General features: G+C 37.1%; 8 protein-coding genes and 2 pseudogenes across 15 annotated transcripts; 5 read left to right on the plus strand and 5 right to left on the minus strand.

The window, feature by feature from the left end:
* The first annotated feature begins 920 nt into the window (after window positions 1–920).
* On the plus strand, window positions 921–32,577 carry ARMC10 (armadillo repeat containing 10). The gene is made up of 6 exons (XM_054564448.1): window positions 921–1,070; window positions 10,241–10,389; window positions 13,182–13,316; window positions 18,901–19,077; window positions 30,593–30,664; window positions 31,536–32,577. The coding sequence occupies exons 1-6, from the start codon at window positions 932–934 to the stop codon at window positions 31,782–31,784; spliced, it is 921 nt and encodes a 306-aa protein (XP_054420423.1). The 5' UTR covers window positions 921–931; the 3' UTR covers window positions 31,785–32,577.
* Window positions 32,578–32,986: 409 nt separating this feature from the next.
* Window positions 32,987–97,105, minus strand: NAPEPLD (N-acyl phosphatidylethanolamine phospholipase D). 5 transcript variants are annotated; one of them, XM_054564450.1, is made up of 6 exons: window positions 96,807–96,863; window positions 71,170–71,253; window positions 69,077–69,386; window positions 54,662–55,308; window positions 46,058–46,172; window positions 32,987–36,019 (listed from the first exon to the last, which is right to left on the minus strand). In XM_054564450.1, the coding sequence occupies exons 3-6, from the start codon at window positions 69,377–69,379 to the stop codon at window positions 35,891–35,893; spliced, it is 1,194 nt and encodes a 397-aa protein (XP_054420425.1). In that variant the 5' UTR covers window positions 69,380–69,386; window positions 71,170–71,253; window positions 96,807–96,863; the 3' UTR covers window positions 32,987–35,890. The 5 variants fall into 5 exon arrangements, with proteins under 5 accessions (XP_054420425.1, XP_054420424.1, XP_054420426.1 ...); XM_054564449.1 differs by lacking the exon at window positions 71,170–71,253 and having other exon boundaries at window positions 96,807–97,105; XM_054564451.1 differs by lacking the exon at window positions 71,170–71,253 and having other exon boundaries at window positions 96,694–96,823.
* On the plus strand, window positions 91,891–92,159 carry LOC129063391 (ATP synthase subunit f, mitochondrial-like; annotated as a pseudogene).
* A 49,569-nt stretch (window positions 97,106–146,674) lies between the features above and the next one.
* PMPCB (peptidase, mitochondrial processing subunit beta) lies at window positions 146,675–163,610 on the plus strand. The gene is made up of 13 exons (XM_054564141.1): window positions 146,675–146,805; window positions 147,766–147,906; window positions 148,863–148,949; window positions 149,318–149,447; window positions 156,732–156,930; window positions 157,531–157,610; window positions 159,494–159,606; window positions 160,478–160,621; window positions 161,435–161,595; window positions 162,708–162,793; window positions 162,867–162,955; window positions 163,094–163,169; window positions 163,262–163,610. Exons 1-13 carry the CDS (start codon window positions 146,698–146,700, stop codon window positions 163,324–163,326), a joined length of 1,479 nt encoding a protein of 492 aa, XP_054420116.1. The 5' UTR covers window positions 146,675–146,697; the 3' UTR covers window positions 163,327–163,610.
* On the minus strand, window positions 163,598–195,958 carry DNAJC2 (DnaJ heat shock protein family (Hsp40) member C2). Of its 2 annotated transcripts, XM_054564140.1 has the most exons (17): window positions 195,758–195,958; window positions 193,884–194,074; window positions 188,711–188,786; window positions 180,928–181,026; window positions 175,715–175,856; window positions 174,069–174,149; window positions 172,895–172,960; window positions 172,311–172,402; window positions 172,113–172,234; window positions 171,549–171,698; window positions 168,495–168,583; window positions 168,352–168,421; window positions 166,683–166,867; window positions 165,799–165,899; window positions 165,568–165,675; window positions 163,938–164,092; window positions 163,598–163,697 (listed from the first exon to the last, which is right to left on the minus strand). In XM_054564140.1, the coding sequence occupies exons 1-17, from the start codon at window positions 195,819–195,821 to the stop codon at window positions 163,623–163,625; spliced, it is 1,866 nt and encodes a 621-aa protein (XP_054420115.1). In that variant the 5' UTR covers window positions 195,822–195,958; the 3' UTR covers window positions 163,598–163,622. The 2 variants fall into 2 exon arrangements, with proteins under 2 accessions (XP_054420115.1, XP_054420113.1); XM_054564138.1 differs by lacking the exon at window positions 163,598–163,697 and having other exon boundaries at window positions 163,707–164,092.
* PSMC2 (proteasome 26S subunit, ATPase 2) lies at window positions 195,626–211,059 on the plus strand. 2 transcript variants are annotated; one of them, XM_054564142.1, is made up of 12 exons: window positions 198,537–198,680; window positions 200,578–200,615; window positions 200,968–201,049; window positions 201,757–201,856; window positions 205,896–206,027; window positions 206,448–206,520; window positions 206,882–206,977; window positions 207,629–207,793; window positions 208,680–208,767; window positions 210,294–210,496; window positions 210,593–210,689; window positions 210,786–211,059. In XM_054564142.1, the coding sequence occupies exons 1-12, from the start codon at window positions 198,611–198,613 to the stop codon at window positions 210,941–210,943; spliced, it is 1,302 nt and encodes a 433-aa protein (XP_054420117.1). In that variant the 5' UTR covers window positions 198,537–198,610; the 3' UTR covers window positions 210,944–211,059. The 2 variants fall into 2 exon arrangements, with proteins under 2 accessions (XP_054420118.1, XP_054420117.1); XM_054564143.1 differs by lacking the exons at window positions 206,448–206,520; window positions 206,882–206,977; window positions 207,629–207,793; ... (2 more) ...; window positions 210,593–210,689; window positions 210,786–211,059 and adding an exon at window positions 195,626–195,670 and having other exon boundaries at window positions 198,437–198,680; window positions 205,896–206,031.
* Window positions 211,060–213,922: 2,863 nt separating this feature from the next.
* SLC26A5 (solute carrier family 26 member 5) lies at window positions 213,923–275,002 on the minus strand. The gene is made up of 20 exons (XM_054564569.1): window positions 274,901–275,002; window positions 271,171–271,280; window positions 249,634–249,837; window positions 247,578–247,717; window positions 239,779–239,889; window positions 238,340–238,506; window positions 237,617–237,781; window positions 235,730–235,882; window positions 233,304–233,386; window positions 228,517–228,664; window positions 226,332–226,445; window positions 225,471–225,548; window positions 224,720–224,815; window positions 224,363–224,469; window positions 223,273–223,342; window positions 220,147–220,239; window positions 219,566–219,673; window positions 218,450–218,650; window positions 217,790–217,844; window positions 213,923–216,813 (listed from the first exon to the last, which is right to left on the minus strand). The coding sequence occupies exons 3-20, from the start codon at window positions 249,783–249,785 to the stop codon at window positions 216,629–216,631; spliced, it is 2,226 nt and encodes a 741-aa protein (XP_054420544.1). The 5' UTR covers window positions 249,786–249,837; window positions 271,171–271,280; window positions 274,901–275,002; the 3' UTR covers window positions 213,923–216,628.
* A 13,332-nt stretch (window positions 275,003–288,334) lies between these two features.
* Window positions 288,335–846,502, minus strand: RELN (reelin). Of its 2 annotated transcripts, none has more exons than XM_054564075.1 (64): window positions 846,027–846,502; window positions 773,353–773,463; window positions 675,495–675,630; window positions 600,769–600,839; window positions 577,355–577,387; window positions 574,600–574,678; window positions 549,817–549,913; window positions 544,113–544,164; window positions 512,956–513,052; window positions 510,242–510,482; window positions 494,770–494,915; window positions 473,405–473,556; window positions 466,893–467,005; window positions 465,374–465,582; window positions 464,540–464,668; window positions 462,608–462,717; window positions 458,906–458,972; window positions 455,834–456,067; window positions 455,009–455,170; window positions 450,037–450,273; window positions 432,362–432,554; window positions 431,455–431,567; window positions 415,284–415,421; window positions 414,227–414,413; window positions 405,970–406,175; window positions 402,788–402,959; window positions 402,096–402,296; window positions 394,202–394,434; window positions 387,582–387,739; window positions 386,175–386,382; window positions 384,366–384,442; window positions 378,593–378,751; window positions 378,219–378,407; window positions 377,400–377,673; window positions 374,812–374,952; window positions 374,530–374,707; window positions 369,593–369,677; window positions 368,496–368,678; window positions 366,402–366,573; window positions 366,190–366,292; window positions 364,272–364,501; window positions 356,321–356,541; window positions 354,616–354,763; window positions 352,089–352,347; window positions 350,993–351,242; window positions 345,239–345,407; window positions 330,265–330,405; window positions 328,818–328,995; window positions 327,284–327,477; window positions 323,704–323,960; window positions 320,308–320,462; window positions 319,064–319,278; window positions 316,713–316,890; window positions 313,713–313,888; window positions 313,455–313,561; window positions 311,973–312,215; window positions 311,212–311,387; window positions 306,169–306,242; window positions 304,900–305,061; window positions 303,980–304,137; window positions 301,749–301,968; window positions 299,248–299,445; window positions 298,096–298,194; window positions 288,335–289,430 (listed from the first exon to the last, which is right to left on the minus strand). In XM_054564075.1, the coding sequence occupies exons 1-64, from the start codon at window positions 846,250–846,252 to the stop codon at window positions 289,334–289,336; spliced, it is 10,377 nt and encodes a 3,458-aa protein (XP_054420050.1). In that variant the 5' UTR covers window positions 846,253–846,502; the 3' UTR covers window positions 288,335–289,333. The 2 variants fall into 2 exon arrangements, with proteins under 2 accessions (XP_054420050.1, XP_054420049.1); XM_054564074.1 differs by having other exon boundaries at window positions 387,582–387,742.
* Window positions 556,254–560,240, plus strand: LOC129062904 (histone H3.3A-like; annotated as a pseudogene).
* Window positions 846,503–988,811: 142,309 nt separating the features above from the next.
* On the minus strand, window positions 988,812–1,081,342 carry ORC5 (origin recognition complex subunit 5). Its single transcript, XM_054564673.1, has 14 exons — window positions 1,081,178–1,081,342; window positions 1,076,991–1,077,083; window positions 1,073,686–1,073,886; window positions 1,063,073–1,063,147; window positions 1,060,024–1,060,135; window positions 1,054,541–1,054,671; window positions 1,044,851–1,044,899; window positions 1,044,674–1,044,764; window positions 1,037,090–1,037,142; window positions 1,035,634–1,035,746; window positions 1,034,607–1,034,654; window positions 1,027,339–1,027,449; window positions 998,495–998,607; window positions 988,812–989,601 (listed from the first exon to the last, which is right to left on the minus strand). Exons 1-14 carry the CDS (start codon window positions 1,081,247–1,081,249, stop codon window positions 989,556–989,558), a joined length of 1,308 nt encoding a protein of 435 aa, XP_054420648.1. The 5' UTR covers window positions 1,081,250–1,081,342; the 3' UTR covers window positions 988,812–989,555.
* Between the last annotated feature and the right edge of the window lie 72,091 nt (window positions 1,081,343–1,153,433).

Genomic DNA, 1,153,433 nt, shown 5'->3' on the forward strand with positions numbered 1-1,153,433 from the left:
ACTCTCCTGATTTCCCTCCTCTGTCTCTAGGGCACTTCTTTCTCACGCCTGATCTTGTCCTCCAACTCCTCTTGTCTAAATATGCAAAGGTGGAGTTTGGATTTCTGTCCTGAGGCTCTGTGCTCTTTCTCCCTGGGAGATGTCACCCATTCACGGGATGTCCCGGGGTGTGTCAGCCACTATCACCCCTGTCTGCTCCCGGATCTCTACCTTCAGCCCAGACCGCCTACCTGACTTCATCTTCTCTCACTCCGCTCCTTCTTTCCACTCCCGCTCCCCGCCAAACCCTAGCCCCTCCTCCAGAAAATCCTTTCGATTTCCCCCTTTCCTAACGCCGCCGCCGAGTGGCTCCAGTACCTCGCAGACCTGAGGAATGTAGTTCTCCTTGAAGTAATTTCTCAGCCTGGGGCTGGCCCTGCGTAGTGAGGACATGGCAAGAGGACTCTGCTCTACACGCCGGGAGTAGCAGAAACCTCTCCTGCACCTGGGCTGGCGCGTCCGGGCGTTGACACGGCAACCGCGGGGCGGGGTGCGGCGGACCAAGGCTGGTCTCCCTACGCAGTGGGCAGCGGGAGGAAGGCGGGCCTCGGGCCAGAGGGTGGTGTGGGCACGCTCGGGCCAGAAAGGAAGTACTAGGAAGGTCTCCCCCGGGCGGTGGCAGTCCCCCTTTGTCCCCTTAGGGTCATGCAGTGTGGCAGGTCTTCCCGGAGTCAGGATCTCCCCTACCAGCCCTTCCCACCTCGGGGAGCCGCCGGCAAGTGTGGCGGCCGCAGTGGGCGGTTTTACTATTTTCGCAGGGCTGTTTCCGGGAGGCGGAGCTCAGACTCCCATTTTTCTTCTCCTTCGGCCGTTCAGCTCCGTCTCGGCAGGCTGTGAAGCTCACGAGCTTCCCCTGCCAGGCCGTGCGCTGCGCCCCGGCCCCAGCGGCAGCATGGGCGGCGCCCGGCACGCGGGCTGGGTGGCGGCGGGCCTGGTCCTCGGGGCCGGCGCCTGCTATTGTATTTACAGGTTGGCGCGGAGCCAGCGGCGAGGTAGACAGAGGTTTCGTCTGGCTTCCTCCCAGTCCGCAGGTGAGGCCTCGGGGAACCGGGGGCGGGGTCTGGGGCTATCCCAGGGGCCGTCGTTGAGGACGCCGCGGGCTTTCCTTCCTTTCCTGTGCTCTGGGTGAAAAAAGAAGTCGAGCCGAAGGAAGGAGGAAGGCCCAGGTGCTGAGGGCGTAGCGTCCTCTGGATGGGGGTAGGGTTCTGAGCCTCTTCCCTGCCTCCACTTCTTTGTTCAAAATCCTGCGATGAAATATTGTCCAAACTTTCTGCCTAGTCCGTCATTACAGCTGAGGATTAGGTTTTTCAAGAGCATGTTGATTGTCTGTCACGTTAAAGCTTGCTCCCGGCCTTTGTGCTACCAAAGGGAGCCCCCCGAGTGTGGGCGGGGTTTTGTGGGGGCTAGGGCAGTAGAAATTCTGCGAGCAGCTGCCCTGGAAGAAAGAAGGCCAGAGACAGTTCTGCCTGGACTCAGCATGGCCTCTGAGAGGGGAGGTACCTTGAAGTCACCGTAGTCCATCTATATACAGAATTGTAGAGGAGATACTGGAGATGAATGTATGATAGACATAGCTATTTCAAAATGGAACAGTGGTCTGCGTGGGGGGACGCTCTCCTGGTGGGTAAGTAAGGAATTAGGTTTCTCTCCAGAAGTTGGTCGATGCATTCAGGATTCTAACAATTTGCTGAGTGTTCTGGAGGGATATTTCAGATAATGGAAGTTGTTAGGAAAATAAGCAAAATCTGCCAACCAGAAGAAACTCCTCTCTACAAATGGAGAAAAGAACTATTATAAATAGCTTTATTATTGAATAAACATTCAACCAGATTGCTACACCCATCACAGGCAATCTGGTAATAGGATTGGAAAGACAAAGAATTCTTGCCCTTTTATGTTCACAGGCAGACGTAACCTATTTCATATTTCATACGTGGTCTCATGATAAACAACTTGTCTTTAAGAGGACTTGACAGCAGTATCTGCTAGAGGAAAGTGCCCACCTCCCTATATACATACAGTTCATCCTAAATTCACTGGTCCTTGGGCTGGCTATTTGTTAGCCTTTATCCACAGGGAAAATGAGACTTCTCCTTATCTTCATGATAGACAGATGGTTACAACATGGAGCCAGGTGCCAAGCCTAAATTCGGAGACAAGGAAATCAGCTTCATCTGATCTTCCTTGATGTTTAAACTTTAAACAGATAATCCCAAAGCCCCTAAGAAAGACGTTCTTGGATTGTAAAGTGGCAATAGGTTTACTTAGCTTTCTAAGAGATGTATATTTATGTCAAAGGGACAGATAAAGGAATTACAAGTTTGCTCCCGGAAATGCTGTAAGAAAAGGGAGTGGATAGGGAGGTCTCTTTTTCTTTTTGTACAAGAGAAAAAAATCCCCCCCTTTTTTTTCCTTTAAAGATTTGCATTTATCCTTACTTACAAAGCCTAATGAGTAGTCTTTGTGTCAGAGATATTCCTGTATAATTGGTCAGGGGGCTTGGACTCATACCTTCTCTCTTACACTGATGAAGACTGGCAGCCTTACTTTAAAACTTAATTTTACCAGTTTCCAAAATCACCATTACCTTAGGTCAGGTAGCTTACAAAATAAGTTGCTCACAGTTCCTTCTTCCAGAAACCACACCTTTATATCTGAAGAAGACCGAGAAATACCCATTTTGTCAGCATCATGCTTAGATTTTAGAGGGTGATCTTTTTTAAATTGAGGTACAATTAACATATAACATTTAGTTTTAGGTGTACAATATAATGATTTGATATACTCGTATGTATATATTACAAAATGATCACGACACATAATTATACCTTTTTTTTTCTTGGGATGAGAACTTTTAAGGCTTACTTCTTAATATTGTTAACTGTATATAATATTGTTAACTGTAGTCACCAAGTTGTACATTACATCCCCAGGACTTATTTGTCTTGCAATGGATGTTTATGCCTTCACCCATTTTATGAATGGAGCCACCACCACATCCTTCGACCACCACTACGTCTAGCAACCACCAGTCAGTTCTCTGTATCTGAGTTCATTTTAGAGTCTACATGTAAATGAGATAGTTTGTCCTCCTTTGTCTAGCTTATTTCATTTAGCATAATGTCCTCAAGATCAATCCATGTTGTCACTTATGGCAGGATTTCCCTTTCATGGCCAAATAATATTTCATTCACACACACACACACACATACACACACTCACACTCACATGCGTATACACATATGCACATGCCCCTTTTTCTTTAACCATCTGTCAATGGGCACTTAGGTAGTTTCCATAAATTGTAAATAATGAACAAGGGGGTGCAGATATCTTTTCAAAGTAGTGTTTTCTTTAGACAACACCCAGACATAGAATCGCTGGATTTATGGTAGTTCTAGTTTTTGAGGACCCCCTGTGCACTTCTCCATAGTTGCTGCACCAATTTACATTCCCACCAACAGTACACAATGGTTCCCTTTTGTCTGCATCCTCACCAACACTCATTACTTCTTGTCTTTTTGTCATCTCTTTGATGATAGACATTCTAGCAAGTATGAGGTGATAGCTTATTTGTGTGTGTGTGTGTGTGTGTGTGTGTGTGTGTGTGTGTGTTTGTATTTTAATCCTCACGTTAGGACACTGTTCCCATTGCTTTTTAGAGGGGGGGGAAAGGAGAGAGAAAAAGAGAGAGAAACATTGATGTGAGATAGTAACATCAACATCAACTGGCTGCCTTCTCAGATGTGCACCAAATTGGGGGATCAAACCTGCAACCTAGGTATGTGCCCTGACTGGGAATCAAATCCACAACGTTTTGGTTTTGATTTGGAGCATGGGACGATGCTCCAACCAACTGAGCCACACCGGTCAGGGCCACATTGTGGTTTTTAATGTGCATTTCCCTGGTGGACTTGTTGGCCACGTTTGTGTCTTTGGAAAAATATCTATTCAGATCTTCTGCCCATTTCTGTGTGTGTGTGTGTGTGTGTGTGTGTGTGTGTGTGTGTGTGTGTCAGGTTTTGGTTTTTTGGCTATTGAGTTGCATGAGTTCTTTATATATTTTGGATATTAAACCCCTATCAGATACATGATTTGCAAATATTTTCTCCCATTCCATAGGTGACCTTTTCATTTTGTTGATTTCCTTCACTGTGCAGAAGCTTTGTAGTTTGATGTGGTCCCATTTGTTTATTTTCACTTTTGTTTTTGTTTCTTGGTATCAGATTCAAAAATTCATGCCAAGACCTATGTTAAGAAGCTTAGTGCCCATGTTTTTTTCCAGAAGTTTTATGGTTTCAGGTCTTTCAAGTCTTTAGTCCATTTTGAGTTGATTTTTGTGCATGGTGTAAGGTAGTCCAGTTTTATTCTTTTGCATGGAGCTGTCCAATTTTCCCAACACCACTTATTGAAGAGACTGTCCTTCCCCACTGTATATTTCCGGCTCATTTGTCATTCTTTAATTGATCATGTATATGTGAGTTTATGTATGGAGTCTTTAAGGTTTTTCTTTGTATCATTCTCTCTATCTGCAAATAATAACAGTTTTACTTCTTTTCCAATTTGGATGCCTTTGTTTTCCTTTTCTAATTGCTTTGGCTAGGGCTTCAAATACTGTTTTAAATAAAAGTAGCAAGAGTGGACATCCCTGCCTTGTTGCTGATCTTAGAGAAAAACTTTTCAGCTTTTTACCGTTCAGTATGATGTAAGCTATGGGCCTGTCATATGAGGTCTTTATTATGTTGAGGTACCTTCCTTCTATTCTTGTTTTTCCATCTATTGAGATGATAATATGATGTTTATCCCTTATTTTGTTGAAGTGGTATATGACATTAACTGGTTTGCTGATGTTGAACCATCCTTGCATCCCTAGAAAAAGTTTCGGTTGATCCTGTTATATGAACTTTTTAATGTATTATTGAATTCAGTTTGGCTGTATTTTGTTGAGATTTTTGCATCTGTGCATCAGAATTATTGGCCTGTGACTTTCTTCTCTTGTGACATCTTTGTGTGGTTTTGACAGCAGGGTACTGCTGGCCTTATGAGTTTGAAAAGTTTCCTCTTTCTTGGTTTCCATTTATTTCTGTTCTGGTCTTTATTTTATTCCTTCTACTAATGTTCACTTCATTTGTATGTTACAATTGAAGTGTGCTCCTTAGGTCATAGCTATGAAGATAAGCAAATAGGCCTCTTTCTGGGGGAATAACTGCTCTGCTGGGCCCTGTGTTAGCAGCGGCAGTGTGCACAATCCCTTTAAATAACTGCCTCTTAATTCTTCATAGCCTGTGGTTCTTGTGGATGCAAGCCCCATTGGCTTGCAAAGCTAGATGTCTTGGGGACCCATCTCTCAGGTGGGAGTCTTAAAAACTGAGGCACAGGATGTGGCGTGCAATCCTTTTTCTCAGGGAGAATTTAGAAGTATGAATTTCCTCCCAGTTGTAGCAAGGGTAGGTTTTATGACAGTTTTGTCTCTGTATTGATGTAGTTTTTTTTAATTTGCCCAATGTGTAGGAGTCTCTCAGAGTCTGGATTTCTTTCAGAGGGCATTGTGCCCAATGTACTGTAGATTCAGCTCGTCTTTGGAAGGAGGTGAATTCAATATATTTTATAATACCATCTTGCACCAGAACCAGGTGATCTACTCTTTGTCTTAAAGTTTAAGGAATTTATAATTCCTATACTATCACGACTGTTTGAGAGCATTGAAAACAATGGAAACCATCGCAATTCATTCAACAACCTAATACTAAAACCTGACAAGGATAGCATAAAAAGACTGTAAATTTGTCTCTATTATGAATAAAAATATAAAAATCTTAGACTTCTGGCCAAGATGCGGGTGTAGGTAGATACACTTTACCTCCTTGCACAACCCGGAGAAGGACAACAACAAATTTAAAAACAAAAAATAACCAGAACTTCCAGAAAATAGAACTGTATGGAAGTCCAACAGGCAAAGAGTTAAAGAAGAAACATCCAGACCAGTAGGAGAGGCAGAGACAGGCAGCCAGGGCGTGGCAAGGCAGCAGTTGGTGAACTGGGCTGTCCCACAATTGTCTGCAGATAAACCTAGAGGAGCAGCTGAGGTGTGAGACAGACCATGAAACCCAGGGTTCCAGCGCAGAAAAAGAAAGCCGCAAAACCTCTGGCTTTAAAAACCTGTGGGGGATGCAGCAGAGGAGAAACTCCCAGCCTCACAGGAGAGTTCATTGGAGAGACCCCCAGGGTCCTAGAATGTACACAAACCCACCCACCCAGGAATGAACACCAGAAGGGCCACATTTCCTTGTGGGTAGCAAGGGAAGTGACTGAAAACTGGCTGAGAGCAGAGCAGGCGGCATTGTTCCCTCTCTGACACCTCCTGCACATAGAGCACCGCAACGCAGCAACCTGGGTTGCCTCCCCCAAGCAAATACCTAAGACGCCACCCCTTTCAATGTAAAAGGCATGCTGAGACAAAGAAATATGGCCCAAATGAAAAAAGATAAAAACTCCAAAAAAAGAACTAAGTGGTGAGGAGAAAGCCAACCTCTCAGATGCAAAGTTCAAAACACTGGTAATCAGGATGCTCACAGAAATGCTTGACTATGGTCGCAAAATGGAGGAAAAAGTGAAAGCTATGCAAAGTGAAATAAAGAAAAAATATACAGGGAACCAACAGTAAAGAGAAGGAAACTGGGACTCAAATCAAAGATTTGAAGCAAGAGGAAGAGATAAACATTCAACCAGAACAGAATGAAGAAACAAAATTCAAAAACATGAGGAGAGGCTTAGAGCCTCTGGGACAATTTTAAACATTCCAACCATAGGGGTGCCAGAAGGAGAAGAGGAAGAGCAAGATATTGAAAACTTACTTGAAAAAATAATGAAGGAGAACTCCAATCTGATGTAGGAAATAGACTTCCAGGATATCCGGGAAGCTCAGAGAATTCCAAAGAATTCAGACCCAAGGAAGCACACACCAAGGCACATCATAATTAAGTTACCCAAGATTAAAGATAAGGAGAGAATCTTAAAACTTGAATGCAAAATAAATATACCCAAATCAATAGCTTCTTGTATATAAGCAATGACCAATTTAAAATTTTAATTGACAGGATTTCACTTATGATAGCAATAAAAGCATTAAAAACTAAGAATACATCTAGCAAGAAACCTGTACAAAGATAATTTTAAATAAAGGACATAAGGCTACACAAACAGGAAAGTATGTTATGTTCCTGGCTGGAATGAATCTGTACTGTGACAGTTATCTTGAAATTTATCTTGCTATAACGTTATTTGGTAGTCATTTTTCATTTCCTTTGAGAATTTTAATTTCTCCTCAGTTTACCCATGGTAATGGTGAACCACTGGGTCCAAAATTCTCTCACAGTCTTGCTGGCATGAAGCTAAGTGGAGAACTAGACACGTGTTCACCTCACCTGTGTAATAGTCTCAAAGTTCACCAGTGGAAAAGCTGGGTGCTTTGTGATCACCATCCTCGGAAGGATTTAGACTTTGAGATTTCTTTCTTTACTGAAAAAGCAATGCATGGTTTTTACTAAAAATTCAAACAGAGTATAGGATTTATTTACAAAATTAAATGGGGCTCATCATTTTAATAGATTAAAAGGAATGGTGGTGGTGTATGCGGGGGGAGAGTAATGGACTGGGAGTGAAAAGATCTGATTCTCTGTAGAGCTAGTTTTGTTATCAACCAACTGTGTGTCCTGTTAATAAAAATAATAACTAAAATATTCCATGCTTTCACAGTATTTGAAGCACAAAAATGCTTTGAGGCAGATACTATTAACTCCCATTTTACAAATGAAGAAACAGGTTTAGAGAGGTGTCTCAGATGGTAATTAGCTTAGCTAGAAATAGGTGGAAATTCTATGGTTCAACTTTTTTCCCTGTAAAATTTTATTTAAACATTTTAAATAATTTATACAATATATCTATAAAACTTTTTTTATTGGGTTGTCCAAAAAGTCTGTTTAGTTTTTTCTGTAAAATAAATAGACACATTTTTCATTTTCACCAATAACTTTATTGATTTGGATACTTTGGGTATGTCCTCTATCTCCCACTGTTGGCTTCTAGTGGGTAGGGCCAGGGGTGCTGCCAAACACCTTCCAATGCATAAGACAGCCCCACAGCAAAAAATTGTTTGGCCAAAATGTCAAGAGTCATTTTGACCAAGAAGCTTCACAAACCACTTTTGACATGTTCAATCAGTCACAGCACCTTCTCTATACTCTGCACAAGTCTTTTTTGTGTTTCTATCCCTCTTGAAATAATAAAGCATAGTACACTAAAAATGTTGCACCATCTTCAATATTAAAATAGTTGCACAAAAATATACCAATTTTGATTTTTTTTAAATGCACACTGATATGACAGCTGTCACAATAGAATTTAACAAAATTGTTTCTAATGAAGTTAGACAACTAAGCACTACTAGAGCCATCTTATGGAAAAAAACTAAAGAAACTTTTTGACCAACCCAATGAAAATGGCTTTTTGTGGGAACATACAAGGAAAAAAATAGAATTTTGACATGTCTTAGAAGTATGACTGGGTTAAATTTATTATATTTCTGTCATATGTATGTGTATGAAATCACACAATTTCCAAGTTGCATAAGAACCTTTGGAACCAGTTATAGTCTTAGACCAACCCTTTTATTTTGAGAGGAGAAAATTGAGACCCAAAAAGAGGTTAAATGACTTGGCTACAGCTTTGTATTTTCAATTCTTTGGTCTCTGCTACTAACTCCTGTGTGACTTTAAGCAAATCTTAAAATGACCTTGGCTTTCAGTTTCTTTGTGTGTAAAATTACGGTTTGGATGAACCTTAAAATTTTTGTCAGTTCTAGAAATGTGTTTTTGTCATTCTTTCACTCATCTTTTCAAGTATTTTTGGGGTGGAACTCTGTTATATAAGGTATAAATGAGTGAATTCAGGAGTAAAAACAGGGCCCAGAGATCCTGATAAGACTTTGGAGTGAGAATCTGCTAGCTTTTCAGCTTTCATATTTTCCTAACAGCTGATTTCTTATTTGGCTTCTTCAGTACATCCTATCGTTTATTGTTCCCATAGTCTATATTTGTCCCTTTCCCTCCTATTTTTTGTGATTCTCCTTCAAGCAGTAGACTTAATTATTTTAATTACAGCAGTAATACATATTGTTTACAACAGTAAAACTTGTTTATTGTTTTTAAAAAACCAGAAAGTACACATTAGCACAGGGTAGAAAATAAAGGTCGTTTTTTATTTATTTATTTTTTCAATAAATTTATTTTTACTTTTTGTAAAAGTTGTTTTTAATTCCAGCACCCAGAGATAACCACCTATGATAATTTGGTACATATTTTTTTAAAGAGAAGTACAGATGTGACATCACATAGTACCTATTTTGTATAACTTTCTCCTCTTCCCCACCCCCAATAGTGTATTGTGGAAACATGCACTGTCTGACCTGTAATCATAGTGTTACAAAAATGGTTTCGTTTTTCTTGTGGTAATTTCTGCAAAGAGGAGTTTTTTAAAGGTTAGAGCTATACATTCTAAAAAGTCACTGAGCACATCTAGCATTTGGCTATTCCAGCATTTACTCAGAATGACAGCTTTTCTTTTGTCAGCTCCCCCAGCAGGACAGGACTGTTATGTAGCATCCCTGTCAGCAATGGCTTGTTCATATAAACCAGACAAAAATGCCACACCAGATATACTCTGATTTCTTTTCAGATAGTATAAATCTTTCATCTTTTACAAAGATGCCACCCCAGAAACATGATTGGGTTACTCCCCTAACCTTTTCTCCTGCCAGAGAGGCTTTTAAAGTGGTAATCAGAAAAGGTCTGCTTAATGCAAATCCCATTCCTACAGGCAAGAGTTTCATTGGATGTTTGTACTTGATTTTTAAAAGAAACAAAAAATGCAGTTGGCATTAGAGGTGTGTATTATTTGCATGTAGTGTCTTACTAAAATACCAAGTGACTAATTTCTTAATGTCTATAAGCCTCAGCTTTCCCACCTGTAAACTGAGAATTACAGTAGTATCTTCTTCCCAGGGTTACTTAAGGATTAAATGAGATAAAGCATATAAAGTGCTTAACACTGTGTTTGGCATCAGAGCATTTAATACTGTTTCTAAAATGTTTTAAATCTCATACTGACTTTAGAGGAACTCTAAATAATTTTCTTCTTATTGCAGAAGACTTAACCAATGGTTCATATGATGATGTCCTAAATGCTGAACAACTTCAGAAACTCCTTTATCTGCTTGAGTCAACTGAGGATCCTATAATTATTGAAAAAGCTTTGGTCACTCTGGGTAACAATGCAGCCTTTTCAGCTAACCAAGTAAGTACCCTAGTGTCAACAACAGGCCCCCTCATTCTTACACACCAGCAGTAATTGTGACCCTGAGGAGTTAACCTCCCACGGCCTCAGTTTCCTAATCTATACAATGTGACTACTTAAACCTATAGAATAGTTTCTTTACTTCTGAAAAGCACAGCTTAATAATGATGTGGTTATTAATAGGTTTCTAGATCCCTATGAAGTAGGTCACAGTATCACATTCATAAGAAGTATCTAATTAACACTTAGCATTGCATGGCCTTTTTAATTATTTAAAATTCAGCAGCAGAACATTTAAGTACATGCTTTACAACGTAAGAACTCTTACACAGATGGTTCTAGTGCAGATGGTCCCTGGATCTCTCTGACAACCACTAACCAATATAAACAGCTTCTACAAATAGAGGCTTGACACCAAGACTAAAGAGCTTAATCTGAATGCTTTCACTTCTGCCCCTACCCCACTCCAATGGAGGAAGAGTAGAAAATTTTTTGTAATTATTTTCAGGTAATGCCCTTTGTTAACATGGTCATGAATACAAAATTAATTTGAATTTATACGTTATTTCAGTCCATTTTTCTCCAGTATGGCAAGATTTACTGTAAAGCTCTAGTGATTTATAATGAAATATAAAGAATATTTGTGTATTGCTCACATTCTTTCGGTTGCAAGTGACAGAAGTAGGCTTAAGTTATTCTAAACCAGAAAGGGGAAATGTTGAGCTCAATTAACTTTGACATCCAAGAATAGCACTGGTTTCAGACACAAGTGAATACAGTTCAAGGCTATGGAAAGTGTTACCAGAGCTCTCTCTATCTTCTGTCTTTGCTTTACCCCTGCTTCCTTTTGTGTGCTGGTCTTTGTCTCTCTGGCCACAAAGAGGTTTTCTTCATAGGGATGGAAACAAAGCAACTGGCCTCTGAAGTCTTCATTCCTGTAGCTCATAATCCAAAAGGTGGAGTTGCCATGCTAGGATCAAGTGCCAATTCTTTGGATCAATCGCTGGGTCAAAGCACCATAGACCATGATTAGCCAAGGCCTGGCTCACATGAGCATCCTGCAGCCAAACAGCAGGGATGGATGTCAACACAGCTGACCAGCAGTCCCCCCAGGGACTATATCGGATAGAGGAGGTGCCACATCTGCCCTAGTGGAAAGAGGGGTACCAGGCAAACAAACACGAAAGAGGATAATCTATTAGCATGCCTATATTGGAGTATTTCTGATGCCATAGTTTATTATCTTTCTGAAACAAAACTGTACTCACACTGAGTCAGTAGACACTGGTAAATAAGTACTTTTTGGGGGTAATGGGAGTTAGTGTCCTTTATCATTAAGTATAGTGCCTTGGTCTGCTTTAGCAGTACAGTAGGGAGAAAAGGAAAAGAAAAGTCTGTTTTCTAGTAACCACATGTCCTTGAGAAGAACTTGAACCTGAAATTGCAGAGGCAAAGTTTTTTTCTCTCTCAGCACTGTGTCTCCTTAATGGTAGAGTAAGGGTGTTGGGCTGTTGGTAAAAATGACAATAATCATTTTCAGTCTCTTTGTCCTGTAAAAATCAAAGCGATTGTGTCTTTCATTGTCAGGGCCAAAGGCACATAGTATCTATCATAGTGTTAACAATTGATTGTGAGAAATTCCCAAATTACTTTTCCTTTGAAAATTTGGAAACTGTTTTTCAAACTCCAGTTCTGCAAGATGTTAATAGATGTTTCTTCCCTCCTCACGGAAAAATGACCCTCTCTTTGTGTACAGTTCATAGATATAGAGTTGACTCCTGAACAGTGCAGGGTTAGGAGCACCAACCTCTGTGCAATCGAAAATCTGCAAATAACTTCACACCCCTCCCCCAAATTTAACTATTTATAGCCTACTGTTGGCCAGAAGCCTTACCAGTAACATAAACAATCAACACATATGTTGTGTTATATGTATTATATACTGTATTCTTAGAATAAGTTAAGTTAGAGAAAATGTCATTAAGAGAATAAGGGAGAGAAAAATGCATTTACAGTTTTTATCAGAAAAAAATATATGTATAAGTGTACCTGTGCATTTCAAACCCACTTTGTTCAGGATTCATCTGTATTATATTCAGTACTCCCCTTGGGGAGCTTCCCAATGCACATGAACATTAATGCATCACAGTAAGGAAACTATTTACTCCTATTATCCCAAAGTTTCTTACACTTAACCATAAAACCTCCCCCTTTTTTTAAATGGAACATTATTAATATCTTGGGGAATTAGTATTACAAAGAATACATTTTAGCAGAACTCTGCCTTAGTATTCTAAATCAGGTCCCCAACCCCCAGCCTGCAGACCTGTTAGGAACCAGACGGCAGAGAGAAGCTTGCCTGGCTCCACCTCCTGTCTGTCCACGGTTCCCCATACTGGCCATGGAAAACCCAATCCCTCCCTGGTGCCCAAAAGTTTAGGGACCACTGTTTTAAATCATAATACTTTTATAAATTTGCCTGTATAGAGAAATCATATAATTTATTTCAAAGTAAAATAATTTTGTTTGTAAATTGCTTTGAGGTCATAACAGTAGTTATGCAAAGCTTTGTATGCTGCCATGCTATAGTTTCAATAATTGCATATCTTAATTTTATTTTCAGTTGATTTATTTTTACCTGTAATATTATGGATGGTAAAATTTTTTAAATAGGAATTCTAGATAGTATATGGAAAAGATATTTCCAAAGAGTCATTAATATTTTGTGTTTGTGGATGCAAAGATTAGTGGATGCATATTTAATTTATGGTCCTGTTTTTTTCCCCTCTTAGGTCATTATATGTGAATTGGGTGGTATTCCAATTGTTGGAAGCAAAATCAATGATCCCAACTACAGTATTAAAGAGAAGGCTTTAAATGCACTGAGTAACCTGAGTGTGAATGTCGAAAATCAAATCAAGATAAAGGTAAGCTATCTGAAATCACAAATATATAAAGTCTTCTATAAATGAAAGAAAAAATAACGAAAAGGTCAGTAAAGAAATTTTAGTGGACTCTCCTTTATAACTTTATGGCCAAGAATTACCCTTTTTTCCCCAGCTCTATTGAGATGTAATTATGATAAAACATTGTGTGAGTTTAAGGTATACAGAATGATGACTGGATACGTGTACATATTACAAAATAATTACTACCGTAGTCTTAGCTAACACCTCTATCATCTCACATAATTACCTTTTATTTTCCCCTGTGGTTAGAACATTTAAAGTCTTTTAGCAACATTCAAGTATACAGTACAGTATCTAAACCATAGTCACCCTGATATATATTAGATCCCTAGAATTTATTCATCTTATAACTAGAAGTTTGTACCCTTTGACCAACATCTCCTCATTTCCCTCAACCCCGGCTCCTGGCAACCACCATGTTACTCTGTTTCTATGAATTAGGCTTCTTAGATTCTGTGTATACGTGAGATCATTTCGTATTTGTCTTTCTGTTTGACTTACTTCACTTAGCATAATGTCCCTAATGTCCATCCACTTTGTTGCAAATGGCAGAATTTCCTTCTCTGTAATGGTTGAATAATATTCCATTGTGTATATCACATCTTCTTTATCTATTTCTCAACAAACATTTAGGTTGCTTCTGTGTCTTGGCTATTGTGAATAATGCCACAGTAAATATGGAGGTAACAGCTATCTCCTCAAGACTGTGAATTGTTCTCTTCAGATAAATACCGAGAAGTGGAATTGCTGCATAATATGGCAGTGCTATTTTTCATTTTTTGAAGAATCTCCATACTGTTTTCTATTGGGGCTGAACCAGTTTACATTGCCACCAATAGTGCACAGGGTTTGTTTTTCTCCATATCCTCACTGAAAGTTTTTTAATTCTTATCTTTTTGATAATAGCCATTCTAAAAGGTATGAGGTGATACCTCATTGTGGTTTTGATTTGTATTTTCCCGATGAATAGTTATATTGAACATCTTTTCATAAACCTGTTGACTATCTGTAGTTCCTCTTTGGAAGAATATCCATTCAGGTCCTCTGCCCATTTTTTAACGGGGAGGATAAGGCAAAGGAAGGAGGGATGTGAACCAGCCAATAAGAGGTGCAATTTAATCCAAGTATGGTAAAGGAGTCAGGCCAGAGGCAGATAACATCAGGAGAAAGATATAACTAATTAGGAAATTATGTTAATTCAACATTTATTGAGCCCCTGATCTGTAGTACAAAGTTAAGAAATGAACATGATTAACATCTTTTTAAGACAGCTAGAATCGCTCAGAACTATTAGAAATTGAGTTGAATGGAAGTCTGACAACTATGGAACTAAAGAACCTACATCAGTCCAGAAGGGTAGGAGGAGACGTGCAATGGGCGGGTCCCCACACCCACTTGTGGTGGATAAAAATTCAGGAGGAATATCTCAGGAGCGAGGGGTCCCAGCCCATGGTTCCAGTGTCAGGAAGGTAAAACCCCATAACTTCTGGCAGTAAAAACCAGAGGGATTTGAGTCAGTTAAATAAACTATTAGACTCCTTGGCAGTTCCTCTTAAAGGGCCTGTGCCGAACTTACTCAGACACATTCCCTCTGAGCTCCAGCATCACCAGGGTAGCAGCTTGAAAGGCACCAGAGGTTTACAGGAAGGAACTGAAGTATCTGGCATCAGGGTGAGAGCCAGAGGACAGCTTTCACCCAGACAGAAAGGTTGGCAGAGGCCATTTTGCCTTTTCTGAGCCCTCTGCACACAGTCACAGAACAGGCAAGCAAGAGCTATATTTGAGACTCCATTGAACTCAGTTCTACTGTTTGTCCAGCCCTGGCATTTACCTGAGGCTCTGCCCTACCCAACTTACAAGCCCACACAACTTACGAGCTTGCCCTCAGCCCTTCCTCCTCTGTCTAAATGGCCCAATGCCTGGCAAAAAACAATCAAGCAGAGCAAGAAGAAGAAAAAACAAAAAACAAATTAGGGTAGGGTAAGGAATCTCTGGGACAACTACAAGTGTACCAACATCCTCATCATAGTGATACCAGAAGGAGAAGAGAAAGAGCAAGGAATTGGAAATGTATTTGAAAAAATAATGAAAGAAAATTTCCCTGATTTGGTGAAGGAAAATAGACATGCAAGTCCAGAGAGCACAGAGAGTCCCAAACAAGATGGACACAAACAAGTCCATACCAAGACACATCATAATCAAAATGCCAAACGTTACAGATAAAGAGAATCTTAAAAGTAGTAAGAGAAAAGCAGTTAGTTACCTACAGAGGAGTTCCTATAAGACTTCCAGCTTATTTCTCAATAGAAATTTTGCAGGCTAGAAGGGATTGGCAAGAAATATTCAGAGTCCTGAAAAGCAGGGACGTATAGCCAAGATGGCTTTACCCAGCAAAGATATCATTTAGAATTGAAGGGCAGATAAAGAGCTTCCTAGAGAAGAAAAAACTAAAGGAGTTCATCATCACCACACCACTATTATATCAAATGGTAATGGGACTTATTTAAGATTAAGAAGATTGAAACTATGAATAATAAAATGGCAGTAAACAAGTACCTGTCAACAATTGAATCTGAAAAGCAAAATTAGCAAACAAAAACAACAGAGTCATGGATACAGAGAAGGTTTTGATGGTTACCAGGTGGAAGTGGGGTTTGGGGGAATGGGTGAAGAGGTGAAGAGATTAAGAGGTACTAACTGGTAGTTACAGAATAGCTATAAAATACAATATAGGGAATGAAATAGCCAAAGAACTTACTCCAGGTCTGTCCAGAAAAAGCCCAACCATTGTTAGTATAACAAAAACTGTTTGCCTGACATCAATATAACCTGGCAGCCAAGGAGAGTGAACAGGAATGTGCATGTGTGAACAATGATGATTTCACTGTACTAGTCAGTTGGGGTCATAGACGCCGTTGAGTGAGCATGTGTATTGTGTGGCCGTCACAATCAAAATGAGCGAGTAGAGCAATGAATCTGCATCAAATTTTGCGTTAAGCTTGAACATTCCTCTGCAGAAACGATTTGGATGATTCAGAAGGCCACAGCTATGGGCATCTGGTGATTGGCAGCCTCATAATGACAATGCGCCCACTCATGCATCATGTCTCATGCAGAGTTTCTTGGTGAAACATCAAACCACCCAGGTGACTCAATACCCCCAAAGCACAGATTTGGCGCCCCACAACTTCTGGCTTTTCCCAAAACTAAAATCACCTTTGGAAGGGAAGAGATTTCAGACCGTCAATGAGATTCAGGAAAATACAACAGGGCAGCTGATGGCAATTGGAAGAACTGGATGAGGTCCCGAGGTGCCTGCTTTGAAGGGGTTTGATGTGTCATTGTCCTGTGTACAATGTTTCTTGTATCTTGTATCTTCTTCAATAAATGTCTCTATTTTTTGTATTACATGGCTGGATACCTTCTGGACAGACCTTGTACACATGACCCATAGACATGAACAAAGTTGGGGGGACTGCCTAAGGGGAGTGGGGGGCAAAAGGGGAAAATTGGGACAACCGTGACAGCACAATCAATAAAATATTTTAAAAATAAATTAAAATGTGGGGGGAAAGCAAGAAGGAAGGATAAGGCAAGCTCATAAATGACTGTAATCAAGACAGAACATGATGAAGTACATTAGGAAAAATATAAGTAAAAACATCATTGCATACATAGAAAGGAGAGAGCTCATCAAAAAGGTTCTGTATAAGATTGAGTACAACCTGGCTCTTAACGTCTAAGTTTTCTACAGGTAGTGTTGCGGGGGAGGGAATTACAAGAAAAAGGTAAGTTGGGCATGTGTCCAAGAATAATTGATCTGGCCTATTTGGTAATCTTGTTGCTAGAACTGAAATGGCAAAAGATTCAAACATAGTCCTAGCTGGTGTGGCTCAGTGGATTGAGCACTGGCCTGCAAACCATAAGGGTTGACGGTTCGATTCCCAGTGTCGGACATGTGCCTAGGTTGCAGGACAGGTCCCCAGTAGGGGACGAGCGAGATGCAACCTCACATTGATGTTTCTGTCCCTCTCTTCCTACCTCCTTTCCCTTCTCTAATAAATTAAAATAATTTTTTTAAAAGACCTTCCTTAAAAAAAGAGATTCAGAGATAGTAGGGAAGTAAATGCCCAACACATTTTAGGAAATGCTTTGAAAGACATCATCTTACCAAAATATGATTTATAAAGAACTAAGGAAATGCCTTTTTTCCCCTAAGGATGATGTGTAATGAATTGTGACACAAGAGAGCTAATTGACTTGTAAACATCATTTAGATCTTGAAATCAGATTAAAAATGTAATCTATCTTTGCTTTAGTACCATTGCTCTAGTGTCTGTGGTAACATATATACATCTGGATATTTTTTAAAAGTTAATTCTGGCTTATGGGACATTTTGTAATTCCTCAGCATTTTGTATTAGGAATTTTCTTACCAGTTAGAACTTCAGGTAGAGTTCAGATTTAGTTGGGAGAATACCAATTATCTGTGAGACATAATTTTTCCAAAGTAGAACAATTATGGCCAAATGGAAAATAGAGTTCAAAAACTACATCACACTGTGTCTACTGCTATCATGTGTAAAATAGGAGTACTGCCGGTATTGCATTACTTTTTGCCAGTGGTGGTGAACAATATTATGAAGGAGTAGTTCATACATGTACCCTAGGTATATATGTACCTTGGACCAAATGTAGTTTTGCTTCTGCTTATTTTTGATAGTACTAATTCTAAAGCAAAATTCTATTTTACTTACCCCTTCCACTTTTTCTAACTTGATGTACATCCAGGATTCTACTGTTAAGGTACTTACCATGGTGCAAAGTGGCTTTACACATGTTCCTCCTTAATTCTGGTGTGCTCAGAGCAGTTGACCCAGAAAGGTAGACTGAGTTGGGAGGCCTGCAACAAGTGAGAGGCGGCTGGTGTTGAGAACATGGCCTCTGGAATTGGGCATTGCTCCCACACCATCCCGATTATACTGGGCAAGGGATGCAAATGTCTGGAAGAATTTAAAGTCTTCTTCTGTATTATGTTCATAACACCCACCCCATTAGACTTGCTTACCGATTAAGTGAGGCATATTTGTAAAATGCTCAGCTCAGTTCCTGGCATTAACAAAGGCAGCTTTAAAAAAAGTCACCAAACTCAGAGATTTGGAAAGAAATGTCTTCTTGCCCTGGTTGGGTGGCTCAGTTGGTTGGAGTGTGTGTTTTCCCACACACCAAAAGACTGCAGGTTTGATTCCCAGGTAGGGGACATACCTAGCTTGCAGATTCAGTCCCTGGATGGGGTGCATTTGGAAGGAAACAGATCGATTTTTCTCTCTTACGTTGATGTTTCTCTCTCCCTTCTCTCTCTAAAATCAATAAACATGTTCTTGGGTGAGGATTTTTTTAAAAAAAGAAAAGCAAAGTAATGTCTTTTTTAAGGAGCCAGTCTATTCCTAAACAGTCACCCTATTCTACTGTGCAGAAAAGTAACTGTTCAATAGAAAAATTTTGGAGATTCTAAAATGCGCACTTTTTTTCCCACTTCCAGGTATACGTCAGTCAAGTCTGTGAGGATGTCCTCTCTGGTCCCCTGAATTCCCCCGTGCAGCTGGCGGGACTGAGATTGTTAACAAACATGACAGTTACCAATGACCACCAGCACCTGCTTAGCAATTACATCACAGACCTATTCCAAGTGTTGCTTACAGGAAATGGAAGCACCAAGGTATGAAGGAATTGGTTATTACTCAAAAGTAAGAGCTGTTGCATCAAGCTTATGAAGGAGTTGTTAAAATTGAATTTACAACTCCCTAAAAAAAAAAGTTTATTTAAAGTGTATTAAAAACCCTTACATAGGCCCAAGAAAGTAAATTATTTTTATCCCCTAATATTGAATTTCAAAATTAACTTGTGAAAATGATATATTTCACTTATCAATAGATTGTTATTTACTTGGTTTTCTGCAGACCACTTTACCTTTTACTGAAGGGTAGCTAGCTTCCCACCCTCCATCAGAATGGAGTCTCAGTGATAGTGCTGGTTAATTGAAGTTTTGCTTACCTTCGGGTTAACAAAACACCTTTGATTCAGCCATTTTTGGTTGAAAAGTCTTTCTAAAACTACTCTATAAAGTTCTAGTAAGGAATGTCTCACTGCTTCACTTCGACCTGGTATGTAGACAAAGGAGGCAGTAGATTGAGATGAATTAAGTAGGATCTCAGGAGACATCCTATGAAAGTTACTTGAGTAATCCCCTCATATTAGTGCTCATTCTTTTTTTTTTTAATATATATATATTTTATTGATTATGCTATTACAGTTGTCCCATTTTTTTCTCCCCTTTATTCCCCTCTGCCTTGCTCCCCCGCCTTCTACCAGCATCCTCCTCCCCGCCTTAGTTCATGTCCATGGGTCCTGCATATCAGTTCTTTGGCTTCTCCATTTCCTATAATATTCTCCCTGTGCCTATTTTGTACCTACTATTTTAACTTATTCTCTGTACCTTTCACTCATCATCCCCTTACCCCCTCCTCGCTGATCTCCATTTCTTTGATTCTGTTTCTATTCTAGTTATTTGCTTAGTTTGTTTTTGGTTTTGCTTTTTTGAGGTTCAGTTGTTGATCGTTGTGAGTTTGTTGTCATTTTACTGTTCATAGTTTTTGATCTTCTTTTTCTTAGGTAAGTCCCTTTAACATTTCATATGATAAAGGCTTAGTGATAAAGAACTCCTTTAAATTGACCTTTTCTGAGAAGCACTTTATCTGCCCTTCCATTCTAAATGATAGCTTTGCTAATAGAAGTAATCTTGGATGTAGATCCCTGACTTTCATGACTTTAAATACTTCCTTGCAGCCCCTTTTTACCTGCAAGGTTTCTTTTGAGAAATCAGCTGATAGACTTATAGGCACTACTTTGAAGGTAACTGTCTCCTTTTCTCTTGCTGCTTTTAAGATTCTCTTCTTCTCTTTAATCTTGGATACTGTAATTATGGTGTGCCTTGGTATGTGCTTCCTTGGGTCTAATTTCTTTTGGACTCTGAGGTTCCTGGACTTCCTGGAAATCTATTTCCTTGGGCAGATTGGGGAAATTCTCCCTCATTATTTTTTCAAATAAGTTTTCAATTTCTTGCACTTCCTCTTCTTCTTCTGGCACCCCTATGATTCAGATGTTGGAACATTCAAAGTTGTCCCAAAGGTTCCTAAGCCTCTCCTTAGTTTTTTAAATAATTCTTTCTTCATTCTGTTCTGGTTGAATGTTTATCTCTTCCTTCTGCTTCAAATCGTTGATTTGAGTCCTGGTTTCCTTCTCTTTACTGTTGGTTCCCTGTATATTTTTCTTTATTTCACTTTGCATAGCCTTCACTTTTTCCTCCATTTTGTGACCATAGTCAAGCATTTCTGTGAGCATCTTGATTACCAGTGTTGTATTTTAAGATTAAAAAAATTTATTTTAATTTTTTAATTTTAAGATTAAAAAAATTTATTTTAATTTTTTAATTGTTCAAATACATTTGTCTCCATGTTCCCACCACCACTTGCCCCTGCCCTACCCACCCCCACCTCCCACCCTCAATCCTCCCCCACTTTGGCTTTGTCCATGGGTCCTTTATACATGTTCCTTGATTTGGCCCTTCCCCTTCTTTTCCTCAGTAACCCCTCTCTCCTCCCCTCTGGAAACTGTCGGTTTCCTTTTCTTTCAATGTCCCTGGTTATATATTTCTTGCTTGTTTGACTTGTTGATTAGGTTCCACTTATAGAACAGATCATATGATATGTGTCTTTCAGGCCCTGGCTTATTTCACTTAGCATAATGCTCTCCAGTTCCATCTGTGCTGTGGTGAAGTAGTAGCTTGCTTGCTTGCTTTCTGCTGCATAGTATTCCATTGTGTAAATGTAGCATAGTTTTTTGATCCACTCATTTATTGCTGGGCATTTAGGTTGCTTCCAGCACTTGCCTATTGTAAGTTGTGCTGCTATGAACATTGGGGTGCATAGGTTCTTTTGAATTGGTATATTGGGATTCTTAGGGTATAATCTGAACAGTGGAATTGCCGCCTCAAAAGGCAATTCCATTTTTAGTTTTTTTAGGAAATTCCAATCTGTTTACCACAGTGGCTGCGCCAGTCTGCATTCCCACCAGCAGTGTACTAGGGTTCCCTTTTCTCCACAACCTTGCTAGCACTTGTTGTTTGTTGATTTGTTTATGATGGCCATCCTGACTGGTGTGAAGTGGTATCTCATTGTGGCTTTAATTTGCACCTGTCTGATGGCTAGTGATGCTGAGCATCCTTTCATATGTCTCTGGGCCCTGTGTATGTCCTCCTTGGAGAAGTGTCTGTTCAGGTCCTTTGCCCACTTTTTAATTGGACTTTTTGTCTTCCTGGTGTTGAGTCATATGAGTTCTTTATATGTTTTGAAGATCAAACCGTTGTCCAAGGTATCATTGGCAAGTATATTTTTCTATACGGTTGGTCCATTTTCATTTTGCTGATGTTTTCTTTAGCTGTGCAGAAGCTTCCTATTTTGATGAAATCCCATTTGTTTATTCTTTCATTTATGTCCCTTGCTCTAGAAAACATATCAGTGAAAATGTTGCTGTGTGGAATATATGAGAGTTTTCTGCCTATGTTCTCCTCTAGGACTTTTATGGTGTCATGACTTATGTTTAAGTCTTTTCTCCATCTTGAGTTTATTTTTGTGTATGGTGTAAGTTGGTGGTCAAATTTCATTTTCTTTTTTTGCATGTAGCTGTCCAGATCTCCCAACACTATTTGTTGAAGAAGAGGCTATTTTTACTCCATTTTATGCTTCTGCATCCATTGTTGAATATTAATTGACCATAGAGATACGGGTTTATTTCTGGGCTCTGTACTCTGTTCCATTGATCTGTGTGTATGCTCTTATGCCAGTACCAGACTTTTTTGATTACAGTGGCCTTGTAATATAGTTTGATGTCAGGTATTGCTATCTCTCCTATTTTGTTCTTCTTTCTCGAAATTGCTGCAGCTATTCAGGATCATTTTTGGTTCCATATTAATTTTGAAATGTTCTATATCTATGAACTATGTCATTGGCATTTCAATAGAGATTGTGTTGAATCTATAAATTGCTTTGGGTAGTGTGGATATTTTGATGATGTTAATTCTTCCAGTCCATGAACACAGTATATGCTTTGATTTATTTGTGTCTTTTTTCATTTCTTTCTTCAGTGTTGTATAGTTTTCTGCATACAGGTCTTTTACCTCCTTAGTTAAGTTTATTCCCAGGTACTTTGTATTTCTTGTTGCTATAGCAAATGCATTTTTCCCCTGATTTCTGATTCTGATATTTTATTTTTGGTGTACAAAAATGCCTTCAATTTCTGAATATTGACTTTGTATCCTGTTGTTTTGCCAAATTCTCTTATTAGGTCGAGTAGTTTTTTGGTGGAGTGTATAAGATTTTTTATGTACGCTATCATGTCATCTGCAAACAATAATAGTTTTACTTCCTCCTTTCTAATTTGGATGCCTTTTATTTCTTTTTCTTGTCCGATCCCTGTGGCTAGGCCTTCCAATACTATGTTGACTAGAAGTAGTGAAAGCGGACACCCTAGTCTTGTTACCAATCTAAGTGGGAAAACTTTTAGGTTTTTACCCGTTGAGTATGATGTTGTCTGTAGGTTTTACATATATGGCCTGTACTATGTTGAGGTATGACCCCTTTATTCCCACTTTGCTGAGTGTTTTTATCATAAAAAGGGTGGTGTACCGTATCATATGCTTTTTCCGCATCTCTTGCTATGATCATGTGATTTTCGTCTTTCCTTTTGTTTATGTGATGTATTACGTTTATTGATTTGCAAATATAGAACCATCCTTGCATCCCTGGGATGAATCCTACTTGATCATGGTAGATGATCTTTTTAATGTATTGCCAGATGCTGTTTGCTACTATTTTGTTGAGGATTTTAGTTTCTATGTTCATCAGCAGTATTGGCCTGTATTTTTTGTCATTGTTGTGTCTCTATCTGGTTTTGGGATTAGGATGATGCTGGCCTCATAAAAAGAGTTTGGGAGCCTTCCCTTATCTTGGATTTTTTGGAATAGCCTGAGAAGGACAGGAGTTAGCTCTTCTGAAACCGTCCGGTCCAGGGCTTTTGTTTGCCAGGAGTTTGTGATTTCTGCTTGAGTTTCACCAGCTGTTATCAGTCTGTTCAGGCTTTCTGCTTCTCTTCATTCAGTGTTGGAAGGTTATCTTTTTGTAGAAATTTGTCCATTTTATCAAGGTTTTCAAATTCCTTGGCATATAATTGTTCCTTGGCATGTAAGTAATTTCTTACAATCCTTTGTATTTCTGTGGTATCGGCTGTAATTTCTCCTCTATCATTTCTGATATTTATTTGGGTCCTCTCCCTTTTTTTCTTGATGAGTCTGCCTAAAAGGCTTGTCGATTTTGTTTATCTTTTCAAAGAACCAGCTCCTGGATGTGTTGATCCTTTGAATTGTTCTTTTAGTCTCCATGTCATTCAATTCTGCTCTGACCTTGTTTACTTCCTTCTACTCACTCTGGGGATTTGTTTGTTATTTTTTCTCCACTTCTTGAGGATGTAGGGTTAGTTTATTTATTTGAAATGTTTCTATCTTTTTTAGGTAGGCCTGTATTGCTATGAACTTCCTCTCAGGACTGCCTTCACTGTGTCCCATAGGTTTTGGACTGTTGTGTGTTCATTTTCATTTGTTTCCACAAACTTTTTTATTTTTTCCTTGACCTCATTATTGATCCATTCATTGTTTAATAGCATACCATTCAGTCTTTTGCCTTCAGCCTGTATCTTTTGATTGGAACACTTAATCCATTTATATTGCGAGTTATTATTGATAGGTACTTATTCATTTTTTCCCTTTGTACCTGTGTTCCTCTCTTTCTCATTCTTTTTCTTTATCTTCTTAAAGCAGTCCCTTTAGCATATTTTGCAATGCTGTTTGGTGGAGGTGTATTTTAGCCCTCTTTTGTCTGGGAAACTCCTTATTTCACTTTCCATTTTAATTGAGAGTCTTGCTGGGTAGAGCAGTCTTGGTTGCAGTCCTTTACTTTTCCTTACTTGGAATATTTCTTGCCATTCCCTTCTGGCTGGTAGTGTTTCTGTTGAGAAGTCAGCTGCTAGTCATATCGGGGCCCCTCCCTTGTATGTTACTACCTGTTTCTCCCTTTCTGCCTTTAAGATTCTCTCTTTGCCTTTGATATTTGCCATTTTAATTATGATATGTCTTGTAGTGGGCCTCAATGGGTTCCTCTTGATTGGGATCCTCTGTGCTTCTTAGACTTGTGTGACTTTTTCTCTCCTCCAAATAGGGAAGTTTTTCATCATTGCTTTTGGAACAGGTTCTCTATCCATTGCTCGTCTTCTTCCCCTTCTAATTTCCCTATTATACGTATATTATTATTACATTTCAGGTTGTCCTGCATTTCCCTAAACACCTCTTCATTCTTTCTGAGTGTTTTTTCATTTTCTTGCTCTTTCTGGGAGCTTTTTTTCTGCCTTACCCTCCAGCTTGCTGTTTCGATCCTCTGCTTCATCTAGCCTGCTTTTGATTCCTTATACTGTGTTCTTCAATTCAGAAAGTGTATTCTTCATTTCCTCTTGCCTCTTGTTGATAGTTTCTATGTCCTTTTTCACACTCATATAGTTTGCAGTGAGTTCCTTGTAGTGTCCCTGTAGTGTTTTTATAATTCTCTCTGAGCTCACTGAGCTCTTTGAGCTTCCTTAGAACCATTGTTCTGAACTCAATATCTGAAAGTTTACTTGCCTGTCTTTCATTAGTTCTTTTTCTGGGGATTCCTCCTTTCCTTCAGCTAGGGGAGTGAAGTGTTTCATTGTCTTCCCATTATTTGTGAGACTTCCTTTTTTTTGCTTCTGCTTCTGCTTCTTAAATGATCTGGCCTGATTTCCTGACTTTGTGATGTGAGTTTCTGTGATAGGAGACCTGTGGGATTCCATGGTGCAGTGTCCTTGATCTCCTGAACTTGCTGCTCTTTGGATGCCTTTCATGCCATTTCCGTTGGCTCTCACTGTTTTTTCTTTCTGGATCTGCCTCAGATGATGTCAGATGTTGACCCCCGTCTGGCCTTAGGCAGACTGTTCAAGAATTCCAGGAATCTTCTGTCTATGGCTGTCTCCTTCAGTTGTTAATGTAGTCACTCCACATTCTGCAGTCAGGCTTAGGCAGCACAGGGCACGGCAGAGTCCCTCCTGTGGGCAGGGCTAATGTTTCCTTTCAGGCTGCTACTACTCAGGGGAGTGGTCTGCCTGAGCCAGATGGCTTCTGCCGTATCGAGGATGGGTCATTACTGCGGTCTTCCAGCTACTCTCTCAGTTCTCTCTCGAAGCCTCCGTCTCTAGTCTCTCAATTGTCTCTAGTCTACTCTGTGCCTAGTTTAGCCAGGGGTCTATTATCTGCGCCAGGGGTCTACTATCTGTGGCTGCTACTCTGTACTTAGCAGTCAGGCTTAAATACCACCAGGCCAGGGCAGAATCCCTCCTGTGGGTGGGGCTGTTGTTTCCTCTCACGCTGCTCAGGGGAGTGGTCTGCCTGAGCAAGATGGCTGCTGCCATATGGGCAATGGGTCAGCTCTTGGATCCTGTCAGCTATTCGCTCAGTTCTCTCCCCAAAGTCTCCTTCCCCAGTCTCTCCTCAGGCATCTGTAGCCCACTCTTACCCAGCCTTTGCCAGAGCCCAAGGTAAATGGCCACAAATAAAAATGTATGTGTCAACCCTTTTAACAGCTCTTGGCATCTCCAGCTGCTCATTTGTGGCAGAGCAACCCTGCTGGTTTTCACAGCTGGCTCTTATCTGTTACTTTGATCTCTGGTGCTGTAGGCCGGAGATCCCCACTTATGGTTTAGACCCTACTCTTCTCAGGGGGATCCAACTGGCCCATGAAATATTCCTCTGGCCCTGCTTCCCGTGGGTGCCCAACCAGCCTTCTTGAGTCTCCACCACACTCCTTACCAGTTAGGTTGTGGTAAAGCTGATTCTTCTGTCTGTCTGAGTTACAAGGTTTCTTTCTCGCAATTGTTCAGTTGTTTGTTCTGCGTGATTTCTCCACTATTTAGTTGTAATTCCAGATTGATGGTGGGAGGAGGTCAGTGTAACTTCCATTTGCTCCTCTGCCATCTTGCTCCCAGTTGATTGTGTTTTGAACTTTGCATCTGATAGGTTGGCTATTTTTCCTTGCTTAGTTCTATATTTGTAATTTTGACCTGTTCTTTCATTTGGGCCATATTTCTTTGTCTCAGTATACCTGTTACATCAGAAGGGGCAGAGCCTTGGGTATTCACCAGGGTCTGGCAACCCAGGTTGCTGCATCATGGCCCTTTATGTGGGGGAGGGGTCAGAGAGGGAACAGTGCTACTTGCTGGTCTCTCAGTGGCTTTCAATCACTTCCCCTTCTACCCACAATCAAATTGGGCCCTTTTGGTGCTGATTCCCGGGTGGGTGGGTTTGTGTATGTCCTGGGACCCTGTGGGTCTGTCCAACAAACTCTCCTGTGAGTCTGGGAGTTTCTCCCACTGCCAGAAACCCCCAGGTTTTAACAGCCAGAGGTTTTGAGGCTTTTTTTCCCCCACACGGGAACCCTGGATTGCATGGTCTGTCTCACTCCCCAGCTGTTCCTCCCAGTTTATCCGCATCCAAATGTGGGACCGCCCAGTCCTCCAGCTGCAGCCTTGCCTGCCCGGTCCTACAGCTGCCACTTTGCTGCACATCCTCTCTGCCCTGGCTTCCTGCCTCTGTTCCTTCTACCAGCCTGGATGAATGTTTCTTCTTTAACTCCTTGGTTGCCAGACTTCCATATAGTTCAATTTTCTGGCAGTTCTGGTTATTTTTTTGTTTCAAAATTTATTGTCATCATTTTGGTTGTGTGAGGATGCAAAGTTTATCTACCTACGCCTGCATCTTGGCCAGAAGGTCAGTGTGCACTCTTACCAAGTGCCATTTTTCAAGAAATTGTGTAAAAACAGAAGGTATACTAATCAAAATTTCTGATTATTTGGGTTGATCCATCAGTGTTTTAGTATACTGGTCTCTGTTTTCTGGCACGGTTGGCAAAAAAAATATACAAGTATTTAGAAAAATCAAATGTGAAGCCAGATTCCAAATGCTCAGTGTCCCTGAAATTATTTCTGAGGTTATCAAATTATGATTACAGCAGAGCCTCATTATAGTCCCTTTAAAATTTGTTCTGGGATGTTTTTATATGGGCATTCCATATTTCCAGTAGCCAAACTTATTTGGATGTACCCAAAGGCATTCAAAATTCATGTAATAATCATATTAGTAATATTTTAACAATATTACACCATCCATAGGCAATTTCCAAAATGCATGCGCCTATTACCATCTTTCTCCAGGGGACCAAGGAAACTCCCAGCTGCTGGGGAGCCTTGGAAACTCCCTTCCCTCTCCCCCATTGCCTTGCAGCTGTAGGAAAAATTTATGCTCTGCATCTCTCTGCAGCGCCTTTACCGAAATCCTCAGAGGAACACTGACTTCAGAGCCAGCCACGTCTGGCTTTGAGGTTGTAGATATATATCAGAATTGGTCTATGTTTTAATATATTTTATGACTTTTTAAAAGGTGACTCACACTACAATAGTATGTTCTATTTCTGTTTTGTTTTTCCATTACATTGCCTAGTACAGTATTTCTGGGATAGAAATTTTGCTATTTTTGGTCTTTCTGGGAATCTAACCACCAATAACATTATTTCTCCATTAAGAACGTGAATTTTAAAGTTCCAACTTACAAATGAACTTTTTTAAAAAAGATTTTATTTATTCATTTTTTAGAGAGAGGGGAAGAGAGGGAATGAAACATCAATCGGTAGCCTCTTGCATGCCTCTAACTGGGGACCTGGCCTGCAACCCAGGCATGTGCCCTGACTGGAAATTGAACTTGTGGCCTTTTGGGTTGCAGGCTGGCACTCAGTCCACTGAGCCACACCAGCCAGGGCTGAAATTTTTGATAGCAATCCATTTGTAAGTGGGAAAATGTATCCATTTTGTTTTTTCTTAGTAAATAACCACCAAAATGACTTTTTATAGATTTCCTTAATCCTCACCCAAGAATATATATATAATATCTTAAGCTGAGGTAGAGAGAAACTTCAATGTGAGAAAGAAACATTGATCAGTTTCATGCGATTAGTTTCATGCCCCAAAAAGGATTGAGTTCATAAAGTAGGCATGCGCCCTGAGTAGGAATTGAACCTTCCACCTTTTGTTGCTAGGACAAAGCTCCAACCAACTGAACCACTTGGCCGGGGCTTAAATCTTATTTTTAATAAGTGATCTCAGTCTACTATAATAACCTTTCAGATACAGCACTGTTTCATAACTAAATAAAAATAGTGGAAGTTTAGTGTAAATTAACTGTGTTTGCTACATCCACAGTGAGAACAAAGAATACTAACAGCTTAAAAGAGATGTCCCAGAGTCACCACAAAATGGCACATGTGATAAGAGACGGAGAGTTAATATGGTTTCAAACTAAAAGACATATAGCTGTTTAATCTGTAGTTGTACTCTTAACTTTATGGGTTTGGTTTGGTTTTGTTTTTTTCATGTTTAAATCTCTTCTACATGGCAACATGGGATTTTAGTTTAGGACACTATATAGCTATTGATGTTAACTATTCCCTGGTTATAAACCTGCCCTCGTTGACCCCCTGTGGGCCTTTTAGATTCTGCTGACTTCATCCAGATTTATTTCATAGGTTGGGACTATCCTGTTTTAGAACTCTTGTTGCTATTTTCATAATCAAAACTTCATTGACACTGAGGACAAGTGTTTATTCCCAGCACTTATTGTTGGTGTTGCTGGTAGCCAGTCAGGCCAGACCAGATCTCCAGAGAGTATACTAAAGAAAGGTCAGAAGTCCTCTTTACTCTTTTACATTAAGAAGCTGTAATTTCATAAAGGATGTCTGTTTGAAAAACATGATCTCGGTATATGCGAGAAACTGTTTCTGGTGGTTTCCATTTAGGGAGTGCCAATGGGCAAGCAGGATGGTGGCTTTTATTTTTACCTCATTCCCTTTGCACTGTTTGAAATTTATCGTGATCATTTATTAATTTTATTAAAAATGTTTAAGAAAATTAGGTTTAATGTCAATATTTCATGCAGTTTTCCACAGGAAAAAATTTTAATAGTTGATTAAAAAAATAAAATTAAGCAAAGCCATATATTCTCCTCCTCTATTAACAAATTAGTATGTACAACATGATCAAAGGAATATTTGAGTATATAGGATCAGTACATAAAAACCAAAGAAAAAATACCAAAACATGGAAATGGGAATTTTCTTTTCCTTTGTGCTTTGTTGTCTTTTTTTTTTTTTTTAATATTCCCAAGAAAGCACATAATGCCTTTGTAATCAAAGAAAGTTTTATAAAACAAACACCCAGGATCCTTCCCAACGCTAGAAGAGAGTCCATTTGTCACTGTTTCCTGACTTCAGAACCCCCTCCCTGCTCTTCCCTGTAATTTCAAGTGTCCTTTAGAAACTATAGTTTTACATGACCTTTGTCTTTAAAGTAGAGATTCTATTTGAATTTGTTACTAAGTTTTCAGTTATAAGTGATAAAAATGCTGATATTTTAGCTGCTTGGCTATAGGTTAACATTTGTTTATTTCTATCACTACCTATTTAAAATGATTATAAAACATTTTTCACATAAAAAAGGTGAGCTCAGACTCATTGTAATCTACTAAGAAAAAGGCCATATTGTTAGTCTCAGTAACCAGTTTTAAAATTTTCATACTTTAAATAGAAATAAACTGAGCTTTGAAAGATTCCTTTTTTGTTCCAAAGCTATTTCACCTAACAGTAATCATAGTAAAGTTCATTTATGTAACACATGTTAAGCCCACCGTGTGTTAGGTATGCGTGTGGGTGGAGATGGATAGTGAAAACATTCACAATATTCCCCCTATCTCCCTAAATACATAACTGGAAAAATAATGTTTGAATAACACTGCTGTGTCTTAAGTGCCCTGAAACCAGCGCAATGTGTTGGGAATGAGCAAGCCCGGGAGCCCTTCCACATAAGATGAATTGAAAAGCTTCTATAGGGTAAGATAATCTGAGCCAGACCTTGAAGCATAGGCAGTACTTTAAAATGTGACACGGTGAGGGGAGGGGGAGAGGAAAATTCATGCTAACTGTATCTGAAATAAACCAATATTCTTCTTATTTCAGGTTCAGGTTTTGAAACTGCTGTTGAATTTGTCTGAAAATCCAGCCATGACAAAAGAACTACTTGGTGCACAAGTAAATAGCTTACGAATTTGTTTTGTAAATATACAAATATGTAGATTTATCCCTTTTAAAATATTAACAAAGGTTATCCCTGAGAACAATATTGTTATTTTCTTTGGTCCTTTTTACCTACATGAATTTCCTAAATTTATTGTAATGAGCATATTATACTTCTAAACATCTTTTTTGAAAAGGTCTCCCTAGCAAAAATAGATAGTAATGTTTCTGTCCTTACCCAATTTGAGATACACTATGTCATCACATCTTTTACACCTGATTTGTTTATGGTCATATGTATCTTATTACCCACCGAAACACTAGTATTTATTGAGCTGTAGTATGTGCCAGGTGCTGGGCCAAGTGCCAAGACAGCGCAGTCAGTACAGCATGACATGGTGCCTGTCCTCATGGAGCTTACACAAAAATGTGTAACAAATGAACAAGATAATTAAAAGACAAGTGTTTTGAAGGAAGCAAAGGTGGTGCAGATATAGAATGACCTCCACTCCTATGGAAGAGAGACTCTGCTGTCTTCATCTGCTTATCCCTGTGCCTGCAGGGTAGGTGTGTAGTAAATGTTAGGTGAATTGAGTTCCCATGAAGATTGTATGATGGGTATCAAAAAAATGGGTCTTTCCAAATGATTAGGTTCTAGCAATTCTAGCATTGTAAGGAAATGGTATTTTTCAGCTAAAACATGAAATCTTTTTTCCACTACTGTACAATGTGGGGTTACATAAGATTTTACATTTGTTATACAATATTAGGGATAATTTTCTATGACAAGATTTTAAAAATGTATTTAATAGTTCTAAAATGTGGAAATATACATAAAAATGTTTTCACATGTTATTAAAATGATACTCATTGTTTCCCATTTCAGGTGGATTCATCATTCCTTTCCCTTTATGATGGCCACGTGGCAAAGGAGATTCTTCTTCGAGTTCTTACACTATTTCAGAATATAAATAACTGCCTCAAAAAGGAAGGCAATTTAGCTAAACCTGCTTTCACAAAAGGTTCTTTGTTTTTTCTGTTATATGGAGAAGAATGTGCCCAGAAAATGCGAGCGTTAGTTAATCACCATGATGCAGATGTAAAGGAAAAGGTAACAATAGTACCCAAGTTCTAACTGTTAGAGCATATTTTTCCAAAGAGTAATGCAGTCTGGAACTAACTCCTTTTTCATCTTCTTTACAAAGGGATTCTTTCAGCCACTGAATTTAAACAGTAAATACTAGATTTCATCATTTGCACAGTATAGCTGCTTGTTCTAAAACATTTTTTATTTTACTCTTTGCTGAGCTACTTCGGGTTATTTCCTTGCCATGAAATAACTGACCTTTTTATGTGTGAGCTGCTCTTCTACTGTTTGCTGTGACTTGTAGATACTCATCTGAGACAGCATTATTAGTACATGTACGTGATTGTTTCAGAACTACCATAAAAATGACCTTGTTCTTTTAGTAGCAATGAGATCCTAAGCTCTTGAGTCCACCTGCCAGCCTAGCCATACTGCTTTTAAGTCTATTCCAATCATTAGACTCTATTCTAGTCAATGAAAATTGTAAACTTTTAGGAGAAATGTTTCCTATCACCCACTCGTACTCAATGTGCCAGTATATAAAGATGCTGTATATAAAATACTGGGAACAATCAAATGTCCACCTATAAAGGCAACAGGTTAAAGCAATTAACTAGTCTTAAAAGAACTAAGCAGGTCTAAATGTGCTGATGTGGAAGGACGCCCATGAAATATGGATGTGTTTTTTAAATGAAAAGTACATGTACATATATGGACAGCACACTTGTTACAATGATACCCAAACTCCTGGGAATGGGATTTTGGAGTGAGGAAATGACTTTTCTATGTACACCTTCTACTCTATGAGGTTTTTTACTGTGGCATAACTTATGTAGTAATTTTTTAAATAAAAAGAAAAAACACAAGGTTTTGTTTCCTCCTATTAATTGATAGTACTTTATTAATTTTCATCCATATTTTACTTGATTAAAATTACAATACATGAAAATTTCTCAGCTATTTAATAGTATTTTTGCTCCATAAGCTACTATAACAATGATATATTTGAATTCAGCCAGATTTTATAATATTCAAGTTTATAACCACCACCATACCTAGTATTAAGTAAATCAAAATGCAAGCAGAAGTTTTCCTACACATGTATTTAAGGCAAAGCTTTAAGAGTAATTTAAATTTCCTTTGTAAATATATGGATTTCCATAGGAAGTCACAAGTCCTCAAACAGAAAAAATGTGTATTCTCAATGGTTATCCTGATACAGAAATCAAACTTGGAAACAATATTTTTACAGTAGAAAAAGGATTCAGTATTGAGATGAAAACATGTAAATTCCTAATTGGCTACAGCAGTAATGTACATATAATGACTAAGAATAATATTTTTATTTTCAGTGATGCAAACACAAGTATTAATTCCCTGAAAGATACATTTCTTTATAATATTATTTTAAATCTGCCTCCTTATTTAATGAAAATATATACTAAGAATGCACACATTAAAAACCAAGCTTTGGTTTCTGTGCTTTAGCAGCATTGGATTCTAAAATTATCTCTTTTTTTCTCTATTACTAGTTTGAATAAATAACCACATATCCTGGAGATAGAGCATTGAACCTGAAATGTCAAAATGTTAGAGAAAAAGGGGGGAGCCACTTTTAACTATGCAGAAAGAATTGCATAATGAAAATGAACAAGCAGTCTTTATTCCTGTAGGTCATGGCACATCTTGGCTTTTACTAGGTGGGATTTCTCCTATTTGGTGGTTCCATCTTCTTGGGCAATGAGGAATATCAGTGTTCCTCAGTTTCCGAAGGAGAAAGGGAAAGTTCTATTAAATCTCACATATTGATATGATGCCAGCTAATAAAAGAAGAAAATGAAATTGACTTAGAGGATAAGAGATTAATTAAAAGGTATTATGAAGTACATAAGACTGAATGGAGAGAAAAGAATGGATTTGTCTTATTTTTCCATTTTCATTTTGCACATAAACCCTTCAGAATGTAGATAAATGAAAAATAAAATGGGAAGAATCACTCCATACAGTGAGATTCTATAAGGAGAGACAAAGCTTTATGTACTTCTTAGTGATAAAACATCAAAGTAGAAAGAATGAAAGCTTGTGAGGTGACATAGAAAAATGAGGCCTAGTTAAGTGGAACTAGACCATAAAGTGCTTACAGACCATCAGATGGTATATGTGAATACAAAAATAATGGGGCCATTCACAGAGAAGAAATAAACAAGGTGTACTTGGTATGCTTGGAGAACAGAGGTAAGAGATGAATTTTCAATTCAGCAAGGAAGGTGACCACAAGAACTTTACCTAGTATTAGGGCAACATGCCCCGAAGTTAATCCATCATAAATCTAACATCCTGATTCGCATCTGCCTGATACTCTGAAGTGGAAAAGTATATGCTTGTTCAGATTTTTCCTGCAGGTCTGTTTTATGAGGAGACTTTCTATGCTTTAGTGACTCCAAATCACATACATTCACATACATTATATACACAAACACTGCATTCACATTTCCCCTTGACTGATTTGCATCTTGGTAGATAAAAATGCTAAACTTTGATTAAGATCATTTACATTTTTTGGCTCTCCAAATTTTACAAAATGAGCAAGACAAAGTTGTTAGTCCTCAGTTTTTAGTGCCCAGTTTTAGATACATACGCTTAAATTCGCAACAGGAACAGTACATCATCAAAAGAATTGGCCTATTTTCAGTTTCCAAATCTACCTATCTACTAGGTAGTGATATCTTAAATCATTTTCTCCCTTATATTTTCAAAGTGCATTTACAAAAATCATTTTATTATACACATTTTTTTGGAGGTAGGTCAAAATTTTCTTGTTGCACATGAGGAAACAGGCACAGTGATCATAGGTGACTTGTGTCAAGTACACAGAAAAATCCATGGTGGAATTAAGTGGTTAACATGTATCATGCATATATATGTGCTTGCAGCACTTCCTGGGTAGCATTTGGGGTAAAAAACCTATTTTGACTGTTATGAAAAAGTTCATTTCACTGAGACTATGGATCAGATAGAGTGTATCCAAATGTATCTAATGAGCTGTTTTTAGGATGGTTCAGAGTAATTGACTGCAGAGCCCTTATAGGACTGAAGTTCAGGTCAGCTGACACCCAGCTCACACACATGCAAGCACTTGTTTTCTTTCTCTCTCTCTCTCTCTCTCTCTCTCTCTCTCTCTCTCATTAGAAGTCCATAATGGCTTCGTAAAAGTAGAATTGTGCTTAGGGGGTCATTTAATATAAAAATGTACCTTAACCATGTAAAACATAAAATATAAGTTTTATTGATATATTTAGAATTACAGGTAAGAAACCAGAAAAAACTGAGTGTATGGAGAGAATAAAATTTAATTCAAAGTGCATGGTATATTAACATTTAAGGTCTACATTTATCTTTGTAAGATATTATTTCCTTGCAGCTATATTTGTGCTTAGCAGTCTGATATTTAGATTAAAAATAGAAAATTTCATAAATCATGTTCTCATAACCACCCTTTCCCTTCTTCTGTCCAACTCATAGGGCTTTTGATTTGGGGACTGTAAACATGCAATAAAAATACATGTTCCCCTATTAAAAAATTAAGTCTTTATCAATGGTAACTTAGCCCAACCTCCTCTATGTTTTTATTCTTAAAAAAAAATATAGCATTTAATATTTGGCATGTAAGCTAATCTTAGAAGAGCAAGAAGTACCATAAGCATGTGGGAATAAATTTTATCATTACTCTAATGTGAATGTAAGAAATATGGTTATGTGAGCAGTCCTCTGAAAAAAATCTAGGTATGTAGACAGGCTTGAATAACCTTGTAGAAGGCTCTTAATAATAGAACTGAACTGAGTATTTAAAATTAGTTTTTCATAACCTCAGAAAATTCTGCCACTAAAGTACAATGCTTCAGTTTAAAAAAAAAAAACCCATTTATTGCTTATACCATTGAGACAAGATTTAAAATCAATATTAGCTCATTATTTAAATGACCCATAACTGAACTCTTTCTTTATATGAACTTGCAATTCTAGCAGTAAAGATATTACACAAAACAAAACAGAAACTGGCAGAAGTTTCCAAATGTAAAAAATCATAATCATGAATTTCTTAGTCTTTTCAAATTTATATCAAATGTATTTCATTACAAGTTCCTGTGCTCTATTTAGTTTAAGTTTTCATCATCACTATTTAGGTATCTTGATTCTCCATGCTTCAAGACAAAAAAATCTTCTGTTGTAAGTCTGTGTCTTTCTAGAGCCTCATTCAGTTTCACTGGAGGCTCTAAGTAATGCTGGCGAAGGACAGAGAGAAAAAAATGGAAAAAGATTAACCATACATGTATTTCAGGGATATTTCAAATAAGATGTCAAACTAAAATAACTAACATATGCTTACTTAAAACAATGCCCTTTCTTTACATTGAAGCATTAACAAATGAGTTAATCACATTTTCTAAGACAACAGAAGCATTAATTGTTAAGTCAACAGAAACATCATACTTACCCATCTATCCAAACACCATACATGTCAAATTTGGTACCAACCTTAGATAGAACATCATTAGATTGCATGAAATCTGATAACTACTTCACTACATGAAATTTCAATCTAAATGGAATCAAAGCCTAAGATAATAGAGAATTAAATGTGACCAATATTTTTTAATATTGAAACACATTTTAAGTGTGTTGTGTGTATAAGCAAATGCTAGAGAAATATTTTTGGCTGAAGAAGGGTTGTTGTCCTCAAACGCCTAACCACATATTGATAATGCAGTCTACAGAGTGGAAGAGGGACAGATAAAACAGGTGACATGTCCCTACTTCCCTTTGTCTCCTCACCTTTTCAGAGCTTAAAGAACAAGAAGGTAGCATACTGTTGCAGGATGTTTTATCCTATCAAATATTTTTTTTCAAACAAACTGAAACCACTAGAAAATGTGTTATTCTTGACAGCCAGCAGGAGGGATGCTCAAGCGCACTGCCCCACAAGTTGCCCTGCCTGCAGCAGGGTGCCCCCAATGTTGCAGAAATAGTGCCAAGATGTCCCGTGTGACCCTACACAGCAGCTGGAAGTTTCCACAGCCCAATGCAGTAAACTTGGCCTCAGCCCTTATGTTCCCCAGCATTTGCATGTACTTGCTTGTGGTTGCTGTTATTGGAAAGATAACCCATTGGAAAGATAATAGCTTCTCCTTCAAAATGCAATGGGAATGTGACTTGACCAGAAGGAGACAGATGAGGTGGAGCTGTAGCTACAGGCACCTGGGAAAGATCACCTTGACTATCTCAGTGGCTGACGTGGATGTGACAAATGACAGCAGCACCAGGGAAGGCAGACGCTTTCAGTGGTTCGACTGGATGTGCGGACTGCCCGTGCTGGGTATGGGGCACAGTCCTTTGTTTTGAAGCCAAAATAAGACAGACCTTTTTCCCCTTCAACCACCATGCATGCTGATGGAGAGAAGAGTGCAGAGGGAAAACATTTCCCACAACCTGGATCTCTAGCTGTGGACACATCATTCCATCAGTCAAATGTTCTTCATTTTGTAAGCACTTGAAACAACTGCTTCTCCCTTTGCTGATAGCAGCACATGCTGCATTTCCTATTGTCCACCCATTCAGATCTGGCTTTGGAATTTGTTTTTTCTCATCTGCTGGGGCAGCTTGCCACTTGTCTCGCTAGGAGAGTGGCCATGTGAACTCATCTTATGGTGGACATGAACCTCCCGTCACACAGCGTGTGGCAGCATGACTTTGTCCCACCTGTCTGCCAGGGACGGTTCATGATGGTGATGGAGCTCCGAGGCCTGTTGCTTGCTTAGCGCGGTGAGGGCTGGCTGCACTGTGTCCCCCAGGGCCACGTGATCACGTCCCTGCCCAGGTTAGGACCCTGGTCAAGAATGCAGTCCAGCAGCTTTGGTCTGCCAGCGGAGCGGCCCTGTGCAGTGAGGTGCTGGGGAAACGACGCCTTAGGGACTAGGGAAACGCAGGGCCAAGCTTGGCTATGGGCTTGCACCATGAGATGCAATAAGACTGGAAGTTAGATCTCACTGCCATCCCTGCTAAGAGCCTGTGACATTTATGGATGCTTGGGACTAAATAAAGAGGGTTTGACACACAGGTCTGCTGAAACAGAAAGGAGGTTAGGGGTTGCCTAGGACTCTCGCTTAAGGATGGGCAAGGGAGGTGACTGCTAATGGGGGACAGAGCTGCTTCTGCAGCCAGTGACAATGTCCAAAGGGTCACATGCTGATGGTGGCTGCACAACTCTGAATATTCTAAAAGCAAAAGCAGTAGACATTCCAGTGGGGAAGTTGTATGTGATTTCCATCTCAATAAAACTCTTTTCAAAGAGAAGAAGAAAAAAAAAAAGAAAATGTGTTATTCTAACTACTGATTTAAAAGATATAAAAAAAGTCACCTCACCAGTTATTTCCCTTGTGTCCTAAATCTTTATATTGTATAATTGCTATTTTTTCCCTTTATTTCAAAGAGGTTTCCCCCAATTTCAATTTATTTTTTTATTTTAAAGATTTTATTTTTAGAGAAGAGGAAGGAGGGAGAAAGAGAGAGAAACATCAATGTGTTGTTGCTTCTTGCATGCCCCCAGCTGGGGACCTAGCCCACAACCCAGGCATGTGCCCTGACTGGGAATCAAACTGGTGACCCTTTGGTTCACAGGCCAGCACTGAATCCACTGAGCCACACCAGCCAGTGGACTGAACACCAGCCAGCCCAATTTCAATTTTAAAAGCTGCAAAATGTGGAAGTAGAAGGCAGGAATAAAAATAAAGAAAATTAGATTAGTGTCTCATCTAATCACCAGGGTTAAGTCTGCCTCCACCCTTAATGCAATAAGCACCTTTTGAGCACCACAGAGTAGCCAGTCCAGGGAACCAAACAAACCCTTGCCTTCCTGGAGCTTACAGTCTAATACAGAGACAAATAAGACATGAATAAATAACAAAATAGCATCTGAGTGTTTGATGAATTCTGGGAACAAAATGTGGGTAAGTGTGGGAGGTGGAGGTTTATGTTTAAATACAACAGTCTAACAAGTTCTCTTTGAGGAGCTACAAGATGGCAGTAGAGTAGGAGAATTTATCTCACACTGCCTCACAGAATCAAGCTGAAAATAAAAATAAGGGGAACATCCACCCAAACTGAAGAGTACCTACAAAGGAGACATTTAACCAAGGACGAACAGAAACCACCTCAAGGCCAGCAGAAAGGGCAGGGACGCAAAAGGGGCTGGCACCGCTTTCACAGGCAGCGGGCCAAGGTTGCGCACAGCTGAGGAGTGAAGCCAGGACCTCTAACCAGGCTCCCAAGCACAGGGTGCCAATGCTGGGATCACCCACACGTGCAGCATCTGGCAGTGAAAGGCCACGGGCTTTTTGCCTACTGGAGAAAGACAAAGCCCACTGGGGACACAGCCACCTTTTTACTATTCCTTACTCTTAGTGTTTTTCCTCCCTCCATCCTCCCATAATTATTTTTCTTTTCTTTGGTTTCATTGTATTCTTGTTTTTCTTATATTCTATTTCTACTTTTATTATTCTTTACTCTTTTATTGTTGATTTTGTTATTGTTGGGTGGGGATTTTTTTGTTTGTTTTTTGTTTTTCGCTTGTGTGGGTTTTGTATTCTGTGTTGTATGGCTTTGTTCTGTCAGCACCAGTATAACATCATTCAAGACATGGTAGAGGTTGAGCCCCTCAGCCAGACAGCCAGAGGGGAGAACCCACCAATGAACGGGTCAACAGTCAAGACCCAAATGGAACAGAAGGGCCCACATAAACCACAAGGGCAGTCCTAGAGCATCCAGCTCAAGAGATCAAGGAGACTACACCACTGAGTCCCACGGGACTCCTACCACATACTGCCACCCCATGAAAAAAGGAAGTCAAACCAAATCTAATACGTACAAACAAAAAGAGTCAGCTAAAATGGGGAGTCAAAGAAAAAACCCAAATGAAAGAAAAGGAGGAATTCCCAGGAAGAGAGCTAACTGAAATTGAGGCAAGCAATTTATCAGACATAGAGTTGAAAGTAATGGTTATAAAGATGCTCACAGAACATAGAACTACAAGGAACTTAGTGGGGACTACATCAGCATGAAAAATGACAGAGAAACCTTGTTAAGAACCTCTTGAAAATGAAGAATTCAGTATCTGTGATAAAGACTACACCAGGAGGAATTAAAAGCAAGCGAGATGAAGTAGATCAAATCAGCAATTTGGAAGAAAATCCAATCAGAACAACAAAAAAAGACTCAAAAAGAACAAGGATGGTTTAAGGGAACTTTGGGACAACATTAAGTGTAACAATATCCATGTCATACGGATACCAGAAAGAGAAGAAAGTGAGCAAGGGATAGAGAACCTGTTTGAAAAGGTAATGATGGAAAACTTCCCTAATCTGAGGAGAAAAAAAGTCATACAAACCCAGGAAGCACAGAGAGTCCCAAACAAGAGGAACCCAAAGAGACCCACACCGAGACACATCATGATTAAAATGGCAAAGTTTAAAGATAAATAGAGAATCTTAAAGGCAGCAAGAGAGAAACAGTCAGTTGCCTAGAAGGGAGCTCCAATGAGACTGTCAGCTGATTTCTCAACAGAAACACTTAAACCAGAAGGGATTGGCATGAAGTATTTAAAGCAATGAAAAGCAAGGGTTTGCAACCAAGACTTCTCTTATCATCAAGCAAGGCTATAAATTAAAATTGAAGGCAAAATAACAAGCTTCCCAGACAAAAAAAAGACTAAAGGTGTTAATTAACATCAAACCAGCACTGCAAGAGATATTAAAGGGACTGCTTTAAGAAGAAGTAGTAATGGTGTGGGGAGGGGTGGCAGGGAGCATAGGTATAAAGAAATAAAATGGCAATGAAAAGTACCTTCAATAATAACCCCAAAGTAAATGGATTAAATGGTCCAATCAAAAGACACAGGGTAACTGAATGGGTAAGAAAACATGGTCCATATATATGCTATGAGAGACCCACCTCAGAACAAAAGATTTACACAAGCTGAAAGTGAAGAGACAGAAATAATATTCCATGCAAATGGAAATAAAAAAAAAAAGAAAGCTGGGGTAACGATACTTGTATCTGACAAAACAGACTTCAGAACAAAAGCCATTAAAAAAGAAAGACAATGTCACTACATTATACAAAAGAGGCTATAATCCTTATATGTGCATCATATAGGAGCACCTAAATATATAAAGAAAATCTTGGTGGACGTGAAGGTAGAGATCAACAGCAACACAGTCATTGTAAGGAATTTTAACACCCCACTGTCACTGCTGGATAGCTCTTCCAGACAAAAATATCAACAAGGAAACAGTGACCTTAAATGACACACTAGAATGAATGGGTTTAATTAATATTTACAGAACATTTCATCCCAAAGTATCAGAATACACATTCTTCTCAAGTACATATTTATCATTCTCACAGACCACGTGGTAGGACACAAAAAAGTCTTAAATTCAAGAAAACTGAAATCACATCAAGCATTTTTTCAGATCACAGAGGCATGAAAACTAGAAATCAACCTCAGTAAAATATTCAAAATCACTCAAATACATGAAGGCTAAATAGCATATTAAAAAATGAATGGATCATCAATGAGATCAAGAAAGACATCAAAAAGTACCTGGAAACAAATGAAAATGAATACAGAACAACCACAACCTATAGGACACTGAAAAAACAGTCTGGAGAGGGAGTTTATAGCATTACAGGCCTACCTCAAAAAGACAGAAAGATCTCAAATCAACAATCTAATCCTACACTTAAAAATGTAAAAAACCAACAACAAAGCCCAAAGGGAGTAGAAGGAAGGAAATAATCAAGATCAGAGTAGAAATAAATGACACAGAGCTTAAAAAAAACAATTCAAAAGCTCAATGAATCCAGCTGATTTTTTGAGAAGATAAACAAAATTGATGACCCTTTAACCGGACTCATCAAGAAAAAGAGAGGATCCAAATAAATCAGAAATGAAAGAGGAGAAATAACAACTGACACCACAGAAATACAAAGGATTCTAAGAAAATACTATAAGCAATTATATGCCAAGAAGTTGGACAACCTGGGCAAAATGGATAAATTTCTAGAATAATACAATCACCCAAGACTGAATCGGGAAGAAACAGAACACCTGAATAGACCAGTAACAACTAGTGCAATTGAAGCAGTAATCAAAAAACTCCCAGGAAACAAAAGTCATAGTCCAAATAGCTTCACAGGCGCATCTTACCACTCAAAAGAAGAACCTATCCTTTTCAAACTATTCCTAAAAATTCAAGAAATTCCAAAACCAGGTAAAAACACAACAAAGAAAAAAAACTAAAGGCCAATATACCTGAAGAACAATTCCACTTCTGAGAATACATCCAAAAAAATCCCAAAACACCAAAAGAATATATGTACCCCTATGTTCATAGCAGCGTTATTCACAGTAGCCAAGATTTGGAAACAGCCTAAGTGCCCATCAGTAAATGAGTGGATAAAAAAAAAACAGACTGTGGTACATATACACAATGGAATACTACAAAGCAGAAAGAAAGAACTCCTACCTTTTGCAACAGCATGGATGGAACTGAGGACTATTATGCTAAGTGAAATAAACCAGGCAATGAAGGACAAATACTTTATAACAGGGATCTAAGGAATAAAATAAACTAATGAGCAAAATAGAATCAGAGACACAGAAACATGGACTGACAGGTGTAAGAGGGGAGAAGGGAGGCTGGAACTGGTTGAAAGAAGGTAAAGGGATTAGTCAAAGGATATATGCGTCACCCATGGACATGAACAACAATGTGGGGATTGACTGTGGGAAGGCAGGGACTTTGAGGAGGGAGATAAAGGGAAAAATTGGGATGATTGTAATAGCATAAATTTTTTTAAAAAAAGACAATGTTCTCTTTGAGAAGGGTACATTTGAACAAATACTTGAGCAAAATGCACAGGACTTTGTAGGCAATTGTGAGATCTGTTCCTCCGACTTTGAGTTTGATGGGAAGCTACTAGGTAGTTCTGGCAGAGGAGTGTCGTGATCTAATTCAAGGTATAAAGGTCACTGACCTCGGCAGTGTGGTAGCAGTGATCGTGGTGCGAAGTGGTCAAAGTCTGAATATAATCTGAAGGTTGAGCTAACTGCATGTGGGGAAAAAGTGGATGGAGGATATGAAAGGCAAATCAAGGTTTTGGCCTGAGCAACTGGAAGAAGGGAATGGCTGTTTACTGAGATGTAAGAGAAACAAATTTGAGGGAAAATCAGGAAGTTTGGTTTTGGACTTAGGGTTTGGTACCCATGTTAAGGCAGTTGGAAATATAAATATGGATTATAGTAGAGGGGACACCTGATTTACAGAGGTACAATGGATAGGTAGTATTTAAAGCCGTAAGACTGATGAAAACCCCAAGGGAGTAACCAGCTAGAGAGGAGGTCCATGGACTGAGTCCTATGGCACTCACTGTTCAGAGAGAGCATAAATGAGGAACAACAGAGACTAAGAAGTGACAGCTGGTGATGTACTAGAAAAACCAGGAAAGTTTTCTGTGACTTAAAATGCACATATTTGCTAACAGTTATTGTAGCAAACATAACAGTTATTGTGTATTTTCTTCCATCTTCAATGGCTGCACAGTTCGGTGGCTACACAATAGCAAAAATGAAATACAGTTTTTCTTCTCTGCCCCCCCACCCTTACTTCTAGGTTTATTATGGCTATGTTAGGGGCATCAGGGATGCCTTTCCACTGAGTGTTGAATAACTTAGGTTTTAAGTATACATTGGTTACCAACAATTCCTACAGATAACTACTTATTAATGCATTGGTTGCCAACAGAAAGCTACTTTTAGTCTTTTTTTATGCATATAGGAGATTGTTAATATATCACCAATAAACTGTAACTTTAAGTCATAACCTAAATCAAGAAATTGCCCTTGCAAAACTATATTAGTTTGAGATTTCAAAATGATGAAATTCTTTCCCACTAAAATAACAATTTGTTTTATTAGTTTCCCCAATGCTCTACAAGTCTTAGCCAACAATACACTTACACAATCACCCTACACTAATAATTTATTTGCTAAACTATAACGTAGTACAGTTTTCAATGCTAAAATATGAGAGTTTCTTCATAGGTCAATTCTTGGCCATTTCAATCATCTAGAAGATAGGCCTAGAAGAAGGCAGGAAAGCCATCTGAGTGACTGAAAGCTTTATCTCATAGTTCAAGCAAAGGAGGCTAAAAATACCCCACAGTCCTCGGACCAAGCAACTATGTATAAAGCAAGACAGCAAATTAGAGATAAATAAGAGATAAGTGGTGGAAGCAGAAGCTCCCAGCCTCTAGACGGTAAGAGGAAGGCAACAGTACGTGTCCTTTTAAGGGGTATATGTTGTGATCTACTGCAATAGAAGATATTCAAAATGAAGACCCTGGTCATTTGAAAAGTTAACATGTTTCATAATGCCTAAAATTCATTTCCCCCAAAACTGAGTTGTTTTACATTTTAGTGCTTAAATACATCATCTAGGAAATCCACTCATCATTTCCTAGATAAACTGGATGTTGCGATATGCATAATTTCAAAGTGTTGCTGAGTTAAGGATGTTCTTAATCTGCTTATATTATAATAAGCAGCTAGTATAACTACTTACATGCAAATTGTTTTAAAGTGCTTAAAAATCAGGCAAACATCCTCCCCGAAAATTGTATCTATTTTATAATTGAACAAACTTGTGATCGTGAGGTTTATGCAATTCATGTCAAAATGTGAACAAATTCCAAATTGCTACGGCTAAACGTGAATTTTTATCATGTTTCATTAAGAAATAAAGATGGAAGTTAAATTTTCAACAGAAATAATTCTTGAAGGCTGAATAACACAGTAACTCTTGAAGACTGGGGTTTTCTGTTCTCTCATCTTCCCCATCTCAGTTAAGAGCACAACTGTCTCCAGTCACTGAAGGTAAAAATCTAGGAGTCATCCTAGATTCCTCTTTTTTGCACAAGTTTAATAAAATACTTCATCGAAGTCACTGGTATATATTACATATGGAACATATATATATACTTATATCTATATATGGAACACACACATATTTGGTGGAATAAGGAATGCCACCAAATATAGTGGTATACCAGTGGAAACCAATATCAAACTTCCCCCTTCTCCAAGTAACAGACACACATTCTCATTCTTCCTCCCCACCCCTGTGCTCATTCATTCCATTCCATCTCTCAACAGCGTAGCTCAGGGTTGCTGCATCATGATATGTGAATTTTGACTGGAGGGAGTAGGAAGTGGGAAGGCAGTGTATTAGGTAGTTTCGGAACAAGCTGCAACCTAGGAAAAAGGCAGGCCAGAAGGAACAGAAAGAAAGTACTTAAAACAGAATGAAAATGGGGTTCCTGCCCTGGGATGTGGAAGATGCCACATAAAACAAAGTAAAAGCCAACCATCCATTTCTAGATTTTGCTAAGGATAGGCCCTGGATCCAGGGAAGAAGAGAAGGCTTTCTTCTATCCTGCTTGATCCCAGAACTGGCTAATAGCAGAGTTCTAGGGTTCTACTACCTTAAGGAGAAAAAAAAAAAAAAAAGCAACTCTTCTATATTAGTCTAGGAGTAAAAATACCATTTATCCCAACACCTGGCACACAGAAGACACTGGATCAATGTTTACTGGATAAATATTTCTAAAAAGTTCCAAGCTGTCCAGCCTTACTTCTTCCATTGCCCTCCATATGACTCCCATATTCTGGCTGAACAGAATTCCTCACTATTCCCCATGCTTGCAGCCTTTGATCCTATACTCTTGCCTTTACCTCCTTGAAATGCCTTCTCATAGCCAGCTTCAAATGTCATCTCTTCATGAAGCTTTCCCTGATCCTTCCAATCAGTAACACCCCATCTCTGAGACCATTTACCCCTTTAGACACCTGTTTCAAAGATACTCTGTACGTGTCTTACATGTTCCACTAGAACAAAAGGCTCCTTGAGAGAGAAGATGCAATAATTCTTATTTCTGTTTCCCAAGACCACACACATTTTTTATTATAGAAACACATGCTTCATTACCTGTAGAAATAAGCCAAAAGAACAGCATGCAATGAGGGGTGGGTTTTTTTCACTATATAACTATTGTTTTACTAATTCAAGATTTACCACTTCATGTGATGACTATGAATCAAGCAGGTTCTGATTCCAGTTTGATCTCTGAACACACTGCCAAGTACAGTGATGCCTGAATCCATCATAGGTCAAATACAGAATCGGTTAATTTTATCACAAACTCACCTCATTTGCTAAGGCAAAAGTTCCCCAGTGAATGGCCACAGATTTCTTTGTTCGTACATCTTCATGAATCCTTACAGCTTCTTCTGGGTCTACATGCTGGTATTTCATAAACCACCTGATTAAACACAGCAGCTTATTAATTCTAACCTTTGAAATATACTGGGTTGGCCCAAAAGTTCATTTAGTTTTTTCTGTACAATGGCTCTAGTATTGCTTAGTTGTCTTTAACATCATTCAAAGAAATTTTGTTAGATTCTACTGTGACAGCTGTCATATCAGCGTGCATTTTTTAAAAACTTACAAAAACTGATGAATTTTTGTGCAGCCATTGAAGATGGAAGAAAATACACAACATTCTCAGCATATTATGCTTTATTATTATCAAGAAAGATAAAAACGCAACTGAACCACAAAGAAAGATTTGTGCAGTGTATGGAGAAGGTGCTGTCACTGATCGAAGGTGTCAAAAGTGCTTGACAAAGTTTCTCGGTACTATTGACATTTTGGCCAAACAATTTTTTGCTGTAGGGCTGTCTTATGCATTGGAAGATGTTTAGCAGCACCCCTGGCCTCACTAGACCAATAGAAGGAGATAGCCAACATACTCAAAATAGCCAAATCAATGAAGTTATTGGTGAAAATGAAAAATGTATCTTTGATTTTATGGAAGAAACTAAATGGACTTTTTGGAAACCCAATATAACAAGAGCTTCATCTAATTAAACTTTTAAGATTCTGCACAGGAATAAATCATAGTAAGCAAAACCATCCCTCTTGAGTCTACTTTTATTAAGAAAAAATTAAGCAAAAATATTTCATGTATCAACTGCTGCACAATAGGTAAATATCAAGCAAAACTTCCTTTTAAATAGTAAGATTTGTGTTATGTTTATTTTTATTTTACTGATGACTTACTACTGTATTTTGTTGTATAGAATGAGTACATTTTTGCCCAGATTTGAGGAAAAAATAACAGTGCACATTATATATGGGTAGTACTAATTCCATACCTATATAAATGTTTTTAATTCTTTTATTTATGCTTATGTGTTAAAAGTGTAACTGTAGAAAGCAATAAAAATATCTGTATGCAGAATAATACCCTGGAATACAATAACTGGTTTTGTTTTTTAATATAAATAAATAAACAATTGGATTTAAAAATTAAAATGAAAGATTTTTTTTCCCTGAAAGTTTGGGCCAAAAATGTGGGTGCATATTATGCATGGCAAAATACAGGTATCCTGAAGATATGTCTTACTGTTACTTTAAAATGTAGATATTTTACACTCCTGGAAAGCATCAAAACAATGGGTAAAGAATTAGAAACTAAAATTCTAACTGAAAAGAACCTGAATAATGTGCTCAAACAAATTCTTTTAAAACTTGATTAAGTGAAAAGCCAACAAAAATTAGTGTATAATATGTAAAGATCTGCAGCAAAAATATCCCATTACTATTCAAGGATTTTATTTAAACAGCATACAACTGAACAGTGAGGTGTCTGGTTGGACAAGAAGAGATGGTTCATGAGGGGGACTAATTAGAGTGCAGAAACACTGAAAGGCCACCTAATGCCTTGGAAAGAACACGGTACACTTTAAGGAGAAAGACCCATACAAAGGGAAAGTGTACTATCTACAAGCAAGTCCTTTGCTTTCCCAGCCATCAGTTTAGAAGAGGAAAAACAACATTGTCTTCACATTGTTTATATCCTAGGTCTGCTACTGCCAAGTACTGCTGCAGTCAAGACTAATGGGTATGGACTCAGCACAGGTGCTTCTGTACATTACAAAACACATCATGGAAACAGCTACAGGATTGTTACGTACAGTAGGTGTTGCCAAGCCCTTCGGGAGCCTAGAAACAGAGCCACTGTGTTCTGGGCAGCAGATAAGAGAGGCACTGTTCTCCATAGCTCATTACACAGAATACAATTATTGGTCTTTCTGCTTACTTTTTAAAAACCTCTACTGCAAATCAAAAGATAGACATACTCCTTTCTACCCTCAAGTCTGTTGGAAATAACTACAATTTTTACTGTGGTGTAAAGTTACAGTAAAGACTTATAACCGACCGATTTGGACAGAATAATTCCCCAAGTAGGGATGACATTCCGAGCCTGTTGTTGAAAGTCATTTTTGGTATAATCATCTGAAATTTATAGAGTTACTTCTAAAACTGTTAATACTAAGCAGAGATTACACAATAGAGACTACTACAATGTAAATCTCGTAGAGCAAATAATGTCCTCCCCATCCTTTTACCATCTCAATAACAAGACAGCTGTAATACAAGCAGAAAGGGAAAATTGCATAAGTGAATCTGTGTATCTGGATGTACATATTAAATCATCACATATATATGAAAAATTTATATTTTGCTACATATGAAAACTTAACTTTTATAATTACAAATGAGATTCAAATATGTTACAAACATATACTGAGTAAATATCAACATCATATGAAACTGATTTATGAACACCTTAACTGATGTTTTGAGAGGTTTATTAGAATTCAGAATTAGAAATAAGTGGAAAAGTGAAATTCAAACACTCTTACTGATTTAAAATAATACAATAGGATTGAATCAGTGAGATGGAGGATAAGATAGAAAAAAGCTCCCAGAAAGAGCAAGAAAATGAAAAAAGACTCAGAAAGAATGAAGAGGTGTAGGAAAATGCAAGAAAACCTGAAACATAATAATGCCATATAATAGAGATACCAGAAGGAGAAGAGGAGGAGGAAGGGATAAAGAACCTGTTTGGAAAGGTAATGATGGAAAACTTCCCTAATTTGAGGAGAGAAGTCACACAAGTCCAGGAAGCACAGAGGGTCCCATTCAAGAGGAACCCAATGAGGCCCACTCCAAACACATCATAATAAAAATGGCAAATACCAAAGCCAAAGAGAGAATCTTAAAAGGCATAAAGGGAGAAGGAGAAAGTAACACACAAGGGAAACACGATAAGGCTAACAGCTGACTTCTCAACACCAACAATACAAACCAGAAAGGAGTGGCAAGAAATATTCCAAGTAATGAAAAGCAAAGGCCTGCAACCAAGACTGCTCTACCCAGCAAGGCTCTCAATTAAAATGGAAGGCAAAATAAGAAGTTTCCCAGACAAAAGAAGGCTAAAAGAATACACCTCCACCAAACCAGTACTGCAAAATATGCTAAAGGGACTGCTTTAAGAAGATGAAGAAAAAGAGTGAGAAAGAGAGGAACTCACATAAAAAGGGAAAAAATGAATAAATACCTATCAATAATTAACTTTAAATGTAAATGGATTAAATGTTCCAATCAAAAGACATAGGGTAGCTAAATGGATAAGAAGACATGACCCACACATATGCTGCCTATAAGAGACCCACCTCAGAACAAAGGATCTACACAGACAGAGAGTAAGGGGATGGAAAAATATATTCCAAGCAAATGGACAAGAAAAAAATCATGGGTAGTCATACTTATATCAGACAAAACAGATTTCAAAACAAAGGCCATAAAAAGAGACCCAGAAGGACACTTCATAATACTCAAAGGAAGAATTCATCAAGAAGAGATAAACACTGTAAATCTATATGCACCCAACATAGGAGCACACAAATATATAAGGAAAGTCTTGGAGGACTTCAAGAAAGATATAGGCAGCAAAACACTGATAGTAGGGGATTTTAACACCCCACTGTCAACAATGGATAGATCTTTCAAACAAAACAACAACAAGGATATTGTGGAACTGAATGACCCATTAGATTAACTAGACTTAAGTGACATACATATAACTTTACATCCCAAAGAAGCAAAACACACATTCTTTTCAAATGCACATGATACATTTTCAAAGACAGACCACATGATAGGACACAAGACAAGCCTCAACAAATTCAAGAAAATTGAAATCATAACAAGCATTTTATCAGACTACAAGGGCTTGAAACTAGAAACCAACCTTAAGGAAAAAACTCAAATATTTCAACTCATGGAGACTGAATAGCATGCTATTAAACAATGAATGGGTCAATAATGAGATCAAAGAAGACATCAAAAAGTTTCTGGAAACAAATGAAAATGAACACACAACAGTCCAAACCTTTGGGCCACAGCAAAGGCAACCCTGTAAGTTCATAGCAATACAGGCCTACCTAAAAAAGATAGAAACATTTCAAATAAACGACCTAACCCTACATCTTCAAAAAATGGAGAAACAACAAACAAAGCCAAGAGCAAGTAAAAGGAAGGAAATAATCAAGATCAAAGCAGAACTGAATGACATAGAGATGAAAAGAACAATTCAAAGGATCAACCAAACCAGGATCTGGTTCTTTGAAAAGATAAAATCAACAGGACTTTAAGCAGAGAGAGGACCCGAATAAATAATATCAGACATGAAAGAGGAGAAATTACAACTGATACCACAGAAATACAAAGGATTTTAAGAAATTACTGTGAACAATTATATGCCAAGATATTTGAAAACCTCGATGAAATGGACAAATTTCTAGAAAAAGATAACCTTCCAACACTGAATGAAGAAAAAGTAGAAAGCCTGAACAGTCTGATAACAGCTGGTAATATTGAAGCAGTAATCAAAAAACCCCTGGCACACAAAAGCCGTGGACCAGATGGTTTCACAGGAGAATTTTACAAAACATTTAAGGAAAAGCTAATCCCTGTCCTTCCCAGAATATTCCAAAAAATCCAAGGAGAGGGAAGACTCCCAAACTCTTTTTATGAAGCCAGTATCATCCTAATCCCAAAACCAGATAAAGACACAACAAAGAAAGAAAGCTACAGGCCAATACTGCTGATGAACGCAGAAACTAAAACCCTCAACAAAATATTGGGAAACCGCATCTGGCAATATATTGAAAAGGTCATCCACCATGATCAAGTGGGATTCATCCCAGGGATGCAAGGATGGTTCTATATTCACAAATCAATAAATGTAATACATCACATAAACAAAAGGGAAGACAAAAAAAAATACATGATCATCTCAATAGATGCAGAAAAAGCATTTGATAAGGTAAAGCATCCATTTATGATAAACACACTCAGCAGAGTGGGAATAAATGGGTCATACTTCAACATAATACAGGCCATATATGAAAAACCTACAGCCAACATTATACTCAATGGCAAAAACTAAAAGCTTTCCACTAGGATCAGGAACAAGACAAGGCTGTCAGCTTTCACCACTTCTAATCAACATAGTATTGGAAGTCCTAGCCACAGCGATCAGACAAGGAAATGAAATAAAAGGCATTCAAACTGGAAAAGAGGAAGTAAAACTGTCACTGTTTGCAAATGACATGATAGTGTTCATAGAAAACCCCATAGACTCCACCATAAAACTACTTGGCCTATAAGTAAATTTGGCAAAACAATGGGATACAAAGTCAATATTCAGAAATCGAAGTTATTTTTGTACACCAACAATGACACATTAGAATCATAAATATGAGGAAAAATCCCATTTGCTATAGCAACAAGAAAAATAAAGTACCTAGCAATAAGCTTAACCAAGGAGGTAAAAGACCTGTATGTGGAAAATGGTACAACACTGAAGAAAGAAACTAAGAAAGACACAAATAAATGGAAGCATATACCATGTTCATGGATTGGAAGAATTAACATCATCAAAATGTCCATACCAAAGCAATTTGTAGATTCAATGCAATCCCTATTAAATGCCAATGATGTATTTCACAAATAGAGAACAAATGTTTCAAAAATTTATATGGAAACATAAATGACCTGAATAGCTGCAGCAATCTTGAGAAAGAAGAACAAAGTAGGGGGATCACAATACCTAACATCAAACTACATTACAAGGCCACTGTAATCGAAACAGTCTGGTACTGGCATAAGAACAGACACATAGATCAATGGAACAAAATAGAGAGCCCAGAAATAAACCCATATCTCTATGGGCAATTAATATTGGTCAATGGGTGCAGAAACATAAAATGGAGTAAAATAGCCTCTTCAACAAATGGTGTTGGGAAATCTGGACAGCTACTTGCAAAATATTGATATTCAACCACCAACTTACACCATACACAAAAATAAACTCAAGATGGATGAAAGACTTAAATATAAGAAGCAACACCATAAAAGTCCTCGAGAACATAGGCAGAAAACTCTCAGGTATTCCACACAGCAGTATTTTCACTTTTATGTCCCCTAGAGCAAGGGACGTAAAGGAAAGAATAAACAAATAGGACTTCATCAAAATAAGAAGCTCTGTATGGCTAAAGAGAAGATCAGCAAAATGAAAAGGGACCAACCATATGGGAAAATATATTTGCCAGTGATACCTCGGACAATGGTTTGGTCTCCAAAATATATAAAGAAGATAAAAAATCCAGTTAAAAAACAGGCAAAAGACCTGAACAGACACTTCTCCAAGGAGGACATACTCAGGGCCCAGAGACATGAAAGGATGCTCAGCACCACTAGCCATCAGACAGGTGCAAATTAAAACCACAATGAGATACCACTTCACACCTCTCAGAATGGCCATCATAAACAACTCAACAAATAACACATGCTACAGAGGTTTTGGAGAAAAGGGAACCCTAGTGCGCTGTTGGGGGAATGGAGACTGGTGCAACCGCTGTGGTAAACGGATTGGAATTTCCTCAAAGCACTAAAAATGGAACTGCCTTTTGACCTGGCAATTCCACTGCTCAGATTATACCCTATGAATCCCAAAACACCAATTCAAAAGAACCTATGCACCCCAATGTTCATAGCAGCACAATTTACAGTAGCCAAGTGCTGGAAGCAACCTAAGTGCCCAGCAATAAATGAGTGGATCAAAAAACTATGGTACATTTACACAATGGAATACTACACAGCAGAAAGAAAGGAAGAGCTACTACCCTTCGCGACAGCATGGATGGAACTAGAGACCATTATGCTAAGTGAAATAGGCCAGGGGATGAAAGACAAATACCATATGATCTCACCTATAAGTGGAACCTAATCAAGAAAACAAGCAAGGAAAAAAATATAACCATCAACACAGAGAGAGAAAAGAAACTGACAGTAACAAGAAGCGGGGGGGGATAACAGGGAAAAGAAGGGGAAGGGCCAAATCAAGGAACATGTATAAAGGACCCATGGACAAAGCCAAAGTGGGGAAGGATTGAGGGTGGGAGGTGGGTGGGTGGGGCTGGGAAAGTGGTGGCAGGAAAATAGAGACAAATGTATTTGAACAAGAAAAAAAAATTTTTAAATAAAGAATAGTTTAAAATAAGGTTAAAATATCCAGCCCTTTAAAGAAGCTAGAAAAAAACATAAATGCAAGAAATAAACATTAATAAAGGCAGTAAAGAAATGGTTTAGTGAACTTTGAAAGTTAACTAAGTAAAACAGGGGACATGCTTGGTTTGCGGGTCTGGTCTCCAGTTGGGCCAGCACATGGGAGAGGCAACCGATCTATGTTTCTCTTTCACATCGACGTTTCTCTCCCTCTCTTTCTCCCTCCCCTCCCCTCTCTCTAAATAAATAAATAACATCTTTTTAAAAAGTTAGTAAAACAAAATCAGATGGAAACCAATGATCAGATTTGCTCAATTCATATTAGCATTCTTCTGCTTGCAGGATTGCCTAAAGAAAGTTATACAAAAAACTGTAGCAATCTATCCGTGCATGCACATCAGAAAATAAAACTAACTTTGTTGATTTAAAATCCTCGCTCAAGGATACGTTATTGATTTTAGAAAGAAGGGAGAGAGAAACATAAATGTGAAAGAGAAACATTGATCAGTTGCATCCTGTACATGTCCCGGGGAACAAATCCACAACCTAGGTATGTGCCCTGACCAGGGATCAAACCTGACATCTTTTGGTGTATGGGACAATGGTTCAACAAACTGAGACACCTAGCCAAAGCTAAACATTTTTTAAATTAATCCTTACTTTGTTACTGTTTTTATTTTCTCTTGTACATATCAACGTGAGTTGACTGAAATCACTTCCTTTCCTTAAATAGACAGTATTAAGGAAAACAAAGGCAGTGGATGGGTCTCCTGTGGAACATGTTAGTGTCACCTTTATCTGCTATGAAGTAAAAGTGAGTATGTAGAGGTTGGAGGGCAAGTGGTGGGTAATGCAATAATGTCATTACCAGATTAAAATCAGTGCCAAGTGAAATAAAACCATCACGAGGGACTATAGGCCTATTCCCTGGCTTTCCTCTGGTTAACATGAAAGCTTAAGACAGGGTGCATTCCAGTCATGGAGCAACAAGTGGTTATAGGAGAGTATCCTCCATGTAAAAGAAGGAACAAGAGTTAGGTTTGATACTGGCTGATCAGTTTAACTGGAGTCAAAATGGTGTGTGGACTCGTGGGTTAGATATAGAAATTCTTTTTTCTTGGTATTATAATTTCTGGTATTGAATAATTACTTAATATAACTATTTAAAAATTTTAATTGAAACTGACCCACCAACCCCCAAAACATAACAAAGTCCACCATTAAAATCACAAATATTACAGTTTCATAAAATCATGACTACTTTACTTTTAAGTTCAGTTAGCTTATACGGAATAGAAGTAGGAATGTTTTCTTTGAAAGTCCACATACCTTGGTTCATATGCTCCAATGGGAATAGCTGCAAGGTCAAAAGGACCAAATCGTTTTCCTATCTCTTCAAATGCAGGGCAATATCCAGTGTCTCCTGCAAAAAAAAATCGACACGAAGGGCCCAACACAGACCAGCTGCCCCACAGAACCTTGTTGTCATCCATTAGGGTCCTTTTACACCAGTGCTGGGAAGGTGTAAAGACAAAGGTGACCTTATCATGTCCAGGGACACAATTTTCCTTCCACCAGTCCAGCTCGATCACATTCTCACAGCCGTATTTTTGCATCCAGTCGAGGAGACCCAATGGCACAAACCACCTCAACTCATTACCAAATCGCTCATTCAAAGCAATGACAGAATTGTAGTCCAGGTGGTCATAGTGGTTGTGACTGATAAGGACCGCATCTATTGGAGGGAGTTCACTTACAGTGCATGGGGGATGCCGAAAACGCTTTGGACCCAGGAATTGCAACGGTGAAGCACGAGAGCTAAAGATGGGGTCCGTGAGAAATATGAGCTCATCCATTTCTACCATTACTGTCGCATGTCCCAGCCATGTGACTCTTAAGCCACCTTCATTCACTCCGGCTGCTTCAGGGTCATCAATAAAATATGGCTTAAGCACTGGGAGTTCTTTATCAAGTTCCTATGTGTATAAAGAAAGAAAAGTAGCCATTAGAAAAAATGAAAAGGTATTATGTCATTGCAAAACTTATTTGATATAAATTTAAAAAATAAGAGCTATTTGGGGAGAACTGAAGTCATTCAATAAATTTACTATTCTTGCTTTTCTCTTGAAAATGCATACTTCTTTCTGAATCGGCCTCATTATTCATGACAATATAGTAATATAAGACCCTCTTAGCCCCAAATGCAATAGACAAAGGGAAAATTAAATTTAAAACTTGGGGCACTGATGAATGTACTAAAAGTTTTCCAAGGCTCTCTTCTGTAAGTACTAGTAGTAGACAAACCTAGCTGCACTCAGTTGGCCGTTGACATTTCAGCTGGCTGGCACATTTGCTTGAGAACTGTCTTAGGCACAGGTCAGTCCTTGGAAACAGTTAAGGAAAACTTACAACCATTCATTTATAAATCGTGGATCTCAGATATGAGTCTGGCTTTCTGAGTACACAGAATTCGAAGCAGAGCACTGTAAGGATTCTTGGGCAGATCACAATTATAAATGGTTCTACTCATTCTTTCTTTTAAGGTGTTCTGCCATTGATCAAACCAATGCACAAAACATGGTCCCTGCCGGGGAAAAGGTGATCACTTTTAGCAGTAAACAAATGTATGTAAAACAATAACTACAACAAAATGTGATGTTATTCCTTTGGTTGTTCTACATTTTTTTTCTTGGATTAGGCTAGACCAAGAAGCAGCTGTGTTTTGGGATCACACTTCTGAATGTTATAAAACTGCTTTTATGAATTATGCTTTGGTGTCATGCTATCAAGTTGCATCGAAGTCTCTGACGAAGTCACCTTACAATACCTGGCTTAGTACCACCTTCACCTATACCTTCCCACTCACCCCAGAAACATTTCTCTTAATTCTTAGTAACAGGAAAAGCTCTTCACCAGAAAAAACTGGCTTCATGCATTGGGCTGTCACTGGGAAAACTCAGTTCATGCTTCCCTTTTCACTTGGACAAGGATGTTCAGAGTAAAAGCTGAAGCTGCAGCTTCAGCAATGTGCAGGCCATGATCGAACATATTTCTATACTAATTTTATTCTTGATTTTATTTGTCTATCCTCCATAGTCCACTTGCTCTTACATGTTCATCCATTTTTTACTGCTACATGTATTTTTATAAGTTGCTGCAAATCAATCTTGAAAAGGGTTTGGTAGTGGATAATTACGTTAAACACAAGCCATGCTACAGCCTAACAGGAAGAAGAAAGAGCCCTATTGCAACAGGCATTACAGACACAGCGACTTCCGTGAGTTCTTGGAGAATGATGAGAAGTTCGTGATGCAGGAAAAAAGGAAGAAGGGCATGTCAGGTAAAGAAAGTGCCCAAGTAAAGGAACAGAGACAAATGGAACTGGCGTTTGTGGGCAAGGGACAAACTAAATCTACAAAGGATCAGAATATATTAAGAGTCCTGAATGCCGTACTCTACCCCGGGACAATGAGAAAGCATCTTAAAAAATAAAAAAGACATGATCCAATTTCTGTCAACAGAATACACTGTCAGAGTGAACATGATGACCTTAAAGTGTGTCACAATGATTGACTTGAAACGAAGACCTGAACAAAGGAGACAGCAATGAGCAAGGGGCAAGAGAGGGCAGGTGAGGGAGATGTAGATGAAGGCGAACTGAGAGGTCACAGAGATGATCTGAGTGGGAAAAGGGCCTGGACAGAAGAAGAGAAATAGCAGGATGATGATGTGGAGGATGACAACCATTTCCCTTAGCCACCCTAAGTCTTAGTTTCCTCATCTGAAAAATGGGTATAACAATTGTACCTAAACGCCACTGCCGCGGGGCCTGAATTACAAGTGCCTAACACACTGTAAGCACCCACCAAGCATTCCAAAAGGAGAAGAAAGCTCAACCCTGACAACCAATCAGGCCACCAACTCTATAGAGCTTCCATTTTCCCTGTTTCCTTTCTCAGAGTTACTAACCTACTTAAGATCCTAAGTGACATCCAGACACTTTAAAGTCCTCCGGATTGCTCAGCTGTCTTCCTGTCAACTCAACCCATTCACCAGAGCGACCTCAAAAGCAGTCTACTTATGGTATAACTCTCCTGCTTGACAAAACACGTCTCACCTCAGCGCAGCAGTTAAGCCTGTTTGGACTGCCCCAATCCCCCTTCCAGTTGTTTCATTCAACTCTGCAGTGCTCTGTGTCCCACCTACGCCGGGACTGCTCTCTGTTCCCAGATTGATCTTGAGATCCCTGCATAATACTGATCGCATTACTCATCCTTGTAAGTACTTAATCAAATGCACACGCTTCGTAAGACCATCCCTGGGGGTCCACTGCTGGAAGCAATCACTCCTGCCTCTCAACTTCTATGCAACTTTGTTCATGCATCAACTATGAAAATTCTGTCCTATACCCCGGTTAAATGTATACAGATGTATTTTGTGTCTTATTCAACTAAGAATCACTCACAGTGCCAGTTCAATGATTAAATACAATATGTGCTTAATAAAATTAGTTGGATGAATGAGTGAATGAATGAATTGATGAATGAATGTAAATTTTTCAAGTCAGTTATCAAAGTTAGTAGTCAGGATTAGTGAACAATAACACATGCCATATGGTGTACTTACCAAGAATAAGGAGAAAAGAGTCAATGAATATAAAACTGAGTACCTACCATATGTCAAGCTTTCTATTAGGCACCTAATAATGATGAATTATCTAAAACAGGGTAAGGAGGTTTACAGCTGTTGAGTATACAAAACACAGAGTTCTTTTATTTTTTATGATTGTACTATTTTTCCATACAAACAACTGTAAACATACTTTTGCCCCATCCTGTATATCAAGTGCTTTAGTGTAGCACAAAATAACATGAACAATAGCTACCATTTATGGAGCACTTACATACTATACAATGTACTAACTTCATAAAAAATTTTTAGTTTAGCCCTGGCCAGGTAGCTCAGAGCACCATCCCAACATGCCAAGACTGCAGATTTGATACCCAATCAGAACAATAAATTAATGTTTCTCTCTCTCTCTCTCTCTCTCTCTCTCAAATCAATCAAAAAATAAAGGCTGCTGCAGGCAAGTTTAAAAACAACAAAAAAAAATTTAGTTTAATACCAACTGCAGTACTGGAGGTAGGTATACTAACTATCTCCACTTTACTGGTGAGAAAACAAAAAATTAGAGAAGTCACAACATTCATACAAGGTAACCCAGCAGCTAGCTTCCATACATACTGTCTCTCATCATTACACTGCTCTGAAATATTATCTCATTTAATACATTTTTGTTTTTTAAGTAACAACCAGGTGATCACATGGGGGAGAACAGGACACAAAGAACTTTCAGAGATGATGGGTATGTTCATTTATCTTGATGGTGGTGATTGTTTTATGGGTATATACTTATGTCGAAACTCATCAAGTTGTACTTTTTGAATATGTGGAGTTTGTATTATATTAATAAAACTATTAAAAATATTTGCCATGATGGGTGTGGCCCAGCTGAGTTGGGCATCCTCTTGCAAAGCGAAAGGTCCCTGGTGTGATTTCCAGTCAGAGCACCTGCCTGCGTTGCGGGTTGCTACCGGTTGGGGCACTTACGAGAAGCAGCCAATAGATGTTTGGCTCTCTTTCTCCCTCCCTTCCTCTCTCTCTAAAAATAAAGAAATAAAATCTTTTTAAAAAATAAAAACCATGTGAAGTTTAGTAACTGGTATTATCTATTGATTGTTCAGGGGAAACAAAACCTTTAATAGAGTACCTGTGGCAGATCCAACTTGTTCTCCAAACAAAGTATTAACAGGTAAAGTGCTGAAAGAACACAGTCACAAAGGACCATACATTATATGATCCTATTTTTTACAAAATATCAGGAGTAGGCAAAATCATAGACACAGAAAATAGGCTAGCAACTTGCAGGGGCTGGAGTAGGGCAGGAGAATTGGAGGGTGGTGACTAAAGACATGCGTTTCTTTTTAGGGTAACAAGTATATATTATATTGTAGCAATGGCTGCACAACTCTAAGCATACTAAAACACACTGAACTGCATACTTTTGTGGTAGGTGAATTATACCTCAACAAAGCTGTTTTCTAAAAAAGGCAAATAACTGATATCTGAATTAAGCAATCACATTTTTCTCATGCTCCTTTTTCATGCTAAGTTCATCACAAAAGAGAAGCTTGTTTTAAAGAATTTGATATTTAGCGACTATCCCATAAAACTCAAAGAAATAGTCTACTATTGAGATTCCAGAAGTATTTTTTTTAACTTGGTCATCAGAGTTTGAAAAGGCACACAGAATGGAGGTTGGGTAATTCTTGTGCATTTGAAGAAACCAAGTATTCACTTGGCATTTTCTTGACTGATACTAGATTTTTCTTGGCCAGTCTTCCTTTTTGAAAGCAGCAAATGGGAAAATTTTTAGGCCCATAATTAACCAGTACATTAGTTAATATTTTACTTATCTTGGGGAAAGGGGAAAATCCTAACATTCACTCAACCACTAATCTTTGCCAGCACTTTAGGTGCATTATGTCATCTAACCCCATGAAGCAGATGTTACTGGCATTTTACAGACAACCAGACCAAGGCAAAGGACAGTCAGTCACTAAGAACCCTGCCAAGGTCAAACATCAAGTAAATGTCCAATTGGGGGTGGAATCAAGGTCTTCCTGACTTTAAAGACCCTCTCTTTTCATTAAACCATAACTCTTTCCATGGCATAAATGATATTAATTTCAAATCAATGAAATCCATATTCTTGGTAATATACTTATTATTTTAAGAGTGGGAGTTTGTGTGCATGAATGAGATAGAAAAGTTTGATGCAAATCTGTTAAAATCATGGTTTTTAAAAAAATCACTTTTAAAGAGACGACGTAATCCTTCTTTCCAACTGAAATAAGTATACTTTTACTGTTTTAGAAAACTTTAATATGTACACTTTACAACTCAAATTTAAAGTTTTAAATTAAAAAATATTTTTCTTTTTCATATTTATTTCAACAACATGAACAGATTGATCTCTTACCAAAATACTTCCAATTGAATTATGACGCTGTTTTATATTTTTAATGTTCATTCTATTATAGTTGTCCCATTTTTTGCCCTTTTGCCCCACTCCACCCAGCCCACCCCTCTAGACCAGTCAATCCCCTCTCCGTTGTCCATGTCCATGAATCATTCATACATGTTCTTTGACTAGCCCCTTCCCCTTCCTTCCAACATTAACCTTCTCCCTCCACCCCACCTACTGCTGTCAGTCTGTCCCACGTTTCTATCTCTCTGGTTCTATTTTTCTCATTAGTTTATTTTGCTCTTTAGATTCCTCATATAAGTGAGATCATGTGGTACTTGTCTTTTGCAGACTAGCTTATTTCAGTTTAGCCTAACAGTCTCCAGTTACATGCATGCTGTCGCAAAAGGTAGCACTTCATTCTTTCTGATGAATAGTATTCCACTGTGTAAATGTACCACAGTTTTTTAATCCACTTACTGATGGGCATTTGGGCTGTTTCGAACACTTAGCTACTGTAAATAGTGCTGCTATGAACACTGGGGTGCATAAGTTCTTTTAAATTGGTATTTCAGGATTGTTAGAGTATATTCCCAGCAGTGGAATCACAGGGTCATAAGGCAGTTCCATTTTTAATTTTTTGAGGAAATTCCATACTGTTTTCCACAGTGGCTGCACCAATCTACATTCCTACCAATGGTGCATATCCTCACCGACACTTGTTGTTTATTGATTTATTAATGACGGCATTTCTGACTGGTGTGAGGTGATGTATCATTGTGGTTTTAATTTGCATTTCTATAATGGTTAGTGATGTTGAGCATTTTTTTCATATATCTATGGGCCATCTATCTATATGTCCTCCTTGGAAAAGTGTCCACTTATGTCCTTTTCCATTTTTTAATTGGGTTGTCTTCCTGGTTTTGAGTCATATGAGTTCTTTATATAATGTTTTATATTTTTGACATATTATCTGTATTAATGGTATAACATCCATCAAAATTGCTTAATATTTTTCATTCCTCCTTGATTAGAAGAGAAAAATGCCCTTCATAAAATATTTGGAAAATAATACAGTACCTAGGAATAAACTTAACCAAGGAGGTAAAAGACCTATACTCAGAAAGCTATACAACACTGAAGAAAGAAATCGGGGAAGATACAAATAAATGGAAGGATATACTGTGTTCATGGATTGGAAGAATTACCATCATTAAAATGCCTATACTTCCCAAAGCAATCTATAGATTCAATGCAATCCCTATTAAAATGCCAAAGATGTATTTCACAGATTTCGAATAAATATTTAAAAAATTTATATGGAACCCAAAACAATCCCAAATAGCTGCAGCAATCTTGAGAAATAACAAAGTAGGAGGGATCACAATACCTGATATTCAACTATATTTCAAGGCCACTGTAATCAAAACAGTCTGGTACTGGCATAAGAACAGACACATAGATCAATGGAACAGAATAGAGAGCCCAAAAACAAACCCATGTCTCTATGTTCAATTAATATTTGACAAAGGGGGAAAAAACATAAAAATGGAGTAAAAATAACCTCTTCAAGAAATGGGTTGGGAGAACTGAAAAAGTATATTGCAAAAAAAAAAAATTATACAATATATCTGCTAAGGCAAGGAAAATAAAGGAAAGAATAAACAAATGGGACTACATCAAACTAAAAAGCTTCTGCACAGCTAAAGAAAACATAAGATAATGAAAAGGGAACCAACCGTATGGGAAAATATATCTGTCAATGATTTGCCAACATATTTGCCTCAGACAAGGGTTTGATCTCCAAAATATATAAAGAACTCACGTGACTCAACACCAGGAATACAAACAATCCATAAAATATGGGCAAAGGACCTGAACAGACACTTCTCCCAGGAGACATATAGAGGGCCCACAGGCATGTGAAGAGATGCTCAACATCACTAGCCATCAGAAAGATGTAAATTAAAATCACATTGAGATACCACTTCAACGCCTGTCAGAATGGCCATCATCAACAAATCAACAAACAAATCCACAAAAAGGATGTGGAGAAAAGTGAACCCTAATGCACTCTTGGTGAGAATGCAGACTGGTGCAGCCACTGTGGAAAACAGTTTGGAATTTCAAAAAACTAAAAATGGAACTGCCTTTTGATCCAGTGATTTCACTGCTCAGATTATACCCTAAAAATCCTGAAACACTAATTCAAAAGAACCTATGCATCCCTATGTTCATAGCAGTATTATTTATAATAGCCAAGTACTGGAAACAGCCTAAGTGCCCATCAGTAAATGAGTGGATCAAAAAAAACAACTGTGGTACATTTACACAATGGAATACTACATAGCAGAAAGGAAAGGAAAAGGAAAGGAAAAGGAAAGGAAAAGGAAAGGAAAGGAAAGGAAAGGGAAGGAAAAGGGAAGGGGAAGGGGAAGGGGAAGGGGAAGGGGAAGGGAAGAAGGAAGGGAAAGGAAGGGAAGGGGAAGGGGAAGGGGAAGGAAAGGAAAGAAAGAAAGAAAGAAAGAAAGAAAGAAAGAAAGAAAGAAAGAAAGAAAGAAAGAAAGAAAGAAAGAAAGAAAGAAAGAAAGAAAAGAGCTACTACCCTTCGCAACAGCATGGATGGAACTGGAGAGCATTATGCTAAGTGAAATAAGCCAGGCAGTGAAAGACAAATACCATATGATCTCACCTATAAGAGGAACCTAATGAACAAAAAACACAAGCAATCAAAATAGAATCAGAGGCATGGAAATAAAGAACAGACTGACAGTGACAAGAAGGGATGGGGGAAAACGACAAGGGGGGAAATAAGAGGAAGGGTCTAGTCAAGGAACAGGTATAAATGACCCATGGACATGGACAACAGGGTGTGGACTGACTGTGGAGCAGCGGGCGGGAGGTGCAGGGGAGAACAATGGGGGGAAAATTGGGACAACTGTACTAGAACATCCATTAAAAAAAGAAAATATTTGGAAAATACAGAAAAACATAAAGAGTAGTAGTCATCCTTTATATCAATATATAGAGAATATAACCACTGTTAAAATTATGCTATCCCCACAGTTCAATTTTTAAGTATGGTTAAGATCATATGGTATTCATATTTTCTAGTCTTCTTTAAAATTTTCACAGTGTGACATTTTCACCCATCACTTAAAACTCCATAACACCAAATATTTAAAAATGAAATGAATCAATTTTTTAAAAAATTTTTATTGACTTTAAGAGGGGAAAGGAGAGAGAGAAACATCGAGTTGTTCCACTTCATTAGCTGATTCTTGTAACTCAAGTCTTTAAAAAGTGATCAAGCCTACAACCTTGGCATGTCAGGATGCTGCTATAACTAACTGAACAACCTGGCAAGGGCCAAAATTATTAAATTTTGGAGGAAATTTGTCAGATGTAAAACAAACAAAGATGGAATACAGAAGAAATGAAAATTACAGAGGACTGATCTAGGGGATCCAAAATATAATAAGTAGTCATTTTAGAATGGAAATATGGAGAGAAAGAAGTCTTCAAAGAAATATAGAAGAAAATTTCCTAGAACCTAAGGAAACAGATTTTCATACCTGAGGAGCCCACCACACATCAAGCAGAATGAATACATAACAACACATCAGGGTGAAATTTCAGAACACTGATGCCAAAGAGATGATCCTCAAGGTTTCTACAGAAATAAAGATCATACACAGAGGATTAAGAAGGCACTGACTTTCTCCACAGCAATGCTAAAAATAAGGTCACAGAAGTAATACTTTCAAATTCTGAGAGAAAACTGTTTCCAAACTAAAATTCTATATTCACACTATCGATTACGAAAATAAAAACATTTCAGACAAGCAAGGTATCAAAAACTGACTTCCCCTGAGAAAAGAACACTTTTCTCAGGAAGCTCTCATTAAGAATGTGCTTTACCAAAATGAGAAAATATGCAAGAAAGAGAAACAAGTGGGATGCAGGAAATGGCAACACTGAAGAGGCAAAGGAGCCAGGATGATGGTAAAGGGAGACCCTGAAACAGAAGCTGGCAGGGAGCCTGGAGGGCTGCCAGCCCAGGTTACGGCCCTGTACCAAAAGACCCCGAGAATCCCTCAAGAAAATTGTATTGAGAAGTCACGGGAAGGAGGGAAGTGGTCATTCAGGAAGTTATGCAGATGAAAAAAAAGAGGTATCATTAAACCCAGAGAGAAAAAGTATATAAAAAAGAAGACATGGCCAAAGTATATTATTCAATTAGTTCATCACTGAAAAATATTGATATATTTACAACAATATAAACAGTAAAAAGAAAGTTCAAGTGGGAGAGAGATGGGGAGGGAGTTAAAAGTGCATTAAATCTGATAGAAAATATGAATGAGCACAGAAAGACAAATACTGCACAATTCCACATATTTGAGGCATCTAATAGAATCAAAAAGTGGAACAGTGATTGCCAGAGGCTGCGGGGAGAGGGAAATGGGGAGCTAATATCAGAGGGCACAAAGTTTCAGTGAAGATGAAGCTCTGGAGAACTATTGTACAGCATTTTACCTACAGTTAAGTATAATGTACACTTAAAAATTCAAGAAGAGAGATCTCATGTTGTGTTCTTATTGCAATAAAATTAAAAGAAATATAAAGGTAAATTCCATAGGAATGATGACTGAAAGGGTTGAAAGCTGTTGCCTCTGAGGACTGGGACTGAGTAGCAGGGGCTGGTTAGGTAACTAGGATTTATCTAATAAGCTTTTCAGGACTAAGACTTTTAAAAAACTGTACACATGCATTTTTTTCTCTTCATAAAACTAAAAAAGCAACCTGTTAGCATACTATAGTATAAATACAAAATAATTGGTGTGCTTCATTTTTCCAAAGGGCACCCTGTTCTTCAATATCACACAGCCAAAGAGTACATTATATTTTCAAAGTACTTTCATGTGTCAGGTGAACCAAAAAACAATTATAGTGACTTAAACTGTCTTATCCTAACTTTATAGACAAAAAAAAGAGAGTTCCTTGAGGGATTGTGACAGAAATAAGGTCACACACTAGGGGAGGAACCCGGAACCTGAGCCTGGCTTCCGCACTTCTGGTGTCCCACTTTTTCTACTAGGTCGAGCTGTGCAGCCTTGGCTCTGTGTCTCCCACACTCTGACTTCACAGCCCCCTGCTCACTTCTGCAGTGCTAACTGACAAGAACAGCCTCCTTCACCTAGTTAGACTCAGGAGGTGCCTGTCTCCCTCCATCTTTGAGATTCTCTGTCTCTTTCCCCCTAACTACTGGTGACTATGATGATCAAAAACAATGTGACAAGTCACTGAGCCAACTGTGACAGCACAAAGCAATGACAGCGTCTGAACAATGCAAAACCTGGAATCTGGCACACTGCTCTTAAGACCCAGAAAAGGCAGGTATCAGGAACTGTCCAAGTAAAGAAACATCATTAAAACAGAAACAGAAATTTATGTCCCACTCCTCAATACAGGTAAAATTTGTACAAAAAATATTCTCTACAAAAATGATTTGTAATCTGTAAACTTAGTATCTGAGAGATGTCTTGATACGTGAATCCCATTTTTTGAGGTGTGAGGTGTTTTTGTTTTTCTCAAATAAATCTGATCTTTAAAGTTAAAATAAACCACTATTATTGGAGAATGCAACTAACTTGTGTAGCTCTGCTAAATAACTCTCTTTCATTTTATTTAGATCTGTTCTATTAGTTATTTTACACTTTAGTCATGCTTCCTCCAAAACACTTTCATATATATACCTAAATAAATATAATATGAATTACATAATGTATAGTAATTATAATCCTGCATATATTATAAAATCCCCTGATAATTCAAGCACCCATGTGTCTCCATATATAGTTATTATAATATTGCTATCAATAAAAAAAGAAACAAGAAATTAAAAAAGAAAAAAAAAGAAGGGGAAAAATTGTGACAACCATAATAAACAAAAAAATAATAAAAATTTAAAAAAGAAAAAAACAATACTATTGACTCTCTTCCCTATGGTATACTTTATGTTGCTGTGACTACTTTGTATCTACCAATTTGTACTTTTTAATCCCTTCATCTTTTTCACTAGGCCCCCAACCCCCTCCCATCAAGCAACCATTAGTTTGTTCTCTGCATCTATGAGTCTGTTTCTGTCAAAACAACAATTTTAAATTGTGTTTTATCAAACTCTAGCCTCCGAATGTGTAACAAAAAAATTCCCAGGCCCTGATCAGGGTAGCTCAGTTGGCTGCGCATCTTCCCACAAAGTGAAAGGTCACCTCCAGTGTGATTTCCAGTCAGGGCACATGCCTGGGTTGTGGGTTCGCTCTCAGGATGGTGCTTGTACCAGAGGCAACCAATCATGTTTCTTTCTCACATCGCTGTTTCGCCCTCCCTTTCCCTCACTCTAAAAAAACAATAATTTTTTTTTTAAAAAAAGCAATTATCAGAAATTTGATTAAATTCTAAATTGACCCAATGATCTGAAGAAGGTGTTCTTTATATGATTCTTAATATGTTTTGGGTTTTATGGGGTTTTTGTTGTTTTGTTTTTCAGAAAAAGTATGACTATCATATTTAGGAGTTGTAAAATTTAATAATCTTGGCAACTAAGATATTAAATATGGAATGAGTTATAGTTATCTATAAAAATAATAAGTATACATGCATTTGATCTAGTTCTCGGCTTTTATTGAAAACAAGACATAGATAAGAGATAAGAAACAAAATAGAATAGGGCAGATATGTCTTCTTTCTCCTTTTATGTGATGCATATTTAAGCAGTACATATTGAGACCTCCTTTGACCTTTTTTTAAAAATAGAAAGTCTTCTGCCTTCATTAAAAAAAAAAAGCTTACACTTCATTAAAGAATGTAGCTCCCACCTGTATCACCCTAACTTCCTTCTCTATTTTCTTCAGAGTACTTACCATCTTTTAGTATACCACAGAGTTTACTCACTGTTTACTGTCTCTCTCGTCCACTAAACCTAAGGTCCAAGGCAGCCAAAGGTGTCTTTCTGCTTTGTTCATGGCTCTATCTCTAGCACCTAGAAATTTAATTATTTATTGGGCTCCTGCCCAATAAACTGACTAAATGAATGAATGAATAAATGAGTTAATGGACTGGCTTGAGAGGGTCCAAAAACTCCCTAAAATTATAGTAAAAACAGTGTGTTTATGTGCATGTATATATTTCTCTAAGAAGAGGGTTCACAGCTTTCATTAGATTTCAAAAGGGGCCAGTATCCAACAGAACGTAAGACCACTGGCCTGGCAAGTTCTCAGAGATTCCATACAGTTTCTAGAATACCTCCCAAATTATCAGACTGCAGAGATGTATCTCTGTCTCCATGTGGTCACTCACTTCCTCTTTGAAATAAAGTCAAACTAAAGACACCACTGCTATCTGTATTTTTACAAACTGTGGCTCCAAAACCAGGAACAATTTACCCCAGCAAGTAGCCTACCCATCTTGGCCTCCTGCCCTAACCCTTCTCTTCACAGCTCAACTCCACATTCCTCTTCATACGGGGTTCTCCAGAAGAAGAAGAAAAAATTTCTTGTTCTCCCCATCCTCAAAGTTGAAACATAAACACAAAGTTTTATCTAAAAATGTCCTACCTCATTCTAAAAGAATGCTGGTAAGATATTCACGTTAATCAGTTCTGCCTACTAATATCAATTAGTTTCAAAGTGATAAATGTTCAGGTTTTTTATCCCATATCATTTAAAGAGAAGTGGATGCACATGCCAAGATAAAATATCTAACACTACCACGCAGCCACTGCTCCTCCTGCCTCTTGCCACTGCAGTTCATACCTCCACAGAGGCCCCTATTTTTTCAACCCATCTCCCACTCCCAACCTCAAATTCTTTTGTATCTCAACTCCCCATAAAGCCTGGCAGGGCATGGGGTTGGTGGAAAAGAGTGGCCAGGTGAGATAGGACATAGAAGAGGGAAAAGAACCTCAGAAAAGAGAAATCGGTACTACTGCAATTGGGAGCCACCCACCCCACCCCACCCCTGCCACTGAAGTATAATCTCATTCAGCTAATAAACCTTAGGCCAAATGTTAGTTAAGTTTTCGTCTAAGTAAAACCAACATATTTAATGACCAATAACCTAATGTCAATTTTAAGAGGCCTGAAAAGGTTATCTGAAGATTTCTTTTATAGCTTTAGCAGCTTCATCCAAGGATGAAAAGCCAAGAACTCTTGGGCCATGCCTTAATCATCATAATTTATATTCCAAACACACATCAGGTTACTACTTTCTGGACCATGTCACGTACTTTCTTACCTTTGTAACCTTGTTCATGCCACCTACAAAACCATTGCCAAAAGTACTTTTTCTCTCTCTAGGTCCATGTCAAATAACACCTCCTTCATGAAGTCATTTCCAACTCCACCTGTGACAATTAATTGCTTCCTTTCTTGTACTTCTAAAGGACTTCCTACCTCTAGTTGCCACCAGATCAGAGTTGGTTATTCATATATGCACTCTGCTGCTAAACCATGAATTCGAAGGCATCTTATTCACTTTGTCTCCCCAGAACCCAGCCTTCTGTCTTATCATATAAAAGGGGTTCACCTGACTTCAGTGTCATAAAGCAATTCACAGCATGGGGGGCGGGGGTGTGGGTGTGTGTGTGTGTGTGTGTGTGTGTGTGTGTGTGTGTGAAAAGAGTAAATACACAAGCACTCAAAAAAGCCAAACTCTACCTCTTTGGAACATGGAATGCTGCTGTGATCTTTTTCCATTATCAGCCACCTGAGAACATTTAAGATAGAGGGATTTTTCCATGTTGGCCAGGGGTTAACAAATCTCCTGTCCTTTCCTTTCTTTGATTTAGTTACATCTTCCTCTAGCCTGTAATCCAGTTTGAAACTTTTCTTGGAAAGCCGAGAAGAATCACTTCCTCCAGAATTCCGCACTGAATTTTGGCGTTTTCTTACTGCCTCTTTAGGATATTGGCTGCTTGCTGCCATCAGGGACTCGTTGCTTTCATTTTCGTCCATGTCCATTGGCGAACTAAAAAAAAAGAAGCAGGAGAAAAATATTGAGTTTACAGACAACTCCACACCAGGAAGACAAACAATCCAATTAAAAAATGGGCAAAGAACGTGAACAGATACTTCTCTAACAAGGACATACAGAGGGCCCACAGGCATATGAAAGGATGCTCAGCATCACTAGCCATCAGAAAGATGCAAATTCAAACCACAGTGACATACCACTTCACACCTGTCAGAATGGCCATCATTAACAAATGAACAATCAACAGGTGCTGGCGAGGCTGTGGAGAAAAGGGAACCCTAGTGCACTGTTGGTGGGAATGCAGACTGGTGCAGCCACTGTGGAAAACAGTTTGGAATTTCCTCAAAGCACTAAAAATGGAACTGCCTTTTGATCCAGTGATTTCACTGCTCAGATTATACCCTAAGAATCCTGAAACACTAATTCAAAAGAACCCATGCATCCCTATGTCCATAGCAGCATTATTCATAATAGCCAAGTGCTGGAAACAGCCTAAGTGCCCATCAGGAAATGAGTGGATCAAAAAACTGTGATACGTTTACACAATGGAATACTACGCAGCAGAAAGAAAGAGCTACTATCCTTCACGACAGCATGGGTGGTACTGGAGAGCATTATGCTCAGTGAAATAAGCCAGGGGATGAAAGACAAATACCATATGATCTCACCTATAAGTGGAACCTAATCAACAAAACAAACAAGCGAGCAAAAAAGTACCAGAGACATGGAAATAAAGAACAAACTGATAGTGACCAGAAGGGTGGAGGGAGGGGGATAACAGGGGAAAGAAGGGGAACATACACAAAGGACCCATGGACAAGGAAAATGGGGTGGGGATTTCTTTGGGAGCAGGGGTTGGATGGGCCAGGGGAGAGCAACAGGGTGGGGGGCGGGGGGGTGTGGAATAGGGACAACTGTAATAGAACAATAAAAAAATATTTAAAAAAGGATAAAAAAATCTTGAGTTTAATATAAAGGCATTAAAACATATTATATAGTATATTTTTTAGCCAACAAATATTTCCTCACTCTTACAAAAACATTGTGTCTCTATTAGCTCAAACCTTCTTCCTGCAAATTACAAGTTTAGAATCCAGTATTACTCCTGGCTAAACAGAAAAGATGTTTACCTATTCCTGTCATACCTTTTTAAAATTCCTTATCAGCTATAATTGAAAACAACCTACTCCACCAGCCAGTATTTAAACATGAAATTTTCCATTTCAATGACATCTTGTAAAATAAAGTACCTTCATGAATCTGTAATGTTTTCATAACTGAATTTAAAAAATATTATCATTAATAACACATAATAAGGAATGCCTTAGTTCCTTAAGAATACCTCAGTAATTCAAGTAACTTACCTATAACCCCACTAGGCCTAGTCAATTTTTACTCTGAAGATAACCTGTTACACCATATCCCGAAAAAGTACAATGAGTCCAAATCCCAGGAAAGGAGATAAATAACACATTGAGGGGTGTTTCAATAATGTAGTTAGGTGGAAAACAATACAAATTTGAACTAACTCAGATATAGAAATGCCAAGACAGTGCAGTGTGTGTCCTAGCTATGTGACCTAAGGTAAATTTCCTAATCTCTCTGTGCCCCGATTTCCTCATGTATAAAATGGAGATAATACATGACCCGCCTGTGAGGATTACTGAGAAGATTTAAAAAGCAAATACAAGCCCTAGCCAGTGTGGCTCAGTTGGTTGGAGAACTGTCCCATAAAAAAAAAAAATCTGCAGATTCAATTCCCAGAGAGGGCACATACCTAGGTTGCAGATTTGGTCCACTGTCCTAGAAAAGGCAACTGATTGACGTTTTCCTCCCCCTTTCTCTTCCTCCCTTGCCGTCTCTGTAAAAATCAACAAGCATATCCTCAGGTGAGGCTAAACATACATACAGGGTCCGGCAAAGTAAGGCCTGCTTGAGTATAGTTGGTTGGGTAATAATATGGGCATAATAATTTATAGTTTTAATTTGAACATTTCACCTAAAATGTCCTATGCTGTATTTGAGTGTGACAGTATTATGTTACAGAAATACATGCTTATGATCTTATAATAAAAAATTTTATAATAAAAAAGAGGCATTATTTATGCCAGACCATATATATACACACACGCACATATATATAGCTAATACAAGTAAAATACTTAGAAACATGTACATAACAAATCTAACACATGTGTATGCACATCATCACAGCTCAACGAATGTTAGCTGTTATTACTGCTACCACCACTACCACTTAACACAAGGTACTGAAATCTTTGATTTTGAATTATGTATATAGGACTCCAAACACATAAAAGTGATATTAAAAATATGCATTCATCTGCTATGAACTTCATTTCTTTCCTGCTGTACTAAACAAGTATTTCTTTTCCATCTAGTTTAAATATAATGCATACACTTAATACATTTTATAACCCTAAGAGAATAAGCACAATAACAGAAAGCCAAATATTATTTTTATGACTTTAATAGTGCTTAAATAAAAATATCCAGGAGAGAAAGGGAAAGGACACAAACCCCAGGACAAACACATTCACTGAACCAAAATGTTTTTTCAAACTGTCAGGAGTAAGTAGCCTACAGACTAGACAATAATCAGTGTTCAGAAAAGAAACCACAACTGACAAAAGCACTCGCTGTTACTCAGCCTTCACTGTTTGTGGGAGAGCTTAATAGTTAAGAGAGTCTAACAAGCTTTATATCTTGGGAAAATATCTTAATCTTTCTAGTCCTCAATTTTCTCACGTTAAATACCTACTTACCTCTTCGAGGTTTCAGATGATTACCAGTAAATGACATAACACACATAAAGAACTTATCTTTCACCAAATGTTAATTCTTTTTTTTTTCCCTTTTCCTGCTAACTGGCCATTCATCTAAGTCTTTTAAATTCTATTAGAAAGCAAAGTATCTGGGTAAGTTGTCAGCTCTTCTCATATAATTGCTCTACCTGGGTTATAATTAAGTTCAGGCCCAGGCCTTGACAAAATACAGAAACAAAGACCATCCATGAAAACCCCACTTTATTACACAGATGTAAACACACAAGTTTAAAGTCTAAATTATTCCCCAAGATAATATGTGTAACAGATGAAAGAGCCAACTTTACGCTATCCCTTGTAATGATAAACAGCTTGTGAGATACATGCATCTACATACTCATACATCGATACATATATTCATATATAAAAATACATATGAAATATACCAACTATATTATAAAATTTTGGCTTATTGTTTTAAACAATCAAGAGGATAGGGAGAAAGGAGAAAGGGGCAATCTGAATCAAAAAATCACAAAAGTAAAGTCAAAGTAGGGCTTTTAGACAACACCTAGTTATCTAATGCTGTTAGGACATAAGAATGAAGAAAGGCCTGTGATGGTGAAGGTGTAAAGGATAAGATTGTGAACAATGGGACTAGATTTGGGGCTTGGACTGAGATGTTAAGGAGGTTTGGCCACACTGTAGGGAATGGAGAAGAATAGAAAGTGCTTAGAGAACATATTTAGAGAAGACAACCCTAGTAGCCGGACAAAAACAAAAGGGTATGAATAAAAATTAGAGGCGGAAAGATAAATTAGTGGGCAGGAAACAGAAGTCCAGAACATCCACTGATATCAAAGCACTATTATACATGTTCTACATATACCATTTAAACTACTGCTCCTACCCTAACCAGGTTGCTCAGCTGGTTGGAGCATCATCAGATATGCCAAGGTTGTGGGTTTCATTCCCAATTAGAGCACATAAAAGAATCAAACAATGAATGCATGAGTAAGTGGAACAGCAAACCAGTTTCTCTCTCTCCCCCTACTTCCCTTCCTCCCTCCCCCCCACCTCAAATTAATAAGTGACGATTATTTTAAAAATAAATAAGCCAGGCTGGGAGCTCAGTTGGTTAGAGCATCATCTCGATACACCAAGGTTGCAGGTTCAATCACTGGTCAGGGCACACACAACAATCAACCAATGAGTACACAAGTAAGTGGAACAGCAAATCAATGTTTCTCCCTCCCGCCCTACCTCTCTCTCTCTCAAGTTAGTAAGTTTTTAAAAAATTAAATAAAAATAAATAAACTGCTGCTCCTAGCAAATTTTCATGGTAGGTAATGTAATCCCCAGTTTTTAACTGAAGCACTGAGAGGCAGATACAGACCAGTCAAAAGATGATGAGGCAGTAACAGTGAGAAGTGAAGGAACAGAAGAAATCCAAGAGACAATAAATAAGCTGAATCACTAAGACTCCAGAGTCTCTGGATAGTCCCAAACTTTGGACAATTTTTAGGGCAGGCAGGGGTGGGGTGGGAGTTACAAAAGTGGGAGGAGTCAGAAGTGGCAGCGCCACTAACCAAATAAAACAATTAGGGGAAGGCAAATATTTGGAATACAGAAGAGAAGGTGGATTCTGACCCAGTGAATAAACAATTCAGGCAGAAAGCTCACTGACACCCAGTGGAAATGGATGATCCTGGGATCTGGGTTGCTCTGGGGGTGAGAAAGTGAGCGTAAGATAACACAAGAGGTTTCCAGAGCCTGGAGAGGAAAGCTAGAGTGAGAAATGGGTTCAGTGCTGTTTTCTCCCTGAACAACAGACTTTTTCCAAGCTGTCTGTTTGTGCTATTCCCATTTCCCCACCACCCATCTACTCAGGCTCTCACCCAAATCAATGCTGGGGGAAAAGGTCTCTTTATCAAAACAGACACCCTCACACCACACCAACACACACAAAATCCAGTCTTCTGGAGTGATATTTTAAAAGGCAAATTTGATAGAAAACACAAAAAGGATTCCCTCCAGAGGATTCCCTTCAAACTCAGAATGATGGCAAAGGTCAGTAAGATGGTGTGTTTCTGGCCCTGCCCACACTCGCCTTCCCTCCTCCAAACAGTGCCCTTTAATCTTCTTCCTCAGGGCCACCTATCACCATTACAAAGGTTTGGCACATGACTTTTTAAATATCCTGGAGATGGGAGGAGGAAATGTATGGACAGGGACATTCATAGGATTATGAACTCTAAAATGCATCATTTACACTATGCACTCCAGTATGAAATGTTCGGAAAGAACAGAAGTACATAAAACCCTGAACCATGACAATCTGGACTTGTTCATTAGAAGGAAAATGACGAAGTCCATTTGGTGAGCATGCTCCTGTGACAAAGTAAGCCTCGGCCCACCGGTATGTACGGAGCCTGCCTGAGGGCTGGGTCATGAGATATCAGCCTTTCGGTCATTCTGTAGTGGATACAGCCTCAATCTCACAAGGGTCATCCTTAAACATCAAAGAGAAAATGATAAGAAAACTAGAAATGAGTGTGGATGAAAAAGAGGCCACATACTAAACCAGACAAGCATGGTGGGCCATACAAATTCAGAGACTGAAAGTAACCACACAAGATGGTATGAAATTAAAATTTCTCAACTAAAAGTGAGTCATAGCAGGTAGTCACATCCTAGGCCTGTAGGTTCCTAGACAAAGGTCAGTCTTTACCTTCACTGAGCCTGTCTATTGCCTTTCTGGATCTAAAATAACATACCCTTGGAATGTCGAAGTAATCCCCTTTTCCCAGACCCCTCAGGATACACCCACCACACCAGAGGAAGGGACCACAGAACCCTTCACTGTAATCTTGTTCCGCAGCAAACCAACTCTATGTGCTGTAAATGTTAATTATTAACTACCCTGTACCCAGCAATGTAAAAGTATTTATCTCTCTGTTCTACTCTTTATCCAAGCTCAGAGATTTTCCCACTTTGCCTTCTCCCACCTAATTTACCACCGATGAATTTCCTATAACCCCCGCTTAACGTTTCCTCCTTTGATTCTAACGTATAAAATAAGCTGCACAACTGCCATTCGTTGGAGCACTTTCTCAATCTGTTGAGATTTTACTTCCTGGTAGTTGTCATCAAAATAAATATAAAAATTCTCTAAAGGTGTGGACATTTCTTATATCCACACAAGGAAGGAAGAGTGAGTTTTATGTATGGTGCTATGAACTAGCTTTCAGCCTTGACAATTCAGACAAACCCCTTAACATGTCTAGGCTGCACTTTCCTTAATTAAATATATCAAATTTCTCATTACTTTTGTTATATACCTGTCTCCAAAATTAACAAGGAAAGTGAAAATTCTGTCTTGATTTTAGGCAAACAGTAAGCAAAAGATGAGCATACTCATCCATACATACACACACACACACACACACACACACATCTATATACATGAGTATATATATACACATTCATATATATACATATATATACACATTATATATAAATTGTAAACAACCTGTTTTTCAAAAGGGGGTTCCAAACTTGATAAAGATCTTTACATTACACTGATTTTCATCCAGTTAAAGACAATATGAATTGTGAGGCACACTGTTATTTTATGTGCCACTAAGAAAATTAAAATGTTATCAATTTAATTGTCATACATTATGACATACCCTGATAGCAGTAGTGTTGAAATGTGAATGTCTGTCTTAAAATTTGTGAAATAAACCATTTTATATATAAATATATATATTTTGGAACAGGAGTAAAAACATTAGCCTTGGTAATTAAATATAATCAGAATAATAACTGATTTGCTAACCCTTCTTTTCTCTGTGAACAACAGCTTAATTTGCAAATAGCACCGACATCTGGACTACAAAGCTAGAATCCAGAAGCAAACTTAAAGGTAACAAAGCCCTATGACAACTGAAGTATAAAATATAAATGCTCCGTTTTAAAGAAAAATTTGTTACAAAAAAGAACAACATAAATTTCATATAGTAATTATAAACTACATTCTGTACATTTCTTTGAAGATTAACTGCCTACTTAATAACAAAAGGCATTAACCCCATATCTATAAATATATATCTGTGACATTTAGTAAAGAAAAGTCTGCCAAGTACAAATATTTTATTTCAATAACTGTACACATGGATAAAATGCTTTCAAAAACCAAGAATTCCCTATTCCAAAAGCAACTGTTTCATCCTTCCTTTTTTTGACATTTAAGATTTGTCAGCTGCCTAGAACTGAATGCATTGCTTTATCATTTACAAAAACAAAGAAAAAATACAATACTACAATGTATATTTGGGACTGCAACATAACATGAATGATGACACTGAAAATCATCATTCCTAGAGTTCCCATTTAATAAATACTAACTGAGTGACTATCCACTACATACCAACAAAGATACATTAAATCTGGAAAATATTCAAAACTATAGTTTCAGATATCTAAAATAACATTCAATTCACAATTTTATATTAGCTCTCCTACCCCTAGTGAAGAAAAGGGTCCTTTTAATACAATGCTAGCTAACAGAGCTAATGAAATTTTCAATTCATTGACATATCTGCAAAATGCTTTAGTAGATTAAATTAAATTGTTCCCACTCTTTACATGCAATACACATTTCCCTTGCCCCACAGGCATTTAGGAGACTGGTATGAGAGCAGATATATCCAAGCTGGGAAGTTCACTGGAAAATGAAACTAACAATGTTCTGTGGGAGGTATGCACACAAATACATCAACAAAGAAAGGACTGCATTGTTTGTTATCAGTGAATTTCATTTTTAACCCACTTTATTGACTTTAACAACCAGTTTCGCTAAAATGCTAAACAAAAGCAAAATAGCTTAATATACAGGACCTACGTGCACACTAAAAATAAGTTATGACAACTTTCAATAACAATTACTGAGTCTAAAATATGTTACAGGTATGCATATATATTTTTTAAAGTATGTATATATAAATCTACACATCTCACCAAACAACTTACCTTCACAAAAGTGATAAGAACATTAGTTGGGAGTCAAAGACAAGACGTCAATTCTATCATTAACCAGAGGTATTATTTTGGGGAGAATAACCTCACATTTTTAAACAGGCTTACTCATCTGTTAAATAAAGACAACTCCTAAGTATTTCTGTGAAGGACCATAATGTGAAGCAATGAGATTACGGGTTGGTATTTCAAAGCCCTGTACAACTGCAAACTGTTATTATATTATTTATGTTCAGTAGAAGGGTAAATAATAACTAGAATCTTTTGATCCAACCAATTTGTTTTCAGGTGAAAGATAATATTCTAGAGTTTCAGAAAGATTTAAAAACTCAGACTGCTGAAATTTTTCTTGCCAAAAAATTTTATATAGGCCCTGTCCACGTAGTTCAGCTGGTTAATGCGCTGTTCCAGTAAGTGAAGGTTTGTAGGCTGAATCCCCAGTCGGGGCACATACATGACCAATACATACATGACCAATTTATGCAGATGTATACCAATGCATAAAAATGTAGAATAATAAATCAATGTTTCTCTCTCTCTCTCTCCCTCTTTTTCTAAAATCAATTTTAAAACTTTATGTAAAAAAAAAAAGGTAGTTTGGTTCCTCAAAAAAATTAACTACCATATGACCCAGTAATTACACTTGTTTATTTATCAAAGAAATCCAAACACTAATTCAAAAAAAATACGGACCCATATGTTCATTGTAGGATTATCTACAGCAGCCAAGATTTGAAAGGAACCTAAGTGTCCATTCATAGATGTAGGGATAAAGAAGATTTGGTGCATATATACAATGTAATATTACTCAGCCATACAAAAGAATGAAACCTTGCCATTTGTGACATGGATGGACCTAGAGGATACTATGATAAGTAAAATTATACAGAAAAAGACAAATGCTATATGATTTCACTCATATGTGGAATAAAAAAAAACCCAGAATAATCAAACAAACGAAACAGAAACAAACTCATAGATACAGAGAACAAACTCATGGTTGCCACTTAGGAGGGGGTTAGGTGGTATGTGAAAACGGGGAAGGGATTAAGAAGTACAAATTGCCAGTTATAAACACAGTCACGGAGATGTAAAGCCCAGCATAAGGAATATAGTTAGCACTATTCTACTAACTCTGTACAGTGCTAGAGGGGCACTAGATTTTTGGGGTGACCACCTTGTAAAGTATATGTGTAATCACTATGTTGTATACCCAACACTAATATAATATTGTATGTTAATTATAAGTTAAAAATAAAGTTATTTTTTAAAGAAGGTTTATAAGAAGTCTGTTTCCTTATCCTTTATAAAAATCACAGTATAAAGAGCCAAGATGCTGGAGGAATACATAGATGCCACACTAACCTCCTTTCAGGACCAAAACTGGAATTACAACTAGATTATAGAAAAATCATTCTGAATAACCAACTGAAAATCAGCTGGAGAGAAGCCCTGCAACCAAGGACTTACAAAAGAAGCCACGTCAAGACTGGTAGGAAGTGCAGAGGCATGAGAGGCCTGCCTGGGTTCCCACAGGTGGCAGCTGATGTTCTGGAGGGATATTTCAGATGCTGGGGGAAGGAAGGGAGTTCCCATGAAAAGTGTGGGTTCTAAACCCCAAGCCAGGCTCTCAAGCTCAGAGCTCCCGAACCAGGAAAGGAACCCAAATAACATCTGGCTATGAAAAGCACTGGGGCTTCTGTATGCTAGGGAGAGACAGCTAGACATGCAGCCACTCTCTTAAAAGGCGAAAACACAAAATTTTATTCATAAATACTCACCCTGGGCTCTGGTGGGAGGGAGGGTAGAGTAGACTAGAGCTGCATGAAGAGACTCTGGGGTTGGTGGCTCTGGGGAGAGAGCTGAAGGGTCAGCCACCAGGATCCCTGTGCTCAGTCACTACCCCATATTGCAGGAGCCATCTTTCTCAGGCAGAGCACTCCCCTCATGCGGCATCTATCTAGTAGCCCCACTCTGTGCAGTGTAAGCCCTGATGAGGAGTACAGCTGGAGGTACCTTCAGTGTTTAAGCCTACCAGACAGCCTGCAGATGAAGGCAGATCTCTGGGTATTTTCAGACTTTAGCTGTCCCTCCATGAGCTCAGTAACAGTAAAAGTTGGCCTTGGTGGGCAACTTTGTCCTTTCAGCCTGAAACCAGGCCCAGCAGAGGGAGCCACAGATGTGGATCACTGAGAGGTCTCAACAGGTTGCCCAAGGGCAGTCACAGGCAGCGCCTCACATAATTCTGCACCAGAGTCACTCCAATGAGAACCAGAGCCAATACACCAAGTGGCCAGCTTCACACAACAACAGAGCAGGATTCAGTTAACTTCACAAACAGCTTATCCCCAGGGAGATCTCAGCAGGTGCCAAAGCCTGCTGAAGGGAATTCTACTTTGTGTACTCAACACAACACCTGCACAGCAGTGTGTACACTGTGCTGGGGGTTGATCCTCAGTCAGCCAGGCTGAAGGTTGACGCCACACAAGAATGAGTCAATAGCAATCAAGACTCAATTACAACAGGAGGGCCCACATAATGTGCACAAAGACATTCCTAGAGCACCCAGCTCAGATAATCAGGGAGACTGCACCACGGGTTCCCACAAGACACTTACCACGTAAGACCACCCTACTAAGACTTGGAATCATAGAAGATCCAACTAATACATAGGAAAAAAATACACAAAAAGGGGTAGCCAAAATGATGAGACAAAGAAACAGACCCCAAATGAAATGACAAGACAGTTCTCCTGAAGAACAGCTAAATGAAATGGAGGCAAGCAATATTGAGTTCAAAGTAATGATTACAAAAATGCTCAACAGCATGAAAAAGGACATAGAAACCATAAAAAATAGGACTGGTCAGAAATGAAAAATGCAGTATCTGAAATAAATGATATACTGGAAGGAATAAACAGTAGGTTAGATGGAGCAGAGGACAGAAAGAGTGATTTGGAAGACAAAGTAGAAAAAAACACCAATCAGAGCAGCAAAAACAAACAAAAAAAAAGTTAAAGAATCAGACTATTTTAAGAGACCTCTGGGGCAAGTGTAACAACATCCACATCATAGGAGTACCAGAAGGAGAAGAGGGAAAGCAAGGGATCAAGAACATATTTGAAGAAATAATGATGGAAAAATTCCCTAACATGGTGAAGGAAAATGACATACAAGTCCAGGAAATGCAGAGCTCCAACAAAATGGACCCAAAGAGGCTCATACCAAGACACATCGTAATTAAAATGGCAATGATTAAAGATAAAGAAAGAATCTTAAAAGCTGCAAAAGAAAGGCAGTTAGTTACCTACTACAGAACTCCATGAGGCTGTCAGCTGACTTCTCAACAGAAATATTTCGGGCCAGAAGGCATTCTCATGAAATATTCCAAGTGATGAAAAACAAGGACCTACAACCAAAGCTACTTTACCCAACAAGGCTAAAATTTTAAATTAAAGGAGAAATAGAGTTTTCTAGACAAGAAAAAGCTAAAAGTTTGTTACAACCATGACTGGTGTGGCTCAGTTGGTAGGGCGTCATCATGCAAAACAAAAGGTCACCCATTCGATTCCCAGTCAAGGCGGATGCCTGAGCTACAGGTTCAGTCCTGGTTGAGGCATGTGCAACAGGCATGTGAAACATCGATTGGTGTTTCTCTCTCACATCAATATCTCTCCCTCTCTTTCTACCCCCCTTCCCCTCTCTCTAAAAGTAAATAAAATCTTTTTTAAAAAATGGTTTATTACTACCAAACCAGTATTATAAGAAATGTTAAAAGGGGAAGGTGAGGAGGAAGAAGAGGAGGAGGAGGAAAAGGAAAAGAAACAGAGAAATGTAATTAAAAAAATAAAATGGCAATGAATATGTACCTATCAATAATCACTTTATATGGAAATGGCTTAAACGCTCCAATCAAAAGACACAGGGTAACTGAATGGATAAGAAAACAAGACCCATATATATGCTGTCTTCAACAGAATGAAAGATACACACAGAGTACAAGTAAAGGGATGGAAAAAGACATTTCATGCAAATGTAAAGGGAAAAATATCTGGGGCAGCAATACTTATTTCTAACAAAAACATGTTAAAACCAAGGCTAGCTCTGACTGGTGTGGCTCAGTGGATTGGGCGTTGTCACACATAGCAAAAGATTACCGATTCGCTTCCTGGTCAGGACACATGGTTGGGTTGTGGGCCAGGCCCCTAGTTGGGGGGCTATGAGAGGCAACGAATGATATTTCTCTCACACATCAATGTTTCTTTCCCTCTATTTCTCCCTCCCTTCACCTCTCTCTAAAAATAAATAAAACTGTTTAAAAAATGACCAAGGCTATAGTAAGAGTTAAATTGGCCACTATATAATAATGATAAAGGGGGCAATCCAACAAGAGGATACATAACCCTTCTAAACATTTATACATTCAACACAGAGGCACCTAAAAATGTAAAGCAAATCTTGATGGACATAAAGGGAGAAATCGACATAAATACAGTCACACTAAGGGATTTTTAACACACCATTGACATGAATGGATAGCTCTTTCAGACAGAAAATCAACAAGAAGACAGTGGCCTTAAGGACACACTAGATTAAATGGATTCAATTGATATATTCAGAGCATTTCACCCCAAAGCAGCAGAATATACATTCTTTTCAAGTACACATGGAATGTGTTCTAGGAAAGACCACAGGTTGGGACATAAAACAAGCTTCAATAAATTTAAGAGGACTAAAATCATATCAAGCATCTTCACTAACCATAATGCTATGAAACTACAAGCACAAGTAGTAAAACTGTAACACACACAAAGACAAGGAGACTAAATGACATGTTACTAAACAATGAATGGGTTAACAATGTGATCAAGGAAGAAATAAAAACACATGAAAATGAGAACACTACAATCCACAATGTGTAGAAGACAGAAAAGGCAACCCTAAGAGGGAAATTCATAGCATTATAGGCCTACCTCAAGAAACAAGAAAAAGCTCAAATATATACTCTAACTTTACACTTAAAGCAACTAGAAAAAAAAACAAAGTCCAAAGTGAATAGAAGGAAGCAAATTATAAAGACCAGAGTAGAAATAAAATAGAGTTGAACAAATAATACAAAAAGACCAGGTTCCTTCACAGAAACACAAAATTGATGAGCCGTTAACCAGACTGACCAAGAAAAAAAGAGAGAACCCATATAAACAAAATCAGAAATGAAAGAGGAGAAATAACTACTGACACCAAAAAAATACAAAGGATTGTAAGAAAATATTATGAAAAACAATATGCCAACCAATCGGACAAAATGGATAAATTCCTTGAAACACACAATCTTCCAAAACTAAATCAGGAAGAATCAGAGAATCTGAATAGATAGGTTACAACTGGTGAAATTAAAGCAGTAATCAAAAAACTCCCAACAAAACAAAAACCCTGGACCAGAAGTCTTCCTAGGAGAATTTTACCAAACATTCCTAGACGAAATAATACTTCTCCTTCTCAAACTATTTCGAAAACTTCAAGAGAACGGAAGACTCCCAAGTTCATTTTACAAGTCCAGCATTATCCTAATTCCAAAACCAGATAAAGACACTACAAGAAAGAAAACTATAGGGCAATATCCCTGATGAACATAGATGCCAAAATCTTCAGCAACATATTAGCAAACCAAATCTAGCAATATACTAAAAAATAAAAATAAAAAAAAATTCGTGCACCATGATCAAGTAGGATTTATTCTGGGGATGCAAGGCTGGTACAGTATCACAAATCAATAAATGTGATACACCACATCAACCAAATGAAGAATAAAACCCACATGGTCATATCAATAGATTCAGAAAAAGCATCTGATAAAATCCAGCACTCATTTATGATAAAAACTCTAAGCAAAGTGGAAATGGAGGGAACATACCTCAACGTAATAAAGGCCACATATGACAAACCCACAGCCAACATCATACTGAATGTGCAAAAACTACAAGTGTTCCCCCTAAAATCAGGAACAAGATAAGGATGTCTGCTTTCATCACTCTTATTCAACACAGTACTGGAAGTCCTAGCCACAACAATCAGACAAGACAAAGAAATAAAAGGCATCCAAATTAGAAAGGAAAAGATAAGACTGTCATGATTTGCATATGACAAGATACTGTACATAGAAAGCCCTAAAGTTCCACCAGGAAACTATTAGAACTGATAAATGAATTCAGTAAAGTAGCACGATACAAACCTAATGCCCAGAAATCAGTTGCATTTTTATACACCAATAATAAACTAATGGAACGGGAAACTAAGAAAACAATCCCATTCACAATTGCTTTAAAAAAAAATAAAGTCCCTAGGGATGAATTTAACAAAGGATGTAAAAGACCTGTACTTAGAAAATTATAAGACACTGAACACATAAACTGAAGAAAATACAAATAAGCGCAAGCATATTCCATGTTCATGGATAGGAGAATTAACTTCATTAAAATGTCCATACAACCCAAAGCAAGCTACAGATTCCATGCAATTCCTATCAAGATATCAATAGCGTATTTCACAGAACTAGAACAAATATTCCAAAAACTTACGTGGAACCACACATAACAGCAATGTTGAGTAAAATGAACGAAGTTGAAGGAATCACACTACCTAATGTCAAATTATACTACAAGGCCTTAGTAATCAAAACAGCATTGTACTGGCATTAAACACAGACATGTAGATCATAGAACATAATAGAAAGCCCAGAAATAAACCCACACCTTTATATCATTAATATTTGACAAAGGAGGCAAAAATATACAATGGGCTAAAGAGAGTTTATTCAATAAATGGTCTTGGGAAAATTGGATAGGTGCAAAAAAATGAAACTAGACCACCTTCTCATATCACACACAAGAATACACTCAAAATGGATTAAAGACTTAAATGTTAGACTCAAAATCATAAAAATCCCAGAAGAAAGCATAAGCAGTAACATCTCAGACATTTCTCATAGCAATATTTTTTCTGGTATATCTCCTAGGGCAAGGGAAACAAAAGAAAAAAATAAACAAATGGGACTACAGCAAACTAAAAAGTTCTTGCACAGCAAAGGAAACCATCAACTAAATAAAGACAACCCACTAAATGGGAGAACATATACACTGATGCATTTGATAAAGGGTCAATATCCAAAATTTATAAAGAACATATAAAATTCAATACCAAAAAAAAAAAATCCAAAAGACCAGATTAGACACTTTTCCAAAGAAAACATACAGATGGCCATTAGACATAAAAATATGCTCAAAGTCACTAATCATCAGAGAAATGCAAATTAAAGCCACAATGAGATATCACCTCACACCTGTCAGAATGGCTATCAACAAATCAACAAACAATAAGTGCTGACAAGGATGTAGAGTAACGGGAACCCTCATGCACTGTTGGTGGGAATATAGATTGATACAGCCACTGTGGAAGGCAGTATAGAGTTACCTAAAAAAATTAAAAATGAAACTGCCTATCACCCAGAGATTCCACTTCTGGGAATTTACCTGAGGAATCCAGAAACACTAATTCAAAAGAATATATGCACCCCATGTTCACTGCAACTTTATTTACAATAGCCAAGATTTGGAAGCAGCCCATATGTCCATCATTAGCTGAGTATATAAAACAGCTATGGTACATCTCCACAGTGGAATACTACTCAGCCATAAAAAAGTAGAAAGTTTTACCCTTTGCGACAGAATAGATGGACCTAGAGAGTATTATGCTAAGGGAAATAAGCCAGTCAGAGATAGACAAGTACCATATGATTTCACTCATATGTGGAATCTAATGAACAAATTGAACTAACAAGCAAAACAGAGATAGTCTCATAGATAGAGAGCAGGATGACAGCTGGGGGAGGGGGAAGAGATTGACCTAAAAAGGGAAAAAAAGAGAAAACACATGAACAGGGAGAACAGTGTGGCGATTGCAGGGGGGGAGGGGTGAGTAGAGGTGGAAGAGGGTATGGTGGCATAAACAGTGATAGAAAAAAATCACAATATATTCTTGTGTTTAAAGAAAACTTTAAATTTGACTTATACGATGCTTATCTGATTACAGACAGAAAAATTACTTGGCCAAATTATAAAATTAATTTGTATATTGGGAACCACAAAATGGAGGCTGCCCCAGTGGCCTGGCCCACATCACAAATCTAAACCTAAGTCAGTCCCCTCTTATGGGAAACACCCGTCAATGAAACCTAACATACACCAAACGCAATCCTCCAACTCAGCTTATCTAGCTTACCTCAATGTAGAAAACAGGACCTCCCAGCCTTATAAGGAAAGCCTCGACCTCCTGGCCAATCGTGTCCTGTCCAATCACGTCTGTCATGCCTCCTCTAACTCTATAAAACCCACTCTTGCCCAAACACCCAAGGAAGGGGTGCTCCACTGCTTGTGAGGCTTTGTAGTCCCCCAATGCATTGACTGTTTTCCCTTGAATAAAGAATATCAAACTTGTTATTAAATTGTGTGATTTTTGTCACTTGACACAAATAATTCACCTAGAAATGCTAACTTACCAAAGCACGTTAAGACCCAAAATAGAGAGTTTTGAGAATGGATGCAAAATATAACCACACTCTTCAGGATACAAATTAGAGAATACATTTTCTTTTCAAAAAGCAGTCAAGGACAACAAATATTCTTGATCACAGAATTCCAAAGCCATAAAAAACTATTTGCTATTTGATAGAATTCAGTATATTTAACTAAATCATTTCACAAGCTATTCAAAGATTTTAAGTTACCAAAACACATAAACACTGTAGGTTATTCCTATACAATAAAGAGTTTTTCCTATGTGTAAGTACAAAAACACAACTTTGATTAGAGTTAGAAACAATAAGGAAAATATCCAGCTTAATACCAAAGCCCATTTACAGTACTGCAACTAGATCCTTAAGATAATCAAATGACATGTTATAGCAAATTGAGAAAACATGGATAAAATAATATGTATTGAAATGACATAGTTATCACCTCCTTAATATCTTAAAAATAATACCCAACAAGTGCAGATTCATTTCTGGTGTAATAAATACACAACTTAATTGAAAAGGCTGAGGAGAATGAGGAGGAAATATGATTAAATTGATGACTGTGAAACAATGCATCTTTTTTGTTTTGCTCAATCCCTCCACCCCCCTCACACAGATACCCCCAAAAGCTGTCAGCCTGCTCTCTATCTAAAAAAAGAGAGAAAAAAACTCAAAGAAGAAAATGTATCCTAATATGTTAAATGATCTTAAATGTTCATTTACTATTCCTTAAGTGAAGAATTAAAAGTATACTTTCAAAATTTGTCTCTCCCTCTCTTCAGTCTCTGAATCAATTATGGGGGCAGGGGGGGAAAGAAAGCTTCTTGTTTTTAAATTATAAACCATAGCCCTGGCTGGTGCGGCTCAGTGGATTGAGCATCAGCCTGCAAACTGAGAGGTCACCGGTTCCATTCCCAGTCAGGGTACATGCCTGAGTTGCAGGCCAGGTCCTCAGTTGCGGGAGAACAAGAGGCAACTGATTGATGTCTCTCTCACACATCCATATTTCTCTCTCTCTCTTTCTCCCTTCCCCTCTCTCTAAAAATAAATAAATAAAATCTTTAAAATATAAACCATAAAGGAAAGGAATAAAGAAACATGCATTTTCATAGCTCCTGGACAGAAAGGAAGGGCAATGAGGGAAAAGTGTACTCTTTTACTTCTGACTTCAGCTCTGGTTCTGACATTACTATATTCTGTAACCTTTAAAAAATCATTTACTTTCATGGAGACTCACTTTCTTCATCCGTAAAATGAGAGGACTGGGCTGTTCCTCTAGGGTCCCTTCCAACTCTAAAATTGTAACAATCTTTGACTGCACCAAAGAGTCAAGCTTACACCACCAAAGAGCATGTAATGGAAAGCAAGAAAGTCACAGAGAGGTTACTTGACCCTTACTCATTTATGAATGAATGTGGAAAAAGGACTGTTGTTATTCTGCTCTGGATATCAGCCTTGCCAGTAGTTTGTGAGAAAAAAAGGTAAATGACAAAAAACAAATTAACAATGGGGGTTTTTACAAGGAAGCAGAACTCAGGGCACTATTGGGGCCTGACCTTTCTGAGCCCATTTACTGAGAGTGTAACAACAGGTTTAGGATGAAGGCCTTGAAACATCCTCAGGTGTCAATTAATAGACTCTTGAGGTTTGAAGGAACTTTGAGATCCCTGAGTTCAATTCAGTATATTTAAGAATACCAAGCAGTCAACTAATATTTGACAAGGGAGCCAAGAATACTCAATGAGGAAAAGAGAGCCTTTTCAATAAATGGTGCTGGGACAATTGGATCTTCACTTGTGAAAGAATGAAACTGGACCCATTTCTTATACCACTCACAAAAATTAACTCAAAATGTATTAAAGACTGGAGCCATGAAATTCCTAGAAGAAAACAGGAGTAAAGTTCCTTGACATGGGCCTTGGTGATCTTTTTTTTTTCATATGACACCTAAATCACAGGCAACAAAATAAAAAATAAAACAAGTGACAATACATCCAACTAAAAAGATTTTGGGCAGCAAAAGAAATCATCAACAAAGTGATAAGACAACCTATGGAGTGAAAAAGAAAATTGCAAACCATATATCTATTAAGGGGTATATATCCAAAATATATAAAGAACACATACAACTCAAGAGCAAAAAACAAATAACCCGTTAAAAATGGCAAAGGACCTGATCAGACAATTCTCCAAAAAAGATATACAAAAGGCCAATAAAAAGAGGATCAACATCCCTAGTCATTAGGGAAACGAGAAATAAAATCACAATGAGCTATCACCTCACACCTGTCAGGAGGGCCATCAACAAAAAGACAAGCAATAACTAATGCTGGGGAGGATGTGGAGAAAAGGGAGCCCTTGTACACTGTCCGTGGGAATGTAAATTGGTGCAGCCACTATGGAAAACAGTATGGAGGATCCTCAAAAAATTAAAAATAGAACTCTCATATTATCCAGTCATTTTACTTTTGGGAAAATATCCAAAGGAAACAAAAACACTATGCTGAAAAGATATCGGCACCCCCATGTTCACCGCAGCATTATTTACAATAGCCAAGACATGGACACAACCTAAGTGTCCATTGAATATATATATATATGGTCCTCATCCATAATAAATGGAGAAATCCTACCATCTGCGACAACATTAATGGACCTTGAAGGCATTATGCTAAGTGAAATAAGCCAGACAGAAAGCCAAATACTGTATGATCTCACTTACATGTGGAACCTCTTTTAAAAACCTAAACTCATAGAAAAGGAGATCAGACTTGTGATTACCAGAGGGAAAAGGTAAGGGGGAGGGAAATTGGAGGAAGTTAATAAAAAGTACAAATTTTCAATTATAAGATAAATAAGTAATAGGGATGTAATGTACAACATGATGACTATAGCTAACTGCTATATGGTATGTTGCAAATTTGTAAAGAGAGTAAATCTGCAGAGTTCTCATTATAAGGAGAAAATTTTTTTCCCTTTTTATTTTTTATTATATCTATATAAGATGAACGTTAGCTGACCATATTTTGGTAATCATTTCACAATACATGTAAATCAAACCATCCTGCTGTATGTCTTAAAATTATACAATGATGTATGTCAATTATTTCTCAATAAAACTGCAGAGGTGGAAATGCCAAGAAGTATGTAGTAAATTATAAAAGCATATCAAAAATGGATATACCTAGTTAAAATATACTTGAATCAGTTATTAGGAAAAATCACACTACCAAGAAAAGGAGCACAAGAGATTTAAAAACATTTTAAAATAAATACTTCCCAACTTGGCACCCTTGTCATTCTTTCCAAGTCTTGGTTTCCTGGTCTGGTGCCTATTCATTGGGTTATTGGATAAAATGTACATAATCCTTAGTCCAGTGTCTGGCACACAGTAAGCCCTCAATAACTGCAAACCACTGTTTTATTATGTTCTAAACACTGTTTAATAGGAATTAGTGGAATACATATTCCATTTTGGAATTTCTACACTGAGAGCAATATAATGAATAAACTGAAGTGGAATAAACTCTGGAATGTGTTTTTTGTTCTTATATTTGAGTAAGAGAAGCCCTAGTCTTCCTTGAATTCACACAACTCTTAAAACAATCAGGAACCACAATTCTCCACAGGATTCCTATCCAATCCCATAGGATAGGCCTCACCAACTCTCCTGGATTCACCAGGAGGCTCTTAAAAACCTTGATATTGTCCTGGTTCTGAAAAAAAATAATCCTTTCCACCCTTACCCCCTTCATCACCCCTAAAGAGCTCCACCCCCAGCAGCAAAAATGTGCAAAGTCAGGATACTAATAGCAACCCTATCTACAACCAGCACTGTCCCTAGAGCTTGAGCCCATTCCAAGGTTCTTTGGCTCAAAGAAAAAGCTTCTTACCATAGGAAGAGGCAAAATAGGCAAGGCAAGCAAGGTCAGTTCTAGCTAAATGTTCCCCAAAGCATTTGTGTCTTACATCTCTACTCAAGTAACTCTACTAATATCAGTGCTCTCCCCCTTCCCCTTCCAGTCAGCAAAACAGGTTATCAAGGAAGGATCTGACCTCCAGTATGACTGATAAGGACCAAGTGGGACTCCTCCCTAGAGTATTTCCAAGCCATCTCGGTACCAAGCTTTAAACTTGTAATTCTCCACACTGGCTGCTCATCAGAATTACAGATGATCCTTGACTTATGATGGGGTTACGTCCAAATAAACCTATTGTAAACTGAAAATATCAGAAGTCAAAAACTCATTAAATACACCTAACCTACCAAGCATCATAGCTTAGCCTGGCCTACCTTAAATATGCCCAGAACTCATTAGCCTACAGTTGGGCATAATTGTCTAACACAAAGTCTATTTTATAATAGTGTTGACTATCTCATGCAAGTTACTGAATACTGTACTGAAAGTGAAAAACAGAATGGTTGGTTGAGTACTCACCGTTAATGCACACAGCTGAAAGCACACTGGACCTGAACAATGTTTGAAGCATTGAACTAAAACGAACAAAAACTGCGGACAACACACTACACTGTAGACTTCGTGGTTTACCCTCACAATTGGGTGGCTGATTGGGAGCTCTGCTCGCTGCCACTGCCCAGCATCACCAGAGAGCATACTGCTAGTCTGGGAAAAGATCAAAATTCAAAATTCGAACTACAGTTTCTACTGAATGTGTATTGCTTTTGCACCATGGTAAAGTAAAAAAATCATAAGTTGAGCCATTTTAAATTGGGGACTGTGTACCTGTGGAGCTTTTTAAACTACACCTGAGGATACTGAATCAAAATGTCAGGTAGGAGCTTTCCAGGTAGTTTTTAAAAGCTCTATGAGTAATTCTGATAACTAGGCAAGGTTGAGAACTATGTCTTTGACTCAGTCATTGGCACAAAGGTAGGACAAGCACCTAGGAAGGACCCAGGGGACTTTCTGGTACCTCTAAATTTATGCCAGCCTGAGAGTTGCCAATCATAAAACCTCTGCCTCCCTGTCCCATACTCCAAGTTACACAGGCATCATAACCCCAAGATGACTACACAGCTCTGGGACTGGGAAGACTACATGGCTAAGTACAAAGTCTGACAGGTCACAAACTTATATGCAGTCCAGCTGAGTCACAAATTCGACTCTGTGTGCACAGGAAAGCAAACCAAAAAAAAAAAGGAAACACAGTCAGTGATGATTCACATTGTCTATACTAACCCACAGCAGCCTGTACATGAGTACTCAATAAATATGTATTGGGTGAATGAATGACAAACAGGAGCTTAAACTCCTAATTACTTTTCATTGGAATAGAGTTAACTGTTTTTGAAAAGTTCTGTGGGGAGTCAAATTATAGCAGAATCAAAAGTAACCAAAGGGCAGTGAGAAAAAACTCAAAATAGGACATTCCCATTCACTCTCCTAATTATGGAAATAAGAACTGAAAAAAATCTAAGGGAATACTTTAGTTGAACTCTATGGTGGTAAAGTGGCACAGCGGTAAAGACTAGAAGATGCCTACTATACAGTCTAGTCCCCTTCTCTCCTCAGTAACAGAATCCCAGTTTTATTTAGGGTAGCTAGGCACCAGCTAAATGACATTTCCCCACCTTCCAGCTAGAATGACCCGATTGGTTGTGGTTTGGCCAATATGACACAAGCAGAAGTTTTATATGGTGCTTAATGGGAGTCTCCTTAAAGAGAAAGTCATTTGACTCTTCCTGCATCCTACTGCCCAGAGTCCACTTGAGCCTGAGAGTGAGGGCTACTTAATAGGGAACTAGAAGGACTCCGGGAGCCACCACACCAAGCCTGGACATCCCAAAACTAACCCTAACTGATTCAATTAACTGATACAATGAGCATATCTAGGACATTTATTAAGTTATAAAAACATAATAATCCAAAAATACAGTCTTCCTAATCCATACAGGGATATCCTGAAAAATATGCATGAGTGCTACAGTTTAGACATTTATATACATTCATTATCTCATTTAATCCTCACAACATTCCCAGGAGGTAGATGTTATCCTCATATTACAGGTGATATAATAGAGGTTCACAGAGTTTAATAGTTTGCATAAAGTCAAAAAGCTAGTAACACCGGACTCCAAGATGGCGTGAGTTGTACCACTGAAGGAGAAGAGGCTCATGGAGGTCAAACTAGGGGAGCTGCCAAGCTGGATACTGATGCAGGATTTCACCCGTAAAGGCAGTGCTGGAGCGGTTCAAAGAATTTACTACCGGTATTACAACAAGTGTGTCAATGCGAAGACAGGGAGTGCTGCTGAGGTTTCTATGGTGCTGGCAGCTGTATGTGCTTTTTAACTACTGCTGTTCTTGTAAGGAACTCAAAACATGAGCAGCGACCCAAGTACCACTGAAGAGGACCCAGTGTGGATTCCATATTCCTGACCATTATCTTTGCATCAGAATTCTTTCATATTGTCATTAACACCTAATAAAAGATGGCTAGTCCTGGGGGCGGGGGAGTGAATAACAACTGGACCTAGAGATCCAACCCAAGTTGAATCAGACTCCAAAGCCCATGCTCTTACCACTAATCATGTTAAATCTGCAAGAAAAACTCAATAAATCTATGTTGAACAGATATCTGTTCTACAACTAGTTGCATATGCCAACACCTTTGGTCTCAAGGACAAGACTAGCCTTTTCTGCTTTCAACAGTGTCTTTATTTTTTTCCTTTTCAAAGTAAAAAGCACTTAGTAAAGAATAAATAGTTTCCTTATAAATATAATTGCTCTTTTAACTTTACAAGATTTCAAATGATGTATCTATTCTATTTAAATGTAAATTGTTCTCAGTTACACAGAAAGGAACCAACTACAAATAAAAAATGAGTTTATATTTCAGTCAGATAAACAGAAAAAATACATGGGGCCTTGAAGATGTTTTCCTTGCCTTGTGAAGATATCGAAGCTCTTCCAGCATATAACCACCTGTCATTTTATCCTTCCAAATGGGAAGAATTATTAATCAAATCCCTTCAGGTAGGGGGAACCAACACACCTAGTGTGCTGAGGGCTTTCCCAGTTTTAGCACTCAAAGTCCTGCATCCTGGGAACCTCCTTAGTCCCAGGAAAACCTGGAGAACTGATCACTCTGCAGCCTCAGGGTATACCATATAAATGCACAGTTACGTTTTTAACAAAATGCATTAAAATGTAGGCAGTGTATTATACTCAACTGGAGATGAGCATATTATAATATGATTTTAAAATATGTGAGCGGCTAGCAAAAAGAAATTATAAAGTTTTATATAATTATACTTAACCAAGAAAATGTTGCTGAGAACATCAAAAGTTTGTCAAATCTTTCATTGAGATGATATTCAGTATGTGCACCCAATTAAAAAAAAATGGGCTCTGGACAGTATACACACTGGACATTTTGTCTACATATAAAAATGAGAAACTATATAAGGAAAGAATGAGAAAGGAATCAAATTTCATCCAAGGTTTTAAAGTATCTCATCTCTGCGACATAGTGGAAAACTCTAATTTTGATGTTTCAGTTTTGTGGTATCACGACAGGTTAAAAGCTCTTGTACAAGTAGAAACTGGAAATCTGTAGATTTAAAGAGCTTGGACTGGGCACATCTCTCAAAGGTCCTTTCCAGTTTGAACATTCCATGACTCTGTGTGACCCCTTCACGGATGACCTAAGTCAGGCCAAAGTTATACCATACCAACGGTCCAGCTCTGGCTGGTGACGGAGGCTGGACTGCTTATTAGCTACGCTTTCGTCTTAAGTATGATTAGAAACACTTAGAACCAAAGGAGTATATGGTCAGCATGGAAAGATAAATGACACATTTCACCTCATGTGGGGTATTTTATTTAGTTTAGATCATAAACAGATAAACTGGCCTCAAGTTTAAAGAAAGGACTTTGAGTCCACAAATTCTTTAGGCTGTCATTAGTTACTCCAACCATAATACTGCACAATATTCTGAATGCATATAGTGTTTGTTTTCATGAACTCTCTAAACAAGCCAAAGAAATGATCACAGTAAATTGAAAAGATGACAAACATCTCTGTAGCCTGAAGGACCTTCAAAATTCAGAAACAAATTATAAATTCAAAATCAGAAGAAATTATTGCTGTTGTCCAGTTGTCCTAGCATTGGTTCTTATAAGTAAAACAAACAAGTCTGTAGTTTAAGAAGGGCCAATAACAATGACAAAGATTAGTGTTTATTCTGACAGCCTGATTCTTATCACTGAAAGAGATTATAAAAGAACACAGAAGTCTACAGGCATTTAGTTCAATAAAAAATCTGCTACCTTCAAGGGGAAGTATGCATTTTTCTAAGTGGCAGCTGCACACTGAGTTGTTTTTTAATCACGCTTTTGATATGCTGATCCATCTGTATGCCAGCCCTGTGCCTCCACAACCAAAGGTACTGACCATTTACAACTGGTTTAGGGGTACAATCTATGGCTGTGGTGCAAACCAAGTCTTGTTGATCCAAACCACTCTACCTTGGCCACACTGGTACCCCTTCCCAAGAAGAGGCAGCAGTGTATATATTCTTCCAAAGGCCGGGGCTGCTGTGCTAAGGGATCTTGGACAAATCACTGAAACCTCTCAGGCTCTCAGTTTCCTGTTTCCCTCATCTGTGGAATGGGGTTAATAATCTCACATATTGTATGTCTATAAAATCAAACTAAAAATAAATGTATTTAAAAATACTTGAAAGAACTTTGTAAATTACAAAGTTATAATACAATACATTATTTAAACATCTGAGTTGGCAAAAGAATATACCTCTGACATAACAAAACTGCCTCCTAAGGATATATGAGTTCGTATATAACATCACAAAAACCAGTAAAACAATATTTAAATACAAATAAATAGTTATCAAATTAAAAAGACAAGTCAAGTAAAGCACTACAAATTACAGATAGGTAGAATCCTTTAGTGTCACAGCAGTTAGAATGGTGTATTACTTGAACGTCATGCTGTAAATCACACAGGTGATCTTTATTATTTAATCCTCACCCACGAATATATATTAATTGACTTGAGACAGGGGAAGAGAGAGGAACATCAGTGCACAGAGTGATGTCCAGCCAACTGAGCCACCCGGCCGGGGCCAAAGGTGATCCTTTTAATGCCAATTTCACACATGCCCTCACAGGCATTCAAGATAAAGGCATTCATTAACCATTAACTATGTGCAAGTACAAGTTCATTTTTCCAATACTTCAGTGAAAACACTTTTTATTTGTATGCCTTTCAATCTAAAATGCACAGATCAACACAGTCCTCCTGCTACGGCCATATTCTAGTGTACATAAAAAGAGACATGAAATGAAAGAAAAAACACTATTATCCATAGCTATCTACTACTACAAAGAAAATGCAGAATGAAACAACCAAATTAAATGCAAACAGTACTTTCCGAAGCACAGACAAAATGTTCTTAAAATTCCCATCAGTTTCCCAAAACTCACAAATACCCAAAGTAATAAAAATATCCTTTTTGAACATGATTATATCAACTGAAGCACAAATAAAAGCCTTTGATGGACTGCTTATGTTAAGATGTCCTTCACACATTTATAATTAAACTAATTTTAAAATTAAATTTTGCAATCCAAATCTATATAATATAATTTGGAATCATCAGTGAAAATAAGGGTATGAGAAATGCACTAAATATTTTCATCTCTTGGAGACTTAACCAAAATCCTTGCAGCAAGAAAATCTGCAAATGTACTGAAATAAAATCTTTGAAAATTGTAACTATATTCTAATTTGTTTAAGAAAGTTTTAATTAAGTGAATCTCGTTTCAATTCTTATTATAGACAGGTATACTTGCCCTAACATTTCTCTAATAGACCTAATATTTACTTGCAACAAAATCAGACTATTCTGGAATATAGGCAATCTTTTCTTTTTAAAGATTACATAATTTCTTTCTAAAAGATGTTGATGTCTGTGGCAAAATCAAAACCAATGTAAGTGAAAATATAAATGGAACTTCTAGATATCCATTTTTAACAAAAATGGAAATATTCATACTTTTCAGAGAGCTCTATATAAAAAAAAAACTTTCTCGATAAATTAATCAGACTTATCAAACACTACATGTTAAGCCACAGTAAGCCAGGTGAGTTATATTATAACATACAGAACAACCTGCAGCTAAGGCAAATACAAGAACTAAATGATGTTCTGAAGCTTAACTTTTTTCATTCTCGTAATACATATTTTCCAGATTCAACTAAGGTGTGAGGCATCAGACTCTAGAGCCCATAGAAATGTATTTATCTCAACTACCAGAACCCTATCGAGCTCTGTTCAGTTGGGGTGGGGAAGGGACAGATACCTGAGTACAAAGTCTGAAAAGCCTGCCATAATACCCATCTTACCAACCAACCGACCACAGTACAGAAAACTCAAGAAAGCACGGGCTTCCACGACCCGCCCCACCTTGCTACATTCTTTTGCTTTTTCCATTCCTTGGTTAACTTTCAAGATAAAAGGAGAGAAACCTGTTAAAATGGATTTTTAGAAGATAAATGCTATAGATGAAGCAGAAATAAGTTGCTCTAAAGAACCCATTCATTTACGTACAAAGACGATACGCCCACGAGTATTCCGGTCAGTGAAGATGAAACCTATGATTTGCAGAGAAGATGGGATCTAAAACAAATCCCAGAGACGGTTTCTCTCCCAAGAGAAATAATAAAAATACTGTGGCTCTACTCCCAGGGACCTTCAGACGGGGGCTACGTAACTCGCGAGATGCGGAAATTCAAAGGAAACCCTGCCACTCAGAAGTGCAGCATCTCCACTAGGAGGCAGGACTCGGGACCGGAATCCCACCCACAGCCCGCTCTACTCAGCCGACAGTCCAAGCAACCCCAGGCCGGGGTCCCACCCGGAAACCGAAGAGCCGCGAATGGGAACAGCAGGACGGAGGAAGCCACTTCGCTCGAGACCCCAAAGGCCTCACGTTGCTCTGGAGGCTGGCGGCGGGACTCACGGACTCACCTGACGCTGGGGACCGCTGGTCGCCGGCTCTGGCTCCGCTGCCTTTGCTGTTCCTTCTCTCTGAGCCGCAGCGCCCCCACGCAGCGGGAGTGGCAATAGCGGCAGATGCTTGGGTTCCTCCGCCCCCGGCTCCGTCGCGCCAGCTCCTCCGAGGGCGCTAACAGTTGCAGGCAGCTCCTTAGCGCGCGCCTCCTCGCCATCCTTGGAGCGAGCTGTTGCCGGGCCCGCGGGTCACCCGGCGCCCCAGTGCCGCGCGGGGCCCATGCCGCAGCTAGGTTTGCTCCACGTTGCCTGGTCACTCACTCATTGTGACCTTCGAATCTGGTCCCCCGCCAGCGTCGGCACCGCTGGCCGCTGCCCCGGTCTTTACCAAGATGGCGGACCCCGCCGCCGAGGCCATCTTGGTTAAGGAGGCGCCTGGGTGCCTGCGGGGCTTTAGCCCAGTCCCTACGCTCCCGGCGCCTCACGCACCCTCTCCTGAAGCCTTTAAGTCCAAATTAGTTACCCAGCCCTAAATCAGAAGATAGCTTTCAGTTCTCTTGAACACCAGCCTAACTGCTAAAACTAAGACCGTGGTGGCCTCCTACAGCTTGCGCATTCATAATAGACAAGCATCTGGTAGCAGCATACTTAACCTATGGCGCCAGGAGCCTGGTAACGAAGAAGCTAAAGTGTAATTTGAAGTTTACAGTAGATATTGAATATTAATGGCAGCAATGCCTTGTCAGTGTGTCATTAACTTTTAAAATGATGCCATAGCCTTCTGGTACCCATGGTTCTCCTGAAAACTTGCTTTTTTAAAAAAAATTTCAGAATAATGTCAAGAGTATAAAATTGTGATTCTCCCAGAATTTTCTTTCTTTTTTCATTTGTAAGCTTTTTCCCCCCCATCACCATTTATTCCCCCGCTATACCCACTAGGGTTTCTTTTTTAAGATGCAGGATGAGATTAGATATTTCAAGAAATGATTTAAGTATAGACAGAGAAATAGAATTCAAAACAGGCTGGATGGGCAAAAAGATTCCTCTATAAAGTCATCTGGGGTGTGACCACGGGCCAGAAAGAAATGCCCTCTGTCTGGGGCTCAGGTCTGTCTATTGGCATAAAGAAATACAGGTCCCCAGATGCAGACATGACTATTGGGAAAGGCAAGCCAAACTAATTTGCAGTTTGAAAGTGAACATGACTGTGTGATACTGTAGAAATATAAAAATGATTATGCTTGGCATGAACATTTACCCCTCAGGCTAGCTTGTGGTTGTTGCTAAATCTCATTGACTTAAGCGTGAGTAAGAACTGGAGCGCCTGGGTGGGGCAAAGGCTGCACTTGCTGAATGGTACCTGAGGTGCCAATGGAAAGGGGGGGGTGCCACACCCCAAAGGGTATGGTGTTACCTGGCTAAGAAACTTTAGAAAGATGAGCTTTGTCTCCCTCACCCCAATTCTTTATTAGGAAAATATTCAAAAATACAGAAAATAGACATGCCTTTTTGTATACTGTTTGAATATGTAGAAGACATCAAAACACCTCATCACAAAATACTGCAGACTGCCTCTCCTAAGAATAAGGACATTTGTTTCAGAATTGCAATGCTATTATCACACCTAAGAAGACAATTTCCTGATATTTAATGTTCAGTATACAGTCAAGTTTCTATGATTGTCGCAAGAATATCTTTCATAGTGGGGTGTAGTTAGGAGATTTTTTTTTGTTTGATTGGTTTTTGTTTTGCTTTTGTTTTCACTAGGATACTGTCTGTGGTCATGTATTGCATTTGCTTATTTTGCTTAAGTAGCGATTTAAAATATTCACTAGATAAGTACTATTTTCTTTATATATAATACTCAGATATTCTAAATAGACAAATTCACAGGGTGTTTTTATATTAAGAGCAGGTGCTTTAGATAAGCACATCTCTGTATACCAGGAAAGTCTAGGAGCAAAGAGTAGTCTTTTAACACCATATTGCGTTATAACTGAAATTGAATTAAATAGTAATGTTTATGCTTTACTATCTCCTGGAATACATAAACTTAATAGATTGTATTGGAATCTATACTGAACCTGATTTCTAAAAGTTTAATGATTGGGGTTTTTTTCTCAATAATGAAAAGAAGCTGTTAAGTATAATTTATATCACTCCAGGCGAAACCTTTAGATTGCCCTGCTTCAGAGTACAGAACAAAATGAACATTGCACGCTCTGCATTTTACTCATGGTTTAATTTTAGATCCTGACCTGCTGAACTGGGTTTTATTTGACCTTCCTTTTATGTACCTCTAGGAAGTCAGGAACTCAGCAGATAACAGGTAACTATTTGTCTTTTAAGTTGTTAGTTAATTTTTAAATGTTAATTAATGCTGTAAAGAAAAGGTGCAGATTTACACAATTCCTTAAAAGTGACTTGTGGCCAATGTAACTTTTTTTCTGTAGACTAGAATTAAGAATAAGATTATTTTCATACTTCACAAAATATTAGGTGCTACTTAAACTCCTTCTGGGGAACCACAGTTAAAACAGTTTTAGCCTAGTAGGTCTCACCTGTAAAGTGAGTTCTGTAATCAGTACTGTTCTCCTAGTTCCAGGTCTAATGGGACAGAGGACTAAAGGCCTACATGACTTGTTATTAGATGTCTTTCATTCAATTCCTATTTATAGCAGCATCTGTGGAATTCAGTTAAATACTGTGTTCACCTCCAATTTAATTAAAGATTATTTTTCTGATCATTAAGAATCTATAGAAAACTCCAAATAGCAATAGAAGGAATCTTGAGAAGCTAAATTTTATTCAGTGACCGGCATTCTCCACTATGGAAGTCTTTGACCTTGCAAAACAATGCTTTCACTTTCCAGTACCCCGACTCCTACCCTCCAAAATGACTCAACTTTCTGTGGCCACTTGCAGTTGAAACATTTTTGGAGACTTTACAAAAAAATGTTTTAGGGAAAAATATATAAAGACGGGGAATTGGATTGTGCTACACCAAGGGTCAGCAAAATTTGGTCTGAGATCGCCAGCTGGCCTACTACCTAGTTTTTTTGTTTTGTTATTTCAAACTACCTTTTAGAATAATACGAAGTCCTCTACATTCATATCATAGCAATACTTTTTTTTATTGGGGTAAAAAACATAACAAAATTTAACATCTTAACCATTTTTAAGAGTACAGTTCAGTAGTGGTAATTGTATTGATATTGTTGGGAAACAGATCTCCAGGGCTTTTTCATTTTGGAAATGTGAAATTCTGTGTTACCAGGGAAACCTGGGTTATACAGTTTCAAAGAATTTCTTTCCTAGAAAGTGGAAATGATACACACAGATTTTCCAAGTCTTCCCTCATCCTATGCTTTCATGGTTTTTATTTTGATTGGAACACCTGGCAACCTTATCTGACCTGGCTCAGGACCGCTGAATTAATGGGTGAGACACGTACTCCCTCTCCGTCCCTACCTTGATTTGCTATCTATTCTGCCTAACACTTTGTACCCATTCAACAGCACTCACCTTTTCCTCCTCTGCCTAAGCCTCTGGTAACCACATTTCTACTTTCTGTTTATGTGGATTTGACTATTTAAATACCTCAGATAAGTAGAATAAATCATCCTACCTTTTTGTGATTGGCTTATTTTACTTAGCATAGTATCTTCAAGGTTTATCCATGTTGTAGCATGTGACAGGATTTCCTTTTTAAGTCTGAATAATATTTCAATGTATATACCACATTTATTTATCCTTTCATCTATTGGTGAGCACATGTGGGTTGCTTCCACCTCTTAGCTATTGTGAATAGTGCTTCTGTGAACATGGGTGTCCAGTATCTCTTTGAAACCCTGCTTTCAATTCTTTTGGATGTATACCCAGAAGTGGAATTTCTGGATCACATGTGAATTCTACTTTAATTTTTTGAGAAACCTCCATACAGTTTCTATAGTGGCTGCATCATTTTACAATCCTACCAATGGTGCACAAGTGTTCATATTTCTCAACATCCTTGACAACACTTGTTATTTTCTGAGGTGTTTTCTTTCTTTTCTTTCTTTTCTTTCCTTTCTTTCCTTTCTTTCCTTTCCTTCTTTCTTTCTTTCTTTTTCTTTCTTTCTTTCTTTTCAACTGTACCCTTCCTGATGGTTGTGAGGTGATAACTCATTGTGGTTTTGATGTGCATTTCTCTGATGATTAGAGATATTGAACACTTTTCCTTATACTCGTTGGACATTTGTATATAATCTTTGGAGAAATATCTGGTCAGGTCCTTTACCCATTCTTTTTGTCGTTGTTCTTGAGTGGTAGGATTCTTATTCTGGTCATTAACCCCTTATCAGATACATGATTTACAAATATTTTCTTTCATTCTGTAGGTTACCTTATTACTCTGTTGATTATGTCCTTTGAATGCAGAAAGTTTTTAAGTTTGATACATGATTTACAAATATTTTCTTCCATTCTGTAGGTTACCTTATTACTCTGTTGATTATGTCCTTTGAATGCAAAAAAGTTTTTAAGTTTGATTAAGTTGTCTAATCTTGCTGTGTTACCTGTGCTTTTGGTGTCACATCCAAGATCATTGCCTAGTTCAATGTCATGAAGCTTTCTCCTATTTTCTTCTTGGAGTTTTACATTTTTAGGTTGCCACCTGTTTTTGTATGGCCCACAAACTGAGAATGACTTGTACAGTTTTACATGGTTGCGGGGGAAATTTAAAAAAAATTTTTTGACACAGACACATTCATTCATTTACATGTTGTCTATGACTGATTTTGTACTACAAGGGCAGGACTGAGTATTTGTGACAGAGACATGTAACTCACAAAGCTTAAAAAACTTACTCTCTGACTATTTAAATAAAAAATTTGCTGACTTTTGTATTAGGCTACTTTTTCTCCTAGTTTCTTAGTATCTGAGATAGGCCAAAAAAGAAAAGGTGTAGAGTCAAGTACTCAAAACAAAGATTGTGTTGTATAAGAAGGAAAGAATATCGCCCTGGCTGGTGTGGCTCAGTGAACTGTGCTGGCCTGCAAACCTAAAGGTTACTGGTTCAATACCTAGTCAGGGTACGTGCCTGCGTTCTGGGCCAGGACCCCATTTGGGGGCAAGCTAGAGGCAGCTGATTGATATAGCCCTCACACTTCAATTTATCTCTCACACATTGATCTTTCCCTCTCTCTCTTCCTCCCTTCCCCTCTCTCTAAAAATAAATAAATAAAGTCTTGGCGGGGGGGGAAGAAGGAAAGGGATATTTAAGAAAAAGTTCTCCAAACCTTCTCTACTCTTTAAAAGCAAAATTAATAGCCAAAGGAAATTGTTTATTGAGTCAGATGATATCACCTTACAGCAATGGTTTCTAAAATGGGTTGCCCCAACCCAGTGGGTATAAAAGAATATAATAGAATTTGTCTTTATGTTTTTAAATCTTATCTTTTCTAATTTCTGATTTTGAGTTTCTTGATGAATATGTATCTGTACAGTTGTACATTATAAAATTTATAAACATATAGGTAGGATATTTTTATGGCATTCACAATAAAAACATTTGGAGACCACTACAGATCTCCAAATTAAAGGATGGTGTTAGCAACTGGAGGAGACAGCTGATCCAAGGAAATAAGGGAAATTAAACCCCTTTGCTTCTTAAGAGTAATTTCACACATAATAGTTGTGAGAGCATACTTTGAATTTCATCTACCATTTAATAGACTAGAAAATACAGACTAACCAATATAGTATTTCAGTTATCTGAAAAATAAATTTTTTAAATAAAGATTTTGTTTATTTATTTTTAGAGAAGGGAAGGGGGGAGAAAGAGAGGGAGAGAAACATCAATGTGTGGTTGCATCTCACTCACCCCTTGCGGGGGACCTAGCCTGCAACCCAGGCATGTGCCCTACACTGGGAATTGAACCTGCGACCCTTTGGTTCACAGGCCTGTGCCCAATCCACTGAGCCACACCAGCTAGGGCTGAAAAGTAATTTTTTACTGATAGTTTTTTGTTTTGTTTTTCTGAAAGTTTATTCCTTTGACCACCTACCTGAATTTTTTTAAGAGTCCACATATACGAGAGATCATGCACTATGTGTCTTTCTCTATATAACTTATTTCACTTAGCATAATGCCCTCAAGCTCTATCCATGTTGTCGCAGATGGTGCATTTCCTCATTTTCTACAGCTGACTAATATTCTATTGTGTATATATACCACAACTTATTTACCCATTCAACTATAGTGGACACTTAGGTTGTCTCCATGTCTTGACTATTTAAAATAGTGCTGCTATAAACATGGGCCGGGGATTATCTTTATGAGTTAGTATTCTCATTTTCTATTTTATTTTTTTAATCTAAAAGATTCAGATAAAAGGTAAAATCTAAGCCCCAGATAGTTACACTCAGAAAGTAATGCTGATTAGTTTGATGATTTTAAAAACGGGAATTCAAGCTTCTTAGACATAGTCTTTTCCATGTGGAGTAACAGCTGCAAAAAATACACGGGAGAACTTTAAAAGTGGAGGGATTAAGATGAGTGTGTACTTGTTAATTTCTATTCCACCTGGAAAATTCTCAAGTATCTGATTCTCCATAGACAGAATGACTAAGAAAAATTACTTGTCCTAGCCCTTCCCATCTGCCTATGATTTCCCATGTCCTCAGCCACAAGTAGGTGAGTGTCATCTGCATGCTTCCTTTGGGGCCATTTGGGGAACTTGAGGACAAATAACACTGCCCTCTGTGGTAAATTGAAGAATCCTCCCTTCCCCCTAAAATATCTACCTGCTTAATCCCCCCGAATCTATAAATATCACCTTATATGGCGAAAGAGATTGTAGATGTGACTAAATTAAGGATCTTAAGGTGGGGAGATTAGCCTGGATTATCCATCTGGGCTCTAAATGTAATCACAAGGGTCCTTATAAGAGAGAGACAAGAAAATCAAAGAAAAAAGGCAATACAACAAAAGCAGGAGAGATTGAAGTGATACAGCCATAGCCAAGGAGTGTGAGGAGCTTCTAGAAACTGGAACAGGCTGAAATGCATTCTTCTCCTGAGGCTCTACAAGGAACGAATTCTGTCAACACCTTGACTTTAGCTCAGTAAAACTGATGTTATTTAAGGCCTCCAGAACTGTAAGAAAACAAATATATGTTGTTTTAACTGACCAAGTTTATGTTAATTTGTTACAGCAACAATAGAAAACAAATATACTCTCCTTTAATAAGTCTTTGAAGTCTGATGAAAATATATGTAAAATATTTGTCAAGTTAGCATAACATTAATGAATAGACATAGGGCTGTAGATCTAGACTGCATACTGTGACTTCTAAGTGGAGCTCTGAAAAACCAAATTTTCAGAATTTATAGGAAAAATTTTTCTGGTTAGCTCTGGCAGCAGTGATTGGGGACTTTTGAAAAAGGAGCAGAAGACCTAGTGTTGACAGAGCTCTCTTTTGGTACTGTCATGAACAAGTCATTAACTGCCCTACACCTTTATGAAGTGACTCTACAAGACCACTAAGATCCTTTCCAATTCTAAAATGCTGAGCTGTTGTGAAACATACTTTACCTTTCAAATTCACATGTTGCTATTACAGTCTCTTTCCAGCCAACCTACCCAGCTTCCCTGTCTACCACAAAGTCTACATATGAACTACAAGCACGTCAAGCTTGTGCACAAGTTGTTTCTTCTTGTATGGAACTTTCTTCCATCTTCCTCCCTAAGCACTCAGACTCATCCTCAACACTCAAATCAAGACTCACCACCTTTGTACTTCTGGTGAAGATGGCAGCATAGGTAAATTCCGCTCACCTCCTTGCACAACCACATCAAAATTACAATGAAAATATAGAGCAACCATCACTCAAAACCATGAGAAATCAAGTTGAAAGGAAGTCCGACAACTATGGAATTAAAGAAACCACATCCATACAGACTGGTATGAGGAGTGGAGACACAGAATGGACTGGTCCCACATCCACATGTGGTGGACAAAACTTTTGGAGGGATATCTTGGGAGCAAGGAATCCCAGCCCCACACCAGGCCCTCTAGCCCAGGGTTCCAGTGCCAGGAATATAAGTTCCCATAACTTTAGGCTGCAAAACCAGCAGGGATTCAGTCAGTGGAAGAAACTTCTGGAGTCCCAAGCAGTTCCCCTTAAAGGAACCAAGCACAGACTTACTCAGATTCACTTTCTCTGAACTCCAGCACCGGGATAGCATCTTGAAAGGCACCAGTGGCATGCAGGGAGGAAGTGGAGTGCATAGCATCAAAATTGGAGCTGGGTGACAGCTTTCTCCCAGAGAGAAAGATGGGCAGAGGCTGTTGATCCTTTTCTGAACCCTCCCTCTACAGAGCGAGAGGGCGGGCAGAGGTGCCATATCTGAGACTCCATCAACCACTAACACTCTTTGCCCCACCCTGGAGATCCCTTCAAACTCCATCCCACCCAACCTACACCCACCCTAGCTGTTAACACTGACTTTTCCACAAGAATGGCTGGTCTTGGCTCATGCTACACAACTTCCTAAATCCTGTTAAAAAGGCAACAGCTGGCCTCAGTAAGCTCCCAGCCCCCATACACCTTGCTAAGTGGTCCTAGGTGCAATACTAGCAACAGCCAGCATGCATTCACAGCTTCACTTTGCCTGGGAAACTCCAAGCCCAGCACAAGTAACAGCTATCCCAGATTACTTTATAGCTCCTACAGGGTGGCCCCAGGTAGAACACAGGTGGGACTGAACTTGGCCTGCACCACCCTGGAGACCCCAGAGCCTGTACACACAGTGGACAGCTACAGACCACTTCAGAGCACCACCACCCTGCTCCTACACAGCTGATCTTCCATGAACAGCACATGTTGGTGGTCAGTGGTCAAAGCCAGCCCTTGCAGCTTACCTGCCAGGGTAAATTCCTCCCATTGACCTGCAAACAGCAACCAAGACTCAACTACAAGAGGAGCATGTACTCAGCCCACACAGATGGTGGACCTTAAGTACCCACCTTGGGTGATAGAATAGGCTGTGCCACTGAATCCTGCAGGAGACCTACTACATTAGGCCACACTACCAAGACAGAGAGTCATAGAAGCTCCTCCTAAGACAAAGAAACAAACACAGGGAGGCTGCCAAAATGAAGAGACAAACATGGCCCAAATGAAAGAACAGATCAAAACTCCAGAAAAAGAATGAAACAAAATGGACATAAGCAATATATCATGTTGGGAAACACTCTTTCTGGTTTCAGGAACTGTAACCCCTCTGACAGGCTGGAGGGCCCCAAGGCTAGAAATAATCAGGGAGGCCTTGGAGAAGCAGGCTCCTGAGGAGACATAACCTGTTCCCCCCAGCAGGGGCATAGCTCCTGCCACTGCTTTGCCATGGGATGATAGGTGATTCATGACGGGTAAGTTATCTTGAACTGAGGTATACAACCTAAGACAGATGCTGATCAAGTATTGACAGCAGACAAGAAATTGGGGGACATGGAGAAAGGGCAAAAGGCCCACACTTCTTGGCTTGGTTTGGACATGGCCAGAGTCTCCATTCTATCCCAAAAAAGTCTCCTTCCTTGTCTCTTGGTGGCTCCCTCGCCCCACCTGGCTCAGGCTTGAAACAATACCAGAGTCGGTCCTAAACCAGATCTGGCAGTTCCCAGGGAAATCAAGGCCTAAAAGTAAACTCTTTAAAGTGTGCTTTGTTCTTCCCTAAGAAGCTCTAGCCAGCTCATGCTGGGAAGGAAATTTACATTATTCACAGACCCTTTCTTCTAGTCTTCTCTCGAACCTGTGTAAATCGGTTCCTGCCATTTTTTTTCTTCAAAATATCACCCATTCTCTATGAACATTAACATACTAATGTAATGAGATAACCTGTGCATTCCTGTTACCTAGCCTCACTGATAACTTTTCAATAAAACCTTTAAACAAAGGGAATCTGGGCCTCCCCACTAGAGGGATGTACCACATCCCCTCTCATGACAAACAAAGAAGTGTTTGTGATGACTTGTGTTTATTCCCCTCATCTGTGACAATCTCAGGACAGGCTCTGTGGGATTCAGAGCCCTGCTCCCATCTCAGTTGGCCCTGGACAGTAACCCTCAGATTGGGGAGCACTGTGCTCCCCATGGCATGCTCCATCCCCCTGCAGCAGTTGCTGCCCATGCAACAATATCAGATGTAGAGTTCAAAACACTGGTTATCAAGGATGCACAAGAAACTTTAGTGAGAACCGCAACAGCATAAAAAAAGACCAGTCAGAAATGAAGTGTACAGTAATTGAAATAAAAAACAATTTACAGGGAAACAACACTAGAGTGGATGAAGCCGAGAATCAAATCAGTGATTTGGAACATAAGGAAGAAAAAAACAACCAATCAGAACAAGAAGAAAAAAGAATCCAAAAACAAAAAACAAGAAATAGTGTAAGCAGACTCTGGGACAACTTTAAGCAGTCCAACATTCACATCATAGGGGTGCCCAAAGGAGAAGAGAAAGAGCAAGAAATTGGAAATCTTTGGAAAAATTAATGAAAAAATAATGAAAGAAAACTTCCCTAATTTGGTGAAGGAAATAGACATGCAAGCCCAGGAAGCACAAAGAGTCCAAAACAAGATGGATGCAAAGAAGACTACTCCAAGACACATAATTAAAATGCCAAAGGTTACAGATAAAGAGAGAATCTTAAAAGCAGCAAAAGAAAAGAAGTTAGTTACTTACAGGAGAGTTCCCATAAGACAGTCAGCAGATTTCTCAAGAGAAACTTTGCATGCTGGAAGGGACTGGAAAGAAATATTCAAAGTCATGAAAAGCAAGAACAGTCAAGATTGCTCTACCCAGCACAGCTATCATTTAGAATGGAAGGGCAGATAAAGAGCTTCCCAGAAAAAAAAACAAAAACTAAAAGAGTTCATCATCACCAAAGCATTATTACATGAAATGTTAAAGGGACTTAAAATTTAAGAAAAAGAAGATCAAAACTATGAACAACGGCAATGAATACATATCTATCAACAATCGAATCTAGAAAATAAACTAAGCCAACAAGAAGAAAGGAGAATCATGGATATGGGAGTGTTTTGATGGTTGCCAGATGGAAGGGGTTGTGGGGGGATGGGTGAAGAGGTGAGGTGATTAAGAATTGCCAATAGCTAGTTTCAGAATAGGTATGAGGATGTAAAATACAGTTTAGGAAATGAAATAGCCAAAGAATTTATACATATGACCCACAGACATGAACAATGATGGGGATTGATTGCCTGAGGGAGTGGAAGAGTGCTGGGTAGAATGAAGCAAAGGGAAAAAATTGAGACCACTGTAATACTGTAATCAATAAAAAAATTTTTTTTAATAAATAAAGTCCTGGCTGGCATGGCTCAGTGGATTGAGTGCTGGCCTGAGTGAGAATCAAAGGGTTGCCAGTTCAATTCCCAGTCAGAGCACATGCCTGAGTTGCGGTCCAAGTCCCCGGTAGGGGGTGTGCAAGAGGCAACCACACATTCCTGTTTCTCTCCCTCTCTTTCTCCCTCCTCCTCTCTCTAAAAATAGATAAATAGGACTATATTAACAGCTGAAGGAGACAGCCACAGACAGCAGATTCCTGGAAGTCTTGAACAGACTGCCTAAGGTGAGACAGGGACAACATCTGACATTATCAGAAGCAGATCCAGAAAGTAAAAACAGCGGTCTCCCTCCATAAAAGTTCACACCACAAAGTCAGGAAGTCAAGACAGATCAATTAAAGAAGGAGAAGCCAAAAAGAAGAGTCTCACAAATACTGGGAAGACAAAGAAATATCCCCCAGTCAAAGGGAAAGGAGCAATCCCCAGAAAGAGAACTAAATGTAATAGAGGCAAGTAAACTATCAGATATTGAGTTCAAAACAATGGTTCTAAGAAAGCTCAATGAACTCAGTGAGCTCAGAGAGAATTACAAAAAACTACAGGGAAACTATGAGGAACTTACTGCAAACTGTATCAGCATGAAAAAGGACATAGAAACTATCAATAAGAGACAAGAGGAAATGAAGAATATGATTTCTGAATTGAAGAACACAGTAGAAGGAATCAAAAGCAGGATTGATGAAGCAGAGGATCAAATCAGCAAGCTAGATGCCAAGGTAGAAGAAAGCTTCCAGAAAGATCAAGAAAATGAAAAGAGACTCAAAACGCATGAAGAGGCATTAGGGAAATGCAAGACAACCTGAAATGTAATAATATCCATATAATAGGGATACCAAAAGGAGAAGAGGATGAGGAAGGGATAGAGAATCTGTTTGAAAAAGTAATGATGGAAAACTTCCTTAATCTGAGGAGAGAAAAAGTCACACAAGTCCAGGAAGCACAGGGAGTCCCATTTAGGAGGAACCCAATGAGGCCCACTCCAAGACACATCATCATGAAAATGGTAAATATCGAAGATAAACAGAGAATCCTAAAGACAGCAATGAAGAAACAGGTAGTAACGTATAAGGGAGCCCCAATACAGCTAGCAGCTGACTTCTCAACAGACACACAACAAGCAAGAAGGGAGTGGCAAGAAATATTCCAAGTAATGAAAAGCAAATGCCTGCAACCAAGACTTCTCCCCCAAGCAAGGCTCTCAGTTAAAATGGCAGGTGAAATAAGCCATTTCCCAGACAAAAGAAGGCTAAAAGAATACACCTCCACCAAACCAGCACTGCAAAATATGCTAAAGGGACTGCTTTAAGATGAAGAAAAAGAGTCTATGAATACTCAGTTCTTTTCAGAGTTGTCAATACTTGATATTACCAATGTTTTTAAGTACATATTAATCTGATTGTGACAATGATGTGTTATTTCAATTGTTCCTTTTTTATTTGTTGAAACTAAACCTGTTTTTGTATAATTTTTTGCCTGTTTTTATTATTTAAAAAAAGCTTTAAATGCCTTTTTTGTATTCTTTATCCATTTATCAATTAAAGGTTTGTAGAATTTTTTTCCCTAAAAAAAATAAAAATAAAAATAGATAAATCTTTTTTAAAAAATAAATAAAATGAAACATACTGATCTCAAAATAAAAGTCACCAACTTTGAGAATCTCATATTCCCAAAGCAGAGTTGTCCTCTCTGCCTTGGTGCTTTCAGAGAACTACTAAGGCAGTTATCAAATTACAGTGTCTATTTGTTTTCATTTGTTTTCCAAAATCAGAATGTGGGCTACTCATGTTTACATCACTATTACCAACTTCTGTGCTTGGCACACAGCAGGCACTCATGCTTGTGAACTAAAACAGATGAATGGTTATTCCCTGAATTCTGAGAACCTAGTTGAGGCTCTGTGGTTGTGGGGAGGGAATAAGGAGGGATGGAGGTAAAGTACAAGAGGACAGTAAATTAATGGTTCAGCAAGACACCCAGAGCCCTGGAGAAAAAATCAAGGTAGATTTGTGGGATGATTTATTTCAAGGCTATCCTTAGATTCTTATTGTACATGCAATTAAGCATCTCTCTTGACCTTGCTTCAAAGTCAGTTTCTAAGTGGTATTAACAGCATGAGCTACCTGGCACAGCAATCTGCTGATTAGAAGTTCTTAACTAGGGTGGATGGCAGGCAGCCACACACGATTTGTCAGCTCTGCACCTTTGCATGTCTCTAGGCAGAGGCTATAGCTTTAGGATTTTATTGTTGCTAGTTAACAACTCTGTTCTCATAGGCTGATCTGAGTAACAACTTATAAAACTGTATCACTTCCTTCTTAGCCATAAGAAATACTCCCCACCTTCACTCCTTGAGTTCTCCAAATATAGCTTCCATTTTCTTGATACAAAATACAAAGGACAAACCTACTCAGAAACTCTCCTTTAAAAAAAAAAAACCCTCCTTTAAGTTGAAAAGTGGTTATCATTTCCACACACCTAGAAAACCCATTAAATCATACTTTTCACAATATATAAATTGATGTTAATTTACAATGTGTCCTTGATCATGCATCGCTTTTATGATGTAGTCTCTGTGTGTTTCTTTGCTATTTGATACTATATACTTATGTCAGTTTATAATTTTACTTTTGAAATTCAGCTTACTTTTTTAAGGTACCACTTATTGCACATTTTCCATGTATCAGATGCTATGCTAAATGCTTTACAACTGTCATAACAAACTCAGGCACTAAGCATTATTACACCTTTTTTATAGAGGAGGACGCTCAGATTTAGAGAAGCTAATTTACTTCCTGAGGGCAAAAGCCTAGTGAGATGCAGAGGCAAGCCTCAGACCCATGTCTGTTGAGTGAAGGGATTCAATAATTAGACTATCTTCCTACTTGCTTTTTATAATGCTAATGTGGTATTATATTGCTTAAGAAATACCATTCAGCAATTAACAATAGCTTGTGGAAGAAAAGGAAAACATGTCATTCTTATTTCCAAAATCAAAGTTTCCAGAATTTACATTGTTTAAAAGCACCATCAGAAGGAATCACCTTTAGGTAACATATGTTAACCATCCAGGTGGGTGGAACTGTGCACTACCTGTTCTCAGAATTTCCCCAGCATTAAGGGCTGATGGATAACCCTCCTGTAAAATGGTATTCTCTATTTCAATTCTTAAAGTTGGAGTAGAGCTAGAGCTCTAAAGATTTCCTACATGAATCCAGGCCAAAAATGAAATATAGGTTTATCATACAAATGTCAATGTACTTTGAGGGGGACATTAGTGGAAATTACAATGTTTTGTAGAAATTCAGATTAACGTACAACCTCTGTTGTGTTTTGTGCCATTAGTAAGATGAAAATTTAATTGTAAATTAGGTTTTATTTATTTCTTTATTTAAAAAAACAACAACAAGATTTATATACTGTCCTGCAACCTAGGTCTTCAATGGAAGGATGAGGATTTATGTGATTCCTGGTACAATCATAGTGATCTTAGGGTTTGCAGAATGTCCATATTTGCAAGAACAGCCTAATATTCAACCTTAGGTTGGTCTTGGTTCCCATAAGAAGGTACTCAACTCCCAATGACCAAGAATTAGACTTCAGTTGTTTCCCAGATGTCTGTAGATAAACCCAGATGACTGTATAAAAATCACTGGAAATGTTTAACGTACAGACAGATGGGCTTCACCCAAAGAAGCCTGCAGTAATAATAAAAACAAATACTTAAATAGTGTTTACTATGTTCCAGGCACTGTTTTAAGGACTTTACATTTACTAATTTAACGTGCTCAACAATCCTGTGAGGTAAATATTGTTAATATCATCACGGGCTATCAATGATGAAACTAAGGCACATAGAAGTTAGGGAACTTGGCAAGGTCACCCAGCCAGTCAGAAACTGAGCCAGGTTTGAAGATAAGCTGCCTGGCTTCAAAGTATGAGCTTTGAACTTCTGTGCTACGATTCTCCTAATTTGTCTATTAAAAAGTTTTGCAGTTGACTGATATACAGCAAGGCATGGAAACCCTGACAACAGTCAACTGATGTAAGAATATCCTTCTATTATAACCTGATATTTGGCTGTCTCTGAATTATGGTTGGGAACCCACTGCCCCAAGACAGCTTATATTATTTCTTAAATTTCTAGTCATTAGAACTTCAAAATGGTGGAGGAGTGAATGGAAGACACACTGACCTCCTTCCAATCTGGACCAATCTGGAATTATAGCTAAATCTGGATCAATGTGGAATTATAGCTAAATTGTGGAGAAATCACCTGTAACAAAAAACTGAACAATAGCAAGAAAGGAAACTTAAAACCTTGGATACACAGAGGAATTGGCTTTAGCACAACTTAACTGGTAAGGAGTGCGGCGGAGACTCAAGAAGGCTGGTTGGACACCCACAGGCAGAAGCACCAGAGGAATATTTAAATGGCCAGTTGGAATCCCCTGAGATAAATGGGGTCTGAACCATAGGTGGGAATCTCCAGCCTACATCAACAGTGCCCAAAAAGTACACATATAATAGCCAGCTGCGAAAAGCAGCAGGGTTGTTCTCTGACAGAGATGGGCAGCTGGGGATGCACAGAGCCATTTTAAAGGCCAGTGAATGAATTTTTGTTTGCAGCCACTTACCCTGGGCTCCAGAAAAGGCAGGGCCAGAGTGGGTTGGAGACACCTGAGGAGAGATTAGGGAAGGAGGCTTTGTGGAGAGGACTGAGGGAGTAGCTGATGGGATTCTGGTGCTAACTCATCCCCCACAGCAGCAGCCATCTTTCTCAGGCACACCACTCCTCTGAACAGCAGCAGTACGAGAGGACATAATAGCCCCACTCCCAAGAGGGACCATATCCTGGCCCGGTGCAGCATAAGCCTGACTGCTGAGCACAGACTGATAGTCACAAATAGTAGATCCCTGGCTAAACAGGACACAGTGATCTAGAGATGCTTGAGGAGAGTCTGGAGATGGAGGCTTTGGGGAGAGAACTGAGAGAGCAGATGGCAGGATCCTGGTGCTAACTCCTCCTCCATTTGGCAGCAGCCATCTTGCTCAGGCAGACCACGTCCCTGAGCAGCAGAGCGTGAACAGATATAATACCCCTCCCCACAAGAAGGACTCTGCCCCACCCTATGGTTCCTAAGCCTGAGTGCTGAGTGCAGAGTGACTAGATTAACAATTAAAGGAGACAGCCACAGACAGTAGATTCTTGGAAGTCTCGAACAGACTGCCTAGGGTCAGACAGGGTCAATAGCTAATATCATCAGAGGCAGATCGGGAAAGAAAAAACAGCGGTCTCCAACCATAGAAGTTCATATCACAAAGTCAGGAAGTCAAGACAGATCAATTTAAGAAGGAGAAGCCAAAAAGAAGAGTCTCACAAATAATGGGAAGACAAACAAATACTCCCCAATTGAAGGGAAAGGAGGAATCCCCAGAAAGAGAACTAAATGAAATAGAGGCAAGTAAACTATCAGATATTGAGTTCGAAACAATAGTTCTGAGGAAGCTCAGTGAATTCAAAGAGAATTGCCAAAAACTGCACAGGGAAACTATGAGGAATTTACTGCAAACTATATCACCATGAAAAAGGACATAGAAACTATCAGTAAGAGACAAGAGGAAATGAAGAATACAATTTCTGAATTGAAGAACACAGTAGAAGGAAACAAAAGCAGGCTAGAATAAGCAAAGGATCGAGTCAGAGAGCTGGAGGACAAGGTAAAAAAAAAAAAAAAAAGCTCCCAGAAAGAGCAAGAAAATGAAAAAAGACTCAGAAAGAATGAAGAGGCATTTAGGGAAGTGCAAGACAAACTGAAATGGAATAATATCCATATAATAGGGACACCAGAAGGAGAGGAAGAGGAGGAAGAGATAGAAAACTGGTATGAAAAAGTAATGATGGAAAAATTCCCTAATTTGAGGAGAGAAAAAGTCAGTCTATGACTGAACAGACCAACACAACTCCAGGAAGCACAGAGGGTCTCATTCAAGAGGAACCCAATGAGGCCCACTCCAAGACACATCATAATAAAATGGCAAGTATCAAAGACAAAGAGAGAATCTTAAAGGCAGCAAGAAAGAAATAGGTAGTAACATAAAAAGGAAACACAATATGGCTAGTAGCTGACTTCTCAACAGACACACAACAAGCCAGAAGGGAATGGCAAGAAATATTCCAAGTAATGAAAAGCAAAGACCAACAACCAAGACTGCTCTACCCAGCAAAGGTCTCACTTAAAACGGAAAGTGAAATAAGGAGTTTCCCAGACAAAAGAAGGCTAAAAGAATACACCTCCACCAAACCAGCACTGGAAGATACACTAAAGGGATTGCTTTTAAGATGAAGAAAAAGTGAAAAAGAGAGGAAAACAGGTACAAAGGGGAAAATGAGTAAGTGCCTATCAATAATAACTTTAAATGTAAATGGATTTAATGCTCCAGTCAAAAGACACAGGGTAGCTGAATGGATAACAAAACAACCCACATATTTGCTGCTTACAAGAGACTCACCTCTGTACAAAGGACCTACACAGACTGAAAGTGAAGGGATAGAAAAAAATATTCCAAGCAAATGGACAAGAAAAAAAAACAGAGGTAGCAATACTTATATCAGACAAAATAGATTTCAAAACAAAGGCCATAAAAAGAGACCCAGAAGGACACTTCATAATACTCAAAGGAAGACTCCATCAAGAAGATATAAACATTGTAAACCTATATGCACCCAACATAGGAGCAAACAAATATATAAGGAAAGTCTTGGAGGACTTCAAGAAAGATATAGGCAGCAACACACTGATAGTAGAGGATTTTAACACCCCACTGTCAACAGTGGATAGACCTTTCAAACAAAACATCAACAAGGATATTGTGGAACTGAATGACGCATTAGATTAAATGGACTTAACTGACATATATAGAACCTTACATCCCAAAAAAGGAAAATACACATTCTTTTCAAATGCACATGATACATTTTCAAAGACAGACCACATGATAGGACACAAGACAAGCCTCAACAAATTCAAGAAAATTGAAATCATAACAAGCATTTTATCAGACTACAAGGGCTTGAAACTAGAAACCAACCTTAAGGAAAAAACTCAAATATTTCAACTCATGGAGACTGAATAGCATGCTATTAAACAATGAATGGGTCAATAATGAGATCAAAGAAGACATCAAAAAGTTTCTGGAAACAAATGAAAATGAACGCACAACAGTCCAAACCTTTGGGGCACAGCAAAGGCAACCCTGAAAGGGAAGTTCACAGCAATACAGGCCTACCTAAAAAAGATAGAAACATTTCAAATAAATGACCTAACCCTACATCTTCAAAAAATGGAGAAACAACAACAAACAAAGCCAGGAGCAAGTGGAAGGAAGGAAATAATCAAGATCAGAGCAGAACTGAATGTCATGGAGGCTAAAAGAACAATTCAGAGGATAAAAAAAATCCAGGATCTGGTTCTTTGAAAAGATAAAGTCAACAGGACTTTAAGCAGGCTTATCAAAAAAAAAAAGGGAGAGGACCCAAATAAATAATATCAGACATGAAAGAGGAGAAATTACAACTGATACCACAGAAATACAAAGGATTGTAAGAAAATACTATGAACAATTATATGCCAAGATATTTGAAAACCTCGATGAAATGGACAAATTTCTAGAAAAAGATAACCTTCTAACACTGAATGAAGAACAGGCAGAAAGCCTGAACAGACCAATACCAGCTGGTAAAATTGAAGCAGTAATCAAAACAACCCTGGCACACAAAAGCTCTGGACTGGGCGGTTTCACAGGAGAATTTTATGAAACATTGAAGGAAGAGCTAACCCCTGTCCTTATCAGACTATTCCAAAAAATCCAAAAAGAGAGAAGACTCCCAGACTCTTTTTATGAGGCCAGCATCATCCTAATCCCAAAACCAGTTAAAGACACAACAAAGAAGGAAAACTACAGGCCAATACCACTGATGAACATAGATGCTAAAATCCTCAACAATATATTGGCAAACCATATCAAGCAATACACTATAAAGATCATCTGCCATGATCAAGTGGGATTCATCCCAGGGATGGAAAGGTGGTTCAATATTCACAAATCAGTAAATGTAAAACATCACATAAACAAAAGGAAAGACATGATCATATTAATATATACAGAAAAAGCATTTGATAAGGTACAGCATCCATTTATGATAAAAACACTCAGTAGAGTGGAAGTAAAGGGGGCAAACCTCAACCTAATAGAGGCCACATATGAAAAATGTACAGCAAACATCATACTCAACAGGCAGAAACTAAAAGTTTCCCACTAAGATCACAAATAAGACGAGGATGTCTGCTTTCACCACTTCTAGTCAACATAGTATTGAAAGTCCTAGCCACAGTGATCAGACAAGAAAAAGAAATAAAAGGTGTCCAAATTGGAAAGGAGAAAGTAAAACTGTTATTATTTGTTGATGACATGATAGTGTACATGTAAAACCCCATAGACTTCACCAAAAAACTACTCAACCAAATAAGTAAATTTGGCAAAACAGTGGAATACAAAGTCACTATTCATAAATTGAAGGCATTTTTGTACACCAACAATGAAATATCAGAATCATAAATTGGGGGAAAATTCTCACTTGCTATAGCAACGTGAAAAATAAAGCACTTAGGAATAAGATTAACCAAGGAGGTAAAAGACCTGTATGCAGAAAACTACACAACACTGAAGAAAGAAACTAAGGAAGACACAAATAAATGAAAGCCATATGTTATGTTCATGAATTAGAAGGATTAACATCATCAAAATGTCCATACTAACCAAAGCAATTTATAGATTCAATGCAATATCTATTAAAATACCAATGATGTATTTCAAAGATATAGAACAAACATTTCAAAGATATATGTGGTACCAGAAATGACCCTGAATAGCTGAAACAGATTTGAGAAAGAAGAACAAAGTAGGAGGGATCACAATACCTGACATTAAACTATATTTCAAGGCCACTGTAATCAAAACAGTCTGGTACTGGCATAAGAACAGACACATAGATCAATGGAACAAAACAGAGAGCCCAGAAATACACCCATGTCTCTATAGTCAATTAACATTCAACAAAGGGGGCAGAAGCATAAAATAGAATAAAAATAGCCTCTTCAACAAATGGTCTTGGGAGAGCTGGACAGCTATATGCAAAAAATTGAAATTCAACCACCAACTTACACCATACACAAAAATAAACTCAAGATGGATAAAAAACTTAAATATAAGCCATGGCACCATAAAAGTCCTCGAGGAGAACATAGGCAGGAAACTCTCAGATATTCCATGCAGCAATGTTTTCATCAATATGTCCCCTAGAGCAAGACACATAAAGGAAAGAATAAACAAATGGGACTTCACCAAAATAAGAAGCTTGTGCATGGCTAAGGAGAAGATCAGCAAATTAAAAGGAAACCAACATATGGAAAGATATATTTGCCAATGATACCTTGGACAAGAGTTTGATCTACAAAATATACAAAGAGCTCACACAACTCCATTTCAGGGTGACAAACAGCCCAGTTAAAAAATGGGCAAAGGACCTGAGCAGACAGTTCTCCAAGGAGAACATAAACAGGGCCCAGAGACATAGGAAAGGATGCCCATCATCACTTGCCCTCAGAGAAATGCAAATTAAAACCACAGTGAGATACCACTTCACACCTGTCAGAATGGCGAGCATAAACAAATCAACAAACAACAAATGCTGGCGAGGCTGTGGAGAAAAGGCAACCCTATTACACTGCTGGTGGGAATGCAGACTGGTGCAGCCACTGTGGAAAACAGTGTGGAATTTCCTCAAAAAGCTGAAAATGGAACTGCCTTTTGACCCAGTGATTCCACTGCTGGGATTATACCCTAAGAATCTCAAAACAGCAATTCAAAAGACCCTATGCACCCCAATGTTCATAGCAGCACAATTTACAACAGCTAAGTGATAGAAGCAACCTACGTACCCAGCAATAAATGAGTGGATCAAACAACTATGGTACATTTACACAATGGAATACTATACAGTAGAAAGAAAGAGCGAGCTACTACCCTTCCCGACAGCATGAATGGAACTGGAGAGCATTATGCTTAGTGAAATAAGCCAGGGGGTGAAAGGCAAATACTATATGATCTCACCTGTAAGTGTAACTTTATCAACAAAACAAACAAGCAAGAAAAATATGACCAGCAACAGTGAAAGAAAAAAGGAATGGAGAGTAATGAGAGGGAAGGAGGGAGGCGGGTAATAGGGATAAGAAGGGGAAGAGTCAAATCAAGGAACATGTATAAAGAACCCATGGACAAAGCCTAAGTAGGGAAGGATTGAGGGTGGGAGGTGGAAGTGGATGGGGCAGGGGAAAGTGGTGGCGAGAAAATGGAGACGGGAAAATGGAGACAAATGTATTTGAACAATGGAAAAATATTTTTTAATCTTTTAAAGAAAGTTTCTGGACGGAAAAACAAAATTTCTAGTCATTAGTTATTGCATCCTTTGCTCCATGGAGACTAAATCTAATCCTGGGAAGAAACTTGACTCATGAATAAGTAAGGTGGTATACTGGGTTATCTCATAACTCATATAGCTTGGAAGATCTGTTAGTGTGCATCTCTTCCCAGCCCTGTGTTTGACATTGTTTTGGTAGCTCAAAATCCACCTTGATGGGCATTTGACACCACAGAAATCAGCACACACTACAAATCAGGGCTTCTTTTCCCCAAGAGAGCTGATGATTAAACATTGACCAGCATGCCACTGGATCTATGGCATGATCTCCAGCTCAACCAATGAATGACTACTGTATTTCGCCATGAGTAATGTGGACTGTTTTTGCCCAAATTTTTGAGGGAAAAATAAGAATGTGCATTATACATGGGCAGTACCTGAAATACCTTGTATCTGTTCTTGTGTTTTGTAATTTTTTGTTACATAAAATTTCTTGTACCATAATATGTTAAAAAATAAATGCTAAAATTTCTTTACAATACAAAAAAGTATCGAAATCTAAATAAATAAATAATTAAAACAAAAGATTTTTTTCCTGAAAGTTTAGACCCAAAACTCGAGTGTACATTATACACAGCAAAATATTACATTATCTCAGGTACATTCTTTAAATTCTCCAAGCCTCAGTTTTCTCATTTGTAAAAATGGAAGGAATGGCACCTGTGTAAATCAAATGAGATAGGAAATGTGGAAGAATTGGGCATTGTTTTGATGAATGAAGATGATGAATGAAGAGTAGGCACTTTACAAATAATGTTCCTTATCTTTCCATTTCCCAGAGGCACCCAAACAATGAAAGACATCTATTATATTCCTCTATGACTCTTTCCCAAGCTAATTTTTTTTCAATATTACTCATTTGATACTGCTTCCAGACCCTTTTTCATATTTCAAGATATATCACACACAGATCACAACTCTAGCCTCCCTTGGGATGTGATTCAGTTCTTTCTCTGAGTCCCTGAGTGGCATCTCACTTGTGTTCCCAGGCTCGTCAGCTGCCCTTCCTGCTGCTGCTCACTCTGCTGCCACTGGCTCTGCTGCTTGTGCCAGACACCTGTCTCACTCATGGGCACCAGAGCCCAACAAGAGTCACAGTTCTATGGAACAGTGAGGGAGACTGCTCCTATTCCTATACACTTGATTATCTTTCATAATCAAGGTGTGTTACTTGGACCCTAAAATCCCCAATGTCTTGAAGAGTTTTGGTGAAATTACTGTTTAATTGTTTTACTCCCCTCTCTTCTCCATTGAAAACGGGTATTAATTTGAGGGAGAGGGATTGCCTGAATCAGCAGAAAAATTTAAGTGACAAACAAAACTTATGCCCAGACCACTCCTTCCTTTGGTTCTATTCTATTCAGAGAAGTTCCTTTGTCCATCAACCAGCCAGACACACCCATGCCACCTGAATTCCAGTGATGAACTCAGATAGACTCAGCTCGAGGGCTCCTATAAAATTTCTAATAAAACACTACACTTTTATGCCCCAACTGGTGTGGCTCAGTGGGTTGGGCATTGTCCCACAAACCAAAAGATCAGTAATTCAACTCCCAGTCAGGGCACATGCCTGCGTTGCAGGCCATGAAAAAACGATTTAAAAAATAAAACAAAACAAAAAAAAAAACTATCATTTTATAAAAGTTGTCTGAGATAAAATTACTCTTTTTATCAGTCATCACACTATTATTAATGTTAACTGAACTTGCAATTTGCAAAATGATTGTCTTTAGGTTGTTGTTTAGTAATATCTTCCTCTAATCTCATATTTGTAAGTTGCTTCTTTGAATATAAATGGAGAGCTTTTAAGTTTATACCTAAGAAATCCATATGTATTACACTAGGCCCATCACCCCAGATGAGTGAGGGCATTTTAGGTTCTGATTTGGTCTCTATCAAATATTCTTTCGTGTGGAAGAAATTTAACTAAGATGATAGGCTTTTACTGAAAGATACAGGAAAAAAGACCTCATGGAAGACTGGACGAATGTTTATCAGTTAGGATACAGTAGTAGCTCTCCCAAAGCAATCCAAATGTAAGTGCCACAACCAGTTTTGAGACCCCAAACTTATCTTTGTTTCCTTCCCTATCTGCTTTTCTATTAACTTTGCTTCTATTGCCCCTTTTGCTGCTGCTTATTCCTACTGCCTTCCTGCTATATCTGAGATGTAAATGTCCTTAATGTGAATCCGATGGGATCTGGGAGTCACCACACTGTCTGTAGCACACTGTTGGGTGGATTTCTCTGCCCACATCTAACAGGCCACTGCTCTACCAAGACAAGCCTAACGTGATTTTGGCTGGAATAACAATACCTAGTCCACTAAGATTTGGTCAACACAATGGGGTCACTTGACAAAAATATGTTCATCTATTCAACAAATACTAATTGTTCATCAATTATGTTCCAGATATTGTTATAGTTGCTGGCAATAAACACTAAGTCCCTGCCCACACAGAGCGCTTATTATAAAGGGAAAGATGATAAATAAGTCAAGGAAAATTAATGTAGTGATAAATAACATTACATAAAAAAACAATGTAATGAGATAGGGAGATACTGAGGGGGGCAGGTGGGCAGCAAGGCAAGGATTAGATAGAGTTGAGAGGATAAAACTGAAGGTGAAACTTGAGAAAAGCTAAAACTGAAGATGAAACTTGAGAAGGAGTTACTTATGTCAAAATCTCTGCATGAGCATTCCAGCACATTCCAGAGCATTCTAAGCAAAGCCTGAATACAGGAACAAGGTTGGTGTCATTCAACAGAAAAAAAGCCAGGGTGATGAAAGTGTTGAAAGTAAGGGGAAGAAATCAGAAGATAAAATTAGAAAGGCAGGTAGGGGCAAAATCATTTAGCAAGTGGCACTAGAAAGCCACTAGAGAGGTTTATTTTATAGTTTATTTTTTATTGTATTTTTTTCCCATAGTTTTAAATATGGAAGGTGTGTTGGGCCTGGAGATAAAGATCTGGTCTTAACAAAGATTAGACCATAGTAACAGCAGAAAGTACTATCTAGAGATGGTTTACTCAAGGTGTTCGGACCTGGCAAGCACTTAGTATTTCATAAATTGTTCAGTCCAGTCATCCAGACATTTCTGTCCCTCCATCTTTCTGTCATTTATGACTTCAGAAGCATGCTTTTGTTGCCAGATAGGGACTGGCCCAGAGCAGGTCTGCCTCAGACCAGCTCGCAGTGCATGAGTTCTTGACTTCATGCAGCAAAGATTTCACAACATGAGTTCAGGTGATTTAGAGAGTACATTTATTAAACCTTGGGACAGTGAAATGAAGGAAGGACTTTGGGTAGAAGAAGCAAAAGGCGAGCATAAGCAGTGCTCTGCTTTGGCTCCCTAGAAACATTACAGGAAAGATGTTCTGGCTGGTGTGGCTCAGTGACTTGAGCCCCGGACTGTGAAGCAAAGGGTTGCTGGTTCAATTCCCAGTCAGGGCACATGCCTGGGTTGCGGGCCAGGTCCCCCATAGGGGATGCATGAGAAGCAACCGCACATTGATGTTTCTCTCCTCTTTCTCCCTGTCTCTCCCTCTCTCTAAAAATAAATATATAAAATCCTTGGGGGGTAAAAAAAAGGAAACATTACATGAAAGAAATGAACCAAGGTGGGGCTACTGTTAGCTCTCTGGAAAGTCAGAGAAAAAAGGGCCATGGAGGCAGGATCAGGGGGTAAGCCTGGGGCAAGCTGCTGCTGCCCACTGCTCTCCTGGTAGCAAGTCTCATGGGTACCCTGAGAGTTTAGAAGGAAGTAAAAATTTCATGCCAGGGAAGAGGCATGTGTGTGCTCTAGATCAAGTCCCAGCTGATATCCTTTGTCTTGAGAGTTTTATCCATCTTCTTCTGGTGGTGACAATCTTAGGGGACAGTTTCAACAGAATATTCATCAGCTTTCCAGGTGTGCTTTTAATACACTGATTAATTTTAATCTTTGGTCTGCTTTACTGTTATCTTGGGTCTGTCTGCCTCTAAGTGGGCTTTTGTTATTTGTTTCCCTGTCTTCATCCATCCTTGGGTTCAGCTGGCACAAGTGACATTAATTAGGTCTCTATTCTCCCAACCAGGATGATTTAAGCTATATGTATTCTCTGGTTAGGGAAGAGAGGTATAAACTATCTGCTCTGAAGTGTACTTGGTTAGGAAAAATAAGGTCTTGTGATTCACTAGATGGCTCTTAGTTGTTCAAATCGTTTGGTCTTATCTTGTCTTAGTTTCTATTCTACTTTCCCAGGAATTTTCCTAACTTCTTACTATCCTGCCTCACTTTCAATGTTCTCATCCAGGTTATAACATAAACATTGCTTCAGAGAGAATAGCTGAAGGTCAAAGCCATCAATGATAGATTTTAAGACTCAAAACCAAGGTCCAGATTACAGTATGAAGGAGGGTCAGCTGGATGACTAAGGGAATTGCTCAGCTTCCTTCCCCATGTTCTGCTCTCATCTCACTGAAAGAGTAAAAACCTGTCTGAAACTAAAAAACAAAAAGTCAACTAGAATGAAAAGAAAAAAGCAGTCCTGATCTTTATCGGGCTGGGAAGACAGACATAGATAAATAAAGCCAGCTGAAAAAATAACAGGAAGTACTGTTCTCCCAGTCTTCAGGCAGCTGTAAAATGCCACAACCCCACTTTGGGAATGACTACTGCTTTCTTTCCAATAATGCCTCAAACCATTTTATTATTCCCACCTTTTACTGAGGATTCCTAATTCCTAAATCACCCTTCCCTCACGGCAGTACACACGCCTTGCTTTGCTTCTGCTTCTCATAAACCCAGCACAGAAACAGCATCCAATACAGAGCTAATCCCCATTTCCATTGCCCCTTTCTCAGAATCTTTCAGAAAGAACCTAAACTTTGCTTTCCTCCTCCATTTTTTTGGGTGCTATCCTTCACTGCGTGGGCCAGTAAATCTGCTTTTGTCACCACAGGTTTATGGCTGGTGATCCTAATACCATCAGTTCCATTCTGTCTTCTCCCTGCTTCACTTCTACTAGTGATGCTGAAATAATGGGTTTTCTTGAAGTAATGACAGAGTTCCCTCTTACTACAATATGGAATTACAAATATATTATTGGTATTACCAGCTTGATGCTTGAGTTTACTTTTTCACTAATAAAAATGTTAGTTTTAACATTAACCATAGGTTGTGTAAAAATAAAAAAAGAAACCTCATTTAAAATGGAGTCAGGTCCTGGATGGTGTAGCTCAGTGGACTGAGCACCAGCCTGAGACCAAGAGGTTGCTGGTTCAATTCCTGGTCAGGGCACAAGCCTGAGTTGTGGGCCAGGCCCCCAATTGAGGTGCATATGAGAGGCAGCTGATCAATGTTTTAAAAATAATAATAATAATAATAATAAATAAATAAATATATAAAAGGAAGTCAGGAAGCTCTGAACTGGGAGCTCTCATGTACTACCACTCACTATACCTCACATTCCCCAACAGGAAAAAGCTTACTTTACATACCGAGCAGGAAGAAAGGAAGAATTTCTCCTTGCCCAGCAACAGCACAGCCAATGAGAAACCACCACATTCAGCCAATGAGAAAACATTACCACCCTAAACTCTTGAAACATCCCTTCTCATCTTCCTCCTTGACCCTAGAAGAGCAAGCCCCTTTCCTCTACTCTCTGGACTTGCCTATGGTCCACAATAGTTTGCTTGCCCTAAATTGCAATTCCTCTGCTATTTCCAAAGAAACTCATTTTTTGCTAGTAAAATCACTGATGTTTTTGTTTAGGGCCAACAGTTTCTTGTATGATATCGTCCCTAAGAACAAAAAAAATTGAAATCAACTGTGCTCATATACAGTAAGGAATAAATGTGTTCATGGAGTAGTAGAAAGATCATGTTTTTAGTCATGCAGATCTCCGCTTGCTGCTTCTTATCTCTGTGACTTTGGAATATCACCTACCCTCTGAGCCCCATTTCCTCATTTATAAAATAATTATACCTACTTTAGAGGTGTTTGAGTTAGTGAGAATGGATGCAAAGCTCCAACATAGGGTTTGATACATATTAGGTACTCCGCAAGTTGCTATTTTTATTAATATTTGGTACTATCTAGTTCCCAGTTCTGATGCCATCTCACCCGGGATGGCTCAGCTCTGGGCTGGTGTTTAGGCAATCCTGGCCTCTATGTCAGTCCCTGTGGCTGCTGGCTGACTCACCCTCCTGTTTCTGCTTTGAGATCTGGATCTCTGTCCTGTTCCCCAGGGGCATGAGTTTTGGTGCTCAGGCCAGTACCAAGGTCTCTCTTTGGGACCCTCTTGTCAAACCTTCCAACCCCTGCAGTCCTTCCTCCGTAAGAAGAACCAAAGACAACACTCCTGCTCATGAAGCCAGTCCAGTAACATGATCTTAACACAAGCTAACAAGCCTCCCTGTTTCTACTGCTTGGATTTCCAAGTATCACCTGTTCTGGACTTCCAGGCCTTATCCATCACCAGTTGGGATACTGCAGGTACTTGGAGCTAGATCTTTTCTCACCCAGCTTGGAAAGTATGTCCTGCCTTCTGGACTATACTTTTCTCCCAGTACCTGTTCTCTAAATGCCTATTCCAATCCAGTTATCAGGTCTGATTCTTGAATGCTGTTCATTCTCCTGCCTGTTTGTACTGGAAGACATACCAGCATAGTAAAACTGTCTCACTGAAGGCTTTAACGGAGGGTCACATTGAGGTATATAAAATCTGGATAAGCCTTTGACCTTTTGACCTTGTAAATTATAATGAAGCTTGAAAATATCCGGAATAAAGTGCTCTGGGGATGCAGGAGAATCCTTCCTTCTGTAGAGTTTTGAATTAATCTGAAGTGTTTACATATTTATCTGCTTTTAGCAATAATGTTTCACTGAAAACAGAGTTTCAGTGTAGGTGGTAGATTAGTGTTTTAATATCTTGAACTCTTAAATACAGCTGTCAGTTGGTTATTGACTATATTTGGGAGCTAAAAAGTAATAAGAAGCAGGCATGACTGGTACTGTTTTGTCAACACTGTCCCTGAGGTACACCCAACTCATGCCCGGCAAGTCACTGGGCTTGGTCACCCTTTCTACTTGGTGAGGCATCTGGAGAAATTTCAAGTACGATGTGTTATGAAGAATTGTTTTTTTCAACTCTTCTACCTGCCTGTTGACAATAATCTAAGTTCAAAGAAGATAATTAAGAAGAAAATTTTATATGATAAAATACTGCATGTCCACTTTAGAATTTAGCAAAATACAATGAAGTATAAAGAAAGAGATAAAATCACCATCCACCCCAGCATCCAGAGATAAGCACTGCAAACATTTTTGTGCTAATCATAAAAATAACTGTATATAATATATGCTTATTTGGAAACAATGTTTTGAGGGAAAAGTAATAATAACAGTAATGACCATCATAGTATAAACACATATTACATGCCAGCTTCTGTACTAAGTGCTTTAATATGTATTAACTTAGTAAACAAAAGCTGATTCCAACCAGGCAGGCTTTCTGGAGTGTCTATTCTTACCCGATACACAACATAAAGGAAACAGAGGCTTCTCCCAATCTCTTGGTTTAGAGGAGCACTTTTAACATGCTACATTTCAAGAAACTAATTTCCAAATTCATCAGAAAGTATATTATCTTGTAATTCAAGGAGCAGGAAAGATATTATACATTGTGTCAATGTCAATAACATTAGTTCTTTTCTCCTTATATGATCCCTTTGGAATTTGGAAACTCAATGAGTATTATTATTCCCATGGCAATACGTTCATTTGTATAACTCTGATAGGAACCTGTTTTCTTCATAATGGGACAATAAAGCCAGTTTCCAATTGTGGTTTTATTAACCAAGTCTTTGTCCAGAATGTCATGATCAGAAGAATCATGCCTGAATGCTGGGTGTCAGCAAAACGCTTTAAGGAATAAAGAATGACTTTGAAGCCAATAAAAGTCTCTTGGAGAAATGGTCCGGTACCTTGCTTATTCAGGAGATTCATGGCAGTCTTTCTGACACAGAGAGATCTGATCAAATCACTGGGGAGGAGTAGGAAGGGGCTGTAGGAGTAGGTTGTCCAAGGCAATGATCAACAATCTAGGATGGGATTGGCTGAGAAGCTGAATGTCTCCAGAGTGCATGGAATTATGGGCCAGAAGATTTAAAATAAAGGAAGTGCTTGCTCTCTCTCTTGGGCTCTCTCTTCCTTGAGGATACCTGGACAATCATGCCCAGCTGCCTGCATCTCCCAAAGTATGGTATTTTGGATGGATTTTAGATGGGAGAAGAAACTCTGGGTACAGCCTAGGATCAGGCTGACCCAGCAGAGGGTAGCAGGGTTATTCTTCTTTGGATGAGGCGATGAGCTCTAAGGCAGAAGCCTGCCATCCTTCCAAAATTGTGTAGCTTTTGAATAAAGAGTACTTTTTTTAATTACCAAACCTTTGCCTCCAGAATTTTGCCTAGAGGGTGGCGTCAGGCAGCAGGACCCCACTTGCTGTTTGGTAACGTTTTCAGGTAAGGAACAAAGGTTGCTTTCCTGAAAGATGTTGAGAAAAGAATCTTAAGAAATTGTGGGACCTCGAGAATTTAAAGGAACTCACCCAAATATGTAGGTATTGCTGGCAAAGCCATATGGCAAAAGTATAGCTTGGGTTTTTTGCTATGGGGGGGCTAATTAAAGTTCAATTGGAAGATTCCTTGTAAAATTCCAGCAAAGAAAATTTGAAAAAGCCAATATAATCAATTACTATTCTCTTTGTGTTTATGCAAATAATCAGGCCAAATTGAAATTAAACAAGCAGTCTCTTTAATGAAAAAGAAGTATAACTTAGGGGTAAAACTGTGTTCAATAAAAATCTATAATATGCAGTTATAAATATTAGATTCTAGTTAAAGCTTTATTTTTCACCTACAAGCTGAATTAGAGTTGTAGATGAGAAAAGTATCTGTATTCCCTGTATGTGTTTGTATGTGTGCATATACACATGTGCATATATATATAGAGAGAGAGAGAGAGAGCATACATTTTCCCAAAGGGATTTATATTCATTTATTGCAAATAAATGAATCATTCTGTTTGTCATTCCCCTCATTCCCTTATGTTCAAGGTAGAGAAAGGATTTCTTCCCCATGAATTATTCAAACTATCTTTTTATGCCTAAGAAAGTTCCTGCCATCTCAGAAGCAGATTGATTTGAGACAAAGTGACAGGTCTACCTTTTGTGTGTCTTTTAAAATTTTTGGTAGCTAATGTCTAGAAGCAAAAGCTATGTGTATAGACACATAGTCTGATCCTCACTGAAGGAAAATCCTAATTGCCAATTTCAAAAGCATGAGCTTTGCTAATGAGCAACACTACGATCTGCAGCCTCTGTCTTTTAATTTAAACCTTAGATTTAAAATTGTTAGACTTTCTTACAATTAAATGTACAAAGGCTCAATCTTTATGCTCTGAATAGTTTTCAGATTATTTCTCAGCAATTAATCATGTCAGGGAGGGTGATGAGTGGGGAATAAAACCTATTTTTACCTTAATTTGTTGGAGGGCAACCTACAGATTTAAAAAACAGAACTCACAGCCCACTAATGAGGAGCTTATTTAAAAATGCATACATTGAAGGCAATTTATATACATTATAAGGAATGTATAAAGCAGAATACTGCTTCTTTCCCATAAAATCTTTGTGGTTTTACTTGCTTACTCTATTTTTTCAACTCCTATCAGCTGCTTCAATGAGTAAAAAGAACCTCTAGGCAGAAGTATTGGAACACTCACCCTGTGTGTGTTTTCATTAAACATTCCAGGCTGAATCACAAATACTGATGCTGTAAGAACAGTCACAGCAGAATGAGGGGGATTTTTAGATGCTTCATCTTTTCAATATTTCTTTATTATTATTGTTATAAGGCTTTTAACAGTTATGGTTTGACCACTGGTATAGCCAGCTTTTATTATATTTCTTTATATTTCAAAAAGTGGTCGGGAAACTTGCTATAAAGGCTTAGGATGATAGAATTTTAGGTTCGGAAGGGACCCTATATCACTGAGGATCCTAGCAGAAAACAGAATTCTATGAAAAGTGTTTAACTGAAGATAGTTTAAAGCCAAGATGGTCCACAGGGATGTCGGCAGGCCAAGAGACCCACAAAGAATGAGGAAGCATCCACGACTATCAATATCAGATCTACTACCTTAGATCTGAAGGGCAAGGGCAGAAGACAGTGTTGTGAGCACCGGGAGAACTGGAGCTACGGAGGGAGTTATAGTCCTACCCAGAGGAACACACCACCACTGCTGGAACATAACGGCCAACACAGGCAAGAAGCAGAAAGAAGGACCTCCATCTTCCTCTTCTCCCACTCTCCATCCACTGACTGTTCTTTCCATTGGATAAACCCCAAGAGAAACCAGAGGTGGGGAGCCTAGATGATGCTGTCAGTAATGCTCAGCTCCCTTCTGATTACACAGATCAGATAGAGATGGACAGGTGGATGTGGTGATTCTCAGACCCATGCAGGTGGCAAAGCACATGGAGATCAGCCTATTACTTGCACAATACTTTCAGTCTGGCCAGCTTTAACTGCACACCTACCACATGCTAGGCCCTGCTAAAAGCAGGTAAATTCAGAGATGCATAATGCATCATTTCCTGTCTCAGAGGAACCTATAGCCTAAGCCAGGACAGAATGGCAAGGAGATCATTTCAGTATACCATGGCACGTACTAACTGAGGTATATGTGCAGTCATCTACTTAACATTGGTTATAACAACAAGAAATTAAAAGTAAAGTAATCATCCATCAGTTGGGGATTGGTTAAATTAAATAATGGAACAGCAATTCAGTGGGATGCTATGTCATTATATATTTAAAATGAAGATCTTTATGTCATACTATAGAGTGATCACTGAAATATATTGTTTTTAAAAAAGCAGAAACTGAGCCCTGGCCATTATGGCTCAGTTGATTGAACTGAGGTACCCGTTCAGGGCCCATGCCTAAGTTGTGGGTTTGATTCCCAGCTGGGGCATGTGCTGGAGAAAACCAATCAATGTTTCTCTCTCATATCAATGTTTCTCTCTCTCTCTTCCTCTCTCTCGAATGAGAATTTATAAAAAAATCTTCAATGTTAAATATATGCAAAAATTATAATACAATATTTTAAAAAGCAGAAGCTAAATGTTTTATACAATATGCTAATATTTGTATGAAAGAGAAAGGAAGGAAGGGAGAAAGAAAGGAAGAAAGGACAATATAGAGTATGCATATACATATATGTTTGCTTGCTATGCTGGTCATCCTCTCAGAGGAGTCATAAGAAGGAGTCATTGGTTGTCTCTGTGGAAGGGAAATGGGTGACCGAGGGGCAGGGTTAAAAGGAGACATTTTATTTACTTTGTTAAGTCTTTTGAATGTTTAACCATGTAAATATATTACCCATTAGAAAAATAAGCTAATGAAAAATTAAAATGTAAGAGTCAACATAATATGGTAGCTGCGCAGGGTATGGAGTCCACAAGAGGGATCTGTACCTTGGCCTGGGGGTCAGGCCAAGCCTCCTAGAGAATGTGCAGTGTGAACTGAACCTCGAAGGAAGCATGGAGCTTGGCAGGTAGGGCTCCGAGGCAGCAGAAGTGGTTCAAGCAAAGGCGTAGAGGCCTGGAGTGAGAGGGAGAGGGGTGTACCTCAGAGTGAGAGAGGCTGTGCAGGACTGGGGCCAAAAGAGTGAAGTGGAAAGTGACAGCAGAGCTGGCAAGGCCAGGCTGTGGGAGCCTTGTGGACTCTGCGGTGAAGTCCAGGTTTCCAGGTTGCATCTGGAAGATGATAAAGAATCATTAAACTCTGGGTTTAACGGTAGGTTTGAGGAAGATGAAACTGAAGATAGAGAGGCTATTGTCCTCAAAGCACTGGTGCATTTAATTCCATCAGGTGAACTTGGAACAAAACTGGGCCAGCAAAAAATCCAATCGTTGGATACCAAACTAACAACAAACAAAAGACAGCTCCCTTATAACATTTGTTACTGTTTTAATGTTAAACTACTAATATTTGCTTGCTATTGGTTCATATACTTTGGCATGTTTCAGAAGAGAGTTCCTAGAGAAAACCGGAAATGGAGAACATTTTATCCATTAGCTTAATATCAGGATTGGGAAGATGCTTATATTGATTTTGGAGGTAGAACACCTTGTTAACACACTACTTTTCTGAGGGTCACAGGGTGAGAACTACAGATCTTGTCTAATCCACAGCTCTTGCGCCACCAAACCTGAGGGACTCAGCAGTTGCTGGAGGAAGTTCCTTTTAAGCCCAGAGCAAGCTTTCTATCCTCCCCTCAATCCATGTCGTAGTGAAGGATGACCTAGATTTGCAACTGAACATAGGGCCGGCTACCTGCCACTCTGGAAACCAATACCTGAGAGATGGTTGCTGATGTAAAGGAAAGTGGTTTTATTTCAGGTGCCCGCAGCCTGGAAGATGTGGGACTCTTGTCTCAAAGCCCATCTCCACCTCTCAGTGCAGGCAGAGGTTTTCATAAGGAGGGAGAGAGGGAGCAGAACAAGGAGATCAAGGGGTGGGGTTCGAAAAGTTCTCTACGTGCAGGTGTGCAGACAAGCAAGCGACAGGTCTGGTGTGCATTATCCTGGTTTAGTCACCTCGGTTTCACGTCATCCTGGCTCCACAGTTGAAGGTCAGTGAAACTCCCAGAGCTGGGATGCCTGAAGGTCAGGGTTTGTATCTTTTGAAGTTAATTCCTAGGATTCTTACGCAAACATGTTGTTTATCTACAAGCTACATATTAGTCAATCATCACTTACAGAATATGTCAAAAGAATGGTGTGTGGATTACAATTCCCCACTGTTACAGATTTAGAGTTACAACTACAGTTTTTTTTGTTTTGTTTTGTTTGTTTTGAGAGTTTACAGTGATTAAAATTAGGGACAGTGAAACAAGAAAGGACTTAAGGTAGAAGAAGCAACAGGAGAGCCTAGGCAGAGCTGCTTTGGCTTCCTGGAAATATTGGAAAGAAATAAGCAAGGCAGAACTGTTACTGGCTGACTAAAAAGTCAGAGAAAAGGGGCCTTGGAGATAGGTTCAAGGATTTTGCTGCCTGCTGTTCCCCTGGTCTCAAGTCCCACGGGGGCACTGAGAGTTGTTTTTTTTTCTTTTTTTCAAGCATGTGCCAGAGGGAAGGGCATAGGTGTACCCCAAAGAGTGTGCACAGTAACTTCAGTTTCTTATTTTGGATTTTTTTCCTCAATAATCATATGAACTTGGGCAAGCACTTCAACAGTCAGAGCTCCAGTTTCCACATATATAAAATGAGGATATATACACCTGCCTTACCTATCTCCCAATACAAAGGTCTATTGCAAGAAGAAATTGAGATAATGTATGTGAATGTGCTTTAAGAATAAGAAAGGATTTAATAAATTTGTCATTATTTTAAAAATATCCACTGGTGACTGTCCCATATACAAAATAGACTAAGTTCATAAACCCAGATTTATTAGATATTCAATGAACAACCCAAAAGAATAAAACAAAACCACACTGGCTGGTGTGGTTCCCTGGATTGAGTGCTGGCCTGTGAATCAAAGCGTCACTGGTTTGTTTCCCAGTCAGGGCACATGCCTGGGTTGTGGGTCAGGTCCCCAGTTGGGGGCACTCAAGAGGCAACCACACATTGATGTTTCTCTCCCTCTCTTTCTCCCTCCTTTCCTCTCTAAAAATAAATACAAATTTTAAAAAATCTTTTTTTAAAAAAAGAATAAAACCAAACCTTATCTCCAGATAATTTCGATTTTAGTCATGGCTTTGATTAATGTTCAACACATTATAGATGTTCAATAAAATACCATAGTTTGACTAATGGTGGTTCATAAGACTTAATAGGATTTTAAGGTTTATGTCTAGTTTTGACTTTAACTCAACAAAGAAATCTCTATATGAAAACTTTTACTTATTTATAAATAAATTGGTAGCTTCAGAGTGAAAGAAAACATGACAGGATTAAATAAATAAGTTTTTGAGTCAGAAAGCCCTAGATTAGATTCACAGTACAGACTTTCACTTATTTTGTGCCTTGGGCAAGTGCCGCAACCTGTTTTCTTAGCACTATAGAGTGAATAAAGAAATACCACCACTTTGCCATACTACTTTCTTCTCCTTTTGCTTTTTCTCCCCCTCCCCACTTTTCTCATGAGATGAGAAGGTAAACTGATGAAGCCTAGTTTTCTAAGCACTTCCTCTTAGGAACATATAAAGGAGCCCCACATAATTTCCATGTCACGATGCAAGAGACAGTGTGAGCATTACATCAACTGCCAGTTACAGTCACCTGGAAGGAAGACTAAAGTTACACATTTGTTCATCTCTTCAACAACTGCTGCACCTCCCCACAAAACAGTGAGGCACCACTGCTGAGGATACACAGGTCGCCAAACAGGCATGCCCTCGCCCCCACAAGAGTTCACAGTTAACATGGAAAGAGATAAAATGAATTAACCCACAAACTAATATAAAATTACTATTTTTGAAAAGTGCAATAAAGAAAAAAGAGGGTATGTGAGACAATAATGGGAATGTCTTTTCTGTTGGGGGCATATTAGGGCAGGTTCTTTAGAAGCAGAGCCTGAAGTGGGGATATTTGTGCAAGTGATTGACGGAGCACTCTCAAGAGAAGCCTGTAAGGGGAGAGGTCAGCAAGATAAGGCAGGGGGAGAAGCTGGGCAAAGAAGCTGAGGGTTCAGGAGAACTCTAGCCTCAGCATGAAACTAAGAAGAGATCAATAATAGAAGAAAGTTTCATACCAGCTTATGGATTTTGTAAGACTTTTTAAAAGTATCTTTATCATTGTCCTGACTATGTAGCACAATCAGTTGGAATATTGTACCCGATATGCAGAGGTTGCAGATTCGATCCCTGTCCATGGTACATGCAGGGATCAGCCGATGAACACATAGATGGGTAGAACAGCAAATTGATCTCTCTCTCTCTCTCTCTCTCTCTCTCTCTCTCTCTCTCTCTTCATTCCTCTCTTTCTCTAAAGTCAATAAATGAAAAATTTTAAGAGGTATTTTATCATTAAATTTCTACTTCAGGATTAGAGTTCTCTGTGCAAATTTTGTGAAATCAGCCAGGAACAAGAAGGGAGATGAGCATGCAGGAGACTCAGGTAGGTATATGCATAATCAAACTGATTTGACCAGCTTCTCTCTCTGGGAATCTAAGTCACTTACATGGCAAATCATCCTCACATCTTCTTTCTTTTTTTAAATTGCATTTTATTCATTATGCTATTACAGTTGTCCCAATTTGTTCCCTCTTTGCCCCTTTCCATCCAGCAACCACCACACCCTCAGGCCATCCCAACACCATGTCCATGGATCATGAATATAAATTCTCCAGCTGATCTATTTTCTATATTGTACTTCATCCCCATGGCTATTCTGTAACTACCTATTTGCACTTCTTAATCACCTCACCACTTCAGCCATTCCCCCACACCCCCTACCATCTGGCAACGATCAAAATACTCTCCATATCCATGATTCTGTCTCTTTTCTTCTTGTTGGCTTAGTTTATTTTTTAGATTAAATTGTTGATAGATATGTATTTCACTGTCATTGTTCATAATTTTGATCTTTTCTTTTTCTTAAATTTTAAGTCCCTCTAACGTTTCATGTAATAATGCTTTGGTGATGATGAACTCCTTTAGTTGTTTTTTTTTTTTTTTTTGTCTGGGAAGCTTTTTATCTGCCCTCCCACTCTAAATGATAGCTGTGCTGGATGGTTGTAGATCCTTGCTTTTCATCATTTTGAATAAATCTTGCCAATCCCTTCTAGCCTGCAAAGTTTCTTTTGAGAAATCAGCTGACAATCTATGGGAACTCCCCTGTAGGTAACTCTCTGCTTTTCTCCTGCTGCTTTTAAGATTCTCTTTTTTACCTGTAACCTTTGGCATTTTAATTATGATGTGTCTTGGAGTGGTCCTCTTTGCATTCATCTTGTTTAGGACTCTGCTTCCTGGACTTGCATGTCTATTTCCTTCACCAAATTAGGGAAGTTTTCTTTCATTATTTTTTCATTAATTTTTCCAAAGATTTCCAATTTCTTGCTCATTCTCTTCTCTTTCAGGCACCCCTATGATGCGAATGTTGGACTGCTTGAAGTAGTTCCAGAGGCTGCTTGCACTATCCTCCCTCTTTTTTTTTTTATATATATATATTTCATTTAGTCCCCTTATATACTCCCTCCTTGCTTTTTAGGATTCTTTTTTCTTCTTGTTGTTCTGATTGGTTGTTTTTTTGTTTCCTTATGTTCCAAATCACTGATTTGATTCTCAGCTTCATCTACTCTACTGTTGTTTTCCTGTAAAGTGTTCTTTGTTTCAATTAGTGTATCTTTTGTTTCTGACTGGATCTTTTTTATGCTGCTGATCTCCTCACTAAGTTTCTTGAGCATCCTGATAACCAACATTTTGAATTCTGCATCTGATAGATTGCTTATCTCCATTTTGTTCAGTTCTTTCTCTGGAGCTTTGATGTGTTCTTTCATTTGGGCCATGTTTCTTGTCTCCTAATTTTGGCAGCCTCCCTCTGTTTGTTTCTAAGCATTAGGTAGAGCTCTATGACTCCCTGTCGTGGTGGCGTGGCCTAATGTAGTAGGTGTCCTGTAGGGTCTAGTGGCACAGCCTCCTCTATCACCCAAGCTGGGTACTCGAGGTCCACCCTTCATGTAGTTTGAACCTTGATTGCTGTTGGCAGGTCAATAGGAAAGATTTATTCAGGCCAGCCAGCTGCAAGGGCTGGCTGTGATCATTGACCACCAACCTCTGCTGTTCATGGAGGATCAGCTGTGCAGGGGCAGGGTGGTGGTGCTCTGACATGGTCTGTAGCTGTCCACTGTGTGTGCAGGCTTTAGAGTATCCTGGGTGGTGCAGGCTAAGGTCAGCCCCACCTGTGTTCTACCTGGGGCCACCCTGCAGGCGCTATAAAGCAGTATGAGATGGCTGCTACTTGTGCTGGGCTTTTAGACTCCCAGCCTAAACCAAACTGTGAATGTAGGCTGGCTGCTGTTACCGCCAGACCTGGGCAACTTAGAAAGTGGTACAGGGGCTGGGGGCCAGCTGCTGCTTGTTTGATAGGTTAAGGAAGTTGTGATGCATCGGCAAAGAAATGCCATTCATATGGAAAAAAACCCTTTGTTTACAGCTTGGGTGGGCCCATAAATTGGGCAGGATGCAATCTCACGAAATCTTCAGGGAAGGGCCAACAGTGTTAGTCTGGGTGATGGAGTCTCAGATATGGCACCAGTCTGCCAGCTCTGGCGCTTTCAGCAGGGAGGGCTCAGAAACAGACAATGGCCTCTGACTACCTTTCTGTCTGGGAGAGAGCTGTCCCCCTGCTCCCATCCCAATGCCAGATACTTCAGTTACTCCTTCTATGCCACTGGTGCCCTTTAAACTGCTACCCCAATGCTGGAGCTCAGAGGGCATGAGTCTGAGTAAATCCTTTAGTGGTTTCTTTAAGGGGAACTTGATACTCCAGCATTTTCTTCCACTGACTCATTCTCTCTTATTTTTGCAGTCAGAAGTCATGGGGGTGTAACTTCCTGGCACTGGAAGCCTAGGCTAGGGGGCCTTGTGTGGGGCTGGGACTCCTTACTCCTAACATATCTCTCCTGAATTTTTATCCACCATGCATGGGTATGGGACCAGCTTCTTTCCATGTCTCCACCCCACTACCAGGGTGGATGGATGTGGTTTCTTTAATTCTGTAGTTGTCAGACTTCCATTCAACTTGATTTCTGATGGTTCTGAATGATAGTTGTTGTATATTTTAGATGCAATTTTGATGTGGTTGTATGAGGAGGCAAGCCATGTTTACCTACACTGCCATCTGACTAAAAGTCCCCAAAATGCCATATTTAAAGGTGATAAAAATGTGGTTAGCCTCAGATTTCTCCAGAGAAATATTTAAAAAATAATGGAGCTATGTTTATAAAATTCTGAGAAAATGAAAATGAGCCAAGATTATTCAGCCCAGATAAAATATTATTTATGTATAAAAAAGGCAAAAACAGACATTGTCAAACATGAAAAAAATTAAAGGAATATAAATAACATCCATGATGCAACTTATAAAACAACAAAAATGACAATAACTGTTTGGCAATGAAAGTCAATTAAAAGATTAATCAATATAAATAACTCAGTAATAGAAAGACACATAAAAGGATTGGTAATAAACATTCATCCATTTAAATGTTATGACCTTATCAAGCAATTATAGGAATGATGGTTACAGAACAGGTTATGAATGGGATAAATTTGAGTAATGCAATAATAATAATATAACTAACAAAAATTAGAAAATGAGTGAGGTAGAGGAAACCTAAGATTTCAAATTCATTTATCTTTTAAAAGTAGGGGTCAAGAGCTACTATTTAGATTGAAACATGTATTTAAAGATCTTCAGAGAGGATTTTTAAAGGACACATATTTCAATTTAAACAATAGCTCTTGACCTCTAATGAAGTAGCTTTTGGGAAATAATATCTCTTGTGGTAAGGAAATATTTGAAATTCAAAAATTCCTTCAGTTTCACTTTAGCTTCCTTTCTTTAATTTTTTCTTCTATTAAAGTAAAATTAAATACTGCTGGAGGATCCAAGATGGAGGAAGAGTATGTGGAAGCTACACTAACCTCCTCCTAGGACCAATCTGGAATTACAACTAAATTGTAGAGAAATCATCCAGAAAAACCAACTGAACACTAGCTGGAGAGAAGCGTTATAACCAAGGACAGACAGCAGAAACCACTTTACCACAATGTGACTGGTAGGGAGTGTGGAGGCGATGTGAAAGGGCTGGCCGGGCTCTGATGGGGAGGCAGCTGAAGTTTCAGAGGGATATTTCAGTGGCTGAGAGGTTCCACCTGAGAAGTGTAGGGTCTAAACCACAAGGTGAGCTCCCCAGCCTACAGCATCAGAGCTGGAAAAGAACCAAGATAACTTTGAAATGCAGCAGACTTTCTGTCTACCAGGGAGAAATGGCTGGAAACTTAGAGAACCTCTTAACAGGCCAATGCACAAAATTTCATTTGCATCCACTTACTTGGGTTCCGGCAGAGGGAGGCCAGAGTAGACTAGAGATGCCTGACGAGTGTCTGGGGTTGGTGGCTCTGGGGAGAGAACTGAAGGAACAGCCACCAGGATCCCTGTGCTGAGTCTTTCCACATACTGCAGAAACCATATTTCTCAGGCAGAGCACTCAGGCATCAGCCTGAGGGGAAGCAATAGCCCTACCTACAGGAATTACTCTATCCCACCATGTGGTGCTTAAGCAGGGCTTCTGATTACAGCCTGATTAAATTAACAGACTGATTCGTTTGGTGACTGATTAATTTAGCAGCTAAGGCAGAAAATCCAAAAAAGCAGCCAAAATGGAAAGACAAAGAAACAGACCCCAAATTAAAGAACAAATGAATTCTCCAGAAGAACTAGATGAAATGGAGGCAAGCAATTTATCAGAGAGTTTAGAGTAATGATTATAAGGATACTCAACAGCATGAAAAAAGACATAGAAACCATAAGAAAAGACTAGTCAGAAATAAAGAATGCAATATCTGCAATGAATAACACACTGGAAGGAATAAACAGTAGGTTAGCTGAAGCAGAGGATCGATTCAGTTTTTTAGAAGGCAAGGCAGAATAAAACACCCAGGCAGAGCAGCAAAAAGAAAAGTGTGCTCTGGTTGGTGTGGCTCAGTGGACTGAGTGCCAATCTGTGAACCAAAGGGTCACCAGTCCAGTTCCCAGTCAAGGCACATGCCTGGGTTGTGGGCCAGGTCCCCAGTAGAGGGTGTGCAAGAGGCAACCACACATTGATGTTTCTCTCCCTCTCTTCTTCCCTCCTTCCCCCTCTGTCTCAAAATAAATAAATAAAATCTTGTTTAAAAAGCGTTAAAGAAAATAAGGAGAGTGTAAGAAACATTTTGAACAACATGAAGTGTAACAACATCTGCATAATGGGAATACCAGAAGGAGAAGTGTGTGAGCATGGGATTGAGAACCTATTTGAAGAAATCATGACCCAAACTTTCTCAATCTGGGGAAGGAAAAAGTCACAGAAGTCCAGGAAGCTCGAGAGTCCCAAACAAGTTGAACCCAAAGAGCCTACATGAGACACATCATGATTAAAATGACAAGGCTTAAAGACAAGGAGAGAATACTAAAAGTCACAAGCAAAAAGCAGGTACCTACAAGGGAGCACCAATTAGACTGGCATCTGATTACTCAACAGAAACATTTCAGGCCACAAGGGAGTGGCATGAAATATTCAAGGTGATGAAAAGCAAGGACCTACAACCAACTTTACCCAACAAGGCCATCATTTAAAATTGAAGGAGAAATAAGGAGTTTCCCAGACAAGAAAAACCTATAGGAGTTTGTTAACACCAAAACAATACTGCAACAAATTTTAAAGGGCTTGCTAGAAGAAGAAGGAGGAGGAGGAGGAGGAGGAAGAGGAGGAGGAGAAGGGGGAGGGGGAGGAGGAGAAGAAGAAGAAGAAAAAGAGAAAGGGGGGGAAAGATTAACAAACAAAGCCCAAAGTATGTAGAAGGAAGGAAATAATAAAGACCAGAACATAAATAAAAGAAATAGAGTCCAAAAAATGATACAAAAGATGAATACAAGAGCTAGTTCTTCGAAAAGATAAGCAAGATTGACAGCCCTTTAACCAGACTCATCATGAAAAAAAGGGAAAGGACCCAAATAAATAAAATCAGAAATGAAAGAGGATAAATAAAAACTCACACCAAAGAAATACAAAGAATTGTAAGACAATATTATGAAGAATTATATGTCAACAAACTGAACAACCTGGATAAAATGGATAAATTCCTAGAATCATATCATCTTCCAAAAAGAAATCAGGAAGAATCAGAGAATCTGAATAGACAGATTACACCTAAAAATATTGAAGCAGTAATCAAAAAACTCCCAACAAACAAAAGCTCTGGACTGGATGGCTTTACAGGTAAATTTTACCAAATATTCTGAGAGGAACTAACACCTTCCTCCTCAAACTATTTCATAAAATTCAAGAGGAGGGAGGGTTCCCAAACTCATTTTACGAACCCAGCATTATCCATATTTCAAAACCACATAAAGATGCTACAAAGAAGGAAAATTAAAGGCCAATATCCCTGATGAACATAGATGCTAAAATCCTCAACAAAATATTAGCAAACCAAATACATCAATAAAAAAAAAAGATATGGAAACTAAAAAAAAAAAACACAACAACAATCATACACCATGATCAGGTGGGATTTATTCAGAGAATGCAAGGTTAGTACAACATTTGCAAATCAATATATGTGATTCACCACATAAACAAAATGAAGGATAAAAACCACATGATCATATCATTAAATGTAGAAAAAGCTTTTGATGAAACCCAGCACCAATTTATGATCAAAACTCTCAGCAGTGTGGGAATAGAGGGAACATACCTAAACATAATAAAGGCGATATATGACAAACCCACTGCCAGCATTATACTCAATGGGCAAAAACTAAAAGCATTCCCCTAAAGATCAGGAAGAAGACAGGGATGTCCACTTTCATCTCTCTTACTCAACATAGTACTGGAAGTTCTGGCTTCAGCAATCAGACAAGAAGAAGAAATAAAAGGCATCCAAATTTGAAAGGAAGAAGCAAAACTGTCTTTATTTGCAGATGACATGATACTGTACATAGAGAAGCCCAAAGATTCCACCAAGAAACTATTAGACCTGATAAATGAATTCAGCAAAGTAGCAGGATACAAAATAATATCCAGAAATCAGTTGCATTTGTATATGTTAACAATGAACTCACAGTGTGGGAAATTAGGAAAACAATCCCATGCCCTGGCTGGTGTGGCTCAGTAGATTGAGTGTGGGTGTGCAAACCAAAAAGTCATTGTTTCAATTCCGGGTCAGGACACATGCCTGCGTTGTGGTCCAGGTCCTCATGTGGGGGTGTGCAAGAGGAAACCAGTCGATGTATCTCTCACACACTGATGTTTCTCTCCCTCTCTTTCTTCCTCCCTTCCCCTCTCTCCAAAAATAAATAAATAAAATATTATTTTTAAAAAAGAAAACCCTATTGACAATTGCTTAAAAAAGAATAAATTACCTAGGAATAAACCTAACCAAGGATGAAAAAGACCTGTACAAAGAAAATTATAAGACACTGAAGAAAAAAGTTAAAGAAGATACAAATAAGTGGAAGCATATACTGTGTTCATGGATGGGAAGAATTAACATCATTAAAATGTCCATATTACATAAAGCAATCTATAGATTCAATACAATTCCTATCAAGATTGCAATGACGTATTTCACAGAACTACAACAAATATTTCAAAAATTTATATGGAACCACAAAAGGTCCCACATAGCAACAGTGATCCTGAGAAAGAAGAACAAACTTAGAGAAATCACACTACCTAATATCAAACTATACTACAAGGACATAGTGATCAAAACAACATGGTACTGGCATAAAAACAGACACATAGATCAATGGAACAGAATAGAAAGCTCAGAAATAAACCCACACCTTTATAGTCAATATTTGACAGAAGAAGCAAGCACATACAATGGGCTAAAGATAGTTTATTTGATAAATGGTGTTGGGAAAATTGGACAGATACATGCAGAAAAATGAAACTAGACCACTTTCTTATACCACACATAAGAACAAATTCAAAATAGATCAAAGACTTAAATGTTAGATCTGAAACCATAAAAATCCTAAAGGAAAACATAAGCAGCAAAACCTCAGACATTGCTCGTAGCCATGTTTTATTAGATACCTCTCCCCCAGGCAAGGGAAACAAAAGAAGAAACAAATGGTACTCCATGAAACTAAAAACTTTTTGCACAGCAAAGGAAATTATCATCAAAACCAAAAGACTAGCCACAGAATGGGAGAACATATTCATTGATACATCTGATAAGGGGTTAATATACAAAATTTATAAACTACTTATAAAACTCAACACCAAAACAACAAACAACCCAATTAAAAAATGGATAAAGAACCTGAATAGACACTTCTCCAAGGAAGACATGCAGGTGGCCAATGGGCATATGAAAAGATGCTCAACTTCACTAATCATCAGAGAAATGCAAATTAAAACCACAATGAAATAACTGTCTCACACCTGTCAGAATGGCTATCATCAATAAATCAACAAACAACAAGTGCTGGTGAAGTTGTGGAGAAAGGAGAACCATTTTGCACTGTTGATGGGAATGCAGACTGGTGAAGCCACTGTGGAAAGCAGTATGGAGATATCTCAAAAAATTAAAAATGGATCTGCCTTTTGACCCAGGATTTATTCCACTTCTGGGAATATATCCGAAGGAACTCAAAACACTAATTCAAAAAAGCATAAGCACCCCTATGTTCGTTGCAGTGTTATTTACAGTTGCCAAGATACGGAAACAGCCCAAATGTCCATCAATAGATGAGTGGATAAAACAACTATGGGACATTTACACAATAGAATTCTACTTGACCGTTAAAAAGAAGAAAATTTCACCCTTTTTAGCAGTATGGATGGACCTGAAGAACATTATTCTAAGTGAAATAAGCTAGTCAGAGAAAGACAAATACCATATGACTTCACTCATATGTGGAATCTCATGGACAAACTGAACTAACAAGCAAAATAGAGACAGACTCATAGATGGAGAGGAGATGACAGCTAGTGGGGGAGGTTGTGGGGTGGAGGGACTGAGCAGAAAGAAAAAGGACTTATCAACACAGACAACAGTGTGGTAGTTGCTGGGAGAAGGGGGGCATAAGGAGACTAAATGGTAATGGAAAAAAATACAGTAAAGATTAAGTAAAATATATATTAAAAATACTGATAATACTTTTGAATCACTTTTAATGCTAATAAAGTTTAATAAATATTAAATGTACTCCTGATTTATACTAATACTGCTTAACACAAATTTAAAGCTTTGTAGCCGTCTAGTTCCTGGCATATTAAAATGGAATAATTTGAAGAGGGTTTAAAAAAGAGAGTATTTACAAATGTAAGGGCCAGGTTTAGGGAAACTAACAAGGAGGATTACAGTATTCCAGAACTAGCCATAGCAGAAACCTGTGTCCACTTAGTATCAGAGGTAGGAGAGAAAAGGAAGGCCACTAGAATTCAGAGGGGCCAGCTGTATGAAGGAGGCTGGGTCTGTCACAGAGAAATGCATCAACCCCCAGGGAGAAAGCCGAGGGATAAATGTACCTCCCTCACTTCTACAGGCTTCTGTGTCCTGTGGTGACTTTTACTGGCTAAACCCAACTAGAAATATAATGAATCAAGCAATCTATGCAGGTCAGCGTCCTAAAGCACAAAATAGGATGGAAAAGGATGAGGAGTGGATATACCTGGGCCCCTATCATTTTAGTGCCACTAGTCTTTTTTTCAGTTAGAATTAAGTAATTTAATTCTTTTTAAAAAAGACTTTATTTATTTTTAGAGAGAGGGGAAGGGAGGGAGAAAGAGAGGGAGAGAAACACTGATGGGCTGCCTCTTGCATGCACGGCAACTGGGAACCAGGTCTGCAACCCAGGCTCTGACCAGGAATTGAGACGGTGACTCTTTCCTTTGCGGGACCAATGCCCAACTAAGTGAGCCACACCAGCCAATTTTTTTCTCAATTGGGCCTTTGTTCACTTGTTAACCAGTCTGCCTGATCAATTCCTTTTGTTCTTATGAATGTAGTCATAAGTTGCTGCTGTGGTGTTTCTTTGTCAAGCAGGATAAGATAATTTCAGGGTCACAAGGAGAAGTTGTGAGTTTGTTCTACATAAAGAAAGAATGTGTCCAAGGTTATTGTGACTCCCAGGATTCTGATGTAAAAAAGTGCAATCTGTGACTAAAGAAACACAGACTATTCTCTCAGTTTCCTGGAACTCCTCCTCCCGTACTCTGTAGCTGCATAAAAACTCCCTGCTTCAGCTTTTTGAGGGGTCTGGCTCTCCTGTCCTCTCACTTCAACCAAATCCAATAAAGCTTTCCCTATCTCCAAGCACCGCTTGTCTCAGTGTTTGGGTCTACTAGTGCATCGTGTACACGAACCTGAATTTTAGGAGGTGATTATGCAACATGGGGACAAAAGGAAGATATCCAGGTACTTTTTAATAAGCTTGGTATCTATTGTGTTATCCCATTTTTTAAAAGAGTATTGATTGTGTATTCAATTAATATAGCTATCCATCCATCCATCCAGTCCCCCTTTCTAGTCGTATACATGCATAGAAAGATATATGGAATGTTACCCTAACGTTAATGGCAATAATTTTTAGGTGGTAGGATTTGGGGTATTTTTTAAAAATTGAGATATAATTTATATACCATAAAATCTATCCTTTTAAAATGTAATACTCAGTGGTTTATACAACCATCACCACGATTTAACTTCGGAAAATTTTCATAACCCCTAAGGAAACCCCATGCTCATTAGCAGTCACTCCCCATCTCTACCTGCCCCCAGCCCTAGCAACCACTCATCTACTGTCTTTTTGGGTTTCCCATTCTGGACATTTCATATAAATGGAACATACAATATGTGGTCTTTTGTGATTAACTTCTCTCATAGCACAATATTTTCAAAGTTCATCCTTGTTGTAACATGTATCGATACTTCATTCTTTTTTGTTGCTGAATAATATTTCATTGTACAGATATGTCGCATTTTGTTATTTCATCCATCAGTTAATGGACATTTGGGTTATTTTTACTTTTAGGCTATTATAAATATTTGTGTATAATTTTTGTGTGGACATATGTTTTAATTTCTTGGTTTATACCTAGGAGAGGAATTGCTGAGTCAAATAGTAAGGAACTGCCAAACAGTTTCCACAGCACTTATACCACTTATATTCCCACTAGCAATGTTGAGGGTTGAAATTTCTCCATAATTTTGTCAACACTTGTTATAATCTATCTTTTTCATTATATTGTACCTATCTTAGTGTGTGTGAAATAGTACCTTAGCATCAGCTTTGATTTTCATTTTCCTGATGGCTAATGATGTTGAGCATCTTTTCATGTTTTTATTGCCCTTTTAAGTGTATTTTTGGAGGCATATCTATTCAAATCTTTTGTCGAGTATTTGGTATCAGTTTTATTGACATATAATTCACATACTATATAATTCACCCACTTAACATATACTGTTCAACAGCTTTCATTATATTCATAAAGTTGTGCCACCATCACCACTAATTTCAGAACATTAAATCACCTCAAAAAGGAAACCCTGTGTCCAGTAGCTGTCAACTTTTAATCCTTCCATTTTTCCCAACCCTAGACAACCATTAATCTACTTTGTTTCTCTATAGACTTACCTATTTCATTTCATGTAAATGGAATCATAAAATATGTGGCCTTTCATATTTCATTGAATATACAAGCTTCTTTCACTTAATAGAGTATTTTTGAGGTTCATCTATGTTGTAGTGTGTGTAAATCCTTCATTTTATTGCTAATATTCTACTGAATGGATATACCAAGCTTTATGTATCCATTCATCAGCTGATGAACATGTGGGTTGTTTCCGAATTTTGGCTATTATAAAATCTTAGTATACTAGCAGGCATATACTTTTATTTCTCTTGGGTAAAAACCTTGGAATGGAAATGCAGGGTAAAATGGTAACTCTACGTTTAACTTTTTGAGGAACCACCAGACTGTTTTCAAAGGGGGCTGTACCATTTTGCATTCCTCCCAGTAGTGTAAGACGGTTCTATGTCTCCACATCGTCACTAATTTTTGGTATTGTCTATCTTTTTTATTTTAGTCATCCTAGTGGAGGTGCAATGATATCTCATTGGGATTTTTATTTTGACTTTGAGGATAAAATCCAGGCTTCTGGTTGGGATATTTGGGTGAATGGAGTTATCATTGCCTGTTTTGCATTGGATATTGCAAGCAGAGACTTAGGGGCAAGGCAGTGAATTGCATTTTGAACACGCTGATATTGAGGTGTCAATGGGATATTCCAATGTGTAGTTGTGTAGTAACTGAATGGTTAAGTGGGCATGAGACCCGAGAGAAAGGGTTGGTTGGGTAGATAGGTGGAAATGGAAACCCTCAGTAGAAGAGGCCCAGGTCCAGAACCTAGGGAGATACCAGTTTTTAGGACAAATTAGCGTGGTGTTTACGAGCACAGGCTTTGGAACCAGAGAGTCTGTATTAGCAAGTTATTTTACCTCAATTTCCACATCTGTGAAATGAGCATAACAATAGAACAGAACAATGCTTACTACTTTTAGTTTATGAGGTCTATGAATAAAGAGCTGCCCAAGAAGGTGAAGAAGAAGGAGGAGCTCTCAGATCTCTTTGAAATTTTCCTTTATCATTGTATCTATCATGTCACATTCTGCCAGGACTGTAAGATAAGGTCCTTCTGATACGGTAAGATAAAGAGCCCATCTTTAAACAATTAGTGACCTCACCAGGCGCAATTGTACGGAATGAAATGAGCCAGACGTTAAGAGTAATTAGGGGCCGGCACTGATACAGCATCTTCCCTTCACTACGTTGTTCTCCCATTAGATGCTTCCTTTAAGGACAGCCAGTTATGGATCTTATCCTAATTTTCCAGTCATTTTCAGCCACCAATGGGATAATATGTTGCACCAGGTTATCTTTAACTCTTCCACATTTGTGCCTTGCTCCCCGTAGACGATGCGATGTAAGTAACTGATGGTACAGGCGCTTCTACAGACTTCCTGATGCTTATAACTTGGAGACGACCGCTCAGTACCGTGCCGAGGCCGATTCCTTTTTCCATGGCCGCTTCCCGTCATTGCCACAAGGTGGTGTCCTCTTTCCCCTTTGTGACCACCCGTCAGGTCACGACCTCGGAAGTACATCTTCCACCAGTGCACAGAAAAGATGGCGGCGCCGGCGATAGCTGCAGTCCGAGCGGCGCTGTTACCTGCGGCGCGGCCACGGTTCTGGGGTTTCACCGAGAGATTCCTGGTCAGAGGTGCTGCTAGACGGGTGAGCTATGTTCCACTTGTCTGGGTGCCCACCGGGACCGGCCCGGCCTTTTCGGCCGGATTCTCTGCGGCGAACTTGAGTCACGGGCGCCCTTCCGTCCGCGGCGTCCGCGCAGCACACCCCCGGCAGTGGGTTGGGCCCGGCCTCCGCAAAGGGGCCCGCATGGCGCTTAACTTCTGCGAGGCAGGGCTGGCTTTGGTCACCCGCTGCGCGTGACCTGTCAGTGACTTGCGGGATGACTCTGGTTACCGGTCCCTTCATCCCCACTTACTGAGGAGTCTTATATAAAGAGTACGCGTGGATTACTGGAAACACAGTGGTTGTAAGTTGGAGGAAATTAGTAAGTGAGGTGGTTTCTGTCCCCGAAGTTCTGTTTTTGCCGAAGACTAAACTTCATTCTCAGCTGGGCTTCCTGCGAGCCCCGGGGTAGCTGAAGGAAAATTTTGTCTGTATATACATTTTTTCTCATGAGAGCTTCTAAGTTCCTCCAAGGTATGTGCGACTTTAACATTTGTATAAAATAAAAGAAAAACTGCGGACAGACGAATAGTCCATAGTCAACGAATCTGTCAGCCAGTGTATATCTTGAGCATCTACCCTTCTTCCTGTCTTCTTTTTCTACGTTTTTCAAAACTTTTTGCTATTCTCCAGCAGTGAAAACCTAAATCTCATTTCTACGTTGTGTATAGGTATTTTTATATTTTTCTCTCCCTTTCTTGGCATTGTCCCTCCTGCTTGTTCCCTCTATAATGAATATTAAACATTTCTAGGAGAGCTGTTGAAATAAAAGCAGTTTATTTGTAAGCATGTCTCTGGCTTTAAGAGAGGGTTGATAAGGAAGGAGGGAAGAGTACTGTGTAGAGAGTCTCTTTGAGATAGATTTGGCTTTTTAATGAACATTGACTATCAAAATAATGAAGTGTTTCGGTTCCTCCCTCCCACCCCTCCACCTCCAACCAGTTGTTATATTTTGGAGGGAACAGACTGAGAAGTACACAGGCTGCTACACAAGTGGTACTGAATGTTCCTGAAACACGAGTAACACGTTTGGAGAACGGCCTCAGAGTGGCCTCTGAAGATTCTGGGCTCTCAACATGCACAGTAAGTGATTCAGGCGACCACTGTTTGAATGACTTCTCATGAGGAGAGAGCAAATTGTTGGTTTTAATCTAAGCTTTCTGGTTGGCTGCTGGTTGGAAAATAGTCGTGGTTATTTTGCTTTGACAGGTGACTCATTTGTGAATCTTTCTTCCAGTGGTACCTCTATATGCATGCATGTGTACCCTGTTTAAGTGTCTACATCTGGTTCTGGTAGCCTATTATTGTATTATTTATTGTTAGTAATGTTGATAACAATGGTAGAGTTATATTTGTTGGGCATCTCTGTGCCAGCTGTTCCCACATACTATATTGTCTTATTTGATATTTAAAACAGGTCTTTGTATTAGACATCATCACACCCTTTTTGTGGTTGAAGAACAAGTTCAGAGAAGTTAAATGGTTTTGTCCTAGGTCACACAGCTAATATATGACAGAGCCAGGACTTGAACCTGTTTTTGATAATTTCTGATGTCCTTTATACTGTAGTTAATGGCTGTAGTTATAAATTTAAAGAATCTGGGTCCTCAGTTAAGCATACAACCATCTGGATCATCAAAAAAAATTTTTTTTTTAATTTTAATTATTTTTAGAGAGAGGGGAAGGGAGGGAGAAAGAGAGGGAGGGAAACATCAGTGTGTGTTGTGAAACATCTCACACACCCCCTTCTGGGGACCTGGCTTGCAACCCAGGCATGTGCCCTGAATGGGAATCGAACTGACAACCCTTTGGTTCACAGGCTGCTACTCAGTCCACTGAGCCATACCAGCCTACTGGATGACCAGACTTTTAAACCTCATAGTTCATAGGAATATGTTATCAATCCATTGAAATCAAGAAAACTAGTGTCAAGACTAGAAAGCATTTGTCAGAAAGAAGGAGCCTCCCCCCGCCCCACTGTCATTTCCCCAAAGGAAAGAACATGATGCTTTACTTAATTGTTCCTTGGTTGCATTAAGGTTGGGCTCTGGATTGATGCTGGAAGTAGATATGAAAATGAGAAGAATAATGGAACGGCTCACTTTCTGGAACACATGGCTTTCAAGGCAAGTTGTCAGAATTATTTTATAAAAATGCATTTTTTAAAGAGACAGTAAGCACAATATCTCATTCTAAGGCAAGAAGAACTTCTTCAATAGTATAGCATGTTTTATTTTTATTATTTTTAAAATCTTTTTTCCCCCTAGAATAATTACCTGAAGTAATGACTTATAATTGCTCTGTAGAGTTGAAATAAGGATTTTCTCTTGGATGTAAGGGTCATCTGAAGCCTACTGTACTTTAGAAACCAAATTTTGTCCTTGTGTGAAACGGACATAGGCTTATGTCCTCATATTTGTTGTCTGAAGTGTTTAGAACAGATGAGGGATAAAGGAAGGTATCACAATCTTTTTTATCTTCTCTTCTCTTTCAGGGCACCAAAAAGAGATCCCAGTTAGATTTGGAGCTTGAGATTGAAAACATGGGTGCTCATCTCAATGCCTATACCTCCAGAGAGCAGACTGTATATTATGCCAAAGCGTTCTCTAAAGATTTGCCAAGAGGTATTGTTATTTATACTGCAAATGTGTAACTTTCACAAGAGTCAACAAATAATTTAGTACTGTTTTTATTATGTCTGTTGTGAAAGGGTAGCCCCCAGAAATGTGAGAAAAATTTTTTTGTTCTTTTTTCTCCCAAAAGGACAAATGATATCAAATATTTATAGGCTGCAAGACTTGTGTCATCCAGGTCCTAATGCTTGATACAAAAATGCTTACTCCAGAGCCATACCTGTGCACTGAAACGTTTAACATTTTTTTAAATTGATTTTAGAGACAGGAAGGGAAAGAGAAAGAAACATTGGATTGTTGCTGCACCTCTTTATGCATTCCTTGGTTGATTCTTGTACTGTATGTGCCCTGACCAGGATTGAACCTGCAGCCTTGGCAAGGACTGCTGTAACAAACTGCTGTAACAAACTGAGCTCTCTGGTCAGGACTGAAACATTTTAAATTGTATTTTATTTCTGCCTACTGTTCTCCCCTCCCCCATTTTATCCTGTTACCTGATTTTTTATTTCTATAAATCTGAACAGGTTTTATACCTGCTGGCTGCTGGGCTTTGTTTTTTGACCAAACCTTGCTTGCTTCTTTATTGCATTTGTGTACATTCTGGACCCTCATCCTGGAGTGCACTTTTTCTTTACCTTCCTTTTCATTAACTTGTTTTTTTTCTTCCAGTCATTTAATTTAGATTAAAAACAAAAAACAAAACAGTCACCCATATCTCCCACCCCCCACCTCTGGCAACCACCAACCTGTTCCCTGTATCAATGAGCTTGGGTTTGTTTGTTCGTTTGTTTATTTTTGAATTCCACATATAAATGAGATCATACCATATTTGTCTTTCTCTGACTCGTTTCATTTAGAATAATGCCCTCAAGTTTCATCCATGTCATTGCAAATGACAAGATTTCCTTCTTTTTTTATGGTTGAACAGTTTATTCATTCTTTGATTGACAGGTTGTTTCCATATCTTAGCAGTTGTAAATAATGCGGCAGTGCACATTTCTTTATGAGTTAATGTTTTCATTTTCTTTGGATGAATACGCAGTAGAATTGCTAGATATATGGTAGTTCTATTTTTAATACTTTGAGGAGTTGTAATACTGTTTTCCACAGTGGCTGCACCAATTTACATTCCCATCAACAGTGCACAAAGGGTTCTTTTTTCTCTCTCTATATCCTCACCATCAGTAGTCTTTTAGATGGTAACCATTCTAACAGGTGTAAGGTGATATCATTATGGTTTTGATTTGCATTTCCCTGACATTTATTGATGTTGAAGATCTTTTCATGTACCTGTTGGCCATCTGTATGTCTTCTTTGGAAAAATGTGTATTCAGATCTTTGGTCCAGTTTTGGATTTAGATTGTTTTTCTGTTATTGTTGTATGAGTTCTTCATATTTTTCAGATATTAAACCACTATCAGGTGTATGATTTGCAGATATTTTCTCTCATTTAATAGGTTGCCTGTTTTGTTTCTTTTTTTGTATAGGAGCTTTTTAGTTTGAGATAATCCCACCTTTTTTTTGTTTTGTTTTGTTTTGTTGCTGTTGGTGCCAGATTAAAAAAAATCATCACTAGGATCTGTGCCAAGGTCCTAGGTTGCTGCCAGTGTTTTCCTCTAGGCGTTTCATGGTTTTAGGTCTTTTTTTTTTTTTTTTTTTTTAATCGATTTGAGAGCGAAAGAGGAAGGGAAAGTGAGAGAGAAACATTGATTTGTTTTTCCACTTGTACATTCATTGGTTGTTTTTGTATGTGATTTGATTGGGGGTTGAACCTGCAACCTTGGTGTATTGGGATGACACTCTAACCTACTGAGATAGCCAGCCAGGGCCAGTTTCAGGTCTTATGCTTAAGTCTTTAATCCATTTTGAATTGATTTTTGTGTATGGTATAAGAGTGGTCCAGTTTCATTCTTTTGTATGTGTATGTCCAATTTTCCTAACACTATTTAAAAGAGACTGTCATTTCCCCATTATGTATATTCTTGGTTCCTTTGTCTTAGATTGACCATATAAATGTGGGTTTATTTCTGGGCCCTCTGTTTTATTCCATTGATCTATGTGTCTGTTTTTATGCCAATACCAAAGTTTTAATTATTGTAACTTTGTAATATAATTTGAAATCAAGAAGCATGGTGCCTTCAGTTATTTTTTCTTTCTCAAGATTGCTTTGGCTTTTTGGAGTCTTTTGTGGTTCCATACAAATTTTAAGATTGTTCTATTTCTATGAAAAATGCCATTGGAATTTTGAAAGAGATTATAATGAGTGTGTATATTGCTTTGGGTAGTGTGGAAATTTTAACAGTACTATTCTAATCCATGAGCACAGAATATCTTTTTATTTACTTGTGCCTTCAATTTTCTTTCATCAGTGTCTTACTGTTTTTAGTGTACATGTCTTTCACTTCCTTAAAATTATTCCTAGGTATTTAATACTTTTTGATGCAATTGGGATTTTCATAATTTCTTTTTCTGATAGTTTGTTATTAGAGTATAGAAATGCAACAGATTTTTGAGTATTGATTTTGTATCCTGCAAATTTACTAAATTTATTAGTTCTAAGTTTTTTGATGGAGTCTCTAAGGTTTTCCATAAAAAAATATCATGTCATTTCTAAATAGTGAGTTTTGCTACTCCTTTCTATTTTGGATGCCTTTTATTGCTTGTTCTTGCTAAGAGCATTGTTTCTTATTCCTTGTTTGCTACTATACATCTTGGTCAAGAGCAAAATAAGCAGGTGTTCACTTATGAGATGATTTTTGTAACAATAAAATATATCTTATTTTTATTTTGTAGAAATAAAATAATTATTCTGACAGCACAGCATACCAGTTTGTTGTAGTTACCATGTTACTAGAGTTTTGCATTTCTTAAAGGAAAGTTATTACATGAAACATTTTCCCAGTGGTTGAATTAATAAAATTTAGCGGTTTTAATGTTAACTGGCGAAATTATTAATTTTTATGGCCCTTGTACAATTGTAGTTAATTTCATTACTTTGGGATTTTGTATTTCTAATAGGCTTTCATTAATACTGTTTGAATGAGACTTTACACAAGTACTTAAAAAATGATTTTATTTATTTATTTTTAGAGAGAGGGGAAGGGAGGGAGAAGGAGAGGGAAAGAAACATGGATGTGAGAGAGAAACATTGATGGGTTGCTTCGTGTATGCGCCCCGACCAGGGAGTGAACCTGCAACCCAGGCATGTGCCCTAACGGGGAATTGAACTCGCGACCTTTCGCTTTGCAGGACGATGACAAACCAACTGAGCCACACTGGTCAGGGCTAAGTACTTTTGTATATATTATATTTTGTGCACATATTATCTTAGTTGATCTGTATAGTAATCACATTTGAAACTAGTGATTGAAGTAGGTGTTTTTGCTTTTCAGTTGTAAAAACTGAGGACCAGACTCTTAACTTTCTCAGGAATATTCAGCTAGTAAGAGGCTTACTGTGGACTCAAATGCATGTCTTCTCACCCAGATTTGCTGTGCCAGGTTGCTGTGTCAAAACAACACAACACAATAAAAACCTATCACCTGCAGAAACCTGCATGGTAGCCTGACTTCTGCATTAAGACCAATAAAAAAAACAAAAGTGGAGGATGTGTTGGTTTGAATTGCACAGATCATTGGTAAGGTTTTTAATGATTTCCTTAGAAACAGTTTTGCCCTAGCACTGATTAGAGAATAAGAACAAAGGGGTTAGGCCAAGCTACTTTAAAGGGATTTTTTTTTCCTTTCCTTTTTTTCTTTTTCCACAAAGAACAGGAGGGAAAGCAAAAAGAGGCTAGAGAATGGAAGAGAGAGAGTGGAAGACTTTTTTTTCTCTTTCCTGGCTGCTGACTGAGAAGCACAGCTCTCCGAGTGGTTGTGGAAAAGCAAGTGGGCTCTTTGACGAATTCAAACTGGAAGTGCTCTCTGAAGCAGCTCCCTCTTTGGGGGTTTGCTTGAGGTTTTTAACCTGTCAGTTTAGTGAAGCCTTGTGTATAAGGTAATAATTAGATGTTTATTTAGACTAGTAGTCTCCAAACTTTTTATAATCACCCATCCTTATCAGTAAGAGGCTTGATCTTAATTCTTTTTTTTTAAAGTATGTTTTATTGATTACACTGTTACAGTTGTCCCATTTTTTTCCTCCCCTTTACTTCCTTCCACCCTGCAACCCTCTCCCACCAGCATTCCCCCCCACCCTTAGTTCACATCCGTGGATCTTACCTGTAAGTTCTTTGGCTTTTCCATTTCCTAAACTATTCTTAACCTCTCCCCATCTATTTTGTGCCTACCATTTATGCTTCTTATTCCCTGTATCTCCTTTTCCCCCTTTCTTCCTCCTCTCCCTCCCTGCTGATACCCCTCCATGTGATCTCCATTTTTGTGACTCTGTTCCTGTTCTAGTTTGCTTAGGTGTTTTTTTTTTTCCAGGTTCAGTTGTTGATAGTTGTGAGTTTGTTGTCATTTTACTGTTCACATAATAAGGGCTTGGTGATAATGAACTCCTTTCACTTTACCTATTCTGGGAAGCACTTTATCTGCCCTTTCATTCTAAATGATAACTTTGTTGGATAGGGTAATCTTGGGTGTAGATCCTTGCCTTTCATGACTCTGAATACTTCTTGCCAGCCCCTTCTTGCCTGCAAGGTTTCTTTTGAGAAATCAGCTGATAATCTTATGGGAACTCCTTTGTAGGTTACTCTCTCCTTTTGTCTTGCTACTTTTAAGATTCTCTCCTTCTGTTTAATCTTGGGTAATGTAATCATGTGTGTGCTTCCTTGGATTCAACTTCTTTGGGACTCTGAACTTCCTGGAAGTCTATGACCTTAGCCAGATTGGGGAAATTCTCTTTCATTATTTTTTCAAACAAGCTTTCAATTTCTTGCTCTTCCTCCTCTCCTTCTGGCACCCCTATAATTCAGATGTTGGAACGTTTAAAGTTGTCCTGGAAGTTCCTAAACCTCTCTTCATTTTTATGGATTCTTGTTCCTTCATCCTGTTCTGGTTGAATCTTTATTTCTTCCTTCTGTTCCAAATTGTTGATTTGAGTCCTGGTTTCCTTCTCTTCACTGTTGGTTCCCTGTGTATTTTTCTTTATTCCACTTGTGATAACCTTCACTTTTTCCTCTATTTTGTGACCATAATCAGCCATTTCTGTGAGTATCAAGATTACCAGTGTTTTGAACTCTGCATCTGTTAGGTTGTCTAGCTCCTCATCACTTAGATCTTTTTTTGGAGCTTTGATTGGTTCTTGCATTTGGGCCATATTTCTTTGTCTTGGTGCATTTGTTACATTGTAAGGGGTGGAGCCTTAGGTATTCACCAGGATGGGGCAACTCAGGTCTCTGCCTTGTGGTGCTGTATGTAGGGGGAGGGGTCAGAGGGGACAGAGAGAGAACAGTGCTGCTTGCTCAGTTCTTCCCGGGCTTTCAGTCCCTTCCTCTGCTACCCACAAGCAAATTGGGCCCTTCTTGTGCTGATTCCTGGGTCGGTGTGGTTGTGTATGTTCCAGGACCCCGTGGGTCTCTCCAATGGACTCTCCTGTGAGGCTGGGAGTTTCTCTTGCTGCTGCATCCCCCACAGGTTTTTACAGCCAGAGGTTTTGAGGCTTTCATTTCCTACGCTGGAATCCTGGGTTGCTGCAGTCTGTCTCACTCCCCAGTTGTTCCTCCTGGTTTATCTGCCTGCAAATATGGGACTGCCAGCCGCCACCTTGCCTGCCTAGTCCTCCAGCCACAGTCTTGCTTTGTGCCCTCTCTGCCCCAGCTGCCCCTCTCCACGCCTCCTGCTGGTCTGGATGAATATTTCTTCTTTAGCTCCTTGGTTGTTGGACTTCCATACAATTCACATTTTCTGGCAGTTCTGGTTGTTTCTTTTAAATTTTTTGTTGTCTTCCTTTTGGTTGTGTGAGGAGGCAAAGTGTATCTACCTACGTCCCCATCTTGGCAAAAAGTTGTTTGTCCTTATCTTATATTCTCAATATAGGTATATTTATAAATTAAATACATTTACTATTATACTAACACAGTATTAAATATACATTGAAAATAACTAAAGAAGATTGCGTTCAAATCATAAACATTAGGCATTATGAGCACCCCACTGTGACAAGTACAAAGTGTCCTCGCATTTGACTTTGGGCTCCTCTCCACCCATCTTGGCCTCTGGTTCTCTTTTCTGGACAGAAAGATGGGTTTTATTTTGTTTTACAGGTGGTTTTTTTTCCCCTTTGGCTATGGTCTCGGCCCCAGCTTATTCTAGAAATATGTTTTGTCATTTAGGGCAGTCTACAGAGGTAATTAATTAAGGAGGTGCTTAGTATTTGAACATAATTGCATCTGAGACAAAGTCTGTTAAAGTGAACTTAAAACAAAAGTATATAGTAAAGAAAATGAAGCTAATTTTGTTTTGTATTTACTAAAATTTAGATTGTGATTGTAACTATATATATAATAGTAATTCTTTAAGAACAGATTAGGTTTTCTTTTTTGAAGAGGTATATAATTTTACCTCTTCAGAATTGCTTCATAGCATGATATGCTGGCCTTCAATTTATTTTTGGCTTTTTGCAAATTAGGGCCATTTTTGTACAAAATTTGAGGATTTCATTGGTTTTTCCCAAGGGTCACTTTTAATCTTTGATAGTCATACATATCTCTTGGGGTACCTGTCCTTTTCTTCAAATGTTAACTGCTCCAGCCCTGTTAGAGCATTACTTTATCAGTGACTTTGGTAATGACAAGATTGGGAATTGACAGGGGGATTAAGTAAAGTGGAGAAGGATATTTGTGAGGACACTTCATTCTGTAAGTGGTTCATTGGAGGCATAGATTATGATGATTCTTGACTTGTTTAAGTAGCGGCCTCATTGCTGTGGGAATTTGGATAGTAAATACTTGAGTGATGTGAACTTCCTGTACATACTTTAGATATTCTGATTAATATGGTTAATTTTCTACTTTTATTTTTCATACAGTTTACACATATGAGGATGTCCATGGCATTTTTGAAGTGCTTGTAGGTAGAGTCATAAAGTGTTGGTGGGACCTCTGGCAGATTTAGGAATTCTCTCCAAGCTCTTGTAAGCCACAGGGGTTTTTATTGTGCATTTTTAAAATTTTAGTATTGCCTTTTTACATGTATCAAATGTATAGAAAAATCTTTCTTCCTCGTTTAGTCAGTATCGAGTGATAGTATTATGGTTTCTGATGCTAGTTTACTAGACTTTAATAGTGAAAATTGAGATTCTTAGTGTTTCTTATGTTTTATTTTCAATTAGCTGTAGAAATTCTTGCTGATATAATACAGAATAGCACATTGGGAGAAGCAGAGATTGAGCGTGAACGTGGAGTCATCCTTAGAGAGATGCAGGAAGTTGAAACCAATTTACAAGAAGTTGTTTTTGATTATCTTCATGCCACAGCTTATCAAAATACTGCACTTGGACGAACAATTTTGGGACCAACTGAAAATATCAAGTAGGTATAATTCTCAGATTTATTTTTGAGAAAAATATATTTTATGAAAATTGACATTCATAAAGTGTGTTTCAAAAAATAATCCCCCCCCCCCCCATAATCTGAATGAAATTTTAGTTAGCTATACTTTAGCCCCGCCTTACTCCCAGGTGTCTGGGCTCCTAACTACTTCTGGAATAAACAAGTGATGGTATCATTTTTTTTTTTTTTTTTTTGTAAAAAAATTGAAATTCTTTGACAGTTGTTGCTAATATCCTTTTTCTGACTATATTTATTTAACTTAGATTTCCTCTAGGGTCTAATTTAATTTCAGGTATATGAAAATCTGTGCTTTTTAACTTCCTTTTTTGTTTTTTGTTTTAAATATTTTATTTATTTATTTTTAGACAGAGGGGAAGGGAGAAAGAGGGTGAGAAGCATCGATGTGTGGTTGCCTCTCGCATGCCCCCTGCTGGGGACCTGGCCCACAACCCAGGCATATGCCCTGATTGGGAATCCAACCAGTGACCCTTTGGATCGCAGGCTGGTGCTCAGTCCACTGAGCCACACCAGCCAGGGCTTAAATTCCTTTTAATATTGCTGTTCTTATTCCATTTACAGATCTATAAATCGTAAGGATTTAGTGGATTATATAACCACACATTATAAGGGGCCAAGGATAGTACTTGCTGCTGCTGGAGGTTGGTTGATTTAAATTTGGTTGATTTAAATTTTTATAACTTTTTTTAAATTTTATTTATTTTTAGAGGGGAAGGGAGGGAAAAAGAGAGGGAGAGAAACATCAATGTGTATCGGTGCCTCTCATGCACCTCCTTTCGGGGGACCTCGCCCACAATCCAGGCATGTGCCCTGACTGGGAATCCAACCAGGGACCCTTTGATTCACAGGCTGGCACTCAATCCACTGAGCCACACCAGCCAGGGCAAATTTCTGTAACTTTTAAACGGAGTGATATGCTTGTTTAAGTTTGATCCTGTTGGAAATTGTCCTAAGAGTATTTATAAACTATTTATTGTATTTTGCCATGTATAACATGCACTGTTTTACCCAAATTTTGAGGGAAAAATAAGGATGCGTATTTTACATGGGTATAATGACTACATAACACAGGCGTAATAATCCCGTGTATAATGCACAAAAAACGTGAGTGCGCATTATGCACAGCAAAATACAGCACTCTGTTGTGTAGGGGGAACCAAACTTTCCCTCTATTTTCTTTAGAGTTTTTTAATGGAAAATGTATAGACTTTTAATGCTTAAGTGTACATACATAATGGAATTTACTTGCAAGAGAAGGGCATGAGTGAACTGGGAGACAATGACACTTGGAAGATAGTGCTCTATAGTTTGGGAATCTTTCCAGATTTTAAATTATCTCTTGGTCAGGCATATGGAACAGGCATTTGTTTGTTCATTCAGTAGACCTACTAATTACTGAGAAGGGGACGCACATGGGGAACCATGAAAATGTTTAATGGGGATCCAAGCATGCAAGTGACTGTGCATGATCCGGTGTTTTCACACTCTGCTTGTTATTCTCGTACCAGCAGGATTTTCCTTGTTTTTTTACCCACTGGATTGAAATCCAAGGTGGCTCTCCTATATAAGGATTCTGAAAACATACAGCATACGCTGTTATGTTTTACAGCACAAATTTTTTTTTGAAAATATGGGTGTACGTTGTGCTTTTATTTTCTAGTAGAATGTTTTATTTAAGGCAATCTCTGCAATATTTTTTAAGCCACTTGCACATACCTGAATTTGTTTTGTAAGTTTCTATTTGGGTTTAAGAATCCTTCACCAGTTGACTCTGGGTCCCATGTTTGTTTGGATAGTAAGGGATTCAGAATCTAAGTAATTTCTTAAGTTTTAGATAGCAAGTAGTGTTTGGATAGCTATGGATTTATTCAGAAATTAGATGAAATTATTTTGCTCTTGAATTCTGATAGCAGAGCTCAGAGATAAACACATCTGTTTATCCAGCTTTCTTTAAGTGTTAGAGCTCATAGTTATATTTTTCCCTACTTTAAAAAGTTTGAAAAGTAACTTTGCATTCTGGGGCTTAATATAACATGATTTTGTATGGAACGTGGTATTTTCAACCCGCCCTGTCTTTTCCTGTGAAATCAGTGGTTATGTTGATGAAAACTGTCAGTTGCTCTATGCAGTGGTCCCCAACACTTTTGGCACCAAGGATCAGTTTCACGGAAGACAGCTTTTCCATGGACCAGGGTTGGGGGGTGGTTTCGGGATGATGCAAGCATTAATTCAGGCTAACCTCCTGCTGTGCAGCCCAGTTCCTAATAGGCACGGACTGGTACTGTCTGTGGCCTGGAGGTCAGGGACCCCGGCTTTACAGAATGACAGAGATGTGCAATGAAACACCAAGGAAAAAATGTTGTACAAGCTTATACTCTCAAATGCTTTTTTGAGTGCATATAGTTCATGTGTAACTTGTATCACGTTATAGCACCTTTAGCTATTGTAAACTGGTCTTGGCAGTTAGTTGACTGCTTTAGATTGTACTACTACTAGATATGTGAAATATTTTCCTTTAATTTAGGAGTTTCCCATGATGAGCTTCTTGAGCTAGCAAAGTTTCATTTTGGTGACACTCTGTCCACACACAAAGGAGAAATACCAGCTCTGCCTCCCTGCAAATTCACAGGAAGTGAGGTAGGGCAAGCCTCCTAAGCTACTATAGCCTTCTTGAGTTTCTTGTGTTGCATTTATGAATGAGTATACAAACTCTGCATGTTTGTAACAGGAGTAAAATGGAAGAAACCAAAGGCTTAAACTGAAACAGAAAAAGGGAAGAGGATGGAGACATTTGCTTATATTCCTTCCAATTCCATATTATTTAACCACCTATTTTTCCTAATGAAGCAAGGTTTTAAGGGCAATATTATTTGTTTTTTTGTGCTTTTATTTGCCACTGTGTCTGTTTATATGTTGTAAGGTGTATAAGAATAATCCTTTATTTTTAAAAACACCCAAATTCGGCTTTCACATTCGGTTGATTCTTGGCCAAGTTCTTCCTTCTGCCCATCAGAGCCAGAACTTGCAGAGAACCTGCTGTTTGTCAGTTGTAGTTTTAGGCCTCATTAAAGGCTTAGTGTGCCACATTAGGAATGATGTGGCAAACTAAGTGTCAAAATAGTGTCTGGAAGGAGGCCTGATGTTGGCACTGGCAGTACAGAAATAGCATGTTATGTCAATATTAGCTTAAATGTAGATTCAAAAAATTCAGATCAACAAACATAAAAGATTGATTTCTACCAGTGAAATAATGCATTCCTCTTTTACCAGGTAAACATTTAGTGGGTATGTCTATATTATTTCAGTTGGAGACCTTTTGGTGAAAGTCTTCGTTCCCTAGCTCATGAAATGCTTTTAGATTAGACTGTACATGATGTAATTAAGTGTGATAGTTAAAACAAGAGTCATGGAGAGTATTTTAACTTTGCAATTAATGGGACTGGTGAATTTATTGTTAAGCATGTTATATAGTGGTAATCTTAACTAGTTTTTTCTTTATCTTAAATAGATTCGAGTGAGAGATGACAAGATGCCTTTGGCACACCTTGCAATAGCTGTTGAAGCTGTTGGCTGGGCACATCCAGATACAATCTGTCTTATGGTTGCAAACACACTGATAGGCAACTGGGATCGCTCTTTTGGAGGAGGAATGGTAAGTGATTTTAAACTTTTGAACTGACAAGACAGAACTTCTGTACTATGAATTTTGACTTTTAAAATATAAATTGATCCTGATTGCATCCTTGGCCAGGAAAACATTTTTTCTTCTTTTGCCATAAAGTTTATTAGTGGGATAATTGACCATATTTGAGTAAGAATAGAAGGATTTGTTAACAGTACTGTATCAGTGTTAATATCCTAATTTTAATAATTACTGTGAGGTTAATTTCCTTGTTTATCAGAAGTGCACACTAAAACGTATTTAGGGGTAAAAAGCATCGCATCTGCCATGTACTCTCAAATAGTTGAAAAAAAAATGTTAAAAGAATGTTAAAACAAATATGGTAATACAAGAATTGTTAGGTAGTTTGGATAAAGGGAATTCTTTTTACTGTTTCTGTTAACTTTTCTGTAATACAAAGTGTATATTTGTACTCAAAAGGTTTCAACAAAACACATTTCATGTCTTAGGTTTCACATGCAATATAATTTCAAATGTTTAAGCATACATAGCCAGGAGCCCTGCAGATTGAGTTGTATTATTTTAGAAGTGGTTGCATCTGCTATGTTAATTATAGGGACTCATTGCTTTTTACATTATGAATTTCTTTCGGAATGCATAGGGCTGGTGAGAGAAGTATTCCAAATCCTTAGTCTTATTTTATTACTGAGATGGATGTTGATGGATAAAACTGAGAAACTCAGCCCCTTAGGGCCGTCACTGTTTGCCTCATACCTCATTTTTCTTTCTGGTAATGTGGATCCACATACCTGCAGTTCTCCTGGACATTTTTTTCCCTTACAGAATTTATCTAGCAAGCTGGCCCAGCTCACCTGTCACAGCAACCTCTGCCATAGCTTCCAGTCTTTCAACACTTCCTACACAGATACAGGGTTATGGGGAATCTATATGGTTTGTGAACCAGCCACTGTTGCAGATATGCTACATGTTGTTCAAAAAGAATGGTAAGAATATAAATCTTGCCCAGAATTCACATTTAAGATTAGTTACCTCTTTACACTGTTGATGGTGATTATATTCCAATGAAGACTTTTTAAAAAATACTTTATTTTTTTGAGAGACAGGAAGGGAGAGAAAAAGAGAGGAAGAGAAGCATCAATGTGTGGTTGCCTCTCAAGCAACCCCTACTGGGGATCTGGACTGCATCCGAGGCATGTGCCAAAACTGGGAATCGAACCGGTGCCCTTTGGTCCACAGGCCAGCCTGCAATCCATTGAGCCACACCAGCCAGGGCTTGATTGTGATTTTATTAGCATTTAAGCAAAAGAACAAGACTAGCAGAAGCCATGTTTTTAAACATCACAGATATTTCTTCTAAATCTCATGTGAAGCTTAACTGATTTCATACTTTAGAATATTTTTAAAGATTTTTTTTTTAAGGTTACTTTAGAAAGGAGATCCTAAAAGTTTAAAATGTTTAAATGCCAACTAGAAGTTTGAAAAATTGCTCTGTAAGTTATACGACCTGGAAAAGCAATGTTGTTATAAAAATGAATCTGAAGTTGCCATTGCTAAAAGAAAAATGTAGTGTTTTGTAATTGAAAACTAGTATCTTCAGACAGGCATAAAGCCCACAGCTTCTTTGAAAACTTACCTCCACCATTTTCTGACCTCCACTATTTTTAAATGTCTTACATCTCTCTAAATGTAGCTAACTGGGATGTGATTATTATCAGATTTAAGTTAAACTCAACTGGATTCTTTAGAGAAACCAGTTATCCACTGACCTATCCTCTAGCATATCAGAGCCTAGCAGATGGGGGATTTGTTAAGTCTCAAAATGAGTATAGCATTTCTCAAAATGTGGTTAGCCTATTTTTATATTGTATTGAACTGTCTGCTAGTCATATCATTTTTCAGAAATTAATACCAGGGAAATAATCAGTATAGGTTAGCTTTGCCTAGCTACTGGGATCATTAGTAACTTCAGGTTTTTTGTAACTTGAATTCAAGTTGTGGTATAATACGTAGGATATGGCACCGTTATCTTTAGGTCATTAACACAGAACACATATTCAAACGACTTGACATTTTGATTTTTTCGATTGGTTTTTAGGGTACGACTCTGTACAAGTGTCACTGAAAGTGAAGTTGCACGGGCCAAAAACCTTCTGAAAACAAACATGTTGTTGCAACTTGATGGTAAGAATAAAGATGTAAGGTCTATTTTCATATGATTGATCTATATTCCAATGCTTCACTTTTCTTTAAACAGGTTCCACTCCAATTTGTGAGGATATTGGGAGGCAAATGTTATGCTATAATAGAAGAATTCCTATCCCTGAGCTTGAAGCAAGAGTTGATGTAAGTACTGTAGTTCTTACACACCACTGGGTCTTGTGTAAAAGTATTCTTGTTACAAAGCTAAAAATCTATCATTCCAGGTATAGAATTTGTCTGTACTACAAAAAGCTCTGAATGTTAGTATCTTCTTTATTTCAGGCTGTGAATGCCGAGACAATTCGAGAAGTGTGTACCAAATATATTTATGATAAGAGTCCAGCTATTGCTGCTGTTGGTAAGCCTTGCCACTTTTGTCCTATACAGAATGTTTGCTAAGTATTTTCCTTCTAGTCATTTTTAATTTTTTTCCTTCCTTTTAATCCTTAGGTCCCATTGAGCAACTACCAGATTTTAACCAGATTCGTAATAACATGTGCTGGCTTCGTGATTAAAATGCTCCTAATAAAAGTATTAGAATGTATATATTTATAAAACCAACAGAGACTAGCAAGTTTTAAGCTATTACTCCCTAAAGAAAAAAAATTAAAATGAACATACATACTTGAAAATTTGAATGAAGCACTGTGTCAAACTTTCAAAGGATAAGACTATTGCAGTGAATGGTAGATTTCCAAGAAATTACGTTGGAATGCATAGTTTCAAATCATCACAAGTGTAACTTTAAGAATGAAAATCTGTATTTTCAGTTTTATTATAAAAATGCACACATAACAAAGATTGTCTGAAGTCATTTCTTGGCTCTGCCTGCATTCAGTACTTGCTCTTGAGCAGCTTTCTTTGCTTTTACCATCTCGACAAGTTCCTAGGAAGGGAGAAGGTGTTATTTAGAATTGGCAGTCATTTCTAGTGTGTGGTATAAGTATGTATGTAAAACATTAAAACTGGATAAGCCTATAATTAAAGACACTACTGAAAAGGTTGCTTTTACTGTCTGCCAGAGCTCTGAAAGAGCTCTAAGGTTGGTCATTTCTTTGTAACTTTGGCCCATGCTACTGTGGTATTGAAATAAGCCTAAGTCTATGAACTCAAAAAAATCTACAACCTTATATCGTTTCATGCAGTCCTTCTTTGTCCTGCCAGGCACTGCTTCTGCTATTTTTTCCCATCTTTCAGGTGTATTTACTGGGTATGTTTTCAAGGCTTGTTCCAAAAGCTTCTGTTCTTCTGTTGTCCAAGGGGTGAAATCTGTGCATGGACCTGTTTAAGAAAAATTTTTACTCACACAACAGAGTATTCATCCTTAAAAAGAAAAGAAATTTTGACCCTATTCAAAAAATGGTGCCAGCTAGCTGTTTACTGGTGCAATTGAAGAGAGAGGGACTGTCCATTAAACCCATCAGAGGTGAAAAGGAGTCATGCCCACATTCCTGCCCTCACAGGGTGACCTCTCCTCACAGAAAGAAGACTGGCTGCCTCCCACATGGAAACAAGTCTGAGAAGAAAGAGCTGAGAACAGTGTGCTTAGGCCTGAATGTTGTATGCTATTTTATGGAAGGCATAAGGAAGCAAGAGAAGGCCCTCCAGAATGGCCCCTCCAGGTGTACTGAACTTCCATTTTGTTGCTTATCTTAAAAGAGCTAAAATGATGCCCAACCTAGACTACCCCCCCGCCCCCCGCGCCGCCCAAATCACCTCTGATTTTTGCAACCTCAGGATGATTTTTTTTCCTCTTTATAGAACATTGTAAGTCAATATTTTCAAACTGAAATTTTGGGATAATCAATCTTAGGAATATAGAAAAAGTGTGACTGTTAAGACTAGAGGGCAGGGACAGGTTAACATGTAAAAGTCAAGGCTATTAGTTAATCCCAAAATATATAGTTGGAACTGTGATCTGGAAAGCATATCCAAGATGAACTTCGTTTAAGGGAGAAAGGGCTGGTGGCTCACAAATGCATGAAGTGAAACAACTTTTTCAAAGTTTCTCAAACTCAAAAAATGTCACATCCCACAGCACACATACATGACAAAAGTTTCACAAAAAAATACTCATAAAATAGGTGTAATGCTCCCTCGTATCTTCTGTTCATGACCCACTAAACATACTTCATGACCCACTTATGAAGAAGGCTTAGGGAGGCTGGGTCATGATTTACAGTTTGAAACACTGGTCCAAAGCAATCAAATTAGCTAGAATAGCCAAGACAATCTCCGCACCCTAATGGTTTTTAACTTTCTATTTTGAAATGACTGCAGAATATAAAGAATCTCTGCATGTTCTTACCCCGACTCCTAACATATGAACACTTTACCATACTTGCTTCCTCTTCTATACTCTTCATTTGTTCCCAACCACACATTCTGCCCCTTTATTTCTAAGTTCTTCCATAAAACCAAGGATATTTTCTTAGACAATTACAGTGTATTTTTCGGTCAGGATAGGTCTGTAAACCTATCCAATTTCAACTGCCCCAATAGCCTTCAGCAGTGATTTATAAAATCTGGTGAACAAAATAAGCACACGCCCGCCCCTAATGGCACTGTGGAAGAGCTGCAGTTCTCAGTAGTGTTAAGTAAATTTATGACTGTCCTAAAATGCTTGCTGTACATCTTCCAGTCTGCCAAACACTTTATTTCCCAATCATTTTGAACATAGACCTCAGGTCTTGTATATCTTCACATAGTGTGGATACATGGCTAGGATTTTCTACTTACAGATAATATTTAATTACCTTCAAATCGTTCTGAAGGTGCTGCATTGTCTGCTTGAGGCACCACTCCATGTTCTTTTTTAAATTTATCAAAAGCCTTTTTGTTTATGTCATCTTTTTGATGTGGGTCTGAAGAATGAAAAAATTTGAATATATTACAGATCATCTCATTTAGTCTTTCATTACATTGCATAGATTATTTTAAAGTACTCAAGGTATCAAAGAAACTGATTTGGCAAAACTATGACTCACCAAGTTTTTGAAGACTCTTTGCTTTGCTGATAACATCTTTGGCGGTTCTCTTCACACCAGAAGAAGAATGTATGTTCATGTAATTAGCAATAACTTCCCATCTAGAGCAATTGATAGGATAATTAAAAAAAAAAAAAAAAAAGCAGCTCCAAAACAAAAACCCGAATGATCCTATATTTTTAATGCAGAAGGGTTAGCTATAAATCTATAGACCTAGCTCTAAATTAGTGGTCTAAATGATCACTATTGCCTATAGTTTTTGCTTTTCATGTATATAAATCAACTATATGATCTTGGTTTCAAGTTTACAAAACGTTATTAATTTTGTGTACAAATCAGTGGAAATAAAAGCACACAGTTGTGTATCCCACCATTTGTACACATACTTAAGGAGATAAATGACTCCGAAAACAGATTTAGTTTCCTGATCTATAGAATGAGGGAGCCTGGATTTCTAAAGCTGCTTTAAGTTCTAAAGTCAAAACTGCAATAAACTCAGGTTTGAGGTGGCAAGCAACAGCAGATTAAGATTGTGAACACAAACTCTAGTCCCTAATACAAGCCGTGATTGGACTAAGCCAACGTAACAGTCAAGGTTTGTCTCATAATTTTTAATTTCCTGAGAAACTGATGAAGCATCTGCTGTGTGTGTGGTGTGTGTGTGTTGTGTGTGGGTTGGTGTAAGCTATTCAAGAGCAGTAGGTTCAAAATATACTCTGCTTTTCATACTTCCCACTGTGGCACAGAATTTAGTGGAAGGCAGTCTAGACTCAAGCTTATCTCTGGAAGCTCCTGCTATAACCAATGCTGTTACTTGGATGCTTGTCTACATTATTTCCAGGCTCCAGTTATGTGTTGAAGAGAAATTTAATTAAAATCAGCACCTTGAATTTGTTCCAGCAGGGAAGAGGTTCACAGCTTTAATTAGTAATTGCAGATCATCTTCTGACCAGTTTTTGCTGCCATTTCCACCTCCGCCAGTTGATTTCTCTGCATTCTTAGATGCCTGTCTCATACGAGCCTCAGCTTCCTCTTTCTCTTTTCTAATTTGCTCATTTATTTCTTCTATCTACACAAATACAATAGGTAAGTCAGGGACTTAAGCATCTTGCTACTCTACACTCCCTTTCTGGGTGGGGTCTGTGGTTCTTCTCAACTCCCAGTATTATCCTGACAATGACCCAGGGCAACCCCAAAATGGCATCATCATTCTGGCTTTTTTGTCCCTCTAGCTTATGAGCTGCCAAGCTCTGCTTAAGGAACAAAGAACCACCCTCTGCCTGACCGAACTTGTATTTACATCGTGTGACTTCTATTTGCCTCGCACACTATTTATCAAGTTTCCAGTCACTGGGCTATTCACCCACAAGGCCATTTCAAACCTCTCTTTAAGCTCATACCCACTCTTTCAGCAGATAATTTCAATTGCTTTTCTACAAAAAGGTTAACAACATAGTAAAGTGGCCTCTGTTTTAACTTGAAGTTCTACCATTTACAATGTCACTTACAATCTATCGCACAGCACAAGACATAGCACAGGTGAAAAAAAGGAAACCTTTACTTGACCTTGTTGCTTCTGTGGGCTGCTTTCTTAGGGTCATTCTGGACTCCTTTCCTCACTGCAATTCCTCAGAACCACTCACCAAATCCCAACAATTCCAATGATTCCCAACATCACTCTCCCAGTCCAAGGCTTCCAGTGACAGTTGTAAGTAGTCACTTACACTTACCTAACACATCCTGCCTGCCAATGGCAGATTAATAGTGCAATGGTAACCCATTTCCACACAAAGATCTGCAGTAATGGGAACTAGCCATCGTGGAATTAAAAACATGCTTAAACTTGGCGCTACTTTTCCTAACCATCTACATCTCCCCCTAACTTCCTACTGCTGCCTGTGTTCTGCAGTTCATGCTGTTGCCCTGACCTTCATTTTCACACTGTCCATCCTTTCAGGCTGGCTCCACCCTGCACTAAGCCTTCCTTGACCATTCTGACCTGGGGTTGGCTCTTCCTGTCTAACCTACAGCATTTACTTTGGGCCCCTCTGTCATTTGGTCCTTAGGCCTTTTCAGCATAATTGTTGCTGAACTCCTTTTAGGCATTTTTACAAGTCACCTAGGCACAGTGTTATGAATAGTAGGTACTAATGTTTGTTTCATGAATTGAATTTCTGGGCCTGCTTCCTTACCTGTAAAATAAAGGGTGTAGACTAGACTGAACAAACATATCTTCTGGTTCTAAATTATCCTACAAAAATGCTCAAGGAATAGTCAAAACAAGTATTTTTTCTAAGAATGATTAAAAAAAAAACAACTATGAATAATGTGCTAGGATATCACAAACATTACACACTAACCATACACATTAAATGTGATTTAATCAACAATACCACTTACTGTAAGTAAAGCAGAGTGGGGGACCCAAAGAGAAATGCCCTTTTTGTCCTCACAGTAACTTACATGTTAGGTGGGGAAATACTGAGGTGAAAGCAATACAATAAGCAGAAATGTATGCTAAACACAAGTAGGAGCACTATGTTCTTCTATTACCTGTTTTTCCAGAGCAGCCTTTCCTACTTCTTTTGTAGATGATGTGAGTGTTTCATTCAAGCACTGTAAACTAAGGGGAAAAAAGGGATGAAGCTTTATCCTAAGCCCAGGAGAAGATTTCAATGCTGGTTCTGTAGTTATACCTTGCTAATTCAAGGCGATCGCAAAGTTTTTCCACTTCTTCCATCATTTTAACCCGCTCTGCCTCATTGTCAGAAAAGTGGTTCCAGGTCTAAAAGCACAAACACAAACGTTTTCATCTTGTATCTACTGACTCTCAAAAATACATCCATAAACACAATTAAAAAGCATGAAGTTCTCAAGAGGTTCATGAGGTGAGTAATATGGCCTTCTGACCATCAACCACACTTCTCAGGTACCTCCCAGGGCTTTTTCTGACCTGATAGCAATAAAAAAGGTATTACCAAATGGGTGGGAGAACACAACAGAAAAGGTGATGGTGCAGGCCTTGTGGATATTATAAAAGTCAGAATGATTCTTCTGAGAACCACTTAATCAAATCTTGTATGACAAATTAAAATCCCTCTGTTAAGCTGCCTATTCTAAGGAGCGTGTGCTGAACTATAAAATTTCTTGGAAATTTTATTTTACTATGTTTTAACCCTCTCCTGAGGACATATTTTACTGATTTTAGAAGGAGAGGAAAGGGGGGCGGGGGGTGGAAATAAACATCAATGTGAGAGAGAAACATTGACCCGCTGCCTCCTATACAGACCCTAACCAGGGAATAAACCCACAACCTAGGTATGTGCCCTGACTGGGAATCAAACCTGCAAACTTTTGGTGTACAGGGCAATGCTCCAACTAACTGACCCACACCTGACCAGGGCTGGAAATTTCAAATTTACTGAAACTAAAGACAAAGGTAGTATGTTAAGGAATAGGTGGTATTAGGAAAATTCTATTAACTAAAGATTATGCTTAGAATGGAACGTCGTTATGTATCTGGACGTACAAGAATTGAAAAGTACTTCCCATGCTGCTGACACTTATTTTTCCCATTCCTCACTTTTCTTTGTTTCCTTAATCCATGCAATTTGGCTCTCCCTAAGGTTCCAATGCATCTTTTACTATTCATACTTCCCTAGGCTTCCAAAAGCACTACTGATTTTCTTCCTACCTGTCTGGGTCACTTCTCTTAGGCTCCTCTTCCTCTACCAGTGCCTTTAGTACTGGAGTCTGCCAGGGTTCCATCCTCCACCTTCCTCACTGTACTGTCTCCCTGGGTGATCTCACCTACTCACGAGGGTTTCTAGTGCTACTGAGATGCGGGTGATCCCACTCTTGAACTCCCGACTTGTACACCTCATCACTTAATCTTCATTTGAGTATCTCATTGTGCTCAACAGGCCCAAAACTGAAATCATCATCTCCCAGCATTTTCTTTTTCCTCTGTTTTCTATTTTACTGAACTATACTGTCACCCAGCCAGGTTTCTATACAAGAAATCATGATATATATTAACCCTCACTTCCCCTCTACTACCTCCAACATATAATTGATACTCAACAGGTAGCAGCCTATTCTGCCTCCTAAATATTGGTTCATTTCATCTACCTTTTTCTATTCCTACCATCTCTGCCTTAGTTCATGCCATAATACTCTCACTTAGATTATGGTAAAAGATTCCTAATTGGTTTCTCTAGTACTAGCCTTCTTTCAGCATCCTGACCAAATTCAATTTGGCATCAGATTTAAACTAGCAAGATATATAATGTCCTTCAAGACCTGGCCCCTCCTTACCTCTTGAGCTACCTCTAATTCATTAAACCCCACTCCTCTCATTGCTAATCCCTTACACCTTCTACTCTACCTGACTAAATCCTACTTGATCCAGAAAGCCTTCCCCTGACTACCTTTTTGGTACCTTCTCATCCTATTACTCATCTTGTAGTGTTAGAAATAGCTGTTTGTCATTCTCCATCATTTACCAGCAGATTCCTTCAAGGCCAAGGGCTGTGCCATCGTTATATCCACATAAATTATAACTGCTTGCCACACAGTAAGTACTCATCAGGTATTTGATAAATGAATGCATGCAGGAAAGGGGCAATAAAACAAAGTTCCCAATGCCAGAACTTTTAACCCCATTTATGCATCACCTCTAAGAACTACTCAAGCTTTTTACTTTCTAATTGGCCTTTTAAAGTTTTTTGATTTTACATTTTTTTGTCAAATGCACTACATGTAAATGATCTCATTTAACCTTCACAACTCTATCACTAGATATTATTTCAGTTACTGTGTAGGTGAAGAACTTGAGGAACGAAGGGGTTTGAGGCAACATCCTGAGGGCCACAGCTAGTAAGTAGAGAATGACTTCGAACCCAGGCAGCTTTCCCTGAGCCAATGCTCTTTACCACTATGATACACTGCATCCTTCTCAAAACAATCTTCTAGGTAAAGTCGGAGGAAAATATTTCCTATTTTCTGATAAGGAATAATACTAGTCTTTGCCTCTATCACTTTAACTGTAAGAACATCTCTTGGACAAAACTACATTTGAAAACTCTTGGGTTTTTTGATCAATACTTTTAAGTGAAAAATACATTTGAATGCAAACTATCAGTACTCACCCAAATGATATTCCTTTATATAAAAATAAATGCTTTTCAATCCTTGAAAACACCAAGGTTTAACTTCTAAAGTAACTTTTTCTAAGGTAAGAATTAATTTTGCACAATTAATGAAGCAACGAGCCAAAAGCAAATTGTGGCCCATTATCAGAACAATTAATATGGTTTCTCTAACAAATGAATGCCAACGTAAGAAGAGGGGAAAGATGGTGATGATAGGGAGCCTCTTACACAATTAGGCAACACAAAACTGAAGCCTTTGCAAACATCTTATTTATAATCCTAACTTGAATAAATCAACTATAAAGAGACATTGTTCAGATAATCAAGGAGACAATAATATAGACCAAGTATTAGAATATTAAATAAGATTCTTAGCTTTGAAAATGGCATGATGTTTATACAAAAAAAATCAGAGTTGCATACTGAAATATGCACATGTGTAATTTTTAGAAAGTGAATTTAAAAACATTTACATTTTGAGACAAAATGTGTACAACAGTTTAATTATGTTTGCATGGTATAAGAAAAGAAATATTTTGAAGTTTAATCAGCAAATTTGCTTATTGTTATCTTGTTTGTTCAGTCAGTCTGACATACCTTGCATGAGTTTCGAAGTTTCTGCCTTTCCTTTTTTATGGCTTTTTTCTGGATATCTTTTTCCTTCTTTGCCAGTAATGCTTGTTGTCTAACTTCCTCTTCTTCTTTCTCTTTAGCTAATCGAGCAGCTTCTAATTCAGCTTGTCTTTGCTTTAAAATGGGGAATAAAGTCATTTTAATAAGAAAATTAGAATTCCTAAATGCTCTATAATCTTATTTAAAAAAACTCAGTAAAAAAAGTAAGATGATACATCAAACTTTTTGAAGACTGAAGTTGAACTGGGAAAAGCAATGGTACAGTTCTACAGGCACTTATTAGAAATAAAAGGGACATATTAGAAATAAGCATGGCATTAAAGAAATTTATACGGCATCAATGTTTTTGCTCAAAAGTTTACTGGTAAGGACAATCAATCCCTCTAATCATCAATTGTACAGCTTCTCGTGATTCATTCACAGTAGCACCTAATCTACTCTGCTTCCAGATCATACTTTTTCAACTAGATCTGAAAGTTAAAGATTTTATGAACATTTTAAGTCCAACTTCATCAAATGTCATCTTACTTTTTCTTTAGCTTCTTGCTCCTTCCGTTTTGCTTCTGCTTTTGCTTTCTTTTCTGCTTCTTTCTTTGCCTTTTCTTCTTCCTTAAATTTTTTAATTCTTGGATCACAGCTATATGCATTATCTACCAGAAAAGAAAGTTAATCTTTTGAATTTCTAACATTTAATTAAATAACTTAAATAAAATCAATTATACTTACCAACTAATGTTCTTATTCTGTTCATTTCTTCCTTTTTTCTTTGTGCCCTTGTTGCTCTGTTCTGTTTTTCAATCCATCTCCTCTCATCCCGACTATAAAACAGAAAATATTGGAAATAAAATATTGCTCATAGATATGACTAAAAGTGTAATATAAGTTTATATGTAAATAATGTCTGAAAAGTTTATAATGTTATATCATGCTATATCACTATTAACATTAAAGAATGATTCTACTTATAATTAATTCGGTCTAATAACTTTTGGAATATTTATGTCAAACAAATTTCTCAGGGAAAACTAAAATAAAATGTGGGTTAAGCAACCAGAAGAAAAATAATTTGCTAAATTAAGCTTTTTGGACAATTCTATTCCTTGACATTTTCTTAAGTACATCTTAACTGACTACTGATCTGGCCTCATTGAGCTTAACTTATGAGAAGAGGGGTCTCAAAATATTACAACTCATTTAAAAAGAAAAAAACAAAGAGAAAATATAAAAGGAAACGTAGTATATTTTTACACCATACCAAATACCAAAAAGTCAACCAAATATCTTCCTTTATTAATGATTTATATGCATACCATTCTGCTTTTTCTTTTTCTTCTTCATCTAAATAAGAAAATTCTCTCCAAGAATCAAAATTATACCTGTAGACAGACAAAGTAAAATCAAACAAAAACAATAAACTCTTTAAAATTAGAGATACATAATTTTAAAAACATTAATGGCAAGTGGATTAGTTTATTTTCATGGGTTCCACCACTCCCTTTTGGTGCTGAATTAACATTATGGTCAAGTCTTTCTTCTTTTTTTTTTCTTAGGATTTTTATTTTTATTTATTTCTAGAGAGAGGGGAAGGGAGGGAATAAGAGAGGGGGAGAAACATCAATGTATGGTTGCCTCTCACGTGCCCCCAACTGGGGACCTGTCCCACATCCCAGGTATGTGCCCTGATGGGGAATCGAACTGGTGACCAATTGGTTCACAGGCTGGCACTCAGTCCACTGAGCCAAACCAGCCAGGGCTTTTCTTTTTTTAAATAACATTGCATTTGGTATGAAAATCTAAAATATACTTATCATTTTCTATGGTCAAAATCATACCTCTTCTGTTACGTTTCTCTCTTGATGGGGACTTGTTAAGTTTTCCCTGCCTCCACCTTTGCTAGTCTGTCCAGTCTTAAAGTAACAGAGTGGAGGTTGTTTATCTCTGGTTTGTATCCTCTGAGGATAAAAGCGATTACAACTGATAGAGCTAAATTTAATCACTTTTGTTTTACAGTGATTTTGTTTTAATTTATCAGCTACTTAATTCAGATACTTAATGAGAAAATATAGCACATATAAAGTAACCACTGAATATTGTGGTTATTAAAAATTAAGAAATTAGTTATAGAGACAAACAGTACTGTTTCTTCCACACATACCCAAGTACTTTTAATAGCAAGGTAGCTAAGTGAAGGTGTATTTATTTTTATTCAATTCAAATGACTTCTCAATTTCCATTTTATACCACTATAGTATGCTTGATATCTAGAAATCCGATGAATAGAAAACATTTAAAAATTCTAAAAGTCTAAATATCACATAGGAGATAATACAGCGTTATGTGAAAATATTTATTAATTTCTGAAAAACTGCTGTTGCTCAGTGAAGGTTCTTCTGTACCTCAATTAATTTATGGACAGTCAGTCAAGTACTTACTGAATACTTATGCTTTAAAAAAAAAAATCATAAAATCAGTGTATTCACTTACCAGAAAGAATAAAACGCATCTACATCTTCAAATGATGAATTCATATCACCTAGTTCAGGGACATTTTTTTTATTTGACCATCTGAAATATTAAAAGTAAAATTCGATTCAAAAAATTTGGTACAAAAATTCAACAAATAAATGAATTTATTTAAAACAAGAGTTTTTATTAATGCTCTAAATCTCCCTTCCTTAGATCCTCTATGACTAAGAAATGAAGCTGGGAGATAAGGAATGATGTATGGAACAACGTAGGTGCAAAGAGGACAAAGGTGGATGGGGATAGGAGAGAAAATTATGAAATGGTGTTTTAACCATCAAGTTATCTCCAATTCTATAAATTATCTAGCTGCCAGAGGCTGGCTAGGAAAAGTAGTCACTAAGCCCCCTTTCCAAAGTTCCCTTGCTCCTGCCTGTAAACAAGCAGTACAGAAGCAACCCATGTAGGCCTAGGCTTTTAAATAATGTTAATAGTCACAGAGGAAACAGAGTTCTGCCCCCTCATTACCACCACTTGCTCCGTAAGAGGCACAACTTTTAAGTTCAGGATTTCACCCATCACATACGTCACAGAGTGACCGAAGGCTGCTTACTGACACACTTCCCACTCTATAAAACTATTGAAGGAAAAAAAAAGTAATACAACTGCTTTTCTTTTTTCTTTAACCACCTTCAGCACTATTAAAAAATGAATGTGAGGAGAAAGACTGGAGGAAATATTAGGCCATACCAAATGGCTAATCAAAGTGGTCCTCAGACTTGCCTGCACATCAGAATCACGTGGAACACAAAAAACCCTACATGAATTCCAAAACAATTTCACTGAAATCACAATTACAGTCTCTTTAGATGGAACCCAGGTGTCAGGAATTTTTCATCTCCAGGTGACTCCAATGTGCAGTCAAGGTGTACTCTGTAAAAACTTTTCAATGCAGATGGAACCAAAAACTTCAGAATACTGGTATACCCTATGTAAAAAATGATTTGAATGAAATAAATTACATATGCTTTAATCTTAAACGTAAGTCATCCTTTGTTAGAGAACCTTGTAATAAGCAGATGTTCCCAAAAAAAGAAAAAAGAAAAAAAAGTTTTTCAAATGATACTAAGCCAACAGAGTAATGTACCTGTTAATGATAAGCAGAGAGAGAGAGAGAGAGAGAGAGAGAGAGAGAAATTACTGAGACCTAAGTATCAGTATCACACTACATAAAATCAGTTCCATCCCCCAAAGGAAACGTAAAAGAAAAACATGCCGTGAGTTATAAAAGAATTTCACTACAGAAAAATAAACTTCTGTTTTTAGAGTAAAACAGAAACCTGGAGACTAAAGAAGCAAGCCAATAGAGCAACGATTTTCAACCGGTATGCCACAAGAACTTTTAAAACATGCAATACCTGACTAAGTCAGGGGCACTGACCTCTTTTCCCTTAGGTTGTCAAATACAAAAAATGACAACAGCCAACACAATAGCCATCCAGTGTGAATGAATCAAAATTATACTTATTTTTTTGTCAGATGAGCAAAACAATATTTTTTGATGTGCTGCAGAATTTTAGTAATTAGTTTATGTGTCCCATGGGATGAAATAGGTTGACAATGGCTGCAACAGAGCATAATGATCACAAGGCGATGCCTTAACTCACCTGGAATTCCTTTCAAACACTGGGGAAAACACTTCAAAGAAATTGTCCTTTGCTTCACTTTTGGAAGGAACTGAGTTATCAAAAGTAGGATCTACACTGTTAAATGCTCGTCTTTTCACTGGATCAGATAACATTTCATAGGCTGAGGATAAAATGATAAGGTTACAGTATTGTGACATTTTTTTCCTGCGAGTATAAACTTCCTTTAAAAAAAGTTATTTTTCATATTTAAAAATTTTCTGTGCTTGGGGAGAAGAACTGATCTAGGTAATGAAAACCCTAGCAATACTGCATATAATTGGACTTCCTTAAGTGGCTCTTCTGAAGGCAAATGACAAAACAATAGTTAAATACTCATCCCTTGGCTTCTGGTCTAGATAGGGGTATAGGTAAAATGGGTCTCACATTCTCCTACAACCAAATCAAAATTACAACTAAGTTACAAAACAACCATCATTCAGGACTGCCTGAAATCTATGTGAACATAAGTCCTATAACTAAGGATATAAAGAAGCAGCCACATTGAGACTGGCAGAATGGATAGACTCTGAATGAGCTGGTCCCACACCCACATGTGGTGGATAAAAATTGGGAGAAGTATCTTGGCTGTGGAGGTCCCCCCAGAGGAACACGGTGTACCAGACCCACAAAAGGTCCCCCAGTCCAGGATTCCAGTGCCAGGAAGAGAAGTCCCCAAAACTTCTGGGCTTCTGGAGTCCTAGGCAGTTCCCCTTACAGGGCCCACACATGGTCTTACAAGGCTTCACTTTATCTGAGCAGCTCAAAAGACGCCAGGGACATACGGGGAGGATCTGAATTGTCTGGCATCAAGGTGAAGGTTGAAGGGGCAGCTTTCTTTGAGACAGAAGTGCTGGCAGAGGCCATTGTTCCTTTGCTGAGGCCTCTCCCCACAGAGTCAGCAGGTGGGCACCATATCTGAGTCTTCATCAACCTGGCAACACTGTCTGCCCTGCCCTGGTCCCTGAGATCCTGCCCCACCCAACTTGCAGGCCCACCCAAGTTGTTTTCAGTGGCTTTTCCATACAAACAGCTTGTCTTGGCTCATGCTTTGTACTTTCCTAAAATCTCTTGAAGGTTCACAAACTCTAAACAAGCAGCATCTAACCCCCTGATGTCTCATACATACTGCTAAGTGGCCCTAGGCTGGCTTTAATACACTCACAGCTGTGCCTCCCCCAGCACTCCAAGCCCAGTAGCCATCTGCAGATCGCTTTGTAGCTCATGCCAGGTGGCCCTCGACAAGGTCCAGCTGGCAACTGACCTTGGCCTGCACCTCCTAGGAGGCCCCAGAATCAATTAACCTGGCGGACAACTTCAGATCATGCTGAAGCACCACCCAATCACCTCCCTGTATGACACACTCAAGGACAAACTCATCAGAGCCCTGCTGAAGCCAATCCTGCTCTGTAGAGTGAGCCCCTGAACAACAGATCCTCCATCGTAGTCATGGCCAGTCATCAAAGCTGATCAAGATGGGGGTAAATTCCTCCCACTGCTATGCCAAGAGCAATCAAGGCTCAATTACAACAGGAGGGTGCAAACAGCCCATACTGGTCATGTACCTCAAATGTCCAGCTCAGGTGACCCAAGGGGATGTGCCATTAGGCCTTACAGGACGCCTACTGCATAATACCACTTTACCAAGACCACGACATGTAGAAGCTCTATCTAATACATAGAAACAAATACATTTTCACAGAGAGGTTGTGAAAATGAGGAGACAAGGAAATATGTCCCAAGTGAAAGAGCAAAGCAAAACTCCAGAAAAACCACTAAGCAAAATGAAGACAAGCAATCAACTAGATGCAGAGTTCAAAGCACTGGTTATAAGGATGCTCAATGAACTTAGGGGAAGAGTAAATGAACCTAGTGAGAACTTCAACAACAAAGACATAGAAAACATAAAAATGGACAGAGAACACACAAAAAAACAGAAATGAAGAATGCATTAACTGAAATAAGGAATATATTACAGGGAATCAAGAATGCAGTAGATGGCGCTGACTGGTGTGGCTCAGTTTGTTGGGCATTGTCGAGCAAAGTAAAAGTTTGGAAAGGGTTGCTGATTTGATTCCTGATAAGGGTACATGCCTGTGTTGTGGGTTCATTCCCTGGTCAGGGAACGTATGAGATGCAACCTATCAATGTTTCTCTCTCTGTCTTCTCCTTCCCTTCCACTCTCTAAAAATAAATAAATAAAATCATAAAAAAACAGTAGAGTAGATGAAGTAGAGGATCAAATCAGCAATTTGAACTATAAGGAAGCAGAAGACACTCAATGAGAACAGCAAAAAGTAAAAAGAATCCAAAGACAAAAAAACAAAAATGATGTTAAAGGAGCCTCTGGGAAAACTTCAAGGATACCAACATTCACATAATAGGGTGCTGGAAAGAAAAGAGAGAGGAAGAATTGAAAATCTATTTTAAAAAATGACAGGAAACTTCCTTACCTTAGTGAAGGAAAAAGATACGCAAATCCAAGAAAGGCAGAGTCCCAAACAAAATTAAGCCAAGGAAGCCCACACCAAGACACAACATCATTACAGTGCCAGAGGTTAAAGACAATATCAAAAGCAGGAAGAGGAAAGCAGTTAATTACCTACAGGGGAGCTCTCATAAGATCGTCAGCTGATTTCTCAAACTCTGTGGGTCAGAGGGACTGGCAAAATTTTCAAAGTGGATGAAAAGCAAGGACCTACAACCAAGATTACTCTACACAGCAAAGCTATTATTTAGAATGGAAGGACAGATAAAGAGCTTCCCAAACAAGAAAAAGCTAAAGGACTTCATCTCCACCAAATCAGTATTACAAGAAATGTTAATGGGTCTTCTTTAGGATGAGAAGGAAAAAAAGACCAAAAATATGAATAATTAAATGGCAATAAATATGTATCTATCAATAATTACTTTAAATGCAAATGGATTAAATGCTTCAACCAAAAGACATACAGTGGCTGAATGGATAACAAAACAAGACCCTTATCTATGCTGTCTATAAGAGGATCACTTGACATCAAAAGACACACAGACTGAAAGTAAGGGAATGGATAACAGTATTTCATGAAAATGGACACAAAACAAAAAAAAAACCCAGCTGGGGTAACAATACTTAGAACTGATGAAACAGACTTTAAAATAAAAATTATAACAAGAGACAACAAAGGACCCAGTAATTTCACTTCCGGGTATTTATCTAAAGAAACCCAAAATATTACCATATTTTGCCATGTATAATGTGTACTTTTTGCCCAAATTTTTGAGGGCAAAATAAGGATGCGCATTATACATGGGTAGTACTAATTATCCATATAAATGTTTTTAGTTCTTTTATTTATGCTTATGCATTAAAAGTGTAACTCTAGAAAGCAATGATATCCATATGCAAAATAATACCCTGGAATACGATAATCAGTTTTGCAAGTGCCTTTGCTTCTAAATATAAATAAATACTTGACTTAAGAAATTAAAATGATTTTTTTCCTGAAAATTTGGGCCAAAAATGTGGGTGTGCATTATATAACGCAAAACACAATAAACTGAAGACATATACATCCATATGTTCACTGCAACATTATTTACATTAGTGGAGATAGGGGAGCAACCTAAGTGTCCATCAAGAGATGAATAGATACAGTAGTAGTGTGTATGCACAATGGAATGACTTAGCCATAAAAAAAGAAAAAAAATGAAATCTTGCCAGCTGCAACAACATGGCTGTTCCTAGAGGGTATTGTGATGAGTGAAAAAAGTCAGAGAAAGACAAATGCTAAGCAATTTCACTTGTATGTGGAATCTAGAAACCAAAATAAACAAACAAGCAGAGCAGGAACAGACTCATAGATACAGAGAACATTCTGACCGTTGGCAGACAGGAAGGGGTTAGTGAGATTGGTAAAAAAAGATGAAGGGATTAAGAAGTACAAATTGGTTGTTACAAAAAAGTCATGGGGACGTAAAGTTCAGTATAAGGAATATAGTCAATAATATGATAATACCTACGTATGGTGTCAGATGAGTACTAGACTTAACGGGATAATCTACAAGTTGATTATCCCGATAAATGTCTATTCTCTGGTTGTTCAACAGAAACTAATATAATACTGTATGTTGAGTGTAATTAAAAAATAAAAAAAATATTAAAAAATACTCATCCTCTGAAGAGAAACGAATTGTTAGAAAATTAACTCTTAGATCACAGGCTTTTGAAAGATCAAAGGATTTTAGGCATCTTGAACATTGTGTAAGAGTGAGCCAGTAAGAATGAGTTTAAAAGGTATGTATACAATTTTTTAACAGTTACCATTGAAATGTAAAATCACATTTAAGGGAACATTTAGAAATGGTGGTAACTATATTAATCTGTTTAATGAAGATATGTAAATATGTAATATGGTTATGTAAGTAGTAATAAGCAGTTGTGGGTCCTATATTAGGATATAAACAACACCTGGATGTAAATTATCAAGACATCTGAGGAACAGTTTAGTCCCATAGAGTATTAATATCTGAAATGGAGAAAGGTCTTAGTATTCTCATTATTAGATGTAACACATATAAATTAACTCTAGGATGAACTTCTCAGAAGAATCACCTGTGTCCTGGCCGGTGTGGCTCAGTTGGTTGGAGCATCATCCCGTAACCGAAGGGTTGCGGGTTCACTTCCCAGTCAGGACACGTATCTAGATTGCAGGTTCAGTCCCAGTCCAGGTGTGGGAGGCAACCATTCGATGCTTCTCTCCTGCATCAATGTTTCTCTCCCTTCCTCTCTCCCTTTCTAAAAGAAATGAAAAAATGTCCTTGGGTAAGGATAAAAGATTAAAAAATAATAATAGTAACTGCAGAGCCCAAGGCCCTAGCTCAGATCTACTGGATGATGCTCTGCGTTTAAAAAAAAAAAAAATCACCTGGTGATGTAGTTAAAATACAGATTCCGATTTGGTAGGTCTGGTGTGGGGCCTCTGAGCTTCTGCAGTTATGACAAGCTGCCAAATGTTGCTGATGCTGCCGGTTGGGAGAACCTCACTTCATGCAGTGAGGCCCCTGGGAAGATTACCAGAAATAACCAGATGTAACTAAAAACGTTTTTAATGTCATGATATTGTTAAATGAACTATAGAATACACTGGAAACCCAATTCCAGCAATTAATAATCATCATTATTAGAAATTCCTGACTCTAAAATATTTTCTTACCTTTAGTTATGCAAGTAAAATAGTCATTATCTCCTTCTTTTATTGGTTCACCAGCTGCTTTCCGTTTGTCTGGGTGATGCTTTAAAACCATTGCTTTATCTACAAAAAAAGGCAGGTTTAAATGATTTTGTTACTTTAGATATCAAAACTAGAAGATGAACTAAACAGACCATTTCTAAAATCATAATGCTAATTTAAAAATATTTTTTCCTATGGTAAAATACAAGCATATATTAAATGTGGAAATTAAAGAGAAACAAAGAATTATTTTAAGTGGCCAAAGTGCCAACATCTGAAGACAATTACTGTTAACATTTTAGTGTATTTATACAGCCTTTTCTTTTTAGTATATGCTTCAAAAATTTTAGGTATAATCATATATATACCAATTTATATTCTTATTTTTTCAACTTACCATTACAGCATTTGCATTTTCCATGTTGTTACAAACTTCAAAAATTTTTTCAAATGATTGCTAGTGCTTAGTACAGAATTTCAAGTAGATTTACCATAATTTATTTCTCTGCTGCTGAATATATAATTACTTCAAAATTTTCATTATTAAAAATTCTAACTTAATCGTTTTGTACATAAGTATTTTTCCGTATTTAGAATTTTTTCTTCTTAGGATGTATTGACATAAGTGAAATTAGTGATTGAAATGTAGGAACAACTTCCCTTCTAAAGTTAAACGACTTCATACTCCTATGTGAACATCCTTTTCACTACAGCCCCACTGGCACTAGATGTAATTATTTAAGATTATGATTATCACTTGTGCTCAATAATTTTTTTTTAATCTTTTATCCTTTATCTGTGGAAGAAGGAGAAGTTGTCAGTTTTTCTTCTAAGTTTGTTGGGATTTACTTTAAAATGACCATAGTTCTCCAATATATTTGATGGTGAATTCCAAAAACTGCATTTTTTTTTGCATATTTTTCCTGTACTTAACCACTTGACACAACTTTCTTTGTTTTTCTAGGTAGATTCTATATTGCCTACAAAGATATATTTCTTCCTTCCTTTCAAATAGTTCTCTTTTATTTAACATCTAATTCACTGACCTATACTCACAACATAGCATCAAAAATAATGGGCAGGTTAGCTTCTCCCACAGATTTTAATGGCAATATCACCAATGCCACACATTTAAGTTTGTCGGCTGTGGGTCTGAAACACTTCTCAAAGTAGAGAATTAACTGCATTTCTTTTCCAAGTTCTATAATACTTATAAAAAAATAATGGATATCTACTTAGGAAATCACACAGTATTACCTAAGCTACAAAGAGATTTAGCTATATTAATGTATTTCCTAAATTGGATTCCTGAGAGAAATCCTACTTGTTCATGGGCACAAATCTTTTAGTACATATTAAATTCAGTTTGCTATTATTTGAGGGATTTTTTATTTTTTGTATGACATGCATGGCTGAGATTTGTAGTTTTTTAAAGCTGTCTTCATTAGGTTTTAAAAATGTATTAAACTTTTTAAGACTTAATTTTAGAGTAATTTTAGTTTTACAGCAAAACTGAGAGGCAAAGAGATTTCCTATGCCCCATACATGCACAGCCTTTCTCCACGCCCCCATCACCATCCTCCACCAGAGCAGCTGGTTACAAATGATGAGCCAACACTGACGTCATAATCACTCAAACTGCATAGCTGATATTATGGTTCACTCTTGGTATAGTACATTCTTTGGGTTTGGACAAATGTACAATTATATATGTCCATCATTATATTATTATAGAGTATTTTCAGTGCCCTAAAAATCCTGTTATCTGTCTATTCCCCCATTCCTGGCAAACATGACCTTTTATTGTCTCTCTAGTTTTCTCTTTATGTGCCAAGTTTTTATACTAGGAGTATATTAACTTCACAAAAGTAACTCTTCCAAAACAAGTTTATGTTCAGCATGAGAAATTTCAATCCTTTAAACATTTGAAATAATTCACTTAAGAAATCACCAGAGTCTGAAAATGTTTTCAAGGAGGTAATTCTTTTGTAATTTTTAAAATTTCTTCTGCACTTTAAAAAAAGTTAATTTTATTAAAATTTTCAAATGCATTATATTTAAGAGCATTCTCAATTGAAAATATCCTCTATAATAATTTTCTTCCTGTATTTCACTATTAGTATTTTACTCTGATAAATCCATTTTTGGATACTTAAAAAAAAGATTTTATTTATTTTTAAAGAGAGAAGGAAGAGAGAAGGAAACCAGTATGTGTTTGCCTCTCGTGTGCCCCTACTGGGGACCTGGCCTGCAACCCAGGTATGTGCCCTGACTGGGAATCCAACCAGTGACCCTTTGGTTCACAGGCCAGCACTCAATCCACTGAGCCACACCAGCCGGAGCTGGATACTGTTTTATATCTTACTTTTCTCTTCCATGTTCCTCAGGGATATTTTTTAAACATTTAAATTGAATGTCTATTTTTCCCACTTTAAAAAAAAGCAACAATAGTTTGAGGCAATGAACTTATTTATGGTACAGCTCTAGTTGCCATCCCTTGAGTTTTTTAATAACAAATTTTATTATGCTACTACAGTTGTCCCATTTTTTTTTTCTGCTTTATTCCATTACGCCCTGTACCACCCCTCCCACCAGAATCTCCCCACCCCCTTAGTTCATGTCCATGGGTTGTACATATAAGTTCTTTGGCTTTTTCATTTCCTATACAATAGTAATTTTTACCTCCCCTTAACTATTTTGTACTTACTTTTTATGCTGCTTATTCCCTGTACCTTTCCCCCCATTCTTCCCTCTCCCTCTCCCCTTATCTCCATTTCTGTGATTCTGTTCCTGTTCTAATTGTTTCTTTAGTTTGTTTTTGTTTTTAGGTTCAGTTGTTGATAGTTGTGAGTTTAATTGTCATTTTATTGTTCATAGTTTTTGATCTTCATTTTCTTAGAGAACTCCCTTTAACATTTCATAAAGTAAGGGTTTGGTGATGATGAACTCCTTTAATTTGACCTTACCTGGGAAGCACTTGATCTGCCCTTCCATTCTAAATGATAGCTTTGCTGGATACAATAATCTTGGATGTAGGTCCTCACCTTTCATGACATTGAATACTTCTTTCCAGCCCCTTCTTGTCTGCAAGGTTTCTTTTGAGAAATCATATGGTAGTCTTATGGGAACTCCTTTGTAGGTAACTGTCTCTTCTCTTGCTGCTTTTGAGATTCTCTCCTTATCTTTAATCTTGGGTAATATAATTACGTTGTGCCTTGGTGTGTACTTCCTTGGGTCCAACTTCTTTGGGACTCTCTGAGCTTCCTGGAAGTTTATTTCCTTCTCCAGATTGGTGAAGTTCTCCTTCTTTAGTTTTTAATTTCTTGCTCTTCTTCTCCTTCTGGGACCCCTATGATTCGGATGTTGGAACGTTTAAAGTTGTCCCAGAGGTTCCTAAACCTCTCATTTTTTTGAATTTTTGTTTCTTCATTCTGTTCTGGTCGAATGTTTATCTCTTCCTTCTGCTCTCAATCGTAGATTTGAGTCCCAGTTTCCTTCCCTTTACTGTTGGTTCCCTGTATATATATTTTTTATCTCACTTTGCATAGTCTTCACTTTTTCCTACTTTTTGCGACCATACTCAACCAATTCGGTGAGCATCCAGGTTACCAGTGCTTTGAATTGTGCATCTGATAGGTTGGCTATCTGTACAGTACTTAGTTCTACTTCTGGAGCTTTGATCTGTTCTTTCATTTGGGCCTTATTTGTCTCAGCACACCTGTTACATTGGAAGAGGCAGAGTCTTAGGTATTTGTAGGTGGGGTGGGGTCCAAGAGGGAACAATGCCAGTTGCTTGGCTTTCAGTCACTTCCCCAGCTATCCACAAGCAAATTGAGCCCTTCTTTTGCTAATTCCCCTGGCAGGGCTGGAGGGGGGTGTGGGTTGTGTACATTTTAGGACCCTACAGGTCTTTCCAAGGGACTCTCCTGTGAGGTTGTGAGTTTCTCCTGCTGCTGCAAACCCCACAGGTTTTTACAGCCAAAGGTTTTGAGGCTTTCTTTTCCCACACTGGAACACTGTGTTACGCTGTCTCGCTCCGCAGGTATTCCTTACCGTTTATCTGCATGCAGATGTGGGACCACCCCGTGAGCCAGCTGCCATCTTGCCGTGTGTCCTCTCAGCTCTGGCTGCTAATCTCTGACCCTTCTACCGGTGTAGATGAATGTTTCTTCTTTAATTCCTTGGTTGTCAGACTTCCATACAGTTCAACTTTCTGCCAGTTCTTGTTATTTTTTGTTTTTAAATTGGTTGTTCTCCTTCTTTTGGTTGTGTGAGGAGGCAAAGTGTATCTACCTACGCCTCCATCTTGGCCGGAACTAGTTTTTGGATATTTTGAATAAGGCTGCTATGAATATTTTTGAAATGTTTTTATAGGCATATTAAACTTAGTAATTTCTACATATACTGCAAGAAACTGACATATATTTGGTTTTTTTTTGAGCTCCAAGATTTTTCTTACAGTCAAGTACATTATTTCCTCCACTAACACTCAAGAGGCATTTTTATCTTTTAACTGGCTTAAGCAATAAAGAAAATATTAAAGGTTATTAGGCAGCTCACAAAACTCTGTGAGAGTCAGACTATTAGGCATGAAGGCTACATACTCAGGAATAGTAATTAAGTCATACTGGACAGTTTGGAGGCGTTATGATCTCACCACAGTTGGGCACTGTAGAAACTGGCCACAGGCTACTTCCACTGCCAGGGCATAAGGGAAAGCCATGAGCTTCTCTCTGTGCTGCTCTTTCACCTCTGCTGGCAAAACAGATTCTGTGCAGGTCAGGCCTAATTTAAACATTGTTCCCTTTTTAATTGCAAGTATGTGCTGAGCAGGAAAACGTTAAGTCATATGACTAAAATTTTCTCACTCTCAAGACATATCTTTACAAATCAGGTTAAGTTTTCTACTTTATTTGCGATTATTGTTCCTGTTACATTTATTTTGCTTTCTTCCTTAAAGAAATCTGGTATCTCTCTATTCTTTCTCTCTGAGTCCTGGGAACATTACTCAAGATTGTCCTCTACTTTACTGTTTTCTAACTATATGTCTGCCTTTGTAATTCTAAATTCGGATTTCATGTTTTGTTTCCAGACAACTGTACTTAATTCTCCCTAACCTCTTAATACAGTGCCTACACTGACCCCAATACTGTGTCTTCACATCTTACTGTCAACATATAGTGGGTACTTTAGATTCCTTTTGAACCTTATGATAAAGTCTGAGAAAGAGGATGTCTCAATTTTTTATTGGATAGTCTTCTCTTATGCTGCACTATTTTTTTTCTTCACTGATTTTTCTAATTGTTTTCAGTTGTCAATGTACATTAGGGGATCCTGAGATAGTCCTATACTCTGTTCCTGAGCAGGCAAAAGATGTCACCTGGTATTAAAAATAAGGTAAAAAGAGACTAAGAAAATTGCTGGTTTGAAAAAGAAACAAAGATAATTTGGGAGCAGCTATTATAAGTTTACTTAAATTTCAAAGACTTCTTTTTCTTCTTTCTCCCAGCCAAAGACAGTTTCTGGGTGTTCTGAGGATATATCAGCAAAGAGGCTTTTATTGTACATTCCTACTATTATAATAAGTAAAAAGCCTCTAAATATGTTTTTTATTTTTAAAGAAGCTTCATGTGAGAGTTTTCAGTTTAAATATCAGAACTATTTTACGTTAAAAGTATTAAATTCAAAAAATTCAAATTACCAAAAACTTTATTCCCATTCAAAGAATATCAAACCTACATGCATCATTTACCAGTATGGCAATTTTACTTTAAGAGCAAAATTATTTAGCCCTGGCTGGTATGGCTCGGTGGATTGAGTATTGGCCTGTGAACTTAAAGGCTGCCAGTTCAATTCCTGGTCAGGGCACAAGCCTGGGTTGCAAGCCAGGTCCCGCCTTGGGGGCGTGGGAGACGAAACTGATCGATGTACTTCTTGCACACAGATGTTTCTCTCCCTCTCTTTCTCCCCACCTTCCATTCTCTCTAATAAATAAACTTTTAAAAAATGGAACAAAATTATTTAAGCAACTGAAATCCTACCTTTATTATTCAAGTACTTTCTCTTAACCTATCATTCAACTTTTTCAGTAATTTATTCTTTTCAGAAATGCAGAGAAGGAAAAAAAGACCACTAAATTTATTCACTCTTGACTTTCTAATTTTGTCATTATAGCAATTCAAAATACATTAAACAAAAATAACACTCATGTTTGCAACACAATGCAAGAACTCTAAGGCTCTCAAATCCTATTAGACTTATCTTTTTATTAGGTTTGTTTGTACTAATAATTATACATCTAAAAACACTAAGTTGGCATTTTTACATTTAGACAAGATTTCAGAAAGCAGTAAGCAACTGTCTATTTTATAGTGACAGAGGTAAGAGAACAATGGTTTCCTTCTGAGTAAAGAATAACACTATTCAACAAGAGAATGAATTCTAATTTCACTTAATGTTAATAATCTGTGCCAATAAAGGTTATAAAACCTTTTCTATAGAATAAAAAATGTGTATCATGCCAAGGAAAAAAAGGACAACAGAGGCAAAATGATGTTTCTTTGTACATTTTTATTCTTTAGAGAAAGAAATAAGTCTTTCACCTAAAAACATCAACTATTTTCATAGTTCTATATCACATCTAGTTCTTTCACAGATTTATTTGTATCAAGACATGGTTGGTATTTGTACATTCTTTCGTATAGTAAGACTTTGCAACTACTTCTTCATGGAAAATAAACTTTCCTGGAATTTATGTATTTTATAATGATTATTCATATGCACTAACATGCTTAATCCAAAATTATGCCAGCTTTTAAAGAAATCCATTAAGAGGTCTAAAATAATTTGATAAATTTCTTCACTTTGTTAAAAATATCTGCTATGATTTCCACTAATAGAGAAAATTTTAAGTTTATCAACTATACTTAGTTCCAACTAGTATTTTTCAATATGAAATAGGTTTCCTTCAGCCATCATCCTCTAAGTATTGCCAGTACAATACTTTTTCTTTTTGACTGGCCTTGACTTACTATTCCTATTCTCTATGGCCAAAATCTTACCTCCTCTGACCTCAACATCCATTCTCTAAAGTGGAGGGCAGAACATTTTTCTAAGATAAAACATAGAAAAATAAGCACCTTCACCCCTTTCATGAAACTTTACTAATTAGGTGAGTCGAATGCTGTGCAGGGAATTACGTTCATAGGAATGCAAAAGATAGACATTTAGGAACACTAAGGGGATGGTGTTTTGTAAGCCATATGAAGACTGGCTTCCCAACAATAACCCCTGCCCCCACCAAATTTTTAACCATGTCAATGAAAATAATAATGAATTATCAAATAACTCTTAAACAGAAGAGAAAGGGTGGATCAACAAAGGTGTGACCTAAGACCACAAAACAACATCAGAAAATCTAAGTAACAAGGCAGCTGCTACTAAATACAAGGGACCGTATTTCTAAAGAAAGGTGAAATATGTTTTAAAAGCTTGCCATTGGAAGAATATTCTTTATCCTGTCACATACACACACACCTAACACCCCGATTTTTTATTCCTAGTGAAAAAGTCCAAACACAAGAATGACTGCTTTTTTTCTGGGTCTGAAGGTAAAGAGCAGTGTGGTTATATATTGTTATGACCACGTGACACATGCTGTTAAATCTTGAGTTATGGCTATGGACTATGATTCCGTACATCTTTTCAAAAGGATGACATTTTCTATCCCAGACACCTATTTATTTCAAAATAATTAAATACTTACGTGCTGCTTTGATCTGTCTGGGCGTCGCTTTGTATCTTACATGGCCAAGTCCCAGTACTGCATAATGATCTTGATTCTGATAAAGACACAAAAGGGAGTCAAGTTTGAAATACAGCAATGTATCCTATGCCTTGTGTTTTGGCACCCTAAAACAGTGCTTCCCCAGGTGATGTTGCCATGATATGAGTCCAGCGAGAAATTCTGTATAAAATGGGTTCTGTGGTCATTTAAGTTTGGGAAATACAGGCTCTTGTAAAGCCTTGATGATCTGTATGCACCTAAGCCTAATAAAGTCTCTGAGAAGTCCTGTAATTAAGAAAAAGAACATGCAAGTATACAGAAACCTGTAAAATCCAGCATTTTCCAAACTTGCTTGACCATAGAACCCTTTTTTCTTTTAAAATCGATTAATATCCTATGGCCATCCTTAAATTAAAGTATACCCAGGAAGATTTCAGAACTGAAGGGGGCATTACAGCAGGACGGGTAAGCTGGGTCAGGGCAGTGATAGGATAGAACTAGGAGCCAAGTGGAACCAAGGTATGCTAAATGGAAATTTTGAGAAATTGAAGGATGAGGCTTCTATTTATAGATGCATCTGCTTTAATTTCTGCTCTGGTTAACATCTTTGCAAATTTAGAAGCTTTGCAAATTGGAGTGAAGGCTTCTTAAGAACTCAAAGGGTATATCTAGTATTAGAGAATGAGTGGGGAGGAAGGGGAGTTGAGAGCATAAAACATGGGAGAAAAATGTTGGCTCAGTGGATTGAGCGAAAGCCTGCGAACCAAAGGATCGCAGGTTCGATTCCCAGTCTAGGGCACATGCCTGGGTTGCAGCCAGGTCCCCCAGTAGGGGGCACATGAGAGGCAACCACAAATTAATGTTTCTCTCCCTCTTTTTCTCCCTCCCTTCTCCTCTCTAAAAATAAATAATCTTTAAATTAAAAAAAAAAGTCAAATAGGGTTAACTGGTTTCCCTTTAAATTCAGGATTACAAACTTCATTGGGCTTGGCTTCTTTATTATGCCTGGCAACCATACTTTCTTCCAGTTGATTCACCTTTCCACTCACTAAGATTATTAAATACCGTTTGTCTTCTGGTCTGTCTTCAAACCTCATAGAATCTATTCTACCCTCTTATCAATGGCCTTGCCTCTTGCTTAACTAAAAAATTTAAATTACCCCACTCAAATTCCAGCATCTTTCTACCATCCTATCTGTATCATCCATTTTCTCCCTTTCCCTTCATTCATAATTGAGAAAGCCTGTCCAACCAACCACAAATTGCTCCATCCCTCATCTTGGTTCTGAATCTCACCTTCTCTAACTCTCCTCAAACACTACCATCTTCAGTTATCTCCTAAATTTCAAATGGATTATTTTCATCAATATAAAAAGTTGCTCTATTATCTCTCATCTTAAAAACAACAAAACCTTCCCCTGACGCCCTTTCCAGCTACTGTCCTACTTCTCAGCTGCCTATCAAAGGTAAACTTCTTGAAGGAGCTGTCCCCTCTAGCATTAATTTTCAAACTACTCCAATGTGGTTCTGCTCGGTCCACTTCCACCCCAGGTGCTACAAAGCTGCTGTCTTTAGTTATCAATTTCCAGGATCACCCATCTGCCCTCACTTGACTTCAACTCCCAGCAGCAGCACAGCTGACTCTTTTCCTGAAACATTATCTGCTTTTAGTTTCTGTGAATCCACTGTTTTCCTCCCACCTTTCAGGAGCTTTTTCAGCCATTTTACTGCTTTCTCAATTACCTGCAAAGCTTAGCCCTAACGTTTCTTTTGGTCTCTCTACACTTTGATCCTTGATGATCTGATCAAATGCCAAGCCTGAAATATGTTAAGAACCTTATAAATGCTCGTAACTCCCCAATTTACTAGAGCACAGACCTCTCCACAGAGCTCTACCGGCACAGAGCACCCCCATCTCTCTAACTTCCTGGCCTGCATTCTCTACCTTGGTGACCCATTTCCAAACATCGGACTCTGTTTTCCATTCACTGAAGATGCCAAGCTCCTTTTCCTCGGGGCCTCACATGCTATAGTCTGTCCAACACATTCTTCCCCCATCCCTCATGTGGCTGCCATCTTCTCATCCTTCAGGCTTAGCTGAAATGTCATCACCTTATTTAAAACAGACACTTACTCTCCCCATATCTGCTCCTTTTTTATCCCCCTCTAAACTACTTAAAAATTGTGAGTGCTTCAAACTCACCAATGGCTTTCCACTGAGGACTGCTACTCCTGACCTCCTCACCACCTTCTGTCCAACCTTGTTTACTCTGTTCCAGCCACTTGCCTTTTTTCAGTTCCCGGCACATTCAAAACTTCTTTCTGCCTCTGCACAAGCTCTCTGCCTGAAATGCAACTCTCCCTGATCTTTGCAAATCATCCAGAATTTATCTTACATGTCAGCTCCCCAGGCCTTCCCCACCTGCTCAATCTAGGGCAGTCATCTAGACGCTCTGTCATGTCAGTTTGGTTTTTTTTGGCCTAGCACTTAGTGGCTATGTTCTTGATTGTTTCCTTATCTGTTCCCTCACTGGAATATGTTTGTGAGAATAGAGACACTGTTTTGTTCAGCAGTGTATCCTTCACACTCAGAAGAGTGTCTGACACACAGCAGGTGCTTGATTCCTGTATGTTGAATTAAAAAAATTAAATAAAAGTATAAACACTGCTACACAGCTCTGATGCTATCTCTTTTCTCTAACACCCTCTCCATTCTTTCTTTTCTTTATTGTAGATCTCCACATTCCCCAATGCTATGTCCTCCTGACCTTTCCTTGCCTCAAATTACTATTTTCTGTCATTTTCTTTATAACTCAACTTTGAAAGAGAGTATTTTACATTTAGGTCTCTATGGCATCATCTAATAACTCCTCAACCCACTGCAATTTCTTACCACTACAACCACTTCACTGCTTTCAATGTGGTCTCCTAAACTTTGTCTGCCAAACACAGAGGCTTTTTATCATTATTTATGTTATGTGATTGATCTATCTCTGAAGCACTGACACTGATGATTGCTTTTTCCTTCTTAAGACTTCCTCCTCCCCTAGTTGCTTGAAGAGTATAGTGCCTGATGTTTAATAAACCTTTGTTGAATGTTTTTTTTTTATTTGTTTTCTTTCTTTTTTTCTCTCTTCTCAGTAGCCTTTGCCGTTTTTCCTCCTCTGACTACTCCTTAAACATCTATCTGTGCTCCTCAATGTTCAGTTCTTTCCTTTTAAAACTGATGGTGATGATGCCCTGGCTGCTGTAGCTCAGTGGACTGAGTCTGGCCTGTGAACTGAGGAGTTGCTGGTTCAATTCTCAGTCAGGGCACATGCCTGAGTTGCTGACAACGTTTTTGGCTGAGGGCATGTGGAGGCAGCCAATCAATGTTTTTCTCACATATTGATGTTTCTCCCCGTCTCTTCCTCACTTTCTAAAAATAAATAAATACAATCTTAAAAAAAAGAAAGTTTAAAACTGATGATGATGGTAGGAGAATCGACTCACACTTTGAGTACTTACATACTTTTCTAAGTGCTTTATATATATGCCTTCCCTCATTTAATACTCACAACTGATAAGAGAGAAATTCTTATTACCTACTGTTTGTTTTGAATTTTCATGTGCCCAAGCACTGGGTTAAGTGCTTTATGTACACCATTTAATTGATCCTCACTATAATCCTTTGCGTTGCTAACAATTTCATTGTAACAGTCATTGGTACAGTCATTGTATCAATAAGGAAAATGAGGTGCAAAGATGTCAGGTAACTTTCCCGAGGTCCCAGCACACTAATGGTAGATCCAGATTTGAATTCAGGCACTCTAATTCCAAAGTATACACATTTAAGTATTATATTAGTGCCTACTTAAGTAATACAATACCTATTTGTCTATATCCTTCTCCTTGACTGATGTCATTATAGTTCCCATAGCCTCAACTCCCACCTACGTGCCAATGACTTGTAAATGTTTTTGGCTCTAACCTCTTTTGGAGTCACTGACCTGTCTCTCTACTACACAACTTCACCAGTATGTTACTAGAACCTCAATTTTGACATTGCCAAACTTGAACACCAACACCACACTCGCCACAACCTTCCTTTTCCTGCATCCCAGAGCTGGTGACTGAGAGCATACTTAACAGCAGGGTCCATCTTGCAGCTTGCAGGCTGCACGTGGCGCAGGATGGCTCTGAATGCGGCCCATCACGAAATCGTAAATTTACTTAAAACATTATGAGATTCTTTTATGATTGTGCGTGGCAATGTATTTAATGTGTGGTCAAGTTCTTGATTGTTTACTTATCAATCAAGTTGTCTTGGCCCAAGACAACTTCTCGTCTTCCATTGTGGCCCAGAGATGTTAAAAAGTTGAACTTTGCTGCAGGTCACTCAAGCCCAAATGCACAGAGGTCTTCTGGAACATTCCCTTTTTCTGTGACACACAGCCAAGGTCAGCAAGTTTTCACAAGTTTACCTCCTCCCAAAATTTGTCCCCTTGTCCTCAAAACCCAGCCACAACTTTAATTCAAGCATCAAGCATTCATTTGAAGGCTTAGATTACATTAGACCTATACTAGCAAACTGTTCACTTTCCCTCCAGGACTGCTCTCCCTTTTCAAGCAATTTTCTGTACTGTCAAGAGAATTACAATTCTAAAATTAGCTTAGAAACTTTTAATGACTTACTACTGCCTTGAAAATAAGATGTAAATTCCTTCCTTCGCATGGTATAAAAAAGGGCACTACAGAGTTTGGTCTAGAATCTGGTTTAGGCAGAATTTCTCAGCACCATCCTTAAGTACCCAAATCTAGTCTCCACTAATCTCCTCAAAGGTGGTGCGTATTCTTTCACTCCTGTGTCTTTGCATATCTGTTCCTCCTGCCCCAAACACCTTTTCTACCTCCTCTGTTTCATAAACTCCCTCTCTTCCTTTTAAGACCAGCTCAAACACTATCTTCTCTGTGAGACCTTCCTAGACTTCTCAAGCAGACAGAATCCTATGACTAGTACTATTCCACTCAATGCATGACAATAAACGAGTGCTCAATTACATTTATCTTGTTGAAGCATCTCAAAACATACTTTATTAATGGAAAACTCCAGAGAAAATTGCCTGTGTCTAACAAAACATATGATTAAACAAAAGATTTGGGTATTAAATACCTTCCAGTCCTTGGGATCAAGTGTTTTCAGCATGGGAAATTCTTCCAACTGCAATTCCTCATCTTCTGATTCCTCTGATAACTCTTTCTTATCCTCCAGTTCCTGAAAAGAGGCAGAAGCATTTCTGTTTCTCCTCTTAGCAAAAGCTTCAAACCATCTTCCCACAGGTTCAACTTGACAGAGCGTTGAGGCTGTGATTGAAAGTGTTAAGAGAGGCTTCAATGTATTGGATGGAATAACTCTGTTTCAAGGCAATAAATAAGAGTGATCATACCAGAATTTAATTTAAAACCATCAACGAAGAAAATAACTGCAATAATCCAGTTAACATGAGGGTTAGCAATAATCATTTCCTAGTATTTACAGAGTATTCAGTCAACCTCTTCCATTAGCTGACAAAACAAGACATTCATCAATGTCAACAATAAATCAATACATTTCTGGGGACATGGGGAAGGCTAGGAATAGGGAGAAATGTTGCAAACTGTTTTAGTTTTAGACCAATAATTGTAACAAAGCAAAAAATGATAATCAGAGCTAGCTTCATCAAAAACAAACAAACAAAAAAAGCCTTCTAAAACCATCTAAACATATTTTACTGTGCTCTGGAAAAACAAGCTCTGGATCTCAAATCAGAAGTGCTGGATTTTAGTCTAAGCCTGATCATTAGTGACTAGGTCAGAGATGTCTTCAACTCAGAATGGGAGCAATTTTATCTTATATGGTTCCTTGCAAGACTGAATGACAAATCACAAAAACACTTTGAAAAATCACAAACCTGTACCAAAATAACGCTTCATCATTATTCCTGGGAAGTGAGGGTAAATCACTGTATATTTGTATATCAGCATTTCAAAAAATGTAACTTAGGTTAAGAATAAAGTTAACATCTTAATTTTAATTTCATAATCAATATGAAAGCAAAAAACCTTAATTTGTTCAGTTATCAATTACTCAGATGTAAGTATTCCCTTTTACCTAACAGCCAGAATTTTCTAAAAATAACTGACTTTTCATGTTTTAATTAGTTTGGGAAATTAAGATTTCCTCTACCATACACAGGAGAGGAGTTAAACACTATGTTCAAGTACTACCTGTGCAGTGTGTGACTTTTAAGAATATTACCTTTCAAGTTTTTTCCCTCTAGTTTTAAGATTATACATAGACTTTTATAAGCATGAACGCAAGATGTGCCATGATACGTTCAAAATCATTCAATAAGCGTTTCTATAAGAGGCTATAAGTAACTAATGTAGATCACTGAAAGTGAAGACTCTAAGTTTACGATACCCACGACAGTCCTGGGCTCCAAGTCTATGAACCTACAGCAGCAGAACAAGTTTGACATATTGGCTGTCTTTAAAAGTCTTTCTATACGAATCCTCTTTAAAAATTTTTCTACACGGATTACCAGCACACAGACAATGGTGTTTTAATACTTAGTGAGGAGAGGCGTCTGAATTATGACATTTAAAAAACAAAGCCGGAGCAACGGAGAGAGGGAGGAAAATGTAGAGCACTAGCAGCATTTGCCCGCCCTCCGGCACTGGGGAGCTCGCAGCGTGCAGCAAGGTATTGGAAGGTTCGGTCCTAATTGCTTGGCCCAAACCATGAGTCAGCGGCCCCGTGAGGAGGAGGAAACAGTAGGGGCCAAAAAAAAAAAAAAAAAAAAAAAAAAGGACGCCTCTTCTTTCCCAGCCTGGGTAAGGATTACTGTATAGCAGGGAGAAAAAAGGACACCCGTTACGGCCCCCACACATGCGGCAGCTAGACCCCATGGGGAAAAGGTGAGAGATTTTGGGGTCGCTGAAGTGGAAGACTGAGGCGGGGGGCGCCTGAGGCGGGACGCAGCCGGGGTTGGGGGGGACACGTACCAGAGGTCAGAGCGTGGATGATGGCGGTGCCCTGGCCCTCCGCAGCGCTGGGCAGGAGCAGCATGATGTGCCAGGGCCAGCCCAGCGGGCGCAGCGGTTCGCGTCCCGGCGGAGAGCGCTCTCAGTGTTCCACAGCTCTACCGCCAGGTCCGAGCCTCGCGCCTCGGCTCTATGACGCCCAGGAACCGGCGCCTGGAGACGACCAGTAACTACTTCCGGGTTGGATCTTTCTTGTTGTGGGGGCCAATTCCACCCCCGACCCCGCTTACGTGTACAGCGGAATAGTTCTTGCACTGACTGAGATCCGGCTGGGGACCAAGAGTCATGAAAGAAAGGTTCCTAGACTTGTGAGTTCCCTGGTAGAAAGGATTACGAATTTTCCTCATTCGGTTGCAATAAGTAGAGCATAGTTTTCCAAAGCAGCTGTTACTATATTCTTTTCATTTTTAAATTACTCCTACTTGTATTAGTCTGAACCTAATTTTACCTAATTTACCTAATTTTACCTAATTTAACCACTGATTTTTCCAGTAGCTCTACTTGAGTAATGAAAACCGAAAAGTTGTGTTAGTACTGAGAATGGTTTTAGTCTATATATCCACAGAGAATTCTGTACATATATCTGCAATGCATTTGGGTTTATCTGAATAATAGCAGCTACCGTTGTGTTGTTACTAAGTAATTTATTTGCATTATCTAGCTTAATACTTATAATATTTGGAGAAGAAACTCTTTAGCGTTAGATTCTAGCGCCAGATTTCTGTAAAGTTTTCCCAATTACAGGACTCTGAAACTTAATTATTTCACGTATATCTACTTTACTCCTACTACATGATTGCTTCTTGGACTGAGGTCAAAAGCAAGAACTAGCAAAAGGAAACCAGTGTATGAAGATTCACCCCCTATTCACCCATTCTCTAAACTACCACCTCCCATTCCTTCAATTTGGAATAGGGTGGGCAGAACAGAAGACAAGATGGTCCAGTCTGTGGGAGAGAGTACCAAAAATAAGCAAATTATTCTCTACAAATTACATTTTCACCGTTAAATACATTAAATTTCACTGCATGACAAAATTGTCACTTCAAAATTGACATTTCTAAAAATCAGCTAATCATCTCCCCTTAACCCTTTTCCTGACCGCTTTATTAGTGCAACCACTGTTAAAACAGGCTCTCAGTCCCCAAGTAGCCTGACTCCACTTTCTTAATATTAATAATTTTTTTCTCCCATGGCCGCCATCCATTCTCACCATCACCTCTAAGGTCATGAAGGGTCTTTTCTGTTTTTATTTTTTAATGTGGCAAAAAGCACATAACAAAAAATTAATATCTTAACCAAGTGTAAAGTTTAGTAGTGTTAAGTACATCGTGTTGGACATCAATCTCCAGAACTCTTTCCACCTTGCCAGACTGAATCTCTGTATCCATTAAACAACTCCCCGTTTCCATTTCCTCCCACTCCCTGCAGCCATCATTCTACTTTCTGTGTCTATGAGTTTGTTATTTGGGTACTTCATATAAATGGAATTATACAGTATTTGTCATTTGTGACTGATTTATTCATTTAGCCCAATGTCCTCAGAACTCTGGTATGTGTCCAAATAATATTCCTTTGTGTGTATATTTTATTCATCCATTCATCTGTTGATTGGATTTCTTTCACTTTTTTGCTATTGTGAACAATGCTTCTATGAACAAGGTAATTAAAATATCTCTTGGAGATCCTGTTTTCAATTCCTTTGGGTATCATATACCTAGAACAGGAATTGCTGGATTATGTGGCAATTCTATTTCTAATTTTTTGAGGAACTGTCATACTGTTTTCCGTAACAGTTGCACCGTTTTACTTCTCCACAAACTGCACAAGGTTTCCATTTTCCCCACATTCTCACCAATACTTTACTTTCTCTTTTTTATAGTCATCATTCTAATGGGTATGAGGTGGTATCTCATGATTTTGATTTTGATTTCCCCAGTCGCTAGTGATGTTGAGCATCTTTTCATATGCTTGCTGGGCATTCAAGTCCATTCCCCACTTTAAAAACCCAGTTGTTTGCTTTCTTGTTTAATTGTAGTTCATTATATATTCTGGATATTAACCATTACACACATATGACTTGCAGTATTTTATCCTCTCCTGTGCCTTTTCACTCTGCGTCCTCTAACGTTCAGAAGTCCAAATTAAAAAAAAAAAAGAAATTCTAAATTCTACAGTTGTCTCCTAACTGCTCTTTCCTGTCCCTCATCTCCCAAACTCATTTTTTTCCAAAACCTGCTCTCTTCCCTTCCTTGTATCTGAGGATCGATGGTACCACTCTGCTTTAGTAGCAGGCTCAAAAATTGAAACCATTTACCTCCTCATTTCGAGTTAAATTAATGGACAACTCCTGTTTACCTTCACTCTACTTGTAGATCGAACCACTATTATTGCATATTTAATATACAGTAACTTAAGTAAGACTGTTGTTTAAAGCCTCCACAATATTGTGAAGTAAAGGGATAATTAAAACATATATAAAGAAGTTGCCCAAGAGCACCCAGTGCATGTAAATATAAAGTCAGCCACTGAGCTAGGATTGGTTTTGAAATCTGTTGCTCAGGGAACCTAGGCATGGTGAAAAGTCAGGGTGGACCGACGTTCTCTTCCAACAAGGGATTCTTCCCATTCCCAATAAAGGCGACCCTGACGCTGGCGCGCGACTCTCAGAGCTCTCTTCCGCCGTTCGAGCGCGGAATAAATGGGCCCGCGGAGCCGTCTCTACTTCCGGGGAGGAAGAAAAAGGGAGCACTACCGGAAGTGGGGAAGGTGCTGTGTAATAACTGCGGAGCCGAGGCGGTTGGATCTTCTAAAATGCCGGATTACCTCGGTGTGGATCAGCGGAAAACCAAAGAAGATGAGAAAGACGACAAACCTATCCGAGGTCAGTTGACGTAGGTAGGAGCTCCGGGCCGAGGTTAGGAACAGGCTGCCCTGGAGGGGTAAGCTAGATTCCTCCGGCGCTCGGTGCTCGCCCCCTTCTGTGCCGCTAGTGATTTGATCTGGGGCTGTAGCGGCTTAACCTGCCAACCCTCTTTTTCTCCCACATCCCTCTCCAAATTCTGTATTCATCTCCCGCTGATCGATATCCTTATTCATGCTTATCTCTCAGGTCATGAAGAAGGCACTCACTCTGCTTGGCCTTGAAGGCCTTGAAAAGTTCTTTCCTGTTTCTCCGCCCCTTAAATGTGATAGCTTGGAGCCAGGATCCCGAAACATAATTTTCTTTTTAAAAAAGCATTCCTTTAACTATAATATGTTTACATGCCTAAAACTCAAAAGGAAGAAAAGAGATATTTTGAGAAGTGTCTCATACTTGGCCCCGGCCACCCACTTATCCACGGAGGCAACTAATGATGCCGTTTTGCGGTATCTTTCTAGACACTTTCTATGCATATACAAGAAATTTTGTTTATATATTTTATTTTTTAAAAAGTGCAGCATGCTGTACATCTTGCTTTTCAGTCTTAACTTAGGGATAAGTTCATATCGTATAAAGAATCAGTGTCGTTTGTCTCTGCATCTGCATAGTATTTCAGTTTTGTGGGTGTAATGTATGAAATTAATCATCATTGAGGGACTTTAGATTTCTTTCAATCTGTGGACTGTCACAGAGCAATGAATAACCTTGTTCATATAAATTACCACAGGCACCAAAACAAACTGTAGGGTAAATTTTTGAAATGGAGTTATAATTTTGATAGGACAAAATTATTTTCCTGGAGACTATCACTTTTACCCACAGTGAATGAGATATGCACACTGTTTTTATACACAATTTCTTCCCAGTAGCCCCTTATGTAGTCTCATCTTTATGCTGTTTTTTCTTTTGTTCCTTATAGACTATTTTAAAGCATTCTTATGTTTTTTCCCCTCTTTTCCCTTACTTTTCCCTTCCTAAACAGCTTCAACCTCTCCTAGTACCCTTCTCTGTTTCCAGCCTTCCCCCAAAGAAAGCATTTCCTCTCTACTCTCATTCCATATTCTGCTCTTTCCCTTGAAAATATTTTAGGGCACTGTAAACCTCAGAGGTACTCAGTCGCCTCATGGAAAACTTACAGAGATTTAACATTTCATCTGTGTATTTCTCTTAGTATGTTGTTCTGTAAACGTACTAATAAATTTATCCCTTGGATACAGTTATGGCTAACATGTGTATAGCATTTTATGTTTCTCATCCATATTTTATTTGATTTTTATAGCAACACTGTGAGGGTAGATTATTATCTCTTTTTCAAATGATAAAACTGACGTTTAGATATTAAATGGTTTTTCTAAGGTTACTTAGTAAATGCATGATTTTTTTGGGACTAGTGCCAGGTGGTTTTGATTTTCAAACTGTTCTCTGGGTTCCCTATTCTTGTTGGGTCATGTCTCTTTGAGACTTCCAAGCAGCTATCTTGTGTATTTTTTTTTTCAAGATTTTATTTATTTATTTTTAGAGAGTGAGCAAGGGAGAAAGAATGGGAGGGAGAGAAATACAATGTGCTATCTGTTACCTCTCACACATCCCCAACTGGGGATCTGGCCTGCAACCCAGGCTGGCAACCTTTTGGTTCATAGGCGGGCGCTGAGTCCACTGAGCCACACAAGGTGGGGCTTTTTTTTAATCTGCCTTCATCAAATTAGATGAAATATTCATGATTCCAGGAACTATCTGATTATTGTGTTTATATCGTAACAACTTTGCACATTTTTTATCACTCAGCTAATGAGGTTTGAATTGACCAGAAAAGAATCATCAGATCTAATTTTTGTTTGAATCTCCTCTTTTCTTTCAGCTCTGGATGAGGGTGATATTGCCTTACTGAAAACTTATGTAAGTCCTTTCAGTGTCTACAAAGTAATAGATGTTTTATGTTGAAATAAGAACTATTGTTGGGATTGGATTGTTCTTCCAAAATAATTAGAAGATAATGTCTAGCAGTTTATAGTAATCTTAACTGAAAAATGTTACCTTCTTACAGTTTTTATAGAATAGAGTGTAAATATAACATTCAGCATATTATTTTTATACTGTTTTTAATTAAAATGTGGAACTCTTATTGGAAGATATTTGAAAAAACTTACACAAATGTTTACCGTACTTGAAATGTGTGGGTTGTTAATGTTTGTAATTTAATAAGTTGTTGCTTTCCTAATACTCTAATTAAACTGACCTTTCTTCCTAGGGTCAGAGCACTTACTCTAGGCAGATCAAGCAGGTTGAGGATGACATTCAACAACTTCTCAAGAAAATTAATGAGCTCACTGGTATATATTTTTTAATTCCTGTTTCTTTTGTCAAAATGTAATGCGTTAATTGTGTCAAAGGATTTTAAATAGAAGTATTGCTCTTTCATGAATTACAGATTTAAAAAAAATTATTGTCCTTCCTCTCTGTTGAGAAATTGGGCCTCATTTAATAATCTTTTTTACTATCTTTTACAAACAAGTTTAATGCTTAAACAGTTAAGAAACATCATCCTTTAAGCAAGTAATGTTTCTGTTCAAAGCCAAGTTCAATAGACTAATAAACAAGTTAAGGTTTCTTATTGAATAAAAATAGGATCTTACATGGTATTGCTTGAGGTTAGCTTTTGCCTAGTAATTGGAAACTTTTCTTCTTGAGAATTTGAGTAGTTTTATAGTACTTGACCACAAAAAAATGTCAAATATGGCATATTTTTGGTGTATGACTATCTTAGGACAATGGTTTTCAGCTGGGGCAATTTTGTTCCCCTTCCCGCTCGGACATTCGGCAGTGTCTGGAGATATTATTTATTCTCATGACTTGAGGGGGAGGTGGTGCTAGTGGCATGTAGTGGCTAGTGTCCAGGGACGCTGCTAACCATCCTGTAATTCACATCCCCCCCATCAGAGTATTCAGTTCGAGGAGTCAGTAGTGCCAAGGTTGAGAAAGCTGGCTTTCGGGATGATGCAGGACATTTTAGTGAATTTTGTAATCTCTCTTTATGTAGGTATTAAAGAGTCTGACACTGGCTTGGCCCCACCAGCACTCTGGGATTTGGCTGCAGATAAGCAAACACTCCAGAGTGAACAGCCTTTGCAGGTTGCGAGGTATGTCCTGTGGAAATTTATTTGAGTCTTGGGTTTAATGTAATAGTTCATAAAAAATTTTTATTCCAAATTCCAAGTAAAGAAAGCTTTCTACAAAAGTATCTGGGGTTAAAAGTTTATGCGTTAAATTATTATTCAGGAAATAGATGAGGACATAATCATATAAAAGATTCAAATGATACAGAAAGATGCCAAGCAGATGTGAAACTTCCTTTTCATCTTCATTGTCCCACTACCCCTCTCTGAGATACGGCAACTACTGAAAATAGTTTGGTCCTCGTAATCCTGCTCTGTGTCTTCCTATACCTACATGCTCCTGATGTAATTATTAAAATTTAGGATGAATCAGTATGCAGTATTTTTATGGTTACATGAACCCTATTCACAAAGAACCAAGAAGTAATCAGTAATTAGTTTTCTTTTCTTGTGCCACTTTTTGTTTTTCTTGTCACAATTGTTTTTTCATTGGCCCGGTTTTCTATGTGTATCTCTAAACTCCTCAATTTTTCCTGATTGTCTGAATTGCTCTTCAGGTGCGTTGGGTCCATCAGGTTTTTTTTCTCATGTATACTTCGGGTGCACCAGCTGCATCAGGTATTCTCTTGGGTTCATCTTCCTGAGGAAGTCTTCCCTGGCACTTTTTGACCTGCTTCAGTTTGCCAGTTGTCCTTTATGCCTGTTGAATCACAGTCACCCTGTGACTTCTTACTCTGGAGTTTCCCTTTGCCTGTCCTATTTCTTCATTAGATGAACTGTACTCTCTCGTAGCTTCCTAAAAGAGGGTCATGTGGGGAGGTAATATTTTGAGACCACATATATTTGAAAATGTCTTGGCTGGTATGAAGGTCTTTTTCCTACAGAATTTTGAAGGCATTATTCCATTGTCCTCTGTCTCCAGTGTTGTTAGCCTGAAGCCATGCTGATTGCAAGCCCTGTATATGTGACCTGTTTTTCCTCTGAAAGTTGTGGGGTATCCTCTTGTTCTCACTTGTTCTGAAGTTTTATGACACTGTGTCTGGGTGTTGGTCTGTTTTCATACATGGGCTGGGCTCTCATGTCCTTCAGTGTGGCACGTTTTCTTGAAACTATTTGTTAATTATTTTCTTTTCATTCTCCAATATCCAAATAATAGAAGTCTGAAATGCAATAGAATTCCTCTCTTTCGGACTTCTGTGATCAGATATTGAACCTCCTGGATTGCTCCTCTAATATGCTAATCTTTCTCTCCTGCTTTTCTTTCTTTTTTCGCCCCACTTTTATGAGATTTTCTTAACTTTATTTTTGCGTCCTTCTATTGATTATTTTCTTCTATTTCTCTTCTCAAGTTTTTAGTATCCAAGAGCTCTTTTTCTCATTCATTGTATGTGTTTTGTTTTTTGAATGTCCTGTTCTCATGCCACGGTTGTAGTATGTCCTCATCTTTGCAGAAATTAATGATAACTAGGTTTCTGTTTCCTCTAAGATGTTTTTCTTTTTGCTTGATTGGTGTGCGTCTTTTATGCTAGATGTCTGGTGATCTTACTATGGTCTTTGGTCTTAGTGGTGGACCAAAAAGCTGATAAAAGCTCTAGATCCAATAGTGAAGGATGTCGATCCTAAAAGCTCCTCTGTAGCTAATATGGTTGGATGTCTAGTTGTGGAGCCTTCATGTCAGTATCTGTGGATCTCTTCATTTGGATAACCATTTTTCCCAGGGCAGTTTTCTTCAACGTCCTTTTGTCTCCAACCTCCAGTATTTTGGAAGAACAATGGAGGTAGAGGACTAGAAAATTTCAGTAACTGGTTCGTTTATGTTTACTTTTTCCCTCTCTTCTCCCCACCGTCCTCATTTTCAGAAAGTTATCACCACCATTAACCCCACCCCACCTCTTGCCCCAGAATTTCTTGATAACTTCTGTTTCACTCTTCCTAGAATATTTTCATTACCCCCCAAATAAACCCCATACCAATTAGCAGTTACTATTCGCCTCTCTTTTTAGTCCTGGCAACTAATCAATTACTTCGTATGGATTTGCCTATCCTGGATAGTTCATATAAAAGGAATCATTTCATATAAATGTATGACCTTTTGTTTCTGGTTTCTTTTATTAGCATAGTGTTTGAAGATTCATCCACATTGTGGCATGTATCCAGACATCATTTCTTTTTATAGCCAAATAATATTCCAGCCTAATTTCTTTCTTCATTGATATTCTTTATTTGGTGAGACATTATTCTCATACTTCCCATTAATTGTTTAAACATGGTTTCCTTCAGTTTTTTTAAAAAATAGGATACTGCTTAAAGTTTTTGTATAGTAAGACCAATACATAAGCTTCCTCAGGGACAGTTTCTGTGGATTGCTTTTTTCCTATGTGTGGGCTGTACTTTCCTATTTCTTTTTGTCTCTTATACTTTTCTTTTATGGAAGCTGGACGTTTTAAGTATTGTAATGTGTCAGCTCTGGAAATCAGGTTATCCCTTTCTCTGGGGTTTGTTATTGTTGGTTGCGCTTTGTTGGTGTTTTTCCTTTGAAATGTTGTGGTCAGCCCCTTGTTAGCCACCACTGGTATAATACTGCCTTACACAGTTGTGATGTTAAATAATTGTCACTGATTATTTCCAGCAAATGTCCTGTGGGCAGGGGTATTCACACAGAGTGAGCTCTGCGTCAGGTCAAATAAAGACAAGTAAGTCCTGAGCTTCCAGTCAGGTCACATAGTGACAGTTCTCTGGGGGTTGGGCTTTGGGGAGCTCCAAACTTATTCCACATCCCCCACTCCCCAACCCCCCCATTTGCAGAATTGGGAAATGTTGATTTTGACTGTTTTTTCCAGTGTTTACTTGGCTTTCAGGGAGCAGCATACTTTCAAAGGTCCTTATTTCACCATTCTGGAAGTTGAGTTCCCTGTATAGTCTATACTTTTTTAGCGTGGATTAAAAAAATCCTGATCTGTGCATACAGTGTTGGCTTGGTCTGTCAGATAAAGTACTGATAGATGCTTTTTATATATATAATTCTACCTCCATGGTAGAACTTGGCTAGTAACCAGAAATAGTTGTGCCACACAGTTGTACTTCAAGGACAAAGTATCTGTACCCTACTTTCCGAGCTACCTACATGTTTACTCCACAGGCTCTTGTATTTTCTGGTTATTTATTGCTACAGCTTATGACCTGAGTGCTTTCTCACTGTTCTGTTTTTGTTTGCCTTAGTAGACAAATAATTTAGAAGAGAAAAGGCAATAGGGTACATTCTACTCTAATGTACATACTATTACAAATTTACCTTCATTATGTCACACAGAAAAAACATTTAAGTTAAAAATAGCAAGAACAATAAAAATGGATATGAAGTATAAACTCAGGGAAGAATGGAAAAACACATTTATTACTCAGTGTAAGACAAGGTGACTGTCTTCTGATAGGGAAAATAAAGAGGCGAGTAACTTAAAATAGTGATTTTCTACCTTTTTCATCTCATGACACACATAAATTAATTACTAAAATTCTGCAGTACACCAAAAAACATATCTTTTGCTGATCTGACCCCCCAAAAAGGTACAATTTCAATTCACACTGGATGTCTATTGTTGTGTTGGCTGTTGTCACTTTATTATTTGATAATCTAAGGGAAAAGAGGTCAGTGCTCCTGACTAAATATTCAGGTATTGCATGTGTTAAAAATTCTTGCTGACTGCAGTGTCCGCAGCACATTGATTGAAAATCACTGACTTTAAGATATAGAGAAGTATCACTATTAAAGGAATATAGTTTTGTAAATCAAGAAATTAGAGAACTTCTTAATGATGAAATATTTGGGTTTAATTTCTCAGAGGTATGAATTTTTTTGAAAATTTTATGACTTGGCTTAAGTTGGGTGGACCCTTGGGACTGAGCATATTTTATAGAAAAGGTTCTCTAACAGTGGCCCAGTTTCTGCATTTCTAGTATACACCTGCTCATTAGTGTGCTGTGCGCCTAGGGGAGACTCCGGTTACTTCAATTCATTATTAGTGGGTTAAGTTCTTTACTCTAATCAAGTCTTTTGCTGCGTTAGATGTACAAAGATAATCAATGCTGATTCGGAGGACCCAAAGTACATTATCAACGTGAAGCAGTTTGCCAAGTTTGTGGTGGACCTCAGTGATCAGGTAGCACCTACTGACATTGAAGAAGGGATGAGAGTTGGGTAAGATTTCTACTTACGACAAATACTCACCTTTCATTAAAGATACCATGTCACATTCACATCCTTGACTTCCTTTTGAATGAATGCACTGGTTGCCTTGAAATACCGCGGGATAATCTAGTTGAGTACTACATTTGAACATCATTTCTTCTGCATCCCCTTTCTGACCTCCCACTTTCCTCTTTTTCCCCACCTCCACTATGGCTTTTTATGAATGACTTCAAATGTCATAATCAAAGCAAGTACAAAAGTTGAGAGTTGAGTTTGCCAGTCTAAGGTAACATGGCGTAGATGGAGGAAGCACTTTCTCTAGGATAGTTATTAAGATTGAGTTAATGTAATTAATATATATAGAATATGTGGTAATTCACTAAGAAAATTTTTTGACTGTGTTAGTGAGGATCTTTTTTACCTTTCTAGTGTGGACAGAAATAAGTATCAAATTCACATTCCACTGCCTCCTAAGATTGACCCAACAGTTACCATGATGCAGGTAAGAAACTATGGATAGAAAAGAAACGGCATGACTTAGAATGCAACTGCACCATCTCAAAAAATCTTGAAACTTTTAACTGATTAACCATTAATATGTGGGTATGCGTTAATTTGCCCAAATTTTTTAAACCATTTTTCAGTTGAGAAAGTCTTTATTAGTTTGTCTCTAATTTAGTATAAAAAGTAATATAGCCAGTGGTTCTAGCGCACTGGGCAATATATTCCATTTTTCAAAAATTCTTACTTGCTGTAAGTCAGATTTTTCTTTTCGGATATTGGGTCTACTCTACGAAATAGAACATTTGGGCTAGTATTCAAAAGCCTGTGACTGTGTTGTACATTTTTTTCCCCTCTCTTAGGTAGAGGAAAAACCTGATGTCACATACAGTGACGTGGGTGGCTGTAAGGAACAGATTGAGAAACTTCGAGAAGTAGTTGAAACCCCTCTACTTCATGTAAGTGTCTGAGTCTGTTTAATTTCAAATTACTTCATATAAAGAGTTGATAGTGCACCCAAATTGCCTATACACTAGGTAGCTTTTTAAATTTTATATTTTCCTTAATGAAAATTTTTGAGGGGATAGAGTGTAGATGTGTGGAGAGTTGGTAAGTTCCAGAAGAGAAAGCAAAAGGATTGAGTGGTTAAGCCTATTCAAAAAAGATCATCTTCCATTTCGAGTGGCACAGGAGGTTGAGGTATAACTTTTGGCCGTATGTTAAATATGTTATAGATTATTGTAGAAGAAACCATGTGTTTTAATGATATCAAGAAGAAGTAGGCTTAAATGGAATCAAAGTAACCTTGGGATGATAATGGAAAACTAGGATATTAAATACCAGATAATACTTTTGTTCTTTAAACACTATAATTTTTTTAAATTAGGAAAAGACATTAAGTCTGGATAGTAGAAATACCCTTAAAAGCCATTCAGCCTTATGCTATTGATAGGAGTCTAGTTTAGATCTTGTATTTTACAATAAAGTTCTTATTTAGATCAAATATATAGGTTGTGGACTTAATAATTTGACTTAAATATATTGACAAAAAAGTCTTATTTTTATTACACAGAAGTTGTATAATTATAAAAATTGTGTCTCCATCACAGCCAGAGAGATTTGTTAACCTTGGCATTGAGCCTCCCAAGGGTGTGCTGCTCTTTGGTCCACCAGGTACAGGCAAGACACTCTGCGCTCGGGCAGTTGCTAATAGGACTGATGCTTGCTTCATTCGAGTTATTGGATCTGAACTTGTACAGAAATACGTTGGTGAGGTAAAGTAAATTAATCATAAAGAATGTGTAGCTCTGTGAGTGGACGAGCTGTCCGTCGGTGAGTCTGTTGGGCTTCTGTAGCTCTGTGAAAGATTTACAAAGCATGGATGAAATTAAAATAGCAGTTTCACATTGAAGATTGAGACCTGAAATTTCTTGATTGATGGATGTAGTTACTAATGTAGGAGCTATGAGCCCTTCCCTTTGTGGTCATTTGTAGATAAACAACTGCTTAACATTTTTAATCACCATGCTCCCTACTCAGAAAGATGACATTTTCTGCAGATTTGGTTTGTAAGAGAACTACCCCAGAATTGCCGGTGAATGCATTCAGAAGTGTACGTTCACTTCAGGGCCAGCCTTTTATGGCCTCCTGAGAAAGAACATGGAGTGTCTATCTGCATGTGTGGGTGTGTACACACACACAGATTTTTTTCAATAGTGAGTCAGTCTAGAGCTGTATGTATAGTGCCTGAAGCATTAATGACGACTGTACTTACAAAAAGAATTAGGAGTTGCATGAATTGAGATACACCGTACTTTTATCCTGTGAGCAACATTTACACATCAAATTTGGTGATTAGGAATGCCACGTGATAAATGCTTTTAGTTTCTCAAGTGTTACTGATCGAAATGGTGCCTTTATTTGAACTGTTAATTTAACCTCTTCAGGTCTTACAGCTATTGGCAATTTAACTTAAGGCTAATAAGATTAATTTGATTGAATAGGTAATCAATTTCAGGTTGTTTTTTTTCTTTTTTTAAAGCCTTAGGTAATAACATTTGAGAATATTGTTAGGAATATTGAAAAGTTTGAAATATAACTTGTTACTGTATTTTAAAAGATTTAGAAACCAACTGTGAATTAAATTATTTTTCTCATTAGGGGGCGCGAATGGTTCGAGAGCTCTTTGAAATGGCCAGAACTAAAAAAGCCTGCCTTATTTTCTTTGATGAAATCGATGCTATTGGAGGTATGAATGGTATTTTAGAGAACTACTTTAGGGTTGGGTTTCATGAGAGTCCTAAAGTAATATGTGTAGAGTTTTCCTAGTGTGTTCAACTTGTACAAAGTTTTAATTCCAACTCTTCTGTGAGCTCTGGCACATTGGAGCCACAGATCTAATAAACAGTAGGACTACACCATAAAGGGAAAAAGAAATGTTATGTAACATTGCTATTTCTCAAAGTCTTTACCTCTGTACTTTACTAATATCATTCATATGACACATATTTTCACACTTTTACACCACCATTGGCAGGGGTATTTTATAAAGTGTACGTAAAATAATGTTACTGTTAGGTTCATAGATCGGATGGAAATACAATATTAGCCATGAGATCTACACAAGTTATTTTAACTATGAACCTCTATTTGCTCATCTTATAAAGGGCGTAATAATTCTTACTCTGTTTATTTCATGGGTTTTTGAGAGCATTTAAGTAATAAATGTGATAGACTTTGAAAACTAAACTGTTTTATAGGCCTTCACTATTGTTACAGCCTATAAGAATAATAATCCTTACTGGTTTGAGAAGTGTCAGTATGTCCAGACATTTCTTACTTAATGAATTGAGTGACAGAAATTACTTGAAAATACAGTAGACCTTGTAACACTGTTTAGGGAATGTGGTTATGTTACCTAGAATCTTGCTTTTATACTTGATGGATATCATTGCGTTTGGGCAGCCTGTAGTTAATGTCTTCAAGTGGTTAATTTGAGCACAGTGTGTCAGTACAGTGTCGCGACTCTGAAGTCATTTTTATAGTATTGTTGGAATGAGCCATAAGCTTTATGATGTCAGGATGCTGTGAAGCTATGCTTTCCTAAGTGAGCCATGTACAAAACAGTATTAGGGTGCAGGGAAAAACTAATAGATTTTCTCATATTTAATTTTAATCTCAATTTTTAATTTTTATAATGTACATAATACATGAATACAACTGTATGTGTGTATGTACATACATACAATTTAAAAGCGAAAATATGTATTTGTAGGATTTTGATTTTGTTTTTGCTATTTTTGTTGAGAGACTGAGATTAACCTAAAATACTCTAATTAATATCCAAAATAGTGTAATAGTGTAAGTTATATTTTTATTGTATTGCGGATTTAGCCTTATTTTTAAGGACAGTTTTGAGAAATTGAGGCGAATATGGCAGTTTTTTACATTACAGTGCTAAAGTTTGCGTGTAATCTAGCTGCCTAGTCCAGGTATACATGGTCTTAAACAATGGGGGTGTTCTTGAGTGATTTAAAAAACAAAATTCCTTAAAGAGAATTAAAAAGTACTTTAAAGAAGCTATATTAAATAAACCTATGAGTCTTGAAAGATTCACTTTCTAATTAGTTTTGTGTGAAGCAGGCAGTTCTTACAGGATTTGCTTAAAACTGGATGTTCACTTGCACTGGAGGGCATGATTTGAACTGACATTTATAGTACTTTCAAGTTTGGGTAGTGCTGCTGTGATCGGATTTATGTTTCCTTTTGTCTTAGGGGCTCGTTTTGATGATGGTGCTGGAGGTGACAATGAAGTACAGAGGACAATGTTGGAATTGATCAATCAGCTGGATGGGTTTGATCCTCGAGGCAACATTAAAGTGCTGATGGCCACTAACAGACCTGACACTTTGGACCCAGCACTAATGAGGCCGGGGAGACTGGATAGAAAGATTGAATTTAGTTTACCTGACCTAGAGGTAAGAAAATAATTTCTTTTTAGAAGAGGGATTCTTGAAATTTTTCCTTCCTGTGATGTTTTCCATTATAATATTTTTTAATTCCCCTACTTTCAGGGTCGGACTCACATTTTTAAGATTCATGCGCGTTCAATGAGCGTTGAAAGAGATATCAGATTTGAATTGTTAGCACGACTGTGTCCAAATAGCACTGGTAGGTTCAAAGGTCTTGTCTGTATTTGCTGGTCTGTCTGTCCAGGCTGCTTCAATTAAGCCTTTTTTTTTTTTTTTTTCTTTTTTAACTTGAAAGGTGCTGAGATTAGAAGTGTCTGCACAGAAGCTGGTATGTTTGCCATCAGAGCACGGAGAAAAATTGCTACTGAGAAAGATTTCTTGGAAGCTGTAAATAAGGTCATTAAGTCCTATGCCAAATTCAGTGCTACTCCCCGCTATATGACATACAACTGAGCCCTGAAAGCTTTCATGGAGAACACTTCTTTTAATTGGAATCCTAAACATATATAGACTTGTTAATAACCATGTCACACAAAAAAATAAATGGTTTCAAAATTATATGCTTTTTTTTCAGATATGTCTTCTCTGTAGTACAATATAAGGTGATATCTAATATCATTAGGCAGGAATGCTTATTACAGTTTATGTTGTTTTTGATCTACCATTTAAGGGTTCCATATCATAAAGTGCGTGCTTAGATCATGTATGTTCTAGGCATATATATTGGCTGTCATTGTATCCTCCCAGTGTCTGCCCAGTGAGGTGGGCATAATGGGTCTTGATCTAATGAATGCAAAAAACTTGGCTACCAAATTGACTTGTAGCAGAGCTAGGATTCAAGTTGAAGTTTGTCAGCTCCATCCATTGTACTTCTAACCAGTGTGCGCTTCTGCCCTCATCAGAATAGCCCAGTTAGGCATGTGACTACATGCATTTTGATGGTCTTTCCCTAGTATGTTGAATAATAAAGCTCTGGCTAAACTTTTTTTAAAGTGGAAGAAGTATCTGATATAATGTTTTGCTATTTGACTTGATTTCAAATTAAGAAGAATTGATTTTTAATGACCAGTGAAGTAATAAAGCAGAAAGAAAAGTATATACACAATAATCTAATTTAGAAAATCAGGAATTGGCTTCATACAGAGAAATACTTACTTTCATTTTATAAATTAATAGTTTAAATTAATGGTAAAGCTCCTGTTAGACTACCGGTCTACAGTGAGGCATTTCTAAATATAAGCTGCATTAAAATTCTCATAGATCTCTTTAAAATCATTCTTGTGCAAACACCACCAAACCCCCTCCCCCCAAATATAGAGACCCAAGAGCAATAAAGAATATTTTTATTGCAGTTCAATATTCATAAGTAATGCAAAACAGAGCTGGATACATTAAATTCACAAAAGGTTGACAACATAGAAAAAAGGCTATAAGTATTGCATTGAAATATTTAAAACATGAAAATTTTCAAGCTGAAAAATTAAAGCCCTTTATTCATAAAATCAAACAACATCCTCTTGTTTTTTCATTTTTGTGAAATTTATCAAATTTTTTTTTCCCTAAGCCTGCCCTAGTCTTTCATGACGTATAAAACAGACCAAACCATATCTAGGTTCTGCTTATAACAAAATATGCTCAAATGAATGACTATTGATGTATGTTTTAATAAATGTAAGCAATTAGAACACACTCTTTGAAATCTTACCACTTTTTCATGTAGTCACATACATCATATTCACCAATTTGAGACAAAAATTGGATATATTGACCTCACTCAGGTCAATGTTTTATAGGCTCTAAATCTTGACATCACTTAGGTACGTGACAGAAAGCTACCTGACCACACATTAGTTGTACAATAAATTGAAAAACTTGGATGTTTCTGCCCAGACATGTATATTCAGATAGCACAAACACTATCTAGATTAGCAATGTTTATACCGTATTTAAAAGGATAAAATACACATTAACCAGACTCCTTCCAGGTAAAATATGTATATGCATGTTTATACATGTCAGGGTGCTAATAGATAATACAAAGGGTTTATGAATAGAAAAAATACTGTAGTGATACTTTAAAAAATATAACATTGAAAAGTGTGATCAGATTTATAAAAATTTAATTTCCCCAACAGTTAGGTTTATCTGTTACATATAGCAGATGCTACATACCAGTACATTGAAAAAGTTGGTCGTTTTCAAAGGCAGGATAGATTTCTGAGATGTTCAGATTTGATTACATTCCTGTCAATAAGCAGGCAGCTAGCTTTTGAACATTTTATTGGGATTGTGGGGTTTCACAATCATTGAATGCATTTTGGTTGGCTATATGCATTTTGGTTTGGAGGATCAGATTGTACTTTTATCAATTCTCACATCAACTTTTATCACTGCTCAAATCATATCACGAATCTAAACATAATCATAAAAGCATTTCTGAAAGGTATTCTAGAAAGGACCAATAGCATTTTTGCATTCATTAAAGCATACAGTCTCACACCAAAGTTTTATTTGATCTTAGAATGCAAATTGATTTACTATCTTTAAAGGGGTTAGACATCATTGTAGATAAAGCCTTCCCCACCACATAGCATTCCCTCCCTCACCCACACACAAGAGCATACTCCCCCCTCCTCCCCAAGACACAGAAAAACACCTACCCACTCCAGGGCAGATTCTCTGGGTTTGCTATCCTCTGCATGCACACATGAGGGCATATTCATTTCTCAAAATGTACTTTTGGAGGCAAACACCTCCTTTCTGCTAAACAGGTAAGGATATAGTCAGGGTAAAACTACATGGAGTGGATATTTTAGATATTACCCGAAAACTACAAAGTGAGCTACTCCGGGGGTTGCAGAGGATTCTGATCTTTAACTGTCTGAGTCCCACAGCAGGTGAGATTGGCAATTGGGATCCCACTATCAGCTGCCATATGATTATACAGAGGCAATGTCTATGATGTAAATTGGAGTTACCTGAGCCCTGGTTCACACTGTTCTAACATTCCATACATCTATGAGGTCAGATCAACCACTGTCATCATACGTAGGGTTTGAGAAAGACAAAGCATTTGCCTATATGGGACCTTCCTGAAACCAGGGCTGTCCCCTACTACTACAAAGTAAGGCTAGTCCCTGTGTTTACTGATTGGTTTACATTATGCCCATTTTGACAGGGCAGTAAGAATCTGAATTTGAAGTAGGGCTGAAAAACAGAAAGACAAACTAGCAGCTATTAAAGTCTAGAAAGAAGGTAGAGACAAAACTTGACTAAGTTAAAAAAAGGTCAGGAAATTTTTCACTATGAAACAATTCTAAGAAAACATTCCCAAAAATATATGTATAGATAAAATACATTCTGAAATTCATTTTTAGATTCTCAGGAACACTCTGAAACAAAAACATTTCAATAAGATTTAAGTGCTTTATATGTACAGGGTAGAATTCTATTCAAAATAGGTTAAACATTAAAGAACAGAAAAAAATACAAATTTGTAAGATATAGACAAACACTTTTTGTACACTACTTTCAACCTATCAGAACTAGACTTGAGTCTACTATGTGTAAAGCATTTGTTGAAGGCTGGTGCTAGGGAATACACAATGAAAAATTTGTAACATTGTTTAAAGTCTTTAATGGCTGACATGATGCAGGCCCTTTTACAAAAGTTTCTAGTACAAGCTGAGGTTCTACAACTACATGCTCTTTCAGAAGGCAGTGTGTATCAGAATGCAGATGTATCAGATTTTGCGTGTGATGATTGCCAAGGGAATATCTGGATATATATCTAATTTCCCTGTAGATCTAGGTAAAGAATTTGATTAGAAAGAAGGGGTCTACTTTGAATTAAATTAGAAAAGTAATGAGAAACCTCACTGGAGTTAAAACAAACCATAGGGTTTGGTTTTGGGTAGACCTATGCTAACAGTATGTTCCTGGGATCTGACCACTTTTCTCCTGCCAGTGTTTTCATGAAAACTAAAACAAGGAGTCAAAAAGAAAGAAAAAGAAAAGCAGCAGACCTGGCTGGTGTGGCTCAGTGGATTGAGTGCCGGCCTGTGAAGCCAGGGGTCCCTGGTTTGATTCCCAGTCAGGGCACATGCCTGGGTTGTGGGCCAGGTCCCCAGTAGGGGGTGAGCGAGAGGCAACCACACATTGATGTTTCTCTCCGTCTCTCCCCCGTTTCCCCTCTCTATAGAAATAAAAATCTTTAAAAAATATATTAAAAAGACAAGCTGAATATTAGCAGGAAATCTGAGAAGGGGAGGTCTTAGGCAGGTTAGCCAATTAATACTTGTGCCCTGTATTAGAGTGATCTGTTAGAATTGTAAGAATAGGAAAGTCTGATGACCAATTGTCTTGTCTCCCCCACTCCTTTGGAACAACTATAAAGAGTACCTGAAATAAACATTTTACTTATTCATAGGCTTAAAACTGAGTTTGATGAAGAATTAACTAACTCTTATGGACTTCTAAGGAAGATTTAATACTTTGGAGTTAGTTTTCTTAAATACATGGTCTTTAGGTTACTTAACTGTTAGCAACAACATTTCTAGGGGCTCCTACTGGTCACAGTTGTGACAATTTTAGCACCAAAAAGAAAAACAGACTGAAACACATTAAAATATAAAAATTCATGAGTCTATAATTATGCTGAGAGAGAAATCGAAAAGAACCTAATTTGTCATCATCTACTTATGAAACCAACTTCTTTGAAGTTGATAATGGAAAAAAAAAACCTGCCTTTCCAGTAAGAACTGTACTTTAGGATGACTAAATAGCTCAAGTTGAGAAAGGAAAGCTATAATTTACATAGAAACACCAACTACTAAATGCAGAAGAAATAAGAAAATTGGAGAAAAATTCACAAACCTAAATATTTACCGATTTAGGCAAAAATCACCGCTAGCTGTTAAAACTCCTGAATGAATGGCTGATGGGGAATTGGGGATTCATTTCATGCCAAAGGAACACCATGCATATAGCTCACTAGTCACAAAGGTGGAAACATAATTGGGGGGCTAGACTGTCATGTTAATCCAGTGGATTTACCTTAGCATTGTAGAGTCAATGAGATATGTGTTTTCTGATGTGATGCAATATGAAGCCTGTGTCTCATCTATGATGTATTCTAGCAAAAAAATATTGTATTCAAATCCATGAGGCCTGTAGATATAACTTCTAGATCACAACTCGTTCAGAAAATAAAAGGACAAGCTAAAACACCTTGAGAAAACAAATAGATACATTAACAATATGGATTCTCAAGAACAATGGCCCCAGCCTCCTAAACAAGTCCAAGTCATCAAAAAAGAGACTGCTAGACTGAGATACACTTTGGGACTTAAAGAGACATGAGCTGTTACGGTGTACGGTCACACAACGGATACTAGTTTGGACAAACCAACTACAAACTGGGGACAATTGGGGTAAGTTTGAATATGGTCTGAGGTAAAAATGTTCTGGAATGAGAAAGTGGTGATTGTTTAGTGGAAAAAATAGGTTACAGAACACTGTAGAATATGATCTTATTTTGGTTAAAAGATGTAAATATAGATGCATAAAGATCTGAAAGGATACATTAAGATGTTAGCAATAATCTTTGTGTGGTGGCAATATAACGTTTTTATTATTTTTGCTTGTCTAGTTTTTCTATTTTTCTGTAATACACTTAAATTGCTTCTGTAAAAACAAATCATTATTTGGAAGGAAGAACTTCCAGAAAACTGTGGGTATGCCACTTCTGTTAGATAACTCTTAATTACAGAAAATCCGTAGACCAACAAGCACAAAAGCAAGGAACCACTACCCATCTGGTGACAGCATATCAGACTTATAGGTAAGGTACTTATAAGGAAAACATTCTTAAGTGCTTGGCTGACAAAGATAATACTAAAAAGTAACAGAAATGTCACTGCACAATAAATGCAGGTGAGAGGCCAATTTATCTTGGAAGTAGTCAATTAAAAAAAACACACAAGTAAGATACATCTTGCTATGCGTCATTCACCCTCCAAATCAAGCCTTGACTACTCATATTTACCCTGAGGGGAAAAAAATTCTATTGTCTGGAATTTAAAATGTATAAATTAGTAATTTCAGAAGAGGCTCGTACCCCATCCCAGGCTGAGTTCCTCACGCCTCAGGAGTGGCATTGGGCTCTGTATCCTCCTGGGGCGGAGGAGTTAAGGCTTCTTGTTCTGCAAGTGCCTCTCGAAGTTGGCTCCCTAAAACTGCATCATGAATGCTGTGGAACAGCAGCTCCCATAGGGCAGGATTTTCAAAAAATAAGTTTTGGGTGAGGTCATTCACAACTTGTGCTAAAAAAGAAGAAAAGAAAATTAGTCCACATTCTGGGTATCAGTCTTGAACATTAAAATAAAAGTAATACTTGCATACAGTGTAAATATTAAAATGATATAAAGTCTCACTCCAATCCCTGTACCCATGACATCACACCCCCCCAGTCATAAGAAGCTACTTTTATTATTTTTTTTGTGTATTCTTCCAGTATGTATTTATGCAAATATAAGTAAAAATATAAAATATTCTTATTTTTGCATTTTTCTTACCCAAAAGATGGCATACTATTTATTTTCTGAATTTTTAAAACACTTAATGTTTTTCACTTAATTTTTTATGACTCTGTGGTATTAGATCTTGCAGGTATAACCTAGTTAACTTAACTGGTCCCTTTTGTGTGGTAGTTGTTTTTCTAGTCTTTTGTTTTTATAGACAGTACTCATGACTCTCCATGTATGGGTTTCATTTGAATGTGTGTGGCACATTGCTGGATTCTCTGGCTTATAAGGTAAATGCATTTGTGATTTTGAAAGTCTCTACAAGGGGCTGTTTCATTTTTGCACTCACACCAGCAAGGTCGGAGTGCCTACAGAGCATGCTGCCAAGCAGTCCATTTTCAGACTGTTTTAACCGAAATTTAATATTAAAAAAACAGCAGACATTGTATATAAAAACCTACATGATCTTATATAACTATGTTTATGGCAGCCATTAAATAATTACTAAAAAATATACCAGCCCAGAGCAATGGTTTATTAATTTCTTTCCACCAACTCCAGCTCAGGAGGCCTGCCACGCAGGAGGCTCCAGTTCAGCAGCCCAGTGACCGGAGTGCCTGGAAGTGGCTGATTTCAAAGCTAGCTTTAGAGTGATTTTCAGAAGAAACAAATTTCATTTTCATCAAAAACTAATATTAAGGGGAAATGTTTCCTAAAAAAAGAGAAACAAAAATAAAACTATTACTATTTCTCCTCATTCTAGAAGTGTACTTACCACTGCATCCTGCTAAATACACATAAATACCGACATCTCCATATTCTTTTACAATCTGTAATAATGTTGAAATAAAGTTTAGTTTCTCTTGACTGTGCCAGATACAAGTCTCTTTTTACCAATATGTATTTCACTGACATAAGACACTCTAGTACATTCACTTGAACTACTTTGCTTCAATAATTATGCATTTTTTGAGCTAATCATTTAAAAAGTGATTTTTTATTTCTTTTGATTTTTTATATGGACAGTCATAATTAGAGATATCAAAGAATTCTTGTTAAGTTTTATTTATGTGTAATAAATGTACAACAATAATGACTTCAAATAATGACTTCCTGTAGAAATATATACTGAAATATTTATAGATGATGTGTTGACTGGCATGTGCTTCAAAATAAGGGGAAAGTGAGTGTGGGGCATAAGTGAAATAAGATTAATCACAAATTGATAATTGTTGAAGCTGAGTAATACTTATGTGGGGGTTCATTACACTATGATCTTTACTTTTGAATATTTTTGAAATTTTCCATAATCAAAAGTTGAAAAAAACAAAAAAAAATGTTAAGAGTTAGACTGGGACTCTAGTTCAACTCTGATTTTACTGATGGCAAAACTGGGTACAGAGATTTTAAATGACTTGTTCAAGATGATGCTTACCCCTGCCAGAGTTTTTACACCAACAGAATCGATAAAATTGACTTGTGTGAAATCCAGAATGACGGTGTGGACGTTGTCCCCTGGGGGCATAAACCTCTGCAGTTCCTCAGGAAAGGTGCTCTTGATGACTATAGGGGGGTACTTGACTTCATCTTCCTCTCCTTCAGGCTTCGTACCATCTTCCCCATCTACTTCTGCATCCTATGTCAAAAATTATATTACACTAGAATTCTATGAACAATTCACATTTTGGTTCTGAGAGTTAAAAAATTTGTCCTTAGAGTCTTAAGCTCCTGGTTATATCAGATCTTTTCTAAAATATTTGCCATAACCTAGCCTTGTGATGTGACAAAAAAAAAAAAATGTGTATATAATACTCAATTTTAGTTCAGCTTTTTAAAAAAAATTTTATAAGAAGGGCCTGGTTTGTGAAGTTTGTCCAGTTATTTTTTTTAAGATTTTATTTATTTATTTTTAGGGAGCAGGGTAGGGAGAGAGAAAGAGAGGGAGAGAAACATCAATGTGTGGTTGCCTCTCATACACCCTGCACTGGGACCTAGCCCATAACCCAGGTATGTGCCCTGACTGGGAACTGGACCAGTGACCCTTTGGTTCGCAGGCTGGCACTCAATCCACCGACCCATATCAGCCAGAGCTTAGCTCAGTTTCTTTTCCTTCTTTTTTTTTGGTTCAATGAAATCCACTCTGCTTAGTTTATCATATCTATTTCCCCCTTGTTTCTAAAATCATTCCATTAACTTCAGCATGATAGATTATAAATTATATAAGCTTAAAGAGTAAAAATCAGCCTTTGAGCTCTTTTAGTTTAAGCTGAATGAGTCTATGACAAAGTACTAATGATAAAATTCATTAAGGTACTGTGTGATTTTTTTTTTTTTTAAGAACAATGTATTCCTGAGCCCATATCACTACTTATTTTGGAAGCACTCGCAATACTGAGCTTATCATGCATCCTTAATACATAAAAGATAGTTAGATTGTTTCTAAGCTCCTATCTTAGGGACTTCATGCTGTGTTATAACTTCAATCTTGAATAAAGGTGGGGGCCACTGTGGATCAGGAGAGAGGGAAAAGTAGAATGAAGAGACCACTTACTGCTTTTACAATGGTTGCATTGGCCATGTTTGCATTCCCGACTTCCTTAGCGTACTTCTTCATGGCCTTTCTTCTTGCTCCCATGATAAGTGCTGGGTTCACTCCAGTCTTTACAGAAAAGCAATGACACAGAACCACTTCTTATCTCCCAGGAATTCATGCAAATGCAATTACTCTTTAAATTTCCCCCATTTGATGCTTGTCTATCCCAAGTGATCACCCCAACCCTTTCTCTACCTTGCTGTCAAATCCCCTAAGCTGAGTTACTCTCTCTCCAAAAGAACATCAGTACCCTTTCTTATTCCTGGTCTTGATTCAAGACAACCTGAAGCTAAAGTATTAAAGCCAACTTAAAGTAGCATTGTTCAAACTTAGATTTCTCAGATTCATATATTTAAGAGAATCTGTGGGTTGACTGTGAAGTTTTCCTATATACTGGACAGTGAGACTGAGTTCTAATTGTGACCAAAGGAACCCATATAATCCCAAGAGAAGAAATCTAAAATTATTTTTTCACTAATTTTTCTTAAAAATGTTAGAGAGAGAGAGAAATAGTATAAAATTAATATCTTGTGACTTACCTTTCTTTTTAATGCGCTACTATACAAGTCGCTATTTGCATAATAAATTGGGGCATTTATTTGGAATATTTTTATTCCAGGAATTTCTTTCACCTAAGAAACAAAATGTTAGTGACTTTAACACATGAAAATATTTCAGAATCAGACTTCTGGCCAAGGTGGAGGCGTAGGTAGATACAATTTGCCTCTTTGCACAACTAAAAGGACAACAAATTTAAAAACAAAAAATAACCAGAACTGCCAGAAAATCTAACTGTATGGAAGTCCGTCAAACAAGGAGTTAAAGCAGAAACATTCATCCAAACTGGTAGGAGGGGAGGAGATGGGCAGCCAGGGCAGGGAGGGCACTCTGCAAGGCAGAGGCTGGAGGACCAGGCAGGTGAGACTGGATGCTGGCAGTCCCACATTTTCATGCAGATAAACTGGGAGGAACAATAGGGAAGTGAGGCAGATTGTGCAACCCAGGTTCCAGTGTGGGAAAAGAAAGCCTCAAAACCTCTTGCTGTAAAAATCTGTGGGGGTTCCAGTGTCAGGAGAAATTTCCAGCCTCATAGTCATATTCGTTGGAGAGACTCAGAGGGTCCTAGAATGTACACAAACTCACCTACCTGGAAATCAGCACCAGAAGGGCCCAATTTGCTTGTGGGTAGCAGGGGAAATGACTGAAAGCTGGAGGAGAGCCGAGCAAGCAGCACTGTTCCCTCCTGGACCCCTCCCCCACTTTCAGAATCACAACACAGCAACCTGGGTTGCCCCGCCCTGGCGAATACCTAAGGCTCCATCCCTTCCAACATATAGGCGCACTGAGACAAAGAAATATGGCCCAAATGAAAGAACAGGTCAAAACTCCAAAAACAGAACTCAGCAATAAGGAGATAGCCAACCTATCAGATGCAGAGTTCAAAACACTGGTAATCATTATACTCGCAGAAATGGCTGAGTATGGTCGCAAAATAGAGGAAAAAGTGAAGGCTATGCAAAGTTAATTAAAGAAAAATATACAGGAATCCACCAGTAAAGGGAAGGAAACTGGGACTCAAATCAACAATTTGAAGCAGAAGGAAGAAGTAAACATTCAGCCAGAACAGAATGAAGAAACAAGAGTTCAAGAAAATGAGGAGAGGCTCAGGAACCCCTGGGACAACTTTAAACGTTCCAACATCTGAACCATAGGGGTGCCAGAAGGAGAAGAGGAAAAGCAAGAGAATCAACACTTGTTTGAAAAAATGGAGAACTTCCCTAATCTGGCCAAGGAAACAGACTTCCAGGGAGTCCAGGTAGCTCAGAGAGTCCCAAAGAAGTTGGACCTAAGGAAGCACACACCAAGGCATGTCATAATTACATTATCCAGGATTAAAAATAAGGAGAAAATCTTAAAAGCAGCAAGAGAAAAGGAGACAGTTACCTACAAAGGAGTTCCCATAAGACTATCAACTGATTTTTCAAAAGAAACCTTGCAGGCAAGAAGGGGCTGGCAAGAAGTATTCAAAGTCATAAGTGGCAAGGACCTACATCTAAGATTACTCTATCCAGCAATGCTATCATTTAGAATGGAAGGGCAGATACAGTGTCCTTTTACCAGATAAGGGAAAGTTAAAGGAGTTCATCATCACCAAGCCCTTATTATATGAAATGTTAAAGAGACTTATCTAAGAAAAAGAAGATGATCAAAACTATGAACAGTATAATGACAACAAACTCACAACTACTAACAACAGAATCTAAAAAAACAAAAACAAAAACAAACTAAGCAAACAACTAGAACAGGAACACAATCACAGGGAGATCACATGGAGGGATATGGGGGAGGGGGAGAATGGGGGAAAGGGTACAGGGAACAAGAAGCATAAATGGTAGGCACAAAATAGACAAAATAGGGGAGGGGGCAGTTAAAAATAGTATAGGAAATGGAGAAGCCCAAGAACTTATGTTTACAACCCACAGACATGAGCTAAGGTCAGGGGCGGGGGGATGTTGGTGGGGGGTGTATAGGGTGGAGGAGAATAAAGGGGAGAAAAAATGAGACAACTGCAATAGCATAGTCAATAAAATATACTTAAACAAAAAGAAAATATTTCAGAATCAAAACTGCAGTTGCCTCCTTCTTTCATGCAGAGTCATGCAGAGGTTGTGAAGGGCCCTCTTAATAGTATTTGGGTAAGTTAATGTCTCTCTACTCATGCTCTGGAGGAAGGAGTACTGAGAAGAAAGCCTTTAAAAATGCACATCTTCCCATTTCTTTTAAGAGTTTTTCTGTGTTTCACTTTTACCATAAAATTCAAAGAAAAGGAACTGAAAAATATTTAGACTGCGGTAAGCAGGCAAATAAAGCGATCACAGGTTTCATTCATGAAATGCAGGCAGAAGTCAAAATGAACTTAGGCAAAGCAGAATGAATATTTTATCAAGAAGCCTTGAACTCTAGAATGAAGTTTGGAGACCAGTAATTTAGCATATAGTTCTTTGGAAGGATGAGAAAACAGTAATCCTAACACCAATCTCATTTCCTAATAACCTTATAGTGAATCTGAGAATTTCTTCACAAGCAGGAAACAAAACACACAGACAAAGCTAGTTTTAAAAGATTTTGTAAAAATCTTTGAGATTCCACATAAGAAAAGAACATTCAAAATCAAGGAAAATTTAAGTCCTAATTTTAACTGTTAAAAATGAAGTGGGAGAATTCCATAGCCCAAAAACCTATATTTTACATGGTTAATAGTAATATTTTACCAACAGTTTAAATTCACCAGAAAAAAAATCAGGCACATATAAACCACCTTCTCAGTTAAAAAAAAAAAAATTGTATTAAAAAAAAAAAAAAAAATATAAAGTATATATTTATACTTTATAAAGTATAAATATATACTTTAATTCAAACAATATATACTTAGCCTCATTTAAAAAAGAGGAAAAATAAATATTAGGAGGTGGAGCAATTAATACATGGCATAGTATAAACTGTAAAACTGAATCCAGACAGTAAGCCTATGTTCAGGTTTTTCACTTTGACCACTATACCTCCCTTCTTTTCACCACCACTTTTTGTCCTAGGTAAAAATAAAATTTAGTTAGCCAATTACATCACATGCTTACAACCATTTAAAATGATAGAAAAGGTCTTACCTCCTCATATGCATCTATATCAATATACACATCTGTGTCAGGAAGCTGTCCAAGGACTTTGTAACTCGGACTGAAGATAGAGAGTGAGTGTGTTAAAATATACCACTGTGTTGACACCCAATATGTAATTGAAACATGAGGTTTTGCACATTTCATGTATGGATTTGCTAGTAAATTCAGGAATATTTGATTCTTATATGGTGCCTTTGCAGAAGGGCTCCACATACGTTGCATTCCCAAGCCTCACACTTCCCACACACATCCTATACCTCACCCCCAACATACACAATTCAGTCGTACGACACATATATCTCACATCACACTAACCACATGTGCACCACATGACATACACCCTCCACATACACACACAATGCAATTGCACACTCATACCATACAACTACACACACACACACACACACACACACCATACATAACATACCACAGCAATGACCTGGTCAGGACAAAAGACTTGGGCATTTAAAGATGAGGGCAAAAATGAATTGTGCAGAGCTCAACTCATGCCATATGTAACTCAAGTTCTCATTCCACTCAGTAGAGAACTGTCCTCTTACTCTAATTCTAAAGTAGAAGAAGAGGTTTTCTTTTTGTTTCTAAGAGTCTCTGATGTGGGTGGGAGTTGTCAAGAGGAGGAATGGGGAGAAAACAAAAATCTCCAGTTACCATAGAAGTTTTCTTAAGTTTTATTTGAGAAATTGAGGCTGAGTGAGGTTAGGTGAATTGTTCAAGGTAAGAGAGCTTCAAGAGCCAGAATATGTCTTAACGTCTTTGATCCAACATTCCATCGTCTTGTACTATGTCCTGGTGCTTCTTAGCATGTAGATGCAAGTGCTTCTTTGTGAGTTAGAATGTACAATACAAATATTAGCTGATTTTCTGGGTGGATTCCTTCAATAAGTATTAAGAGAACACATTATGTGCCTGATCCTGGACTCCAGGAACTCTGCCTCCACAAACAAGATACTCATAATATCTTGTTTACAAATACTTGTTAAATGTTGACAAATACATTTAGAGTCAATACTGCCATCTCAGGCAGGACACTCATACCCATCCCAGTCTGTGCACTCACCTCTGTGTCCTGTAAATCACAGTCATCAGCGCAATGATCACGGCAGTAATCAAACCATAGTCCAGTCCCAGGAACAAGGAGGAAACAAAAGTTGCAAGCCAGATGGTCTGAACAAAATACAGAAAGCTTTATGTAGAATCCTGTTAAAAACTTCCTAGAGTTACACACACACACACACACACACACACACACACACACACACACACACACAGAGACACACACACGGTACCTAACTTTGCCTAACTGGATACTACATATAACAACTGACTGCACTAACTTATCTTTCTTGCATTTTTATCAGCCCTAATCCATGTGTTATTATGACATATTCACCTAACAATGACCTTTGTTACTTACCAGCTCTATTTTGCTGGTTCTCCAGAAAAAGGGGAGATCTGAGAATTGCATAAACATTCCTTTCAGGTTGACGATCACGATGGCAGACAGCACAGCCTGAAACACAGCACATCCACGCTTGCATCACCCCTTGTGTCCAAGAACTCCCTTTGCTGGCTCCTCACTCTCCTCCTGCTGCCCTTCCACGTCCTCTCCCCACTCACTTCCTATGCGGCAGTGATGGTACATTTGGAGCCATGAACACCTGGATTTTCAGGGCTTGGTTAGCTAAAATGGGCCTTGGAAAACCAGGTTTATATCCTAGCAGCAAACCTGCATGGTAGTCAAGAGGTTCAGAATTAAACTTTCTATTCAAGGAATTATTTCACTCATGGTCTTTCTGCATTATGATTTTCTCTATATTGTTTTTAATTTCTACTAAATATATCAGAAAAACATGTCTTGTGAGTTTAGGTCATCTTAGATTTTTAAATGGAAGTATAAGGTCAGAGAAGATCAAAGAGTGGGGGGACCTTGGAGATTAGCCAGTCAACAGTTTATCTTTGACCCAGAGATGCTGATATGGCTTTTCCAAGGTTCCAGGGACCAGTGGATTTTGGAGCAGGATCTTGGTCCTAGCCTTGGCCCTTTTTCAAACCACCCTGCTAGGGTTACAGTAAAAACCCATGAGACAGTCCCCCCAAAATATATACAAATAATGTAGCAAAATCTGTATACATGGAAAACCTCACACCAAATCCAAGCTACACACCTGGGGTAGTGATTCAAAGAGGAATCCGGTGGCTAATATGACCATCAGAATCATTAACGAGGCCAAACAACCTGCAAGCTGCATGAGAAAAAGACACACGGAAGGGGTTTTTAGGAGACAAGAGGCCGGCATAGGTTGGTCTGAGTCTTTTGATAATCAGTGTGGGATGATCAAGGAAATACAGATTCAAATAAGATCCAAACCATTACATAAACCTATAACTCCTTCCCACTTCTCCAAAGTTTTGGTTCCTCTTGTAGTTTTTAAACAGAAGCTGAAATGCTTAAATACCCTGACTGAATATCCTTGCTAGGAATGGGGTAAGGGTGATGTCTGGGGCTGATGTGAAACCCGCAAGGGCCGGAAGACTGCAGACAAGACTTTGCTGGCCAATGTGGTGGCCACTGGCCATATGTAGTATTTCAATTTAAAAAATTAAAATTAAGTGAACTTAAAAATTCAGGTATTGGCTGCACTAGCCACATTTTAAGTACTCAAGAGCCACATGTGGCTAGTGGCTGCCATATTGGATGGTGCAAATACTGAATATTTCCATCACCGCAGAATGTTCTATTGGAAAAGAAAGTTCTCAGGCTTTCATGACAACACCCTAGGTCTCAGCTTTGAGGTTTACTGGTAGAAATTATAACTTTTTGATTTAACCGGACAGTATACCTCTTTCCTATAGATTAAGCTTCTTGTGATTTGCTTTAATCAATCATACCTTTCTGTGATTCACTACAAAGCTCACTGGAGCATGGATCTTCAGGCAGAGGAGCTTGGGGTTCAGTCTAAAACTAAGGCATTAAAATGGAATTACCACTCAAATCACCAGTCCTGAGAGGCCAGTGGTATACACACCTGTGTCTTCCCTCCAGTTCCCTCCTGAACAAGGCTCCGAGACAAGGAGCATGAAATTGAGAAAGTCTGGAAGAGTGAGCCAATGGAATTGCACAGTCCCAGCGCAATTAGCTCCTTTTCCATGTGGAAACAAAACATGAAAAAGATCAGTTATTCTTTACAAAGAAAGGTGAGATGGCCTATGAAATACAAATTTTCAGCAGTATAGGCTGTTCATTCTTTTTTCAGATATAGGAACTTGTTTAGTATGAGCTCAAAATAGGCATTATTACATAATTTAAGGTGCGGGGAAATGCTTTGAATTTTTAATGTTGGAGATAAATGTTATGCTCAGCCCCCTCTTTCCCAATTACTCTCTACACAAGCTTTTTTTAAAAAAAAAACCACAACAAAAGGGACAAAATAATTTTGTTGTTTAAGTGAAAGGTACTTAGGATTATGGTGTGCAGTGCTGACATGTTTTGGGTGCCTGGTTCGTGTGCAGCCATGAGTACATGCAGGTGTCCTTCCGAGACAGTGAATGAGTCCTGCTCTGAAGGCTGCTTTTGGCCTTCCTGGTGTGTCATATGAATATGGAGTATCCAGTCTCCTCTTAGAAATACACAGTGTGTTAAAATAGACACTGTCATACTCAAATCACAGCTAGTGGTATTTGGATTAAATACCTTATCTATAGCTATGTTATGAAAGAAGGTGACAAAGAACTGCTATAAAGTTTGAGTTATGAATCATATACTCCAAACTTAATGAGCAAAGGGAAGGCTTCCTGTGAAATAAAAATGGTTCTGAAAAAGATTTTATTCTCAATCTGTGAGCTTTAAGATTAAATGTTTGTAGAATTTTTTCCCTAAAAAATTCCCACCAAATTATTAACCCTTTTTTAGATGTGTTGCAAATACTTTCCTATTCTATTACTTGTCCTTTAATATTTTATATGTATATTACTATATAGTCTTAAATGTTTAATATAGTCATATTGTTAATATTTTACTTTATAGCTTCTGGGTTTGAGTATTTTTACTTCAGGGTAAAAAAAATATTATTTTGCATTTTCTCCTAAAACTCTTTAGATTTTACATATTGATTTTTTAACTCACCTGAATACTTTCTGTATAATGTGTGAAATAGGGCTCTATATTTGTTTTATTTCAAGTAATAGTGGTTCATGAGCCTTATTTGTTGAATAAGCCTTTTTTCCCCCATTGACTTAAAATATCAATTTAATCATATATTACATTGTTAGGTATATGCGATTGTTTCTAGAATGCTCATTTTATTTCATTGATCTACTTGACTATTTCTGTGCTGGTGTCATGTTTTAATTGCTGAGACTTTATAATGGATTTAAATTTTTTAATATTTCATAATGGATTTTGATATTTACAAAAATAAATAAAATCAATCTGCATTTTAAAAAAGAAGGAACTCCTACCTTTTGTGACAATGTGGATGGAACTAGAGAATATTATTCTATGTGAAACAAGCCAGTGGGTGAAAGACAAATACCAAAGGATGTCTCCTATAAATGGAATCTATTCAACAAAATAAACTAATGAATAAAATAAACCAGAGGCATGGAAACATGGAGCAGCCTGAAAGTGACCAGAGGGGATGGGGAAGGATGGCGATGGTGGAAAGAAGGAGAAGGGAGCAGACAAAAACATGTATGAATGACCCATGGACATGGACAACAGAGTGGGAATTGACTGTGGGAGCAAGGGGTGGGGGTGGGATGGGTGGAGGAGGGCAACGGGTGAAAGACTGAGACAGCTGTAATAGAATAAACATGATTTAAAAAATTTAAAAATGCAAAGAAAAAGAGTGATACAATCTATTGAAGGACAACCATAATTGAAACAAAATTAAAAAAATAAAAAATAAAAAAAATAGGGATAACATCAATAGGAGTATAGCAAACTGTAAACCTCAGACTGGAGATTTCACCTTTCTAGCTGATGTGTGCCTGTGAGGCAAGATCAGACTATGCACCTCAGTGTTTTGATGATCAAATCCACGTAAATTATTAAAACACTGTAGTGTTGAATAAATTCATGCTTCAAATACATCCATCATCAAACTACAAATTTTTCTACCAAGGCAGAGAAATCAAGTTCATATGCTTTTCATAGCAGAGCATGATGACTGTATCTCTATGAAACAGCTGCAGGAAATTAATGATTTTTACCTGATTGCCATCAACCTGGTAGCCATGTTTATTTGCCAAGGTCTTGGCCATTGAGATGGTCACTGAAAACCCAACAATGGCTATGGCGATGGCATCCACATACACGAGGTGGAAGAGGCTGGTGTCTGGATTGGCTGGAGGCAGGAGCCTGAAAGATCAAGTGGACTTTAACACAAGTGCTGTGGCCATTGGGGAAAAAACATGCAACTAAAAGGGAGCAAGTTAGAGGGGAATTATTTGCAAAGGAGTTGATCAATGCTTGGATACTTGTTTGCTCTAGTTTGGCAAAAAGAAGAGCCCTCTTGGACACACAGAGGTTCTTTCCAGGCCCCAACCCTGGGTACCAGGTGAGTGGGTTATCAACAGAAATCAGATGCTGTTTTAGTTAGAAAAAGAGTAACTTTATACATCATGGCACCTGCATGGCAGGTGTAAATAAGACACAGAACAGGAAGAAGAAGAGGGTCAGCGAAGTGCTCTGATGCCACAAGACATTTGAACCAAAGTCTGAGGGCAGGGAGGGTGTTGGACGAGTGTTATCTTAGAGAAGAAGTACCATCTGAGCAACAGCAGGTACTCACAGCCCTCCCTTGTTATTTCACAGGACTCTGCTTCTTCCCAGGATCCTAGGTGAGTTTCTAACATGGGAAAGGAACAGCAGCAAAATATACTCCTTGGGTCTCACCTGGCAATCCTGGGAGTCTGAAGGGGCCAAAAAGGTGACTCCTGAAACCCCACAATAGGCAACCTAATTTCTGTGGCCCATTTTTATGGGTTGGAAACTTTGCCCTAAAGGGAAAGAATAGGGATTCCCTAGGATGGTTTGGGGGAAGAAGCAATAGAGGTTTTCAAAGGTACTTGCTCCAATTCAAAGCACTGGACTAAATAATAACAACAATCAATTAATTGATGCACAATATTATTATTCTTGCAATAAGAATCACTTATTAGGTATTTCCTCTGTGCTAGGTTCTGTGCTTATTTATCTCCAGTAGCCCTGTGAGGGAGGCACCATCATAATGGCCATTTTACAGATGAGAAAAATGAGGCATAGTGAAGTTAAGCAACTTGCCCAAGGTCAAACAGCTCACTAAGTAAACAAAAACCATGAAGAACCTCCTCCCTATGTCTATTTCTCCTACTATGTCATATCACAGTGACAAATGGGGACATCTCAAGTTTTGGGGTAAGGGAAAGGGAGAGGGGGAGAGGGAAGAAATCTAGCACACATAAAGCCTGGATTATGTGCTATATGCTTGACTAATGTCATCTTATTTATCCTCACAATGATCCTATTAAATAGGTACCATCATTATCCTAGTTTATAGGTGAAAAAAATGAATCATTGCAGATGTCAAGTAATTTGCCCAAGATGGAGCAGGAAGTCTGACTATAAAACTTACTGTCCTTCCCTTGCACTTTGCTATATAAGCGAACCAAGGGGGAAGGTCTAGAAGTAGCTTTGGGTCTGAGGAATAAGAATATGAGAAAAGGATTTATTTTGAAATAAGTTAAGGAAACTAAACCAAGAAACAGAATATATTGCCACAACTGGAATCTTTAATGGTCCCCTGTCAGTTTTTGGACACTATTGTATGTGTACTTATGTGTGTGTAGATAATAAGTGTCATAGTTTGCTCTCAGATATGACCAACAATTCCTCCCATCCTTGTATGTGCTGCTCTCCCACATACAGGTGGAATCTGTTTCCTCTCTGGCTGAATTTTGTGATTTCTTTGACCAACAGAATGTGGAGAAAGTGAAGTTGCGTGAGTGCTTTAAGAGGCCTGGGAGCTTCTGCTCTTCAGTCCTTCCCTGACCACCACGTAAAAAGTTTGTCTCCCTTGCTGGAGACACCATGTGGAGAGGAGATGCCAGCCAGGGAATTCCAGCCCTCTGGCTGAGGGGTCAGACACAGGAATGAAACCCTCTTGGATTCCCCAGTCACACCTTCAGAAAACTACAGCTGCGTGAGACCAGCAAAAGAACCACCCAGCTGAGCCCCACCTAGATTGATGAATTGTGAGCAAATAAATGGATGTTGCTTGAAGCCACTGTTTCGGAGCTGTTTGTTATTTGGCAATAAGAACTCGCAGCATAACTGAAACAGTATGATTATACAGCATGGGGCAAAAGTCGGTTTACATTTACAGTTGTGAGCAAGCAAAACAGTTTATTCTTGTATTATTATTTATTAATTATTGTATTATTTCCCATATGAACAACTGTGAACCTACTTTTGCCCACCATGTATATAGCTAGGTAGGATGGCATTATTTGTTTCCTGCTTGGTTTTGGGCAAAATTCCATAAAGACAAGCTTTCTGAGTAGCTAAGTTTCAGAAAGGTAAAATGTTATTAAAAACAAAACAAAACAAAACCCCTTAGCTCTTTTACAAGGAAAAGTATGTTTGGGTATAACGCAATAGGGAAAGAATTAGATAGAAAATATGGTGGCAGGTGGATTTTTAAAAGAAGTCTAAGTGTAAACACATATATTCAAGTTATTTGTGATTAGTTATTCAGTAAGGTTATCTCCCAGATCCAGTCACAGACTAATGTTTATCACACGACTGTCAGTGACTCAGGTGTGAGGTAATGGAAAGTGCACACAACTGAGTATCGGAAGACTGAGCTCTGGGTCCATCTGGGACTCACTGCGAGTCACTAAACCTCATTCATGTCTCTCAAATGTCGCCTTCTCTGATACTCTACCGAGAACAGCAACCCCAGCCCTTCCTATCCCTTACCTGGCTTCCCTTTTCTTCATAGCTCTCCTTACTATTTGTTTGTCTGTCTTCCTTAGTAGAATAAACTCCATGAGATCAAAGGCTTTTTTACTTATATGTTTGCTTCTGCTTTTAACTGCTGTGCCCCTGGCACATAATAGGCACTCAATAAACACAAGCAGAATAAATGAGAATAAACAAACTTTCTTATCAGTAAAATGGGGATAATATATATATTTGTCAATAGTGTTATAGTGAGCAGCAAATGAGACAATTACAAGTCCAAGTAGAAAAGCAAGCGTTACCATACCATGTTATATCTTTACGTTTAATCATAAGTAACATGTTCATGATAGCAATTTATTGTTTTGAAGTAGCATGCATGCTTCCCCCTTCAACATCTGCTGTGGGGGGTGAACTTTGTCTTAAAGAGCAACTCCTGCTCCCTGAGCTTCCCACAAGAATCTTAGAGGAGAGTAGAAGCAAGGTCTAATGGAATATGCCAGGTTCTGTCAATGTACAATATCTGGGCAAATGTTTGACTTGGTTGTTTTAGAAAGAGAAGAGGGTGGCGAGACAGATAATATAAGAGAGACAGAGACACAGAGAGATACAGAGACAGGCAGAGAGTGTGAGAGGAACAGAGTGAGACCAGGAGAGGCGCACAGTCACTCTTGCCCTTCAAATAGAGAGAATAGTTAAAAATGTAAAGAGTTAGAGAAAAGAAAAAAATGAAGCAAAGAAGCAATATCTAATTAGAAACTAGAAAAGTTGTTGAAATAATGAGCCACACAACTTTCCATTACTGTGTCTTGAACACTACGGTGTGTGCCAGGTGCTACACTAGCTGTTGTACATACGTTACCGCATGTAGCTCAGTGGCCCTTGAGATAGGTATTAATTACCATGCTTACCTGGTAGGAGAGGAAATTGAGGCTTTAAAGGGATAGGTGACCTGCCCAAGGTCACATAGCTAGAAAGTGGCAGGCTAGATTTAGGTCTTTTTGCTCTTAATTCCTAGTCACCCAAGGAGAAATTTTAAAAACTAGTAAGTGTGAAACAATAGGAAATAAAACAAAACAAAACAAGACACTACATGCTACTGCTGGTGGGACTGTAAAATGGTATGACCACTATAGAAAATAGTGTCTGGAGGTTCCTCACAAAGTTAAAAACAGAACTATCATGGCAAGGAGGAAGGGGGGAGAAAGGGGGCAGGGGAAAGTGGTGGTGGGAAGATGGAGACAAATGTATTTGAACAATAAAAAAAAAAAAAAAGAACTGCCATATGATCCAGCAATCTCACTTCTGGTTACACATCCAAAAGAACTGAAAGCAGAGTCTTGAAAAGATATTTGCACACTCATGTTCATAATAACCCTTTTTATTATGTAAATATGTGAATAGTAACACTTTTTACTATTCACAACATATAATGGATGGAAGCAACACAACTATTCACTGATGATGAATGGATAAACAGAAATTGGTATATCCATACCATGGGATTTTATTCTGTTTTAAAAAGGAAGAAAATCCTGTTACATGCTACTAAGTGGATGACCTTGGAGCACATTAAGCTAAATTAAATAGGCCAGTCACAAAAGGACAAATACTACATGATTCCACTTAGATGAGGTCCCTTCTGGTAGTCAAATTCATAGAGACAACAAGCAGAATGGTGGTTGGCAGGGGCTGGGGCCAAGGGAGATGGAGAGCTACTGCCTAAGGGGCATGGAGATTCAGATTCACAGGATGAAAAGGTTCTAGGGATCTGATTCACAATAATATGAATATACACGACACTACGGACCAGAATACTTAAAAATGATTAAAATGGTACATTTTATGTTTTTTTTACCAGAATTAAAAAACCCAACCCATGCACACACTAAAAAACAAACAACAAAAACCACCAAACCCCACACCCAAACCCTCAGCCATTTGAAATGTAGGGGGAAAAAAATGGTTTTTGATTGCAAGAATACTAAAGCAGGAGTTAGAAATCGTAACAGATCCATTATTCCAGTCATACTGTTATTTAAAACTATTTTCCTACCCCAGAGGAAGTGTCCCAACGACATCCACATTGTACGATTCGTGCAAGCTAAACCCAGCTGAAATGCCAGTTCCCATTACCACCTAAAACAGACACAAACCCAAATATCCTTTATAGATGAAAATTCAAATGTCACAAAAATGAGCTTCAAACAATTTGTTAGTCAAGCCAAATCTACTCTCACTTTAACTTTCAGTTTTGGAAAGAATCATAGCTTCCAGCAATTCTAAATTCTCCTAATGACTCTTCCCACAAAATTAAAATGGACTCTACAGTTTCCTTGTGGCCTGGAATTTGCTGTTCTTTATTTTGGTCTGTTCCATGCCTAGGTGTTTGGCTAGTTGCCTGCAAACAGAAGGGGCCATAAAATCTCTCAGGAGTTGGCTGTGCACGTGGGCCAGGTGAAATGCACCTCTGATAGCATGGCATGAATAAAGGTCAGTGAAGCGTGAATTGTGAGTGTGGCTCAATGACAGCAGATCCTTATAAAATGCATGTTTGGCTCTCCCATCTTTCACCGACCCCGCTTCCAGGACAGCAGCATCATGCGTGGTTACACTTCTCCCTTCTCCCACTTCAGTCAGGGTCAGAGTGAAAGGGCCCACCCACAAGCGTGGCACGAGAAAGAAGGCTTCCTGGATTGTCAGGACATAGATTTAGTTAGTGTGTAAAGTACAATCCTTAGTGAGCTATAAGAAAGAGAAAAATGACAGAAGGAAGGACAGCAATTTTCTTCATGCTGAAGAAGTACAGCTGCAGAACTCTAAGTAGGTTGTAGAGGAGAGAAGGAATTTGGGTGGTGCAGGGAAGGGAGCTGTCCCGTGGCTGCTGCCGGGAGCCCCGAGCAAGGCAAGCTTACCAGACACTGCAGCCTAGAGACAAGTTCCCAGGTGCTTCCGGCCCCTTTTTTGTTGGTTGCAATTATGTCTGTCACCCTTAACTGTATTTGTTGTGCATCCTAAATGGGGGAGTGCCCAGAATATTCAAATCCACAGGATAATTATGGCTTAAAGTTCTGGAGCATTAACTTGAGGCAGTGGTAAATAATTTAAACTCTGCTTTCCTATCAACACAAACAAATATTTTATGAAATAGAATGCAAAACTCCAAAATGTTTATTTTTAATTTCTTCTTATCTCCCTTGCTCTGAGGAGAACTTAGATAAGAAATGTAAAAAACACTGTTCTACTGTAATTACAGTGTCAAAATTCTGAAGAACCATTGCCCTGAGAAACGTGAAGGGACTCTGGAAAATGGACAGAACCAGGAACCAAGCCAGGAAGAGCAATCCTCATCATTTACTTCAGAGTTAGGGCTTGCCTGTCTCCTTCACCGAGAACCTCTTGCTCTCCTCCCAGAGGAAGCAGGAGCTCTGTGCCCAGCCGCAGTGAGAAACCAGGTTTTGAAATCATCCTGTTGGGATGTAGACAGACCAGAGCTCGGAAAAGGACCTAAAGGACTGGCTTCCTCGTGAGTCGTAATATTGGCCCCTAGTTTTTGTGGCTCAAACTTTTGGCCAAATTTGGGTCAGACACTTATACTTTTTATTATCTTTATGGTTGCCAAACTATGCACCAAGGTGCTCCAGGGTGCCATGGGTAACTCACCAGGACACTGAGGGATAGAACTTTCAAGGAAAACAGTGACATGTGTCAGATACTGTGCAAACTTCTAGTTTGAAGTAGTTCACAGTTTCCACATCAGTTCCTACTACATTCCTGTTGACCACAGCATAACTTTGGAAAGCTGGGCAGTCAGTGGCTGCTGCCATAAAAAACAGGTACCACGCAGTCAAAGTCAACAGCAACGGGGGGTGGGGAGCTGTGCCCATCGGATTCCAAGGGTTGAGGAGCTGTGAAGTGTCCACCAGCTGCACACATCCCATTAATACATTGTGGTTATTTAACAATGTAATAAGTATACTTTACTTTCATTTATGTGCATTCTTTTCAAGAACAGTTCCTAATTTGTTAGACGTAAATATTTATTAAATTGTGTGAACCTAACTACTCACTGAATGAAATGTTAGGCATTTCTTTTGGCCTAGGAGTGCCAGGAACCAAGAAAGTTTGGGAACTTTTGTCTTTTGCTCTTTCCAAAATTGAAATAGCTTAATTTTTTTTTTCAGGTTGTTCGTTATATGTGGTCACTATAAAATAGCTAGACAATAAAAACACTGGGGAAGAAAATCTTCTCTAAACTCATCACTCACAAACAATTCATATTAAAATATTTATGAATAGTCTTCACTTATATTTTAAGAATCATCCATTCTATGATTTTTCTTTCTTGTTATTGTATTTGTAAATGTTCTCCTTGACAAATTCTATCCTCCTCCTGGCAGAACTAAGAGGAGAACAGTCTAACTCCCTGTTCCTCCCATCCACTTCTACATCCCTCACAGAAATAGCTGAAAGTTGACTTACCGCAAAGAACTCTAAAGGAATGGGTGCCGGCAATTTCTCTTTAAATCTCTCATTAAACTCCTTGCCACCCAACAGCAAACCAAAAACCATCAGCCCGACGCCTAGGGAACACACGTTGAGGTTTTTAACATTCTGCAACACAGCAACTGTACTCTGTAACACAGTGAACACTGGGAGTTTACATCAAGCAGTAGCCCCCAAGTAGACCGAGACGCTCTAATGCACTAATTCACACCAGCCATCCCGTTACTGGACCTTGCTAGTCAAAAGTTCTCAGGCTCAATCTCTCTCTTTGTAGCTTCCACCAGTTAGGAGCCATTCTTACCTAGTTATGCAACTTTACAGTTGTAATTCTCATCTAACAATCTCATAGAGTTCTTTGATATGCTAATGTGTCAGTAATTCAGAAAAGTTAGCATTAGGAAAGATTAGGGGCTGAGATCAGAAAAACAATCCAAAGGAAAATACATAGAAAAGCCTTTAAGAGCTGAGAGAGGGTGAAATCATTGTTAGCAGATGAAAGAGGAATCAGGTGGGCTTTGAAGGCAAGAGGATGCTGAAGTTTGAAAAGATGCCCGGGAAAGTTACAGCCATTTAATTATTCCTAGGGTTGCAATCTCAGCACCCCAAATACAGTCAATACTCATCCGGACTCTGGGAAAGTAGGTCACCACTGAGCCCAGGCCACACACCTTGCCTACTCAGCACACACGCACGGCAGACTCAGGTGCTCGTCTGTTCTAGTTCCTGTGTGACAAGGCATTCAGAGAAATCTCAGAGAGAGAAGCATCTTACCAGCTATTATGGGAAATGAAGAAGTTACTTATTTAGGGAACGTTCTTACAGTTTGATTCCATTCTAATCCATCAAGGACTCAATTGAAATGGCACTTTCTTGAAGTGACTTTCCTAGACCCATAATCTAAGGGTTTCCCTATTCAAGTTTCACAGTAGCCAGTGTCTTTTCTTCACAGCATTGAATGTAATATGTAATTAATTACATATTTAGGCAATTTATGATTTGCTATTTGTTTTCCCATTGACCTGTAAGTTCCAAGAGAGCAAAGGCCATAACTGCTCACTCACTGCTGTGCCTAGCACACTGTCTGGCACATAAATACTTACGAGGGCTACAGGTCTTTCTGTCCAAGAATAGCTTTAGGAGCATCTCAGAAGTTTTATATGTAGTGCTTTAACTGTCATTTGGTTCTAACTATTTCAAAGTTTCCCTTATCAATAGGTTACTTAGAAGTAGGTTTTTTGGTTTCTAAATGTATGGGGGTTTAAAGCTCTATTTAGTTATTGATTGCTAATTATACTACTCTGTGAAAAAAATACTCATTTTTTAAAATTTGTGATCACTTTCACATATAAGTTATTACCACTGTTCCCTATGTACTTACAAAGAGTTTACATTTTCTCTGAGTTGGGTGCAAGGGTCTATATATATTTTATTAGATTAAACTAGTTAATTATGTCAGTCAAATCTTTTATGAACTTATTTTTTTGCCTGCATGAATAAGCAGTTTTTGAGAGAGATAGGTTCTCCCAAAATGCCATTAAATTATTGTTAGTTTCCAAAGAGAATGTAATTCTGTCTCAAGAAAAACTGTCTTTTTTAGCTAATTAGGGTAAAGGTATAGCCACCAAATAAAGACCTAACAAAAATTTCCTTGTGAGGTAGGCAGTATCACACATTAATAAAATGGGACTTTAAGGTTTAATTTCTTTTGTAGTGCTCTTTTCAGAAAAGCTTTAGAATAATTAAATTTTTTCATTTTATTACAATTCTTAGAAAAGAAGAAAAGTGAGCCTTGAAGGTAAAAGAGATACAGAAGAGGAGGAAAACAAAGAAGGAAAAACCAATACCAGTACGTTGCTTACTTACATACACCACTGAAAAGATCCCACTGTACCGCTTTGTTTTGACTCCAAACAGGTATTTTAACATGGAGGTGAAGACATGCACAGCTGCTGCCGTGGTAAAGCCACGCACCAGGGGCTCTGTGAGATATATGGCCACGAATCCAAATCTACAGACACCTAGGCAAAACTATTTTTTTTAATGACAAAGAAACAAATAAATCACATGATAGATTGGGAAGTTAAAACCAAGAGAAAACACACAGAAGTTCTTTCCGGAACACTTTCTACCACTGCAAACTTACACCTGCAGCAGTTCAGTCGCTAACAAATCAACCACTGGTTGTACAAAAACCAGTGGAAGGTTTGGAATGTCTCGGAGTCTCAAAGGGCATTGGGCACACTCATACTTTCCCTGTCTCTCAGAACCGGGACATGTTTAGTCAATGTCATTTCCTGTTCCTTCCAGGCCGATAAGAGAAGCCCTATTCCCACTACCAATCAACACTGTATCAAACTTTTCTTGCTTTTGGAATCTCTAAAGTAACCAGCTAAAGCTTGCTAGCTCCTAATAAACGTCCATTGAAGTAAGGCATATAGTTGGGCAGGTGGTTCCTGAGCGCCATGAACCCTGAGCTCTGGGTTCTTGCGTGCTGCCCCCACCCACCATGTAGACCAGCCAAGAGTGCTCAACAGGTATTTCTGAGATGAACACTCGAGAGACCATCTCCCCATCTGTGAGTCTTACCTGAATGATTCCTGAAAGTAAGGTCACAGACATGGCGACTTTCACTCTCAAGGCATCTCTTGCTTCTGTACCGTTGGTTGCGTTTACTCCTCCCGGAATGACTATATCATCTGGTACTAATCGAACAGCCACACCGCCAATCATCAGGCTAATAACAGCAAACGGACCTGAAATAATGAAGCATTAATCAACGAAATCATTTTCAGCGTATCTGAGTGTTGCCAGTACGCTAGAGAACACAGGTGAAGTCAACGACTCATCATTGACATAAAATTGCACTGCTCTCCATGAGCATTAACCACTGCTTGTGGTTTATATGTAAACTGCGTGTGTGCAGATTGTATTCTCCAAAAATGACTATGATGCTATCTTCCATCCCACAGACTTTTCTAGAATGTTGACATTTCCCCATTAAGAGGTAGACTAATTCTTAATTCCCCTCTCCTTGAATCTGGGAGGACTTGAAACATACTAGTAACTGAAAGAATGCAGCAGAAGTGATACTGCTGACTTCTGAGGCTAGGAGACAAAAGGTGATGCAGCTGCCACTTGAGAGCTGTTGCACTTGCTTGTGCTGGAGTCCCAAGTGTGAGAAAGCTCTAATTAGGACCGCTTGGAGAGAAGGGAGAGAGGAGACAGGCGGGTGGGGAGAGAGCGGGGCAGAGGGGAAGAGAAGAGGGTGAGAGAGAAGGAGAGAGGGGCAGGTTCAGGCTTCCTGCAGCTGCTCCAGCCCCCCCGCCCTTCTGACTCTCAACTGCATGAGACTCTGATCCAGAAGTGCCCAGGTGAGCCTTTCCCAAATCCTGACCCACAGGAATTTCGACCCATAATATAATTATTCTTGTTTTAAGCTGCTAAATTTGGGGGGGGGGGTATTTCTTACCTAGGAATGGACATCTGAAACATTGTGCCTGTGTTCGCTAGTGGCAGCCTTGCACAGCACCAACACTATTATAAAATGCATAAATCTGATACTAAATTCACTAAAGGGAATCCATGTACAATTCAGAGCCTTAAGTCAGATGAAAATGCAGTACATGCGCAGTAATTAGGAACTTGCAGTACCACTAATAATATAGAAAGAAAAGCCAGATGCAAGCAAATTTATGAACTAAAGCACTTATTTCACAGATTTTAACAACTGCTCTTCTTACATAATAAAGATTATGCCAAGATTATAAGAAAGCTATTAGTTCTAGAAATATTGTGGGGAGTATATTTTTTAAAAGCACCTATTGGGTATGCAGTAAGTTATTATTAAGCAAGTTATTGCTTAATACTAAGACATATTATTGTATTTTATTAAGCAATATTAATATTATTAGGCAAGTTATTATTAAGCATATGTTCTAATAATGAACACAGTAGATTTTTTGGCATATTGCAAAGCTTAGGAATCCAAAAGGAAAAGTACTAAAATATCAAGTACAAGCTTTTACCTATGGATATGTGTCTGGAGGTTCCAAAAAAACAATACATGATAACAGGGTAAAATGAGGAGTACAGGCCAAACACCGGGGGCACAGCTGCCAGCATTGCGAAGGCCAAACCTGTGAGATTAAATACCAAAGAGAAATAGGGAGATTGTTAGAAAACAGGTTCATATCTATTTTTCTATTGGTTCTTTATCTCTGATGAACAAGTGAAAACTGTGTTAACTTGAGCAGATGGATCTTCCTAACTGGCCCGCCCTTCTACTCTGAACCTACACGTGATGCTACATTTGTGCTTAGAGAGTCCAGGCTGAGAGTTTCCCTTGTTATCTCCTCTTTGCCAGGTGGTAGATTATTTTTGCTTTATTCTTTCCCAACTTTAGAGAAGGGCAGGAAATCTCACCTGCCTGGCACAGTTGTAATCTGGTGTTGTTGCCCAAATGCTGGCTGTTTCTCTAATGGGGTGGTTTTGTGGGTTCCTTGGGGACCCCCTTTCAATAAGGAACTCCCCCTGTACCATTTCCCTGGCCAATGTAAAGCCTTCTCCCTCTGACCTCAGCCCTTACACGTCCCAGGTTCTTATACTGCATCCAGGTTCTTTCTGTTGGCCTATGCTCATCCTATAGGCTGTTTTCTTGGGCAGGGACCTTTCAAATGAGTCAAGCCTGATTATCTGTGGGGCACTCCGTTACCTACAGGCAAAGCTTGGCACCTCAACCCAAGAAAATTTGGAAGTGCAGGCCATGCCCACTGGAGGACTCTCTCTTTACTCTGCTGTCACAGGCAGTTTACACCCTTTTACTTGTAGATTTTTTTTCCTTGCAGGAATTAGGCAACAGTTCTCACAGACTTCAGGGGACACATGTCCAGCTGTTGAGTGGTTCTCTTGCAGTTCTTCCTTCTGTGATTTTAGACGGAGAGGAAATGCATAGGGCTTTCACCTCTAGAATAATCCTCTAAAAAATCCTCATTTCGCTTCTAATATCAGCCTACTCCTCTCATAGTTTCTCATAGATGGTCTGGCATTCCTCCTCAGAATGTGGAGGCAATAAATACCTTTTGTTCTTAGCTTTGGGGCCTCAGCCAAACATCTGGGATCACTAGAAAATTCACTCAATTCAGTTTCATGTTACTAAAAAAAAAAAGTTTGAGCAAAAAAAGTTGGGGAAGAATTCCTGTTTCATATGTAATAATGCACACATTTTAATGTTGTCTTCTTTAAAAAACAAACTTTATCTCTCACAAAGAAACACATATCTGTAGTTAAAAACAAAAAAAGCAAAGAACTACTCCAAGGCTCCAAGGAAGCACCCACACTCTTCTGCCTTACTTCCAGGGTCCGCTCACCTCTGACTCTCTTAGCTGTTTTTCTACCAATTATTTCCAATTTTCTAAATCAGCAGTACTCAGCGGAGACATTTTGCCCTCCACGGGACATGTGACAATGTCTCGAGACATTTCTTATTATTATGACTTGGGGTGGGGGCTGCTATTGGCATCTCATAGGGTGAGGCCAGGGATGCTGCTAAACATCCTATGGTACACAGGACAGTCCCCGCAACATGGTGTGGGGTTGAAACCTTGTTCTAAATAATGTTTGCATCATTATTTCTTAGTTTAAAGGTTTTAGACAAACTATTGACTTTTTATTTTGTGTTTCTTCAGTTTATATCATACTTATGTGACTTTTTTTCCATTTTAGAAAGTTTTGGGATCTATTTATCCCTGGTATCCTGATGTTTTACTACAGTGTGCCTTGTTTTAAGTTATTTTTCATTTAGTTTGCTGGGTTCTTGGTATTGCTCTCAGTCTGAAAACTCATGTATTTCAATTTTGAGACTATTCTCTGATAATCTCTTCTCTTTTGTTTACCCTCTTCTTTCTGGAACTCCCAGTAGATACATGATAAAACAACAGTATCAAGCCTCTGATCTTTATCCCTTATTGTCCATTTATTTATCTTTTCCTTCTACCTCCAGGAGATCCACCCTACTTTATCTTCTAACCTTTTGACTGAATATTTTATTACAGCTACTATATTTTTAATTTCATGAGCTCTTTCTTATTCTCTGAGTGTTCTTTTAAAAATTGCATCCTGTTCTTGATTCATGGATTCAATGTTTTTATATCTTGCTAAGGATATTGTAGTGCAAATATTTTTTATTTTGCCCTCCCCATTATTTATGTTCCCAAAGAGTGTTCTGTTTGTGGATGGTTGTCTGTCTTTCTTGAAGGTTCACATGCATTGGCCCACTTTGTTTACTGACGGAACGTATTGTAGGGCAACTGGGAGACCAGGTAGCATCTTCACCGGGGACCCCCCAGTTATCACTACAGGTCTTTTTTTGCAGAGCAGTTCACTGTCTGCCTTGGGCTATCAGTTCTTGCACACTCTTTGGAGTTGAATAGGCCAGGAAGAGCCTTTGTTAGCTGATAGTTCAATGTGTAGACTTTTACTTAATCCTCCTGACACCTTACAATAATTTCATTCTACCACCCACTGCAAGGTGTAGATGTGGGGGCCTGAGTGTCCATGTGCGACTTGTTACAGATTTTCAACTGATTCCCCAGCTTCTAATTCTCAGCCCAACTCTCACCTTTGACAATACTTGGAGCCTTCAATTTTCCAATGTTCTGCAGGGCAGGCATCTATGTATCAAATTTGTCCACACTGATAATTCAGTTGTCACTTGTTCATAGGTTGACATCTTTTTTTTTTTTTTCCTGCTCCACAGTGTCTCCTTTCCCATTTTCTCTGTCCTTGCTAGTTATACCATTTGCCCTCGTTTACCACGATCCTCTGGGTATTTTAAGTGAATTAGAAATAGAAGCATGTATGCAATCTGCCATTCTTGACAAAGTCTTTTTTGCTAATTTAAATGATTTATCAATCACAAGAAATTAAATTTACTATGTCTTAGATTTTTATTTTTGCTATATTTTGCTTTTCATACTTACCTATCTTCATTGACTAATGATTAGTAGAAAAATACCTTATTGATCCAAATTTGATTGTGGGGTGACCTACACTGCTCAGCAATGCACAATCTTCTGGATTATTCCATTTGAAATAATTTCTTCCTTTCTGTAATACCACAGCGCCCCCACCCCCATCCCGGTACTTCTTTTTTAAAAAATACCTTTCTTTTTTATTTTTAAATTTTGATTGTATTTATTGGGGGTGACATGGGTTAATAAAATTACATAGTTTTCAAGTGTACGATTCTATAATACATCATCTGTAAACCATATATATGTTCACCACCCAACATCAAGTCTCCTTCCTACTTTCTGACACCATTTATCTCTCCTTTAACATCTTCTAATTCCCCAACCTCCCCTTCCCTCTAGTAATCACCAGACTGTTGTCTGTGCCTCTGACTTTTTTTTTTTTTTGCTCAATTCCTTCACCATTTTCATCCAGCTCACCATACCCCTCCCCTCTGAGAGCTGTCAATCTGTTCTCTGTATCTATGAGTCTGTTTCTATTTTGTTAGTTTATTTTGTTCATTAGATTCCACATGTAAGTGAAATCATATGGTACTTGTCTTTCTCTGACTGGCTTATTTCACTTAGCATAATATTCTCCAGGTCCATCCAAGCTATTGCAAAAGGTAAGATTTCCTTCTTTTTTTATGGCCAAATAGTATTTCATTGTGTAAATGTACCACAGCCATTTTTATCCATTATCTACTGATGGGCACTTGGGCTGCTTCCAAATCTTGGCTATGGTAAATAACTCTGCAATGAGCATAAGGATGTATATATCCTTTTGAATTAGTGTTTCAGGTTTCTTCAGGTATATTCCCAGAAGTGGAATCCTTGGGTCATAAGGCAGTTGCATTTTTAATTTTTTGAGGAAACTCCACACTGTTTTCCACAGTGGCTGACCAGTCTGCAATCCCATTAACACTGCACGAGGATTCCCTTTTTTCCACATCCTTGCCAACACTTGTTGTTTGTTGATATTGATGACAGCCATTTCTGGCAGGTATGAGGCGATAGCTCATTCTGTTTTTAATTTGCATCTCTCTGATGATTAGTGATGTTGGGGATCTTTTCATATGTCTATTGGCCATGTGTATGTCCTTTTTGGAAAAGTGTCTATTCAGGTCCTCAGCCCATTTTTTAATTAACTAGTTTGGCTTTTTTGGTGTTGAATTGTATAAGTTCTTTATAAATTTTGGATATTAACCCCTTATCAGATGTATTGTATCACTGGTGAATATGTTCTCCCATTCAATGGACTGTCTTTTTATTTTGTTTATGGTTTCCTTTGCTGTGCAAAAACTTTTTACTTTGATGTAGTCCTATTTGTTTACCTTTTTTCTTTTGTTTCCTTTGCCCAAGGAGATATGTCAGAAAAAAAATATTGCTACAAGAAATGTCTGAGATTCTACTGTCTATGTTTACGTCTAGGATTTTTATGGCTTTGAATCTTACATTTAAGTCTTTAATCCACTTTAAGTTTATTCTTATGTATGATATAAATTGGCAATCTAGTTTCATTTTTTTTCATGCACCTGTCCATTTTCCCCAACAGTATTTATTGAATAAACTGTCTTTACCCCATTGTATGTTCTTGCCTCCTTTGTCAAATATTAATTGACCATAAAAGTGTAGGTTAATATCTGGGCTCTCTATTCTGTTCCATTTATGTATATGTCTGTTTTTATGCCAGTACAATGCTATTTTGATTACTATGGCTTTGTAGTATAGTTTGATATAGGGCAGTGTGATACCTCCAAATTTATTCTTCTTTCCCAAGATTGCTGTGACTATTTGGGGGCCTCTTGTTCCATATACATTTCTGGAATATTTGCTTTAGTTTCTGTGAAATACACCATTGATATTTTGATAGAAATTGCATTGACTCTATAGATTGCTTTGGGTAGTGTGGACATTTTAATGTTGTTAATTATTCTTATTCATAAACACAGTATAAGCTTCTAATTATTTGTATCTTCTTCGATTTCTTTCTTCAATGTATTATAATTTTCTGGGTATAGGTCTTTTATATCCTCGGTTAAATTTATTCTTTGGCATTTTATTATTATTTTTTGATGCAATTGTAAGTGGAATTGTTCTCTTAGTTTCCTTTTTGGATAGTTTATTATTAGTGTATAAAAATGCAACTGATTCCTGGTTATTAATTTTGTATCCTGCTACTTTACTAAATTCATTTATCAGTTCTAGTAGTTGTGTTTTTTTGTGTGTGAAATCTTTAGGTTTTTCTACATGCAGTATCATATCATCTGTAAATAATGAGAGGTTTACTTCTTCCTTTCTGATTTGGATGTCTTTTATTTCTTCTTGTCTCATTGCTGGGGCTATGAGTTACTGTGTTAATAAGAGAGGTAAAAGTGGACATCCTGATTTTGTTCCCGTGCTTAAGGATAACTAATGCTTTTAGTTTTTGCCCTTGAATATGATATTAGCTGTAGGTTTTTTGTATATGGCCTTTATTATGTGGAAGTACGTTCCCTCTATTCCCACTTTGCTGAGAGTTTTTATCATAAATGATGCTGGATTTTAGCAAATGCTTTTTCTAAAGCAATAGATCATTTGCAATGATCTATTGATAAGATCATGTGATTTTTGCCTTTCATTTTGTTTACATGATGTTTCACATTTATTGGTTTGCAGATATTGTACCAACCTTACATCCGAGGAATAAATCCCACGTGATCATATTGTATGGTCTTTTTAATGTATTGCTAGATTTGGTTTGCTAATATTTTGTTGAGTATATTAGTATCTATGTTCAGCAGGGATATTAACTTATAATTTTTTTGTAGTGTCTTTATTTGGTTTTGGAATTAGGATAATACAGGCCCATAAAATGAACTTGGGAGTCTTCATCTGAGGAAATGTTTATTGTATCCTTTAGTGGCTTTGTCTATTACCATGGTTTAAATGCTACTCATATGTCAAAGATTCCCAAATTGGTGTCTGTAGCCCACACATATCTTTTGAGTACATTTTATATTAAACATAAATATGAAATGTCCATTTGTCTATCCCATAAGCATCTCAATTTTAACATAATCATACTTCCTCTTTAATTCCCTTCTGTTATTATGTCTGCAATTGGCACCTCCAACCCTCAGGTGTTTGAACTAAAAATCTGAGTCATTCTTGACCATTCCTCTTCCTCATTGTCCTTACACCCAGCTCATAATTCCAGAAACTTTGAAGTAATTCTTGACACATCTTGCTTCCTTATTCTCCTCCAAATAGTGCAATAGCCAATCTTAGCAAAAAATATAGCTTGTATCTTTTCAATTCTTTCCATTTTTACAATCATCACTCTAGTTTATGATACAAGAAGGCTAACAGGTAAAAGAAAAATTTGAAATGGCATTTTAGTGGAAACCTAACATCTAAATCTTGAAGATTTCTTTGTAGTATTAGTTTGCATGGATTCACTGGAGTCATTTCCTGTAGCTTTGCCAGACCAACTGGACTGAACGGCAGTTAACTTTTTTCCCATGTCAGATGCTGGGCCTGTTTGCTCCTCTCCCTGCTCCTCACCTCTGCCTTTGAATCTGTCCTTCTCTATCAGTGGGGTGTTGGTGCCAAAGTGGCTATGGAAAACTGTCCTAAACATGGCTTAAGGCTTTTATTTAGTAGATTCAATAGATTTGGTAAATCACACACTTGGAAAATTTACAACTCTGCCAATGATCACTAGGGGATTTTTTTTTTTTTTTGACACCTGATCACTCGATAATTAATTTTAAGGAAATTAGAGAAAGGAATAGATTCTTGGCCAGCTAATGCTAAAGGTTGCTGGAGCCACATCACCTTTGCTTATACTGAGTCATTTTCACGTTGTTTGATCTCCTGACATTCATTCTGGTGCCCCTCCACCAACCAAATCCACTCTCCAAACAGCAGTCTCAGTTGAAAGCATGCGGATGGCTGTCACTGCACTCAGCATGGACCCCAAAGGGGCTGACAAAAGGCACCCTGCAAGCTGGGCAGACATGCCTCTGCCCGCCTTGCTCTAAGAACTTTGTCTTTCTTTTAATTCAAGTCTTCAAACACCCAATTCTTTTCCTGCCAAGTGCCTGCACACATGTAATGCCTTCTGCCCGAAATGCATTTCCTCGCATTCTTTACCTGCCTTCTCCTTCAGGTTACAGCTCAAATCTCATTTCATTAAAGAGGTTTTGTTTGTTTGTTTGTTTTTTGTGATTTACCTACTTAAAGTAGGTCTCCCTGTGATTATCTTGTAGTACCCTGTATTTTCCTTCATAGTGTTTAACATCATTTATAAGTAAAAATTTGTATGTTCTTTTATTTGCTTCATGTCTCCCTGATTGGAAATTAGTTCCACAAGGACAGGTAAGGCCAGGCAGATGCTTGATAAACAAGTGTGACTACATGAATAAATTACTGAGATGTCCTTAAATTTTTATATCATATATAAAAATCACACAAATGCAGAGGAACTGAGTATTTCATGGTCTGTTATAATTAGAATGTGAACTTGTAGGAAACAGCTTTAATGACGACAATGCCAACAGCATGTCACAGTGACTGATTAACCCGGTCAGTTCCCACCTGGACTGATCTGCAAAACAATATCAACATATTCTGCTACTATTATCTCAGGGGCTTTGTAAGGGTTACATTTTTCTGAAGAATTATTTTAAAATGGTAAAGTTTCCTGGGATGATATAAAAACTATAAATTTGCAATCATGATGAAGTTAAACAGAGAAAAAGTCAAGCAATTGTTTGAGGAGATGGTAGTAAGAGAAACAAACAAATATAAATACATAAATATGTCCTACTGACCTTGAGGAAGCTGCAGCACCCCGGTGCTTATGCCTGAGACCAAGTCACCTAGCACATACTCCTTGAATTTGTATGCTGGCAGCCACTTAGTGATGGGTAAGAACATATAAATGATATTTCTTATTTTCTTAGGAGTACATCTGGAAGGACAAAGAAAGATAGAGAAAAAAGTGAGGAACATTTCTGTAGACTTCAAACCAAGGGATTTTCCCTTCCTTAACCCTGGAGTGATAAGGAAAACATTTGCCACTGGTGCTGAGGATAAATTTTTCATTCTGCAGAGATCAGAGACAAGAAGAGCTGCTTCTTGCAATTTTGTGTTCTTGTTGGGAACACCTAAACCAACTCCATAATAACGCTCTACAATAGACCTTGAAAAATTAGAAAAATCCAGCTTCACAATAATTGAGATCACCCAGAAGCTATTTTTTAATCCTCACCTGAATATATGTTTATTTTTTAGACAGAGAGGAGAGGAAGGGAAGGAGGGAGGGAGGGAGAGAGAGAAACATCCATTGGTTGCCTCCCATATGCATCCCAACCTGGGATTGAACTTGCAACCTAGGTATGTGCCGCTAACTGGGAACTGAGCGTGCAACCTTTTGGTGCACAGGATGACAATCTAACAAATTGAGTCACCCAGCCAGGGGCAGAAGCTCTTATTTTAATAGATGAAATCCTTACTGTAGTTTCTACGTTGGTATAAAAGTAGGGCAATTACTTACTGAGTGAGTTAATTTTTGAAAGTGGAACCACTGACCAGCATCTGCCCATTTAATTTTCCCCTTTCTTATAAAGTGAAGGAGATTTATACAGGTATTCTGAGCTTTATTATTATGTGTCCATTGCTTTAGGGTCTTTGATTAAGTAAACTCAAAACATGATTTGTCACTGGAGTGTAGTAGCTGAATCTATTATGTCTGGTTTTCTTGGTTAGGTGGGACACCAAGCTGATAAAACCAAGGCCTTGCATTTGATCTCTGTATGGTTCAAAAAACTTTGATGCACAGACCATGCTCTGGGTCTTGGTCATTCACTTTGGCCAGACTACGCCAATAATCAAAGACCTCACTGAGTAAGAATATGGATAGATGAGTTCCACTGCCACTCTGAAAACCTCAAGTCCTCCTTGTGACAAAGCAGTAATTTATTCCATTTAAAATATAATACATTACTGCAGCATATGTGGTATCATGGTATTTTGCATAGCATCTCTAGCAGTTAAGAGTATCTGGTAATTAGATGAAGGAAGATATTGAATGCAAAATCTGAGGCATCTGTGGCAAGAGTAATGAATTTGAGTGAAACAAAATAGATTTGATACATTATTTAGAAAATTGAGATATTAATGATAGCTACATTATAAAGTGCTTGCCATTTGCCTAACCCCTAGTGACTCTAGGATGTAAGTATTATTATTGTCCCCATTTTACAGAGCAGGAAACTCAAGCATACAGCTGGTAGCTGGTTGGGACTAAAATTAAAGCTGAGACAGTCTGACTCCAGTGTATACATTTTTTCACCTCTCCTGGTGATTATACCTCGAGCACAGGACCACTATGAAGCTTTAAAAAAATACAGAACACAGAAGGTGTGGGCTCAAGGGTTCAGGAGGCAGTAGTCAAATGGTTTGGTTTTGAAATTTGGGAGATATCAACAGGCATACATGTATTAGCATTCCCTGGCCTGCAACAAGGCTTTGTAAGTGTCTTCAAAATTAAGTCATAGAACACTTAGGGACCTTAGATTGGGGAACATAGATTCAGAAGAGGTGGATATTTGAAGGTGGTGGAGAATTGGAAAGCAGGCTATTTATATAAACTTTTACACATACATCTCCAAGGCATAGCAGAAATTTAGTAAATATGGTGAAATACATAATGAAGCCTGGGCTCAATCAAATATCTATCACTGACTGAACCCTGTGGACAGTTCTGCAAATCATGAGTGCTCACCATTTGCTTTTTTCTCCATTCCACGAGATTTTCCTTATGCATTTATCTTGCTTCTTTCATGTGAATGACAGAATAGGGAAAGAGGTTAAAACACAACATACGTGAATGCCTGTTTCAGCTTATCCCCAATGGAATCCGGAATCTTGTCCTTCTTGTGAAGCCTTTCCTGGAGGACCAGATGACTGAAGACCGGCCTATCCACACAGAACCTTTGGGTTGCTGCAAGGATTTCATTCTCTTCAGTATGATCCATAGTACTCTGAAATTATTCATCAACAGCACAAGACAAGCATTTCCGAGTGTCACTAGGGAGAAAATAAAAACTCTATTTCAGATGCCAAAATCCAGCTGATGACTGTTCTTGCGCACCTCTTTCTTGTGGTATTCTAAGTTCTTCTGAAGACATCTTCATCTTTGGACACCCCAGAGCACCTAATATAGCGATCTGTACATAGTAGGCACTAATAAGTGAAATAAAGTCAATAAAAATCAAATGGCCCCCTGAGCAATTAGTAGGTAATACATATAATTTAACAAAAGTCATATTAAATTCATTAGCTAAATACAGTCAGTTGGCTCCAGCTCCAGGGGAATTGTGAATCAAGACAACTCTGACGATTTACATGTCAAGAAAACAGAAAAAGGGGCAAGATTAGTTCTTAAATTGACTCTGAGATTTTAGAGGTATTAGCCTCCTTTCCAATTATGTATTCACCTTAAATTACACCTTAAATTTGAGTACACCTTAAATTAAATTATGGATCAGCGGTGGGGCTTATATGGCTTTGTGTGGGACATATAATAATATGTTTTAAAGTTGAATATGTTGACATGGGTAAGACTATTAGGATAGTTGATAATTTTTTTTGTTACATGGTAAACACTACTTATATGAACAAAATAAATGACAAAGAATAAAAACTCAATACGTTTCCATATATAAACACGTGTATAAGAATGTTCAGGACTTCTGGCCAAGACGGAGGTGTAGATAGATACACTTTGCCTTCTCGCATAACTAAAACAGGACAACAACAAATTTAAAACAAAAATAACCAGAACTTCCAAAAACTTGAACTCTATGAAAGTCCAAAGACCAAGGAGTTAAAGAAGAAACAGTCATCCAGATTGCAGCACAACACAGCGACATGGGTTGCCCTTGGCCCCCCAGCAAATAATTAAGGCTCTGCCTCTTCCAACATAACAGGTATGCCAAGGCAAAGAAATATGGCCCATATGAAAGAACAGATCAAAGCTCCAAAAACAGAACTAAGCGATAGAGAGATAGCCACCCTAGTAGATGCAGAGCTGGTAATCTGGATGCTCACTGAATTGGTTGAGAATGGTCACAAAATAGAGGAAAAAGGGAAGGCTATGCAAAGTGAAATAAAGAAAAAATACACAGGGACACAATAGTAAAGGGAAGGAAACCGGGTCTCAGATCAATGATTTGGAGCAGAAGGAAGAGATAAACATTCAACCAGAACCGAATGAAGAAACAAGAATTAAGAAAAAAAAATGAGGAGAGGCTTAGGAACCTCTGAGACAACTTTAAACATTCCAACATCCGAATCATAGGGGTGCCAGAGGGAGAGGAGGAGGAGCAAGAAATCAAAAACTTATCTGAACAAATAATGAAAGAAAACTTCCCCAATATGGGGAAGGAAATAGACTTCCAGGAGATCCAGGAAGCTCAGAGAGTCCCAAAGAAGCTGGACCCAAGGAAGCATGCACCAAGGTACATCATAATTACGTTACCCAAGATGAAAGATAAGGGGAGAATCTTAAAAGCAGCCAGAGAAAAGGAGACAGTTGCCTACAAAGGAGTTCTCATAAGGCTATCAGCAGATTACTCAAAAGAAAGCTTAAAGGCAAGAAGGGGCTGGAAAGAAGTATTCAAAGACATGGAAGGCAAGGACCTACATCCGAGATTACTCTCTCCAGCAAAGCTACCATTTAGAATGGAAGGGAAGATAAAGTGCTTCCCAGATAAGGGAAAGTTAAAGGAGTTCATCATTGCCAAGCCCTTATTATATGAAATGTTGAAGGGACTTATCTAAGAAAAAGAAGAAGATCAAAACTATGAACAGTAAAATGACAACAAACTCACAACTATCAACAACTGAACCTAAAAACAAAAACAAACTTAAGCGAACAACTAGAACAGGAACAGAGTCACAGAAATGGAGAGCACATGGAGGGTTGTCGGGGGGAGGGGGAGAATGGGGAAAAGGTACAGGGAATAAGAAGCAAAAATGGTAGGTACAAAATAGACGGGGGGAGATTAAGAACAGTACAGGAAATAGAGAAGCCAAAGAACTTATGTGTATGACCCATGGACATGAACTAAGCGGGGGGAATGCTGGTGGGAGGGAGGTGTGGGGTGGAGGGGAATAATGGGGAGAAAAAAATGGTACAACTGTAACAGCATAATCAATAAAATATACTGGGGAAAAAAAGAATGTTCACTACAGCCCTGGCTGGTGTGGCTCAATGGATTGATTGCTGACTAGCAAACCAAAGGGTTGCTAGTTCAATTCCCAGTCAGGGCACATGCCTGGATTGTAGGCCAGGTCCCCAGCAGGAGGTGCGCAAGAAGCGACCACACATTGATGTTGCTCTTCCTCTTTCTCCCTCCCTTCCCCACTCTCTAAAAATAAATAAATAAAATCTTAAAAAAAGAATATTCACTATAGTTTTATGATCATGAAAGACTGGAAAACATCCAAATGTCTACCTGTATGCAATAAAAAATATATTTTGGTATGGTAATAAATTGAATACTATGTAATATTAGATGTATGGTTTCTTTTTTTGTTTCTTTGTTTTAATCCTCACCTGAGGATATATATTCATTGATTTTAGAGAGAGAGGAAGGAGGGTGGGGGAGAGAAAGAGAGAGAAAGGTAAAGAGAGAGATGGTTGAAGGAGAGACAGACAGAAAGACATCCATTGGTTGCCTCCTAAATACACTTCAACAGGGGATTGAACCTACATCCTAGGTATGTACTCTTACTGAGAATGGAAGCAGTCCTTTGGTGTACAGGATGACATTCCAACCAGCTGTGCCACCCAGCCAGGGTAGATGTATGTTCTGAAAGTTCTCTAGGAAATTTAGATGATCAGGTAGGTGGGTATTTGACATATATAAAAATACAGACTTTCAACTCTCTCTGAACCCAGAACCTTTTAAAAAACAATGTCTGGGCTCTACAGCAGATTAATTAGAACAGAGCCTCTAACAGGGGATGTCAGAAATGCTTTAAAAAAGCATCCTAAGCCCTGACCAGGTGGCTCAGTTGGCTGGAGCATCATCCTGTATATCAAAAAGATAGCGAGTTCCATCCCTGGTTGGGAAAATTAGGGAAGCAATGGATTGATGTTTCTCTCTCACATGGATGTCTCTCTTTCCCTTCCTCTTTCTAAAATCAATAAGCATATATCCTTCGTGAAGATTTTTTAAAAAAGCATCCTAAGACGATTCTAATTAGAGTTAAGAACCATTTACTTATAACCTGAGACAGAAATATACATATGAAAAAGACATGAGAAAATCACACATAAAAATATTGAAAACAAAAGCCAGTTACACTTTTAGAAAATTAATAATGAATCAATGACATGATTAAAGCCAGATGAAATCCTTTTAAAAAAATGATCTTTATAATATATGATATGCTATAATATAAAATAATAAATATAGTAAGTTTTAATATAATATGCATAGAGATTATAAAATTTGAAGAGAAATTTGAAAAATAAGGGCATAATTTTGCAGTAAAAATTGTTCTGGTTTTTAAAGTTTTTTATATTTATTTATTTATTTATATATTTCATTGATTACGCTATTACAGTTGTACCATTTTTTTCTCCCCATTATTCCCCTCCACCCCACACCTCCCTCCCACCAGCATTCCCCCCGCTTAGTTCATGTCCATGGGTCATACACATAAGTTCTTTGGCTTCTCTATTTCCTGTACTGTTCTTAATCTCCCCCCGTCTATTTTGTACCTACCATTTTTGCTTCTTATTCCCTGTACCTTTTCCCCATTCTCCCCCTCCCCCCGACAACCCTCCATGTGCTCTCCATTTCTGTGACTCTGTTCCTGTTCTAGTTGTTCGCTTAAGTTTGTTTTTGTTTTTAGGTTCAGTTGTTGATAGTTGTGAGTTTGTTGTCATTTTACTGTTCATAGTTTTGATCTTCTTCTTTTTCTTAGATAAGTCCCTTCAACATTTCATATAATAAGGGCTTGGCAATGATGAACTCCTTTAACTTTCCCTTATCTGGGAAGCACTTTATCTTCCCTTCCATTCTAAATGGTAGCTTTGCTGGAGAGAGTAATCTCGGATGTAGGTCCTTGCCTTCCATGTCTTTGAATACTTCTTTCCAGCCCCTTCTTGCCTTTAAGCTTTCTTTTGAGTAATCTGCTGATAGCCTTATGAGAACTCCTTTGTAGGCAACTGTCTCCTTTTCTCTGGCTGCTTTTAAGATTCTCCCCTTATCTTTCATCTTGGGTAACGTAATTATGATGTACCTTGGTGCATGCTTCCTTGGGTCCAGCTTCTTTGGGACTCTCTGAGCTTCCTGGATCTCCTGGAAGTCTATTTCCTTCCCCATATTGGGGAAGTTTTCTTTCATTATTTGTTCAGATAAGTTTTTGATTTCTTGCTCCTCCTCCTCTCCCTCTGGCACCCCTATGATTCGGATGTTGGAATGTTTAAAGTTGTCTCAGAGGTTCCTAAGCCTCTCCTCATTTTTTTTTTCTTAATTCTTGTTTCTTCATTCGGTTCTGGTTGAATGTTTATCTCTTCCTTCTGCTCCAAATCATTGATCTGAGACCCGGTTTCCTTCCCTTTACTATTGTGTCCCTGTGTATTTTTTCTTTATTTCACTTTGCATAGCCTTCCCTTTTTCCTCTATTTTGTGACCATTCTCAACCAATTCAGTGAGCATCCAGATTACCAGCTCTGCATCTACTAGGGTGGCTATCTCTCTATCGCTTAGTTCTGTTTTTGGAGCTTTGATCTGTTCTTTCATATGGGCCATATTTCTTTGCCTTGGCATACCTGTTATGTTGGAAGAGGCAGAGCCTTAATTATTTGCTGGAATGGGGCCAGGTCACTTCGTTGTGACACTGTATATGGGGAAGGGTCCAAAGTGAACAATGGCACTTGCCTGGCTCTCCCCGGGCTTTCAGTCACTTCCCTCACTACCCACAAGCAAAGTGGGCCCTTCTGGTGCTGATTCCCAAGTGGGTGAGTTTGTGTATATTCTAGGACCCTGTGGGTCTTTCCACTGGATCCTCCTGTGAGGCGGGGAGTTTTTCCTGCTGTTGCATCCCCTACAGGTTTTTACAGCCAGAGGTTTTGAGGCTTTTTTTCCCTGCATTGGAAGCCTGGTTTGAGCGGTCTGTCTCACCCCATTTTTCATCCTGGCTTATGCAACTCGAATATGGAACTGCCTGGTCCTCCAGCCACTGCCTTGTGGCGCATCCTCCCCACCCCAGCTGCCCATCTTTGCCCCTTCTCCCAGTCTGGATGAGTGTTTCTTCTTTAACTCCTTGGTTGTCAGGCTTCCACACAGCTTGATTTCTGGACGTTCTGGTTATTTTTTGTATTTAAATTTGTTGTGTCCTTCTTTTGGTTCTGTGAGAGGGCAAACTGTATATACTGAGTCCTCTATCTTGGCTGGAAATTCCAAAACTGGTCCTTTATATTTGCCATTTTCATTCAGGGAAGTAGTTCTCATCCCTGGCTGCACATTGGAATCCCCTGGGCAGCTTTAACTGCTACTGATGCTGACTCCACAGCCAGGGATTCTGATTTAATTGGCCTCGGAGGCAGGCAGGGATAGAGAGTGTAAAACCTCTCCAAGTGATTTTAATGTGCTGTCATGGGTCAAAACCTCTGACTTAGAGGATGGAAATATAAAAACCCACACCCACCTGCCCACCTGCCCAACCAAACAAGAAAAAATTGACAAGCTTGTAAATAAATTGCGTGCAATGCATTCTATCACTCTTTGCTTATATGTATCTTTGAAATATATAATAAAAAACTGCAAAAGAGAAAAATACCTAGCCTAGGTTTTTCAAGCAAAGTCTAGTTTCTATTCTTATATTCTCACAACTAAAAGGAGTTGTGTGTAAGTGGGTGTGCAACATCCACTACACTTCATGGAAATGCAGTATTAGTTGTTATAAACACATCATCCAAGGGTTAAATTAGGAGCAAATCTCAAACAAATTTAGATGGCAAAACATTAGATGGACTTAGAAAAACATTAGGGTATCTACCCTCCATAGGAATGTCAATTAAAATATAGGATGTCCAGTTAAATTTGCATGTTATTAAACAACAAATAATTTTTTTAGTATAAGTATATTCCAAATGTTGCATGGGACATACTTATATTAAAAGTTTATTTTTTACCTCCACTTTAACTGGGTATTTTATTATTATTATTTTCTAAATCAGGCAGAAAGAGGTGATTATTAAATATATTTCAAGTTTTGGGACCCTGGTTATCATCTGTTGGCAGTTGAGAGATGTCTTAAGTGGGATAGGAAAGGGCTGTGGGGAGGGGAGAAGACTGGAAAGCTGAAGGGCATATTATAATGAAGGGCTTTCCTTTTAGAAACTTTTAATGCTCATCAGCAACAATTAAATAATTAAAGTTTCAAAGGCTATCAATAGCCACCTTATCAAAATAGGAGAGGCCAAGTAACCAAGGGACCAACACAAGGAGATCAAATGACCAGACTCTTTTTTAAAATTTTTATTTTTAGACAGAGGGGAAGGGAAGGAGAAAGAGAGGTAGAGAAACATCAATGTGTGGTTGCCTCTCATGTGCCCCCCACCAGGGACCTGGCCCACAACCCAGGCATGTGCCCTGACTGCAAGTAAAACCAGTGACACTTTGGTTCGCAAGTGGAGCTCAATCTACTGAGCCACACCAGCCAGGAAGAATGACTAGACTCTTACCTGGCAAATAATGTGCTTCCACAGTGCTGACTGAAATTATAAGTCACGAAGTTGGAAAGTAAAACAATCCCTCATATAAGAAAAGTCACCTGTGAGATGGTGACTAAAGGGACACATTTTCTGGCAGGTACTTCAACAAAAATATGAACGAAAGAAAAGCAAATTGACCTAGAGTTTCAAGCACTATTTTCCACAGCTATAAGGGAAGAGATTTGAAAATAGGTTAGAACATCTTTTATTATACATTTCTAGATCTGAAAGTAATCTTGGAGATCATCCAATTTAACTACCTCATTTTGTAGATAAGAAAAATGAACTTAACTACACTCCTTTGGGAGTAAGTGCCTTATCCAAAAATATTCTCAAAATGCAAAATTTGTTTCTTATTCAAAATAGTTATCAAATTTAAAAGGCACAGATATTTATAAGTTAAAATTATAACAATATATAAAAATGGTCATGGAAATGTAAAGTACAGCATAGGGAATATAGCCAATAACATTGTAATAACTATGTATGGTACCAAGCGAGTACTAGACTTCACTTCTATGGGATGCAAATGTCTAATCATGTGCTGTACACCTGAAGTTAATGTAATACTGTATGTCAACTGTAACTGAAAAGCTAAAAAAATTATAACAAAGCAGCAATATTTTTAATTTCAAACTAAAAGCAAGAGTTAGTTTTTTGGCAATAATGAAGATTCACTGATTTTATGGAAGATGCTCCAGGTTGGAGGTCAGGGTCAGGGTCTATCCCCACTTCAAGCACCTGAGCTGTTCCGTTGCAATGACAGGGTTAAGTAGATCAGGAGTTTCCATACTTGGTCAGTATCACCTGGGGAGCTTGAAATCCCAGGTTTCCAGGCCCTTTGAAGATTCTAATTTAGTAATGCTGGAATCTGTATTTCTTTAAAGCCCATGGAGTGAGACTGATGAACAACATGCTGGGAAACCAGACTCTGAGCTCCATGAGAACAGAAACCCAATACTGTTGATTTCTGTACAATAACTGCCACTTACTGCTCAAAAATGCTTGTTAAATGAATATGGAAAAATAGCTTGCCCCTCTGGGTCTTAGTTTCCTCACGTTTAAATATTTCCTGATAACATCCTGAGAATAGCATTTGGTAAGTTTGTTCAAAATGCCAATTAAATGCTTGTGCTTAGATAGCTAGAATGGATACAGTGGTCTGAAACTAAGAATGACTCCCCACCCTGTCCCTTCCATACACATACACCAGTTCAATAATGTTTTTCTTTGTTTTAGGTTAGAAGGTGAGTATTCTTCATGGTGAACTGGAGGTACCAGAAGAGAGTCTCAGTTAAGGTATCTATCCATCTATTCAAAGTAGTAAATTTGCATACTTATAACTCTAATAATACATATGTTAACCTTTTAATCCAAGTATGCAGCACATGCCCAGACTTACTATGTTTCATATAATTTACCTATGGGTATCAGCATGAACGACTAACAAAATAAGTGTTATTTATTATAACTCTTTTCTGCACTCCTAGAGCAACAGGACACAGACTTTTCTATAATGCACAGAGCATATAGAAAAGTCTTCATGAATTATAGTCCAGAAAATAAGTTTTTCACTTATGGCTTTGAGTACTGTCCTGAAAAGCAATTTGAAAAAGCTGCTTCCTCTTCTCTATACTTCTGGGACTCTTGGCATAACTGGAATATATTATCTGCTTTTCTTTATACCAATCATTGATTAACTGCAGTTAACCAATATGTAAGAAGAGCCAAAGGCCCTAAAATCTACATAACCTGGTCCTACATGTAGGCTGTAAGCTCTGTGAGCTCAGCACCATGGTCTCTGCACACCCAGCACACGGCCCGGCATGCAGGAGGCTCCCAGGCGCTTGTTAACTGAATGTTCTCTGAGTGTCTTTGAGTGGTAGGGACCAAGTTTGCCCAAATACTTAGCCTGAGCCTCTGCCTATCTTTTACCTCTTAGATTTGTTCTTCGCCTCTTAAATTCCTCTGCAAAAGGATTATTATTGCCCAGAAGGGCAACATTGTATGGTAGGCTTTGGTTTCAGAAGGACTGTGTTTGGCTGCTGGCACTGACACTTAATAGCTGTTTTGTTGGGTTTTCCCCGACCAAGGTCTGTAAGCTTTCTGTCCCTTCGTTTGCTTATTTGTAGATGGCAGTTATGAGCATAGGCTGTGGGATCACGAAGACCTCAGTTCTAGTCCTGGTTCTGACATTATGATAGGATATGATATGGCAGGTTACTTGACCTTTCTAAGTAGGGAGACCATAGGTTCTTGTTTATGCTTGCTGTCCCCAGAGTAATTATTACTTCCAAAAGTGCCCTAGATTAGAAAGTAAATGGCAGGTTTCCTTCAGACTCTTTAGCTCTAAACTGAGACAAAAATGAAAACTCATAGATCTGTGAGGAATAAATTGGAAAACGTTTCTAAAGGCACACAGTAAGTCCTCAATAAGTGTGTCTATTATTATTACTACTGTGGGTAGGGTACATAATTTCCTTCAACCTCAGATTGCTTATTTGTGAATGGGGATAATAATATTCCTTTATTTTTATTTGTCTTTTTGAATCACTAATATATTCACATGGTTCAAAAATGCATAAAAAGAATTAAGATGAAGTGTCACTTCCCCAGGACGGGAAGGCAACTATAGTGTGAGTTTCCTATGTGTCTTTCCAAAGAGATTTTATACATGAGCATGGTCCCATGAATGGCAGCATGACATAACTCTGTTCTGCACCTTGCTTTTTTCACTTAACAATCCTGGTGATTTTTCCATATGAACAAAGAATAGCTTCCTCATTCTTTTACTTTTTTTGATGGTTTATTTTTTAATTTTATTGATTATGCTAATACAGTTGTCTCATTTTTTTCCTCCCATTTATTCCCCCGCACCTCTACACAGCCCCACCCCCCAGCATTCTCCTCCCCCTTAATTCATGTCCATGGATTGTACATATAAGTTCTTTGGCTTCTCCATTTCCTATACTGTTCTTAACCTCCCTGTCTATTTTGTATCTACTATTTATGCGGCTTATTTCCTGTACCTTTTCCTCCATTCTTGCCCTGCCCCTCCCCTCTGTTTTACTGTTCATAGTTTTTGATCTTCTTTTTCTTAGATAAGTTCCTTTAACAACATTTCATATAATAAGGGCTTGGTGATGATGAACTCCTTTAACTTTCCTTTCTCTGGGAAGCACTTTATCTGCCCTTCCATTCTAAATGGTAGCTTTCCTGGATAGAGTAATCTTGGATGTAGGTCCTTGTCTTTCATGTCTTTGAATACTTCTTCCTAGCCCCTTCTTGCCTTTAAGCTTTCTTTTGAGAAATCAGCTGATGGCCTTATGGGAACTCCTTTGTAGGTAACTGTCCCCTTTTCTCTGGCTGCTTTTAAGATTCTCCCCTCATCTTTCATCTTGGGTAACGTAATTATGATGTACCTTGGTGCGTGCTTCCTTGGGTCCAGCTTCTTTGGGACTCTCTGAGCTTCCTGGATCTCCTGGAAGTCTATTTCCTTCCCCATATTGGGGAAGTTTTCTTTCATTATTTGTTCAGATAAGTTTTTGATTTCTTGCTCCTCCTCCTCTCCCTCTGGCACCCCTATGATTCGGATGTTGGAATGTTTAAAGTTGTCTCAGAGGTTCCTAAGCCTCTCCTCAATTTTTTTTCTTAATTCTTGTTTCTTCATTCGGTTCTGGTTGAATGTTTATCTCTTCCTTCTGCTCCAAATCATTGATTTGAGACCCAGTTTCCTTCCCTTTACTATTGTGTCCCTGTGTATTTTTTCTTTATTTCACTTTGTGTAGCCTTTGCCTTTTCCTCCATTTTGCTCCATTGACCATACTCAACCAATTCAGTGAGCATCCAGATTACCAGTGTTTTGAACTGTGCATCTAATAGGTTGGCTGTCTCTTTATTGCTTAGCTCTACTTTTGGACCTTTGATCTGTTCTTTCATTTGGGACATATTTCTTTGTCTCAGCACACCTGCTACGTTGGAAGGGGGTGAGGCCTTAGGTATTTGCCAGGGTGGGGCAACTTGCTGTGTTGTGATGCTGTATGCGGGGGAGGGGTCTGAGAGGAAACAGTGCCACTTTCTTGGCTCCTCCTGGGCTTTCAGTCACTTCCCCCACTACCCACAAGCAAAGTGGGCCCTTCTGGTGCTGATTCCCAGGTGGGTGGGTGTGTATGCTTTAGGACCCTGTGGGTCTCTCCAATGGACCCTCCTGTGAGGCTGGGAGTTTCTTCTGCCACTGCAACCACCACAGGTTTTTACCTCCAGAGGATTTGAAGCTTTCTTTTCCCATGCCGGAACGCTAGATTGTACCATCGTTCTCACTCCCCAGCTGTTCCTCTGGTTTATATGCACCAAAATGTGTGACAGCCTGGTCCTCCAGCCTCCCCCTTGCCACGCATCCTCTCCACCCAGGCTGCTTGATGAATGTTTATTCAGTCTGTATAAATGTTTATTCTTTAGCTCCTTGGTTTTTGGTCTTCCATACAGTTCAATTTTCTGTCAGTTCTGGTTATTTTTTGCTTTTAAATTTGTTGTTGTCCTTCTTTTGGTTGTGTGAGGAGGCAAAGCATCTCTACCTACACCTGCATCTTGGCAGGAAGTCTCCTCATTCTTTAAATTTTTAAACAGCTGCACAGCATACTGCTGTATGAATGATCCCCAACTTGTCTAGCTAATCCTCATGCTGCTGCTCTGAATATTAACATAAGAATTATAAAGCACTTAGAAAAAATACTTAATAAATATTTACTATTACCTTTTTAATCAGTCCCATGCTTATTTCCCTTTACCTGTTCCATTTCTCAAGGCCTTGCATCTCCATTTATTCATTCCCTCAGTACTAACCTACTGACTTTCTACTTCCACATTTGGCTGTAACATACCAATGAGCTATGGTACATGTCCTCAGAAAAGTTGTTGTCTAATGTCTCTGCGCAAATCTACATCCTTTTAAGGATTTCTTACAGGTGGATGGAAGCATATGAAATGATATGAACATAGAAAGTTTTGGGGATGGGAGGCAGAAATTGTCAAGGAAATATCAACATATAGGCCATGAGATCAAGGGTCTTTCATATATAAATCATATTACTTTTTTCCTTCTTGTTATAAAAGTAATATATGAACATATAAAAATTTGCAAATTTTCTATTTTCCTCATGTATAAATGATGTATATTAAATGTACATTATAAATGCATAGAACTACTGATCCAAACTCCCATGACATGCAAAAATGATTCAATTCCACTAAAGACCTTGAATCCCTTCCAGCACTAATTTGTTGTGACTCCATAAGTTGATAAATTACAAGGTTTATTTTCCAACTAGAAACACTTGAAATATCATTAATGCACTCAAGATATGTCTTTAGAATATTCTTTGGGGTAAAAAGATCAGTAATTCAAATTGGTGCTTAAATTTGAATTACATTTTAATAAAAATTTTTCTGCTTTAAGTGAAAATGGAGGAAGAATCTATTGGTCTACCAGTAATTTTTTTTCTAAAATAATAACTTTAGTCAAAATAATACAGATATGACTAAATTGAAAGTATTATGAAAGAGCTAATCAGAAAAATAAATGTTTCCACCCTCTCTCTCCTCAATTCTAGCTCTATTCCCTGAAGCAACCATTTTCTTAAAATCATTTTTGTTTTTAGTTCTTCTGATGAGTTTAGTTTTAACACTAAATCAGCTCTTAGTATTTTGGTGAGACTTTTGTTGAACTGTTCTGTGCACTTAGCATCTCTGTACCTGACACCAAGTGGTGGTCATTTAGTCAAATCTCCTTGAGGGTTGAGAATTACAGCTCTGAATAATATAATTTCACAGCTATTTTTGACATCACATTTAGACATTATCTATGAATGTTTACCATGAAAAATGAATATTTAAGTCTCCTTGTTCCCTACTTTTTTTGGTCAGATATTACTATTTTAACTTGCTTACTTATGTAACCAGTATAGGCTAATTCATTTTCTCTATTCTCTCCTAGAATTGACACATATTGGAGCTTCTCATTATATCATTGTGTTTTTTAACCTCTGACATCTCTTATTTTTTTATCTCAATGGGCTGATTCCAGATAGTTTTCTCAGATTAGGCTTGAAGTTTACTAATCTATATTTGCATCTAATATATTGTTTAGCTAATACATTAATTTAAAAAATTCAATGTCTATATTTTTTACTTTGATTTTCTATTCTTTTTATTCTTTTAATAATTTTTAACATAATATTTTGTTCATATATTTCCATTATTTCAAATTCTGGAGGATTTAATTCCACAGTTTTATTTGTTGATATTCCCTTATGATGATTTGTAGATTTTAAAAATTGTGAGCTCAGAGTAAATATGGTGGGGGGAGTGGTTCACTGTCTCCTTGGCCCTGAGATCATGTCTTCTTTTCAGGTTTGAATAGTACAACCCCATCCTCACAACCTAGAATCTGTATCCCACAGACAAACTCCTATGGGTTGTGCTGAGCATGAACTTCCACCTATTGCTCCTTTAAAATGCTTTTCTGTATTCTTAAAAAAAATTGAGAGAGAGAAGTGAGGTGGAGAGGGGAAGACAAGCATCAACTTGTTGTTTCTCTTATCTGTGCACCTCTTGGCTTATTCTTATATGTGTCCTGATGTGAATGAATCAAACCTACAACCTCTGCACATCAGGATAGTGCTCTAACCAACTAAGCTACCAGGCCAGGGCTCTTTTCTGTAGTCTTTATTTCAAAGTTAACTGATTATTTAAACATTTAATTGTATTTTATCCTTTATTTTTGAGTGTTTGTACTGGAGGGAAGTCTATATAAGTTAACTTAGTCCTCCACATTGCTAAAAGTCCCACTATTAGAACTGTGTGAATATTGTTCATTACTGGTTCTATCTATTGAATGAAATTTACTGAATTCTTCTTGAAGTCATTCTTTTTGCAACTCATTACTTGTCTTAATTTGTATAAATTTCTTTCTAAGTGTGGTACACATGTTAGCCTGGGATTTAATTTAATTGCACTTGGGAAGTTAGACTCTTTCTTATTCCTCATCTTCTTCCTTTTTACTTTTAACCCTTATTTTGCTGGAGCACATCCTTAGGTAATTGCTTCAGAAAGGATACTTGGAAGTGAATGGCCTGAGTCTTTGAACATTTGAAAATGTCTTCATTTTACTCATACTTCACTGATAATTTTATTAGCAACATAATTTTAAGTTCAAAATAATTTTCCCTCATAATTTTAAAGTCACTGGTCCAGTGTAGTTTAATATCCAGTTCACCGATGGGAAGACTTATGTCGATTTTACTTAAGTGACTATATTTTCCCTTTCAGAAAGTGTTAGGGGCCTCTCTGTATCTTTGACTCTGGAGTTTTATAATTATTGTATCTCTGTATGGATTTTTCCACCATTCATTTGATGGCCCCTCTTTATATCATAATTTTCCTGAAAAACAGGAAATTTTTTTCCCTTGTAATTGTCAACTTCTACCCTTCCATTTTCTTTATTTTCTCTTTCTAGAGCTCCAGGAGACAGGTACTTGATTTCCTGAACTGCTTTTCTATGCTTCTTTTCTAGCATATATATTCTCCATCTCTCTGACATTTGGTTGTGCATTCTAGGAGCCTTCTTAAACTTTATCTTTTAGCCCTTCTAACAAATCATTTTTATTTTATAAACATTTTTTTAAAAATTCAAGACATTTTTGTCTGTTTTCTGATTGCTCCTTCTTAATAGAATTCTGTTTTTGTTATATGGAAAAAATAGTTTTTTAATCACTCTGAGGATACTCAGAGTTTTTTTTAACAGTTGTTTTAAATGATATCCCCTCTAGCATTAATAGCTGCTTTTTTTTTCCCCATGCTGCTTCATATGCCTAGTAATTCTTGGATATATATGTTTTAAAATGAAAGACTTCATTGACTTTTCTGGTTAATTAGTGTTGTTTTCCTCTACTCTTACATATATAAGTATTTCCAAGATAGGATCCTTCCCTGCATGAAATGGTGATTGATAGGCTTTGTGTACCAGTGGGCTCTGCTGACTTCTGGATTGATTTTAGGGTGAGGAGGCAAGAGCTGGCCTTCAGGCTATAGCTCACTACTTTCCAAAAGCCAGAAAGAGAAATATTTACCTAAATGCCAGATGCATTTTAGAAGCACTGGTTTACCTTAACTAATTCATAAAGACTTTCCATTAATTCCTCTGCTTTCAGCCGCCTGCTGCTCATGCCTGCTCTCTGTCCTTGCTGACTCCATGCTCTGAGCTTCTTTCTAGAGGGTCACCCTCATGCCCATGGTGGACTTTCTTGCACTAACTCTTGGTTCTGTTTCATTAGTAACTTTCCTCCAAACATTTTCTTATCCCATTCTCTTCAGAGCTCTTCCTAATCTTTGTAAAATTTTTACAGTCATTTAAAAACAGTTATAGGATAGAGAGAAGGAAAATGCTTTCACTTAGTCTATCTTCCTTAATTTTTGACTTATTATTTTTCCATTTTGCAAACTGGGAAGTTGTATGCCAAATTTTATCAATTGAACACATTTTCAACATAAAATACATAGAGGTATTAAGAAAGATATGAAAGTAGTCACCAAAAAATGGTAAAAGAGGTTATGTTTGGATGGTGGAGTCATGGGTAATTTTATTTTCTTTTAATCTGTACTTTCTAGTATTCCCACAGTAGACACTGTTATTTTTATAACAAACATAATAAAAGTAAGTTTTAAGTGCTGATAATAAGAATAAAAGCTACTTTCTGTTTTTCTTTCAGAGGAGAAGTCTGCAAACACAGGAGACCCTTGGTGTTTGAGAGGAGAGAAAAGTTATGTTCAGAGACCTGTGAGAATCCCAGATTTCATTGAGAATACCATTAATTGAGAGGTGGATGTAGGTGAGCTGCTTGACTGATCCAGACTATTAGGTTTGTTTTTGTTATGTGCTTCACATACAACCTTAGGAGTCAGATACTATTTTCTTCACTGTCAATTAAGCATATCAGGCCCTTTCAGATTTGTTCCCTGTTGACAGTTGAAAATAAAACTGCCAAGAGTGCACTGCAGGAATCACACACCAATACCACCTACAAGGGTCCAGATGGGTAATGACTAAAGTGACCCAGGTGAGTCTATGCTAATCTAGAGAGCAAGTGCTAAGCCCAAAGCAGTCAGCTACTATTCAGTTCTCACTGAATGTTGGCTTCTATTTTTAAAAGTCCTTTATTTTGAGGTTCAATTTACATAGAGTGAACTGCACAGATCAATGCATGGTTTAATGAGTTTTGCTGTGCATTTTAGGCTACTATAAATAAAACATTTTTAATCATCCAGAATTGTCTCCTGTGTCCCTACAGTCAATCCCTGCTGTACCCCCAAGTCAGGCAATCTCAATTCTGATTTCTATCACCACAGATTAGTTTTGTCTACTCTAGAAGTTAATGTAAATAGAACATCCAATTTATAAAGAGAATTTGAAACTACATTTTAATGAAAACTTAAAAAATTTTTTAGTTGTTGGATACCAACAATTCATAAATATTTTTATAAAACAGTCCACAAACAAGGCGACCACTTTGTGTCTGGGCTATAGTATAAAGCAAGATCATATTTTGTATAAATTTATTAATTCCTCTCATAATAGATAGTTTTGGGACTATTTTTTTAGCGACAAGTAGCACCTTCTTTAAAATGGAAGGGTAAGCCTAACTTTCAGGGCATCAAGAAAGCAATGAGAATGGGAAACTGAATCCCACTTTATAACCTGCTTGGGGGAAAAAGAAATGCCAGGGAAAGAATGGGTAGAGGCTGATGTAGTGAGAAAAGGATAGTTGGGGAACATTTAGAAGACATAACAAGGAAGAAATGAAGGTCATGGGGCTGCAGCTATTTTAACTAAACTGTAAGAAACTGACCTTCATATCATCTTACAAGTATCCCATAGAAAAGGCCCTAGCAGGTCCAATGTGATCTTCAGTACCCTCCCAATTCCTGCCCCACAACCTCCCCTTTCTATGCTGATTTCATTTCTTTCTACCTCCCATCTTGTCACTCTGCTCCAGCCACTCAAACCCTCTTCCTGTTTTGTGGATATGCCAGGCACATACCTCCCTCGGGGATGTGTGTTGGCTAGAAGCCCCACTCCCAGATAGCCTCATAACTTTCTTTTTCATCACCTTTAAGTCTATGCTCGAGATCATTTTCTCAGGCCATCTTATTTTAAATGTTACCCAGCCAACTTCCCCACTGTCTTCTCCCCAGCTTTATAGTTCTCCATAGCATTCATCACCACCTAACCCACACTGTATTTTGCTTCCTTATTTTCTGTATTTTTCCCTCTGTGCATGAGACTTAATGGTACAGGAGAATAGGTACATAATAGGAATTCATTAGGCATTTATTGAACAAACAAGTGAATCAAAGAAGAAAAGAAGAAAGAGGAGTTCTGGCTAAGATGGAGGTATAGGTAGATAAGCTTCACCTCCTTGCACAATGAAAATCAGGAAACAACCAATTTAAAAACAAAAAACAGCTGGAACTGCCAGAAAATCAAACTGTGTGGGAGTCTGACAACCAAGGAGTTAAAAGAAGAAACATTCATTCAGACTGGTAGGAGGGGCAGAGATGGGCAGCTAGGGCAGAGAGGACACATGGCAAGGCAGTGGCTGGTAGATAGGGTGGGCGATGTGGTGGCTGGTAGACTGGGAGAATCCTCATTCGTGCGCAGATAAACCAGGAGGAACAACTGGGGATCAAGACAGACTGTGCAACCCAGGGGTCCAGAGTGGGGAAAATAAAGCCTCAGAACCTCTGGCTATAAAACCTGTGGGGATTGTGGCAGCAGGAGAAATGGCCAGTCTGTGGAAAGAAGGGCAAAAACCAAGCAAGTGGCACTGAACTCTCCCCGACATACACTTCTATTATGTGACGAAGTAGGTTGCCATGCCCTGGTGAGTACTTACCAGGTATTTGAATGCTCTGCCTCTTACATCATAACAGGTGCTCCAAGACAAAGTAATATGGCTCAAATGAAAGAATAGATCAAAAATCCAGAAAAAGAACTATGTGACAAGGAGATAGCCAACCTATCAGATGCAGAGTTCAAAACACTGGTAATCCAGATGCTCACAGAAATGACTGAATACGGATACAAAACAGAGGAAGAAGTGATGGCTATACAAAGTGAAATAAAGAAAAATATACAGTGAACCAACAGTGAAGGGAAGGAAACCAGGTCTCAGATCAATGATTTGGAGCAGAAGGAAGAGATAAACATTCAACCAGAACCAAATGAAGAAAAAAGAATTAAGAAAAAAAAATGAGGAGAGGCTTAGGAACCTCTGGGACAACTTTAAACATTCCAACATCTGAATCATAGGGGTGCCAGAAGGAAAAGAGGAAGAGCAAGAAATTGAAAACTTATCTGAACAAATAATGAAAGAAAACTTCCCCAATCCAGTGAAGAAACTAGATATGCAAGTCCAGGAAACTCAGAGAGTCCCAAAAAAGTTGGACCCAAAGAGGAATACACAAGACACATCATAATTAAGTTGTCAATGATTAAAGGTAAGGAGAGAATCTTAAAAGCAGCAAGAGAAAAGGAGGCAGTTACCTACAAAGGAGTTCCCATAAGGCTATCAGCTGATTTCTCAAAAGAAAGCTTGCAGGCAAGAACGGGCTAGAAAGAAGTATCCAAAGTCATGAAAGCAAGGACGTACATTCAGGAATACTCTATCCAGCAAAACTATTATTTAGGAGGAAGGGCTGATAAAGTGCTTCCCAGATAAGGTAAAATTAAAGGAGTTCATCATCACCAAGCCCTTATTATATGAAATGTTAAAGGGACTTATCTAAGAAAAAGATCAAAATTATGAACACTAAAATGACCAAAAAACTCATGATATCAACTGAACCAAAAACAAAACAAAAACAAAAACAAACTAGGCAAACAACTAGAACAGGGACAGAGTCACAGAAATGGAGATCACATGGAAGATTATCAGCTGGGAGGAGAAAGAGGGAAAATGGGGGAAAAGGTACAGGGAATAAAAAGCATAATTGGTAGGTACAAAACAGACAGGTGGAGGTTAAGAACAGTATAGGAAACGGAGAAGCCAAAGAATTTATATGTATGACCCATGGACATGAACTAAGGAGGGGAATGCTGGAGGGAATGGGGATTCCACGTGGGGGTGGGCAAAGAGGAGAGAAAAGGACAACTGTAATGGCACAGTCAATAAAATATACTTTTAAAAAATTCCAAAAAATTAAAAAAAAAAGAAATCTGAATAAATAAAAGAAGAAATGAAAACCCTCCTAGCTTTGAAGATGATTGTTGAAAGTGTTCAACAAAATAGACTAGTTAAGAAAATTTTATCATTTCTTATTCTCTTCCAACATTTAATTGTTTGGGGGCAGTTAAGACTTAAGGAACTAATCTTAAAGAACAGAACAACCCTGACTATACTTACTATCTTCAAAATATTAGATTCGTGAGAGGACAAATGCTTATATGAGTATATAAACACATTACTGGGCATTTGAGTCTAATAATAATTAAGTTTTTCATTAGATTTAAGTTCTGATGACAAAATCATATTTTCCTAATATATTTATTCCTATCTTAATTTTTTTAAAGACATAGTTTTTAAAGATATGCTAATGTTACTAAATTTTTGGAACAATGATCAGCAATAAACACATGAAATGAATCCAATACTAGAAAAAAAAATTTTAATGGCAGTGAGTATAACCAGCTCTAGGTCGATGGAAAGGTGGGGGCTGACCTGGTTCTGTAATTCTCTACCAGATTTTTGACATAAGTTAAGGGTAGTTCCTCTGAGATACCAAAATTAAAGAACTCTGGTGCCAGTAAGTTTCTACTCCAGAACAAAATATTCCCCAATGTAAGACATTATTTAGAATTAAGTCAGACTCTGGGATTGGTCAATACTGGATTAAACCGACTATATTCATGTTGCCAACTGACCCATGGAGACCCCATTCCACGTACTATGTATGGAAGACTGCAGAAAACACACAGGAATCACGGGCCAGGAGCCCACATTTACCAACACATAGCAGGTGGGATGCAATGATTTGCCTAAATTTTAGAAAGCTGGAGAATAAACTTGTAGCCATTTTAAAACCAAGTAGAGAGAAAAGAAAGAAATTAAATGTAGCTTCTTGCAATCCATGGGCCTTCTTACCCTTGTTCTATGTTTCCTCCTTAATGCCTTTCCATCTTTTGTCAACTCATGTCCGTTTCTCTTTTACTGATCTGACAGTCACACATACACTGTTTTTTTTTTTTTCTTCTTCTAGGTATTTGGGATGAGAAAAAAGAGTAGGATAAACACATAAATTTCATGGATTACAATTTAATAAGTTACACCTTTAAATCTAAGAATCATTTTCAAAGTGTGAACATCTGCAGAAATTACAATGTATTGGCAATGAGATTAGATCCCAACAAACGATTAAGGTAAACAATGTGCTCTGTTTTTCCTATCCCAGTTCTGGTAACTCAATAGTCTACAACTACTTGAGAAGGATCATTTTTTTTTTTTATCTCAGTTTGGACACAGAAGCTCACATTTCAGCAATGATCAAGGTGATCATCCTTATCCCTTGCTGACACCTTTCTCCTCCACCACAACAAGTCACACAGATCACCTCTAGCAGAAATTTTCAATAGGCTAGTAAACACTGCTATGGATACCGAGAGAAGACACATAATCGTCTCTGGGGAGCTTTAGGAACAACTAATCATCTTGGATAGGCAGAGTTACACCTGATTCAGTCCATCAAAATGTACTAGCTGCTGAAAACTCACAAAGCATTGTGGGAACACTGAACTGGTGAGGAGGCACAGCACGTTCCCTGAATAAACGGAAATTGCTTGATTTGGACTGCTTCTTAGAAAGGCATGTTTAGGCTTGTTACCATTAAGTGTGTGTAATAAAAATTTTGTGGGCCTGCTTTCTACCTTTGTGTGATACAACTTTAGAATCAGTTAGTAATGATTATTTTACCCAGTTATTCTTAATCTTGGTTGGGTGGTAGTGTTTTCTGAGTGTTGTGTGCAGAGGAAGGGTGCTTTTAAAAAATAGAGATGTCTAGGCCTGCTCAATAAAATCAGAATCTCTGAGCCAGTTTTATTATTATTATTATTATTTAAATAAACCACATTGTCCAGGTGATTCAGCTTCATTAAGGACCACTCATCCCATATTGCAACCTTATTTTATATGTAAAAAATTAAGGTCCAAAGAATTTAATGGACTTGTAACTTGCCCAAGATCACATACCTAGTTAATGGTAGGGTTTGGATTAAAGTCATGACTTCCATTAACTTACTCATCTAATAAATGTCTCTCAATGACATTCTAGGGTTGTGACCAGCCACCTAATTGTTAATCAAGAATAAGCTAAGTCAAAGCTGAGCCATATCTAAGGGTCAGTAAGCCTGGTCCTGATCCAAGTGAAAAGGGGAGAGTAAACTTTGTGGTTCTGGCATTGTCTCAGTATGATTCAGGTCTCTGGAAATGTTAAGGGATCCTTTCATCCAGGTATAACCCATCACTCCCTATGACCCGCTTTCCCATTTTACTAGTTCCAGGGTCCCCTTTACTTACCCAGATCTAACGTGTAGCACAAGGTAGAAGGGGACAGGGTCCCCAGCTGGGAGGTCTGGTGCAGTTCAATAAAGCCTTGGTCAGTGGGGATGAGAGCTGGCTCCTCAGCCCTAGGTACAGAAGAAAGGAAAGTTCATCCATAGTTTCTGGTTTGTTCATTGAAAGAAGTTTTGTCCAAAATACTTGTTAATGCTACCTATTCACTCCTAATAACAACAAACTCTCCTAAGACGCAACTACTGTTGTCACAGTGGTTACATTAAAATGGTAGTTACATAATTAAAAAAGTATGTGTATATATATTTATATTTTCTACCATATATTTATATGGTAGTTATATAAATAAAAAAGTATATATATATATAAATATAAATATATATATTTATATTTTCTCCCAAAGGTGAAGAATATGAGAGAGAGAGAAGTTCAAATTTTGAACTCAACCATTCCCATGCTTAGCAATTCATGGCTACAAAAGTTGGCATGTGAGAAACTGTCCTGAATGCTGTAACAGTACTGGAAGAAAATCACCTCAAAAGCACTTTTCTTGAGAAAAACAACAACAAAAAATCTTGGAAAATGATATTCATAATGTTCAAAATAAAAGTTGATCTTCATCAACTAAAGAATAGGACTAATTTATCTTTAGTCCTTTACAAATAATACAACTATTACTTTCCATTCACAGAATACTTAGTCAAAAGGCCATTTGAAAATGAATTAAATTATATCCACTCATTTTTCCTTGCTTCATTTCCATTTTCCTTCACTTACCAACTCTCTGACCCTTGTTCTAAAGTGATGTCATATTCCTGGGGACCAGGAATCCCCTGGAAGAAATGCAACATTTTGAATGGGTGTGTGTTTTTTCCCCTGGTGATAAAGTCCCTAGCTTGAGCTAGATTTTAAGAAAGACCTCTCCTCTCCCCAAAGCTCCCTAGAATTCAAGTTGAGGAGGTACTGGGGAGATGGTGGTGGTGGTGTTGGTATCCACAGTGAAAGATTTTATAAAACTGGCCTCTGGAACGCTCCTGCAAAAGAAGGATTGAAAGATTTCACGAAATTGGATTTATTCTCCAAAGGATGGGCTTAGATAAAACATAGTTTGGAAAGCACCAGAGGATTACATTTACCCATGCTGACTTTTTTCTTCTTTAGTGAAAGATTTCACTAGTTTGAGATGAAAGGAAAGGAAAATCATCATCTCATTTTTCTTATTGATTTTGACTTATTAACTCAATGGTAATGCAAATGATAGGGTAAGAGGACATATCTTCTCATTTCCTAGAAAACCTTTTACTTTGGAATTACTGAATTCAGACTACCTACAATGGTAGACAATTACAAAATGATTAAGAAACAAAAGGACAGATACACTTGACATTTAGAATGAAATGAAAGCTCAACTGTTTTTGATTTTAAATTGAATAGGCAGTGCAAACCTTGCAAACCAGTTCACTGTTGTTGCTGTTGTTTTAATTGGAAAACTCCTCTAATTGCCATTTTGCTTTTCTTAGCAAAGCGCCTCATACACGGAAGGCGCTCAAATACTTGTTAGATTGAGTCAATTCTTTTGGTATCGCTCATAAATTAATGAGGAACGTGTAACTCTGTATAGTTTCAGAGTAGTTAAAGAGAGAAAAAAAAGAAATGCTACGTAACAGAATTGGGGCTTCAGGTGTTACCTAAGACTAGAATGCTTTCCAGCAGTGCAATTAAGATATCAGCCATAGCAACCTTACCTAGGAATTCTTCACTCTAAGTTTCTTTCAAATGCAAATTAGTTTGAATTTCTCTCTCCAGCCTCCTGACCTCTGCCTGAAAGTCTTCTGCCACAGATACTACAGTAATTAGGATTGTCTAGCAAAAATTTTATTTCAAACTCCATTTCAGGGAAGAAGGGGAAGGGTGAAGTCAAGGAACATATATAAAGGACTCATGGACAAGGACAAGGGGTGGGGGGAAGCATTGAATTTGGCAGAGGGGGAGGGCAGGGCAAGGGAGAGCAATGGGGGGAAAATGGGGACAACTGTAACTGAACAATAATGGAAAAAAAAAGACAAAAAGGCTTATACAGTTGACTCTTGAACAATGCAGGGGTGAGGAGTGCCAACCCACCTGCAATCAAAAGTGTGAGTATAACTTTTGACTCCCCTAAATCTTAACTAATTGCCTACTACTGACTGGAAGCCTTATAAAACATAAATAGTTGATTAACACATTTAGTATACTCTATGTATTATATAGTGTATTCTTACAATAAAGTGACCTAGAGAAAAAACCTCAGGAAAATCATAAGGAAGAGAAAGTACACTTACACTACTATACATATTTATTGAAAAACAAAAACAAAGAACAAGCCCCCCTAAAAGTAGACCTGCGTAATTCAAATGGGAGTTAACAAGGGTTAACTGTACTTCCTCTCACATACTTCAAATTCCCCTCCATTTCCAAGCTTACCTTAGATTATACATTTCTATCCAATGCAAATTGTTCCCAGTTTTCAGATAAGAAAAAGCTGAATGAATTTCAGTCTCCTGCGCCAAATTGTCATTTTTGTTGTCGTATAAGTTCCTATTTATGTTTTAAAATTCTAGACCCCAGATTGATAACACAGCAGTTATTACTGTTCGGCAGAAGACTGTCCCTTGCCTTCCTCACTGCCCATCCGCCCTCTTCACAGCTCTAGGCTCTTAAAGTTTCCCCCCCTGGGCTTGACCCCGAGAACCCCGGTCGTGCACCCTCGGCTGGGCCTGGCCGGAAGGGCTCACTCAGTGGGCCAGTAAATTGATTTCCCGCTCAACCGTCTTTCCTAAACATAAACGAGGAGCTTCCGAGGCCCAGAATATCAGAACTGCCTGCACGGTAGGGGGTTAGGAGGGAGGAGGGTTTCAGGCAGGGGCTGCCACAACCAGGTTTTAGGGCAGAGGGGCTCTTGGCAACCCCTCTGTTACCGGAGGTGCCGGAGATCCGAGGTTCACGCTTTGCCCCGGCGATGCGCCGGGCCCCCCGACTTGGCAAAAGCGGGCAGACCCACCCAGGCAGAACTGAAGGCAGCCTGGTCTCCGGGAGAGGGCGCAAGCAAATACTAACTTTTTGTTTTGTTTTTAAAGAAAATCTATCGGGATACAAAAAGCCCAGAACTAAGAGGCGACTTGATGGTGGCCACAGTAGGGCTAGGACGAGGGTGTTTGGGAGCAACGTCAAGGCGCTGGAGAAATTGGGGAAACAAAGCTGTCAACAGCAGAGTAGCTTAGAACCAAAGGGATGCAAACGTCTAGTAAAGATGCAAGCGACAGTAAAACTGTCTAGATGCAAAGGTCTGGTTACACACACACACACACACACACACACACACACACACACACACACACACACAATAAAAATAAATAAAAGTAAAAAAAAAAAACCAAACCCTATCCTGCAGCGACTGAGTGGAAGGGTGTAGGGGAGTCTTGCAAAGGACAACACTTCTGCAGACTTAGCTTTAGAGACGGCGCAGGTGTGGGCAAATCAAATTGGTTGACTATTACTTTTAGGAAAGAGGGAGAGGAATACAGTGAGCCGGAGGGGAGGCAGACCCACCAGGACAGACAACCGCACCGAGAGTCCCCGCTGCGGTCGGCCTGCAGTCCCGGAGGTCAGCGCTCCGCACGCGCCCGCTCCTCCCTGCCCTGCACCTAGGCCACCAATCGAGGCCCGGACCCCGCGCTCGCCCGCGCGCACTCACCGGCCCGCGGTGCCCGGGGCTGCCCTGGGCGGAGCCGCCGCCGCGCTGCGCTCTGGAGCCTCTGCAGCCTCAACGCCGAGCCGCTGCCTCCCTGCGCGGCTCTTGGAGGCGCTGCACCTCACGCGAAACCGGTAACCCAAGACCGCCCCGCCCCGCCCCGCCCCGCCCCGTCCCGCCCCGCGACCCTTGCGACCGTAGGGGCTCTTCTCAGCTCCTACAACTTCTCAGGTGTACTTGCGCACAAATGTCCGGCTCGTCCGGCCCCACAAATGACGAAAATGACATTTGGTGCTGAAGAACTCCCCTAGGTGGGATTTCCTGTAGCTTAGAGGTAGGAAGGAGGAGACAAATTTAGAGGTCCGAGGCTGAAGAAAGCATAATAAACAAGTGATAGTATTCAAGTAGAAAACATTGCCTACTGTTATTACAAAATGAAAACACTTTAACATTTATTTTCAGATACAGTCATTATGGAGATTCGTATTGGCACAGGAACTTTAAAATGCTGAATGACAATGTGCGGTTAAAAGAAACTTCGATGAGCTGCCTTCCATTAACACTTGTAAATATTGTGCAACAAAATAATGAGTGTCAGATTCTTTTCCAGGTTTTCGAGTTAGAATTTACAAAACTACTTTTTTTAAAAAAAGTAAAGCAACAGAACGTGCTATTTGGGAGAAAGGAATATAAATGGAGGAAAAACGGAGAGTGTAAAGAACAGGGGGAAGGAAGAAGGGATAAAAGAGAAAGGAAGGAGAGGGAGGGAGGAGCCTCTTTCATTTCTAACAACTAGGATGCAAGAGAACTCTGTGATCAGGGTGCCCAAATTCAATAAAGTGAGGGGTAAAAATCATTTCAATGTAAAACCTCTCCTCTGCCTCTGTTTTAGCAAGGATTATAATTGGTTTAGGGTCATCTTTTTTTACTTTGTACATTTCTGCGCGTACACACTTCAGTGACACGTGATGAGCCAGCTATTTGGCAGCTTGTCTTAAAGCTGAAAAGCGAGCCTGGAGACACCAGTGGCTTCTGACAATGAGACCCCAATCCTTGAGCAGAGGCCAGGCATCACGCCTGGTGCTCTGGCGCTGTCTTCCATGGCCCTGAAAGAAGAGCTGGAAATTTCCTCTCTGCTCCACACGAGGGCACTCTGTTCAAGGGCACCACACCACTCAGAATCCTGCGCGCAGGAATTACTGATATTTGAGCGTATGTGTGAAACCATTTTTACATTTCTTCAGGCTTTCAACATCTCTGAATAAATTTTCACAGCATGAGATAATAAGCAGGAATTGGGTTCCTGTGCCATGCATTTGTGGTATCGTTCCTTTGAAACTTGGTCTTAGCCATCTGATGAAATTATCTTGTCATAAACATGTCCTAGAGCACAGTACTTAAACTATGATGTATTGAATACGTACAAATCATCTCGGAATCTTGTTGAAAATGCAGATTCTGATTCAGGAGGTCTGGGAGATGCATTTTTAATATGAACCTGGATGGTGCTGATGGGCTGTTGGAGCACTCAACTTTAGCAGCAGCCTAGAGAGGTAGATTGTAGACAACTTCTGGAAGCAGCACTCAGGTACCTAATGTAACAACATCTGTAATAACAATAATGATTAACACTTGTTCAGTGTTTACATATGCTGGGCACTGTTCTAAGCACTTTACAGGTATCAGCTCATACCACAACTTTGTGAGTTGGATATTATTATTTCCAGTTTAGAGATGAATTTACTTTCAGTTTTAACCCCCTCCCCCTATTTTCCATCCTTGGTGGCTTGATTTAATTTTTTGCATTTGTAGAACACTAATATCATCCCCAAAGTGAAAGCCATACAAATGGTTTAGTCAGAGAAGTGTCTTTCCTCCTTCGTTCAACTGTTCCACTCAGTCCTCTATGAGTAACCAACTGCATGATTTTCTGAAATGTTTCTCTTTGTAAAACTAAGCAAATATATGCATATGTTCTTGTTTCTCCTTTTTTCTCACACAAATGATAGTTGTATATGTGTTTCATATTTAGATCTTTTCATTTCCCAGTATCTGATAGAAGTCACTCCATGTCACCTTACAGAGATTGCATTATTTTCCTCTTTATTTTTACAATCACACACTCCTCCATTGTGTGCATGTACTGTGTAGTGTTCACTCACCTATGTTTGGCCATTTATGTAGTTCCGAATATTTTACAGTTATAAATGATACTGTAATGAATAACATTGCACACATATATTTTCATATTTTTGAAGGTGTAACTTTAGGAGAAATTCCTAGAAGTGGAATTGCTGTTTGCTGGGTCAAAAACGTAAATGTATATGTGGTTTTCTTAACTATTATTATTGTCCTCTCCTTAAAGTTTGTCATTTTTCATTCCTATTCACAATGCATGGAGATTGTGTTCCACAGCCTTTCCAAGCTTGTATTGTCAAGATTTTGAATTTTGCCAAGTTGATGGGTGAGAAATGGTATCTCAGTGAGGTTTGATTAGCATTTTTATTGTAATAATGAAGTTGAAGTTCTTTTCATATGTTTAAGAGTCATTTTTTATATCTGTTTTCCTGAATTAGCTATTCATGTCTTTTTCTCATTTACTAAATAGGTTTTTGGCCTTTCCCCCTCCCCCCTCTAATTTTAAAAGAACTTTGTATATTCAGAATATTAGTTTTTTAAATCTGTGATACGTGTAACAAATATAGTTTCTCAAGTTTTCAATTGTATTTTGACTCAGAAAGCATTATTTATGATGATAGAAACATGTGTGATTATTTTATTTTTTAAATGTTTAAAAAGATTTTATTTATTTACTTTAAGAGAGAGGGGAAGGCAGGAGAAAGAGAGGGAGGAAAACATCGATGTATGAGAGAAGCACTGATCAGTTGGGGACCAACCAACAACCCAGGCATGTGCCCTGACAGGGAATCAAACCAGTGGCCTTTCAGTTTGTATGACGATGCTCAACCCACTGAAGCACACCAGTCAGAGCAAGACCTGTGGTCATTTTAAAAGCTATATATATATTTAATTTTCACAATAGTTCCATGATAGATATTATATCTCTCACATTGCAGATGTATAAGCAGATTCATCTAAGGGCATAAGGCCAATAAATAATATGATATAACGTTTTTGTAAGTAATTATGTATTCATTTATTCTTTTAACAACTGTCAAGTAGATGGGGGAACTCAAAAGTTGGAAAATTTTAGTTTTAGGTAATAGTTAATAAGCTTAGTACTGAATGCATGTAAAAAGCTATTGTTTCAGGAACTGAAGATATGACCCAGTCTGACTCCAGCCGACCACAAGCAATTCGACCTCTATACCCCACATGGGACTGTGAGCAGTCAAGATGGTATCTAAGCCATGTGCTCCAAGGAGAGATACTGCAGCCTAGGACACAGATCACCCGTCAACAGATGAAAGGATGCTAGGGAAATGGCCCACCTGCAGATTTTACCTGATTAAGCTTTTTCCTGCCTTCCAAATCCCTTACCTACACCTTTTTCCCCCCTGAATTCCAAACCCCTTACCTACACTTTCCCTCTTTGTAAAAGAGACTGGCTTAAAATGAAATGTAAGACTGTCCTTTTAGGGTATATAACCCAGCGTCTTCTCAGATCACCAGCCATCTGAGTAAAGCTCCCATAAAAATTCAATCCTTGTCTCTACTTACTGGTTCTGCCGGTGACAGGCAGCACAAACACCAATTTTTCAGGTTACAAAATTTTCAAATACTTTGTGGCAGACACTGAAGTTATAATGGTAAACTGCTCTCATGGAATTTAGAATAGTCCTCCATTGTGTGGATGCACCATGTAGTGTAGGGGAGGAAAGGACAGAGTTTGGTTAGATAATCACTTTAATAAAAGTATAACCATAAACTTGGGTAAATGATGTAAAGACAAAAAAAATCTAGATGTATGAACATATTTAATTTCAAAACCTAGTCCAAAACAGGACTAGATGGAGTGTCAACATAAAGGGGTGGAGGTAGAACAAGGAGGAGCCAGTACGGAAAGCCCTGTAAGTGGCGGCAGCAGGAACCTCTGAGGAGCAGGAAGAGCATGCAGGTGGCCACTGTGGATGGAGGGCAGAGTCGAGTGGCACAAGGCACAGGTGGAGAGGAAGGTGGGGCCAGGTCTCTGAAGCCCTGGTGGGTGACGTCAAGAGTTTTGGTTTTTGTCCAAAGAGGAATGTGAACTCTTCGAAGAGTTTGAGCAGGAGTTGTTGTAATCATAGCTGCATTTTGAAAAAAAATCAATCTAGTTGCTGCTCAGAAGATGGCTTGGAAAGGGCCACAGTGGATGTGGAGGAGGATCAAACGCGGGCCACTAATAACTCAAGTAGAAGAGGATGAGTCTGCAAAGAAGACTGAGGTCACATAAGCAGAACAGTAGGAGGAAAACTAGAAGTAAAGGGCAAGACCATTTCTAGATGTTATGAGCATTATAAAGATTGTTGCCTCTGAAGGAGCCCTGTGTCTTCTGTCAGCATCTGTGAAGCGGTGGCAGGCTAACTTGTGAGTTTGCAGAGAAAAACCCCAGACTCTCCACAGTTCCTGACAGTGTTTGCTGAGAGGTTAGAGGGGATTGAATTCAGAGGACCATGAGGAAATTGTACTAGAAGGTTGGGAACAGGAGAATGATTGTTTTAAGATTTTTCTCTTTGTCACCAATTTTTATCCACTTAATTATTTATCCTGCTTGAAGTTTGCTGAGCTTTTTGGATCTGTGGATTTGTAGATTTGATCAAATTTAGAAAATTCTTAGTTATTAGTTCTTTAAATAAATAAATAGGGAGTTCATCTGTGTATGAAGTGCCTTATGTATTTCAATATATTGGATAGCATCCTTGTGTTTCTAATTCATCTTTCTTGAAGTTTGACAGTTTCAGATATTTCCAATATTTGTCAACTTTTAAAAATTTGCACATTTTTAACATGTTGATTTTTCCTGTTTTAAATAAATATTCACTTTTGTACCTAATTTTGCATTTATAATTTTGAGTTCTTTTTCTTTAAGAGAGTCCACCAAATTGTATAAGTTTCAAGCCAACAAAACCTGGATCTGCCCCAATCTCAAGCAGCATGGCATTGATCAGGACTTGAGACAAAATTGTCATCCAAAAAATAAGCATAATATATAAACATAATTGTTTATCTCTGGCTTAGACAGTTCCTAAGTATCTCTTATAATTGAGTGTCAGGTGCATTTTCTGGGTTATAAAGGCTTACCTACCAGGGCAGCACAAGGCAGGGCGGGGAAGCCATGCCCTCCTGGGCACTTAAAATAGCAAATGCTGAGCATTTGTGGACACTGAGGAGTTGGAACAGGTCCAGTGGACTAATCTGTAGGTGCAAAGTCTCATGGGAATCTGGGCCATGGGACCCAGGCTTCCTGATTAGCATCCCACTGTCTGATCCATCCAAGTGGAAGACGTTCATGGCATTTTTGCCAAAAATACCTATCTCAGTCTCCTGAACAAAGACCTGATATCTCACCATTAAAAACTCATTCCTTTGGATCTTGAAGCATTTCTGGACGTTTAGCACTGATTATTAAAATATAAATCCCTTCGGGGAAAGTTATAGTCTATAGTAACAATTTTTGTAAGAAGAATATGTTAATATTTACCACGTGTCCCACACTCAGTGAAGCTGGGTTCCCCTTCCTCTCTCCCACAGGAGAATTGGTTAACATCTGCAGCACTGGGTTCCTGCCTGGGTTTCTGTGGTGGGGGGTTTAGGGCTCTGGTTGAGGGAGTGTGTGTCTTAGGAAGAGGAGCCCAAGGACAACTTTCTTCTTTTGTTATTTTATGAAGCTCTAAGCATGGAAGATGCTAGAATATAAATATTCGGTTACAGTTAGGAAGTTAAGAGGCAGACCAAAGAATCAACCTCAAATCGCTTAAAATATTAATGTGAAAGAAATTACATTAGAATTAGGAACAATTGGATTTCTTCATTAGCCTTTAAGGGAGTTTAGTTTCTGTTAAAGTGATTGCAGAGGTGCTCAAAAGTGCTTAACTTACCACAGCAAGTCTGCTTCCCAGACAGTAATATTAAGGAGCTCCTGTAATAACTTTGGTGTAAGTTAGTTGACTGTTTTTAGATTTACGTAGGCACTATTTCTTATACATAGTTCTGTGCCTCTTTATTATTCACATGCATATCATATATTATTCAACCAGCACCCTCTCTATTAAAAGTTATGTTTTCCAGACTTCTCTTTCTCTGCTGTATTGGCATGGTTTCTGGACTCTGGGTCCAGACACTGGAATAAAGTAATAAGGCCACTGGAGAGTGCCAGCCTTTCCCATTGTCACTGCGTGGTCTCCTTGTCTATAAAGATAGTGTCAATTTCCACCCATGTTGGATCCTTTAAAAACTGTAAAAATTTATAATAAGCACCCAAAGGACGAGCTGGAAGATACAGCAATAATGATGAGATCCTCTCACCTCTGAACTGGAATTCTTTCAATAACAGCTAACTTTTTTTTCCCTGCACAATAAAATATTTAGTTGCTTTTTGTGTTTTGTATGAGAAGCAGTTACTATGGAGAAGTATGAATCCTTAGTAAAATTCTTGTCAATTTAATATTATTCCTCAGCTGCTGTCCAATATCTACCTAGTAAGCCTACGAATTGCCGGCCTTCCAGCTTTTTTCCCTTAACTTATTCAAACCACTCTCCACACATTGGCCAGAATCAACTTAACCGAAGTTAATCTGTTTAAAGATCTCCAACAGCTTCCCAGGGCCTCCTAGTTAAAGCTGAATTGTGTTCGTATGAGAACTGCTCCCCATCTCTCACTCCTGACTCCCACAGCAACGCTACTCCTCCCGCCCCAGCTCCCCAGGCTGTTCCCCATGAGCCCTTCCCAAATTCAAATGAAATCTGTGAGTCCCCTAAGGAGCACAAAGCCCCTATTTCCGCACTGAATCTGCCTGACAAGTCCTAATTAGTCTTTTCTTTTTGGCTATAATATTTAGATCTTCACATGAGAATAGAGAATAATATAACACCCTTGTATGCACACAACTCACTGAAAATTTAAAACTCTGCTTTATTTTATTCTGACCTTTAAAAAGGAAATAAAACATTTTAGTTGGAGTTGATGCCTTCGATGTAGCCCTCCCTCGATCCCATTCCCCTGCCAGAGGTGAGCTCTGTCAAGCGTTTGTACTTACCTTTCCCACACATGCTTTTATATTGTTGCAATATATTCCTGTATTCAAATATAGTATTTGTTTGAAAGTTTTTAAATTGGCTAAATGGCATCATATGATATAATTTTGCAACTTGTTATCATCAACAGGTGTTCTCTAAGTTTATTCATTTTAACCATTATACAGTATTTTATAATATAAATAAACCACAATTTATCTATGCTCTTGCTGATGCACACTTGGACTGTCTCTCATTGTTTGCAATTACGAATAATGCTGCTGTGAACATTCTTGCACATATCTCTGTGAATATATGTTAAGAGTTTCTCTGTGATACATAGCTAGAAGTAGCTAGGTCATGCAGTATATACATATTCAACTGATGTAACATTCAAAGTTTCTTATATTAATACTGTCTTCTACGGAGACTTGTATTTCTTATATTTTGTTTTCTGTATTCTTGATGCCCTGGCATCTGGGGCCTCACTGACTAGGAAGTTACTGCCCCCTCCAGGTCTAGCCAATGCTTTTTTTTTCCTGCCTAAGGAAATATTTGCAAGATACAATAAAATTACACATAAAATTGAGAAAACGTGTAAAGTCATAGAGCTCACAGTCTTTAAAAATTGAATGACAAAAAAATACTCCCAATGATATGGGAACGCAAAATAGCTAGAGATGGTTTAATGTCTGATGCAACATTTAAAAAAATTATGTCAGCTTAAAGACACAAAATACTGGGCTGAGAAGTTGTAAATATCCCATAATTTTCTTTAATTTCAAACACAGGCATAATTACCTGCTCATTCCAATTCTTTTTAAAAAATTTTAAAATGTTTATTGATTTTAGAGAGCAAAAGGAGGTGGGAGAGAGAAACATTGATGTGAAAGAGAAACATCAGCTGGTTGCCTCCCATACACACCCTAACTGGGGATCGAAACTGCAACCTAGGTGAGTGCTCTGACTGGGAATTGAACCCCCAACTTTTGGTGTACAGGACGATGCTCCAACCAACTGAGCCACACTGTCCAGACCCAATTCTTCTCTTTAATTTAAATTTTATTTTTCAATTACAGCTTATAGTCAATGTTTTTTGTATTAGTTTCAGGTGTACAGCATAGTGGTTAGATAATCATATACTTTATGAAGTGTTCCACCAATATTTTCAGTACTTGCTTGGCCCCATACATAGTTTTTACAATGTTATTGACTATATTCCTTATGCTTTACTTTACATCCCTGTGACTACTTTGTAGCTACCAATGTGTACTTCTTAATTTCTTCAGCTTTTCCACCCAGTCCCCCAAGCCCCCTCCCTTCTGGCAACCCATCAGTCTCTACTTTGTATCTATGAGTCTGTTTCTATTTTGTTTGTTTTTCAGATTCCACATGTAAGTGAAATCATATGGTATTTGTCTTTCTCTGTCTGACTTGTTTCACTTAGCATAATACCCTCTAAGTCCATCTATGCTCTCACAAATGGTAAGATTTCCTTCTTTTTTACGGTCTGTAATATTCCATTGTGTAAATGTCCTGCAACTTTTTTATCTAGTTGACTATTGATGGACACATACTTGGGTTGCTTCCGTATCTTGGCTATTATAAATAATGCTGCAGTGTACATAGGGGTGTGTATGTTTTTTAGATTTAGTGTTTTAGGTTTAGTGGGTTTAGATTTTTAGATTTAGATTTTAGTGTTTAGATTTAGTGGGTTTCTTTAAATATATACCCAGAAATAGAGTCACTGGGTCATAGGCAGTTCTATTTTTAATTTTTTTAATTATTGTTTTCCACAGTGGCTGCACCAACCCGTATTCCCACCAACAGTGCACAAAGAGGTTCCCTTTTCTCCACATCCTCACCAGCACTTGTAGCCAATTCTTTGAGGCAGCAAACAACTCTCCCAGGATTTCACCTTTCATGTGCAAATGCCCCGATAGAACGCCCATAGCCATCAGGTTCCTATGCTCCAGGAGACAATATTCCTTTGTTCTATCATCGCAGGGCCAGGTACCAGACGAGAAGAAACTGTTCCCAAATTCCAGAACCTGCAGAAATAATTCAAACTAGCCAGTCCTAAACCTGCTTACCCTGCCTTGCCTTGTCTTTTCGGTGGAGACCACACTGAAGACTCACGCCCATGCTTCCCCCTCATTTTTTCTGCCTCTTCAAGACCCCGTGTGACCCCGCATAGTGTGGCATAACCCCTTCTCTTAGTAGCGAACTGTCTTTTCAATGGCCATCATCTCTTGACCTGTTGGTCTCACCAGACCTGGATAATAGCAAATCTACATTTTAAAACAAGGTTGTACCAATATAAGCCAGTAGTGTAGGAAAGTTCCTATCAACGCATGAGAGTTTCTTTTTCTAGCACCAACATGTGCAGATTCTGATTTTTGCCACCATATTAGGTATGAAGTCATTATTTTAAATGCTGTTTCCATGATTAATGAGGTTGAACAGCTTTAAATCATTTGTCATTCCAGTTTTTCCTCTTGTGGATTTTAATCCCTATTCTGTGCCCTTTAAAAAAATTAGGTTATTATTTTCTATTACCTATTTGTATGAGTTCTTTATATATTGTATAGTCCTTTATTGATTATATATTGTGGATTCATCCTTTATTTGTGGCTTTTTAAACTTTATGGTCTCTTCTGTTATGCAGAAGTTTTAGAAATTAATCCAGTGAAACTACAGACCAGTCTTTTTTATGGTATGTGTTTTATGTCATGTTTAATAAATTGTTCTTTCCCATGATCCCATAAAAATATTTTCTTCTAAAAGTTGTCAAGTTTACCTCTGCCATTTATGTCTTTATTTTATTTTTAAATTTATTTTATTTTTGTGTAATTATATGTTTAGGGATCTACATTGGTTTTTTTAATCTTAATAATGAATGTTTTAATACCATCTCTTAGCTAGTCCATTCTTTCTCCATTTATTACAAATAAGGTTGATTGGAAACTATTTGTATAAGCAGGGTGACCTGGCTGTTTCACTGTAAAATTCCTCAAATTTCAATATTTTTGAGCATTTTTTCAAGAGAGGAATCTTTAATATTCCATCTGGATGATATAAGCCTGATTCTAGTATTCTGGGAGTGGAAAGGTCCAAGAATGTCCTGGTGAGAGAGAGAGGTGTCTCACCCCTCAGCAGATAGTCTTTTGCTCAATGCTCTTTAAAGCATATGCTAGACTCATCCTAGTCATTTACCACCTGAAATCTCTCTGACTCAAATTATCCAGAAAATAAACCTCCTTTCTTTTATGGGAAGGATAGTTTCCTGTTGGGAGCAGCATGAAAGAAGTCTCGTTCTTTATTCAGAATTCTAACCAATATCATTACGCACTTTTCTTTCCTATCCCTGAATCTCTTCAGTGTTCTGTGATGCAAATCCCTCCTCTGTAGACAGTTGCGTTTAAGCTTTTTACGGTAGTTTTAGTTACCACTTGTCCATTTACTTTCATTTTCCAGAATTTAGTTATCTTTTTATCTGCTTGTCTCTATCCTCTATTTTCTTTGTCCTTTTGGCTTTATACCACTTTAAACTTTCTAATCATTATTTTATTTGGTTATTGGTTTTTAGTCTATTTCCTTTTTTTCCATTGTTTTTTTCTATTTGATTGTATATTTAGAAATGCTATTCATTTTTATATATTGATCTTACATCCAGCAACCTCATCAAACTTTATTAGTCTTCATGCTTTTATTTTTAGAGTTCCTTGAGCTTCTCTCCAGATAATCTTATCAATGGCTTTACCTCTTCTTTTGCAAATCTTATACTTTTAGTTGTTTCTTGTTTTATTGCTACAGCCTCCAATATTTCTTAAGCATTGCTCCAGCATTGCATCTCATACATGAAGCTTTCCTTCATTCAGCCTTCCCTTCTTACTCCTACTTCCAGATAGAGCAGATTATTCTCTTTTCTGTGTGGATGAGACCAGAATACACTTCTATTGCAGCATCTTTTTCATTGTATTGTATGCATTTGTTGGTGTTTCTGAGTTCCTGACTAGGCTACAAATTGAGGGAGGAAACCATGTTTCATTCATTGTAGTATCCCAAATAACATATCTTAGTATGGTGGTAGATATTTAAAAGATAATTGTCAAAAGAATGTTTCTTGCTAAATGAAACATTTCCAGAGTTATAAGTTTGCTTGTGTGATTATTGAATATCTTCCTCTTCCACTAAACTGTGAACTTCCTTAGGGAATACTGTTTCCTTGTTTTCTGTTGCATTCCTGCTGCCCTTCCCAGTGTTTGGTACAGAATATTCCTTATCCTGTATTTGATGAATGAGTGCATATACAAATGAACTGAAGTGGGCCATAGTAGAAAAAATTATCTGAAATAAAATTTACTTATGTCACATTTAAATGTTGAAAAAGGTACTGTCTTCCAAGGGGTGTATTCTTCCTTCAACAGATTATTAGTTCATTCTTGTAGGTTCATTTAGGCTCAGCATTTGTTGTGTCAAAAGTACTGTGACAATTTAGCATGGCTGAAACCTCTAGATTAAAATTTTTTTCCTGGATTGTTTTAGTACTAGAATAAAGTTTTAACTAGTTGGAAAAAAAAATCAGGATTGTTCCTCACAACACACAACAAAGTAAATTCCAGAATAAACTGTTATAATATAAATAGACTAAAGCAAAAACATGGAGTAATATTTGTATAATGTGAGATGCAGCATCTTTTTAAGCATAACAAAAGTAAAAAAACCCAAAGAAATGCACATGAATGTATTGCATATCTAGATATATGCCAAGTAATAAACATATTACAAAAATAAATTTCACTTAAAATGCATCTCAAGTAAATTGTGCACATCTTTTAATGGAAACTAACTATAAAAAATGTTATTTGGTGTTAAAAGTGTCAATTGCCAGAAATAGGGCAGTTCCTAAAGATTAAATACAGAAAAACAATACAAATTGCTATAAAAATATCAATTGACAAATATTAAAATGAATGGGTACATAAATATGGAAGAGAGTGCTAGTGACAACCTCAGTTGGGAGAATTCCCTGAGCAATATACATATGTTCTGTCTTAGGTAAAGGATAAAATACATGTGATACTGTATTTAAGATTAAATATTGAGTATAGTTTACATTAAAATGTATAGTGAATAAGAGATAACTGTGTTAAAACCACAGAAACTTCTGTTCCTACTAAACTTCGTCTACCTTAGCAAGTTAACTCAGTTGAACCAACAATATTCTTGAAGTCCTACTCTATTTATTCACATTAAATAAGCCAATTGGGCATTAGTCCCCACTTCCACGCTTACACTATTACTTTGAGCAGAGGCACTGGTGGGGAGGCTGGTCCTGGTCTGCTGGCAGGAGGACGGGTGAATGGGAGCCCTATAAAATATCTCGGCCTTAGTCAGCAGCAGGAAGGTCAAGGGCACACACGAGTTACTTGGAAAGATGAGGCTTTGAGAAAAATTCAACCCCTGTAGCAAAGAGAAAACGAACCCCAAATTCCACCAACTGGTGAACCAACAACAGGAGATTTGTAAACCAATATAGGAGACTTGACAATTGAGATATAATAGTTATAAATATTTTGGGGCCAAATATTGCACCAAATCAAAAAATATATCATAGTTTGATTAGGTAGAAAAAGGAAGGCCTTATATCTTCCAGGTAATGATTCACAATGGATTAGATAGATACTAGGCTCAAAATAAAGTTTAACTAAACTTTTCAGAGAGATCATCCTTTATTGTTTCTCTTTTCAGTGAGAAACACTATTGCCATTTGGTGCTCTATCACCTAGGTTTTTAAAAATCCCTTTGGAAAATTAACAAATTCAACAGTATCAACATACTTTCTATTTTGTAGATGCTAAAGACAAAGAGGGAAAATGTCTCTCACTATTTTTATCCTCAACACTCAGCACAGTGCCTTGCCCAGAGCAAGTGCCCAGTGGGAATCTGCCACAGGAGTGCTCGAGTGTTTACTATGAGCCAGGCACTGTGCTAGTGGCTAACAAAATCCTCAGGAGTGAAGGAAGATTTTCAGAATTCTCTGCTGGTTTTTCTTAGAGTAATTACAGAGTGGTTAACAGAAAAACTGAATAAGGGGAAAATGGCTAAATTGAAAGTTATAATTGTTATTCTCGATGATAAAACAAAATGCCAGTAAATATATTTGACATTGTTCTTTGCAAACCTGACCAGGCTTACAAGCCCTATACAAAATCTAATTAAGAATGAATAAAGACAAATGAGCTTCAAATGACTATGGACATAATTTTTATTTAAGCATGGGCTTTAGCTTGGTTCACCCTAGAGTGCAACCTTTTAGTTAAGTTAGTAAAGAGTTCAGGGCTACAGGTCCATAATAATGTTGCTGGTGTTGGTACAACTTCAATCAGAAAGTATGAATATGACCTGTAGGAAAAACAGTCCACAAAGAGAACACAATGAAAACATCCACTGTTTTACAAATCACTCTGTTACCACAGACACAGGATGGCAGTTACTGTTAGTGAATCAGCCACAGAACACTTAAAAAAAATCTTCAGACAAGGAAATGGGAACTCCTTTGTCGGAGACAGGATTTTCATCCACAATTTTTAAGTAGAAAATATTTCAAGGTCAAGCATTTTTCTTATCCACAAAACAACGCTAAACCAACATACATTGTAAGGAGTATATTAAAGGAGATACAATATCTTTACAACTATCTTCTTGAGTAGGTATTTCAATGAATTTTCTGTAGAATATAAGTAGCCCGAAATTCAGCAGCAAATATTGCAACATAACAAGTAAATACAGTGTCCATGTGTTATACTGTAGAAGAGAATACATAAAAAGACATTGATAATTTAATCATATAAAACATGATACATAGCTGAAATACAGTCCACTTAAAATAGCTTTGTGACCACAAATGTTAAATACTGTACTAAATGTCATTTTTAAACATAAAATCTCTTAAATTTTGTGCTTGAACTTTTTTCTGTTAAACTATTTCTTATTTTCAATACTGCCACTGTAACTGATATTACAACAGATCACAATTTTCACGGACACATCAACATGAAGACATTTACTTTTGAGAAAATAAGTCACTTATCATTAGTTCACAGTGTGGGGAAGTGTGTACACTCGGTCGTGAGAAGGGCTTTCAGTGAATCACTAAGTCCTCCACAGAAATTTCCTGATATGAGATGCAGTGAGAGATTTAAAAGAATGAAAAGCAACACATCACATGTTGAAAGGAAAAATAAACATTTTGATTCTTCATGGGTATCGTCTAAGTGACCTTCGTCTTCTGTTGTAGAAGTGCCTGAGCCCATGTTGTCGTGAAAAATTCATCATGTAATTTTGTTTGCGGGTGCTGTTAAAATCAGAAAAGACAGGCAGAGAGGGAAAGGAGAAAGAGCATGTCAGTCCAATCATTGAAAGTACAATCTAGTCTAAGTCCTAAGTAACCCTGATATTTATCTGAAAATTTTCAAGGTTAACAGGTCATAAAGGACATTACTATCCTAGGACAGAAGGTTAACACCTGTGTTCACTGCTTTTGGCCTTGAAGAAATCCCCTTCGATTCATGAGTAAACAAACCAGAAACAAAACAAAAGAAAACAAAACAGTACATTCTCTTTATTCATAGCAAAAGCAGGCTGAGACTGTTTTGGGATTTTTAATTTTATTCTTGAACCTTTTCTGAAAACATTTACACAGGTGAATTTCACTTGAGAGATAGCGGGTGCTGTCACTCATTACCTTATTTAAATACACCTTTAACAGGTAGGAAACATAATTTGATTCCTTTTGCAAACATTTTTATAGAAAACTGAAAAAGCAAAAACAAAAGAAAAACAAACTCATTAGCTGAATCAGCTGGATATTTCTACTTTATGCAGTCCTGAGGCAAATGAAGAAACAAGTTTTCTCCTGAATGTTGGGTTCCACTGCCTTCCTCAAACAAGTGTCAGGAGAAAGAATCCTGTTACCTCTTTAGTCACAAAATATTGGGACTGGCACTTAGCTGTTGTCCTGCCAGCACCGCAGGTCACCTGTGGACTTTCCCTGAGCTATTACAGTGGCCCCTAAACTAGCCTCCTCAGTCCCTCCCCTTATGAAACGCCACTGGCAAGAAACAATAAAATACTAAGATGTGTAATTATATGTGTATGCATGTGTATCTTCCCACATATACATAGAGTGGATTTTTTTGGATTGGCCAATGTTTTAATGATTTGTAGTAATGCCGAGTTTGCCAGGGAGTTGGGGAGTTGGCACCCGTTGGTTCAATCTTTCTGAAATGCTGCTCAGCAGGACCTCGCAAATGTCTTTTTCTTTTTAAAAAATTTTCAATTCCAGTACATTCAATACTATATTAGTTTCAGGCATACACAACAGTGGTTATTATATGACTTATGAAGTAATCATCCTCATAAGTCTAGTACCCACCTGGCACCAGTCATAGTTATTGCAGTATTATTGACTATATTCCCTATGCTCTACTTTACATCCTCGTGACTATTTTGTAATTGAAAATTCATACAGTGGGCTTTGTGCACAAGTTTCAATAAACTTTCCCTCAAATTCTGGCTTTACTTTGTTAAAAAGACATTCATAATCCTCTTGTCTATGGAGCAACATATAAGTCAATTTAGCCAGATATTTCAAGTCCTCTACACATTCAGTCTTACTGTTTTTCCAGTCTCTCTTCCACTACACCTATACACAGACTGCTCTATCCACATTCACTTTGAACTTCTTTCATCTGCCTCATTTGTCAATCCTCATATCACTTTCTAAATTTCTACTTATTTTTCAAGTATTATTTATTGTCCACCTCCTCCAGAAGTGATTTTCCCCTCTACTTTGAACTCTCAGTAGTGTTTATTTCCTGCTTTGAATGGAGACTGTTTGTGTTCACATCTTGGCTCCCCATGACTAAACTTTTGTAGCAGCCTGTCCCCGAAAGCCCCCACCCCGACACCACAACCTTGAGCCTCCTGCCTCAACCGGCGGGCAGTCAAGGCATGTTTGATGAACTTTTGATGACTTACTGATTGGATTCCTGTTGTAAATCATTACTCTTTAACTATAAGGAATAATTGCAAAGTTAAAGCAATGAAAATTATTCTGTTGCAAACATGTTTAAAAATATAAGGTACTCGAGAATTTAAAACAGTTAAAATATTTTACACACACAAAAAAATAAACTCAGAACACTCAAGATATTTAGTTATATCAATGGAACAAAAAAACATTTAATTTAAATAAATATTGACGTGCATGTTTAATGGCTTCAAGGCAACTTCTCCATATAACTATCTACTATGGATTGGTTTAAATTCTTCATTTTTATATGTGAGAAAACACACATTAACAGGTTTTACATCATTAATACCTTGACTATCAGCCCAGCGTGGAAGCTTATATCTAATTTAGGGGCATTGCGGTTTATTAGATACTTTTAAATTTTAAGTGAATTTATGTATCAGTAGCATATTGTTAGATCTTTGTGAATGTTGTTATGCATACAGCATTTGTTATAGATGTTTGCAATAGATGTCTAGTGTTTATGTAGTCACATTAAAAATGGCCATGTTTTCAAAGTATCCTTAGTATTGACTAGCAATTTCTTATGTAAATCATAAATATCTTTGGAGTCAGGTTGGAATATAATGAAGCAAGCTTTTCCAGTTCATAAGCTGTTTAAAATCAAGCACCATGGCAAGCTATACCAAAATGCCATATGCCTTTAGGACTGTTAACAAACTGATGTGGTTATTAAACAATGATTGTGGCTTTTAAACGGTCTGATTCACAGGTTTGGGCATTAGGGAAATTTTAAATAAGTTTAAAGATATCATATTTGTTTTCTGTGTGGAGCAGATCTGTGAGCCTATTTTTGTTTTTGCTACATATAGGTGTATATAGATAATGTTGCAACCAAAATAATAATAAGCTTGATAGAACTTTAAAGATTTATTTCTCCACTGCAATTATAGGGAAAATAATTTTTATTATAAGTATAATGAAAGCAGATAATCTTCATCCCAAGGTATATCAATTATGCTACTTGATATCAATTTGCTTTGGCTGTGGATGGAACTAGGTCCATTTAAAAATTCTCCCATTATGAGTAAGTCATGAAAGAAGGGAGAATGAACATCAATGGCTTCTTGGAAATGCTAACTTAAATTACCATGATCCCTTACGGAGTTTAGGGACTTGACATATGAAATTATAAAATGCTTGTCTATTTCTGCATAGGAAAACAGATATTGCAAGATCTTTTAAGAACTAGTGACTCTGCTCCTCTGAACTGCTATTCCTCACTGGGGCCATTATCTTAGGTCATTTATTATTATGGAAAAATTCAATTGATTTTTAATATATTCTATAGGAAATGGGAAAGATAGAGTCTTGGGAGACAATTCGATCTCATAGAAACATAGGCATTTTTACTAATTAATAGCTAACTTATCATCAAATCATAGGATCTAAAAAATAACACCTTATATAAATGCAGATGTAGGAATCCAGTAGACTGTCATATCTTTCAGAGAAATATTGGTGACTGTAAGATGGAACACTGCTATTCAAACTAATTCATGAAACTCGCCTGCAGAGAGGATGCTGTACATTTCACTTTCAAGGCCATGTATTTTCAGGAAGACTACATGCAAATAAGCGTGGGCTCATATAGCTCACAAATTTAAAGATTCCGTGTTTCTTTTTTCTGCTAAATGAGAATAATATCTGATAATGCATATCTTAGGGAGTTGTAAGGATTAAATGAAAACTTGTACCATAATATGCAAATGTTAAATAAGTGGTAACCATTTTATCTTCTGTCCTAAGTATCTCCATTAGGTAACAAATGTAAACATATGTTAAGGAAGGCCAATTGTACCTACAAATAAAATCTAGAACTCACAAATATTATGGATAAATCCATTCCCTTCTGCAAATTCATTTATTAACTTAGAATTGAGAAGTAAGGCATCTTCACACACTGCTGCAAATCCATCTTTTAAAAGACATCACATTTAATCAGACCCTTAGCTTGTTTACGTTTCTGTTTTCACTTTCCCCTCATAACCAATGTATCAACTGTGACACGCCAAGAGCACCTAATACAGCCCCGGGCACAGAGTCGAGTTGTTCCCGGTGAGGGGGTGCTGACTGGCACTCCTGTCCATGCTGCTGTGCCCGACATCGCATGCATTCAAGTTACCGCCATTTGGCTGAACTCTGCGTTTACATGATAGAGCTTTCAAATGCTCCTGCATATCTCAGTATCACATATAACTTTGTTTTCATAATTTTTTCAACTGCAAAGGTCTCCAACAAAACTTGTTAGTTAATGTAGGTACAGCGATGAAATTATTAGTAAACATACCTCAGAATTAGTAAGAGACTTACCTTACTCTAGTGGAAAACCAATGACAGCAAATAATGAAATATAACACAAGTTAAAAAATGCCTTTCAATACATGCAGCACTGTGATTAGTCATAAAAGTCTGATCAGGTTTAGACGCAATATAGGATTTTTCATCTCTTTTGAAAATAAAAATTAAAGATGTTATTCCTTATTCTTCAATACCTAATATATACATATATTTAACTTTTAAATGTAATGCAACATGCAATATTTGCTCATAACCATATGTTAAGGTACATGTAGCTATTGTACTATATTTGGCATAAATGTTGCATACAAAGTATAAATATAAAAGTACTGTTTAATAACTACCATTACATTTATTATCTGATTTTGAAATTATTTACATTTTAGAAAATAGTTATTCCTGAATATATTAAGGAATGGGCTTTTAAGAATATAGAAATCCTCTATATTAGATAATAAATTTAATACATGATAAATATGCTTTGCAACAAATGTAATATGCTCATCTCCATAAATCATTTGTGCCAAAAATGTGACAGTATCTTGATAATGAATAGCATAAAGAGATGGTCACGATGGAACACATATAATTAAAATCTGATAAACGCATTTAAGACCATAGTTAGAAACATATTGCTTTTCAATTTTCATTAAATGTGGTAATAATTTACTTTTTTGTAAATCAATTCACACAGGCTAACTCTTTACTGAGCAATTTGCTTTTAAGGTACACATGCAAAAATTGGCCCACTCCATTATATACATGACAGTGTGTGACTTAGACACGTACACAGGAAATGTGATGTAGGAATGAAATGCATAGTTTGGTGAAGGAGATTCTTAGGATAGAAGTATGAGTGCCCAACAAAAGAAATGAAGACAAAGAAGTCTCTTTTATCCTAAGAAGAACCTCACCAGCATGGATCTTGTGAGGGATCTGCCCAAATGTATTCACAACATTTACTGAAAAACAAATGTTCTATACTAGCAAATGAATTCAGAGAAATTAGGTTTCTGACACTGGATTGTCAATGATTGTGTTATGCTACATCATTCAGACTTTGCAGAATGAGGACTTTTTGGTAAGCTAGTGAGGCTGGAAAAAAGTGATCTGTCACTTTGGTTCATCTGTTCTGCGGCAGATTAACAGGGCTTAATCATCATGAAGTGCTTTTCATGGGCAGGTTTTAGTGAAAAACATCAGAGTGGGAAGATTACATTCTCAAACAAGCATGAAACGTAAGTGACTTTGCTTGTTAAATGCTAAAAGGTAGTTTTTATCTTTATGGTGGGGGGCTTGTCATTCTGTGCATCCATATTTATGAAACTCAAATCCTTTTGCAGGGAGTATTTTAAAATTAAGCCATTAAATTAAAAACATATTATGTACCTCGTTCATTTAGATGAATTCCTAAACCTTCAAATACTTTCAAAAGTGCTAAATTTGTCCTCACCAAGTTCATGTATCTTTTTTGTTAAGTTAATACGGGCAGTACTGAAGTTAAATTCAAGATACCATGCGTGACCAGTTTTTCTTTCTAGGGATTTTTAGCATGTGTCCTTAGTGCACATGCACAAAAGTGAAACTATGGTAATAAAGCTAGGTTAAGGCCAGTCTTCACTCAGAAAAGTAAACACATTTTAAAAATGTATACCCCCAATCATTAGTTGCAAAAACATATTAGTACGTTCAGTTAAGTAGGGCTCATATCTCTTTAGATATGAACCTCAGTCTCCTCTTCTCCCCTCCACACCTGAGGAGTTAACATTGCTAGTTTATATAACTAAGTGTTATTATATAAAAGTATAGTGAATAGAGATGATATTTTGAATTAATAGGAATTTCTGGGGGTGTTCACCTATTTCTAAATATACACCTGTAGTAGCAAAGCTATAATTAGTAATATTGTGAACCGTGACATGAACCTCAGCTAGCTTCTTTGTGCCTCACTTGGTTGAAAGACACTCTGGAAAATTTTTATATTTTATTTTTCTGAATTCTCTGAAATGTTCATTTTTTTAATTTTAAGCTCATAAAACGATGAATTAAAGTAATAATTTTGTATTGCTGCCAAGGGCATATTAATTAGTGAATGCCTTGAAACTTTTGTGACTCTTCTGAAAAGAAATACTTTGAAAGAGTACAGTGGCATAAAAATGTTAACTCCTAAGGCAAGAGCAAAACATCTGAAAATATGTATTCTTTGTATTGTATTTTTGAAACAACTCATTTATTGAACTCAGCTTCATGAGGTATTTCTTTCCAAAAAAGAAAAAAAAGTCAAGTCCTTTAATTTTAACAAATTTTTGAATTGTGATTAAAGAGATGGCATCTGCTTCTAAAGTTATATGTGTAATATAGAAATAAAATTATATGGTGGTATGGATAAAGTTATAGTATTTAAAATGTTCACTGAAAGAAGATGCTGAATAAAATGCCCATCATGCAGCAGTGCTTGTGTGGCAGCGCTCTTCTATCATTCGAATGGTTTTCGTGTTCTGACAGTTTGAGACAATAATGTAGAATAAAAGCAGAGAGGTGCCTGGTAAGTTATAAATTCTTCTAAGTATTAAACTTCTGGAGCTGGAATAAAAGTGAAGTCTTTACAAATACAGATGATTGCCCCAGAAAAACACCAGAAACAACAGGTATAATCAATGTGGTAGATTTCATATAATCTGAACTTAATTCTTGTAATAATATCATGATGCTGGTAAACTGCTTATAAAACTAATACCAACACCAGGTATTTCAGAAGGTTTCCTTGGGAGGTGTGTGGTGAAGCCAGTGTTCTGAGGGCCTCGGGGGCAGCAGGTCAACAGGGAGCTGAGAACAGAGTTCTGCCTCTAAGTTGTGAAGAGGTTATTTCATACCGGAGGACTGTTTGCACCTCTGACCCCGCTACTCTTTCACTGTAGTCCAAGGGAGGGATTTATGGTGATGATACCCCTCTGAAGTCCTAAATAGATAACTGGAATTGCTAGGCTGGGTGGCAGGAGAAGAAATATTTACTCAAACCTATGCTATATTAAGAAATGTTATGGCTACCAAAGGGTGGTATTAGCATCCTGTCTTCGGAGGACTGTTAAATTTTGAAGTTTCCGTGGGAGTTGGCAATGCTTTGTCTGGCACAGGAGCCCCACTAACGTAAACTGTCTTGGCAAGAGACTTGAAAGATATCAAGGGGTTATTGACTCAAAATTTGATTCTCAACCAGTTTATTAATATCGCCTGAGGTGCTTTTAGAAAAAGACTGATACTCAGGCCCCACTCCAGATCAATTTAAATCAAGTCATTCGTAGCGATGGGCCTAGGCATTGGGGCATTAGCTGATGCTTCCAAAAGCTCCTGAGGGATTCAGTCAGATTGAGAAGCGCTGCTCTAAAAAAGAGTGGCCAGGGCAGAATGGCTCTAGGGATGGTTTTGGTTTATTTGGACATCTCTCTCTGGCCTTACCATATATTTATTCATTTAAAAACCAGGTTATTTTATTCTCCTGGATTAATGTAGTCTGAGGAGATCAGTATTGAAGTAAAACATCAGCCTCATATATAGATATGTAGATTCAAGTGAGTCTGGACTGTTACTTTAAACTTCAACTTTGTCTTGTGGAGGCAGAGCCCAGCAAGTTGTCCAAAGCAGCAGAGCGCACAGTGGGGCTTGTGTGGGGACTGGGTTGCTCTTGGATTTGGGGTTGATATGGATGCCATGCAAGCAGGTGCCTCAGTGAAACTAAGACAAGGGCCAACTCAAGACTGAAAAATTCAGCTCATGGCTATGATTGAAAGAAAACAAATCTGGTAGTTTTCCTACCAATTACTTGTTTAAATTTGCTTTCAAAATGACTGAAATCAGCCAAGGGACTGATTTCATTTTCGATTTGGTAAACAGAATGAACATTTGAACCTATCTACCGAGAAGATTCGCCTCTCCTTGCCAACCACCTGGAGCCACCAGTCCGAACCCGTCGAGACATAAGCATTCCAGTTCTACAGGAACTAGATTGTTAGAGAAAAAGCAAGTCATCTCTCTGTGGAACAGTCAACCCGCTAGGTGAGAGTGGTGCCAACCTTACTGTATGGGAGAAACCAAAGGGGAGCGCCCTTCGCTTGTTAGGTGCTGGGGCCGGTCAGGAGGAATTTGAAACTGCAAATTCTTTGTTCTAGTTGCAACCATAACATTAATGGAGGAATGCCTCAGGCATCTGTGGCTGAGACAGGTGTTAGTAATTGGGTACATTAACTAAGTAATACTCTGCAGGTTAATCCATATAGACCATTTCCCTTTTCAGAATGTCATTCCATTTTATAAGGCAACCAGATCTGGCAAAGGGACTGCTTCCCATTTATCTGGAGACTTTTGTTTGATCCAATTTAACTAATATTGTCAAATCCTTAAATAAATCTCTTGCTCATTGAGTTTTCTAAGGTACATTAAATTACATTTGGGGCTTTATTATTTCACATTGACTTGAGTTATAGGTTGTAGTTGCCAAAGAGTATAAGCCAAAGTCCCAAGGGCATCTCTTCAGGAACAATTCTTACTGAATTAAGGAGCATGCCAGAGCAAAGGAACTTCAAACCTTTCTAAAATGAACATGGGGTGCTACGAATCAGATACTCACAGGACGACCTCCACGTGGTCCAAAGCCCACTGATCATGACCTGTTCCATTGTGGCGTGGCTGCCACCAGCGCAATAAAACTCCTTTCATCCGTGCCTCCCTAGGTCACAGATAGAAGGACAAAGAGGGTAAACACTAGAAGGCACAGAACTTTCTGCTATGTGACTTCCACACTTCTAATATAATAGGTTAATCTAAATCAACAAAATTTTGGGTATGGAATTCAGATTTGCTCAGATCATAGTACTCGTCTGAGCAGCATTACATTTTATGGGCTACTCCAGGACTTGTACCTCTCTCTCCCTTATTCCCCTTGCTACACTAGCACTGGGAAGAGCAACACATTCAGCCAACAAACATGATGTGCCTCCTGTGTGGGCACTGTGCTAGAAGCTAGGGGTACAAAAGTGACAAAAAGCTAAGCAAAAGTGACATAATTGCCTATCTTCACAAAATTTCACATAAGCATACCCAACAGAAAATTTAAAATGTTTTAAATCCCCTCCCCACCCCTTGACATCACCACACTATTGTCTGTGTCTAGGGGTTATGCATGTATGTTCTTTGGCTAATTCCTTCAACTTGTTTCATCCAGCCCCTCCTCCTCCCTCCCCGTGACAGCTGTCACTCTGTTTCATTGGTTCATGCCTCTTTTTAAATTTTGTTCATCAGTATATTTCTTCATTAGATTCCACATATAGGTGAAATCATATGGTATTTGTCTTTCTCTGACTGGCTTATTTCACTTAGCATAATAATCTCCTGGTCCATCCATGCTGTCGCAAAAGATTTCTAACATCACGAAAAAGAGGACAGATCTCTAACATCATGAAAAAGAGAACAGAATTGTTTCCTTTTTTTTTTTTTTTTTGCGTAATGTTAGCAATAAAAAATAAAGAAAAAAATTTATTTTTACTCTCCCCCAAAAACAAAAAAAAAAGTTGCTTCCTAAATGACTAGAAATACTGGTTAGAGTATTTTGTCTGTTGTTCTCCTAGGAAACATAACACAACTTTGGAGGTCAGGGTTAGTCTTGGTTCTGCCACTACCTACGCTTGTAGAATAGGTCTGGTAACCTCACCAAATTTCAAGGCCAAACTCTGATTCTCAGGGATCTTGTGTGAGACAACCCCTCTCCACTCAGGCCACTTACAGGGGGATGTTGTAAGACACTCTCTGAGCCTGCATGAAGTCCTTGGGCTGGTGCTGCGCGATAACATGCCAGGTGATCCCGTTGTTGACGCTGTACTGCAGCAGCACGGCCTTGTCCACCGCGTGTGGGCCGCTCAGGTCACTGTTGCAGCTGTCTGTCTGCGAAGTGCTCCCAATTTGCAAAACAAACATGATTTTGCTGAAAAACACAGGGAGAATCATCTTTAAATGAGAGTTCAGGAAGTATTAAAGGAGCTATACTTTCTAATTTAAAAATAATTCTTGCTCCTAAAGCCCACAATTCTCTAGTTCATAATATAGTAAAAACAGAAGCATTCAGTCTTATGACTAAATCACAGTAGTAGTAAAATTTGTTTATATTATATTTTACAGCATATATATGAAAATTAATTTTGAAAAGGCTGGTATTATTTTTTTAAATTTTATTTTTACTTTTGAGGGGAAGGGAGGAGGGAGACAGAGAGGGAGAGAAACATCGATGTGAGAGAGAAACATTGATCAGCTGCCAGGCATGTGTTCACAACCAGGAATTGAACCGGTCACTTTTTGGTTTGCAGGGTGATGCCCAACCAACTGAGCCACACCAGCTGGGGTGAAGAGGCTGGTTATCTACACAAAGAAAACAATTCTGCCCTGGCTGGTGTGGCTCAGTGGATTGAGCACCAGCCTCCAAATCAAAGGGTTGCTTGTTTAATTCCCAGTCAGGGCACATGCCTGGGTTGCAGGCCAGGTCCCCAGCAGCGGAGTGCATAAGAGGCAACCTCACATTGCTGTTTCTCTCCATTTTTCTCCCTCCCTTCCTCTCTCTAAAAATAAATAAATAAAATCTTTAAAAAAAAAGAAAACAATTCTGTTCTCTTTTTCATGATGTTAGAGATCTGTCCTCTTTTTCATGATGTTAGAAGTCTTGTTAGAGTATTTCATCTGAAACAGCTTCTATTCTCTGAAAAGTGTTATGAGCCAACGGGTGGTGGAGGACATGAGAGGACAAGGAATAAAACCACAATATTTATGCTACATAGTTTTTTTTACAAATACAATAGCTCAAAGGTGAATAGCATCTACACAGGTGCTCCAAGGGATAAATCATTATGTCCATTTTAGGAAAGGATGTCTGGAGATGAAAGCAGAGGGAAAACTGAGTTAGACATGCAGACTCTGGGCCATGCCTTCTCTTTTCTGATGTGTCCTTTTGCTTTTCACAGGTATTCTTGCCTGAAGAAGACGCAGTTTTTAACATAGTAGATCTAGCCTTGGTGATGAATAGAGTAATCCCACTTAGGGTAGGTGGTCAAATAAAGCACTAGACTTAAAACTTGTAAGTGTATGAATGAATTTAAAACAAAGTTACTTATATAACATGATGTGTAGTTATTAACTAAGCAGCTAGTTGTAGCTCTAAGTAAGGTTAAGGAAAACATCAAGTTGTCTCTAAGTACATCTTTTCGGTAGGAAAAAATGGGATGGAGGGACATAACATCTTTTGGTATCTCCATAGTTACCATGTAAGAATTAATTTTATTATATTTTGATTATCATATAGAAAGCCCCTAAACCTGCCTTTCTGCCTCTAAAAATACATTACTAATATTTTCCAAAGTGAAAAACCTCAAGAAAACATCTACTTTTTATTAACCAAATACTAATTCTCAAATATATTCATAGCTACTGAACACTTTTCAGCATTCAGGTCATATTCTAATCTAGTACTTTATAACCTTCAAAGAACCTTGGAATCTCTTCCTGAATCACACAGACAAAAAGCGGTGTTTGTACCGGCTAAGTGGCTGAGCTAGGAAGGGCAGCGGGGAGTGGGCAGGTAGGAAACCCAACAGTCGTGGGGTCTCTTTTTCTCTGTCACTTTCCTAGTTGATTTACATAGTCTCTGCCCACTTTATTCTGTGTTAACATGTAGCTTCTACAGCATGTGAATTTTTAAAGTTCTCATCCATCATCTATGCCCCATTTCCATCTATTGTAACTACATATCCTGGATATAGATATAGGTTTGTGTGACGGCAAATCTACTTCTCATATACATTTACATTTATATGCTTGCAAATGGTCAACATTGTTATCGATACAGATTAGCCATAGCCAACTCATTATTTTACTTATTTTTCAACTTTATTGAGATATAATTGATGTAAAACATTGTATAAATTTATGGTGTACAATGGGTTGATCTGACATACTTACCAATTTTTTTTATATTTGGTCATTTCTCTACGCGTATGCCAGTCACTGCTACTCAGTATGTGTGAAGAGATATAAGGTGATGCTATAATAAATTTAAGTAAAGCATAATTCTGGGCTGTGAACACATACTGCTTCTTCATACCAAATTCAAATGACACTTACATTTCCACTGCTCAGCGATGCCTGTGCCATAAAGTTCGTGGTCGTATCTGAGAGACAGTGGACAATGAGCAGTCTTGTGACTGATTCTATGTCTGAACTATGCCACAGGAGTTTTGTTACCTTGCACGAGTGAGATCCAGAGGTTTGGTGGCAGCCTGCCTTATCTGACAGCCATTGAAATAGAGCGAGTCTCCATGTGCGTAGGGTGCCAGCTGCCCACAACCACTTCCTATCACTCCACCTTGGATGGTCTCCCAGTTTGCCTCAGTGACTCTTGCTGACTCAAAATTATCCTTAATGTAACTGGGAAGGTCGTGACTGAAAACAGAGCAATCATCACCTAGAGGGAAGGAAATAACCACACAGATTAGCTGCAACAAGCAGAATCATCAAATGGAATCATTAAGAACAAGTATTCGATTTCAGATTTAATACATTATTGTAACTGTAAGAATGACAAAATACTAAGCAGGTATAGACTCCCTGAAAGAAATATCTCTTTATTTTAGCAATTATTGGCTAACATTGTTGAAGTAAATCCTGTTGTCTCTGAGTCAGTGTTTATGAAAAAAACATAGTTACTAAATACTTCTTGCTCCTGTAAACCTATCATTTAAATACCTCAGCATCTGGCCGGGACTGCACGTTTACCAATGATAGATCTCAGTAGGGAGCTCTCACCCTGGCATGAGAGGCCAACCTAATATCTTTTGCCCAGCATGATTTTTGTAGTAGAAAATAGGACAAATCATGCTCTTTTCCTTTTAGCTCTATACTAGAGGATTCTTGAGAGCAGAATCTGTATTTTATTCATTATTGGATTCTAGTACCTAGCACAATACTTAGCACAATAAAATATTCAGTAATGAAGCTGGGATAAATAAATGCATAATGAATAAACTGGGAGTGTCTCTCTCGGAGACCACTGAGCTGAAATACTGACATTTAAGTAAGATGCTACATTAGCAAATGCGTGTGTGCTTGCATTTCCCCTTGAACAGCTCAATTTTCCTAAATAGTCCAAAATAGTTTAAAATTAAAAGGTTATAGAGGTCTGCTGGATTGGGGAGATGGAAAATTCCAGACATCTAGGACTCCGTGTGAGACATCTGATTTGTTCATTTGCCTAAAGATCAAATTCTCCAGCTAAGACACAGACAGACCCAGCCAGTCTCAGCGGTAGTGAGGCCAGGGGAAGGAGATGGCCGTCAGGTAATTTCTGAGGTCAGAGATGTGCAGCGGTCCACATTAATCACATTCATTTCATTTCCAGGCAAGGAAATAACATCAACCAAGAAATCTAGCCAGATTCTGCTCTGGAATACAAATTTGCGGATCCTTTCATTATGGGCGTGGGAAGTTGCATAATTCTGGTCCCCTTTGGATAAATCACAGATCTGTGAGAGACAGCAAGGCTGACTGAAAAGAACAACCTGAGCACCAATCTTCATTCTGACACTTACTCTGTGACCTTAGGCAAGTCACTTAACCTCCCTGTCTCAGTTTCTTTACCTATAAAGTGGGAATAATTATATTAGCTAATTTACAGGAATACCATAAATACTAAATGACTTTGCTGAATGACTGGTAGATGCTGTGTAAATAGTAAGTATAAGACAAGTGAGAATTCATTCAAAAGAGATTTGTTGAGCTTTGCTACCTGCCAGGAGTTAGGCTCTGAGAATGTAATCACGTGAAGTGAACTTTGTAAAAATGGAGGCAGAAACCTGTTAGAAACACTGCATGGGAGGAAAGCAGGGCTGCAGGCCTCTTAACAGGCTGACAGAGCAATTTCTTGTGATGTCAGGAGTCAAGCTGATTCTCTGTCCTAGGTATATGCAGCTCTTAGAAACCGAAGCAGTAAAAACTTTTTTTTTTTTTTTTTTTTTGAGTCATGAAGGCCTTTTTGGTGATAGGGTGAATTGGGAAACAGAACATCTTGAATCGTTAGCTACACCTCAGGAGGGCAGTGGCAGCTGCTGTTGGGAGGGGCTAGGAGAGAAAAGGAATATTGGCAGGTAGGCCAGGAAGGAGAGAGGTCCAGAAACGGAAGTGAAGTGTGGGGGGTAGGGGTGAGGACAGGGAATTATATGGAAGATGGGGGATGTGAGGGACTATAGAATCCCTGAGTAGATAAAATATGTATAAAAAATACCTCAAGGGACATAGCATTAAATTGTCTTTGAAAATTCATTCCAAAGATTAGTAACTTTATGATCAAGAGTACGTCATCTATCCCAAATCCCTCTGGCTGGAGTTCCTATCCATTGCCTAGTGGCCTTTGCATTCATGTTGAGATAAGGAGAACCTCATGCTCTCCTGTATTAGAAATGGCTGTCTGGGATCCAGACCTTGGAAACTCTCATCGCAGATGCAGATGGCGCCAGTGGTGCAGTATCCGTGCCCGCTGCAGAGCTTGGGGCAGGCCTCTCCGATGTACACGTGGTCAATCGCCCAGCTTTGCTTCTCAGCTTCTTCCCCCTTCTGGATCCAGCGGAACTGTGTTGCACTGAAAGTCCCACAGAGAGCAGGAGGGATTCAGTAGGTTGTTATCTCCCATGGCTGTGTCTAGCCTCTAGCCCTGGGAATGGGGACTATTTCTGAGAAAAGGGCTTCCCAAACTTCTCCCTCAAGCACCAACTGGCAGAGGAGAGTGAATACTGCTTCAGACTTTGGCAGTATACCCCAAAATGCTATTCTGGAAGCTCGTGCCTTCCCTGAAAATGTTATGTGATTTCCTATTTTGTTCCATTGTTAGTCTGTGTTCATTTTTCCTACAGAGATATATCATTTTCTAAATCTATGAGTAAAATGAATACTCTAGGAAGACTGTACTCCATTATGTTTACCCTGTGTCTTTTTGTAACCTGACCAACGCTGCACACCCCAGGGGGTATTTGGATCTGGAATGAGTGCAGTCCTTGGGATCACAGAACACTGTGGGGATGTGGTGCCAACTCCAGGTCTTTGGGGATCTGTGATTTGGGGCCTGTGATTGAATCTGGCAAGTGCTATGGTATTTAGTCAGAAGGAAATTTGAGATCTATGAGTCATTTACAAACATGACCCTATTACTTTCTATTTCTTCTGGGGACATGCAATTGCTATTTGGGGGCACAGGCTGATGAGAGGAGGAACAGAAAAAGGGACAGGATATTGGGGCTGCAACTAAAACTCCAGCCTCATTTTATCAGTTTTTCTCAGCTCACAGTATGAGCTCTGTAGAGACTGCCAGAAAATTCTGCAAAGTTTACCTTAGTATGCCACCTACCTGGAGGAGACATGATCAGGCAGCTGAATGGTGATTCTCTTCCAGCTTGAGCTGTTGACAGCATTGTAGATGGTCGCTTCATGGAACTGGAAGGGGGAACAGCCAATGCTGTTTGAAGAGGACGGAAGGCATTGGCTCTGAACAAGCTGCCAGGAATCCGACCTGCAGAAACCAAAGAGGTCGCACTAATGTGAACATAATGCTTTGGGTTGGGGTTAAATAAAGATATTTTAATGTGGATTTCCTATTTCCTATATATATATAATTACAGACAATAAAAAGAAAACTTGAGGGTGGGGAGTAGGGGTGGGTGGGGAAGGGGAAAGTGGTGGCAGGAAAATGGAGACAAATGTATTTGAACAATAAAAAAAATAAAAAAATAAAATAAAAAATAAAAAGAAAACTTGAAAATAATTTTACATAGATATATATTCTAACTCTTTACAAATACATGAATATATTCACAAACAATAGAATACGATAATAGCTTTCATGGTGCTGCATTTTAATGGCTTCCTCCCACTGATACTGTTACCAGAAACATACCTGGGTTTGATTGACAAAATTCTCTGTCTTACCAAATTTAACTCACTATAATTCATTTCTAAAAGTGGTGGTGGGACAGGCCTATCAACAGCCTAAGAAGGTAATTGCACTGTGTCAGACTTTATTTGATATGGTTATTATGCTTTCAGAGACGTAACCCTGGCTGAAGCATATTTAGATGTTTCATAGACTTAAATTTTCATTAAGATTGGCTGAAAATGAGTAAAATGAATAAAAAAGAGTTCTACTTTGAGGACAAATGTAGTCTCTTACTTATTTTAAAATGTAAAGTTTGCATGAAAATGGATTTTTCTTGGTTTTGGTTTGAAGAAAAAATTTGAAAATAAGATGTGTAAGTTTAATATGAATGAAATTTATACATGCAAAATACACATGAACTGACACTTTTTAAAAATCCTCACCTGAGGATATTTCATATTATTGATTTTAGAGGGAGAGGAAGGGACAAAGAGAGAGAGAGAAACACTGATGTGAGAGAGAAACATTTATGGGTTGCCTCCTGTACATGCTCTGACCAGGAATCAAACCTAGAACCTTTTGGTACGAGATGATGCTCCAACCAACTAAGCCAGCCAGCCAGGGCTGAACCGACACTTTTAATACAAAATACTGTACCTTTGTAAACAGTTGCCTTAAAAGTAGACAACCATTTGAACTGCATATTTGACTTTGGAGGAAATTTAAACATTTTTTTTCACGAACCTTGCATCCTTAGTGTACTCCAGCATCACGGAATGAAGGTCACCACAAGATGTGGCTTCACAACCCACTACAATCTAAAACAAACAGAAACAATCAGCATGTATCAGGCAAGATTAAATAATACCTATCATTAATTAGAAATCCCATCTTTCTTCGTTATGATTCTGATCAGTAGTCAAAAAATATTCATAGAGGCTTTTAGAAAGCAGGCTCCAAGACACCAAGAATATATTCTTTTGACTTCAGCTAAAGACGTGCAATTTTGCATGAAGATGAGTATTAAGGTTAAGAAAGTACTATCTCTATTTACTTAATTAATATAACATATTAATAAATTTGGAGAATGTAATTAGGCAAAAGGAAAGTAACATTTAGAGAATTAATGGAAAGAAGCTCAAAGTGTTACTGACTGAAAACATTTTCATTGATACTCTAAGCCTGGATCCTATTGTTATTTATAACTAAAAATAGCAATTTTAATGACTTAATATTCATTCTTTGGGTTTTGTGGTTAATTATTTGAATAATCAATAAAGTATAAATGCTATAAAAATTCAGTGACTCAAATTTAAGTCCTCATCATCTACTTAATCAACAAGCCCTATTTAAGGGTTGATATTGGATGTTAGTGATAAAAATTTCAGGCCATACACTCATGAATAAAATGACTCTGGCTTCAGAGAGAATATGAAGCATGTTCTAATACTGGAAATAGAAATCATAAAAAAATTACAAATAAAATGCTGTGCTGCTTCATAAGGAGAGGTTATATTTAAGAAATGATAATTATGTGACATGATACAGGTGCTAACTGTTGCTATAACGACAATCGTATTACAATATATAAATGTATCAAGTCACCATGTTATACACTTAAATTTACACAATGCTATATTTCAAATAACTTTTAACTAAAAAATTCATCAAGTAGGGTGCATGTGAGCTGCCCCTGAAGCATGGGAAGAGTGGGAGAGGTAGAGGTAGGAGAAAAACGTTTAGGTAGAAGGACTGAGTTTGGCAAACCATGAGGTGTAATCTAAGGTATTGGCCTTAATTTGGTAGGTAATGAGGAGTTGTTAAAGACTACGAGCAGTGAAATGATGTGCTCAGAGCTGTGCTTTGTGAAGACCAACCTAACTATACTCTTGAAGACAGGTTGGAGAGGACAGAGATTAGGGGTAGAAAGACTAGTTAATGGGCTATTGATTTATTAGGGCCAGAATGGAGGTGGTAATAGGGCAAACAGAAAAGATGGGATGGGTGCCAGGAACATTGAAAATTCAAATTAAAAGGATGACGTGAATGATTAGATATGAAAAGTAAAAAACCAAAGACTACTTTAAAATTTAAAGTTGGTGAATAGGTGAAAGGTAGTGCCTTTAACAGAAACAGGAAAATCAGAAAGAGGAGTTGGTATGGGGAGGAAAGATATAAAGTTCACTGTTAGGCATGTTAAGTTGAGATGCCAATAAGACAAAGGTGTGCAGATGAAAAAAAATGGACTTCTGGCCAAGATGGAGACATAGGTAGATACACTTTGCCTCCTCACACAACCAAAAAGACAATAAAAAATTTAAAAAAACAACCAGACTGCCAGAAAATTGAACTGTATGGAAGTCTGACAACCAAGGAGCTAAAGAAGAAACATCCATCCAGACTGGTAGGAGGGGCAGAGATGGGCAGCTGGGACATAGAGGACATATGGCAGGGTGGTGGCTGGAGTACCCCTAGGTCCCACATTTGCAGATAAGCTGAGAGGAACAGCTAGGGAGCGAGACAGACTGTGCAATCCAGGGTTCCAGTGTGGGAAAGAAAAGCCTCAAACCTCTGGAGGTGGAGACCGGTGGGGGTTGCAGTGGTGGGAGAAGCTCCCAGCCTTACAGGAGGATCCATTGGAGAGACCTGCAGGGTCCTAGGACATGCACAAGCCCACCCACCTGGGAACCAACACCAGGAGAGCCCAATCTGCTTGTATACACAGTGGGGGAAGTGACTGAAAGCCAGATGAGAGCCAAGCAAGTGGCATTGTTCTCTCTCTGATCCCTTCCTCTCACATAATATCACAACACAGCGACCTAAGTGGCTGTGTTCTGGTGAACACCTAAGGCTCTGTCCCTCCCAAGTAACAGGTGCACTGAGACAGAGAAATATGGCCTAATGAAAGAACAGATCAAAGCTCAAAAAATAGAACTAAGCAATGAAGAGATAGCCTGCCTATCAGATGCAGAGTTCAAAACACTGGTAATCTGGATGCTCACTGAATTGGTTGGGTATGGTCGCAAAATGGAGAAAAAAGCAAAGGCTATGCAAAGTGAAATAAAGAAAAATATACAGGGAACCAACAGTAAAGGGAAGGAAACTGGGACTTAAATCAAAGATTGGGAGCAGAGGAAGACATAAACATTCAACTGGAACAGAATGAAGAAACAAGAATTAAAAAACATGAGGAGAGGCTTAGGAACCTCTGGGACAACTTTAAATGTTCCAGCATTGGAATCATAGGGCTGCCAGAAGTAGAAGAGGAGGAGCAAGGAATTGAAAACTTATTTGAACAAATAATGAAGGAGAACTTCCCCAATCTGGCCAAGGAAATCGACTTCTATGGGATCCAGGAAGCTCAGAGAGTCCCAAAGAAGTTGGACCCAAGGAAGCACACACCAAGGCACATCATAATTACATTACCCAAGATGAAAGATAAGGAGAGAATCTTAAAAGCAGCTAGAGAAAAGGAGACAGTTACCTACAAAGGAGTTCTCATAAGACTGTCAGCTGATTTCTCACAAGAAACCGTGAAGGCAAGAAGGGGCTGGAAAGAAGTATTCAAAGTCATGAAAGACAATGGCCTACATCCAAGATTACTCTATCCAGCAAAGCTACCATTCAGAATGGAAGGGCAGAAAAAGTGCTTCCTAGATAAGGTCAAGTTAAAGGAGTTCATCTTTAAGGAGCCCTTAGTATATGAAAAGTTAAAGGGACTTATTTAAGAAAAAGAAGAAGATCAAAAACTATGAGCAGTAAAATAACAACAAACTCACAACTAACAACAACTGAACCTAAAAAAAACCAAAAACAAACTAAGCAAATAACTAGAACAGAAACAGAATCATAGAAGTGGAGATCTGACTGGAGAGGGAGGGGGAAGAATGGGGAAAAGGTACAGGGAATAAGCAGCACAAATAGTAGGTACAAAATAGGCAGGGGGAGGTTAATAATAGTGTAGGAAATGGAGAAGCCAAAGTACTTATATGTACGACCCATGGACATGAACTAAGGCAGGGGGAAGAATGCTGGGGTGGGGAGAATGCTGGTGGGGGGAAGGGTGGTGCAAGGGGGAGGGGAATAAAGGGGAGAAAAACAAGCAAACAAAAAAAGACAAATGTTTGGAAATGTACACAGGCACTTAAAATACTAAATTATTTGTGGCCGAGTCAAGGTTGGCTATGACAATTTGAGAGTTGCTCTCACAGATACGATACATGAAGCTAAGGATGAATGAAATTCCCAATGGCAGAATGTCCATGGTGGGATAAAGAAGCCAAGCAAAAGTACTGAGAAATGCTGACATTTAGAGGGTTGAAGGAAGAGAAGGAGCCAAAAAGGAGATAGAAGTAGATATAAAGAAGATAAGAGGAGAACTGGCAAGAACCCAGAAGCCAAAGGGAAAGAGAACATCACAGGCTGGAGAGAGCAAGGAGAATAGTGTCAAATGGCATAGAGAGAAAAGGAAAACGGAAGAACAGAAGAAAATTGTTGGATATAATAGTGTTTAGAAAGTCTATGGAGAATGTAAAAAATGTGGTTTTAGTGAAGCTTTATTAATCTCTGGGGACAAACTTTTAAAAACATATTGATTTGGTTAGAGAGGAAAATGTGCATCTCTTTCATTTAAGGTTGAGAGAGGTGGCAAAAGAGGAGGCCCCAATCAACTTAATCAAATATGATGACTTGATATGGGCCACGGCTTGGCCGTGGTGGAGGGGGAGGCTTCACCCTTAAAGGATGTAGCTTAGAATGATGGATGGTAGAACACCAGATCTGACACATGACCTCCAACACCTTCCTTCCATGCCACTAAATTAAAGATAGTCCTGAGGGACTGGTAGCATTTGGGGAGCTTGCTCACCCATCAGTATCTGAAGGAGAATTTAACAGAGCTGAAGAACAAGAGTGAATATCTTTTTTCCCAACAGATCTGAAGAGTTTTTCCATCTTAAAAAACTGAAACTCTGTAAGCATTAAAACAATAACAACTTATTTCTCCTACAACTGTCAATACATTTTTATTTCTGCTAATAAGGATTCTTACTATGAACCATCACTGTAATACCTCTTTTTAAATGAAGGCACTAGAACAACTGATGTTTGTTTTTCAAATGATCTAGTAATAAAGTGCATTTTTGTAATGCCTTTTCTTTTCATGTGTTTTGCAATGATAAAGACATCAATTAATATTGCTTTATTTTTCTCTCTATTTTAATGTTGATTACCTCCTATGCTTTCCTTTGCATCCTTCTATATGAATAAATATGCACTAAAAAGACTTGAGAGTACTTTGAAAATCTTTGAGGATTTGGGAGTTCCAACTGGGCTAATGTACAGGTTTGTGTTTGGAAGTCAGAGACAAAACGAAAATGGAAAGACATAGAAGCAAAGTGGCTTGGTATGTGAAACAGGCACAGAATAAGAGAAAGAGGGGTGAGATAGACAGACAGACAGACAGAGAGACAGAGACAGGAAGAGGCACCTATTTGAGCTTTTAATTTCCAAGGTTTGGGAAAGTAAAGTCCAGGTTACATATCAGAGACATAAAAATGCACTTCTATTTCTTGCTATGTCCCAATATACTTATAGATTTTATATATACTCAAATAATCCTACCTGATAAAGGCTTTTGTGAAAGATTACTTTTTTTACTCATAAGATAAAGTCTCTTTTAATCAATGAAATCAATCGTTTCCTTATACTTGTACAAATAAGTGTTCCCCTCACATCCCCTCCCCCGAAGCATGCCATCCTCTATTTGGAAGAGCTACTTCCAGTTACCTTAAACTGCATCATATACCCTGGCTGTATAATGAGTTCTCTGGAGGAGAGCACATTGTGGGTCTTGTCTTTCTTTTTATTTGGCCAGTAGAGGTGAAAGGATGGATTGCCACAGAATCCTGCTGTCCTTACTGCATTAGGGTAAAAACTCCAGTTTTCTTCATGGGAAGTGCCTTCTGTTAAGGTAAATTGGAAGTAATATGGTATGTTATTCTTTTGAACTGACTGGCTTATGGCTGAATTACTTGAATGCCTATGCTCTAGCTTTTTGCTTACCCTTTAAAATTTATTCTTATTTTATTTAATTGGTATAAATATAAATCCAAGATGAGAAATCAAATCTAGAAAAGATTATTAAGTGTTAGTACTATAATTATTCTCCAACTTTTAAAATGTAATTGATAGTCTGTCTAATTTTCACCATTGCAACATTATTTTTGGTATGCTTTTAAACCAATGCATTGTATCTGCAGTACAGAAATTTCCTAAAGAAACTAAAATTATTTGGGGGTACTGAGATTTCAAAATATTTTTAGAGCTAGACATTTTGTCTTTAACAGATTTATTAAATTCTCAGTTGACATTTCAAAAGCCACCAACCTTGAAGATTTGTAAACCTCTAGGCAAAACAATATAGTAACATCTGTTGAGCACTGAATATATGCTAGGCACTCTTCTAAAGGCTTTTCATGTAGTAATTCATCCAAAGACAAACAGATGAATGGCTCACAGGAAAGATTGTTCAATGCTTTGTTTCTCACCATCATCAAAAGTGTCGACCAGCTGACTGGGATTGATTTCTGCTCCGCCAATCAAAATGTTGTCTAGTGCCCACTGAGCACGCTCCACCCCAGAGACCACCAGTCCGTTGCTGATCACAAAGGGCTGCCACCAGCGAAGTCGAGTTGTGTTGGTGAGGGCATCCTCGGGAAGAAGTATGTAGTCGTGTCTAACAGAAATGTACTTCTGATAATCCATCTCATGGAGCAAAGTCCAAGTAATTCCTATAATAAAAAATAAATCAACATAGTAACATATCTGGGGAAAAAAACCCACAGCTACTTCAAGCTTCCCTCCAAAAAGTCTTCAACCAGACAATGAGAATTGATTTCACTGATTTCAATATAAATGCTCACCACTTGTATCGTTGCAAAATGAGGCTGATGTCATGAGAGGAAGTATATTAAATATTTGGCCAAAAATAAAAACTCTAAATAAAAGTTATATATTTTCTGCTATTAAAATTTTTTCTAGATTCCTATATGCACTATTTCTCATGAATAATGAGAAACATCCATGTTTCTCTGTTTCTAGATAAGAACTAATATTTTAAAATATAGCTATTATGATTCAATGCAATTTGTGGTTCATTGGACTGATATGAAGTTTCCCTCTTAACAACTGATAAGACTGTAAGCGGGTGTTTACATTACTTAAGAAAATATCATTTGAATACCGTAAAACAGTTTAGGGCCATCTTTTTATTTGCTAGTTATTAAGGATTTCTATCTGCTAAAGCTGATTTCCTAAAGACTTCATGGTATTATGGTGTTACTTCAGGTTTCAGCTACTTCAAAATAATAAAAACAGAATTTGGTTAAAATGGAGCACGACACACTCAAATTCAGACTACCTTCTTTCACAATCAATAAAGTTTTCTTGAAGATTCTCTTAGCATTTATTACATGATTGTTCACATGAAAGCTTTCTAAAACATTTAAAAATGGTTTTAAAATTATATTTCACTTGGAAGAGTATATAAAAAATTACTAAAAATATTTTTAATTTGTATCATTTATAATTTAGCTTCAGTTAAGCATAGAGATTACTTCTTTGTTCATAAACTTTGGAGATTATTTATTTATTTTATCATTTTATTTTATTTTATATTTCCTTAGTTTTTAAAATTACAGTTGACATTCAATATTATATGAGTTCCAGGTGTACAGCACAGTTGTTAGACATGTATATAACTTAAGAAGTGATCCCTTGATATGTCTACCCCCCTGACACCATACAACATTTCAAATGTGATCTTTCTCTCTTTTTTTTCTAGTAGATTTTGCTAACACATAATTTACATGTATGGAATGTGTAACACAACTAAGATCTGCAACTTTCTCTTTGTAACTTTCACTATTAGCACCACCATGTCAGCAAAGCTTGTCAGAGACTTTTCCGAGGGGCACTGGATGGAATTTGGGAATCTGCTGTAAGGTACGGCTTTCACCCCTGAAACATGCCTCCATCGGTAGAGTAGTCCAACAGCACGCCTTCCTTCCGGCAGACAGGCCGATGGCAGGAGGTCATGTTGTTCTCACTGCCGATGCGGCCCCAGTATTGCAGGAATCTGCATGCAAGCACATAATATCCATCAGAATAGTTATATAGAACAAGCAGTCTATTTACTCAAGTCCTGGATGAAAACTTCTTCCACATGTGCTCCTTGCTTTGGGGCCAGTTTGCTAAATTGTGATGAAAATAACTCCAAATTGACTTACTTTGCCCCTCTGAGATCCAAATCTTGAGTAATAGCTTGTCTCACAGTGGATCCCCCAAAATAGAGTGCAGTGTCCTCGGCAAGAATTCCACACTCAGTACAAGTGCTCCCACCTTCTAAGGACATCCATAAATCAGGCTTGATCTCTTCACTGTCAAAGCGTTCCTTCAGAAAAGTCTGGAAAAGATTAAGTGGCATGTTGTTAAAAATAACATCCAGATAACAACTATGTATAGACAATACAGAATTACATATTGGACTTTAAAAAATTAGAGCTGATTTTAAATGCTTTTCCAAAGATATTTAAAAAAAGAGTGACTTCACAATGTTCTTTTCCATCAATTGGGTGAAGATCATTTAAACTTAATGTTTAATAATAATTAGAATTTAAAGTCTAGAGAGAATCTTAAAACAATTATAAGGTTGAATAGGTAATACTGTTATCTGTAAAAAGTTACTTAAGCATATATATGAGGTCTGTCCAGAAAAAGTCCAGCCATTGTTAATATAACAAGAAGGGTTTGTATGACATCCATGTCACCTGGCAGCCAAGGAGAGTGGACTGGAATGTGCATACGTGAACAATGATGACTTCACTATACTAGTCAGTGGGGGTGTAGATGTCGTTGAGTGAGCATGTGTACTGTGTGGCCATTGCATTAAATCAAAATGACGAGAGAGCAGAGCAATGAATCTGCATCAAATTTTGCGCTAAGCTTGAACGTTTCTCTGTGGAAACTATTCGGATGATTCAGAAGCCTGCAGCTATGGGCAACTGGTGATTGGCAGCTTCATCATGACAATGCACTGGCTCATGCATTATGTCTCATGCAGTTTTTTTTGCCAAACATCAAATCACCCAGGTGATTTAGCCCCGCTACAGCCCTTATTTGGCACCCTGTGACTTCTGGCTTTTCCCAAAACTTAAATCACCTTTGAAAGGGAAGACGTTTCAGGCAGATGATGAGATTCAGGAAAATATGACAGGGGAGCTGATGGTGAGTGGGAGAACTGCGTGAGGTCCGAAGGGGACTGAGCTGTCATTGTTCTATGTACAATGTTTCTCGTATCTCCTTCAACAAATGTCTTTATTTTTCATATTACATGGCTGGATACCTTACCTTGTACTCCCAAATTATTTTGTTTATTTATAGGGTATATAAAAGTACTATTGTAATTTATTACAATATTATGAAATGCACAAAAAATGAAAATTCAAAGAAATAAGATAATGTATAACAGATATGCTAGCACTTTCCCCCCTGGAGTGCGTGGCCCCACCTTGGATACTCCTTGAGGCTACCGTGACTCTTCAGTTTGCAGCACAGAGTGAACTTTGAATGCCTACGTGGTTATGTAAGGATATTTGAAACCAAAGCTTTCCATATAAAGTCAAAAGAAAATCAACCTGGGAGGCAATTTGAGACTTTTCATTTATTTATCAGGGCCAAGATTCAGGACAATGGGGAGAAGTACTCAACATCTAGAATAAAGTATTTTTTTTGGGTCTCCCGTTTATCCTTTTAACTAAAACTAAACAAGAACCAGTCTATTTTCCCAAGTGAGTATATAATTAAATATTAGAGTTCATTATAGCTACATTTTGTGTAAAATTACTTCATCCCTTCACATCATAGCAAGATATTGATAATTCATTTTCCTTATAGTATATTCATTTTGTCCATAATATGGTTTTGCATTGGGTTGAGGTCCCCAGTGTTTTTTAATGGTAGATCTATATCATGAAAATAATTTGTAAGAGTTATAATTGCAGTAATTATACAAATTGTATACATTTTTCACTTACCTAAGAGAATTATCTAGTTGCTTTCTTATTGTGTAGTTAAAATAATTTAAATAGACTCACTTCAAACTTAGAACATAATCACCTCTATGGTTAAAGATGTGTAGTCATGTGTAAGTCTTACCTTGCCTCACTGATGTTAGCAAATAAATGCAATTTTAAAAAAGGAGGCTTACATGGTAAGAACACTAAAGTCAGAAGATTTGGATCATTAACTATGTAAACTCTCATTAGAAAGATTTGAATGAGAATACATAATTTAGATTTGTACAATTTCTAATCCAACTGAGGAATGCTAACGAAATTTGAATGTTGTGAAAGAAACTAGATTTTTTTAGTTTATTCATTACTTGTGACTATGTTTCTTATGTTATAATTCATTTAATAACAAATAGACTAAAAGCTTCAGATGCATGTGAGCATTGGTCTACCTTTACTTTTTTAAAAATGTAGCAGTTCCAAAGTTGTTGAAATGTTATAGAAAAAAATGACAGGTTTTGTTTACATCGTTTGGCTCTTATATGTTTCATTTCAATCATTGTGCTTTTTTAGCTTAAACGTTTTCTGTTATTGGAATGACAAATGCGCTATATTTATTCACACAAGTAGAATGCACATATGGTAACTATGTTGGGCAACCATAGGTGCTTTGCATATTAAATAATAATATAACAGCTAAAGTCCCCAAGAACGACCTCTTTATTCTTAATAGACAAGTATATTTCAGCAGTGATCAAATCAGAACCCTGCATTTTCTGAACAAAAATTTAGGAACTGTTTAGTCCTTTTTGAAAATTTTTTTGTGATAATGTTATTTGCTTTATTTATGATAACGACAGTATTCTCCTTCAACATTACATCTCCCAAAAAAAAAATAATGAATGTTTAAAACTGACTTTAAATAAAGGGTCTGCTAAAAAATAAAAGAAAACCCCACAAAACCCCAGAATACTTATATTCTTTAATCCATACAGTCTGGTGTATTTGTGAATTAGGTAAATTGTACTAGAACTTGATCCTAATATTCTTATATCTAAGAAACCTAAGAAATGTTTTCTTAGCTTCCATCCAAAGAATTTCTTTACTTGGGGGCTTCAAAGAACATTGTTATAAATTATCAGTCTCACATTTAAGTTGGTTCTTAAGTCAGGGCCTAGAATGCAAGTAAATGCTCTCTGACAGGGGCTTTAGCATTACCTTCAGAGTGTGAGTCAGGTAGCAGTTGGGCCCAAAGTATCCCGGATCACAGATGCACTGTTCCTTTAAGCAATCTCCATGGCCTCTGCAGTTGTCCAAGCATCCAGGGCCCAGGTAGAAATTATCGATTGCCCATTGCATGTCTGAGTACTTTTGATAGAATCTAAACCTTACTGGACTATTAACAACACGAAAGCAAAAGAGTGAAAAACAAAAGTTAACTTTGTTCAGGTTCATTTTCCTTTGTGTGCATTCAGTGTGTGCAAGAGAAAAAAAACATTTAAGACAGTCTGAGAGGAAATGGATTAATAAAAAGTGTTTTCTGACTGCCATTATTCTTCTATTTCTAGTTATGGAACTTTAGAGACAGTTTCATTTAAATTTTATAATATGTGAGCAAACTTGCAAAATACAATGAAAACACAGTGAAATCTTACTTCAAACAATGAGAACACTTTAAAATACAAAATTATCATAAATCATGTTGCTTATGAACTGGAGTCCAGTGATTGCATCGCAATCTAGATTCATCAGGTGAATTTCTGAGATTGTACAGAAGGGGAGCGAATCCTTTGACAGAGCGTACACCCAGCCCTCAGGTGGTTGGGAAACAGAATCTTCTGAATTTCCCAAAGATATTCAATATTCTCAGGGTAACTATGTTAATTAGAAAACAAATTTTAAAGGGTTATATTAAAGGACATTTTCCCGAGATTTTAATTTCATCATTGTTCTTCTCTGCCTGCTGGGGAAAATACAAACCTCGTAATTAACCTTATATTAAAATACTCCACACCATGTTAGTGTAAAGAGTCCAAAGTGCATGAGGGAACTTTATGGGTGATAAAATGTTCTGCATCTTGTTTGAGGTGGTGGTTGCATGAGTTACACAATGGTAAGAGCTCACTGCAGTAAACAATTAAGAAATGTGCGGTTTACTGAACGTAAATTATACTTCACTATAAAAAAGAAAAGAGAGAACAGGAGGGGGAACATGAAGCAAGGACATCATGGTGGCTCCCCAGCATGCATGTAACCCCAGATAAGTCGTATGAGATAATCATCATAATATAATTCCCTTAACTATTGACCGAGTCAGGAAAGGGTATTCTTGAGATAATTTGTACCAATGGGATGGCAAGGAGGTGAATAAGATTTCTTATTCAAATCTGGCTCTCTTTGAAAGAAATGCAACTCTTTTGCTCCCACTGACTATAGGTAAGAATACATTCTTACCTATAAGTAGCTTTCTGAAAGTCATCGATGTTCAGGGGACCCAGCCTGAAGGCTGCGTGTGACCAAGGTGTGGACATTGGAAAAAAGGGTTAACAATGTCCTTGAAGACAATGTTGAGCTTATGAATCAACTAATCCAAGAAACAATTTATCTTTGGATTTTTTCATTATAGACATACTAGATTGTGTTTTTAATTCAGCCAGTCTGAATTGGGTTTTCTGTTACATACAGCTGAAAGCATCCTGATGTAGCTTCCTAGCATGCTGACTAACCCTTTTAGATTTATTCCAGAAAACTATGAATGCTTATGTAGTAAATGACATCTATGGGACACTGGAAAAGCTGTGTGTGAGCACCTCATTCAAAGGCTCTGTGTGTTCTGGTCATATATCATAATTCTGTTTTACACAAGAAGGTTTTTCACTTAAGCCACATTGCGATTTATACGATGGAGGCTCACCTATCATTTTCTTCAATGTATTTTTTTCCTAATTTTACAGTCAAGGAGAAATCTTTTGGAATTGCCTTAAATTAACTCATCCACAGACTTTTCAAAGTATAGTTTAATTATACTATACTCACTACTCATTACTGCTTCAAACTAATTATTTTTCACTCCAAGTGCAGAACATAAGGCTTTGATAAGAGAAAAATGAAACCTACAAACCATACTTGTACAAATAGTATGAAGAGTTAGGATTTGTACAAAAAGTATGATAAGTTAGGCTCTTGCTTCTGGTACCATCTATCATGGATCAACAAGGCCATAATGAGAAAAACATATGATGTGTGATGGACCACAGCCTACAAGGCCCATAAGGTAATACACCTTTTCATCTGGCTCCAAGGCCATCACTCTTGCTCTGTCCCCATTTGCAGATACTGCAGTATGGAGCATGAAAGGGCCTGCCTGCCAAGGCCCATCTTGACAAGTCTGAGAATTACACCTTGAGGTCTCTGAGTTAGCTCCTTATAGAGGTCACTGATAGAGAGCCTTTAGAGTTAGGGAGGGAGATATTTTATCCACAATTACACAGAATTTCAGGTTCAACCACAGTGTCTCTAATCTACTTCTGGACGACTGGAGCCAGGCTTTATTTTAGTTTTCTACTTACTTTCCCACTAAGCTTTCAGGGAGTGGGTAGGTGATCCTTTTCCATCCTTTAGTTGGAAAGAATACAGATGGCTGAGAAACACTCCCAGAACATTTTGGGTCCGCAGGTAAGCACTGAGGGACCAGATAATTCCAGCTCACACCAAAGTCAGTAGAATACTGTACATGAATTTGATTCTGGGCAACTTTTTCAGACACTTTACATCCAACAGAGATCTAATACATGGAAAAGCAAGATTGTTAATATATTAAACCCATATTACATATATCTATTCTAAGGACCTGGCACAACAAAGTTGCTGATCACTTGATAGACACTGCACCACATCTATCCTGTATTTTCATGTTCGTTATTTGTTCTGCTGGTGGGTAGGAAAGTTGCTCAAGGTGACAAATTATAGAAAGTGCCAAATATATTTTGCAGGGAGTTTGGAAAGAAGCTGAAAGCTGTGCTTTTGTCACGGCTGGCTGATTGCCTTGGAAGGCCTGGGCCCTCGCTTACAAATTGTTGTTTGTTGTGCTAATGGTTTGGCACTTCTATTTGGCACAATGCTGACCAAGAGGGATTGCTAACAGCTTTACCAAGTTTACTATTTTGTCCTACAATTTATGACTCTCAATAAATCACTTTCAACTACAAGTAAGACACAATGAAGTAATAACAGAAGGTAATTTTATAAGGCCCAGCGCCCTTTGTTGATGGAGGTAACCATAATGCCACATTTGTTGCTAATACAGTGGGATTAAGGTAGATAGGATAAGTTGGTTGACATAAAATCTTGGCCAAAATTGATGTTAGCATTAATGCTATGCATGCCTTTGTTTTCCATAATTTTCTTTCTTTAGAAATATTAAAATGCTCTTGTAAAAAGTGTAGATATAATCATAATAGCTTTAATCTTCTCTTAAAAGACTGCCTAAGCTGTATAATGATTTAACTCAGGGAACTGGAACCAGTATCCTACATACTTATTATCAATATTTGCTCTATCTGTATTTAACCTTGAGTAGAAGTGCATTATTCTTATGAAATGTTCACCTTGAAATAGTTCAGAGATATAATACTTTAAGTCATTAAGTTATATAATGTTGAGTTGTATATTATCTTAATATTAAATTTTACTTTTCAAAGTATATATTAAGCCAATGAAATACAGTATTAGAGGGTTTTTGTTTCTACAGTTCTTTTCATTTTTACATGCTAGTTTGTGGTTATTTGTACAGTTGAGACCATAATGCTTTCACCTTGAATTGCATGATCCAGCCTTCAGTGGGAGTCAAGTCGTGAGTCACTGCATACACTTCTCTCCCATCATGACTGCCGCAGAGCATGACACCATCTGGGGAGTCACAGAATCTTTCCACTGTACAATCATCATGGAAGAGCCAATGCTCATTCACTTAAAAAAATAAAAGACAAAAATACTTGAGGCAAATTTTCACTTTAAGCAAGATCTAGAATTAAGTAGAAATATCTATGATATATATTATATACAATCCACAGACAAAACATGAATGTAAGCACATCATTTTAGGAATATGGACACTGGGAGACTGAGATATACCTGCTACCTCATATTAGTGAGTCTACATTTAGAAAAGAAGAGTGTATGTAAGTGTTGTAAATGAAAATCAAAGGGAAACATCTGTTTTTTTTCCTGACAGATATTGAACTTTTAGGCAGGACCTAAATAAGGAGAACAAATTTTTAGTAAAATAATATGAAAGTGAGTGAGAGTGAGTATACATGATATACTAATAAATTAATTAATGAGAATGACTATTCAACAATGTCAAAATGGTGAACAAGCTATAATAAAATATTATACAGCTACTTCTACTCAAATTCTGATAGTGCCATCTGGGTAATTAAAAAACTTGTAATTAGTCAAACTTATAGAACCAGTAGTTACAGGGGTTGGGGGAGGGGGATATGCAGAAGTATCTATCAAAGGGTACAAAGTTTCAGTAATAAACTCTGGAGGTCTACCGTACAACATAGGACCTATAGTTAACAATACTGTATTATATACTTAAAATTTGCTAAGAGAGATCTTATATTATATGCTATTACCATAATAGAAAAAATCAATATTAAAAAAAGGGAAGGGGCAGAAGAAAACTTTTGGAGGTGACTGATAAATTTATGGCCTTGATTGCAGTCATGGCTTGTTTCATGGGTGTATACTTTTCTGCAAACTCATCAAGCTATGTCAATTATAACAATAAATATTTAAAAAAGCTTCTAAGAGCCTAAGGACAACTTAAGCAGCAAGATTATGAGTTGGTAGTTCACAGAACATCCTATTCTCTTTCTCTCTCTCTCTCTCTCTCTCTCTCTCTCTCTCACACACACACACACACACACACACACACACACACACTCACACTCTTCATAATTCCTTTTTTTCTTCTGGAAGAAGTGTTTGTAACATCATGATTTTATCCTGGAAAGGTTTGAAATTACACGTATCTACAAATTGCATCTAATTCCTGATACACTTTGCTTTTATAGGTTCAACTTTTCTCTGAAAGTTCCCTGGTGAGCCCCAGTATTTGCAGTGGAGATGAACAAATGGGCACAACCAGAGGCTCGGTACCGCTGTGTGAGCTGCAGGGAGGGATGGCCTCAGAGGATTCAGAGAAGAGACCAAGCCAGACAATGAAATTGGAATTCAGCCCTCACCTGCGCTGTGTCCTTTCAATTTTGATATAAGCATGATATATACTTGTAGAACAAGTAGTTTATATCTGGGATTTAAATAGTTACTCTAGTACCATTATCTGTCAATTTTCTTTTCATGGGACTTGGAGCTACATTCAATCTTACATCACTGGTTTAGGGGTCACGAGTCAAAGTGCACAGAAATTTGATTCCAGTAAGAATAACTTGAGACAGTTTATTCTGAGGTACATATTTTATCTCATGCTAGACCTCTGCAATCTTAGTGAAGGAAGACTTACATTAATCAACTAACTCATCAATCTCTTCTGCAATATCACAAGCAACTTCTCTAAGTAGATATTACAGTTGCTAAGAATACCATTTTTGCCAAACAAGCAGTTGGCAGAAAATTTGTTCCTTCAATTGTGTACCACTAACTAAACCTAGAGTAAAAATCAGTATTTTAGGTATTCAAAAAACAATCTGTATTTGTTTTTATTCATATAGAAGCAGTACTTAAATTATTCTCTGACTGTAAGCTCAGTATGTAAATCATTACACAGGAACCACCCCCTACAAATAATTTAGCAAAGTGTTGAACCAGATCTATATAAGTAAATCTTAATAACTTTCTTAAGAGAATAAAACTACTTCATAGTAATGAAAATTTTAAGCTTTTCCTACTTAAAAGGGTGATTTTTATTAAATATATTTTAACTTATACTACTGTGCCACATGATATACTAATAAATGAATTAATGAGAATGACTATTCAACAATGTCAAAATGGTGAACAAGCTATAATAAAATATTATACAGACTTTTAAATGATTTTTTTCAAAGATACTTGAGGATATGGGAAAGTGATCAGAATTTAATTCTAAATAAAAAAATCAGGCTATAAATATGTAAAATTTATGATTATAATTTTGTTAAAAATAAGTTTATATAAAGGCGTAGAAAAAAGAATCTAAGAAAAATACCAAAATACAGATGATGGTCATCCTCTAGGTGATTTTTATTTTTATCCTCATGATTTTTTGTATTTTCTCAATTTCACACTCTGAATATATTAATTTTATAATAAAATATTAATAATTAAGTATTTTAAATTATTAGAATTCCTCAAATTTCAAAAAATTTTTAAGCATAGGTTTCATTCCCCTGGAAGGCTCTTATCAGTCTTATTATTGTAAAATACATCTACTTCTCTATGTAAGAGTCTAGGGTCAAGTTGCATGTGATGCAGTCTCACTGTCTAATCAATCTATGGTGAATATTCTATGCATTTTCATTGTTTGGCTAACATGTGCAGTGCTGGTGAGATGTACAATTAAACATCTCTACTTAACCTGAGGATACTATGGTTTATGGAGTGTAACCATGGATGTGGCATGAGAAAGCCACATACTTAATATAAGACACAATTTTAAACAACAGTGACCAAGAGAGTGTTATGAAATGAAAAGGAAACAAGACATTGAAGATAAGAAGAGCATGAAGAGATCCTTGCTAGTTCACCAGGATCACTGCTCCATGAGAATGAAGAGTAGTAAGCAAGACCTTGGACGCTATCTGGAACAGGAGGTGCCATCACAAATGCATTTGACAGGTACAATAGCTAAACAAAACACCTGTCTTTTGATATTAAAACAAGTGACCAGAAAGTGTTGGCTTTCTACCCAATGTAGAAAATGGAAACAGAAATGGAAAATTTTCTAAGAAATAAAATATTCCTGTTAACAAAATTATAGAATGTTATTTATTAAAAACATAGTTGATGGGTGAGAGAAAGAAAATATTTAGTTATAATGTAAACTAGGTAGGATGAGAAAAACAAAAGGGCGACCCCCTGACTTTCACTGTTCTTATACTGTTTGAGAATCTGTAAAAGGTTTCATATTCCACCCTTTTGAAAAGACCCAAATCCAAAATGCATTTCCACTGGATTTTTATTAGCATTATGAAAAGTTTACCTGCAGTTTTGTCCTCCATAAACATGTCAAAGGCGATTCTCCCAACAGGGCCGGCATCTGCAGGGGAACGCTCATGCTGGGGCACGGGGGCACTGCTGAACGTGTCCAGCATGACTGTCCTCTGGTCGGCAGAGCCTGAGATGAGGACATTGTCGATGGCCCAGTCATTCTGATCGGGGCCGTCATGTCTCGGCTGCCACCAGCGGAAGCGAGTAGCAATCTCTTTAGCATCAGTGGGGAGAAGGATATTCACAAATCTGTGAGAAAATGATGGTGGGGTGGGAAACTTGTCAAATGTTTCATGTAAGTAAAAGATTTATAACCATGTCACATGCTGAGTGAGGAGAGGACATCGACTAAAATAATCTTTAAAAACCACGATGAACTGCCTTGATCATATGAAGTCTCTCAAGTCACTAAACTAGGGAAATACAAAGTGAACCATTCAAGTGTCCTGGGACTACCAACTTACTCAACCGCCCCGGGCAGCGTCAGAGTGACTGCAATTTTCTGCTTGTCTGGGGTCTCTCTAGATCTGCAGGCCTAGAGTATTCAAGTGTGCACTTGGGTAGACATAGCCAATTGACTTTTTTTTGTCACCTTGGTGTTAATTTCATTTGTTTCCTTCTCCTGGCTCCTTGATTTCATTCAACTCCCAGTGAATACCAGTAATTTCCTCAAAATATGCACACTAGATTGTGGCAGGGCACTTGGACTCTCAACCTGACAGTAGTACCAGGTTGTATGTAATTACTTTATCAGTTGCCTGCAGTTTGATATTGACTTTGTCTTTATGTTTTATTTAAAACATTATACTAAGAAATGCTGAGTGAGAGCCATGGGCTAACAAGCCCAGCATGACATCCCTGACTTGGTCGCCAAGGACAGACATGGAAAAGCATGGCTCCACACTCCAGTATGGACCTTAACAGCTAAAAAGAAAGCCTGAAATACCCCTTAATCACAATTATGCATCTAAACCCCAGGAATATGTCAAACCCTTTCAAAATTATACTCACAACCCATAAAATCTGTTGAGAAAAATAATTTCCTGAGGTTTATTCTCCTTTGCATAAAGTTTCACTTTTAATCCATGCTAATTACCTCCCTTTACTTTCAAATGTTACCTCTTAGCATTAATACTCCAGGATGTGGCCAACAAGCCCAAGTTTACCCTGTGAAGAACCCTTAAGCTGAGGGTTTGGATGATGATCTCTTTACTTTTTGTCTTTCATACTGATTGCATTATTTTAGTTTTGTTTACACAGAATCTCCTTGTAGGTTTTAGTGTCCCTTCTTCTTTTCTCTTTTACATCTTTCTTGAGGTATAGTGATCAGAACAGAAGGCGGTATTCCAGATGGGGACCAACCAAGATCTATTCAAAGCTAGGATGCTTTTAGTTGAATTTCCATCCAGCACCTGGATTTTAAATACTTTGTTTGATTATGTCTATCATTTTGTGCAGTTTTTGGGCCATGACAGTTTCATGGATCTTGGTCTTAGGGAAGGAAAATATAGACTGTGAGTCCTAGACTCTAACTGTGTAGTTACTGGCAGTTTGGAGACCATCAGTCTTCAGGCAAATAATATTTTCCAAAGATCATTTCCTCATGCATCTTAATTCTGAAGGTCATCTGTGCCCCTCCCACCTTCTTTTTGTTCTCCATATAAGATCTTTCTATAATTTATCTCCATTGATTTAGCATGTTTAATTAACACTGTAAAGTGTATTAATATCAGAAAATCTATCTGTTCCTGGAGGGATGCACAATCACATTTTTTTACCCAGAGTGATGATCTTTTAATAGCTTTATTTTTCTTTCCTATTTCTAAATTAGTTTCCTTTCTCTGATGAATCCTTGACCACATTTAAAAAACCTTTGGAGTGGAAATTTATCTAAGGCTGATAAAAATTTAAATAAATAAATTATGACTACAATTCCTATCTTGATCAATGTTTCTCCTTTTGAAAACAAAAGTAGATTATATATTTATGCTTTTATTCTACAGAAAGATAACTTCCTTCTCCCTGTATATAATGCTGTTTAAGTGTTCAGGAAATCATACTTGAGATCAGACTTGAGAGTCTTTATCACTTCCTCCATAAAGATTAAGAAAGTGGTTTATTTGGTCGGTCTATTATCTCCTACTAATAGATGAGCAAATTTTTTTTTTTTTTTTTTTTTGCACTATGACGCTGTATACTACTTGGATTCTGTTGGATTGTTTTGTTGGTGTCCAACTTTAATCCAAGTGCAGGATTTAAAACTTTTGCTTGTGGCAGAGATTGCTGGCATTTCTTCGATTGCCATTCTCCCTTTTTCCCTTTATAATAGGAGCCCATCTTTTTAGGCAGACAAACATCACCCAGAATAGAGAGAATGTGTCCAGACTCCCTTGCATCTGGGTGTGTCTCTGTGACAAAGTTGTGGCTACTGGAATGGTAAAGGAAATATGGGCCACTGTCAAGAAGTGTCCTTGAAGGGAGACAGCACACCCTTCTTGCCCCAACCTCCTTTCTGCTGACTGGAATGTGAGGAGCTCGAGTCCCCCTTTTGGAGGTCATGTGTTGAGGGTGGCAGTAGTACAAGGTGGATGGGACCTGGGTCTCTATGCTTGTGGAACCACTGGAGCAGCCCTGGGCCACTTACAGGAGAGGGAAAAAACCCTTTTGTTTATGTTATTTTGGGCTTCCTGTCATTCACAGCTGAACTTATTCTTAACTAATGCATTCAATTTAAATATCATTTACAATATTTTAAAATTGTTTTTATTTTATTTTATTTGTAGCCTGTACCTGGTTTTCAATGCTGAGGGATTATCTTTGTTTTCTCTCCTCCACCTTCTTTCCTGCCCTCGCCCCTGGTCCTTTTCCTTGTTCTTGATTGGGCTGAATTCACCCCTCCTCTCCTCATCTTTCCCTACCTCTCTCTCTGCTCTCCACTCCTCCAACCTTCTCAATTTCTCTTTCTTTCTTGGCTTACTCTCCTTTTCTTTCTTCTCCTCCTACTTTAATAAATATGCTCTTTTCTCTTTTAGCAAACTTCGATTTTCCTAATTAGTCACACTGATTGCTTTCTGCCCTTCAAGAACAAATATTTTTTAAAATGATCCATGCATTGTGTTTATTCAGGGTTTTTAAATAAGGAATTTAAAACTAGACTGTAGGATTCTTACAAGTATTTATTGTGTTTATTTTCTAGCTCTCAATTCTTTAAAATGGAGTGAACACTACATAAATAAATATTTTTTTTCTGTTTCCATTTTCCCAAAATGTTGTTCAACTTATTTATCACAGTCTCATGAATTTATGTGGGTTTTTGCACTGGATCTATTCATTACTGGCATTGTGATAGTGTATGTTACCTTATTCTGAATTTGAAAACGAGTTGGTCTTAAAAACCCAAAGCAGCTGTTTATCCATCTCAAAAACCTTATCTTCATGTCAGTCTTGGAGGCATCTTCTACTGATGAGTAAGGTTGAGGTCCTCTTTGGTCCCTGTGATTGATTTACTGGCAGGTCTGACCCAGAATCTTTGCTAATCATACTAGTCATTAGAGATAAAATGGAATACAAACCCAGGTTTACTATACTGGTCATAGAAAATTTCCATTAGCAGGTTCCAGGTTATGCCTCCGTTGACAGAATATTCTAAGAGAACACCCTGGTTACGGTTGTTCGGTGTAATCAGGCATCCATACATGAAGTAAAATTGGATAAACTCAGCATTAGTCAGGTTTAGATCCACGGTGACTAACAGTCGACTGCAACCCTGAAGAAAGCAGAATGCAACAGACAGTGGTTAGGAACTGTGATTGCAGGTTACGGGTTTTCTCTGGCTTCCATCCTTTTTTTCCCTTTGTAATACAAGTCACACAGTAATTAATTCTTATCATCTCTCCTGTTACACTTGCTCCTAGCATGGCCTCTAGCACAGAATAGGTACTCAGCAAATATTGGTTGAATTTTGAAATTTCAGTATTAAGACTTACTTACAAAGGGCAATGTATCTTATTCAAGGAGATGTTCTTCTATTTTCTTACAAGCAAGATGAAAGCTGGAATTAAAGTAACTATTCTATGTTTTTACTAAACTATTCCCAGTTATTCATAGGCATTTATTATAATTAGTGATAACAGTTATAATGTTTTTTATTTAAGCTTTTATAGTTGATTTTAATGTCACTTGTATTAATTTATTAATGTAGGTAGGTAGAGATTTCTTGGTTGAACATATGAGGAAAACTATGCCTCTTTAGAGTTCCACCTAAGCTAGGCGGAGTATTGTGAACTCTGTACTTGTAGTCAGTGTTGTTGATTACAAAAATCTTACTTGCTATATGTTCTCTTGTTGCTCTTGGGTCAAAAAACACTTAATATAAATAATACACTTCATTGGCACAAATGCAAATGCAAAGGTAGGACATAATAGGGTGATAAAGAGCTGACAGTGAATTTATAATTTTTTAAAATTAAATTGCCTATGAAGGGAATTTAATTATGGTATTGGAGAAATACTATTTTTAAACTAGTCATCTTTGGCAGAGGTGTCAAATGAGTATACATTTCGAAAAAGTTTTCTAACATTGCTGCTGTCACTCACAAAGTAATTTGCTATAAAAATAAGTATCTAGTAATTACTGACAATTATTCTTTCTTGGATAATTTACAGAAAGGATTACTTGTTATTAATAAATTCAGGGAACAGTGAAGTTCATTTTTCAGATTTTGGTTCTGTAAATACAAAATCTGTTGCAAGCTCAAGAGTTCTCAGTTACAGCATCATCAAGATGGAAGACCCTTACTCACTGTGCAGGCACTCTCTCCCAGGATGGAAATTTATTTATGTCCTAAAAATGTATACTTAAATCTACCTCATGTGGGCACTACCCTGCATAATTAAATTGTCTCAACGGATTTGTGACAGGAAAATGATGGAATAATTAGTGTTTTCTGATACATGTAAAGTTGTAAGTTCAGATCTGGGTTGTATGTTTAGAATGTATAACTCTGCATTTTGATCTGCCAATTAAACTTCAAAAAAAAAACCCCTCAACCATTTGGGGGAAACTCAGAGGATGCAGAAATGAATAACTAAGAGCCAAACACTCACCCCGCTGAAATGGAGAGCCATTCCTGAAGCCACAGCTCCACACACAGTACTTAATTTTCCTCCATTCACAGTAAGCCAGTTCTGGCTGGATGGAGCACGATTGAAGTTGTCTTTGAGCTGAGTTGGAAGGGAGGTCTCAGGCTCATCACAGTACAGGCCACCCCACTGCTCATCACAGCTGGGTGTGGAGAAAGAGAAAGGAAAAGTCAACATCAAACAAAGCCCCCCCACGTGTGTTCTCAAATCAGTGAAGCCCATTCTTTTCTTAGTCTCTGATGATGAAAGGTGACTTATCTACACAGAGCTTGCCAGAATTCATCTGCTCTCCTTAAGAGTGCTTTAGGTTAAAAATAAAGTATGAACTAAATGCCTCTGGGTTTTCCAAAAGTAGTGGCATGGGCTTACAGGGGGAGAGAAGGAAGCAACTTCAAGAAATGTACTGAAGCCCTGTCTCTATGTGGCACAGCTCTGGATGGGTGATAAATAATTGCAGCTGCCAAACTAAGCTGGTAGGCCCTAATAACTTATGAGATTGGTCTTTTTAATAGAGCTTTTGGGCCAATTGGGAGTCCAAGAAGCCACATTCCAAACAGCAGAAGGTACTTTGGGTAGCATCTGTCATCTCCATCTGAAGGACTGACTTCTTTGTTGGATGTGGGAACAAATATAAACACAGTACTGGGTGGCTCTGTAGTCTCAGTTATCATTCTGGATATGGGCTAGGGCGACTGCACAAAAGAAGGACTTCCCAGGTGTGTAAAGATTAGTGAAGGAGGAGCTAGGAATTCTCTCTCAGCATCTTCATTCAAATGACCTCAATGAACAGCATAATCTTTGAAAATAAAGCACAGAGGCATGTAGTACATAACACATACACACACACACACACACACACACAGTGACACACACACCTTATTTAGATCCTTCCAAAGATGCCAAGGATCTCTAAAAGTAAAATACTAGGCTTCTTTATTAAATATGCCTGGTAAATTGATCAAGCATTTATATACTTTCTTATGCAAACAACACGGCAGTATCAATTAAACCACAAGAAATGCATATAATTACATATGAGTATATTCAGACCTATGTGAGGAAAATACTAATGTATTATTTTTGGTCAGAATATACTGCACTCCCGAACCTCTCTCTTCTGATGTCCTTTTCAGGGCTCTGTTGTATTGCAGAAACACAGAAGGAAATAAAATACAGTCAATTACAATTCAGCCTTCTCCTGACAAGACAGCCATTGTTCAGTTTCTAATCTCCAAGCAACAATGAAGATATAATCGCCATAAACTTCATAGTAAGCTCAGTATCAGATTTTAGGAAAAATGTATAACCTAAGGTAGCTTGGGAGTGATTAATAAACCAGTTTCAGAAAAATCTCCTGGCTGGAATGTGAGTCAGGAACTTTCTGCAGAAGGAAGAAAACAAGTCTACTCACACACAGTTCCCCTGCATGCACCTTCCATGGCCACTGCACATGTCTACACAGCCATCCCCGATATAGACATTATCTATTGCCCATGTCTGCTGCTTGTCAAAAGGAGCTGGTTGATGCCAACGGAAACGAGTGGCTTGGGACCTTGGAAGAAAAAGAGAATTACTATAAAGGATGTGGTGAAAAAGATGTGTTCTGGTACATTTGAACAAGTGCATGGAGGACTGTTAAAACAAATGCTTGGACATCCCCATTTGTGTTCTGAAGAGAGTGCATTATTGCAATATTTGCTGCAAAACTTTGATTAATAAAACCAAACCAAACTGAACTGCAGTAGCCTGAGAATATATTTTAGGCCAATGATCTTTGTGAGCCTTGTAAAAACAGACTGAAACAGAAACTAAAACTAGTCCTAACACCAGTAGCCTCAGGATAAGAGTGAGCCCTAAATTTGGCATGGGAACCGCTCTGGAGTGACTCAGCCTGCTGCTAACTTAACATTTGCAAATTAGGAGAAGATGCTGGTCCTGGAGCAGGCATAGCCCCCCTGCATTTGATTTGGAATGAAGACAGAGGTTGGATTTCAACTCCTACTTGTTCCCTAAGGCCGGACACTTTTGTGCAATGGGCATGCTGGTCTACCTCCCAAGACATTTGTGAAGCCTTTTCACAATGAAAGTCTTAAGGAACAGTAGGAGTGTAAATCAGAGGAATCAGTGAAACCCTAGATAATTGGACAGATAGAAGAGAGAGGGTTAAAAATAAGACTTATTTTATATAGACTTAAATGCAATATAAATAAAACCAGAACAGACACTCACTCATTCCAGGAGCAGAAATGTATTTGCTCAGTTGTACAGTTACAGGGAGTGTCTAATTCAGAAACACAAATAAACTTACGTTTTCAGAGACACTAGATGGCAGTAAAATCCAAAAAATGCCTGCGGCTCAAGTGAGTTGGAACATTCAAGACCCAGAGAGGAAATAATCAGCCAGAACTAGTTTTGTTTTATGGACTCATATGTGTTTGTTATTAACAGGTTGTTAAATACTTGACTGAGATATATGTATGTTTTAGGCAGGACAAAAGACTACACAACAGCAAGGTTTTCATACTTTCTAACTATAAATACTTCTATTAAGTCTAGAAAATAGAAAAGAAACAGATCAGAATTAAAATCTTCACACTGAAAATAAATAGTTCAGTTAGATATGCTAGCACTAACAGATTTATCCACAATCCTTCTTGCTCACCAGCCCTTGCATTACTCCCAGTAGAGAAATGTCTACCTATTTCCCTCCTGTCACACCCTACGGCATTTAAGTTCAACCCCAAACTCCTTCTGGCCTGCGAGGCTCAGCATGAGGCAGGCCTTCTGCTCTAGTCCCTCATCCTGGCTGTTCACTTCTGGAGCACTGCCGCTTCTCTCTGTCCCCAAAGCTCACAAATCTTCCACCTTCTGCCTGCATAGTTTTCCTCTCTTGGCCTGATTAATCCCGTGTGTCCTTTAGGTCTGAGAGAAAATGCAAGGCACTCATAGAGACATTTTCTTTCTGATCCCTTTCAAAATTACATTTATTCCATAGCAAACTATTCTTTTCTTTGTATAGTATTGAGCACAGTTGTAGTCATATATTTATTTGCATTTGCATTTCTTAAATGTCTGTCTGGTCCTTAGAACAGTAAGTTTTAAGGGAGTGGTTAACAACTGTTTTGTTCTCCTTGATACCCTCAGTGCACAGGGCCCAGCAGTTAGTAGGTGCTCTGTAGGTGCAGGAGCTGGTCTCTAGGGGCTACGGTTCTCACAGGAAATCACGTGACGAAGGCCCCTGGAGTTGTGTGATTCAGTGGCTCTGCTGATGACTTAATTTTTAGTGACTAAGGTTATTAATAGCTATGCCTGTTTATGTTCAGCAACGTCTTACAAATAACATAGTGGACTATCATACTTCCATAGTACATCATCACTTGAATTCTGATAACAAGTCAAAACATATGTCTATTCTGTCTTTCTTTAGACCATAAGCTTCTGAAGGGCAGGGAATATCTCTGTATTCCTTTGGGGAATACTGTTTTGTATCTTCAGGGCTTATAGATAGCAGGGAGTAATAAAATTTCCTTGATCCTCTAATGTTTTATACATGCTCCATCAAAGCCATATCACCCTGTATGAAAAGCATCTATTTATGTGTCATTTCCTCTGTTAGATTATTCTTCTTATTTATCACTTTATTGTTGGCGACTCCTATAGATTGTGCTTCATAAACATTTACTGAAAGAATATTAATTTAACAGTAACAAAGATGGCCAGGAAGAATAAAATAAGTGATGTCTTGTAGGTGGATGGGCAAGGGCTGGGGGTCACTATCGAGGGAGCAGTGATTTGATGTTAAAGGGGAGGGAGTACTTTTTTGTCATTGGGAGGTGACAAGGGTTGCCAAGCAGGTGGTGGCTTTCTAATCGTTGGTTGTGTTTAATCACCACTGGGCAGCTGCTTAACAAAGAGACTGTACAGAAGATTTAAAAGCCAGATGCATTGTTGGGGTTGACAGATTTATGGACACTTCTAGTCATGACATTCTGAAGCAAGGGTTCTGACCTGTACTCTGGTACTAGTAAATTCTATGTCCATGGTGAGTAACTTAACATATATAATGAGAGTGTTAAATTAGATGATTTTTAAGTCCCCATCTCAAATGTGATGATTTTATATCCTTGGGAATAACTACACCTGGTAGTTATGTAACCATAAAACAGGAGTACGTATGCTACCAAATATTATTACATAGGAAAAGAAAATATTTTCACTAAGAGAATGAATTGGAGTAGAAATTAAAAATGAATGTCTGGGAGTGCATTTTCCCTTTCCACTGAAGACCGTGTCTCCTTCCCTGGCTGAGCTGAAACACCGAAGATGCGCCGGCAGAGCACAGAGGGCACACCGCTGAGGAATAGAGCAGAGCTGTCTGGCTGCAGAGGGGCCTAGCCCCAGGGCTACCTCTCAGCTGTGCTGTATCACAATTGAGCTGTTCTCCAGCCCTGCAGCTGTGAAAAAGGAAAGGAAGTTTGGAGGCTGAAATGCCAGGACATCTTATTCCCAGCCCTGTCACAACTTCACCGTGTAAAGGAGCCAAATCACTTATGTTTATGTGCTGACACTTCCCCATCCGTAAACCTAGGAAAATGCTATTTCCCACCTCACAAGGGTGTTGTGGTAATTAATTAGCTCATGTTTTCCATGACCTACGAGTATCTGAAGTCCCTTGGCAGGCGTCATCATTTATCCCGAGGCTTCCTTATAATGACGGCCACCACCAGCTGCTGCTTCTTGGAGTTGGGAGGAAAATGGTCTTGGAACAGATTTTTCCTCTTTTCCATATCCTTGAAATGTCTCCTCTTGCTTCTTTTCTGAATTTATATAATTTCCTCGCCATCTATAGCATGTAGCAAGTGCCCCTAAGTGGTGTTTTATAAATAAACACCCATTGGTAAGCAGTTAAAAAATGTCCCTGGAAACACTGTGGTTTCTACCACTGCCCTCCCTGGGAAACTTTCTTTTCCCCAGACCTTTCTTCTGAACCTTTTAAGGTTTTGAAACACATTCACTTTAGAGAGTCTGAATCTATCTAAGAAGTTCTTACCACCACCATCACCGTCATCATCATCATCATCATCATCATCAGGAGAAAAGTCCTTGATAGAGAGCCATACATATATTTTTTAACCTTCCCACTATTTCCTGATGTTTCCTTTATTCTCAAAGAGATATGTAAAATACTTAGAAAACCAAGTCCAACGTTCCCCCTCTACCAAAGAAGAGGTTGAGGCCACTGCCCTCAGTCACACTGATTCACTCACAAAACTGAGACAAGGCAAGGATTTCTTGGTTCATTGTTACTTTGTATTCCCATTCAGTAAATCCCTCCAAGCTCTATCTCAATCTCTACAGAATAATCCTTCACCTACCACAACCCCTGGGTGTGAGGAGTTGTTTAGCTATAGAAGGCTGTGTACGCTGATGCTGTGTGGACACACATGTCTGTCTACCTTGACTTCTGCAAGTCAATGTCATGGCTGAAGCCTGTGACCCTCTGTTTTTGAGTTACAGGCTCTGCAATGTCTGCTCCATTTCAAAATGTGTCCTATATTTGCCTTATCCAAGATACTGCTTTTATATTTGGCATAAAATATACTCAATTATCCTATTTCTTTGTGTTAGAGAAAAGTGGAGAATATTCCAAAGAAGATACATAAATGAGCGATAAATGCATGAAAAGATGTTCAACATCATTAGCCATTAGAGAAATTGAAATCAAAACCACACGAGACACAACTGCATACCCTCTAGGAGGGTTATGATAAAAAAATAGCAGTAACAAGTGCTGGCAATGATGTGGAAAAAGGTGAACCTAAATACATTCTTGGTGGGCATGTAAAATGGCGTAGCTGTTGTCAGTTTCTCAAAACATTGAACAGAGGGCTACCACCACATGACTCAGGAATTCTACTCACAGGCATGTACCTGTGAAAAAGCATAGCTCAGATCAATTGAACAGAGGGTCACAGCCCATGACTTATAGACAAGATCTAGAGAAAAAGCAGGCTCTGGAAAGGAAGTATGAACTTTGGTACCAGGAGTGTGAAAGAACTAATTATGGTGAAAGGTTCTGCCAGGGTGGGATGCCTGACAAAGGACAGAGTCTCTGCTGTGAGGGAGACCTTTATGAAGACAACACTGAGCTATGAACAGAGGAAGGAAGCCACACTTTGGGGTGAGGATGACTTTTAGAAATGGTTTTGTACAATTGATTCACTTCACAGGTATTGAGAATGCCAATCAAGTAAGGGGGTGTCTACAGTTGTTTACTTTAGAACTGAATCCAGACCCCACTCCTGACTTAGCATACTATTGCTGTAGCTGATGTGTTACTGAGAAACCTGGTTGTCCTGGATGGAGGCACAGGCTGGAAGACCACAGAGCTGGCAGCAGGCAGGGAGCACTTAATTTAGGCATTTGAGATCTTTGGGTAGAAAATTATCTTGGTGATTATAATTAACACTAGGAATTTATAGGAGGCTAAATGACTGTAGCATTTTTAGATAACATTGATCTGACCATGAAAGAATGTATATTGCCATTTAATTTTCCTTTCTCCTAAACGTCTTATTAAATACACTGAGGTCTGAAAACTGTCATGAGAGGAGAAAGTGTTTGGACTACAGGTTATGACCCCAAATGTGGTAAAGGTCAGGTACGCTAATGAGGTGACCTAGGTCCTTCATGGTATCTCTCTGGAACCGGGGTGGAAAGCACATTAGAGTTGGCACTGGAAGAACGTAAAGGAGCTGCCCCACATGGCCTTTCTTTTTCCTTGACAGAGAACCAACGGGAACTTTGCTGTAATCCTGGTTCGGCCACTGTTTGTGTGTCTGTGGGGAAAATCACATAACTTTCCTGTGTTTTATTCCTCATCTTAAAAGGTAGGCAGGGGGATCTCCAGGTTAAATGAGACTTAAGAGACATATCAAGCAATTATATTGATTTGTAACCTAATTTGAAAAAAACTTTAACACATTTTATGAGACATACAGGGACATTTGATTATTGAATGCTGAGCATGTACTGAATAAAAATTATTAACTTTTAGGTGTGATATTGATATCACAGTTATGTTTTTTAAAAATTCATTTTTAGAGATATTCTAAAATATTTACAGCTGAAATAATATGTCTGGTATTTGCTTCAAAATGGGGGTCAGAGTGAGTGGTTCTATTAATGAAACAAGGTTGGTCTTGAATTGATAATTGTTGAAACTGCATGATGCTTAAATGAAAGTATAGTTTACTATTCTCTTTAATTTTGTACTGTTTGTATTTTGTAATTTTTGTAAATTTTGTAATTTTGTATTGTAATGTTTAGGTGTAAAATAGATAAATATGAGCCAAAATAATTTGTGGTCACTTCATACTCACTGTAAAATTTAGATTTGAGGATTATAATAAAAGAGAATGGCTATCTTTTTTTTTTTTTTGTAAGATAAGATTTTATTATTTTTGCTGGTAATTATAATCAGTAATGATAATTAAAACTACAGTGTTCTGAGTAAGCCCACTGAGGTATCAAATACACTGGCCCATCTTTTAAATAAAGGGAATTACTTGTAACTTACTTTACAAGTAAGTTACTTTATTGTTAAAACAATCTTAAGAATTCTTAAGAATCTATACATATAAATATGTCCCAAGTACAGCAAATCTCAAATTCTCTGATAAAACTTTGGCAACAAGGTTGACAACTGATAAAGCTTAGAGGGAATACAGAATTTCTGGAAATAGTTTTAGTCTCTGTTGTAGTGGAAATGGAAATAGGTTTAATTTGTTTTAATATAATTCCAAAATAATATTAATATATTCAGTATGTGAAAATCAATGGTACTCATGGTTTACACCAGATAAAATTATTTTATGTTCTGTAATCTTAAATGACCAGAAGAAATTTGGTAAAGTTACAGTAGCAATGCTCAAAGTATCAAAATAATGCATGAAAAGATGGATAGGTAAGAGAATTCCAAGGCTTCCTTGACTTGATTGAAAAATTTTAACAAGATGTTCAGTAATGTGAACGCTTGCCAAAAGTCTTTCAAAAGATATTCTTAAGTTAAACATAACAATGGAGAGAAAAAAAATACCAGGACCGTTTAAAGAATTTCTCCTTCAAAAAATAAACTTGTAATTCTCTTGAATATTTCTCCATGATGAGCTCAGAAAACACTGTGCTTAAATATTTGGTTTTCTTTGAATAAGACCTTTTCTTTGTCTGTAGTTATAGTAGATGGAAATACCATTGAAAAATATCCCCTCCCCCGCCCCCTGCCATTTGTTTATCTGCAAAACGCTGTAGAGCTTCCTTCATCCCCATCTCACCACCCCAGTTGCTCCACAATCTTCTTGCCCTTTCATGTGCTTATCACTTTCCCTTGGACTTCCTGCAAACATTAAGTATGTTCCATGCTGTGGTTAAAACCACCTGGCTTTCAAAGTGTTGTAGTTAATCTTTAAAGACTCTGGCATCAGCTAGGTCATTAGGGATAGTAGAAGGGAATGGATCATGTTAAAACTGCGACTTAAAATAGCCAAGTCACACCTGAGCCTTCCAGTGGCAGCTCCCCCCTCTACCTTTCTGGGTGGATTTGAGTTACCTGCCCTTCCATTGACTCACCCTGGTTCTCAGGTGACATTTCAAGGACCCGTGCCACTTGAGCCACCTGTTATTTTTAGTCTGGGGTTAGTAAAGAAAAGTAGGCAGGTTCAGATTAAGGGCTATGAAATTGATTTTTGGCATCTTTCTATCTTCTTTTTCAGCCTCTCGCAAGAGCTCTTAGCCTTCTCCCTTCCTATGTCTCCTGTGACCATATCTCTAGGCAAGCAAGAAATATTTATAGTACTAATATAGTGGTGAAGTCCATGGCCTCTGGGGCCAGACAAGCTGTATATATTTTCAGTGCTTTACTGAAACTGTTCTTTTGAAGGTCACCGACTATTTCCTTAAAAATTCTAGTAAATTTATTGTGGACCATTTTTCTTCATAATTCTCTATACAGCATTTGTCACCAATGAACACCTCTTTCTGTTTGTCAGTTTCTTCTCATTTGACTTTCGGATATCTCGTTATTCTGACTTCTTCTACCTCTCTGACAACATCCTCTCAATTTCTTCAATAGTCATTTCCAATCATTCTATTAAATTGAGGGATCCTTTCTTTCTTTTTTTTTAAATGCTCTCCTATGGAGAGCTGATGCTATTTTATAGCATTGCATATCATCTCTATGCTCACGCCTCCAAAATTTACCTTTCTTTGTTTCCAATTTTCATATGTCTGTCAAATGGATATTTGCATTTGTAATTCCAGCTATGGTATTCAATTCAGCATCTGTTGATTGAATTTGCCATATTGTCCCTCCTGGAATCAACTTTAACTCTCATCCCACTTCTTACCATTCTCTCAGGTTTCAAACTGTAGAGTCATCTCTTCATGTGTGCAATAGAGAGGAAACTGTTACTGAGTTTAACCATTCTTTCTTTGAAATGTCCTGTAATATCCGCCTCATCCCCTCCATGTGGGCTGCAGCACAGACCCTTGCTATTTCATGTATAGTCATTATCACAGTGCTTTGCCACTTTCCTCTTACTTGAGTCTCTGTTCTCTCAACTTTTTTCCTTGGAAGAATATTCTTAGCTGAAAAATCCACCATAGTTCATTTTTCCTGCAAGTCTAAGCTCCTGTGACTTGCTTCAAACTTGCTATAAGTTAACCCAACTCCACTAACAACTTGCCACAGCTTCCAGATATGAGCCCTCTGCTCCTCTCAGCAGCTCCTGTGCTCTACCTGTGCTCCACCTAGGCTCTGTGCCCTGTTCACAGTTTCTTTCATTTAAAGTGTTCTTCCCCTTACTAATCAAATTCTTCACCATCCTTTGAGGGCCCACTTCTTCCACAAAGCCCTCGCTAACTCTGGCATTCAGCACTGTCTTCTGTTTCTTAATACCTACAGCATTTCTAGCCCATTCCTTAGGGAAGCTCTAAATTACATACTTCTGTGTTATTTTTTAGTTGTTTGTTGGGTATATTTCTCATTTTCCTCAATCATATTCTAACCTCCTACAGAGGAGAAACTTCACATAGTGTCCTACCATTACCATGGGCTTGCTCTGGTTAAGCTAATTTAGGAAGACTTTTTTTTTTCTTTTCTTTTTCTTTCTTTCTTTCTTTCTTTCTTTCTTTCTTTCTTTCTTTCTTTCTTTCTTTCTTTCTTTATTAATTTATTTACTTTTTAAATACATTTGTCTCTGCCTTCCCCCCACCTCTTTCCCTTGCCCCCTCCCACCTTCCCTCCCTCAGCTCTTCCCCTTTGGTTTTGTCCATGAGTCCTTGCTATATGTTCCTTGACTTTCCCCTTCCCTTCCCTTTCCCTGTCCTCCCCTTCCCTCTTGTCTCTGTTGATTTCTTTTTCTTTCAGTGTTGCTGGTCATATTTTCCTTGCTTCTTTGCACTGTTGGTTAGGTTCCGCTTATAGGTGAGATCATATGGTATTTGTCTTTCGCCCCCTGGCTTATTTCGCTTAGCATGATGCTCTCCAGTTCCATCCATGCTGTCGCAAAGTTTAGTACTTCTTTTTTTCTTTCTGCTGCGTAGTATTTCATTGTGTATATGTACCATAATTTTTTGATCCAGTCACCTACTGATGGGCATTTAGGTTGCTTCCAACACTTGGCTATTGTAAATTGTGCTGCTATGAACATTGGGGTGCATAGGTTCTTTTGTATTGGCGTTTTGGTGTTCTCAGGGTATAGTCCCAGCAGGGGAATCGCTGGATCAAAAGGCAGTTCCATTTTCAGCTTTCTGAGGAAATTCCACACTGCTTTCCATAGTGGCTGCACCAGTCTGCATTCCCACCAACAGTGGACTAGGGTTCCCTTTTCTCCACAGCCTCGCCAGCACCTGTTGTTTGTGGATCTGTTTATGATGGCCATTCTGACCGGTGTGAGGTGGTACCTCATGGTGGTTTTGATCTGCATTTCTCTGATGGCTAGTGATGCAGAGCATCCTTTCAAATGCCTCTGGGCCCTCTGTATCTCCTCCTTAGAAAAGCATCTGCCCAGGTCCTTTGCCCATTTTTTGATTGGATCATTTGTCTTCTTGGAGTAAAGTCGAGTGAGTTCTTTGTATATCTTGGAGATCAAACCTCTATCTGATGTATCATTAGCAAATATATTTTCCCAAATGGTTGGCTCCCTTTTCATTTTGCTGATGTTTTCTTTAGCCGTGCAGAAGCTTCTTATTTTGATGAGGTCCCACTTGTTTATTCTTTCCTTTATGTCCCTTACTTTAGGAGACATATCAGTGAAAAAATTGCTGCGTGGGATATCTGAGAGTTTCCTGCCAATGTTCTCCTCTAGGACTTTGATGGTGTTGCGACTTATATTTAAGTCTTTGATCCATCTTGAGTTTATTTTTGTGTATGGTGTCAGCTGATGATCCAATTTCAATTTTTTGCATGTAGCCATCCAGCTCTCCCAACACCATTTGTTGAAGAGGCTGTTATTGCTCCATTTTATGCTTCTGCCCCCTTTGTCGAATATTAGATGTCCATAGAGACCTGGGCTTATTTCTGGGCTTTCTATTCTGTTCCACTGGTCTATGGGTCTGTTCTTGTGCCAGTACCAGATTGTTTTGAGTATAGTGGCTTTGTAGTAGAGTTTGATGTCCGGTATTGTGATCCCTCCTACTTTGTGTTTCTTTCTCAAAATTGCTGCGGCTATTCGAGGTCGTTTATGGTTCCATATAAATTTTTGAAATGTCTGTTCTATTTCTGTGAAATACGTCATTGGTATCTTAATAGGGATTGCGTTGAATCTATAAATTGCTTTGGGTAGTATGGACATTTTGATGATATTAATTCTTCCAATCCATGAGCACGGTATATGCTCCCATTTATTTGTGTCTTCCTTAATTTCTTTTTTCAATGTTGTATAGTTTTCTGCATACAGGTCTTTTGTGTCTTTGGTTAAATTTATCCCTAGGTACTTTATCTTTTTTCGTGCTATATCGAATGGTATATTTTTCCTGATTTCTTCTTCTTCTTCTATTGCATTGCTGGTGTACAAAAATGCCTTTGATTTCTGAATGTTGACTTTGTATCCTGCTGTTTTTCCAAATTCACTTATTAGGTTGAGGAGTGTTTTGGTAGAGTCTACAGGGTTCTCTATGTACACTATCATGTCATCTGCAAACAATGATAGTTTTACTTCCTCCTTTCCTATTTGGATGCCTTTTATCTCTTTCTCTTGTCTGACCGCTGTGGCTAGGACTTCCAATACGATGTTGAAAAGAAGCGGTGAGAGCGGACATCCTTGTCGTGTTCCCGATCTTAGTGGGAAAGCTTTCAGTTTTTGCCCGTTGAGTATGATATTGGCTGTAGGTTTTTCATAATGGCCTTTATTACGTTGAGGAATGCCCCATTTATTCCCATTTTGCTGAGTGTTTTGATCATAAATGGGTGCTGTACCTTGTCAAATGCTTTTTCTGCATCTATCGAGATGATCATGTGGTTTTTGTCTTTTCTTTGATTTATGTGGTGTATCACGTTTACTGATTTGCGTATATTGAACCCTCCCTGCATCCCTGGGATGAATCCCACTTGATCGTGATGGATAATCTTTTGAATGTATTGCTGGATGCGGTTTGCCAATATTTTGTTGAGGATTTTAGCATCTATGTTCATCAGCGAAATTGGCCTGTAGTTTTCTTTCTTGGTAGGGTCTTTATCTGGTTTTGGGATCAGGGTGATGCTGGCCTCATAGAAGGAGTCTGGGAGTCTTCCCTCCTCTTGGATTTTTTGGAATAGTCTGAGAAGGACAGGGGTTAGCTCTTAGGAAGACTTCTTGATCTGACTAAAGTTTTAGTCTGAAAATAAGCTTGCTTGTGTGGTTAACTTATACAAATAAAAATGATTTACATTTTAATAAATGTTTACAATGTCCCAAACACTTCCACGCACATTTACTCAATTATCTTATGTTAAAAGTATCTCCATCTTTTGGAGAAACTGAAGCTTAGGGACATGAAATGACGTGTGTAAAAGCTTACCATGCTGAAAAGCTGGAACCCTTCACTAAAGCACAATGCTTTCTGTTCTTTTTTCCTTCCAGGAAGATCTAACTTAACCAGTGTATACAGGGGGGAATATGTGCAATGATTCCACCTACCCCAGTTTCTTTAGGTTTTAATATAACAGTGTTGAGAGCAGAGAGTGGTATATCTTGTGTTCAGTCTCAGTGTTCCTTTTCCTGTGCAAAGCACTAGCATGCATTCAGTTTCACAGTTCAGAAACCAGGGAGTCATCTTCAATAATGTCCTTTCCCTCACCCTCCCACATCCATTTCATCATTAAGCTCAATTTTATTGCCATTACCCTTGAATTTCTCCACTCTGTTCATGTCTGCTGCACTTTAGTCCAAGCTGCTAACATTTGCTGTCTGTTTAAGAGTCTCCTCACATCTACTCTTATCCTCCCCAATTTGCTCTCGAGTTAGAATAAGCTTTTCTGAATGCAAATCTGATCATGTCTCCCTATTCCCAAGGACTTTCGCAGGCTTTTCATTGTTCATATAACAAATCTCCAATTCTTCAGTAAAACCTACAGTGATCTTCATGGTCTCACCATCCTACACCTCATTCCACTCTCTTTCTTTCTCTCTCTGATCCATTCTTCCAGTATCTCAAATACCTGCTTCCTCCTACTATAGGCTGTTATCCTTGTGTACAACACTCTTCTCCTTACTTTTCACCTACTTAACTCCAATGCATCCTTCATATCTTATCTCAATGATCTTTTCTCAAGAAAGCAGTCCTTGACTTTCTTGACTATTGTAAACCTCTCAATGATATATAATGTCTTAGCATCATGCGACGTTCTCCGTTTCTCATCACAGCTGAATTTTATATTTACTTTGTGATGAATGGGGATTTCCCTCTTCCCCTGGACTAAAAGCTCCTTGAGGCAGGAATAAGTTCAGCCCCTCACATGGAACTAGCACATAATTAAACATTTCAAAAATGTTTGTTTAATGAATGACTAAATGGTTGAATAATCACTACTGATGACTACTGGCTATCTTGGTTTGGCTAATGGTTTGATGTTAATCTTTGGACAACCAACCTCAGTTGACTTATCACCATTGTACCAATAATACTGGGTTACAAGTGAGTAAGTGGAGAGACCTACAATTAGCACATTGTCACATCCTATTCAGCACATGGCTTTAAGTTGTCAGATCATGTTTGTTCATAAGGAAGAGCTACAAACTAAAATTCTCAATTCTGTCCTGGCGGATAACATAAACACTGCTGTCTCAACAGTTCACAGATATTGAAGCACTAAGTTCAACACAAAACAAGGAAACACCATAAATAGTGAATATAAGAGCAGATAAAGTATAGATATTTAATTTGTATTGGAGAAAAAGTGCTCTGAGTCTGGTACATTGTTCGAATCTTTGGCACATGAAAGAGCATGATAAGAAGTATGTCTGGTTTGAGCTCCATCCACACACATTTCCTTCTGAATTATCCAAACAATCTAGTTGGATTATCTAAAGGGCAGTGTTGACTTTGAAACCATTGTACAATGTGAGTTTTGAGAGTAGTATAATAAACGAACTGCACATTTTCAATACAATAGCAAGAGAAAATAAATGTTCATTATATTTTTCAAAAATCATTTGAAAGGGTCAAAATTCTTGTGGGTATATATAAAAGACAATTAAAAATAGATTAAAAGATGAGGAATAATTACTTTTCTTGAGTTAAAGACATAAGAGGATATGACTTGCTGGAGTAAATCTTAGAATGCTGCTTATTTGCAAAATGCTACCAAGTAGCTCGGTATTAATTCACAGAATGCATAAAGACTTAAAAGACTGCTGCCTTAATGGAGGTTTATTTTTCTATTTTACTTATTAAGATCGTCTTAATAATTCATGCATCGCAATACCTTTAATGAGCAACAAAATCTCACGTATCTCATTTAAACTTGGCAACTGTGCTGACAGTTAATATAGTCTTGTACCTCTGAGCCAGCAATTGTAGAGCAGCCCTGGGCTGCTAGTAACTGAAACCATCCCATTTTTGATAATCCTAAGAACAGTTATGTCCTTAGGTGAATGGTTGAATTTTATGGTCATTTTCTAGGAAAATTTATTCATTATTCATTTGTGGGGAGGCGAGAGAACAATAATGAGCCCATACTGTAACTTCTGTTCAACATACTGAATTTGTTGCTTTGCTTCTTTTGTGAGGGCAGCAACTGATTACCACTTTTTGGGAGGGAACAGGAATTCCTATAAAGATTTTACAACTTTCTTATGTTTAGCACCTACTCAGGTGATGAAAAGAGACATGTAACACTATCCCAACAAGCAAGGTGAGTTCTCTGCTTTACTCTAACAATTGCAAGTACACAGATAATTTAGACTTAACTTCTTACCTGCATTTACCAGGCAATTTTATTAAGCAACTATCATATCTTTTCTTTTTCATTTATCTTTTTACTATCCCTCTGAAGCGAAACTACCATCATTTCTTACAGACACAATGAATAAAGTATTTACAATTCTTTTTCAGATAAAAAATGCTCTAGGTGATAATTTTCAAGATACTGTTTGAAGTAAAATTTCAAAAGCAGACACTAAGTTTAAGACACATTTATGATAGCAAATACCTCATTTATATGATACCACTCACTGCTATATTTACAGTAGTGTGACTGATACAAAATAGATTCCATTTAAATCTATTTTGTATCCAACGTGCCTGTTTAAATTTGAGACTTGTTCTTGCCCTGGCTGGTGTGGCTCAGTTGGCATGTCAACACGTAGACTGAAAGGTTGTAGGTTCCATTCCCAGTCAGGGCACATACCCGAGTTGTGGGTACGATCACTGGTTGGGGTGCATACCCCAGTCAGGGTACCAATTGACATTTCTTTCTCACAACAATGTTTCTCTCCCTCTCCCTGCCCCTCTCTCTAAAAAGAAATGAAAAAAATGTCCTTGGGTGAGGATAAAAAATGGGGTTGGGGGGAGGCTTCTTCTTGGCATAGTGAATTAAGTTGAAGAAGCTCATTGATCCAGCCACTGGTTCCTTACATATGCCATTCTTTAAAAATATTAGAGTTAAAAGTCAGTAAAAGCCTGGATTTGGGAAAAAGACAGAACATATCACTACAAAAACTGGTCTCTATTTTACTTAGATTGCCTTAATTCACGAGTGGCAATATCATTAACAGGTATAATTCATGTGTGGCAATACCACCAACAGGTAATAAAACCTCAGGTATCTCATTTAAACTTGCTGTGCTGAAATTTGACATGCCAAATTATATTACATTTGGGTTTGCTACATGCAGAAGCATTCATACCTGATGTGAGGAGGGAGAGGCAGAGTGATTCTAGTCCACTTGTTGAAAGTGTCTGACACCAGGACCCGCTGCAGGTGATAGCGACTGCATTCGACATTGGTAGGCAAGCAATCCCTTACCAATGGATGCCATGATAATCCAAGATCTACTGAGTATTCTAATTCAATAGCTGAAATAGGAAGCATTATTCTGATTAGAAATACATGTCTATGGACTCAGAAACTATAATTACTTATGTTTTCATTTCAATCAAGTGTCAATTTGATTTTTCCCCCCATACAATGTTTCCTAGTTTGAGATGTTTCCTGGTTTGAAGTATCCCTCTGTATATTACTAGTAATTATTTCTAACTTTCCATATTAAAATAATTTCTTTTAAGAGGATATAATCAAATGAAATGAAACATAAGTAAGTTTTACTGAATTATTCCTTATACAGAGCAATTTTCAGAACTATAACAAAACTGTTGCTTTCTATACGGTTAAAGCAATAGTCATAGTAGTTATAATTTATATTTATGATTTAATTTAATAGTTATCAAATACATATTACATAAGTACACCTTGCTCTGCTATGTGATGGGGTACACAGGGACTCAGAGAGGCACAGGAGGTGGCTGAAGCCGTGCAGTTTGGGCCGAAACATGCAGTCGGCTGTAGGGTTTTGGAAAGGTATTTCTTTCCTTTCTCTTCTGAAACATTCAACTTACACTCCCTATTTTATATTTTTCTCTTTGTTCCCTTCTTGAGCCTCTATAAATTGCTTTAACCTTCACCTCCCTACTGAAATTACTTTCTCTAAGGCTGTGATTCTCAATCTTGGCCACACACTGAGGTCAGCTGTGTGCCTTTAGAAACTACTGATGTCAGGGTCCTACCCTCAGTGACTGTGATTTCACTCTTCTGGGACATGGCCAAGGAGTCGGGAACTTTACTGCTCCCCAGGTGATTGTCGGGTACAGCTAGGATGGGATCACTCATTACCTCAAACAATAGCTTATCTCTCAGTCTTTACTGTACCTGTCCTCCCCATGGCACTGGATATTATCGATCATTCCCCAATTCTTTAAACTTCCTTTTCTTTGGAGGGACATTATTCCAAATCAACTGTCTTGCTTTCCCTCTGACACCTAACTAACCTGTGCTAACTAACCCAGGTGTGGGCGTTCTTCCAGACTCCACTTCTGGTCTTCTATTCTATGTGTATACTCTTAGGGTTTCAACTATTACCTCTGTGCCCAATTTTATGTCTCAGAATTGGTTTTACTCTTTCAACAAATGTTCATTCGGCTTGGCATGGTGCTGGACGTTGGCATACTGTCATGCACAGTATAGACAAAGTTCCTACTTCCCATATTGTAAGTGCTCTTCCCTAAAGAATATCTTCCCTTCAAATGACTTTTACCCAAACTAAAGAAAGACTCATTATTTCCCCTCATACATAAACATCTTTTTCACTACCAAATTCTATCAAAATAACAATACATTGCACTAGTTTTCTAGGTTCAAAATTTAGAATTTGCTTTCAAAATTTTATTCTTCTCTTTCTTTTACTCTTCTCTTCTCTGTTCAACCTGTCACCTAGTTTTGAGGTCTCCTGCTTCTTTCATTTTTGTCTGCATTGTCTTGCATCAATTTTATCCATTCCATTTCTCTTCCTGTCCTACAGTGCAGGTCTTCATTGCCTCCCACGGAGATTACCACTGAGGCTTGTTATTGGGCTTGCCCATCTTCACTGGCTCCTGGATTAATATCCCTAAAACATACCATGGCACTCCTCAGCACTTGTGCCCTCTTATTCATGACCTTGTCAAGCACAAATTCTTGTAACTGCTTTGGAAGGGCACTGTGTTGCCAACTGTGTTCATCCACTTTCCTCTTTCATTTTATCATTCAGTTCAACCTCTCTTAAAAGATTGCACCAAACTAGAGTAGAAAGGACACATAGCTGAACTTATAGGGCCGAGTTTCAGTCCTGGTATTGCTGCGGGATGACTATGTCATCACTTACCTCCTTGAGTTTTCATTAACCTCCCATGCTAATGGAGGAGAAGGTATCTCAGACCTTAAGGTCCTTTTATATTTTCAAATAGAGCACTTTGCTCCTATACTAGAGGCAAATATTACCTGTCCAGGAAGGTCTGCTCATAGTTTCCCGCATAGAGCAGGAGAACTCCTACCTGTTTCTTTGCTTATGATGCCAGACAGCATGAGGAATTCTCTCCTCTCCATTCACCCTTCAAATCTACACAACAATCAATGCCACTTGAGACTTAGCTCCTTTGTGAAATCTTACTCAACTCCTTGGATTGACCATCCATTGGTTATCTCTCCCTCCTTTGTACTTTCAGCACATTTTGCATCAGTACCCCTCCATGGCTCACTTGATTTAGTCATTTATTGGACTCCAACTTTTCTGAAGTATCCTCTCAACTAGACTGTATCTATTGGAAACAGGGTGTGTACCTTATACTTTTCCACGTTTTACTTCTACTGTCTAGTTTAGTGTTTGCTTACTAATTGAATCTGAGTTAGGAAGAGTACTTCTGGGATTCCCCCTAAGATATGTGCATTAAGTTAAAACTAATGAAAATGTGAAAAATCTGGATTTTTCAGGACCTTGGAAGTAACCAAATTCCTCAGATTTTGATGTCCCCAAGAATCTAAAATAGAACAAATTCTTTGTGAACATTCCAGTTTGAATCTCTTGGAAGAAGAGTGCATAGGGTGGTGAAAGACTAGGGGGCCCCCAGAATCCTGATAGGTCTGCAAGTTCTGGTGAAGGGTCCAAGTATGCAATGTTTTTATTTCTCCTAAGATAGGTCCATTGGTATGTGTGTAAGGATTTTGTGAGTGTGAGTGTGCGTGTGTGTGTGTGCACCACAACTAAGAGGATGCAAACTGGTCAACCATTAATGAGGGTGGCTTGGAATATGCTATAACCAGTGATGGCAAAGAGTAAAAGGCTACATAAGAACCAAGTTTTTTGATTTCTGAGGAGATGTAAAAGAAATAGTAACTGGGCTAAAGTCCCAAGAATTAAAACCCATATATTTATAGATTTATGTGAAAATTCTGCTTATTCGGGCACTCTCTATGCGTTTAGATTCCTTTATTCCATAAATTTGATACTAAAAAAATCTGGATATATAAAAAGTAATAAATTTGGGGTTATTATTTATATACAAAAGAAGTCTTTACATACTTATGCTTAAAAATAAGCTCACATTCTGATGCTTAAAAAATAAACTTCTAGACATCAAAATTACAACTAAATTGCAGAACAGCTATTATTCAGAACCACTTGAAATCTAGCTGAACAGAGACTCTACAACTACAGAATTAAAGAAGCCACACTGAGACTGGTAGGAGGGAGCAGAGATGCAAAACAGGCTGGTCCCACACTCAAGTGTGGTGGATACAAATCAGAAGAGATATCTAAGTAGCAGAGGTACCCCATGGGGAGCAAGGGGTCACAGCCCCACACCAGTCCCCTCAGCCCAGGGTTCCAGTGCCAGGAAAAGTCTCTGTAACCCATAACTTCTGGCCGTGAAATAGTGGGGGATTGTGGCTGAGTGAGACTGAGGGCTTCTGGAGTCCCAAGCAGTTCCTCTTAAAGGGCCTGGGCATGAACTTACTCAAACTCCCTCTGAACTTCAGCACTGGGGCAGCAGCTTAATGGAATTAGAGACACACAGGGAGGAAGTGAATTGCCTGGCATCAAGGTGAGAACTAGAGGGTGGAGCTTTCTGCCAGACAAAAGTGCTGGCATAAGCCATCATTCCTTTGCTGATTGCTTCACCCACAGAGCCAGCAGGTGGGTGCCATATCTGAGACCCCTTCAGTCTGGCTCACACTGTTTGCCCCACCCTAGTGATTTCCTGAGACCTTGCCCCATACAACTTGTGGGCCCTCCCAAGCTGTTTCTAGTGAATGAGGCAAAAGGACACAGTGCTCTCAGTGAATGTCCTGTCTTGGATCATGCTTCAGATTTTCCTAAAAATCTCTCAAACAAGCAGCATCTGGCTTCGGTGTGCCCCTACCTCTTGCTAAGTGGCCCTAGGCCTGGTCCTTTGGCAGCCAGCCTTGATTCAAAGCCTGGTCTCACCTGGGCACTTCCAAGCCCAGAACAATTAGCAGCCATTTGCAGATCACTTTGTAGCTCATGCTGGTAGCCCCAGTCAGAACATAGGCAGGGCTGACCTTGGCAGGTACTGCCCAGGAGGCTCCAGAGCCAGCACATCTAGTGAATAGCTTCAGACCAAGTCCAAGCACCACCTCCAAAAGTGACACACTCAAGGGCAGACTCAGTGGACACCAGAGTCCGACCAAAGTAAGTCCTGCTCTGTGGGGTGGGCCCCCGTAGAGCTGATCCTGCACGGTGGTTGGAGGTTGGTGTTCAGTGGTTGCAGCCAGTCCTTGCAGCTTATCGACCTGGAGGTAAATCCCTCCCATTTATGTGCCAACAGTAATCAAGGCTCAACTACAACAGGAGGGTGTACACAGCCCACATGGGGGTGGGGGGGTCAGGGTACACCTGGAGTTCCTAGCTTGGGTGATCGAAGAGGCTGTGCCACTGGACCCTACAGGACACCTACTACATTAGTCCATGCTACTAAGCCCAGGAGACATAGCAGCTCTACCTAATACACTGAAACAAACAGAGAGAGGCTGCCAAAATGGGGAGACAAGGAAATTTGATGCAAATGAAAGAACAGAAGAAAACTCCAGGAAAAGAACTAAACAAGATGAAGACAAGCAATCTACCAGATACAAAATTCAAAACACTGATTACATGGCTGCTCAATTATCTTAGTGAGAACTTCAATAAAGAAATAGTAAGCATAAAAAAGGACATGCAACCCCCCCAAAAAACCAGTCATAAATGAAGACTATACTGACTGAAATGAAGAATAATTTACAGGGAATCAACAGTAGAGTAAATGAAACCGAGAATCAAATCAGTGACTTGGGCTATGAAGAAGCAAAAAACACCCAATTGGAAGAGCCAAAAGAAAAAAAAAACCCTATAAAATGAAGATAGTGTAAGAAGTCTCTAGGACAACTTCAAGTGTATCAATATTTGCATAATGGGGGTGCTGGAAGGAGAAGAGGGAGAAAGAAATGGAAAACCTATTTGAAAAAAATATTGACAGAAACCTTCCCTAACATGGTGAATGAGATAGACATAAAAGTCCAGGAAGCACGGAGAGTCCTAAACAAGAGGAACCCAAAGAGGCCCCCACCAAAGCATATCATAATTAAAATGCCAAAGGTTAAAGACAAAAAGGGAATCTTAAAAGCAGTGAGAGAAAAGCAGTTAGTAACCTACAAGGGAGCTCCCATTAGACCGTCAGCTGATTTCTCAATGTGGGTGAAAAAAGGTGAAGTGATTAAAAAATACAAATTCGTTGTTTCAGAATAGTCATTGGGATGTAAAGTACAGCGTAGGAAACAGAGTCAATAATATTCTAGTAACTATGTGTGGGTCAGATGTGTAGATGATTTATTGAGATGATTACTTAGTTATGTAATGTCTAATCTTTGGGATATAAAACTGAAAGTAATATAATATTGTATGTCAACTATAATTGAAAAATAAAAAATGATTAAAAAATAAACTTCCAAATCTCAGTTTACATACATTTTTCAAGACGGCAGTCATGGTTTGACTTGAAGTGCACCTGTGTTTTATTTAGACTTATCAGGGATTCCCATTTACACACATCTGTCCTGCCTGGACATGGCAACTTACCATAACAAGAGTCTGTGACTGAGCAGGAGGCAGCAAAATCTATCTGCAGAAATGAGTCCTCATTCACAGCAATGTCTGTGGTGACTACATAACGGGTGCTGGCCTTTTCGATGAAGACCAGGGCATCACCGGTAGAGCCACACACAGGCATCTTGGTGCCTCCAGGGTGAAGTAGCCATTTCCTACTATCCAGAGTTGTGAAATCATCCTCCAAGACCGTATTACCAGAAATATTTCCTCCAATAAGAATCTGAAATGTATTTTAAAAACCCCACAAATTTTCAATTTAGTTTTAAGATATGAGAAAGAAGTCTTTTTTTTGTTTGTTTTTAGCTGTCAGATTGCTCAGAGCTGGCATCATATAGCAAACACAATGTTAGAGGCCCTTTCAGAATGCTCTTGTTTATGTGGTCTGCTTGCCCGTCTGGCAAGAAGCTACAGAAAACAAATCAAAGGATTGACAAAACCATTCACAGCCTTCATGGGCAAATTGTGCCTTTGGAAACTACATGTGCCCAAGCTGGGAAAGCAAAATTTGGCTTACATGTGATTATTTTTCATGTAAAATTTCCATTTAAGGACAGTTATACCTTAAGGCATGTCAGTTTAATTCTTTGTATGGATTCTACAGTTTGTTAACAGTTTCTATTTGATATGCAGTTTATTATGTATGAAGATCCTTTAGATTTGTCCATAGGATGTTAGGGAGATTTATTTATTTTTTTCTTCGAAGGCTAGGAAAGAGGATTTGGGAGTTACTGCTTGTGGCACCAATGCTAATTTGCACATTTTCCTTTTCAGAGAATTATAACCTTGTCTCACGCTTGATAAAGTCTTTCTACCCATATGGCAGAATCCTCTCTGAGCAGGAACTGGGCCCTCTGTTGTGTCCTTTATTTTTATAGGCACAGGCAATTGAAGGAAAAGAGAATGAAAGGAAGTTAAATGCCATGTCTAATCTAGCTGTGTGCCCTGGGGCAAGTCACTCAACTGTCCCTTCTGGGCTTCCTCTACAGAACTAAGGGGATGGACTAAGTGCTGGGGCCACATTTAGCTCAAGTGACAAAAATACAGTAGTGATCCTAAAGGGACTGACCTGGTCGATGACCCAGGGACTGTAGAAGTGTCCATTTTCAGATGGCTGCCACCAGCGAAGGCGAGTGGAAGCAGAGCGGGCTTTCATGGGTATCTCCAGGGCGATGTACCTGCCCACGTTGCTGGAGTTGCTGAAAAGGAACTCTTGCAGTAGACTCCATGAGAGGCCGCCATTGAGAGAATATTGCAGAAGCACAGGTTGGCTCCTGGGATCTGGAACACCTTTACCACATCCCAGTCTCATGAAGAACTGCACAAATCTGACATGAGTAAATTTACTGTAGACATTTACTTCAGTGAGAAATTTACACCATTAGCAAAAGATAAGCACACAGGGTAATCAGGGAATGCAGGGCTTAATGAATATGATGACTTAGTGACTGTCCAAGGAAATAATTTCTAAGCGTGATTTTCCTTTTTAAGGTTAAAGGGAGTTAATAAAATGTGAAATCTGAAAAGAAAGGCAATTCTTCACTCATATTTACATTTTGTGCCTCTCCACAGAGGTGAGTCTGAGGAAAGAAGCATTAACTGTACCCTTTGGTTATTCTGTAAGAAGGTGGGAGCGGCTCATCAAGTTTAGAGTATGTATTGTTATCTATTTAAGATAAATTTGGATCCTTGTGCTAAGTATCTGAAACAGGGAGAATATAATTAATGCAGTTTATGTCATTTATTGGCAAAATTGTCCATTTTCAGGTTGTACTAGGAGTTTTTTAGATCTCATATTATTGGTTTTGGGAGACACATTTAAATTCACCAGTTGTTAACATGTCTTTGTAAAAGGCCAGGCATCTTTTGGAAGAGGTGTATGAAGCCTGGGCCTCTTTTCTGCCTTTCTTTGCCAGGGGCGGGGGAGCATGAGCGTGGGGTAGTGGTGACAGTGGGCTGCGCCAACTTCTGACTACTGCTGGGTCCGCGATGCATGCTACTGGCCCTCAAGAACCCTGGCGGTTAGCCAGTGCAGCCCATCCAGCTGGCAGGGAGGTAGACAGAGTGGCAGCAAGCAGCTGGGGTGCCAATGAAAACTAGCTTGCATGTTATCATTGGCAGGCAAGCCGCTGGTGCCTGGTTTGGCTGCTGTGCTACCTGGTAATGCAGAATAAATTACATGTGTAACCCAACACACACACCCAATTAGTTATGCAGGTCACACATATGAAATATATTGGAGCTTATCATAAAGGTTATAGTTCCATACATAAAACCATGCATTCTTCATGGGTTCCTCCTCTCCCCTATCTCCAGTTACTGGGTATTCATTTATCTCATAACCTGAGAAAATTGGGATTTTACATGGAGCACTTTGAGGTCAATATATGCAAATCCTACACAGCATGCTACAGAGATGAGATAAATAATGGAGCTTTTAACAATGGATTAATAAAAAAATATACATGGTCAGTGCCTAGTGACATATCTATAAAAATAATAATCATTCACAGAGAAAAACTTTTAGCCAATTGTCTACTTGTATTGGAAAAATGTTTACATTAATTTAGTCATAGATAAGCCATGTAATATTATTTGGAAAAGCCTAATAATTTCTAAAGTAGACAGCTCAGTTGCCAATGATAAATCTGAAATAAAGAGCATCAAATTAAATCATATGCATTAAAATAGGGTGGTGATAAATAAAATCTTGCTTCTTCTAACTGTAAAATTATTATCTCACAGACAGAATTGTATTTTCTATGAAGCATAATCAAATTTATAGTTCAATAAATAAAGATTTAGGAGGAAGAGGAGGATAATATGTTATGATATACTTTAATTTACTCTGAAATGTTTCAAAAAACAAAACATAAACATCATTTTTTTTTGTTCACTTGCAAAAATAGGTCAGGGTTCCATTTTACACATGTAAATTTTCTTTTTTATTTTCCTGGCTAAGTGTTTGGCACATCAAATGATCAAAGGATACACATTTTGACAGGACATAATCCTCTGAGCCAGTTTAAAATGTTTGTTTCTAAGTGACTGTGCTCAACTTTGAAAATGAGTGCTTAGTATGTATGAGTGAAACATTGGAAAGAAATGCTTATAAAGAGTAAGGCTACACTTCAAATGTTCTTAAATTGCTACTGGATATAAAATTGATTGTGAGTAATTTGAGAATGTATTGTCTTTCAATTAGGCTTTCTACTAAGCATGGTGTAAATAATTTCTACACAGTCCAAGTACATATAAAAAATATTCTGTAGAAAATGGATAAAGAAGATATAATGTTATTTCCCTGAAGTTAAAGTTAAATATTGTCATTTCCTAGTCACTATCTTGGAAAATACCAGATATTATCTTCTGTTTGTTTATCTGTGTTTTGTTTTTGATCTAGTTATTGCATAAAGCTCTTCCAGTTTTAGAATGAAAATTATGTAAATTGTGTCTTAATGGAGTTTCTGATAAGACAGAAGTAGCATTTCCAATGGAAGACCTTGACTTTGAGATCTCTGCTTCTTTCTGATTCAATTATGTTCTGCTGCTGTACATTACAATGTAATTTTCCAATAGCATTCAAAAGTGATTACCTAGCGTGTGATAAATCCAGGTCTCGTGTCACCAACATTCGCAATCCCTCTTCATTGAAAAAGAGGTTGTTTCCACTGGAAAGGATTCCACACTTCCGAGATGGCTTTCCACCACTCATTAATAAGAATCTATCCGATTCTAGCTGACCTGAAAAAGGTGAAAAATGTGGTTTACCTATATCTCCAATTACAGTCGTATTATTTTTTAAGGAATATGATAAGTGCTTTGTGTAGTTTTAAAATATGAAGTCATAAATATCAATTTTATAGATTTTGGGATAAGAGGTCTCTTCACCATTTTAGCATGGTTGAATTGTTTAACCTTGGCTGTATAATTTAAGGGTCCACATGACATAAGGAGGGGGCTTTTTCCTGAGTATCTATGGTCCAGCCAGGTGGGCACCTCTACACCTCAAAAAAAGACACTGTCTCATCAGTGAGTAAGGGAGGGTGGGGTGGTCTTTCCACAGGCTGCACAGTGTCCTTGCTACTGAGAGGTCAGTATCATACAAGTGTTATACATTTTTAAAAACACAGTCTTAATGGGAGAGATTTTAGTATAATTTAATATTTCTTATTAAATAATATCTTTCAAAACCAGCTCTCAGATCTCCTCAGATATTCATCTTAGATCTACTTCAGTTTTTTGATTATGGTAAAATGCATATAACATAGAAGTTATCATTTTCATCATTTTAAAATGAACAACTCAGTGGCATTTGCCACATTCCCAATGTTGTGTAACCATCACCACTACCTAGTTTCAGAACTTTATCATCACTTTAAAGAAAACTTTGTCTCCATTAAGCAGTCACTCCTCATTTCCCTCTCACCCAGCCCCTGGTAGCCACTAATCTGCTCTCTGTATCTACAGATTGGCCTACTTTCAATGATTCATATAAATGGAATCATATGATACATGGCCTTTTGTATGTGACCTCTTCATTTGCATAGTTTTCAAGGTTTACCCATGTTGCAGCAAGTATTTCATCCCTTTTTAAGGCTAAATAAATAATGTATTGATATACCTAAATATAACTTTAGAATGTACCTTAAAACCATTAATATAACAATTTTATGGACTACTTGGGAAAAAGAAAAAATCTTTAATCCCACTATCCTAGCCTAAATAGTTACTACATTTGTTTAAGACTTTCTCTTATGAGGATGTTTTTCCATAGTTTTATCAGAGTGCATATTCAAAAAATATAAAATTGTGAATAATTTCAATTATTACATCATATACATTTTTTTTCCCGAGTCTGTAGCTTTCTTTTCACATACAATGACATAAGATTCCAGGTATTACTGAGGTACAGAAAGTGGTAAGAGGCTACTTAATGGGTTGGTGATGAAGCAATGAAAGGAATTTATACTCCAGAAACTTCTTTCCTGAGCCCAAGAAGATTAGCCCTCTATAGAAATTTTCTAAAATTACCATTAATGAGAAATTACATGTGAAAGAAAGAGTAGTGAAAATAGCCTTAGTTTTTCTCAATTATGTTCTTGTTCATTCTCAATGAACATTGTTTAAAAAATGGAACTCTATAAAATTCAAAACTAAATGAAGGCTTGGGTGGTTTCAATTGTAGTGATAAATAATGAAATATTAGAGTAGAATTTAATGATTACTTCTATATTGCAAATTGTGTTTAATATGTAAACTCTGTCACAAAGCTACATATAATTTATAAGAAAAGATAACCTTCAAAGTCATCCTTGAGAAAATCAGGATTTTTGGTGCTTATTTTACAGGTTGGGCCTGAGTAGCCAGGATCACATATGCACTTGGTTCCATTGATACAACTCCCATGTCCATTACACATCTCTTCACACTGGGGTCCAATGTAGACATTATCAATGGCCCATGTCACTGGCTGAGAGCCAGCAGGGTAAAATCCTTGGTACCATCTGAAACGCACAGATCTGGAAAAGAGGAACAAGTCTTTCAAAATCTAATCAACAGAACAACATATCTTCAAAGTACGCACATCTGATCAATGAACAGTGGAATACCACTCCACCACACTCAAGAAATAGAAAACATAATTCAACATGTCAGGAACACAAACTCCATTCCTCAATCTCTGGGATTTTGCCAATAACGTTGTTGCTTCCGGTAAGCCCTTCCCAATTCTATGACTATGTCAAAATTCCACCTGAGCTTCCAACTTTTTCAGCATTGACTTTCTTGGTGAAGTTTTCCCCATCTCTACTATCTACAGTCTGCATAACTAATCTTTTTTAAAAAATTTATAATTATTTTTTTATTTTTTAATCTTTAAATCATGTTTATTCTACTATAGTTGTCTCAATTTCCCCCCCTTTACTCCCCTCCACCCATCCCACCCTCACCCCCTGCTCCCACAGTCAATTCCCACTCTGTTGTCCATGTCCATGGGTCATTCATGCATTTTCTTTGTCTAGTCCCATCCCCTTTCCACCATTGTCCTCTTTCCCCATCCCCTCTGGTCACTTTCAGGCTGCTCCATGTTTCCATGCCTGTGGTTTGTTTTGTTTGTTAGTTTATTTTGTTGAATAGATTCCACTTAGAGGTAAGATCATATGGTATTTGTCTTTCACCAACTGGCTTATTTCACTTAGCATAATATTCTCTAGTTCCATTCATGTTGTCACAAAAGGTAGGAGTTCTATCTTTCTCTCTTCTTTTTCCATCTTTTTTTTCCTTTCTTTTATTTCCTTCCTTTCTTCTTTCCTTCCTTCCTTCCTTCCTTCTTTCTAAATAGATTGATTTTATTTATTTTTTTAAATGTTAGTCAATTATAAAATATTAAATATTTTAAAACCATTATAATGTCTCAGCAATTATACAACATGACACCAGCACAGAAATAATCAAGTAGATCAATGAAATACAATGAGCATTCTAGAAACAAATGTATAAACCTGCCTAACAATGTAATATATGATTAAATTGATATTTCAAATCAGTGGGGAAAATAAGGCTCATTCAACAAATAAGGCGCATGGACCACTATTACTTGAAATAAAACAAATATAGGGCCCCATTTCACACATTATACAAGAAATATTCAGGTGAGTTAAAAATCAATATGTAGAATCTAAGGAGTTTTCAGAGAAAATACAAACTAATATTTTTCTTACCCTGAAATAAAATATTCAAACCCAGAAGCTATAAAGTAAAATATTGACAACATGACTATATTAAACATTTAAGACTATACAGTAATATACATATAAATAAAGTTAAAGGACAGGTAATAGAATGAGAAAGCATTTGCCGTACATCAAAAAAAGGGTTAATATTTGTTTTGTTTTTGTTTTTCTTTAGGGAAAAAATTCTATAAACCTTTAATCAATATATGGATAAAGAATACCAAAAAGTCATTTAAAGCTTTTTAAAAATAGTAGAAATAGGCAATAAATATACAAAAACAGGTTTAGTTTCAACAAATAATAAAAGAACAATTAAAATAACACATCATTGTCACAATCAGATTAATGAGTATTAAAAATATTGGTAATATCAAGTATTGGCAACTGTGAAAGGCACTGGGTATTCATAGACTCTTTGTCTTCATTTCAAAGCAGTCCCTTTAGTATATTTTGCAGTGCTGGCTTGGTGGAGATGCATTCTTTTAGCTTTCTTTTGTCTGGGAAACTCCTTATTTCACCTTCCATTTTAATTAAGAGCCTTGCTAAGTAGAGCAGTCTTGGTTGCAGGTCTTTGATTTTCATTACTTGGAATGTTTCTTGCCACTCCTTTCTGGTTTGCAGTGTTTCTGTTGAGAAGTCAGTAGCTAGCCATATCAGGGCTCCCTTATATGTTACTACCTTTTTCTTCCTTGCTGCCTTTAGGATTCTCTGTTTGTCTTTGATATTTGCCATTTTAATTATGATGTGTCTTGGAGTGGGCTTCATTGGGTTCCTCTTGAATGGGGTCCTCTGTGCTTCCTGGACTTGTGCGACTTTTTCTCTCCTCAAATTAGGGAAGTTTTCCATTATTACTTTTTCAAACAGGTTCTCCATCCCTTCCTCATCCTCTTCCCCTTCTGATATCCCTATTATACAGTGTTAGTATGTTTCAGGTTGTCCTGCATTTCCTTAAATGCCTCTTCATTCTCTTTGAGTCTTTTTTCATTTTCCTGCTCTTTCTGGGAGCTTTTTTCTATCTTGTCCTCCTCCAGCTTGCTGATTTGATCCTCAGCTTCATCTAGCCTGCTTTTGATTCCTTCTGTGTTCTTCAATTCAGAAATTGTATTCTTCATTTCCTCTTGTGTCTTACTGACAGTCTCTATGTCCTTTTCCATGCTGATATAGTTTGCAGTAAGTTCCTCATAGTTTCTCTGTAGTTTTTTGTAATTCTCTCTGAGCTCACTGAGCTCATTAAGCTTCTTTAGAACCATTGTTTTGAACTCAATATCTGGTAGTTTACTTGCTTCTATTTCATTTAGTTCTTTTTCTGGGAATGCCTCCTTTCCCTTTGAGTGAGGTGTATTTCTTTGTCTTCCCGTTATTTGTGAGACTCTTCTTTTATGCTTCTGCTTCTTAAATTGATCTGTCTTGATTTCCTGACATTGTGGTGTGAACTTCTATGGTATGAGAACTCTGCTTTTACTTTCTGGATCTGCCTCTGATGATGTCAGATGTCATCCCTATCTGACTTTAGGCAGTCTGTTCGAGACTTCCAGGAATCTACTGTTTGTGGCTGTTTCCTTCAGCTGTTAATCTAGTCACTCTGCACTCAGCCAGCTTAGACAGCTCAGGGCAGGACGGAATCCCACCTGGGAGTGGGTCCTCTGATGCTACTGTCGCTCAGGCTCAGGGGCAGTGGTCTCTGCCTCAGCCAGGTGGTTGCTGCCACATAGGGGATGAGTCAGCACCAAGATCCCGCCAGCTACTCTCTCAGTTCTCTCCCCAAAGCCTCCTTCCCTAGTGTATCCTCAGGTGTCTCTAGCCCACTCTGCCCCCGCCTTTGCTGGAGAACAGGGTAAGTAGCAGTTAGGTTGTGCTAAAGCTGATTTTTCTGTCTCTGAGGTTAAAAGGCTCCTCTCTCTATTGTTCAGTTGTTTGTTCCAGGTGATTTCTCTACAATTTAGTTGTAATTCCAGATTGGTCCTGGGAGAAGTAAGTGTGACTTCTATTCACTCCTCTGTCATCTTGATTCTCTAACTTTTTTTTTTTTTAAATTGAGGTAAAATTCACATAACACAAAGTAACCATTAACTATTTAGAGTATACAATTTGGAGGCATTTAACAGATTCACAGTGTTGGCCAACCATCACCTCTATAGAGTTCCAACACATTTTCATCACCCCAGAAGGAAACCTTGTACCCATTAAACAGTCACCCTGCTCCTTGCCCTTGGCAACCACTAACCTGCTCTCTGTCTCTATGGATTTACCTACGCTGGGTATTTCATATAAATGGACTCATGCAATATGTGACCTTAAGTATATGGCTTTGTTCATTTAGCAAGATGTTTTCAAGGTCTATCTGTGTTGTAGCAAATATCAGAGTTTCACTCCTTTTTATAACTGAATAATATTCCATGTTATGGGTATACCAACTTTATTTATCCATTCACCAGCTGATAGACATTTATTTCTACCTTGTGGCTATTGGGAACATTCATGAATAAGCATTTGCTTAAATACCTGTTTTCAATTCTTTTGGGTAGTGAAATTGCTGGGTCATATAGCAAATAACTAATACTTTAATTAGTCTGTCTTGCTCTCTTCTGTATTTTTGATGGAATTTTAATTATTATTGTTATCACAGGTGCATGTATTTAAAAGCATATCTATTTTCCCTATTGGCTGTGAACTCCTAGAAGCCAATCTCTTTTCTTCCTTCTTCCTTGCACCTTCCAAGGTACCCTGTACAGTGTTTCAGATACACTGGATGCTCAGTAAATCTTTGGTGTGTGTCATTTGTTATGAAAAGCCTTAACAGCCAAACTAAGGTGTTTTGGATTTTATACTATTGCCAAGGGAGAGCCCCAAAAGATTATTTTAAAGAGAGGAGTGACAAAAGCAGATTTATTTTTAGACAGATGTCTCATTTCTTAATTTCTTTTTATATCAAAGGTAATTTTTCTTTTTAATTGTAAGTGAATTGTCTTATATTGTTGGTGATAACTTAGCTCCTTGGAAATAACCTACATACTTAGGTAGAAGTCCAGAAATAGTTTAGCATATTTTATTATGTACAAAACTCAGTTCAAAGAAGAAGTATTTGTTTTAGAGGGGACAGATACAGAGATGGCATGTATATCCATTTTGGTACCCTGTAGATCTGTCCAATTTTTAATTATCATAGAAACCAAATTTGAATAATTTTAAACAGAAATTAGAAGTCAATGTTAGAAGCCTTTATTAGATTTCTAAAGTTTAGCAGAGAGTAAAGCAGATACAGTCAAGTTCCCCCATATAATTTTAACCCTAATTTCATTGTTTATATCAAGATTCTAACTATATTAAGCTGCTCCCAAAATGCCAGTTCATAATTAAATTTTACTTTCAAATATTTATCAGAGTTTAGTCTTGGCAAGAAGCTCTTCCTACCTTTTGAACTTTCAGACTGCTGAGTTGTGGGAAATGGCTGGAGTTTTCCTTTGAACAAATGCCTGCTTGGATTTTTTTTAACTTCTTATTTATTCAAATGTTCTGAATACAAATGAGCCACCTTGGATGGATATTTATTATTGTTCACCTGCCTTGACACAGAAACTGCAAGTGCTATGATAAACGGGCTAAAAGGTCTGGTCTTACTGTGGTTGCCTTCTGCTGAAATCTTATTTTGAAAATTTCTCACTGCCACCCTCCCTGGTGAATGTCAGCATCTGTTCTCCTAAGCCAGTGATATTCAAAAGGATCTGTTCTTTAAATGTAAACTTAAAGTTTCAAGCACACAACAGTGCTTTCATTAAACAGGGATTTTGGTTGACTCATTATAAAGCTGTATAAAGAAAAAGCAATTAGGAGTTTTAAAGACAAAAGACTCTAGACAAAAAGGACACAAAGGTGATGTGAATAAAATTCAATGGAAGCTCAAAACTTAGGCTTCAAATGTGAATTGACTGTATGTGGAGGCAAAAATGGCCATTTCTGCACCTATAACATTTAAAATACTTTTTTATCATGTCCATTGTCCAGTAAATGCACAGAAATGGGTACTTTAAACATGGGATATGTATATTTTAGCATCTAGCATTTGGCCATTATTATGTACCATGCTGAATACAACCCAAGGGATGGTTCACCGAGTTGGAGAAAAGTTAACTTTTGCCTTCCAGAAATTCATGCCTGTGGAGGGTTTAAGAAGAGTGTTAATTCTTTTCCTGAAACAAGGACTAGGCAACCCTAGGAAGGCAAATTGTTTTTTGCAGAAATGGTTGAAGTCACTTTGAAAGATAGGTTTATACCGTTGTGAGAGTGGGCATGCCTCTTTAACAGATTTACTTTCTTTCCATGGAAATAAAAACACCATGGAATACAAATAACATGATGGTCTAGGTTCTGTATCTTTATAATTGGAGGAGGAATATTTTAAACTGACACCCAGTACCAGTCAGTGAAAATATGGATATTTACTTTTCTCTTGTTCAAATTTCCAAATTATACCACCATGCCTTTTGTGCAAACATGGCCCGGCAGACATAACCAAATGCTAAGTGAGGCAGGCCCCATGACACCAGAGCACTGTTCTGGAGGGGGTCTCTTCACTCAGAACCTCAAATTGGGAGATCTTTGTGACCTTATTTCCTGCTCTTTTAAATAGTATTATTTCCATGTGGGAACTTGTTGAAGCAAGTCTCAGATGTCAAAACAATCTAAAGTCATGGCTTACAACCTAGGGTTGTAGGGGTGTTTCCTATTTAATCTAATGTTTAGCTGGGCAATTAAAGGAAATTAGAGGTCCATTAAAGAAAAAACCTAGAGCTTCTCAGCAATACCATAATGGTCATAGTGTTGGTCATAGGTGCCTAAGTGATCGGCTCTCCAGGCTTTCCCCTGCGTACACTGCCCATAAGCAGGGATTTCAGGCAGCTATGTTTCTTTTGCAATACTTGGCTTTCTGGCCATAGCTGATTGGTTCAGATTTTCTGTTCTAGAAGTGTGGAATCATGAGTTCCAGAAAGAGAGAGCTGTGGTTGCTGAATGATACTGATATCAGCGTGATAAAAATGAGGATCACAACTCTTGTTACTGATGGCCTCATACTTCCTGAGTGGAGCTGGTTATTCCCCAGCATGTTTCCAATAAATATTTCCACTTTTTACTCTGCCTCTTTATATTTCTTGCACCATATAATCTTAAATAATGTAATGATTTTGGATGACAAGTTTTTCCTGAGCTACCCATGTCCAATTTTTTATAGACAAGCTTATCCCTCCCCACCTCTGTAGCAGTTTTCTGGTTGTGCTGGCTGAGTCCTCAGCTCTACCTATTCCTATGGTCTCCAGAGACTCTCCTTGCTTCCTTGGCTGTCACTTTTAAAGATCCTTGAGGGACATTTTGCTTAGTGATTTTTTTGAAAAAAACAAAAGACAAAAAGCAGGTCATCTATTAGAGTAATATCCTGCTGTAAATAGCAAGAATTAATAAATAACATATTCAACAACACAAAATATTAAAGCCCTTAACAATTAAATTATAAAAATTATGGTGATTATATGAAATGTGAATAGATTTATGTTCAAAAAACGTTCAGACTTTTGAAAATTCCCTTTGGCCCTTTTGGGAAAAGTACTAGTAGTTTTGCTTGAAGACCCAAGACTTGTAATTATGCTATTTCATATATTAGGAATGTAAATCTGTTTCCATCTTGAAAGTATGATATTAATACTTTCTTCTTTTTCTGACATAAATCTGAAACAATAAGTTCTTTATTCTGAGGGAAAAGACAAATTTTGAGACAGGCTGCTTTGTTGACTTCCTCTCTTTATTCACTTACACTATTAGTTTCATTTTTTTGAACTGTACTTTTCATTTCATTTCTGTTAGAATTGAAGTCTTTCATCTCCAAATAGCTTTTCAACAGAAGAGTCAAATACAGGGTGGGGCAAAAGTAGGTTTACAGTTGTTCATATAGAAAAAAAAATAATTAATAAATAACACTACAAGAATAAACTCTTTGTTTCACTCATAAATGTAAACCTATGTTTGTCCACCTTGTATATGTAACAACAATGCTGAGAGAGGTTTAAAAAGTAGAACTGTCTAGGGGAAGAGTGCTAACAATTTTTTAATGAGACACTGGAATATTCTGTGGGCTTCCATCCTCCACACGTGTCTTCTCCTGGTGTGAGAAACCTCGGTAGATATTTGGAAGTCCTACAATCCTAACTGCATTTATATTGTGAAGGAGGAGGGAGTGAGGAAGGGTTACAACATTACGGGAAAGCCATCTTTCTTTGCTTCCTAATTGATCTAATAAAGACCCATGGGAATATGAACTCCCTGACAGAGTACAATCCCCGTGCACTCTTTTAAATCTACCTTCAAACCTAAGTTAGTAGTATGTTAGCTCAGTGGCCTTACAGTCTGTTTTAAGTGGAGAACTGAAAAAGATGTGTAAGGTGGAAATTTCATCTGGTAAAGTCAACAATGACATCAGGAAGAAAACTGTCAATGAAAAACAAATGTGGCATGAAGCAGCAGGTCCTTACCCACAAAGGTGCAGTTTCCCGAAGTGCACAACCTCTCTCCTCCAGCCCTGGGTGGTCCCCGCATAGTAGGTGCTGCTTGGGTGGTGCTCAGTGGAGCACAAGGAGCTGATGTGGCTGCTGCTGTGGTAGCAGAGAGGGAGCAGCAGGTGCCAGGTTGCCCCAAAGTCCCTTGAAAATTCCAGTCTTACTGGATCAGCAGATGAGCTATCAGTTGAGCACCCAACATTGATCTTAGAGAAAAAGAAAAAATGATATAGATTACCTCAAAGCAACGAGCCTTGAAATGATTCACCACTTCATTATTTTCTTGAGTCCATTTTCTTGGGAACTGTCTTGCTGAAATATTTAACACTATGAAATTCTGTTTTGCTTGAATAATATCATCTATTACCTTTAAATAATACTTTTTCATAAAGAACCTCAACTGGTCTCATGAAAAATTTATTTTCCCTCATTTTATAAAAAAACTAGAAAGTGGGTAAGGCAGAGGCTGGCACAGAATTCCAAATCTTACCTTTGGCCTACTTTCATACCAAGCCAAGCAAATGGTAATGAAGACTATTTCCCTAATTCTAACCATGAGTTTTTTCGAATCTGCTAGAAAATAGGAAGACCTTCTATTTTCCTTCTGGTGAGAACTTCAGAATACATGTAATCCCACTTTTACACAAGGAGAATCTTCAACAGATATTTAATATTAAAACACCATTTCCCTAGCATGGGGAGAGCATTCTCAGAAAGACCTTTATCACCATTAAGGAAATAACCACTCCATTCTTTTTCCCATGCTTTCAAGTAAATTAAACTAAAACTTAATTAAATAAATACATGTGATTTTGTCTATGAAATTTTTTCATCTTCCCATTGGGACTAACATTTTCTTGCTTATCATAGCAACCAGATCAGACATATTTATATTTATTTAAGTTATTGATTATTGTTGGACCTCCTCCTCTTTTTTCTGGTGAGTAAATTGTTGAGATTTGATAACCTTTTCAACTACAGGCATTTGTTTCTACCTGGAGTCTTTGGATAGCAGAACTCTTAAGGGCCAGAGGTGCTACTTTTTCCTAATATTCAAAACATAACTGTTAGAAAATATAACAGAAAATAATACAAGTAACTTATAATAAAATCAGAAAATATAACAAAATTTAGAATAGGTACAGAATAATTTCTTTTCTAAGGCATAATTTGATCCCTGACTTTTGAGAGGTAAGAGACAACTTTAGAGAATACAGAGAGTTAATCTAAAATAAATATTTGAACCTGTGTTGATGCAATTAGACACTATTTTAAGTAGGTCTGCCCTGTGGTTGGTATGGACCTGATATGACACAAGTATCTTTGGAAGTTAATGCTGTTCAACATTGGTATAATGCACGTTTGGTTCTGCTGATTTTATCTAAGCTTTTGAAATACATAAAGAGTTTTTTAATACATTAATTTGCTTTCCTGAAAAATATAGAGTTCATAAATATTTATGACATAATAGAGGGATTATAAAAACAGTGCAATATTATTTTATCAGTAAAATTCATGACACCATGGTAAATATTACATAAATGTGCTGGTACAATATAGACTAGTTACATTGACTTGGGTCCTAAATAACATACAAAAATTGTGAAAATAATAATACTAAAATAGTATAGTCTATTTTATATTTATAATGCTTAAAATAATTTATTTCAACAACTTCCCATTATATCATAAATAAAGGATGAAAATTTAAAAAGAAACCTTGGTATGACAATTGGTTCTGCTAATAAAAATGAATTATGATATAAAACCTCTTTTGTCCTCATATAAAAATAGAAAGCAATGATGCATGAAATTATCTGAGATTTTCCTTCTCTTTCTTAGGTTTTGTACAAGATAAAATTTAAAGCATTTCTGAGAGAACAAAGCTACGTACCTCAAACTGTATGATGGTGTTCTCATTCACACTGAGGTCTCGAGTGGTAATGGAATGCTCACCAACTTCATTTGAAACAAACACCATGGCTGAATCTTCCTCGCTGTTATACAAAAAAACCCCAAACAAACAAGGAATCCACTTAGGCAAGAGTTCATTGTGATTTGTATAGAGCAGTGGTTTTATTTTTAGCTTCTGAATTCAATACTTACGGTGCTCCCTTTGAAGAATATGGGCAATAGAGACCAATGTTACCACCAGGATAGAAAAACCAATTGTCTTCTCTGGGCCCAAAGTCAAATGTATCCAGAAGCATCACAGGGTTGTTTAAATTATTCCCATCAATACTGAAGTCATCAATGATCCATATTTCTTCTTTCTTACCTAAGGCGTTTTTGGATAAAGCAAGTTTTTCCAATGGTGAAAATCAGATGGACATTTTGCTCATTGGAAGAAAGTAAAGAACAGATTTAAATCTCAGTAACAACAGGTTAAACATATGCCTCTAGACAAAGAAATACTAACTATATAACAGTGTATTTAAAGTGATTATAGTAGCAGTGTGAAATAAATTAAGCTTCACTCATTTTAAATTGACACAGAATGGAGCAGCCTCATTAATTCAAGAAAGATGTGACAAACAGCTTGTGACTGTGCCATCTTTTTTTGTCTCAGTGGTGCTATGGACCGGCAAGAGTGAGATTTGAGTTTGTTATCATGGTTTTGGGGACTATTTAAGATATCTGGATCTTTGAGTATGGGCAATCAGCCTACAGACTTAGAAAGGGTTACACTACCTAGTGTGTTCAAGGAGTAACATGACTTTTTAGAGTTAACCCATGATTTAACATCATACTTTGTCACGCTGAAGGACCATGGTTATTAAAACATTGCCTAATGAATACTTTGATTTAATTGTTAAAAACAACACAGAATACTCTGTTATGTACTTTATTTTTTTCTTAATGCTTTTCAAAACATCTATGTTTATTTAAAGATATGAGGAAATATACAGAAAACTAGTAAAATCATTCTTAGGCTGTCACAGAATTTGATTCTGTGACTTAGGTTGGGTGTTTAAGGAAGATATTACTAAGTAAATAAGAAAGGCAAACCAGGCTGCTTTTGTGAAAAATACTGTTTACAATGAACTGGAAACAAGGTGATAAGACCATGCCAAGCAGAAACCTCAAGATTTCCCAAGGTTGCTCTTTCACTGATTTCTACTTTTAGTACAATTCTTACAAAATATAAAAAGGATCTGTAAACAGGAGCCTGTGGAAATAACCTGATGATTTAAATGGTCATCTCTCTCTCTCTCTCTCTCTCTCTCTCTCTCTCTCTCTCTATATATATATATATAATTTTGAAAACAATGAAGAAAAATCAGGGAAGTATTCAAGCACAACACAAAGACAATATTCTCTGGATTGGAAAGCTGGTTACATTATTTTTTGATTTTTATTTGGTCTAAATATAAAAGATTGTATTTAATATAAATGTAAAAGGTCCAAAACATAAAAGATTATGCCTTCTGTTCACAACAAGTTAAAAATATTTATTCTGACTTATTAGTTATAAAGGAAATACTCAGGTTAAATTTTAGAGATGGTAGTACATTTTTCTTATTTATTTCTGTGTTACCTCTGCAAAGAATCTCCTTAATGTGATATCTCCATGCTTACACAGGCTATTAAGTGCATAATTTGGTACTATAAAGCCTGGTCCTTTATAATCAGCAGTAAATAGAAATATAAGATGCAATAAACATTAAACATTTGTAAAATCATTTTTTTAACCATTTGAAAATGCTATTAAATTATATATTCCCTTTGACCTATCAACTGAAACAAGTGTATGTGTTAAAAATATTTCATCTATCTGCATTATTTGCTTGGTGTAAATCCCTCTCATTTTGTCACAGCATTCTGTTATAATATTGTATCTCAGTAATAACATGCCACACTCAGAGAACTATGTATTCCTAAAAGATTTCAGCAAAAATGTAGTTACAGTTGATGAGTACCTAATGGTAATGCTGGATTACTTTTTAAAAACCTTAGATCTGTGACAAGATTCAGCTATATTTACATCATCAAGAGAATTTATGAGTCAATTATGAAGAGATGATAAAGACACACAGAAAGTTAAATATTCACTGGGAGTCCTCAAAAGTGAAGCATGTAAAATGTGTGTGATGAAACAGCTAATCAACTAAGTTGATAAACACTTCCTCCCACCTTAGAAACAAACATGTTAACATGCCAGAGTCAGTTTTCATCATAAGGGAACATATGCATTTTTACCATTATTATATGGTTGCCAGAGTCTGAATCTTGTAGCGTTGGTTTGGGCAGTATATGGCAAAGGAACATTAATGAAGAGTATGTTGGTCATTTGAGGGAAATAAAATTCATCCATCAGGTGCCAAGTGATCCCCCCATTGATGGAGAATTGTAGTAGAATAGAGTGCGACCTCTCTGGAGTACCTAGAAATATGACAACACAAGTACAAAACAAATTGTTCTAAAAATGGGAAAACAGAATGCTCTTAGACTATTCTTTTGGCATCAGTGCATGAGCTGAATTATATTCACATTGAGGTTTTACAGTCCAAATGCATATGAGGCAACTTAAAGTGATGACAGGTTGAATTTTCTGCATGAATATATCTCAAAAAACAAAGCAGATCTTGGGTTTTCACACAACAGTATCTCCCTCTGTTTCCAGCTATAAACACACATCTTTCTGTGTTTTATTTAGGAAATATTACATAAAAAATTTTGATTCTACACGCATCAGAACTTTACAAAAGGTCAAACATTTAAATCTCAGGATACAATAAAAAGCCTACTTGAAAATTTGTTATGTACAAATGGCACTATTTGTCAAGAAAGTTATTTAGTTAATATAAAAGGTCAGAATGACAGAGTTGGCTTTTTTGAGTTTTATGGAATTCACATCCATAACTTTTTAACTCATACAATTTTTATAAGTTAAAAAGTTATGTTAATTTTTATAACTTACAATTTTTATAAGTTTGTATAACATAAAATTTTATAAGTTAAAAAATTATAAACAACTTTTAATTTAAAATTCTTACATCTAGAAAGTAGTGGTAGTAAGAGACTCAGGGACATGATGATAAATTTAACTACTACAGAACTAGTATGATTACTGTAGCTATATGAAATTATTATAAAGTCAGTAATCTAAACCTTATATTAAGATGGATTTTATTACAGAAGAACATTTGTGAATATTTATGTACTCAAATTTATGTTAGCTTTTCCATGTAACAAAACTTACAGACCTCAAATACACTATTTCTTTGTGGATAAGGAATTGCGCATGGGGAGTTTTCTTGAAAGGAAATAAAATCATACCCATAGAAATGACATACCTTTTGCTATAAATCTAAGTGAAAACTGGACATACATGGTATTGGTACAGTCTAGATCTCTTGAAATAAGCATCCTTAGTCCTTCCTGAAAACAAAAACATATATGTGTGTGTGTTAAGTAATCTTATTTCATTTGAAAAATTATTTTCCTTTGATTTTTCCACACATAACTTGGATCAGCTAAATAATTGACATATATGGTTAAAAAACCATATTCCAGTTTAAAAAGAAAAATGGATTAGGAGATCTGGACAGCTACATGCAAAAAGGTGAAACTCGACCACCAACTTATACCATACACAAAAATAACCTGAAAAGGGATAAAAGACTTAAATATTTTAAGTTGTGACACCGTAGAAGTCCTAGAGGAGAACATAGGCAGGAAAATTTTAAATATTCCAGGCAGCAATATTTTTCACCAATATATCCCCTAGAGCAAGGGATATAAAGGAAAGAATAAACAAATGGGACTATATCAAATTAAAAAGCTTCTGCATGGCTAAAGAAAACATCAGCAAAATGAAAAGGGAACCAACTGTATGGGAAAATATATTAACCTATGATACCTCAGACAAGGGTTTGATCTCCAAAATATATAAAGAACTCACACAACTCCACCCCAGGAAGACAAATAATCCAAATAAAAAATGGGCAAATGATCTGAACAGACACTTCTCCAGGGAGGACGTACCCAGGGCCCAGAGACATAGGAAAGGATGCTCAGCATCACTAGCCATCAGAGAGATGCATATTAAAACCACAATGAGATACCACTTCACAACAGTCAGAATGGCCACCATAAACAAACCAACAAACTACAAGTGCTGGCTGGCGAGGTTGTGGAGAAAAGGGAACACTAGTACACTGTTGGTGGGGATGCAGACTTGGTGCAGACTCTGTGGAAAACAGTTTGGGATTTCCTCAAAAAACTAAAAATGGAACTGCCTTTTGATACAGCAATTCCACTGCTGGGATTACACCCCAAGAATCCTGAGTCACCAATTCAAAAGAACCTATGCACCCCAATGTTCATAGCAGCACAATTCCCAATAGCTAAGTGCTGGAAACAGCCTAAGGCTCTTCAGTAAATGAGTGGATCAAAAACTATGGTACATTTACACAATGGAATACTAAGCAGCAGAAGGAAAGAAGAAACTCCTCCCCTCTGTGACAGCATGGATGGAACTGGAGAGTATTATGCTAAGTGAAATAAGCCAGGGGGTGAAAGACAAATACTACACGATCTCACTTATAAGTGGAACCTAATCAACAAAACAAACGAGTGAGCAAAATAGAACCAGAGACATGGAAATAAGGAACAAACTGACAGTGACCAGAGGGGATGGGGGAGGGGGATAACGGGGAAAGAAGGTGAAGGGTGAGTCAAGGAACCAGTATAAAGGACCCAATGGCAAAGACAAGGGGAGGGGGTAGGATGTGGGAGGTAGGGTGGGTAGGGAAGGGAGAGTAATGGGGGAAAAAGAGGGACAATTGTAATTGAACAACAATAAAAAAAGAAAAAACAAGGACAGTTTCCACTTTCTTAAAGGCTTTCATTTCTTATGCTGGAATGATACAATTTCATTATCTCAACTCTAAATCACACTTTGCTGTGACTATAAAAAGCAGCGCAAAACATGATGGCATTACATAACTACAGGCCTTTTTATTTTTTATTTTATTCTATTCTAGTGAGTGGATTATTCATTCATTCATTCATTCGTTCGTTGTTCGTTCACTCATTCCATCACCATTTACCCCCCTATACCCTCTTCCACCTCCACCCACCTCTTCCCCCTGCAATCATCACAATGTTGTCCGTGCCCATGAGTTCTTTTTGTTAAAAAGTAGCCTCCTCTGATCACAGCATGCCCTGAGAGGTCTATGGAGGAAACAGATGAAAAATGTGGCAAGCACCCCTGCTGGAAGCTGGGAAATAATAGGTCACTTTTTCAGAGTTCCAGGAGTCTTAGGAACTTACGACCCCTTTGCACACTCTGATAGGCCTGGGAGCTCATTCAGGCTGTCATCACCCCCTGCAGTGGGTCAAGTTAATAAGGTATAACTAAGCAAGTCCTTGTGCCTTGGTTGTAACTGCTCATACAGGGCAGCCAAGGAAGGAGGAAAATGATCACATTAGCTTTAGTAATTTTTTCTGCTAATTAACTATTTCTGGTTGCCTGGGATTGACAGCTCCATAGCTTGTTTTCTCCATGCATATACAGGCTTGCTATGACATCCAGTAAAATAAAATTTCACTATGCAAATGTCCTATGGTCAAAATGGGTCTTTTAGTTTCTCATCTGTGACTTCTGCATGAAGTGACTCCTCAGTGGTGGAGGGCTGTGTGACACTGAGTGGACACTGTCGACTAATTCCTTAATTATTAATCAACAAATACCAAATGTAATTTCAGTTAGGCAACACAAATTCTTCCTCTTCTTCATTACATTTATTGTAGAGCAAATTCCTCAATAGCTGAAAAATTTGAAATAGAACTGATTTTGTAATAGCAACTATGTATTGTCCACAACATGCTGTGTTCTAAAATTGACACTCATTTCAAGCACAGAGCACTCCTAAGGGGAAGGTATTATTATCTTCATGTTGCAGGTAAGAAAACTGACAACTCAGAGGGACAGTAACAGTTTATAAGTGTAATGGCAGCATTTGAACCCGGACATGTCAGATTCTAAAATGTATCCTCCATCCTTTACAAGAGATCAGCGTTTTGTTTATGAACTCATCTCTTGATTTTGGGAGAAGATATCCATATAATATTAAATTTAGATTTTGATAATTATTTGATATCGTATTAAAAAGCAACTGTATTTAAGCCTATCCCTGAACATCACAAAGCATAAATTCAATCTTCCAGGATTAAAGGTTGCTATGTGAAAATCCTTGTATTTCCAGTCTTTTTCTTTTATCCTAATAATTCACTGCCCTGCTCAGTCTGTGATGCCCAACCAATGCCTGTTCTTCATGTGTCAGTGTCATTACACTCTCCCTCATACACTTACAGGTACTGAGCCTTGGATGTTTTTACAGCTTGGCATCACATGGAGGTTAGGTTGTGGGGAAAGGTGACTTCTTCAGCTTGTAATGAAAAATCTTTGAGGTGGTTAGTTGATAGATCCAGCTAATAAACACCCCTTGCGAACATCAAGATAAAGGATCTTTTGATTCCTTCGATTATGGAATGTAAGTCTAAGTTATTCCATAAAAGGACCTATTTTACACTGCATTCTATAGGAACAATTTTGCTGAAAGTGGGTATGATCTATAAGATGAAAGTATCTTTCTTTTATGTTTGTAATATTTGTTTATAGTTCAGTACTTGATATTGATAATTACACAGTGAATCTGTCAGGCCCTGCTTCTACATATATTCTAGTTCATGTAGATATGTTTCCTCTTTCATTCTTTTTCCAGGTTGAGTAATCCATTTGTGCTAAATGTGAGGAATTCTTTCTTTTTTAAACTACTAAGTTTTTTTTTTCATTGATTTGAGAGAGAGAAAGGGAGGGAGGGACAGAGGAGGGAGGAAGAATGACAGAGAGAGAGATTTGTTGTTCCACTTATTTATGCATTCACTGGTGGAGAAATGTAAGGAATTCTTTTGCATCTAATAAGCTATTTTAACTGATACTACTCCTGAATCTGTAAACATGAAAAAGAGACTATCATTTCATTTTTCATGAAAGAATGCCTTTCTAGGTCAAACTGCAGTCTACTGAATGGCACTCACTGAGCCCTCCCTACATCTTGCAGAGCTGATGGATAATATGTCTAAGATGTATAATGCTTGGATGCCCTTGCATTTGGACGGCTAAAGGGGAATATAAAAGACTGTGTCTTCCTTGTTTATAGGATCTAGGGACCAGGTTAATTCTACTGCTTAAAATTTTATCAGGGAAAGATACTTGAATTATGAAAATTCACAGGGATTCTCCTTTATGGTCTTGTCAACTGCTTCAAACAGATCAAAATTGAGTTAGTGGTAATGGCAGCTAAAGCCTAGACAAGATTAAAAATCACTCACACACACACACACACACACACACACACACACACCACATGCACATAATACAACAGCAATAACAAAACCCAGTAGTTCCCACTCTGAAATGTTCTACTTCAATTTCTTTGGTTCCCTCATAACTCTTAGAGACTTGTAAATCTCTTAGTCTCCCTAAGCACTTTTTCTTTCTGAATTTAAATAAGGCTGATAGGCATCATCTATTAACTATAATTGAAAAGGTTCCAGGGTATCTAATTTTCAAGTGTTAGGTGTTAATCATTAAGGTTGTACAGAAACTCAAGCAGATTTTTGTTAAAGATTTCATTTGCACACCTAGATTAGCTGAGTTTCCCATGCTGAGAGAGACCTGATACAGCATGTATTCACATACGAAGATGTGCCAGCTTAGCACAGAGTTTCACACAATTGCTTGTTATTTCTCTACTCAGATATCTAGGATGAAATACAAAAAATACTAACAATGCTTGAAAATGCTATTTAACTTGACTTAAATGTTTGGTTTTCTTAAAGTCACAAAATGATTCTATAAAGAGAGGAAAAGCAAAGATCTTTCATAAAACCACTTAAAATACTGCAAGTTAAATATTCAATAACACATAAACTGTTACATTCTAGAAGTGAAAATTCTAGAAATGGCACCTGCATAATTTTTATATTATAATTCAAGAAGAAAGAAAAGAAGTCTGACTATCAAAGCAGAGGAAAAAAATATTTGCCTAAGTGATCATAAATAATGCACTGAATAGAAGAGGAAACAAGGTTAGGGCTAGAAGACAATAATTGTGTCTAAAATAATACATCATCTGAACAGATTGAGAAATGCATCTGTGTGGAGGAGAGACTGGAGAAAGGAATTTCAGTAGTTGTTTAGAGAAGAAGAATCTTATCTGACCCCTTTAAAAATGAGAGCTGTTCCAGATTTGATGGTTTCACCATTCAGATTCCCCCGCTCTGCACCGTATACTTCGGGCCAAAGGTCAGGGTGTAGGTTCCCATTGAAATCATCTTTAAGAATTGAGGGCAGAGGAATGACAGGAACACAGTAGGCTCCACCAAAGCCCCGGTCACACCTAAAAAAAAAGTGAGTGGAGAAAAGGCATTATTTATGTTGAGCTCAAGAAGCTATTTTTATTTTTGCATTATAAAAAAGAAATTGCCAGTTTTATTCACTTACACACAGCGTCCAGCATCACAAATTCCTCGTCCTGAACACATCCAAGGGCACCCTGAGGCCAGCACAACATTATCCATAGCCCAGGTGTCGGCTCCCACAGTGTAGTTGGCCTGAATCCATCTGAACCGGGTCCTGGGAGATCTAACCAAGGAAAACACACTGTGTTTGACAAGAAACCTTGAAAGCATGAGAACATTTATTTTCCCTTCTTTTGCTTTCAAGCGCTCTCCTCCAGGTTCCAGTTCCCTCTTCTTTGAGACACTTGATTTTCATACCAAGTATTGGATGCTGTTTCCTCTTACACCACAAACAAGAGAGTATAAAAGAGGCTTTTAAAATATTTCACCATTTCTTTCATATAAGAGCACCCAACACATGTGTGAGGCGGGAAGTTATTTTAAACTATCAATATACTCTGTGTTGGAACTACACGTAGATTTTCAGGATTTCATTGCTATTCAGGACAGAAAAAGAGATCCAGGATGGAAAAATTGAGTCCTTACAGAGTTCTTGCCATGAGGTCCCTGTTCTATTGCCCCTAAATGGTTTGTGAGAGAGTAAATGGAAGCCCTATTGAACTTCCGACTCTAATTTGCTCCCTAAAGGTGAGGATTGAAACGATGTGCTGCATCCCTATATCTCCTATTAAACATGCAACCAGTTATTTGGAATATAGTATAAAAGTGGTCAGAAGACCACTTTATACAGAAGTGCATACAGCTTTACCAAACAGCAGTAGCAGTCTCTCATTTAGGAACAGATTACACAGCAGAGAGTTTTAGTCAGTTATTTGGAATCTGGGACACAGTCTACTTTACGCAGAATTTCAACAGTAACTTTTCAAGTGCTATTGTTTCCCCTACAAAAGTCCTTTAGTGCAACAGAGCTGCTAGCACAGTGGCTCTAAAATGGAAATCTAATCATGTCACCACTCTGCTTAACACCCCTCAAATTGTTCACCTGCAATGTCAAGGCCACATTGCTTAAGATGACACACATGGTCCCTTCATCATCTGCCTTCTTCTCTTGCCTTATCATTCCTCATTTTTTGCCTCACAATTATACTCTGACAGCAATGAATCCTTGAATTTCTCCATGAACTCATGCCTTTTCTGGTCCCTCCTATGAGCCCTCTTCCCTTGGGCAAGCTCTGCTTGTTATTTATACTCAGCTCAGACATCAGCTCCTCCAGGAAGGTCTCTCCATTCTCCCAAAGTCAGTTAGGTAGCACCTCTTTGTTTTAATAATATCCCTGACTATTTACCTGTTATCATTTTATATCATGAACAACTGCTTAGACGCCTGTTATCCTAAATTACATAGTGTGTCCTGGCACCAGCTTGTATTGTATCAGAAGTCTAAAACACAACAGAGATTTAATAAATGTTTGTTGAATAAAAATAAAGTGACTAAATAACCTCCAAGAAGCATCCTTTAAAGCTCTGGGGTCCACAGGAAACTATTTTTAGGTTAAATTTCAAATGCTCTGATTTTTTGCATTTTTTTCTGCCATTCAGTTGTGCTTCTCTGAAGCACAATTGAACCAGGAAAGCAAAAGAAAACAAAAAAACACTCTAAGTATTTAATACAGAGAGAATTCCATGCAAAGACCTGTGTGCACAATTAGTGGTAGAGCTGAGAAGCCAAGAAGCCAAGGAGCCAACAAGGGGCAGTGAGGAAATCAGAGTTTAGCAATATCAGGTAGCCACTACTTGGGAGATATTGCTGGTGTCAGGGGTCAAGGTCACATGAAGGGCCATCTGTGGGGAGCTGGAGCCCCTGAAGTTGGCCAAAATGCACTGGAGGCAGAAAAGGAGAGGGAGGAATATCCTGGTTTATCTGTATTTCCACCCTCCAATCTCTTGCCAGCGCCTGCCACTGTCTACATCTGTCAGGGAGCCAGCACATACAGGAGGCCGGCAAACGCAGCCTGCAGAGGCCGACCTGCTTGCAGTTCAGAACAGAGCTGTGGAGGGGAGAGGCAGCGTTCTGGGGGAGCAGTCCCGGATGGCACAATGTCCACCCAGACGCTATACCTTAGTGCCTAGAAAGATCCTAAAATACCCAAATTCTTAAACCACAAAAGTGGGAGCCTGCTGTAGGCCCTAATACAACTCTTGATGTGATCTGAAATGCTGGTGTGGGCAAGAAAGATGTAAAACAATATGAACATTCCAAAGGAACCAACCTTTTATTCTTATTGTGGTGGTACTGAGAGTTCAAACAAATGAATGAACAAAAAACTGAAGATACTTTTCTATATGTGATGATTTCACATGCTGCTTCATGTGCATAGGTATCTGCCTGGTTATTGGCAAGACACTTATTTTTACAATAGTTTAAAAGTGAAATCTGGTAGGCAGCCTTCATGTTGCCGATGAATGGCAAAGTTCAGCCTTGAAAAACTTGTGGAACTCCTAACCATATTTAAAAATTGCAACCCAAAGCACCGTGCACTTTTTTTCCTGGCACATTCTGTGCATAATTTTCATGAGGAAGTAATAGAATTGCCAAGTGGAATCACAATTATTTTCAAATTAGGTGACAGAAACTAAAGTTCTGATATGTAGCCAAATGACAATTCTCACATGGTAGAGGGTGGGAGGTAGACAGTTATCCGCTTCCAATTCTGGAATCTTTCCGAGGTGTAAACTGAACTTTCTGTGTAGTGCAGACAGCCAATGGTTGGAGGAACACACTCTTCGGTGACAAGATGCCAGTCCCTGCCATTGTTCAGAGAATATTGGAGCTGTACGCTGTGGGAGTTGCTGAAGGGCTTGCTACAGCCCATGCTCATTTCAAACTGTAAGAAGGTCGATGCTGACACGTGAAAGTCCCAGGTCTCAGCATAACGAGGTTTTCCTACAAAAAGGAAAAATTTAATGGGCAGTGTATAATTGTGCTCCCTTTTCTTATTTAGCATTTATGCTTGTCATGGACACATTCAATAGCAAATGAAAATCATGGTTTATTTTTAGTGCCTCATATGTGCTTCGACTTTATGTCTCATGGCAAGTATTTTTATCTGGTCAGCATAGACTTGAAAACAGGGGAGGCAGCCGCCTAACTGGAAAAACTTCACTACCCTGAGAAGGGCTAACATAGTCTTAAGTCTATAATTCTGCAAATTGGGAAACATAGGAATGTTTTCAGATAGACATATTTTGCTCTTCTTTTAAGAAACCTAAGTCATATGATACATGCTCTGTGAAAGACAGTTCCAATGAAAGCCATTTGGGTGCACCAAGTTATATTAGAGGACAATACAACTTTTTCCCCCTCACAAGCCTCCCTCAGCACAGGCAGTTATGCACACAGTTTTGCATTAGAGGATCTCCTTTTTGGTTTTAGTTAATTTAGCCCTTTAGTTAACTCAATATTCTCTCTTGTCTAGTGAAAATATATACCCATGTCTTCAGTGAATATCAGAGCAGTATCCATAGAGAGACAGTCAATGTCAACTTGACCTCCTTGGATTCGATACCAGTTGGCTTGCAAATCTACAGAGCCATCAAAGTTGTCTTGAAACCCAGTTTGAGAGCTGTCATTCATTCCTATAAGGACATCATCCAAGGCCCACTGGGCTGAATGCTTCCCTGAAATCAGATGAAGAAAGGCAGTTAGAGAAAGTTCATTACACACAATATACATATCTTCATGACCATGTTTTTAAATCAAATCGTTTAGAAATTGATAGCAAATTAAGAAACACATAATACAATGTTGCTTTAACTATATAACCTAAATGCTACCAAGAAAGTTGGGGTGAGCAGTAACTTGCCATGTTGGGGTTGCCACCATCGAAAAGCTGTTGCAGGTGTCTTAGCCTCCCGTGGCAGGTCAATGGAAATGATCTGTGGTTCCAGAAAGGACATGAAGTCCAACTCTCGAAGCAAATGCCAGACTATTCCATTGTCGTTTGAATACTGAACAATAAGCCCTGAGTTAAAAGACATAAATCCAGTTACTTGGACAGCTTTCCTAGAGGCAAAAAGGCAACGAACAGTATTTTCTAAATGGCAAGACTGCAGCAGAAACTTCAAATTGCGTCTCATAGAAGGAGGGCACATTCATCTAACTTCCAAGGAATGAATTAGTAGACCTGAAGGCTCATCAATTTCCTGACAGTTTCTAAGGCACCAACTCCCAGCAAATGAAGAAAAAAAAATACATAAGCTCTTTTAAAGACCACTCAGCTTTCTGAGCAGTGAGTAGGTTGGTAAGGGGAATATAAAAATCCACTCCAGATTCTGTATTTGAATTTTAGATTCTGTCCTGATTATTACAGTCTCATATCATTATTATATACTCAGAAGAAATATCTCTATCTCTCTAGCACAAAATCAAGTAGTGCTGTTTTCTGCTGAAGCCCCAGACAGTAAGCAAGGCCAGATTTGAAATTCTACTATGCAGAAAGATCTTTTACTGGCACTTTACACGTTGTCAGACCTTGGTCACTGAAGTCTGAATGGAGCCAAATTATTAAACTGCAAAACAGAAGACCTCACTTCTCCAAAGTTAGTTCTACTCTCCTCTGTCACCCTTCTCCCCTTCACTCACCCCCTCTACCCAACATCTCTCTGTCTGTTACCAAATGATGTGATTTAGGGGCCTGCACATTAAAGTTTATGGGACCTCATGTGCTACCTCTGCTACTTCTCCCAGAAACATTTTTATTTTAAAAGAGGCCACAGGGAAAGAGTAATGTTGAATGCAAAGGAAAAATTCCTAACAATGAAACAGTGAGAATTAACAGAAGATATGTAAATATGTATATGTTTTTTATGGGGAGGGGTGGAGTGCTTTCTTGACATCTATATAGTTGCCTATTCCATAACTTCTTCTGAAACCAATACTTCATATTAGCAATTATGATGGAATAGTAATTTCTGAGTATTCACAGAAATTGTATTTAGCAAAGCTGTATTTGTTGTATTAATTTTGTTATATTCTAATCTTTTTGGAAATTTTTAAATTATTAATCATGCATAAAATAACTTTTTAAGTCCCCTGCTATTAACTGACCAGAATATTTCAATATTTTATCATGCTGCATAACTAAGAGTTTACTAAAATTAAGTTTAAAGAATTATAATAAAATATAAACAAATCCCTTTAAGGCTAATTGATAACACATGGAATTATTGCCACTATGTCTGACAAGAGCTGACAATAAGCCAGGAACAATAACGGCTAATACACAAAAAATTAGAAATCTCAGGAGAATCAATTCTGCCATATTTAAAATAGAAGAAATCATTATTTTTAGTGAAAGGATAAAAATAGCTCAAAGAATAGAAACTCTGAGGAGATAGTATGCTGTATACAGGTGTAGAGATGGGCAGGTAATGCTTCTTCGGGTGGAGGTAAGACCCATGTGTTGGAGAAGGGAGACAGTTACATCAAAGATCTTGAAGAAAATGGAAATTAGGCTGCTTCTAGCATTTATTCTCATTAAGTTGAGGAGCGTCTGGCAAAACTCCAATCTCCAAACTTTGATGCTTGTTCAAAATATATCCTATGTGTTTTTAATATGATTTTGGGTGGCTGAAAGAGCAGACACTTTAAAATTTAATTTTACTTGTGGCTATCAATTTATGTAGCTATGGTTTATATTTAATAAGGGGTGTGTGTGTGTATGTGTGTGTGTGCGCGCGTGTGCATGAGAGAGGGAGAGAGAGAGAGAGAGAATAGTTATCTCGGTGATCTACTCAGGAGGTAGACTATAGTACCAGAAATTAAGCAACATGACAATAAAATCCTTTCTAATATCTTCTACTTGAAAGTATTGTCCAAGGACCAGAACCTGCATCAACTGGGAACAGGCCCTGCCTGTGGTGGTTTTAGAACATGTCCCCAAATTCTTTGACACTCCTCCCTTCAAGAAGAGGAGCTCAATTATCCTCTTTTTAAATGAGGCTGGATATAGTAACTTGCTTCTAATAAACAGGGTGAGAGCATGTGACTTTTGAGACTAGGCCATAAAAGGCATTGCACTTTCTTCCTGGCTGTCTCTCATGATCTCTCACTCTGAGGAAAGTCAGCTGAGAGGTAATAAGGACACTCCAGCAGCCTATGGCCAGGTCCACACAGTGAGATACGGAGGCCTCTTGCCAAAAGCCATGTAACTGAGGATTCCCATCTTGGGAATATTGTAGATCCTCCTGCCCTAACTGAGTATGCAGATGACTGCCCCCTCTGGCCTTTATCTTGTGCGCAACCTCTGGAGAAATCCTGAGGCAGAACCACCCGGGGAAGCTGCTCCTGAATTCCTCACTCACAGAAAGTGGTAGATGACAAATGTTTGTTGCTTTCAGCCACTTAGTTTTGGAGTAATTTGTTATGTAGTATACCAGCCCAGTCCTACGGAATCAGAATGCACACTTGAACAAGCCTCCAAAGAGATCAGCACATTAAAATATGGGAAGTATGGCTCCTGAGGTTGATACTCCATTTGATTTCTGTTTGTTGTCTTTCTCCTCATCATTTTTTTAGAAGAGTCACAGACACCTTTAGGCAGCCACAAAGTCTGCAGCAATGAGGACCCCCCAAATTCCAAAGGACAATAAAGAAATGCCTCCCAGATAAGTACAAGAGAGTGGAGAAACGCCATAAGGGGAAACAGCAGTACCCGTATTTTATATCAATTGCTGAGCCTCATTAGCTGTCTCACCTAACACATTGCACATCTGACTAAACCAAGCCATTTTAGCTCATCTACAGAGTGTGTAAGGCATGTAAAATATTTCTCTTTTTAAATTACAACTCAATCTGTATTCTTCCCAGTCTTACTGAAAATAGCCTAATTTTGATTTTAATTCCAAATATGTAAATTGAGACTTCAGCTTGAGTAAGTAAAAAAATCTTTACTTTCATCACTGAAAAAGATTTGTTCAAGGATTTAGAAAGATTTACATTTAACAACCAGTTTTTAATAAAAGGCTAAAAAATGCCCGTGGGATATAAATTACATGGCCAGCAGTGAGTCCAAGAAAATTGGCTCGAGAGTAGCTGAGCGGAAGTTGCTTTCTCCTAAAGGGTCCTAAGGGCATTTTCCCCAAAGGGCATGTAACAGCACCACAATCAGACATTAAGGACAGAGGAGAGCCTCAGACCTGGGTGGATGCTCCCTGTTACACTTTGCTCAGAGGTCTTGTTTGTAGCTCATATGCAAATACGGATATGGATTTGTAATTTCAGAAGAGTAATACACAAAATTGCTACATTATCCCAACCACGAACTATTTTAAAATAGTAATTTTATTACAAGGGTTAAAGAAAACATCAAAATACTCTACCTCACCAATCAGGAAAAAAGGTGCTGAGGACAGGACTCTGTCCTTTTTTGCACCCTTCAAACTCCTGTCTCTGCATGGGCAAAGTGTGTGCTTGAGAAACAGTCATTTGTTAGAACTTCATATAGTTTGTGTAGGGTAATCTTGTAAAAACTTACCATAGTATGCGCTGGCTGGCCTAAAACCTTCGGCTGGTTTCCACACATATATGGATTCAGACCCTATCTCCTTATCATGGCCAGCAAGACCCTGCATGACCCAGCTCCTGCCTGCCCCTTATTACAGACCACTCCCCAACCTTTTTGAGCCCCAAGCCACAGTGGCCTTCTTTCTGATTCTCTGACACCACAGTTCTTTTCCACCTCCTGGCTTTTGCTGCTTCTTCTGTCTGGAAAACTTCCCCTGAGCTGTGCTGGATCCTCCTCATCCTTTAGATTTCTATTTAAATGTCACCTCTGCAAGAGGCCCCCTCCCAGATCATTTTATTTAAATCAACATCTTCCCCTGCATAAGTTTACTTTCCATCTTATCAGCTTATTTATTTTCCTCTAGCCCATCAATCTAACATCTGCTTATTTCTTTTCTTTATTGTTTATTAAATTTTTTTCCTTTTTTTGTTATTCAAGTACAGTTGTCTCCATTTTCCCTCACCCACTCCCACCTCCCTATTGTTTATTTTTAACTGCTCTCACTGGAATGTATGTGCCCTTAAGGGCAGGGGTTTAGTCTGTTGTGGTCAATAGTGCCACACTGTTTCTTCCCCTTCCGGAACATGGTAGCTTAAACTTCTTGTCCCTGTCAATATATTCTCTCTTTCCATTTGCTACATGGTTAACAATATCCAGAATCTACCCAGCAGCTGCTTCATTATTCCAGGTGCTAGAATGAGGACCTCAGAGGACGCCTGATGAAAACATAGCATAAAGGAGAAATCTTCTTATTTTTGTCTTAACCCACTGAAACTTAGAGAGCTGTTTGTTATTGCAGCATAACCTAGCTTGTCATGACTGATGCCTCAGTCTTTTAGAGACACTGTATCTCCAGCATACTAGAGCAGTGTCTGGCTTAGAGCAGATTCTTAATAAATAATTGTTGAAGAGATTAGGGAACACAAAATGGTCTATTTAAGTTTTTAGATTGCTGCTTCAATAAATACATGATCTGGATAATTACCAGACTAAAAGTACTGAGATACTCAGAAAAAGTCACGAAAGCTTTCAGTTAGTGCTGATATGGCCAAGGACATTTAGAATTGATGAACAGAGCTATCAGTAGCTCTACTGGCTAATAGGTACTACTTAAGCCAATATGTTTTTACAAAGTCATGTCTGAAACAATAACAAACTTAGAAGCTGCAAAACTCTTCACATGCCATCTATGAGGTCAAGGTTTGGAGGAGGACCCATCTGAGGAGCCCATGGGTTTTGTGCTAAGAGCCAACCAGCATTCAGAAACCTCATCACATTTGTAGAACTCCTGAAGGCCACCTTGTATGCTTCCAGCCTTCTGTATTTTTTTCAGAACTGAATCATTGAGGCAGAAGATGGTATGGATGCGTAGAGAGAGTAGAGGTCTGAGCAAAGAGAGTGGCAATATAGCATGGTGGTTAAGTCATGGGGTCTGGAGTGAGTGTGAGTGGTTTGAATCCCTGTTCATCTACTTATTAACTGCATGGTCTTTGATAAGTTACTTGATGTCTCTGTGCCTTAGCTTCTACATCTGTAAAACAGGACTACTAATAGTACTTACAGCAAAAGGATATGATGGAGATTAAATGAATTAGCACAGAAAAAACACTTGAAATATAATGTGTGCTCAGTTAAAGTTAATGTTTATTATTACCAAGAATTACTCCTTCTACCCAAGGATTCTAGTATCCCTAGAATATTTATGGGCAGAAAGTAGCATTTCATCTGCGTTCGGTAATGTCCTGTACAAACAAGTTTCTAGCCCCCATGCCAAATGTTAAAGTCTCTGCCTTTTCCCCCCCTCTCTGTGGAGAGTTATACATGATCAGAGTTCCCTAAAACAAATGCACTTTGACCCAGAGCGGACATGATGCTCTTCAGGCTTAAGGATCTGGGCGAGGAATCTTAGAGATCATGGCTCTAGGCAGCTATTCATTTCATGATGGAGGAGAGAAGAGAAAGAATGGTTCAGGGGAGTGGATCGGTTTGCAAAATCCTGGCCCAATCTTTGGAGGAAAATGAACTCATTTGCCATCAGAGGCTGTGATTTTGATCAATTATAGCGGCTTACCTTCATTTCTAGCTCTTGGTTTGATGCAGGTAATTCCTGAAGTTTTGCTCCCAATTTGTATATAAAATTGAACGAGTCTGGGAGGGGAAAAAAAACTCTAGTTTACTTACAAATAGTTGAATTTATGACAGAGTAAACCTTTTGTATTTTGACACACATAAACAATCCTTTAATTCCTAAGTATCACATTCAAACATAAAGAGCATATGGACAGCAGAAACAATAGAGATTATATAGTAAGTTATTCTGCAAACAGTAAAAAATAATTCATATGGATATTAATTTTATTCTGTAATAATGATTTAAACAAAAGGAAACAGCTTAACCCCACTTCACTGTGATAGTCTGATGTAATTAAATAAATCACTGAAATGGGAATCCTTAAATCAAGATAATCCTATTCTCGGAAACTCAAGATGAGGGAAAAATCTAACATTAAGTAAATGAGCTCTTTGGTCTGGGACTCAGAAGCAAGATGAGAAGGAACATCATCACTGGTCAAGCGCTGCAGCAGGACACACAAGCTGTGTGTCCAAGGCCCCCCACCTGCGGCAAGAGTGCTACCCCACCCCGGGGAAGAGGACGCTGGAGTGCCAAAGCTAAATGAGGAAATGCCACCAGGACTGGGCGGGTTGAGGCACTCAAAGATTGTATACCACAGCATCCAGTTCATCCTAAGAATTTCAATAATTAGTCATGAAATAAAATTGTTTTTTTAGAAGAAGCTGAATGATGCATTTGTTTAGGGCCAGGTAGTTACCACTATTACTGACTTAGACTGAGATGGTTTTTTCCTTCACAACTGAAACTCAGTATGAATGAAATTATGCTTCAGTCCACAATAAACCAACAGAGAGTGCCTACGAGATAGGCACACTTCTGAGAGAGGGACTCAAAAGGAAGGGCAAAGAGATGGAAAACAAAAAATATGACACAGAACCCCAGATTTTACTGAGAATAAGGTCTAAAAGTTTCAAACATTTCTTCACTTTCCTTTCTCTCAATTCTCAAATAGTTTAATTCATTGAAAAAAACAACAACACACCACTTATTTTAGCTGTGCTACTATTATTTCATTTGACTGGAAAACCAAGCAGTTATTTATTTTACCAGTAGGTGTCAGTGTGGCTATTTTAAATTTCTGGGGCAGTTTTAATTAAGTGAATACAAATAAACTTAGATAAACAGGATGCATCATTTTCAGACAAAAAATATGTAAAGTTGAAAAAAAATCTTTGTTTCACCTGGCATTAAGAATAATACCAAATTGTCTTCATAACAATGCAGAACTTTAGCAAACCAAGCCAACACAAGCCACCTTAATGATTGCATACTGATTAATGAATTGTGGTATAATTTTTGTAGAAATTACCTATTTTATTACAGACTTGAAGTCATGCTTCATTTTTACCCATCAGAGTCTATATAGAGAAACATTAACATGTAAACCCTCAATAACAGGATAGAGTGTTTTAGGCTAGACCAGTGATTTTCAACCTTTTTCATCTCACAGCACACATAAACTAATTACTAAAATTCTGCAGCACACCAAAAGATATACTTTTTGCTGACCTGACCAAAAAAAAATACGTGTAATTTTGATTTATTCACATCAGAGGTCTATTGTTGTGTTGGTTGTGCTTATTTTTTTATTTGACAATCTAAGGGAAAAGAGCTTGATGCCCCTGACTAGTCAAGTATTGCACGTTTTAGAAATTCTTGCAGCACACCAGTTGAAAATTGCTGGGTGAGACCATGTGGTGTGGTAAAGACAATGTTCATGGAGAAGTGTACCAATTAACTTCTTACCTGATATTCCTGGTGTCCAGAGGGATGGTCCGCGCTTCCCTTTTCCCCGGGCCATTGAAGTAGAGAGATTTGCCATCGTTAAGTGTTCCACAGCCGGTTCCAACCTGGCCTCCTGTTATCTTGTACCATAGAGGGCTGAGTTTCCCCTCAAACCTATCGAACATCTCACTGTGATTAGGCACATTAGACACACAGGTTCCTTGTGCGGCTTCCGAGAAAAGAAATACATAGAAGACAGGCTTTGTTGAAATCCTTACATATTATGAGATACATTCAGTACACGAGCAAAGGAAGCATCTACATAGGTGTTAGGGGAAAGAAACCACATGAAAATTTGTGTCTCACAATTATTCGACTGAAATGCATCCATCACTAACATCATCAAAAATGCTATTCTGCCTCCATATTGTTTATTTTTGAATAGGGAGATACTGGGAACCACACATGTCCATGGCTCCTGCTACAGAGAGATTTCTACAAAGTGAGATTTTGTCCAAAGTTAAGTTTGTTTATTGTCCTTCTATTAGAGGACCAATAGGGAGAGTTAATCCCAGGTTTAAAAAAACCCCATCCTGGTCCACAAGTGACAGCACTCTACACAGAAGGCCTGTGACAACATATGCTTGTCTTTGGTCACACTCCACAAGGGCAGGCACTGAAAAGCTGGGAAGGATTCTTTTGAAGTTGCCTCCAGGAAAAATTATAAAAAAGTTTTTGAAGCCTATAATATTTTTTCTTTAATTTTATTCTTTAATCTCAGTTCCTTTTTTTTATTTTTGCTTGTAATAACATAGAGGTTGACTATAGCCAGAAAATACTTTTCTTTTAAACTGCTCTTCAGTTGTCTTGAATTTATCATTCCCTAAGTTGATTTTCACTTTAAAGGTATAAAATTACATTTCTATAAAAAGGAATTGATAGAGCACAGGGAGCCCTTGCAGCCAAGTGATTAGAAGCTTGGGGCTTGGATTTTAGCAAATGACTACAAGGGGTGAAGCCTAGCTCTGGCAACTCCTAGCTGTGCAACTTTATCAGAGTTACTAAATCTCTCTGTGCCTCAGTTTCCTCAAAGGCAAACAAGGACAATCACAGTATTATTGTTAGCACAGGTTATTGTTAAAATTAAATAAGATGGAATAATAGGCACTTACTATAGTGCACAGCATGAAGTAGGAACTTAAACAATGTTAATTATTATTATTAGTATTACTAATAAAAATTTATGTTACTTTTTTTTCTTTAGGAGGCTCAAAACTAAAAAATATTTTAACACCTCATGTGCTTATTAGGTTGCAAATTCCTACAATTAGGATTTAAAGAACAAGAAGCTTAGAATCTATTTCTTTGGAAAAAGTGACATGAAGATACATATTTTGCAAACAATCAGACACATGTCTGAGGCCTTACCGGTGTATCCCAGGTCACAGAAACACACCCCTGAAACACAGTCGCCATGGCCACTGCAATAACTGGGACAAGGCTCAGATATGTACACTCCATCCAAACCAAAGGGAGGCACATTCTTCTGGGAGCTGCTCTCCTGGATCCATCGGAATCTGATCTTACTGCTAGGAAAAACAACATGTGTTTCCTTTACCAACATCTCATAACTAAGCACTCAATGATGCAACAGTTAGAAGAATTCAAGAGAGATTAAGTATTTATTTGAAAAATCATATCTGCTGGAATGGACACTTCACCTTCATAAGTTGTCTCTCTTAGATCTTTTCAAAACTTCTCCTTGATTTCTTCTTTGGTATAAAATGTTCCAATATCATGAGGATATCAGGTACAAAAAGATTTTTGATGTCCAGGAACATACCATAGGCTTTTACATGTATATTTTAAGAGGCTATCTGGAAGTTTTTGCAACCACCATATAGAATGTTCCTTGTTAGGACATATAAAAGGGCTCTGGCTACTTGTCGCTGATGTGATTCTGGTAGGGAAGAGTGAAGTTTGTACTGACAGCTTTATTCCCACCTGTTGCTTTCCTCTTCACTTTTCATTTTCAAATCTCCAAGAAGCTCATTCTATGAACCCTTAGCAACCAGATGGGATGCCAGTGAACATTGGTAACTGCCAAGGAACAAAGGAGGGACCGTGTTCCAGGATTTTGAAACAATCCTGGATTCAAAATCCTGGAACACCAGTGGGCTGGGCTGCTGCCCAGTCCTTCCCCCCCGCCCCCACAAGAGTCCTGAGGCCGCCAAATTAATGCTTGTCCCAGTTGTTTTCCAATTCTTTCAATCCTTTCAATATATCCCTTTTCTTCTTCAATATATGGAAACCCTGCACACATCTATAACTTTATACCAGGAAAATACATTTTCTTCCTCAGTTCTATTCATATCAAAGAGGGAAGATGGATTATGCTATCTAGATTTCTATTAATTTTGCTGCCAATATTTATAGACTTTGGAGTGAGTCAGTAAACAAGGGTAAAGAATCTTAAAGAGTAATGAAGATTGTCAAAGATAACTGTAGACAAAGATGTTTCCTTCTCCCTCTTTTATTGTGAAAATAATATGTCAGTATCAGAACACATTTCTTTCTGCTTCTTCAAATAGCTTTGGTAATCTGGCAACACTGAAGTATAACTATGGCTTTTTTCTTTATTGTTTTAAGTTACTCACTTTTGGCAAATTTGCAAAATGTAACCAACAGTGTTGTTAACTAGGAGTAAAAGTATCCAGAGATTAATCATCTATTAACACAAAGTCTTTACAAACTTTCTTAGTCTGTTAAGAGCAAGATGAACACATCTTTTATTTTCTTTCGAGCTAATTCAAAATACATTGGTCTTATTTTTTAAGGCAAAAGACAGTTGAATTAAATATTAGAAAAACAAAAACAAAAAAAGAAAGGAAAAGAAAAAATAAAAATACAGTTGTAGAGTCATGGACCTTGGGAAAATTCCTCCCATTGATGTTGTAACATTATTTAGCCTGTGAAGATATTTTTCCTCTGAAAAGAAGTAAATAGAATTGAAGAACAGTAGTTTTTGCCAATTGTCTTAAGGAAAATGGTAAGGCCTCTGTATCCCTTCCAAAATGTAGGCTGCATATCTATAATAAAAGAGGAAAACACACTAGTTCCCTGATATAAGTTCTATTTCAATAGAAGTCATATTTGCCTTTCTTTTTATTTTTCTATAAGAACCTAGAGAAACATGGGTCCACAACTTTTACCCCATGGAAAGTTTTTAAAAAGGAGGTAAGAACAACTTCTTTTCTCCACACAAGCTCTCCCACCCGGGCAAGACGATGTCATCTCTCCATCAAATGCCCTGCTACATGAAAGAAGCAGCCTCAGACGGAAGCTCAGATGCACTAGAAGGTTGAAAAATCCTACCTTTTGGTAGAATTCTAGAAGCTTTAGTAATCTGCAAGTGAAGCCCTTTGACCAATCTCTGATTCTTGGGGTCCTGTAATTTTCATTATAATAATAAAAAAAATCAAGGTCTAATTTGGCCAGAGAAAAGGTGGCACCCCGTTTGTAGATCCTAAGGCTGCCACAGAACCCAGAAGCACAGAGTGCTGTGAGGTATTTGATAAGGTAAAGGACCTCAGGAGCTCAGTGTTAATGAATCCATATTTAAATATTTAAAACAAAATGATTAATCATTTGTTAATAGGGTGAGTCCAGGCAGGACATGGTGGATCACAGCGGAGAGTTCTTGCTGGAAATCTATATTTCAGAATGAAAGGGCAAGAGTTGGCACCTCTTTTCCTTCTTGTAATTGTTGCTAGTTGCATTTTAATGGAAGGTGTGAATCAAAGCAACAGAGGTTACACTGACCACAACTTAAGCAATATTTGCTTCATTGAAATTTCTCCAATTGTGCCTGGTTCCTATGCCTATTGCTACTTTGTTCTTTCAGTAGCATACTCTTGGGATTGAGCACAATTAATTTAGTGATCTCTAGTTGATAGAATAGAAGGAAGAACTAGTAATAACTTATTAAAAAATATAATAATAGAGAGAAGGAGGTAAGGAATAAGTCCTCTGAAGTTAAGCCAATAAGAATGTTTAGATTCCACATAGTTAACGTTCTAAAAAACAGAGGAGAGATAGCTTTGAAATTATTAATGTATGGGTGCACATGTGTGCATGTGCTATTTGTGCCTTTTTAGAGAGACACAGTAGACTTTAGAACTACGACTTCTTATTGAATAGCATTAAATTTATTTTGGAAAACATAATTATTACTCATTCATCAACCCTTCATTCAACCAGCATTTACCAAGTGCTACAACATGACAGGCACAGCGCCGGGGCTAGGCATGTGATGGGAAGCAGAAATCCTACACAGTTCCCGTCTCCAGGTAGCCCACAGCTGAGTGAGGAGACACACTTAATCAAACCCCTGCACAAAGGAATGTAAATGTGCAACTCTGATAACGATCATCATTAAGAAGGTCACAGAGCTACAATAGTATGTAACAGAGGTCTTTGACCTGATAGTCTGGAAGGTCTGGAAAGGAGTTGAAAAAAGTAATAATTGAGAAAAAGACAGAATTTTATCTTATGTAATTTTATAAGAAATAAACTATAGTGTGGTTTAACTATCAGATTATTGAATAAAATTTCCCCTTTGTCCTGCATGTTTCAGTTAAAGAAGAAATAAAAGACAAGACTCTATCTTTGCCCCCTTCGCCAATAACCTTTATTTGGAGGATGCCTGAGTGACCTGAAGAATTGGTTTTTACACCACCCTCTTCCCCGACCACACTTCAGAGAGGTGATACCTCAGCGTCTGAAACAAGGAAGGTTCCTGTGCAGAGGTGCACAGGTGATGGGTGGTCGTGGAGGGGACATTCTGCCGATTATTAAGCAATGGTATTTCTAGCCTTCCCCAGAGATACCAACTTTCTGCATTCTGCATGAAGCACCTAGAGCAGGCTGCATGGCACTGTGTGGTTGGGGGTGCTGCTGAGAGTCTGGAGGGATGTGCCAGCTTGTATTGCCCATCATCAATGTCTCTCTTCTGTGGGCAAGAGCCAAGAAAATGAATATGAGCGCAAACTGCTCCTTTAAGAAATCAGCTTAGAATTATTTGTGAGAGAGCAATGTTCTAGATTATTGCACGTTTATAACTATTATAAGCACGTTGCTTTGTGGCAAAATAGCTTCAAATTTTGACAACTTTCACACTTAGAATTCTCAGCTTTCCAACATTGTATTTGGAGATATCTGAGTGTAACATACTGCAGAAGGGACAACAGCAGCTCATTTACTTGGGTTAAAGTAGAAACATATTTACTATTCTTCAGCAGATTGCTCTTCTTCAGGAATGCCATTAACGAATAAAATGGATGTTATTCAAATTAACGAGGAAGCTGGATTCTAATGGAAAATATTTCTTCTACCAAAAGCTGAAGTCCAAGAAAATGATACATTGGTAGCCTCACAATATTGGCTCATTTTGTGATATTAAGGACAAGTTTTTCTTATTTCTCATATGTGGCTTTATCAACTGGGTTATTACACAAACTACAGCTTCATATTCCACTGTATATTATCTGGCTCTGGTGGCTTAAACCAGATTTGTGTCTTTGGCTCTTGATTCTGTTAACCATTTTCACAGTGATGTCTTCCAGCACCCTGATATTCTATTCTAGTCATTGTAGCAAAGATGCACCACCTGATGTTCCCAACTTCATGGCATGCTGCACCTATCTATTTGGAAGAGCTGTGGTTGGGCCAGTTTCAGAAAAACATGAGAAGAAAGCAGCGGTGGGGGTGAGCAATACAAGGGCTGCATGTCCAGCTTGAGACAGGCAGAAAGCAGGATGAGACGGGGATTTAGCTGCAAACACAGATATGTTTTTATGGAAAAGGAAAGGTGTTTCAGAGGGTGACGCCTAAAGAGTAGAACCAGCAGCTGGGAAGAAAAATAGATTGGGGAGCAGAACTGTCTTACTCAAGGAAACTTTTTTGCTCTGGACATTATTTTGTGGAAGAAGGAGTCACTAGTAACAAGTACCTTGCTGGCTTTCAGAATTCCTACAACCAGTGGCTGCTATGTGTGGGAGTGTCTATTGTGGTTATCCTGTCATTGTCTCAGCAGGGTTGGATATGGGTGGGGTAGATAACTTGTCTTTTTAGTTTACGGGCCTATGGATCCAGGGGAGGCATATCCATGGGGCCATGCCCACACCCTGGCCTGGTGTAGATCATGAGATCAGCAACTTAGTGGTGATGCTGTGATGGCAAGTGTGTTTACTGAAGCCTATGGTATAAATTTTTGAGGGATGAACATGTAAGTAACAAGGGAGGCAGAGAACACAATCAACTTATCTAGCTAGATGATGCACAGCAAATTTGGTGATCAATTTGGTAGAAGAATCACAAACAGAATGGTATCCAAGAACTTTATGAATAAGTCATCCTATAGATTGCTAAGTTTTTATCATTTCATCAGTCAGGATGAGATAAGTTATGCTGTGGTAACAAACAGCTCCCAATCTCAGTGGTTTAACCTAACAAAAGCTTATTTCTTGATTATACTATACGTCCAGTGGAGGCTGGCAAGGAAGTCTGCTTCTTGTAGACACTCAGACACCCAGATTAATGTAAGCTTCATCTTAAAACATGCTTTTATGAAACAGGGAACATGGCGAAATGTACATGGGCTCTTAAAGTCACATGTTTCATTTTCACTCATATTTCATTAGACTGAGACAAACTTTGAAAGGAATGGGGATAACATAATCTTACAATATTCTGGAAAGGAAGCAAACTAAATATATTACTAAATGACATAAATGACTATGCCAGCCACAAAGTGAGTTAAATCCATAGAAAGCAGTGCAAATATACTTACTGCATTACATTGGCTCTGCACAGAAATGCCTTGATTGAATCATAATTTAATGTTATGTTCTAGGGTTCATCTAAAAAGTGATCAGTGGGGAGGTTGAAGGAGAGAGCAGGGGAAAAAGCTAAAGGGAATGAGGAGCATAATTGGTAGGCACAAAATAGACAGGAAGACGTTAAGAATAGCATAGGAAATGGAGAAGCCAAAGAACTTATATGTACAACCCATGGACATGAACTAAAGGGAGGGGACTGCTGGAGAGTAGGGGGATGCAGGGCAGAAGGGGATAAAGAGGAGAAAAAACTGGGACAACTGTAATAGTATCAGCAATAAAATATACTTTAGAAAGGTCCACTTGAAAAATGTTCCTTTATCTTTCATAAAGTGACAGTTAAAAACACTGATCTCTGTTAGGTACTATACCTGGCATAAGGATACATACACATACTATATATTTATTCTACAATGTTGAGCATGGAAAAAAGTGTATCTTTAAAAAAAATCAGAATGTATACATTTTGTTTCTTTTTACCCAACAATGAAAACTAAATGATCCTATATTTCCCCCCTTTGTCCTAGCTGCCAAGAAACTAAGTTAAATTTATTGCCCCATTAATGAAACTAATTCACTTGAAGTTCTTGATCCATTTATTTCATTCCTCTGTCAACTGAATTTTAATCTTTCTCTCTATTGTTTTAATATTTATTGTAATAGTCATTTAAAATGGTCTTTTATATTGTGAGATATTTCAAATTGTCTATACAGGAAAGCACTAATTTATCAAAAATCTATGTCAAGTGAAAGCTGATATAATAATGTTTTATAACTCTTTTAGCCTTTAACATTGTTTGTTCACAGCTGTATTCCCAGTGCCCAGAACAGTGCTTAATATATATATATTTGTTGGACAGATGAATAAATGAGTAAATGAATATGTTTTACAAGCATAAAGATGAGCATGTGTATACACACACACACACACACACACACACACACACACCCCACACACACACACACACCCAACATCTCTACTCTGGGAATTTTGTTCCAGGGTCTTTTCCTCAACAGTTATTACTTGAATAGATAAAGCTAGATTATATGAATTCTTTTAGGTTATTAAGATGCATGAAATAAATATATTGAGATAAATTTATGCTCCCAAGAAACAGCAGCTACAGCACATAATAAGAAAGGTCACTTTACCTGGATGCAAGGGACTTTGGAATAACAATGGTGATTCTTGTCCATTCTTCAAATTCTCCAGTGTGATACACGGTGGGCTCACTCAGTTCTCGGGAGTTTCCTTCACATCCTTTGCCTGCAGAAGCTGGGTAACAGCCTTCTTTCACCAGAAACCAGGACATACCAGCATCATGAGAGTACTGAAGAAGAACTGGGGCAGCACTGCTGAACTGATTGGCACACCCTATGTTTAGCTATGAAAGGAAAGCCATAAGTAGACAAGATTTTAGCTCCAAGTCATCGTTTAGCAAACTAAGTGCTATAGCAGCGAGGCCCCTTTCTACTGAGTTTGCATTAAACCGACAATGATAAGACTTGAAGACTCTTCCATAAGTTCTGGAAATCTTTGTTTAGGCAAGCAATAGGCACTTTTTAGTAGAAAGCTCAGCCAGTTGCCCATTTTGTGAATTTTGGGGGATTATAGGAGGAAAGAGAGAAGTGCAGTATCTGTGATGTTGGAACCTTGGACTAAAGCCAAGAAGCCAATAAATGTTTTCTTCTCCTTTCCCAGATGGTATAAACAGAGGGAAGCAGAAGATGAAAAGCTGTCCTCTTCAGAAAATGAAGGTTACCTGAAGAGAGGGCTGTCCTCTTTGCTTTAGTGGAGCAAACATCTTTATTCAATTCTCTTGCCAAAGCCCAGTAAGAAATCATTGTCAATGTAGATGTAAGAGGTTAGTGTTTGTCACAGCATCAAATAAGCAGAATAATTCAGAAATAAAACTCTGGTTGCTTTGTGCATTTATGTAGAGGAATGTCATTATCAGATTAACTATTAAAAAAATTAAAAATTCAACCTAAATCCCAATGCCCTAGCATAAATATTTCTCTATTTTTTATCTTCTAATCTTTATAAAGGAGTATATATTTTGGTCATATAGTCCAAGTTATCACACTTCTAGAACTTCCTTCTTACTTTCTATTTAATATATTGTTTTATTATTATATGAAGCATTACAAAGAATGAATATTCTTTCTTCAATTAATTTGTTATCACCAGATGAATTCCTAGGTACAGTATTACTGAGTCAAATGTAGACACTTTAAATTTTCTATTTATATATGTTCATTTTTTATCAATTGGTTTCAGATGAGTCAGTTTTATCACAACACTGAGTATTATTCTAGTTTAAACAGTTTCTTTCTAATTTAATAAATGTATAAATTATTTTATTAGCCTTAGTTTATCTTTTGGTAATTATAAATGTCAAGCTCTTTTCCTGATATTTATTTAATTACATGCTATCTTAGATAAATAATATAGTCATATCTTATTTCATTTGTTATTGGGAGCTACCATAGAATTTTACCATATAAGACTATGAAAAAAGAGGTAAAATTTTATAGAAAAAATGGAAGGACTCAAAATAACACAATAATTACCAAAGAATAAAGGATGAAAGAAAGGTAGGGCCATAGACAAATAATATTGGACCAGAGTTCATAAGGTCAACCACTTCCTCCTTATGTGTATCAGTAGCATGATGCAGTCATTCAAAAGGAGATTCCATATTTTCCTTATTTCCATAGTCAGGCCAAGAAAGCATCTCTCAAAAGGATTTATAAATTGGCTAGTAAAAGTTTTATTGTGGCTCACAAATCCAAATTTATATGACAGAGGACCTAAAAAACCCTGGAATTATCTTCTGGAGGGTGGGCAGGCCCCTTGTAGTACAGGCTTCCCCCTCTAGGTGAGTGCTCTAGGAGCCCATCTGTATAAGTGCACCAGCTGGTGGTGTTGTGACAGGCTGTGTTCGCCTTCAGTGAATTTCCTTTTAAAAAATGTTTTAAAATATTTTATTGATTATGCTATCACAGTTGTCCCATTTTTTCTCCCCTTTATACCCATCCATACTGCACCCCCTTCCCACCACCATCCCTCCCCTTTGTTCATGACCATGGGTCATAAATGTAAGTTCTTTGGCTTCTCTATTTCCTATACTATTTTTAACCTCCCCCTGCCTATTTTGTACCTACCAATTAGGCTTCTTATTCCCTCTACCTTTTTCCCCTATTCTCCCCTTTCCCCCTCTCCACTGATAATCTTCTATGTGATCTCCATTTCTGTGATTCTGTTCTCATTTTAGTTGTTTGCTTGGTTTCTTTTTGTTTTTTAGGTTCAGATGTTGATAGTTGTGAGTTTGCTGTCATTTTACTGTTCATAGTTTTGATCTTTTTCTTACATAGGTCCCTTTAACATTTCATATAATAAGGGCTTGGTGATGATGAACTACTTTAACTTGACCTTATCTGGGAAGCACTTTATCTGCCCTTCTATTCTAAATGATAGCTTTGCTGGATAGAGCAATCTTGGATGTAGGTCCTTGCTTTTCATGACTGAGTACTTCTTTCCAGCCCCATCTTGCCTGTAAGGTTTCATTTGAGAAATCAGCTGATAGTCTTAGTCTTATGGGAACTCCTTTGTAGGTAACTGTCTCCTTTTCTCTTGCTGCTTTTAAGATTCTCTCCTTAACTTTAATCTTGGGTAACTTAACTATGATGTGTCTTGGTCTGTTTCTTCTTGGATCCAATTTCTTTGGGAACTTTCTGTATTTTCTGTACTTCCTGGACATCTATTTCCTGAGCCAGATTAGGGAAATTTTCCTTCATTATTTTTTCAAATAATTTTTCAATTTCTTGTTCTTCTTCTTCTCCTTCTGGTATCCCTATGATTCAGATGTTGAAACATTTAAAGTTGTTCCAGAGGTTCCTAAGCCTCTCCTCATTTCTTTGAGTTTTTTTGTTCTGTTTTGGTTGAATGTTTATATCTTCCTTCTGCTCCAAATTGTTGGAGTACCGATTTTCTTCTCTTCACTGTTGGTTCCCTGTATGCTTTTCTTTATTTCACTTTGCATAGCCTTCACTTTTTCCTCTATTTTGTGTCTGTACTCAATCATTTCTGTGAGCATCCTGATTACCAGTGTTTTGAACTCTGCATCTGATAGGTTGGCTATCTCCTCTTGGCCCAGTTCTTTTTCTAGAGTTTTGATCTTTTCTTTCATTTGGACCATATTTATTTGTCTCTGCATACTTGTCATGTTTTGAGGGGCCAAGCCTTAGGTATTCACCAGGGTGGAGCAACCGACTTAATTGCTTTGCGGTGCCATATGTGGAGAGGGGGTAAAAGAGGGAACAATGCTCCTTGCTCGCCTCTCACCCCACTTTCAGTCACTTCCCCTGCTACCCACAAGCAAAGTCGACCCTTCTGGTGCTGATTCCCAGGAGGGTGGGTTTATGCATGTTCTAGGACCCTGTGGGTCTTTCCAGCAAACTCTCCTGTGAGGCTGGGAGTTTTTCCCACAGCTGCAACCCCCACAGATTTTCACCACCAGAGGTTTTGAGGCTTTAGTTTCCTGTGCTGGAACCCTGGGTTGCATGGTCTGTCTTGCTCCCCAGTTGTTCCTTCCAGCTTATTCGCATGTGAATGTGGTACTGCCTGTTCTATTAGCTGACACCTTGCCATGCATCCTGTCACCCAGGCTGCCCATCTCTGTGCCTCCTACCAGCCTGGATGAATGTTTCTTCTTTAACTCCGTGGTTGTTCAACTTCCATACAGTTCAATTTTCTGGCAGTTCTAGTTGTTTTTTGTTTTTAAATTTATTGTTACCCTTCTCTTGGTTGTGCAAGGAGGCAAAGCATATCTACCTATGCCTCTGTCTTGGCTGAAGTCCTCTCAGTGAAGTTTTTTTGAAGACTCAACACATTTTTTCATATCATGATGGGAGATTTACAAGTGCACCTGCCCACATGTCACTGAGTGTTCAGCAGTTTTTGACCAAAAATGGCATGACCCCTGTGCCTCACTCTCCTTATTCACCTGATCTTAGCTCTTGAGACTTTTTCTTTTGTTTCCCTGGATGAAAAAAGTCCTCAAAGGGAAATGTTTTACCAATGTGGAAGGTGTGAGACAAAAAACAGCAGAAGCACTAAAAGGCATCAAATTCTATGAGTTCAAAAACTGTATGAGCAGTAGAAAAAGTCTTAATAGGAGTATTGCATCAAATGGAGAGTAATTTGAAGGTGACTGAAGTTGAAACATGTAAGAATAAATACACAATTTTTTATAAATAAATTCTGGGAGTTTTTTGGGGTCCCCCCCATATAATTAAGAGTCAAGAATATCAGTAAAGGTTTGATCCTTTCAGATGTGTGATTTAACTCTTATAATAGAAATTCCTTTTAATACATTACCCATTAGTAAGCATAGGCTTTGGTTGCCATGTGGTACAAGTAGTCATGCTGGGCATACTACATAGCATTTTGTCTTAGACTTATTACAAAAGCCATTGTGTCTAAAGTGGATAAGTCAATGGAACTTACAATTCTGTAACAAGCTGAGTTTTTTAAAATTGATCATTTAGTCTGCCTCTTAACTTTTGATGTCTCGTAGGATGTAATTGTTGGCATTCCTATCTTTTTACTGTATATATGCTCATAATCTCACAATAATTTCAAATCCCATCTGAATACCTATGGCCCCCAGATATGGCCTCTCTCCAGCTCTCTGGACAATGTCCATAACTGCTTCTTGTGCATTTCCAATTCAACAGTCCTCAGGCAACCATAGTTCCACAAGTCCACACATATTCTCATCATCCACCACCCCAAAACAAATCCTTCTACTGTATGGGGAGGAACTCCCCAAAGCAGAAATGTTTTTATAAAAAATTGTGTATTTATTCTTATGTGTTTAATCTTCAGTCTTCTTCAAAATACTCTCCATTTGATGCAATATACTTATGGAGACTTTTTTTCTACTACTCAAACAATTTTTGAACTTGTCTATTTTCATGGCTTTTAGTGCTCCTGTCCTTTTTTTTTCATTTTATTTACTCCATGCTGGCAAAATGTTTCCCTTTGAGGACTTTTTTCACTCAGGGAAACAAACAAACAAAAAAGTCTCTAGGGCCGAGATCAGGTGAATAGGGAGGGTGGGGCACAGGGGTCATGCCATTTTTGGTCAAAAACTGCTGGACACTCAGCACAGTGTGGGCAGGTGCGCTCATAAATCACCCATCATGAAATGGGCAAACACTGAAAGAGCCTTCAGAAAAAAATCACTGACGCTGAATGCAGCCTCTCACAATACCACCATGTGGTACACTGATACAGATGGGTTCCAAGAACACTCACCTAGCAGGGGAAGCCTGTACTACAAGAGGCCTGCCCTCCAGAAGATAATTCTGTTTTTTTTAGGTCTACCCTCATATTTCCAGTTTCAGTGACTGGAGCCAGAAATGTGGGAGTCATTCTAGAATCCATTCCATCGTCCAATAGGTCACCAATAAATCATTTGTTGACTAGACTCCTTTAACATCTCTCAGATCCACCTACTTATAGAACCTCATGCTGTGCCTTAACCTGGACTCCTTATTTCTTACATCGATGGCTGCTCTTGCATTCTTAATTTACTCAGAATTACTCAATAGTCTGAACACTTTTCTATGCTTCTTCCACTATTACACATGTCCAAGTTTTCATCATCTCTTGCTTGGATCATTGCAACAGTAGCCCAGCTGGTCTTTCTGTCTCTGCCCTTGCCTCTGCCATTGTACCCCTAGCCCAGTTGCCTGAGTGATTTTTAAGAGCCTAAATCAGAGTATGTCACTCTTCTGTTAGCCATTTTATTCACAGAAGTCAATGACTGACCTTATTTTTCCCATCTATCTCCCTTTTCTCATTGTCTCTGCTCTAGTCACAAAGGTGTCCTTATGATTTCTTGAACTTTTCCAAGCACATTCTTATTTCAAGGACTTTGTACTTTTTGTTCCCTGTGTCTGGAATGCTATTTCCCAGATAGCTCCATGACTTCTTTACTTTTTACAGGCCTTAACTTAAAAGTAATTTTTATCAGTGAGGCTAACCTGACAACCCTTTATAAAATGGTGACCACCCTCCACCACTCTAGTTCACACTCTTTGTTCCTATTTCTTTCCATAGCCTAGAACAGACCCTGGCACATAGGAGAGGCTTTATAAATATTTGCTGAATAAATTAATGAATCAATGTACTTGTTGATTCCAGTTTCCCCTTCTGGTAACCCCCATACTGCTGCCAGAATAATCAGAAACACAGGTCTGATTCCTACAGTCCATGGCTCACTGCTCTTCGGTTAAAGTCCAAGGGTCTTAGTGTGTCATATAAAGCCAATTAGGATCAACTTTGTCACCTCTGTGGTACATTCTAAATTTTTTAAAGTTTTCAAATTTTCCATTCTCATTTGCACTTCTTTGTATTTCCATATATTTGCGCATTCTGTTCCCTCTAACTGGAAATCCTCCCCCTCCATTGTTCAGCTGGCTAAATCTCTGTATTTCCAGAGATTTCCCAATTTCAACCCTTCCTCCCTTCTTCCCTCCCTCCCTCCCTCTCTTCCTTCTTTCCTTCCTTCCTTCCACCCACCCATTTATTCAACTAATATATTTTTGGAGCACCTGCCACATGCCAGGTACTATGCTAGGTACTTTTGTAGCATCCAGAGCCTATTTCTGCTATAATACTGGTACTATTGTGACTGTGTTGTGACTGTTCACTTTTCTGGCTCACTTACTAGTTTCTGAGACCCTTGAGAGCTAGGGCCACATTTTTCTAGCACCCAGTGTTTGATATGCACATAAAATGTACCAGTGCTGTACTTTTTTTAATAAATGACACCAAGTTCTTCTTAGAGATGCCAAATATATATTGTCAATCCCCAAATGACCCATATTATATATCATGAACTAACAGCCACAAATCAATAGTCTGCTGGTATAATCTGAGAGCTGAGAGTTTTCTTAGGCATTATTCATTCTTACTGGTTGTTTAAAGACCTGGAACATTTAATAATGTTTTCTTTATTTAGATTTTGTAGACTTTAGAATACTATCTTGCAGACTTTAAGACCTATACTATCTTGATTTTATGGCTAACTAAATAAAAAAAAGGTATCAGATGAGAAACAGCATAGTATTCTGGAAATGTATTTGCTGTTGCTGTTATTTTGTTGCCACTTTAGGCAGTACCAACATATTAACATAGAGTCATATATTGTTATTAATGGCTTTTCCATTGTAGTTTAGCATCACAATCTAAACAGAGGAAAACAGTTCAGTAATCAACTTCCTTGTTTACAGACCAGTGGAAACTATATTTGAAGAGCTGCCTATAAACATCTGATCTCTTTAATAATTCCATTTGTAAATTATTTAGCATCTGCATCCTGCCGTTATGTAAGCTAGCATGTAGTTGTGCTAGCTCATTAAAACTGCATTACTTTCGACCCCAGAATTCACCAATGGGATTTTATCATAAACACAATGAAATTTTGATTAGGCTTCTGAAAAGAAGGGCTTGTCAAAGTAAATACTTGCTATATGATGTTTTATCACACTGCTGAAAAACAACAAGCTTTTAAGGGAGCAATGATAATTAAATTAGAAACTGACAGAATCAAAGGAAGAGAAATTGTTTCAAAAATTTCTAGAGTAAAAACATAAAATAACTCACAAGTCCTAAAAGCACTAGTAAACTGAAAGAGAACTTACCTATTATCATTCAGAAGCATGGGATTCATTGTCACAATCAGATTGAATTCCTAAAAGTCAATTTCCTTTTTTTTAATTCTAGTAGAGTTCCATAGGCACTTAAAGAAATACAATGACATAGCTATAACGTCTAGGGCTCCTTAAAAAGTGATAAGCTGTTTCCTTTTGAGTAGAGCTAAAAAAACGGCCATTTAAGATTATTGAAATGTTGTTTGAGTCCCTTCTTTAATAGCATAAAAAAATTTGCATCCTTTGTCAACTTCACTTATAAATATGGAAGATGTTTTGCTCCTTGACCTGCCCTGGGAAGAAGTTTGTGCATAAATACCTTGAACTGTAGCACATATCCAGGTTTCAGAGTCAAATCTCGAGTTACTGCAAATCGATCCCCATCTGATTTTCCAAATACCATGGCTGATGGCGTGGCAGAGCAGAAAGTTTCATTTTTAACCATTCCTTCATTAGCCAACATCAACCACACACTCATCTGATTCATAGGGTAATCAAAAACTGGCTTCTCATAAAAGTTCTAATAGAAACAATACAAACAACACAGAAAGGCAATTTGATAGCTTTGTAAACAAAGAAATTTTCAGTTCATGACATGTAGAACAATGTTCCATTTGTATTTCTAGGAAAATACAGCATAATCTCTAATTTAACTAATTTTTTATTGTTAATTTTTATTGCTAAATTAACTAATTTTTGAATGAATTTCTTGTTCTGATGATATAATAACTGAAAATATTTTGCCATTTTGCATCTAATTTTATAATCACACTAATAATCATTTTGATGACTTGGCCAGACTTCATAGGTTTTTTTTTATTTTTTACATCTAAATAATCTGGGAACTAGTAGCATAAAGAGGTAACAAAAATTAACTGCAAACAAAAATTAAGTACACACGCAGAAAACTTATATTACATGTTCAAGTACTAAATCCTTGGGGAAGTAAGAAGTTCTTTAATCCTATCTACTTTTGTAATTGTCTTCTTGGATTATAGACATGGGAAATACCTGGGGTAAAGTTGGGTTGACAACTGGGATGATCTGTTTTTGCTTTTCTGACAGAATGATGATGTCATCGACAGCCCACTGGTCATAGTCCTCCCCAGAGAACACAGGCTGCCACCAGCGGAACCTGGTGCAAGGGGTCTTGGCAGCAGCTGGAAGCTCCAGATAGACAAATCTGCACAGAAGCAAATCACTAATGGTTAGGAAAGGAATGCTGTGTCTTTCTTAGCAGCTGTTAAAATCATAAGAATAGCAAAAAGAAAAAATTTAGTTTTGTTTGATCTCTTGATATTTTTGAAAATTTTCTAAGCTTAAAAGATCAGACAAGAGGTTTGATGTTGTAAGCTGATTTAGTCCTGATCATGTTTATTACATTTGGAACTGTATCTTTTAGAGGTGATATTTCAGCTGTGTTTGATTCACTGAACAATGTCTTTTGACTACCATGGTAATAGTCACATCATTTTCAAGAAAAAACTGCTCCTTTGAATATTATTACATTAAAATAGCATTCAATTTTTTTCAAAGCCATTCTTACTTATTGTGGGAAAACATAAGTATGCACTAAAAATGAAACAAAACCCACCCATAATCTACTGTATGGGGTTGGCCTTTGTTAAAATTTTGATGTGTATTATTTCTGTGATGAAAATCTTTATGAACAAAGCTTTATCTCCACTTTGGTTTATTTCTTAAGGTAAGATTCCTAGAAACAGAATTACAAGGTGAAGTAAACTGGCCACATTTAAGATTCTTGATTTTTCCTCCTTTCTAGAAGGGTCATAAGTTTGCAGGATGACATGAGAGTGCCTGTCTTGCTGCTCCTGTGTGGAGAAAGCACTTGGCATTATGTTTTAAAAATGACCATTTGACTGTTGAAAATGATGTATTTATTATTGCAAAAGAGGTTGGATATTATTCATGTTTTACTAAACATCTATATGTCCTCTTTTGTAATATCTACTTATTCCTTTTACCCATTTTTCTATTGGGATCTTAGTGTTTCTCCTGATTTGTATAAGCTCTTTACATTGACCCTCTGTTTTTCATAATGATTGCAAATAATTTGTTTGTTTTCCTTTCCTTCATTGCTTTCTGTATTTTTTGACATACATGTGTTACATGTGTATAGTTTTATATTTGCATGTAGTATATTTCTAAGTAGTCCTTTTCTTTGTCAATATTTCCATGGAATTTATGTTTAGAAAGTTTAGATCTTTTCCCAAAGTCAAATAGTAACTTACATGTTTAAATATTGAGTATTTAACCTGTCTTTAACAAGTTTTTGGTGATGGAAGGTGATAATCTAAATTGATATTTTCCCCCAAGAGCTGATTATTTTCTAACACCAGCTGATTGAATATCCATTTCTTTCCCATTGATAGTTGATTCATCTCTTTTTCACATATAAATTCTTATATATTTGAGTCAATTTCTGGGTCATTCATTTGGCTTCATCATTTGTTCTATCCATGTACCACTATCATTCTATTATAATTATTTAGGGTATATAACATTTTAACATCATGTAGGGCATTCCTCTATTTTTTCTCCAAAAGTTGAAGCTATTTTTGCCAGTTTGTATTTCTTGATATATGGTGTAAAAAAAAAATGTGTCTAGGATTTTGATTGGATTGCATTAAACATAAATTGAAATATACCCATATCACAATATTAAGTTTTCCTATCCAAGGGGGCTGTATCATTTTCCACTAATTTGTTTTCTTTTATCTTTGAAGATAGTTCTGAAATTTTCTTTACAGAGATTCTTAGAATTGTTAAAGTTATTCTTATATTTATTTATGCATCAGCCATCGTGAATAGGGTCTTTTTCTGCTATCTTCCAACTCAGAGTTTCTCAGCTGTTTTACTGTCATAAACTCCTTGAAAATCTGGTGACATATCCTGGCCCTAAAGAAAAATTCCCATAAAAACAAAGCTAAATATTTCTTGAATTGGAAAAAGCTGTTAAAGTTATGTTTGTCTACATAGTAATCTAGTCACTTTAATTTCCAGAATGACAATGATGTTACTTGGAAAAATAATTTGAATTACTTTAAATTGTTTTAAAACCAGCTTGGCACCATTCGAATTCCCTCTCTACTGTACTGGGGGAATCTCACCCAGTGCCGCCTCCCACTCACCATTCCTGACTTTTTCTCTGGATCATCTTTCTTGTTTTACCTCGTTGCCTTTCCTCTGGTTGCTTCCTCTCCCATGTGTCCTTAGAAAAAGAGCTTTTGTTTGGTCTGTCTGTATGTCAATGTCTGTTATATTATGGAAAATCAGGTCACCTTTAAACTACTCAATGTTTTCAAAACAATAAACATATGAAACTTCAGTCTACAAAATAGCTATATTTTAAGTAGCATTTAAAAATATCTAAGTTATAAAAATTTGAATCTATTCTTCAATAATTTTTTCAATAAAAAAGTTTCAGTTGTAAAATGTAAAACAGGGACAACTTTAGAATGTTAAAGCTCAATAACGATTGGTCAACATACATAAACAAAAAATTTTATCTTTGTGGGAAAGTGCAAATATAGAGATTATAAAAAGGAATACCCTAAAAGTACAAATACAGAATTTCAAAATACTACATAGCTGCAAAAAAAATTAATATAGCTAAATACACTGATTGCCTGGTACAAAAATTAGCGTTTTTCTAAATAGTCATTACCTAAGACATTTCATTACATATGTTCCCCATCCATCAAAATGAAGACAGGAATGGGCCAGTGAAAAATTTTAGAAAATCCAAGCTCCACAGACTGCTTCATATGTTGTCTAGGACTAGCTCTGGGTGCAGCTATATTAAGATTTGACAAAATCCATCTTGCTGTTAAATCTAACAGATGAATATATTTCATGTGTGTACTACTAAAACCCCAGAAATGCTTGGAATACCCCTATGTCACAGAGTTTCTTTGGGGAAAAAATGGTCTCACTTTTCTCTAGCCACATTTTTTTTCTCTCAAATTCTTTAAAAATTCAAATATGAATACAAGTGCTTTCTGTCCAAAAACATAAATGAAATGGAATGTTTATGTATTAGGTTATCGTTCATACCAGATAGCTATGAGTTTGTCTATTTTTGCAACAGTTAACATTTTGGAAACACCTCAAGAACAGTGTAATCTTTACTGTTCCTTGAAACCACTGGAAGGCCATCAGGGTTTGGTTACCTGGGTTTGCTGAAGTCTGAGAAGTACATCTCTGCCAGCAGGTGCCACTGGATGCCCCCATTGTTGCTGTACTGAAGGAGGATGCCCTCCTCTCTGCTGTCAGGCTTGTTGCATGCAGCACTCTCTCCGCCTATTTGGATGTAGAACTGGACAAAGTCCACCCAAGAAGTGTCCAGATCCCAGCTCACCAGCTGTCTTTTTCCAGCCTTTCCAAAGGACAGAAACACCACAGGTTCAGTTATCTGGGAGCTCTTAGGCATTTTGCTGTTTTAGTTGCAAATTCATATGAGCATCCTAGCATTATGTGGAGATGATTTTATCCCCATCTATTGATTTTTTTAAATTAAAATTTATTTATTTATTTTTTTGTTATCATTTACTGTTGAGAGGAGCAAGTTTTGCCATTTAATTATCTCTGCTTCGGTTATGGCGACTGTTCCTGGATATATTTGTTTAGTCTCTACATCACTGATTACCAGACTTGGTCATGAGATCATTGGGAACTGTTAATTACACCAAAGAGTATTCAAAGGTCTTTAAAAATAAAATAAAATTAATTTAAATTAAAACACTTCCAATGTTTGCTTTGTGAATCTCCTCCAGGCAAAGTAAGGGAGAATCTGAAAGACCATATACTTAGAGATCAGCCGGAGCTGGGTTTGAATCTCAGCCCATTATGCGTGCTGTTTAGCTGTGCGATCTTTCTGAGCTTTTATATTCCTCAAAGGGACAATATGGGTAATAATGCCTTCCTTATAGGGTGTTGTGATAATTACATGAAATAAAATTTTGCATGAAACTTGCCTAGCACACTGAATGTCTTCCTGAGAGGTATACTTGGACCTCCTCCTCCGTGAGAATGAAAGTAAAACAGGTTTAAGATAGAAACTTGATAAAAAAGAAAGAGGACTTGGGTCCTTCGGGCTCCCAGTCAGTGTGTCTGTCTCTGCCTCTCTCTCAGTCTCTCATTTGGAAATAGAGAGATTGGGAGGGATCATTTAAGTAAGTTTTGGTGACCACTACATGATCTCTTTGTGTCTTAAAAATGTTAAAAATTTCATCAAATCCACCAACATGCTTCCTTTGCTTAGTGTGTCCCATAGAGGTCACAGTCCTGTTGTGCGATGTTAGATACAAATTGACAAGGTCTGTCCTGATTCCTGTTGTGTGTAAATAGTTTCATGCTAATGAGACTGAAAAAAGGTTTGATGATGAGATTCCTCCACCCAGATTGTGCCAAAGTTAATGCATGGCCTGCTCGAACTGGTCTTGGAGAGCTCCCAACTCTCCAAGTTTAGTTATGAGTTGGGAAGAAAAACTACAATAGGATAGCCAGTTTAGAGAAAAACACCCCTCACACTTATAATTTAAACCCTGCACAAATTCACCAAGTTAATTAAGAAAGGGTTTCAGTTATAAGTCGCAGGTGAAATACTTGGGGCTAATGAAAAGGGTACTTAAAAATCTAAAGCCAATTAAGAGATTTCCCCCTCTTCACTGAAACCAAAAAGGGGTTCAGTGAAATGAGAGCTGAAATTAATCCTGACATAGGAACTTATTTTTTGTAACTCTCAATTTTAAGTATGTATTTGAGTAAATCTTAAAAGTAATATGCATTTTCAATGTGTTATCTGTGCTTTTGATTTTTCTTGTTGATTTGAAATAGTGCAAGTGAGAAATACCTCAGAGATTATTATAATCTCGCCTAGAATTATTACAGGAAGGATGATTTTGAGACAAGAACTACAGAACCCAGCTGGTTAATTCCAATCCAGCAAACTCTTATGAAAAACTTCACATGTGGAACTAAGCCAGAAGGATAAAGGTGTAAGGTGAAGAGAATTATAAAAATCCCATTATCCCAATTAGCTGGTTGGAATGATTGGTTTATTGTGAATTTTATAGAGCAGTGTGTTTTTCCAGGAGGTGAAGGTGTTGGTCTCCAGAGGCTTTGGAAGACTCTTTTGTGGGATTTTTTGTAAATGGTGGAAACTATCATGCATGTGTTTGTTTTGACACAGAAGATTTTTTTTTCTAGAAAACAGCACAAGTCATTCTCTTTTGTCTAGTGACCTGAAATGCTGAATATTATTTTAAAGGAAGAAAAAAAGGAAAAAGGAAAATGCCTCATAGCATATGTTCTGTTAGAATTTAGAATATGATGTGACACATGCTTTGCAGCTTTTCCATTATTCTCTGAGGATGTATTCACACGTGCATGTGTAGACATAAACAAGCATGCAGTGTGTGTGTGCATGTGTGTTAGAATAGTAAGGTAAGGATCTCCTCATTCCTGGAGTGTAAAAAATACCTTCCAACTTTCCACCAACATTCCAGGATAAAATAGCTTACTGTTTTAAGGATTTAGATAAAAGAATAAAAGAAAACAGATTTTAAAGGAAATGCCTTCAGACTTTGGAGCCTTTAAAACAAAACTTCTACTAAAATACTTCATAAAACTTCACCTTTTATCTCCAATTAAAACCTTTTAAAATCAAATGCCAGTAGAAAACAATTATATTATATTTATTTTAAAATAATCATTTTTAGCCCCTTTTGCTGTTTTCCAATATTCATTCATTCATTCATTCATTCATTTCTTCAACAAATATTATTGGGCACCAATTTTATCAGGTATAATACCATGAGTTAGGAGAAGAAACTTAAAAGGAGAATTTACAGATATGTATGTGCGGTGTCAGTAGTGACAACGTTGGGCTGCAGATCAAGTTCTATTCCTTGTTGACCTCATTTACTCCCACCATCATTTATCAATTCTCCAATCTATTCAGTCTCAAGGGTATTTATTGATATGTAAATGACTAGCCTAAGGCATGCAGTCTGAGTTGTGCTCCTTATCGAGAGTTGGCTCAGGCAGTAGGACTCTGCACCTAACTGGTTACAGTGAGAATAAAAATATAATCTCTATCTGCATAGGACACAGATAAGAGATAAATTAAAAAAAAAAAAGATATTAGTGTAGTTTGCCATAGTTCCAGAAAGCTCCACAGAAGCAGTGGGATTTGAGCAGGATGCTGCAAGGTTTATGTGGATGCAGAGATGATGGAAGGCAGAATGGTAGGCAGTGGAGACTAAGCAAAGATAGGGAAATTGGCAAAGCCTGGAGTGAGGAGGGGAGTTTCTTTTGCAGGGCAGAGCGCTTATGTTTGGAAAAAGAAAATAAGTTATGCAATTAGGGCAGCAGTACTGGAGACCATCCTAAACATCTGTGCCAGAAAAAGGACAGGATAGAAGCATGTTTCCAGATAAATTAATCTAGGGTGATTTCCTTTGGGTTACTGTCTCGTCTCTATTCCGATCATGCTAGCGGGTGGGGATTGCCAAACTGTGTGTCCCACCTCTACCAAAGCAGTGAGTACATGCCTGGTGGGCTGGCCATGCAAATCACAGCCCACCATCCCCAGGACACTGTGATTGGCCAATCAGAAACTGTCCTCAGAATTTTCTACGGTGCTGCTTAGAAAGCTCTGTGGCCATAATTCCAATCTCATAATGGTGGCTGACCTGAATTGAAAACAGAGTCTACTCTCAAGGAGGGAGCCCTGTGAGCACCTGAGTTTCCAGTTCCAGATATCTCTGAGGCCAGTTCTGACTAAGGCATTCCTGGGTTTTTAAAAACATATTTTATTGATTGTATTATAGTCGCCCCAATTTTCCTCCCATTGGCTCCCTCCACCCAGTAAGCCTATTCCCTCTGGCAATCCCCCCCTTAGTAGTTTATGTCCATGGGTCATGCATATACATTTTTTGGCAATTCCATTTCCTCTACTGTTCTTAACATCCCCCAGCCTATTTTGAACCTACCAATTTGTACTTCTTAATCCCTGTACCTTTTCCCCTATTCTCCTCCTTCCCCTTCCCAACTGGTAACCATTCAAATGAGCTTCATATCTATGATTCTCTTTCTGTTCTGCTTGTTTGCTTAGCTTGGTTTTCATATTCAATTGTTGATAGTTGTGAATTTACCATTTTAATGTTCATAGTTTTGATCTTCTTTTTCTTAAGTAAGGCCCTTTAACATTTCACATAATAACATCTTGGTGATGATGAACTTTAGCTTTACCTTGTCTGGGGAGCACTTTATCTGCCTTTCCATTCTAAATGATAGCTTTGCTGGATGGTTGTATGTCCTTGCTTTTCATCACTTTGAATACTTCTTGCCAATCCCGTCTAGCCTGCAAAGTTTCTTTTGAGAAATCAGCTGACAGTCTATGGGAACTCCTTTGTAGGTAACTCTCTGCTTTTCTCTTGCTGCTTTTAAGATTCTCTTTTTATCTTTAACCTCTGGCATTTTAATTATGATGTGCCTTGGTGTGGTCCTCTTCACATCCATCTTATTTGGGGTTCTCTGTGCTTCCTGGACTTGTATGTCTATTTCCTTCACCAAATTAGGGAAGTTTTCTTTTATTATTTTTTCAAATAAGGTTTCAATTTCTTGCTCTTTCTCTTTTCCTTCCAGCACCCCTATATTTCAAATGTTAGTATATTTCAAGTTGTCCCAGAGGCTCCTTACCCTATCTTTGTTTTTTTATAATTGTTTTGATTCTTTTTTCTTGCTGTTCTTATTAAATTTTTTTCTTCCTTGTGTTCTAGATCATTGATTTCATTCTTGGCTTCATCCACTCCACTGTTGATTCCCTATAAATTTTTCTTTATTTCACATACTGTAACTTTCATTTCTGCCTGGGTCTCTTTTGTGCTGTTGAAGTACTCAGTGAGTTCCTTGAGTATCCTAATAACCAGTGTTCTGAACTCATCTGATAGATTGCTTATCTCCATTTTGTTTAGTGCTTTTTCTGTAGTTTTGTTCTGTCCTTTTATTTGGACCATATTTCTTTGTCTCCTCATTTTGGCAGGCCCCCTGTGTTTGTTTCTATGTATAAGGTAGAGCTTCTTTGACTCCTTGGCTAAGTAGCATGGTGTAATGTAGAAAAGCACACCTGTAAGTTGGATAGGGCAGAGGCTTGGGTAATTGCTAGGGCAGGGCAACCCCTGTGAGCTAGGTTGATAGCATCTCAGATATGGTGCAGTAGCTCTGTGGCCCTCTGTGTGAGGGGGGTTCAGAAAAGTGACAATGGCTGCTACCTGACCTCTGGAGTTTTGTCTGGGAGGAAGCTGTTCCCTGGCACTCGCCCTCATGCCAGATACTTCAGTTTATCCCCATGTGCCACTAGTGCACTTGAAGCTGCTGCTCCAATGACGGAGCCTAAAGAGAGTGTGTCTGCATAAGTCTTAATTCCACTGTGGGTCTTTTAAGAGGAGCTGCCTGAGAATCCTTCTGTTTATTCTGCTGCCTCAACCCCCACTGGTTTTATAGCCAGAAGTTATGGGGAATTATCTTCTTGGTACTGGAACCCTGGGCTGGGTGGTCTGGTGTGGGGCTTGGATCCCTTGTTCTCGAGACATCCTTCCCAATTTTTGTCCACCACACATAGGTGTGGAACCCTCCCATCGGCGCCTCAATGCCTCTGCATCTCTGCCCCTTCTACCTGTCTGAATGAATGTGACTTCTTTAATTCTTTGGTTTGTGGACTTCTATACCTCGATTTTCTGATGATTTTCGGTTATAGTTATTTTGTAATTTAGCTATAATTTTTTCTGTGGCTGTGCAAGTAGGCCAGCTGTGTTAACCTATGCCTCCATCTTGACAGTAAGTCTGTCCCTGTGTTTTGATAACGTGAACAATTTTTCTTCTTTGTTTAAGCTAGTTTCTCTCACTTAGAATTCAAAAATGATCTGACTGAAACATGGGAAAAAAGCAAAAAAAAAAAAGATCCTCAGATATTTTGATAAAAATTGAGGGAGAAAGCTGGGTTGAGCTAGGAGAAGGATTTTACTTTTGAAATGCTGATTTCAAGTTAGTGGAAGGGCATATATAGGGAAATATTCAATGATAATGATTTATAATTTAACCTCATAAGATGTAATTATGATGGTTAACACTTATTGAACTATTTCTATTTATTCTTTAGCTGCATTAACTCACTTAATCCTTCAAACATTCCATCTTACAGTTGAGAAAACTGAGATACATATAGATGTTTTAACTCTGTAAGGTGAAGCAATTATTGAGGTTTGGAGCCCAGGTACAAATCCATGTGTAAGAAATAGTGATTATAACTTTATATGTTCAAAATCTCTCTGTGTGTGCACATACACATGTTTATTGGAGTATTTGGGTACATATTGGTTAAGAATTCATAATCTTGTTTAAAATTGAAACTTAAGGGAGACACAGTCTTCCCATTTCTGCACAATTATACAGTATATTTGGATCTATGCAATATTCACAATCACTTATTGACTATTATATCTGACAATAAGATCCTGGGGACTTTCAATGTCAATAGATAGGAAATACCATTAAATGGAATCCATTCCTGAGTTTCTATCATTCTTTATCTTGTTTACTTGCCGATCCTTTGTTCTGCACCTGCATCAAAACAAAACCTGTACCTATTTTTGTATATGCATAAATAGACTTGTCTTGGATTTCTGCCTAAATTCCTCAACCTATCAGCCCTGTGGTACATCACCCACACCTGTGTGCTTCTTATGCGATGAAGAGTGGCACATTTCCAATTGTCCTAGAATTGGTGGCTGTAGTTCCTGCTGGAAAGAAGTGGTGTTAAGTACCTCACATTCTAAAGAGAGCTGTCAATAGTTGAGCTTAGAGACATTGCTCAGGCTGAGAATGGGAACTGCTTCCCCTCCAGTCCTTTTAGAGATGATATGAATAGATGAATTGGAGAAAGAAGGAAGAAAAGAATGTCATGTCTAAACTGTAGCAAGAGAGGTCGTTCCCCCGCCCTTATCCCTAACCAAGCAACATGGGTTGGAGGTGTTCCGAGATAATTAGTCTTAGAGATTCAGGCTGACTCCTCAGTTCCTAGTTTGTGTACACTGCCCTGTTTACCTAACCTGGTGCTGCCACTGGGGAAGCTGAACACTGCAAGAAAAACTTTTATGCAGGTCTCTGCTATGTACTTCATGTTTGTGCACCTCAAATTCATATACTGAAAGCCTAACTCCCAAAACAATGGTATTAGGAGGTATGGGGCCTTTGGCAAGCAATTAGGTTGTAAGGGTGGAATCCTCATTATGGGATTAGTGCCCTCATAAGAAGAGGCGTAGGAAAGCCTGCTCTCTCTCTCTCTGCTGTCTTCACCATGTGAGGACACAAAGAGAAGATGGCATCTCTGAACTAGGAAGTGGATCCTCAACAGACACCAAATCTGCTGTTTTCATCTTCTTCCCAGCTTTTTGTGAGAGACAAATGTCTGCTGTTTAAGCCATCCAATGGTATATTTTTTATGGTATTTTTATATGCTGTATTTTTGTTTTAGTAGCTTGAGGTGACTAAGACAGTCTCACATCAGCAGATACCACCAGCAGCCACCAAACTGAGCCTAAATCAGCCTCAAGATGTTTGCTCACCAAGAAGTGCTAATCAGTTCCCTAGGAACAGCTCTCCGCACCCACCATTATTCCTCCTTCAAATCATACTTTTGAGGTTAATGGATTGACAAATTTAATAAATCCTTATATAAGTGCTTTCTATGTATTAGGTACTGTCCCACATGATTTACAAGTATATTGATGCATTTAATCTGCACAATAACCCGAATGAGGTAGATACTCTTATTATCTCCACTTTATAGATGAGGAAGCCAAGTCAGAGAAAGTTTAAGGAATTTGCTCAAAGTAACAGAGCTAGGAAGTGGTGTAATCAGATTGAAGCAGGCAGTCTGGTTCCAAAGTTGCTGCTCTTAACTTCTATAACGCCACCAGCTCCACCATTATTTATACCCCCACCTAGAGACCTGCATGTTCACACACCCTTCAAGGCTGAGTGAGAAGTGACCAGGACCCTGACCCACTCAAAGACCCGCAAGACACAGACTGTCTGGCTTTGGAGGAAGCGAAAGCAGTGAGATTTAAATTAGGTATAAGAGGGGCAGGATTTTTAAATTGGCCTATCCTGGATTTGTAGTAACCAAAACAATCCATCAGAAATCTATAAAAGTTTCCCAGATGTAGTTAAGGGATAGGAATTTGAAAAGGGCCAGTTATAAGCAGGGAATGTGGGGAAAAAGAAAACCTTCTCATATTTGTACTTTCAGAGTTCAGACTGTTCCATCAATGAGTCACATATTGAAACAGCCATTGCCTTGATCATTATTCCCATGCTTCAGTCGTGACTGAGCCATCAATGCTTCTCAGCCTGAAGTCATACCTTGCTGAAATAAAGAGATGATCCAGAAGACACGACGCCACATCCTTGTTCTGGTTTTACAACTTCTCCCCCGATAACTTCTTGCCAGTCAGACTCCCATCCATTCTGGTTCTCAAAATCGGACATAATTGTAGAAGGAAGAGCAGCTTCTGGGTGGCATTCGGTGCCTTGATACCCCTGGTCGCACCTAGAGAGAGAGGGATACATAAACAAGCCATAGTTTCATCTGTGAGTGCCATGGCCAGGTGACCTGCAACATTTCATAGGATTTACTTTTGCTCTGGTCTCAGCATTCATGCTGGATTTTTCTTTACAGCGTTAATCTGTATATGTGATAGCAACAACCTTTAACTATTCATACTTCAAAAAAATAATGAATAGAACCCTTTCTTAAAAGAAATAATGCTGTAGCAGAACTGCGGCATCAAGTAGTGAGGAAGAAGGATGTGTGTGTGTGTGTGTGTGTGTGTGTCTAGTGGGGAGGGAAGATAGAGGGGTTTTCCTGTAGCCTTAAAAAGTCACATATAAATGTTTGCTCAACCAACATGTAACTCTGGTCATGATTTATCGTTCCTCTTTCTGATTAAATTATATCTCTTTTAGAGTCTTTAAGCATTCAAGTGTGTTCCTATTTCACCCTCATTAGCTATAATCACCATCTCCCCTTGTATGCAACCTTGAGCTTCTGGTGAAGTGGGGTAGGTAGGACAGCCAGTAGCAGCTGTTTGACTAGTGCTTTAAGACTGTCAGGGGAAAAGAAGGAAAACAATCGAAAGGCTCTTTTAACTACCAAAGAGAACTTTGAAGTTAATTAATAAACTCTGAAATTTAAGCCCAAGAGCCCTTGTTTGATGTTAGATTTTGAAGTTTAAAATACTAATTTAAATGTAACAATATCTTTTACATCCACAATAAGAACAGAGGGAAGGGTCATTTTCTTTTGGCTATTTTATTATCTATCAGCCTATCCATACAACTCTGATGACAATGGCTGTGGTAACCCTGTAAACACAAATCCTGAGAAGCAGAGATCCGTCGCACTTTCTGATGCGTATACCTGCACATGCCATGGTCACAGGAGCCGTGACCATTGCACATGTTTGGGCACTGCTGGCCGATGTAGATGCTGTCTAACGCCCACTCGTCTTGGGCTGTGTAATAGCTCTGACTCCAACGGAAGCGGGTGGCACTGGACCTAGAAACAGGTACAGTAGTAAAAACAATATTTTAACTGACACGTGCTAATATAGACAAAGAATGTTCAAGTTCAGACAACTTTCTGGAACTTGTATTTAGCTGCCAATCATTTTTCTGTAGTAGTTCAATTTCCAGTCAATTACTGTCCAATTCAGCAATTCTATCACAAAGGGAAGTTAAAAATCTCCTTATTTTGAATATACCTTCATTGTAGTTTAACTGGAGACATTTTAAAGAAAAACAGAATTTCACATGTTTTTGTTGTAGTTGCACAGAGATTTGATGCTAAGAAAACAAACAAAATATGAAAAAATATTTAAGGAAAATAAAGATATATATTAAACAGCCTGTCTTTCATAAATGAATATGTGAACTGTTCAACTTATAGCAACACAATTTCTTATCATAAACACATCAGTAGTTATTTGAAGATTTGCAGTTACATCTCAACATAAAACTGAAGTTTTCAGGGTATTGTTTTGGGGTTGAGGGAACATGCTACAATATTGCAGGTATGAACATCTGGGTGCTAAAATCTGCTTATTATTTCTGAAACATTAAATTGCTTAGGTTTCACGGACAACCTGATGTTAAGTGGAGGTAAGTTGACCATCCATTACACAGAGAGAAACACTGGGGACCTTAATTCATTTACCCCTGATATAAAATCTTAAGAAAAGAATATTTTGAGAGCAATGTCAAGGTTTTCATTTGTTGATGATCACAAAAAATTCTTTTAAAATTACATATTTTTAAACTCTGGAAATTCTTAGGGATCAATCATTACTTATTTTTGGTCAAAGTGAGAAACAAAGACTTCCCTCCCCCAATTGCAGAATTAATGTGCATGCTCAGTTTCATTGATTAAACCTTCCCCAAGCACACCATCTATAGATACTCTTGATCTTGATACCTGTGAATGATCCATTAAGGTCTACTGCATCAATTACGTACATATTAAATACTCCCTAAATACAGAGCAGGCTGCTAAAATCCAGACTAAGTCCTTACTGTTTCTTTTACCAATGATCTGTGGCTAATAGGCTACATTTTCATTCCTAGTAGGATAATTCCATATTCACTAAGTGCACCTAGTAGATACAGGTTTGCTGCATATGAGAGCTCATCTCAGATGCAATTCCTTTATGGAAATAATTTATATCTGTAATCTAACAGCCATCACAATTTTCACAGTCCTATTAAGAAATGGTTTTTAGAAAAGCCAACTATAAAAATAGGTACATTGTCTTAGAGCATAGAGCCCTATGGAAAATAAATAAATACAGATTCATGCACCAGTATCATAAAAAGAAGAGACGACTATGTTCTTTTAAGGCTCATTATAATCTGAGTCAAGTCTAGGGCCACAGGTGACTAGACTATGAGCTCTTTTGGGGACAGAGATATCGTTTATCTCAATAGTTTGCACAGGAACAGAAAAAATTGGTGTACAAAAAATTCTGCTAAAAAAAATGAGTCAATGAGTAGAGTGACAGGCCAAGAAAGGGCAGCCTGTCTCTGACTTCTGGTAGGTAATGAAGTAAAGAATGTTCTAGGAGTTAGGGGACCTGACCTGGACCTTGGTTCTGCAATTTATCATCTGTGTGACCTTTAGTGAGGAATGTAAGCCTTGAAGGGCTTCTCGTCCCTTACCTCTCAAATAAAGGGACTGGGCAAACTGATTTCTAAGATCCCTTCCAGCTCACAAATTTAATGATTGCTCTGGTGGTTTGTTGACCATGGTGACAGTTTATTTCCTTTATAGTCACATGCCTACATAAAACCGGTAGCACACAGTATTTTGAAGTTTTAATATTTCAACATTAATATGGCGTTGGAGGGTTTTAGAAACCTGTCCTAGATCTCCCAGTTTATTTATGCTTCTTCACACATAGACACGTTTTAAATTCTTTTTCTGAGTAAACTGATCCTTACATGTATCATAAACTCTTGAAAAATATTTCTTCAAAATAAAAAGCTTAAAGTGGATTGTTCCATTTAAAATTACAGTCCACAGCTTAATGTGCTGATGCTAACAGAAAAGGAAGCAAAAAGAGGTAGAATATTGGCTTCATATTTATTGAGAAAAAAATTAGTCATGTGAAAGTATGGAACTTCCCACCAAATTGGAGGCATAGGTAGATACACTCTGCTTCCTCACCCAACCAAAAGAAGGACAACGACAAATTTAAAAACAAAAAAACCTCAGAGCTGCCAGAAAATTGAACTGCATGGAAGTCCAACAACCAAGGAGTTAAAGAAGAAACATTCACCCAGACTGGTAGGAGGGGTGGAGGCGGGCAGCTGGGGTGGAGAGTCAGCAAGGTGGCAGACTGGGTGGGTGAGGTAGCACCTGGCGGACGGGGTGGTCCCACACTCTCATGTGGATAACCTGGAAGGAACAAATGGGAAGCAAGACAGACCATGCAACCTAGGGTTCCAGTGTAGAAAACTAAAGCCTCAAAATCTCTAAGAGAAAAACTTGTGGAGGATGAGGCAATAGGAGAAACTCCCGGCCTCACAGGAGAGTTTGTTGGAGAGACCCACAGGGTCCTAGAATGTACACAAACTCACCCGCCCAGGAATCATCACAAGAAGGGTCAACTTTGCTTGTGGGTAGCAGGGAAGTGACTGAAAGCTGGGCAAGAGCTGAGCAAGGGGCACTGTTCCCTCTCTGAGTCCTCCCCCACATATGGTGCCACAACACAATAAAGTGGGTTGCCCTGCCTTGGCAAATACCTAAGGCTCTGCCCATAACAATGTAACAGGTGTGCTGAGTCAAAGAAATATGGCCCATATGAAAACACATATTGAGACTCCAGAAAAAGAATAAAGCCACAAGGAGATAGGCAACCTATCAGATGCAGAGTTCAAAACACTGGTAATCAGGATGCTTACAGAAATGATTGAGTACAGACACAAAATAGAGGAAGAAGTGAGGGCTATGCAAAGTGAAATAAAGAAAAAATATACAAGAAACCAACAGTAAAGGGAAGGAAACCGGGATTCCAATCAACAACTTCGAACAGAAGGAAGAAATAAACATTGAACTGGAACAGAATGAAGAAACAAGAATTCAAAAAAAACAAGGAGAGGCTTAGGAACCTGTGGGACAACTTTAAATGTTTCAACATCTGAATCATAGGGGTGCCAGAAGGAGAAGAGGAAGAGCAAGAAATTGAAAACTCACAAATAATAAAGGAGAACTGGTAATACCTTGAACAAATAATGAAGGAGAACTTCTTAACCTGGTGAAGAAAATAGATGTCCAGGAAGCTCAGAGAGTCCCAAAGAAATTGGATCCAAGAAGAAACACGCCAAGACACATCATAATTCAGTTACCCAAAAGCAGAAAGAGGAAAGGAAAGAGTTACCTACAAAGGAATGCCCATGAGACTATCAGCTGACTTTTCAAAAGAAACCTGACAGGCCAGAGGGGGCTGTAAAGAAGTATTCAAAGTCATAAAAGGAAAGGATCTACATCCAAGGATACTCTATCCAGCAAAGCTATCATTTAGAATGGAAGGGCAGATAAAGTGCTTCCTAGATAAGGTCAAGTTAATGGAGTTTATCATCACCAAACCCTTGTTATATAAATGTCAAAGGGACTTATCTAAGAAAATAAAAAACTAGAAACAGTAAAATTACAACAAACAACTATCAACATCTGAACCTAAAAAACTCAGAATCACAGAAATGGAGATCACATGGAGGGTTATCAGTGGGGAGGGGGAGGGGAAGAATGGAGGAAAAGGTACAGGGAATAAGCAGCATAAATAGTAGGTACAAAATAGATAGGGAGAAGTTAAGAACAGTCCAGGAAATGGAAAAGCTAAAGAACTTATGTGTATGACCCATGGACATGAACTAAGGGGGGAGGAATGCTAGGAGGGGAGATGCAGGGTGGAGGGGGATAAAGGGGAGAAAATAAATGGGACAACTGTAACAGCATAATAAATAAAATATACTCCAAAATATTAGTCATGTGAGCAATCTCCAGCTGGTCACAAATGAGAATACGTGGTGTGATGTCACTGGTTTGTAGCTGAATCACTTATCTATATTGCCCTCAACACAAATACTTAACTTGCAAATCACTTCCCTCCACTCATATTCTTAGGAGAGAAACCTTATGCATTTAAAAAAATTGATAATGTTTTAATTGTTTTAGGTAAATTTTTTACTGAAGTCAGGTTGACTGGACTTTACAACCATCAAAGGACATTTTTCGTACCAACACTTTTTAGTGCTAAGCACCTCAGTTCCACTTCAGAAATATACTTAGCCATCAACTGGAAAGCCACTGTCTAAAAATGTAGTACTATGTGTAGAAATAACTCACAGAACTTCTTTCACATCTTTTCCATAGATACCTTGTAATACATTACTCTTCTTGAAGGACCTTAAACTTCAACCCAGAAGTCTTGTTATGAAATCAACTTCCATGGAATGATCAAGCCTCATAAAAGTCACTGAGACAATATAGACATTTTCACAATCAGCACAGGATTGAAGTTTTATAAGATTGTTTAAAAGATGCAGATGTAAATGCCTGTACTTACACAAATAAAACATTACAGAGAAAAGGGCAATTCAAGAGGATGGTCACCAGCTTACTGCATTTTGGATTGAGTCTGAAAGTGGGAGTACTGAATCATGAAATGAAGTTGACTTGCATTTAAAATCCAAACTCTATGGATTCCCAAAAGCAACAAATCTTGACAGTCTTTTCTTCATTTGATCTCCCCTCCCCAGTAGAAACATCTAGACTAAAATAAAATAGCACTGAGTCATCTTTTGATAGTTAGGTAACCCGAGGAATCAAGGTAAATGAGACTGACCAGATATTGTATTTCTACCTTCAGAATTACTGTAATTACATTTACCCAATTATTCTGAAACTCATTCAGTCATTAAGTGTTGATCTGTTTATAGAGTCAGCGACTGACAGCTGTTTCTGTCTCATTAGACTCTGTTCTTATGTAAATGTCTCTCATAAAAACAAAATTAATTTTCACTGGGTAACAAATGCTCAGTTCATATACAATAAAATTTCTCTGAGCAGGTGTATACATATTAAATATTTTGACTCTAAGTTGCTCTATGTGGAATATTTTCTGAAGTTAACAGGTCTATGATAATGCATGAACCACATTTGCTTGTATGCATTCAGTTTATAGTTGCATATGTTTGAAACAAAACAGTAGAACAAAGAGTTGCCAAAAGGAAGAGAACTCCAAACTAAAGTGCACTTCCTTTCTCCAGTGCTTGAGAAAAACATGCTATTTGCAGGAGTTTGAAATGAATATAATAAATAAAATTACCAAAAATGTCAAGGAGAACTAATGTACTTTATCCTTATAGCAGAACTTTTAAACATTATAGATCCAAAACGATAATAACCAGTTAAAAACTATTTTTTTGAAATATAGCAATAATGTTTTAAGTATTAGTTAGTAGGAGTGTTAAAATAAATATCCTATAAGGTTTTTTGTTTTCAAAAAATATTTTGACATTCTTTACCTAGGGATTTGAAGGATATTTGGAAAACAGGATTCAATTATTTACCTACATGTACTAAAAGGCAAATGGTTGGAGGAATAATCTAGTCATTCATTTTCTGTTTGCAAAAGAAATACCTCATAATGAACCATCTCTTTAGTTCATTTAGGCATACTGAATTAAAATTCTATTTAATTTTCCAATATTTAATGAGCACCTGAACTATGTGGCAGGCACTGTGTTGGAACAAAACAGTTTAAGGGCCAATTGATATATTTCCTTGCAAGTGTCTAATAAACACTGATGAGAATTGATCTTTTCTGACTACATCAAACTTTCAACTCAGTGGTCTTTTAGGCTAAGAAATAACAATGTAATATGTAATCTAAATGTAAAATAATCTGCAAAGGTTTCTTGATAAATAACAGTATTTTTTGGATATAGCTTAAACTACATGAATTAAGAATAATGGTTTCTGAACATCAGAAGTATGGAGGTTCCTCTGGTCTCTCTCCTTGAAGTTGCAACAAGTTGAACTGCTGTAATTCAACAAGGGATTCCCTGCTGGAATTATGTCCACTGAAACATCTGAAAGTGGATGAATCATAGCGATGCGGGGGGGAGGGGGGGGGGGGGGAGGAAAAAGAGCTGATACTGGTGCCATGTAGGCAGATGGGAGCTCACTGTGGGCCTGGGAGAGGGGAGCAATCAGGTTGTTACCTGCACTCCCTTTCCATCCCCAAGAACAGAGAGGTACAGTGAGGTTCCTTGCCTCCGTGATGGGTGCAAGCTGAGGCTGAGCCCAGTGAGAGTAAGGTGGTGCCCTGAGGTTGTCTGGTGGCTACCACTTCCAGGCAGAAAAATAAAAGCCTAGAGCGTGGCTCCTCCCTTCACCCTTCCAGAGCTAGCAGCGGGCCCCAGAAGAAGCTGAAACGGTGAGTGTTGGGCTACAGGGCATATTATCTGCAGCCCTGAGAACTGGAAGGGCAGAAGCATTATTCCCTGAGCGGCAGGTGCACCTTGTGACTAACACCAGCGACGGGGTGGAGATACAGGTGAGGCAGCTGAAGTCGTGCAGTCCTCATTACTGCGAGCAGAACAAAGTCACAAATATACCTGATGGCCTTATTCGATGCACCTCACCCCAACCCAAAAAGGCTGCACAGCCCGCAGGGCCTGGTTGGAGGGGGACAGCACTGAGATTGGAAACGCATCACTCACCACATTCCCTCTTGGGAGTGGTGCCCTGAGACTGAGGCGCACTAGTCACAGAGGAAACACACACCTTCCCAAGTAACACTAGGTTGTTTTCCGCTGCCTGGCAAAGATCCCAAAAGCCAGAACACGGTAAGAGAAACTAAAAAAACTTGCGCTTCAGTGCCACCTTCTGGTTAACAAAAGAAAGACTTCTTATCAAAACACTACACAGGGAAGTACCCCACCCTGCCACACATATTTCATTCTCATAGATGCCCAGTCAGACAAAGAATCCATCAAATACTAGGAAAACCCAAGGTAATGAGGCAGATCAGAATGAAAATGAAAATGAAAAATCTCCAGAAAATCAACTTAAAGACATGGAAATCTGTGATTTAAATGACAGAGAATTCAAGATTGCAGTTCTGAAAATATTCAACAAACACAGGGGCAGCTTAATGAACTCAGAAATAAAATCAATGAACAAAAGGAATACTTTCTAAAAGAGATTGAAACTTTAAGAAAACAAAAAAATTCTGGAGATGAACAACTCATTAAAAGAGATGAAGAATTACTAGTGAGCTTAGGAAATAAAGCCAACTAGATGGAGGAAAGAATTATGATATTGAAGATAGAAATCTGAAAATGAGGTAAATGGAAGAGAGATTTGAGAGTAAAAAAATGAAATAACTCTAGTATCTAGAGAACTAACTGACTCCAAATGAGAGAGCAATGTAAGAATAATGGGTATACCTGAAGGAGAAGAGAAAGAGAAGGAAACAGCCTATTCAAATGAATAGTTAATGAGAACATCCCAAATCTATGGAAAGAGGTGGATCCTTGAAACCAAGAAGCAAACAGAACACCTAATTATCTCAATCAAAAAGGCCTTCTCCAAAGCACATTATATTAAAACTGTCAAAATTAGTGACAAAGAAAGAATTCTTAAGGCAGCCAGGGAAAGGAAGATGGTAACTTATAAAGAAATGCCATTACATTATAATTGGATTTTTCAACAGACACTCTACAAGCTAATAGAGTGTAATCAAATATTCAAACTATTAAAAGAGAAATCGCCAGCCAACAATAATATATCCAGCAAAGTTATCCTTTATATGTGAAGGAGGAAAGAAGACTTTTCCAGGAAAAACCACAAATATGAGGAAATTAAACAACGTGCTACTAAAAAACAACTGGATCAAAGGAGAAATAAAAAGAGAGATCAAAAGACACATAGAAAGAAATAAGAATGACAATATGACATATCAAAACTTCTGGGATGCAGCAAAAGCAGCAATAACAGGCAAGTTTATATCATTATGGGTCTATCTCAAGAAACAATAAAAACCCCAAATAAAAACATAACATTACATCTTAAGGAAATAGAAAAAGAAGAACAAATGCAGCCCGAAGTCAGCAGAAGGAAAAATTTTTTTAAAAATTAGAGATGAATGAAATGAAATAAAGAACAAAAAGACTATCCAAAAAAAAAATAACAAAGAGCTAACCCCCTGGCTGGACTAACTAAGAAAAAAAGATAAAAGACATATAAACAAAATCAAAAGAGGAGAAGAAATAAAAAAAGTTACGACGGAAATCTCAGAGATACAAAGGATTATACAACAATACTATGAAAGACTGTATGCCACCAAATTCGATAACTTAGAAGAAATGGACAAGTTCTTAGAAATATATATCCTTTCTAGACTGTAAAATGTAAATAGGCTGATCAACAGTGAGTAAATTGAAACAATTTAAAAAAATTTTCCCAGAAAGTAAAAGTCGAGGACCAGATGGCTAGTGAATTTTACCAAACATTTGAAGATTTAATTCCTATCCTTCGCAAACTCTCCAAAAAGTTGGCCCTAGCTGTTGTGGCTCAGTTGGTTGGCTGAAAGGTTGTAGTTTTGATTCCCATTCAGGGCACATGCACGGGTTGTGGGTTTGGTCCCTGGTTGGGGTGCATAATAGAAGGCAACCAATTGATGTTTCTCACATCAATGTTTCTCTCTCCCTGCCCCCTACAAAGACATTTTTAAAAAGACCTTGGGTAAGGATAAGAAAAAAATAAATTTTTCCAAAAAATTGAAGAAGAGGCAATACTTCCTAATGCATTCTATGAGCCAACATTACTCTGACACCAAAGCCTGACAAGGATAACACAAAAAAAGGAAAATACAGACCAATATGTCTGATGAATACAGTTGCAAAAATTCTAAACAAAACACTAACAAATCAAATACAACAATGCATTAAAAAATAATATATCAGGGTCAAGTGGAGTTCACCCAGGGGCACAAAGATTGTTGAACATATGCAAATTGAACAATGTGATATATCACACTGACAAAATGAAAGATAAAAATCACATGATCATATCAATATTACAGAAAAGACATCTGACAAGATACAAGATCCATTTATCATTAGAACATTCAATAAAATGGGTATAGAAGGAAAGTTCCTCAACATTATAAGGCCATGTATGACAAACCTTCAGCTAATATCATGCTCAATGATGAAAACCTGAAAGCTTTCCCTCTAAGAACAGAAATAAGATATGGATGCCTACTCTCACCACTCTTATTCAACATAGTATGAAAGTCCTAGCCAGAGCAATCAGGCAAGAGAAAGAAATGAAAGGCATCCAAATTGGAAAGAAAAAAGTAAAATAGTCACTTTTTGCAGATGACATGGTTCTTTATACAGAAAACCTTTAAGACTCTACCAAAAACAATTAGAAGCAATAAACAAATACAGTAAAGTTGCAGGATACATAATCAATGTACCCAAATTTATTGCATTCCTATATACTAACAATGAAATTTCAGAAAAGGAATAAAAAATAATTTCCCTTAAAATTGAAACAAAATAATAAAATACCTAGGAATAAAGTTAAAAAAAATGTGAAGAACCTATACACTAAAAACTACAAGATATTATTAAAACAAATTGAAGAATACACAAAGAAACAAAAAGATACTTCATGTTCATGGGTTGGAAGAATCAACAGTTAATATGGCCATAAAATTCAAGGCAATATACAGATTTAACAATCCCTATGAAAATCCAAATAAAATTTTTTAAAGAAATAGAAGAAAGAATCATCAGATTTGCATGGAACCACAAAAGACTCCAAATATCCACAGTAATCTTGTGAAAAAAGAATGAAGCTGGAAGTATAATACTCCTTCACTTCAAATTATACCACAAAGCAACAGTAACCCAAACAATATGGTATTGGCCGAAAAACAGACACACAGACTAATGGAACAGAAATGAGAGCTCAGAAATAAACCCACATGTGTATGGGCAAATAATTTTTCACGAAGGAGCCAAAAACACACAGCAGAGAAAAGAAAGCCTCTTCAATAAGCAATGCTGGGAAAATTGAAAAGCCACATGCAAAAGAATAAAACTAGACTACAGTTTATCCCTATATACAAAAATCAATTCAAAATGGATCAAAGACCTAAATAGAAGATCCGAAACAATAAATTACATAGAAGAAAACAGGCACTCAACTCATGAACCTTGGGCTTAGAGAAGATTTTATGAATTTGACCTCAAAGGCAAGGGAAGAAAAAGCAAAAGTAAATAAATGAGACTATAAAAAACTAAAAAGCTTCTGCACAGCAGAAGAAACTGCCACAAAACTAAAAGGCAACCAACCAAATGGGAGATGGTATTTGAGGACAATACCTCCAATAAGTGGTGAATGTCCACAATTTATAAAGAACTCATATGACAACACCAAAAAAAAAACAAATAAGCCAATTAGAAAATGGGCAGTGGACCTGTACAGACACTTCTCTGAAGAAGACATACCAAAGGCCAATAGATTTATGAAAAAATACTCAACTTCACTAGCTATTAGGGAAATGCAAATTAAACTACAATGAGATACCCCCTATTAAAATAGGTATTATCAACAAGACAAGTAAGTACTGGAGAGGTTGTGGAGAAAAAAAGGAACCCTCATTCACTGCTGGTGGGAAGGTAAACTGGTACAGAGGTTACACACATAACACACACCTCGGTAGAGTGATTACCAGAGGGAAAAGGGGGTGGGGGAGGTAGAGAAAGGAGGGGACAAATGGTAATGGAAGGAGATTTGACTTGGGTGGTGAATACATAATACAATATACAGATAATGTATTATAGAACTGTACACTTGAAACCTATATAATTTATTAACCAATGTCACTCCAATAAATTTAATATGAAATTTTTAAAAAGGGTCTAAAATAACCAGTTAAGAATAGAGTTACCATATGACCCAGCAACCTCTCTTCTTGGTATCTACCTGAAAAATTTGTAAATATTTATTGGTAAAGATATATGTATCTCTATGTTCATTGCAGCATTATTCATGGTGGTCAAGACATGGAAACAACCTAAGTGTCCTGTGATAGAGGATTAGATAAAGAAGATGTGGTACATATATACAATGGAATACTACTGAGTCATAAGAAAAGATGAAATACTGCTATTTGTAACAACATGGATAGACCTTGAGAATATCTTGTTAAGTGAAATAAGGTAGTCAGAGAAAGAATCATATGATTTCACTTACATGTGGGATATAAAACTGAAAGTAACAAGTGAACATACAAGATGAACAAACAAACAAAAAACCATAGACACAGACAACAGCGTGGTTACCAGAGGATTAGGGGGGCATGATGAGGTAGAAAAGGGTAACATGGGTCAAATACATGGTAATGGAAGAAGAGCTGACTTTGGGTGGTGAACACACAATGTAATACACAGAAGATGTATTATAGAATTGTATGCTTGAACCCTATATAATTTTATTAAACAATATCACCCCAATAAATTTAATTAAAATAATAGTCTATATCATTTCTGGGGATGAAAAGACACTTCTAAAATACACTATTAATATTATCTTACCATCATACTTTTGAAATAGTACCCCACATGTCAATGAACAAAAATCAGTGTATTTTAAATAATAAGGGTAATATACTTAATGGTGAAATGATGAAAAAAATAAATCTTAGTAGCTTTGTAGCAAGTTTGACCAGCATTTCAACTATTTGATGTGTTGTTTTGTATCTCAATAGATGTACTTGTAATATTATTGAAATTAAATATGTCTTGATTATATTCCCAGCAGGAGAATAAAAAAGTAGGATGTTAGAGAAAGTGGCTACTTGTTATATAAAGCATGAACAGAGTATCCATAAAATGGCTCACAGCTGGATATAAAAAAATCTGTGGAAATCAAATTTCAGGCATCCAACTGACATAATGATGAATCCTTAAAAATCATCATGAAGGCATTCTTATATAATGCAGTAATTCAATCTTCAACTAAAGGAGGTATAATAATTCTAGGTTATTATTTAATCATTTTTTAGAGTAGAACCTAACTTTTATATAATCTAAGAAGGGTTTATTTAGTAATTTCATCTTTACAAAAGGGCACTTGGAAGGCAGATACCATAGAAAATGTAATTCTTATCTCTTTTATGATTTTTGTATTACACAAATCACAGAATCTTAGAGTTCCAGAACTGTAGGGACATTTAAGATCAACTAATGAAACATCTTTATTATGCTCGTAAGGAATCAAGCTTGAAGAGGTTGTGAACAGTTAAAATCATGTCATTAACTGATCATTTGGAGAGACATACTGAGAATTCAGGCCTTCTAATTTCTAGCCCAAAGCTCTTTCCTGTCTCCGGACTTTCAACAGTACTCATAGTGTTTGACTCTTCAGCCCAAACCTCTTTTCTGAACTCGATTCATAAGTCCAGTTGGCTTCTTGACAGTTCTGCTTGGACAGATAAATATCTAAAACTTCACATCACAAAAATAAAGCATTTTTAAAAAAATTAAAGTATATTTGGCATGTAATGATATATTAGCTTCAGGTGTATAACATAGTGGTTTGACATTTATATTTCTAATGCTATCACCACAATATATCTAGTAACCATATCACTGTGCAAAGTTATCATGCTATTATTGACTATATACCTTTTCACCATTTTAAAAATTATATTTTATTGATATTACTATTACAGTTGCCCCAATTTTTCTCCCTTTGTAGTTTTGTAGCAAGACTCCACCCAACCTCCCCTGACTTCCTCAGGCTATCCCCATACTGTTGTCCATGTCCATGGGTCATGCATATGTGTTCTTTGGCTGTTCTGTTTCTTATGCTGTATTTCACATCCCCATGACTATTCTGTAACTACCAATTTGTACTTCTAAAAACCTTCATGTACTTCTTAAAGCCATCCCAGCTGACCCCCCTTCCATCTGGCAACCATCAGAATCTCTGTATCTATGATTTTGTTTCTGTCCTGCTTGTTTGTTTTTTTTAGATTAAATTATTGATAGATATGTATTTATTGCCATTTTATTGTTCATATTTTTGATCTTCTTCTTAAAGAAGATCCTTTAACATTTCGTATATACTGATTTGGTAGTGATGAACTCCCTTAGCTTTTTCTGGTCTGGGAAGCCCTTTATCTGTCCTTGTCTTTCATCACTTTGAATATTTTTTGTCATTCCCTTCTAGCGTGCAATGTTTCTTTTGAGAAATCAGCTGACAATCTTATGGGAGGTCCTTTGCAGGTAACTAAGTGCTTTTCTCCTGCTGCTTTTAAGATTCTTTCTTTGCCTTTAACCTTAGGCATTTTAATTATGGTATGTCTTGGTTTGGGCTTCTATGGGTTCATCTTGCTTGGGACTCTCTGTGTTTCCTGGACTTGCATGTCTATTTCCTTTACCAAATAAGGGAAGTTTTCTTTCATTGTTTTTTCAAATAGATTTCCAATTTCTTGCTCTTTTCTTCTCTTTCTGGCACCCTCCTGATGCAAATGTTGGAATGCCTAAAGTTGTCCCAGAGGTTCCGTACACAATTCTCATTGTTTTGGACTCTTTTTTCTTGCTCTTCTGATTGGTAATTAAATATGTCTTGATTATATTCCCAGCAGGAGAATAAAAAAGTATCTGATTGGTTGTTTTTTGCTTCCTTATGTTTCAAGTCATTGATTTGATTCTCAGTTTCATCCAATCTACTGGTGATTCCCTATAAACTGTTCTTTATTTCAATTAGTGTATCCTTTGTTTCTGACTAGATTTTTTTATGCTATTGAGGTCCTCACTAAGTTCCTTGAACCAGTGTTTTGAATCTGCATCTGATAGATTGCTTATTTCCACTTTGTTTAGTTCTTTTTCTGGAGTTTTGTTCTGTTCTTTCATTTGGGCCATGTTTCTTTGTCTCCTAATTTTGGCAGCCTCCCTGTGTTTTTCCCTGTGTACTAGGTAGAGCTGCTATGTCTCCCAGACTTGATAGAGTGGCCCTAATGTAGTAGGTGTTCTATAGGGTCAAATGGCACAGTTTCCCCTCTTAGCCAACCATGGTACTCAAAGTGCACCCAACTTGTGAGCTGTGTATACCTTCTTGTCATTGAGACTTGACTGCTGTTGGCACATCCAAGGTTAGCCACCACCTGTGTTCTGTCCTCGGTCACACAGCATAAGCTACAAAACAATCTGCAGATGGCTGCTACTTGTGCTGGGCTTGGAGGTGCCCAGGAGAGGCCATACTGTGAACCAAAGCCAGCTGCTGCCAGTGCCAGGCTTGGGGCAACTTAATTTGAGGCACAAGGCTCGCTGAAGCCAGTGCTGCCTGTTTGAGAGAATTAGGAAAACATGGGCCAAGACAGGCTGTTTGTATGGAAAAGCCACTGGAAACAGCTTTGGTGGCTTGAATGCTGGGTGGGGTAGGGCCTTAGGGAATCACCAGGGCAGGACAAACAGTGTGAGCCAGGTTGATGGAGTCTCAGATGTGGTGCCTGCCCCCTGAGTCTGTGGCTTTGTGCAGGGAGAGTCCAGAAAAGGAACAATGGTGTCTGCCAGCACTTCTGTCTGGGAGAAAGCTGTACCTGTCCCCCCTTCCCCAGCTCTTGCCCTGATGCCAGACAATTCAGTTCATCCATGTATGTCTCTGATGCCTTTTAATCTGCTTCCCTGGTTTTGGAGCTCAGAGGGAGTGAGTTTGAGTAAGTCTGTGTGTGGAACCCTGAAGAGGAACTTCCTGGAATTCCAGCAGTTTCTGTCTTCTACAGTTTCAATCCCTGCTGGTTCTTACAACCAGAAGTTATGGAGACTTATCTTTCTGACACTGGAATGCTGGGCTGGGGGTCTTGGTGGGGGCCTGGTACCCCTTGCTCCCGAGATATCCATCCTGATTTTCATCTGCTACCTGTGGGTGTGGGACCAGCCCATTCCACATCTGTGCCCCTCCTACCAGTCTTGATGTGGTTTCTTCTTTAATTTTGTAGTTGTAGGACTTTCAGCTCAGTTTCTGAAGGTTCTGAATGATGGTTGCTCTACAGTTTAGTTGTAATTTTGATGTGGTTGTTCAAGGAGGTGCACTGTGTTTACTTATGCCACCATCTTGACTGGAAGTCCATCCATCAAAAACAGAGCTCTTAATGTCCTGCACCAAATCTATTCCTTCTTCAGTCTTTCTCATCTGAGTCAGTGGTACTGCCATCCAACAATTTTCCCAGGTCCAGAATTTTGAAATTGTTTTTGATTCTTCCCTTTCCATAATAGACCCCATCAAGTTCATCAGCAACCCCTATTTAATTAATACATAATTAAAAAATGATGGCTCTTTCCATGTCTGCTACAATCATACTCCAAGCCACCTAAACCTCAAATGCCTGAAACACCCTAACTGGTTTACCTGTCTTTACTTTTCTCCTATTCTCTCTTCTTCATACAGTGCTTAGAGTAATCAATCTAAAATGAAACCATAAAGCATTTGGGGGAAAATGTGCTTTTCTCTTTCACATTATCAAATGCTTAACTTCCTTCCTAGTTACTTAAGCTTCTGCTTCCTGGGAGATGATTTTTACTGTTGCTAAAAGAATGTGAATAGAGGAAAAATGTATATTAAGCTTTTGAAATAAAAAGTAGGTCTTTAAAACAAGAAAACAGCTTTGCAACTCAAACTATCTTGACACAGAATTTTTCAGATTCCTGTATCATTCCCTTGTATATGTTAAACCTAAAGGAAAAGGCCAATTGAGTTCTCACATAAAAAGAACAGCCGGGGTAAAATGGGAGGTCAGAAAAGCTAGGACAGTTTGAAAACCAAATTTTTATTAGCTCTATTTTTTAAACATTCTCAGTATAAAAGAAAGATCTGAGTCTTTCTATGACAAAAACATGATTGCATCTTGCCATTGTGCTTAACTTTTCTTCATAATCAATCGAGTCATGCTAACAGAGATAGTAAAAGTTAAACGTGACAGCCATATCTAAAATTGTTGTCTCACCAAGTTTTCTGGGGAAGAAGCACTATGACCCTTCTCCACTGTGTGAACTCGCTGGCATGGTAGATACTTGACGATGTAAATTCCTGACAACTTGGCATACTTGGAAGGCATTCCTAGAAGAGAATCAGGCAAAAATTAAACAGCCTCTATGTCCTCCAGGGGCAATATGTTTACTTGCTTCCCATAAGTGAAAAAGACCTGAAGGAAATCTAATGTAATAATATTAACCATTTGCAGTATGATGCAATCCATGATTTTTCCTTTTGTGAAGCTAAAATATTTGGGAAATAATTAAAATGAGATGCCATAATGGAGTTAAATGTCTTCCAGATCTCACATGTAAAAATAGAAATGGATTAGGATCCATTTTTTGATCTGCTATTATAACACTGGCATTTGGTAAAATTATTCTATTCACTATGATATTTATGAACTTTTTGCAACTTCAGATTATCAGTGTATATATAAAGAAGTACATTTTATTCTAAGGAAGTGAATCAATGCACTTCTTTTCCTGTTTTTTTTTTAAGGCAAGAAATACCATATTCTTAATAAGATCTACGTACAGGTAAAGAGACTTAGAACAGATGAAGACATACTATAGGGAAAGAAGAAAGAGATACATTTACAGAGGAAGAGGGTTAGAGAAAATAATATTAAAAACACTACGATAGAGTATCCAGGCCTGAAGGTATTCCCATTTCTTTTTCATTTTCAATTACCCTTTAGCATCTGATAGTGCAGAATATGGCATCCTTATAATTTGCTGCTGACTTTATGTCAATTCTGTTATAAATAACACTGTTTCTTTTCAAACACACCTAAATTTTTAGAATTGCAATTCTTCACTTCCTATGCAAAAAAGGAACAGGCTGCCTATCACAAGCTTTACAGAAAATAAACTTACTTCTTGAACAAGGTGCCAGGTAAGGCCATGGTTTGTTGAATACTCCAGTTTCACCTGGTTGTCCATGTGTGGAGTGTATTTCTGGCCACATCCCATCACCAAGCTGAACTGAATCATATAGGATGCTCCTATCTGCATTGATTGGGTTTCCACATAGCGCATACTTGAGGCAAGTTTAGAATCTCCTGTAAAACTGAAATACAGAGATAGAAATCAGAAAATTAAAAGCAGCAATGTATTAAGGAAAAATTAACCTCTTCATGTCACACACCAAAACAGTTTCATTTTACTTATATAAACCTTGTAAGTTCTAGGATGGATTTCAGATAATCTAATAAATGCAGTTTAAAACAACCTATCAAAGGCACTATATATTTATTTTTAAATAGTTAATACCTAGAGTTCTCAAATGTACTTGAAAATGGGTACTCAACTCACTCCCATATTGTTCATGAATATAAACTCTTTGAATTATTAATCTCACTTCTTTGAATCTATCCTAGGAAATACCCTAAATTCAAAGGCAAATTTTATAAAATATGATGAATGTTGCTGGTTTACTGATAATAATAATTGGTAACCATTTCAATATCAAACTATAGGGAAAATGGAATGCTTAAGTGAACTGGTAGCCACTTGACAGATTATCTGTATTTCAAATGTTTATGAAGGTAATCAATCAAATTAACATGCATATGATAAATTAAGTTTGAAAAATCCACAAAATTATGCATAAAGAAAATTCACTAGAATATTTTCAGTGGCTGTATTTGGTGGTGGAACACATTTTCACTGCAGTTAATATGCATCATGTGCAATTTTTAGCAATACTAAAAAAATAAAAGAAATCAACATAGAACAAAAATACTTTTTAGCTGTACAGGCACAGACTCATCTGTACTTTAAAGTAGGTGAAAAATCTTGAATGCTTCTCCCTGTGAGAAATAAATGCTTCTTTTAGCTTCAAGGGTTAAATACTCTTTCTCATACCCTTTGTAAGAAAGGTAATTAGAGGCAGCCAACTAGGCTTCATTTGATTTGTTTAAAAGATAATTATTTTCACAGTCAGCTCCTTGTAAATTCCTCCCTACTGAGATGTTTAGTGTCCTCTAAATTCTATAAAGGGACAGAAAGAAATGTTGTATTTTATAAATATTGCCTGCACCTGACTTTTGCATGATAACAAATTAACAGCTTTGTTGAAGGGAGGAAGTATTCAAACCTGAGGAGAAGTGTGTGCTCTATGAACTATCCTGAGCTTTTAAAGGTGCCAAGACACCAAAAAAGAAACAGGGTGAAAATTACATAAAAGGAAAAGAGGTGAAATGAGAACAATTAAATAGTGATAACATTTTTACTTAGCATGAATATCTCCACTGGCATTTGTGACAGGTGGTTGGGTAGTCGGATCCTGCTGCCATCCATGATCTCTTTTCTCCACATTTACCACCTAGGAGTTGGTCTACATCCACAAGAGCTCTCACCAATGGGACGTAAGTAAAGGATGCTAGATGGATTCACTCATTCAGCTTTAAAATAGCCTTTTAAAAGATACAGATGGACTTGGCTGGCATGCCTGTTTGCCTGATGCTCTTAATGTCTTCCTTCCTCCCTATCGGGCCACAGGCATCTTGTGACAATAATGGAAGGAACAGCGTTCAGATGAAGTCTCTCAATTGAGATGGGAGATAAGAGAGCCTGGGTCCCTGAGAGTCTTGTTAAGCTGCTTACCAGCCCTGGACCACATATCCCAGAACTGCTTGTTACAAATGATAAATAAGCCACTTTATTCTGGTTTATGCCATGGTCATTCTTTTCTTGTTTTTGTTGTGACTTAGAGCTGAATGGGTTACTAACTGCTACACTTGCCATACATCTTGGTACTGTATTACACCCATCCTGATGTCTTAATCTGAAGCAAAATCACAAATGAAGAGGACAGACATCTAAGCCTTAAAATCTTGACCATTCCTATCACAAGTTGACTTGGTTGTTTATGATTTATTTAATACTGGTTGAAAGCCAGTGATAGTAGATCTGTATTTTTCCTTCTGAATACTCTGATGCTCATACTCAATTGGAGTTTTAGGGGAGAGAATTTCACAGACATTTAATTGACAAAACTGATCCTCTTTGCAGCTTGTCTAAGTAATGATATGTTTATAAAGGCAAAAAACAAGCTGAACTTCTTATCTTTTATAATCATATAAATAAAAGAGAAGAGTACACATCTGCATTTTGGGGAAAAATTCTGGAGACAGAATGCTTTGGGAATCATGTGGCTTAGTTTTATTCATGTTGCTTTGCAAGATAAAAAAAAAAAAAGAACAATTAAAAAGCTCCTGCATCTAATTACACAATTTAATGAGAGAATGGGGATGACTCTTTCCACTAGGACAAGGGTTTTTCCATTTTCACCGTCCTGTCTCCATACATTTCCACCTCTAAGAAGGCTAGCAGGCTCTCTGTTATGACCCTGGTAAAATGGATACGTAGCCCACAGTACAGGTCCTGCGCCTCCTTCTCCCTCGCTTCTTTTCACGTATTGCTGAGGATCTGCTTTCCTGACCCCGTTGGAAGCCTCTCACATGCAGAAATCACATCTTGTTTATCTCTGCATCCCCTAGAACACTCAGAACCTTGTGTTGGTGCATGCAGGACATTATGATTTTTCCAACAGCTGGATTACCTCATTTGATTTTTGAGTCAAGACCATTTGGAAGACATCAGAGATCTTTAACATTGTGCTATGGAGAAGGAAAACTGAGAGTCTGAGTTGTTGGCTCCAGGGTCACACAGTTACTAAAAAACTGGAAATGAGGTCTTCTGATTTCTACTTTGATATCCTTTCCATTACATCATGCCTATAAATGGCACTTAAAGAATGTTAAACAAAATGAGCATATGAGTGAGGTCTCTCAATTGGGGAAAAGCCAAGTTTTGCAAAATGATAGTTACTTAAACACTGTAATGAACACAGACCAGGTTTTAAGGTTGTCCTCGTTCTTTCTGCATTTCCCCAGAGCCTCTTTGCCATCTCTAGAAAAAAGGCTCTTTCACATGAAAGGCAGCTACACATAACCAAAGTGAGTGGGAGCATGAGTTCTGCAGAGCTCATTCCCAGAGAAACAGCAGAGCAAAACAAAGCTGCTCTTGGTTTGATACTGTTTAGAAGGTTTATCTGCAGAAGGACACGTGGATAAATCTAAGCATCTCTAATGTCATCTTTTTGGGAGTTTTGTTCTTATAATTATTAAAGAACTATTTACTAGAGTTGAAAGAAAAACTTGTTGATATCGTGGAATTAAAGGTGGCATTTTAAATCATTTGTTATTTCTACAATATTATATCTCAAAACAGAAATAAGGATGTAATTGTAGCAGATTATATAAACTTTACTTTTATTGGAAAAAAAACAGTATGACAATATAGAATCATTGTTTTAAAAGTAAAAAAATCTGCAATTCTACTACATAGAGATGACTGCTGCTAAAATTTTGGTATAAATACTTTCAAACTTATGCTCACACACAAAAATATATACACATATACATTCACTTTTCTTTCTTTTAAAAACAATCATAAAATCATAATCAACCCGCTCTATTTTCTTTTTAAAACTACTTTATTACTCTCTTTCCGTATGGAAAAAATATGGTGAGGTACTGTCAGTTTTAATAAATAAGGCCAATATCCAATTATGGAAATCTGTGGAGGTTGTTTCCATCTTTCACTGTTATAAACAATGCTTCTATAATATACATCTTTGTATATCTTGTGTGTTTGTCCAATTATTTCCTTAGCATAAATTCCTAGAAGCAGAATTGATTGCTCAAAGCAAATTTTTAAAATGAACACACTGCCAAGCTGCCCCCTCAAAAGCTTGTATCAACTTACATTTACCAAGAATATTAACAATGACTGAGCTGCTACGTCTTACCACTTGTCAATACTAAACATTGACGATATTTTCATTTTAGCTATTCTATGCGTATAGCCTTTCACTATACATTTCTCTGTTTATTAAATAATTTAATAAACAGCATTGGTCACCAGTTTGATTCCTGGTCAGGGCACATTCCTGGGATTCAGGTTTGGTCCCTGGTCAGGATGTATATGAGGAAACCGATCAGTGTTTCTCTCTCATATCAATGTTTCTCTCCCTCTCTTTTTCATGTTTATTGGTTATTTGTAGTGTGTGTGTTTTGTGTGTGTGTGGTCTTTTCATGTACTTAGCCCATTTTTTAAATTGAGATTTATCTTTCTTTATTTGTAAGAGTTTTTCACATAATGACAAACTCATATAGTCTGTCATATATGTTGCAAATAGTCCCCTGCTCCTAATTTGCTGTCATATTTTGTTTTCAGAAGGCCTCTGTACCTCAATACAAATTTCAAAATTTTAAGTTGTAGCCCTGACCAGTGTGGCTCAGTGGTTGGTCGTACTTCAGCAAAGCAAAAGGTCACCAGTTTGATTCCTGGTCAGGGCACATTCCTGGGTTTCAGGTTTGGTCCCTGGTCAGGATGTATATGAGGAAACCGATCAATGTTTCTCTCTCATATCAATGTTTCTCTCCTTCTCTTTTTCCCCTCCCTCCTCATCTCTCTAAATATAAATAAATAAAATCTTTAAAAAATTAGAAAAAAATTTAAGTGGTGGACTATGTGACCTTTATGGTCCCGGATTTGTTGTCATGTTTTACTGGTATCTATTGAGACTACCTCTGCGCCCAGTGCATAATCATTTTTTGCAAATATCCAATAGACATTGAAAGGAATATATATGTGTTTGTGTGTATATGTGCGTGTATACAAACACATATATTTCACCTGTAGGGTACAAAGTTTTTATTTATTAAATCATCCTTGTTAATTATCTCCATACTTTTGTCTAGGTCTTCATTTATTTTTTGGTTTGCTTGATCCATCAGGAACTTAAACAAAATATTAAAGTCATATTCTGAATTATGGGTGTTGTACTTTTTCTCCCTATAATTCTAACAGGTTTTATATTATGCTTCCTGTTTTATGGCATTCGGTGTTTGGAGGACCATGGACTTCTTTTCATCTTCCAATGGACTTCTAAACCCCACAGCACCACCTCTCTTATAGGTCTCTAGCCCCAGCTTCAGTCTAGAAGAGTTTAGTGGGGCCAGCAGTGAGGGAGCCGCTTAGCTTTCACTCGCTCTACTCTCTCCAACACATTTTCCTCCAATGCCACTTCTTGCAGAAGCTCATTCAAGTTTCAGCTTCCAAAGATGGTATTTTTTTCTGTTACATTTGCCTAGGTCACCTAAGTAAAAACACATGGGTTTAACATACCATCTTCTATGATAAGCTGATTTATTAATTTCCCTCTTGGTTCTTTTACTATACTGTCTCAACCAGTATCCCAGCTGAACTAATTTTTTATATAAGAACTTTCCATATACTAAGTTAATTTTATTAAAACTGTTATTACTCACTTCATTCAATCTACAGCTTCAAACAAACTGGAATTTCTGCACATATTGCATTTTATTCAATGCTTCATTTAAAAAGTCCTTATGGATTTCTAAGTGCTAGACTAGTCCTTGTTGAGTTGGCAATCGAAGGTATTTTGGAATACATATCCCAATAGACATTTATTTTAGTTTTCTTTTTATATGTTTGTCCCTAGCACCTGCTTTATTTTGCTTATCTTTACCATTCCTAGTTAAAATGCATAGTTTATATTTTTAGGTTCTTCATTCTCATTTCCATTTTCTCAGTTTTGGAATTTACACACAGTTCTTTAAGTCAGGGCTAGAATCTTACTTTAAGTTAGATAAACTCTCAGGTGATTAAAAAGCGTAAATTGAGCTGCTTGGCTGCTGTTGATTCAGCTTTGACAGAAAGCAGCCTCTTCGCAAATCAAACTCATCATAAAATTGGGCACTTAGCAGTTTTCTCTAATGGGTCAGATAATTTCACATGTGGGAGATAGAATCTGGTGTAATCTGTCCCCTAAGTTAGAGATTCAGGCTGTTAGTACACACACAATGGCGATGATCACAAATGAGCACTGTCTTCTCTTTCTCAAGTGGTTACATGCACCCGAAGGTGTGCTACTGCAGGACAGGTGGGTGGGCCAGACTTGAGGTTCCTCCATCCTTCATTAGGAGCCCATAGGCGCATCTGCAGCTGTCACCAGCCTTTGTCCCCTGGGGAAATAGCCCAATTCTTTCAAAGTCTCAATGCTGGCAGCTAATTCTAATAACTTTATTTAAAAAACCCAATTATTAAGTTTATAAAAATTTGTTGGTAAATGTGATTATTTCAAAGGTTTCTGTCAAGTTTCAGTTGAATCTTCATTCGCCCACCTAACAGCATTTTAAGGAAATGTTCAGCAGCTGGAGTAAACTGTATTTTTTTTTTTTAAAGGGTAATCTCTGCTGGGTAAAAGCCTGAGTGGGGAGTTGGCACAAAGCAGTCAGGACTGTGGTCCCCAAGGAGAGACGAAGGGAAAAAGGACGTCTGAAGGACAGAGAGGGAACCTACTGTCAGAGAGTGCGGAGTCTAAGGACCCAGGGGAAAATAACTTCTTTCAACTCTTGTGTTGCCTGCCAATCTCTTGTCAGGAACCTGTGGGCAAGTGTGAGTATTTAAGTTGTCAGGGACACTTTTCACCAACAATACTTCCCTGTTACTTGGGAGGACAAGAATCAAAGGAGCTTTAGTGGTTTCGGTTAAAAACTTCAGCTCATCTCAGATCTTTGGTTATCCAGAACGTCCTTACTCTTGTTATTCTTACATTGCATCCATATTAACTCCAGAACAAATTGTGATTGACGTGAACTCGCTCAATCCACATTTACACTATTTATAATTAGAACTTCCCTTTTCAACATAATCCTGTTGTTTTGCTCCTCACTTCCTTTCAGAAAGGAACACACTGGGCCATGTAGTTAGGCCTGATAGTCCTGACTGAAATATTTAGCATGGAGGGAAGAGGTGAGGGAAGAGAGAAGAAACTTGAGGAATCTTTGAAATTCTTTTTTTAAAATCCTTCCAGCTTTGGGCAGCCATGTTAAATTCTTTGGCATGTACTCAAGCAGGTCCATTTAAAGACTTTTATAAGACCTTGATACTTTTAATTTTAGGAACACCATTCGCACATCATAGCAAACATACTGAAGTGCACTCATGACCCACACTAAATATGTGCTTTTTTTGCAAAAACTTTTAAGTCAATCTTATAATTTTGCCTTTAAATTTTATTTAGCTTCTAGTAATGCATATAATATACATGCATACGATTCTTCAGCATACCCCAAAATTATTTCCAATACATAAAATTTTGTGAGTATTTAAATTTAGCAGTTAACGAAGCTAATGTATGTTGTTTGTATAACTATCTATTTACCATTTATTAATTCTAGTTTTGTAATTTTCTTATCACTTTTTTGAGACAGTATTCATTTTTCTAGCCCTTAGATTTCTCCAGTACCCTGGAAAGCTTAGAGGCCCTGGCATTGGGCCCAAAATGACTAATGAAAGAACTTTCTGGGAAGAAGCATAGCTAATGTAAAGGTACTGACAGAGGAAAGAGCTTGGCTTGTTGGAGTAGAAAGAAGGAAGACCAATGTGGTCGGGGTAGACTGCATGAAAGGCAGGAGAAACCAGCTGGACCGGATGACTCAGGGCCTGCTGTGGAGATTTTGTGTGCTGCTGTGCATAGAAAGTAACTGCCTCAGCCACATGTACCATGATTCTAAATAGTCAAATGTAGATTTCTCTAATTAATTTGTTTAATGGTATGTTCTCTTCTGAAATATCACTTAGCTACTTAGTCCAAAGGGAGACTTTTAAGGAAATTTAACTTTGGAGAAATAAATGACTCAAAAGTCAACTGTCTGAATATAAAAAGGCTATTAGTCTTGGAACAACCATTTTATCCATTTATTTGGAAGACCCTAAGAATTTGTCCACCAATATATATCTTCAAGTGGTCCATTTCTCCACTGCCATCATCCTATTCCTAGCACATACAGCTGGCACAATTAGCCTCTGAGCTGAGCTCTTTCTACTGCTTCTCCCATTACCTTGTACCATCTGTTCTCTACACAGCAGCTACAATTACTGTTAAATATAAGTGTGATCACATCACTCCTCTGTTCCAAATTATCTACTGGAGTCTCATAGCACTTAGAATAAAATCCAAAATCTTCAAGTTGCTCTGTAAGGCCCTAACATAACCTTGTTCATTGCTTGCCTCAGGACCTTTGTTCTTGCATTTCTCTCAGCCTGCAGTACTTCCTTTGCACACATTTACATGGCTGTCTATCATCATTCTGGTCTTTACTCTTATGTCTCCCAAGAGGGCTTCCCTAACCATCTTACATAAAATAGTCTCACTCTTGACTCCTGCCACGCAATACTCCATTCCCTTATCTTCATAGTACTTACCAAATCTGAAATATTATTATTAATTTGCTTACTTGTTTGCTGTTGTTATTCCTCTAGAATGTAACCTCCACAAAAGACTTTTCTATCTTCATTTAATGCCAACTGCTACACCTCCAGCACAAATAGTGTCTATAGTGCACTCAATAAACATTTGAATGTATAAATTAGTTTATAAATGGATAAAATATTTCAGGTAATAAAATCCTCATGATGAAAAAGCCTGATAAAGAGGCTCCATTTTAGAAAGTCATTTATCAGCTTATTTGGGGTTATATTCCATTGTATTTCCAATTTTACAGAGGCCTGGATACTGAAAATACTCTTCATAGTTGTTGAAAATAACAGAAAGTGACTTTTGAGTTTGTCACTCAATATAGCTACATTATTTATCTGCTAAGCTTCCTAGAATGATCATCTATTGAGAAACAGTAGCTGGGCTGGCTCCTGGAAGCCAGCTCACCCCAGCTGACTTCCTTTAGCAGCACAGTTTAAATTGACATACTGTTCTTTTTTAAGAGTCTTTGTAAAAATATAATCCCAAGCATAGTCTAGGTTTACTTATAAATTATTTAAAACAACAAAGTTTCTATATGAGTTATAGATGAAAAATCTTAAAGAAATTTACTTGGCTATTATTTTGTATTCTATAGGTAGGTTCATCTTATAAAGAGATAGTCAGTAATTTATTTTTCGGGAACCTAAGGGATCAGAGTTGTCTAAAATTTCAGCTGGGCACTAACCCAACCTCTCCTTTTTTGATGTACCAATGACACATTCCTTATATTATTATCAGGCAAACTCCTTGACTAGTTTCATAAGACCAGTCCACAACAATAAAGATTTGCATGCAGTAAAGACTCTTGACTCTTAATGCTTTCAAACACATATTCTTATTTTTAAAAATTAACCAAAAAGTAGCAGAAGAAAAGGTAGGCCCTCATGAAAAATGTTTGGCCCATTGCTTGCTAAATGTGTATTAGATCCTCCTGTGGGCCTGCAAGCTCCCACTGATGCATGTAGGTCTGTGCAAGCATGGGCTCCGATGGTGTTTCTCCAAAGCAAGTAGGGGACATTTTTGTGCTATCCATTACTACTTATTATTATTGACTCCCCATGTTTCCTGTAACCTAGAAGTGCCTAGTTCATAGATCCTCTTGTCTACCTTAAAACACTTTTCCACTCATCATTTAGTTCTGCTGTGTTATTACATAACTATTATGTAACACTAGATTATTGGTTTTCTTTATTTGCTAATAGAGTCACACTACTATTTCCCATCTCTTATTGCAAGTGAACTGTATGTAATTTATATTATGAAATAGACAGGTTTTAAGATTTTTTAGCCTGGGTGACTCTTGCTTCTTATAAAATATACAAATTCTTTTTCCTTGTCCATGCTTATAGGTGCCCCATGAAATATGAACATATACTTTTTGAATATTCTGAACACATAGTCATTTGTCTACTTCCTCTGACTTGGGCCACCCAACCTGCAGCTGTGCTCTTTTTACACCTCTGCTTTCTTATATCTGCCCAGCTGACAATGTCACACAGGGCTGATGTGAAAAAGAGACTTCCAAAATCCTCCCATCACAACATTACTATCACATGTCATCCTTTTTTCTCATGGTTTTTGTCATTCACAGCTAATTTAATTTCCTACATGTTATTCTTTTACTTTCTCTCTATTTCACAGCTTCCCTTAGGGAATTTCTCTTACTAAAAAATGACCCTAACATGACTAGTATTAGTGATTTGCTTGTATAAAGAAAGATAATTTTAATTTTAAAAATAGACTAACAAGAAATGAGTACTTTCTATTTTTATGCCCATGAAAGTACCTAGGAGGCCCTTTATATACTTCTACATTTCATTTATCTCTAAATCTTCTTTTAATTAAATGCTTTTCCTTAAGCACTATTAAAGATGAATAAAATATATAGCTTTATTATATCATCTCATTATTTTTTACTCTATTTTTTCCAGTTTTATTGAGACATAATTGCTATATCCCACTGTATCAGTTTTAGGTGTACAACATAATAATTTGATATATGTATATATTGTAAAATTATTACCACAATAAGTTTAGTTAACATTCATTGCCTCACACAATTATTAAATATTTTTTCTTGTGATTAGAATTTATAAGAACTAGTCTCTTAGAACTTTCAAATATATAATATGGTATTGTTAACTATAGTCATCATGCTGTACATTACATCCCCAAAACTTATCTTATAACTGGAAGTTTGTGGTTTTGACCACCTTCACCCATTTTGCTCAATTCCACACATGACCTCTAGAGTTTGGGTTTTTTTTTCAAGGTCCATCCATTGTGTCACAAATGGTAGGATTTCCTTTTTGTGGCTTAAATTTTTTCCATTGTGTAAATATAACAGTTTCTTTATTCATTCATCCATTGATAAATACTTAGGGTTGTGTCCATGTCTTGGCTATTATAAACAGTGCTGTCATGAACATGGATGTACAAATATCTTTTTTGAGATAGTGATTTTGTTCCCTTCAGATATTTCCCAAGAAGTAGAATTGTTGAATCATATGGTAGTTCTATTTTAATTTTTTTCAGGAATCTCCATACAATTTTCCATAGTGGCTGTACCAATTTACATTCCCACCAACAATACACAAGAACTCTCTTTTCTCCACATCCTTGGCAACACATGTTATCTCTTTTATTGTAAGTTGTCTAAATTTTCTCCCAATATATGGAATGGGAGAAAATATAATTAATAAGATTTTTATCCTTCATTTTGTTACTATAGGGCTTCATGTTGATTGATTTGCCCATACTGTAATGTTCTTGCATCCCTGGAGTAAATCCCACTTGATCGTGGTATATCTTTTAATGTATCGTTGAATTTGGTTTGCTAATAATTTGTTGAGGATTTCTGCATCCAGGTTCATTGGGAATATTGTTTTGTAATCCTCATTTCTTGTGGTGTCCTTGTCTGGTTTTGTTATTAGGGTAATGTTGGTCTTGTAATATGAGTTTGGAAGTGTTTCCTCCCCTTTTCTTCTTTGGAAGAGTGTGAGAAAAATTAATAGTAATTATTTTGTAAATGTTGGTAGAATTTACTAGTGAAGCCATCTGGTTCTTTTTTTTGGGCAGGGGGGAGGTTTTTGATTACTGATAAGATCTCCTTAATAGTAATTGGTCTATTTATATTTTCCATTTCTTCATGACTTAGTCTTGATAGGTTGTATGTCTCTAGGAATTTGTCTACTTTCTCTATTTTATCCAATTAGTTGGCATATAATTATTCATAGTAGTCTCATGCATGATCCTTTATATTTCTGTTGTATCAGTTATAACATCTCTTTCATTTCTGATTTTGTTTGTGTCCTCTCTTTTTTCTTGGTAAGTCTTGCTAAAAGTTTCTCTATTTTGTTTATCTTTTCATAAAACCAGCTATCAGTTTCATTGATCTTTGTATTATCTTTTCTGCCTTTATTTCATCTATTTCCACTCTGATTTTGTTATTTCCTTCCTTCTACCAACTTTGTGATTAGTTTGCTTTTCTTTATCTAGTTCCTTGAAGTGTAAAGTTGGATTGTTTGAGATCTTCCTTGTTTCTTAATAAAGGTATTTACACTACCAACTTCTCTCTTGGAGCTGCTTTGACTCCATCCCATATACTTCTTGCATTTCCACTGTTATGTTGTATTTCCATTTTTATTTGTCTGAAGATATTTTTTATTTATCTTTTGTTTTTCTTGACCCATTGGTTGTTCAGTAACATGCTGTTTAATCGCCACATATTTGTAAATTCTCTAGTTTTCTTCTTGTAATGATTTCTAGTTTCATACCATTATGGTGAGAAAAGTTGCTTGATACAATTTCAATCTTACTAAATTTACTAAGACTTGTTTTGTGGCCTAAAATATCTATTTTGGAGAAAGTTCTATGTGTACTTTGGAAGAATATATTCTGCTGCTTTTGGATGGAATGTTCTATAATACCTGTTAAGTTCATTTGGTTTAACATATGTTTAAAGTCCAATGTTTCCTTATTGATATTCTATCTGGATGATTTATTTCTCTGTTCAAATCTGTTAATATTTGCTATATATATTAAGATGCTCCTATGTTCAGTGCATAAATATATATAAATGTTATATCCTCTTGCTGGATTGACCCCTTTATCATTTTATAATGATCTCTGTGTCTTCGTTTAGTCTTTGTCTGAAATTCTGTCTGATATAAGCATGGCTACCCCTCCTTTCTTCTGGCTTGCATTTGAATGGAATGTCTTTTTCCATACCTTTACTTTCAGACTGTGTGTGTTCTTTTCTTTTTAATTTTTTTTAAATTTACTTACTTTTAAAATACATTTGTCTCTGCCTCCCCCCCACCTCTTTCCCTTGCCCCCTCCCACCTTCCCTCCCTCAGCTCTTCCCCTTTGGTTTTGTCCATGAGTCCTTGCTATATGTTCCTTGACTTTCCCCTTCCCTTCCCTTTCCCTGCCCCCCCCTTCCCTCTTGTCTCTGTTGATTTCTTTTCCTTTCAGTGTTGCTGGTCATATTTTCCTTGCTTCTTTGCATTGTTGGTTAGGTTCCGCTTATAGGTGAGATCGTACGGTATTTGTCTTTCGCCCCCTGGCTTATTTCGCTTAGCATGATGCTCTCCAGTTCCATCCATGCTGTCGCAAAGTTTAGTACTTCTTTTTTTCTTTCTGCTGCGTAGTATTCCATTGTGTATATGTACCATCACTTTTTGATCCAATCATCTACTAATGGGCATTTAGGTTGCTTCCAACACTTGGCTATTGTAAATTGTGCTGCTATGAACATTGGGGTGCATAGGTTCTTTTGTATTGGCGTGTTGGTGTTCTCAGGGTATAGTCCCAGCAGGGGAATCGCTGGATCAAAAGGCAGTTCCATTTTCAGCTTTCTGAGGAAATTCCACACTGCTTTCCATAGTGGCTGCACCAGTCTGCATTCCCACCAACAGTGGACTAGGGTTCCCTTCTCTCCACAGCCTCGCCAGCACCTGTTGTTTGTGGATCTGTTTATGATGGCCATTCTGACCGGTGTGAGGTGGTACCTCATGGTGGTTTTGATCTGCATTTCTCTGATGGCTAGTGATGCTGAGCATCCTTTCAAATGCCTCTGGGCCCTCTCTATCTCCTCCTTAGAAAAGCATCTGCCCAGACTGTGTGTGTTCTTAAAGCTGAAGTGAGTCTGCCATAGGCAGCATATAGTTAGGTCTTTTTTTTTTTAAATCCATTCAGCCAATCTATGTCTTTTAATTTGAAAACTCAGTCCATTTACATTTAAAGTATTTTTTTATAGATATGGATTTACTATTGCTGTTTTGTTAATAGTTTTCTGGCTGTTTTGCAATTCTTTTGTTCCTTTCTTCTTCTTTTGCTCATTTCCTTTGTGATTTGATGACCTTCCGTAGTGGTATGCCTAGATTCCTTTCTCTTTACAATTTTTCTTTCTACTATAGGTTTTTACTTTGTGCTTATAAGGAGGCTTGAATAAAACATCTTATAGTTATAACAGTATATTTTAAGCTGATAACAACTTAAGTTGAATGTATTCTAAAGCTCTATGTTTTTATTCCACATTACATCGCATTTTGTGATTTTGATATCATAATTTACATCTGTTAACAAATTATTTTAGTTATAGTTGTTTTATTACTTTTGTCTTTTAACCTTCATACTACATTTTTAAGTGATTTACCCACCACCATTACAATATTAGAATATTTTGAATTTAACTAAAATTTACCTTTACTGGTGGGATTTACACTTTCATATGTTTTCCTGTTACTAAATAATGCTCTAATTACTGTATTTTGCTATGTATTATGCACATCCATGTGTTCTGTGCACATTATACACAGGACTATTACACCCATTATTATACCCATGGTATGTAATCATTATACCCATGTATAATGTGCTTCCTTATTTTTTCCTCAAAAATTTGGGCAAAAATTATGCATTATACACAGTAAAATACAGACAGGAAAAGCTTCCTTTAACATTTCTTGGAAAGTCTGTCTAGTGGTGCTGAACTCCTTAGATTTTGCCTGTCTGAAAAACTCTTTATCTCTTCTACTAAAACCAACTGCAAACACTAATATGCTGTAACAACCAGCCCTTCACAGTTGTACACATTTTGAAATCAAAACCCTATATAAAATGACAGCAATGTCCTTCCCCCTCTATACCTACCTAGTCTATTAGATAGGACAGAGGAATGTAAATGCCTCTTGGTATTATCACTAATAGTATTAGTCATATAATCTTTAATAAATCTCAATTAAAATTATTCCCTTAGTGATCTTAAAATATATGTAAGAAATTTTAAAGACTATGTTCAGAACAAGTAAGTAGACAGAGGTTCTTTTTTCAGTACTATGTATAAAAGAAAAGGAAAATACTACCAATAATTAAAAGCAATTCATTTCTCTAAAGAAAAAACGTGCTCTACAATGATACATTGTGAAGTGATTTATAGCATATTGACTGTAGTTCCTTTAATGAAAAAGTAATTGTCCAAGTTTTCCCTGGAGAATACTCTCAGTAACAACAATCCATGCTCATGGAAAGTCATGAGTTAGAAAATGAGAACCAAATGAACTTACAGCTGGGAAAAGCCAACAATAATTAATTTAACACCAGATATCTGTAGAGACATGCATACATTTCAAAATTTCTCTTGGGAGAAACAAGGTCGTTGAAGGGCACAGACCACTTATTTAACATGTTCAAAGAAGTTTTACTTAATAAGATAATATGCTCCAAAGGTTTTGCATTAAAAGATAACTTGTTTTAGGACTAGGAGGTTATTATATTTGGTCAATACCATCATTTGTATTTCAATATTGTAGCAAGTATTTATGAGAAACATTCCTAAAGTGAGTTCACATTGAACTTGGACAATCTAGTCCTCAAAAGCAGCTGAGAGACAACAGTGTCATTAAAAGGAGCTTTATTCTGATTCATTGGCTAAGAAAATGGGAACAGTTTGAGGTCTTCCATGTTGTTTCATTTTAATAAGCAGCAAGCATTTTTCATGTCCTTATTAAAGCAGTTAGTGTCTTTCTCTAGTCTCATTATCACTGCCAGAGTATACTCTCTGTTGTTTCATAACCAGGACAATTCCTTTTCATTTCAGAGAAGATCAGAAAGTCAAATCTGATTGCTCACATGTGGTTGTTAATAAAACTCCTATTGTGCTGCTTAAGGTACCCATGGGGATTGTACAGTTATTTATATTTTCTTATAGTTTTCTATAATTATTTTGATTGTACTTTCACAAAGTAAATGCATCTCCACCAATTAAAGCAGTGGTGGGTTAAGAATATTCATCAGACTATGTGAAAGGATATTGTTTTTAGGGTTTTGATCAAAGCACAGTAATTAAATTGCTGTTAACATGCATTCAACCCAAGTGTTAAATTAAAATGCTCAGCAACTTTGGAGTTTATTCAAGCAGATGTTAACTATTTTTGAAAATAAACACGACACAGGACTTGCATGCATGACATGACTCTTTGTTGTATTGAAAGTGCTAAAAAATGACTACATAATTTTGAGGGATATAGTTTATGGTATATAACCAATTTGATTACTGATAATTCAGGTCAATTCAAAATTTCAGAATCACCAACTTCCAAAAAAATCTCATTTTGGTTTATATCTTTCTACATTATTTGCTTCACCTCTTTATTTTCTTTAAAGGCTCCAGGAGTAAGAAATATCCATGAAAACAAGCATCTGAGGCTATCAACTAGAGAAAACATACTTTGTTGTATAGATATTTCATTGTACCTAGTTTGACAGTGCTTGCAGCAAAAGTGATCAGCTTTACTTCCATTCCATTAGCTGTCATTCTGATGCTAGACTTTTAGCCTGCTGTGTGTGAGATGTGACTGTCATGCACAATTCCCATCAAAGGTAATTTTCTGTGCAATGGTGTGTAAAATTTACCTCTAATTATGATAAGATCACTGATGGGTCACTTATGATATGCTCTCTGGAGACAAGAATAGCTTTCGGCAAGATTCATCTGGAGAAATCAAATTGGTTTGACCATGACTCAATAGAAAGTAAAAGTCTTTTAGAAAATGATTCCTCAATCATGTTTAAAGTCCCAAAGAAACCCAGAGAGGAGGGCAGTATGCACAGTGGTGAAGGCTATGAGTTTTGAATTTGTGCAGACTTGAGTTTTGATCCAGGATTTCTGAGCCTAGAGGACCCTACAGAAATGGCCTCTGTGCATCTCTTGGCTTCTATTCCTAACTTTTGCTACTGGGGCTCCATCACCACTGGTCTCCTTCCTGGCCCTTGAACATGCCATGGCCACTCTTATATTGGGAGTCTTTGACCACAAAGTTTCCTTTTGTTGAACTGCTCTTCCTTCAGATCACCAGGTGTTGGAACCTCCTTGTTCTTCCACTTTCCAATCAGTGGAATGTATCATATCCACTATTTGAATTATCTGAACATAGCTTTTCCCTCTCTATTTAAAGTAGCCAACCTCTGACTCAATCACTATTGTATCATCCCATTGCTGTTTTGAAGTACTAATCATAGTCTTAAATAATTTATTTACAGCTTAATGTATTATATAATTAAGTTTAATCAATGTATAATTAAGTTTGCATATGACCATAGTGGGGAAAATATCTAAGAATGGAAGGTATCTTGACTAGGATATCCCACAACCTTGAAACCCCACTGACATTAACTAGCTGAGTCACCAGCCCACCACTGCTGCTAAATTGGATTAAAAAGGAGATCCTTGTTAACAAATTAGGATGGAAGAACTTCCTGGACTTTATGTAAAACACCATGAAAACAGAACTAATTATTAGAAAAGATAACTAATTATTATTTCACTAAAATAGCATTAGAATGATTTCACATTTCACTATGATCACGGAGGGTCTCCATGAAGGGAGAATGCTAGTCACTTTAGTTAGTTATTAACATTTTTGAGTAGAGTTTTTGTAATGGTAGTAAATAAAAATGAGATTAATAAATATGTTGAAGTTTTGTATTTATTTAAATTTATTAGTATTTTTTTTAGTTCTCCTCAAGATAGCATACTTATAAACATAACAATGACTTTTCAATGGTTCATGTGCAGTAAATATTTGTCAGTGAATGACTAAGTGTTTGATGCACTGGAAGACCTTACTTGCATTCTAATCCTCAACGCAAATTGTAACAAGAAGAAGAAGAAGAAAGATGAAATCCTTACCACAGGGTCCAGTCATGGCTACAGTATGGCTGAACATTGCCAAGGTAGAATCCCAGAGACTGAGTGACCTCCACAAGATTGGTAAAGTCAAGACTAATGCTGTTGAAAAGGACAGATGTCATGATGATCTCATCAATAGCCCATACATCTTCTCCCTGGGAAGAATGGTATGGTTGCCACCATCTGAACTGAATTCCAAACTGTCTTGCATCATCTGGTAATTCTACAGAGATTATTCTAAAGGAGAAACAAGTAAAAATTAAGATTACTTTGACATCTTAAAATACAGTTATAGCAGGATTTTCTTCTGCTCTATATAGTACTTTAAAAAATTAGTTATCCCACTATTGCAAACTTTCTTCTGAGATTTCCAATTTCCTGTTTGATCCCAGCAAAGTCTTCTAAACACATCTAAAAATGTGACTTTGCTTTCACTCATCTGCTCTCAGAAAAGCTAACTCGGTAAAACACAGGTCTCAAACTGGCAGGATTCGTCTTGGTAAAGGACCCTCGGCAGCTTGTTACACAAATTAGAGTTTGGGGCTGGTTGGAAATGTGGCCCTTCCTCATTCCCATGAGTTTAGCACAGTGTGCAAGGTCACTTGCTGTGTCACGCAGCTATGACAACAAACCTTTATCTGACAAATGGGGACGAAAATTAAGAATAATATCTAATTTCCAGGAGCAATTATTGTACACAGCAGCATAAACCATACATTAATTGTCACTGCAATGACATCTGCTTGAAAGCTCCATAAATCACAGTAGCATGCTGCTCACACCCATATACAAGGTTAGATGTGAAACAAATAGCAAATGCAACATTTGTCTCCATCAGTGTGCAATTAAAGACCAGGAGAAGTGTTTGCAGTAAACTCACACTGAAGGGACTGAGTCTTTTTCTAGTGAGCAAGGAAAAAGTCTCAAGACAGTGACTAGTTGGATAACTTAGAAATAAGTTATTATTTTTTTTATTGTTGTTCAATTACAGTTGTCCCCATTTCCCCCCCATTGCTCTCCCCCACTCTACCCACCCCCACCTCTCACATTCAATCCGCCACCCTGCCTCCGCTGTCTTTGTCCATGGGTCCTTTATACGTGTTCCTTGCCTGCCATTCACCTTCTTTGCCCTGTTATCCCCCTCCCCTCTCCCCTCTGGTTACTGTCAGTTTATTTTTTATTTCCATGTCTCTGATTGTATTTTGCTTGTTTGTGTTTAGGTTCCACTTATAGGTGAGATCATAAATTATTTAAAAACTGTAATGTCTAAGGCATGATTTACTAAGAAATTAGATTGATTTTAATATTTGCATTATATTATCTTTAGTTATTGTGTAAAGAAACATTAAATCATATCTGGAAATGTAATTTTTATACACTGAAAGTTATTAAAATATCTATTTTCTTTTTAAATAATTTATACATAAAAATATGGATATAATAAGACTATCACCACTGATTATACAAACTACTAATAAGAAAGTAGTAGAACTTTGCAATGTGAGAAAATATGCCTTTTAAGTAATAAAAAATCAATATTCATATACAAAAATATAAATTAAAAAACAGTTCTCAGGCTAAAAATACATAGCTATAATATGTTTACAGTTTTTAAATACTTTTCATGTCTGCTGAATTGTTTTTCTTACCAATGTGAATTTGTTAAGAAAATAAAATTTAGTAAAGTATTTTCAGTTTTCACCTTAACTTTTCTAAATATTGATTTGTTTATTAAATCCTAAATAAGCATATCAGATATATAGAATAAAACATATTAAATATATAGAATAAAAATATTTGAATTGGCTCAACAATGAAAAAAATCATACATTCATTTAATAATTAATTTGATTAGCATTATTAAAAATTATAATTTTCCTTTATATTGATAATTAAAAGCTGTTACTATTCTGCCTGATGAAAATATAATTTTTAAAAATAACAAATGAAAAGCAGAATTTCTTGGGCAACTTTATTGGAAAATGAAGTGCATATATGTGTATGATAACAGTAATTGAAAAATACCAATATCTTCCCTGGCAGAGATACTAAGACTGTGGGTCTGTAACTAGACTCTTGGGTAAAGTCCCCACTGTGACACCTAATGGTTAGTAACTTTGCAGCCACAGGGAAGGTACTTAACATATGTGTGCTTCAGCACCTTCATCTGTGAAATTGGGATAATATCCTTATGGCAAATTCAGAGACTCTTTTTAGTCCTTTACTATTGTGTCCTAGCACCTAGAACAGTACCTGACACACAGTAAGGACTTAACAAATTCTTGCTGCATGAATGAGCTACTATTACCAGTATACCCTCTTAGAGATTTTAATATGAAGGCAGCTTTTAAGTGACAGTGCCAGGATCTGGACCTCGGCAGCAATCTTGACCTTTATGTCTTGGGGCAGAGTGGCAGTTTTCTTTCACAACTCTATGCATATTACAGTGGCTGGTTAGAATAGCTACAGAACCAATGATCAGAAAATCCCTAGATGACAACCCAAGGACTTAGGTCAACTTCTGTATCAATATTTCTTTTTAAGGTAGGTACTAAACTCATATATTTCTTGTGATCAAACACAATAATCAAAACAAAAATAAGATTAGGCTTCATAATAATTTCAGAAAATAAAAAAACCCTATAATTAAGAAAAATCTGAATAATTTTAGTTTCATCAGTGATACAAGTTTTATATTAATAAAAATACCAATTATTTCATGACATTATAATCAGTTGGAATTAAAAGATTAACTTAAATATATTCACAGACTGCAAATTTTATAAATAAGAAGACAGAGTTCTTTTATTTACTGATTGAATTATAGGCAAGCAAATTATTAGAAATTGACTAGAAGTAAATAATCACTAGCCAATTAGCATATCTAATTTATGGATCACATTTCATTTTCGAACAACCATGACAGAAAGGAAGAGTATGGAATTCATATCAATTACAGGCAGCACTTTATGCTGAAGAAAATATAGCGAATGGCTACAGGCATCAAGATATATTTAACTCTCCTATGAAGAATTTACATGGCTTATATTATTTATCATATAAAATATAATTTAGTATATCTAGGATATATCAAATCCTACTTCTGTCAATCATTTTTTATTAATAGGTTGTAAGACAGATGGGGAGGGTGGAAGAGTATCATGAGCAGAGGTACACATATAGAAAATGAAAGTGTTCTTCCCACTCCTTTAAAGAAAAAAATCTACACTCTGATCTTAATCTTTCAAGCTATGCACATACCTAATGCTGAAAAGCCACTTTGATCCTGCTTAGAAGAAAAATGTTGTTGTCAAATGGCAAGCAAGATTAAACATACCTTTCCAGCAACACATTAAATGTGTAATTATTTTTCATATCAACAAAGATTAACTAAATATGATGATATAGACTAATTACTGAATTTTGGAGCTGCCCATCCTTGTTAGAAGAAATTGTGTTTTAGGCCCAGTTAACTTAGGATGGGGGCTATTTTCTTCATGTTTTCATCATTATTATCACCACCTTGATTTTTGTTTAATTTTCTTCTAATGTTCACTACGGAGAGCTTCTGAAACATTTCTTTGGGATTTATATGTCTCTATAGAATGAGAAAGTTGAGTTTAGCCTTGCATTTACCTTTAAGGGAAAATGATACATCTGGCGTGTTCTTAAAATTTGATATGGTGTTTATAACTCATTAATAGTTATTAACTATAATGTCTGTTACATGTTACTTTCTTTTTCTGTGAAAAAGAAGTTCTCATCAATTTGTAAATACTTAAATATAGGGACAGGGCTAGGAATAACACTCAACTGAGTCCAGCTTATCAGCAGTGCGCCTGCCTGTCTGCCATGGTGCCAGTGCAAACCCTAGCACCCAAAGCCCTTCCTCCGTCTTCTTCACATCGCCCCATGATCCACATGTACTTCCAGGAAGGCAAGCGATGTTAGTTTAGTTCTTTATAACAGGCTGGGAATGTTAGCCACAATGTTACCTCCTCCAATGGTATTTGCACTTTCCCATTCTCTTTCCCTGATGTTTTAAAGGAATTTCAGTGAGCCGATCAATAATGTTCTAAAAGGGATGAGGATGCTTTGGACACTTCCAAAGTTGTACCATTATTGGTGATTACTACTCTGCTGACATGGAAGGGGAGCCTCGTTTTAGGTGAAACTTAAATTTCACAAATGTGACTATAGATTAGGAAATAAGTAAGTTAAAGAAAAATATAAGGGGCCTGAAGAAAGGACTTCAAATATATCCTCCTTTCCACCTTTGCCAGGGACTCTATACACGGTAGAAAAATTTCTTTGTGTTCATTACTTAATTACATTATGTGAAAACTTCATTGATTATCAGATTTTATGAGTTACTATCTCATATGACTTATTGTAACACATAATACTATTTTGTTAACATATATTCATTAATAGCATTTATAATTTATTGTATTAAAACCATATCTAATAGTTTGCACTACAGTTAAATAAGAAAAATAGTACTAAGTATTTTTATCTTTCCTAGGCATAAAAATATTTCCTGCCCTGGCTGGTGTGGCTCAGTGGATTGAGTGCCCGTGAACCAAAAGGTCACTGGTTTGATTCCCAGGGAGGGCACATGTCTGGGTTGCAGGCGAGGTCCCCAGTAGGGGGCATGTGAGAGGCAACCGATTGCTGTTTCTCTTCCTCTTTTTCCCTTTCTTCTCCTCTCTCTAAAAATAAATGCAATCTTTAAAAAATATTTCCTTACAAATGTACATTTCAAAATATGAGAATAAATTTCTTCAAATTATTGTAAGTCAGTAGAACAAGTGGATCAGAAGAATACAGCTTGCTAATTTTTCATTGCAAGACACATCAATCTTTGTCCTTGCCATCTTTCAATGGAAAAATATCTGGGAACTTATACTATTTGAATTTCCCCAGGAAAGAGATATCATTCTAACCATTTTCCAAATGCTTTCCAACATACCTGGGCTCATGATAGTTGAGATATGAATAGTGCTCCAAGAGTTTCCAAGTTATTCCATTATCATAAGAATAATGCAATAAAACTCCTTCTCCAGGCTGGTCAGGGGCTCTGCATGTGCTCAAAACAGACTTGCTCCCCAGCCTCAGTGTGAACTGGAGGAACCTAGACACGAATTGTCTATAATTAGTGTGTGCATAAACATTTTAATCATTACGTTCCTTTTGGTTTTTAAAGAACTTAAAACGGGTTTAAATGAACTACCCAAAATCTGTAGGTTTCTACCCATCCCTATTTTATAAAATGTAAATAATATTACTGCGAGATGTAATAGTATGTGTAGAAGTTGAGGTCAACACACCTGTTTAACATACAGATACATCCATACAAATATAACTGTATATTTACACACATTTGTATACTATGACTTGTGTATGTACACTTAAAATGCCAATCATTCCTTTACTGCATTATTTATTAGGTGCTGGGGGAAGGGAAGATGTAGGGTAAATCTAATCAGCCTCTGCAAGCTGTCAGATAAATAAAACTGCATAAATAATTAACTAGCCCTTGGCTTGAGAACACAATTTTAATGCTAACATTTCACATTTTTAAAACTCCAGTCAGTCATTAGTATCCTAAAGTCATCCATGAACTTTTTAATTTATTAAAAGTTAGGACAAATTAACGGTATATAAATTGTAAGCTCCCTCTCATCCTGCTTAAAAATGGGAATATGTATATATCAGTAAAAAAAGAAAATTAATAGACCTAAATCCAATCATTAGTATCTGGTTTCGGTGTGTATTCCATCCTGCTTTCACTCACCTGGATTGTGAGCTGTCAAGGAAGGACGTAATTAGCTGACGCCTCCCATCTTTGTTGAAAACCAGGGCCTTACCACTGGCCAAGACACCACAGCCAAAGCTGACTTCAGCACCACGGATAGAGTAAAAGTTATGATAAGAGGAGAGCCTGGAACTGCCAAAGCTTTCAGAAATAAACATTGGGAATGTCTGGGATGCCATCTCACAAGCTGGACCGGAAAATCCAGGGTCACACCTGAAAGAGATCCCATGAAATTAAATCTTAAATGGTTGGTCCTTTCAGAGTTTCCTGAATCTACTCTGGGGAGGAGGAAATCCAGAGGTGGGGATCTGACTGATTGATAAGCAAGACTTATTAGTCTTTGGAGAATTCTGAATCTGAAAACTTGATAAGGGAGAATTGATCATGAATATTCCAGAAGAATACAATCTTTGCATAGGTCTTCTATAAAAAGGTAATGATTAAAACAATTCAGCATTCACCTTCAACCAATGCCAGCAATTTATCTGCAAATAGATCTATGTTTGTGCACATTTCTGACTTAAAATCTTTGTAAAAGGTATATGATTTTATTCATAATTATGTTCATTAAATTTGTAAAAGAAACAACATAAAATACTTCTCTATAAAATATCTAAAATAAATTTCTTCCAAGAAAAAATGTAAAAATACATGTTATATTTGTGATTGGAATTATTTGAAATATTTGAAAAAGATTGGCAAATAAATTTATCCTTAACTATTTTAAACTTAGACTGGCATTTTAAAGGAAAGGCTTACACCCTTGACTTACATGGATGGCCTTAGCAGAACTGTGTTGCCTCTCAGTGGAATCCCAAATTAGTAATGCTGAAAAAAAAGAAAGAAAGAAAACCCCACACAACAACCTGCCTGCTGCTATGTAGGAAAACACACTGTATACGTGTTAGCTGACTAGAATACATATGGAACTCCTTGAGCCTCTGTCAATGAAAAAAAAACTCATCACAGAAGACTCAATAATAGGATTATCAGTATCCTTCTTATATTTAAAGAAGTTTATGCATCAGGGGATACTTTCAAGTTCCTTAATTTTATTGTACTATTTCTTTCTCACTATATTTACTCTCTCACCCATTACAAAATTAAATTAAATTGGCATCTTTTTGGATGGCATGGGAGTTCTCATCAAAGCATTCAAAATTCCCCAGAGTCTGAAACAAGCTTTGTATAAAGCAAGTGTACCAAGGAAGTGATATTCTGGCATAATTCAGAAGGCTATTCTTTACCACCAGTGTTGAAACTGGGATCTATGCTGGCCTCAAGGAGGGTCTAAGGAATGTAGGAATGTGCTGAATCAAATGCCAACTTTTATGTGTACTGGATGTTCTGAGGGAGAAAACTGATAGTAATCATCATATTATCAAAGAAGTTGGACCCTAACTTGCCAAGAATTACTGTAGAGTGAAGTTTGAGGATTGTCTTGGCACTAGAGATCAGAGTGGGAAATAAAAACAGTATTTTACAGAGCATATAAAATGAGCCTCACAATTTGCTTTTTTCACGTTATCTCATTGTCTTAGTCAGACTCTGAATAGCCAAATAGTTTCCAAAAGGACTTAAAAATTGCCTAAAGAGGACACATTTTAACATTGGGAGACTGAATATGGTGACAAATTGGAATTAGTGTGCCTGCCTCACCCGGGATTATTTATCGCCAGAGTATTTCAGGGCAAATTCATCTTTGTGTCCCTTAAATATGTCTTCACAGGGCTAGCAATTGGGAGAAATTGGTGATCATTTAGAGATGATTCACATTGGAATCAGTTTCCATTAACTGGTTTTGAAAGTGTCCTTTTAATCAAAAGTTACACAATTGGGATAGAATGTCTGGCCTCCTTGTGTTAATTTATCTGAAGTGCATTAGACAAGAGGATGGCTTGGTTATGGAAAATGAATGAAGATAACCACTTGAAGAAAACACAAGTCAATGTTTCATAGAACTAGTGAGTCAGTGTTTCTGAGTGGGAGTTGGTGGTTTTATTAAAAAGCACAGAAATGCACATTAAGTTTTGAAGTATGAATAGGATTTTTCAATTCTTTATGTACTTTATAAAACATTTCTGTTGTGCAAAGTGAGTTCTCTGTTAATTAAATTCATTGAAATATAGTTAGAAAGTTAACCTGACAGTTTAATCTCAGTGCTGCCAAGTGTCTTGCCTCATAATATATTTCACAAATGATAAGTTCCAAAGTCTTTATAAGCTCTCCATTAATGAAGTAATTGGCTAATTAATTAACTACCATTTGCCTGGAAGACAAGAAAAAACAGACAATATAATCTTTTGTTGGAAACGTAGCCATATAACAAAGACTGTCTGTGGTTTCTGGAATTTCTAGGATATTTTATATTTAAAAATGTCATGCGAATGACATAAATATGAATATCTATCCTTGGGATAAACATAAAACAATGCTCCAATGGTATCTACATATTACATTATTTATGTATAATTTCACACTAATATTCAACATTGTTATGTAAAATACTTTATATATCATTTTGAAGACCCAAATGATTTTCAAAAGTAAGCAAGACTATAAAGTTATTTTAAAGATGTATTTTCTTGTCTGATAAATTTAGCTCACTCAGTTTCCTTTGGCATTGGGCCTATGGGTCAGTACAGATTTTCATAATTCATTTACAAAGCATGCTAGGAATTAAAAATATGACTCATGAACACTAAAACTTTATGGAAAAATGACACATTAAAGGTTGTATATAAAGACAAAAACAGAAGTCATCAACCTATAATGAATTCCGTTTGTTCACAAATTTATATGCGGTATGCTTAATATGTTCACAATTTAGCTTAGTAGAAAATTATTTTATTCATCAATTTCAACTTACAAAATATACTTAATATTCTATTATACCTAATTGTCATTTGAAGTAGCCTACTTTAGGCCTCAAAAGGCCTCAAAAACCCTAAAAAGGAAATTAAAACTAAATTAAAATGTACTTTATGTGGCTTCAACACATAAAGTACATATCAAAAAAGAAAAGTGTTAGTATAATTTTAAAATGCTCACTTGCAACCATGTCGAGTGCACTGTCCTCTGCCAGAACAGAATTTGAGACACGACGGACCGATGTAAACTGCAAGGCAAAAGGCAGCATGTTAAAAATGGTATAGAAATGGGAAAAACCAAGAATACCAACAGTATATAAAAAGTTTTGTGAAGCAATGCCCATGAAATCTAGCCCATGGTGTATCTGTTGCACACTGGAGTCCAGTGTGACACATGGAGTGCCGTGGGACAAGGTAACTGCTTATTACAAATCTGTTGTTTTAACTTAATTCTTTCAAGATTTTGATGTTTCATAGCAAAAAAAGTAAAAACACGTGATTTGGGTTCCTCAATGAAATCTCTTGAGCTGAAATGATTTCAGGCAGAATATTAATGCTTTTGTCTTGAATCTTGTACATAGTTTAATTTCTTTAGGTAGAAATAAAAAATTTGCAAAGGATCAATTTGCTATATCATGAAATAGGTTTTAATTTAATTTAAAAACTATAAAAAATAAAAACTATAATTTCCTTTCTTATCTGGGAATATCTATAACATTGAAGATGATTGCTAGATATATTTCTAAATATTAATTATTCTTCCTGTAACAGGCAATTAAAAATCTGTTGTTGAGCATAACATTTTCTCTGTAATGCAGATCTTTTCCTAAGTGGTGGGCTTGATGGATAATTATATTACAAACCTAAATTCTAATCTTTGGAATGCTGAGAAAAAGGGCTCCTGATTGTCCAATGGTAGGTTCGGAGATACTCAGATTCAAATGTATTTAAGATATTAAGCCATTTGATAATTAGTACAATCAATCACCCCAAACAGTGTAAAAGTAGGACAAAACCAACGAGGAATTAGAGTTGCAATGGTTGTTAAGACATCACATATTCAATTTCAGGCATAAACAAACTTAACCATCCATGATCATTTTCTTCTCTGCCATGTAACCATGTCAAAATTAAATGATTTTATTTTAAAATAAACTTTCTTGTAGCCTGTGTTCCTAAAAGCCCTTACTCTCTGGAGCCAATTAACAGGTACAGCAATTCGAATGTGATGCAAAGCAGGCCAGGAAAAACTCTTGCTGAAGGAAACTGACGGTTGAAGAAGAGATTAATAGCAGGTTGCGTGGTTAAAGCTATCAGCTTTAGGTGTCAAAGAACCCTGGATTCAGATTCAGTTTCACTGGGAAACTTTGGATAGGTGATTTATCCTATTTAAGCTTCAGTGTCCCTATTTTTTATCCTTGGAGAAAACACGAAACGAAATGTTTCATGCTCAGTATGCTGCCTGGCACCATATGGTTATGATTATTATCTCCATCCTGGGGTCATGAATCCTTCTTGCTCCATCCGCCTGAGGGGCCCCACTGGACACAGAGTGCTGAGGAATCAGAAAGGGTCTTTATTCTTCTCTGGCCTGGAAAAATTGGTGCATTATTTTCCAAGCCAAAAAATACTTAATTTTTTGTCTGTAGTAGGATTTGCTCTTAAGTCCTGTTAAGTGGTTCACTGCATTCTGCAGGTTCACTTTTGAGGATGCCCTATAAGTATACCTATGTCACAGTTCAAGAAGCTCCCATTGTAAAAAACAAACACAAACAAACAAAACAAGAACAAAAACAAAACAAGAACAACAACAAAACAAGATTTTAGACATCAATGAAAAAATTATAATTAAGAATTGTGTTGTTATCTCTCCCTGCTGAAGATGGAATCATTAGGAATCAGTGTATGGTAAATTCACAGGCTCCTTTTTCTTAAGGGTGTGGAAAGGATAGATTCATTTTTCTCATTATTTTCATTAATGTAAACAAATTGAAAAAATTAAAAGGTGATAACTAAGATTTGCTATAGATGAGAAAATCCATTTTGCTAAGAATTTCAGGATAATTTCCAAAATACTTTCTTTACTCGCTGGCAGAAGCTAACTTGTCATGAAGAAAGAGCATACTTAACAGAAGCTGGACATTGACCTGTTTTCTCTCTGTGTTTTTCTTCACATAATTTTTGAATTTCACAGTGAAATGAGAGAGACACCTTTGGCAAGCTGGCACACACGTCTTATCTCTCGAAAGGAATGAGGGTGTGTCCTCCTCTTGCCTTATAAGGAAGCCAAAGAGCAGTTTCTGCTTTTGTGAAAGCCTTACATATAGGATAACAGAATTAAAAAGATCCTGCCCCAGATTTTGCATTTGGCAAACACTGCTCACCATGTTCATTTTATATATCTTCACCTTTTCTCATTCTACTCAAATCATGATGATGAGAAGTCAGGATTGTAGTAAACACTTTCTGACTTAGAATCATGTTGTAATAACCTTCTTTAGGAAATTCAGATATCTTTTTCATAGGCTTATACATGCTTCATTGCATTCTTAATTTCATCATATGCTTTATTATTGATTTTCCAATTGTTTTATGATGATCAAAATAATAGAAGGTCATTATAGGACCTTTGAAAAGTATGACAGCAGGCAAAAATCATCCATATCCCACTACACAGAGGCATACTTATTCCCTAGAGCTAATTAACAGGTGTAGTAATTAAAATGCTATGCAAAATGTTCTCCAATGGAAAAGCTCCATTTTAACAAGCTCATCTTTAGATGTTTTTGCAAATGCACTGTTTACGTCCATATAATTCATGTGGTTTTTGCAATCTGGAACTTTTATTGGTCTTCTTTGAGTACAGATTATTTAAAGACTTTACATTGCCTCATTAGCAAAGAATTTTGCCTGAAGTTATTTCTGAGTTTCAAGAATCTATTTAATTAATTGTATATAAATTTCTAAATTATTTTAAAATAACAAAAAGATGAAGACATGGAAGATCAGCATTAAACAATGTATAGGCTTCTTCTATTTTATAAAATCCATCACAATTCAGTGGCTATACTCAATTTGCTTAAGGATTGACATTTTGTTACTGCCTTCTTCCATCCTCTGCCTACTTTATTGTAATATAACTCTTCAATAAAATTTATATACTCTCAGAAAATAGGAAATCTCTAAATCTTCCTATACTTAGAATTATTAAAAACCAGAGAGTTCCCTATTAAAGATAAATATAAGAAATTTATGGCTACGTAACACAATACTCAAAATATCTTCTCTCATGTGCACTTATCATAAGTGACATTGGATTTAAAGTTAAACCAAAATTAACAATTAACTTAAAAATTAAAGATAACGTTTTTATGTATATATAAATTTTTATTTTATACTGTTTTCTGAAAAAAGAGGTAGAAGTTTTACTTCCTAAGTTTCATCCAGAGATGATGTTTCCTTATATGTGCTGTCTGCATCTAAAAGATAAGCATTCCAGATGTTGTAGTTACTAAGAGAAGAATGGGCCTTATTTTAATACATGCAGTATGGTAAGTATTTATGCTAATTTTGTATAAAACATCCAAAGAAAATGATAGAATATCTCTTGTCATCAATGTGAATTTGAGTTTCAGGGCTTCATGCATTTTAAAATTATGTGTGTTGAAACATTCTAGCATCTAATATTGCTGACTCCACTGCCTTATTTTTTCTGATTGTGCATCCTTGGGCTTCTAATGAAATGCAAAGGAGAAAGGGAAGAAAGGGCGTTTAATGAATCACAAGACCATGACTTAGAAATGTGATTAAGTCTGTGCTGATGAACAAAAGCACAGGAAGACTCTCCATCAATGGTATGTGATTAAGACAGGCATAAACTAACCATTATCAATTGCCCACATGTTTCCGAGGATGGGTCCTGTTTGTCTCCAGCGAATTCTGGTGTCCCGGGTTAGTGCTGCGTTAGGAAGGGGAATTGTTATTCGGTTCCACCTGCAAGAAATTTAGCACAAAACAGCTCCACAACACTGTTCAAATCTTTTGGATTTATTTTACATGCTTTTGATGTTCTAGTCTCTGTGTGCTTGGGGTAGCACTAAAGTTTGGTAATAAAGTTTTTAAATTCACTTGTGAACTTTATTTTTTTATAGTTTTAAAACAAACATGTCACTTCTAAAAACATCTATATCATGCTAGAATAGTGAGTTTGTTCTTAATAGCAAAGGATATTTATTTTGGTTTTAGACATTCTTTTGCATTAATACTCAGAGCTTAGATAGTAGTCTATGATAAGCATCTGCGCAGAGATGGGGTGACAATTAGCATTGATTACTTTTTATTTTTTTGCTATCCCATAGTCCTAGGCACATAAAACTGACTGACAGCTGCCAGAAAGGGGAGGGGAAATTGGATGAAAGATGGTGAAGGAATTAACCAAAGAGCATTTATGAACAACCCATGGGTACGGACAACAATATGGGGATTGGCCTGGGGTGGGGAGAGGGTAGGGCTGGGTGGAGATAGAGAAAGGGAGAAAGAGTGGGAACTACTATAACTGAATAATCAATGAAAATAAAACTAAAAAAAGAAAATAATTCTCAACTTAATTTTGCTATCCTTGGAAATATTTTTACTATTTATCTAGTGCTTAGTCTGTAGAATGGTATTTTACATCACCACCTCTAACTCTCTTAACTGCCCTCAAAGGGGTGCATCATTTTCCTTAATTTATGTGGAAAGAAGTAGTAAGTTAAAGAGAGTAAATATCATTATACAAGTAGATTGTAGAATCAGGACTTGGACCCAGGTTCAGTTTCAAACCTTAACTTTCTTTCACTTTTCTGTGTTGCACCATTCCATAAGTAAGTATTTTGGCAATAAGCCTTTTGGCAATAACCACAGGATCATTATACAAAATTAAAATTTTATGTAATCCAAAATATAAGAGCCAAGTACATGAAGAAAATGACCCTACAACTGATAATCTTCACTGGATATGTTGGGTTGGCAAACCAAGTCTGTTTAGCTTTTTCTGTAAAAGACATATTTTTCATTTTTACCAATAACTTTATTAATTTGGGTATTTTGAGTATGTTGGCTATCAGTTGCATGGTATAACACTGATTGTCCTTAATGTCTCAGTTTGATTGCTATCATCTTCAACTGGTCTACAGGACTGTGGAGCATTGTCCAGACAGAAATCTCCAGCACAAAACTTTGCAAACCACTTTTGACACATTTGATCAGTCACAGCAACTTCTATATATATTGCACAAATCTTTTTTTATGTTTCGGTTCTGTTTTTACATTTCTTGAAATAATAAAGCATAACACACTGAACATGTTGCATATTCTCTTCCATCTTCAATATTAAAATAGCTACACAAAAATTCACCAATTTTGATAAGGTTTTTAAAAGTGCAGACTGATATGACAGCTATCACAATACAATCTAGCACAATTGTTTTGAATGATGTTACAGACAACTAAGCACTACTAGAGCCGTCTTAAAGAAAATAACCAAACGAACTTTTTGGCCAACCCAATACCAGAATTAGTCTTTTTTTTCTTTTTTCTTTCTTTATTTCTTTTTCTTTTTCTTCTTCTTCTCCTTCTTCTCCTTCTTCTCCTTCTTCTCCTTCTTCTTCTTCCTCTTCTTTTTTTTTTTTTTTTTAACAAGATCACTTCTAAATTGCTGAAAAAGAAAGGGCAGCTTCCTTGCCTATTAAGCCAAGAATACTAGCCTCAGGCTTACTCATTGATTTTGGATCTGAAAAATGAATTAAAATCTCTTGATATCTCAGAATTTACTCACCCACTGTAGTTTTCAGAGGAGTAGATAGTGCTGTGGGGGAGATGTGGTCCAGCACAGATCTCAGGTAAACACTCAGTGTGGAGGAGGGACCAGGAACGCCCATGGTTGGTAGAAAACTCTAAGCTGACACTGATAACACAGAAACAAACACAACAAGAATGAGACAAATATAAAAAATAAAATGTAATTACTCTTTTCTTGCTAAGTACATTAAACACCGGTATAACCAGGATAAAATATTGTAGAATGCTGTTTCTGAAATGATTGTTTTCCCCTCCGCTGAAGTCTGACAAGCTCTCAAAGGGCAAGCAGTAAAATTACTGTTATAGAAACAAACCCTGTTTTAAAGACAGTAAACGGTAACTTGAGTTTGTGCTTCTGTGTTTGATAGATGGCAAGGCAATTAGCATGTCTCACACTGCCACTTCATCCTGTGACTGTGAATGACAAAGTTCTTAGAAAGGACAAGAGCAACACTTCATGTGAAACTGAGAAATCATAGCTGTTGAAGTGCTAATTGATTCCTGTTCCTATTATTAGGGGGTCACTAGCCAACATGAGTTCAAGCTTTTTTCAGTTGTTTTTTCTTTTCTCTCAGCAATGTGTGGGAATGGATGGCTGCCACGGCACGGTGCAAACACCTCTGACACCTAAGACCATCCTCTTAGAATAGGTCATTTCTACTTGAAATCTGTCCAATGTACTCTGCATGTTAACTAAAAGTGTGTACTTTATCAATGAGTAGTTTATTAAAAATCCAGCTAAAACCTACTGAGAAGTTGCTCTGATTTAACAATCAAGTCAATGTGTTCACTCCAAAATAGGGCTTCCTACCTGTTACCAGGTTGATGTGTTCCACATCCCAGATTAATTGAAAACTGTATCATGTGTGACATTGTAGAAGGGAGAACAGGCAAGACGTGGAAAAAATCTACAGCCCAGACATTCATATTATGTCCTTTATGGTTCTTTTGCTTGAGACAAAATTTGGTAGCAGGAGTCTGAAGTTCAGGGTTGATGACTGTAGAAACCAAAGATGGAACCTTCAAAACAAGGGAAAACAAAAATCACTCATTTTACTTCCTATATGAGTCTGTGTGAATTTTCCTAGATTTAGTCTTGCAATTGCAATGTACATACTGACATTTTAAGCACCAGGAAATGTCTTGTGTGTTCTATTTGTTATTTCATGCTGTCCTCAGAGAGTCACTCACTTTAGTCACTCAGAATTCCTCCTTTGCAGACACCTAGAACTCTGCATGTGTGACTGATCAGGCCCTCTCTTCCTGAAGGTAAGTTGGTGTAGGGTCTCCAGAAGTTATTAAAGCATATGTATCCATTTTATATACCTTAGCATAAGACAAAGGCAACTTGATATTTACACTTATCCTCAGTACTCTTTCAAACTGAATTTGTGTAGTACTGATAATGGTTTGACAAAGTAGGTATTCTGAAAACAGGACCCTGAGCAGTAACAGCCAGAGCCAATGAGTTAATCCATGATAACTTACATAATTGATGTGGTCTGGGTCATGCACACATAAATAGCAGGTGTAACCCTCCTGAGTCACATCTAGAAAAGTAGTCCATTATTAAGTCCCAGGTGGTGAAACTTGGGTGACTCTACCACATGATTGTTCCCTATTCTAGACTCAGTGTTTATCCCCTGTCTTCCTAACTGAAACCATGAGGGGCCAAATGCTGGCTGTGTTCAAGCTGTTTAAATTACCTAGGATACCATCAATGTGGAGAGGAGGCTAACTAATAATGAATGTGTGAGTTTAGTCTCAGCACACATAAATCTATTATTAAAAAAGAATAATTCTATACCTTATGACAAGCATCACACATAATTCTGAAGATGTCTGTAAATACCAGAGCCAACACCTGTTCTAATCCAGAGGGCAAAGGAGAAGGGTCAACTTCAGTGGCTCTAATTAGCAATGAAAAAAGCAAAGGCAATATAAATCTTTACTTCTTAATGTCTTCTTTCTAGGAAATCTCAAAATGCTGAATAAAAATTCATTATGCCTGATAGTAAGACTGTGAGGCTGAATAATTAAAGGCACTTTTAGGGCTTCCTTGGGAACAAGAGTAGCTGTCAATCTGTGTATTGGGCTCTGCCTTATTGTCTCTGATGGGCTGTAATTCATTCATACTGATTAAACCTAATTTTTCATTTGTATCAGGAAAAAGAAATATATGTTAAAATGACCATATCACTTTTAAAGAAATTTTGTAACTTCCTGGATTGCTTAAAGAGAAAGTAATTCTCTGCATCCACCTTGGTCTTAGTGATTTTGAACTTGGCCTCTGGGGTGGGGCCATTTGATGCATGAATTGGCATGTGTACCTTATATGAGGAATAGGAAAGGGTATCCAGTGTAATGTGTTCTTTTCTTCCTTCAGTCTTTGCATAGAGGATGATATCATTTTCATGAGAATCTCCAGGGTCACAAATTCCTCCTGCACAAAATAAAAATTTTAAATTGTTAGTACCAACTTGTATCCATAACCATGTCAATATAGTATTAAACCTCAGAATATAAGTATAGAACCCAGGTGTCACTTAAGAATAAACCTAAACAAAGGTAACCAGACCCAAGGAAAAAAATATGAAGAGAGTTCAGACAGGCCATGCTAAAGATCCAAGACTTGACATTTGTGAAGGCCAAAGTTAATATCTACTTGATGAGATTACTCAAATAGTATTCTGCAACAAGCTATGACCTCATGTCCATATTTGAACCATTACTTCCTTATATTTAAGGTCTACATGTCCAGAGTTCAAAAGCTATTTATTATGGTTTTAAAAAAAGTATGATAAGCCAGGTGGGGTGGGGGAAAGTTGTGATGGGAAAATGGAGACAACTGTATTTGAACAATAAAAAATATACCTATATGTAGAGAGAGAAGTAAAAAAAAGTGTAATGACTCACTGCATCAAAGAATTCTGAAGCAGTTATTTAAAGTGTTGCATGTAGTATCTTTAATATTTTAACACATATTAGGTGTTTGTGTTTTAAATGTAGTTCTTTTACATTTTTTATTTTTACTTTTGGTACCTTATTTAATTGTTGTATAACTTACCCAGAGTAGTGTATTCCTTATCACTCTACTTTACAGTAATAGGAAATGACTGAACATCAGAATTGAGAAATAATTCAGAGCATCTTGATGATAAAACTGATAATAGAGCAAGCACCTGAAACTAAAGATCATTAAGTAGTGGAAAAGCCACAATTCAATATTATGTCATTTAGCCCTTGACCCTCTAATCTTCTCATGCATTCAGCCAATAATCCTTATGGCTGGTGTCTTCTATTAACTGTCTTCATAACCCATATTTGAAAGAATTATACATCTAACTAGAAGTCTCTCCCATTGCCATTATCCTTCATTACAGTACCAACCATAATAGCAGGAGTATAGCAGGAAATACATGGATTTCCTGGCAAATATTCTATCCTGAGGGTCCAAAATGTATAACATTAACTTTTTAATTTTTTTATTGTCTTTCAAAATATTCCTCCATCTCACCATTAGTGTTAATTTTTATCTACAGGCAATTTCTATTGCTAACAATTTACGGTAACAGTAAGGCAACATCAAACTTCTAAAATAAGGTTACCATCTGAGAGTTAATCTAGTAAAATCAACCAATAATGCTTGAGATTCACCATCTGCATAAATAAATAAATAAATAAATAGTCAATTATTGTAAATGTCTGGATCAATGTCAACCTGGGTAACAGGGGTCTATCTTAGGGAGAAATCACTGATATATGATGCTAAATAAGAAAGCTAGAATCTAATCAGTACAAGAAAGATCACAGTAACAGGAGTAACTTGGATGGTGGTATTCATGAAGCATTGAAACCTGGCATGTTACAATAGCTAGACATACATAATTTGGCATACAATAAATATTTACTGATTTAAGTATCTGAATTGAGAACAGAGACGCCAAATATGGTGACAATGTAGTCCTCATCCTGTAGAGAAAATATTATGATCTTGGCATTTAATGTCATACTTTTTAACATTTCATTACATATTTCTACATTATAGTGAATATAGCTAGTAAAGCCATTCTAAATGACAGTCTCTGGGAGAAAGATCTACATGAAAACTAAATTCCCATTTTAAAAATGTAACTTCCATATGGGGCATATATTAAAGACTTACCAAAAAGAACAATACAATGTGAGAGGTTACAGGCAGAGCAGGTTTAAAGCACCACACCCAAAGACACAGGAAGTGAGCACGCAGTTCTAATTTCATTAATTTGTATCCTTGTAAATCTTCTCTGCTGTCTTAAGAACAGTTCATGTACTGCACCTGCCTTTCACAGAAAAGTGAAGCACAAGTGGGAGCTTATTCAGCCCAGAAAGACAGAATAAGAAAGTCCAAAAGGAACCAAGACTTTAAAATGATGACAGACTCTATCTGAAAGATTCCTCTGGGGGCAATTTATCAGTTCTGTGAAGCTTCAGTGACAGCAGCTCCTACAGAAAGGTATGGGTTCTTCTTCAGCTTCATGTTTTGATATGTTGTAGAAAGATATGACTCAAGGGCATTTTATACAGCAATTAAAAGCACAGAAAATTTCAATAACAACTAGATGGACAATTTTAAAATATTTTAAACCCTGTTTTAAGGGGCTTTTAAGGCATTTATACTAGGAAAGTTATTTTGTTATTTACTATGTGCAGGATATTGGGTTAGAAAGGAAAATAAACCCTGACCACAAAAAGTTTGAAAGACCGATACACAGGAAAGAACGATAATCAGCAGCAGATTGTGTGTGCTGCATTGATTGAAGTAAAAATTCAAAGAAAAGAGATATAAGTGTTGGCTAAAAGAGCTGGGCATACAGAAGATGCTCAATAAATATTTATTGAAGAAATAATAAAGGAATGATGTATATTATGTTATTTTTGTCTTTATTGCATTCTAAGAACAGTGCTGGATACTGGTCTTCAATGTAAGTGAATGTATAGAAGAAGGACATAGACCTTGAACTAAATTTTGAAAGTTAAGCAAATTTTCCAGAAATGGTAGCCACAGTAGACTAATATGAACCAAGTATGTAACCAGGAAGAACAAATAGACAGGGCCTAAGAGGAAGGATGGTAATCTGGTCTAGATTAACAATCAGCCACTAATTCTTCTAAGGGGCCATATTTAATGAAGAATCACTTGCAACTGTCTAGCATACCTTAAATCTCTTCCCATATTGCTTTCTTCTGCATCAGCTACTAAAATTTTAAAGTCTTTTCTGGTCTTCTGCTACCATACTGTCCTGCTTTCTCCTCAAGATCAACACCCCACTCTTCTGTTTACTGATGCACTTCTTGAAGGCATAGTCCTCTTTCAGTGTTACGTGTCTTTATTTTTCAACTCTATGGACTTTGGCTTCTGAGGCACCATACCAGGGGGCATCACTGGTTGGCTCTCAGCCCTCCTCCTGGTTGATGTCTCTCGGTGGCATTCCCTACACTGCTGAATGCCTCACCCCTGAACCACTCTCTTCCCTTCCTCCTTTAGGCGAGAACACCACCTTCCTCCTGCATTTCTTCATGTCCACTCTGTGTTCTTTACCCTCTCCTTCCACCTACACCTAGATGAGTGTTCTCCCTAAGAATTTTTCATGCCCTTTGCTTACTTTGCCTTCTACTTAGGAGAACACAGTGACTCCAGTGGCCCCAACTGTCACCTGTATCAGACTTTCAGATCCTGAGTAGAATCTCTACCTTCACATGGCCTATCAGAAGCCTCAACCTCAACATATCTAATATAATAAAAACCTTCTACTCCACATTTGCTCTTTATTTATTTATTTTTGACATTTTCTATTTGGGAAATAACCCCATTTTTCTGGTCATGCAGGAGAGCAATCTGTTCCTCTCCAATACTGATGCCATAATCCCACATTCAACTGGGTGTGAACTTCAGTTGGTTCCTTTTCTTCAATTATTTATTCTTTATCCCCTTCTTCACATTGTTACCACCATCATTGCCATAATTCCTTTGTTGCTTGAACTAGTACAGTAGCCTTTTAACTTAGGGTTGCCAGAAAAAAATACATTGCATGAACAGTATTTATACAAAAATTATTCACTGTTTATTTGAAATTAAAACTTAAATAGGCTCTCCCTCCCCCAATTCTGGCAACCCTATCCTGACTGGTCTCTTGTCTTCTAATTTCTCATTGTTTCAGTCTTTCCTTCATACTCCTTCCAGAATCATCTATCTAAAACACATATGAGAATATATTACAGAACTGACAGGAATCATCTGACGGCTCCATGTTACCTAGAAAAAGAGAACCCAAACTCCACAGTGTGATATTAAAGAAAATCATGCCTCTGGCTCCAGTCTGCTTCTCCAGCCCCACTATGTATATTTCTGTTCATCTATATTGGGAAAATCACCCAGCTCCAAATGTGTCCTGTACTTTTATACTTGTGCTTTTTCTCAAAATGCTGGTTTAGGTTCTAACTTCTCTCCCTAAATTTAAATCATGTCCATCCTTCATGGCCAGGTTTAAATGCTAGCTCCATGAAGCTTTTCCCTAACCTTCCACTGCAATTACCCAGAGCTTCCTCTGCACGTTCACAGCATCTTCATTCTACTACAGCGCATTGCATTCTCCCTTATAGTCAGATGTTACTTGTGGGCAAGAACTGTCTATAGTTTTTATAATAATAAACCAAAGGTATATTGAGTCTTAACTATTTATTAGGTACTATTTTGAGGACTTTTTATGTATTAACTCACTGATCAGCAGCTCTGTGATTCAGGCACCATTTCCCCCCATTGTATTTTCCACATATTGTAGTTCAGTGCTCTATAAATTCAATAGGAATTCATTAATTTTTTAAATTGAATGGAGATACTTTTATTTGGGATAATATATCTTGGGCTCATTCAAATGAATTTTTACCTCACAGTCAATATTATTTTAATTGATTTATTAATAATCTGCTTTTTACCAGAAAGAATTAAAGATGACTTAATCTCATATAAAGATGACAATATCTTATTATAAAGGCACTGAATTGAGTTGATTTACTATGATTCATTATGAAAACAAAAATCAAGAATTCAAAACCATTATGTTAAAATAGTTAAAAGGGAAAATATTTAAATTAGGCTGTCATATTAAATGTTTATTACAATTTGGTGGGGGGGAGGCTTAAGGTTTCTCAGTAATCACTCTTAATAAACTGAGAGCCAGTTTGAATTCTAATTATTTAAAGGAAATGAGTTCTGGGTCTTTACATATACAAATCATTTCAGAGTCAAGGTGAGGATATCCTCATGGTAGGAAAATTACATTTCTTTTTTGGTTTTAAATATTATTTATTTAAGTAAATTTTAAGTGTATTTTTTGATTATGCTATTACAGTTGTCCCACTTTTTTCTCCCCCTTATTTCCCTCTGTCCTGTACCACCCTCCCACCAGCATTCCCCCCACCCTTAGTTCATGTCCATGTGTCATACATATAAGTTCATTGGCTTCCCCATTTCCTACACTATTCTTAACCTCCCCCTGTCTATTTTGTACCTACCAATTATGTTTCTTATTCCCTGTACCTTTTCCCGCATTTTCTCCTCTCCCCAACCCTGCTGATAACTCTCCCTGTGATTTCCATTTCTGTGATTCTGTTCCTGATCTAGTTGTTTGCTTAGCTTGTTTTTGTTTTTGTTTTAGGTTCAGTTGTTGATAGTTGTGAGTTTATTGTCATTTTACTGTTCATAGTTTTGATCTTCTTCTTTTTCCTAGATAAGTCCCTTTAACATTTCACATAATAAGGGCTTGATGGTACGAGATGTTAAAGGAAGATTACATTATTTTACTTTGTATAACTTCCCTGTTATCAAAGAGATCATTACTGGAAATGAGGTAGCATCGCACAGGCAATGTGTTTGAGAGCATCCTACGCTCTGAAGTTCACCATGCCACTGGGAGCAGTAGGAAGTAAGGAATGTGGGAGCAAGTAACAGCCAGTGCTGAAGCTTGCACTCAGGAGGCCTGTTTGTCCTGATGAATTGACATCTATACCAGTAAGATCAAAGGTTGACAATGTTTATTTCCTGTTTAATTTCCAGGTGCTGCCTGTGCTTTTCCAGTCACTCAACAAAAGAAGGCATGTGACAGCTACTCATAGTTCTGGAACAATATCCAGTTAAAGAATTTGTAACTGTGCTTTTGTTGACTAAAATGATAAATTTGAGAGGTCAGAAATTTCAACCCCTTAAATCCTCCTTGAATATTTTTTTTCCAAACTTCTATTTACTTGCTCTAAATAATTTGAATAAAAACCTACATGTCTTATGGACACTTGCTTTTCTTTATGTGTTTGCCAATCTATTAGAAAGTAGAGAATATTTTACTTATATATAGTACTTATGAAAGTACTATAAAGTATTATACCTACCTACTTTTTCTTCCTTAGCTTCCCATAACAAAAGAATTATGCCCCATGAAAACAAATGACTCACCTTGATGACTAGTTTTTGGAAGCTAGGACTTTGGACAGGGGAGTTACTTTGTTCCCAGTTCTTTCCCATTGTCTTTTCAGCTATGACCATAGAGGAAGTGGTGAGGAAGGGGTTATGGCATTTTGTCTTCAGGCCTAGTTGTGGCATGCCAAAACTAGCTTTCTTACAGGAAGGTTCCAGCAGGGTTCATCTGAAGCAGGTGTGAGCACCACAGGCTTTTGCTCAAACAGTAGAACTCATATTTCCTGAATTTTCATTTTATATTGTAGACAACAAACAATCTTACTTCCTCAGGAATAGGTGCTGGCCTAGAATCTTCCCTAGGTCAATGAAATTTGTTCAAAATGTACCTACCCATAACAAAGTAAAACCTCAGGTTCCCGTAACCAGTAGTGTCCATGTATGGAGTACATAATTTCCTCTCTCCATCTTTGAGGAAGACCATTGATAAACCCGATTCTATTGTTCCACATTCTGTACCAATGACAGCTCCCAAGATGTCCCATCTTAAAAAAATGAAAATCATTAAGAATTAGAATATGTCAAATATTTAAAAAGTATAATTTTTATTTTAATGAAGAACATAGTATTGAATAATTCTGAAACAAAAATGTGGTACTACAGATTTTAGATAATGAACAAACTTTTAAACACCATAATTATGTTTTTTTCATAAAAAAGATGAATTTAATCAATACATTGTATATAGTGTTTATTAATAGTATTTATTCTAAAAGTACTTATCATTGAGGTAGGAAATCAAAAAAGAAAACAGGAAACCATAAAAAACCATATCATAATGTCATAAGTACTCATGTGGTATTTTGCACATTAAAAAAGAAAACTGTAGAATGGAAAGGTATAAAAGCTGCCAAAAAAAGGGATATGGAAATTAAACTTGGTCTTGTCATATAGGAATTTGTATATGTAGAAGAGAATAAAATATTTACTATTTAAAAATATCTCATGTCTCTTCAGTATTTATTTCTGGTCATATCTAATTTGGCCATTGTTAGTCACACAACTAACTTGCCTACAGATGGAGAAAACTAGGACACACAGAGGTAAATGGCATCCCTAAGGCTAACCACCTAGTTGGCTCTAAACCTAACATCTTCTGATTCTCAGTTTGCTGTTAGTTTAGTAGTTACATTTCTAAAGAGGGATCTGTGTCAGGATGATTATGTTGAACTATTCCAGTTTATAATAGATTTGTGACCAAAACGTTTAGAAAATACCTATTATTTTAAATTTTAGTAGAGTATGTCAATCATTCAGGAGCACAATAAATAACTTTTTGAGGAAGCTCTTAATAGTATTGGAAAATTGTAAATTAACCAGGAACCTCTCTTAACTCATACTAGAAAATTTCACACTCGTTCACTGATCTTTTACTTGCTCCATTATTCCAATTAAACCACTCAGCCTACTGATCCACAAAACAAGTTAAAGTTACAAATGATGCATATGATGACCGCTTTTAGGCATCTATATATTTTAGACCACTTATAATGTTAAAAATTAAATTAAAAAGAGGGAATTGTCATGGACCAAAAGAACCTTCTGTTCAAGTGAAAAGTGGGATTAGTAGTCTTCTTCTCTTAATTATTAGTTGTAAATGAATAACTCTCCTAGTTATCAAATGAATTATTTTCATGACCTCTACTACAGAATTGTGTCAGATATAATTCAGACTGTATATTTCTTTTCAATCTTTAAAGTCCAACATATTCTAATTTTACTCTACATTGGCCTTTATTTTTCCACTATTTATTGGAAGATAACCAAATGAAGCTATTTCTTTAGAAACCCAAATATTTATAATCAAGTGAAATGAAAAGTTTAGTTCATTTTGAAGAGAAAGAAGGAGACAGAAATCTGAAAATCATCTTGTAAAAGTCTCAACACTTTGAATAAAGTATTTTGCACTTATTAAACATTCAGTAGGAGCCTGTTGTAGCACAAGCTCATTCATTTATGATTTTGTGGAAGCACAGGTTTGAGTTCAGCTGAAGGCAAAGTATCCTTGGGGGGATCCCAGATCTCCAAGGCCTTGGGGAGGGCCTTTCACTCCTGGACTTCAGAGTTCTGACTCCTAAGGTTGCAAAGTTGTGGTTAATTCCAGTTACAAAATGATATGGTCTCTGACTCTCTCCTAATATAATAATGACATGAAGTAAAACAATAACTAAACCTTTCAGGCCAGCAGTGGTACTGGAGGAGCTCTACAATGCTAGTAATGTCTAGGATGGCATGGCAATTTCCCTGAAAGGGAGTGTTAGTTCTCTATGATTTGAACTGTTTTCTCCAAGGAAATGTGGCTCTATGTGAACTGCATTTGAAGAAATGTCTGCCTAGGGGAGAGAGCTCTATACAACATACCAATTTATATTTATTCTTTGATGACTCATTCTAAAAATAAAGTCCCCAAATTATTTATTGTAAATACAGTGATATCTATTATTTATTATAGAGTGTGATGAAGTTGGAATACAGAAAAATGTTTAATAATCATTAAAATGCCTTAAGGCAACTCTTTTCCTTAGAGGTAGCAAGATTGCAATAATATTTAATTTACATTTTTAAAATACAACTTTCTATTTTTATGTCAAGAAAAAGAAATACTTTTTTGCATGTAAAAATAATTTAAAGAAATTTCTTCACTGGAAAGTTGATGGTTCCTCTACCAGCTGTCCTGGGATGGTTTCAGAATAAAATTATTTTAATTGGCTCAAACTTTATTACTTTTAAGAATGATGTTAGAGAATAGAACTTAAATGTTATTACCAAAAAAAAAAAAAAGATAAACATGTGAGGCAATGATGTGTCAGTAAATGGAGGAAATTCTTTCATAATATACATATACCAAATCACCATGATGTACACTTTAAAGAGTTTATAATTTTAAATTTCTCAATAAATTACATATCAGTTTAAATTATATTAATAAAACTAAAATTAAACAAAAAATTTCCTTCATGAGCTTAAAACAAAGTATCTTATATATTCTTTGAAGGGAAGCTTGGCAGTAACTACCAAAATACAAATTACATATATACATATATATGTATATGTACACATATACTGATTCTCCAATTTTTCTTTTAGGAATATATATTTCAGAAATACTTGAAAAACTATACAAAATTTTTATTACAGTATTCTTTGTCTATTAATAAGGGTTGATAGGTAAAAAAGGAAATTCTAGTGAGTTTCTTTTTTTGGTATGGCCATAGAAAAGTCTGAATGAAAAAGTCTGAATGTATGTGTCTGTGTGTATAGGGACTTCTGATTTTTATTTTAAACATTTGCTTTGAAATAAGCAATATTCAAATCAAATAATTTTAGAAGGCATTTAATTTATAAGTATCATAATTCAGAATGAAAACTTAAATGATCTCATTATAGGTTAATGAAAATACTAAGAATGTTAACATAGGCAATAAAGGCTTTATATTTTAATCAAATTATTTCCTACTATTATTGGCATAAATGGTTGTAAAGGTAATGGAACATTTTACATTATTTATGTAAAACTGTTTTACTATAATTTCCAGAATATATTAAACCAAGTTGGCAACTTCAGGTCTGAACTAAAATATAGAATAAAGCTTGGCTATAAGATCCCACATTTGCCAAATTCATAGGTTTTAATCTACTATGAATTCTCTGAGATTAAATAAATTCATTATATCCATAAGGTCTCTATTAGGGATGAATTCTCTGATATTTAATAAGGGATGTACCAGAGGTAAAAACCCTTCCACATTAATTTATATTCATGAGGTTTATCTCCAGTACGAGTCCTGTGATGTCTAGCAAGGTGTATACTTTGGCTAAAGGCTTCTCCACATTCATTGCATTTATAGGTTTTCCCTCTAGCATGACAGCTTAGGTGAAGGTAAAGGATGAGCTCTATCTGAAAGCTTTCCTGAATGTACTGAGTGCATTTCAAAAATTATGTTCTTCATTTGGTTCTACTGTATTTCACTTAAGTTCAATTTTATTTTAGGTTTTATTCCACACATTATGGTTTTTACACTCTCTTTGGATTAACATTAATGAAAATATTGGCTTTAGAGGGGTAAACAGCATTCAGCTTTCTTACCAATAAGACAGAAATATGACCTACACTGCAGAATGTTTAGAGAAAATAATGTATTGACTGGTAAATTACAGTTCAATCAGTGTTCGTTTCCTTTTCTCCCCCTCTGTAAAATGTAGTGCTATTTTTAAAAAATGTTATAAGTGAAAGTAGAAATTAAGATGAATTTCTAAACTATAATAACTATATATTTTTCATACTAGAATAAGCAGAAAAACAATCCTGGACAAAGTTGCAATATATAGTATGCAAAGTGTTTTTGCTTAAACATTTTTAAGCAAGGGGATACTTACTGAAAGACTGCATTTCATCTATCTGTTTCTATATTGAGATTTTGGTCACATAACCTATCTGGACCACTAAATTTATAAATTTGTTATCTGCATGGTCAAGTGGGTTTTGCTTCGATAAAATAAACATGCCTATTAAAAAAACCCACTTAATAAGATGTTAATTTAGACTGCAATCTATTTTTAATTCACTTACCCAGAATTCTAAGCTTAAATAAGACCCTGGCTGGTGTGGCTTAGTGGATTGAGTACTGGTCACTGAACCAAAGGGTTGCCAGTTCAGTTCCCAGTCAGGGCACATGTCTGGTTTGTAGGCCAGGTTCCCAGTAGGGGGAGTGCGAGAGGCAACCATACATTGATGTTTCTCTCCCTCTCTTCTTCTTCCTTTCCCCTCTGTCTAAAAATAAATAAAATCTTTTAAAAAATTAAATAAAGTCCCTCATAAGGCTTATAAGTATTTTGTAAAATGTATTCTAATCTGGGGTAATATAATTCTTCTGGGTAGGCCAGAGGAAATAATTTATAGAAAATAAGATGCTCAAACTGCCCTAAAGAGTTCTAAATTTAAAACCTATTTTTAATAAAATAACTTACATTGAAAAGGCTATAATGAAGACAGTTTCATTGTTTTTTGTCTATATGCAGTTTTAATTTTCAATGGTTATATGTAAGAGTCTTTGGTACTATCTCTCTAGAAAAAGGAATACAATATAAAATTATTTTATATTACTTTTTTCTTAATTTTATTATACTAGATAGCATTCAATTTTAAGAAAGACATTTTGAGTCAGTTATAGGTGTGTTCCACTTTGCAAGAAATGTCTTTAAAATATATAACTAATATTTACATTTTGGTCTCTTAATTAAATCATCTATCAGACACTAAGCTATGGCTAACCTGAGAAAACCACTGTCTGTGCTAAAATTTTCCCCATAATTTTAGGTGAGTTATTTTTAAATATATTTCTTGAAAGAACTTCTTTGGAGAGAATTCATACAGCAGTTATTTTAATAGGGTGTGCATGGTAGTAGAATAAGACTACAGGACTGGAAGTTGGAGGGAATTGGAAATAAGTTAGCAGTTCAGAGATTACTCTCTCTGACATGTGAAAAGAGTCAGCAAGGCCAAAGATGAGAAAGGAAATTTGGTCTTAGGATAAATCCTGTTTCCCCTCTGGCACCTTTTCTATGTCTTGCTGGTGTGTTAAAATTCTGGGTATTCTTTCATAACTGGGAAGTATTTGCCATAGCTAGCTTTTTATTTTTTAATTAGGGAAAGACTTCATAGAAGTGATGGCTATGGCCTGAGAAAGGATACCTGTATAAATCATTCTAAAAAAGTACAGTTGGAAATATCTTTTGAAGTTTATTTATTATTATTTTATCAAGTATATTTTATTGATTATGCTATTACAATTGTCCCTTTTGTTTTCCCCTTTGTCCCCCTCTGTTCAATACCCCCATTCCCTCCAGCAATCCCCTGCCTTATGTCCTTAGGTTGTACATATAAGTTCTTTGGCTTCTCCATTTCCTATACTATTCTTAACATCAATAAAAAAAATTAAAAAATTAAATAATAGTTAAATTTTAAAAAATCACTGTTCATTATTATTTTTTAATTGTCACCCAAAGATGTGTTTTAAAAAAATTGATTTGGTGGGGGGGGCATGGTAGAGAGAGAGAGAGAGAGAGAGAGAGAGAAAGAAAGAAAGAAAGAAAGAAAGAAAGAAAGAAAGAAAGAAACATCGATGCGAGAGAGAAACATCACATCCATCTGTCACTTCTCACACGCACCCTGATGGGAGATCAAACCTGCAACCTAGGTATATGCCCTGACTGGGAATCAAACCAGCAACCTTTTGGTGTATGGGATGACACTCCAACCAACTGAGACACACAGTCTGGGCTTTTGAAGTTTAAAGAAAGAAAGAAAGTCTATTTGTTTATTATGATAACAATATTTTCATTATTGAAAAATTGGGAAATATAAGGAGTAGAAGGAAAAAAATCACCCATAATCATATTACTCCAGAGACAAAACAGGGTGCAGTTAGGCCCCCCAAAAGGGGGTTTGTAATGGGGTCCAGAACTTGGGGTGTCCAAGAAAAATACAGGATATTCTCACCACTTCCCCAAAGGTGGGCTTCCATGGGGGATGGCAGACAGAGAACAGGGTCATTGAGAGTTACTTTGCATTACAGCATGTGTGCATGAGAGCTCAGAGAAAGTTTGCTCCATGATGCAGAGGAACAGTGTGAAGACCATGTGGGAAGCAGAGGGGAGAAAGGACTCTTGCTGCTGGGCCATGAGAAGGTGCCATGTGATTTTAATTAAGAACTGGAGATTGCAGCCATTCAGAGGATGGTACTAGGAACAGCAAGAGGCCTGCCTAGCTGAGCTCTGGACTTCTGTTCTTTTTCTTCTGAAGGACGGTACCCCTCACTGGCCTGACTGGCCTGACTGGCCTGATTGGGCAAAGGAAGGGAAGGCAGGACTGTGTGTGTTGGTAGGTGTTTTAAAGGGATTTTGAGATTTAACGGTGACATTTGGCCATTAATCAAAACCTGCATAACTTCTGAATAAATAGTTCCTTTCCTTTTCACCAAACTCTGCCATTGAGAGCGATAATTTTTAAGGGCATCAGACAAAGGATGTAGAACAGAGAGACCCTGGGGAAGGGGGTTGTTGTTCCAGTAATAGTTTCTGGGCTCCACCCCCGCAATGGTCCCATATTCAGTAAAATATTTGTTTCTAAGAGTTTTGTATATCTATTTCCAGATAGTTGTGATAATACTGTATAAATGTTTTTGTATTCTGCCCTTTTTTTCACTTGCATTAATAACACACACATTTTCCAGGTTATTATTAACTCTTTATAAACAGGCCATATAATATTTTATTATGTACATGACAAGCTACAGTTATGATTCTATTGCTGATTTTCAAAATACAGTAATAGATAATTATATTATTTAGCCTAATTTGTGGACCTGAGGAATTAAATTTTCAGTCTCCTGATGCCCCTAGAGTACAGACAACCCCAAGCTATGCTTCCTAAGATGTCAGAGTTCTGCACTTCTTCACATAAACTTCCAGATATTCAGGACTGTCTTGGCCAGTATTGATCAGATGAACTACCAAAGAAGGAATATGGGAAATAAACACATGTTGAAATATGGACAATTTGGTGCCAGAAACTTACTCTGATATTTTCAACAGAAAAATCCTATCACTAGCTAATGTTATCCCATGATGTCAGGAATCAAATCGCTTTAGAAGAATTCAGATTTCATCCTCTTTTTCCATATCTGAGAAGGTCCTCTCAGATAGGGAGCCAGTGGGTGTACTTTGGATACTTATATGGACAGCTGGTTTGGTGAGGAAGAAGGGGCCATTAACCAATTCAAGAATGGCAGTGCCAAGGGCAAAGTGTTGTGTAAGGTGCTGCAAATTAAAAAAGGGTCTACAATTCATATGAAGGAGTTTCAGAACTATTTTAGCATACCTAACTAATCATATCAAGCTTTTTTAATTTGAAAAAATGCTGTTTATATTTTTTAAAGATAAAAATAATTTGCTTAAATAGAAAGCAATGTTAAAGAGGGGTTCCAAGATGGCTCCAGGGTAGCTGGAAGTTCCATTCACTTGCTCCCAGCCCCAGACTGGTTTTGTAGCTAAATCAGAGAGCAATCAACTCAAAAATCCAGCCGAGTGTGAGTGAGAGTGGGTGCGAGTTAGCGTGTGTGCGGAAAAGTGTGTGGGTGTGTGTGCGAGTGCCTGCCCGCCTGTGAGGGCACTCGGGGGCAGGTGGCCAGGGCTCTCTTGGTGGAGCTGCTGCCTCTACTGCCACCTAACCCAGTGCATCTGGCTAAGCAGGTTTGGAGCAGGGGCCAATCCGAGGAAATTACAACGTCCTTTCAGGAAGAAGCCACCAGAGTGGCTGCACCTCAGTGCCTGAATTTGTCTCTGTGCCTTCTGCCCTGGGCAGGGCTATGCACCCTGTCACCAGAGGCCAGGGTCTGGGGGCTGTGGCACTTGCCAGGGAGAGGGCTGGTGCTTCCCCATCTCTGGGCTCTGCTGGAACTGTGCATGGGACAGAGTCTGAATGAGGAGGCTGCAGTTTGGCTGAGGAGCTGGGAGCACCAGGAGGCTGAGAAAGGTGGCTGATGCAGCACTGGTTGCAAAGACCATGGCGGGAGCACAGCAGTGGGAGTCCAAAGCTGAGACTCACTGAAAAGAGTGGCACGAGTGCCCCCCCCACCCTCAAGTCTTATAGTTTTGCTGCTGGACACTTCCCTTCCTTCCCCTACCCCATCAGGATGACATAAGACTTGAAAGAATACAATGCATACAGGATACAATCTTTTGATTGGGGAGAGAAGGGGAGAGGTTTTGGTTTGAGAGCGAAGTGCCCACTAGTAACGTCCTGTACGTGCCCAGACTGGGGATCCAACCCACACCTAGAAGCCCTCTAAAGGCAGACGCGGTCCTGACAGGGGTTGAGCTCCTTAGTCAGCCAGACAGGGGAAAGTTCCCACCAATGAATGGGCCAATAAAAATCAGGACCCAAATACAACAGGAGAGTCCACATAATCCACACAAGGGACATTCCTAGAACATCCAGATAGAGAAATCAAAGATTCTGCACCATGGGGGCTCTCTGCTGTGGGGGGAGATGAAAACTGCTGGAAACAAATGCACTATCTCTTCTTTCTTTCTTTATTTTCTTCTTTTCCTTAAAGGGGCAAAGCACAGGCTTTCTGTCTGTGACTAACCACCTTGGGCCCCAGCAAGGGGAGGGTGGTGTGTGGACTGGAGTTGAGTGAGGATAGTCTGGAGTGAGGGGCACTGGGGAAAGTCTGAGGGGAGCAGCTGTGTGGTTTTCAGGGCCCAGGTATACCTGAGCTCCACAGAAACCATCTTTCTTGAGCAGAGCTAGCCCCTCCCAGGGGAAAATCAATTTCCTTACCCTCTGGGATAATGCTTCTTCCACCCCCTGGAAATCCCCTCACCACAGCCTCTGAAATCCTGTTTGCTCCACTCAGCAACTTTTTTTGTTTTTTCAGTTTTGTTTTGTCTTGGTGTTGTTTTGTTTGTTTTTTTCTTTCTTTTCTTTCATCCTGCATCTTAACCATGCTGAGGAGACAGCAACATAAACAGACTCAGGGGCATCAGAGACACAGGCACAGCCATCCTGGGAAACAGACTGGTCTACCCTGTCATGGGAGAGCCACAGAAACACCCTCCTGGCATGTGACAGCTCCAAAATCTTGTCTCTGGAAGCCTACTAGGGGTCCTGCCCTGCCAAGTACAGGGAAATAATCCACACAGATTTAGACTAGTGGCACAAAAGAAGGGGAACACACCCGCCATCTTCCTTAAAGTCTGAAAGGCACCTCCCACAGGAGATCCAGAAATCATAGCCCCTTGTTTCCACCAGAAGCCCTCTCAGAAATAGTTGGATCTGCAACTAGTCTAAGATTGACAGCCAGCCAGCAGGTGGATCCTGCGGTGACTTGGCACATTGGCTAACACACCCCTGGATCCAGTGCTGATTAAAGCCAGCTTTTCATAGCAACTTGGTCCACCCTGGGAGCAGCCAAGCCTGGAGGAATCAGTCACAAACTGGATTGCCTGTAGATTTGAAAAGGCAGCCAAGGGCCAGATGTGGATAGCACCTGACACTGACTTAAATCAGACTCAGACATCAAAGTGGTATCCAAAGGAAGTAATCAGAAGGCAAGATCTAAACTGTGCTGAGACAGGTACACTTGGTTCTTTTTTTATTATCTTAGCTATTTTTTTCTTTTTCATACCTTTTTATTTATTTACTTTTCTTTTATTTTTGGTGCTCTAATTTTTCTTTCATATCTCCTATTCTACTCTTACCTTTGACCACTCCACTGTTCCCTTCTTCTATCCTTTTACTATTTTTGTTACCTTTTCTGTGTTCCTTTCTCCTGTTTTCCTCTTTCAATTCACTACGAGTAGTAGTTCTCTTCCTCTTTCTCCTTTCATAATCATTTTCTTTCCTTTGGTCTTCTCATATTCTTTTTCATTATCCCTTTATCTACTATTCCATTGTGCCTCCATTGTTATTATTCTTTGCTCTATTTTTGTTGATATAGCTGTGGTGGTCAAGGGGGTTGCTTACTTTGGTGTTGTTTTTGTGTCGTTTCACTTTTTTCTGCCAGCACCTGTATAACAGTGTACAGCATGTGGTGGTGGTTGAACCTCTTAGACAGCCAGATAGAGAGGAGTTCCTACCAACGAAAGGGCCAGTAATAATGAGGACCCAAATACAACAGGAAAGTCTACATAACCCATTCTTAGAGCTCATTCCTAGAGCCTCCAGATCAGGAGATCAAGGAATCTGCACCACTGGGTCCCACAGGACTCCTAACAGACAAAGCTACTCCAGAGACAGAAGTCAAAGCAAATCAATCTAACACACAGAGACAAACACAAAGAGACAACTAAAATGGGGAGACATAGAAACAACCCCAAACGAAAGGAAAGGAGGAATCTACAGTAATAGACCTAAGAGAAATCAAGGTAAGCGATTTCTTAGACATAGAGTTCAAAGTAATGGTTATAAGGATACTAAAGGGACTCAGTGGGAACTACAAGGAACTTAGTGGGAACTACATCAGTATAGAAAACTTGAACAAGAACCAGTTAGAAATGAAGAATGCAATATGTGAAATGAAAAACACATTGGATGAATTAAATTCAGGCTAGACAAAGCAGAGGATGAAATCAGAGAGGTGGAAGACAAGGTAGAAAAATCACCCAGTCAGAGCAAAAAAAATGAAAAAAGACTCAACAAAGAATGAGGATAGTTTAAGGGTGATTTGGGACAGCATGAAATATAACAATATTTGCATCATAGGGATACCAGAAAGAAAAGAAGAGGAGCAAGGGATAGATGACCTGTTTGAAAAATAATGACAGTAAACTTCACTAACTTAATGAGGGAAAAAGTCACAAAAATCCAGGAAGCACAGAGTCCCAGTCAAGATGAACTCAAAGAGGCCCACTCTAAGACACGTTACAATCAAAATGGTAAAATTTAAAGACAAAAAGAGAATCTTAAAGGCAGCAAGGGAGAAACAGCTAGTAACAGTGCTTTGCAGTAAGGTTATCAGCTCATTTCTCAACAGAAACACTACAAGCCAGAATGGATTGGCACGAAATATTCCAAATAATGAATAGCAAGAACCAAGACTCTATCCAGCAAGGCTCTCATTTAAAATAGAAGGCAAAATAAAGAGCTTCCAAGACAAAAGAAGGCTAAAAGAGTGCATCTCCACGAAGCCAACACTGCAACCCATGCTAAAGAGACTGCTTTCAGAAGAAGAAATAGAGAAAGAGAGAGAGAGGGGAGCACAAGTACAAAGGGAAAAATGTCAATGAATAAGTACACATCAATAACAGCATTAAATGTAAATAGATTAAGTACTCCAATCAAAATACAGGGTAGCTGAATGGATAAGAAAACATGACCCACATATATGCTGTCCACAAGAGACCCACCTCAGAACGAAACATATACACAGGCTGAAGATGAAGGGATGGAAAAATGTTTCATGCAAATGTACATAACAAAAGGCTGGGATAGCAATACTTATATCAGATAAAATAGACTTCAAAAAAGGCCATAACAAGAGACAAAGAAGGTCACTACATAGCACTTAAGGTAGTAGTCCAACATGAGATTATAACTCTTGTAAACATATTTGTACTCAGTATAGGTGCACCTAAAAATATAAAGAATATATTGAATGACTTAAAGAAAGATATCGACAGCAACACATTGATAGTAGGGGATTTTAACACTCCATTATCAACAATGGACAGTTCTTTCAATCGAAAAAATCAAAAAAAATACTGCAGAATTGAACAACACTCTAGATCAAATGGGCTTAATTAATATTCATAGAACATTTCACCCCAAAGAAGCAAAATACACATTCTTCTGAAATGCACATGCATCATTCTCAAAGACAGACCACAAGGTAGGGCACAAAACAAGCCTTAACAAATTCAGAGAACTGAAATCACATCAAGCACCTTCTCAGATCATGATGGTGTGAAACCAGAAACCAACCTCAAGAAAAAAAACCTTCAAAAACATTTAAATACATGGAGGCTGAATAACATGTTATTAACTAATGAATGGGTTAACAATGAGATCTAGAAAGAAATCAAAAGGTATCTGGAAACAAATGGAAAAGAAATACAACAACCACAAAACTATGGGACACAGTGAAGGCAGTCCTGAGAGTGCAGTTCATAGCAATACAGGCCTACTTCAAGAAGATAGAAAAATCTCTAATAAACAGCCTAACCCTTCATCTAAAAGAACTAGAGGAACAACAACAATGAAAAGCCCAGAGGAAGCAGAAGGAAGGACATAATCATCATCAGAGTAAAATTAAATGATACGGAGGCTAAAAAGACAATTCAAAGGATCATGAATCCAGGAGTTGGTTCTTTGAAAAGATAAATAAAATCGACAAACCATTAACTAGACTCACCAAAAAAAAGAAAAAGAAAAAAAAAAGAAAGGACTCAAATATATAAAATCAGAAATGAAAGAGAAGTAATATCTGATACCACAGAAATATAAAGGATTGTAAGAAATTACTATGAACAACTATATACTAAGAAATTGGACAACCTGAGCAAAATAGATACATTTCTAGAAACATATAATGTCCCAAAACTGAATCAGGAAGCAGAAAACCTGAAGAGGCTGATAACAACTAGCAAAACTGAAGCAGTTATCAAAAAACAACTGAAACACAAAAGCCCTGGACCAGATAGCTTCATAGGTAAATTTTGCCAAACATTCAAAGGAGAACTAACACCTATCCTTCTCAAACTATTCCAAAAAAATTCAAGAACAGGGAAGACTCCCAACATCTTTTTATGAGACCACTATTATCCTAATCCCAAAACCAGCTAAAGACAAAACAAATGAAGAAAATTACAGGCCTCTATCTCTGATGAACAGATGCTAAAATCCTCAACAAAATACGAGCAAACTGGATCCAACAATACATTGAAAAGATCATGCCCATGGTCAAATGGGGTTTATTCCAGGGATGCAAGGATGGTTCAATATTCACAAATCAATAAATGTGATATATCACATAAACGAAATGAGAGACAAAAATCCCATGACTTTATCAATGAATATAGAAAAAACATTTGATAAAATCCAGCACTGATTTATGATAAAAACACTCAGCAAGGTGGGAATAGAGGGAGCATACCTCAACATAATAAACATCATATATGAAAAACCTACTGCCAACATAACACTCAATAGGCAAAAGCTAAAATTGTCTCCCTTAAGATGAGGAACAAGACAAGGATGTCTTCTTTCACCAATTTTATTCAATATAGTACCGGAGGTCCCAGCCCCAACTATTAGACAAGAAGGAGATATAAAAGACATCCATATTGGAAAGGAGGAAGTAAGACTGTCATTGTTTGCAGATGACATGGCAGTGTACATAGAAAACCCTATAGGTTCCACCAAAAAACAACTCAACCTGGTAAGTGAATTCCTCAAAGTAGCAGGATACAAAGTCAATATTCAGAAATCGATGGCATTTTTGTACATAAACAATGAACTATCAGAAAGAAAAACTAAGAAAAAAATCCTATTTACTATTGCAAGAAAAAATAAAGTACCTAGCAATAAATTTAGCCAAGGAGATAAAAGACCTATACTCAGATAGCTACAGAACACTGAAGAAAGAAATTGAGAAAGATACAAATAAATGGAAGCATATACCCTGTTCATGGATTGGAAGAATTAACATGATTAAAATGTTCATACTACGCAAAGCAATCTATAGACTCAATGCAATTCCTATTAAAATACCAATGGGCACATTTCATAGTTCTAGAACAAATACTTCAAAATTTATATGGAGCATTATGCTAAGTGGAATAAGGCAGGCAACAAAAGACAAATACCATATGATCTCACCTACAAGTGAAACCTAATCAACAAAACTAACACAGATACTTCTTCAAGGAGGACATACAGAGGGCCCAGAGACATATGAAAGGATGCTCAGCATCACTAGCCATCAGAGAAATGCAAATTAAAACCACAATGAGATACCAGTTCACACTGACCAGAATGGCGAGCATAAACAAATCAACAAACAAGTGCTGGTGAGGTTGTGGAGAGAAGGGAACCCTAGTACTCTTTGGTGGGAATGCAGACCAGTGCTGCCACTGTGGAAAACAGTTTGGAATTTCTTCAAAAAGCTAAAAGTGGAACTGCTTTTGACCCAGTAATTCCACTGCTGGGATTATACTCTAAGAATCCTGAAACACCAATTCAAAAGAACCTATGCACACCAATGTTCATAGCAGCACAATTTAAAACAGACAAATACTGGAAGCAACCTAAGCTCCTATCAATAAATGAGTTAATTAAAAAACTATTGTTCATTTACACAATGGAATAGTATGTGGCAGAAAGAAAGAACTCCTATCCTTTGAGACAGCGTGGATGGAACTGGAGAGCATTATGCAGAGTGAAATAAGCCAAAGGGTGAAAGGCAAATACCATATGATCTCACCTATAAGTGGAACCTAATCAACAAAACAGACAAGCAAGAAAAATATAACCAGCATCATTGAACGAAAAAACAAACCAATAGCAACCTGAGGGGAGGTGGGAGTGGGGTTACAGGGAAAAGAAGGGGAAGGGTCAAGTCATGGAACATGTGTAAAGGACACATCGACAAAGCCAAAGTGGGGAAGGGTCGAGGGTATGAGTTGGGGGTGGGTGGGGCAGGGGAAAGTGGTTTGTGGGAAAATGGAGACAACTGTACCTGAACTATGAAAAAATAAATTAATAAAAATTTAAAAACCCTAAAAAATAAAAAGAATAAAATGTTACCATTTTCAACTACATGGAGGGGCCTTGAGGCTATTACGCTAAGTAAAATAATTCAGACAAGGACAAATGGCATATAATATCATTTATATGTGTATTTAAAAAAATCATAATAAAGAAGCAAAAGAAAACAGATCCATAGATATAGAGAACAAATTGATGGTTGCCAAATGGGAGGCGGTGGAGGTAGAATATGGGAATAAACATTAAAAGAAAGAAAAAGGCCTTGAGTGAAGAAATGGATGGAGGTACTGGCAGTTGGAAGATGGTTGGAGCACACTGGAATCAGAAAAAAATACCATTTTTAGCCCCTATAATGCTTAAGCTTAAATTTTATTTAATCTGGTTTAAATACCAGATTTTAATATGCCTCCTTGCTTCTTTTGCTGCATTTGCTTGGTATATTAGTTTCTCTTTTTTGACTTTCAACTTCTTGTGTGATTTTAGTTTGGGTCTCTCATTAGTAGAGAATATATAGCCCATTTAAAAAAACTTACTATGAGAATCCTGTTTAGTAAAGGAATACATCTCATACAAATTTATCGTTACTGATATGTTTAGACTGGTTCCTGCCAAATTCTTCTGTTTCCTATTCACTCTGTTATTTATTCACTTTGTTTCACTTCCCTGAAATTTGCTGGACTAAGTCCTCTGTTCTGTGTTAACTTAATGCTTTTGAAGTTCTATAACCTGTGTTGGCTTATCTGATTTTTTCAACACACATATTTACATTTACAGTTTTCTATTAACATTACAAGTTAACCAAGATGTCTATCCTCACTCCAGGCAAGTTTAAGAACTTTGGCAGTATTTTATTTCCTTGTTCTCTTCTTTTTGACAATCTCTTTGTATCTCTCAGCTGGGCTTCATTCCAAATTTTTATTAAAATTATGCACTAACGAGAGGGTGAAGGGATTAGCCAAAAAACATATATACATAACACAGAGATACAGACCGCAGTGTGGTGATAGCCGATAGCCGGAGTGAGGGCCCTAGGGCATGGGTGGAGGTAGACAAAGAGGGGAAAGCTGTTGCGGGGGGCGGGGGAGGGGGAATGGAAAAGACTTTGCTTGGGGCAACAGGCACATGATGCAGATGTTGTTTTGTTGAGTTGTATACTTGAAATCTGATCGGTTTTGTGAACCGATGTCACCCCAATAAATTCAATTAACAAAAACAAACATAAAACTCTTACAAATACTTATTTAGGCTGAAATAAAAAGTTCAAATTTTTCCTTGCTCATTACTCTTTCATGCCTCTCTTTTCTTCCTCTTGGGTTAATATCCAGGCATATGTACATCTAGCAATTCTTCAGAGGGTAAGCTTTCTGAACCCTGCGCCTCTGAAAAGGCTTTTATTTTTCCTGTGACAGAATGATATTTCCCTGGAGAAAAATTTTATGTTCCAAATAATTTCCTCTCAAAAATTAAAATAACTGCTTCATTTTTTAAAACTCATGCTTAGTGCTACCAAGGAAAGTACAATGAATCTCAACTAGAAGCTTTTAGGATTTCCTCTGTTAGTTTCTCCTGGATGCTCTAGGACTGGGAATTTTTCCACTCATTTTGTTAAATGTTTTGATTCAGAGGTCTTTTATTTCTTCTTCTTTCATAAATTTCAGGAACTTTTCTTCAATAATATATATTCTTTGAGTGTTTCATTCAATATATTCCCTCTGACCTTTCCTTCTGGAAGTCCTACTACTTCTAATGTTAGAAGCCCTGTTATTTTAATATATAATTCACCCCTGCCATCATTCATATCTCTTTTTATTATACCTAATGACCCTAGTTTTGGAAACATATCAAGACTCAAATGTCCAACTCATTAATATGTTCTTCATTTATGCCTATACTGATATTTAGGGGGAGAAAATTCTTCGTTTGTTTTAACAATCATAAATTTTCAAATGCACATATTTCTTATTTCATTATAAAATCTGCTTTAATTTCACAAATGCAGTACGCTCTCTTATTCCTCTGAGGGTACTAGTTATAATCCTCATAAAGTCTCCATTTGTTTAGTCTGCTACTTTCATTTTCTCAGCTCTTAGTTCTTTAGTTTGATGCTTTTTATGGAGTTGATTTTACACAGATTGATGACTCTAGACCATTTGCTTAAATTTGTTTCTACTATTCTCTCTTAGTTTGGGTGCATAAATGCCCACCAAGTGTGGGGCAGGGCGGAGGAGGTCTGATGTGCCCTTGGCTGTAGACAACCACGGGATTTGGCTACACATCCCTTTGAGGTTTCCAGTCACCTGGCATTGGCCAGCTTCTCTATTCCAAGTGTCCGCATTCACTGTGTGTTCCTGGGGGCAGACCTCTCCTGGGAAGTGGGTGTAGGGAAGGCCCATCTACTTGGCAGGGGCTACAGCAGCACATCAGAGCCCCATCCTGTTCTGTGTCCAGCATCACTGATCTGGAGCAGCGCTGGGGCACTTTTTGTAGTGTCTTTTTCAACATGTGTTTTGGGCTATAGTTTCCTCCTTCCATCAAATCCTTTCCTCCTCTTTCTTTCTTTTTTTGTGTAATCCTTTTAACTCATCCAACTATGCCATATTTTCTTGTTTTATAGAGTTATTATATTTTACTTGCTCATTTTCTGTAATTTCTAATGATCTGGGACAGGTGGGAAAGACTGGAACATGCTGTCTTAATTCAATTAATCTGATATCCATTGCACTTATGGAGTTGTTCTTTAACATGAATACTCTGGTGACAGCAATAAAAAGATATTTTAAAAAGGTATCTGAATAGTAAAAAATATATAATGTTTGCATTTGGACTGAACAGCTGTATAAAAATTCCATATTACAGCAATGCATTTTTCTACAAAGCCCCCTCCCACCTAAAAACATCCTGGGCTAGCTGAGATATGGTAGTTGTTAACTAAATGATGTATTTGTAAGGGCAGCTAAAATTCAGAAAGAGTGACATAAATTAGCAGTGTATCTATTAAAGTTTCTCTCTTGCAGAAGTAGCAGATGTGCCTCCTTTAGGAAAATTAAAAAAGACTTTAAAATCCCACTTTAAAAGACTAAACCTACCCAACATTCGATTTAGGACAGTGCTGTGAAATGAAGGCAAAATACTCTGATTCGATGGTGGGAAAACAGTGATATTTGAAAAAGTGTGTTCTAGAAAGTGTCACAATGACTTGGTAGCTTTCTTTTCTTTCTTGCTATTCAAATGAAATGTTTTGAAAATATTATTAGAGAGGACTGCATATTCTATTTTCTCTCATACTTCTTATGGGAGGAAAACATTGTTAAATTGTTTTTAAAAACTGACCTTAAAGCTATAAAATTCAATCAACTGAATTGGTTACTCTTGAATATCATCTGTTTTCTGTTTTCAGCAGGTGAAACTATAATGATAAATTATCTGTGTGGGTGGTGATGGCCAAGGAGAAGAATGAAACAAATATTCTGTAAACCTGGCTGAGAAAACAAAACACATCAAGAATTTCACTATTAGATTCCTAATCTGTTTTTCTTTGTCAGCTTTTACCCTAGGTAAAAATGCTTCACATTAATTTGGCTTTGTGACAGGATTTTTCCCCCGAAGCTATGATAGAAAATTATTATACAGCCTTCATTCCTAGACCAATAAAGCAGCATTTGGGACTGGGTGGGTGTGGGGAGGGGACACACATAACACACACACACTATAGACTAAACCAGCATGTTTATCATCACCCCAAATACCGAAAATACTAGGTCCTGTGATTATCCTTTTATACCTTTATAACATAATGTCAGCTTAATCACTGAGCCACCAGATGGGAGCATAAATGAGGTAATTCTGGGGGTGTGGCCTGATATCCTAGGGGAAGAGCTATAAATAAACCAAGGTATGGTTGCTAGAATAAACTACCTAGAGAACTTAGATGAATTAATTGTATACCAATTAGAGTGGCACAGGTGTTTTTGTCAAGCACATTATCCTGTGTTATTGGAAAAGAAGTCTGCTGACAATGTCATAGCCTGAAAGTGTCAGCCTCTTAACTGTGACCGATACCTGCTACATCCTTAGTCCAGAGGAATGGCCAAAGAGCATAACTGAAACCACCTGAGTCATGGAGTGAATGGCATTTGCTCTGATGTTCTCCTCTGTCCATACTGATTTTAGCTCTTTTTTTCTAGGCACAAATGCCTTCAATTCTTTTCTTGTTTGTTTGTTTTGATTTGGAAGATGAATGCTTTGGTTTAGCCACAAATTGTCTTATATCATTAGTGCTCTGTGAAAATGGAATGTCTAATCTGTTAATTGAAATACATATATAGTCAGCTGTTTCTTGACTAGTACATTAATTTTCTAAAATATGTTTAATTTCTTCTAATATCAACTCAATTGCTTTCTAAGCTTAATTCATGAATGAGTTTTCTGTGTTTGTCTCCCCTGTTACTAGCAGAGAGGATTTCTTCTGTTCTTTTTTAAAAAAAGAGGAAAAGGGAATTCTGGGAGAGGAAATAAGTGAAAATAAATTTTCTTTCTCCTCAAAAGAATAAGAGTAAATGACACTGAAGACTAAGTTTTACTGGAGAGAGAGAGAGATGGGTTGATGTGAAATGGTACTACTGGAGGTGAAACCTGTGTTTCTCTCTCTGCTTCAGAAGGATGAGGGCTGAGCATCCCTGGGGAATCATCTGAGTCCCCAGAAGATGCAGGTCTCACTAAAGAGGATGACTTTTCACTGCTGCACGGATGGTTCGAGCTTGGAGAAATGACAAAGTGGAGGTCAATAAATCTGCATCTGCTTCTGTTTCAAAATTTGGGATCGCCTCATAGGCAATCAAGCTACATAATCAGGAAGGGTATTTGGATTGGCCTTTGTTTCGGGGTCAGAAGGAAAGAACTGATTTTTCTTTTATCTCCAGAAGATAGGTGAAGAAGCCTTGTGTACATTGTCAAAGTTCTGGACCCCATCAAAGCCCTTTTGTCTGTGAGGGGAGTAGAATGAGCCCTGGGTAGTGTTAAGGGTTACAAAACAAGCAGCCTAATGCCTGTGTCAATCCTAGAGATAAAAAAGAGAAGCAGCAGTTGCTAGTCCCTCAGAGAGATGTGGAGAGACACTGGGCACTTGAAGGGTGACAGAAGGCTAAGAGAAGGACTGTGGACTGAAGGGTCTGAGCATTGGCACTAGGTCCAGAGAGGTCAAGGATAGGCCCCAAGGAGGTGGGGCCCCTCAAAGTGTCATCTGCCTTCAGAGGCCACCCTGGCCTGTGCCACAATCTAGACCTGAGAGACATCCATGGGGCAAGGAGGAGCAGAGCTGTCAGACACAGTGGAAATCTAGCTGTTAGCAGTGAAAGACCCCAATGTGGTTGCAAAGGGTAACAGCAGCGGCAGCTCAGGCTGCACGTCAGATCTCCCTCTTACTGAATCTGAGTGCACTTCCTGGGCATTGCACAGGAAGTGGGGAGCCCAAGAGAACAATATTTGCCTTCTTGCTACTCAGGCACAAAGAAGTTCCATCCTGTTTTGACTTAATTTGTTATGATCAGAAAGACATGACTATCTCAAATGTGTTATGGAAAAGTTTCTCATAGTTAACAATTAAATTACCACTATTTCATATTCATTATGAAATTATATTTAATGCTATTTCATTCATCTTCACTGTAGTATTAGGAAACATATACTAAACAATAGGACCTTGTGTTCTGATTACGTGTGTTTATTGCAAAAAGAAAGCTAGGTGAGAATGAGTAAATTTCTAGAATTTCTTCCCCACTCATACTACCCTATGAATTTTGACTTTTTGAACCTATTAATATTTTTAATTTGAATTTGTGAAAATGCTGCTTGATTCATAGGACATATCTTAGGGACATAGGACCCAGAAGAAAGCACACAGCTCAGAATGGCCAGAAAATACTACCACCAAACCATTCTTACTGCTTTGGGTCTCTTGTACTGTAATCTCAGCCCCATATTTCTCTTTTAAAAATATCTCAAAGATAAATTTTATCCCCTAAACAACTTTTAAAGATCAGAACCATATTGCACTGAAAACCAGATAATCTCATAGCTAAATCTCAGATTTCAGAGAGACAACTGAAAGTCTCAGTGTAATAGTGAAAAGATTTCATGTTCTATACAGTTTGAAAAAAACTTCCTCCCAGTAAAAGCTGAATAAACAAAGATGAGATATAAGTGATTCAGCTGAAGATAAAAAGTATGTACAATCACAAGTTTTTATATGCATAACATAGTTTATTACTAATAAAGAATGTTTAGGTTAAGTGTAACCCTTTTGGCTTGTTTATTCTAAGAATCATCAGTATTGATTGAACTATGCTTTGCTATTTAACAATATGCATTTAAAATATGTTCAGTGGAATAACTGTAAGTGCCATACACAGCATGGGAGATAACAATTACTTACCCTGCAGGCTGGCTCTCAAATTCTTCTGACCATTGCTCTTGAATATCCTCTGTAGAAAGATCTACATCCCGGGTGGTGGCAAAATTAAACTCACTGCCTTCATTTCCATGGAAATAAATGGAGTTCCCATCTGACTGACAGCTATGCTGTGGATAAAAAGAGAGCATGGGGTGGCTGTTGAATTGGTTCTGTAGCTGTATCTGTCTTACTCATGTATAATTAGAATTTTTAGAAAAGTCATGATATTATTCCTTCTAAGATGGAGTCTCAAGTCAAAAGAGCTTGTTACCTCTTTTTCTTGTCTTTTTAAATTCAATTACAATTTCTAACTTATTAAGTTATTATAAAAAAGAAGTCAAGAGGCCATTTGAGCTTTGCTACCTCAGCCTTCAGTATGAAAAAAGAATATTTTAATTAGAGTAATTTCCCATCTTCAGCATAGCCCTTGTTGTGGGAATTAGATAATGACTTGTCATATATTTTCAATACTGTAGTTATGGGCTAAATTGCACTGACCTTTTCAATATTCCATATATTTCTAGCTTGTCATTCAAGCCTTTCACAATTTGTCTGTAAATGGGATATGAGTAGAATAGCCAGCTAATCAAAACATGGAATACAGAAAAGGTCAAAGTAATCCCTGATATGATCATATATTCTCAGCTACCTTTTGAGTAAAAGTTTCGGACCAGACCTAAGAAGTGCATGATATCCCCAATAAGAAGCTGAGAAATCACAAACTTTTTTATTCTCTGAAAGAAAACTAGTTTTATAAAAAAATGAAAAATTTCTTGTAATAATTTTTAACCAATTTTTTTTCCAGCTTAAAGTGAACAGTCAAAGGCAAGAGCAAACTCTCGATGTGGGTAAACTGAGTACTTTTAAAAAATATGATAAATTTTCATTAATCATTTTTTGGTAACAAGTCAATATAAAGAAATACTAATAAATGAAAGATGAAACATCTTTTAAAGTCTTATATACTCTTAAAATGAAATAGGTATGAAGAGAAATAGTTGGGCAGAAAATATCAGTTAGATCCAGTGACTATAAGTTATCTCTTCATTTCTATGGAAATAAATGTAGGGCAAGGATCATGCCCATTTTATTCTGCTTTTAGTCCAGGTCCTGGCATAGTACTTGTGTCACAGTAGGAATCAAGTACATTTTTTGAATAATTCAATAAATTAATGGATTAATGATATGGTTATGCCTTTCCAAGTAGTCAATTTTATGGGGAATTTATTATGTAGAAAGCATTAAGGAAGGTACTGGGAGGAATGGGTTTATAATGAAGTACGATAATACATAATCTTTGCTCTCAAAAAAAATACCAGTCTAGTTGAGATATATCAAAGATAGGTCTCAATGCTAGGCAACATATGGTAAATGCTGATGAGTGAGAGAGGATAGACATCACTGTGTCCACGGCTGATATAGGGGAGCTTTTTCATAAACAAGCAGGACTTCAACAGGCTTTAAAATAAAAAAAATAAAAACCCAAGTTGGATGACAAATATGAATAAATGACAAAGGTGATTAAGTAGGCATGATTTTCAGAATTAGACTATAGCCTGACAGTAAAGGATCTTAAATAGTAGTCTAAGAGATCCCTACAATATTCTGTTGGCACTGGTGTTCTAGAATGGAGGAATGATATATGCAAAGAAACAGTTTATGACAATTAAGCTGGTAAAATCAACTGGGGAGGAATCAGACTACCGCAGTGAAGGAGTAAATAAAGCTTTCAGAAGTTCTTGTATGCTGAAGTCAAAGCGTTTGATCTTCAGGGAGCCATTTCACAGCACTAGGATATTAAGGCATATCCAGTGGGCCTGTATCATCTCAGGTATACTGTAGTGTGTGGCATGATCACCTGCCTGAGAATCTTCACACCACAATGTATACAGGTTATTCATGGATGCTAAACTGAGCTCACTACATGTACTCTTTAATTCACATGCACAGAAATGAGGATTCTGTTTTATTTAATAGTAGGTAGAAACTGTCAAGTTATGAAAATGCAAGTATCCTCTACTACTGCGCATCCTGTAAAGAAAATAAATGCTAAGTAGAATAACACAGATGACTTTCTTAATAATAAATCCATTTAACTGTAAATTTCACAATTATCTTCATATTCTGGAATCCTGAAAAACTGTGGCCTCTGTCTGGAAGTAATGTAAGGACTCTGATATAAATGCAAACAATACATTGTCATTATCCAAGGAAATGGCATACATGAAATACTTATACATGTGAAAACAGAATAATTTATATTACAACTTAAAAGGTTATATTTGTGTAATAAAAACAATGGCTAACTTAGCATGAAACCTTGGTCATTTCTGGCTAAAAATAATTTCATTATTTCCATTTTGTTTCCATTTACCTCAAAACTGTTTAATATTTTAAGACTGTGTTACTACTCCTCCAAAATTTATATTATTAACATATCTGATACATATTTTAATTTAGCTGAGATTGAAATTTTATGTAAAAGATTAAACCATTATAAAACTGGATAGCATATTGTTAAACTTATTTCCCAAAATTAAAATGTCTTGATGTTTCAGAAAACTAAAACTATGTTTTAAATGATATTCATATTAGTTATTTTCTTGTCACAAAACACATTTGGTAGTTGAATAAAACATCTGTAATTGTACTATTGAGAATTCTCTATTAAATGTACATTTTTGTCACTATACCTGCAATAGTGCCAGCATAGGAAACAAAAGTAATATTTACCATACCAAGTATGAAGAAAGCAACTTGAGCCCTGGCTGGTGTGCCTCAGTGGATTGAGCACTGGCCTGCAAACCAAAGGGTCACAGGTTCAATTCCTAATCAGGGCACATGCCTGGGTTGCAGGCCAGGTCCACAGTAGATAGTGCATGAGAGGCAACCACACTGATGTTTTTTCCCTCTCTTTCTCCCTCCCATTCCCTCTGTCTAAAAATAAATAAATACAATATGAAAAAAAAAGCAACTTGAAAAAATTTAACACTCACTTTGAGTATTAACTAATTTTCATACTAACAGGGTCTAAAAATTAGTAGGACCTTTCTTTGACAAGTTTCCACAAGGGATAAAATGCTTAACTTTTGTAGTTTTATTATTTTTATAGGGAAGAAACTGTTCTTTACCAATCTGTAATAAAAGAACAATACTCAGTACCAAATCTAAATTCAAACAAACAGGGCAGGGGTTTATATCAGTCAGGGTTCATTTTGCACTGAAAACATCTTAATCCTGTCTACCAAATTTAAGGGAAGACTCACAGTTAGCTTTATTCTCCCTCCCCAACTAGGTCTGCGGTCCTTTGTGTGTTAAGGGAGAGAAGTATTGCTTTTTGAATATTCTCTTCTTCATAGTCTTAGTGCAATGCCACATTATCAAAGAAAGATTGTGACACACCCCAAGTAAACAGCTGCAGTTCATGAGGAGGTGGCTCAACCTTCTCTATCTCATCACAAGAGAGAGCTGCCATTATCTGGTTAGCAGGGTCTGGTGATGAACAGAACCCCCACACAGATGGCTTACTCTGCTCCCCACAACACTGAGGAGATCAGATAAGATTTCCAGTCTCAGCCATTCTGAGTAGGAGCCAATGTTTTCCAAGTTTGAAATAAGGGTGATATGAAGCAGCAGGATAATAGTAGGACTACAAAATAGGGGAAGTCTGTGAAACTGGTGAATTCCTATGATGTCTGAGCAGAAATGGGCCAACTGAGAAACTGATTGTGTATAGATAGCACTTGTATTCAAGAATTTTGTGAAGGATAGGGAACCAGTTCAGGATTCTCATTATGAGGGTTCCCAAGATAATTACAAGGCAAGTTAGAGTTTCAAGTTAATTCTATTTTAGGATTGGCCATATGGGGCTCAATGTTTTAGAAGTGGTCTGGTCTCCCAGATGTTCCCCAACGTAAGAATTTACGTCTGAATGCATTTGGATTGAGATGGAGTTGCTGGGTTTCAGCTTGTTTGATGTTGCATCTCTGCAACTGAATGGGAATCATGGCCTGCTTGATTAGGTAGGGATTGTTTGAACGTTCTCCTAGAATCTACCTCAATTAATTCAGTACTTATATGAATGAAGGAGATAAAGGCTGGGAAAAAACAAAATACTGGCAAACCAAAACAAGATAACAAAGAATGAAAACTCATTACTACCCACAAGGAGTTTGGGGATTGGAATCAGAAAGCATGCTCCAGTACTTTTCTCTGCTTAATGGCTACATGACTTTGTACAAGTGATTTAACCCCTCTAGGTCTGTTTCCAGGCTGTAGAATGGGACCAATAATATCTATTCCTTGGAGATGGTGTTAGAAGCACAAATAATATTTGGAAGTGTTTTTTGAAACTTCTAAGTTATTTTATTTCTGAATATCTGCATTTTTCCAAAAATAAGCTATTATATTCCAAACTCTTAGTAGTATGTGATAGAGAAACTGAAAGTGTTTTTTGGAAGTGTTTTTTGAAACTTCTAAGTTATTTTATTTCTGAATATCTGCATTTTTCCAAAAATAAGCTATTATATTCCAAACTCTTAGTAGTATGTGATAGAGAAACTGAAGGCTATTTAAATCTATTTTTAATTGTGTTTTTCATTAGAATAGTCATTACAATTCTTCAGATCAACTTAAAACCTTTAGTAAAATGTAAAAGAATATTTCCCACAATACAATATGGTAAAGATACTGCATACACTCATTCATTTTCTGTACAGATACACCATCAATTAGAAATTTAAAATTCCTCCAAGTTTTGGCAGATTACCAAACATTCTCCTAAGATAGGAAAACCTAATAACACAAGATGCCTGTTGCCACTTCTTTTACTGATGCATTGTATAACATCAATGTACTATGCTGGAAATCCAAACAAACTGTGTGTTGACAATATGAAAAGAATTTCAGAAAATTGTTCTCAGTGATTTTACTACCCAGCTGTTTTTGTTCAGCATCTATGCACACTCATGTCATTTATAATGCACTAACATCTAAATAACTTCAAAAGACAGTTAAACGAGCTCTTGCCATGATAAAACCAAGGATATTTTGAAATTTAGGACTATTTTATTTTGAGTACAGTAAAAAAAACTATCAGATCTCCTTGAGAAAATTATTATAAATAGCATGTGACTTCCTGAGTTATAGCTTTTGATTGACTTATAGTGAGTATATAATAGGTAACTAGCATTTATTATGGGTAAAATGAAAATATAAATTCTATAGATAACTCTAAATATTTCTACTTTTTGCCCTCCTAATGTACATTAATTATAACTATTTTTACTTTATTGCATTATTCCAGTATTGATCAATGACATACAAGTACTGCAGGTGTCCAGTTATTAAAAAATTCCTTAAGTATAGTGCTTATTTGTTTCTATTTGTCAATCAAAAATATTTTCCTACTTTGTCGTTATATGGGTTTCCTTTACTTGAAAAGCAGAACACAGTGTTACTAAGTGACAAGAATTTGCCATTCAGAAAAACATCAACAGGAAACATCAGTGCAAATTCCTCAATATAACAAGTCCTTGGCCACAATTCAGGATAGCATTTTTCTAAGGTTGTTCCCTATACCCTGCTGAAAATGTTAATGACTTCACCTCTGTACCTGTAAAAGTACTTGCAATCACCTCCACCATAGCTTAATTAGGTTTTCATCAAAGATGAACACTAACGCATCTCTTAATATTCTCTCTCCAGGGTCTAATGGCCCTGATGATTCTTTCAAGCATCTGTAGCCTTGCAATTTATTTTTTTACAATATCCTTTTTTGTTGAAGTGAGTATATTGGGCATTTGGGCAATGCCAGCTTGCAGAGAGCTGGTGGCAGATGGAATGAAATCTGCCTGGTATGTTTTCCCCTCCACATGAGCAGAGAGCCATCCATTTCCTCCATTAAGGAGTTGTCACTCAGCCCACCCAGCTGGAAGACCGTTTTTGATAGCCAAGCTGGCTGGTGGCAGACAACTCAGATACAAAGTGCACTTTAAAAGGAAGCTAAAACATCATTTGTAGGAAAATTGAAAATGCAGGGCTTCCATCACAGCCAATTTTTTAATGACTGTAATACTTTAAGTGATTATTTTTGCCACTTCAGATTGCTCCTTAGAGAGGAGAGAGAGGTTTTTTTAATTAAAATCTAGGCAATGCAAACAGATGAGATATGAGGAGCAGAGAAAAGAGAAATAAGGTAAATAAAATTAATTAAAATGGCATTGTTGTCCGAGCCATAAATTAGCCACTATTTGACTGGAAATAAAATCATATAATGGTATATTAATTTCTGGATTAAAGTGAGATGTGTGACTGAGTGATTGGAAATTCACTGACTTATTGCCAACATATCATTGTGTTTCCTAAGGCTTTCACTGTGCTATACAGTTTTACCATGTAGAAATACATATCTCCTATACCCTTATTCAATGTTCTTTAAAGGTACACACTTTCATACTATTAAAAAAAACAAAATAGGAAAAGAATGATTTCTTTCATGAGGTAAAATGAACTTGTCATTGTTCATATTTAATTTCTAGGAAATTTAATGTCAGTTAAAAAACTGAAAACTTGCCTATGAACACAGTCCAGGGGCAGTGGGGCTGAGGTACATTTTCTCTAGTCAACACACTGGATACAACCATGGTCAGTGAAATTTAGGGAGCTTAAAGTGTATTTTTTCTCATTATTTCTGGATTCATGAAACATTCACATTTGAACCTTTTTATACTGAGATTTATAAAGATTCAATTTATAATATATTTTGTGACAAGTGTATAATTACTTGGCAATAGTTATGACAACTCTAAAATGGCAATAGTGACAGATTTGAATTGGAGTAATGAGAGGAAGAATAACAATGTAAAACTCCATAGGGCAGTTGTTAACCTTGCCGATGGGGATCAACTTGATTTTCACAGTGTCCTAGGTTTTCAGACTTGCCTTCTCAAATTAAGGCCAAGCATGCCAAGTACAACACGGAAGTCTGCAGGATACTGAGGAATAAAAGGACCTGCTTCATAGTAAACATACTTGGCTATGAAAATGAAAGCTGTTTGATTTGGAGGAAGCTACTTGGCCTCTCTGAGCCTGTTTTTCTGTCTGTGAAATGGGAGTAATTGTGAGGATTAGATGAGATATTGTAGGTAACATGTGTACTAAAGATTGGTGAATCTTAGGAAATCATTAAATGTTAATTCCTTCCTCTTTTTTGCTCCATCTTCATTCATTCATTTAACATCATCTTACTTTAACAAATGTCACTATGCAAGTTATTGTTCTGTGTGCTGTCTAGGTACAAAGCTGATTGAAAATGTTACTGTGTTTTTGATGTTCATATAGAATAAAATAAATTTCACTTATTATTATATTAACTTAATTAGTGGTTAACTATGTCAGTTTCAGATGAAAAACAAACAAAAATGGGTGTATTAGGCAGAAAGGCTCTTGGGATTTGTTTGAATAGTTGTTTTCAACAGAATTTATCAAAATTATTTGTTTCTGTGTTATTGCTACTCTTGTCATGGTGATTTGGCTCAATTCCATGTTTCATTAATGCTATTCCACATTAATTACTGCACAAATAGGCTGCATTGGGGGGAATTATGAAAAACACACCACTTACATTTAACCCTTCATCCCCAAAGTACTCTTATTAGTTTAACAAATTATATTCTGGCTCATTCTACAATATCATGTACCCAGCTCTTGGGGGAAACATGGCAATAACAGTAATGCAATCCAAAGTGAAGAATATCCCAAGCAAAGGGAATTTAGGTAGACAGCATGCAATTAACCAAGCTGGAATCAGGCCAGAAAATCATAGTTAACATTCCGATTCTTAATGGAAAAAGACATGGGAACATGGACCAGCTACAAGTCTTACTGAGCTCAGGTTTATCCTCATTACAAAGACAGGACTCAAATCCCCCAAGTTACAGACCAGATAGTTTCCAGTACAATGATTTGGAAAGCACATTTCTGGAAAGCATATCTGATTTCCTCCTGTTTGTCCTTATACTCTAAAAAAATCATTAAATAAATTTCTGAAACCATTTTCTGGGGTGCTCAGTTTCTGTGTATTATAGTAGGCAGGTATTATTCTGCCAGGGGATTATATTCCAAAACAGCATGTTTAAAAGTGAATTCTGCTTTGAGTGTGATTATCTCTTTCACTATTTGTCTTAGTTTTTTGTCAGTAGCTTCAACTTGCATTAAGATTTTAAATTTTCAGACAAGTTATTTATGTTTTCATAATTTGGATGTATTGACCTTCATTCTCCATTAATGGTTCAATAATTTGTGACAATAGTATTAGACAGGTGGCAGCAGAAACCCAGAATGAAAGATTTGATTCTTATTTAGGACTGGAGATCTGCTTAGTGTCCTTTGGGACAATGAATTTGGCAAATGTATAATGCATAAAAGCTATAAGAAAATTAATAAACTCTCCTGTTCTGACTTAATGCTTCCCCTTAATGGGTTGTTGATTTACCTAATAGCTGTTGTCTTAATTAGGGCCTTCAGTGTTTGTTAAACTAGGAAATTTGTCATTATTGGACATTTATCAACAATAAATGTAGGAAAGAAAAAGCAATCTGTTTAACTGAAAATATAGTAGTAGAGAGAAGGTTAAGATATGAACCTTCTAAATTCTGCACACTTAATTACTCCAAATTCTTGGCATAAATTTGCAAAATTTAATGAATTACTTTTTTTAAGGGGAGTTCTTTTAAATACATGTGATCAAATCATAGCCTATTATAAAGGTAAAACCATTATAACAGAATCTGTGACATTTAGCACTAATTTACTTCTCAACACAAGTTGACATAAATGTGTAAAATGTGTAACCTGGAATTCTTTGCTATTAACACAATGAGCTAGGATAATAAATAGGAAAAGGTTAGCAGGTCCAAGCAGAGCAATCAAAGTGGGAAGATTTCTGAAAAATAAAAAAACACGAGTAACAGCACATATCTCAAAGTGATCTGCATTTAATCTGTGGGTCAGTTCCAGAGTTGACAGAAGTCAGTGATTTATGCCTTCACAAGCTGAGAGTAACCAGGGTAGCTGGGCAGATATAAATGTTTATTAATGGTGAGTGAGCAAAGCACTCTCTCTCTCCCATATACACACAGACACATACAAGCAGATATCAAGGAGTCATAGATCATTCATGCTTGCAAAATACAGATTTTGGCTACCACTAAAGATGAGAATGAACAAACAAAAAAATTAAGCAGCTGCTTGACCAATATTCACCTCCATGGCATACCAATCCATTTGGAAACTGCTTCATAGGGTACTACTATTAAAAGATGAGGGGAAAAAAAACCCCAAACTAAAGTCTGCTCACAGCTCTTTCCTCATCATTTGTCCCTGAGTTCTCTTCTGAGTACTTCACTGATTTCTGCAGCTCTTCCCTTTGATGATGAATCATGGAAAGCAGGCAGCTGCAGCAGCTCCGGGCTGACCCTTCAAAAACTTACATTTAATGTTTTCCTTAGATTTAAAATTAAGGATATTCTCAGATTGCAGGAAGTGTCTGAGGAGTTGGAATAAGATGACTTTGATGAAACTTGTCCAGATGTTTCAAGAATGACTAAGGAAAATGAAGCATTAAACATCCAGGGTCTTTACAGATACCCAATGTTCATCTACTGTAGATAAACCTTGAATGATAGAGTCTTCTCAGAGTGCTGGCAACTACAAAGCATTCATGAAATGCCATCATTACTACTATTCCCATTATTATTATTTATCACTATGATTACTATTTATTATTTTTATCTAGTATCCATGCTACTGCAAGTATCATTCCTGGATATGAGAATCCAATCCAAGGTGAAACGTTGTTTCTTGATTTTATATGCCTTAAATGGAAGAGCCCAAAATATCAGTTTGTTTCCTTTAAATGCTGATGGCAAAACCAAGACCACTGTCAGCAAATTGGAGCACCAGATGTTGCCCTGAGATTAATCATTTTTCCACTTCAGGCAGGAAGAATATGCCTCCCATTCTCCCCTCCTCACCGGCCCCCGCCCCGCTGCCAGGACACCGAATTGGAAACTTTCTTCACCAAAATATTTTCTTTCTTTTTTATTTAAATAATTTTTATTTTAAAATTATAGTTGACATAAAATATTATATCAGTTTCAGGTATATGCTGCAGTGACAAGATTACTCTACCCAGCAAAGCAATCATTTAGAATTGAAGGACAGATAAAGAGCTTCCCAGACAAGAAAAAGCTGAAGGAGTTCATCACCACCAAATCAGTATTATATGAAATGTTAAAGGGTTTTGTTTTTTTTTTAAGAGAAAAGGAGGAGTGGGAAGAAGAGGGGGGGAAAAAGGAGGGAGAGGAGGGGGAGAATAAGAAAAATATGAACAATAAAATGGCAATAAATACATACCTATCAACAATTGAATCTAAAAAACAAAATAAACAAACAAGCAGAACTGAAAGAGACTGATGGATAGAACATTCTGACAGTTGCCAGATTAGAGGGGAGTTAGAGGCATGGGTGAAAAGGTGAAGGGATTAAGAAGTGTAAATGGTAGTTACAGAACAGTCATGGGGATGTAAAGTACAGCATAGGGAATATAGTCAATAATATTGCAATAACGATGCATGGTGTCATTTGGATATGAGATTTATAGGATGGTCACTGAGTGAGTTATATAATGCCTCTATTCTAAAATGTGATACAAATATCCTCAGCCACCTGACAGAGAGAGGCACGGCCAGGGATGGCAGCCAACGTGGCAAGAGCTATTCTCACAACTGCAAATGAATGGGCAGAAATCATATGCAAAAGTAAAAAAAGAAGAAATATTCTGTAAAAGAAGGCAAAATCATCACAACCAATAATTAAGAGAGGTGAATCAATATGGAGAGGGTTTCAGGCTCCTTGCTTTGCTGAGTCCATGCTCTGCTTACTCTGGAGGTTGCTAATGAGGGTGGTGCTCTGGGGAGTTTTATGACTTGCAGCACTATGTTTATTGGCATTTAGAGCCCCACCTACTTGGTCATGAACAAAGGGCTGCTTAGGGATTTGTGGGAAATAAAAAATCATGATGGTAATTAGAAGCACAAGAATGTGGTGTGCCTTTTCTTCCACGTGGGCAAGTTCTGTGAAAAAACACTGGAAGATGAGTCAGGCAAAGCCACAAACTTGTGAGGAGAATGAGGAGAAACGCAGATGGCTCTATGGGAAGAACATACTAATTCTTCCTTTACAGTTCCCCCAAAATCAAAAAGCACAACAAATATAAGGCCAGGTTCAGTGTTAGAAACTGTTGCTCTTATACATCTATTTCATATTAATTACTAAAGAGCCAACAGATGGTAATGGCCTTCCACTGATCCAGGGCAGCTTTAAACTGGTGACCTATAATTGCAATTCCCCAGATCACATAAACTCTGTAAGTTAATTACTCTATTTGGTCTTGTATCATTCTCCCTACTTGATACAAACAAGGACAGGCTTAGATGAAATGAATTAGATATTCCCAAGAAAACTGAAAGAGAAATCTAGAAAAAAAAGGAGAAATATGGACTCCAAAGGTCAGTGACTCATTTGTATATTTCTTATTTTACTTGACGCTCTAAATATTATTTTCAAACTCATCAGCTGGACAGTTTACATACTCATTACTCTCTATTCTCTTGTTTTATAAAAAGTAGAACTTGAAAATCATTTGTTGCTAATATCAAAATCTATTAATGTTAATAATTCAAATTATAAGCATCGCATTGAAATGATTCCAGTGGAAATTATTTATTTTTATTGCCAAAGATTACAAATATGGGCAATACTGTGTCCAATGTAATCAATTTAGTGCATTTCATTTTGATATTACTTTAATGGCATATAAGGGTGACATAATTTGTGAAACCTATATTTTTTCTACCCTATTCCTTTCTCCTTCCCCATAATTGGAACTGTTGGCTTAATCCTTTTTCTGCTACTCATTTTCCTCCCTATTCACTTCCTTGTAAAACTTATTTGTTCTTAAAGTTTTTAATGAAAAGCACATTATTTATTAAGTCCTTTCTATATGGTGGATACTATCCTAAGGGTTTTACACATAGTTTTTAATTTAGTTATCATGACATTAGTTGTATACTGTTATTAGTCCTGTTACAGGTGAGGACACTGAGGAACTGAGAGTTTAAATAACTTGCCCAAGGCTCTGTGGCTAAAACTTGTAAATGGTGAAGCCAAGATGTACACCCATACAGTTAAGCCTATTTTCTTAACACTTGTGCTATATACAGTCCCATTCACAATATTTTCAGCTGCCCTCAAGTCATCACTGAATGTGAAATTCATTTTCTTCCCCCATGAACTAGATTGTTTTGTTATTTTTTCCAGCTTTTCATCGAAGTCAATCAATACCTAACAATTTAGCATGTGCTACACACTAAGGATTCAAAAATGGTTTGGAATAGTTCTTGAGTTTAAGAAGCTAACATTTTAACCAGCAGGAGAGAAACATAAATTAAAAAATAAAGCAATGTTGTAAATGCTCTCATATAGGTGTATGTCTAGTGTAACAGACTATTGAAATTGAACTGATTTTGCTTCGGTTTTTGTTGAGGCTCCTACAAAATAGGTGGCAGCTCCTCCACATTCCAAAGTGAGGTGTTGGATTAAATATAAGGACCTAGCAAAAGACGTGGTAAAAGGACTCAGTTATCACTCAGATGAAGGTGTGCAAGCTTGCAGATGACGGGAGTAGGCAGCTGGACAGGAGAGGGACAATTTCTTTAGAGAGGATGTTGGTGAGCTGAGTCCCATCCATGCCCGTGACAGGGGTGGGGAATACCTTTTCCCGTTCTCAAGTCTGGTGTACAGGACTTCAAAGATCCCACCTGGAGGTCATGCTGCATGGGTTTGCACTAGTGCCTGGAGCTTTCTGGCAGGTGGCTGGCTAGGAAGAAGGCTGCATTTAAAAGTAATTACTCTCCTCTCAATGATGGACCCAAGACAGCTGTTTATCATAAACTAGGCTTGGGCCTGTGCACACAAGAGACAACCTAGTTTGTCTAAGACCCTATCCCCCGACCACTTTTTGAGGGAATAAGGAGCCCTCAACAGAAAGAGGTTGCAATCATTAGCCAGAGGACCCAGTGGCTAAGAGTAGAAGCAGACATGAGGCATGCATGGGAGGACTGCATCTAGGCTTTGTGTGGAGTAGGGAGATTTCCAAAGAGCCTATTGGTAGATTCAGCAGAGAGCCAGCTTTGACCACTTGCCAGGATGAGGGCTTGATAATTTTGGCTCACAACAATATCTGCATCATGTCTCTTCTCCTTTCTTCAGACCCTAGAAGGCCCAGAGGCTTAAACTCAAGGGGGTTAGAGACAAAAGAGGAGATTACCACTGTCTCCATTCCCACTGCAGGAAACCTAAGCAGGATTACTACAGTGAACTGGTCATATCTGCTATTAAACACAGGCCATTTAGAAGACTAAAGTGATTGGATTACATTGTTGGTCTACCAGCTCTCTTAGGACTGGCCTTAGTTTTGATGCAAAGAAGGCAGAGATGAATTTGAATGGTCACTAGGGAAAAATACTGGATGTCTTTTCTACAGCCAGGCCCCACCCCCAAGTCCTGCTTGTTCAATCTCATGGTTATACCAGCACAGAAAGGAGGAAGGCATTAACTATAGAAAACTTCACATATACAGGCATTTTAACTGGGCCCTTAAGGATGATGTGGAATTACCAGGCAGAGAAAACAGAAAGGTGGAAGAGCATGTCTAAAGGGGTGAGGAATGTGAAATTCTGTGCTGTATTTGTGACACTGGAGTACAGTGGGGTAGATCAAGATGTAGTATTAAGTGGGCCTAGACTGGAAACGGCCTTGAATTACATGCCAGGGAGTTTGGCTTGTATCATCTAGGCCTATACAGGTAGCCATCAAAGGTCTTGAGTATGGAGGGAGCATAATGTAATTTATATTAAGGAAATGATGCTGGAGTTTCATCAGTGACATCCCTTTGTGTGTTGGCTTTTAACATCCTTGTCAAAGGCAGTCTGCTGATTTCTCTTTCTTTAGGTTTCCCCATTCTCATTCTAGTTCACCTCCCAAGTGGGATACTGAAAATGCCTCCAGCCTCCATAAGGAAAATATTTTAATTGTCCTATCTCAAGTTCACTTTGGGTTAGAAGTCAGTACTTGAGATGGACCAGTAACTAGGATCGCAAAAACAAAATCAGCTGTGGAAGAGAAGGAAGGGTCTAGATCTTGATCTGAACTTACTAAATTCTAATATATAAAAATCAGATCAAGAAATATGAGAAAAACAACAATCTTTTCACTTCTAGCCAGAAAGTGATGGGGAAGAAAATGAGCAGATAATTTAACAAATGGATAGATGTTGAGAAGAAATAGGAGAAAGAGAAGCACATCAGTTTATATTTACTATTTATAAGAGCAAAGTCACGTGGTGGCTGAGATCAAGACCAAGTCAGTTTCCTGTACTTGAATTCTGGCTCTGCCACTGGTGAGAGGTGTGTTTTGGACAAGTTACTTAACATCTTTATGTCCACTTTCAACATCTGTAAAATGGGGTTAATATAGCACCTTCCTTACAGGTTTATAAGGATCAAATTATATGAGATGATATATATTGGGTTGGCTAAAACGTCCATTTAGTTTTTTCTGTAAAATAAAAAAGACATATTTTTCATTTTCACCAAAAACTTTATCGATTTGGATATTTTGATTATGTTGTCTGTCTCTTGCTATTGGCTTCTAGTGGGTAGGGGCCAAGGGTGCTGCTAAATATCTTTCAATGCATAAGACAGTCCCACAGCAAATAATTATTGGGCCAAAATGTCAATAGTACCAAGAAACTTTGCAAACCACTTTGACATGTTTGATCAGTCACAGCACCTTCTCCATACACTGCACAAACCTTTTCTTGCATTTCAGTTGAGTTTTTACCTTTCTTGAAATAATAAAGCATAATACGCTAAAAATGTCATTATCTTCTTCCATCTTTAATATTAAAGTGGCTGCACAAAAACTCACCAATTTTTGTGTTTTTTTAAATGTATGCTGATATGACAGCTATTACCATACAATCTAACAAAATTGTTTTGAATGACATTAAAGACAACTAAGCACTACTAGAGCCATCTTATGGAAAAGACCAAACGAACTTTCACATAAAGGGGAGAAATGTATTTGCCTTTTCGCAGTTACATTCTCTAGGTTCAGTCCAGTACATGGCACAGTAGCTCCTCAAAAATACTCATTCAATGGATGAACAAATATTTTTGTAATGATGATTTGATAGCCTTAAAAAAGAAGGTAACATAAAAAGAACATTACCTATTCCTTTATTAGTAAGTTTAGTAAGCCTAGTTATCTTTGTAGAAATTGCTTTATTAGGTATAAGAGGAGAGGAGGAGGAAAAAAAGAGAGATCAAACCTTAACTGTAGCTCCTGGGAAGAAAAGCCAGTTGCCTGTGTCTACTGGATCAAGACTATCTTCTAAAATGACTTGTCTGTGAGCTGAGTTGATGATCAGGATGTTATCTAAGGCCCAGCAGGCTTCATACACTTCACCTACACGAAGATTTTCCTGCTTCCACTGAAACTGGATGTTCTCCCCTTTGGCGTCTTCAGGAAGGTAGAGGATGTGGATGATTGTGCTGATGTTGGAAGGGGCTCTGGAACATATGGTGAGATGGGAATTACAGCTACAGTTAAAGAACTTTAGATCAATTTTATTTCTTAATTAAGATTATAGCTTCATTAACTTAAAAATACTAAACACATTACAGATTAAATACAATCCCATCGCCCTTAAATCTTTTAGTATATGCTGGTTATTAAGATGTTCATATTAAATGATGACAGTTTAAATATTAAATGTCTTCAAGAAGTTTACTTGTAACACAAAGCAGGCACTAAGCTAGTAAAGGAATAGTTGAAGAGAAAATAGCACACACTTTCACGGTGCCTACAGAAAATCACAGTGTATCCAGCACAGTTTATTTTATTTCATACTAAGAAGAAAAAAAGGAGGAAAACTATATAATTAATCTTAATTTTGATTCTTACTTTGAAACTTTGGATCTATTAGTGATAATTGTTTGCTATGATTCATAATCAGTCTTTTTTTATGAGTTGTTTTATTTCTGCTAACCTGATACCTTTTTGTTTTGTTTATATGAAATGTGAGATTTGCCATGAGAATTAAGTGCTCTATAATTCTTTACAATTTCATACAGATCAATGTTTTAAAACTTGATATAACTTAACATTATTTTTTATATTAAGTGTGTTAGAATCTAGGCCCTTCTGCTATATAATAAAGTATTTTTATTAAACATTTTATTTTATCAACCTAGAAACCTGTTATAGTAAATATTACTGCTTTAGCCAGGATTAAAAGTGGTACTAAATGAAAACTAGTAGTACTTTTGGCTTACTATAAATCTGTTTTGAAAGGACTGCAGAAAAGACATTTTTCACTCACCAATGATGCACATATATATCTGTAGAATTGTCAGTATAGGTTATAGATGGTGTACCTTACCTTTAGGGGTAATCAATTCCTCCTTCTTTTAAAATATTTCAAAGTGACTATGTTTTTGGCTTCAAAAAGAATTTAAAATGAAGAAAATAATATATTTTAGTTTTCAGAAGTGATTGAAAATATGTTCATTCTGATCACTAAATGGTAAGGAAAATTTGCATATAATAGTTTGCAGGACCTAACTTGAAAATCTCATTTAGTTAAAAACCAAATGAAATCAGCTGAATGTGATGTTTATATGTTGTAACTAAATGTATGTGTACATTCACTATTTTTCATATCAAGTGTGCAGTTCTTTTGCAGCAAGAATTTCAGGTACTACAATTTATCTAAATTACAATATATAACTATTAGAGAAAATTGGAGGTATGGGTAAAATTTCCAATATTTATGCTGCCTTGCTTAAGGCATTTATACAAATAAGTATATAATATGAATGCATTTTCATAGTAACTGCTAGAAAAAAACAGCAAAATATTCTATTATAAAATTGGTATAGCATGTCGGAGCTTGGCTTATACCATGTATCTATAAATTATGTTATCCTGATACAGAGGAAGACAGTCTGTTAAAATCCATGAATTGCAATCATTTTTCTCAGTTTTTGGATAGGCTAGATTTAGATTTGTAAACATTTTTTCTATTTTAAATACTACTTAAAACTTTGGATAGGCTGGTTTAGTGTTAAAGACTAAACAGAACTTAATATTTATTGTTCCTCCTAAATAAATCATTTTTCAACATGGAAATATAGTATGGAAAATAATGTGAAAAAGAAAAACTGCAAAACTTGTAGAAAATATTCTATATGAATTACACTAATTTAAGAACTAACCAGTCAGAGTAACTACCTTATAAAGGTTCAAGGTATCTTTTTTCCTTTTAATATCTTACAACACTTGATATAAAACATCCATTCCGAATTGTTTTTTAGGATTCAATCTATGCAGAAGTAGTAAACATAACTTGATTATTGCTAATTTAACCAAATTTTTTCAACTTGAATAAACTTCTTCTTCAAGTATCCTACATCATTTTCTTATTGAGGTTTTATTTTTTTAAGTGAAAGAAATATAATAAATGATTACAAGTTGCATCATAATTATAATAATAAAATTTTAGAACTGGCCTTAGGGAAGTTAGAAGGAAAATGACAGAACTAGATATTAGATGTCAAAGGTCCAGTGGCTATTAACTCACTATCATCACAGACTAGTAGGAATTTAGGTATAATCTGACATATTCCTAGGCCTATAAACCAGGCCATAGTCAGTCCACGTAGGGAGATGCATGATGTAATTTTGTAATTTTATAATTGTGATGGAGGATTCCATCATAAAGGTTATTATCCCAAATGTGCTTTTACCAAAAAATAAATAATTTTCTAGAGCTACTATTGACAGTGGAAGTTTCAAATGGAAAATGACAATTTTAACAATATTTCTTCAAGTAGGGTATATCATGGCATCCATAAAATTCAACAGAACAATCAGAGTACTTTTAACCACAAAGAATAAAGTCCGTGGTAGAATGGAGGCAAACAGGGAAGGAGAAATCCACCTATGTCAGAATTTATGAAAATACTTCAAATGATAACAAACCTAATTGTCTCAAGTTGAATCCAGTCTGCAGTATTATTCTTGGCATATGATACGACGATGTTGGGGTCTGAATAACTAAAGCGACATGAACCTGAACCTGCAAATAGCAATACATTTCAAAGTTAAAAAAAGTAGTGTAAATACATATTATCCATAAATATTTTAGATGATTTTATAATCATTTAGATATTTATCTAATTGTTTTCTCATTACTTCTAACTACACTGAAATATCTTGTGAACTGTTCCGATAAGTATTATTTGATAAATAATTTTAGGAATCAGAAAGAAGGTGAACAAGGTAAATTGCAGATTTATTTAGAAACACACAAACTTCTCAATTAAACTATAAAATAAGCACTTAAGTTTAATGCCAAGAAATATCTAAATATTATAGAAAGGTTGATAATGCATCATAGTTCTTGTAAGTTAATTATCAACTACCATATTTTGCTGTGTATAATGTGCAATATTTTTGCCCAAATTTTTGAGGGAAAAATGAGGATGTACATTGTACATGGGTAATACTAATTCTCTATACACATGCTTATAATTCTTATATTTATGCTTATGTGTTAAAAGTGTAACTCTAGAGAGCAATAATAATATTTGCATGCAAAATAATATCCTGGAACACAATAATCTGTCTTAAAATACAGTATCTAAATATAAAAAAATAAAAATTTGAATTAAAATGAAAGATTTTTTCCCTTGAAAGTTTGGGCCAAAAATGTGGGTGTGCATTATACACGGGTAAAATATGGGTAATAGTGATTGGATTAAATGGTATATAAGTTGTTACATTGAGTGAAGAATAAAAACATCCTCTTCTGTGTATGTTATTTAAATGATGAGATAATATGTGAGAAACTAAAATATTGTAAAGAAAATTTAAGTACTAAATGAATGAAAGCTATGGAAGATTTGACATATTATTCTATCATAGCCCAACATTAAAGATTTAAAAGAGGAACATTATGACTCATTGTGACTATCTGATGATTATTTTCCATTACTATTTTCAATATTGGAAATATTAACACCAAAGAAAGTTTTAAAACTCTGACAAAAACTTGTTTCTACGTGCTTAATAAATTCATATAATAAGACATAGTATGACTATAATTTCAAAGATCTTTGCATACCCAAAACAGTCATGAAACATGCCAAAAGTTTATTGTAAATGAATAGCAGAGTTTTAAATACTATATTAAAAACAAACGAACCAAAGAAAAAGACATGGTGCAATTTATGTTTAACCTTCACCCATCTGCAAGAGAAGCCTTGGTTTCAGCAAATGGCATCTGTTGAGTTTTTATATTTGTAGCACTGAGGAGTTTCAAGCTTTAATCAGACTCATTTATTTTATTTCAGTGGTGTTTAGTACAACACCAGTTAGTTTGCAATCACCAAAGCTGGCAATGTGCTAAAAGGCCAAATAGCAGTTTTCCTAGATTTATTCTCACAGCCAAAACAGGAGAAAAAGCATGAAAGGAAAAGTATTCAAAGGAAAGCTGCCCAGCAACCCTGAGCTCAAACAGAAACCCACCTTATGCCATTCTGATCATTGCTAAATTCTACTGTTCATAAGCAGCTGCTTAAAATAAATACCAAACTGTGGGACTCAAAATGGAAACTGCCAGGATTATGCCAGGGATAAACTTCAACACAAACAAGAATAAGGTCTGGCAGACAATCTGTTTATTTCAAAAGAAAATTCAAATTAGCCTAAAGAATTTAAATGGCATTTATGTGTTTCCTTTATGCTGTATACACCATAAGTACTCAAAAGCAAATATATAAGGTGAATCCCTGAAAAAGGAAAGGATAAAACAAATGATAACCAAAAATGTTCCTTATAGAATTCAGTTCCTTGGGAATTGTTTACAAATTGAGAAAAGAGAAGGAAAGCTGATACATATCAAAGTAAAAATTTGTCCAAAGATGGCCTTGGTAGGTCATCTTTCCTGTCTACTTTCTTATGCCACCATTTCAGTGTTGTGAGATTAAGTTGATTATGAACCCATAAAACACAAAAGAACCTGGGAGGTGCCTCAGGAGGTGCCTAAATGGAGGTGCCATCTAGTCATTAAATCTTTCATATCTAAACTAGCAATACCTTTTGCATCCATCTCCTCCTCACCATTGTCAATGAACCTCATTAGATCTTGCCAGGACTTTGCAGTAGTGATTAGTTGGTCTCCCAGTCTCCAGCCTCACTTGTCCTTATTCAGCCACACTGTTACTAGTACTCTTCCTACAAGTGAACTGAATCACTGTTTACCTCCCTGCTTATAATTAATCCTTCAACAGTTTCTCAGGATAAAGCTGTATCCCTCAGGACAAAGCTGCACTTCCACCCCCAGTGGGACAAAGGTACACAGCTCCTAGAGATGAAATGAGTAGCCTGAAAAATAGAACTAGCCAGGGTTATCTTAAAGGGTCCCCATGTGAAAAGATGGTCAGAAGGACAAAGGGGCTCCAACATAGGGAGAGACAGCTGGAAGCCCAGGGCTGGAGCGCAGGGTAGAAGCGGCCAGTCAGGGGAGAGTCACTGCCCATGCCTTGTGGACTGAAGTGGGAGGTCCCAGCGGGACGCAGCACCCCTCAACAGAAACAGTCAGCTTTGCATATCTGCCTCACTCTGAGGCAGCTCCCACCAAACTACCATTCCAAATGGCGCCAGTCCAATGAATAAATGATTCCCCACATCCACTCCAATTGCAGCTGTTCTACATATACTGGCTGAATTTTTTCTTCACATAAACCCCTCTGAATCGCAACCACACTGTCACATCGACTTCAGTATGCAGAATAAGACTGTCCTTGCCTAGACTGACAATGGTGACTTGACTCTGGGATACAGGGATGTCCATGTGCCCAGGGGACTAGTGCCACCACCGACTCCCTGCTCTCAGATGTTATGGTGTAGAGCTCTCACATCCCTCAAAGCACCTCTTACACTTTGAGGACAAAATAACCAGGTGCCACGTGCAACAGCTACCTCTTTCTTTCCTCTCTTAAATCAAGGATCTTTAATTGCTAAAGCTGATATTTACAATCAGAAAGGAAAGACAAAACCAAATGTCAAACGCAAAATGTCCCTTTTTTTGTAGATACATTTTCTCTCCTTCATATCTCTTCTAATGTAATCCTGCACTCTAAAGTAGCAATTTTGCAAAGATTTAAATTGCTGAACTAGAAAAGATAATTTAGAATCATGGGTATACAAGCATGGTCTGAGAGCCATTGATGGACTTAAGCTGATCTAAAAATTCAAACACTTTCTTTAGTTCTTATAGACATATGAGGATTTTCATTTTTTACCTGCAACAAGAGTACAAGCAATCTGCAAAGTGATTAAGGGTTCCTAAAGTTTGGCATTCATAAGTAAAATTAGTGAAATTCTAAAACTTACCGAGGACCTCAGTCCAACAGTCTATGAAATATATATGGCTCTCATATGTAGAGCTACACATATGAAGATTACTGAAATATCCACAGTTTGGGGGAGGACATGACATTCTGTGTTAAAGACACCTCATCAGTACTGTTTCCAGATGGTCTTTGTCATCAAGTCTTGATTTTAAATTGATGAATAAATTAATAGACAATAAATATAAATCTATAGTTATTTACAGTAACTGTCACTTACATTATTATTGGTTATTTAGTCAACTCCATAGAATGATGGATATTTTTATCAACAATATTTGTGACATAAATGGATTACAATATAAATACAAGTCATCTCTACTCATGTGCTAAGGCATGTATCTACAAAATGCCCTGAAACTATCCTAAAACAAATTGTCTTAGTGCTTTTCTCTTCTCTTATCTACATTGCCTCCTTTGGGGATCTTATTTTCAAGGCTTTAAATAACATCTATAACATATAATACCCAGGATTATACCTCCTATGAGATTCACACTTGTAATATCCAACTGTTACTTGTCATCTCTAATAAACATCTCAAAGTCACTAAGTCAAAATTACAAGTATTAGGAGATCCAAGATGGTGCAATAGATGGATGTTACACTCACCTCCTCCCAGGACCAAACTGGAAGTTCAAATACAGCATAAAATAATTGGCCTGAATAACCAACTGAAGACTAGCTGATGAGAAGTCTTATAGCCAAGGATTTATAGATGAAGACACATTCAGACTGGTAGGAAGGGCAGAGACATGAAAAGAGCTAGAGCTGCTCCCACAACAGGCTGGCAGCTGAGATCCTCAGGGTATCTGTGCAAATATCACCTCCTCTAAGGAGCCCTCCCTGAGCACTCAGTCTAAAGAAGTCTGTCCACAATCTCCAATCATCCTCCATTTTATCATTTACTTTTTTTGTTATTCATAGTACTTAGCATTTAAATTTATCTTGTTTATTTACTTGTGTACTTGCTCATTGTCCATCTCCTGTTAGGATGCAAGTGCCGTCAAAATAGGAGCTGTAATGTTTTGTTTACTAATTGTATCTCGAGTACCCAGAACAGTGCTTGGTACACAGCAGAAACTCAATAAACTCTGGCTGGATTATAAATAAATTTGATGTAGTTTGTTTACTTTAAATTCTCCTTTTTATTTGTTTTTACTGAGTCATGTTTCTACTGAAAGGGGAACTATAACAGTAGATAGAACTTAAGGACCCTTGACTTGCCTGAATGAGTCACAGTGACATAAAACTCTGACAGCCATTCTTAAGAATATCTGGACTGCATGTATCCTTACTACACATTAACTTTGATACAGTTGTATAGTCAACAACAAGGCAATAATTCCTCCAAGTTACTTAAAAATGTCCTAGATAGTTACATAATCCAGTTTGCTTTTGGAACAAAAATATCAGAGACGAGTTATATAAGTAATTCTGGTACACTTCGATCAGCCTGATAAAGTAATGTGAGGCTTAATGATATCCAGACGAATTATTTTACTCAGTAGTAAAGTCTTATTAGAATGGCACAGCATAATTGAAAATAAGCAATCTGCAAAGTAATTCAAAGTAGTCATAAACCACGCAGAATATCGTCCCCAAGGCACAAGTTCTGACCTCTCCATGAGGAATCATTTCTTACTGCATTAAAAAAAGTTTCTCAAGTGTAATATCTTCTTCATGCTAAGACCTTATCTTGTCTCTTTAAGTTGACTTATTTTGTTTGTTTAAATACTTAATTAGATTAACGCACTGCTTTTAGGGGAAAATAACCCACTGTTAACTTTAGAAAGAAACCTAATAAAATTGTAACCTTATAGAAAAATGTGACTCTAAGTTGTAATGTTATGGATTAATGAAAAAACCTTGGATGGTAGGTGCATCTTATAATGTATCATATTTCCTTAAACAGATCTTATTTCATTTTTCTCCTATGAGGGAATTCTTCATAATAATAAATTCAGGGTTTGTTAGCATTACTGATAATGCAATATAATATTTTTACTTCACTTTTTAAAGTGAAAGTTCCTCTGATATAAGTAAGTTAGCTCCCAGAGAGAAAGTATGTGAGGAGTTAGGAAAGTGAACAGCGGAGGCTGGCTGCCAGAGTTGCAATCTGGGCTTTGACGCTTTTTAGCTGCGTGACCTTGGGCAAGTCATTTACTTTTTCTGTGCCTAATGTACACATTTGCAAAAAGTGAATAACAGCAATCTCTTTACAGAACTGTTGTAGAAATTAAAAAGTTAATGCATGAAAAATGCCTAGAAACAGTTTTTCGCCCATACTATTTAATAGATTTCAGTTACAATTCAATATTTTTTGTTTTGTTTCATAAACTAATTTACATTAGAAAAAGAAGCAAATTTCTAACTATATTTATTCATGGGCTTAATATTAAATTGAATTACTGCTTATCAAAGAACTTAGAGCACATGTTTTTCTCTGTAGTTTCTTTTACTTTGGTCATTTCCCAATTCTTTAGTGCAAATGCTGTTATGGTCAACATCAAAATGAAAACTGAGACCTGAATGAGTTATCTGTTTGTTAACTACACTGGTAAATGTATTGGGGAAGAGAAGGGTTTCCTTGGTAAGAAAATGAAGGCACTCTGAGAGTAGGATAACAAGACAAATTAGTGTAAAAGATACATTTCATAAGGTCCGTACAATTGCTATAATGGAGCTGAAAAATTTGAGTTTGCAGTTCCTAGCAGGAAAAGAAAACAGAAATCTGATCAGTTAGGGTTTTAATAGCACCCATAAAAAAAATTCCAGTAACTCAAGGGAACAATTATGGTTGCTATGAATAGGTTTATGTGCATGCCCACATTACAAGTAAGGAAAGAAACAGTGGCAAAAAGAAGTTAAGAAATTTACTCAGGGACAAGGTGGATTCAGAACTGGACAGACCAGAGAGAAGCCATGCTTTTGACCATTGCACTATACTGCTTCTGGGGCACAAAGCACATTTATTTTTTTCTAAATAATGCTACATTTTCACATGGTCAGAACATGTTGGGACAGGGTTTTATGCTGTTACTTCTCAGGCTCATGACTTTTTGCTTTTGGTAGACAAAAACCTAAAAGACTGAATCACCTCTAGCCTGAATACCCTGCTAGTCCTCATCTTAGGTCTCTCTCAGGTTTCACCATTGGAGAAGATCACAGTAAAATTACACCAAGAGGAAACATCATGTTTATTTGGGCATCACCTTTTCTGCAGGTTCCCTGCTCATTCTTCTCCTTTCCTTGCCCCAGCAGCCAGCCACCCAAACCTGTGGACCCCGCTCCTGCATTTTTATTAAATCTATACTTTCCTTTACTATTACCACCACCTCCTTAGACCATCTGTCATCCAGATCAATGTGATAATCCCTAACAGGACTCTCAGAACAAACATAGAAGGTTAACCTTCTAAAGAATTTTTTTGTCATTTGCTTAAGAAATCCATAGAAGTGTATTTTAAAAGAGATTAAAAAATTAGTTGCATTCCCCCCCCAAAAAAAGCAATATTCTATTTCCCAACTCAGACAATTTTAATTGTGTGAAAAGTGTTAACCTGATGTAATATTGCAATATGGGTTAAATTTAAGATACCAATGTAGTTCACATTTGTAGTTTAAATAAAAAATTCCATAATAGTTTATAAATATATTTCTGAAACAATCATTTTACTATAGAGAAACAATAATGTTTAAAGGTATAACACAATACCTATTACTTTTTATTTGAAAATAAAGAAATAAAAAGAACAAAGAAGCTTATTTCTATTTGGTTGCTTCCTTTTCCTGTTAGAGCCTGATCACTATAATTCTAACAAATATTTTATTGTAACATTGGTCTGACCTATGAACTACTCTACTGAATTTAAAATTACAGTTGGAATTGGTATAAACTTTGATATATTTAAATAACACTATCCCTAGTATAATTTAGAAAAAATACATAAGTAACTTTTTACTTCTGTTATAGGGAGTTAAGCCAAGGTGACTGATGTATCATTCAACCAGTTAATCAATGAGACCATCAATTATTAAAAGTTTTACTTATGTTAGGAGTGCATGTGAACCCAAAAGCCTAGTTATTTTCTTGTGATTCAGTCCCATTTCTCTTTTGCTTATCATTCAGGAAAAACTAGGGAATGTATATCTTTTGAATAGCTTTTCTGACTTACGAAGTAAAACATCACTTAATATTGACATTTACATAAGGCTCTTGCGGTGAAACAATGCCCGTCCAGTCTGCATGGCCCTTATGTTGGCTGTATCTTCTGCCAAGCCAGCTTTTACACAATTCAGTCCTCTGCTCAATGGCTACATCTTCAGAGGCCTTCCCCTGGCTACCTTCAATACAATGCGACCCTCATTTGCTGATTCCTGATTTATTTTCTTCACTTCATTTATTGCCCCCTGACATATTCATTTGTTTGGTGGTTGCCTCCTCCCATCAGAATGTTAGCTCCATCAGGGCAAAGATTTGTTTCACAAATCCTGCCTCCCCAGTGCCTTGAGAGCTGCTGCTTCACATCAAAGGGGGGCTCAGTAAATAGGCGCTGAATGAATGAAAAAAATAAATCTAGAAAAGACTTAAAGTCTAGGAAGTGAGTCTTTTGGAAATACAATACTACCACTGTTGCTGTTGTTGTTGTTGTTGTTATCTCTTATGTACATTGCTTTTCAGCAGGATAAGGAGATGGGGTGACCTATGGCCTCTGTCCACCAACATAGAGACTTATGCTCTTCTAGAATTAGCCAGAGGATAGCACATTCAATCTTCATGCTCAATATTGTTTGAGTAACATTACATGGCTCAGCCGATGTTGTATTTCTGTTCTTCTATTTAGTATCTTTCCCTGGTGACAGAACAAGCTATGAATTAATTACAATTGGTTGAATAAAGATACGGCAATTACTTTGATATTTTTTTTAGGTACTGCTTTTACTAAAACAGACACCATCATGACCATGTTTTCAGATAAAATGTATTTCTGGTTAACTCATAGTTCATTCTTGTCACCCAGTTCTAAGATTTAGATTTAAGACCACAGTGGGAATATGTCTAAGAGATCATGAAGATGAACACTCTCACATGACAAATGAGTTGCCAGGGGTTCCAACAAGCTCCACCACTTAGCAAGGTTATGAGACAAGGAAAATTAGCAGAGAAAGAGCTAGATGGCTTGACTCCCAATCCAGTGCTCTTTTCCCTTCTCTGTTAATACTAAGACCAAAAGTCTATTAAAAAAAAGAAGAGTCAGAATGACACAGAAATATTCTAAATGTGAAAAAAAATACATGGCATAAAGTATATACATAGAAAAAGTATTATTTTCTGTTAATGACTATTATTTATTGGGAATCAGAACATTAGCTGCAGCAGTATATCGAAGTCTTCATAAGACTACTGAGATAGGCAAAAGCAATAGAGTATTAAATAAAGGGAAAGTGATAGCAGTGATTGGTATTTGGAAGGGAAAGGTGAAGGAACTTGCAGGAGGATATGAAAGAAGTTTGGAAATGACAATAAATTTATCAAATGTAAACACATGTATCAATATAACATATATAAATGTAATGTTCAATTCTAACATGTTAATGCAGACAGTAGACTGTGTAGAGAGAAGTAGATTAACCAGAGAGCAGATGAAACATAAGGTTCAGAGCCTGTCCCTTGGATGAGCACTGTCCAAAGCTCTGGGAGAATCTCTAGCAATGTGTTCATGTGACCATGTTTTTGTAATATTTACAACTGGTTAAAACCACTGTCTACTTTCTGACTACTCCCTTACCATGTTCCCCTCATGTTAGGTGATGTTGGACTGGCCTTGCTGCTTTTGAGATCCACCTAAGGGGAAGTTGAGTTGGAAATACATTATTTTGGGTTAGTATGTTATGCAGGTCACTTTTTTATTTTATAGTGTAGTATTCTCAGTGTAGAGAGAGCTTCCAGGAACACTTCTACCTGCCACTGTGCCGACTCATCTGGCATCATGACTCAAGGACACTGGTGATAAACTGTTTAATGAGTAATGTCAAATCAAATAGTAGTTCACTGCACAAGAAAAGTTAAAATGACCTGAAATTTTACAGTTTATATCTGAAAGAAATATAGAGATTTTTCAATTTGATGATGATCCTAAACATTTAAATGACTATCAATAAGGATTTGTGAATGTAATATGTTAATTTAAAAAACCAAAACTCTGACCTACCATGCTAGAAGCAGAATTATCTTTCTATTCTTTCTATAGAAGGACAATCAAGATGGCGGAAGAGTGAGTGGGAGTCACAATGACCTTATCCTAGGACCAACCTGGAATTACAAATAAATTCTGGAGAAATCACCTGGAATGAACAACTGAACAATAGCGAGAGAGGAGCCTTTAACCTAGGACAGACAGAAGAATCAGCGTTAGCATAACCTAACTGCCATTTACCCTGGGCTCCGCCAAAGGTGGGGGGAGAGTGGGCTAGAGCCACCTGAAAAGACACTGGGGAAGGAGGCTTTGGGGAGAGAACTGAAAGAGTAACCCACAGGATCCTCATGCTGACTCATCCCCCACGTGGCAGCAGCCATATTGCTCAAGCAGACCACTCCCCTGAGTGGCAACAGCATGTGAGGGCCCAATATCCCTGTCCCCAGGAGGCTCTGCCTAGGCCTGGTAGTGCTAAAACCTGATGGCTGAGTTCAGAGTGGCGGCCACAGATAGTAGATCCCTGGCTAAAGGCGGCATAGGGTGGTCTAGAAACACTTGAGGAGAGACTGGAGATGGAAGCTTTGGGGAGAGAATGGAGAGAGCAGCCGGCGGAATCCCAGTGTTGACTCCTCCCTCATACAGCAGCAGCCATCTGGCTCAGGCAGACCACTCCCCTGAGTGGCAGCAGCATGAGAGGACTGAATAACCCTGCCCCCAAGAGGGACTCTGCCCTACCCTGTGGTGTATCTAAGCTGGGCTGCTGACTGCCGAGTGACTAGATTAACAGCTGAAGGAGACAGCCAAAGACAGTAGATTCCTGGAAGTCTTGAACAGACTGCCTAAGGTCAGACAAGGTCAACATCTGACATCATCAGGGGCACTTCCACAAAGAAAAAATAAGCTGTCTCCTACCATAGAAGTTCACATGGCAAAGTCAGGAAATCAAGGCAGATCAATTAAAGAAGCAGAAGCAAAAATAAAAGAGTCTCATAAATAAAGGGAAGACAAAGAAACACCCTCCAGTCGAAGGGAAAGGAGGAATCCCCAGAAAGAGAACTAAACGAAATAAAGGAAAGTAAACTATCAGATACTGAGTTCCAAACAACGGTTCTAAGGAAGCTCTATGAGCTTGGTGAGCTCAGAGAGAATTACCAAAAACTACAGGGACACTACAAGGAACTTACTGCAAACTATATCAGCATGAAAAAGGACATAGAAACTATCCATAAGAGATAAGAGGAAATGAATAATAAAATTTCTGAATTGAAGAACACAGTAGAAGGAATCAAAAGCAGGCTAGATGAAGTTGAGGACCACATCAGCGAGCCGGAGGATAAGATAGAGAAAAGCTCCCAGAAAGAGCAAGAAAATTAAAAAGGACTCAAAAAGAATGAAGAGGCCATTAGGGAAATGTAGGACAACCTGAAATGTAATAATATCCATATAATGGGGATACTAGAAGGAAAAGAACAGGACTAAGGGATAGAGAACCTGTTTGAAAAAGTAATGACGGAAAACTTCCCTCATTTGAGGAGAGAAAAAGTCACACAAGTCCAAGAAGCACAGCAGATTCCATTCAAGAGGAACCCAATGAGGCCCACCAAGACACATCATGAGAATGTCAAATATCAAAGACAGAGATCCTAAAGGAAGCAAGGGAGAAATAGGTAGTAACATATAAGGGAGCCCCAGTACAGCTAGCAGCTGACTTCTCAACAGAAACACAAGCTACAAGGGAATGGCAAGAAATATTCCAAGTAATGAAAAGCAAAGACCTGCAACCAAGACTGCTCCACCCAGCAAGGCTCTCAATTAAAATGGAATGTGAAATAAGGAGTTTCTCAGACAAAAGAAGGCTAAAAGAATACACCTCCACCAAACCAGTACTGCAAAACATGCTAAAGGGACTGCTTTAAGAAGATGAACAAAAAGAGTCTATGAATACCGAGTTCCTTTCACAGTTGCCAATACCTGATATTACCAATATTTTTAATACTTATTAATCTGATTGTGACAATGATGTGTTATTTTAATTGTTATTTTATTATTTATTGAAACTAAACCTGTTTTAGTATATTTCTTGCCTATTTCTATTATTTTTTTTAAAAAGCTTTAAATGACTTTTTGGTGTTCTTTATCCATTTTTTGGTTAAATGTTTGTAGAATTTTTTCTCTAAAAACCCCCCCAAAAATTATTAACCCTTTTATAGATGTGTTGCAAATACTTTCCTATTCTAGTACTTGTCCTTTAACTTTTTTTACATAAATACTATTGTATAGTCTTAAATGTTTAATATAGTCATATTGTCAATATTTTACTTTATAGCTTCTGGGTTTCAATATGTTACTTCAGGGTAAGGAAAATATTATTTTGTGTTTTCTCCTAAAACTCCTTAGATTTTACATACTGATTTTTAACTCACTTGAATATTTGTTGTATAATGTATGAAATAGGGCTCTAGATTTGTTTTATATCAAGTAATAGTGAGCAATGTACCTTGTATTTAGAATAAGCCTTATTTTCCCCATTGATTTGGAATATAAGTTTAATCATATATTACTTTGTTAGATTGATATATACATTTGTTTCTAGAATGCTCATTATATTTCATTGATCTCCTTGATTATTTCTGGGCAGGTATCATGATTGCTGAGACTTTATAATGGATTTAAATTTTTTAATATTTTATAATGGATCTTGATATTTAAAAAATAGATAAATAAAATCAATCTGCATTGAAAGAAAGAAAGAAAAAGAAAGAAAGAAAGAAAGAAAGAAAGAAAGAAAGAAAGAAAAGAACTCCTACCTTTAGTGACAACCTGGATGGAACTGGAGAATATTATGCTAAGTGAAATAAGCCAGTCGGTGAAAGACAAATACCATATGATCTCACCTATAAGTGGAATCTATTCAACAAAACAAACTAATGAACAAAATAAACTACAGGCAAGCAAACATAGAACAGACTGAAAGTGACCAGAGGGGATGGGAAAAGAGGACAACGGTGGAAAGAAGGAGAAGGAACTAAACTAAGAACATGTATGAATGACCCATGGAATATGGACAACAGAGTGGGAATTGACTGTGGGGGTGGGGGGTGGGATGAGTGGAGGAGGGCAAAGGGGAAAAAAATTGATACAATTGTAATAGAATAAACATGATTTAAAAATTATAAAAAGAAAATATTATAACATTGTTATATGAAGAGGTGGTTTAAGAATATGCAACCAAAAATTGTAAAGAAAATTTATTACAGAACATTTTGGTTTAGTTCATTAAGATGTTATGCTTTATTTCTCAATTTTGAGATGTTTGTGGTATTGTCTGTTAGCTTTTAAAAGTCTGTAATTTGTTGTGGTTTCTTTTCTCACTCTAAATATTCACATTTTTACATAATTTTGAGTATGTGTTTTTTTGTCCTTAAAGAGACTCTAGCTGTTAGACAAATTATATAAGCTTCAAATGTGGACCCAAAAAACCTGGAGCCACCCTTGTTCAAAGCATATACGATGTGTGCATTCTTGCATTTTCCACCCCTTCGCCCTCCTCCACCCAGCCCCCGCCCTCTGGCCTTTAACACATTGTTGTCTGTGTCCATGGGCTGTGCTTGTATGCATATGTGTCCTTTGGCTAATGTCTTCAAGTCTCTTCCTACCCCTTCCATTCTGGGAACTGTCAGTCTGTTCCATGTATCCATGCTTCTGGTTTTATTTTGTTCATCAGTTTATTTTGTTCATTAAAGTCCACATATGAGATCACAGGGTATTTGTCTTTTTCTGATCAGATTATTTTGCTTAGCATAATATTCTCCAGGTCTATCCATACTGTCAAAAAGGGTAAAAGTTCCTTTTTTTTTTTTTTTTTTTTAATCCTCACCCAAGGACAGGGCCATTGATTTTAGAGAGAGTGAAGAAGGGAGGGAGAGAAAGGGAGAGAAACATCGATGTGAGAAAGATCTATCAGTTAGTTGTCTGTCACACATATGTGCTCTGACCAGGAATGGAATCCTCAACCTTTTGGTTAACAATGACACTCCAACCAACTGAGCCACTCCAGCCAGGGCAAGTTCTTTCTTTTTTACAGTCACATAATATTCCATTGTATAAATGTACCACATCTTTTTTATCCACTCATCTATTGATGGGCACTTAGATTGTTTCCAGATCTTGGCTATTGTAACTATTGCTGCTATGACCACAGGACATATATTCTTTCTGATTGGTGTTTTGGGATTCTTAGGATATATTTCCAAAAATAGGATCGCTGGGTCAGATGTCATGTCTTAAATCACAGGTCCTGAAACGTGGAGTCTGGATTACATAGTTCATTTTCCAATTTGCTTAGCATGGCGCACTCAAGTGATAAATATATTTTAATGCAAGACAACATTAAAAAGAGAATGAGAAGTTATAATTTCCTTCTCTATGACTTGAAACAGATTTGGAGCAATTAAAATATTCTTAAAAGGAAATGATCACATTATGGCTGAATTAACATTGATGAAATGACTTTTAAGTAATTGTTTGCTTACATTAGAAACATGCCATTCATTTTTGGACTATGTTGGAGATGAACCTGAATAAAAACTACATTGACACTCAACAAAAGTCAGAGAGAACCTGTAATTTCTGGGACTTGCTAACTGGAGATCTTCTGTGAAGTGCTGGTTGAGAGAATCTTGAAGAGCTGTTATAATTTATAATGCCAAAATATACAAGCACATGAACAAGTAGCAATTATGTGTAAGTCAACGAAGCCCATAATAAGCACATTGAAAACCTGTTCATTGTGCAATAGCTCATTACCGTAATAAACATGTATGAAGATTACAAATACCTGCTAGGCAAGAGGTTTCTAAAAATTCACAAATAAACTTCTTTCTTTATCCCATGCCTTTTGGGTAGTTGCTATAAAAACAAACAACTTAAAGAATAGCTTGATTTGGTATAATATCAAGGCCACTTAAAAAATAGAAATATTACTAATTTTTTCTGTTAAGAATTCAAGACTTACTCCCTTCCCAGAACAATGGCCAAACAGATTCATAATCTGTTTTACATTAATGTAAAAATTTCAAAAAGTAATATGGCATAGTTACCCTATATTATGCAACAACACTCTATAGTTATATATAACACTTCTGTGGTGAAATGCATAAAGATTCATATAAGTAGTATAAATAAAGATTATAAATAGCCTTCAATCATTTCAGGTCAGTTCTTGCTGCCAAATGAATTCAGTTCATGTAAGGCTTTGTTATCACATAAATGAAAAAAAAAAAGGTTTGTTGTTTTTCTGAGTTTCTTTGTAATATGAAACTGCAGATTAGGGATTGTGAGCCTGTATCTCCAGTAACTCTCTCTGTTTCTTTTAATTTTGTAGTAGAAGGATAAATCATATGGTTTTAATCTCCCAAGGCCTGGGTAGTTTTATTTTTATTTGGTTATGCCCCTCTCCACAAAGCCCAGGACTTTTCAAAGTGAGTTGGAACAGAAACAATAGAAGGAGCTACTGTCCTCTTGGGGGTTTGGCAGTGGTTGCTGGTAGCAGCCTCTTTCCTTAAAGCTGTGCTTGAAAAACAAGCTGCCTTTTTAAACGTTCCACAGGGCCAAGGAAGGAGGAGAGAACTGATCATGCAGAATTTATAGATGGGGAAAAGTATTGCCTGAAATCATGCCTCTAGATTGCAGAGCAGGGCCCATAAATACTGAAGGCTCGAGAAGTGTCTGGACAGACCCCTGCTGAGGATTCTGGCAGCTCAAGGGCTGCTGCTGCCATTACTCAAAAGTCAGACCTCAGGGACAAGCAGGGCTCCAGGAGCTGCATGGAAACAACAGCATTTGATATAGAAAAATCATCAAGTTATGAAATGCATGTGGTCCAGCTACTTAGAGCTCCCCGCTGTGACTGGTGCAAATTTTAGCAGGATCAACACATCCTTTTATCTTTTCAAGGCAGATAAATGGAGAATAGGACCATTAACTCAAGATTGTAGTGAATGGAAAGAACACTGAATGGGGAAGTTTCAGAGAAGCTTCTCACTCCCTGGGGATATTAGACATGTTAGGGCACTCAAGAAAGAGAGCAATTCTGGCAATTATGTATCTTTTTTTTTTTTAAAGACTGATTTTGGAAGACAGTACTACTCAATGAGAAAATAATTTCATTGTACCCAAAACCATCAAGAAACACAATGCTTATTTATGACTTGCAATTCTTCTTCTTCAAAATAATTCTGCCACAGCAAGTCATGGACTATCATTATACAGATGATCAATGGTTTTATAGTTTTACAAACTTCTGTTCAAATATTTCATTGGAGGCAGCTGTGCATTTTTATTTTCCAGTAACAACAATGAGGTAGAACAATGATTATATTATACTTAGATTTTTATTTCCTATGTTACTGAGTTTGCAAGAAAAATCCTGAGGGCAATAGTTCAGGGAATCAAAGTAATCAACTCTTAGGTACTGATGAACAGTACCTAAGTTTAAACTATATAATACTGTAATTTACAGGGTAACTGGTTTAATATGTTTCTTAGTTTTCATGTTTTATTCCTCTCAGTACAAAACCTAAATTCTGAAAGATTTATATATCCATACATACACTTTGTAATGTGGCATATCTATATAAACTTGTTCCATTAGTTTGTAAATTTAAAAAAATGTTATCAAGTGTGTATTCTAGTAGTGAGCTAGCTTCTCGCCTGATACACTTTGAAGCAAATTGTCTTTGTTACTTATTACCCTCCTCTACATCAGTTATCCCTGGAGTAATTTGGAATGTAGGGTTCAAGGAAACTGGAGGGAAAAAAATCTACCTAAGAAGATGAGAATTTGGTCCCACGTGGGCTATTTACCCATTCTCAGAGCACGGCTGGAATAAATGCATGAGGAATGGCTGAACAGGGAATGCTGCTCTTGGCTGAGCCCACAGTCCCCCGCTGCCCCTTGAAGGCATTCTCTTAGCGGTTATCTTACACATCCTGTCATCAACTGCTTCAGGGTCTCATAAAACACAGGTTCCAGTCACCTGGCCTGTGCCCGCACAGAGACAGCAGCTCATACCTTGCTGAAGTTCAGGAGTTGTAGCCAAAGGGGCAGCAGTCTGATTCACGGGTAAGAAGAGGCAAAGAAGGAATAAATGGTTACTGTATCAGACAATGCTTTGTGGCAGCCTGGGCAGAAAGCATCCTGGGGCTTCCGAGTCCCAAATGACAGGGATGGGAATTGTGACTGAAAAGAGCCCACATATTGGAGTTTAATTAAGAATAGTTCCATTCTGCACAAGAGGAAATCCTCAAATTGCCCTTGGATCTGTCAAGGGTGAATGAATACAATTTTGGTAAAATATGATGACTAAAATTGAGATGGATCAATACTTTATCAATGAAAATTAATCTGTTTAGAGACATCAACATGTCCAGTATCTTTGATCCAAGAGATCAACTAATCAGTTTTTTGAATATGGAAATCTAGAATTTAGGTCTGTATCTCTGTTTTGCCCACCAAAAAATACCCTTGGGGGAATTTGGGATATTTGTAACTGAAAAAACATATCTCAAAGACAGTGTTGTAAGAATAATCACTATATGGAAGTAAAATTTCTATGTTAAGCATTTACTAAAAACCCATAATAAGGGTTAAGAGAGGTCAAATAAAGGAGAACATTAAAAATAAATAAATAAAATAAATATGCATTAAAAAAAAGAAAGAAGGAACTCCTACCTTTTGTGACAACATGGATAGAACTGAAAAATATTATGTTAAGTGAAATAAACCAGTTGGTGAAAGACAAATACTTATGATCTCACCTATAAGTGAAATCTATTCCACAAAATAAACTAACAAACAAAATAAACCACAGGCATGGAAACATGGAACAGACTAAAAGTGACCAGAGGGGATGGGGAAAGAGGACAATGGTGGAAAGAAGGAGGGACTAGGCAAAGAACATGTATGAATGACCCACGGGCATGGACAACAGAGTGGGAATTGACTGTGGGAGCAGGGGGCGGGGTGGGATGGGTGGAGGAGGGCAAAGGGGTAAAAACTGAGACAACTGTAATAGAATAAACATGATTAAAAAATTTTTTAAATCACTTTAAATGTTAATTATAAAAACATCAATTACAAGGCAGTTTATTTTATTAAAGTGGATAAACACAGACCAAAAAAAAAACAAAAAAATCCTAAAAAATATTCTATACTTACACTAAAAACATACTGCCTTTAGACTTGAAAGGCCTCTTTCATAAAACTAGAGAAAGAGCTGGGTTTTAAAAGCAATACCTCTTCATTTTCTGTTTTGTATTTGTTTATTTTTAAAATGAGGCTACTAGTAATAATTTCTGCTTTGACTGTCTGTATTTGTAAATATGCTCTTGGATTTGCAAACCTTTCTGAGAAAAATATGACAATATATGATTTATTGTACTTAATATTTTGCCCCTTTAGTCACTTCCTTGGCTGAAATTCCCAAACCTCATTAGGTGACTTCTTCCAGTTTATGGCAGATGGACAATGACCACAGGATATAAAATGAACAGCTGTCCTCTTCCCCTTTTGTACCTTTTTCCCTTTCAGTCCTATCCCAATACTCTCACTTTCAAAATATTTGTATTCCTTCCTTTTCTTTGCCACTCCTTTAATAAGAAAGAAAGGGACCAATTCCCTTTCAATTTATGGAATGTCATGCATTTCCAGCCATTTTCAGGTGCCCAAACTTTGCAACTCTCCTCCCAAGCCACAGCATAGAACTTTCATTAGAGCCTAAGTTGGGAGAAACACAAAGAAAAAATATGCAAAATGTGCAGGCTTTGCCAGGTTTCCTGCCAAGCAGCCCTCCTTTGCCCAGGACCAAAGCCATATAACCCAACCTCAGTGTTCATGCTTGACCAATTTTCTAGGAGGACCAATTCCCAACTTAGGCAGCAGGTGTTAATTTCTGCCCCTCCTCATTCCCTGCAATTTGGACACTTAGCATTACTACTTTTACTGCTGTTCTGGCTCTGGCCTTGGTCTCAAGGCCTGAAGTGGCTCCTGCCTTGTCTCTCTGCAGAGTGCCATCCATCTCCTCTTTGCTGTGATGCTGACCTTCTGGGATGGTACCATGCCTGCTCTTGTCAGTCTCTCTCCCAAATGATGAAGTCCTGCCATTGGAACTCCTTTATTCCTGGACATTCAACAGGCTGTGCTCTCACTCTCTGTTATCTGCACCTTTAATTAGCCTTCTTGAGTTTTGTTTTTTTTTTCACATGTTGACTTTTTCCCCTACCTATTTGATAGTAAACTCCTTGAGGACCAGGCAGTGTCTTAGGTTTTGCTTTTCCCCACAATGGATGCAGGGACATCATGATATATACAGCATATTCTTTTTTAAAGTTTTATTTATTATTGTTACCTTTTCTCGTATTTTTATCCATTACCATTTATCTCCCCATACCCTCTCCACCTCCACACACACCCCTGTTCCCCCACAATCACCACACAGTTGTTTCTGTCTATCAGTTATTTTTCTTTTTTGCTTCATCTCTCCATCCCTCCCAAGTCCCCCAATCCCCCAGAGCTGTCAGCATGTTCTCTATCTGCGAGTCTGTCTCTTTTTTGCCTGTTTGTTCAGTTTGTTCATTAGATTCTACATATGAGTGAAATCATATGGTATTTGTCTTTCTCTGACTGGTTTGCTTCACTTAGCATAATGTTCTCGAGATCCATCCATGGACACTTGGGCTGCTTCCAAATCTTGGCTATTGTAAATAATATTGCAGTGAACATAAAGGTGCATATATTCTTTCCAATTAGTGTTTCAGGCTTCTTTGGATTTATTCCCAGAAGTAGAAATTCTGGGTCATAAGATAGTTCCATTTTTAATTCTTTGAGTGAGCTCCATACTGCTTTCCACAGTGGCTGTACCAGTCTGCATTCCCATCAACAGTGCGAAGGGGTCCTTTCTCCACGTCCTTGTCAGCACTTGTTGTTTACTGATTAACTGATAATATCCTTTCAAAGGTGTGAGGTGATATCTCATTGTGGTTTTAATTTGCATTTCTCTGGTAATTAGTGACATTGAGCATATTTTCATACATTGATTTGCCATCTGTATGCCCTCTTTGGAGAAGTGTTATTCAGGTCCTTTGCCTATTTTTTAATTGGATTTTTTTGGTGTTGAGTTATATAAATTCTTTATAAACTTTGGATATTAACCACTTATTAGATGTATTGGCAAGTATGTTCTCCTATTCAGTGGTTTGTCCATAATTTTCTTTTTTGTGTGTATCTTTATCTGGTTTTGGAAATAGGATAATGCTGGTCTCATAAAATGAATTGGGATTCTTCCCTCTTTTTGAATTTTTTGGAATATTTTGAGAAAGAGAGATGGTAGTTCTCTGAATGTTTGGTAAATTTTTTCTCTAAGCCATCTGGTCTAGGATTTTTGTTTGTTGGAAGTTTTTTTTTAATACTGCATCAATTTCAATAGTTGCAATCTGTCTACTCAAGTTCTCTGATTCTTCCTGATTTATGTTTGGAAGAATATGTTTCTAGGAATTTATCCTTTTCATCCAGTTTGCTTAATTTGTTGGCATATAGTTGTTCATAACATTTTCTTACAATCCTTTGTATTTCTTTGGTGTCAGTCGTTACTTCTTTTCTTTCATTTCTGATTGTATTTATTGTGTTCTCTCTTTTTTTCTTGATGATCTGGTTAAAGAATTGTCAATCTTGTTTATCTTTTCAAAGAACCAACTCTTGGATTCACTGATCTTTTGTATTGTTTTTTTAGACTCTATTTCATTGACTTCTGCTCTAATCTTTATTATTTCTTTCCTTCTACTCACTTTGGGGTTTTTTCTTTTTCCAGTTATTTATTTAAAAGAAATAACAACACTTAGTAAAGTTAGATTGTTTATTTGAGCTTTCTCTTGTTTCTTGAGAAAGGACTGTAATGCTGTTAATTTCCCTCTTAGGATTGCTTTCCTTCTGTCTCATAGATTTTGGGTTGTTGTGTTTTCAATTTCATTTGTTTCAAAGTATCTTTTGATTTCTTCCTTGATCTCATTGTTAATTCATTCACTGTTTATTAATATGTTATTTAGCTTCCATTTCTTTGTGTATTTTTCAGTTTTCTTTTTTGATTGATTTCTAGTTTCATAGCATTATGGTCAGAGAAGATGCTTGATATGATTTCGATTTTTTTTATCATATCAATTTTTTTAAAGATTTTTATTTATTTATTTTTAGAGAGGGGAAGGGAGGAAGAAAGAGAGGGAGAAAAATATCAGTGTATGGTTGTCTCACATGTGCCCGCTACTGGGGACCTAGCCAGCAACCCAGGCATGTGCCCTAGACTGGGAATTGAACCAATGACCCTTTGGCTCGCAGGCCTGCACTCAATCCACTGAACTACACCTGTCAAGTCATGATTTGCTTTTAAATATATTGTGAGTTGTTTTGTGTCCTAACATGTGGTGTATACTGAAAATGTTCCATGTGCACTGTAAAAAATGCACATTCTGTGGCTTTGGGATGAAATGCTCTCAAGATATTAATTAAATCCATTTGATCTAATGTATCATTGAAAGCAACTCCTTCCTTATTGATTTTCTGTCTGGAAGATCTATCCATTGAAGACAATGGGGTGTTAAAATTTCCTACTATGACTTTATTTCTGTCGTTATCTCCCTTTATGACCATCAAGATTTGCTTTACACATTTAGGTGCTTCTATTTTTGGTGCATAATGTGTACTAAGTTCTATCCTCTTGTTGGATTGTTCCATTTATCATTACGTAGTGTCCTCTTTGTTTCTTAATATAGCCTTAGTTTTAAAGTCTATTTTGCCAGTTATTAGGATTGCTGCCTGAGTTTTTTCCTTTCCATTTGCATGAAATATCTCTTCTATCCCTTTACTTTTAGTCTGTGTGTATCTTTTGTTCTGAGGTGGGTCTCTTGGAGACAGAATATATATGTCTTGTTTTCTTATCCCTTTAGCTACCCTATGTCTTTTGATTGGAGCATTTAAGCATTTATATCTAAATAGATTATTGATAGATACATATTTATTGCCATTTTAGTCCTTTAACTACATTACTCTTTTTTTTTTCTCCTTCTTCTTCTACTTAAAGCAAGCTCTTTAATATCTGTTGCAGTACTGGTTTGGTGTGACAAACTTCTTTAGCTTTTTCTTGCTGTGAAGCTCTTTATTTCTTCAATTTTAAATGATAGCCTCTCTTGGTAAAGTAGCCTTGGTTGTGGGTCCTTGCTTTTCATCACTTTGAATATTTTATGCCAATCCTTTCTGGCATGAAATGTTTCTGTTGAGAAATTAGATGACAGTTTTATGGGAGCTCCCTTGTAGGTAACTACCTGCTTTTCTCTCATGGCCTTTAAAATTCTCTTTTTTGTCTTTAACCTTTGCCATTTTACTTATGATGTATTTTGGTGTGGGCCTCTTTGGATCCATCTTGTTTGAGATTCTCTGTGCTTCCTGGACTTTTGTGTCTTTTTCCTTCACTGGGTTAGGGACATTTTCGATCATTATTTCTTCAAATAGGTTCTCAATCCCTTGTTCTTTCTCTTCTCCTTCTCGTATCATTATGCTGTAGATGTTGTTATGCTGTTGTCATGTTTTCTCAAAGGTCTTTTAAACTATTCTCATCTAAAAAAATTTTTTTTCTTGTTGCTGCTCTGATTTTGTGTTTTTTTTACTACCTTGTCTTCCAAATCACTGGTTTGATCCTCTGCTTTATCTAACCTACTATTTATTCTTTCCAGTGTATTATTTATTGCAGATATTCATTATTTCTGACTGGTCCTTTTTTATGGTCTTTGTCTTTTTTAATGCCATTGAACATTCTTATTATCATTACTTTGAACTCTATATCTGATAAATGCTTGTCTTCATTTCATTTAACTCTTCTGGATAATTACCTTGTTCTTTCATTTGTGGCCTTTTTGTGTTTCTTCCCATTTTGGTAGCCTCCTTGTGTTTGGTAGGTCTGCAAAGACTCTGGAGCAAGACTATGTTAGAGCCCTGGGAAACCTGTTTGGAACTATCAGCGATCCACAGCTTGTAGCTTCTCTGCTGGGCTGGGTGCATGCTGAAAGAAGCAAGTCTACACCAAGTCCAGCTATTACCATCATCAAGCTGGGGACAGTCAGCTAAAGTCTCAAGGCACTCAGAGATCCATCTCTGCCTTAGGCTGTCTGTTAGGCTTAATCAGTTAAAGAGCCCCCGATTGCACTCCTCAGCAGGGCCTAACCTCCACAGGGTGGGGAGAGAGGGTTTCTGGTGGGTGGGGCTATTGCTTCCCTCCAGGCTGTTATCACATGGAGGGGAGTGTTCTGACCAGGAAAGATGGCTTTTATAGTATGGGGAATGACTGAGCATAGGGATCCTGGCTGCTGACTCTTCAGCTCTCTCCTTAGCCTCCAGCTGTGATACTCATCAGCCCAGCCTAAGCTCCACAGAGTGGGGAGAGAGGGATTCCTGTAGGTGTGGTTATTGCTTTCCCCCAGGCTGATGCTGCAAGGAGGAGAGCGCTCTTTTGGAGAAAGATGGCTTCTGCAGTGTAGGGGGATGACTGAGCACAGGGATCCTGGTGGCTGACCCTTCAGTTCTTTCCCCAGAGCCATGAAACCCAGACTCTTCTCACATGGCACTAGTCTGCTCTGCTTTCCCTCTGCCAGAGCTCAGGGTAAGTGGCTGCAATTGAAATTTTGTGCATTGGCCCTTTATGAGGGTGACTATGTCTCTAGCCATCTCACCCTGGCAGACAGAAATCCTTCTTCTTTTCACAGCCAGATATATGTGAGTGCCTTTCCCAGTTCTGGTGCTCAAGGTTGGGGAACACAGATTGTGGTTTAGACCCCACACTTTTCAGGAGGAACACGTCTGGCTGCTGAAATATCCCTCTGGAACTTCAGCTGCTGTCTGCAGGAGTCCAGCCTGTCCTGCTGTGCCTCCACACTTCCTACTAGTCTTGATGTGGTGTTATGGTTTCTCCTATAAGTTCTTGGTTATAAGGCTTCTTTCCAGCTAGTCTCAGGGTGATTTTACTATAATTTATTTGTAATTCCTGTTTGGTCCTTGGAGTACTGTAGCTTCTACCTACTCCACTGCCATCTTGGATCAACATCTGATTTTAAAAGGACATTCATGATGAATGAAAGCAGGGATGCAAAAATAAAGGAAATGAATACAGATAAATACAGATAACTGTATATAGCATATTGGAAAGATCTCTCTGATAGAAGAATCCCTGATGAAGAGTCTTGATGGATATGAAAACTGCTGCCTCAGATCAAGTTCTAATATTGCCCATTGAGTTCATTCAGCACACTCATTGCCTTAGAAATCAATAATAGGTATAGCATTAACCACCAATTTGAAGCATCTCTAAATCTGTTTCTTAACCTATGACTTTCATTAAATTCAGTTCCTATTTATTTAGTTCTATTTATCAGCAAAATTCTGCCCTATTTACAAAGGGGAATACTTGAATACTCTTAGTCACCAAGGAAACATTTGAGCTTGAAAGTGGATATGTAGAAAAGACCAGTGTATAAATAAAAGCTAAGTGCAATAAGTGACATAAAATAAGTACAGAGGAAGTAGGAATTCAGAGATATCAGGCTGGGGTAATGGGATGAGTTTTTATGGAGGAAAAACAACTTAGTCCATATCAATAATCAATTTAACTCATTGTATGGTTCACTGCTATGTCCCTTCTATTAGAATGGTCCTCAATAAATAGTAGAAGAACATATTTATGAATGAATTACTGACATTTATTTCTTTAAGCTTCATCAAGTGAGGGATAATGAATTAAATATTTCAAAGGGGAAAGGTCATAGTATCTATTTTCAAATTATTTTAATTCATGTAAAGATAACTATTATCAGTTTTCATAATTAAAAAATTGTAATTAATCTCAATAATCTTTTTTTCCTTTTTATTGGATTTATTGAGCCAGGCGGTGAAAAACAAATACTATCTCACTTATAAGTGGAACCAAATCAAGTAGATGTGGATAAAAAAGCAGTGGTACAGTTACAAGCAAGTAAACAAGCAAGTAAAATATAACCAAAGACACTGAAATAAAGACCAAACTGACAATAACCAGAGGGGAAGGAGGAGGGTGATAACAGGGAATAGAAGGGAAAGGGTCACCAAGGAACATGTATAAAGGACCCAAGGATAAAGCCAAAGTGGGGAAGGATTGAGGGTGGGAGGTGGGTGGGTGGGATGGGGGAAAGTGGTAGCAGGAAAATGGAGACAACTGTACTTAAACAACAATTAAAAAATGCAAAAAAAAAAAAAAAAACCTCACGGGAAAAAAGTTAAAAATAAAAAACTTGTAATTAATCTCAGTAATCTTTTTTTCCTTTTTATTGAATATGTTGGGATGAAACTGCTTAACAAAATTTATAGGTTTCAGGTTCACAAGTTTACAACACATCTGTCCACTACATTGTATGTTTACCACCCCAAGCTAAGTCTCTGTCCATCATCATATATCCTCCTTATACACTCTTCCACCTCTCCCCACTTCCCTCCCCTCCCCCCAGCAATCACCACACTGTTGTCCATGTCCATGAGTTTCTTTTCTCCCTCTTTTTTTCCTTTTTTGTTCATTATTTACAATAGCTAAGATTTGGAAGCAGCCCATGTGTCCTCAGTAGATGTGGATAAAAAAGCAGTGGTACAGTTACACATTTACACAGTGAAATACTACTTGACCATAGAAAAGAGGGAAATTTTACCTTTGTGACAGCAGGGATGAACCTGAAGAGAATTAGCTAAGTGGAATAAGCCAAGTCAGAGAAAGACAAATACCATATGATTTCACTCATAGGTGGAATCTAATGAACAAAACCTCAGTAATCTTTTATAGAAGCTTATGCTTAGTAGAATTTTACAATATTTCAGAATATTCCCTTTTATTACTTAAAATAGGACTTAAGAAGTTGTGGGTGAGATGGATTTGAAATATACTTAAGTTCATTTAAACTAGTCTCTTAAAATATACATTCCTTAAAAAGGGAATGGGTCAACTTTAAGATGAAGAAGCAGGAAAACCTGAATTATAGTCACTTCCAAATCTTTATTTATTAAATTCAGATAATACAAAAATGTTCCACATATAAATATTTCAGTTTTGTGCTAATATAGTTCTTTGAGGATCTAAGAATCATAATCAAAATTTATTTTAATATCTCATATCCAAGAATCTTACAGTCAAATAAAACATATATGTAACCTTATAAACTCATGTATTAAACTAATTTTACCATTAAAATGTTCTAAAGTTCTGCTTTTATTTATATTTGTTTTGAGCTTAAGTCACCAGAGATTTTTTTATTTATATTTGTTTTGAGCTCAAGTCACCAGAGATTTTGCTAGTCTCATACTTGGAGATTTTCATGTTTCCAGAAGAGGTTTTCACTATTTCATAACAAATTCCCCAAGGTCTTACCTACCTAGTAGATGACTCCGGAAAAATTTGAGAGTGTGACTTAGAAATACATTTCTTAAGTTTATAGAAGAAATGAGCAACAAATCACATGAAGATATGGAGGGATCAATTTCTTCTACCTCTGAATTAGCTGTTTTAAAAGAGTTGAGGCAGAGTTTATTGAATCAATTCTGAGTAATTAAGAAGTATATGAATTAGGCAGGAGGGGAAAAGCTGCTTCCTTTTTGCTGAATGCAATATAATTACTCTTACAAGTGGCATTTTATTCATATATTTCTTTGAGAAAAAAATGCCAGATATTTTCACAAATCAAACTTTCAATTTATCAATAAAAGTACCTTTTAATTTTCATAATTTTATAGTTTTTATTTTTCAAAATATATTCATACAAAACAAGTAGCTCTCATTTGTGTTAGACTCTGCAGCATGTACCGTAAAGAAGGGAATTCAGGCCTACGAGTATTTTCATATCTTAATTTGTAAATATAAAATATTTATGCTTTAATAACTTTCTTCTGTTTTAGATAACTGAAAACTATCAAAGCAGTAAAAAAAATAAATATACATACACACAAAACCCCAAATCTTGAGGATATTCATAAGTAAAACCAAAGAAAAAATGTACTAATTCTATAAATTATGGACAAATAATAAATTCTAGCTAGTTCGATATTTATTTTTGTCTACTGGCTTCACTAAAGGCATTTTTTTTTTTATGATTTTCGATTTCCTCCTGAGTCATCTTTTCCCTTGATTAAGGTCCTCAGATCACCTCCCCCAAATCCTTTCTTGGCATGAAATGCATGCATCACACCAACTGAGCACTTGGTTACACGATATTATGAATGTCTCTGTAATAGCTACTTGTCACTCAGGCAAGAAATATTTATGAGCAGCTACTTATTTTTAGTCCCTTGGCTAGGGGCTGAGAACACCATGATGGACAAGACAGATTACCTCCTAGGCCAAACTGTTTTTCATGGCATATGTTTTTAAATGCTTTACCTTTAATCCCCATTTTGCCGATGAATTCTATTAATCTGGAGAAAGAGTTGGGCTATACTGAACAAACATAAATTTCTTTATTGCTCAAGAGAGAAAGAGGTCATTTTCCTGACCTCTATTACCTATTAAATAAGTATAAAAACCCCAGCTGATGTAGATTAACTCTTCATACAGACACAATTTTATCTGACATTGCTCATAGCTCTCCCTGGCTGGTTCTTCTACTCTGGGAGTGCACTCACTTTCCCAGCCTGTACCTTGCTTGTGTCACTCAGTTCCTCACCTAGAAAACTTGTCCTTCCCAATGACTCATGTTGTTGGCTTTCAGTGAGTCTTTTTTTTTAATATGCTGTAACACTGATAGTTATAGTGAATGAAACTGTTAGTCTTGACAAATAGATATATAGTGTAAAGCATGCTGTTAAAGATAAGAGCCTACAGATTTGAGTGCCTGGTAAAAATCTCCCTTAACTGAGAATTCCCATGTATCCTTAGGCAACATCTATAATTTAAGTAAAAAAGGCCTCCCTGAATTGCTGAAGTCTGTAAGAACTATCTGGGACCTGTCACCATGGGGACGTGTACACATGCCCATCTGCTTATAATAATCTGGTGGTTCTCTAGAGGGTTCATGCTCTGTACGTGTCCTGAACTTTCTACCACACTATTAGGTACTGTAAAAATGTTTTGTTTTCTTTTGTGTCTTTTCATAGTTCAAGTTAGTTCAGGACAACGCTGGACACACAGCAAATACTCAGTGAGTTGTTAAGTGAGTGACAAATACAAAGCACTACCAGCACTTCCCTGGGACACAGTACACTGCTTTGGAAAGAGAATTTGGAAGAATCTGTAAGATAATGGTTTGCAAGGGCATCATCTCAATTTTTCTTCCTATCCCAGAGGAAATCTAAAGGAAATGAGTAGATGCCCCTAAGGCTACAACCATAAATTCCACAAGTTGAATCTAATGAATCAAGTGAGGATTGGAAGAGATCAATGCCTCAGCACAGAAATAAATATGAGATCTTTCATTGGAATGGAAAAATGAAAAGTTCTAAGATTATTTTAGAACACTTTTCAAGAGATTTAGATGTTGATAACATGATAACTGCATTTTTAGGATGCTTTAATTTTAAAACTCATTTAGATCAGACAGTCTGTATATTTTTATGTATCTTTATGTACATGTATGCATCCATATATTATTTTACACACACACACACACACACACACATTAGAGGAGTTGGGAGTGCTTTGCTGTATTGAGAGAACAGAGTTAACTGAGTCACTCCTTAGTACTTCAACAAATTTCTGTAGACATATCTCTGAGGCACTTGGGATTCTTGGGTAATGCTTATCATGTAGTTGAAAATGTTTACAAGAATAATATAAAAACATCAGGGCAATGGTTTATTCAATTGTGGTTACATATGCATAATTATGAACATAATTCACCACTGAATCCATAAATGATAGAATTCTCTAGAAAATTCCTGTTAAATCTAAATTACCACACCAAACAATGAACATTGAACATCCTAAAGGACTTCATGAGGAGTGACACTAAATCTGACCATATTTAACCACATTACTCCTACAGATTTGGAGAATTCCACAATACATAAATAAACATAAAATGTTGAGCTGTTGGCATTCAGTGATTTTTATAACACACTCAATATAATTTTTGAACTTACTATAAACACAATGGCTACTTGATTATGGTTGCTATTTTGGTATTTGGTTATTGTGGGGCTTATAAAGTTCAGGATACACACACATGATTATCACATCTCTAATATTTGTGTATATGCTCCAGTCTGGCCTTCTTAGCATCCATGTAAACACAATAATGTTACTCCAAGCACTCATAATGAGATATACAAAACTATTGCTGCAAAGTTCTCCCTAGTATGCCCCATTTACCTTTCAACACCATACAGACATAGCTAATGGGTTGCCACTACATTGCTTCTTAACCATCCTAATCTGTTTAGTCCCCAAGAATTTTTATTCTCAAAATTCAGTAAGCAAATTTCCAATGAAGTCTCTAAGCAATAAATTATAATTTTTTACTAAATATTTTCTGTTGCATCCCAAACAATGACATGTTAAATTTCACTTTTGATTCTAAAATTGATGCTCAAATTTTTTCTAAATTTATTTTTTAGCTATAAACTTGGCCTATCTAACCCCCCCAACTCACTCCCCACCCCCTCTGCTTTCGGTCTTCCCTGCCTCTATTTCTCTTCTAGTCTTCTCACCTAAAATTTAAAGCCATGCTTTAAATAACACAAGCAACTCTCTGTCCTGGTAGGCTGCAGCAAGCACTCTGGCTTGTGGGGAAATCAAAGGCTCTTGGTAGTCCCACATTTGAGTCTAGTCCCCAGATCTTGAGCATGGGTTTGTTATGGGTTTTGGGTTTCAGATACCCAACATTGCATTATCTCAGGAACTTCCTCTCTTGGGACCTTTTCTTTTATTTGTATTGTTCACGGTAGGGTGCTACTGAAAAGTGAGGAAAAAAGAATCTATGCCAGCCCTACAGTATATTCTGTACTGTTTACAAAAGTAGACCTTTGTTTTTCCTTTAAGGATGCCGAATCTCTCTAACCATGACTGAAATTAAAATACTAATAGAATTGTGAGGCATTTATTTTAGAGAATTCTCTTGTGTTCTTTAATTGCTAAAAGGTAATACTTGAAATTAATATTGATTGCTTTAGCAAAAAAGAAGAATACTCAGAATACAAATAAATAGGAAAGCATTACTCAGCTTATTTTTTACATTAATAACATAATGAATTTAAATGTATTTGTTCTGGTTAAGAACTTTGAAGTTGCTTGCCTGTCATGCTAGAGTTTTAAAATTTTGCTTTTGTAGTACTAGAACTTTTAAAAAATGAACTTTATTTTTTCTGATTATAAATTTATTATATACATACTCATTATAGAAAGCTTACTAATAATAGATAAAAAAACACTCAAACAAACTCATTATTTCTTTTTACTAACATTTTCTCCTGACCACATATGAACTTCTGAGTAGCCTGTAAATTGTTGTAGGTAATGCCATGAATATGAGAAGAAAACCCAACCTATAACCAAGCAAGTTTCACATAATACATACAGAAGCTGAAAAAAGGCACACTGAAAAAAAGTGACAACTAAATGACTTGAAGAAAATTGCTCTTAGGCGCAGTCAACCACAGTGGGTTACTTGCTATGAGGACACTGATGTGTAACTAGGACTAGAAGGCCACTGAGGAGGTGTGGATGGTAAATGTGAGGGTGCTGTCCCAATCCTCACGTCAGGAGGAGGTTTTCATGTTATGGCGCCAAAATCGCTGAAGCTAGCCTCCACCTAAAAGGCATTACCTTTCTTTACCTAGAAAGTTCCCTTTGGAAACATATACATGTAATTTATTACTATACACCTTTGAAAATTAGAATGGAAAGAAATGTGATAGTAAAACTATAAAAGTGTGATAAAAAGATACTTTATTTTACTAAATGCTTTGGGTAGGAATTTTTAGTTTTAATGTAAAAGTGCTTTAAAAATATTGCCAGATACAGTTATTTTTAATTATCCATGTCTGAGTTAAACATATATTATTCATGTCAAACACGAAGCCCTAAATAGTTTCTCTTAGCCACCAATAATTATCTTTCATTATTAGTCAGTAAGAGTACAGGAAATTTAACAGATTTCAATTTTAATCTGAGCAAAACATAATTAGTAAGGTAATTCTGCTGTAACAGAATAATCCAATACATTCAAAATCCATATGTAAATCCCTTTAAGATATTTTGGATTATCTGTATCTTTTTAAAATATCTCTCTGCAGGAGAAAAATGGGAAAGAATGTAACATTTAAACATTTTTTATTTCACTTTACAAATGTTTAAAATTATTTACTGCAAGTTGAGACTTACTTTTCTCTAAATTTAAAAGCATTTGGCACTATGATCCTGATGGTACACTATGATTAAAACAAACATTCCCAAGTTAAATAGCTATAATTGCTAAAAACACTTACCAATGGAAAATTGGAGTACAGAGGCTGTTGTTGTATTAAGGCCTGTGGTGATCTAGAAAAAGGAATATACCAAAATAAGACAAGATAGAGAGGCAGAGAAAGAGGTAAAAGACGTCCAAAGGAGGGAGGAGAAAAAAACAGGAAAGGAAGGAGCCATAAACAGAGGTTGTATTTATCCAGTGGTGAGCTTATTTTTATTAATATGTCTGAACACAAATACATTTTGTTTCTCTGGGGGAACAAAGCTCTGAGATTCTGACTTGGCCCTCTGACGGTATTTCTTGCTGTATGATGAGAACTGCTTGCAGGGTAATCTACGCGGTAATTCTGACCTTGAGAGGGCACTAACCCAGCCCCTCCACTCACACTACCACCTCCCCTCCATCCTGCATCAACAGATCTGGGGCACAAAGCAAATGTCATAAAAAGAGTAACCACCAAAAATTGGGAGGTGAATTAAAAGCAGATGATGAGAATAAAAGTATTTTGAAAAGTGAATAGAATTACAGCAACTAACAGTGCAGGATTTTTGGGGGGGTAATGAAATGTTCAAACACTGATTATGGCAATGGCTGTATAATTTTGTGAAGAAACTAAAAACCATGAATTGTATGCTTTTGAAAGAATGAATTGTAGAATATGTGGGTTATTTCTCAATAAAACTGTTAGTTACCCCCCTCCAGAAAGAGTAATCAAATTATGGGCCTATAAATATCCTTCCCACATGTTTCTGTTACTTTCTCTTTGTTTCATGAAGAACGATGTTTAAATAATTTTCCCGTTTCTCAAGAGAAATGATACCTTAATTTTAAAACAATTTAACTTTAAAAAATTTTTACTTATATATTTTTTTGAGCACTGACTTTGATCCATACCAGCTCAGATCAGATGAGAATTAAGATTCTCATTTTCAACGATTCTTTTGCTGGGTTTCTGACCCTGTAAGCTGAAGTATGGGATACTTCCCATCACTGTACCCTATACAATTGAAAGTGTATAATTGTGTTTCCACCATGGCAGAAGCTGTTTGCTCTCTTCCTTTCACTTCTCATATACACAATGACATCTTTAGCCTTATCCCTGTGCTTCATTAGTTCCCATGTAATTAAGTCCACAATGGCAGAAGGGATACCCAGTGCACGAACTGTGGTAGGAATTAGTGGACAAATGAATGAGCAAACCTTTTGCTCTGCCACATTCAGCTGAGATTCGGATATCAAAAGATCCTGCATCTACAACATGTTTTGGAAAGATGACTGAGCATGTGCTTTAAATATGTGAATTTAAAATTAATGAAGAAGCAGGAAAGGTAATAGAGGAAAAAGCAAGGGAGGCATTATACAAGTTGTCCGGGTATCAGTATAGGTATTGGCTCCTAATTGATTCTAACCCTTGCAAAAATCACTGTGCTCAGGTGTCAGAGGAAATTCTTTATTTAATCTAAATCTCTCATTATCACAGATTATCTGCTCAAAGAAAACTGGCCCACCATGCCCAGAACTCTGATTCCTGCTCCCTTCCCCTTACCAGAGTCACTAGAGTAAAATGCACTAATAGAATTTTCTTTAAGTAACTAAACTCCTTTTCAAGATTCCTTTAAAACAAATCTGTTTTTTCCTCCAAAGGTTTCACAGTATGTTCAACTATTTGTTGTCATGAGTTTCCACTTGGACAATTTGATGTTAAAATCCAAAAAAAGCACGTGGAAACTTAAAATTTTTTCACATTACCTGAATGAACACTCTTTCCCCCTCTAAATTTATGTAACTGAGATTAATGAAACACTCCAGAATAAAAAGTTCTTTGAAACAATGGTATCACATAAGTTAAAAGCACCATGGTTACCGCTATTGTTAGTGCCTTAAATATATGAGAGTTCTATCCTGGTGGTGTAATAAATGAAGCCTGTGTCACCTGCGTGATCAGGTTCCACAGCTGTGACCTCTGTTAGCAAAAATCAGCTTTCTTGAAATATTGCCAAATTTAAAATTACACGTGCTAACTGATAGTGACCGTAGACTTTGATTAGTCATTGATACTCCATTTTTTTTCTTCACCAGGAAAGCTAAGAACTGGTAGAGTGGTTGCTTCTCATTTCTGTACATTTACCCATTTAGTTTATTAGTAACATTGTTAGCTACAAGAAAGAATAGAAAAAACAAAGAAAAAAATAACAAGAAGCATTGCCTATAAAATCTATATTTTCCTTTGGGTGTTATAAATTATTTATTATTATTGAGTTCAAATTTGTAATTTTAGTCTGCAAAGTTATTAAGCCTTTATATCTGACATTCTGAAAACTAAAGGGCCTCTTAAAGGGATTTTGATAAATAATAAAACAACTATGAATGTCTGGCAGAGAATTTTTTTTCTACCAAATCTCAGTGCTCTTAAATTATCAAATAGCCTCCAAACTATAGAAAATTAGTATGATCACTAATATGAATCTTAAGATTCATTGCAGGCTGAGGTTGTTCATTCTGCACCTCTTTCTTACAAATTTTTATTGTTTGATCCCGTTTTAGCCCAAACTTACTCTTGTAGAAAAAATGTATTTCTAAATATGTAAGAATAAATATGAGGAGGACCCCACGAAAACCCTGAATTATCTTCAGGAGAGTGGGTCCCTTGTAGTACAGGCTTTTCCCATTAGTTGAACGTTCTAGAAACCTATCTGTGTCAGTGTACCAGCTGGTGCTGTTGTGAGAGGCTGCATTCGGCTTCATTGACTTCTTTTGGAAGACTCTTTCAACAATTGCTCATTTCACAATGGGTGATTTACGAGTGTACTCGCCCACACTGTGCTGAATGTTAAGCAGTTCTTGATCGAAAATGGCATGACCCCTGTGCCCCACCCTCTCTAGTCATTCAATTTCACCCCAAGCAACTTCTTTTTCTTTTGTTTTCTTGGATGAAAAAAAAGTCCTCAAAGGGGAACGTTTTGCCAATGTGGAAGAGGTGAAACAAAAAACAGCAGAAGCACTAAAAGGCACCAAAATTGATGTGCTCATAAACTCTTTTGAGCAGTGGAAAAAAGTCTCGATGGGTGTATTGCATCAAATGGAGAGTACTTTGAAGGTGACTAAATTTAAATGTATGAGAATAAATACACATTTTTTTACAAATAAATTCTGGGTTTTTTTGGGTCCTTCCTCATAATTTCTTTTTTTAAAAAATGGATGTAGCATAACTAATTTTGTTTTAAGTTCTAAGAGAGCACATTTTCTCGTAAAGGAGTGGGTAAATGCATTCCTCATTAACTTGATTTTAGACTAGCAAAATGAATAAAGCTAAGTACTACCACCTGAAATGTGGAGACTTCACTGAGCTAAATAAAATGTGTGAGGGCCACACAGCACAGCAGCAATGGAAACATTAATGCATGGTGTGCCTATGTGAGAGCAGATGCCGCCTCTCATTAACTTTGACTGAAAAAGGAAAATGAAATGGCCATTTGAGTAACTTCACAAAATGGCGATGCTCTTTTCATTAAAAAAAAAAAAAAAAAGCATTAGTCTAGTAAGGGTCTTGTCCTATGGTTCTTTGTTTCACAACTTCAGTAAGAATTAGGTTTATGAAAAATAAGAAGACATATTTTTTCAAAAAAAAGTTTAAAGGCTAATAATTTTCCTGAGTTCTCATGCACAGCAGTTTTGACTAGATTCAGTTCTAAGTACCATACAAATATGTGAATTTTAGCAAACATAACAGCATGTTAACAGACAATTGAATTCTTCACTTTTTATTTGATTGATCTGTCTTTGTTAAACACAACTTGGATAAAAAAATATATTTTTGTTCCTGGGACTCCAATATAGTATAACAATTATTGAAAGTTAAAGTTGCTACTGTGTAAAATGTGACTGCCATCCCCATCTGTGTTAATGTGTCTTCATTCTATTCCCTTTGAGTCCACAACACAATTTATCTTAGGGAACTACTTATGGTGGCAATATATTATAAATCTGCATATTGTTTTTCTTTCACAGATGCAGATAGTTATTTTGAATATTTTCCTTTTTAGTTGAAAGGCTTATCTCACATTAATTGCATAATACAATGCAAGATTAGCCCATTGGATGTATAAATTCTGATGTTAAATAAACTAGGATATAGTGAAATAATCAGGATTAAAATAAGTAGATACTTCAGTTTTTATGCAGCAGAAATAGGAATTTTGCATTACATTCTTAGATATTAATAAGTAGAAACAAAAATGAATTTGCCAAGCATTTCCAGAAGTATTACTAAATGGGAGGACATTCTAACATAGGCATTTATTCTAAGCTCAATTAACTACTGTAAAAATTTAATTTTGTTTTAAGGCTTATAGAAAATTAACTCAGTCATGGTACATTATTTTAAATGTACTAGCACATCTATTTTTTTCAAGAAGAACTGCACTACCAGAGTCATATTTGTCTGCAAGAATATTGTAACACCTTGTGAGACTTGAATTATGAGCACCTATTATTTTAATTTACATCCAATTAATTCTGTTTGTGTTCTAATTTCAAGTAAAAACTCTTCAATTTATCAATGCTCTGAAGCTCGTATCTTTAATAAATTAAATGTATCCATTGCCATAAAAGGTGTATTCAAGCAGCATAAAATAAGAACCATGTTATAAAAATTAATTGACTTTCACATTTTGATAACTAAATCTTCTTCTAACTGTCTAGCTAGGTTTTCCCCCCTTTTTAATGTGGAAGCAAGTTATCTGACCACTTTTAAAGTTAATAAATTTGAAATATAATGTGTGACACAGGGGTGAAAAATATAACCTGTTACTAAAACCCCATAATAAGGAAGATGTGGAAGAGAAAAGGAGAAGCATTGCAGGTCAAGTCAAAAGCAGAAAAACAAAGTATAACAAATGTGAGAAGAGTATTAGGTGGAAAGTAATTAGGCCCAAATAATATGACAATTGCTCTATATCCATTTTCAAGAATGTGAAATGAATGGGCTCCTCAGCCAGACAGAAGTACCAAGGAACAACAAAAGGTGCATTAGCCACATGCTGACGGCTAGTGGTTTCATTGTTTTCAATTGAGAATGCTCATGTTTCATTTTACATGTGAGTATAATCCAAGAATGTGTCTTTGGCCAGCAAAGTCTAATCAGTCTAAATTAAAGGAATGTATCCGGCTCCTGAACAATTTGGCAACAAAACTTTTTAAAACTGGTTTATGCAGTGTTCTCTTTTACTCAAATAAATCATTAAAGTTAGGAAACAAAGTTTAAAAATAATGTGACAAAATTGCTCATCTAACATTTCTACTTGCAAAGAGAAAATAAGTTTAGAAGTAAAGCTTTATACAAGAACTTATAAAGTCATGAATTACTTGTGACATATGTGACACATATATTTAATTAATATCTTTAATAAATGCGTATATTTGCAGCCTGTCATGTTGCACATATTATACACATATCATATACACATTTTTAAGCCATCTAATCATGATGACATGAGACCCATTGATGCTCCCAAATTTATTACTGAATTCTTAACTTTTGCATTTGAATATAAAGTATAAAATCATTGCTCCCAATTTTGAGATATTTTGCAACAGAGTTCATCATATAAACAATACTGCAAATTTTCATCTGAACTATAAGAGCCTAAGAGAACATTTTGTTGGCATAAATCTCAGTAAAGACAATGTATTTGGAATAATGTACATGAACAGCACACACTTACCAATTCTCTTGGACCATATGGCTCACAGAAGGTGACAGCATTGCCATGCATGATTGCGCCACACTGTTCTCCAGTCTCACAGTTGCTACATTCAATCCTGTGGGGACACAGAATGCATCCCCAGTCTGAGAACTAAGTAGCACACAGTGGTTTACAGCTCAGGTAAGGAAAGATGTAATAATTATGGTTATTTGGTTCAAATGAACATTTTAAGGAAAGTAATGTATTGTGATATGTTCTTTAACATGCCATCAGAAAGACTTAAACTTAAATCCCAGTTCTATCAGTTACAAACAATGGTGGGTAAGTTACTTAACCTCTAAAAGTTTCAGTTTTCTCACCTGTAAAATGAAGATAATAATATGGACCTAAACTCACGTATTTACTGTGCAGGTTAAATGAGAGAGTGTATATAAAATTGAGGGTACAGAACCAATCTCATAGTAGGCAGATGGTATCATCAATAATTATGTATAATATATATGTCCAATATAAGGAAGTTTGCAAACATTAAAGATAAGCAAAATAACACATACTTACATAATGAACTAAAAACTCATATCTCTGAAATCAAGAGATGTTTTATATATTTTAAATCTTTTTTGAGATATAATTAGTATAAATGTTAAAAATTATTCTTCTCAAATACATTGTGCATATCTGTAAAATATACCATGCTAAAAATAATGAAATCAGATTATATTTAATCCACATATTAATATAAAATATACATAAATTATAATTCAAGCAAAGTTTGGATACTGAATTAATACATTAACTTTGTAAATAATTTAATTAGCTGCTCTCTTTATTACTGTAAAATTAAGTGGTTAATAAATCATTAGGACAGGATTTCAAATATAAATTTATGCATGTTTTCAGTAGAAAATGAATTTATGTATATTCTGGGTTTGATTGTATATTTATAGCAACAGTTACAATGCTCTCCATCATTACGTTTCAACCTACAATCATTACATACCTAGGATGTAGAAAGATAGATCTATTTTCTCTGTCTGAACCTCAAACCACATGAGAGCTGTATTTCATGCAGAAAGAACATTTTCAAAGACTTTCACATTCCAGGTGCCAAACATTGTGGAAATAGCACCATGCCTTTTCTTTTGGAGATCACTGCATTGTGCCCTTTTGCTAATTTTAGAGAAAGAAGTAGGAACACCCATTTGGATAGGGAGACAAAAGTGTGAAGAGATGTCAGGTAGCTTATAAAGCCTAGAGGCAGAAGCGCAATAAGTAAAAACTGGCAAATAATTGTATTTCCTATATGTACACTGCACGGAATAAATGACTGTTATCATACCAGCCTTTTGAGCTGTGTTCCTACAGCAGAAGATAACAATGGTTAAGAATCTTAACATGTATAAAGGACACATGGACAAAGCCAAAGCGGGGTATGATTGAGGGTGGGAGGTGGGGATGGGGTGGGAGCAGGGCAATGGTGGGGGGAAAGTGAAGACAACTGTGCTTGAACAATAAAAAATGAAATAAACCTTGTTAGTATGACTCAGTGGATTGAGCACCAGCCTGCGGACTGAGAGGTTGCCGGTTTGATTCCCAGGCAGGGCACATGCCTGGGTTGTAGGCCAGGTCCCCAGTTGGGGGCATGTGAGAGGCGGCCGATCGATGCATCTCTCATACATTGATGTTTCTCTCCTTCTCTTTCTCCCTCCCTTCCCCTCTCTCTAAAAGTAAATAAACAAAAGCTTTAAAAAATTAAAAAATAAAATAAAATAAAAAAGAACCTTTGATTTTTTTTGTAGAATAAACAGGGAATAATGTGATGCTAGCATTGCAAATATCAGTAGGAGATTTAAATCTTTTGACTACTGTGAAGCAAGATTCTTTTTTTTCTTCCAAAACAAAAAATCAACAATTTATTGTTTAGGGATAAATACAAATGTTGCAAAAACTAGTTTTACATGAAGTCAAGGGAATAACAAATACAAAGTTTTGTCATGGTCACTTGGGGGATGGAGGGAGGTGAACTGAATTGGGGAAGGCACATGGGGAATATAATGTATTGCTAATATTTTATTTCTTAAACTGGGTGGTAAATACATGGGTATTTGATTTATTGTTATTTTTATACTATGCACATATGCTATGACTATTATCTTACATGTGTTTAATAATATGTTAAAAAGAGTGGTTTACAAAAAATATTTAAACAATTCAAATCTAAGTGTACTATATCTCTAGAATGTTAAACTTTTTAAAAATATATATTTTATTGATTATGCTATTACAGTTGCTTCATTTTTTTTCTTCTCTTGATTCCACTCTGCCGGCGCCTCCCTCCCACCAGCAACCACACCTCTTAGTTCACGTCCATGGGTCAGGCATATAAGTTCTTTAGCTTCTATAGGTTCTATAGGTTCAATTTCCTATACTATTCTTAACCTCCCCCTATCTATTTTGTACTTACTGTTAATGCTTCTTATCCCCTGTACTTTTCCCCCATTCTCCCCGCTCCCCCTCTGATCTCCATTTCTGTGATTCTGTTCCTATTCTAGTTGTTTGCTTAGTTTGTTTTTGGGTGTTTTTTTTTAGGTTAAGTTGTTGATAGTTGTGAGTTTGTTGTCATTTTACTGTTCATAGTTTTTATCTTCTTCTTTTTCTTAGGTAAGTCCCTTTAACATTTCATATAATAAGGGCTTGGTGATGATGAACTCCTTTAACTTGATCTTATCTGCGAAGGACTTTATCTGCCCTTCCATTCTAAATGATAGCTTTGCTGGGTAGAGTAATCTTGGATGTAGGTCCTTGTCTTTCATGACTTTAAATACTTTTTTCCAGCCTCTTGCCTGTAAAGTTTCTTTTGAGAAATCAGCTGATAGTCTTACGTCCTTTGTAGGTAGCCATCTCTCTTTCTTTTCCCGCACTGGAACCCTGGATTGTGCTGTCTGTCTCACTCCCCAGTTGTTCGTCTTAGTTCATCTGCACTCAGATGTGGGACTGCTTGGTTTTCCAGCTGCAACCTCGCCCTCTCGGTCCTCCCGCCACAGCCTTGCAGTGCCTCCTCTCCACCCCAGCAGCTCACCTCAGCCCCTCCTACCAGTTTGGATGAGAGTTTCTTCTTTAACTCCTTAGTTGTCGGACTTCCAAATAGTTCAATTTTCTGGCAGTTCTGATAATTTTTAATTTTTAAATTTGTTGTTGTCCTTCTTTTGGTTGTGCGAGGAAGCAAAGTGTATCTACCTATGCCTCCTATTGGCCAGAAGTACTGATTACTGTGAAGCAAGATTCTTGACATTAGAAGAGATAGACCAGTAGCTTCATAAGGGCAACAAACATGTTTCTTGTTTACCATTTTATGCCTTGCACGTTGTATTCTATAAAAATTTGTTGAATGAATGAATATAAGACAATTTCATAAATATAACTATTATCAAAGCCTGAGGTCCAAAGCATTTAGAATAAAAAGTGTCTGGCACATAGCAAGAACAATGTGTTAGTGTGTGAGTTGTTGTTATTGTTGTTGTTATTATTATTGATTTCAAACATTTTCATTCAGAACTGGTGTATTAGTTATTTTTCCCCACAGAGAACCTATTACATGAACTTTTTACTACAATTGTTCTATTCTTTAAACTATATATTAGTTTTTTTCAAGGACTGTGATTGTAATAAAAACAGAGGAAGAGCATAAAAGTTACAGTGGTATTCTCACTAAGTGACAGATGAGCATTATTTGGCCATTAAGGTATTCTAAAATGGCTTGAGAAAAACATCAACTTCGACAGAAAAATATTAAAAGAATATTCAAACCTCACAATAGCTATCTGTCATTTTCCCCCAATAACTCTAAACTAAAAGCATCATTGTTGATATGTAGTTCAAGGCTTGATGTTGGAATTCCCATAGCAATGAATCTATCTATAAATATTTATTAGCAGTTCCCAAATCAACCATATATCAGAAAAAATAATATCTGTATAAAATATATGTATTACAGTTCCCCTTCCCCCATAGTTTTGATTAAATAGGATTCAGGTGAAGCCTAGATATCTATATATTGTTTAAAGGTGGTTCTAACATAGGAGGCCAATAGCCTGACATTAGGAAACCAGTGAATAGAGATCAGATGTTTAATGTGTTTGGAGAACCATTTCTATTTTGTGGAATAACAGGAGTTTATATACTAGTAAAAAAAAAGCAAACCAATATAGTCTTTCTCCCCATTTGGCTCAACACCCTCTCTCTACCTTTCTCTTCTTCATTGTGCTTTATAGCTCCAGAAACTTAAAAAAAATTTCTGAAAGCACTAGTACCCTGTTGAAACTTAAAAGATTTTGAATTATCAGTATTTAGAATGGAACAAATCCAACACCAAAAGGTCTTTTTTGTCCTTTGCTTGAATTTCTCACAGTCTGACTGGGTTTGTCAACATAATTTATTATAATTTAAATCTGAATGCTCATCCATCTGGGTGGTCAAATCAACCTACTCTTAGCTGTCAATGGTGTTATTTATTCATTCATCATTCATTAATTTGTTTTTTTTTTAAATTAAAAAACTTGTGTTGAGGACCCACAGGCACTGTGGTGAGCTTTAGTGGTACAAATATGAATAAAGCAGTGTCATTATCTTCCAGGAATTCATACTCCAGAAGGCAGAGAAATAAGCACACAATTGCAATATAGTGTGTCAGTGTAATGATAGCTATTTATTGTATTCAGTTTTGTGCCAGATATCCCAAAGCCCATTAAAATATCTCAACCACTCTATAAGATAGTCATTAGTGTCCCCCTTTTACTAAGAAAATTGAGCCTCAGAGAAGTTAAGCATTTGCTCAAGACAGACAGCTGTGAGGCTGACAGTTGCAATTTGGACCCAGAACTTGCTAATTCCAACAACCAATACCTTTTCCATGACTTCTCATTCCTTGTAACAGGAGTACTGTGGTTGTGATGGTACCTAACTCAGACTGAGGAAGAAAGAGAAAATACCTAGAGGAGGTGGTCCCAGACCTGGTCCTGAATGAGAAATAGGAGTTATTCAAGCAAGCAAGAAAGATGAGGTTGTGAAAAGGCACAATAGATGCAGAGATTACGACACAAATAGAATTGCTACTTCAGTGCATTAGTATGGTTGGAACCATATTGATACATGGAGAAGGGTGGCAAAGGATGGGGCTGGAAGGTGGGAACCAGTACATGAAAGGTTTCATGCACCACTTACCAAGCAATATGTACTGTACTAGAAACTCTACAACTCATACCTCAATTAATTTATGTAAAACTCCTCTATTTTTATCTCCACTTAGAGGGTGTTAAAACTGAGATTTAGAGATATTAAATGCTTGTCCAAGGTTAAACAGCTTGAAGCTACAGAATTGGGATTAAAATCCCATTATTATACTGCCAAAGTCATGATACAAATCCAACTTTTAGGAAAATTACTTTAGCAAATGGAAGTAGAAAAGAAAAGACTATTGATGTAACCCAAGTAAGATATAATAGTGCCTAAAATAAGGTGGAGGTGGAGAAAACCACCTATTGGGCACACTCTAGGTTATTGTTATTCAATAGAAATGTAATGTGAGCCACACGTAATTTTCAACTTGCTAACGGTTATATGAACAATTATAAAGGAACAAGTGAAATTAATTTTAATAATGTTTTATTTAACTCATTCAAATTATATTTTAACATTTACCTAATGTAAAATTATTAATGACATAGTTTATATTCTCTGTTCATGATAAGTCTTTTCAAATATGGGGTGTATTTTACACTAAAGGCACACCTCAGTTCTGAGTAGCCACATTTCAAGTGCCCAACAGCTGTGTGCCTAGTCGCTACCATATTAGACAGCATGACTCTAGGGAATTACAGGGCTTATAAACTGACTGCTCTCTGGTTATGCTGACAACTGGTGATGCCATGCTGACAACTAGAGATGACCAGCTGACAATGATTATATGTACCTGAACTTCAGAGAAAGGAGAACAGCACTGACATGGCAGTTTAGCATATGGCTGAAATCATAGGAGTGCATATTATTGGGGGTTGGGAAGAGGGGAAGATATACAAGGTGAGAAAAGAAGTGGTTCAAAAATGGGTTTCTGGGAAAAATCATATTGTCAATAGTCTGGTTTCTGGAAAGCTCTAACCATCATCAAGAGCCTTCAGTGTATATCAGTCTGAGTCTATCTCCATTTACTTTCCCATGATTGTTGGTAGTGGATTAATTTTTATTCATATTCCTAACAATCTGTGCTGCCCATCAAGGTGACTTTCCTAATACTGACTCTACAAGATGACCTTCCTAATATTTTTTGTATCATTAAATTTAACTATTGTACAACTATACACACAAATGTCACTATCATAAAGGAAAAGATAAATCATAATATTGTGATGTACACAATTATCTTCATGGAGACCACACTGTAAAAAGGGAAACTAGTGGTCATGGCTTTACAGAAGAAAATAATGATCCATGTTAGAAAGACAAGGTGAGTTTTAAAAACCTACAGATGTAAATAAACATCCATATTCCAAGAAAAGTAATTCCCCAGAATTTAAAACAATACCTAAGTGCTCTTAAAGTCCTATACTCCTCTCTTCCTCAAATTGCCTCAGTGTCTAACGATTGAACTTGGATGAGCAGAGTTAGGTACTATAAATAACAAATACTATTTTTTCAAAGGGTGCTCTCTGTGAAGAACACTAGTATCTGAAATCCCACTCTTTCCTTGTGGAAAAGTTCTACAAGTTCCTAAGAACTGGGGTTCAGTTTTCAGGTTCAGAGGAAAAAAAATGCTGATTTTCCCTAACATTTAAACTGTAGCCTCACAAAAGAATTTTCTCAGGAAAATGATGGGCTTTGTAAAGTTAGAAAACATATTCTTCAGAGAACGGTGAAAAGAAGGAAGTTCTAAATACTCCTAGTTATATAAACTTCAGTTTTTCAATATAAAAAGGTGTATGACCTCCCAGGTTAAGGTTTGCTTCATAGGAAAAGTAATACTGAATATTACTGTAATCTAAATAAATATATACCTTCACTTTCTTTTCCTTTTTACCAATATGAAAAACAGAACATAAGAATCTGATAAATACTATGGCTCATCATACAAATCACCTACATAAAAATATATTCTGCCATGAACAGTATGATTAAAAGACATTTTTAGTGAAATGCTTGCTATCCCCAAAGACCATGCAAAGCCTGAATTTATTAAACTCTTGCTGAACCTATTTATCACACACTTAGGTTCCACATGAAGCTTATCTATTACTAGAGTTCACAGATCACTGCACTTTTGAGGTAGAGGGCACCTAAAATATCATGAGTCTCATTACCCCCTCATTTTACAAATGATGGAACAAGACTAAAATTCAGGTTCCCTGGATCCTTGTACAATATTCTTTCCAGTCCCCTGTAACACAGCAGCCAGGAAGAGAAAAGAACTCTGATTCTATAAAAACAATGTGCATTTCAAAGGCTGTTTGCCATCATTTTTACTATCAAAATTTATTTTGAAAAGCTAAAATGACTTTTCTTAAATTTTTTTTCTTTTATAGAAGGATTTTGTTTTGCTAGTAAAAATGTACAAAAATAAGAAAAATATTATGGACTTCACAGAAAATATTAAGAATGAATTTGCTAAACTGCAGTACATAATCAAATTCAATATTGCTTTGCTTAGGTATCTTAGATAACTCACTACTATTTTACATACACTATAACACTATCATTTTTTCATTAACAAAAACATAAAAAAATCAGTAAATATAGAGGCAGGTACTTATTGACCAAGACAACTAGGATCAAACCATAAACATAAAAAGAAATGCTTTGAACCAAAGTTTTGTTTTTCACTATTTTAAGCTCCTTGACAGTTTTTTTTAAAGATTTTATTTACTTATTCATTTTTAGAGAGAGGGAGAGAAAAAGAGAGGGAGAAAAGCATCAATGTGTGGTTGCCTTTCGCACACCCCTAACTGATGACCTGGCTGGCAACCCAGGCATATGCCCTGACTGGGAATTGACCTGGTGACTCTTTGGTTTACAGGCCAGCTCTCAATCCACTGAGCCACACCAGCCAGGGCAGCAGTTTGAAAACTGTTATTTTGGTGTCAATTTTCTTTGTTTTTATTTTTTAGGTGGCTGGGTTTTTTTTCTTCTCTTGATATCAGATAAAGAATTATATGTGATGTACATTTGTGCTGTAGAGAGTATAGTCCTGAAGGTATAATAATGTTTTTAATCCAGATTTTTAAATTATTAACCTGGGAAACGTGTCAGCCCAGAGGAAGATAAAGTGAAATGCCCCTAGAGTCCAGGGGCCCCCACATATTGCAGTGACTCACATAGGACTTTCAGGGTGCAGGAAAGAGGAGGAGGATTAATGAGAAAATTGAGCTCCTTCTCACAATTGGGAATTTATGAATGGTTGGTGGTGACATCATCCTGATAATAAATAAATAACAAATACTATTTTCTCAAGAGCAGTCTAATTCCATGGCTTATTCTTATTAGATCAGAGAGAAATCACTCAGCCTTTCGTCAGGCACTCTGCTGAAACAAGTTAATCACCTGGAAACTCACTGACAATCACTTACCATCAAATTCTCATTTGAGATGCATGCTGTTGTCCCCAAGACTGAGGACATTGTATTATCTGTTTATAATTTATTGCCTCTGAAGGAGTCAGTGTCTAGGGCTCAGCCTCAGGAGAAGCAATCTGGCACTTTAAGAGCCAGAATTGTCTATTCACCAGTATTTCTGAATGAGGTATTAAAATAACTTCAATATTTTTTTCTGATTATAAAAAGTACTTCAAAGTGTGAAAAAAAGAAAAGAAAAATATCTTGTAATTTTCTGACCCAAGGATAACATGTCTCTTCCTCCACATGCTGACACCGCATATGCTGACAAAAATCTGATGTGTGAGCTTGTAAGGCCAGGACAGACCAGGGATGGTGAAGCACCAAGGAAATGGGACCGTGACAGCCATTTGGTATCAGGGCACTCAGCTGACATCTTCTGGAGACACCTGAGCTCCTCCATTCAAACCTCAATGACCAGAACATTCAATTTTTGCCCAAAAAGAGATAGTTTTATGATAAAGAGGGCGTGACTATTGTAAAAGATCAAGCTTTTAAAAACATCCTATTCTCTTTGTAAATGTGGAATATTTTTAGAAAAAAGCAGCAAGGAAAGTTCACTCTATGAGACTGAAAAAAATATCACCTTCAACGATGTCATGATTCACTTCTAAGGAGCTATAAAGCATGCTCTACATGTGAAAATGACAAACTCCATTTATAGCTCATTCTTTCTCATTACTTCTCACTGAGGAAGGTAAGAACACTCTTCTTATTTCACTAGGGAATTTAAAAATTTGATCTCTGCTTTGTAAACAGACACAATGACAAATATTATTTGGATTAAAATAACCCTTCTAATATGCTGCTACTGCAAACAATATTCTGACCTACTATTATGGTGAATTCTACTACATGCTGCTTGAAGAAATATTTTCTCACTTGTTTCAAATGTGCTTGACATTTAATTCTACCAAGTGAGTTCTTGTTTCTCTCATCTAAAACAGAGATTAAAGAAGGAAATAATATGCCTCCAGATTCACACCTTATTAGTGGGCCACATCCTGTTTCTATTGTAAATAAAGCTTTACCCCAGAGCAATTACAACAAGGTAAGAAAAGTGAGAGGAGGAAGCAAGAGAGGAAGGTTAGAGAAGAGTTTTGTAATAAGAGAATACAATTATTAACAAAAGAGAAAAAAGGATGAGAGACGGTGGAACAAAAGGGAGGAAGAGAAGAAACAGAGAAAGATGCACATAAGATCAGAACGGGTGTTTGCAGCCGCCATCTCTCTCTAACGCCAGCACTTCCTCCAGCTCGCAGAGCTCCAGCTGAAGGAGAAGGGGGGTAAGTAAAGAGGTCTCTGTACCGTGGCTCGTACAAAGCCGACTGCCCGCAAATCGACCGGTGGTAAAATACCGAGGAAGCAAGTGGCTACCAAAGCCGCTCGCAAGAGTGCGCCCTCTACTGGAGGGGTGAAGAAACCTCATCGTCACAGGCCTGGTACTGTGGCACTTTGTGAAATTAGACGTTACAGAAGTCCACTGAACTTCTGATTCGCAAACTTCCTTTCCAGCGCCTGCTGCGAGAAATTGCTCAGGACTTCAAAACAGATCTGCGCTTCCAGAGTGCAGCTATTGGTGCTTTGCAGGAGGCAAGTGAAGCCTATCTGGCTGGCCTTTTTGAAGACACCAACCTGTGTGCTATCCATGCCAAACGTATAACAATAATGCCAAAAGACATCCAGCTAGCACGCCGCATACGTGGAGAATGTGCTTAAGAATCCACTATGATGGGAAACATTTCATCCTTAAAAAAAAAATTCTCTTCTTCCTGTTATTGGTAGTTCTGAACGTTAGATATTTTTTTTTTCCCATGGGGTCAAAAAGTACCTAAGTATATGATTGCAAGTGGAAAATAGGGGACAGAAATCAGGTATTGGCAGTTTTTCCATTTTCATTTGTGTGTGAATTTTTTTTTAATATAAATGCGGGGACATAAAGCATTAATGCAAGTCGAGATGTTTCATTGAACAAGTTTCAAGCAGTTCAACTTTATAACAATATAAATAAAGCTGTTAAATTTTTCTGGACAATGCCAGCATTTGCATTTTTTTAAAATAAGTAAATTTCTTACTGATGGCAACTAAATGGTGTTTGTAGCATTTTTATCATACAGTAGATTCCATCCATTCACTATACTTTTCTGAGTTGTCCTACATGCGAGTATGTTTTTAATGTTGTCTGTCTTCTGTGCTGTTCCTGTAAATTTGCTATTAAAATACATTAAACTATTAAAAAAAAGATCAGAATGTTGGACCATCAAACCCAATATATCAAATTGCAATTCCACAACCTCAAAATATGCTGATATATTAAAGGTTCTAGCAAAGATATGTCATAAGAGAAAATATTTAGGTTGCCTGATTTTTCTCATTGTTTACAATCTCCCTTAGTTACCTGTTCTTGAAAAAAATGTAAGGTTTACGCTCCATGTCCCATATGGTAAGCTTATTAAGTCATGTGTCTCTAAGTGATCATTACAAAAAAATCCCTTGGAAACCCTTCAGCAGTGGTATGGAGACTGTGGTGTCCATGGCTTGTGCTTCCCTCATCCCGTGCTGTCTTCCAGGCTTACTGCCCACGTGCCTGCTGGACACTGAGCAAAGTGGATGCACTTTTACCCAGTTTCTTTCTCAGGGGTATTGTCCATCACTCTTACTTTTCTCTGATTACTTGGAAACTGCACTTAATTGTGATTCTCAGAGTTGGCTAGTAAATTGAGTACCCTCTGTTTTTGTTATTTATGGGTGCTCCATGGCACTAAAGAACTATGAAGTAGTTTTACAGCTTGCTTGTCTTCTTTTCTTCTTTTCCCTTATGGGCTAGGCTATCAATCACTGAATAAAACTCCAGGTAGAATAACTCAACCCCCACTCTAAAATTTAAGTCTTTTCAAATCCTTTGTTAAGACAATTATTTTTGTCAAAGAAAATGAACTTTAATAAGCCAAGTCACCAATCTTTTGGTTCCATTTCAGAATGATTGCTCCAGTAAATTAGTATTTTTAAGAAAATACCAAATGCAGCAGTCTGTGATCCCTATTTCCCTGATTCTGTAGTTTTATCTTTTACATGTAAAAATGGAAATGTTCCAGTCTCCTCCCCCCACCAAGTCTTTTCTTGATTCAAGCAATCTTATGCAATGTCAGCCATGGCTTTAGCTTTCTTAGCTGTAAATTGTGGGCTTTCTGTATGATAATCTGATTAACAATTGACAGAGGTCTTCACATACCATAGGATCTGAAATAACTTCATTTGTGTCTTTCTTCTTGATGTCTCATATCCCTGTTGGCATTACAAGTACTTATCTAAGGTGCTTCTTCTGAGGAGTGACTCCTGTTCTTCCCTGATCTCTGCTGAATAGGACATATCTGCTATTATTATTGGGCTGGAGGGGAAACATCTGTTGCCATCTAGTTGCCATTTATCATCATGTTTTCTAATAGTCCCAAGTTTCCCACTAGAACATCAGAGCCTAGTGATATAACTCTGTATGTCTTTTGTGATCTTCAGAAAACAAGCATTAAAGGGCTAATCTGCTAAGGGAAACAAAGATTTCTCCTTGATTTTGTAATTGCTTGGAGGATAAAGGCACTTTTTAAGAAAACAAATTGTTTTAAAGAATTTATTCACTTTTCAGTTGCTTTAACTCTCTCTCTCTAAACTTCTGGTTATGAGTCAGAAATGTCTCCTATTTCATATTTTTTTCTTGTTGTTGAAAAAAATTTTAATTTATTGATTTTAGAGAGAGAGAAGAAGGGAGGGAAGAGGGAGAAAGAAAGAGGGAGGGGAAAGAGAGAAAGGGTGGAGAAAGAGAGAAAGAGAGAGAGGAAGAGAAACAGTAATTTGTTGTTGTATTTGTTTATGCATTCATTGGTTGATTGCTGTATGAGCCCTGACTGAGGACTGAACTGGCAACCTTAGTGTATTGGGACGATGCTCTAACCAACTGAGCTACCCTGCCAGAGCTTATTGTTGGAAAATGTTATTGAATAGATTTAAACACAGTGAAATACACAGATCTTAAGTTTTGACAAATGCATACATCTATGTAACCCATGACCTGTCAAGATATATAATATGGTCATCACCCCAGAAAGTTCCTCATGCCCTTTTCCAGTCAATCCCCCATCCTTGAAATAACCACTGACCTATTTTCTGTCACCTTAGGTCAGTTTGCCTAATTTAGACTTCATATAAATGAAACCACACAGTAAAAACGACTTAGGGCTTGGCTTCTCTCATTCCATGTAATAATTTTGAGATTCAGCCACACTGTTTCAATTATCAATAATTCATTCTTTTTTTATTGCTGAGAAGTATTCCTTTGTATGGATGTATCACTGTTTACCCATTCTCCTTTTGATGGATACCCGAGATATGCCCAGTTTTGGCTACCAGGTATACCTCTTTTTAATAAAAATTTATTTATCTCCATTCATATGAAATACTGGCAGTATTTGTATTGCACTGAAATAGTTTAATTCATAAAAAGAAACTATAAAAGTGTGGTTGGTGTACGAGTAGTAGATGCTTAAGTGAAATGTTAATGAGATAAAGCATAGTTCTAAGTCCTTACATTCCTTTTAAACTTAGTTACATGAGGTTTTTCTTCCCATTTTTTCTTTTTGGTTATAGTGTTGTCTATATATGAATAAGACTCCACTGGTTCTCTCCATCATCAGTAGTACAATTGTGCTGAACATACCTGATAACGGGGACTTGTCAGCAGTACTGATATATTGGTGGTGTTCTATCCATACTCTCTCTCACCCTCTTGGATTCAATGGTGCATTTGAAATGATGAAGTTATTTTTGTGGTCCTGAGGTATACCCGTGTGTGGTTCGGCATCAGGGCAAAGTTAGAGTGAAGAAGTCTCACTCTCACCAAGCCTGAGCCACCACTATATTTCCATGAAGGTTTTTTGTTGTTCTTTTTACTTATCACTTCTCACTTTCATTCAAACATAGCAATCAGAACCCCCTGTAAGAGTAGCGAGATAAAGGGCCACTTGCTTAGCAGGACCCAGAGAGACTTGGGGGGCAAAGGGCAGAAGAACTCTATGTTTTGCATTTCAGGAGGCAGAAGGACCACCCAGCTCCATGATAACTCACCAGAGAACAGCATTGCAAAGATGCCCATGGCCCAGGTCCAGGAGTAGCAGAACAGCTTCCATGCGCTGAAGCAGAGCTCAAAACAGAGCCACTGCCCCAAAGGAGAGGTTAGTAGAGGGATGAAGACTATCTGTGTGGATCAGTCACAAAAGACTAGATGAGCTAAAGAGGACTCAGTGAGTATCTACAGGAACAGATGCCTGGGGGACCAGAGGAACATCCCCACCAGCCTCCTGCTTTTGCACTAAGTCATCTGAAACTTATATACAACATCAGAAAAACGTGAGAGGGCAAGCCGAAGTTGACTAAAGTTAAGTTTCCATCATTGGTAGAAAGGGGACAATAAAAAGAAATTAGGTTATGAAAGAATAAAGAACATTTTATTTCTCTGCTACCCAAGTTTGTGAACAGGATTCATAACTGTTATTACTTGCGTAAGCATAAACAATTTTGGAAGGACTGGCAGCAACTGTTAACAGGTTGCCCCTGGAGGAAGGGTATAGAGGTCTAGTGTGAGAGTAAGACTTAATTTTACTATTTTATTATATACTTGGACTTTTCACTAAGTACATTTACTGATTTTTAAATCAAATCTAATATTTAAACAAGTAGATAGACAGTACATTCAATACTGGGTTGATGTAACAAAATTTCTTGGTTCTATTACAACTGCTATCACACACTTGGAATAGTAACTTGGCTGGTATGCTCATTCATAATAATAGTAATATCATTTTGTATTCCTTATTTTTACTTATAGTCATTTGTACATAATATAAGAAACTTGGATATCAAGAATTACATGAAATAGCGTGAAAGAAAAGTAGATAAAGTTAATGGAAGCAAATGTTATAAGTAATTAACTTTTAAACTGATCTACCTCTCCATCATTGTGTGGACATGACTTTAGTTTCTTAATTTCTCTTTTTGCTTGCCTTTAGAAATTAAAAATTAAATAAGGTATATGATGCTTTTTGAACCCTATGGAAGAAACATGGCCATAAAAGTAGCACATTTTTCTCTTGTGGAGTTGTTTTGAGATGCATTTAGTTGTGGGAATCTGGCCAAAAGCAGCAGAGCAGGGGCTTAGTTTCTGCCTGGTGTGTGGCAGCCACCCAGTTGTGGCGTTGGCAGCAAAAATCCTCCCTTGCCACTGCCACAAAGCTGCCCAGTGGCTTCTAATTCAGTGGGGGTAAAGGGAATCAAAGTCAATATCATAAGGGACAAAATTCACATGCTAATATGTATACCAAGAAAACAGGGATTTCAAGAGAGTGAAAACTGTCTATGAAATTACAAAACAAAGTTGGCTTTGTTACTTTATTGAAAATATTCCCTGAGACACCTGATTTTACCAGGTTCTGGGTTGTGACTTTAGGAAGTTTATGTCTATTTTTACAAGGTTTAAGGCATCCAATATCCTCTTTTCCCCCTTCTCTATTGTTCTGCCATAATTTATTTTCATTATATTCCAAATATTATATAATACAGATATATTTCATTTGATGTCTGCTTTTCATCCAAATGAAATGATGGAAGACTTGGAGACATTTAAGTAAATTGGCTGAAGATTATTTTAATAGTAATTTTTTGTTCATATCTGGGCTTAGAGACACGGAGACCAATGTGCAAATTACACCACAGGAAGAAGAAAGCAAAAAAAGGAAGGGAGGAGGAAGGGGAAAAGTGAGGCAGGAGAAAGGAGAGGTAGAGAGAATAAGAGAATGAGAGGCAGGGGAGGGAAAGAAAGAACATAGGAAAGGGGGGGGGAGAGAGAGAGAGAATAAATGAATGATGGAGGGAACTAACTTGTATTGAGCACCTAAAATACACCAGGCATGGTGCCAGACCTTTTCAGATTTATCAAACTTTAAACAATGTGTGAGGATAGTATCAAGCTCATTTTTACTGACAAGGCAATGGGGCTCAGAGAGGTGAGGCAAGCTTTTTGCTTTTCTCAAGGTACCCAGCTGGCAAAAGCCTAGTTCAAGAGTCAATGCAGACTGGCTGGACCTCAGAACCCCTACCACCCTCTGTTCAGTGAAGTCATCCCTCAGATAATGAGAGTTTCATGTCTTTTTTTTTTTTTTAATCTTAAAGAGGCTAGATGAAAGAGCTGGTTGGCAATAAGGGATAAAGTAAATTTACACTGCAGCATATCTGATAGAAGACAGAAATACATGGCTTTTAAAGTTTTTTTTTAAGCAGGAAAAACCATACCTTAAGTAAAAGGGACACAAAATCTATAACTTTGGTCAAGAAAGCATAGATCAGTCATGAAAATGGGTGAAGCAAAATCAATCACATTTTATTGATTTTAAAAACAACAAAATTTGAACCACATAAAAGTCACATTTTGTATATGTCAAGAAAACTCACAAAGAAAATGAATTAGCTTGACAGAAATGAACTTGCCTTGAAAGAAACAAATCATCCGATAACATCTACATTAATGGAATATAAAAATGCCAGATACCAGGAGAAGTAGAGGATTTTTCCTGGGTAAAAACAGTACTTAGAAGGGGGGGGGGGGTGTGTGTGTGTGTGTGTGTGTGTGTGTGTGTGTGTGTGTGTGTTTGCTTTTTTGACTTTTCTTAATAAAGAGTTTCAACTTATTTTAAAAATTTTATATTTATGTTCATAGGATAGTGAAATTTTGTTGGTAAATTCTTTCTTTAAATGGCATCTAAATCATGAGACTTTATGACTCTGTCTCATCTGATTTTGTTTGTATATTTATACATATATTATATAGCTCTATACTTCTTTCTAGAAAAGACATACAGTATTTAAGCACCAATACTCTCTATATGACAAGGGCTACTTTTCCCAAGAAACTCCCACAAGGTCTCCTCCCCTTTTGTTGGAACTCCAGTATGTATAATCCTGGATTATAAATTTATTAAAAATGTTTTTAGTTTTCCTCTACTAAATTATAAACTACTTGAGAGAAGAAACCATATCTGATTTTAATTTACTATATACATAAAATAACTATGGCTTAATATTTGTTGAACAGTAAAGATAAACAAAAAACAGAAATGAGTATCAAATGCTGACATTTGAGGATAAAATGGTTATACTCTTTCTAGTCTTGAGTATTGGGTGATTTGGGTTGCAACTTGAAAGTTTACTTTAGAGCTTCTTCTATTTTATCTAAAACTCTCAATTGTGTATAGGAAAACATTTAGTATCACTGAAAATCCACATTCAGATATTCTCTCAAATTGTTCAGATTGATTTAGCTCTGGGTTGACAGGTCTATTTCTCCAAAGTCAGCTAAAATACAATTGCCAACAAATTCATGCATCCATTTATGTCTTCGAGTTTTTAACAAATGAGTTTGGCTCATCATTTCTTTGCCCTCAAAAATCTCACGAAATTTCACCTAAATAGCCATTGAAGAAGTGACTGGATTATAATACTCAGGTGACCTAATGACTTAGAAGTTATTTGGAAGTATGATTCAAGTTATCTGTCATTTCAGATAAATCACTTCCCTTTCTTTGCTTGGCATAAGTGCAATAATTAGACATATTAAAACAATGTTGTTTGGATGTTCAGGTACAAAAGGGATCAGTTACTAGTAAGCCAGTTTTTCTTTGTTTTGTCTTTGCAATTATGCAGATATTCTCAGAGGACTTCAACCCTGTGTATGACTAAGGAGATATAAGATTCCATGTAATTCTTTAGAGCTTCTTTTTATCTCATTGAAAAACAACTATGTTTTCTTTTTTTTTTAAATTAATTTATTTACTTTTTAAATACATTTGTCTCTGCCTTCCCCCCACCTCTTTCCCTTGCCCCCTCCCACCTTCCCTCCCTCAGCTCTTCCCCTTTGCTTTTGTCCATGAGTCCTTGCTATTAGTTCCTTGACTTTCCCCTTCCCTTCCCTTTCCCTGCCCCCCCATCCCTCTTGTCTCTGTTGATTTCTTTTCCTTTCAGTGTTGCTGGTCATATTTTCCTTGCTTCTTTGCATTGTTGGTTAGGTTCTGCTTATAGGTGAGATCATATGGTATTTGTCTTTCGCCCCCTGGCTTATTTCGCTTAGCATGATGCTCTCCAGTTCCATCCATGCTGTAGCGAAGTTTAGTAGTTCTTTTTTCCTTTCTGCTGCATAGTATTCCATTGTGTATATGTACCATAATTTTTTGATCCCGTCATCTACTGATGGGCATTTAGGTTGCTTCCAACACTTGGCTATTGTAAATTGTGCTGCTATGAACATTGGGGTGCATAGGTTCTTTTGTATTGGTGTTTTGGTGTTCTCAGGGTATAGTCCCAGCAGGGAAATCGCTGGATCAAAAGGCAGTTCCATTTTCAGCTTTCTGAGGAAATTCCACACTGCTTTCCATAGTGGCTGCACCAGTCTGCATTCCCACCAACAGTGTACTAGGGTTCCCTTTTCTCCACAGCCTCGCCAGCACCTGTTGTTTGTGGATCTGTTTATGGTGGCCATTCTGACCGGTGTGAGGTGGTACCTCATGGTGGTTTTGATCTCCATTTCTCTGATGGCTAGTGATGCAGAGCATCCTTTCAAATGCCTCTGGGCCCTCTGTATCTCCTCCTTGGAAAAGCATCTGCCCAGATCCTTGGCCCATTTTTTGATTGGATCGTTTGTCTTCTTGGAGTAAAGTCGAGTGAGTTCTTTGTATATCTCGGAGATCAAACCTCTATCTGATGTATCATTAGCAAATATATTTTCCCAAATGGCTGGCTCCCTTCTCATTTTGCTGATGTTTTCTTTAGCCGTGCAGAAGCTTCTTATTTTGATGAGGTCCCACTTGTTTATTCTTTCCTTTATGTCCCTTGCTTTAGGAGACATGTCAGTGAAAAAATTGCTGCGTGGGATATCTGAGAGTTTCCTGCCAATGTTCTCCTCTAGGACTTTGATGGTGTTGCGACTTATATTTAAGTCTTTGATCCATCTTGAGTTTATTTTTGTGTATGGTGTCAGCTGATGATCCAATTCCAAATTTTGCATGTAGCCGTCCAGCTCTCCCAACACCATTTGTTGAAGAGGCTGTTATTGCTCCATTTTATGCTTCTGCCCCCTTTGTCGAATATTAGATGTCCATAGAGACCTGGGCTTATTTCTGGGCTTTCTATTCTGTTCCACTGGTCTATGGGTCTGTTCTTGTGCCAGTACCAGATTGTTTTGAGTATAGTGGCTTTGTAGTAGAGTTTGATGTCCGGTATTGTGATCCCTCCTACTTTGTGTTTCTTTCTCAAAATTGCTGCGGCTATTCGAGGTCGTTTATGGTTCCATATAAATTTTTGAAATGTCTGTTCTATTTCTGTGAAATACGTCATTGGTATCTTAATAGGGATTGCGTTGAATCTATAAATTGCTTTTGGTAGTATGGACATTTTAAGGATATTAATTCTTCCAATCCATGTGCACGGTATATGCTTCCATTTATTTGTGTCTTCCTTAATTTCTTTTTTCAATGTTGTATAGTTTTCTGCATACAGGTCTTTTGTGTCTTTGGTTAAATTTATCCCTAGGTACTTTATCTTTTTTCGTGCTATATCGAATGGTATATTTTTCCTGACTTCTTCTTCTTCTTCTATTGCATTGCTGGTGTACAAAAACGCCTTTGATTTCTGAATGTTGACTTTGTATCCTGCTGTTTTGCCAAATTCACTTATTAGGTTGAGGAGTGTTTTGGTAGAGTCTACAGGGTTCTCTATGTATACTATCATGTCATCTGCAAACAATGATAGTTTTACTTCCTCCTTTCAGATTTGGATGCCTTTTATCTCTTTCTCTTGTCTGACCGCTGTGGCTAGGACTTCCAATACGATGTTGAAAAGAAGCGGTGAGAGCGGACATCCTTGTCGTGTTCCCGATCTTAGTGGGAAAGCTTTCAGTTTTTGCCCGTTGAGTATGATATTGGCTGTCGGTTTTTCATATATGGCCTTTATTACGTTGAGGAATGCCCCATTTATTCCCATTTTGCTGAGTGTTTTGATCATAAATGGGTGCTGTACCTTGTCAAATGCTTTTTCTGCATCTATCGAGATGATCATGTGGTTTTTGTCTTTTCTTTGATTTATGTGGTGTATCACGTTTACTGATTTGCGTATATTGAACCATCCCTGCATCCCTGGGATGAATCCCACTTGATCGTGATGGATAATCTTTTGAATGTATTGCTGGATGCGGTTTGCCAATATTTTGTTGAGGATTTTAGCATCTATGTTCATCAGCGAAATTGGCCTGTAGTTTTCTTTCATTGTAGGGTCTTTATCTGGTTTTGGGATCAGGGTGATGCTGGCCTCATAGAAGGAGTCTGGCAGTCTTCCCTTCTCTTGGATTTTTTGGAGTAGTCTGAGAAGGACAGGGGTTAGCTCTTCCTTAAATGTTTTGTAAAATTCTCCTGGGAAACCGTCTGGCCCTGGGCTTTTGTGTGCTCGAGTTTCTTGATTACTGCTTCAATTTCCCCAACTGTTATCGGTCTGTTCAAGCTTCCTGTTTCTTCCTCCTTCAGTGTTGGAAGATTATACTTTTCTAAAAATTTGTCCATTTCATCAAGATTTTCAAATTTCTTGGCACATAATTGTTCATAATAGTTTCTGATGATCATTTGTATTTCTGTGGTATCAGTTGTTATTTCTCCTCTTTCATTTCTGATATTATTAATTTGGGTCCTCTCCCTTTTTTTCTTGATGAGTCTGCTTAAAGGCTTGTCAACTTTATGAATCTTTTCAAAGAACCAGCTTCTGGATTGGTTGATCCTCTGAATTGTTCTTTTTGTCTCTATGTCATTCAGTTCTGCTCTAATCTTGACTATTTCCTTCCTTATACTTGCTCTGGGATTTATTTGTTGTTGTTTCTCCAGTTCTTCAAGTTGTAGTGTTAGGTCTTTTATTTGAAATGTTTCTATCTTTTTAAGGTAAGCCTGTATTGCTATGAACTTCCCTCTCAGGACCGCCTTTGCTGTGTCCCATAGGTTTTGGACAGTTGTCTGTTCATTTGCATTTGTTTCCAGAAATTTTTTGATTTCTTCTCTTATCTCATTATTGACCCATTCATTGTTTAATAGCCAACTGTTGAGTCTCCATGAGTTTCCAAGTTTTTGAAGTTTCTCTTTGAGGTTGATTTCGAGTTTCAAGGCCTTGTGGTCTGAGAAAAAGTTTGGTATTATTTCTATTTTCCTGAATTTACTGAAGCTTGCTTTGTGTCCTATCATGTGGTCTATCTTTGAAAAACTGCCATGAGCATTTGAAAAGAATGTGTGTTTTTCTTCTTTGGGATGTAAGGTTCTATATATGTCAGTTAAGTCTCTTTGATTCAGTTTTTCATTCAGCGCCACGATATGTTTATTAATGTTTTGTTTGGAAGATCTGTCCATTTTTGACAGTGGGGTGTTGAAATCCCCTACTATCAGTGTGTTGCTATCTATATCTTTTTTGAAGTCATCCAACAATTTCCTTATAAACTTGGGGGCTCCTATATTGGGAGCATATAAGTTTACAATGTTGATGTCTTCTTGATAGATTCTTCCTTTAAGTATGATAAAGTGCCCCTCTGGGTCTCTCTTTATGGCCTTTGTTTTGAAATCGACTTTGTCTGATACAAGTATGGCAACGCCAGCCTTTTTCTCATGTCCATTTGCTTGGAATATTATTTTCCATCCCTTTACTTTCAATCTGTGTAGGTCTTTTGCTCTGAGGTGGGTCTCTTGTAGGCAGCATATGTGTGGGTCATGTTTTCTTATCCATTCAGCTACCCTGTGTCTTTTGATTGGGGCATTTAGTCCATTCACATTGAGAGATATTACTGATAGAAACTTACTCATCTTTTCTCTTTGTACTTGTGTTCGTCTCTGTCTCATTCTTTTCCTTCATCTGCTTAAACCAGTCCCCTTAGCATATCTTGGAGTGCTGGTTTGGTAGAGATGTATTCTTTTAGCTTTCTTTTGTCTGGGAAACTCCGTATTTCTCCTTCTATTTTAATGGAGAGCCTAGCTGGGTAGAGCAGCCTTGGCTGTAGGCCCTTGCTTTTCATGGCTTGGAATATTTGTTGCCATTCCCTTCTGGCTTGTAGTGTTTCTGTTGAGAAGTCAGCTCCTAGGCGTATCGGGGCCCCCTTGTATGTTACTTTCTCCTTCTCCCTTGCTGCCTTGAAGATTCTCTCTTTGTCTTTGACATTTGCCATTTTAATGATGATGTGTCTTGGAGTGGACCTCCTTGGGTCCTTCTTGAGTGGGGTCCTCTGTGCCTCCTGGATCCATGAGAGCCTTTCTCTCCTCAAATTAGGGAAATTTTCCATCATTACTTTTTCGAGGAGGTTCTCTATTCCTTGCTCCTCTTCTTCTCCTTCTGGTATCCCTATTATATGGATATTATTGCGTTTCAGGTTGTCCTGCATTTCCCTAAATGCTTCTTCATTCTTTTTGAGCCGTTTTTCCATTTCTTGCTCTTTCTGGGAGCTTTTTTCTACCTTGTCTTCCATCTCACTGATTCGATCCTCAGCTTCATCCAGCCTGCTTTGGATTCCTTCTACTGTGTTCTTCAATTCAGAAATGGTATTCTTCATATCCTCTTGTGTCTTCTTGATATTTTCTATGTCCTTTTCCAGGCTGATATAGTTTGCTGTAAGATCCTGATAGTTTCTCTGCAGTTTCTCACAGTTATCTTTGAGCTGGCTGAGCTCATTGAGCTTCCTTAGAACCATTGTTTTAAATTCCATATCTGATAGTTCCCTTGCCTCTATTTCATTGAGCTCTCTCTGTGGGGAGTCCCCTTTTCCACTCATTTGGGGGGAACTTCTTTTTCTTCCCATTTTTGTGAGAGTCTGTTAAGTATTTTTGTCCTTTACTTTTCTTTCTGGGCTTGCCTCTGATGATGTCAGTTGTTGACCCTATAGGGCCTTGGGTTGTTTGTTTGAGCCTTTCAGGAGTCTACTGCCTGTGTCTGACTCCTGCTTGGAGCAGCTCTGTGACCCCTTCAGTCAGGGCTGGGCTATTTTTTGGGATCTCTCTGCGCTCTCACGAGAGCTCCTTAAGCGCGTTCCCAGCACGGCAGGGTCCCCCACCTGCCTGGGCTCGCATGTGTTTGCCCCAGACCAGGGGGCTTATTCGCGACCTCCCGTGCTCATCTGGCCTCCCTGACACGCGAGCTTCGCGGCACTGGTCAGTTTAGGGTCTTCTATTATGTGTTTTCCCCGCTTTTGGTTCTTTGGGTGCGTTGCTTGCCCTCCCCAAATGGGGACTACGGAAATGGGAGGAAATCAGCTCTAGGACACTCCGGTTAATCCTGTTTCTGGTCTCTCCTCCAGGGACTCTGGGCAGCTCTACTTATTTTGCGGGCTGCTCCGCAATCGCGGCGGGTAGGTCAATTTATGCCTGCCCTTGCCCCTCTGTGCAATCCCTCGCAGGCCGTATGGGTGCCAGTCTGTGTGAGGCCTTGCCGGCAGGTGCACGCGTTCGTCAGCCTGCGTGGGTCACACACACGCTCGCCAACCCTAGCCAGTCACTCGGCGCAAGTGTGCGCGCCTGCTCTGGGTGTTTTGGGGGTGTCTATGTTTGCTTTTCGGCTTTTGGCTCTTTGGGGGTGTGGCCTCTTCCCGCGCAATGGAGACTTCGGCAAGGAGAAGGAGTCGGGACTCCCCGGTTCCTCCCCCCGTTCTTTCCCCAATGCCTCCGTTTCTAGTCTCCCCTCAGGGGCCTCTGGGCAGTTCTGTGACCCCTTCGGCCGAGGATCCAACCCCTGTGCGGACTACGTTTCAATCGCAGGCAGTCTGGTTCATGCGCATCCCGCTTCTGCCTCTTTGGGGTCGTGCCTTTCCAGCCCACAATGGAGACTACGGAAAGGGGAGGGAGTCGGGACTCCCCGGTTCCTCCTCCCCTTCTTTCCCCAATGCCTCCCTCTCCAGTCTCTCCTCAAGGCTCTCCCAGCCAGTCTGCACTCAGCCCCGTAGCTCACAGGCGCACAAGCTGTGTGCGGAGCGCACAAAAGGCAGGTTAATTGATTCCCTTATGCCTGAGCGAGATGGTAGCTGCAGAGTGGGAAGTGCGTTATCACCCGGGCTCCACCGGCCGCCGTGTCAGTCCTCTTCACAAAGTTTTCCTCACCATTCTTTTCCCAGGCACCAGCCCACCCTGCTGCCGCCTGTACCCAGCGATCAAGGAGGGTGGCTGCCGCTGCAACTTTTGCGTTTGCCCTTTAAATGTCTTTTTGCATCCCCAGCCACCTGTCTCTGGCAGAGAGCACCCCTAAGCTTTTTGGGGTTGCGTTTTGTCTGTATTTTCTCGGCTTTAGCTGCTGTAGTTTAGGGGTTCCTGTTTATGATTCAGACCCCGTTCTTCTCGGGGGGACGCTAACTGGCCGTTTCAATGTCCCTCTGGTGCCAGTGCCCGTGCTCACCCAGCCCACCCTCTCGAGCCTCCACCGCAGTTCTCACCCGTTGGGATGTGTGAGCGTCGAATCCGCTGTCCGCAGCACCAAGGCTCCTCTCCCACTATCGCTCCACTGCTTTCCAGGTGATTACTCCATTATTTAGTTGCAATTCCAGTTTGGTTTTGGGAGGAGGTCAGCGTGACTCCCTTTCACTCCTCCGCCATCTTTCTCTCTACTCCTCTTATATCACCATCAGAAGCAGAGATAGGTGGAGCAGTCCCTCAGTTCTACTGAAAAACAGCCCCGATCTGCCTCTTGCAGTCTGTAATTATCTCCAAAAGATTAATTATCTCCTGTATCTTGATACAGGATTTCTGTATCAAGTCCCTGAAGTTAATCTACTACTCTAATGTTTTCTTCATAAAAACTTATACAACTGGAAAAAAAACCCCCAAAACATCTAAATACACTCATGGCTTTGAGGAGTACATAGATTCAGTTCTTAAGTCATGAAATAGACAATATGCAGTCTACATTAAGTTCAGGTCCCTAGTTAAACAATTCTCACTAATAACTTAGTGCTAAAGAACAATTTAATTTTATATAATTGTTCCAAGGAAGCATCAGTATCATTTCTTTTTTGCATTTAAAAACTTAAGTGGGACATATTCCTGTAACTTACCATATATTTGGATTCAATTCAAGTTGGTGGTAGGAATCAAAGTCATCTCGTAGTATGATACTGTCACTATGTATTTCAGCTAAAAGAAAAAAGAATTTAGAAAAAATTATACTAAACAATAGATTTAGCTACAGAAAAAGGTCACTGTGCTACATTTATGAGAAATAATAGTGTTTTAAGTTAAAACTGAATTTTAAATGAGCAGCTGATTATATTTGTTTTATCCTGAAGCTAGTATAGGAAAAAAGTAAAGACTCTGCTCTTACGATGCATCTGGAAACCAGAGCCCCAAAGAGAAAAAGTGTCACCAGGCAGGAAAGGGAGGAGGGCCAAGGTCAGCACTAACCTATAGGGAGAGGTCACACAAGACTTGCCTTTCATAGCTCAACGTGTCCAGAAGAGATTCAGTGTCTAGTTCACTTTAAAGTATAAGAGGGACAGAAAATTCTATTTGTTATCAACTAACATTGCTGGTATTTACTAACCCATTTCCTCTTCTCTTTCCTACTATCCCTCTTGCCCTGCCTTGCTTTCTCTCATTCCCTACATTCACTCATTTTTTTATTTAATGTGTCTCAAATTAATTTCCCTCCCCTACTCAGAGCTGCATAGGAGAAATTATTGACATGATTAAGTAAAACTTCCAAAAAAAGTCATGTTAAAAGTCAGAAGGAATGCCAGGGACCCATCCATAGTTTTCACTGTATTATCACTATACTTTCACTGTATTTCACTGTATTATGTTTGAGATTATATCAAACAAGCATTTTTTAAGCTCTGTAAGAACTCTGGGCCTGCTAAGAGCAAACAATATTTTCACAGCTATAGAGTATGTGATATTTCCACTGAGTAGAGGATGGATGAGTAAAAACAATTTCATGGTCCACTACAATGTAAGTGGGCTGATTTTTAAGGTTGTGTGAGAAACAATAATTATTTCTACTAAAGGTGTAAAAAATGAATTTTGTGCTTATAAACTCCCTTATATACTTCCCATGATGTGCTTGGGAGGTTTGTTTCAGCTAATATAAATTCTCTGAGCTTGTAAGTTTACATATGCTTTTGGAAAAGTTAAAATCATATGATCTAATCAACAAAAAATAACCACCCTAATTTTTTTACAAAGATGATATTTTACCTTTTTTGTAGGGGGTTGGGGGAGCTCACCAAACTCACTGAGTAATTAAATTCAACTCTAAATATTAGGAATCATACTTCTAAATTCTCTTTGGTGGTATCACCACCTATAGCCATCCTCACCCTCTTATATAAGGTATGTCAGCAGGTAAGCATATAACAAAGTCTGGGAAACCAGTGAATCAGCATGTATTGAGAGGAATGGCTTTAGACTCAAAGCCTTAGGATGATAGCAGGGAGAATATGGATTTACACTGGAGAGAACACTGTGATGTATTCTGTGCATGCGAGTGATTTAATGATTCCTCTGAGCAATTAGACACAGTGCCTGAAATGCCTACAGGGTACAGTTCTCTCAAATACCCAAGGTGGCCAAGACTCTCAACTCGGCTGGGCCACTGTGAGTCACCAGCCTGCCTCTGCTGCCAGAAGGCATGCTTCTAAGCTATTATGTTTGCCTGCCAAAGAAGAGAAGCCCAAAGCTGCAGTATTACATAAAAGTAGAGGTTTTCAAGGCAAATTTTCCAAAGAGAAAAATAAATTAATTGGGTTTATGGGTTGAAAGGAAAAGCCCAAGAGACAAATCACTGACCCATCTGCAAGTCCCACAGTGAGAAACATCTGAAAAGGCTGGAGCCAGCTAAGATGACTTCTTTTCATTCTTATTAAATAGTGTAGTGTAGGAAATTGCTTTTAAAACAAGCCTTTGCTGAAACAGAATGAGAAATTTAACTCTTAAAGATCTTTTGTTTCATACAGAATTTTTTACAAAGGTATGAGTAAGCCTCAATGGTTATGTGCTCATGTATTTATTACAACACTGTTACATCATGTATTATACACTTTGCAAATATTAATTCAGTTCATCCTCTTAACAACCCAGGGAGGTAGGTACTATTATTACTCCCATTTTACAAATATGGAAACCAAGGCACAGAGAGGTTAATTTGCTTGATGTCACGTGGCTAGAAAATGGTGAATGTGAGACTAGGCAGTTTGGCTCTGGAATCTGTGCTCCTAACCACTACATAACCCTGCCTCAAAAATGGCTGCCCACAAAGAGCCTGGCACTATGGAAAGACCATGAGAAAAATGAGTGGTGGTAACATTCCATGGTTCCATTAAACAAAGCAGATAGTTATTGAAAGAGTCTCATTTCAGTTTTTGAAGAAATGACCAAATTATTTCTTCTTTTACAATGAAGCACTAATGTGAGCAAAAATCTCAAATCTGGAATAAGATAAATTCCTCCATATTCATAGCTCTTTACCCATTGCTTCTGTGTTCTGTTTACAATGGGTAGGAGAACAAGGGAAAATTTAGCATTAGAATACTCTGTCAAATGGCCACACGCAACAGGATCCTAAGGAAGAATGTGCTAACAGGTTTGAAAGTCCCCTCATTAGCCCTCAGCTGGGTAGCATGACTGTCTCCTGGTGAGTTGCTCTGTTCAAGCATAATGTGGACCTGACTCTAATTACAGTGAATTATCAGCAAATCAGAGAAGGCAGAGAGTTTCCTAACCTCTATATCATCTTCCCACAAAGCCAGAGGAGTGAGACAAATATTTAATAAATCAAGTACTAAGGTTAGTGAAATCGGGTTCTTAAACACTTACCTAGATGTAGGTGCATAGTGGCCTCTGTGGGAGCTGAACCAAAAGGGAAAAAGGGAAAGATAGTTGATAAGCAACAAAAGCAAAATCCAGTAACTACAATGACAAATGCAATTACAAAACTTAGGTCATGTAGAAATAAAACGGTGAGAAGCTTTTTAAAGGAGTAAAAAGAAAATGCCAATAAACATAAAATAAGACATCCAATTCCCTATTTAGTTATATTTAAAAGTAACACATTACTCTTAAAGTGAAGCACAGAAAACAAGACACACTTATTATTCAAGTTTAGTCAGGCATCCCTTGAAATACACAATATAAATGTGATGTGATAGTAGTTTATGAATATGCCAAAAAACTTTCTGAGCACTTATTACATGCCAGGGGCTATTATGGGTATTAGGAAAATAAAGGAAAAAAACACTATCCTTGTCCTCAAATAGTTTCCCATCTGGTGGAGGCAACTACAATATATAGTGTAGTAAGTGCTATGTAGAGTGTTCAGGGGGTGCTAGGGTGAGATGCGGGGTAAGGGAGGGACTCTAATTCTAGACTGACCAGGAGAAGACAGTTGCCAGGCTTCCAGAGAAGAGGATTTCTGTGCTGAGTTTGAAAGACTAGCAGGAGTAAGATGGGCGGGGGGAGGAAGGGGACAGGCGCTTCTTTCTTAAGTAAAAGTGGAAGGGCAAAGAGAAGTAAGAGAAAATGGCTTTTTGGGAGAACCACAAGTTCAGTGGGACTGGATGAACACTTAAGAGGAAAGCATAGAAAAGCGGAAGTTGAGAAGATTGAGAGAAGATCGTAAAGCTGAATGCTAAGGAATTCGGACTTTTCCATGAAAGCATAATGATCTGAACATTTATGAGCAAAGGAGTGAATGTTCAAATACGCATTTCAAGAAAGGACACTCTAACAAGAGTTCGAAAATAAGGGACACTGCCCAATAAATACTTTGGTTATATTTTTTTTCTCAAAAGACTTCCAAATTTATGAAGAAATATTTTCAATTCACGATCTAAAACTTAGAACTCATCGCATAGATATTTTAAAATCTTTTATATCAGTTAAAGAAGAATTTCAGCGAGATATGAAAATATTTGTTTCTATCACAGTGGTCAGTGATTCAGCTATGTTAGATGAGAAATCCAGACTTAATAGCATTTTAAGACTAGAAACTGATATTTGTTTTATTGTTTCACACCAACATATTGCACATTGAAAATACTTGTGCTCGGTTGTTTGAAACAGAGTACATGGAAAGTGTCCTGAATACAGTTTAGTATACATCTAGAATATATGGGCAAATTCTCTGAATCATCACCAGCTTATGGAAGCCTTCAAGAAAACAAAAGAAAAATTTAATAATCTTGCGCTTTGTGTCAATGCTCATTGGTCAAGCTGTAGAATCTTTTGTTGTACAAAGATTCACTGAGCTGTTACCTCTAATTTAAGATTTTCTGGAAATAAAAAGAATAATTGCCAATTATTTAATAATCAATGATAAAAACATAACAATGATATACAATATGTTCCCTCAATATTGGACTGTAAATTAATGAGTTAAATTTGTAGGTTTTTTTCTTTTCTGATCCTTTCTCTTTTTTTAATTATTTTTTAATTTTTTTATTGTTCAAATATATTTATCTCCATTTTCCTACCACCACTTTCCCCTGCCCCACCCACTCCCTTCCCTCTCAATCCTTCCCCACTTTGGCTCTGTCCATGGGTCCTTATAAATTTGTAGTTTTGAATCAAATGAAACAGCTCTCCTAAAAAAATGATGAACAGATTTTTGTCAAGGTGGATGTAGATATTAAAGGAAAATAATTTTTTGATATTCTATTCAGTTACTGGAAGACCTTTAAGTAGGTATAGGACATTTGAATATGTAAATCTAGTTTTCAGCTGTAAATTTTATGAAATCTTAAAACAGACTAAGTATTCCAATACTTAAGATGTGCTGTAAATATAAAATACACACCAAATTTCAGATACTTAGTACAAAAAATGTAAAATACCTCAATAATTTTATATTGATTACATTATATCAAAATGTTTGGTATTTTATATATTCTATGTTAAATAAAATACATTATTAAATTAACCTATTAATTTTTGCTTTTTAAATGTGGCTACTAGAATATTTAAAATTATACCTGTGGCTCTGACTTCTATTGGACAGAGCTGAACAAGGGCTAGGTGGGAGATCTGGACTGGCTATCAATTAGGGAATCATTATCACACAGGAGGTGGTGGAGTCATGGAAGAAGATTGACTCACTGAGAGAGAATGTAGGGTACAAAAGAAGTAAAAGGAAGGTGTAAATGTGCATTTAAGGGACTGACAGAAGAAGAGGAGCTATCAAAGGGGACTGAGAAACAGTGTGTTTCACTATGGAAATAAGGAAAAAAGAGAGTTTTAAGAGAGAAGAGGACTGAAGGAGAAACTAAAATAATCCTAGTGTAGCTGATATCTACTGAGAACATCTGTAATCAAGGCACTGTGTTAAACAGGGCTTGTAAATGAACCCAGGGAATTGGGCCTCAGAGGCCACACTCTTAACTATTGTGCACACTGCTCTTTCAGGAAAGTTCACTGCAAAGATAAGATATGAGATTTTGTATTATCTAATGAAGAAGAAGTATCAAGGGGATTTTTTGTTTGTTTGTTTGCTTTGTTCTTAAGATATTATATAGTTTACCATGTCCAATATTAGGTGCCTTAGAAAAGTAGCTCTTTGTATTCATGACATAAATTTGTTAAGAAGGGGGAAAGTAACAACTTCAAAAAATGGGGAAAGTAACAGTAATATATATTTATATATAATACATATAGAATAATAACTTCAAAAAACTGGGGAATGTTAGTTAAATGTACAATTTATGGCAAATATCAATTAGAAGTACTTACTAGTCAATACAATGGTTAGATAAGTATAACAATATATCTGCAGAGACAGCAATTAAAATACCTATTTATTTAATTTGTTTTTAATACAGCTTACATTCAATATTATTCTGTATTAGTTTCACATGTACAATAAAGTAGTTAGAAAATCATGTACTTTACAGAATGGTTACCTATGTTGATTTTAAATAACTATGATGACTAGGGCATAGACCCAATAAAGAAAATAAGTTATAAGATGTTTTACTCTACTTTAAGGAGTCTGTCCAAATTGATATCTAAACTTTTTCTAAATTATTTTGGCACATAACATCTTTCTCTGAATCACCTATAATGTAACTAGATGAGGGCCATTGAAAAAAGACTCATGCAACTGAAATCTCTGGGAGTGCAGGCTTAGAATTTGTGTTTCTAAAAACCTCCCCAGGTGATTCAGATAGCCAAATTTTAAAACCACTGATTTTAGTCATATAATCCAACCCTTGCAGGGGTGTCCAACCTTTTGGCATCTCTGCCCCACAATAGAAGAAGAGTTGTCTTGGGCCACACATTAAATACATTGTGACATGTAATCACCAAAAAAAAAAAAAAAGAAGAAAAAATCTTGTAATGTTTTAAGTAAATTTACAATTTTGTATTGGGCTGCATTCATAGCCATCCTGGGACTTAGGCAGCCTGCTGGCCACAGGTTGGACACCCCTGTAGCATTCAGAACTGTTCTCTGTATTAAGTATATGTCTTTTCTCTGAAGAAAAAATAAGTTCCTAAAAAGGAGAAAAATATGTGCACACAAAACACCAGCCAAAGCTAGTACTAGATTTTCGGTAAATACTGAAGTGAACTGAAAGCTCATCTTTAGTGGTAATATATTTTATGATATTTTGGAGAACAAATAATTGAAGAGCCAAACCTTTGAAAAATGTCAAAATATACTCACAACTTTGTCAAGAAGTCCTGTAGAATAAATAGTTTGGGTAATTTAAACACCTAGCAAGTGTCTACCTAGATTTAACTTAACACATTTAAATCACATTTTAAATCACTAGTTAGGAAAACTCAATTCAATATTTTTAACAAAAATATCCACTGTCTGAGGTAATTAAACATTATTTCCTCAAAAAAGGGGAATGTATTCTGTGCACACTAAACTTGATAAAAGGAAAAGTACAAATTTCCTTGAAGAATATTAATACGTGTATGGTGTAAATATAGTCCAAAATCCAGGAAAGTACTAGGCCTGGGAAGCTTATTTTAATCATCTCTCACCAAGTGGGTATATCGATCTAGTTTGATGTAGTAAAACAAAATTTTCTAAGCTTATAGAAAGTTCACCATCTTTTTCACATTTATTAGGGTAAATATACCACAGAAAAATTAGAATAAATAGCCTGAAGAAGTATAATATAGTTCAACATCATTTATTACACTCCCACTTGGATCGTACCTGCTTGGCCTCACTACTAACATGGATAAATTACTAAATTCCTGAATTATGTAAATTTGAAAAAAAAGGTCTTTTCCTTTTAAACATAAAATGCACACTTCAGAGAGGTCCTTATTTGTAAACCTTCCAAGTAATACCTACTGGCATCCTCCAAGTATACCTTTCCTGCTCCTTGACCATTAAACTAGTTCTGACTTGTCTTTCTAGAATGCTTTAAGGTTTTTATCTCACTTTTTGTTGGTCTGTGGCTGATTTTCTGCCTCCTTAAGGACTTCCCCCATCCTACCCCACCCACCTAGATCCAACTTCCCAGCTTCTTTGAATCTGAAATTGCTCTAGCAACTCTAAACCAACTCTAGCTACCTTATAAAGTTGTTTAAATGGCTTATACTGGGAAGTTTTGTTTTTAAGAATGTGGAAACAAAAATGTTCCTAAGGAGTTAGGCTTTGGCTTTGAAGAAAACAGGATACACCTTTAACAGAAGTGTAAAGGACATCTGACTTTTTTCCAGGTGTCTATTCATCGTGATAAAAAGACCAGGTCAGATGCTGACCATGGATGTACATGGGAGGATACACTGTGGGTAGGGACCCTGCTTGTTATCAGAAGACTGAATTGGAGAGAGGGAGAAAGACAGCCTGGAGTGGTCTCTACCCCGAGAGACCACTGCAGAAGAAGGTGCATAACATGGTCTTTTTTAAATTTCATTGGTGAGATCCATGAGACTATACATAAAGGATGGACGGAAATTTACACTATGAGGAACTCACTTTGTATCCTAACACAGAAATGTTGACAAATTTGGATATTCCTAGATTTACAAAAATAAATTAATGTACATCCTACATTATGGAACAAATTCATTTTGAGAATACCAAGAGTTCACCTTAGTTTATACAAACGCACTTGATTACTTGTTAAATCATTTATTTTCCCATAAATGTTGAGGCAATTCAGCTTAACATGAAGTTTCTATCAATAAGTTGTAAACTCATAAACAGTGCAATAGTTAGAGGCCAAACTTTCAACGGCATTTTTGAATTAAAGCACAATGATCATGATATGCCATATCTTGCAGTAGGGTTTTATGGATCACTCCAAGGAGACCCATAAATACCAGCAATTCATAAATAAACCCAATTTATAATCCTGAAGATCTATTAATTTGTCACTACTCCCAGGCAAGATTACAACCTAACTATCTGGGTTAATAGGACACATGAAGGGTAAATGAATTTGCTTTTCAATGAACTCTAGATTGCACTCAAAATAAGTACACTCCGTAATCTTCACTCACAGATTAATGTCATTGAGCTCCATAGGAACTATGTTCTTTGTAAAGCTTGATCAAGTTCAGGTAACTTGACTAAACTGGAAATTGAATTTAATTATATCTTTTAAAAATTTATTTTATTATTTCATTTTTTTATTGTTGTTCAAGTAGTTGTCTCCATAATTATATCTTGATAACTTAAGTAATATGCCAAATGTCATCAAAAGGAATCAACTTAGTCAAGGCTACATATAAAATTTGAAATGACAACCAGGCAAGTTAAAATAAAGATTCTACTTTAAAAAGGGAAAAGCAAGGTAATAGAATGTAAAAATCATGCAAGCAAGCAAAATATAACCAAAGACCCTGCAATAAGAAACAGAAAGTAATCAGAGGGGAGCAGGGAGGGGAATAATGGGGGGAAAAAGGGGAAGGGATCGTAAAGGAACATATATAAAGGACCCATGGACAAAGCCAAGGGGGGTAGGATTAAGGATGGGAGGAGAGGGGATGGGGTGAGGGAGAGTGGTGGGGGGAAAATGGAGACAACTGTACTTGAACAACAATTAAAAAGAATTATACCTAAAAAAAAATGACAGAATCTCACTAAAGCTTCCATGTTTTTTTTAAAACCCTGTTTCCAGCAAGCAATTGTAGATGAAAGCCTGACATATTTTGAAGTGTTTTTAGTAAAAAACACCAAAGACCTTTAAAATTTTAAAATTATCAGCAATATTGGTAGCAACTGTACCAGAAAAGTATTAATAAATGAGGATCTATGAAATTTACTTAGTCAAGTATCTCCTGAGAGTAGGTGAACAAGAAAAAAATGGGAAAATTTTAAAGTTTTTAGCATAATACAATCTTTTCATACCAGATAGGTAATAAATGTTCTTAAAGAGTGTCAAAGTCACCCATAAATATGCCCTTTTGTTTATTTTACAGATTTCTCTTGATGTTTTTGATAGTACCACCCACTTCAAAGTTATTTGTCCTCCAAATTTTCCAGCAGGAGCAGAATACAAAGCTTTAGATCAATAGTGAAATGTTTCAGTGATATTCTAGATCTTTGCTTAGCCAAACATTTTGATAGATACTATGGAACTTTTAAGTGAGCTGAAGATTAGGTATATAATTTTACTAATATTTTACTCAATATGTAGAGAGTACAGGAATAAAGTTTTTAAGTTGATAGGCTAATATAGTTCAAAATAAAAGAAACCTGAATCATTGTTTTTATAAGATACTTCAAAATTGGTTTGGAAAAAATACCCATTATAGAGTTTCCTTTTTATTCAGCTGTGCTATTCCAGCAATGGCTTACTAATCTCCACTAGCTTTCATAAGAAAAAGACTGGAACTGCCTTGACTAACTACAAGAAATCCATGCCAATGCAAATTTGATAAAGACAATAATGCCAGAAATACTGAAGGTGAATGATGATTATGTGACACAGTTGTAAAGAGATCCAATTATATCAAGAGAAGCAATTCACATCAAAAAGGCTAAGTAGGCTTAATGTGAAAACAAGTAAATTTAGTAGCAAAGATTCTAAGGAAAACATGTTTCTTGATTTTTTTAAAACAAGGTTAGCATTTATTTGTTTAAAATAAAAGTAGAAAGAGCACGTACTCATACTTTGTTGAGTAAATGAAAAAAGCACTTATCCCATATATGTAAATACACATATGTTGGTGCTGGTTCAAGAGTCACAAGAGTTGCAGATTCCTTTCCAAGGAACTTGTATTTTTTTTGGTGGGGGGGACGGTGACATATTTTTTTTAATAGCTTATTATTTTCCACTCAGTGTAAGTTGATCTGACCACTATTATATGAAAAATAACTACTTACCAATCCCTTTCCAAATCTGTAAACACAACTAATGTTAAATATCTATTATTGTTTGACATTACACAGAGTTACTCTGTGAACATCGCCTTTCATTTACTAACTATATTTTTTTCTATTATTTAGAGCATACAGGATTTAATTAATAGTTTGTTTTTATGACACAGGCAACAGACACTAGCTGAGTTTTCCAGACAGAAATTAAAGATGAGAAAGTTTCTGTACACTGAAAGAGGAAGCAAACACCTCCCACTCCATATCAGCTTTTATGACAGCATTTGGATCCTAGAGCCCACAGTCATGCTTTTCTTAATCACATTCTAATAGCATAAATCTTCGTGTGATTTTTAGTAAATATCATAAATATGGATCATTATATGGTTTCTCAATGTTAAATTGAAGCAGAAATTCTTCATATCATCAATTGAATTTGTCCAAGATACAAATTTTATGCTGAAAGTAAAGAAAAGCTTCATTTTTAAAAAAGCATTGATCTGTTTATGTTCTTTCAGAAGTTAAGCTCACCAGCATCTCATGAGGTCATATTAGAATGAATGAGGTCATGTTGAATTCCCCTAACGGTCGTTATTCTGACAAAAAGTGCTTCTTTAAACTGACTTATTTTAGAAGGAAACTTTTAAGTAATCATGTAACTCCAAAATATATTTCAGCCAACTTGTTCAACAAATTATTCAGTACAAATGATGGAAATTTCAACATGCTGGGCAGGAAAAAAGGGATGTCTAAAAAATGAATTGAGGAAACAGATAATGAACTTTGTGTTAACATTATTGGTCACTTAAAATTTTTAAAACAGCCTTTGAGTCAGACACGCACTATATATATATAATTATAGGTGCTTCTTATAAATAAAGGTATTATGTTATGGGAACTATAATTCCAGTATCATTTTAGAATTCAAAGGCCCTAGGTAGTTTTGCCTCAGGTATCCCTTCACCTAATTTGAAATTCAAATGTATAAAACTTCCGAAGCTAAATATGACAAATTAGACATGGCCCGTGAAGTTACCATTTAATGAGCTATGAACCTAGATTTTCATCTCCCCAGGAATAATTTCTTTATTACTTTTTGTATTTTATTGCAATAAAGCACCATTTGACCTTCAAGTATGATAATTAAGCTTCTAAAAATGTTATAAATTTAGAGTGAAGATAGTTCTCCCTGTGTTCAGTAATATACTTATGATCAGTATAAAAGATTACTTAATATTTAAAGACAGCTAAATTATACACAGAACCAGCAATATTAGAAAGTATTTTTCCTCTTCCCTTCCTCCCCTATTTCCCATCCCAATTTGATTTGTGTCTCATAACAACTTATCATCTTTCACATTATAAAATAAATGAAACAGGAGCAAAACTAAAATATATCTTTATAATCTACAAATGGGGAACAGTGAACTCTTTCAGGTAAGATTTATTCTACTGTGAGCTGTCAATAATGAGATCTTAAACGCTAAAACTTATGACTGTTTTTTTCTTTTTGCCATGCTCATGCCCTCACCTTTACTTCACATCTATATTTCAAAACTTTTCCTATGATATAAATAAAAGTTTTAAGTGAAAAATCAGAATACAAAATAATATACTATCTGAATTGCTGGTGAAATATTATTTTTAAAAATATTACTGTGTAGCCATTTTTTAAAAATCTTAGACCTTTTAGAACTTGAAGAGATGAAATTCATAGATGAAGATGAGGAGAGGAAGTACAGCTATAAACAGACCGATAGCCTGAGGATGTATACGTAACTTTTAAATAGCATTTAGAAGTATGAAGGAAAATCAGGATTATCATCATCATCATCATCATCATCATCACCAAATAATAATAAAGACAGCAATACTAATAAGACTATGACTAAGAAGAACAAGAAAAATCCTTGTTGCTAATGTTAGCAGAAATTTGGTAGGGGTCTACCAATACGTATTCTCCACTTCTTTATTTTAACTGGACTGGGGCCTCCAGTTAGAAGAATATTTCTCAGTATCCCCTGTAGCTTCCTGGGGCACAGGAATTAAGTTCTGTCCATAGGAAGGTGAAGAGAAGTAACCTGGGTAACTTTCAGGGCTGTGTCATGCTTCTCTGGCCCTTTACCCTTCCTGCTGCTAGAATATGTAAGTGCGAGAGCATCCAGCTTGGCCCCTGTATATGGAAGCTATATGTTGGACGTAGTAGAGCCATTCCACCAGCCTTGGACCACCTACCTCTGGACTGGCTTATGACTGAGAAATATACTTCTATTGGCCATGAAGGCTTAGTCTATACTCTAAGAGATGGTGAACACACAGTACAGTGCACAGATGGCGTGTTATAGAATTGTGCACCTGAAACCTGTATAACTTTGCTAACCAGTGTCACAGCAACAAATTTAGTTATAAATAAAATAAAATAAGAAAAATAATAGAGTTAATTTCCTGTTGTCTGGGGCAGAGTTTCCTTTTGGGGAATGGTATCCTCTCTGTATTTCAGTCACAATCCTAAAGGCCAGAGTGGAAATTAGAGCTGATCAGACTGTGAGTTTCTGTGAATAAAGACTCTATGTTGTATATCTCTGCACCCCCATGCCTAGCACAATGTCTAGCACATAACTGCTCCAAAAATGTAGTTGATTGGGTACTAATGACCTCAGCAAGACATATTGCTAAAACCATTGTTGGTAGAAAATTTTAATGTTCTAATGTTCTCTTCCATTCTCTCCTCTCTTAGTCACTGCTACACATGCTATCATCTTCACTTTACTTTACTTTCACTTTCCTTTACATACCTAAGAATAAATTGCACATTTTGTCTTGTTCTAAAATAGATATGAGGCAGCTTACAAAAAGGGCCAACAATTGAACAAGATAATAAAGTGGAAAAATCAAAGACGATGACAAATGAGGGACAGAAAAAATGCATCCAGTTGAGATACATACGCAACATGAATGCAGTAACATCTTAAGCTTGGTCTGAAGCTATAAAGTTACAGAAATCAAAGAGTTCATAACATGAGAGAACACACATTGCTCAGGAGAAGGGCGGCTATTGTACAGAGACTTGAGAAAAGTTTCACCTGTGATTTCTTAGAAAGGGGACACTGAGCAATATAATAAACATCATTTAAAATACCATCTATCCAGCTGTGAATTTTGTAGGACTATTCCTAATAAAGTCCATCAATGCAGAAGGAAAGAGGAAAGAGTACTTAATGACTATATGCAATTGAAAAACATTTCTGGGGGTTCAGGAGGTGTAAATTAAAGAAATAATAGTAATTAGATAATTTTGGAAAGGCATACCTTCTATATATGCAGTTCATTCATTCCCTCAACTAATATTTGAGTGCCAGGCACTGTGTCTGGGGATATAAAAATGATCCAATCTCTGCTGGATCAAGAGGTTCAAATTGCAGTGGGAAATACATGTAGAAGTTAACAAAGAACTATGCAATATAGTGAACTAAATTCAATTAGTAAGTATAAGGTGGAATAATGATAAAAATAAAGATGATAGAGGAGGAGAGACTTGAGCTGGATTTTTAAGGATAAGTGTAATTTCATAGGTAAGACACAGGAGTGGGTAATGAGGGTATTCCAGGGAATGGAATTGAGATATATAAGCTACAGAGATGGGGGACAGGACAGCATATTTGACAGCAGAGAGCCTGGTGTTAAGTGAGGGTGGGCAGTGTGGCGAGAGCCTACGTGCAGGGATGAGGCTGGAGAGGGAGGGACTGTCAGGTCACGGAGGGCTCTGAAAGCCAGGCTGAACAGAGCACATGACTGTAGTTATGGCATTTGAGGCTGGCAGTTAAAAAACGGGGTTTGTGTTTAAAAACACTGAGATGTGTGGAAGGCCTGAAACAAAGAAATGGCTTTAGGTGTGGGAAGAACAGTAATGGTTTAAGAGATATTAAGAAGATAAAATAAATTGGTCTTAGACACATTGAATATAGACATGGATGAAAGAAAGGAATGAAGAAAATAATTTATATCTAAGTTTCCATTTAGTGCCTGGGTTGATTAAGTCACTAATCAGAATTGCAATAAAAGGGTCCAGATTTGGGGAGGAATCAAGTTCAGTTTTGAATATATTGTGTTCAAGGTACCTAAATGACATCCAAATGAAGTGCCTAATAATAATAACGATAGCTAACATGTAAAGAGCATTTACGTGCAAGCCAATATCCCATTGCATATCATCACTGCATTTAATTTTCACAATTTTACTATGTTCTTTCTGGGTACAACATGTTGTGCTTGGATCTTGGAAATGGTATGAGACAACCAGAAAGGCTGCTACTATTCTTTTCCCTGTTTTAGAGTAAAATAATTGAAATTACATAGCTAGAAAATTCCAGAACAGTTCAAACCCAAAGGTAGATGGCTCCAAAGTCCATGCTCTTAATCACTTTGCATTCCTAGCTCTGAGAGCAAGGGAAGGTGAAGAGAGGAAGCTGATTATTTGAAAAAGAGAGGACAAAACTTTAGAGCAAGTCCTCAGAGGAGACGGCAGGACTGCCAGTCTATGGTTTATATTTTTCTATAAATGTGTTTTGGTCTTTCTCTTCTAGGTTTGAACTAGGATATCTATATTATAGCTATTTAAGAAAAGGTTGTGAAATGGCTTTATTTGTCACACAACTATCATACATCTGGTACAGTGTTCCCCTGGGAACATGGCATAATATGTGTTAACTAATATGAATGAATTTTAATTCTTAAGAACATGTATGTGAAAATTGGTATTAATTATTACATTAAACAACTGAATCTGCAAGTATAAAAATAAGGTTGGACTAATTGGTTTGTGAAGAGCAGGACTGAACTAAGATGGTGTCAATCTTGTCAACTATGATGCCATGTTTAGAGTATGTGCAGTAGAGCAATGACTCAGAAGGATGTGCAACCCCTTCAGCATGAGCAGTACATTGTGACACACAACATGTGCTTATCTGAGAGGTAACACCACCCTCTCAGAGCATGAGCAGTAGAGTGATATAATCAACATGTGCTTACTGAGGTGGTACAAAGCAGCGTGTGTTAATCAAAGGTTGATGCAACACTGTATCATACTAGAATATGAAAGCAAAAGCCTTCAAATAGACAGCTGAGACAACCGAGAGGAGCTGAGAAGGCCAAGAGATGCTCCACTGCTCCGACCGACCCTGCTCTAGCTGACTCTGAAGCCACCATAGACTTTGCCTTGCAAGACGCTGCCTGGCTGCCTCCCAGACTGGGTGTGAACTAGGCTCTTGAGACTCAGGTTCATTATCCCTCAATTCTCTTGTGCGATGTTATTGCTGATTGTTTCTGAGTAATTATTATTGTTATTGGGTTATTATAGATTTGGATTAAACCTGCATTAGTAAAACCTGAGTGAATAGCATAGTCACCCGTGTTGACTCACTGTCATTCTTTGGTGCCAGTGTTGCCCGTAGGGCTGGTGGCCATGTAGGTGGCCCAGTGCCTCTGGTCAGTGACAAAGACTGGAAGCTGGCTTATAGGAAAGACTATAGCATGGATACTTGTACAGTTAGAGAATGGTTCATGGTATAGGTTGCATAAAATAATATTTCACAAGCCAAAATAAAATCATAATTTAATGTGTTTAGCCACAGTTTTGCTGCCTTTCCTCAAGTAATTATATAGATCCAGACTTAGACTTTATCCTTCAAAATATGGCAGAATCCAGCAGACTACATGGCAGCTTGAATAGAAAATGTATTTCTATGGACACCCAAAAGAACGAAATGTCAAATTTGAGCAGGCATAATTCTTGATGTTTTGACTTTGGACTAGATAAAGCTGTCAAGTGGAAATGTATATAGACCTGAAAACTGAAGGAAAAAAAAAGAATAAAAGCTGTTTAAATCTTATATGATGTTCAATCATCTAGAGGAAAACAGCATCAGTCCAAAACACTGTTTTTGAGAAAATTTAAAAAGTAGTCAAACCCACTTAGAGCCAGTAGCAAGATATTTTACTGTGGCCCCAGGGAGTTGCCTCTTTGTTATTCCCCTTAATCTTGTCTGTTGTAAGGATCACTTAGGGACACTTTTTGCCAGCCAATGCCCTTGGAGGGCTTCAGTTCCTTCCCTGTTAGGGTAGTTTGTGAGACCTTGAAGGAAGATTGAGGATTCCTGGAGGGTTTTACCTGGGCCTCCTAAGTCAGCTCCCTTTGTTTATAAATTACAAAGTGCAGGGATGTCAAAAACAGTAATGTAACTGCTAAACTGGAATGTAAACTGCAAAATATAGCCATGGGGAAAACAGATGTTTTTGACTAGCAAAAGTTTGAACATTGGGCAAATTCAAGTGAAACGCATCATTATTTTTCACTTCAAAGTAGAACCATAAAGTAGAAAACCCAATTCTGACTATTAGTCAATTCTGACATGTTAAGTCTGAATTAATTAAAAAATTGCATTTTAATGAAAAATTGCATTAAGAAAGACACTTAGATAAGCTAGTGTGATTTGCTCTACAATTCATATAATATTTGGGTATAAAAGCTATCCCCCCTCCAGCTTTATTAATGTAAAACTGAAAAATAAAAATTGTTAAGGTAAACAAGTTGATGTTTTGATATATGTCTACATTGTGAAATAATCAGCATTACCAAGCTAATTAACATATCAATCATCTCACATTATAAAAGGTATTCTTAAAGTGCTGAAAAATATTAAGGTAGGTTAAAAACCTCATTTACTTTATGACCTTGTTTATTGAACTTTTTATCTCCCTCCATCCTAGTTTAAATAAAATTTCACCAATTCTTGTTATAAAAGGATTTAAAAATTCCAAAGACTGTGGGGACTGAATGACAGAAATACACTGCCTACCACCATAATCCAATGGCCCTTAGAGAGCATAGCCACACTTTCTACCACTCACTGTCCCGAGGGTGATGAACAGCAGAAAAACTGCTGAGCCTGGCAGAAAGCAGCCAAGGTTTCCTGCTCCAGCTGTAAGCCTGACCCCTTTCCTCCTGACATAAAACATTTGCCTCTAGTTATACCCACTTCCATCATCCCAACAACAGAGACTTCCAGCATGGTTTATAAATGGCATGCACTCTTTGAGGGCACTATAGGGCAAGGCTGCTGTCGGCTGCTAAGCCTGCCATCTGGCCTTGCTAAATAATCAATGTATATTTTTGAAGAGGGTATGCCAAGAAGCTCAGAGGCCAGTGAATATACATACAAGCCATTATTCTCCCTGCCCTGGCATCCACCATGATGCGTGCACATTGTTGGACCAGCAGCAGCCATGCTGATATACAAGGGGGACCCCCAAAAACCTGGAATTTATTCATAAAAAATTGTGTATTTATTCTTACATGTTTAAACTTCAGTCACCTTCAAAGTACTCTCCATTTGATGTAATATACCTATTGAGACTTTTTTTTCCACTACTCAAAACAGTTTTGTGAACTCGTCAATTTTGATGCCTTTTAGTGCTTCTACCATTTTTTGTTTCACCTCTTACACATTGGCAAAATGTTTCCCCTTCAAGAATTTTTTTCATCCAGGGAAACAAAAATAAGTCATTCAGGGAGAGATTGGGTGAACAGGGAGGGTGAGATATGGGGGTCGTGAAGTTTTTGGTCAAAAACTTCTGAACACAGTATGGTGTAGGCAGGTGCATTCCTAAATCACCCATCATGAAATGGGCAAATGCTGAGTCTTCAAAAAAATTCACTGAAGCTGAACACAGCCTCTCACAACAACATCAGCTGGTGCACCGATAGAGATGGGTTCCTAGAACACACACCTAGAGAGGGAAGCCCGTACTACAATGGGCCTGCCCTCCAGAAGATAATTCTTTTTTATTTCTTTTGAGATCCCCCCTCATACTTACATCAGCTTTACACTTGTGACTTTTGTTTTACAAGAACTTCAAAAGGTGTGTATTCTCCTGTAAGTGTTCCAGGAATTAAGGCAGTAGCAGTGGTCTTGTTTATTCAGATTGTGGTTTCTGAGAGTTTTCATGTTTAATTTTTATAAAATTTAAGAATCTACTTGATATAATGGGACCAGCACTGGGCTGTGAGTCCAGCTATTTGAATTCTAGTCTGGCCACTTGTTAGTGTATATTTTGTCAAGTTAACTTTATTGGCTTCATCACTAATCTACAGATAAGTAGGTTCTAAGATCAGAGAATAAATTCAAATATTAATTCTTCATCTTCAGTCTATACAGGGGGGCAAAAGGAGGTTTTTACAGTTCTAAGTACACAAAACATGAAGTTAATTCTTGTATTATTTATTATTATTTTATTTTCAACTCAAACAACTGAAACCTATTTTGCCCCACCCTGTATATAGCAAACTCATATTAACATTCTCAACAGTACTCCTTTTACGTGATTCTGAGGAATATGGATTGGGTCTATAGCTTTCTCTAGATTGTTCAATAAGAATTCCTGCGAAATACTGATTTCCTCTAGTTCCATTTGGGTTCTCAGTCTATTCTGAAATCTCTTGTATCTTTTGCTTTGATCATCTCCAACAGTAGTTTGCAAAACACTACCATGCTTCCTTATAAAATCACTTAGTGACATTCCGATAGTCCTGCAGACAGTGGCATGGATAACTCCCTTAGTCCATCATGGTCTTCGCTCTGGTGTAACCTCAGTGAGGCCTCCCTGACTTATCTGCTACCTTACTTAAAATTGCAGTCTGCCCCTTCCCCCTCCACCCAACCTTGCAGTCCTCCTTCTTTAAATTTTGTCTTTTCCTACAGTATTTGCCATCTTCCATCATGGTATCACATTTAATCATTTATTATATCTCATTAATTGCCTCCTGTCCACTGGAATGTAGGCTACAGTAGAGCAGGGATCTTTGCTCTGTTCATGTATCCCAAGACCAAGCCTAAAGCTGTGCCTGGCCCACACTGGCCATTCAATAATCCTTGTAAAGTACTGAATGTTAAATAAATCAACTCCTTTATTTTCTACTGCTGGTGAATAAACCTAAGAACCTTCCACTTTGAAACAATTAGGAGTATACACCCTAGCACCTCCCCATGCCACCCCAGACTTGAGAGGAGAATACCTGGGTTCCTCCTCTGTACATGTCAGCATACCTCAGCTGCAGATGTGTTTATAATTACTTAGGACCTAAGAATTCAAAGTGAAGAGCTAAAATCCCTGAACCTGGTTTATATCCTAGATGCACTGAGGGGATTCATTAGTGTTCAGCTAGTGAACAATTTTCAGATTTCTTACATGATGGTTCATACCTTTTCAACCTGAGGTCAGTGTTAAGAACATTGCTTTCGTAATAGGCACACATTCTCATGGTGCTGCATGGCAAATTTCAGGGTTAAAGAAGATTTTCTAGAAAGGACAGTGATTCTTCAATAGTAAAATGTTTAAGGTGAATATTTAGCCAATACTTATGGGTGTCTGCACTATGGCAAACATTGTTGGATGTTAAGAACAAAAAATTAAGTCATAGTTCCTGCCTTCAAGAAGCTTCCACTTGGGGAACATAAGTAATTAAACAAACTTTTATGACACAACTGAGATCAATCATGTTTAGAGAGTCAGGAAAATCCTCACCCAGGAGGAGACAGGGAACTGTAACTGAGAATTTTCCCTCATTTCTTACAAGTGATTTATTCTACCTGCTTCAGGAGAGTTGCCCTGCCCCCTTCTTAAGTATAACCCTGTATTTATTATTTTTAGGGGAAACTTGCATTAATTCTTTATAACCCAAATAATAGAAGTTCACTGTAAAAAATTAGAAAATACAGAAAAGTTGAAAGAAAATAATTAAACAACCACAATATCACCACACTGATCTATTTAGGCCTCTTATTTCACACTCTTTGACCTTGATTATTAAAACTTTGCTCCAGGAAGGTCCCTTCCCTTTATCATTTACTGAGCCTGTCCTTTATGCGGGTGGCTTGAGAGTAAGGTCACACAGAGCCTGGAGCCAGACCTACTTTCTCTGGAAGACCATGCCTACTTTCTCTATGATTCCAAAGTCCCCGTAAATCCAAAAGTCAACGACTGCCCACTAGCATCCTCTCCTCGGCCTCCAGAGAGGAAGGCAGCCCCAGCATCCAGGAGTGGGCCCGGCCCACACAGCAGGGCCTCCTTGATCTCCTGCTGAACATAAATGATTTCACAGATCATCAACTTCAGACAAAGCTACTCTGTGATCAGGATGGATCAAGACAGGACCACTTGGTAATCATGTCTGAACATAGGTACAAACCAAACACTGCCCAGCTCACAAAAGGCCAGGTGTCCCCCTCTCCTGGCTGATAGGAGTAGCTGCTGCTTTACCAATTATAGCTGTAGCCTTACTCCGGTCTGCGTTCCCTCTAACCATAGTTACCATAGTAACCTAACGAGGTTGAGATCCCTAACCATAGTTCCATCCCCACTTTCTGACAGCATCCTATCCAGAGCAAAGCCCCACTTTCTTAAATCCTAGTTTAAAATCAAGAAATATAGGCTCAAAACTCATAATCTTTTTGTAATATCCTTTTATTGAGATGCCCCATGGTTCTCCTTGGTGTGTATTCTCCCATACTGGATCAAGCTCTGAACCCAACCTGCCAACTCCAGGTGTGTTCCTGGTGGTCTTTGGCCGCAAGGCACTGAATGCCTGTAATTACATTCTGATCTTGAGAGAGGGAGGGTGGGAAAGAATGAGAGTTAGCCCATTCATGTTTCCTCTGAAGCGGCTTGTGTCTCTGGTTGCCTCCTCTCCCTCCTTGTCTTAAACCCTAGATTTTTTTCAAAACCTCAACTTTAAACATTGCCTCACTTTTACTTTTCAACTTACAATAATCTCCCCTTCTCTGACTGACTCCAAAGCCTGGGCAAGAATTTTCCATACTACAAGGCAGCCTCAAGTGGTCTGGCCTCTCCTGAAACCATCCTAATTTATAGTCACAGTGCCAATAACCTTCTAATTGCAAAATCCTAAAATCTGTTTTCATACTCCATCTTCTGCATTTTCTCACAAGCCTTTGTCCCTGTTGAACAACTCTTCCATGTTGAAATGTCTTCCCAGAGTTCACTCCACCTCTGAAGCTTGCCCCTTCTCCAGAATCCCTTCTTCCTCCTGCTCCTGCGCAATGCCTAGCATTCTATACTCAGCCCTTCCCCCTTGTTCCAAGGATCTCCCTGGATGGGCACAGCCCTCTTCGGCATCAATATGCTGATGGCTCTCAAATCTGCCTCTCTTCTCAGAAGGCTGCTGTAGAGCCCTGTGGGACAGAAAGCAGCTTTCACTAGAGCCAATTATGTTGAAGTCCAATTTATTTTCTTTAAAAAATCTCTAACATTTTCTTCATTTCTTCTTCAGTTCCTGGTATCATCAACCACCCAGTAACTGAGGCCAGAAACAACAGAGCTGCCCTGGGTTCTCTCCCCAACTCACATTCTACATGACACCTCTCTTAAGTTTTTCTAACATACCTGCTTCTTTCTGGTCTCCAAGATCTAATTTTAATTTACCTTAAAATTCCGCTCTCACCAGGATGACTACACTGTCCTACTACTGTGTTTAGCTGCCTCTACTTCCTAACCTCTGTAATCCATTCCACCCGTATCCCCAGTTTTCTTTCTAAAACACAAATTGTCGATGTCACTCTCCTGCTTCTCACTGTTTACCAAATGACAGTCAAGCTCCCAAGCATATAACAGAGAACGCTTTATATCCGTTCCACTTGCCCTCCCAGCTTTGTGGCTTAGCTGTAATGAATTGTCAGTAGCTTCCTCTTTCCTATATCTATCAAACTATTTTTACTTCTATTTTTCCTTCATTCAATACACGTTTACTGAGTGCATACTACGCACCAAATACTGTAAGAGGCTTTAGAAATTCAGCAATAAAGAGCTGAGTCCCTACCCTAAGAAACGGTATCTAATGGCAGATAAGGTACATGTAATAATATTCTTATTAAAATATGCATCCACAGTTATCAGATCAATAAATGCATGATCAAATAAGAGATTTTGAAAGGCAGTGTAATAGCATGGCTATACCAGGGGCCACTGGACAAACTGCCTTGGCTCCAATCCCAGCTCTACCAATTTCTTGTTATGTGACCTTAAGCAAGTACCTTTGTTTCCTAACCTATAAAGTAGAGATCATAATAATTCCTTTTTTAGAGGGATGTTGTAAAGATTCAATGCGTTCATGCTTGTGGAGTGTTTAGACTGGGGTCTGGCACATAATAGTGCTGACATTGTTTCCATTTGTGTTATTGCTGTGCCTCAAGAGTTACATCACTGTGTGTGAGAGTCACCAAGACCAGCTTGCACAGCTTGAGGGGGATAAGAGATGTTTTTCTTAGAAGGAGTTAATACCTAAGCAGGGTCTAAAAACCTGACTTAGCCAGGTGAAGAAGACCTAAAGGGGTTGTCCAGGTTAAAAAAAAAAAAAAACAGGGAAGGTATGGCGTGCAAGTAACACTGGAGTGATCAAGTAAGATGCATTCCAGGAAATCTCAGGAGAATGAGAGGGTTACAGGAATGAGGTGGGAAGGAAAGTTAGGCCAGACTGTAAAAAATTATCCTGTGTGCTGTAATAAGCAGTAGGGATTTTATTCTGAAGCTAAATTATTGCCTCCAAGTGAGACACTGAAGGGTTTCAAACAGGGAATGATAGAATCCTATTTCTATTTTAGAAAGCTCATTATACAGAGCTTTATGAGGTGTGGAGAAAGCAGGAGCAAGGAAACAGGCAGGACACACTTTAGCAATTCCCAAAGGAAGCGATGTGACCTTATCTAAGGCAGGTCAGTGGGAATGTGAAGAGAAAGATGGAATCTCCTATCCTTTTTCCTTAAACTGATGCTGACTCTTCAGAGCTTGCTCCCTAGGATGCCTTTCCTAAGGACCACAGGCAAATTTAGCTACCTCTGCAATCCACTGACTTGCCATTTACATCCCAGCCTTCAAGAACAGGAAGTGGGTCTTTTCACTTTTACATCAATATTTAGCACTATAAGTTAGGACAAGGTCTTTCAGGTGATGATACATGTTTGCAGAATAAAATCCTTCAGTGAATGTCTTTTAAGGAAAGGGATTACAGACTATCTAAGACATGGCTAGTATGTTTTCTGATCTTTTTGCTTTTCCAATATGCATAGCCAACAACACAGTCTTATACCAATAGCTGTCCTCCAGTTCCACAAAGCAGAATTTGCTTTGTTTAAATTGTTTAATTTGATTAAAATCAACAAATGTACTATATATGTTGTAATTGAAAGGCATTGGGTACGGTATATAGAGATTGACATTTTTTCCTCTCTTTTTCTATATATATAGATATATATATATAAAAGATAATGCTCACCTAATGCAAAAAATTATTACATGTTAAATTTATATTATTTTTATTTGAGGTAATAATTAATGTGTCAATTAAAAGTAAATAGGGCCAAAATAAATATATGGTTTATAGCACCAATCATTTCCCTTATCATTCCTGACAGCAAGAAGCCATCACTCTTGTTAATATTTTTTCCATCCTATCTTGGATCAATTAATGACTTCAATTGAGTAGGTGCTATTGAAAAACTCAGTGTTTTCTTTTCATCCTGGGCTGAAGAGCATTTTTAATAATATCTATGTCTACCATCACGTAAATCATATTTTTGTGCAACACTACTACACAAGCCTTTTTTTTTTCTCACCAGTTGAGAATTTTTCCCAGTGACTTTTCTTGGCTTTTTCTTTTCATCTTAAATAAACCAAACCAACAATTCATTTACAATATGAAAGATTAAAAACTCTAAAGCTTAAAACAATCAGCTTTTAGGTAATAATAAATGTTAATAAAATTGACATGTTTTTCTGACACAATGTAGTTTTTGGGATATTAATGTTCACTGCTATATGGTGTTCTATACTTTCAATAATGAGAAAATTTTCATAGTCTGAAAACAGATTTACATTGTGATAGACTTCTTGAGCTTGCCATATAGACAAGGACATTTTTTTCATTCCATAAGTCACAGAATAGAAATCTGTTTAACCTGAGAATACTGATTGATTATAAGGTTGAAACTATAATTAGAATGGGGTTTTCTCACTCAAGAGTTATATATGTAAACTAGCAGCAGTTTGCCAGTAATAATCATCAGGTATTACATTACTTAGGTAAAGTGATACTGATGATGTATATATTACTACAAATAATAAATGGTATTTTCTTAGGCTTTTCAAAAACCAATATAATTTTCCCTTATTCTCTCCTAAGTCCATTAGATTCTCTTTAGCAGTGAAATAGTAGAAATTTTCTTCAAATTCAATAATGCAATTCCCGTATTAATATATCTCCCCAAAATATATCTGTGTAAACAAAAAATGATAATATGCTTATACTGATTGTGAAAAGGGCATGACATTTATAAAAACTGACTTCAAATGTATTCATTGTCAAGATACTTAATAAGCCAATCAGAGAAAGACAAATACTATATGATTTAACTTACATGTGAAATCTAATGAGCACAATAAACTAACAAACAAAATAGAAACATATAGATAGAACAGACCGACAGCTCTCAGAGGGGAGAAAGTAGGGGGACTAGGGGAAAAAGGTAAAGGGTTTAAGAAAAAAACAAAACAAACAAACAGAAAAACCTCATAGACAGACAACAGGCTGGTGATTACCAGAGGAAGATGGGGCTAAAGACAGGTAGAAGAGGGTAAAGGGGGGATGAATGGTGACTGAAGGAAACTTTACTTCTGGTGGTGAACACACAGTATAATATCCAGATGATGTATTATAGATTTGTACACTTGAAACCTACATAATTTTATTAACCAATGTCACTCTAATAAATTCAATAAAAACAGAAATAGATGTATGGCTTAGAAAAACTCATATTTAATCCATCAACATTTTTTAAGTGGCTGTCATATGCCAGGCACTTTGCCAGGTCCTGGGGAACCAAAGAGCACTTGTGAAGCTCAGTTTCTCAAAAGTGGCATCTGTCATTTTTCAGAAGAAAATTTATGTGAAGTGGGAAATGCTCCATGAAGACACAAGTTGGGTGGAAGCTCAAGAGGTAGAAGGATTGGATTCGTGTGAAGGCATGGGTCCAGGTTTTCACTTTTTCAGTGTGCTTGTGTGTCCATGCACATGCATGTTTATGTACACATGTGTGTATGTGTGTCTGTCAGAGTTTGGTATGGATGAGAGTCTGGATGTATATGAGGAAGTCACAAAGCAGAAGCCCTTTAATGTGAGTACTTAAAGTACACTTAATCTATCTAAAATAATACAGTACCTATCATAAGCCTAAAATAGTGTATACAGCTGAAAAAACATATAGATAACATAAGACATGATCAAATATTAAAATCAATAAACAAAAGTGATAGGAAAGTTAAGTGGTAAATTAAGCAGATGTGTTTTTGCAGCATCGTTTTTGCAGAATTCTAAAATTACCAAGATCTACATGTATATTTCCAGTACAATTAAATGTCATTCATGAGAAAAAAAACTGAGAAAAGAAGATAAATTTCTCTTTCTCATTTTTTTTTGTTCACACTTAGTATTTTCAGAAGTCTACAGATCTTTATCAATAATTGCTAAAAAATTATTAGGGGTATGAAAGGGTCAGTAATTCAATTTTTAAAGAATCATCACCTGAGGATATGTTCATTGATGAGAGAGAGAGAGAGAGAGAGAGGGAGATTGATTGCCTCCCGGACACACTCTGACCAGGGATCAAATCCGCAACCTAGGTATGTGTCCTGGCCGAGGATCAAATCTGCAAACTTTTGCTGTACGGGAGGACACTCCAACAGAGCCACTTGGCCAAGGCGGTAATTCCATTTTTAAAGCATCATGGTCAAGTAAAATTAATGCAATGCTTTTACACATAGAACATAGGACCTACCATAAATAATTTTGACACAGCGACATGAAGAAGTCAAAGATGATTCTTACCTCCTTGTTCACACAACTGCTGGGCTAGAGCATCTTTGAAAATAATCTGGCCCCTGTGTGTTGCTGTAGCCCTGGAAATAAATAGGAAAAGGTTATCCAAATCTTATTAGTTTGGTGATAACTTAAGTATTTTTTAACTTTTTAAAAAACTCATTTTAAAACATTATTGTGTGGACCTGATTTTTAAAAAATCAGAGTGCATCTGAACAGTGAAAAAATAAACAATAGAGTAAAGGCTTAAACCAAGGAACCTGGGTTATGAGTTATCTTTTGATTTTACTTTGTAAAAATATTGTAACATTTGTGGGCTTATTCTGAAAACTGCAGATGTGAGCAAATCCTGAACAGAAGAAAAAGCATAAAGCATGAAAAGAATGTTTTTTAAAATTTCTTCTTCAAGAGGTCTTGATATAAAATGTTTTGTGGAACAATAATGATATTAGCACCGGAGAAGGATGCTCTTAATGTATTTTTTTCCAAAATCAATATTCACCATAACACATATAGAGGTGAGACAGAGAATTATTTAAAAAGAGGGCTATTCAAGCTTTAATAATTACACAATCTGTCATAAAATATACCTCTCCCCCTCAGTGTGTCTAATTCACCATTTGAAGGAGATGTGTGTCTTTTACCTTCTCTAATCAGAGTTGTGCACATGTAACAGTGAAAAAAATAACATCCTCTCAGCAGGTGTGTTTTTCAGTGTCTATAATAGAAACCATCTTAATAACAGAAAAATTATTTATATTTGAAGAATTTTTCCTAAAAAAAGGATTTTTCTGGTACAAAATGTATTATTTAAAAAAATTTAAAACAGAAAATCATGTCTCTTTAAGGAACCTTATTTTAGAAAATAAGCGATGCATAATCTTTTTTTAATAAGTAAAAAACATTCACATTAAATCTCAACTTTAGTTCTAGACAAAACTGCCATACGGCAAAAATAATTTGATTCAACATCATTACTGAAGACAGATCATGTATAAGGCACTGTGCTTAGTCACAAGAGGACAAAGTTTGGCCTCTGCATTTTCCCTCCACATGTGAACCCCTTGGTTAACATCTAGTCCTTTGTGTGGCCCATCAGGAGCTTGTGGCTCCCAATAGTACCTTCTCTGGCCTCCACGTGGATGTACCTTCCTTCTCTAGGCTGCAGAACTTTCTGATATCTATTCCCCATGGAATTATTACTGTCACTAGTATCAGTCCCCGAGGACCAAACTCTCTGAAAGTAATCTGATAAACTAACCCATGTTGAACTGTTAATGGGTGATTTTGCTCCAAGTTAACATATTTCAGCAAAGAAACTGAAAATATTATACTTTAGTGCACACGTACACAATGGCATAATAGTGAGAGCTTTGAATGATGGAAGAGACATAACTAGAGAGAAAAATCAGCAGCAGCATTCATCTCACACCATATGTGAAGTACATAAGGGTAATGAGCCCTTCTTGTTAAATATTAATCATTACCAAAATTACGGATAAAAAGATGCTACCACTCTGTCTACATTCACATGTTTATAGGTTTTCCTTTGCTCTTTAGCAAGCTGAAAATGAAGAGGACTAAACATAGGGACATCTAAGCCATAAACATGGCCTACAGACTCACTAATCAATTACAGGCTTCAGGTCCACAGGGAACATGTTAACTTGATTTACGTAAACACATTTCATTGTTCAAAGCTCAATCGTGTCAAGAGCTTCTGAGTTCACTTATACTTCTAATAGTGGTATAGCAAACAGAAATGTAGAATGTTAATTTGACTTATTTTTTGGAAGGGACATATTTTCTTCCCCCCACCATCCCCAGAGGGTGTATTATTTTGTTTTATTTTTGTATTGCTTAGTAAAGACCATTGACTTTGGGATTAGATTTGGGCTGAAATCCTGAATCTTCCATTGAGAAATTGTAGCTGTATAGCTGTGGAATACTTATTTCAGGTTTCTAAGCCTGTATTTCTCATAAAACTAAAAAAAAATGCTCATATATGATTATTATAAGGATTAAATGAGAAAATGATGATAATGACTTAGCTAAATGGCCAGCCACAGTTAGTGCTTAATAAATACTATCTATGATTATTATCAAGGTACAAATTTGTTCATTTATTCACCCATTTATCCAGTAATTATATTGTACAGATTACAGCAAAGCTATTTCCGTAGACACTGTGGGAAAACAAAAATGATTGAGATACTCTCCTTGCTTTTAGTAAATGAACATCTGTGTGTGTGGGATTGTGTGCAGTGTTTCATTTTTAAATTTTTTATTTTTAATGATTAATATCAATTGTTTATTTGTATTGTACTTTTTCATTATCTTTTATTCTCTTCATACCCTCTTCTACCTCCACCCACTCCCTCCTCCCCGCAATCATCACACTGTTGTCCATGTCCATGAGGTTTTTTTTTCTTTTTTGCTCTATCCCTCCATCCCCAACACCATTCCCCCAGAGCAGTCAGCCTGGTGTCTATCTATGAGTCTGTCTCTATTTTTATTGTTAGTTCAGTTTGTGCATTACAGTCCACATATGAGTGAAATCATATGGTATTTGCTTTCTCTCACTTAGAATAATATTCTCCAGGTCCATCTATGCTGTTGCAAATGGTAAAATTTTCTTCTTTTTTAGGGCGAAGTAGTATTCCATTGTGTGAATGTACCAAAGCATTTTCATTCACTCATCTACTGATGGACACTTGGACTGCTTCCAAATCATGGCTCTTGGAAATAACACTTCAATGAACATAGTGGTGCTTATATTTTTTCAAATTAGTGTTTCGGGTTTCTTCAGATAACTTCCCAGAAGTAATAAGGCAGTTCCATTTAAAATTTTTTGACACATCTCCACACTGCTTTCCACAGTGGCTGCACCAATCTGCATTTATACCAACAGTGCAAAAGTGTTCCCCTTTCTCCACATCTTTGTCAGCACTTGTTGATTACTGATTTATTGATAAAGCCATTCTGACAGGTGTGAGGTGATATCTCATTGCAGTTTTAATGTGTATTTCTCTGATGATTAGTTATGTTGAGCAAATACAGTGATAGTAGGGGATTTTAACACCCCATTGACTTCAATAGATACATCTTTCAGACAGAGAATCAATAATGAGACAGGGGCCTTAAATTATATACTAGGACAAATGGATTTAATTGATATATTCAGAGCATTTCACCCCAACGCAGTAGAATATATTCTTTTCAAGTGCACAGTGAACATTTTCTAGGAGAGGCCACATGTTAGGAAACAAAACAAGTCTCAAAAATTTAAGAAGATTCAAATTATACCAAGCATCATCTCTGACCATAATGGTATGAAACTAGAAATCAATCACAAGAAAAAAACTGGAAAACACACAAAGACATGGAAGCTAAATAACATATTATTAAACAATGAATGGGTCAACAACAAAATCAAGGAAGAAACTAAAAGATACCTTGAAACAAATGAAAATGAGAACACTACAACCTAAATTTTGTGGGACACAGGGAAAACAATGATAAAAGGGAAATTCATAGCATTATAGGCCTGTCTAAAGAAACAAGAAAATCTCAAATAAACAATCTAATTTTACATGTACTTAAAGGAACTTGAAAAACAAAAACAAAGCAAGCCCAAAGTGAATAGAAGGATGGAAATAATAAAGATCAGATCAATAAATCCAAGAGCTGGTTCTTTGAAAAGATAAAGATTGACAAACCTTTATCTAGACTCATCAAGAAAAAAAGACAAAGGACCCAATAAATAAATTCAGAAATGAAAGAAATGACAACTGACACCAAAGAAATACAAAGGATTGTTAATAAAATATTACAAACATCTATATGCCAACAGACTGGACAACCTGGACAAAATGGATAAGTTTCTAGAAAGATATAATCTTTCAAAACTAAATGAGAAAGAATCAGAGAATCTGAATACACAGATTACAACTAGTGAAACCAAAGCAGTAATAACAAAAAAAAAACAACAACCTCCCAACAAACAAAAGCCCTGGACTGGACGGCTTCACAAGTGAATTTTACCAAACACTCAAAGAAGAGCTAATACCTCTCCTCAAACTATTCCAAAAAAAAAAAAAAAAAAGAGGAGGGAAGACTCCCAAGTTCATTTTATAAGGCCAGTATTATCCTAATTCCAAAACCAGATAAAGACACTACAAAGAAAATTACAGGCCACTATACCTGACAAACATAGATGGTCAGTACCTAAACAAAACATTAGCAAACTGAATACAGCAATATATCAAAAAGGTCATACACCATGATCAAGTGGGATTTATTCTGGGAATGCAGGGTTGGTACAACATTTGCAAATCAATAAATGTGACCCATTACATAAACAAAATGAAGGATATAAATCACATGATCATATCAATAGACACAGGAAAAGCATTTGATAAAATCCAGCACCAATTTATTATGAAAACTATCAGCAAAGTGTGAATAGAGGAAATACACCTAAACATAATAAGGGCCATATATGACAAACCCACTGTCCATGTATTTTTTAAAAAATTCTCTATGTGCTTAACTAAGCAAATCATTGTGATATAATCATAATTATATGGCAGTATCCATGCTATTTTTCTTTTCATTGAATTTATTAGGGTGACATTGGTTAAGGAAAGTTTACAGGTTTCAGGTGCACAATTCTACAGCACATCTGCACACTGCATTGTGTATTCACCACCACAAGTAAAGTCTGTCCATCACCATTTATCCCCGTTAATGAACTCTTCCACCTCCCTCCCCTCAGCAATCACCACACTGTTTTCCATGTCCACGAGTATTTTCCTTTTTGCTCAATCCTTCCATCCTCCCACTTAGCCCTTCGACCTGTCAGCTATCACCCTACTCTATATCTATGAGTCCATCTCCATATTTCTTGTTAGTTCATTTTATTTATTCGATTCCAAGCCTGAGTGAAATTATATGGTACTTGTTTGGTGGCGACCACTTTGTGTGGTATTGGGAATTATAGCCCCATGCAAGCCAGGCCTTGAAAGGGGCTGTAAGTGTCGGGTGGAAAACCGCAGATGCTGGGTGGCAGACAGGGCCTGATACCGGCACCAAGGGTACACTGGGATATCTGGCCTAAAGAAGGCATTATATTTACTGAAGCTTGCTCTGTTTTGCACTGTCCTCATAAGGAAAAATCGAGTGTTCAGTCTCAAAGCAGGAGAAAAGATCCCTGAGTCCCTGAACCTTGGCTTAATGATCATCTGATGTCAGTATGTCTAACAGATCCTAGCCCAAGGCTGATCTGTGTTCCTCTTATTGTTATCTATAGCTCTCTGACATGGATTGATAAGCTTTGCATGTATGCTGTATATCCCTGCACATATCATTCCCAATAAAAGCTATTTCAGAAAAGGGCTCAGGGCATTCCCCACTAGAGGGAATTGCCACCCCCTTTTCTTGAGAGGCAAAGGTGTCTGGAACGACTCGTTATTTCATCCGCAGGGAACCAGGGGACTCTGCGGGACAGGGTCCCCCACGCTTGTTTTCCTCTGATTGTCTCATTTCTCTTAGCAAAATGCTCTCCAGGTCCATCCATGTTGTCACACAGAGTAACATTTCCTTCTTTTTATGGCTGAGTACTATTCCATTGTGTAAATGTACCACAGCTCTTTTTATCTACTCATCTACTGATGGGTACTTGGGCTACTTCCAAATCTTAGCTATTGGAAAAAGTGCTGCAATGTACATAGGGGTGTATATATCCTTTTGAATTAGTGTTTCCGGATTTGTCAGATAATATCCCAGATGTGGAATTCAGGGGTAAAAAGGCAGTTACATTCTTAATTATTTTTGTTGTTGTTCAATTACAGTTGTCCCCATTTCCCTCCATTACTCTTCCCCTGCCCTACCCACCCCCACCTCCCACACTCAGTCCTACCCCCCATTGTTTAGTCGATGGGTCCTTAATACATGTTCCTTGAGAACCCTTCCCCTCCTTTTCCCCATTATCCTCCTCCCCCCACCCCCTGGTTACTGTCAGTTTGTTCTTAATTTCCATGTCTCTGGTTCTGTTTTGCTCATTTGTTTGTTTTATTGATTAGGTTCCACTTATAGGTGAGATCATATGGCATTTGTCTTTCACTGACTGGCTTATTTCACTTAGCATAATGTTCTACAGTTCCATACGTGCTGTCGCAAAGGGTAGGATTTCCTTCTTTCTGCTGAGCAGTATTCCATTGTGTAAATGTACCAGTTTTTTGATCCACTCATTTACTGATGGGCACTTAGGCTGTTTCCAGCACTTGGCTATTGTAAATCGTACTGCTATGAACATTGGGGTACATAGGTTCTTTTGAAATGGTGTTTCAAGATTCTTAAGGTATAGTCCCAGCAGTGGAATTTCTGGGTCAAAAGGTAGTTATATTTTTAGTATTTTGGAGGAAATTCCATACTGTTTTCCACAGTGACTACACCAGTCTGCATTCCCACCAACAGTACAGTAGATTCCCTTTTCTCCACATCCTCATCAGCACTTGTTGTTTCTTGATTTATTGATGATAGACATTCTGACAGGTGTGAGGTGATATCTCATTGTGGTTTTAATTTGCATTTCTCTGATGATTCGTGACATTGAGCATCTTTTCATATGTCTATTGGCCATCAGTATGTCCTCTTTGGGAAAGTATCTATTCAGGTTCTTTGCCTATTTTTAATTGAATTGCTTGTATTTTTTGCTATTGAGTTTTATAAGGTTTTTATAAATTTTGGATGTTATCCTCTTATCAGATATATCATTGGTGAATATCTTCTCCTATTCACTTGATTGTCTTTTCATTTTGTTCATGGTTCCCTTTGCTGTACAAAAATGTTAGTTTCAGTACTCTGATTTGTTAATTTTTTCTTTTGTTTTTCTTGCCTGAGGAGATAGATCAAAAAAACATTGCTATGAGGAGTGTAGGAGATTTTACTTAATATGTTTTCTACCAGAATTTTTGTTGTTTTGCATCTAGTGTTTAAGTCTTTAATCTATTTTGAATTTATTCTTGTGTATAGTTTATGAAGGTGGTCTTGCTTCTTTTTCTTTTGCATGTATCTGTTCCATATTCCCAACATCATTTAGTGAATAGACTATCTTTACCCCATTGTATCTTTTGCTTCCTTTGTCAAATATTAACTGGCCATAAAGGTATGAGTTTATTTCTGGGCTCTCTACTCTGTTCCATTGATCTATATTAGTCTGTTTTTATGCCAGTACCACACTGTTTTAATTACTACAGCCATGTAATACAGTTTGATATCAAGTAGTGTCATTCCTCCAACTTTGTTTTTCCTTCTCAAGATCACTATTACTATTCAGGGTCTTTTGTGGTTCCATATAAATTTTAGTTCTAGTTCTATGAAATACAACACTGGAATATTGATAGGGCTTGTGTGGAATCTATAAATAGCTGTGGATAATATGAACATTTTAATGATGTTATTTCTTCCTATCCATGAACATAGTACATGCTTCTGCTTATTTGCATCTTCTTTGATTTCTTTCTTTGGTGTCTCATAATTTTCCAAGTACAGGTCTTTCACATCCTTGGTTATATTTATTTCAAGTTATTTAATTTTTTGATGCAATTATAAATAGGATTGTTTTCTTACTTTCCCTTTCTGATCATTTTTGCTGTATAAAGGTGCCAGTGATTTCTGGATATTTATTTTGTATCCTGCTATTTCACTGAATCCATATATCAGTTCTTCTAGTTTCTTGTTGGAATCTTTAGTGTTCTCATATACAGAGTCATGTCATCTGCAAATAATCTCAGTTTTATTTCTTCTTTCCTAATTTGGATGTCTTTTAATTCTTCCTCTTGTCCGATACTGTAGCTGTGACTTCTAGTACGATGCTGAATAAGAGCGGTGAAAACTAACATCCCTGTATTGTTCACAATCTTAAAACACTTGTAGTTTTTACCTACTGAGCATGATGTTGGTTGTAATTTTGTCATCTACGGCCTTTATTATGTTTAAGTATATTCCCTCCATTTCCACTTTGCTGAGAGTTTCCATCATAAATATGTGCTGGATTTTATCAAATGCTTTTTCTGCATCTACTGATATGGTCATATGATTTTTATCCTTCATTTTGTTTATGTAGTGGATCACATTTATTGATTTGCAGAAGTGAACCATTCTTACATCCTGGAATAAAGCTCACTTGATCATGGATCAAGCAAAGGACAGAGTACATGGAAGTAACTGTAGAGTATAATTTCAGAATGTTATATATAATGTGTCTCTCTATGTTAAAAATAAAGATGGAAGTTAGATTAATGAGATTAGATGTTTAGCAGATTAAATACAATGCACTCTAGAAAGCACCTATTTTTTTTTTAACTCAGCTCACCTAATTTTATGTCAGAATCACAAACTTAGATTTCAATTATGGAATTTTGACATCTAATGGATGTCATATTTATGGAACATTACATCTAATTGCCTTAAATGTGTCATATTTGATTTAGTACATATCTGTTCAATATGGAACAGATTGTGTATATTCATCAATTAAGACCCTTTTATATATCTTTAGTTGAAAACATAATTCCTGGCTCAAAGGGCAGGAGCTCCTTCCTTTTTTCTGCTGCATAGTATTCCATTTAATTGGACTGTTTGTCATCCTGGTGGGGGCTCATGTGAGTTCTTCATATATTTTGGAGATCAGACCCTTGCCTGAGGTATCATTGTCAAATACATTTTCCCATATTGTTGGTTCCTTTTTAACTTTGCTGATGTTTTCTTTAGCCATGCAGAAGCTTTTTATTTGAAGAAGTCCCATTTGTTTACTCTTTCCTTTATGTCCCTTGCTCTAGGAGACATATCAGTGAAAATATTTCTGCATGGAATATCTGAGATTTTCCTGCCTATGTTCTCCTCTAGGACTTTTATGGTGTCGTGACTTATATTTAAGTCTTTTATCCATCTTGAGTTTATTTTTGTGTATGGTGTAAGTTGGTGGTCGAGTTTCATTTTTTTGCATGTAACCGTCCAGCTCTCCCAACACCATTTGTTGAAGAGGCTATTTTTACTCCATTTTATCTGAACTGACACTTGTCCAAGGAGGACATGCAGTGGGCCCAGAGACATATGAAAAAATACTCAGCATCACTTGCCATCAGAGAGATGCAAATGAAAACCACAAGATACCACTTCACACCAGTCAGAATGGCCATCTTAAGCAAATCAACAAACAATAAATGTTGGCGAGATTGTGGAGAAAAGGAAACCTTAGTACATTGCTGATGGGAATGCAGACTGGTGCAGCCACTGTGGGACAGTATGGAAAGCTCTTTATTTCTCTTTCAATTTTAAATGATAGCCTTGTTGGGCAAGTACTTGTACTTAGTTGTAGGTCTTTGCTCTACATCACTTTCAATATTTCATACCAATCCCTCCTGACCTGAAATGTTTCTATTAAGAAATCAGCTAACAGTCATATGGGACCTCCCTTGTAGATAACTAACTTCTTTCTCTTGCAGCAAGATTCTTTGTATTTAACCTTTGCCAGTTTAATTATGATGTGTCTTGGTGTGAGTGTCTTTGGCTCCATCTTGTTTGAGACTTTCTGCACATCTTGGACTTGTGTGTCTTTTTCCTTATCTAGGATAGGAAAGTTTTCAGTCATTATTTCTTCAAACAGTTTCTCTATTCTTTGCTCTTTCTTCTCCTTCTGGTACCCCTATGATGTGGATGTTGTTGCACTACATGTTGTCCCAAAGGTCCCGTAAACTATCCTTTTTAAAAAAATTCTTCTTTCTGTTATGACTGGAGGTCTTTTTTCTACCTTGTCTTCCAAAATGCTGATTCTATCCTTTGCTTCATCCAGCCTCCTGTTTATTCCATCCTGTGTATCCCTCACTTCAGAGACTGAACTCTTTATTTCTGACTGGTGCTTTTTTATGGTTTCTATGGCTTTTTTAAATGGCTTTTTCATGCTGCGAGCATCCTTATAATCATTACTTTAAGTTCTATATCAGAAATCATGCTTGCCTCCATTTCATTTAGTTTTTTTCTGGAGATTTTCCCTAACTTTCATTTGGGGCCTGTTTCTCTGTCTCTCCACTTTGGTTGCCTCTTTGTGCTTGTTTCTATGTATTAGATAGCTCTTCTATGACTCCCAGTCTTCATGGGTGGCATTCTGTAGTTGGTGTCCTGTGTGGTCCAGTGATGCAGTGCTCTTGATCACCTGAGCTGCGTGTTCCAGGTGGGTTATGTGGGCCCTCCTGTAGTGATTGAGTCTTAATTGTTATTTGCCCACTTGTGCATGGGATCAACCGTCAACCTGGTTGACTTGAAGATCAGTCCCAACAATGGCATGTTAACTCCTGTGAAGGTCTAACCACGCAAAGCAGAATTTATCTCAGCAGGTTTTGGTGCCTGTCAAGATTTCCCTTTGGATATGCTGATAGTGTAGCTTACTGCATCCTGATCTGATGTTATCTGAACCTGGCTACTGGGTGAGTTGACTGAGGGCCTTTTGGGAGGGATCCTGGTGCAACCCATTGTATAACGCTGCATGGGACTGGCCCTTGGCAATGTTTATAGCTGTAAGTAATCCAGCATTTTGTGGCTGCCTCTGTTGGGCCTGAGGAGTTATGGGAATGGCCAAGCTGTGCACCAAGGCTGACTTTACCAGCACTGGGCCCAGGGACAGGTCAGCAAATGTGGAAGTGGCATATTTTCTAAAACTACTAACTACCAAGAAAAGTCCTCCAATGCACAGTGTGTAAATAATTGTTCCTTTTAGTTGTTTTCTGACTGTATATATATAATTTTTTGTAATATTTCTCATTGATCCACAAACTTAGTTGTCATTGTTCCAGTCTATGCTCCACATGAAGAAAATGAAGTCAAAATACCTAAATAAAATTCATGTAACAGAAGTTTTGGTTTTTCCTTAGATAGCAGAAATATTCAAATATCTTCATTACTGCCCAACACCTTGTGAACAGTCTATTTTTTTGCTTCTCCAATTACTCATGTTCCATAGATTTAAGATCTGTTGCTTTCATTCATGTTCTTCTGCTACTTTGGTTCAATGAATAAATTTCTGAGGAACAAGAGAATAACTGAAACCAAAGAAATTTCATCATCTAGTTAAAATTTCTTTAGCAGTGTTCTCACTATTCAAACAAATATTATGGAATTCCAACATATGAAACAGAGAAGCCCTGGGTTTTGAAGTTGTTGGGTTCCTTCTCCTTATCAAGCATGCTGCCCATCACCCACTCCCCAAAATCCTAGTATACTTCTCTGGAACTCTTAGTGTTTTAGAAAGGCAGAGTTTGAAAACCACTGATGTAATCTAACTCTTATGGTATATGAATCAGGAAATTGAGGCCCAGCAAGGGCTCTTGAGTGTCACACAGACTATTAATGGCTAAGAGAACTGGACTCTAGGCTTTGAATCCAAGTCTTGGATTCTTTCCTCTAGATGAGTAGAAAAATGTGTTGCATGGTGGTGCCCAGGGGTCTCCATGAAAGTCAGAGGGAGAGGCAGCAGGGAGTGCACCAGCCTCCATCAATTCAACCAGTGCATTGGGGCTTTATATGTTCTAATTATTTAATGTTATTTGATGAAATGGCTCAGTAGTTAGAAAATGACTTGAGAAGCATACCATGTGCTCAGTGCCATTATCTGAAGTCTTCTGCATTGGGAAATAATGCATATAATGTGACTGAATATATATATACACACACACACATATACACACATATAAATATATCATGTGTATGCATAAATCATATATATAGTTAGGTTATTATTATAACAATTTCAAGAATTGAAATTTACCCCCTGCGAGGCACTATTGCAAGGTCTCCACATATATTAACTCAATTAATTTTGACAACAACCCTGCAAGTTAGATACCATTACTTCCAGTTTCTTGGACTTGTAACTGTTGTGTGAGTTACCTAGTGTCATACAACTGGTGGTAAAGCCAGGATTCAAATCCATACCATCAGAGTGTAGAATCCTTGTGTTTAACCATTAGGTTAAATTGTCATTGATCTGCTGCATAGATTTGATGGTAGCCTCTAATCTCTTTCTAGAGGGAGAGTCTGCGTGATGGCCCTGATTTTCAAAGCCATTCCTCCTCCAGCTTATATTCTCTACTCCAACCATTTATTCCACAGATAAGCATTTTTATTTAACTTCCTCTAAGACAAATTACTTGTCCTATTTCTAGTTGGAACCTTGGCCACATGGCCAGCAACTTCATGGCATTTGTCTTTAAAAACACCATTTTTCTTGATCCCCTCTCCAACAGTGCCCGATGAATCCCTTAACTTCTAATCAGCTCAATGCAGTCCACTTTCAGCTCTGTGTCACATTTCCTTCAACAGCCTACACGACCCCTCATATTTCTCCTGTTCTCTACCAAATTCAAAAGCACTGAATGCCAAATCAGCCACATCGCTGTCCAAACCCTGTAGGGATACAAGGCCACATACACATACTGAAAAATAATCACCATGTGTATCATTTTCTTCATCATCCTTTTAAATACTCAGATACATTTTAATATAAAAATTAAAAATGCCTAACTCTGTATGGTACATCATTAACAATTTTAAGGCCCTATAAATATAATGTATTAAATATGAAAATAAAAATAGTTAAATATATAATTTAAATATAAGTATATGTATATACATATAAATATAAGCATTACAATATATTTTTATATTCAAAATTATTAAAAACACAATAAATCAGAGTTGAAAGGCTCTAGAAGTCATGTCCTTCAACATTTAATCCTTATTTTGCTTTTCTTATAAAAATAAAAATGAGACAACTGTACTTGAATGGTAAAAATAAATTAAAATGCACAGTTATAGTATATAGTGACAGGCCTTCCTCATTTTCAGAATTGTTATTTTATGTAATTTAAAGCTCTTTTGGGGGAAGGTCTATCAAATATGTGCTAATAACTTGCACTGAATTTTCCATAATTAGCATTAATTTTTTAGAAGTTTTAAAAATATCCTCATTGTTCACTCTGATGGGAAGCAGACCAAGTTCCTTAAATAAGCTTCTAATAAGTACTTATCATCTTCTTGGGAGATGCATAGACTTCTAGGGCAAATTTGCTAACAAGAATCCATATTAAATAAGTAACTTTAAAATCCTTTTGGACTATTACAATCTATTATTTGAAAAGCTCTACAGATTCTATGAAATGAAGAAAGTTCATTATGATCACCATATTCAGAGCTTGAAATAGGCTTTGTTGTTATGAATTTTAAAGACTCTGCCATATTCTAATGTTACCTGAACTCCTAGAGCAACTGTCTACCCAAGGCATTTAAGAATTGAGTGTGAATTGTAGTGAAACACAGTGCTGAAACTCTCAGTCTTTGTAATCAGAAATACCAATGTTTGTACATAGTGAGGTGCCACTTATGAGCTATCTGACTTTGAACAACTTCTTTGGTCATGCTAGCTTTCAGGTTCCCTATATGAAGACAGAGATAATAATAATAATTATTATTTAAATATATGAATATTCACTCTTCAGATACAGTCTGCCTAAATAGATTTCAAGCTTCTTCAATAGGAGGGATATTTAATTAAAAACAAATTATCCCCCACAAGGCACCTGTCATAGGACTTGAACATATGAGGACATCAAAACTGTATTTTTGAGTTCACAATTTTCTTCAAATGTGCAATACTGCCATCCAGTTTCCAAAACAGGAATAAGAAAGGGTTTTGATATAGTTAAAATTCCAACCCAAGTGTATGGTTACTTTTTTCATGAAATGCTTATCGATTAACCTAAAAGATCATTTTAAATCTAGGTCAATGTGCTTAACCTGCAGTGTTGGGTTACTTTCCCTGCCTTTCTCTCCTGCTTTACCAATGGGGACTGGTATGTTACTGTGCCTTGACCATTCACAGTTGGACGAGCATCCATTTATCAGCAATCTGCCATTAATCTTGTGTAATTTCAGCATGCCTGTACCAAGAGACACTGTTGGAAATGTTACTAAATATGTGGAATATGGGAATAGAGACAGGTGGTCTGAGTTTGATAAATTTGATCTTCAAGGGAATCAATTCACTTGCAAAGATTCTTGCCCCCTTTTCATCAGCAAATTAGTGTACTTTCTAATTAGGTTGGGGATACAGCTTAATCCTTAATAAAAGAAGAAAAAAATAGCAAATTCTTTAAAACATACAAAAACAGTACTGAGTAACTTTAGAGAGAAATTATGTTTACATTAAACTCTCAACTTAAACTATGCCAAGGCTGTTGCAAAGTGAATAGAAGATTGTGTATGTTTTCACAATGCTTTTGCTTTTCAGAACTTTCTGGTTCTTGTTTTTATAATTATATCTTTAATTCCTAAGCCATAGCATTTTTCTCTTAGCAAATGTATATTTTATCTCTCTCAAAACAACACATTTCAGAATTAATGATCATTATCCAGTAATTGCAAAGTCTACATGTTCTTAAAGATTGCCAAACATATGGCTTAACCCTTCTTTCTGATTAAGTATAATTTTCATTAGTAAGACAAAAAATATGTAAATAATATCATTTAAATAAGGCCCCCAAATTAATGGTTATTAGTAACTTAGCTTCCTTCCAAGTGATTCAGCAATGCTAACTACTAAAACTGAGATGCAGGGTTTGGGTTTCAATCAAAATAAAACTAACTAGTTCTATGACTTTGGAAAGTAACTTAACCTCCTGGTTAATTTCCCGATTAGTTAAAGAGAAAAATGAAAAAGAATGGCAGGTGATCTCCAAAGTCTATTTAAGTTCTAAAACTCTATGATGCCATGATTCAAAGTTAAGTGAACAGATGCGAGCATGCGCAGAGACATGCTGGATGCAGTCTGCATTGCCAGGAAAGCTTCCCAAAATAGTGTGGTACATGTGCACTGGTAGCACTGGTGTGCTGGAACAAGCCTGCATCAGCTCAAGAGAGCTTTCAGAAGTTACATTTTTGTTTTAATGTATAATCTAATATGTGGATGTACATAAATGGGTTTTACATACAGATACTATATATATCTCTAGTACAGTTATAGCCCCTAACTCAGGTAAAAATACACAGTTTATCTGACTTTTTCAAGTCATACAAGTCATAAACTTATTTCATTAGTCAGCAAATTCTGTCAATTTTATTTTATTATCTCTCAAATATATCCACCTACTCCATCTCTAGAGCCACTATTTTAATTCAGAACTTAGACATTTATCATCTGGAAAATTGCAACAGTGTTGATTGGAATTCCCCTCCATATTCACTCCCCTCTGACAATCCAATTTCCACATTGCACTGATTTTCTTCCTAAAATTGCTTGAAATCCTTCTGTGGCTCTTTATCACTTTAAGGATTTTGATCATTAGAATAGCCTAAAAAGTTCTTCAGGATCTGGTCCCTGCTTTGTCTCCCACCACACCCTGCAACTGAGCCATAGGGTGGTCTTCACAGATTCCAGAATGCACAGTTCCTTTCATGTCCCAAGATTTTTCATGCCTTGTTCACCGTGTACATAAATCTCTTGCAAAAATTCTTTTATGCATTCTGTGAAATTTATCCAAGAACCTCTTCCCCTCATAAAGGCTTCTTAGATCTCCCCGATAGTGTTGGTTTAGACACCTTCTCCATAGACAGCACAGCCTATTTGCATAACTCTAATACAGGAACTTCCTAACTTACAGTTCCTCAATTTGCAGCCCAGTGTTTCTTTTTGCAGTAATGTCCATCATAAATAGACACATAGCCAGTAAGAAACTCACATTTGTGACTGCCTAACAACATTAACCAACACAAAACCAATGCTCATGCCTTCCAAATTCTGCAATGTTAAGCCCCTGCAAACCATAGTGAAAAGGTTAATACTTTGGGCAACTAACTAATCACATTTAAAAGAAATTAATTGCTTGATAATGTATAATAAGATGCAATAAATCTATATTTGTCTGAATCTCGAAAAAATTTTGTCAAAGGCATTACCTCTCTTTGAAATTTTAACATTAAGCTCAATTGAGACATTAAATAAGGATCCTTCAGCATAAACAAGGGATGCTTCTATCTCTTCATGAGGAGAACTAGTTGGCCTATAGTCAGAGTTCCAGGAAGAATTACAAACTCTAACATAGAAGCATGAAATACTTTTCCAGAAAGTCTAGTAGAAATCATTAAAAACAAAACTTATTGTTTATAACAGGGGTTTAACTCCATTAAAGAGTGACCGAGCCATCACTGAAGAAGATGCTATGGATGACCATCCTTACCTGACATGGACCATTGAAAGACTTTCAGAGGCATCCTGCATACTGAATCAGTGGCGGGAATTTTACAAAGAGATAACTCCAACTTTGAAAGTAATTTGAAGATACTCGGGCAAAAAAATAAAAATAAATAAATAAATAAATAAAGCAAAAAAAAAAAAAGGAAAGAACTTTAAGAGTCTGGCCCTATTATAAGAAAAATAGCCATTTTTTTAGACAATTATCATTAGGTTCAGTCCATGCAGAAAAATTTCTCTGAAAAGAATATTTACAATACACATTTTATACTCTGTTTTTGTGTGTAGTGTCTTTGAAGGTATGCATCTGTGTTTTGTTTTTAAAAATCTATTTTGGTATTTTTAGTGTATGAAGAGATTTCAGGAATGAGAGACATAACTGTTAACTTATAAGTTTGACTTGAGATAGTTTGATTTGAGCCCAGGCCCAAAACCATACTCCCATTTCCTCATTTCTAAAGTAGATAATTTTTCTAGAGCTATTTTATGTCTGATATCAGGGAGCATCTTATTATACATGTCAAAAGAAATTCACCAGCTTCCCAGAAGAGATGTGGGTCATGATGTGGCCATTACAATCCAGATATGAGAAAACTGGGCAATACATAGATTATCTACAATATGTTAATTTGGTAGTTATGTTTATCGGTCGTATTATATGCATTTGACCAAAGGTAACTGGAACTCTGATTTTCATTTAAAGTGTTTTCAATAACATTGCTATGTGATGCTGCACATTGCTATGTGATGAAAAAAGTAACCATTTTGCTGAAAAAGCACTGACAGAGGAGATTTAACACTAAAGAGAAGCAACCATTTATCACTGGCAGAGTTCTCCCTGTTTTTTGCTTTGTAAATCAACATCAAAGTGTATCTACATATAGGGAAAGATACTTCCAAGCAGATAAAACCAGATTTTGTTTTGTAAGTGTGTAAGAGGACTGCTCTCATCAACTTTTAAAAGAAGCAGAAATGCCACATTTATCAGGATTGATCACAGAATTATATAGTAAGGAAAGGCTGATTGGACTGATTCATGTATGCAGAAGGATTACAGCCAGGTCGCAAACAGCTGTCAAAAGCTCCCAACTCACAGGTTATATTTCTAAAACTGATGGAGGAGTGTTATGTTACCAAGAATGAAGAATCTTTAAAAAACATTTTTATTGTATGTTTTTATTTACAGTGCTTTGGTTTTATAATAGTTTGATCTGTTTTTCATATATGCATTTACAGGTGAAACACAGTGTTTACATGAATTCTCTACATTTACAGTGGTTCTTACAAAGACTCACAAAAGTGTAACTAAAGAGAAAGGTAGTAAAAATGCCGAACACAGAGAGAGATATGATAAGCCAACAAGAAGAAATACCCCTAGCAAACAACGAAGGATTTTTTTATTGTCTAAGTTCTAAATAGCTTTATGAGTTTTATCAGGAATTTGTCTGGTTCAGAAAACGACAAGTAACAAATCCTTGAGTATAAACAATAAAAAGATGTACAATTTTAGTTAATATAGAGATCATGTTCTCTCTACCTCCACTAAATAATTATTCAACAAACTCTTAGGATTATTACTCTGATAAACTGCTAAGATATGAGCTTGCTTTAGGTGCTCACATTTCTTAATCTGGTCCAGTTGCTCAGCAAATTTTTTTTAGTTAGTTTGAGCTGTGTCTTCTATACGAGATTATATGTAGCCAAGGCTCAGGGATTGTGGTCTATTTTATTTTATGTTGTGCTCAGGGCTTGACATATAGTAGCCATGCAGTAAGTGTTTATAGAAATACATAAATAATTAGTCTGTATAACACTTACTATATAATGTTAAATGCTTTAACAAGTAACCAGTAAATTATTGCATAAGAAACATTTAGAAAAAGATGATTAGGTGATAGTAACAGATGGTCAGGATAAACATTATTGTTAGAAGTATTTATCTCAGAAATCAGTTCAGAGTAAGAACAATAAAAGTAAAGAAGCTAATGTATTTGCTTTAGTACTGCAACATGTTTTCATCATTTTACGTCTTTCAGAGTATTCTTAAATCATCTGTTCTTCAGAAATACCTTTCAAAATTTCAAAAATAATTTCTTCATACTGTCTTTTAATATCACTAAAATTCATAAAAGAAACATGAATTTTCTACATCTACATATTAGAGTGGCTCTGCTGTTTTAAACTAAGTAAGCTTACTTTTAACCAAGTAAGCTTGTGTTAACTTGACTGAGAAGCAGTCTTAGGCAAGACAAGAACAAAACTGGTAAAATAGGATTATCGATACCAAAGAAAACCTTAGCAAAAATTATATTATCCAATGGATAGTGAATTAAGGAGTCTGTAGATTTGCTGAAACACTCATGCAAAAAATTTAGGTCTCACTTCTGAGTGGACTAAAAGAGACTAGTATCAGACACAGAAGAATGGGTGTTTCATTCTGTGTCTGGCACTCAATTTCCACAATTTAGGTGTATTAATTAACTTCTGTATGTTTCATATTTCTTAATTTAATAAAATAAATTCACTGCACTGGATTTTTCTAAGGTTTAAACAGTAGATCTGAAATCAAAAGATGTAGGTTGCACCATAGCTCAGTGGTTTATGTTGATCTTAGAAGTGTGTATTTTTTGAGACAGGACTTAAACACTTGCACTATTTATTTTTCAGGCCTGTCCTGAAAAATCAAAAGAGATCCACTCCATGAAAAGAAAAATATAAAGAATTATGATGGTGATGTCCAGACTGGTTATTTCAGAAACAATTGGAAAAAATTGAATGAGAATTAAAAATATATATCCCATAGGACATAGGTTCAAAAGTTACTTCTTCCCCTCAAAAAAAAAAGACTAAAATCTAAAATGTTTTATGATTGAGACAAAAGGTGAAGAAAGCTCTAATAAATAGTGGAATTTCTAAGTTAGTTAACTAATCATAAGAAATTAGGATAATATTAAAGCAAGTACATACAAGAGTTACTTTGGAGGAAACAAATTGTAAACCAAACCTCTTTCATAAAATACATTATTAATTTTTTCTGATACAAAATAATTTGCATATATTACAAAAGTTTAAAAATAAAGTATTAATGGAAAGATAAAAGCACTTATAGTCATACCTATGAGAATCATCACTCAACATTTTAATAAACCATATACTCTTCTAGTTTTAAACATTTATTCATGAATATAAACTTTTAAATAAGTTGCTTGTCTAAAAAAAGATTGGTGTTCCTTTATATTTAATATTTATTATAAATAGTTCCTATATCATTAACTATTTTTATTTTTATGTCTTTTCTTAATTTAATTTTTTTAAATTTATAAATCATGTTTATTCTATTACAGTTGTCTCAGTATTTCCCCTTTTGCCCTCCTGCTTGCATCTCACCCTGTCCCCCTCTCCCACAGTCAATTCCCACTCTGTTGTCCATGTCCATAGGTTATTCATACATGTTCTTTGTCTAGTCCCTTCCCCTTCTTTCCACCATTGTCCTCTTCCCCATCCCCTCTGGTCACTTTCAGTCTGCTCCATGTCTCCGTGCCTGTGGTTTATTTTGTTCATTAGTTTATTTTGTTGAATAGAGTCCACTTATAGGTGAGATCATATGGTATTTGTCTTTCATCAACTGGCTTATTTCACTTAGCTTAATATTCTCCACTCCCATCCATATTGTCCTAAAGGGTAGGAGTTCCATCTCTCTCTCTCTCTTTCTTTCTTTCTTTCTTTCATTCGTTCTTTCTTAAATGCAGATTGACTTTATTTATTTTTTTAAATGTCAAATTATAAAATATTTTAAAAATTTAAAACCATTATAAAGTGTCAGCAATTAAACCAACATGACACCTGCACAGAAATTAATCAAGTAGATCAATGAAATATAATGAGCATTCTAGAGACAAACATATATATCTGTCTGACAATGTAATATATGATTAGGTTGATATTTCAAATCAATGGGGAAAATGAGGCTTATTCCACAAATAAGGTACATGGACCACTATTACTTGAAATAAAACAAATATAGAACCTTATTTCACACATTATACAAGAAATATCCAGGTGAGTTAAAAATCAGCATGAAGAATCTAAGGAGTTTTAGAAGAAAATAGAACTAATATTTTTCATGACCTGAAGCAAAATATTCAACCCCAGAAAGCTCTAAAGTAAATACTGACAATATGACTATATTAAACACTTAATTATTTAGTAATATACATATAAAAAAAGTTAAAGGACCAGGAATATAATAGAAAAGTATTTGCAATACATCTAAAACATGGTTAATAGGTTTCTCTTTTCTTTTTTGTTTGTATATTTTTTAGGGAAAAAAGTTCTACAAACCTTTAATCAATAAATGGATAAAGAACACGAAAAAGTCATTTAAAGCATTTAAAAAAATAGGATTAGGCAAGAAATACAGTAAAACAGGTTTAGTTTCAACAAATAGTAAAGGAACAATTAAAATAACATCATTGTCACAATCAAATTAATGAGTATTAAAAATATTGGTAATATCAAGTATTGGCAACTCTGAAAGGAACTGGGTATTCATAGAAACGTTTTCTTCATCTTAAAGCAGTCCCTTTAGCATATTTTGCAATGCTGGTTTGGTGGAGGTGTATTCTTTCAGCCTTCTTTTTTCCAGGAAACTCCTTATTTCGCCTTCCATTTGAATTGAGAGCCTTGCTGGGTAGAGCAAGCTTGGTTGTAGGCATTTGCTTTACATTACTTGGAATATTTCTTGCCACTCCCTTCTGGCTTGCAGGGTTTCTGTTGAGAAGTCAGCTGCTAGCTGTATTGGGGCTCCCTTATATGATACTACCTCTGTCTCTCGCGCTTCCTTTAGGATTCTCTGTTTGTCTTTGATATATGCCATTTTAATGATTATGTGTCTTGGTGGGCCTCATTGGGTTCCTCTTGAATGGGACGCTCTGTGCTTCCATAACTTGTGTGCCTTTTTCTCTCCTCCAATGAGGGAAGTTTTCCATCATTACTTTTTCAAACAGGTTCTATATCCCCTTCTCATCCTCTCCTCCTTCTGCTATCCCTATTATGCAGATATTGTTACATTTCAGGTTGTCCTGCATTTCCGTCAATGCCTCTTCATTCTTTTTTGAGTCTTTTTTCATTTTCTTGCTCTTTCTGGAAGCTTTTTTCTACCTTATCCTCCAGCTCGCTGATTTGGTCCTCTGCTTCATCTAGCCTGCTTTTGATTCCTTCTACTGTGTTCTTCAATTCAGAAATTGTATTATTCAATTCCTCTTTTCCCTTATTGATAGTGTCTATGTCCTTTTTCATGTTGATATAGTTTGCAGTGAGTTCCTCGTAGTTTCCCTTTAGTTTTTGGTAATTCTCTCTGAGCTCACTGAGCTCATTAAGCTTCCTTAGAACCACTGTTTGGAATGCAATATCTGGTAGTTTACTTGCCTCTATTTCATTTAGTTATCTTTGTGGGGAGTCCTTGTTTCCCTTAGAGTGGGGCATATTTCTTTGTCTTCTCATTATCTGTGAGATTCTTCTCTTTTGCTTCTGATTCTTAAGTTGATCTGTCTTGATTTTCTGACTTTGTAGTGTGAACTTCTATGGTTGGAGACCACTGTTTCTACTTTCTGGATCTGCCTCTGATGATGTCAGATGTTGACTCTGCCTGACCTTAGACAGTCTGTTCGAGACTTCCAGTAATCTACTGCCTGTGGCTGTCTCCTTCAGCTGTTAATCTATTCACTCTGCACTCAGCAGGCTGCCTTAGACAGCTCAGGGTGGGGCGGAGTCCCTCCTTGGGGTGGGGTTATTGGGCCCACTCATGCTGCTGTCATATGGGGGAGGAGTCCGCACTGGGATCCCGCAGGCTACTCTCTCCATTCTTTCCCCAAAGCCTCCATCCCCAGTCTCTCCTGAAGTGTCACCAGACATCTCTGCATCCCGTTTAGGCAAGGATCTACTGTCTGTGGCTGCCACTCTGTACTCAGCAGGCAGCTTAGACAGCACAGGGCAGGGTGTAATCCATCTTAGGGGTGGGGCTGTTGGGTCCTTTGACCCTGGTGCCACTCCGGGGGAGTGGTCTCTGCCAGACCAACATGGCCACCGCCGCATGGGGGATGAGTCAGCACCGACATCCCACTGGCTACTCTCTCAGCTCTCTCCCCAAAGGCTCCTTCCCCAATCTCTCCTCAGGCGTCTCTAGCCCACCCTGCCCCTTTAGCACAGGGTAAGTGGCTGCATTAAAAATTTATGCATTAGCTCTTTAAACAGTTCTTTGCATCTCCAGCCGCCTGTCTCTGGCAGAGAGCAAGCCTGTCTCTTTTCGCAGCTGGCTGTTTTCTGTGTACTTTTTGGCATCTGGTGCTGTGGGCTAGAGATCCCCGTTTCTGGTTTAGACCCCACTCTCCTCACGGGGATCCAACTGGCCATTTTAATATCTTTCTGGTGCTGCCGCCTGTGGTGCCCCGGCTGCCTTCTCCAGTCTCTACCGCACTCCTTATTGGTTAGATTGCGCTAAAGCCGACTCTTATGTCTCTGAAGTTACAAGGCTCCTTTCTCACTACCATTCAGTTGTTTGTTCCAGGTGATTTCTTCCCAATTTAGTTGTAATTCCAGGTTGGTCCTGGGAGGAGGTCAGTGTGACTTCCACTCATTCCTCCGCCATCTTGATTCTCCTCATAACTATTTTTAGAACAAGATTTTTTAAAAGCATTCCATCTCTCTGCTCTCCTCTCCTTTGGCAACTATCAGCTTCTTCCATATGCCTATAGGTCTATTGCTATTTTGTTTATTCATTTGTTTTTTTCCCATTTTTTATTGTTGTGTAATTACAGTTGTCCCAATTTTTTCCTGATTGCTCTCCCTTTCTCCCAGTCCTTCAGTCCTCTGCTCCCTCAGGACAACCCTGTTGTCCATTACCATGGGTCCTTTACCTGTTCCTTGATGACCTTACCCCTTCTTTACCCCATTATCTCTCCTCTCTCCCTTCTCCCCTCTGATCACTGTCAGTTTGTTCCTTATTTCCATGTCTCTGGGCCTATTTTGTTCATTTGTTTGCTTTGTTCATTTGGTTTTACTTATAGGTGAGATCATATGGTATTTGTTTTCACCACCTGGCTTATTTCACTTAGCATAATGCTCTCCAGTTCCATCCATGCTGGCGTGAAGGGTAGGAGATTCTTCTTTCCTCCTCCTCCTCCTTAGCATTCCATTGTGTAAATGTACCACACTTTCTTCATCCATTCATTTACTGATGGGAACTTAGGCTGTTTCCAGCACTTGGCTATGGTAAATAATGCTGCTATGGACATTGGGGTGCACAGGTTCTTTGGAACTGGTGTTTCAGGATTCTTAGGGTATAATCCCAGAAGTGGGATCACTGGACTAAAAGGCAGTTCCATCTTTAGTATTTGAGGGAATTCCATAATGTTCTCCACAGTGGCTGTACCAGTCTGCATTCCCACCAACAGTGCACAAGGGTCCCCTTTTCCCCACATCCTGGCCAGTACTTATTGTTTGTTGATTTGTTAATGATGGCCATTCTGACCAGTGTGAAGGGGTATCTCATTATGGTTTTAACTGGTATCCCTCTGCTTGCTGGTGATGTTGTACATCCTTTCATATGCTTATGGGCAATCTGTATGTTCTCCTTGGAGAAGTGTCTATTCAGGTCCTTTGTCCATTTTTTAAGTGGATTCTTTGTATTCCTGATATTGAGTCATATGAGATTTTTTAATATTCCACAAACAAGTGAAATCATATGGTATTTGTTTTTCTCTGTCTGACTTATTTCATTTAGCATAACACCCTCAAGATCCATCAATATTGTCACAAATGTCAAGATTTCAATTTTTTATTGCTGAATAATATTCCATCACACACACCCACACATACATCTGACATCTTCTTTATTCATTCATCTATTGATGAACATCAAGGCCGCTTTCATATCTTGTCTATTGGTAGTAATTCTGCAATGAATACAGGGGTGCATACATCATTTTAAATTAATGCTTTTTTCTTCAAGTAAATATCCAGAATTAGAATTGCTGAGAATTATGGCATTATAGCAGCTGTATTTTTAAATTTTTAAGGAATCTTCATACTGTCTTCCATAATTGCTACACTAATTTACAATCCAACCATGTACATTCTCAGCAATACTTGTTATTTGTTGATTTATTGATGTAGCAATTCCAGTGGGTGTGAAGTGGTATTTTGTGATTTTAATTTGTATTTCCCTGATTATTAGTGATGCTGAGCACCTTTTCATATGCCTGTTGGTCATCTGTATGTCCTCTTTGGAGAAATGTCTAATAAGGTCCTCTGCCCATTTTTAAACCATATTATTTATTTTTTCGGTATTTAGTTTTAAGATTTCTACATATACTAACTCGTTATGAGATATATCATTTGGGAATATCTCCCCCAACCCCATTCAGGAGTTGTCTTTTTGTTTTGTTGATGGTTTCCTTTGCTGTAAAAAACTTTTTAGTTTGAAGTAGTTCCATTTTTTTTAAATTTTCTCCATTCCATTCCATTTTGTGGTTCCATATAAATTTTATTATATTTATTATATTGGTCTAACTCTGAAAAGAATGTCATTAGTATTTCAATAGGGATTGCATTAAATCTTTATATTGTTTTAAAAAAACAAGATGTTTAAAGGTTAAATCATATTTCACTACATATCATAGATTTCTTTGAGGATTTTTTTCTTTTTTCTTTTTCTTTTTCTAATGTTGTTCAACCACAGTTGTCCTCATTTTTCCCCCCATGACTCTCGTCTGCCCTACACACACCCACCTCCCACATTCAATCCCCCTGTTGTCTTTGTCCATGTGTCCTTTAAGCATCACAGTTTCTTTATTATATAATTGATGAAATTTTGTTTCTATTTTTAATATTTTAAATAATGAAGTATTTTAGTCTTTCACCATACCTTGTATATTTATACCCCAGCTTTACTGAGATGTAATATTGCTTAAGTTTAAGGTGTATAACATGTTGATTTGATACATTTATATACTGCCAAATGATTACCACCATAACAATTAGCTAACACCTCCATCCTGTCATGTAGTTACCATTTCTCTTTTATCGTGAGAACATTTAAAGCCTATTCTCTTGGCAACATTCAAAAACATAATACACTGTTATTAGCTGTAATCACCATGCTGTATATTAGATCACCAGAACTTGTTCCTCTTAAAACTGGAAGTTCTTACCCTTGGACCAGTATTTCCCCATTCCCTGCACCCAACCAACCCCCCCCCCCCGCACCCAGAACTGATAGCCACCCTTCTACTCTCTGTTTCTCTGAATTCAAAATTTTTACCATAACTTGAATCTTAAGATAAATTTCTAGGGCTGGAATCAATGATTTAAGGGCATAAACATTTATGCCTTAGATCCATAATTCCAAATAGCTCTTAAGGAAAGGTACATCTCCCTCCCCACCAGTATACTAGAGAGCATCTGTCCTACAATAATTTTGGTGGCATTAAGCATTATCAATTTAATAGTTTATTCCAACTAGAGAATGGAGAGAGTAGCTGGCAGGATCCAGGTGCTGACTCATCCCCCATACAGCAGCAGTCATCTGGCTCAGCCAGGTCACTCCCCTAAGCAGCAGCAGTGTGAGAGGACCCATAACCCTGCCCCCAGGTGGGACTCTGCCCCATTCTGTGGTGTCTCTAAGCTGGCATGCTGAGTGCAGAGTGACTAGATTAACAACTGAAGGAGACAGCCACAGAGAGTAGATTCCTAGATCTCAAACAGATTGCCTGAGGTCAGACAGGGTCAACATCAACATCATCAGAGGCAGATCCACACAGAAAAAACCAGCAGTCATCTACCATAGAAGTTCACATGGCAAAGTCAGGAAATCAAGATAGATCAATTTAAGAAGCAGAAGCAAAAATAAAGAGTCTCACAAATAATGGGAAGAAAAAGAATCAACCCCCAGTTGAAGGGAAAGGAGGAATCCCCACAAGGAGAACTAAATGAAATAGAGGCAAGTAAACTATCAGATATTGAGTTCAAAACAGCAGTTCTAAGGAAGATCAATGAGCTCAGTGAGCTCAGAGAGAACTACAAAAACTACAGGAAAACTATGAGGAACTTACTGCAAACTATGTCAACATGAAAAAGGACATAGACACTATCAATAAGAGAAAAGAGGAATTGAATAATACAATTTCTGAATTGAAGAACACAGTAGAAGGAATCAAAAGCAGGCTAGATGAAGCAGAGGACCAAATCAGCGAGCTGGAGGATAAGGTAGAAAAAAGCTTCCAGAAAGAGTAAGAAAATGAAAAAAGACTCAAAAAGAATGAAGAGGTATTTAGGGCAATGTAGGACAACCTGAGACATAATAATATCCATGTAATAGGAATACAAGAAGAAGGAGAAGAAGGAAGAAGAAGAAGGAGGAGGAGGAGGAGAAGGAGGAGAAGAAGAAGAAGAGGAGGAGGAGCAAGGCATAGAGAAGCTGTTTGAAAAAGGCACACAAGTTATGGAAGCACAGAGGTTCCCATTCAAGAGGAACCCAATGAGGCCCACCAAGACACATAATCATTAAAATGGCATATATCAAAGACAAACAGAGAATCCTAAAGGAAGCGCGAGAGAAAGAGGTAGTATCATATAAGGGAGCCCCAATACAGCTAGCAGCTGACTTCTCAACAGAAACCCTGCAAGCCAGAAGGGAGTGGCAAGAAATATTCCAAGTAATGTAAAGCAAATGCCTACAACCAAGCTTGCTCTACCCAGCAAGGCTCTCAATTCAAATGGAAGGCGAAATAAGGAGTTTCCTGGAAAAAAGAAGGCTGAAAGAATACACCTCCACCAAACCAGCATTGCAAAATATGCTAAAGGGACTGCTTTAAGATGAAGAAAACGTTTCTATGAATACCCAGTTCCTTTCAGAGTTGCCAATACTTGATATTACCAATATTTTTAATACTCATTAATTTGATTGTGACAATGATGTTATTTTAATTGTTCCTTTACTATTTGTTGAAACTAAACCTGTTTTACTGTATTTCTTGCCTAATCCTATTTTTTTAAATGCTTTAAATGACTTTTTCGTGTTCTTTATCCATTTATTGATTAAAGGTTTGTAGAACTTTTTTCCCAAAAAAAGAAACGTATTAACCATGTTTTAGATGCGTTGCAAGTACTTTTCTATTATATTTCTGGTCTATTTTCTATTATATTAACTTTTTAAAATATGTATATTACTAAATAATTAAGTGTTTAATATAGTCATATTGTCAATATTTACTTTAGAGCTTTCTGGGGTTGAATATTTTGCTTCGGGTCATGAAAAGTATTAGTTCTATTTTCCCTTAAAACTCCTTAGATTCTACATGCTGATATTTAACTCACCTGAATATTTCTTGTATAATGTGTGAAATAAGGTTCTATATTTGTTTTATTTCAAGTAATAGTGGTCCATGTACCTTATTTGTGGAATAAACCTTATTTTCCCCATTGATTTGAAATATCAACTTAATCATATATTACATTGTCAGACAGATATATATGTTTGTCTCTAGAACGCTCATTATATTTCATTGATCTACTTGATTAATTTCTGTGCAGGTGTCATGTTGGTTTAATTGCTGACACTTTATAATGGTTTTAAATTTTTAAAATATTTTATAATTAACCTTGACATTAAAAAAATAAAGTCAATCTGCATTTACGAAAGAACGAAAGAAAGAAAGAAAGAGAGAGAGATGGAACTCCTACCCTTTAGGACAATATGGATGGGAGTGGAGAATATTAAGCTAAGTGAAATAAGCCAGTCAGTGAAAGACAAATACCATATGATCTCACCTATAAGTGGACTCTATTCAACAAAATAAACTAATGAACAAAATAAACCACAGGCACGGAGACATGGAGCAGACTGAAAGTGACCAGAGGGGATGGGGAAGAGGACAATGGTGGAAAGAAGGGGAAGGGACTAGACAAAGAACATGTATGAATAACCTATGGACATGGACAACAGAGTGGGAATTGACTGTGGGAGAGGGGGACAGGGTGAGATGCAAGCAGGAGGGCAAAAGGGGAAATATTGAGACAACTGTAATAGAATAAACATGATTTAAAAATAAAATTTAGACACTATCACAGAAAGGGTGAAAGTATCTGCAAATCATATGTCTGATGATACTTTTATCCAGTATATATATAAAAAACTATTGTAACTCAATAAAAGGTAAGTAACCCAGTTTAAAAATAAGCAAAGGATTTGAACAAACATTATCCAAAGAAGACTTACAAATGGCCAATAAGTACATGAAAAGATGCTCAATATCATTTGTCACTAGGGAAATGCAAATAAAAATGAAAATGAGATACTACAAACCTCTACTAAGATGCAAAATTTAAAGATAGACAATAATAACTTTGTTAGGATGTGGAGGAATTGAAGAAAGTAATATATTGCTGGTGAGAAAGTAATATGCTGTGGCTCCTTTGGAAATAGTTTGGCAATTCCTCACAATGTTAAACATTGAGTGGTACTGTGTGACGCAGCAATTTCACTTGTAAGTGTATACTCAGCAGAATTGAAAACGTGTTCACACAAAAAAAACATGAACACAAGTGTTCCTAGGAGCATTATTCATAAGAGGGAAAAGTGGAGACAACCCAAATGTCCATCATCAACAGTTGGTTAAATAAAACATGGCACATCCATATGATACAATATCATTCAGCCATGAACGGGAATGAAGTACTGTCTGTCTATAACATGAACCTTTCAAGGATGAACCTTGAAAACACGCTAAGTTTAAAAAGCCAGTCACAAAAGCCTACATGTTGTGTGATTCTGCTTATATGAAATCTCCAGAATAGGCAGGTCCATAGAGATAAGAAATAGTTTAGTCATTGTCAGGGGATAAGGAAAGGGGAGGTGACTATTAATGGGTGTAGAGTGTCATTTTAGGGTGATGAAAATGTTCTGACATTTTTGGTGATGATTGTACCACTCTGTGAATATACTAAATATCACTTAATTGTATGCTTGTGGTATGTGAGTATCTCAGGGAAGCTGTTATTAAAAAAGAAAACAAATATATTCTAGAAGGTGGTATATAACCTAATATTAAATAGACTGCTAATGATTATTAAGGTGTGTTTTGGGTATATCTCTTTTCTCTTGAGGCTAAAGTTAAAATAGATGAAAGAAGTGTTTTGTCACTTGTACTACTCAGGAAACAGAGCTAAATTAGTATTTTTTAATGCTGCCATCCTTCAATGCTTTATTAAAAAGAATGCAGTTGGTGGCCCAAGGAAACTATAAAGCCTCAAACTGCAACCAAATTTCAATTAAACCAAAGTTTAATTTCTTCATATTACCTGCAACTTTAAGCTGAGGGAGAGAGTAATTTTTCTTTTGGAATGTGTAAGTAGTGCTTCTCTTACCTGCCTAAGGGCACATTTAGATGAAAGGAAACACATTAAATTATTGATGAAATGATTAATTGAAAGTCCACTTAAATTATCTAGCACACTTATAGCATAACCCTTTGGCCCTGTGCAGGCTAAACTATAATTCTTACAAGTACACTCAAAAGCAGTCATGTGTACCATTTTTTTAAATAAATTATAGTATTGAAGTAACCAGGATGAATGCTTAGGATTTTATCTAGAGGAAAGCTGCTTTTTTTTTTTCCTGTGCACTTCTCACCTAGAAATAAAGGTTAATAAAGAACTGTGCAACAACTGGGTCTCCTTAGTGTTTCCAGTGCTGCCGTGTTACTACACGACAGGTAGAGTGTCCAGGCGGGATTCCTGGTGATACCACCAGTCCTGTCACTAGTGAGCCTGATTCTGGATTAGCACAAGTCTAATAAGAACTGATTACTAGCCTAATAAAAAACAGAGATGGTGGTCCCAATGAGAAATATAAAACTCAAGCAGGTGCAAAGGGAAAGCGAAGTGAGCGTGATATGAAAACAGGCAGTAAGAGTGGCAGAGGTCATCATGGGTAGGACGAATAAACATTTTGTTAGATAATATGTTTTATTTTAAGGGTGCTTAAGATGCTGATTCTAAGCTATCTAGACTAGTGATTCTAGAAATGGGAAGCTTTAAAAATATACAGAGTGCCGGGCCCCATTCTCAATTAATTTATTCAGAACCTCTGAGTACTAGGCTCAGGTACTCTAGATTCTATTTGTAGCCAGCCTTGAAAACCACCGGTTTGAACAGATACACTCTATTTTTTTCCTTATGAGCCAGAATGCTTCACCCTCCCTCTTGGCAACATCTCCCATTCCGGTTACAGCAAACACTATCAGCAACTAGTTTTATTTCTTCTTTCTCCAATCAAAGGCCCTTTAGTAAAAATTAAAGTTTATTCTGTTGTTCCTGGCAGAGGATTTCCTCTCATTTCTCCTTGATTTGTTACTGTACTTAGTAAATAAGAATCACATGTATATTTAATCACAACAACAACAACAACAAAAAGAAAAAGTAATTTTTCGGTGAGGTGGGATTCCCTCATAATGCATTTTCAGAGCTGGCTCTAGTACAGTCATTTACAAGCTGGCGTGTAGGCAGGATTTCTCAGCCTCAGCACTGATGATACTTGAGCTGGGTAATTCTTTGCTGTAGGGGGCTGTCTTGTGCATTACAGAATGTTTAAGAGCATCCCTGGTCTCTAACTACTAGATGTCAGGTACGACAACAAAAAATATCTCCCGACATTGTCAGATGTCCCCTGGGAATATAGGCAAAACTGACCCTTGTTGAAAATCACTGGTGTATATAGCTTTGTAAGAACTCAGCCCATATCAAAATTATATTTGCACTGAACTTTTTTCCCCACATTGAATACCATATTTATACTATGAAGAATATTTCAAATTTGGTTCACATCTAGAAGTTTATAAATAATACCCCCTAATGCCAAGAACATTTCCTACTGAAGTCAATTTCTGTGGATCAGTCATGACCAGCTTCCTGCATTGCTTTGGGCAAAAGAGAAAAGACCCCAACACACACGCGTTCGGCAGCAGATGTCTGCATGAATGGTCCCTGCTGACTCAGGCTAAGTCTCAGCTTTAGAAAAGTTATTTTGTCTGACTCACATTTTTGTGTGTGTATGTTTACTTTTTGACTAACAAGCCCTTGGGGCTGGGGAAGTTGAAGTATGTAGTGTTTTTGTTTAAAAAGCCTTCCATTGAATTCAACGCAATATTATTAAAGAAAAACCACTGCGGATAAATGGGAGTTGATGAAAATATAAGTTATAAATATCCAAGTTCAAAGTCAAGAACTTACCACAAAGATCAGGGATTCCCTAGTAGAGCAAAGAAGACTGAGTCAATTAATCATAAAAATAGGTGTTTTTTTAAAAATCCTCTCCTGAGGACAATTTTTCATTGCAAAAAATTAGGTATTTTAGTGTTGAGTTATATGCTTCATGATTTTTTTTCCCTTTTTCTGGGAAGACATGAAAAAAATCATCCAATTTCAGGAACTTAGCTAAAAGAAAGCTTTTATTGCAAACAAAGACAGAGGGACAGTGTAGTTAAAAGTGAAAAGTCAGTCATGGAAAATGAATATTTTAAAATTCCTTTGGAATTACAAGGCATAGCCCTATGACTAATAGCATGAAATGACATCCCATCTTTACAATTTTGTCCCAATAAACATACCCTGTTTGAATTACATTCTGGATAAAGGAGCAACACTGAATACCATTTGACAGAGCTTAGCTCTTTCTTATAATGTCATTCTCTGCCCACAAATATTCCATTTTTGTATAATGCTTAAGAAATCACATTTTCATTTTTCTGTAGTTCATTATGGCTCATTGCTGTAGCAACTGCCAAACCAGTCAATTTGTATAAATAATAGAACAAGCTTCTATTGTTTCTCATCTGACACAGTGCCAACTAGTTGGTCTACCTTTTCCAAGAGGGAAATCATGTTTTTAAACTTCTTTATCTAATTTTAATGTTTCTGAATAATATACAGTAAATTATTTTGGAACACTGAACTGAGTATATACACTCAAGCACTTACTCCTTTAAATTAAGTTATTTATATAAAGACTACTGATTTCCATGTTGCCATTAACTAACAAACTCTGAGTATTTGAAAGCCCAAGTGAATCTGTCTTCCTTCTGATATTTTAAAAGTATCAATTCAGTGATTTGTTTTTTCTAAATTACTCATCTCCCAGCATATCAATTAATATACACCTAATTCAGATTTCTGGAATCAATCACCCTTCCCTAAAGAGGAAAAAAAATGGCTGTGTGCTTCCTGATTTGCAACTTTCTCATCTTGTTTTTTGTCTTTCAGTATTGTTTACTGCAGTGAGAAGAAGAGATACAATCTTTCTACCCTGGATACAATTCATACCTTCCAAAATTTACAAAACAGAAATATTTGCTGGTTAAATATGATAAGGGTGTGTATATAGCCATAGGGTGATCCTTATACACCTATATGGTATGACCCACATACCTGAAATTCTTAATGAGAGATTTATTCCTTTGTAACTGATCTGTTTTTAAGACCTGTTTGCTACTTTAAATATTTTATTTGGGGATGATTTTAGGTTTATGGAATATCTGCCAAGACAGCATAAGAGTTCCAACACACCCTTCATTCAGCTTTCCCTATGTTAACTCTTCACATAACCATGGTACACGTGTCAATACTAAGAAATTAACATTCAGATTTTACCAGTTTTTTTGGATAATGTCCTCCACCTATCCCATAAGATCCAATCCAGGATACCATGTTACATTTAACAAGACCCTTTTTGCAAATACAAAAATTTCCAGGCAGTGTAATTTGTTAAATTACCAACCAACCCTATTATATCAATTTTATTCTGGGAGGAAAAGATAAGGGCAGCATAAAAAGCCTAAGCATGTGAGAGTCTATAAAGGAATTGTGAAGGGAAGGAAATACTGCCAGGAAAGGAGGTAACAAATCAAAGCCAAAGACATCCCATTTTGCCTGGGGCAGGCCCTGTGCAGCTATGTGTAATTATCTTCCTTAATTACTAATCTGACAAGCTGATTTTCATCTGAGAGAAAACAACAAATCATTAATTATGCTAATAAGACATGGATTAATATCTTTGTGTATAGACTCTACATGCACTGTGGTATGTGCCCTTGGTCAGCCAGCCACCAATTTGCTTCCTCAGCCTTTCCAGCTCCTCATTCCTGGGAGTCCTGTGTGAAGACACATCTGATCGCCCAGCCTGGATAGCACTACTCACTGCCTCTGCAGAACCAATTCTGAACCAGCTCTCATATTGGATATACCTCTTTGTGATGCCCTCAGTAGCTTACAGTCTTGTTCTGATAGCTACTTGAAAGCAAAGATGTATTTTAAGAAGGTACAAAGTATCGTGATTAAGAGCGTGAGCTTTGTAGACAACACTGCATTCAAATCTTAGCTACAACTTAATAGTCTTGACCTTTGGGCAAATTAAACACCCCAAGCTTCAGTTAATTTGTGTAAAACAGGCAATAATAGGGCCCAACTATTTTTGTTGGGGGGACAAAATGAGATGATTCCCATGAATATATGCTTGGCATGTAGTCATCCCTGGCGCCTGTAATGTCAATTTTATCCCTGTTCTTAAACCAACCCTAGAATGAGGACAGACAGAGGGCATGATGTCAGTCCCGTCATCCAGGGAGATTTAGATTATAGCTGCATCAACTGTGGACCTTACTGATCAACAATGACTCTTGAGAACCTATATTGTTCTCTACCCCCTTCACTGCTGGGCAGATCTGGGATCTTTTCCCCACATGGACATCCCTCAGGAGCTCCTTCTCTGCCTTCTACACTGTCTCAGTGGGTTTTAGACTTTTACCTAGGTACCTGCTCCCAAGACCTCTTGGTCATAATGCCAGACACTATTCTAAGCATTGGGTTAAAGCAGTGAACAAAAGTTTTGTACACTGAGGAAGTTTATACCATAGTCACCCACAACTAGAGTTCCAAACCAAACTACCTTCTCTTTGGTTCCCTGTGTGGGCTACCCAGATTAGTCACTGGGCTCTAGCTAAGAAAAACTCCAGTATCAGTGGTCCCTGACCTAAGCTGTTCCTTGTCACATTCAGAGCCTCTAGCCATTTGCTGCCACAGGGTCAGTTTCCTGAGCATTACTGTTAGACCTGTTTCCTCTTTCTACTTGCCTTCCACATACCATGGGTTGCCATGACCACCACACCTAGTAACAGAGTTGCAATTTACAAGAGCAATAAAACCATCCATGGGTTACAACCCTAATAGTAGTAATAAACTGAAATTGTGTCAGAATTATCCACCTTAAGTAACTGGTTTATAGATTTAAATAATTTGTACCTCCAGGTCTCTTCAATTTTTTTTTTTTAATTCTCACCTGAGGATGTATTTATTGTTTTCAGACAGAGAGAAGGGAGGTAGGGAGGGGAAGGTGCTGGGGGTCGGGGGGGAAGGGGGAGAGAGAGAGAAAGAGAAACATGGATGTGCGAGAGAAACATCAACTGGTTGCCTCCTGTACAGGATCAAGCCTACAATCTTTTGCTGTATGAGAGGATGCTTAAACCAACTAAGCCACTCAGCAGGGACTCTTCAAACTTCAGTGGGAAACAGGGACTCACATAGCTAGTGATATTCCTAGTTTCAAATCATGCATTGTCTATCAATAATTTGTATTTTTATATGAATAAATTTGGTTACACAGGAAGCAACTATAGTTAGAACAATGGCAAAGTTCTGTTCAACAAATTGTGCCTCTGTGGAGAGAGGCCAGTGCTCGATAGTGCATGCTGCTCTTTCATTTTTCCTTCATCAACCTATCACATTTACAGAGTGCGGCCTGCTTTTAATTCCTCTAAGAGCCTAATCATTTCCTACATCTGGACATTTGCATGTGCTGTGAAATTACTTTTGTGGTAATTCTCTCCCACAGACCAACTCCTAGTCATCCCTGAGGTCTCATCTTAAATGTCTTCCTCAGAGAGGCCTTCATTATCTTCTAGGCAAAATCAAATTCCTTGTTATATTTGCTCATTATAGCTTTTGTTTCTCCTTCATGGCATTTGTCACAACTATTATTATTTTATTTGTGGGAAGTATAGTAGAGAGATCAAGATCACAAGCTCTGGAATATGAATACCGGAGTTTAAATCTGATTACTTATTGGGATAAATCACATGAATAACTGACTTAGTTGCTCTTTGCCTCATCAATTATGGTACCTACCTCATAGAGTTGTGGTGAGGATTTAAAGGAATTATCCACATTAAACACTGAGCCTGGTATACAGTAATATCTCAATAAATGCTAGCCACAATAATTATGATTTGCAATAATAATAATAATAATAATAAAAGTTATATGACCGGGACCACTTCTATTTGTTCACCAATGCATACTTCTAGGGCTTGGCCATAGCATATAGTAGATGGTCAATATATATCTGCAGAATTACTTAATGACGGAGATTAAGATGGCGGAGGAGTGAATGGGAGTCACGCTGACCTCCTCCCAAGACCAAACTGGAATTGCGACTAAATAGTGGAGCAATCACCTGGAAAACAATGGAATGATAGTGGGAGAGGAGCCTTGGAGCCGCGGACAGACAGTGGATTCAACTCTCAGGCATCCCAATGGGTGAGAAGTGCGGTGAAGGCTCGAGAGGGTGGGCTGGGTGCCCACGGGCACTAGCACCAGAGGGACATTGAAACGGCCAGTTAGCTTCCCCCGACAAGAACAGGGTCTGAATCATAAACAGGGACCCCTAAACTACAGCAGCTAAAACCAAGAAAATACAGACAAAACGCAACCCCAAAAAGCTTAGGGGCGCTCTCTGCCAGAGACAGGTGACTAGGGATGCAAAGAGACATTTAAAGGGCCAACGCAAAAATTGCAGAGGCAGCCACCCTCCTTGATCTCTGGGTAGAGGCAGCAGCAGGGTGGGCTGGTGCCTGGGAAAAGACTGGTGAGGAAAACTTTGTGAAGAGAACTGAGACGGCAGCCAGTGGAGCCCAGGTGATAATGCACCTCCCACTCTGCAGCTACCATCTCACTCAGGCATAAGGGAATCAATTAACCTGCCTTTCGTGCACTACACACAGCTTGTGCATGTGAGCTGGGGGACTGAGTGCAGACTGGCTGGGAGAGCCTTGAGGAGAGACTGGAGAGGGAGGCATTGGGGAATGAACGGGAGGAGGAACCGGGGAGCCCGGACTCCCTCCCCGTTCCATAGTCTCCATTGTGGGCTGGAAAGGCGCGACCCCAAAGAGGCAGAAGAGGGGCGCGCATGACCGAGACTGCCTGTTATTGAAATGCAGTCCACACAGGTGGCGGATCCTTGGCTGAAGGTGTCACAGAAATGCCCACAGACCCCTGAGGAGAGACTGGAAACAGAGGCGTTGGGGAAAGAACGGGAGGAAGAACTGGGGAGCCCCAACTCTTTCTCCTTGTTGTAGTCTCCATTGTGCGGGAAGAGGCCATACCCCCAAAGAGCCAAAAGCCAAAGAGCACACATAGACACCCCAAAACCATCCAGTGCAGGCGTGCACACTTGTGCCGAGTGACTGGCGATGGTTAGCGAGCATGTGTGTGACCCGCGCCGGCTGGCAAACGCTTGCACCAGCCAGCAAGGCCTCCCACAGATTGGCACCGATATGGTCTAGGAGGGAGTGCACAGAGCGGCAAGGGCAGGCGTAAATTGACCCGCCTGGCCCGCAATTGCGGAGCGGCTCACAAAATTAGTACATCCCTGGCCGAAGGGGTCAAAGAGCTGCCCAGAGTCCTGGGAGGAGAGACCGGAGACAGGATTAACTGGAGAGTCCTGGAGCTGACTTCCTCCCATTTCTGTAGTCTCCATTTGGCAAGGGCAGGCAACGCACCCAAAGAGGCAAAAGTGGGGAAAACACACAATAGAAGACCCTAAACTGTCCAGTGCTGGGGAGCTTACTGGCCAGAGGGACCAGACCAGTACGCGAGGTCGCGAATAAGCCCCCTGGTCTGGGGCAAGCACATGCGAGCCCAGGCAGGCGGGGGATCCTGCCACGCTGGGAGCGCGCTCAAGGAGCCTGCGTGAGAGTGCAGAGAGATACCAAAAATAGTCCAGCCCTGACCGAAGGGGTCACAGAGCTGCCCCAAGCAGGAGTCAGACACAGAGAGTAGACTCCTGGAAGGCTCAAACAAACAACCCAAGGTCATATAGGGTCAACAACTGACATCATCAGAGGCAGGCAGGCCCAGAAAGAAAAGTAAAGGGAAAAATAAATAAATAAATAAATATAAAGACCCACCTACTACCATAGAAGTTTAATCCACAAAGTCAGGAAATCTAGACAGCCCAACTGAAGCAGAAGCAAAAATAAATAAATAAATAAATAAATTACTTAACCGAATCTCACAAAAATGGGAAGAAAAAGAAGTTCCCCCCAAATGAGTGGAAAGGGGGAATCTCCACAGAGAGAGCTAAATGAAATAGAGGCAAGGGAACTATCAGATATGGAATTCAAAACCATGGTTCTAAGGAAGCTCAATGAGCTCAGCCAGCTCAAAGAGAACTATGAGAAACTGCAGAGAAACTATCAGGATCTTACAGCAAACTATATCAGCCTGGAAAAGGACATAAAAAATATCAAGAAGACACAAGAGGATATGAAGAATACCATTTCTGATTTGAAGAACACAGTAGAAGGAATCCAAAGCAGGCTGGATGAAGCCGAGGATCGAATCAGTGAGATGGAGGACAAGGTAGTAAAAAGCTCCCAGAAAGAACAAGAAATGGAAAAACGGCTCAAAAAGAATGAAGAGGCATTTAGGGAAATAAGGACAACCTGAAACGCAATAATATCCATATAATAGGGATACCAGAAGGAGAAGAAGACGAGCAAGGAATAGAGAACCTCCTCGAAAAAGTAATGATGGAAAATTTCCCTGATTTTAGGAGAGAAAGGCTCTCATGGATCCAGGAGGCACAGAGGACCCCACTCAAGAGGGACTCAAAGAGGTCCACTCCAAGACACATCATCATTAAAATGGCAACTATCAAAGACAAAGAGAGAATCCTCAAGGCAGCAAGGGAGAAGGAGAAAGTAACATACAAGGGGGCCCCGATACTCTTAGGAGCTCACTTCTCAACAGAAACACTACAAGCCAGAAGGGAATGGCAACAAATATTCCAAGTCATGAAAAGCAAGGGCCTACAGTCAAGGCTGCTCTACCCAGCAAGGCTCTCAAATAAAATAGAAGGGGAAACACGGAGTTTCCAAGACAAGAGAAGGCTAAAAGAATACATCTCTACCAAACCAGCACTACAAGATATGCTAAGGGGACTGGTTTAAGCAGATGAAGGAAAAGAATGAGACAGAGACGAACACAGGTACAAAGAGCAAAGATGAGTAAGTTTCTATCAGTAACATCTCTCAATGTGAATGGACTAAATGCCCCAATCAAAAGACACAGGGTAGCTGAATGGATAAGAAAACATGACGCACACATATGCTGTCTACAAGAGACCCACCTCAGAGCAAGAGACCTACACATATTGAAAGTAAAGGAATGGAAAAAAATATTCCAAGCAAATAGACAAGAGAAAAAGGCCGGGGTTGCCATACTTGTATCAGACAAAGTAGATTTCAAAACAAAGGCCATAAAAAGAGACCGAGAGGGGCACTTTATAATACTTAAGGAAGAATCTATCAAGAAGACATAAACATTGTAAACTTATATGCTCCCAATATAGGAGCCCCCAAGTTTATAAGGAAATTGTTGGATGACTTCAAAAAAGATATAGATAGCAACACACTGATAGTAGGGGATTTCAACACCCCACTGTCAAAAATGGACAGATCTTCCAAACAAAACATTAATAAACATATTGTGGCCCTGAATGACACACTGAATCAGCGACTTAACTGACATATATAGAACCTTACATCCCAAAGAAGACAAATACACATTCTTTTCAAATGCTCATGGCAGTTTTTCAAAGATAGACCACATGATAGGACACAAAGCAAGCCTCAGCAAATTCAGGAAAATTGAAATAATACCCAACTTTTTCTTGGACCACAAGGGCTTGAAACTGGAAATCAACCTCAAAGAGAAACTTCAAAAAAATGCAAACTCATGGAGACTCAACAGTTGGCTATTAAACAATGAATGGGTCAATAATGAGATAAGAGAAGAAATCAAAAAATTTCTGGAAACAAATGCAAATGAACAGACAACAGTCCAAAACCTATGGGACACAGCAAAGGCAGTCCTGAGAGGGAAGTTCATAGCAATACAGGCTTACCTAAGAAAGATAGAAACATTTCAAATAAAAGACCTAACACTACAACTTCAAGACCTGGAGAAACAACAACAAATAAATCCCAGAGCAAGTAGAAGGAAGGAAATAGTCAAGATTAGAGCAGAACTGAATGACATAGAGACGAAAAGAACAATTCAGAGGATCAACCAATCCAGAAGCTGGTTCTCTGAAAAGATAAATAAAATTGACAAGCCTTTAAGCTGACTCATCAAGAAAAAAAGGGAGAGGACCCAAATTAATAATATCAGAAATGAAAGAGGAGAAATAACAAATGATACCACAGAAATACAAAGGATTGTCAGAAACTACTATGAACAATTATGTGCCAAGAAATTTGAAAATCTTGAGAAATGGACAAACTTTTAGAAAAGTATAATCTTCCAGCACTGAAGGAGGAAGAAACAGAAAGCTTGAACAGACCGATAACAGCTGGGGAAATTGAAGCAGTCATCAAGAAACTCCTGGCACACAAAAGCCCAGGGCCGGACGGTTTCACAGAAGAATTTTACATAACATTCAAGGAAGAGCTAACCCCTGTCCCTCTCAAACTACTCCAAAAAATCCAAGAGGAGGGAAGACTCCCAGACTCTTTCTATGAGGCCAGCATCACCCTGATCCCAAAACCAGATAAAGACCCTACAAAGAAAGAAAACTACAGGCGAATTTCGCTGATGAACATAGATGCTAAAATCCTCAACAAAATATTGGCAAACCGCATCCAGCAATACATTCAAAAGATTATCCACCACGATCAAGTGGGATTCATCCCAGGGATGCAGGGAGGGTTCAATATACGCAAATCAGTAAACGTGATACATCACATAAATAAAAGAAAAGCCAAAAACCACATGATCATCTCGACAGACGCAGAAAAAGCATTCGATAAGGTACAGCACCCATTTATGATCAAAACTCTCAGCAAAATGGGAATAAATGGGGCATTCCTCAACGTAATAAAGGCCATATATGAAAAACCTACAGCCAATATCATACTCAATGAGCAAAAACTGAAAGCTTTCCCAGTAAGATTGGGAACACGACAAGGATGTTCGCTTTCACCGCTTCTTTTCAGCATCATATTGGAAGTCCTAGCCACAGCGGTCAGACAAGAGAAAGAGATAAAAGGCATCCAAATAGGAAAGGAGGAAGTAAAACTATCATTGTTTGCAGATGACATGATCGTGTACATAGAGAACCCTGTAGACTCTACCAAAACACTCCTCAACCTAATAAGTGAATTTGGCAAAACAGCAGGATACAAAGTCAACATATAGAAATCAAAGGCATTTTTGTACACCAGCAATGCAATAGAAGAAGAAGAAATCAGAAAAAAATACCATTCAATATAGCAAGAAGAAAAGTAAAGTACCTAGGAATAAATTTAACCAAAGACACAAAAGACCTGTATGCAGAAAACTATACAACATTGAAGAAAGAAATGAAGGAAGACACAAATAAATGGAAGCATATACCGTGCTCATGGATTGGAAGAATTAATATCCTCAAAATGTCCATACTACCCAAAGCAATTTATAGATTCAACGCAATCCCTATTAAGATACCAATGACGTATTTCACAGAAATAGAACAGATATTTCAAACATTTATATAGAACCATAAATGACCCCGAATAGCTGCAGCAATTCTGAGAAAGAAACACAAAGTAGGAGGGATCACCATACCAGACATCAAACTCTACTACAAAGCCACTATACTCAAAACAATCTGGTACTGGCACAAGAACAAACCCATAGACCAATGGAACAGAATAGAAAGCCCAGAAATAAACCCAGGTCTCTTTGGGCATCTAATATTTGACAAAGGGGACAGAAGCATAAAATGGAGCAATAATAGCCTCTTCAACAAATGGTGTTGGGAGAGCTGGACGGCTACATGCAAAAAATTGAAATTGGATCATCAGCTGACACCATACACAAAAATAAACTCAAGATGGATAAAAGACTTAAATATAAGTCGCAACACCATCAAAGTCCTAGAGGAGAACATTGGCAGGAAACTCTCAGATATCTCATGCAGCAATTTTTTCACTGATATGTCTCCTAAAGCAAGGGACATAAAGGAAATAATAAACAAGTGGGGCCTCATCAAAATAAGAAGCTTCTGCACGGCAAAAGAAAACATCAGCAAAATGAAAAGGGAGCCAACCCTATGGGAAAATATATTCACTAATGATACATCAGATAGAGGTTTGATCTCCAAGATAAAGAACTCACTCGACTCCACTCCAAGAAGACAAATGATCCAATCAAAAAATGGGCAAAGGACCTGGGCAGATCCCTTTCCAAGGAGGAGATACAGAGGGACCAGTGGCATTTGAAAGGATGCTCAGCATCACTAGCCATCAGAGAAATGCAGATCAAAACCACCATGAGGTACCACCTCACACCGGTCAGAATGGCCATCATAAACAGATCCGCAAACAACAGGTGCTGGCGAGGCTGTGGAGAAAAGGGAACCCTAGTACACTGTTGGTGGGAATGCAGACTGGTGCAGCCACTGTGGGAAGCAGTGTGGAATTTCCTCAAAAAGCTGAAAATGGAACTGCCTTTTGATCCAGTGTTTCCTCTGCTGGGACTATACCCTAAGAATACCAAAACGCCAATACAAAAGAACCTATGCACCCCAATGTTCATATTGTGCTGCACAATGTTCATATTGTGCAGCACAATATACAATAGCCAAGTGTTGGAAGCAACCTAAATGCCCATCAGGAGAAGATTGAATCAAAAAGTTATAGTACATATACACAATGGAATACTACGCAGCAGAAAGAAAAAAAGAACTACTAAACTTCGCGACAGCATGGATGGAACTGGAGAGCATTATGCTAAGCGAAATAAGCCAGGGGGCGAAAGACAAATACCATATGATCTCACCTATAAGTGGAACCTAACCAACAATACAAAGATGCAAGGAAAATAAGATCAGCAACACTGAAAGGAAAAGAAATCAACAGAGACAAGAGGGAAGGCGGGGGGCGGGGAAAAGGAAGGGGAAGGGGAAGTCAAGGAACATATAGCAAGGACTCATGGACAAAACCAAAGGGGAAGAGCTAAGGGAGGGAAGGAGGGAGGGGGCAAGGGAAAGTGGTGAGGGGTAGGCAGAGACAAATGTATTTGAAAAAAAAAAGAATTACTTAATGAGCAAAAAACAAAGTAAATACAAATCAGCTTTCCTTTTGGGAACACAAAGTCAAGAGCATTATAAGATTGAGTAACTCTCACAAATTCAGGGGGAAAAAATAAAAGAAATAATTTATCAAATTCAAAATTTAGCTACAGATTCTGGAAAAACTTTGTATAGGGGAAAAACTAAAAAATCATTATGTTTTAAAAATTATTTCCAGTAACAAAATACAATTAAGATATGACCAAATAAACAAAAGTAAAGTTGACATCTGCCTTATAACGTATATTATACATATTTTTCTGAAAAGGTACATGAGGGCATTCAAATATTAAGTGCACGCAGGGAGGTTGCTAGTTAAAGAACTATTATTGTAAAACAAATCATAAACCTTTAATTGGTCTTTTTCTATAATTTTGGGTTTTCACATATTGGATTTAGTTGTAGACCAAGGTTCACCAGAATTTAAATTAATTTAAATTAATTTAAATATAGACATGCTATAAAAGTCACATAAATTCAAAATACCCAAATGTGAACTCTGGAGAAGTATTTTGTTTAGCAGTAAAGGATAATATTAGCACTGTGCATTAAATCCCTAGGAAAAGAAACTAGGCTTCTAAGTATCAATATAATTGCAGGTCTCCTTATGAAATCAGAGTGCCAGTCCCATTTAAAGGCTTGGATTGGCTCCAGGGAAAAGTATGTAACTACATCTGAAATATCTAAGCAGGGACTTAAAAAGTGTATCTTTCATATAAAGTGTAGAAACAAGAATTCCTGCAATGCTTGTTTTACTGACTAAAACAAAGACAAGTAATCATGGTCACAATAAAAAACTATTTTAAGAATGCCAGTACTTTCTGAAATGAGGTAAACCAACAACATTTGTTTCATAAGGTAATATATCCTATAAGGTGTTATTTTCATATTTCTAATTACTGCATAAGATGAACTTTCCCAGGTATTATTTATTTCTAAGTAAATTTCAATTTGGGTCAAAATGGAATTACCCACATAGGTAAATAAAAAACCAAAGTTTTGAGTCTCTCTTGTGAGTCAAGAATAAGCTCACTTTCCCCCTAAATCCCTTCCCCACTTTATGACTGCAGTACTAAAATACTACATCTTTATTCCTACTCAAACGCACATTTCATGAACAGATTCCCAATTGTTGTTTTTCACCTGCCATTTCACTAAAGGCATTTTATCTTTTGTTAGTACTAATGTACTCACCATGATGATTAAAACACTTTAATGTATCTACTGCTTTCAAATACATATTAACCCTTTACTTATTTAACTCATCTTCACTTAATGTTTCTTCATATGCTAGGTGTCTTTAATACACTTAATGTTTTTCTTTACATAATAAACTCTGAAAGGTTGGGGATCGGGTGATTAACAATACCAGATAATAAAAGACACCTGAATGGAGTGATAATTGAAACTTTATATGACTAATTCTGTAACTTTGCCTAGCACTCCAATGATTGATTCAAGAAATACTCTTTAGCAACACCTAAGTATAAGGCTTTATGCTTCTGTGTGAGCTAGATACCTAAACGTGTAATCAAATTGCGTAGAGATTGCAGTTCGATATGTAGCTTCCAAGGCTAGAAGAAACTCAGAGGCACAAAAAATTTTCCAGGCACTTCTGCAAATTATAATGGCTGATGATCATTATGAGACTTGATGACAACCTTGACTCTTACATTTCCAGGACAACAGGAACTGTCAAGGTTATAGATCCTAGGATGCTGTCATTTTTTCCTTCTCCTCTTCTCCTAGCAACAGATGCAGTTACAGAAAATGTTTTAGAAATTGGGGTTCATTAGCTATTTTAAAAGGTGGAAATTTTTATAAAAGATGAAATTGTACCCAAAAATATCTCAAGGCTATGAAAACCACTGAGAATCTTTGAATTCCGTGTGTAAGATCTTCAAGTGATGTGTAATCGGAAAGGAGACCTCCATCACATAATTGGCTTCACCTTCACTCCTGCTGAGGGAGACGGAGTCTATCACACCCATTTTTTTCCCCTTCTTGTAGGGGAAAAAAAATTCCTACTATTGGATTAGTTTTAAAGTGTTCATATCTTATCTTCGAGGCTTGTATTGGCTTATTGACAATTTTACAAAAGTTTGGGGTTAAGAAAAGGGTTATTTCAAAGACATAAAAATTATTTGATTCAGTTCTGGGTTAACTGAAAGGTTATTTCAAGGACATATGAGAATTATTCTAAGTTATGTCCAATTTAACCATCCTGATTGACAAAAAAGCCAAAATATGAATGAGGATAAACCTCAAATTTTATCTGAAGTTGCTGGACTTCTTTTCTACTTAAAATAGAATAGCACTGAATAGTAGTCTGAAAAGAAACCCATAACTTATGCTCTGAGTCTCTGACAAATTAGGAATAATGCCTGTTCTACTATGCAGGACACAGCCTGTCAGGTAAGCATTTCTTACTGTGTGGCAGAGACAATGCATATATTAGCTATGTAAATGTGAAATCTACACATGATTTCCAGGTTAGAATATGTTTAAAGAATATGATTATAAATAATGCGTATTAATACCAAGCCTGGTTCTACAATATCTGGGCATCCACAAATTATTTATAAGGAATACAAAGCAAATCTTAATTTAGATAGAGTTAATGAAATAATACATGATATCACTAAGAAATAATGTAGAAAGCAGTAATAGTTCATTTCTTGCTAACAAATGAAACTCCTAAATCTTAGTTGCAAAAATGAGTTAGAAAACAGCATCCTCAAATTATTCAATGCAGGGTGTCTTTTCACGATGTAGTTTCTCTCCTTTTTCTACACATTACATCCAGCCACCTTGTTTTTAATTTGCGGAACAAATAAATGATTGTAGATGAATGACGTGCAATTGTTACTGATCAACAAACATAGCAGGGACTTGCTTTTCATGAAAGAATTTAAAAGTGCTAACCATGTATCTAATGTACTTCATGTTGAGTAAAAAACCACAAAAAACCAAAAACGCTGACAGTCAAAATGTAATTCAAAGTCTAAAAAAAGACAACTAGCTCTACCCTCAGCTTTGCCACTAACAGTCTGGGTGAATGAAGCTGATCAAGTACTATAACTTGCCTAACAGCTTCATTCTTCAATCTGTAAAATGGGAACAACAGCTGGTCTGTCTAGCTCATAGGTTGACCTGAGGATCAAATAAGGGAACAGATATGAAACTGTTTTGTAAGCGGGTGAAGACTCAATACAGGGAGAGAATGAAAATCTGAATTCCCAAGAATCAATGCTTTTAAACCAACTCTAGATATATGAATGTGTGTGGCATGTGAACACATATGTGTAAGCACACACACATGTAAAAGCATACAAAAAGGAAATTGTATGTGTTGCCAACTTTCAAATTTGTAAGACTTTCATCAGTATTTGAACTCTGCACTCATTTTATATGTTTTGTTCCTCTGTTCTCAATATTTAAAACAATGTACCAATGTGTTTGTTAGAGGAAGGAGTGGGTATAACTCTAGGTCCCCTTGTACACTCCAGCTAACTTCCAGCTAATTGGGTTTTAACCTAAGCGTTCGTCTATTAGCTATTGATCTGATGATGGTTTAATCTTGGGGGTTATGAAGATTGTTCACATTTTCCTGGGTCCGTGCTCCTTCACTTTATCAAAGTGTGGTTTAATTGGTCACATAGCCACTTTTAAAATGAAGAATAAGCCAAAATGGTTGGCTTTTACTTCAGACACATGCGAATATGGTCACAGTGGTGTCTAGAAAAATGCTGGATAAGCAAGGAGAGGCTAGGAGGGACACTGCAATGCTTTCCCAAGAGCCTTTCTCATAAGCTATTCCATGGGAATAAATATGATCTACTATGGTTTACAAAACTTTTTTTTTTTCAGCTCAAAAGAGAAAATGTGTGGAAGCAAACATGGATTTTGAGTTGCTACATAAGGAGAAATCAAGGTTTTACAATTGCAAGGAGTTTTTATCCATCTTGAAGAAAAATGCTCTACAAATTGGTAAGGAAAATAAAGTATGTACCTTTTAAAATAAAGACATGCTTAGGTTTTCAGCTGTGAAGGGCATAATACTAAAATATCTATTCAGCAGAGGGAAAGAATAAAACTTTTCACTAACATCTGAAGTAAGTGCTAGATAACTGGGGTACCTACAATTAGTAGAAAGAGGAAAGAAGGGACTTTAGTGAACTGTTAAAGTAATTATCTTTCTTACAATCATAAAATATAATTTACCTCTTTCATGTCCTAAAAAAGAACAACAACAACAAAACCACCCTAGGAATTGAATAACCATCAAAAGAATCTGAAATATGAATTACCTTTTAAAAAAACAAATTTATCTTTTTCTTGGGTTTAAAAACTAAGTAGCACTGCAACTAAGAGTCAGTATAATCTCTTTAAAATAGATTAAGTCAGGAAAACTGCCTCCTCCTCAGTATCCTAAAATCCATGCTCATTCACTATTTTCTGGCTCCTACTATCATACAGACTTCTTGCAAATGCTAGAGACAGTAGGACAAATAATACACAGGTTTCAAGTGAATGACTTCACAGACTAATAGAGAGAGACACGTGAACTGACAATGACAATGGGATGAGGTGTTTGCAATGGCAGGACAAACAAAGGATTTCCTAATCTGAAAGAGGAGACTGAGAAACACTGTCTGAGCTGAATTCTAATTGGTAACAGAAGGTGTCAGGGATTAAAGATGGTGGATTGAAAGCAAACATCAATTTCTACTCCTTCCTGAAACCTCACTAAAATACCGTCAAGGGTCTTTTAAAAGGGCATAAACCCAAAGGGCCAAGAAGACAGGAGAGATGACATCAAAATTTAGGATAATGGAAAGAAGATGGGTGAATTGCAACTAACCTTGCACATACCAAAACACTGACTCCTGAGTCAGCAGTGTAGTAAGCTGAACAGCCTCAGAAATTAGTAGTACATGATGCTTTCTTAAGTTAGGATGTAGATCAGACTGAAAACAGAGATTCTTTGTTGAAGTTCATATAAGAAGCTTTCTTTACTCCTTTGCAGCTTATCACAGGCCCTCATCACACCACCAAAAGATTGGACGTTTTATTCTTCAGAAATCCCAGACACATTTGTGGGCAGGGCACCATGCTGAAAACAGGGATAAATGAAAGCTTATGCACTTAGTAAGACTCCTCCCCACCTTTTTTTCGTTAGCTTGCATACAGCTGGAAACTAGGTATATACCCTCTCTCAAAAGACTAGAATATCCTTTTTTGGAAACTCTAAACTTCCTAAGGGAGAAATCTAAAGACACAAAAATTTGAGACCCTCAGCAAATTAGCCAAGCCAGATCAATCTAAGGTGAAGACAATTGCCACCAACCTCTCTCATCACCCTACGTGCTAGCTCCACAGAACTTCTGGGTAAGTTTATAGGGTCCTACAGCCAAAGTTCACTGGACCCAATTTGAGGAAATTCTCTATTTTCAAAGAGAGAATAAAAGAAATAGGAAGGAAAAATACAAGGGAAATAGAGTTTACACATGGGTGCAAAGGAAAAATGATGCTGTTAAAATATGTCCATAAAAATATTCAAAAGGAAAAAATATTGGAAGTCTGAAATACTACAGCAGAGCTGAAAGACCAATGAAAGATTTGGAAGATAAAGCTGAGGAAATCACTCAGGATGTAGAACCAAAAGACAAAGAAATAAAAAATAAGAAAGAGGGGGGGAGAGAGAGAGAGAGAGAGAGAAAGAGAGAGAGAGAAGAAAGAAAAAGAAAGAAAGGAAAGAAAGGAAAGAAAGAAGAAAACTAGAAAATCTGTCCAGAATATCTAATGTCACAATAGAGGAATTCCTAAAAGAGACAAGAGAAAATGGGCGTGGAAATGCAATACATCTTCAGTGACATAATTCAATAAAATTTCTTGGACCAAAAGAATACGAGTGGCTGATGAAAGAACCCAATAAGGTTCCAGCACAAAACAATGTATATCATTATGAAATTCCACAAATCCTAGAGATTTGTAAAGGAAAAAGTTTTTATGGAAAGGGTGAAGCATTAGGATGGCCTTGATCTTGTCATGCTTCACTGGGTGTTAGAGGGCACTGGGGCATTGCCTTCTAATTCCGAGGGAAATTATATCGAACTTAAAATTCTATACACAATCATGAGGGTAGTATTAATATGTTTCAGACTAACAAAGTCTGAAAACTTTTTTTCTACTCAGGAAATTATTCGAAGATGCTCTCTTCCAAACAACAATTACAGAAGTGGAGGAGGGGTTCAGGGAGACACCAAGAAAGAATTTGTAAAATAAAGGAAGCTGGAGAACTAAAACAAAAACCAGAAAAAGGGAAATCCCAGGGACTAAATAGCAGCCAGTCCAAATTAGAACATGCCAGAGGTTCTGGGAAATATTTCTATATAAAGTTTAAACTGATCAAAAACCTAATAGGTCTGAATGTTGTTGAAAGAAGGTTTACACAATTAGGGGAGAAACAAATACTTAGAATAGAAAGCAAATGAAAAAGCAAAGAAATTATTAATTCCAGGGAAAACAAAAACTTAATCTGGAAAGGAAAAGAAATTATGGTATAATATTTGACTCAGCTGTGAATGGTGTTTACATAATCAGTATTATAAACCACTAACACTGATCCGACCGAAATCACAAAAGAGCAATTTAGTCTTCCATTGTGAACAGTCAAGATATAATGTCTAAAATAGGAAAACCAAGAACTGGCATGTTATATAAAGATATGAAAAATTCTGAAAGAATCAGCTAAAACAGGATCCCTGTTGTGACCATGAACAGCAGAAACACCCACATGACAGAGTGATATGTGACATTAATGACTTCTTGGGGGAGCAAAAACATATACATTTTTTTAAGGCACTGAAACTTAGGTTTTGTCTTGTGTGTAGTGGGACTTACTCCTAAGTGGTACAAATTCCTGGAAGAAGATTTTCTGGTTGATATTGTTTACAGAAATTCTCTACTTTTATAAATTTTTAATCTCACAATTCACACCAAAAGGAACTATTCGTTTATCCTGCTGTTACCAACCACCCTTCTTCAGTAATTTTCCCCTCTGAGGCACCCTGTTCCCCAACACTCATGTGCTTACTCCCCTTCTCCTCTGCTGACAGTCCTGGGCTTCCTCTGCTCTCGTGTGTACATTTACTCTGCCCTTTGCCCCAAGCGTTATGAAATCAATTACTTATTACACTACTAAGTAATGTCATTTCCTCTCATCCTTTTGTCACTTGGGCTTTGAAAGCAATAGCTCATCCATCTTCTTTTCATAGCAAGGTGCAAGTAAATAGGTCTTAAAACCATCCTGACCTCAAGCTAGGTCTAATAAACTGGAACCAGAGGAAGGAGGAGAAGACATTTGTGTCAGTTCCTTGCGTATGTTGGAATTATTTTCTTTGGCAGAAACATGTCACATTCTTTCTTTGTGACAGTCAGGAGAACCGATCACAGGGCTACACAGGGGGCCAGTGACTGAGCATGAGAACCTGGCAATCTCGCCATTATCCCAGCGCCCCTGGTCGCACTGCTGGAGCCAGATTTCCCTTCCCTCCAGGAGAAAAACTCACATCTTCTGCATGGATTACAGTGCACTCACAGTGTTTGTTTCAAAGAATAAATATGGGCATTGTGGTAACAATGCCAGTGAAATTCTCAGAACCCTAAGAGTGTTAATTTTTTCTCTCCCATTTTTAGGAGGCTGACATATAAATATATCTTGATTTCTGTTTTCTGTATAATTTTTATTTCGAAACAAGCAAGGGACTGACTTTCCTTGATACATTAAACTATACAATGTTTTCCTTTTCTTGGACTGGACTAACAAGGAAAGATAACCAGGCTCATTCTCCTAAGTTATTTTTAAAGTTATTACTGAAAATAAATTATTTTGACTCAGCATAAATGTTCAATTACTCTATTTTTAAAACCATGTGCAAAAATATTTTAAAATAAATTGTAGTTGTTAATTCACATTTAACTACTTAAAAGAATATACAAGAATTATGAACTTAAAGTAACTTTTTTTATTATACCTCTCAGTGTTACTTTCTGAAATATAACCCGCTTGTGGGACAACAATAGAAACCAATCATACTTAAATAAAAATAAATTGCATTTATCTGAAAAATGGCATCCTGTAGAGTAACCTATTATTTTTACTTGGTGCATAGAGTCACATGGAAAGGCCTGGGTTTAATCACAAGAGGTACTGTAAAACACATCTGTGACATCCTCTAACCCAACTCACGCCTACATGAGAGATTGGTACATCTTATGAATTAAACATAAGTCCTGATTTATGTTCAGTTATCCCTCATATCAAAAACTACAGTAGCAGAGCTGTGTCACTGTGAATTCATTTAATGATATTGATGAGACAGCCAGCACAGAGACTGCAAAGTAACTGCCAGTGCATAGCACGAACCTATAAATCACTTCTGCAGAGTGGTTCAGCAATAAATAACAAGTCATTAATTCACAGTAAGTTATGCTAAGAAGCTCAAACTACATATGTACCAGACTGTAAATAAATGCCTTTGGTACAATATTTGAAACAGGCAATGTTTGGCATTAAAACAATTTTATAAGAACAAAAATTCATTCAGCAGAATTAATTCATTGTGGAATTCCCTTGGCAGACATAAATTAACACAGAATTTTTTTAAAAATCAACCCGAAAACTTCTATCATATGAAAACACATTTCAAGTATTTCAAAGACTCCCAAAGGAATTTTTTGTGTCCAAATTATGAACCCATCTAGTGACTGATACAATGGTCCTACCATAAGCCCTTAAATAAGCTAATAGCATTCCTATAAAGAATAAGCTGGTGAGAATGAGGCTAGTTATTCAAATAGTTTTGTCTTGTTGCAGCCATAGGCCCAGCAGGATAATAGATAGCTGTGGCCACAGTCACTTTACTTTCTCATGTTAATCAGAAAACATTTGAGATCAACTAACTTTCACTAACCTCCTCCTTCCCAAGCAGTTACTGCCTAGTAATTGTTTCCTAACTACCCTGTCTCTGCAGGCCCTCAGAAATTAGTCTCAAGTTGCCTAAGGTGACACGGTCTGGCCCCACTTGGCCCTTCCGATCCTTGTGTAGATCCCACGCCACACACTCATCTCTCCTCCCTCCTCTATTTGCAGCCCTGTCTCTGCCACAGAGCTGCTACAGTCTTTCAAATAAATTCATTTCCATATTTACTCTTCACAGGTAATCAGTGGATAATTTAATGGGAACAATTGGAGTAGCAATGTAACTGAAAGTGATGATTCTAAAGATAAGAACCTCATGCACTGTGCTTCAGACAGGTAAGGGACATATTTTGAGGAAAAGGGAGACTTTTATTATTGTAGCTTATAGCTGGCTAGCACTTCCCAGGATGCAGAGTATTTGTATACCTAGGACAAAGAATAATCTTTTCTTTTTTTTACTGCTTTGTAATCTGTAATCAAGGAACTCAAAATGAGGTCTCATCAGCAAAGAGTCTTTACCTGATCCTTTATGCAGAATCTGCATACTAAGTATTCTAAATACAGTAGTAATTTAACTATATTACATTTCAAGCTTATATCTCATTTTCTGCTTCATCTCGTCTCGAAGCTTCTTTTGTCATTATGAAATTCTAACTCTAGCTTATCTAATACCAGTGTTTAAAATTACTTCCTCTCTAGATAAATTTACTTGGATTTTTAAGCTTCAATTTTGTTATTTCCTACCTCTAACATTCTCTAGGGACCTTTTGAATTTTGTCTTGTTCATCACTTACTGGTGTTTAGTAACAAACACTTCTCCATTTAGCATCATCTTTGAATTTAATTAACTTGCTGTTTTCCCTTGTTGAAGGTCAATAATGAGGATGTTAAAGCAGATGTGACATTAGTCTCCCTGGGAAGTCACTGGAAACCTGTTGTCTTGTTACAGACATGGCAAGTTATCCTCTATAATCAGTGTTTTCTTTTGTTTTGTTTCCTATTATGGGTAACATCCACATCCCCAGTAATCTGAAGTTTCTCAGTAAAACTGCACAGGAATTAAGAAAAGATAACAGACAAGAAACAATGCTTTGTTTCTTTACAGTAACTGACACCCAGGAATATCAAGAAGGCATACACTGAGGCAATTCTTTATGATTTTCTTCTAATAGAAGTAACTTTATGGTCAGATGGGGAGACTGAGGCAAAGAAGACAATAACATCAGAACTTTAACAAGCAAACCTGACTACATTTGTGTTGACTTACTTTGAGGGAAAGACACATATTATTTCTAAAAGTCACTGTACACACAAATACACACACAATTATACTTTGTTATTTGGACAGGGTTGGGACATTGGATTTCCACATAAGCAAATTTTCCAGTTTAGTCCAAAAACCATGAAGCTTAGGCCATGAGCATACAAGAAAACCCTAAACTTGCACTATAAGTAATATATCAGGAAGAAATTCTTTTAAAAAAGAAAAAAGCCTTGAGGATCTGTTTTCTGTATTTTTCTCACCCTTCTTTTCTCTTTTTTTCTACTGTAATATGCCAGTTTGACTCCTTTAATAGATCAGAAGACCACGTTTTTCTCTTTTACATTTTTAATTTCTCTTTTTCTGCCAATATTGGTTTTTCTAAACACTCAAAACAATGCTTATTAATCACTATTTCTATATAAGCAGACTCCAGACTATAATATTTTTAAATAAGAGTTTCTTGTTTTTCTTGTTTTCGTGTTCTACCTTTACAAATAGTAATAATCAACACTGTGTAGTTATTGGAAAAGCATTGATAAAAACCAAAAATGAGAGTGGGGGTGGGCAGGGCAGGGGAGGGCAATGGGGGAAAATTGGGACAACTGTAATAGAACAATTAAAAAAATAAGAACCCAAATTGGCCCAGGCTAAACCTAGTCTATGCTGCTGCCTCTATTGGAGTATAAACTAGCTATGTAATGAGCAAGCTGTTTAAGTGCTCAAGCCTCTGATTCTTCATCTGTAAAATGGGGGTAATAATATTGCTTATTTCATCAGATTTTTGTGAGATGAAATAAGAAGAATGAGGTAAAGAACTTAGCACAGTGGATGGGATGGCACAGCAAAAAATTATTGGGTAATCATATATTCTTAAGTAAGAATAAAGATGGATAATCTGGCAAAAGCTGTTTTTCTGATTTGGAAGTTTGTCCTGATTGACTTATAAACAAATGAAGATTGGATTTTATATATTTATTAGTTAATTCTATACATTTAACAAATGACCTTCTTGGAAAGAACACAATTACCTGAACTTAAGCCTTTCCAGAAAATCCAGGATACATCTATGTAGCTCAATAAATCCAAATAAAATATTCCCATTTTCATTAGCAATTAAGGGTCAGTATTTAAATGTAATACCTCACTGTCTTTGCTGTATTTATTAACATGTGAAGGAAAGATAGAAAGCAGGAGGGTGGAACTCAGCCAGCAACACCCTCTGAGGTCCCAGACAACCAATGAGCTGAAGGGTCAGCTTAGAGTGGTGAGCAGGGAAATAGAAGACTTGGATTCTGCTCTGATTTTTCACCATCTAGCTCGGTATCACTGATTTAACCTCTCTGGGAATCGGTTTCCTCATCTTCAAAATGAAATATTGTGTCTTTCTAGCTATCCTTAGGAATTAAAGTCGTACCATGTGAAGAAAACTTTGCTTTTATCAGTATACCTACGTGGCAATATTTCAAAAAGGTAGCATCATCCAAGTTAATTATATGTCTTTGTCCAGAGGAATGGCTAGCTGCAAAGGCAATTACAGATGGAAGAGCAGAAAAAACATAGCAATGTTTATGATGAAACGTATATGTTGGAATCTTTTCATTATCAATTTTCAGTTGTCCAATTGTTATATATTATGCAACTTAGTATATTGAAAAGATTTGTTCGTGAAAGTAATTGAATTTGTGGAAACACAGACAAATATTATTATAGAACTATTTATGAGCTGATTTTGCTATGGAATTTTTTTCCATTTTCATATATATGAGAAATTCAACTCTCAGCCATACAATCATGTTTTGGTTAATTTTTGACACTGTAAAACTTATACATTTGATGATGTAATATAAAATTTTTACCCTTTCTAGGGAAACAAAACAAATCTTTACCCATGTGTTGAATTTTCCAAGACTAGTGGCTGGGTAGATGTTCTTAAAATGTAATTTCTTTCACATTTAAAGTAGAATCATGAATTTGACTTGAGATATCAAGTGAAAAGTAAGTTATCTATGAAAGTTTAAGCATATGAATATGATTATTATATTAACTACAATTTTATTATTTTAAACATTTGATTTGCCAGTGATTCATATTTCCTGGTCAAATTCTGTTATTGGACACTGGGACAATTTTATACTTAAAAATAAAACTTCTACTGTGGATTAGCATTACGGGTTATAGGAAGTCATATTTGTGAACTGGCTGAGATGCAACAAATGTGCTATAATATTAATAGCTTTGGTAGTTTCTTTGTGAGTCAAATGTATAAATCCAAAGACTTTTTTAAAATTGGCACACCAAAGAATCTTACTTTGAAAATCTCCACAAGAACACAGCAGTTTTCACAGATACTAATTATCCAAGTCCATCCTCATCCCTCATGTTGCTATGATGAAAAGCTCTATGTAAATGGGCTTGAAACAACAAAAATGTATTTCAAAGGTATTTTATATTTAAATCCTGATTAAATCTTTCACAAAAATTTACATTTTTAAGTTCTCATGTATAAATGTCCTTTAAGTTTAACTGTTATATGTCAAGCCCTCTTGAAAAAATGACCAATATAGAATCAGAGACACAGTAGCATAGAATAAATTAACAGGTGTAAGACAGGAGAGGGAAGGCGGGGACTGGTTGAAAGAAGGTGAGGGGATTAGTCAGAGAAAATACATGCATGGCTCATGGACATGGACAATGGTGAGGGGAATGACTGTGGGAATGGGAGGTGGGGTGGATGGAGGGGGGGAAAGGGGGAAAATTGAGACAACTTTAATAATATAAAGAATACAATATTTAAAAGGAAAAAAATGGCACTTCTGTGTGCTCTAAATTTTCATCTTCCTTTTTTTAATATAGAAGTAACAAAAAGGAACTATAGCTTTCAAGACAGGTGTCATCATGCAAAAAAATCAAGAAAATATAAATCATCTTTTAATTTGCATAAAAATAAAAAGGATCCTATCCAGGAAGTTATCTCCCAAAGGAAAACAAAATGATTTATAGTGGTTATCTAGCACTCCTTTCTCTGGAAATGCGCTCACACAAACACACACACACACATTTTCCAAGGTCTTTCTTTAGCACTGACACACTATAGATACAACACAAAAATAATTTTATCTAACATTGCAACCACTATTCAAGAGATTGTTGCTTCTAAGAATATCATTGTCTCCTCTCTTTCCAATGACCCTTGAAAACATTCTCAGAATTTGGGGGTATCATGTAAGCCATAATAACACTTTTTGATTTCTTCAAGATATAGTCCATAATTGCTCCTTGAGTCTTCCTCTTAGAGTAGAACTGATGACTAATTCATAGACTGTTATTTTCTAATAATAGCTCAAATTATTTTTCCCTGCTTACATTACTTTAAATTTGTCTACATATTGACACTGATTTTGCTACTCTTTTGCTCATTCATGTATCCAATATCTTCCTACTGCTTATTTACATTTAGTTAGTATTTCACTCTCTGAAAGTCAAGTGTTATTTGTAAACTCAGATATTTCACTGTGAATTCTTTCTTCTAGGTGTTCTATAAATCAATGATATGAGACTAAGGACAGACAGATATTCAATGCAGCAGGCCAAGGTTCTAAATATGTGGCCAAGCCCTCTCTCTTTGAGGTCATACCCTTCTTTTAATATAGCAGAAGCAGAGATGAAGGTGAAAAATACTTTTTATCCAGGTGAAAAAGACATTAGCTTAAAGATTCTTCTAGAGGGTTAACATGGTCAATATTAACCACACTCATATTTGTGTTTGTGCAATAAACTATGTGATCTAAGAATTGGTCAATAGGATTTCCTTTGGGAAAAGCTTAGGGATGTTTATATTAAGAATTTACCTTCCCAGTAAAGACTAAATAGAATGTGAAAGAAAGGATAGACAATGCCAATGCCATAATAAAACAGCATTAATAGAAACATGTATATGTCATCATTCGTGACAATTTTAAAGACCTATAATCGTTAAATAATTAAGAATTTAGAAAGTGAATACTTACATAATATGATAAAGCTAACTTTCATTTACTAGTGAAATTTACATTCTGTTTTCCTTACAAAATATAGAATAAAAATGTCATATTCAAATTTTACATCTGAAGTAACAGTGATTATTTTTAAAACATAAACATTAGACTAAGAGGTTTGCTCACTACTGGTTAGTCAGGTGAAAGACTATATGTCTTCCAGGGAGCTTTGGAAAAGGGACAGAATGTGTTGCTCTTCCATTGAATTGGTTTGCCTTAGAAAACTGACATTTAAAAGAAATTTATTAAAATTTAACTATAGAACAATTTAACAAAAGAACAAAAAATTTTGTACAGTGAGAGATAATGTTTTCTTAAAAGGATGACTAGGTAATTAGAACAATGACAAGGAAACTGGCATTTATCTTAACCTGTGAATAACTATCAAACACTATTTTACAGAACTATTACCCTTGCAAAGTTAACTGCTATTAGCCCTTGTGATGCTGGCGTTAGCACAAAAATTATAATATAATTTTATTTTAATTTGATTGACTGCATAGCTTAGCTTTTCATTTTAATCAGGTTGACTTCACAATTAACTCTACTATGACAATAATATATTTTCATAATTAGGAGTGTGCAAAAAGCATTACCTATCAGTCTGTTTATCATAAAGCTGTTACAATAGTGAACTTTAGAAACAAGCAAAATGTCCATAAATAAGGGATTGATTAAATACTTTATAGTACAACCATAGAATATAATACTCTCCAGATGATATTGTAGGTAGGTTTTATTAGAATGACATTTATAAGGTCATGTGAGGTTTTAAAAAAAGCTAGATTAGAAAATAGAATGTATGAGAGAATCCTTATTTCATAAAAAATAAATTTGGACAACAGGGTGGGGCAAAGGAGGATTCCATTGTTTGTATGAAAAATACAATATTTAATAAATAATAATACAAGAATAAGATCTGTGTTTTCCATACTCAGAACTATAAACATATTTTTGCCCCACTCTATATACCTGCATCTAGAGAAATATACACCAAAATACTTAGTTTCTTATTTCTGGGATGGTAGGAACATGCGTGTGTGTGTTCATGGGGGTGTAAGTGTGAATCTTAGTGCATGCATATGCACATTTTCTTCAATAAATAAGATTGCTTTTACAATCATAAAGTAAAATTATTTTAAAACATCTTAAAAAGTAGTATTTACTGTTAAGTTTAAATGTAAAAAGCAATGCCTGTTTGAGGCATATTTTTGTTTACTGTCATTCTTTTAAATTGTAAATCCAAATTAAAGAATTTAACATTCTGACCCAAGCATTAAACATAGAAAGTCAAAAATAATGACATTTTTACAAAAAACAAACTCAGAAAGACAATGTCTGAAACAACAGCAGGAAAAAGGTATACATTCCAAATGCAAGCTTTGAATTAAAAAAATATAATATGTATTTTTTCAGTCTTATTTGGAGTTACCTAAGTGCAATATGGAATTGAAATTACAGAATAAACACTCCTCGAAAGAAAACTCTATTCCCTTTGAACTTAGAAGAGGTCGTCTCGTCTTGCTCTAAGTCAATTGTTTAGAAATCATCCCTTGCTATTCATTTGTATGGGATATCTATACAGCATAATTAAGATCAATTTGAGGAAATAAAGAAGCCTATGTTTTAGTAGCAAAATATAAAATCAGGGATTATTCTTGCACTGATGATTTAGCACAGTTATTTATACTCTCATTTTTTTCTAATAGGTTTTTATTTTCCCTTAAGTCCATAAATATTGCTTTAATCCCTATATCCAAGATCTTCAGAGAAACACACACCAAACCAATTCTTCTATTTATAAATTCTGATGATAGATAATACAGGTTCAATTGCTCATTTGCAAGATGTACGACACAAAAATCTCTGTAAAACTATCCAATTAAATATTCTTTTTAAATCTGCCATGTGGCATTTATTATAAATTAGAAAGTCCAAAAGATATCAAATATTTTATTTAATTTTTAGAGTGAAATGTAACAATTCAAAATGTCCTAAGATGTATTTACTTAGATTTCTCTACCAAAGTATAAATATATTAATAATATTTCATTTTAACACCAGAAAATAATGAATGTCATAGTTGATACAATATTTAAAAGACTTGATGTTTTCACCTAATATTATTGTAGGTACATTTTTCTTCCCCATCTTTTCCTCCCCAACACAAAATAATTCCATGCCAAATCCCTTAAATTCCTCTTTTGAAGTTTAAAATTAAATCCCATGGTTGCACTTTTATAATCCCCCATGTTTTAAAAAATGCAAAATATGCTTATACTGTTTGAGAAATCAGATGAAATCCCAAATATCCTGTATAAGCATGTGCTATGCTTTTAAAAATAAAAGCCACACTCATTCTCGAAAAAGCTATCCGTGAAGAAGTCTAATTCTATAATTAATATGAACAAAGTAACAGTTTGCTTTAAGTGTCCATTCACACTGTTAAATCAGTGTTAGATTTTTAAAAACTTCCATGGAAATGCACAAGACATGAACCTTGATTCTGATGAAATTCATTATGAGCAACTCTGTTATACTGAAAAGCAAATGAATTCTTAATAACAAGACACTTGATATGTTATCTAGAACTGGGATTTGAGAAGACCACTTACCTTCAGTGTCTAATAATATTATAGCAAGTAACTGATGTAGCACATATATTTTTCAATTTGGAAGAAAAATGTAAAGGAAATGGAAACCAAACCTTTTTAATATAGTCTGTTTCCTGTACAGACTTGTCAAAGGTTTTGCTCTTTTGTAAGCTCATTTTGCCCTTACCATCAGAAGTCCATAACAGATGCTGGAATAATTAAAAACCTATCACTATAGACTCTTCCATCATATTTCAGACTAGGAAATGAAGGCGGTTATGGGTGTCCTTGTGTCACTTTATCCATCTCTTCGTGGTTAACATGTAGGCTTTAATGTGCATCCTTACACCTCTCCTCCAGCATAAAGCCTGTCTCCGGGGATCACTTGCAGAAAATAGGACATTGAGTCCATAATTAAAGTAATCTCTTTCCAGGCAGATGCTGCAGTTGGCTCTGTTATCACATATTACAAAAGGCATCTTGAGAGTTATAAAATGTGCAGCAAATAGCTTTGGAGATGAAAAACAGCAATTTTTCATCTAATTTTGATCCATAGACATGTAAGTACTGTATTGCCACTTTTTTGGTTTTGAGCCAAATAACTACTATGGTGCTATGATGAGCCAGGCAGTAACCAAAATTAAAGAATACTTTAGCTTTTATCCTCAAAGTGAGAAAAGCTCTTTTGTAACCATTTTTGCACTTAGCAAATAAGGATGCCATCTCAAATCTGAGCATTAATGCCTGCAGGCAGATTTAGAAGAAAGGCTTATGTAGCTTAGCCTTACAGCCATACTTTCAATATGTTTGCTTAAGTTAAAACCAGGGGTTGATTAAGGGACCAACCATCTTAGCTCCTTTACAACTTACAGTGTACATTTTTAATTTGAAGCAATTCTACTGTTTATCTTTTGTATACTATTTTAGGACAATTTCTCTTTGAAATATGTCAGCTGAGATAACTAGTATGCCTGTATTATTCATAATCCCTTCTATAAATGCTAGTAGTGGAAACAAATGGGAAAGATTTGACTAACATATTTTTGTTTCCAGCTTAGGACTTGTCAATGTGATAACCCAAACCTGACCTGAATATTGTGAATTGCTAAAATGGAGATGGAAATGATTTTGTTTACTATTTATTTCTCAGTACTAAATAAGACACCTGAATATGAACGGATTTATTTTTAAATATATTATCTTAGAATTCCAGAAAATAAGCAGTTTAAATTTTGTATTTCCTCAAAATGTGTTTTTTTAAAATTTTAACAGCAAAGTTTTACATAGACATGGGCCTTTCAATTTAAAAATTACCATTAGTAATATTAAGCTTTATATTTGAAGTTAGTCTAAGTAAAATTCAAAATAAGAAAAATCTTACTGTAATTGACACTAGAAATGTTTGTATTCCAGCTGTTTAAGTCTTCAGAATTATTAATTAGAAGACGTATTTATATAATACCACTTTAATTATTAGATAAAAGACAAAATGCAAATCAAAGTTTTAAATTCTTGATACAATTTTGCTAAGTGAACCAAATTGGTATTCACAGAGCAGCTAAAATATTGTTAAGTAAGGTGTCACCAGTACATGCCTGGAAGTTAAAATAGCATAGTATAAATACTAATTCTCTAACACAATCTTCTGGTATATTTGTGCATTCACACATTTTTTTTTGTACTCATGTATTCATCCATTCAGCCAATAATTAGAGAATATTTGTCCAAATACTACATGCAATTAAAGAATTAGAAAACATGTACTCAGTTTTCTGCCACCACAAAGGTGGTTTTCAATTTTTCATGTTTTGTTCAGCTATCAATATATACATTATTTTGCTCTTAGCTAATTACACTTTATCCCAAATATTACTAATTTTTATTTGTTTTGTCTGATATTAATATAGTGACAACTTTCTGAATTTACATTCTGAAAGTCACAGTGTTTTAACTGGTAAATGTAATCTGTTTACATTTATTGTAAATATATATGTATTTATGTAACATTTTATATTCTTATGTCTTTTATATTTGCTTTTTTCCTTCTGAAGAATTAATTTTTATTTAATCTTTTTACTATCTCCTCCTCTATTTTGAAAGTTATACTTTTATTTATATTCTGTACATTTAATTTTTTAACAATCATCTTTAACTAAGTCTACAATATTCTTCCAGAATAATTGGAGGACCATAGAAAACTTGAATATCAATTTCCCTTCAACTTACCCATGATGTTTCTTATTATAATAGTTACTCTTTGCCTCTAAATTCTGTCTTAAAGTAGGTATTGGAATATAGTTTATAAATTATTTGTGTATTCAATGCCTACTTAGAGTTTCTAACATGCTTACTGATTATTATTATTAATTATTATACCATAATTTCATTTATCCTACATATTTCTTCAGAGTATTGTTTTTTATTGAAGCACATTCTTTAAAAACTTGCTTTAAAATGATCTATGTGCAATAAAAATAAACAAACTTATTTTTTGAAAATATATTTTTTGTTACAGTTGAATGATAACTTACTTAGGTATAGAATTCTAAAATGACAATTATATTCCTTCCCCACTCTGAAGATCTGTTCCATTGTCTTCTGGCATATCTTGTTGCTGATAATAAGATCACACCAAATTTAACTTAAAGGCAATCTGTCTTTTCTCTTTGGTTGCCTTTGAGATTTGCTCTGTCTTTGATATTCTGAAGGTTCACTATGATCTATATCAGTGCTAATTTATTTTATCTATTTTAGCTAGCAAAGACTCATTTCTTCCTTAATTCTAGAACATTCTCCATTAGCTCTTGAAATACACCTGTCCTCATTCTTCTTTTCTTTCCTTATAAAACTTCTATTAGATGTTAATTTCTTAACTTGATGTTCTGTACTAGATTAATATTGTAAAATCAGACTCCCCATATTCTGAGAGATGTTTCTTCTAAGTGACCAAGGCTCCAATAAGATGACAAGCCTCTGTGATGGGACAATATTTGGGGTTCCAGACTTTATGTAGTGTCCCCAGTTTTAGCTACCCTTCCTTCCCTATTTCCTGCTATACTGCTTTAGGACCCACTCAGGTTAAAACTAGGTCTGGGACCTAAATCTAGGCTTGAAATACTTGTATGCGACCACAATCCTGACTCACAGCTCCCACTTCCTGATTCAGCTTTGTTACCTCTCCTTTCTCCTAGTACCTCATGTTTACCCTTGCTTTCAAACCACCATATAGATAGAGATATAGTATCTGTCCAGAAAATATGCACCCATGCACTAGGAAAAATAGAGGCATTTACTGAAGATAAAAGAAACATTGTACATAGGACAATGATGCCTCAGTCCCCTTCAAAGCAGGCACGTGGGGACCTCACACAGTTCTCCCAGTCACCGTCAGCTGCCCCATAATATTTTCCTGAATCTCATCAGCAGTCTGAAATATCTTTCCTTACAGAGGTGATTTTAGTTTTGGGAAAAGCCAGAAGTGTCAGGGTGCCACCTCTGGGCTGTAGGGAGGCCAAGTCACCTGGTAATTTGATATTTTGTGGAAAAATCTCTACTCAAGACATGATGCATGAGCTGGTGCACTGTTGTGATGAAGCTGCCAATCACCAGTTGGTCCATAGCTACGGCCTTCTGAATCATCCAAAGAGTTCACTGCTGGGACTATCTCCTGAGTCCTGAAACACCAATTCAAAAGAACCTACGCACCCCAATGTTCATACCAGTGTTATTTATAATAGACAAGTGCTGGAAACAGCCTAGGTACTCATCAGTAAGTGAGTGGATCAAAAACTGTGGTGCATTAACACAATAGAACATTATGCAGCAGAAAGAAAGAACTCCTACCCTTCGCAACAGCATGGATGAAACTGGAGAGCATAATGCTTAGTGAAATTAGGCTGGTGGTAAAAGACAAATACCATACGAATTCACCTATTTGTGGAACCTAATCAACCAAAAAACAAATGAGCAAAATAGAACCAGAGATGTGGAAATAAAGAACAAACTGACGGTGATCGGGGGGAGGGGGAAGGGAGATAATGGCGGAAAGAAGGGGAAGGGACAAGAAAAGGAACACAAATAGAGGACTCATGGACATGGACAATGGGAGGGATTGACTGTGTGGGGGGCGGGGTAGGGGTGAGCAACGGGGAAAAAGGCAGGACAACTGTAACTGAACAACGCTAAAATATAAAAAAGAAAATCTGAATAAGGACAAAAATAAAACAACAAATAGTTTCTATGGAAGAATGTCCAGGCCTCATTCAGTCATTTTGAATGTGATGGCTACACACCACACATGTTCATTCAACAGCAACTACCACACTTATTGACTAATACAGTGAAGTCATCTTTGTTCATGCATGTGCATTCCAGTCCACTCTCCTTGACTGCCAGGTTACATAAATCAATGTTGCACAAACTGTTCTCATTATATTAACAGTATCTGGACTCTTTCCAGACAGACTATATATATACACACATATATATTTAAATACACACACTCATATACAAATATATGCATAAATGTGTGTGTGTATATATATATTTTTTTCCTCATTTTAGTTAAAGTTTCTGTTATTTTAGAGGAAAGAATTTCTGCCATGCCAGAATTCGATGGAGGATGTGTGTACCTTATTTACCTATGCCACCATCCTGACTGGAAGGCTCTTTTCTCAGTTTTGAGGGGTTTAATTATGGCTAAATTGCCACTAATTTGGGCACAAAGTTGATCTATGTTCCATTTTTATTCTAATATTATGCTAGCATATCTGTCTAAACAGTTAAACCTAAATCTAATGGTGATAAATTTTGCTTTTAGTTCATACATTTCCTCCCTATCTAGAATTCCCTTATGACAAAGAATGGTATATCATTAACATTCAATTAACAGAACAACATCATACATATCAAGATGAAACCCATGTCTAATGTGTTTTCCATATTTCAGAACTTTAAATCAGTGCCTCTCGGTATTTGAATGAGGATAGGAAACATGAGTGCACTTTAAAAAGTGGAGAGATTCTGATACCATACTGCAAACTTGATTAATTTTCATTGTATAAATACCATGGGTATTTTACCCTAATAAAATAGGTAATTGAACACTTTAGAGGAAATTGCATTGAAGTAGCAAAAATCACCTACTTGAAGCTGGACTGTCTTCTAAATCCATGCTGTCACTCACTAGGTGAATTATATTAGGCAAATTATGTAACATTACTGTATCTTAATTTCTTCATCTGTAAACTGAGATAATAACAGAACCTACTTCATAGAATTACTATGAGAATAAAATGGTTTATAAGATGTAAATTTAGAACAGTGGCTGGCACATGGTGTATTTTCAAAAATATTATTAATTAATATTGTAATTGTTATTTTACAATCTCCTTTCACTGGCAGCTTCTCACTAATATTTAGGGTTGGATGACTTGGATATTTCCTTCATTCCTTCCTCTCTTCCCTCATTCCCTTGTCCTGTCCCTAACCTTTTGACTCCCCTCCTTCTCCTTCTCTTCTTCCTTTTCTTCCTCCTTCTCTTCTACTTTCTTCTCTTGATCCTCCTCCTTTTCCTCCTCTTCCCCTTTCTCTTCTTCTTCCTCCATCTCTTCTCTCCATACCCGCTCCTCACCATCAGGATTTTTGGGTGGCAATTTACATCCAAGAAGTTTGGATAATTAAGGGCTTCTTTCAACTTGAGGTTTACTAGTCACTGGAGACTAATCAAATATAAAAGTCAAAAAACTATATTGTCATAAGATATGGATACTAAGCAGATCTCTGAAATTACCACTTGAAATGTTATCAACAGATGTCATAAAACTAATGATAAAGTAATTTTAGTTACTTATCCATTTTAAACATCTGTACGAGTACAGCCAACAACTTTATCCTCAGGGAATCCCTTCCTCTATATCTCTCACTTGATTATTTTTAATGAGAAGTGCAGTAAAAAAAAAAAAAAAAAAAAAAAAAGACAGACCAAATTACTATGTGGCTAAGTGGTTTAGCCAAAAAACCTGGTTTATTCATACAGTGTGCTCTTCTTTGGGAAAGGCACACACAACACATTATGTAATTGTTTCAGACTTCAGTTCAAATGTTCCATAATTCTTATTATGAGATTTTTTTAAAGGATTTAAATAGATCACAGAGTTTGCATCATACACCAGCTGTTCTGAGATTACAGAACTGGGTGCAGTGTCAATTCAGCTGCCACTCTAGGGAGACCACACATGGTAAATAAGAGATATTAGTTGTGGAATTTCTTCAAATCCAAGATACCACAATTTTAAGACATTAAAAAATAAACTAAATGCTGCCAATTTTAAGATGTAACTCTATAGATTCAAAGATATTAAAAAATCTGTATCTCAGTATCAATGAAATATGATATCATTACTACCTATTAAAATTTTTATTGAGGGCCTTCTATTGTCTGTAATTCAGTATATTAGGTATATAACAACACCTAATATGGACCCTGACATTGGAGGATTTAAAATCAGTTAAAAAAGAAAACTGACATGTGAAAAATTAAATAAAGAGATGAATTAAATAACAACAAGAAAAATTATACAAAATATATGATAAAGGCATATAAAATGGCTGGAGTTTAATTTCTAAATAGCATTTCTTCCTACTTTAAAAAGCAAATGTCATAGGTTTCTGTGTTATTGTATTTAATTTTGAAAGACCTAAGATGGTGGAGGAGTAAGTAAGCGGAAGCTACACTAACCTCCTCCCAGGAACAATCTGGAATTACAACTAAATTGTAGAGAAATAAGCCTGAATAACTAACTGAAGACTAGCTGGAGAAAAGCCTTATAACCATGGACAGAGAGAAAACCATTTCACCACAATGAGACTGGTAAGAAGAACAGAGGAGGCACACGAGGGCTGGCTGGGCTCCCTTGAGAGGTAGTTGAAATTCTGGAGGGATATTTCAGTGGCTGGGGTGTTCTCCCAGAGAAGTGGGGGTCTAAATCCCAAACTGGGCCCCCCAGCCTACAGCTTCAGATTCTGAAAAGAACCCAGATAATAACCAGCTGTGAAAAGCAGCAGGGGTTCTGTCTGCTAGAGAAAGATGGCTGAAGACTCAGAGAGCCTCTTAAAGGTCCAATGCATAACATTTTGTTTGCAGCCACTTTCAGTGGGCTCCAGCAGAGGGAGGGCAGAGTGGACTAGAGACACTTGAGGAGAGTCTGGGGTTGGTGGCTCTGGGAAGAGAACTGAAGGAACAGCCACCAGGATCCCCATACTCACTCATTCCCCATACTGCAGAAGCCATCCTTCTTAGGGAGAGCATTCCTCTCCAAATGGCATCAGCCTGAGGGGAAGCAATAGGTCTGTCCATAGGAATTATGCTGCCCCACCCTGTGTAGCTAAAGCCAGGCTGCTGGTTACAGCTTGAGGCTATGTCATTGATTAGGTTAAAAACTAAGGCAGACTTCTGGGAGCTCTATGAGATATCAGCTGACCCTCACTAAGGCCTGGTGCTGATAAAAGATGGCCTTGGTGCACAGCCTGGTTATTTCTGCACACAGACAGGTCCAGCAGATGGAGCCACATGCTGTGGATTGCTGATAGATCTGAACAGGTTGTCCAGGGCCAGTCACAAGCAGCATCAGACAACGGTCTACACCAGAGTCTTTGCAGATCTAACTAATACAAAGAAACAGCTACAAAGAAGAAGCCAAAATGGGAAGACAAAGACACAGGCCCAAAATTAAAGAACAAAGAATTCTCCAGAAGATGAACTAGATGAAATGGAGGCAAGCAATTTATCGGATAGACATTTTAGAGTAATGATTGTAAGGATATTCAACAGCATGAAAAAAGACCAAAAAATCATTTAAAAAAACAGTCAGAAATAAAGAATGCAATATATGAAATGAATAGTACACTGGAAGGAATAAACAGTAGGTTAGATGAAGTGTAAGACTGAACCAGTAATTTAGAAGACAAGGTAGAAAAAAAACACCCAGGCAGAGCAGCAAAAAGAAAAATGAATTTTAAAAAATGTGGAGAGCTTAAGAAACATTTTGGACAACATGAAACATAACAACATCCATATCATGGGAAAAGCAGAAGGAGAAGAGAGTGAGCAAGGGATCAAGAACCTATCTGAAGAAAAAATGACTGAAAACTTCCATAATCTGGTGAAGGAAAAAGACATACAAGTCCAGGAAGCTCAGAGAGTCTTACACAAGTTGGGCTCAAAGAGGACTACACTGAGGCACCTCATAATTAAAATGACAAGGCTTAAAGACAAGGAGAGAATTTTTAAAACCACAGGAGAGGAGCAGGTAGTTACCTACATGGGAGCACCAGACTATCATCTGATTTCTCAACAAAACATTTCAGGCCAGAAGGGAGTGGCATGAAATATTCAAGGTGATGAAAAGCAAGGACTTTCAACCAAGGCTACTTTACCCAGCAAGGCTATCATTTAAAATCGAAGGAGAAAAAAATAAAATAAAATCAAAGGAGAAATAAGGGGTTTTCCAGACAACAAACAGCTAAAGGAGTTTGCTAACACCAAACCAGTACTGCAACAAATGTTAAAGGACTTGCTTTAAGAAGAAGAAAAAGAGAAAGGAAAAAAAAAAAGAGGAAAATAGTTTAACAATAAAATGGCATCGAATACGTATCTATCAATAATCACCTTAAATGTAAATGGCTTTAATGCTCCAACCAAAAGACACAGAGTAGCTGAATGGATAAGAAAATATATGCTGCCTTCAAGAGATCCATCTCAGATTGAAAGATACGCACAGACTAAAAGTAAAGGGATAGAAAAAGGTATTTCTTGCAGATGGAAAGAAAAAAAGTTGCAGTAGCTGTACTTATATCTAACAAAATAGACTTTTAATACCAAGGCTATCGTAAGAGACAAAGAAGGGCACTACCTAATGATAAAGGGAACAATCCAATAAGAGGATATGACCTAGTAAACATTTACACACCCAACATAGGTGCACCTAATTTTGTGGAGCAAATTTGATGGACATAAAGGGAGACTGACAGAAATACAGTCAATAGATCTTCCAGACAAAAAATCAACAAGCAGATAGCGGTCTTAAATGACATACTAGATCAAATGGATTTAATTGATATCTTTAGAGCATTTCACCCCAAAGCAGCAGAATATACATATTTTTCAAGTGCACATAGAATGTTTTCTAGGATAGACCATGTTAGGACACAAAATAAGTCTCAATAAATTTAAGAAGACTGCAATAATATCAAGCATCTTTTCTGACCACAATCATATAAAACTAGAAATCAATCACAAAAAGAACACTGAAAAACACGCAAAGTCATGGAAGTTAAATAATGTTATTACACAATGAATGGGTCAACAACAAGATCAAGGAAGAAATCCGAAGATACCGTGAAACAAATGAAAGTGAGGACAAAACAATCCAAAATGTGTGGGACACTGGGAAAGCAGTCGTATGAGGGAAATTCATAGTATTACAGGACTATCTCAAAAACAAGAAAAATTTCAAACAAACAACCCAAATTCACACTTAAATGAACTTGAAAAAGAACAACAAACAAAACCCAAAGTAAGTAGATTAAGGAAATAATAAAAATCAGAAAAGAAATAGATTAAATAGAGTTAAAAAATGATACAAAGATCAATGAATCGAAGAGCTCATTCTTCGAAAAGATAAACCAGATTAACAAACCTTTAACCAGATTCATCAAGAAAAAAAGAGAGAGGAACCAAATAAATAAAATCAGAACTGAAAGAAGAAAAATAACAACTGACACCAAAGAATAAAAGAGACTGTAAGCAACTATATGAGCAACTATCTGCCAACACACTGGACAACCTGGAAAAAATGGATAAATTCCAGGAAACATACAATCTTCCAAATCTAGGTTAGGAAGAATCAGAGAATCTGAATAGACAGTAACACCTAGTAAAAATTGATGCAGTAATCAAACCACTCCCAACAATCAAAAGCCTGGACTGGATGGTGAATTTTACCAAACATTCCAAGAAAAACTAACATCTCTCTTTCTCAAACTATTTCATAAAATTCAAGAGGAGGAAAGGTTACCAAACTCATTTTTACAAGGCCAGCATTATCTTAATTCTAAAACCATATAAAGACACTACAAAAAAAGAAAATTATAGGTCGCTATCCTCGATGAACATAGACACCAAAATCCTCAACAAAATGTTAGCAAACCAAATACATCAATGCATCAAAAAGATCATATAACATGATCAAGTGAGATTTATTCTGGGAATGTAAGGTTGGTACATTTGCAAATCAATAAATGTGATTCACCATAAAAACAAAATGAAGGATAAAAACCATATGATCATATCAATGGATGCAGAAAAAGCTTTTGATAAAAACCAGTACTCATTTATGATAAATATTCTCAGCCAAGTGGATTTAGATGGAACATATCTAAACATAATAAAGGCCATATATGACAAACCCACAGCCAGTATCATAATTAATGGTCAAAAACTACACGCATTCCCCTTAAGACTGGAAAAAGACAGGGATGTCCCTTTTATGTCTCCTATTCAGCAGTCCTAGCCATAGCAATCAGACAAGAAGAAATAAAAGGCATCCAAATTGGAAAGGAAGAAATAAAACTATATTTATTTGCAAATGACATGATACAGTACAGAGAGAAACCCAAAGATTCCACCAAGAAACTACTAGAACTGAAATATGAATTCAGCAAAGTATCAGGATACAAAATTAATATCCATAAATCAATTGCATTTTTATATGCCAATAATGAACTAACAGAAAGGGAAATTAAGAAAACAATCCCATTTCCAATTGCTACAAGAAGAATAAAATACCTAGGAATTAACCTTACCAAGGATATAAAAGATCTGTATTCAGAAAATTACAAGACACCAAAGAAAGAAATAGAAGAATATACAAATAAATAGAAGCACAAACTGTGTTCATGGATAGAAGGAATTAACATCATTAAAATGTCCATACTATGCAAAGCAATTTATAGATTCAACACAATTCCTATCAAGATTTCAATGACATACTTTACAGAGCTAGAACAAATAATTCAAAAATTTATATGGAACCACAAAAGGCCTTGCATAGCAACAGCAATGCTGAGAAAGAAGAGCAAATTTGGAGGAATCACACTACCTAATATCAAACTATACTATAAGGCCATAGAAATCAAAATAGCATGGTACTGGCATAAAAATAGACACAGAGATCAATGGAACAGAATAGAGAGCCCAGAAATAAACCTACACCTTTATATTCAATTAATATTTGACAGAGGAGGCAAGCACATACAATATGATATAGTCTATTTAATAAATGGTGTTGGCAAAATTGGACATATAGCTGCAGTAAAATGAAACTAGGCCATCATCTTACACCACACACAAGAATAAATTCAAAATGGGTCAAAGACTTGAATGTTAGACCCAAAACCATAAAAATCCTAGAAGAAAACATTGGCAGTAAAGTCTTGGACACTGCTCGTAGCAATGTTTTATTGGATACATAGCCCCAGGCAAGAGAAACAAAAGAAAAAATAAATAAATGGGACTATATGAAAATAAAAAGCTTTTGCATAGCAAAGAAAATCAACAAAATAAAAAGGCAACCCACAGAATGGGGGAACATATTCACCAATACATCTGAGGGTTAATATCCAAAATGTATAAAGAATTTACAAAACTGAACACCAAAATAAATAAATAAATAAAACAACCCAATTAAAAAATGTGCAAAGGACCTGAATAGACAACTTCTCCAAAGTGGACATACTGATGGCCAATAGGCATATAAAAAGATACTCAATGTCACTAATCATCAGAGAAATGGAAATTAAAACTGCAATGAGGTATCGTCTCGCACCTGTCAAAATGGTTATCGTCAACAAACAACAAGTGCTAGTGAGGATGTGGAGAAATGGAAGCCCTTTTGTACTGTTGCTGGGAATGCAGATTGGTGCATTCATTGTGGAAAGCAGTATGGAGATATCTCAAAAAATTAAAAATGGATCTGCCTTTCAATGCAGCAATCCCACTTCTTGGAATATATCCAAAGGAAACCGAAACACTAATTTGAAAGAACATAAGCACCCCTATGTTCATTGCAGCATTATTTAAAATTGTCAAGAAATGGAAGGAACCCAAGCATCCCTCAGTACATGGGTGAATAAAACAACTATGGGACATTTACACAGTGAAATACTACTTGGCAGGAGAAAAGAAGAAAATTTTATCTATTGAGGCAGTATGGCTGGATCTGGAGAACATTATGCTAAGTGAAATAATCCAGTCAGAGAAAGGCAAATATAATTTCACTCATATGTGGAATCTAATGAACAAACTGAACTAACAAGGAAAATGGGGACAGAGACATAGATGGAGAGCAGGATAACATCTGGGCAGGGGAGGTCAGGGGGTGGGGAGAGTAAGCAAAAGGAAAAAGGACTCATGGACATGGACAACAGTGTGGTGATTGCTGGGAAAAGAGGGGTAACCTAAGGGGACTAAATGGTAATGGAAAAAATTAAAAAATAAAATTAATGTTGGGCATTAGCAATCCTCTTCAAGTATTGCTGGGCACATATTAATTACAGATGCTAACTTATATATAGCTCTACTCAACACATAATAGTGCAGTAAGGAACAAAGGTAAGAAATTGCAAGCTTTTATACAAATGAGATCAACAAAAGCATGTTGCCCACACAAGAAGCAGATACTTTAAGTAATGTTCAACATAGTCATGGCTTACATTAAGCAGAGACTTAATGTTATTAAGAATGCTAAAAGGTGCAAATTGCATCATCAAAATTTTATTGGGAAATGTGAGTCAGAGTGTGTAAACTTCTTTGTAGTCTGTAAAAGTTACTTCTGACCACAGTGTACTTTTCTGACCAACTGCTAAGAAAACATTCCTTGAGGTTAAGACTTAAAATAAGGTATTTCTCAGAAGAAAATAGACTTTGATATCCCAGGAAGAGTGAGGCCTTATGCCATCAAATATCATTTTTAAATAGTCAATGAAAAGTTATATTTATGGGGAAGTAGGCAGTTCAATATTATTGACAAATTTATTTTGTGTTCTTTCAAAATATAATCCTTGTTTTAAATTAAAAAGTTATGCATGGGAAGAATTTAAATTATCTTTCTAAGTGCCAACATAAGTAAATTAAGTATGCCAAAAGAGTCAGAGATTATTAAACCAAAGGAAAAGACAACACTGAATATCATATAATTCAAGGTACATTTTCTATGATTTTTCTGTTTGAGGCATTGTACCAGCTGTGGAGGAATCGTGAAGAAATAAGCAGTTGTCCCTGTCCAATCTAATCTAACATAAAAGGCAAGGCATTAACTCAAAAAAGTACAAAGTAAAATATAATCAGCACATAATAGTAACAAGCAAAATTGACAACACACATCACTTCTGTTGTTGACATCTTGGAAAGCACGACAGAAGAGTTAGCTTTTTAAACAGTTCTGGAAGAATGGGTAGAATGTTAACAATTGAAATTGAGAGAAAAAAAAGCACCCTGGGATAAGGAAAAGCATGGAAGAAGAAAGAATATCACAAAATGTTTAGAAAATTTGGAAATTGTAGGAATTCTCATCAGTTAGTGCCCTATAGGGAAGTACATGATATGGGAGATAAGAGAAAATAATAAACAGCAGGACTGGGAAGAGCCTATTCAAGGGATGGCCTTCAGATGGAAATTTGGGGGTAAAAATGTTTTGAATGATGAAGGTTGTACCTTAGGAAGATTAACTGGATAACAATGTTTAGGATGGACTGGAGGAGAAATAGGCTGGGAGTGAAGAGACCAGGAAGGAAGCCATTGCAATCAGTAATCTTAGCAAGAGGTACTGCAAGAAATGAGTTCAAATATGAAAAACTTTCTGAGGTAGAAAATGATGGGATTATATGTCAACCAGCTGGGATGAATCTGATGTTTGCCTCCCCATAATCCAGAGGATAGGCAGAAAGAGTATATAATCAGTGATGTGGAAGCCACATAAACCCTTGACTCTGAACTGTATGCTATTAAAGGGGAGGTAAAGTTAGTGGTGAATTTTGAAGTATGAATATTTTATGGAATTTTGTTGTGTGAGCAGAAGGTTGGAATAGAAAACTATTCAATATGCCATCCAGCTCTTTTACCTGACTGCCCGTAGAATGCTGTTTCTGAATTGCCTTTGGCCTTGGTCCATTAGCCTATTTAACCATTCAATACTATTTAGTGAATGCTTAATATGTATCAGGGACTTGTTTAGACAGTTGGGGCAAATCAATAAACAAAACAGAAAAAGAAATTCTTGCCCTCAAGGAACTTGCATTTCAGCAGAAAGAGACAGAAAATGAATATGCATAATTAAATATATAGTATATCATGTATTAGAAGTGAAAAAATCTGATGTGAAAAAAAGATGACTAAAAACGATGAGGAGTGGTGATTCTGGGGCAGCGGTAGGGGTATAGTCTATACTGAGAGATGTCATAAGTCACAGCCTTTGAGCCATAGTGCGGCGTTTACCTAAGAATGCTGTTGAAGCATTACTCACTACATTTCTCTTTCCTCTCAATGAAAGCATGTGAGAGAGGTATTAAGTTCCTACAGAGCCCCTGACTTCTCACCACCACGAATCTCTTAACTGATCACATTTCCCCCTTGTCACTAATTGTGAGAAAACAGAAAGCTAAATTTGTGGTTGTCTTCCAAAATGTGCATGGAGCCTCATGGCATTTTTTTGTACTTGTTTTCATCTTATTTCCTAAACAAAAATTTTCATATTGTGTTTATTTCTTCACATATTTTATCTTATTGCATATTTTATCAGCCAAAATTTAATTTAGAACTTTTGAGGTATTAATAAATATGAAAAAATAAAGTTACCTTTTAGAGTTGTTTTCAGCTCTTTTTTTTGACACCAAAATTATATGCTTTATAGTCAAATTTGTTAAAATAATTTTAAGTAGTTAGCTTGTATGTAACCCAATGATTTGCCTTCCATGTCAGTCACAGACACTGTGGGTACTTACATGAAATTTACACAGCCTGTGCCAGCAGGTGGAGCAATCCAGACGAAGCTGAGGTTGGTTGTGGGCAGATGACTCACGTGAGAAGCCACCACGCTGCACATAAACTGGTTACCAAACTGGTGGTCAGACATGATCCCTGAGTGACAGAAAGGAAGGGAAGTCTGTTATTCAAACAACAAAACAAACTCTTATTGTGGTATAACAATATTTTCTGGACATTCTTCTTTTATGTTAAGAGTCATCATGCTGTGGGGCTTCCCCATAAGTTGCACAGCTTTCTACTTTCTATTGTTAGAAGCAAATTAATCATTTAAAACATTATTGTTAAGAAATATCTAAAAAAATCATTGCTATAGTATTGGCTCTGCTTTGATTTTATTGCGTGGTCTCTGCTCATCACCAAAGACCACCAGGGCCACACCTACAGCTGGATTTATTGGAAGTATTTACAGTAAGGGAGACCAAATTCCATTGTAAACTGGAAGGTATCTCAGAAAGAGGATGTTAGGAGAGGCTTCTTAAAATATCTGGGATTGTGTTATATTATTTTAGAGACTATAGTGATCAAGCTGGCCTCAGGATTTCCTAATTTTGTCACTGAAAGTACTGCATCTTGGGAACTCCCCATCCCTCTGTTGCCTGGTCCTGTTGGGGAGGTTACAGAGAAAGATGGCTTATGCTTCTGGATATGGTGCTATCAGAAAGTGAGGGCAATTTTATCACTAAGTATCATTAATTTTTATCTAGGACACATGAGGAATTAAGTAGGGCTAAAGCTGTGATTGAAAAAAAAACAAACAGCAACAGCCATGTTAGCACGAAGAGGGAAACGTTGGTCATTTTGGTGGTTTGCCCCATGTTCTTGCTTTTGTCTATGTTCAAGCATGACTATAAGGTGGTCTCGTTTTTATATCAACCATTGCAGTTTCAGAGTGGTTTTGTCTGGTGTTGATGTTATGTGAAATTGCTTACATTCAACATGAAAACACATCACCTGGCTGTGAGTGCCAGGTCAGCTCCCAGTATCAAGAGGTGCTTTTTCCCCTTCTTCAGAAAGGTAATCCTCTCATGTTGACCTCAGGTATAAAATATTAATAAATGACTCAATTCTAAGAAAATAACTCAATTTTTAAAAACGGGCAAATGATCTGAATAGACACCTCACCAAAAAAGACATACAGATGGCAAATAGGCATATGAATAGATGTTCAACATCTTATGTCATTAGCAAATTACAAATTGAAACAATGAAAAGCCACTACACACTTAACTATGGCCAAAATCCAAAACACTGACCATATCAAATGCTTGCTAGGATGTGAAGCAACAGGAAAAATTATTCATTGCTGCTGAGAATGAAAAATAGTATACCACTTTGGAACACAGTTTGACATTTTCTTACAAAAAAAAACATATTTTGCCATGTATAATGTGCACTTTTTTGTCCAAATTTTTGAGGGGAAAAATAAGGATGTGCATTATACATGGGTAATACTAATTCCGTATCTATATAAATGTTTTAAATTATTTTATTTATGCTCATGCATTAAAAGCATACCTCTAGAAAATAATAATTATATCCATATGCAAAATAACACGCTGGAATATGATAATCAATTTTGTTTCTACATATAAATAAATAATTGAATTAAAAATTAAAATGAAAGATTTTTTTTCCTGAAAGTTTGGGCCAAAAATGTGGGTGCATATTTTACACAGGAGTGCACTATACACAGCAAAATATGATAAATATACTTTTACCATATGATCCAGTAATCACACTCCTTACTATTTTATCCAAATAAGCTGAAAATTTATGTCCATACAAAAACATGCCTATGGATATCTATAGTAGTTTTATTCGTAATTGTCAAAACTTGGAAGCACCCAAAATGTCCTTCAGTAAGTTAATGGATAAATGAATTGTAGTAGATCCAAAAAATGGATTATTCAAAGCTAAATGAAAATGAACTATCATGCCATGAAAAGACAGGAATAATTAAATAGATATTACTAAATGATAGAAGCCAGTCCGAAATGGCAGCATATTGTGTAATTCCAACTATATGACATTCTAGAAAAGGCAAAACTATGGAGACAGTAAAAAGATCAGGGTTTGCCAGCAGTTAAGAGCAAGAGACAGACGAACAGGCAGAGCACAGGGGATTTTTAGGGCAGTGAAATGAACGTGTATAATACTACAATTGTGGAAACATATCATTATGCATTTGTCAACACTCATGGAATGTACAACACTACAAGTGAACCCTAATGTAAACTATGGGCTTCGAGTGATAATGATGTGTCGTTGTAGGTTCATCTGTTGTAATGAGTGTATCACTGTGGTGTAAGATGGTGATGGTATGAGAGATTGCATTGGGGGTGGGGGATGAGGGTATATGGCAATCTATTCTTTCCACTCGATTTTCCTGTTAACTAAAACTGTTCTAAAAATAAAATTTATTAATAAAAATAGTAATAAAAACATTGCCAGGAGTGGGCAGTTAAATAGAACATCCATTTAATGATTTTGTGAAAATGGTGAATGGCTTATTCTGACATCCAGTTTTCTTATCTGTAAAATGGAAATACCATGTCCCCTGTGTCCTGAAGTTATAGTGAGAAATAAAAGATCCAATGCTTTTGACAGGTTCTAGTACAGTAGCCCCATGTTTGGACAGATGCCTTTCCTGCATGTCATCATAGCAGTTCATACAATACAATGCAGTTCATACAATACATTCTTCCATCAATGCGCAAGAAGTCTGTGATGGACTAGGTCTTTTATCTTTATATTCCAAACACCTATCACAATACCTGACACATCACAGATGGCCAAGAAATGTTTTCTCAATAACTACAGGAATAATTTAACTATAAAAATAAAAGATAATAGAAATTGTAACATATATGTTACCTAGTGAAATAGTATCTTCTAGAATAAGAAGTTGTTTGGACTAGTAGGTCATATTGACCAAAAAAATAAAGGTAAGCCTATATTTTGATATAGCACAACTATGTTCTTTTTCTGATTTAAGAATCTCTTCTTTTAAAGCTGCATCCTGAGAATAAATTCTTCAAGCCAGAGAAAGTGCAAGGTTAGAAAGGGTGAGAGATTCCCAGGGAAATCACAGAGTGCTGAAGGTGACTCAGGAATTGCCACTCCCCTCTGGTCAGGTGTAAAGCAGGGAGCCAGTGTGTAGAAAATGACACATCTGCAGGAGTCAGCCTGGCCAAAAAGGAAAACACAAGTTCCAGCCACAATCACTGTGGGAAGGGAAATGAAACAAACAAAATAAAGTTTCAGGGTTACAGAGCCTTGGCAACAGGAATCACATTCAATTATCTCCTCATTCCTCGAAACTCCTCTTAGAAAGTGAGCCAATGTCTAGGCTGCATATTATGTCACAGAATTTTATAAGGTAGCTAGACTGCCATAATTACCATACGGCCTACCCTGGATAAATGTGTCACCAAACAACAGTCTTGCAGTCTAACAGACTGTCCCAGTAATTCCCCAAAGTGGAACTACTGAAGAGACACCTGAAGAGACTGAATAAATAAATACCGGTGCCAGAGATTCTGAGCTCACTGGTTTGGGGTAAAGCCTGGGTAATGAAGAGTTTTTAAATTCACCAAGCAACTCTAATGTGTAGCCAAGAACATGCATTAAAAACACGTCTGAGTAAAATGCTGTCCAGAATTCAGGGTTTAGAATAATATCACTAGGCTATCAATACACGATTTGAAAGTATGTAGCCGTGTCTTACATAATGACTCTGGCTGTAACACAGAATATCCTATCGTCTTATCCACTACTACTAAAACCACCCGAAATATGTATTCTGAGGACTTTTTAATTTATCTTCAAATACTCTCAGTGAGTAGTGGTCTTTGTTTTGTTTTTTTTGTTTGTTTTTTTTTTTAGAAACAGAGCACTGGCATATTATACTGCTATATATTTTAACTGGCATTTTCTCTGAGACCATCTTGAAGTTTGCCAGATTTGCAATTATTAGAGATCTATTTATCTTACCAACCAGCAGGGAAAAAATAACCAGTATTTACAGAATCCTTATTTTGCATCAAACATCATATTAGGCCCTATGGAGGTACACAGAAGAAATATAGGACACTGTTCCTACACTGAAATGACTTGAGTCAGGAAGAAAAAACTGGAGTAAACTAACATTCTAAATAAAACAGCTAGAAAATAATGCTAACTTGGTGGCATTCATGAAATTACAAAATAGGAAAGGGTGATTAACGTGGGCAATTATAATAATAACTAATGCTTGTTGAGCACTTATAATGGCCTGGCATTATTCTAAGTTATTTGTGAATATTAACTTTTTTAAGGCTCTTAACAGCCCTATGAGAGAGAAGCTGTTATCTTCCCCGTTTTACCAAGTAGGACACTAAGATAATGGAGATAAAAGAACTTGTTTATGGTCACAGGGCAAGTAGGCAGTATAGTTTGCATTCAAACCGGTGCCCTTCCTACATAGTGAGGAATGGCTTTATCGAAGAGGGATACTGAAACTGAGTCTTGAGGGAAAAGCTAAAATTTCCCACATTTTTAAAAATTTACATTCAGCAGCAGGAGATAATCAAGAGACGATCCCCTCACTCTGCCACATAGTGGTGTATGACTTTATCAGGGCACCATCTTTCAAGCTTCAGTTCTGACATCTGTAAGCTATGGGTCCATAATCACTAAGACCCCTTTCAGTTCCATAGCTGAGTACAAGGTAAATGAACAGGAGAAAGGTGTGAGGACATTACACAGAGGCAGACACAATGGGAGAGGTGTGTGTGTAAAATGAGAACTAGGAAAATTAGAGCAGGCAGAACTAGCGTCCAGTGTCCTAGGAAAACAGCTTACTGCATCCACCACAGTGATCTTCTGTGTGGCTTTTGGTCAGGAAAGACATACATTTACTATCCAATTAATATATATGATTTGATAACTTATTCTTGGGATAACTAAAATTTAAGTTTGATAATGAATTTAAATTTATGATGGTGTTTTCCCTGCTGCATGATGGATAATAATATATGTTGAATTTTTCTTAATACTTAACAAAGGGTAATAGAATCTATAATAAAAGAATTTTATTACACTTAATATTTCAAGGAGATACATACATAAAAATATACGTGTATGTCATAAGATGACAGAGGAAGATTGGATTTTGGGTGGTGGGCACACACTGAAACTTATAGATGATTTATCATAGAATTGTACACTTAAAACCTATATAAACTTATTTACCATTGTAACCCTAATGAATTTACTTTTTAAAAAATTACTTTATTTTCATTGTTTCAGTTATGTGTAAATTGCTACAAAAAAAAGTTTCATGTGATATTTCTTCCCCAGATAAAGAAGCTATGCTTTTTCCAAGATAGTTAACTATGAGAGAAAGTAAGCACTTCAGGAAGTATGGCTCTCCTGACTTGATTTCGGGCAAAGAAAGTAAACCATATCCTTCAAACTGAAGTTTCACAAGATTGATAACTGTCTTGATTTCAGCAAGATTTTAAAGTACCCATGTTATAAATATATTTTCTTTTGAATATTGTGTACACACATTTGAGAAATAAAATATTCATATTCCAAGTATAATTTCTTTTTATTTAGTATTTATTTTTTTAAATTTATAAATCATGTCTATTCTATTACAGTTGTCTCAATTTTTACCCCTTTACCCTCCTCCACCCATCCCACCCCCACCCCCCACTCCCACAGTCAATTCCCACTCTGTTGTCCATGCCCATGGGTCATTCACACATGTTCTTTGTCTAGTCCTTTCCACTTCTTTCCAGCATTGTTCTCTTTCCCCATCCCCTTTGGTCACTTTCAGCCTGCTCCATGTTTCTGTGCCTGTGGTTTATTTTGTTCATTAGTTTATTTTGTTGAATAGAGTCCACTTACAGGTGAGATCATATGGTAATTGTCTTTCATCAACTGGCTTATTTCACTTAACTTAATATTCCCCACTTCCATCCATGTTGTCGCAAAAGGTAGGAGTTTCATCTCTCTTTCTTTTCTTTTCTTTCTTTCTCTTTCTTTCTTTCTTTCTTTCTTTCTTTCTTTCTTTCTTTCTTTCTTTCTTTCATTTCTTAAATGCAGATTGATTTTATTTGTTTTTTTAAATGTCAAAGTTAATTATAAAATACTCAAAAATTTAAAACCATTATAAAGTCTCAGCAATTAAACGAACATGACACCAGCACAGAAGTAATCAAGTAGATCCAAGAAATATAATGAACATTCTAGAGACAAACGTATATATCTGATTAATATATGTATGATTAAGTTGATATTTCAAATCAATGGGTAAAATAAGGCTTATTCAACAAATAAGGTACATGGACCACTATTACTTGAAATAAAACAAATATAGAACCCTATTTCACACATTATACAAGAAATATTCAGGTGAGTTAAAAATCAAATGAGATCTTAGATAAGAATCTAAGGAGTTTTAGGAGAAAATACAAACTAATATTTTTCATGACCTGAAGTAAAAAATTCAACCCCAGGAGCTATCAAGTAAATATTGACAGTATGAATATATTAAATATTTAACTATATAGTAATATACATATAAAAAACGTTAAAGGGCAAGGAATATAATAGGAAAGTATTTGCAACGCATCAAAAACATAGTTAATAGGTTTTTGTTTTGTTTTTTTTTAGGGAAAAAAAGTTCTACAAACCTTGAATCAATAAAATGCATAAAGCATACCAAAGAGCCATTTAAAGCTTTTTTTAAAAAAATAATAGAAACAGGCAAGAATATACTAAAATAGGTTTAGTTTCAACAAATAGTAAAGGAACAATTAAAATAACATCATTGTCACAATCAGATTAATGAGTATTAAAAATATTGGTAATATCAAGTATTGGCAACTCTGAAAGGAACTGGGTATTCATAGAAACTTTTCCTTCATCTTAAAGTAGTCCCTTTAGCATATTTTGCAGTGCTGGTTTGGTGGAAGTGTATTATTTCAGCCTTCTTTTGTTTGGGAAACTCCTTATTTCACCTTCCATTTTAAGTGAGAGCCTTGCTGGGTAGAACAGTCTTGGCTGCAGACCTTTGCTTTTCATGACTTGGAACATTTCTTGCCAGTCCATTCTGGCTTGCAGTGTTTCTGTTGAGAAGTCAGATGCTAGCTGTATCGGGGCTCCCTTATATGTTATTACATCTTTCTCTTTTGCTTGCTTTAGGATTCTCTGTTTGTTTTTGATATTTACCATTTTAATGAAGATGTGTCTTGGAGTGGGCCTCATTGGGTTCCTCTTGAATGGGTCCCTCTGTGCTTCTTGGACTTGTGTCACTTTTTCTCTCCTCCCATGAGGGAAATTTTCCATCATTACTTTTTCAAACAGGTTCTCTATCTCTTCCTCCTCCTCTTCTCCTTCTGGTATCCCCATTATACGGATATTATTATGTTTCAGGTTGTCTTGCATTTCTCTAAATGCCTCTTCATTCTTTTTGAGTCTTTTTTCATTTTCTTGCTCTTTGTGGGAGCTTTCTTTCTACCTTGTCTCCAGCTCGCTGATTCAGTCCTCAGCTTCATCCAGCCTGCTTTGGATTCCTTCTACTGTGTTCTTCAATTCAGAAATTGTCTTCTTCATTTCCTCTTGTCTCTTATGGATAGTTTCTATGTCCTTTTTCATGCTGATATAGTTTGCAGTAAGTTCCTCATAGTTTCCCTTTAGTTTTTGGTAATTCTCTCTGAGCTCACTGAGCTCATTGAGCTTCCTTAGAACTGTTGTTTTAAACTCAATATCTGATAGTTTACTTGCCTCTATTTCATTTAGTTCTTTTTGTGGGGATTGCTCCTTTCCCTTCAACTAGGGGGTGTTTCTTTGTCTTCCCATTATTTGTGAGACTCTTCTTTTTTGCTTCTGCTTCTTAAATTGATCTGTCTTGATTTCCTGACTTTGTGTTGTGAACTTCTATGGTCGGAGACTGCTGTTTTTACTTTCTGGATCTGCCTCTGATGATGTCAGATGTTGTCCCTGTCTGACCTTAGGCAGTCTGTTCAAGGCTTCCAGTAATCTACTGGCTGTGGCTCTCTCCTTCAACTGTTAATCTAGTCATTCTGCACTCTGCAGGCCAGCTCAGACAGCACAGGGCACGGTGGAATCCCACCTGGGGGCGGGGCTATTGGGTCCTTGACGCTGGTGTCACTCAGGGGGAGTGGTCTCTGCCTGAGCAAGATGGCTGCTGCTGCATGGGGGATGAGTCAGCACCGAGATCCTGCCGGCTGCTCTCTCAATTCTCTCCCCAAAGCCTCCTTCCCCAGTCTCTCCTCAGGCGTCTCTAGCCCACTCTGCCCCCACCTTTGCTATAGACCAGAGTAAGTCGCTGCAAATAAAAATTTTGCATTGGCCCTTTACAAGGCTCTTTGTGTCTCCAGCCTCCTGTCTCTGGCAGAGGGCAACACCCTGCTGCTTTTCACAGCTGGCTGTTTTCTGTGGACTTTTTGGGTTCTAGTGCTGTGGGCTAGAGATCGCTACTTTTTGTTTAGACCCCACTCATCTCAGGGGGGGTGCCAGTGGCCATTTCAATATCCTTCTGGTGCTGCTTCCTCCCATGGGCACCCCACCTGCCTTCTCAGGTCTGTACCGCACTCCTTACCAGTTAGATTGCACTAAAAGCCGATTTTTCTGTCTCTGAGGTTACAGGGCTCCTCTCTTGCTATTGTTCAGTTGTTTGTTCCAGGTGATTTCTCCACAATTTAGTTGTAATTCCAGGTTGGTCCTGGGAGGAGGTCAGTGTGACTTCCACTCACTCCTCCACCATCTTGATTCTCTTCCCAAGTATAATTTCAATATCAAAAAAATCAATATAACTCTTTAAAGCAATGATTCTTTGGACAAAGTATGGGTGTTTCAAATTCACTAAGTCATTCAATCCATTGGCTATGTAGTAAAAAATATATACTTATCTTCTTAATTAAAGTTGTGGTTAAAAAATAGGAATCTATACCAGAATTTCTTTTATCCATCTTATACTTCTGCAAAGTTAGGCTCACAACGTCTTTAATTGTTCTAAAGTTGCTTCCATGATCCCTTTTAAGACAGTGATACACACACCTGTGCCTTCTGGGATGTCATTTTCCTTGACAAGTCTTCAGTTATTTTAAGTTTGTGATTAAACCTTCTATGAACTCCATTTTCCCTCAGGAATACTGTCTATGCTTTTAATGTGCATACCTTGAGTCTTCAAACTGTAACTAGAATATCTTTGATCCCCCATCTCTAAAATAAAATGTACATATCTTCATAAAAATGTAGACCATTCATTTCCAAGACACACAGTGAAGATTTTATTACTGAATATAACCAAAGTAGTGGGAAAATTACACATTCATGTTGGGTTTATTCTATATTTTGTGGGTTAAAATATCCACAAAATATGTGGATAAAATGTGAATTGAAATCTGTTTGGTTTGTAATTTACCATGGTTAATGTTAACATGAGTATAACTTGTCCTGGTTTATTTTTCATGGATTTCAATAACTAAGACATCTATGGATGGGATATCACCAAAGGGCAAGTACATTAAGATTTTTGTTTGTAAAATATGTAACCTTCATATTTTAAAATGATGACACCCTAAAGTAAATATTATTTGATTACTTCAAACACTTTCAGAAAGTTTGACAGGATGTTTTGTGAGGAAGTTTAGAATGTATTCATTTATGTCAACACAAGAAGTGTAAGATAAGACAAATATTTAAAATGATTTCTATTTCCTTTTATTTTTATCAATTGCTTTTTCTTTAAAAGTGTTATTGAAAGGTTTTCACTAGTTAATAGAAATGGACTGCTCTGAAAATCTAGTTTGGAAGACTTAGTGTTATATTGTAAGTGAAGAGAGAGAATGAATCATGGAGTTCTTTTTTGTCATTGTTCAAATGTTTCATTTGATTCAAATACGAGTAACTGCTTACTTACAGAATTTGATTTGTCTATTATTTGCCTTCTTTGCAAGGTCAATGTACTCAAATGTTTCAACAAGACTAGACACGATTCTATTTGCTGAAAAGTAATCGCAAAACTTCCTGGAAATATCCTTATTTTAGCTTATCTGTGAAGTACAAGCCTGATGAAAATGGATATGAAAAGATATTCTCAAGTAGTGCTACAAGATAATGAATTGTATGTACACAGTCACATAAGTGCACTGGATATGTTTAATTTTTAAAGCATTTATTTGAAGGCATTTGGTTTCAGATTTAAGTCTAGAAGCAAAAAAGTACTAAAACTTCTTTTAAATAATTTTTGAATTGTATGTATATGGGCATAAGTTAGAAAATGTATGAGGATCCATGCTATCTCCACACTTTTTATTGTTTATGTAAAAAGTAATAATTCTAAGTCAATCTGATTCTTTCCTCACTCACTGCAGTTACAAAGATGAGAATTCTTTTTGTTGCCTTGCCTCTCCATTTGTCTCCCAGAACTACCATTTACCAAATGCCTCTCTGTGCCAAGTGTTTTCCCACATTATTACCTTACTACTATGGGAGAGGTAGTAGAAGGGAAAGACTGCCTAGAGGCAGTCTGCTTGGGTTCAGATCCTTGCTCCACTATCAAGGAATTGTGAACTCTTGGTCAGGTTATTCAGTCTGTTCCTCAATTTCTTTCCCAAGAAAACAGAGATGATAATAATGGGGTGGCTGTGAAGATTAAATGAGTATATGATGTATATATGTAGCACTATGTGTGTTAGTAATTATTATCATTCCCATTATAGAGTTAAAGGGTAATTATCAAGAACCAGTGAATCTGAGTGATATGCCAAGGATAAGAGAACTAGTGAATAGCACTTACACACAGGTCCCTCTTCCATCTTATACCATCTACTGGTATCCTCGCTCCCTGTGTCCTTAAGTGACAGTACCTCAATTATGAGACAGACCCTTGTCCTGAACAATAGAAATCCTCCCTAAATACAGTCTTAAAGTACAAATTGAGCAGGTGAGAGTGGGCAGGAAGAGGGCTTTTCCTCTAGGCACCAGTTCTGGTTCTTTCTTCCTTTCCCTCTCCTCCTTTTCCCTCTTCCTCTACAAACACCTTAACATCTCATCAGACAGTTACTGGATGCCCTTTGTCCTCTCGAAAGACATAACATTGAGTTAGACACAGATTTCGTGAGATATCTTTAGGTCAAAAGTGCTCCCCTAAAGGGCAAAGCCATTTAGTTACACTTAGGTCTTTGTGGCGACTGAGTTTCACAGAGCAGGATCCTTTCCAAAGAGCTATGTAAAGTCTGCACTGTCTTTAACTGAAGCTCTCTGATACACTGGTTCTTCCCTTCCAGCACTCTTCCTCCCCCTTAACGGCTGCCTGGTGGTAGATAATGACTACATATTCTGTCTCCAGTCTTTCCAAACTAGCCACACCACGCTGGGTTCAGAAGTATATTCTGTCTCAGTACCAGGTGCCTGCTGCTTCGACTTGTCCTGGTGTGTGTTATATTCACAGCACAACTTCTAGTATAGAAGTTGGATTTTACACATATACAGGATAAACAAATCCAACGAGAAGGCTTCAGATGTATAAACACAAGATAACATAGGAGGCTGAAAAGATCTTCAGCAAAGCTTTATTTAAAAAACAAAACATCTTTTGTTGCTTTTGCTGTGTGTATAGGAAAACATTTTCGCCAATGATATATCTTACAAGGTTTTCATCTCCAAAATATACAAAGAGCTAATAGAACTCAATGCCAGGAAGACAAACAACCCAATTAAGAAATGGGCAAAAGCCCTAAATAGACATTTCTCCAAAGAGGACATACTGAGGGCTTGTAGACATATGAAAAAATGCTCAACATCATTAATCATCAGAGAAATGCAAATTAAAACCTCAATGAGATACCATCTTATACCTGTCAGAATTGCTACCATCAATAAATCAACAGAAAACAAGTATTGGCAAAGATGTGGACAAAGTGCACTGTTGGTAGGAATGCAGATTGGTGCACCCACTGTGGAAAACAATATGGAATTTCCTTTAAAAAGTAAAGATGAAACTGCCTTTTTTTATTATCGTCGTTCAGTTACAGTTGTACCCATTCCCCCTCTTCTCCCACCCTCCTGTTGCTCTCCCCTGCCCCAGCGATTCCACTTCTGGGATTATACCCCAAAGACTCTGAAACACCAATTCAAAAACATATGCACCTCTATGTTTATGGCAATGCTACTTATAGTAGCCAAGATTTGGAAACAGTCTAAGTGTCCATCCGTGGATGAGCGCATAAAAAAGCTGTGGTATGTTTACACAATGAAATTTTATGAAGCAGTAAAAAAGAAGAAACTCTTATATTTTGAAACAGCATAGATAGACCTAGAGAAAATTATGCTAAGTGAATTAAGCTAGTCAGTGAAAGAAAAATACCACGTGACTTCACTTATATGTGGAATCTGATGAACACATTAAACTAATGAACAAGACAGTGACAGAAGCTTAGATACACAGAGCAGACTGACAGCTGCTGGAAAGGGAGTGTGGGAAGGGGATGAAAGATGGTGAAAGGACTAACCAACGAACATTCATGCATAATCTATGGACATGAACAACATTGTGGGGATTGGCTTGGGGTGGGGAAAGGATGGGCATGGGTGAGGGAGGAGAAGGGGAGAAAAGTGAGAACAACTATAACAGAGTAAACAATAGTAAAAAAATCAAAAAAACATTTTGCATAACTGAAAGTATATCCATTAAAAGCAACTCTTCATTTCCTCCTCCCTTACAGCGCCTGGCAACCGCCATTCTATTCTCTGCTTCCATGTGTTTGACTATGATACCTCATATAAATATTAGGTTGGCCAAAAAGTTCATTTAGTTTTTTCCATAAATAAAAGACACATTTTTCATTTTCACCAATAACTACTGATTTGGGTATTTTGAGCATGTTGGCTATCTTCCACATACTATAATGCTGATTGTTTTCAATTAATGTCTCAATTTAACCCCTATCAACTTCAACTGATCTACCTGACTGTGGAGCATTGTCCAGTGAGAAATCTCCTGCATGAAACTTCACAAACCACTTTTGACACATTCAATCAGTCATAGCACCTTCTCCATACACTGTACAACTCTTTTTTTGTGTTTCAGTTGTATTTTTACCTTTCTTGAAATAATAAAGCATAATATGCCAAAAATGTTGCATATTTTCTTATACCTTCAACATTAAAATGGTAACACAAAAATTTACCAATTTTGAAAAGTTTTTTTTAAATGCATGCTGATATGACAGCTGTCTCAATACAGTCTACCCAAATCATTTCAAATGAAGTTAAAGACAATTAAGCACCACTAGAGCCAACTCATGGAAAAAAACAAACTTATTGGCTAACCCAAACCCAATAAAAGTATGAAGCATTTGTCCTTTTGTGACCTGCTTATGGCACTTGGCATAATGTCCTATAGAGTCACATATGTTGTCACATAGGCAAGATTACCTTATTTTTTTTAAGATTTAATTTTTATTCTTATTTATTTGTAGAGAGAGAGGAAGGGAGGAAGAAAAGGAGAGAAACATCAATATGTGGTTGCCTCTTGCATGTCCCCTACTGGGGACCTGCCCTGCAACCCAGGCATGTGCCCTGACTGGGACTTGAACCTGTGACCTTTTAATTTGCAGGCCAGCACTCAATCCATTGAGCCACAACAGCCAGGGCAGACTATCTTATTTTTTAACGCTGAATATTCCATTGTATGTATATACCACATCTTTTTTATCCATTCAACCACTGATGGACATTTAGGTTGTTTCTCTATCTTGGCTATTGTAAATAATGCTGCAATAAACTCTTTGTAACTCTGATTTCAATTCTTTTGGAAAAATGCCCATAAGTGAGATTGTTGGATCATACATTAGTTCTATTTTTAATTTTTTGAGGAAACTCTAAATTGTTTTCCTTAGTGGCTGCACCTTTTTACATTCCCACCCAAAATGCATAAGGACTCCAATATCTCCACAACCTTGCCACTACTAATCTTTAAAAAAAAAAAGCCACCCTAACAGATGTGTGATTGTATTTCATTGTGCTTTTTATTTGCATTTTGGATGATTAGTGACATTCAGCATCTTTTCATATACCTTTTAGTCATTCATACATCTTCTTTGGAGAATTATCTATTCAAGACCCTTGCCCATTTTTAATTAGGTTATTTGTTTCGATGCTATTGAGTTTTAGGATTCACTATTCAACAAATAAAATTTCAGTTATGCAAGATGAGTAAGTTCTAAGAGTTCTGCTGTACTACATTGTGCTATAGTTAAATTGCACTGTGCACTTAAAAATGTGTTGAGAGTAGATCTTATGTGAAGTATCCTTAACACAATAAATAAGTGAATGAATTTTAAAAATTAATAAAAAACAAAACTAGACACAGTTTCTTTGGTGGAATAACTCCAGTCCCTAAAAGTCACCTCCAATGTTTTCAAGCTCATTTCTCCTCTTCTTCCCTCACTGACATAGAATTGCCTAGCTGACCTACATAGGACATTTAATGCAATACCAGAATTACTATCCAGTATCCTAGTTCAGACCTCTGCCTATCCTAGATTTTTTTTTAAAGAAGAGAAAGAGAAGACCCTAAATAGAATAATAACAGATAATATTTTCTGAGTATTTAATGACACAGAGTTCTGAGTGCCTTGCAAAGATTAACTCATTTAGTTATTAAAAACTATGAGAAGTATTTTTATTTATATTCTATAGATGAGAAAACTGAAGCTTAAAGAAATTTTAAAAGTTCCTAAGTCACTAGTCCTTGGACAGACCACTAGTCACTTGAGAGCCAGCCCTGTCACTTTGTGGTGGTGCAATCTTGAGCAAGTTACTTAAATTAATTGTTACTATCATTCTTATATAATAAGTAATAAGATCTACTTAATAGATTGTAGAAATGATTAATAATTCATGTTGAGAATTAAATGTTAAATTACATGTAAACTGACTATGAGAATGTTTAGTAAATACTGAAAATTTATTTGCACACTTAAGTATATATCTCAGTCCTTCTGTTTCTACTACACTACACAAACTCCCCTTTAAATAATTAAGTGAACTGCAGATCACCCAGGCTTAGCATAAACCCTGGGCCAAAGCTACCACGAGGAGCATGGGAACACTTGGCTAACCCTATTGAAGTTTCTGCATGTAAAAATAGGATCTGATTAACTCTACCCCCAGGTTGGCTGTCCTAAAAGAACTGTCTGTAGTAAGGCTATCTCCAAATAACTAGAGACTGCTGTCACACATATAGCTCCAGGTCAAACTGATTTATCAAATATTTTATCAATCTTCAAATAATTAATCCCATAGTCTTCAAGCTTCAAATGCCCAACATCTTAAAGTAAGAGTGAATCCTCCTCCCTTCTTCCCTATCCTGACCATCGAAGCCCAGACTGTCACTGAAATATCTGTGAATTGACCTTCTTGCCCATTTAGTCTATGATGGTGTTTCTCAACTTTTTAACTTTTCTCTCCTCTAAGAACCTTTTTGAGGCATTTTCCCCTGTCTCCATCCCATGAAGTTTTATATAAAACATAATATTATATAACTGAAGCCCTACGTATATTTATTGATATTCTCAGTTGCAAACCATAGATACAATCCAGCTCATTAAAAGGATTTTTAGAGATATTAGGCAATTTCTCTTGGGGGGTGGCACAGAGACATAAACTTGGATAGTGCACAGCAAGGAGTGATGTCCACCACAGCGCTAAACTGGTGCAACATAAAAACAGCAGCTGTTATCACCCACTCCTTGACATCAACTACATTTGGAGTGAAATCACAAACCTCTACCTCAGCTATTCCAAAGAAATAATAATGTTTCCACTACTTTATTGAATATGGGTTTCCCAGAGCTCGGTCCCCACTTGCCATTTCACTCTTCTATATCCGAATCTCATGAGAGTGAGTCTCATGGGTGGAAACTAAGTTATATGTCTTCACCCAAGAGAGGAAGTATGAAAATTCTATTTTGGGATGGTGGTACTCACAATGTAGGAAACTATATAAGAAATGTTTGGCAATCATAGATGATATATGTCTTCTACAGAAGGCAAATTCAAAATCTATAAAGTTCTGGATTTCTTGATCCAAAAATAGCTAAAATAACCACTCATCATAAAAGATCATGGCTTTTAGGACTACTTCCATGAACCTATCTACCGAGTTCCTTATCTCTTGCCTTGAATGGGCATTCTGCCACAGATGAGCTACTGCTTACAGCAGTCAGTCTATTTGATGGGCAAGAGCAAAAGCTCCCCATAGCCTTCTTGAACAGCATAACAGATTTCCCAAAAAGCCACATCAGGGCAGAAGATGGGCCTCTGCTTTCTGAATCTAGATGGTATAAATCTGGAACAAATGGCAGAGATCTTAAACAATCAGTGTTCCTGCTAAAGCAAAAATATCAATGAGTTAGCATAATATTTATTGTTTCAATTAAAGAACATTATGTAGTCCTGTAGTAATTACTGACCACTATTTCCATCCCAGTCAACCAATCATTAAGTCCTTCTGATATTATCTCAAAATTTTTTTAGCTGTGCTCCCTCTTGCCTACCCCTCCCACTGTGGCCTTATTTCAGGCTTTCATCTTCTCTTTTTTGACCAGTGCTAACAGTTTCCTAATTGGTCCCTTTGAGTTAAGTTTTGCCTTCTCAGGTTAATTCTCAATATAGGTTTCTTTCTAGAATGCAAATCTGATTTTATCATTCCACTGACTTAAATCTTTCAGTGACAATCCACACTTATAGAAGTAGATCTGAGTTCCTCAACATGACATTCTGCACTTTATTTGTCTCTCTGGGTTCATTTATCATGACCTTTAATCAAAATTTATACTCCATTGTGACCAAACTGCATATAGTTGCATGAGTACATCTGTGGTTTTCGTCTTGTTTTCTCTGCCTAGACCAAGAGTCAGCAAACTATGGCCCTTGGGTTAAATCTGGACCATGGTCTGTTTTTGTACAATCATTGAGAAGTTTTAAAACAAAAAGAATAATATGCAATAGAAATTTACTCTTATGATCTGAAAAGCCTAAAAATTTATCTAGCCATTTATAGAAAAAGTTTGCTGACCCCTGGCCTACAGTGCACTTTATTCCCCTGGCTTGGCTAAACCCTTGTTCATCACTTACTACACATAGGAGATCATAAATCATCACCTTCATGAAATTTTCTGTACCACTCCTTCCTGTATCCTAAGTGAGTTAGGAACATCTCCATGCTCTCAATACCCAGAGAACAGTTCTGTTGTTGAACCTACTCATTGCATTATAGAGTTAACCTCCCTTCCCCATTGGACTGTTAGTTATGTGTGATGAATTTTTCCATCCACAAAAATCTATGATACACACATAATGAATGTTTATGGAATGAACTATTGCTGAATAAAGGCATTACAATTGACATCACATGATATTAAAGTATTTAAATTATAGGAGCTCTCCGTGGAACTTAAGAGACTCTGCTCCTTCCTATAGGATGCGCAGAACCTTGTTTTGTTTCTCAGTCATCTTCACCATCTTCTATCATGACTTCATGCCTTTTTCTGCTACTTTGTAGTCAACTTCCCATAGAATCCTCTTTTCAAACTCTATTGCACTTCAATTAACTGTACATATGCCCCCCACACTTTCTACCCTCTTTGTAGTTCAAGGGGACCATGTGAATAATTTTAAGGATATGAACAGAAATAAAGTATACTATTTCCTTGTTGAAGCACAGAACAGAGGGCATGAGTCCTCTAGGTTTCTTTATCCCCTTGCCTTGATGGCAATGGAAGCCACACACAAAGAGAGCATAGCTATAATATGAAATATCTTAGATTGCTGCATGTGGGAAAGCTTCCCTGTAGAGCCTCTGACTCAAATCAGACTGTTAGTTAAGCTAAAACTTGGGGGTTAATTTGTTACCACAGCAAAACTAAGTTTTCCTGATTAATATATCCTTTTAATATAAACTTTATCATAGTTGGTTTACTTCTATTTTCTTTGTTTAAGTTTCTTGAGAGAAGTGATTTCATCTTGTTGATTTTGCACCCCCTCACCCAGTAATTATTTCCTAAATGAACACACTTCAAAGTCTGTGTTCCTCTTTTTCATGTTTCCTACTCTCAAAAGGAACAACAATCTGTTTACAGCAGTCAAAATAAAAAAACTGTGATGAGTGCAGACTGTATAGTAATAGTTAAGGGCAACGACTCAAGAGCCAAACTGTCTGGGAGAACATTGCAGTTTTGACATACACCAGCTATGTCCTTGGGAGATTATACATAAACTCTTTGTGCCTCAGTTTCCTCATATGTGAAATGTGGAAAACAATAGTACCTTCTTCATTGGATTCCATGAAAAGTGTTCAGACCAATGCCTAGCATGTAATAAATACTATATAAATGTTGACTGTTACTACAGCACTAAAAATTTCTTTTTAGTAAACTTAAATTTGTATCCATGTCCCTAATGACTTTCAAAATCAATAATATTGCCTTCTGGTAAAAGTCTGGTAAAAGTCTGGTAAAAGTACTTCATTCAATAATTCCTGACTTTGTTTTCTTATATAATTAATAAGGAATATTTAATCACATGTAGTACGAGAAAAGCACAGTTTAAATATGTATAATATTACAATAATTGCAAGTACCTTACCTATTTATATCATGGTAGTAGCTTACAAACCATAAGAAAGCAATGACAATGAATGAATGAATTATGATGAAATAGATTTCATCATATTTTCAGTTCATCTGGTTCCAAATTAGATAAAAAGAATTACCAATACATTTTTAAAGATATATCACCAGGAAAATTGTTTTCAAATATGATTTTCATTTAAATTTTATTAAAAGTCACACTTAACTTAGGCGATAATTTGAATATAAGATCAGAAAAATGAATGTTTCATACTCCTTGAGGTTAAATGATTGCATAGTGGTCCTAGAAATTCTTAAATTCCTTTCATATTTAAAACACATTAGGAATTCTACACAGTCAAGATGGCAGTGCAGGTAAACACAGATCACCTCTCCTACAACCACATCAAAATTACAATTAAGGTATGAAACAACTATTATTCAGAACCATCTGATCTCTACTTGAACAGAAGTCCCACAACTAAATACATAAATAAGAAGCCACACGAAGACTAGTAAAAGACACAGAGATGAAGAACCAACTGATCCCATACTCATGTGGCTGACAAAAATCAGGAGAATTATTTTGGCTGCAGAGGTCCCCCCCACCCCGCCACCACCAAGGAGTGAAGGGTCCCAGTTACACACCAGGCCACCCAGTCCACGGTACAAGGAACAAGGACCTCACCTACACTTAATTATATATGCAGTAACATTATTTCCAAATAAGGAAACCTTCTCAAGTATTGGGAGTTAAAACTTCAGTATATCTTTTGGAGAGACACAATCCAACCAATGATATGCCTCAAGGGAATGAAGAGAAGTATGAGGAGCTGCAGCCTTCTGTTGGCCACTATGAAACCATGGATGGTGTTCTGTGAGTTTGAAAGGCAGAAAGGCTATGTTTTGTTAATATTCTACCAAATAAGAATAGCACAATTTCTACAATTGATTTTATAATCAAACTTGCCTAAAATACAACATGTAATAGAATAAAACACCACATAAAATAATGGGGTAGTTAGAAAAGTGAGCAGCAGGAGGGGGACAGGTAATTTACATAAAAATATTTTGACAAAAACTTCTGGAAAAATTTCTAACTTTCACTTGGAAATTGCATGCAGGAGTCCATATGACTTTTTGAAATTAATATGCATCTTTAAAGAGAGGGAACCCATTGTCACTCATACTTTTTTAATATTGAAAATCACTGGCTAATGTAAATTCTAAAAGAACATATAAACAATGACAGTATAATGGTAGTTAAATTTGTCATTAAAGACCCTCAAATAGGAAAAAGTCAATGTACCAAGCAAAAGTTATTAGTAAAAACTGCCCTAGCTTATTTGCCAACTCAATTAACCATCCCTTCCCTGACTGACATATGTTGTCAATAAGAGCTGGGCAGAGTTTAGGCTTACATTATAATAACGTGGTTCCTTATAAAGATGTCACAAGAGGCAGTATCAAGATCTGTTTCCAAAGACTGACTGGCTAGAAAATACAGCTAATTAACTATCATTAAATGTAGATTTTATCATTTTTTTTGAGAAATAAGGAGCACTCCATAAAAGACTGATTGCATTTCCAGAAAGAATGTATAATTGCAAAAAGCCCACCCATACTATCCAGTGTTTAGAGGAAGTTAATCTGGTCCATTTTAAGCAGATTTTTTTCCCTTCCATCCAATGTACAACGGTGTAATTTAGTCTCACCTGGGTGAAACTAAAAGAATTCCAATTACAAGGAACAGGATTTGCACACGTTAACGGCCTGCCCAGATTGGTAAGAATTCACCTTCTAATTTGCAGTGTTGCCTCCAAATGCTGAGGATTCTGTCCACACATGGTGAGTGCCTGGAAGCCTGAACCCAGTGCACCAGGTGGGAGGTGGCGGAGCTCACAGTCAGGAACGCTGAGCAGATGATTTCCAGCTGATGTCTAAGAACTCCGTAGAGAACCGCCAATTACTGTACTAAATGCCACCTATCAGGCAAATCCAGTTATGGTTAAGAGATTTGGCACTAACAACAGAAATAAAATATGCTAATCAGTTATTCTAACTCCAGGAAAACAAGTCATCAGGGAAAAAGGATGGGGGAGAATCCACACCTTTAAGGCTTTGCAGAGGTTTTTGGTTAAATCTCTACATTTATCTCTATGACTTCATTGATATATCTCTATTCCATTTACAACATAGTAATGTTTTATACCACTTTGCTCTTTAGCAGTCCCTGGAAATCTTCAATTCCCTTCTATGCTACCAGGAATTAACTATAACTTTTAAATACACACACACATACACACACATACATCATGTCCACTTTATTTTTAGATATTCGCTCTAGGATGCAGTTAAGTACAGCAGGACTGGTAACAGGCAGGCTAGATTCAAATCCTGCTGCGGCCATTAAATAGCTATGTGACCTTGGCCAACTTAAATTCTCTAGGGCCCCACTTCCTCACCTATAATAATACTGAATTTTTAGGATTGTTGGAGGAATTAAATGAGCTAATATAAGCAAAACTCTTAGAACAGAACCTGGCACATAGTGCTCAATAAATATTAGCTACCATAATTCAATATATTGTCTGTTGACCTTTCACATAATTGCATTCTTAATAAATGTAACATTTTAAAATTTGAATAATCATACCAAATAATTTGGTGGCTTGTAATGAAGCCTAGGAATTAGAAATACTCAAAAATAAGATAATTTTCAGGGAGGTATTAAAGGACTGTTTTGGGGATTATTTGTTTTTTGAGTTGTAAGTATATAGTTACAAATTCTAAACATCATGAAAAAATACAATATTTCGTCACATTTAGCTTATTCACAAAAGACTTTCTTTTCCTGCACCAACACTGTCATTAGTGTATCCCTTACTCTACATCCTATTTCATCACCCTGTTTACCGATTGCTTTAATAAACAAAAACAAGATGCTCCAACAATGTAGCAGTGGTGCTCTAACAGCTTTCATTCTTTGTTATAAAAATGATGATGTGATGTAAATTTTATTTGTTAATCAATCGATCCAACTGGGCTGAGAAATGAATACTAGCCTTACAGGGAAAAAGAATCCCTGTGTATTTTGTCACCTATAATAAAGATGTGAGTCTAGGCTCACCTAGAGGGCACAGAAAATAGAAGAGTGAAGGTAACAGGACCTCAATTTATATTTTAAGTCTTTGTGACTGAGGGCCAGTCACTGGAGAATGTAGCAATTATTTGATCCTTTTTGCTTTAAAACAGAGGGGGTTAAAAAAAAGGTGAATGGGATGAAAGAAGCAGAAAAGATTATAGAAATATTAGATTAGCTTTAATGAAGTACAATGCATGTTTTGTGCACTTTTTGAATGTGTGGATAACTCTGACATTAATACTACTCAATACAAATGGCCAGTTCAATTTCACCATGATACTGCTCTGCACAGTTGGTATCTTTAAAGCTTTCATATTTAATTTTACAAGTACTAGATTAAATATAATGTAAGAGTAATATAATTGAATTTTTATTGGGTTGGCCAAAAAGTTCATTTGTTTTTTTCTGTAAGATGGCTCTAGTAGTGCTTAGTTGTATTTAACTTCATTCAAAACAATTTTGTTAGATTGTACTGGAACAGCTGTCATATCAGTGTGCATTTAAAAAAAACTTGTCAAAATTGGGGTATTTTGTGTAGCCATTTTAATATTGAAGATGTAAGAAAAAACAACATTTTAGGCATATCATGCATTATTATTTCAAGAAAGGTAGAAACGCAAAAGACATGCAAAAAAAAATTTGTGCAGTATACGGAGAAGGTGCTGTGACTGAGTGATCGAAGATATCAAAAGTGGCTTTCAGTTTCATGTTGGAGATTTCTTGCCAGAAGATGCTCCAAGGTGAGACAGACCAGTTGAAGTTGATCGCAATCAAATTGAGACATTGAGAACAATCAACGTTGTACCACGCAGAAGATATCCAACATATTCAAAATATCCAAATCAATGAAGTTACAGGTGAAAATGAAAAATGTGTCTTTTATTTATGGAAAAAAAACATGTGGACATTTTGGCCAACCCAGTAACAACATGGCACACAATGTATTCCATTTCAAGTGATTCCCTGGTGAAAAAACAATGGCCCTTGAACATTTTCTCACAAAACCTAGAGTTCTAAGCTTGATTTTGTTTTGTGACAAAGCTTTAGCAAGTTTCCAAGGATCTGAACAAATGGAGCACAGGGGTTTCAGAATTTGACTTACCCTCAGCTCACTGAGAGAAGATTACGCTGGGAAGAGAAGATACTTAATCTAAGACACTGAGACCACTTCAGTTTTCTTTCAAGTGTGCACAATGGCAACAATTAACATTCTTCAAATCTCCAAGAACAAAATGTCAAAGCAATGTAAGTAAACCAGTGAACTACATCCTCTAAAGACATTAGTACAATTATTTGTTTTATTGGCTGTAAACATGCAAGCCAAACCACGATAAACTGAATGGGCATGTGTTGTCCCTTATATCATTAGTATAAATAAAAATTTTTAATATTGTCCCAGATGTTTCTATCAACAGCAGAAGGTAATTAATGATAAAAGACTAAAAAGCCCAACTCTGAATAACTTTATTTTCAACCTTCAAAACATTTAATATTCATCATATTGTAAAATCTGGGAGGCAAATACATTAATACTTCTTTACTATATTCCCTAAGGGATCAAATTTTTAAGTTTTTATTTTAATTATAAGTGTAGCAAGCCAATTATATGGAGCAAGTCAGTGAATGGGATCACACTGCTTTATGGGTCTTTGGGTAGTGCTGAGCACTGAATGTTTAGATGCAGAAAAACATGTAATGAGGATGAACTTGCTGAAGGACTCTCTCAAGTGAGAATGAAGTCTCAGCCTAGAAATAATAATACCAGTAAGAGCTACCATTTATTGATGTTTACTACATAACCTGCACTTTTTTTTCCTCAATAAGTCTGCACTACAGACCTATGAAATAGCAGCAGTGGTATGGTGGGGCTAGCTTATACCGGCTAGAGAACACTTATTGTACACATCTCTTTCCAACTTTTCCCAATTCAGGGCCATCACATTAATAACTTGAAATTGGCTGTGGTGTTTGAGCATTTACACCACATAAATTAGTACACATTACAAGTTAGGGCTTGTCCCCACCCTCCCACCCAAGAGCTGCACTGAAAGTGGTACCAGCGGTATGTTTACCGGCATACCACTAAAAACAGGTACATTTGCCCACTATACAGGAGGCAACTGATACTTAGCAAAATTAAGTGATTTCATCGAGGTCACAAAATTCAAGCCTGAGATTTGCCTCAAAACAATTCAATGGAGAAGGATACAGATAAAAAAAGATTGGCTCTGAGTTAAGGGTTGTTGAAATTGAGTGATAGATGCATAGGATTCATTGAGCTATCATGTCTAGTTTTATGTGATTAAAATTTTCCATAATAAGTAGTTTAACACATACATATGCACCCACGCACATAATACTGACACTTGGATAAAAAAATCAACTCAACATAATAAAGACCCACTGAATCAGAAGTTGAAGATGTAGGGCTCAGTAAATTTTTTTTAATGCTAAATAATGATAAACAATGCTTTACACAACTATTTATTTACAGATTTGAAAAAACCCTACCAAAAACCCTAAAACAACCAAAATTTTCATTAATAAGGGGTGGTAAATAAATATATGACATACAATAAAGTACTATGCACCTGTAAAAAAAAGAGAAATATGTCTATATACTACTATTGATTGGTTTCCTAGAAACATTGTTAAAATTTTCAAAAAAAGCAACATATATATAAACTGTATATGTTACTACTATTTATCATATATATCTGCCTGCTATAGCAGGTTACTGCTATTTATATTTATATATTTGCTCTTAAGGTATAAGTATAAAGATATAAATATAGATATATGAGACATTTGCTTATATGATAAAACAATGGAAATATAAACCATAATTTTTTAAACCTCCCCTGAGGATATGTTTATTGACTTTAGAGAGAAAGGAAGGGAAAAAGTAATGTTGATGTTGAGAGAGAAATATTGATGGGTTGCCTTCCAGATGTGCCCTGACCAGGGGCTCAACACGCAACTAAGTACTATATGCCCTGACAGGGCACCAAACTGCAATATTTTGGTGTACAGGGCGACACTTCAACCAACTGAGACACCTGGCCAGGGCAAAACCATATTTTTTAAAATGGTTTTTGGGGGGAATAGAATGAAATAGGGTACACATATAAGGAGAGAAAATAGATATCTTAGAATAAATTTTGTTTTGTGAATTTATAGACTCTGCAATCATTAAATTATTTACCCAATTCTGGAACAAAATTAAATAAAAAGCAGTCCCTAATAACTGGAAGTAAAATTAAGCAGTTAACTCAATTGTATGTCAACCTCTCGTTACAATTACAGAGAAGAATCCTTCTACATTAATCCAAAATATGATAGTTTGATTCTACATCCCTGGTGATTTAAAATGTTTAAATCAACAATAATGGGGTAATTTACACCATAAAAATTGACAAACACTACAAATCAGGACACCCACCCATCCCCATTGCGGAGAACAGGTTGTTAAAGATTTACTACTAACATTGAAAAGCACAGAGCTAAAGTAAGTAAAAAAGTTGTAAGCCTAAATTTGAAATGGAAGTATAAGTAAGAACTTAATGATATATTTTATCTTAGACACACACACACACACACACTCTCTCTCTCTCTCTCTCTCTCTTACACTTAATCTTAGCCAAAAGGCCAAGAAGTAATACACATACAGTCCTGAGTTCTGTTTATTGAAAAGGTCTAGAAACAATAATCCACCCTGGAGCAACACCCAAATACTACTGTAAAGAGAAAATGTCTAGGAAATAAAATACACATGATGAGCCTGCAACATTTTGTCATACCAGAAAGCAAGCAAGCTACCAAGGATACACAGGTCAACTTGAATAGGCTTTCACTCACCAAGAATGAGAAAATGTGAGCATCAATTAGAATAATGACTTAAATTGATTGAAACACATTAAATATATTTAAATCACAAATTTAAAATAATACTTTAAAAACCTACAAAAATAAATTGGACATTACTGGAAACTACAGGAAACTAACTCATTCTTGAAAACTGGAAATAATATTGCTTTTCATATTGTAAACTCTACCTCGGAGTAAGAAAATAGTTAATAAGGGGTTAATAATTTTTAGAAAATTATTCTAATTAATAAATTATAAAGGAATAAAAGAATTGGGCTGTTTCCATTTTATAACCCATAATGAATTGATGGGTCTTGGCAATAATCATCATGTCTGCTAATGTCACAAAAAGAGAGAACCAAACATTAGGTACTGCCTGGTGGAAGTCCCCAACAGCACTTATGAAGATGTTTTGCCAAACAATGCCAATACCATTCAAGCTTCCAGATCTAACAAAAAATCTGGTTAGAGGAACACAAGGAAAAAAACCACAAGGATATAGTTAGCAAACTCCAAGACAAAATATGGTGTCTCCAAGAACAACAAAGCAAGAGGAAACAAAAAATGAAGATATAATCCGTAATTAAAAAGAGATTTGAGACATCATCTGTATACTATATTGTGTGTTCATCTCCCCAAGTCAAGTCTCCTTCCGTTACCCTTTCTCTCTCCTTTACCCTCTTCAATCTCCCCCTCCTTCTAGTAATCACCATACTGTTGTCTGAGTCTATGAGTTGTTCTTTCTTACTTTTTCTTAATTCCTTCACCTTTTTAATCCAGCCCTGTACCCCTCTCCCCTCTGACAGCTGTGAGTTGGTTCTCTCTGAGTCTGTTTCTATTTTGTTTGTTAGCTCATTTTGTTTATTATATTCCACATATGAGTGAAATCATAGAGTATTTGTCTATATCTGACTGGCTTTTTTTTCACTTAGCATAATACCCTCCAGGTCTATCCGTGCTGTGCAAAGGGTATGATTTCCTTCATTTTTTATGGCTGAGTAGTATTCCATTGTGTAAATGTACCAAAGCTTTTTTATTTACTCATCTACTGATGGACACTTGAGCTGCTTCCAAATCTTGGCTATTGGAAACAATGCTGCAAGAAACACAGGGGTGCATATATTCTCTCAAATTAGTGTTTCAGGTTGCTTCATATATATTCCCAGAAGTGGAATTGCTGGCTCATAAGGCAGTTACATTTCTAATATTTTGAGGTAAATCATACTTCTTTCCACAGTGGCTGCACCAATCTGCATTCCCACCAACTATTCACAAAGGTTCCCTTTTCTCCACATCCTTGTCAACCTTTGTTTGTTGGTTTATTGATGACAGCCATTCTGACAGGTGTGAGGTGATATCTCATTGCAGTTTTATTTTGCATTTCCCTGATGATTAGTGACACTGAGCATCTTTTAATTTGTCTATTGGCTCAATATACAGATAATGTATTATAGAATTGTACACTTGAAATCTATATAATTTTATTAATCAATGTTACTTCAATAAATTCAATGAAAAAGTAAACAAAAAAGAGATCTGAATAAACACAGCTCTAAAGATGATACAGAGATGGCAAACAAGTGCATTAAAGAGCTCTATATCATTTGTCATTTGGGTTTCTCAAGTTAAAACAATGAGATTTTAAAAAGAGAGAATTAAGAGACACTGATTTTTAACAACGTATATATTTTATTTGGATGCTGGTTCAAAAATATTATAAATACATACTGAAATATTTACAAATGGGTTGCTGTGATGTTTGGAATTTGCTTCAAAATGATCAAGGGCAAAGAGGGAAAGCAGGTTAGTGTATGAAACAAGAGTAGCCAAGAATTTGGTCATTGTCAGAGCTGAGAGTTGGGCACATGTACGTTCATTAGAGCATTCTCCATATTTTTTCACAGTAAGTATTTTTTAAAGAGAAAAATCTGTATTTCAGCAAGGGACTGCTGAAGATGTGTAAGAAAGAGAAGTATTATTATACTCATTAAAGAACAAGTACCGGCCCTGGCTGGTGTGGCTCAGTAGATTGAGTGTTGGCATGCTAACCAAAGTGTCACCAGTTCAATTCCCACTCTAGACATATGACTGGGTTGCGGGCCATTTCCGCAGTCAGGGGTGAGTGAGAGGCAACCACACATTGCTGTTTCTCTCCCTCTCCTTTTCCCTTTCTTCCCCTCTCTCTAAAAATAAATAAAATCTTTAAAAAAATAAAGAACAAGTACTGAGTTAAATGTAACATGTTTCTGAGATAGCAGACACAGCGACTGGAAGAGAAACCTAAGAGAGCTAATTATATTGGAGGCCTACATAGAAATCTAAAATTTTCCTCGTATTGTTTTCTCTTTTTCAATCACTTTAAGATATAATTTATATGCCATGAAATTCACCTATGTTAAATGCATAATTCAGTGATTCTTAATGATTTTACAGAGTGGTGCAACCATCACCAAAATCCAATTTTAAAATATAATCCCCTCAAAGTTTTCATGCCCATCTTTCATCTGATTTCTCTACAAGTTCCTTTCAAAGGTGAAAATGTAGAAAGCACTAACACTGGGCCTTGGGTTCTTTTATTTGTATCTATATTTTTCTAGTCAAAGCAGCCCACAGGCTCCTTTCCAAAACAGAGTTAAGATACATTTTAGGAATTGTAGGCTATAGATAAGCCCCAATATCTCACAATAGCAATTAAAGTTCCTAAGAATTTTAATTTTGAGATAGTTAAATATTTCCTGGAAAATGTACCAATCATTAATTCTAAAACAAACAAAAACATCATAACAAGACCTAAATAAAAGCATTAAAATGCAATGGTTATTAATTATTATTGAAATAATGTGATTTACTGACTCTTTACCAACACCCTTCAAGTAATCAAAAGCATGTCATGGATGTGAAATTTAACATCCTAGTGTTAATTCTACCATGTGTTTATCATGGTGAAAAGTAGTATCAAGAATACAGACATAAAATGCAAAGCTCCTGGTAACAAAGATCTTATACCTTAAATGAAGAGATGAACAAACACTAAAGCCTCTGACAGAAGATGAAGGTTAAGTTATAAATGCTCAAGTGATGTCAGAGTAAGAGGTATTCTCTTCTTTTGCATAAAGGGAAGAGGGACTGCTTAAATAAAAATACTTTTTCCTGATGTACACAGTTTTGACTGAAGATGCTTTAAGATTTCTAGAAGCTAGTGTTAGGACAGGCTTTCAGTTCTCTGGGGGCTCCTTCACCTCAAGCAACCACACTTATCCAAGTTAAAAAAACAACTGTCCCAAACCCTTAGTATGCTGACATACATTTTGTGTTCACATTTAGGAAAGAATACAGCGTATTACAAATGAGTACACTGTTATCAGCCCAGGAAGGGAAAGGGAAGAAGTGGGACTTAGGCCTGAAGGTTAGCAGAGCCCAAGCCATGAATCACGGTATTTGCAAATAGGTATGTTTTAGTTTTTTTTCTGAAAGATATTTTTTAGTAAGTGATATTCTGCCTGACTGTACTTTAGGTAACATATGGTTTCTGGGGTAAGACTGGTCATAAACAGTTATAGAAATAACCTGCTCACTAATAAGAAAACCTATTTATGTTCCAAAGCAAAAAAAAAAGTTCCAGATACAGAGACTGACCAACAGACCCAAATACTGCCAAGAGACCTGGAAAGATGAGATTAAAAATAGGTCATTCGTTTTGACTAAGAGAATATCAATGTTGACTTTTATGAAAGTAAAATCAATAGTATTATGGGCAAAAGAAAGCACTACAATAAAGTATTGAGTGAGTAAAGGGTGGTGAGTAGGAGGTAAAGAAATGAAATTAGTAAGTATAGTGATTTTATATGAGGTTTGGCAAGCAAGGAAAAGTTGGGAGAAATGCTGATATTTTGAGGGGGAAGTAAGGTCAAGTACAGGGTTTATGTTTTGGTTTTAGTCTTTTGAGCATGTTTGTAAGCTGCAAAAAAGGCAGAGAAGAGGGAGAGATTGAAAATAAAAAGATAGAGGTATACTAAATAGGTTCTGATGTTGCCAGTGGAAATAGGGCTCTTCCAGAGTCAGAAGAAGATGATTTTGGGGACTCATGCATGGCAGGATGAGGTGTAGTGGTAAGGTTTATTGAAATAAAAACAAAGGGCTGTCTCAGGTGCCTGGTGCCTCATCCACAACCAGGTGGCTTAGCTCCCACTGTGGAAGAAGTCCAATCTTGTCTTCATCAACCCAGAAGGAGGACCAAAGTCTAAAGATATGCTATTACCTGACATTGACAGGGAATCCAAAACTCATAGTTTAGTTTCATCCATGCCAAAGCTTAGTCCTGCAGTCTCTGACCCAGTCCTGCTAGCTTAGTCTCTGTTCCCTGCTATGCCCAAGCTAAGGCTGCACTGCTGCGCCCAGACCAGCATTTGGAAGCCACCCGAGCTTGGGGCCTCACAGCTGCAATGAAGAGAGAACAGGCAAACGAACGAATGTGTGCTACCGAGATGGGCACTTGCTAACCTTTGATTATATTACCTCAGGCTTGGCAAGAGATAACCTTTCTTTCAAACTAACCAACCTCTTTTCCTGGCATTCCAAGAGTTTGTGTTGGGTCCTCCCCCTATCCAGTCCCTTTCCTAGGTCTTCCAGGGTTTCATGCTCTCCTCCAATCTGATCCTCTTCCCAGGTTAAAGACCTCCACTTTATGGTCAGCATCTTGGCTTCTCCTGCACATATGCCCAGCAGAGGAATTCACTGTTTATTCCTCCCTCAGTACTCCAGGCAAGGGCACCTGTTGCACCCTGGGGAGACTGGAAAGCTGGTCCTTCCTCCCTGCATAGGAGGGACAGAGGAGTGTTAATCCCCTTGGTGGGAATTGGGCTATCCCCTGAACTGAAGCTGTAACTTCTAGACTTAAGTCTGATTAAATGTAACTTCCAGACTCAGGCAGTCCCAGCCAGTCTAGCGCCCTTTTCTTCCATTAATTCCTAGTTGCCTATGCTAACACTGGTATTAATTCCAGTGGGGGTGGGGGTAGGGAATTTCCCCAAACATCCAAGAAATTCTCCAGACCCCAGATGAATATGATTTAACTCATTTCCCACAGACTAAGGGTTTATTCCTACAAGACTGCTCTCCTACCCCCACTTCAGATACCAGTCACAAGACCAGGTTATGTGCTTGTGAGAGACCAGCTATAGATTGGAGGTTTCAATGACCCCCTATCCCTGGACTTCAGATACTTGTTTCAAGTCCAGGTTGTTATCTGTACTTCTGACCAACTGATTATAAATCAGAGGTTTCCATTACCCCTTCCATGGGTTTGATTAATTTGGTAGAGCAGCTCACAAAACTCAGAGAAACATATTACTTACTAGATCACCAATTTATTGTAAAAGGATATTACTGAGGAAAAGCCAGATGGAAGAGATGCAGCAAGCAAGGTATGGGGAAAGGTCACAGAGCCTCCATGCTCTCTGATGTGTTCACCAGGTCAAAAGCTCTCTGAACCCTTTTGGGTTTTTGTATGGAGACTTCATTGCATAGTCATAATTGATGAAATCATTGGTGATTGGTGACTGAATCAACCTCCAGCCCCTCTTCCCTCTAAGGAGGTTGGAGGGGGGAGGAGGTTACTGAGAGTCCCAGTCCTCTAATCATATAGTTGGTTCCCCTGGTAACAAATCCCCACCCTTACCAACTAACAGCTTTCTAAAAGTAATCCATTAACATAATAAGACACCTTTACAGTTCTTACCACAGGAAATTCTAAGGATTTTAGGAGCTTTGTGCCAAAAACTGGGTCAAAGACCAAACATATATTTCTTATTATGTATCACAATATCACATATATAAAAACAAAGTCTGATTTTGACAGTGAAAGACTCATGAATTTAGTGGCTATCCATCATGTACAGCTTATTGTGGTCAATATTTCAACCTGTCTTTGATGAGATCTAGATGTTTGAAATATAGGAAGCAGAATGGAATAAAACAAGTACAAATTTTCTCACTAAAGAAGGAAACACTGATTTGGGGGGGCAATACTGAATGATCCTTGGTATATGCATTTGAAAGCGCTTGGCTGTCAGTGAATTTGAAATATTGCAGCATTGTCTGAGAACTTATACGTGATTGGGTTGATATATAGTTCAGAAGGATAAAAGGCAGTGTTAACTGAAAATTAATTTATAATTATAGTATTAGCCATCCTATTATGGTACTGGTCTCCTCCACTTATGCCTTTATCTATTAATCTATTTATCTATGTATCTATGTCATGTCTCAACCTCTTTCTCTCTATCTTGTCTACCCCCACCCCATCTCTTGGTCTTTCTGTCCCTCTCACTCCCATGACTCTTTCTCTTATTTTTTTCCATTTCTCTTTTACTGTTTCTATCTTTCTAGTTTTCTAACTTATGGCTCTCATTTTTAAAGTATGATACATGATAGGTCCTTACTACATTTCTACTGAAATAAAGAGCTTAAATTACACTCTATGAACACTTTGTCTGAAGTCAAACATGTTATAATTCCTAGACAATTGTCCAGGAATGAAGGGATATGGCCGATCAGCAGAAAGGTTAGGAGTTGAAATATAAAGTTGAGAAGAAACAGAAATCTCAGCCTTGAGCAGCCACAGGCATCCAGGATGTGACCTTCCAGCAGATAGGAGGCAAAGAGCAGGTCTAAAGGATGGTAAAAACCTTTACTCTGATCCAAAACAAGCAGGAAATAAGAGAATAGCTGTGGCTCTTTCCCCTAGTTGAGGAATATAAGGATTTACTTTGGGAGAGCCATATATTCAAGAGTAAACATCTAATCAAGTTCATATCAATACTTACTGAGGGTGAGAATGTCCAACAGGCTAGGCAACTAGAGACCTGAAACAGCCTGAATGCAAAGAGGGCAAAAGGAAGACAAGCTTTAAGAATTTAGTCATCTACTACTCAAATAATAAAGCCCAGCAAAAGAGACTGGAAAAATAGGTGGCCATGTGGGTAACCAATAATGAGCCCCTTGGCAACTGTATAAAAAGAGATGGGTCATTATTTTGTATAGAAGTGTTAATTATGAATCTAAGAGGAAAAGACACAACGCATAAAAGCAGAACAAATAATTATTATCATTATAGTCTCTACCCAAAAAACAACTGTGACACCATGCACCATGTGAAAGAATCATAGAATGTTAGAGCTGAAAGGGGCCCTGGAAGCATCTGACTCAATCTCGTCCTTTTACAGATGAGGAGACTGGGATTCAGGTGAACTGATTTGTCAAGGAACACAGAAGTCATTAGCGAGAGAGTTGAGGTTAGAGCACAGCCTTCAGAGGCTCGGGCTGCCACCCTGGAAACCCTGCACCCCTGCAGCAGGGCAGTCCTCATAATGGCTTCACAGTAATGTTTTTCCTTAACCACATCTTCATGGGACACTAACTCTTGGAGTTTCAAGGAGGATTTTTCTGAAAAAGCTATAGAAAGGGGCTTAAAGTGGGAGCACCTGTAGGCCAGAGTTGAATTATAGAGTATAAAGAGTGGCAGACTTTGCCTAGTGGGATTAAACTAAATAAAACATTTGATACTTGTATGTCCTATATCTGTATAGTGCTTTTTTTCATGATGCTCTTCTGTACATGTCTTTACCTGCATCTCCTCTGGCGTTGGTAACATGGACATCATTAGCCCCACTCCACAGACGAGGAAGTTTTATTCTAGATGAAAAGTTCACACTATTGGAGTCATGCAAGAACTCAGATAAACTGAAGCAACCACAGATTCACATCCTACATTTCACCCTTCCTCAGAGGTGTGTGCTTTTTGCATGGGAAGAGAAAAAGAATCGCTTGCACCATTTATTTTTATCCTTTCTGCCTCCCTCAAATTGTCATAACTTAAAGACATATAAAGTGACTAGCCAAGGTCACAAGACTAATTGCTGTCATTTCAGGCCCTTATGTATACGGTACCATGAAAAAGTTAATGAAAAGTGTTTATTTTGAAAGGCACACCATGAAAATCCCTGAATTTGGAGCCAAGCACCTTGATTTGGCATTGACATCTGATGTTTGAGAACCATAGAACCTTGATCAATTTATCTAACTACTTGATTTTAGTTTCTTTACCTGCAACATGAGATTGATATTACAAATCTTTTATTTATAGTATGTTATATAAATCAAATGGACTAATGCCAGTAAGAATATTCTGTAAACTGGAAAGCCATAACAAATGCAAGAATTACTGTTATTTAAAAATATCAGTTGTGTCTTTGGAACCTGTCTTAGAAATGTGACAAACTCCTGAGTCTATTACTAGAAGCAAGCTATCAGTACTATTTCACTATCTACAGAAGAGCACTACAGATAAACAAACAAACAAACAAACAAAAAACCTGATTAAAGTTGGGAGAAAAATTTAAAACAGATTTGTTTTGCCTTGATGGTTTTCCCGAATTGAGTCAAGGTGCATTTTAGAGACCCACATTAGGACATGTTTGATAGCAGGTGTGGGTGTGCTCTTTTTTTGGGATGGCTGTGGCACTGAAAACTCCATCTATTAAATGTACAGTTGATTATATTTTTTAAAAACCAACACAGGTGATTTACAAAGTAATTACTTTTATTTTCATATTTTAAGTCAAAAGGAAAGGTGTTGTAATTGAATCAAAAATTAGTCATCACTATCAGCAAAATATTTTTGGAACACGTACCCCAGTGTGTATGTCTGTATTTTATAAAACATATACACTTATTACTATACTATTATATTATGCACAACATAAAATATACCCAAGTTAGAAACTGTAGAAGGACAGGACAAAGATAAAACAAATAACATAAAAATAGAAGTTCTCATATTTTCTTCACATCATCCAACTGATCATCCTGTCTGCCCTCTATGATATATGCATAGCCTCCCCTATCCCTAGGCATACACACACTTTAAAGTCATAGAACTAGATGGTTCTTTGTTCACTAATTAATTAAAGAAGGAATTATTAGCTATCCCTAATTACTACCTTAATAAGTAAATATATTTCATTAAATGAAACCAGGTGATACACAAAATATAATTGTATTGTTTAAATTAACCCTAACCAAAAATGAGAACTGGTAACAACTGAAATTAGATTGCTTCAAACACATAATTGTAACTGGATAGATTTTACATAAGTTCTGCAACAGCTAAGTAAGTGACAGTTAATATTTACTTGAAGCAATTTAAACATTTCTGTGTGGATCTCGCTACAAAATATATCATTTCTGTACTCTTATTGTTGCTCACTGCCTTCAAACCATGAGGCAGTACCTTCATTTAAAAGAGAAACTCGATAAACCAGGCCATTTATATTTCCCAGTTTGATAATAGTACCCCAAATGTCAACCATTAAGAGAAAGATTAGTTCATTATATTGCCTTACTGAAAAAAGAAATACCCACAGACAGGTTTGTCTTGTGTCCTCTGGGCACAAAACTATGAACTTACTAAAGACTCTGTGCTACTTTTTGTTTTGGAATATATATTACAAACCCCTTAAAATGTGCTGTATCAAAGTTGCTGAGCTCTCTATGCAACTATTATATGTAAATAAGAAAATTTTAAAAAATTAACTGAGAATATCCAAGAACATTTCCTAGAAGAAAAATCAGTATTTCTTTAACTGAAATATCTAAGGTAATTTTTGGTTCAGAATTCTTACCTTTAAATATGCTATTTAAAACAAATCTTTGGTGTTGCTCCTGATTTAGCATATTTTGCTCTGTGTCATCCTGAAATTTAATTTCCTCTTGACTGCAGGAGGCTATAAATGTTTAGTAACTTTACAAGTAGATATACTCCTCATTTCATTTTACAGGATAGTAAGGGGGGGTGGTTACCAATTTTCTCTGTGTGATAAAACAGTGTGTACCAATCACAAACTGCCTAATTCATATTCCAAACCAGAGGAGACCCCAGGCAACGCTGTGAAGTCAGCCAAATTTGTCCACTGTGTCTTCCCACCTCCTTTTTCAATGCCTTTTTTTCCTCCTGGCGCCTAGTGCCCTCCTGCTCTGTCCAAGTGCTTGACAAAATTCAAAGCTCTATTTTTTTAAATTGGCCCTACCCAAAGGCACCCCAGGGCCATCTCCCTGCCTAAGTGGGATGGTGTTCCATATGGACACAAATACAGAGAGAGCGCCTGCATTTTCACAATGAAATATCACCTGCATCTCCATAATCTAAAGTCCATGGATCTCTTTTTGATGAGTAAAACAGGATATCAGGAACCAATTTGAAAACTCAGCCTCAGACTAATGAAGTTAAATGCTTTGTTAAACCATCAAATGTCCAAAGAAAGCTTCTAAGGGCCATATTAATATTTTAGGCTCCCTAAATTCTATTTCTGTGTTGAAATAAATAAGCCTAAAAAGGAAAAATAATGTTATCAAAACCTACCTCCACACAGAAATCAATTAAATCTATTTTTATTAATTTCATTTACAGAAAATGTAAAACAAGAAACTCCATTTGAATATTGTTTTATGCCATTTCAGAACTTTAACCTACTAAGAAGGTATCCTTAGTTTAATATCTATGTCATAAAATCCCTCCATCCTGAGACCTTAGTGCTAGAAAAAGTCTATTTATTCATATCACTTCCCACTAATCAGACAAAACTAGATAATAGTTATGTTTCCCCTTCTGTTTGGTGTGCTGTGGAACTCAGACTTAAATTTTAAATCCTTCACTATGATTTTGGATTTGTCTATTTCTTCCTTAGGTCTTTTAGTTTTGTTAGAGAATTCTGAGCTCTGTTGAGCCTTGAACAACAAGTGTTCAACAATGAGGTCCACTTACATGCAGATTTTTTCAATAAATATGTAAAGTACTATGAATGTATTTTCTCTTCCTTACGATTTTTAATAATATTTTCTTTTCTCTCACTTCTTTACTGTAAGTATACAATACATGTAACATACAAAACTGTTAATCAACCATTTATCAGTAAGGCTTCTGGTTATTCCTAGTTAAGTTTTAGGGGAGTAAAAAGTTACCTGTGGATTTTTGACTGCACAGGGACACAAGTGCCCCTAATCCCAGCTTTGTTCAAGAGTCAACGTGATGTGTAATTAAGATCATTATGATTTCTTATGAATTGCACCTTTTACCTTCATTAAATGTTCTTCTTTATCTTTGTTTTGCTATTTTTGTCTCATATTAATATAGCTACACCAGCTTTTTATGTGTATTGTTTGCAAGGCTATATCTTTTCCATCCATTTACTTTTAATCCATTTATATTTTTCTATTTAAACTGCCCCTCTTGTGACAGGATATATATAGATCATCAGTTTTACATCCAGTCTTACAATCTCTGCCTTTTACCCCATATTTTGCTGTGTATAATATGCAATACTTTGCCTGAATTTTTGAGGAAAAAAATAAAGATGCACATTATACATGGGTAGTACCTGAAATACTTTGTATCTGTTCTTGTGTTTTGTAATTATTTGTTACATGAATTTTTTTTTTACCATATGTTCAAAAACAAATGTTCAAATTCCTTTATAATACAAAAACCAAGTATCTAAATATAAATAAATAAATAATTGAATTAAAAAATTAAAACAAAAGTTTTTTTGCCTGAAAGCTTGGGCCAAAAATGTGGGTGTTAATTACACATGGCAAAATACAGTAATTAAATGTTTAATCTATTTATATTCTATGTGATTGGTGATATGGTTAGGTTTAAGCCTACCACTTGTTCATCTGTCCCTTCTGTGCACAAAGGTTCAGAGGCAAGTAATACCTTTACACATTTTGTAAGATGTGGAATGTGAAGCTTAAAGGGTAAGAAGTTAAAAATGTGCATAAGGCTACATAAAGGTCATATGGGAAGTGGTATAATAAATAGGCATTTTAAGCTCCACATTTTAATAGTTCTGTTTTTTCTTTCTTTTAAGAAGTTACAAAAAGAAAAAATCCACCATATTTTATATTCACCCACTTTCATACCGTTTTCAATGCTCTTCTTTACCCCTTCATTACTGTATATAGCTCCGTTACCACCTGCCATTATTTCCCCTTAACTGAAATAGTGTCTTTTAGAATTGTCTGTGGTGCAGATCTGAAGACATTGAATTATTTCACCTGACATTTAACTGAAAACGTCTTTTTAAAATTTATTTGGAGGATTGTCTATGGTTGATATAGAATTATGGGCTGACAGTGGTGTTTTTTATTATTTCTTCACATCAGTGAGGCCTTTCAAGCCCCTGACTTCCACTCTTTCTAATAGGAAGTAAGAAGTCATGTACTTATGTATAGGCATCTTCTTTCTCTGGCTGCATTAAAGTTTTTCTTTTTATCTTTGGTTTTTAGCTGTTTCACTACAGTGTGCTTAGGTACGATTTTCTTTTTATTCACACTGCTTGGGATTTGTTGAGCAAAAGGTTGCAGGTTCGATCCCTAGTCAGGGCAAATACCTAGGTTCCAGGTTTGATTAGTTGCATGTGGAAGGCAACTGACTGATGCTCTTTCACATTGACATTTTTCTCTCTCTCCCCCTACTACCACCCCAACTTTCTCTCTAAAATCAATAAATATATCCTCAGGTGAAGATTTTTAAAAAATTAAAAAGTGGATCTAAATCAATGACTTACTTATTGAAGACCACAGGAAAAGAAAATAATACACAAGACTTAGAAATTTTTTTCCAACATAATGTGGAAGTGTCAAAGATTGCAAACAGTTAAAATTCAAAACTCTGAATATCTCCTTCATAACTGGTAAATGGAAATCACCTCAGGTCCTCCTAAATAAAATTTCCTTCCAGTAAGATGATTCTAAAGAGACTGAAAAGACTTAAGACATAATTTGTATTTTAGGTACATGTGAGAGGCAACCCCCAAGAGTCAATGAAACAGCACATAAAAACCACTTTCCAGCAAGCATTCTTGAAGAAGCATTCTAAAGACAACAGCAAGAATTCCCACAGTAACAGATGTTCTTACTGCAGGATAGTCATTGTTTTGATTTTGTACTCCTAAGGGACTATTGATTCTGATTTCTGTCTCTCACTTTCTTTAACACTTTGCCAATACTGATACTTTTTTAGGATTAACTTGTATAGAAAGAGTGAAAGAAAAGCATTTCATTAGGGATTCAATTAAGATGAAATGTCAGAAAATATCTTTTTTACTCTCCCCAATATATGTTTGCTTCATCCTCTGAATATATATATTTGTGAAAGGTTATGTACAAGGGTAAGATAAAGATGTAGAGCATTAAATTTGTGATTTACTATATCGTTGAAAGCTCTGAACACAAAGAATGTACTGTTTTCCTTAATCACCAGTATCTAATGTCTCTCCAGAAGTATTTATGATTTTAATGCTTAAATGTAAGTATATAAAAGTACAAAATTGACCAAGTAGAGCTTACTACTATTGTTGTTTTTATTGTTTTTGTACCTTCTATTGACATTAGTAATAGTTTATAATATAATTATACTGAGTATTAACAGGATATAACCAGATGCATGGTCATATTTTCACTGTGTAAACTAATTTGTCTAAAATGTTTAACAATGTAGACATTTTTCAGAAATACACCATATGATACATAATGTTATCTGAAAAACTTCTGATTCAAAATATGAAAAAGTTATCAAATTTTTACATGTTAAAATTTCAGCTATTAAAATAGTCTCCTTGGTGGAAAACCAATATGTCAGGCTTTAAAATACAAAAAAAAATTTAAAGTAGGTACATTTATGTATTGTTTTAGCACTTGAGAAACTTCTAGACATGGAAGGTCTAACTGAACATCATCAGTACCTCTGTGTTGCTAAACCTTATGGTCTCTTTTCAGGCTTTACTCACTTGACTTCTCCACAGCTTTGACCTGCTGAGTTCCTCAACCCTTCTGGAAATGCTTTCTTCCTTTGATCACTGGGATACCCACCCACTTGGTGTCTCATATCTCTTACCCCTTTCTTCTTAGGTTGTTTTGCATTGTTCCTTTTTTATCCCTCTCATAAATATTAGTATACTTCAGAGTTTAATCCATTCCTCTCTTCTCCCTTTCCCCTGCTAGAATGATCTCAACCACACTTATGGCTTCAATTGCCATCGATAGAAAATAGCCCATTTCCAAATTTTATGTCAAGCCCAAACCTTCCATAAACTCCTTATTGTTGCATATAACTTCTGTTTGAATACCCCAACATATCTGACTCAGCTCATCATCTTTGATGTGTTCCCTGATAGAATGAAAACCATCACCTCCTACCCAAGTCAATAACCTGAGTGTTATCATTGACCCATCACTCTCCTTCTACTCCAACTTCCAAACCTGTAGATTCTATTTCTATAATATTTCATAAACAGATGCACTGCTCTACATTCCTTCCACCATCACCTCTGCTTTGCTCCCATCATTTATTCCCTATATTATTGTCAAGTGTATCCTTTCTCCGTACCTGTCTTTCTTGAATTGATTCTCCATATCCTGTGTCCAAAGTGATCTTTCTAAAATGCAAGTTGGTCATATGACTGCCCTGCTAAAATATCCTCAACTCTGGACTCCCTAGTATGGCCTAAATGACCCTTGGGGTCTGACTCCAGCTTTCTTCCCAGGTTCTCATTTTTCATTTCTCCAGTCACACTAAATTTCTTTCAGTTATTCAAAAATGGCATATTCTCTCCTACCTTCAGGTCTTACCACATGCTGGGCCCCCTGTCTGGGACATCCCTCTTCCTGGATCCTTCAATTTCATACACATAATTAAGCATCATTATGCCTTGGTGAAGAAGACATTTTGCCTCGCTTATAAGCTCCGTTAGAGTTGTACTTAGCCTGATCTCTGTAACTACAGCACAGTCAGTTTAGCCTTACATTAGGATTGTGATTTATTCAACATTGCATCTTTAGTGTTTACTTCAGTTAATATCAAATTGTTGGTGTTTGCCCCCATCTTCTCCCAACTGTCAGGTACATGCATCTTAGAGCTGTTCCTGAGAAATGACTCATCCAGTAATGTGATAGAGATGTCTCTGCCTATTCTGAAAATAAGAGTAGGTGGAGATCACTAGAGACTCAACCTGATTGGCTGCCTAGAGATAGTGAATGGGACTCCCCCAACTGCAGAGCCTAGCATACTGATGGAAATGCATGACAAAATTTCCTGCTTCAAAAGTTTTAGCTGTATCGGATCATAAAAATTGCACAAACATTTGTGCCCAGGATTAACATGGGCTATAAGTACTAGATATCAGTAAAGAAATAATGCTGAATTTATTTTCATGTCTTCAAGTAAGTAGATTCACAAAGCCCTTTTTTATATCTGTCCAAATGTTTGTCTCCAACAGAATATATGCTTCGGACCACAGACCAAACCCAGATTGCTTGTCTATTATTTACGTCTTTCCTTACAGGTGGACAGATGATTGGGGTTTGACTCTACTCGTGGTAAATTTTCAAACATGAGGCTTGGAGTCAAGTCATAAATCAAGTCAAAGTGTACCTCAGGCTGAGACCCAAATGCTCACTAAGGCAAGGGATAATAGACATGTCTAAACTATCTTCAATTTCAAGCCATCTGTAAAATACCATCAACCTCATATTCTTTAGATATGAAAAAGAATATAATTTTATGGTTAAGAGGTTAGCTTTGCAGTTAGACTGATCTAGATTCTATTTTCAGTATTGTCTATACAACTTTGGGCAAGTCACTGAACTTTTCCTAGCTTTAATTTCCACACAGATTACATCTTTTTCAAAGCATTTTAAATAGAATTGAGCTAATACATGCAAAGAGCTTAATACAATGTCTGACAGAAATACGTATTAGCAACCTTTAATAGTATTGCTGCCATTCCTTCCTCTTCCATTTTACAAGTCAGGCAGAGATCACTGGAGCTAACAAGGAGGTGGAAAGGAAGAATATCTCTTGGTTTTTCATGATCTAATGTTTGTTTTAAGTGTCATAAGATTTCCCACTACAGTGACAGAACCAAACCATAAATACTTCCTTATTCCACTGAAAGGATGATGTATCATATGCAGGCCTCTGATGCCAAAACTTTTGATTCAGGAGGAAGAGAATGACTTGCCAAAACACCAACAACTATCCTTCCTGCAACACGTGAATTTCTCTGATAGGTGTCTCGATTCCAAACATTGACCAGGCCAACGATAACTAGAACAGATGGCCCAGTTGGCAACATATGCATTTTCATCATTCTGCAGTTTCTCACAGGTGCTAGGAGTGGGTGGTATAACTCAGTGTTTTCTAATGTTTTGATAACCTTGACTGCTGTCTTTCCCTTGGGCCAATTTTATTCTGGACATATTTCTAATTTTTATTTATTGACAACTGAGGACATCAATAGGAAAAATAAAAATGCTTTTCTAAAAACTGATCTTCCATACGTATAATCATATATCTCTTTACCAAACATCATTAATTTTCTTTCCTTGAGCCATTTTACTCACCGATATATCATTGCAATGTTTGTCAAAATATCACAAAAACTGCTTGTAAGCATGTTCCATGAGCAGGAGTTTAATACTGTAGTATATTAATTTTAAAAATTTGTCCTTTTCTGAAATGAAAAACTACAAAAATATAATTATTTTTCCCAACAGTAGCCAAGGCCAAGCTCAGTAGTTCTTCATTTGTGTAACTTGTAGACTACAAACAGATGGCTGATTTAAGAAGCAGGCAATTTTAACATCCACAATCACAAGGAGACAGGTGCCATAGCACATCTAAGAAGAAAAACTTACACATCCTAGGTGTAATTTATAAGAAACTTTTATTTAGAACCTGAAAAAAAAAGTAAAATACATAAAAGATTTTTATATACACAAATATTTTACATCTTTTTAAAGCTATTTTCAGCTATTCTTTTATTTTTAGCTCAGTTGTGATGTAGATCATGAATCATTACCATCCTGAAGTAACTATTTCAAATATAATAAAATTAAGGCACCAATAATTGTATAAGTACATATATATGATATCCACTTCATTAGTTAAAATTCAGTGGAAATATCACTCCTTTACCATAATCATTTTCATTGTCATTGTCATTATCATTGTATATAGTGGTTAAGAGCACAATGGTTAACAATATGAACTCTGGAAGTGAGACCTAGGTTCAAATCCCTGCTCCCTTCCCCCTTCCTAGCCATACACCCTGGAACAAGTTGCTTAATTTATCTAAGCTTCCATCTCTTTATCCAGGGACATAAAAAGCAATCAATAAATGTACTTTTTTCTTGTTATTTACTAGTTACTTTTCACAGTACACCAAGTCCTCTCCCATCTTAAACAACCAAACCAATTCCCTCCATTTCCATTTCCCTCTGGCTACTGTTCCTGTTCATCTCCCTAACATCTCCTTACTTCCTATTAAGTGCACAACTCATTGTAATTTGGCTTCTGCTTCTACTAAAACTGGCTTTTCCAAGGCCAACAATCATTATTTCTTTTTGTTAAATCTAACAGACAGTTCTGTTTTCCTCGTCTTCCTTAATCTCTCTAGAGCATTTGATCTGTTGATCATGTTGTCCTTAAAATCCTCTCCTCTTTTGATTTCTGTGATAACATTCTTTTTTGGTTTGTTTCCTACTTCTGCCTACTGCTTCTGATTTCCTGTAAACTCTTCTTCCTCAGTAGACACTTAACTGTTGGCATCATCGACATCCTCTGCTTTAGGCTCTTTCCTGTTCAATAACTATGATCCCTGTGATCTATCCCTGCTTACTCCTGTAGTGTTAGTTTCTACAATTAACTACATACTCCTTTTTATGCTAGCCTTCTTCTGGCTCCTTCACACATTCACCTACTCAAAGTTCCCTGAATGCATCATACTGAATATGTTTCTCAGTCTGCCATGTATCATTTCTTCCTCTTTTAAATATTCTTTCTCCTCCCTCCCCTCGCCCTGCATAGTTCTCCTTCAAAACTCAGATTAAGCATCACATCATTATCCAGACATCCCAGCTTAGACACCATATTTTTGAGTGAAAACGTCATCTTGGATGTTTCATCCTCAGTAGTGCCTTGTTGATACAGACAAATTTCCCCCATGAAATTGTAGCTAAATTATGGATCATGAACAAATAAATGATTACTTTTGTTTTAAGCAGCTAAGTTTTGGGTAGTTTGTTAGACAGCAATAGATATACAAAATACTCACAATGAACTAGATTTTAAATTCCTCAAAGGCAAAATCATGTCTTAGTGAATATTGTGTCCAAACCAATGTATTTCCTGGTCCACTAAACTTCCATGAATGAATAAATGAATTGATCAATCAATCAACAAACCAATCAGCAAGTCCATTAATAAAAGGTCCCTAAATTCAGTACTTTTCCCGTCTTTTTTAATTTTTTAAAATTTATAAATCATGTTTATTCTATTACAGTTGTCTCAGTTTTTACCCCTTTACCCTCCTCCACCCATCCTACCCCCACCCCTAACTCCCACAATCAATTCCCACTCTGTTATCCACATCCATGGGTCATTCACATATGTTCTCACATATGTTCTTTGTCTAGTCCCTTCCCTTTCTTTCCACCATTGTCCTCTTTTCCCAACCCCTCTGGTCACTTTCAGTCTGCTCCATGTTTCCGTGCCTGTGGTTTATTTTGTTCGTTAGTTTATTTTGTTGAATAGAGTCCACTTATAGGTGAGATCATATGGTATTTGTCTTTCACTGACTGGCTTATTTCACTTAGCATAATATTCTCCACTTCTATCCATGTTGCCACAAAAGGTAGGAGTTCCATCTCTCTCTCTCTCTTTCTTTCTTTCTTTCTTTCGTTTTTTCTTAAATGCAGATTGATTTTATTTATTTTTTTAAATGTCAAAGTTAATTATAAAATATTAAAAATTTTAAAACCATTATAAATTCTCAGCAATTAAACCAACATGTTACTGCCACAGAAATAATCAAGTAGATCAATGAAATATAATGAGGATTCTAGAGACAAACGTGTATATCTGTTTAACAATATATGATTAAATTGATATATCAAATCAATGGGTAAAATGAGGCTTATTCAACAAATAAAGTGCATGGACCAATATTACTTGAAATAAAACAAATATAGAGTCCTGTTTCACACATTATACAAGAAATATTCAGGTGAGTTAAAAATTAGTATGTAGAATCTCAGGAGTTTTAGGAGAAAATAGAACTAATATTTTTCATGACCTTAAGTAAAATATTCAAACCCAGAAGCTATAAAGTAAATATTGACAATATGACTATATTATTTAACTATATAGAAATATACATATAAAAAATTTAAAGGACACGTAATAGAATAGAAAAGTATTTGTAACACATCTAAAACATGGTTAATAGGGGTTTTTCTTTTAGAAAAAAGTTCTACAAACCTTTAATCAATAAATGGATAAAAAAATACCAAAAAGTCATTTAAAGTTTGTTTGGTTTTTTTAATAATAGAAATAGGCAAGAATATACTAAAACAGGTTTAGTTTCAACAAATAGTAAAGGAACAATTAAAATAACATCATTATCACAATCATATTAATGAGTATTGAAAATATTCATAATATCAAGTATTGGCAACTCTGAAAGGAACTGGGTATTCATAGAAATCTTTTATTCATCTTAAAGCAGTCCCTTTAGCATATTTTGCAGTCCTGGTTTGGTGGAGGTGTATTATTTCAGCCTTCTTTTGTTTGGGAAACTTCTTATTTCACCTTCCATTTTAATTGAGAGCCTTGCTGGGTGGAGCAGTCTTGGTTGCAAGCCTTTGCTTTTCAATACTTGGAATACTTCCTGCCATTCCCTTCTGGCTTGCAGTGTTTCTGTTGAGAAGTCAGATGCTAGCCATCTTGGGGCTTGCTTATATGTTACTACCTCTTTCTCTTTTGCTTGCTTTAGGATTCTCTGATTGTTTTTGATATTTGACATTTTAATGAAGATGTGTCTTGGAGTGGGCCTCATTGGGTTTCTCTTGAATGGGACCCTCTCTGCTTCTTGGACTTGTGTCACTTTTTCTCTCCTCCCATGAGGGGAGTTTCCATCATTACTGTTTCAAACAGGTTCTGTATCCCTTCCTCCTCCTCTTCTCCTTCTGGTATCCCTATTATACAGATATTATTATGTTTCAGGTTTCCTGCATTTCCCTAAATGCCACTTCATTCTTTTTGAGTCTTTTTTCATTTTCTTGCTCTTTCTGGGAGGTTTTTTCTACCTTGTCTCCAGCTCGCTGATTTGGTCCTAAGCTTTGTCTAGCCTGCTTTGGATTCCTTCTACTGTGTTCTTCAATTCAGAAATTGTCTTCTTCATTTCCTCTTGTCTCTTATGGATAGTTTCTATGTCCTTTTTCATGCTGATATAGTCTGCAGTAAATTCCTCATAGTTTCCCTGTAGTTTTGTAATTTTCTGAGTTCACTGGGCTCATTGAGCTTCCTTAGAACCATTGTTTTGAACTCAATATCTGATAGTTTACTTGCCTTTTTTTCATTTAGTTCTCTTTCTGGGGAGTGCTCCTTTTTCTTCGAGTGGGGTGTAATACTTTGTCTTCCCATTATTTGTGAGACTCTTCTTTTTTGCTTTGGCTTCTTAAATTGATCTGTCTTGATTTCCTGACTTTGTGGTGTGAACTTCTATGGTTGGAGACTGCTGTTTTTACTTTCTGGATCTGCCTCTGATGATGTCGGATGTTGTCCCTGTCTGACCTTAGGCAGTCTGTTCGAGGCTTCCAATAATCTACTGCCTGTGGCTGTCACCTCCAGTTACTAATCTATTCACTCTGCACTCAGCAGGCCACCTTAGGCATTCGGTGTGGGGTTATTGGGTCCACTCCTGGTGCTGCCGTATGGGGGAGGAGTCCGCATTGGGATCCCGCCAGCTACTCTCTCCATTTTCTCCCCAAAGCCTCTGTCCCCAGTCTCTCCTCAAGTGTCTCCAGACCTCTCTGCACCCCCTTTAGCCAGGGATCTACTGTCTGTGGCTGCTACTCTGCACTCAGCAGACAGCTTAGACAGCACAGGGTGGGGTGGAATCCCACCTGAGGGTGGGGCTATTGGGTCCTTTGATGTTGGTACCACTCAGGGGGAGTGGTCTCTGCCTGAGCAAGATGGGTGCTGACGCATGGGGGATGAGGCAGCACCAAGATCCTGCCAGCTACTCTCTCAGTTCTCTCCCCAAAGCCTCCTTCCCTAGTCTCTTCTCAGGCTTCTCTAGCCCACTCTGCCCCCGTCTTTGCTGGAGAACAGGGTAAGTAGCAGTTAGGTTGTGCTAAAGCTGATTCTTCTGTCTCTGAGGTTATAAGGCCTCTCTATTGTTCAGTTGTTTGTTCCAGGTGATTTCTCTACAATTTAGTTGTAATTCCAGGTTGGTCTTGGGAGGAGTGAGTGTGACTTCCACTCACTCCTCTGCCATCTTGATTCCTCTCCCCCTTGTTTTAATTAAAAGTTTTTTATTGGCCCAAGAAAGGCAACCAAATGGGGGAAAGGGAAAGATAAATGAAAAGAAATAATGCTACTTAATTAAATTCATGCCCTTGGAGGGACCTCCAATCTAAAGCTCTAGCTTGTATCTGCTTCTATAGCTACAGCCTCACTTCTAGTTCCTATTGCATATTTCCATTCAGATGTGTCTCCCTCTACTCCCTCTGTGAAGATAAATAAACAGAAACCATATCTGAATTAGAGTTGGGAGGGTCTATAGGGGGAGTTCTCATGACCTACCACTCATCATCAATTACCCTAAACAGGAAGAGTGTACGTTCTGTCTTCAACAGGCAGATGTGTTTCTATGCTACTACTCCAGCAGAAAAAAGGATTTTATCGATGTCCAGCAACCATTCAGCCAATGAAAGCCACTACACTTCAAACTCCCAGTTTCCTCCAATGGACTCTTTGTTTACAACAGGACTTCTGAACTCCCCCTTTCCTCTATAAAAGACCATTCCTCTTTTTTGTCCTTTGGACTTGCATGTGCTTCATCCTTAGATAACATGTCCCAAATTGCAATTCATTCTTGCTCCCTAATAAACCCATTTTTCTGGGGAAATATCCAACTGTCTGTTTATGGTCAACAGCTCAACCTGAACATTTTTACACAACCTCCAAGCCAGGGTCCTGTTTGATCATTCTGGCTATATTATTATTATTGTTAATTCTCTAAATCCCAAAGTTATCTTTGACTCCTCCCTTCATCTCCCAATCAACATATCTAGTCTGTAGTTCCCACCAATTTGGTTTGGCTACTTATTTTATTTTTTTAATACATCACTTATTTTAAAATCCTTCCGTCCCCAGCCTTTTCAGATGCTCACCATCCCACTCCTGTATTACTGTAATAACTTTCTAAATGTTTATAATTTTTAAATGTCTTACAATAAAATTGAGAACCTTATAGTCCCATTGCCAAGTCATAGGTGTGTCTAACCTGAAGTTCTTTTATAAAATAAAAATCTAATGTCAAGCTAATTAGGTGTATTTTTAGGAAAAAAATGGTGAATATTTCAATAGCCATTATGCTCTTTCAAAAAGAAATCATATTACTTGTGAGGGTGGAAGTAAAAATATCTTAAATATAAATTCTGTAAAGTAACTAAATTTTAGAACCTATTATTTAATGAGTTTTATCCATGAGAATAGGTGATAGATGATGTTTGCTGTAAGAAAGCAATTTACTCTTGCTTTTATCTTAAAACCAAAATGAAATAAATGGGCAAAAGAAAAGGATAAAACACAAGTTGGAACTCCATCTGTTTGGCATACATGAGTTCAACCTCTGTTAATAGGATAGGGAATTCATTATCCATATTAAGAGGAAATGGACAAACATTTTATGCCTGATAAGATTTTTTTCTTTATGCATCAAATTCTTTAAAAGATATCCAACAGAAAGATATTTTTCATCATAGGAAGTTTGAGGAAGGGATTTATCTATATGCTAAACTCTATGAAAGCTATTTCCTAAGCCTGTACTAACAGAAGCTAACCCCAATTAGCCTTTTTCAATCAAGGGATTATCTTTCATGTACAAATTAATGCACATCTTGATTTTAAGCTATGATGAATTATTTGTTTTGCAGGAGCATGAAAGTCATTTTGATATTCGGAATGGAAAAAAAAACTGATTCTAATTAAGAAAATCCCATAATGTTATAATCTTATCTAGAAACAGCTGTAATAAGGATAACTGTTTATGAACTAACAATTTTGGTAACAATTAAGGTGACTTAAACTTATTACTCCCTAATGAAATGTCATATTTTTCTACCATCATAAGGAATGTATCTCTTCACCAATAATAATTTATACCCATAACATACGTGTCTTCATATTAGGTGATATGGAGTTTATACTAGTCAGCTGCCACCCTTGAACTCATTTTCTAACAGTCTAGTGGAAATATAAAGTGGACAAGGAAAAATTAAGAACAGGAAAAAATAAATATATGTAATAAAACAATATCAAAATTAAGAAAATCAATGAAAAGAATAATATGAAGACAAGTGCAAGATAATTTTTGTGTTTCATGCAACTGTATATCTCTAGATTATTTTTGAGGGATCTTTATTAATTAATAAATAGTTCTTCCAAAACCTTTGCTTATTCCCATCCCAGGATCCTGGCAATTATTTAATTGTCAAAGAAAAAGCATGTCAGTTGTGATACAGGTCAATTGCTGAAGAGCTGAAGTGGAGGTTGGGGAAATTCAAAATCTACTTCCTTTTCTAACTTCAATATTTGGCACCCTAGAAAACATCACAGTTTACATGCCTATATTGGTATTGGCTGATTAACAGTTACAGAGAAGTGAGGGTTGGCTGAATACCCTATGATGGCTATTAGGTGGATCTAAGTGAAAAGAAGAAAGTTGCCTAGCCATCATACCTGAAAGGGTACAGAATAGAAGTCTTCTGATGCAGTAAACAAGAACACCCCAAAAGGTCAGTTGCAGGAGAGAGGTGATGGCTGCATGGATGGGAAGATTCTAACTCAAATGTTGACAACTAAAAGGGAAATTATGTAAAGGAAAACCAAACTGTTAAAAGAGGACTGGGCCTCCTATGCAAAAACAAGTCAAAAGAAAAATGAATGGAGGGTATAGCATGATAAAGCTTTGTGGTCTACTCTGGCTGTGGAAATTGAGATGGGAGGAAGGGATGGAGAACTAAGAGTTGGATGTTGTATGATTAAGAGGTTTCTGTGGTCAGACATGAGATCAACACAGTCTAGACAAGAAGGACATTCATGGAATGTCATGTGGAGAAGATGTGCTGTGCCTTTGCTCTAATTAAAGTGTTTTGGTATGTACAGGGTGGAAAGAGATGGATGATTGGATTTAATGAAAAGGCACCAAATTAGAAAAAAATTATTTCCCTACTTTTGCCTTGGATATTCTCAGAAGAGTTCTAGGAAGAATATAGGTATCTCTCATCTTATACACAGACATAAAATGGCAAAACAACTAGGGTTGAACTAGCCCACAGGGTTCTGGAGAAAACACTCAATGGCATGGATCAACTGTGCTCCTTTTGTTCCAGAAGCTAGTGATAAAACAGTGACTAGCTTCAGATCCCAGCATTTTCAATGCCTTCCTGCCATGTTGGCATTCTCTATTGCTTCCAGATATCCCAGGGCATCATGAGAGTTCTAAACTCACCCCCTGGTCTGTCCAAAAATCTCATATAAATCTTCTTTCCCCTAAGTAAAATCCCCTGGTCTGCCAAATTGACATCTGGACCTGAGCTCTCACCTACCAGCTTATCTAAAACAAAACAAAACAAAACAAAACACCAATAACCTGAGACCGTGGAATCAAATAAGTATTTATGGCATGAAAGTATAGAGAGACCTAAAGAGGAATCACAAGGAACTGCTACTACTCTCCCCACCTCACCAGGAATCTATCTTCATTGCTTCTTCCCACAGATGTGGTTTGGACCAGTACCTCTGAGATTGGCCATTGAAAAACATAGAGAATCCCAAAAGCTGAAGCAAAAACTGTTTTAGGGTTTAAATTTCTTTGATGTTAGTATATTAATAATATTTGGCATTGCCTAATCCTATTTAGTCACTTAAGTTTTCTAACAACCAGTTGTTTAAATCATGTTAAAGAGATAGCCTCATTCTCTTTATCTGTTCATTCACTGATGGAAACAGGTTGTTTCCATGTCTTGGTTATTGTGAATAATGCAATGAACATGATAGTATAGATATCTCTTTGATATCCAGATCTGAATTACTTTGACCACCTACCCAGAAGTGGGATTGTTGGATTGAATTATTATAATTTTAATTTTTTGAGAAACCTCATATTGTTTTCCATTGTGGTGGCACAAATTTACATTCCCATTAACAATATACAGGGTCTGGCAGAAGTAATGCCTGCTTGACTGTGGTTGGTAATAATATGGGTGCAATTTATAGTTTTAATTTGAACATTTTACTTAAAATGTCACATGGTGTGCTTGAGTGTGATATTGTTGTGTTACGGAACTAAATGCTTATAATTTTGTAATAAAAAAGGAGTCTTATTTGTGCTGGACCCTCTACATGGGTTCATTCTTCTCTACATCGTTGCCAAAACCTGTCTTTTATTTTTTTGATAATAGACATACTAACAGGCATGTAGTGATATCTCATTATGGTTTTGATTAGCCGTCCTCTGATGATTAGTAACATTGAGCATTTTTTTCATACAATGTAATATTATTTAGCCTTAAAAAGAAGGAATTGTGTCATTTGTGTCAACAGGGAAGGACTTTTGAGGACACTGTGCTAAATGAAATAAGCCAGACACAGAAAGACAAATACTTCATGATCACACCTATATGTGGAATCTAAAATGGCCAAACACATAGAAGCAGAGAATAAAATGATAGTAGTTAGAGTCTGGGTGGGGGGAGGGAAATTAGGTGATGGTCAAACTGTACAAAGTTTCAGTTATACAAAATAAGTTCTGGAACTTGGCTGTGAAAAAGAGGAAACTTTTACCCTTTGCAACAGTATGGATGGAGCTGGAGAGCATTATGCTAAGTGAAATAAGCCAGTCAGAGAAAGAAAAGTACCATATGATTGCTTCATATGTGGAATCTAATGAACAAAATGAACTAACAAGTAGAGACAGACCCATAAATAAAGGGAAGAGACTGACAGCTGTCTGGGAGATTGGGAGAGGATCTGGGAATTGGAGGGATTGAAAAAAAAGAAAAGAAAAGAAAAATAAATCATGGACACAACAGCGTGGTGATTGCTGGGGATGGGAAAGGGGTAAGTGGAGGTGGGTTGAGGAGGGTATAAGAAGTATAAATGATGATAGAGAGAGACTTGACTTGGGGTTGCAAACACACAATACAGTGTAAAGATGATGTGTTGCAGAACTGTACACCTGAAACCTGTATAATTTTATTAACCAGTGTTACCCCAATAAATTCAATAAAAAGGAAAAAAAGGAGCTCTTTCTGGAAACTGATTATATTTAGATGAAGCCAAATAATTTTGATCTGTTTTCACAGAAATCTAATTGTATTTATATGGACCTTTTTAGTATTCAAATTAACAATGATTATTAATAAATTTGTATAGGTTCTCTCAAGACAAATATTTTAACTGTCTTTCATATAAACTCCTTCTTTGGGATAAATTTGAAATAAACCTTTGACACAGGATAACAAAGATTTTCTCCTTGATCAGGCTCTAGCCAGTCTTCCCTGAACTTTTCAATGAGAACTCAACTTCTGGGCTTCCATGTTTCTCTCTCCACTGTCCACTTTTAACAAGAATCTTGCTATTTCAGTTTAACCAGAATCCCTGTCTTCCCTCTATATCAGATTACCCTTGATATCTAATCAGGTTCCTCACTGTTCATCATCCTCTCAGGTGATGACTGATAACCCTGAGCTTCCTTCAGCAAGGATCCTATTAGGTTGTTTTGATCAGAATCCCCCTTAACCCTGGTGTTTCCTTTCAGTAATTTTCCATCCACTGATCCTGTATCCTGAGTCTTGGCTATAAAATCCCACTTATTGCTGTTGAATTCATTGTTGAATCCAATCTCTCTCTCCAATTTCAAGACCCTAATGCAGTGGCCATATATTTATGGCCATGCCCCACCCCCGAATAAAGTATTCCTCACTGTGCTCAAAAATAAATTAATAAATCAATTAATTCTGGGTATTTACTGTATTGAAAAAATGTATGGATTCAAAGTATGCTAAGAAAATTCTCTGGCAGAGCCACTGCTAGCCTGTCCTTGGCCTCTGCAGAAAATAGAAAGACACATCCTCTGGATGGATGAAGCCCCATGGTCCCACAGCTCGGTAATCCATGAGTACTTTCTTTTGGAATACACAGTGGTGCACCAAAGTGCAAGACTTGACAAGCGTAACATAAGCCAGGTTTTAGCCCCCCTTGCCAAGAGGCTTTGTGTTAGGTAAAAACTGCATGGCTGTTCACAGCAGCTCTGTTGCCCAGATTCCAGCCACTTGTCTACATCTCTGGATGGCTCTTACTGACCCTCCCTTATCACTCTAGTTTTCTGGTTCTCAGATTCTGGAAGTGCTCTGACATTCTCACTTGGCCTGCAGGCCATTGACCCACAAGCCATGACCTCAATATGCCAAGGACTTATGAACTGCAGCTCCTTGTTCTGATCCCTTGTCACCCAACCCTGATTATGACAAAAGAAAAAATACAGAAGCCAAACAGCCAATTATGTAGGTGATAATGTCGAGTGGAGTAGTATAGTTTATACCATCTTTTAGCTAGCCTAAATACTAAGATCCCAGACTGCTTTAAAAGGTGAAAACAATCTATACTTTGTCATGTAAGTAAAACACACTTGCTTTTCTGATATGACATCTTTAAGTGGTAGTTTTGCTAAGCTACACAGGCATTTTGGTAGCAAGAAGGCAGCTGATTCCCCCCACTGAAAACACTAACCTCAGAGGACTGAGGATCTGTTGTCCTTATTTCTCTTTTGAGAATGCTACCAAGAATTTAATGCGTAACATGTGAGCTAATGTACACAACTGATAGAAAGTGTGGAAAGCTTATTTAAAATGTTATTTCTTATGTCAAGAGAGTTAGTGAACATAGACCTGATGGAAGGCTATTGAAGGAGAGAACCTTATACTTTTCCCATTCTTTAGTCACTATTGATAGGACTAGGCTGAGAGGAGCCCCCCAGAAGATTCTGCTTCTTTCTAGGGGTTACCTTATTCTTTCCACATGGCAGAAAAAGATTGAGAGAGAGAGAGGCAAGACAGACAGAGGGCAGGCAGAAGAAACACTGAAATTACAAATGGGAATGACATTGTAAAGATTGGTAAAGCTTCTGTCAAATGAATACATTTTCTATAGTTATTTACAAAGATTCAAGTACTTATGTGTTAAAAAAGAATACAGCACTAATTAGATGCACCACCTCTAAAATCCTTGTCAACAACCTGGCACAAGAAACATTTTCCCAGCCTCCTCCAAGTAGGTAACACAACACAGAGTTTGTGCCAGCTAAAAACGTGACCTTTGCAACACTGATTAAGCTGGCACTTGTAGTGTGGATTTTGCAAAGCAGTGGCCAACTAGTTACCACCAATTTAATTCTTTTTTTTCAATTCGGTGACCTTTTGGTTAATGTACTTCTCAATTCTCTTCTGTTTCCTTGACTTCACTCCAGTTCTTCCCGTGGCACCTCTTACAATAGTTTTTGTGCAGTGTTGGTCACTGCCTCTGGTCTCCCTCTTCCTGTGTCTTTTACATTCTGCCACTTACCTATGTCTTTAAATCTGCTTAAGCATAGTGGGTAACACTCACAACTTTTTTTTAAAGGTTTTTATTTCTACTTAAGCAAGACTGTGTCATTTTATCTCATTGCTGCTTTAGAGCAATGTGTTTATCAAACTTTAGAGGACTGTTTTTAGGATTCACACTGTGAAACTCTGAGACGAAGGCCCTTTTGATATTTGAGCAATTGAGCTCCCTATATAAAGAACTAAGCACTAATAAACATGTATGACCTTTGAATCCCATTCATTCTCTGAATCAAGAAGTGGGTAGTAGCAATTGAAAGTGGAATTCCATCAAAGTCTTCATCTCCTTGTGAAGAAATTAGTAACTGATCTAACTGGGTCATCCTTCATTTGTCTCTCAAAGTCTTCCTGAGCCACTCTGCCTGAGCCAGAAAATAAACTCCTTTTCATCTTGAAAACAATCCTGTGTTTAGTTTAGGCACTTTCAGGCTTACATTAGTGGGGTTATGTCACAACAATGGTTTATAAATTGTAGCATATCATACAAATGTGCTGATTAGGATAGTGATTCTCATCTTATTGTGCTATATGTGGTAATTAATGATGATGGTGACACCCGATGACTTAGCAGCATCAGACCAGTAGTCTCTTCTTACACAGCCCCTGACATAATTGTGAGTGTGTTCAATACCTATAAAGATGGTTCCTCTTACAGCCCTTCCTCCCAGCTATTAAGGCAAATTCAATGCTGGTTACCTTCTCCTCCACTGCACTTCAGCAACACTTCAAAGGCTACATTGGACCTTTTCCTCACCTGAAATTGTCCCACTTCTGAAGTATTAGCTCCCTACATCTCAACTCTGACCAAATGCTCCTATTCTTTCAGTTCTTACTACCTTACCCATACCTCACTGTTCATTCATTATTCACTTATTCAACCAATATCTACTGCCTTTAGAAATCCACTGAGCCCTCTGATTCCTTTACTTCTCTTTCTAATTCCAATTTCTAGGACCTTTCCAGGCATTAGTTCCTTTCCCAACAAGTTGAGACCCACTGTGCATAACATCATATACACCTGGACACTCTGTTGCCAGCATCCTTTCCTTCAGCCAAGGGAAACAGAATGAACAAGAGAAGGGAAGAATATAGCATGCTGGGAGAGAGGAAGGATATATCAGGAGCAGCTCACTGTCCACCAAAAGTCATGCCACCTGACAGAGAACAGAACTGTTGCTCTGATAGCAGAGCCTCTTTCAATCATTTAGTTCCTGAATGGCATTGAGCAAAGCCTCCATGCCAAACAGACACACCTACAGTGGGGGTGATACACAAGTGAAGAAAGAAATTCTATAGTTTTAAGCCACTGAAATTTTGCAGGTATGTATAACAAACAGCATCTAGCAATTCATAAGCAAATTTAAAAAGCAGAGACACAAAAACAATCAATGGGAGCACATGTTACATACTAGGTAATTTTTCTCTACAACTACATCCAATTCTCAACACAGCCATGTGAAGCTATGTCTATTTTATAGACATTATTAGGAAACTTGGATAACTTTTTATAAGATCACAACCAACTCTGCTCAGGTTTGTTTTGAAGTCCTTAAAATTTTATAGGACTAATACATTTGTGATATTTTGTACTTTGAAATTCATAACATCTCAAATATTTGAAATAAAAGTTACAAACAGGAAGTATAAAACCTTAATAATTTTAAATATGCTTTAAAATATACCTTTTATAATATGCTTGTTATTTTAAAACATTTAAGAATATTTATCAACCTGTTTTATATAAATGAACCTTTTTTCACCTGACAATGCCTCACAATTTTAATCTTTCACCTAGGGTTGCCATTTCTCAGCAAGCCTCTTGATGTACCTTCATAAGTCTGCTCTGCTCCTGACATGCTGTAAACACAGGCCATACTTTTCTTGAGTATATAAAATATGAGAGGAACTTAAATAATATCACTCTGGATCATCCAAGTGAGCAAATGCAGTTACATAATGAGGGAAGGGATTAGGGGACAGAGTAGAAAGTGAGCTTAGGCCAACAGAAAAGATACATTGAACAGAGAAGAGGAAAAGTGGGGGCAGGGACAATGGAGAAGAGAAATACAGGATTAAAGGAAGGATAAAAACTAATAGGAAATCGAAGGGAATGATAACCACCTAGGAGAGGGAGGGAATATAAGTAAAAGCACTGAAGGGAGGACTAAAAGGACAACAAGATGAAAAGACCACCTGCTGAATGGAGGAAAATATTTGCAAATCATATATCTGGTAAGGGATTTATATCCAAAATGTGTAAAAAGCTCACACTACTCAACACACACACACACACACACACACACACACACACACACAATAAAAAACCCAATCTGATTTAAACAAGTGGCAGAAGATCTGAAAAGGCATTTTTCCAAAGAAGACATACAGATGACCAACGGGTACATGAAAAGATGCTTAACATCATTAGTCATCAAGGAAATGTAAATCAAAACCACAATGAGATATCACCTCATGCCTGTTTCAATGGCTATTATCAATAAATCAACAAACAACAAGTGCTGGTGAGGATGAGAAGGGGGCCCTTGTGCAGTGTTGATAGGAATGTAGATTGGTGTAGCCACTGTGGAAGTAGTATGGAGGTTCCTCAAAAAATTAAAAATAGAACTAGGCTGTGACCCAGCAATTCCACTTCTGGGTATTTACCCACAGGAAATGAAAACATTAACTTGAAAAGATATATGTACCACTTTGTTTCACAGCAACATCATTTACAATAGTGATGATATGGAAACAACCTAAGTGTCCCTAGATGAATGAATGGATGAAGGAAATGTGTTAGATATATTCAATGAAATATTATTCAGCCATAAAAAAGGATGAAATCTTATCATTTGCAACAACATGGATGGACCTTGAAGGCATTATACTAAGTGAAATAAATCAGACAGAGAAAGATAAAACCATATGATCTCACTTTATATATGGAACCTAAAAAACAACCAAACAAATATCAAGGTCATAGATACAGAAAATAGACTGGTGGTTACCAGAGGCTGGGGTTGGAGGGGTACAAAATGGGAGAAGGGGATCAAAAGTACAAGCTTCCAGTTATAAAATAACTCATAGAAATGTAAGGCACAGCATGTTGACTATAGTTAATAATACTGTATAATATATTTGAAAGTTGGTAAGAGTACATCTTAAAAGCTCTCAACAGAAGAAAAAAAAATTGGCGATGACTGTTAACTAGACTTAATTGTGGTTATCATGTCACAACACATATAACTATCAAACCATCATGTTACAAACTTGAAATTAACATAATGTTACATGTCAGTTATACCTCAATAAAATATTTTAATAAAAAAAATGATTGACCACCTAGAAGCAAAGGGGGAGAAAATAAACGAAAGCACTGAGAGGGACTATAAAGAGGAGTTTACAAAAGACAGAAGTCTAAAGCAGTAAGACAGAGCAGAAACTTGAAATGAAAGAGAAAAAAAAGGAAAGGGAAGGGAAGAGAAGGGAAGAGGAGGGGACGGGAGGAGAGGAGAAGGAAAGGGAAAGGGAAGGGGAGGGAAGGGAAGGGATGGGAAGGGAAAGGAAGGAGAGGAGAAAGAACAGAAAAGAAGAGGAAAGAAAAGAAAAAAAAAGAGTACCAGTAAAAGTGAGCATGCCTCTCACAAGCCTGGTATGATCCTTTCACCAGCTGCGAGACAGCCTCCTCTCCATCCACCATCCCTCCTCACTACACCAGTGCCCTGTCCCTTCCCCCAGGATTTGTCCCATGTGGAAACTCTGGGGAGAATGTCAATATATCCATCTCTGAGACAGTCCTTTTCCTTACATTAAAAACTGTATTAGTACGTGTTTCAATTATTCATAAGGTAATTTAAAATTTGAATTTTTAAAAATTCTGGGACCAAACCATTTTTTAAAAATTTAAGTTGAATCACACACTCAGCTTTTTTTAAAAAAATGAGTTCAGTTCAATGAATCAGTGCAGCCTTCAAGACTGTAATTCATTTTGCTAATTTTTGTCGTACCCTGGCATATAAATTACTGTTTAGTTTAAAACTAAAATCACTAGGTCTTGCCAGTATAATACTGGATTTTCATATTATCATTCTGAAAGTAGGATATCTTTAGGGAATTCGTATATGTCTATAGGAAATGACATAGTTCAGAATATACCTGCAATCAATCATTAATCTATATGTTAAATGTATAACAGGAAATTGATGGCATAGCCATAGGGATCTTTAGTTCTGAGCCCATCACAGGAGTTTCCAAAGAGAAGAGAGACTCTGGGGCAGGTTTCTGTGACTGGCCATGTAGAAAGACCTTGGAGGGAAGACAGAGAGATCTCTGCACAGCCCAAGTGCAAGGGAAGAAGAGGGAAAGATGCCACACAGGGAGAAAAAAAAGAAAATACAGTTTCCCACTTCTGCTCCCAAAAGTTGTGTCCACAGGTGACTCCATGTGAGGATGGCCTATAGGGATGCTAGCACTTGGCTAGAGATGAGCAAACCTCCCCAGAGATTCCTATATGATGCAGACACCTCGAGTAGGACCCATAAGGATAGAACCCCAGGAATGTGGTCATTCAGGCCAAGATTCTTCTCTTTCCCTTCATGTTCACCTCTAGCCCTAATGGTTTTGAATATTTTTACAAAGAAATAAAAGGTCTTATCACTTCCATATGCACAAGAACAATGACAGAAACACAAAAAAATGCATTGAGTGGTTACCCACCAAGTCTTGAAATGCATGCCATTCAGTTTCGTGCTTTAGCTGAATAACAAATTATTACATGGTCTTGTCCTATGATAAGGCTTACTAGTCAATTAAAGTAGAAATGTTAAATTTTATATGACAACATCTAATGCACACACACACTTCAGCAACTACACAGTATTGGAGGGACCTCATAAAGCAGTGAAAGCTTTTCAAAAATTTGGTGATATCACAACCTAGCAGAGATTATACTTTTAACTTCACAACCAGGGGCACACAAATATACACTCAAACACCCACAAATAAAAAATCATGAAACAATATGTACCTCTGTCATGATATGTTGAAACATTAACTAAAGAAGATAGCATACCCTAGTGCTGAGGATCATTAAGATATAGGAATGTATATAAATAAAAAGTTAATTGATTATGGGGTTAAATGATTCCCCATCATAAAAAGAGCAGACTAATAAAAATGAAGTAAAATGAGCACAATGCACTGATTCTCCTTTCTACATTTTTTAAAGACAGACTACTCATGGCTGAAGTCTGAATATAAGTGAATAAATTATAACATTAAAATTCCTACTTCGATAATGCTTCCTGACCTTTCAATGTGTTAAGTGGAAGTGTATATACAAGGATTAAAATGTTCCTACTACAACATTTTCTTTACTTGCTTTCATTTATTTCAAAAGAAATTAGCAAAAATATTCACTTCCACGATAATCCATGAAGCCATAGCTATCACCTTTTATCTTTTAAACAAGATTTACAGAACTTTAAAGTTCTACAAGATCTTTTTAACCTATAATGCATTCTTCACTGCAGTAAGAATTTGCAAAAAGTTTTAATAAAAAGTATGCATTTGTTAGGAAATAATTCAATTTTTAGTTTTGGTCCAGTGACTAAAAGACTCCCAAACAAATGAAAATTTAAAACACTTAAATATTTGAGCAATGTGTATTAAGTGCTTGCCATTACTCACTCACTCATTAGCCTAAATAAAACAATTAAAAATAGATTTAAAAGTATGCTATTTTTTAATGAAAATGCTAACTTTAAAAAAATGGCTTAGTGTATGTGTTTTCAAATACTTTTGAAGAATAATATAATGGTAATTCCTGCATTAACAAAAACAAAGGAAATTGGCAGTCAAGTTTTTATTCTCTCCTTTGTGAATCTCTAGCTACCCATTGCATGCACTCAAGTCTAACTCTAATAAGCAGAAAAACACAGTGGAGAATATGGCCCAATTTCATGAGGTGATTTTAAGGCTGAGAAAGCCCATGCAATTATTAGGATCAAGAAAAAAGCAAACTAATGAGGCCTCAAATCTTAGGTGTAAGCAGAAGAGTAACAACCATCAATTGGTGTCATTGATATTTATTTAGACCCAAAGAAACACTAATTCTTTCCTGTAATGGCTATCTGCCTTAAGCACTGTAATGCTAAGCCTAAGTCACACAGTCTTTACTCCACCCATGCTCTTCTCTGGCTCAGTGATGTAATTTTGCGTATTTCTTTATTTATTTTACAAGAGAACTTCATCTGTAAACTTTCTTAACCAACATTAACTTGGCACCAACTCATTAGTTAATTAACTGTTAACAAGTTCTTCTAGCTATGATTACTACACAGATATTTTATCTTCTTGTTAATTAGTAATTATGCACTGGCAAGAAAAACAGTGTTTCTTTCCAATTATCCCAGAACTCAGTGATTATTTAAACTTGGCTAATTAGCATTAGAGGACTATACATCTTCTGGGCAAATTGTGTTTGATAATCCCTATTAAAATATACATGGTGGTTGTTGACTTGTAATAAGAAAAAAAAAAGTGGCAGTTCAAAGGGTATTAGATAGAGAATGAGGCAAACGGGGCCCATTAAAATTTCCCCAACTGCTCTAATGAGAATGCCGAGGGTCATTTCTGCCTAGTTTACCATCTGTTTGACTTCTGGCATGTGTCTCTGGTGTGGAGGGAGTGTCCTGAGGCACATTTGGCTTATCACAATGTAATCCAGGAGTCTGAAGCAATTTCAGTCCTTTATAAAATGGCACATTAAAATCAGAAGCTCACACATGTGGAATAAAAAACTTTTAGGTGTAAAAATGATGCCACATAATGGAAAATGCCCTAACTTTTTTAGAAGCAAGTAGGCAATGCTTAATGAAAAACTTTTAGAAATATTGTTTATGAATTCTAGTACCTGCTTTCTATTCACCCAATGGCTATGAAGATTGAAAAACAGCTACTTTCTAGGCTCCATCACCTCGAGCATACATTTAAAATATTATATGTGCATTAAGGTAGTCAATGTCTTCCCAGATAGAACACAGACAGCAATAACCATAAAAGAAAAATTTGAAAAATTAGAGTTCATCAAAATTTAAAACATCTATGCATTATAAGATCCCATTAAGAAAAAGAAGAGGTAAGCCATGAATGGGAAAATAGATTCACAAAACCTACATCTGACAAAAGACTGGTATCTAAAACTCCTATAACTCAATAGTAAGACAATGCAACTTCTTAGAATAGGCATAGTATTTGAACAGATATTTGACAAAAGTGACCAATAAGCACATGAAAAGGTGCTCAACATCATTAGTCATATGGACAATGCAAATTAAAACCACAATAAGGTACCACCAAATACCCACCAAAACGGCTAAAATTAAAAACACTGACAACACCAATTGTGGTGTAGATTCAGAGCAATTACAACTCGAACAGTATGTTGGTAGAGGGTGGAGAGGTACAACCATTTTGGGAAAAGGTCTAGCAGCTTCATATAAAATAATACCTAGTAATGTCACTACTAAGTATTTACCTAATAAAAATAAAAATATATATAGTTTACCCTTGAAGAACAGGGGTTTGAACTGCACAGGCCCACTTACTTGTGGTTTTTTTTCAATAAATACCTAAACTGTTTTTGATCCATGGTAGGGACTCCGAGGATGCAAAGGGCTGACTGTATGCATTGATCTATGTACCATTTTATATAGGGACTTGAACATCTGTGGATTTTGTTATCTGTGGGGTCCTTGAATCAATCCCTTACAGATACCAAGGGACAACTAAGCTTTAGGGGAGTCAAAATTATACAAGGATTTTCAATTGTGCAGGGGGGTCAGTGCCCCATGTTGTGCAAAGGTCAATTGTAGTCACAAAAGATTTGTAAAGTATGTTTACAACAGCTGTTTGTGCATAATAAACAAAAGCTAAAAACAACCCAGGCGTCTAATAAGAGGGGAAAGAAGGGGAGGGGTCAAGTCAAGGAACAGGTATAAAGGACCCATGAACAAAGACAACAGGGAGGAGGAGGATTGAACATGGGAGGTAGGGGGTGGGCCAGGGCAGGGGAGAGTAATGGGGGAAAAGTGGGGACAATTGTAATTGAACAACAATAAAAAATAGAGGAAAAACAAAGAAATGCTACTCAGCAATAAAAAGAACAAACCACTGATATACATAACATGGATAATTTTCATATATATTATGCTGAGTGGAAGAAATCTTACACAAGAACACATATTGAATGATTGCAGACATGTTTTTGCCTAGATCAGGCAAAACTGATCTATGGTGGAATAAAATGAAAATGGTCATTACCTCTGGGAAGAGAGAGTGAGAGTTGATGGAGGAGAGGCATGAGGGAACTTTCTGGCATTACGGTAATGTTCTATATTTTGATAGGGGTTTGAGTCACACCTATATATATAGAGAGAGATGTATACATTTCTCAAATTACATGTTATGTATCCTTAAGATCTGTGCATTTCATTGTTAAAAATTTTACCTAGATGGTGGGTGATCCCTATAAAAATTCATTCAATTTTAATGTATGTTTGAAAATTTTCAAATCAAAATGTTAAAAAGTAGACTGAGATTACTTCAACACCCTATCAAATTGCTTTTAAAAATAACTTCAGTTCATTAGATGAGTAACATCACATAAAATCATGTAAATGTAACTGTGATTGCACGTCTTTCACCAATTCATTTGGTCACATCAGCCTCACACATGAGAAGAAGGTGTCACCGCTTCTCTGTTTGATTTTGTGCTTCCACAAACATGCTTATCTGGTGTGTCTTCACACATGTGTTTATCCAGTGTGTCCCCTCAAGTCTGTTTATTCTACTTGAATATGTTATTATACTAACAGAATTTCATTAAATGCTATATAAACTAATGAGATCTGAATACTCCTAAGGAAGACAGGTGTGGTGTTGTGTATATACAAACTAAGTTGAATTCTATGTACAGACTTGATAAAAGGAGGATAAAAGAAATTCTGTTTTCAGATAATGGTAGAAAAGATACTTGTAAAAGATAATAAAACAAAAATCATAAATATCTAGAAATCTGCACTGAGACTTCGTCACAAGTTTATGTTCTTGCTACATTTTAAATAAACAAAACTGGGAATGCGTTTTTTGTAAAAAAAAAAAAAATTAAAACAAACCTAAAGAAACTAATACTCTAATCAGTGGATCCAAATTTACATACAGTCCTTAGCTGACATCTGAAAACTTAAAAATTTATTATCTGATCACTGTATTTAGTATCAAAATTCACACAAGTACGCTCAGTTACCCCTTCCCTAGATTGACTGCTTTTTAACAAATTATGCTACTTAGTCATTCACAGAAAATAAACAACAAAAATATCTAACCAACTTTTTAAGCTGAATTAATACCAGTACTGATCATGTAAAATAACAGGGTTTCTATGGTTTCTTTAGTAGCTGAGCATGGAAATATAAGTATTTGGGAAAGTAAGATGAATTTCCAAGTGACATGTGTATGTATATTTTCCATTTGTTATTTCTGTTACACTGTAACCATTTTCTCATGCCATTAAATATTATTCAAAAATACAATTTCAGGACTTCTTGTCAAGATGGAGGCATATGTAAACATAGCTTGTCAAGATGGAGGCATATGTAAACATAGCTCACCTCACACAACCACAGAAAAAATTACAACTAAACTACAAAACAACTCTCACTCACAATCATCAGAAAGTCAAGCTGTATGGAAGTCCAACAAGAAGGGAATTAAAGAAGTCACATTTATTGAGATGGGTGGGAGAGGCAGCGATGAGAAGATATGGAGACACAGAACAGGCAGTCTCACAACCATGAGTTGTGGATAAAGATCAGGAAAGATACCTCAGGAATGAGGGACCACAGCCCCAAACCAGACCACCTAGCCTAGGGTTCCAGTGCCAGAAAGATAAGTCTCCATAACTCCTGGCTCTGAACACCAGTGGGGGTTGGGGTGATGGAAGAAACTGCAGGATTCTCAGGCATCTCTTCATCAAGGACATGAAACAGATTTAGGACTTATGCAGACTCACTCCCTCTGGGCTCCAGCACTGGGGAAGCGGCAGGAGGGGCACCAGTGGCATACAGGGAGAAACCGAAGTATCTGGCATCAGGGTAAGTGCTGGGAGACAGCTTCCCCCCAAAAATCCAGGGGCAAGGCAGTGGCCACTGTCCCTTTCCTGAGCCCTCCCTCACACAGAGCCACAGAACCACACCATATCTAAGACTCCCTCAACCTGTTTCACACAGGTTACCCCATCAGGCACCTAAGGCTCTGCCCCCTCCGACTGAGGAGTGTGTTTTCCTACAGTAGACCATGCTACTAAGGCAGGAAGTCAAAGCAGCTCTACCTAATACATGGAAACAATGCAGGAAGGCTCCCAAAACTCCAGAAAAAGAATTAAACAAAATGGAGATAAGCATGCAGAGGTCAAAACACTGGTTATCAGGATGCTCAAGGAACTCATTGGGTACTTCAGCAGCATAAAAAAGACCCAAGCAAAAGTGAAGGCTACACTAAGTAAAATAAAGAAAAATTTACAGGGAATCAACAGGATGAAGCCGGGAATCAAATCAATGATTTGGAACACAAGGAAGAAAAAAATATTCAATGTGAACAGCAAGAAGAAAAAAGAATCTGAAAGGAAGGAAGGAAGGGAGGGAGGGAGGGAGGAAAGAAAGATAGAAAGAAAAGAAAGAAAGAAAAGGAAGGAAGGAAGGAAGGAAAGAAGGAAGGAAGGAAGGAAGGAAAGAAGGAAGAAAGAAAGGAAGAAAAAAGAAAGGAAGGAAGAAAGAAAGGAGGCTAAGAAGCCTCTGGGACAACTTCAAATGTACCAACAATTGAATCATATGGGTGCCACAAGGAGAAGAGAAAGAGCAAGAAATTGAAAACTTATTTAAACAAATAATGAAAGAAAACTTCCCTAATATCATGAAGGAAATAGATATACAAGTCCAGGAAACACAGACACTCCTAACAAGATAGACATAAAGAGGACCACAAAACACATCATAATTAAAATGCCAAAGGTTAAAGGTAAAGAGAGAATCTTAAAAGCAGAAAGAGAGTGGGGAGACTTCAAGATGGTGGAAGACTGAGTGGAAGTCACACTGACCTCCTCCCAGGACCAATCTGGAACTACAACTAAACTGTGAAGAAATCACCTGGAACAAACAACTGAACAGTAGCGAGAGAGGAGCCTTATAACCTTGGACAGACAGAAGAATCAGCATTAGCATAACCTAACTGCCACTTACCCTGGGCTCTGGCAAAGGCAGGGGCAGAGTGGGCTAGAGACACCTGAGGAGAGATGGGGGAAGGAGGCTCTGGGGAGAGAACTGAGGGAATATCCAGTGAGATCCCAGTGCTGACTTACGCCCCATATGGCAGTAGCCATCTTTCTCAGGCAGACCACTCCCCTGAGCAGAAGCACTATGACAGGACATAATAGACCTGCCCCCAAGGAGGGACTCTGCCCTGGCCCAGTGGTGCTTAAGCCTGACTGTTCAGTACAGAGTGACTAGATTAATAACTGAAGGAGACAGCCACAGACAGTGGATTCCTGGGAGACTCAAACACACCGCCTAAGGTCAGATGGGGTCAACATTTGACAACATCAGAGGAATATCCAGAAAGAAAAAAACATCAGTCTCCTACTATGTAAGTTCATACCACAAAAACAGGAAATCAAGACAGATCAATTTAAGAAGCAGAAGCAGAAGAGAAGAGTTTCACAATGAAGGGGGCTGCTTTGAGTGGTACTTGGAACTGTAACCCTGCACAAACTGGAGCCTGGGAAAGGACCCGTAAGTCTTGGCCAGAACCGCGGCAATACCGGAAGAAGGAAAGACCCAATAATATCTCTGAGGGCACTCAGGGGAAATCAGACTTAGAAATAAATTACACTCCTTGAAGAAAGCTTTGTTTCTCTCTCAAGCCATGTTAATCTTATACCAGATAACCAGCTCAAGGCTGGCAAAGAAATTTACAAAATTCCTAGACCCTGACCCAAATCCCACCTGGCACCAAATGTTTGCTCAACTAGGACCTGAAGCAGCTTGGTGTGTTCCTGCCATTGTCATGTTTAAACGATATGTATTCTCCATAAGGTTAAGTAACAGATGTAATTAGATTACCTACACTTTCCTGCTACATATCCCCTGCCTTGAACCTTCTCAATAAAAGCCATTGAGCACAAGAGTTTGGGGCATTCTCCTCTAGAGAGAATCACCTTCCCCTTAGCTTGAGAGATGAACAGTGTCTGGAATTACTCATTATTTCATCCAAGGCGAATCAGAGGACTCTGTGAGATGGAGTCCCCCTTATCACAAATAATGGGAAGGCAAAGAAACACCCCGCCCCTGTCGAAGGGAAAGAAGGAATCCCCAGAAAGAGAACTAAATTAAAGAAAAGCAAGTAAACTATCAGATATTGAGTTCAAAACAATAGTTCTAAGGAAACTCAATTAGCTCATTGAGCTCAGAGAGAATTGCTAAAAACTACAGGGAAACTACAGGGAACTTACTGCAAATTGCACCAGCATGAAAAAGGACATAGAAACTATCAATAAGAGACAAGAGGAAATAAAGAATACAACTTCTGAATTGAAGAACACAGTAGAAGGAATCAAAAGCTGGCTAGATGAAGCAGAGGACTGAAGCAGCAAGCTGGGGATAAGATAGAAAAAGGCTTCAAGAAAGAGCAAGAAAATGAAAAAAGACTAAAAAGAATGAAGAGGTGTTTACAGAAATGCATGACAACCTGAAATGTAATAATATCCGTATAGTAGGGATACCAGAAGGAGAAGAAGAGGAGCGAGGGATAGGGAACCTGTTTGAAAAAGTAATAATGGAAAACTTCCCTAATTAGAGGAGAGAAAAAGTCACACAAGTCCAGGAAGCACATAGTGTCTCATTCAAGAGGAACCCAATAAGGCCCACTAGAAGACACATTATAATTAAAATGGCAAATATCAAAGACAAACAGAGAATCCTAAAGGCAGCAAGGGAGAATCATGTAGTAACACAGAAGGGAACCCTGATATGGCTAGCAGCTGTAGTGTCTCAACAGAAACACTACAAACCAGAAGGGAATGGCAAGAAACATTCCAAGTAATGAAAAGCAAAGACCTGCAACAAAGACTGCTCTACCCAGCAAGGCTCTCAATTAAAATGGAAGGTGAAACAAGGAATTTTCCAGACAAAAGAAGGCTAAAGGAATACACCTCCACCAAACCAGCATTGCAAGATATGCTAAAGGGACTGCTTTAAGAAGATGAAGGAAAAGAGTCCATGGATACCCAGTTCCTTTCACTGTCACTAATACTTGATATTACCAATATTTTAATACTTATTAATCTGATTGTGATGATGATGTGTTGTTTTAATTGTTATTTTATTATTTGTTGAAACTAAACCTGTTTTTGTATATTTATTAGCCTACTTCTGTTTTTTTAAAGCTTTAAATGACTTTTGGGTATTCTTTATCTATTTTTTGATTAAATGTTTGTAGAATTTTTTCCCTAAAAATACCCAAAAACTATTAACCCTTTTCTAGATGTGTTACAAATACATTCCTATTCTATTACTTGTCCTTTAACTTGTTTTACATGTATATTACTGTATAATCTTAAATGTTTAATATAGTCATATGTCCATATTTTACTTTATAGCTTCTGGGTTTGAATATGTTATTTCAGGGTAAGAAAAATATTATTTTGTATTTTCTATTAAAACTCCTTAGCTTTTACATATTGATTTTTAACACACCTGAATATTTGTTATATAACCTCTATAAAAAAGAGAGAGAAAGAGAGACAGAAGGACACTTCATAATACTCAAAAGAAGAATCCATCAAAAAGACATAAACAGTGTAAACCTATATGTACCCAACATAAGAGCACCCAAATATATAAGGAAAATCTTGGAGGACTTCAAGAAAGATATAGGTAGCAACATGATGATACTAGGAGATTTTAAAACTCCACTGGCAAAAATGGATAGATCTTTCAAACAAAATAACAACAAGGACATTGTGGAACTGAATGATGCATTAGATCAAATGGAATTAACTGACAGATATATAGAACCATTCATCCCAAAGAAGCAAAATGCACATTCTTTTCAAATGCACATGGAACATTTTCAATGATAGATCACATGATAGGACACAAAACAAGTCTAAACAAATTTAAGAAAATTGAAATCATAACAAGCATTTTATCGGACCACAAGGGCTTGAAACTAGAAACCAACCTCAAGGTAAAAACTCAAAAACATTCAAATTCATGGACACTTAAGAGCATGCTATTAAACAATGAATGGGCCAATAATGAGATCAAAGAAGAAATCAAAAAGTTTCTGGAAACAAATGAGAATGAACACACAAAAGTCCAAAACCTATGGGACCCAGTGAAGTCCATCTTGAGAGGGAAGTTCATAGCAATACAGGCCTACTTAAAAAAAAAAAATAGAACCATTTCAAATAAACAACCTAACCCTATAGCTTCAAGAACTGGAAAAACAACAACAAACAAAGCCCAGAGCAAGTAGAAGGAAGGAAATAATCAAGACCAGAGCAGAACTGAATGACATAGAGACTAAAAGAACAATTCAAAGGATCAACAAATCCAGAAGCAGATTCTTTGAAAAGATAAATAAAATTGACAAGCCTTTAAGCAGACTTATCAAGAAAAAAGGGAGAGAACCCAAATAAATAATATTAGAAAGGAAAGAGGAGAAATTACAACTGATAACACAGAAATACAAAAAATTGTAAGAAATTACTATCAGCAATTAAACGCTAAGAAATGTGAAAACCTTAATGAAATGGACAAATTTATAGAAAAATATAACCTTCCAGCACTGAATGAAGAAGCAGCAGAAAGCCTAACCAGACCAATGACTGCTGCTGAAATTGAGGCAGTAATCAAAAAACTCCTAGCACACAAAAGCCTTGGACCAGATGGTTTCACAGGAGAATTTTACAGAACATGTAAGGAAGAGCTAACCCCTGTCCTTCTCAGACTATTCCAAAAAAATCCAAGAAGAAGGAAGCCTCCAAAACTCTTTTTATGAGGTCAGCATCATCCTAATCCCAAAACCAGATAAAGACACAACAATGACAGAAAACTACAGGCCAAGACCGCTGACAAACAGGGACACTAAAATCTTCAACAAAATATTGGCAAACCGCATCCAGCAATACATTAAAAACGTCATCCACCATGATCAAGTGGGATTCACCCCAGGGATGCAAGGATGGTTCAATATTCACAAGTCAATAAACGTAATAGATCACATAAACAAAAGACAAAAACCACATGATCATATCAATAGATGCAGAAAAAGCATTTGCTAAGGTAAAACACCCATTTATGATAAAAACACTCATACAGTAGGAGTAAAGGGGGCACATCTCAATATAAGAAAGGCCACATATGAAAAACCTACACCAACATCATACTCAATGGGCAAAAACTAAAAACTTCCCCACTAAGACGGGAACAAGACAAGGGTGTATGTTTCCACCACTTCTATTCAACAGAGTATTGGAAGTCCCAGGCACAGCGATCAGACAAGAAAAAAAAAATAAAAGGCATCCACATTAGAAAGGAGGAAGTAAAACTGTCATTGTTTGCAGATGACATGATAGTGTACTTAGAAAACCCCACAGACTCCACAAAAAAAACTACTCAACCTAGTAAGTAAATTTGGCAAAACAGCAGGATACAAAGTCAATATTCAGAAATAGAATGCATCTTTGTACACCAACAATTAAATATCAGAATCATAATCAGGGGGGAAATCCCGTTTGCTATAGCAACAAGAAAAATAAAGTACCTAGGAATAAACTTAACCAAGGAGGTAAAAGACCTATACTCAGAAAGCTATACAACACTGAAGAAAGAAATTGGGGAAGACACAAATAAATAGAAGCACATACCATGTTCAGAGATTGGACGAATTAGCATCATCAAAATGTCTATACTACCCAAAGCAATTTACAGATTCAACACAATCCCTATTAAAATACCAATGACATATTTCACAGACATAGAACAAACATTTTGAAAATGTCTGTGGAACCATAAACAACCCCAAATAGCTGCAACAATTTTGAAAAAGAAGAACAAAGTAGGAGGGATCACAATACCTGACATCAAACTATATTACAAGGCCACTGTAATCAAAACAGTCTGGTACTGGCATAAGAAAAGATACATAGGTCAATGGAACAGAATAGAGAGCTCAGAAATAAACCCACGTCTCTATGGTCAATTAATATTCAACAAAGGGTGCAGAAGCATAAAATGGAGTAAAATTAGCTTCTTCAACAAATGATGTTGGGAAAGCTGGACAGCTACATGCAAAAAAATTGAAATTTGACCACCAACTTACACCGTACACAGAAATAAACTGAAAATGGATAAAAAACTTAAATATAAGTCATGACACCATAGAAGTCCTAGAGGAGAACATAGGCAGGAAACTCTCAGATATTCCACAGCAATATTTTCACTGCTATGTCCCCTGGAGCAAGGGACATAAAGGAGAGAATAATCAAATGGGACTTCATCAAAATAAGAAGCTTCTGCACAGCTGAAGAAAACATCAGCAAAATGAAAAGGGAACCAACCATCAGGGAAAATATATTTGCCAATGATACCTCAGACAAGGGTTTGATCTCCAAAATATATAGAGAACTCGTAGGACTCCACACGAGGAAGACAAACAATCCAGTTAAAAAATGGGCAAATGACCTGAACAGACACTTCTCCAAGTAGGACATACACAGGGCCTGGAGACATATAAAAGGAATCTCAGCATCACTAGCCATCCGAGAGATGCAAGTTAAAAGCACAGTGAGATACCACTTCACACCAGTCAGAATGGCCATCATAAACAAATCAACAAACAACAAGTGTGACGAGGCTGTGGAGAATAGGCAACCCTAGTACACTGTTGGTGGGAATGCAGACTGGTTCAGCCACTGTAGAAAACAGTATAGAATTTCCTCAAAAAGCTAAAAGTGGAACTACCTTTTGACCTAGCAATTCCACTGCTGAGATTATACCCTAAGAATCCAGAAATACCAATTCAAAAGAACCTATGCACCCCAATATTGATAGCAGCACAATTTACAGTAGCCAAGTGCTGGAAGCAACCTAATTGCCCATCAATAAATGGGTGGACCAAAAAACTATTGTACATTTACACAATGAAATGTTATGCAGCAGAAAGAAAGAAAGAGCTACTACTCTTTGCGACAGCATGGATGGAACTGGAAAGCAGTATGCTAACCAAAACATGCAAGAGGGTGAAAGACAAATACCATATGATCTCACCTATAAGTGGAACCTAAGCAACAAAACAAACAAGCTAGGAAAATATAACCAGCAACATTGAAAGAAAAAACAAACCAACAGTAACGAGAGGGAAGGAGGGAGGGGGGTAATGGGGAAATGAAGGGGAAGGGTCAAATCATGGAACATGCATAAAGGACCCACAGATAAAGCCAAAGGGGGGAAGGATTGAGGGTGCAAGGCTGGGGTGGGGGGGGCAGGGGAAGGTGGTGGCAGGAAAATGGAGACAAAGGTATTTGAACAATAAAAAATAAATTAATTAAATTTTTAAAAACAGCAAGAGAAAAGTAGAGAGTTACCTACAAAGGAGTTCCCATAAGTCTATCAGCTGATTTCTCATGAGACTTTGCAGACTAGAAGGAGCTGGCAAGAAGTATTCAAAGTGATGAAGAGCAGGGACCTACAACCTAGAGTATTCTATCCAGCAAAGCTATCATTTAGAATGGTAGGGCAGATAAGTTACTTCTCAGATAGGGTAAAGCTAGGGGAGTTCATCATCACCAAGCTATTATTATGTGAAATACCAAAGGGACTTATTTAAGAAAAAGAAGATCAAAACTATGAACATTAAAATAGCAATAAATTCACAACTATCAATAACTGAATCTAAAATAAAAAGTAAACAAACAAGCAGAACAGATACAGAATCATAGATATGTAGATCATTTGGAAGATTATCAGTTCAGAAGGGGAAGGGGAAATGGGGGAAAAGGTACAGAGATTAAGAACTGTGAACTGGTATAGCATAGATGGGATCTGAAGAACAGTATAGGAAATGGAGTAGTCAAATAACTTATATGCATGATCCATGGACGTGAACTAGTGGGTGGGACATTGCCAGAGAGAATAGGTGGTATCTGGGAGAGGGAAGAAAATTGGGACAACTGTAATAGCATAATCAATAAAATATATATAATTTTAATGGCAGCATAATATTCTTTCCCATTAGTACTCTAACATATTTCATCAGTCTCCTATTATTGGACATTTAGATTATTTTCAGATTTTAGTGCTTTGGTAAACAATTATATATATAAACCTTTGTCTACATTTAATTTTTTTAATCTATAATTGATTCTCAAAGGCAAAAAACTACATAAAAGTATATGAACATTTTAATCTCTCCATTTACATACTGTCAGATTGTTTTCTAGATAACTAAACTTATTTTTCAGCACTAGTGTCAGAATTAAGTATTCATGATTTTAAACATCTTGGCCAAATTAAAAATATAGTACATCATACTTGTTTTAATTATACATTTTTATTAGTAATAAGTTGAAAATTTTGCTCACGTTTATTGGACATTTGTCTTTCTTCTGCAATGGTCTGTATTTTTGTTACTTTTCTCTTAGAGTACTGGTTGTTTCCTTTTGGTTGTGTAAAGGCTAAAAGTCATTTTATACATAGGGCAAAAATGTTTGTTCATGTTTTCAATTTTTAAATATTAGCATTTTTAAACTTACACAAGCAATTCTTCATTGTCAGAAAATTAGAAAACAGAAAAGAAACATATTAGATGTTTTAAGATTAAACCATTCTTATGGTCCAGGTATTTTTTAAAAAATCACTCAGTCATAATACACTTTTCCTTAAAATAGTGCTTCTAAAACTGGCCCATGTAAAACTAGTTCTGAAAGATCTGACAAATGTTCTTTGGGGAAAAATAAAACTCCATGCAAATATAAGTTTTTGAAAGAAAACTTATTAAGGCTGTTTTTAAAAATTCATGATGTAAAAAAGTATATTAGGCTTACAACTCAACAATTAAAAGACTGATAATCCAATTTTTAAAATAGGTAAAGGCCTTCAATAGACATTTCTTCAAAGATATACAAATGACCAATAAATACATGAAAAGATTTTCTAAATCATTGGTCATTAGGGAAAAGAAAATCAAGCCAGAATGAGATACCATTTCCTATCTGGAGAAGGAAGAGGAGGAGGGGGGAAGAAGAAGAAAATAACAAGTTCTATCAAGAACACGGAGACTTGTTAAAGAGACTGTAAAATGGAGCACCTACTATAGAAAACAGTTTGGTAGTTCTTCAAAAAGTTAAACACAGAATTACCATATGACCCAGTAATTCCACTCTTATGTATATACCCAAGAGAATTCAAAATACATGTTCATATGAGAAACTAATATAGAAATATTCATAGGAGTGTTATTCCTAATTGCCAAAAATGGCAACAACCCAAATGTCTATCAACAGATGAGTGGATAAATAAAATATGCAATACCCACAGAATGGACCATTATTAAGCCATAAGTAAGAATTAAGTACATTATTCTTCAACATGCTCCAATGTGGATGAATCTTGAAAATCTGTTAAGTAAAAGAAACCAGTAACAAAAGGTCACATATATGATATTACTTTTATAAAATAAATCCAGGCCAGAATAGGTAATCCACGGAGACAGAAGTAGACTAGTGGTTTCCAGCAGATGGGAGGAGGAGGGATTTGAAACTGACTACACAGAGGCATGAGGTTCTTTCTGGGGAGATAGAAATGATTTCGAATTGGTTAGTAGTGATAACTGCAGAACACAGTGAATATACTAAGAAAGAACCACTAAATTCTACCCTTTAAATAAGTTTTAGCAGATCCAAGATGGTGGTGGAATAGGTAGAAGCGACACTCACCTCCCAGGACCAAACTGAAATTACAACTAAATTACAGAACAAGGCTTATCATCATTAATAACCAACTGAAGACTAACTGAAGAGAAGTCCTATGACCAAGGATTTACAGGAGAAGCCACATTGAGACTGGTAGGAAGGGCAGTGATGCAAAAAAGGCTGGCTCCACTCCCATGGGCAGCAGCTGAGGTTCTGAGGGACATCTCAACTGTAAGAGGTTCACCCTGAGAAGTGTGGGATCTAAGTCTCAAGCTGGGCTTCCCAGGCCAGAGCATCAGAGCTGGGAAGAGGCATCCAGATAACTTCTGGCTGTGAAAAGCAACAGGGATTCTATTCAAAAAGGAGAGACAGAAATCCACTACAGATACACACACCCTCTTAAAGGGCCAATACACAAAATCTTGTTTGCAGCCTCTCACCCTGGGCTCTGGTGAAGAGAGGGCGGACTGAACTAGTCATGTGAGGAGAATCTGAGGTTTGTGTCTCAAGGGAAAAGATGAAGAGACAGCCACTGGGATCCCCATGCAGAGTCACTGTCCCATAACACAGACACCATATTTCTAAAATAGTACACTACCCTCTTCACAGTATGAACCTGGGGGAATACAACAGAGCCACCCTCTGAACTACCACTTGCCCCACACTGTGGATCTTATGGCCCGTTGAGGAGTAAGCTGCCTGGGCCAGGGTGTAGAGGTCTGGGCATACTCAGTGACTGACTTGTGTGGCTTTGGGGTGGGGGTCTTTTCTCCCACTTTTCCATGAACATTTTGATGCTTCCCCTTCATGGGAAATCCACTACAACAACCCTCCAGGCTCTGGCAGACACACCCTCTGAGCTCTGGATCCAGAAGCCCCAATCACCTGATTTCTAGAGGTTTCACCCTGCCAAGGTCAGGGCTAAATGTGGAACACCCTGAGTTGAGTGGCTCTGGGGTAGAGGCCATACCCACCAACTTCCCCAAAGCCAGACTGGCAACACCCCCTTCACAGGAGATCCACTATCCCCATCTACTTGATTCCCAACAGCTCCATGCTGTTGAGCTCCCTCTCCTCTTGGCGGAATCTGGGACAGACTGAGTTGTGTGGCTCTAGAGCAGGGGCCATGTTTTCCTCCCATGCCCAACCTGTGCAGAGCTCTTCACACGGCCAAATCTATGTCTGCTTGGGACTGATAAACTCTGCTGACCTCAAACTGATGACTCACCAAGACCCCGCCTCACTGCAAAGGTGTGCAAGCACCCAGCAGGTGGCAGTTAGGTTTTGTATATGTGGGGACATTTGCTGAGTAGATTTCAGACCCAGCACTGGCACCAAGGTTAAACTTGTACCACTCTGGTGAACACCACTTGCATTTGCCTGGTGACTCACTGTGAACCAACCTCATGCAACTCGAGTACCACCAGAGGCTCTTTCACGTACTGAGCCTAACAAGCAGCCATCAGGCTAAGGCCAGCAGAGGAGGATCTCAAGGTGCTTTGGGACTTTTTCTGACCTTCCCAAGGGCCCAGTACTGGTAAAAACTGGCCTTGGTATGTAGCTTGGTCCTTCCTGTGCACATAGGCCCAGCAGAGGCAGCCACAAACTGTAGATTGCTTGTAGCTCCAAAGAGGTTGCCCAGGGACAGTCATAGGCAGTGTCTGGTATTTGTCTGCATCAGAGTCCCTTCCAAGAGGCAACCAGTCCAGCATACCCAGTGGTCTGCTTCAGGCAACATCAGAGAAAGACCTAATAAGCTTCACAAGTAGCATATCCAAAGGAAGATCTCAACAGTCACCAGACCCTGATGAGGCAAATTCTGATTTGTTTGGTCAGCACCCGCACGGGAGCTCACAGGCTGCAGTAGGGTTTGAGCCTCAATGTCAGCCAGCCTGAAGGTTGATCCCATGCATGGATGAACCAATAACAATCAAGACTCAATTAATATAGGAAGGCCCATATAACCCACACAAGGAACTTTCCTGGAGCACCCAGCTCAGGTAATCAAAGAGGCTGCACCACTGGACCCCACATAAGCCAATCTTACAAAGGCTGGAAGTCATAGCAGATCTAATACATAGAAGCAGACACAAAGAAGCAGCCAAAATGGGGAAACAAAGAAACATGCCCCAAATGTAAACAGAAGTAATCTCCAAAAAAAGAATAAAATAAAATGGACACAAGTAATTAATCAGATATAGAGTTCAAAGTAATGGTTATAAAGATTTGGACCATGAAAAAGACATAGGAACCATTAAGAAGGACCAGTAGAAATGAAGAACACAGTAGCTGACACGAACAATATATTGAAAGGAATAAACAATAGGTTAAAAGAAGCAGAGGATCAAATCAGAGAATTAGAAAACAAGGTTAAAAAAATACACCCAATAATAGCATTAAAAAGAAAAAGAATTTTTAAAATGAGAATAGTTTAAGGTACGTTTTAGATAACATAAAGTGTAACAACATTTGCATCATATGGTGACCAGAAGTAGAGGAGAGAGAGAGCAAGAGTTCAAGAACCTATCTGAAGAAATAATGATTGAAAACTTGCCTAACCTGGTGAAAGAAAAAGACACACAAGTCCAGGAAGCAAGAGACTTCCCAAATAAGATGAAACCAAAGAAGCCCACACCAAAACATATCACAATTAAATTTGCAAAGGTTAAAGACAAAGAGAGAATCTTAAAAGGTATAATAGAAAGACAATTAGTTACCTACAAGAGAGCTCCCATAAGACATCATTTGATTTCTCAATGGAAACATTTCAGACTATAAGGGATTGATGTGAAATATTCAAAGTGATCAAAAGCAAGGACATACAACCAAGACTACTTTAACCAGCAAGGCTATCATTTAAAGTTAAACATGAAATAAAAAAGCTTCCCAGACAAGAAAAAGCTACAGAAATTTTTTACCACAAAACCAGTATTACAAGAAATGTTACAGGGCCTATTTTAGAAAGAAAAAGAAAACAGAAAAATCATAGTTAAAATTATAAAAAGGCAATAAATACATACAAGCCAATAATAACTAAAAATATAAAAATCAAATAAATACATACCTATCAACTGACTTAAATGCTCCAATCAAAAGACATAGGGTAGCAGAATGGATAAGAAAACAAGACCCATATATAAGTGCTCTGCAAGATACCCATCTCAAAACAAAAGACACACATGGACTAAAAGGAAAGGGATGGAAGAAGATATTTTGGCAAATAGAAAGGAAAAAAGCTGGCATAGCAATACTAATATCTGACAAAATAAACTTTCAGACAAAGGCTACAGTAACAGACAAAGAAAGACATTCGTAATGATCAATGGAAAAATCCAACAAGAGGGTGTAACCACCCATGCAAACATTTATACGCCCAACAGAGGAACACCAAAATATGTAAAGCAAATCTTGCTAGATATAAAGGGAGAGACTGAGTATAGTACAATCATAGTAGTGAATTTTAACACCCATTAACATCAATGGATAAATCTTCCAGAAAGACAATGAACAAGAAAACAGGGGCCTTAAATGACATACTAGGTCAGATAGAGTTAATTGAATCTTCAGAGCATTTAAACCCCAAGGCAGCAGAGTATACATTCTTTTCAGGTGTACATAAAACATTTTCTGGGACAGATCACATGTAGGGCACAAAACAAGTCTCAATAAATTTAAGAAGATTGAAATCATATCAAGCATCTTTTCTAACCATAATGATATGAAACTAGAAATTAATCATGAGAAAAAACTGAAAAACAATAGAAAAACACTGGAAGACATGGAGGCTAAATAACATGTTACTAAACAATAAATGAGCTAAGAATGAAATCAAGGAAGACATCAAGAGATACCTTGAAACAAATAAAAATGAGAATACAACAACCTAAAATCTACAGGACACAGTAAAAGCAAGTCACAAGAGGAAAATTCATAACATTATAGCATTACCTCAGAAAACAAGAAACATCTCAAAAACAAAAATCTAACTCTATATTTAGAGGAACTTGAAAGAAAACAAAAACAAAGTCCAAAGTGAGTAAAAGGAAGGAAACAGCAAAGATCAGAGCAGAAATAAAAATAAAGTTTTAAAAGGCAATACAAAAGACCACTGAAACTAAGGAATGATTATCTGTAAACATAAACAAGGTTGGCAAATCTTCAACCAGACCCATCAAGAAAAAAAAAAGACCCAATAAGTAAAATCAGAAATAAAAGAGACATAACAAATGACTCCACAGAAATACAAAAATTGTACAAAAATATTACAAACAATTACATGTCAACAAACTGGACAATCTGGAAGGAATGGACAAATCTCTACAAACATTCAATATTCCAAAAGTGAATCAGAAAGAATCATAGAATCTGAATAGACGTATTACCAATAGTTATATTAAAGCAGTAATAATAAAAAAAAACTCCCAACAAACAAAAAGTCCTGTACCAGGTGGCTTTCACAAGTGATTTCTACCAAACATTAAAATTATCATACTCAAACTATTTTTTTAAAATTCAAGAACAGGGAAGACTCCCAAACTCATTTTACAAGGCTAGCATTATCCTTATTCAACAATCACTACATAAATATGGACACTACAAAGAAATAAAATTATAGGCCAATATCTCAGATGAACATAAATGGTAAAATACTCAATAAAATAGTAGCAAACCAGCTCCAGTAATACATTGAAAAGATCATACACCATGATTAAGAAGGATATGGTCCTGGAAAAATTCCACGCTTGGTATACCATTTGCAAATCAATACATCATACAAACTAAATGAAGAATATAAACCACATGATAATATGAATAGATGCAGAAAAATTTTTCAATAAAATCCAGGACCCATTTATAATAAACCCTCTCAGCACACTGGGAATAGATAGAGCATACCCCAACATAATACAGGCCATTTTTGTCAGACACACAGCCAACATCATAGTTAACAGGCAAAAACTAAAAGCATTTCTCTTAACAACGGGAACAAGACAGGGATATCTGTTTTTGCCACTCTTGTTCAACATTTTACTAGAATCCCACCTATAGCAATTGGACAAGAAGAGGAAATAAACGGCATCCAAATTGGAAAGGAAGAAACGAAACTGTTATTATTTCCAGATGACATATATAGAGAACCCTAAAGATTCCAACAAGAAACTACTAGAACTGATAAGTGAATTCTGTAAAGTATCAGGATACAAAATTAATATTTAGAAATCATTTTCACTTTTAAACACCAATAATGAACTATCAAAAATGGAAACTAAAAAAACAATTCATTCACAACTGCTCCAAAAAGAATAAATTACCTAGGAATAAATTTAACCAGGGATGTAAAAAACCTGTACTTGGAAAATACTAAGACACTGATGGAAGAAACCAAAGAAGATACAAATAAGTGGAAGGATAAACTGTGTTGATTGATAGGAAGAATTAACATCATTAAAATGTTCATACTACCCAAAGCAATCTATAAATTCAATGTGATTCCTCTTAAGATACCAATGGTGTATTTCATAGAACTAGAACAAATATTCCAAATATTTATATGGAACCACAAAATACCGCAAAGAGCCACAAGCTATCTTGATAAAGAAGAACAAAGTTGGAGGAATCATGCCACTTGATATCAAACTATACTACAAGTCCATAGTAATTAAAATAGCATGGTACTGGCATAAAAACAGACATACAGATCAATTGATCCCAAATAGAGAGCCCAGAAATAAACCCACGCAATTATAGTCAGTTAATATTTGACAAAAGAAACAAAACTAGGCAATGGGCAAAAGACAGTCTATTCAATAAATGGTGTTGGAAAATTGGACACATATGTGCAAAAAAATTAAATTAGACCACCTCTTTTCAGCAAACACACACACACACACACACACACACACAGAACCTCAAAATGGATTTAATACTTAAATGTTAGACTCAAGACCATAAAAACCCTAGAGGTAAATATAGGAGGTAAAATCTTGGATGTTTCTCATTGCAATATTTTCTAATATATTGCCTTGGGCAAGGAAAACAAAATAAAAAACATACAATGAAACTACATCAAACTAAAATGTTTTTTCACAGCAAATAAAATCATCAACAAAATGAAAAGACAGCTCACTGAACTGGAGAACACATTCACCAATGATACACCTGATAAGGGGTTAATATCCAAAATTTATAAAGAACTTACATATCTCAACACCAACAAAATAAAAATCCAATTAAAAATTAGGCAAAGGACCTGAATAGATACTTCCCCAAAGAGGACATGCAGATGGCCAATGGACACATGACAAGATGCTCAATGTCACTAACCATCAGAGAACTGCAAATTAAAACTATCAGGTGTCACCTCACACCCGTCAGAATGGCTACTATCTATAAATAAGCAAACAAGTGTTGGTGAGATTGCAGAGAAAAGTGAACGTTTGTGCACTTTGTCATGAATGCAGAATGATGCAGCCACTGTGGAAAGCATCTCAATTTTTTGGAGTTATCTCAAAAAATTAAAAATGGAACTGGACTATGACCCAGCAATTCCACTTCTGGAAATATACCCAAAGAAACCAGAAACACTAATTTGAAAGAATATATATACCTCTATGTTCACTACAGTGTTATTTCCAATAGTCAAGATCTGGAAGCAGCCCAAGTGTCCATCAATAGATGAGTGGATAAAAATGTTGTAAATTTATACAATGGAGTACTACTTGGCCATAAGAAGGAAGGAAATGAGACAGCGTGGATGGACCTGTAAAGCATTATACTAAGTGAAATAAGCCAGTCAGAGAAAGACAAGTCCATACGATTTCACTTACATGTGGAATCTAATGATCAAAATAAACTGAAAAGAAAAAGAAAAGAAATAGAAACAGACCTATATATACAGAGAACAGACTGGCAGCTATCAGAGGGGAGGGTGGTTGCAAGGCTGAGTGAAATAGCGAGGGGATTAAACAAACAAACAAAAAAGTTAAAAAAACTCAAAAAACAAAACAAAACAAAAACCTCAACAGTCTGGTGATCATCAAAGAGAAAGGTGGGTTGGAGGTATGTAGAAGAGACTAAAGAGGGGATAACTGGCGAGGGAAAGAGTCTTGACTTGGGGTGGTAAACACAACACAATATATGGATGATGTTTTATAGAATTGTACACCTGAAAACTATATAATTCTATTAACCAATGTCACCCCAATAAAATCAATAAAAGAGAAAACATAAGTGTTATTGTATGGGAATTATATCTCAAAAAGTAAAACAAAAAGAGCATATTAAAGTCTTTAAGAAGTACTGTTTAACTTTAACTAGCATATTCCAAGCTTTTTAATACTGTAATACTCTTTTTCCATGTAAGACCAATTAATACTCTTGGGACACTAATGTTTGCAAGAAGCAGTGTGGGAAAAGCTGTTATTAACACAATATTTTAAAATTCACTCTAAGATGTGTCTGATAGCAGCTCCTTAATGAAGAGGAGACAAAAAGAAGGAGAGAGAAGGTGTGAGCTAGGGCCTTCAAAGATAAACTTTATCAACCTCACAATTATTCAGTGAGCTGCTCACTTGTCCCACTCTCTAGAAACAGAAAGTCAAACCCCTGTTGAGTTAGTTCTTTATTTTGTAACAGAGTTCTTTCCATTTTTTGTTACTATTGTTAGAAATGCTATCAGATCATACAGGTTAAAACTCAGGTTTAAAAAATTGTCACATAATGCAAATGATTATTTTAAAAAGAAAACAATTAAGGATAAACTAAACATCTCCCCAGAACATGATCTGCTATAGCTCCATTTACTTTACTTTTAACTTGCTATTTGCCAGAATTCATGTGGAGAGGGACTCTTCTGAAAGAGACCCAGAAGCAACATAGTTAACTAGGTAATGACAACACATGGTTCTGATGTATGAAAACATGTAGAAAGAAAGGCAGGAGGGAGCTCAGCCTGAACTTTTACCAAAATATTAACAATTTTTGCTATTCTGTTTTCTAAAATGGCAACACCCACACTATCAAGTATCTTTCCATTCAGATATTCAGAGTCCTGAAAACAGTAATTTAGTTGTGTGCTTGCCTCAGAGAGCAGCCTACACATCTATTGGGCTACATGCAAAAAAACCCAGCATCAGAGGGTTGAATACAAAGAACAGAACAAAAGACAAGAGTGGAAACAGAACTGGCATTTGGTGAAGTGCCTTTTTTGGACTCCTACATCCATTTTCAAATTCATATGTTGCATCCAGAGCTATTTTCTAGGAGATGTCAAGAATTTACTCTGACTCCTTTTTAAAAAATATTTCAAAGATAATTTTTCAGAATTACTTTTAGGAAGTAATAAATTTATTTTAAGTTGTCGGCTTTAACTGCCAGGAAAGAAGCCAACTTTATCCAAGAGTATTTATAAATCAATTACTATGGACTTGGAACATAAGCTAATTTATCATTATCTGGATATCCAAAAAAGAGGACTAGAAAACCTCAAAAGTAAACCACATTACAAGCAAAATGACTGCTGAATCAGAGTCAATCTTTTAAGTTTATTCTTTTAAGCATATACTTCCATCTTGTCTCCTTTTAAAATGAAAAGTCTGGCATACTCTAAAAAGTGATACTTTTTTTTTTAGATTAAGTTGTTGATAGTTGTGAGTTTGTTGTCATTTTAATGTTCATGGTTTTGATCTTCTTTTTCTTAAATAAGGCCCTTTAACATTTCATGTAATAATGGCTTGGTGACAATGGACTCCTTTAGCTTTACCTTGTCTGGGAAGCACTATATCTATCCTTCCATTCTAAATAATAGCTTTGCTGGGTACTAGGCATGCAACCAGAACAGGAACAGAATCATAGGTATGGAGATCATTTGAAGGGTTATCAGCTGGGAGGGGGAAGGAGGAGAATAGGGGGAAAGGTGTAGGGATTAAGAAGCATAATTGGTAGGTACAAAATAGACAGGGGGATGTTAAGAATAGCATAGGAAATGGAGAATCCAAAGAACTTCTATGCATGACCCATGGACATGAACTAAGGTGGGGGAGATTGCTGGAGGGAAGGGGGTTACTGGGCGGAGGGGGGCAAAAGGGGAAAAATTGGGACAACTGTAATAGCATAATCAATAAAATAAACTTAAAAAAAAGTGACACCCTTCTACAAAACAGTTATTTCTTATCAGCAAAGGCCCACGATTCCTAAGTGGATTTTTAAAATATTATTGAAGAAAGAGAGAGAAAAGTGTTCTCAATTCTGTTTTTATCTAGTGAGGGCAAGACCTCATTTACAGAAACTATTTTCCAGAATTCTTAAAAACTCTGGCATATAAAAAAGTACCCACAGATAAGGTGACCTTATTTGTTTGGAGCTCAGTCTTGGAGGCAAATATTTTTTCAAATAACAGAAGTGAGGTTATATTTGCCAAGACACAACAGACTCTTCAAAAACAATTTTTAAACACTAACAGTCAAAATTTTAACAAAATAATTAAAAAAACCATAACTTAGATAATATAATGGCAACTTCCATTAGAATCTGCTCTAAAAATGTGAATTTCCTGATGTTCTGGTTTATGAATAACCAGTGTGCTGTGATTCAGAGAACACAGATTTAAGTACGAATAAGGAAGAGACAAGGACTAGAAGAAATTTAGTTCCTTTTACATTTTTTTATGTACCTACAGTGGTTTCTGGGCACATATCTTATCAGGTTAAATTCCTCTATCTAGAATTGATGGAGTGTCCAGAGGACACTAACAAGAAATTTATTAAAATACTATGAGATGGATGAATTTTATGTAGAGTGTTTTTCTTTTAATTTGGGGATTTATTTTTGGCCTAAAGGAAAGAAAAATAGTGGCAATTACTTTTTAACAAACATTTATCACTTTCAATTATATAAGAAATTATATGAGAAGAGTGTTGAAGTTAAAGCAAGACATTACACATATATACCAGAAAATCTTCCTTAATGATCCCACTTGACATAATCTTAGAATATGTTCCCAAAAAATTATAGAGTCCTCATTTTTTTAAAAGGCCTAAGAGATAAAATAAGAACTTAACCCCATGTATCATTAAGACATCAACCTGCCCTATGATATGAGGCTGGACTGAACAGTCTTGTTCTTTCTATGCTCTTGATTGTAAAGAAGGCACTTAAGTCAATCACTCTCCTATCTGAAGGCACTGGTGCTTGCCACCTTCAGGAGAGAAAGGGACGAAGTGGTAACCAAGATAAACTTTCCCAGGATCTCTGATGATCAAGTTTACATATGTTTGTATAGTTTTAAATGTATGTATCAATGTGTATACATATGTATGCATATAGATTCAGAAATATCCTCAAACTTAGACAGTGATAATCTCTCCCTTATCTATACCTGCACACTTGTGCACAAACATGAATTTACTAATGCCAGCTCTAGTAGTAAAATACCCTATGAATCTTCAAAGATTTTTATTGTTTTTTTAATTCAATAAATATTTGTTGAGCACTTATTATATGCCATGAGAGTGAAGGTAACTAGACCACCTATTATCTTCAAAGAGGTATAAAGGTTTTTAAAGAAGTAAATTTAATAGATTGTTAGAGATGACTGGTGGAGGTCAGAAAAGAGGGTGGAGGAGGGAGTAGAGAGTTCCATGAAGGTGAGGACCAGGGAGGAGCAGAGAGGAGAAGTCATAAAGGTTCACTAGAGGAGGTGAGTCAGAACAGAGGCCCTAAAAGATGGCTGGATGTTTGCCTAGCTGACAGAGCCAGAAGGCATTCCAAGCTCTTATAAACACAGGCATAGAGGTCTTAAGCAGCTAGGATTTTGGAACTTAGTGCGGGTTACTATGATCGGTGTATGGGTATAGATGTGTGTATGTGGTACAAGTAGGTTATTGAAAAAAATATGAGGCTTGAAGAGATGAGGTGAGAGACAGTCAGGGAAAGAACACAGAGGGCCTATTTTTAATCGAGGTTCTTTTGGTAGTAATAGAAACTAACTCAGGCTGATTTGGGCTGTAATGGTGAATTAATGAGAGGCTACAGAGGCAGGACAGAATTATGGTTTGCAACTCCCTTCATGTGACTGTGGATAACTTAGCCTCTTTGCGCCTCAGGTTCTTTATCTGAAAAATCAAGATAACTATAGTAGGATTTTCATTAGGATCAAAAGAATTAATACCTGCAACACAGCTAGCACATAGCAAGTGCTTGATAAGTGTTGGTTATTTTTATTTTTGTTTCTTAGAACCCAAGACTATCTGAGCCTGGGGGAAATGAATCCTAAACAGTGGGGTAGGCTATGGTACCTCATGCAGCATTCTGCCTCTCTCTCCTCTTCTCCATGCAGAACATCCTATGAGCCACTGTGGAGGATGGCTGCCGAGTGCTCCCAAATGTTTACATGTGCTTTGATCCAGCTCATGAATGCTTGGACTGCAACTGATGAATCTTGATTCCAAATTCCTATACTAGTAAATTACATTGACTCAGCTTCGCTTGTGTATCTCATGGTCTAAATCAAGGCCAAAAGTTTAGGGTAAAAACATGTTACAGTGGCCTATCCCTTGGATGGCAAGAAGGAGGGCAGAGGAATAATTCATCCTGATTTCTAAGTTTAACCATTTTCAGGTCTGAGCCACGGAACAGGCTAAGCAATTTGGATCTTCAGAGGTTTCAGAGTCACTGACGAATACTTAAAGAATTTGGTAGTTCGAATGCTTTACAGCCCCCGTAAACTTTTTTCTCCCATTTGCTCAGGCATAACTCCTTTTAAGTATCTTGAGGCTGCTAAATGTCCCTCCACTAAACAAAATTCCATATATCCATAATGGAAAATTATTAAGCTATAAAAATAAATGGAGTACTGATACATGCTACAACATGGATATCACATGAAAACATTATGCTAAGTAAAAGGAACCAAGCACAAAAGGCTACATATTGCATGATTCTACTTACATGAAATGCCCAAAATAGGCAAATCCATAGAAAGTAGATTACTGGTTCTCAGGGACTGGAGTGGGGAGGTGAGGGGAGGGACTAGGGAGTGACTGCTAATGGATATGGGATTTCTTTTGGAGGGGATAAAAATGTTCTGGAATTAGATAGTGCTGTTGGTTGCACCACCTTTTAAATATACTGAAAATCACTAAAATATAAACTTCAAAATGGTAAATTTTATGGTATGTGAATTGTATGTTTTTTAAGTGTCTGAATATGATGTCAGAACAGGTTTTAGTTCTCATGTTTACATTATGTTACGATGAGCCACCACCTGCTCATCCTAAACCTTTCTCCCTTACCTATACTTTGGGACAGGAGCCGAACCAGGCTCTGTCAAAGGTTCATTTGAGTTCTAAATTCTATGGGCATATTGCCCCCCTCCAATTTAGAATCAACCTCCCCCTTTCAAACTTCTGCCACAAGACCATTTCTCATTCTGTTTCACATTTCAAAGAAAAAAATTCTCATTTCTGAGTCTTTATATAATACCTATAAGGAGCATATGTACTAGGCACTTGAATAGATTGTGTCATTTAATCTACCCAATAGCATTGTGAACTAGGCACCACTGTTTAGCACCCTCATTTTACAAAAGCAGACACTGAGGCTCAGAGAAGGAAAGTATGTGGCCCAAGTTAGGAAGAAGCAGAGCCAGACATGAAACCTGAGCTGGCTAACTCTAGAGGTCATGTAATGAATCATTGCATTAAGCTGCCTTCCTCCACTAACTCTTCCACTTGGCCCAAATCTCATGCCCCTCAACATCTGCTTTAGCAATATGTTGATTAATTCAACAGTTTTATATTCATCATGCCCACTATTCTTTTCAAGCTAGTTATTTAGTAATTGGGGACTACCCCTAAGATCTTTGTCAAATGACTGATGCAACCAAGCTAATGCTATTTCCTAATGAAAATAATGCTGGCATATCCAAATGGAATGAATAAACACCAAATTTAGGTTCATTCCCTGTAAATAAGATAAATTAATGTAAATTTCATCTCTTGTAAGCTATGTGCCTTGTACCACTGACTATAGCAATCTGTTTAATTAACCTAGAGTCTTCTTGTTATAGATCATTTACCATACCCAATAAAAGGACATGCCTTTGAATCTCTAAATATGTTTACATTTTCTCAAGTATGTTACAAAGCATTTGTTTATAAAGAGACAGACAAAAATAATTTAACCAGATCATTCTGAGTAATTTAGCTTAATTTAGGCTAGTAAACAAATACCACTACTATACAGGACCCTACAATAAAATTGTTAGTGGCTGCCCCCTCTTTACAAATGTTAAACCTTAAATATGTGCATGTATTCCTTATCACAAGTACATGTCTCTTAGCCACACAGACAGGACACCTAAGACTGAACTGCAGCTCATACCAAGGGACATGCAGGTCCTGGTGATAATTAGTAAAGTTGTAAAAGGTTTTCCTTAGTTTTAATGTGAAGTATAACCAAAGGTAGCTTAAATACACACTATATTTTTATTTTTACTGACAATTTTTTAAAGTAGTATAAAAATCCAGGCAATGAAAGATTAATATACTATCTAAATCTACTGGTATATATTTCTATTAACTAGTAACCAATATAAGACTTAGTAAGATTTGAAGTCTTTTACAAAACATTCAAATAATTTGTTTTATAAATATATTTCTATTTACCTGAAGTTACAGTATCAAATCACACTAAAAAAATCAGATCATTAAGTTAAAAAATTTATAATACTATGCTTTCAATGTAATATTAAAAATATTAAATGTTTATATTAGTTACTTATTCTCTACTTAAAATATGATATGATTAACTGGATATTTAGGAGAAATGACTAGAGAGGAAAAAAGCCTTAGATCTATTCATGATGCTTTCCTCCAAAATCTGGATTTCATCAAATCTTGCCATCTTAAGAGTTTTACAATTTAACAAATGACTGGATCTAGGATGCCTAATTATTATAGAAAAAATAAATGAAACACATAGAAAATTACAAAAAGTTTAAGCGGAAAACTGCTAAAATGGTTGCTGTATTAGCTGAGCAAAATTAGCCAGGAATTGCAAAGCACAAAAGTTTAATTTATGCAAGCTCTAACAATTTGAAGTGTGACTGCTACTAATCAGATCTGCAAGTGCAAGTCTCAGGTTTTAGAGCCAGAATACCAAAAATGTAGTAAAATGCTTTTAGGGCCAGAATACTAAATATTGAGTAAAATGCATTTCAGCCTCTGAAAAAGGAACAATTTTGTATGAAAGAATATTCAAATGTCCCTTTATTGAGCAACGACAATGAGCCTTGAAGATTTACATGATTGAACTGGAATTCAATGCCAAAGACAAGAGGAAAGCATTTTTTTTTCTGGGATGCACAAAAAGATATCCATAATTAAACATCACTCTTCCCTAGGGCAGCATGATTTCTTATACTGACGAGCAAAATGAGGTATTTCAAATCACACATTGCTGGCATACAGTCATCTTTCGCATAACTATTGTTTTCATGTATTTAGGCATTTGTCTGTATTTGGTCAGTGAGGCATGCATTTTAAAGAATGTTGGTTTTGCATAAAAGGTGGTAGTTATGTTAGTAGATTTACATTTATACAACAATATCTTAAGAATAATTATGGCCTTGTTTTGGCTGGTCATACACATATTCTATATTGAAAGAAGAGTGGCTATAACTTCAGTGCAATTAGTACATTAAAATTAACTCTAAGTGAAAAAACTTTCAGAAGTACCTTTTTAGATTCATCTTTATGCTTTACTTTGCCTTATTTGTCACAGCTACTTAAACACATTAATATCACACACTAATCCTATGATGTGTTGGGAAAATGCCAAACAAATCATGTTTGCTTAACATTCCATTAAAGTCAGAGCCTAATGATAGATTATGTATTCAATAACTCTTTTGTTCTAGATCAAAGAATGCCATGTTATTCCAGGCTGATCCTACCACAGCTACTAAAACTACCAAAGAACAGCAATCTTTTACATTTTACCTTCTTAAAAACTTCCTCTACTTTCTCATCAGTACCCTAATCAAATTACATCTCTTTGTTTTGTTCTTAAATTATAAAGAATATGTTAAACAAATCAAGTACCAAAATATTAATGTGCATTTGTTCCAAAAAATGACCATTTATCTAAAAAGATATTTTACTCTCTGCTTTTTTGGGGGTGGGAGGATGAAGATTTCCTCTTTTATAAAAGGTGGTCAAGGAGAGGCTTGCTGATACATGTTTGTGCAGAAATCTCAAGAAAGAATGCATAACAGTACATTTTTTGAGACCTTACATGCACTGAGGCCTTGCATGTCTACTATAATAATTAATATTTAGTTGGTCTTGGAATAGAATTTTTCTCCATTACCATTTATCCCCTTTATGTCCTCTTCCACCTCCACCCACCCCCTTCCTCCTGCAATCACTACACTGTTGTTCATGTCCATGAGTCCTTTCTCATTTTTGCTCAGTCCCTTCACACCTCAACCTCCCCTCAACCAAGAGCTGTTAGCCTGCTCTCTCTCTATGAGTCTGTCTCTATTTTGCTTGTTAGTTCAGTTTGTTCATTAGATTCCACATATGAGTGAAATCATATGGTATTTGTTTTCTCTGACTGGCTTATTTGACTTAGCATAATGTTCTCCAGGTCCATCCATACTGTTGCAAAGGGTAAAATTTTCCTCTTTTTTATGGATGAGTAGGATTCTATTGTGTAAATGTACCATAGTTGTTTTATATACTCATCAAAAGCATTATTTATGGGTAGGTAGACACAGTTCACTTCCTTGTGCAACCACAGAGAGAATTACAACTATTTCTCAAAACAAATGGCAATCAGAACCATCAGAAAATCGAGCTGTATGAAAGTCCGACAACCAAGGATTTAAAGAAGCCACATTAATCCACATGGGTAGGAGGGGTGGAGTTGCAGAGACAGATGGAAAGACACAGAGATACGACATGGTGTGGAAGGGTGGCTGCAGTGGTGGCAGAATGAGCAGTTCCACATTCATGTGTAGTGGATAAAAATCAGGAGAGATACCTTGGGAGTGAGCACTCCCAGCCCCAGACCAGACCACAGAGCCCAAGGGTGCAGCACCAGGAAAATAAACCCTGATAAATTCTGGCTGTAAAAATCAATAGGGGTTGGAGTGGTGGAAGAAACTGCTGGATTTTCAGGAGAGTCCTTTCAAAGGCCCTGCATGGACTTAGAACATATGCAGACCTACCCACTCCAGGATTCACCACAAGGGCAATAGCTGGAAGGGCACCAGTCGCATATGGGAAGTAGGTGAAGTGACCGGAAATGAGGCGAGTGCCAGGCAAACCTCCAGAAGCCAGGCAGCAGCATTGTCCTTCTTTGAGCCCTTACCCCACACAGAGCCCCAAAGTAGTAAAGCAAGTTGCCCCATCCTGGTGATTACATAAGGCTCCCCCCGACACAATTTATATGTGCCTCTGACAGGGAGTCAAAGCAGGTCTACCTAATATACTGAAACAAACAAAGGAAGGCTGCTGAGTTGAGGAGACAAAGAAATATGGCCCATGAAAGAATAGAACAAAACCCCAGAAAAAGAACGAAACAAAATGGAGATAACCAATTAGATGCAGATTTCAAAAGACTGGTGATCAAGATGCTCAAAGAATTCACAGCAAAAGAAGTAACAGCAAAAACATAAAGGAAGAAATGAAGGTTACACTAAGTGAAATGTAGAAAAATCTACAGGGTACCAATAGTACCCTAGAATCAACCCAATCATTTTGGAACACAAGGAAGGAAAAAGCATTCAATCAGAACAGCAATAATAAAAAAGAATTTAAAAAAATGGGGATGGGCTTAGGAACCTCTGGGACAACTTTAAAAATACCAATATCTGAATCATGGGATACCAGAAGGAGATGAGGAAGAGCAAGAAATTGAAAACTTATTTGAATAAAATAGTGAAGGAAAACTTCCCTAATTTGGCAAAGGAAATAGACATACAAGTCCAGGAAGCACAGAAAATCCCAAACAAGTTGGACCCAAAGAGGACTACACCAAGACACATCATAATTAAAATGGCAAATGTTAAATATAAAGAGAGAATCTTAAAAGCAGCAAGAGAAAAGCAGAGGGTTACCTACAAAGACTATCAGTTGATTTATCAAAAGAAACTGCAGGCAAGAAGGGACTGGCAAGAAGTATTCAAAGTGATGAAAAGCAAGAACCTACCACCTAGATTACTCTATCCAGCAAAGCTATTCATTCAGAATGGAAGGGCAGATAAAGAGCTTCCCAGACAATGTAAAGCTAAAGGAGTTCATTATCACCAAGCCATTATTATATGAAATATTAAAGGGATTTATTCAAGAAAAAGAAGATCAAAACTATGAACCTTAAAAGGGCAACAAATTCACAACTATCAACAACTGAATTTAAAAACAAAACAAAAAAACCCAAAAAACCCCAACAAACTAAGCAAACAACCAGAATAGGAACAGAATCATAGATATGTAGATCATTAGGAGGACTGTCAGCCGGGAGGGGGAAAGGGGAGAATGGGTAAAGAAAAGTAGGGATTAAGAAGCATAATTGATAGGTACAAACTACACAGGGGGAGGTTAAGGACAGTATAGGAAATGGAGAAGCCAAAGAACTTATATGCACAACTCACAGACATGAACTAAAGAGGAGGGGATTGCTGGAGAAAAGGGGGATACCGGGTGAGGGGGCAAAGAGGGAAAAATTGGGACAAGTGTAATAGCATAATCAATAAAATATATTTTAAAAACATTATTTATGAAGATTAACTCTGTTTAACAATATTGGGGTATTTATTAAATTTTGTTTTTAAGGTAATTTGGCACTATCACATAAATACACAATTATTTGGATATTACTGAAACTTTAAAAGGTCTCATGTATCTATCCATCCATATAAAAATCATGTCCTATAAAAATGGCAAGTGACCATATAAAAATGGAGGGAGACCTGAGCATTCAATTGTGGAAGTCAGACCACCATCAATCAGCTTCATGCTCAGAACCTCTTCAGATCATCTCACTGACCAATGACAGGACGACTATTTACAGTTTAAGCGAATCAGAACACATTCTAGTTGAAGTGAAACTGCCTTTATAGCTTTGAGAGTCACCACCACAGAAAATATCTTGAAGCCTGGGTGTCCTAAATAATTTCTGACAATATCATTCTTAGGTTTCTGTTTGGCTTACTAGCTAAAATCTGAGGCAATATGATACATTCATTTCGTATGTTCTTTCAAAGTGTGTTTATAGCATACTTATGAATGATATTTAATGATTTTTCTTACTTAAAGCCTCCATCTTGACAAATGACAGTTACTTCATTCAGCCAAGTCTTCTCAAAACATATGGATCTGTAAACCCCAGATTAGTTCCACCTGAGAACAATTTTATTTTTCCTCAGAGAAAGTCTATTAAAATCCTGGACTGAGAAAATCACCTGCTTTGGTTCAAGATTTATAATTTTGGAATACCTAGTTTTACTCAGTGTTTTCTATGTGCTAGGGCTTTATACAGATACATTCCTTTAATCCTCATGACTGCTCAACATCTTATGAAGCAGGCACCATTATCATCACCTTTTCACAGATGAGGAAATTAAGCTTAGAGAAGCAATTTGGCTGAGGCACACAGCTAAAAATAACTAGGGAATGGATCTGCAAGCAGGTCTGTGTGACTCCGCAGCCCTGACTTTTACCCCTCCACATACTGTTCCTCCTCATGGCCAATGCCAGCCTCCACATGGACTCCTCACATGCCCTATCACATCAGAACCTTTCGTCACATAAGTCCTTCTGCATCCACTCCTGGACTCTACAGCTTGTTCTCCATGCTGACCTCAGAGAGATCTTTTTAAAATGAAAAGCTGTTCAAGTCACTTCTCAGCCTAAAAACCTCAATAGCTTCCCCTTCTCAAGATTCTGAATGGTCTGGCTCTGGCCTCCTATCCAGCTTTATCTCTTCCCTTTTGATGTCTAACCCAGCTAGAATGTAGCCAGTGTCTTCCCACCCTGAGATCTTTGGGTCTGCTGTTCCCTCCTTCAGGTATGCTGTGCACCAACTTCCACAGACCTTTAGCTAATTAATTCCTACTCATGTTTCACATCTCAGTTCAATACCACTTCCTCAGGAAAACGTTTCCTAACTACACCCCATTTTACCCCAGGTTAGATCTAGTTTCTCTGTCTTACACTTCCCCAGCACTCAGTACTTCTCCTAGTTAGCTAGTCTTTAGCAAGATTTACTATTACATATTTACACGGTCATTTAAATAATGTCTGTCTCTCTCATTTAATTAATGTAGGTAAGTGGTTCTCAAACTTTAGTATGTATCAGTCACCTGGAGTGCTTATTGAAAATGGACGACTGGGTCCCATCCCCAAAGGAGCTGAATAACTAAGTCTGGAGTAAGGCCTGGAACTCTGTATTTATAAGTTCCCAGTGATGCAAATGCTGCTGGATACTGGACTAATCCAGTGCAGTGGTTCTCAGCCCTGGAAAACCAATATAATCACTTGGGGATCTTTAAAAATTACCAATGCCCAAGCCCTGCTCCCGCAGGTTTTGATTTAATTGGGCTACAATGGAACCCGGGACATTATAACCTAAATATTGCATTCTTATATTAAAATACATATATACCTAAAATTCAAATTTAACTGGATGTCTAGTAAATATTTATTTGTTAAATCTGGCAACTCTACCAGTGAGTCCTGTTGTAACATAAGAGGTAGTAGTGTAGTATGTTATATAAAGGGTGGGACAAAAGTAGGTTTACAGTTGTGAGTACAAGAAACAAAGTTTATTTTTGTATCATTATTTATCAATTACTGTATTATTTTCCATACAAACAACTAAAGTCTGTACCCATTTCCCCACCCTGTGTATTATTTACCTATATAATTATAACTGACCTTTCACCTCTACAGAGCGCAAAAAAGGTGAGGCTAAAAAAGTGGAGTTTTTACACCTGAGAATTTTTTTTAATCTTTTAAAAATTATTTTATTACAGTCGTCCCAATTTTTTCCCCCTTTGCCTTCCTCCTCCACCTATCCCATATCCCTGCTCCTGCAGTCAATTCCCACACTGTTGTCCATGTCTGTGGGTCATTCATACATGTTCTTTGACTAGTCCTTTCACCTTCTTTCCATCATTAGCCCCCTCACTGCTCCCCTCTGGTCATTATCAGTCTGTTCCATGTTTCCATGTCTGTGGTTATATTTTGTTCATTAGTTTATTTTGTTCATTAGATTCCTCTTATAGGTGAGATCATATGGTATTTGTTTTTCACCAACTGACATTTCACTTTGCATAATATTCTTCAATTCCATACATGCTGTCACAAAAAGTAGTTCTTCTTTCTTTCTGCTGCATAGTATTCCATTGCACAGATGTACTACAGTTTTTTGATCCACTCATTTACTTCCTGGCATTTAAGTTGTTTCCAGCACTTGGCTACTATAAATAATGCTGCTATGAACATAGGGTGCATAAGTTCTTTTGAATGAGTGATTCAGGATTCTTAGGGTATATTCTCAGCAGCAAAAAATTACTGGGTCAAATGGCAGTTCCATTTGAAATTTCTTGAGAAAATTTCCATAGTGGCTTTATCAGTCTGCATTCCCACAAATAGTGTACTAGGGTTCCCTTTTCTCCAGTGCTTGTTCCAGTGTTTTCACCAGTGCTTGTTGTTTATTGATTTGTTTATTATGGCTATTCTGACCAGTGTGAGGTGATACCTCAAACCCTCTATGATGAGTAATGATGTTGAGCATCTTTCCATATGTCTATGGGCCATCTGAATGTTCTCCTTGGAAAAGTGTCTATTCAGGTCCTTTGCCCATCTTTTAATTGGATTGTTTGTCTTCCTGGTATTAAGTCATGAGTTCTTTATATATTTTGGAGATCAAAGCCTTATCCAAAGTATCATTGGCAAATATGTTCTTCCATATTGTCAGTTCCAAAATTCATTTGGGCAAATGAATTGTCTATTCATTTTGACAATGGTTTCTTTAGCCATGTGAAAATTTTTAGTTGGATGCAGTCCCATTTGTTTATTTTTCCCATTGTTTCCCTTGCCTTAGGAAATATATCAGCAAATATATTGCTACATAGGATATCTGAAATTTTCCTGCCTATGGAAATTTTATGGTGTCATGACTTATATTTAAGTCTTTTATCCACTTTGAGTTTATTCTGGTATATGGTATAAGTTGGTGGTCTAGTTTCTTTTTTTTTTTCTTGCTTCTACCAATCCAGTTCTCCTAACACCATCTGTTGAAGAGGATATTTTTGCTCCATTTTATGCTCCTGCACTCTTTGTCAGATATTAATTGACCACAGAGACATGGGTTTATTTCTGAGCTCTCTATTCTGTTCCATCAATCTATGTGTCTGTTCTTATGCCAGTACCAGACTGTTTTGATTACAGTGGCCTTGTAGTACAATTTGATATCGGGTATTGTGACCTCTCCTACTTTGTTCTTCTTTTTCAAGATTGCTGAGGCTATTCAGCATCATTTGGGTTCCATATAAATTTTTGAAATATTTGTTCTAGATCTGTGAAATACACCATTGATATCTTAATAGGAATTGCATTGAATCTATAGATTGCTTTGGGTAGTAGGCATGTTTTGATAATGTTAATTCTTCCAATCCATGAACATGGTATAAGCTTCCATTTATTTGTATCTTCCTTAATTTCTTTCTTCAGTGTTCTATAGTTTTCCAGGTACAAGTCTTTTATCTCCTTAGTTAAATTTATTCCTAGATATTTTATTTTTCATGTTGCTATAATAAGTGGGATGGTTTTCCTAGTTCCTCTTTCTGATATTTCATTGTTGGCATACAAAAATGCCATCAATTTCTGAATATTGGCTTTGTATCCCACTATTTTGCCAAATTCACTTATTAGGTCTAGTAGCCTCTTTTCCAATTTGGATACCTTTTATTTCTTTTTCTTGTCTGATCACTGTGACTAAAATTTCCAGTACTATGTTAATAAGAGTGGTGAAAGCGGACACCCTTGTCTTGTTCCTGATCTCAGGGGGGGGAAGCTTTTATTTTTTGCCTATTGAGTATAATGTTGACTGTAGGTTTCTTGTATATGGTGTTTATTATGTTGAGGTATATGTTCCCTCTATTCCCACTTTGCTGAGTGTTTTTATCATAACTGGGTGCTGGAGAATTTTTTTTTCTTGAGGATTAGCCCTTAGAAGGTAGTTACCAGCAGATTGTAAAGCTTATACGGGATCTTTTTAAAAATAAGGCAAATTCTCAATGTCAAACAATTTAGCATGATGAATAAAAAACTTGCAGATTCCTTCAAGCTCTAAGCTATTTAGCTCATCTTGGGCCAGCAGACTGACAATGTAGCATCAACATTATTACTCTGAAATCAATCAGCAAGTCACTTGGACAGAACTGGGACTGGACACAGAAGAGGTACTCTTTCATATATCAAAAGTAGTATAAATTATTTATTTAATAAATACCCCAGAAAAAATAAAATTTTGAATATATGACCACCTTTGTTAATGCAATTCTTCTCACATCAATGCAGGAAGTCTTGTACAGTTTTCCAATATTAGAGTAAAATCAGGGATTTCATGTTTTACATAAAGTAATATAGTAAATTTGCATTTTTGATGCTTTAACAGGTCTACTTGATTCCTTTTTTTACAGCACTATGGGTAAAGCAGAGGTTTCCAAATTGAAATATCAATTACCATTGTGTAGCCTTCAGTCTGTCCACATAAGTAACCTACCATGCCTCTGATTTAAGGGCAACGACTCCATATAAATGCCTTAAATATTAAATCACATTCTTTTATAAATACTCATGGAATTCAATCATTTAAACAATTACTATCTTCCATTTGTAATAATGAATGTTCACTTGCCAAACTTAACATGACACTTTTCACCTACTCCAGGATTTCAGGAACTGTTTATAAAAAATTATTCAGGATACTGAATAATTGCATGGGCATCACAGTGAATTCCAATTCTAGCAACTTAAATGATGGCACAGAGAATATTCCATGAACCCACAGGGCCAAGTGTAATAGTGGCAAAGGATGAAAGAAGGATCCGGATGGTCACAACAAGATCATGCATTGTTGGCTGTACATTTACATGACTTATGTCAAATCACCCAACTTCAAAAGCAAACACACAAAAGTCACTTCAGGTTATTTTCTCTGAAATAATAAATGCCTAATATTTTAAAACAGATTATTTCAAAAATAAGATGTCTAACTGAATAAAACATTAACAATTATTGATTTCTTATGTCAGGATAGCTTACCAAATCCAAAAGCATTGGAACCTCCAATGCTCTGTGAAGCCTGAACACTTGTAGATGTGTATAATCCTGTCACCAGCAAGCCATCAAAAAAGGTGCTTGTTGAAATAGTCACTGAAATACAGGAGGAAAAGAAAAGAAACCCCAATTAATACAGTCAGAATAATGAGATACATTTCTAAAGTGTTAGACATTGTCAAAAATTTTACTCATATTAATTTTTATGCTGTCGCTAGTTAGTATCTTCTTTTACACATATTACAAATTACAGAAGAGCAAAATGAAGCTCAGAACTCTATGTCTATAATTGCTAGTCCTAAATTTAGTTCATCAGTCTTATCTGCATTCATTTGCACTTTCCCTGGGAATGTGCAAAATCATCTAAAAATAATGGAGTATTGAAAAGCTATTTTCTCCACCTCCGCCAACACCCCTGAAGGCAGTGAAAGACATTGCCGGAGTTTTGGCATTGTGACGAAACACTTTTTGTTTTAAGTATTCTATACTGTGGGAAATGATCTTACATCAGCTGAAAGAAGATCAGTAAGGTGCACTTATTGTGAGGCTACATTTCACAGATGAGTCCCTGAAGTTTTTTGACAAAAAGCAGACTACTTTACATAAAGTCAGCCCTTTTCCTTATCAAAACAAGAGAGGAAGGCTCCTGTATTCTTTTAAGTTTTATACTAAAGTCTAGAAAATGAGTCCAAGTGGTTTCATAACCAGAAAATGAGGATGTTCCCGGGAAGAAAAGGTATAAATTAAATGTATCTGTATGCTACTCAGGTTTGGCTTTTTCAAATTTTATTTTGCTCACTGCCCTAAAAATTGATCATATTTTCCTCCTTGACATAATATTTTCTCCTGCATTGGTTTTATAAGATCAAGCTGATGCCATTTGTAGGAAGCAGCTGTGAGAAGGTAATATTATTTTGGTAGTACTCAGTACAAGGCTATCATCAATAGTTGGTGGCAATAAGGTTACATTAACTTTGATGAGAATGTTTAAACTAAACTCCAAGAAATCTAGTGAGTATAGCTGAATGGTCTGAAACATCCATATTATAAAGCATAAAACACATATATCATTAGAAGAGCCTGATCTCATCTATCTCCAAAATGACACTGGATGTAGGAGTAAATCACCTTCCATCCTGCCTCCTTTAATAAGAGCTGATATTTTGAGTGCTGGCATGTTAAACTACAAGTAACCACTCAGCTAGGCACTGAGCTCAATAGTTAATATGTATTATCCCACTTCAATATTGAAACATCTCTATAAAGGGGATACTAATGATATTCCCAGGATACAGAGAAGGAATGTGTGGCACAAGACAATTAAGAACCTGTCCAGGGCCATCTGATACCATTTAAAAATTTCTGATGCTGTTTAACCTGGTTTCTCTCCTGTTTTCCCCCTGCGTGCCCCAGTTCCCAAGGGGGCAAAGTGGCTGTGGCCAAACCCTTGTTTTAATAACCTCTTTTCCAGATTATTTACATTCAAGAGGATTATTTGAAGAAAAGGAAAGTGAAAGCTATAGGAGTCAATATCACTGTTATTAGAGAGAAAGAGGACCAAAAACGGCCAGGAGGTGACCCCAAGTCATGGTGGATAGGGCTTTAGGCTGAGTAAGAGATGAATCTGCACACTGGGCACTCTGCTGCTGCTACACGTTCTTGAGCAAAATTGCTTCATCTCAGAGTCCAAATGTCATCTACAGAATCACACCATAATCATCAGCCCTCTGATTTGTTTACCCTGGATTTCCACAACTGGTCTACTGATGTCTCCATCCTGTAGTTCAATGAGTTCACCTTGACTTAGTTAAAAAGAGTTTAAACTGCTTCTGTGCCCCATTTAAGGGGGTAGAACTAAGTTACTTCCTGTTAGAGACCTCTGGACTCTAATGCTGTGTCTCAGGTCATCCTTCACAGCAGGGCAGGCTCAGCCTGCAGTTTCTCTTTATGGACGCATGGGACTCTGCTTTTACCCACTTCCTCTCAATCCACTCCACTCTAGTCCAGTAAGACGGCAGCCAACATGTATTAACGCACAAACACACTCCTCATGGACTCCTCTACATTTCCTTATGTTTCTACTCTGGTTCTTGTTTCCAAAATTCTAAAAAGTGTAAGGGTTTTGTGGGTTTGGGAGTGAGGCAAACCTAAATTTGAGTCTTACCTCTCTCTACCTCGGATCAGTGTGTGACCTTGGGGGCAAGTCTAACATTCCTCATTTGCAAAAGGAAATGATAATACTTTCAGATTTATTGTAAGAATGAAAAGAAATATATCTATCATTTCTCTATAAATGTATCTATCTATTTAACACACTATCATGAATATAGTAACTAATCACTAAAAGTTAGTTGCCTTTCCCTGCCTTTTCTCAGACCTTGAAGCCCTAACATTCTCTTCCCTTCCTGAAAAGGGGAATCCTTGACTGAGCCCCTGACATCTGCCCCACTAGAGGCCTGCATGTACGCAATCATTCGACTGCCCACATCTGAGTCCTGCTGCCCACCATGATTCTCCACCTGCCCCGCCCCCCTCCCCACACACACACACTGCTTCATTCTGACCACAGTCCACACCAAATCTGAGCTGTGACCTCAGCGGGCCCAAGACAAGTGGCAAATGACATCCCCAGCTTGTTATTAATTTGCCCACTCACCTTCTCATTGTCAATTTAAAACAGAGGCTAAACACTCTTGAAGAAAAGGCTGACTGATAAAAAGAAGCATATGTGGCAGCTCTCGGTCTTTCCTGAGAATTACTGAGTTCTGGTCTCAAACAGCTACTCTGCTCACAGCAAAACAAAACCCCTGCCATTCTATGATGATAATTGATAAATTCAGTTTATTGATGGCTCACATGTCTAGTGATGCTTCACCTAGGAAGAGATGTGCACCTAGGAAGCTGCCTGCATGGCCTGTAACTCCCTTGGGTACGGAGCACATTTGGGTCTGCTGTGCCCCTGCCATGTCCATCCAGGCTGCCAATCCCTAGGCCGACCCCCCTCTCATCTGCCACCCAGTACACATGCAGACCCAGAGGGTGAAGCAAATTCTCATCTTAACTCCTCCCCACACGACAATGCCTGCTTCAGATCAGTGCTCTTCTTTACATAGATTCTTCAGTGCTGAAGCACCAAGGTCTAGTGGAAACATCTCAGGAATAAGAAGACTGGATTTTATTTCCAATATTATGAATTTACTATGTCAGATTGGGCAAGTTTTTCTCTTTGTTTTCTCTTTGTAATAGTACTCTGTTCTTAGCAGTACTATTATTTGGTGACTTCATCATGAAGTGAGCTTAAATAGGTGAGAAATAATTTTTATACATTGACTGTCTTAGAAAAATGTAATTACTAAGAAAAATACTTATTCCTCTTAGAGTCTCTTTGCTAAATATTAAATACCTTCCATAAGTTGACTACTCCCAAATTTAAATCCCCAGCCCAGATCTCTTCATATATATCTTTATATATACTCCAGATATATGTTAAGCTTCTCCTCAACATCTCCACTTGGATGTCCAAGTAGACATCTCAACCTCAGCATACCCCAAACTGAGCACCCACTTGATTCCTCAAACCTGCTTCTGCTGTGTCCTTCCCTAACTCAACTGAGGCAGCACCGGCTTTCCTGCTGCTCAGGCTAAAAACCTGAGTCAACTTTGGAATCACCTTCTCCTATACCCTAAATCTGGTCCATCAGTAAATCCTGTTGGTTCTGCCTTTAGATCATATCCAAAATCTCACCACTTACACCCTGTTCTGAGCTACCAACATCTGTCCCATGGATTACTGCATTAGACATTGATCTGGTTTTCCTGGTTCTCCCCTCCTCTCTCTACAGTATACGGGTCAGAGGAATTCTTTTAAAACATGTGTCAGATCATGTCATTACTCTGCTTACAACTTTCTAATGCTCTAAGTCAAAGTCTTCACAGTGGCCTATATGGTCTTATGTGATCGGCCTCCATTCCTCCTTTGTTCTCATTTCCTTCTCCTCTCCTCCTGGCTCACTCCACTCCAGCCACATTAGTCTCTATGGTGCGGCTCAGATGGGCCAAGTCTTCACAGGAGTGCTTTCCTCTGCCTTGGACTCTCTGCCTCCACATACTTGAAGTACCAATTCCCTCGCCTCTTTCAAGGATTAGCTTAAACCTGCCTTAACCACATTATTTAGAATTGCAAATGACCCCCTACCTCCCTGCCCCTACAATCCCCACATTCCCAATGTCCCATACTTGATTCTACTTTACCCCTTTTTTTCTATAAGTAATTATTATCTTTAACACATTGTAAGCCAGTTATGGTTTTTGTTTTTATGTTTACTGTCAGTCTCATTCTGCAGAATGTAAACTCCACCAAGGAAGGTATCTTAAGTGTCTGGAGAAATTCCTGACAATTTTGGGTGTTCAAAAGTATGTATTAAAATATTTATTAAGAATAAACCTCATTCTTACAAAAGCGTACAAATCTGTCTTATATATAACTAATTTCCAGAGGAAAAGTATAGTGTGAATCCTAGACTTTATATGTCAGATGAATCCCACTTGGAAAAGCCACATGGAAAGAAGGCAGAGGGAAGTTGGTTATTTATATGTTTCAAATGTTTTCCAAAATGCAAGACAAATCAGTGCAAAGACCAAGAGACAGCCAAAGAAATCTGCAAAAACAGCAGACTAACTTAAGTACTTGTATATATATTCTCACATGCTGTATGCTTATACAAACCATCCAAAGATTACATTCCCTGTTAGAAACTGATTATAATCTATTTCTCGACCTGTTAGAGTTGAGAATTCAGTGTATTTTTAAGGAAAAAATTATACTTGCATTTGGAAAACTGTTGCTCTCTTGACACTGTGGAACAGCATTCCTTTTCCTCCTTTATACAGAAGTGATGAATAATCCACATGTGAACTGGTAACGAGTATCGTTTTGTTAAGGAAGGGGAAATGTTGCCCAGACTTGTATAGGACACAAAGACATAACTTTCTGATCACCAGGCTTTCTTTTTCTCAAAAAGAAAATGGGTCCAATTTCTGTATTTCAAAAACATCTGACATAGACTGGATTCCCTGCTAGTTTGTGGGGAACTCCAGGATATGTGAAACCCACTTTTTTTTTTAATAGACTGGAGCACTAGTAGTGAATACATGAGCAATCAGAACAAGAGTTTATGCCAAGGATACTCTGACTTTGCAATTGTCAGAAGCACCCTTCTCTCTGCCTTTCTCTTTTGCTTTTAACAAATGCTTCCACTTATCTCTACTTGTGGTCTCTGTTAGTCTGTCAGGGTTTCAACCAAAAAAAAAAAAAAAACGGCCCATAGAAACAAGTAATTGTTTCAGGCTTTGGGGCTGCTCTGGCCAGCTCTCCTTACTGTGTAACTCTGCATTAGCAACTCCTGCCAGTTCCAGTTTTCATCTGGGGCCTCTCCTGTTACCCTATATATCTTCATCATTCCTTCCTATCAAGCTTCACCTGACCCCTAACATGCACTGGCTGTTACTGTTCATATGTGCCCTAACTTGACTTTTTTCCCCTCTAATTCCACTGGGACCCACCCTTAAAGCACTGCTTTAGTGTCTCTAGTCTTAGCTCATTACTTACATCCACAAACTTGTGCCACCCAGGCAATTGGGATAATCTTCTAAAAACAAGAAGAGTGGCCTATGATAAATGAGTGGTTTACTATACACAGTACTAACATGGTCCATGTGAGGTCCATGGTCTAAGCTCATATTTCTCAATGTAAAATAATTTGAAATAGATATATAAACTGGAAGGAAAACTTACAACTTTCATGGCTACCATACTATTTGGCCCATTGATGAAGCCAATTAACTTAAGACAGAGATATCTGTATCAAGTATTTTAAATAAATCATACAGGAATCATAGGATTTTGTGTGTATGTGTGTACAGACATAGATACTTGCAAATGTAAAATTTGCATTTTCAAAATTACGCAGTCTTAATTCCCACTATAGATATTTTTGTAAGTTTTTGATATTCTGATTCAGAATGTTATAGTCCCAAACAGGAGAATTTAAAATGTACCAAAGCTAACGTCATTTTAAAATGCTTCCTTCAAGCCCTGGCTGGGTAGCTCAGCTGGTTGGAGCATTGCCCTGTGCACCAAAACGTTGCAAATTTAATTCCCATCAGGGCACATAACTAGGTTGCAGGTTTGACATATGGGAGGCAACCGATTGATGTTTCCCTCTCACATTGATGTTTCTCTCTCTCTCCCTTCCTCTCTCTCTCTAATATCAATAAACACATCCTCAAGTGAGGATTTAAAAAATGCTTCCTTTAAAAATATTTTATGAAACTGCCTTTGCATAAACACAAGTTGCTGTTAAAAGACATAAATTTGGGTACGATAAGATAGGGAAAAGTTGCACAAAATTTTTACATTTGAACTACCTTTAAGATAAATAGCTGTTAGGATTACTTGTGTCTAACTGATATCTAACTATCCCAGTTAATAAGCAAACACTTCATTCTCTTTTCAGGATTATCAGCCAAATGCTCTAACTAATGTTAAGATGGGGAACAAATAATATTTACCAAGTGCCAATCCCCTTTCAGAGAAATTTACTCTAAAAGATGAATAACTGCTGAATATAGGTGGTGGGTATACATATAGTCATTGTCTACTCTTTTAACTTTCATTTCAGAACAATTTCATATTTCAAGTTGAGAGAAAGAAAGAAGTTTATCATAAATACTTATTATAAGCACACTTCAGGCAAGCCCTAGAAAGCACATAATACATTCAGACTTTAGAACTAAACTATAAATAAAAACTCCTGTGAGCCAAGAACTGTTAGCTCTGTAATTTGGGTTTTATTAACTAGAAGGGCAAAAGGAGATATTTAGAACTACTTCCCTATTAGCAAGATATTTATAAACTCTACGTGACATTTTAGCAATTTTAGATATTTTATACAAATTAAAATGTATCATCACATGGAATAGAATGCACCAGTTATTTACCTACTTTAAACACCAAAGGTTTATGTACAATCATCAAATAATAGTTTAATGATTTTAAATAGGTAAACACCTAAACTATGCAGTCTGCCATATGATTTACTTTTCATGCTTTTACACAAATGTTCGTGATAAGTTTATAAATTTTTTCCTCAGGGAACTTTTTTGTCATAGAGTCAATTTTTATATCTTTTATATTTTTGCATTAAAATGTTAAACAAAAAAAATTAGCTACTCTAATTATAGAGAAAAAAGCAATATCAATATTTTGGATTGCAAGTGGAATTTTGAACTTACTGGCACAGAAATAAAGCATGTATGTTATTACCTATAATCAGAGTGAATGGGTTGTATCAGATCACAACATTCCCTTGTTCAACAAATATCTCTAGCTTCCAATCATACGCAGATTAAAATCCTAGTTGAATGCAGTTTCAAAGACCTTCAGTTTATGGCCAGGATTAATCTCTCCTGTCAAATTTCCCCATTTCACCTGAAAACACCCTTTGATCTAGTTATACAAGAACATCTTATTTACTGCCCTATCTCCTTGCTTTTCTCTAAAAAGCATCCCCTTTTTCCTTTGTTACAATCCTACCCATTCTTCAGTTGCAGGCTCAAATGCCATCTCTCTCATGAAGTATTTTCTGACCTCCTGGGGAAGCCCCCTCAGCCTCCTCAGTGATCCCATAGCTTTCAGGAACCGGGAACATTTGATCACACCCTACCTTCCACAGAGCTGGCTCAGAGGAGGAGCTCGATTGTTACAACACGAAACAACACAAAATAAAGTAAAAAATAATTGAGAATACAGTATAGCCAATGTAACTGAAATTGTGAAATCTAACATCTCTTCCACACACACACAAAAAGACCAGTGTTATTCATAGAGGTATATGAAAATGGAGGTTTCTCCTGAAACAAACAAAAAATAATAATAATAATTAATCTCAAAATATAAAAATTATAGTACTCAAAGCAGAAATGTCAGAAAAAATTTTGGTTAAATTTTACATTTAATCATAATTGTTTCTTTTGCATATATATACTTTATGGGTGAATACACCTGCATATTTTATGTACATATGAAATTAATCTTCCAATAATTTTGTCACTAGGACACTTATACCCTTATCCTCATTCTGAAGTTACTCTTCCATTTCCTCAAATAAAAAATAAAAAGGGATCAAAAGGCTGAGGAGGTTGTACATATCTCTCCCACATCTGTGTTAAATTGGCAATGAGCTTAGCACCAGGAGTCTATGAATATGAATTGCTGGGTTGTGACAGCAGAATGAAAACATGATGTAGCGACACAATTCAATTCTTATCAGTGGCTCAAAGAGTACCTCTGTCTTGAAATGACTAATTACAGAGTCAGCTATTATCTATTACAGCTTATATTAACTGTTCCCAATAAGACCCTAATATCATTCTTGCAGAAAATCACTGTAAGATGAAAGTCTGAGAGAAAATAAATTTAGGCATTTAAAGCTGTTTGCATTTCATCCTAAAGCTTCTGGCCTGCAAATGCTCTATGGTCCATTAAATTTTGATCACTTCAAGCATATTCCATTACTACTTTATAGAAAGAACCTTTAATATGTGCAGAAAAGAAACATGTAAAATATGAAATGATGTTTCCATCTTTTTCAAGATGGCAAACATCAGAGGACAGCAAATGGCAAAAATGTTGAAATTAAGTATTAGTAATGATGCACTGACTACAGAGCTTCCATTTCTTAGTTTTATATATTTTGAAAATGAAAAACACCAGCAGAACTAATATTATCAATATTTTTTAAATGCCACATTTTGCCTTATGAACAGAAACTCATTTGCCTTTTGGATACAGAACAGATTAAACAGCCTGAAGGAACAAACATATTACTCTGAAAACAAAATAAACTGAGTTTATTTGCTGCAAAATTTTATCAGCATGGTGTGTTCAACAACTGATTCTTCTTTAAAGTGCTGCTAGTTCTGTGTATCAAATAGAGACCATTTAAAATACATTACAATTTACATCCAAAACCTCTCTAAGAACCTGACTTCTGAACTACACTTCTCATTAAATACATTAATTCCATTATGACATGGTTTTATGCAGTTTTCAAATATTATACCAGGCATTTCAATAATGTACTCAAACCAACAACAATCAATAAAAAAATACAAGAAAATATGTAAAATAAATGACTGGCTGTAGAGATTCACTGAGGAAGGGCATGACTCTACAGCAGTGAATCACAGAGATCTTTACAAATTAGACCAGGAATGGAGAGACTCCAGTTAGCCTTTTGTGAGGAGTAGAAAGAGATCACCCTTACCTTACCTATTGATTCTAACAATACCCAGAGGGGCATGATGGGGAAGGAGAGGGCTGCTCCTGGCATAGCCCCCTGCCGGTCTCTAGAGGACTGCTGAACTGAACAACAGTCGCCCTTGCCTGCTTCCCTGAGTCTTTACTGGTGGCTGACCTAGGTCATCTCTAAGAGTTCTTTACCCTCAGATTTAATAAGACAGCTTCACAATAATAATGGTAATAATAACAACTAAACAATACTGTTGTATCTTTTGTAGGAATTAACTTATTCAATCATTTCAATATCCCTATGAAATAAGTACTATTATGATATTCTTTTACCCATGAGAAAGCTGAAACAAAGCGGGGCTGATTTAAGTACCTTGCCTTAAAGTGCATGTAAAAGGTGGCTCTAAGAAATGGAAGCCATGTTCCTCATCCTAGACAAACTGAATTAAACACAGCAGCCTCCATCTCCTGGAAGTCCCAAGAGAGTAGCAGGGGCTTGGGTTTCTCTTGTGAGGCAGGGGTACAGTGGTACATCTAAGTCCCAGGTACGTGGGTGTAGTAGGCTCCTGGGAGTACGCCCACCAGGCTGCTCTGCAGAATGCATTTAACCTTATGTCTGCTGCACGAATCATTATCACAGCCCTTTATTATCGTTAACATTACCGCTCTTTTTCATATTCTACAGATTTGTACTGTTGCTTGGAGGACAAAAAAGGCAAAAAGAATGATCTCCAGGGAGGACTAAACGCAGTGTGATGGAGGGCTAAGCTGAAGATCAAAATAATAAGGTCAAAAGAGCCCTGGATCAGCCCACCTCTGAAAGCAGGGTGGGGTGGGAAGGGGGCACAATGACTTGCAAACACTCTCCTAAGTTTGTCTCCACCTGAAAGGAGAGGAAAGACCCAGCATTACCTGGGAACTGTGACAAGTACAGGAAATCTCGTATATGCAAAATTTAATGATGTATTAAAACATTTTCTAGGGTTCGTAAAAATGCTCTGTGCTGGCTGGAACAGGGATTCAGCATCTCTGTGGAAGACTATTATGATATATTTATTACAGATTCAGAGATTCAGATGAACTACACATAGTCTCTAAGTCTTTTCTTCTGGCACCTCCAGTAATAAAAGGAGAGCCACTGAGATCTTTTCCTCCTTTAAATACTTCTCAGGAAATAAAACGGGTACAGTCAAATGTGGTCATGAATTTATTATTTTAAAATTAAGCCCTTTGGAAGTAAGTTTAAATGACAGGGGTGAGTACAAAGTAAATCTTCCTGTTTCTTCATCTCTCCACATTGCCTTTCTTCTTTATTCCCTAGGCCTCTCTTGCACACACACGCACGCACGCACGCACACATGAACACACTAATCTTTGGGGTAAAATCTCACATATTTTATGCAAGCGAAATCCCTTTCTGAAGTTTGAAGACCTGTGTGAGAATAAGCACCTGAGATGAGATCCTAAAGACTATTTTGATTATCCAATCTATGCAAAACACAAATCCCTTAACAAGTGATCTTGAAAACAAAGAAGAAAAATATAATTATACAATGCTGTACCCTACTTCTAGTCCCAAAAGCAGTATAACAGGTAACTAATTTTTTCATCCACTTTTGGCTTTCATAATGTAATTTTGAATTTGGTTCTAGAAATGAACCAAAAATATTTATTTTCTTGATAAATGACACATTATTATTATAATTTAAAGAACAGTAGCCAAGAGTCACCGGTATTTGTGACTTATCTCTGACCTTATTTTTCATGTGTTACTTTTAGATGAGGCTAGATGATACTCATACATGAAAATTTCATATTGTTGGCCCTGCACTCAATAAATTATTAAAGTGATGTGAATAGGAATGCAGTATTCAGGTTTTCAGCAATTTTTATCCTTTTGTTCTTGCTTTTTTAAAGGAAAAAAATTTACCTTGTCTATAACTCATTCTAACTTTTTAAAATTTTTAAGCAAAGATTAGCCTTAAAAATCATTTGGGGAGATTTATTACCCCCAACCTTCTCAAAGAACTTCTAAGAATTTTCTTTTCCTTAACACGTAGATATTAAGTGTTTCTAGGATGAGAAAAATAAGCCTAGTAAATATCACAAGTATATATACAGGTAAATATGTTACAATCAAATGCACAGGTGCTTAGAGAAAAAATACTTGTATAATTTTTTACCAATATAATCAAGTGTTGAAGGCCTTTATACAATAAAACAGACCTGTGGTTGTTTTGTTTTTACTACACTTTCTTGGATTTATTTATTTCTAATAAGAAGTGCCTCCTGATGCTTCCAAAATGTGGTTCTCACTGAGGGTAACTAAAGACAATTTGAACTCATGTAACCAATCATAGGGTGACTCTTAACAGTACTCCCAAATTGTTCAAACATAAATATTTGCTTTTGTTTTTGGTTTTGTATGGTTTGATAATAGACATTAAAAATTTTCAAAATATTTTCATATTTGCAAAAACTCTACTTGTTCGAGAACATGCCAAAGGCGACATTGCTGGTACTCATGTGTATATCATATCTCTATATGTTATGTAATGGAGATATATCTCAGTTGTGTTTATAAATTGACTAAATCAGCATTAATTATTGATAGAGCCCCTAATAGACATAGTTAAACTGCATGTGGCTGTAAAAATATTTTATTTTTAAAAAGTATTTTTTCACAGTATTCTTGTTTGGCACTTCTGTATGTTCATTTCAATGTACTTGACTAATTATAAGCATCTGTGTTAAAATCAAAGAATGCATTTAAGTACATATTGAGAAAATTACACACATGGCATACATATGATTAAACTATAAAACTCTATAACTAACTTGTATAGGACAAATATAAAATTCTCACTTACTTTATGACAGACCTAATGTTTGTGTGCATGTGTATATGTATATCTTGCTCAACTTATTCATTCATAAATAAATATTTATAAAGTGCTACTACTTGATAAACTGGTGACATAATCTGAACCATCTCTATGTTGGTAAAAATAACATTTGAATAAGTGTCCCTGTGTCTTTTCAGGAGAATCCTTATTCCATATTTCAAAATCCAATTCATAAAATCAAAAATTGCTAACATTGAAATTCACAAAATAATGTCAAGCAAATAATGCAACAGAGAAATTCTCAGGTATGAGCACAGCTAGCTGCTTTTCTAATAATTTACAACTAAATGCTTTTAAAATTTTTATATGAGAATAATCACTATATAAGAATATAACTAAATGACATTTACATCGATAGCATGTTATTTGATTAAATTATAAAAGAAGAAATAAATGCACAGCTAATTTGAATAACATCAAACTGTAATTACATATGCTATTTCTCCTATGCGTAAAATGGAAAATGTCACACTTTATGCTTTACAATATGACATTTAGTAGGAATCTTAAAAACCTTTTTAAAAATCACAAAATGTCCTGTAGTTTAGTGAAAATTTGCATTTTCAATACAACTGTAAGACAATCTTTCCAAGGATAGAGAGAAAAAAGAAAAAAAACCCTCCAGGTATGAATAATTATCAGGAAATGTCTTGAGGCTTAGGAATATAAGAAAAAGTTAACTAATTGTGCAAAAATTATTTAAATAAAAGGAGTTTGCAAAGGACTAAATATGCTTTGCACCTGCAGTATTCCTTACTTTCTGGCATAGAATTTCTAAGCAAATCTTAATCTAGGCTTTACACATACATTTTTTCAATTTGTTGATTTTTTTTTTTAGAAAATTTATCTAAATCCTTAAATTGAAGACTTTCCATAAAAAAAATCTAGAGCAGGATGAAAGGCAAACTTGCATATAGATAGATTTTTATAAACTTGTACATCTTGTTTGCAAGTATTTGTACACAGAAATGCTTATATAAGAAGACTTCCAAATAGAATTTAAAATATCAGTTACAAATGCTAACCTGGTATATAAAAGTATTATTTTTTAGTCAAATAATGACTCTTTGGTAGAACAATTAACCAAACTAAATCCTTCCAAAGATTAAAATTCAGATTCCTACACTCTCCTCCCCTAACCCCATTTCCCCCAGGTATGGTGCTGTAGGACTGGGATAAAGCCCAGGAATTAACATGTTTAATAAATGTCCATCCCAGGTAAATTTGTGAAGGTGGTCCTGGGATACACCAATTATGGTAACATAAAAATCTCCAGATTGATACCTAATGGGAAATAGAATTTCCAATGAAGGCTATCTGTGGGACTAAAAATTATAATTGAATTGAATTGAAATCATATTAAGAATTCTACAACAGTTAAAAGCCACTTTTGTATTTTATTACACTGCTGTTTCCTCCTAGTGCAAATGATGTTTAACAGACGAAAATATAATGGGACACCTTTTCTTAGAAGATCTTATGTGTTCCAGTGAATTTCCTGTGACTGATGAGGACTAAAATAAATTCAGAATGAGGGTGAGCAGCCAAGGTTGCAGTGGATTCGGGGTGAGCACTACGGAGCAATATCAGAGCCTGTGGTCATGTTTTTAGCAAATGGAGACCACTGTATGTCCTGACTATGAATTAATAAAGAAAAAAAGCTGTTTCCTGAATTTTGCAGATACACCTTTGAAAGAACATTTACTCAATGTTACATTGGTTATGAATTCACTTCTCCACCTCAAAAAAATAAATAGAGGTGAGGTGGTAAGGTTAAGCTAGCATATTCTGAATGCTACGCTGTACCTCTCTCTTTTCTGATTGCTAGTAGTTTATTAGAACTTTTAGAATTTACTAATGATCCAACATCAAGTTAAATGGTCTGTGGTTGCTGAAATCTTCATCATCAGAAGTAGTTGTACTTATTCAGGTGATCACTTCATAAATTATATAAATTTCTAATCATTATGTTGTACACCTGAAACTGATTTTGTACAAAATAGTTATATTCTTATATAGTGATTATTCTCATATAAAAATTTTAAAAGCATTTAGTTGTAAATTATTAGAAAAGCAGCTAGCTGTGCTCAAAAATATTGTATGTCAACTATAATTAAAAAAATAAAATATAAAGAACAGTTGTACTACTTCTGTTATCCATGAAACAAAGAAATGGTAACTCAGTAACCACATGCGTACATTTTTCATTATCATGGACAAAGAACTGAACTCATATTCTTGTCTAGGTCATCTCAGTATCTACCTTGAGCTTCAGCTCTTCTCTAAAGGTACTTGCATTCTACATTTTTCATTTGAAATAAACCTTCTGGGTGGAAAAGGTGAAAACAGAATGTATATGGATAGATTACCACTCTCCAACATCATACTATCAATTCCTGTTATTTGTGGAGTTATGGTCTACAAAGCTACAATGAACACTGAATTAGCTAATACTAAACCATTGCTCTGAAGGGATTTACTGGGTTAGGTCCCTGTGAGCCTTTTGTCACATTTTTATCAATTCATCATTACATAACCTTGTCTGTGTTTGTTTAAAGACAACCTTATTTAGTATATATTATTAATTAATTAACATTCAACTTAAGAGCAAGAGCATTATAACACACATCTAACAAAGCTTATACAACACATTTTATCTATAAGGCATATCAGAGCTTTCAGCACTTTAGCACTACCACTTGGGGACCATTTTAAACAGAAAAATCACCAGCAAAAAGCACAAAAATGAACAAATATGTGGCACTTAATAGACTGTGAAAAAAGCACTTGTTTTCACTATGAGGGCTGAAACAAGATGGCAGAGCACTCAACCTCAGCTAGGAAAATGCGCATCTGGGAACTTAAATTTTTTGCAGCTCTGAGAATGTCTGTGAATGACTGTAGAAGCACTACAAGTATTGATCTGGGGTGCTACAAATAAGTTTTAGCAAGTAGAAGTCAAAAATATGGAATCCATGAAAAGTGACATGATTCTATCACCTGTCCCAGCTGAAGGCCCCATTCATTCCTTCCCTCACGCCAAGTACATTAGTTTGCTAGGGCTGCCATTACAAAGTACCATAGACTAGATGGGTTAAACAACAGAAATTTATTTTCTCACAGTTCTGAAGGCTAAAGCTCAAATCAGTGTCAACAGGTTTGGTCCTTCTCCCCGGCTAGCAGATGGTTGCCTTCTCATTGTGTCCTCCTCTGGCACACACAGGTCTGTGCCCAAATTTTCTCTTCTTATAATAATCCAGTCATATTGGATTAAGACCACCCAAAAGATCTCATTTTAAGTTAATTACCTCTTTAAAGGTCTTAGCTCCAAATCCAGTCTCATTCTGAGGTACTGGGAGTTAGGATTTGAGCATACGAATTTGGAAGAATGCACAATTCAGCCCACAACACCGTCAATGCCTTTCTAGTGCACATCACCTTTCCCCAAGTCTCACTTCATTGCAGGCTTGAACTTCTCCAAACTATTCTTCAGGTCTTGGTTGTGTGTGTCTCTCTTTTTGCCTTTTTAAAATGCCTTTTGAAATCCAAGCTGATCAGAGCTCTCTCTCCTTTATTTCTCATAACAAGTTACAATTTACCTTTAGAATTGACTGTCCCTTTTGGGTCATATAAAATTCTCTTTTGTAGCCTCTGTCCAGAGAGTGAGACCACTTTCATAGTTTCTCTGCTTCTTGAACACTTATTATATTATATTAGGAGATGTACCAAGGTTCCACAGAATGCCATCCAGGACTCCACAACCTGCTTCTAATTTGCCTTTCCATATGATTCCATGCTCTTGTATACTTCTGAATTTCCAAGAATGTGAATACAAGGATTCTTTTCCCAATCTGGGGCCTCTGTTCTTACCATTCCCTCCACCCAGAATTCCTTTCCTTTCCACATCTCCTTGTTGAAAGCCCTCCAGTTCCTCAAGGCTTCATCTAAATGTCCCTTCCTCACGATGCTCCCTGTAACTATGATAATCAATTCCTATGTGTGGGAGGATCTTCTCACACCACCATGCAATTCTCCAAAACCACACCAACTAGGTGTCCCACAACTAAACTCAATTCTAACACAATCTACCCAGAGTTAGTATCAGATTCCAAAGGTTAAGGGCTCTGTCCCACAAGCCTGCCACTCATTCAGATGTTAATCACAAGTCCAGGTTGTCATTTGTGCTTTTAACAAAAGAATGCATCTGAGCACTAACTATCCGAGGGTCCATAAATCCCACTTTGGGTTAGATTAATTTGCTAGAATGACTCACAGAACTCAGGGAAATATTTTACTCACTAGATTACCAGTTTATTACAAAGAATATTAAAGGATATGAATCAATGGCCAGATGGAAAAGAGACAAATGTATTTAAAAAGTAAATAAATTAATTAAAAAAAATCAATGAAACAGAAAATAAAAACATCTTGGCAAAAAAACAAAAAAAAAAAAAAGAAAGAAAAGATGCATAGTGTGAAATATGAGGAAAGAGGTATAGAGCTTTCATGCTCTCTCAGAGCACCATTCTCTCTGAATCTCCAAGTGCTGAGCAACCTTGAAGCTCTGAATCCTGTCCTTTTGGGGTTTTATGGAGGCTCATTACATAAACAACAGTGATTAAATCCTTAGCCTTTAGTGATTTAATTCAATCTCAAGCCCCTCTCACCTCCCTGGAGGTCAGGGAGTGGAACTGAAAATTCTAACTCTCTCATCCCACGGCTGTCTCCTATGGCAACTAGACCTCATCCTTAGGTGCTTTCCAAAAGTCACTTTATTAAAGTAACACCTTATCATGTAGGAAATTCTAAGGGTTTTAGAGAGTCTGTGCCAGAAATGGGGACAGACACCAAATATGCATTTGTTATTATAAATCATAAGGTCACACGCCCCTCCATTCAAGCCTTCATGCTCCTTCCCAAAAGAGAGAATGAAATATTTGTGTGCATACATTTGATATCCCTTGGTAGGTTCTAAGTACCTTGGAACTAACTAATGGCAGTGTCTTATTCATCACATCTCCAGACCACCAAACACAGTATCTAATAGATTAATAATGAGTGTTTTTTTTAAGGATATATGCTCTGCTTTTTGTATAATTTGAGTTAGAATTAGATAAATACACTTGAGGTCCCTTATGACCCAAACCCTTCCAGGACAGCTAGTGACTACAAAGGGACCTACCTTACAGGACACTCCAAAATCGCTAAAACTGTTAGGGAATAAATTATTCTCCTGTATTAAAATTTCATATTCATTCTGTATATTTTCCACTGTGGTTCTTTCTATTTCTTACCTGGTATCTTCCTTAAACTTTTTTTTTCAGATTTATGCAGGCATTTGTCTCCAACTTCCTCAAATTCAGTGAGAATCATATGCGTGCTACACATATTATTTGTCTTCATGAGATCTACTTTATCCCTTGTCAGAAGCCCATTGGTCTCATAGCTTAAGTCATTGCTAGAAACCCAAATTCGGTTTTTCAACACTTATCTATGTAACCTATAGGTGATCATATCCTATAGTCCCCTTTCTCTTCTAAATTCAGCTTCCAAAAAGAGACCAGCTTCCCAGCCTCAGAGCCACAACTTCCAAAGGTGATGTGTAAGGGCCATGTAATCATTGCTTCTGTCAAGCACCTGGAGTTGGAACATATTGGGCCTACATGCTGACAGACATCAGACCCTCCCCCTGTTGCCTAGCACTCCTTATTCCACCTGGTGGTGGTGGCAGCACTTATATACTGGCTGTAGGGTAAGGATGGCTGGCAGCAACAGGTGAGGGCACATCACTGACAAGACTACCATTAATCTAGAGACATAAAAGATATCACAAGATGTCAATGAGAAGTTGATTCACCTCACTTGTTCCTTGACAGAATCACAATCTTTGAAGACACAACCATCCTGGAAAGGTCTCCAGAGAGAACAGCATTTTAACCTATATACTTACTAACCCTTTAAAATATAATAACTAGTGGCCGAAATGCAAGGCTGTACACATCTATCAGAGTGGCTACACAAGGAGGTATAAAGCCATCAGTGTGACTCATCTATTTCTCCAGCAAAGGACCTGGCACAAAAAAGTGCTCAGTAAATGTTTGGCTATAAGTAAGTAGAATTTCTCTGCATCCTAAGTGTTTATGTTAAAGTACATTCCAGTTTCCCTAATTCCTGTTTTTCTGTGTTGGTCTATAATGACATTTTAAAGTAATCCAATATCCTCATCCTTTGCCTCCAAACTACTGCCTATCTTCCTTAATGTCCTATTCACTCTTCCATCAATTCCAGTCTAGCTACCACCTCAAACATGCTGCTAGAGTAGCTCTCACTAAAGTAAAAAATGACCTCCATGTTCCTAAACCCAATGGTATTTTGAGTTCCTATCTTACTTAACTCCTCTGTATTGTTGAACTCTCTCTTCCCTTAGTCTCTCTGAGCCTCATTTTGTTTTTTTTTTTCCTAAATAACTATAAATGCCTTCTCATCCTTTTCTGGATGATCCCTCCCCAACAGCTAAAGTATACTTTATGGCTCTGTCCTACGTTCTCTCCACTTCTTATTCTATTTCCTATGCCTAGGCAACCTCAGCATCTTCTATCATCTATGTGTCAATGAATCCCAAGTCTTCCTACTTTAAACTCTAGCTTATATCTGCTTAAGTCCAGAGAGCTAGTTAACATCGCCACTTGAATGTCTCAAAGATATTCAAACTCAACCTGTCCAAAACTGAATGCATAATTCATTCATGTAACAGATATTTAGTCAGTACCTAACTATGTGCTAAGAACTGTTCTGGAGCTGAGGGATATCAGTGAATGAGACTATGCTTCTGATCTTATGAAGCATAAAAAACTCCCCATTCCTCCACCTGCAATTTAGTTCTTTCTCAGGGTCCCCCTCATTTCCCTGAATGGCACGGCTATCCAAACATGTGCAGAATCCAAGGACTGGAATCACATTTTGTTTGTTTTTTTATCCTCACCTGAGGACATTTTCTTCATTGCTTCAAGAGAGAGGGAGAGAGAGAGAGGAAGGGAAAGAGAGAAATGTTGATGCAAGAGAGAAGCATTGATCAGTTTTCTCCCATACATGCCTAGACTGGTGATTAAACCCTAAACCTAGAGGTGAGCCCTGACCAGGAATCAAACCTGCAACCTCTTAGTTATGGGTTGACGCACCAACCGACCAAACCACTCTAGCCAGGGCTGGAGTCATGTTTAATGTATCTCTTATCTTATAGCTCCCCACATGTCCATTTCCAATACTGCCAGTTTTATCTCTTAAATACATCTGAAGTCTGCCCATATCCCAAGTTTGTTCTCCTCTATTACCTTCCTATTCCAAGCTTCTATCAACTCACATGCACTGCTTCAACTACTTTTTTTAAGAAAAGGATTACATTTCAAAAAATTTAAATATGTTTATTGATTTTAGGGAGAGATGAACATTGACTGGTTGCCTCCCCTATGTGCCCCAACCAGGGATTGAACTCCCAAACGAGGTATGTGCCCTGAATGGGAATCGAACCTGCAAACTTTTGGTGTACTGGATGACATTCCAACCAAGCTGTACTGGCCAAGGCTCAACTACTTCTTAACTAGTCCTTCAGCATTCCCTCTAGTTCACCTCTCCACACAGTAGCCAGAGCGGTCTTTTCAAAGGTAGATCTGATTGCAGGACCCTCCTCCTCCATTCATACCTCCAGTTTAAAACTTCTCTTTATCCTTTGGATATAGGACAAAACCATAAGCAATGGCCTACAAACCCTTGCTTAGAATGTTCAGCCTCATCTTGAACAATATATGCCCTCCCTGTCTGTTCTAAACACATTTCCCTTCTTCCCAATCAAAGCCTGTATACTTGTTGTTTCCCTTACCAGGGATCTTCTTACAGACTTACAGGTGTGTGTGCACACACACACACTCACTTCTCCCTGGTAAATAAAATAGCTATTCTTTTTCAAACTTAGCAGATAAACCTTCTTAATTTTCCATACGTTCATTCAGTTTACAACTACATTCTTGCTTTGAGCTATTCCCATGGGTTTGAGAATCCAAAAGACTATATGATTCCTAAGGTCCCTTACAACTGTAAAAATCATCTATGCCCTTATTGTACATAAATATTATTACTTATGCAATAATGAGGAAGAAACTGGACTTGGTTGACATCAAAATGTGTACCAAATAAACAACAGGTAAAGTTCAAAATTAACATTGAGGTACTCTGACTTGCAGAGAATATTCTGGCAAATTCATTTATTTCCAAAAGAGGAAAGAATGGCTTAATGCTTGTAACATCTGAAGATCAGAATTCTAACATAGGGATTAATACACACATGTTAAAATGGCCTCATCCTAATAGGCTTGGAACTGCAGGTTATTTGCTATATTACATAAAACAATCTGCCAGTCCTCGCAGTCTCTGCTCAGTAACTAGGCTCAGGATAGAACCAGGGGCAAATGGAAATACATTCAACAAGAAACAACTGACCTCCCACCTCATCCTCACTTTTGTAAATGAATTCTTATTTTATTAAAATACTACTGCCTTCATGTAAAAGCTACTTTAGAAAATCTTCAGTTCCTGAAATTATAAAACTTCCTATACTTTGTCTCTCAGGTATAACAAAAAATCAAATATACTTTTAAAGCCAGATAAACAACCTTAATATCATAACTTTTTCATGTACTGAATAGCCAACTATACAGCCTTTGAACCAAAAACAAGCTCATACAGACAGGTTGGTGGTTACCAGAGGGAAAGAGAGGAGGGTGAAAATGGGTAAAGGGGGTCAAATACGTGGTGATGAGTGACAACTAGACTTATGCTGGTGAGCACACTATAGAGGTCACAGACATCAAAGTACAATGTTGTGCACCTGAAACCTGTAAAACGTTATTAACCAATATTACCCCCATTAAAAAAAAAGAAAAAATGTGAAGGAAATAAAACATTACCAGTACCAAGTGGGAGAAAGCCTTTGATATGTATAATTTTAATTCCAATTTCATTTACAATCTTCCTTAAATTTCAGAAATGGACACAGATTTTTCTCAAAAACCAGTTACTACATGGATGCTTTGAAAAAGCAAGCACAAAGGGAAAAGTTATTGCCTCACTTCCGCAGATTTTTGTGAATTAAAGAAAGATTTATATGTTTTTATGTTCCAAAGAAATGTTTAAAAATCAAGGAGTAATTTTGTAGTTTCATTTTAATTCCTATTTAAAATAAATAGAAAAATAAACGAGCATGTTCAATAAGCATGTGAAAACATATTAACCTCAATAATAATCAAAGAAAATTCAAACAGTGGTCAGATCACCAATTTATGTCTATCAGAAGGCAAAAATAAGCACGCACACACAGCAAAGGACACAGAGACATGACAAGAACACCCAGTACTGAATTGTGGGCACTCATGAATTCTGGCGGATTGGCACAGTCATTCTGTGGAGTAATTTATCAAAATGTATCAAGAGTTTTAAAAAATTCATGCTCTTTAATATAGCAATTACACTTCTGGAAATATATCTTAAGGATATAAAGATGCAGTCAGAGATTTATGTTCAATACCATAATCTACAATGCTATTTATAATAATGAAAAACTGAAACAGTCCAATATCCAATATTCAAAGAATATTTATATAAATTATTGTCCACACACTTGAATATCTATCATGCAGCCATTAAAAAACTTGTTTTTTGAGAAATATGTAGTAACATGGGGCAAGTTTGCCAATAAAATGTTAAATGGAAAAAGCAGGATGCCAAACTCCAGATAACAGCAGGATCCAATTCTGCTTAAAGTATATCTACAAAGGCTCTGCTTGTTGATCTGGGTAAAGGTAACACAGGTAAGTTCAGTTTGTGGTAGTTCAATAAGCCATACATTTATGCTGTTTGTTATTTTTCTGTAGGTATAATAAACATCAATAAAATTCTGTTAAAAAGTGATTTATTGTGTTTTATACAAATACCCAGTCCAAAAAAAAAATGGAACGGAATATAAAAAAAAGAATTTAATCTCCGCAGTATTTGACTTGGTAATTTATTAGGGTTGAAGGAAGACCTATCTAGAAAGCAAAAAAGGGAAATCTAAAAAGTGAAATAGAACTATAAAAACTAAATAAGATGCTATCTATGAATTTTTTAGAATACTCCCTAGTATGTGTTGTATGTTCAAAACTATTAGATTCATTATCTTACCTATAAAACTACAATTAACAGGACTTGAATAAATCTTTCTGATAATGAGGTATGGAAAGCAATGATTAAAAACACAAATTTGGAGAGAATATTGTGCTACTGTTATCAACCTACTGCCCCACAATTATCACTGTTACCAGCAGCTGCTATCATTTCCATTTTCTTCTCCTGGTGGCCCCAACCTCTACTTCCTTGCAGCACCCCATAAAGTTCTAGGGTCAACCTGGGAGCACCCTGAGGCATAAACTCTCATTTGATCCCTGATAAGATAAACAAATTTTAAGCCTAAAGGATAATCAAATTGCTTTAATTTGTCTCCAGATTCAATAAAATCACTTAATTTGGTAGTGGGTAGCCAGGTAATAGATTAGATAATGGGTTCAGAGAAGAGATATCTAAAACCAAAAATTTCCACAATGGACTTTACTAATGAAGTAATCTTACAGGATATCAGCTATGGCTAACATTTCCTTCCTTCGTGAAGCTCTTGCCTGTTATCAGCACAGTGATGGACACTTGGATTCAATCCTAGCCAGGAAACTTCATCGCTAAATTAATAATAAACTTTTTTTCCAAAGGTCAATAATGAATTCAAATTAGCTTCTATTAAATAAACATTCAGGGCCCAAATTCTTCCTTTCTGGTGACATTACTTCCCTGGTCACCTCCCTTTCCCTTCCTGCCTCCATACTATCAAGTCCAAACTATCCCCTTAGAAGAGCGCAGACGTCCATAATTGTCACCTTGGGAGAGTTTTCATACAGGTGAAAAGAGTAAAACATACTGAAATTTCTACTGAATTTACTCTGACCATAAATCCCAGGCCCTCCTGTGTTTCCTCTCAAGTAGGTAAAACACTTTTTGACACTCTGGAACTTATTAAGACAAATACAGGTTGTCAAAACTGTCCAAAGGGCACAGAAGAATTGAAGCTGTTTCTTTCCTTTTAAAGGACACTGGCTTTCTACTCCTTCAGTCAGACTCACAACAAAACCCAGAACTAATTGATCTTTTCTTTCTTATCTGAAACCCCTTTCTATTTTGTTTTTAGTTTATTCTATTGATTATTTTTAGTTCCTATTGCCAAACATACCTAGCCAGATGAAAGCTATTTTTCATTTATTAAACTAAATTACACTTTTTAATTTAGAAATATAATGCCTACTCATTCTAAAATTTTGAAATTTAAAAAAATATTTTTGAAAAAAGATAAAGTCACCTGAAATAGCATTATCAAGAAATCATTACTGTCAACATTTTGTTGCAGGCATATATATAAAATTATAACATTTAACCAAAAGACCTTTGTCCACTACTTCTCTGATTATCAAAGAGCTCATAGCTTTTTAAAAAATGTTTTATTGTCATTGAAGGACATTTTTCTCTTCATTGCTTTTAGAGAGGGAGGGAGGGAGAGGGGAAGGGAGAGAGAAAAACTTCGATGTGAGAGATAAGCATGGACTGGTTGCCTCCCATACATGCTCAGACCAGGGATCTCACACACTGGTACCAGGGATCGAACCTGCAACCTAAGTATTTGCCCTGACCAGGAATCAAACTGACAACATTTTGGTTATGGGATGCTCTAACCAATTAAACCACACCTACCAGGGCAAAGAACTTATAACTTTTTGAAACTAATAAGTTACAACTGAAGCTATGACTCTACTGATGATGCTACCAGATCGTTTCAAGGATTGGTAAGAACACTAGGCCACTGGGGCAAAAAGAAAGAACTTGCCCAGCAGGAGTACCTCTTTAAGTAAAGCTGATGTGTACACATTGTAATTTAAAATACAGCTGAACCTTGGACAACATGAGTTTGAACTCCATGGACCCACTTACAAGTGGAATTTTTTCAATGAATATACAGTCAGCCCTCAGTATCCATGGGTTTTGTATCCACAATTTCAACCAACCACAGATAAAAGCATTTTCAACCTGTGGCTGGAAACCCTCAGATGTGGAAGGCCAACTGCATGCACTGTTCTACGCCATTTTCTACAAGGTACTTGAGCATCTGCAGATTTTGGTATCCTCACAGGTCCTAGAACCAATCCCCTGTAAATAACAAGGGACAACTGTAGTTAAGTTTTGAGGGAGTCAAAAGTTATACATGAATTTTCGACTATACTAAGATTGGTCCTCTTCACCCCCATGTTGACAAAAAGTCTACAAATACTTCTATTCCAGAAAGCAAAATCTAGATTTATTAAGGAACACATTTCATAACTCTGTGATTCTCAAAGTGTTGCCTACAGAATACATTCTATATAGGAATCACCTAGGAAACTTGGTAGCAATGCAGAATTTCAACACTTACCAAAGATCTAAGAAAAACAGAATTTCTAGGCGCTAAGTGGGAATGACAGAAAAAAAGACGTGGGAAATCTGCATGTTTAATATATATTCCAAATAATTCTTGAAAGTGCTGAAGTTGCAAAACCATTGCTTTGTCTCTTAATTAACAGAAACAGCAACTATGATTGTTTTGAGAATGAAACTTAAAGAAACACATTTACATTTTTCAGTATTACTGTACAGACTTGGCCAATAATATCTGCACACTTAATTTTATTTATTTATGATAATGATTTTCTCCTAAATTGAATACAATAAATAATACATGATGAGTTAAAAAGAATCATACCATTGCAATCCTAATTTTCCCCTTTCAAAAGAGTGAGCCTTCTCTCTTTTGAACTAGAGAGAAGGCAAGTTTAACCTTGGTAATGATAGTTGTTAGAGGGGTGGTTTCCAAACTGGTGATAAAATGGGGCACTGCGTACAACTTGGATTAAAAATGTGAAAGGCGCCCTGAGCCAGAAACACATTTTATCCTGACCACAATTACTAATTTCCTCGCCATTTCCATAGACAAGAGTTCCCTTAAGTTGAGAAGACTTTTTTGAATGGCAAGATAACATTGGAGCTGGTCAGACTGGTTTAAGGATTTAGTGCTGCAAAACTAGCCAAGAGCAGACCCTGAGAATTCACTGGCTGCTGTGGGGCTTGTGATCAAGTAGACATTGGAACTCTTGGGATGGAAGAATTGTCTCCAGAAACTTGAGAAACTTTCACTATAAGAGGTTGGAAATAATACTGTGGTAAGTTAGATCAGTGACCCTGCAGTTTTAGTACTAATAGTGGTAGTCATTTTTATTAGTAAATTAATAATCCTTAATAATAACTGATTTTTAGCTAAATTACAAGAGTGTGGCAGACAGTGGGTGGACAGTGACTGGGATTCTTAGGCTACTCCTCTAACTTCACTGAGCTCAGATGGGAATGCACGCTCTGACACCGTGTTCTCCCAGGGATAAATAAATACTGCAGTTGGACATCTGCCAAGGCATGACAGAACAAGACTTCAGAGGCTAGAAACTGCCAAGGCTAGTTCAAGTTTGGTCACTTAAGTCAGGAATTGATACACTACTTGGTTACATCATGACCATCAAAGAGCCCCCTGAATTCTCTCTCCCTTGTAACACTACCTAGGGCTACAAAGAAAAAGAAGGGCACTTTTGTGCCCACCTTCCAAGTGAGGACTTAGGAAGCCAGATGTGACACAGCTGTGCCTCTATCTTTTGAAAGTGAATCCTTGACATGTGCAGATTTGTAACTTCTCATGTAATGGCCTGAGTTGGCTTCCAAATTGGCAAGGAGGTCCATAAGCGGGCACCGTTAGCTGCTCACCCATGGGGTTTGAAGACTCCAATGTGAACAAATAAGCACTGAAGACCCCAACACTGGCTCAGCTTTGAGTGTTGGACATGGTCCTGTACTTGTTGCACTCTGGGATAATAGACGCCTATAACTTCTTAACTAAAGCCATTGGGGGAAGAGACTTCTATGGTTGTGCCCTGAGAAGTCAAAGTTCCCAGCCCCCAGGTATTTTTTTAAAACCTACAAATCACTTACAGCTCCAGCTGGCAGTGCCTCTAGTTCACCTCCAACACAGAATTTTAAGAATTATGATATACAACACTTAGGCGCATTCACAGAAAGAGAAGACAGTAGTAAATAGCAAAACTTTCTAAACTATACTGTCGAATATTAAGAGCTCCCAGGGCGCTGGGAGGATTCTCAAAACACTGATCACAGGAAAGTAGAGCAAGACAAAATTGATTGATGTGAGCAAGTTCTTCTCCCATCTCCAACCCTGCAAAAGAAATTATGTACTATTATTCCTTCACCTACATTTAGTCTTGATCATGAATACTCATAATCCCTTATTACAAACTGAAATTATATAACTGATTCTACTTAGAGAAAAGGAGTACTCATCTTGGAATATTACTTTGGATTTCAAACCTGATTCCATTTACCCTTCTTCCAAAAAACTCACAGACCTCAAAGATTTTGTGTCTGGTCTCCCTACGCAGAATGCTCCCCTTCCAGCCCTTGCCCTGGCCAAATGTTACTCTGCCTGCAAGTCAAAACAATTGCTTTTCCCAAGGAAGCTTTCCTAATACTCCCCTGACCAGATTGCAAGCTCTATTAAATATTCCCACAAAATCTCACACTCCTCCTGCTTAGCACTTACCATACTGTAAATACCAGTAATTAAATATTATTTGATAATTACTTGTTCAATCTTTAAATTCCTCAATAAATCATAAATTTCAGGAAAGCCTGACAGTGTCGTTTTTCATTGTTGGCACTGAGCCAGCACATAAGAGCTGCTAAATAATATATATTGAAAGAAGAAAAGAGCACCTAAAATTAAAATCAAGGTCCACTAAGGGACTTTGACTTTATTAAGACTATGCAAACTTAACCTCAACTACTACTTGTAAAGTAATTATGGAAGGATCCAAGATGGTGGCAGAGTAGGTGGATACTACAATCACTTCTTCCCAAAACCAAACGAATTACAACTAAAGTATAGAAAAATCATCCTGAATAAACAACTGAAGACTAGCTGAAAAGAAGTTCTGCAACCAAGGATTTACAGAAGAAGCCATGTCAAGACTGGCAGGAAGAGCAACAAAGCAAAAAGGGCTGGCCCACTCCCAGTGGCTGTGGCTGAGGTTCCAAAAGAATACTTCATCTGCTAGGGGTTCCCTCTGAGAAGCATGGTATCTAAACCCCAAGACAGGCTCCCCAGCCCAGAACACCAGAGCAAGGAAGTGGTACCCACACAACATCTGGCTTTGAAAAGCAGAGGGTTTTCCGTCCACCAGAGAGAGACAGAGTCCACTATAGACACAAGCATCCTCTAAATGGACCATCTCACAAAATTTCACTCACCCTGGACTCTGGAAGAGAAAGAGCAGAGTGGACTAGAGTTCTGTGAGAAGAGTCTGGGGTTTGTGGCTCAGGGGAGCAAGCTGAAGGGACAGATGCCAGGATCCCTCTGCTAAGTCTCTTTCCCACACTGCAGATGCCATCTTTTTTGAGTGGAGGACTCCTCTCTGGCATCAGCCTGGAGGAAAGCAATTCCCACATCCATGGTGACCCACTTACCAACCCTGTAAAGTTTACACCCTGCTCAGGGGTACAACTAGAGGTGCTTTCAGTGAATGAGCCTAACAGATAGCCGGCACATGAAGGATGATGGAGGCAGATCTGTGGTGATTTGGGGCTTTGCTGACCTTCCCCCAGACCTGGTGCTGGTAAAAGCCAGCCTTGGTATGCAGCTTGGTCCTTCCAGCATGCGCCCAGGTCCAGCACAGACAGCAACGAACTGTGGATTGCTTGTAGCTCCAGGTTTCCCAGGACCAGTCACACGCAACATCTTACATTGGCCTGCACCACAGTCTCTCCCAAAAGGCCCAGATCCAACACACCCAATGGCCAGATTCAGACATCATCAGAGCAGGATCCAATAAGCTTTGGAAGCAGGAAATCCAAAGGGAGACCTCAGCAGGCACCCCTACTGAGGCGAAATCCACATCATGTGGTAGGCACCTGCACAGCAAGTCACATGCTGTGGTCAGGGTTGAGCCTCACATTCAGCTAGCCTGAGGGTTGGTCTTGCACATGAATAAACCATAGCAATGAAAACTCAGTTACAATAAGAGGACCTGCATGGACATATCAGGTGATCAAGAAGACTGCACAACAGGGTCCTACAGGTCCTACAACATAAAGCCACCCCACAAAGGTTGGGAGTCATAGGAGATCTATCTAATACATAGAAACAAACACAAAGCATCAGCCAAAAGAGGGGGGACAAAAAAACAGGCCCTGAAGAACCAGAGAAATCTCCAGAAAAAAAGCTAAATTAAACAGATGCAAGCAACTTATCAGATATAGAGTTCAAAGTAATGGTTATAAGGATTCTCAACAGCATGAAAAGGGACACAGAAACCATAATAAGGGCCATTTAATAATAAAGAATAGAACATCTGAAATGAAGAATACTTGGGAAGGAATAAACAGCAGGATGGATGAAGCAGAGGATCAAATCAGCAATTTGAAAGACAAGGTGGAAAAAAACCCAATCAGAGCAGCAAGAAGAAAAAAGAATTTTTAAATAATAAAGATAGTTGAAGGGACTTTTGGGACAACATGAAGTGTAAAAACATCTGTATCACAGGGGTATCAGAAGGAGAAGACAGAGCAAGGGATCAAGAAACTATTTGAAGAAATAATAATCGAAAACTTCCCTAACCTGGTGAAAAACAAAAAACAAAAACAAAACACATGTCCAGGAGGTGCAAAGAGTCCCATCAAGACAGACCCAGAGGCCCACACCAACACATATCATAATTAAAATGTCAAAAAGCCACAAGAGAAAGTTAGTTACCTACAAGAGAATTCTCATTAGACTGTTAGCTGATTTCTCAAGCCAGATTGGATTGGCATGAAATAGTCAAGCAATGAAAAGCAAGGACCTACAACAAAGGCTACTTTACTCAGTGTGACTATCACTTAAAATTGAAGGAGCATAAAGAGATTCCTAAACAAGAAAGAGCTAACGGAGCTTGCAAAACTAAACCAGTATTACAAAAAATGCTAAAGGACATGCTTTCAGAAGAATAGGAAAAAGTAAATGAAAAAAAAAACCCAGAAGAACATAGTTTTAATAAATATATACCTATCAATAATAACTTAAAATATAAATTGCTTAAGTGGTCTAATCAAAAGAAATAGGGTAGTCGAATGGATAAAAACAAGACCCATATATATGCTGTCTACAAGAGACCCACCTCAGAACAAAAGATACACACAGACTAAAAGATATTTCATGCAAATTGAAAGGAAAAAAACCCTGAAGTATCAATACTTATATCTGACAAAATAGACATTTAAACAAGAGCTATAGTAAATTACAAAAAAGGGCACTGCATAAAGATAAAGAGAGCAATCCAACAAAATAGTATAACCCTTGTGAATATTTATGCACCCAACACAGGACCACCTAAATATGTAAAGAATATCTGGAAGAACATAAGGGAGATATTAACAGTAATACAGTTATCATAGGGGATTTTGACACACCATTGACATCAATGGGTAGGTCTTGCAGACAAAAAATGAACAAGAAAATGGTGGCCTTAATTGGCACACTAGATCACATAGATTTCATTGATACCATCAGAGCATTTCACCCCAAAGTGGACAACATTCTTTTCAAGTGCGCAAAGAACATTTTCTACGATACACCACATATTAGGACACAAAATAAATCCCAATAAACTCAAGAAGACTGAAATCATATCAAACGTTTTTTCTAAACAAAATGGTAGGAAACTAAAATCAATCACAAGAAAAAAACTGAAAAACACAAAGACATGGAGGTCAAATAACACATTACTAAACAATGAATGGGTTAAAAAAAAGATCAAGGGAGAAATCAAAAGACACCTTGAAACAACTGAAAATGCGAACAAAACAAGCCAAAAACTATGGCACACAGCGAGAGCAGTCCAAAGAGGAAAATTCATACCATTACAGGCCTATCTCAAGAAACAAGAAAAATCTCAAATAAACAATCTAACTTTACACTTAAAGGAACTGGAAAATAACAACAAACAAAGCCCAAAGTGAGTAGAAGGCAGGAAATTATAAAAGTCAGGGAAGAAATAAAAGATATAGAATCTAAAAAAACACAAAACATCAATGAAACCAAGAGCTTGCTCTTTGAAAAGATAAGCAAGATTTACAAACCTTTAACCAGGCTCATCAAGAAAATAAGAGAAAAGGCCCAAATAAATAAAATCAGAAATGAGACAGGAGTAGAAACAACTGACACTAAAGAAATACAAAGGATTGTACAAAAATATTATGAACTATATGCAAACAAATTAAACAGTCTAGAAGAAAAGGACAAATTCCTACAAACATACCATCTTCCAAAACTGAATCAGGAAGAATAAGAGAATCTGAATAAACAGATTACAACTAGTGAAACTAAAGCAGTATACCAAAAGCTCCAAACAAACAAAAGTCCTGGACCAAATGGCTTCATAGCTAAATGTTACCAAACAGTGGCTGAAAATCTAACACCTCTGCTTCTCAAACTATTCCAAAAAAATCCATAGGAGGGGCGACTCCCACTTATTCTACTAGGCCAGCGTTATACTAATTCCAAAACCAGATGAAAACACTATAATCAAAGAAAATTATAGGCCAATATACCTGATAAACATAAATGCAAAAATCTTCAACAAAATATTAGCAAACTGGATCCAGCAATATATTAAACAGATCATACCCCATGATCAAGTGGGATTTATTCCTGGGATGCAAAGTTGGTACAATATTCACAAATTAATAAATGAGATATGCCACATAAAAAATGAAGAATAAAAACCACACGATTATATCAATAAATGCAGAAATATAATTTGATAAAAACCAGTACCCATTTATGTTAAAAACTTTCAGCGAAGTGGGAATAGATGGAACGTGCTGGACTTCTGGCCAAGATGGAAGCATAAGTAGATATACTTTGCTTCCTCACACAATCAAAAGAACAACAACAAATTTAAAAACAAAAAGTAACCAGAAGTGCCAGAAAATTGAACTGTATGGAAGTCTGACAACCAAGGAGTTAAAGAAGAAACATTCATCCAGACTGATAGGAGGGGCAGAGACAGGCAGCCAGAGCGAAGAAGACACACAGCAAGGCAGTAAGTAACTGGTGGACTGGGTGGCCCCACATTTGCATGCTGATAAACCAGAGGAACAGCTGGGGAGAGAGAGAGACCACCCAATCCAGGGCTCCAGTGTGGGAAAAGAAAGCCTCAAAACCTCTGGAGGTAAAAGCCTGTGGGGGTTGTGGTGGCAGGAGAAGCTCCAGGCCTCAAAGGAAAGTCCACTGAAGAGACACATGGGGTCTTAGAACATACAGAAACCCACACACCTGAGAATCAGCACTAGAAGGGTCCAATTTGCTTGTGTACAGTGGGGGAAGTGACTGAAAGCTGGCAGAGAGCCAAGTAAGCACCATTGTTCCCTCTTGGACCCCTCCCTCACAGGCAGCATCACAATTCAGCAACCTGAGTTGCCCTGCCCTGGTGAACACCTAAGGCTCCTCCCCTCCCAATGCAACAGGCTCACCTAGACAAAGAAATATGGCCCAAATGAAAGAACAGATCAAAACTCCAAAAACAGAACTAAGCGATGAACAGATAGCCAACCTATCAGATGCACAGTTCAAAACACTGGTAATCTGGATGCTCACTGAATTGGTTGAGTATGATCACAAAATGGAGGAAAAAGTAAACGCTATGCAAAGTGAAATAAAGAAAAATATACAAGGAACCAACAGTAAAGGGAAGGAAACTGGGACTCAAATCAACGATTAGAAGCAGAAGGAAGAGATAAACATTCAAGCAGAACAGAATGAAGAAACAAGAATTCAAAAAAATAAGGAGGCTTAGGAATCTTTCGGACAACTTTAAACAATCCAAAATCCGAGTCATAGGGATGCCAGAAGGAGAACAGGAAGAGCAAGAAATTGAAAACTTATTTGAAAAAATAATGAAGGAGAACTTCCCCAATCTGGAGAAGGAAATAGACTTCCAGGAGATCCAGGAAGCTCAGAGAGTCTCAAAGAAGTTGGACCCAAGGAAGCACACACCAAGGCACATCATCATTATATTACCCAAGACTAAAGATAAGGAGAGAATCTTAAAAGCAGCAAGAGAAAAGGAGACAGTTACCTACAAAGGAGTTCCCGTAAGACTATCAGCTGATTGCTCACAAGAAACCTTCCAGGCAAGAAGGGGCTGGCAAGAAGTTTTCAAAATCATGAAAAGCAAGGACCTACATCCAAGATTCCTCTCTCCAGCGAAGCTATCATTTAGAATGGAAGGGCAGATAAAGTGCTTCCCAAATAAGGTCAAGTTAAAGGAGTTCATCATCACCAAACCCTTATTATATGAAGAGTTAATGGGACTTATCTAAGAAAAAGATAAAAAACTATGAACAGTAAAACAGAGGTGGGGGAGGGGGAAGAACGGTAGAAAAGGTACAGGGGATAAGCAGCATAAACAGTAGGTACCAAATAGGCAGGGGGAGGTTAAGAACAGTATAGGAAATGGAGAAGCCAAAGAACTTGTATGTACGACCCATGGACATGAACTATGGTGGAGGGGGGCAATGCTGGGGGGTGGGTCAGTGCAGGGTGGAGTGGAATAAAGGGGAGAAAAAGTGGGACAACTATAATAACATAATAAAATATTTTTTTAAAAAAGAACATGCTTAATCATAATAAAGGCCATGTACGACAAACACACAGCCAACACTGCAACCAATGGGCAAAACCTAAAATGTTACCCTTAAGATTGGGAACAAGACATGGTTGTCTGCTTTCACACACCACTCCTATTCAATATACTAATCGAAATCCTAGACATAGCAATCAGACAAGAAAGAGATATAAAAGACACCTAAATTGGAAAGAAAGAAGTAAAACTGTCATTATTTGCAGATGAAATAATACTGTGTATAGAGAACCCTAAAGATTCCACCACAAACTGCTAGAACTACAAATGAATTCAGTGAAATAAATTGGATAAAAATAAATATCCAAAAATCAAATGCATTTTATACATCCATAACAAACTATCAGAAAGGAAAACTAAAAAAACAGCCCTATTCACAGTTGCTTCAAAAAGAATAAAATACCTTGAAATAAATTTAACCAAGAGTGTAAAGACCTGTACTCAGAAAATTACAAGACACTGAAGAAAAAAATTAAGAAAGATACCAGCAAGTGTTCATGATAGGAAGAATTAACATCATTAAATCATCCATACTACCCAAAGCAATCCACTGATTCAACACAGTTCCTATCAAGATACCAAAGGTGTATTTCATAGAACTAGAACAAATATTCCACAAATTTATATGCATTTCCAAAGACCCTCTGAAGAGCAACAGCATTCTTGAGAAAGAAGACCAAATTTGGAGGAACAAGGCTACCTGATATCGAACTATACTACAAAAGCCATAGTCATCAAAACAGCTTGGTACTGGCATAAAAACAGACATAAAGAAAAATGGAATAGAATAAAGAGCCCAGAAATTAACCCTCATCTTTATGGTCAATAATAATTAACAAAGGAGACAAAAATATACAATGTCGCAAGGATAGTCTATTCAATAAATGGTATTTTAAAAACCAGACATATAAGCAGAAAAAAATGAAACTAAACCATCTTTTTACACCATACAGAAGAATAAACTGAAAATAGATTAAGGGCTTAAATGTTAGACTCAAAGCCATAAATATCCTAGAAGAAAAAAATAGTAAAATCTCAGACATTCTCATAGCAATATTTATTTCTGATAAATCTCCTCAGACCAGTGAAACAACAGAAAAAAAATAAACTAATTAAAAAGTTTTTTCACAGGAAAAGAAACCATCAACAAAATGAAAAGACAACCCACTGGATGGGAGAACATATTTGCCATAATGTATCTGATAAGGGGTCAATATCCAAAATGTATTAAGAACTTATAAAACTCAACACCCCCCAAAAAATTCAATTAAGAAATGGACAGAAGACCTGAATAGATAGTTTTCAAAAGAGGACACGCAGATGACCAACAAGCATATGGAAAGATATCAATATCACTAATTATCAGAGAAATAGAAATTAAAACCACAATGAGATATCACCTTATACCTGTCAAAATGGCTATCATCAATAAGTCAACAAACAAGTGGCTGGCAAGGATGTGGAGAAAAGGAAACCCTTGTGCTCAGTTGGTGGGAATGCAGATTGGTGCAACCACTGTGGAAAGCAGTATGAAGTTGCCTCAAAAAATTAAAAATGTAACTGCCTATGACTCAGCAATTCCACTTATAAGAATATATCCAAACAAACATGAAACACTAATTTGAAAGAATATATGCACCCACACCTATGTTCATTACAGCATTATTTTCAATAGCCAAAATGTGGAAGCCGTCCAAGTGTCCACCAGTAGATGAGTGGGTAAAAAGGTGTGGTACATTTACACAATGAAATAGTACTTGGCCATAAAACAGAAGGAAATCTTACCCTTGGGACAGCATGGATGGACCTTGAGAGCATTATGCTAAGTGAATAAGCCAGGCAGAGAAAGTAAAGTACCACGTGATTTCATTCATATGTGGAATTGAATGAATAAAATGAACTAACAAGCAAAATACTGACAGACTCAGATAGAGAACAGCCTGACAGCTGTCCTGTGGGGGGCATGGGACTCAATGGGGTTGGTGGAGGGACTGAGCAAAAAATAAAAAAGAGAAAAAAACTCATGGACATGGACAACAGTATGGTGACCGTCAGGGGGAGGGGATGAGGTGGGAGATAGAAGAGGGTAAAGGGGAGATAAGTGGTGATAGATGGAAACTTGACTTGGGGTGGTGAACACACAATACAGGGTGGTGAGAAGTTCAAAATAGTATTTATCTAAAATAAAATAAATCATCTTGTAAACTGGGCCTGCAAATAAAAATGGTAACCAGTAGTCCTAAAGTGACCATGATTCCAGTTAAATAATATCCAATCAAGGCAAGATATGTATATTAAACATTCACGAGCTGCTCAGAATACTATGAATTAATCAGTGCTTCCTCATTTAAATATTTAATATTTAATGCTAGTGCTTCTACAATCTCTTGAAATTATTACATTTTACTATTCTCTTACAACTGAATAACAATTGCGCTGGTATATAATATCTGAGAGTTTTGGTTCCATAGTGATGTGTACATTAAAGGAAAACGTGATTGTAGTGTACTAAGCTTTTGATGAAATTCTCAACACATTTATCTCAGATGCAAAGAGAAAAATAAGAAGAACAAAAACACTCACGATAAGCAAAAGTAAGTGCTTGTGGGATGTTACTGCCTTTCATCCATGATGAATTATTTGTAGAAGCTTACTAAAAATCTGGCTTTAATGAACTCCCCTAGACAAATGTGAATGGTATGCTGAAGGCATTTTAGATAATACAAAATATTCATGCTTGCATGTTAGTATAGTAAATCTTCTAAACACTAGCTGTGGAAGGGGAATAACAACCCCCCCAAAATGAATTCATTCATTTCAAGTCCTCTCGGGCATCTTAAAAGTAACACTAGCATTTAAAAGTTCAATAATAGCCATAATGTTTTATTCTTACATATACTCTATCACTTAGAAATCTCAGAAATTAACTGACTCATTATATCTTTAAAAATACTCAGTTCCTTTAACCCTATTAGGGAACAAAAGTGTTTTTGTTCATCAAATACAAAACAAAGGTTATCGTTACGTATTGAATTGTGCACCGCCCCCCCCAAATCATATGTTGAAGTCCCAACCTTCAGTACCTCAGAATGCAACCGTAATAGGAAACAGGGTCTTTACAGAGGTAATCAAGTTTAAGTGAGGTCATTAATGTGTGCCCTAATCAAATACGACTGGTGTCCTCATATAAGAGGAGATTTGGACAGAGACAGACATGCGTAGAGGAAGGACTGTGTGAAATAACACATGGAGAAGAAGGACAAGGAGAGAGGTCTAGCATATATCCTTCCTTCACAGCCCTCAGAAGCAACCAACCCGGCCCTAAGGATTTCAGCCTTCTAGCCTTCTGAACTGTGACACAATACATTTCTGCGGTTTTAAGCTACTCTATTTATGGTACTTTCTTACAGTAGTCCTAGAAAACAAATACAGTGACATAGTAACATATTAAGCATTACAACAAAACTATCTCATTCAGAACATACAGAACTTAAATTTCCCAATGAAGCTGAAATTTAATTTTAATGTACATAATATAGTAACATAAGAAATTATTACATTATTATAAAATGTTATTTTTTATAGTGCCAATGTTAGGACAGTTATAGTTATTATAACACTTGATCCTCTGAAATTTCTAACTTTTTCCAAATTGATATAGATTTTTTTGTATACTGTCGTCTTTTTGTTTTTCAGAATAAAGTATTTATTTCTGTATTTTTTTTTATTTTTTTATGTTTTTAATTTTATTTTAATTTATTTTTTCAAATACATTTGTCTCTCTATCTCTACCTACCTATAACAAACCTAATTATAAAATATGGTCACTTTAATCAGCTGAATAACACTACTGGCCATCAAGTAAAACAAATTCAGAACAGATACACAATTGCATATGCAAGTTTATCTACATGTATATTAATATCTAGCACTGTTAACACCATGACAATTATGATCATCAATGCACTAAGAATATTAAATAAAACATGAAACTTTTTAAAACAGTTAATACCTATATGTATTTTTGGATGCTTACACTAGAGCTACATTTTGAGACTGAAATTACATTCTGGATGTTCTAAGGAGTCTTCTGTGTAAAGAAATATTTGGTAAATAAATGTATATACACATGTACATATACACATACTTCCTTCTTTACATAATCAGTATATATGTGTGTGTGTCTATATTTTTCAACTTTTTTCATCCTACTGCACTTTTTTTCTTTTTTTAAATAATTTGAGCATTTCATGTCGAATTGGCATAAATTGGAATGTATATTCAATTTTAATAAATTTAATTCTCAAAATTCCTTTGTTTGAAAAATCTAGACAAGATAGTATTATTTATAATCAGAAATTTCCACTGAGTGAAAAGTAATTTCCCCAAGATCATAGTTCAAATGCCAAATCTGGAACTAGCCTGCTTGCATGTGAGGAAGAGGGATAATGATATTCTCCATTACAACTCTTTCATTATCAGTGGACAAATTAACTAGTATTGAATTCTGAGAACATAAATTTGAAAAGAACATTCTGTTTTCTATTCTGCACCTCTCATATGCTCTATATCCAACATTTACCTATAAGAGATATGATTAATGCCCAGAAATTTGGTGGGTTGCATTTACACTTCTGTACCAAAATGCTACACAAAGCAACTTATAGCAAGCTTTTAGCACATAAGTTTTAAAGGAAATCATGTTCTCCAGGCATGGCTAAATTTAAAATAATTAACATGATAATCTACTAAGGTTCTATAAAATAGAGCATATTCTACAATTTCAAATTAAAATATGGAAAAATAAAACTTAATAAATTAATTCACAATAAACTAAGACATGAAAAAGAATTAGCAACATGAATTTAGTTATCAAAAAAAAAGCATATAAAATGCTAAATCCAGACATATTTTCTAAAGTGGCTCCTGAGAGTTTTCCCATCTTTTGAAAATATATAAACTTTAAAAATAAATACCAAACATTTCTGACATCAAATATTACTAAAGGATTTTAACACCTGCCCTATTCAGGAATTTACAGGTATTTCCTAATGTCTTCTACTGACAAAAGGAAAAAATTGAATTACCTTTTTTTTACTTAAAGAGTCCTTATAAATGCTTCTGGATTTAAAGAACAGTTGTCCTAAACATATTTCCTTTCCTACATTGTATACAAAATATTTATAAGGAAACTTTTAATACATGAATCTTCTATGAGTTTGTTAGTAAGCCTATTCTATAATTATCACCTAATTATTATATTTACTTTGATCATTGCTACAATTTCCTACATTGAATGCTGCTTGATGAAGTATTCCCATTTCCGTATTAGACTCTGAAACATTATTGAAGACATACTTTGTGTAAATAATATTGAAATGTTCCACAAAAAAGGAATCTCCAACTCTCTGTCATTGAAATTGCATCTGATACTTTAAACCAGTGTGTTCCCCAGTCCTCCCAAATCTACCAGCAATCAAATCAATTAGCTCTATGACACCACTTGCACCAACTCGTTTATCAATTTACCAAGTGTTAAGAGTCAAGTGCCTTTAACTCTAAGCAGATAACATCTATTTCAATACATTGTCTTTGGATTATATTTAAAAGGAATAGAGAGGGAGAAATAATATTCTAGAGAGTAAAAATGGTGGGTTTTTAGGGGAATAAAATACTATGTTTTAAAATTTAAATCTTGTAATTGCCTTATCACTATATAATTACTACTTTAGATGTTGAACGTATCACTAAATCATAGTCCTAACAAGGTAGAGTTAACAGGTTGGGAGTTATATGTTCTTCTCAATTTTCTTCTACAGCAACCCACTTTAAGGGGTCATTCTTTTTACTCTCGCATTTAACCTGAACTTTTACCAAATCTTCCAACACTCCTTAGCATGAAAATATTTTCATTACATCTTTGTGTGTGTGTATGTGATTTAGCTCTCACAAGCATCTACGTTCCAGGCCTCTTTAGACTTTTGAGCCCCTAAATTTAAAAGTCTAATGGACTTATATTCACATTCAGACACCAGTTCCTACTTGATGACAAACATTTTTTCATTTTAACAACTGTAAAGTTAATTCTAAAGCAAATCATTTAGATTTGGTACTATTGTTATACATTGCTTTTTAGGGCTTGTTTAAAACCAGTGGTTGTGTTGTTTTATTTTGTTAATTATTTGATGAACTTCAAGGCAGTAGAGGGTTGAGTATAAGAATCGGTGAAAAGCTTAGGTCTGATTCATCCTACGGTCTATTTGCAAAGTAAGAAAATATAAAATATTAATTTTTTAAAGTATGTAAGTTATGTACAACTATGATTCTTGACTTTGCTAGCATACTATACGATACTAATTTTTAAGTAAATTTATTTAAAATTTTATTTTTGGTACCTAAGCAATCATGAGTTGACAATTTTCTCTCAGCCCTTTCCAGGTTTCAAATAAAATAAATATTTCTCCTGAAATAAATCTTTCTTTAAACACATTTTCTGTGACTTTTTCTCCCCCTCTTCTGATGTAAACTTGACACAAGAAGAAAATCTCTGGGGTCCTAAAATATGTCACTGGAAATAACCCCAAATGCATAAATCTATGATGTAAAAGGAGACATGAAGAACCAGTATCTTTCCCATATAAAGCATTAGGGAGATGTGCACTATAAAAGTACACACAGTAGCTGTTTACATTCAAAAGTTCAGGCAAAGAATTTTATTTTTTTTTATTTTATTTTAATTTATTTTTTCAAATACATTTGTCTCTGCCTACCCCCCACCACTTTCCCTTGCCCCCTCCCTCCTTCCCTCCCTCAGCTCTTCCCCTTTGGTTTTGTCCATGAGTCCTTGCTATATGTTCTTTGACTTTCCCCTTCCCTTCCTTGTCCCCGCCCCCCCCTCCTTCCCTCTTGTCTCTGTTGATTTCTTTTCCTTTCAGTGTTGCTGGTCTTATTTTCCTTGCATCTTTGTATTGTTGGTTAGGTTCCACTTATAGGTGAGATCATATGGTATTTGTCTTTCGCCCCCTGGCTTATTTCGCTTAGCATAATGCTCTCCAGTTCCATCCATGCTGTTGCGAAGTTTAGTAGTTCTTTTTTTCTTTCTGCTGTGTAGTATTCCATTGTGTATATGTACCATCACTTTTTGATCCAGTCATCTACTGATGGGCATTTAGGTTGCTGCCAACACTTGGCTATTGTAAATTGTGCTGCTATGAACATTGGGGTGCATAGGTTCTTTTGAATTGGCGCTTTGGTGTTCTTAGGGTATAGTCCCAGCAGGGGAATCACTGGATCAAAAGGCAGTTCCATTTTCAGCTTTTGGAGGAAATTCCACACTGCTTTCCACAGTGGCTGCACCAGTCTGCATTCCCACCAACAGTGGACTAGGGTTCCCTTTTCTCCACAGCCTCGCCAGCACCTGTTGTTTGTGGATCTGTTTATGATGGCCATTCTGACCGGTGTGAGGTGGTACCTCATGGTGGTTTTGATCTGCATTTCTCTGATGGCTAGTGATGCTGAGCATCCTTTCAAATGCCTCTGGGCCCTCTGTATCTCCTCCTTGGAAAAGCATCTGCCCAGGTCCTTTGCCCATTTTTGGATTGGATCGTTTGTCTTCTTGGAGTGGAGTCGAGTGAGTTCTTTATATATCTTGGAGATCAAACCTCTATCTGATGTATCATTTTAAATTAGGTTGTTTAAACAGTAAGGATGCTGAGCAATACCACAGTGTCTCTGACACTTTCGCAGAAGGATGAAAGAAATATTCTGATAAAATGCTATTTTGCTTAAAAAAAAATCCATGTTCAAATTTCATCTTACTGAATAAAATGGGATTTTAACATGCAAATGAGCTCCAATCTTATTAAAATGTGTTTCCCCCTTCTAATCCTTCACTATATGAAGTCACACTCCTCTATGATGTCACAACCACTGGGCCTTCCAGTGGAGACCAGTAACCAAGGCTTGCTTCCTCTCTTTCCCTTCCTTTTTCTCATCCTGTGTGTAGACCCAAGCTCTAAGATTCCTGTTGACTCCAGAGGGAGATCTGCTCCAAGATCAGCATGGAAGGGGGGAAATCAGGGCAAGAAAAAGTTTCCAAAGGAAGACAAACTCTTAAAGGTATACAAAACTCATTTACTGAAAACAATTTATTGAAAAAGTAAAATACTGCCCTACCTAAAGTTCACAATAATGACTTAAAGGGTTATCATTTTTTGTTTGGTTTTCAGTCCACACGCATAGCTTACTGAACTTTTTGCCATAACGCATCAACAAGACTCAGGGAAACTTACACAATGTAATTCCATCATCAGACATTCAGCTGTCTCCACAGCTTCACTAAAAGCAGTTTGTGCTCTTGACAAATCATGTTTTGGCAGCACTGGCATTTTTGAGGCACTGGTTGGGGAAAATGTACATACATAAAGAGAATTTCATATAAAAATATTAGATATACTGATGTAAATATCAAATGGGAATATAATCTGAACTAGAAGCTACAGTGAATTTGTTTTGGTAAAAGTAAAATCAAAACCCCACTAGCCTTATTTAATTCATATTCTTCTTTTACCTCTTCTACTTGTTAAGTCCAGTTGCCAGGTATGCCATGGTGATAGGCAGCTAACCACTTTGGAAGAGAACGCTGTGCATGTGTGTGGTAGTGGGGGTGGGAGGAGTTATTACTCCCATTTTCCAAAACTGGGATAAGAAGATGCTCTTCATGCATCCTTTCTGGCAATCCATTGACAATCATTTTCCACCTGTATGTTAATTGAAGTAAGGTCTGAACTGGTACAGAACAAAATACACATGAAATACTAGAATTCTCAAATATGTACTTTACAATTTTTCTGTCCTATTATTTCGTCCAGCATTTACTATGTTGGGAAGGGTGGCAAGGCTTTCCCCTGTTAGTTCATCTTCTACCTGCTGCTCTATCTGTTTTCTACATAGACAATAAAGTGCTATATCCCTGGTAGTCCCTCAGGTACATAAAAAAATTCAGTTGCAGTATCAGTTTTACTTACTATGCTGCTCATCAGAGTCGCCCTCATACCTAGAATAGCCACTACCTGAAATGAATATATTCCCTGAAAGACACAAGCCCCTCATAAAACTTTTTAACATTAGAAGTGTTCAATGAGGAAACAAGGTAACAATATTGCTGATCAATCTACTGTAAATAAAAGACAAAGATAAAGCAAAATGTAATTTAAGAAACATGACCAAAAATGAATTATGATCAGCATGACATAAAAGTATATACTTACAGAATAATTTGGGGTATAATATAAATAATCTTATGTGAAAATCTCACCTTTAGACTAGTTTTGAAAACTTTTTAATTAGAAATCATACTGATATACTGTAATCTTTGAATCAAAGTTTGGTTAACAAGGAGAAAATATGAAGTATGTTAGACTAAAAAACATGTTCATATCTTCTCCCAAAATGGGTTATTAGCAAGGATTTAAGAAGCACAGAAGTACTAAAATATCAGTGTAGACTTGAAAAGGAGGTAGATGGTAAAGATGAAGCTGTAGATGGCAAGCACTGTTGTCCTGGACCGAAATAAAGAACGGAATCATTGGAGTGTTAAAAGAGAAATGTCCTGGCAGCTTTACAACTTGTGCTTAGAAATGACAGTCAAAGAGGAACGTGAGAAGGAAAAAAGGAGGGCGGGCGATGAATGAGTGTTTTTGGTGTCCTGGGATTCTCTAAGCCAGAAAGAAGATTAACACTTCAAATTTGGAACTGGGAGCATAACACAGGTAACAGGACACTAAGAAAATTGCCATAAAGCAGGAAAGGAACCTGGCAGTGGAGAGGAAAGGATGAATGACTCATGCTGCAGAGGTATCACTGGAGGAGCACTGGGCTGTTTGCCTTGGCTTCCTCAAGCCATTCTCATTGGAAATATCTCTGGAATTCCATCCCTTGAGTTTTGTGTTTTTTTTAAAAAGAGAGAAATCTGAAATCTGTCTCAAGTGAAAAAGGATTTTTTTAAAAACTTTTCTCATCACTCCAGAAGAAAATTAATATATAAAAGAAAACAAATTACTCTTTTTATATATAGTTTGCTGAATAAAAATGGGTGAAGATAATTATTTCAGGGATTGAAAGGAGAATAAGAAGTCCCTGGTTTTTAACTATAAAATGTTATCTAATTCTAAAAGAATTGACTCAAACATAACAGCAGTCCTTTACATGCAATATAGCTTGTCATAAAACACCACCGTATGTCTCAGTTAACCTTCACAGTTACCTTGCATTACATGCATGCGCGCGTGCACATACACAGAGCAGGGCCGTGGTGTGAGGCCCATTTATCCCACTTTTATCCCAGGTTCCCTAGTAGCCCCTCTCCTAAATGCATGGGTATTAGTTTCACGCATATTTGAATATTTTCAGACAGGGCTTTTTAGATTTCAGTCATTCCTGATTGTTGACTAAGTAATACGTGTTTGTGTGACAGAGAGGACACACATTAAATGTGCAGAAAATCTGCTGGAATGCAAAACACATACCTTAATGTTGGTTTGAAAACATCCGTAGTAGTCTGAAGGATAGTAACATATGGCCGAGTTGTTGCCTGAGCACTGGAAACACTAGAACAGCAGACAGTGGTCAAGTACCAGCACAGATCTGGACCCCTTTAGACTCCCCTAGGCAGGCCCACTTCTCCTAAATTTGGCTCTCCTGACCTGTACACCTCAAAAATACAATATGTATCATGGGACAACATGAGCTCTGAGGCCCCAGGGTGCTATTTGAATCCTAACTCCTAAATTTAACAGCTCTACTAATGCGACTCAAGGCAAGGAATTTAAACCGTTTGTGCCTCAGGTCCTCATCTAAACAATGGATAGAATACTATCTGTCCACCATGTTCTTATAAGATTAACTAAATCAAGTTAATGCACAATAAGAATCCAGCAGTGACCACAAGGATTAGTACTCAATAATATTCCCCTCCCTTAAGAATAAGTCACCTTTTACTGGCAATTTATGGAGTACATTAGTCTTTCTGAAACAAACAAGACCCAGTGCCAGCCACTGTTCCCAAAACGTCTTAACTCTTACAGATTTGGTACACAGCCTCTACTAATTCAAGGAAAGATAGTAAGACTCATGGGCTGAGATTCCTGAAATAACAGTTAAGGTCTTATTTGTGACTGCAAGTTTAAAGAAAATCCATGTGTACCACAGGATGCTTCTGGGCCAACATGAAGCAGCCTCACAGGTAGTTTTCTATCATTTGCCATTCTCTCAGCCACCTGACCATCTGAAAGACCAAACTGATAGAAAGAGATCATCAGAATATGTGTCTGTACACATGCATGTCCATGCCTGTGTGTGCTCATGCTTTGTGCTAGAGCTTATGTGTGGACAAATGAAAGACTAGGGTCAGAAGTGGTATCTGTGATTAGTCATACGCAGATGACTCATTATGCAATGGCTCTCAGAAATAATCTTACTGAACAAAGGTTAAAGCATCTTAGCTTCTCCACTGTGAAACTGGAAAAGTTCAGAAACATTAGCACTTTTTCAGAAACGACCAGATGATAGTCCAAAAAAGGAATGTCTGAGGCTATTTTACAGACATGAAAATTTTGTCTAAAAACAGAGCTTTGTTGAAGGTCACACAAATTTCCAAATACACAACCCAGTATATTTTTCACAATCACATGTTGTTTCTTTCCTTCCTGCATTAGAGTAAATTCCCATGGACTTCCTCTTCTAACCTCACTCACTCCTTTTGATGCCACTTACATGCAGATGACGCCCTATGTATATCCGCAGTCCAGACCTCTTCCCTGAATTCCACTTTTGCACCCAACTGCTTACTAGCAATGCGCACATGTGTATCCAACAGTTCCTTCAAAATTAACATGTCCTAAACTGAGCTCCTGATACTCTGTCCAGGTCTCCTCTTCCTGTAGTCTTCCCCATCTCAATAAATGACATCTCCATTCCCCAAGTTGCTCAAGTCAGAATTCTTGAAGCCCTTCTGACTTCTCCCCCTCTTGTCTTCCCTCCCTATCTCCCTCATCTTCCTCTCTCCTTCTCTCCCTCTCTCCCTCTCTCTCACACACACAATCTTCAACAAATTAAATTCGGACACCACCTTAGTCCAGTTCATCAGTTGCAATGGCCTCCTAACTGCTCCCTGCTTCCATCCCTGCTCCTCTTAAAACTCATTCTCAACTCAGCAGTACAGAGTGGTCCCTTTGGAAAGAAGAAATTAGATGGAGTTGCTCCTTGCCTCAAAACTCTCCAAAAGGCTCCCATTCACTCAATTCTTTCCAAAGGCCCATGAAAATTCTGTTGGTTCTGGCTTCTCCACATTCTCCTCACCTCCCTCTATTGCAACCCCACCCCCGACCCAGACATACTAATCACCCTTGCTGTGACTCAAATACAGAGGGAGGCTTCTAGGTGGTTATTGTTCCTTCTGCATGGAAAGCTTGTCCCCTGGACAGCTGCAGAGCTCACTCCCTTTTCTCCTCTGTCTTTACGCAGGTCATCTTCTCAAAGGGAGCATCCTCATCACTTCCCACCTTTCCACAGTCCCTACCCTCTTCCTTTTTTTCCTCATTTTTCTTATCTGACATACTTCATTTTTTCATTTACTTCTCTTATTATTTTCTGACTCCTTCATCTTAGCTATAATCTCCATAAAGATAAAAATTCCTGATGTATTTGATGAGTGAATAAATAAATCAATAAATGAAATAGTAGAATCCTCTCTAAACAAATCTGGTTCCCAAAACAGGATTAGAGTGATCAACCACTAAGAAAAAAAACTAAAGCTTCTATTAAAGTGCCTATATATGTTTACTGATATTTGTGTACGCCCATGCTTATGTATATGTGTTTGCAGTGAAGATTCCTACGAGTAAGAAAAGTTGGCACTCTAATCTGCCCCCAAAATCCTTCTCTATGTGTAGGAAAAAGTACTGTAAAACTTTTCCCAAAGATTAGAAATGACAGAGCTATGTAACTATTAAAGGCTGCTTTAAGGTGCTTTCCTCACATACAAGCTAATTTTACTCTCCAGAAATCACTAACAAGCTTGGACAGGTTTTATGGATAGCTGGTGTTTTAGAAGTGAGTGTGCACAAGAGGGATATGTAAATTGTTAGGGCAGATGAATTTCTTTAAACACAAATGTGGACTATGTGTTTGGTCAGCAAAGTGCTAATGAACAGGGGAATTTAAAAATGTTGCTTGTGCAAGAAATACAGAATAGAAAACATGTGTAATAGATTCCTGTGTTCTTGGCTAAGGTAAACAGATGACAATTTTGAGAGAAGACAGAATTAAGAAGATACTCTACAACTGTTCCAGGTCCTGATGTAGGACCAATCCAATTCTTCTCAAACTGTATCTTTTTAGAATGCTTTAAATTTTAAGGAATTCAAAACTCATCTTTAAAATTTATAGTTGGCAATAGCCATCCAAGAAATGTTTAATCTATTTTCTCTTTACCTATGGAGCAACTAAACTGAGACTTAGAAGTCACAAACTGATGAATTTAAGTTCCCCCACCCCCAACCTCATTTTCAATCATTTATATTCTTGTGATAGCTAATAAACAGGAAACTGGGCAAGATAAGATCAAAAAAGAAATAAAGAGAAGACAACTGATTGGATAATGCTCTCACCAGGTGCCAGCTAATTCACTCAAGCATAACGGAAAATGGAGTAAACTCCAGAGCAAAGCAAATAGAAACAATGTGCTGCTGAACTAGTTTCTGTGTTTTTTGTTTATTTGTTTTGCTTTGAGAAAAATACATCAAACATGATTCAGGACTGTGAGTCCAAGCTCTAGAAATCATCCTCCTGGGTTTGAATTCTGCTCTGCCACTTGTTAGTTCTATGACCTTAGGTAAGTTACTTAATGCTCTTCATGCCTCAGTCTCTTCATATGTAAAATATGCCGAAGGAGTGTCACTTAAAACAGTTGTGAAAATTAAATAAAATAATTTATATAAATTGCAAGTCTGTAAGTAAAAAGCATTATGTAAATATTAGCTACTTTTTAGTAATGATAGTATTTAAATCCTGAGTTCCCCAAGTATCATTGAAAGGGGTCTTTTTATACCTTTCCTCACCACCACAAAATAAAAGTTCTTATTTTAAAACATGTAGGGTGTAGATCTTCCCAATGTTCATTCTTCTTTCTGGATAACTTATTTCCTCCCTCTCTCTCTCCCTTCCATCCTTCTTTCCTTCCCTCCTTTCTTCCCTCCTTCTTTTCTTTCCTTTTTCATTTCTGAATTATTATTTGCTTATGTACTTAACACCTACAGGTACTTACAGAAAGCAATATCTCATCAAACAAAACACCTGTAACAATACATACTTTCCTACTTCACTTACCAAACTCTCATTCCCCGCACTGCTCATTACTATCCTTCACCTAATCTACAAAAACTACTTACTGACTCCTTCCACTCCTCGCAGTTTGCCTTATCCCTGGAACTCCCTCCCACACATACCTTTCAACACACACACACACTCACACACACACCTTTCCCTCTTGCCAGACTCTTCCCCTCTTCCTTTTCTCTTGTCATATTTCCATTTATCTTTCCCTGCCGCCTTCCCTCTTTGTTCCTTATGCTCCCTTGGTTCTCCAACCACCACCACCAAGTGAGCAACACCTCTACTGACAGCTCTCTACCACACACAGGCAGTCTGCCACAAAAGCACTGCCCTGAGGTGCCTCATCATAGGAGATTTTAGCTCTGGAAAACACAAAATGTTCAAGAAACACAAAGGAAGAGAACTTCCCAAAAAGATGGAGGCATAGGTAAATACAGCTCGCCTCCTTGCACAACCAGAGCAAAAATTACAACTAAGCTACAAAACAACTATCACCCAGAACTATCAGAAAACCAAGCTGTATGGAAGTCCAACAACCAAGGAATTAAAAAAGTCACCTTCATTCAGCTGAGTAGGGAAGGGGACACATAGAGACATGGAACAGGCTGGTCCCACACACATGGGTGGTGGATAAAAACTGGGAGAGATACCTTATATGCAGGGGATCTGAGACCCACATCAGACCACCCAGAACAGGGTTCCAGTGCCAGGAAGATAAGACCACATAACTTATGGCTGTAAAAACTGGTGGGAGTTGGGACAGCAAAAGAAACTGCAGGATTCTCAGGCATCTCCTCTTAAAGGGCCAGCAACAGATTTAGGACTTTATGAGATTCACTCCCTCTGGGCTCCCGCACCAGGGCAGCAGCTTGAAGGGCATCACTGGCATATGGGGAGAAACTAAGTGTCTGGCATCAGGGCAAGTGCCAGGGGACAGCTTCCTCCCAGACAAAACTCCAGAGGCCAGGCAGTGGCCATGGTTCCTTTTCTGAGCCCTTTCCCATGCAGAGCCATAGAGCAGTGGGAGGTATCATATCTCAGATGCCATCAACCTGGTTCAAATGGGTTGCCACACTCTGGTGATTACCTAAGGCTCCACCTTATCCAACTTACCATGCACTTTTCTACATTAGGCCATGCTACTAAGACGGAGTCAAAGCAGCTCTAACTAGTACATAGAAACAACACAGGTAGGCTGCCAAAATGAGAAAACAAAGAAACATGGCCCAGCCCCAGCTTGTGTGGCTCAGTGGTTTGAGTGCTGGTCTGCAAACAGATATATATATATAAAAATCTGTTGCTTCTCCTCTGCACCCAATTAGTCAAGCCTGCTTATCCTTCCTCTGTATCTTCCCTGTGACCGTTCCCACCCTCCTCTTTGCCAATGTCCCAATAACAACTAACATTCATCGAACATTTACTAAATGCCAGAGAATAAACTAGGCCCTTTACATGCACTTACTAAGAGATGAGTGCTATTATTTCACAGATGAGGAAGCTGAGGCTTATTAGTGGTGGAGGCAGGATTCTCACACACTCAGACCAACAACAAAGCCCACACTCTTGTTCACTCTGCTAGATTGCCTCTCCTCTTATTACTAGTAACTTGTGCCTGGTCTTCCTCTCTCCCTTCCACAGCTCCAGTCCACTTTGCAGTCCCACAAGAAACTGAAACACTTCCCGTGGACAAGAGGGGCCTGTTATCTTCTGCCTCACTGATCACCAGTTGATTAAGGCAATGGTTCATGCTTTCCCAGGGAATCCCAAAGCTGCACCTGCCAGCTGTCCTCAGATGGAACAGGCCTTTGCTTCAGTCAAGTCCAGGAAATCCCAAACAGGATTTCAAGGTATAAACTCCCAGCTGATAAACTTTCAGTGGTTCCCTACTTTCCACGGGCTAAAAGGAGGATGCCTCAGTCTGGGATGCAAGGCTCCAGCATCAAGCCAAACCTACCACTTGCCTTCCTTTCAATGAATTGTTTGGCTCCAGCAGACTATTCACTCACTGTTCACTAAATCTTTCCTAGAAGTCTCTACAGCCTTAATTTGCTCATACTTCTTCTCAGGCCTAAGGTACCATTTCTCTCTCCTTCCCTTCTGTAAGCTTTGAGGTCTATTCCAAAACATCTCTTATTGCTCTGGATCAGAAGGACTTCTGTATCTGAAGTTGGATAGCTCACATGGCCTGTGTGATTTCTTATCACATCATTTATTGTTTGGTGTTTGCTCACGCCATTTGGTTTTTTTCTTGAGCATTTACTTCTTGAACTAGTTTACTAACTGCTTAATGGCAAGAAAAATCAAACATTTTTTATTTCTTTCATTGGCCAACCAGAATACCTTTTACAAAACAGGCTGTCAAGAAATGTTTATTGATTTTAAAGGAAAATAAAATCTCTTCCCTCAAACAAGAAAAAAAATTGTGAGGTTAAATATCATTTTATGATGCATTATATGTAATCATAAAGCAAATGGCTGTGAAATGTGGCTGAAAAGAATTCTATTTACTGCAAACTCAGAAATGAAAGGAGTGGAAGAGTGTATTGGATTATCCCAGAAATGGTGCCTGGAACACTGACTGCTCTTTTGTCAATCAGTGTGACATCCAGGTCTGCAGGCATCAGTAGTTGCTATTGAGTGCTAGTTGGTGTCCCATAAGAAATAACTAAAAGGAATAGAGAAATCCCTTGTATGACAACAGTGAGTGGTTGGCCCCACTCTCAGGTGTCTCAACAGAAAACTAATGTGGAAGAGTCTCCAAAATACTTTGCCCTGTACAATTTGCCCAATCCATCCAAGATTAGATGGGATCATTGCCCTAAAGTGATGAGGATAAAGTCTCTGCCGCTAGTCTTTTCATTCCTAGTGTGGCTAATTCCAAACTGCACATTTATAAAGATGGAAAACAAAGTCAAGTTGAAAACTTATTAAAATAACGCAGGAATACATCAACAAAAATAACCGAACACTAAAGGAAAAAAATAACAGAGAAAGAGGGAAGGGGGGGGGAAGGGAGGGAAGGGGAAAGTCAAGGAAGGGACATGGACAAAACCAAAGGGGAAGAGCTGAGGGAGGGAAGGTGGGAGGGGGCAAGGGAAAGAGGGGGGGGAAGGCAGAGACAAATGTATTTAAAAAGTAAATAAATTAATTAAAAATAAAAAATAAATAAATAAAAATTAAATATATAATGAAAATAAGAGGGGAGAGAAAAAAGGGAAATTAAAAGTATAACATAAATTTTAAAAGATAAGTAAATATAAAGGAGAAGAAATTAAACCTCTTCAATCAAAGATCCAACAAGGGCAAAGAATATTATTGCTTCCTTGTTAAATCTAATTTAAGCATTTAGTTAATTCTTTTCACTAAACTATTTCTTTAAGTTATTTGCAAATGGAGGTAAGAGGTACTCAACTATTAAAAGCCAGTTAGAAAAGATGGAAATGACCAATCAAAAATGCTAAATGATGTCGTTTTTATATTCTGCCTAATAATTTAAAAATAAGTATAAAACCTCATAACATTGAAAGCAACTTGATATGAATTGTCATGGTTTCACTGAAATATAAAAAACTAGTCATATCAAATTCAGTTAAAATTTCATAATGATGGGAAATAAGATGACTGACTTAGTTTGACATTTTACAGATTTCAGTACTTCTTTGTACTTCCATTATGCCTACTGTAAAATAGGAAGAATACTAGTACCTATCTCTTAAGGTTTAGCTAAGAAGAACTGAGTTAGTTCCACAAAGAGTTTAGAGAATGGCCCAGCACATGGTAATGAGAGCTTAATTAATGCTGGTGTTGTTTTTGCTGTCTCCTTTCTTGTGAGTGTTCCTAGCATTCTGGTTTTCCCATCCACAAAATAGAGACATTTGCATTCACAAAAGAAATGTTTCTAAGATGAATAATCTAAAGTTTTGAAACCCTTCCAATTCAAGTATTCTAAAATTTCAGTATACTATTTTTGCCCTAAAGTCCTGTTGGAAATGAATTTTATTCAGCAAGGTGTAAAATTAAGTTGTTGCAACCCCTTTCTGGTTTGTATACAATCTTTTTCATCCATTCTGTCCTGTTCACTTTTTAATGCCTTAAAAATGCCTCCTAAAACTGGAAGAAAATTTGTAAAAATTTTATTAAAAAATTTTTTAAAAACAATGACATTTTGCATACAAGAAATGGCCAATTATACACAATGGAATACTACTGGGTTGTTAAAAATAAAAAGGAAATCTTACCTTTTGTGACAGCATGGATGGGCCTGGAGACTATGATGCTAAGTGAAATAAGCCAGTCAGAGAAAGACAGATACCATATGATCTCACTTACATATGTAATCTAATGAACAAAATAAACTGATGAACAAAATAGAAACAGAGTCATGGATACATGGAACAAATTGACAGCTGTGGAGGGGAGGGTGGTTGGGAGATTAGATGAAAGATGAAGAGATTAAACAAAAATACACAACAACCCATATATACATAACACATAGACACAGACAACAGTGTGGTGACAGCCAGAGGGAAAGGGGTGCTGGGGGCTCGGCGGAGCTGGGCAAAGGAGGTAGAAAATGGGTACAGAAAGAGACTTTGCTTGGGATGATGGGTGCACCGTGCTGTGTGCTAGTGATGTTTTACTGAGTCATATACTTGAATCCTGTATGATTTTGCAAATCAACGTCACCCCAATAAATTCAATTAAAAAATAAAATAAAATAAATGAAGGGCCAGACACCCACCAGTGAAGGGGCACCAGGAAAAAGACAGTTTTGCCTCCTGGAATCTGTAACAAAATAGACAAAATTTAAACCTAGGTCCCCCAGGAGTAGAAAAAAGGATGTTTAAGTACAGAAGGTATCTCTATCTTACTGCTTTTGTTTTTACTTTTAACATCCTGCTCTTACTTTGGCAGGAGGTAAAATAAAAAGTTTTACTTCCTTCCCCCCAGGTTCAATTTTATCAGAAAGGGAATGTGGCATTTCCGAAAAGAGTCAAGGCCAAGGCCTGAGGCAAGACAATGTATCAGTGGACTCCTGGTGCCACACCCAGGCCCTGAGAATGGCCAGTGTGCGTTAGGATCGGGTGGGGGAGGGTTCCAAGAAAAACTGCACACATCTGCAGAGGTGATCATCGCCACCACCAGCCCCTCAAGAAGCAGAGGAGGAAAAGTCTTGGAGGAGAGGTGCCCTCTATTAATCCCATCTGATGACATTTCTTCTAAAAGATATCCTGAGTTGCCAAGAGGGGTTCAGCCTACTGTCCAGCCATTTGAAGCTAGGATCCCTGCAACTGAAAGTCACAAAGCTAAATCGTTCCCAACGTTTATCTAAGCAGTCCTTCCACTTTCCAAAGACTTATGCCTATGGAAATGAATTGCCAATGTCACCCAGAGACCAGTGGCACAACTGGGACTCAACCCCAGCCTCCTACTTCCAAGTGCTTTTCTAGAACACCATGCTCTCAATCATGACCTTCCCCAAGCTCATCTGGGACCACCTACCCTAAAAAGAGCATTTCTGTTTCAATTCATTTGACAGGGAACTTAATTCTTTTTGCTGAGTCTCATAAAACCTTTGCTGAAATAAGGAGACTCCAAGGGCCACCCTGTACAGGGCTAGGAGTTGCTTCCTAATTTGTGAGACTTGGCTGGTGACAGTCATGTAAGACAGGCTGACCTCAAAATGAATGGGTTTCAAAAGGGTGAAATAAAATGCTAAACACACACACATACTCACAAATATAATTTAATAGATTGCTTGTACTGCAGAAAAGAATAATTAAGAATTGGTGAGAAAAAAATTGTTCTATTAAATAAATGGAACTGGGAAAATTGGCAGAACATATAGGAAAAAATTAAATCAGTACCATTCTTCTTAGACATGAATGACTTAAAGATAAATTTGAGAGATAAATGCAAACACTAAACATTTTTAAAGTACTAAGAAAATGTGGAAGGAGGCAGGAGGGAGGAGGTAGAAGAAGGTATAAGGTGGATAAATGGTGATAAGAAAAAATATTTTAAATTTAAAAAATAAATAAGAAAAAAATGACATAAGACTATTTGTATATGTTCTGTCTGCTGTGGCTCAGTGGACTGAGTGCTGGCCTGCTACCCAGGGGGTTGCCAGTTCGATTCCCAGTCAGGGCACATGCCTGGGTTGTAGGCCAGGTTCCCAGTTGGGGGCACGCGAGAGGCAACCAAAGAGAGGGTAGTTCTCTCCCTCTCTTTCTCCATCCTTTTCCGTCTCTCTAAAAATAAATAAATTAATCTTTTAAAAAAAGAATATTTGTATAATCTGAGGATTTACAAAGCTTTTTTTGGTTATATTGATTGATTATGCTATTACAATTGTCCCAGTTTTTCCCCCTTTGCTTCCCTTCACCCAGCACCCCTCATTCCTTCAGGCAATCTCCCCACCATTGTTCATGTCCATGGGTCATGCATGTAAGTGCTTTGGCTACTCTATTTCCTGTACCATACTTTATCCTCATGGCTATTCTGTAACTACCTATTTGTACTTCTTAATCCCCTCACCTCTTTACCCATTTCCCCACACGCCCTTCCCTACTTGAAGGGTAGATGGATTAAACATATATATATATATATATATATACACACACACACACACACACACACACACACACACACACATCAATACAAGGTAATACTACTGATATGTAGCCACTAAACAAAGATGAAACTCTGCATTTACTGGTGTTGAAAGACACTTAAGACATAGCTGAGTGAAAAAAAAGCCAATGGTGGTTGCTACAGCTTGATCCCATTCATGTCTGCATGTATATATGTAGATAAAAAACAAATTGCTTACAAGTAAGAAATTAAATTTAGAGATTAGCTTCCACTCTCACACTGGAAGGGCACAGTCCTGAGGACAATTTCAAAGAGGATTTCATTGGCTTTCATAACAAAACTTTCTACATTTTCCCACTGAATATTTCACAAAATTACAGGGCAAAGAGGAATGACACTGTCCTGCTGAGAAGCGCTGAGAAGGCTGGAATGCAGGAGTGGTGCGGGCAGATTCCCACGTAACAATAACTGGCATCGATCACATGACTTCTGTTTGAAATAGAGGGGGCGGTCATCCTTTGGGGATTCCTGAAGATCAACATCACACTAGATTTACGAAAAGAGAAGGTCAAGAGATACAGTGCATCACTGTCAGAAAGGCTTACAAGAAAAGATGAGAGTTGAGAGCAACAAGAGTTACTAGAGAGCTAAACTAGAAAGAAGAGTTTGCATTTCATATGGGTTCACTTTCTTGTTTATTAACATTTTCTTTGATAAAAAGGTAGATGCTTCACATACTGCTAATGTATGCATGAGGCATGAGACTATATATATAGTCTCATGCCTCATGCATACATTAGACAGAAATGCTTTTATGATTGGCACCCCCAAAAAATACCATCAGCAGGATTGCATTTAAGATGTCAGCAGTTTCTCTATCCAGTGGTGTTTCACAAATAAGAATATTAGAACCCAAAAAAGAATTGTGTGCAGGAGAGTGAAGTGTACCCTGCTGAAAGAAGCAAAGGTGCCTGAGGACTTAAGTAATGGTATTTAGCACTTGCATTCAACCACCGCAGTCAGTAGCAATAATTGAGTCCACATGGTGCCTGGGACAGCTTTTTCAAGAACATTTCTAATAGTAGCTAAGACAAAGCAGGTAATAGCAGAAGGAGACTGTAACAACAGAGTGTGCCTCTGCAGTTCTAGGGGAACCACTTGCTCCACAAGAAAAGAAACATAAATGAATGAGATCAAGGCACTATTAATGCATGCAATATAAGCAAAATAGTTATGTGAATATTTACATAGTTTCTAAGTAGGAAAAGACTTCAAGAACAAAAGTAGTACGAGAGAACAAAAGAAACGAAGATACATATGGTTTCACACATACATTAACATTATAGCCATATACAAAATCCAGGAAAAAAAAGACTTCAACTTTAGGGGACAATTTTTTTGCCAAAATTTGAAAGATGTACAAAGATATTCATTATTGTGTTTATAACAGTAAAAACAAAATGAAAATGCCAAAAGTGTCAAACACATATAAATTTATATATCATACAACTATACAATAGAATATTATGCAACTATTACAACTATGGTTTTTAAATGTCAACACAATGAGCACATAATGTTAAGAGAACAAAAATTATTAACCCCAAAATTATTGTAAATATGGATCCTCACAGGAAAATAAAGTATGCCACAATAATAATAATGTTATTTTCTGTGTCAAACATTGTGTTGCTCTGCTGTGTATGCACGATCTCACTGAAGTTCCATAACCAACCTATGAGAAAGGTACGATCATCAGTGTTCTTTTGCAGAAGAGAAAACTGAGACACAGAGAGGTGAGGTCACCTGCTCAAGGCTACATAGCTTGAACACGCAAAGTTGGAAATGAACCCAGACAGTCGCCTGAGCGTGTATACTATATACCACAACAAATCTCTAAGAATTAAGTCTCTTCTGATTTCAAAGGTTCATATATTAAAATATTCAAATATGATAGACATAGAGTGGGGAAAAAAATTTAAACTTATCTATAAGACTTGAGCAATTCTCACAAACAACTCCTGGGAATATTCACATCACCATCCACAAGTTTGGAACCATGGATCCATGCAATTAAGAGAATATCAATAAATGCAATTTAATGAAGAATCAGAATTCTTAGCTGCTGTTCCCTTTGTACATTGATCTCTGCCCAGCTATCTCTTTTTTAAAAGGGGAAATCTTTAAGGAAATTTTTTGTGTGTTTTCTATGAGTTTATTACATATCTCTTGAGTGTGGAGCCAAGCTATTTCCATCTCTGGTCTTCCCATTATTTATTCCCATTCAGATGAAAATCTAAATACAAACTAGCTACCCATTCATCAAAAATGCTTCAAATTTATTTATGGTGCAGGATAGAGGAGCTTCTGGGAATAAGAGCTTAAAGTATATTATAGTTTCTATTAATAATTATAGTCACTAATTGCTATGAGAACTTTCCTGGATATGCTAACGTATAGTTAAAGCCAGTCCAACAGACTACTATAAATAGCATTACACGGTCTCACAAAAGTCATGAGAATTTTGTAAGTTTTGAGGGTGGGAAAGTAGAAACATGATTTTCAGGTTTTTAAAAAATATTTTTATCATGGAACCAAAAAACCCAAAATTTAGAAATTGTACTCACATTTCTATCTTTATAAATTATTCTCTTAATTATTTTGGAATTATCACTTTCAACAACAATTTTAACTATAACTAAGACTTGACATGGTTTTAGAGCTATTTTTGCTCATTGATTCATTAAATCAAAATGTTTAAGGTGCCTCCAAGATGCCAGGCACTATTCTAGGCACTGGCAATAGAGCAACAAATGAAACAGACAACAATCTCTACCTTGGTGGAGCATGAATTCATTATACTGATGGTACACAGAAAGCAAACAAGATAAAAAGTAAAATATACAGATGATAAAATTTTTAAAAATAAATACAGAAATAAAAAGCTATGAAAAAATAAAGCACTCAATGGGATATAGAGTAGTTGGAAGAAGGGGACCACAGTTTTAAATAGTGTGATCAGGGACACCCTCCCTGAGAAGGTGATATTTGAATATGAATATGAATCAGGAAAGGAGGATGCATGGGGCTCTTTGGGGAACAGCATGCTAGACAGGGGAACAGCAAGTATAAAGGCCCTGAGATGACACTGAGCCCCTTATGTGATTGAAGAACAAAAAAAAGAGGACCTCATGGTTTCCATGGGAAAGAAGGAAGTAGTAACATCTGAGGTCAGAAAAGTGACAGAGGAGCCAGGCACTACAGGACCTTATAAGCCATGCCAAGGACTATTGTTTTTTCATAGAGAGAGATGGGGACCAATGAAAGGGATGGATAGAATTACGATAAAATTTTTCATCCAAACTGGGGTACCTTTGTTGGTAAAAATGCTAAACTGGATGGGACACTGGGAAAACAGAGGCCCCTGGGCCTGTTTGTTCCAGGCAACTTGGTAGAATGCACAGTTGCCCTAGGTAAGGAGCAAAGGAGTAGATGGCATGATCTTGATTTTAATGGGATTGCTCTGGCTGCTGTTTTATGGCTAGAATGAAGGTTAGCAAGTGCTGAAATAATCCAGGTAAGAGGTAGTGATGGCAATGTCAGATTCTGGGTGTGTTTTTAAATGTAAAACCAGCAGGACTTGCAGATGGATCAGATGTGGAGTATTAGAAAAAGAAGGTTTGGGGACTGAACCACTGTAAGAATTCAGCAATAATGGAGTTGAGGAGACTCAAGGAGCTACTCTGGGGGTGGCAGGGTAAGGGGAGAGAAGCAGCTCATTTCAGGGTATATTAAATTTGAGAGGCCAATTTGTTTTATTTCAAGTAATGGTGGTTCATGAACCTTATTTGTTGAATAAGCCTTACTTTCCCCATTGATTTGAAATATCAATGTAATCATGTATTACATTGAAGATATATACATTTGTTTCTAGAATGCTTATTTTATTTCACTGATCTACTTGATTATTTCTGTGCTGGTGTCATGTTGTTTTAATTGCTGAGACTTTATAATGGAGTTACATTTTTTAATATTTTATGATGGATCTTGACATTTAAAAAAATAAATGAAAAAAAATCAATCTGCATTTTAAAAAAAGAAAGAACTCCTACCTAAGCCAGTTGGTGAAAGACCAATACCATATGATCTCACCTATAAGTGGGCTCTATTCAACAAAATAAACTAATGAACAAAAGAAACCACAGGCAAGGAAACATGGAGCAGACTGAAAGGGACCAGAGGAAATGGGGAGGGAGGACAATGATGGAAAGAAAGAGAAGGGACTAAACAAAGAATGTGTATGAATGACCCATGGACTTGGACAACAGAGTGGGAATTGAATATGGGAGACGGGGGCAGGGGGGAATAGGTAGAGGAGGACAAAGGGGGAAAAAATTGAGACAACTGTAAGAGATGGCAGCAGAACAGATGGCATACCTAGAGAGATAGGGCAGATGAAGAAGAGAAAAGGAACAAGGGCAGAGCCCTGGTCAGAGAAAAAAAGGAAGAAACAGCAAAGGAGGCTGAGAAAGGAGATAGGGAGAAACTAGGAGAGAGTGAAGTCCCAGAGGCCAAATGGTAGAAGTGTGTCAAGAAGAAGCGGTGATCAACTGGAACAAATGGTGCTATGGTTCTGGTAAGTTGGAGACTGAAAGAAGCACTTTGACACCTTCACAGCAAATGTAGAGATGGTTTCTCTACAGTGATGCGTGAAGGCAGAGCCACATATTCACTAATTTACCTCTGATGTTCCCTTGCAGGTCACTGAATGTAAGTTCCCCGGGGTTTGAAGTGAAGACAGACATTCACATCCCAGAGAATCTGAGCTTCGTGTACAAGGATAGGCAGTCTGTGCTACACTGTGCAGATTTCAGAGAATTAGACAATTCACAAAATTACAAAAGCATGATGAATCACTTTTAGGTTAGGTCTCTATGTGTAATAAGAGGACAGTTTTGCTCCCTGTCCCTCCCCACACAAAAAAAAAAATCACTAAAATTTTCACATCTGATGAAGGATGCAGTAGTACCCCAGGGACCAGAGCTTCTTTCTCCATATGGCCTGTGTTGTAAACAGTGCCTTGCTATCCCAGAGTGTGATCACTCCGCATCATTTTCTTCTTAAACATGTATACTGAATGCTGTGGTAGTCATCTGTTGGTTTTGCCTGCCCTCTTAACTCCCCCTTCTTTGGGGTAAAAGCACCTCAGTTTTCCTTTGGAGATATACTGCTCCCACCCCAACATCCATCTCAGTGGATGGTAATGAGACCTGTGATCCCAGGAATTAGAATTCAGGGACACAAGAAAGGAGAAGAGTTGGAAAGGATTCATCTCAATTGTGGGGCCGAAAAACCTCGAAAATCTGGGGGGGAAAAAAGCCAGAAAAACATGGTTCTTACACCACTATTCCTTTAATAGTTGATCACTCCTTCCTCCTTGATACACTATCATCATTTCTAGATCTAATGTTTGAAATTTCCTTCCATTCTGCAAGTTACCCCATTTCCTATTAACAAGTTCCTGTCACTCAAGTTAGTCAAAGTATGTTTCTGTGGCTGGCAACTAGAGTACCCTGATATGCCAGCTACTCTCCAGTCTGTACAGCTCTGCAATAGTTAATAAGACTCCTAAGTCTTCAAGTCAGGTCAGTTTTCCACCGTAAAAGAAATTAAAGGTTTAGAAGCTGTTATCATATTGGCAAAAGAAAAGCTTAAGAAATTCTTTTATTTAGTAATATTCCAACAACCATTCTTAATTTCTGATGGTAAATATTTCTTTCACTGACAAACATTTCTAAGAAGAATTATTTTTATTCAGTGTAAACATTTATCGGACTATAATGAATTAAAATAATGGGCTTTTTCTATGGCTGTTTCTACAGGTTGGCAACCAAGCATATCGCTCACTCAAGACGTCCTATCCTTCCATTTTTGCAGGACTTCCATGTTTTTCATTCTGTCGTAAAAACACTTGGGAACAACTGGTATAAGCGGGACAGGATAAACTTGTTTAGAAAAAAATCATTCAGGTCAAATCAGTGAGTAATATTTTAACAGCTGCAAAGAGCTTGATCTCCAGAGTATTTGCATTTTACCTCAATGAATAGACAGGTATCCCTTGGATACTCATTAGTGATACCAATTTTGAATTTTCCTTTCTTATAGTTTTCTGTAGGTTTAACATACAGAATTTCACAACTGATTTGGAATTGAAGTGTTTGCGTAACTGTTTGTATTAAGAGACTGGCATAAACTATTTGTGTTTGAGACAAATATTCTACAAGGTTTAAGAATATTGCATCAGGTCAGCTCACCAGGTAAGCAGCCCAATAGCTTCCTACCCGACCCTTGAGGCTCACAGACTTGCCCATTAGAGCTACAACTTGGCACAGCTCACTGGCAAATGTAAAAGGGGAAACAATCTGGTTTGTCCCACCTGAAAAAAGGAAACATCTATACGTGGCCCTCCTTTACAATCTTTTGTAATATCTTTATAAAGGCTACTGTCTTTTTGATAAAGTAAAATAAGGCAAATTTTTCTCTCCTACTGAAAGCACGGGCCTCCCTTCATGCCATCTGAGAACATCTGTGGGTTCTGAATAGGAAGCTGTCACCACGAATGTGTGCTCCACCCTTTGATTTAGCTTCTACCAAGTGTCAGTTGACCTCAGTTCAGATCTGATGGCAAACTTCAGAATAAACTATAATGGTGACAAATGAGTAAACATTCGTATTACTAACGTGAGCATGAGACAAGGGCAGACCCGTTTCTCAACACTAGACACCAACAGCCTGTCAGTACCTCCTGGGTCACCCTTGCCTGGGTGCCACAAAGCCTCGGGCTGACCTCTGCCCCACCTGATGCAGGCAAGGGCAGGGAAGGCTGCTTAGCAGTTCCTCTTATTTTCTCATTCAGATGAGCTCAACATAGAGTGATTTTTAAAGATCTGAACCATTTACAAAAAATAACTCTATAAAGGAAAGTATAAAACAAATGTTAGGTCATTACTGTCATATCACTGTGAGAGTAGACCTCTGACTAGTGAGCAGGCCTGACACCACAGAAAGCTCTGGGTTATCACCCAAACTTTCATTGCATACCACATCACTCAATTTTATAAGCTGTACCTCTAGACTTAAAACACTTAAGGGGTGTACATGTGTGTGTGTATCTCACAAGTAAATAAACATCAATGAAAATTGGTTAAAATATATCTCTAAGTTTATAATTCTCTTCTTATAAAATTAAAGGAAGTTTATAATCTTATAAACTTTCTTATATTCAGTCCTACTTAAGTTCTATTGGTGAGTCAAAGGACAAATTTACTATTTACTTTAAAATTTTAATAAGCTACATTCATCAAATGTTAAAAATAAATTTTAATAAAACTTGCATATCACTTTGTTATATCTTTATTTGTCATCATACTTTGAAGGTATGTTAACCCTTTCCAGTCAACAGTATGCTAAATGATATCTTTACTTTGTGCTTTATCTAGAGGGTAATGTCTAGTCAAGGAATATTTAGAACGACAAAATTCTGGCCTTGTTAGGCATGCATATCAACTTTCTGGTTTGATTTTTTTCAATCTCTATTTTACATAACAAAATTATGTTTTATTTTTCCTTGCTTTCTCTTAAATTAAATTTGTCTTACTGAAAGACAAGTGCCATATGATTTCACTTACATTTGGAATTGAATGAACAAAATAAACTAACAAAATGAAGACAGATTCATGGATGCAGAGAAGACACCTGTCAGAGGGGAAGGGTTTGGGGGCTGGGTGATAAGGGTGAAGGGATTAAGCAAAAAATTCCAAACTCATAGACACAGACAATGGTGCGGTGATTAGCAGAAGGAAAAGGGGTGGGGGGAGGTAGAAGAGGGTAAAGCAGGGATAAATGATGATGGAAGGAGACTGTACTTGTAATGATGGTGGGCACACAACATAATACACAGGTGATGTGTTATAGAATTGTACACCTGAAAGCCATATAATTTTATTAACCAATGTCACCCCAATAAACTCAATTTAAAATTTTTTTTAAATCAGTAAAAGATAAAATGTATATTACTATTTATTACAATTACTATCTTACAATTAAATGAAATAACTGTCATTTCTAAAAATAAATGCATACTAGTTAAAACTATGGATTCTGGCCCTGGCTGGTGCAGCTCAGTTGGTTGGAGCATCACCCCATAGACTGAAAGGTTGCGCGTTGAATATCTGGTCAGGGAACATACTCAAGTTGTGGGTTCCACCCCTGGTCAGGGCACGTATGAGAAGGGCACACTGATGTCTCCCTCCCTCCCTCCCTCCCCCCACTCTCTGAAAGCAATGAAAAAATGTCCTCTGGTAGGGATTTTTTAGAAAGTATGGATTCTAGAGGAACATGAATTGCATAATAGCTTTGTGATCTTAAGACAAAACATTTACATCTCTGTGAGTCAGTTTCTACATATGTAACAGAAGGATAACAGTACCTACCTCATGAGGTTATTCTGAGAATTGTATCTATTAATATATGTGAAGCATTATCAGTGCCTCACACATATTAAATGCTATTTAGTATTTGTTCTTATTAGTGTTGTTGTTATTTATTTCTAAGCCCTTGCGTTGCCTTTTAAAAAACTGATAGTTGAAATGGGAATGTGAACCCATTTTTTTCTAAAAGAGCCTAAAACCAACTAATTTCCTTATATTCCTTCAAAATAAACACTAAACATATTACAACTTTCTGCAGGGTGAGAATGCAGGAAGTGTTTACAGAGAAAAGGAAGTAAGAAAAGAACTGGAACTATGATCACAGAATAGCTCAACATTCATAACAAAAGTGACGTAAATAAAAAGGTTACATGTTCCTGAAGGTAAGACTGTGATGCCTGTTTCCTCTGTTGATATGTAGCAAGCAACAGAAATGACAATGTTGGATTTGGTCCTAGAGGATGAGCCACACATGACAAATAAGGTTAAGGCTGGGGCAGAGCTCACATTTACAACTATCTCACATATCTAAGTATTTTAAATGTCAACAGGATTTACATATGGTGACACTGCATTTTAGAGAGATAGCACTGTCAGGAAACAGAGTTCAGTGAAGGAAACTAACTAGCATAAATTGTCAGTTATAACAAACTCCAGAAATTGGAGGTCAGGCACAGGTTACTTTCTCAAAGCCTTATGTTAAAAAGTTAACATAAAATGCACTATCTTACCACCTGCAGGAGTTGCACAACTTGAGAGATAATTTGAAAACATATTATCAAAAATGCCTTAGGAAACATCCTACTTCTATCATGGTGACCAAAGGCAATTCTATGGGAGGACCAGAGCAGTTCAGAGCTTGATACAAGAAGTGTGACTCACCTAAAAGAGAATGTAAACTGGGCCATTTGTGTGCCTTCAAGAAATCACTGGGATTACATTCGGCTGTAAATACAATAGCAGGAATCTGATTCATTTTCTTACTATACAAGAAGTCCAGGAGAGGTATTTCAGGGCTGGTATACTCGGTCAAAGATATAAATAAGGGCCCATGCTCCTTCTAATCTCCTAGCCCACCGTCTTTAGCATGTAAATATTATCCTCAAGGTCACAAGATAGCTGTACCACATCTAGCCAGAACAAATAGTGGAGGGAAGAGCAAAAGGCAAATATCTGCTGAGTCTTTTTAAAAATCATCTTTATCAATATCATCGATCATCTTTTTAAAGACCGCATCACCCAGTAGATTTCCACTTCTCACTAAATTACATGACAAGGGAGCTTTGGAGATGAATATTTTTAAGTAGACTCATACTTGTTCTTGACAAAATCAGTCAGAAAGGGAATTTTGGTAATGACTGGATAGACAACAAGCAATCAGTGTCACATAACAAGGCATTATGGAGTCTAGAAACAGGACATTCTTCTTCTATCTAGGAAAGAAGATGCCAACCAGCCCAGCTGGCATGAGTGTGATAGAGAAGCTTTCCTAGATGCTGGAACCTTCCCTGAGATCATCCATGCTCCCAAACAACCTAATAGTCATTTGCCCACCCATATAAGCTTTGCTACAGTGGACAGGCAGCATGCACTGGCCTGCCAATGCCTTTATCCTAACAAGTATTCTTTTACTATAAACGTAGTAGTCTTCCACCTCAGTCCCTGAGGACTTGGTAAACTCTGGATCCAGTATCAAAACAATCTCTCTCGGCTCTACTTTGGCTGAACAGTTTTGTACTTTTAAATTATTTACATGGGGCTGTCATAAACATACAAATTATAGGATATGACAAAATATATTAAACTGAGGTTTGACATTTACTTATTTTGACACCTTTCCTAGACTAACACCTAAATATACAAAATTTGGTTGTTATAATGACCATTACCTAAGAAAGAATACTCAATTTAGAACATGAAGGTTTGACTTAGGAATTGGCTAAGTTGAATAAAAGTTTTGGTGGGACTAGAACTATAACTCACTTCTAGGCAAGTCATATATATTTACTTTGGCTTGGAAGCACTTTCTGATCTTAGGTATTTTGTGGTGGGTTGATTTTGTTTTTTAACTTTTGTGTTAAATATACTCAATTCGGAATTTCTTTTGAAAAATGCCACATATTAACAAGTCACAAAGAGAACTGGCATAGTTGAATAGCTTCTATCGGTATATACATTGCTTCAAATATTCTTATCTAATGTTGGGTGATTGTACCAGACGATAAAAACGATCTAGTAAGCACCTACTTACTAGATAAATGCCAGGTTCGTATATGTATTACTTTATTTAATAATAACTGTAGCTCTGAAATAAAGCTATTATAATTATTTCTAGATTAGAAATGAGAAAACTGAGGCTTGGAGAGAATAGATAACTTGCTAAGGGCACACAACTAAAAGTGGCAGAGAACAGATATACACACAGTTTCTCTGCTGCCAAAGTCTAAACTCCTTCTACTATATCACTGTGCCTCCCTGGATTTCTCTTTTTAGTATACTAAGTCTAAGCTTTCAGCCAAGGAATCTGAATTTTTGAGCTGGAAGAGACACTAGAGTTCACATGGTACAAAATAAAATCGATATTGTTCAAGAAAGTCTATGGGACTTAACCTAGAGCCGCACACTTCCCTTCTTATCTCCCAGTCCAGTGTTTGCCTTATATTAAGGTCTTCCAGCCCCTTTTTGACCTCTGTTGAGTGCCAGCTACCTAAAAGGTGGTGATGGCTATTTTACAGCTATGCAACTGCAATTATGAGCCCTGGCAATGAGCCCAGCAAGAAACTGAGATGACTTGAGGTAGCTAAGGTGATGATAGAGATAATCTGTTATCAATTTACTAGAAGAGTCTCTATACACTTAAGCATTCAAGGCATCTCAAATTGATCTGCCTTTAAATTCAAGCTAATTCATTGTACTTTTCTAATTCTACAACTCTCCCACACGGTGTATATATGTGCTGCTGTGCACAAACATCAGATTCTGCAGTTTGACCACATAACTGACAGTGAGGAAAGCAGCTAACTCAGCATTAAACAACTGAATGCTTGAAAGTTCTTCTGGGAGATTTTACAATGTAGGAGGGAGGGCCCACTTTTCTATTAGTAATAACTAGCCCATAATTTTCAAAAAGGGCAAGTGCATGTCACAGAAAGATAACATTAATGTTTTTAAGGGCAATACAAAAGCCTACTCACCCATACCTATTATTGCAAATATCTAATGAGTACAATAATTGATATAAATGTACTAGTATTTTTCAGAAGAGAGAAAATGAGTAGAAATGGTGATAGAAAATCTGAATGGGAGAAAGAAAAAAAGAACAGAAAACAAAGAAACAGAATTGTAAAACTGAAGAAAGGAGAGGGAAAGCAAGGACCTGTGCATGGTGGGAAGGAGCAAAATAGGAAAGACAAAGAAAAAATGTAGGAGGAAGAAGAGAGGGACCAAGGGAGAAAGCAGGTGAGACAGAGATGGAAGGAATGGCAGGGAGAAATGATTCTAAGGTGAATGTAGTAGTTATTGGTAAACTATTATCACTTCTCTAAGTCACCTGGTACCTGGGCACCAATGTACACCAATAGCCAGTCCTATTTGAAACACTCATGAGCTCTCCTATAGTTTCAATGAATCCTCTAATCAATACAATTTAATTTATTTTGTTTTAAAAAATAAAGTTTTGCTCTGGCTGGTGTGGCTCAGTGGATTTAGCGCCAGCCTGTGAACCAAAGGGTCACCAGTTTGATTCCCAGTCAGGGCACATGCCTGGACTACAGGACAAGTCCCCAGTAGGGGGACAGGCAAGAGGCAACCACACACTGATGTTCCTCTCCCTTTCTTTCTCCCTCCCTTCCCTCTCTCTAAAAATTAATGAATAAATAAATCTTTAAAATAAATAAATACATAAATACATAGTGTTATTTACCTAAGGGAAGCTAATTCAGCATTAAAAGATAACCTAGGTTTTCAATGTTTACTTTGAAACGTCAGAGTTCCTATAACTATCTTTGCGGCATTCAAAACAATCTAATTACCTTAGCTTTGATTTTTGAGTGATTAAGGCTACCTTCAGCCACAAATCAAAATTCGTACTGATCCTTCCACACACCCCCATATCCAGTTTCTATAGTTGGTTCCTACAGGGGATGAAATAAAAAAGGAAAAAAATGTATAGCTTTAGAGAACCACACATTTTAGAAATAACTGGTTAACACATCAGCACAGTATTCAATCCTTCAGAAGCTCTGCCTTCAATGAGATGGGCATGGCAGGTGACCATGCCATAAACTACTCTCTGAGCTACACAACTGACACCAAAGTGAGATCACATCAAGGGGAGTTTCCTGACAGCAAAGAATAATTTTTTAAAAAATGAAAAGGAAGGAGGGAAGGAAAGAAGAGAGGGAGGAAGGAAAAGGGAGGGAGGGAGGGAGGGAGGGAGGGAGGGAGGGAGGAGGGAGGGAGGGAGGAAGGAAGGAAGGAAGGAAGGAAGGAAGACCATTCCTGTGTTTGAACAGTCATTATGGGATCTTCACATTTGAAGATTCAATTCCAGTTGCTGAAAACGTGTTTTTCATAATACTTCTCTGCCTAAGGTCAATGAGATTAAAATCACATACTTTCATTCTTTTCTAAATGACTCTAAAATTGGCAGATGGACTAATCACTCAAATCTTTCTTGAAGTCAAAATATTTAGGTAAATGAACTTCCCATTTTATACACACGTTATGTCATCACTCAGACACAGCCTAAACCACTTCTGTCTGTAGTGGGCCTACCCATTCCAAACAAATACATTCTGCCTTCCTTCTTTCCCTGACAGAGTATAGAGCCAAACATGTTTTCTATTTCCGTATGGCATAAAGAATTTTAAATTAAAAAAGAGCTTTATATTTTTGTGTGAAAATATAAGCTTTTTTTAAATGTCAATTTTCAAAAAGTACTGGTCACTCAACTTGTGTTTTTTCAAATGTAACTAAATTGAAATAAAGGAGTCAGTGCATCAGCAACTATATGTGAAAATTAAAGACAAAAAATAAGTGTCAAGGTAGCATTTGAAATAATCAGAAGAACAATTATAGCTTAATATGCAAAATATCCTATAGAATTGATAATGTAAGGTTTCCAGATCATTCAATAAACTTGACCAGTTCTGGAGAGGAAAAATAAATAAATCAAAGGTAGATGCTAGATATTTCCCTCTGAATGAAATTAATTTAGGAAAAAATTGGAATTTAAAATCTTATTAAAGTACCTATCACCTACTCTTTAAAGATGAAAAGAAAAATCTAAGACAGTTCTGTAAAAAATACACTTAAAGGATTAAATGACACAACTGTCTTATTTTAGTATTTAACAATTAAATAATTTCTTGTAATGTAGTGTGGTGAATGAAGTAAGAATATCTGCATAAATGAGTTGTTTTCAACAATTCTAAAGAATTGATATTTTATACTTAACTACATATTTTAGTTAATGGCTGGAACTGAAATTCAGGGAATATAAATTAAAGCAACATTTATATGATTTAAGAAACAATATAAACCAAGTCAGTAAAATGAGTTTAAATAAATTGTCAAAAGTGAAATGAAAGACATGACAAGTAAAGCAAAATGCTTTAAAATGTTCAGTTTTCAGTGTTCAGACAAACACCAAGAAGGACACAGCTGCAGTTTACTTATGAATTGCATTTGACAAATGATGCTGAAAGTTTAAATATACTGATTCTAGAATCTGAACATATAAAAGATAAATAACCATACACCTGATAAACAGTTACCTTAGCCATAGCAGATTACATTAATTCAATATTAAAATCAGTCCTTTGAACAGAATTTAATCTGGAATATAGTACCAAAAATTATGTATAACATATATATCATTCCTGTATCTGAAAGGTCATTACATTGTACTGCCTTTTAACAGTGATTTTTTAAAAAATAACCAATTGATTCCAGAACATGTGTATGTATAATAGCAATACTAGTAATTGTTACAACAAATATCCCTAGATACTTAATCATGATTATATCTCGTGTGTGTGTGTGTGTGTGTGTGTGTGTGTGTGTGTTTTAGGTAAATGTTCAGTTTTAGCAGTAGGAATTGATTTTCCCATCTACTCCACAAAATGATTAAATAAATAATGGAATGGAAATGTAGCATGAAAGAACTATCACTGGTGGGATTTACAAAATACAAAAGAAAAAAAATCCCCTTTTAAAAGCATCATGTCATATCACCAACTCATTTCTACTTAAGGCAGAATTGTTTTCCCTCAATCTATATTTTAGAGCATATTTTGCATTGCAACAGAACATTTCCCCCACTTTATGCCACCATAATAGAGATTTTAATCACCTGAAATTTATATAATGTTATTAGCCAACATTACTGCAATTTAAAAAAAATTAATTTGTAAAAAAATTCAGATAAATTGTCTCACCAAAGCTCAAGCACTCAGGGCATACTCATATACCTATGCTAGGCTTTCATAGATTTTTTTTCTAATGTCTGACCTCCACTTCTGATATAGTCTCTGAGTAAAGCCAATCTTGTGAGTAGATGGGTCCTTACTAACATGATTTCAGTGGTATCTAGTCTTTCTATCCAAAAATGGTGCCAAAATTCTTTTCAACAAAAAGGAAAAAAATCTCTCTCCACACTTGTAACTGAGACTGTGGGAAAATTTAATATTGACAACTATTGGCATATTCACTATAAATTGAATGGGGGAGGGGGTTGCAAACAACAACAGAAAAATGGTAGGTAGAAACCTGAGGTGTGGGAGTGAGAAAGAGAGATTATCATGGGAAGGGAAAGGTACAAACATCAACTCAACTGTTTGCTTGTCACACAATAGGCCCTGAATCCCTAGGAGAAGAAGCAGTGAATCTCACCAGGCATTGCTGGAAAAGAGAAATGGCTACCTGACTGGACCATCTAGATTTCCATTTCTATTTTCCCACCATTTGCAACTTTCTACAAAAAAAAAAAAATTGCAGGTTTTGGCTTAGAAACCATGTCGTTGCAAATGACAATATTTTGAGATTTGTGCAAAAAAAAAAATTCTAGAAAAAATTCTGACCCTGAGACTTTTCTTTTTAATTCAACAGGGTGTATATGAGACCTTTTTGCTAGGCTTCTGCATTGTGGCTATGTGGTGGATTCATGGTGGTGGACACCATAGTTCATTGCAACTAACAGTGCTATCTCAAGAGGTTATAGACAGCAGAGTTTAAAAGATAATAGGAAGACAACAAGGGTACCAAATGTTATCCTTAATTAAGAGATGAGAACTAGCACAAGTAACTCCGGTGTACATACTACTTAAATTTGGAAATATTGTAACAATTCCGTTAGACACACAAGCTTTGAATTCTTCAGTATTATATTTTTAGTTTAGTTTTTTCCCTAAACTTTTCAATATAAACCTCTAATAAATATGACACATACACAGAGCCATAATTTTGAACAAATCTCTCACACCAGACCGACATTTGCCTCTCCATTTCACATTCCAAGCTCTGCCACACAGCACAAATCTCAGAGGGCAGCTGGCACAGTCTTGTTTACAGTAATGTTCTGTGCTTGGTGCCGTTGCACATACCACCTCTACCTCTGCATTGTTTTAGGTAAAAAAGAGATAACCACTGGCTGCACCCAAATTCCATTCCTCCAAATGCTGAGTTAAATGTAAATCATAGACAAAATGGATATTTTTTTTCTCACATACTGCTATATTTTAAAGATTCAGAAGGTTAGAAATAAAGTCTTAAGCTAATATTTTACAGATTTCTTAGCTTTAAAATTTTTGAGCCAAATGACCTTCTATTTTGTTCTTATATAAAAAGAGTCAACCACAAAAATATATTAGGTTAAGTTTTCAGCAGTTATCAGCAGTTTAATTCTTTGAAGATACTATATAATTAATTTTTAACATTCATTTTTAAATGTCTAAGAGAAAAAAGAGACAAATGTAAGCATCATTTAATTTTTAAACATTTCTTCTACCTGTAGAACATTTTACAGGGAAAAACTCTTACTGACGGTCTGTACCTACAGCCAGTTTCAAAATCTAAATATTGATAAAACAGGTAACGGGAATTTAAATATGACATTAACTATCCTCAAACCTTATAATAATTTGATCTTCTTAAACTTACATAATAAAATTTCTCTACCTTTTCTGGGAGCGGAAAAGAAGTATAAATCGAGACTTTCCCCCCAATGTCCAACTTGAAGTATTACACTTTACTCTTAATCTCTATCATTCATTCCTTTTCAGATTTAGGGATGTGATTATGGTCAGTCTTAGGGTGACTTACATTTGTGAGATTTATTGCAAAAGCAAATACTATATCATATTTTGATATTTTTTGAGTTTTCTACGCTGGCACCTTACAAAGGATGTGGAAAACAGAAAAAAAAATAAAGCTTTGTATTATCATATGGTCTTCCATCACAACCTGACAATCATACCTTTTAGCCCAGCCTTGGCTCACTTACCTATCACTCTCACTTGGAGCCACTAACAGACAAGCACCTTTGCTAAGGGTTACACCGACTGGCTCAATCAGTCTTTGGGTTAGGTCTGGGTTGCCACATTGGCTGGTTTTTCCACTTAAAAGATTCTCATGACCCCAGAAAAACACCAACTTGTTCTTGGGAAGAGGATGTGGTTAAGTTCTTTTGTTAAGAGGGACTAGTTAACAGAAAATTAATTTTCCAAAGTCTAAAATTCCGCCAAATAAAACTGCCTTACAGACAAGGCTGCCACCATGCCACAAGAAAGTTGTAAAAGCACTAATTTAAATATCTGGAAAGGATTTACTTAGGCTAAACATTTTAACATAGGTTTTCTTTATTAAATACATAGGTATTTAATAAAGGTTTTCTTTTTTAAATGAAAATTTAAGGATTCTTATCATTTTTATAGGTATGGTTATCTGAAATGCCAGCTGCTCCATGGATTATCTCCTGCTATGTAAATAACCGTTAGCCTACAAGAGATGGAAACTATAATATGAGATTACTAGGCAATAGTTTCTATTTAGTTAGGTATAGTATTTTGCTTTGAAATTCTTATTAAATAGTACCTGTAGTGGCTTTAAAGCTCCATGGAAGTGAAATATTCAGAAGTTCCAATGGAAACACAGAAGACACAATAGCTTTCTGTTTTCCCACAAACTGGACTTACTAGTTTAAAATATTAAAAATATATGCACCACATAAAATTGTATTTCTTGGAGTTAAATTTTACTTCTTCAATAATATTTAATTTTGATGACGGACTCCATATGATCCTTTTTTTTTTTTTAAGGTACCTTTAAATTATAAGGGCCTTCCCGCCCCTACCTGAAAATTAAAGCTGTGCAAATAAAAGACAAAGTCATTAATAAACATCACACAGATCATTCTAAATCTAAACAGCATGTTAAATATAACAGAGGAATCAGGGAAAGCATCAAATACTGGCATTTAAACACTTTTCAAAGAACAGAGAGCTGGGAGCAGCAACTACCTTTCAGGAGGGCTTTGGACACTGAGTAAAATCAGAGGGACCCCTGGCTGGTGAGCAGCGGGAACTTTACAGCGGGCGGGCGACCGCGCGGGGCAGCCGAGGACCGGGGCGCGTCAATCTGTCACCAGCCCGTCCAAAAAGCCTGGTGCCAGCCCCAACGTCACCCTTCAGGGGGTAACCCGGAGCAAGACAAAGGTCTGGAATCCAAGCACTGGGGTTAAGGAAACAGGATGCCCGGGTTCATTCAAAGTGTCAGCTGATCGGAGGAGGGGGAAAGACCCGACCCCAGAGAATTCTCGGGCATATCTTACAAGCACCAGTTCATCACGATGAGACAGATGCTTGGGGGCAGTGTGGTTTGTGTGAAGGGTAGTTAATAAATTCCAACTCGCGATTCGATTCTCACTAACTTTGTTCTGTGTCCCTCCAAAGGGCTCAATGTTGAGGGATGGGATGGTTCTTGTTTAAATGGCCCCTTGGAAAAAGAAAAAGAAGAAAACGCTGCGCCCGCGGGCGCACCGGGACGGCAGCGAGCGCGGAGATGCCGTGGTACCTACCATGATATTCTTGTCCCGGTACGTAGTAGGTGGGGTTGCCCGAAATGTGCAGGGAAATGAGCACCTCGCCTTGCTCCCCATCCCCTTCCAGCTCCCCGTGGTGGGTGCACAGGAAAAAGAAGGGCGAGAAGCGGGGGTAATAGCCCACTGCCGCGCGCACCCTCAGCGTCGCCCCCAGCAACAGCGCCAGGAGGAAAGTCCGCGCGGCCCAGCAACTGCGCTCCATGCTGCCGCGCTCTCCGAGCGCCGCTCGCTCATTCAGTTTTGGAGGCGCCGGGACGGAGAAGCCACGCTAGTGGAAGGCGAGAAGCCGCAGACGGGAGCAGAGCGGCTCGGGAGCGGAGCCCCGCAGGGAAGTTCGGCGGGAGACCGTGGCTCGCAAAGTTTCTTTGGGCCGCGCGAGAGCGGGACCAGGGCTGCGGGCGCTAAGAGCGCGTCGTCCAAGCCACTGCGAGCCGCAGCTGCAGCCGCCCGTGCGCGACGCCCCTTGGCCAGTCCTGGGAAAGCGCCCGCCCCCCTCCACACCTTCTTAAAGCCCCGGGCGCCGAGTTCCTCCCCACCCCGCCCCCCCCCCGCAACGCCTCCACACGTGTCCCGGCCTCTCCTCCGCCCCCGAGCACCGCCTCCTCCCCCCGCGCGCCCGGCCGCCCCCGCCCTCCTGAGTTCTGTCGCCCGCACCTCGCTCGGTGCGGGGCGCAGCCTCCGGGGGCCCGGGCCTAAACCGAGGTCGCACCTAGGGGGGCAGCTGAGGGGCGCGAGCTGGCTGGGTAGGCGGGCGCTGTCGGGGTTCACAGGGACCGCGAATGTACAGTGAAGGATGTAAATGCCTCGGAGAGAGCTCGGAGGAGCGAAAGAAGGGGACCATCCCCTTTGGCCCTCAGACTTCCCCCTTTATCCTGAGAGGAGGCGCGGGGGAAGGAGAGAGGCAATGGGGACTGGAGCGGGCTCCGGCTCCTTTGTCTGAGCCGGCAGCGCTCCGCGCCCCTCGGGGCTCGCCCGCCTCCGAGCCGGGGCGTCCCGCACTTGTTCTGGGGATCTCCTGCGGCCCCGAACCGCAAGGGCTCTCTACGCTTCCTTCCTATCCAGGCCTCGAGTCCTTCCAGCTGCCCGCCCCCCGCCCGGCTCCTCGCTGCAGCGACAGAGCCTCATCTGTAGCCGGATTTAATATGAGATTAAGCGAAAGTGGAATTGACAGCCTCGAGTGGCGCCTGGAAATGGTGATTTGCGCTGCTCGGGTGTGGGGAATTGTGTGGCAGGAAGGGCCGGCGGAGCTGAGCCCCGACAGGCGCTCTTCGCTGGACTGTTCTGTTATTCATTGCTGCTGGGTTCTTCAGGCGAGAAGGTTGTAATTTTTTAAATCAGTGTTTATTTCCTTTAAATGTCAGCCAGGACCAATGTCCCTGAAATGGGGGAAGGGGAAAACGTTATGAGGAGATGCTGGCAGCAGTGATTGAATCGCGTGGTAATGAGCTACTGCACAGGAGACTGCGGGGAAGTAAAATAAAAAGCACGTTTTTAACCGAGGACGACTGGCAGGAGCCCTGCGGCATTCGGAGATGGGGAGTGGGGTTGCCAGGATTTAATGCTTCTCCCCACCCACCCTTGGCTTGCTACCAAGCCCGGATAAACCCGCACAAACAGAAATAAGTAGATTATAAAATTGGAAGGGATCATGTCTTTGCCTGCATTTGCAGGCGGCCAGGGTAGGGGTGGGGGGAATGAAGGGCAGGATCTAGGGGGAAGAGATCTCTAGTCACTTCGTTACAAAAGGAAGAGATTGTTTTTCCCTCTTACCCAGCCTGAATCCAGGCAAGTGGAAAGGGCCCATTTCCAAAGCTTTCAAAATCCCGGAGGGGTAACATACATATATATATTACGGACATACATATATGTAATCGTTACCACTGCAGCTCTGTGATAGGTGCAAGCTACCTGAGCTGTAGGTAAATTATCTTGTTTAATCCTCAAACCACCCAGGGAAGCAAAAATTATCCCCGTTTCTCAAGGGAGGAGACAGAAATGTTAATTTGCCCAAGGTCAGCAAGGAAGGCTTGATGCAAGGCAGCCTGGCTGCTGGCCCCAAACTCTCTCACCCGGAACTGCGTTGGAACTATCCACAACCATAACCCTAGTTAGAAGGGAAGCTACTACCACCACCTGTTCTGGGCAGGCAATGTTGTCCCAAACAGAATTACAAGAAACTCACCCACAGTTAGCAAGACTAGTAAGTCTTTCTGCCCAGTTATGTGACTATAACCTAAGCCAAAATGAATCACTTCTAGAAAGAACCCAGGACTATTGAACGTTTTTATTTATTTTTTAATTTTTGTTTAATTTATTGGGGTGACATTGGTTAATAAAATTATACAGGTTGTAGGTGTACAACTCTATAAAACATCATCTGTATATTGCATAGTGCATTTGCTATCCCAAGTCTCCTTCCATCATCATTTATCCCCCTTTTTACCCTCTTCTACCTCCCCCCACTGAGCATTTTTAGTTAAAATTTTAAAAATGTTTACTATGTACTAAGCACTGTCCTAAGTACTTTATGTATGTTCTTAATCTTCATAACAGTCCTATATTTGATATCCTCATTTTACATAGAATGAAAGTGAAACACAGAGAAGTCAAGTAACTTGTCCAAGGATACATAAGTGAGAGAGCTATGACATGAACAGATTGATTCCAGAGTTCCAGCACTTAGCCCCAGAAAACACCTCTAAGGAATGCATGTTGTTGTCATTAGAAGAATAGAAAGAGAACTATTCTTCATCTAATGTCAGGTTACCTCATTTAATCCTTTTATTAGCCTGTGAAGTAGGTATAATTATCCTCATTTTTTTTTTTTTTAGAAGAGAAAGTTGAAGTTCATAAAAATTGAGTAATTTGTCAAGGGCACTCAGTAAAAAGGAAGCCTAGGATCAACTGTGGTCATGCTTGATCCCAGGCCACTACTAAAACTGTCTCTAGTAAAGCACTAATACTTGGTCCAGGACATAACTAGCATATAATTCCCAGAAGGTCCCCAATTCCTAGGAGGTCTCCCTCTTACCACTCTGTAACAAGTACTCTCGTGCATCGCTCACCATGGCTTTCTTAGTATTCCGTTTATGTGACCAAGTTTATTCTTCAATCTTCCCCCTTTCTTATGCTTTCTTGACTTTTTCTCATTACTTTGCTATGTGCACTCAGGTGACTTTTATACTCTTACCTACTTAGGCTCCAGTCTCTGACTACAGCCCCATGGTTGTTCATTAACAGGCCCAGGGACTGTTTAAATAATGCCCTTACTGATGTTGAGCTACTTAAGAAGAGGGCAGATGTGCAGTCCACTTAGTAGTTCTTTAGACTGGACTATGTCACATCGCTGAGACTTTCTTGGTTGAATCCAATTAAACTAGTTATAATTAATACCTTTTAATAATCTTAAAAAATAAATCAGGAAACTATATCAGATGCATATAGAATTACCTTGAACATTAGGCATAGCCATCATCTTACTAGAGCAGTTTAAGTCACACAATAAGGTGGCATCCAAAACTTTCGGTTTCCCAGCTTGGGTGCTAAACCTTAGATCTTACTTCTATTTAGAGGACCATAATAAACATCTTCAGTAATACCTATATGACAGCAATAACAACAAAATAAAACAGACACGTGGTCTAATGAAGAAAAACATGGACTTTTGAGGCATAGGGTCTTATGTAGTCCATAAAACAAATTTTGGTCCACAAAAATCTACAGACCTTCAAACTCAATGGAAAACTAAAGAAGTACTTTTTAAGAAAAGTCAGTTTATATTTTTTAAAATTCTTTTTTAGAAAAAGGGGTGAGAAATGGGGTCAGATTTCTTTGTAACTAAAAGTTTTGAAGTGGTAATTAGTGTACTGAAAAAAATTACACTTAAGCATCCTTAGACTATAAATCCTTTCTTGAGGATAAGAAATTACCTCCCAGTATTAAGGTTGAATAATCACAACACAATGGGAATTAAATGTCATATATAATATCAGACTGTATAGATCAGATCCACAACTTTCAAAATATTGGGAGATGATGAATCTAAATGAAATGCAAAAAAATATTGAATTGCATTTAAGTTTGCAAGAGCTCACACTTTGCTTTTCATTGATTTTTTTTTGAACCAAATGTTTTGATATGTATGGGAAAGTAAATTTCTACCCTTTTATAAATTTTTATATACTTTCTGTTTTACATCATAAATTAAATAATGTAAATATGAAGAGGGTGAACAAATTGAAATCAGTCAACTCTTTAGTCTCCAAAATGATGATAAAAGGCCAAGTAAGAGAAAACTCTTCCTTGTGTAGCAATTAGTAAACATATAAAACATGGTACAATCTGAAAAAATTGAGGCTTTTAAGTAAAAAAAAAAAAAAAAAAAAAGCTAAGTCTTTAGGGAATTAAACTTCACTGGGAAAGGTGGGATTGGCTCTGATATGCACCTCCTGCCAGAACATGTTACTTAATGTATCCCAAATTAAAATGCTGAGATAAGATAATGCCTAGGTTAATAAAAAGTGATTTATATCATAAAATTTCTGAAAAGGAACCCAATTCCTCAACAGTAAAAGTCCCTTTTTTAAGTTTCTCTGTTTCCAGGGATTTGCAAAGGCTGTTTTCTCCTTCTGGAATGTCCTTCCCATTTCTTGTGTCCTAAATGCACACCCTCAGTCTTCCCCACCCCCATCTCACTCTTAATTGGATTCTATCAACTCATCCTCCAAGTCTCTATTTACATGTTTTTACCTCTGAAAGACCTTTCCTGACCAGCAACCTCCCTTTCTAAGTTAGGGTCCCTAGGGCTGTGCTGTGTATTATGGTAGGCCCTAACCTACAACTTGAAATTAAATATTTAAAATTTAGTTCTTTAGTCGCACTAGGTACATTTCAAGTATTTGATAAATTTTAGAGCACTTATAGACTTAATAGTTAATTTTATGTATCAACTTGCCTGACCTAAGGGATGCCCAAATAACTAGTAAAACATTTCTGAGTGTGTCTGTTAGGGTGTTTATGGAAGAGATTTGCAGTAAAAGATGGCTCTCTCCAGTGTTGGTGGCCATCATCCAATTTGTTGAGAGCCAAAAAAGGCAAAAAAGTTGAGCAAGGGTTAGGGTTAGTTCTTTCCAAACAAGGTAAAACTAAAGGAGTTCATCATCACCAAGCCCTCACTATGTGAAATGTTAAAGGGAATTATATAAGAAAAAGATCAAAACCATGAACATTAAAATGGCAACAGACACACAACTATCAGCAACTGAATCTAAAAAATAAACTAAGCAAACAAGCAGAACAGAAACAGAATCATAGATATGGAGATCATTTGGAGGATTATCAGCTGGGAGGGCGAAGCGAGAGAATGGGAAAAAAACGCAGGGATTAAGAAGTACAAATTGGTAGATACAGAATAGGCAGGGGGATGTTGAGAACAGTGTAGGAAATGGAGAAGCCAAAGAACCTATAAGCATGACCATGGGATATGAACTAAGGCAGGGGATTTCTGTAGGGAATGGTGGTACTGAGCAAAGAAGAGCAAAAGGGGAAAAATTGGAACAACTGTAATAGCATAATCAATAAATTATTTTTAAGCTGAGGGAGGGTGAATTCACTCTCTCTGAGATAAGACATCTGTCTTCTCCTTCCCTCAGACATCTGCACCTTTGATTATCAAGACCTTGGACTCAGATCAGGACTTATACTATCAGGCCCTCAACCCAAATTGAATTACACTACTGGCTTTCCAAGTTCTCCAGCTTATAGATGGCAGGTCGTAGGACTTGTTGTCCTCTATAACCACATGAGTCAGTTCCCATAATAATAATGAATGAATGAATGAATTAATGAATCCTATTAGTTCTTTTTCTCTAGAGAATGCTGACTAATATATAGATTATTCCCATCCCTGCAGAAAGTTTTATGGGACATTATTCCATATTTAATCAATATTTATCAAACATCTCCTACTTGCCAGTTAAATTGCTAGATGCATTGGACACAGCAGTGAATAAAGCTAATACAGTACCTGCTGTCATGGGCTTTACAATCTATAGTGCTGGGGACAGAACAATAAACATTAGAATAAACAAAATAATTTCTACCACTCGTAAATGTTATGAAGAAATAGAACAGGATAATGTAGTAGAGAGTGTCTAGGGCAGGAGGTTCCTTTAGACTAAGGATTCAGGAAAAGTTCTCTGAAAGAGTGAAATTGGAGCCAAAACTTCATGAAGAAGGAAGGGCCTACCACATGAGCATATAGGGGAATAGTAGTCCTGCCAGAGTGTACAGCTGGCATAAAGGCCCTAAAGTAGGACGATGCATTGGGATGTTCAAGGCTCAGGAAGGGCAGCACGAGAAGAAATGGGAAATATGAGATGATACCAGAGAGGCGGCAGGGCAGATCACATCAACATGATAGGGAGATTGGGTCAGGGAGTAAGGTGATTAAATAAACTAATTAAGGAATAGAATATCTAGGAATGCCCAAAAAATTCTGAGAAAAAATTCTAATAAGTTTTCTGCAGAATTTAAATAAATATCCAGAATAATATTTAAATGTAATTATCTCCAGCACAGTTTCTATTACAGTATAGCAAAATGCATTCATTCATTCATTTACTCAGCAAATATTAATTGAACAACTATAAAATTCTGTTAAGCACTGGGAAAATGGTAGTGAACAAAATAGATACGACTCCTGCTCCATAAAGCTTACATTTCAGTGGGAGAGAAAGATATCACCATCAATTACTACAATCAATGATGGAGTTACCAAAGTGATGCATGCTCTAAAGGGAAATACAGGATGACAAGAAAAAAAAGAGCAGTGGGGAGCTGAACTGAGGAAGAGGTTAAGATCTATGAGTAGTTAGTTTGGTAAAAAGTTCTGAGGAAAAACAACTTCAACCAAAGCATCTGCATGTGAGAAAGAGCCTACATGGGAAAGAAAGTGTCAGATTCAAGGCCTGAAAAGCCTCAGTGCTGATGGAGTAAAGAACAAGGGAGACTGGCCCTGATGAGCTCCTACCATTGGCAGTGGACAGACTGCACAGGGCTCTGCCAGCCACAAGAATTTTGGTCTTTTTCCTGAAAGCAGTGGTGAGGCATGGAAGGCATTTTAAGCAGGGACATATACCATAGTCACATTTGTATGTTTAGAAGATCATACACTTGATTACAGTGGCTTGGAGAGTAGCGAAGTAGATGCAGGAAAAGGATTAGGATGTAGTACAAGTAGCTCAAGTGAGAGATGATGGTCTGGAAAGAAGATGGAGAGAAGAGAAGGGAACTGAGACTATTTAAGAGACAGAACTGTACAGGACTGGGTGATAGAACATCATTTACTAGACAAGGGCTAAAGGAAGACAGAGCTGAAGATGACTGTCAGGCTTCTGCAGCTTGTTGACTGTTGTTCTTGGTTAAACTTTTCAATGAAGTATAAACATGCAGGAAGAGGTGAGCACATCATATATGTCGACCTCAGTGCATTTTCACAAATGGACACTCCATGTGAACGGCATCTGGAGCAACAGTCCCCAACCTTTTTGGCACCAGGGACCTGTTTCGTGGAAGACAGTCTTTTCATGGACGTGGGTGTGGGGAGTGGTCTCGGGATGATTAAAGCCCATTATATTCAAGCTCACCTCCTGTTGCGCAGCCAGTTCCTAACAGGCCTGAACTGGTACTGGTCTGCAGCCGGAGGTTGGGCACCCCTGATCTAGAGAACATGAGGCAGAAATGCCTGTGATCCCTATAAGCCATCACTCCTCCCAAAGCATGCAAAAGATTTTAAGCAGGGAAATGACATGTCTCCAGTGGATTGAGTGTGGGAGGTGGGGGTGGGTGGGGCAAGGGGAGAGTGGGCATGGGGAATGGAGACAACTGTAGTTGAACAATAAATAAAAAAATAAAAAACTTTAAATGGAATTATACGATATATATGATTTTATTTCTGTTTTCTTTGGCTCAACATCATGTTTGTAAGATTCATCAATGTTATTGCATTAGCAATAGTTTGTTCATTCTTATTACCATATAATATATGGGGTGATTATAATTTATTGTTAATGGAAATTCTGGCTACTTTCAGTTTGGGACAGCTATGAAAAATATGGCATAAAATACTCTCATGCATGTCTTTTGGTGAACATATGCATACATTTCAGTTAGGAGAGTGAGTATTGGATCATGGGAGAATCTCTTTTAATGCAGTGCCAAACTTATGAGATATAAAATAATACATTAAGGGGTCAAAATGAAGTGAGCACAGAAATCCAGAGATAAGCCAATGAGCCCCCAACCAACCCAGGACTCTGTGACATCTGCCCATTTCAATAGACCTTGAACTTCTATTTTAATGGCCATGGTAGGTATGGAAACAGGTGATAAAGTTTAGGGTCTGCCCAAGGGGGGACGAATGATAGGATAGTGCTACTCTAAGTAGGGTTTGCAGATCTGTCTACAAATTATCTGTTGCCTGTCCATAGACTTGAATAGAAGTTGAAAGTAGATGTTTAGAAATGTTTATAATAATTTTATCGTTCCGTAACATCCAAGCAGCATTCCATTTTACTATAACTCACTTTGGTTGTATTTTACAAAGGTATCTATCTATGATAGATCTCAAACAAGCTGTTTGTGAAGCACTACAATAGAAAAGTCATGCATAAATATCTACCCACCCTCAAGAGCCAGACTCTCAATGTAAAGGTGAACAAGAAAAAAAAATTCTTAATTTGTCTCAACATTGGCATAGGGTACTGTTGGCAGGGGAATTCTCCCAACAAAGATTGAAACCACAATCTGGTTCTTAAGAGTTTGTGGCCCAAATTATACCTCTGTTTGATTTTAAAAACCTCCAGCCAAGAATTAATTTTAAAATGGTTCTAGATTGAAACTGCTCCCAGGCACTTGGCAGAAACAAATTCAAATTGTCTTTAGGAAGGAAAAAAACAAAAACAAAAAAAACTCCTATCAGTCAGGCTTCAAACAATTATGCCAGATACAGATGCACTGAACATATGTTCATAATCAAAAATCACTAGGACTGTGAGAAAAAAAAACCCAGTGAGTCAATAGAACAGTAGATAACCAGAATCAGACCTACAAAGATGATACATATTGGAATTAACAGCTATGAAGTACAAGATATATATATTTAATAAATTCATTAAAATGAAATAATTTTTCAAAAATATAAGTAAGAATAAGGGACCATCAAGAATGACCAGACATTCTCAACGTAAAAAATATAATAACCAAAATTTAGAACTTGAAGTACAGAGACATTTGTTTCTTCAGACAGTGTGGAATAGTATACATTCGTGGAGCCCCTCTTCCTATAAAACAACTAGAACCAGCATAAAACATACTTTTCCTGAATTTTTGGGTTTATAAAAAGTAAAGAGAATTGCTAAGAGATCAAGGCACTTTAAAAAGGAACCAACCATAAGGGGAAACCAGAACCATGTGCAGTGAGCACCTATAAATATGGGTTCCCAATTATATTGGAAACCTCAATGTATCTGTAGCTGATACTGCAAAACAAAAATAGAAAAAAAAACAACCCGGACTTTTCAATAAATGTGTTGAGTCTATTTGTTATTCATATAGAAAATAGTAAAATTGGACCTCTGCCTCCTAATAAAACCACAAGCTTAGGTACAGTGCTTTTCCCTTGTGTGAGCCTCTTCAGGACCCCGGGGTCCGGGTTAGGGTAGAAATGAGTTTCTATGGTCATGTTTTCGTAAAATTTGAGAAGATATTCACATTGGTTAAATCCACTGTCCCTTTCTATTCTAACTACATCTCCATCACATTTCTTTTTGTGTAAACTGATACTGGAGCAGCTGTGAGCATTTACTGGGGGCGGGGGACAGAGATAGGGATTATGACTAAAGGGAAGTGAATTTGGAGATTCATTGCATTTGAGTTTACTTGGGTATATTTATCTGGTTTACAGTCAGTGTTTGTTCACTTAAGTTATTGCTAGCTTCTGTTTCAGTAAAGAATGACTTCCAGAAATGTTTTTTCAGTCCACTATGTGGGTCTAACTGGAGAAATGATATGTAGGTATCAATTAGAGGTTACATCATAGACTCTGTCCTATGGCCCCTAGCATCAGAATATGTGGATAGTGGAGGGGTAACAAGGTTTGAAATGTATGGAGTCAGAAGCTAGTCTGTAGAAAATTCTTCCAATCATAAGATGCTTCAAAAGTTCAGAAGTATATGAAATAATGCAGTGTTTACATTGATAATGATATATGTTTTATATATGACCACCTGAAATGTAATTTAACTAGGATTTCTATATTCAAAGGACACAAACCTATAGTACCACTATAAACAACAAATACACCTATTAGTGAAGTCTCATGTTTCAAAATTGCCAATCTAGTAAATCACATATTTAATGTGCCTGACGCCTTTGCTCTGACAGTCTTATAGTTCCAGAAAAAGCAATACACAAACTTATCACCAGTGAAGTAAAAGAATTAAGTGTTCCAGTGACAAATCTAAACATATTTATCAGTATAATCAGGTATGTAGTATTAATATGAGTAATTTGGTGATAATTGCATTTGACAACTTTTGGTATGCTTTAAAATTAATTTTGTTTTTCAAATTATTAATCATACCAATATTTAAATATGATGAGGAAGAAGTATTCTGAGGAGCATCAAAGACATAAAACAAAATTTCAAAACATATTATAAAGTTTTATAATGTGAAAAACTATCTTATAACAACAGAACCAAAATCTCTAATAGTCAATGTCATTAAAGCAAAGAAGAATTAAGATAGCCAAGAATATATAGAAGATAAAAATGAAAATATAAGATAGTAAAAATTATCATAATAGTGCCCTTCCAAACATAAAAAAATGAGAAGATGAAAATAATATAAAGAAAATTATACTTCCTATGATCAATAGAAGGTATATGAAGGTCTGAAGCAGCTTTAATCTGACAAATTTGTTGCACAAAAATCCAACTAACTTTGTAACTTACATATTCATATTTCACAAGTGATTTGATTACCTACATGGAAAACAGGAAAGATATAAAATGATATTACTCAGAGCAGCACAACAATACAAGAACAAAATATGGTCCCTAGAAATAAGTTAAAACAAAAATATGAAATTATTGGGTTGGCCAAAAGGTTCATGTGGGTTCTTCCATAGCATGGCTCCAGTAGTGCTTAGTTGTGTTTAACTTCATTCAAACAATCTTGTTAGATTGTATTGTGACAGCTATCATATTGCTATGTGTTTATAAAAACTTACCAAAATTGGTGAATTTTTGTGTAGCAATTTTAATATTGACGATGGAAGAAAATGAGCAACATTTTTGGCATATTATGCTTTATTGTTTAGAGAAAGGTAAAAACACAATTGATGCAAAAAGATTTGTGCAGTGTATGGAGAAGGTACTGTGACTGACTGATCAAATGTATCAAAATTGGTTTGTGAACTTTTGTGCTCGAGATTTCTCTCTGAACGATGCTTCACCGTAGGGTAGACAAGTTGAAGTTGATAGTGATCAAATCAAGTCATTAGTTGAGAACAATCAACATTATGCCACTTGTGAGATAGCCAGCATACTCAAAATATCCAAATCAAGCATTGAAAATCATTTGTATAAGCTGGTGGTTATGTCAATTGCTTTGATGTTTGGGTCCCACATAAGGGAAAAAAACCTTCTTGACCACATTCCTGCATGTGATTTTCTACTTAAACATAACAAAAATGTCCTGTTTTAAAAACAATTTAATAGGCCATGAAAAGTGGATTGTGTGGCAAGCAAAATGAACCACAACCAACCACACCAAACAAAGTCCAGCCTTCATCCAAAGAAGGTGATGTTGTATATATGATGGGATTGGAAGGGAGTCCTCTACTATGAGCCCCTCCAAATGTTTAATTCCAACAAGAACTGCTCCAGATTAGACCAACTGAAAGCAGCACTCAATGAAAAGCATCTGGAATTAATCAACAGAAAATGCATAATCTTCCATCAGGATAACTCAAGACTGTATGTTTCTTTGATGACCAAACAAAAATTGTTACAGCTTGACTGGGAAGTTCTGATTTATCCACCATATTCGCCAGATGTTGCATCTTCGTATTTCCATTTATTTTGGTCTTCATAAAATTTTCTTCATGGAAAAAATATCAATTCACTGAAAGACTGTAAAAGGCATCTGGAACAGTTCTTTGCTCAAAAAAGCTAAAAAGATTTGGGAAGATGGAATTATGAAGTTTCTTAAAAGATGGCAGAAGGTAGTGGAACAAAATGGTGAATATGTTGTTCAATAAAGTTATTGATGAAAATGAAAAATGTCTCTCTTATTTTTACTTAAAAATCAAATAAACTTTTGGCCAGCCCAAAACATATGGATAAAATTATAAACAATTTTCCCAAGTTACTTAATTCCTAGATATTAGTAGAACCATAATTCAAATGTAGACAGAATGTTCCATAGCCACTAACCACTACACTATTCTGCCTTGATTCAAAGAAGGGGAAATACCAGATGATAAAATGTTGGAAAGCTAATTAAAACAAGACACCATTTTATTAGATTGTCAAAAATTAGACTTATTAGATTGTCAAAAATTGGAAGTCTGGCAATAGCAAGTATTGGTGAGGCTATGAATTGACAAGAACTCTTACACATTGCTGCTGGAATATAAATTGTTGCAACCATCTAGAAAGCAGTATTTCAATATCTAGTAAACTTTAAGCAATAAAGAAATTTTTCCTTTAACTATATATCAGACAGACATGCCCAGTGGGTACAGAAGGAGAAATGTACAAGAATGTTCATAGTAATATTGCTATTATTAGCAAAAGCAAAAAAAATGAAAACATCTAAATATCTATTAATTGAAGAATAAATAAATGATCTAGTCATTCAGTGGAACAAAGTTTCTTGCTTTTTTAACAGCTTCAGTGAATTTTAATTTAAATACCATCACTTTAATCCATTTTAAGTGTACAATTCAGTGATTTTTAGTAAATAAATAGAGTTGTGTATCATCATCACAATCCAATTTTAGAACATTTCCATTACCCAGAAAAAGATCCCTCCTGCCCATTTGCAGTTAATCCCATCTTCCTCACACCTAGCCCCAAGCAATCACTAATTTACTTTCTATACATAGCGATTTTCCTTTTCTGAACATTTCATATAAATGGAATAATAAAATTTGTGATCTTTTGTATCTTGCTTCTTTTACTTAGTATAATGTTTTTTGAGTACATCCATGTTATAGAAGGTATCAGAAGTTAGTTCTTTTTATTGCTAAAGGAGGAGTATAATGTATGGCTAGATTATTCACTTTTTGGCTATTATGAATAATGCTGTTATGAACATTCACATACAAGTCTTTGTATGGACATATGGAGGGGCATTGCATAGTAGCAGAAGTTCTTAACCTTATTTGTGGCAAGTACCTGTTTGACAGCCTAATGAAACCTATGGACCTCTTCTCAATATAATGCTTTTTAAAAATGTAATGCCTTTAAATAAAATATATAGGATAACAAAGAAATAAATTATATTAAAATTTTGTTATCAACATACTAAAAAATTTATGGTAATACACATTTTTATTAACCCATTAAATAATTAGATATAGCAGCAAGATAACCATCTAACAAATTCAAAGTAACTAATGAGCTTAGTCTATATTTCAAGATATTTATATTAATCATAATGTGACATGGAAATATCTGTGATTTTTATTGGTGATAAAATCATATTACTATGGTAGTTTGCCTGCTTTGTAATTGAAGGAAATGCTAAATTTCCATTAGGTTAGTGAAATTTCTATTTAATAGATTATTTTCCATCCCTGCTGGATTCTCAACCTATGAAGAAATTGAAATATAACATTGTACTGTAGTGAAAATTAAGGAAGGATACTCATTTTGAAATGAATGAATCTTGCAAATACAGTGCTTAATTTAAAAAGCAAGTTGAAGGAGAAAATTTACACTATTACATAAAACTCAGTTACCTGCTAAAGAACACTGTTGTTTAGAAATTCATACTTCTATGATAAAATATGAAGAAATAAGTGGGAATGAACAACAACCAATTCAGAATGCTAATTATCTTTAGGAAGGAGGAAGAGAGATTTTTCCAAGGATCAGGACTTCAACTTTACTTGTAATGATGTATTTCTTAGGCTGATAGATACACAGGTGTTGGTTATATTATTTAATGTTTGGATTTTTTCCAATATACTTCTATATGTATGAAATATTTCATAATATATTTTTATTTTTTAATTTTTATTGAATTTATTGGGGTGGCATTGATTAATAAAATTATATAGGTTTCAGGTGTACAATTCTATAATATATTTGTATTATTAAGCTGTGTGTTCACCACCCCAAGTCATGTCTCCTTCCATCACCATTCATTACACTTTATGTTCTTCTACCTACCTCCCTCCACCCTGTTCCCTCTGGTAATCACCATAGTGTTGTTTAGAAGAGTTTTTATTTTTATTTCTTGCTTAATCCCTTCACTTCTTCACCCAGCCCTCTAAACCCCCCACTGACAGCTATCACTTTGTTCTCTGTATCTATGAACCTCTATCTATTTTGTTCACTATTTTGTTCATTAGAATCGATATAAGTGAAATCATACGGTACTTGTCTTTCTTTGACTGGCTTATTTCACATAGCATAATGCTCTCCATGTCCATCCATGCTGTTGAAAAAGGCAACATTTCCTTCTTTTCTATGGCTAAGTAGTACCCCACTGTGTGTATACAACGGTTTTTTTATCCACTCATTTACTCATGGACACTTGGGCTGTTTCCAAATCTTGGCTATTGCAAATAACCCTGCAATGAACATAGGAGTGCATATATTCTTTTGAATTACTGTTCTGGGTTTCTTTGAATATATTCCTGGAAGTGGAATGGTTGGCTTATAAGGCAGTTGCATTTTTAATTTTTTGAGGTAACTCCATACTGTTTTCATAATAGCTGCACCAGTCTGCATTCCCACCAACAGTGCACGAGGGTTCCCTCTTGTCCATCCACATCCTTACCAACAGTTGTTGTTTGTTGATTTATTGATGATAGCCATTCTGACAGGTGTGAGGTAATATCTCATTGTGGCTTTAATTTGCATTCTTGGATCATTAGTGACATTGAGCATCTGTTTATTGGTCATCTGTATGCACTCTTTGGAGAAGTGTGAATTCATATCATTTGCCCATTTATTAATCAAACGGTTTGTGGTGGGGAGGGGTTGGTGTTGAGTTGCATAAGTTCTTTATAAATTCTGGATATTAACCCCTTATCAGAGGTATCATTGAGAAATATGTTCTTTTATTCGGTGGGCTTTTTTTTTTCATTTTTTTGATGGTTTTGTTTGCTGTGCAAAACTTTTTAGTTTGGTGTGATCTGTGTTTGTTTGTTTGTTTCTTTCTTTCTCTCTCTCTCTCTCTTTTTCTTTCTTTCTTTCTTTCTTTCTTTCTTTCTTTCTTTCTTTCTTTCTTTCTTCTTCTTTCTTTCTTTCTTTTTGTAATATTATTGACTATATTCCCAGTGCTGTACTTTACAGCCCCATGATCATTTTGTAACAAACCAATCAGTACTTCTTAGTCTCTTCATGTTTTTCACCCAGCCCCACCCACTTCTCGTCTAGCAATCATCAGGCTGTTCTCTCTGCCTGTGAGTCTGTTTCAGTTTTGTTTGCTCATTTATTTTGTTTTTTAAAGTCCATATGTAAGTGAAATCATACATTTTTCTTTCTCTAACTTATTTCACTTAGTGCAACACCCTCTAGGTCCATCCATGATGTTGCAAATGGTAAGATTTCTTTCTTTTTTAATGGCTGAGTAATATTCCATTGTATAATTGTCTTATCCCCTTGTCCATTGATGGGCACTTGGGTTACTTCCATATCTTAGCTATTGTAAATAATGCTACAATGAACATAGAATGGTATATATTCTTTCGAATTAATATTTCCAGGGGTTTTGGATATATACCCAGAAGTGGAATTGCTGGGTGATAAGGCAATTCCATTTTTAACTTTTTTTGAGGTAATGCCATACTGCTTTCCAAAATGGCTGCACCAGTTTGCCACCAGAAGTACATGTGGGGTTCCTTTTTTCTTTTCTTTAAATTTATAAATCATGTTTATTCTATTACAGTTGTCTCAATTTCTCCCCCTTGACCCCCCTCCACCCATCCCACCCCCACTCCCCACTCCCACAGTCAATTCCCACTCTGTTGTCCATGTCCATGGGTCATTCATACATATTGTCTAGTCCCTTCCCCTTCTTTCCACCATTGCCCTCTTTCCCCATCCCCTCTGGTCACTTTCAGTCTGCTCCATGTTTCCATGCCCATGGTTTATTTTGTTCATTAGTTTATTTTGTTGAATAGAGTCCACTTATCGGTGAGATCATATGGTATTTGTCTTTCATCAACTGGCTTATTTCACTTAGTTTATTATTCTCCAGTTCCATCCATGTTGTCGCAAAGGTAGGAGATCCATCCATCATCAATTTTCTTTCTTTCTTTCTTTCTTTTCTTTCTTTCTTTCTTTCTTTCTTTCTTTCTTTCTTTCTTTCTTTCTTAAATGCAGATTGATTTTATATATTTTTTAATGTCAAAGTTAATTATAAGATATTAAAAAATTTAAAACCATTATAAAGTCTCAGCAATTAAAACAACATGACACCAGCAGAGAAATAATCAAGTAGATCAATGAAATATAATTTCATTGAGCATTCTAGAGACAAATGCATATATCTGTCTAACAATGTAATATATGATTAAGTTGATATATCAAATCAATGATGAAAATAAGGTTTATTCAACAAATAAGATGCATGGACCACTATTACCTGAAATAAAACAGCTATAGAGCCCTATTTCACACATTATACTAGAAATGTTCAAGTGAGTTAAAAATCAATAGATAGAATCTAAGGAGCTTTAGGAGAAAATACAAAATAATATTTTTCTTACCCTGAAGTAAAACATTCAAACCCAGAAGTTATAAAGTAAAATATTGACAATATGACTATATTAAACATTTAAGACTGTCCAGTAATATACATATAAAAAAATTAAAGGACAAGTAATGGGATAGGAAAGTTTTTGCAACACATCTAAAAAAGAGTTAATGGTTTGGGGGTTTTTTTGTCTTTCTTTTTTAGGGAAAAAAGTTCTACAAACCTTCAATCAAAAAATGGATAAAGAATACCAAAAAGTCTTTTAAAGCTTTTTTAAAAATAATAGAAATAGGCAAGAAATATACAAAAACAGGTTTAGTTTCAACAAATAATAAAGTAATAATTAAAATAACACATCATTGCCACAATCAGATTAACAAATATTAAAAATATTGGTAATATCAAGTATTGGCAACTGTGAAAGGAACTGGGTATTCATAGACTTTTTCTTCATCCTAAAGCAGTCTCTTTAGTATATTTTGCAGTGCTGGTTTGGTAGAGGTGTATTCTTTTTGCCTTCTTTTGTCTGGGAAACTCCTTATTTTGTCTTCCATTTTAATTGAGAGCCTTGCTAGATAGAGCAGTCTTGGTTGCAGGCCTTAGCTTTTCATGACTTGAAATATTTCTTGCTATTCCCTTCTGGCTTGCAATGTTTCTGTTGAGAAGTCAGCTGTAGCCATATCAGGGCTCACTTATATGTTACTACCTCTTTCTCCCTTGCTGCCTTTAGGATTCTCTGTCTTTGATATTTGCGATTTTAATGATGATGTATCTTGGAGTGGGCCTCCTTGGGTTCCTCTTGAATGGGACCCTCTGTGCTTGCAGGATTTGTGTGACTTTTTCTCTCCTCCAATTAGGGAAGTTTTCCATCATTACTTTTTCAAACAGGTTCTCTATCCCTTCTTCATCCTCTTCTCCTTCTGGTATCCCTATTATATGGATATTATTATGTTTCAGGTTGTCCAACATTTCCCTAAATGCCTCTTCATTCTGTTTGAGTCTTTCTTCATTTTCTTGCTCTTTCTGGGAACTGTTTTCTACCTTATCCTCCAGTTCGCTGTTAGTAAGCAAACAATTTAATATATTACAAATGAGTTTTGGGGTGACAATTTCATATTTCTTAGATCAATTAAAATGCATAAATCTTTGTCTTAGAAATTTTAGAGAGGTTTTTACTCCAGAGAAATGTTGGTATACCTTGAAAAAGACAGATCCACTGTTTATAGCATAAGTTTGATCCATTTTGAATTAATTTTAATATGTGGTGTAAAGTAAGAGTCCATCTACATTCATTAACATATGGCTATCCAGTTTTCCCAGCTCCATTTATTGAAAACATTGGCCTTTCACTTTTGAATGGTCTTGTCAGAAATCAACTTACTAAGTATGTGAGTCTTTATTATTTGTGATATATGGCCTTTATTATACTGAGGCATGTTCTCTCTCTTCCCACTTTGCTGAGAATTTTTATCATTAATGTGTGCTGGATTTTATCAAATGATTTTTCTGCATCTATTGATGATGTGATTTTTATCCTTCATTTTGTTTCTGTGGTATATCACATTTATTGATTTGTGGAATTGTACCAACCTTGCATCCCTGAAATAAATCTCACTTGATCATGGTGTATGATCATTTTAATTTATTGCTGTATCCAGTTTGCTGATATTTTGTTGAGGATTTTAGTATCTCTGTTCATCAGAGATATTGGCCTGTAATTTAATTTCTTTGTTGTGTCTTTAACTGGTTTTGGAATTAAGATAATGCTTGCCTCATAAAATAAGCTTGGGAGCCTTCCCTCCTCTTAAATATTCTGGATAGTTTGAGAAGGATAAGTATTAGTTTTTCATTGAATGTTTGGTAAAATTCACCTATAAAGTCATCTGATTCAGGACTTCTGTTGGGAGCTTTTGGATTACTGCTTCAATTACACGTGTAGCAATCTGTTTATTCAGATTATCTGATTCTTCCTGATTCAGCTTTGGAGGTTTGTATGTTTCTAGGAATCCAGATTCCTAGATTCAGATTCATCCAGATTGCCCAATTTTTCTGGTATGTAGTTGTTTGTAATATTTTATTATAATCATTTGTCTTCTTGTGGAGTCAGTTTTTATGTCTCCTCTTTTATTTTTTATTTTATTTATTTGGGTCCTCTGACATTTTTTCTTGATGAGTCTGGTTGAAGGTTTATCAATGTAGTTTGTCTTTTCAAAGAACCAACTCTCGGTCTCATTGATCTTCTGTATTTTGTTTAAGATTCAATTTCATTTATTTCTGCTCTGGTCTTTACTATTTCCTTTCTTCTACTTTAATCTTTAATCTTTGATCTTCTACTTTAATCTTGACTTTAATCTTTGTTTGTTGTTCTTTTTCAAGTTCCTTTAAGTATAAAGTTAAATTGTCTATTTGAGACTTTCTTGCTTCTTGAGGTAGGCCTGTGATACTATGAATTTCTCTCTTAGGACTGCTTTCACTATTTCCCATAGATTTTGTGATGTTGTATTCTTATTTTCATGATTTTTTTTATTTCTTCCTTGAGTTCATTGTTATTCTATTCATTTCTTAGTAGCATGTTATTTAACCTCCATGTATTCATGTGTTTTTCATTTTTTTCTTTTGTGATTAATTTCTAGTTTCATACTATTATGATCAGAGAAGATGCTTGATATGATTTCAATCTTCTTAAATTTCTTAAGACTTGTTTTGTGTTTTAACATGTGGTCTATCCCAGAAAATGTTCCATGTTTACTTGAACAGAATATATGTTCTTCTACTTTGGGGTAAAATGCCATGAAGATACCAATTAAATCAATGTGATCTAATGTGTCATTTAAGGCCACTGTTTCCTTATTGATTTTCTGTTTGGAAGATCTATCCATTGATTTCAATGGGGTGTTAAAATCCCTTGCTATGACTATATTACTGTCAGTCTCTTTATGTTCATCCAGATATGCTTTATATACAGGTGCTCCTGTATTGGGTGCATAAATGTTTACAAGGGTTGCGTCCTCTTGTTGGATTGCTGCCTTTATCATTATGTAGTATTTTTCTCTGCCTCTTACTATAGGCTTTGTTTTAAAGACTACTTTATCAGATATAAGTATTTCTATTCCAGCTTGTTTTTTCTTTTTATTTGTGCAAAATTTCTTTTTTCATCCTTTTACTTTTAGTCTGTGTGTATCTTTCATTTTGAGGTGGGTCTCTTGAAGACAACATATATATGGGTCTTGTTTCCTTATCAATTCAACTGCACTATGTCTTTTTATTGGAGCATTTAAGCCATTTACACTTAAAGTGATTATTGATAGGTATGTGTTTATTACTATTTTATTCTTTCAACTGTGTTTCTTCTCCCCCCTCCTCCTCCTCATTCTTCTTCTCTTTCTCCTTCCTCCTCCTCTTTTTCCTCATCCTCCTTCTTTTCTCTTCCATCTCTTCTAGAACATACTGTAAAATTTCTTGTTATACTGGGTTGGTGGTTTGGTGGTTTGGTGGTAACAAACTCCTTTAGCTTTTTCTTGTCTGGGAAGCTATTTATTTTTAAATGATGACTTTGCTGAGTAAAGTGTATTGGTTGTAGGTCCTTGCTTTTCATAACTTTGAATATTTCATGCCGATCCCTTCTGGCCTAAATGTTTCTTTTGAGAAATCAGCTGACACAGTCTTATGAAAGCTCTCTTGTAGATAACAAACTTTCTTTTGTTGCTTTTAACATTCTCTCTTTGTCTTTAACTATACCATTTTAATTATGATGTGTCTAGGTGTGATCCTCTTTGAGTTCATTTTGTTTAGGTCTCTGTGCTTCTTGGACTTGTGTGTCTTTTTTTTTTTTCACCAGGTTAGAGAAGTTTTTGGTCCTTATTTCTTCAAATAGCTTCTCAGTCACTTGCTCTCTCTTTTCTCCTTTTGATACCCCTCTGATATGGATGTTGTTAAACTTCATGTTATCCTAAAGTCTCTTAAACTATTCTCATTTTTTAAAAACTGGTTTTTTTCCTTTTTGCAGCTCTGATTGAGTGTTTTCCTGCATCTTGTCTTTCTCTGCTTCATCCAATCTATTGTTTATTCCTTCTAGTGTATGCTTTTTTAAAAAAAAAAAAATTATTTCTTTTTAGAGAGGGGAAGAGTGGTATAAAGAGAAGGAGAGAAACATCAATGTATGATTGCCTCTAGCATGGCCTCCACAGGGTACCTGGCCTGCAACTGAGGCATGTGCCCTAGACTGGGAATCGAACTGGCGACCTTTTGGTTTGCAGGCCAGAACTCAATCCACTGCGCCATACCAGCCAGGGCTTATTCTAGTGTATTCTATACTTGAGATATTATATTTTTTATTTTTGATCAGTTATGTCTTATGGTTTCTATGTCCTCTTTTCCTGCTTTTGTAGTTCTTGCTAAGTCCTTTGAGTGTCTTTTTAATCATGTTTTTGGACTCTATATCTAGCAAATTGCTTGCTTCCATTTCATTTAACTCTTTTTCTAAAGGTTTCTTCTGTTTTTTCATTTGCCATATTTTTCTTTGTCTCTCCATTTTGGCTGCCTTTTTGTGTTTGTTTTTACGTATTAGGTAGATTTGCTGTGACTCCCAGTTTTGGTAAGGTGGCCTTATGTAGTAGGTGTTCTGTGGGATCCACTGGCATATTCTCCTTGATCACCTGAGTTGGGTGCTCCAGGAATGTTTTTAATGTGGGATATTCGGGCCCTTTTAATTGATTATTGATTGCTATTGGTCTATTCATGTGTGAGTTTGACCCTTAGGCTGGCTGACTGGGAAGATCAACCCTCACCACAGAGTACAACCTGTTGTGCAGATGCTGACCACATAAAGTAGAATTTGCCTTAGCAAGGTATGGTGCCTGCCAAGATCTCCCTTTGGATATGCCACTTATGAAGGTAATTGAATTCTCCTCTCATGTTGTCTGAAGCTTGACACTGAGTGTGTTGGTTCTGGAATCTCTTGGGAGAGACTCTGGTGCAGACCAATGTCAGATGTTGTTTCTGACTGGTCTGGGCAACCTGTTTAGAGCTATAAAGTGATCCATAGTTTGTAGCTGTTTCTGCTAAGCTTGGGTGTGTGTGGGAAGAACCAAGCTGATACCAACACTGGAATTTAGCAACACCAGACCTGGGGCTGATTTGCAAAAGTCTCAAAGTACGATAAGGAGATCTGCCTCTGCCTACATCAGCCTGCCCACTGCCTGTTATGCTCAGTCACTGGAAGCACTTCTGGTGGTTCTTAATTTGCATGAGATAAATTCTCAGTGAGTCACCAGGTAGGCACGAATGGTGGTCACCAAATAAATACAGTTTCAAACTTGGTTGCAGTGCAGGGACTGAGGCCACTCAGCAAATCTGCCAAGGTATACCAAGTCTAGCTGCCACCTGCTGGGTGCTTGCAAACTTTTGTCGTAGGGAAGGGTCTCAAGGAGTCATTAGAATCAAGCCAGTAGAGCTTATCAGGCCCAAACAAATCAAGACTTGGCTTTGTGTAGGGAGGGCTTTATACTGGGTCATGCATGCAATGGAAAAATGACCCCTGTCCTAGAGCCTCACAACTCAATCTGTCCAAGATTCTGCCAGGAGCCCAGTCTTAGCAAGGCCTGGCTTCTGGTAGTCCAGAGGGTGGGACTAGTGGATCTCCCATGAGTGGGAGGTGCCTGTAATGCTTGGGGGAAGGTGAGAGAAGTAGCCTTCACCCCAGAGCCACACAACTCAATCTGTCCCAGATTCTTCCCAGACTCAGCAGCATGAAGCCATCGGAAGCCAGTAAGTTGGGGCTGCTGGGAGTGCAGAGACTGGAGCTAGCGGATCTCCTGTGAAGAGGAGGCACTAGTCAGATTACAGGAAAGTAGAAAGAATGATTCCTGCTCCAAAGCCACACAACTCAGTCACTAACACCTCCTGAGCCTGCCCAGACCTCTACAGCCTGGGCCAGGCAGCGGACTCCTCAACAGCACTCGAGTTTCACAGGGTGGGGCAATAGGGATTCCAGAGAGTGCGGTTATTGCTTTTTTCCAGGCTGATGCCATGTGAAAGGGAGAGCTTCACCCAAGAATGATGATATCTGCAGTGTGAGAGAGTGACTCAGCACAGGGATTCTAGCAGTGGTCCCTTCAGCTCTCTCCCCAGAGCCACAGACCCGATTATTTCATCATGAGACTCTAGTCTGCTCTACCCTTTCTCTGCTGGAGCCCAGGGTGACTGACTGCAAAGAAGATTTGGTGTGTTCACCATTTAAGAGGGTGCCTGTGTCTGTTGTGCATTCCTGTCTCTTTCTGGTGGACAGAATCTCTGCTGATTTTCACAGCAAGATGCTATGTGAGTGTTTCTTTCCAGCTCTGGAGCTCTTGTGTGGGGAGCCCGGCATGGGATTGAGATTCCACACTTCTCATTGGGTACCCTACAGCTGAGATATCCCTCTGGAATCTCAGCTGCTGCCCAGGGGAGTGGGGCCAGCCCTTCTTGTACCTCTGACCCTTCCTAGCAGTCTCAATGTGACTTCTCTTCAGGTGGTCTTCAGATGCTTATTCAGGTTGCTTCCTCTGTGTTTTAGTTGTAATTCCAAAAAAATAATAGTCTGTACTGAAATACCAATTATAATATTCAAAATACCAATGCCCAAAATGGTATGCTATACTCAAAATTGTGAAACTAAAAAAATAAAAAGTGAAAATATTATAAAACTTATTTTTGCACATAGCATTCCTAGTTGAGAATTTGTCTAATTTTGCAACTAGCTTTAAAAGTCTTTCAAAGATGTTTGATATTCATTCTCTTTATATTTTCTTTTACTTTTCCATTATTTGAACTCTCTGGACTTTCTTCAGGCATCTCTTCCAGATAATGCTTTGATTTTTATTACATTATTATTGGAGTTGATAGAATCTTGTGGTTGTAAGCAATGGAAACCTTACTCAAATTAGTTTAATTTTTAAAAAAAGCTATTTATTGGTTGTAATAACTGAAATGTCCAGAATAAGTTCTAGCTTTAGGCATAGATTAATTCTTCCTGGACTCCACTCACTCTCTCTCCATCCCATAGATCTGCTCTTTCCTACAGTGATATCATTCTCAGACAGGCCGTCTCAACATAGTAGCCCTTCACAAGTCCAGGCATACTTTATAATTACAGAGTTGAGTCTCATTGGATCAGCTTAGAGTCATGTGCCAATCCCTGAACCAGTCACTGATGGAAATTCTGATTGTTCCAGTGTGGAATGTGTCCCCTGCAGCCTACAGTGAGTGGTGTAGAGTCAGGTCCACCGAAACAACATGGACTATGAGGGAGAAAGACATAAATGAAAGAAAGAAAGTGTACCAAAATGAGAGAAAATGAATGGTAAGCAGAACAAACTGCATCAAGTGAAGAATGAAATTTCCTTCCATTGTCCAGCAGTGGAGGTTCATTCTTACGTCATTTAGCTCTCTGGTAACTGCAGCTCTGACAATATGTCTGAATGTATTCTTTTGCTTAATGATAAATTCTGGTCAGGAATGGTTTTCAGAAGCAGCATTCATGGTAAGATAAATTTTAATTTAATCAAGAAAAGTTTGGACCATTGTAAAATAGGTCTGAATGCCCATGTTCCAAAGATCTTAATAATATTAATGGGGTTTCGTGTTCCAGTGCTCAGTTTGCTACTTCCATGATAAAGACCTACAATAATAATTTATAATTCTGTAAATCTTTCCAGTAAAGTTAAATAAAAAAGAAGGATTTGTTTAATACTGTTAGATTCAATGCTGTGTACTGACATGATGGGAAAATTATTCAGGAACATTTCATTTTTAAGAAAATACTGCCACATTATCAATGGTTTGATACACCTAGGCTTATAAAAAACTCTACTCTATACTTTCTGAGCACATGACCTTGTTAGCAACTTTTCATCACACACACACACACACACACAAATTTATCTTGGGATTCAATAGCTATTAGTGGCACTCAAAAAATAAATTTTCTGAAAGAAGACAAGGATACAATTGTAGATGTTATCTACCCACTTTCTTTTCACAGTATTCAAGGAAATTTTCTGAGGAAGCTCTCTACTTTTAAACATTCCTCACATTGAAGTAGATAGTGAGTATTTTGTTTATCAGAGATTAAACTGAAAAAAATTAATAAATATTCATACATTAAATAGTGTTCACCTACAAAATGCCAAGTACCATGCTAAACCCTTGGGATTTAAGAGTGAAGAGAGACAGTCTAAACTCTCAAGGAGTTTATTGTTTAATAGAGAAAACATACAGACAAACAATTATAATATAGTGTGACAAATACTTTGATAAAATGAATAATGTGCATTGTGGTACTTAGAATTCAGGATCAGAAAAAAAAAAAGAGAGAGAGCGAGAGAGAGAATGGGATGGCAGAGGTATTGGGAATGCTTCAATGGGGACTAAATGTCTTAGGAGAGACTTGGGCTAGTCCTAAGGACAAGTAGAAGTTATTCAGATACAAGGGGTGGGGTGGGAATGGAAAGAGCAACCCAAGCAAAGTAAACAGTGAAATAAGTAAATATAGTGAGTTCAGCTAACTAAAAATAGGCTTAAGTGAAGGATGTATGTAACTGAAGATGTAGGCATTTCCTGGTAGACTTTAAGAAGGGTACCTAGTAAGGAAATATCTGTCAAGTACTCACTGAGATTTTATTCATATAATTGCATATGATTTTATCTTAAAAACATTTTAATAAGTTAATATTCTCAGGGGTGGTTATAGGAGAAATATTAGTCATCTATATCTTAGTGTCAATTATTTTAATCTGTCTGGTCTAGATCAAGGGTCAGAAAACCATTTCTATAAAGGGCCAGATGGTAAATATTTTTGGCTTTTCAAGCCATACAGTTTCTGTTGCAACTACTCAGCTTTGCAGTTGTATCATTAAAGCAGCCATAAGCAATATGTGAGCAAGTGGATTTAGCTGTGTCCCAAAATAACTTGATTAACAAAATCAAGAGACCTTGATTCTCCAAAAATAGATTTTGCATTGCAAAAGTAGTGTCCCTTCTTAGTCATGTTGACCCTCAAAATAAATGTTGGACTTTGAGTACCTTCCTGGACAAACAACCCTACCTTCTCATTTTTCTCTTAAATGGTTACCCATTCAGAGGTCATGTAAGTTTTCTTCATTTGAAAAATGGTGCCGAAGAGAGAAGGGAAACCCTATCCATTCTTTCTTGATTTAGCCCCTGACTGGGAGAGGCAGAAGATAAGAATCCTATATAGCTAAGTGGCTTTTCTTGTTTCAGGGATAAACCCCCCTTTCGAGTTTATATTGTAAAGCATCAGACTTCCCTCCCTTCTCTTCTATCTGGCTTGTGCATAGCACATAGGTGTGCATGGAAGTAATTTTGGCTATGTGCAGGTTACAGGGAACGTTATAATCCAATTTTGAATTTATTTCCCTCCCTCCACACCATCCTCCAGATATAGTGAATAATAGTTAGGGTTAAGGCCTAAACATAAAAGTCTATTTAGCATGGATGGAACTGGAGATTATTATGCTAAGTGAAATAAGCCCGTTGGTGAAAGATAAATACCATATGATATCACTTATATTTAGAATATAATAAACAAAATAAACTGTCAAATGAAATAGAGAGGAATGGATATATAGATTGACAGCTATCAGAGGGACTAGGGGACTGGATAAAAGAAGGTGAAGGGATTAGCCAAAGAACGTATATGCATAACCCATAGACACAGACAACAGTGTGATGATGGTGGGGCAGGGGGCGGGGCGTGAGGGGAGGCAAGGTGGGGAGGTAGGCAAAGGGAGTGGGGGGATGGGGATATCTCTAATAGTGTAACAACAAAAATAAAGTTTAAAAAGCCTATTTGACCCATTACATAGTAAAATATAGCATTATTTCACTGCTAAAACTTGTCATGTTTAGTAAATGCGTGAGTCTAGGATCATGAAACTCATTCTGAAAGGCATAAAAATAAGAACTAGGAATACCAAGCCTTTGGGAAGGGAAAAAAAGAATAAAACTGTTTACCTTTAATAATTTCTTTCTCCCATTCTTTATACTCATTTGAATTTGAGAAAATATTGGATGCTTAAAGGGGACTTGTTCATGCCAAACAATTTATCTCTATGAATTCCTTTTTGTGCACTTCACATGTCAAAGACATAAAATAATGCCACCAGTACTTGCCAGTGGCATGAACTTTGATCTCAAATGGGTCATGGGCCAGTTCAAACAAAGCACTAAATGTGAAATGATAAGCAACTTCCATGCCTATGATATTACGAGATTTTATTTTTCACTTAGTGGACACAATGGCATATTTTTGTCTTAATTTCTCAGCTCATGACTACAATGTGGATATTGCTCAAAGTCTGGGGCAGGTCTAAAAATTTTGTTGAAGACCTAAACTTTTCAGCATTACACAATCCAGTATAATATGCTTTATTTCCTAATAGTTTAATGGACATTTCATTGTTCAATAATATTCAAGAATTAATCAGAGAAGGGCCACTAATAAAATTTGCCTTGTAATTGAAAATCTAACATCTTAAGAGTTTAAATCTGGTCTCTGTTAACACATAGTTTCATAAGGTTGCTGCCAAAGCTTCAGGTACTAATGCAAAACATAATTATTTTAAAGGCCTTAACTTAGCCAAATTTTCTACCATTTATATAATCTATACAGGAGGTGTTAAATAGCACACATTTTACATTAAAATGTGAAGAAAGACACTTATAACAAGATAAATGCTGTAGTTCAGTATTAATATATGTAAATGAATTTGGACCTATGACCAAAAGTGCTCGAATCAAGTTTGTTTTGTAAATAATCACAAATGGTGTGACTATAGCATTAGATTTTGGGATTGTAACCAATTATCTCTAACAAAGCCCCTACTCCTTTTGCATGCACTGTTAGTCTTTGTGGTTTTGATTATTCTAGAGGTTTGGGAGTTGTTGTTGTTTTTTTATGAGAACCCACAACCATAAGAATCCAACAATAAAGTTCTGGCCCAACTTAATGTCTACTAACAGTAAGTTATATGCTCATTTTTAAGAAGTGGTTGTTATGATTATTATTTGACTACTACATTTAAATATATGTGTATATATATGATTGTTTGCTCAAATTGAAGCCTTTAAAATTATGACTATTATTATTTTTCCCTAGTATGTGAAGCATGAGCAGCAAACATGTGTACCAATGTCTTAACAATGATGAGTTTTTTAACTCTTAAAGTTATATTTCTAAACTATAAGATAAATTTTGATAATAGATTTTCCCCTTACTAAATTCTTTTAATAAGACTCACAAAATTATTTATGATGTCATTCCTCCTTTCTGGTAAAACTCCTAATTTAGTTCATTAAACTCCCTAACACGTGGGTTTACAGCTTTTTAAATTTACTTGCAAGTATTTATTCTAGGTAGCCTTTATCTAAAGTGTTTTGAAATATTGATGATCACCAAAATCTCCTTCCATTTTATAACAGTGAGCTTTAATTTAAGGTATGCACAATAATAAAAACCACAAGCTGCTTGCCTTTTCAGTTAAGTTAGAATTCAAGTCAAAGTATTAAATATTTTATAATTGTTTTTCTCTGTTCAATATGGTTAGTTTTATATTTTAGTGGTATCATGGACTGAGAAAGCTACAAAAAACTACATATTATGCTTTTATAATGTGTAACTCTCAAATATTACACTGAAATAATCCCAGAGTTAAAATATCTATATGTTTGAGATTGGCTGTCAAATGTGTCATATGTAAGAAAAGGGTTGATTTCTTATTCTCCTTTACTTTCAAGGAAACATTCTGGCCACCCTGGTTTATTTTGCAGAAGCCCTTCCAGTGGGTCAAGCATGGTTCATTCAAGAGTCATTTAACATGCCTGAGAGAGGATTTTCTCTGATAATGGGCAGTTCAGAGGCTCCACATGAGGTGAACTCAGAAATTCTACATAGTCAGAAGCCCAGGGACCAGGTGCCCCAGAGTGAGGATGACATGCCCCTCTGTAAAGGATCCATGCTCTCTGACCGGGGTGGACAAGCCGACCCAGACACAGGGTGACAGAGGCTGGTGAGTTATTAAGCTCAAGCAGCTTGACTAGCTGACACAAAAACCTTAAACTCTGTATGTCAATAAGCAGCACTTTCTGGGAACTCAGTAATGGGCTTCCACCACAACCCTTCTCCCTGCCCCTGTTAATCATTGAACTCTCTTTTTCTGAATTTGAGAATGAGTCATGGCTTTAACTCTAGACAGCCTGATAAAGGTCCAGCATCAATGACCTGGCCTGGGATTTCCAGGTCAAAGGAAAAGGAAAAAAGGGGGAAAATGACAACAACTGTCAACCTAAGAGAGGCCCTGTGACAAGTGTTAATTGTTGAAAAATAATGTTGACCTCAAAATGACCTCACTACCACAGTGCTCCCAGCTTATGGAAAAAACTGAGCCTCGACTAAAGATATAGCATCTGAAAAAAAAGGGATGAAACTTCTTTAAAAAAATTTTTTTTTATTTATTGATATTTAGAGAAAGAGAGGAAGGGGAAGAGGTAAAGAAAGAGAGAGAGGAACATTGACTCTGTTTCACTTGTTTATGCATTCATGGATTGCTTCTTATATGTGCTTTTACCAGGGATTGAATCCACAACTTTGGCATATGGGGATGATGCTCCAACCAATTGAGCTACCCGGCTAGGGCAGGATGGAGTTTCTTTTATCCACCACATTTTGTGTTTTGCTAATAATTAGTGTAAATTGCTAATCCTGATTGGGACAGCTATTGTCCTGACCTATCTATAAAGCAACTGGTTCACTAAAGTTTAAAGTGAGCCTGTGTGACTGATTCTTTTAGAGAGGCAATCATAGGTCAACATTCAAATGTTTTGAAGTCCCTGACTTAATGATTGCACCTCCCAATACTTCCTATTAGTAAAACTGGGTGTGATTTTGTTGTCTTGGAGATATTTATTTTGTTACAGCCATTTTAGGAATTCAGTTGTTAGTATTCTTTGCAGAGCTTGAAGTCAAAATGATTTTTTTTTTCTTGATCAAAGTAGACACAGACAAGGAAATCTGAACTTAGGGAAGGGAAAAATCACATTTCGAAGATTTGATAATCAGAATAACTTTCCTAATAATCTGCACAGACAATTTTAAGACCTCAAATGAGAGCACAGTGTGTTAAATTAGGTCAACATAAGGTTTTATGGTCAAAGATATTGTTTTACATAATTACTAAATTTTAAAAATATATAAAAGATGAATTTCAGGAACTTAAAGAAGCCCTGAGGTCCCATCTTATCATATCAGGCAAGCCCTATATGCTGCCCTGCCCCAAACATAAATGAGCACACCATTGCTGCTCAAATTTGTTTTCTAAATTGTTTACTATTAAACAATAAACTATTAAACAAGGATAAGGGAAATAAAAATACAGTAAGTGTTTAGTAAATTACTTAGCATCCATTAAGCTAATTTAATATAGTTTCTGGTCATAAATTTTACATCTTCATAACATTCTATAATTGAGAAAACACATGCATGCACAAATACTCATTTTATTTAATCCCCAAAATAAATCCATAAGGTTGGTATTACCATTCCATTCTATAGATGTCAACGGTGAGGCTCAGTGAGTTTAAGAACACTCAACAGTGATTAATTGACACAAACATTTTTTGGTTGACTACCTACAATGTGCCAAGCACAGCTAGTAAATAAACTTGGACCCAAATCTAATAGCTAAATCTATGGTCAGAAACATGGTTTCAATATCTTCCTTCATACCAAGTAGCAGGCAGCTGCTTCCAATCTGTTCAAGTTGCAACATTAGTTGAAATCTCTTTGTCATTCTAGCAGTGTCCCCAGCTGCCTTTGACAACATGATAGTTATACAGTAATGGCTTTATTTAACCCCTGAAATACTAATTATAGGCAAAATAGTGAGCTAGAGCTGAGAGCCAATTATCCTCTTCCTATCACAGAGTCTTCCTCTGGGCTTTCTCTCCTCTCTGCCTGTGTCACTTCAATTAATTCTTATTTGAAATGCAATCTGAAAAGAAGTAGGCTCCTTAAGAAAAATAAAAAGATAATCCTAAGAAAAAAGAAAGAAAGAAAAATATATATAGTTTAAGAGAGATTTAACCACGGATATGGAAGAATATAGAAATTGTAGGAAAAATATGTGCAACCTTAAGGCAATAAAATTGAAAATTTAGGGATAAATGGAAATTTTCCAGCAAAATATAAATTATCAAGGAACATGTACAAAGGACCTATGGACAAAGCCAAAGTGGGGAAGGATTGAGGGTAGGAGGTGGGGGTGGGCGGGGCAGGGGAAAGTGGTGGCGGGAAAATGGAGACAACTCTACTTGAACAGTAAAAAAATACATTAAAAAAAGTTAATATAAAAAAATATATAAATTACCAAAATTAGCCTAGGAAATGAACACCTAAACAGGCCAATAATAAAAGACAACTAAAGATACACCTTTAAGAAAAGCTACAGGCCCAGTTGGCTTTAGAGATCTATCTAGTCTTTAAAAACTGATGATTCATGTCACTTAATGTACTTTTGCTCCTAGAAGAATACATTAATCTTCATATTATACAGCCAACAAGGCATTATTAACAAAACTCAATAGATAATACAAATAAGAAACTTAAAAATCAGTTTTGCTTATGAACATAGTCACAGAATCCTAAGTAAAATATAATCAATTTAATCTAGCAACAAATAAAAAGGTCAATAACTTGAGCTTGTCCCAGTTATGCAAGGATAGTTCAATATTAAATAATCTTTCAAGATAATTCATTACACCAACAAATTGGGTGCGAAAATGAATGTTGTTATAACAATTGTATACTAAAAAAAGATTTATTGGATATTCAACATTCATTCCTAACTTAAAAAACATCCAGATAAAATAGAAGTTGAAGGAAAACATGATAGAGGTTGTTTGACATAAACCAATAGCCAACATCAAATTAAACAGTAAAAAGCTGAAGGGGGAGCTCCATTCCACGGTGTCTCCCAGTGTCATGGATGAAATGAAAATGCCCACTGCAAAGTCTGCTTGGGGAGGAAAGGCTGGCTAATCTCTCAGAGGAGAAGAGCCCCAGCACCTTTCTCCTTGGGTTTTTATTGAGTTTAGCTCATTACGGGATACATAGCATGCGCATAAAGTTCATCGATCAATGTTACACAGTAATGATTAAAGGAAGGAGATATGGTTCAAGGATAACAGTAAAGGGATTACTGGAGTCTTTCTGAGTCAGGAGCTGGTAGACAGAGTGACACCCATTCGGCTCTAAAACTTGGGAAAATAAACTCATCCTGTGCTTGGACCCCAGACACCAGTACTCATTAACTCGAGGGCATTCTTAGCAAAGCTTTAACATCATAAAGTGTTATGCTTTCAAATTAATATGTAAATTTAATTCCATTCAAATGTACATATTTTGGAGCTGAGTAACATTTTAAAGGTCAATGAAAAGCATCTGAAGAAAGCTGAGAAGATTCTGAAAAAGAGAATTTCGATAAGAGACTTGCCTTCTCGGGTATTAAATGCAATATAATGCTACTATAATAAAAAGAGTAGAAATAGACAATAAAATAGAGAATAAAGGAAAAACCAGGAAGTATAGATAAATGACAAAGGTAGCATTGCATTTTATAGGAGACAAAGAGCTTACTTAATATATAGTGTAAATCTAGTAGGTTAGTTATCTAGGAAAAAATGAAAATTTATTCCCTATCTCATTATATATACAGAAATAAATCATATATGGATTTAAGTTTAAATGAAAAATAAAGCTATTAGTTTGCATAATTATGGGACAGAGGAAACCTTTATAAGACAGAAAGCTCAGGAACCATTAAGCAAACTAATAAACATAGATCCTGTAAATTTAAAAGACTTTTAAGGGCAAAATATATTATAAAAATAATATTAACAAACAGAAAAATATTAGCTTACTGTGCACCATGTGCTATTCTACATTTTACATTTTTAACTCTTTTAATCCTCATCCCACAGTATGAATTAGGTAATACTATTTCCCCCATGTTTCAGATGATGAATCTATAACTCTAGATCACACAGCCAATAAATAGTAAACTTAGAATTTGAACGCAGTCTGGCTTCAGAAACTGGGCACTATGCTAAATTGCTTTTTATATCACTGCTTAAGAAAATATATGTGCAGCATATATTACCACCAATTATACCACCAATATACAATGAATTCTAAAAATTAGTTTTAATAATAATAATAATCCTCATCAAGCAACTCAATAGAAAATTGACAAAGGATATGAATGGTTAATTCACAAAAGGCTAAATTCATTGGCCAATAATAAAAAATATTCAATCAACTGGGAAAACACAAGTAAAAGCAGTAACAAATTGTAAAGAATCATAAAATCCAGGGATGTCAAGGAGGTGGGGGAAAAGGTCACACTCAGAGGTTGCTGGTAGGGGTTTGAGGATGAATTGCCACACTTTTGAAATCTGGCCTTATCACTGAAACTGTAACATATACTTATCCTTCTATCCACAAATTTCATTTTTGCGAATCTCTCTTATAGAAGTAAAAATGTGAGAATGTAAGACCACTTACGAAGATATTTATTACCACATTATTGTAGTTGTCATTAGTTGTGATATATCATTCTAAGGAATATTGTGTAGCTGTTAAAAAGAAAAAGGTAAAATTTATATCTCTTACTCTTTATAGATTTCCATGTATTGAGTGAGAAAAAAAGTCTGCAAATAATGTGTATAATTATCTTCCCATATTAAAAAACCAGACATTATATTACTTGCTTTTATCTTGGCATTAAGAAATGTTATTAATATCAGTTCCTCTGGAAGTGAAATAAAGGAGGTGGTTATAAAGGAAAAGACTCTTATCTTTAAATATATGGATTGTACCAATTAAAAAAATTAAATCTGAAATTAATACTTGTATATGCAAAGATAATTTCTGGAAGATACCCAAGAGTGGAGTGGAATTTGAGTATGTGTGGGGGAAGGAAACTTTTTCTATTTATATTCTTTTCTGCTGTTTAAATTGTTTTTTGAATAAGGAACATATATTCATTTTTAAAAATCTGATAAACTAATTTCAGTGATTGAAAGCAGCTTATTGTCATCCTTCAAAGAATATTTAAATTTTAATGACCAACTCAGAACTTTTTACCTAAGAAGAATAAGTTTACTTTATTCTAAAGAGATCATCAAAGCCAATAGGAGAGGAACCCTAAAAATACCATACAGACCCATTAACTTGGTGTATCTACACACAATTCTTTTTAACTATTTCCTTCTTGTGTATAGACCTTCAATTCTTGAACTTAAAAGCTTTGCTGTCAGGATCCCATGAAAGGTAGGGGGAACACATTTAGTATTAGGTTAATAATCCATGAACTTTGGAGGGAAGAGATTGGTAAACATCATATATGTCTATTAATGCTATTTATATCATTCTACCATGTCATTTTTTTGTGTGTCAGGCTGATTCACAGATTAGAAAGAATGAGAAAACTTCCATGTGCCAAAATTATTTGATGTGTACATGTCTTAAGGAAACCTAAAGTTGGTGATTGCATTTCCCAAGGACACTGTGAAAAGCCATTTGTAGCTTTCTAACTTCATGTTACCAACAAAAAGTAGATGTTGATCACATGAAGAATAGGGGCAATACTGAGAAAATAAACATTCTACTGTTATTCCTATAGGCAAGTCCAACATGCAGAAATTATAATAATTAATAAAATGAAAAACCATTTACACACATAGGCCATGCCATAATATCTGAACTGATTGGATGCGGGGAAGCATAAAGAAACACAAAATTAATTTATTTCTTGAAAGTCCTCAGGTTAAATTTTTTTCCTCTTTACATTGTCTTAATAAATTACACATCAAATTAAGGAAAATATTAAGTGAAATTAAAGTTCAATGTTAGGTTGAACAGGAAAACTTAATTGGAAAATTATGGTCTTTAATGGATGACACTTTTAAGTGAAGTTATCACTTCCTTTCTCTCTCCCATCTCAGCCTGCAACACAAAGTGATAATGGCTTTAAAAGTAAAATAGTTCTGATTACACTGATAGTTTGTTTTTTTTTAACCAAGGACTATAAGTAGCAAATTTCAACACCTGATGAATCATGTTATTTCTCATCTTACTTAACAAATTCTAATAAGCAGCTCAAACTCTCTCACAGGTACTCATTTATCTGAATATAAAATGTTTAAGGTTGAAATGTGGCCCAGAAAATGGAGCATAAAGATAAGGAAAGGGAAATTATATAACTGTCATCAAAATAATATTCTGTTTTTCTGGATCTGAGTTATAGCATTTTCACCATGAATGCCTATACTTTCTTCTCAAGGAAAAAAAAACTTTAAATCATCAAAAATTTAGAAACTTACATAAAATACAGAAAAACATTGAATGTCCTAAATGAACTCATTGGGAGAGATAAATAAAAATGAAAAAATGTACTTCATAAAGGTTTTTATTTTTTTGCATAAATGAAATAAATACTTGCAACATTCATAGAATGGACAGAAGATAATTGTGGCCAATTATGTTATGTTCTTACTCCTAAAAAAAATCTCTTAAAGGCAAGGAAATGACTTCTGAGATCCTTCCTGTATGCAGTAATATATCCCAGCGAGCCTTATTGTCTATTAAATGCCCTACTTTCACACAATCTAGGAGTGGATATGCATTTTTTTTACTTTTATGTACCATGTATCCTGCACCTCAAAAGACTTAAGATAGCTTAAAAAGACATATGAAGTGCAACAAGACCTCATAAATTAAAAGTATGAGCAAAGAAGAAAGAAAATATGGATTGGAGCATTAATGGAGCCAGAAATAAGGCCAAAGAAGACATACTATAATAACCTTACTCTTGTTATTTGTGGGCCACAAATTTATTGCCAGGCTCTCTAGCAGTGACTGAGAACGGGAAGACATCAAACCCTAAATATCCTTATAAAAGGAAAAAATTTGTCCTGGCTGGTGTGGCTCAATGGATTAAGTGCCAGCTTGTGGACCAAGGGTTCACTGGTTCAATTCCTAGTCATTAGGGCACATGCCTGGGTTGCAGGCCACATCCCCAGTAGAGGATGCACAAGAGGCAACCACACATTGATGCTTCTATTCCTCTCTCTCTCCCTCCCTTCCCCTCTCTCTAAAAATAAGTAAATCTTTTAAGAAAAGGAAAAAAATCCTGATGAACCTTCAGTTTGTCTTATATTATTTTATTTGTAATAATAGTAAAAATATAGTGGTAGTAAAAATAGATATAACTCACAAAATGCTTACTATAATTTCAGATGCTCTTCTTAATATATTTAACCATTTAATCCTCATAAAATCTAATGAAGTAAGTAATACTATTATCCCTGGTTATAGATTAAGAAACCCAGGAACAAAGAGGTTATGTATTTTACCCGAGATCATGTGCCTAATTAGGGATAAAGTGAGATGTGCACTTAGATAAGGTATAAACTCTGTGTGCTTACAATTTTATATATTTAACTATATTAAACAAATTTGATTAAGTATAAATGAAAGCTGCAAAAATAAGCTAACTACCAACTGTAGTTTTATATGATAAATGAGATTTGAAACTAAGTCCTGTTTGCAACATTAATATGGAATCAAGTGCTCAAATGAAAGTTCATTTAAGTTTGGCTTAAATTTCATTTAAGTGCCAATATTTGTTGACTCTATTTCCCTCCGTTTTTCTCTAATTAGACTACTGAGAAACCTAGTTCATATGGTTTGTTGTGATACCCTCCAGCCTTTCTTTGGTGAGAAGACATCCTCAAGGTATCAAGTACACCAGTGTTCTTTTCTTATTAGTGGCAACAGTTCAAGAAGTACCACTTGGCATCAACTCTCTTGGAAGCACAAACAGGAACTCAGGCAGTGAAACTGTCAAGTATTTATTAATAAGATACGAATGATGCAAAATATGTTTAAATTAATTTGCTAGAATTTCATTTAAATAAAAACATAAAATTTAAGTGTTCTTGTGACTAACTCTCAAGTCCCCTCTTTTGGGAAACACTTTTTAAAACATACTTGAAAATGCTTTTAATTTTAAAAATAAATAAATTGCTCATGTTTTACTAATCTTCCTACTAGAAGGCAGTTATTTCTCATGGGAGGGGCAATATAAAGAGAAAACAATATAGAATTAAATTAATAATGTTTTCTTTTACAAGGAAAACTAAGGACCTTGAAAATATGCTGATAAAGACTTCTGGTCAAGATGGCAGAGTAGACAAACACTATGCTTGCCTCCTCCCATGGCCACATCAAAATTACAACTCAATTATAGAGCAACCACCCTTGAGAACCACCTGAATACTAGCTGAAAAGAATTCCTGTAAATAAGGATATAGAGAAGCCATGCCCTTGCTAGGTAGCTCAATTGGTTAGAGCATCGCCTCAGTACTCCAAAGCTGCAGGTTTGATCTCCAATCAAGACACACACAAGAACCAACCAATGAATACATAAATAAGTGGAACAGCAAATCTCTCTCTCTCTCTCTCTCTTTTTTCCTCTCTCTCTAAAAAAATCAATAAAATCAAAAAAAGAAGAAGCCATGTTGAGACTGGTAGGAGGGGCAGAGATGCTGAACAGGCTGGTCCTGCATGTTCCAATGGCAGTTAAAAATCAGGAGGAATAACTCAGGTTACTCCTGAGGAGAAGGGGTCCCAGCCCCATACTGGTTTCCCCAGCCCAGAGCACCAGTGTTGGGAAGAGGAGTCCCCACATCTGACTGTGAAAACCAGAAGAAATCGTATCTGTGTGAATCAGGCTTCTGTAGACCCAGATGTCCTCTCTAAGGGCCTGAGCATAGACTTACTTGCTCACAAACACTTATCATAAGCTCCACAGAAATAACAGCATCTCAGAAAGTGCCAGGGACATACAGGGAGGAACAGAATTGTGTGGCTTCAGGGCAAGGGCTGGAAGGGCAGCTATTCCTGGAACTAAAGTGCTAGCAGATGTCATCGCTCCTTTGTTGAGTCCTCCCTGAACACAGCTGGCAGGCTCAAAGTTGGAAACAAATGTATATATCTGTCTAACAATGTAATACATGATTACATTGATATTTCAAATCAATGGGGAAAATAAGGCTTACTCAACAAATAAGGTGCATGGACCACTATTACTTGAAATAAAACAAATATAGAGCTCTATTTCACACAGTATACCAGAACTATTGAGGTGAGTTAAAAATCAAAATGTAAAATCTAAGGAGCTTTAGGAGAAAATACAAACTAATATTTTTCTTACCCTGAAGTAACATATTCAAACCCAGAAGCTATAAAGTAAGATATTGACAATATGACTATATTAAACATTTAAGACTATAGAGTAATATACATATATAAAAGTTAAAGGACAAGTAATAGAATAAGAAAGTATTTGCAACACATCTAAAACAGGGTTAATAGGGGGTTTTTTTTAGGGAAAAAATTCTACCAACCTTTAATCAAAATATGGATAAAGAATACCAAAAAGTCATTTAAAGCTTTTTAAGAATAGTAAAAACAGGCAAGAAATATACAAAAACAGGTTTAGTTTCAACAAATAATAAAGTAACAATTAAAATAACACATCATTGTCATAATCAGATTAATAAATATTAAAAATATTGGTAATATCAAGTATTGGTGACTGTGAAAGGACCTGGGTATTCATAGACTCTTTTTCTTCATCTTAAAGCAGTCCCTTTAGCATATTTTTCAATGCTGCTTTGGTGGAGGTGTATTCTTTTAACCTTCTTTTCTCTGGGAAACCTCTTATTTTGCCTTCCATTTTAATTGAGAGCTTTGCTGGGTAGTGCAGTCTTGGTTGCAAGCCTTTGTTTTTCATTTCTTGGAATATTTCTTGCCATTCCCTTGTGGCTTGCAATGTTTCTACTGAGAAGTCAGCTGCTAGCCATATTGGGGATTCCTTATATGTAACTATTTCTTTCTCCCTTGTTGTCTTTGGGATTCTCTGTTTGTCTTTGATATTTGCCATTTTAATGATGATGTGTCTTGGAGTGGGCCTCATTGGGTTCCTCTTGAGTGGGACCCTCTGTGCTTCCTTGACTTGTGTCACTTTTTCTCTCCTCAAATGAGAGAAGTTTTCCATAATTACTCTTTCAAGCAGGTTATCTATCCTTTCCTCCTCTTCTCCTTCTGGTATCCCTATTAGACAGATTTTATTATGTTTCAGGTTGTCCTGCATTTCCCTAAACACCTCTTCATTCCTTTTTAGTCTTTTTTCATTTTTGCTCTTTGTGGGAGCTTTCTTCTACCTTATCTTCCAGCTCACTGATTTGATCCTCTGCTTCATCGAGCCTGCTTTTGATTCCTTCTACTGTGTTCTTCAATTCAGAAATTGTATTCCTCATTTCCTCTTGTCTCTTATGATAGTTTCTATGTCCTTTTTGATGCTGATATAGTTTGCATTAAGTTCCTCGTAGTTTCCCTGTAGTTTTTGGTAATTATCTCTGAGCTCACTGAGCTCATTGGGCTTCCTTAGAACAATTGTTTGGAACTCAATATCTGATAGTTTACTTTCCTTTATTTCATTTAGTTCTCTTTCTGGGGATTCCTCCTTTCCCTTCGACTAGGGGTGTTTCTTTGTCTTCCCATTATTTGTGAGACTCTTCATTTTTGCTTCTGCTTCTTAAATTGATCTGGTTCAATTTCTGGATGTTGTGGTGTGAACTCCTATGGTAGGACACTGCTGCATTTTTCTTTCTGGATCTGCCTCTGATGATATCAAATGTTGACCCTGTCTGCCCTTAGGCAGTCTGTTCGAGACTTCCAGTAATCTACTGTCTGTGGCCATCACCTTCAGCTGTTAATCTTGTCACTCTGCACTCAGGAGGCTGGCTTAGAGACACCGCAGAGAAGGGCAGAGTCCCTCCTGGGGGCGAGGTTATTAGATCCTCTCAAGCTGCTGCCACTCAGTGGAGTGATCTGCCTGAGACAGATAGCTGCTGCAGTATAGGGTAAAAGTCAGCACCAGGATCCCGCCAGCTACTCCCTCCATTCTCTCCCCAAAGCCTCTGTCTCTAGCCTCTCCTCAAGTGTCTCTAGACCACTCTACAACCCCTTTAGCCAGGAATTTACTATCTGTGGCTGCCACTCTGCAGTTAGCAAGCTGGCTTAGAGATACCACAGGGCAGTGCCAAGGCCCTCCTGAGTGTGGGGCTATTGGGTCCTCTTGGGCTGTTGCCACTTCAGGAGAGCAGTCTGCCTGAGCAAGATGGCTACTGCTGCCTGGAGGACAAGTCAGCACTGGGATCCCGCTGGCTGCTCTCTCAGTTCTCTCCCTAAAGCCTCCTTCCCAGTCTCTCCTCACGCGTCTCCAGTCCATCCTGCCCCCTCCTTTGCCAAAGCCTAGGGTAAGTGGTTGCCAATACAAATGTATGCAGTAGCCCTTTACATGGCTCTTTGCGTCTCCAGCTGCCTGTCTCTGACAGAGAGCAACCCTTCCACTTTTCACAGCTGAATGTTACCTGTGTACTTTTTGGGGCTCTGGTGCTGTAGGCTGGAGATCCCTTCTTATGGTTTAGACCCCACTCATCTCAGGGGGATCCAACTGGCCATTCCAATATCCTTCTGGTGCTGCCACCTTTGGGTGCCCCTTCTTGAATCTCTACTACACTCCTTACCAGTTAGGTTGTGCTAAAGCTGATTCTTCTGTCTGTCCGAGGTTATAAAGCTCCTCCCTCGCTATTGTTCAATTGTTTGCTCCAGGTGATTTCTCCACAATTTAGTTGTAATTCCAGATTGGTACTAGTAGGAGGTCAGTGTGACTTCCAGTCACTCCTCTGCCAGTCTTGATTCTCTAAATCATAACTGATATTTTCAGCAATTAAAAGTCATAGCTACTTTGAGTCAAACTTATAGAAATAATGACTTTGTTTCTGTACCTTTGATTTGTAGAATGATTTGAGTTAGCAAGAATGGTTTATGCATTTGAGCTGTTTCCCTACCAACTATTTGTCTATATGCTGTAGTATGGGTAAACAGGCAAAAGATATTTCTATGTGTTTTATTCTGTACATAGCAATATGGTTAACATTAAATTCAAGTGCTAAAAATGTTAAAAACATAAGCTAATAATATGCCAACTTCTGATTTAATCAGGAAGACCTCTTGAATGAGTTAGACTCTGAGCTCAAGATGAGTGCTAGGCCAAGACTGAGAGGGAAGATAATCAGTTTCCAGGGAACAAAGGGAAAAAACTAAGCAGACTGCTATCTGGGAAGATAGTGGATGGGGAATGGAAAAAAACCCCATGGGACCAGGTCACTGACAACTTGGGTTGGATTCTGGATTACTGGGTAATAAGAAACCTAATGAAAGAGACAGGAATAAAACTAACAATATTTTTTGGTTATCTAAAATGTGCTAGGCACTGTGTTGGATACATAATCTTCACAAGAACCAAGAAAACTAAATTTTATCATGATTATCCTCTTTCCATGTGTGAGGAAAACTGAAGATCAAAGATGTTAAGTAAATTGTCAAAAATCACACAGCTAGTAATTTGCAGAAGATATTTAATCCAAATCTGTTTACTCCTAATCCTGAGCTTCTCCCATTGCCTAATGTTGTCTCCTGTTGGAGGAGGTAATGGTACACCAAGAATCAGAATTGACCACAGGCTGTTGGAAAAAGACCTGAAAAAGGGTACCCCAAAAATCTAAAAGTGTGCATGGTGGCTAGCAGACAGAGTTTGCACAAAATGCCTGATTATGGAGATTTAGATGAGATTACTCACAACCAGTTACATATATGAGGAAAAGGGTTCTAAAGTATCTTCAGGTTCTAGGCTTGGTTAATTGGTCTAATGAGTCTACTTTCTACCAAAACATAAAAGACAAAATGTCAGAAGCTGATTGTCATTGCTATCAAGAATAGTGATTGGGCCAAGTAACATTTGGAAGATGTTTTCATATATAGCTCCATGGGCAATATTCCACAGACTACTTGCTTAGGAACAGTTAAATTTCAAATTTTCTTGAAATGCACTTAGTACTAAACCCACTTGGAATTTGTTGTAATTTGCAAAAGGTTTAAATTAAGTTTCCCTTTTTCTTTTGTAGATTAATGATACAAGAAAGATATCTAAAAATTTAAATTATCTTAGTTTAAAGTTTATGGTCTAAATGAACTGTGTATTGTTCAAGATTAATTGATAAAATTAACTCGAGGCTGAATATTCACATTGCAATATAATTCATGATAATGCTCCATGAAAAAATTCTCCTTGTCAACTTTAAATTCATATTCAGCTCATATGCTAAAGTCCTATCTTTTTTTGATTCCATATTACAAATGAGATTGGTTTGCAGGTCTGTTTTTCTCAATATGGAATTTTAGGGCAGAGAGCCTATTATTACTTACCTTTGAATAAAACTTATTTAGTGATTTAATTGAAAAGGTACACGGTAAATGCTTGTTAAATGATACCATGTTTGTTTAAGACAAAGTTAACTGTTTGTATTAGTACTGGTAGAAAGGAAAGAGCTCCTGACTCCTCTGCTTTTTTGCTGCTTGACTTCAAATAAGTTCTTTAACATTCTAGGCATTACCAGTGATAGTGCCTACTGAACTGCATTTCTGTGAAAACAAACATAGCAATATATGCAAAAACACCATGCAAATATTATTTATTTTTTGAAATAAATAAGTTACAGTTGTTTGAATATTTTAGACAGCATGTTGTTTAGTACCTTAGCCATGTCAACAAGGCAAACCTTGATAATTTACTCTGAGGATTTGATAGTAAGTAAAAAACCTTCTCTGCCAACATATTCTATAATCAGTCTTATAAATTCAGACTGGTAGCCCTCAAAATATTCCTTATTTCCACTGAAATGAAGTTTAATAATAATAGAAAACAAACAAAAAAGACCTAGAAACTAATGCATGCTTTCTAGAATATCAGAGTTGTTTTTTCCCTTGTTTGTTGATATTCCCTTGAGCAAAGAAGCTATTTCTTTAGATCTTTGCAGTGTATCCACTCTGTGCAACTCAAGTCAGTGATCATATAACTCCCAAATGACTTAAGTAAGTTTAGACTAAAAACAAATGTCAATGTTAAGAGTATAAGATGTAAAGAATTCTACTAGGGGAAGAACTGGAGGTCACAAAGAAAAAGAATGATGGGAATAGCTAAGTCTGTGGTTTCAGGCTCAGCTTGGAGGTTTGGGGGGTAAGATGGAACAGAAAAAAAAATCAGAAAGGCCATAATTCTAGAACATACAGCAACAACCCCTTCAATGAACTCTAAAACATGATTCCCTCAGACACAAAATGCTTTTTCAAACCTCCATTCTTCTTAGGTGCAATGCAAGATATTATTGTTTAGACATTGTCTATAAGAGCTACTATGGTGCTAGGATACAAAGAATAAATACATAATTAGATCAAAGGTCAACCTTGTTTGCATATAGGTTTAAGCAATGCTACAAGATCCCAACTTGTGACCTTGCCCTGAGTCCGGACCAATAGATGCAATAAAAAGGGAAAAAGGGAGGAAGGAGAATCAGAAACCTTTGGCTGCTATGATTCTGAAATTGGCAGGTTTTCTACCATTCACAAATGAAGTGGGCAACAGATTAAACTAGACATTAAAATAATCAAGTTTAATGCAGATGAGACTTTACTGAAGACGTACTATTGGGCTTTAAAGGCTTTACTGAGCTTTCCCATAACACAGAGGTAGTTATTCTGCCTCTCAGTTCTTTGAGAAAGAAGATACAATAGGGTAGCTGTTCAGAGCTCAAGTCCTGGATTTATACAATTGTAGGACTGAATCCAATGCAACTACTTACTAACAAAGTAGTGTTTAGGAAGTTACTCAATGTCTCTATGCCTCAGTTTCCTCATATGAAAAGAGATAAAATAACAGTACCTGCCTCATAGAATTGTTGGGAGTGTTCCTAAGCTCAGTACCTGACATGAAAGATTTAATAAATGTGACCCATTAATATTAAACATACTCCCTATTCACAGAGTAGGAAATCAAGGGGCTGCTCAGTTAGGAAAATGTGCCTTGCCTTGAAATGGTACACCAGCATGTGGGGCACAAAGGGAAGATGTGTGGTGAGCCTCTATCAGGAATTACTGGATCAGTTGGATCGTTTATTGGGAAAGAACCTAGGAAGTGACAGCTCCACTGTTTTCCCAGGAAAGGCAGAGAGGATGCATTCTGCCCGTAGCTCCACCTCCTTAAATGGATATTTCTGTGAGCGACACATTAAATTTAAAGTTTTTGCTTTTAACTTTTAAAGCTCTTGAAGGACTGCTTTCATGTATTTTTTACGAACTTTGGTCCAGGCCTTGCCTTCAGGAAGTTTGAGGGAAAGGAGCTTTGGACTTTGGGGCTTAGTGGAATATGAAAGGGATTATCCATCTCTTTCCTCATGCAGCCCCCAGGCAGAGAGGATCATCTCTCATTTTAAAAAGCTTTCATTTTTCAGGGCCCCTTAGCACCTCAGATTCCTTTTATATCTAAGTTTTATAGCTGTTATTTATTAATTTTGGGGTAGTCTACATTTATCTTTTTTATATTCTCTTGCTTGCTCTTTTCCGGTATTGTTTTTTGGGAGTGCACTTTGGGTTAGAACCCAGTTAATATGTACTATTGACAAAAATGGCTTCTGTGAACTTTTGAAATTGATGGATGATAGATCAGTAAACAACTTAAAAAAAATTTTTTTAAAACACTACTTTTTTTAAAAAAAGAAAACTCATGGTCATGGACAAAAGTGTGTTAATTGCGGTGAGGGAGGTGAAGGAGGGTATAGGAGGGGTAAATGGTCATGGATGGAGGCCTGACTTGGACTGATGAACACACAACACAGTGCACAGATCATATGTTGTAGAATTATGCACCTGAAACCTGTGTAACTTTGTTAACCAGTATCACCCCAATAAATTCAATAAAAAGGAAAAATCTTATTTTTAAAAGTCAAGGATATAGCTTTGCAACATGTACTTCAGTCATTTATTTTAACAGATGTAATTTAAGAAATGGCAACATGTGGGGTGTTCTTAAAACTTTTTATCTGAAGTTCTCTGAATAAGCTTTTATTGAAGTAAGTCTATGGGTTCAATTTATTATGTTGAAAACAGAGGTTTCAAGAAGTTAACAGAATTACCCAAGATCATGTAATAAATTGCAGTCAACCTGGAAATGTTGTCCAGAACCCTTGTCCAGTGCAGAGCCCTGTATGCACATCAGAATGACTGGAAAGCTTTTCAGACATGAGGGTTTTCCCATCCCCATGCTGGGAGAGTCCACTTTAAGAATGTGGGCAAGGGCCCAGGAACATTCATTGTTATAGTTTTATATATTATTATACATTATATCCTTCTATATATTATTTTTAACAACCCTGAGGCTGGTGGTTCATGGACCACATTTCAAAAGCTACATCTTTAAATCCAGTTCAGAACTCTAAGACAATAAGTCTCAAACTTTTTAGATTCAGGATCCATTTAAATTTTTAAAAAATATTGAGAATCCCAAAAAGCTTTTGTTTTTATAGGTCATATCCATTAATATGTATTATACAAGAAATTTAAATGGAGACATTTAAAAATATTTATTTATAAATTTATTTTAAAATAATAAGTCTATTGACATGTTAACATAAGCCTACATTGATTATGAAAAATTACTATATTTTCCAAGACAAAAAATACTAATGGGAAAAAATACTTCAAAAATTTGTATGGAACCTAAAAAAAACCCTTAATAGCCTCAGCAACCTTGAGAAAGAAGAGTAAAGCTGAAGGGATCACAATACCTGATATAAAGCTATACTTAAGGCCACTATAATAAAAAGAGCCAGGTAATGGCATAAGAACAGACACATAGATCAACGGAACAGAATAGAGGGCCCAGGAATAAACCCATGTCTCTATAGTTACTTAATATTTGACAAAGAGGCGTGAGCATACAATGGAGTAAAACTAGTCTCTTCAATAAATGGTGTGAGAATTGGACTGGTACGTGCAAAAAAAATGAAACTAGACCACCAACTTACATCACACACCAGAATAAACTCAAAGTGGATAAAAGACTTAACTATTAGTCATAACACCATAAAAATCCTAGTGGAAAACACAGGCAGTTAAATTTCAGATATCTCTTGTAACAATATTTTTGATAACATATCTCCTAAGTAAGGGAAATAAAGAAAAAAATAAACAGATGGAACTACATCAAATTAAAAGTCTTCTGCATGGACAGAGAAACCGTCATCAAAATTAAAAAGGAACAGACTATATGGGAGAACATATTTGCCAATGATACATCAGACAAGGATTTGATCTCCAAAATACATAAAGAACTCATATGACTCAACACCAGAAAGACAAACAATCCCATTAAAAAATTGATGAAGGACCTAAATGGATACATCTCCAAGGAGGACATACAGATGGCCCACGGACATATGAAAAGATGCTCAACATTACTAGCCATCAGAGATATGCAAATTAAAATAACAATGAAATATCACTTCATTCCTGTCAGAAAGACCACCATGAATAAATCCACAAACAGCAAGTGTTGGAGAGGATGTGGAGAAAAGGGAACCTTAGTGCACTCTTGGTGGGAATGCAGACTGATGCAGCCACTGTGGAAAAAAGTACAGAATTTCCTCAAAAAATTTAAAATGGAACTGCCATTTGAACCAGTGATTCTGCTACTGGGAATATGCCCTAAGAATCCTGAATCACCATTCAAAAGAACCTGTTTATAGCAGCACTATTTACAATAGCCAAGTGCTGGAAACAGCCTAAGTGCCCATCAATAGATGGGTGGATTTAAAAACTGTGGTACATTTACAGAATGGAATACTATGCAGTAGAAAGAAAGAAGGAACTCCTATCTTTTGTGAGAGCATGGATGGAACTGTAGAATAGAAATTTTTCTAAGTGAAATAAGACAGTTGGTGATAGACAAATACCAAATGATCTCACTGATAGAAGGAATCTAATGAACAAAATAAACTAATAAACAAAATAGAACCACAGTCATGGAACACATAGAACAGACTGACAGTGGCCAGAGGGGAAGATGGAAGGGGATAATGGTGGAAAGGAGGGGAAAGGACTAGTCAAAGAACATGTATGAACGACCCATGCATATGAACAACATGTCGAAGCAAGAAGTGAGCTGTGAGGATAAGGACAAGGGGAAAAATTGGGACAACTCTAATAGAAAAACAATAAAAAAAGACTACAGAATGGAAAAAGATACTTGCTATAGATAGACCTCATAAAAGGTTAATATCCAAAATATGTCGAGAACTCATACAATAACACCAAAACATTACAAACAATCCAATTAAAAGATGGGCAGAAGACATTTTTCCAAAGAGGACATAAATATTGCTGATAGATATATGAAGAGATGCTCAACATCACTAATCATCAGACAAATGCAAATTACCACAAAAAACAATGCAAAAAACCACAGTGAGATATCTATCACCTGTCAGAGTGGCTATCATCAATAAATCAACAAAGTGTTGGGGAAGATGTGGAGAAAAGCAGACCCTCATGTACTCTTAATGGGATTGCAACTTGGTGCAGCCGTGGTATGGGGATGTCCTCAAAAATTTAAAAATAACACTACCATATGACCTAGCAATTCCACTTCTGGGTATTTCCAAAACACTAATTTGAAAATAAATATGCATCCTTATGTTCATTGCTGCATTATTTACAATAGTCAAAGTATGGGATAACCTAAGTGTCCACGATCAATGAGTAGATAAAAAAAGAAGTGGTACATATGTACAATGGAATATTCTTCAGCCATAAAAATAATGAAATCTTGCCATTTTCAAGAACATGGATGGACCTAGAGGGTATTATCCTAAGTAAAACAAGTCAGAAATAGAAGACAAATACCATATGATTTCATTTATACATGGAATCTAAAACAAACTAGGAACAAAAGATACACAGAATAAATTGATGGTCACCAGATGGGAGGGGAGTTGGGAGAAAAGAGTGAAAAAGGTGAAAAGGACTCAGAAGTAAAAACTTGCAACTACAAAACAGTCAAGAAAATGTAAAGAACAGCACATGGAATATAGTCAGTAATATTCTAACTATCTATGGTGTCAGATAGGTATAGACCCATCAGGATAATCACCTTGTAAGGTATATAAATGTCTAGTCACTACATTGTATACCTGAAACTAATGTAATATTGCATGTTAACTGTAATTGAAAAATAAATTATAAAAAATTAATATATGAGTGAGATCACATTAATATATCAGTGAGATAATATATCAGTGAGATCAGTGGCTCCTGAGACTATTTCATCACAAAATATAACATATTCCTTAGCTAGATATGCATTGCATGCCATAAGCAATGCATAAAATACTTTCATCCATGGGCATAAGTGTTCTGAATGTTGGGGGTTGAGGAAATTGCTATTGAAAAGATAATAGTGTGAAGGGAGAAATAAAAATAAATTTCCCTTTGCCCTTAAGGCATTCATCTGCCAATGACTGGATGTTACCCTTGTATGCCTTTCTCCCTTTAGGCACAAATATGGAAAAGTGCTTCGAACTCAGAGTAAAATTTAAATATGCCAGACATTTGCCTTCTAGCTGTATAGTTATAGCTTATAGCTATAACTTTTGACACAACTAAAACTCCTAAGAACTTGAGAATTCCTTCCGTCTGATAGATTTTACCACAACTGCTAACATTTAATGTGTAATTTAGAAACTGGGAGGAAGTTTAATGACTTTGTAGTCAGTTTTCAGTTTCTGTTTCTAGCCTGTGTGTCACTGGTTTGGAGAGAAGGTAAAAGCCAGTGTTTTCCCATGTGCTCACTAGTTATATGGTCTTGAGCAAGCTTCTAGTCTCCCAGCTCATGTGTACATATAATAAGGGGGCCTGGATTCTATAATGCACAAAATCCTGGAGGTGGAAGGTCTTTGGAGAATACTATGTACTTCAAGCCCCTCTTTTTTGGAGCAAAAATAGCGATTGCTAATTTACTACTTACTATAGCCAAGTGTTACTGTGTTTTGTATATATTAACTCAATAATTACCCTTACGATGGAGACCATTCCTGATATTGTAGTCAGTTCTACTATAACCATGATCTTTGTGTTCCTAAAAATCACCACTCTGCAAAATCGTGCAATAAAACACAGGTCTTACAGGAGAGTGAGTTTGGGGTATAATACTCAAGAAATTTTCAGTGGCACATTTTTAAAAAGGGGCACATAATAAAAATGGCAGCACATTTTTATAGATGTAAAAAAGTTTATAAATAATTATACAATAAATACCATACTTTACCTTGAAAAATACCTGCAACTTGCCTGTGGGGGTAGGTACCTGCAGTGCCATGGCTTGCCTTCCTGCTCTGTTAGTCACCCTGTATGCAGATAACAAAAGAAATACAGGAAAAGAGTGAGAGAAAAGATAGAGAAAACAGAAAATGGAGAGAAAAAAGTACAAAATAGGCTGAAAAGAAAGTGGGAAAATTAATGAGAGGGAAGGGTGTCTGATTGAGTGACCCACAGCATATTCTTGATATTGTGAGGTGGTAAAAGGGTTATCGGAAATTGGAGGGGAAGCTCTAACGGCCAGATGAGGAAGGGCGTGGCTTATTGTCTGAGCCATGTGTGTGCATGTTTGTATATTCTACTGGTCTCTGTGATGCTGGGTGTAATTTTTTGCATGCATCTAGTGTTTCTTGTATACCTTTTGATGAAGTGTTGTGCTCAACTACTTTGAACAAACTGGCCTTTTCTTGATAGTCCTTATAGCAGAACTGACTGTATCTCCATCTTATGTATGAGGAATCAAAGGAGCACAAAGGTAAGTAAATCGTTTAAGCTTAGGCAGCTAAAAAGAGGTAAAACCAGTACTTGAACAAAGGCAGCGTTCTCACTCACAGTGCCACAGTGCCCTCCCAGCTCAGGGAGGAAATGACTGCTCCTATAGCAGTTCAGTTCCCAGATCTAAGATATCCAAGCAGGGAAGGAAAAGAAAAAAAAAGAAAGAAAGAAAGAAAAGAAAAAAAAAACGGCAGCTTATAAAATGGTTCAGAGAGAGAAAAAGAAAGAGCAAGTGATCACATAATTTTGACCACTATTCATCCTCCATATGGTGAATGTATTTATTCCAATAGTCTATTCAGAGACAAAACCTGGGAAGTTAAGGTTCATGTTTCACATTCCCATACATATCTTCTAAGCCATTGTTACTCTCCTTTAGCCCACAACTAAGAAACTGTGGTGCGCCTCTAAACATTTTGAAAGAACATAAGAAGGACTCCATTCCCCCAAGTATTTTCTGTATTAGTACAGAGTATTTTCTTAGCATGGCTGATGGAGAGGGTGGGCATCCCTCAATGCACAGGGTCAGTGATATACTGAGAAGGGGTCGGGGAGAGTCCTAATTATAGCATCTGCCAATTTTGTGGAGTACCTGGTCAATTTCAAGCTACTAAGATTTATAACCAACTTGCAAAAGTCCTGAATATTTAGTGTTCAGCTCTTCCATGTGGGTAAAGGCAGGCTGACACAAGCCTGGAAGTTCCCTGACTCCAAGTGTTAATGGAAACTAGGTTCTGGGCCAGGCTCCAAAACAGCCAATATATCCACAGCTGCAGCTGTAGCCAAACCATGAAAACAAAGTGATGAATCCCAACTCCAGTGTACAGATTAAAACACTAAGGCTCAGAGAGGTTATTTGATTACCCATGATCACACAGTATGATGATTAGATCATGGTGTTTATACTCCTATTTTGCTTAATGGTCTAAAGCAGCAGTTCTCAAATATTCACTAACATTAAAATCACCTGGAGGACTTGTTAAACCACAGGTCACTAATCTCTGCTTCCAGAGTTTCAGATTCACTATATCTTGGTGGGGCTCCAGAGGATTCCCACTCTCTTATGTGTACAACTTGTATGATTTCCCTGTGACTATTGGTGGGATTAATATATAATGGGATTTCACTCCTGTAATTAAGCTATGTTACAAGGTAAAAATAAAGGGATTTTACAGATATAATTAAAATCCCTAATCAGTTGACTTTTAGTTAATAAAAAGGGATATTATACTAGGTGGGCCTGATCTTATCAGTGAGCCCATTGAGAGAGAGAAGAATGGAAAAGAATAAAATGCCTTCCTCCAGGGAGAAATGAAAAGATTTCTGGGGAGAGAGACTTGGCCTGAACCCTTAAGGTGAGGGGAATCTCTAACAAGGGACTCACAGGGTAGAAAGAGTATACTGAAGGACAAAAAATATGAAGGTGCAGACGAATTTGGGAAATATAAAGCAGGCCAGAACAATTGGTATAGAATAACACTGTATTTTTTAAAATTGTATTTTATTGATTATGCTATTAGACTTGTCCCAATTTTCCCCCTTTGCCCCTCTCAACCCAGCACCCCCACTCTTTCAGCCAAGTCCCACACCTTTGCTCATGTCCATTGGTCATGTATATAAGTTCTTTGGCTACTCCACTTCCTATATTGTACTTTATGTCCCCATTGTTATTCTGTAACTACCTATTTGTACTTCATAACCCATTCCCCCATACCCACCCTCTCATGTGGCAACCATCAATACACACTCCATACCCATGATTCTGTTTCCGTTCTTAGTTTGTTTTTAGATTCAGTTGTTGATAGATATGTATTTATTGCCATTTTATTGTCCATATGTTGACCTTCTTCTTTTTCTTAAATAAGCCCCTTTAACATTTTATATAATAATAGTTCAATGATGATGAACTCCTTTAGATTTTTCCTGTCTGGAAAGCTCTTTTCTGACCTTTGATTCTAAAAGATGTCTTTTCTGGGTAGAGTGATCTTGGCTGTAGGTCCCTACTTTTCATGACTTTGAATATTTCTTGTCAATCCCTTCTAGCCTGCAAAGTTTCTTTTGAGAAATCAGTTGACACTCTTATGAGGCCTACCCTGTAAGTAACTAACTGCTTGTCTCTTGCTGCTTTTTAGATTCTCTCTTTATTTTTAACCTTTGGCATTTTAATTATGATGTGTCTTGGTGTGGGCCTCTTTGCATTCATCTTGCTTGGGACTCTTTGTGCTCCCTAGACTTGCAGTCTATTTCCTTAAGCAAATTAGGCAAGCTTTCATTTGTAATTTTTTAAAATAGATTTTCAATTTCTTTCTCTTTTTTCCCTCCTTCTGGCATCCCTGTAATGCCAATGTTGGTATGTTTGAAGTTGTCCCAGAAGCTCCTTACACTATCATCATTTTTCTTTTTTTGGATTCTTTTTTCTTCTTATTGTTCTTATTGTTGTTTTTTGCTTCCTTATGTTCAAATACATTGATTTGATTGTGGCTTCATCCACTCTCCTGTTGATTCCCTGTAAGTTGTCCTTTATTTCCATTAGTGTATCCTTTGTTTCTGACTGGATATTTTTTATGCTGTTGAGGTACTCACTAAGTTACTTGAGCATCCTATAACCAGTGTTTTGAACTCTGCATCTGATAGCTTATCTCTATTTTGTTTGGTTCTTTTTCTGGAGTTTTGATCAGTTCTTTGATTTGAGCCATGTTTCTTTGTCTCCTCATTTTGGCAGCCTACCTGTATTTGTTTCTATGTGTAAGGTAGACCTGCTATGACTCCCTGCCTTGGTAGTGTGACCTAATGTAGTAGGTGTCCTGTAGGGTCCAGTGGCATTGTCTCTCCCATCACCCAAGCTGGGTACTTAAGGTGCACCTTTTGTATGTACTGAGTACATCCTCCTCCTGTGGTTGAGACTTGATTACTGTTGGCAGGTTAATGGGAGGGATTTACCCAGGCCAGTGGGCTGCAAAGACAGGATGTGACAACTGACCACCAACCTACTCCCTCCATAGAGGACCCACTGTGCCAGGGCAGGGTGGAGGTGCTTTGACATGGTCTGTGGCTGCCCATTAGATGCGCAGGCTCTGGGGTTTCCCATGTGGTACTGGCCAATGTCAGCCAATGTATGCTGGGCTTGGAGGGTTCCCAGGTGAAGCCAAGCTGTGAATATAGGCTGGGTGCTGCTAGTGCCAGACCTGGAGCCACTTAGCAAGAGGTACAGGGCGCTGGGGGCTCACTGAGGCTGGCTATTGCTTGTTTGAGAGGATTTAGGAAGATGTGAAGGATGAACAAGGACCAGCCATTCATATGGAAAGCCACTGTTAACAGCTTGTGTGGGACTGTGAATTGGATGGGATGGAACCTTAGGGAAATTCCAGGGCAGGGCAAACAGTGTGAGGCAGGTTGATGGAGTCTCAGATATGGCTCTTGCCTGCCCGCAATGTGGCATTGTAGGGGGAGAGAACAGAAAAGGAAAAACAGCTTCTACCCACCATTCTGTTTGGGAGAGAGCTGTCCCTCAGTTCTAACTCTGATGCCAGACACTTCAGTTCTTCCCTGAATGCCACTGGTACCTTTCAAGTTGCTACCCCAGTGCTGGAGATCAGAGGGAGTGAGTCTTAGTAAGTCCCTGTGCAGGTCTGTATTAGGAACTGCTTGGGAATCCAGCAGTTTATTCCAGTGACTCAATCTCTACTGGTTTTTTCAGGCAAAAGTTGTGGGGATCTATCTTGCTAGCACTGGAACCTTGGGCTGGGGGGCCTGGTATGGGTCTGGGATCCTTCATTCCTGAGATATCCCTCCCATATTTTTATCCACCTCATGTGGGTGTGGGAGCAGCCCATGCTGTGTCTGCGCCCCTCCTACCAGTCTGGATGGATGTGGTTTCTTTAATTCTGTAGTTGCTGGACTTCCATTTAACTCGATTTCTCACAGATCCGAGTGATCATTGTTCTAGAGGTTAGCTATGATTTTGATGTGCTTGTGCAATAAGGCAAGCTGTGTTTACCTATGCCTCCATCTTAACCAGAAGAGAAGATTGCATTTTGACATCCCAAGTTTGAGACTTCCTGCCTTGCTTATGGAGAGAGAGGCCTGAAGGTTGGGAGGAAGGTCAGGGATGGAATGTCAGAGATAGTTATGCAGTAACCATTGTTGAAACAGTGAATATTGGTGAAATTATTAAATAAGAGAAGAAAAGGGCCAACGAAGAACCTTGAAGAAAAACCACACTAAAAGTCCAAATATTTTTCTCTTGGATGTAGATAAAAAATGATATCAAACCAACAATCAATGAATCATTACAATAGTATAAATTTTATACTGATCAGTTGAAAGGAAAAAAAGACCTGAGACTGTTGCCTACCATGGCAGGCATTACTCATTTCTAAGTATTCAATGTGTTAAAAATTAGAAGGTGGTGTTATAAGAGCAGTCTCTGGACAAGAAACATGATTATTATCTGCAAAATTTTAGAAATGCAACATCTTGGGCTCCACTCCAGACGTAAAGTTTCTTAATAACCTGATTTTTAAATTTTTTATTTTTAAATAATGTTTATTCTATTACAATATTCTCAGTTCTTCCCCCTTTGTCCTCCTCCATTCACCCCACTCTGGCCCCCTCTACCAGTCAATTCCCACTCTGTTATCCATGTCCATGGGTTATTCATACATGTTTTTTGTACAGTTCCTTCTCCTTTCCATCATTGTCCTTCCACATCCCCTGTGGTCACTTTCAGGATGCCCATGTTTCCTTGGCTGTGCTTTATTTTGTTTTTAGTTTATTTTGAATATATCCCACTTATAGGTGAGATCATATGGTATTTGTCTTTTGCCAGCTGGCTTATTTCACTTAGCTTACTATTCTCCACTTCCATCCATGTTGTCACAAAAGGTAGGTGTTCTTTCCTTCTTTCTTTTATTTTTTTAAATGCAGATTGATTTTTTTTATTTTTTTAATGTCAAGATCCACTATAAAATATTAAAAAATTTAAATCCATTATAAAGTCTCAGCAATTAAAACAACACAACACCAGCAGAGAAATAATCAAGTAGATCAATGAAATGAAATGAGCATTCTAGAAACAAATGTATATATCTAACAATGTAATACATGATTACACTGATATTTCAAATCAATGGGGGAAAATAAGGCTTATTCAACAAATAAGGTGCATGGACCACTATTACTTGAAATAAAACAAACATAGAGCCCTATTTCACACATTATACAACAAATAGTCAGGTGAGTTAAAAATCAAAATGTAGAATCTAATGAGTTTTAGGAGAAAATACAAACTGATATTTTTCTTACCCTGAAGTAAAATATTCAAACCCAGAAGATATAAAGTAAGATATTGACAATATGACTATATTAAACATTTAATACTATATAGTAATATACATATAAAAATTTAAAGGACAAGTAATAGAATAGGAAAGTTTTTGCAACACAACAAAAAATGGGTTAACAGGTGTTTTTAGGGAAAAAATTCTACAAACCTTTAATCAACAAATGGATAAAGAATACCCAACAGTCATTTAAAGCTTTTTTAAAAAAATTGAAATAGGCAAGAAATATACAAAAACAGGATTAGCTTCAACAAATAATAAAGGAACAATTAAAATAATGCACTATTGTCACAATCAGATTAATAAGTATCAAAAACATTAGTAATATCAAGTATTGGTGACTGTGAAAGGACCTGGGTATTCATAGACTCTTTTTCTTCATCTTCTTAAAGCAGTCCCTTTAGCATATTTTGCAATGCTGGTTTGGTGGAGGTTTATTCTTTTAGCCTTCTCTTGTCTGGGAAACTCCTAATTTCTCCTTCCATTTTAATTGAGAGTCTTGCTGGTTAGAGCAGTCTTGGTTGTAGGCATTTGCTTTTCATTTCTTGGAAAATTTCTTGCCATTCACTTCAGGCTTGTAGTGTTTCTGTTGAGAAGTCAGCTGCTGGCCCCACCCCGGCTCCCTTATATCTTACTACCTCCTTCTCCCTTGTTGCCTTTTGGATTCTTTGTTTGTCTTTGACATTTGCCATTTCTATGATGATGTGTCTTGGAGTGGGCCTCATTGGATTCCTCTTAAATGGGAAGCTCTGTGCTTCGGGGACTTGTGTGATTTCTTCTCTCCTCAAATGAAGGAAGTTTTCCATAATTACTTTTTCAAACAGGTTCTCTATCCCTTGCTCCTCTTCTCCTTCTGGGTATCCCTATTATACGGATATTATTACATTTCAGGTTGCATTTCCCTCAATGCCTCTTCATTCTTTTTGAGCCTTTTTTCATTTTCTTGCTCTTTATGGGAAAATTTTTGTACCTTAACTTCCAGCTCACTTATTCAATCGCTTCATCTAGTGAGGAAGATCCAGGTACTGAAGGTCCCTGTTTGGGCGCTGGCTGAGGGGGAACTTGGACTCTGTCCCACAGAGTACACTCTGGGATGTCATGGATGGGGACAGAAAAATAAGCCACCCCAGACTCTTCTCTGTCTGTCTGGGAAAGAAGGTGGCAATTCCCTCTAGTGGAGAATGCCCTGAGCACCTGTTTCCAGTGGCTTTTATTGAAAGGGTTGTCAGTGGGGGCTAGGTAGTAGGAATGTACAGGTGATCTCACTACATCAGTATGTTAATGTTTACAGAGAATAGATGATGTTTTGAAGAAAACAAATGGTAGGAACACACCAATTTACATGGGCCTGAGACAAGATGAGTAAACATAAGAGTGCCAAAGGGTTTAGGGTCAGGGTCTGTGAATAATGTAAATTTCCTTCCCAGAATGAGCTGGTTATCATAGCTTTTGAGGAAAAACAAAGCATGCCTCAGGGAATTTACTTCTAGGCTTGATCTACCTGATCCAGTTTAGGGCTGTCTCCAGTATTGTTTCAACTCTAAACCGGGTAGGGAGAGCAGAGCCGCCAAGAGATAAGGAGACTCCTTTGAGATAGAAGGCTGAGGAGTAAGGGCCTTTTGCCCCTTCTCTGTGTCCCCCAAGTCCTTCTGATTATGGCCCCTATATGACTGTGCCTGTCTTAAGTTGCCCTTTCCATTGAGGGGTCTTACCAATCATTGACTAACCAGCCATTCTTCAGGGCCAAGCAGGATGATGTGAGGGAGGCAGGGGCTGTGCTCTGGCCAGGGGAACAGGTCTTTTCCCCTCAGTGGCCTATATTCCCAAGGTCTCCTTGCTTAGCTCCAGCCTTGGGGCCGTCTCACCTGTCGGTGAGGCTACATTTCCTGAAACCTGATGAGATAGTTCCCAACAATCTAGTCTGCTTTTGATTCCTTCTGTGTTCAACTTAAAAATTGTATTCTTCATTTCCTCTTGTCTCTTATTGATAGTTTCTATGTCTTTTTTCATGCTGATACAGTTTGCAGTAAATTCCCCATAGTTTCCCTATAGTTTTTAACAATTCTCTCTGAGCTTATTGAGCTTTCTTATAACCATTGTTTTGAACTCAATATCTGATAGTTTACTTGTCTCTACCTCATTTAGTTCTCTTTCTGGGGATTCCTCCTTTTTCTTCTACTAGGAGCTGTTTCTTTGCCTTCCCATTATTTGTAAGACAACTCTTTCTTGCTTCTGCTTTTTAAATTGATCTGTTTTTATTTCTTGACTTTGTGGTGTGAACTTCTATGGTAGGAGACCACTCTTTTTTATTTCTGGATCTGCCTCTGATGATGTCAGATGTTGACCCTGTCTGACCTTAGGCAGTTTGTTCGAGACTTCCAGGAATCTACTGTCTGCAGCTCTCTCCTTCAGCTGTTAATCTATTCACTCTGCACTCAGGAGGCTGGCTTAGAGACATCACAGGGCAGACCCTGCCTCCATCCTGGGGGCAGGGTTATTGGCTCCTCCCACACTACTGCCACTCAGGGGAGTGGTCTGCCTGAGCCAGATAGCTGCTGCAGTATTGGGGAGAAGTCAGCACCAGGATCCCACCAGCTACTCCCTTCATTCTCTCCCCAAAGCCTCTGTCTCCAGCCTCTCTTCGAGTGTCTCTAGACCACTCTGTGCCCCCTTTAGTCAGGGATCTACTAGCTGTGGCTGCCATTCTGCAGGTAGCAGGCTGGCTTAGAGACACCACATGGCAGAGCCACGGCCCTCCTGGGGGCCGGGCTTTTGGGTTCTCTCACACTGTTGCCGCTCAGAGGAGTGGTCTGCCTGAGTCAGATGGCTGCTGCCATAAGAAGGAGGAGTCAGCATCAGGATCTTGCCAGTTACTCTCTCAGGTCTCTCCCCAAAGCCTCTGTCTCCAGCCTCTCCTCAAGTGTATCTAGACCACTCTGCACCCTTTTTAGACAGGAATTTACTATCTGTGGCTGTCTCTCTGTACTCAGCTTCAGGCTTTGGTACCACCAGGCCAGGGTCTAGTCCCTCCTGGGTGTGGGGCTATTGGGTCTTCTCATGCTGTTGCTGCTCAGTCGAGTGTTCTGCCTGAGCAAGATGGCTGCTGTGGCATGGGGGATGAGTCAGCACCAGGATCCCACTAGCTACTCTCTCAGTTCTCTCCCTAAAGCCTCCTTCCCCAGTGTCTCCTCAGCATCTCTAGTCCACTCTGCCCCCTCCTTTGCCGAAGCCCAGGATAAGTGGCTGCCAATACAAATGTATGCATTGGCCCTTTAAATGGCTCTTTGCATCTCCAGGTGCCTGTCTCTGGCAGAGAGCAACCCTTCTGCTTTTCACAACTGGCTGTTACCTGTGTACTTTTTTGGGCTCTGTTGCTGTAGGCTGCAGATCCCTTCTTATGGTTTAGACCCTGATCTTCTCAGGGTGATCCAACTGGCCATTTTAATATCCTTCCAGTGCTGCCACCTGTGGGTGCTCTGCCTGACTTCTTGAGTCTCTACTACACTCCTTACCACTTAGGCTGTGCTAAAGCTGATTCTTCTGTCTGTCTGAGGTTATGAGGCTCCTCTCCTACCATTGTTCAGTTGTTTGCTCCAGGTGATTTCTCCACAATTTAGTTGTAATTCCAGATTAGTCCTAGTAGGAGGTCAGTGTGACTTCCACTCTCTCCTCTGCCATCTTGATTCTCCTCCTAACCTGTTTTAACAAGCCCTCACAGAGATTCTGCACACCCTAAAGTTTGAGTTCTCAGTACTGGTAGCAAAGAGTATAAGGATTGTCTGATCTAAGGAATGTTGGCTATTGGGTTGTAAGACAAAAAAATCAGTTTAAACATAAGATCAAAAAAGATCAGATTGAAAAAGTGTTCTCAGAACAGATACCGATTCCTTGCCTGAAAATGTGTTGGTTATTTGAAAATCTACCACCGTAGTCAATGTGTATATGAATATTAGAAAGCAATGGTAGTAAAAGAAGGCCAGGGCATGATTGAAAGCCATTCATTGATCATTATTCTACACAGGTTCTATAGCTGGAGAATCTCAGCTTTATAATAAGACAGCAAGAGTAGACTTAGCCACATCTCATCCTCCAGCATATACAGATGAAATATAAAACCCAATAAATTCTGAAAACCAATTTGCCACACATAAGCTTAAAATGTGGCACCTTTCAATGTGTTATATGGTAGGGGTTGTCTCTCTTTTGATACTTAGATTAAATAATTCACTTGCAGAACCTTCCTGAAAGTTTGTTATAGAGAAATATAAAAGATCATCAGTCTTTATGATATGTTGTTGCTGATTTATTATTATAAGTATTTTGTGTTGAAGAGTGCTATTGGCTGCAAGTGAGAGAAAACCCCAACCCAGACAACTGAAGCAGTAGGAAATGAGAGTAGGAGCTCAGGGGTAGGGCAGCTTCCAGCTCAGTGCCACAAGGCCCCAGCTTCCCACCTTCCTCCTGTATTGATTCTTCCACAGGCTGGCAGCAAATGACCCAAGCTATTCCTCACATCCAAGCATGATAATGTTCAAAAGAAGGACCAACTTTTTCTTGCAGTTCTTTTTAAGCAGCAAGGAAACCTTTCTGAGAAACTCCCCAATGGCCCTTTCCTCTTACTGTCTAGAACTGGGTATCATGCCTGTTGTGGTCTTACTGACATGCTTCCCACTGAATGTCTTCAGCAAATCTGGACATTTATTTTATGAAGTGGAGTGGAACTTTCCAGATTCATAGACCTTCTAGCTTTCTAGGTTTTCCTGGGATGTCTATCAAGTAGAGTTGGCATTTAGGCCTTTTAATAAAGCTATTGAATCTATTTTCCTTTTTTTATTGATAAGGATACAGTTGGTCACAGTAACGGTAATTGTATGACCATGACCAGCTCAGACCAACTCTATTTCTTGTAACAGATGTTTGGAAGGCAACCACTATTATTACTACAAATAATGATCTTCACTAACACTTACTATGTTTACTTCTATTGTGCTAGGGACTAGGCTAAACTCTTTGCACATGCTATATCATTTAAAAATATATCCAGAGGTATGTACTTTTATTAAGTTCATGTGATGCCTGAGGAACCAGACTAAGGTTAGTGAATTACTTCAAATTACACACCTAGTAGATGCTGAGCCAAACACAAGATTAAAGATCCCTCCAAAGACCTCTCTGCTATATGGAGAGAACACATTTAAAATTACTTTGTAAATTTAAATGTACTATTCAAATATCAGGGATATTTTCAAGCAAGCAGAGCATAATCCTCAGCAGAAAAGAAATAGGAAGATAGAAGGGAAGATACCAAGGAACTGTGAACTTCATTGCTTTAAGTGCATTCAATCTATCAAGCTTTAAAAATTTTACCCTAAAACACAAAAAGAATCTGTGTTTGTGACTTTTGTGATGTCATGGAGAAGAAAAAATTGCCCTCAAACTGGAGAAAATCAAACCCCTGAATTTTGAAGGAGTGAAAAAGAGTTAATTATGAAGTAACAGCAAACATTTATTGAGTGCTCCCTATATGCCTGAGATTGTTCCAACAATTTTATGATGCAGAATTGTCATTCTCTGCATGTCATACATGAAATACCTCGTGGTGTTTCTAAAAGGATCAAGTAAGTAGGTAGGTAAGTATTTAGAATAATTCCTGGCACATAGTAAAACCTTCCATAAATGTAGGCTGTTATTACAGAGAAATCAAAGTTCCCTGTTGGCTGCAATGCACTATTTTTATTTATTTCATTTATACTTATTTAATTTATAGCTGTTATTTTCTTTTCTAACTATTTTTATTAGAAATGTATTCTAGCAATATTGTGTATCAAAGGAGAGTACAATATTAGTAGATTCATTTTGCAAGTAAAGAAACAGAGGCAAGCAGATTAAGCAATTGATGTAAGATTTTGTGATCTGTTTAGTGGTTGAAGCAGGGTTAGCACCACTACCATTAGGACCCAACAGCACTTAAAGCTCATATATCTGACTCACCAATATCAACTACATATGAATTTAGCCTCTTCAGCAGTCTGGTGCCTAGGAGCCAAATTCCTCAGCTGAGCTTAAATTGCTGATCTGTTATTTATTGAACTATTCTCTTTTTCTTCCCTTTGTCTTTCTAGCCTTTGTCTGCCAGTAGTCATAAAAGTTTCTATAATGACAGGTAAGGGACTAGGAAAAGATGCAGGCATATGAAATCTGACACTTTCAAGACACATTTGTCCTGGAACATGCTTCGAACAAAGCATATTTTCTGGGTATTAAAACAATAACAATGACAGAAATCCAGCCCTTGCCAACCAATGCTGAATTATTTTGGCACAAGAGTCATTTCGCTTTACCCCATAAGAATAGGTGTGTTTGTTTCTTACACATATTTAACTCATTGGTATGCCTGAATAGTTTGAGATGAGAGTTTTTGGAAATTCTGAGATGCGAGGGCAGTGATTTTATTTGTCTGTTAATCCATCCATCCATGCATCTGGACAGGAATTTATATTTCTTTCATTGTGGGTCTTATTAATAAACAATTCCTACTAGATGGCTGCAGCAAATCTCTGGAGGTTTATTCTACTAGGAAGAGAGGACTATGCCAGGCTCATGGACCCCTACCTTTTGTAGGACTACCTGGGATATTTATCAAGTAGAATTAGCACTTAGTCATTTTATATAATTCCTGAATATTTTTACTTTTTCTATTCGATATTAACTCTAAATTCAATTCCTTTCTTGCCCCTCATCTGAAATCAATGTGTTAATCCAAAATGTATTTGTTTACTAACATAATCAAGGGCCACCTCATAAACGAGCCTGAAAAACCGATCCCCAAATATGTGTAAACAAACGGGATGTGTGTGTTTAACCATGATCTGGATAAAATAAAATTTAAAACAAAGTTTAACTTTCATCTCTTAATTGAATTCATATTATTATAAACAAGAAAGTAGATCTTTTACCAAGGAAGGGGAGGTTGGTTGGTCCCACTCATGGCTTTCTTCACCTCCCCTCCCTCAGAATGGAAAATTAAAGAGCTTGCTGATATTTGGGGAGTAATTGTAAGAGTGACCCATCCAATTCTTCAGCCAGTTAATTACAGGTAAAAATCCCATTGAATATTTTCTGTTATTACACCAGAGTTAATATAGTTTTCCAATCCACTCCGGAGCCCTGAGGTGTCAAGGATTTGCAGCTGACTTTCTTCATTTATTTGATTGTCTCTGATTTTCAGTTTTAGTCACAGGGCCTTACTCCTAGATTCTCAGGTAGTCCCAGTGACCTCAATTAGCAAAGAACATTCCCTTTAGGCCCTCTCCCTGTGTCTTCTTTTGTTTCCCTCAATAGCACCCCAGGCTCTATTACCATTTCTCTACCCAACTCCAAAGAACAGACTTCATCTAGTGCCCTGCTTTCACTGATGGTTATATAGTCACTCTATGTACCATCCAGTTCCTCTAACATGCTGGAGAGATGGAGAGCTGCATATCTATGAATGCATAGGAAAAAGGAAGAGACTACCAAAAAGAGCTCATCTGAGAGTGGAAAAACCTTGCAACCATTCAGACACTTCACATTATGAAGGTTAATTCCCTTAGGATATCCTCTGCATCCCAGCATGATACATCGTGCACACCACCTTCCCTTCAGTAACATTAGAAAGAGCTCCTTTCTATTCCCCACTATTCCCTCTCCAAGCACTGGGAAGAGCTGGGTTCTGTGAAGGGACAGATGGTAGATGAAGAGTGGGAAGAGGTAATCCTTTCCACAGTATTATATCACTTTAGGAAACCCTATGTTAGCATGCATCACTGGCTACAAAATAATTTGCCTTATTATATTAAATGGATGTTACATGATATTTCTACATATATAAACACATATGGATAGAAGTGTTTATGTGAGAGTGTGTGCATACTTCCTTCTTTCTCAAGTCAACCAAAAATATCCTGTAACTTCCAGGGTATTTCCTGCCCCCTTCAATATTGTGAAGAGGCTGAGTTCTCTCTTGCTGTGAGAGATGTTAAGTATATTTACACAATGTAGGGATTTAGAGAGAAGTGAAGTGGTAGGAGAAAGTAAGAACAAATGTTTTTTGCGAAGTTCAAGAAAAAGGTGACAGAGTTGATATAAAGCGAGAGGACAATGGAAAAAGAACTATATATTCAGATTATTTTTAGTGTCCTTTTTTAAAAGTAGGTAAGATAAGGAAAGTATGTTTGGCTATTAAATGCACTTCATTCTTGTTTTATTATATTTTATTTTATTATTATTTTTAGTTTTTAATCCTCAAGATATGTTCATTAATATGAGAGAGAGAAAAGGAAAATGAGAAGCATCCACGTGAGAGAGAAACATCAATTGGTTGCATCTTGCACGCCACCAACCCAAGACTGGTAACAACCCAGGCACTGGTGCTGACCAAAAATCAAACCCACATTTTTGATGTACAGAACAATGTTCCAACCGAGTCACCTGACCAAGGTGTCATTCATATTTTGGTATATTTTTTTAAAGATTTTTTCATTGTTATTCTATTACAGCTGTCCCAATTTTCCCTGCTTTGCCCCTGCTCCTCCCAGCCCACCTCCCCACTCTCACAGTCAATTGCTACACTGTTGTCCATGTACCTGGGTGATTCATACATGCTCTTTAACTAGTTGCTTTCTTTTCTTTCTGCCATTATCCCCTTCCCCTACCCCTCTGGCCACTGTCATTCTGTTCTATGTGTTCCATGCCTGTGCTTCTATTTTGTTCATTAGTTTACTTTGTTCATTAGATTGCGCTTATAAGTGAGATCATATGGTATTTGTCTATCACCAACTGTCTTATTCCATTTAGCATAATATTCTCCAGTTCCATCCATGCTGTCACAAAAGATAAGAGTTTTTTTCTTTCTTTCTGCAGCATAGTATTCCATTGTGCAAATATACCAGTTTTTTTTTGATCCAGTCATCTACTGATGGGCACTTAGGGTGTTTCTAACACTTGGCTATTGTAAATAGTGCTGCTATGAACATAGGCGTGCTTTTGAATTGGCGATTCAGGATTCTTAAGGCATATTCCCAGCAGTGGAATCACAGGGTCAAATGGCAGTTCTATTTTACACTTTTTGAGGAAATTCCATACTGTTTTCCACAGTGGCTGCACCAGTCTGCATTTGCAGCAACAGTGTACTACATCCTCGCCAGCACTTGTTGTTTGTGGATTTATTAATGATAGCCATTATGACAGGTGTGAGGTGATATCTCATTGTGGTTTTAATTTGTATCTCTCTGATGGCTAGTGATGTTGAGCATCTTTTTATATCTCTATGGGTCATCTGTATGTCCTTCTTGGAGAAGTATCTATCCAGGTCCTTCATCCACTTCTTAATTGGACCATTTGTCTTCCTGGTGTTGAGTCATATGAGTTCTTAACATATTTTGGAGATCAAACCCTTGTCTGATGTATCATTAGCAAATATGTTCTCCCATATGGTCAGTTCCCTTTTCATTTTGATAATGATTTCTTTGTCCATGCAGAAGCTTTTTAATTTGATGTAGTCCCATCTGTTTATTCTTTCCTTTATTTCCCTTACCTTAGGAGATATATCATCAAGAGTATTGCTATGTGGGATATCTGAAATTTTACTGCCTATGTTTTTCTTTAGGACTTTTATTGTGGTTGGTGGTCTAGTTTCATTTTTTTTACATGTACCAGTCCAGTTTTCTCAACACCATTTATTGAAGAGAATATTTTTACTTCATTGTATGCTCTTACCCCTTTTGTAAAATATTAATTGACCATAGAGGGACATAGATTTATTTCTGGACTCTCTATTCTGTTCCATTGATCTATGTGTTCTTATGCCAGTACAGACTGCTTTTATTACAGTGGCCTTGTAATATAGGTTGATGTCAGGTATTGTGATCCCTCCTACTTTGTTCTTCTTTCTCAAAATTGCTGCAGTTATCCAGGGTCATTTATGGTTCCATATAAATTTTTGAAATGTTTGTTCTATATCTGTGAAATACATCATTGGTATTTTAATAGGGATTGCATTGAATCTATAAATTGCTTTGGGTAGTATGGACATTTTGATGATGTTAATTCTTCCAATCCATGAACATGGTATATATGCTTCCATTTATTTTGTACATTCCTCAATTTCTTTCTTCAGTGTTGTGTAATTTTCTGAGTACAGGTCTTTTACTTCTTTGGTTAAATTTATTCCTAGGTACTTTATTTTTCTGTTGCTTTAGTAATTGGGATTTTTTCCCCTAGTTTCTCTTTCTGCTATTTCATTGTTGATGTACAGAAATGCCTTCTATTTCTGAATATTGACTTTTTATCCTGCTACTTTGCCAAATTCCCTTATTAGGTTGAATAGTTTTTTTGTGTGGAGATTATAGGGTTTTCTATGTGTACTGTCATGTTATTGGCAATTAATGACAGTATTACTTGCTTTCCAATTTGGATGCCTTTTTTTTCTTTTTCTTGTCTGATCACTCTGGCTAGAACTTTAAGTACTATGTTGAATAAGAGTGGTGAAAGTGGACACCCTTCTCTTTTTCCTGATCTTAAGGGGAAAGCTTTGAGTTTTTGCCCATTGAGTATAATGTTGGCTATAGGTTTCTCGTATATGGTCTTTATCATTTTCAGTATGCTCACTATATTCCCACTTTATGAGTGTTTTTTTAATCATAAATGGGTGTGGGACTTTATCAAATACTTTTTCAGCATCTGTTAATAAGATCATGCGATTTTTGAACTTCATTTTGTTTATGTGGTGTATTATTATGTTTATTGATTAGTGAATATTGTAGCATCCTTGCCTCCCTGGGATGAATTCTACTTGATCATAGTGTATGATCTTTTTAATGTTTTGCTGAATCCAGATTGCTGCTATTTTGTTGAGAAATTAGCATCTATGTTTATCAGAGATATTGACCTGTAGCTTTCTTTCTTTTTATGTCTTTACCTGGTTTTGTAATTAAGATGATACTGTTTGAGGGTCTTCCTGTTTCTTGAATTTGTTGGAATAGATTGAGGACAGGAGTTAGTTTTTTAAATGTTTAATAAAACTCACCCATGAAGCCATGTGGTCCAGGGCTTTTTTGTGTGGGAGTTTGATTACTGCTTCAATTTCACTCCTTATTATTGGTCTACTCAGGCTTTCTGCTTCTTCTTGATTTAGTTTTGGAAGATTATATGTTTCTAGAAATTTGTCCATTTCACCCAGGTTGTCCAATTTCTTGGCATGTAGTTGTTCATAGTTATTTCTTACAATCCTTTGTATTTCTGTGATATATTTTAACTTCTGACTTTTCATTTCTGATTTTATTTATCTGAGTCTTCTCATTTTTTAAAAGATGAGTCTGGTTAAAGGTTTGTCACCTTTGTTTATCTTTTTAAAGAACAAGCTCCTAGATTTATTGATCCCATTAATTTTTTCTTTTTTTAGTCTCTATGTCATTTAATTCTGCTCTGATCTTGATTATTTCCTTCCTTCTGTTCACTCTGGTCTTTGTTGTTGTTCCTCTAGTTCCTTTAAATGTAGGGTTAGGTTGTTTATATGAGATTCTTCTATATTCTTTATAAGGCCTGTATTGCTATGAACTTCCGTCTCAGGACTGCCTTCACAGCGTCCCATAGGTTTTGGGTTGTTGTGTGTTCATTTTCACTTGTTTCCAGGTACATCTTGATTTCTTCCTTGATCTTACTATTAACCCATTCATTATTTAATAATATGTTATTCAGTGTTCTTGCATTTGAATGTTTTGAGTTTTTTACTTGGGGTTGGATTTTAGTTTCAAGCCATTGTGATGGAGCACATGCTAGATATGATTTCAACTTTTTGAATTTGTTGAGACTTGTTTTGTGTTCTGTTATGTGGTCTATCTTTGAAAATGTTCCATGTGTGTGAAAAGAATGTATATTTTGCTTCTTTGTGGTGAAGGGTTCTGTATATATCAATTAAGTCCATTTGATTTAGAGTGTCATTCAATGCCACAATATCCTTGTTGGTTCTTTGTTTGGAAGATTTATCCATTGTTGACAGTGGGGTGTTAAAATATCCTATGATGACTGTGTTACTGTCAATATCTTTCTTGGAGTCCTTCTTATATTTATTTACTTATATTTACATGCTTCTATGTTGAGTGTATATGTTTACAAGAGTTTTATCCTCTTGATGGACTAAACCCTTAACTATTATATAATAACTTTCTTTGCCTCTTGGTATGGCCTTTGTTTTGAAGTCTATTTTGTCTGATATAAGTATTGCTACCCTTGCTTTTTTTTTTCATGTCCATTTCCTTGGAATATTTTTTCCATCCCTTCAATTTCAGCCTGTGTAGATCTTTTGCTCTGAGGTGAATCTCTTGTAGACAGCAGATATGCAGGTCATGTTTTCTTATCCATTCAGCTACTCTATCTCTTTGATTGGAACATTTAATACATTTACATTTAAGGCTATTATTGATAGTTACTTATTCATTGCTATTTATTCCATACCTGTGCTCCTCCCCTTCTCTCTCTTTCTTCTCCTTCTTATAGCAGTCTCTTTAGCATCTCTTGCAGAGCTGGCTTTGTGGAGATGTATGCTTTTAGCCTTCTTTTATCTGAGAAGCTCTTTATTTTGCCTTCTATTTTAAAGGGGAAACTTGGTGGATAGAGTAGTCTTGGGTATAGGTTCTTGCTTTTCATTGCCTGGATTATTTCTTGCCAGTCCTTTTGGGTTTGTAGTGTTTCTGTTGAGAAATCAACTGATAGCCTTATTGGGGCTCTCTTGTATGTTTGATAGCTGTTTCTTGCTGCCTTAAAGTTTTCTCTTTGCCTTTAAATTTTTCCATTTTAATTATGATGTGTCTTGACATGGGTTTCTTTGGGTTCATCTTTGTTGGGACCCTCTGTGCTTCCTGAACTTGTGTGACATTTTCCCCTCACCAAGTTAGGGAAGTTTTCTGTCATTATTTTTTCAAACAGATTTTCTATTCCTTTGTTTCTTTTCTTCTCCTTCTGATATTCCTATGATGTGAATGTTGTTAAGTTTCATGTTGTCCTGAAGCTCCATTAAAATATTTTCATTCATTTTGAGTCTTTTTTAATTTTGTTTCTCTGACTGGGTATTTTTTTCTACCTTGTCTTCCAGCTCACTGATTCAATCCTCTGCTTCATCTAGCCTGCTTTTTGATTCTTTCTAGTACAGTCTTCATTTCAGGGATTGTATTCTTCATTTCTTCCTGGTTCTTACTCATAGCCTCAAAGTCCTTCACGTTGCTGTAGTTCCCACTAAGTTCCTTGTAGCTCCCACAAATTTCCTTATAGTCCTCGCTGAGTTCCTTGAGCGTTATTATAACTATTATTTTGAATTCTATGACTGCTTGCCTCAATTCCATTTATGCCTTTTTCTGAAGATTCCTCCTTTTATTTGAATTGGGGGTTATTTCTTTTTCTCCCCATTTTCGGTGACCCATTTTGTTTGATTCCGCATCTCAGATTGCTCTGTGTTTACTTCCTGTCTCCATGGGGCAGACTTCTGTGGTAGGAGTTCTGTGGGACTCAGTTGTGCAGTCTCTTTAATCTCCTGATCTGGATGCTCTAGTGATGCCCTTCATTCAGTTTATGTAGGCTATCTTGTTGTACTTTTGCTTTATTATTGATGGCTCGCTTGTTGGTGGATTCTCTCCTCCAGCTGGCTGACTTGGAGTCACAATACCTACCATGTCTTTTATGATGTTGTACAGGTGCTGGTTAACCAAATAATACTACCCAGAAAACCAAACACACACCAGCAAAAATATCCTCCCTACCACATCACCAATATCAACAGCAAATGAGGAAAGACTAATAAAGGTGGAAAGAGATTAAGATATTATAAGATAGGAAAAAAGAATATGAGATGATTAAAGGAGAGAAAAATCATTCTGAGAGAGAAGAGGGAGGAGAAATAATAAGAGTAGAGAATAGAAACAAGGCAAAGGAAGGGGGGAATAAAATTTAAAACATAAGTAAAAAAGGGAAGGGTGATGGCAAAATGGAATAAGAAAAAGGAAGAGTATAATCTGAGATTTGAAATAATATTTAAAAAATAGTGAACTAATAGAAAAAAAATGAAGAAAAACCATAACAAGGTCAATAATAATGACAGATGAGCAAAGATAAGTAAAGGTCGAAAGAGAATAAGAATATTATAAAAAAGAGAAAACAGAGTATGAGATGCGTACAGTAAAAAAAAAAAATGATTTTGAGAGGATAGAAGGGGGAGAAATAATAAGAGTAAGGAATAGAATCCAGGCTAAGGGGAAAAAATAAAATTCCTAACTCAAATAAGCAAGGGCTGGAAGAAGGCAAAATGGAGTTAGGGGGAGAGTAACCTATGATGTTTGAAATAAAAAAATAGTGAACAAATAGGGATACAACTGAAGAAAAACTGAGAATATTGTAGCAATAACTACAATATCCACACCAAACAAGCCACAATTAATAAAGGGGGGAAGAAAATAAAAATACTATAAGAAAGGGAAAAGGACTGTGAGCTGACAAAAGGCAGGAAGAATGATATTGAGAGGATAGAGGAAGGAGAAATAGTAAAAGGAATAGGAACAAGGCATAGAGGGGAAAATAAAAATTACAATTAAAATAAGAAAGGGCAAGAAGAGGACAAAATGGAGTAAGACAACAGAAGGGCACTATGTAAGATTTGAAATAAAAATAAAATAAAATATATAAAATCTAAATAAAAATAAATAAAAATAAAAGACAAAAATAGTGAATTAGTTGGAATACACTTGAAGAAAACAAAGAAATGTTAAAGGTCTATGAGAGAAAAAATATAATGCAAATTCTGAAGAAGAATGAGGTGAAATTCATGTTAGCAGAGTTTGGTGTTTGTCTTCTGTCTTTTCCTTCTGGATCTGCCTCTAGCTTTTTATCAGCTCAAGGTACAGGGTTGGGTCATCCAACTTCTAGCAGTACTGCATGTACCACTTTCACCTGCCTCTAGAGGGGGTTTCTATTATACCTGGGAGGATGGGACCCCTGGGACTCCCCTGGGAGGTGCCATTCAGTCTTCTGGGAAAACTGGTTGTCCTACACCATCCATCTTGGTCTGTCCCAGCTTATTTCCAATAATGTATAGTTTCTGATGAACTACCTGCCTGTTTCAAGGGAAGGGCCAATTTGTCTAAGAGGGTCAGCTCTTTCATGCTTGGTGCTGTTGGCAGCTCTGTGTGAGAACTGAGGCTGGGTGCGGTCCTGATGACCCTTGCTGCACTGATTTCTGATCTCCCTGCCCTGCTGGCCTCAGTGGAATACAGCCCTAGAAACCAGTGTATTTTGTCTCCTTGAGAGAAGTTCAAGATGGTCCTTTCCTTTCAGAGATTCTCCTCCTGACTTTCTCCAGTGGATATGCACTCTGCAGGGGGGTTTTGAGCCTGTCCTGCCTGTTCTGTTAATCTTACAGGAAGTTGGGGCTGGATAGTCCTACTCTTCCCATAGGTTTGATGTCTGCTGGGGAAGAGGGTTCTGCCTGGCTGCAAATAATCTCAGGGACTCAACTCTTGCCATCTAATTTGCAGCCCACTGGCCTTGTAGTAGACACAGTCCTGACTCTGCTCTGTGTAGCCCCTGGCTTGCTAGCCGTGCTGGGCTGGGGCCAGGAATCCCTTTGCTGTTCGATTTTTTTGATCTCCCTGCCCAGCTGTGTTCTGCAGGACCAAACTGCACTTTCAACCTTGTCTCTTGTTGGCAAGGCAGCTGCTCATGGGGGCCTGCCCAGCTCTTGTCAGCTCCCTTTCAAAAAGCATTTCTGTAGCACACCGACTACAGCATCGAGTCACTGTCGGGATTTCTACCCACACCACCTCTCCAAAAAGCCAGGTCTCTCACTGGCATGGCTGGCCACTGCCTGCCTCTGCCCGACCCAGGTGCAGACAAGTACCCCCCCCCTCTCTGTGGCACTCTCCTGGTAGGCATTTGGTGCTGCAGCTGTGGATGATGAGCTGCTTGCAGTGTGTGTGTAGCCTGGATCTCTCTAACTTCACACATCCTCCCAAGTCATTCCTGGCCTGGGTCTGTGGGCTTCCTGCTTGAGACTGGGACCCCCTTCCCTGGGAGGAGGGGTAGCCACAAAGCTGCAATTGCTGATCAATCTTTCTGCGTCTACAGGCACTATACACAGGGTGCTTCCCCTTCAACTTATAAAATTGACTTACCGCTCATTGTGAGGCATCTTCTGTACTCCCTGGTTCTAAACTTCATATCAGCTAAGACTCCAGTGATTGTTCAGGTTACTTGCCAGAAGATCAGCTGGAAATCTGATTTGGGGTCTAGAGCAAGTGGACTCAGCTTCCATCTTCTTGGCCTCCATCTTCCCCTTTATCATTAATATTTTAAAAACAGCTTTATTGAAATATAATTTTACTGTGATACATTTCACCATTTAAAATTGTACAATTCAGTGGCTTTTAGCATATTCAGAATTATGCAACACCACTTTTATTAAATTTTATATTTTCATCACTCCAAAAGAAACCTTATAACTACTAATACTAACTTCTCATTTCTTCCTCCCCCAGCCCTTGCAACCATAATATACTTTCTATTCTTATGAATTTGCCTATTCTGGGCATTTTATATAATAGAGTCATATAATAAGTGGCTTTTATTACTGGCTTTTTCCTCTTCTCATAGTAATTTCAAGGTTCATCAATGAAGTAACATGAATCAATACTTCATTCTTTTTTATGACTGAATACATAGTCATTGACTAATATACTACCTTTTGTTTATCCATTCATCCACTGATGGGCATCTGTTTTTATTTTTTGTCTATTATAAATGCTGCTACTATGAACATTGTATACATGACAATGGGTTTATATCTTGGATCAAAAATGCTGTATCATATGTTTATTTTATCTTTAATGTTTTGAGAAACTGCCAAACTGTTGCATTATTTCACATTTTCATCAACAATAGGTGAGGGTTCCAACTTTACTACATTTTGCCAAATCTTATTATGATCCATCAATTAGACTATAGACATCTTAATGCGTGTTACATGGTATTTCATTGTGGTTTGGTGTGCATTTCCCTAATGTCTGATGATGTTGAACATCATTTTATATACTTGGACATTTATATGTTTTCTTAGGAGAAAAGTTTATTTATATCCTTTGCCCATTTTTGAATTGTCTTCTATATTCTGGATACAAGTCTCTTATCAGATATATAATTTGCAAATATTTTCTCCCATTCTGTGGATTGTGGAAAGCTTTCAATCTTGCACCATTAAGTACGATGTTCTCTGCAGTTTTTTCATAGATGCCCTTTATCAAGTTGAGAAACTTCCCTTCTATTCTGTGTGTGTATGTATTGTGAAAGAGTGTTGAAATTTTTCAAATGATTTTACTGTACCATTTGAAAAGATTATGTTGTTTTTGTCCTTTATTCTATAATATAGAACATTATATTAATTGAGTTTTGGACATTGAACCAACTTGCATTACTGGGATAAATACAACTTGGTCATGTATAACCATTTTTCCCATATTTCCATTTTTTTAAATTTTAATTTAATGTATAATCTTTTCATACAGATGCAGTTTGCAAGTATTTTGTTAAGGCTTTTTAAATATCTATTTTCATAAGAGAAACTGATCTGTAGCTTCCTTGTGATGTTTGTCTGGTTTAGCTATCAAGATAACACTGAACTCATAGGATAAGTTAGGAAGTATGCCTTCTCTTTTGCTTGGTGGAAGTTTGTGAAGAATTAGTGTTAATTCTTTTTTAAACATTTGGTAGAATTGATCAGTGAAGCCATCTGGGCATGAGATTTTCCAGATGGGAAGTTTTAAAATGACTAATTCAATCTCTTTACTTGTTTATATATCTCTTTAGATTTTCTATTTCTTCTTGAGCCAATTCCAATAGTTTCTATCTTTTTAGAAATTTGCCCATTTCATTTAGTTTATCTAATTTGTTTGGATGTACTACATGCCATGCACAGTTCCAGGCTCTAGGAATAAGGGATCAGCAAAAAAGACAATACCTTGCCTTTATGAAACATACTTTCTCTCATAAGAAAGGTAGGCAAGAAGTAAAACATAAAAGTCATATAATACATAATATAATGTCAGGAAGGCTTTTTATTATTGAGTACAGTTTAATAAATGACAGCTTATCAACCCATTGGGCATTATATTCTAATCATAAGTTAATAAATTATATTATAATCATAAGTTAAAATAACATGCTGCTAGGATGCCTATTTGGTTAAACAGATTCTTATGATGAATTTTCCTTCATACATCGAAATCATATAATTGAAAAATAATTTGCTTATGCATTTTGTTTTTAAAATTATGGTGTGCTCACAAAGATATTAATTGGTAAATTAAAACAATTAATTGAGTGGAAGGACAAATCAGATCCAAGCAATTTTCTTAGGTGGCTAGTTGTTTTGGTGGCACTTAGTTTGTTAGTGGTCCAAATTCAAGTTAATAACAAAGATGGTCCTACATGGATATAACGTGACTGAATGGAAGGTTATCTACTTGATAAATTGTGCATTTGGTATAGATAGATCTAGGCAAGCCATTTGCATTGCTCATATTGTATCATAATGGACTATGATTCAGAGTTTACCTCAAGACCTCAGACAGCATCTGGTTAAACTCATTGTTAGCACATGCAAAAATATTAACTTCAATTACTAAATTTGCTAAATATTTTATAAACATAATCACATTATCCATAGTGACACTGTAAGATACATAATATTTTCTTCTCTTTATAAATGAAGAAACTGAGTCTCTGAGACATAAAGTCACATAGCTGAGATGGAATTTGAACACAGGAAATTTGAATCCAAGCCTATGTTTTACCACCATATTATCCTACTAACCTTATAAGTAACAGATTACATAGGTAAAAAGTACTTACTGTGTCAGTTACATGTAGCTAATCTCACCTTCTTCTAGTTATACTCATTAATGAAGAGATTTGCATATGTAACTTATAAAAATTAACTTTGTAACTTTGTGTTTATAAAGCTATTAATTGGCTAAGAGAACTCAAGGGGTAGGAGAGGTACAACAAGTAAAACAGCCCCTTCTACCTAAACCACTTCCTAAACACCCATATATCCTTATCCTTGTACCCATCCTCAAAGGCAGAATACTCATAGACTTCCTGAGAAGACATGACATGCTAGACCTTGAGATGAACTAGGGTAATGGTGAAAGTAAAGGATAAATCTCAAATACATTAGCAATTCCTAGATCTACAATCTATGTGAATTTAATGACAACCTAACCATCTTCAACTACAACAGCATGAAAGCATCAGCTTTTCTCCATTAATGCATAATAAAAAGATTCAAAATTACCATTTTTAATTATCTATAACATCTAAAAAATGGAGTAAAATCACTACAGCTATGTTTCTGAAACACACATACAAAGAAAAGTTTTGTCTAAAAAGTATCCAGCCATGTGCTATGAAAAATAGAGGTTTTTTTTAAGAAGATACAAGACACAAGAAACATTGTACATAGAATGATGATACCTCAGTCCCCTTCAAACAGACACCTGGAGAGCTCACACAGTTCTTCCAGCATCTCATTGCACTGTTCAAAACACTGCAAAATCCTTTGTTGGAATTGCCATCTACTTGCTGCCCCATCGTATTTTCCTGAATCTCATCAATGGTCTGAAATCTCTTTCTTTTCAAAGGTGATTTTAGCTTTGAGAAGAGCCAGATCTGTCCCCAGATCAGTTTATAGTTCTCACACTGTCAGTGGTTGATCTTCATGGATTGCAGCTCATACATATTCAACATCATCAGGTGTTCTGCTTATTGTAGGCCTTCCAGAACATGGATTACTTTCAATGATTCTTGACCATCTTTAAAACACTTGTGTCACAACTTTATTTGTGCTGCACTCATTGCATCATTTCTGAAAGCCTTCTGAATTGTCTGAATAGTTTCCATGGAGTAATGTTCAAGCTTAATGCAAAATTTGATGCAGATTCATTGCTCTACCCACTCATTTTGAATGTGATGGCCACAGAGTATACATGTTCACTCAGTGGCATATACTGCTTCCACTGACTAGTACAATGAAGTCATCATTGTTCACTCATGTGCATTCCAGTCCACTCTCCATGGTTGCCAGGTTACATTGATATCACATAAATCATTTTCATTATATTAATATGGCTGGACTTTTTCTGGACTTTTCCTTACCACTAAGAACGAATCTTATTTTCACTATCAACTCTCTCTCTCTCTCACTCTCTCTCTCTCTGTATATATTTATTTTTTTATATATCTATAGACTTATAGATACAGATTATATATATATTTCCCTGGTAGCCCCTTTTGTCCTTTTGAGTTTCTTAGAAAACAAATAGGTGGTTAGTATATTTCTAGGACAATCAAGAACAGTCTTGCTGAAGTCCTGCTTATTTGTTTTTGCTCTTTACTTTTAACATACTCAAAGTTTTTATAACAACAGAGGGGAGACTTTTTCCCAAAATATTGGAAAACAACACTCATTACAAATCCACATTCAGGTACTATTGGTAAGCAAATGAATACAAACTCAAACATGAAGACTGAAACAAATTGAACAATCTGATGTCAGACCACTTCTTGGGGTTCTTATGCTGACAGGTTCAATTCCATTTAGAGCAAAGCAAACACTGTTACCATAAGTGTATTGTGCTTCTGTTGCTTGTGTAATTCACAATTACCATAATAGAGGGCCCTGGTTCTCTGGCTGCACTATGACAAATACATCTGATGAACTTGTGGGAGAATGTTCACAAGCAGCATCAGTCATTTTCCAGAGACTTATGTTCTGTCTGTAAGATCAACAGTCTGGTGCACGCTAATTATTTTACTTCTAGGCTGCACTATCCATCTCCACAAAGAAATCTTAAAGATTTCTTAGATAATGTTGCAGGACCATCTTCTAAGAGACACTATCAATGACCCTTCAAACCCTTTTGACTAAAGCAAAATTGAAATGAAAGCACTAGCCAATGAGTTGCATTGGCTTTTACTAACATTTAGCAAAGGGAAAAAAAAAATATACTCACAGTATCTGAAGATTAAATTAGACATGCTAGTAATTTCTATGCTCACAGATTTAAGGATAGGAAATGTAAATTCTAAACACAGTAGGACTGCCTTACTAAAAATAACTGACTACTGATTTAAAAGATGGCCTGAGAACTGGGTTTAGTTACAGTGAAAGAGACCATGCTTACCAAATACCCATGTGCTCTCCTTATGGTAGCATCTTTAAAAATGATGCTGGGTATAATATTATTTGGGTACTTTTTCCTAAAGATAAGCCTCTACTTGAATGCTGTATTTCCCAATCCTCCCTGCAGTTTGGTTGGGGCCATATGACTAAATGGACCGGTGGGCTCCGAATGTGCCCCTTCCAGGCCAAGGCATGTAGGAGCTGTTATGTTTTCTCTACCACTCTCTTCCCCAGAGGAGGCAACCTTGGAGAATGTGCACAGATGTCAGAGAAGATGGAGGACTGCTTGGCTAACACTGGACTGTGATGAAAGCAAGAAACAAACTTTTATGTGTTAAACCCTTGAGATTTCAAGGCTGTCTGTTGTAACTAATTAGTCTGAATAATACCGCCACAAATATCAGATAGCATTGAGATTTCTCACTACTAAGAATGAATCTTATTTTCACTATCAACTTGGGCATAAATCTACAAAGTTTTTCTCTTATCAAAGGAGTAAGTTCTGTAGACATTCTAGTTCTTTGCGATTGCCTTTAAAAAGTATGCTGATCACAAGGTTCTCTGGATACTTTTTTCTAAAGATCAGCCTACACCTTAATTATGTTTAGAGGTATTCAAAATAAAGATCTCTACTTAGTTATTGTAATTTTAGTCTTATTAGCAGGCAGGAAGAACCTCTAATTCCAGTATCCTGGACTATCTGTCCCAGTGGCTTCTAAACTGTGGTAAGCCACTTCTCCTGCAAGAACTTTAATGTCACTACTTCCTTGATTCATCTTTTCAGGTTGGGCACATCGTGTTAACTGCCTGAACTGAAATGCATTATGGACTGGGTGGCCAAGAGAGAAGGGCAGAAGATCCCAAGCTTTTAACAAGCTGCTGTCATGAGCTATCTGCTCACGAGGAATGATTTTTATGGATAAATGTCATTGTTATTACAGAAGACAGCTGTCACATTATCTTAGACACTATAAGTGAAGCACAGTGAAGCAATTGTTTGCAAGAAGTCCTTGGCCATGAGCTGCATTTGGTAACTCAGAATTAATTACGCTATTGTAAAGGTTGTAAAAGACTGTGGTGTATATAAGAATGGTGCCTATAACTTATCAAGGAGAATCATCTGTGACATGTGACTAAAAAGTTTTAATCAGAAGTATCTATATGTCAACTTCCTATACATATTCTAGATGAGGAAATCTCTATTTTTTTTTAGACTAGGAGCTATATAACAAGTGAACTCTTCTTGGTTCTCTCCTATTCCTCTCCTTCACTATGTGTTTGACATTGTCTACCCAGAAGTAACAATCATCATAATTTAGAATGCATCCTTCCACTTAATATTTTCACATGTTAATTGTCATTCTATGTTCATCTTCTATAAATTGCCTCATGAGATCATTTGTCCAGTTTGTGTTAGGTCAGTTTTTCTTACAGATTTGTAGAAACTTTTTATATTCTGAATTTCAAAATTTTATCTTAACATATGAATATCTTCCTCAGTCTCTTGTTTTTGTTTATTCTATCTGTTTTTTTTTGGCATAGAAGATTTTAATTATGTGGACAAATTTAACAGACTTTTATTTAATGGGTTGCCCTTTATGTGTCTTCTGTTTTAAAAATCATCTCTTTCTCCTGCAAAGTCACAAAGATATTCTCGTACCTAGAAATCTCCATTTTAAAAGATGTCCAAAAATGTTTCCTATTATTTATTGCCTTTTTGTGTGCCCTCTTATTTCCATAATGACAGCCTATTGCTGCATTAGAGTAAACAAAAGTGGATCCTTGACTCTGTGTACTTGAAAGACAAAGTAATGAATAAGGAATCAGCAATTTTACCAAGCTTGTGGGACTATATAAGACTAAGTATTTCTCCTTCCATAGGTTTCCATCTTTGTGGAGGGACATCTATTGCATAATACTCCTGGACTCTCTCACCCTTTCTTCATCCCCAGGAAAGGAGGAATTTCTTATCTGCCGATTTACTTTAGGAACAAGAACTGTGACTATATAGCTTAGTTCCTCCTCCCCTCTTTTCTATTTGGGATTTGTTTGGTTGTAGAGAAAATGTGCCACAAGGTAATTTTAGTGGTAAAGGTTCTGCCACTGCAGGGGGAAGTCACAGTTTTCCAGTGCTACCTGTGATGGGTGGATAAGTTGATCAAATTTTGGGGTTCAGCATTAAGAAATTCTCTCATCACACACCTAAGTTATTGTGCGTCTTCTGATTCAACAGTATTCATCAACAGGCTTAATAGTTTTATCTTCAATTACCTGACTCCTTTATCTTCTGGTTTAGAACTTGGTATGGGGGGAGAAGTGCATTAACCCAGGCCGGAAGTCCACCATTCGAACAAAGGCAATTTTTCTAGAAAACAGTGTGTAAAGTCCCAAATGGGCCATAAAGTATTCAGGTTCCCTGTATTAATTGAGTGAAACCAACTCAAGCTGGGGATGAGGGAGTGGGGTAGGGAATAGAGTTTTACATGAAGATATGGTGATGGTGCATTACCCAGAGCACAAAGGTTGTCGTTACCTCAGGAAAAAAGTGGAACCAGGAACTGAGAGCCTAGCTGGAGTCTCTCCACTTCGTGTCTTGACATCCCTGTGTTCTTGCTTCATTCTTGTCTTCTTCTGCAGATAGGCTTTCTCTGCTTCTCCAGGCCACCTGGGTTTTATGTGTGTGCCAGGGGGTGTTCACACTGATCCTGTCAATTGTAGTCATAAGAAGAATCATATAGAATGATGTGCATTCTGTGTCAATAAGTGAATAATGTAGATAATCAGCTAAGAGTTAGGAATGGGAAACAGCTCTATGAGGTTTCGGGTTTCAGAAGAGAGAGTGAAATAGCTGGATGGGAGAGAGGAACTGGAAATTTACGAATCATAGCACTGGTAGTGTGTGCCGAGGGCATCTGTGAGACTTGCGGTCCTGTGCTTGGAGACTAATCATCCTGGCTACAGTTGCTATCCAATCATGGACAGCTGCTGACATCCAGACACAGCACAGGCAAAGCGTTGGGTTTAACCTGCATTGATTTTTATGAACATGTAATTAAGTCAGAGGAAGAGAAGGTGTTGATAGCATTTTGTCTGATATAGGTAAAGCTACCTCTGTTCTCCTTTGATTTCTACTTAAATACATTCTTGTAGAAGCCCCCTGAGTTGCTGGTCTAATATGGGCTGATTGCTTTCCAGGTCTGCTGCAGAATTTTTCTAGTGGGATTTTTCTTCTGTGTGTACCTAAGTTAGTGCCACATTTCTTGCATCTTACCACTCCTGTTGTGCTACTTTTGACCTTATTTTGTCAGGATATTCTTCAGAAGGAACATTTTACATGTAAATTTTCTGGGACTTTGTGTATCTAAAATTATCTTCATATTACCACCACTGTTGATTGATAATTTTGTTGGGTTTAGAATTCTAGCTTGAAAATTATTTTCCTCAGAATTCTGAAGGCATTACTTCATGTCAGTCTGATTCTTACTTTCTTTTTTTTATTACTTTATTTTTTTATTGTTCAAATATGTTTATGTGTGACTTCCTTTTCTTCTATGGAAGTGTTTAGGTTCTTTTCTGTATCCTTGGAGTTCTGAAATTTCACAATGATATGTCTACTTGTGAGTCTTTTTGCATTCACCCTTCTCAGAATTTGGTTAGTAAATTCAATCTTAATTTAACATAATCTACTTCAGATTAATACTATCTTAATTTTAATATTATAGAAAAACTTTTCCCTAACACATATCCTTTCCTACCTCACTTCTTGAATTCTTATTGTCATACGAATTAGATCTTTACATGTTGTAAGTCCATCATCATAGTTTCATAATTATAGTTTTATGCAGTTATCTTATTTTTAAAATATTTTATTTACTTACTTTATAGAGAAGGGAAGAGAGGAAGAAAGAGAGGGAAAGGAAAATTGATGTGAGAAAGAAACATAGATTGGTTGTCTCTCATATGCATCCTGACTGGGGACTGAACTCACAACCCAGGCCTGTGCCCTGATGAGAAATTAAACTGGTGACATTCTGCTTTGTGGAATGACACCCAACCAATTCAGCCATACTGGTCAGAGCTGCAGCTGTCTTTTAAAACAAAAGAAAAAAAGAATTATGAAAAAGGTAATTTCATTCTAAAGATTCATGTCTCTTTAGCTCTGAGAAATTTTCTTCTATTATTTCTTTGACAATATCTTTTTTCCTTCTGTTTCCTTTTTATGAAGGTCATACTAGTAAGATTTGCTATCTCTGTATATTTGCTCTGTTATCCCAACTCTTCCATTACTTCATCAATAATGTTTTACTTTCCAAGAGCTCTTTCTTATTCTCTGATTGTTCCTTTTCTATAATAACTTGTTCTTAATTTATGGATATAGTATATTTTATTAACCTATTAATTTCAATAGTAATGCATCCTCCTGGGACAAAACTCAATAGGTTAAAAAAGTATAGTGACAAGTAAGCTCTCTCTCACCTAGTTCACAGCCCTAGAAAGAACCTTGTTATTAATTTCTTATGAATCATTCAGACATATGTCATGAAATTTAAAAATATACATACACTTAAAAATATATTCTTGAACCTCTTTGAAAATATCCTTTTAGTTTTGCTTTTGTTCCATTGCTTTTTTTCCCTAAATTACCTTGTAATTATTGAGGATCAGATAGTATCTCTATCTTGGACTTTCAATTTCATGATTCTAGTTTTCATCATATGATTTGTTATTCATTCGCTGTAAACATAGACTAGATTACTCTTTCTAGGTAGCAAATATGGATTTTTTTCCCACTGCAAATGTTACTATATATTTTTGCTCATTTTCACCTCTAAGTAGAAAAGCTACCTAGGAGCTGTTTATGTGTGGTAATGGTGGTAGAGAGAGGGTAGAGGGTATCAGCATGAAGGATTTATTTGAGAATAAGTGGCTGACAGTTGGTCTATATGCTGGCCAGATGAATGAAGAGAGAGGCCAGAATCCCCCCAGCAGCCTTCTCTCAGGCAGTTTATTCTACATAGCAGTTTGTTTACATAGACTTCCAATTAATGACATGTTTTCCATCTCCCTTCTCACTCCCACATTCCTGCCAACTGCAAGCCCAGAGCCCCCCTGGGTTTTGTTGGCAGCTCGTCTCTCTCCACACTTCACATTTACACAGAACTGTTTAGGACTACAGCTCCCACTGACTTGTAGTAATTATTAATATCTTCTACCAGATAAAATCTCTCATCTGCTAGTGGTCCCCTCCTGTACACTGTCCTTGGGAAAAGTTTTGGGTGTTGATAAATAATACAGTTCAAATACTCCATACTAGCCCATGATGACATTTGTTTAGTAACGTAAAAACGGCCCATGGCAGGGGTGAGTGCTTCTCTACAGCAGGATATTTTTCAATGAGAAGAGACTGTCAATCTGTTCTTGTAGGGAACCCTAGGACACATGAGGGAGAAGAAATGCTATTTTTAATAATTCGTTGCTACAGTTTTTTCCACTACCCATCTGGAAGGTTGATATTTTCCTGAGACGTCTGGGAGACCTGTCTATTTCAGGGTTTCTCATTATTTGAATCAAGGAAAATTCACTGCAGTTATTATTTCTTCCTTAATAAATGCAGCATCTTGCAATGGCTGCAGCACTTTGGATATTACTATGGCTTCATCTTCCTGGGAATATTTCTCATTTCCTATTTCGAGATACATAGTTCTCTTCTGTTAGGACCTTCATTCACCTAGGCTTCTAGCAACATTATAAAATTAGAAGAAAAAGAACTTCAGAAGTTGCAAAATAGATGATTAACAGTAGTGCTGTGGCCTTATTAAGTTAAGGATCTCACGCTGTTTACCCATTTACACATGCTCATTGATTTAGTGTTTTGTAAATTTAGCTCTCTTCTGTCTCAGCTGATGTGTGGGTACATATACCAACCAGACTAATATTTATGCCATAAGTGCGAAATAATGTGATAATTTATGTGTGGTGAAACACAAAGTTAAACAGGTTTTCCCTCAGGAAAGGAAAAAACACATGCAGCACATTTCTGACAACTCTCCTCTTAGACATGTTCATTTTAAGAACCCATGCGCTTTCTGGTGAGATGGTTGGAAGGAGGACTATGCAATTCAGCCAGCCCACATTTTCCTTTATGAAGTGTCTCTGAGAGAAATGTGCCTAAGTGATGAATTGTTTTCTTGCTTTTGCTGTTATCTGTGCAGAGGCTGGGCTTGCACAAATGAGGCCTGCACAAATGAGAACATCCTGGGACTTCAGTGGCCACTTTGAGGGTGTCTGAGGGTGGTTACTAAGTGTCTGGCCCATGGAGAGTCTGTGCTGAGGTAATAATTAGTAAAACAGGACTTATGCGTTGTCCGATATGAGCACTTCTTTTAATATATGCCTCGTGTTTAACACAAGAACTTTTTTTTCTTTTATTTTTAAACTAGGGAAATGGATTTGGTTACAAAGGGGCAAAAGAAGTTCTTCCATTGAAGAAAAGGACACATCAGTTTGGGAAGGAGAGGTTAGAGGAGATTTGCTTGAAGGTCCTCTTAGACCCAAACACACACACATATTCACACACATGCTTACACACATATTCATGTCATATATATGTATTTAATGATGAGAAAGATGGGGAATGCTGAAAGAAAAAAAAAAAGGAGGAGCTGGCTGAGCAGCCCCTCCTCCACAAACTTGCTCTCTACTTTGGTTTGGCGATGTCTGTGGCAGCCCGAGGGCATCTGAGCCAGAAAACTCATCTAAAGTACAATAGCTTATGTGAACAGTTTCTTACTTCCATAGCAACTCAGATACCTCAATGACCAGGGGCTTCATTCAATGCAAGACAGAATGTGAATTGGCTTTGTTTTGCGACTGGCCAACATAGAAGAGAGAGAAGACTGGAAGTCAGGAAGCAGATTCAAAAATTGAAGCTAGAAAAGGGGAGAAGCACAAGGGGAGACATGTAGCTCATTTGTCTGTAGTGATTTTGTAGAACAGTCAAGCACAGATTACTTTCTTGATGAATGCCCAGGACGGCTCCTTTGCTCTTGATTCTCAGTTCAAACTGCCAGTGCTTCCCAAGCACAAGTCTCTTAAATATTCTGGGGTTCTCAATCAATCATATTAAGTTTCAATGTTTTTAAGAAAGCCACAATCTCAAATCTCTTTAAGGTAAACTCTCATCTATCCTGGAGTCCTTATGAAGCTGCTGTGTGGCAATTCCTTAAGATTCTAAGAAGCCCCACTGTTTAACAAAGAGTCTGTGAGGTACACCTAAGAGTTTTAGGACTTTTGTCTGTTTAGAAGAGTCTATGAGGTGGCACCTTAAATCATTCTGAGGTTTTAAAAAATAATCTTACAAACCCATCCTAGATTTGATCTTTGCCTGGAAGCCCTTCCTTCCTTCCTTCCTTCCTTCATTCCTTCCTTCCTTCCTTCCTTCCTTCCTTCCTTCCTTCCTTCCTTCCTTCCCTCCTTCCTCCCTCCCTCCCTCCCTCCCTCCCAATTCATGCTGAGAACATAAAATTATTTTTCTCTCAAAAATCAACACAAAAGTAAAAGGCTATAATAATTCAACTGTGTGCCTGACTCTCTTCATCAATTCTTCCTTTTTTGTTATTCCTTCCTCTATATCTCCCCCTCCTCAAACTACACTTAGGCTTTAATGCCCTATAAGAAATGAGATAATAGTAAAAAATGAAAATAAAAAATAAGACAAGGCTAGTACTAGTAATAATCACTAATTAATTACTCAGCATTTGCTATGTAAAAAGTCCTGTTTTATTTGTATTGTATTGACTCATTTAATCAGAATAAAAACCTAATGATATAAATAATCCCATTTTACAGATTTAGAAACTAAAAGGCAGAGTGTTTAAGTAACTTATTCAAGATCACACAGCCAGTAAAAGACAGGACCAGAATTCAACCCAAGCAAGTTAACTTCTACACTATACTGCCTCAAACATGTATTAACCAAAGAAGATAATTTTTTACTTTTAGCTTGGAAGCCATTGATCTGACAAAGTTTGCCATTTTAAGAGATTAAGAAAATACATACTTTTATTTTCAAATTTAGAAAGTCCTGGCTCTTTAATATTTTTTCAAATTTTGCTTAAAAATTGAAAATTTTTATGTTAGTTTTTATTCCTGTGTATCAATTTATCACAAACTTAGCAGCTTGAACCAACACAAATTTATTATCTCACAGTTTCTGCAGATCAGGAGTCCAGCATATTTTACCTGGGTCCTCAGCTCAGGGTCTCACAGGGTAAAATCAAGGTGTCAGCCAGCTCTTCTCATCTTCAGGCTCAACTGGAGAAGATCTGCTTCCACGTTCCTTTGGTTGATGGCAGAATTCATTTCCTAGGACTGTATCACTGATGTCCCCATTTCTTCCTGCTTTCAGCTCTTAGAGAACACTGTCAGATTCTGACCACATGGCCTTCCTAGGGACTTCTCACACTTCAAATCTCTTCACATAGAGGGATAGGTTCCTTTTAAGGGCTCACCTGATTAAGTCAAGCCCACCTAGCATAAACTCCTTCTGATTAACTCACAGTTAGCTGATTAGGGACACTAATTGCACCTGTGAAATTACTATGACTGTATAATGTGACCGAATCATGGGTGCATTACCAGAATGTGAACTCACGGGGCCACCTTAGAATTCTGCCTGCCACGGGTCTTTTTGGTTCATCTCCCTTCTCCCATTTTATTATAGGTAGCTAAAAACCTCAAGCAGAATCATTGATACTCTTCCTGGAAACTTCCTTAGCTAGATCATCAAGTTTATTATCATATTTTCTATTTTTCGTATTCTGTTACTACATAACAAGGGCCACTGTTTCTCCAGCTTTCAATTACTATTTTCCTCTCTCTCCTTTAGGTACTACTGACAGCTTCCTTGGGGGCCTTTTAGATTTCTGCAAACACTCTTCTCAAGGCTCTTTAGGTTTTCATTAACATTTTCCTGGTGTCTCTTCCAGCTTCTATCAACTATGTGGTGCCAAAGTCAATCACATGTTTTGGATTTTACTTATGGCAGCAGGACCCAAATCAAGCACAAGTACCAAAATCTGCATTAGTCATCCACAGCACTATAGCTAGCCGCTCTAAAACTTAGTAACTCAAAACAACAATAATCATTTTTTTAGCTCACAAATCTGCCAGGAGAATTCCAGACATAGGTTTGTGTTTACTGAACCAATTAGCACAAGATGAGATAAGATTACTGTTAGGTTAAAATTCTCTGGTCTGAGTTCTATTCTTCAGCCATCAATAATTTGTTATTTGGACCAAACTCCCCACCGAGAACTAGAAAAACTAGAAGACACACACACACCCTGCAACAATGATGACATATGTGGAAAACATCTGAGGGAGAGGAAGGAAGCCCAAAAGCGAGTCTGGCATTTGGTGGCACCATCTTTTCAAGAGAGATGGCATACTTCCAAGCAGTAGATGAGAAGTGCAGCAGAACTTTTAACAGACACAGGTCTAGGAGGCAAAAACTGAAGTTCAAGAGTTGCCAAAGAAAATAAGTTTATTTCTGGAGGTGAGTTGGGACCCCAAAGGGATATACACTTAGAGTAGGAGTAAACTGGAAATAGACCAGCTCTGTCAGACACTGACATTAAACTTCAAATCACTTTAATTTCTGATTGTAAGGTGACATAGAAGCCCTCGCTCAAGGTCAACTTCCAGAAGTAAAAGAAAAATTTCTCTGAAGGAAGGGAACATTATCCAGAGATTCAATTTCCTCTCGATTTTTTATGTACAATGTCTGGTACCCAATAAAAAATGCCTGGGTACTTGAGAAGATGGAGTGTAACTAAAAGCCAAGATAAGAAAATATATGGTAAATGTTTATTATTCTGTCTGACGCAGTTACCAGACATGAACTTCAAAATAATATCTCAAGAGAACTAAAAGAACAAAATATAGAATTTCAGGAGAGAAATAAAAAAGAAGAAAATGGATATTCTAGCTGGTAAATCTTAATATTAATAATAATGGATATGAAGAACTTGATGATTAATACACTTGACCTAACTGCCATATGTAGAACAATGCACCCAAGTATAGAATCATTTATCAAAATTGAATAATGCTAGTTCATCAGCTATTCTAACAAATTTCAAAGATTAAAACTAGACAGTATATTCTTTGACCATAGTGGAAATAAATTAGATATCAATAGCAATACAACCACTAAAAACAAACTAAAAAAGGAAAACTCTAGAAAATTCCTGTGAGTTTAGAACTTAAACAATGCAATTCTAAATAACCCCTGTGACCCAGAAGAAACCATAAATCAGAAAATACTTGACCTAAATAATGAAAATCAGACATGATAAAATTTGTATGATGAAACTAAAGCTTAGAGAGATATATATGAAAGTCAAATATATATTAGAAAAGCAAAGGGGCTTAAAATCATGATTTAAGTATCCATCTCAAGCAGCTGCAAAAATAAAACCAGATGAAACCCAAAGTAAGTAGAAGAAGGGAAAATTATAATTATAAAAACAGAAATCACTTTAAAAGAAATAAAAGAAAGACAATTAACAAAGCCAAAAAGTTTATTCTTTGGAAAAACTATGAAAATTGATAACAACTTGGCATAACTGATCAATGAGAAAAAAGAGAGAAGGCATGAATAATAATAAAAATGTAAAAGGACTATTATGAATTCTTTCGACAAGAGGAAAGATAATATGAGGATATTTGAATTATGATAAGAGATTAGAAATTAGGTAAAATGGAAAAATTTCCAGAACACACTTAACAGTTAACACCAAAAAGTAGAAATTAATCAACTGATTCTAAAATTTATATGGAAATAGAAAGGACTAACAATAGCTGAAATAATCTTGAAGAAAAAGAACAGAGTTGGAAAAGCCACACTGTTGAATATCAAGATTTGTTTTAAAGCTACTATAGTTGGAACTATAGTATTGGCACAAGAATAGACTAATAGACATGAAACAGAATAGAATCTAGCAAAAGACCCACACACATATGGACAATTGATTTATGTGAAAGGTGATACATCAAAGAAGGGGGAAGATGGTCTTGCAACAAATAGTGTTGGGTCAATGAGATATCCATATCTTAAAAACTGATAACATCCAGCTATTATTTCACTGTTCTCACAGTCATGGTAGAAAAACATTCTAGAAGACAACATCAGAAAAGTCTTCATAAAGTGAGGTTGGCAAAAATTTCTTAAATGCCCATGCAGCAATTTTTTCACCGATATGTCTCCTAAAGCAAGGGACATAAAGGAAAGAATAAACAAGTGGGACCTCATCAAAATAAGAAGCTTCTGCACGGCAAAAGAAAACATCAGCAAAATGAAAAGGGAGCCAACCCTATGGGAAAATATATTCGCTAATGATACATCAGATAGAGGTTTGATCTCCAAGATATATAAAGAACTCACTCGACTCCACTCCAAGAAGACAAATGATCCAATCCAAAAATGGGCAAAGGACCTGGGCAGATGCTTTTCCAAGGAGGAGATACAGAGGGCCCAGAGGCATTTGAAAGGATGCTCAGCATCACTAGCCATCCAAGAAATGCAGATCAAAACCACCATGAGGTACCACCTCACACCGGTCAGAATGGCCATCATAAACAGATCCACAAACAACAGGTGCTGGCGAGGCTGTGGAGAAAAGGGAACCCTAGTCCACTGTTGGTGGGAATGCAGACTGGTGCAGCCACTGTGGAAAGCAGTGTGGAATTTCCTCAGAAAGCTGAAAATGGAACTGCCTTTTGATCCAGTGATTCCCCTGCTGGGACTATACCCTGAGAACACCAAAATGCCAATACAAAAAGAACCTATGCACCCCAATGTTCATAGCAGCACAATTTACAATAGCCAAGTGTTGGCAGCAACCTAAATGCCCATCAGTAGATGACTGGATCAAAAAGTGATGGTACATATACACAATGGAATACTACGCAGCAGAAAGAAAAAAAGAACTACTAAACTTCGCGACAGCATGGATGAAACTGGAGAGCATTATGCTAAGCAAAATAAGCCAGGGGGTGAAAGAGAAATACCATATGATCTCACCTATAAGTGGAACCTAACCAACAATACAAAGATGCAAGGAAAATAAGACCAGCAACACTGAAAGGAAAAGAAATCAACAGAGACAAGAGGGAAGGAGGGGGGGCGGGGACAAGGAAGGGAAGGGGAAAGTCAAGGAACATATAGCAAGGACTCATGGACAAAACCAAAGGGGAAGAGCTGAGGGAGGGAAGGAAGGAGGGGGCAAGGGAACGTGGTGGGGGGTTGGCAGAGATAAATGTATTTGAAAAAATAAATTAAAATAAAATTTAAAAAAATTTCTTAAATGGAGACAGGAAGCAATAACCATAAAAGAGAAGAGTAAATTAGAATAAATTAAATTAGGGACTCCTATTCCTAAGGGAAAACACACCAATAAGAGAGTGAAAGGCAAACAACAGAGTTTTTTTTATATATATGTTTGAAATCTTAAAAATATTAACAAGGGGCTTGTATCCAGAAGATATAAAAATAATTTCTATGAATCTATAAGAAAATATAGACAATCCTATATAAAGATATTCAAATGGCCAATAAATATATGAGAATATTCTCTATATTATTACAAATTAGGGAAATATGCAAACTAAAATCAATGAGATACCATTACATCCCCAAGAGAATGGCTAAAATTAAAAGACTAACTATATCAAGTATTGGTTAGAATACAGAAGACTTAGAACTTTCATACATTGCTGGTGGGAATGAAATTGGTGCAAACATTCTGGGAAAATGTACAGCACCTGTACACATATCTTAAGCCCAACCAGTCCTCTTGTAGGTTTATATTAAAGAAAAATGCTCACATATATGAACCAAAAGACATGTATGAAAATATTCATAGTATAATTATTTGTAATAGCTAAAAACAGAAAATGATAAAAAACCATAGGTCTATTAACCACCAAATGATAAATACTGTGTATAATAAAAGAATATGTAGCAATGACAATGAATGCGCTACTGTCACACAACCTAAATGAACTTCACAAACATAATGTCGAACAAAATGAGCCAACCCCCCCAAAGATATATATATAATATGACTCAATTTATAAGAAGTTTGAAAATAGGCAAAAATAATCTTGAGGGGTTATCTGAGGAAGTAGAGATTGGAGGATTGATTTTTCCAGGCTCATGGAGTTTCAGCTTACATATGCACACACAGGTTGCTCCTTAGCCAGATGCAGGGAACCCCCTGCTAATCTCCAGAGCTTTCTTTGTACAACTTCCTCCTCGCTAATATGCCACTCCATAAATCCTAGCTACTTTAGCCCCCCAGAACACCACACTGAGACCCTTTGGCTCTGTTTGGCTTCACCCTTCCTAAGCTGAGACCTGGAAACAGCCTCTAGGCAGGATGCAGACGCAATCGAGAGGCTCACCTCATTGTTTGCCTTCTTCCATGGATCCCAGGCTTGCACGATCTGTTTTCCAATGTCTATAAACCATACTTTTAAATATTTCCCAATTTTATATTTGTTTTTTAAGGACTGCAGTAATAAAATGCAAGTGTTTGGATTATATTCCTGAAAATTGCGATTCACTAAGTCCAAGAAGAGGCCTAGGCATCTGCATTTTGAAAAAATATGTACAAGTGATTCTTTTACAGCTCCCCAGTTGTCTATGATGAAAAAGAGGTCATTGTCACTACTGAAAGGTCTATGATTCCCTATTTGAAATATAGATGGTCACATTAACACACATATACACAGTGTATGTATCAATTAGCATATATCATCATTTCAATTACTGTGTATTTATACACATTATTTTAACTATACTGGGCATTGTGAACCTATATATTTGAATTCTAAAGTAAAAATATATTCATCATTTTAAAGTTCAAAGTCAAGGGGGCTAATTTTTAAATATCATGTTGGATGCCCCTACAAAAACATCTTTGTTTAAAGATTTTCATGATTTATTGACTTTTTAATGAAATGGCTGAGCCCACTTACATCCAGATTCTGTAATGTGTAGCAGTATTTAGGTTATGCAAACACACACACACACCACAATGTGCATACATATGTTTTAAAATAATATAATAGCATTAATAGCTAATACTTATTGAGCATTTATGTGGAAGACACTGAACTAAATTCTTTATATTAATGATATCTTTTGAAAGTAAACATCACCCTAAAATGTAGGTCTTGTCATTTTCTTCTTTTAGAGAGGTTAGTATTGTGCCCATTGCTAGGCAATGACAAAGTGAAGAGCTACAATCAGCTCATGTTTGTGACTCCAAACTCAATGCTTCTAATAGCTATGCTGCAAAATCCATGCAGAATTAGAAAAATTCTCCCAAATATTTTGAGAATAAAAAGTGAAACAGTGAAGAAATTTTGGCCAAATTATTAGATTATTAACATTTTTGAATAAACCTCTTTTTTAGAAAGAAGTAGAATAAAAAAATTGACAGATTCAAATTTTTCTAATGATAACCTTTTTCCTTCAAGTAAACAATGAACTTTCAAGTCAATATTTACTATTATTGATTGAAACCCAAACATACAGTAAGTTCAACTGAAAAGGGAAGTTTTGCCATATTGAAAAACTTTGATGTAGATAAAAAAGAAAATGATTAATCCTGGGAGAATCAGAACTTTGATCCCATGTTTACCCACAGGTGAGTGGCAGCAGTCACTTTACTACAGAAGAGTCCTTAAAACAAATCATGACTTCAGGAATCCCTTAATCAACCTGTTGCTCTCCCCAGGTTTATAAAAGTCCTTTTGTCTCTGTGCAGACTGGACAGGTTCTGTTCAGACATCATACAATACCACACATTTTCTGCTCAGAAAAGCCAGAAAGACTGAACTCAGGATAGTTCAGGCATCAGGTAAGGTATTGTTCTATATCTAAAATAAATGTCTTACTAACTTTCACTAAAAACACTAAGGCAGTCTGTGCATATATGCTTCAGAAATTTCCATAAAAGGAAAGAGCAAGGGATATTTTTCAATTACTTGTTCTTGTTTCTTTAAAGATACACCGTCTTCCTCTCCTTTGCCCTTCCACACCAGAAACCTCCTCATAAAACCCAGGTTAATGAAACTCCACATGAGTAGAAATGATGTCCAGATTTCCATAGTGAACATTAGGATTGTTCCTCTTCTCCACCTCTTCTAGTAATTGCAAAGTGGAAAATTATACCAGCCTGGAGGTCTAACGAGCACCTGTTTCATTTACTTGTGAAAAACTGTTTTTGCAGAAAAGATGAGAAATGATAAACAAGCTCCTCCTCCCAAAGGTATAATAGCTTATTCATAACGATCACTTCATAAACAGATTCAAGCCAATTCTTATCTTTTGGTGTCTCAGAGGAAAGCAGTGCCTGCCTTGGCAAAAGGTAGGAAAACATATGCTCTGATGCTCTGATTCAAACTATAATGGATTTGTGTCCCTACACATCCACCTGCTAACTGTGTAATCTTGGGCAAGTCACTTACCCTGCTCTTTGCCTCACTTCCTTATCTGGAAGGTGAAAATACAAGTACCTATCCAACAAGATTGTTGTGAGGATGAATAGGTACTTTTTTGCAGTAAAATTCAGCTTTCTTTGACTCTTCCCATGGTCATTGCAAATGAACTCTCCAAATATATATATATCGAACTTATTTGAAATAAGACAGGCAATATCTGATAGAATTTTAAAAATATCTAAATAAACCATATTTGCAATATACTTGAGCTAATTTCATTCAGCCTTTAGGACCTTTTACAAGTTCCCCCTGTATACAGAATCTTCCTTGAGGAACCTCGACCAAAGGTGATCATGCATAGTCCTCCAAATTCCCAAATTACTGTGGCTTATCACATAGTCTTGTATTTACAATTGTACTTTTTGTTTATGAATCATCTTCCTAATGATAATGTGAACTACTCAAAGATGGGAACTTGTATAGTTCTTTGATTCCTCCCTTACATTTAGCATTAGGAGCATCATTGTCATCAAGATCATCATCATATCAAATCATCTATTGTGTCATCATCATCAGCATCATGTCCTCATATCATCATCATCATCATCATCATCATCATCATCATATTTCTTCTTATGTCTTCAGCTTAGGCAATCTCCAAAGAAAGCTGACATCTGAAGACTGCCGGCTGGCAGCACACCCAATGCCTGGGGTATTTATCCTTTATTCCTGAAAAAGGACATGGATGGTACATCAGAATATTCACTAAAACATTCAAGATAGTGGTAGGTACAATAACAAAGGAAGCTAGAGCCAGATCTTCCTCCAACTTGGGCAGACACGTCCTAACTGTCCCTCTGTAATAATGTTACGTGCAGGTTTTCCTAGGAGGATAGATTGAATGACCTCTGAAGGATGGCCTTATCTATAATCAGCCCATGAGAAACTCTTTGAGAAATAAAATGTGGTTGTGGCTGGAGTGGGTAGATGATGAGGCATGCTTTAAAGCCCCAAGTGGGGATGAGCTGGCAGGGTATTTTCTAGAGGTGCTCTTTTCTCTGTCCAGATTGCTCTAAGCAGATCATTGCCTTCTCTGCTGAAACCACAGGGACCATAAGATGTTATCTTAGAAGCTGTGGAAGCTACACAGGTAAACAATAGACAGTGTAGGTGCAGATTAGTTGGCAAGCACTTCAGCAACCTGCTCCTCTTAAAACCACTACCACAGTTTGAACAATCAAAACATCTTTGAATAAATGCAGTTCCTGGGGAGAGGACTGAACTCCAAAGGTGGAAGGAATGGTGCAAGGGTGGCTTAATCCTAAATTTCAACACAAGGGCCTCTCCACATGGGGCACTCCCCCCAAATCACCTGGTACAGTGTTCCCTGTATTCTAACTCACTTGGAAAAACTGTTCAGGTCCCAAGAGGCTTTTGCCCCTCTCTCCAGGTAGACATTGCAAGCTGAATATACTAGTCAGGGTTCTAGCAGGAAATGGCAGCATGCTCAAACTGATAATTTGAGGAGACTTCCATAATAAGACTTATTTATAGTTTTGTGGGCAGCATAGCTATCAGAATCACAGGGAGAAAGTCATTTGGGGAGGGCTGTCTTGATAGGAGTTCTGATCTTTATTCAAGGACACAGCTAACACCCTATGGAGTAAACTGAGAGAATAAATACCCTTGACCTCACATTCTTCCTTCCCACCATTCTCCTGCTGGGTCTCTCCAGTGGCTGAACCCAAAGGAAAGCCAGGAGACAAAGGAGCCTGTTGATGTCTTTGGCATAGTTCAGCCTTCAAGGACACTGAGCAAGGTAAGGAAGGTGAATAGTGGATCAATAAATTTTCACTATAAAATTAAAACAAATAATAAAAAATCTGCTTCCCAAAAAGCAGACTTAATGTAACAAATACAAATTTAAAATAAACAACTAATATTCAGAAGTATAAGGAGAGATATTAGAAACATAAAGCAGAGGAAGCAATTATGAAAAATAGGCAATAGAATGTATCGTGATGGAGAATAGTACACGAAATGGATTTAATAGCAGAATGATTACAGTCAAAGAACAAATTAGTGGGTTGGAAGATCAGGTCAAAGAACTCGTCCAGAAAGTATTGGGAAGGGATAAAGAGATGAAGGTAATGGAAGAGAAGTTAAAAACATGAAAAAAAATCAGCATTCATCTCGTGAGAACCCCTTATGCAGATAACGATTAAATGAAACAAGAACATACTTACAGAGGTAATGGCCAAGAGTCTTCCAGAATTTAAAAACGATGACCAAAACTCCAGGATTTAAACTGTTGAATAGGGCACAGAAGGAAACAACTATAGTGAAATTCTAAAACATCAAAAAAAAAAAAAAAAAAAGAAAACCAGATTTCTCAACAGGAAAACTGTTAAGAAACTGTATAGAAGACAGATATATAATCTATTTAAAGTACTGAAAGAAAACAACTTTCAACCTCAAAATTTTATCATTTAAATGTAATAATGGAATAAAAATACTGTTAGGTATTATGAGTCTCAGAAAATCTACCACACTAACATTCAATTTCAGTACTCCATCAAGAAGAGACATTAACATAGGCAGAAAAAATAAGACATGAGAAGAAAAGGTGAATAAAGAACAAAGTAAGATTTATTTTTGTTTAGTTAAGCTTTGGCCAAGACAGATAAGGCAAAGTGTATTTATAATAATCCTGAACTAAAATTAGGTGATACCCCTTGTATGGGGAAGAGTGGTGTGTGTGGTGGTGGGGGAGGGTGTCAAGGAGAGGGAAATGATAGTATGCTAACGTTCCCGTTTTCTTTGTTTCTTCATAATTTCTCTAAATAGTGATGGATAAAAATAAGCATAAGTGAGGATTTAATAAATTAGAATAAAGTATCATAAAAATAGTAATAGATGGTTAATAGTCAAACACCACAGGAAAATTTTAATCTATTCAATGAAAATGGGAAACAAATATCAGAAAAGAAGCATTTATGGAAATAAGACAAATCAATAAAAATGGAACAAACTCACTGAATAATCTGCAGACTTTCACATTAATTATTGAGATAATCTCCACCAATAAATTGTTTATAACAGTTATACTTAAATCAACCTCACAGATTTAGGTAAATGAGACAAAGCCATGTTAATAAATGGAAAAAAAGCACTTGGTAAAATTTACATGTATTTTTCTGGTGCAGGAGCATACAAATAAAACAGTGTGGGGATCCTAGCAATAGATAAGTTCATGAGTATATAAGAAGTTAATACATGATAGAGGTAACATCACAACTAGTAGGGAAAGGACAAATCATTAAGTAGATGGGTTTGGAAAGACAGCCTCAGTATAGGGAGAAAAATAAGATTGGCTCTTTACTTTATGCTATGTTGGTTTACATGAATTTTAGCTATACCTATTTAACAACAACAAGAAAAAAGCAGCAACAAAAAACAGAGTGACAACAGTTAAATAAGATAGAAGATTATTTCCCTTTCTTGTAACAGAAGTCCAGAGGTAGGATGCAGGGCTGCTCCTGCAAATCCACAGTATCATCAGAGCCTTTCCAGCTGTCTGCTCTGCCATACTCAGCATGTAGTATCAATCCCCAAGGTCCATCTGTGGCTCAACATAGCTGCTGATATGCCAGCCATCATTTCAGCAGTCCAGGCTGGTGGCAGAAAGAATCAAAGGAAGAAGAGGAGGAACTTGCCTCTTTCATCTTAAAGAACGTTTCCAGCAGCCTCCCACATACTTTTGTTTATATCTAATTACTGAGAGCTAAGTCTCGTGGCCTCACTTAACTAGGAGGAAGTCTGTGAAACATAATCTTTATTATGGATAGAAATATGCCTCTCTAAAATTTGAGGCTATGTGCCTAAGGAGAAAGAGGAGAATGAGTATTGAGAAGTAACTATCCAATAATGACTATTTAAAAAAAAGAAACAATCTCTAAATTGGTTAAAGACATAGATGTGAGAGATATAAAGTCAATTAAATAATATAAAGCTAAGAAGATAAAATTTGAAAGAATATCTTTGTGATATTGGGAGTTGGAGGAAAAGGGTTTAGTTCAGAAACTAAACATGAAAAAAAAACCCATTAGGAAATGGATGAATTATGCTACAGCAAAAGTACAGATTCTTGCTTTTATGAAAAGCACTATAGATCAAGTTTCCCATGGAGGTGATAGACTGGATAAAAGATATTTCCAAGAAAGCAACAAAGATTAATTTCTAGAATATACAAAGAACACAAATTATCAAGAAAAATAGGACAAAAGGTCAAGTATTTACATAAGCATTAAAAGATATGGAAACCTAACTGGTTATTAAATACATAGAAAGATCCTTAACTTCAATAGTAGTCAGTAATAGGCTAACCAAAACAAGAAGATAATTTTTGGCCCATTAGAGTGGAAAATACTAAAAAGTGGCATTAAGTGCCGATGATGATCTCAGGAAAAAAGAATCCTCATCCACCAGCTGCAATGATTCTGAAGCAATCTGGAGGAACTTAGTGTTACTTAACATATGTGCATTCTGCATCCTAACAAGCACATGTCTGCTACATAATCCAGAGAATGTCTTGCACAGGCCCACAGGGAACTGTGTGTGAACATCACTGTTCATGGTAGTGAAGGGTTTCCGACAAACTAGGGGACCCATCTCTCGGGGAATGGATAATATGGCATACTTAATATAACAAACTGTCATATGTCACAAACTAGATTTCATATAGTAACATAGATCTTAGAATGTTGAAAGAGAAATAAAAAAATAATGAGCCATAGAATATGTTATGGACTGAATTCTGTTCCCCTGAAATTCATATGTTGAAGTCCCAATTTCCAGTACCTTAAAATGTAACCATATTTGAAGATAAGGTCTTTAAAAGGTGAATACATTAAAACAAGGACAGTGGGATGGGGCCTTAATTCAATCTGACTGGTGTCCTGAAAAGAAGAGGAAATTAAGATATAAAAAAAGATAACCAGGGGTCTGTGTACATGAACAAAGAAAGAACCATGTGAGGACCACAGCAACATGGCAGAAATCTGCAAGCCAAAGAGAGAGGCATCAGAAGAAACCAAACCTGCTGACACTTTCATCTCAGACTTTTAGCCTCCAGATGTGAGAAAACCTCTTTATACTTTTTAAGCCACTTGGTCTATGGTATTTTGTTAATGGCAGCCTTAGCAAACTAACAGTGTACAATACCACTTATTGCCTTTAAAAATACCTGCAGCAAATATTTAGATTTTTTTACTTAAATAAATTAAAAATAGTTTGGAAGAGTATATATATATACAAGGTCTGTCCAGAAGGTATCTGGCCATGTAATATGAAAAATAGAGACATTTATTGAAGAAGATACAAGAATCAAGAAACATTGTACATAGGATAAGGATGCCTCAATCCCTTCCAAGTAGGTGCCTTGGGACCTCACACAGTTCTCCCAATTGCCATCAGCTGTCCCATCATATTTTCCTGAATCTCATTGACAGTCTGAAATCTCTTCCCTTTCAAAGGTGAGTTTAGTTTTGGGAAAAGCCAAAAGTCACAGTGCGCCAAATCTGGGCTGTAAGGGGGCTGAATCGCCTGGGTGATTTGATGTTTGGCCACAAAACTCTGCACAAGATGTGATGCATGAGGGAGTACATTGTCGTGATAAGCTGCTAATACCAGTTGCCTATAGCTGTGACCTTCTGAATCATCCAAATAGTTTCTGTGGAGGAATGTTCAAGTTTAATGCAAAATTTGATGCAGATTCATTGTTCTACTTGCTCAGTCACTTTGAGTACTAGGACCACACAGTACACATGCTCCCTCAATGACAGCTACCACCGCCACTCACTAGTACAGTGAAGTCATTGTTCAGGCATGGTCATTCCTGCCAGGTTGTATCAATGTCACATAAGCTATTCTCATTATATTAAGAATGGTTGGAATTTTTCTGGGCATACCTCATATATATACCCAGTAAGGATGTTTAAAGGGGTGAATGGGAGTAAATAGAATGGATGAACACAGAAAAATGATCACATAAAAGAAAGTAAACGATGCCTTTGAATTAACTGATGCTAGGGTGCAATGAACTGAAGAATAAAATCAACTCAGTTCTGTACTTCTGAGTCCATATCCCACCTACCACACCACCCAAAGAGGAAGGCAGTTCAAAACTAAAAATAATAAAGAGAAGGAAGGGAAAATTAGAGTGCATTATAATGAAACAAAAAGGAGGTGGCATGTCAATCAACTCCCCTTCCAATACAGGTAAACCAGAGCCACAGGCTCAGCCAAAAAAGTCTTCTATGGGTGGTAGAGAAAAATGCCCATGATGGGTCAAGGATGAGGTACTTCCAAGAAGGAGGCTCTGAGATCACTGATTTCTTCATTCACACATTAATGGGACATTGATGAATGCCAGTAAGCCAGGGGTCTTACCAATTGCTGAGATTGGTAATAGATGTACAGAGATTTATTGTTAGGCTAGGAGTCTGGTTGATGAGAGACTGGGGTTACAAGCAAAGGCAGAACTGGACCAGAGTATCTCTATCTTGTCACCAAGGCCAGGATATCTTCCATGTACTTCCTTTTGTCTCCTTACCCCAAAACACCATACTACCCACTCTATCAGCTCTCACCAACTCTATTCCAAGTAGGGAGGGCCAAAATTGTTTCCAGAAACTTACAAATGGAAGTCCTTGAGTTACCATAAGGTCAAGCAGTAACTAGAACTCAGAGATAATGTAGAGGCTAAATCAAAAGCCTCAACCTGAGTATAAGATGCTGAGTGGAACAAAATGAACTGAAATGAGCTTATTAGACACAGTGAATTTGCAATCAGAAATTTGGCTCCAAGCATTGAAAAAGTTAGGCTGTCAGAGCTTAAAGAAACTTTACATATTACCTGATTTATAAATCCATTTGGTTATCTATTCATTCAACAACTATTTCATGAACACCTACAATATTCCAGTCATGCTGTTAGGCTCTAGTGATACACTGATGAGTCAAAACAGATAGGACTCTTGCCTTCACTAAGTTCCAGTCTAGTGGCAGAAATAGTGAGATTCTTTGACTATTTGTAATCAAATAGCCTTTGAGCCTTTACAAATGCTGTTTCTTCTGCCTAGAAGGAACTTTAAATGCCAGTCTCCTTCTCAAACTTTAGGTTGTAGCTGAAATGTTAGAGGGCCTGTCCTAACAACTCTGTCTAAGCCCTCCCCCTCAAAACACACTGGTATTTTCTTCTCTTATGGTACCCTATTCAAATCCTTTACAGCACTTATCTCTATCTGTAATTATGTTTAAGTTACTTTGTTCAATGCCTAAAGTTTACAGGTGGTAAACTGAGGTCCAGGGAAATAATGGACATTCAGCAAGTCATTATCAGAATCAGGATTAAAATTCAAGCTAAGTACATGGAAACCTCAAGAAGCTATGTGACTTACCTGAATCTCAGTTTTTTTCATTTATAAAATGTGATCAACAATATATCCTACCATGGAAACTAGGTGGAAAAAAAAGATATAAAAGACAGCCAGATTGGAAAGAAAAAAAGTAAAACTATTCCTATTTTAAGTCATATAGATGACATGATCTTATTTATAGAATATTGTAAGAAATCCACACACATTAAAAAAACAATTAGAGCTAATAAATGATTTCAGCAAGGTTGCAGAATACAATATCAACATATAAAAATCAGTTGTGTGTACACCAGAAATCAATCACTTGAAAATAGAAATTAAGAAAACAATTCCATTTACAATAGCATTGGAAAGAATACAATACTTAAAAATAAATTTAACCATGGAGGAACATAACTTGTACATTGTAAGCTACAAAATATTGTTTACAGAAATTAAAGAAAAGTTAGTAAGAGAAAGCATTCCATGTTCATGGATTTAAACAATACTGTTAAGATGGCAACTCTCCTACAGATTTAATTGACCTACAAATTCAATGCAATCCTTATTAAAATCTAATCTGGCTTTCAAAACAATTTTGAAAAATAAGAGCAAAGTAGAGGAGGCACACTTCCCATTTCAAATATTACTACAAAATTATAGTAATCAAGACTGTGGTACTGGCATACGTACAGACATATAGATCAATGGAATAGAATTGAGGTCAGAAATAAACCCACATATTTATGGTCAATTGGGTTTTGACAAGGATGCCAAGATAGTTCAATGGAAGGAAAAATAGTTTTTTCAACAAATAATGCTTGGACAACAGGGAAGCCACACACATTCACACAGAAGAAGTTTGACTCCTACTTCATACCTTACAAAAAAATTAATTCAAAATTGATCATAGACCTAAATATAAGAGTTGAAACTATGAAACTCTTAAAGAAAACATAGGAGTCAGTCTTTGCAAACTTAGGTTAGCCAAGTGTTTCTTAGACATTACACCAAAATATTGAAAATTCTCAAAATTAAAAACATTTTATTTCAAAGTACACTATCAAGAAAGTGAAAGCCCACAGAATGGGAGAAAATATTTGCAAATCATATATCTACTAAAGGCATAGTATCCAGAGTATGTAAAGAACTCTTACAACTCAAAAATAAAAAGGCAAATAACCCATTTTAAAAATAAGCAAAGAATTTAAATATGCATTTCTCCATAGTAGATATACAAATGACCAATAAGCATATGAGAATATAGTCAAACTTATTAATCATCAGGGAAATAGACATCAAAACCACAATGCGATGCTATTTCACACATGTTAGTATGGCTATAATGAGAAAGACAGACAATTACAAGTGTTAAAGATGTGGAGAAACCGAAAACCCATATATTCCTGGTGGAAATGTAGAATGGTTCAGCTGCCTTGGAAAACAGTTGGGAAGTCCCTCAAAATATTAAACATAGAGTTAACGTACATCTCAGTAATTAAACTCTTAGGTATAGACTCAAGAGAGTTGAAAACATATATCCACACAAAAATTTGTATGTGAATGCTCATAGCAACATTATTCATAACAGCCCCAAAGAGGAATCAACCCAACAACTAATGAATGAAAAAATAAAATGTAGTATATCCAGTTAATGGAATATTATTGAGCTATATAAAGGAATAATGTACTAATAAGGGAATCCATGTTACAACTTGGATGAACCTTGAAAACATAATGCTAAAGGAAATAAGCCTGACATACAAGGCTAGATATTGTATAATTGCATTCATATAAAATGTCCAGAACAGGAAAACCCATAGAAATAAGTGGATTAGTGATTGATCCACTTATTGAAGTGAAGTGAATTGAAGGGGCTAGGAGAAGGGAGAATGAGGAGTGTCTGCTAATGGACAAGGGTTTCTTTGAGTGGAGGAGGCTGAGAAAATGTCATGGAATTAGCCGTGATAATTGCACAACCTTGTTAATGTACTAAAAACCACCAAATTGTACACCCTAATTAATGTGAATTATAACTACAACAAAATTTTAAAAACCTTTCCTGGTATAATGCATATATATCAACTCACTCTCTAACCCTGGTGCTCTTGAACTCGCCTCACTCTCCACCTCACATCCTCTCCCATCATCACCATAGGATATCTAATAGGATAATTATGTTTCTATAAAACCTTACTCCCTGGCCTCCATCTATTAGTCCCTATAGATCTTATTAAGATCCTTATACTGGATTTCAAACTTGGGAATGATAAATAAGCAGCCAGTTCTTGATCAGTGTGAGAAGTGATTACAGTTAAACCTAAGTTGAAATCAGAAGTTGTTACATGTCATGACAAGAAAGCTATTCCACAGTGAGGAGCAAATTTGCTGATCTCTGATCAGAAGGAGGCAGGAATGAAAAACAAAGAACATGTCCTGGGGCATCCAAGTCCTGATCCCAGAGTTCCTGGACACCAGACATAGCTGGGACCTTTCTACAGTTTTGGGCATCCAACTTCCTTGGGTTCCATGAGTCAGTAAGTTGTCTCTCTGCCTGAGCTAGTTTTATCACTGGCTATCAAATCAATATATCTTAACACTACAAAGATTATTGTGAATAACATATTAATGTAGTTATGAAAAAGAAAATAGTACTAAGCCTAACATTTATGGAGGCCTTACCCTGTGTCAAGCATCATTTTCAGGGCTTCAAGTGTCTTGACAAACTCAGTCCTCACAAGATTCTTAAGGGGTAGGTGTTACTCTTATTCTGATTTATACATGAGGAAACCAAGGCACAGAAAAGGCCAAAAACCTTATTCAAGGTCACACAGGTAATATTTAGCAATGTAAGTATTCTTCATCATTGCACCACATTGCTTTGCATAGAGTAAAATGCTACGCGTATGTAATGCATTATTGTTATTTGGAAGAAATTAACATAAGGTTCCATGTTATTGTGATTAAATAACAATTCTAAGATGTGGGTTTCTTTTAGAAAGCAGTTTCTTATCTAGAAACATTTAAGAACTATTCATGACATTTGGTACTTCTTTGATTTCAGTTCTTTGACTTTAAATACTTCTATTACTTGAATCCAAACTAACTTTTATAGTGGACCCATTACTATGGGAGATTGATAACAGTATTTTGGCTTATACAGCAACAGAGCTGCCTCAATGTCTGTCTCTCTGTTGTATTCCCAAGGAGAGTCACTAAGTGATCTACACAGAGTTTACACTAGAGCCACAGAATTTGATAGAATATGACTACATCATCTGAAATGCATTCAGGGTCTGCTGTTGCAGCTGTCAATCAAAAAGACCACACATGTGCTGCCTGGTTCTCCTGGCAAGAGCATCTCTACGTTCATAGTAAACTTACAAGCTGCTTTCTCAAGATGATTAGACAATCAAATTCTGAATCCTAATATTTACCCAATTTATCCCCAGCAGAGTTGGAAAGTTGTACATAAGACTTTACCTCTCCTTCCTCTCAGCCTTTCTTGCTAAAGGATGTGTCAGCGTTTTGTTAAAGGAAGCACTCAAGGGATGGAGGCTTTTTCCTCCAGGCTACTCAGTTCCCTGTGTCTAATTTCCTACATAGTGCTAATTATTGTTAGTTGGCGTTTGTGCATTGGGAATCTTTGTCCAAGGAATAGGAAATGAAATTACAACTTCATTTCACGTAAATATCAAGTTGTCATCAAGAAGGCAACAAGCGCCAACTTCAGATATGAAATGGTGATCCCCTGGGAGCATGCTAACTTTAGATGTAAGTTAAGAAGGGTACTTAGGTGGGAGAGGGAACTGAGCTGGCCAGAAAATACTTTATCCTTTTGCAGTAGAAAGTATCTGACAGTCTGTGGTTTGAATTTCAATCCTCAGTTTAAGACTTTGCTAGGTTATTGAATTGCAATTAATCTAAGGTAAGGAGACATTTTAAATTTTATCAGTTTTTTGTATCTTACTGAGATTGAGTTTTAGATCCTACCCTGTAAGCACGTTTTAGGAATGGAATGAAAGAAGAGTAAGAACACACCCAGAAAGGAAAGAGGAGGACCAGGAGCTTGGAACAAACCCAATGTTGTCCAAGTCCTACCATCTCTGACTGACTGGTCAGTGTCTCACTGGATCACTTAGTCACTGAACCAAAAGGGAATCACAGGGCCTGGCCATCCCACAGGAGGAACTGGGAAGAATTCTTTCATAAAGAGGAAATCACAGTAGTCCTCAAGGCAAGAGGAAAGGATATTGTGTTGTGGTTGCTAACAACAATTTAGGCCATAAATCAATGTGTTCGATCAACCATAATGGAGTAACAGTTTTGGGCAAAATTATACTTAAAGATAGCGAAGGAAGGAGAATGAAATGAAACAGAAATGGAAGAACTAGGTGTCCTTATCCTTTGAAAACCCAGTAAGAAAAATCACAAAGACAAACAAAACAAGTAACAGCAATTCAAAGCAGCATGCCTGTTAATACAAATTATTAAAACAGGGAGAGCATGTAAGTAAGAGTTGAATCTGAGCAGGATAGACTAGAGAACACATCCTAAAAAAGAGATCTGAGCCTCCCCAAAAGATAATGTCAGGCACAAGTTGTCAGGGAAGAGGCCATTTCCAGATATTTTTGTTCTTGTTTTTTAAGAACTGCCCAGCAATGTAAAAATGAGCACAGACATTGGTTAGCTGGGCCTATGTGTTTCAATTACACTATTAGAACAGAGGAAATTCTTCAATGACGTAAACCACTCCTACTGTCACTAAGAGTACTGATATAACTATGGATTGTAGCTTTGGGAAGTTTTGTTTTTTCTTAAGTCTGCCTACCTCCTGCAATCTCAAAATGCCCAATAACATCCTTTCCATTATACTTGCAATATTATAATAACCCATTTATGGCTGTTTTTCTCAAGTGGTGGAAAATCTTCAAGGGACTTGAGGAAAGTTTTTATCCTAATAACACCAGTACCTGATGTAGGATATACTACATAGTTGGCAGTCAGTTAAGTCAGTAATACTCATTTATTCAATCAAGACTAATTGAGCATCTACTTTATGCCAGATGGCAGAGAGTGGTGAAGAAATCAATGGGATTCTTGCTCTCACAGTGCTTCCATGCAATGCCTGTCAGTGAGTGGGTAAATGGATAAAGGAGTGAATGGATTGCTGTTGCATATTCAGGTGCTATAGATGTTGAGAGGACATTACAAGGTCTATAAGGCCCTTCATACTTCTTGGAAGGGATAAAACCCTTTAGTTGAAAATGTCTTTATCGTACCAATAAAGGTGGCCACAGAGGTGCAAAGCTTCCTTCCCTCTATGGCAGAAGGCTTTATGGTTGAATGGGTCAGAAAGAGGCTGTTGAGGCAGATGGGCTGGCAAAGAGACAGTGTCCAGGATAACCAGGCCCAGGGCTTTACCAGCCAGAGAGCTGTTTCATCAGCCTAAAGGTTTATCTATATACTATTTTGTCTAAGCTCTCTCTCTTCTTAGCAGTTCTTGACTCAGCCAAGTCATCAATACTATTTTCAAGGTATCTAATACTCTTTTATGTGCTGTCCTTCTCAAGAATCCTATGATATGAGTTTCTAGCCATTCTCGGGTTTCTGTTCTTACTCTTTGAAGCCTGCCCTGGTGCATGTTTTACCCCCAGCAGCTTGAAAGATAAAGTTAGTCATCAAAGTAATTGGTGCTAACTACTCATCACCTAACCCTAATGGCCCTGAATTTTTTTCTAAAAATAAATTGAATGAAGTAAAAGCATGTTTTAAACTTACAAAATAAAAGAGTGGGGGCAGAAAACTGACTTATGAAGTAATGATTTTGGTTTGTCACAATTCATTGGTAAGAGACACTCAAATCTCTAAAAATGTAGTTTTAAAATAGAAATCATTAAAATCTGTGTAGCACTTAATAAATTATCTTTTGATTCTCATAATTAACCCATAAAAGAGATAAGAACGGTATTTACTATGTGACACATGATGAAATTTTCAGGGACTATGTTTTTTACCCAATTTTATTATATGAAAAATTTTAAATAAAGTTAAAAGGAAAGTACAGTGGACACTCAAGTACCCACCACTTAGGTTGAACTGTTGTTAATATTTTGTTAATTTTACTTTAATTGTTCATATATAATATTTCTCTTTTGTTGAGCCATTTGAAAACAAGTTGCAGACATCATAAACTTAATGCCTGAATATTTCAGAATTTGTTAATTAAAATTCTTTTCTTTTACAGCTATTTCTACCTTACAAAAATTAGAAATTATTCTCTAATATAGTTTAATATTTATGCCATGTCAAAAATGTCTCAATTGTCCCCTAAAAGGTCATTTTTATTGATATATAATTCACATACTATAAAATTCATCTTTTCAAAATGTGCAGTTTAGTGGTATTAGTATACATCATTGTGACTACCCAATTCAACATTTCTATCCCCTCAAGGAAATCCCTTACCCATTAGTAGTCACTCCTCATTCCCTCCTTCCTCCAGCCTCTGCCAATCATTAATATATTTCTGTCTGTGTAGATTTGCTATTCTGGATATTTCATATAAATGGAATCATACAATATGTGGCCTTTAGTCTAGCTTCTTTCATTTTTTACAATGGTTTCAAGGTTGATCCATGATGCACAATGAATCAGCACTCCATTTCTTTTCATAGTTGAATTGTGTCCACCCATTAATCAGTTAATAGACATTTGGATTTATTCTACTTTTTGGCTATTATGGATAATGCTGCTATAAACATTCATGTACAAATTTTTGTGTGAACGCGTTTTCAACTTCCTTGAGTCTATACCTAGGAGTGTGATTGTTTGGACATATTATAACTCTATGTTTAATGTTTTGAAGGACTTCCCAACTGTTTTCCAAGGCAGCTGAATGATTTTACATTCTCACCAGCACTGTATGAGGTTCCAGTTTCTCTGCATCTTCACCAATACTTGTGATTGTTCATATTTTGATCAGAGTCACCCTAATGCATATGAAGTGGTGTCTTAGGTGGTTTTCATGTGCACTTACCTAAAGACAATGATACTGAGAATCCTTTTATTTACTCCTTTGGAGAACTGTCTATTCAAATCCTTTGCTCATTATATTAGGTTACTGATCATTTACTGTTGAGCTGTAAGTGTTCCTTATTTATTCTGGACATCAAACCCCTATCAGATGTATGATCTGTAAATATTTTCTCCCACTCTGTGATTGTATTTTTATTTTGTTGATGCTATCCTTTGAAGTACACAATTTTCAATTTTGATGTTTATTCAATTTTTTCTTTTGTTATTTGTTCTTTTGGTATCATATCTAAGAAACAATTGCCTCACTCAAGGTCACAGAGATTTACCTCTCTATAGTTTCTTCTAAGAGTTTCATAGTTTTTGCTCTGACATTTAAGTCTAATTTTGGATTAATTTTTGTATATGGCATGAAGTAGGGGTTCAACTTCATTTTATTGCACATGGATATCCAGTTATTAAAAAGACTATTCTTCTCCCATTGAATTCTCTTGATATCCTTGTCAAAAATCAGTTGCCCATAAATGTATGTGTTTGTTTCTGGTCTGTCAATTCTATTCCATTAACCTATGTGTCTAAACATACACTTCTTTTTGCCAGGCTTGATTATTGTAGCTTTGCAATAAATTTTGAAATTGGTAAGTATGTATCCTCCAACACTACTTTTCTTTTTCAAGATTGTTTTGGCTAATTTGGGTACCCTTTATTTCCATATAAATATTAATACCAGCTTGTCAATTTCTGCAAAAAAAAAAGGCAGTGTTGATAGTGATTGTGTTTAATATTCTAAAAGATTACAAAGAGTAACTTTTAGGTGATAGCCAATAATCTTTTCTCAGTAAAGAGGACAATCTCTTTTAACTATTTTAATTGTTTAAAAGGACTAAATGTAGGGTATTTATTCCAATTCTTAAATAAGTTCATTCATTTTGAAGAAAAATTACACTGAAAGATGCAAAACTGAATTTCAAAGGGTGTTCATGAATAAAGATGTGCATTACTAAGTAATCTACAGCACTCTTACCAAGAACTTGTGCTCTTTAATCAGCAACTTAAAAAAAGATAATTTTGCAAAGGATTTTTTTTCTTTTGAAGAAATCTGATTGCTAATTATTAAAGAGCATACTATATAGCTCCGACAACTGAGGGCCAGACTGAAAGAAGAATTTTCAGCAAATGAAAATTCAAAAAGCAACAACTATACTTCAATATGTTGGTGTAAGCTCTTAAATGTTATTTTCTAGAAGTCTGATTGCCGAGGATTTGAGTTAGTGATAATGTCACAGAAAAAGGTTTTTAAGTGCTTCCCCTAGGGGTTTGCATGCCAGACCTTTGTAGCTGATTTTTGTAACTGTTCGTTCTATTCCTAAATGCTTCTCATCGCTCACCCACATCCTCCTCACTGAGTGCTTCATTATTTGGGGAATTTCATGTCTAAATTTTTTCAAGTATATTAAAATAAAGTTACTGTTATTACTTAAATACTCAATTTTCTTACATCCAGGTCATTGTTAGCACATTATACACCAAAATCTTGGGTTACATCCTGAAAAGTGGCAGGGGTCTGGCTGGGGAGTGTATGAATCAATCCAGGGTGTGTGCACATGAATACCAAGACATGATGTTATTCATCCTGCACTCACTCTACATGTAAAATGTCTGAATAAAAAAAAAATTGGTACTTTTAAAGCAAATTCATATTCAATAAGACTCAAGATTAGAAAAATTAAGTTTTCCTCTACTGAAAATATTATGTAATAGAAGAAAAATAAGAGTCAAATATATGTGTCATAAATGTAAATTTTGCCAGCTGCAAAATCTCTTATAAAATAGCTACTGCAGCCCTGGCTGGTGTGACTCAGTGGATTGAGGGCTGACCTGTGAACCAAAGGGTCACTGGTTCAGTTCCCAGTCAGGGCACATGCCTGGGTTGTGGGCCAGGTCCCCAGTAGGGAGTGTGTGAGAGGCAACCACACATTGATGTTTCTCTCCTGTTCTCTCTACCTCCCCCTGTCTCTAAAAATTAGTAAAAAAAAAATCTTTAAAAATACAAATAAAATAAAATAGATACTTCATGGATTATATGAGGTAAATTTTAATCTCAAAGTGGCAACTTTCAAGCACTCAGTTTGCTTCTATCACCCACCTTCCACCTCTGTCAGAGACTATGTTCAGAAAAGAAAATTCAAGAACTGAATCAAGATGGCAGAGGACTGAGTGGAAGTCACACTGACCTCGTCCCAGGACCAATCTGGAATTACAACTAAATTGGGGAGAAATCACCTGGAACAAACAACTGAACAATAGTGAGAGAGGAGCCTTGTAACCTCAGAGACAGAAGAATTGGCTTTAGCGCAATTTAACTGCCACTTACCCTGGTCTCTGGCAAAGCAGGGGAGAGTGGTCTAGAGACATCTAAGGAGAGACTGGGGAAGTAGGCTTTGGGGGAAGAACTGAGAGTAGCCGAGGGGTTTTGGTGCTGACTCATATCCCATGCAGCAGCAGCCATCTTGCTCAGGCAGAGACCACTCCCCGAGCGGCACCAGCATCAAAGGACCCAATAGCCCTGCCCCCAGGTGGGATTCCACCTTGCCCTGTGTTGTCTAAGCTGCCTGCTAGGTGCAGATTGACAGCCATAGACAGTAGATCCCTGGCTAAGGGGGTGCAAAGAGGTATGGCGACATTGAGGAAAGACTGGGGACGGAGGCTTTGGGGAGAGAACAGAGAGAGTAGCCGGCAGGATCCCAGTGCAGACTCCTCACCCTTATGGCAGCATCATGAGAGAACCCAATAACCACACCCCCAGGAGGGACTCCGCCCCACCCTCAGCTGTCTAAGCCGGCCTGCTGAGTGCAGAGTGAATAGATTAACAGCTGAAGAAGACAGCCACAGACAGTAGATTACTGGAAGTCTCGAACAGGCTGCCTAAGGTCAGACAGGGTCAACATCTGACATCATCAGAGGCAGATCCAGAAAGTAAAAACAGCAGTCTCCAAACATAGAAGTTCATACCACAAAGTCAGGAAATCAAGACAGATCAACTTAAGAAGCAGAAGCAAAAGAGAAGGGTCTCACAAATAATGGGAAGACAAAGAAATATGCCCCACTTGAAGGGAAAAAAGGAATCCCCAGAGAGAGAACTAAATGAAATAGAAGCAAGTCAACTATCAGATATTGAATTCCAAACAACAGTTCTAAGGAAGCTCAATGAGCTCAATGAGCTCAGAGAGAATTACTAAAAACTATAGGGAAACTATGAGGAACTTATTGCAAACTATATCAGCATGAAAAAGGACATAGAAACTATCAATAAGAGACAAGAAGAAATGAAGAATACAAGTTCTGAATTGAAGAACACAGTAGAAGGAATCAAGAGCGGGCTCGATGAAGCTGAGGACTGAATCAGCAAGCTGGAGGATAAGGTAGAAAAAAGCTCCCAGAAAGAGCAAGAAAATGAAAAGAGACTCAAAAAGAATGAAGAGGCATTTAGGGAAATGCAGGACAACCTGAAATGTAATAATATCCATATAATATGGATACCAGAAGGAGAAGGGGATGAGGAAGGACTAGAGAACTTGTTCAAAAAAGTAATGATGGAAAACTTCCCTCATTGGAGGAGAGAAAAAGTCACACAAGTCCAGGGAGGACAGCAGGTCCCCTTCAATAGGAACCCAATGAGGCCCACTCCAAGACACATCATCATTAAAATGGTCAGTATCAAAGACAGAGAATCCTAAAGCAAGTAAGGGAGAAAGAGGTAGTAACATATAAGGGAGCCCCGATATGGCTAGCGTCTGGCTTTTCAACAGAAACACTACAAGCCAGAGGGGAGTGGCAAGAAATATTCCAAGTCATGAAAAGCAAAGGCCTACAACCAAGACTGTCTGCCCAGCAAAACTCTCAATTAAAATGGAAGGCGAAATAAGGAGTTTCCCAGACAAAAGAAGGCTAAAAGGATACACCTCCACCAAACCAGCATTGCAAAATATGCTAAAGGGACTGCTTTAAGATGAAGAAAACGTTTCTATGAATACCCAGTTCCTTTCACAGTTGCCAATACTTGATATTACCAATATTTTTAATACTCATTAATTTGATTGTGACAATGTTATTTTAATTGTTCCTTTACTATTTGTTGAAACTCAACCTCTTTAATGTATTTCTTGCCTATTCCTATTTTTTTTTTTTAAAAAAAGCTTTAAATGACTTTTTGGTATTCTTTATCCATTTATTGATTAAAGGTTTGTAGAACTTTTTCCCTAAAAAAAAAAAACAAAAAACCCCACAAAAACCCTATTACCCATATTTTAGATGTGTTGCAAATACTTTTCTATTCTATTCTTTGTCCTTTAACATTTTTTATATGTATATTACTATATAGTTAAATGTTTAATATAGTCATATTGTCAGTATTTACTTCATAGCTTCTGGGTTTGAATATTTTACTTCAGGTCATGAAAAATACTAGTTTTATTTTCTTCAAAAACTCCTTAGATTCCACATATTGATTTTTAACTCACCTGAGTATTTCTTGTATAATGTTTGAAAAAGGGCTCTATATTTGTTTTATTTCAAGTAATAGTGGTCCATTTGCCTTATTTGTTGAATAAGCCTTATTTTACCCATTGATTTGAAGTATCAACTTAATCATATATTATATTGTTAGATATATACATTTGTCTCTAGAATGCTCATTGTATTTCATTGATCTACTTGATTATTTCTGTGCTGGTAACATGTTGGTTTAATTGCTGAGACTTTATAATAGTTTTAATTTTGTTTAATATTTTATAATTAACTTTGGCATCTAAAAAAATAAATAAAATCAATCTGCATTTAAGAAAGAAAGAGAGAGAGAGAGAGAGAGAACTCCTACCTTTTGCGACAACAGGGATGGAAGTGGAAAATATTAGGCTAAGTGAAATAAGCCAGTTGATGAAAGACAAATACCATATGATCTCACCTATAAGTGGACTCTATTCAACAAAATAAACTAACGAACAAAATAAACCACAGTGACAGAAACATGGAGCAGACTGAAAGTGACCAGAGGGGATGGGGAAAGAGGACAATGGTGGAAAGAAGAGGAAGGGACTAGACAAAGAACATGTATGAATGACCCATGGACATGGACAACAGAGTGGGAATTGACTGTGGGAGTGCGGGGTGGGGGTGGGATGGGTGAGGGTGGGTAAAGGGGTAAAAACTGAGACAGCTGTAATAGAATAAACATGATTTATAAAGTAAAAAAATAGAAAAAAGAAAATTCATTTTAATACAACTATATAGAAAATATAAACAGTGATGTAAATATAGAAGGAAAACTCAAGCAGCATATTCTAAAATGAATACAAGTGATATTTTAATCTAGTATTTTGAATTCAATGATCTATAAGACTTCCATGTATTTTCCTAAATCATCAAAAGATGAACATATGTAAATTTAACATGTCTGGGCTTCAAAAGTTAACATATGTTAAGTTAAATACCCACTGACATGCAGATCCATTCACCCTCACTTGTTTTGCTGAAAGGGGTAACTTGTCCATTAGGTGCAGTTTCTGAGAACATCCTTGTTTAGTCTGGTTTAAAACAATTCAAGCCTGGGCTCTTCCTATCACAAAAGTCTGTGGAAAATTATTATAACAAAGTATGCTTTTCCAGAGAATTCAGACTTTAATGCTTTAATTTTTAACTTGTAACTTGCTATTATTCAAGAAAGTACTCTATGACAATAGTGCTAAAACTTCTTTTTTGGCTCACATAAAAATATATATTGCAGCTCATCCCACCCCACTGATTTCACAATTTAGTGATGGTTCCCAACCTGCAGTTTGGTAAACACTGTTCAAGGACAGTCTTATATCGGAGTAATCCAAGAACTGGACCTGAGTTTGTGGCCTGATAACCCCAGCTTTGACTCAGCTGCTACCATGTACTGCAGGTAAATACAAACATGCACAGAGATAAGACTCACTAATCTTGTAGCATCATCAGTCAAGACTTTAAAAAACCCTTATCTTGGCAAATACAATATGATCTCATCTATAAGTGGAATCTAATGAACAAAATAAACTAATGAGCAAAATAGACCCAGAGGCATAGAAACATGGAACAGACTGACAGCTGTAAGGTGGAAGGGGGGTGGAAGGGACTAGATGAAAGAAGGTGAGGGGATTAGTCAAACAACATGTATGAATGACCCATGGACATGGACAACAGAGTGGGGATTGAATGGGAATCAGGGGAGGGCTGGGTGGAAGGGGGCTTGGGGGGATAATTGGGACAACTATAATAGAATAAGCAATAAAATATTTAAATTAAAAAACCCTCATCTTGAACATGACAGTCTATAAAATTGGTGATTATGTAATCTGCAATCCAGAGAGGGGCACATACTGAAGGGAAAATGGTCCCATGAAAGCAAAACACACAGTGTTACTGCTCTACAGTCTGCTTTTCTCTCAACTCATTTTTTATCCTCTGTCCTCCCTAATGTCAATTTTTTGCTCAGTAAGTAGAATACAGTTGACTTCTGTGCCCTAATGTCTGCTCTCTTTCCCAGAAAGTTGCTTTTCTGTTAAATTATGGCAGTCTTCCACGCAGTCTCTCCCTATCCTTCTCTTGTACTCTCTGAATAATGGAAGCTCTTTTATTCCATCCAAGGCACTAGCTCTCACTTGACTCCTCACCCACTAACCAATCACTCATTGCCCAAGGATTCCCAGTAAACTCTGGCTCCCCTGTCTCCCCTGCCAGAATGTCTTTCCAGCTTTCATCAAACAAAAGCACATGATTACATAGCCAGCCTAGATAGGAATAATACAAAAGAGGGGTTTAAAACATTATTTCATTACAGACAACATTGTAGTCTATTGGGTAGATATTAGTCCTTGTATCTACCCAGTATATTAGTCCTTGTATCTACCCAGTTTAAGATAAAGACTTTCTTTGATTTACCCAGGGACTAGGTGAAATTAATTGACCAATAGGGAGTTGCCTGCTCCAGCTCTGGCTAGAAGAAAACTCCCATTAGTAGTCTCAGCCTTTCTGTTTAATTGCACGTATCACCTTACTAGCGAGGCTGTGCCACTTTTCATCTCCCTTCTCATCAGTTCTGGGTTTTGTTAGTTACTTTAACTTTTTCTACAGTGAATTTTCCTTTTCTTGTTCCTTAGATGGCTAAACTAAACACGAATTAAACTTGTAACCTAGAGTGGAGTAGCTGTTCAAAAATGTTTTAGCATCTACCGTATCATCTTTTTGCAAGTCATATTTTGTTATATAATTCCATCTAAAAAAAGATGATCTGGATAATATTTAAAACTAGGTACAAAGCTTAAAAAAACTTAGTTGACTCTTTATTGCTTTTTCTCTGATTTTAACTAACAGATATCCATATATAATTTTTTCCAATATTATGTAAAGGTATATAGATAAAAGTAAGTATGAACCATCATTCTACCACCTAGAAAAAACCAGTGACAACACTTTGGTATATTTCCATGGAGACATTTTTCTCATATATATGTCACACACACACACACACACACACACAGAAATACAATATTTTTAAAAATCTCAAAGCAGTTGCCTTTGGGTGGTTGGAATAGGGATAATTTTTTTCTATTGCCTTATAGCTTTCTCTGCTTTCCACACTTTTTATAATGCATGGTTGCAACTCACACAAAAAGAAAATAAGACACTAAAAAGACTAATTGAGGATCCCTGGTAACGAGAGGTCACAGATCACGTGGCAGCAGGGAACCACTGAGGCAGGTAGGCTGAGCCAGCATGGAGAGAGTGCGGGTGAGACTGTGGCAGGGTCTGCAGGGAAGGGCATTTCAACTACTCATACCAATTTCCAGTTCTTCCTGCTGTTCTCTCAGAACTTTCACACTTGGGCACCTTCATGGTCACTTACACATGTTTATATTTTCTGACTTTACTAATAAGAGCTGATAAAAAGATTACCTAGATCTTTTGTCAATGTCAAGAAGCGAGGAATAATTCATAAGCATTTCCTTAACTTCTGCTGGTTAAATCATTATGAAAAGTCTTGCTCATAGATAGGACGTAGCTGGCAGGAAAGGTGTGATTGTTATCTGTATTCCTCCATCAGGCTCAGCGAGGAGGAAGTGCACTCATCTCTGCAGGGCTAGAACTGACTCCCCGTAGGCCACTATTTCAATTCAGCTCTGTTAAATTACACTCCCTCACCAATCCCAGGAAACTCCCCTCCTTCCCTAATGAAGCATTTATCACCCTCTCCACACGGAATCTGCAGCCATTCCCTCTCCTGCACCTTCATATTTCAGCCCATCCATCTCCCGCTTTGTTTTACTTTAGGAGGGAGGATTGTTATGTATTGCTTGTGTAATGCTTTAATCATGGATTATGAGTTGCTTTACAGCTCCCTGAATGCCTTGGCAAGGTCTCTATATAAATAAAATTATTATTATTAAAGTCAATTAATCAGAGGCACAATTCACTTTTCAGTGTCTGACATCCTGTAAGCCTACTGATATAGAAAAGTCTTTTTGTTTACTTTCAGTGTAACAACATTTTTGGGAATCAATAAAATAGAACATGCTACTGTAGAGATCTTTAATTAAATTGTAATTTGTACATACATATGGATGCATTTCTTTTCGTTGACCAGTTAAGGATTAATGATTGATCAGCAGTGAAATAAGATATGCTACTGAGTAATTATGTTTAGGAAGTGCTGGTGAGACTTGTCATATAATTTGCAAGTTATTTTAATTTATTCTCTGCAAAAGAAAGAAGGGAAGAAGCAGCTCCTTGTATAATTAGAATCTCTCATCCACCTCAATCTCTTTTGATGGGTTTTCTGACTAATTATTTGATTTTTCTTTTCAGTAAACTTTTTATTGGAGCATACATAAATACATACAGGAAAGTATGTAAATCATGTCAGCTCAACCATTTTCACAGAGGAAACAAAAAAATGACCACTCAGACGAAGCAACAGAACATCACCCCCCTCAGAGGCCCCTCCCACCACCTCCCATTATCACCCTCACTCAAAAGTAATCCTGGCTCCAGTTCCCAGATCAATTCGCCTGTTTTGGAAATTTCTATACAGGCAGTCACACACAGGCTATATTCTTGTGTCTGTCCAATGATTTGGCTCAATGGTACTTAGGTTTTTAATTTATTTATTAAGGACCTGCCATGAGGCAGGAATTATATGAAGGTCAGTAACTATTAAAACCTATTACAGACAGTACCTGCCCTGATAGTCTTTCTCTCGGGGCAGGGGGTGGAAGGGTGGGCACAGGTGGGTACCCAGCTGGGCACAGGTACTTGTTAGTGCTTCTGTGAAGGAAAACAGTGGGGCTCAAAGCAGATGGGGCTCCATACCACTAGGGTTCAGAAGGTAAGTTAAAAAGACTCCTTATATGTCTATCTTGATACCTATTATAAGTTTTTAAATTCTCTAAGGACTTAAAGAAAGAGTAGGAAGGCATAAGAGTGTGATTTGGACAAATTACACTCTAGAAAGACTTCCCGGGTTGTTTCTGGGGTCCTTCCTCCTTTTTTTAGTTTTTCCACCCCTGTCCTTCTCTCCACTCCCTCCCTCTGAATTCTCCTTCTCCCTCTCCCACTTTCTTGGTCTCTCTCCCATCAGAATCAGTAGGCTCTTGCCCCACATCTGTTCTGGATCTTTCTCTCCTAATGGACCCTTGCTTCCAGGGTGAGAGGAGACAAAAGCTTGAAGCCTCTGTGCTCAGGATGCCCACATGTTCGGCCCACTCACCTTCTCCTGTGATTTCCTGGGGTTAATGGGCTCACAGCATTCCTGGCGGCTGAAGGCTGAGCAGGTGGAAAGGATAGATAAAGGGAAGGATAGACATGGGTGGAGGATGAACAGAAGAGACAAGCAAACCCATTTCAATCCATTCTATTCTGTTTCCCACTTTGAGCCTTGTGGTCAATTGAATTGGATTTAGCTGATTGAAGATTTATTGTGCTCCTTGTACCATTTCCAAGCACTATTCAATTTTGGGTGTTGAAGTGTTGTAGATAGAGTTTTGTTTTGTTTTGGCTCCTGTAAATCCATCCTTCTCTCTGAAAGCCCAAAAGGTGGTTTGTGGTGATTGCTGTACTGCTGAAGGGATGCTGCTCTTGTGTCTCCTGCCAGGGCGAAGCTCTATGTTCAGTGTCAGTAAGAGACCATTTAAAATGCCAGCAAAGGACCTGGACTTCCTGCTTTGTGGCAAAAATCCTCAGCCTGTATTTTTTTTTCTGATTCCGACAGGGTGGTTTTTGTATTTTACCCACTGGCTGCCTAAATTGGAGACTTGGCTGAAAACGAACTGGCTGAGGTTCAGTCCAGTCAAGATGAATGCTCAGGATTGCTAAACTATAAAAATTGGAAGAGATAGCCTTAACATGGGATTTTCCTTCAGGGGATGTTGGAGTTTCAGAGGACAGAATGTGACTATCATTTGGCAAGCATTAGGTTATGTGAAGCAGCAGAATAGTGAGATGGTAAGCATCAAAGGGCCTTGGATCAAACCACCGAGTTTAAATCCTAGCTCCATCAACTAGCTTGGTGATCCTAGGCAAGTTGCCTAAACTTGAAGGCTATTTACCAGTCTTTCACTTGGGATGGCACAGTGGGCCTCACAGGTGTTGCGCTGGAATCAGTGTGATTCTGTGTGGGAAGGACTCATTGCATGGTCCGATACAGCAAATTATGTCTTTTTTTCTTTTGGATGGGATTTCGTTTTTAAACCAGAGGATGCTCTGGTGCTACATGCAGAAGCTTGCTGATGTCAGTCAGGTTTTTGAAGAGGCCAGATTTCAGGTTCCATTGGAGGTTAGATTTCAGAAGGGGCATGGTTGTAGCTCTCTGGTTTAGACATCTGATGAACACATCATATGGAAGGCCAGAGGTACCATCACCTCTACAATAGATAGAGTGTAAGGATTTTCCTGTCTCATTCAGCCGCCACCAAGACCCAGACCTTGAATGACAGAGAAGTTCTCCTAAAGAAGCATCTCCTTATGCTTCTTTGAGCTGGGAATTTAATAAAAATCAGATATAATAACTTAGCTGATATATCCATGTAAGCTGCTTATACTCCCACTGGAGGGTAAAACTCATTGGATAAGAAAAAATATCATATGGATACTGAATGCAGACACTTAAGAGATAGTAATTATAGAGTGTTGGGGTTATTTGCTGATTATTTTCTCAAACATGTATGGGAGAATAACATGAACATATCTTGTGTGTACATAAAATATAATTTTTAATGCTATAAAACATTTATTTAGAGCCTGTATCTGTAATCATGTCTGATGCTGGAGTTAGATACTTGAAAAGGTAGCTTCTGTCACAAAGGCGGCCACAGTCCTGCATTTGTATTCAGTGACTTTTCTCTGAGGAAGTTATAATGGTAGAAAAAAAAAAATTGATACCAAAACAATTGATATCTCTTTTTCTCTTGTATGTTATATCCCCTTAGGTCAGAAAATCCTATTAGTTTTATAAAAATATAACTAGAATCTACCACTTACCACTCCTCTCCTCTATCACCCTCAACCAAGCCATCCTCATCCTCTCTCACTTGGAATAACCTCCTAAATGCTCTCCCATCACATGATTCTAAACGGAGCAGACCACTCCTGTACTGAAGGCTCTATGCTCTATGGTTTCCTACTTCACTCAGAAGAAAAGACAGTCCTCACAGTGGCCCTGATGGATCTGGGATCCCATTCCCTCTCTGACTTTATTTCCTATCACTTCCCCTTGACCTTTCTGTTCTCCTACTCTTTGCTGCTCCCTCATCCATCATCCCAGCTACCTTGCCCACAGTCTTTGCACAAGCTCTTCCCTCAGCCTGGACCATTGTTCCCCATAAAGCCACGTGACTAACCTCTCATGGTCTTCAAACTTTTATTCAAATATCACCTTCTCAATAAGGCTTGTCCTTACCACAATATTTTAAATCATATCCCTTTCTCCCTGTCTCCCTGTCTGTCTGCCAGTCTCTTTCTATCTCTCTCTCTCTCTCTCATACACACACACACACACACACACACACACACTAAAAACAACTTCAGCACTCTGATATACCTAACTTCCATTTCTATCACGTGAAGTTTTACTTATTTATTTATTTTTAGAGAGAGGGTAACATAGGGAGAAAGAGAAGGAAATGTGTGGTTGCCTCTCACAGACCACTGACTGGGGATCTGGCCTGCAACCCAGACATGTGCACTGACTAGGAATCAAACCAGTGACCCTTTGTTTCGCAGGCCAGCATTCAACCCACTGAGCCACACCGGTCAGGGAGAATTTCAGTCATTTACTTACTGCTCTACATTTGTGTAATTTGCTCACTTATTTTGTTTATTCTTCCTCTCCTTCCACTAGAATGTAAACTCCATTTTTGCTGTTTTACTCACTAGTATATTTTAAGTACCTGCAAAAAATACATATTTGTTAAATGGATGAATTAACCACATAATCGATTATGCTTTCTAAGGGTAGAAAGATACTTGAGAAATAACCTGGCCTCTCCCGCCTGATACCTCAAACTCCTCAGGTTGCTGTAATACCCAAACTGAGGACAGTCTGTACTTCTATGCTCTAGATTCAGTTCTGTTAAGACTGCACTCCTGAGCAATAGATTCACTTACAGAGTTCAATCTGATTTTTACCAGTGCTTCTAAAATTATCTACAGTGAAGGACCTTTAAAAAAATTCCCATATACAATGGACCGATACTTTTTTACATTACAATAAAAATTATTAGAAACAAAATTTTAAATAGATGTATAATAATAGTAATAATAAATTAATAATATATAATGTAGTATTATAAGGTTCAATGGGAACATAATTATTCTCTCAAATTCCTCTAAAAATATTCAACACTTACTCTTAATTTCTATCCTTATGTCATGGTCGGGACCCGACAGCTAGAGAGACAGGCTTTGAGGGGCACCAGTTAAATTCTGCTTCAGGGTTCTCTCTACTCTCCTGCCCCTCCCAGGCTTTTAGCATGTTCTCCTCACATGTCCTCAGGTTTCCAAGGTTGACCAATGCGTTTTGCTAACTCTGACAGAAATTTCTTTCTGGGGAAAGCCTTTAGAGATCTACTATGGAATCCTTGAAAACTCTAGTTTAACAGAAACCCAGTGAATTGACCTTTGGAATGCAGGGCAAAGCCTTATCTTTCTAAAGTCATTTATTCTTCTGTTGGGGCATTGCAAGGCCACATTTTAAAGTTTATTTTATATTTTATTATGCTCACTATTAATAAAAAACACATTTCTTAAAATGCAACATGCTTAATATAGTTTGTATAGATGGTATCTGGGATCATCTAAATAAATCTAAAATTTTATCCGTATGTGTAAATGTAGTGAACAATATATTTCCCTTATTACACAACATTTGTAGTCTATTGTCTGGACACAGTAATAATAATTGTATCCATAAAGAAAGATGTGACAATTTAAACTGCTGAATATGTTTTTGGGGGGAAGGATGTTGAAATCTAATTTGGAAAATAAAAAAGATAGTGAACTCATATTTCTCTAGAGATTTTAAAAATATGATATATGCAGCTGAGTTCACATTTCAGTGCGCTGTGCTTTCTCCTCTTAACAATACCCTGACTGAGCTTTTAGTTACCAAGCATTTGTTTTCAGTTTTCATACAGGATTTCTCCATGGAGATACGTTCATAACATGAAGGCATCCAATATGGAAAATGACATGCAATGCCTTTATTCTTCTAGTTTAAATAATGCCGTGACAACCTCTTGGCAGAGACTGCAGTGGAGAGGAGGCCTCTGCAGGGAGCTGCAGGTTATAAGCAGTAAGGAAACTGTCAAACTGCTCCTGGGATCCAACATATCAAAACCTGAAGCTAACTTTGCAGCATCACTGGAGATAAATTCCAAGGAGAACAAGCAACTTGAAAAATTGGGTTGTTTAGTCTAATGAAGAAGGGAGTTGATAATGGTAGAAGTTGCAATTTTTGATGAGTTTAAAATATCTAGAAAATATACTTCCACCTTAAAAAAAAATTCTAAGCCCTGGCCAGTGTGGTTCAGTTGGTTGGAGCCTCACCCCATAACCGAAGGGTTGTGGTTTGATTCCCAGTCATGGCACATACTCAGATTGAGGTTTCCATCCCTGGTCCAGGTGTGAACAATCCCTAGTCCAGGCAATAGGGGAGGCAACCAATTGATGTTTCTCTCCGTTCCTCCCTTCTCTCTCTTAAAAAAAAAAAAAAATCCTAATACCTGTCTAAATCTTTTTAATTCTGCTGACTTATCCACATTTGCTATTGTTGACACTATTACAGATGTCCTCCATTTCCCTCCATTTGTTCCCCTCTACCCGGTCCCTGCCCCCACCCCTGACATTGTAGTCTATGTCCATGGGCTGTGCCTATGTACACATATATTCTTTGGCTAATCTCTTCCAGTCCCTCCCACCCCCAGATCTGTCACTCTGTTCCATGTAACCTTGACTCTGGTTTCATATTAAGTCCTGGGAAAAGGTGGGCTTGGAGCACAGTGCCCTCACTTAAGGTTTAACCAAGTAATAAAGAATGGAGGCTTGCTGGCATTCCCTTTCTTGCTACAGCCATGTGTGAGCCCTTCTTACTCCCTGATACCCAGTGCCTCTTACCAAATATGGCCTAGTGAAGGAGCTAGGCCTTTCCCCAGAACACAGAATGGCTGAATGCACAAGTGTATCTCGCCTGTAAGTGAACTATCTGAGGGACTAAAGTGTTCCAGGAACTCGAGGTTTATAAGACAAAGATGTAGCACAGTGAGGACTAAGAATGGGACAAAGAACAATAGTGAAAATTAAGAGTTAAAAAGACCAAGAGAGGAGGCTGCTAACCACAGCTTACTTGAGACAGAATGACAGAAGCTGTTAAGAAACAGTACAGTACGGTCAAAACCAGGGGACAAGCCCTGGTCCTGTAGCTCAGTTGGTTAAAGCATCGTTCCCCATATGCCAAGGTTGCAGGTTTGATCTTGGTCATGGCACGTACAAGAATCAGCCAATGAATGCATAAATGAGTGGAGCAACAAAAATCAATGTCTCTCTCTCTCCTCTTCCCTGTACCCCTTCCTCTCTCTCTCTCAAATCAATTTAAAAATGGGATGGGGGGCAAGTTTATCTCACTATAGGAGCCGTGAACTGAGTGATGTGATCCCAGCTGTATGAGGCTCCTCTGCCAACCAGATACCTCCCTCACAGTTCCTGAAAAAAGAAAGCACTCCTTGCCGCCAGGCTCTGCTTGACTGGTTCATCCCTTTAACATCTTACTGGTTCTTTAGTGCCCAGGCCTCATGCCACTCTCTCTCCTGCATGCTGTCCCCACACAGTGAACTGTCTCTATTTTGTCCAACTGGATGAATTGCCTTCCTACTCCTCCACCCTCTGTGGCCTATCACAGCACTTACCCCAACCAGATGAAAGGAGGCCTCTCTTGACCCCCAAGTGGATATGACCTTTCCTTCTCCTGAGTCCCTCAGCACTTTCCTTGGTCATGACATAACATGGTGTGGGCATCCTCGCCCCGTTGCCTTTACTAGATAAAGCTTTGTGCAGGCAAGAATGGGATCCCACTCATCTGCATATGCCCTGCACAGTGCCTGGCTAAAAAAGTGGGTACTTGATGAATATCTGTGTTTGGTAATACAGCTACTTTTCTCCTTAACAAAGAAGGGTACTCATTATAGTTCATAATAGTGGCAGACATAATAATAGCTCCCCAAAGGTGTCCACATCCCATTCACTATGAATGTATTGTCTTACATGGAAAATGGGACCTTGAAGTTATGATTAAGTAAGGAATCTGGAGATGGGGAGGTTACCCTGGATTTTCTGGGTGGGCCCAAAGCAATGACAGGAATTCTTATATGGGAAAGAGGGAAGCAGAAGAGGCAGGGATGTGAAGCAGAAGAGAAGGACCAGAGTCAGAGAGATTTGAAGATGCTCTGCTGCTGGCTTTGTAGATGAAAGAAGGATCAAAGCAATGGATGAAGGAGGCTTCCAGGGCCTGGAAAAGGAAGAAATAGCTCCTGTCCTAGATTCTCCAGTAGGAACTCAGGCCTATTGAAAGGTGGATATTAGCCCAGTGAAACCCATTTCAGACTTTTTACCTCCAAAACTGCAATCGATTTGTCTTAAAGCCCTAAATTTGTGGTTGTTTGTTACAATAGGAAACTAATGCACTCCCTTGCTCTTCAGCTGGCAGAGGCCTCTCTCTCTAGGGTCTGCGAGCCCCCAGGGCGGTCTCTAGGAACATTGCTTTGAACTTCCTCACCCTTGTCTTTTGGGCAAGAAGGCACGCCCACCGCTCGCATTACCTTCCAGGTCCTTTTAAATGTCTCCACAGGGACTGAAGCCACATCCTACCCGCCCCACCCCACCCCACCCCACCCCACCATTGAGATTAGACTTTGCTCAAAATTAGAAGGCACCATTTAAGGAAAGCCCCCATTTGAGAATGAAGAGTTTTTACTTTACATGTTGATAAACCCAGAAAAATTCCCACACTGTGCCCTGAGTCTGGGGAGAGGTGGGACCTCCTAGCACAGCCCGTAGAGCAGGCCACATCCTGCAGAGGAGCTGGGACCCCCTGCCTCCAGGCCACGGATATTCTCACAGACTGGATGTGTTCCCAGCATCCCTGACTTCTGTCACGTTTCCTGGCATTGTCTATCCAGTAGCCGTCTTTCCTGAAGAAGTGTTTGCCTGTGGGTGCAGGGGCTGATTCTATCTGCCTTACCAGGCCCAGCATGGTGCCTTGCTTACAGGGGACATTGTACAGCTGAGTGGAATGAATGAAGCCACCGCCAAGTGTATTGCCTGGAAGGAAATAGCTATCCAGAAGCAGCATCCATGAGTAGCTGAGGAAGCTACCCTAAAAAGGATGCCCTCTGCATTTTACTCCTTTTCAACCTTTGTGATTTGACAAAGCTCATACTCTTTCCAGTTGACATTCTCCTCATTAGCATCTATGACCCAAATTTCTCTGGTATCTTGACCTTCCTTTCTTTTCACTATTCCTTTTTGGGGGATTTCATCGACCATCAGGACTTTAGCTGCTACTAGTAAACAATGACTTCTGAATCCAGCTCCAGAGCTCAGAGTTTCTCCAGTGATGTTCAGCGTCTGAAAGTTGCCTGATTGTTGTAGGGACAAGCGTAACAGAAACAGAATAACCTTGAACAATACAAAGTAATGATGACGAAGCCCTAAAACTTATGATAAAGTCAAATGGTTTTCTGGCTTCATCACTTTACAAGGAAGGACATATCACTCTGTTGTTACATAAACAACTGTAAGTAAGCATCCTTATTTCAAAAATCCCTCACAAATAGTGAGCGAGAAATATAGTCACCTCTCCATCTGATGTGAGAACACCTAGAGAAAAATTCTAAAGGAACAGAATCAACTGGAATGCAGTAATCCCCCTCAACCACTGTTTTGCCTTCTGCTGTCTCAGTTACCTGTGGTCAACAGTGGTCTGAAAAAATTAAATGGAAAGTTCCAGAAATAAACAATTCGTAAGTTATAAATTGCATAGCATTCTGAGAACTATGAAGAGATCTCTTGCCAGCCACCTTCTCCCCACCCTTGGTGGAGTCATCCCTCCCACCCGTGTCCCCACTCCCACGGGCTCCCTGCCCCTTAGTCACCTCTGTCATCATCAGGTCAATTGTTGAGGTATCACAGAGCTTGTTTTCAAGTAATAGTTTTATATAATCAGGGCCCCAAATCCATTCAAATAACTTCTATTACAGTATATTGTTATAATTATTGTATTATTAGTTATTGTTAATCTCTTACTATGCCTAATCTATAAATTAAACTTTATCATATGTATGTATATATAGTAAGAAATATATTATATGTAGGGTTCACTGCTATCCATCTTTTCAGACATCAACTGGGGTCTTGGAATGTATCCCCAACAGATAAGGGGGGACTACTGTAATAACATGTCCTACATACCAAGTTTTGTGCCCCTGTCCCAAGCATAACCTTTGTGAATGGCATTGTACCGCTAGATGATAGTAAGGTCAATTACCTGCTCACCATCATACAGCATGTACTTTGGCATTATCGTTTTTGGGGGGTGTTTCTTGAATTCAGCACGTAAATACTCAGTAGAACTTGGTTATAAAGATACTGTCTATAAGAGACAACTCTGAATTCTTCAAGGACATGGCTGGATGATTCGTAAAGTGACAGTCACTTTAAGCGTAAGATGAAGAAACACTGTGATGGGTGCCCCTTTCTTTGTTGTTGCTGTTTTTTAAATGCTCATGTGGTTGTTATTGTTTGTATTGCTTATTTTCTACCTTTGTAGTGCTTAATTTAATTTTACTGCTGCTGACACTGATTTACAATCAAAATAATTATCAAATGTCATTAATGGACCATTTGTTCCATAGAACACATTTACAAACCTAGTTAGTCCACAGCCTCCACTAAGCACTCCCTACCTTTCAGTATACTGCTAATGATTGACCTTCTATTTTAATCAATATACATTTAGATGTATTAATTTATAAGAACTACTTTGAAAAGGCTTTTTTTCAGATGATTTTATTTTAATATAGACATCTAATAATTCTTATTGTTCATTAAGTTTGAGGATCTACAAGGCCAGGATGTAATTTTCACACGCTTGCTGTGTTCTTAGTAAGTCCATTATATTGTCTCAGCATCACAAGCCATAGATTTTTAAAGTAGCATGTTATGCTCAATGCATATTTTTTTTCTTGCTGTCAGCATTTAAAACAGATTCCCATGACAACTGAACCCCACAGGGTCCCCACTGGCTGCTCATGACTTACTGGAAGACTGAAAACCCAGCCGAGAAAGATTGTGGGGTCACAAGCTTCAGCGGCAGCCCCTCACTACGACCCAAGAGCATTTCCAGTGGAGAAGGAGACATGCCTAGCTTAAACCTGTCAGCAACACCCATCCTTCCTCATACATCAACGTTCTTGATTGTTCTCTGTCTCTGAGCTAATCAAGGACAACGCTTCAAAGAAGAAACAGATTAGCTCCTCACCACAAACATTCTGGGGCTCCCTGGAATACAATGCAGTGCAAATATACTGATCAGTACTTGTCAAAGGTAAACTAAGAGACACTGAAATTGATGTTTGTGATACCTACATTCCCATTAACTAGAATTTTCAAGGGCTCAGTCTGTAACATAAGCAGTTTGTAGGGAAGAACACTATTGAAAAAATATTGATCAACTTAGACCATTAAAATTGTAAGCATAATATAATGGCTTGAGTTTGAAACCTGGCTCTGCATCTTGCTTAAATGTGCCTTAGATATACTTGCTAATTACCCCTTCTCCCCCAAAAGCTTTGGTTCCTTCATTGACTAAAAGAAAAATAGTATTTCCCTTGCAGAGTTGCTGAAAATATAGCAGAATTTATAAAAATAGGAAATTTAAACCTAGGGTATGCTTTTTCCATCTTTTTCGCCTTTCTTTTATTATGATGATTAAAACCACTATAAACATTGAAGTACAGCTGTATTTTTTTTGTTTTTATTTTTGTTGTTTTGGTGGATAATGGTTTTCGTTTCTCTTGAATAAAACCTTAGGAGAATTGCTGGGTTATGTGGTTAGTGTATGTTAAACTTTTTAAGAAACTGGTAAACTCTTTTTCTAAGTGGCTTTACCATTTGGCATTACCAGCAACATCAACATGAGAGAGTTCTGATTGCTCTGCATCCTTGTAAGCACATGATATTTTCAGTTTGTTGTTTGTTTGCTATCTTTAGTTAATCAAATATGTATACTGGTGCCTCCTTGTGGTTTTCACTTGGCATTTTCCTACTTCTTAATGATGTTAAGTTTCTTTCATATGTTTTCGGCCATCTTTATATATTTTTTGATAAGGTGTCTGTTGAAATTGTTTGTCAAAATTTTAACGGGTTAATTTATTATTGAGTTGTGTGAGTTCTTTACATAGGGATACCAGCCCTGTGTTATACCAGTTACTCAGTCTGTGCCTTGTGTTTTCATTTTCTTAACTGAAGAAAAATATTTTTAAATTCTGATGAAAAATGACATCATTTTTTTCCTTATGTTGTTTGCAATTTTTATGTCCTAATAAATCTTTGCCTAACCCAAGATCACAAAGATTTATTCTTGTTTCCTTTGGGAGTTTTCTAGTTTTAGGTTTTAAATTTAAATTTATAATACATTTTAATTTATTTTTTTATATATTATCCAAATTATGTGTCAAGATTCTTTTGTTTTGCATTTGGAATCCTGTTGTTCCAGCATCATTAGTTAAAACAACTATCCTCTCTCCACTGAATTATCTCGGTATCTTTGTCAAACATCAATCAATTTATCTATCGATCCATTTGTCATCTACCTATGATCAACTGATGGTGAACAAAGGTGCTAAGATAATTTAGTGATATGTATATATATAATATATATCTTATATATAAGTATATATATATATACATATATATAAATTCTGGAGTTCATATTATGTTCCACTGATCTTTGTGTATATACTTCCAACAATACTTCACTAACTTAATCACTGTAGCCTTATGTTTGGTCTTCAAATCTGTTAGTGTAAATCTTCTAATATTTTTCTTCTTTTTGAAAAATTGTTTTGGCTATTCTACTTCCTTTGCATTTCCATATAAATTTTACAATCAGCTTTATTAATTTTTTCCCCAAAAAGTCCTGCTAGGACTTTGAATGTTATTGCATTAAATTTATATGTAAATTTGGGGAGAAGTAACATCTTAATGTAGAATCAGTCAGTACATGAACACAAAGTATATCTCCATTTATTTAAGCCCTCTCATCATCATTATTTTGTAGATTTCAGCATACAAACCTTGTGCATTTTTAATATCTAAGTATTTCCTGCTTTTTGTACTACTGCATTTTTTATTCCAATTTTTGATAGTTCATTTCTAGTATAAAGAAATGCAATTGATTTCTGTATGTTGTTCTTGTATTTAGTCTTGCTAAAGTCACTTACGACTTCTAGAAGCTTATTTTAGAGACACTCTGGAAATTCCTACAGAGTAAATTAGGTCTCTGCAACTAGGCGCAGTTTTATTTCCTGTATTCCAGACTTTATGAATTTCATTTCCTTTTCCTCTGTTATTGCATGGGCTAGAATCTCCAGCATATTTAATTTATTTATTAGAGCATAATTAATAGGAATAGTGAGAGTGCATTTTATAGAAGTAGTGGGAGTAGGTATCTTCGCCTTATTCCTGATGTTCGGGGGAATGCACTAGATCTGTCCACATTATTTTCACAGCTGCCCTTTCCCAAGTAGAGAAAGTTCTTTTAATTTCTCATTGGCTTGGAGTTTGGTTTTTTAAAATCATAAATGGATGTTGGATTTTGTCAAATGATTTTCTTTACCTATTAATCATGTGGTTTTCTTCTTTAGTCAATTGGCTGGTGAATAATATTGATTGACTTTTGGGGTATTAAATCAGCCTTGCATTCTTGAGAAAACTATACTTGGCTATGGTGTATTTTTAAAATATATTCATTGGCTTTGATTCATTATTTTGCTGTGGATTTTTGTATCTCTCTTAATAGGGAGATTAGTCACAAGTTTTCTTGTTATATCTTTGGTTTTGGTTTCAGAGTAATGCTGGCCTTGTAAAATGAGTTAAAAAGTGTTCTCATTTCTTCTTATTTTTGGAAAAAATTTACATAGAATAGGTGTTATTTCTCCCTTCAATAAATGTTAGAATTCTCCAGTGATGTATATGGCTCATTATGTTATCTATGACTTCTTGAGTAAGTTTTGGTAGTTTGTATGTTACAAGGATTTGGTTCATTTCATTTAAAGAATCAAATTTATGGGTATAGAACTGTTCATAATATTTTATAAGGTCTGTCAGGAAAAAGTTCTGCCATTTTTAATATCATGAGAACAGTTTTCGCCACATCCATGTAACCTAGCAGCCAAGGAGAGTGGACTGGAACACGCATGAGTGAACACTGATGAATCTGCATCAAATTTTGAGTAAAGTTTGAACATTCCTCCATGGAAGCAGAAACTATTCAGAGATTCAGAAGGCTGCAGCTATGAGCAACTGGTTATTGGCAGCTTCATCACAGCAACGCAGTCCCCCATGCATCATGTTTCATGCAAAGTTTTTTGGCAAAACATCAAATCACCCAGGTGACTCAGCCCCTCTACAGCCCAGAGTTGGTGCTCTGAGGCTTCTGGCTTTCCCCAAAACTAAAATCGCCTTTGAAAGGAAAGAGATTTCAGACCATTGATTAGATTCAGGAATATACAACGGAGAAGCTTATGGTGAGTGGGAGAACTGTGTGAGGTCCCAAGGTACCTACTTTGAAGGGGACTGAGGCATCATTGACCTGTAGACAATGTTTCTTGAATCTGGTATCTTCTTCAATAAATGTCTCTATTTTTCATAGTACAGGCTGGGTACCTTCTGGGCAGATCTCGTATTTTTTTCCCTTTCAATGTCTGTGAGATTAGTGGTTATATCCTTTCTACTTTACATATATGTGTGCCTTCTTTTTTCTTGGTTAGTTTGTCAGTTTTGCTGATCTTTCCCAGTGGCAGACAGATTTTTTTTTTTCTGTTCCTCTCCTCTGGCTGCAGTGTGTCCCCAGTGATCATTAGATTTGTTTCCTTTCCCCAAGTGGTTTATGGCTTTTTTTTCACCAATAGGAGGCTGGTGAGAGACAAAATTGTGTCCCCAGCAGCTATTCCTGTCCTGTCCCAGGTCTGCACAATGAAGGAGAATTTCTTCATTCTCTTGCCTTGTCTTCCATTTTTCTTGTGAATGCCAGAGAAGAGTCTGTGAATGTGTGCAAATTCACTTTTTGTCTGCATCTCCCAGGAATCCTATATTTTCATAATGGCCCACATTTACTCTTTAGCATCTTGTTAAAAATTTTAGCTGTATTATTTTTACCAGCTTATATAACACCCAGCATCTGGCCCAGGTTAACCAAATGCTCATGTCTTGATTTTCTTTGATTTCAAGTCACCTACCTTTCCTTAGATCTAAGGTGAGTTAGTTGCTCTATACCTCAGCTTTCTGATGGGCTAAGATAAGTAATTTTTGTAGATTTATCTTTTTCTTGTAAGGTTGAAATGCTTTCTGACTTCCTTGATACACAGTTTTTGATCTAGCAAATACATTTTTTCAATGCCCATCAGGAAGCAGAATCACATGCATTTCTCATTTACATATAATAGACAATTATATATATTCATAATCTTATTCCAGGATTATGCTAATTCTCCTGCTCTCTGTTACAATATACCCAAAGGGACCTGAACCATCTGGATATTACATAAAACATCATATTGGTCCACTGTGTCGATGACATGGTATTAATTGGGTCTATTAAGCAGGAACCTACAAGGAACCTGGATGCCTTGGTATGACGATACATGTGCCCAGGTGCTGGATGGGAAATCAGCCTCATGACAATTCAGCAGCCTTCCACTTATATGAAGTTTTAGGGGCCAGTGGCCTGGGACATGATGTGACATCCTTTCCAAAATAAAGGTAAGTTATTGCATGTGTATCTCCTATTGCTAACGAAGAAACAATTCTTCATTGGCTTCTTTAGATTTTGGAAGCAACATACACTATTCCTTCCCATTTATAAGTAACCTGAAGGACTGCTGTTTCTGGATGGGGACCAAAGCAAGAAAGACATTTGCAGTGGATATAGGCTATAGTACAAGTTACTCTGTCTTGTAGGCTGTACAACCCAGTAGATTCCATGGCAATAGAAACCTATGAGAAAGGAGGATGCTGTGTGGAGCCTCTGGTAAGTCCCAGTAGCAGAGGTGTAGCATAGTCCACCTTCAGGCTGAAGCAAATGGCTCTTGGCATGCTACAGTGTCTTGGTAAGAGCTAAGCATTAAAACATGGGACATCAAGGATCACATGGCCAAAATTATTCATTATGATGAACTGGGTACACTCAGACCCACAAATTCACCAGCATCTCTCCATTTTCAAATGGAAGTGATAGATTGCAGATCAATCTCAGTATGTCCAAAAAGCATAAGAAAGCACAGGAAGATGTGGCCCAGATCCACTGTTACACAAATCTTTGTCCCTCAGGTCATATCTATGGCTTCATGGTAGTTTCCCCATGATCAGCTCATGCAAAATGAAAAAGGCTAATTTTGTTTCATGCATAGGTAAGCTTTGTTTGTTGGTATAAGCTGAAAATGGACTGTGGTTGCCCTAGAGCCCTACTCAGTGGACGTGAAAGACAGTGGTGAGTGCAAATCATCTCAGTGGACAGTTTTGAGTGGAGAGAGAAGTAGACTCAAGTAAGTTCACAGTCAGACTCAGGGCCAATGGTGAATGGCTTGGCGGGTTGGTCAGGAGTCTACAAGGAACAAGACTGGAAAATCAGGGACAAGGAAATCTGCAGAAGAGGCACATGGACAGCCTTATGCAAATGGGTACAGCCTGTGAGGAACTCCTATATCCACTGCAGAGGATGCACTAACTCACCAAGTGAAAAGAAAGACTGGGTCAGACGGTGTGAGCTAGCTTCTGTCCTCAGCTATTCCAGCGCCTGCACAATAGTCTCATGAATACAGAGTCCAGCTGTGCGTGGGCCTAACAACATGGGTGGAAGGAAAGGAAAAGAATGTTAGAAGGCCAAATTCAAACTACAAAAGGCTGAATTAATCTTTATTTGGCCTGTTAGTTTCTACCATCAACAGAAGTGGGGGCTCAAAAGCTAATTCAGTTACAAAAAATAAAGCACATGATACTTTTTGTTTGGGTTGGTCACATCCAAGATGTACCTGAATTCCTTGTTTAAAGGGAGGGGGACTGAAGTTTACATTCTCATAGTCACTTTTAACCCATTTCTTACTCCAGCTAACTTTGTGGTTTCTACTCGGTATTTTGTAGGCTTAAAAAAATTTACTCTAGTGCCAACCCATTTGTAAGAAATAGTCTCTTTCTGATCATTTCTCCCAAAACATGGCAATTGCATGTAACAGACTGTTACAGAAAACTTAAGGGTTCTAAAAAATTGTCACATCTTGAATTGTAAAGCAGCCAGTCAAAATTTCTCCTTGGTTGTATCACCCACCATACAAGCTCTTGTTTGGTGCTTTTGCCTTGATCCTCAGAATCAAAAACAAATCTGCGTGCACGCACACGCGCGTGCGTGTGTGTGTGTTAATGCAGAACAGTTTAGCCATCTTTCTGCTGCTTTACTTCTTCCAAGGAAGAATTCGAGTGTCATCTTCTGCCCTTTCTGCATCTTCTTTCTCAAGTTCTGCTTCTAACTTCCCACCAAGGTATTTTCTTCCCTAAAAGGCATTCTACTGTCAGTTATTGAGAGAATGCATTTAAAAAAAAATCTAAACTATATAATATAAGCATTAGACATAATGTATGTGAATTTTCTATTACAGGCACATAGATGTGCAAGTGGTAGTTATCATTATTACTATCATACAGTTTTAACAGTGAAAAGTATGAGGAAAAGAAAAATCAATTTCCATCTAAAGGACAATATATATCCAGTAATATAACTTTTGTCCTCGTCTTCCTTACTCAGGTAGCTGTTAGTTATTGTATGATAATGGAACAATTTTGACAGTTTTAATCATACAGTCCTGTTGGTTTCACTCTGTTCTGCCTCCTATAATTGTCTTGCTAATGACTGCCATTGTTCACAGTGAAAATTAAGAGAAAATCAGTGCAAACCAATCCAACATCTGGAGCCACAACTCCAGGCATGTCCTCTACTGAGTGTGATTCAGCGGTGGATGTGTCATGATTAGGATAAAAATACAACAAAAGATAGACGGATTTTTTTCCTGGAAAAAAGTTAGGTACTAATTAAGAATTAATCCACATTTAGATCTATTAAAAAGGAAGTTTTATATATAATGGAGAAATTCAGCATAAAACCTTATTTATTTATTTCTAAAATGGAGAAAAAATAAATATGTAGTAATAAGAACAGCTCTAAAGCAACGGGCTTTTGAAATTTAAATAGCATCTATTATCTATGAACTCAGGATATACAGGCCATTTTGTGTGGGCTGGGCATAATATATATTGTTATATCTAAATGAGGCACTCACTCTTTTCCTGTCATTTTTCTTTTTAATACTGTAAAGACCAGTTAAAATTTTTGTATTAAAATTCAGTATTTTAAATTTTAGTATTTAAGTGAATCCCATCTTCCCACGGAAGAGTTGACCAAGGTTCCTTGCAGTTTAGCAGTAACTCCCCAGGAGGGAAGTCACCTTCTAGAGGGGGTCGGAATGCTCCCAGGCAGAGCTCAGCCTGTGAATAGGATGACTTTTCTAACCCAGAAGAATCAACCACCTTTCCTTTATATACACTGTTCCATTACATATTTCCATTTAGATACTGAAAAGCCCAAAAGATACCTCGGCCTGGGCTTCTGCCCTGAACTTCAGTCTTGTCTAACTTCCTCCTTGACATCTCCACTTAGATACTTAATAGCAATCTCCAATTTATCAAGTCCACACTGGAACCGCTGACCTTTTCTCCCCTCCACTCTTCCAGATTTTCACATCAAAAACTATGGCATCTACCTTGACTCTGTCTTTCACAATCAATATCCAATTAATTAGTACATACTATAAACATTTCTTCCAAATTGTATCCAGAACCTAACAACTTCTCACCATCTCCACTGGTAACACCTTTACCTAAATCACCATTATCTCTCACTTGGATTATTTTAATAGTCTCCTAACTGTTCTTCCTACTTCCACCATCATCTCCCCTATAGTGATCTCAATGTAGTATCCAGTGATCCAGAAGGTGGATCCAATCAAAGCCAGATCATGTGACTCCTCTGCTCAAAACTCTCCTCATCACATAGAATAAAAACCAAAGCACTAAAATCTTTAAATTTCTCATAGCAATATTTTTTTATGATATATTGCCTAGGCAAAGGAAACAAAAGAAAAAAAATAAGCATGACTACATCAAACTAAAAAGGTTTTGCACAGCAAAGAAAACCATCAACAAAATGAAGACAATCCACTGAATGGGAGAACGTATTCACCAGTGACACATCTGATAAGGAGTTAAATTCCAAAATATATAAAGAACTTACACAACTCAACACGAGACAGAAAAAAAATCCAATTGAAAAATGGGCACTTCAAAGAGGACAATTTTCTAAAGAGGACATATAGATGGCCAATAGACATATGAAAAGATGCTTAATGTCACTAATCATCAGAAAGATGCAAGTTAAAATCCCAATGAGAGATCACTTCATACATGTCAGAATGTCTGTCATCAATAAATCAATAAACAACAAGTGCTAGCGAGGATGTAGGGAAAAGGGAGATGTCATGCACAGTTGGTGGGAATGCAGACTGGTGCAGCCACTGTGGAAAGCAGTATGGAGTTTCCTCAAAAAATTAAAAGTGGAACTGGCTTATGACCCACAGATTTCACTTCTGGGAATGAAGCCTAAGAATCCTGAAATACTAACACAAAGGAATATATGTACCCTTATGTTCATAGTGGCATTCTTTACAATTGCCAAGATCTGGAAACAACCTGTGCCCATCAGTAAATGAGCAGATAAAAAAGCTGTGGTATGTTTACACAATGGAATACTACATGGCAGTTTAAAAAAAAAAAGAAATCTTACCCTTTGCAACAGCATGGATAGACATGGAGAACACTATGCTAAGTGAAATAAGCTAGTAAGAGAAAGACAAATTTCATATGATGTCACTCATATGTGGAATCTAGCAAACAAAATAAACTAACAAAATAGAAACAGACTCAGAGAACAGACAGTTATCAGAGGGGAGGGGGTTTTGGGGACTGGGTGAAAAAGGTGGAATTAAACGAAAGCAAAAAACCTCTTAGACACAGACAGCAGTGTGATGATTTCCAGAGAGAAAGAGGAGTAGGGGAAAGTAGAAGAGGATAAAGGGAGGATAAATGATGATGGACGGAGCCTGGACTTGGGGAGGTGAACATACAATATAAGATGGTGTATTACAGAATTGTATACATGAGACCTATGTAATTTTATTAACCAATGTCACCCCAATAAATTTAATTTAAAAACAACCAGGGTTCTTCAGTGTCCTGCAAGGTCACACATGACCTGACCCCATCTTTACCACAGTGGCTTACATAGGCCTCCTTGTAGCTACAGCTCCTGTGCTTTAGAAGATGGAAGGAAAGATACTTGGTGGGGGTGGAGGGACAGAAAGCAGTTGCTGCCAAACCAATTCAAATTTTGAAATGACATAAAATGAAGCATGTTTGCAAATCTTTTGACACTCGTTCTATCAAGAAGTGGGTTTAATTCCCTTCTTTTTAAATATATGTAGACCATAATCACTACTTTAAACAGAATGCTGCAAAAGTGATGTTATGTAATTTCTGATGCTGGATTAGACAAGGCCATACAGCACCTGCTGGTTTCATTTGGGATGAACCTAGTCATCATGCCCTGAGGAAGAGAAGAGAGCATGTGGAGACCACACACAGGTTCCAGGTGAGAGGCACCAGCCAGCACCAGCCTCCAGACGTGAGGCCAGCCTTCATGTGATTTCAGCTTGTCTCAAGCTACTGTTTGGAGCCAAGACCTGCCCAAACTGCAATTTCATGATCAAAAATTGTTTTTAGGCCTTTAAGTCTGGGGTGGTTTGCCTCCAGCAAGATAACTGGAAGATCCTGTTTCTGTGCCATTTTGATTCAAATTTCTATAAGTTAGCATCTGTTGTGCTGCCTCCCTCCTTCCATACTTCAACTTTTTTGACATTCCTCACTTTTCTGTTTTGTTCTTTCTCCTGTTTTATTATTATGATAAGCACTTTCAATAAAAATTCTATTAAAGAAATATATTGGCCACACATATTTGAGAATTGGTTTTTGATGTTTTTATTTTGTTGGTGTAGATTCACATTTCTACTTGTATATAAATGATTTATTTAAAAAAACTGTTGTCACTCTGGGGGAAGTGGGCTTAAGAGAACTAAATGGTAATGGAAAAAATACAATAAAGATTAATTTTTAAAAAATTGTTGTCATTGTAAACATTTTTGGTGAAACTTCAATCTTAATTTTCCTACCAATCATATTTCACAGGCTGCTGATTGCCAATGATCTCCACTTGACCTGTCTTTTCTTTCTCAATATAAAAGACAATTAAACTTTCCGTTAAACTAAAATAACAATATAGTAATTAGAAGTAAATATACCAAAACTTGCACTAACAGTCAAATTTTTCAATTAAATAAAGCAAGACTGATGGAGAAAACTTCAGGAGTTTCTGTTTCAGGAGATCTTTCCTCATTGGTGTTTATGGGAGTAGTACATCTCAGTTCCTCAGAGGCTCTCTTCATTTCCAAGTGAATGAATCATCATGTGACTCTAAAGAGGGTTAAGGAATTCCACAAACACCTGATCTAGAGTAATGCCTCTATTACAGTTGACCCTTGAACAAAGCAGGGGTTAGGGGCCAGCAACCCCCAAACTCTACCCCATGCAGTCGAAAATCCACATATAATGTTAGACTCCTCAAAAACTTAACTACTGTTGACTGGAAGCCTTGTCAATAACATTAACAGTAGAATAACACATATTTTGTGCATACGCATTATATGCTGTGTTCTTAGAGTAAGCTAGAGAAAAGAAAGAAAATCATGAAAAAATGCAAACTTTTTTGCACTTACGAATACCTTTTTCTTAATTTTCTCAGCATTTGTAAGCTATGCAGTTTGTCCACAAGTTTTCTCAATGTCGCAGATCTCAAAAAAATTTTCCAATATATTGAAAAAAATCCACGTATCAGGGGACTTGCACAATTCAAATCCACTTTGTTCAAGGGTCAACTGTATTGTGAAAGTCAGCCAGAAGTGATGAAGTTGTGTTTGGATCTAACATTTTCCACAGAACTAAAACTCTAAGTGGGCTTGGTTTTACCTTTTCGGACCATATACTACATGGAACTTAGCCTAGGTCCCTTACTGCTGTTTCACATGCTGAAGGAAATGAGGTTTACATGAATAGCGGAGAATTGTTACTTAAAAAAAATTTAATTAACTTTCAGTTGAAGAGCAATAGTTATAACTACCTTCTATATATTTTCTTTAATTCATTTCTCATTTCAAGATGGCCTCTCCCTCACCATGCCATGGACACTACTTTAAGAACTAAGACCTTTAACTCATTAAATAGCCACTTGTATTCCGATGACTTCCATGTTTATTCTTGGTAGCAACTCTGATCCCTAACTTAAATCTAACCACCTACTTTACATCACTCCTTGGATTTGTTAAAAGCACATCAAAGGCAACAGGGCTAAAATTGAACTCATGACCTTCCTCATGCCACAGACCTAACTCCTCCCCCAGGATTTTCTACCTCAAGGAATGGCTCTGTCAATGCTCACAGTACCTGTTGTTAAGGCCAGAAATTTCTATCTCCTGCATCCAACGCAATGCCTGGCTCATTGCTGCAACTTAGTATTTGTTGAATGATTATTGAATACTTTTATGGAAACTGCTGTTAAATCACTCTCAACTCCTTCACAGACCAAGAAATGAATGATGGTTTATCCAACACTCACACAGATCTTTACTGACTCTAAAAATCCAGGCCCTTTCTATCATGCCAAACCTACCAGTATTTATTCCAACAGCTGAATGCTTTCTAAAATTCCCATCATTACTGTGCATCAACATGCAGTTAAATGAATGAATTGATTATAATTTTCTCTGCTCTACCAAATTTCTAGTTCTCATACTGTGCCTCATGAATGTGTCACTGCTGGAAAATGAACACTGTGTATTCAGGGCATTTAATGGCAAATTTGAGTGAAATGTTGATATCTTGATAGGAAAGATTTCTCTGAGCTCTACTAAGCATTTTTGAAAGCAAATTTTGTCAGCAAGCTAAAATTACATGCAAAATTACCTAAACTACTCACATATAATAGGCAGTCACACTTTGTAGCAAATGAAACTTTCAAAATGTAGGAAATGAAGCTGAATAATATCAACCTCTGGTCTAATTACCTTCAAGTCTCTGTTCATGGCTAAAGGCATGAAATGCAAATAATTATGGTACATAATAGTGTGAGGCATCAGGTAGCAAGAGAGGACACTATCATAGTTCTGACTGTACATATTGGGCAGTTGCTGTATTTTATCTACTATTGGTAAGACCTGATAAGTACGTGATAAAGGATGCATTATTTCTAGATTCAGTCCATTATTTTATATTTCTTTCTTTTAATTCAATTATTTATTTATATTTAGAAACAAAACTGATTATCGTATTCCAGGGTATTATTTTGCAAGTGGATATCATTATTGCTTTCTAGAGTTACATTTTTTTAAAGTATATTTTATTGGTTATGCTATCACAGTTGTCCCATTTTTTTCTCCTTTTTCTCCTGCTTTGCCCTGCACCCCACCTCTGTCCAGCATTCCATTCCCCCTTAGTTCATGTCCATGGGTCATACAGATAAGTTCTTTGGCTTCTCCACTTCTATACTATTCTTAACCTCCCCCTATTTTGTGTCTTCCATCTATGCTTCTTATTCCCTGTACCTTTTCCCTCATTCTCTCCACTTCCCCTTCCCACTGATAGCCCTCCATGTGATCTCCATTTCTGTGACTCTGTTCCTGTTTTAGTTGTTTAGTTTGTTTTCTTGCTTTTTTTTAGGTTCAGTTGTTGATAGTTGTGAGTTTGTTGTCATTTTACTATTCATAGTTTTTATCTTCTGTTTCTTAGATACATCTCTTTAACATTTCATATAATAATGGCTTGGCGATGATGAACTCCTTTACCTTCTATGGGAAGCACTTTTTATGTGATTTTCCATTTTAAATGATAGCTTTGTTGGATAGAGTAATCTAGGTTGTAGGTACTTCCCTTTCATGACTTCTGATACTTCTTTCCAGCCTCTTCTTGCCTGCAAGGTTTCTTTTGAGAAATCAGCTGACAGTCTTAGGGGAAACTCCTTTGTGGGTAACTGCCTCCTTTTCTCTTGCGGCTTTTAAGATTCTCTCCTTATCATTAATCTTGGGTAATTTAATTATGATGTGTCTTTGTGTGTTTCTCCTTGGATCTAACTTCTTTGGGACTCTCTGAGCTTCCTGGACTTGCATGTCTAGTTCCTCCACCAGATTTTGCGAAGTTTTCCTTTACTATTTGTTCAAGTAAGTTTTCAATTTCTTGTTCTTCCTCTTCTCCTTCTGGTATCTCTGTGATTCAGATGTTGGAACATTTAAAGTTGTCCCAGAGATTCCTAAGCCTTTCCTAATTTTTTTGAATTCTTGTTTCTTCATTCTGTTCTGGTTGAATGTTTATTTCTTCCTTTTTTCCACATCATTGATTTGAGTCCTGGTTTCCTTCTCTTCACTCTTGGTTCCCTGTATATTTTTCTTTATTTCACTTTGTATAGCCTTCACTTCTTCCTTTATTTTGCACCTGTACTCAATCACTTCTGTGAGCATCCTGATTACCATTGTTTTGAACTCTGCATCTGATAGGTTGGCTATCTCCTAGTTGCTTAGTTCTTTTTCTGGAGTTTTGATCTGTTTTTCATTTGGGCCATATTTATTTGTATTGGTGCACCTGTTATGTTGTAAGGGGTGGGGCCTTAGGTATTTGCCAGGGCAGGGCAACCCAGGTAGCTGCGTTGTGTGGCTGTACGTGGGGAAGGGGTCCAAAAGGGAACAATGCCGCTTGCTTGGCTCCCCCACCCCACCCCTGCTTTCAGTCACTTCCCACAAGTGAATCGTGCCCTTTCAGGTGATGGTTCCTGGGTGGGTGAGCTTATGTGTGTTCTAGGACCCTGTGAGCCCCTTCAACAGACTCTCCTGTGAGACTGGGAGTTTCTCCTGCCACAGTAACCGCCACTGGTTTTTACAGCCAGAGGTTTTGAGGCTTAAGTTTCCTGCTCTGGAACCCTGGGTTGCATTGTCTTGCTCCCCAGTTGTCCTTACCCATTTATCCACACGCAAATGTGGGATATCTTGGCCTGCTAGCTGCTGCCTTGTTGAGTGTCCTTGCTGACCCAGCTTCCTGGCTCCACCCCTCCTACCTGACTGGATGAATGTTTCTTTAACTCCTTGGTTGTCAAACTTCCATACAGTTTGATTTTCTGGCAGTTCTGGCTGTTTTTTGTTTTTAAATTGGTTGTTTGTTATCCTTCTTTTGGTTGTGTGAGAAAGTGGTGTATCTACCTACGCCTCCACCTTGGCTGGACTACTTTTCTTTGTATAGTACAAGCAGAGTGGTGCAAACTTTGGAGGGACTAAGGAGGCTTCTTCTTACTGAGTTTTCATGTCCCAGACCAGCTTAATTACATTAAACAGTTGTTGGTAAACTATAATAAATCCATTGGAGTTGCACCACTAATTGTCTAGCCATCATACCTTGAGGGCAAACAATGTAATTCCTCAGTCACCTGTTCTCTGATTCAATCATTCTCAATTGATGCTTTGGACTGTTCAGAAAGATCCTTAAAAATTAGTGAAATCTACATGCAAATTAGAACCCAGTAGATATTTCTCCCATTCTAAATATAAAACAACTGGACTGGTGGTTCAGTGGGCTGGGCATTGTCCCGCAAAGTGAGAGGTCACAGGTTCAAATCCCATCAGGGGACATGCCTGGGTTGCAGGTGTGCTAGAGATTACTGATGTTTCCCTTCCTGTTTTTCTCCTTCCCTACCCCTCTCTCCAAAATGGATAAATTTTACAAATCTTTAATAAAAATAAAAACACAAGGTATTGTATCCTTTTGAATAATTCCAAAATTTTAAATAAATAATTTTCATAGGTACAGTTAGGTCAGAGTACCTCCTCTCAATTTACCATATTCTCTCACCTTCTTTCTAGGCCACTAATATTGATAAATATTTCATGATAATAACAATAGCTAACATTTATTAAGCACTTACATATGACAGGTCCCTTAATTGTCAACCTCGGCACTACTGACACTTCGGATCTTATTATTCTGTTGTGGGATATGCATTTAGGATGGTTAATAGCATCCTAGGCCTCTACCTTCCCCTACTTGTGACAAAAATGTCTCCGGAAATTGTAATTGTTCCCTGGAGGGCAAAACTGCCCCTAGATGAGAACTATTGCCTTAAGTGCATAATTAATCAATCCTCTAAAAAACTCCTTAAAGTAGTTCTATTCTTTGCTATACAGGTAAAAAAACAGGCAGAGATTCAGTAACTTGCCTAAAGTCACACAGCCTGTAAATACAGCCAGAATTTGACCCAAGCAAGTCTTACTCTAAAGCCCTAATGCTCAGCTGCTGCCCTAGGGACTTGACTCCTTTGTGACTTTAGGGCTTACTGATAAGATGCTGGCTGGCTCACAATCCCTTCTAGAGTCATTGAAAAGGAATTGCTTCAGCAAAGGATTCAGGGATTGAATTTGACTTGAAAGAGGGAAGAGGAAGTAATGTCTCCACCTGACTATGAATACCTGAGCCACTAATTAAAAGACGACATTTCAAAACTGGAGGACTAGCAACATACAAAAAATCGAAAACCCCCCAGTTTGGTAACCTTCTTCTTCTACCACTTAAAGCACTTTTAGCTAAGTAGAATAGATGCTAAGTAAAATTTAAGAACTTCCTTTTTTAAATGAAAGTATCTGTCCCACCAACCAACATAATTCTCATCATTCTATTCCCTCCTGTAATTGGAGATTTATACCTTCCAATTAGAGGATTCATTTGCAGATGACCCTTGTAAAATGCTAATATCCATATTAAGCTGTCTTCATTTAAATAAATTAATCAAATTAGTGAGTCATTTAGCAAGTCATTAGAAAGTAAATTACAAAACAAGAAATTCCTGATTGATGGCCCAGTCAGGGGCAGAGAAAATCTGGTTACAAGGTATTTTGCAGTGTAGCTCTGTGTGGGGCATACAGGATAGGCACTGTGCTAGGCAGTGGACAGGTGGCCCACAGTGAGGAGGAGCCATTGAGAGTCGCGAAGAAACTCTCTCCTTTCTGTCTTTCTTCCTAGCTCCCTATTTGACAATATTTTCCCCTTCTGGTATTCCAGAGTTCTTTCCTTGAAATGAAGACTGGTCCCAGCCTATCCAAAAAGGCTGCACAACAGACCTACCACTTTATAGCAAACTATGAGGGCCGAACACTTCCCTAAGAGGCATTGCTCTTCCTGGAATCAGTCAATCAAGCATAAATGAATCTGACTTTGCTGAAAATGGCAGTTTTATTCAAGGATATAAGGATTTGAAAATCAGAAACACTACCAGGCAACACCCAGAGTGTTCCAAAAAAAAAGAGAAAAATTGAGAGTTCTTCATAGTAACAAGTATAGTCTTGAGAAAAAAAATCAGTCCTGCATCCTGAGCTTCTGGATTGGTCTGAGATGGTTATCTTTGCCTGGTGATCTGGATAATGGATGTCAGGTGGTCTGGACACATGAACATTCTTTCCTAAGTTCTTCAAAGGATTACCTATAGGAGATACACATGTGCGTGCACATGTACACACACACGCACGCATTGATGCACAACTGAAGTTTATGTTGCCAGGCCAGTTAAAGAAAGGATGCAATCATTTCCTCAGCCTCACCCTACTTCACTTTAGCAATTTAGTAGCTTGACTATAGAGACTCCATTTTACTTTACTCTTTCCTCACTACGGTAAACACAAATTTCTCTGTGCAGGAAACCTAAGCTTGAATTTGCAATGCACATGGCTTTCCCCAGGTTCTGGCTTCTGTAAACACAAAAATGTTACCATCTTCCGTGGGGCAAGAGATGCAGGGTAAGGGTGCTCTATCACTCATTGTGGATGCCATCCTTTGGGAAGAAAGTCTTCCCTTGCTGTCTTGTGGAGGGGAAAAAAAAAAAGGAATTCCAGTCTTCTCCCCCTACGTCTAAATTAATGCAACTACAAAACTACTTGTTTTCTTTGATCTAGAAAGTGTCATATAATCACATTTTTAAAAGGCTTCCTATCTGGGAGTGCCCAGTGTGAGAAATTTTCTTTAAGAAAGAAAAGAAAGAATAAAGTGCCACTGAAATTTAAACTAGGCTCTGCAATTAAGCACTTTAAGTCAGCTCAAAATAATTTTCAATTATTCAAATGCTAACAGAAATCTTTTTAAAAATATGAACAGACAAGAAAATCAGACTCAAGGTTCACATTGATATAACAAGAAAATTTTTATTGTGGAACTATAATAAAGGTAAATGATTAAAAAAAAGAAAACCATCATGCGGATTACAAAGCTAGGTTGGGTAGTTTAATTGCAAGAATGACCAAATGAACCTCATACACTAGTTATCAAGGAGGCGTAGGGTGGAAATTTACCTATTTTTTTAAATCAAACTACCTTGCCTTTTGAGAAAAGCAGAGTGAAAAATAAGCATATACAAGCTTGGATTTTAAAAAAAGCTTCTATTTATTATTTTTTGCAACTATGATCTTTTAAATCAGGAGCCCTAGGAAAATCTGCTTTGGCAGGCAACTGCAAAGGCTCCTGTGGAGAGGAAGTGAAAAGACTGGGCTTATATACAAGGGCTGCTGGCACCTTCAAAGCACAGGGGATAGTTCACAGCAAAATGTAGTCCTAAGTAAATGGGTTTCAGGCAATTTCAGTGTTAAGATAACATCATTAAGAGTAGAACAGATTGTGCTCAAACCCTGCTGTTTATAATTAACACGTTGCTTCCAAATACTCCAGGGTCCCTGGTAAATAGTCTTCTGCTCACATCCACCCAGACCAATCAGAGTATTTTCATCAGATTCCATGCTGGGCCAGCACCTGTCTGGACAAATCCAGTAGAGCCAAAGAACTCCTCTCCCTGGCCAGCTAAGTAGTTGGATGAACACAGCTTGGCTTAGTCATTGTCACAGTGTCCATATGGCTTTGAAGCTTGTTTTCACAAGAAATCATACAAGTATTTTATTATGTCAAAGTTCACCGTCCTATAAACAAAAACAGATATAATAGGTTAGCATCCTCACTCCCCAGACTGCTCAGCCTTGTATGTATGATTCTGGGAAGCACGTGCAAAATAATTCAGAACTGATGATGAATAATTCTATAGCGCTGTCAAAAGCACCATGATAAGACTGACATTAACTTTTCAAAATGTAACTAGGAAAAGTTTCTTTAAAAAGTTTATTTTTCCACTCATAAAGTTGTTTTTTCTAAAAAAAGGGAACAAAGTTAGAACTATTCAACATTGTGTGTTTCAATTATACTTCAGAAAGTTTAGATTTCATCTGAAAGCTATTTGCTTTTTGTCTAGTAACCAAAATAAAGTAATTAGAGATGCAAAAGTATTTAAATCTTTGCTTTTGAACACTGTTTATCTTCCAAAACACCTGTTTTATCATTACAGAATGCATAGCTCATCTGTCCTCATTTGTAGTTTTCATTCTTTTCAGTCTTTTAACATGGGCTGACCTGTGTGTGTATTGTAACTAAATCTGTATGATCCAAGAATACGATACAACAGACGATATGAATGTATATTTTTGTACTCTGATAACAGGCAGAATAAAATAGCAGGGAGAGAAAAGACATATAATTATTTTCCTTTATCCAAACTCATTTTTCACTATAAATATTCAGACTTGGAGGTTTATTATTTGAATAAATGGTCAAAATAATTAGATATAATGATCTAGCAATAAGTACAAAATTAAAGCCTTAAAATATTCAATTCTGCAAAAATAATCATCCATGTGAGAACAGCCTTTTAAAGATTCACTAATTGCATGCTCTTATTTATTAAACCATCATCAATTAATGTTTTTGTCTATCATTTTGTAATATACTTTCTAAAAACGTTTCTAAGCAAATGACTGACATCTCAAATATATTAAAATTTGGAATGTGGGATTATAAATACTGCTTATGAAAATACATTTAAAAATAGCTGAAATGAGATGCTATGGCTATTGTGGTACCTAACAGTGGACTGAAAAATACCTTAGTTGTTTCATTACAACTGTGCTTCTCTGAAGAATACTTACCCTTTCCAAATGCATACAAACACTGCCAAAACAATTCTATTATCACCTAGCAGTAATAAAACAACTAAAAATAGGTACTCAAATGTTTAAAAAATCTTATTTCAGGCTTAAAAACACAAAGGAATAGTTATATATCATAAAAGCTATTTTATTTTTATGTGTTTTTCTTTCATTGAACTCTAGAACACTCCCATACCCCCGACAAATTTACCGTCAACAAGGTACCACTAACAAATCACTTTAAAAAAAAAAAAAAATCATGATATTGCTTGGAAAAAAATCTTTTTTAGAAGATCTTAGAAGAAAACAAACATAGTAGGCTATTTTTAACCACAGAAAAAAGGGAAATGAAATTTGTACACCTCTCCAGGCACATTTCCTCATAATGACTTTGGGTCTTAAGGTTATAAACCTTAAGCTAAGATTAAAATAACTAAAATTCCAATATTATTAGAAGACATTATTTGATAGAATACTTCATAGCCATACAAAATGATCAATATGAAGAGATAGATACCTACAATATTAAGAGGGAAAATGAGAACATTGAATTGCAACTATGTTGTAACAACTGAGAAGAAATGTTTGTATAATGAACTAAAACCAGAAGAGAACATAAACAAATTAAAATACTATGATGTTAGTGGCAGGAATCCTTTATTTTATTCAGTAATTTGTGTAACTATAGCATAGTTTGCGTAATAAAATTTCCTTTAGTAGAATGAATAAACTGACTTAAAAACACTAGGCAATTTAAATTTATTCATTTATAAAAAGCTTCACTATATTCTACTTCTTTGCTTTGCCACTGGGAAATACTCAAGCATATTGAATCATACGGTTAAAGTTTTTAGACTTTTTATTAAAAACTAAATTATTCAGGAACTGAATATGTAAGATCATTCCTTTAAAAAACATTTGCTGCCCAAAAAGTATGACTACCTTTACCAATCATCCATCCACCTTCCTACATCAGTATTTGCCAACTAATCATTATTTTAAGACATGGCAGCATAACCACAAGGGCAACATCAAACATTATGTAACATATTCCAAAGAAAACTTCTTTGCTTTAAGGACTTGGAGACAAACAATTCACTTTAAAGAAAGTTTTAACTTTCTTTACAAAGGGACTCACATACTTTGCAAGTACTTTCTCTAGTTTTTCATTGGCTTCAGATGCATATTAGATTCATATTAATACATTTTTAAGATTTCAGATAAGTTTTTATATACTGCAAGGAGATCTCTCTCTTACAGAACCCAAATGAATTATTTTCTAAAGTAAGCATCTAGAAAGAAATAGGATAAACACAAACACTGTTGGTGGCAATTTGCCTAGGAGTAATTTTTAAATCAGAATTTAGAATATTTTAATACAAGTTAATTACATATATAGCTAAGGAAATAATTAGCCCTTGTCCTTTTATTTTGCTTTTTTTATTCTTTTATAACACCAAAATACTTCTTTCTTATGGGATACTTTTTTTCCCCTTTTACATAAATGCGCAGTCTGAGTTTGAATTATTTATTTATTTATTTATTTATTTATTTATTTATTTATTTATTTAGGTTCCTCTGACAATTTGCAATTGTACAACTTCAAGATGTAACCTGAAGTTAGCTTGTTGTGTCTTCCTGCTGACTATGGAGGAAAAACAAATTGGAAACATAGAACTACCTTTCACATAAAAACAGTCCAAGGACAATATTCAATAAGCTTCTCAGTCATCTGTTTTCTCCCATTCTACCTCTATATTCTGTGCTCCCTTTCTACAACCAGTCTCCTACTGCTTCTCTGTCCAAGTCTTTTTACTGTTCCTTGGTCAATGAAGTTCTCGATGACCTCTATTTCTTCCATGAATTTGTTTTTCTCTTCTGGGCTACCTGAACAATGACTCCTCCTAAGGACCAACCATCCTCTTCAGCTCTTTCCAATGCAGTTACACTCTCTCCTGTACCCAGGTAGTCCTGTCAGGTGGGATTGGTGTCCTCGTGCAGAAAAGCTCTGCTCCTGTGAAACTCAGACCATTCCATTCAACATCCTTATTCTCTTTATCACCATTTCTTATTCACTGAATAACACAGCACCCAGTTTAGTCTACCTTTCCATCCCAAAATCTACATGAGCCTTAGTGACTTCTCTGAACACTCGTCTTTTTTACCTTAAATGGCCTTCTTTTCAACTCTCTCATGACCCATGATCAAATTCAGAAATGTTCTACCTCAAAAAAACATAAATTTGTACATTTTACCTTCTGACCCCAATCTCTTCTTTTAAGCTATCTGGAACAACTTGAGGTAAGCAGTTCATAAACCCCTTCATTTTCTCTTGATCAATACTTAGTATTTGTGTGCCAGGCACTGAGCTATTAGCCCTTATTGGCTTTACGCTTTTACTCCCTTTCCTAGCTTACACTCCAGTTTGTCTCTTCAAGCTCTCACTTGCTAGCTTTCACTGAATTCACCAGACAAAATCCCAATCTTATATGATTTCAATTATATCCTTTTTCTGTCCCAGTACCTAGCATATTTCTGGAATGCTGTTGGAGAAGATCACAAACTTCACAGATTGGTGCCACTGTAAATTCAAGGTCAGGAACTTCAACTGGGCCTTCAACACTCCCAGCAAGCTTCTTTCCTTGTCAGTACTTTCTTCTATTCCCCACAGCAGCTATTTCAAATCTCCATATTCCACTCCAAATGGTACCACTTCCATCGTTAGTCTCAATTTTGCCCCCCTCCTTTACAGGTACACTAGGAGTCATCGGATCAAAATTCTTTCAACTTCTTGCTACCAAAGCTCGACTCTCAACTCTATCTGCACCTTTTCCTCTTGTTATAACACGAAAGGATTCCCTCTTCATCCAATCTATTTCTTTCTAAATCCCATGCTCTATACCATTTCAGGGTCTTCATGTTTTAAATTAATCTTTCTTTTGTATCATTAACTCCCCTTCTCTAGCAGTCCTTTTCTGTCTGCATTTAAATATGCTCAGATCTTTAAAAAATAGGGGAAGGGTAAAATCAAGGGACATGTATAAAGGACCCATGGACAAAGCCAAAGTGGGGAGGGATTGAATGTAGGAGGTGCGGGTGGGTGGGGCAGGGGAAAAGTGGTGGCAGGAAAATGGAGACTAATGTATTTGAACAATAAAAAAGAAGTTTTTTATTTAAAAAAAAGATTTATCAGATTATCAAAAAAGTATAAAAAAAAATAATGACCCTCTCAAAACACTTTTAGTAGGTAATGACCCTCTCTTCCTCTTTGTGGTAAAACATTCTAGAATATAGGGTCATGGGCAGAGGATATAGATCTATTATACTTTTTGCTATGTCCCCAAAGCCTAGCATAGTCATTATAATGGACAACACAATAAATGTTAAATGAATGAAACTATTCTATTTCCTGCTTCACCTTTCTTAGAAATACTATTTAAACACACTATAATCTGACTTCCACCCCACTGTATACCTGAAAGTAGCTCTGATAGAGACGCAAATGACTGCTTTATCATTAAGTTGGAGGGACTCTGCTTTATTTCTTGGCAGCAATTGATGATTTTGACCATTAATCCCTTCCCTTAGGTTTTCCTTGTATATGCAACTCCATAAATAACTCCTTTATCCATTTAAGCACATATTTATCCATTTGACTTCATGCTTTTATCCTTCAAAAGTATGATTTTTAATAACTATAAAGTGGTTTTTTAAGTAAGAATTTACAATATTACTAACCCATTCCCTTATTTTGGACATTTAGGTTGCGTTCTGTGATCTAATTGCTGGTTCTCTGCCACAGGCATCTGGAACTAGGCCTATCTTCCTCTCCTTTGGTATCTATCCTTGGGATAACCATCTTTGGAGTCTCCTCTCTCCATCAGTCCTTGATCTGGAACGAGACTTTGTCTCTTTAGCTTTCTTCTTTTTGCTGCCCCAAAAGATAAGCCCTCTCTGGTGCCCTTTCATCTGAGGTCTTACTCTTTAGGAAAATATGTAATATTTATATATTTAGCATATACTAAGTTTAAAGTATTGTGCTAAGTTTGAAGTAAAACAGAGATTGACATAAACACATCTCTGTTTTTTTGAGCTTTATAGACTTAAACTGGAGAAAAATGAACTCTGTTAAATTAATTAAAACTATGGTAAGTATCAGAACACGTCAATGGGAGTTGTATAACTGTATGTGCGTGTGTGTGAGGGGGTGATATGATGGTTGTCATGGTATATTTGAGGCTTTTTCAGCAGTTAACTAGATAAAAGAGAGAAGCAGTTGAAAGTACTACATATATGCCAAGATGGGTATAACAACAACAGTGAATATCAAGAACCGAAGAAGCAGGACGGATTAAAGTACAAATACCTAGGAGAGAAGTGCGTATCAAACATGCCAGGGCACAAAGGCAGGGGCCAGATCACGGAGGCCTTGCCAGCTATTTCAAAGATTCTGTTGTTATCCCAATTTAGAGTTACGAAAAACTATTAAAGACTTAAGTAGGAGGGTGACATAAAATTTTTATATGATCATTTTGGCTACAGTGTGGATAACAAATTATAAGGGGATGATACAAGTAGATAGAAGACCAATCAGGAGGCTACTAGAGAAGAGACGATGGTGGCTTGGTCTAGAAGCATAACAGTACAAATGAGAAAGCGCATGATGTTGAGATCTGTAGGTGGGAACTGTAGGCTCAACAGGACTAATGCTTGGATATTGGAAGTGTGAGAGAGAGCAGTGTCAAGAATCCCCGGTTTCAGGCCTGTGCAACATGGCAGACCACAGTAGTGTTTATTACTGAAATAAACACTAGAGGAAAGTTGGATCATTCCATTTTTGTTGGATCATTCCATTTTTGTTGGATCATTCCATTTTTGTTGGATCATTCCATTTTTGTTGGCAGGTGTTAGAATTTCTGAGTTTGGTTTTGAAAATGTATTGATGTAGCTGGGAAACATACAATAAAGGTAAGGAATATAGAAGAAAAATCTTGCCTTTACAATCAGGGAGTTATTAATATATAGTTGTTGTTGAAGTCATAGGTATAAGTAAAACTGACTAGGAAAAAAGAGCCAAGCCTTAAGGACCAGCTACATTTAAAGGTGAGGTGGAGAAGATAAGCTAGCAAATTGTGCCTTAGGAAAAAACAGCAAAGAATAAAGAGGAAAACAAGAGACTGGAATCATGGGCTTTAAGAAGAGAGAGTTTTAAGAAACAGAGCAGTCAACAGCATTAGGTGCCACAGAGTGGACGAATAGCCTGAGGAATAAAAATTGTTCTAGGGAAGTGGAGAAAACGGAACTCAAAGCAGTGGTGGCAGAATCTACCTTAGATAGAAAGAGGCACTGCCCCTACTGAAACAGGAAAGAAGAGATGCCCACCAATGCAGGCAACGGAAGGAATTCTCAACGGCTAGTTTTAATTTGTTCTGTGAAACAGAGTGAATGCTGACCAGAGTGAATACAGATGTTAGGATTTGTAGTTTGATAAAGTCAAGAATCTAGGTTGAAGTCTGTAAACCACATGCTCCAGTGTTCAATACATGAAGTACAATGGTTGCAAGGTTGGTAGAAGGTAATTACAGGAGAATAGGGAGAGTCAATTGCAAGAGTCTCAAAAAAACCCCCTAATTTTTACAAAAATTTGGGGTTAGCAACAATCTAGAAGTGGCAACAAGACAACACTCAAAGTGCTTGTAACCCTGATTGGGGTTTGAGAAATAAGTAGCTACCACTACAGAGAACTCCAGGGAGAAGAAATATCCCCAGAAAAGAATCAGGTTTTCATTAAGGCAGAGTGTCAGGAAAAGACAGAAGGATATGGGAGAAATAGAAAGAATGGAAGGTTAAATCAGCAAAAAATAAGTGGAAGGGGCATATGGGACAACAGAGGTAGTTACTATTTGGACACTGCCCATGGAAACTGAGGAAGAGTCAGAAAACAAAGGTAACAAAGCAGGTTACAGAGATGCCAAGTTCTACAGCAAAATTCCAGGTCCGTAATTCCTGCTCCCTTTTGAAATATATTCGAAATAAAGAAGTGCATTCCTCTGGATGTGTCTAATATGACTGATGCTGTGGATTAAGTAATGCCCAGTTCAGTTTGGTTCTCTGTATATTCACCATATTGGTCATTGACAAACCTCTGTCTTATTCATGATTATGCTGGAGCACGACCCAACATATTCAGAGCAATGACAAAATACATGAAATAAAGATGTTTCATTTAAAAGTTATGCCTTTGATAGAGTCTCTTAGATGTAGTTTTTAATACGGTTGTTTGGAAAAAGAAAGTTATTGCCTTATGGTCATACTGAATACATTCAAAAAAACTTTTTGCTCAATTTCTTCTGTGTAATAATTTGACCAGTTTTATCATAATAATGTAACCAACAATACAAAGATGCAAGGAAAATATGACCAGCAACACTGAAAGGAAAAGAAATCAACAGAGGCAAGAGGGAAGGAGGGAGGGGGGGCGGGGTCAAGGAAGGGAAGGGGAAAGTCAAGGAACATATAGCAAGGACTCATGGACCAAACCAAAGGGGAAGAGCTGAGGGAGGGAAGGAGGGAGGGGGCAAGGGAAAGTGGTGGGGGGGAGGCAGAGACAAATGTATTTGAAAAAATAAATTAAAATAAAATTTAAAACAAAACACATTTCAAAATCTTCATTTTATGTTTTTAAGAGTCTACAAGTCATCAAAATATTTCAAATACATGCATCATATTATGACTTTTCATTCAGAAGAGGCTTTCAGGGTAGAGGCTGCCAACCTGTATACTTCAGAATTTCAAATTAAAAACTTGCAAATCCATAATGTCAAGCTCTGTTTTAATTCTGAATAAATAATGCGTCATGCCTATATGTTATTTTTAAATAAATGTAAATACTTTTTTGATTAATTTTAAAAGGATATTAAAATAAAATTTTCATATTCAAAAAGTCTGGTATGGATGGTCTTATTCTACATACCAGTCTACATACATGTCACCTCTTCTACTACAAATCCTAACAGGTTTTATCCAGTTGCAGCCATGAGATGAAGTTATTTATTCATACAAATGGCTAGGACATTTTCCATAACAGTAAACACATTTCTTTGTGAGGAAACTCATTATATTTTTAGACAGTTCTCATTTTGAGACATAGTTCTTTCCTAGAACTTCCAATGCTCTACAATGACTCAGAATTAGTTTCATCCACTTTGCACATGACAATCCTGAAATACTTCAGACAGTTACCAAATCCTTCCTAAGGCTTTTTTCTCACACTCCACCCCTCCGTCAGGGATGTGACATGGTTCCTCATTCTACCATTGCCCTCATGCTTCCTCAGCATGTACCCATTGTCAATGCCCCTCTTAAAACTCCAAGCACAGCACACCAGATATGACCTGCCTATGGCAACACACAGTAAGTAGACAGACCTATTACATCCCTTAAATGAGACACTGGTATTTTTACTGGTTTTAAAACCTTACAGTCAGCTCAAATACTCAGAACTTAAGCCAAGTGTCTCCCAACTTATTTGAGTATATGAGTTTTTTGTAATCAACTGTCTGTTAAATCCTACCTTGCTACTATGGGACCATTACTCCATTCTGTTAAGGTCATTCAGAATCTTGATTTTTGCCATCTAACATATTAGCTAATTCTCCCAATTTTATGTCATTTGTAAATTTGATGAGAAGATTCATTCTACAGTGAAACTTATTCATTCTTAGCACTTCAATGATCTCTTCTTGCTTAAATGACTAATAACATTAGATTTGGAAGAACACTTTTATATTTAGTATGTAATCTACACAATTCAAGTTCATAATTACTTCATGCTTACCTAGCAATTGCTCTGATGAAGTCTAGAGATACTGTGCATTTGTATTTTGGTCCATCGAGCTGGTCGTCATGGCCAACCAGGGTCAACAGCTGCAGGGTTACTAGAGAGGTAATCTAAACATAAGAAAGTATTTTTATGAGAAAAATGTTGCAATGAGATTACACGATGTTTTTCTAAAACACTTTATAGTTCCTTTGATAAAGACATATAACTAAATTCACAAGAATATCTGCAAAGAATGTGACTACTTTGAAATTTGTATACAAAAATGTGTAGATATGCTTCAAGTCCTAGTTAATCAAACTAAACTTTAAGGATTCCACAAGAGACAGCTTTGTTTCATTAATGACTCACACATGACTGTTAACCTTTAAAAACTACAAATAAAGCACATTCCTTCTCACTACATAAGGATTTTATGGAGTTTCTATCTAAATATCTCAGAATATCAAATCTACACTACCCTGAGAATCAAGCAGTTTAAATGTCAATGTGGGCCTTTTTCAAAGTTGGGTAGCTGGTTTCATGAACATTAAAAAAATACATCCTTCAGACCTAGGCTCAGTCTTGCTTTAAAAACTGATCACAAATTAGGTAGTCAGGAAAACACCAGAGGATTAATCTAAACTAAAAACAACCAAAGGTTTGCTATCCTAAGATCCCTACGCAAGCAAATGATATACTGCACCTCCAAGTGAATGTGATTCCAGTAAAAAGATCTGAAATGTAAGGAAGGAAAAAACTGGTAAATTCTAAATGCATTTGTCTGTATAGATTATAACAAGATTGTATTATGGGTTTAAAGATAGGAGAAATACTCAATATCAGTAATCTGTATTTTGCAAGTGGAAAAAAAAAAGTTTAAATGTTCTAAGGTCCTGTGGCATCTGAGAGAAAATTTTAAAGTACTCATTAAATTTCAACTTTGGTAATAATTTCAGTATGTGTATGTACTTACATTATATATTTTTTTAATGTTTTATTTATTTATTTTTAGAGAAGGGAAGGGAGGGACAAAGAGAGGGTGAGAAACATCAATGTGCAGTTGCCTCTCCTGTGGCCCTTACTGCAGACCTGGCCTGCAACCCAGGCATGTGACTAGACTGGGAATCGAACTGGTGACCTGTTGGTTTTCAGGCTGGCACTCAATCCACTGAGCCACACCAGCCAGGGCTTACCTTATAATTTTTAAAGTAATAACTAAGAGAATAAAACAATAGTGTGCGCTTCTAAATTAGCAGAGAGGGAAAAACTGAATTCTAAAAACAATCCAAAAGAAAATAAAAAGAAACAAAAACAGATTGGACAAATATGAAATATAAGACTTCCAGTCAAGATGGTGGCATAGGTAAACACGGCTTGCCTCCTTGCACAACCACATCAAAATTGCAACTAAACTGAAACAACCATCACTCAGAAGAGAGGGAGTCTGACAACTACTGAATTTAAAGAAACCACATCCATGTGTGGTAGACAAATATTCGGGAGGGATATCTTGGGAGCAAGAAGTCACAGCCCCACCCCAGGACCCCCAAGCCCAGGGTTTCTTTCAGTGCCAGGAAGATAAGTGTCCCCATAACTTCTGGCTGCAAAATCCAGCAGGGATTGAGTCAATGGAAGAAATTTCTGGAGTGCCAAGCAGTTCTTCTTAAAGAGCCCATAAATGAAATAACTCAGGCTCACTCCCTCAGAGCTCCAGTACAAAGATAACAGCTTGAAAGGCAACATTCACACACAGGGAGGAACTGAAGTATCTGGCATCCAGGTGAGAGTTGGGGGACAGCTTTCTCCAGATAGATAAGTGGGCAGAGGCCATTTACCCTTTTCTGAACCCTCGCCAAAAAGAGCCACAAAGCCAGCAGGCAGGTGCCATATCTGAATCTCCATCAAACACACTAAGACTGTTAGCCCCATGCAGGAGATCCCAGAGACTCCATCCCACCCAACTTACAGGCCCACCCAAGCTGTTAACAGTGGCTTTACCATATGAATGGCTGGTCTTGGCTGATGCTTTACAGCTTGCTAAATCCTCTCAAACAAGCAACAACTGGCCTCAGTGAGCCTCCAACCCCTATACCTCCAGCTAAGTGGCCTCAGGCCCAGCATTAGCAGCAGCCAGCCTAGATTCACAACTTGGCTTCACCTGGGAATCTTCAAGCTCAGCACAACTAGTGGTCATCTCAGATTGTTTTATATCTCGGGCAGGGTGGCCCCAGGCAAAAAAAGAGGTGGAGGCTGACTTTGGCCTGCACCACCTAGGAAACCCCAGAGTCTGTGTACCCAGTAGACAGCTACCCACCACATCAGAGGACCACCACCTGGGCCCTGCACAGCTTATCCTCCACAGAGGGCGGAGGTTGGTGGTAAGTGGTCAGAGCCTGTCCTTGCAGCTGACTGGCCTGGGTAAATCCCTCCCACTGACCTGCCAATAGCAATCAAGGCTCAACTACATGAGGGGGGTGTACTCAGCCCACATGAAAGGCACATCCTGAGTACCCAGCTTGGGTGAGAGAGAAGGCTGTGCTACTTGACCATACAGGACACCTACTGCATTAGGTCATACTACCAAGGTAGGGAGTCATAGCAGCTCCTCCTAATACAAAGAAACAAAGACAGGAAGGCTGGCAAAATAAGGAGACAAACATGGCCCAAAGGAAAGAACAGATCAAAACTTCAGAAAAAAGAATTAAACAAAACGGAAATAAGCAATCTATCAGATGCAGAGTTCAAAATACTGGTTATAAGCATGCTCAAGGAATCTACTGAGGACCTCAACACCATCAAAATGACCTAGTAAGAAATGAAGGATACACTAATTGGAATAAAGAATGATTTACAGGGAAACGACAGTAGAGTGGATGAAGCAAAGAATCAAATCAGTGTTTTGGAACATAAAGAAGAGAAAAACAACTAATCAGAACATTAAGAAGAAAAAAGAATTTAAAAAAACAAACGAGGACAGTGTAAGCAGCCTCTTGGGCAACTTCAAGTATTTCAACATTCGCATCACAGGGGTGCCAGAAGAACAACAGAAAGAGCAAGAAATCGGAAATGTATTTGAAAAAATAAGAAAGTAAACTCCCCTAATTTGGTGAAGGAAAGAGACTTGCAAATCCAGGAAGCTCAGAGTCCCAAACAAGATGGATGAAAGGACGCCCACTCCAACACACATCATAATTATAATGCCAAAGGTTAAAAGTAAAGAAGAGAATCTTTAAAGCAGCAAGGGAAAAGCAGATATTTATCTACATGAGAGTTCCCAAAAGACTGTCAGCTGATTTCTCAAAAGAAACCTTATAGGCAGGAAGAGGCTGGAAAGAAATATTCAAAGTCATGAAAATCATTAAAAGCAAAGACCTACATCCAAGATTACTCCACCCAGCAAAGCTATCATTTAGAATCCAAGGGCAGATAAAGTGCTTCCCAGATAAGGTAAAGGTAAAGGAGTTCACCATCACCAAATCCTTATTATACGAAATGTTAAAGGGACTTATCTAAGAAAAAGAAAAAGATCAGAACGTGAACATTAAAATGACAACAAATTCACAGCTATCAACAACTGAACCTAATAAAACAAAACAAAAAAACCAAACTAAGCAAACAACTAGAACAGGAAGAGAATCACAGAAATGGAGGTCACATGGAGGGTTATCAGTGGAGAGGGGAGAGGGGGAGAATGGGGGAAGGGTACAGGGAATAAGAAGCATAATTGGTAGGCACAAAACGGATAGGGGGAGGTTAAGAACAGTATAGGAAATGGAGGAGTCAAAGACCTTATATGTAAGACCCATGTACATGAACTGAAGGGGGAGGAGGGAATGCTGGAGTCAATGGGTGTACCGGGCAGGGGGGCCAGAAGGGGGGAAAATTAAGAGAACTGTAATAGCAGAGTCATGAAATATACTTTAAAAAAAAGGCTTTCAGCTGATTTCTCAAAAGAAACTTTGCAGGCTAGAGGACCTGGCAAGAAATATTCAAAGTCATTAAAAGCAACGACCTATAGCCGTTATTGCTCTACCCAGCAAAGATATCATTTAGAATTGAAGGGTAGATAAAGAGTTTCCCAGATAAGAAAAAACTAAGGGAGTTCCTCATCACCAAACCATTATTAAATGAAATGTTAAAGGAACTTATTTAAGAAAAAAACTGATCAAAACTATGAATAAAATGGCAATAAATATTTATCAACAATTAAATCTAAAGGAGGGGAATATGGTGGAGAAATGAGTGGAAGTCACACTGACCTCCTTCCAGGACCAAACTGGAATTGCAACTAAATTGTGGAGAAATCACCAGGAAAACAATGGAATGATAGCGAGAGAGGAGCCTTGGAGCCTCGGACAGACAGTGGAATCGGCTTTCGCCCATCCTAACCAGTGAGAAGTGCAGTGGAGTCTTGAGAGAGTGGGCTGGGCGCCCACAGGTGCCAGCACCAGAGGGACATTGAAATGGCTATTGGATCCCCTGAAGAAGAAGAGGGTCTGAATCATAAGTGGGAACCTCTAGACTACAACATCTGAACCCAAAAAAGCACACAGACAAAAGACAACTGCTAAAAGTGTGCTGGTGCTCTCTGCCAGAGACAAGCAGCTGGAGACACAAAGAGATGTTTAAAAGGCCAACGCAAAACTTTGCAGTGGCAGCCACCTTCCTTGGTCTCTGGGTAGAGGCGGGAGCAGAGGTGACTGGATCCTGAGGAAAGACTGGTGAGGAAAGCTTTGGGGAGAGAACTGGAACAGCGGCCAGCGGGGCCCCGGTGATGACTCACCTCCCACTCCGCAGCCTCCATCTAGCTCAGGCATAAAGAAAACTATAGTCCTGCCCTCAGGACACTCTGCCCAGCAGTTGCATGCAGGCCTGGGTGCTGAGTGCAGAGCGGCCAACGGAGATAGTATATCCCTGGCTAATGGGGACAGAGAGCTGCCAAGAGATGCGCTTGAGGGGAGACTGGAGACAGAGGCGTTGGGGAGAGAACTGAGGGAGTAGCCAGGGGATTCCCGGTGCTGACTCCTTCCCCATTCTGTGGTTTCCATCTTGCTCAGGCTGACCACTCACCTGAGTGGTCCTGTAAGGAAATGGTAGCCCTGCCCTCAGGATGAACTTCCCCGCCTTCTGGTGCCAAAGCCTGGCAGCTGAGAACAGAGTGACTAGATTAACAATTGCAATAGACAAACACAGATAGTAGATTCCTGGAAGTCTCAAACAGACTGCCTAAGGTCAGAAAGGGTCAACAACTGACATCATCAGAGGCAGATCCAGAAAGAAAAGGAAAAAAAAAAGACCCATCTACTACAATAAACGTTTAATCCACAAAATCAGGAAATTGAAACAGATCAATTTAAGAAGCAGAAGCAAATAAAACAAAGAGTCCCACAAATAATGCGAAGGAAAAGAAACTCCCTCCAAATGAGGGGAAACGAGAAATCCCCACAGAGAGAAATAAATGAAATAGACATAAGTAAACTATCAGATAGTGAATTCAAAACAACGGTTCTAAGGAAGCTCAATGAACTCAGTGAGCTCAGAGAGAATTACAAAAAACTACAGGGAAACTATGAGGAACTTACTGCAAACTATATCAACATGAAAAACAACAAACTATCAATAAGAAACAAGAGGAAATGAAGAATACAATTTCTGAATTGAAGAACACAGCAGAAGGAACAAAAAGCAGGCTAGATGAAGACGAGGATCGAATCAGAGAGCTGGAGGACAAGGTAGGAAAAAAGCTCCCACAAAGAGCAAGAAAATGAAAAAAAGACTCAGAAAGAATGAAGAGGCATTTAGGGAAATGCAGAACAACCTGAAATATAATATCCATATAATTGGGATACAAGAAGGAGAAGAAGAGGATCAAGGGATAGAGAACCTGTTTGAAAAAGTAATGATGGAAAACTTCCCTAAATTGAGGAGAGAAAAAGTCTCACAAGTCCAGGAAGCACAGAGACCTCATTCAAGAGGAACCCAGTGAGGCCGACTCCAATATACATCATCATTAAAAAAGAAAAAGGAAGAATCCTAAAGGAAGCAAGGGAAAAACAGGTAGTAACATACAAGGGAGCCCCGATATGGCTAGCAGCTGACTTCTCAACAGAAACACTACAAGCCACAAGGGAATGGCAAGAAAAAATACAAGTAATGAAAAGCAAAGGCCTACAACCAAGACTGTTCTACCCAGCAAGGCTCTCAATTAAAGTGGAAGGGAACGTAAGGAGTTCCCCAGACAAAAGAAGATTAAAAGAATACATCTCCACCAAACCAGCACTACAAGATATGCTAAAGGGACTACTTTAAGATGAAGAAAAAGAGTGAGAAAGAGAACATAGGTACAAAGGGAAAAAATTAGTAAGTACCTATCAATAGTAAATCTAAATGAAAATGGACTAAATGCCCCAATCAAAAGACACAGTATAGTTGAAGGGATAAGAAAACATGACCCACACATATGCTGCCTACAAGAGACTCACCTGAGAACAACGGACCTACACAGACTGAAAGTTAAAGGGATGGAAAAAAAATATTCCAAGAAAATGGACAGGATAAAAAAGCAGGGGTAGCAATACTTATATCAGACAAAATAGATTTCAAGACAAAGGCCATAAAAAGAGACCCAGAGGGACACTTTATAATACTCAAAGGAAGATTCCATCAAGAAGACATAACACTGTAAACTTACATGCACCCAACATGGGAGCACCCAAATATATAAGGAAAATCTTGCAGGACGTCAAGAAAGAGGTAGACAGCAACACACTGAGAGTAGGGGATTTTAATACCCTGCTGTCAACAATGGATAGGTCTTCCAAACAAAACATCAACAAGGCTATTGTGGAACTCAACACAGCCTCAGATCATATGGACTTAACTGACATATACAGAACCTTTCATCCCAAGAAGCAAATTACACATTCTTTTCAAATGCACATGGAACTTTTTCAAAGAGAGACCACATGATAGGACACAAAGCAAGCCTTAACAAATTCAGGAAAACTGAAATAATAACAAGCATTTTCTTGGACCACAAGGGCTTGAAACTGGAAACCAACCTCAAGGAAAAACCTCAAAAACTTTCAAACTCATGGAGACCAAATAGCAAACTATTAAACAATGAATGGGTCAATTATGAGGTAAGAGAAGAAATAAAAAAGTTTCTAGAAACTAATGAAAATGAATAAACAACAGTCCAGAATGTATGGGACACAGCAAAGGCTATAAACTGAGAGGGAAGTTTATAGCAACACAGGCCTACCTAAAAAAGACAAACATTTCAAATAAATGACCTAACACTACAACTTCAAGAACTGGAGAAACAACAACAAATAAATTCCAGAGCAAGTAGAAGGAAGGAAATAATCAAGATCAGAGAAGAACTGAATGACATAGAGACAAAAAGAACAATTCAAAGGATCAGTCAATCCATGAGCTGGTTCTTTGAAAAGATAAACAAAATTGACAAGCCTTTAAATAGACTTATCAAGAAAAAAAGAGAGAGGACCCAAATAAATAATATCAGAAATGAAAGAGGAGAGATAACAACTGATACCACAGAAATACAAAGGATTGTCAGAAACTACTATGAGCAATTATATGCCAAGAAATTTGAAAACCTCGATGAAATGGACAAATTTCTAGAAAAGTATAATCTTCCAACACTGAATGAAGAAGCAGCAGAAAGCGTGAATGGACTGATAACAGCTGGTGAAACTGAAGTAGTTATCAAAAAACTCCTGGCACACAAAAGCTTTGGACTGGAAGGTTTCACAGGAGAATTTTATAAAACATTTAAGGAAGAGCTAACACCTGTCCTTCTCAGGCTATTCCAAAAACATCCAAGGAAAAGGAAGACTCCAAAGCTCTTTTTATGAGGCCATCATCATCCTAATCCCAAAACCAGATAAAGACTCAACAAAGAAGAAAACTACAGGCCAATATCACTGATGAACACAGATGCTAAAACCCTCAACAAAGTATTGGCAAACTGCGTCCAGCAATACATTAAAAAGGTCATCCATTATGATCAAGTGGGATTCATCCCAGGGATGCAAGGATGGTTCAATATACACAAATCAATAAATGTAATACATCACATAAACAAAAGGAAAGACAAAAACCACATGATCATCTCAATAGACGCGAAAAAGCATTCAATAAGGTACAGCACCCATTTATGATAAAAAAACATTCAGCAAAATGGAAATCAAGGGGGCATACCTCAACATAATAAAGGCCATATATGAAAAACCTGCAGCCAACATCACACTCAACAGGCAAAAACTAATAGCTTTCCCACTAAGATCGGGAACAAGACAAAGATGTCTGCTTTCACCGCTTCTATTCAACACAGTGGTTAGACAAGAAAAAGAAATAAAAGGCATCCAAATTGTAAGGGAGGAAATAAAACTATCATTGTTTGTAGATGACATGATAGTGTACATATAAAACCCCATAGACTCCACCAAAAAACTACTCGATCTAACAAGTGAATTTGGCACAACAGCAGGATACAAAGTCAATATTCAGAAATTGAAGGCATTTCTGTACCCAAACAATGAAATAGCAGAAGCAGAAATCAGAAAAATAATCCCCTTTGCTGTAGCAACAAAAAATAAATAAAACACCTAGGAATAAATTTAACCAAGGAGGTAAAAGGTTTGTATGCAGAAAACTATACAACACTAAAGAAAGAAATTAAGGAAAACACAAATGGAAGCATATACCATGTTCATGGATGGGAAGAATTAACATCATCAAATGTCCATACTACCCAAAGCAATTTATAGATTCAACGCAATCCCTATTAAAATACCAATGATGTATTTCACAGACATAGAACAGATGTTTCAAAAATTTATATGGAGCCATAAACAACCCTGAATAGCTTCAGCAATTTTGAGAAAGAAAAACAAAGTAGGAGGGATCAAAATACCTGACATCAAAATATATTACAAAGCCACTGTAATCAAAACAGTCTGGTACTGGTACAAGAACAGAAACAAAGATCAGTGGAACAGAATAGAAAGCCCAGAAATAAACCCATGTCTCTATGGTCAATTAATATTTGACACAGGGAGCAGACATAAATTGGAGTAAAAATAGTCTCTTCAACAAATGGTGTTGCGAGAGCTGGTCAGCTATATGCAAAAAATTGAAATTTGATCACCCACTGACACCATACACAAAAATAAACTCAAGATGGATAAAAAGACTTAAATATAAGTCACAACACCATAAAAATCCTAGGGGAGAACATAGGCAGGAAACTTTCAGATATCCTACGCAGCAATATTTTCACCGATATGTCCCCTAAAGCAAGGGACATAAAGGAAAAATTAAACAAGCGGGACCTCATCAAAATAAGCTTCTGCGTGGCTAAAGAAAACGTCGGCAAAGTGAAAAGGGAGCCAAACGTATGGGAAAATATATTTGCCAATGATACATCAGATAGAGGTTTGATCTGCAAAATATATAAAGAATTCACACACCTCCACTGCAAGAAGACAAACAATCCAATTAAAAAATGGGCAAAGGACCTGGGCAGACACTTCTCCAAGGAAGAGATACAGAGGGCCCAGAGACATATGAAAGGATGCTCATCATCACTAGCCATCAGAGAAATGCAAATTAGAACCACAATGAGGTATCACTTCACACCAGGCAGAATGGCTATCATAAACAGATAAACAAACAACAAGTGCTGGCAAGGCTGTGGAGAAAAGAGAACCCTAGTACACTCTTGGTGGGAATGCAAACTGGTGCAGCCACTGTGGACAACAGTTTAGAATTTCCTCAAAAAACTAAAAATGGAACTGCCTTTTTGACCCAGCAATTCCACTGCTGGGATTATACCCTAAGAATCCCAAAATGCCAATTCAAAAGAACCTATGCACCCCAATGTTCATAGCAGCACAACTGACAATAGCCAAGTGCTGGAAGCAACCTAAATGCTCATCAGTAGATGAGTGAATCAAAAAACTATGGTACATTTATACAATGGAATACTCTGCAGAAGAAAGAAAGAGAGCTACTACCCTTCTCGACAGCATGGATCGAACTAGAGAGCATTATGCTACGTGAAATAAACCAGGGGGCGAAAGACAAATACTATATGATCTCACTTATAAGTAGAAACTAACAAAACAAACAAGCAAGGAAAATATAACCAGCAACATTGAAAGAAAAAATAAACCAACTGAGCCAAGAGTGAAGGCGGGGGCAGGGAAAGGGATGGGAAGGGTCAAATCAAGGAACATGTATAAAGGACCCAAGAACAAAGCCAAAGTGGAGAAGGATTGAGGGTGGGAGGTGGGGGGTAGGGCAGGAGAAAATGGAGAAAAATGTATTTGAACAATTAAAAAAAAAACAGCCTATACTGAAGGATTAGAAAACAAAAATATAATCAGGAAGACTTTTCCTTCAGACAAGATGGCATAGATTCTTTCCTGCTAAGGACAGCTATAAACCCTGGAACTAATGTTAAGAGACAACCAAGGAAGGGCTCTGGAAAGTAAAAAGAGGAAGGTAGACTACACAGGGACCCAAGACTGTAGGAAAAATGTAGAGGCGAGGCATCTTGTGACTCCCCACCCAAAAGCACAAGGTGACCCAAGCCCAGTATCCTTCAATCCCCAATTTAGAACAGAAAGCTCTCCAGGTAGGTTTATTCTTCCCATGGACTGAACAGGAATCCTGCCAAAAAGAAATGGAAAGTATGAATTCTAAATCTCAAAAAACTACCCATCGTGAATAAAGCAGAGAAAATAAAACTTCTCAAATGAGAAAAAACTAAAGAATCTGTCACTAGCAGACCTAGGTAAAAAAGTTCTTCAAATGAAAAGGGAATGATAAAAGAACCTTAAGCATTAAGAAGAAAGATTGGTAGGAAGAATAGAAATATTAGTAAATCAAACAGACTATCTCCTCATGACTTTTCTAAATCATATCTGATTAAAAATTATACCACCACCTGATACTCAGACATATTAAAAAGTGGAGACATAAAGAGATCTTAATGGAAGTAAGGGTATCATACTTCACCGGAAGTGGAAAAATATTTGTATCACTTATAAAGCTAAATACACAATTACCATATTGCCCAGCAATTGCACCCTTGCAATTTATTTATCCCAAAGAAGTACATGTTCACACAAAAACCTGTACACGAATGTTCACAATACTTTGTCATAGCCAAAAACCTGGAAAGAACCCAGATGTCCTTTGATGTACAAATGGTTAAGTAAACTGTGGTACATTCATATCACAGAATATTTACTCAGTAATAAAAAAACAAACTATTAATATACACAATAATCTGGATGAATCTCAAAGGATTTAATTATACTGGGAAAAAACCACCTCAAAATTTACCTACTATATAATTCTGTTTATATAAATTCTTGAAATGACAAGAATTTTAGAGGTGGTAGTTAAAAGCTGCCAGGAATTCAGGGCTGGGGCAGGAGGAAGGTGGGTGTGGTTGTCACAGGAGGGTCCTTGACATGGAGAGCACTGGCCCATACCTTGACTGTGGTGGCAGGTATACAATCTTACACATGGAGTAAAATTTCACATAACCAAATATGTACATACATATACTAAAATAAATAGATTTAAAATAGGGAAATTTGAATAAGATCAGTGGATTGCATCGATGCCAATTTTCTGGTTGTGATATTATACTATAGTTTTGCAAGATGTTTCCTTTCAGAGAAACTGAGAAAAGGGAACACAGGAAGAGAGAGGCCATATTATTTATGACAATTGCATGTGAATTTACAATTACTTCCAAAAATGTTTAATTAAAAAATGAACAAGAAAAAAATTTTATAACTTATATGGTGATGGATATTAACTAGCCTTATTGTAATGACTTCATAATATATACAAATATGGAATCAGTATGTTATAAACTTGAAACTAACGATCTTATATGTCAATTATTACTTCAATAAAAACATAAACTGATAAAATACACAAAATAGAAAGGGCTTTTAAACCTTATAATGTGCCATAATAAATTTTATCTCAAAATGTTTAAGTTCCTATGAAATTACAAAAATCTGCTTGAAGAAATAAAACACTTTTTGTTTTACAGGGATTTAAAAGAAACTACTTGATAAAATATTGCTTAAAGTGGGCAAATTAGAGGATGTTAATTATTTCATATTGATGTTACTGGGGTGAGGTGATGTAGGTTTTAAAAAGTCTATAGATTTTTACAGATTTTCTTATTGAAAAATCAAATGATTACTTATGGCTTGTGGTTCAGCTGCAAGAAGGATTTGTAACTGCTGGCTTCCTGTTGTGAGCCCAAAAGGCTGCTACAAACACGTGGCTTGTACAACTTATCTCTATAGAATAGGATTATAGTAAAACTATTATATAAATTCAAACCTGAGTGTTACTACATTTTCCCACATTCTACTTTTTCTTTTAAAATGGTAAAAGATTGTGTGTGGGAGAGGGGGAGCTATAAAAATCAACTGCACTTCAACTTTATTAAAAAACTAAATTGTTCCAATGTAAAAATTATTACAAAATAAAATTCAGAGCTAGCCTATCAGGTCTGAAAAATCAATGATTTGTTTTACGGATGAAAAAACACACACCATAAAAGGATAAATGACATTATCTGTCCCTAGTGAGTAACCCCAAACAAATAGGCTGAGGCACTTTTAAACAGATGCTTCAAAATTATTTAATCCAAAAGTCCCAATGAAAAAGAATATAGCACATTGACCAAGCTAGAAAGCATTTTGAAGTTATAACAACGAATTTTAAATTAAGCACTTAAGAATGTTTAACATTAAAAAATGTAATGCCTCATTTTGGGTGTTGATAAATCTTAAAGATGGTCTGCCAAGACTATTAATTATTGAACTAAAGACTCTAGTCAGTGCTTTTATCTTTTCTTAGACTGCCCTTCAAATATATATATAATCTTGTATCCACTCCTTCCCTCAGGATCTAGCAGAGGATATGGACAAAATTTGAGGGGAGGGGAGTAAAAAAAGCAATGAGAACTAGTTAGTATCAGTGACCATGGGTAATTAGTAGTGTAGGGATTAGAATTTATCCAGGCGCTACAGAGCAAGTAGCTGCAGACATTGACAGATCTCTGTCTACAGACTGTAGATACAGACATTGTGCTAGGCATATTACAGGTGACATTAGAACACAGGTTTGAACTGAGCAGCAGGTCCATTCATATGCAGTTATTTTTCAATAAATATGTACAGCGCAATAAATGTATTTTTCTTAATGATTTTCTTTAGCTTACTTCATTGTAATACATATATATATAGTATTATTTGTAATACTATATATTGTAATAATACTATATATATATATAAAAATACATATAACACACAAAATAGGCATTAATCAACTGTTTATGGTATCAGTAAAACTTCCAGTTAACATCAGGCTATTTAGTAACTAAGTTTTGGAGAGTCAAGTTACATGTGTTTTGATAGTGGGAAGGGGTAAGAATCCACGCCCCTAACCCCTGCATTGTTCAAGCGTCACCTGTAATTTCTTCAATCCTCTTATCAACCCCACCATGAGTTATGTACTAAAAATAAGCCTATTTTTCCAGATGGGGAAACAACTTCAGAGAGGTTAGTAAATGTTCAGGGTCACTGAGGTAATAGCAGCTCTGGATTTGAAGACCATCTGAATTCAAAGCCCATATTCCTTATACCGCCCCAAAGAGGGAGCTGCAGAACCCAGGCAAGAGGTAACTTTGTTGGGACAGACTAAGGAAAGCTTTATGGAGAAGTGAGTAACAGGACAGCTTTGGAAGCATTCCACACTGAAAGGGGTTACCATGAATATGGTGGAGGTTAGAAATCCTGCAGCACAGACACTGTAGAGAAAAAAACTTAAAGGAAGGTGCAGCAAAAAGGATAAAGGAATATCTCGGGATAGGCAAATATCCTGTCCAGGGACAATCCTGTGAACAAAATGATTGGCTGTGAGGGATTTGATGTCACCAAAGTAAAATACTAATGTGAAATGTATTAACCTAAAGATGTGTTAACTTTTCATAAATCAGATTGCATATTAGATGTAAAATTACTGTTTTTAAGGTTTAACTTTCAAAAGATAAATAATTCAAAGAGGGGAACAAGAGCACAATTTCTTAAAATCTGAAATTATTAGACAACACTGAAAATGGTCTACCAATGCAAAATTTCTTATAAGTTTGTAGATTAAAGGTCATTCACAAAAAATAACTTGTGACTATAAATCACACAAAATATACTAATAGTTAAATAAATTTAGTATAAATATTAAAATTTAAAAAAGCAGAGGCAATAAAAAGCTCTTTCCTGAAACACTGGAATAATTTAAATTATTTTAATTATTTAAATAAATTTAAAAATTTGTGGGGAAATTATTACTGCCTTTCTTGGTTTCTGTTACCTGTGAAGAAATATTTTGCCAGTAATTTTCAGATTTTAGGGTGTAAATACTGTTTTCTACAGATGCTTTCTTGCCTATTGTATCAAGTTCAAACTCGAGTGAATGCAATTCAAATATATAAAAAGGTAGCCTAGGGAGTAGATTTTCTTTTTCAAAATCAGGATTTAGATTTTGTGCTAGGAAATACCAAATAAAGGTTTTTCTTTGTTTTTTTAAAGCTGTACTAAAAGTCAGTGACTTCACCTCTAAGTTTTAGTCATGTTTCCACTGACAGTTTTCCTCAAAATATAAATTCTGGTTTTTAGTTCTTGGTTTAAAAATAAACAAAACTCTCCAAAATCTGAAGCACCTTGCTATCAAAGAGAATGGTACTTTCCCCCCCCCCAAAAAAATGTATTTATTGTATTTTTTCCATTATTATTTAGTCCCCTTATACCCCCTCCCCGCAGCAATCACCACGCTGTTGATTATTAGCAGCATATTGACACTAAAAGATTTTTTTTTAATTTTAGCTTTAAAAATCAATCTAATTCAAAGCCAAAGTATTTCCCTCTGAGTTTGCTCATATGGCATGACTGATGCATTCACAAAGAAAAAGAAAAAAATGAAAACTTCCTTATGCATAGGATATTTTTAAATTTAATCTTAAATGGGGTTGTGCAATATTTGCTTAGTTAATCTTTACTCTGTGTACTATTATGTTCTTTGTTCTCATCCGTGTGGGGGATGAGCTGATTAGTCTTAACAATAGGAGTTCATGTAACACAGTGAGGATTTTTTTTTTTTCTTAATCTGAGAGGCAGTCACTAACAAGCTTCAGCTGGAAGTGCTTGATGTTAAAACAGTGTGAACCTGTTCCCAGGCTAATAAACTATGTTCTTTCTGCCAAAAAAAGAAAATCAATTTACAACTGTAATTAATTTTTAACATGCTCATTATTTTTATACTTGCATAGGTTTGTATATATGTCAATTGATTTGTGAAATAGCCTATCCTGCTTGTCCTGAAGAAGCTTTACAATCTGAAACATATTATTTAAATTTAAAAAAACAATGTGTGATATTCAGTGTATGAGGATCAACCCAACAAGCACCACATTTGATGTGATTTCAGGTGATGAGTTCATGAGTATGTGGCACATAACAAGCAAGCTCAAATAACATTTTTATACATACAAGGTAGAGGTGAGGAGCACAGCAGTGGAAAAGATAGGCAAACACTGCCGAAGTTATTCAACTTAAAATCATCACCTCTGGAAATTCATCTTTTCAATTTCTAGTTACCCGCCTCCCCCACCTAAAACAGGCAGGAAGTAGGCTGTTAGTCTACAGACATGCTCAGGTAGACAAAAAGTGAAATATACATTACATAGGTAAATTAAAGATAACGCCTCTCATCTCTGGAAGCTGTTAGCACACAAATGACTGTAAACCTCTACTACCCAAAAAGACCATAACTACATGCTAAATGAAATAGAAAGTCACTGAGCGAATCCCATGTTCAAGGCACTGTGCCAGGGTCCCAGAAATTAAAAGACAAGGTCTTTGCCCTCAGAGTTCAAGGCATCAAGAGAAAACCATACAATAAAATTGTAATAACAACATGAGAACTATGCTAGAGATATGTATAAATGCAATTATCGGATTATAGAAAAAAGAGTGACTAAGAGGGAGGGAGGCAAAATGTGAATTCATTGAGAAATGACATTTGTGGGATGAGCCATGAAGCATAAAAGAGAGCTCAACAGTAGTAGAGAAATAACACATGTAACAATACAAAAGAAAAACTGGTGGGCTTTAGGGAAGAAACGGCTTATTGTGAGTGGCATACAAGGTGAATGAAGGAAGTGGAAGAAAATGGGGCCAGTCTGTGAAGGACATTACAAGGAATGCTATGGAATGCAGACTTGATTTTGTAGATAATGTAATTCATTTAAAAAGTACAAGCAAAAAATGAGACCAAGTTTAAAAAAATTTATGCTGATGAATGTATGGAAGATGCATTTGAAAGCGTTTGCTGACAGGCAGACCAGACAGGATGCGGGTGCAATAGTCTAAGAAATAATGATGCTATGGATTTAAGAAGTGGCAGTGAGGGTGGGGAAAAAAGGAATAAGTTTAAGAGACATTTGTATTTAGGAGGAAAAATAGATGGGGCTTGCTGACCAACTAAATGGAGCAAAAACAGAAGATGGGGGTCAGAGGTACTTTCTCCATTTAACTAAACCAAAAACTAGAGACCATGTGTTTGTTTTTCTATCACCTAACGCTGTACATGCCACAAAGTATGTGCTTAGTAAAGAATGAGTAATGACTAGTTTTGGAATCTGAAAAGACAGGAAAAGGTTTAGGAATAACTTGGTTTGGTACATTTAGGTATTATTGGCACAATTTGGGTCCAGAGCTAGAAGGGCTAGAAATACAGAATTCAGAAGATACCAGTGTACACAGAGCAAGTGAAGTCAGGGGAGTAGGTAAGGCAGATCCAGATAAGCCTAGTTACTTTTCTTATTCTTAGCTATAGGGACATGATTACTTTCTATTCTAAGAATTCAACTCTCTATCGTCATTCAGAGTATCCAAGGTAAGGGAACAACTAGGTTCTATAGCGACTTGGGACTGAGGACCCTAATTTCTTATCTAGAGGAAATGACAAAGATTTTCCTGCAGCATGAACTACTAAAATATGTCTATGTATAGGCAGATGAGGTCAGTCTCCTCCAAAGAACTCCAATTAGTTGTGAGCTGACAAGGAATCAAGACAATTTTTCATTGGAAACCATTTCTTTAAGCATCAACATTTCTTTCAATTATCTTTTTTCTTTTTAAGAATGCATTTATTTATTTTTAGAGAGGGGAAGGGAGGGAGCAAGAGAAGGAGAGAAACATCAGCGTGTGGTTGCCTCTCATGCACCCGCTACTGAGGACCTGGCCCACAACCCAGGCATGTGCCCTGACTGGAAATTGAACCACCAATGCTTTGGTTCAGAGGCCAGCACTCAATCCGCTGAACCACACCAATCAGGGCTCTTTTAATGATCTTTTTATAGAAATATCTTAAAATGTAGCACACTTCCATAAAGTAGATTTTTCCGAATCACTTACTTCCTAACTCATATTATTAAAATTCCTTTTCTAGCATAAAGCTCCAAGGTTTGCATTTGCCTATATAGTCACTATACTGACAGTACATATTTTCCTAAATAGGCATGTGCAAGCACACATTCATACAAACTTTTTTTGTGTTTTCAGCAGAAAATCTGCCAGGTCAAATGAAATTTACTGCTGTTAAAAACATTTCCTCAACAACATGAATAAAAGGGATACATTTCATATGTTTATGAGAAACAAGTTTTGAAAAAGGTAGTAAATTAAGTTATCAATGTATTATTTACTCAAAAGTTGAAAGCCTAAATTTACGCATTTTTTAAATCCCCTCAGCAGTAATTTACATGTCACCCTTAAGCAAAGTTTCCATTTTTCTACAGTTCAATAAAAACACCTATTGCTGGGCTGATAGATTCACAAAGGCAAAGTGGTTACGCTGAAGAAATTTAACTCCAGATTTAGGGAAGAAAAGAGTAGGGATAAACACTGTTCTTTTAAAAATGAAAGTAAGAAAGGTAACTTTTTACTACTAGACAAGAGAGTAAAATATACACTTCTATTATCTTTGGTAATCATTAACATTAGTATCCCTTTCAAAAGAAGGGTAGCTGGGGAAAAACATAGATCAACTTTATTCTTTTCAAATATGAAACATACCAAAAGTTTTTAAAATTCTCCTGAAACAGGCAGCTATTGCATAGTAATGTGATGGCAGAATAGTGATGCACCCACAACAGCGTTAGGAGGTTTGAGAATCTACTGCCTCAGGAAGACTGAAGATCAAAGCTCTTCACTGCCAGAGAAGGGCCTGCCTCTGTCAAAGAACACCCTCGCTGACCTGTTCATCAGCAGAGTAGGTATTCAGTAAGGCTTATTTACCACCTTTGGAATGGAATGTCTCACACTATTACTTGTGGTGAAGAAAAAAAACAAAAAACATGGTAAGATTATTAGAAAATGTTAGCATTCAAAATACTTTCTGTGATTTCCACAATTTACCTTAATAGTATGAAGTATTTAAGTTGGATATTATAGAGACAGTGGAATACTAGCACAAACCAAATGAGGCACAGAGAAATTGTAAAAGAATAAATGTAGCATTGTACCTTTGCAAATACCCTGGTGTCCAAGGAATTTGTTTTCAGGAAAACTGTCCTGTTTGTTCACTAACTTTAATACCTATAAAGATAATTCTCGTAATTGAATCACTTCATATGAATATATTATAGCTAGATTTTAGGATGTTATACTTTATGTTTAAGAGATTCAAATTCTTATCTGACCACTATCCAAGATCTGTCCAGAAAAAATTTAGCCATTGTTAACCAAACAAGAATGGTTTGCACAACATTGATATAATCTGGCAGCCAAGGAGAGTGGACTGGAACGCACATGCGTGAACAATGACAACTTCACTGTACTAGTCAGTAGGGGAGGCAGACGCTGCTGAGTGATCATGTGTACTGTGTAGCCATCGCATTCAAAACGACTAAGTGAGAACAGCAATGATTATCAAATTTTGCGTGGAGCTTGAACATTCCTCCTAGAAACTATTCAGATGATTCAGAGGGCTGCAGCTATGGGCAACTGGTGATTGGCAGCTTCATCATGACAACATGCCCACACAGACATCAAATCTTGTGCAGAGTAGTTTGGCGAAAAATCATCACACAGGTGACTCAGCCCCCCTACAGCCCAGGGTTGGCGCCCTGTGACTTCTGGCTTTCCCCAAAACTAAAATCACCTTTGAAAGGGAAGAGATTTCAGACCATTGATGAGATTCAGGAAAATACAACGGGGCCACTGATGGCAATTGGGAGAACTGCATGAGGTCTCAAGGTGCCTACTTTAAAGAGGCATCATTGTCCTATGTACAATGTTTACTTTATCTTGTATCTTCTTCAATAAATGTCTCTATTTTTCATATGATACGGTGGATACTTTCTGGACAGACCTTGTAAGCATTCGATAGTACTGTGTTAACTATGATCTCTGATGTTATATAACTAGCATTTGGTAAATGTTGGTTTTTTTTGTAAAATATAAATCAGCCATATTATATAATACTAAAAAAAATAACTTTTTAGGGCAAAGAAGTTTTGTAATTATAAATCAAGTCCATAAAGTCAGTTATTTGGCCGAAGAGCTTTTGGCTAAAAATCTATAAAAGTAATTTGAAATAGTGTACATAATAGAGTGATATGAGTATAATATTTAATCATAAAGTAGTTGAAATATAGCCATGTAACTTTTTAAGAGCCACTTAGTTTGTAATAGGCCACATACAATACTTATTGTCCATAATTAAGTTTCAAGTCTTAAGATACCAACAGACATAAGTAATTAGTTATAAATAAATTTAATTGATAAGTTGCAAAATTTAATTGTGACACAGGTATCAAACAATGAAGTTCAAGGCATGTCAGAAGGAAACATTCAACAAAAAGGTTTATTATTTTACTCAGAAGAAGACACTTAAATACTTGTACTATCAAATAACGGACTACCACTGATGTGAAAAATCCTACTTTTATTTATTTACTTTAAGCATTTCAGTGTTAGCTCTCACTTAAGTATTCAAAGCACTTCCTTCAGCATGTATGTCCTCTCTAAGTACATATATACACCACTAGCTTTAGTACAAGCTAGAATCTGGCAACCATGCCTAACGAAGGGCAGTGGAAACCACAGACTGACTCTAAGATCCTTGAGGACAGGAACTCCATTTTTCTCACATATGTATTCTCTTTACTCAACACAGTGCCTGGCATAGAGTAGACCTTTAATAAATATCTGTTAAATGAAATGTTAAGCACAGAAAGAAAAATTTAATTTCAACTAGGAAAAAAAGTAAAAACTGACTTGAATTTGAAGCTTGAATTAAAATACTTTAAAATATTTTTTAATTAAATATTTACAAAATCTTTACTTTGAAAATTGAAAAAGTGTATAAATTTACTATACATCAACCTATATTTGAAGGAAAATGCCAAAAATCTGTTTATGATTGAATAAAATGTTGCCTGCCCTAAAAAGCATAGCAAAAACATGTTCCTACAGTAGAGATAAAATATCTTCAAAAAACTCTTCTAGATGAAATAACTAAATCATTTTGCTTTCTGACTAATGATAAATTTGTTTGGAGAATATAAAAATAATTAGTTTAAATATATCCTATATGGCTCATAAACCAACACCCAAATAAGTATAAAGCATAAAGTTATCTAAATGCTACTAGAATTAATGTAACCTTTGTAAGAAAAGATCAAGTTGATTCATGACTAAAAATTAAACTGATGTAACAAAATTAGTCCAAAAAAATATTCCAATATCATGATCTAAGTTTAAGAACAGAGAAATTATAAATAGTATTGTATATATTTGAAAAATATCTATTTGTATATTATACTTTGCTCCAAATGCATTTTATACTTAAAAAGAAAATATCTTTACAAGGATATTTAAATTTATTTTGTATTAAATTATGTACAACTAAATATGAAGCCATTCTGAAACTAGATATTAATTATTAAAACAATGCAACTTGTCAGTAAAGTACAAAAAGCTAATTTTTGAAGGCACTATGCTCCTTTTAGCTATTTTTTAATATTAATTCAGAGTATACTGTTTCTTATACTATAGTAATATAACAAATATTTTAAAACTTCTAAACTATAGAATTACAGTGAATTGCCTTCAGAATTCAATTTTTTAAAAAGTTAACTGATTAAATAAGTTTAATGACAATACATGATATAATAAATGTCCCTAGTTTTAAGAAAGGTAATTTTCTTTTTAAAAGTCACTTTAGAAAGCTGTAGCAATAATCTTAGAAATAAGTTCTAACAATTTTGTCATCTGAAAAAAAAAATAAAGCATTATGGCTTAATAATTTAAACAAGTGAGATAACTGATGACAATCTTAGAGAACTGTATGTATGTATTCTACTGCCTTCATCTAACTACCAGACTATGGAAGGGGTGGGCAACAATAAGTAAGAGAAAATACAGAAAATCACACAAACAGATATTCAAAAATTTGCAAATAAACTGTCGTTTTTCTTGAAGAAAAAAAGAGGCATAACCTGATTTTAATATACTTCTAAAAAAAAGACAAGTCAATAAATAATATTTTTTTTAAATTTTCATGTTAACATTTTATTTAAACCAGTACAAGCACCATGCTAAACAGAAGACTGTCCAAAACAAACGTGCAATATGAACTAGCAGAAATTGAAATCACAACTTAAGAAATTGTGCCAGTAGTTACTTTTGTTAAATGGTGACAGGCAACTGTTAAAAATTCACAAGACTAAACCATTAATGTTTCAAGCCTCCTGAATGAGATTATATTGGACCATCTGAAAAATCAGTGGGAATTGCCCTGGCATGTTAGTGATCTCAAACAATATTCAAGTAATTATATCTATATGAACTACATTCCAAAAAAAAGTAGGCAAACAGTTTCTATCACAGTCTTAATGTAGTTGTTTTAAATATTATAGGAACATGATTACTGACTTGAAATACTGAATGGCATAATAAGAAACAATTTCTCAAGAATATTCAACTTGAGACCACTGGTGTTAAGTGGCTTAGAAGGTTTATACTCTTCCAGACATACAAAAGAAGATTTGTCCAGAAATGTTTGACACTTCTTCACGTAAGTTTTAAAGGCTCAAATTCTGTAGATTCCAGTATCATCAGTCTATTGAACAAATAGGGAAAGCAACCACACTAAGAATATCTGAACTGATAAAATACAGGTTACTCTCCTCTTCCACAAAATAGCATTTAAACTCATGAAAATATCTATCCATCACTAACTAGTCCACATTATGGATTAGTTAGTGATGTTTTCAAGTAGTCCAAACATTTTTAAAATTACATCTTCCTTACTATCTACATAGATGGGGAATAAAGATGGCCAAATTTAATTTGGTAATATCAATAGTATTTCTTTTAAAGATGATAAAAGGTCTTCAACAATATATCTAATTGTTTTGAAAGTAACAATCTTTACCATTTTCTGCATGTGAACAGTACAGTTTATACATTCTGTCCATGCTGAGAGGGGGAAAAAATGAAAACACCAGAATTAAAGCTTTGTCATCCACACTTGAACAAAAGTTCAAGTATATATGGGACTACATTTTATTTGAATGAAAAATTTTAAAATGATTCATGGTCATGTTTGTAAAACTGCAGTAAATTGCATAAAGCAAAAATTACCTTAAGTCTAAGAAAGTTTAAAAACCACATTTTGATTCATTAAATACGAAAATTATTCTAATGTAAAATTTAAATGCAGTAATATCCTTTCATTCATTTTTGAGACTAAAAAGTTAATAAGAATCTTATTTAAATTTAATTAAGAGTAAAGAAATTCAGAATACCAACTATAATATAATGCTACTATTACTACTACTGCTATGAATTTGAATGTTATTCTCAATTGCAATTTTAATAACTTCAAAGAGTCATTAAACTACTATTTTTATAACTTTACTACAGAATAGATTTATATGAAATGCATTGGAAATAAACATGCTTCAAGAGAATGTTGAACATATATACCACATTTGATCAATTGATTATATAAGAAAAATGATAAATAATTATCTAACTGGTAAATCAAGCTACCCAATAGCATATTGCCAAAAAAGAGATCCTTAAAACAATTGATATAAAATAAATAAATAGAAAAAGTAATGATTCTCACATATCAACTCATTATAGCCAATAAAGAGAAACTTCTAGATAGAAAATGTTCATGTAAACACAATACCTTACCAATTTTATTTACATTTTCATGAAAGTGTGTACACACATATATATCATTAAATATCTCCAGGTAGTTTTTTGTTTTTTATCCAAATAAACCAATGTGTTAAATTAACAGCTTTCTCTAAATATCAAAAGCAATATTAACAAGTTGTTTCCTACTTCATCTTAAACCTACAATGCAACAATACTGCCATCTAGTGTTCATATCAAATGAGCACTTCAACACAAATACCACCCTTCTGTTTCTCACTTCAAAAATTAAGAGTGCATAGATTAAATACAAATTACCATTTCTGTTGACAAGAGTATAGTTTTGATGGATGAGTAAAATAAAAAAACAGAAAAGATCACTTGGAGTCAATGGAAGAAAAAGAAAATAAGGGAGATGGGAGAAATACCCTTCCTATATAAATGTGATTTCTGCCACATTTGGTTCTTTTATTAATTTTTATTTATTGAGAGAGAGAAGAGAGGCGGAGGGGGGGACAGAGAGAGAGAGAGAGAGAGAGAGAGAGAGAGAGAGAGAGAGAGAGAGAGAGAGAGAGAGAAAGAAAGAAAGAAAGAAAGAAAGAAAGAAAGAAAGAAAGAAAGAAAGAAAGAAAGAAAGAAAAAGAAAATCTTGTTCCACTTACTTATGTGTTCATTGGTTGATTCTTGCATGTGCCCTGACAAAGGATCAAGCACTCAACCTTGGTGTATCGGGATAACACTCTAACGAACTGATACACCCAGCCAAGGCCCACATTTTGTTCTTAAACATGGTATATATGTGACTTGACTGTCTTGTACACTGTATTGACCAAGCAAAAGTAAAGGTCAACACCTTAGTGTTAGTGCATCATCCCTTTGAAGCCCCTCACTCTTTGTGTCCCAAATGGAAATCAAGTGAGATCAAGCCCTCAGCGATTTGTCAACAAATGAATCTCAATTCATTAGAACCATATTTGATACTAAGTTTATCATTTTGATTACTGCTAATCAAAAGAGATAAAAAATTTAAAAAATAGTTTTAGGTGTTTACGACTGAAAAGAGTATCACTATTGTTAAGGTAGAAAACAATTTAACTTGGTTAAAAAATAAAAAGACATTTCGGACCAAACTGTTTCTTAATTACAACACTAAAAGCACTGTTGAAAACAAAGAGAGGTGAACCCAACCACCTCCAAAAATAACACACTCAAGAGAGCCAAACTAGTGTCACTATTCCCTCTCGGACCCCTCCCCAACATAGTGTCACAACACAGTGACCTAGGTTGCCCCGTCGTCCTGTTAAATACCTAAGGCTCCACCCCTTCCAACGTAACAGGTGCTCTGAGACAAAGAAATATGGCCCAAATAAAAGAACTGATCAAAGCTCCAAAAATAGAACTAAGCAACGAGGAGATAGCCAATCTATCAGATGCACAATTCAAAACACTGGTAATCAGGATGCTCACAGAAATGGTTAAGTATGTTCACAAAATGGAGGAAAAAGTGAAGTCCACGCAAAGTGAAATAAAGAAAAATATACAGGGAACCAACAGTAAAAGGAAGGAAACTAGGACTCAAATCAATGATTGGGAGCAGAAGGAAGAGATAAATGTTCAATCAGAACAGAATGAAGAAACAGGAATTCAAAAAAATTAGGAGAGGCTTAGGAAACCCTGGGGTAACTTTAAACATTCCAACATCTGAATCATAGGGGTGCCAGAAGGAGAAGAGGAGGAGCAAGAAACTGAAAACTTGTTTGAAAAAATCATGAAAAAATCATGAAGGAGAACTTCCCCAGTCTGGCAAAGGAAATAGACTTCCAGAAGATCCAAGAAGCTCAGAGAGTCCCAAAGAAGTTGGACCCAAGGAAGCACACACCAAGATGCATCATAATTACATTACCCAAGACTGGAGATAAGGAGAGAATCTTAAAAGCAACAAGAGAAAAGGAGACAGTTACGTACAAAAGAGTTCTCATAAGACTATTAGCTGATTTCTCAAAAGAAACCTTGCAGGCAAGAAGGGGCTGGAAAGAAGTATTCAAAGTCATGAAAGGCAAGGACCTACATCCAAGATTACTCTATCCAGCAAAGCTATCATTTAGAATGGAAGGGCAGATAAAGTGCTTCCCAGATAAGGTCAAGTTAAAGGAGTTCATCATCACCAAGTGATAGATTAACATTTATTCTATGAAATGTTAAAAGGACTTAGATAAGAAAAAGAAGATCAAAAACTATGAACAGTAAAGTGACAACATATTCACAACTATCAACAACTGAACCTAAAAAAAAAAAAAAAAGCCCCACAAAAAATTAACCAAACAACTAAAACAGGAACAGAACCACAGGAAAGGAAATCAGAGGGGAGGGGGAGGGGAGAATGGGAAAAAAGGTATAGGGAATAAGAAACATAAATAGTAGGTACCAAATATACAGGGGTAGGTTAAGAATAGTATAGGAAATGGAGCAGCCAAAGAACTTATATGTATGACCCATGGACATGAACTAAGGGGGCAAGGGGTAGAGGGGAATGCTGGTAGCAGAAAAGGTACGTGGCAGGGGTGGTTCAGGGCAGGAGAGAAAAAAAATGGAACTGTAATAACATTATCAATAAATTATATATTAAAAAATAAAAAAAATAAAATGCAAAAGGTTCAGACAAAGAGAGAATCTTAAAAGCTGCAAGAGAAAAATCGTCTAGTTACCTTTAAGGACGCTCCCATAAGACTGTCAGCTGATTTCTCAACAGAAACTCTGCGCGCCAGAAGAAATTGGCAAGAAATATTCAAAGTCATGAGAAGCGAGGACCTAGGACCAAGATTACTCTGCCTATCAAAGCTATCATTTAGAATTGAAGGACATATGAAGAGCTTCCCAGACAAGAAAAAGCTGAAGGAGTTCATCATCACCAAACCAGTATTACATGAAATGTTAAAGGGTCCTCTTTAAGAAGGAGGAAAAAAAGATCAGAAATTTGAATGATAGAATGGTAGTATATACATCTCTATCAACAACTGAATCTAATAAACAAATAGAACAGAAACAGACTCATAGATATAGAGAACATTTTGATAGTTGCCAGGTGGGAGGAGGTTGGAAGGTGAATGAAAAAGGCAAAAGGATTAAGAAGTACAAATTGGTTGTTACATAACATTCATGAAATGTAAAGTACAGCATAGGGAATACAGTCAATAACATTCTAATAACTATGTATGGTGTCAGATGGGTACGAGATTTATCAGGATGATGACTTAGTAAGTTATGTAATGTCTAATCAATCACTGGAGTGTACACCTGTAACTAATAATACAGGTCAACTGTAATTGAAAAAAATAAAAATAATTTAAATATTGGAAAAAATAAAAGTAAAAAGGAGATCAAGAAAAAAAGACAGATGACATTATTCACTTATAATCAAAGCCTGCTGCTGCTTGGAAAATCTTGAAATGTGCATGCTACCAGTGATTTGCTACATAGCCTTAGACTAATCTCTTAGGCATTACGAGTTTCAGTTTCTTTTCTTTAAAGGTTAACTTATAACGTGACAAGATTATAAAATGCAAAATGCCCAACCAATGTAAGGTACCAACAAGCAAGGTATGGTGGGTGGTGGCAGCACTACTACTACTTACTGGATTGCAATAATGACTGCTACCAATACTACAATATAATATACTTTTCAATTAAACCAGCCTGATAGTTCACAAAGTTGTCTTGTTTTTTCCTAGTCCTATCACTTTGGTCATATTACCCACCCTTCATAAATCTCTAGACTATAAAAGTCTAACTACTGGAAATAAGGTGTCAGCTGATTTTATGAATTATTTTTCCTTTTTATTTACCCGCTTTCTCATTTCTGCATAATAAGAATGAATTACTACATAAGTTAGAAATATTTAAAGAAAAAAATCCTACTCATTTTCCACAACTCAGCTCCATTTTTCAGCTTTTCTGTGAAGTCATCTTTCTCGCATCCTGCCCAATCCAGAAATGATCTCTCTCTGTTCTAAATCTCTCAGCAGCACTATCTAGGATTCATTTGCATCCATAGAACACTATTTTTATGTAACTGGGATAATTTATCCCTCAAGAATCAATTATAAGCTCTCTAAAAGGGAAAACCATTTACTGTCCTTCTTTGTATCTCCCACAAAGATAATTTTGGGGAACCTGATAAATACAACTGCATGTGATACAAATGCCTTCCTGCTCTGTTTAGGAGTACCTCACATCCTTAGCTTTAGTTCTCAAAGCTTTACACATGTCACATTGATTAGTAGCATCATTTAACCTCTCTGAGGCTCAATTCCTTACAATAAAGATTGTAATTCCTATTTCATAGTTATTGCAACAGCAAAAACAAACAAAAAGCTTAGGTATTGAATGAAAAAAGCTATTAATAAAATGTAAAGTTTAATCAAAAATTATTTTTAGACAAAGCATTTCTAAAAATACATAGGGGGAAAAAATCCCTGTGAGATTAAATCTGAATTGGAGTTTTAAATTATTGGCATTAAAACTATTAATCTACCTACTCATTAGCTAGTTATATGCATAGCCTAATAACTGACATTACCTCCCTTCAAGAACACAGTAAAGGTAGATGAAATTTTCTCTAAATGCTGGCATAAAAATTATGTGACTTAAATGTTGAGTTAAATGAAGAACATATAGTTTTATTTCCCAAAGGTTTTTTTTTTAATTAATGAAGAATTAAAAGTTACCACCATACATTAGATTGCAAAGGCTAACATCCATTCAGGGACCAAATTTATTTGCAGTTAATTAAATGTAAATGATATTATTTACATATTCCTTAACCTAAAATCTTATACATAAAACAAAATCCTCATTTACAACACCTCAGGTGACTTTGTTCTTCAATAAATACTAGTCACATCATTTGCTTTTTCTTCTATGTTTTTCTGGACCATTAAAGAAATACTATGACTATATTTTAAGAAATACTATGACTATATTTTTAATAAAGAGGTTTTTTTCTAAAAATGGCAACTAAAAAAATCAACTTTATTAAATATGTGATGGTTCCTATTTTTATACTACTGCTGCCATCTAGTGAAAAAATTGAGAACTTAATCATTCTAGAAACAGGAGCGATTTTTTAAAAATGCATATTATCAATCTGCAAGGAATATATGTAAGGAATAAGAATAATATCACTTCCTTGCAAATAAATGTTTTTAAATTTTGTTTTCATAAATTATATTTTTACATTATAATTTAATAATCATGAAGTCACTTGTTTATTTAATCAAGATTATTATAATCATTTAATTTAAAATTTCCATTATTAAAAAAAGGAAAAAATCCAGTAATATTGAGCTGTTTTTATCATCCAGTTATACTTGTATGCAAATTCAGTGATACTCTAAAGATTGGAGTTTTCAACTACTTACCAAGAACACTGTTCATTATATAGTTAAAACAGTAACGCATGCTGACAAAACTCTATATGCCCGGACCTCTTCCAACTATACTATCTGAAAAATTCCATAAAAATAAAGATGACAGATAATAACCTTTCACAAAGCTTACCTGGGAAAAGATATTTGCTGTTGGAGCAACTCTGCTGTCCACAATACTATATAATATCGCTAATAATCTATCGAGTGGAAACATTTTTGGTCCAAGGAGATGATTGCTTGTCTGAAAGAAAAAAGAACATGGATGTTCTTAGAGCAGAGGACTCACTTTCTATACTATAAATTCCCGGTAACAAAATATTTACATTCTATAGTTTCCCACAAATGCTACCAAGTCTAACTTGCAGCCCCTACATAAAAACTTTACCTGATATAATCATGATTTATCCCTTTAATATTTTCTTCAAGACCTTCCAACTTAGCATCAACAAATATTAAAGAACTCATAAGTCATCCAGACTAGGCCTAAACATCATCCCTATTTTGCTGTTGTAACCAGATGTTAAGTGACTTAGCCCTGTCATTAGTAAAGATAGTACATAACAAAAGGCAGGGTGGAGGTCCTAACTCCCGGTCTAGAACACTTTCTTTTTACAATTCCGCTTTGTGCCACAGACTGGAAAATGCATTTATTTAACATTAATAGTTCTAAAAAATCAGTTATAGTAAATACCACATTAGAAAACTAATAAAATGTTTCACAATTTGTAAATAAGCTGTCAGCTTTAAACAATGTAAAAGTCATAAAAAGTTTAAAGATTAAAATGTTCATACTGGTATACAAAGTCATGTGGTACAACTACTTGTAATTACAAAACTAATGTAAGTGCTTAAGTACTCTATATTAGCAATGGCAAATAAAATTAGAAGCTACATTTACATGCATGAAAATAACTATTTCTTTATGACTATAAAGGAAAATATCTACTTAGAATTACAAAATAAAGATGTATTTACCTCAGCTATTAATATCTAAAAGATAGTTTAGAAATCATTTTGCAAGTCTTAAATTTTATATGCTTTCATCATTAATGAGTTCAAACATTTACAAAGTAGTAGGTAATATAATTATCCACTGAAGTATCAATGAAACCTCAAATTTTATCAAACACTAACATTATATACAATATGTGGAAGGAAATAAACCAGGTCACATTACAGGGAAGTTGAAGCTCCTTTGTACTCCTCTCACATCTAGTTCTCTCTTTCCCTCCATAAAAGAAACCACTATCCACAATTTGGTGTATTTATCATGACAGTTTTTATACTACATATGTATCCATAAGCAATACATAGCATTGAACTTCTGGTCAAGATGGTGGAGTAGGTCAACAAATGGGATATGCACCTCCTCCCACAATCACATCAAAATTAACAATGAAACTACAGGACAACCATCATTCAGAACTGTCTGAAATCTGGCTGAAAGTCCTACAACTAGGGAATCAATGAAGAAACCACATCAAGACTGGGAAAAAGAGCACAGACAGGAATGAAATATGTTGTTCCTCACTCATATGTGGTGAACAAAAATTGGGAGGATTATCTCTGCTGCAGAGTCCCCCCTGAGGAGCAAGGGGTCCCAGCCCCACACCAGGGCCCCCAGCCTAGGTCCAGTGCCAGGAAGAGAAGTCCCCATAACTTCTGACTGTAAAAACCAGAGGGACTGAGGCTGAGAAAGACACAGAGCTCCTGGAGTCCTAGGCAGTTCCTTTTACTGCCCATGCACGGACTTACTCAGACCCACTCCCTCTGAACGCCAGTGCTGGGGCAGCACCTCGAAAGGCACCTGGGACATACGAGGATGAACTGAATTGCCTGGCATAAGGGTGAGAGCTGCAGGGAGCTTTCCCAGACAGAAGTGGTGACAGAGGCTATTGTTCCTTTGATGAGCCCTCCCCCAACAGAATCAGCAGGTGAGTGCCATATATTTGAGATTCCATCAACATGGGTCACAATGTTTGCCCCACCCTGATGATTCCCTGAGGCCCCACCCAAGCTGTTTCCAGTAGCTTTTCCACAGGAATGACCAGCCTTGCTCATGCCTGAGATTTTCCTAACATCTCTCAAACAAGCAGCATCTGACCTCAGTGTACTCTGTACCTGTAGCTAAGTGGCCCCAGGCTCAGCACTAGCAGCAGCCAGCCTTAGTTCTCAGCTTGGCCTCACCTAGGCACCTCTAAGCCTAGCACAAACAGCAGCCATCTGCACTTCATTTTGTAGCTCATGTCCGGTAGCTCTAGGCAGAACACAGGCAAAGGCTAACCTTGGCTTGTACCTCCTGGGAGGCTCCATAGCCAGCACATCAAGTGGACAGCTCTGACCATGATGAAGCACCATTACCCAACCACCTCTACAAGCAACATCCACAAGGGGCAAACTCAGTGGGCACCAAAGCCCCTCTAAAGTAAGTCCTTCTCTGTGGGGTGGGCCTCTGCACAGCTGATGCTCCATGGTAGGGAGTGGTCACAGCCAGTACTTGTAGCTGATTGGCTAGGAGGCAGAGGGGGTAAATCCACCTATTGACATATCAACAGCAATCGACTACAAGAGGAGGGTGTACACAGCCCACACAGGGATGTACCTCAGGTACTCACCCAAGCTGGACCATTGGACCCTACAGAACACCTACCACATTAGGCCACTCTACCAAGCCTGGGAGATGTAGCAGCTCTACATAATACACAGAAACAAACAAAGGGAGGCTGCCAAAATGAGGAGACAAAGAAACATGTCCCAAATGAAAGAATAGAACAATACTCCAGGAAAAGAACTAAACAAAATGGGGACAAGCAATCTACTAGAGGCAGGCTTTAAAACACCGGTTAAACTTATGCTCAAAGAATTTAGTGAGAACATCAGAAGCATAAAAAAGAACCAATCAGAAATGAGGGATATGCTAACTGAAATTAAGAATAATTTACAAGGAATTGAGAGTAGGGTAGATGGAGCCGAGACTCAAAGCAGCAATTTGGAATATAAGGAAGCAAAAAACACACAATCAGAACAGCAAAAAGTAAACAGAATCTAACAAAATGAGAACAGTGTAAGGAGCCTCTGGAACAACTTCAAGTGTACCAACATTCCCATTATGGGGGTACTGAAAGAAGACAGAGAGCAAGAAATTGAGAACCTATTTAAAAAATTGACAGAAAAGTCCCCTAACTTGGTGAAGGAAATAGATATGTAAATCCAGGAAGCACAGAGAGTCTAAAACAAGATAAACCCAAAGAGGCCCACATCAAGACACAGCATAACTAAAATGCAAAAGGTTAAAGACAAAGAGAGAATCTTAAAAACAGCAGGAGAAAAACTGTTAGTTATTTTCAAGGGAGCTGCCATAGACTGTCAGCTGATTCCTCAACAGAAACTGCAGGCCAAAAGGGACTGGCAAGAAATATTCAAAGTCGTGAGAAGCGAGGACCTACAACCAAGATTACTCTATCCATCAAAGCTAGCATTTAGACTTGAAGAACATACAAACAGCTTCCCAGACAAGAAAAAGCTAAGGGAGTTGACCACCATCAAACCAATATTATGTGAAATATTAAAGGGTCTTCTTTTAGAAGGAGGAAAAATAAGATCAGAAATTTGAATGATAAATGGTAATATATACATTTCTATCAACATATGAATCTAAAAAAAAAAAAATGAACAAAGAGAACACAAACAGAGAACATTTTGACAGTTACCAGATGAAAATTAGATGACAGTGAGTAGGGGCTGGGAGTTAGCGGGTGGAAGGATTGAGCAAAAAGGAAAAAGGACTCATATACATGGACAACAGTGGGATGAATTCTGAGGGGGAGGGAGATATAAGGGGCCTAAATTGTAATGAGGAAAACAATACAATAAAGATTAAATTTATTTTTTCAAAAGATTTTATTTATTTTTAGGGAGGAGAGGGGAGGGAGAAAGAGAGGGAGAGAAACATCAATATGTGGTTGCTTCTCACACGCCCCCTACTGGGGACCTGGCCCACAACCGAGGCATGTGTCCTAAACTGGGAATCAAACTGGCTACCCTTTCATTTGCAGGCTGGCACTCAATCCACTGAGCCACATCAACCAGTGCAAGATTAAATTTTTAAAAAATGAAAAATTTTTTCACATTGTAAAAGCTCTTGACAATTTTCTTATTTTTATTTTTGTTTTTATTTTCATTAGAAAACTTATCGCCAAGTTAAAAATAAAGTGCTTTAATGGCATCAGGGAATATGATACTTTTTTTCATCACTGAGCTGATTTTGTGTGCTATAAATGCAAACTGACCTCCCACCTAGAGAGAAAGGCAGTCTGAGAAATACTTCACTAGGTCCACTATGTTACTAGAGAGAATAAATGCCTATAACAATGGAAGAAAGAATCAAAAAGGAAACCAAATAAAATAATTTTTGAGAAGATAGAATATGGAATGAAAATTGATGTCAAGTAAAGAAAAATAGTGACAGCAACATAAACTTAAGAGTTATGAATATTTATGCCATAAAAACTAAACTAGAAACAGTGAAAAGAAATTGTCTGTGGGGAAAGGGACTAAGAGTAAGGAGAGGAAAAAAGCTATTGTTTTTCCACATAAACTATTTGGCAAGTAATCTGGTATAATACACATGTATTTATTGAATTAAAAAGTAAAATATTTTTTAAAAATCAGTGTCAACTGAAGGTACACAGAGAGAAAGAATTATACAATTGAAGACAGACAACATATTTAAAACTGTTATGATAATTATTCATGTGGTTTGCTTTTTAATGCTTGATACCTGATTAAATTGAGAGCTTCATGAGGGCAGAGACAATGACAATTTTGTTCTCCACTCTATCTGTGGCACCTAGCAGAGTACTTGGCATAAAGTAAGCATTCAACTGAGATTTCAGGAACAAAGAGGACAAAAATATAAAGGAACCATTGAGTGTACACAGGGAGCTTTCAGTTAAGTTCAGATTTTAAAACATAAACCAAAGACAAAAGAGGCTACCACTATAAAAGTCGTATCATCTAGAACTAGAAACATTTTCATAATGTCTTAGCTCTGACAACTCCCTCTGTCAACACTGTCTTTCTCCTAGTTTTGTACAAATCCACCCACTCTACACGGATGGTCTGAAGTGCCAGCTCTTTCACAGTCCTTACTCATCATCATCACTCTGCATCTCCCTCCTCAAATTTCTTAAATGATTCTCCGTCTGAAAGATAAAATTCTTAGTTTTATGTTCATTCTTTAATTTTATTCATTTATTCATTAAATTAATTTTTTTTAATAAACAACCATCAAATATCACCAAGAGCTGAGATACAGGGGTGAATAGATGGGCTTCCTTCCCTTAAGAAACTAGTCAGTTGAGGATATTCCTCCACAATTTCACCTCCACTGACTTTTCTCTGAAACTCACCATATGCGACAGACAACGATTATTTCATTATTTATTTTAAATGCACTGTACTTCCTCATATCTGCTTCTGGGTTTTACTCATTTTGTCAATTGGAATGTCTTCCTCTCCCATCACTGCATATCCAGTCCTCACCATTCCTGAGCACTCACTCAAATGCAAGCCCTACCACAAATCATCCCCTGGCCATTCTAGCTATTAAGTGCTCTCTCCCCTTTATGATCCAAAGCAGTCACAGATGTGTAAAAGAGGGTACAAAATCAACAATCTGCCTATGCTGGAAAGCCTAATCAAAGATGTCTCAGTGAAAGGGCATACTAAGAAAATCTTTCCATCCTAAGCAAATGGATTTATTAATAAAAATTCCCTTCCACACTCTGACACTGTGTGAAGGGAGGAAAAAAGTCTTCCCTGAGAATTTTAACTAGAAACTAAGGCTACCAACGATGTGGGGGCAAAATTCACACTCCTTGTGATCTGAAAATCCCCTGATAAGAACTGAATTTCAAATGATCCCAGATGACTAGTGTTCCTGAGTGCCTGCACAAAAGTGAATGTAAAAGCTTTTTAAATTAGCATACCTCAGGTCCCCAAAATTCTAAAGATTTGAGCAAACACTAAAAATAACAAAATGTTCAATAAACAAGGCATAAATGCATAGGTCAGCAAAAACAGAAAATGTGGAATGAGACCAACAAGGACTTCTAATACGGGATAAGATACAGGATACAAAGTAGATATTTTTATGTTAAAAAATATTACTAGAAAAAGTATAAAAGTGAAAAAACTTGAATAAAACCTCTAAAAATTAGAAATAAGATTATTGAAATTACAAAGTTGATATAAATAGACAAGGAACAGACAAAGCTGCAGAGAAAAATCTCAACATAGAACTGAAAAAATTACTTAGAATATAGTATACAGAGACCAAAGGGAATGAAGAATGAGAATGACTTAAAAAAGTTGGGCAGAGTGAGAAGACTTACCTATATATCTAATCAGTATATCAGGAAGACATGTTAGAGAGAATGAGAGGCAATATTTGAAAAGTTAATGACAGAGAATTTATCAGAACTAAATAAAGGCATCATTATTCAAATTCAGGAAGCAAAACTAATTCCAAGAAAACTTCACACACATCACAGTGAAGCTGTAAAAACACGAAAGGAAGAGAACTTAAAAGCAGCTAGAGAAAACACAGATAAAGAAATTTTTTAAAAAGCAAACAGGCTTTTTACAGCAGGAACACTAAAGCCAGAAGATAGTAAAACAATGTCTTCAAAGTCCTAAGAAAACACTATCAATTTAGAAGGATACACTGAGTTTTTAAGAATAAGAGTGAGAAACAAAAGTCACAGCCTCTATAGTGCCAAGTTTATAGTTCAAACTTCTCCATCTTCTGCCAACAGAGGCAGCAGAGGTTTAGATATACAAAGTGGAACAAAAATGCTCCTTCAAATTTCTTCTTGCCCCACACCCCCACCTTCAAAGGTAATCAATGCCTCTAACTCCTGTGCTTTTCCAGATTCCTCAGGTCAAAGCAGCTTGCACTGGGGTTCAGTTTCAGCCTCTCTGGTCTGCTTAGTCACCTGCATATCTATCTACTATGCAATTCCAAATTTTGTGGGTCTCTCATCTGCTTAATCTTTATATATTTACCTTTTTTATTTCTTCATTGTCATTTTTGTGGGTGTTTCAAAGGAGAAAAGAGGAAAATCTGCTGTGTTTAATTAAAAACTCCAGGGTGATCTTTTTCATCTATTAATTCGCTAGAAAAACTTGTCTACTTTTATCTCTAATGCCAGGTCCCTTGAATGATCTTTGAATCACTGTACTCAACATAGCAAAATATTAGTACTATATTATAATGGTACTGCAGCAATACAAATAACTTCTTATATTCAACTGACAAATAAAAGCATGCATTATCTACTTCCCATAGTATCCTAAATTCATGAGTTCTTATTGGAAAAATTAAAATGTAAATACCTTTTCATGTTTCTTTAGAAAATTAGTTTTCTTGATTTTCCCATGATGCTGAAATTAAGGAAAATAATTTTAAGATTAAAAAAAGACAGTATTCCACGAAAGCAGAACATAAAATTTGTTTAAAACATGGCATGGATAATTTATGTATGTTAAACTTTTTAATTTTACTCTGCTTATCACCTCAAATGTCACCTTACAATATCAACATATTTTAGCCTGATTTGACTTAGATTTTGATTGTATAGATTACTTTTGTATATAAAGAAAAACTTTTAAAGAAGCTTTTAAAATATAATAGTGATACTTCAAAAGAACTTATTACATTGGCTTCTTATAGCATATTTATTTTTATAAAAACAAAAATTCTAAAGATAAAAGGGATGAGTTTTTACTCATCCCTTACGGCAGGCTGTTAATTCATTAAAACAACAACAACCCTTGCTTCAGAGCATTTAATTAAGCACTTGGGGTTCAATAATAGGAAAAAAAATAGATGTAGTCCTTGCCCTCATGAAATGAAAGACTACTGAGAGAGATGGGAAAAAAATAAATTTATTACAAACACATTTAATAACAAATAAAATAGCACATTTTTTTTTCCAAAAGAAAACAATTCTAAAATGGGATTTCTTCAGCTAACATATATGCAGAAAAGGCTCCTAAATAGATAAATTATTTATCTATTTCTAGACAATGATGTATGGAGTGCATAACATTGTAGCAGGAGCTTTAGAAGAATAAAGAAGTTACTATCCTTAAAATTATTACCATCTCTCATATTTCAAAAAAAAATCTTATGTATTTTTAAAATCTAGAATCATTACCTAAGGTATACTTGATCCTTTGCATGAAACTATTTTTCCCATTTAGGTTGTGATTGTAATTTAAAGCTTTTAGAGGATGAGTCCTAAATATATATTTATCAGTTTTTATTGTATCTCTGCCCCTTAGAAATTTACAGGTATTGAAATACTTCAAACTATTCATAGTATCTTCAAAAATAAAATAAAAAAGAAGTAATTATTACCTTAAGGAAGAACCTCTTGTCAGTTCTTGCTGGATTATATGAAGCAAGGTATGCAGCAATTAAAATAAACTTAGAGTAATATGGAAGTTCCACATGAGTGTATGTCGAGAGACCTACACAACAAAAAACCCTTATGAATGTATTTAACAGGCTACAATTAGATTTTAAGTATCTCACCTTTTCTCATTTATCTTTTGATTTCCATATGGCATTATCTTGTCAAAATGACCTTCCCCTAGAACTTAAAAGTACCATAATAATGATGGTGGTGGTAGTGATTATTACTGATATGCTTTGCTCATTCGATTATTTTTGTTTGGCTCCTCCTCTTCTGAAGTCTAAATCCTACCCAGCCAGCCCTTCAAAGCCACACCCTCCATTTAACCTTCCATGATGCTCCCCTACCACACCAAAATAGAAAAATCTGTCTCTACTATGAATTCCTACTTTGTGTTTTTCACTTATGGCCCATGTAGCTTTATACCTATATTATTAAGTTAATTACACTGAAATTATATTTCTTATCAAGCTATACTGTTCACTGAAGGAGCCATGTCTAATTTTTTTTTTAATCCCTACAGTGCCTTTCATAAAGGAAATAAGTGAATGAATGGATACATAAAACAACTGGGTCACTCAAGCAGCACTGATTTTTACAAGGGAAGAAGGACTCTGATATTTACTGAAAATATCGTGTCAGACATTGTGCTAAGTATATCTGAATCTTTGCAGTAACTTAAAGCTAGGTATCTTTATAAATGAAGACACTTCATTTTAAATGAAGACAGTGACTGAGCTGGGCTCAATATTACACAATTAAGGAGTAATGCAGACCAATTATTGCAGATTTTCTAACTCTATTTCTTTCCATTAAAACACACATCTAAAATCACTTATATAACATCTAGAGCACTGAGAAACCACAATAGACAAAATGCTATTTCAGTACCACCTCATTTCCCCCACCCCCAGTCACTGATCTATTTTTTAAATAAGAATATTTTAGATATTTGCTTAATTTTTTTTAAAGTAAAGCTGTCCTACTGGGATAAAATCAAAGTAATAGTTTCTTTAAAGAAACAAAAGCACAGAGCTTTTTAAAATGTAACCAACTGAAATGTATTCCACAAACTGGGTTAATATAAAATTGAATTTTATTCCATAAAACTCATGAAATACATACATACTGAGATGAAACTGTCATGTAATTGTTTTAACAAAAGCATATAACAAATTAGAAACTGCTTGATTTCTACATGACAAAATTCAACATTCAGAAAACAGAAAGCTGGTATACTAACTTTACCTCCTCTTATTAAATTAGAGCTTCACTTAAAATATCATTACAGCTTACAAAGTAAATTTACTTTAAAACACTTCTGACTGATGTTATCTGTAATATTAACTTTAGTATCTTGTTTATTAATAATAAATAGTCTTAATACTTTCTTAATACCTTCTAGTTGTCCTGGATCTGCATCATCTTTCTGTAGCTTTTCCCACTGTGAACTGAAAGGAAACAGAAAAGCAAAAATGGGTTGAAAATATACTAAATCAGTATACTATACTTAAAACAGAGTCCTAGAAAAACTAAAATTTATGTATTTATGAAATAGATTCAATTCCCCTATAAACCACATATATGCAATATACACGTTTGTACCTCTACAAAATCATATAGAGTATTTTAGAATATAAACTTGTGTAACAATACACAGATATTAATTTTTTTAAACTTTTTCTCTATCATAACTGTATAGCTATAAAAAAAAATCAATAAATAGCCGTGGCTGGTGTGGCTCAGTGGATTGAGTACCAGCCTACAAACCAAAGGGGTCACGAGTTCAATTTCTAGTCACTGGCACAATCCTGGGTTGTGGGCCAAATGCCCAGTAGGGGGTGTGCGAGAGGCAACCACACATTGTGTCTCTTTCTCCCTCTCTTCCCCTTTCTCTAAAAATAAATAAAAATAAAATCTTTTTTAAAAATGTATCAACAAATAAATATATTATCAGTCATTCAGTAAAATGCCCAATGTTCCAGTTACCATATTAAATAACAATTGTTATATACTATGTCTAATTCAATAACAATCTTTTAAAATAAGTAACATTGTTTCAGAACACTGAGGTCCACAAGTTAAGTTGCTAGAACTGAACCTTTGTAGGTATCTTGCAGAGTTCATGCTATTTCCACTGTCCTATGCTGATCTTACTTGCAATTAAAATTATTAAAAAGCCCCAAATAGTATTAGGACTATGAAGTGATTATCGTATGTCAAATCCAATTCATAAGGAAACATACCATAGTGTAGTGAAAAGACTGCCCTCGGAGACCGAAGTTTTAGTTGTATGACCTCGAATAAATCAATAACCTTCACATCAAAAACTAAAGCAATTAGATGCATTGATCTGTAAGCACCCTCTCCAACTTTAAAACTCTCTTACAGGGCTCTTTAAATGCTAATTGAAAAGTAAAAGCTAGATCAGAACAATTAAATATACTAAATCAAACTATACAGTTTTTCAAATCTGCAAGCACAGTTGAAATTTCTAGGAATATAGCAGGAAGGAAATTTTGATGGGCTACTAGTAACCTATTGAAGAGCAAACCTAGTTTAACAAGCTGACTTTCAAAACAGATCATTTCTAGCCCTGACCAGTGTGGCTCAGTTGGTTGGGCATTGTCCTGCAAGGCGAGGAGTCGCAAGCTGGATCCTGGTTGTTCAATTTCTGGTTGGGGTACATGACTGGGTTGCGGATTTGGTCTCCAGTCAGGGCTCATTCAAGAGGCAACCAATCAGTGTTTCTTTCCCACTCTTTCTCCCTCTCTTCCCCTCTCTCTAAAAATAAATTAATAAAATTTAAAAAAATAGATCATTTTTTCCACCTCAGTTACTTGATAGTACTTCACAGATTAGAAGGCATTTTCCCATTTCTCACTTCTTAATAAATGCAAATAAAAGTAAATTTGTATATGTTACAACATTATGATCCAGACCTTGAGGCAGTTTAATAAGATTTTCTTATACAGTAAATATCCATTTAAAGTTATTATTTAAACTTTCAAAGGACAATGGGAAGAGAGAAGACTATAACATTTATTAAATGTCTACTATTAATCCAGCTCTTAACATATTTTATTTAATCCTCATAACCTTATGAAATAGACTATCATTTCTTTTCTTTTTTCTTTACAAATGGCAAAACTGAGAATCAAAGCGGTTAACTAATTTGACAAAGGTTACAAAGCTACTAAGTGGTAGAACCAGCTTTCACCTGAGATTTGACTAAAAAGTCCATCTATGTTCTAATACGCACTACTAATTTCCAGAGGTGAGTCAGAGTCACAGTAGTTATATTAACTGAGATAGAATAGGCTAGAATTCGTAATTGTCCAAAACTGCTTATAAAGCTATATAAAATCAACACACATTCCAACAACAGCTTGGTGAGTCAGAATCTAGACTTCTATGACTATTCTTTTTCTTTATTCTGCTTATCCCAAGTATTTAATCTCCATTAGAGTATAAAATATATGATGATGATTTTTTATTTTAGTAAAATTTATTCTACATGCGAAAAAGAGGTCAGGAATATTGGGGGAGGCGGGGAATGGACGAGTCATGTAACTGGAAGGAATTTAAACACTTTCAGATGGATCACTAAGACTACCACCAGTCTCAGAGGGAAAGTCTCACTGGCCCTTTATGCCGCACTGTGAGGAAAAAAGGGGACTATAGGCATTAAGTATAGTATGACTAGAAAGGTAACCAGTTGGAATCAAAATGAAAACTGTCCTAACTACCAAATTCTTTTTCAAGACAAAGAAAAAAACCACATAAAGAAATTCAGCAAATTAACATGAAGTTATTAACAAAACGTATGTACTTCATGTCAATAAATACAAATGGGTATAATTCACCCATTAAAGTAAAAGGCTTTCAGAATGCTTCAGTGAGACAGGAGGTCAGATCAGCAATGCTTATTTCTGTGATCTATACCTTTTTGTGAAAAAAGTATATTGCAAATTATATATTAACTGCAAAGGGAAGATGCTTTTGCACGTATAAAGATAGATACACACATATTTGAACACTTGTGAAAAAAATACAGAGGACAGACCAGAAAATCCATGTGGTTAGGAAAAGAGTAAAAGGAATAAGGATGGATATGAAACTTCTTTATAGTTTTAATTTAACTTCTAAATTTTTTGGTACCTTTCTCTTCCTTTTCCAGTAATCAATGAACTTGTTCTCCTTTACCCTTTCTCTCCCCCTCTTCTTTGTATTTTTTAACTCTGAAAATGTTATTCCTATCCTGTCAGAACATGTAACATATATATAGTATTCTTTCAACCTGTGTTCTCATCATTTAGTTTTGAGCTAAAATTAATTAAATTAGTGCTCACCACAAATCCTTTTGGGCCCCTGGTCATCTACCAACACTGTAAGTAGTACACTCTTCTGAAGGGGTTTGTGAACACTGTGTTCCATGAGTTCTTAAATTTTTAAAACTGTTCTTCTATAGCCCTGGCACTTGAACAACAGATTGGCTGGATATAAAATTCCTTGCCTTACACTTCCTCTCTCCTTGAGTTTCTTGGCACTTGTCTTTATCACAGACTCATTTTCCTTTGTAAGTTTCCTACCTTTCTGCCTGGGAGCTCTGAGACTTTTTTCTTTAATGTTTATTTTTAAAGTGAAAAGTATAAGAAGGTCTCTTTAGCAGGCTGAATAACAGTCCCATAAATATGTCCATACTACAATCCTTGGACCCTGAGAATGTTACCCGACATGGTAAAAAAGACTTTTGAGGATCTTGGGATGAGGATGTTATTCTGGATTATCTAGGAAGCTCAATGCAATGAAAGGATTCTTCTAAGAAAAAGACAGGAGGTGAAAGAGAAGAGAAAATGATACATTACTAGCTTTGAAAACAGAGGAAGGAACACAAGCCAAGGAATACAGATAGCCTGCAGATGCTGGAAAAAGCAAAGAAGCAGAGTCCCCCCAAAACCCCTCAGAATGGATGCAATCCTATGCACCCATTTCAGACTTCTGACATCCATAAATGTGCCTTGTTTTAAGGTACTAATTTGTGGTAATTTGTTACAGATTAATAGACTAGGATAGTCTCAGAATTGACTATTGTGGGACAAATGGAGAGGTGAACCCTTTACTATGTAGAGCCAGGTAATCTTACTTCTGGAAAAGTTTTCTTAGAGTATAGTTTTATATCTTAATTCATATACATTGTTTTATTTTATTTCTTCAGTAACTCCAATTATACATATATTGAATCTTCTTTGCCTGTAACATTTATTATATTCTACTTGATTATTTTTATGTCTTTAGTTTTATTCTTTTGGTTTTCATTTCTCTCCTCAATATCCTTTATAATACAGTGGAACCTCTGTTCTTGAACTTAATTTATTCTGGAAGGCTGTTCAACAAGTGATTTGCTTGAAAACTGAATCATACTCTCATACTCCCGCATTCTCTCCTTTGTTACCTGAGAGACATGTAACTAATTAAACAGTATCAGCATGAAAGTGTTGTTGGGTCGAGAACCAAACTGTTCAAAATGGGAGACATCAAGAACAAGGTTTGACTATATTCTCAGTTGAATCCACTCTCCCTTGGAAATCTTAAAATTTCATTTTCATTTCTGAGACGATTACTTTTGCTTGAATTCCATTCCTGAGTTTGGTTGGTTTTTATTTCCCAGCCTCTTCTTTGGCCATTTATTCTGTTGTTAAATTTCTAATTTAAAGTATTTTTCCATATCTGAAAATGCTGGTTTAAAATTTTTACATCAAGTTGGAATATTGTGTTACATCTTCCTCTGCTTTATTTTGGGTGCAAAGGGGCAATTTCATCAACTAAAATGTTTTTATTCACATATTCTGTTTCTTCTTATAATAACCTTCTCATGGCTTTTCTATTTTGTTTTCTCTTCACTTTGAAATGCCCAAGGTTTGCTTGGATCAGCAAACAGATGAATCTATAAATGCAGATGTGAGGGTTTTGGATGACCTGGATTTCTTAATTCTAAAGGACATTTTTTTCTTTAAGAATAATGAAGTGCAGTTTCTTTAATACAGGTATAGTGCCATTTTAAGTGGGAGAGACTGGCTTATCTTCTCTCTTTTTTATCTTCTTGTTTGACAGTGGTGGGGATAAGGATTAGGGAGGGTGTTAGCCTTAATTTCTACCCCTTGCTTCTTTCTTCACTATCAGTCCTCCAGGGGGATGGCATGTCCTTTCAAATCATCTCTTGGTCTCAATTCACAAACAGTCCTTTTCCAGGACTGCCATGCTAATTCTTGTCCTAAATAGTCTTAAGACATTTCCTTTTGATTCTCCAATAGCCAGCACTCTTTCCATAGGGTCCCAGACTTGTTCTCAATATTTTCCCAATCAGGGTTAGACTCTCTTTCTAGAGGTGGTATCATCTGTATTTCACCACTACTAGTCAACCCTATCTGAAGTCCCCACTATTCTCTCCTATTTTCCATGCAGTCTTTAGCTCTTTGTGCCAGCATAAGCTCCAGAGCTGGTTCTGCAGACTAGTTATTTCATTATCTGTGTATAAACTGAAGTTTGCAGTCAACTCTATAGACTCCTAGTATGCTGCAGGAAAGGGATATAAGTGGTGTCATTTGCTCTTCTTATTGATCTTGTAGAGAGAACTGGACTCAGGAGGCCATCACTATCCTATGGAAATCTAGAGTCCTTTATTTTTGTTGTTATCATATTTGAAAAAATAATAAAAGATTACTTTCTTAATTTGGTGAAGGAAGTAGACATACAAATCCTGGAAGCACAGAGAGTCCCAAACAAGTTGGACACAAAGAGGACCACACCAAGGCACATCATAATTAAAATGTCAAAGGTTAGAGATAAGGAGAGAATCTTAAAAGCAGCAAGACAAAGGAGAGAGTTATCTACAAAGGAGTTCCCATAAGACTGTCAGCTGATTTCTCAAAAGATACTTTGCAAGCTAGAAGGAACTAGGAAGAAGTATTCAAAGTGATGAAAAGTAAGGGCCTACAACCTAGATTAGTCTATCCAGCAAAGCTATCTTTTAGAATTGAAGGGCAGATAAAGTGCTTCCCAGAAAAGGTAAAACAAAAGGAGTTCACCATCACTAAGCCATTATTGTGTGAAATGTTAAAGGGAACTATGTAAGAAAAACAAGATCAAAACTATGAACATTGAAATGGCAACAAGTACACAACTATCAACAACTGAATCTAAAAAACAAACTAAGCAAACAGATTCACACATAGGGAGATCATCTGGATGGTTATCAGCTGGGAGGAGAAGGGGAGAATGGGGAAAAAGGTGCCGGGATTAAGGAGTTGGTAGGTATGAAAACAGACAGGGGGATGTTAAGAACAGTATAGGAAATGGAGTAGCCAAAAATTTATATACATGACCCATGGACATAAAATAAGGGAAGGGACTACTGGAGGGAATGGGGAGTATAGGGCAGAGACAGGCAAAGGGGGAAAAACTGGGACAACTGTAATAGCAAAATCAATAAAATATATTAAAAAAAGAATAGTATCTTTGTAATGTTCATACTTATTCAGAAACTATTAAATTTTAACAAATGTCAACTATTAAATTTTTATCAGCTAATTAAACTGAAAACAAAGTTAGTAAAGCACCTTAGAAAATAAGGCATTTATGAGAAAAATAATAAAATAGACTAGAAAGTGAGAAGAGTAGATAGCATTAATGTTTTTAAATTTCCTATGTTGCTTTGTAACCTAGGCTTAATTTAACACCTAGAAGGTACTTTATTATTCACAAACCATTTTTGCATATATTATTTAAATCTTCTAAGGACTGTTATAGGAGGAAGCTAAGGACTGATATTTTTAGGTGACTTGCTCAGACCCCAGGGGCAACAAATGGCTGAGCTGGAAATCAAAACCATGTTCTTCACACTATACTATGTGCTACCATGTCTCCTGAGCAGTTTCATTACAGTGAAATTCTAATAAAAGACAAAATGTAGATTAATGACTTGATTTACACATTTCTTTAATGATCAAATTTTCATGATACCAAACAAATCTCTCACACAACTATACAAAACAAAGCTAAAACTGATTTTTCTGCAGCTATCCAGATTTTTTAAATTTTGCAATAGTTAGATATACAAGGTCTGTCTGGAAAAAGTGCAACTACTGTTAATATAACAAGAATGGTTTGCACAACATCAATGTAACCTGGCAGTCAAGGAGAGTGGACTGGAATATGCGTGTGTAAACAATGACGACTTCACTGTACTTAGTCAGGGGGGGCAGTGGGCACCACTAAGTGAGCATGTATCTGCGTGGCTGTCACATTCAAAATGACTGAGTGAGTAGAGCAATAAATCTGCATCATATTTTGCATAAAGCTTGACCATTCCTCTGCAGAAACTATTCAGATGATTCAGAAGGCCACAGCCATGGGCAAATGGTGACTGGCAGCCTCATCATGACAACAAGCTTGCTCATGCATCACATATCGTGTAGAGTTTTTTGGCAAAACATCAAATCACACAGGTAACTCAGCACCCCCTACAGCCCAGATTTGGCACCCTGTGACTTCTGGCTTTTCCCAAAACTAACATCTCCTTTGAAAAGGAAGAGATTTCAGACTGTCAATGAGATTCAGGAAAATATGATGGGGCAGCTGATGGTAACTGGGAGAACTGTGTGAGGTCCCAAGGTGCCTACTCTGAAGGGGACTGAGGCATCATTGTCCTATGTACAGTGTTTCTTGTATCTTGTATCTTCTTCAATAAATGTCTCTATTTTTCACAGTACTAGCTGGATACTTTATGGAAAGACCTCATATACCTGTGTCAAATTGTGTAACATACGGGTTAAAAATATTTGTCCTCCCCTAAACAACAAGAATAATACAAACCTCTGGAGGTTTTTCCCATTGTGAGCAAGGTAAAAGAAAACTTATATACACTAGTAAATATCCCAAATAAATATATAGAAATAACATACTGACTAAATAGAAAATTACCTTGATATTTCCCTGAGATAAACAGTCTGCATGGCTTTCTTCAAATGAGGTTCAATATTTCTCCAGAGTCTGCGAGTATCACGTTCACTTGCTACTCCAAAGGGAAGAAAATTTCAATAATTTAGAACTTACAAAATTTTTTTTTAAAAAAATTAATAAATAAAATTACATAGTTACCTTCTCCTTTAACCACAGGTTCACAATACTTAGGAAAATTAAGTACTGCCTGTAAACAACAACAACAAAGTAGTTACCTACCACAATTAAGAATTATTTTTCAAGCAAAATTTTTATACAATTCAGGCAACTTTATTTTGATATAATTGCTCAAGCAAAATGTTATTACAGCTTATTACTACAATAATAAAAGAGCAAATACCAATAATGGTAGTAAAACATTATATAAAGTATTTCTTAACTGGCTAAATCCTGCCTAATTGGCCCCTAGATATAAAACAATACAACAAAGCATAATGCGTCACTTTAGATCATAATTATGTTACGATGGACCATAAAACACAAATGAAATATCCCTAGCCCAAAGAACTAACCTGTTATTTTCCAAGGTCTCTTCATTCTCACTAATTAAACATCATCTAGTCCAGTACAACTCAAACCATTTTGACTGGCAGCACTGCCAGAAATTGTTATAAATTCAAATTCTTAACACCATCAGAGTTCTGAAGATGAGACCCAGGAGTCTATGTTTTAACAATCTCACTAGGAGTTCTGATTTCTAAAGTCTGAGAAGCACTAATTAATCATAAATACTTAGTGGTTTTCCATAAATCAACATTAAATTCTACTGAAAGGTAGTTTAAGCAAATTGGGTACATGACTTGTCCAAACAGTCTCTATATTTAAGTACACCTCTAAAACCTAGCTCTTACTAACACGTGGAATTTTAAAAACAAATTATTAGTTAAAGACAAAGTACTTTTCACTGGTGTGTTGCAGCCTTTCAAGGCTAGACAGGTTCACACGGGATGCAGGGAGAGAGAAGAAAATTCATGGAGCCGTTGAGATGTCTAACATGCCTTTATTCTAGGGTGGGGTGATCCCTGCACGCCACAGCTGCATGTCACACTGTATGTCACCCTGGCAGGGAGTCCCCACTCCCATGTATACTAAATGCACACGAAGCCAGCAGGGTGCCGAAACATTATATAACACAGTGTGGTTCTGAAGATGCAGCCCATTCAAGGCTATGGGAATACAGTTTACTGGACCTGGTTTCAAGGCTATGAGAACACTGCTTATCTTAGTTGCGCAGACATCTGGGTAACGGAGTCTGGATGACTCTGTTTACCCTACATTTGGCTACTGACATTCAAATGTGCTCTCCGGTATTATGCCCATTTCTCCTATACTAATTCTCATACTTGGCAAATACCCACTTCCTTATATTAAGGTTATTTTCAACGAAACTGAAATATCAGCCCCCTGGTATTTTAAAATGCCCTCTCAAATACCCAGAGAATTAAAGTATAAAAGATACTAATAAAATCACAAAAATATCCAAAGACCAAGCAGAAATAATTTTTAGATGATTTTTTATATTATGTATTTTACAACCACTGTACATTCTCCCATATAACTTCCCATTATTCCTTACCATTTAAGTATATAATTTATCCTTACCATTTAAGTATACAAACCTCTGTATAATTTATACTTAACCATTTAAGCATATAATTTAGTCTCATTATTGTAAAGGGGAGTAGGTGAGGTATAACTTTATTAAGAAATGACCAAGTGCTCAGGGCATCTTAATACTCGTAACAGTAAGAGGAGCATAATTATCAAAAGCTAATTATAGCCACCTGTTATTTCATTACCGACAACTGAACTTTCATTATGTCCATTTGTTGGCTGAGGAAACAGAAAAAAGATATAATTTGCTTACAGGCAGAGAGATTCCATTGCCTGAATATCTGTGAGGTGTTCTAGGAATTTACCTCAAAACCAATAAGAGTTTATGTTATGAAAGCCTGATTCAGGTGAAACAGAATATAGACATCCCTAGTTTTGGTGCACTTCACAAATGTTCTGTTTTTTCACAAATTGAAGGCAAGACCCTCTACCAGGCAAAAAGTTACAACTGGCTTTATTGCAATACTATAATAATTATGGTGATCTGAAACCCAACCTGCATTATCCCCAAGGTATACTTGTACTTCCCTTACTTTGCAAAGAAAAACCTGCATTACTTTAAGAAGCAAAACAATCCATTATGAGTACTGAGTAAATTGCCACAAGATAGGATAGGCAATTTGAGACGCTTTTCCAACTCTTCTCAGTGAGATTTTTCAGAAAGCTCTCATTACTGTATTTGAAATTATTTGTTAGAAAATAATCTGATACATCTAATTTGTAATAAGAAAAATTGTAAGACAGACCCTAAGACTCCTGGCCCCTGGTGTACACATACCTTCTGTTATTCAAGCAAACACTAATTTAGACACTGCTGTGAAGAAATTTTGTAGATGCAATTAAGGTCCCAGAGATTATACAATACTAGTTAAGGTAGAATTAAAATAAGGAGATGATAGATAAATCTGACCTAATCCCATGAGGCCTTTAAAAGAAAAGTTTCCTCTGGCTGGTCTAAGAAGTCAGAGATTTGGTGTATGAGGATTCAATGTGCCCTTGCTGGCTGGTAGATGGAGGCCATGTGGCAAAGAATGTGGGCGGTCTCTAGGAGGCTGGAGAGAGACTCTTGGCTGACAGTGTGCAATGAAACTTGGGACCTCATTCTTACAACCAAGGGAACTGAATTCTGTCTGCACTGTGAATGAGCTTGGAAAAAGTTTTTCTCAAGATGGGAATTTAGTTCAGGCAAAACTTTAATTTTGGCCTTGTGATATCCTGAACAGAGAAGCCAGCAACACAGGGCCTGGATTTCTGACCTGCAAAGCTGTAAGCTAATAAATGAGTGCTGTTTTAAGCCACTACTAAATCTGTGGTAATTTGTTTTTCAATAGGAAACTAATACATACAATGAAGTACAATTATAAAAACATATTCTATGGCTAAGTACAAGTAATTTCTAAACTGTTTTGCCTTTTTTAAGAATACCTACACTTTATTTCAAAAACATGAGGAACAAAAATCAGAACTGAGAACACTTAACATTAATTTTTAGAAATTTCAGCAAGCAATTTGCCCGGTCTTTCAGCATGTGCCCGGTCTTACTATTATTTTAAGTGTTCTATATGCTTTAACTTATCTAATCCTCCAAATGATACTATAAAGTAGACATTATTGTTATCTCCGTTTTACTGGGAAGTTAAATTATGCTTCAAATTTGACTTTCACTTCTTTGATCAGCCAGAGAACGCTTGCCTGTTTTAAAGGACTCATGCGATTAGATGAGAATCACCTTGATATCATTGTCTTAAAATCAGATATCCTGAAGCCAGAATGGTATAAAAAAAAAAGTTGAAACTCAAATGAGGAATAAGATATTTACAAGGTTTCAAAGTACCTCCCCACAAAATACCACCTTAATCAAATAATCAAAATGAACATTATCAGAAATGAGATAAAATCATACCTTGTAACACCTGCCAGGATGCAATGAGAACATTGCATCATTTCTGTGATATTCCTGTCAGATACACAACCCAAATCTATTCAGGAAGAAACATTAGACGAACCAAACTTGAGGGAGAGTCTACATACAAAACAACTAGCCTGTAATATTCAAAGGTTTTAAGATCATGAAAGTCAAAGACTGAGGAACTGCTCCAAATGAAAGTTCAAGAGACATGACAACTAACTGCAATGTATGATTCTGAACTGGATTCTTTTGAAGTGTGCAGGTCTGTCCAGAAAGTATCCAGCCATGCAATAGTCAAAAAAACAGAGGCATTTATTGAAGAAGATACAAGATACAAGAAACACTGTACATAGGACAATGAGCCTCTTCAAAGTAGGCACGGCACCTTGAGACCCCGCCCCCCCCCCCCCCCAGTTCTCTCAACTGTCATCAGCTGCTCCATCACTTTTTCCTGAATCTCATCAACAGTCTGAAATCTCTTCCCTTTCAAAGGAGATTTTAGTTTTGGGAAAAGCCAGAAGTCACAGGGCGCCAAATCTGGACTGTAGGGGGAGCTGAGTTACCTGGGTGATTTGATGTTTAACCAAAAAACTGCATGAGACATGATGCATGAGCGGGCATGTTGTTGTGATAAATCTGCCAATCACTAGCTGCCCATAGCTGTGGCCTTCTAACTCATCCAAATAGTTTCCACACAGGAATGTTCACACTTAATGCAAAATTTGATACAGATTCATTGCTCTACTCAGTCATTTTGAATGCACAGGCCACTAAGTACATGTTCACTTAGCAGCGTCTACCACCTCCACTGACTACTACAGTGAAGTCGTCACTGTTCACACATGGGCATTCCAGTCCACTCTCCTCAGTTGCCAGACAATAGTGATGTCATGCAAACCATTCTCATTATATTAAAAATGGCTGGACTTTTTCCAGATAGACCTCGTATTATTGTAACAACTGCCCAATCTTGAATAGGGTCTGATTGTGTCAATAAATCAATTTTCTAATTTTGAAGGTTGTACTACAGTTATGTAGGTGATGTCTTTGCAGAAATTACAAACTAAAGGTTCAGAAGTGACGGGGCACTGGTCACAAACTTACTCTCAAATGTTCTGGGGAAAAAAGAGGAAACATTCCTTTTACTATATTTGCAATTTTTCAGTATATTAAAAAATTGCTTCCAAAATTTTAAAATAAATTTTAAAAACATCCAATACTTTCTCTATCTTGAAAATACCATACCTAATAAAATAACTAGAGCAAATTTTTAACATGTCAGTACCACTGAATGTGGTTGTTATACAAAAGAATTCTTAGTTACCAAGGCCATAAATAAAGGCACCCTCTGCAGGCCTAACTAGGAAAGCTGTCTTAAATGCCACTTGCTGCTTATGCCATGTCTAAAGACTATGTGACCTGTCAGAATATGCCAGAGCTACATTTAACATGGATGAATATCACAAATAAAATGTTGGGCAAAAGTAGATAGATTTAAAAAAAAAAAATAACATGCTATATGTTTACATTTACAGATAGTTCAAAAACAAGCAAAACTAATCTTTCATATTACAAGTAAGAACAGTGATTACCTCTGGGGAGGAAAAAAGGGGCAGAAATTGGGACGAAGCATGAAGTAGATTCCCGAGATGCTGGTAATTTACTACTGTTTGACCTGGGTTATATTTACACAAATGTTTTTGCTTTGTAATCATTCACTGGGATACATATTTACAGTTTCTGTGCTTTTCTTTATGTATGGTATGCTTCAATTAAAAAGCTAAGAAAAACATAGCTTACTAGATTATTTCTCCTAATTAAAGACTCCACCTCTCCCTGAAGTACCCTTAACCAAAGAATAACTCTTCTCTGGGAAAAAGTCATTCTCATCCATATGCAATCAGTACAAGGATACAAAAGGGTGCTAAGGGACACCCATTCACCCAGCCATTTGTCAGACCAACTCTGACAATCGATGGGATGATAGCTCTTCTGCCAGATCACCCTCAAACTTTACGTGACTTTAATATCTGATGCAAACCTACAGCAGGTTTTACCAGTCTCCATACTTGTGTCCTGGTTAATGTTCTTGCAGCTAGTAAGATTGCAACCTATTTTTAAGCCCATGACCTTTAGCTCAGCAGAAGGAAGCAAACTAAAATTAACAGATCTCCAACAGATTATCAGGCATTTTACATGTGTTCCTTTCTTTTTACTTCACAAAATTCTTTTGAGGTAGGTATTATATCTATTTAACAGAAAAGAAAACTCACTTTCAGAAAGGTTAGGTAATTTGGCCTGATCACAGAGCTAGTAAAGGAAGACATTTCTTCATCTGTAAAATGAGGATTCATGATAGTACCTTCCTTTATAGGGTTGTTGTAAGAATTAATTGAACTAATAAAGGTAAAAATGTTTACAACAGTGCCCAGCACACAGTAAGTACTCAGTAAAGGCTGGCTCTTATTTAAGAGGTAGTTTAACACAATGCTCATGAGCATATGCTATGGAGCCAGACAACATGATTCTTTATTCACACACTTGTGTACTTTTTTTCATTTTAGTTCTCAGGAAGCATTTTTTCCAATCACATAATGGTATGATAAATAGGCGAAAATAACTAATATGTACAGGAACACATTAGTGTATAGTGTCTTCATGAATCCACTGATAGCTGAAGGACAAATCTGCAACCATTTCAGAACACTCTCTTCCTCATCAAAAAAATATTATTTAGAAAAATACATGAAAGAATTTGAGATCTGAGAATGTTATGATACGATTTGAACTAGCCGGAGACTACGTTGGGTTGGTCAGTTGCATGTGAGATAGCTAAGTTATGTGTGAGGCATCAGAAGTCTATCTGTACTTTATAGTTTCTCTGTGCCAGCTCCTTCACTTGTCCTGCTGCCTAGTGCTCTCACCTACTCTTCTAACATCTACCTAGTCCCATGCTCAAAAAGTGAAAGCAAAACTTCTATTCCCCAGGAAATGATGGGTCCTGGCTATAAAAAGCAGCTATATTATATAATTAAAATAATTCACCAAATATCAATGACCCTCACAGAAATTATTTGTATTTTAAAAGGAGAATATTTATTCAAATAACTTAGTCTTATCAGTAATATCACCTAATATCTTTATAGATATTCTTTATAAGCACTTTAATATAGAGCATTTCATTTTACACTCATAAAAATCATCTGAGGTATATATTCTTAGTCACACTTCAGAAATGAGAAAACTAAAGTACAGGAAATTAAGTATCATACCCTATATGACATAGTTGGTAAGCAGTAGAACTAAGGTATCTCAATATTAAGTCCTCTGTTCATTCCACCATATATACTTCAATTATTTGGCATTTTCTTCTTAGTCACTATGTCACCAGCCACCATGACTGGGCACAAGGCCGAACAAATCAAAAACGACAAACAGGCATCAGAAACTTGGATTTGTACTCTAGAAGACTGTTAAGCTCTAGCTAAGCAATTCATTTTACTGAGTATCATTTCTAAGAATTTATGATATTGGGGTAAAAGGTTTGAAATACAACAAATATAATGCATGACAGATATTTAAAAAAATGATGCAAAACTATAATTTAGAAAATAAATTATTCTGTGGTTGGAATTTATGAGTATAAAAATAACTTCAATTAAACTTTTAAAAAATTATAATTACTATTTCATAGGAATAATATAGTAACGTCAGAGAAGACAAACCTAAATGAATACTCGGAGAACTACTTTAACTTTTCCTGTCTTGTGCTAGCATACAAAAAATAACCTTTGGAGAAATTCCAATTCCTAAGACAAATTTAAAAGCACACACAGAAAAGGTGACTGAAAAGAATCTTTGGCAGGTGATTTATTAAACTTTCAAGAAATATGTCACTTGCAAACTTTGAAATATATAATACTATCTATTTGAAGGAAAAAGGAAACTGTATCTTTATTCTCCTATGCTCTACACATAGAGAAAATAAGAATACTGTTATTTTTCCTACAACGGTTAAAGATCTTTTTTTACATTTATTAGTATTTCTAATAGTAATAAAGGCTTAGACCATACTCCAAGCTTCAAGTTTATGAATATGACGTGATAACAAGAAAAGCTATAACCTTATACCTAAAAAAAGTCATTCCAAAATACCATATTTATATATATTTGTATATATTATAAAATACCATATTCAAATATATATTTTCTCCTTTTACATTTATTTTCTAGAAATAGTTTCCCTAAATAATTCTTCCTTCTTGTTGGGGACCACTTTGTGTGGTATTGGGAACTGTAGCCCCCCTCCAGCCATGCCTTGAAAGGGGCCTGTAAGTCTTGACCAGAAAACTGAGTATGCTGGGAGGCAGGTAAGACCTGATGCTAGCACCAAGGGTTCCCATGAGAAATCAGGCCTGAAAAAATGCATTGTACCCTTTGAAGCTTGCTTTGCTTTGTATACTACTGTTAATATAAACCAGACATTTAAGCTCCAAACAGAAGGAGTGAATTCTTGAATTCAGGAGCCATACCTTAATGACCATCTGACTCAGCATGTCTAACAGACCCTGACCTGAGGAACATCTCTGTGTTCCTTCAATTGTTATCTATGATCCCTATCTGTTTTCTGTAAATAGAGCCTTTAGGCATTGATTGATAAGGTTTGCACGCAAGCTGTATACCCCTGCATGTACAGATTCAAATAAAAGCCACTTCAGGGAAAGGTTCGGGGCATTCTCCACTAGAGGGAATCGCCACCCCTTTCTCCTGGCAGACCAAGTGTGTCTGGAACGACTCATTTTTTTCATCAGTGACAGCTGGGAGGACTCTGCGGGACGGGGTCTCCCACATTTTCTTGTATAATGTAGTTAAATGGCTGCCAACACAAATTCCCAACTGTTTCAAGAACACCAGTGCTGAGGAACAGCGGTAACTACAAGTTATTTCCCAGGACAGTCAGGGGATGACTATCTGCTTTCTGACTCCGTCTCCCCCAAGGACAGTTCTCTCCTCTCTGTAAACCCCTCTGCTGTCATTTCCCTTGGGCACCAGGGATCCAAGACATTCAAATTTTGGAGAGATTTTAGTGATTAGCTTAAATTACAAGAACTTGCCATTTGTTTGTTCCTTATGCACAAGATGCTTGAATCTACATCTAAAGCAGAAGAGGCATAAAATCTGAAATTTCTGAAAGGTACTAAATGTGAACACAAGTTTTAGATGGTCATCTTCTCCTAATGCTATCTCAGACAAACAAATCCCTGCAAGCAGTACTTTTCAGAGAGAGAGAGAGAAAAAAGAGCAGAGTAAACTAAATAGAACCTGTTACTTTAAAAGTAACTGTTTTCCAGCCTTAGATATACTATTATTTTCTGTTACATAGAGAGATCTTAAGTATTAATTGAAGGTTTCTAAAAGGAAAGCCAAACATTCTTGCCTCCTTTGTTTCATACCGCCACAATCAAAATAAAAAGGTCAAGGAAAAATATTAAAGTAAATACAGGGTCTGGTACAAATAACACCTCTTTTTTACTACAAAACCTTTTATTACAAAATCATAACCATGTAATTCTGTAACATAACAATATCACATTCAAACATATCATATGACATTTTAGGTGAAATGTTCAAATTAAAACTGTAAATTACACCCATATTATTTATTACCCTACCAACCTCACTCAAACAGGCCTTACTTCTGCCAGCCCCTATATATTTTCTAAACTGTCTGTGAAATATAAACAGCTTTTCTGTTTATAAATACTGTTTAAAATCTGTTTAAAAATACTTAAATAACATTTTCTAGAAATTATAAAAAATGTTATATAGATTAGTAACTCAAGGTCAATGACTAAATAAAGACCTATAATTAAAGCTTCTGATCATTTTCAAGTTCATCTAGATTCCAGACCACTACCACTACATCCAAAAAACCTGAAAGATATTTCTTACAAAAAATTACCAAAGAGGTGTAAAAATTGCTTGTTAAGCTTTTACACCTTTCTGTTACTCTTCATTTTGATTTTCACAGGTTTCTACATTTTCTGCAACTAGGGAAAAAGAGAAAGAAGGGGGAAAACACTCCAAAGGATAAGTGAAAAGACGCAATTAAAGATAAATGAAAGTTTTCTAATCAGACCACGATTTGTACTAACCCACAGATTTCTTCTTTCGTATGGTGTATTAGTCTCAAAAGGCCAAATCAAAATTTCCAGAATTTTCTGCTTCCAAGCTATCACACACCATTTCTACATGGAAAAATCTTAAAAGGTATACTTTTTTAAAATAACAAAATGCTCACTCACCAGATGCCTGAGCTCTTTCAAATCCCGACAGACAGTGTAAAAAACTCCAAGAAGAATGTTAATGTAAGCAGCATAGAAATCAGCCGAATATTCTGGAGGATGATCATGGGACAGGATCTTTTGAAGGTTCCCTGTTCCCAGGACACAAATGTGGAATGATTACTACAGCACCCTACTTATATCTACTAGCATTTTATAACAAAGGTTTAAAATAGAAATAATTAAAGTTATAAAACTGTTACAAGGAAAAAATAATGCAAATCTTGAAACTAAGATAAAACAACTCTAAATCTAATGTTCCAAAAAAATTACTAAATGCTGCCTGAGACAAATATTAAACAATGACTTCTAAAGAAAATTTCAAGAACCTTATTACTGGCAAAATCAGTATCAGAGACAAAAAATAATATAGATTCTATTTTATTTTTCTGCCTATTAAGTATATCAACTTGTAAAAACAGAAAGGGGCACTACATAAACTAGGAGTACTACCATTAAACTAAAAAACACTCATTTTTTTGTAAAACTAAAAGAATTCATAAATATTTTAATCATCATACTATCATTCCCTCTTTAATAAACTGTTCCCCTATAACTTCGGTATCATAACTCTATTTCTCTTCTATCTTGAAGTCTTTATACAATAATATCTTAAAGTCTTTATACAATACCATATATTTAAGTCCTAAACTCGTATTTATTTATGTATTTTTTTTAATATTTACTGGTTTTAGAGAGAGTAAGAGTGGAGGAGAGAGAGAGAAACACCAATATAAGAGAGAAACATTGACAGGTTGCCTCCTCTATGTGCCCTGACCGGGGATAGAACCAACAACCCTTTGGTGTGTGGGACAATGCTCCAACAAACTGAGCCAAATTTGTATTTAATCCTGCTGGAAATACTATATTATTGAAACTCAGCTAAAATTAAAAAGAAATACCATGTATTATTCAAAAGTTCCCAGTTATGGTAATGAATCAATTCCTTATTGAAATTCCCTCTGACTTCTTGGTGTAATGGTCTCTTTTTTTTAAATTAAATTTATTGGAGTGACATTGGCTAATGAAATTATATAGGTTTCAGGTATACAATTCTACAATATATCACCTGAATACTGCGTTGTGTGTTTACCACCCCATGCAATGGTTTCTTTACATTTCTCAATTAAGAGCTCTTTGACTTTGACTAATACTTTAAACATAGTTCCACAGGGTTCAAGATTTTTGCTATACTTCCAAGTAAAAGCTCTTACAGGATGTTCTGATTATGCCAATTCCCTTTTGCTTAATGTTCCGAATAAGGGAGCGTTTTTACCATGGCTAGTATGCTGCCTACCAATAGCTCCTCACTTTAACTATTCTCTTTTTCTCTTGTTCCTCACAATGAGTTAGATATAGGTACAAGATCAAACAATATATGTAGAGTATTATTAGATATTCATAAATAGAAATTTAGAAATACCTATATTCATGAGGATCTTTTAAACAAGGCAGTTGATTCCAAAAAACAAAACAACAAAAAAGAACACTGTAACTTGACTCACATTTTTATGTCACAGCTACTGTGACATAAAGGCCAAAAAATACACAAAGGCCAAAGCTTGACTTTGGAGTCTATGTATTTTTATATTCTATTAGCAAAATTTCAATCTAATGTCACTAAGCTTTTTCAGCTATACTATGCAAGGGTAAATATTTGACACACAGAAAATTTCCAAAGATGCCTTAAAACTTGGAGATAAATATATTTTTTAATAAAAGTCACCAAATAACTGGACAGATGGAAGGAAGAAAGGGAGGAAGGAAGGGATAAATGGTCAAACAGATGAACACACACAGGTAGAAAAGATGGTCCATAAATGTGTCAATGAGGAAATTTGGAAAACAGTTAAGTCTCCAGCTCAGACTACACTCCTGAGCTCCTCCTGAACCTCTCTGTCTAGCTATCCCTTACTGGTGACCCTAAGTGCCATGCGTGAATGTTGATTAGATGTTACCACTGGTCCATTTCAGTCCTGATGAAAGTCCTACAAGAATTAGAAATCTTACTGTGCTGCTGTAAAAGTAATGAGCTGCTCAGTTATAGGCTACAGACAAAATCTGAGAGTACAACTCTACATAAGCCATGTCAGCTCTAATACTCTAAGACTATTCAAACTTATTTAAAAAATCCCATCTCTAACAGGAAACTAAAAACAGTGCACTAACAGGTAGTAAATAAAGGAAAGGAAAAAAACCATTTGATTGGTCTGCTGGTATCTTAAAATTTCACTATCAAATTGCCATTTCTAACTTGGAGAGGAACTTTTGCTTCCAGTCATGAGGGAGTAAAAGGATCCAGAAAAACTATCCTATAATAAACAAGTAAAAACTGGACAAAATATAGGAAAGAACTATTTTCAGACACCAAACAACAGACAGTAAAGGACTGTGATACATGCAAAAAGGGAAACAAATGAGTTGAGTCCCACCATCTGGCGGGCTTTCTAACTGGAGGTAACTTTAGAGTTTCAAAAGGAATCCATTAATCTCACTGAGTTACAGTGACAGAGCTGAGAGTACAGGGAGCTAAGGTAGCTAGAATTTGCAAAGCAGAGTATGTAACAGAGCTATGCAAGAAAGAGCTCCAGAAATCTAGAGGTTCCCCTTGAGTCTTGGTTAAATCCCACTCTGTATATGAACAGAGTAAAACCCCCTAAGGGGAAAAACAATTATTGGAGAGCTACAAGTCAGACAGTTCCCAGAGTTTACACATGTGAACCATTCATGTTGACACCAGTCAAAATAGAGAAACTGCTGAATACATGGGGCATTCAGCAGAGATCCCAGAAGGGTTCTAAGAAATGGAGCTAAAATTAACTTAAAAATAGCCTTAAAAGGGTCAAAAACCACTTCCAATGATTTAAATGCTTACCAGAAAAAAAATCCAACATGCAACAGAAAACACAGTATCATACAATCAAAAATTACTAAACGCATGAAAAAGCATAATGTATACTCATAATGGAGAAAAATTAGTCAATAGAAACAAACCCAAAATGAAAGAGGTAATAGAATTAGCAGATAAGACCATTAAAGCTATTATAAATATGCTCATATGCTCAAGGATATAAAGGAAAACACAAGTATAATGAGTTCTGATATCAAAAATTCCACTGAATGGAATTAACTGCAGATTAGACACAAAAACCATGAACTTTTAAAGACAGAAACAAAAACTATCCCAATAAAACACAGAGGAAAAATTATTTAAAATGTTTAAAAAAAGAAATTCAGTGGAAGAATATCGAGTAGTCTAACATACATATAATACAATCTCAGAAAAAGGGGAAGTGGTAGTTAAATTTTTGAAGATATAATGGCTGAACATTTTCTAAAATTGATGAAACTGTACATTCATATACCCAAAAAGCTCAACAAATCTCAAGTTGAATAAACAAGATACTTTTTCTTGCCTTTTTTATTTCTTTAAAGCTGAAATAAGTAGTATGGGATTTATAATAAATGTAGAAGTAAAATGTAGGACAAAAACAGCATGAAGGTGGCGAGGTAGATAATTATAAGTCACTGAGATTTTAATATTATTAGAGCATAACTTATCCTAATTGACACAATAACTAAACCAAAAACCTAATCAACTGCATTATAATCCACCTGCAGAAAAAAAATAAAAAATGCATTTCTAAAAGATGAGCAGTCTTCATGTGGCAGAGACCAGAAAATAAGAACTCCAAATTGTGCCCCTACTGTCACGGCTGAGTAGAAAGGGTATCCTCAATATCAGACACCAGATTCCTAAAGATGACATAGGTACCAAAGGTGACTTAGCCACTAACATTATCCTCTTGCCTTGGTTCTATGCTTCCTTATTCCGACTCTAATTTGGCTTATCAATTAACGCTTCCTTTCTGAATGTTTTTTGTGTGATTACAGTGTTTTTGCTTAAAGAAAAAAACCTTAAAATGTAAAAGGCACGAGTATTTCATAATCAGATTAAATTAGCTCCATTATTATATACCTTTCAAAAATCTATTAGCTCACACTTTCTAAAACTAGCAAGATCACGTTAGTAATTTAATTTATGTCCTTAAATTTTCTCTATCTACACTGCTTTTTCTTTTTCACTTTTTAAAATTTTAATCAAATTCTATAATTCATTGTACCATACTTTAACTCAACTTCACCAAGATGTAGAAAACCAGCGTTTTTATAATCTTAAGTATTTTAAATTCTTCAATACTAAAGCCTAAAATGGGTCATGAAAAAATTTACCTTCAAACAGTGATGACATAGGTATAAAGAAACTTTTTAATAAAGATTTTGTTTATTTATTTTTAGAGAGAGAGGAGGGGAGGGAGAAAGAGAGGGAGAGAAATATGTGTGGTTGCCTCTCTCACAACCCCAACTGGGGACCTGGCCCATTATCCAGGCATGTGCCCTAGACTGGGAATCAAACTAGTGACCCTTAGATTTGCAGGCCATCACTCTATCCACTGAGCCACACCAGCCAGGGCACCAAAACTTTTTAATGAAATCCTTTGATGTATTCTTTTCTTCCTACTTGTTTCTCTTCTCCTTATTTTGTGATTTTCATGAAAGAGAGGCTATTTAAAACAAGGGCTCCCTTCATCTATTTTGGGGCTCTTTTTTTAAAATCTCAAGTTAATTAGTTAAGGCAGGAGGTGTTTTTTAATTGCTGTTCCTGTGAAAATAGGCAAAAATGTGTTGATATTAACAGTGAATGTTCACAGCTGATTGGTTCAGAAGGCTGGTGTTAAAGAGGCCAAGGTCAAGGAATACTATTTTTTTCAGAGCCTGCTAATCACCTTATGCTTCACAGTTACAATCTTTGAATTAGACGTATCATATCTGTATAGTAACATTACAGTATTAATCTAGAAAACTAATCAGGATCACAAAAAAGCTATTGTTTTCTCCAAAGTTAAAATTATCAGGATCTATGAATTGTAAGATTAAAGACAAACCAAAAAGAAGTTAAGAAACACAAGGGCTAGCAATTGGCACTCTAAGAGTCACAGTAATAAAAAATGAAATTTATAAAAAGAAAAATACATCTCACATAACTCTTAAACCAAGTTCATGGTAAATAAAGATTTCAATACAATTTTAATGTACTTTGCCAACCTAATCTGATCTTATTTGTATGGATGTTACAAATGCAATATAAACATCTTAATTACTAGCTAAAAACATGCCATTAGCACAAATATGTGAGAAACTGCTTATTCAAAAAATTTTAATTATACAAGAATAACCCCTCAGAATTCCAAAAATAAAACCAATATAAAGGCAGAAACAGAAGCAACATTTTGAGATTGAACATAAACTTTAACAAATTAAGACATTAGATGATTAAATAAAGAAAAAGACTTAAGAGTATTCCCATCTGAACATGCTAGCTTAATCTTCCAAAGACGATTCTACTGAATTATCATTTGTCAAAACAATGTTTTAAAATTTACCTATGCTATAATCAGGGAAATACAAGACAAATGGCTCAAAGCATCCGGTATTTGGACGAAACTTTTCCCAAATAATTTCACTGAGAAAGATTACAGTCACATTTCTGTCACACTGTAAAAGAAAAAAAAAGTAACCGAAACATTTAAAAACCTTAATCAGAGCAGTAATTCCATTTGAACTTTTCTTTCAAATAAATCCAGCAAACTTCCAACATATAACAAATTATTTGCATATTAATATGCCATATTTAGAAAACCTAATCAAGGAGTTCATCCACTTGCAAATTTTCATACATAATTACTTGGAATTTCCATAAAACTTTTAGATTAATCAACATTTCAGTTACCCATGAATGCTAAGACTTATTTTATAAAAATTAAGCAACACATTTTGCTTAAGTAAGACAAAACCTTTTTATGGGAATTTTAAAGAAATCATTAGCTTTCAATCAGTAAATGAAAAAGGCAAAACTTAACATCTCTCATCATTAAAATGACACAGCAACTCAGAGAAAAAAGAAATATGAGTTGAAGAAAAGCAGATAAGCCATAGTATATAACCACATACCATACTATCGTTAGAAAAACTTAAAGTTTTTTAAAGGTCATTTTCACACAAATTATTCAGTAAAATTGACTTTATATATACATTAAAAATACAAACAAGTATGATCTAAACACCAGTGTTAAGTAAACAGACATCTTTTGAATTATATTTAGAACTTACAGTTAGTATAAAAAAAGAACATTAAGAAAACAGCACCCCCTGTATGTTATCCTTCTAAGGAGTGGCCACGAATGCCCTTACATTACACATGCTAGTTAGAATTCATTGGTAGACACCTCTGCATTCTCAACACAGATTTTAATTTTTCCTATATTCTTTTACATCTCCCAAGTTGACAAGCAGTTTCAACAACAACCTCTTTTCTGGTACAGTGAAGATTACTGTGCATCTTTTAATTTTCTTGTTTCCATAATTAAAACTAAAAAGTAAAAGCTGTTTGTTCTATAACTATTCTTAGGACCATGTTTCATAAATAAATTATACCATACTTTGATGGTGATTTACTATTTATTGATTCCTAACTTATGTGTAATCTTATATTCCAATTTTCAGTATTTAGAAAAAATTATTTTGGCTAACAAAGGAAGCTGAGTTCAATAAATTAATAATTTCATAAATCTAGCATTTTATGAAAGGAAAAGATTTTACTTTCAAATGCTCTGTCTTATAAACATTGATTTTTAAGAATCCTTGAATTTATTTCTATAGGGATAAAAAAGTATACTCTAAATACAATCTTAATTCAAAGCATTAATCTGTTTTTGCTTTAAAATGATTATCCAAGGGAGATAAATAGTAATAGAAAAAACATAATAATAAAAGAGAATTAAAATGATTATTAAAAAGGATTTTATAAAATCAGTTAAAAATATTGAAAGATTTAAAAAAATGTATTTCTTAATCTGAAAGGATTTTAAGTGGGTAATATTCTTATGTGTTCATCTGAAAGTACTTCATTTTACTTAAATATTTAATATAAAAAATGGAAAACACTTTTGCTATATTTCTCTTAAATGAAATACATTTTTTAAAAAATCAAGCATGTTTTCAAAAATGTCAAAACAAGAATTCTCTTTTCTGATAGAGTGAAAACTAGTGCGCATCTTTTCATTTTCTTCAGTTTCCATAATTAAAATGGAGACAAAGGGAAAGACTTAACTACTATGAAGGGATGCACAGTCACCGTTACTGGAGAGGAGGGGAGAAAAGATGGGGGAAACTATACTGGAGTGGCAAGAGGACAGCAGGGATGCACTCTGGATACCAGACAGGAGGTCCTAGACCAAAGGAATGTGAAATACTGGAGGGGGACACAAACACAACAAAGTAGTAAAAGAGGGCATTTCACTGATCTCAGTAGTAAAAATGCCCAGAGTTAATCAAACTGAAAAAAGCTAGACTGTGTGAGGAAATTTCCCGGATAGGCCACCAGGAACTACACTTAATGCACTTAATCTCCCCCTGTCCTCTCTATATGAGCCCCAGAACACTACTACTAAAAGCGAATTTTAGGAGTTGGCTTAGGCATACGATGATTTCAGTGGCACTTGGAAAGCCTCTCTGAACTTCCAGCAGTTTCTCAAATTTGAGTAATGTGTTTAACTTTTCAAAGGTGGAAATGCTCTAAGCACTATCTCACCAAATATTTACTTAATTTTTATTAAAGTGTTACTTAATACTTAAATAATTCAGACATAAAATGAAGTGGATATAAACTATTTATGCTCCAAGCAACACATGAAATTATAAAACCAACATAAATTTGTAAGTTTAAGCAAAACTAGAAAACAATAAAATTTAAATTGGCATTAACTGAATAAGACAAACAATACTGTTTGCTCAAACTAAATCTTTTCTTACTTTGTGGTTCTAATATAAAAACAGCCACAGTTCTTTTGAATTTAGCATACCTATACCAACTGGTATTGGTGAACACTGAATTCTCTCACCCATTTTCTTTATTTAAACTACTGTAAAACCCCATTTTTTGCCCAAATAGTATTTGGCTTTCACCTGACACATATGCACATGAAAAAAGATGCCTGCTCTTTTCCCAGGCCATGACAGAGTAGTATTAATACTAAGCAGGCCAACACAATTGTAAATTGAAATATAGAGCTGGTTCTGATTTTGAGTGAACATGATATAGACCTCGAGATAACCCAGAATTTTAAAATACTTGCAGGAAATTTAAAATCTAGCCCACTGCCTTTTGGTTTAGCAAACACCTAAAATCTTTTACTAGAAAGCAATATTAGTCACTTACAATTAGAAATAAAAAGCTAAAGTTGGAGAATAAATGTTATCAAGTCACAAACTGCTTGACTTTTTAAAAAATGCTAATTTCAATCATAATCGATAAATGCAAATTAATATATCAAGATATCATTTCTCCCCTATCAGACTGGCAAAAGGAAAAATGTTGACAACACAATCTATTGATTAGGCCATAGGAAAAAGAGACTCTTATACGTTACTTACCAATTCTTGTAACCTAAGAAACCCAGGCAAAATATTCACTTCCATATCTCTGAGATACTCTGCTTTATCAAGAACCTTAAAAAAAAAAAATGCAGCATCAAAATCAATTTGCAAAGCCCTTTATAAAACATTTACAATTGCTACAAATATTATAAATATTAATGTACAATTCAAGAATTAAAGTTTCCATGTTAAAAAAACTGTAATTTTTAATTTCTATTTACATTTGTGGAAGACATTTTAAATAGGTCAAATAAGTTAAAAAAATGGACTATAACATGTTATAGCATGTATAACTCAAATTTCTAAATAGAAAATGAGTCATTCTGAGCTACATTAAAGAGGTTTATTTTACAGGTATACTATTAAAAAGATAAGATGCTCTAAGGACATTTTCTTAGGTTTCCAAGAAATACAACGATGTGCATTTTTTATTCCATTTGATAAAAGAGAAATGTCCACCATGAACCAAAAATTACAGTTCTTTCTGACCCAAAAGACACACAGAAAATTCTGAATTTCATCACGTATAACTTTTTTTGCCTTAACTTTAACTGGATGCTAAACTCTGTTTAACTTGATAATGGATCATGTTAAAAGAATAAAAGTTTTGTTCAGTGTTAAGATAATGCTATTGGGACTGTGTATTTTTAAAAAAGGTACTTATAGAGACATACAGTATATATACTATATGTAAATATAAAACATGTATACAGATTTATGAATGATATATATGATATACATATTTAGTAGATATATAGGGTAGATAAAATATATATATATTTTTATGGATGACATGATGTGATTCAGGGAAAAATGAATGAGGTACAGATGACACAACAGTCTGGCCACATGTTAGTAATTATTGAAGTTGGATAATGGGTTCATTTCAGTATACTACACTATATTTTATATTTCTGAAATTTTCATTTAAAAAGTTTAAAAATTTTTTAAAAGTCTGTTGAAGATAACATCCATCAATCCGTAAAAAAATTAAGGTCTTAAAAATGCTATTTAAAACATTTACTCTAGCTCTGGCTGGATGGCTCAGCTGGCTGGAGCATTGTCTCATACACCAAAAGGGCGTGGGTTGTGGGTTCAATCCTTGGTCAGGGCACATATGTAGGTTGCAGGTTCAATCCTCAGTCGGGGAGCATGCATGAGGCAACCAGACAGGGACCAAAGGCAACTGATCTATGTTTCTCTCACACGATGTTTCTCTCTCCCTCTCCCCCCTCCCTCCCTCTCTCTGAAATTTAAAATAAATAAATAAATAAATATATGTGAGAATAGGAATTTTAAAATATACACCAGGTTAGGGAGATAAGTACCAGGAATTCCCATATATTTCACCCTACTCCAACAAACATCAACCTATAACCAATCTTGCTTCTTCTATCCACCCCCTACTTTTCCCTTCACCATCTTGCTGACACTTTAAAGCAAATCCCAGACATACCACTCTCCATAAATATGCCCGTATGCAGCTATAACTAATGAGGAGTTTTTTTGTAAAACATAACTAGAGTATCATTATCATGCCTACAAACTTAAATATTCCTTAATGCCATGTAATAACCACTATTAAAATTTCCCAACTTGTTCCATGAATGTCATCTTTTTTTTTGTATCCTCACCTAAGGACATTATTTTTTATTGGTTTCTTTCTTTTTTTAAAGAGATAGAGGAAGGGAGAGAGAAAAACAACCAAATGAGAGAAAAACATCTATTGGTGGCCTCAGTAAAGCTGGGGGTAACACCCTTTCACACCCAGACCAGGAATGGAACTAGCAACCTCTATGTATGTGTCCTGACTAGGAATCGAATCCGCAACCCTTCAGTTATGGCGCAATGCTCCAACCAACTGATCCACAACAGCCAGGGCCCATGAATGTCTTCTTAAAGTAAACTTATTTGATTCAGGATCCAAAAAAGTCCAAACATTGCATCTTATTATATTTGACTTATTTGTCGTCTAAGTCTGTTTTAATAACAGTTCCACTGACCCTTCTTATTTTCCATTGGCATTTTATTTGTTAGAGAAACTAGGTCATCTGTCATGTAGGCTTTTCCACATTCTGGATTGGCTGATTGCATTTCTATTGTGTCATTTAATGCGTTTCTATATCCCTATATTTACTGTAAAATAATAGGCAGATTCAGACTTTTGATCAGATTCAGGTTTGAGTTTTGGGCAGAAATATTTCACACTTAGCGCTGTATATATCTTACTGCAAGCATACAATACCTGGTTGTCTCTCTTTTTCTGTCATGTTAAGACTGACTGACAGGTTCAGGTGTTGTCAGCCTGACCCATCCATTATGAAGTTCCCCCAGCAGTGTTACACCTAGTGATTTCAGCATCAATTGATGATCATTGCCTATGTACATTATTTAATTAGGGATTGCAAAACTATCATTTTATGATTCTTTCTGCATTTATTAGAGGACATTTTTCTAGAAAGAACTTTCCCTCATTTCCTATTTGGCTACCCAGAAATAAAGTTTAAACAGGATAAAAAGGATAAATGCTTGATTCTTTCCCTTTATGTACCAATTCTCAGAATAATGAGTATGTAACTGTGTTAGCTCTCTGTGGTTGCTGTAACATATTATTACAAATTTGGTGGCTTAAAACAGACTACAGATCTATTCTTTCACAGTTCTGGAAGTCTAAAGCCTGAAACCATTTTCACTGGGCCAAAATCAAGGTGTTGGAAGGGCCATACTCCCTCCAGCAACTCTAGATTAGAATCCATTTCTTGCTTCTCCCAACCTCTAGTGGCTGCCAGTACTGATTGCATCGTTCCAATCTACAGGGCCAGCATCTTCAAGTTTCTCACCCTTGCTTGCTTCTGTTTCTGTTACCTAGTCACCTCCTCTGTGAACGTCATACAGTCAAATCTCCCTCGCTTCTCTACTCTATAGACATTTGTGATTGTACTTTGGGCCTACTCAAATAATCCAGGTAAATCTCCCTGTCTCAAGATTTTTAACCTAATCAGATCTGCAAAAACTCATTTGCCAAATGAGGTATCATTTACAAGTTCCAGGGATTAGGACCTGATATCTTCAGGGGCCACTTGTTCAGCCTACTGTAGTGCCCTAGTAAATTAAACTCCCATGGTAACCAAGAAGCTGGGGTTTTGTGTTTGTGATATATTATCATGAATTCATGGATTTTAACTTAACTAATGTGCTGGCATCCACTGAATTCATTATTCTGTGTGATGGTCAAGTTGCCCCATCTTTAGCCAGTTAAAACCCATTCAAATTGACTTCATCTTTTTTTACCCCCAGCTTTATTGAGGTATAACTGACACATAACACTATGTAAGTTTAAAATGTATATGTTGATTTAATACATTTATGTATTGCAAAATGATTACCTCCATGATATTAGCTAACACATCTCTCAGCTCACATAGTTACCATTTCTTTTTTTGTGGTAAGAATGTGTAAGCTGTACTCTACTCATTTAGCAACTTTCAAGTATATATAATACAGTATTATTAACTATAATCACTATGTTCTATATTAGAATCCTCGGAACTTAATGTCTGTACCCTTTGATCAACATCTCCCCATTTCTCTTTACCACCTGACTCCTGGTAACCACCATTCTACTCTGTTCCTATGAATTTAGCCTTTTTTTTTTTTTTAAAGATTCTACATGTAAGTAAGATCATATAGCATTTGTCTTTCCCTGACTTACTTCACTTAGAATAATGCCTTTAAAATTCATCCATATTATTACAAATGGCAGAACTTCCTTCTTTCTCATGGTTGAATAGCACTCTATTGTAAAAAAAATAATATAAACTAAGCCTTTTCAAAACAGAACCAGAGCTACAATTTTAGAGGAACTACCTAGCATGTCTTGTTCCTCGAATCTTTGTTCTGGGCCAGACCTTTGCACTGGGTTAAAGCAACATTCTTTTACAAACAATTACTTGTAAAGCCAGCAGGAAAGCAGACATCCTGACCACAAAGACTGATAATTGTAGATTGTTTATCTGAAGACTGAATCAGTAACCAATCATATATAGCCAAGAGTAGCTCAGCCTGTTAGCATCAACAGGAATTGTCATTATTCTTCTTTTCTCATTAAAAAAACTCTTGTTTACACACTGTAACTGGGGTAGTATTGGGTTTCTGCCAGTATCTATACTACCCAAACTGTAATTCTTTGATCCCAAATAAATACTTCTTGCCTCTCATTTAAAGTTTTTAATTTTAGGTTAACAACATATACCACATCTTCATCCACTGACAAATATTTAGGTTCCTTCCATATCTTGGTTATTGTGAATAATGCTGTAATGAACATGGGAGTGCTTATCTCTTCAAGATTCTGAGTTCATTTCCTCTAAATATACAAGGTCTGTCCAGAAGGTATCCAGCCATGTAATAGGAAAAATAGAGACATCTATTGAAGAAGATAAAAGTACAAGAAACATTGTACACAGGACAATGACACCTCAGTATCGTTCAAAGCAGGCACTGTGGGACTTCACACAGTTCTCCCACTCACCATCAGCTGCCCTGTTGTATTTTCCTGAATCTCATCAACGGTCTGAAATCTCTTCCCTTTCAAAGGTGATTTTAGTTTTGGGAAAAGCCAGAAGTCGCAGGGAGCCAAATCTGGGCTGTAGGGGACTGAGTCACCTAGTGATCTGATGTTTACTCAACATGCTCTGCAGGAGATGTGATGCATGAGTGAGCGTGTTGTCATGATGAAGCTGCCAATCACCAGTTGCCCATAGCTGCAGCCTTCTGAATCATCCAAATAGTTTCCAAAGAGAAATGTCCAAGCTTAACACAAAATTTGATGCAGATTTGTTGCTCTACTCAGTCATTTTGAATGCAATGGCCACACAGTACACATGCTCACTTAGCAGTGTCTACCATCCCTACTGACTGGTACAGTGAAGTCATCATTGTTCACACATGTGCATTCCAGTCCACTCTCCTTGGCGGCCAGGTTATATCGATGTCACACAAACTGTTCTTGTTATATTAATAATGGCTGGACTTTTCCAGACAGACCTTGTGTACCCATAAATGATATTACTAGATCATACAGTAGTTCTATTTTTAACTTTTGAGATACCTCCATACTGTTTTTCTTAGTAGCTGTACCATTACATTCCCACCAACAGTGCAAGTGTTCCCTTTTATCACATCCTTGAGAACACTCAACTCTTATCTTTTTGATGATTGCTACTCTAATAGGTATGAGGTGCTATCTCACTGTGATTTTGATTTGCCAGTCCCTGATGATGAGTGATGTCAAAGACCTTTTCATGGACCCACTGGCCACTGGATATCCTCTTTGGAAAAAATATTATAAGTTCCCGTGTCCATTTTTTAATCAGATTGGCTATTTTGCTACTGAGTTGTATGAGTTCCTTATATATTTTGGATATTAACCCCTTATTAGATATATGATTTGCAAATATTTTCTCCCATTCTATAGGCTGTTTTCTCATTTGTTCAAGGTTTGCTTTGCTGGACAGGCGCTCTTCTTTTTAAAGATTTCTTTTTTAAAAAGACTTCATTTATTTATTTTTAGAGAGAGGGAAAAGAAGGGAGAAAGAGAGGGAGAGAAATGTCAATGTGGGAAACATCAGAAACGTCAATGTGAGAAACATCGATCAGTTATCTCTCTTACGTGCCCTGAAATGGGACCAAACCCACAACCCAGGCATGTGCCCTGATCAGAAATCCAAGAGGTGACCTTTCGCTTTGCCAGATGATGCCCAACCAAGTAAGCCACACTGGTCAGGTCTGCACAGAAGCTTTTTAATTTGATATAGTCCCACTTGATTATTTTTGCTTTTGTTGCCTTTCCTTTTGGTGTCAAACCCAAAATATCACTGCCAAAAAGTGATGTAAAGGACATTTTTTCCTATATTTTCTCCAAGGAGTTTTACAGGTCTTATGTTCAAGTATGAATCAATTTTAAGTTGATTTTGTGCATGGAATAGATACTGATCTAGTTTCATCCTTTTGCATGTAGCTAGCCAGTTTTCCCAGCACCAAATATTGAAGAGATTATCCTTTCCCCATTGTATATTCTTGGTTCCTTTGTTGCAAATTAATTAATCATGTATATATGTGGGTTTATTTCTGGGTTCTCTGTTCTGTTCCATTGGTCTATGTGCCTATTTTTATCCAAGTGTCATTCTGTTTTGGTAACTATAGCTTTATACTATAGTTTTAAAATTAGAAAGTGTGATGCTTCCATCTTTCTCAAGATTTGTTCTTTCTTAGGACTCCTTATGCTCTTCAGGGTCTTTTGTGATTCTATACAAATTTTAAAAGTATTTTTTCTATTTCTGTGAAAAATTCCACTGGAATTTTGATAGGGAGTGCACTGAATCTATAGATCACTTTGGGTAGTAAGGACATTTTAACAATATTAATTCTTTTGATCCAGGAGATTCTTTGTCTTTTTAAAATAACCTTAGAAGTAGTTACTAGTTTTCTAGTTTTTTATTACAGCAAAATGGTCTGGGTTTCTCTTGTACATTTTCTTCCCAGAACTGAAATCACTTTTTCTAAAGAAAGCTATTTAATCATTTATATTTATTAATAAATCTTATTGCAAATTATAATTACTTATATTAGAAATGAATTAAAATTTAAGGAATATAATATTGTTTCCCAAAATGGTCCAAATTGTTTAACAGTTGTTTTATTAATAGACAACCTTGAAACAGTATATGAATAATCAACTTAAGATATTTCATTCTTAATCAGTTTAAACAAAAAAGGCTAAAATTATTTATTGCTAAAAAAAACAAATTAGTTTCCCCACTATGTATTCGCCATTTGCAATTTTCCCATCGATCTCTATTTAAATAATTCTCTAATTCAGGACACAGGTTAATTCAAGTAAATTGGTCAATTTTTATGCTTATTTTAATACAAAATGCAAAATTGGAACCATAGTTTATTCAGATTTGATATAATTAACCCACCATAATTAATAATTTCATGGTATTCTAATAAATGTTACTTCTTCAAAAGCAATTATTAGATAACTAATAGAGAAGTAAAAATTTTAATTCAGATCCAAATTATTTTTCTTAAGAATTTACATGAAGGCATTCTAATCAACTCTTGGTTTCTAAAGTAGTTTACTGACTAGAAAACATTTTTAGCCACCTTTCTGTGTTATTTCCTAAGTACTGATGGTTACCAATTCATATATTAGATAGCTAAACAGTCTATAGATTTACTCTAAAAAATATTCTAAATATATGCAAACTTTCCCACCCTCAACATTTAGTCAACTAACAAATAATGAATGCCTACTTTGATCCACTTGGCTGGAACAATGAACAGGACCCAAATTACTCCTCATGGCTGTTTTTAAAAATTGATTTTCCCTCCTCCCTAAAGACACACAGCTTTGAAATTCTACTTGTTGAAGCTATCATGTATTCTGGGGTCATTTGTCTTCATTCTTAAATATTACAGTTTCTAACTATCACTTCTCTAATACAACTCCAATGATACTGTCCCCTACCCTACCTCAGTGAAAGACCAGCCGTGTTTGAAGTGTGATCTGTGGCTCCTGGCGGAGCGGGGAGGGGTGAGGCATGTCCCTGATACCTTTTCAGGAGTTTGCCAAGGTTAAAACTATTTTCATAATACTACTAAAATTTGACTTTCCTTTTTTACTATGTTGACATTTGCACTGGTGGTGCAAAAGCCAAGAGTAAATTAAATGACAGCCTCTTTAGCATGAATCAAGGTGGTCATGATGCCAAACTGTACTAGTTGTTGCAGTATTCTTCACTATGCACTAACATAAAAAAAAAAAAAGACTTATGCTTCTGGAAAGATGAAGCAAATGTACTTTTTCCTATTCTTCCTCCTAAGTGAAACTAAAAATTTTGAATATTACATATAAACCAATGGGAGGTCTAAAAGGGGAAGAGAAGAAGGCAGACCAGCTAGGAACCTCAGACCAGAGGAATGGCAACTCACGTCAAAGTAAAATGCCTGAGTTACCTTCTGCCTCACATACTGCAGATGTGGAGCTGAAGAAGCCAGCAGCACAGAAAGGCGAACAAGCATAGACTGGAAAAGTTCCCCCAAAAGTCTGCTCCCTAGCCAAAGGACCAGGAAAGGGCCGCTTGGAAAGACTTCTGGGACACTGCGTTCTCTAAGTTTTCTTTGTACATCACTGATCTTCTGTCTCCTTGTTTGTTCTTTAGCATTTCCTCATCCCTTAACACTGGAGTGCCACCGTCCTCAGTCACTGGACTTGCCTGTTCTCTAATTCATTCAACTCTGTTGCTGACTTAATCCAGTTTCCCAGCTTAAAGTACTACTCCCTATATGCTCACAACTCCAAAACAGCACCTCCACAATGGACTTCTCTTGCCTTCAAACTCAAGCGTCCAAGTGCCAATTCAACATCTCTGCTTGAGCTTAACATGCTCAAAACCAACCTTCTTATCACTCCTTCCCCCACAGAAAGACCCTATCTGCTATAGTTTTCACCATTCAAATACTGACAACTCCATCCTTTCAGGTACACACAAGCTTCTTTCTTTGTCTGTTCCTCCACACTCAACCTATCATAAAATTCTGTCAACCTCACCTTCAAATATATCCAAACCACTACTTACCACCTCCATTGCTACTGCCTTGGTCTAAGCCAACATGATTCTTGCCTAGATTACTAAAATACCTCATAGCTAATTATATGAGGTTCCTAAGGCTGCCATAACAAAGCACCATAAACAGCATGGCTTAAACAACAGAAATTATATTGTCTCACAATTCTGGACACTAGAAGTTCAAGATGTAGGTGGTGGCAGGGCCATGCTTCCTCTGAAGTGCTAGAGAAAAATTTGTACCAAGCCTGTCTCCTAGCTTCTGCTAGTCCCTTGGCCTGTAGCAGCAAAAATCCAATCTTTATATGGCATTCTCTCATGGGCATGTCTGTCTCCATACTTCCTTTTGATAAAGACACCAGTCGTATTGAATTAGGAGCCTAATCTATTTTACTATGACCTCATCTTAATTACTTACAACTGCAATAACCCTATTTCCAAATAAGGTCATATCCTGAGGGATCAGGGGCTAGAACTTCAACATATCAATTTCTGGAGGAAACAACTCAATCCAGAACAGTAGTCTACCAGCTTCTACCCTTTCAACCTTCCATTGATTCTCAACCTTCCCCTCCTTTAAACTATTCCACCCTCAATGACCTTCCTGACAGTCTTTGAAAAGGCACACTCCAATCTTTATAGTCTCATATGAATCTCTTTGCTTAGAATCCTTTTTCAGATCATCCCTTTCTTCCCTAGTAGAAAAAAGTAACTACTTTCCCACATCCACTGGATTCTCCTTCCTCTATTAATGTATCACATCTGACATACTAACTGTTAACTTGCTTATTGTCTATTTTCTTCAACCAGACTATATGCTATAAATGGGTAGAGATTTTTGTTCCCTGACTATCTCCAGTATCTAGTATAGTGCCTGACATACAGAAAGTGCTCAATAAATATTTGTTGAATAAATAAATAAAATTAAAATGTGGAAAAAACTGTTTTATACAAGAATGAATAAGATTTGGTCCCTTCAGTTAGTTAATAACTTAGTGTTTTGATAAACTTCGTAATACAATTCAATTCCACTTCAGAGAGAATCATTTTTTTAAAAAGGTTAAAGTGTTATAAAAAAATTCACTGATGTAAAACACATGATACATTTTAAATTATCTGCTAGTCATTTTCACGTTGATTAAACAACTGTAATTCAAACTTAGCCAACCTAAATTTAGTTGATTCATCTTTTCCCACAAACTTACCCCATAGAGAACTGACAAGTTTGACCTTTGCTATCTCTTCCATTTATTCTTTTCTGTATCTCCTATCCCAACTTTAGTCCAGGCCCACATTTCCTCTAATGTAAACAGCTACAAAAGCCTCAAAAATCATTCTTCTAGTCCTCAGTCTTTCACCCCCTCCAATCCACTTATTCAACATGCTTTCAGAGTACTCTTCCTAAAATCATATTTGTTGCTCTAAAATCATCACTACCTCCTCTATCTAGAAAATGAAATAAAGTATTTTTGTATAGTTCTCAAGACATTCCATGATCTGCCAACACTTACTTTCTTAGTATTCTTTTTCTCCCTTCATACCTATAACCCAACAAAACTAGCCTATTTGCTATTCCCTGGCCTCTATCCCCATCTGCATGCATTTGCTTATATAATACCTCCATTTGAAATTCCTCTTATTCAGTTTCATCCTATTAATACCCTAATCATTCTTTTAGTTGTATCTCAAATGTTATACATCTTGAAGCTGTACCAGATGTGACTAAGTCAGTACTTTGCATCTCATGGTTCTCACTTATCACATTCTGCATATAGTTGTATGTCAGTTAATGTGTCATAGTTCTTCTATTAAACTGAAGCTCACTTTGGGTAAGAAAAACACCTAAAACATTTTTGTATCCCAAAACCACTTTGCATGGTACACTGCATATAATGAGACTCTAAACAAATATATGGAAATTGAATAAACAAATCAATTTTCAAATAAACAGTATTTGAAATGAAATTAAATACTTACAATATATACAGTCTGGTCCTTGAGATTTTTAGCTTTGGTTACTTGTTTAAACAAGCGAACAAAGTCATTAAATGTGTCACAGGTTATCTGAGTAGAACATCCATCCTCTGAAGAACTAAGATGATTCAACTTGTTTAAAATTTTTTCCAAAAGCAGCCTCAAGGTAAAGCATTCAACACAATTGACAAAGACATGTGGGAGCTGAGAACGAAATACAAAAAAAAAGTGTAAACAGCAAACACACATACAAGTATGGCTCTGCTGGATATTTCCTACTTGGCCTTCTAAACCTATACTCCACAATCTTCCAACATGCTCTATGTCCCAGGAGTCTGAACATTACACAGGGCATTGCCCAGACTCTTTTATTTTGCCACATTGATTGGATTCAGCCAATGGATATAACCAACAGAGGACTGAAGGAGAGGATCAAGAAAAAGAAGGTGAGTATTTATTCTCTTGATTCCCAGCCCTACCCCTCAGAGGCCCACAGTTTGACAGTTGCTATGACCTTGTACTACAGGCCACAGTTCCAGTTGGGTGGCTCTTAGTTGAAGGCTATAGTTCTTGCAAGGGTCCAATAACAACTCCTTTCTGTGCCCATTCAGGTCTGAGAGAGATAAAGGCTATCACTGCTTTACCATCCCTTATGGGTTCCCTTAACATCAATTCAACCTTCGTAAGATAGTCCCTTCATTGAAGTTACTTCAGTTATTTGAGTTTGCTATTTGTTTCCTAACAGGGATTCAAAGCAAACTTGTAGTTTCCTCTAAAGAATTATTATAAGGAAACCCAAGCACATTTGAATATTAAAACTTTTAGTAGAAATTTCATGTGTATAATTTTAAGATAATAATCTTAATGATGAATGAACCTAGATCAAAAAAAAACTACAGTAATCCTCCTATGAGAAGTGAGAACTAGTTCTCCATTTACAATAGTATCAAAATGGATGTAATTTCTGAAGTAACAAGGAAATAAAAGGCTTGCTCACAAATACAGTTGTTTTCAGGATGAAGTCACAAAAGCAGTGCTAATAATTCAGAGGAAGATAACTTACGACATCTGGCACAAGTAATGGAACCTAAAACTATTTTTAGTAATATTCTATAAATCTCACCCAATAACGGGGCTTTTCTTTCTTTGAGTAATGATGTAACTAAAGTTACATTATATTTACTTAGGCACAGTTTTACCAACATTTGCTGACCTCTTTTATCCTCATTCCTTTATGAACCAGAGGCCACAAGCTCTCCATTATGAATGTGTCTTGCTTATGACTATGTACTATGCATGACCTTTCATGGCAGCATACTTTAAGTGTCTCTTTGTGTACCTCTACCAGAAGCAGCAATAATCACCACTTAATTATAATGATTAAGTAGCAGCAAAAATTATGTTAAAAAATGAAATACCTATTTTAAATATGTAACTTCCTTATTCAGTTTTCATTATTTTATTCAATATATATTTTTAGGCGCTTCATACAAGGGGTTCTTGAATGCAAATGCCTGATCCAGGAATTTGTACACTCAGATTCTGAGCCTGGTATCTGTATTGTTAAAATGCACAAGTGTTCTTAGGTATCAAAGGCTAAAATTCACAAGTTGATATGTACAAAGCACTGTGGCTGATGTTGAGGATAATCTCAGGAAACACGGTCTTGAGCCAGTAAAATACAAATACAATGTAATAGCTAAAAACACTATGTATTATGACAGAATGCTTAGGTTGCACAACAGAGGGGAATCTAACACACCCCAGAGAGTCAAGAACAGCTTCCCAAAGCATAAGTAGAATACCACCTAGCAAAGGACACAAGCATTTGCTAAGCAACAAGTAGAGGCCACATGAGTGAATACACAGAAGCTACTCCAAGCAAAGGGAGCACTAGGTGCCAAGGTCTGGAAGTACGAGAGAGCAGGAACTATAAGTCATTTAGTATCACGCACCTTCAGAGCTAGAGTTTAGGACTGGGGCTAGCAAACTACACAGCCTGTAGGCCGATCATGTTTTGATAAAATTGTATTAGAACACAGCCACATCTGTTCAGATAGATAATGTCCAAACTGCTTTCACACTAAGGCAGAGTTGAGTAGCTGTGATAAAAACTGTATGGCCCACAAGCCTAAAATAATTACTATCTGTCCCTTAAGAAAAGTTTTGTTTATTCTAGCTTAGAACATGATAGAGGGTGTGGCAATAACCATTAATAATAGCAGCTAACATGTATTGAGTGCTTACTATATACTTAGTGCTCTACTAAGCACTTTTCATGTATTAACTCATTTAATTCTCAATAACAATTCCAAATGTTGTCACTACCAGCGCTAGTTTTCAGAAGGGGAAAGTACTAAGTGCTAAATCCAGAAGATCATGAGTCTGCCAGACCCTACAGCCCAAATCCTTAGCAATTATGAAAGATAAACTGAATCCAGCTCATGACGGGTCTTATATATCAGACAAAGCATGGACTGCAGTGAGGAGACTGTTACAGAAATTCAAGGAAGAAACAATGGTAGCTGAAACTGAGTAAGTTATAGCTATGGCTGAAGGTACATGAAGTCAAGTTATTAACAATGTAGAATAAGTAGAACATATTACTGGTTTGATTTACTTAGAGAGGATGAGGAAGGAGTAAAAAGAAAGTTTTGATAATTATATAAATATTGAGACCATTCACTGTCATAGACAGTATGGAAAAAAAGGCAGAGTAAAGGGGATATATTCAGTTTTGTATATGAGGAGATTCAGAATCATCAGTATCAATATTATAAATACAACAATGAAAAAGCAGATTTTAATATATTTTTTAACGTATTTTATTTTTAGAGGGCGGAGGGAGGGTGAAAGAGAGGGAGAGAAATATCAATGTGTAGTTGTCTCTCGCACACCCACTACTGGGGACCCAGCTCACAACCCAGGCCTGTGCCCTGACTGGGAATAGAACCAGAGACACTTTGGTTCGCAGGCTGGCACTCATTCCACTGCGCCAAGCCAGCCAGGGAGATTTTAGTATTTTTTAAAGAGTTTATCATCATGTGTGTTTTTTCCCAAATAGTATCTGCCAATGAAAATTAGAAATAAAAAGTAACTTTCTAACATCAAGGCTAAAGTTATCTAACAATCCTTCCTGAAGCTTACAGTCTTTGAAGGTATTCAAGCAAAAGTTAGTCAGAAATGTTTTATGTACACAATATTTCTTCAGAGAAAGGTGAACTGAACTAAATAATTTCCCACATATCCTTTCATTTCTAGGACTCTGAGTAAAAATCAATTAATGCTGAGTTTGGGGTTATTCTTACCTCTAAAGTTTTCAACAAGGTTTGTGTGACATAAGTCTTTCCACTGGCAGTATGTCCATAAATAAAAATGGATGGAAAGCTGAAATGATGTCTCTGGGGAGAAAAGATGATTATCAGTATGTACATACAAAACAGAAAACTAACGTTCATTAACTTGCAAGAGAGTTTATATGGTAAGGTAAAATATTCAGTCCAAGTTATTTCAACACTGAGCATACCATGAAGTCACCACACTTTGAATTTACTTGATTCAAGTCTAAGCACTTTCTCTGTTTAGAAATTAAAATTTCTGAAAATTTTTATTTGGCTTATTTATTATATACGCTATATATTCACACTTTTTATATTATAGTACAGGCTTATATATACAAACTCTTACATTTTCAAAGGAGATTTTATAGGAGATTTAAGAGATTTCTCAAGAATAATTTTGACCATACTCTTAACATTTTAACTTTTTTGTAAAGAATATAATCCCATATAAGCTGCAACTTCATTATACATTTTAAAGCTCTGAAATGAAACAAATGTAATCACAGGGTTAGAAGTCTGATTTCAAAAGTTTGTTGTTCTTAGGAAAATGTACAGGATACTTTTGAGGCACATTACATGTACCTCAGCCTAAATGTCATTTCATCAAATAAAATATGGTAAAATCTGCATAACATATATTTCAAAATACATATTTCCAAGATTTTCCTACAGAACATTACAAGTTAGCTCACTAGCAAAAAGTAATACTAAAATACGTTTTAGTTATACAACAACCATTTATTTATTAGACACTTATTAAATGCTGAAAACAATGACGCACTGAAGAGTATAAATATCAGTTAAAGCCAAAACTTGCTTTGGAGAAGTTCACAATCTAGTGAGAAGACACATATTTTAAATATAATTACAAGAAAATTGGAGGATGCAATTTTCATGAGAAAGTAGAGTATCTATGATCATCGTCTACCACTACAATAATAATTATAAACATTTACTACATTCTTGCCACTGAATTACACATTTCCTTTTGCAAGACAAACTGGAAATCAGATTTACACAGGAAAAACTTTTCTAAATAAGCTAAAAATGCATATTTTAATACATTAATCCCTTTTTGAAAATATCTATAATAATCTTGTAAATTAAATGGCTCAAAAATTCTGTCCCAAGAATTAACCACATGCTTGCTAAGCATCTCTGTTATACAAATACCGTATCTCACCTTTTTTAAAAAAGATTTTATTTATTTTTAGAGAGGGGAAGGAAGGCAGGAAAGAGAGGAAGAGAAATATCAATGTGTGAGAGATATATCAATCTGTTGCCTCTCAAATGCACTGGGGACCTGGCCTATAACCCAGGCATGTGCCCTGACTGGGAATAGAACTGGCAACCTTTTGATACACGGGCTGGCACTCAGTCCACTGAGCCAGACAAGCCGGGACTATATTTTACCTTTAAAATTCAAGACATCCTTCAGCAAATTTTTTCAAGCTATACTAAAACTCTCCTTTTCTGGAATTCTGCCACCCCTGTCTGCATCCATTATTTGGTGCTTAATAATATCCCACCTCATAACATCTTGCTTATTGTTCCCTAGAATTAAACTGAACTCTCATTGTTATTTAACATTTCCTCTTCAGAGACCTCTCTAACATAACCTGTAATATGCCAGGATCTGACCCAGTGCCTGACACAGAGAAGGTGCTCAGTAAGTATTAGTTGTTGAGCAAATAAATAAATCTGCTTAAAAATATGAACTAGTTCTTTGTATGTCCCACATGCACAGCACCTGGCAGAAAAGTGATACTAATATTGTTAAACATGATTTGCAGCAACAGTAGAGGTCAAAAACCTTTCTGTGGTCCATAGCACGCTGATACTGTTCATCTCTATTTGCCAATATTCTCTTTCAGGAGGAGCATTTCTGGTTGGAGTGATCTGAATTTTACAACTCCAGGGAAGGAATGCAGAGAATAACCAAAAAAACATTTCATTGATAATATAGCTAACTGTAACTGAAAGCATTATGGCTAAAATACTGAGGATGCGTTCACTGTCCTCTTACTTCTGTATCTAATGTGCCCCTTAGGAAGGGTGGTACTTTTACCCTAATACTTCACAGGCCACCTCTGACTGCCTTCCAACATTACCAGTGGGATAAAAGTACTTAGAGGACTTAAGCAGGGGTAAGGGGCAGGGGGCAGATAATGAGCGTTACTCTAAACTCTCATTTACTATCCTTGTAGGTAAGATCTAAGCCTGATTAATTCCATGTGTAAATAATGTGTATACAAAGATGGTGTGAATTTTTAAGAAAGAAATACAAAGCAGAAATAGTAATAATAATGCGTATGGTATAAGTTGGTGGTCTAGTTTAATTTTTTTTACAAGTATCAGTCCAGTTCTCCCAACACCATTTATTGAGAAGGCTAGGGCAAGGGAAATAAAGGAAAAAATAAACAAATGGGACTACATCAAATTAAAAAGCTTCTGCACAGCTAAAGAAACCATCCTCAAAATGAAAAGAAAACCGACTGTATGGGAGAACAAATTTGTCAATGATACAATGGACAAGGGTTTAATCTTCAAAATATATGAACAACTCATGACTTAACACGAGGAAGACAAACAACCCATTTAAAAAATGGGCAAAGGACGTGAACAAACACTTCTCAAAGAGGACATACAGATGGCCAATAGACATATGAAAAGATGCTCAACATTACTAATTACCAGAGAAATGTAAATTAAAACCACAATGAGATATCACCACACACCGGTCAGAATGGCTGTCATCAATAAATCAACATACAACAAATGCTGGAAAGGATGTGGGGAAAGGTGGGAATGCAGACTGGCTCAGCCACTGTGGAAAACAGTATGGAGATAACCCAAAAAATTAAAAAGGGAACTGCCTTTTGACCCAGTAATTCCACTGCTGGGAATATACCATAAGAACCCTGAGTCATCAACTCAAAAGTTAGTACCCCTATGTTTATAGCAGCGTTATTTACAATAGGCAAGGGCTGGAAAAAGCTTTAATGTCCATCAGTAAATGAGTGGATCAAAAAACTGTGGTACTTCTGCACCATGGAATACTACGCAGCAGAAAGAAAAAAGGTGCTTCTACCCTTCGCGACAGCATGGATGGAACTGGAAAGCATCATGCTAAGTGAAATAAGCCAGATGGTAAAAGACAAATACCATATGATCTCACCTATAAGAGGAACCTAATGAACAAAATAAATGAGCAAAATAGAACCAGAGATATGGAAACAAGGAACAGGCTGATAGCAACCAGAGGGGCAGAGAGAGGGGGATAACGGTGGAAAGAAGGAGAAGGGTCTAGTCTAAGAACAGGCCGGAATGACACATGGACACGGACAGTTGTGGGGAGTGACTGCAGGAGCCAGGGAGGGTGGGCTGGCCAGAGGAGTGCAAAGGGGGAAAAACTGGGACAACCGTAATAGAGTAACAATAAAAAAATTTAAATAAATAATGCATATGAATCAAAAGCACCCCCCAAAATGAAAATATAATAAAAAATAGATTAAGTTTTGAATTCGTGAATGCTACCCTCTGCCTATGAAAAAAGACTCCCCTAGCTGTGTCCATCCAGAGGACATACTTAACCTCTTCTCTCGGATTGCATCTGAAGTGCTAGTCTAGAAGTGTGGACTAGATCTCTTCAGGGCTTTTACAATTCTGGAAATGCAGATGAAGTTTTAAGCATGAAGCACTGCTTTAGTCCTCACTTGTGAAAACCACTACCTTTCTACCCATACTTGACTTACACAACCTACCTAAATGAAATGTGCGAACTTACATTTGAATAAATAACACTCTGCAAACACTGTTGTATAAAATCCCGTTCAGTTCAGGGAAGATAAGAGACAACCGCTATTGGCTACTGTGGGCTAACACCATCTCAAAAGTGTGGCGCGTGTAAAGGAACACGTCCTGCGCCAACGTCCTGTAGTGCAGGCCGGTCCTTCCGGTGCAGTTTTCTTTTAAAGGGACTATCACGAGTTACTTTGAGTGAAGGTGTCGGGTACATGTACAACACTCCCCTATCTCAACGCAAAATATGACTTATTGCCCCTCAATCCACACCAAAAATAAATAAACACACCACAAGACCACGGAAACGTTTGCCTCCGGGATTTGCAAGACAAAAAACAGTTTGACAATACCTCTCCAAATAGGGACTGCAACGTGGACACTTGGGACTCGCGACAAAGCACCATGTTTTCCAAGTGAGGCATTCTGGCGGCTACTAGGTGACCGGGCAGCCCGCGGCCAGCCAGTCTCACGAAATACGCCGCACCTACACCAACACTTGGTGGTACCCGCTCCCGCCGGAAACCGGACCGGCAGGGTTGTGGGTGGGACCGGCGTGGCCATGCGTCAGCGTGACGCCAGCACGCACGAGTAGCTTTGCCCCGCCTTAGTTTCCAAGGGGCGGAGGTTATCTGTTTGTGTGTCCTTGCTGAGGGACAGGTTTATTGAGGCTGCTGCCTTGGAGTGGGTATCTGACTCTGCGGCCTCTGCCACTCGAAGAACGAGAGGACGCGGGGATACGCGAACAGGGATGCGGCTGAAAGGGGCTGGGGGGGCGGGGGGCTCTGTGGACTCCCAATCATCAGCGAAACCGTGGCTTCGATTTTCGCTGTTTGAAGCCTCAAATTTAGAAAATTTTGAGTACCCGGGGGCTGTAGGCTGGAGCTCCACTGAGGAACAGAAAACAGACGTGAAACCGAGGCCTGCCTCCATACAGGAACTTAGCCTCCTTCAAGATACCGGGAAGGCCGGCTCAGGGATTTTGTTTGTTTTTTAATACCTGAGGAGCAGGGTAGGAAGTTAGTGGCATCCCGGGCCCCGGTTGGGGGGTGTGGGGTGGGGTGGGGTGGAGTTTAATGGGTTGAACAAACAGCTTGGAATTAGTAGTGTTCATGCAAGCCTGAAACCAGGTCTTGAAGCTCTTTTCACCAAAGGGAGAAAGTTCTAGTGTACATTGGTTAAAGCAAGGCAACAGACATGAGAAAATGCTGCCTTCAGCATAAGGCTTCCTTTATTTATTCATGGAACACCTACTAGAAAACATACACTAGAAGATTCTGGTAATAATAAGCTAAAGAACTAGACAGAAAAGTGTGGTGAAAAGAAGCCTTGGGGCCCTGAAACCCCTGGACCGGGGCCACTCAATGACTTCTGAGCAGAGACCTTGAAAGAATCACTGAACCATTCATTTTGAATCTCAACTTCATTATCTATAAAATAGAAATAACCCTGGCCAGTGCGGCTTGTTGGTTGAAGGGTCCGCCCATGTACCAAAAGTCTGTGGGTTGGATTCCAGTGGAGACAAACACTCGGGTTGCAGGTTCGGTCCCCGTTGGGGTGCCGAAGGTGGCCAATAGATGTTTTTTCTCACACACACAAAAATGTGTGTGTCTCTCTCGCTTTCTCCACTCCCCCACCCCTTCTCTCCGTAAACTCAATGAATATATCCTCAGGCGAGGATTTTAAAAATAGTAATAAAACAAATAGCTGTTATTGCCAGAAGTAAAAGATTAAAGCTGGTACAACTAGCTTTAAATTGTAGACATCATAAGATTCTTGCATTTGTAATAGCCCAAAGGATCTTTTGATAATCATGAGTTCCTAGAACTTATTAGGTAGTCAAAATCACATTTTTAAAGCAATAATAAGTGAAGTTTGCTAAGTATCTTAAGAGGGAATTATAAAGGGTACAATGGGACCATCAATCTTTCAATATCTTCTGAAAGGAAACTAGCCCTTCCCTACCCTCTTAAGACTGTTATACATACTTATAAACTACATCTTTATAGCATTCAACAAAAGTATAACAATAATTATCTACATGTTGGTCTCCCTCTCCAGATGCTTTATCAGGGCAGGACACCATGTATTCTTCACAGCTCCATTTCAGCATATCCTGAAGTGCCTGGTGTGTACATAATAATAAGTCAATAAATGATTGTGACGTAAGAGGAAATGCTTTTACTGTTGGGACAGACTTAACAAAGTGTCCCAGAGGAAGGAACCAGGAAACTGAGTCTAATGAATAAGGGTTCACACAGGCAACAGTGCGGTGATCGTGAGGGGTGTGGAGGGAACAGAGACTTGACTTGGGGTGGTGAACACACAATACAGTCAGATCATGTGTTGTAGAATTTTGCACCTGAAACGTGTGATTTTGTTAACCCGTGTCACCCCAATAAATTCAATAAAAAGAAAAAATAAAAAATATAAAAGAAAGGAAGAAAAAGTGTTCACCTGTACCAGACACTAAGTATATAATCTTTTACTTCTGGCAATAACAGCTATTTGTTTTATTACTATTTTTAAAATCCTCGCCTGAGGATATATTCATTGAGTTTACGGAGAGAAGAGGAGGGGGAGTGGAGAAAGCGAGAGAGACACACACATTTCTACGTGTGTGAGAAAAAACATCTATTGGCCACCTTCGGCACCCCAACGGGGACCGAACCTGCAAACCAAGTGTTTGCCTCCACCGGAATCCAACCCACAGACTTTTGGTACATGGACGGACCAAAGTGAGACCAACAAAGACATTCTAAGCAAAGAACAAAAAGATGAGAAAAAGACAAAAAGTGGCATATTGGCAATTTCATATCAGGGACTAGAAAAAACCAGTGCATGGTAGGAGGTCAGGTTGGGAACAATCTATGTTATGCTAAAAGACTATCTTAAGAAAGTCACAAGGAGCCAGTGAATTTTAGGCAGGCAAATGATGAGACTTATAGAAAGATACCTTTGGCTACAGCTTGGAAAGTGGAATCAGTTTGACTTGTTAAAAAGACTATTACAATATTATTAATAAATCATCACAGCTTAAACTAAAGCAATAGAAATAGGGATGAGAGGAAATGACAAGGTTTATTAAACATAATGTGGCAAGCACTGTGATATATATGTTATCCCATTTAAACTTCAGCAATATTATAATAGAGATATTATTGTTCAGCAAATGGAAAAGCTAGCCAAGGTTAAATAATTTATCCAAAGTCTCACAGTTATTGTATATTTCAACTTAGGTCTGGTGGACTCCAAAGTCCTTAATCTTTCCATTACATGATACTGAGAAAAGGCTCAATCTAGAGAAATTTAGAAATACATTTCACAGACTTAGTGGCTGCTTATATGAGATGAAGGGGTGAGTCACTGAGAATAGCATTTAGGTTTCTGACTTAGGTGATTTTATGTTTGCCAGTAATTAAATAAAAAATAAAGAATGAGAAGATTTATTGACTTAGTTTTATCTTTGTGGGTTAAATTTAATTTTATTTTTATGACCAAAGTGAGTTTGTTATATTAAATTTGAAGTGTCTTCAGGATAACCAAGTAGAGAAGTTGGGTAAAAATAAGATCTGGAGCTACAAAAAGTAGCCTAGAGAAGGAATTAACAGATGTCATAATGATATGGGTAGTTTAGCCAGTGCTGGTTTAGATTACCCACAGAGAATGTTTGATATTCATTAAGCAAATAATCCTTTAAAAATGTAGTAGTAGATGAAGTAGTGTTTAGTGCTGCAGTACTATACTTTCCATAGAAAGATTGTGTTTTCAAGAAATACCCCAATAGTAAGAAGCTCACTGAAATCCTGAAATTGAATAGCTATTGTTTTGATCTGTACTAAAATTCAAGTTTTAGTTAAAGGAAAAGTCATGGAACACCAACAGTTATAAGTATATTAGTTCACTAGGCTTTCTACTTAAAAAAACTTAATTTTAAATACTCCAAATTCTGTTAACACATATGGTCCTAGTTTAAAGAATATAAGAACAATAATGAAGGAATGGTTTCCTATAGAAAAGAAAAAGTGACCACATCACAAGCCATGGATCACCAATAGTTTTATAGTAAGGATGTTTTAAAGGGTCCTGAATATTGTCCAGTCTATCAATATGTAAACAAGGAGCAAATAAGTATAGTATTTATGCATTAAAAAGATATTTAACCACAATTTTGGTCTCTTAAAGCAAAAAACATTAAATACAAAACAAATTCTATTTTTCAAAATATAGCTCAAATAATTTACAGTAGAGAAAAAGAAATAAATGAAACTGAGTTTTACTATATCTTTAATGTTTTTAATAATATCTTTGTACTCTTTTAACATTTGATTACTTATCCTCTAGTTTTTAACTTAATGATTTGTTTACAAAACAAACATAAAAGTTTTACTCCTAAAATATTGGGTGACAAAATGTGTGTTCAGGTTAATTTTTTTAAATGACATTTTGAAAGTCTGATATGCATTGTGATGTGCTAGCATCCTAGGACTAATAAAATACACGTTAATTGTTTAAAAAGTAATCAGGTATACAAATGTCATAAAGTTGTACACCTGAAGTTTATTAATTTGCCAATGTTACCTCAATAAATTTAATTTAAAAATGGGGAGTTGGACAAGAAAATAAAATCAGGCTGGAAGAATATCTCAAAGATTGTGGAACTTAGTAATGGTGTCACAGAAACTAAAGATAAGGCCAAAAATAGATGGAAAACTTCAAGAAGATTTTATTTTAGCAAGTTAATAATCTGATTTTATGGAAGTAATTCCATTGTTCCCCCCTGCTCAAATCCTCTTTTCTCCTCTCCCCACCAGGTCCTCACAATATATAAGACAGTATTGTCCCAGGCCAGTGTGGCTCAGCTGATTGGGCATCATCCTGAAAACCGAAAAGTTGCCAGCCCAATTCCTGGTCAGGTCACATGCCTGGGTTGCAGGTTTAGTCCCTGGTCAGTGGAGGTGCGTAGAGAATCTCTCTCTCTCACCCTCCTTATCCATCTCTCTCTCTCTAAAAAAAAAAAAAAAAAAAAAAAGAAGGATAGAACCTGCTTCCCACCTCATCCCTTACCTCCTTCACCTCATTTTCTGCTTCTCTTCCTTCGGCTAATGCCTTTCAGTTGCACTGGCCTCATTGCTTTATCTAGAAAATACTAAGTATGCTCCAGCTTTTTGTGACTCTGTACACTTGCTGTTCCTCCTGGAATCTTTTCCTCAGACTTACTTAGATGGCTCACTGCTCAGCTCCTTCAGGTCTCTGTTCAAATGTCATCTTATTAAAGAGGCCATCTTTGACCACTAAGTCTGCTACGCCCCATTCCCGTTTTTCCTTTATTGTACTTATCATCATCTATATATTTTCCTTATTTATTGTCAGTCAGCTTAGAAAAGTTCATGGTATAAAGCAGTCATTCCATAAATATTTATCAAATTAATTAATGATTTATCCCAAATGACTGGCATGATTTCTGGCATGGAGTAAGTGTTTAACTATGTTTGTTTACCAAAATAGACTACTAAGGAAAAATTACTGATAAAGTAAAATATAAACAAAACAAAACAAAGAGTCCTAGTTTTGGTTGCAAAGATAGTTGCTTCCTGTGTCTTTAAATATGACATCCCATCCTTATTCGGCAGTCTAACTATTGTAGTTAGAGCCACTTTGAGGACTACCCTGAACCTAAAACAAAGTAAAAAGCATTGTGCAAAAAATAAACATATAAATAAATGCAATTGGGGTGAAGTTCAGGCAGTTTGCTCTGAAATTAAAATACCTTTAGGTCCTTTGGCCACCTACCGATAAGGAAATTTGAATGTGAAGGACCAGGTGATCTTTAGAAAGTGGGTAATACATCCTTAGTCCCATATTAGACATTTGTGAAAGTCCCCCTAGATAGATGAGGACATTATTCAGGGTATTATCTGAAACTAAACCAAATATTTTTTCCAAAATAGGTATTTTAATAACATATAAGTAGTGAATAAATAACAATTACCTATATTCATATATTAGGAGAAAACAAGTAGATTTAAAAGAATGTCATACGTAGGCAGGTTGCTGTATTATTATATGCACTTTCTCTAACCTTATAATAAATCTCTCTTTAATTCCGTCTAAGCATGATGATCAACTCCCCCCCCCCTCCATTTACCACCTGTGATAAGTAGAATGATTATGTTCCAAAGATAGCCATGACCTATCTTTAGCCATGGCTGGAGATAGCCAATACATTAAATAACACAACAAAGGAGACTTCAGGCTGCAGAAGGAATGAAAGTTATCGGCTGACCTTGAGATGAGGAGATGAAACCATATTATCCAGGTGGGTCCAGTATAATCACATAGGTCATTATTAGTGGAAGAGGGAGGCAGAAGGAAGAGAACTAGAGAGTGACAGTGTGAGAATGGTTTGCCCTGACATTCTTGCCTTGAAACTGGGAGGAATGGGGACATGAGCCAAGGAATGCAGGCAGCCTCTAGAAGCTAGAAAGGGGAAGGGACTGGATTGTCCCTTAGAGCTTCCAGAAAGGGATGCAGCCCTTGTCAAACCTTGATTTTAGCCCCGTGAGACTCATTTCAGACTTCTGACCTCCAGAACTATTAATATAAGAAAAAAAATCTTGTTGTTTTAAGCCACTAACTGTGTGGTGATTTGTTACAGCAGCAACAGGAAACTAATATACCACCTGTTACATTAGCATTCATTCTGATCTTTATGCTAGGACAAAAACTTGAATATACTCTACAGGTTAGTACTCGTATTGATTAATTTTCATAATTAGTTTTGAAAAAAATTCAAGGATACTGAAATGATTAAAAAGGATATTTGTCTCATAGATTTTAAGAATGAGGGTCATTATATAATACACCCTGAAGTAGTATAACTTTTGTATTTCATCAACATATAGAACAACTCTATTAGAATTACCTCAAAATATAAAATGCAAAAAATGGTGAAAACAAAAATGAGGAGGAGGCATACCATATCATTGCTTAACCAGTTTCAAGAGATCTTGTGTGGGAGAATATTTCCTGCTCTCCTTCTAGGAGTAGAGGGTTTTTTTTCCTTCTACCCTTCTCTCAGCTCTACAGTTTTTCAAATGTACCTTTGAAAGTGACAATGTTTGCTGTTTTTCTGCCAAAGACTTAAGACCTTTTGGTCTCACTGCCCAATGTTTGTAGAAGCTAATACTATGACACTGGCTTTTGAGAGGAGAAAAATCTTTTATTGTGAGGTCAACTGGCAAAAAGAGGGGAGGCAAGGCTCAAATCTGTCTCCCTGATCCAGAGTTCAGGGTGAGTTTTAAAGGGTTAGGAGGAACAGGCTGGTATTTGGTAGTGCTGGCAGGGCGGGTTTTGATTTGGAAAGCTTTAGAACTTGACCATTTATGAAAAGATATGGTAAGTGGCTTCAGCAGTGATCTTCCTGGACAATGAACTTTTTGCTTTGGGAAGTGTTTCTGTGTTCAAGTTCCAGTCATGTCCTGGTCCTTTGGTTGCATTGGTAGGGGCGGGGGGGTATAAAACTTTGGTTCTGGATTCAACTAGAGGTCAAATTTCTTTCCTCTGTGCATGGTTTGTCTACATGACTGGGGTTTTTGTTGGTTGTCTCCTCAAAACAACTCACTATCTTGTTAGGATCAGTTTGAGCTGGTTCTGCAGTTCCTTTTTGTTGTTCAATCCTTTATCTTGAGAGAAATAGGGCATCAGGGTCCAGGCTCAGTTAAAGAATGGATAGCTTCAAGATAGAGTCAGATTTGTCCATCCATTGTATTTTTTTTTTCATCTGGCATTTACAATTTCACATGCCCACCTCTTTATTCCATGATGGTTTCTGATCCTTACAGCAGGCATTCTGGGTGTTCAGTTTGCAAGCAGAGACCACAGCAACAGTAGAGGTAGCAGTAGGGCAGGACACCTGTATCTTAGTATGAGATAAAGAATCAAGAGTAACTTTTGTCATCATGTCCCACAGGACCTAAACCATGACCATTGCAATGATCATTGGGGAGAAAGGAAGTTTGAGGTTTGATGACTGCTTCCTGCTGATTAGACTAGACTGTGCTGGCCTGCATGTAGTCCCTTCAACATACTCTCAACCCCCTTCCCTTGATCTCTTTATTCTGATTTTCCTCTTCCTCCTTATAAAAACCCCTGCCTTTACTGAGATGGAGAGATGGGCTTTGGGATGAGAGTCCCCATCTTCTCAGGTTGTCAGCACTTGAATAAATCTCTTTCCTTCTCACCAGGATCTGTTTAATGAGTCTGGCCTTTGTTGTGGCCGGCAACTGGCCCTGTGTTCGGTAACGCTTCCATGCCTAACTCTCTTTTCCCCAGCCTCCTTAAAAATTGACAAGTGCACTACTATAATAGGTGATTTCAACAGAATCTCTCTAAATTATTGCTAGGTTTGAAAAATAATTAACAAGATTGATTTACCAGACAAAGTCATGCAATGAATAACATAAAAAATTCACCTTTCTAAGTATATGGAGCACATTTACTGAAGTTGACTAACATGTACCAGGGAGTAAAGCAAAACTAAACAAATTTTAGAGGATTAGTATCATGAAGATCATATTCGCTTGGAGGTCAGCAAATCTTCTGGAGCTGAGATGCCTGAATGTAGGAATCCTTAACATTTGAAGTTAGTTCCTAGGATTTTTATACAAACACTGTTTATCTATAGTTTATGTTAGTCAGATTCAGCATTTCCAGAAACAATACCAAAAGACTGATGGAGTGAGTTACCATTCCCCACTGTTATAGGAGGACCAATTTTAAAGAACACATTCCAAGGGACTGCAATGAAAGATACTACTTGTATTTCTTTTGATTTTAAAAGAATTCCTTAAGGTGGCTAGGTCAACGACTTCCCAATTTCAAACAAAGTTGTGTAGGGGTCCAGTATTTGAACTTACTGCAGTGCTTTAGATGCTGAATTTTGGTCCCCTCAATGGGGACAACAGGATGACCCAGGCTTGTTCTTGCCATAACCAGATACCTTTTATTCACTCCGGGTGGAGGGGGCTGACACCTTATCACTAATCAAGTAGGTGTTCATTCTGTAGAACATCCCTGAATTAGGCCTGCCTGGCTACTGTTGGCAACTCTCTCAGGATTTGATAAGGAGTGGCAAATATAGAACCTTTCATTTAAAACAAAGCATACACAAAACAAGATCAACACACACATACAATACAATAGAATGAGTACACTTCAGATAAAGAGGTCTAAGACCCTGGGACTTGAACTCAAGGTTAAGGACTCAAACCCAACCTTTGAGAGCCTCAGCAATTGTAACTTTTCCTCCAGTTGTCTCCCTAGGGTAAGATTTCAACCCACAATCCTAGCACTGGGACTTTAACCCAAGTCTCTGGGGTGGGACTTGAACCAACAATTTTCAAGAGATTCTTAGACAATTTAGGCACAAGCACATATCAGCAAGGTCATTCTCCCAAAAAGTGTCTGATCCAGGAGCTGTTACTTAAAAGTGAAAGTGGTACCAAGGATCCTGGAGTGCCAGCAGAGATACAGGAACCTAGCAGCAGAGTTTCTAGACAAACCAGTCCAAGTGGCCCCTCAGAGTGGGTTGTGGGGACCCATATCACACTCCCCGGGGGCACCCCCCTACCTTGGTGAGGCAGTGACAAGATCTTGGTTGCTTCTAGTCACCAAAATTGTTACTGAGCAAGAGCTCATTGCCTGACATGTACAGAAGCCAGTACTGTAGCACTGGCTTTTGAAAGAAGAAAGAAGCTTTTATTGAGAAGTCAACTGTCAAGGAGGCAGAAGGCAAGGTTCACATCTGTCTCCCCTATCCAGAGTTCAGGGCAAGGTTTAAGGGGTTAAGGGTAACAGATGGGTACGTGGAAGTGCTGGCAGTGCAGATTTTGATTTGAGAGATTTAGAAGTTGGTTATTTGTGGTAAGATAATGGTAAGGGCCTTTAGCACTGGATCCACCTGGACAGTAGACCTTTTTCTTTGGAAAGGGTTCCTGTATTCAAGTTCCCATCATTCCAGTCATGTCCCGGTCCTTTGATCCAATGTGGGGGGAGGCAGTGAGACTTTGGTTCCAAGAGCACCTAGAGGTCAAAGTTCTCTCCTCTGCCCATACTTCAGCCTTGCGCTTTGTGGTTTTGGTCTGTTGTCTCTGAAAAGCAACTTGGTATCTTGTTAGAAACAGGGTAGAACATTTTGAGCTGGTTCTGTGGCTACATTTTGGTTTTTACCTAGTAAGGGTCCAGGCCCAGCTTTGTTCATTTTCCAATTTCCAACATTTCTATTGCCCAAAGAAGAAGTAGCTGCTCCTGTTCCTCCAGTTTTTTACTTTTTAGGGAGACTCATGCTCTGCCCTCGATCTTGCGCTTGAGCTTCCAGTGGAAGTCCATGGAGATGAGCCTATAAGTAAGAGTGACTCCCTGTGTGTCTCTGACTCTATATTAGCATTTGACAAATGATTAAAAATTTTAACATTGAATATTTTCACCTGGTTGTATGGCACCTGTCTTCTCCCCCCACCACCTATTTTGCCACAGGTGAGCCAGGTCTTGAATTCCATCTCTTCTTGAAGGAGCCTGTCTTTTCTTCGATTTTAGGCTGCTTGGTTTCCCTGTCTTCTTAGCTCTCTGATGGGTTAAAGAAAAATTATTTTTAATTTATCCAGCTGTGATACTGTTACCAAACAAAAGTGGGATTTGGCTGCCCACCACTGAACACAGGCATAAAACAAAGGTTGGTAGGGAAGGAAAAAGGTCTTTATTAAAATGTAGCACAATTTGGGGGAACAGAAGACTTCATGGCTCCAGGGTCCTCTCTTCAGCAAAACACAGAAAAAAACCCAATTGTTCCCCAAAAGACTGAAATGCAAAATCAAGCCCAAAGATTCTACTCCATTCCTATCTGTCTTTTGGAGCATGAGGCTGCTATGCAGACAGCTCTCTGGCTTCAGGCTCCCTCTCTGGATTGCATGCATGTGGTGCCAGAGATGCCATCACCACACCGCACCTGCTTCCCATTCCGGGGACCTGGGGCCACTGCCAACCACTGTAGCCTGTCATTCAGGGGCTCTGTCAGTGGGGCCCAGAACCCAAGGCTGCCCCAGCCCCTAGGGGTAGCGAGCTCTCTGGACCATGCATCCCTATGATGAACTCAGAGGAAGACAAGGGGGCGGTCTAGGGCCATGTGTGTAGCTAAAGATGCCACAGCATCCCGTGGGCCACTGCAGGGGCACACATCCCCAAGGCATGGCCCAGCATGTGGGACTCGGCCTTGGTGCGAGCTGCCCCCCAACCTGGTGAGCGAGGAGAGGAGATGGGCGAGTCTCTGTCCCTCTCTCCATTTAGAAATCAGACCCAAAATTCCATGCATTCTGGAAGCACCGAACTTCCCCAGCCAATTTGCTCTTTTGCCAGATTATACTGGCAGGTCTGCATTTCCCCCTGCTGCCATGTTCTGGATGGAATAGGAGAGTTTTCCCCTCCATCAATCACCCTCTCCAGCCTGCACAAACTCCTTACAAGGTCCCCCTCTGCTGCCATGCCTTGCACTAACTAGCTCAGTTGCCAGGGAAACGTGATGCTGCCATGCTTGATAATTTACCCTCACCCAGGGGTAGGGAAATTTATCATATGCCACAATGCAGCTTCAGTCCTGCAGCCTCCAGCATTTCCTGCAACCCTTCCCTCACTCTGGGGACTGGGCAGTCCCCAGTATCAACATTATGATTTATTTAAAAAATATATATATACGCACACACATATATTTGGACTTTTAAAAAATATTATATATAAATATATATATTAATATTTATTTATATTAATATAATAATAGCAATAAATATATATATATAAAATCACTCTTTGTCTCATTTCTGGCACAATAAAATTCTTGGGATTTCCTTCATTATGAGAGTGACAAAGGTTTGTATTATTACGATAATGAAACAACTTCTGGACAGTACTTAAGGATGGGGGCTAGTTGCCAGGATAACCAACTATGTGATTAGAAGATTGGAATGCTCAGTCCCATTCACCTGATTTCCAAAGAGGGGTGAGAAAGCTAGAGGTTGAATCAATTATCAATGGACAGTGACTTAGTTAGTTATGATGATGTCATGCAGCCAAAATAAAGAGTCAAAAACACAGCTCATAGGCCCCTTCTTTGGATAGTTTTCACGTGGGGGAACCAGAACAAAGGCTTCAAGATCTACTCGTCCCCTTTTCCATCTTGGGTGGAAAATCTCAGACATGACCTTTACTAACCACCTGTTCCGTTGCTTTTCCCTCCTCAATTTCCTGTAATTGAGAAAACCCTCTCCCCCACAAAAAATCACTATCTGGAGAAGAGGGACAACTATGATCCATGTTGGCAGACACCGCACCAGCCAAGGAATACCCTATCTTCTCCTTGTCCGTGTTCAAGAAGAACCTTCACCCAGACTCCATCAGTGCATCTTATTCTCTGAGGTCACCTGCTTTCATCTCACTTCTTGAGTGTGTACTATCATTTTATAGATTTACTGTGCTTTGCTAAATCCTTTTGTCACACTCTTGAATCCTTTCTTGGGCTGCAACAAGAAACTGGATGCTGGGTTGCGGCCTCCTTTGGCCTCCCTGGCTGCCGCCTGGCATCACTAAGGCCCAGTCTCCAGCAGGAGAGAAGCTCCTTCATTTGGGACCTCACCCTATATACCTCTTCAACTGGCTATTGATTCATATCATTTAAAATAAATCAGCAATATAATGAGAAAATAAATGGAACTTGAGTTCTGAGAGCCATTCTAGCAAATGAATCAAACTATAGGAGATCTGATATATAGCCAGTCAGTTGGAAGTGGAGGGTCATTTGTGAAACCGAGCTCTTTACCTATGAAATCTTGGACACCCTGCTGGTGTCCAGTGCTTGCTGGTATGGGGGAGGCTCCACATACACATTAAAGTTGGGTCCAGGAACCCCTTTTCTCCAGCTTTTCTTATTGTCAGGGTGAGAGTAATGCTCTTTTCAGATTTTTACAATCTAGATGGTAGAACTCGACTAGTTATTTTTTAGAACCAAGCTCATATATGTTCTCTTATCTCATTTCCCTTTGTACTCATCCTTTCTGCTCTTGGTTTGAACCTTCTGTCTGAAAGCATTTTCATCATTGACTCAGGAAACCAAACCTAAGATGTCTGCTTAAGTTTAAGCTCCAATGTTATGAAACTACCCTAATTTTCTCAACAAAATTTTCTAGCCTCTGAAGTCTCATAAGATTTATTATTTACACCTGTTGTAACACCTAAAATTCTTAACCTTGTTTTATGAATATTTTTATTGTGGTTTATTGAACACCAACTGGATTAAAATATCCAGAGACATTAACTCCATTTATCAATCTAGACTTTACTGAGGACCTATCATGCTGGAGTGCCAGGGATGCAGTGTAACCAAGAGGGACATTGTGCTCATCCTCATAAAACTTACAATCTATTGGAGAAGAAAGAAAATGAAGATGTAGTTAGAAACTTATTGATGTCAAATGCCAAGTCTCAGTAAAGAATAATAATTAATATAAACATATAATAAATAGATGTGTGATTGAATAAATGTGTGAATAATAATCTTATCTCCACAATTTCCACCCTTTCTTCTTTATATTATTTTTAGCTTAAAATGTTTGTTATGGTCTCTGTCACATTATTTGAGAATTTGAGTGTATATAGCTCTAGGAAATATTTTCCAGAAAACATTTTCTTTGATAAATGGTCAAAAAATAGCTCTTTCTTAAAAAATGTTTTTTAATTTATTTTTTAAAGAGAGGGGGAGAAACATCAATAAGTGAGGAATATCCATCAGTTGCCTTTCACGTGCCCACAACCAGAGGCCTGGCCCACAGCCCAGGCAATATGTCCTGACCAGGAATCAAACTGGCAGCCCTTCTATATGGAGGCTGGTGCTGAATCTGCTGAGCCACATCAGCCAGGGCAAAAAAGTAGGTCTTTCTTAAGTGTTGGGTTTTCATTGTAGGACTGTAGTTTCAGTGCTTCATACTCTCTAAGAGCTACTAACTTATATTAAGTTTTTTAAAATATTACATTAAGGTAGGGCACATATTTTGAAATTCAACTCAATTTTATAATTTCTCAAATTATGTCACAAAAGGAAAATAAATAAGGGCATGTGATGAAATTATATTCAAAAGTAATTTATGTAGTAAAATATAAGAAAATCCAATATCAGAGTGAAATTAAATCAATATTAAGTTGAAAAAGCAATTCAGTTAACTTTCACACTGGCAATAACCAAATCTATTATTTTTTACATTCTTTTAAAACTTTCAATATTGCATTTCTAAGGAAAATGTATTGGACAGGCTAATTTGGCACAACTTAAAAGACATTATAGTCACTTTTACTAGTGAATATTCATGAATACATTCTTATTCAAAAGACAAATAATAAAGCATAGTCTCTAGAGCTAAATAGACTTAAATTAGAATCTTGGCTTCAACATTTGTTAACTGTAACTTTAGGCATATTTTTTTCTAAGCCTTGGTTTCCTGTAAACTGTAAAGTGAGGGGAAATAAAAATAGTACCTACCTCACAAGGGTGACATTTCTATATCTCCAAGGAGAGATTATCTCCACCCACACTGCACTTCCTAAGCAGCCTGACTATAGCATGCAAACACCACAGTGGAAGGCAGAGATTTTGTTGGCATTGTTTTATACTGTATCTCCAGCTTCTACAATAGAGACTAGCAGGTATAAGGTTTCTCAATGAATATTTTCAAATAAATGTAAGTGATGTGTTTAACACAGTGCCTAGCACATGAGAAATACCCAATAAATATCATTATGATTATAATTATTTTGTTGAAGTCTTTCTTAATGTTTGAACAATAATTTTTCTAAAACACCAGGAATCAAAAACAACTTTATAAAAAAGAAAAAACTGGAAAAAAGAATATTTTATATATCAGAAAAGATTGTATTTAGTATATAATGCCCAAACAAAACTTGTAATTCTTGCCCTGCTGCTACCATAGTCATTCCATCTCAGTAAATTGACACTACATTTTTTTAGTTGCTTAGGCCAACAATTTTGAGTCATACTTATTTCCCGTTTCTTCTTACTTCACATATCCATCATAAATCCTGGCTTTATCTTAAAGATGTTTTTGTAAGACACATCCCATGGGTCTCTTACATTTCTCCACATTTTGTAAGCAAGGGACTAACTGACCATTTTTCAGCACTACTGTTACCAGGCTAAAGGAGTCCATTTGCCTGGATGCATTAAAGCCCAACAAGACATGAACAGGAGCTTGCAGCAAAGAACGTAAGGGTTTATTACCTGAAACCGTGGCCCACACCCAGGGTCACAGGTGAGCTACTGCTAAAGGACATGGCTCCTTGGTGGCTTCTAGGAATGAATTATACAGGGGAAAAATCATTAATTGTGGTAAGTAGGGGAGTTAGGGTCATGGTCAGGATTGTGTTCTCTACTAATTGGTCAGTGCTAGGGTAGGGGTAGTTCATCAGTGCATCTGGTCCTGATGTAAACAATGGCATTGCATCATCTAGTTTCACAAGGATGCAGTCAGTGGCGTCATTTGGGAGCTGAAATACAACTGAAGCTTCGATGCTACCTTTAGATTGACTCAAACTGTCTCTGTGGTCAACAGAACTGAGGCAGGATAGTAAGAAGCTAGGAAACTTCCTTAGCAAATGGAATAGGGAAACTGAGATAGCTGATCACAATTGCCAAGCAATGTGCAGCCAGATACAAAAGGCTACCCTGCTAGAGATAACATCTAGGCCTCAGTTGTGTTTCACCTCTAGGCCCAGAAAAGCAGCAAAACCAGGTAGGTGGTGCCAGAACCAACGGCAATGACTAGTAAACCCCTGCCCTGCCAATGACCAATCAGAGGAGACCATGTCCCTGGAAGGGCATACCTGGAGAACTGATGAATATTCTGCTGAAATCCTCCCCTGAGACCTCCCCTAAGATTCCCCACATGCAAAAAAGAGATAAAAGTTTCAAGACAAAGGAACCAGCACACATGTGCCCTCCCTCTGGGGAGCAGCTGGAGCCATTTCTTTTCCTTTCTCCACCCTCCCACCCCCCATTCCCAACTCCTTTCCTCACAGGCATGCAGCATCTCCTAAACTCTAAGGCAATAGGCAGCTGGCAGCTTGTCTCAGACTTAGCCCCTGAACTCATCCCTAAGACCCCTTTTCTCTACTTCCCAGTGAACTAAAGCAACCCAACCTAGGCTCTCCTGTTGCTTCTTCTATGCTAAGCCTTTTTTCCCCACCCTCAGCAGCCCCCTTCTCTCACTTGAGAACACACTAATAAAATGCTTACTCATCCACTTTTTTCTTACTGATCTGTAATTCTTTACTGCGTCAGGAGAAGAACCAAGCTTCCAGTAACACCTTTTGGTGCCATGATTTGGATATTCTCTTAGGGCGAGTATTTTTCTCAGCCTTTTCCCTTCATCATGCTCCCATGGTCTCCTTGATCTTTTTGCACTCCTCTGCATTGCCTGGGCTTTCTACATAGTCTTGTGGCAGATCTTTAGATTCTATGCATCTTAATGTTCAGTGGAAAATACCAGCCTTTCTAGATCCCTTTCTTCTAACCATATCTTCTCATTCAATCAACATTGCTCATGAGTCTTCTTTTCTTTTAGATCTAGCTTCTGCACATCTTTTCTAATCAGATCCTCTTCCTAAAGTATCTTGAAAGAGCAGATAAGTTGGCACAAATCTGTCCTTTGTGTGCCTTTGAGAGGCAGAGGGGACAGATATGGGTTCACAACCTGCCCCTCTGGTTTTTTACTGAGACAGGGATCCCCCTCCTCCTCAGACATCATCTTTGCTCCAGGCCTGAGGAATCCTGACACTAGACCAGTCCAGACTATTGGTCCTGGACAGTATTTACCCATTCTGAGAGTCATTGTTACTGGATTAGTTTAGTTTAGGCCTATAGTCTTATCAGGACATGTGACTAATAACTCACTTGGTCCCAGCATTACAACTTTTGACAACAATTCAGCTCATAAGATACCTCCAGTGAGCAGGCTGAATCCAAAGGGACCAAAGTTTTAACCTCCACTGCACTCATACCCAGGCTCTACACATTTCCACTCCTATTTTCCCTTTAGCCCTCTATAATTTCTTCCTCAACCTCTGATTGAGCCTCCTTGACTCTGACTCCTAGTCAAGTCTTTTCAGCTCCCAAAAGAATGTGGGAACCACCAAGACTCTTCCTACAATTGGTAAGCAACCTCTCAGGAAGTGAAGAAGCAGAATTACCTCTGCCTTTTACAATCCCTTGGGAAGGGAAGGAGTAGATTTGCCTCTGCCTCCACTCTAACCACTGTGGAGATGTCCATTTTGGATCCTGCGGCCTTGGGACACCAAGGCCCAGATCCCTGGGTTTTGGGACACTGAAACCTCAATTTTTGCCCCAGGACGCTGGGCTCTCTAGCCTTTCAGTACCTCTCTCTTCCAGATGGGAAGCTAAGAATCCATTCCTGCTGACAGCGCTCTAGGTTTTATAAATATCTTGGTAAATGATCTGAAATCCCATATGAACAGACATTCTTTTATCTAAGGGTCATGGAGATTTATGTATTACTCCCGCTACTACTTCACCTGATGACTTTTCCTCTAACTCCCAGATCAATTCAGAGTCTACTCCAACTGTAGAAGCTCAGGGAAAAAAAAAATCTCCTGCTGTCTTCTTTACTGCCCCCATAATCCAGGGCTCTCAGCCCAACCAATGGCCCCCACTTCCTCTACCCCTTACACTTTCCCATTCACTAGGCTCTTACCTGTAGTAGAAACCATGGGAAAATTCAGCCCCAAATTAATCCACAAATCTTTTTCTCTTGTTGAGCTCAGGCAAATTAAAGATGACTTAGGAAAATATTCTGATAACCCAGATAAACATATAGATGATCTTCAACACCTCACCTTGGCTTATGAATTAACTTGGAAGGACGTTATGTTTGTCTTGAAGTAGATGTTATCACATATTGAATAAGAGAAAGTAATAAAGGATTCCAGAAAATCTGCTAACAACTTACATGTATAAAACAAGTGCACTACAGGAGAAAGAGCAGTCCCACAAATAGATCCTGAATGAGACTATTACAGCTCTTCCCAGAGGTGGGAAAGGAATCATTTCTTATCCTGTACTAAAGCAGGATTCAGGGCAGGCCGTCAGAAGGCCATTAACTATTGTAAAGTCTCTGCTGTTAGTAGAAATGAAGTCTTTACAGGCCTAGAGGTGTGGGCTCCAGGATATCAAAGCCCACTAAATCATTTTATCTTTCCAAAACCTCTTCTATTCATCTTGAAAAACTTATAGGTGATTGGCTTTATAAAACCAAAGTCCTCCTAGGAGAAGCTTGCTTTTCTTTCCCTACATTTTTGAAATGCAAATATGTGGTCTTCAAGAAATCTTATCTGGGTCATGTTTTAAGATACAAATTTTAGGGAGATAATTGTTATCAAAAGGGAAAAAAAACCCTTAGCTATATCTAAGCAAATCAATTTAATTTACTTTGGCTATTTTCTAAATTAGTAAATTCCAGTAAAAGTTATTGAATATCTAGGTATTTTGAAATAAAAAAAATACTGAAACATTCATTGCTGAACAAGTCTGAAGTTTACCTGCTTTTGGCTACAGAGTGAATTTGAAGTTGTTGATAAATGTCTTGTGCTTTGTCAGAGGTGCGTTTCTTGAAAATGGGAGTGTGTTTGCCAAGAGAGAAACTTATGTTTCTCAAGGTCATGAAATGTGTTCATACAAGTCAATCTAAGGAATGCTGGGTGCTTACTTTTTGGTCGTCATTGGAAGTTGAGGTTTCTGAGAGTTAAAAGTTCAAATTAAATGGGAATGAAATCATATGGTTTTAATAACAGAAGGCATAAGGCATGGGAATGTAATTTTGAAAGACAAGGATTGAAAGTGAGTTATTCTAAAGATGGTTATTTCTGAATAGATAAGAAAGTCTGTGAAATTTGCAGAAAGATTTCTGAAGACTGTAGAAATTTGTAAAACTTTTAAATTTGTAAAGAAAGAAACCTCAGTCAGGTTCCAGTATCTCTTTCTCCACCTAATTTCTCACTGGTGACATTCTTTGACTCTGATAGGACCTGGAGTTGTTTTCATTTCTATTACTCCAAGTTCTCTATCTGGAGCATTTATCTTGTTACCAGGTTTCTGACCTTTCAGAGGGGCCAAAGCAACCCCACCCAGGCTTTTTCCTGCTGCTTGATTCCTTGGAGCAGAGACTTTTCTCATTTTTACTGCTCATTAATAGTCTTTGAGCTTTTACTGAGAGTCTCAACAGGTCTTCTTGCTTGGTATTTAGGACCTTCCATCTCCTTCCCCAATCTTCTTAAAAGTTGTCAAAAGCAAATGAGAAAAATATTATGCTTTCTTTACAAAAATTAGTAAATCAAGTTATGTGTATGGTCTTTTATGTGATGTGTGTTTGTGCATTACATGTGGTATGTTTTCTGCCTCTGGATGGCATAAGTAGGGTGTAATATTTTATTGGCCTAAAAAAATTGAATACTGATATAAATTAAGCAGGATCCTGTGGTCTGGACAAATTATTTGATATTAAAAATAATTTTAAGTTTGATTAATATCTTTTAAAGTTATTACATGTATTTATATTGAAAATAGATGATCTAGAGATTTTAGCCTGACCTAGAAAGAAACTTTCAAAAATTTAAAGCCAAGTTCAAACAGAAAACTCTCAGGGGTAGCAGGTGACACTGGACAAGCCAAGAGAGATGGTTCCTTATGGGGGCATTGAACAGCAGTACTCTGGGTGTTTGTAACTCATACATTGGGAATTTATGAATTGTATCCAGTGCTCAATGCACACTTCTGATAAGTCCTGTACAGCATTTTAAAACTTTGCATATTGTTTGGCCTTTATATATATTGATATTGTGTGTTGAATATAAAAATATGGGCTTGTATTCTTTTATGTTGTTTCATAATAATTATTACTTATCAAGAAACTGTTATCTTGGAATGCCATATCTTACCAAAGAAGCAATGTTCTTTATCAATTGTATTATTATCAAATCTATAACTGTCATTTTAAATTTTGTCATTTACAAAAAGTCACTGTTTTACTCGAATACATCTGCAAATATATTACATCTTTGGAAAGGTTCATGAAAAGGACTCTGACTTACTCCAAATTACAGGTATCTAAGCAGGTCATATCTTTGAAGTAAATGAAGATTTATGGAACCCTATGAAATAACTAGATTCATGGAAATACTGGAAAATGATCAAGACAAACATAAATTTGTTATATGGGACTAAATGGACTGAAAATAATTATTAGATAGTTATCTCTTCCAATAACTATGGAAGAGACTTCCATAATCTATGCAGGCCATGAAAATAATACTCACTTAATGAGTAGCCGAATTCTGGAGGGATTAGGTAGGGAGAAAACTATAAATGTTTTAATATTGTTTATGAGGGTATAATTTACAAATTATTCTAGGGAAAAACAAGTTTCCTTACATCTGGAAAACAAAAAGATTTAAATTAGCTATATTTTGAGCAAAGTCATAAGACTAACAATTATTTTTAGTTCATCTAGTCCCATATAACCAATTTTGTTTGTCTTGATTATTGCCAGTGTTTTCTTGAATCCTTAGGGTTCTAAAAATCTTCACATACTTTAAAGATATGAACTACTTTGATACCTGTAATTTACAGTAAGTCAGAATTTTTTTATGAACCTTTCTAAAGATATAATATAATTACAAATGCATTAGAGTAAAACAATGACTGCGTATAAATGACCAAATTTAAAATGACATGGTTGTAGATTCAATTAAAATGCAATTGATTAAAAAGCTTTGCTTCTTTATGAAATATAATATTTCAAGATAACAATTTCTTGATAAGTAATAACTACTATGAAATGACATAAAAGAACATCATAAATCCCATATTTTTATATTTAACACTCAATCTTTCTGTTTAACAAAGCTTTCCATGTAACTGAGCATATTAAATAGGCCTGATTAGTTCAAAAACTTTTCTTTTATAAGGACAGAGAATAATTCCTTGATGTATTCCAGGGGCTCATTGGAATAACTCAAAGTTACTTCCCAGTTTTTAAAATTTAAACTTTGGAAAGGCTATCAAATATATTTAACCAAAATATTATAATATCAACTTTTTGTACAACAACACATTTTTGTAATAACCTTAAAAGACATTATTTAAACTTAAAACTGGCTTCATTATCAAATATTTTGTCCAGAACATAAGATCCTGCTTAATTTATATCAATACTTAATATCTTTATTCTAATAAAATATTACATCCTAGTTATGCCATTTGGAGGCAGAAAGTGCACCACATGTAACGCACAGACAAATACATATCATGTAAAGACTACACACATGAAGACTGAACATGTAAAGACCATATACATAATTTGAACTACTAATTTTTGTAGAGAAAGTATAAGATTTCTCTTATTTGCTTTTGGCAACTTTTAAGAAGACTGGAAAGGGGATGGAAGGTCCTAAATACCAAGCAAGAAGACCTGTTGTGACTCTCTAGAAAAGCTTAAAGGACTGTTAATGAGTAGTGGAAATAGTCTTGGCTCCATGGAATCTAGCAGCGGGAAAGTGCCTGTGCAGGGCTTCTTTGGTCCCCAGAAAGGTCAGAAACATAGAAACAGAAGATATATGCTCCAGATAGAGGATTGGGAGGTATAGTCCACACCGGCAGAGAAATAGAGATAGATGTGTTTACCCTGTGCCTGAGAGTGACCTTACCAATTATAAGAGCAACAGCCAGACACCCTGGGGAATGGATTTAACCCACTCAGAGAGGACTCAATAGAAAGCCGATCTGAGACAGCCACTCTGGCAGAGAGAAAGAAATTGTGTTTGAGAGAGAAAGCCCATTTGACTCATGGATGTTTACCGCATACCCTGAGGGTGGCCTTACCAATGACCAGGATATCAGTCACATGCCCTGGGAATGGATTTGCTCCACTCAGACAGGGAACTTAACTCCACGCCTGCCTGTGGATGTGTTATTGTGGATGTTGCCATGATAGCAAATGGCACTGACTTTATTTATCCTTTCAGATCTTGACATGTGTTCAAAGATTTCCTTAGTTTAAAATCATAGAATCAGAACTGTTAGGTCAAGATGTCTATAGAGTTTGAAGACTTGATATGTTAACCAAACTGCCTTCCAGTAATTTGCTTTAATTAGCTCAACTTTGGACATCTGGATTAAACCCAAGACTAAGAAGAGTAGGTGGTCACAAGCTAATAATAAAACTGGAAAAGTCAGTGTTCATGTTGCCTATTGCTACCAAAACCAATGAGTAGAGACAAGGGTTAAATATTTATGGGTATTCTATTCAGATGTTTAGCAATCTGAGAAGATAAAGGATTATATACCTTAAAAGATTACCCTACATTTCATCTCAAGCTGACATTTTTATAAGAAGAAAAGTTTAGGTAAGGGGTTTGGAATTCAGGGAGAAGGTTAATTAGATAAAGGCTGCAGTTCACCAATTTTTCTAGCATCCTTTCATCTGTTGACTCTGATGATTCTTTATCTGTGTCTTGGGTGGTGAACATCTCTTATTGGAGCACAATGGTTCAGACACCATCGTGATGGCTTGTAATCCTCCTGGGGCACAAAGGTCAAAGTGCTTGTGGTCTCCTGGAGTCAGGTTTTATGATACTTTAAGTTCCTGCAACCATAGCTTTTTACATGCATTCATTAGAAGCTTATTAACTATAACTTAAAACTAAAAATTTTCCAACTCTTGAGTTCCTTCATCAAATATGTCACCTGATTATGGACAGAAAAAAATGAACATTTTCTCTAGAGGAAAGCATTTATGGACAGGATCTCCATAAATTAAGATCTTCCAATTCCAGGTCCTGCTCTGCGGGAAAATTGCTGGGCTGAACAAAGAGGAGAAACAGCTGAACAGAATGGGTGAAGCCTAAAAGCATTCTCTGAGCCTGGGGCTGTACCACCTGGAGACAGCATGACCAGCTAGGAGAATCTCTCAACTGAGCAACAGGGTTTTCAAGGAAAGTAATGCATTTCTGGTCCTGGGCAGAAGTCTTTGGGTGTTTGCAAAAGAGAAAGCCAGGGCACTGATAGAAAACCCTGATTGGATCCACAAAAGATGCCCAAGTGCTTGGGCAATTGGGAAAGAAAAAATCTAGAGCAGTCTTCTGGAAGGTCATTTGAAAAAGGAGAAAACAGGCCTGAAAGTGGGGAAATTCAATTCCTTTTAGAGATTAGGGTCTTTGTCTTTGCCCTCCAAATCCCAGCCTCCCAGTCCCAAAATGTGAAGATGACCCATCTGTCAATGTAAGAAATATCCAAATCTATAAGAGATTTTATGAGTTTATTTGAGCCAAACTGATGACTATTGCTAGGAAGTAAAACCTCAATGGATTGAAAACATGTTCTGGAAAATGGCAGTTTCGCACCTTATTTTATACATTACAATAAAAAAAAGGAGAAATAAGGGGATTACATGATATTCAATGGTGATAGATTAGGGAGGCAGGAGAAAGCAAAGTGAGGAAACCTCTGCTTTTCCCACTTTGGATTGGATAAAAAAGTAAAGTGATAAGCACATACTTTTTTCACATAGGTGGATACAAGATAGTTAACATTCAAGAAAAACATGATAACAATAATGGTGAGGGGATTTGTGGTCTATGCTCTGGTGGTTGTGCCCCAGGGGTTTGGAAAAAGGTTACCTGACATTCCAAAGGTATGTTATCATAGGTTCAAAAAGACAACAGGCAGGCTCAATTAAGGTAAAAATGGACTTTTTGTCATAGAAGATTCTAGACTAGGCTGGGAAGATTCTAGCCTAGACCAATGACTGCCAGCCATGATCTGCTTGTAGTTAATGTTTTAATTTTAGACCATCATCTGTGGTTAATTTAGGTCTCTGAATTTGTAAGGATGCCACACAGGCTTCCCTGACAATTCTGTTGTCGGGTTTTGTACGTGGCCCCTTTTCATCCACACACGCATGCCTCTCCCATTGTTACAGAAATGTCCAAACTTGTCAGAATTTTTATGTGTTTATTTGAGCCAAACTGATAACAAATACCAGCAATCTCAACAGATAGAGAAAATGCTCCAGAAAATTTGTTTTACCACTTGTTTTATACATGAAAATCAAAGGGGAAAACATAGGAAGTCACATAAAATTCATTGGTGATAGATTAGTAAGGTGAGACAAAGCAAAGCAGAGAAACCACTGGGACTAGATAAAAAGAAAAATGATAGACACATGCTTCTTTTACATAGGTGGCTACAGGATAGTTAATAGTCAACAATTAACATGGTAGTAAAGACTATGAGGGGACTTATGTTCTCTGCTCTGGCATGGTGGTTGCACTTTTGTTACCAAATAATGGACCCACTGGGGGGCCCACATGCTATTACCAAAACAATGTTCCCCTTGCCCGAGGTCCCTTCTGTTCTAGGTTCTTTGCCCGCCGCCCTTGAAATTATGGCTCTCAATGGCAGAGTTTGGTGAAAAGGAATGAACTATTTATTCAAAAGTTTTACAGATTTTGAATAATGGCTAAATGTCACTGTTAAAATCTCAAAATCTCTTTAAAAACACTCACCAACACACACAGTCCTGACTTCCCCCTCTTTACCCAGTCAGGCCAGTCAGGGTTACCATCCTTCAGAAGAAAAAGAACACAAGTCCGGGGTTCGGCTGGGCAGGCCTCTCACGGTTCCCAGCACCATCAGCTTTGTCGCCGTGATTGCCAGTTCTCAATCCAAAACCACGTGGCACCTTCTCATGGCCCACTAGCAAGAGTCCTTTCTCCCCTTTTCTTCCCGCTTGGTATTCATATTGTTCCCCAGAGTCTGTGTCCCCTTGTCTCTCATGCAGGCCTGGTCTCCCCTTTCCAGTTACATCCTATGTTAAAGTTTATTTAAACCTTCCTGGTTAGCCTTGTTGAAACGCAAAATAACCATCTTTGCATTTGAGGTCTGAAGCTATCTTGCTGTTATTGACATGCAAAACGCCTCTCAGCGGCCCTGCTCCAGGTCTCCCAGCCCTCAGTGCGACCCACTGTGGGGGAGGGGAGAATATCTATTTTTCTTGGGCACTCCAAGTTCTGGACCCTGTTACAATCCCCCCTTTGGTGGGGTCCTAACTGTGCCCTGTTGTACTTTGAGGGCTCTGGAAAAAAAGAAATTGCTTTGCTATTCCAAAGATATGTTATTGTAGATGCAAAGACACTAGACAGTCTCGGTTAAGATAAAGACTGGCTTTTGTTAGGGAAAATTTTATCCTAGAACATGACTGCCTGTCATGACCTGCTTTTGTAACAGAACCACTGGGTCTATTGCACTGGGTTCTAATTGCCTGCTGCGGAGAAGAATCATAACTCCCAATGCCAGTCTTATGAAAAGGAAATGAAGTATTTATTTGAAAGGTATACAGGTTTAGAATAATGGCTGAATTCTTCCATTAAATCCTGCACCCTTTAGAAACTAAAAACACCCACAAACACATAGTCCTGCCTCTCCTTGGCAAACCAGGCCAGTCCGGGGTACCATCTCTCAGGAAAACAAATAGAAGTCTGTAGCTTAGCGGGGCAGATTCCCATCTGTATGCAAGCTTCTTCCAGTCATCTGTGCTCAGCTAGGCTCTTGCTCCTAATCTAAAACCACATTCTCATGCTGGGCCAGTGGGGGTCCTTATGCATCCCTTCAAACCACATGGCCAAGACCCCTCATGACTGCTACACAGTCAAATGGCTTCTCCTTCCCAAGCTGCATTGTCCAGAGCTCAATGGCTGCCCTGCATTTGGGTTTTTAAATCCCAGCCTGGTTTTTCCTCTGTACCTCATTTCTGACTCCTCCCACTCTGGGTTATACCTGCCAGTAGTCTGGTCCCTCCTGCCTTTCTCAGCTGCCATTTTTAGTCCAGGCAGACATGGCCCTATAACACAGGAACTGTCTCCAAGCCTTTCTCACAGGTGCAGCATGCCCCTCTGGCTGCACCGCATCCTGGGTTAGAGCCACACCCATCTCCCTGGCTAGGAGTGCAGCAGGTACAACTACTTAGGATGACTAAACCATGGACCAATTTCTTTAGATATGCAAAGTAACTCTCAATGGCCCTGCTCTGCTTCTACTTCTCCAGCCAGCTTAACGAGGAAACTCCCTGATTTGGAGGGACCTCATACTCCCTGTTACACTTTTAGTTAGAAAGTTTTAATTTCACACTGTCTTATATAGTTTATTTGGTCTCTGAATTTGTGAGGCCTTTATGCAGGCCTCCCCTGAGCTTGTCAGATTTAGTATGTAGCCCCTATTTCATCCACACCAAAACCGGACCAGGCAGGAATGGGTTCGCTTTAGGCTGGCCTGTAGTGTGTGGGTTCTTGACTTAGTGCAGGAAAGACTTTACAGCCTAAGTCCAAGTAACGTTGAGTGTACATTTACTAAAGCTGGAAAGAGTGAAACAAGGAAGGACTTCGGACAGAAAGAACAATAGGAGGGCCTAGAAGAGCTGCTTTGGGCCCTAGAAAAGTTATGGGAAAGAAGTGAGATAAGGCGGGGTTGCTGTCAGCTCACCGGAAACCCAGAGAAAAGAGGTCCTTGAGGACAGGTTCAAGGGGTTCGCCTGGGATGAGCTGCTGATATCTATTTCTTCCTGCTTTCAAGTCTTGTGGAGTCCCTTTGAATTTACGGGATGCAAGTCTATGAAGGAAGATGAGGGGGAAGGGAAAGGAGGAGGGAGAGAACATGCTGGGTCGTTCCTCTTGAGCATTTTAAAGGCTGGGAGCTGAGGGAAGGTCTTTGGGAAGGATCTCAATAGAATATTCATCAGCTTTTCCAGATGTGTCCTTTCAGTGTCATGGTCTCCACTGATTGGTCAGCATTAGGGCAGGAAGTCATTAATCATCCCAGATGATCCTGGTGTCACCCACCTGGTTTTGCTGCTTTTCTAGGCCTGGAGCTGAAATACAACTGAGGTCTAGATGTTAACTCCAGGGTGGAAAGGTCAGGGGGATCTAAATTGCATAACCAGGGATATGTCAGGGCAGGAAAGGCCACCCTGGGGGTGAGATTCAGTACCAGCTTTGCTAGTTGCTAGGCACGAAGGACTTTCTACCCCAGGGACCTGTATCTGGCTGTAAATTGCTGAGCCAGTTTGTTCAGCGGTTTCAGTTTCCCCATTCCATTTGCCCAGAAATTTTACTGGCTTCTTTGTTTTTTTAAATCTTCACCTTAGGATTTGTATATTGATTTTAGATAGGAAGGGAAGGTGTTGCAGGGGGGCGCGGAATCAATGTGAGAGAGAACCGTTGATCAGTTGCATCCCATACACGCCCAGACACTTGGATTGGGAAGCAAACCTGCAACCTAAGCATGTGCCCTGACTGGGGAGCAAACCTACAGGCAACCTTTTTTGGTGTATGGGATGATGCTCCAATCAACTTCAACTGAGCCATCTGGCCAGGGTGAATTTTCTTAACTTCTTATTATGCTGCCTCACCATCCACCTACCTCTAGTGCTGCTCTGCAAAGCCAGCTAGTCTGGCCTGGGTCTGGTTGGGTCTGGGGATGAAGGTAGGGCTTGATTGTTGGCCCCCTTGAAGCTGCTGATGCTCACAGCCAGGAGAACTCCACTTACCTGGTTTATTTTTGGGTCTTTTGGTTATGAATGCTTATCACATATCCCCACGGATGATTTTTAGAATGGACGACAAACCAAGCCTAACTGGAATGCACTTCAAAATGGGCTGGAGGGCATCAGACCTCACAAGAGCAGCCTTGGCCACTCTGTCCTGGCAGGAGCCCTGATCAGGAGGGAAAGAAGACCTCAGCAGGTGGCTGAAAGGACTTTACACAGATGGCTTCAGGAAGCTCTGCATATACTCTCTCTGCCCCTAGATGTCGCTCTTGGAGTCAGAATAACGACTGGATCTGTGAGAACAGAGTACTCCAAGAAACAGACTCTGAATCTACCTTGTCCTCAGGTGGAATGACAAGCCCAAATGGTTGAATTTACATACATTCAACCGCAGAACTAAAGGGCTGTGAGGGTGGAAGTGAGGGAGCAAATAACTGCTCTCTTTCCTCCTGTGTCAAATACGTGACAGTACTGGAGGTTAGAGGCTGGAAAAATGGTATAGCAATTGAATTGCCTGAAAGAGACCTTGGAAATCTCTGTTACCTGGACAATAAACTAGTTTGGACCTGAATTACCTCCTACCCCTAACAGGAGAGGCTGCAACTTCTTATGGTCTCTAAGATCTCCAGGGTGCTGAGCAATTTGATTTCCCAGAAAACTCTTTGAAAACAGCTGATATCTAAGTAATCATTTCTGGGAAACTAGGGAATCTCAGTAGGGTGCCCCACTGAGATTATTCTCATGCTTGCTCACTGAAAAAAAAAAGAGAAGGGTGAGGGGAATGACTCTTCACTGCAACTTGGTTGTGTGGCTCATAGGTGGCAAAGATCGCCATGAGGTGGAGGAAGAATTAAGACACTCAAATCTTTGTTTGGCGCCCTTGGCTTGTGAGTGTCCCCCAACAAAGTCTTTTCTTTATTCATGCCATATGATATTGCAGAATTTACCTTTATTTGCCTTACCATACTGCAGAAAAGCAAAAACAAACAGAAGATCATAAAAACCCAAGGGAAAATCAGGAATTTAACAAGAAACTACAAGCAGACTGGCAATAGACCTCATACTCAACAAGGAAGACCAAGAGATGAAAAATATCTACCAAGAGCTGAGGGAAAATATCTCAAATTATGTGCCCAGAAGAATCTTCTTTGAAGAATGAGAACAAAATAAATAAATTTATTCTGATAAATAGAAACTTAAGAGAGTTTGCCACCAATTGATCAATAGTTAAGTTACATGTAGAAGTTGTACTTCAAAGAGAAGGAAAATTACATCAGAATGAAGCTCTAAAATGCAAGAAGCAATGGTGAAAAGGTGTTAAGTATAGAAAAATCTAAAACACTGCAAAAATATGATGATGATAATAGCATAAAAATCTAATTTAAAAAATTATTTATCAAAGAAACAATAACGATAAAATAAGTTCCTAGCAATAAAGCTAAGAAAAAAATAAGCTAAGCTTTAAAGAAACTATGAGCTTATCACTCTAAAATATATACAGCCTTGAAAACTTTGAGCTATTTGCTTCTACCTCCAGTCATTTGGCAGCAACACTGGCAAAATCTTCAGTGTCACTTTCAGGAAGACCCTAGGGGATGGGGAGGGAGGATGATGAGATGGCCTAATAGAAGACGGGTGTCCTCTCAGTTGCTCTCAACCATATATTGCTCCTTTTTGCACCCAACCAGATAACTATAGCCAGTTCAAGATGTAGAATGATATCTGAAGAGTTTACTAGTGCTTACTCATAAGCAACATTCTACCATATCTTGGGAAGGCCTTCCTAGTCCCTAAACATCTTTGACATATAATTCCTAAGATTCATCCATCCTTCACCTTTTTTTTTTTTTGGTCTCATAGACATAACACAAACTGAGTGGGGTCAGTCATGGAGTATTGCTGCAGTTATGGAGAACTTTGTTCAAGGCACTTCACACATATATTTGCCTGTTGATATTCTCTGTCAGCCTAACAGCAAAGAGGATAGATCTATTAAATGTTCGAAACATTTCCGCTGTCACTCTCTGCTCCCATTTCCCAGAGTAAGCCAGAGATTTACCTAAGAGAGGACACAGATGGTCAAGGGTCTCAAGTAGAAACAAATGTCATTTAACTTTTTGTTTGTTTTGGTGTTTGTGTTACAGAAGGTCACACTCAAGCTCCCAAATACTCTATTCTTGTCCTACTGGGCTAACTCAAAGTATTCTGAGAAGAGATTCTTCCTCATCAAGAAAAGAAAAGACTAAAATAAAATGGAGTGGTGAGGAAGAAATGTGAAGAAGCTTAAAATGTAACACATAGAGAATAAAAATATAAATGAAACTGTGGTAATTAAAAGTGGGATAGCAATACAGAGCAGTCAAGAGATAAGAAAGGTGAGAGAAAGATGTTGGAAAATTAATGACAGCAAATATGAATCCACACACTCAGGTGCACAAAATTATTACCTCACTTAAAGTGTAATTTAATATGACTTTGGTCCCAATTCCCAACCAGGTTGACAGACAGTACAATTTCAATCATATTAGAACCTCCTACCTCCTCACCACAAACCTAGGATTCCAGGGGACTTACAAAATACTATAGGTTATACTTCCCATCTCCAGTCCAACCTAGCTACTGCTAATATTTCCATTGTTTTTTGCTGGACCTTTGAAGGGTCTTCTACGTCTTTGGGCATGTGAATTTTTGCCAGTGCTAGGTGACAGTCTTAGTCTGTTTGAGCTGTTATAACAAAATACCATAGGCTGGGTGTTTTAAGTGATAGACATTTATTCCTCACAGTTCTGGAGGCAGGAAAGTCCAAGATCAAGCACAGAAAATGTGATTCCCAGTGAAGCCCTTCTTCCTGGCTTGCAGATGGCTACCTTTCTTGCTTGTCCTCATATTGCAGAGAGAGAAAGAGAGCTCTCTGGTCTTTCTTCTTATAGGGACACTAACCTCATTATAGGGCCTTCACGAACTCATTTAAACCTAACTACTTCCCAAAAGCTTTACCTCCAAATACCATTATATTAGGGCTTAGGGATTCAACATATAAATTTGGGGAAGGGAAACAAACATTCGATCTGTAAGAGTAACCGCACAGCCAACCTCCCACCCAAGTTCTGCCAACTTTCCCACCTAGCCTCAGGTCCCCATTCTCTGTGGAGGCTGCTAATCTCCAAACTCTTCCAAGTCTTTGAAAAATCCACTTTCTGTCCTTTTTTCTAACTTTTCAAAATCATTCACTTTTCATTTCTTCTCAGTATAATTTTCCCAGGAATTCCAGGCTTTTGGGAAACAAATGCCAGAGAGGGAGGCTGCCAACATAGAAGCAAAGACAGGGAACAATGAAATGTGAGAAGTAACATATGGCTGGGGCTCCCTGGCTCTCTATGTGGTGTGTAATTCTGCGGGTGAAGGAAGCAACAAATTTGGCATAGCAGTAATTTTCTCCCTGTTGTCTGGGCTTTATTTGCACATTGGGAACTAAAGGGGAGGCTGTTCTATGTCCCGGAGGTGGAGGTGCAGAGTAAAAGGAGAGAGGAGTGGGCAATTGCCATTACCCAGCCTGAAGCTTATTAGCAGACAGGGATATTTTGGGGAACATAAATCCAGGTCTTGTAACTTACTAAGAGATTTTGCCAAGTAGCAACCACATGCTTATTATATCTTAGTTTTATATGGAAAAGAAGATGTGGTTGCGAAAATGAAAACAGTAAAGGAAATGAAATAGGACGTCACTTCAATAGGAAATGGTTTATTTCTTTACACAAGAAGATCAGAGCTAATACACAAGGAAGAAATTATCTAAGAAGTATAGATGTAGACAAGAGTCAGAGAAAATCAAGAGGTAAGGTACTGACATATGTGGGCCTCCTTGCAGCTCTTTTGCAGTGTAAAAAGACATCTGGGGGTTATTTTCACAGTTAAAGAAAGCAACCATAGTGTGAAGACTTCATTATATAAGAAAGAATTCATATGAACTAGTTCAAATGCTTTACTGAACAAATGAGGCTTACTTAAGTAAATAAACAAGTATAATATAAAGTTATCTACCATAAGATATATAAAATGTCTTGGAGATGTTCAGTATATTTCTTACATAATGCTATTACAGTGAGCTTTAAAGAGCTTACCATAGGATTTGTTTGACTGGTTTAGAATTTTTCATCATCATTTGAGACTTGGCAACCTGTCTGTCCTGTGGAGATACTTGCTAACTATATTTATTAGAGTAATATTTGCTCCATAATGTACCTTCTCATGAAGAGTTTGGGGCAGAAGGATGCAATTCTCACAGTCTGATTTACTCAATAGATGTGGCAGGGTGGTCTTGGACCCCTCCTCCTCACTGGGGATCCACTGGCAGGTTTCCAGCACAAACTCTAAAAAGAGTCTTTGACCTCCTTTCACACGCAGCTTGTTCTCATTTGACATTACCCCCAACATCTTGCCAATTGTCTTCACTCTCAGCTAGTGACTGTTTTCTCACATTTTCTTGGCTGCCTCCTGGGATTACCTTCTGTTCACCCTCGGTTTGTGTTTTACTTCCTGGCTTTGGGATGTCATCCATTTTACTTGTTTACATGATTCTTACCCTACATCATCTCTGGCTAGATTTAGTATTCCTATTTCCTCAGTCCTCTTCCTGAGAGATGCTGTATTATTTTTAATTCTGATTAGACTCCTTCTTCTATGCCACACTATTATCCATCCTCTTTTTGTTTATTTACACATGTAGAGACCAGACTCTGCCATATGTGTCACTGAAATTCTGCATAATGCCTATCTTTTCAGCAGGGAAATATTAATTGCTCAATGAATATTTATCAAATCAAATATCAGACTGGTTTTTAAAATACAATAAACTGTAGTCACAAAAAGACTGGTAAATCAGGAAAAGAATTTTTAAAAAATGAAGTAAAATTCGAAAAAATGAAAAATAGAATTGCATTGCAAAACAGTATGGTTTTGTGAAACTTGTGTTTTATAAAAGTTGGGGTCTTAGGATCAAGTTATTTCTCTTATCACTGTAGGTCATAGTTAGAAAATTTTAGAAGTCATGAATTAGATTTCAGAGTGTGTTAGATAGATGAACTAGACATTATTTTGTCTGACACTTTCTCTAGCAGAATTTCTGGGAACAGACCACTTCTGTTCCCTGCTTCTTGGACAGAGGTTATCCCACCTACCTAGCCTAGTCTTTAGAGAACTCTATCCCCCAGTCATGTGTTTGTCTAATGAGGAAGAAGCAAATGGCACCAGCCAGTCTAATTAAGTGCTTCTTAGTTGTTGTTTTTCCTAGAGCTATCAGGAAAAACTAATTTTTTTCCACTGGAGTTGCCAAATTGGTAGAATATAATTTTAAGGCTACCAGTGGAAAGACTTGGAGAGGGACACTGCCTCTATCCCAATGTTACCCCTGAACTTTTTCATTACATGAGCCAATATACTTTCCTTTAGGCTTAAGGTAGTTTAAATTGGATTTTTTTGTCCTTTGCAACCAAAAGAATCCTGGCCAACATAAAAGAGCATGGAACAAGGAGTGGGGAAACCTGGACTTAGGCATAACAGTACCACATGCTGTATGTATGACTCTTGTAAAATATCAAAAGCTGTATAAGTCTCAGTTTTCTCCTCCTCAGAAATAAGAGAAGTGGATCAGCTAGTAACTCACAATCCTTATTGGTCACAAGAGCTTCCTGTGGGGCTTTAAAACATACAGATGCCTGAGCTCCCTACCAGATTTCCTGAATCAAAATCTGTAAGAATGTGGTCCAGGCAGGCATTTGTAATTTTTAAATAACCTTAGGTAACTCTGATGCATAGTCACCATGGATAAGCACTGGTCTAGGTCATATCTTAGGTGTTTTCTATCCTAATACTCAATGCTCTGTGATTCCTCACAGGTCAAACACTCTGATCAAATTTTCAGCAGTTGATATAGTGACAAATGCAGAATCTGGATTCATATTACTTTTATTGACTGGCCTGAGATGAATAATGCAATGTAAATGGTAATAATTACTAATTAAGATGTGCTATCACCATTCTTAATTAGCCTTACAGAGATGAAACACCAATGCATCAATCACTTTTTCTTAGTGCAGACACTCCCAGTATGGTTTATCATCATAAGGAACCCCCCCATTTTTTTCTGAGAAGTTGAGGCTCAAGATGAGGAATATGGAAATAAGTAAAAATAATAATAGTAACTGCAAGAAAGTCAGATGATTACGTTTGCTGTGTGTCATTACAAATATTTCTAGTATCCAGAAATGAAACATTTCGGTTCTTTATTGTGTCAGAGCACAAATATAAATTAGAGATGTAAGACAAGTGACAACACAATAGCTTCAATGATCTCCCTTAAGTAATTTTTCTCTTGCCTAATGATTTCATTCTGTAGAGCAAAGGCATACTTTCCTCATTAATTAAAAAAAACCAATAGAGTTAAGTCTTACTACCCTTACAGATTTGTGTCTATTTCCCTTTTTAGTATGCTTCAAATAATTAATTCATTAGCGTATTCATTGTTTTTCACAGGAACATTAACAAGACTAGCAGACTTGAAATCCTTTGTCTAAGAGACTGATGTCTTGGTAAATTTTCATTATGCTACTCTTTCACCCTTTGGTGGAAAATGCAGTGAATTATGGGATAGCTGCAGAGATGTATACAATGCCTTCAAACACGCATATTCAATTCAGTGTTTTGGGTCTCTGGGGCAGTGGCCACAGAGGGAGGAAATATGTGTAGGTCTGTCTTTGAATAGTCGAAGATGACCTTTGGGAGGGAGGAAGGGGATGCATAGGGACAGTTAAGTGGGCAGAATGGGGGAGACAAGATAGGAGAGAATTTTGCACCTAAGGAAATAACTATTTTTGAAATGTTAAAGTAGCCTGTCAGCCTTGACAATTTTTTTTTCCAGATTCGGAGGAAACTGGGATGAGTAATTATAGGCAGTAACTGTCATTGTCAAGATAGTTCTGTAATTAGAGAAACACAAAATATGTCTCTTTTAGAGGAACCCCAAATAGAGCCATGAGAGCATCCATCTGATAGAAAAGGTTAATAAGTCAGACCAGTCAGACGATGGTGCTAAACCTGAAGACTATAACAATGTCCACGGCAAGAGAGGAAATTCTGTCATCCTTAAAGCACAGACCTGTTTTAAAGCAAATCTGGAGATACCAGTCTGGAATGAGAAATGGGTCCTGGAATCTGCAGTAAAATTGAAGAGAGGACACAAAGAAAAGCCCACTAAATTCCTTTTCATCAACTAGTCATATTTTTATACTTATTTTTTCCTTAAGTTAATGAGGTAAAAAAAAAATACTTTGTGGGATGGGAGGGAGGCAAGATTCTTTTTTTTTTTTAATTTTTTATTTTAAGACTCATAATACAGTTGGAACCATTTTTGCTCAGGTAGAAATCTAATGAAATGGTTTAAGTGAGGCATCTCACTGCCTAAGCAGTCAATGTTTTAATAAACATTGAGCCAAAATCTTAACTACCTCACAATTTAGAAAAACAAGAAAACTTTACCCAAGAAAGTGTGTAGGAAGCAAATATATATGAGTTGAGATGCTCCTTGGAGAGATATAACCTTCACCATTTATTTCATAAAGTGAAGAAGCAGTTGGCTGAAGTGTCCTTCAGGCATCTGGTTCAGATTTATGGGCCCAAATAAACATTCAAATAGTAATAAAGACATGTAATCAGAATAACCAATTGCATACACAATCTTGTTATGTGTGGTTTTTTTTGTTTCTAAATTCAGAAATATCTCTCTTATTCTCATCACATCCAATGAAAGGAACTGAAGAAAAAAAACATATCTTTACCTTTTTATGTACGGGTAATCACATGTTTAAAATGATTTTCAGAAGATAAGAGAAGTCCAAGGAAGTTTAAATTTCCCATTAAGCCAGGTAACAAAACCTCCTTTTCTCCTTCTCCTTTTCTCCTCTTTCTCCTTTCCTTTGCATTTTATATTTAGGATATGAACTTTCTCTAAGCTAAATGTGAGGAATGTGTGCAAATTAGGTTAAAATGAACTTTTGTTTAAGAAAGCTTTATCATCAGCCACAAATAGATGCAATCTTTAAGTTCATCATATTTTAGTCTGGATGTAAGAATGATATTAAAAGTTGGATTTAAAAAAGAAAACCAAAGCATTAAGATTTCAATTGACTAGACTAAAGTGAAGATGTTTGTCCATATATTCTTTCGTTCCTCAAGTATTTATTAAGCCACTAGGATGGAGGTGCTGGGGAAAAAAAGATGAAGGAGACATGGTCTCTACTATCAATAAGCCCCAAATTTAGGCATGAAGAAATTTACAAATACCTGTGGATTAAGTTCAGACATGGAAATATTTCCAAATGCTAAGAGAGCGCAATCTGCCAGGAGAGTCAAGGGTATTTAATGTTTGAGTTGAATCATGAAGGATGATTAGAATTCTCACAGGCAGGTAAAATTGTTCCAGAAAAATGAAGCACTTGTGAAAAGGCAGGGAGTTATGCATGAATGTATGAGAGCAACAATTAATTTAATTTAGCTGAAACAGTGATTGAAAAATTAGGTAAGATTAGAAAAATTAACTAAAGATAAGGGAACAAGAAAGACAGATGGAGGTCAGATGGAATTTACATTTTATCCAACTGGCCAGTGATTCTTAGCCTTAGAAAACACACACATACCATTCTTCAAGAAAATTCTACATGACTTATAGATTCCCTTTCCCCATTTCCACCCACTACCTCAGGTTAACAACCCTTGCTAATGGTAATAGGGACGATTGAAGTATTTTAAATCAGAGAAAGACTACATTGTTTAGAAAGACTACACTTACAGAAGTGTGGAGGATGTTACTTGATCAACTCTTATGTACCAGGTTTGAGGGGAGACAGACTACAGCCAAGAGATCCATTAGCATCTCACTCAACAGAGCTTTTTTTAAATCTGGCTCTCACTTCCGTAGGAAAGGAAAACACACTTGAGAGGAAGATTTCGGGAAACAAGTGGTAAGTGGTATGTGTGTATCTCTGGTTCAATCTAGCTTCTCTAACCTACCACACTAAATGACTTTCTTCCTGACACACGAGCTTTTGATGTACTGTTTGGATTCCAAATAAGATATCTCATTTCTATGGACAAGAGTGTGGGAATTGACCGTAGGAGAAAGGTAGGGGGATGGGTAGAGGAGGGCAAAGGGAGAAAAATTGAGACAATCATAATAGAATAAACATGATTTAAAAAAATAAAAATAAAAAATAAATTGGACCTTCTAAGTTGGAAAAAAAAAAGATATCTTATTTCTCAGGAAATCTCACAGAGTAATAATTGATTACAAACCCCTTTTTGGCACAGCCTCAAGACCTCCTGCATGTTTCTCACAGGTTTCACATACCAAATTTTCTCTAGCTGGCCCAAGACAGTAGGAGGCTAATGTCACCTCTTGGTGAGAAGTGACACAAGACTAAACAAAGATGGTGGCCTTGGGAATAAAGATGAGTCACAGGAAAAATAATGGGACTGAGTTCTCAATTGAATGCAAAGAATGAGGATAAGGGTGGGACATTGATGACTTTTAGGTTTTCAGCTTGAGAGACTGGGGTGCCTGACAAAAGGATATAAGAGGAAGAGAAAAAGCAAGGTAGATAAAAGAAATATAAGGTGGTTTTTGGGAACTGCCTGCTGATTTTGGGCCCTCTTAAATTCATCCAGGTAGAGCATATTCTGCCCATGTATGAAATGTTGATGAGTCCTAGTGTTTGATTCTTACTTGCTGTGTCTTACACTTACATAGACTCTGCATGATCTTAGCCATTCTCATGGCTTCAATCATCAGCTGCCTGATTTCTGGTCTCTGTGGACCCAATCTCCCTGCTTTCCAATTGGATGAGAGGAACTAAATAAATATTTACTGAATAAATGATGTGTGGTGGGGTAAAACCATCTTCCATAATGTCTCAAGAGTCTCCTTCTAAAATATAAACATGAGTCTGGAGTTCAGGATTGTGATCACTCTGGAGCGAAGAAAGAACTTAGATTCAGTTAAAGAAGGCTAGGCAATGGAAAAGTTCACTCAGGGAGAATATGTTACTGGAGAAGAAAAGACAACAGAGGGCAGAATTTTGGGTATTAATAGTGTTTATAAATTAAGCTGAAGAAAATGAATCAGGAAAAATTACTGAGAAGGAATAAATAGGGATTGCGAAAAAAACAGGAGATGTCTCTCTCTCTTAGAAGTTAAGCTAAAAAAATGTTTTGACAGGAGGGCCCATGGGTAAAGTGGACGTAGTGGCAGGGTGCAGGAATGGGCCCAGCAACTTGGCTTCCACTTACAAGACTGATCTAGTTGTCGCTGCTGCTAAATATCTAACCTGTAATTAACAGAAACCAACCTGAGCTCCTATTATGTTATTATCTCTTGAAGAGTCCACCTGCCACTTGATGGCAAGTTGGTTACATTGGATCTTGTCCACTTTGGAAGAGCCAGAAATTCATTCTGACAGAATTGATGCATATTTTTGCATAGGTTTGTCTTTCCTCCCTGCAAGACCTCAGCCAGCATCACTGTTCAAGGGCTTACAGAATGTCTGATCCACAGACATAAGATCTTACATAACATCATCTCAGATGAGGGGACTCACTTAATAGAACAGGAAGATTGAGAGTAGGTCTTTGATGATGGGATCCATTATTTTTTCATTCTGGATTACCCAGAAGCACTGAAAACATGCCCACAAAAAACATGTATGTGAATGTTCATGGTGGCATAATTCGTATTAGCTAAAAGGTAAAAATGACTCAACTGTCTATCAGTTAATGAAGGGATAAACAAAATGTGGTCTATTCATACAATGGAACATAATTCAGTCTGACAGGCATTGGGATATCCTGTTAAAGGCATAAATGATGTATAAACTTGAAGACAATAATTTACAAGACTGTAAGGACACAATATACACTCTAAATCAAAAATACTTAATAAGGTTCTGTTCTCTAGCAGGAAGAATAGATGGGCCCAAAAACTGGAAGGTGAAAGCAAATCCCTGCTTGCCATCACTCCCAAGTGACTTGCATTGTTTCCCATGTGAGGAATTGGTTCTTCCCAACCCTGAAACTCTGACCTCTGCAGGTTTAGGGGTCCTGATTACAAAAAGGGGGCTATATCCCCCAGAGGACAAAGCCAAAATCCCATGGAATTATAAACGACAACTACTGTGACACTGTAGGTTCCTTGTGTGAAGGGACCAGCAGTTAAGAAGGGGAGTCACCATCTGGCAATGATAATTGACCCTGATCATTGAGAAGGGGCAGAGTTTCACAATGGAAGCAGGGAAGAATTTACTTTACACTTAGGTGATTCACTGGGGCATCACTTGTTACTTACATACCCAATATTTATGGTGGATGGAAAAGTGTGGGGAACTGAGGGTGAGAAGAATCTAGAATGGACAGTGGGGGAGAGAAATGATGAGTGGTGAATGCAGTCTGAATACCAGCTGGAGTGGCAATGGCATGACTCAACCCACTAATCTTCTCTTCTAAATTCCTCCAGGAAGAGCAGTCAACTACAATCCTGGCACAGCTGCTTCCAGAATATAAACGAAGTTCCAAGTGACACAAATCATTCACTATATAGACACTGTGATGCACTGTCCAGGTCCCTCTTCAATGAAGGACTTGTTGCCCCATTTGCTCAGAGTGCTAAATTTGATGGTCCTTTCTAGCTCTAGGGTTCATCTTAAGGTCAGCCAAGGCTGTCATTGGGCTGTATTGCAGCTCTACTTCTTCCCCTTTCCAATCCTGCTTTCTTCCTCTACCTTCCACAGGTATTTATTTCAAGGATTCTTTTTAATAAATATCCTGCGTGATGAACTCTGATTCTGCTCCCCAGGGAGCCCAACATGTGACAGTTCCCTAAAGACTAATCACATCATTATGCCTGGAGGAGAGTTCTCTTAACACCTCTGTTTATGAATACTTCAGACCTGGGATCAGTCCTCCTTAGGAATCTCAAGCCCTCAGTTTCAGCTCATGGGTCCTCTTCTATGTACAAGTCCATCTGGCTTGGCATCTTATCTCAGCCAACTTCATTCACATTTCCCTGGCATGACTGCTATTAAGACATGGAGACTTACGATCCTGGCCAGGGATCATACTTTTTTTTAGCAGATCACACAGAAAAGAAAATACAATTCAATTATTATGTACTGAAATCCCACTGCAACAGAAACACCAAACTACCATCTGGGAATTTACAGAGATGAGCTAAATCTTTTCCCAAAGAATTTAGGAAAATATTCTGGACTAGCAATTTCTTCCTTTGGAGTCTAACTCAAGAGCAATGGGAGCCTTTCGTTTTTCACACATTTCATGCTTCCTTTCTTTCAGAGGCCAGCTATTTCTGTGAGAGTCAAAAACAACATTCACAAACACCGAATGAACACATCCCATCCTATATGTTCTGCAGACATCCTTCAGCTGTCAGCCCTTTAAACAATTGCCTTAACTGCAGAGTGCCTTTGCCAAGGTCATGTCCTTTCCCAAGGTATCATCCCCTATCTAATAATTGAGTAATGTGGGAGTATAAAAATCTAGCCATCTTGACCCAATTTGGGATAATTTTGAAGGTCCTTTCTAACTCTAGGGCTCTCCTTGTGGTCAGCCAAGACTGTCTCAACCACAGGATTTGGCATCCAGCAGTTTCTTTCACATAGGTGCTTCATACCTGAGTCTGTGAACAGACAAAATATCATAATTGATGATATACTGACTTATCCTTACTGGGTGGTGGATGAGAATGACTGTACCAACCAGGGTGCTCATGGACAAGTACTAGTCACTGAATCCTATTCTACGTGCCAAGAAATTCTTTTTTAATTTTAATTTTAAAAGTTTTATGTTTAATTACATCTTACATTCAATATCATTTTGTATTAGTTTCAAATGTACAGCATAGGAGTTACACAATTACATATTTTACAAAGTGATCCCCTTGATATTTCAAGTACCCACCTGGCAACATACATAGTTATTACAATCATTGGCTATGTTCCCTAATGCTGTAACTATACAAACTTGTGAGTACTTTGTAACTACAAATTTGTACTTCTTTTTTATTTTTAATTGAATTTATTGGGGTAACATTGGTTAATGTAAAATTATATAGGTTTCAGGTATACAATTCTACAGTACATCATCTGTATATTATATTATGTGTTTACCATACCAAGTCAAGTCTCCTTCCATCACCATTTCTCCGCCCTTTACCCTCTTCTACCTCCTGCACCCTGTTTTCCTTCTTGCATTCACCATACTGTTGTCTGTGTCCACGAGTCTTTCTTTGTCACCCATTACCCCAATCTTCTACTCCTCTGACAACTGTCAGTATGTTCTCTGCATCAATGAGTCTGTTTCTATTTTGTTTGTTCATTTATTTTGTTTCTTAGATTCCACATAAAGTGAAATCATATGGTGTTTGTCTTTCTCTGTTTAACTTATTTCACTTAGCATAATATTTTCTAGAGCCATATATGCTGTCTCAAGTGTTAAGATTTCATTCTTTTTATGGCCAAGTAACATCCCATTGTATATATGTACCACATCTTTCTCCATTTGTCTATTGATGGGTATTTGGGTTGCTTCCATAACTTGGCTATTGTAAAGAATGCTATAATAAACATAGGGGTGCATATATTCTTTCTAATTACTGTTTTGTGTTTTCCTGGATATATACCCAAAAGTGATATTGCTGATATTGCTGTGTCATGAGGCAGTTTCATTTTTAATTTTTTGAGAAAACTCCATACTGTTTTCCATAGTGGTTGCACCAATCTGCATTCCTACCGGCAGTGCACAAGGATTTCTTTTCCTTCACATTATCACCAACACTTGTCATTTGTTGATTTATTGATAGCCTTTCTGAGAGGTGTGAGGTGATAGCTCATTGTGGTTTTAATTTGCCCTTCTCTGATGATTAGTGACATCGAGCACCTTTTCATATGTCTATTGGCCATCTCTATGTCCTCTTTGGAGATGTGCTTATTCAGATTTTCTGCCCATTTAAAAAAATTTATTTATTTATCCATTTATTAATTTTTATTTATTTATTTATTTTTACTTTAGAGAGAGCAGAAGGAGAGAAAGACAAACATAAGTGTGAGAGAAAAACAGCTATCGGCTGCCTTCAGTAGGTGCCCTCACTGGGGACTGAACCTACAGCCCAGACATGTACACTGACTTGGAATCAAACCAGCAACTTTTCAGTTTGAGGGATGATGCTCAAGCAACTGAGTCACACTGGCCCAGACCCTCTTCCCATTTTTAAATTTATTTATTTTTTTACATTGAGTTGCATTAATTCTTTATAAATGTTGGATATTAACTCCTTGTTGGTGAATATCTTCTCCCATTTAATAGGTTTTCTTTTTGTTTTTATTGATGGTTTCCTTTGCTGTGTAAAAAGCTTTTAGTTTGATGTAGTTGCATTTGTTTATTTTTTATTTTGTGTCCCTTGCCCAAAAATATATTTCAGAAAAAATGTTGCTAAGAGAAATGTCAAAAAGTTTATTGATTATGTTTTTTTCTAGGAATTTTATGGTTTCAAGTTTTACATTTAGGTCTTTAATCCATTTTTAACTTTTTTGTTCTTATATATCATGTAGGAAGTTCACCTAGTTTCATTTTTTTGCATATATCTGTCCAATTTCCCCCACACTATTTGTTGAATAGATTTTCTTTACCTCATTGTATGTTCTTGCCTCCTTTGCTACATATGGATTGACCATATAGGCATGGATTTATTTCTGGGCTATCTATCCTGTTCCATTGATCCATGTGTCTGTTTTTATGCCAGTGCCATGCTGCTTTAATTACTATAGTCTTATAGTATAGTTTTTTAAAAAATCGGGTAGCAGATTCCCCTAACTTTGTTCTACTTTCACAAGATTGCTGTGGCTATTGTGGTCTTTTTGTGGTTCTATATAAATTTTTAGATTATTTGTTCAAGTTCTGTGAAATATGCCATTGGTATTTTGATAGAAATTGCACTGAATTTATAAATTGTTTTGGATAATATGTACAGTTCAACAATGTTAATTCTTCCTAGCTATGAGCACTGTATATCTTCCATTATTTATATCTAGTGTCATAATTTTCTGAGTACAGGTCCTTTACATCCTAGGTTAAATTCATATCTAGGTATTTTATTCATTTTGATACAATTGTAAATAGGATTATTTTCTTAGTTTCCCTAATAGTTTGTTATTGGTAAATACAATGGAATGATTTCTAAATATTTATTTTGTTTTTTTGACTTTACTGTATTTATTTATAAGTTCTAGTAGTTTTTGGGTGAAATCTTTAGGGTTCTCTATATACAATATCATATCATTTATAATAATGACAGTTTTACTTCTTTCTTTCCAATTTTAATACCTTTTATTTCTTCTAGTCTGATTTCCGGGGCTAGGACTTCCATTACTATGTTGAATAAGAGTTGTGAAAGTCAACACTCCTGTCTTGTTTCTGATCTTAAGGAAAACCTTTTGGTTTTTCCCCATTGAGTATAATGTTAGTTGTGGGTTTGTCATATACCTATATTAGGTTGAGGTATGTTTCCTCTATTCCCACTTTGCTGAGAATTTTTATCTTAAATGAATGTTGGATTTTTATATAATTCTTTTTATTAATCTATTGCTATGATCATATAATTTTTATTCTCCATTTTCTTTATGTGATGTATTATGTTCATTGGTTTGTAAATGTTGTACTGAGCTTGCATTCCTGGAATAAATCCTACTCAATCATGGTCTACGATCTTTTCAATGTATTGCTGGATTTGGTTTGCTGGTATTTTGTTGAGAGTTGTAACATCTATGTTCATAAGGGATATTGGCCTATAATTTTCTTTCTTTGTAGTGTCTTGACCTGGTTTTGAAATTAAGATCATGCTGGCCTCATAAAATGAGCTTGGGATTCTTCCCTCCTCTTGTATTTTTTGGAAAAGTTTGAGAAAGGTATAGGTGTTAATTCTTCCTTGAATATTTGGTAAAATTCACCAGTAAACCCATCTCATCCAGGACTTTTGTTTGTTGAAAAATTTTAAATTACTGCTTTAATTTTGTTGTTTGTAATCAGTCTGTTCAGATTTTCTAATTCTTCCTGATTCAGTTTTGGAAGATTGCATATTTCTAGGAATTTATTCATTTCATCTAGAATATTAAATTTGTTGACATGTAGTTACAATATTTTCTTACATTCTATTGTGTTTCTATGGTGTCAGGTGTTGCTTTTCCTCTATGATTTCTGATACTGTTTACTTGGGTCCTCCCTCTTTTTTAAAGATGAGTCTGGTTAAATGTTTGTCTTTCTTGTTTATCTTTTCAAAGAACAAGCTCTTGGTTTCACTGATCTTTTGTAATGTTTTATTAACTTTATTTTTATTGTTAACACTATAACAGATGTCCTTTTCCCCCCTCCCCACCCTTTGCCCACCTCTACCCAGCCCCTGCTACTTCTTCCCTCTGGCCATCACCACACTATTTCCTGTGTCTATGTGTTATGTAAATATATTCTCTGACTAATCCCTTCACATTCTCTCATCCAGGCCCCTCTCCCCCAACAGTTGTCAGTCTGTTCCATGACTGACATTTATATGGTATTTGTCTTTTCTGCCTGGCTAATTTCACTTATCATAATAATCTTCAGGTCTATTCATGCTGTCACAAAAAGTAAGATTTCCTTGTGTTTATGGCCCTGTAGTATTCCACTGTGTAAATGTGCCGTAGCTTTTTTAATCCACTCATCTACTTATGGTCACTTGGGCTGTTTCTAGATATTGGATATGTGAATACTACTACTATGAACATAGGAGTGAATATATTATTTTAAGTTGGCATTTCAGGGTTCTTAGGATATATTTCCAGAAGTGGGATTGCTGGGTCAAAAGGCAGTTCCATTTTTATTTTTTTGAAGAAACCCCATACTGCTTTCCACAGTAGCTGCACCAATCTGCAGTCCCTGCAACAGTGCACTAGGGTTTGTTCCCTTTTCTCCACATCCTTGCCAGCATTTGTGAGTGTGGGGTGATATCTCATTTTAGTTTTCATTTACATCTCTTTTATGATTAGTGACATTGAGCATTTTTTCATATGTTAATTGGCCATTTGTATGTCTTCTTTGGAGAAGTGTCTATTCAAGTCCTTTGTCCATTTTTTAATTTGATTGTCTTCCTCGTGTCAAGTTGTATGAGTTCTTTATAAATTTTGGGTATTAACCCCTTATTAGATGTATCACTGAAAAATATGTTCCTCCATAAAGTGGGTTACCTTTTCATTTCATCGATGGTTTCTTTTGCTGTGCAAAGGCTTTTTAGCATGGTAGAGTCCCATTTGTTTATTTTTTTCTTTGCTTCTCTTGTCCTAGTAGGTGTATCAGCAAATATATTTCTACAAAAGATTTCTGAGAATTTACTGGCCATGTTTTCTTGTAGAATCCCTATGCTTTCATAACTTACATTTAAGTCTTTCAACCATTTTGCATGTATTTTGGTGTATGGTATAAGTTGGTGGTCTAGTTTTTTTTTTTTTAAATGTGCATGTCCAATTATCCCAACACCATTTATTGAAGAGACTATCTCTACTCTACTGTATGCTCTTGCCTCTTTGTCTAATATTAATTGACCATGAAAACCTGGGTTGATTTCTGGGCCCTCTGTTCTGTTCCACTGATCTACATGCTGCTTCTTATGTTAATACCAGGCTGTTTTAATTACAAAGGCCTTAAAGTATAGTATGATATCAGGCATTTTGATACCTCCTGCTTTGTTCTTTTCTCAAGGTTATTGAGGCTACTTGGGGGTTTTTTTTTGGTTCCATGTAATTTTTTGGAATATTTTTTTCTAGATCTGTGAAGTATGCAATTGGTATTTTAATAGGAATTGTGTTGAATTCATAGATTGTTTCGGGTACTATGGACATTTTAATGATGTTAGTTCTTCCAATCCATGGACACAGTATATGTTTCCACTTATTTGTATCTTCCTCAATTTATTTCTTCAATGTCTTATAGTTTTCTGAATATAGAGCTATTATTTCCTTGGTTAAATTTATTATTATGTACCTTATTTTTTGTTGTGATAATAAATGGTATTGTTTCTTGGCTTCTTTTTCTAATAGTTCATTACCAGTATATAAAAATACCACCAATTTCTGAATATAATTTTGTATCCTACTATTTTGCCAAGTTCATTCTTTAGATCTAGAAGCTTTTTCTTGGAATCTTTACAGTTTTTCATCTACAATGTCATGAGATCTGATAATAATGATCATTTTTACATCCTTCTTTCTAATTTTGATAACTTTTATTTTTTCTTTGTGTCTGATCTCTGTGGCTAGGACTTTCAGTGCTATGTTGAATAAGAGCGGTGAGAGCAGACATCTTTGTCATGTTCCTGACCTTAAGGGAAATACTTTTAATTTTTGCCTACTGAGTATGATGTTGGTTGTGGGGCTTTATTACATTAAGGTATGTTCCCTTTATTTCCATTTAGCTGAGAGTTTTATTGTAAATGGGTGCTGTATTTTATCACTTTTTTTCATCTATTGATATAATCATGTGGCTTTTATACTTTATCTTGTTTATGTGGTGTATCACACTTATTGATTTGTGGATATTGTACCAAACTTGCATCCCAGGAATAAATCCTACTTGTTTATGGTGTATGATCTTATTAATAATGTATTGCTAGATCTGGTTTGCTAATATTTTGTTGAGGATTTTAGGACTTATGTTCATCAGAGATACTGGCCTATAAATTTTTTCTTTGTAGTGTTTTTATATGGTGTTTGAATTAGAAAAATGCTGGCCAGTGAAACAAGCTTGGGAGTCTTGTCTCTTCTAGAATTTTTTGGACTATTTTGAGAAGAATAGATATTAGTTCTTCTCTGAATGTTTGGTAAAATTCACCAGTAAAGCATTCTCATCCAGGACTTTTGTTTGTTGAAAATTTTTAAATTACTGCTTTAACTTTGTTGGTTGTAATCTGTTTGTTTAGATTTTTTTCTTTCTGATTCAGTTTTGGAAAACTGCATGTTTCCATGAATTTTTCCATTTCATCTAGGTTATCCAATTTGTTGGCATATTCACATATTTTCTTACATTCCATTGTATTTCTATGGTGTTAGGTGCTGCTTTTCCTCTTTGATTCCTGATACTATTTACTCAGGTCCTCTCTCTTTTTTAATGATGAATCTGGTTAAATGTACGTCAATCTTGTTTATCTTTTCAAAGAACCAGCTCTTGGTTTCATTAATCTTTTGTATTTTTTTAGACTCTATTTCATTTACTTTTGCTCTCATCTTTGTTTCTTTCCTTCTACTTTGGGTTTTGTTTGTTTGTTTTCCAGTTCCTTTAAGTATAAAATTAGATTGTTGATTTGAAATTTTTCTTGTTTCCTGAGGTAAGCATGTAATGTAATGCTATGAATTTCCCTCTTAGGACTACTTCTGCTGTGTCCCATGGATCTTGGGTTATTGTGTTATTTTCATTTGTTCCAACATATGTTTTGATTTCTTCCTTGGTCTCATTGTTAACCCACTTATTGTTTAGTAACATACTATTTAGCATCTATGAATTTGTGTGTTTTTTAGTGTTTTTATACTTGTGGTTAATTTTTATTTTCCTATCATTATGGTCAGAGAAGAGGCTTGATATAATTTCAATCTTTATAAATTTATTGAGACTTGCTTTGTGTCCTATGTGAGGTCTACATTGGAAAATGTTTTATGTGCACTTGAAATGAATCTATATTCTGCTGCTTTGGGTGAACTGCTTTGAAGATACTAATTAAATCTATCTGATCCTGTGTGCCATTTAATGACACTGTTTCCTTGCTGATTTTCTGCCTGGAAGGTCTATCCATTGATGTCAATGAGGTGTTAAAATCCCCTACTATGACTTTTTTACTGTCAGTCTTTCAGTCTTTACCTTGATGTCCATCAGAATATGCTTTACATATTTAGGTTCTCCTGTGTTGGGTGCATAAATATTTACAAGGGTTATATTCTCTTGATGGATTGCTTCCTTTATTAAGTAGTGTTCTTCTTTGTCACTTACTATACAGCCTTTGTTTTAAAGCCTATTTTATCTAAGTATTGCTACCATGTTTTTTTTTATTTCTATTTGCATGAAATATCTTTTTCTATCCCTTTACTTTTTGTATGTGTGTATTTTTTTTCTGAGGAGGGTCTTCTGAAGGCAGTGTATATATGGGTTTTGCTTTCTTATCCATTCAGCTACCTTATTTTTTTTATTGGAGCATTAACCATTTATATTTAAAGTGATTTTTAAAGAACTATAGAAATGATCCCTGAAACTATAGTCTTATTATTAATAGGTACATATTTATTGCCATTTTTATTCTTTTAACTATCTTCCTCTGTGTTTTTTTTCTTCTCTTTCTTCTTCCACATCTTAAAGCATACCCATTAATATTTGTTATAATACTGGTTTGGTGGTAACAAACTCCTTTTGCTTTTTCTGGTCTGGGAAGTTCTTTATTTCTCCCTAAATTTAAATTTATAGCCTCATTGGGTAAAGTAGTATTGTAGGTCCTTGCATTTTATCACTTTGAATATTTCATGCCAATACCTTCTGGCCTGAAATATTTCTGTTGAGAAATCAGCTGGAAGTCATGGGAGTTCCCTTGTAGGTAATTAACTTCTTTTCTCTTGCTGCTATGAAGATTCTCTCTTTTCATTTAATCTTCTCCATTTTAATTATAATGTGTCCTGGTGTGGGCCTTTCAGGGTTCATCTTGTTAGGGACTCTCCGTGCTTTCTGGAATTGTATATCTTTTTCCTTTACCAGGCTAGGAAAGTTTTCAGCCATTATTTCTTCACCTAGATTCTTGATCCTTTGCTCTGTTCTCCTTCTGGTACTGCTGTCATGTGGATGTTGTTATGGTTCTTATTGGTTATTTTTTATTTTTTTGCTCTTATATTTTATTTAATAAAATATGAAGAATTGAACAGAATTTATAATTCTGAACAACATATTATCTTAAAAGTTCTCTTAAACTATCCTCATTTGTTAAAATTCTTTTTTCTTTTTGCTGCTCTTATTGGATGTTTTTTCTACCTTGTTTTCTAAATCACTGATTCAATCTTCTGCTTCATCCAATCTACTTTTTAGTCCTTCCAGTGTGATTTTTTAAGTATGTTTTATTGACTATGCTATTACAGTTGAGTCAATTTTCCCCTTTTTGCCCCCCTCCACCTGATACCCCACTTCCCTACAGCAATTCCTCCCTGCTTAGTTCATGTCCATGGGTTGTACATGTAAGTTCTTTGGCTTCTCCATTTCCTATGCTATTCTTAACTATGCCATCTATTTTGTCCCTGCCAATTATGCTTCTTAATCCCTGAATCATTTTCCCACTCTCTCCCTTTCCCTTCCCACCTGATAACCCTCCAAATGATCTCCATATCTATGATTATATTCCTGTTCTGGTTGTTTGCTTAGTTTTTTTTCTTTTAGATTTAATTGTTGATAGTTGTGAATTTGTTGCCTTTTTAATGGTTTAATGATTTTGATCTTCTTTTTCTTAAATAAGTCCCTTTAACATTTCCTGTAATAATGGCTTGGTGGTGATTAACTCCTTTAGCTTTACGTTGTCTGGGAAGCACTTTATCTGCCCTTCCATTCTAAATGATAGTTTTGCTGGATAAAGAATCTTGGTTTTAGGTCTTTGTTTTCCAACACTTTGAATACTTCTTGCCTGCAAAGTTTCTTTTGAGAATTCCAGTTAGTTTTATGGGAACTCTTTTGTAGGTAACTCTCTGCTTTTCTTTTGTTGCCTTTAAGATTCTCTCTTTATCATTAATAACCTTTGGTATTTTAATTATTATGTGTGTTGATGTGTTCCTCTTTGGGTCCAACTTATTTGGGACTCTGCGTTCCCTGGACTTGTATGTCTATTTCCTTCACCAAATTAGGGAAGTTTTCTTTCATTATTTTTTCAAATAAGCTTTCAATTTCTTGCTCTTCCTCTTCTCCTTCTGGCACCCCTATGATTCTGATATTGGCATGTTTGGAGGTGTCCCAGAGGTTCATCAGCCTTTTCTCAGCTTTTTTAAATTCTTGTTTCTTTTGTTCTGGTTAAATGTTTATCCCTTCCTCATGTTCCAAATTGTTGGTTTGAATCTCAGCTTCATCCACTTCTCTGTTGGTTTCCTGTGGATTATTCTTATTTTACTTAGGGTGACCCTCATTTCTTCCTTAATTATTTTGGCCATGCTCAAGGAGTTTTCTGAGCATCCTGATAACCAGTGTTTTGAACTCTGCATCTGATAGGTTGGCTATCTCTGTTTCACTTAGTTCTTTTTCTGGGGTTCTGTCCTGTTCTTTCATTTAGGCCATTTTTCTTTGTCTCTCCAATTCAGCAGCCTCCCTGTGTTTGTTTCTGTGTACTTGGTAGAGCTGCTTTACTCCCTCTCATAGTAGTGTGGCCTATGTAGAAAAGGCACCTGGACATCAGAACCCTGGCCTGTGTGGTGTGTCCTGGGGCTGGGATTGTTCACTCCCATGGTGTCCCTCCCATTTGTTCTACTTCTGCCATCCCTGCCACCCTTCCATGTCACACTGCATCTTCATCCATCTCTGTGACTCTGCCCCTCCTACCCATCTGGATGAATGTGTCTTCTTTAAATTCTTGATTTTCAGACCCCAACACAGCTCAATTTTCTGATGGTTCTGGGTGTTATTTGTTTAAAGATCCAGTTGTAATTCTTTCTATGGTTATGCAAGGACTCAAAGCATGTCTACTTACGCCTCCATCTTGACTGGAAGTCCTCCCAGTGTATTCTTGAAGTAAGCATGCCATTCTTCATTTCCTACTGGTTATTTTTTATGCTTTCTATGTCCTTTTTCATGCTGGTATAGTTCTAAGTTCCTGGGGCATCTTTATAACCATTACTTTGAATTCTATATCTGGTAGATTGCTTGCTTCCATTTCATTTAGCCCTTTTTCTGGAGAGTTCTCCTGTTCTTTTATTTGGGGCCTGTTTTCATTGTCTCTGCATTTTGGCTGCCTCTTTGTGTTTGTTTTTATGTATAATGGGAGTGGGTGACCCTAGGTGGTAGGTGTCCTGTGGGATCGAGTGGTGCAGTCTCCTGATCTCTTGAGCTCAGTGCTCTAGGAATATTCATTGTGTGTGTTATGTGAGCCTTCCTATTGCAATTGAGTCTTGACTCTTGCTGGCCTATTCATGCATGGGACCAATTCATAGGCAGGCTGACTGTGAGGCTTAACCCTGGCCACTGTGTGTGAGCAGCTATACAAGTGCAGTCTTGAGGTGGTCTCCTTTGCAAAATCCTTGGTTATAAGACACCTTTTCACCTAGTTTTGGTTGGTTATTCAGGATAATTGTTCTCTAATTTAGTTGCACTCTAGTTTGGTCCTGGGAAGATGTGATCACAGTTTTCACCTATTCCACTTAAAAAAATGTTTATTTCTTTTTAGAGAGGAGAAGAGTGAAAGAGAGGGAGAGAAACATCAATGTGTGGTTGCATCTCATGCACCCCCTGCTGGGGACCTGGCCAGAAACTCAGGCATGTGCCCTATACTGGGAATAGAACTGGCGACACTTTGGTTCACGGGTCGGTGTTCAATCCCCTGAGCCACACCAGCTAGGGCTCACCTACTCCACTCTTATGTATTTTTTTTTAATACTCTATTCCATTTATTTCCACTGTGATATTTATTATTTCCTTTATTCACTTTGTGCTTTGTTGTACTTTTTTTAGTTCCTTTAGGTGTAAGTTTAGATTGTTTATTTGAGATGTTTCTTGTTTCTTGTGGTAGGCTTTGAAGTAGATATTGCCTTGAGTTTTCTTCTTAGGACTGCTTTCCTTATGTCCCATAGATTTGGGGTTGTTCTCATTTTCATTTGTTTCAAGGAATATTTTGATTTCTTTTTTTCAGTATATTTTATTGATTATGCTATTATAGTTGCCCTGATTTTCTTCCTTTGCCCACTCCACCCAGCACCCTGCACTCTCTCAGGCAATCCTCCTACCCTTATTCATGTCCATGCATCATGCATGTAAGTTCTTTAGCTACTCTTTTTCCTATACTATACTTTACATCTTCATGGCTATTCTGTAGCTACCTGTTTGTATTTATTAATCCTCTCACCTCTCACCCATTCTCCCACAACTCTCATCCCATTTCTTTATCTTTAACCACTAGCATTTTAATTATGATGTGTCTTGGGGTAAGCCTCTTTGCATCTACCTTGTTTCAGATTCTCTCTGTTTCCTGAACTTGCACGTCTATTTCCTTCACCAAATTAGGGAAGTTTTCTTTCATTATTGTTTCAAAGAGACGTCTGATTTCTTGCTCTTTCTCTTCTCCTTCTAGTACTACAATGAAGCAAATGTTGGAATGCTTAAAGTTTTCCCACAGGATGCTTATACTATCCTTGTTTCTTTGGATTCTCTTTTCTTCTTCTTGTTCTGATTGTTTGTTTTTTGCTTCCTTGTGTTCCAAATCATTGATTTGATTCTCGGCTTTATCCACTCTACTGTTGTTTCCCTGTAAATTGTTCTTTATTTCAATTAATGTATCCTTAATTTTTGACTAGATCTTTTTTATGCTGTTAAGGTCCTCACTGTTCCTTGAGCATCTTTATAGCTGGTGTTTTGACCTCTGCATCTGATAGATTGCTTCTTTCCACTTTGTTTAGTTCTTTTTTTGGAGTTTTGATCTGTCCTTTCTTTCTTTTTCTTTTTTAAATTAATTTATTTTATTTTTTTATTGTTCAAATACATTCGTCTCCACCTTCCTGCCACCACTTTCTCCTGCCCTCCTCCCCACCTCCCTCCCTCAATCCTTTCCCACTTTGCCTTTGTCCATGGGTCCTCCACACATGTTCCTTGACTTGACCCTTCCCTTCCCTTTCCCTGCCCCCGCTTCCCTCTTGATTCTGTTGGTTTCTTTTTCTTTCAATGTTGCTGGTTATATTTTCCTTGCTTGTTTGTTTTGTTGGTTAGGTTCCACTTATATGTGAGATCATATGGCATTTGTCTTTTGCTCCCTGGCCTATTTCACTTAGCATATGCTCTCCAGTTCCATCCATGCTGTCGCGAAGGGTAGTAGCTCTTTCTTTCTTTCTTTCTTTCTTTCTTTCTTTCTTTCTTTCTTTCTTTCTTTCTTTCTTTCTTTCTTTCTTTCTTTCTTTCTTTCTGTTGTGTAGTATTCCATTATGTAAATGTACCATAGTTTTTTAATCCACTCATTTACTGATGGGCACTTAGGTTGCTTCTAGCACTTGGCTATTGTTTCCTTGTCTCCTCATTTTGTCAGCCTCCCTGTATTTATTTATATGTATTAGGTAAACCTGATATGACTCCCTGGCTTGGTAGTGTGGCCTAATACAGTAGGCATACTGTAGGATCCAGTGGCCCAGTTTCCCATATAACCCAAGCTAGATACTCAAGGTTCACCCTGTGCGTTGGCTGAGTATACCCTCCCCTTGTAGTTGAGCCCGGATTGCTGTGGGCCGATCAATGGGAGTGATTTACCCAGGCCAATCAGCTGCAAGGGTTGGCTGTGACCACTTACCACCAACCTCCTCTCTCTGTGGAGGGTCAGCTGTGCAGGGGCAGGGTGGTGGTGCTCCAACATATTCTTTAAGGATGGGTGACTCTAATATACTTGGTCTGTAGCTGTCCACTAGTTGCGCTTACCCTGGGGTTTCCTGGGTGGTGCTGGCCAAGATCAGCCCCCACTTGTGTTTAGCCCAGGGCCACCCTGCCTGAATTATAAAGCAGTCTGAGATGGCTGGTACTTGTGCTGGGCTTAGAGACTTCCACGCAAAGCTAAGCTGTGAATCTAGGCTGCTAGTTCTGGGCCTGGGGCCCACTGAGGTCAGCTGTTGCCTGTTTAAAAGGATTTAGGACACTGTGAAGCATGAGCCAAGACCAGCCATTCATATGGAAAAGAAATGTGTGGGCCTATAAGCTGGATGGGGCAGAGTCTCTGGGGATCTCCAAGGCAGGTCAAACAGTGTTAGCCAGGTTGATGGAATCTAAGGTATGGCACTAGTCAGCCTGATCTGTGCAGGGAGGGCCCAGAAAGGGGGCAATGGCCTCTGTTCACCTTGATACCAGACACCTCAGCCTCCCTCTGCATATCACTGGTGCTCCTCAAGTCACCACTCCAGTGCTGGAACCCAGAGGGAGTGAGTCTGAGTAGGTGAATCCATGTGTGGGTTCTTTAAAAGAAACTTCTTGGGGCTCCAGAAGATTCTTCCATCAACTCGATTTCTGCTTGTTTTTGCAGCCAGACATTGTAGGGGCTTACCTTCCTGGCACTGAAACCCTGAGCTGGGGGGCCTGGTGTGTGGCTGGGACTCCTTGCTCCTGAGTTATCCCTCCTGAATTTTTATGCATCACATATGGGTGAGGGGCAAGCCCATTCCATGTCTCCACCTCTCCTACCAGTCTGAATAGATGTAGTTTCTTTAATTTTGTAGTTGTCAGATTCCATTCAACTCGATTTCTGTCAGTTCTGAGTGCTAGTTGTTCTATATTTTACTTGTAATTTTGTTGTGGTTGTGCAAGAAGGTGAGCCATGTGTGAGATCAATTTCTTGATTGATCTCATTGTTAACCCATTCATTGTTTAGTAAATGTTATCTAGTCTCCATGTCTTTGTGTGTTTTTCATTTTTTTTCTTGTAATTGATTTCTAGTTTCATATGCTTGTGGTTAGAGAGGATGCTTGGTATGATTTCAACCTTCTTACATTTATTGAGAAATTTTTTAGTAACCTAACATATGGTCTATCTATGTTCCATGTGCACTTGAAAAGAATGTATATTCTGCTGTTTTTGGATGAAATGCTCTAAAAATATCAGTGAAATCTATCTGGTGTAATGTGTCATTTAGTCTGCTATCTCCTTGCTGATTTTCTGTCTGGAAGATCTAATGCTCCCAATGGGGTGTTGAAGTGCCTACCATGACTATTACTGTTGATCTCTTCCTTTATATCCATCAATATTTGCTTTATGTATATAGGTACTCCTGTGTTGGTTCATAAATGTTTACATCGGTTATATCCACTTGTTGGATTGATCCCTTTATCATTACATAATCTCCTCCTGTTATGCCAAATAATTCTTTAAGGATGGGTGGCCCTAATATACTATTTCCACTGACCTATAGTTAAATGCATTAATTAAGGAGGTGAGAGCTCAGAATCCTGGCTTTAGACAAATGAGTTCACATTCAGCATTGTATATTATACTCACATGCTACTCTAAAAGGCTAGACTTCACAAGGGGACTTCCACAGAGACAAGCTGCTATACTGTAAACATCTCAGATAATCTTACTTGAGTAATAATTGCAACCTGTCAGGTAGATAGGTGTGAGCTTTAACCTCTATTTTCTTGTCTGTAAAAGAAACATAATAATGCTTTTCAGCCTATATTACAGTTTCTTGTTCAAGTCAACCAAAAACATGTGGGTTCACTTCATAAAAACTAAAGCAGTAACCCAATGATCTCAATCACATAGCTTAGTGATGTGTTTTTAAAATTGTTTTTTCAAATTTGGGTGCCTTTAGAAGAGTGACAGTCCCCAGGCTTAACACCTGGTAGGTTTCATTAATCTATCTATATATATAAACTACCTGATTCTAAAGGCTTTTGAGGTTGTATTTTTCCTATGCAAAGGTAAGATATTATCAATGCTTTAAAAGAAACTTATACTATTACAATGGTGCATGTACCATTAACAATGCCTAACAAATTATAAATTAATCTCTTATCAACTGCAAATACATACCATTTGATGTGAATTCACTAAAGAAAAATGCAGTACCTTATTCATTATTTTATTTCCAAAGCCTAAGACAGTGTCTGGGCATTGCCAATGCTCAAAAACTATTTGTTGGGCCTAATTGAACCAGATGGTGGGGAAAGTGGGTCATTGTAATAGGGTAGATGTTAAAGAGAAGCAGGATATTTAAATGCCAAAAAAAAAAAAAAAAGGAAGAAGAAGTATAGCCCTGGCTTTATGGCTCAGTTGGTTGGAATGTCATCCTGTGCAACAAAAGGCTACAGGTTTGATCCCCAGTCAGAGCATATACCTGGGTTGCTGGTTCAATCCCCAGTCAGGGACCATGTGGGAGGCAACTGATTGATGTTTCTTTCTCCCTCTCCCTCACTCTCTCTCTCTCCCCCTTCTTCTCTCTTTAAAAATCAATAAACATATCCTTGGGTGAGGATTAAAAAAATAGAAATATAATAACTGTGGAAATAATTAGTTAAGTAAAAATTGGGCTTCATCTCTTTAAAGAAAAAAATACTAAAACAACAAATACTGAGAACCAGGTTGACACAGGGACACATTCAGAACAGTTTAGATTCCAGGAGATGAGGTTCAGATTCAGGAAAGACAAACAACCAAGAACTATGTCTATTCTATAATAGTAAAACAAAGGTTCTGAGTGCCGAACAATATCTGGGCATTTGAACAAATACATACAGAATTATAACATCAGTTGCCTCTGCAGCTTACACAAGATGCCTCTCTAAAGATTATGGTATTCAATGCACCACTGTTCTGCATGCCCAAGTCAAGATTATATCACCCAGTCCTGTCGGCACAGGTGGCCAGATCATGGTTTATCAGCCTTCAATCTTTCTTCTTCCTTTGACTTCACATCTGCTGGCCACAAAAGCCTTTGATCTCCTTCAGTATTAACCACAGACTGCACTGGAGAGTAGACTTTAAGCACTTCATGCCTAGGGTATTGGTCTAGATACTGAATGGCTTCCAGACTGCAACTTTTTCCTTCCTCAACTCTTATTACGTCAGGTTTGTTGCTCCTTTTCATAGTCCCCAGTTGCTTTCCAAGTTAAATTAAAATTCCAATTCTCTATCTTCCATGGAGCCCTCCTGCTACATTCATTGTTCATTCATGTATGTGCATGCCCTTTCTTCCATTATGCTTTTCTCATACCCTCATACTTTCTCTCTCTTAAGTCTGAGCCTATTCTATTTTCCATTTGCAGTGGTCTCCCCACTTTTCCTCACCAACTATTTGTAATTTTAATTTAATATTTTAATTTTGAAATGTGCGATTTTTAGACGTTCTGGCATAGGAAAGCATTGACTGAAAAAGTCATTGTCCTAAGCATGGCTTATCTATCTGGGCAGATGATTTTGTCACTTTGGGAAGTACATATATCTATGGTGAGGAAGAAAAGGGAGTCCTATGTATACCATCCTACTGACCATCCACAGGAGGGTAGATATAGCAAAAAACTGCCTTCACTTGGAGCAGGGGGTCAACAAACTAGGGCCTGTCAGTCAAATCCAGCCTGCTGCCTGTTTTTGTAAACAAGGCTTTATTTGAACACAGTCACACTCGCTCCTTTACATATTGTTTATGGTTGCTTTCATGCTGTAATGGATGAATTGAGTAGTTGCAACAGAGGCCAGATGGGCCACAAAACCTAAAATTAAATATCAGTATCTAGCCTTTTACATAATGTTTGCCAGCACCTGACCAAGAATTTTTCTTGTTTATTTTAGCCTGTCTCATCTCCTTTATTAGACTGCAGCCTGCTTAATAATATGTCCATATTTCTCCTGCTGCAATTTGTAATACACTCCATAAAATAAAAAAGTTGAATTTCTGACTGAATGACAGGCATTCATCCAAGAAACATTTTTAAGTGCACCATATAAGCCAGAAAATCTAAAGATGATTTATATTTTATGTGGTGGAAAGGCTATATCCATGACTTCTCAAAACATTGATTTTTAAAAAAGTTTCACTCCACAGGGGTGACATAATAAAAACGTCTCAAACTTTGTTGAAAGGTTTTTAGGAGACATAATGTCTGAGGAAATGCACTGTATCCTTCACTGTGGCAGCCATGTGCTCTGCAGTGCTTGGCACAGAGAAGATGCTGAACAGATATTAGACCAATGAATAAGGAATAAATGAGCTTCTTCTTCTTGTTGAAAATAACTTTATTTAAAATATATTTTTGGGGAACATATGTAAACTTGAATTTCACAATGTTCAAAGCTCCATGATTAATGAACACCTAGGCATGTGTGTGTGTTTGGAGAATGCCAACGTATGTGCAGGGAGATCATGCAAAAAACAAGCATTTTCAAGATGGTGACTGAGAAAGATCCTGAAATCACCTCTTCCCATGGACACACTCTGTCTACAGCTACATCTGGAACAACTGCTTCTTAAGAAAGCCTAAATACTGGCTGACTAAAAACTGTACATTGGGCAAATATTAAGAAAACCACATCCAAACAGCAGAGAATGGGACCAAATTTTGCCATAAATCCTAAGTTGGTGTGGAGACCCATGATGGGGGGCTAAGGGTTTGAACCTTACATAGAGCACCCCAACTTTTAAGACATGCCCTTAAAAGAGGAGCTGCTGCCAAATAATATGGCTTTGAAAACCAGTGGGGCTTGCATCTGTGAGTCCACAAGACTGAAGCGACCTGAGAAACTGCTCCTAAAGTTCTCCTGCTATTTGCCATTTTAATTATGATGTGTCTTGGAGTGGGTCTCATTGGATATTATTATGTTTCAGGTAGTTCTGCATTTCTCTAATGCCTCTTCATTTTTTTGAGTCTTTTTTCATTTTCTTGCTCTTTCTGGGAGTTTTTTTCTACCTTATCCTCCAGCTCACTGATTCAATCCTCTGCTTCATGTAGCCTGCTTTTGATTCCTTCTGCTGTGTTTTTCAATTTGGAAATTGTATTCTCCATTTCCTCTTATTGATAGTTTCTATGTCCTTTATCATGCTGATACAGTTTTCAGTAAGTTCCTCATAGTTTCCCTGTAGTTTTTGGTAATTCTCTCTGAGCTTACTGAGCTCATTGATCTTCCTTAGAACTCTTGTTTTGAACTCAATGTCTGATAGTTTACTTGCCTCTATTTCATTTAGTTTCTTTCTGGGGATTCCTCTTTTCCCTTAGATTGTGGGGTGTTTCTTTTCCTTCCCATTATTTGTGAGACTCTTCTGTTTTTGCTTCTGCTTCTTATATTGATCTGTCTTGATTTCCTGGCTTTGTGGTGTGAAGTTCTCTGGTAGGAGACTGCTGTATTTTTCTTTCTGCTCTATCTCTGATGATGTCAGATGTTGACCCTGTCTGATCTTAGGCAGTCTGTTCGAGACTTCCAAGAATCTATTGTCTGTGGCTGTCTCCATCAGCTGTTAATCTAGTCACTCTGCACTCAGCAGGCCAGCTTAGACACCACATGGCAGGGCAGAATTCCCTCTGGGGGCAGGGTTATCGGGTCCTCTCATGTTGCTGCCGCTCAGGGCAGTGATCTGTCTGAGCAAGATGGCTGCTGCTGTATGGGGAAGGAGTCAGCACTGGGATCCTGCCAGCTACTCTCTCCATTCACTCCCCAAAGCCTCCATCTCTAGTCTTTCCTCAAGAGTCTCTGTACCACTCTGCACCCCCTTTATCCAGGGATCTACTATCTGTGGCTGCCACTCTATACTCAGCAGTCAGGCTTTAGCACTACTGGGTCAGGACTGAGTCCCTCCTGGGGGCAAATATCAAAGACAAAAAGAGAATCCTAAAGGCAGCAAGGGAGAAAGAGGTAGTAACGTACAAGGGAGCTCCAGTATGGCTAGCAGCTAACTTTTCAACAGAAACACTACAAGTCAGAAGGGAATGGCAACAAATATTCTAAGTCATGAAAAGCAAAGGGCTGCAACCAAGACTGCTCTACTCAGCAAGGCTCGCAATTAAAATGGAAGACAAAATAAGGAGGAGTTTCCCAGACAAAAGAAGGCTAAAAGAATATACCTCCACCAAACCAGCATTGCAAGATATGCTAAAGGGACTGCTTTAAGAAGATGAAGAAAAAAAGTCTATGAATAACCAGTTCCTTTCACAGTCACCAATACTTAATATTACCAACATTTTAAATACTTATTAATCTGATTGTGACAATGATGTGCTATTTTAATTGCTACTGTATTATTTTGAAACTAAACCTGTCTTTGTATATTTCTTGCTTATTTCTATTATTTTTAAAAGAGCTTTAAGTGACTTTTTGGTATTCTTTAACCATTTTTCAGATTAAATGTTTGTAGACTTTTTTCCCTAAAAGAAAACGACTGTTAACCCTTTTTTAGATGTTTGCAGATACTTTCCTATTCTATTAGTTGTAATTTAACTTTTTCATATGTATATTACTTTATAGTCTTAAGTGTTTAATATAGTCATATTGCCAATATTTATAGTTTTTGGATTTGAATATTTCCCCTCAGGATAAGAAAAATATTATTTTGGTTTATTCCTCCAGACTCCTTAGGTTTTACATATTGATTTTTAACTCACCTGAATATTTTTTGTATAATGTGTGAAATAGGGCTCTATATTTGTTTTGTTTCAAGTAATAGTGGTCCATGCACCTTATCTATTTTTTTAAATTTTATTTTAATTTATTTTTTCAAATACATTTGTCTCTGACTCCCCCCTACCACTTTCCCTTGCCCTCTCCCTCCTTCCCTACCTCAGCTCTTCCCCTTTGGTTTTGTCCATGAGTCCTTGCTATATGTTCCCTGACTTTCCCCTTCCCTTACTTGTCCCCACCGCCCCTCCCTCCTTCCCTCTTGTCTCTGTTGATTTCTTTTCCTTTCAGTGTTGCTGGTCTTATTTTCCTTGCATCTTTGGATTGTTGGTTAGGTTCCACTTATAGGTGAGATCATATGGTATTTGTCTTTCGCCCCCTGGCTTATTTCGCTTAGCATAATGCCCTCCAGTTCCATCCATGCTGTCGCGAAGTTTAGTAGTTCTTTTTTTCTTTCTGCTGCGTAGTATTCCATTGTGTATACGTACCATTACTTTTTGATCGAATCATCTACTGATGGGCATTTAGGTTGCTTCCACCACTTGGCTATTGTAAATTGTGATGCTATGAACATTGGGGTGCATAGGTTCTTTTGTATTGCGTTTTGGTGTTCTTAGGGTATAGTCCCAGCAGGGGAAACACTGGATCAAAAGGCAGTTCCATTTTCAGCTTTTTGAGGAAATTCCACACTGCTTCCCACAGTGGCTGCACCAGTCTGCATTCCCACCAACAGTGGACTAGGGTTCCCTTTTCTCCACGGCCTCGCCAACACGTGTTGTTTGTGGATCTGTTTATGATGGCCATTCTGACCGGTGTGAGGTGGTACCTCATGGTGGTTTTGATCTGCATTTCTCTGATGGTTAGTGATGCCGAGCATCCTTTCAAATGCCTATGGGCCCTCTGTATCTCCTCCTTGGAAAAGCGTCTGCCCAGGTCCTTTGCCCATTTTTTGATTGGATCGTTTGTCATCTTGGAGTGGAGTCGAGTGAGTTCTTTATATATCTTGGAGATCAAACCTCTATCTGATGTATCATTAGCGAATATATTTTCCCATATGGTTGGCTCCCTTTTCATTTTGCTGATGTTTTCTTTCGCCGTGCAGAAGCTTCTCCTTTTGATGAGGTCCCACTTGTTTATTCTTTCCTTTATGTCCCTTGCCTTAGGAGACATATCGGTGAAAAAATTGCTGCATGGGATATCTGAGAGTTTCCTGCCAATGTTCTCCTCTAGGACTTTGATGGTGTTGCGACTTATATGTAAGTCTTTTATGCATCTTGAGTTTATTTTTGTGTATGATGTCAGCTGATGATCCAATTTCAATTTTTTGCATGTAGCCGTCCAGCTCTCCCAACACCATTTGTTGAAGAGTCTATTATTGCTCCATTTTATGCTTCTGCCCCCTTTGTCAAAAATTAGATGCCCATAGAGACCTGGGCTTATTTCGGGGCTTTCTATTCTGTTCCACTGGTCTATGGGTCTGTTCTTGTGCCAGTACCAGATTGTTTTGAGTATAGTGGCTTTGTAGTAGAGTTTGATGTCCGGTATGGTGATCCCTCCTACTTTGTTTTTCTTTCTCAAAATTGCTGAGGCTATTCGGGGTCGTTTATGGTTCCATATACATTTTTGAAATGTCTGTTCTATTTCTGTGAAATATGTCATTGGTATCTTAATAGGGATTGCGTTGAATCTATAAATTGCTGTGGGTAGTATGGACATTTTGATGATATTAATTCTTCCAATCCATGAGCACGGTATATGCTTCCATTTATTTGTGTCTTCCTTAATTTCTTTTTTCAAAGTTGTATAGTTTTCTGCGTACAGGTCTTTTACGTCTTTGGTTAAATTTATGCCTAGGTACTTTATTTTTCTTCTTGCTATATCGAATGGTATTTTTTTTCTGATTTCTTCTTCTTCTATTGCATTGCTGGTGTACAAAAATGCCTTTGATTTCTGAATGTTGACTTTGTATCCTGCTGTTTTGCCAAATTCACTTATTAGGTTGAGGAGCTTTTTGGAAGAGTCTACAGGGTTCTCTATGTACACTATCATGTCATCTGCAAACAATGATAGCTTTACTTCCTCCTTTCCTATTTGGATGCCTTTTATTTCTTTTTCTTGTCTGACCACTGTGGCTAGGACTTCCAATACGATGTTGAAAAGAAGCGGTGAGAGCGGACATCCTTGTCGTGTTCCCGATCTTAGTGGGAAAGCTTTCAGTTTTTGCCCATTGAGTATGATGTTGGCTGTAGGTTTTTCATATATGGCCTTTATTACGTTGAGGAATGCCCCATTTATTCCCATTTTGCTGAGTGTTTTGATCATAAATGGGTGCTGTACCTTATCGAATGCTTTTTCTGCATCTATCGAGATGATCATGTGGTTTTTGTCTTTTCTTTTATTTATGTGATGTATCACGTTTACTGATTTGCGTATATTGAACCCTCCCTGTACGCCTGGGATGAATCCCACTTGATCGTGGTGGATAATCTTTTTAATGTACTGCTGGATTCGGTTTGCCAATATTTTGTTGAGGATTTTAGCATCTATGTTCATCAGCGAAACTGGCCTGTAGTTTTCTTTCTTTGTAGGATCTTTATCTGGTTTTGGGATCAGGGTGATGCTGGCCTCATAGAAAGAGTCTGGGAGTCTTCCCTCCTCTTGGATTTTTTGGAATAGTCTGAGAAGGACAGGGGTTAGCTCTTCCTTAAATGTTTTGTAAAATTCTCCTGTGAAACCGTCCGGCCCTGGGCTTTTGTGTTCTGGGAGTTTCTTGATGACTGCTTCAATTTCCCCAGCTGTTATCGGTCTGTTCAAGCTTTCTGTTTCTTCCTCCTTCAGTGTTGGAAGATTATACTTTTCTAAAAATTTGTCCATTTCATCAAGATTTTCAAATTTCTTGGCATATAATTGTTCATAGTAGTTTCTGACAATCCTTTGTATTTCTGTGGTATCAGTTGTTATTTCTCCTCTTTCATTTCTGATGTTATTAATTTGGGTCCTCTCTCTTTTTTTCTTGATGAGTCTGCTTAAAGGCTTGTCAATTTTATTTATCTTTTCAGAGAACCAGCTCCTGGATTGGTTGATCCTTTGAATTGTTCTTTTTGTCTCTATGTGATTCAGTTCTTCTCTAATCTTGACTATTTCCTTCCTTCTACTTACTCTGGGATTTATTTGCTGTTGTTTCTCCAATTCTTGAAGTTGTAGTGTTAGGTCTTTTATTTGAAATGTTTTTATCTTTTTTAGGTAAGCGTGTATTGCTATGAACTTCCCTCTCAGGACTGCCTTTGCTATGTCCCCTAGGTTTTGGACTGTTGTCTGTTCATTTTCATTTGTTTCCAGAAATTTTTTGATTTCTTCTCTTATCTCATTATTGACCCATAGATTTTCAGTATTCTGATAAAAAGTTTTTTTTATCTGCTGTGATGGATAATTGTATATGTCATTTTGACTGGACTGTGGTGTCCAAGTATGTGACTGAACATTACTACAGAAACATTATTTCTGTGAGAATGTTTTAGATGAGATAGACAATTTTTTATTTTATTAAATTTATTAGGGTGACATTCGTTAGTAAGGCCATATAGGTTTCAAGTGTACACTTCTATGAGACGTGATCTGTATTTTGCATTGTGTGCCCATCACCCAAAATCAAATCATCTTTCATCACCATGTATGGTCCCCATTATTATCCCCCAAACCCATTTCTCCTAGTAACCACCATAGTTTTGTCTATGTCTATGAGTTTCAGTTTTATATGTCACATATGAGTGAGATTATATGGTTCTTAGCTTTTTCTTACTGACTTATTTTGCTTAGCATATTCTCAAGGTCCATCCATGTAAAAAATGACAGTATATTACCCTGGCTGGTGTGGCTCAGTGGATTGAGTGTCAGTCTAAGAACCAAAGGGTCACTGGTTCAATTCCCAGTCAGGGCACATGCCTGGGTTGTGGGTCAGGTCCCCAGTCGGGGGGAAAGGCAACCACACACTGATGTTTCTCTCCCTTTCTTTCTCCCTCCTTTCCCTCTCTCTAAAAATAAATAAAATCTTTTTAAAAAATGACAGTATATCATCTTTTCTTATGGCTCAGTATTATTCCATAGTATATATATACCACATCTTCTTTATCAAATCTTCAGTTGCACGAATAACAGGACACATTTGTTTTCTCCATGTCTTGGCCACTAGAAATAACGCTACAATGAACATAGTGGTGCATATATCTTTGAGAAGAAGGGTTTTTTAGTTTTTTGGGTAGATACCCAGAAGAGAGGTTTCTTGGTCATATGGTAACTCTTGTTTTAGTTTTTTGAGAAACTGCCATACTGTTTTCCATAGTGGTTGTACCAGTTTACATGCCCACCAACAGTGAATGAGGGTTCTTTTTTCTTCACAACCTCTCCAACACTTGGCATTACCTGTCCTATTGGTAATAGTCATTCTAACAGGTGTGAGGTGGTTTCTCATCGTAGTTTTTATTTGCATTTCTCTAATAGCTAGTGAAGTTGAACATCTTTTCATATATCTGATGACCATTTGTATACCTTTTTGGGAGAGGTGTCTGTTCAGGTCTGCTGCCCATTTTTTAATTGGATTGTTCAGTGAGTTGTATGAGTTCTTTATATTTTTTAATACTAACCCCTTGTCTGAGCTGTTGTTTGCAAACATCACTTCCCAGGAGATAAATATTTAAATAGGTAGACTTTGAGTAAAGCAGAGTAGCTTCCATTGGGTGGGACTCATCCAATCAGTTGAAGGCCAGAATAAATCAAAAGATTGACCTCCCCTGAGCAAGAGAGAATTCTTCAGCAGATAGGTTTCAGACTTGAACTGTGAAATCAGCTTTTCTGGGATCTCCAGCCTCTCCACCCACTCTGCAGATTTTGGACTTCTCATCATTCATAATAACATGAGTCAATTCCTTAAAATAAATAATTTTAAATTAAATAATTTTTATTTATTAATCTATATCTATATCATTTGAGTGTGTATAGTTGGAGAACCCTGACTAATACACCTTGTGTTTAATTTTTTTAATTAAAAATATATGTTGTATCACAGTCTTCAGTTTTAAGCAACAGATTCTGACCCTGGCTAAGTTAGTTATGTTTTTCATTGGCCCACCAAGTAAGCACACCTTGGACTTTCAGAGGAGTTGTCTGACAGATTCTACCTAGATCCTGGGAATTACTAACAGGGGAATTTGATAAGCATTTGCAGCAGACATTATTGAGTCTAGGTTTCAGTCAACCACCAAGCAAACAAAGCAAACAATATCTATTTAACACTAATCCAGTAACTCTCCTAAGGGCATTCATATTGATATATTTAACCTAATTTAAAATTATTTACTCCCCTCTTCTTGTTCTATCTCCTATTAAAATATATTACTATACATATTCTCTTTTCTTCTTTCTCTTCTACCTTCTTTCTTTCCTTCCATCCATCAACACAAATTAACAAAATCTTGCACTTCTTTTGGAGTGTGAGTCTTATTCTTGGGTGACCTTATATTTGCTGACTTTGGGCTTGCTGGGAACTAATTCCAGATAAAAATCTGGAGACAATGGGAGATGGTCCTCATGGCAGGAGGGGGGCTGCCTTCCCCTTGCAGGGAAACTGAAGTGAGATAATCACAGAATCTTTGAAAAAGTCAGGAGGACCCTCCTCAGACAGAGGAGCAGGTGGTGCTTCTCCTAAAGAGAGGGTGCAGGAGAATTTGTGAATTTGAAATACTCCGAGTCCCTCGATCTTTCCATAAGTCCCCATTCCAATTCTTGGGGTCCCATTCTTTCTCTTAATTTCTTATAGAAAACAGACACAGATGGTTGTGAATTCAAATGATATAATAAAGCAATCCAGAGAATCAAGTTTTGAGTTTTGTTTTCTGATATATTGTCCTCCAAATACTTTTGATAAGAAATTCTATATCATAATCATAGATATTTCATGGTTTTCTGTGAGCTGAGAATTTAATAAACTGAGGCTTTAATGATCTTTTTTAAAGCAATTTAGCGCAATTAGAAGCAACCAGCTTATCCTACAGAGCATAAATTAAATTCCTCACAACTTTTCATATTTTTTTGGTGGTAGCAGACTCTTGGCCATAAAAGCCTTGCCTTTAATGGGCACTTTACTCCATGTAATTATAGGTGTTAATTGTATTAATTAGCTCTTTTGCCACTGTACATGTGCCATGTGATACCAGAATCACACATTAGAATGGATCTGATAAAGAAACATCCACCATAGCTCTCACTTTGCTATACTTCAGTGCCAGGGACCCAACCTTACAACCACTGCCTTCCTTCAAGGTTGAATTCCTCTTGTATCACTCTGAGTTCTTCTAGAAGCAGTTACCAAGACAGCGCTACACATGCAAGGATTTTATTAGGGGAAATGCCCATGTGAGAGAAAATAGGGAGTACTGGAATAGGAGAGGAGAGCTATCAGACCTCCAACCAAGTATGACCCTCAGTGAAAGGAAAAGAGAAGGAAAGTGATTACAGGTATGTTAGACTGCCACTGTCTAAGGAAGTTTCTGGAAGGTCCTTCAGGGAGTTGTCCAGCTGAAGTTGATCATCAGAGAATAGAAATGGGCCTTCCTGAGTATCCCTGCATCATTCATTGACCAGCTGTGTAGAAAGTGTGGCCTCAGTACAAATGCTGTGATGGCTCTCAGACGGCAAGAGCTTAGGCCTGTGGTCAATTATGCTCCCCATTTTTGGATGTCTGGCATGCATTCTCATGGTTGCCATACCTTTGCCACTTTGCCTTGCAAGTATGCAGACTCTTCTGCTCCAAGTTATCTTCTTCCAAATCTTAAGTACATGTGGATAAGTACGGTTGGTGGACTCTATTGAAGTCATATGCGTCTGCTTTGGCTGCAAAGAAGGCTAGGGAGAAGGCATTGAATTCATAAGCTGCAAATTACTCAAACATAGAAAGGGTGTTAAAAAATAAATTAGGCAGCAAGAAAACATGACAGATGAAAATCACAATAATTAAAACAAAATGACATTAATGAAAGATCTGAAAAGCTATTTTATTAACATTTGGTAAATGGTTTAAAAAACAAGCTTTGTGAATATCTTTCAGAAATAGAAATAGAAAGACAGAGATTAGGAGAAAGAAAATGAGAAAAAACAGGGCAGAGGTGAAAAAGAATAGTAGGAGGAAGTTGGGAGAAATCAAAGTACATGTTGATAGGAAAAAAGCTAGAGGAGGATAAGAGATCTTAAGGGAAGATAAAAGTACTGGGGAAGAAAGAAATGGAGAAAATTCAAGTCCAGGAGCTGGCCTCTACAGACCACACTTTAAAATGTTATAATCCAAGATTATACAACTAGTAACTGGTGGTTGTACTTGAGCCCAAATCTCTTAACTCCTTGTTTTGAGAGTTCTTACTTCATCAAAATGTCTTCTGAACAATTCAAACATACTGAGAAAACTTTTTGCAAGTGATTTTTTATTTGATTTGGTGCACAGGAAATTATAAAATCATGTAGAAATGAGGATGGTAACTCATTACTTGAACCATGTGGTTTACTCCATTCAGTCAATTAGAAAATAGTAATTAACTAACTCTTTTGATTCTGTATTTTGCTTTGCTTTTTGAGACCTTGCCCTTGCATGTCCTCCATCCCAGAAAGTAGCCTATAGGCTTATTTCTTGTTAACTAGATATCCCCACAGTAGCGAACATTTTCTTTTACTTTTTTTTTTCAGAATTCCTCCAACTTTAATTGTGGGAGTAAGATGGCACATTAGTTGGTGCTTCCATTTTCTCCCATTTTTATAATTCTGAGAGGATTATGTGATATACAATTTAGATAGGAAGCATTTTAGTTAGGTCAAATACAAAATGTGAGTAAATAAATGAATTTTTTTCTGGTACAAATTCTCATTTTATTTAGGCCAATATAATTACAGTTTTATAACATGATTTCATATTTGGCATTATTGTGCTAATCCTAAGGAACTCAATTGGATTTCATATACTAGCTACGACAATCAGCTATAGCTATACTTTATAGGTATATGAGTATATGATGCTGTTATGAATATTAATTGTCACTATCAACTGTTCCTGCACTGCCACCATTTATTCTCTATTCCTTTGGCATTATAACAAAAGCTCTACAGCAAAATCTACTTATTGTTATCTGTGCAAAGCAATGTTTAAAATGCATTTTTAAAAATCTTAAATTTATTTAATTCTATCTTCCTATTTTTAATAAATGAATATTGTAAAGGCAAATTATTTTGGAGGGAGGTATCATTTTACCTTTCTAGTACTCATACAATTTTAGCCAGCCTCTATCCATACACACAGAATATATTATTTTCTAGCTGCTTTAAATGAAGAAAATTTTTTAAAAATAATCTTTAGTGGATATAAGAGTTTACACATGAAAGAAATGAATCAGGAAAGTCTGCATAATTAGGTAAATTTTAGAATAAAATAATTATGTTTAAAATCAATAACTATATATGATATACTGCAATATGACCTAGTCAACAATATTCAGTGAGATCTCTTTACTATATACCCCAAGTATGACTACATTCTTTTTGTTAAAAACTTTTGTCAAAAATATACTAAGAATTCTTAATGCTCAACAGTGAGAAACTTATAACTCAACAAAAATATTGGTCAAAACATATAAACACAACATCTAAGAATACACACAGATGACACAGAAATATATAAAAAGATGTTAAACAGCATTTGTCATTAGGAAAATGCAAAGTAAAACAACAATGAGAGACCACCATACATCTATTAGGAAGGTTAAAACCTAAATGAATTCATAAATAAATGAATAATAACAATAGTGAACAGTACTAAGCTGGCAAAGATATGAAGCAATAAATGAAAAACACTCATTTATTGTTGGTAGGAGTGCAAAACAGTATAACAACTCTGGAAGATAGTTTGGCACTTTCTTACAAAGCTAAACATAGTCTTAACATGAAATTAAGCATTTGTGCTCTATTTACCCAATTGAGTTAAAAAGAATACGTTCACACAACACCTTGCACAGGAATGTTTATAGCAGTTTTATTCATAATTGCCAAAACCTAGAAGCAATCAAGATGTCCTTCGATAGGCAATGAATAAATAAATGGTGGTACATCCATACAATGGAATATTATTCAGCAATAAAAAGAAATTAGCTATCAAGCCACAGAAAAATATGGAGAAAACTTAAATGCATATTGCTAAGTGGAAAAAAAAAGCCAGTCTGAAAGGACTGTATGATTCCAATTAAATAATATTTTTGAAATGGTAATAGAGAGACAACAAAAATCAGCAGTTACCAGAAGTTCAGGAGAGAGCAGAAAGAATGAATAGATGAACAATAGAGGATTTTTAAAGTGATAAAACTATTCTCAAACATATATAATGTTTCATGGGACAAGGAACACAAGCTACCCTAGCCTCCAGAGCCAGGCACATTTGCAAAAATCAGGGCTCCAGATATAAAAGCTCTCTTCTGGTAGAAACTTGTGTTCTGGAACACTGCAAAGGGAGAGTGTGAAGAGGTTGTTTGCTATTCTTAGTCCTCTGAGACTGTACGAGCAAGCTTCTAGATAAATAGATGTTAAATAAATGCCTGCCCTTCAGTCTGATGCTTTAATATAATCAGGTGAGCCTCCTTCCCTTGAAATCTGGGTGTGGTCAACCACCTCTGAGTTGAGCCCTGGGGCTGCTAGGTCCAACTGCAGGAGCATGGTTTCTTTTTTAATTTTTTTATTTTTAAATCGTGTTTATTCTATTAAAGTTGTCTCAATTTTTCTCCCTTTGCCCTCCTCCACCCATCCCACCCCATCCCCCTCTCCCACAGGCAATTCCTACACTTTGTCCACGTCCACAGGTCATTCATACATGTTCTTTGTTTCGTCCCTTCCCCTTCTTTCCACCATGGTCCTCCTTCCCCTTCTCCTCTGGTCACTTCCAGTCTGCTCCATGTTTCCTTACCTGTGGTTTATTTTGTTTGTTAGTTTATTTTATTGGATAGATTCCACTTATAGTTGAGATCATATGGTATTTGTCTTTCACTGACTGGCTTAATCTGCTTAACATAATATACTCCAGTTCCATTGATGATACCGCAAAAGGTAGGAGCAGTTCCTTCTTTCTTTCTTTTTTTAAAATGCAGATTGATTTTATTCATTTTTTCAAATGTCAAAATCCATTATAAAATATTAAAAAATTTAAGTCCATTATAAAGTCTCAGTAATTAAAATGACATGATACAAGCACAGAAATAATCAGAGTAGATCAATGAAATAAAATGAGCATTCTAGAAACAAACATATATATATATAACAATGTAGTATATGATTAGATTGATATTTCAAATCAGTGAGGAAAATAAAGCTCATTCAATAGATAAGGTGGAATCACCTGGAAAACAATGGAACGATAGTGGGAGAGGAGCCTTGGAGCCGCAGACATACAGTGGATTCGACTCTCACACATCCCAACGGGTGAGAAGTACGGTGGAGGCTCGAGAGGGTGGGCCAGGTGCCCATGGGCACTAGCACCAGAGGGACATTGAAACGGCCAGTTAGCTTCCCCTGAGAAGAACGGGGTCTGAATCATAAACAGGGACCCCTAAACTACAGCAGCTAAAACCAAGAAAATGAAGACACAATGCAACCCCAAAAAGCTTCGGGGCGTTCTCTGCCAGAGACAGGTGGCTGGGGATGCAAAGAGACATTTAAAGGGCCAACGCAAAAATTGCAAAGGCAGCCACCCTCCTTGATCTCTCGGCAGAGGCAGCAGCAAGGTAGGCTGGTGCCTGGGAAAAGACTGGTGAGGAAAACTTTGTGAAGAGAACTGACACAGCGGGCCGGTGGAGCCCTGTGACAACGCACCTCCCACTCTGCAGCTACCATCTCACCCAGGCATAAGGGAATCAATTAACCTGCCTTTTGTGCGCTCCGCACACAGCTTGTACGCGGGTCAGCTGCAGGGCTGAGTGCAGACTGGCTGGGAGAGCCCTGAGGGGAGACTGGAGACAGAGGCATTGGGAAAAGACCGGGAGGAGGAACCGGGGAGTCCCGACTCCCTCCCCGTTCTGTAGTCTCCATTGTGGGCTGGAAAGGTGCGACCCCAAAGAGGCAGAAGCGGGGCGCTCATGAACCAGACTGCCCGCGATTGAAACGCAGTCCGCACAGAGGGTGGATCCTTGGCTGAAGGGATCACAGAACTGCCCCGAGGCCCCTGAGGAGAGTCTGGAAAAGGAGGCGTTGGGGAAAGAGTGGGAGGAGGAACCGGGGAGTCCTGACTCCTTCTCCTTGCAGTAGTCTCCATTGCGCAGGAAGAGGCCACACCCCCAAAGAGCCAAAAGCAGAAAAGCACACATAGACACCCCAAAAACACCCAGTGCAGGCGCCCACACTTGCACCGAGTGACCGGTGAGGGCTGGCAAGCGTGTGTGTGACCCGTGCAGGCTGGCGAAAGCTTGCATCGGCCGGCAAGGCCTCCCACAGATTGGCACCAATCTGGCCTGCGAGGGAGTGCACAGAGCAGCAAGGGCAGGCATAAATTGACCCACCAGCCCAGGATTGCGGAGCGGCCCACAAAATTAGTAGAGCTGCCCAGAATCCCTGGAGGAGTGACCGGAGACAGGATAACCTGGAGAGTCCTGGAGCAGACTTCCTCCCATTTCCGTAGTCCCCATTTGGCAAGGGCAAGCAACGTACCCAAAGAGCCAAAAGCGGGGAAAACACACAATAGAAGTCCCTAAACTGACCAGAGCTGGGGAGCTCACGGGCCAGGAGGGCCAGATGAGTAGGCGAGGTCGCGAATAAGTCCCCTGGTCTGGGGCAAGCACATGCGAGCCCAGGTAGGCAGGGGATCCTGCCGCGCCAGGAGCGCGATCAAGGAGTCAGCGTGAGAGCACAGAGAGATCCCAAAAAATAGCCCAGCCCTGACCAAAGGGGTCACAGAGCTGCCCCAAGAAGGAGTCAGACAGTAGACTCCTGGAAGGCTCAAACAAACAACCCAAGGCCCTATAGGGTCAACAACTGACATCATCAGAGGCAGGCCCAGAAAGAAAAGTAAAGGACAAAAATACTTAACAGACCCTCACAAAAATGGGAAGAAAAAGGAGTTCCCCCCAAATGAGTGGAAAAGGGGACTCCCCACAGAGAGAGCTCAATGAAATAGAGGCAAGGGAACTATCAGATACTGAATTCAAAACAATGGTTCTAAGGAAGCTCAATGAGCTCAGCCAGCTCAATGAGCTCAGCCAACTATGAGAAACTGCAGAGAAACTATCAGGATCTTACAGCAAACTATATCATCCTGGAAAAGGACATAGAAACTATCAAGAAGACACAAGAGGATATGAAGAATACCATTTCTGAATTGAAGAACACAGTAGAAGGAATCCAAAGCAGGCTGGATGAAGCCAAGGATCGAATCAGTGAGATGGAGGATAATGTAGAA

The sequence above is a fragment of the Pteronotus mesoamericanus genome, unplaced genomic scaffold (assembly GCF_021234165.1).
Source record: "Pteronotus mesoamericanus isolate MK-2021 breed Mesoamerican mustached bat unplaced genomic scaffold, CSHL_Meso_final scaffold_85, whole genome shotgun sequence".
In the NCBI taxonomy this organism is placed as follows: domain Eukaryota; kingdom Metazoa; phylum Chordata; class Mammalia; order Chiroptera; family Mormoopidae; genus Pteronotus; species Pteronotus mesoamericanus.

What these genes read in the sequence shown, in the direction of transcription:
- PMPCB (XM_054564141.1), top strand. Translation starts at nt 146,698, where the DNA reads ATGGCGGCGCCGGCGATAGCTGCAGTCCGAGCGGCGCTGTTACCTGCG. An exon ending in CTGGGCTCTCAACATGCACA is followed by an intron (nt 147,907 to 148,862) that starts GTAAGTGATTCA and finishes GGTTGCATTAAG; the next exon opens with GTTGGGCTCTGGATTGATGC. An exon ending in AGTACTTGCTGCTGCTGGAG is followed by an intron (nt 157,611 to 159,493) that starts GTTGGTTGATTT and finishes CCTTTAATTTAG; the next exon opens with GAGTTTCCCATGATGAGCTT.
- NAPEPLD (XM_054564449.1), bottom strand. Translation starts at nt 97,006, where the DNA reads ATGGCGAGGAGGCGCGCGCTAAGGAGCTGCCTGCAACTGTTAGCGCCC. An exon ending in ATTGGAGCATATGAACCAAG is followed by an intron (nt 46,173 to 54,661) that starts GTATGTGGACTT and finishes GTGTTTAATCAG; the next exon opens with GTGGTTTATGAAATACCAGC. An exon ending in CTTTTGCCTTAGCAAATGAG is followed by an intron (nt 36,020 to 46,057) that starts GTGAGTTTGTGA and finishes GTCCTTCGCCAG; the next exon opens with CATTACTTAGAGCCTCCAGT.
- ARMC10 (XM_054564448.1), top strand. Translation starts at nt 932, where the DNA reads ATGGGCGGCGCCCGGCACGCGGGCTGGGTGGCGGCGGGCCTGGTCCTC. An exon ending in CAGGAAATGGAAGCACCAAG is followed by an intron (nt 19,078 to 30,592) that starts GTATGAAGGAAT and finishes TTCTTATTTCAG; the next exon opens with GTTCAGGTTTTGAAACTGCT. An exon ending in AAGAACTACTTGGTGCACAA is followed by an intron (nt 30,665 to 31,535) that starts GTAAATAGCTTA and finishes TTCCCATTTCAG; the next exon opens with GTGGATTCATCATTCCTTTC.
- ORC5 (XM_054564673.1), bottom strand. Translation starts at nt 1,081,249, where the DNA reads ATGCCTCACTTGGAAAACATGGTGCTTTGTCGCGAGTCCCAAGTGTCC. An exon ending in CCTTGTTGAAAACTTTAGAG is followed by an intron (nt 1,073,887 to 1,076,990) that starts GTAAGAATAACC and finishes TTTCGTTCTCAG; the next exon opens with CTCCCACATGTCTTTGTCAA. An exon ending in TGAAAGAGCTCAGGCATCTG is followed by an intron (nt 1,044,900 to 1,054,540) that starts GTGAGTGAGCAT and finishes TGTTGTTTACAG; the next exon opens with GCAGTACTTAATTTTCCTAA.
- PSMC2 (XM_054564142.1), top strand. Translation starts at nt 198,611, where the DNA reads ATGCCGGATTACCTCGGTGTGGATCAGCGGAAAACCAAAGAAGATGAG. An exon ending in AGACGACAAACCTATCCGAG is followed by an intron (nt 198,681 to 200,577) that starts GTCAGTTGACGT and finishes CTTTTCTTTCAG; the next exon opens with CTCTGGATGAGGGTGATATT. An exon ending in CAACAGTTACCATGATGCAG is followed by an intron (nt 206,521 to 206,881) that starts GTAAGAAACTAT and finishes CCCCTCTCTTAG; the next exon opens with GTAGAGGAAAAACCTGATGT.
- RELN (XM_054564074.1), bottom strand. Translation starts at nt 846,252, where the DNA reads ATGGAGCGCAGTTGCTGGGCCGCGCGGACTTTCCTCCTGGCGCTGTTG. An exon ending in CCTGGCACCTTGTTCAAGAA is followed by an intron (nt 431,568 to 432,361) that starts GTAAGTTTATTT and finishes ATTCTCTTCTAG; the next exon opens with GAATGCCTTCCAAGTATGCC. An exon ending in AGTCACAGACTCTTGTTATG is followed by an intron (nt 345,408 to 350,992) that starts GTAAGTTGCCAT and finishes TTCCTATTTCAG; the next exon opens with CTATTGAATTAGAATACTCA.
- SLC26A5 (XM_054564569.1), bottom strand. Translation starts at nt 249,785, where the DNA reads ATGGATCATACTGAAGAGAATGAAATCCTTGCAGCAACCCAAAGGTTC. An exon ending in GAACTGGAGGGAAGACACAG is followed by an intron (nt 225,549 to 226,331) that starts GTGTGTATACCA and finishes TTTCTCATGCAG; the next exon opens with CTTGCAGGTTGTTTGGCCTC. An exon ending in TCTTTGAATCACTACCCCAG is followed by an intron (nt 224,816 to 225,470) that starts GTGTGTAGCTTG and finishes GCTGTGTTTCAG; the next exon opens with GCTGTGCTGTCTGCCATCGT.
- DNAJC2 (XM_054564138.1), bottom strand. Translation starts at nt 195,821, where the DNA reads ATGCTGCTCCTGCCCAGCGCTGCGGAGGGCCAGGGCACCGCCATCATC. An exon ending in GTGTTTGAAAGGAATTCCAG is followed by an intron (nt 174,150 to 175,714) that starts GTGAGTTAAGGC and finishes TTAATATTTCAG; the next exon opens with ATGGTCAAATAAAAAAAATG. An exon ending in GATGCGTTTTATTCTTTCTG is followed by an intron (nt 172,961 to 174,068) that starts GTAAGTGAATAC and finishes GTCTGTCTACAG; the next exon opens with GTATAATTTTGATTCTTGGA.